The sequence below is a fragment of the Aedes aegypti genome, chromosome 2, assembly GCF_002204515.2.
Source record: "Aedes aegypti strain LVP_AGWG chromosome 2, AaegL5.0 Primary Assembly, whole genome shotgun sequence".
In the NCBI taxonomy this organism is placed as follows: Eukaryota; Metazoa; Arthropoda; class Insecta; order Diptera; family Culicidae; genus Aedes; species Aedes aegypti.
The window spans coordinates 370,867,100-372,020,532 of NC_035108.1; the positions used below are offsets into that span (position 1 = coordinate 370,867,100).

A 1,153,433-nucleotide genomic window follows, 5' to 3' on the forward strand; every position below is an offset into this window, starting at 1 on the left:
GCTCATTACGTTTTGTGGGATATGGAAGAATAATGAAATGACTTTCTTTCATCTCGAACCCCCATTTCATGATCTAAGGATATATGTATTCATTCAAAATTGTTGTATTTTATCTATGAGACTCTTTTATTCATAAGGAGCGAGAGGAAATGTCGATCAATTTCTCTCCCCTGAAATCTGTTTAATGCGCTAGGGCTTTGTTTTGTGGGGTATGTTCTGTTATTTCCTCTACGAGAAAGAATGGTGATCAAATTCTTTCTATTGATGTTTCATTTGGTGAGGAAAGGAAATCAATCGCCGAAGAGGATTCTTTCTATTCGTAATAACTGGGCGAATAGTAATGTTAACACACACAGTGGCTTCGTTAATAAGGAACTTTTATCTTACCTTATCACATCAGCAGCTTTAGCACAGGACACCAACGCGCCAGGCATCCAGTACACCATCATCCTAGTTGTGGATTCGAATCCTGATTCCAACAAAAAAAAAAACATTGATATGGTAAAGAAATCCAAAGGTGGCCAATGGATTCATTGTTTTGTTTATTTTTAACGCAAGCCCTAAACATACATTATTTTAAGCTAATGTACATCATGAACCCTAAATATACAAACATAAATGCTTTAGAAGGGCTTGTGCATTAAAACTGCTTTACCAAGTATTGCATTAATTTGGTTGTTGTGGGGCCCTTTCCCACTTCAATTATGCTTTATAAAGCTCTTAAAGGTTATGTCACTTTAAAACAAAATCTGATAGCACACTATAGAGCAAACATAAAGTATTCATATACAGCTTCGTGGTTACTTGGGTGGTGTATGGTTCATTGAAGTCTGCAGGACTTTGGTAAGAGATAAAAGATGAACCGACAAATATTTCAATCAAAAGGTATCTAAATTAATATGAACGTATCTTCGGGTTTGTGATTTTCGTTGTTAATGTACCGGTTAGTGTGCATCGGTTCTGAAACAGTCGTAACTTCGATTACATCCGAATCGATCGGTGCGTTTTTCCACCTACGGGTCGTAATTGACGTTCATTGGTTTTGTTGTCCTCTGGTGTTTAGTTCAAACGCGCTTTAATTTTCAACTATTCTAAAGCACCGTACCGTGGTTATTAAATTATTTTTATTTTTTTTTTTTGTTACGGACAACTTAAACTGGTCGTGTTTTACTCGTTTTTCGGTTTTCTTGGTTTTTAGTTTTTGATTTCGTTGGATGGATCGGGTTTCGCTTTCAAAACTCAAAAAAGCTCTAAATCCTACCGTACTGTCGTCTTTTTTTTACGGGCAACTTGATTTAGTCGTGTTATACGCTTTTTTCGTTTTTTTTTTTTCAATCCGATGATCCTGGAGGAATCGGTTTTGCTTTGTAATAGCTATTGAGCAAAAAAAAATTACCATACAATTGACGCCAAATACTTTTCATACAATAAATAAAATACTGTTTCCTCTTTTGATTGCTGGCATTTAAAAGATTAAATTAAAAACACCTAAACAACAATGCCCTTGGTCTATCGCCAGCTTTTAAGGCGAATCCTGACCTCATACCTCTCCCAACCTCCAACTCCGTAGCACTTATGAGGGTGTCGCTGAGTCGGTGGCCTCTCATTAAGTAAGTGCTGCATCAACATATCCTTCCCCTATTCCAAGTTACGGTAGAGATGGGCGTGGCCGGGAATAGCGATATTCATGCTTTTAATATTCTTGTTCTAGATTGGATCAAGGTGTACTCCCCTGCCTTGTTCCTGAAAGCAATCTGGACGAGATTATTAAAACAGAAACATGAATGTTGCTAGTATCCAATCTCATTTGTTCTTACTAACGAACATACATTTATCGGTTGAAGCAATTTTACCGGATGAAAACATAAGTTTCGTCCAGGCTTAATAATACTTCTCAACATCATCAGAGTTCGATGATACTCTAGAGCAGCGTGTTGCTTTTGCCTCTTTGCGAGGGAGTGAAAAAATGCAAACAAGAGGCAACGAAAAATGAACGAGGAAGATGCAGCACAAAACACAACAGAGTAAAATTCTATCAAAAATGAATGCTCTCACAATTCCCCGAGAACTGTTTTGTTCGGGCGAGACGCTCAAGAGTTCTTTTGAAGCGTGAGTAAAGGTGAGCATCGCCACATTGTTATGCTCTCTCACTTTCGCTTGGGGACATGTGTTGAAAATTTTGAGCTCAGTTTTTACTCCTCAGATAAACGGCAAAATCGCCTTAAATTTGCATCACAGAGGAGTTTCTGTCAAGCCTAGTACCGTAACGGGTTTCCTCTAGTAAACTGCTAAGATGGTCACATAAGTGTGAGGCAAAACTTTCAAATATTCGGTTTTCAAAGCTAATTGCACGGATTTTTAGTCAATGTTTAGTTATCTTGAAAACCAAATAAGTTTATTATTCCTGTGAATATTAGCCATTATATTCTAGTGAAACAATAAGAAAAATCTACGCCATAATAAGAAAAATTGCCATAATTGGTACGCTTGCTATAGAGCAAGAAGGGGTGATTTGATTTTGACATTTCTTGCATACATGTTTTATAGCAAGGTCTTATTAGGCAATGTTTCCGTTGTTGATCAAAATGTCAAGAATTTTCACAAAATTGTTTATGGCTTTCCATGCATTCTATATATTTACATTTTCGGAATCTATTTGAATAATTGAATTTATTTTTATAAAGTTTAGTCTTGAAGATAAGAAAGGATAAATCTCTAAATAGGATATTGAAGAATTTAAAAAATCTCCACTACTGTTCCGAAACATTCTGCATCGGGATATTGCAGCAATATCACATTGTATTCAAATATCCAGATAGTACTCATATTACACACCAGGCAACGCATCATTTAATTCCATGGAACCAAGATGACTTCGAAACATAAAAATGAATTCTATTTGAATGCCCCTCCATTCCTTTCCATTCCATCCTGGCTTGAGTCTCACTTCCCTTGTGGTTCAACAATAAACTGAAGATCATATTTCATTCTACACGGTTTTGAAAAGGTCTAGAATTAGCTACCAACATCAAATCAAAGACAAAATGATATTCTGAACATCAGAGTTAAACCTTTTGACATTGAATCGTCAACAATAAAAATTTCAATGATTACAAAGCTTGCTTCGACTAAACCTATAAAAATTATAGTGTAGGCTAGAAATGTCAAAAGAGAGTGATTCACAATTTATAGCATACTAGCGTCAAAAGCTATAATTGGTTCTTCTACCCTACAGCAAACACCGTTCGAAACGAAATATAGTGATGTGCTATCGTATTAAGCTTTGGTCACTGAGAACCTGCAATGGTATTTCATTGAAATAGGAATTTTAGTTTTAGACCGCCATGTTTATTTTTTGAAGCAAGAAAATATTGTGAGAGAGGAAAATGCACTGTCGGGCATCGTTCAATGAATCAAGGTAAATAAATCGAATAAGTGTTACCACAGAATACATAATCTAAATTGTTATTTTTCTAGACGAAAGTTGAATCATCCATACGAAATCGGCGGCTCCAGTTTTATTCACCATAAGGGACGAATAACTGTAAACATCCCGCAAGATTGTTTCATAAGGTGCTGAATTTGCAGCTTCCTTTTAAGTTGATGAGGAAGTCGTCAACATTGGAATGAAATTGTTAAAAAAATAAACATGTTTAAACGAATAATGACATAATCTCTAAATAAATTTGATTATTTCATAAAATATCGTATTAATTACCTTGTTTTTTATCATTTTATCCAATTCTACCTGCCTTCAAATATGAACAATACGTTCGGTAATAAATTTCACCAATCGTTCGGTAACCATTCACGAACGCTCTGTAATATTTTGACAGCTGTGTTTTGATTTAAATTACGGATCGTTCGGTTACTCTTAACTTTACGGAAAGCATTACCGGACGCTCGGCGGTTTATATTTCGGTAAAAAATATTACCGGCGTCGGTAATATTTTCTAAGTGTGTGGAATAAAACCAGCACATTCGTTCACCACAAAATCACTCTTTAAACTTACTTCTCAATCACGCGATGATGTTCAAACCATTTTTCGGACAACAAAACGCGCCGCCAACTTTCAAACAGACCGACAAAATCTTCGCCAGCAAACAAATCAAAGGAGGTGATTTGCCGTTATGTTGGTAAGACCACGGCATAAAAATTAACAACTTTACTGTTCTAAACAAGGTATTTTTTTCTAAATACCTTGGATCTCAACATCGATTTTGATTGTAAACATGTGACGTCCTTTTTTTCGCAAATTTGTTCGAGGTGGATAGGAATTACGTCGTCGAGTAGCTGTCAGTTTCCGGAATATATCACCTTCTTAATATAGTACACCGTGGGTAAGACTGTTGAAACGTCAAATTGCGGCTGGTTGGTTGGCGACGGTTTTACCGGCGACGTTTACAATATTGTCTTTCGAACTTTCAATTCAGATCACGCCAGGTCAAATATATTGTACAGTGACAAACAAGTATACATTGAATCAATACATGGAATAATGAAGTGTTATTTTCACATACATAAATTCTTCAATATATCAACTCCTGATAGCAAGATGAAGATATGCAAGACGTTTGAATGGTTTCATGTAGGGGTTTTCAAAGATTCCTTGCGATTTCAATGGAATTCCGGAGATTTTCCCAGAGGTTACTAAGAAGCTTTCAGAACTTTCCTAAGTGTCTCAACGGGGGTTTCAAGTTTCCCAAATGTCCCTAAAGCTTTACCAATGGTTTTAAAATAGTTTTCAGCTATTCCTCAGGAATTCCTAAGGCGTTTAAGGATTTTCTCGATTTGGAGAGTCAATGCCGGTTATGGACCCTTTGCGTATCATGAACCCCCTACAAAAAAAATAAAATTAACTCTCAAAGCATTATTAACCTTATTCCTATAAAAATCCACCGGGGGAAATTCAATCACATTGTTAGTTTCAAGCAAAATATTTAGTCTAAAGGGTATAAATACAGATATATACATGAACAGTTTTGTAATAGGAACGGTGGCAGCGCAAGCACAATCTAGACAACTAGACATCCGTTCAAGCTGAAAACTTGACCGATTGGTAACTCGCTGGTGGTTCTTCAAATTTCTACTCTTGAAAGCTCGAGCTCTGGTTTCGGTGTATCTTCACCTAACGGGTTTTGTAGAGAGGAGCTTGAGAAGTACACAGAAACTTCCGAAAACGTCTATAAATCTCTTGGGTTACTTTGGAGACCTCTGAAAACTCTTGGAGCGGAGTTCTCATGGCAACACTTAATAATGTTTTAGACAGGGCAGGCAATCGTCAGATTCGTCACAGTGCGATGACGAAATAAAAAAAAATACATAGTCATCCAGTATAATAACTCTGGCAGGTCATCGTCTCGTCATCGACGAAAGAATGCACGAAGAACGTCAATCAAAAATCGTCAACGAACAACTTTGTCTTCATTCCGTTCGCTCCCCTTTCTCAAACGAAGGAGGCGTTTATTGTATATTCGCATGCTATGCACAGAACGGCGAATGCCATCCCAGAATTGCTTGTATTGACGATTTAACCCATTTTTCTCAAGCTTCAACAACAGCTCTGTTGGTAAGCGCGTGGCGTTGACGATTCAGAGATCGTTTGTTCAATTCCGGACATGTTTTGTTTTTGTTTTAGTTTTTCAAAAAAGGCTCATAATCTATAGACGCCATGGTTCATATTGCTGTTTGCATTTGAGATGCAAATCTTGACTAAATGTCCTCCAAATGCGGTAACACAAAACAATCGAAGGACACCTAGCAACGATTATAGAAATCACCGCCGCCCCAGCAAGAAAAATCTTATCGCATTTGATTTTTGCATTTCAAACGCACACAGCAATATTTTTAGTCGGCTTAGAGCTCCCGAACGAAGATTTGACCATAACGAAGTTGGCTTATTTGTTCGTCATAACGCTGAGCCTTTGTGGCGGACCACTGCAGCAAATCGTCATCCAACGCTGGTTGAGTGACGATGACGATTCTTTTTTTAGTTTCGTCAACGACTTTTTCCATTTGACGGTGACGATTGTCTACCCTGGTTTTAGAAGCATCTGATTCTCCAAAAAGCCCATGAGATTAGTCAATATCAAATGTGCACGGGTTTGTTTCCATTTCGATATATGCAATACCGAAAAACCCGGGTAATTGATTTCGTACGCCTGATAGTGAACAAAAATAAACATGTTTGCTCAAGCCTTCCGGAAAATAAAATCAAAATCAATAATGATGAAAAATGTACATTGTGAAACAAAATCAACATACCTATCGTGTCGTTTGTAAAATTTCGCATACTTTTGAATTCCGATTGAAATCGATTTTCACAAAACATTTTCATGATTGCATTCGTTCCGTCATTAAAAATGCTAAGATATCCGTGTTTCGTTTAGTTTCTTCTTGGCATTACTTCCTCACTGGGACAGAGCCTTCTTCTCTCCTTAGTGTTCAATAAGCACTTCCACAGTTATTAACTGAGAGCTTACTTTGCCAACGTTGCCATGTTCGCATTAATATATCGTTGACACACGATGATTCGATGATACTCTATGCCCAGTGAAGTCAAATAAACTTCCATTACGAAAAGATCTTGGACCGACCGGGAAACGAACCTAGACACCGTCAGCATGGCTTTGCTTTGTAGCCGCGGACTCTAACCACTTGGCTAAGGAAGGCCCCTTTTCGTTTAGTATTACAACGAAAAATTGCATATCTCATACCCCTAGCGTGCGTTCGTTACATCGCATCATCGGTTGGAGAGAAAATTGAAAATCCCTTGAAAATGTCATCCCAAAGATTTATCACCTTTCCTTCCCTCCCCGTCCTTCCGGACTACACGCAACGATGCTAAGCGAAGAGGGAGGACTTAAATTTTAAAGCTCCATCGCCTGGCAAATTATGCGCCATGTTTGTCTGGTTTTTGGGATGGCAAAGTTTCTCTCTATTATGTTCGATCGTCTTCGCTTTGGGGGGCGCTCAAGCACGAGTTGGTTAAGCGCCAAGGATTTTCGCTTTTTGCTTCAAGTGCCATGGTAAGTTACCCACTAAAGGCGGGATTTACTTCAGTTTTCGGGATAGTTGCCCTTTCGAAAGGGAGTCATCCGTGGCAAAGGGTAATGGGTGTAATAAATTAGGGAACGTAACAGGTGCGCCCCGAGATATGAATGTAAATTTAAACTATCAATGGGTTACTAATTGAAAGTTATGTCGGATTAGATTTTTGGGTGGAAAGGATCCGTTTTCCATACCGAGTAATGCAAAACATTTTGGAGATAATTTTTATGTTCATTCACCCACGCTAATGGCACATTAGCTTTCCAATTTTATGGCACTGGAAAAAGTATCCAGAACAGTTCGGTTGTTTTTCGTTCAGCAAACCGCAATATTTTCTATTCAGCATGTTCCCATTTCGCCGACAAATACTTGTGGTTTTGGATATTAATGCTTCCATAATGGACCATCAAGTCCCAATCGTAATTCTCCATCTAGTGTACAGATTACGTGGAATGTTGAACATTTTACATCTTGCTTCTCAAACAGGAACGCCGAATATCATCGAGTCGAACAACTGCCGACATAAATTGGGAAAACACAACCATCCACCCGACCGCAACCAACCAGAAACGATAATCATTAATAAACACTCTTACGGCTTGCTGCCGCATTTACCAGGCATTAGCGGTTTTCCGATCTGTTGAGTGTGATGTTACATTTACGAAGCTTATCGAAATTTGCTCAATTGAGATTTTAAACCTCTTTGAAACCATCCATCTGTCAGCGGAAAAATAAGAAGGTAATCCAATAACAGTAGTACCAATCAATGAAAGTATCATGGTAATGTTAACCGTATTCCATATTTTTATTAGGTCTAATAAAATATTTCTTGAAAACCTGACTATGTCACACAGTCTTAAAGAGTGGTATGGATTGTGAAATAGCTCATTTACCCAAATTCTCTCCAATTTTATTGGTTTCGCGTACGTTGACCGTTGAGGTTTGAACTCGAAACTTGTATCATTCTGAATTATTGAGTCATCAAATGGATCAGTAGCTTAGAAGAAATAAAGACACAAATAACCTTTATCTACGATAAAGAGCATTTTCAGCTCAACACGCAAATTGCGATTTGAATAAAACTTTGTGGTTGGATCATAATAACTAGCTTATGAACTTTTGTATAAGAACTTTTTACCAACGATCTGCCCTAATCGAAGGTCACCATCTTGGATTTCAAAATTGCGTTGGACAAAAATACCATGCCTCCGAATAGCAAAGAGAGGGCACTAATGCTATGGAAGGTTTTCTGGTAGCCCCTCAATCAATTCAATTTTTGTTCTGCCTTAAGTTCATGAAAACTTTCGAAACAAAGTAAAAACATTTCTCTCTAACATACCTACAATCATAAACAATATTATCCTAGGAATATGAACGTGTCAGCACAAATTGGCAGTCCCAACAAACAACCCTTTCTACCATCAAATCATTCCCAATTTATTGGCGTCACTATGTTACTGGAGCAGACATCAAAGAAAATTTCGCCTCCTCCTGGTACCATCACCCCAGAAAGACAAACGTTTGACTAACCGACCGACTTCCGTCTGCGCACCGAAATGCCTGCATACAATCCCGAATTGACTGACTAACCCCGAAGTTAAAATTGCTACAATGGAGCAATTGAGTGTTTCCTGCAGCGGAACGTATTCCGTCGGTGATGTTTTCTGAACCCTGCGGTGAGTTCCACCACCCTCATCAAGGTAGCAGCGAGTTCAAGTTTTTCAGCACATGGTAGCAGCCAAAATTCAATCCCACCCATTTCGAAAATGTCCTCCAGAGCAAGACATTGTTGTAATCACAAGCGAGCTCTGCACGCGATCACCACCCCGCAGAATAATGATTGGTTTCGGTTTGATTTTTCTCTAGGTATCCTTCAATACAGGTAGCAGACCTACTTACTGTGAAGTCTACATGCCGAAGTCCCAATAACATATACATCAAGTGTGGAAAATGGCAAAAATATATGGAACAAAACGTAGTCGTTTTAGTTGCAGTCGTCGCCGCCATAGTCATCATTACTAGTATTACAATACTTACCCACTTACCTACAATGTTGCACAAAGTGAACAAATTTTAGTAGTTTCGATTTCAAAGCATGGCAGGAAATCCATTACACATGACGAGGAATGAGAAATAATTCATCTGCATATACTTAGTAGACTACTAAGTTGGGAGTGGACGTTTTGTGGCGGACATAAATAGATTCGTTGTCTCGTGTAACAGTCAGTGTCTTTAACACACGTATCTTTCGATATGTTCTTCCGGATGGATTGTATGTCATCAGTAACTTTAAATGAAGTTTTTAAATTGATTAAAGTTTTTTTTTTTGAAAATAATTATTTATTCTAACAATAAATTTCAAATTCTCATTGTTTAGTTCGACCGTTCAGTATTTTACCCTACATCAGTTTTGAAGGGCTGTAACTTGATTGTTAGTGAATCGATTTGTGATTAGTTTCACATATTGATGCATATCCATAAGTTGTTTGTTTTACACATGATTTTTTTTTAACATTTTGATATAAAGTTTAATCAAGATTTTAGAATTCTGGGAATCATAAAATTTATTTTTTTCTGTAATAGCTCCATCATGCCCAACTAAACAATGTGCAAATATGTTGCCCTATCCCAGTTGCAAATCTTTATAAAAGAAAGATATAAGCGCCCAAAGCTCCCTAATATATTTTTTTTTATCTTTTTTCGCAATAACACCTCCCGGCCAAGAACCATCCCCCACTAAATTTTCTTATATTTTTAAGTAAAATTGAATTGAATTTTTTTTCCAAAACAGCAAAAAAATATCTAAAATTGAATGAAATTCCTTGAAGTTGGGGTCATTTTTGCCCCATCGCACAGACAGAAGCTTGAACGTATATTCTTATTCTAAATTTAGGAAACAATGTACAATTTAAGACTTTTAAACTAACAAAGGACAATAGTAATTCTACAAAAAGTATACAATACTTCAGTCAAAATCGTAGTTTTCAGAATATCGATTTCAATTTGTTTTTTTTTCAGCATTTTTGTATTCATTACAAATTGTATGAGAGGCAAAAAACTAACCAATCTATTATGAGTTATGTTATATTTTTCTGTCGGTGTAAAAATCACCTAAGTGTACTATTGGAAGATTGTACCCCGTTTGGCATAAAGTCGTTTGGCATAATGGTCGTTTGGCATAATGGCCGTTTGGGATAATGGTCATATTGGCATAATGATTGGCTTAAAATAAATATAGGCATTTTTAAGCTTTTACTGAGATCAACACCACCGAGCCCATAGCAAAAAATTTTGGTAGTTTCTAAACAAGCGTGGTGTTCGTTCAGAGATTTTCCAAGCTAAGAATTTCAAAAATTGTTGTGACATTAGAGAGCATTACTAAATAAAACTCGTGTTGGGTCTCTACATCTCAGAACATAGAGTATCTTTGAGCTTGTTGCGACATATTTGAAATCAGTAAATTGGCAAAGAAAGTTCGCAGTTATTAATCAAGGGAACGCTCATAGAATATTTCGCTGCAGATCAAGCTCTGTCCCAGTTTGGACGTAACACTCGCTGAAAATTTCTTGAGAATGGATTATTTTTGCAAAATGTCAAAACTTCTAATCCAAAGATCTATCAATGCGACTTATTGCAAATATAGCCTATATACGAGAGCAGATTATGTTTCGTTTGAAATGTTTAAGGCTCTAAGCCAAAAAAATCTTTTCACAGCATAGCTCAAATGAACAACACATCTTTAAAAGAAAATATTTGTGGCAAAACTTTTCAACGGTTTAATATAAATTCTAATTTATAAAACCGTCTATCATCGAGAGAAGGGAAAATTTATGATAGAAATAATATTTTTTCCAGCATATCTCGGAAGGAGATCACGCGTTTGCCCCAAAAAAAGTATATGTTGAATATTGGCAGGTTCTAAATTAATTATCATTCTAACAACACATCTGGCATTGATAAAACAGCAAAATATAAAAATGATTCACATTTAGCTTTACTAAATAAAAAATAATTATAACAGTATGCACATAAAGAACAGCCTATTATTAGAAGAAGGTAAAATTTATAATTAAACCAATAGAAGAATGGACGCCAAAAAACTATTGCGGCATAATAAAACAAAAAGACATATAAAGTGCGTTCAGAATCATTGAAGTGATTGTGTTACTTTTCCCCGAATGCCATTTCTCCGAATGACTGGTTTCCTCGAAAAGTGGTGACGAGAAAGAACGATAAACAGTCAAAAGAAGGAAGTATTCTGTCATTCTCGGCTATACACATGTTGGCAAAAATACTGAGGACGGTAAAACTTGGAAGAACCGCCAATTAAATAAAGAAGGGTGCATATCAGATGATTAGTTCGTTCACCACCCTGAAATGTATAAAGTTACGACAATTATAAGTGCTAAAAACTTTTCGGGGAAGTTGGATTGTCGGGGAAACGGGATATTCGGGGAACTGGCGTTCGAGAAAACGACATTTGAGGAAAAGTAGTACAACCCATCGAAGTAACAGCAGTAATCGATTTCTCTTTTCGCTGATAATTTGAGAAGATCAATGTTATCGAGTGCCGCCCTTTTGTCAGTCGGAAACAAAAAAATACTTTTAAAATATAGCTCCAAAGAACAGCCTATAAAAAGAAGGAGAAATTTTTTGAAATTTTAAATCAACAGTTTTCATACCTATAACTATGGTAACATCATATTTAGAAAAAAAATAGAACAATTAAAAGAAGGGTAAATTTGTGCTAAATATATAAAAATCTTCAGTTCAAAAGATTGTTCCAATAGCGAAACTCAAAAGAAGAATAATTATTTGAAAGAAGGGTAATTTCTGGATAAATAATAAAATACTATTGTCAATAACTTTCCTAATATACACAGCTAAAATATGTAGTAAATTTCAGTTTGTTTTCATGCACATATTTGGAGCATCAAAATAAACTGAAATGTCAACAAAAAATCGCTTATTTTTCAATCGGATGCACTTTAGATTTACACTCTCATGCAACATTCAAGCATCTTAAGTTGAAAATTAAACTTTATGCTGTAATAATAGATGAATTTGATTTACTTCTACTATACTCTTCTGTTTACGCTACATTGAAATTTAAATATTTTTATCTGTGTGCTTAAATTTATTCAAGAGCAAATGATTGTTGAATAAAGTGGCATTTTGTATCAATTGACTCCAAAACAAGCCTGATATCATCAGAAAGATTCAATAGAAAGGTAAAAACGATAAATTCTTGGTTTATTATGCCAAACGACTATTATGCCAAACGACCATTCTGCCAAACGGCTTTATGCCAAACGACTTTATGCTAAATGATATACCAACCTATTGGAAAGCTTGAAAACAGTAAAACTTTTAAGTCTACTGAACTCACATCCGGACCAAAGAGAAGAGACATCCGACCAAAGGCCGTAAAGTATCTCTTTCTGGGCCTTCGGCACACAGTGTTTACAGTATAGAAATCCCCTAGGATACAATGAAGAAGAAGATGCCGAAATCATGGAGTAGAGTAGAGAACATTAGGTAGAGTAAGGTGGGGCAAAAGTTCGACCTTAGTGGTATAATCAAAGTTTCCAGAAAAACAATAGCAGTTAAAACAAAACAAAAACCATACAGTGATTTTTACACCGACAGAAAAATATAACATAACTCATAGTAGATTGTTTAGTTTTGCTATAATTTTGCTAAACAAACGTGTGTCAAAATATTTACCCATTTTTAGTTATAACAGTTTCAAAATTGATTGTCTTATTCGAACTTTTGCCCCACCGGTGGGGCAAGAGTTCGAATCTAGTGTGGGGCAAAAGTTCGCTGGCTAAAACACAAAATAACGATTCTTTTATGACAGGCATACTTTACACCAGCCGTAAACTTAAGTTTGACGAAAAATACACACTAAATTTTCATGAAAAAATTACCCAAAACCGGGTTTATTGTAATATTCTCAAAAATACCAGTTTTTCGCAAAACTAGGTAGAAATGTAAAATTTTGGTGACAGTTTTCACACGATCAGACTAATTTAACTAAGTTTGAAGATAATATGTGGATTTTAGGCCATTTGCAAATTTTTCTGTGATTTTATACATAGGTCGAACTTTTGCCCCGCTGATTCGAACTTTTGCCCCACTATGGGCCAAAAATTGTTTTCAAGCTTTTACGCAAAAACGAATACACCTCAAAGCAACCTTATGATAGGCCTAGAAACGCCCTGACATAAAATATTGAAAAAGATTTTATCTTCAATTGGCTCCATGCAACGAAAGTTTGACCAAAAATTACCATATTCACATCGAAAAACAACAAATAGCCATAACTTTTCCAGATCTCAATCGATTTTTATGATATTTGGATTGAAAGTCTCTTACTTGAATAGCATTCGAACCACCGTGACATTTATAAGATTTGTTTAGAATTGAGCTAGAAATCTTAAAAAGAAACTCTTACCCCACTCGAACTTTTGCCCCACTTTACTCTACTTGAAATAAGTAGACAAAACACCCTTGAGACATTATATAAAATTTAACCTCAAGTTTCGTAGACAACCCCGCAAGTAGTATTGATTTTCCCAATTCTTTCAAGTTCTTCTCACACTGAATACGACATACATCATTTCAGAAATTTCTTTAGAAATAATAAAAGGAATTTCGTCAAGTCTTTTCAACCAAACTAATGGATTTCTCATAAACTTTGCTGTCTTTTTTCTTTTGAAGTTCTGAGTATGAAAATGTCAAACATTAATGTCTTACACTTCATAACCAAAGCAAATATTCCGGAAGCAGAAATGTTTGAATAAATACATTTCTGCTTACGATCAAGTTATCTCAAGGTACGTAAGTCCCGAAATTATTATCAATTGTTATGTTCACATATAGTAAACATGGGAATAAATAAAGTCTATGATGAGGATACAAAGAAATCTTGAAAGTGTGTCGATGTCTGATAGCTCCAAAGAATTAAAATTGTATTTTATTGAGACAAAATTCACACCAGTTGATTTTTTAGAAACAGTAAGTGTTGTAAAACATGAATTTGGTTAGAAAAGTTCAATTATTTTACTACTAACGGGGGAGAAAACTAACACTGACTACAAAGGGGCCAGCGAAAGTTCAAATTTGACAATGCATACCTCAGCCGTTTTCTAAGCGATTTTCACAATATGTGCAACAATGGAATCAAATAATTTTGAAAATAAACATCCGTTCAATTGTTATTTAAACAGATAGTATATTATGCGTGGCGCTAAAAATTCTCGCGCTGACTATTTAAAAAAAAACACTTGTAGATCGCCGCAGGTATTTCAAATTGTTTTGGTGTCTTCTGCGCGATCATGCCTTGGACAATCAGGAATAATCGCGCAGAAGACGCCAAAACGATTTGAAGTACCTGCGGTGATCTACACGCGTTTTAAGAAGTTTTCAAGATCGCCGTAGCGATAAATAATCGCGCAATGCGCAGTACCCAAAGTTATTTTACAAAAGGTACTTCCTAGTTTTATTTGGTACGGGTTTTTGGCACAAATTGAACGATGTAACATTGTTCAAGATGATACACTATGGTTTTCTTGGTAAAAGTTAACCGTTAACTCCAATTAGCATATTCAGGTTGATATATAAATTTATGATTTCACTCAAAAATTAGTTTTCTTAAGAAACAACGAGAGACCTTATTTTTAAACTCGTTCTTGTGACTTGTAGTTATTTCTACATTAACTTGATTGTAGCAAACATGTTTGGGCAGAAATACACATATAAAGCAAAATTCAATGCGATAACTGATGATTTTCTCGACAGAAGCTTGACTGCTGAAGTCGAATGGGCGGTATGGATAAAATGCGTTAAACTTTTCTACATCTAGCATCTACTCAAAAACAAAATCCACAATGTTTACTACACTTTTGGTATGAATAAAAAGCCTTTCGAACATGTAGTGTCTACTACTTTCGAACATGAGCAGTGACTGATGCTGCACGTTAAGAAAATTCTATTCAGAATGCAGCGTAAAATCAAGAAATTCATGCATAAAAAGGGGATGCCAAATTTGTTTGAACATTACTACATTCCCACTATGCATTGCGTAATCGATCATGAACACAAACTCATGTAGGTTGTGTAGCTTTACACGATTTCAAATTTAAATTTGCGATAACCATTCCCTTTATGTACATGTGAATTTTTTAATGATTTGACAACAAGGATTTTTCTGAGAATTTTTAAATTTTAGCTAAAAATTTGTATCCTATGAAGGAATCTTGAGAGTACAGCAATTGTGGAATTATAAAGTTCCTAACATTTCATGATTCCGGTGCTGAGAATTCGATGCGGTAGAATTTTGAGCTTCCTCTGTAAATAAAAAAACAGCATGTTGAACTCCGATGATGGATATGGGATTCTTAGTATTTCTGTGGCATTCTCGTTATTTCGGTAGGTTTCCTGGTAGTATGCCTGGAATTCTTAGGAATAAAAATAAATTCTCACAATAGTGGTTGAATTAAGGATTTTCTTTTACATTTTTACATTCAGACATTCAAAGGTTTATACTATAATTGAAGTTTTCCTCTGAAATCCCAACGGAACTGGAAATCAAGAGGATCTAAAGTTCACAAGAATTCCAAAGATTCGGACCAGAGTTTTCAGGAATCTCACTGAAATCTCAGAGATTCTTACAGAAATACCGTCCTGAAGATACCCGAATAAATTCAATAGACCAATAGCCAGATCAAATACCGGATTTACAATATTCCCAAAAGAATCCCAAAATGGCTTCCAGAACACCAGAATAGTTGTAACAAATCTAGAATGCCTATCGGAAACCCAGGAGATTCCAGAATTACAAAGGAAATCAGAGAATCTGGGATGTCAGAAATCTTACATAAAATTAAGAAATACTTTATAATTAGCTGAAATCCATCCGACATCTGAGAATTTCTAAGAAAAAATATAATAATTGTAATGCCAGATTAAACATAAATATCGTAATGAGTATCTTCGTACCGTTATCCGGGGGCAAATTGATCACTGGGGCTAATTTGATCAGGCCGGTGCCAAAAAACATTTCCTTCCAAGGATGCTGAAGGTTTTATTGACACCACAGAGAGAATTAGGTTCTGTCCCAATTGAGACGTAACGCCAGAAAGAATACCAGATCGCTCAAACAGATTCAAAATTGCTTACCGGAAACTCAAAATTCTTTTCGAAATATCAAAATTTCTACGGAAATCTCAAAATATCTTTCGAAATATCAAAGCTGACATCGTTTTTATTTACTGAAATATTAATTGGGTCCTAAAATTTTTAATGAAATCTTGTTTTTATTTAATAACTCAAAAAAGCATGTTACTGTAACTACTTTAGCAATTTTTCCCGCTCAAATAATGGCTATATCATGTTTAAACTTTAATTTAAAAATTTGGTCCATAAATGAACCTTGACACTTTTGATCATGTTTGACGTTCGCTTAGTCGACAAAAACACCACAGGGGTTTTAGTTCGACCACTGAGGTTGTTCCTATCTGACATTTCGTAAGGTACACGGAAAACAAAATACACCCAAAATTTGAGTTTAAGCCAAAGGATGTGACAAAATCTAAAAAAAAATGTTTTTTGGGCTTAAACCAACGGAAAACATTGGAAAATTGAGTAAACATGTGTTTGTGGCCTAAACTTAAGCGTTTGGCACTAAAATTGGGACAGGGCTTTAGGACCCTATTATTCTATTCATTTCTACAATCTCAAAGTATGAGTAGCAGCTGAAGCTAACTACCAGTAGCTTTGTAATAAATGCTACCTTTATTTATAGCAACGCGTTTTTTGTAGTATGTTCGAAAGGTGTAGAAATATAGGGTTTCGTTCTACTTCGTCGTAAGAGCTACTATTCGTCGTATCAAACTTAAAATGTTCCACTACGGCGGACGTTCAAACTTACCTGCAGCATAGATTCATTTTCCAAATGTAATTTTGTAAAAGCTTTTATGATTTGTCCACCTGTACACCAAAAATGCAATGAAACTACTGTATTTCGATAAATAACTTCAGATCAATTATCCACTTTACACTTTTTCACCGAAATAGCATGGACGAACACGATTTGAGAGAAATGCTTAGCGATCACAATCAGTCACACCACTTTCCAACACAAGTTTCTTCCCGCCCCCTGTGTGACTTTCATCGCCGGGCACTTATTTTCACTATGGAAAACCTTCGTACTTCTTCACTGAAGGATTTCATTCCAATCACACGCCGTAAAACTTCAATAAATCCCCAAATTTTACGAAATTTCCTCAACCGCCGCGAATAATTGAGAATGTAAACAAAGTTCAATCCGTCGTACTGAGAAAAAAAAAAGTTTGTGCGCATCAATGTGTGCGCGCCGCTCGACGTAAAAATACGGTTCCTTTGATTGTGTGGTTTTCGCTGTACTGTGAGCAAATGCCAGAATTGTACGGTCAAAAGTAATTATGTTCATATGTTTGGGCTGAAATTCGATGAGAAACAATTAATTTTAAAGGAAATTAGTATATTCCATCATGCTGAACGAATGGAGGGAGATGCCCGTATCAATACATCAAAGTAAGCCGTAAGTTGTGAGACGAATCTGGAAACGTATTGCGACGGAGTTGAAAACGATACGACGGATTGAGAATACGGTAAGATGCATTTTCTTTGCATTATTTCCAAAAAGAGATCAAGATTTATCAAAATGTTATTGTACAATGCTAAAGCCATTTTGAGAAAGAATTGTTTGGCATCGGTTTGTATCAGCATCATTCGCTGCAATACTGGGAAAATTGCAGTTCTCACTGATCAATGCTTAATACGATGGAACCTAGCACATCACCCTAAATGACACGAACGTATTCCACTCGTGTTCCACATACCTACCTATAGCGTTTACTACCGATAATGTAGTAAACTCAACTTTACTACATTTTATTAATAACGCCCAATATGTAGGGTAACGGTCGTATTTTGGACCCCCTAAGGAAGTGACTTAAGTTTTGTGTCCCAAATAATCAATTGCACAGCGTACCCAAGTCAAAGAACATGTCAAAATGTAGAGAAAAACTTCCTCTACGAGATAAAAATGCCCAAACGGTCATGTAGGATCCAAAAAACGTCGAAAATAATTGAATTTCGATGCACTGTTATTCATTATTTTGGACACACCAATACATTTTGGACCACCGGCATTTTTTATCGTTTGGCGGCAAAGTCCATGACACTGGATGTATAATATGCTTGCCCATAGTCTAATCAATCGATCGACAATGGAAAACCGAACAAATTCTACGCTTTTTGTCCAGAAATTTGAAAAAAGTTTTTGTTTACATTTGAAAAATTTCTGACGGCTTCAATTTATGTGTGTAACGTGTTGTAACGGTTGTATGGATGCACCGATTAAATTAAATTAATTTTAGACAACATAAACACATTTTCTTTGTACAAACGGTTGATGCAAGTGCGGAATAGTCCTATCTATCCAAATGACATGCAAATTGAGTTGGTCTTTCGATTTAAACTGGGAAATTTGCAGGAAAATGGCCAAGGGGGTCCAAAATATATAGGGGTCCAAAATATATTGGTTACCCTATGTGCAGAGATATATTTTTTTTAGAACAACTCAAATTTATTTCAATTTTTAAACGACGAAATTCCATGTTTTAACATATTTTAATAAAACAAATTTTAAAGCGATAACTTTCGCCATAAAAAAATCGTTTTTCTCCACACCATCTTAGATCGAATTCTGAGTGTCCTCCCAAAATTTGAGGTATTATCCTGTTTACCCTACAAGATGTTTTTTTGTAAACGGTCTTAATTTTGACGTTTCTAATCAAACCGGGCAATATGCCCCTCCCATAGAAACATGTTGTACATCGTTGTAGAAATGGTCGAAGAGAAATTCCACCACTTGCTAAGCTTAAAAGGATCCATTAGTAGTCTTCTCCCGGTAAAAGTTTTTGTAATACGTACAATAGTAAAAGAAGGGCTTCATTTACAACGAGGCTACAATGTTTTGCGCAAAGCTGATTTTCGATATTATTGAAATATCTATTGGTTATTCATGCTTCTCAATGATCATAATTTTTACGTGGTTATTTAAGATATGTTATCATATTTACGTGTTTAAGAAATCTCAATCCCTTGAAAATGAAGTGGGGCGTATCGCCCGGTTGGGGCGCATTATCCCGATTTACCCTATTGTCAAAGTTGAACTTTCGACTTTTGCAGGGGGACTTGATGTATAGGTGTTGAGTCATGCTGTAGCGCCACCTGGTGCGTGAATTTATAAATATTATGTTCACTGAATGGAATATATCAGGTCTACGAAATAGTTCTCCAAACATAATATCATTATATTTTGTGTCGTTTTCAAGTTATTTGCGTTAAGTTCTGTTCTTAATTAAGGACGCCCGCGTTCGGCGCATCTGTCCTCAAAATAGGACTCTAACAGGTTAAACAGCTAGATATTGATAAACATTAATATCCATTAAGGTAAGATACCTACATTATTCACAGACCAAGGACTCAACCGCAGAGCTGAATCATTAATTTTTCGAAAATTAATTTCTCGACCACGTGGTCGGTCATTAATCCAATCGCTGCACAGAATGAAATATTTCAATGCTGATGGAGGCAGGAGTGGTGCGTAACGCCTCGTGTAACAGTAACGCCGAAATTATCAGCCTTCCTCGGGTAACAGAGCTGCCAAAAAATGTGGATTTGATGAACGATTTATTTTATCTAAAAATTTATCTGCAAATAAATTCCGCATGGGTATAAAAGTACAAACAGTCTTATGTGCACCACATATTTTCTTAATTTATGAATTAGGAATCCAAAAAGTCAAAGTTCTAGATGATTTCCTGTCTTCTTAGCGATGCATAATATGGACTCAATCTGTTGCAAGCATAAAAAAATCAATAATGCTTTGCAAGCCATCTGGCCGCCCGGCCGAGAGGAAAACAACACAAGAGATGAGAAAACCGGCGAAACGTCAAACTCCACTCGCAACGACGCCGTCCGCTGCCCTGCATGGAGTGGAGACGACCGTCGCGATCGATAAAGTAGAGTTGTTTATGTTTTGATACGGGTTTGTCTTTCTACATGTGTTTCTCCGTCTTCCCCCATGGTGTTTTGATTGCGTTTGCCGGTCGGTTTACCCTTGCGTAAAATTTTAGATCGTTCTTGTGCGGTTATTCCGGTGAAATTCTATCGGTTGTGGTCAAGAATCAGATTCCTGCGGTAGTTGATTAGTGAAGCTTCCAAAAATTTGCGTTTTCAGTGAAAGTGTTTAGTGCGAAATATTGCTCTGAAAGTTTCAATTGTGTGAGCTTCCGTTCAAGGTCATTTGCAGCAGCGCCAATTTCAGCAGTTTATAATCAACAGTTTCTGTGCCTCAGTTTGTTCAACGATGGAAAGTGAATCATCCAGTGGTGTGGCCGGTCCGAGTACCGTGGCCGTTGAGCCAAAGGTGATGGCTGACACGCCGGGAGAGGAAGCTGTGGCAGCCGTCGTTAAGTTTCGCAACGTTAACACGCAACACGGCGATTACCGAAGTGTGGACGAGGCCAACATTGTCGTGTTAAGGCTGTGCCACTCGCCGGAACCGAAACCGGTTCTGGTGGACGGCCAGGAGCAGCCAGCTGTTTGGATTGAGGAGTTTGTTCCGCCGGAAAATGAGGTACGTGCGACTGGACATTCTAGTGCACATGTTTTGTTTTTTTTTCTTTCATATAAAACATTGATGGGTTTTATGATCATTTCATCAGAAAGTTGCTCTCAGGATGGCCAGGCCAACCGATTGATAGGGCTAAAGGAACAAACTACCAACTTTCGTGATTTAACGCAAAGCTAAATGCGAATGTGGCACTGTTCTAGAATAAAATGACCAAAATTACATTACATAAATATGAGGGGCTGTTCATTAATTACGTAAGACGATTTTCGGGATAGGATTTTTTGTATGAAATCCTCAAATATCACATATTTGAATTAAGCTCCGGACAAGCTACATTCAATTCCTGCAGTGCTATTTTTTATCAAACCATGAGCACTCTAACATATCTCGCATGATCTGGGATAACGCCCTACAAGCCATTGGTAACTAGGGAAACTTACGGCTTCGGCACCATTCGACTATTATCGGCAACCAAATTTCAAACGCCAAATTCACAGTATTATTATATCAAAACACGTCATTGAAACCATTCAGATGATTCTTTGTTCTGTCCGCTTCCCAATGACGAGATTTCCGAGACTGAACAAAAAAAAATACCGCCAGAGATTACCTACATCAATTCAATAGAACACGCCTCAAAATGCGACTGATTTGGAACTGCCGAAGTGATTCACCAGCAGTTCTTATGGGAAAGTTGCCGAACAGAATGAGGCTGCCGACAATAGTCACACTGACAATAGATGCCCGCAGCGTTGTGAAAACGTTTCGAGAAAGATTTTAGTAAGTCTGTTGGTGTGAATCGATTTAGGATTGAGCAACGCATAAATATAAACAGACAAAGACGGAATTTATCTGCTGATGTCCGAGAATATTAAAAAAGAAGCGCGGCATCGGCTTAGACTGCCGAGAATAAGTAAGTTCCCTTACGTGTGTAGCTCTTTGTTTCTGAATAAATGAATGAATCAGCATCCAAACCAACATCACTGGCATGTAGAGAATAATTCTTTCTTCACCATACCGTTGTATAATAACATGTAACTCCATTTAACTGTTTAGAAACAATGAGCTACACATATGGATACCAATGGCTTTTAGGACGAGATCAGAAGTTATGCGAGATATTTTTAATTTTTTATCAATTGTGTCATGTTGTTTGACATTGAATTGGAAATCTAGTTTTGTAAAGCAAACGGTAGTCGAAATAGAGCGCGTTGTAACCGAAACATGAGAATCTTCTGTAAGTGCAAAAAAAATATATTTTCTCAATCTATGTTTTAGCTGCTCAAAAGACGGGTTTTATTTCTTAGCATTCTAGAAATCTTAGACAAGACTAACAGAATAGGGATGGTCAAGTCAAGACCAACAATTGAAAAGGCCTCAAGTCCAAAATGTAAACAAATCGGTTTTCTGCTGATTTTAGTGTATAAGAGCCTATTCATACTAAAACATACAATAGTCATTTAAAAATATGCATAAAAGTTGAATAAAGAACATTTTTCTAAAAGGCCCCAGCTCATTTTCCGCTAACCAGAATATTCATCGCAAATGCGGCCTTTTCTCAAAAAGACCTCATTTCTATATCTGACGGAAACCGAGTTGAGGCCTATTAAACAAACATCAAAATTGCAATGTAGATTGCGAAAAACCTTCCAAATTCACTAAGTAGATGCAGGTTATACTACGGCAGTCGCTCCGTATTATTTTATACAGTGGTTGTCTAAACGGCGAACATTATCAAGTTTTCCGTCGGGTTCCTGTAGACTGATGTATTTGGTATCATACTACCTTATAATACCTGTGTCAGCCTGTCTGTACTTTACAACTTATCAACAAAAACACAATTTGGTTTCAATTGCACGAAAAATAACGTTCAATTGCAATATTATTTCAATTGAACCAATATTTCCATACATTTTCTCGACGACAAACTTGCGTAGCACATACATAATGTTCATGGATGAGGAAGGGTTCAATCAATCACATATTTAATCAACCGCACGAATCTTCTCTTGCTGTAGGGATCTCCATGTACTTAACTTCACCACTTAACACTCTTCTACACTTCAATTTTCTTATTTCATCATCAATTTTGAATGATTTTCAAAAGGCCACATCTGAAGATGATGAAAAAACAAGCCACAACTAGAAGGCCTCAACACATTCTAGAGTAAACAAAGGCGTCAACTCACAGGCCTCATCAGCGTCGGCCGGCGTCCATGGGCACAAATGAAAAGGGCTGCATAGCTTTTGGTGAAAAAAAAAGCCTCATTTCCTTTGACTCATTTTTTTAGCAGGATTTTTTGCTAAAATGATAGTAAAGAATATTCATTGCTATAAATCAGTTTATCCATCGACTTTCTGGACGATAAAATAACATACAATGCTTAAATTCATAATTTAAATTTGATTTATTGTTTGACAAAACAAGATTGCATTTTTCTCATTGTTTACTTTTTGGAGTTGAGGCGTTTTGAATTGTTAGTCTTGAAGTATCGGGTTTCCATACACTCGATTCGAACTCTACGGGTTCTGGTTAAATTTTTTTCGGGTTCGGGTCGGGTTTAAAAAGCTACAAACTATCGAGTACGGGTCAGGTTCGGAATTTACATTTTTCCCAAGCTAAGGTTTTCCTAACAACAAGTTTTCGGATTTCGAGTCGGGATCGGGTTTTAACTACGAAAACTATTCGTGTTGGTGAAAAAAAAAACAATATTCTCGGGATCGGATTCGAAAAAATAAAATATGTAGGTTATGAGTCGGTTTCGTCTTTGTTAAATGTGAAACCTGACCATCCCCATAACAGAGTTTTTGGCAAAATTCCGCAGAAAATATAAACATAGATATTGGAACCACATACAAACAGACGTAATACTTAGAACAAGTCTCAATCAGAATCTTAGTCACGAGAACATGTACGCCCAATGCTAAAATTGGTGTGTTTGGCCGACGGGCCAACAGATGGCGGTAGTGTGTAAACGTCAAACACGAATAAAAACGATGCGAGCGCTGCGGGTGGCGGATTGGCCACCTACCATATTTTCGAATCAACCGTTTGAAATGTGGTCGATGTACAATGATGAGAGTGTGACGTCTGTTTGTCTGTGTTGGAACCTTATTCTAAGAAATATAAAAGGTGAGCTCTAACATAAATTTAAATGAAATTCTGACAATATCCTTGGCAGTTTTCTGATAGAATTAAGAATCAATGGATTACCTTCTTAGCTCTTGCCCACAGTTGATCGGAAGAAGTTTTCTTGTTTCATTTTGTATGGAGAAAGGCGTCTATCTTCAAACTTCTCATGAATGAAAGCATTAATCGAAAAAATATTTGGTAGGCATGATTGCCACCAGCATTGTACACAACCGGAACCAAATTTTTTTTTGACAATAGTTCCAAATTTTGAGAAATAATTCGTTAGATGCATTTCGCCATAAAAATATTTTTCGCATTACCTTTTAGCGATTTTTCGTGCATAGACACTAGTACATGTGCGTTACTATGTGGTGAGTAGCGAATCACATCACCCTTTAGTGAGCTCGTTTCATGCTATTATTTCAAATATGTTGAATATGTATGATTACACATTTTACCGTTACAACGGTGGGTCATAATACGATTTTTCAACTAACTATGAATGGTTCGTCACTGTGAGTGTCGACATAAACTCTTATTCATAAATTATTTATGTTTTAATTTTTTTTTTCAGAACATAGCTTTTTTACTTTTATTTTTGTTATTCAAATAGCGTTTGAATGGTTCGGCACTATGAGTGTAGACTTGCAAAATTTGCACTTTATTCAACAAACTTTGAGTGGTTCGTCACTTCAAGTGTCGACATTATTTTCTTCTACTTGGAAACTTTTCCATATCAATTAAAAATATATTTATGAGCATGTTTATTTATAACAAATAATTGTTAATCATTGTTTAATCGGTTATCGAAGTTAATCCTGTGACCCAACGATTCTCTCCATTAACAAACTTCCCTCATGGTAAACTTTCGGGTGATGCAGAGGTAAACACGGTCTCATAATAGTAAAGCTTACGCACTAACATTCCTTCCCCCAATTTCACCTGACTGCAAAGACGTAGCCAGCGCCGTATAAATAGAGCCATTTAATTATGCACACTGATGAAGATTATGGCCAATCTCAGCCGAACTTCTAGTTGATTCTTTGTGCTTCTTCACTGACTTCGGTCAATCACGAAATACTAACCATTGATATGTTTTGTGTAGTCAGTCTAAGCTAAGCTTTGGCAATTCAAAGCACAGGGAACCGTACATATTTATTTAGATTTGCAAAACATCCGTAACTTAACTCCACATTTGATAGCCAATTAAAAACATTCTCATGGTCTTACCAAAAACTACCGATTTTTGTGTGTTTTTTTTAATTTAAAAATAAACCATGTTTTTGAAAGTATTCTAAATTTTATGTAATCAAGCATTTTAACTTTTAAGGTGAATATGAATCGATGCCAAACCTAAAATTTTCAAGATCACAAATATGGAGAATTAAACGTCCGCTTGAACTGAAAACTGAATCGAATGGTTACTAACTGGTGGTCGATTCATCTTCACCTTAATATACTGTTTTCTGATTTGAGATACATCAATTATTACTTGTTTTTGCGTTGGACCCTAAGGAGCAAGGAAGCGATTTGATCGATTATGCGATGTCCCATATCTGACCAGGAATTTTTGGCTGAAGAGGAATCTGTGGATTTGGCAGGGAGCTATGGATTCCTCTCAGGATTATCCCGTGTTTCCTTCAGGGATTTCTTTGTTGTTTTTATCGAATATACTCCAAGAATTTCTGCAAGATATTTCCCTATAATTTCACCTGAAATTCATACCGAATTTTCTCATACATTTCCGCCAGTATTTCTACCATAATTCTACCTTGAATTTCTGTAGGCACTGTTCAATGGATTGTTCAACGATTTTCTCTTAAAATTCCACCAAAGATACATCAATATAAATTAAAGAAAAATCATCAAAAAGTTTCAGTTTTCTCGGAAATTTTTCAAGGAGTTCAAACATTTTTCAAATTTTCTAAAAATCCTACCAGAACGCCTTGGTAAATCTTCCAGAAATTGCTCCATTCGTTTTTTCAGCGATTTCTAATACATTGTGCCAGAGATTATTATAAGCATTCCCTTAAATTATTTTTATTTTTTTCGAGAATTCTTCTTTAAGAAATTTATAAGAAAGTATTTGAAATAATTAACAGTTATACACCAATAAAACGTAACCTCTTTATAACGTAATTGCTACCTAGCTTATTTTTGACTCCCATTTTTTTTCAGTTTTCATTATAAACGTAATTTATAAACTAAAATAAACATTCTTAAAGGTTCAACCACCAACCAAAACCAAGACAGCACAATACAAGCACTTGCTATCACTCAATAGATTATAAACCGAAATCGTGTGAGCTAGCTTTTAAGCTATATATAGACTCAATTTTAAAACACATATTTTCTCATTGTCATAATTACAGACATCGCATTCAAAAATACTTGATAGAACTCAGATTCAGGGTTTCTCAACCGGTGGTCCGCGGACCCCTAGGGGGTCGTGATGAGCTCTCAGGGGGTCCGCGAAGCCATTGAGAGCAAGTGCCGTTTCTCCTAATTGATGAATGAGCCTTGCGTAACAATTCAAAAGGGCCAATCATCAGATCGTTGATTCATAGAGAATCTCATGAATATTTTGCACCACATTTTCAATTCCTATTTCTCAGTGTTCAATTCAGTCTATATGATTTCTTGCTCGTTAATTGACGATTTACCATTACTATACGTTTCAATTGATTTTATTCTGAAAACTGCCAAACATGTGAAAAAATTGATGAGTTTAAATGCTTGACCCATTTTTGATTTTCAAGCAGTCATTGGCCTATTTATAAATTTTGTTTGCGTGCCGTGGCCCAAGGCTAGTCCCGTTTAGTTTTCAACGAATAAGCAAGCAAGAGAACTCATTGGCCTCTCGCCATGATAAGGCTTACGATAGTTTGTGAAATTTTCCAATTGTAGCCCCTTTTGATGGAGAGAGATCCGATCATTGGCTGTTTAAAGCAGGGGACCAATGAATGATTTGAAAAAAAAAAGCGAAATCCTTCATCATTTACACCAGGAATTTCTTAAGAAAGTTCTTAATTGGATCTTCCAGTGATTTCCCCAAGATATTCTTTTTTTTTTATTTTTGGACGAATGCAGAGATTTTTAAATTACAAAAATGTTTTCTAGGATTTCTCCAAAAACTGATAAAGTTCCCCGAATCTCCCGAAGAATGCTCCCGGAATACCGCGAATAATTCTACCAGCTATTTATGAAACTTTTCCTCGGGAATTCCTTCAAGAATATTGCTTGGTTTTTGATTGAATTGTCTTATGATTTCTTCATGAATTATTTTATACATTTATTATAAAATTCTTCCTATAAATTTCAAATGAGTTTGCTTTAAGTTTTTAACTATGAATTTCTGTATTAATTCCTCATAGCAAAATTCTTGAATTTCCGTTGTTATATCCTTCATAATTGTTTCCAGTATTCTCGCAGAATTTATCTAGAAAATCTGTCAATACATTTGGATATCGACCAGAATGCCCTAGAAATGATCATGAAATGCTAAACAGAAACTTATTTTAGATTCCTGAATAAAAAAAAATAGAGTTTGTCCGAGTATTCAAGAATTGCTCTAAACCGTTTCGGATTTTTTTCCGGAGAAATTAAATACATGTTTAAAGGATGACTCAAGTTAGCTCCATTTAGCTGTGAAATATTAAAAATTAATCACAAACAATATGAAAATGAACCAGATGAAATTATTGAAAATAAAAAAAAAGTTACATGTATTTTTCCTGGGGCATTTTTAAGGCTGTCTTTAAAAATTTTGTTTGATAAAATAGATTTTCCATTGAAATCTTTGATTTTAGGAAATCAATTCTTATCTAGCCAGCGCAGACCCTACTTTTGTGTTTTGTTAAAACTTAACTTAACCTAACGAAACTAATCGAAATTCTTCAATATGAGTTCAAGTACATTGTATCGAAGATTCCACAAGATTTTTTGTTTCACATTTTATTTGGATTTGCTAGAAAACATTTGACAAAGTGGTAACATTCTGGAAACTCACTAGTTCTTTCTTTCCATATAAGATAATATCACGAAATCATACCATCTCAGGTATTTGCAATATGAATAAAAACAATTCATTACAGATTTACTTATGTCAAAAATTTGTTCTTTTGGATAGGCATCAAACATTTTTGATTTTTACATGTTTTACCGTATATAGAAGGACTTGGTTCTCTTATAAATCTACCATAACTGTAATCTCTGGTGGAAATTATAAAGAAAATTGGATTGTTCTGTCATTAGATGCAAAATAAAAATAAAAAAGATGCAAAGTAAAATTTTAATAGTTGAATCTATAATGAAGTTGTCGTACTTGTTTGAAATGTGTTCTGATTATGTGTAATAATATGCAATCAAATAGTTTAAGAACATACAGTCTGTACAGCTCGTTGAAGACGGTGAAACAAAATAAATAAAATTACTCTAGCTCCATTTCACTTTGATCAAATTTGATGAATGTTGTAAACTGGGATGGATATGGAACAAGTTTACTTTGGATGATCAATAAAAATCGATAAAAGTATGCGGTCAGAGTGGACCAAGTTCTTTTTACCGTAATAATGAAAACGATCAGTGCGCTGAGGAATTCAAGAAAATGCAAGACATTCCAAGTAATCCCTCAAATTTTTCATCATCATGGAATGAGTATTTTTCTCATCCATCAATTCATCAATTACATAATTTGACGTATCTGATTTTGATTACTGGCCATTTACCGTATTAAGATAGGTTATCAGACATTGTAACCATTTCTAAGCAGACAGAGTGGACCAAGTGTCAAAGACAATGAACTAATTGATTATTGCATTTTTTAGTCGATTCTAAAGTACGATAGAAGTTTTCGATAATTATATGGTGTTTGTATGGAATATATTAGATAGAACCCGCCAACTAAAAAAGTATGTTTTGGTCATTACTCAAGATTTTCACTTGATTGAACGCAAATTCAATAATTTCTGGTCTGCAATACTCTGACCTAACAAAAATTTAATTTTAAAGCTATCGTAATGTCACTGACTTCAGAATTAAAGATATGGATTCTTGAAGAATTTACGATACTGATGTTGAAGAATGTTGGTAATCTGTTTATCTTTAAGATATGCCACCAGCTTGACCATAAAATGATTGTTAATCTACTAAGGGGTCTGTGTTTGACAACATTATCATCCTAATTTGGTAAAAACAAATCAAGCAATAGCAATATCATTTCGTTAACATCGTATCACATTTCATTTGCCGTAGCAGTTCAGAATGTTTACAGTTGGAACCTGCTTGTAAGACAAAATGGAGCGAGAATTGATATTTTTCATGTAATCGTGTCCCACCTACTGGCTACTAGCCACCCTGGGCCCTTTTGAGATAATTTGAAGTCATTCAATTAGCTTCGGCCATAAAGCAGCATTGGGACTAGGAAATCATCAAAACCAAGTTATTCGTTGTCTATTTCCACTGCGTTTACGCACACTTCCCACCCTTCCCCCTGCCAGTATCCCATTTAGGGACATATGTTCCTTCACCGGACTGTTTGACTCCAAGATGCGGCATGCGTGCGTCAATTTGCTTTTCTAATTAAAATCTTAATTATGTTTATATCATTTGAAAACTGTTTGAGAAACTGACATGTGTGGGGAATCGAATCGCCACAGACATGTGCCGTGTCAATGCGGTTAGGATTGGTTTATTCTGGTTTCAGATAGACAAGACGGATAATTATAAAACCACAAAAAGGAATGCTTTGCTTTCCATCTTTGCAAACGAAAATGGAAAGAAAGCGTTTAATTTGCGTCTTATTATTGCGTGTCTGTTGACCACGTGTAATGGAAATCTTGAGGTTTATCGTTATGTTCTGACCATGAAATGTAATTAAATCACAGTATTTCACAGATAATTTGAGTACAGTTAGTTCCACTTAAGGAACATTGGGAGAAATGGGCGGGATGAAGCCAATGCCGAATATCTGTTGCAATATATGAGATAAAGAAATGTTTCCTGGAGAAATCACTGCGGAAATTTTTTGCGGGTTTTCTGGGAAGATTATTTGCATAAATCTTTAAGAGAAAATAAACAATGTGCGATGGGTCCTTTGAAAAGTTACCCTTGAAGTCATCAAAGACAAAGCGTTTCGATTTTCCAAATATTGGATCTGTGTTGTCATCAATTGCAATCTGTGTACAAAAACCTCATTGCAAGAGGTTGGCGTCCAACTTCCGACATAGGTATCATTGTGGGCAACCCATTCGAAACCATTGAACTTATTTGTTTGCCATAATTTCAACACAAGCTATCGTGCTATCTGACCACTTTGCGATTCCGAGTTCAAGCTCAATACAAGTGACGCTACCCTACCGCACATTAGTTCGTGAATCGTAAAATCAGTTTAACATCCGCGTGAAACGTCAATAAAACCGCATGTCCCCTGCAGATGCATCACTTGACACGCTTCGTTCGTTAGAACTCAACGTTTATCGATACATTTCCACGATTTCCACGTCCAGCACCGTGCACTTCATGCTCCATTTAACTTCGCTTCCAGGTATTACAACCCAGCGGACAACGCGTTTCAACCCAATCACAGGACACCCAACGATATTGATTATGGCCTTCTCACCTGGTGAGCACTTTCCTAAGGGGAGCCCGCGAGATAGGTTCACGACTGCGGAATGCAATCAATCGGATGACATCTTTCTACATCGATGCATTTGGGACCATGGGCTTCAAACGACCACCCGCACCGTTCACGATTGCGATGGCGAGGTCATTCATACATTAGCATGACTTTATGCCAGAAAAAGGCCTTGGCCCATAACAATTGCGTTGGGGCTTAAATTGTACCAGTGCAGTCACAGGGCTGGTAGCAGGTCACTGTTTCAATGCATGTTTCTAAAAAGTTTCTAATTTTAATGGTAGGGAGTTGGGCTGAAGCTGCCATAAATGAATTTGAGATTGTTATTCATTCATTATATCGCTTCTTCTTCTTCTTTCTGGCATTACGTCCCAACTGGGACAAAGCCTGCTTCTCAGATTAGTGTTCTTATGAGCACTTCCACAGTTATTAACTGAGAGCATTCTTTGTCGATTGACCATTTTTTGCATGTGTATATCCGTATGGCAGGTACGAAGATACTCTATGCCCTGGGAATCGAGAAAATTTCCTTCACGAAAAGATCCTCGACCAGCGGGATTCGAACTCACGACCCTCAGCATGGTCATGCTGAATAGCTGCTCGTTTACCGCTACGGCTATCTGGGCCCCAACTCATTATATCGCTACCAGCCCTGAATATCACTTGCTGCAGTCACCACCAGCCCAGCCGTCAGACTCTTTGATAAGGGTGGTGTCGTGCATGGCGAGATGTGTGTGGATGGATAATTACATAATTACGCGTCAGTAAACACAGACTCGGTAGACGTAATGGTCGCTCCTCCAACCCCACCACCCCTCACGGCTGGGCTCTCTTTTTTGTGCAACAATACAAAATTGATTGCCGAATAAAAGCGCAACTATTGTTGTAATTGGATGAATATGGCGCACAGTCAGTGCAGCCGAGAGTGCAAGTTAGGGTGTTCCAGAAAAATACAATGCTCGAAGAGTCATGCTGCTCTAGCCTAGTACGGAAGACGTGCTTATTTACAGTATTTTCGTAAAACATACGAAAATTCTAAAAAAATGTGTTTAAAGATTCTCAAAAGCGATTTATGAAAACTGGTATCAGTTTGAGAAAAAGTTCAATGTTTAAACTACAGAAATTCTTAACTAATAAATATATGCGTACAATTTATATTCTAAATGCACACTTGAAATATAATAGACACTAAATCTCGGATTAAACATCTGCAGAGCAGTTTAAAGAACAAGAACAACAGCCTTTATCGATATTTTAGCTTTTAGTACAGTAGACTATGCTTTTACATTGAATCACAAACGAAAGTACCCTTACCAATAATAACAAGTTTGTAGTAGGGTAATTTTCCCATTATTGCGGTCTTCCCTATTATTGCGGTATAAGATTTAAACCCTCATTATTAATCGAAAACTTTATTTTCTATGGATATTATTGATGATGACGAAAGCTTATAGTATTCCCAAGCAGATACCAGACGAATGCTTTAAAAATTAAACGATTTTGATCGTTGCAGGGCTGGTAGCAAGTCGCTTTTTAGTGACTTGGTCACTTTTTTCGACCTGGTCACTTAAAAGTCACTATTTCCAACAAAAAGTCACTTTTTTCAGGAAAATGGTCACTAAAGTCACTTTTTTCGTGATCTGATGATAATGAAATTTAATATTCTGAGATGCGTTTTTCAAACACAAACAGAAAGAAATATATTTGTTTTAATAAAGACAACTATAGTGTGTTTTGGGAATCAAAGCGTCAAGATTCTTAACTCAAGATAAATATGGACTCCCGACCAACTTTCTGGAAGTCAATATTCCGTAGATTTCCAACGGAAAATGTAAAAATTTCCTGAGAAAAGTTTTGGAGAAGATTCTGGCAAAACTTAGAAAGCAACTCTGGGATGAATTTTTTGTCCGAAACGTTTTATAAAATTTTGGCAAAAACCAGGACCAATATCTGCTCTGAGTAATCTACGGTTTTATAAGAAATCCTAGACAAGCTTTCTGCAAGAGCATCATCAAAACTGATCCGAAAGATAAGCCAGAGACGGCTAGGAATTACAAAAAAAAAAAAAATCTGAGTTTGTCAGAAACTTGTCCAGGATTTCAATAGCTGGAAATCATTTCAGAAATTACATTCGAAATTCTAACAAATAAAAAATACATTTTCCATTGATTTACTCTTGTCACTGCTTTTTACAAAACTATTTCTATACAAAAACACGTTTCTATAATGAATTCTTGAACATTGTTGGAAGATAATAATTATCCAATTATGAGATCAGTGGCGATTCTTCTTTTTCTTCATGGCATTAACGTCCCCACTGGGACAGAGCCTGCTTTTCAGCATAGTGCTCTAAGAGCACTTCCACAGTTATTAGCTGAGAGCTTTTAGATTTAGGCAACTAAATTTCCATTTTTGCATTCGTATATCGTGTGGCAGGTACGATGATACTTTATGCCCAGGAAAGTCAAGGAAATTTCCATTACGAAAAGATCATGGACCGACCGGGAATCGAACCCAGACACCTTCAGCATGGCTTTGCTTTGCAGCCGTGGACGCTAATCGCTCGGTTAAGGAAGGTCCCCTATAAGTGGCGATTACCTAACGTCAAATCCACCTGTACATTAATTTCAGCCACAAATATGCTATTTCCATCAGTTATTGTTTGCTTTGTAATTTAAGCATGAAACATTAGTAATTTTCAAGGTCGTAGATCAGATAAAACGTGAGGTTACGAGTCGCCACAATGATTATTTTCAGTAATTCATTTATTGAAACGTTCAATTGAAATACAGATATTTGAAGTACGCATGGAATCTTATTCTAATTCTTTATGCGCAACATTCATCTTATTGTTTATTTGGGAGAAATGATTTAAGTTTACAGAAATTATGCCACAAATTTAGCATGAGTTTCCATTATTCGTTTGATTTTGAACTTTGAATTCTGTCAGGATATTTTTCAAAATGTTCTGAAAATCATTCACGATTTTCGCCACTATTTTCAGAATCTGCGTCGATATTGATCATTGATGATTTGGGTTTGAAGATATACCGATGTTCCTTGGGGGCCGACATTCTCCATATGTTTTGGCCAATTTATCAAAAAAAAAAATATGAGCTATACAATGTTAGATAATGAGGAGTTTTGAAGTTTTCAAGATCCTCCTTCGGCCAGAGTGGTATCACAAACATAAATGCTCATATCTCAAAAACGGTTGCATAAAATCGTTTCATTTCTTCAGACATCATCAAAAAATGAACAACCGAACACGAAAAAATCTGTAGCCTGAGATATTACCGTCGGTTATGCTACGCGTCGGTCCCCCAAGAAATTTTGGAATATCACTGGATCCAGACGACCAATAAATAAAATCGACACTTATTCCAAAAAGAGAAGTGTTTTTTGAAAACTTGTAAAAAAATGTTGCCCTAAAAAAAATTAAAAAAAAAAAACAAAAAACTTATCGCAATATGAATAATTTTTGTTGTAAGAAATTGATGGTGCTAGTAGAGGGGTAAATATACACGTAGAACGTATTTTCATTTCTACCCATTTTTATGACTAATACTTGTAGTTTCCAAGTCACTTTTTGGTCACTATTTGATCACTTTTTTGATCATTTTGGTCACTAAAGTCACTATTATTTTGCTGTCTGACTGCTACCAGCCCTGTCGTTGGAAGAATAGTTTTAAAAGATGCATCAAGAAACGCCTATATTTTTAGTGTTCCTCATAGATATGTCCAAAGTCACACAAACTGACAGTACCGCGCAGTGTCATTAAGATGGAGGGAGCATAATTTCAATGCTCAAACATTATGTGGTATTGAATGTAATAAAATCTATGATTTTTAGTATCCCGCCATAATAGGACAACACTACCGCAATAATAGGACAGAGGAAGAGCTTCAGATTTATGTCAAAAAAATGTATGTATGATTCCAAAAATTACTTATTTTCTTCACTATACTCCAGGTAGAGGATAGTTTTAACACTTAACGTTGCAAAATACTATAATATTTAGATTTTGGACACTGCAATACGATTTTAATTTCAATACCGTGCTTAAGTCCTCCATAATAGGACGGATACCCTAATTCAATGAAATCAAAACCATAAGAGTGACCAGAAAACTGAGAAAATTTGAATAATTCAGTATGGAAAGTTTATAATACTAGGTCATAGTAAAAGTAATTGAATTTTCGAACATTGATATTTTTCAGGTCCACCCTAGCACACGTGCACTGTGATGCTGGGAAGGTGACGTTGTCTGCATGGCACTTGCACTTGCATTTCGCCATTGGTTCACAACCGTGGTGTGGTGTGTCGCGTCGCGGCTATAGAATTACGCGACCTTCCATCACGAGACGGGTGTTAACCGCCACTTTGGCGTTAGGTTGATTTGCTTCGAGCTGTTTGTTGGTGCATGCGTTTGTGTGTCCAACCACGGTTAATGAGATGTATTTAATCTTTTGAATATGTGCACCTTTTGCAGTTCAGTGAGTTTCCATTTGCCATTGTGCAGAACAACCGCACAGACCATAATAATGTGCTAAATGATTGAATGAACCGAGTTTGGTTGCAGTTTATTGAGCTTAATTACAAGGCACGACATGTGTTCTGGGTCTGTTTGAAAGGTGAGAACCTTTCGGTCTTGAGTTAATGGTTCGCATTAACCAACGGAAACGAAGTGATTACGATTGCGTTTGGGCGCAATAAGACAAATACCTTAACCTTCAATTGACATGCGGCTTTTTGCAATCTCAATTGCTTAAGTTGAATTTCAATATTAAATTTCAAACTTCTTATCCTCAAAATCGATAGCATTTCGGAATAGTATGTGCTAGAGAAGAAGTGTTAATGCTCTGCTTGAGCAGAATCAGTCACGAATTAACGAATTGACATGTGTCAGGTGAGAAATCATTCGTTACATCTTCTGTGGCTAATCAGGTAAAGCACTCCGGAGTCATTGTAGATTCCAACCTCACATTGAATTCAGTGCCAAAAAAGCTTGCATGGCCTTCGGTGAGTGTCTGCGAACCTTTGGTAAAACTTGGGCCCAAGTGTATCAAATAGATCGCACAACTATTGTTCGACCTATTCTAGTTCGATGGTCGATTTGACGATACCATACCTACATCTTGAACAAGAAGCACTTTCTTGGCTTACCGTGTATAGGTACTAAATCTACTAGAGAAAAAATCAGTAGATCATAGATCTACAGTTCACATACACCTCGTTGTTTCCTTTTTCGATGATTTGGGACAAAAATTGTCCTTACTCTATAGGGGAAAAGTACCAATTTTCGACCCATCCACTCGATTTTGGCCTACTTTGTATGGAAATCCGAAAATTGGCACATAATTCTTGTAGGTCGAAAATTAAGGTTTTCCCCTACAATACATTTTCCTCACATTGCGGAAAGAGTAGACGTTTGGCAGTTTGTAAGAAAGTATATCAAACAACGTTGGAACCCTATAAATACGCTATTTGGTAGCATGTATTAACGATGTGTTAAACTGTTTGAGTTAAAGCCACAGACAAGTCCTAGGTTAAGTGTTTTTCAACGTTTTTCGAGTCTGTTGTACGACACGTCAAAATTTCCCAAAGCAATCAACCAACAAACTCTGGACAATCCTTAATTCGTTTTGGTCCACATAATCTGGACCCATACAAATCGTTTTCCCATAATTCATTTGTCAAGCGAGTCACAACCGGAGCGACACAGCGTCAATCGTGGTCCTACGTTGCGTTTTTGTTGCGAAGCCAAACGGAAAGGTAAGCCCTGCAAAAGTTCCAGACCAAATGAAAATGATTATGATAAATTAGAACTTAACTCTGCCACTGCTCGGTTCAGTCAGTTGCTTGCCAGGAGCCAACGTAAACTTTTTTTTCGTTGACAAATTATCGTTGCAGAGATGACAACCCCGTTGTTGGTCTTACGGAAACCACTCTAGCCTGTGTGAGTTGACCGAGTACCAGCAAGCAAGCATAACACAACAGACAGGATATTAATTCTAGCAAATAAACCTGACAGCCGCAAGATGCAACGAAAACGCGGCACCGAGGAAGCTTGGTTGGGTTCGCTGCGGAAATTATTTTCCATATTCTGTTGACATTGCGGGACAATTAAGCGCTAGTTTTGGCGGCGGTGGTGGTTTCTCCTCGGGAAGAAATATGGACGTTTTGAAGTTATTACGTTTTGCACCGTGGAATAATTTATCGATTGAGGCATAAATTCAGTTCATAAGGTAAACCACACCACTTGACACAATTTATCACCGCAAATTTGTTGATTCGAGTATGGACGGCCATTCGGGTGAGGATTAATTGAAATTCTAACCGCAGATATGACCGTACATTTATGCAAATTAATTTACCATAATTAATGCGTGTTTGTTGTACAGTTTGAACAAACTACGGAGGGATGACTCGATTTTATTGCAATCTTTTTGATGATTACTTATAAATCTCAGTACATGCAAGTTTCAATAAAATCTACTTAGCCATGTATGAAAACTTATTTGCTTTGGTTCTGATTCAATTCTGACGCACGTATCGTGCGGCTTTAAATTATCGGACGCTTCGAAAGCCGGACACTTGCCTTTTAACGGTATTTTTTAGGATCTATTATTATGATATCTTCTACATTCTGCATTCTGACGAAATAAGTTTTTTTATGTGGAAGAATTAAGGCCGGTGTCCGGAATTCGAAGCGTCTGGGCAATTCGAATCAACACGGTACATACATCATGTTGGATCTAATTTAATTTGCGCGCTTGAGCATGCAATTAAAATGTGAAGTCACAATTTCATATCACGCACTCCAGGTAATTTGAAAACCTAAAAAAACTCTTGTTAAACCAGAATCGTAGCGCCATATGGTTATCCATATGACAATTAAAAACGTTGACCACAAAATTGGCTAAGTTTGTTTGTCTATGCCTTTTTTATTTTAGTTCCTTAATGAAGCCTGGCACTGAAATATTCCTCTTGAAGACATTTCAAATTTTCCATCTATTTTCAACAGTTTTTAGCATAATTCCGAGAAAAATGGTAATTCAGCCATCTAGAAATCACGAAAAAAAAATAGACGTCATATTTGAAACGTCCCTAACTTACGACAAAAAGAAGAAGTAGATCATGGCTGTAGCTAGAGGGGTCAATTCATGGAATACAGTCAACTCTCCCTAACTTGATTTTGAAAGGACCATCGAGTTACAGAACACAAAACCAGTGCACTGCCTTTCAAGGAGCCATCGAGGTAGCCATGAAAAGCTACTTTTACTATGGATCTCTAACTTGATATCGAGATACGAAATATCGAGTAAGGGAGATTTAACTGTACAACTAAAATAGGATTTCTGCCAAAGACCGAAAAATGAAAATTGAAAAATGAAAAATGAAAAATGATAAATTTCTTGAAGACTTGTTGACGTTCACCAAATGATCAGATTCTTGTCAAAAAATATTAGGATTCGAAGGTTTCATCAATAGTTCGCAATGGATCCTACGAAAAATCTGCCAAATATCTGTTATGCAACTCACAGAAGAATCTCAAGAAATGGTTGCATACACACGGAGTGTCGCTTATAAATTCTATTGCTCTTAACAACCTTTTCGAATTTTGCTTCTTCAATTAGTGTGGCATTCCGGTTTTATAACGCCCACTTTCTGCCAAATTCTGTTAGGGGTAGTTCGGGCGGTTAGGCCAATGGGGTGGAATGAGCATCCCTTGAAAATGCATAAATTCTAGAAATTTCATCTGAAATTACATGTAACCCCAAAGCTGATGAGGAAATGAAGCAACAGGCATGTTATAAGCAGGCTTGATAATGCTCCTCAACATCATCAGAGTTCGGTGAAATACTCTAGAGCAGCGTGCTGCCTTTGCTTCTTAGCGAGGGAGCGAAAAAATGCTAAGCAGAGAGGCAACGGAAAATGAACAAGGAAGATGCAGCACAAAACACAACAGAGTAAAATTGCATCAAAATAGGGTGCTCTCACAACTCCACGAGGACTGTTTGTTCGGGCGGCAAACTTAAGAGTTCTTAAGTGTGAGTAAAGGTGAGCCTCGCTACAAGAGAGAGAGAGAGAGTACCTGAAAAAATCCTCGCATTTTTTTGCACTATCACTCGAATTGCTTGAGGATCCGTGTTGAAAATTTTGAGTTCAGTTTTTTCTCCTCAGAAAAACGGCAAAATCGCCTCCTCTTTGCCTCGCAGAGGGGTTTCGATCAAGCCTGGTTGTAAGTCAGTGTTCAAAATTCAAGGAAAAAGAAATAAATGGTGTTGAAAAAAACTGCCCATATTGCCACGAATGGCTCTTTCAAATTTCATCATATCAGAATGATGATGTTTGAATGTTAGAATGTTTTTAAAAAATATATATCTTCTTGCACGGAGAGTTCATAAACACTAATAGCTTACAAGTGTAGTAACAAAATAATTTAATTTTTAGATTATATGAGATTATTTTACAATCAAAAATGGGGTGCTCATATCACCCCATCAGTAAAAAATCGACTCGAAAAATGACAAATTTTGTAAAATCAATCATTCATCCGTGAACTTTATAAGACAAAGGAAATCATACGGATCTAGTGTATTCATCTAAAAATTGTTGGAAACCATGCAAACATTCGAAAAAATTCATAATATTTTCAGCACTTGTATCGACTTTTCCACCTTAAGTCAAACTGCCCCACTTTCCCCTATCTCAAACTTTCTTGAATAATCCTTATTGAAGACAACGACATGTAGCAACTGGAATGGACCACAAGAAATACCTTGGCATAGAAAAGTTGGTTGAATATGCTGATGGGCATTCGGTAGAATTCGTTATGTGTTTGGAACAGGGCGCGATAAAACCGAAACGGTACTGTACTCCGTTTTTGCGTCATTTTTTTAAAATATTCCTACATAAATCCTTTCTTATTTTCTCTAGAGATTTCTGATGAAATGCAACCCGAGACTAATACAAAAATGTTCAATAGACTTCTCAATACTGCATGAACTCTTTTGGAGATTCTTCTTGAATAACCACTTATTTTCTTTCTAGAATTCTTACATGATTTACACTGGCCTTAATACTTTCAGATATTCCTGAACAATTCCTTCTAAAAATGCCACGTTTATTAAAGTATTCATACAAGATCCTTCTAAAAATTACCAGGAATTTCACTAAAAACATCTTGAAGCATTGGCAGCAATTTTCCAAAAAAAAAAAACTCCAGGGATTCTTCTAGTACACAGCAATAAAATAACGTCAGTTCAGCTGCACATCTGTTCCGTCGCAAATATGGTTATATAATATAATTACATAATTAAAACGTATAAAACAGTGTTTCCCAAACTTTTTTTTTACTTTCGCCCCCTTGAGCTAATATATTTTGAAATCGCCAATATTAAATGTTTCGGGTTCGGGTCGGGTTTGAAGGCTACGTAACTATAGGGTACGGGTCGGGTTCTGGATTGAAAAAAATGGGTTAAGTCGGTTTCCGGTCGGGTTTGGTGAGAATTTGGAACATAGTAACAACCTAGAAGCTGCTCTATGCAAAACGATAAATTTACCATCTTTTCGAACTCGGGTTTTTTTCGCGTTTATCTTGCAAAAAAAAAACGGGTTTCGGTTCGGGTTCGGGTTGGAACAGCGGATTTTTTCGAATTGGGGTCGGGTCCGGATTTACCTTTGCATTATTGTCTCGGGTATGGGTTTGCAGAAATAAAATAAGTCGGATTCGGGTTTGAAAAATGTGAAACCCGACCATCTCTACTAAGCAACCTGAAAATTTGTTAGCTGAATCTCAGTTAAAATAAAAAAGAGATTTGCACAGCCGAGCTCGAGAGGAAAAACTAACTGTGTAAATATCCTACAGGTTTGGTATTGGTACTTGAAATGAGTTTTTTTTGGGCATTTTCGTCGACGTGTTGAGCAGATCATAGTTGCAAAATGAATGCAATCGAATTCACTTACGTCTGATTTTTGATACATAGACACAATTTGAATATTATGAAGGAGATCGGAGCAAGCCGTGCGCGCTGGTTTTGAGATTTTTTGCACGTTTACCTCGTCCAGCGTTTATTTTTTTCAATTCGGCTGGTGAAAATTAGATTCGGCGGATGGTTCTATGCCACGTGCAAATGGTTTTATAAAGTGATTATAGTGTTTTTTTCGGAGATTATATCTGGAGTTTTGCTCGAAAGTGCTTTGTGATGAATCCAGCATTTGAATTCGTTTCGGAGTCGTTTTGTTTATCCCCTGTGTGTGTTAAGCGTGTTGATTCGAAAATTGAATGTGGTTCGTGGATGCTCGGTTCGGGATGGATTATGAACTGCAGTTTGTTGGCTTGCGCTATTGATCATGATTAGAGGAGCGACAGATTGCGGAGTTTCGAAAGGAATTTGGCGAGTTTGTTCTAATCAGCAGCGCATGATCACTATGCGTAAATAATAACCATTTGTCGGCCAGAACGTCTACCGAACGTATCCTACGGCACTACCCTTTCCATAAACATTCCACAACATCCCGTAACACCTATGAGAGGTCGTAGAGTTCTCTGCATCTTTCTTAAGTAGGTGTTCAATCAATCATCCTTTCCCATTCCCCAGCTTTCGCAAGGACGTGGCCAGGACAGCTCTCGATTATTGTAGGATGCGTTAATCTTGTCTAAGAGTTAGAGGTTAGTCCCAAATTTCTGATTTTGGTAACAGACGGGAAGGAGACAACCCTCATACAATGGTCTAGGACTGTATCACCTACGAATTTGTGCGAAATGCTCAATGCTAACGCTAATAGCCACAATTTGGATATTATTATTTTTTGCTGTGTAACTTGCTTGCAGTAGTTTTCGAATAAATATTATCATAGGAATATCACCAACAATGCATTTGGGCTTCTTAAAGGAAATTAGAAGAACACCATAAATTATTGCGATTTGTTTAGGAATTCTCAAGAACAACTTTTTTCCAATCATCCATTCTCTAGAAATGCGATTATTCTAGAAATTCCTCCAGATATTACATAACAAACATACTATAGCAATATACTTTCTGGAAGAATTTCGAGAAATTTTGCAAGAAAATAATCTTGGTATTTTCCCTGCAGTTCTCTTTAGGACTTCTCAAAAAGGTCATTAGCAACTCATATGGAAATTTCAGAAATTTTCGAAAGCGCCTTCGGAAAATAAATGAAGAATTCAGGCTCAAAAATGTTTTGCATAAAAAGAAGACGAAGAAGTAGAAAAATAAAAATAAGGGGAAGCAAAATATTGTGTTTTTCTCCAAGAATTTAAACGAAATCTATCTAAAACATCTCGCTTTGATTGGTTCAGGAATTTATCTCGTGATTTTCGATATAAGCATTCAATGTGTTTTCAGGACTTTATTCAATGTTTCAAGTTTTACTATCATCTGTCTTTAAATACTATACCTCTTAAAATCATCTAAAAATCGAAAGAATATTTCTAAATATTACTTCTGGCACTCCGCATATTTCTGCAAGGGATGTCCTCAGAAAATTTCCTGAACAAATCGTTGGAGAAGTTTCTAAAGGAGTTTCTAGAGTATTCATTGAATGAATTCCTTTCAGAAACACCTACATGAATATTCGAGGCATTCTTTGCAAATTTTATGCAGAGATCGGGTTATTTTTTAAAATTAGACTAAATTTTAATAGGAGGAATTCCAAAATGAACGTCTTAGAATTATATTGTTACTATTTTGGAGGAGTTTCCAAAGAAATTGTGGAGAAACTGTCGTATAAATTTATGTACAATTTTACTAATCTGAAACAAATTTTAGATTTTTGGAGTTGTTGGTGCTATCTCTTAAAGAATTATAGAAGAATTTATTTAGGGAATATAAAAAAATAGAGTTCTTCACGAAGATATCTCTTTTATTTTTCGAAATTCTTGAACGCATTTTATTTTTCATTTAGAATTTCCACAGAAATTCTTCAAGTAAGAATTGATTAGATGAATCCCTAATGAAATTCAAATGACAGAATCCCAGGAAAATTATCAGAAGTAATGCCTAAAAATATTTCAGGAGGATATCTCGAGCAAAAATTTGAATGACACTTGGAAGAATTCTTGATAAAATCTTTAATTGAATATTTCATTAGGCCGAATAAGTTGAAAACAAAGATTCGAATTGCACAGCTAATTGATTGTCAAGTTTTAGGCAATTCTAGCCTAAGCAATTTTGATGTTATAAGGTTTTGAAGTTATGAAGTTTACATGTACACGACGAAACACGTGTCAAATATACAAATTGAAATTGAAACTGCGAAAAGAAGTCACGTGCTCCGGTGGGGATCGAACCCACGACTCCCTATTCGCTAGATGGGCGCTTCAACCCACAAGCTGCGGAGCCCCCTTGAGAGACCCCAAAGCTAGAAGGCGAATTGAACTCGATTACCCCAAAGCACATGGGATCATCATTTCGCAGTTTAAACTTCGCTAAAAATAAAACCGTCCTCCTACGGGGTAAAAGCGACCACCACGATTTGTATGCATAAATTTGGGAAAAAAACATAAATTCACTCTGATTTAAAGAAGTATGATGTTCTATGAATCATTTTTTCGATAAATTGATTTTTGAATCTTAGATGTATACCTATCTTCACCTTGCGACACCCATATTATGGAAAAATACATGTGGTCGGTTTTACCTCGCTTGCTCAATTTTCATAATAAGAGCCTTATATCAAAGCTAAATATTTACAATTCATATTTCGCTTCACTGAAGCATAGCATTTTTTTTATTTTATATTTTTTAAAGGAAGGACGTGTAGTTTGTAGCGTTTTACAAAAAAAATCCTCGCGATATCCTTATGTGAGCATCTGTTAAATTTAAACAAAATTCAATATCGGTGAGCAAAAATATTGTTTTTAAAAATGTTAAGAAAAATTTGATGTAAATATCACTCAAAATGCCTAGGAATAACGAAAATCTTATGTTTAAGTAAAGTGCTTGGTGAACTTTCAAGTATCGTCATTTTCATGCCAAACTGGATGTGGTCCATCTTACCCCGAACATTGTACCAGATTTTCAAATAGCTGGCAAAAACCCCATTTCCAAACTTAGTTTTTATATGAAAAACAAAGCCAAACATTCATCTACTATATCAGATAGTTGAGAATACGTATGAGAAGTAAAAAATAAACACGTTTCACTACATGTTCAGACGTTAAATAGCTGCACATGTCCAAAAACCTAAATTTTTGCTTCAAAACTCAATAATCAATTTTCACCAAAACCCGTGAAAAATTTGTGTTTCATCATATTTTTTCTGGTCGATAAGTTGTACAGATTCAACATCTACGGGTGCTAATTTATATTCAAGTGTCGTTAACCTTATTAAATTAATACTTATTGTTGTAAGTACTTCAAATATTTAAAGTAAAGCTTCTTTATGCCGTACAAATCGCTCCCCGCCACTCCCCGCGGAGATATCTTGCACAAACACGCGTTAAAAATAAAGGAATCGATTGAAGAAGATTCTTCTTGCCTAAGTTTGCCTAAACGATAATTATTTGAAAAAGTTGAGAGCCAAAAAACGTATGAAAAACAGCATTTTTGTTAGAACTTTGCCCTATGACAACCAAAAAATCGTGACTATGCCCAAAATAGAGTCTTCAACCCTAAATCATGTTCCGAAACACTTGTAATGGCTAAAAATAGTGAAATATTGAGAATGCGCAATTTATGCCATGATTTTTCAAAACTGAACCAATGTGCCCCGGCGGGCGCTTTTACCTCGTCTTCCCCTAACACTAGACAACGGAAGAGCATGTTCCTGTGGCACAGCCGTGAAACATTTCTGACGAAAGCTGAAGTGGGAATCGAACCCACACCCCATGACACGATGCGCTTACGCCTGAGCACACTAACCACTCGGCTACAAAGCCCACAATGTTAGCACTTGCTACTCCAGCAATCACTATGAACGTATAACTCTAAGGAACACCCAAATTCAAGAGAAGTAAAAATCTCCAATGACTATGATTGTTGGTATAATTTACAAAATCACTATTGTAGCGATGCTCCAAAGAATAGCCTATAATAAAAAAATAAAGAAAAAAAAAAATCTGGTTCCGGTTAAGTTTTTAAACGTGTCGGGCTAAAGGCCCATTCGGTCCATTAGCACCAAAATTGACGATCACATGCCTTGTGTTGTTGAATAAATATATTTATTAGAATATATTGAGGAGTTACTGGAAGATCTCCCCGAAGAAAAAGTAGAATAAATCATAGACAAAGTTCTGCAGGAATCTCTACAGCAATGTTTGGAGAAAATTACGTTAAATTCTTGAGAGAAATACGTAGAAAAACTACTTAAGAAATGCCTTGATAAAAACGTTATTTATGGATAAAATGCTGTTGGGATCTATCCTATAATTCTTAGAAGAACTGTATGAAATTCTAACATCCCGTGTGAAAAAACAGGTCAACAATTTAAGCTGTTCGCATTTTGAACTCCACTTTGCTCACTGTGGAACAAGGAGGGTGATGTCCTTCATGTTTGAACGTAAAAGGGTGCAGTAATTGTAACCATATAAAAGGGTGCAGTAATTGTAATCGATCGTTTTTGCGTGAAATTCGTTGAGGAACTTTTGAGGCCCCTGGCCCCCTCCCTAATAAATAATCTAGCTATGCTGATGATTACCATCTAATGCGTTGACAGAAAATTGTTCGAATTGATTAGACCTGTTTGTCTATGACTTCTTTATCGCGAATCAAAAGGTGGGTGACCTTGAGTATGTGCGCATATTTCCGAATGCAGAATGCATCCCCCATGGGGTCCATCGAGAGCTTAGGCAATAGCGCACCTGTTTCGCACGCACTGCGAACGACAACTTTTTTTTTTTAAATCGAGAAAATCCTTCAGCCATGCTGTCGATACGGTAACTGGCTGGTAGAGAAGTTGTCACACATGTTCCAACACGGTAGCCCCACTGTGGTACAACCATATGACGGATAGAATGTTGTTGCCGCTTATGGTGGAAGACGGTTTAACCGGTTGTCTTTCGTTCGTGTGAAATATATGGCTGTGAGCTCGGCTGAGGCTGCCGATCGGTTATAGCCAATTGCTATGCTGCTGTTCAAGATGACCAGATTTGGCCAAGAATGTACAACCTTAAGGCACACTTAGGTTAGAAGTTTCCAGTTCATGGGAAACCACCTTCTATACTAAGCGGGTGTTTTTATTAGATACACCTGCTTTATGCAAGCAGTCTGTTCTTGGTGTTACTGTTGGGTATCATCGTTGAAAACACATTTATGCAATCGTGATGTAACAGATTCTGTCCATACTCAACTGAGATCCAGCTTGACCAAATCTAGTTACATAAGATCCCTCCATTTTTTGCTGCCTGCACTATCTGTCGTAATGTCATCCGACGAGATTGCTTATTTGTTCACAAACAGAAGAACTGGCCTACATCATAGCTATCCCTCAAATAAGAGGTAATATTAAAATATTACAGAAACACGATTATATAAGAGATAAGACATTTTTTATGTGTTTTCTAAGGCTATCTCGTCATCCATATCCTAAATAATCCTAAAAAAAAAATCACAACATAAACCCTTAAATATTCATGTTTCAAATATCTAGTCTAAATATACACATTCCTTTCTATTTTCGTCATTACTAAAAAATCATTCGAATAGTTCGGTACATTATTAATTTTGATGTACTTTTCTAAACATCTACCAATTTCTACCGTTATATTTACTCCGCTAGACAAAAATGCAAAACTGTTTCAGAAACTATTTCAAAAATCATTCCAGAGAGTTTTAGGATTTCTCACTAGCATTATTTCATAAATTCTTGAAAAAAAAACTTCGCTATGTCCATATCATCTTATTTTCCTTTTTTCCAATAAATGCTCTGTGTGACAAGACATTTATTCATATTCATATTCATTTATTACATAAGACATCTGATCATCAGGAAAGCACCTCAACTGGAAAGGGAATCATCCACACAATTATTTGATCCCCTTAAATTGTGGAATTTCTCATATTTTTGCGACAGATATTTATTGAACCAAAATCCAGATTTCCACGAAAAACATTAATCTAAATCTACGTAACATGCTGACAACTAAACGAATTCAGTAAGTGTGAAAAGGGCATAGAAATCTGACTTGACACAATCTCACACCTGATCACTTCATATATCATCCACTAGTTCATGCGCTCATGTCCCAGACAACGACATCGGTCAGTGATGATGATGATCACGTAATGAGAAGTTTATTTTCAATTTTATTTATTAATCCTGATCATACCCGTCTTAACGATCGACACAGACGCCACACGACCACCGTGGGTTTAATCTCGGCGAAAAGAGCGATTGAATTACAACCCATTTCAAATGATTTCTGCTTGCTCTGTGTGCCGAAATAATCAACTAATTGAGTTCAACCCACACTCAGTTGAGAGTCTGCTGAAATGGTTCATTTTATCGCTCAATTCGCGAATCGGACTGCATCATCCATCGGGATTCCACCGACTTAAGAAGACGGTGCAACACAGATGGGTGCTTCGCGAGATGTTTTATATTTAAACTCTGAATATGTCTTGTACTTGTGCTCGTAGTGGATGAAGAATACCGCCGTCAAATTATGGCAACCAGCAATTCGCTGTTTGTTGTGGCAGTTTCAGAGACATGTCGGGGTCTCATGGGCGTTGCCAGAGGGGGCATTATAATTTATTTTGGAGACCATTTAAAAATTAGGCATCTGCTATAGATCATAAAAATTCAGAGAGTCAAGAATTATCTCAAAGATTCTTCCAAGAAACCTTTCAGGAATTCTTCCAAGAATCCTTTCAACGATTTTTACAAGAAATCTTTCAGGGATTCTCCCAAGAATCCTTTCAGGGATTCTCCAAAGAAGGATTCTTCCAAGAATCCTTTAAGGGATTCTTCCAAGAATCCTTTAAGGGATTCTTCCAAGAATCTTTTAAGGGATTCTTCTAAAAATCCTTTCAGGAATTCTAATAAAAAATCTTCCAATGATTCTTTCAAAAATCCTTTCTTGAATTCTTCCAAGAATCCTTTCAGGAATTCCCACAATAATCCTTTCAGGGATTTTCCCAAGAATCCATTCAAGGATTCTTCCTAGAATCCTCTCAGGGATTCTTTCAAGAATCATTTTAGAGATTCTTCCAAAAATCCTTTCAGGGATTCTTCCAAAAGTCCTTCCAATTCTTTTAGGATGACAAACCTGACTAAGCCCATGCGTGGTCTAGTAGCTGCTCCCTGCTTCAAAGTCTCGCCTTATAGAACAGTCAGTCAGCTCGTTGACGGGACAGACGCTATAACTATCTGCACCTATAGTCTGATGCTGAAGAAAGGGGTGCAAATAATTCTGCACGCGGTAATTTCAGTGGCGCATTCCGACTGATTGCTTTGGCAGAGACACAACGCCACATGTTCGATGCAGCCAGCGGTTGCCTTCGGTTCGTCGTAAATTTGTCAAATTAGCCCGGATAATTTACTCCGAACAGAGGTTGCTGCCAGGCACTTTCGGCACGGCATTACATGTAGTTAGAATTTTCCTAAAATACAATGCGAGATAATAAATTATCATTATCGCTTGATTGAAATTCATCAAATCAGAGCGGTGATTGTACGTCGTCAAGTTGCACAACAGTTCAGGGCTGGTAGCATATTTCTATTTTGATGCATGTCTTTTTTAAATGCTCCATTTAAACCTAAATGGTTTCTAAATTTATTTTTTTCCCTATTCGGCTTGCAGTGAATTCTAATCAAATGGCTCTAAAGAGACTTACACGACCACTCTATAGGTTCTTCAAGAATTTCTCCTCAGATTTCTCGAAGAAAAGCTTCAAAAGTTTGCTTAGTGATTTTTTCAGATATGTCTTCTAGAATCAGGGAGCTTTCCTCTTTAGATTTCTCTTTCAATTCTCTTATTGATTTTTCAGTAGATGCTTATATGTATAAGAATTTCTATAGAATTTTGCTCTAGGAAATCCTTGAGTACTCCAACGCTACTGATGGAAGAGTCTTGAGAGGCACATTAATACGTTACTGTCCTGTCCTGCCATTCCAACGCTACTATCTTCAGTAATTTCCACAGAAAATACTCTCAAAATTTTCTCAGTGTTTCCTCCAGATATGGTTTTTACGAATTCCTCCATCGATTTTTTCCATTCGATATTCTAGGAAAACATTTGAAGATTCCTATAGGAGCTCTTTCAACAAAACCCACAAAGGTGTTTATTCCAGAGTTTTTAAAGAATAGAGATTTCTCCAAGAAACCCTACAAACATTCCTTCACCGATTTTTCAATTATTGTTCTTTGGTTTTTTTTTCATAGCAATTCCTTCAAGTATTCATCCATAGTTGCTCTCAAAAAGTGCTTGAAAAATTCCTGCTGGGATTACTCGGGAAGTGCTTTCAAGTGCTTCTCTTGAGGAATTTCTCAATGAATTCAAAAGCTTATTGAACACTACTGGTCCTGTCAAACTTTGTCTTGCCATCAAGTTAAAAAATGCCGTGAAACGTCCTGTACAAAATGACAGCTCCGTTTACTCCTGTTTTTTTAACTTTTCCGTTCAATATGCCATTTTAAGAAAATCACTAATTGAACTTTAACACTTCATTTCACTTTTGCAAAAAAAAAAAACAAAATACTAAATATCACGAGTAAGGCGAGCAAATACCTTTATACTCTAATATCTTGCTTAGTTATTCAATGTATCACACCAGATTGTATTGCAACAATTAATTACAAACCAGTTAATACTAAAATAATTAATCAGGGATTCCGTCCGATGCTTTTTGAAGAATTCCTGTAGACAATCATGCGGTGTATTAAACAAAGATTCGATTATTTGCGCAATCTCATTCATTAATCTGAGCAAATCCTCTGAAAATTCCTTGAAAGTTCAGGAGTTCTTTCAGAAATCCTTGTAGGAGTTCATCAAGGGTTACCTTAAAACCTAGACAAGTTTCACTACAAGTTACTTTAAGATTTTCTTATAAAAATCTCCGGTTTTTTATATCTTCAATTTTCCCGGACTTTTCCTATTATTTCTCTGGATCCATCCTTTGAAAACTAAGAAAATCTTAAAAGGAATATCTGGTGCAATTACTGGAATTATTTTTAGATACTTAAAAATACCTTCTGGAGGGTGCTATAGAATGTTCTGGGATTGTTTATCATGTCAGAAAAGTAAAACACTTATCCTCAATGGTAAATAAGCAAGACAAATGGGTTTTGTTATCGCTCTCTCCTTGGGGCTCTCCTTCGTAGCGAACAATTTATCAAGCTTGTTACAACTTGTGAAACATTGTTGATCATGGACCTATACAGATGCGATGTTATTCTTCGCTTGCTTTGATCGTGCTTTGAAATCAATTGAGAACGAATTCTGCAATGCCTGTCCACAGATGTGAATTGTTAACCAAACACCGTTCAAAAATTTCTTCGATTAAAACGACGGTTGTGTTTGAAAATTAAAATAAAGAATGAAATATGTTATCTATGCATAATCAAGACAAATGTTATAGATGTACAAAAGTGGATATACATGCATCTTTTTTATATGATCATTCATTTTACTGACAGGAAACAGTAATAATACTGTAAAGATGATCTAAACGGAAATCTTGGAGACAGTCCTAGGAAAATCGATAGAAGAATCACTGTCTAAAGATTCTTCTTAACCAAAATAGTCTCTGAAGTCACTTTTTTCACGATCAATCGTAGTTCAAAATTCTAAATCTCTAGAGTAACCTTAAGATGCTCTTACGCGACAGGTTCCAAATGTTATTCGGAAATGTCTTCTCAGCTTTTTCGAGGAAAAGCTTCAAGCATTCTACAAGTGATTTCTCTAGAAATTTCTAGCGATTTTTCCAGAGATTTTTTATGGATTACATATAACTTCACCATAACCTTCCCCAGAAAATCCTTGAGGACTTTGGCGCTATTACTTCTAGTTATTTTCACAAGGATAATTTTGAAAATTTTCTCTAAGAGTTTCTCCAGAGATTTTGCCATCTATTCTTCATAGATTTACAGTCGACTCTCCATAACTCGATATTCATGGGACCATCGACTTATAGTATCATCGAGTTATAGAATATAACGACAAAAAAAGTACAGCATCGAAGGAACAAATTTCTGTATTTCCAATATATATATGATCACTTCTGTAATAAAGTACTATTATTGTGTTGATAGTATTTTACAAACTATTATTTGAATTTTTTTTTCGAAAGGCTCGGAAAATTACGTTATTTTTGCTGACAATATTTTTTTTTATTTTCATGCTTTTTTAAAACATTCATTACAATTTGCAATTATTCAGTCACCTCCAAACAATATTTAGGCTAAGTTTCTTCAAATAAAAAGAATTTTAAAATTCGATTTATGTAGACAAATTTACCTCTCACGTGACATCGACTAGTGAAGATATCGAGTTAAAGAAATATCGACTTATGGAGAGCACGATGTATGGAAATTTTAAGGGACCGAAAAGTCAATCGAGTTGTGGAGAGTCGACTGTATTTAGATGTTACCATGGGGGATCTTCCAAAACTTACTACAATAGTTCCAAGAAAATTTAAAAAGGTTTATCCCAAAGTATTTTTTTTTTGTTTAGAGAAACTCTTTGAGCGACCTTACATGAGTTCCTCCAGGAGTTTGATTTTTCCAATATTTTTTCTAGCCATTTTAATTTGCATTCTCTCAAGAACTGATTTACGGTTCATTCTAGGCATTGCTTCCAAGCATTATATAAAAAAATATTCATGAATCTTTTAAATTTAATTTAAGATTCCACATCACATTCATCAGTTATTCCAGTAGTTTTTTCGATAATTGTTACACATTTTTTTTAAATCATTTAAAAAAAATCAAAAAATTCACATCTTTGGAAAATTTATAAAAAAATACACCAGGACTTCCTAAAGGAATCTGAAGCGAAATTACTGGCTGAAATAGTAAAGAAATTCTGATCCACCTTTTTGAAGTAAGCGTTGAGAAATCAGTGGAGGCATCCATTGAAAAAATACTGTTTGAATTCTTGATGATGTCTTAACCCGTAGGCTACGGGGCTGACATACAAAATTCAAATTTCTCGAATTTGAGCATGACTTCACATTTTTAATGAAATTTTGAGGATTGCTTTACTAGTTACTATACTTTACTTAGTTGTAGTTTCATAAGTGATGGGAAGATATAGCTCCGGAGTATTGTGGACAAAGTTTGATATGGAATAACTAAGATGTTCTCTGAGTCAGGTAGGGTAAAAATCTCATAAACTTCCTTTTAGAACTCATTTATCATTTGGAAACGAAATGTTTGCATACAAAATTTGAACAGACCCGTTATTTGTTATAAGTTACGAAGGCTCAGGATATTTAAAAAAAATATAATTAACCTAAAGTAAGACTGTTCCCTCCAGAATATTCTGAAATTCTTTCATAATCAACACAGGTTCATAAGTTATTTTTTAGCGTTTGATGTCTACGTTTGTTGGTTAGTCATCCAAATTATCCTGGAATTCAGGTCCTTATGATCTACCAAATCTACTACAGTCTATACTAAGCCAATTCTCTTGAAACTTTCTCGTTCCTATCCATAAAGCTTCATAAGGCTCAAAGAGTGTATTGCTATGAATATTGATAATCTCAAGGTCTTCAGAACATACTCAAGTTGTGGGCATCAATTTCTATACGCAAATTAACTTTTTATTCAAATAAAATGTTTTTAACATTTCCATACTTCATCACAAATCTCCGTTGTAGTTAAAAATATTTTTTTCCATGCTTATTGGTTGTACTATGGATTTTAAATTACTCTGTTGACAATATTTACAATATCTACTGGATCTACTGGTACTGTTTCTCACTTGTTTTCAACATCTGATATCGCAGAATCTCTAAGGGCATCTTTGAAGCTTTGGAAATGTTATTCGGATGTTTTCTCTCCTTATTGGCGTTACATCCCAATTCAAACAGAACCTGCTCCTCAGCAGAAGCTGTTAATATGAGAACTTTTACAGTTATTTACTGTGATATTTTCTTCCACGGTCATTTACTGGGATCTTTTAATTTATTTATGAGTTTCATAACAAAGACATCCTCAACCGGTTCTTTTTTCACAATATACTTGCAATAATGTACCACTCCGAGGAGTGAATATCCGAATACGATAAAAATTCTGTAGCCTGAGATATTTACGTGGTTTATGGCTACGCGTCGGTCCCCCAAGGAGTTTTGAAATACCTCCAGATGCAGATGACCAATTGTCAATACCGCCACTTATTCTAAAACTAGAAGAGTTTTTTGAGAACTTGTCAAAAAATGGTGCAAAAGAATCGAGAATCAAAAAAGTTATCGCGATTTGAATATTAAAAATGAAGCTGCCGGTAGAGGGGTTAAAAATATGGAGTTATGCACGAATACGAGCAATTTGAATTTTGTATGTCAGCCCCGTTACCTACGGGTTAAACAGAACCTTAGAGAAATTAATGCAAGAATCACTGGATTTATCCCTAGAGGGCTTGTGAAATTTGTTAACAATTATTTGTAGAAATATTTGAAAAAAAATGCGGCTATCCTCAGAAATCTTCCTCGTTCAATTTTTGAAGGTATCTGGAATGAAATTCTTGAAGGAATTCCAGGAAACTGAGGGAAACATTGTGCACATGCCTAAAAAACCGCACAGGTTTCCTGGAGAACATCACGAATAAATATTTACTCTAATGCTTGTGTTGCTGTTTATGAGGAATTAAAAAAATCTCTTAGTAATATCCTGTCCGGACGAATCCTCTGAGGAATTCTGATAAATACAGTTATCTCTTGATCCCTCTTATTGTTTTTGTTTTCTTCGTTCTTGTTCGGTATCTTTTGTCAGGTAAAAATTCTCTAAAGTTCCTATGTTTGATACACTCAGTCACTACCAACCCTGTAAAATGAATCAGACTCTTAGCTCCTTCCTTAGAGAAAAAAAACGTTTTCAATTTATTTACCTAACTTAACATAAATAAGGAACGCATCATATATATAGGTAAAGTTAGGTAAGTAAATTTAAAACGTTTTTTTTTCTCTAATAAGCCGGTAAAATCAACTCACCTGTAAAAATTCTTAACTGCTACGGCAAATTAAATGTATTATGTTGTTAACAAAATGTTAATAAAAGCTTAATTTTGTTTTACCAAATTAGGATGGTACTGCCTAACACAGAACAGCTGGATATAAGAAATGTAATGTTTAAAATGGTGCTAATAAAGAATTAAAAAAAACCTTCTAACTGAAAAAGGATACCAAACAGGAACCAGAAAGAAACATAACAGAATCAACAAAACCAAAATAAAACCAATAGAACATTGCAACGATTTTTGTCTAAAATTATTAATTATTTTATTTGACATTTGTTCCAATGTTTCAACATTGGATATTTTATGCAAATTATTAGTACTATACTACCCATCAAGGTATGACTGTCTCGTATGGACAAAGTAAGAGAATAGCGTGCAAAGTTTAAAGTTTGTTTTTCCATACAAATTTTCATAATTTTCTATATTTGTTTAGCACTTATGCGGTATTACTTATTTTGCTTCTATTGATCAGCACACAATTTGAACTTGACCACAATTTACGTTTTGCTGTTGGTATTTGGATTGAAATTTAGACTTATGGTTGCCCCCGCAATTTGCGCAAACAAACTTTTTCGTACCTTTCTTCATAGGACAGACGTTCTTAGCGTGAGGAGAACCTCTACAAATCATGCATTTAGCATCCATGCAGCAATGTTTGGTACCATAGCCCCACTTTTGGCGCCGACGACACTCAGTGGGGAATCCTCCAGGAATTTTCTTCTGAAATTTTTTCCATGTCACACGGACATCGCACTTAAGTCTTCCTTTTTCTGAAGCTTTAATATTATTTAGATAATTTTTCTTGAAGTGAACTAAAATGGGTTCTCTTTTTCATAATAATAACTTGGACTGCAGAAATCCAAGTTAATAATTTATTCCATTTTTGATCTCTTCAGGTGACTTATAGTCACTTGAGAGACCTTCCAAGACGACTTTAAACAAACGTTTATTTTTTTCGTCAAAGGTAAAAAATTTGTGCTTCTCTTCTTCAAAATGTTTGACAGGAAGTTCGCGATCTTTAAGAGTTTCCGGCGAAACGCGACAATCTCCTTTCTTTACGATACGTAAGGAAACCTTGATTCACCTTATGGAGTACAAGATCACCTGCCGAAATCTTCCATACTTGGGACAACTGATCACGATAGTCGGCACTCTGTTTCCTCACTTGAATCAGACTGGGCTAGAGACTGCTTCGATTTGGTGTTCGGAAAATTTGTCTGAAGTATCAACTACTCATTTCACCCTTGGAAGAAAGTGCGCATTCCGGAGAAACGTCCTTTCTTCCATTTTTGCCACGTTTAGTGACAGTTTTTAATCACGCCTTTCCTTTTTTTCACATTTCCTTTTATTTCTGGTTGCCAAGAAGTTGTTGTTTCTGGTTGCGAAAGAGGAAGAGACCTTCTAAGAGTTTTTTTTCCCAAGACGGTGTCCAAGATGGATTACATCGCTAGCTTTCACTAACAGAAAAATGAAAAATCAAAGGTATGGATCCTAACAAGGATCGTTAAGGAATCAATAGTAGAAAAAGTACAGTTGTTGGATTCATTTTTTATCTGTTTTTGGTCCCTGTTTGGTCACTTTTCTCAGTCATGAAGTCTTTAAGACCTTCAGTCGCCATCATCCCTGCATCAGACACCTACCGATTCACACTGAATGGGGCTGAAGCGTATCAATCAGTGTCAGTAAAATTTCCACTAATTTTTGGATCCAATTTCCACGGATGAACACACCAAGCAACAGGATCGATTGCCAAAAATACGCTGCCTGTCTCACCGGAGTACGAATTCGTCAACTTTTGTGACAGTTTCGAAAAGGCTGCTGGATCGGATTGCAACTACTCTCGGAGGTCGAGTGCGGGGCGCGAACCCGAACATGAAGATTGTATTCTAATTTTCGCAAAATCTTGTCGCCATCAGTTGCAAATCACAGAAGGAGAGAGACAGAGCTACATTTGCCATTACCGACGACGCCGTTGAATTTCATTAGGATTCTTCGGTGTTTTGACTTCTGAATAGCTTTGACAACGTGTGTAAATCTTTGGCGTACTTAATGACTAGAATAAAATATGTCGCTCTTCGTTCAGCAATGTCGGATTTCTAATGGTAGTAATTTTCTAGCCATAAAGTAAACAGAGTCTTACTTTGGACAACGTCGGTCGTTACATTGTGTGAGCACCGCTCTGCAAATAGCGCGAAAATGATAAATTTGCGCAACAATAGTTGGGACGGCACATAGTTTGGGTTGTCGAGTTTAGATAATTAATCACCGCGGGATGCCCTAGCTCTTATCCGAGTTGGCAATTTTAGCGAACAAGGATTGGAATTTGGGGTACATTTCTCTACGTGATTCTTCTTCTACTTGGAATTACGTTCTCACTGGAACAGAGCCTGTCTCTCAGCCTAGTGTTCAATGAGCACGAAAAGATCCTGGACCGACCGGGAATCGAACGCTGATAGCCATGCTTTGTAGCCGCGGACTCTAATCACTCGGCTGAGGAAGGCTCCTACGAGTCTCTAAAAAGTCTTTATTTTTAAGTGAAGGTCTCTGAATCTTTTTAAGTGAAGGTCTCTGAATCTGTATTTAAAACTAAATGTTCTTGAAGGTGTTTTTCTTTATTCTGCTTGTTACAGTAGTGAACCCTACTGCCAAATTCTAGAGATTCCAGAGAAACCTTCAGAGATTATTACATGACTGTTTCACAAATACTTTAGGATTTTATTCAAATTCTTGAGGGAGAAGCATAAGGAATTCTTCTAATAGTTTCTATATAGATTTCTTATGGCATCAGAAGTATCAGAAGGCCGGCTCCAGAGGCACGTTCCCCACCATTTGGGAGATTTGTGCCATCGCCATATTTGAGCCTATTTCATCATCTACCCGATGGGAGAGGAAAGGGAAGGGGAAGATGGGAGGAAATAGGAGGTGGGTCCCTTGAAGAGGGAAAATCGCATAAGCGAATTAAGAGCATGTAGCTCCATACCACAATGGGCTCGAACAGCGCCCTAAGGGCACTGCAAAACGCATGAGCGCAAAGAGAGCCTATAGCTCATTACCACAGCGGGTTAAAAATAACAGAAGGTCCTGAAGATTCAGGTTTCTGAAATCAGTTTCACTTAATAAGTGTTTACCAAGTAATTGGAATCGCAATTACGCGAGAACTTGACAGTTACATATCAGGTGATAAGAAGTTCCATAATCGGAATCACAACTATCACACACAAATGCATCAACTCACTGAATATTTGTCATGTGATAGTTGAGTCGGCAGTGGCCAGTTAAGGTTGTAACCAAGCGACTGCAATTCTGCTTTGACAGATTTGTTAAATACTTAGCCACCTTTGGGGTGACTCAGTAATGTACAGACGTCCACTCGTCCCGCGAAGGGAGTTGTGAGAAACATTTCCTATAAGCAAAGTGATAAGCAATTTTGAGATCACTCGAAGCAAGGACAATTGTGTCCCAATTCACCGGAAGTGGAAATATCCAAATCACTAGGATTTCCAATGGACGGAGAAAATCCATGAAAATTGGTCACAACCAATTCACAGTTTGTGGAGTATAACAAACGCAAAGTCTGCAAATTTACATTCTTATGTTCATATAGAGATGTAGGCGATTTCCTACAATAAGTAATCCAAGATTTGAACTACTTAAGCATTCCATCAGACTGGAGCTTCTCAAATTGATATCTGAGCTGCTCCAGATGATGTGATGAATATCAGCATCACTGCACACAATCAGCAGAAGGCCTTTTCATAGGCAGTGAACGACAACTCGTTTGAAATCATCCATTGGGGATGGTTCATCATGTGGTAAATACACTAAAAAACGAAAGACGTATTTCCTATTGAGGTCACATACAGAAATATCAATTGTGACAGCACATACATCTCTGGTTGTTAACTCAGAAATGAGTGTAGCGACGTCAGCGCTATTTACGAGCACGCATGCACGAGGCATGGCACGGGAGTATGCCATTTCATGTTTCTGAAAGTAGCAAAAACTGGGTCCACTAGGTTACCTAGATAAAAGTTCACAAAAGTAAGGTTTTTGAACTAACGCCACTTGAGCTGTACCATTTGCAGGAGTCTACAAAAATTGATCGTTGCTGACATTTTATGCTGGAGATTGATCTAACTAAGCTATCCTAGCCGTAGCCACTACCCAAACTAGGCAGGATTAAGCTTTTCGCCATCTCAGAACGAAAAAGATCAGCAGCGAACAAAAACCAGATCGGTATCTCTTAAAAGTCGCCAAAGGCGAAAAGCACAAAATACGCTGCGTAAAACGCATAATGCGAAACCATATAGGTGAAAATTTAAACTAAATTACAATGTATTAATAATCCCACCCTTATTTAGCCTCAGGCTTGAGACTGAAGAAGTGCAGCCGATTATCTCGGAGAAACACAAGGTCACCTGCACCATTGCTCCGGGTAGCACCGGAAGGGCATATTACTGTAGAGGGCGCCCAGGAACTCCACAGGCTCCGTTTGCGGCTAGGTTTTATTTAGACCCCCCTAACCATTCATTCTTAGGCACGGTAAGCTTAAAGCCGTATGAATTATGGGTCACCTGTGAGGTGGACTTTTACCACCGGAACAGGCAGTCCGTAGTGTTAATTCTTAGCCAGTTGAAACAACCGCTACCGACACTACGCGGCTATATAGGCTGATCGGGAAAAGGAAGTTAACATTGATGATTAACTCCTGACGTGCCCAAACAGCCATTAAAATTTAGGATGCCCAAACAGCCTTTAGGATTTTATTCAAATTCTTGAGGGAGAAGCATAAGGAATTCTTCTAATAGTTTCTATATAGATTTCTTATGGCATAGTTTCGGGGATTCCTCCAGAGATCCTTTCGAAAATTTCACTCGTGATTCCTCCACCAAGTCTTCAGCAGTGTTAGGATATTATTTAAAAAAAAAATACGGATTTTGGTGAAATTTCACCGTAATCTCAACAGCTGAAGATTCGGTGAAAAATCACCGAACAATCTGTAACCATTGAACAAAATCATAAAGAAAAACAAGAAAATGTTTCGACTGGGAATCGAATTTCCGACCTACCGATCAGTAACCAGGCTTGATACCACTGAGCCAGCTTTCACTGCTTGATAAGGTGTGCAAAAACTGAAACAAAAGAAAGCAAAAGGGCGGCTGTCACACGATTCCACAGAAGTTCGGTGAAAATAATGCTGTTATCGAACTGTTCGTAAGTATTTCACAGGGTTACAGTAAAGTTGTTTGTTTCACGGTTTTTTTTTCGGTAAAACATCCGATTTCATGGATTTTGTCGGTAAAATAGTAGATTTCTCTGGTAAATCTGTATTTTTGTTGTTTAATTTCAAATTCGGTGATTTATTTCACTGTATACTGCGATTTATTTTAAGTGTGGATGCTCAGAGAAATTAGTTCAGAATATCCTCCAGCAAATCCTCAAGCACTTCAACGCTTCTACCTTCTGTAATTTCCACATTGTTTGCTTTGAAAATTATCTCAGAGCCTGTCTATTAGTTAACTCAATCTTCAACTGATTTTCTCCTTTGTTTCTATAGGACATCTTTCAATGATTCTGGCATTAGTTCTTCCAAAACATTCCACAGTGTTTAAAAAAATCGTTTAGGATTTTTTTCCAGGAGCTTCTTCACGAATCCCTACTTAAATTTCTCCAGTTATCCTTCTAGCCATTCTCATATGGTTTTCATCAAGAATTTATTCATATTTACACTAGGCACAATCGAGTATCTTCACCGCTCATTCCTCCGCAAATTTCTGCAGTGATTTTATTTGATAATTTGTGCTGCGCACTAATAGTTTCTAAAAAATTTTGCAATTAAGCTGGAGACATCCCTGAACAGTTCATTAAAGGCATCTTTGGATTCTTCGTAAATAATTACCGGAATAATTCCTGAAGGGATCTCAAAAGAAATCTCTGGAGGAATACTTGAAGGTATTCTTATGCATTTTTCTGGTAGAATCTTAAACAAATCCTGATCGACAATTTTGTGAGAAATTCTAGAAAATGCATGAAACTATTAGTTGAATCTTTGAAGATGTTTTAAATGGGAATCTGATGGAATATATCTGTCTTAACTTCTGTGGATATTCTTAACAAAATTCTAGATTATAATCATGAAGGTACCTAAAACGAAACTTGGAAGGATTCTTTAGGAAGTTCGTTTCACAAAATGAACTCATGAAGAAATCTTTGGAGTATTAGCTGACGTAATTTTTTTTTGAAATACCTGGAGAAAAAAAAGAAAAAATACATACAGTGGAACGAACAATAATAATTGATAGCAAAAACTCTACAAGAGAATAAGGTGTGCAATAAATCAAGCTTTCATATAACATTACATAAAACATTATACAGTCAACTCCCCATAACTCGATATTGAAGGGACCATCGAGTTTGGGAGGTATCGAGTTACAGAACACAAAACTAGTGCAACTGTGATCCAAGTGACCATCGAGTTAGTCATGAAAACCAACTTTTACTATGGTTCTCTAACTCGATATCGAGATACGAAATATTGATTAAAGGAAAGTTGACTATATGTAGTTTTCGCGCTTAAACTTAGAAGACATCTGTGTATTCTAGCGACCTTGTCCTTTAAACATCGTGACACTAGATTGTGTTAATGTACATAACTAAACTAGACAGTTAATGTGTTTTTCAAGTGACAAAAACGTGACAAGCTGCAACTTTCGAGAGATAATAATACGTGATCAATCTTCAGTTCTTCTATCTAGTCAAAAAATATGTTTCCCCCAAAAATCACATATTTTTGTAACCGATCTGCCTGACCATGGGTACCTACTTCTCGATTTGAAATTAGAAGCAAAAAACATTCGCGACTGTGACACTGTAAATCATACGCACCAGCTACTAATCAGTTCTGCTCAAGTCAACTCGCAGTAGTTTGTTCCCACCTGCTAGCACCCGACCGCGCGTTGGGGGATGAAAAAAAATATGAATAATCATCTGTTGACGCGTGACAGGAGAAAAATTTTTTCGCAGGCTTGTTCCCCACGTCAAAGTGGGCGGACACGAATCACCACGCTGCACGGTGGTTCCGTTTGTTCTACGAGACAGTCATAAATCAATTTGTATAAGGTTATGGACATAATGGTTCCCTATATCGCCATACGTGATAATTTGGTTATTTTCAATGTTTTAATCATGCTGTGTGTTTTAGTAGTTTGATATTAAATTAATCTTGATGTTAAAACATTCAGAAATATTCAAAATGTGAAAGTTCTTGAGAAAACACATATGGTTAAATAGGGAACCACTATAGGCCTGGTACACTTTCCCTAATATCAGATGAAAAATATAATTAGAAATTTTCAACCTTTCTATGTTTAGACACTTCTTCTTTCTGACGTTACGTGCCAACTGGGACAAAGCCTGCTTCTCAGATTTATGTTCTTATGAGCACTTCCACAGTTATTAGCTGAGAGCTTTCTATGCCAATTGACCATTTTTGCATGTGTATATCGTGTGGCAGGTACGAAGATACTCTATGCCCTGGGATGTCGAGAAAATTTTCAACCCGAAATATTGTAAAAAAGTCTGAGGAAGGTTTTTTACATTTCATAATAGCAGTTTAGGCCTTCCTTAGTTGGTTAGAGTCCGCTGCTACAAAGCAAAGCCATGCAGAAGGTGTCTGGATTCGATTCCCGGTCGGTTCAGGATCTTTTCGTAATGGAAATTTCCTTGCTTCACTATTATCCCATTTTTCGTATTCAGAATGAAATAAATAATTCAAATGTTATGTAGTTATATAGGCAATACATTCAATTGATGATGTCGATGTTACATCAACTCTCAATTTTGGACAGTTAACGACATATGGTAACTACTAAATAATTGAAGTTTTCACAACTAATTGTTTAAGATTTTGGTAAATGTGGGAACATTATAAAACGAGTTTTGAAGAAACAGACATTTTCCATTTTTGCCAGTATGAAGAATAGATATCCAAACTGTTTGCAATCTTCAACAGATGGCAAGCAGGTTTCGTCCTTTGGCGGAGAGGCCTGTGTCATCCGTAAATAGATATTTTTGACATCACAAGACAACTTATTTTTCGATTTTTTGCCCATGGGTGGCACCACTGTGCACTTGTGCCTACCTACCGAACGGTGCACGTTTACTTCATCATTCATCATACTATCGCCTCGGTCCAATATTGCGATGGAGGGAAAATTTTGCGGTCTCCTCACCCGTTGCGGTGTGTGATATGGACACGTAAAGTCAACATTGATTCACTTTTTTTTCCACTTCCGAGGACTAAGCGATCAATCAACGCAACACCGTCGTCGTCGCCCGTCAGTCGGTCCTGTTGGTCGGTTATGTACTCTTAGGCAGGGGTCACGTAATGCGTGATCACGCGTGGCGCCCAATGTGGTACCTATCGTTGTAAACGCCGAAAGAAATTGGTGATACAAAGAACCTCTATTATATATGAAAACATTGCCTCAAAATTGGTATTTTTCTAGAGTTATGGAGTGTGTTAAAAAAGTGTAAATTAACGATTAACTGATACTCGGCTTTTATTTCCTGAGATCCCAAGGAATTTGTTCGCCGACTACTCGGCTGTGCGGATCTCGGTTAAAAATACGCTACAATCGGCATTCTAAATTAAAGTGTGTATGGAACTCTATAATGAAACCATGGGAATTGTTTGTGAGTATAAGCACAATGGCACAAGGGAACCTGGAACCTTTTTCAAAAGGAACTGGCATTGATTGTATTCAGCAGTTCATACACATGTATATAACGATGGTTCAAATTTCATGGTTTTTCATTCCGATTCACGAGAGCACCAAGAGGACCAACATTCAGATTTGGCCGCTTGCTCGGAGTATTCCGGAGCCGTTTCCGCTAGGGTGTGATGTGGACATTTTTAAACCATCATATAGTTCCATCATTCGACGGCTCAAAATACACTATTTTTCTTCCAGATGTAAATGGACACCATGCCATATACCTGGCGTTACGCCCCTACGGGAACGGAGCCAGCTTAGTGTTCTTTTGAGCACTTCCACAGTTATTAACGAAGAGGTTTGCAATTTGACTATTTTTGCCGGTATATAGCGTTTGGCAAGCACGATGATACTGTATGCCTGGGAAATCGAGAAAATTTAAACCCGGAAAGATCCTTGACCGGTGGGATTCGAACCCATGCCCCTCTTCCATTTCCGTGATTCCCAATTTTTAAAAAAAATGGAATCGGAATCTTGTCGAAACTTGTCGAATAATTTGCTAGCAAATAATAACATTTTGAGACCTGTTCGAACCTCCAGAGATTCTTTCTAGAATTCCTCTTTGAATATATACAGAGACTCTTACAGAGAATTCTCCAGGATTTTTTTCGACGACTTCCTCCAGGAAGAAACTATTGTTCCCCATGATACATTTTAGATCAGTTCCGATAGGGCTCCATGAATATCTTAGCAATACCTCCACGAGTTTCTCTCCATGGATTCGATAAGGAATCCAACCTAGAAGATTTCGCAAGGAATTTCTGCAGGAATGTCTGTAGTGATTCCTTCAGTTAAATTTTTAATGGGATTCTTCCAGGAACTTCTCCAAGAAATCCTCCAAGATTTGTTTAGGAATTCTTTCAGGAAAGCTTCAGAATTCCTCTAAAGAAGTTTCAAGCGATTTCTTCTGGTTTTCTTTCAGAGATTCCTCTAGAAATCAAGGATTCTTGCAGATACTTTTCAAGGCTACACTTTTTTAATTTTATGGAGGTATTAATGCTTTAATGGTCAATGATTTGAAGGAGTATGTTAATGTTCAATTACAGTCGAAGCTTGGTATAACGACATCGCAAAAGACCGTGCGTAATAGAGAAATGTCACTATAGAGAATAGTTATAACATTAAAATAAATTTCAAGTGACCGAAAAATGTCGCTATAGAGAGCTTTTGTCGCTATAAAAGTAGTCGTTATAACGTAATGGTTTTCATATCTTCAAGGTTTCCTCCAGGAAATGGCCAGGAGTTACACTAGTACTTTTTTTCAAGGATTACTCAAGATATTTATCTAGTGATTTCTTAAGAATTTCCTGCGAGGATTCCTCCACGGAAACATATCCCCAAGTAGTCCTCTCATCACGGCTACTAGTACTTTTTTTTCAAGGATTACTCAAGATATTTATCTAGTGATTTCTTAAGAATTTCCTGCGAGGATTCCTCCACGGAAACATATCCCCAAGTAGTCCTCTCATCACGGCTGTTTGGGCACGTCAGGAGTTAATCATCAATGTTAACTTCCTTTTCCCGAACAGCCTAGATAGCCGTGTAGTGTCGGTAGCGGTTGTTTCAATTGGTTAAGAATTAACACTACGGACTGCCTGTTCCGATGGTAAAAGTCCATCTCACAGGTGACCCCTAATTCATGTCGCCTTTAAGCTTACCGTGACTAAGAATGAATGGTTAGGGAGGTCTAAAAAAACCTAACCGCAAACGGAGCCTGTGGAGTACCAGGGCGCCCTCTACAGTATTGTGCCCTTCCTGTGCTACCCGGAGCAATGGTGCAGGTGACCTTGTGCTTCTCCGAGACAATCGGCTTCTCTTCTTCAGTCTCAAACCTGAGGCTAAATAAGGGTGGGATTATAAGGATGTTGTAAATTAGTTTAAATTTTTCACCCTTATGGCTTCGCATTATGCGTTTTTTTTTTTGTTGGGGCAGCAGGGACGAAAGTCCAGGGGCTTAACGGAACCCCCCCCCCCCAGGACCTCTGCGAGTTGGGGATTGCCCAGGATGTGGTGAAGTTCGCAGTGGCTCTGATGAACCTTCATAAAAACCACAAAAATCCGAATGCAACTCTGTCCACAGCGACCGGTGCCGCTTAAAGTACCCTAGCCCAAACTAACAGGAGTGCCAACCGGCACATCAGGATTGATGCCAGTGAGATCCTGATTATGGCATACTGGTCGCGATACAAACGGACAAGGCATGGAATTACGAGTAGGAGTGCTTCGAGCACATTGGGACCAACGCCAGTACGGCCCCAATTATGTATACTGGCAGCGCACGATAAAGGACAAGTAACGGTATATGTACTGGATAATATGCTTTGAGGCTGACAGCGGCGACATTCTACTCCCTTAGTAGGGTCGGGTGACACTGGCCCGAAACGGCGAGTGGGTTAATGGCGCAGGCTGCCCCCGTCCCGTAAAACCGTGGCAGGCCTTAGAGTACGTTCCAAATCCGTCGCCTGGTTGTTCCAACTGGGCGGGAGTAGGCTCAGATGCCATTACCTGACCTGCGCCGATCTGGCTCTGAACATAGTACCTCATAAAGGACTATGTTCAACCCTAGCATGGCCTCCCTGCTTGCATAGATAACCATGGATCATAAAGGCGACTATTCCAGCGGAGATGGATAGCGGCTCTTAAGGGGACCCATAAGAGATGATCAACCAAAACAAACAACCAGCGGAATGTGAAGGAGAGGCTTCTGGGACCTATCAGTAACCGGCTAAGGTTCCGCCAAGGAAGGAGGCGACCAACTTTATTGAAAACAGTGTGGGCAAAAGCCTAGATACTGTGACGACGGCAGGCACTGGCCGCTCCAGTGCAACATGTGTGGTGACCGAATGGCCCGGGACTAATCGAGGCCATGGATCGCAATAGGGAGTACCTCCCTAAAATGCAGGTAGCTGCTGAGCAACTTGATGTCGTCATCGAGTATGTTAAGAGCAAAACAAATTCAGCAAAGACTTGAAAACAAGTCTACTGAAATTGCGACAATCAGTCCTAGCTGCAAAGCAGGACTACGAGAAAGCCAAGGAACAACTGGGCAAGGTAGAAGGCCAAAAAGACACTAGGTCGTGTCAGACCGAAGTGTTTTCCTTCACAGGCAACGCGAATATATCTGATGATATTATTCGATATGGCGATGCGGAAGAGGAAGCTTCCGGGGATGAATACGTGGCGAAAAGACGTATGGTTGCTAAGGAAAGTGACCTACGCGGCCGTCCTCCAGAGCGGAAAAGCTGGCACGAGCCAAGCACCGCGATCAAGAGGACATGGCAACAAAGGAGAGGCCAACACCAAGCCTAAGGCCAAGAAAGCCAAGAAAAAAGGAGCCACGGGTTAACCGGAACAGGCAGTGCATCCACAGGAACCACGGGCGCAAGGCAACAGCAACCGTGGATACGAGTTGGGAAATAAGAAAAAACAGAGGAAACCGAAAACGGAGCCCAAGGAGAGCGCTAAACCGAAAACAGCGAAACGTAGGAATTTAGGCGAAGCCCTCGTTATCAAAACGGAGGAAGCAAAATACGCCGATGTTCTAGAAGGCGATGCGAAAGCACAGAGAAGCTATCGCATTGGGCGCAGACGTGCGAAGCATAAGGCGAACTAGGATTGGTGAAATTGATCCTAGTCTTAAAGAAGGACGCCAAGGAAAAGGGTGCAGTCTATAAGCAACTGGCACAAGAAGTACTTGGTGACGAGGTTGATGTAAGATCCCTTACTGCTGAAGCGACTCTCCAGTGTAAAAATCGGATGAGGTTCACCGATGCAGCGGAGGTCTCGGCTGCCTCAAAGAGCAGTGTGACATCGACATAGCCAGTAAGGCCATCCACCTTAGAAAGGGCCCGCAGGGCACTCAGGTGGCGGCGATCAGGCTGCCGGTCGCAGAGGCCAACAAAGCGAAGAACTTGGGCATACTCAAGGTAGGCTGGTCGGTTTGCCGGCTGAGCATACAACAGCTCCTGAAGTTTGCTTCAAGTGTTTCGGGAGGGCCATAAGTCGTGGAAGTTGCAATGGTCCCGACAGAAGTAAGATGTGCAGAAAATGCGGCGCTGAAGGCCATAGGGCAAAGCGATTGTAAGCAAATCGCTAAGTGCCTAATATGTGTCGACAGAGCAGACAACGGACACTTAACGGGCGGACCCAAATGTCCGGGCAACAAGCGGAGTATCAAAGCAGCCAAAACGGAAGTAACACAGTTAAATTTAAACCACTGGTGATGCAGCCCAGCAGCTGCTTTGGCAGTCAGTCTCGGAAACAAGACTGACGTGGTGTTACTATCGGACCCATACCGCATACCAGCCAACAACGGGAACTGGGTGGCGGATAGGTCTCACAGTTAGCCAGCTATAGGGACGACAGGACGATACCCAATCCAAGAAGTAGTCTCTAGCTCAAATGACGGTTTTGCGATAGCAAAAATCAACGGCGTGTTCTATTGCAGTTGTTACGGCGCCCCAAGGTGGTCGATTGAGGAATTTTCCCACATGGTCGACAGGATGATAGCCGAACTAGCTAATCGGCAGCCAGTAGTGATAGCTGGCGACTTTAATGCATGGGCAGTGGAGTGGGGTAGCCGCTGCACCAATCAAAGAGGCCAACTATTGCTGGAATCCCTGGCCGCTTTTAAATGTAGAGCTGGCAAATGTGGGTACAGTGAGTACCTTCCGCAGAAATGGTGCAGAATCGATTATCGACGTGACGTTTTGTAGTCTACTTTTAGGTACCCATGAACTGGCGCGTTGATGACGGTTATACTCATAGCGGATCATCAATCGATCGCTATAGTATAATACCAGGCGGGCGGAAGGCAGCGCGATGTAACTCGAACCCAAGCCCGAGGATGGAAAACAGCCGCGGCTTCGACGGCGAAGTATTCACTGAAGCCCTGAGGCGCGAACGGAACACTCTGGACCTAAACGGTGAAGAGCTAGTTTGCCTGTATATCACGAAGCGTGTGATGCTTCCATGCCGAGAAAAGCCCCTCCTAGAGAGAACAGGCCGCCGGTGTATTGGTGGTGCGAATCAATTGCAAATCTTCGAGCAATCTGCCTTCGGCTAGACGAAGAATGCAACGCGCACGCACAGAAGCACAAAGAGAGGAACGCGGTGCAGCATTCAGAGAGGCAAAAGTTGGCTCTCAAAAAGGAAAATCAAGAGTCGGAAACGGGCATGCTTTGAAAGCCTATGCGAGAGTGCCAATTCTAGTCCATGGGGTGACGCCTACAGAGTGGTAATGGCTAAGACCAAAGAGCCATAGCGCCCCAAGAGAAATCGCCCGAGTTGCTGCGATCGATAATCGATGTACTTTTCCCGCACCATCCCATAAGCCCATGGCCACAGCGCCGTATGCGGCAGATGAAGAAGAAGAAGTGGCAAGAGTGACGAACGAAGAGCGGCAGAAGTTCGTGAAATCATTCGCGTCAAACAAGGCACCGGACCCGATGGGTATCCCGAATGTTGCCTTAAAAGCGGCAGTGAACACGGATCCGGACATGTTCAGAACCACGATGCAACGCTGCATGATCAAGGAATCTTCCCGGATATGTATGGAAGCGACAGAATTGGTGCTAACTAACCAAAGGCGGGGAAACCACCAGGTGACCCGTCGGCGTATAGACCTATCTGTCTACTAGATACGACGGGCAAGTTATTGGAGAGGTTGATTCTCACAGACTAGTACCCGTATACGGAGAGTGCGGACGGCCTGTCCAACAACCAGTTTGGATTCAGAAAAGGTAAATCTACTCTGGACGCCAATCCAGTCGGTCGTTCAAACAGCTGAGGTGGCAATCGAGCATACAAGGAGCGGCATCCCCGTTACTGCGCGGTTTGTCACTCTGGATGTGAAGAATGCCGTTCAACAGCGCAAGCTGGGAAGCAATAGCACACCGCTTCACCCCGCCTCAAGGTAACCGGTGCAGTTGTGTAAGCTTCTAGAACAGCTATTTTGATGGTAGGATTCTACTGTATGACACAGAGGAAGGGGCAGAAAAGCGTTCGAATTACCGCGGGAGTACCTCAAGGTTCAATCCTGGGCCCGCTGTTATGGAATGCGATGTACGATGACGTACTGAGGCTGCCCCTTCCGACGGGTGTTAAGATTGTTGGCTTCGCGACGATATCACCCTAGTGGTCTATGTGAATCGATGGAGGAAGTAGAGTTGACAGCAGCGCACTCTATTTCCCTGGTTTAGGAATGGATGAAGTCTAGGAAACTAGGACTGGCCCGTCACAAAGACTGAGGTGGTGGTGGTCCAACAACCGCAAGTCCGAGCAACGGGGCGCTTATCTCGGTAGGTGGATTGCACCATAGAGTCAAACGATCCCTTAGGCATCTTGGGTAATGATTGATGACAAGCTGAAGCTTCGCTAGCCACGTTGAATATGCCTGTAAAAAGGGCATCTTACGGCTATAGCGGCGCTTTCGAGGATTATGTCTAACAGCTCTGCTGTAATTGCCAGCAAACGCAAGCTGCTGGCAAGCGTGGCGCTATCCATACTAAGGTATGGAGGACCAATCTGGTCAAAAGCGCTTATAACGAGAAGAAACCTAAAGCGGTTGGAAAGCACGTACAGGATAATGTGCTTAAGAGTAGCGAGTGCATACCGGACGGTATCTAAAGAGGCCGTGTGCATCATAGCCGGGATGACGCCCATCGGGCTCATCATCAAGGAAGATGCTCAATGCTTCAACCAAAGGGGTACCAGAGGAGTCCGCGACACGTGTAAAGAGGAAACGCTCAGAAGCTGGCAGCAGGAATGGGATAACTCCACTAAGGGTAGATGGACCCATCGGCTAATACCAAATGTGTCAGATTGGTATGGTAGAAGCCATGGGGAAGTGAACTTCCACCTGACGCAGTTTCTGTCAGGACATGGTTGCTATAGACAGTACCTGCATAGGTTCGGGCACTCAGAATCTCCTGCGTGCCCCAATTGTGCTGGTGTAGAGGAAACAGCGGAGCATGTCGTGTTCGATTGCCCCCGTTTCATTGTTGTGAGAGGTCGCATGCTCACTACATGCGGAGGGGACACGTCCCCCGACAATATTATAGAGAGAATGTGTGCGGATGCCGAGTGCTGGAATGCAGTAACTACGGCTGTCACTCACATTATGTTAGAATTGCAGCGTCTATGGCGCGCCGACCAAGAGTTGGCTGCAGAGGATTAGCCCTGCCGAGGCTGGTCCCTTGTAACATTGTTTAAGTCGGCTAGGAGAAGCAGTTTGCCTAGGCTACTTCTGCTACACGTGTTGTGCTATATGCACTGGTCCCTTCCCGAAGAAATACCGTAAGGTGGTTCCGGGGAGATGAGGGTCTGAGTCCAAGGGTCATGTCGATGCACTGTTCACCACTTGAGCAATTCTAAATGAATTGCTCAAGCACAGTGCATAGGCTGGTTTTAGCGGGTCGTCGTTGGTGCGTCATCCCCGCATTCCCTGAGTTATCTTCTCAGGGGATCTGTTTGCAGATTTCCCCCTTGTAAAAAACAAAAAAACACAAAAAAGTAGTCCTCTCAAGATTTTTCCAGGAATTCCTGCAGGTGTTCCACAACTCACAAATTCGTCAACAATTTCTTGCAGGAATTCTCCCAGAGTTACCACAAAAAAAACCCGATATGAATTATTTTAATAATTTCACTAGATCATGGATGTATCCTCCATGGATTCCCCAGGAATTTCTGCAGGGACTCGTGCTGAGCCTCCTTCGGGGATTCCTCCAAGAGTTCTTCTTGAAATTCCTTCAGTGATTCTTCTATGAATTCCTCTAAGATTTTTTTCAGAAATTCAAGAATCAAGGGTTATTTTAGGAAAAATCTCTACAAAAATTCTTCCAGTAAACGCACTAGATTTATTCCTTTTGGAAAATCTCTTCATGGAATCCTCCAGAGATTTCTCCTGAGATTTTCCCAAGAATTATTCCAGTAATTTCTCTAGAAAAGTCTCTACATGGGGTTTTCCAGGGATTTCTTTACAAATTCTACCAGCAAATTCTCTACAGTGATTATTCGTGGGATAACTCCAAGGATTCTCCAGAAATTCTTCCAGAAACCCTTCAGAAGGTCCTACAGAAGTTTCACCAGAGGCATCATCTAGCGATTCATACAGAGAATTCTTCAGTTTCTTCATCAGGAATTTAACAAAGGATTGCTTCAGAAAAATCTCTAAATGATAATGCATAATCTAATAATCTAATCATAATGCATAATGTGTCAATCTTATGCCACAACACGAAAGCGAATTGTTTGGCATTGGTTTGTATCTGTATTATTCACTGCATAACTAGGAAAATTGCTGGTTTTAACTAATTAAAGCATATACGATATAAATTAGCACAACCCCCTTCTGATCATTTAAACTCTGGGTTAAAAAAGCAAGATTGTCATTTACTTGTGCGACACAAACGACCTGATGATGATGGAGACGCCAGGTGCGTGTCGCACTCGATGTCGCCGATTGACTTACTTCCTGCAACACTACCGCTAAATGGTTTTCTTGCTTTCTATATTACCCGCGAGAAAACGCGAATTAATTATGTGAAAATATATGAGCCTACATGCCAGTGTGTGCCAGTGCCAAACTTCCAAGGGGAATAAAGTTGGCTTGGGTGTAAATTGGGTGTTTACTGACGCACGATGATGGTGGACAAATGAACAGAGAGGCTGACTACTGAATTATTAGCTTTTTTCACATCCGAAAGCAAAATCATCCTGTTAGGCGAGAAGTAATGAGCCTGCATGTTTCTTACCACACACATGATTTGAATACAAGACGAGAGTTAATTGGGAACGGAAGGAACGAGAAGGCTCGCGAGAAATTCATTATGACTGGTCTGTCTTACATTTGAGGAACTTGTTTTCTCAGCCGTTAGACGAAATAACATCTTCAAAGGATTATTTCTCGCGTTTTGATAGCAGCATTTAGTCGCATGTTATTTCTTTTTTTTGTATCTATTTCAAACAGATGCGCACTAATTATGTTTTTCAATTAGGAGGACATAGAACATGATCTGGTTAAGCTATCACTATGCGATGCCAAATATTTGGTTGGAATCTGACAGCAGTCCAAACATTTGTTTGACTCGAGAGAAATTTCAATGATGTCAAACAAATGTTTGGACTGCTGTCAGATTCCAATTGAAGATTTGGCATCGTATAATGATAGCTTAAGTAATTGAGATAAGCGTTGTGAACTTGGGATTGAATCCCATATTTTTGCAAATAGGAACTGATGCCGTATAGTTCGAGACTGAAAGTTTTGAAGAGATAAAAATTTAGTGTGCTGTTAACTTAAAAGCGCTTCTCGAGATACATCAATAGAGTAACTGGAATTTTAGGTTGTAGGTCTCATTTATATTGACGGCATTGGTAGAAGATGCATAAATTGACATCAATTGTTATACTTGTGTCAACAACTTCCCAGTTGATACAGTTTTCAATTAAGTCCGTGACAGGGTTTCATTGTAGAAGCTTGACCAACCAATTGAACCTTCTTATTTAATTTAGCATAAGATGTATCTGACAAGAGTCAGCACTCTACATTAGTGCGCATCGTACACGATAACTGTGCTACACAAATTTTTCCTGCTGACAGATGACTTAATACTTTTGAAAAACAATCCTTCTTGAACATCGTCTTGAGAAAAACCCCTCTTAGAAGGTATTGTTCGAGTATTTACTGCATATAATAGCTAGCACCGAATACTCCTAACTAAAGGCTGAGTTGACTATTAGAGGGTTGATAATACACATCAACCACTGTAATCTGTATAAAGCGTAGATATAAAATGTCATTGATTTGCTGTCTTTCGGGTATTCCTTCCGTGTCTAAAAAGAACACCATCAAACGAACGCTGCGGACTTCTTCAATTAAGAGTCGTTGACTCTTGCGGCAGACTACGGCGTGGTTGCGAGCCTAGCTTCCGACTCCGGCATAACTTAATATGATGCCGCAGCCTGCAGTTATTAATAAAAAGCAGACTAGACAACGGCTAAGCATATTTTCATTAAATTTTCTCCAGCCGTCGTCTCTCGTGTGCACTTTCCCTTCCATTTTATCGTATTCTCACGCTCAGTTTTTCCGCTTTTCCGTTTCTCCATAGGTAAGTGGCCGCCGTCATCCTTTGCGTCCAAGCAGTTGCCTTGCAAGCATATGTATGCACATATTGGAGCAGCAAATAGCCCCGACCTAAGACGACGCCGGAGACGATCAACACAGGTTACAACTCGTAAATGTACCCTCTATCTGTGCATTTCGCGAAACAGATAGACGATACCGTGGCCAAGGTGGCAGCAAAGGTAAGTGAGAAACTTTGGGAACAAATAAAATACATGTGCCAAGAACTGTTAAGATTTCTTCTTTCTTCGTCGCCGGGGTGTTGTTTGTAAGGATACCTGTAGGAAACAATTTCTACACGTTTCTGCAAACTATGGCAGGGGTGGTAGCAGGTCTACTGTTATGGACTTGGTCATTATTTCACTGCAAATCTCTAAAAAGTCTATTTTTAAAGGGAGATATCTAAGATCTCTTTTAACCAAAATGATCTCTAAAGTCATTTTTTCTATTTGCAGTGATCCTGGTTCAAAGTTCTAGATACTATTAACTGACAGTTTTACTGGTTTCTCATGATTTTATTTTAATTATCCTCGAGGAAATTGACGGAATTGGAAATCAAAAGTTTAGACACAACACATTACATTACATTACAACAATGCACTTTGAATATATTCATTGCAAGTACTATATAATAGAGTGGCTAATAAATAGGACACTATCAGTTGTACGCAGTCAGTCTGAAATAAATCGTGAACTAGAACGTATCTTTCTCGTGTAATTATTCCCTAACGGATCGTATCCGCGGGAACAGGCATTTTGGAGAAATCCCTACATTGTTGAAGATATTCTAAACGAAGAAATTTTGTATACAATCCCGGAAGGGATTGCTGAAGTAGGTGATTGAGTTCTTGAAGGTATCTTGAATGGAATTCATGAATGAAGTAAGTCCGTAAGAATCACTTCATAAATATATCTTTGTTGTAATATCTGAAGGAAACTTTGGGCAAATACTTGAATTATTGTTATGAAATTCTGGAGAAAAATACATACAGAGCAATTCCTAATAAAAAAAACTTATCTCATGGTTCCTGTTTTGTTTTCTTTATTTCTGTTTGGCCTATTTTCGATTCTACTCTGAGACGTTTCCTAGGGACTATTCTAGGTTCTCCTCTAAGAATCATTCCAATAATTCTTCCTCAGATTTCTTCAGTTGTCACCCTTGAAGATTTACTTAAGTTTCCGATAAGAGTTCTGTCAAGAAAATCCGTCTCTAGATGTTTTCTAAGAAACCCTTCAAGAATTCCTTCAAGAGTTCCTTCCTACTTATGCTGCTAGCCATTTTTGTTTGAACTATTCCAAGAAATGATCCACAGATTCTCTCAGCTCCAACGATTCTTCCCGAGAATAGTCGGGAAAACTATTGAGAAATTCTTCCATGAATTGTTTATTTAATTTAAACAGACATTCCTCATGCATTTCCTACCTAAATACTCTAAAAAAGGTAAAAGTTTTTATTCAAGGATTACTACTGCAGTTGTTACAAATAATTCTTCAGTAATATCTAAAGTTAATATTTTATAGAATTTTCAATTGTTAATTGAAGGTTTCATAACAGCTGTATTATTTTAGTTACTCCGTACGATGTTTTTGAAAAAAAAACTTGCATTCCTGGATAAGAATTTGGCTCTTGTTAGCGATTTATACCCAGGGTGACTACTACCTGGAAAACCCTTAGAAATCTGAAATTATCAATTATTTTTTTTTCACGTTAATATTACTATTTCGAATGTAATATTAACAAATAGAAGATTTTTTTTTCAATTTTTTGACAAATAGAAGAAAATTTTAAAAATTGAAAAACTCGACTCGATGGTATGTATGTATGTATGTATGTAGGTAGCCACCATCCTAGCTTGAGTCTTGCTCTGCATGCGGTTCCACTTAACAGTACAGTCAATTTTCATTATCAATCTGAATTCAACATACCATTGTATGAAGGGCCAAAATGGGGTGTGGCGGACCCGTAAGCAGAGGCACTTACGCGAAACCCGCGGGAAATAGAGAATCTCCTTCCAATAATATGATCCAACGGAAAGTATAATGAAATTTGCAATACCTGTCAAGTTATCCACGGGATGGTTTGTTATAAGAAGGGCGCGTCAAATCCATTACAACTGTTGGGATAGAAGAACCCATCTACAAGGATGTTACGGTTACTTCAACCCGTGACTCCGGCTGGCACTCCACTCCATTGTCCAGCTGTAACTTCAATGATGCCCTGATGCACCCTCCCAATATCAACCATTATATGATTCAGTTAAATGATTGTTATGTAATAAAATGAAATATAGAAAAAAAATAAAAGTATAGAGTATGAAATATATAAGAAATCATGCAATAACTCGATGGTTTGAACTAGAATCGTTGAATGAAAGATGATTAATATTAAATAAATAATGACAATCGTTCCAACAAGCCTGAATAAAAAAAAACAATGACAATGTTTATATTAAACGACGGCTTCCTGCAATTATCTATTGCTGATGTATCCTAAAAAAATACATGAATTAAAAATATCGTTTGCAGGTCCTGTATCTTTAATCAATTTTTGAATTAACGTTCAAAATTAGCAACTTAGCCCATGGCGGCCATTCTCACATATAATTATGATTTGCAATCGAATCATAAAATTTAGTGAAGTGCGAACTCGATTTTTAAAGAATGAATCCATGAACAGTAAATATAATGACAAAGATCCCCGAATAAAAATCAATAAGTTGTAATATGCGGTTAAGGTACTGACATCGTGGTGGTGACAATCTCAGCAATGACCTAACTTTGCGATGATGTTACCCAACAACATTCTTCGAGAAGAAATATCTTCACCGCGAGTCGTTTAAAAAGAAAATGAACTTCTGCACGAAGAACCGGAGAACATTCGGTCACTGGATGTTGCTGGATTTTCTTTTGGGTTTACTGCCTACCTTTGGAAAAAGTACGAAGGAAAATCTCAAGTAAAAGAAATATTTTGGATAAGTCAATTAACATTTACAATCAATAACATCAAAGGCGCATTTTTTCCGGGACAGCCAGCTGAAAAAAATGAATTCTATGAATACATATAGCCACCATCCGTCGAATCTATTGCAAGTGTTGGAGATATGCACCCATCAACACGGATGTTACAACGCATTCCCCTAGACTCCGGCTGGCACTCCACTCCATCGTATAGCTGCAACTTCAATGATGCCCTGGTGCACCCTCCCAATACCCAGCAATGAAATGAAATAATTATAATGAAATATACAAAAAATGGAAATTATAGTTATGGATAAAGATGTTCATTTTTGGATGTTATGAATTCAGCTTCATTTCCTAAGAAAGACATGCTGAAATATGAAGAGCAGTGATTAAGTTATTATCTCCTATTTGCAGACTCCATTATGCGCCAGTGATTAATGTTAAATTAATAAATTAGTGTTGTAATTTACGGACGACCTATTCCTGGAATTTTTTCTTGAAATATATAAGAGAAAGTTAGAGTTCCAATAACACAAATATTCTAATAGTTCAATTTGCCTCAAGAACACAGCTCTCTAAAAGAAAAAAAAACATGTACAGGTATGTTCCGTTTTCATCACGTTCCGATTTTGTCACGCTCCGATTTTGAAACGTTCCGATTTCGTCAACAAATTGTTCCGTTTTTATCAACACAAAAAAAATATTTATTTTTACATTTTTTAAATGCTTCAAATAACAACTGAAAACTTATTTTGAAGCTATTAAATGTTTTTCAATAGCCTCAGGGTTGAATTTTCGACTTTATGTAAGTGTTGATCACCTACGATACATAATAGATGTCACGTCATATACTATTCAATAAGGTTTGACTGCTTCCTATCCGCTAATCAATTAGAGTTTTCAAACTTAGCATGGGCTCTTGGACAAGATTGACGCATCTTTCAATAATCGAGAGTTGCTCTGGCCACGTCCTAGCAACCAGGCTTGACAGAACTCCTCTGCGATACAAAAATGAAGCGATTTTGATGTTTTAACACAGATCTTGAGGATTCAACTCAGATTCTCAACCGATTCGAGTGAGAGTGCAAATAAAAATACGAGGATTTTTTCTGTTACTCTTTCTCTCTTGTTGCTAAGCTCACATTTACTCACACTTAAAAAAAAAACTCTTGAGTGTCCCGCCCGAACAAAATAGCCCTATCATAGTTGTATTGGCTCTCTTTTTTTATCGAATTTTGCTCTGTTCTGCATCTTCCTCGCTCATTTTTCATTGCCTCTCTGTTTATATTTTTTTCGCTCCCTAGCAAAGCGGCAAAAGCAGCACGCTGTTTTAGAGTATGTCACCGAACTCTGATGATGTTGTGGAGTATTATCAAGCCTGCTAGTAACCACTGAAATTTGTGATACGTACTGAAGAGAGTTGTAGAGACCTCTCCTTTTTCTTAACATGGCATAATAGAATTTTCGATGTGAATGTGATAGACATATATCAACGAGTTATCAGTTTTTTGTTATAAGGATCAAGAGATGTTCCTGAGAATAAATTCAAAAATGTTTTAGTAATTGCAAGGGACATGATCGAGTTCATTTTATTTTTGATAAGACTATCGACCCCGTCATATTTGGTACATCACCTATCTTTTATCTCTCAAACTCTATAACATTGTACAGATTATAGCAACAGCTATTGATTAGGTCCTGTTGCAAGGATAGGGGAAAAGGTCAAGCAAAACATAACAATCTATTGAAATATTTGGAATCTCCATACAATAATTGATGCAAGCTTATTGTATTGAAGGAGGGAAAACGGCTGAAATAAGTGACAATATGAGAAACTGTTGATACTGGATGGTCCCACGTCATGCACTTTCCATTCTCAAATTTTTTGGTATCTTCACGCGGAGACCAAAAGTTTAATTATGAGCTTATACCAACTGCAATACGCTTATTCATAAAACTTAACAAAAGAAATTCTAATCAAAAAGTTCTAATTTGGTAATACTTGTTCTGGAGGTTGTACATTTTTGTGTTTTTGATAAGTCTATTCAATATTGTTTCATTAAATAAAACACTACACCATTAGTTTAGTTTAGTGCTAGCCTATTCGTGATCTAACGCAGAACTAAAAGGTGAAGGTAGCACTGTTCTAGAATGGCTATTAGTGCATCCCAGTCGAAGTTGGTAGTGATAACATTAGAAGAAGAATAACCACAATCATTTTATAAAATAGATTTTGACAATCCAAAGCACATGAAACCGTAAATATTTATTTAAGCTTGCAAAACTCTTGCAACATAACCCCACATTTAATCGCTAATTGGGTGTCGAAAATGCAAAAAATGTATCTTGACAAAAAAAACTCTCAGTTGATAACTGCGGAAGAGTTTATAAGTAAGCTGAGAAAAAGGCTCTTCCTCAGTTGGGATTTAACACCATAAAGAAGAAGAAGAAGCAAAAGGATGATGATAAAGAGAAGAAAAAAAAGTTGTTTCTTGTTATGGTGATTATAAAACGAAGCCAAACTTTGAATTTTCAAGTGCACAAGACTGGAGAATCTGACAACAGTTCGCGTTGAAAATCAATCAAATGACTTGCTTGCTGGTGGTGACCAATGGGATAAATTTTTAACACGGAGCGCTGTTTGGTTCTCAAGTCTTGTGCTCTTGAAAATTTGAGGCGTGGCTTCGTTCTAAAATCACCTTAAATCTTTCTTTAAAAAAGCAATGGTCAGCGTGACCCACTTCCTTATAGTTATTTTTAAAAATATGACCTATCTCATGATGCAAAGTACATTTATGTGATTATCGTTTTATTATTCCATATTTCATACATTTAAATTGTAACCAAGAAAACTTTAACTATTAATGATAAATCGCATCAATTTACCATATTGATTGATTAGAGTCTGCAATCCACCTAATTTACGAACTTATACGAATGAACAATCTTAATGCTAATCAAAGCTCCTAAACATCAATACTGTCCATTATTATGATGAAATTGTGTATTATCCAGGCAAAACTGCAATTTTATTTTGAAATTTGTAAAATATTTTGTCTAAGAAAATTATTCCGTTTTTGTCACGGTTCCGTTTTTGTCAACTGAAAACTGCCGATCGTGTTGATAAAAACGGAACATACCTGTATATGTTTAAATATTTTACATAGCATAGCATAGCATAGCATAGACTGACTGTACATGTCAATGGTTGCTACTCCGTGATTGATCGGAACTGGTAAGAATTGCACTACGATCCAAATGAATAAGGGATGGGAGTTTCCGCTTACTCTCGAAGTGCAATTTTAGCAGATCTAATATTATTGATCAATAACGGCGCCGGCCAAGTCCTTACAGTCAGTTGGGATGGGGAAGGAATGTTAGGGTGTAATGATTGTTGCTTCTAGAGACCGAGAATACCTCTGCATCTCCACAATCACCACGGGAAGGGTGTTTATTAGTGAGGGAGGAAAAGATCTGGGAGTCACCTCTGGTCGGTGATGCGATCCATGGACAAGGGGGAAGAATACGACTTGTATTTAAAGCTAGTTTTGTTTTTTTGTCTCGAGAAGTTTTTGGAAAAATACGTCAACATCTATAATGTCGAACAATTCAAAAGACGTTTTTATTAATGACGAAAACTGAAAATTACATGTTTATATTTGAACTTATATGAAACAGGAATAATGCCGACACTTGTAGTGACGAACCATACATAGTTTGTTTGAAAATTACATATGAGTATTACTGTGCATTTTGTCTCGATATGGTAGAAGTTTTAGAAAATACGTCAACATTCACAATGTCGAACAATTCAAAAGATTTTTTTAATAAATAATTTTTAATAATGTCAAAAAGAGAAAAATATATGTATATTTAAATTGTATAAGAAAAAAGCATAATGCCGACACATATAGTGACGAACCATACAAAGTTTGTTTCAATATTACATAAAAGTTACGCTTTCAAGAAAATATGTGTTATCATAAGCATGAAACGAACTCACCAGTTGGTAATCCATTCTCGACTGAACACAAAACTGACACTGACAGCAAAACTTCTTGGCGTCCCGAAAATAAACCGTCTTGCTTGGGCCTTCCCAAATACGTACCCAGCAAGACGCTCCAAAACAGGTGAAAAAAAAAAAATCTCCGGCGACGAAAACACGCGCGAATCCGTCAGCAAAATCAATCGGACGACGCAAAACCGAACTGTCCTGCTTGGGCTTCACGAAGCACTACCCAGCAAGACGCTCCAAAACAGGGGGAAAAAACTCTCCGGCAACGAAAACGCGCGAATCCGTCAGCAAAATCAATCGGACGACGCAAAACCGAACTGTCCTGCTTGGGCTTCACGAAGCACTACCCAGCAAGACGCTCCAAAACAGGGGAAAAAAAATTCTCCGGCAACAAAAACGCGCGAATCCGTCACCAAAATCAATCGGACGACGCAAAACCGAACTGTCCCGCTTGGGCTTCACGAAGCACTACCCAGCAAGACGCTCCAAAACAGGGAAAAAAAAAAAAAAAAATTCTCCGGCAACAAAAACGCGCGAATCCGTCACCAAAATCAATCGGACGACGCAAAACCGAACTGTCCTGCTTGGGCTTCACGAAGCACTACCCAGCAAGGCGCTCCAAAACAGGGGGAAAAAAAAATTCTCCGGCAACAAAAACGCGCGAATCCGTCACCAAAATCAATCGGACGACGCAAAACCGAACTGTCCTGCTTGGGCTTCACGAAGCACTACCCAGCAAGACGCTCCAAAACAGGGGGAAAAAACTCTCCGGCAACGAAAACGCGCGAATCCGTCAGCAAAATCAATCGGACGACGCAAAACCGAACTGTCCTGCTTGGGCTTCACGAAGCACTACCCAGCAAGACGCTCCAAAACAGGGGGAAAAAAACTCTCCGGCAACGAAAACGCGCGAATCCGTCAGCAAAATCAATCGGACGACGCAAAACCGAACTGTCCCGCTTGGGCTTCACGAAGCACTACCCAGCAAGACGCTCCAAAACAGGGGGAAAAAAATTCTCCGGCAACAAAAACGCGCGAATCCGTCACCAAAATCAATCGGACGACGCAAAACCGAACTGTCCTGCTTGGGCTTCACGAAGCACTACCCAGCAAGACGCTCCAAAACAGGGGGAAAAAAAAATTCTCCGGCAACAAAAACGCGCGAATCCGTCAGCAAAATCAATCGGACGACGCAAAACCGAACTGTCCCGCTTGGGCTTCACGAAGCACTCTGTATATGTTTAAATATTTTACATGTTACAAACTCGTCAGTTGTTAGACTGGTCTAGAGTAAAACACGATCCCTGATAACTTCTACACTTTGTTAGAAACAAGTTGCAAGCATGCTCATACTTAAAATTAATCTGCATCACTGAACATACACTACACAATGTAAGAAATAATGGTTGATGTCTGACATCATCCGGTAATCAACTCAGTAAATTTGAACGAGGCTGAAACATATATCATTAGCAAAAACAGGTTTTATGATACAGTGGCCGTTCGATTTGGAAAACACTTCTAATAATTTAATGTTGCCAAAATCGAAAGGTCTCCCACAATCTATAGTACAATGATCGGTTTTGTTATCCTACAGCAATTATTTTTAACAAAAAATAAAAAAATATTTATAAATAATGCTATAATATGAATAATTTTGGATAACCTTGCCGAAATCCAAAGCTGGAACTGTCACTGTATTTACTTTCATTTGCGTTGAATATATACAAGAACCACTATTAGTATTTAAAAGCATAGAAGGTAAGGGTTCTAACCCATAAAAAAAAACAAAAAAAAGCAAAAAAAAACAGATAAACCGCCTGTAACCACCAGAGCATGTGTGGGAAGGGAACATAATTATCTACCTCTCTCAGCCTTTTACACACACCAAAAAAAAAAAAAAGAACAGAAGGCAATCTTGGATTGCGTGGACATAACTAAACACACTCCGTAGCGTTATAAGATGTCATTGCTTATGAAAGTAAACAAAAAATCCCATTGGATCTTGTTGCAACACACATTCCTAAATCCTTCCAACCCAAGTCGTGTTTATTCACTCGCTCCACCTGAACGTCCAACATACATTTTACCACCACCGCTAGCTTCTTCAATTCCCATGGCTGGCACGCACACATGCTTCTGCGTATGACAAGCAAAGGGACCGTCCATAAATGACGTAGCATTTTATGGGGGAGGAGGGAGTCTACGATTTTGCTACGAACCATGTATTAGGTATGGGAAAATAGGCTACGAGGGGGTAGGGGGGTGTCAAAAATTGGCCAAAAAATGCTACGTCATTTACGGATGGTGCCAAAATGAAAAAGAAAGCTCAACATGTGAGCAGTTCAGCGCTACCTTTTCAACATCATCGTTGCCCTTCCCCCTCATCCACATCACCATAATTTTGCATCGGCAAGCTCGCATAGCAGACCGACATTAAATGCTGAAAGTCAATTTCATTTCACAACTGTTGAAAAAAGTTTACTACTTATCCTGCCATCGACCAACGTTGACACAACTTCACAATACATCTCTCACGAAGCTGGAACTTTTCCATCGTTGTCGTCTTCTTCAGCTCACTTGTTTGTTCAGCCACTAGACAGCATGCTCTTCGCCATTTTTTTAAACATTCTCAAGATGAAAAACACTTCCTATCTACGTAATAAGCCAAATTTCACTAAGACTCCAATTGTTTGTCACTGAACCATTGCTGTTTTACACTAAAACACAACTCCTGGTAATTAATTACTGCAAAATCACATATTTTCCAAGTAAATATGCACAGCGCAACTTTCACGCTGTCTTTTCTCGGCAAGGTTGCCAGTGGGACTGTGTTGAAAAACTCGACTCGATGGTCCCTATAATATCGAGTTAGGGAGAGTGGACTGTATTTTTTTTATTGCGGTGAAAAATAAGTGTTTCGAAGCCATAAATTTTTAGTGATCTAAAATGAAAGACTTGTCATTAGTTTACGTATTTTGATGAATTTCTTGAACAGGAATTATTTAAAAAAAAACTGGAAATATCAGGGGATTTCATTTCTGTAAATGAGAGGACTGATACAAAAAATCTCCCGATGCTTCTTCAAGAGTCCAGGAGTTCAACAGGATTTTATTCAATAATAGGTGAGAAACTTCCTGAACAACTCCCTTGATTTATCTCTGGAAATATTGCAGGATAAATTATTCGAGGCCTGGGAAAATTTCTCAAAGCATGCTTTTCAGCTTTGTGTACAATGAGCACTCCCACAGTTATTGACTGAGAGCTTTCTTTGACAAAGTTGCCATTTTCGCATTCGTATATCATGTGGCAGGTACAATGATACTCTATGCACAGGGAAGTCAAGGAAATATTCATTATGAAAAGATCCTGGACCAACCGAGACTCTAACCCAGATACATTAAGCATGGTTTTGTAGCCGTGAACTTTAACCACTCTTAGGAAGGCCCCTTAGAGATTCTTGAAGGTATCTTGAAGAAATAAATACATACAGTAGTAGTAGAAGCCATAATACTTGTTATAATGTCTTGAGGAATTTATTCCCAAATAAACTTTTTGGTTTATCCTTACAGAATGTCTGGTCTGGTCTGTTGTCTGAAGAATTCTTATGAAAACTTGTCATTATATCTTGAGGAATGCCTAAATAACATTTTTGGATTATCTTTACAGAATGTCTGGCAGAGGCGTCTGGTCAGCCTGTTCAACCTGTTCATTGAACAGGTAGACCATTTTAATCAAAATCGTACAACTAATTTAAAAAAGTAAATCAAATTCAACAAATTTTGCAATAGCATGAGTGTGGGTTCATACGTACTACATAGAAAGTAGCATAACAATTGTCCCAAGGCACCAAGAACGATCGCGTAGTGTGCTGAGTTCACGCATCATGTAAAAAGCCCGCCTGACATCCACAGCACAAGCGTGGTATTTCACCAATGACAGCAGCACAAAAGTTGAAGAGAAACTACTGTGCCTGTTCAACTGCTGCTGTTGAACCAAATCCCATATAACTAAGGTCCCACATACATTCACAGCTTAGTAATCTGTACACGCTCAAAAGCATACATGTGTGGAAACAACCCGTTCAACGAAAGAAGTTGAACAGGTTTTACTTTTTCTCCTTCCGAAATATTGGTGCACGCTGAGCAGTTTCCTAATAGAATGCATTTTGTTCGGAATAGATCGGATGTCCAATGTCCATCCAGACATATTTACATCAACTTAGAAGGATATCCACATTATAAAATGAGAGGTTTCAATAATTAAAATAAAATTTATAACAATTCGAATGCATACCAAGCATACGTAAATTCGATTAATCCAATGTTAAACTAATCATTTCTGGTCTTTGGTGAAGTTAGCGCAGTCAATATGGAAATAGAGTGTTCTTAGAGTGCAAATTGCATGCTTTACGGTGCTAACTTTCATGCAATACGAAATCGGTTTCTCTCGACAGGTTCAACCAGCCGATTTGAACAAGCTGAAGAAGATGATAAAAGCTCAGGAAGAATGTATTATCAATGGAATTAGCGCATTTGTTTTTGCTCCGTAGACTGTTCCAATTTCCATATTTTAATAATAGATGATTCCATATCTGTTTTCTCTATAGTTTATTGTGGGATTCATGTTGTTTTTAAAGAAGGATTAACCTTTCTAACGGGATTTTCGGCTCGCCACCGAAGCGGACAGCGTACAAATCATTCGCGATGTGTTCTTACGCTGCATTCATACAATTCAAGTACCGCCGTGTGGGGTGACATTGGTCCTAGGGGGTGACTTTGACCGCCCTTTTCGATGCATCTCTTGAATTGCACGGGTGGCAAAAAACTAAACCATGACCATCTAGTGGCTATTTATAACGTATTCTTGAAGCTTGCCACATTGTTTTCATTATTCTGGTTATAGTTTGCTGGCCCAAAGTCACCCTTATGGACCAAAGACGACGGTATTGCTCATTTTAAATCCACATCCAGCGGCGGCGATAACGCGCAGATATGCGCGCAACGTCAACTTTCAAGTAGGTTTGAATTTTTTCGTTCTTCAAGTACGCGAATGTTTGTAATTATCTAAATCTGAAACATTTGGTGATTTTTATTATCACTGCGACGATATACCACCATTTTCTGTTAATCGCATTCCGTGGATTTTTTATTGCAGAGCACAATACGCACATATTCACATATTAGTTGTAATGCCAAAGGGACCAAGAAAATTACTTAAAAAATAGTGTTTTTTTCTATATTTCTGCCGGATATACGAGATTAATATGCAGATGAAACCATTTGCAAATCAAGTAAAACGTACCAATAAATCGTAAAAAAATGCACACTGCAATTATTTTACTAAATGCAAGAATATATGCAAATACGTGCACATTGATACATTTTGTTATTTCTGATATGTTTTGTAACTGAAACGTGCAAAATCTAGTTAATCACCAGTTTACCGTTTACATAGGCGTTATTTACCCAATTAAAAAATATATTTTTCTTGTTGTTGCACAGGTGGCTTATTTGAGCACGCGACGCCTCTGATGTCTGGTCTGGTATGTTGTGTGAAGAATTCTTATGAAACGTTTCTTATGATAACGAAACTGTTGTCTGAAGAATTCTTATGAAAAACGTTTCATGCTTTAAGTTTTGTTTCTTTTTGATATTGTTTGGTCTCTTTCCGGTCCTTTTTAGAGACATGAAGTTCCAATGTTTAAGATACTCTGTCGCGACCAGCCCTACTATTGGTACCGTTGCCCCCAGCTCCAACTGTTGGAAATCTTGCGTTTTATTAATGCTAACCGACACTGCGATTGGGACTTGGAAGCGCACGATTTCGGACGGGATTTGTATTCAAACTAGCAGTTAGGTGAAAGTGTGTGTCTGTATTGTGTTCATGCCCCGGAAACGAGCAGAGTTTCTACAATAAGCATAAACGAAACATAATATTGCCCGGCTCGGAAAATGGCAACACACATATGGAAGTACACTGCTTCCCCGTTGGCATAAATTCATTTACTGCTGCCGTCGCCGTCGTCTTCTACTACCTACTAGTAGTAGATGATATTGCACTTTCTCCCTCGATGCGGTCGGTGCAATGATCCTTGTTCGAGAGTAATGTGTGTGTATGTGAGGTGATGAGGGAGGAAATTTTATCCTTACCAACGGCAAGCAGTTTTTGATGTCTTTATTTACGAGATGTCGAGCAAAGTGCAACTCGATCAGAGGTGTTAAGAGGGTGAATCTGATTCTACACAAAAACGAAAACATTAATAAGTCGATATGCGTAATAAACGAAATATGTCAACGGAAAATCATCAGAAAATGTACCTACTTCTAGTAACATGTCTGCCTCTGATTTTGATTTTCTAACTGAACAATTGAATTCAATGATTGATGCAATATTCAAATCCACCTCCATGGCTGAAGCAGTCCAAGTTGGTATAAAATTTACTAATAAAATTGTTATCGAATTACGTTGTTCGAATGGATCCAATTTTTTTTTTTTAATATTTTGAATTGGAATGTTCGTTTTTTGAATGGTAAAGAGGATGAGCTGTTCAATTTTCTAACAACTAATAACATACATATAGCAGCTATTACTGAAACTTATTTGAAATCTGGATCCAAACTCAAAACAGATCAAAACTTTTTTGTTTATCGTAAAGATCGACTGAGCATGTGGTGGTGTTACAATCATCATTCATATGCGCATAAAACAGCAACTTTTTTCGTCATTTGAAACGAACATTTTTGAAACTTTTGGTGTTCCTGTTCAAACACAGCTTGGAAAATATACTTTCATCTGCCTATTTTCCTTTTCAATACACTGGGCAGCAAGAAATTTGCTTCAAACTGACTAGCGGAAGGACTGGCAAAAAGTCAAAAAAATTGTCATTGGTGACTTTAATGCAAAACATCGCTCATGGAATAATTATCAAAGCAATTCCAAGAAATTCTTTCATTTTTTTTCAAAAGATTCCCAAGATCTCCGATGATACATTTCCAGATTTCATCTTCAAACTTTTACATGTTTTTTTTTGGATAGCGTAACCCCTTTTCCTAAGCAACTACTCGCTTATGTATCAAACTTGTTTCGATTTCCTCTTCCCTTCCGCCTCCCGTTCCCCCTCAGTTCAGCTCAATTAGATTAAATCGTAGCATATTGCACCCTGGGAGCCGAGGAGCATGTCTGAGGTGAGATGATGTCATTCGCCGCACCCACACCCTTACCGCACCGGAACAAGGAAAAGAAAATAGAATTCCGCAGCATCACCGAAGAAAATTGCTCCAGATGAAGAAAAGCGCTGAGTGCAGGGGGTAAGCTGCTTGTGAATAACACATCTCCAATCCAAGACGAAAACCGAAAGGTGGAGGTGATAGTCGTCTTCAGGAAAAACCGACGACGACACTGCCTTGACTCTTGTGCTTTCTTATGATCCCGTACTCTTATTTCGTTACTATAGTGTGTGAAAATGAGGATTCCCTGAGGAGCACTAAAGATGGATTCCATGTTGCCTTGCTGCATCGTCGTGCTGTTCGATGTTTGGAAGGTTCCATTAGGAATTGCCTCCGAGACCGAATCGTATAGCCCCAGACTTCATTGGGTTCGGCGATGAATAACCGAGATGGGAACGACGACGTATGGGAGTTATGATATGAATCGATCCAACCACCAAGTGTGAAGGAATGAGAACTGGGAAAAAATGCTTTCATATGTTACGCTCGTACACGATACAGACGGATCGTTTACAACGAAAAACGTAAACGTAATCGCACGGCATGCATTCCGACAATTGCCGTTTTGATAGACCTCAAACTGAGTCCTTGTGCTGTTTGTGGTGAATTTTAGAATTTTTTTCGCTGTAAATATAAACTTAAATTTATAAAATGAAGAAAGGTCGTTTCTCCTAAATTAGCGCTTTTTTCCTAGGATAAAATAGGTAATGTTGATAATTGCATCGAAAGATTGTCTTGGAAAGTCTCTTATGTGACTATAAGTCACCTGAAGCGATCAAAAATAGAAAAAAATGATTACTTGGATTTTCTCCGGTCCAAGTCATCGATCTGAAAAAGAGAACCCAATCTGGCATTCGTCGGAAAAAAGCTTCCTCAAAAATATTATTCAGTTCTCTTTGAAAAAATGTGATTAAACTCATATTGAAGCCTTAGAAAAAGCAGCACTGAGGTTCGATGTCCGTGTGACATGGGAACATTTCCAGAAACTTGTGGGAAATTTTAAGAACACTGCTCAGTGCCAGATGCTAAATGCATGAAGTTCTTCTCACGCTAAGGACGTTTGTCCTATGAAGGAAGATACCAAAAAGTTTGTTTGCGCAAATTGCGGGGGCAGCCACAAGTCTAATTTTTGGGTTGGCCCTTCGCGCAATCGTATCGTTGAGGCTCGTACCAGACAAATGAATGGCACCGTTTTTCGTAGCCAGAATTCTCCAGGCAGTATCTCCAACAATTCTTATTTTTCAGTTAACGAACGCTTGCTTGATAATCATACCCATCAGATAAATTTTAATCATGCTCATTCTCAAGCTAATTTTCATCCGTTGGTTATCCGTTCTCTTAATTCGAATGGGCATACCCGAAGAAATTCCTAAGCCAATATGGTCGCAGGTAATTTCAACTCCTCTCCTAAAATTTTCTTCCTACGGGTAACCGTAGAATGGAAATACTCATGCTTATGTCGCTGCAGTTATTTCCTATTCCGTCTCTTCTTCAACGGGAAATCCCAACAGAAAATCGTTTGGAAATGTACCAACTTCTAGTAACATGTCTCCCTCTGATTTTGATTTTTTTTAACTTGACAATTGAATCAAATGATTGATGCAATGTTTAAAACCACCACAATGGCTCGTTCTTTGAATGGTACATAAGACGAGCTGTTAAAGCTGTTAAGCAGTTATTACTGAAACTTAGTTTTCCTGCTTAATTGTCAATTAGGACCATTGCGCAGATTTCAGGAATTTCACAAAATGCTGAAGAAAAGCTTTAAACAATCCAAGCATCAGTTTGGTACAGAAACTCAAATATCCTAAAATATGGATATCTCCGGTGGTCATTCCTGAGTTATTTCGGTGGTGACAATAAGTCAGTATGGTCATTCATCTATAATTGAACTTCAAGAGTCACGGGTATTCAAAATCATGAAGACAGCACCGTCGTATGTCTAGCTTTGGAACAAAAACTCAAATATACTACAATACGGGTATCTCCGGTGGCCATTCCGGGGTTATTTCGGTGGTCCAGAAGAACCAAAGTAGTCATTTATCTATAATTGAACTAGCAGAGCCACAGGGATTCTTCTTCTTCTGTGGGGTGTGAGATCACTGCGTCCATTTTTTAGAACTATTGTGATATACCCTTTTGCTTTTACAAAGACCTTCAGTGGCGAGAACGCCACCGGAATACTTTGTGCGGTGACTGAACTTTTAGCCATCTGCCGTTGATGGGCAGAAGTCCTAAGTTGCAGCATTGTGAATCCCCCAATCTAGTACGATCAGCCTAATAAAGCCGACCACTTCCCTGGGGGATGCGTTCCAAATATCGGCCGGCTCCAATAAGGGCTTGCCAAATATTTTGGACCTTCAAACTGCAGGAGAAGAGAAGGTGTTGAGAGGTTTCGCACGTTTCACTACAGAAACGGCAATTTGGGTTTTGGATGGCTCCGATCGTTTGTAAATGGTATCTACTGGGGCAGTGCCCAGTTATTAGACCGGTGTAGGTGCTGAGGTCCCTTTTGTCGCGTAAAGGCTTCTTTGGCAACCTTCAATGCGTCTCTTTTGGTACTTGAGTCCCATGACAGGAGCTCTTGTTGACCAGAGACGCCATGTCTGTCGCCATTAGCGTTCACGCTCGCTTCAAGGATTGAATCAGGGAAGTGAGTCCTCAGCATTTCACTCAGTGTTTCTGTGGGATCCACAGTGAGCGAACCGTCAGTCTTTCGGAGAGTTCCCAGACCATTGGAGTGGTCTTTCGATAGAGTTTTATGAAGTCTGGCTACGAAAGTCTTAACTCAATGCTTTCACATATGAGGACCCATGATTTCCGCTTAGCTAGCCTTATTTCCTTGTTGTAGTCTGTCAGAGCCTTTCTGTATAGGCTGCAATCAGTAGAGCGTTTGGCACGGTTGAACTCCCTCCGTGAAGTTTTCCTAAGCTTTTCAAGATGGTTGTTCCACCAAGGAACATCTCTGCTCGACCTGACAGTTTTAGTCGGACAGCTTTCTTGATATGTATTAAGAATTTTGGTTTTTATAGAGTCAGAAGCCATTGCCAGTTTGGTATTTTGTGGGAGATGGACTAACTACATAAAGTCAGATGCAGCACTTCCTGTCGTATGGCGTTTTCATATGTAGGCTTGTCACTTGTGTTACATAGGTCAATGTTTTTGAGGATAGAAACTGTAAAAGGTGCTCACCTCGAGGATTTATATTTGTACTTCCCCATACAGTGTGATGCGCATTCGCGTCACATCCGATGACAAGGGGAATGTTTTATGTTTCACAAAAAGAGGTTAGCGCAGCAATCTCTGGGGGAGGAACATCTTCCGCGTCGCCTGGGAAATACCCCGAGACCATCACGATATCAGTTTTCCCCCTAGCGGTAGGAACCTCCACCCTGACTGCTACGATGTCGCGTTTAATGAATTCCGTAATTGGAAAGCATTTGATGTCATTGCGTATTACAATAGCTGCTCTTGGAGAGAGCTGGCTGTCATCATATACCAACTTACATGAGTTTACATGAATACCCTGTATTCGAGATTGGTTGACCCATGGCTCCTGGATAAGAGCCACAGTGAACAGTTCTTCGAGCATGATGGAGATTCACTTGAATGATCTTAGTCATTTTTAGGTGTGCCGCAGTTTCGAGGACGGCGGTCGTCCTTCTTTGGATGCTGCGGATCATCTTGTATTTGTTTTGGATGATGTTTCGGGTGTTCGTATTTGTCAATCTTCTTCCCTAGGTCAGCCTTTTTTGTCTCTGTAGTCGAATTCAATCTATTACCAGATCCTCTGCTTTTAGATGGCACCAATCTGCCACCGCTAGAGTTAGGAGTTTGGATGGATCTTGAATCTTCAGAGACAGGCAGACTGGCCTTTTTAATGGGGTTTGATTGTGAGTTTTTGCTAGAGGCTGCCTTAGATTACTTTTGGGGCAGCCTGTTAGTTATATTTTTTTCAACTGAGTGGTTTTGCCCTTTATTTTTCTCAGCTGTATTTCGCCAAAGCGATAGTTGAGAAAAAAGTTGGATTGTTTGTTCTCCATAGGCGGCCCATCAACCGTAAATATCCACTCGACATGGATATCGTTTGGAGAATACGCCAACTAGCGGTTGTGATGTCGTTTTGGCTCTCGATGAGCGTTTTTATGCGTTCATCGCAGTATTTCGCACTTTGGGGAAAGAACGCACGAATTGGTTCTGGACGCTGAATTTTCTCCTTATCCATTGCTTCCAACTCGATACCTTCCCAAGGGATGAGTGAAGGAGTTATTTGTTTCACCCAATCTGCAGTCTCGAGATCCTTGCAGACAAGGACCATGTATCCAGAATTGTAGAGCAGGTTGTAGAATTTTGGTTTCATCGGCTCATTACGCTGTTTCTCCACTTTTAGCAGCAGGGCCTCCTGAAGAGCATCAAGCTGAGTCGTGGAAAGATGGGATGTGGGAAAGTGTTTCGTTTCTTGGTTCGTTTCTGCTTGGGGACGTCCTCACTGGTAGCCGAGTTGTCTAGGTCCGTCCTGCCACGTTTAGAGGAAGCTAGCTCATCTTCGCCCTTCCCGAGTTGGATGAAAGCTTCAGATCGCTCTCGCCGCTCTGCATCAGTGCTTTAAACTTCTTCCTTTGTCCTCTCGTGAGGTTTATTTTGGTTGGTCATTCGCGTTGTTCAGATGACATGAAGGATCCATTTTGGATTCAGATCCTGATGGTTGAGATCCTGGGATGTTGATAATAACATTTATACTATCGTTCTTATCGTCGTCCATGTCCAGTTGGGTGTCGGGATACGAATGGTTTGTTGAATTTTTGTTGTTTACTTCGGTTGCGTCGGTAAGTATATCCTCCTGCGAACTTCGGTTAGCTCAGTATTGCTCTGCACGTCCTCCACTACCATTGACTCCGACTGAGAGAGGCAGTCGACACTTTCTAGATTGTTGTTGTTTTGATTTGTACTCATATTTGTTCTCACGAGTCGCTGGGGATAAACGGTCCGCTGCATCATTGCCCCGCCGTAATGCAGTAAGGGCTACATACTGGGGAGTTCGCCCTGGTACACCCCAGGCTCCGTACGCGATTGAGCATCTTTTAAAACCCCTCAACCATTCATCCATCAGCACGGGATGCTTGACACTTTGGAATTGGGGTTACCTGACTGGTAGATTTCTACCACCGGATCAGGCGATCCGTAGTATTATTCTTAGCCAGTTGAGTCAACCGCTACCGATAACTACACGGCTCTCTAGGCTGCTTGGAAAAGTTGCTGACATTGATGTTCAACAACTTATTTGGCCAAGACAGCCTGCACAGTAGACAGTTTCACAAAAATAAAAATTTCTGGAATTCAACCTGTCACCCCCAAGTCCTAGTTGCAATACTAAAACAAACTACCAGACAAATTTTCATCCAATTCGGAGAAGATTAGGAGGTGCCTCAAGTCGAAATTGTGTTTTTTGGCTATTTTTTACATTCAAAAAATTCTACCGAGAATTTGGAAAAATGAAAATCAAAATAAATACCACTGGTTGAACGTATTATTAGTACTTTACAACTTTTGAGAACACTGTATGCCGATAAGAGATGGTTTTGACCTCATAAAATTGATTTCTGTTCATTAAAGTACCTGTAAAACATACATTTCCCTAAAGTTTTTGTTCTACGAGATTCTTAACCTCATGCCTAATCATAAAAATTCAATCGTAGTATCATTCCTTTTTCATTTCTGAACATTATTGTAGTACATCATTTTTGTATCCGAATTACAGATAAATTGTAAAAAATCGTCGGAAATACGACATTCCTCATTCCCCTGCATTTAGAGCTGCTGCTAAATGGCGCAATTGCTGACATGTTAAAAAATTGAACATAGTAGCTTTGCTTTACAAAAATGATGTACTACAATAATGTTCAGAAATGACAAAGGAATGATACTACGATTGTAAAGTACTAATAATACGTTCAACTAGTGGTATTCATTCTGATTTTCATTTTTCCAAATTCTTGTTAGAATTTTTTGAATGTAAAAAATAGCCAAAAAACACAAATTCGACTTGAGGCACCTCCTAATCTTCTCCGAATTGGATGAAAATTTGTCTGGTAGTTTGTTTTAGTATTGCAACTAGGACTTGGGGGTGACTGGTTGAATCCCAGAAATTTTGAATTTTGTGAAACTGTCTACTGCACAGCGATTCAAAATCATGAAGATTGAACCGTCGCATGCCTACTTGTGGTGTTAAAACTTAGTGGTCCCATATAACGGGTTTTCCGGTGGCCGTTCCGGTGCTCCAAAAGGACCTTTCACTTTTTTGGCAAAATACATCCAATCATGAAAATCGTTAAGAATTGGACACAATTCATTTGGTTTTGGGGCATAAATCCGAGTAATATCATCGAATTGGCCAGATTGGCCACCTTCTGGGACTCCAGGAACCGGTTCCGCATGGATCATACTGGACCGAATTTTCCAGGGGATGTGCGCCGGTAATTGGTTCCTTATTACAGAGAAATTTTATGCAAAAATATCCATCAACCGGATAGTACCGATGTGAATTACATATACAAAACTGCGATGAAAACTTACTTTTCGGATGTTCCGGCTTTCCGGAACCGGGTATGAATAACTAAGTGATTTGAGAATCTCTATTCACAGTCCACGTGAATACCTATTCAACAAAATGAGAACGGTTCAGATTACTTGTCTAGTTACGAAATTACAGGTTGTCAAAGTAAGGGTCTAAGGCCGATCTAATAGGACTTTTTCAGATCTAGCAGGTTCCCGGTTGCGACAGTGATCAAATTCGGATCTCCGAGAGGGTTTCTGAAACTAGACATGTGTGCCTTTCATTTAAGCCCAACCGAACTGAATTCGTTCAACACACTGATTTTTGCGAGCTGTTTGAATTTTCGGGTCGGAAACTCTAAGTCACAATATGTAACTTTTTATTATGGACTAAAGAGGGGGTAATTGTCGCTTCAGACCATTGCGCATTGTTCAGGAATTTTACAAAATGCTAAAGAAAAGCTTTAAGGACATATCACCTTGAGTACCAAAATGGCCTCTAATATGGCACCTTTCTTTCCCCTTGACTTTCCGCTCCCTCCTCCCACACTTCTCATGGTGTTTTGGAGAGCGATCACAAAAAAATGATTATTTGAAGTTACTAACATTATTGTAGAGGGGTGGTTTCTTAACTGAAAGCATTCCATAATGTGTTTTTCACAAATTACCAGTTTTTGAAAGCAAACACGTAGTTATTGCTGTGATTTGTGTTGTAAAATTCCACGCACTACCGAATCACTTTTTCACGCACCGAGATATTGTTTGCTGGCTTTTCGGTGCCCGTTCTTAAACTCACTTCTAATGGTATTTCTACTCACCGTAGCAATTCAAAAATGTAATGCGATGCTTGAAACACTTTGATTATTTACGCACAATGCTGGGAGGAATAAATCACTAATCGTCAATTTGTGCTCAAAAAAACAGCACCGGAACGCGAATTCACTGAGCCAACATTGTTTATGAATGGGAGGCGACGCTCTCTCTGAAAGGAAGTGATGTCAGTTTTTATGTTTGAAATTAAAATTGTTTGGATATTCATACGCTTGCTTCAACCACGTATTCTACAATTTCAAAACACTCAAAAGGTGTACAATGTCACAGGTGTTTCAAAATATTTGTATGTGTGAGAAAAGCAATGTACTACGCAATTTAACATCAAAAATGAATATTAGTTATTATACAGTACAATTGACTGTAGAATTCAAATGCATACTGATGGCAACTTTCTTCGTCCGTGAGAAGCGGGAGAAGGGAGGAGAAAACTGCCAAAAAATAGTAAACAACACACGCAAGGTGTGAAAAATGCTTATAATTTTGGTCAAAAAACATGTTTTCACTACAAAATGAAATAAATTGTGATTTTGAGCGTTTATGAAGTTGTTGATGAATTCATATCGACAATAATACCTTTGTATGAAACGTGTGCAAGTAATACTGTCTACACAATTCTGTGGGTGGAGGTATACATGGAACAGGATGATTTATTTTTGGCCGACGCATATAACATTGTGCTCCGCCTTGTTGGGTGGCTCGAGAGGGTGCTTCAGCGGGTGGCTCGAGTGGGTGGCAACATTATGTTTACGTGCTCAATGAACTTTCACCTTAAATATTCCTAGCACCAGTTTCGATCGATCCTTCAACAGCTGATACTAGCAAGCTTTCTGCCAAGAAACATTGTTTGAAGTACACAGTATAACCTTTCAGCCCCGCAATGCTATTTCCCAGCCCTACAACGGCTCATATTAAACTCGACATCCCGACCGGGATCCGAGACGTTTCGCAGCAGGTGCTCTTCATGGTTCACCCGTGGAAAATCTACATGACATTTCCACTAGTAGACAGAGGCTATACAATACATACGTTATATGTAGGAAACGGCATCAGCAAATCCCAAACAACTGACAGATGTCGACCATGGCGACGGCCGACCATCGTTTCGCGACTGTTGCAAACCAGTCAAATAAATGGAAAAACTATGACATACTCTCACCGTCGCGTCGATGTTGGACATTAAATAGAGTGGTTTTCAACCTTAGGGGGATTTCCCTTACGAGTAACGAATTTGATTCGTTCTAACAAATCTGAAGGCTATTTAACTAGTCTTGCTCCTCTAGACATAGAAAAAGCATTTGAAAGTGTTTGGGCCGTATGGCTTGATTGTAAAATTTAAAAAAAAAACTTAAATTTTCCAACATACATTGTTAGAACAGTCCAAAGTTATCTGTCAAATCGTACATTATTAGATGTCCAAGTCTGAAACACTTCTTGTGAGAGCTGCTGTTCCTCACGGCAGCATTCTGGGACCAATATTGTACAATACTTTCACATCGGACTTATCCGAGATACCCTAGGAATGTTAAAAATCTTTGTTTGCGGAGGACACAGGCCTCTCCGCACAAGGACGAATCCTACAGGTCATCTATGATAGATTGCAATAAAGTTTGTATAATTTTTCATCATACTTGCAAAAATCGGAGACCGTGAGTAGAGGTGAAATATTCTGTAGTACAAAAATGGCCGTCATATTGTCAACTAGTAAAACTGAAAGAAATCTGGCTATTTGATATCTCTTTTGAGAGATATGTACCTATCTTTAAATGTTTTAAAACTTCAAGAATTAAGGTATAGTATAAAGCCAATCAAATCGTTTGGAGGAAGGATTTTTTGTCAAAATTTCAAAAGAGCTGCACGGAATGAAAAAGTTTGAAAACCACTGATATAGATGCGAGCATTAGTAAGGGCACCGAGATTTGACTCAGCAGGACTAATGGTCAAAATATGTTCCGATTGGATCACCACTGGCCGCACGTAGCCATCTCCCTTTCCCAGGACGGGATTTATTTTTGGGGTGATGAAAGCTGCAAATAATTCCGGCAAAACTCGAACAAAGGTAACTTCTTCGTGGACCGACATCAAAAGGAACACCGGAGGTGTTTGTGTAGATGCGTAATGTGCGCAGTGCAGTCCTCCGCTTTTGAATGAAATCGGCATGATCACCTGCTGATTGGGTGTTTGCAATTGACGGAATGTAAATTGAATTACTTTGTAACGGAATGTTGTTGGAATGGGGCATTTGCGATGAGCGGCGGTCCGTTTGATTCGAATCTGGAAACGGATTGGATTCGGAGCCGAGATTTGAATCTGAGTTGGCCGATGGATTAGCATTTGTGGAATGAAGTATACTGGACGGGGATGCCTTAAACGTTGCTAGGATTACTGTTGGTGTGGGAGCTAACAATTATTGGACATCCCCTTCAATAAGCAATTATATCGATTTGTTTATTTGCGACTAAAGCTGGAACCTGTTAGTAATCTAAGGTATTATTAAATTTACAATTTGAGAAACCATCATGTTCAATTTTCAATGAACTTATGAGTCTTATGGTTTATAAATCGGTGTGAAAAAATGTGAAAAAAAAACAGTTCAAATATTCTAGAGCATGGCACTTTTTTCCAAAAGCTATATTTAGATATTTATTTGATGGTTTGAATTTGAGAAAAAACTCTTAATCGATTAACTTAAGATCTATTGAAAAACTGTTTTCAACAAGGTTGCATAATTCGGCAGTTACCATAATTAAAAAAAAATAATTTTATTTTCATGAATATATTGATCACCTCAATTACAAACAATAATAAATAAGTTCCTTACTAATGAAAACAAATTTGTAGGAGACAGTCTTTGTCTAAAGTTTCATTTTAAACTTCTTACTGCATCTATCTATTGATAAATCATCTTTTCGAATCACTATGTTTTGAACATTTTCGTTTCACGGATCCTATTCTTGGCACTTTAGATTCACTTCAACAGGGCGAACTTCAACTTAAGCGAAAACGCCAAAAGTAAACACCACATATTACTCTTCCAGTAAATGCCACCTACTATACCAAATAACGTGCTATGGTCAAAATTTCAGTCAAACTGGTTTCTTCTTCTTGGCATGAGGAACCCACTGAGAAAGTGTTTGTTTATCAACTGTTCTGACTAGCACTTTCACAGTTATGAAGCGGGAGACACCTAGTTATACTTCGTTGGGCTTCATCAGTTGGCTTAGGAAGGCCTCGTATGGATAATATAGTATAGAATGATTCAAACAAAATACTGAGCAGGAATCTCACTGTAATTTGGGATACAATTGTTATAAACGCTTGAGCACTTGAACAGGATCTACATATGATAAACAAATACTAAGAAAAAACTTATATTTCACATGGCGTAAATTTCATGGCAAGCAAAACACTCGATGTAAAAACGAAATGACGTAATTTTAATGATATTTGAACTTAGAATACGTCATTCTTATAATTTTACGTCCAAAGTGACTGACTTTTTTTTGTGATCCGAACAATATGCAATTCAATGCGACGGAAAATTACGTCATTTACTATTTAAATTTACAGCATTTTACTTGCTCTAATATGTCGGGCACATATGACGTAAAGTTCAATGATTTTTGTATCCAAGTGCGCTGTATTTTCATAAACATAAGCCGGGGTACATGAAATCTTGGACGGGATTTTCACGTAATCCTGGATGTCATTCTGACAGAATACTAAGAAGGCTTATAATACAATTCTGAAAAGGCCTCTTCAAAATCATGCTTGGCATTGTCCTAGGTGGAATTTTCAAAATATTTAACATTCTGTCAAAATTTTGGATCGGTAAACAGAGTCGCGAAGAATTTTATTCTTCAACTTCTTCTAAAGAATGTATTGCAATCACCATTTGACCTTACCGTTATCTTGGAGTGGAATGGAAATTTTAATAAAGAAATAAGTACTTTTCTTCTTTGCCACAATCCTTTTAGCTTATTAAATAAATTTAATGGCTATTGTTAGATGTATTTTGGCGGAAATTTGCAGTGAAATTTAAATTCACATAAAGTTTTGTTAATTTTGTTTTAAGCCTTTTTTATGGCTAAATTTTTAAAGAAATTTACAGAATGCTTTAAGAACTTCTATTTTTTCTGAAACTATTTGTTTGCTTAGAATTGTATTGAAGGGATCAACTGGTAATTATTTTGAAATTATTTTTAAGGTGTTTCCAAAAAATAAGCAATCGAATAGTGTAAGAAAATTACGAACTGTATAACTCGTCAAAAATCATACAAAGTAAATCATTCTGTATGATTTCTCACTATAATAGAGTCTAGAAAATTCTTAACTTGAATAATTGTAAATAAATAAAAATGTGTGGACTTTTCATTATTCCGGACGCTTCCTCACTTATGTCTCATATTCTGTACACCTTGATTCAAATTCCGGACCGATCAATAGAATCCCAACTAGAAAAGTCAAACCATTAACTGAACTCACTAACCCATTTGAGAGACGTATAAGGCAGTTAGACAATTTGGAAAAAGCGACACGATCATCAAACGTGTTGACCGGCAAATATTGAAACATTTCGTGTGAAATGCTTTCCATACAAAGATCAGTGTCCAGAATTGGAAGCTGCCCGGAATTTGAATTAGAACGATAACTCGATGAATTGTCAGCTTCTGCAAATTTCTTAACATAGTGCTCTCCATAAGTCGATATTTTCATAATTCGATATCCATTTGAAAATCTTCTTCATTCAGAAACTAGACTACTTCTTGTTTGGAAGTCAATTATAACTCGAAAATTGTTGAATATTACAAAAAATATTGATTGTCAGTAGAAAAAAATACGATTATGAGCAATTATCTATTTTAAACAAATTATCGAATAATATTTTTTGAAACATTATCATTTAAAATAATATTGCTAGCTTAAAGTGGTGATCCCAAAAGTTGAAAAAAGAGAAAAAGAGGATAAAATGTTATGTACAGTTGTGAGTAGTAGTGAAAACCGATTTTCATACAAAATGCTAAAGTTTGGGATGCTGTAACTTTGTTTCCTTATGAGCAATCGGCATGAAATTTTGACAGGGGACTACAAATATGCTCAATTTTATTTCACAGTACAGATAAAAAGTTAAGCACCATGTGAAAACGCTCAAAATAATAATAGTTTTTATTTTGTATATTCCAGTCTAGCAACAATTTTGTAAAATATTGGCTTGTTTATATAATTGTAGCTTCTGAGGAAGTTGTTGAAACGATAAGTGAAGACAAATTCAAGAACTCAAAATACAGCAGATATTCAAATTATAAAAACTACTATTATTTTGAGCTATTTCACCTGGTTCCATCTGACCCATCTTAAATACTTCTACAGGAATCTCTCCCAAAATTCTTCTAGAGATTCCTCTACCAATTCATTCAGATATTCTTCCAGTAATTTATCAAAGAATATTTTGAGAAACTTTTCAAGAATTTGGTCCAGGAAATTCTCGAGCACGTTACCATCTGTAGTACTGTAATCCGGGGTAACATTGATCAGAATTGTTTTTGTTGATGGAACATTTGCTTCTCTTTCTTATATTTATAAGCTAATAAAAATTAAGGTTTTTGCGAAAATTGCGTTTAATCCATGCGTAAATTTGTCAACTTTTCGAAACAATGATTTCTGTCATTATGGATGACGCTATCGAAGATTCATGTCTCTCATACGTTCTGCAAACAATACTACCAGGAAAAATGATACTACTACTAAAAATGGCATCGCCGAAAACGATTCCGCTGTCAAAATTATCATAAGTATACTCATTTGGGCAACATTAACAAATTTCTATTAAGTATGTAGAATTCCCTTGAGTAATTGCCTACCTTTTGGCTTATACAGCGATTCAATGAGGTTTACTTTTAAAATAACCTAAAATCTAAAGTACATGTAAGAGTTAGGTCTTAATATTGGGCCATGATTTAAGTAAGTAACGACATTTCCAATATTACCGAACGTTGTTTACATGGGTGTTCAATGTTACCCCAGATCAGCAGAATAAAAAATCACATAAATCATTTTTTTAAATATTCTTAAATCTTTCAAAAAATAAAATACAATATATAATCACGAGCTGTGGGTGGCAGTACTTGCTTCACTCCGGATTACGATGCTTTACCTAGGGACTACTTTGAAAATTTTTACAAACATTATCTTAGGACTTCCTCCAGATATTTTTCCATTTATCTTTCAACCGAATTTCCCAGTTGTTACTGTCATAGATCTTCCAGAGATTTTTACTGATCTTTTTCCAAGAAAACCCGCAAAGGTTGATTCCAGAGTTTTTGGAAAATATTTTTCAGGGATTTTTTTTAAACCAGACAAGAATTTCTACATCATTTTGTCCACGGTAACTAAAGAATTTCTCCAAAAAAAGACTTGAGGGTTTATTCAAGAAAATTTATTAAGCACTTTTCCTGAAAATTTCTACAAAATGTCATCGAAGAGATACAACTGCAGTTTTTCCAAACATTTCTCAAAAAAATCCCATGGAATCTACAAAAATTAACTAAAGGTTCCACACTGTATCATTTTTTCAGAAAATTCTAAACATTTTTTAAGGGATTCTGTCCGATGTTTTTCAAGGAGTTCTTCAGAAAATGCTGCAGGTTGATTGATTTGTTTTAATCATACTAACATTTTAACTAGAAACTCTTCTAAAATTTCTTTAAATGTGTACGAGTTCTCTTAGTAACCCTTATTCATCAAGGGTTACTTAAAACACAAATTTCATTAGAGGTTACTTGGAGAAAACGCCTGGAAAAATTCCTGGAAGAATACTTGGCCAACTCTTTAACGACGTCCTCGAGAAATATTAAAGAATTAATGTAAGAATTTCTAATGTAATCTCTGGAGTAATTCGTGGAGATATTTTTAGAGACTTGAAATCTTGAAGAAAATGTGAAGGACAATCCCTGGGGGTATCTCTGTGGAAACTTCTGGTTGAGTTTTTTTTTTAAGAATTTCTGAACGGAAGTCTTGGAGGTCTTGGAGGTCAACGTTCATATTATTACAATTTCACGAATACAATTTAGAAAACAGCGGTCAACGTTAATTTTATAGTAAAATATTGTCACAAACATGAGCCTTTTTTTCGTCTATTTAGCTGTCTTAAGTATCCAAACAGCCCATGGATGCCATGTGAGGTTTCTTTACTGAACGCGGACCAAAAATGAATAGTGCACGAGCACGCAGTAATCAATAAAATTTAAGGATAAAGCATACTGATACACATGAAAGTTCCGTTCGATTCATAATGATGATCAGAGCTCTTACAAACGATATAAACATGATGAATTGTTTTCATCAAATGCAATTCAGTTGAATAATAACGTAAGCTTTGATATTTTTCCACCTTGAAATTGCTTTATCATGCATTTAAAAAATCTGAATGCTTGAAACACTATTGAATCTATTTTTTCATTATTTTTATCTTTCTGAATTTATAATATTTCTTGAACCTGGAATTATGTTTTAAATCCTGCAAAAAAAAAAAAAAAACAAAAAAAAAACCTGGAGAAGCCAGGGAATTTTATTTCTGTAAACGAGTAGACACACTGATGACATATGTTGTGGGCTTTTCGCAGGTTGTTATAATATTGATTGTAATCTAACTAAACCAATTTTACGAACCATGCCAATTTCAGCTTGCACTCAAACATTTCCTGCGGCAGTATTTTCACTGAGTTCCAGCTTTGTTTCTCGTGAGATCCTCTAGATACCCTCGCACCGAACCCGTATTGAAAAGGCAGACCCCCAACTCACATGTTTAGTCTCTCTGTTGTTATCCCCCAATTCTCCCACAACGAATCACCATTCGAAGAGAATTCAGCAACTCTCTTACGGTCGCTCACATGTTTTCCGACCAATTTCTCTCGCCTTTGGCGCACTTCTTGCAGCAGTAGTGGCGGCAACAACAGCTTTAATACGTTGGATGACAGCACGCGAGAGGCAGCCAAAGCTCTCCAGTTCGCGTTGTGTCACGCGAATTGAGCGAACATAACAAACAAACAAAACCCTAATCAGTTCACCCATCTTCTTCTGCCACCATGTCGTCCTGCATTTCGGGGGTTGTTCGGTGGGTGATTGGGCTGACTGGAGGTCTGTTATTATCAGAACAAGAAACTCTCCCAACGAGTTTCGGCACTTTTCCGCTCAGCAACTCATTTTCGCGAACTCCAGACGAACAGGACGACGACGACGAAGAACCGAATCCATCCAGCTTTAGCACACAGATGGGTCGTCAGGTCAGAGTGTGTTTATTATACGAACCCACTTCGGGAAAATCCTTCAGTCAATCGCGACCCGTTGCTCATGTCTGATGTTGCAAAAAGGAAAATTTGTACCGGAAACTCGTACTCTTTCCCGGCCTGCTCTCCGTTTGGTTCTATGCCACTTTGTTGTGTCTCCTTTGACCGATTGTTCACCTCTTCACCGGAGATCTGCTGATGAATTCTGACTCAATTGTGTGCGAAAATCTGATCCCCTACGAATGAAATCGGTAATTTGAGCAGAAGCCGGAAGGAAGTAACGCGGTCGGTTGTGCGATTTCGATTCGCGAGTGGTTCGAAAAAGGACGAAACCAAACGACAACACGAGAGTCCTTTTCCTGTGAAACATAACGCACCTCGGTTTTGGGGCACCCCTTTTTCGACAACAAGCCAAGGGTGTGGGGGACACTCTGTGCAATGCGGATCAATTAGCATCCAAAGTATCCTTTGGCGACCGGCGAATTTGATTGCGTGTTCTGCGAAGTGTGTGTGTTTTCGTGAAATTCCGAGAGGCTAATTTACGTTAAAGCAACAAACAACACGTAAAAATTTGTTTCTGAGAAGAAGATAGAAGTGAACAGAAGCATTGTTGGATTCGAATCCTTTCAGGACGACACAATGCTAAAGTGACTTCCCCTTTGAGCAAATGAAGTGATTTCCAGTTTGACAAAACGACCCATCCTGTATCGGTTCCAAATCAGCGGAAATAAGCCGAGTTAAAAAGTGTGTATCATCAGTATAAGTAGTTTTCCCATGCCTCTTGGACGTAGGGTGGGACAAACCAAGTGGAAAATGATCATCGGTTTCATCCTGAGAAAAAAATCATAACATTTGGTAAAGGTTTATAGGTGGCACTAAGGGCGTAAGCCCTGTTATAGCGATTTCAGTGAACTATCCATAATTTTGGTATGCTTTTCAGGATGTTTTGGTGATTTTAGACCCCTTCCCCTAAGTTCAAAAAATTACTTTAAAAATGCGATACCTTCACTCTTACTGGTAATATTTTGCGCAAAATTGTCTGATAATGCGATTGTTTGCGCTTGGATATAGGTTTCGTTGACTTAGCACAGGGCAGGCTTATGAACTGCATCAAAGATTTAGTTGAAAATTTCTGTGGAAACATTCAAAACGATGATTTCTTGCTATAAATTGCTTGGCAATGTCTATAAATATTCTCTTAGACATATCTGATAAAGTTCATTGGCATTGAGATAATTTTCAAACCAACTGTTTATTGCTAATGAAGAATTTGTTAACACTTGTTTTTGTATGGGGCTTTGACGTTTACATGCCTTATTATTTGCGATTTCCATGTGAGAATGAGTATTTCACAAACCATGTTTGTTCATGGAAAGCTGGACATTTCCAGCAGAGTTAATCAGCTTATTTCCAAACTGCAGTTAAAATTTCAGGACAATCGAAGCTCCAGAAGCCAAGATCCAAGCTTCCAATTTGACCATTTCGTTTGAAAAAAAAAAAAAAAAGATAAATTCCAGTACAGAACAGTAGTTTCTGCAGGTTTGCCTATACCAGAGTAATAATAGTTCTTTCTATTTTTCTCTCCTGAAAAGAGATTTGAGTTTATGGAGAAAAAGTTTAGTAATGCTAAATTTTTGAGCATATTTAACTTTCTTTTCTTATTTTTTAGGAAATTTTTGACGTTTTGCTAAAAAAGAATTTCTACAAAAATCATTGTTTTTTTAAAGAAATCTATGATTATGACACTATCTAACTGCAATCTTGCCAAAAAGTCTAAGATTTAAACTGACGTATGTCATTTTCAAAGTTGAATTATTTGGAAAAATCTATGGATCTAAACCTATTTTGTAATAAAATTTAAAAAAAAATGTGTGGCACGGATCTCGTCTTCATCGTGCGTGTTTTATCAAGCGTGGAGTTTGCCTACTTAAATTTGACCATCCTGTAACAGCCCTGTGGATACTATAAATTCGAATAATCACAGAAATGTATGGAAAGGGCTCCTATACCAGATGAATTGAAAAAAGAGCAAATAAGAATGAGTGATAGTAGAAATAAGACTGAAGAATTTGTGAAGGAATGGGCGAGTTAGGTGAGAGGGCATAGCTCGTATTATATAAAGTTGATCTGAGGAAACATGAAAATATCTCGATTCAAAGTTTTTAAAGCCAACCAAGCAAATTGAACCTTAACTCAGTATTCTAAAATCTCCGTTAGAAATATCTCCATCTTTCAATAGAATTAACGGAAATTGCTTTTGAAGCTTTGAATTAAGTTTTATCTGCATTCTTCCAAAACATGTTTCATGATTCTGTTATTTTTTTCAACACGGCTTCTGTCGTGAGCTTTCCCAAAATTTTGATAGAAATTGTTTTGAAAGATCGCTACTAATGTAATGTGTAGCGTGAAAATTTATGCAATACGATAACCTACAAATTTTCACTGTTATTTGGGTCATGCATGATTTCAACTTTCTAGCAATAACTTAAAACATTTTTTCTAAGAAATCCTACAGGAATTATTAGATTATAAGGTATTGTACCAGAGGTCTTTCAAGAGATTTTGTCAATATTTTGATGCAAGTCTCTATTTTCAATGGAATGTTTCTGAAGAATTAACCCGTATAGGCCTGAGTGAAAGCAAAAATACTGAAACCTTCACCGCTCAGAGAATTCTTAATGGATTCAAATAATCTGTTGTCAGTTAACTGGCCCACATATTTAGTTTCTAGAAGTGACCAGAGGAATTCGGAAATATTCCTGTGGACGGAGTTATTCCTGTGGATCACTGGGTCAAGTCGGGTAAAAAAGGGCTATTTTTTGGGACATGCCAAGTTACCTTTATTTATTTGCAATGACAATCATTTCAATTTGCATAAACCATTAAGATCTGATATTCAACATTATAAATTAAGAGTTTTGCACCGTTTAAAATATACCGGATGTGGCCATTCGGACGTAATGCCCAGAAGAACCGGCTATAGATATGTTGAATACTAAACCGTCACAATTCTCGAAAAGTAGATATCAAACATAATTGTGCACCAAAATACGTTCCCATAAGCTTGGCCCTGATGTTCAGATACAAATTGGCCACTTTATTGTAAGTTTGAGGCGTCCCGGGACCCAAAAATGGTCATTCAAAGGATTAATCAAAGGCAAAACTCAAAGTTATCCAATTTAATCGTTCTTCAAAAGGTTTACACTGATGTAATTTTCTCAAAATTCCGTCATGTAGTGGCCACATTACAACCGATTCCGGAAATTATCTATGACTTGAAATTTGCCTACCTCCAGGGGCTCAAACGCACAGTACCCTTCTCACCCGACCTGACCCAGTGATTCACCGGAATAACTCCGACCCCAGGAATATTTCCGCGTTCCTCTGTCCACTTCTGGAAGCTAGATATGTGTGCCAGTATACTGACAAAAAATCATTTGAATTTATTGATAATTCGCTGAGCAGTGAGGGTTTTAGAATTTTTGCTTCCACTCAGGCCTATACGGGTTAATCGAAATAGCCTCTAAAGCAACTTCAATTTCTCTTTATGATGTTCGGTAGAATAAAACTCAAGGTCATTTTACATCATATTTCCAAACGTTCTATGGTTTTGGTGAAACATAACATTATGAAGAGTGTTTTTTTTTTCTTTTATAATGAACAAACTTAAGTCCAAAGCTCAAGCTATAATGAACTAACTTACTTCTCGTCGGCACTAGTTATCAGTTTGGATCTCTTGATCTGAATAAGGCTACTGAGTCATACCTCCAAATGTTATACGGAACCTTCAGGAAAGCTTTTAGAAATTCCCACAAAAAATGTTGTATGGGATCGCGAGAAAAATCTTGAAAAAGTTTTGGATAAAACGAAAGAAACCGTTGGATTTTAAAATGAAATCTCTGCAATATTTTGTGGAGGAGTCAGTTTAAAGAATACTGGTGTATATAGCATAGTGCTTCCGAGAATTCATTCGAAGAATGAACTCATTCCAAGTAATGCATACTTCCACAGGATCTACTGAATTCTTTTAAAAATTTCTCGAGCTTCCCAGCGATTCGCACAGGAAATCCTCCAGCGATTCAATGAAATTCTTCAATAAGACGTGGCGAATTCCATGTCAAACCGGTCAGTCACAGAACTCGATAGTCTTCGATTTGCATTGTATTTTGCACATCTTCTTCTTGGCATTACGGTCCCCACTGGGACTGCGCCAGCTTCTCAGCTTAGTACTCTTATGAGCACTTCCACAGTTATCAACTGAGAGCTTTCTTTGTCTAAGTTGCCATTTTCGCATTCGTATATCGTGCGGCAGGTACGATCATATGATGATATCTATGCCCAGGGAAGTCAAGGAAATTTCCATTACGAAAAAAACCTGGACCGACCGGGAATCGAACCCAGACACCTTCAGCATGGCTGTGCTTTGTAGCCGCGGACTCTAACCACTCGGCTAAGCAAGGCCCCATATTTTGCACATGTTTTTCATAGATAGTCCAATAATTTTGATTCAAGAATAACTCTTGAATATGGACTACAGTAATTCCTTGATTATATGACGGATCAAAAAAAAAAAAATTGGCGTGATATAATGAAAATGTATTTTTCTGTTATATAGTTTTATTAAAAATTGAGCTTTATGTTTTAGAAATAGAGCGAATGAAATGAAAGGCACGTAGGTCAAAAAGCTATATGTAGGTCGTTTAGTGAAATTTTTTATGTAAAATGCATGATTTTTTTAACAACTATTTTGGTGTGATAAAATCGAACAGAATACCGTGCTAAAATCGAGAGTGATATAACGAAGCGATATAAAAACGAGCAGTGATAAAATCGAGAAACTACTGTATGTTTTTACATTAACTTTATTTGAATAATTCTGGTTCCGAAACTGTTGATTTTAGAGAAAAAATGTTCTATGGATAAGTTGTAGTAATAGTTCGCACTACAAGAAAAAAAAACATTGAAAAAATATTTTTTAATTGCGAAAAATTGAAACATAAAACTTGAATTTTAAATGGCACTAACATTTAATTTTAACCATTTTTAAAATTTTTACTATACAATCTTGATAGGAAAAAGATATTTCGGACAAAGTTTCATGATGGAGAAATTTTTAAGTAAAACTTTTGTTGGCTTTAAAAAAAAGTTTTTGTTTGTCAAAATAAATATATTTTGATGATACAAAAAAAAATCATGGGATTATTCTGAACCACAATGATTTTCATGATCAACTTTATAGAAGTAGTTATTTTCGAGTTATTTCAGATTAAGGTGAAACATCTCGGAATCCAAAGATGGTCGTCACAATGACCAACTTGTGCCCCTACTCATGTTTTCAAAGGCACTAAACTGGATAAGTATTAGGCAAACGGTCTTGATCATCATATTTTAAGCATTTTTCTAGTGCACAAAGTCAAAATAAAAAAGTGCATTGTTGCTGTTTGCTTCCTTTACAATATTAGTGCCTTTGAAGTTTTAGTGCCATATTAAAAGTTCGATTCCTAACTGTTTCACCTTAAATGAAAAAAAAAAATCTATAATAAAATAGGTCATTCTTATAAACTATTCGTGTTTTTACATCATATACAATAAGTTTTCGAGAGCTTAGGCCATATTTCTTTCTACTGACTCTATTGAAATAACTCGAAAATGGCTACTTCTTTTAAAGTAATAACGCCAATCATTATGGTTTAGAATAGTTTCAAGAATCTTATTTTATCATCAAAACGTATTTATTTTGACAAAAAAAAAATGAAAATTTATTCAAAGTTTCTCCATCATGTAGTTTGCCCAAAATATATATTTTCTTTTAAGATTCTTTGAAGAAAATTATCGTGCTGAATTTTTCATGATAAAAAGGAAATATATTTTCAGTGTATATTTTTCCTGTGGCCCAAACGGTTTACTACAACTTCGCCATAGAACATTTTATCTGATATCAACAGTTTGGGAGCTGGATTTTTTCAAATAAATTGCATGCAAAAACTTATAATCAATTTCAAAAGATTTTCTTGAGTCAAAATGGTCGCTTTATCTATAGCAAAAACTAATTCCACCATTCTAGAAACATGTGTAAAACTTTATCCAAATTGAGGACTATCGAGTACGATTTTTGATTTCTTCGACTCTTCCTGGATGTAATTTGTCAGGTTCTGCCGGTAATTTTCCCTTCAATTTGTACATTTGTTATTCTTCCAGAAAACCCTCAAAGGAATCTTACGATAATTATTACTGCATTTCATGCGTAGAATGTTAGTGGTTCTTTAAGATATTTCTGCAAATCTCTCTTTTAAAAGACTCTAATCGGGTCACACCGGAAATTGCTCTAGAAATTCCACCATAGATTGTATCGAAAAATCCTCCAAGCTGCAATATTTCAGGAACTCTTGCACAGGAATTCCTCTATGTTATATCAGTGAATCAAATTCAGGGTTTCTTTTAGAAATTCCTTACACAAATTCCAAACGTTTCATTCAGGGTACTCTACTGCCAGGGCTTGTAGCGAATCACTTTTGAATGACTTTGTCACTATTCTCCACCTGGTCACTAAAAATCACTATTTAAAAAAAAAGTTACTGAAGTCACTTTTTTCAGAAAAAATTGTCACTAAAGTTACTTTTTTCGTAATCTGACAATTAGAAGACGATAATATGGAGCTAATTCAAGCATAAATATTTAACTTTTATGATCTACAGATTTTCATTATTTTGAAGAAATGGTTTCTGACATAGAAATTGCCATGAATGGTATGAAAGGGAAGGAATTTATGGCTTCCTCACTGAAATTCTAGTAGCATTAAGTTGAAATTTCAAAAATGTGATTGCGGGAGAAGCTTTTGAAAACGGTACGGCAAAATTTGTGGTGGGGGTCATTAACTATTTTTTCGTACATCCAGTGCAAACTTCTGACTCAAACGTTGAACATTTTTTTGGTGAAATTCGTCGAAACTTCATAAGGAAATCTCTCCAAACTTCCTTTTAAAGATACGCCAGTACTTTTCCTGTAATTTAAACCAATAGTTCCAGGAGTGTAACGAGAAATTCGTTTCCTAATTTTGTAACAAATAATTCCATGAATTTTGTCAGAAATATCTTTAATAATTACAAATGTTGTGCCGCTCATTCATACGTGGATTGTCATACAATTTTAGAGAAATTCTGCACTCCTATATACAGCTTCTGACGTTCTATACACTCATTAAAAACTGCTGTGCTGTGCAGCGAGAATTTTCTTAACAATACATTCCAAGAATTTTTCCAAAAGTTTGTACCACTGAAAGTTTTAGCTAAATATATTAGACGAATTATTTGAATTAATTAGCAATTGACGAAAGTTTTCTGACAAATATGCTACGACTAATATTATAGATTCCTCTAAAAAACTGCACGAAGAATCGCCAGAATTCAAGATTGGTATGTACTCTCCTCCCATGAAAATTTCTCAGTTGTTTTGTATCTTATGAGGCTATTTTTTGTTTGTGAGTATGTCATAGAGCTGATAAAAAAAATATTTTCAAAAAACTTTGGAAAAGTTGAATACATTTGTCAAAATTTGGGGAAAACTCTTCTTAATGGTGTTTACTTCAAATTGTAATTCAATGTACTAATTTTTGAAAAAAATGCTATTCAATGCAACGCGTGCAGATTAATGTTTTTTATTCAATAGTAATATGTATCAAAATATATAGGGCCACAAAAAACGGCTTTTTTGAAGACATATTTTGGAAGCTTTGTCATTTTGAAGTCACGTTTAGTCACTATTTGGTCATCAATTTTATTATTTTAGTCACTAAAGCCACCTTTATTTTGCAGTCTGACCGTTCCCAGTCCTGTACTGCAGCTGACTCCTTCAAGAATGATATCTCAATTACTCATGAGGTTGAGTTGAGTTTCCATGGATTTCCCTAAATGTTCACTGGGTTTTTACCAACAAATACTACAACAGTAATTCCAATTATATTCATATATACGTTTATTCAGATATTCTCCCCTAGGTTTTTCAGGCAATTTCTCCAGAATATTATCCAGGGTATCGTTTGGTAATTTTTCCAACCATTATTTCTGCAACATTTCTAAAGAATCCTTCAAGACTTTTTTAAGGCTTCAGAATTTCTATCCTGCAGGAGTTCATAAGGTTTTCCTCAAGCAAAATCATTATAGGTTGCTTTAGGTTTTGTTCAATTAGAATCACCTGGAATTAATATTTAAGTATTATTTCTGACAATAAAAAAAGCTTAACGAATTATTGAATTAAGTCCTAAAAAAATCCTGGATAGATTTAATGGTTGATTTCTGAACAACCTCTGAAGGACTTTATGGATCTCTCATAGAAGACCAGTATGAATCTGGGATTCTTCATCCGGCTCTGAACGAAATTTGTGGAGCAAATCCTAAAACCCTCTTTCAGAAAATTCCTAGAGGATGCCTTTCCCTGAAGACTTATTAGATACATGCTTGAAGAATTGAAGCCTTCCTTGAGAAATTTCGTAAAAAAAATTGCAGGAATTTGTGGTGTAATTTCCAAAAATATCCTAAGTAAATTTTCTAGTTGTATTCATGAAGGTTCTCGGTATGGAAATCATGAGGAATTCCTAGAGAAAATGTTGTAGGAACACCTGAAGGAAATGTTGGGAAAATGAACCCCCAATGAAAGTCTTAGAATTGTCTTCAAAGAAATGCTAGAATTATTCGAACAATGTTTATGAAATCTTTACAATTTACTCTTGGAGTGTACCCTCATTCCAGTTTGTTTTCTTCTTGTTTCATTATGATTTTCGGGTGGTCTCATTTAGGTTATGATTAGTCTTTTTGGGAGTAGGTCGTTAGGCCGGAAAGGTTTTTTGGCCGAAATATCCTTTGACTATTTACGGTGAAAAACACAAACTACTGTTTTAAACAAAGGCTGTTTTTTTCTTTTTATATTTCAAAACGTATATTGTGAGCTTCAAGGTAATGCCGATAACCTTGACGGAATACCTAACAACCTATTTGGCCTACTAATCCATTTGGCTTAGTACCCATTACAATTATTAAGTTTTTCGGCCTAATGACCCTTTTTGTCAACAACCAATTTTGCCTAACGGCATTCGGTCTAACGGGATAGGACAGTCTCTTTTCTAGGAACTGAAACAGTTTCAGACAGGAATTCTCACATGTATCTCATATGGTTATGGTGCTTGTAGTAATCAGTCAAATTAACCTATAGGTTACATTGGATAGATCCAAGAGTTAAAAATCGCATTCTTAGAAAAGACATAGTCAAATATAGATATTTAAGGGTGTTTTTTTAACTTAAAAATTCTAAAATCACTAAAACAACTTGATAGCATACCAAAATTATAAAGAGTTCTCCAAAATCGAAAAAACTGCACCTACGATCTTTGCGTTGCCTATAAACCATCTCCAAAAATTCTTGTTTTTTTCTCACAGTGTGTTATTCCAGAATCGATGATCATTTTCCACCTTGTAAATTTCAACTACGAAAGATTTCAGAAAAATCAGCCCCACCCTACAGTCCTAGGGGGTTGTCCTCGGTAGATAATTGAATAGCTCTTTCCGTTCGTCTGTTGTTGGTATCGCTGGCTGCTAGGTGGCGTGTTTTTTTCGTTCCTCGAAAGTCAAAGCAAATCGAGGAGAGTGATTGTGTTGTAGAGCTATTTTCGGCACTCTGCTGCTGCTGCCACTGACAAAGTAGTAGGTGTCAGTGTGTGTGCTTTTCTTCGAATACGAGACAACGATCGGCGGCAGTTGAATGAATCCAAACCTTTCCTCAACAGCTACCCCGTTGAAGAGAGGAAGGTAAACGCAAATTGCGATGCGAAGAAGATACGACGGTCACATTGGGTAAACATATTGCGCGCGATGAATGGCCAGAGAGAAAGGGTGGTTGAGAGCGGAAAGCGAAACACGACACCGAAGCGAGGACGAACGAGGAGATTTTTTTTCTTTTCGCAAATCAATCCCGAAAAAAGAACACCGAAATCCGATGAGAGAGAATGTTGTGAAAGACAATGGATGAGGACGATGATTTTTTTCTGACTTTCGGGAAGATTTTTCTCATTTATAGATATGTTTGCCCTTCAACTTGAGGGTGTAGAGATTGTCATACCGTAGGGTTGTTGATGATTATAAAGCATTCAAAGTACGAAACAATTTTTTAGTGGAAACTTTACCCAAGGTAAATCTGTTTGTAGAAGAGGAAGAAAAAGTAGGGCTATCCGGGTATTGGATTGAGAAATAACCTGAAAAGCACTCATCAATTAAAATTTTCCCGTTGGATTTGCTTTGCGAATAATTCCATGTGCGATGTTCGGCACTAAAGTCACCAATGACAAAACAAATTTGACTTATTGCGAGTCAATTTCCGCAAGTCAGTATCAAGCAAATTAACTTGCAGCCCATTGCATTGAAAAGATTAGAAGGCAGCTATAAAAGTATATGTACCGAGTTGTGTTTCGACCACCCAAAGTTTCAAAAACTTTGGTTTCAAATGACGAAAAAAGTTGATGTTTTATACGCCTATGAATGATGATAGCAACTCCATCACGTGCTCCATCCAGTCGATCATTAGGATTAACGAAAAAGTTTGGATCTCGTTTGAGTTTGGATTCAGGTTTCAAATAAGCTCCAGTAAAAACTGCTATATGTATGTTTTGGCTGTTAAAAAATAAAACATCTATTCGAGAAAAAGTAGCAAATTCGTTTAGTGTAGATGAATCAGTATTGGCTTCCAGGCTCCGAGATGACTACAATGGCCCCAAGGGCCAGTGCCACAAATCAATAAATCTGTTTTCCATCACGACCATGAGCTTGGTTACCTTCACCACTCCTAGAAACTAATTCAATTAACGTCGTGTGGGTAATTAGAAAACTGCAATGCTCTAAGAAAACGCTTGTAATTACAGTGAAGAAACGGAGATTTAATTATTCAATAATGAAGCGATCAGTGTTTGTCTGGTGTTCTGCCAAAACTTTATAGTTGTAGATGGCCCCGATTGTGTGAGCTTGAAATGAAGCAGATGTGAACGGTGGTTCTTTTTAAATTACTTAAATAGTTTTCTGTCACAATCAAAAATTAAAATATTCATCAGACACAATTTTCCCGATTGAATGTATTAAAATTCGACAGTTTCCTAAAATATCTATCAAGATTCCAGTAATATCAATTATTTAACTCTTGATATCCTACTTTCCCAGTGCTTCCGAGAAAACTTCAATACTAATTAGCTGCCCTCGCGTCGTCACTGCCACGTGTATCATAATCGAGGCAGTAAATGTGTTCATTCCCGGCAAAAATAACATCTCAAGAGCCGTATGATGTTTTCCTGGCGATAAAAATGTCGTAAAATGGAGAAACTTAAGCCGTGCCGGGAAAGATGAGCTGCTGCTCCTCTCAAGTTAAGGAAAACAAAACCAATAACCGTCATGGACAACCTCACTCACACACACAACTCGGATACATCTTGTGAAGTGGATGAAAGGAAAAATTATACAATACGACGAGACGGTTGGTCCTCTGAAATCGGGTTGTATGGAAATCACACAAATCCAGAGCAACCGTCGGGGTTTTAGAATAATAGACATTGGAAGTTTTTACATATTCACTAAAAGATCATTTCGGTTCCCCCTTTTTCTTGTCTGGAAAAAGAAAGAGCAGATAATAATCATAATCATGGCAAAATGGTTCTCCTATAGGGCAAGTTAAAAGAAATGATGGGACTTCTGCGCCGGGTTAACGTCTAGCAAAATAAGTCGGGCCCCAAGTGGTTTTCCTCCGATGTCGGCGTGGAGGACCCTTCAAAGAGTTTTAACGAACCGCACCGACCTTGATTGTGTGTTTGTTTGGTGTCTGGCGATTTTTCACGAATGTTGGGAGATTTTTCGGTTAGGAATTTAATCTTGAATGCAGGAATGAGGAGCATCCGCTGACTGCTTGGTTCATTGTGAATTCAAGTGTGGTGAGCTTTTGTACCCACTTAAGAAGGATCGGATAAGGTTTTTTAAACCTGTATACCGGATTATAGCTTATTTATTTTTTCTTACGTTTTTAATGAATTCACATTTATATACTACAATGCCCCTTGCTTCATTTTTCTGACATATTAATTATATCATTTCCGTTTTGTCGTCGTAAGCGAAAAATGCGTGCCTTTTTTCTTCAAGATGTTTGAGAAGAGATCATTAAGAGTTTCTGGCCAAACGCGTCAGTCTCCTTTTTTGCGATTTAAATGAAACCATGACTCCATTAATAGAGTTCAAGATCTCTTGCTTAATCATAGCAAATTCGAAAATACTGACTACGATTGGTGGAACCCTGTATTTACTTACTTGAATTGAATGGTCTTTACTAGAGATTGCTTCGATTTGTCGTTCAGCAAATATGTCTACAGCATCGAAGTGATTGGTTATTTGAGGTTTTGGCGCTGAGATTTTCCAAGAGCCGAAATGAAGTACAAGTAATCGAATATGAATAGACTAATAGATAATCATTTGTTAGATTTTAGTTCATACTAAGACATGGATTGCATCTCAAACTATACGTTCAACTTGATCTCATTAAAATGTCCAAAAATTTTTTAAGAAGCTTTCATTGCCTAGCTTTGCAAGAATCCTCATATTATTTGAAATGAAAGCGAAATGATATTCTACTGCTCAGTCGAGTCGAGAAAACAGAAAGCAAAATCGAACCCACCAGCTTCAAACACATTATCGCATACCTTTCTCAACCATTGCTAACTTTCAGAAAGGATCCACATAACTTCCGAGTGATATGGTTGTATGAAAGCTTTACTCAACGTTTAAATACTCCCGGTGAGTGAACGATGAAATCGAAACAGAGCGGTACAATAAGCGGTACGTAAGCGTAAACGAAAGTGGAAACGTCAGATAAACCCATGTTATTTTAGTTCACGCAAGTCTCGCAAGTTTGTGCGCTATTGAGCTTGTGGCTCGTGCCTTCGTCTTCGTCGTTATGATAACGTGCAGAGCCTCTTGCCTATAGTTTACAACAAGCGAAATTAAACACGAGACTTAGTGAAGTAGCAGGGCTGGCAGTGACTAACTTTTTAATGATTTGGCCACTTCTCTATAAGGCATTCAATATGAAGATTTTTTTGGAGGCATTTCATTTTTTTCAACTTCTTCTTCTTTTCTGGCGTTACGTATCCACTGGGACAGAGCCTGCTTCTCAGCTTAGTGTTCTTCCACAGTTATTAACTGAGAGCTTACTATGCCAATTGACCATTTTTGCATGCGTATATCGTGTGGCAGGTACGAAGATACTCTATGCCCAGGGAAGTCGAGAAAATTTCCAACCCGAAAAGATCCTCGACCGGTGGGATTCGAACCCACGATCCTCAACTTGGTCTTGCTGAATAGCTGCGCGTTTACCGCTACGGCTATTTGGGCCCCTCGACCCTTTTTTCAACTATAAAGTGTTATTTGGCGTTCCAATGAACATATTCCTTTGCGTAGATGTGAATTGATGTTTCGCATGATATGGTTTCTTAGTAACATCAACAACGACCCCATGGAACCATAATCCGGAACTTTCGGTACCGATTCCATTGTGGCCAGGTCCACAGATGGCAAAAACAACATTTTGTCAAAAAAAAAAAACCCACTTTAATCTGAGCATTTTGTTACAAGAATAGATAAGATAAACGATTGAAATCCGAAAAAATACCCTTGTTGTGCAAGCTTTTTTCATTATCCAGGTCAGGGGGATGTCTCACCCAAGGATTGTAAGACCAACTAACCGCATCAACTTCAGAATTTATTTCAAATCAATTGATCCAGCGGTTTTCAAATTGTGGCCGAAAAAACATATATGTTGCATACATATGCATAACATATGCATAACATACATACCTACCTCTAAATTAAGCTTAATATGCGTGAATGTTTGAATAAAGTGTCCAAAATTTAAAACGCTTAGTTTTGTAAAATCTACTATTTTTATTATACAGTACTGACCCGATTTTGTCAGCCCCCGATTTTGTCTGCCCTCGATTTTGTCTACCCCCGATTTTGTCAGCTTTTTGACCCGATTTTGTCAGCCTATTTTAAATATGTCGAAAAATTGTTATCGTCATATTTTACCACGTTTACATTAAAATTGATGATGATGTTTGATGTCATGCATGCATGGGCGTAGCCAGAGGGGGCAATGGAAATGCCTTTTATTAAGTGTTAAAAATCGACATTCCAATATAAGGGGGGGGGAGCCCCTGATAAAAAAACTGGCTACGCCCATGTCCATCGCCCTCTTAAAAGTCCATGTAACCATGTAACATGTCAAAATTTGAAAAACAGGAACAAAATAAAATGACCCGATTTTGTCAGGTTTCCCATTTTGTCAGCCTAAAATTCATCGAGGGGCTGACAAAATCGGGTCCTTACTGTATTACAATTAACCGTGTTTTAGGGCAAATTTCTAACCAAAATTTAGTATGTCTTTTCATGTAAACATCATTTTACGATTACTATTAAAAAGTATTCTTGGCACAAAAGTATTTCAGCTATCAATACTTTGCCCCATACTTGATTCGAACACTTGATTCCTACTAAATTTGGGATATATTTTGACACTAGTTTTTTCGGTAACATTCTTCAGAGTGTCCATCCATCCGGGAAAAGCGGGAAAAAAAACCCGGAAATTTTAAATGACCGGGAAAATACGGAAAATACCTGGCGAATTGTACGAGACACCGGGAAAATATGTTTCAATCATAAAGATTCCGATTTGACCCTTTTTACCCGATCTGATCCAGTGGCCCATCGGAATAACTCTGCATAGATAAAAATATTTAAATTTAAATGTAGCGTAAACAGAAGAAGATAGTAAAAGTAAACCAAATTCATCTATTTTTACAGCATCACATTTAATTTTCAATTCAAGATTCTTGAATGTTAAATGATCGTGTAAATAAGTGTATTTGATTGAGAAATAAGCGATTTGTCGTTGACATATGTGCATGAAAATAAACTGAAATTTACAACATATTTTTAGCTGTGTGGCCTCAGGAACATTCCCGAGATCCTTTGACCACTTTTAGAAACTGTTTATGTGTGCCAGTACACTGTCAAAAAATAGTTGAAATCCGTTATGTTTTTGCTGAGCGGTGAGAGTTTTAGTTGGTTTTCTTTCAACCGGAACTATACGGGTTAATAGTATTATGTAATGTTTGACAATCTATACTATATGAACTAGAATAAAGTATGGTATTCTGATATTATAAAACTGCATAAAGTTCTCTGATAGTGAACAAATCTTTTGTATCTGAAGATACTACTTCAAAACCCATTGTTTGAAAACGAATATTTTGAAAAACAAATTAAATATCAAACATTCTATCGAACGTCTGGAAAATTCAAGTCGCGAGAACATTATGTCATCCAGTTTTGATTTTTTAGGCTACCGGGGAAATTCTGGAATTGTAAAACTGATTTTGAATGGACACCCTGATTGTTGTAACAGATTGAAGCCACTAAGGTCAAACTTTTGTCCCACTTTATTTTATATTAATAGATAAATATATGTATAAATATTGATATAGAAATGTTTTATACCGTTTCTTGTGCTAAGAAAAGGACAATCATTAGCTTAGTGTTGTCACTCTAGATGCCATGTTTATGAAAAATTATGGTTATGACTCCTGAAATCATGATTTGTCATCATGATATCATGACCTAAACAATTTTTGAATTTCATGACTTGTAAATCATGCTTTAGATTTTTATCCGTGTGCTTGTTAATTTGATTCTTATCTTAAATTTAATATCATATTTTTGAGGTAACTAAATCAAAATCAGCTGTAACTAGGCTTGATGATACTCCTCAACATCACCAGAGTTCGGTAGTATGGTCTAGAACAGAAGGAGGGAGCAGAGAGGCAACGAAAAACGAGCGAGGATGATGCGAGGCAAAACACAAAGGAGGAAAAAACCATCAAAAAAGAGTGCCATCACTACTCTGCGAGGCCTGTTTTGTTCGGACGGGTCACTCAAGAGCAGGGTCGTACAGTTTCAAAAAATTGAAAGCATTTTCAGTCCCCAGCTGACTCACTCAAACTTGCCTTTCAGTTGAAATTCTACTACTTCATTTCGTTTCAAACCGACAAACCTCTCATTTCATCACAGCAAGTGCAACGCACGTAATGAATCGGAGCCTTAACGCAGCGAGCTGGCCTTACGATCGGTAGTCTCTATTTTTAGGAGCCGATTAATTCAAATGAATGACGTGGCGATCGTGTACTTTCTCTGCCTTATTTCATTACCTAACAAAATGCATAGATTACAATTTAATATTACAGTATTCAATTTTAAACATTTTGATGGATTTCAAAGAAATAAAATGAAACGAAATTCTTACTCTTTCATTTCACCTTTCTTGTTCGTTGCTTTCAATCGGGTAATGAAATGAAATGGTCCTTGCAGTCAGGTGGGATTGCGGGAAGGAATGTTAGTGTGTAACCTTTGCTATTTGGAGACCGTGTTTGCATCTCCACAAAGGTTACTGGGAGAGATGTTTGTTAATGGGGAGGATCGTTGGGTCACAGGATTCACTTTGATAAGCGATTAGACCATGATAAATAATTATTTGTGAGATATAAACATGCTTATATTTAAATATAATATTTTCATTTGATATGAACAATATCAATGTAGAGAAAAATTATGGCGACACTTGAGGTGACGAACCTTTCAAAGTTTGTTGAATAAAGTGAACCTTTCGTAAGTCTACACTTGTAGTGTCGAACCATTCATAGTTTTTTTTTTAATTAAAAAAATAAAGGTAAAAAGAAAAAGGAGTTTTGAAAAAAAAAGATTTATGTCAGAGTCAGATTATCAGAGTTTATGTCGACACTAACAGTGACGAACCTTTCAAAGTTTGTTGATAAATCATATTTACGTCTCACCATTGTAACGATTAAAGGTGCAGTAATACATATTTTATAGATTAGAAATAGTAACATGAAACGAGCTCACCAATTGATCCGTCATCCTTGAGCAGCAACAATCCACTTTCAGCTTCACTCGTTTGCTCGGCTATATAAAAGCACTCAGAGAAAATAGGCGCGCGACCCGAAAGGGAAAACAACTGACGACTGCTCAGGCTTTCTTGCCCAGGAGCAAGCGTCTACGTCGAAAGATCAAGAAGAACTAATCGAACGCGGCACATTTCACTTTACTCGACCGACGCGTGACATGTTTGATCCTGCCCTCATCGCCAGCCCCGCAGGAGCAAGCGTCAAGGTCGTCGTCACTTACAACCCTTTGCTTCTTACCCCCTTGAATGGCCAAATGTCACACTTTCAGTGATGTTGGTATAGCTACACAAAATATTGGCCAATTTCGATGTAAGCATTAGATTTGCAAGATATTTTTTAGATATTCCAAAATATGTACTAAAATATATCTCAAGCAAAGTTTTTTTCTTTTATTATACAGGTCGGACTCGATTATCCGGAGACTCGATTATCCGGGGACTCGATTATACGGGACTTGATTATCCGGAATTTTAGACTCGATTATCCGGAATTTGTTTTTTGATGTTCTTTTTTTCAGTTTTTATGCATCAATTTGAGATAATTTGGCATTGCAATATAAATTATGAATTGTTTTGCAGTTTTGGACGTAGGTATGAAAAGGGGGATTTGAAAAGGAGTGTTTTGAGTAAGCTGGCTAAAATTTTTTTTTCTTCTCAAGACTCCTAATGTTCCTAGAAATAATTTCTGACTACGCCATTGCATCATATAAATAAATCAACGATAAAAGATAATATTTATGTTCTTTCATTGCAGATTTTTCTTATTCTTTTAGTAATTCGATTATCCGGAGTGAAACAAAAAATCGATACTCCGGATAATCGAGTCCGACCTGTATTATGATTGGTTGGACTTCACTAAAATGCTTATAATTGTGCTTTACTGATTCTCAAACTTTTATCAGCTAGAAATCAACGAAAAGTTCTAGAACTTATACAATTCACAATAATAATTCATTTTTAGTGATTTTTTTAGATATCTGATAAGCTCTGTAAATCCAGTCATGATGTTCCTATTTTGGATTATTCTTTCTCTAAAAAAATAGTTCTTTTTAATTTCCAAAACTTATTCAGACAGCCTAATGTCAGAAGAGTAAATGAACCAATTTTATCGATCTTATGTGTTTCGCAGACGGTATTCTACACATTTCACTCAGAACCAAACCAAATTTCACTTTTATAACGTTTAATGTGCGGAATTTCATAACGACGAAAATGAGTTTTTTGATAATAAATCTTCGAGCTGTAAGTCGAGTCTAGCACACGACACTGAAGACGGCCTTACAGTTGAGGTTGAAATACGCGTATCTGTCAAAGAATACAAACTAGTGGAATCAAATGGTATAGTACTAAATTCGGGTTTTCATTTACTTAAGATTTTTGTCTTTAGCAACCACTACATATACTGCTCTGCTATATGGAGAGACATAATCCAAAATCAAAACAAAACACTCCTAAGTGAATCTTACACTGGTACAAAAACGTCGTTGTTAATTGAACAATACACCATAGGGTTCTAAAGTTTTTAATGAAATCTTGTTTTTATTCAATAACACGAAAGATCTCATGCCTGAATATCTACTTATTCATAATTAAATCCTAAATAAAAAAAGGCTGGAAATTTTTATCTTTGCACTTTAGATCAGGTTTGACGTTCACTTCTCCGACAATTCAACCACTGGGATTTTGCTTTTCAACACTGGGTTGAACTATCTGACGATTCGGAAGATACACGGAAAACTAAATTCACACAAAATCTGAGTTAATGTCTAGGGTGTTTGGCATAATAATTCGAAAGATTTGTTTTTTTGTTGGGTTTAAACCATTACAAAACATTTGAAAAATGACTAAACGTGTATTTCTGACGTGAACTATAGCAATTGGCATAGGACTTTAGGACTCTATTGCATTTTTTTTTTTAAGTTTGGACAGGCAAAAACACCCAATTGAGGATATAAAATATTTATGTGATGTAAAAGTGAAAAAAATACCAACTTGTTTTGTCACATTGGTAATTATAACCGCATAACAGTCACATTGAGATTATAAATGAGCCTCGCAAATGTAATCACAATGAAACTTCTAACAGAATTATTTTCTGATTATTCATTTAGTATGCGATATGAGTTGTACAAAATATCAGCCTCAAATAAGCACTTTTGAGTTCCTGGTAATTTTTAGAAATTTTAGTATTCTCCCATACTGCCATAAAATGCACACTTGGCATTCCATTTACTCAATGCCTAATTATGCAGTTATGGGCAGTATAGTGATCTCATCTCTTAGGAGACTGTTTTCTTTTTTATAGAACTTTGAAATTTGGTCCAAAATATGTGTTCATAATAAAAAGAAATTTGGTAGGCAACTATGATCAAATTTTGACTTGTTTTTATTTTGTCACTTAGTTTCGATTTGAGTGGTCGAGCACGTTTACCCATGTATATGAGCATAAATGACCGTACAATTCGTAGTTGCTACTCCATGATTGACCAGAGCAATCGAAGTTGCACAGAGATTGCATGAATGGGGCTTGGGATTAGCTTAACATTCTCAATATGCACAATTCGAGAGCTCGAAATTCAAAAGCCAATAACGGTGCCGGCCACGTCCTTACGGTCATCGGGGAAAGGCAGGAATGTTAGTTAGACAACCATTGATACTAAAGACCAAAGAATCTTCTGCACCTCCACATGTCATGGGGAGGATATTGGGTTAGTGGAACAAGATAAAGATCTGAGAGTCAACTTTAGTTGGCGGTGCGATTTATGACATTTTCACGCCTAACTGGATTCGCGATATTATTCGATAAACGAACAAGTGTTCATTGCTCACCCCCACAGGAGCAAGCGACTAGGTCAAAAGATAAAACACTCTTAGACCGTAAACCACATTTTCCTATATGGATAAACTAGGTTTAAGGCCTAAGCCGTGTTGAAGAATCCGCTTTCGGCACTTTTTCCTCAAATCTGATCACTTAAATAATTATTTTTGTAATTACTCTTCGCTGCCAGCCCTGGAGAGGGAGGATGCCTCAAAAGTTGAGATGCCACGCCGCTTTTATGCATGCATTAAGTAGTACAAATAGCTCAATGTTGCCGGTTGTTGCCGGCTGTTGTTGAAACCAAGCTCATGAAGAAGAAAAGAACGAAAATCATCGGACGGAAGGTGGTAGCAAGTGTCTGAACAATTTACTAAGGCGATTATAATTATGCTGCCGAAGAGCCACAAGCGCAGGAAATGCGGAGGAGTGAATTGCCCTGGTACTATTGAATGAAAACCGGGCGGAGAGAGCGGTTTTATTATTTGCCGATGGTGAATCATTCATTGCTCTCGTAAAAGGCGGGAATTTGTTGTAAAATCGGATTATGTCCCGTGGACGCGGATGAAGTTTATTGCAATCGGGAGCAATTATATGTTTTTATTACATATTCAGCCGGATTGAATCAATCGCCCAACATCGAGGACCATTATTTAGTGCAACATTTAGCTCGGAGTGATAAACCAATCACACGAACCAACAATCATTTTATGGGCGATTTTTTTTATGTATCACTTGTATCATGGCGAACCACTTCAACTGACCTTTTTTTCTCCCTCTCAACAGGAGGCATGCAATTAAAACGTCAACGCTCGCAATTTGACGGTTCATTGAGTGGCGCTGGGAACAATTGACCGTGATCAGCAGCATTAAACGTTATATGGGCAATGAAGCATCCACTTGTAATATGCGAGAGCTATTATCAGTTCAAAGTCGGTTCGAGTATTGGAGTGATTAATAACGGTGCTGTTACATTTTATTGCTATTTGTGTACTGAAACATTATGCAAATCAATGCACGCTGATGATGATGGGTCAGTTTCGATAGAATGAATGTATGTTAATAATTGCCACTTGTTCACTGGTAGTTTAGAATTGTATGCAGTTTGTAACCGATGCACCAGACTGCTTCACAGAATGATTTTGAACAACTATTGGAGTTTGAATGAAGTGTCAATTGTGACGCCATTCATTCTCTACAGATATGCAGCTTAGCATTCAAAAGTACTCTGCGGTACTCTTGTTTTTTGAACGATAATGAATAATATTTTATGATAATGATATCACTGTAATGATAATGATGAAACGTAATGTAACATATCAAGAGTGAATCAAGCTTTCCTTCTAAATCTCAAAGAAAATAGACAGTCATGTTTTACCGGAAACTCTTAAATATCGCGAACCTCTTCTCAAACATAATAAAGAGAAGACACACATATTTTTTACTTATGACGACAAAACTGAACCTTTGTTCAAGGTCGTCTTGGAAAGTCTCTCAATTAACTATAAGTCTCCTGAAGAGATTAAAAATGGAATAAATGGTTTACTTGGATTTTCCCCAGTTCAAGTAATCATTATGAAAAGAAGAACTCAATCTGGAATTGTTCGGAAAGGGCTTTCTCAAGAATATTATTTAGTCCACTTTATCAATAAAGATCTAAATAATATTAAAGCTTTAGAAAAAGCAAGACTTATGTTCGATGCCCTTGTGACATGGGAACAATTCCGGAAACCTGGAAGAAATTTTCGGAACCTCACCAAAAAGTTTGTATACACAAATTGCGAAGCAACCATAAGTCTAAGTTTTGGGACTGCCTTTCTCGCAATTGAATCGTTGAGGCTCGTACCAGGCTGGTGAATGGCAACGTTTTTCGTTGTCGAATGTATTTTCCAATTTGTGTCGACCACCATCCATCCTGGGTTTTCCGCATCCCGTCAATCTTGCAACCCAGCATTCGACATCCACGAAGCCAAGGTGCGTGCAGAATATAAGAGCCCCCCGGCTCGTTTATTTTTGCAACCGAGCAAAACCAGCAAACACAATAAACTTTTTAATTAACCAACCCACCGACAGGCTTCCGTCGAAATATTGAATGTAATTAATCGAGAAAACACAACCTAATCCTCGCCGGGGTCATATGGGAATGGGGCTGGGCGTGCGCTCGTTTACTCACTCACTTGCCTGCTAGCACGCGTTCTTCTGTCTCGAACCTCACGCGTTCGTTGTCTAATTGATGGGAAAATAAATATACTTGGGTTAAAATATTTCCTGCGAAACAAAAAAGCACTCACACACATACACATTACCATTTTATGGTGCGAGGAATTTGGCCCGAATGCCTCTGTTCAAGTTCTCATTTCCAACGGTTTTGTTATTTTATACAAAAATTGCGCGGGGACCGACGTTAATTTTATTTCAAGCATTGGATCCAAACACCTTATCGCGCCCCGTCCCTTCTGCCAGCTCTTGCCTCTCCATCGATATGCTTTTTCCGTTCAGTGAGGCAAAGACGCTATCAAGTGGTATTGCTGAATAATCGAAAGCAAATAAAAAACAAACAGCAAGCACCGCTCGATACCGTCCTCGTCTTCATTTCGGTTCAAGTGGAATCGGAATAGGCATCAGAGTATGGCTCCAAACTCCGACTCATAAACACCACCCACCGATCGGTTTCGTTCCCTTCCACAGTGTTTTGAATCATCGATTTCACGATCAAAATGAAATTTGAGTTTGTTGATCAATCTACCTGAAAATAAGACAAAAAATCTATTAAGGATTTTGTGTGTTTGGCATAGTTGACAAAGGCCCCAAATATCTATAAATATGTCATAATAAATCTTCGAGCTGTTTAGTGGAATACCAATAAATAAAAACCTAAATTATACTATACAATTCAATTCCACTTGAGTTTGTATTCTTTGACAGATACGCGTATCTCGACCTCAACTGTAAGGCCGTCTTCAGTGTCGTGTACTAGGCTCGACTCTTAGTCTAGTACACGACACTGAAGACGGTCTTACAGTTGAGGTCGAAATACGCGTATCTGTCAAAGAATACTAACTCTAGTGGAATTAAATGGTATAGTACCGTCAAACGGGGTAACTTGCAACAGGGGTAAAACTTGCAACATTTCGACATGCAACCGAATTGTCGTTTCGTTCAGCATTGAGTTCAATTATCATAATTTATTCCACCATTTATTGATCTTGGATATACAACAGAAGATTTTGGCGAGGGTTTGGGTATTGTTTCTCTTTTGGTTGGTTTGCTAGAGATGAAAATCATATTACACGTTGGAATGTATGCATTCCCGCTGACGAGATTTCCGAGACTGAACAAACAATATCGCCGGACATGTCGTCAATTCAAATGAACATGCCACAAAATGCGACTGATTTGGAGCTGCCGAAGAGATTCGCCAGCAGTTCTTATGGGAAAGTTGCCGAAGAGAATGAGTGCCGAATGCCGACAATAGTCACACTGACAAGAGATGTTCGCAGCGTTGTAAAAACGTTTCTAATAGCATTTTGACAAGTCTGTCGGTATGAATCGATAGAGGATTGAGCAACGCCTAAATGTAAACAGACAAACCTGAATTTTGTCTGCTTATGTCCGAGAAAATTACAAAAGAAGCGCTGCATCGGTTTAGACTGCTGAGAATACATTAGTTCCCCTATATCATTCGAGGCATTTGCTATCAGTTACAGTACTTAGTAGTGTACAAATTGGCAATATAAAAGTTTCGATAATTTGATGCTTAAATACTATGGAAATTCTAAAACGTTTTTGACTACCCTTGTGGGGTAACTTGCAACAGCACTTTCGACCTCAAATTTGTGTCATCGAAACACATAAAAAGGCAATATTAAACATATATTTGTTCAGTAACATTAAATTGTTTGTTATTCAATCAATTCAACACACGTTTGGTACTAAATATTAGAAAATTTACATGATTCGCATTATTATTGGATTTAGTTTTATTTCCTTCATGAAAATAATGAATAATTTTGAAAATCTTTAAAAAAAATTAAATTGCGGATCTGCCATTGGGATCTTTTTGCATGAAATATGATGAAATTTTTGTCAAATCACTAACAGAGACCATTTTAAGACATACTATCATATGTATGTATGTATATATGTATGTCGCTTTGATTTAAATATGCATAAAAAAAAATTTGTGTGATGTATAAACTAAAATGCCATTGTATTTATAGAAAAGTGGTATTAAATCGTTTTAATGTTTTTCCAATAACTGTCAATACTTATGCTATGATAGATTTTCCTCGTCTGGATACCCTATGGAATGCCAATTAAGTTTTAAATCGAATTGGTTTGATACTCATAATTCAATCAATATTAACTAGTTTTTTTTTAGGGTAGAGTAGCCTGTTTCTGATTAAGTCACTTTGTCTTTCCATGCAACGGAACGGTGAAAGTAATGGTTAGGTTGCGAAAGTTGAAAATGTTACATACGCCGTTTTGAAAATCCTGAAATAAAACGTTCTAAAAGTGAAAAATCGAGTTGGTTTAGAGCGGAACGAGTAGAATTTCGTCTGCGAAACACGTATGATAGATAAAAAAGTTTGTTTACTTTTCAGACTTGAGTCTGTTTGAATAAGTTCTCGAGGAATGATGAAATTAATAGGTGGATAGGCGTCGCAAGGGAGCGACAGGATTAAAATTAATTAGATGATGGTTTCTAACAAAGTTTAAAATGGTCATAATTAGAGGGCAGTAGTTCTAAGGTAATGATCCGAATGACATGAAATTTGAGCGACGAACTGAAAATAAAGTGAATTTACCATATTTGTCGGATTTAAACATTTTTGTATAAATCTTTAAGACATGTGTATGAAAATATTAATAACCATCAAAAATGGTAAACTCACTTTAGTTTCAGTTCGCATACTAAATTATTTTTTAAATTAAATCAGTAATTTTTTTTAAATTATATTATATGATTTTTTAGAACCAGCTCGTAGACATATGTCCTAGAATTCAACAATTCAAATGCCTTCAGAAAAATCTCTAAAAGTGCTATGTTTTTGTGAAAAAAGTTATGATCAAAAGGGAAACTAGATGTTCCAACATGTAGTGAGGAAATTAGGAATTTACAACAGAATTTCTGAAGATTTTTTAAATTTACCTAGAGGACTTACAGACGTTATTCCTGGCATAATATTTGAAGAAATGTTCCACAGGATTCCCAGAGTAATATCAACATAAATTTTAAATACATTTCATTATGAAATTTCTAGAAAGAATATTGCTTTTATCATTGAGCAACAGCTGGTGGATTATTTCGAGTTTTTTTCGCGTATCTTGGAGAATGTTTGATTAAATTCCTCTTGATTTTATTTTCATGATTTGCTACTTCAATTTCATTATAGATTATGCTAGAGTTTCCATAAAAAGTGTTTTCTCCATAAAAACTAGGATGTTCAGGTTATTTTTACACAATTTTCAACAAAATTTCCTAGATACAGTTTTATTTAAATACTACTTATATATAAATTCTGCTACCTTGAAAGAAAGCGTTGCTTTTGAGCAATTTTATAACATATTGATAGTTTTTTTGTTTTTTTTATGAGGAAATTTTGAATTATATTTCAAGATTTCATTCATTTAGAAATTTTCAACAGAATGTCACAGCAAAAATCCTGGAATAACTATGTTTGGATGTTTGAATTGTGAACTTTTTACATGTATCATACTTACAACAATTTTCGGTAGAATTTTAAACGAGGTATTACGGAAAAAGTTACATCTAGAAGACTGCCCTCCTACGCCTACTTGTCTCATGTTATATGAAAATCTTATGAACTGCGGAACAAATATGCGTAGAACGGCATTAAAATGCTTTTAGAATTTTCACAAAATTCAAAAGAATATTTTTTTTTTCAAAGAAATTAATTCAAATTTTTGAGATAAAAATTGGATCAAATGTAAACTTAGAAGTAGAAGTTCGAATCGATATTTTTAGTGACGTTACTGAAACAATCTTCGGAAAAAAAAAACTCCTAAATACTTTTGACGGGATTCTTCGTAAACAAATATTGGTTGGATTCTGGAATTCACTGTGGATTTCCTTGAATAATTAAAGTAGAAATTTAGGAAGCATATCTGATACACTCTTCACTTGTGGAAGAATTCATAGTGGGATTTGAGGAAAATATCCGAAGGAATACAAAGAGAAAAATCTTGGTATATTTTCGGTAGAATAATTTGAGGAGTCCATTGTGGTATTTACAGAGTCAAAATGTGATATAATCCATGATTTAATTTCTTACGATACTCATGGTGGGACTCTGGAGAACAATTCTTGGAAAATTCCAGTACAAAATTATTGAAAAATAAAGTAAAAGGGATTATTGATCCCCCCTGTATGAGGAACTCCAAGTGGAAGTGTAATTAAAGTTCCATCGAATTCCAGTATGAATGTTCCGTAAATTTTCATAGTTCGTAAAGATGCAGAAATTTCAAAATAAGCGTAGACTTGTTTGTGGTTATTGAGATAACAATGAAATATGCATATTTTGGGTTTCAGTCCTGCCGGCTGCATAATCTCTCAGCATAATATGGCATAATGTTACCATATTTACATTAAATGTTGACCAACATGTATCTATTTGCCTATATTGAATACTTTCCCTATTTTTTCCATTTCATATCTGTTATTATTAAAAATTTCTGGGGGCGACTGCAAGATTCTAAGGGGGCCTGCCCTCCTGGCTCTTCTAGTTCCTACGCCAATGATGGGGGATAGCTTTATCTAAATCCAATAGTTTTTGAATCATTCCATTTTGAACGTGGAACCTATGATTTAAAACACTGTACTTTCCCGGGCGCTGATCGGGTAATGAATCCAGTTCCTCCGACGAACGAAAGTGAACGATAGGAAAATATTATCGCACAATACATCCGAAACCGAGAGAAAGAGGAAGTCTATCATTGTTGTTGATTTCGTTGTGCTCCTAACCGAAGAAAAGCCCGATTCAATAGACGAAATCGAAAACTATGCCTCCCACTCTCAGGAAGGAAGACCACGTGCTCCCTGCCGCAGCCAAGCGACCAACGAAGGTTTTCGAACGGAAAAGCCTCTACCTATGTATGTACATGCGAATGCAATCGAAGAAGGTTCGATGCTCTTTCCCTCTGATGCTGTAACGAAAATAGGGGGCCCGATTGGCCATCGGATTGTTCTACTTCTCCGCGAATGTCGTTTTTACGAATGTTCCCCGAATGACCCGTTTTCTCGAAACGTGATGCAGTTCAAAAAAAGTGCAAGAATAGTATTCGATGACAGGGTGGTAAACTAGAAAGAGCGACAAGCAATCAAAAGAAAGAGATATCTAGAAAACGGCGAAACTCGAATCAAATAAAGAAGGGTACGCTTCATGGGCTATTCGGGGAACTGACATTCGGGGAAAAGTAGTGTTGCGCTCATTGCATTGAAGTGTTTGCTCTACTTATGTAGTTTGCTCTGTGCTGCTGCTGTTGGTTGCTCACTCCCATATTGACAACAAATCAACGCGCGCGCCCAAGAAGATGCAACTGGGCCACCACCGTACGAAACAGCAGGAAATCAGGAAGTTTGCTTTCTGACATAACTGTAGACGGATGATGGCGCCGAAGCAGGTAATGAAGACACGATATGATGAGCTTTTTCCACAGGTGTGATGCTGAATGGGTCTCTGCTGCTGGTGGTAGTGTAGTGTGGTGTGCGGATGGAACCGGCGAAGAACGGTAAGATGAGTTGTGGTAGGTTGAATATCTGTACGCTATGCGCAAGGGGTATCATCATGGAGGGTTCCTTCCGTGTATGAGTAGGTATCGTTGACAAAAATCACCGTATGAGTTTGATGAGACGAGGAAATGACAACGACTTGAGCTAATAATGGGAGTAGTTAGAGATGTGCGATGCCGGTAATGAGTACGAGGAGCAATTTAAATCCAATCTGTATCGTTCACTTCATAAAGGCATATGCATTTAGGTTCTAATTTAAATGAGTGATTTCAAAATTCTTTTGTCGTAACTAGTGAATTTTGTGGAAAATTATGGAATATCTCCTTCTCTATGGTAGTTTTCATATAGAAGATTTTATTCTTTAGTTGATTTGTTTAGTCTGTTAAGAATCTGTTTTCCATTTCGGACACGTTATTTGCAAGAATTTAAAAAAAAAAACTTCTTCAAAATTGAGCACGTATTATCCGACGATGCTTTCCTGTCATAACCCGAGGGTAAGTCGCAGGGCCTTCAAATGTGATTCAGTTTAAACGTCGCTGATGGCTATCGCAAGAGTTATTGGGTCTGACAAACGAGCAGGTAGAATCGGAGTTCGAGGCCGATAAAGGAAACACTTTAAAGAAAGCGAAAGCTGTGAGAGCCCATGCAGCGCATTTAGCCGATTAGTGACGGGTGCGGTGAGTGAAGCCAATTATGATGATTATAGGTTGGGTTTTGTTTTGGAAGGTAAATGAACGATCAATGTCTTAATGGTAGGAACTTCGTATTCCCACCATTATTACTGAACATGGGCCTTTCTTAGCCTATCGGTAGAGACCGGTACGAATGCAAAAATGGCAACTTTGACAAAGAAGGCTCTCAAGTAATAAATGTCGAAGGTATCAGAGGAATACTATGATGAGAAGCAGGCATTGTTTCAGTAGGGACGTAATGCCAATAAGAAGAAGAACTTACTCAACTGTGGCAGAGTTTACTAGCCAGCAAAGTAGCTAGGAGCACTTTCTCAGTTATTTAAAGTGAGGTTTCCTTGCCACCCGTAGCATGGTCTTGCAAATATCCGACCATTAGATAACAATGGATTGTAACATATTTTTTACTAAACCAGCATCTAATAAAGCACTTTTTTGTGTCGTTATAAGTTATACCTAATACCAAAAATCATAAGATTTTCACTGCATTAAGCAAAATTGAAACATAATTTGTTATAGTTTAAACAAAAATATGGCTTATCGTTTTTTCGGAACTGAATTGTAGTGATACTTGTCATTCTCTTCTCGGTTTATTAATTATGTTTTCTATTTGAAGAAATTCAAAACAGTCTTAGTTGTTATAATTCATATTGTTTCTTTTGTGTTATAATTCTCTTCACCAACTCACAGTGCTTCTTAAAAATTGAAACGAAATTTGCGCGTGTTTAAGGTCTATAGAAACTATCGATTCAAAACTAACAGGTTTCACTGCATGGGTCTTCTGCGATTCTCATGCAGCCATGCTCCCCAAATTGGCCCTTTATCCGTAGACACGATGTCTTCTACTATCATACGTCCAAGATTGCTTCATATGCAAAATAGACGACGGCTTGTGACGACGATCTCAACAAAAGTTCATCCACCTCCAAAACGTTGCAACAGCAATCGTAAAAGTACGCAACTGAAAGAAACCTACCATAACAAAAGCCCCCACATCATCAATCAAAATCTTTTCCATTTAAAACGTCCGACTTCCAAAACCGGTTGCACCTCCAAATCAAACGTGCACGCATTTTGCACTATTCCACACATCAGAGAGCGAGAGATCAGGAGAGCGCGCGGCAAGGGATTTCATCCGTCCAACAGTGGCTGCACGACATGCAAATGTTGGTCAAAAGTACTAATCTCACTCAAATCGTTCATTGCCGAAACATGACTTTTGACAATAATTCAATTCAATTCATGTATATTTGTTGTTTTGTCAGTTTACAAAGTGTATCATTAGATTAACAATAGAGTTTTGGTTTTCCTTACAACTATTTCATAATTCAGTTTTTTTGACAATAATTTTATGAAAATGGTCGTTGAAATGCAGAACATCGTGTGCAACTTTTCTAGGAAGTTGAGTCTAGTATACGATACGATGTATAGTACTAAGTTCGGTTTCTGTATTGATTCGGGAGCTTAAACAGATGTTTGGTTCTCCAGATTTGTGCTCTTGAAAATGTGAGGTTTGGCTTCGATTCATCTTTACCTTAATAGTGTTTCCTAGAAATCCTACTCAAACTTTGAAAATCATCTTTTTTCTTGTTATACACCTGTTGACATTCTCAAATGGTAAACATGTCAGATACGATTCGAAACATCTTCAAAACATAATACAAGATCTGATTTAGGATTCCACAGGTTGAGCCTTCCTTAGACGAGTGGTTAGAGTCCGCGGCTACAAAGCAAAGCCATGCTGAAGGTGTCTGGGTTCAATTCCCGGTCGGTCCAGGAACTTTTCGTAATGGAAATTTCCTTGACTTCCCTGGGCATAGAGTATAACCGTACCGACCACACGATTTACGAATGCAAAAATGGTACCTTTGGCAAAGAAAGCTCTCAGTTAATAACTGTCTCATAAGAACACTAAGCTGAGAAGCAGGCTCTGGTCCAGTGAGGACGTTAATGCCAAGAAGAAGGTTGAGCTAGATTTATTTGAAATTGAATACAGAAACAACGGTTTCTATGAAACAAAGTCTAAGATATTTGAAAAATTCCAAAATATTAGCAAAAATATGAAAACATTATTTTTTCGACTTTTTTCCAGCTTTCGACCACTAAGCGTCGTAAGGCAATCGCAATCAAATGCCCTACACTGCGTTACGTAACGTAACAATGGCCAGCTGACAGTCTCTTTTCGTTCAACATCGCTGGGCTCCGAATCGGACTAAACGATTGCTCTTGTTGTTGCCCAGGTTGTTACCATTGCGAAGTGTATGAAATCTACACTTTTCTTTAACCCGCATCACAAGCTCCACGGTGTGATGGCGACGATACTGAAAGTGATTCACGCAGATTGAGTAAGATTTCGGTTCCGTGGGGGCATATCTTATGCTCTCCGTGGAGAGATGAATCGGAGAAGTCAGTCTCCATAACTCATCGCGGGTTCGGTTTCATTTTCCAATAGGGTTGATGGTCGGTTGGTCAGTGTGAATTCGAAAAATGCCTCGCATTCTTCCATTTCTGTCTTTGTCTCAACGTTTTTTTTTTTTGTACAAACAAAGACAACAAGGGCGTTAGCTATCGTAACCGAAATTACCCATAATTAGATGTTTGATTCAACGATCGCAAAGTATGGTTGAGTTTGAGTGGTAGTGTGGACATCTTCTTGATCTCGTTTCGCCACGGAAGCGCTGAAGCGAGGGTGGTACAACAGGGTTGCCAGATTTCTTCGTTTTTTCTTCCTTATAGTATGCCACTGGAGTTTCAAACTAATACAAAGGCATCTTCTTCGAATGAATCCAGTAATTTTAAGGCATCTTTTTTTTCTTGGCATTACGTCCTCACTGGAACAGAACCTGTTTCTCAGATTAGTGTAACAATAAGCTCTTCGACAGATATTAACTGAAAGCTTTCTTTGCCAAAGTTGCCATTTTCGAATTTGTATATCGTATGGAAGGTACAATGATGCTCTATGGTCAAGTCACGGAAATGTCCATTACGAAAAGATCCTGGTCCGACTGGGAATCGAACCTTCAACATGACTTTGCTTTGTAGCCGTGGACTCTAACCACTCGACTAAGGAAGGCCCCTCATGCAGAGGCATACTCGACCTTTATCTTCCTGCAAAAGAAGAATGCCTCCATAAATTGACTATTTCGTGGTTCTTCTTTGCTTCGATCATATTTTACGGTGGGTTATTAATCGAGTGAGGTACAAGATATGCTTGCTGTGCTACATTAGATCTATCATAGTATGAAAACTAAATTAGGAGATCAATGATCCTCATAATAGTGATATTTTGTCCATAATAACATCCATTCGACACAGCTAAAAATATGTTGTGAATTTCAGTTTATTTACATGCACATATTTGGAGCATCAAACACAGAAAAAAATATTTAATTTTCAATGTGATGTAAACTGAAGCCTACTGTAAAAATAAATCGAATTCGTGTGTTATTACAGCATCATTTAAATTTAAATGAATATACATTCAATTTTCAACTAAAAATGGTTGAATATTACATGATCGTGTAAATTTAAAGTGAATTCGATTGAAAAATAATGGATTGGTCGTTGAAATTTACGTTTATTTTGATGCTCCAAATATGTGCATGAAAATAAACTTAAATTTACAACATATTTTTAGCTGTGAAGTAAACTGAAATGTCAACGACAAATCGCTTATTTTTCAATCGAATGCGCTTTAAATTTACACGATCATGTAACATTCAAGCATCTTTGGTTGAAAACTAAACGTGATGCTGTGACAATAAATGAATTTGATTTACTTTTACTATACTCTTCTGTTTACAATACATTGAAATTTAAATATTTTTATCTGTGGACTCCTCAAAAGCTTAGAAAACGTTTATTCCGAATCTTAGACATCTGCTTCTCAGTAGTTTGGAGAGCTCCTTCTCCACACTTAGAAAAAAAAAATCATTGAAATTTACTTTATATGTGCCCGACATATTGAAGCAAGTAAAATTATGTTGATTTAAGTTACAAATGACGTAGTTTTCCATCACATTGAACTGAATATCGTTCGAACCATAAATATTTTCAGTCACATTTGACGTAATTTTACAATAATGACGTAGTTTTAAGTTCAAATACCATCAAATTTACTTCATTTCAATTTTTTACATCGAGCTAGCTCACCATGAAAATTACGTCACGTGTAACATGAGTTATTTCCTTAATGTGTAAGCTCTTTGGTTTAATTTTTCCTTATTATCTGAGAAATTTAAGTAATATTCTGTTGAAATCCTTCCGAAAAATGGCACGGAGTTATAAGGGAAATTTCTCATTAAATTACCGGAATTTATCAAAGAAACTCGGAAACATCTCCTTGCTTATTCTTTTACTTACTCCAATTGTCAGAAACTTAGAACGCTTTCTCTCGGATGATTCGAATTTTTTTCTCGTAAGCGTAAAATACTTCTCCTCAGAAGCTTCCCTTTAGAAGCATAAAAACTTCTCCTCAGTAGCCTCGAAAGCATCCACTCAGATACTCTGATAGCTTCTCCTCAGAAGTTTCTTAGCTTTTTCTCAGAAGCTTAGATAACTTGTCATCTAAAGCCTAGAAAAATTCCTCCTCAGAAACTTTCTACGCAGTAGCTTGTAAAGCTTCTCCTAAGAATATATCAAAAAATCTGCTCAGAAGCTTGGATAGGTTTTCCTCAGACTTTTCTTTCAAAGATTTGGGTGCTGCTATCCTAATACGTACTGTTTTTTCCAGAAATATATTTTTTCTTTGAAATTAGTCAAAGGAAATCTGGACCATGATTCCGAGAAAAAGAATCCTCCATAGAATTTCTACGGACATGTTTTGGCACATTCTTTTGAAAAAGTTTTAGCACGCTTAGAATGCTGCACCACAAAAGATTGAGATGCTTATTTTTAGGCATTTTTTCCTCCTAAGCTTCTTCTGGAACACTTTGGAAGTATCAACTCTGGATCTCAGAACGATAAATAGCTCCTCTTCAAAATCTAAGCTTTGAAGTTCTCCTGTTTTTTTTTTCGAAGCAACATCTTCTCCTCATTGATAAGCATACTTTTTATGATCAGCAGACTTTTTCTTAGAACCTTTTCTGATATCTACTGAAGCTATGTATCTTTAGTTCTATTGGTCCTTGACTTCCCGTTTCTAAGTAGCGTTTAAATTGTTTCCTGAGAATTTTGGAGACATTCTTCCATAAACCTTGATATTATTGGATTCATGAAAGAAACCAAGTTATAATTACAAGAGAAGGAGAAAAATAATCAAGAATTTTTCGAAGAGAGAGTCTCTAGAAGTTTTTCTCTCACACTAAATGTTTTACCCCAAAATTTTGGAATGCTTTTCAAAAGCTTCAATCACGGTCTGGGGAGTCCGTAACTGTCAGAATGAAATTTCCATCAAATCTGAGCCAACTAGTAATTTTCTATGACAGATTTACATGTCTGAGCAAAATAAAAAACATTGTAGAGCCCGTTTTTAAGTTAGGCCCCTTTGAAGGTGTGAGTCTACAAATTCATAGGAAATTTGTGATATTAAAACGGGTTTCGTTTATCGTGATTATCAAAAGAAATACATCAATAACACTTGGTACAAAGCTAGTTTGTCTAGTAATTTGTAACCTCTGGGCTGAGTTTTGAATAACAAAATTTAAAGCAACGCCCTTTTTGGCATAATCATTTGAATTCATACTTTAAGTCGATCAAAGAGGCATGCCAATATCGTTAATCATGTTCAAAAGCAGTCAATGATAAACTGCAATCAAATGTCATTTTTTTTTTCAAAAATATACTATGTTTTTGTAGGCTCAAACGCTCTGTGGCATTACCGAGCCAATTTGATCAAGGAACTTCATTTTGTTTTGTAGCACAATATTCTGGAAAAATGGTGATACCATGTACTCACGTTTCACAATACTTCACATGCAAAACATGTCCACACTCTCATGCAAAAGTTTGAGTTTGAAAAAGTACGATTTTTGTTAGACTTTACTGGTTATAGCGGCTGGTGTTTCTTAATTTGACAGGTACAATGTATGCAAATATTCAGTTTGTGTTGGATTCAAACCAGCTATTGAATTTAGAAAATTTAAAAATGCTGTACTTAAAACGTCTTGAGTGACCTAAACTAACAAAGCATAAAAAATCACAATTATCATTTAAAAAAAATAATAATAATGCAATATTAGATTATCCCTACTTTTCAAAAACATCTTTCAAGTTTTGATAACTTCTCTTCATTTAATATTCGTTCTCTCATGCCTTACAACGGGCATTACATTGATTAATATTGTGTTAAGGTACCGTGGGGTAAGTGGATACAGAAAAATAAATAGTCAACTTCATTGTTATGTACAGCTAACGTGAATAATGTAATTCAAACTTTTTTCTGTTGATAACAAATAAGGGACTAATATATTTCAAATAATTGATTTTTTCGATTTTTCTGATTGTTATTTATTTATTTATTTATTTAACTTTGAATTTGGAAAGAGGGAAAAGCCCCTTTGAGTGATTATCTTTTCAAATCGTTCTCAAAAAGGCATAAAACCTCTTTATCTTTTCAAATAACATTATAAAATAAAACTATGTTAAAGGCTCAAACGGTATTAATCCATGACAGAGCCAAAATCTTCAATAAGGACCAGGACGGATGGTTTACTCCAGATCATCAAAACGTAAATCGGTCTAGGAAATAATTTCTTCAATTCTGAAATGAAAAAAAAAACAACAACAGTATCATACAAAATAAGAAGCATCATTTAAAAACCTGTAAAGTATTTTCATAGATGGAAGATATTTACTTCCCAAAATATCTCGTACAGATGAAGGGAGATGATTATGAATTCTATTTAAATCATTAATAAATTTAATTCTAGGAATGGTGTATCGAGTACATTGAAAAACAATATGATCAATATCCTCATAGGATTCACCACAATCGCATAAATTAGAGTCACATATATTAATACGATATAAATGACTATTACAAATATAATGATTGGAAATTAATCTGGATAATGTGCAAATAAAATTTCTACCAACAGACAAATTTTCAAACCATGTAGATTGATTAACAATAGGTAAAATAGAATGACACCAACGGCCTTTATCACTAGAATTCCAAGAAAACTGCCAGTTGCTTGCAGAATTTTTTTTTAATTCAGAATAATATTCTGATGAAGCAATTTGACGATCATATAAAATACCACAACGAACACCTAATTTAGCTAAAGAATCAGCCTGCTCATTACCATAAATATTTGATTTTCTGATTGTTATGTATTGAGTGTATGGGGGATTAAAAATTTTCACCAAATGATCCACCTGCCACACCATGGTGGGGTAAGTGGATCACCAATAGAAAAAAATCTGTTCTCAAAACAAGTGTGAAGTAATTATGTATATGTAGTAAGAATGATATTACTCTCGTTCTTATTATTATTACTAGTAATGGTACATTTTAATACTTTAAAATTAAAAAAGTATCTTCACTTAATCAAAATATATTTAAAAATATGTATACATTAGTTTACACTAATCGCTCAACAAAAAAAAACCATTTTAACTAGAATAATTTTAAGAAAAATAAGGTTTTCTAGAAACACTCGTAGTTTGAAAATATTAGTTACATTTATTTTTGTATAACAAACGGAAATATTATTTATATGAATATGTTTGTATCACCTATCTAGAATGATTTATATGGTCAAATACAGTGAGAGGCAAAATAAAGTGCCCACCTTACCAGTTTTCGAATTTCTCTCATTGATTTGGTTCAAATTAAAGTTAACACACCTAAATCTTTTGTGATATTTTATTTTTGATGTTCTTTTAAAGTTGCACTTACGAAATTTTGATTAAAAAAAGAATTTTACTTAAAGAAAAAGAAAATCAATTTGTATTGAAAAAAAAGTAGTGACAAAAATAAGTGCCCACTTCCTTCTTGGCCCCAGAAAAGATGATTTAAGAAAAATAAAAAGCAATTTAATAGTTAATGTGTCCTCCTTTGGCCTTAAGGACTTGCTGGAGGCTCTTCGGCATGCTTTTCACCAGGTTTTGTAGGTGTTGTGGATCTAGTTCTTCCCAGGCGCGCTCCAAGGCTTCAAAATAATTATTTTTGTTGGTAACACCAGTTTTTTCAACCCTGGCATCGAGAATCGCCCACAAATTCTCGATGGGGTTGAGGTCTGGGCTTTGTGGAGGCCATTCCAGCGGTTTAATCCGACAAGACCGGAAAAAAGACTTGGTCTTCTTTCCAGTATGCTTCGGGTCGTTGTTCTAGAGAAATATGAATTTCTCTTCAAGGCCCGTCTGGATCAGCGAAACCTCCAGATTTTCCAGCAAGATGTTAATGTAGGAATCTGCCATCATTATTCCGTCGATTTTCACGAGGTTTTCTACTCCACTCCATGAAAAACACCCCCAGACCATCACATTTCCTCCTCCATGCTTCACCGTTCCTTGGATGTGGTGCTCTGCATCACACACGAGCCCGCCGCTCTCGGTTAGACAGCTCGAGCTTCAGGAGCGCCACATCCAAGGAACGGTGACGCATGGAAGTGTGATGTGATGAAATGTGATGGTCTGGGGGTGTTTTTCATGGAGTGGAGTAGGAAGCGTCGTGAAAATCGACGGAATAATGACGGCAGATTCCTACATTAACATCTTGCTGGAAAATCTGGAGGTTTCGCTGATCCAGACGGGCCTTGAAGAGAAATTCATATTTCTCTAGAACAACGACCCGAAGCATACTGGAAAGAAGACCAAGTCTTTCTTCCGGTCTTGTCGGATTAAACCGCTGGAATGGCCTCCACAAAGCCCAGACCTCAACCCCATCGAGAATTTGTGGGCGATTCTCGATGCTAGGGTTGAAAAAACTGGTGTTACCAACAAAAATAATTATTTTGAAGCCTTGGAGCGCGCCTGGGAAGAACTAGATCCACAACACCTACAAAACCTGGTGAAAAGCATGCCGAAGAGCCTCCAGCAAGTCCTTAAGGCCAAAGGAGGACACATTAACTATTAAATTGCTTTTTATTTTTCTTAAATCAACTTTTCTGGGGCCAAGAAGGAAGTGGGCACTTATTTTTGTCACTACTTTTTTTTCAATACAAATTGATTTTCTTTTTCTTTAAGTAAAATTCTTTTTTTAATCAAAATTTCGTAAGTGCAACTTTAAAAGAACATCAAAAATAAAATATCACAAAAGATTTAGGTGTGTTAACTTTAATTTGAACCAAATCAATGAGAGAAATTCGAAAACTGGTAAGGTGGGCACTTTATTTTGCCTCTCACTGTAGGTGCTTTCAATTGAAGAATTAGTTAATTTTGCTCTTTTGCAATTCAGCTTAGATAAACCACGAAAAGTTTCGTGTGAGTTTTAAATTATTATTATTTTTTTTATAGTTGAAAGGTTAAGAAAACTTTTAGGTGGATTAATTCAAATTCTCGTGGCCAATTTGACAAATTTAGGCCGGAAATAAAAAAATAAAGGAAAACAACATTTGCGAAAATTAAAACTTATTAAAATTCTCGTAAGCAGTCTGCCGATAAATGTTAATAATACTTGATCCACCCCACCCCATTAAAAAGTAGGGGTAAGTTCACCTTGTACAGTATATCTGTTTTTATTTATAAAAATCACATATTTTTCATTGTGATTCATTCAATTAGAACTGAAATGCTCACCATGTGTCGCAAAAACTAATGGAATTCAATTTTAGACAGAGATACAATGGATTTTTGATTGATGGAAAACAATTTTGAAATCAATTAATTTTTGCAATTAACAAGTTTGCTTGTGTTAGTGTACGTGTAGTACCAGTTTTGCAATAGTATCAGTGTGGACGTAAGAATATAACCTAAAACGTAGCAATGGTGCGAAAACATTCAACATATTCAAGCATTTATGCTTAATATTGGCGAATGATCCACTTACCCCACTGATACACTTCCCCCACTATACCTTATACAAAAGAGTATGATTCCGTCAAAAACATCGATATCAAGAAGAATGATGAAAGATGCAGTAAAGAAGAAATGATGTTAGCAACCAATCGTAATACAGTCGCCTCTCCACATCTCGATATCGAAGGGACCATCGAGATAGGGAGAGATCGAGACATAGAACAAGTTTTTAACGAATACTAGATTGAAAATTAATCCGTTACCAAGAAAATTAAAAACAAACAGATGTCATTTCGTCGTCGCAAATTGTTTTGAATCTTTAAAATCTAGTCTAGTTACCTTTGATAATGGGCTTATCGACATATGGAGAGAAAATTGGGAACGAAAATCACATCGAGATAGGGAGATATTGAGATAAGGAGGATATCGAGATATGGAGAGTGAAAATGTATGCAGGATGAAGCGACCGAACAATTCATCGACATAGGGAGAGATATCGAGATGTAGAACATCGAGATGTGGAGAGTCGACTGTATAAAGTTTCTAAGCTACTCTTTGAAGGCAAGAGAAGTTTTGAGTGTACAAATTTACCTAGTTATCCAGATTATTCTGCTAAAAAACTTATGTTACGATTCATAATAATATGGTTAACGATATTAGAATGACTCTTCAATCTACTTACGATTAGTGCTTCTATTGGCCCAACGATGTTTTTTTTTTAATTTTGCCCTGACAAACAGATCAGCCATATAAAACGACTAAGGAATGGAAATTTTTCCGATAATAATTTTCTGGGAGCACCGTGTACTTGGAAAATACCAACACAGAAGCTTTTCCTCAAAATCTGGCAAAACTTCTAATTTGGGATCGTTCATCAATTACGTAAGAGTTTAGAATTCCTTACACAATATACAAATTAGTTTTTTATTTCACCGCCAAAATGGTTTTATGTAAATAATGGACAGTTCCTTTGAAACTGCAAAAAGTTCTCTTTACAGTTTCAGAAATTTTCTATGAATTTTAGTTATAAATTTATGAATAAAAGTCATCAACAAATTTCATGAAAAGTTTTTCAGGAATTAACAGGAGAATCCTTCTGAAATTCAATAACAAGTTTGGAACAATTCTTCTTAAACAATAAAAAGCTTCTCAAAAGATTGTAGAGCTTCTCCTTAAAATAGATATCTTGCTTATCAAAAGTAGAAACATAGGCGTAGACGATTCGAAAGTATCTCTTCAATATTTATCTTTCCAGAACTCAAGACAGCTCTCCTTTAAACCTCTAGATTCTTCTTCTCTAAGATTTAGAGATCATTTTCTCCAACTGAATACTCAGTCAAACCGCAGTCTAAACTCATGAGAGTTTATCTATTTCACTTGTAATTCAACATCAATCCTCAATGTAGCAATCTTTTTTTTGTACGTTTCAAAATGACAGTTCCTCTGTTGAATAGGGTCTGACCATGGAACAAGCTATTCATGGGATTCCAAATCAACCTTGATATGAATTTCTGAAGCAAAGTATCACAATGTCGTTTCGTAAAATAGGTATTTTCAGTTTCCTAAAACAATTAGGAATGATGCACGGTTTATGTAGTGGAATTGGCAGCAAACAAATTCGCTTTGGGGATTATCCCCAACGTGCTCGCAGACTCCAACTTGACGGGGTTGGTGGTCTGATGGCTACCGCTTCTGCTTCATATGCAGAAGGTCATGGGTTCAATCCCAGGCCCGTCCCTTTCCTCGTACTTTGTAGTTGTATATCTCTCACTTGCTTCTATCTTCCATTCTAAATATATCACACTCAAACTATATTCGTTCATAGTAAACGCTAGAACCAGAGACGGACAAGAAACCTTTTCCCTAACGCTTCCTACTTCCACGCGCACGCCTTTCTTACGCCTGATATATAGGCAATCTGCTAACCACAAAAGCAAACCTCTCTGCCATGCCTTTCCCCAATCCATACACTCCCGCATGAACTGACGTGGATGCAGTGGAATATACGGTCTACGTGGGAGTCAGTTCAATGCATCATCAATTCCTCCCCCTTCCCCTCATTGGTCTGCATTCTGACGTGGCAGGTGCCATTGTTGCCTAAAAATAGAAGATCACCAGCACTTATACACTGAGGATGCCTGTTAGTCCCAAGCAGTCATTCGGTTGGTTCCTTGTGTAAGTGCAGCTGATCTGGCAATACTGGAGTGCATCCACGGGCGGCCAATCAAGCTCAAGCTCAATCTCAACGTGCTCGCAGACTCCAACTATTTTGAAGCACTCCAATCGAATAAACTTGTCAAGCAGGCATCTCACTTTCGTACATAAATAAGAGATGTGTACTGTTCGAAAGGCCATACAAGATTACCTTTGAGTGTCTATTTTAATATTGCCTAATTTATTGCAATGAGAAGGCGGACCTATCGCAAAGGTGGGTGCAAATGCTTTCAGTGAACCATTCATAGTTTGTTTGAAAATTTCATAAACGTAAAATTGTGTTACCTAAAGCCTGAAACGAGCTCATCAGTTGGCAACCCATCCTCGAGTGAACACGAATATATTTTCGCACTCGTTCAACGCGAGCCTAAAACGATTGGTCTTGATTCCATCGCTTACCTCGAGAATCGAAAGTCCACACGCTACTCACTACGAATAGGGACAGTAAAAGTAAAAATACAAAAAAATAAAGAATTTCGGCTCCTTAAAGCGTTAAACGCTATTGAGCCTCAAATTAACGAACTAGTTGAATAAAGCTAAGTTTCAGCCAACAGTGCCACAAAAATCCAATAAGGCAAGAAGCTCTGGCACCCCTGAGATATGTTTTGATGGTGGCATGCAAACATCAAGACGACATACGTGACCGCACCTCAGAGACAGAAAGAGAAGTAATCTCGTTCCACCGCAGCCTTGACTTTCTTTTCTATGCTTCTATGCTTCTCTGCTACCACACCGCCCCATAAGCATAAAACGCAAAACTTGGTCCGTGTCAGTCAGTTTGTTGGTTTTGTCCATCCGTCCGTCCGTCTGTTTCTGCAATGTTGTGGCGTCCAATCTGGGTCACTTTCAGTCCTCGGACCAAGTTTCGTAATAAGTGAATCTAGGCGAGAGCACTTTTCAAATTGCATCCATTTCAGTTAAGCAGCCGAGCAAAAGAATTCCCCGGCCTCCGCGCGCACACGGGCTATCATTTATCATAAACAATTTCGGTCCACCGGGCCGGGGAGGATGTCCCGATCATTGGTGTTGAACAAAATTGTAACAGCCTGAGATATTTATTTCAAAGCATTTTGTAACAAAATGTGCTACACGATTACCTGATAACAAAAAAAAAAAAACAAATTTTTTACAATTCCACTGGTATCACAATTATTACAGACTTTTATATCAAATTTCTAACAAAATGAGATACCATCAACTTAGTTTCATGTGAAGTAACTTTTGATAATTATAATTGATTTTGCAATCATTTTGATATTAAGTTTCCAGACCACTCTAAAGCAGAATATCAAAGTATATCAATCTTTACAATAAATTCCAACTGGTGGTATAATGGTATTAAAATTGTGTTACGCATTTCTGATCGGACAGTTTGTGAGGTTTCTTCGGAAGCAGCAACCGCCCGATAGGAAATATTTTTTCATAAATTTTAGTTTACGTTGGAATCAATTTAGCTTGTGATGCGAGGATCCCCTCCATCAGTCATCGTTTCTTATGTCGACATATTGATCACATCTAAAGACCTTCTCCAGGGATATTAAACTTCCAATAAACATTCTTCCTCTGGTAATTTTCCCCATTTTTTATCGGGTTCATTTTTGGAATTTCGCCTTTTTTTATTATCGCACAGTTCCAGTTTTCCCTGTCTCGGAACCGCCATAGCCAAGACCATTATCGTTGCGGAGGTTTGGGTGGCTGCTTGCTTGTCACAGTCGACGTCGACGCTGCCGTTGCATCATAACAAAAGTGGCGCCCGCGAATTCCACTCCCGTATCAGACAAATGAAAAAGACAAGAAAACCCGTGAATCTCGTCAGAAAGAAAAGTGATTCCTTCCACAAATGCGAATCGCGAAGATGCTCTCGATGTCTGGAGAGTGGAAATGTAATAGCTGGTTGAATTTTTAGTGTACGGTTGCTGTGGCTATAGTTATGGCATGCCATCCTCGGGAACGACTTTATTGTCTTTGTAGTCATTTCATTGGATGGGTGGTTGATTTGCTGCTTTGCTTTTCGTGGAATCTTCTACGGATTTTTGACTTACACTAAAAGACGCTGGAAATGACGAACGATGATGACAAATTCTACTGGCCATAAAGTCTAGATGACGGACCTGCATTAGCTCAATCTTGAAGTTATCCCATCCAATTGTGCTCTATCGATGGCTGTAAGCATAAAATGGGTACTGTTTCGCTAATTGTTTTTCTACATATAGGGTTATAAGCTCCAACATTCATATCTTGAAGTATCTTGAAGCATCTTTTTGAGATTTCATTATAATGGATCACTATAAATATAATTCCGAATCTTTGAAAGATCTTGTCATGTATTCTCGAATACAATTCTGCAAAGAACATTCTATATACTTTGTTGAAAGCAATTTCCGAAGAGATTTATGCTGAAGAACTCTTTAATAATTTACCGAGAATGGGTTGTATTGATCAAATACACCTTTGAAGGATCTCTCTTTACAGCAGTCTTCCCGTGAACAAAACCGATGTTCAACTTTGGTTCAAACCTTGCAACTTGTGTTGAACCACTAAAGTCTCTGTACCAGTGTACCAGGTCAAACGCGATACATCTGTACTTCGATTCAAACTTTGGTGCAAATAACGGCACAAAGCAGCCAGACCGAAAACTGTTAAAATCCAAGCGGATAAATTACTACGATCTTGTATGAAATTTCTTGGTAAAAATCGCAAGAACCTTGAGGCTTGAGATGATGTTTTACTTAAGGAGATTAACTAAGATCAATATTTTGATAACATTTAGCGCTTACTTCATGAAAAAAACGAAGGATTGAACTACATATATCTTACAACAAGACACGACAAGTAGAAATTGATAAGCGTGTGACTTGTTTTCTGTCTGTTTGTTTTGTGCTATCGTTCTCAACCTCGGTTGCAACCAGGCTTCTTCCTTGCTCTTGATTTACCATCTTTCTCCCCCTTTCAACGATCAACTACAAAAGAGAAGCGTTTTTGCCCACACACAAACTGAGCGCCCGTAATCTGTGGGATGACGAGTTCACACGTTTGACAACCTCAGTGCTCCAAAGAGAAAGATAATGTTTTTCTCCTTTCTCAGTACGGGGTTCTAGCATTTTTTCCGATTTCTCAGTTTGGGGAAGAGCATTTTCAGACAGCTCTTTGCTGTCTCTCTGCTGCTCTTTGCCCAAAAGGGCAATTTGTTGCGTACGCTTCCTTTGTTGAATACGATCATATAAAACAAGCATGTTATGAAGTTACTATATATCCTTTTCGCTTTGGGGACCATCACCGACATGTCTTTCAAAATCATCTCTAAAATTTTTCAAAAGGTTACCCACAAATCTGTCAAGAGCTTCAGATTCATCACTGATTTATCGAATTTTCTTAGAAGAATACCTAAAAAATCCATTGAATATATGTTGTCTTGGATCTCATAGAAACCCTTCAAAACTCTATTGCATAATCTACTGAATAAAATACTAGTCAAAAATATAGAGAGCAGCATGTTAAATACTTTTAAAGAAATCTACTAAGAACAACGGAAAATACTAGTCAAAAATATAGAGAGCAGCATGTTAAATACTTTTAAAGAAATCTACTAAGAACAAGGGACCTCAGGTGCTGTCTTACTAAATTCTCGTGAGCAACGATCCTAGAATCGCTAAGGAAGTGTGTTCCGAAAATCTCCTTAAAAAATGTGACATGGATTTCGCTCAAATCCCCTAGCGAGTTTTTGTCCGGAATTTGGTAAACATATTCCCAAAAATCGGCTAAGGAATATGCAAGGAATCAATATGAAATCCGTCAATGTTCTCAAGAAGAAGTGTGTAAGAATATCCAGAGGAATATGAAGCATATTAGGAATGTGTTCTCGACATCTCACGGGGAACTTTCCTTGAAATACGCAAAGAGATGTAAAGGATCCCAATCGTTAAGAATTCTGTAAAGACACAGTAAGGACTTTCCCCACAATTCGTTGAAGACTATCTTCTTTATGAATCCTCCAAATATTGTACCGAAATTTCATCCTGCCTGTATTGATGTGATAGGAGAAAGAACAATAAACTCTTTGTAAACTTTTTTAAATTGTAATTAAAAAAGCCTTACGACTTAAATATCAGTAAGGACGTATAGCTACAGAACAAGTGGGTTGAGAAAATGATATTTTGCAGAAGATCTTCGAAGAAACCTCATCTCGCCAGGTTTTAAGGTTGAAAAGGATTAGTCGTGAATCACAGAAAGAGTCTTTGAACCTGTCCAAGAATTGATCAGGGATTCCCCTCAGATGTGTCAAAATATGACACAGAACAATCTTCTTTATTTCGCCAGGAATTCTTCGAGATTTTTTTTTGTTAATATCTTCCTGAAATTGTTCTGGAATCTGGCGGAGTAACGTAAGCGCAATTGATAATGTCGGCATATTTTGCTATAAATATCCGAATAATTAATAAACAATTTGAGCTCTTACAGCTCTAGGCTGGAAGACCTCGTCCTAGTAGACATCACTGAGCATAATTTATACAAGGATACAACAGCCTATAGACGCTTCACGATCCAAAATGTACCAAAACAAATCTCAATGCCGTTCACGTTATTTCTCCAAATGTCGTCAGTAGGATACAGTTAAGAATCTACTTTGAAACTTTGAATCCATAAAATTTGTGAGGAGAAATGACTAAACTAATTGTGAGGATAAAATTAGTTTATACCAGTGCTGTAAACATTCGACACTTTGCGCGACGTTCGTTTCGTGGACATGGTCAGCAGTCATAGCACGAGCTTTAGAATGAACGTCGACAAACACAAAAAAGTATCAATTGAATGTAGTCTTACACGATGAAGTTTTGCACATAATTCAGACATCTTCTCATACTCCCATTGAATGCACACTTGTTACTCTATTTACTAAATGCTTCCTTTGGTCAAATATTACAAATACGCGATTATGGGCAGTGATGTATATTTTCGCTTCATCCTAGCAAACGTTAATCACGGTAATCAAATCCTCCTGACTAAAATTCGCATAATTTGTTCCCCCAGCAATTCCATGGTCATTTAGCTAACCACGCCCTTATTGGAACGGATAAATCACATCTCGAAATTTTATGAAACGATTTTCCCCGATTTTGGTGGTGTCAAGCCCCCCATCAGCCATTAGCACCTCATGTTCTCAAAACCGTGTCCCTCATCTTCGCCCATTCGCCCCAAAAACTTTTCCATTACAAGCGCTATAAATAACCCCAAAATTCGCCAGCAACATCGTTAATGACAACCCCCATTAGGTTCATCTCCTTCGCCAAATCCCCTTGGCTCATTAAAGTTTGACGTGTTGTTCGTTGTTGAACCCGAAGAACATCGCGCCAATATCTAACGCACCGATGACGATGATGATGACGGCGTTCGCTGAAGGGATATTAGGGAAGGTTTTACGATGCGTCATAGCCTTCCTGCCAGAAATCTTTTCCAATTTCCAAATGTCGTCATACTGCGGTCAACGCCTCTGCGCTTCCTTGGTGCATTCGGTTGAAAAAATGAAAGGAACCTACAGGAGCAAACGGACGGTGCTCGCTGGAAGCCTCCAAACTTTATTGTAATAATAAAATCATATAAATTATACGGCCCGTCCTTGGGGGTGGGAGGTGCCAGAAGAGCGATTGGACGCCGGTTTAGCCTTAAGGTCGGCGACAGAGCAAAAGTGGTTGGGAGTTTTTTTAGCACCATACTTCATTGGCGTAAAAGTTACCACCTACTACTTACTACTACTTCGTGGCTGCGTTCACTGGTAGCAAAATGGCGCATTGTGGTCGCTGTGTGGCGATAGGAGAATGTTGGATCAATTCACCTTCTGTGAGAAAGGGAGATGATTCATCAAGATTTTGAATAAGAATCGAATTGTGCAACCCAAAGATGTCCGGCTGCAGAGACATGTTCCTCGTCAATTGGGATATCCAACTCTGACCGAAAGACTGCAGTTGTGCTTTAACAGATTTGTGAAATACTCCGCCACCCTTGGAGATGGCTCAGTAATGTACAATTTTGTTTGTCGACATGACTCCAAACTGTTCCAGTATTGCTTGCGCTGAGTTGCAATCCGAAAATTGATTTGAATCTTTACTCATTTCTTCGAAATTAAAATAGCAGATGAAGTCATCCTTCGCTCCATTGCGAGCTATCTCATCAGCCAATTCATTTCAAGCGATGAAAGAATGGCCAGGTACCCATACGAGGTATACAGAGTTGTTCGCATTAAGTTCTTAATATCAGTTCGACATGCGATAACAAGCTTCGACCTTGAGTTGACCGAAGCAAGAGTTTTTATAGGAGCCTGACTATCTGAACTGAAGTATATGACTTTGCCCATTTAGTGCTGATTGCACTCCACATATAAGAGCAAATATGTCCGCCTGAAAAACGGTGCAGTGTCTATCAAGTGAGTAAAATTTATTCAGCATTGGCTCACGAGAATATACAGCAGCATACACGCTCTGCCTAAAAGAAGGGAGCCATACTATATTGTTTGATGTACTTCTTTCCAAATAGCCAGACGTCCACTCTTCTCGTGAAGGCAATTGTGTGATAAATGTGCTAAATGTTCATTGGCATGATAAACATTTTTCCAAGTATGTCAATACACTGAATCGTAGTCCTACGTCAAGATTTCGGGCTTTGGCCTATGTTCTTGAATGATAAGAATACTATTCAAGCAACCAACTCGCATAAGACGAAGTCAAAGCACGAAAAGCGAAAAAGGTGGTGCACGGGTACAATCTCGGGAAAAAAAAGTTAGATTATTTGTCCCATTTGTGCCGTTTGGCTTGATGACGATGGAGATGATGAAGATGATGATGATGATGATGATAGCGAGTGGCGGCAGTGCACACCGGATTCATTTATTTATGCGCTTCTCTGACGACGACTGCAGAAAGTAAGCTTTATGTGACTTGTGGGGCTACAACTTAGGAAAAAATCGCTCCCTCGAACCTGTTCGGACCGCAAACCGCGCGCCTTCCAGATTCTAGCCAGGATCCATCGAAAGTATTTATAATTACCACCGCAGAAATACCACTGCCAGGGAAATTTATGCGAAAAGTTCGAGCCCTCCTCCTCCACAGCGAAAGTAAATTCTTATCGTGACACAGCCCAATGAGATTGTTAAACAATTCCGGAATAATTAAGACACCAGAGAGCGTGCCGGGAAGCGCACGAGAGCCTGTTATCATCATCATCATCATTAGAGATATAATTCCGACTGCAGCGGACCGGAAGTAACACTAAGTTGAACGAGAGCGATTCGCTTGCTTTAAGACGAGAGCGGTCGATTGATTGGAATCACGCTTTTGACAAAGACTAAAAGATACTTCTCAGTTTCAAGCTTCTCCAGGTTGAAGGGGACCTTCCTTGGCCTTGTGGTAACGAACGCAGCTACAGATCAAGGCAATGCTGGAGGTGTTTGGGTTCGTTTCCCGGTCGGTTCAGGATCTTTTCTTAATGGACATTTCCTTGACTTCCCTGGACAAAGAGTATCATCGTGTCTACCACACGATATCCGAATGCAAAAATAGCAACTTTGGTAAAGAAAGCGTCCCAGCGAGGACGTAATGCCAGGAACAAGATTAAAATCTTCTGCTTCGAGCAAGGTTCAGAACAGAAGTCAATGATTACAACCAATTTGGTCCTGTCCTACTCGACCTCCCATTAGATGGATTCTCCCGGAAAGCAGTGTAAACTTACAGTTTCCAGTCCTGTAGGTGTGCCCGAAGACACAGTGCAAGCAGAAAGCCAAAGTGGAAAAGTACTTAATGAAGCGTGCCAAACAGACGTGCCAGTCGTGCGTCTTAATTACACACGGCAGCTCAGGCTCGACATCGGACAAGTATCTATCTAAATGAGCGTCATCGACGGTATAGTGTTCAGCTCACACCTACAGTCTGATTGCTCACGATGACGACCGTCGATTGCAGTGGGTTATGAACAGACTGACTCCTACTCCTTGCTGGGACAGACTAAGTAGTGAGGTGAAATAATTAGTTTTGCTAAAGATTGTTGAACTTGAACATGAACGCAGTTTGATTTGCTATTAGGTTGCAACCTACGTAAACTGCATGTTGAGTACCAAAGCACGTGTCAAATGGTTTGTTCAACACTGTATAATGCAGGCTTCGAAATAAGACTTGCTATAGGTATTTGCTTATCAAATGGTACTTAAATCGCTCTCAAGCCATGGTTGTATCGCGTCACTCACGATACGATGGTATACTAGCTGTTATGTCCAGAACGGGTGCAGAATTTGGAATCCGCTGATATATACTTAACAATTTATGGTGATCGCCGGAAGGATCCTTTTGCTTGACTGCAGAAATGCGATTGTCTACAATTTGAAATCTTTCTGAAGAAAGCTAAGTTTGGAATAAGCTACGATCTCAAAAGGTCTCAATGTCATTATAGAGAGAGTCAACCTTTATGTGGCCGGCAAGGTTCTCTGATACCTGAACGGATTTAAATTCACTATATTTATGTTTTATGATCACGATTTTGCAAAATTTTTATTTTTAAAAAATTATAACTTTTGAACCGTTTGACCGATTTTCAATCTTTTCGGACGAAATGAAAGCTTAAGATTTTGAATTTTCAAGAAAAATATAAAATTCCACAACAATTGTTTTTGTTTTACATGAAAAATAATCAAAAAAATTTCGTGTTTTGAAGGCCTCGGGGCCAAAGGGGCTATTGCTGTTCAAAAAATTTTACGTTTACTGTAAAATTTTCAGCGAAATATGTTTTTTAGTTTTGGAAATATTTTTTTTTTTTTTTTTGAAATAAAAAGTTAGTCATTTTTCATCGGCACACACTGTAGGTCTCAGCGCACTAGATTTTTTATTTAAAAAAAAATCATAACTTTTGAACAGCTCAACCGATTTCCATTTTTTTTATGGAATGAAAGCTTAAGATTTCAACTTTTCAGACAAAATTGAAAAATCTGATAAACAAAATTTTACATGAATAAGTATTACAAAAATTTAGTATTTTTTTTAGAAATTTCCATTTATTTTGATGTAAAAAAAAATATTTTTTCAAGGTTTTTTTTTCTGAAAAGTAAAAAAAAATGGAAATCGGTTGAGCTGTTCGAAAGTTATGATTTTTTCTTAAATAAAAAATCTAATGTACTGAGACCTACAGTGTGTGCCAATGAAAAATGACTGATTTTTTATTTTCAAAAAAATATATCTCTAAAACTAAGAAACATAAACAGCAATAGCCCTTTTGGTCCCGAGGCCTTCAAAACACGAAAAAACGAAAATTATTGATTATTTTTTCAAACAATTTTTGTGAAATTTTATATTTTTCCTGAAAAGTCAAAATCTTTAGCTTTAATTTCGTCCAAAAAGATTGAAAATCGGTCGAACGGTTCAAAAATATATGTTTTTAAAAGTAATTTTTTTTCAAAATCGCGACTATTCTAGTCACCCAATTTCGGAAATGGTCACTCTAATCAAAAAATCCTAAAACACGTTTATCTTTATTCTGATAAGGAACAAAATACCAAATTTTCACGGAATTCGGTGACTCACTAGATCGTTTTTTTCATGGAATGGCTGTATATTCACTCTAAATCGGTCTAATTGAAATCCCATGGAACCATCCTCTGGCTAACTAGCTTAGTTCATATCCGCAAAAAAAAAGTATCGTACCGATTCAGCATCGTAATTTCATAAAGCGTTCGCCGGTTCAACAACGGCAGACCAACCAACCACCAAAAAAAACCCCGTTCGCCCTTTCCACGAAGCAACAATATTTTACAAATTTTGCCCTTTTTATCGGCTTAATATTTGCTGTACACAAAGCTCGGCCCCGTAACCACTGTTGTTACACAGGACTCACCTCTCCCGAACAACAAAGCCAAAAACAGCGGGGAAAAAGTGACTCCTTCGAGAAAATGGCTTTGTGGCATAAATAAATAAAATGTCGTTATTGTCCTGCTGAAAGTAGAATTTAGATGGCGATGTTGTTTCCCCCCCTTCAGGATCTGCACCGCCGCGCTGATGCAGCTAGTCGACGTTGACGCACAGTGGTGCTTGGCAGGACAAAATGTTATCAATAAAAGTTATTGCCTGTTCACATTTTTCTTAGATTTCTATACTGTTGAATCATGTCCCCAGAGGCATTGCAAAATCGTTCTCAATTGATTTTGATTAGCAAGCGAAGAAAAGAATCGCATCTGTAACGGTCCATGATTGGCATTGTTTTTCAAGTTGTAACAAGCTTGATAAATATCAAATGCAAAGGAGAGCCCCAAAGAGAGAGAGAGAGAAAGCGATGATACAACCCATTTTTCAATCCCTGAACATCCTATAGCAATAGTGCGCCACAGGTTTGGAGGTTGTTTAGATGTTATCCCCGCATATAATCAGAGCTGTAGCAATAGACGATAAACAAACTCTCATGATGTGCAGCGGATCATGATTCTAACAGAGAGCGATAAGTGCAATCCCTCGGGGGGTCTGTAGCCTTGAGGTTACGCTTCCGCTTCATAAGCGGAAGGTCATGGGTTCGATTCCCAGCCCCTCCACAAAAAACCCGTCCAGCCACCAGAAGACGCCTCACGGAGGACCGTGCTTTGGGGAGCACATCCATCCTCCGTCAGTATCAGATGGTGACTGGGACAAACTGACCCTCTTCGCAGGCAGCTTACCTCACTAACAGCAGAGCTCTCTCCTACCTGCTCGGTGTGAGAGTAAAAGAGTAGGAGAGAGTGAAAGTAAGATGTAAATATAGATAAGTTGAAAGTAGATCTTTATCGGTAAAGAAGAAGCTACAGATCAACTGATTCCGGCACAGTAGTGGCCACGAGCACAGAGTGCCTTAAAAAAAAAAAAAAAAAAAAAAGTGCAAGCTCTGCCCAAATGCCCTGTTTTATTTCCAATTGTTAGTGCTATCTTAAGTGAGAATTAAGTCAGCAACATTTGAATTCAATAATTTCGCAAACTGCAGTATGATTTGCTTACTTCAAACAGCTGTATCTCAACGTAATCTTATACGATTTAATCTGAACAGGTCATATTTGAAAAGTACGTCTCAATTCTTCAATTCCAAGATATCCATACAGTTTTGAACAAATCATGTTTCCAATTGTAACAAAAACAAGTATTCCAAAATTTTGTATTAAACTTTTTGATGTTTTTTCAAGACCATTCATTTAAATTTTGTATAAACATACCATCACTTCTAAAAAGTATTGAAGTATTTTTGAGGTTTTGTACGACCTTTGTATGATGGCATACCACTGTGGGAAGGTTCAATTCCGTGTTGCACATGCTGCAGCTGCATCGAACCGGCACAAAACGGTTTCCAAAATCCACGAGGATTGGTTTGGAATTGACCTGAGAAGGAGCAGAGTGGAACTGGGAGCAACTTCTTCCGGGTCACACCACAATGTCGCCTGAGCGATAAATTTCGCGGACCCTTCTTCGCCGGACCTTGCGAGTCAGTCCTGGACCCCCGGAAGAAGGCAACATTCGATACAAATGGAGTGGCCACAGTCAACCGGTAGCAGCGACGGCGGCCGGCCACCCAATCCCAGTCGTAAATTATATCCAAATTCACATATGTCTTTAAAATTTATCGTTTTTCGGAAGCAAGTGGCAAACGGCTGCAGCCCGGAAAAAGGATCCCTTTATCCTGGGGGGGGGGACTGTTCTGCCAGTCGGAAGACAGGCGGTTCATTTGATTCCAATGTTTCTATTTTGCTTTCAGATGATGGGGAAGGGGGGAGGGGCACTACCGGTTGGATCATTCGGACAATTTCGTTCCAAAATGTATGCACTTCGGTAACGGATGCAGACATCGGATCTACGGTGTCGGTTTCAATAGTTCCGCAATTCGCCCACAAATGTCTTCTTTGAAGCAGGGCGGACGGCTGAAGAGGAAAGATACCGAATTCGTAAAGGGTTTTATACCGTGTACAGAATACGGTGAAAATAAAAAGGAAAAATGGTTTGGGACAATCTTTATTTCAAGTGCTTTGAGGATAAAGAACCTTCTCGTTTGGTGGAGAAGAGAGCCGATTTTATCTATCAGATGAAATAAAAACGCTTTTAATAAGTTATAAAGTTATGACAATAGAAGATTGCAATGATCTAAATATAACATTACACTGCGGAACACGTTTTTGTCTCAAACACCAAAATACCGCTATTCACTCAATTAAGGATTGCTGAATCAATTGCCGTTTTCAGAAATATCATAGCACGTCTAGTTTTTGAGATATTGGTTAATGAAAATGTAAAAATTTACTATTTTGACCAACTTGCATGCAAGTTTACCTGCTTGTAAGGCAATTTATTTGCTTAATTTGGCATAGAATTCAAACTTTATGTGTATAACGATAGTTATCAACAAAGTTCATAATACTTTCTATGCGGAAAAGTTATTTTTTGATGGTTTAAAAAAGTATTGTATTTTCCCATATAAGAGAAACGAAGAATTTTTTATGGAAACAGCAAGCATATTGGAAAAATCGGTTTAATCTTAATTTAATCGTGCAATTTCAACCAAATTATGTATAAAGTGAAAGTTTAAGTGTAAAATAGCATGCTTAGTGGATTAGACCACAATAAAGTTTGAAAAATTTTACCTTAAACTTTATGTAAACATCAATAAAACTCGTGTTTTATATAACTTTGACAATCTGTAGCTAAAAATTGTGACGTGCTGGAACATTTATGAAAAAAGCATAATTTGATCCTTGAGACACGCAAAATTGTCGTTTTTGTTACGCTGTGTTATTGATGATTTGCTTAAATGTTTCAACATTGGATATTGCATGTAATCCTATTAGTTCTATATTAGGGCGGCAACTTTAAAATCATAACAAACAGTTTTTTCAATTATTTGTTCCGAGTGTTATTTCTTAAAAACTCCTATATTAGAATGATTCAACGTTATATGTTACATTGTATACTTCAAATCAATTATCAGAATCAGTTACAAAAAAAATTGACTTAATCCGACAAAAAAAATGACTTATTTCGGATCAATTTCCGCAAGTCAGTTTGAAGCAAATAAATTTGCTGCCCAGTGCATTGAAAAGGCAAATAGGCAGCTATGAAATTATATTTACCTTGCTTTGTTCCAGAAAAAAAAAATCCAAAGTTTCAAAAATTTTGGTTTCAAATTAAGAAAAAAATGGATCTCATATAATTATAAATGCTTATAGCAACTCCACCTCATGCTCCATTCAGTCAATTAAAACGATAAATAAAAAAGTTTGGATCTCTTTTGAGTTTGGATTCAGGTTTTAAATAAGTGTCAGTAATAACTGTTTTCTGTATGTTATTAGCTGTTAGAAAATTTAACTCGTCCTCTTTACTATTCAAATAATATTTGTATCTATTAGAGAAACGTAATCCAACAACAATTTTATTAGTACATTTTACACCAACTTGGACTGCTTCGGACATTATTGTGGTTTTGAATTTTGAACCAATAATTTGATTCAATTGTTCAGATGAAACATCAAAAGCAGAGAGTGATATATTACCAGAAGTAGGCATATTTTCAGTCGGGTTTTTCCGTTGGTGAAAAGGCGGAATTGAAATAATCTTCGGCGACATAAGCATGGCATTTCCAATTTGGATTGAAACAATAGGTAACCCGTAGGACGAAAATTGGAAGAGGTGGAATTGAAATGACCTGCGAAAGTTGTCGTTCATCTGCCTGCTACGATCCTCAACGATTCGTTTGCGAGAAGGACAATCCCAAAAGTTACACTTATGGTTGACCCCGCACAAACTTTTTGGTATCTTCCTTCACAGAACATCCGAAAAATCATGCATTTAGCATCCAGGCGGCAATGTTTTGTACCACGACCCCACTTTTGGCCCGACGGCACTGAGTGAGGTTCTGGATATTTCATCCAGGTTTCTGGAAACGTCCGAATTTTCCATATAGAATCCCAAACAATCTTGGTTTTTGCAAAAAAATCATTGCTGAATGAACCTAGGGTATTCTGGGCTAATTAAGAGCTAAACAAATAAAGGGCAATAAAAAATAGCAACAGCGTTGTCAAAATATTGCCTGATGGTCTCAAACATAGTCTCTCCGACAAATTTTTAAATAATGCATTATATGTTATCCTATTTTCCATCGACACACACTGTTGTCCCACATCCCCAGCCGACTTGACTGTTTTGAGTGGTTTTCGATGAAGCTTTCGAAACTATGAACGACCTCCGAATGGCTCAAATTCTGACGTCCCGGAGTCATACCTAGCTATAGAAGGATCCTAACTCTCCAAACGAAAAATGCCAGTCAAATACCCTCCAGTAGTGCAGCAGTTGCAGTAGTTGAAAGCAAAAGCCACCGACCGACCAACCGAGCAGCATTTAATACTGACTGGATGGACGCTCGGATGAGAACGGATCGAGTGGTGCACAGCGAAAAATAAATTAATGTCGGCACATGTTATCTCACTCATTTTTGATCGACGAAAATGCCAAGAAACCCATTTCGAGCAGCAACACAAAAGTTCCAGCAATCTGAACTTGCTTTTTCAGCGTGTTGAGATGACCTAGAGGTATCGTGCGTAACTCTCATTCTCAAGACCAAATTTGAATCCCAGTCAAACTTTTACATGTTTTTTAACTTCTCAAACTTGTTCTATCAATTGTTAGACCCCGATTTTCAGCAGTCACCGGTAGATTTTATACGTTTAAGAGCTGAAATTATACATCATATTATTTAGGGCCTTCCTTAGCCGAGTGGTTAGAGTCCGCGGCTACAAAGCAAAGCCATGCTGAAGGTGTCTGGGTTCGAATCCCGGTCGGTTCAGAATCTTTTCGTAATGGAAAATTCCCTGACTTCCCTGGGCATAGAGTATCATCGTACCTGCCACACGATATAAGAATGCGAAAATGGCAACTTTGCCAAAGAAAGCTCTTAGGTAATAACTGTTGAAGCGCTCATAAGAACACTACGCTGAGAAGCAGACTCTATCCTAGTGGGGACGTAAATGCCAAGAAGAAGAAGAAGATTTGTGACGAAACGGGTGTAAACGATTTTTTTTGCTGTGTGAAGCTGAACCGCCAAAGTTCCGGGAAACGCTTGATGGGGGCGGAAGCATCTTTCAATACTCACACTCCACAGCAGCCCGGTTCCGTATTGTTGCATCCATCGCCGACGTCATCCAGCACACAGAAAAGCCGTTTGAGGACGGAACAGTTTGCCATTTCATGTCGAATTTATAATATCTGCAGTGTCTTCATCGTTTTGGCGAAAAAGTTTCTCATACGATTTACTCTCTCTTCCGGGAAGTAGCTCCCACCCCTAGGACTAAGGAAGGGTTTGAGCAGGGTTTCTCAACCGGTGGTACGCGGACCCCTAGGGGGTGTTCGACTTCTCAGGGGGTCCACGAAGCATTTATAGGAAAATGTCTTATTTATAGGGTAGTTGTACCAGTATTCGCCAACCTTAGGAAAACTATTACTTTATAACACAATCAAAAGATTTTTGAATATGGTCAATATGTTATACAAAAGCATTCAGTCCATGCGTCGGACAGCCGTAGCATAGCATAGCATAGACTGACTGTGCATGTCAATGGTTGCTACTCCGTTAATTGCTGTATGAATTGGACTTCGATCCAAATAGAAGTCTATAGACCGAGAATACCTCTGTATCTCCACAATCACCACGGGAAGGGCGTTGATTAGTGAGGAAGGAAAAAGATCTAGGAGTCACCCAGGGATGGGTGACGTGCACGAGTATTTTTTTCTGGACAACACCCTGACAGTGCTGACTCGTAATGTCATTTGGGCTGCATGGTATCGAGTTGTCTCATTTTCACTCTGCGTTTCGTACACGCGTAAACAAAATCTCTGGAATTCATTCCATTATCATGTGACTGTCAAAACTCTTACACGAGAGTCAAAACTTATGTTTCTAACAACCAAATATGTTGAGATCCTCAACTACAAGTTTTAACAAAGCACTTCAAGCTTGTCCACACATGGAGTGGCACAGCACTGAGTTTTCAGACATTCCCTGGAGTCATCTTTGGTTGGTGATGTGATTCATGGATAAGGAGGAAAAATACGATTATTACTTAAAACTAGTACATTTTTGTTCCACGTTGAAAATATATTGGTAGAAGATAAAAGTACGTCGCCATTCACAAGGTCATTTTTAACAATGACGAAAGATTTGTATACATTGAAATTATATGCAACAAGAATGAGGTTTTACGTCGGCACTTGTCGTGACGAACCATCCATAGTTTGTTTAAAAATAACATGACGGTAACGTTGCCACGATAGAAACATATTATCACAAACATGAAACGAGCTAACCAACGAGTCCATCTTCGACCGAACACAAATATCTTTTCGCACTCGAACCGGACACGATTGATATGGATGCCGTCGCTCACTGCACAGGAACATGCAATGGAATCAAAAGACCACAAACTACTCCGTTCAATTCATGTTTCATAGGAAAAGTATAAAAACTGGTCAAAAAATTAAACATTTTTGAGCGAGCTTAACTATTGACGAGACTAAAGAAATTAAAAATTCTTCACTGTTCCAACTCAAACAGTTCGCGGAATTCTCTCAAATCTTTCAGCAAACTGCTTCGGTAGTAGTGATCCTTGGTATAGTTTTGCAAAGATTGTCCTATGATCGAGCAAAGATTTCAGAGTTTTTCTGTCGAAGTTTTAACAAATTTTTCGTAAACCCGTCAGTTGGCCACTACTGTTTCTAAAAAAATCATGACTGCTTTCAGTGGTGATGCACATGCCAAACGATAATTTTGGAATATGACTTTTTGAGATCTTTGCAAACTTCTTGTAAAAACCTTGAAAATATCTTTCATATGTTATGAAATTTGGAAATTTAATGAATTGTTGAAGGGATTTTTATTGAAATCTTTCCAAGCACCTTCAGAATTTTCTGTTGGATTTTAGCAGGATCTTGACTTAATTCTACGTGGACTTTTTCAGAATATCATAGCACAATGGTTTGATTATCGTTATCATAATCTGTTTAAGAGGTCCACTGGATGATGTTAGAACTTCAAGGGGGATTGGAAACCACTGCATCAGACCATAGGACGAAAGCAAGGAAAAAGTGCTTGTCCGAGCAAAAAGCTCCAGCAAGCTGCAATTCGTGTGCAACCAGCCGGGGTATGCCATGAAGGGGTGGGTGGGTTTCGGCGATTTAGCGGACGGTTGCAATGCCATTTCGAGTCTAGGAGAAACGGGTGAAGTGTTGGAGGAAAAGTAGCTTGTTTTAGTAGGAGTTTTCCCTGTTCTGTTGACCAGCTGGTGGCGTTTGGTGGAGGGGGAAGGGCGATTGGGAGTGGTCGTCGGTTGCTCAAATAGAGATCGTTGCTTTTTTGGGATTGTTTTTGTTTGAATGAAATATTTTATTGACGGTTGCAACTTGCAGCTCGGCAGAGCTAGTTGGTGAGCATTACAACCCAGTGGAAAACTTGACGGAATGTGAAATTGTTCTGTGTTATGGCTTCATTTTTGCGGAAATATCTGTTCGTACTTGTAAAAAGATGATAGGTTTCTTTCGAATATACTTTACACAAAAATTGAATCATAATCGGTGAGCATACTTTCATATGGACAATTGTACCTTGAATTATTGTAACTTACTTCAACCAAGTAGTTGATGACAGAATACTATCGACTGCCAATTAATTCCGAAAGACTCCATGTAGACATCTAAGATTGATTGAACATCTAAGACAAATCTAAGTCAGTCAGCAGAGTAATATATAGGATCAAAAAATTCTGCATTCAATTATGAAAGTCCAGATATTTTGTCTAAGGTTCCAATCAATCAAAAACATAAAACGAATTCTACTTTCACGATAGTAAGTCTAAATTATGTAATTTAAATTTGATAAAATTTGCTTATTTTATGCTACTATATGCTTAAGAGGATATGTAAAGCTATAATTAGCACAATTCAACTAGAGTCAAAGGCGAAATTTTATGATTGCCATTATTTGGGGAAAATACTGAAAAATAGCCCAAGACTGCTGCATAACTTATTACGAGATTTCAAGCAGTATTTTCTATGGAAACCATCTAAACCACTGGTGATCCCTGAAGCATTTGCTGAAGAAATCCTTCGAGGTGCCACTGGAAGAATGTCAAAAATATCTACAACCAAAATTTTTGGTGTACTCCCTGAAGGGTTTTTTGACACGAATCCCGTGATTTACAGAAAGATTTGTTTTAAGACACTCTGGAAGAGCTGTTTGTGAGGTATTTGAGGGAATATAGGAAGAAACCATTTAGAACACCTAAATTTTGGAAGTAAAAAGTGGCGACGAAAGAAATTCAGTTGATAAAAATCTGTAGAGCTGATTAATTGAGAAACAATTGTTATTTTTTTAACCTTATACCAGCATAAGTATGGAATCGTGGGAAAATAGTTACTGGATTGCCGATGTATTTGTTCGAGGGAGTATTCGAAGATTATCTGAAAACAAAAAAATCCAGAGAAGAAAGTCGGAAGTCCCATGTATGATTTCGATTATCCTCTGAGAAATTACTTACTAACTGTGAGAAAATTGCTCGGGACAACTTGAAATTCCACAAATATTTTCTCTAGGTTCAATAAGGATTTTCCGAATTCGGAAAAAAATATTTCTGAAAAATATCTGATTCCAAGATGAATGAAATGATTCTAGAAATTCTTCTTCTGAGAATTTCACAGAGAATTCATAGATATAACATCAAAGGAGTTTCTGAAGGTAAGCCTGCTGGAAGTTTCTAAAGAAACCTAAAAAAACACTAGAGATTTTTGCCTTGTGGGGGGAATTTATGAAAATACTCTGAAGGAATACTGTTAGGATCTTTGATGTACTTGGTAGTAGAAGCAAATCATTCAACCAATCTCTTGAAGAAACCTTAAAACACAATGCTAGAGTCACATAGATATCGATAAACCTGTGATGAAATTATTGGTTGAAACTCTGAGAACACATTCGTGACAGAATGTTCAAGGTATGTGACACAATCTCAGGAGGAAGTTCTGAAAGTATTATAAGAAAAAGTATTGAAAAATTTTCTGAAGGATATCTCCAGACGACCTTTTTAAAGATGTTTCTTCACTAGAATTCTTAGGAAAACTCTTAGAAGGATTACTGGCAAAATCGTTTGAAGAGTTCCTGATTATCGTTAACTGGAACAAACTATTGAGGAGTTCATGAAACTGAACAAACTTCCCAAGGATTTAACCGTTATAGACTGAACGTATGATTCCGATTTTGAACGTTGACTCTAGTTTTGAAATCTAGGATAGAAAATGGATTTGGCCACATGGTTCCAGAGTTTTTTTCGGGACGTAGCACAGTGCGTTGATTGTATGGAGATGCGGGACAAAAATCAAAACTGTAAGATCAAGCCATTTTAGCACCTTGATATGGAAAGGAAGGTTGTTTATGATCAAAAGAGCTACAATATGCATAAATGGCATATAATATACGCATCATCGCAAAACTGTCTCAAGCGCCAATTTCATTATTTTCCAAGAAAAACCTTGCAATTTGTACTTCTATTGCTCATAATGATGTAAGAAGTTATTTGCAATTATGTCTCTTCTCACTTGTAGCAGCAAAAGTGACTTATGTGCCTTCATGTAAAAAATCGCTTTATTTTTAATTTTCCACTTTTTAATATATACTTTAAATAAAATCTTGGAAACTACATCTAGAATATAGTATTTTAAGCATCAACCTGCTTTGGTGTAATGTCTGGTTGAGACTACATAGCGTTGCGAGATTTTCGAATATTTTATCACAAACAACTCTTTTTCATATTTGTGCTGGTTAAGAAGCATACCTAAAAATATTCAAAAATCTTAAAGTTATGGAGTTTCATGCTTACTAGTGCCGCCTGGTAGCAATATCTCGAATCTCTTGGCTCAAATAGTGTTACCCTTGAACTATTGAACGTCTCGTCCCAAAGCACCCACCTTCCAAATCATCAGGATTTATTATAGATGTTCCATTTTTCTGCCTCAAGGTTCATATAGTGCAAGTTAGAAAAAGACACTGGGTCAGGTCGGGTGAAAAGGGTGCACTATGGGCGGTTTCCATATAGATTGGCGGCCAACAATATTTTTGCCGTCTCATATCATATTTATGAATTTTGTGACACAAATATGTTATTTTGTTTTCAATAAACAAATTTTTAGACCAACTTTTGAAGAGGGCTTATAATGAAAAGAAATGCGTTTTTTACTAATGATACATATAGGCCACCTATGCATTTTTTTTAGACCATTATAAATATTAAAACTTATAAATATTAAAACTTATATTGTTAAAATTATATGAATCAAGATAGCTTTTTAAGTAAGCTTTCGAACAGTGTATAAAGATACCTGTTCGAAAGCTATACCGTCCCACGTATACCTTGTATTTGTACTGAATACTAAGTTTTTCTTAAAAACTCTAACTTTGGCATACTGTATCAATGAAACTACGAAGGATGTTGCTCACCCAGACAACCAGAAATCGCATGAAAGTTCACGTTATAACTCGTTTATACATACTTATTACATCAAACCCGCACAACACCGTGGATAAACTCGTCAGATTAATAAGTTTCCTCGCATAAAACACTTTTTTCCTGAGTTCATTTGTACATTTTGCTTCGTCTCGTACACTCGTACAAAGTAAGTCGAATCAATCCGTAGCAGCTGTCAAATCAACATTTGTTATCATAAGTTAAGTCGCATAAGATCACAAATTAGTTCGGTAGAATATTTATGCACTCGCATTGTATGTTATTATTCATCACATAATATATGCACGCATATCGCCTCCACTTTTGTACGTAGAAGGCCTTTTCGCGACATCTTATAAGTGAAATGTTGCACATACAAAGCCTCCAGATGATTTCGTTATACGTACATTTTGGTTGTCTGGGCAGGATGTTGTTCAGGAAAATCTTATTATAAGTGTTTACTATGGATTGATGCACAAGAAGAACCTATCAGAACAAGTCATTTTTTCGATTATTGACCACCTGATCGCCCATAGTGGGGTGCTGTGATTTTGTGCCCCTGGAGGTAGGCAAATTTTAAGTCACAGATAGTTTCTGGAATCGGCTATAATGTGGACTGTATTAAAAAATTCAAGAAAAACGCGATCAAATTGGTAATCACGTTTTGTGCGTTTGATTGATCCTACAAATGACCGCCTCAACTCAACTATAAAATAGCCAATTCATGTTTAAACATCTGTGCCAAGGTAATGGAAACGTATTTTTGTTATATTTGTATTACTTTCAGAGAATTGAAACGATTTAGTATCCACCAAATCTATAGCCGGTTCTTCAGGGCATTAAGTTCGAGTGGCCACATCCGGTACATTCTAAACGGCCCAAAACTTTCCATTTATAATGTTGAATATCAGATCTTAATGATTTATGCAGATTCAAATGATTGTCGCTGCAAATAACTTGGAATGTCTCAAAAAAGTAGCCCTCTTTTACCTGATCTGACCCAGTGACCCACAGGAATAACTCCGGCCAAAGTAAAATTCCCGAGTACGTCTGGCCACTTTTAGAAACTAGATATGAGTGCGAGTATAGTGACAAAAAAAATTGAATCCGTTTATTATTCACTGAGCGGTGAGGGTATAAGTATTTTTGAATCCACTCAGGCCTACACGGGTTATGGCATATGTGATATTTAACAACACCCCCAAATTAATGAATACTCATAAGTATTGGGTGTCCTATAACTCCTAAGGTATTATCAACTGCAGATATTAACTATAGCTAGGGTCTTGACAAATCCTAAATCAGTGAAAGCTGCTACAACCTTAATTACAATATTCCCATCAATATGAATGGACCCAGTTATGCGTCGATTTTCAGCGACCCGTTAATCGCACTTTGATTAACCCTTTCCATTTCTTTTTTTTTGGGACACTAATCGTTCGTGTTATTCAACTATTGCGAAAACTCACAACTCGTCAACCAGACAAGGTACGTCTTTCACTTTTCGTAGGTTTCATCCATCACATGTTTTGGCTCAAACTTTTGAAGCCAGTCGCGTGGCCAAGGTTGATTTTGATTTTGATAGTTGGAGTTTTGATTGGTTTATTGTTCTGCCCGGATGGTAAGCGTTTGTCGCCGATTATTGCTGTGCGGACAAACGATTGCGTGATGTATTTTTTCTCTTCAGCTCCATTCACGACGATGACGATTGACGCTTGATGGACCCAGTTGAGCGTTTCGCATTCCATATCAACGACATCAAACAGCCACTAAAAACGCTCCAGTCTATGTATTTTTAACGACCTCCCGTAGCCCATAAGGGAGAGAGATTCCATCTCATTGTCGTCGGAAAGTCGCATTAAACCAACGGAAAGCAGCTTCGTCTCTAAACTGTGTTCGCTGTTGTGGTTTGTCCAAAGTGACCGACCACCACAGTGAAAAATAGTTTAATATCAGTCGACGAAACCCATTTCAGCAGCTAAACTTCTAGTAAATTGAACTTTTTTTTGTTGGGGATTGAAACTACTGCGTCCATTATCTAGAACTATAGAACTTACTATCCTCAGTATAGTAAGATGGGAGAGTTGCATTGAATCAGGGTTCAAATCCCGATCAAACTTTCATATCGGTTTTTTCAACTTTTCAAACCGATTCTATTGATTGCTAGACCCTGATTTTCAGCAGTCGCCAGCTGGTTTATACGTTTAATAGATGTTATTTTACATCTAATTTGCGCCAGAACTGATGTGCAGTTTATATGACGTGATATTACAATTTATTTTTTGCTATGCAGTGAGCAAGAGTGACCACCGCTCGAACACCACCAGAGCACAGAGGTTGCATCATTTATTCAGTGTTGAGTGGCGTCGTTGCTTCGGTGAGTGATCCCTCGCTTCGCCGGAACATAAATCATTACCGGGACACACGGACAGACACCAATTTCGTCCTTTTGTGTTTTGAATTACCTACCTCTGAGGAGGAGTCGTTGCGGCGCAGTTGTTTGTAAAATGATGAGAGTCGGCCGACGAAACAAAAGTTTGCTAATGAAAGTCCGCTCATTTTGGGCCCAGGTCGGTTGTGCTTGTCAGTTTCTGCCCATGGCGGGTGAACTTTTTCGCTCAAGGACAACCATTGCTCCAGACGAGAATTTCTTTTGAGGAAGAGCATTTAACTACCACATTTCCAGAAACCGCAAAAGTAGAGCAAAACTGCGCAATGTCAAATTGGGGGAACAAAAGAAGTTGACGAAAATTTCACCAAATTTTAGTGTTTTTTTTTTCCTGTACTTCCAGCGAGAGCAGTAGTGGGCAACAATGGGATAATACAAAAGTATGAATGTGCATTTTACTAGGTTGGTTTGAAACGTAAAAAAAATAGTTTTTTTACATGATGTTTGATTACAATGCATTTTCTATATGATTAAAAATGCTTGTAAGAGAAATATGAAAAAAAAAATGGAATAAATATGAAATCATTCGAATTGAAACATTTATTTTTAAATTTATTTATAAGTATAAACATTACATTCAGTTCATATATCTAGGTGTTCTGTGTTAGAAAAGACTATCATCCTAATCTGGAAAAACTAAAGCTATTATAAACTTTTTGTTAACAACACATTATAATTCATTTGCCATACAAGTTTAAATTCAAGATGTTTGAAAAGTAGTTCACAATCATCGAGGGTTTCTCAAACATGGACAGTCTTCGTTCTTTGTGATTTGAAGGGAATCCTAGTTCAAGGTCTAAATTAATCAAATTCTTAAATACTGACCACGGTTGTCGGTAATCTTTTCTTCCTCACTAGAATCGAAGACCCTGGGCTAGAGCCAGCTTCGATTTGTTGTTTGAAAAAGTTATCTACAGCATCGAACTGATTACTAATTTTTAATAAAATTATCATTATTACCTATTTCACTTTTTGAATAATGCGTGCATTCCAGATTAAGTTAATGTTACTCAACTTGTCCACAAAATAGATTGTCAATTGATTGCAGTAAATCAAGAACCAAACTCGAATTGGATCTCTTGCCCATCGTTCCTTAAACACATCTTCTTTACTATCCACATAGGTGAGTAAAAACCTGCACTCAACTACAATCCCATTTCTAAACAAACTTTGTTCATTTCCTGGCGTATCAACGTTATTACTGCAATCCATCCACCGTGCCAACACCAATTCCATGGTTATCTTAACCCTCACAAATGGACCATATTTGCCATGCCCCTGACGACAAGACAACGACAAAGACTTTAAAGATTTAGCAATACAGCAGCACCCTCGTCACGAATGTGGGAAAACAGCAGCAATGTTTCCACTTTTCAAGTATTCCAACCAGCTATTCAACTATTTTCTCATATCGCACCCATTTCTCTCCCCCCCCATCTCCTACAGCGAATCAAGGTCCTCTTGGGGCTTGAGTTGACCTAGTCCGGTTGGCATCCCAACTAGAGACGGAGATCTAAACGTAATGGAAATTGCTACCGACTGACTGCTTCTCCCACCGCCTCACAGTTCCCCAATGGCCTTATCCTCCTGGGACGTATTTGAGAAGAGTGCACACAAACACCCAAACAAGTCGGTGTTCTGGAAGGACAACGGAGACGACGACGAGGACGATGACTATGACGTCCTAGAGTCGACACCATGGGCATGGGCGTAGTCAGGGTTTCCATCAGGTTGAAGCGACTACTTCCCTGATTTCATTAGAAACTCCTCCAAATAGTCACAATAGGTCTTCTTGGAAGCCATTTTAATATCATTTGAATCAATTCCTCCATAATTTCACCCTGAGATTCCTACACAAATTTTCCCAAGAATTCATCTAAATATCTCTTGCAGAAACTTGTGGAAAGTAGTGCTTTGTCCATTGAATCCGGATTAATCGTGTCCGGTTCGCTTAGTGCGGTTACGAAAAGAGTATCGGTCATCTATGTTTATGCTCTCGTATTAATTTCAAATTATGTCTTTATCGTTTGTGAAAACGAATCCCTCGAACAAACTTCTGTGGAAGTGCAGAGGACTTCACTGCTTTAACTTAACACGTCAACATTTCCTTCCATCCCCAAATTGACCTGCATTCGGACGCAGCCGGGGCCGTTAGTGTTTGTATAATAGTGAGAGCATCAGTACTTACACATTGAGGTGCTACTGATCCTGAGTAGCGTCTGTTGATTCCCTGTGTAAGTGCAGCTGTTCTTGCAATAACGGAGTAGCAACAACGGGCGATTAATCGTACTCATACTCAGGAATCCTGAGAAATCATATAGTTTCAAAATGGCATTCGATGAATGGACATCATTTCCACTTCCACCCTACAAAGCACGCTGCATGCTTATTGACATACTAACTTTGAAAGAGCGACGTGAAATCACAAGAGTTTCATTTGTAAATGATATCGTTTCGCAACGTATTGATTCTACAGAAATCTTATCAAAATTAAATTTTTACGCTCCTTCTAGGCAACTACGAAATCGTAACTTATTCTTGACAAATCATCATCGAACAAATTATGCCAAAAACGGGCCTCTAAATCAAATGATGGCCATTTACAATCAACATTGCGAAACTATTGACTTTACCATGTCTCGGCAAAATCTAAAAACATACTTCAAATCCATAAGAAATCGCAACGCATAAAATAAAACAAAATGAAATTAACATTACTTACACTACACTTTCTTTTTCAACATTTTTTATAAATTTCATAATTTTAGTATTAAGAAATGAAACAAAAATATGTATATTGTGACTATCTGAATTCCTCGGGGTCTGAAGGACCCTTCGCTAAGCCCCAGGACACTGGTCAAACCAACGGTGTCCACCTAGGGTGGGCATAACATGAGCCTCTTTAGAGCGATAGTCGAGTTTTTATAGGGTCGTTATGATGCTGTCTGGATCCTGGAAGAGATTGGTTAATTTCTGTAAACTACTTCCCGCTTGGTTGGTTGGGCAAAATGATTTACATTGGATCTTTGGGTGGAAAACAAGCGAATTTTAAGAACGGAGTGTAATATTTTTATTAAATAATTCTAGTCAATTTAGCTCACACAAAATAAACAAAGGTATATTTTTAAAGAGGATATAAATTTCTATTTTTGGGTGGCATTTATTAAGAGTGCAAGAGCTTAATGTTTAGGTACCTGGCATACATTTAGGACCACCCTATACACATCTTCGTTGCGGCCGTTCGATGAACACACGTTGGTCGACATTCGGCTACTGGCTGCAGGGGTGATCATTGGGCGGCGGCGGCGGCAATAGTGGCAACGGCGGCGAGGGGCTTGTTCTGCTGGGCAATGGGGTCTTGTCTTCACTTGATCGATTTCTTCGTTCCCACTTATAGGGTAAGGGAACCACATGTGACACTAAGGCCGAAATGTAGCGAGTGGCCAAGTTCCGTAGGTCCAGGGAGCGGTACTATTTCGCGCGCGCACTTTTCACTGTGGTCTAATCCGAGCGAGAAACCCCAGAGCTGGCGATAACAGACTTTTCGGAACACCACATTACACCATGTGCTTTTTCAACGTTCACCATTAGCACAATCATCGTCGCCAGCTCGGACCACTCTTCACAGTTACCGTCTATTGTTCGCACCACGCTCGCTCGGATTTTTATTTTGTACGATATTTGACCTAGCTGGCTTTACTCAATCAGAATCTAACGTTCAGTATTCTTCACATTTTGGGGTACCTTTTCTTCTGATTGTTCGTGGTGCAGCCAAGCATAGGTCCGTACACTATTTTAGTTTTAAGTGATTTTAATATATTGTGGTGTTTTAGCTGTTGTATTTATAAAGATCACTTCAACTTTAGGTTTTAAATTTAGTTTGTAGGTTTTAACTTTTGGACAAACTTTTACAAACTCACGGAACTACGAATCGCATATGGACGGGCAAATTCGCGGGTGTCACTATTCTTTCACTCCTCTGGACCAGGAAAACTAAGAGAACGACCCTATTATTGTAAGGCCTTTTATACCATTCCTGCTAGCTCCAATCCGATTGCCCATTGCCTCCAACTTCATTATTCCGGTGGATAGACGTTGCGTTTCTCGGTGTAAAGTTTTTAGTACAATGGAGGGGTTTTGGTTGGCGTTCGCTCTCAATTTTAAATTCAAAATTTAATAATTTTATTTTAATATTTTTTTTACTAGATTGCATGCAAAATCTGTACATTTTTATAACCTAAATAATAAATTGTATAAAAAACTGTATATTTTGAACTGTTAATTGGAAGCAGTAGTGAAATAAATAATTATAATGAAAAATCATGTAAATAAATAATGTAAATAAATAATGTAAATAAATAATGTAAATAAATAATGTAAATAAATAATATAAATAAATAATGTAAATAAATAATCTTTGTAAATAAATATTTCCTATAAATTTCACATGAACACCAACCAGGAGGTAAACAAACAAGTGTTTTAATATAATGACAAATATGGACTCAAACGTCATCTTTTCATTTACACGCTTGTTTATTTACACCCTAAAGCTACTATACACTAAATAAACATACTTCAAACATAGAAACATGGAACACGAATATTCATTTAGTGTATAGACATTTATTTTTTTTTTGTTAGTAGACGAGCACATACAAATATTTACAATATTTTGAGTGGTCTGAACTAAACTGGCCCCGAAAACCAAGGGGTTTAATTGTAACCTTAAAATGGCGGGTTACAATATGTAAAATGTACTAGTCTACGTCGGTTGACGAAATAAATAAATAAATAGAACGGGTAACGATTCTGCAGCGCAACCTGAAACCTGAATTTTAAATAAGTATCATAAATTGATGATTGTCAAACGGTGAAATTTTAGAAAAACCGTAGCGTTGTTCTGAATTTACTGTTTTTGCTGTCGCGAAAAATGAACTTTACGGCTAGGTGGTTCTAAGACAAATTTGTTTAAAAACGATTTGGCAGATCCTTTTCAAAAACCTGGCTACGCCCATACCTCGACAACGACGCCGCTGACAACAACGGTGGCAACGAACCAACTCTGCCCCATTCAACACTTTGTCCCCAATGCATGGCAATGGCTCAGTGAGGAGCTTTACGCCCAGCTTTACACGTATGTGACTCTTTCAGACCTCCCGCGCGTTTCTTCGAAAGCTCCTCGAGACGGTCCCGTTCACGGTCTGCTCTATTTAGTTTGATGGCAAGCGAACGTGTTGAATAATGTCGTTAATGGGGAAACCGCACACCCTCATGGGTGCGGGTGCGGGAAGCTGGGTGGACCACTGCCGGCGCTGCGGGATGGTCTCCTATCAGATGATGGTGAAGTTAGAAAAAAAAAGAAGAAACTGCTGGTCCCCAGGATGGTACTGCCAATTCTGGTATTGCACCGACGACTAAGGACGATGAAGGAAAAAAAAATGGACTTCTGCCAGTGACGTTCGATGTGAGATGAAAGCATTGTCGTCAGCACTTGGGTGGAACGCTCTGTTACCCGTGGTTGAACTGAAGAATGACAAAAACGATTGGGAGACATTTCATGGAAAACAATTTCCTCGAACGAAGATTGCTCGAATGAAATACCTTCCCGAAAACAGGTATATCAAATGTACCATTTGCCCTAATCAAAAACCATTTAAAAAATCGTGATGTTCATTAATATCTATATACAGTAATACTTGTATACCTAGGTATACGTAGGTAATCTAGTCTTGTCTTTGACTGATGAAGCATATCTCAGATTATTACTGAATACAGTTTTTAAAATTGTATTTAATATGATTGGTTACTATTCATGATTGTAAAGAGCGCATTTTTGTTTGCAGACTTATTTTCGGACTAATGTTTCCAGTGCTTTGCGAAGGCCCAAGCTGTCCGATTCATTGCACTAAAAAAACTCGAAGTGTTTTTTTTTCAGTTAGCACTTCATTTGCGCGCCATCGGAGTGATTTGTATCCCGGCTTAAGCGTGTTAACTCTGAAATTGTGACTGTTAAGTCGACGATGGATTTCCAACTGGTGAGCTCGTTTCATGCTTGTAATAACTCATTTGTACCATGACATGTAGTTTTTTGAATGTATTTGCTGAACAATTTATGGATGGTTCGACACTTAAAGTGTTAGCATAAGCGCTTATTCATGTTTTATAAATTTTCAATATTCAAACCTTTGAATAGTTCGATATTTAAGATGTCGACGTAAGGACGTGGCCGGCGCCGTTATTGACATTACTAATTTCAGAGTCCTCGAAAATGTACATTGAAGGTGGTATGCTACTCCCAAGCTACATCTGTTGGTTCCCTGTGCAATTTCGATTATTCTGGTCAATCACGGAGTAGCAACTACGAATTGTACGGTCACAATGCTCATGCTCATGCTCATATTTTTGGAATAATATTTCCAGCTGCAAAATTCAATTTTAGGCAATATTTTGTTCATTTAATCACTATAGTTACTATTATTTTGCTGTCTGGTTCATTTTAATCACTATAGTCACTATTATTTTGCTGTAGAGTAACTCCAGATATTACAGTAAAATCTTTTTCCAGCTATTTTCCAAAGAATTTCTCCAAAACTTTTTTTTTTGAATTCCTCTAGAAATTACTGTAGAGATTCCTGATAAAATTTGTCTAGGGATTGTACCAGGAATTCTCTCAGGGAGTTTGCCAGTTCTCCTTCAACAACTCCTTTCAAGAATTCCATCAAAAAATCTTCAAGAGTTCCCCAAAAACTCCTTCTTAGATTCTTCCAAGGGCCTTCCTTAGTCGAGTGGTTAGAGTCCGCGGCTACAAAGCAAAGCCATGCTGAAGGTGTCTGGGTTCAATTCCCGGTCGGTCCAGGATCTTTTCGTAATGGAAATTTCCTTGACTTCCCTGGGCATAAAGTATTATCGTACTTGCCACACGATATACGAATGCGAAAATGACAACTTTGGCAAAGAAAGCTCTCAGTTAATAACTGTGGAAGTGCTCATAAGAACACTAAGCTGAGAAGCAGGCTCTGTCCCAGTGAGGACGTTAATGCCAAGAAGAAGAAGAAGATTCTTCCAACATTTTTTTCTAGAAATTACTCCAGGAATTCGACCAAGCAGTTCTGCGAGAACTTCTCGTCAAATTCTTCCAAGTATTTCTTTATACATTCCTTTATAAAATTCATCTAGAAATCTTGCAGTTATTTCATCAGAAACTCCCCCAGGAATCTCTACATAATTATTTCCAGATATTTCTCAGAAAATCTCTGATTTCTGCGCCAAATCTCCCAGACATTTTTGCAGACATTCGTCTGGACTATCTTCTAGAAATTCCGCGATGGATTTTTTAAGAAATCCAAAAAATGCTCCAGGTGTAAGTTCAAAAATTCCTTAAGATTCCTTCATAGGTTCCTGTTTAGATTTTTTTCCAGGAATATTTGCAGAGATTACTACGAGTATTCAGCAATTTGGTACAGAAGTTTCTCCAAGAATTCCTTCAGGTATCTTTCCAAGGAATCAATCCTATTATTTAAGAATATTTTCCAGTTCTTTCTGCATGGCGTCCTCCAGGAATTCCTCAAATCGTGCCTATAAGGCTGCTTCTGGAGATTCATCTACGAATTTCGACAGGAATCTGTCAGAAAACCCTCCAGGGATTCTTTCAGAAATTCCACAATTCTGAATAAATATTCAGAAATCATTACAGACCTTTCTCCACGAATTCCTCCAAACGTGTCCTCAGGGGTTCTTCTTGGGGAGTTGCTTAAGATGTTTCTGAAGGAATACCTAAAAAAAAATCATGAACAAAATTTTGCAAATACTACTGAAGGACTATCTGGTGGAATTTCTGCTGGATTCTCTGGAAAAATCTGTTGAAGATTTCCTTGTTGAAACTTTGTATCTACATTCTACTGAGTTGAAACTGAGTGAATGTTTCAAAAAATCAGGAGAAATACTTGAAATACTTGTAAAAACTCATGAACGAAATTTTGCAAATACTACTGGAGGAAGATCTGAAAAAAACTATTGAAGATTTTCATACTGATTCTATGAAAAATAAAAATCATAAGATACTCATGGAGAAATATTTGAAAGGTTCTGTATAAAATAAAAGGAAATTGAGGAATTACTGTAAGAATCTCTAAAGTAATTTCTGTGTAAATCTTTTAGAGAATTTTGAAAAAAAAAATCCTGGAGAAATCTTTGCCAAAAAAAAATCTTTGCAAATATTCCTGATGGAATTTCTGAAAGTGGTATACCTGGAGGAATCGTTGGAGAAAATTCAAGAGAGAACTCTGGGCGTATCTCAAGAAGAATTCCAAGGAGAATCTCTGGATCTCTCATCCTGAAGAGATGTTCTAAAGATACTACTAGATAAATTTCTAGATTGCTGAAGAAATTCTTTATGAAATTTATGTAAAATCTGTGGAATACTTTATAGAAGACTCGTAGAGGAGACTCTGTAGGATTTTTTAGAGGAATCCTGTGTATGAATTTCTGAAGAAGTCTTGAAAATAATTTCTGTGAGAATTTGTTCTAGAACTTATAGAAGAATCCCTAGAGGAATTTCCGAATCCTACCTGTAGGTTTTTTTTGGAGAAACTATTAAAGGAATGCCTATAAGAATAATTGGAAACATTTACAGACCACGAATTCGAGAAAATGTTTCTGGAGGAATATGTAAATATATCTGATGGAGAGTTCTTCAAAAAATAGCTCTGTAGTCAGTTTATAAAGAATTTACTGTATTAATCTCTGAAGTAATTTTTCAAGTAATCTCTGGAGGATTTTCTGGAGGAGAGCAGGAATTTTATGGACGGACTTTCAAATAAATTATCTTATGATAACTTTTAAGGAATTTTGAGCATAGTTTCTGCAGAAATTTCTTGATTAATCACTTTAAAAAATTCTGGAGGAATCTGGAATATTTCCTGAAGGAATCCCTGGATTTTGCATGAGTGGAATTTCTGAAGGATCATTAAGAAACTTCTGGTAAAACCCCTGAAATAGTTGAGAAAAGAATCCCTGGAATATTTTCTGGAGGAATCCCCTAAGAATTTTCAGGCATCTCTGAAGAATTTCCATTGGAAAATTTGCTGAAAGCCTTTGAAGTATTTTTCTTTAGGAATTTCTGAAGGAATCACTGACAGAAATGCTGAAGGATTTTCCTGGTGGAATTTGTGGATGCATTCCTTGTGTCATATTTGGAAGAAATCATAAAAGAATCGCTGATGGACAGTCTTGGTGGAACTTCCTGAGAAATTTCTGCAGGAAATTCTGGAGAAATCCCTAAAGAATTTTCCAGTATTTCCTCCGGGGATTCCTCCAGGTATTTCACCTTAGAGATTTTGTCCGGAATTCCGACATGGATTCCATCAGGATTATGTTTTAGGTTTTTTAAATGAGTTCTTCCAAAGATTTCGCTAGAAATAACTTTAGGGATTCAACCAGGAATTTCACTAGAAATTGCACTAGGAAAACTCCGATGATTTCCGCCAGAAATTTTTTCTACATCCCCACCAAGAGTTCATCAAGATATTTGGTAGGAACTCAGTTCCTCTGGGATTCCATATGGAATCCCACCAGGCATTTTCGCCTGGAATTTCAAAAAGATTGCACAAAAAATTTACAGGGTTTACAGCAGAACTAGTTTAAGGGATTCCTCCAGAAATATAACTAGGTATTCCACCTGGAATGTTTCCATCACGATTTCACCGGAATTTCCTCTATGGATTCCACCAGGAATTCCTCCAGAGATTCAAGCAAGAATTCTTCCAGGGAATCCTTCAAGAAATTCACCTGTAATTCCTCAAGAGGTTCCACTAGTATATCACAGGGCAACCTGGAATTTCTCTAGACATGTTCACTAGGAATTCCAACAAGGATTTTCTCTAGGCATTGCATCGAGATCTTTTCAAGAAATTACACCAGAGGTTCCACTAGAGATTATTACAGGGATTCCACTAGAAGTATTTCCAGAGATTCTCTCTGGGAATCGACCAGAAACATGTTCCAGAAGTTCCTCCAAAGATTCCACCAGGAATTCCTTCAGGGAAACAACCTGGAATTCCTCCAAAAAATTCATCCACCAATTCCGAAAAGTAATCCACTATGATTTTTTCAGAGATTTTTCCTTGTGAAATTCCACCATCAATTTCACCACGGGTTCCTTCATATTTCTTCTAAGTGCTCCTAATGAATTTTTTTCCAAATTTTAACTAAAAATAATCTCTGGGTTTTATCTGGAAATCCTTCTATGATTCCACCAGCAATTATTCTATTGATTTTACCAGGAATTCTGTCAGACATTCTACCATTATTTTTAAAGAATTTTATCAAGAATTTTTCCAGATATTCTATCTGGAACTTCCACTCAAATTCCACCATGTATTTCATCAAGGTTTAAGAATTTCCTCCGGTAATTCCACCAGGAAGTTTTCCAAAGATTTCACAAGAATGTCCAAAGACCAGGAATAATTTCAGAGGTTCTTCCAGAAATATCTACAAGAATTTCTATGGAGAATTCTATATTCCTATCGATAGTGCTTTTAAAGTTAAAGTTAAAGATCAGGGATTCCCAATTATAGCTTCAAGGACTCCTTTCTTGACTTCCCTGGGTATAGAGTATCATCGTATTTACCACACTATATACGAATGCGAAAATGGCTAATTTGACAAAGAAAGCTCTAAGGTCATAACTGTGGAAGTCCCCATTGAATACTAAACAGGTTCTATCCCGGCGAAGATGTAATGCCAAGAAGAAGAAGAGTTCCCTAAAAAAATCTGTAGAATTTACTCCCAGAACTACTTCAGAGAATAACCAGGATTTTTTTTCTAGAGATTTACTAATTAGTTCAAGTATTCTTTCAGAAATTTCGTCATGCTTTTCTCAACCACATTTTCCAGAAGCTCTCTCAAGTGTTTATCTCGGTATTTATGAAGGAATTCCTTCAGATATTTCACCACGAATTCCTCCACTTCTTACATTAAAGGTTCTGCTGGGATGCTTCCAATAATTTCCAGGAATTTTCATGAGCAATTCGATGTCTATAGGAATTCAACATGGAATTCACGAAGAAATTCCTGTTTGTAAAACAGCTCTGGTTTACAGCATCCTCCAGAGATTCTTTTCGACGTTCCTCAATGACTCCTGCCTAAATTTGACAATAGATTCATTCAAACATTCCTCTAGGGATATTCCAAGAAATTTTTTCAGGGATCCATTCAAAAATTCCTGCAGAGATTCTTCCAGGAATTTCGTGAATGGTTTCTCGAGGGATTTCTCCAAGAATTATTCCTTGAACTACTTAAAGAATTCCTGCATGGAAAAATTTTTATCAGAATATTGTCCATAAAATCCTCTAGGAATTCTTCAGGAGATTTCTCCAACATTTCCATCAGAAATTTCTCCAGTGATATTACTAAAAAAAACATTCAGGAATATCACCAGGAATTTCTCCAAGGGTTCCACCAGTATGTCTTTTTAAAAATTCTACTAGAGAATCCACCATTGATCTCTGATTCTGATAAGTATCTTGGAAGGATTCTATGGAGAAACCTAGAAGCATTCTGAAGAAAATTTTAAAAGAAGTGTGATTAGAATCGTGGAAAGAGTATACTGAATATAAATTTAGAAGGTTTGATGGAAATCCTTGGACGATTCTGATGAGAATTCTAAATCGATGCTGATAAAATCTTTGAAGGATTCTAATGAGAATAGTGAGAGGATTCAGATAAGAATCATGAGAGGATTGTGATGAAAACTTTGAAAGAATTCTGATGGGAATCTTGGGAAGATTTCTGAATCCAACCCTACGAGAATTCTGACAAGCATCTCGAGAGTAAAATCTGGGAAATGTTTTCCAAAACGTTTCGAAAAACAGTTAATTCGTAAATCAATTTATTTTGGGAACACAGTTTATTCAGGAAAATGGTTTTTGGGAAGATATCCTTCGGGGAAATAGTTTTCGAGGAAATGGCGAACAACCTAATAAAACTGTTTGAATGAACCCGCACTTCTTTTTACATTCACTTTTACTAAATTAATTTGGTTGAAAGTAAATGCAAATAATCGATTTAGAATAAGTGATGTACCCAAGTTAGAAAACACTAGTCCGACAAGCTGAAAATTGTTCGCGATACACATCAACCGACAGTGGCAAATGAACTAATGTCCAACTCATGTTCTAATGATCCTTTTTCCCCCCAGCTCAAACTTTATGCCAAACAAAAAAAAACCGGAACCCAACTGACGGGAACCTGTCATTAAAATCCGATCAATCCTTCAGAACTGTTTGCAACTGCTGACTGTGGCAGTCGCTGGTCTGGCTGCTTTATCAGATTTTCACGATTGAAGGAACTTTTTTTTCGACGACGACGACTTTCCGAACCATGGGAAACAATTAGTGAAATTATTTTCCCACCCGATGGATGCGATGGAGCAACTTTCGTCAGCAGTTATTCCCCGTCTTGACTCATCAAATATTGAACTTAGATGAGCTGGATGGGGGGTGGGTTTTTATCGCCGCACTGCACAGAAGCAATTTTCCTCCTCTAAAGGGAACCGTTGTTGTTGAAAGGTGCATCCTTATGATGTCGAAGCTTGTACCTGCAGCATAGTTCGCAAAACGGCCAAAGGATTACACCGGTTTACCATGGCCATAGTTTTTCTGCTATTTTTTGCCCCGCATTCGGTATGGTATTTTTTGCCCCAGCTCTAGAGAAATGTTGCTCAATCGAGCGAACGGCTGTAATCCGATAGTGGAGAAGATTATTAATTTTCCATCTTTATTGGGAAATAGGATGGAATGCTGCTGTAGCAGCAGCGGGTGCAGAGAAAATGCTTTTAGCTTTTTTCTGACGAGGAAAGATGCTTTCGATGTAGTTTAAGGAACCATAAGAGTAAAACGATAAGGACCCTTATAGGAAGAAATATTACAGAAATTCACCAAATTACGAAAATTTTTGCAGACAGTTTGGTTTGAAAGTGGTTTAAGGGTGATGAAATATTGAATGCAAGGAAAAAGATGCCTTGTCCGTTTCGGATTCTCGCTATTCAGGCAGTTATATGAATAGTAGCGCAATGGTAGTTCCTTCCCATTAGAGCGTTAAGTATTTTGTGGTGTCTGCTGGAAAAGGTGTCATATCATAGAGGTCGTCGCGCCTTTGCATCTCTGACTACCAATTGGACAACTCTTTTTTTTCTAAATTTCAGAAGAGTGATAAAAATTTTGATGAATCAGTTTTTAATAGAAAATCTAAGAAATACTCCTTAACTGCGCAACTTATTTTCAAGGGACATTCTCCTGGCATGCTTGAAAAGAAAGATTTACCTCAAACGTTGAGAAAATTTCCACACAGAAACTTAGAATGCTTCTGTCAGAAGCTCAGAAAGCTTCTCCTCAGAGGCTATGAAAGCTTCTCTGAAGCTATGAAAGCTTCTCTTCAGAAGCGTAGAAAGCTTCTCCTCAGAAGCTTTGAAAGCTTCAACTCAGAAGCTTAGACAGCTTTTCCTCAAAAAATTGTAGAACACCTAGTTGAATAACAATTTTAAGTATCGCCTAGTTAAAAACAGTCCATTCTAAACATTTTGTTCTCCTTCTCGCGAGAACCAACTCCTTTTCTGCAAAACTCACAATCTACTCCGCGCGAACTTCATCTTATCAACCTTGAGGTAAATTTAGCACCTGATATAAATCCTGCGCGGTAAACATTACCGAAACAAGCACGCGCCCTCGTTGCCTCGTTCCCCATCACCCCAGCAACGGTACCACTTTCAGATTAACCAAGATTAATGCAATCGCTTAATCACCCTAAAAGAGGCACTCGCTCGCTTCACCCAACGAATAGGAACCGAGACCCCTTTGTGCGAACGCGGAATCACGTACATGAAACAATTGCAATTTTATTTGTTCATACATCCCGTCATGAATAATGTATTGAATTCATCAACCGCGCGGAGGCTTCGTGCTGGAATCACGCTTTCCGAATCCACACGCGCTATCTCTGCATCGCGAGCGCGACGGTGACGGCGACTTATCACCCGCGTGAGAACGATTCACAAATGTGACGCTTCCTGCCCTTCGTCCTCCCGAGTCGCCTCCCATACACAGATGTTGGTGTCCTATATGTTTCTGATTTCCTGGTTTCGTGAACGCTGATGAGCTGATGACACCAACTAGGGTGACCATTTACTGGAGATTCAAAATAAGGACAATTAAGGGGGTTAGAAGCAAATGTAAGTGACTGAAACCTAGTTTTGAGAAAATCGACTTTGAAATTTTTTCAATAATTTCACAATCCATACAAAATGTATGGGTACTCAAAAAATAAGCCTATCTTTCACAAATTATGCTATTTTTTCGGTTGGACGAAAAAATCACCTAAAACTATTGTTGGATAGCTTGAAAATAGTTGAACTTTTTGGTATACTAAACTCAAAACCGACCAAAATGTCACATACACCCCTTTGCGTTTGGACTCCTCAATTTGCTAATTTCACATTTTTCCTGTAAGTTAGTTTTTTTTCTCAATTCAGAACAAACTGTGTCCACACAATTTCGAATCACACACCGTTATGGATCACTTTTGCATAAAACACCGGATAACTCTCGAAAAACAAACACGTTACTATTTATCTTTTATCATTTTTAATGTTAGGCATAACATTTAACCGCAATATAATGGTGTTTTTGACAAAAATTGCTTTGCATAGATTCATTAAGGAAAGTATTTTTTTTTTTTCATTTTTGATTCTAAATACTGAATAATAGCAGTTACAACTAATGGTCCTGCCTTAAGTTCTGCCACTTAAAACATTGGATTTGACATGCCTGAACATAGCACTGAGGATAAAACACCAACAACATTAAGAGCTGTAAATTCACTTCAAAACAAACACAATTTGATGAAAAGCTTGGTATAGAGCGAAAACAGTTCATGTTCTGTTTACTACGTTGCAGTATCACAAAAAAACGAAAAAAAAAACAATGACAATTATCATAATTGAATGGTCAAGGTTTTCAAAAATGTAAATTATTTGAAAAGCGCCTCCAGGTATTTAGGACTGTGACGAACTCAATTTTGAAAATTCGAAGTTCTCTATCTTTTTATTAGCTTTGTGCCATCCTTCAAATGTTATTTAAGTTTGAGTATATGTTTCAAAACTTTGGTGCCATGAGTGAAAGTTATTTGCACTTACCATTCTATTTTTGACTGAGCATCGTTAAAACCTCTGAATGATATTTTCAACATAATTTTGTGATTCAATTTGCAACAATAATGGAAGAAAGTCTCCCAAACTTTTACCAACTTTACGATGATTTCCCTTTCCGTAATCCATGTCAATGTGCAATAATTTTGAATAAAAGTGTTATGACCAAAAACTCTATTTATTAACTCGTCAAAAACAAAATTTTTCAACAAAAAGTTAAGTTCCGATATCTGTCCATAAATAACAAACCTTCGGAGATCCTTTGATGTGTTCTGTTAATTCAATTCCTTCTGCCTTTTGCGTATTTCGGGTTTGTAAATTATTGCTCTTGCCACATATTTCATAGCGAACTCTAAAAGCTTAGCAATTGCCAATGGAACCTTTTTCTCAAATCTGCTAGGACTGCAAAATGTAAAAAGGTCAAACCTGTAATGCTTCTTTTAAATAAAATAATTCAAAATTATCGGTTTAAGGTGAAACATCATAGATGGTCGTCACAATGATCGACTTGTACCCATACTCACGTTTTTAAAGGCACTAAACTTGATCAATAGATTGAAGAATCCTGATAATTGAAAAAAAGATAATGCCTTATAAAACCGTCTCGTCATTAAAGTCATCCGTAATAGTAGTTTTGCCATTTTCTCATCGTAGTTGGCTATTTTCCATCACGCTAATCTGTCACGAAACGGCCTACTTTCCTGCATTGATTATGCAGTGTGGTGATAGTCCTTACACAACTGAAATCAGTTGCGTAATGAACGCTTTTTCATTACGCAATTGTTTTGACTTGCATAATAATTCATTATACAAATAATTTTCAGAATGACCCTCGAATGGTCTTCTATGAAATTTAAAAAAATGTTTTACGCAGCTCGATGCAGAACTCGTTTTTTGCAGCACTTGTCGTTAGTACCTAACTCGCCAAGCCTTTTACGACTCGTGCTGTACAAATAATCATTTTGCAACTTATTACGCAACCCGTCGTAAATGTCGTCCCATACAGTAAAGAATCTTCATTCTATAACGAGTTGCGTACAACATTTTTTGCAAATTTGTAAAAGACCCCTTGAGAGTATCATAAATCATATCGGGATGCACTCACCATGATTTTGAAAGTTGTGAAAATTGTTGTGTAATGATTCCTTACCCAACTCAAAATAGTTTCATGAAGAAAAAAAAAGTTGTGTTATAGACATTACGCTACTGATTTTAGTTGCCTAATGCCAATACGACACTGCATAATACAGTTAGAAGGTAAGTAAACCGCTTCATGATAGTTTGGCGCGATGAACAAGTAGGTTGTTCAGTGATGAAAAGCCAGGACAGGAGTGTTTTATGATCTCGGAAATAAATTCAACGCGGCATAGGCAACATAAAGTTTTTTGTATCTTGATCGAAAAAGCACACAATTTTGATATTAAAAATAATTAAAAGAGGTTCCAATTTGCAGACTCAATGACATTCCAATCCACATAACCACAGCTCGTTCCGAAGTAAAACTTGTCGAGGGGTGAATCAAAAGTGATCTCCATACTAAATTAAAATGCGTTTTAAGTTCCTAAGCGCGGGAAATTTGAAAAGTTTGCATTCTGGTTTAATTTTTAACGTCGATTCAAAATATGTAATAAACTGGATACCCCCAAACAAGCCAATTGCAAAAAATATCTTTAGAGGGATTAAGGGCATAATGGACACATTAAGCAAATACTTATTTTAGGACCATAAAGCGGCAATATTTTTTAGTTACCCTCGGCTAGTTTCATGTTAGTACGAAGTGCTACATTCATTCATGTTGATACAAATCATACGCAATGCCAGTAAAACGTGATAGAAACAAAGGACGAAAACAAAACTGATAAAAAGGTATCGGGGCAAAATGAACACTTTCGTGGAATTTAATCATATTATTATTTATGAAGGAGTTTCAGTCGTACGAATATGTAAATGGGCTCCCACACAATTGTACAAGCAGGAAAAAACTTCTCCGAGTTTGTTACTTCTTAGCATGGCTTAGCTTAGCTTAGACTGACTACACATATCAATGGTTCCTATTCCGTGGTTGGGTCACAGGATTCACTTTAATAAGTGATTAGACCATGATAAACAATTATTTGTGAGTTATAAATATGTTTGTAAATATAATATTTTCAATTGATATGAAAAATTTCCAAGTAGAAGAAAATAATGTCGACACTTGTAGTAACGAACCATTCCAAATTCTTTGAACAAATAGCCAAACGCAAGATTCATACAGCTGTCAGAATAAAAGCATGTATTATCATATTTTACTTATATGAAAAGAAAAAAAACTCGATTGGCTGGACCATCACAGAACAACGAATTCAATGTTCGTTGAATACAGTGAACCTTGTGCATGTCTATTCTTATAGTGTAGAACCATTCAAAGTTTTTTTTAATTAAAAAAATAAAAGTTAAAAGAAAAGTTGAAAAAAAAAATATGCGGGTCATAAATAATGTATGATTAAGAGTATGCCGACACTCACAGTGACAAACCATTTATAGTTTGTTGAAAAATCATAGTTTCGTCTCACCGTGTTGTAAGGATTAGAAGTCCAGTCATACATATTTACAGATTTGAAATAAAAGCATGAAACGAGCTCACCTAATAATTCTGAGCAGCCACAATCCACTTTCAGCTTCACTTACAGCATACAAACTCCGCTCGGAAACAAAGCTCAAAGCAAGAAAAAAAACAAAATCACATTGGCCGTTTGAAAGCGAACTCAAGCGCTCATCGTATCGCAATCCCAGAAAATCGCGCGCAAAATGAGCGGAAAACACCCAACCGACTCGTTTGTGCTGCTTTTCCAAGGCACTCCGCGCCACACTACCCTGAAACTCGGGAGAAAAAATCACTTCATTTCCGCGCTAGTCCGAACACGTCTGCTTGGACCATCGCGCCGCACTGCCCTCTGCTCCGAGTTTGTTACTTCGCTCAAAAATTAGATTATTCCACCACCAATTTATAATTTCCAAAAATTCATTTTCAAGCAGCATAGCATAGCATAGCATAGACTGACTGTACATGTCAATGGTTGCTACTCCGTGATTGATCGGAACTGGTAAGAATTGCACTACGATCCAAATGAATAAGGGATGAGAGTTTCCGCTTACTCTCGAAGTGCAATTTTAGCAGATCTAATATTATTGATCAATAACGGCGCCGGCCAAGTCCTTACAGTCAGTTGGGATGGGGAAGGAATGTTAGGGTGTAATGATTGTTGCTTCTAGAGACCGAGAATACCTCTGCATCTCCACAATCACCACGGGAAGGGTGTTTATTAGTGAGGGAGGAAAAGATCTGGGAGTCACCTCTGGTCGGTGATGCGATCCATGGACAAGGGGGAAATATACGACTTATATTTAAAGCTAGTTTTGTATTTTTGTCTCGAGAAGTTTTTGGTAGAAACTTTAAAAAATACGTCAACATGTATAATGTCGAACAATTCAAAAGACGTTTTTATTAATGACGAAAACTGAAAATTACATGTATATATTTTAAATTATATGAAACAGGAATAATGCCGACACTTGTAGTGACGAACCATACATAGTTTGTTTGAAAATGACATATGAGTATTACTGTGCATTTTGTCTCGATATGGTAGAAGTTTTAAAAAATACGTCAACATTCACAATGTCGAACAATTCAAAAGATAATTTTTAATAATGTCAAAAAGAGAATAATATATGTATATTGAAATTGTATAAGAAAATAGCATAATGCCGACACTTATAGTGACGAACCATACAAAGTTTGTTTTAATATTACATAAAAGTTACGATCATGTGTTATCATAAGCATGAAACGAACTCACCAGTTGGTAATCCATTCTCGACTGAACACAAAACTGACACTGACAGCAAAACTTCTTGGCGTTCCGAAAACAAACCGTCTTGCTTGGGCCTTCCCAAATACCTACCCAGCAAGACGCTCTAAAACAGGAAAAAAAATTCTCCGGTGACGAAAACACGCGCGAAACCGTGAGCAAAATCTTTCGCAATTTATAATTTCCAAAAAAATTCATTTTCAATCATAGAAAAACTTAAAATTGACATATTATAAAAAAAAAACCTGGTAAGTTTCCGATCAAGATCTCGCTAGGATTTCTTCAAGCATTTCGCCAGGAATTGATTAAGAATCTGCCGTTTGGGTCTCCAAACATTCTTCTAGATATCTCAAGAAATCCTGCAACAATCTCGCTAGCAATTGAGCAATATTAAAAAATATGATTAGTATCCGATCAAGATTTTGCTAGGCAATTACTAAGAACTAAAAAACCAGCTTAATATATATCATTAAATCTAAAAATACTTATTAGAAATCCGCTTAAACCCGTCTCGGAGATTTCCCGAAGATCATACAAGGAAATGCGGAAAGGACTTCTCGAATCATGGTTTTCCAAAATAATGCTAAGGGTATTCATTAGGATTTTCACAAAAAAGCTTCCGTTAAGTTTTTGTTAAGATCTCATGAAACTTAACTAAGGATTTCGCCAGTAATCCATAAAGGATCCTACTCGAAATCGAACAATGTTTTCGGAAGAAATGTAGCAAAAATGTGTCCTAGAAATTGACAGTTTATTTTCTTCAGGAATCTGAGAAGAATTCGAAACCCCTGTTAAAATTTATTTAGTTTCGGCGAGCTCCAAAAAGATGACATTCAAATAAGGGCATGCCTCATTGCGATGTATCAAAACATTGCATGAGAATAAGAAACAATTTTTGTTCCTATGATACACTCAGATTTTTCGGAGATTTCATTATGTTAACGATAGAATGATTACCGCTCCAGTTTTTAGCTATCTATAGCATCCTTGAAAATTTGAAATATGAAAATACACTGAAAATATATTTTGTTTTATATAACGAAATCATTCATTGTTTTCTGCAACGAAACAGTTGCATAGCATGTATATCACCAGCTTCGTAATGGAAGTCAATCTTCGCAATTCGTTTATTTCGTATTGAAAACGAACATTGAAACACAATTTACGAATGATTCGTAAAAAAAACAATTAGAGAGCTTTAGTGCATTTAACGAAATGGGTTCTTGTATTACACAAAGGATACGATTTTCTCGAAGAAATACAGTATTTTTTTCGAAATGTGTTTACGGAACCATTTCGATGCAGATTCCGTAGAACAAACGATCATATTTGTAATACAAAAAAAAAACATCCAGCGCTAGTAGCGGTAGTGAAAGGCAAAAGCAAACAAATATATACAAAAACGCTCATACAAGTGAAACGTGAGTTTTACGAATATTCTATTAGGTTGATGAATCGTGAGATTCTGTCTAGTACCGTTTTGACTCATATTGCGAACACTTAGGGCCAACAGTGGCTTCGAATGCGTCTGATAGGCATAAATTAGTTGATATTTGTGAATATTTTAATTTCTTCGCAAAATTTAACTGTTAGCTGTTGGGAATGCCGATGGAAATGTCATATTACGTTAAAGTTTTAGAACGACATTTCAAACGATTCAAACGCCAAACAATATTTAAATGAATAATTACAAAAACAAATTTATCAGAACTAGTGCTACTGACCTCGAACTCGAGGATCACAACAACTCTCAAAGAATAAAATATATTTAAATAAATTAAAACAGAATTGCAATTGACTGCCATTTCCTGGTAAGTTGATGACATAAAAAATATTATTTCAGTGAAACATTACTAACAAACCACCATACATAAACCGAGTGTTCGGAATATGAGTCTGTTAGGAATTTGAGACAAAACGGTACAAAAACTTCGTATGGTGTAATGAAAATATAACGCTTTTTTGTAAGAAATTTTGTTTTCTGAAATGCATTTTGGTTAGAATATGAAAAGCTGTTGTAAATCAATACATCACAGAAGAATCGTAAAATCATGAATTGTCCTACTAACTCAGAACGGATGGTAACCCTAACGCCATCCAACCGACCGACCGACCCGAAAGTGGCAACCCCGAAAATCCAACAATGTGTATTCCGACCACGGGGCCATGGTTTAGGACGCGGTCGGGTCTCGGTTCCTAGCAGCGAGCGGTACGAATCACCAGCTGTGAATGCAAATGGCCTCGTTTTGGGTCCTGATGATTGCTACTGCTCGGCTCGTTTTAATCAAATATCCTTTTTCCGGCGAACCGAAACGAAGTATTTTTCTACATATTGGGGAAATTCGCTTTTGACGATCCCCGCCTCGTTACATGATGCACGGAGGGGTAATTTGGGACAGTCATGGCAAAAAAGTGTGACACTTCGTGGCCTTGCGGTTAGCGGCGTCAATCGTTTGGGCCACGAAGCGTGGGTTGAATTCCCGCTCCAGCCGGTGAAAGCTTTTCGTCGAACGTAAAATTCAGCACTGGACTACTGGGTGTCATGTGTTGTCCGTTGCCCAATGTTCGTGATTGTTCAGTCTGTGCATGCAGCCTTTGGCTGAAGACGGTGTAAATTGTCTTTTTAAAAAATAGTTTATAGGTTGGCAATTTTGGCCATGAAATCATGAAGCAGGATATGGAATCATGAATACAGCTCATGAAAATATAAGTGCTATTCAATGATTTAGATACCTGTTATTTATGATTCCGGTTGAGGTAATAACAAGTGGGAGGTTGAGTCGAGAAATCATGAAACAGGTTTTGGAATCATGAACACAAACCAAGAAAATCAACGTTCTACGACAAGGACATTAATAAATACCAAGAATTAAATGATTTTTCAACTGAAACAAGAAACAGAAAAACAATGATTCTAGTTATTAGCAATAAGCTTAAAAAATGCAACTATGTTTAATCTTTATGAAGTCTAAAATTATAGACGTGAATTTGTTCTGAATATTCCTCTTTGAGTCGCGACGATGAGAGCAGGGCCCCACAAACGGTGAATCCCCATTCGATTTCGAAACCACAAGAAACCATTCGATTCGGATTTCGTCCGGTTTTTGTCCTTTTTGTGTCGTTCCGACGAGTGGGCCGCTGGACTGATGAGGAAATAATGATAATTCTGGGCCCATCAATCACAGGGGTTCCGCGATTTTCGTCCGGAGAGGCACTGAAACGGCTGATGGTGCTATGCCACCCGGTTAATGATTTGAAGAATAAAGTTAGTGAAGTGACAATAGTGGCTGAAATATATAATCTCTAAGATCAATATTCTTTGACGCTTTTTATGCAATCAAACAAGTGTTAAGCGAGTGAAATTGCAGAGGCCGAGCGCAACGTGTGCACCGGCTAGAAGGAACGGCAGCTGAAGTACTTTACAGGAATTAGGAATTTAGAAGCAGTATAGAGTGCTTCGTGAAGCCCAAGCAGGACAGTTCGGTTTTGCGTCGTCCGATAAATTTGGCTCACGGTTTCGCGCATGTTTTCGTCGCCGGAGATTTTTTTTTGCTGTTTTCAAGCGTCTTGCTGGGTAGTGCTTCGTGAAGCCCAAGCAGGACAGTTCGGTTTTGCGTCGTCCGATAGATTTGGCTGACGGTTTCGCGCATGTTCTCGTCGCCGGAATTTTTTTTTTTTTTTGTTTCCAAGCGTCCTGCTGGGTAGTGCTTCGTGAAGCCCAAGCAGGACAGTTCGGTTTTGCGTCGTCCGATAAATTTGGCTCACGGTTTCGCGCATGTTTTCGTCTGAGAGAGACTCGCGAAGAGGAAAAATATCAACGTCATATGCAGCCCAGATTCCCCTCTCACGAAACGTCAAATGCAGCCAACAGTTTTTATGGCTGAAAAAGTGAAAAGTATTGTGTTCAAAGTAAACTGTTATTAAAAACCTCAGTCGGTGGAGCAGTTTTTTCCAAAGTTGCTGATAAATCTAAGCAGAAGATTTATTATTTCTAATGTCTGCTACGTTTGCTGGCATGAAATTTCACTCAAATGGCTATTTATGATTCGATGTGATGCAAACTTAATCATTTTTTGCTGAGAGGTTCATGTGAGGATTTGAACAGCATGCGCATAATTGGTATGCGCATGCGCATAATTGGTATGCACAAAGTGGAATAAGAAAAAAACACAGCAATCACAGAAAAAGAAGACCGTCTTCGCGAGTCTCGTCTCAGGTTTTCGTCGCCGGAGATTTTTTTTTTTCCTGTTTTCAAGCGTCTTGCTGGGTAGTGCTTCGTGAAGCCCAAGCAGGACAGTTCGGTTTTGCGTCGTCCGATAAATTTGGCTCACGGTTTCGCGCATGTTTTCGTCGCCGGAGATTTTTTTTTCCTGTTTTCAAGCGTCTTGCTGGGTAGTGCTTCGTGAAGCCCAAGCAGGACAGTTCGGTTTTGCGTCGTCCGATAGATTTGGCTCACGGTTTCGCGCGTGTTTTCGGCTCCTAAGATTTTTTTTTCTGTTTTGGAGCGTCTTGCTGGGTAGGTATTTGGAAGGCACAAGCAAGACGGTTTGTTTTCGGGACGCCAAGAAGTTTTGCTGTCAGTATCAGTTTTGTGTTCAGTCGAGGATGGATTACCAACTGGTGAGTTCGTTTCATTCTTGTGATAACACATATTTTCTTGAAAGCGTAACTTTTAAGTAATTTTAAAACAAACTTTGTATGGTTCGTCACTATAAGTGTCGGCATTATTTTTTTTTTCTTATACAATTTCAATATACATAAATATATATGCCTCTTTTATACATTATTAAAAATTATCTTTTGAATTGTTCGACATTGTGAATGTTGACGTATTTTTTAAAACTTGTACCATATCGAGACAAAATGCACAGTAATACTCATATGTAATTTTCAAACAAACTATGTATAGTTCGTCACTACAAGTGTCGGCATTATTCCTGTTTCATATAATTTAAAATATATACATGTAATTTTCAGTTTTCGTCATTAATAAAAACATCTTTTGAATAGAGTAGTGTTTGATCCTTCCACCTTGACGCTTACTCCTGCGGGAGCGGGTGATGAGGGCAGGATCAAACATGTCGCGCGTCGGTAGTGAAGCGGTGAAAAAGTGATCGGTTCGTTAGTAGTGTTTGATCCTTCGACCTTGACGCTTGCTCCTGCGGGGGCGGGCGATGGGGGCAGGATCAAACTTGTCGCGCGTCGTTCGCTCAGAGAAATGAAAAAGCGCCGCGGATCGCTAGTAGTGTTTGATCTATTGATCGCGCCGCTTGCTCTTGCGTGGGCGAGTGACGAACACTTGTTCGGCGTTTAATGCGATTATCGAATTATTTCGCGAATCCGGTTAGGCGTGATTATATCATGGCTCGCATCACCAAACATTGGTGACTCCCAGATCTTTACCTTATCCCACTAACCCAATATCCTCTCCATGACAACCGTGGAGATGCAGAGGTGATCTCGGTCTCTAGTAACAACGGTAGTCACACTAACATTCCTTCCCTTCCCCGATGACCGTAAGGACGTGGCCGGCGCCGTTATTGACTTTTAAATTTGAGCTCTCGATTTGTGCACATTGAAGAATGGTAAGCTAATCCCAAGCCCCATTCATTAATTCCCTGTGCAACTTCGATTGTTCTGGTCAATCACGGAGTAGCAACTACGAATTGTACGGTCATCTATGCTTATGCTTATGCTTATGCTTATTAGGAATTTAGAAGCAGTATAATGTATAATGGGTGAGAAATAAGTGAAAGTAAGAATTAGTAGTGATAAAACATGTTCGAAATGTGATCTGGCAACGAGAAATGGTATATGCGTAACAAGGAGAAGGAAATGGATGCCACCCAGAGGAAAAAAGAAGAAGAAGAAAATCGATTACTGATTGGATTTGATGACACCGCCGCCTTGGTTGGATTTTGGTGAGATTGTTCTGATTACATATATATTGCTACTTAAAAATTAAATACGTGCCAGTTTCGAAGTAAACATCTTCGAAACAGGAAGTGTGTATGTATTATCATTATCCATTTGATAACGGTTATGCATACATGCGGGGCTTGTTGTTAGTGAAAGTGACTTCTGAATGGACGTGTCTCTCCAGCCATTCTGAAATGGGTCACTGGATCTGCAATAGAGCTATCACCTTCTAACTCCCGGACTGAAGCTTTTTGCAAAAATGTACTACATTTTTGCTGAAAACTTTTTTCCATAATACCACTGCCGGACAGTGGGAGTTAGATGGATCACACACACACACACACACACACACAATTCTGGGCCCATCAATCACAGCGATGTCGCGCAGCGTGCAAAACTTCACCGTTGTCGTCGTCCGATTCCGATTGCGGCTGGGATTCCAATCTGAGGGAAAGTGCTTCAGACGATATGTGCGCCGCTAAAGGACACACATCGGCACCCTGTCTATCTGTCTGTCGCTCTGGAAAACCAAATATAGAACTCCGCTACATATTCTGACAACGCACGCGGTCTTCGTCTCGTCGCCGTTGACTTTTAGCGAGCAACCATACAGGCAACTGGACCTAATGAGATTTCGACTGCCAGCAGTAGTTAGTTGGCAGATTCCATGTCTGGGCAGAAGTTAAGACCCAGACGGGGCGGCCATCGAGAGACGAGAGGGCAAAACGATGATGTAAACCAAATGGGACATTGACATCGCTCGCACCCCGAATCGCCACAACATAATCTCTGCGGTGCAAGGCGAAGAGGCGGCCCGAACTGTTTCGGCACTAGGCCCCTGGGTCCACGCGTTCTCTTTCTATCCCTGCACAGCAAAAATTTAATTGTAATATCAAGTCTTTTAGTTGAAAATTTGGGTTTTATACAATAGAACCGGTTTGGCAAATCAAAAAAATGATGTAAAAGTTTGACCGGGACTTGAACTCTGGTCTAGTGGTCTGACAGTCGCGTCCGGTACCTCTCGGTCATGTCACCATACTGAAGGAAGTGAATTCAACTTGCCTCAAGTTTTGTGATGCTACTCGAAACGGGTTTCTTGCCAATATGATATATACGTGAGTCAATATCAATTTATTTTTTACTGTGCATCGAATGAATATGCGATGGGCGGCATTTTCCTGCGAACGATGTGGTCGGCTCGGGCGTTATCTCTGTTTTTCCTTTTCGTTTCTGAGCGGGAGCCGTTAGAAGTTTGTTCCCACCAAGCCGAGCTCAGTTGGGTTAGGTACGTGTGGTTTATGATTAGAATGTAGACTCCCCAGTGTGGAGAAAATTGTATTTGGGTGGTGTCTGTTTTTGTAAGCGTTTGTGCTGGATGATCAGTACTGGTTGTGACAGCTGGAGGAGACTATGGTGTTGGTTCCTAGCAAAGTTGTCTTTGTTGTACGGAGTTGCATAATGCTGCAAGTTCTTGCTAAACTGATGTTCAAAAGCTTCTCTTTCAATGGAAGTTGGGCAACTATGCATAGGTTTCTATAGAATAATAAATGGAAATATTTAGATATTCTTCAGAAGGTATCAATGAAGTCGAATATTTTTGATAGATTCGTCTATGCATCGTCTATCACTCAGATGTAGATTTCAAGAAACCTAATTTTATGTTTCCATACGAAACTTCATTGTAAACATGGCATTCGTTTTCTTGAACACATTGGTCTCACAACCAAAACTCAAAATGTGATGAATAATTTGAAAGTTTTTGAACCCTCTAAAATCTTTTAAAAAGTGTACTAAATACATAGCTTCTGGCCTTCGTGACACAACAATGTTTTGTGACGGAGTAAAATATATTTTTTTAAAATACACTTTTAAGGATCATCTACTAAGGCTACTTTCACCTGATATCTATGAGTGCAAACCAACGTGATAAATTTCTCTCTTTCCAAATTGTTTGGAATTTATGTAGAGCCCAGTTAGTGACAAATATTAGGTACATTCCCCAAAAATCACACCGTAAAAGCCTCAACGCGTCCTACTCCACGAGAATGTTTGTCATAAAAATCGCACCACCAATCATCATAGCTTTTGGCTTCCACATAGCTGCCAGCAATCCACCTTGCTTCTTCCATCGAAAACAAAAGAAAGCTTTCAGCCAATCCCCCCGACGCCACCACCCACTCCCCTCCACATAAGTCAGTGTTGCTATGGAATTATTGAATAAATATAACCGTTTCCCGGCGCAATTCTGCGCTTTTCCGAGACATGGACACGGAGACTGCCTTTGCCGTCAACACGACGGTGGCGGGTTGTTGTTTTCCAAGGAAAACTGTGCCTGCCGCCGTTAGCCAAAACCTACTTCCGCGTCAAAATAAAAATCGAAGCCCATAGGCAGAAACGGAAACCCGAGCAGGAATAAATAACTTGCACCTGTCATATCATACCAAAATTTAATATTGTTCAGTAGTTTAAAAATACCTCATTGGGGTTTTCGAAATTTATTGAGTTACTATTGAGAAATATCACTTCTATATTGAAATTAAACTTTTATTGTTCCATTATTTACTAGTGGTCCCGGCAAACTTCGCCTTGTCTTGAAGTACTCCTCGTTTTTTTCCGACTTTGCACTCTCGTTTTTTTTTCGACTTTGCCGGTGAATATCTTTTACTTTTAATATACATAAACACGTCGGAGCACGTAACGAGCTGTTTAGTGAACGAATTTTCAAAATCTTATAGTCCGTTCGCAATCCATTTTGTGACATAAAAACAACACTCCATTTTTATGTATATAGATAAAAGATTATCTTCCAGATCCAATTATCAATTGAGTATTTGTACAATACCTACACAGTTAAAAGTAATGAAGATGACACGTCATGTAAACTTCATTTATGCGATGTAAACATGACGTCATGTAAATTAAAGTCTGAAATCATGTAAACTTGTGTTACCATGCCCACACAGTTACGGATCACCCACAGTGACGGATCACTTTGGCGTTCAACATTGGATAACTCGCTCAAAACATACACGTTGCCGTAAAACATATTTTTTCTATGTTATACTATTTGTCTTCTACCATTTTTAATGTTAACCACAAAATTCAACCGCTAAATAATGGTGTTTTTGACAAATGTTTAGTTGGTACCACACAGCTACCATTGTATGGTCATTTTCTGTAAGAAGTGCCGTCAGCATTCATAAGCTCCCACAGGTGGTAAAATTCAAATGTTATAGCATAAAACATGCTCGTTCGCTTCGATTTAGTTTGAATTCATCTTTGGAAAACATTTTCCTTGATTGTTGATTCTAAATACCGAAAATTAGCACTTCTAACTAGTGATCCATAATATGAACCAGGAAATGATTTTTTACCACGGTTATGGATCACTTCCAAAGAATGTAGATTTCTGCCATTTTAAACATTGGATTCAACATTTTTTGACAATAGCACTAAGGTTAAAACTAATGGAACATCAATGTTTGTAAATTTCATTTTTTAGCAGACAAAAATGGGTGGAAACTTGGTATGGAGCGAAAACGGTACATGTATCAGTTACTACAATACAGTTTCACAAAAAAAATGGCATTTTACCCTTGTTTCCAGCTCTACCACTGCTGTTTTTTGCAGTAATCTGTGGCACATTGTTAACTTTCGCCAAACCATGCAATACTGATGCATTTAGTTGAAAATCTCTTGATTTTGCGCACTGATCCGTAATATGTCACAATTTGATCCATAATATGAAAATTGATCCATAATATGCTTTTCAGAAACCGATACAATTTTTAATTTTTATGCAATCCTATGTAAATATTATACTCAAAACAGTTTACTAACCGAAGTTCCAATTTGAAACGATTCAATTCGTACTTTTTAATTACAATTTTACGTTTTCCATGTCGTTTTATTAAATTTTGTAGGTTGGACTCCACACTATTTGATCCATAACTGTGGGGTCATGGTATATGTCACGTAATCACTCAGGGTCCTGCATCGACGTATAATTGAAGTTTACATGACATATTATGTAAATATCCATTATATACCACGCTCAAATTATGTACATTATATGTCCCAGAAATTTACACGTTTCGTTCGAACTGTGTATATACATGAGATATTTTGCCCCTTTTGCAGGACTCCTTCATACTTTATTCACGTGATAAGTATTGAATACTATTTGGTATGGAAAACTTTAGTTTAGCATTTGCAGCAACTTTCTTCTGCTCGGGAAGCAATGCAGCACCGTACAAGGACGCTTTCGGCGGGGACCTACATTGTTCGGTTTCCGTTTTTGGGGGCCTGATGATAAGACTGAAGAAGGCCGCTAGGGTGGAGAGGGGTAGGATAAAGCAATCATATATTGCAGTGAAATTATGGATGTTTTATTGAAATGGATTTCTCGGTGGAAGAGCTTTTAGAGGCGCCATTTTTGATGGGGGGAGTGAGGATTGGGTTAATGGAGGGATAAATAGGCGAACAGCAATCAAATGGTTTTTTGTTTTCGCGGGGCACCGGGTGGAAAATTTTCGAAGGTGGCAACGCAAAGATCTTGATCGGTTGATGGTGATTTTTTCGTGTAATATAAAGCGATTCCATTGTGTTTTCTTTGAGACTGTGGTTTGGACATCTTGAATAAATCCCTCTCTCGTCTATAGCAATTTTGTAGCTATAGACTTTTAGGAGGCGAGAAGTTAAAATATTGGGATATTTAGGACAATCCTTAGTTTGGTTAAGTCACAACTGTAATTTAAGGTTATATTATTCGTCGTTGATCGTTTTTTGATCGTTGATCGTCACAACTGTAATTTAAGGTTATACCGAATATGCTCCAGAAACAACTCAAGGATTCAAGGAACAAACTTACTGAAATACAATTAGGGTTTTGACGCGATTTTGTAACTGAATAAGATATATAAAAACATATTTAAACCACAATATTACCAGGATTTTCGCCATGTAATCTTCTTTGAGATAGTTTATAGAATTGCTTCAGGGATCCCACATTTTTTTTTTGTCTAGAGATTCCCCTTGCAGTTTATCTGGTATCTTTTTCATGAGTGTTTTCCAGGAATTCATCCAGTTTTTTTTTTTTCAAATTCCTTCAAGTGCGACTGTGATACTGTTTGAGGTTATGATTATCCTTGTGATGTTTGAAGTTATGATTATCCCTTTTTAACTAAACTCAAAACAGAAATTTGCTATGAACTACAATCCTATGAATTTAAAAAATTTCAAAAGAAACATAGGACAGTAGTATTCAACGTTCAAATTCATCAATCCAAATTCGAATTTAAAGAAAATCAATCCAAAGTCAAACACAATGCGAAATCCAATACAAAAACCTAAACAAAAATTTTAGTGCCAAGTCTAAACTAAAATTTAAAAGCTAAAAGGAGAGCCTTTCTTAACCGAATGCTTAGAATCCGCGGCTACAAAGCAAAGCCATGCTGAAGGGGTCTGGGTTCGATTCCCGGTCGGTCTATGATCTTTTCTTAATGGAAATTTCCTTGGCTTCCCTGGGCATAGCGTATTATCGTACCTGCCACACGATATACGAATGCGAAAATGGCAAGTTTGGCAAAGAAAGCTCTCAGTTAATAACTGTGGAAGTGCTCATAAGAACACTACGCTGAGAAGCAGGCTCTGTCCCATTGAGACGTAATGTCAAGAAGAAGAAGTAGTCAAACCAGAAGCTAAAACAGAAGTATTGTCCATAGAAAAATCCGATGTCGAATCCGAAACCAATAAGAAACTAAAATGAATGCAAAATCAGAAGACAAATCGGGAGCTCAATTAGGAGCCGAATCAAAAGCCAAATCAGAAGATACATATGAATTCATACCAGGTTCTATATCAGGAGCAATATCAGAAGAAATATCAATAGCCGAATCAGAATTCATATCAATTTGTCGTCTTCTTTGTCTTCTGATTTGTCTTCTGCTTGTCTTCTGGATTGTCATCTGACTTGTCTTCTTATGTATCTTCTGATTTGACTACAGGCTCAACTCAACTGAACTGTAGTCAAGTCAGTAGCCAAATCAGAAGACAAATCAGAAGACAATTCAGAAGGCAAATCAGAAAGTCGTCAGCTTAATTAGAAGACATATCAGAAGACTAATCAGAACAAACATATCATAGCATAGCAATGGTTGCTACTCCGTGATTGCTCGAAACTGGTAAGAATTGCACTACGATCCAAATGAATAAGGGATGTCTGTTTCCGCTTACTCTCGAAGTGTAATTTTAGCATTTATTGATCAATAACGGCGCCGGCTAAGTCCTTACAGTCAGTTGGGATGGAGAAGGAATGTTAGGATTTAATGATTGTTGCTTCTAGAGACCGAGAATACCTCTGCATCTCCACAATCACCACGGGAAGGGTGTTTATTAGTGAGGGAGGAAAAGATCTGGGAGTCACCTCTGGTCGATGATGCGATCCATGGACAAGGGGGAAATATACGACTTATATTTGAAGCTAGTTTTGTATTTTTGGTTCAAGAAGTTTTTGGTAGAAGCTTTAAAAAATACTTCAACATCTATAACGTCGAACAATTCAAAAGATGTTTGTATTAATGACGAAAACTGAAAATTTACGTGTGTATATTTTAAATCATATGAAACAGGAATAAATCCGACACTTGTAGTGACGAACTATACATAGTTTGCTTGAAAATTACATATAAGTATTACTGTGCATTTTGTCTCGATATGGTAGAAGTTTTAAAAAATACGTCAACATTCACAATGTCGAACAATTCAAAAGATATTTTTTAATAATGTCAAAAAGAGAAAAATATATGTATATTGAAATTGTATAAGAAAATAGCATAATGCCGACACTTATAGTGACGAACCATACAAAGTTTGTTTTAATTTTACTTAAAAGTTACGCTTTCAAGAAAAAATGTGTTATCATAAGCATGAAACGAACTCACCAGTTGGAAATCCATCCTTGACTGAACACAAAACTGACACTGACAGCAAAACTTCTTGGCCTCCCGAAAACAAACCGCAAGACGCTCCAAAACAGAAAAAAAATGTTTCAGCGACGAAACCACGCGCGAAATTGTCAGCAAAATCTATCCGACGACGCAAAACCGAAACGTCCTGCTGGGGCTCACGAAGCACTCCAGAAGACTAATCAGAACAAATAGAAGACAAATTTTGATCAAAAAACAAATCAGATGACAAATCAGTCAAGTCAGTAGCTGAATTAGAAGACAAATAAGAAGACAATTCAGAATACAAATAAGAAGTCAAGTCAGTAGCTAATTTGAAGACAAATTGGAAGACAAATCAGAAGACAAATCAAAAGTCAAGATAGTAGTTAAATTAGAAGACACATAAGAAGACAAATCAGAAGGCAACTCAGAAGACAAAGAAGATAACAATTCAGAAGATAAATCAGATAACAATTCAGAAGACAAATTAGATGACAAATCAGAAGACAAATCAGAAGTCAAGTCCGTAACTAAATTAGAAGACATATAAGAAGACAAATCAGAAGACAAATCAGATAACAATTCAGAAGACAAAATAGATGGCAAATCTGAAGACCAATCAGAATTCAAGTCAGTAGCTTAATTAGAAGACACATAAGAAGACAAATCAGATAACAATTCAGAAGATAAATTAGATGACAGATCAGAAGACAAATCAGAAATCAAGTCAGTAGTAAATTAGAAGACAATTCAGAGGACAAATCAGATGGGAAATCAGAAGTCGAGTCAGTAGCTAAATTAAAAGACACATAAAAAGACAAATTAGATAACAATTCAGAAGACAATTCAGAGAACAAATCAGAAGATAAATCAGAAGTTAAGATAGTAGCTAAATTATAAGACACATAAGAAGACAAATCTGAAGACCAATCAGAATTCAAGTCAGTAGCTTAATTAGAAGACACATAAGAAGACAAATCAGATAACAATTCAGAAGATAAATTAGATGACAGATCAGAAGACAAATCAGAAATCAAGTCAGTAGTGAATTAGAAGACAACTCAGAAGATAAATCAGATGGGAAATCAGAAGTCGAGTCAGTAGCTTAATTAAAAGACAAATTAGATAACAATTCAGAAGACAATTCAGAGAACAAATCAGAAGACAAATCAGAAGTTAAGATAGTAGCTAAATTAGAAGACACATAAGAAGACAAATCTGAAGACCAATCAGAATTCAAGTCAGTAGCTTAATTAGAAGACACATAAGAAGACAAATCAGATAACAATTCAGAAGATAAATTAGATGACAAATCAGAAGACAAATCAGAGATCAAGTCAGTAGTAAATTAGAAGACAACTCAGAAGACAAATCAGATGGGAAATCAGAAGTCGAGTCAGTAGCTAAATTAAAAGACACATAAAAAGACAAATTAGATAACAATTCAGACGACAATTCAGAGAAAAAATCAGAAGACAAATCAGAAGTTAAGATAGTAGCTAAATTAGAAGACACATAAGAAGACAAATCACATAACAATTCCGAAGACAAATTAGATGGCAAATCAGAAGACAAATCAGAAGTCAAGTCAGTAGCTAAATTAGAAGACATATAAGAAGACAAATCAGATAACAATTCAGAAGACAAAATAAATGGCAAATCTGGATACCAATCAGAATTCAAGTCAGTAGCTTAATTAGAAGACACATAAGAAGACAAATCAGATAACAATTCAGAAGATAAATTAGATGACAGATCAGAAGACAAATCAGAAATCAAGTCAGTAGTAAATTAGAAGACAACTCAGAAGACAAATCAGATGGGAAATCAGAAGTCGAGTCAGTAGCTTAATTAGAAGACACATAAGAAGACAAATCACATAACAATTCCGAAGACAAATTAGATGGCAAATCAGAAGACAAATCAGAAGTCAAATCAGTAGCTAAATTAGAAGACATATAAGAAGACAAATCAGATAACAATTCAGAAGACAAAATAAATGGCAAATCTGGATACCAATCAGAATTCAAGTCAGTAGCTTAATTAGAAGACACATAAGAAGACAAATCAGATAACAATTCAGAAGATAAATTAGATGACAGATCAGAAGACAAATCAGAAATCAAGTCAGTAGTAAATTAGAAGACAACTCAGAAGACAAATCAGATGGGAAATCAGAAGTCGAGTCAGTAGCTTAATTAGAAGACACATAAGAAGACAAATCACATAACAATTCCGAAGACAAATTAGATGGCAAATCAGAAGACAAATCAGAAGTCAAATCAGTAGCTAAATTAGAAGACATATAAGAAGACAAATCAGAAAACAAATAAGATAACAATTCAGAAGACAAATTAGATTCCAAATCAGAAATCAAGTCAGTAGTACATTAGAAGACACATAAGAAGACAAATCAGACAACAATTCTAAAGACAAATCAGAAGGTAAATCAGAATTCAAGTCAGTATCAAATTAGAAAACACATAAAAGGACAACTCAGAAGACAAATCGAAAAACAATTCAGAAGACAAATCAGAAGTCTTTAGTTGGTGAGCTCGTTTCATACTTTATTTCGAATGAATGATGTTTATTGCGAAAACGGTATGAATGTTTCATTTATGTATTTCTTAAAAAAAAACAATGATTGGTTCGACACCTTAAGTGTTGACGTACTGTTATTCATATATTCCATTATACATATTGAAGGACGCATACCTTTACTTTTGTTTTGTGATTAAAAAAACTGAATGGTTCGACACAAAACGTGTCGACGTTTTATTAGTCTTATAAAGCACTTTTACGAATGAATTAATCGAATCACTTACCAAACGCCACAAACTCTATAAATGGTTCGTCACCAGAGGTGTCGACATAGAAGAATAGAATAGTAGAAAACTATGTAAGTAGATAACTTTTTAAATTGAGGTTACACCAATCGCATCTCTTACCAAGGTTAATCCAGAATGTGTAGCTTCTGAATCCTTCCAACTAACAAAAACTCATTCCCGTGACAACCATGAAGATACAGTGACATACTCGGTCTTTAGTAACAATGGATGTCACACTAACATTCCTTCCTTTCCCCGATGACCTAAGGACGTGGGCAGCGCCATTATTGAATTTATAATATTTGTAATTCTCGAAACTATACACTGAGCATGGTAAGCTACTCCCAAGCTCCGTCTGTTGCTTCTTTGTGTAATTTTGATTATTCTGCTCAATCACGAAGCAACCATGAATTGTACGGTCATCAATGCTCATGCTCAAATTCCTATTAGAACAAGGAACAAGCATTTCTTCAGATTTTCCAGGAATTTTGGGTTTTTCTTCAGTGGTTCAGAGATCCAGAGATTTCCTGTCAAGTATGCTACAAGGAAGCTTTTTATGGGGTTCTTCCAGATAATACATCTCAAATTCGACCAAGGATTATTTCAGTCATTGATTAAAAAATAAAATTTTCCTTGGGATAAATCTTGAACAATCTCTTGACCTTTGACAGTCTTACATGAAATTACATGAATACACTTAGGTAGCTTTTCATACAATGTTTTATTAAATTCTCTAAAAAATGTTCAGGAAGTCGCGAGGAATTCTCTCTAAATGATACTGCGCATTATTCCAACAGTTTTGATAGCAATTGCCCCAGGATTCTTCAGGAGTTGTTACAGAGAATCTTCTAAGCATTGCTCTGAGATTTCTTCCAGTAATTCAAGAAGTAATGTTAGCGATGCTTTGGCCTTTTTGAGCTTCGTCCTGAGATTTTATTTCTAAATTTACTTCAATTTTTTTCCAGCAATGTGTAAGACTGAGAGAAAATTTAGAATTTTAAATCTTCCAGTACATCCTCCAGATATTCTCTCGGAGATGTCTCAAGTTTTTTATTGAATTCCCTCAGGAGCTTTTTTCTGAACATCTTCCGAAAAAGTATCCCGCTGTTCCTCGATGTTCCAAGAATACCTACAAGAATGCCTTCAATACTTTCCAGCATAACTTGATACATGAAATCTTCCAAGATCAAACAAATTTTATCAGTTATTCGCTTATGAATCCCTCCACAAGATGTTTCTGAAAGCAGACCTGAATTATCTCCTTTACATTTTTTTACTCAGAAGCTCCTCTAGAAATAATATTTCTCAGTGGTTGTTTCAGATAATTTCTTCAGAGATTTTTGCACGGATTCTTACATAGAATTGTACATGTTTTCTATTGGAAACACATCCAGCAATTCTTGCAAGGATTTTCCCCTGAATTCTTCATGAAATTCATTAGGCAATTTATCTAAACATTTTATCAAAATTTTATCCAAACATTCTCTCAGAATATTTTTCCAAGATTATTTCGAGAAGTTTTCATTAGATCACACCACAAATATTTCCTGAAAATGACCAATGGTCAAAATCGACACAAATTTCTAAAACTTGTGAACAAACTATACAAATGTTTCATAAAAAAAAAAAAAACAATTTTTGAGGTTAGGGAGGTCAACAAACTTGGTCTTGTTTCGTGTATTTGCTATTGAAATGGAAACATTCTCACTAATCAGAGTTGGATGTTCTGTATTGGGAGAAGATGCTCCAAACGCTTGATATAATTAAATCTAATCAGGTCGCTCTTAGCTAGCTCATCTAAGTAAGTTTGATAGGTTGCCCCTTGTGATTCAGAAAGAAACAGTAGCTCCTACTCGTTCATCTCTCCATGTCACGGACCGTTGTAATTCCGGAAAACTTTCAATATTAATCTACATCTAAGCCCTTTACTCGTTCTAAACTTCTGTCATCATCGCTTAGCCTAAGCTTGATCTTGGGTCCCTTCCGGTGCCTTTGTGTGTGTGCTAAACGTGCTCAAGTGGGATAAATCCAGCAGCATGTGTCGCTGCCGTGCCGATATTCTAGGTGGAAAGTTTTGCACCTTGCTACATAAATCTCTTGGACAAACAGCAAACTCATACAAAAACACACAGAACCAGAAGCAGCTCCGGATTTATCGAGCGTGATAATCTCGTTCTCTTGTAACCCAATCGATAACACACAACAACATCGTCTCGAAAAGCAAATGAACAACTGAAACTCTGCCGGCATTTTGGTCCTTGTCGATCATAAGCATACAAACGTCGATGAACAAGATGGGACTTAGTCGATGATTAAAATTCAATTAATTTACCCCGGTTCGAATCATAGACGATTTGCCTATGAAATCGGAAACAGACCGATGAATCATCGCTCTGACACCAATCTGGATTAAATAGTAACGAATCGCCAATCGATTGAATCGATTAAAGCTGATGACGATAAACTTCCGACGATTTTGGGGGTTTGATTTGAACGACGGTTTCGTACCCCAGATTTGCGGTAATGAGGTTTTTGTGAACATCCCACTCCTGGCCAACCCTTCCGGTCTCATCTCCGAACTTGGGGACATTGTGCCAAAAACTATGCCGTAAAAGTGCTGATGCTGATAATACATTAGGGCGATTCAAATTACAAAAAAAAATGACAATGCAAATTGATACTAACAAAAGTATGATAGTTTTATCCGTGATAGAAGTATTATTTCAGATTTTTAATTATATGATACACTTCCAACGTTTTTGGATCAGCTTTAAACCTTCAACAAATTTTACGGAGCTCTATTCATACCATAAGGGTTGTAGAAAAGATATAGCAGAGGAAGTTTTTTCTTCTTCTTCCTGTCATTAACGTCCTCGCTGAGACAGAGCCTGCTTCTTAGCTTAGTGTTCTTATGAGCACTTCCACAGTTATTAACTAAGAGCTTTATTTGCCAAAGCTGCCAATTCTCCAATCGTATATCGTGTGGCAGGTACGATTATACTCTATGCCCAGGGAAGCCAAGGAAATTTCCATTGAGAAAAGATCATAGACCGACCGGGAATCGAACCCAGACACCTTCAGCATGGCTTTCCTTAGTAGCCGCGGATTCTAACCACTCGGCTAAAAAAGGACCCGAGCAGAGGAAGTTTACAAACTTTTTATTACATTTGAATTGCCCTAATTGCACATACATAGTGGCAATATTAGTTATATAAGTTAGGACGCACAGTGCGGAGGTGGGAAATGCGACTGGAATCTGACCGCACATAATGGCAATGTCGTAGCCACATCGTTTTTGCCGGGACTGGTAGGGCGGTTTTTGTACTGGGCCTTCCCAGGGGAGGATTCTGTCTAGTTGGAGTTTACACCGATTTAGAAGAGTTGCGATGATTGCGGGATGGTAGCGAAAGGTCGAACATTGTTCCGCTTTGGACAGTTTTGCTATTCAGGGTAAAAGTTTGCTACACAGACTTTTTTTTGTAATAGGACAGCGTTTCAATGCGGCGGAGTGCGGTATAATAAAGAGGGAGGATCGTTTAGATTTTAAACAGAGTTGTTTGTGACAATTTGTATGAAGTGAAAGAGACACTAATAGTTTATTATAACACAACGGGCACAAAAAGCTTGACAAAATGTGCCTTAGGTGCAGCAAGTTCTGTTGTTTTAATTTATTGAACGATTTTGTTGGAAAAAAAAGGAGAAGCAAAGCCAAAGACTCCACAATTTCGTTCTAAAATCGTTGCATTCACTAACTAGAATATCACAATATTTTTGCATAAAGTACGCGTGGAAATTTAGAGATTTACTTTGTCTACTCAATTAAGTCGATTGAAATCTGCTTATAGGTGACCATAGGAACTTTTGAAACGATCTGCTTTTATTGCTTCTTTATTTTTTTGATACTGTGTACCATTAACACTTCAGGCGTCGTGCTGTTGTATTTTGTACAACAGTGGTGAAAAAACCTCGCTTATCGTACACAGCATCAGCGTGGTGGTTCTGACGGCGACAAACCGCGCGACGACTGAAGGGTTAAGAGAAGTCAAGCCAACCATGGAGAATTACTTACGAGCAGTCATGGAAAGTAGCCAACATGTGTGCGGAACCGAAATCAAAACAAAATGCTCGCGAGCATCAGAGTGCCGATTTACTCACATCTGTCGTGCTCGCGAAAAAACGAAGCTAAAATGATTCGTGAATGTGTTCAAAACTGTTCGGAGTAAATTGCGCTTTTGAAAAAACTAGTTTTTCTCCGTGATTTCTGGTTTTTTGACTACAAATTTGTAGTTTGCTGCGGATTTGATGGATATACAATTGATTTGTCTGTCAAGTCCATAATAAATCACATCTTGTTCATTTCCTCGCGAGTAAGTGTTCGCGAACTTTTTGCTTTTTCTTTTGGTATGTTCTCCCAAAAAGATGGATGCGAACCTACTAACACGAAGCCTGTTCGCGAGTTTGTCATGTTCTGATAATTTGCAGAATTTTTGATTAATCATTAGCCTACAGCCACATGCTTTGCTTAAAATCACACACATATTGTACATTTCGCTCTTAACAAGATAACCAAACTTACAGAAAATTCGTGAAAAAAGGATCATGAATTTGTCAAAAATAAGAATTTTGAAATCAGTAAATATCTCGTAAGAAAGCCATCTTCAGGTATCAGGTATCAGAAGGCCGGCTCCAAAGGCACGTTCCCCACCAGTTGGGAGATTTGTGCCATCGCCATATTTGAGCCTATTTCATCATCTACCCGATGGGTGAGGAAAGGGAAGGGAAAGATGGGAGGAAATAGGAGTGGGGTCCCTTGAAGAGGGAAGATCGCATAAGCGAAATGAGAGCATGTAGCTCCATACCACAATGGGTTCGAACAGCGCCCTAAAAAGGGCACTGCAAAACGCATGAGCGTAAAGAGAGTCTATAGCTCATTACCACAGCGGGTTAAGAATAACAGAATGTCCTGAACATTCAGGCTTCTGAATTTAGTTTCACTTAATAAGTGTTTACCAAGTAATTGGAATCGCATTTGCGAAAAAACTGGACAGTTACATATCAGGTGATACGAAGTTCCATAATCGGAGTCACAACTATCACACACAAATAAATCAGCACGCTGAATATTTGCCATGTGATAGTTGAGTCGGCAGTGGCCTGTCAACGCTCTGACCAAGAGACTGCAATAGAGTCCTAAAGCCCTGTCCCAATTTAAGTGCCAAACGCTTATGTTTAGGCCAATAACACATGTTTATTAAATTTTCTAATGTTTTCCTTTAGTTTGAGTTCAAAAAACATTGTTTTATGTTATTTTTGGATTTTGTAACACCCCTTGGCTTAAACTCAAATTATGGGTGTATTTTGTTTTCCGTGTCCCTTTCGAAATGTCAGATAGGAACAACCCCAAAACCCTAAAAAACGACTAAAAGCCCTGTGGTGTTTTTGTCGATTAACCGAACGTCAAACATGATCAAAAGTGTCAAGGTTCATTTATGGACCCAATTTTTAAATTAAAGTTTAAACATAATATAGCCGTTATTTGAGCGGGAAAAATTGCTAAAGTAATTGCAATAACTACTCTTTCGTGTTATTGAACAAAAACAAGATTTCATTAAACATTTTAGGACCCAATTCTGCTTTGACAGATTTGTTAAATACTTCGCCACCCTTGGAGATGGCTCAGTAATGTACAATTTTGTTTGACGACATGACTCCAAACTATTCCAATATAGCTTGTGCTGAGTTGCTGCCCAAGAGTTTATCTGAAGCTTCACCCAGCACTTCGAAATTGGAATAGCCGGCTCAGGGCCAATGAAGTCATGCGATGCTCCATCGCGAGCTAGCTCATCAGCCAATTCATTTCCAGCGATGGAAGAATGGCCAGGTATCCATACAAGGTTTACAGAGTTGACTGAATTCAGTTCCTCAATTTGAGTTCGACATGCGATAACAAGCTTCGATCTTGAGTTGGCCGAAGCGAGAGCTTTTATAGCAGCATGACTATCTGAACAGAAGTATATGACTTTACCCATTACGCGCTGTTGAAGTGCTGATTGCACTCCACACATAAGAGCAAATATTTCTGCCTGAAAAACGGTGCAGTTTCTACCAAGTGAGTAAAACTGATTCAGCCTTAGCTTACGAGAATATACTCCTGTACCAGCTCTACTTTAAAGAAGGGAGCCATCAGTGTCACATACTATATTGTTTGATATACTTCTTTCCAAATAGCCAGACGTCCACTCTTCCCGTGAAGGGTAAATGTGGGTGTGGTAAATGTCCTGTAAGGAAAGTGACAAGCAATTTTGAGATCACTTGGAGCAAGGAGAATTTTGTCCCAATTCATCAAAAGTGGAAACAACGAAGTGTGTGTAGATCTACGATTCACTGGATTTTTCTCCAGTAGATCCAGTACCCATAAACGGTAAGAGCAAGAAAGTGCTTCTTGTTTAAGATATATGTGTAGTGGTGCAACGTCGAAAATGGCCTCGAGCGCTGCTGTGGGAGTTGTAGAGAACGCACCAGACATCGCCATCAATAAATCCTTTGAAGATGGCTCAATTTTGATTGGATTGTTCTCACTTCGCCCTTTTGCCACCACACAAGATATCTATATGCCAATATTGGTCGAACAACTGTAGTGTAAATCCATTTGATATATTTGAGTTTGAGGCCCCAATTTTTACCAAAGGTTCGCTGGCATTGACCGAAGGCCATGCAAGCTTTTTTGACTCTGAAATCAATGTGAGGTGTCCATGAAAGTTTAGAATCTAGAATGACTCCGACATACTTTACTTGATTAGTCACATTAATCTCAGTGCCAAAAACACGTAAAGGTCGAATTCCATCGCGGTTTCGTCTTTCCGTAAAAAGAACAATAGATGTTTTATTCGGGTTAACCGAAAGGCCATATTGGCGACACCAACTCTCGACTACCTAAAGAGCACTTTGTATCAGGTCGAATAGGGTGCTTATGCACATACCAACTATCAGAGCTAGATAGTCGTCGGCAAATCCATAAGTTGGAAAACCGCAATTATTGAGTTGCCTCAATAGCGTATCTGCTACGAGATTCCACAAAAGTGGTGACAAGACTCCCCCTTGGGGGCATCCGCAAACACTCAATTTTCGAATCGCTGCTTCACGCAATGTCGAGAAGCGATGTCGGTTTTTGAGCATTTGATGAATCCAATTGGTAATCATTGTAGGTAGCCCATGGTTTCGTGTGGCTTCCAATATGGCATCGAAAGACACGTTATCAAAGGCACCCTCAATATCCAAGAAAATACCCAAGCAGGATTGCTTCTAAGCGAATGCTTTCTCGATATCGTATACTACTTTGTGTAAAAGAGTCACAGTGGACTTTCCAGATTGGTAAGCATGTTGATTCACATAAAGAGGCATGATTGCCAAATAAACATCACGGATGTGATGATCGATAATGCGTTCCAGACATTTCAGAAGAAAGGAGTCAGACTGATTGGTCTAAAACTCTTCGCTTCTTCATACGACGCACGTCCTCCTTTCGGGATAAACTTTACAGTAATATCACGCCAGGATCTGGGAATGTACCCGGTAGCAAAACTGCTTACAAGTAGCTTTTTCAAAACGTGTTTCCCTTTTAGATCAGAACAGGATAAATCCCATCCGCTCCTGGAGATTTGAAAGGAGCAAATCTATTAAGTGCCCATTGAATCGATTCAGTAGTTACGATACTGCGAGCCGAGGCCAGAGACTCGTAACTACATGAAAAGACATTTGGTTCATCCGTAGATGGTATGTCCACACATCCGGGGAAGTGTGTATTGAATAAACATTCTAAAACTTCTTCATCGGAAGAAGTAAAGTCACCATTAGGTAAGCGAATTTCGTTCACTTGGAAATCCTTAGATTTTGCAAGGATTTTGTTCAGCCGACTGACTTCACTCAAACGAAGAGTCTTCTTGTAAGCCTTGCGAGCCGACTTGAACGACTCTGAAACAGCTGAACGGCGTCTGTTCCAACTCCTTCTACATTGTTTCCTGAGTCTAGTCAGATCGGAATTCCACCATGTAGTCTTTATAGACCGCAGAGGACATGCTTCTTCAAAAGCTTACATAATGTAGGATGTTGTAGTATCAACGGCATCATCCAGGTCCTTTGGATTTACAATGGACGGAGAATATCCATGAAATTTGGTCGCAACCAATTCAATATAGAGTTCCCACTTTGTTGACCGGGGATTCCTAAAACGCAAAGTCTGCGCAGTGACATTTGAATGTTCAAAGAAGATGTAGCGATGATCAGATAATGATTCCTCATCTGATACATGTCAATTCGTCAACTCGTGCCTGATTCTATTCGAGCAGAGCGTTATGTCTAACACTTCTTCTCTATTAGATACCATGAAGGTTGGGCGATTGCCTATGTTAAGTAATCCAAGGTCTGTACTACTTAAGTATTCCATCAGATTGGAGCCTCTCAAATTGATATCTGAGCTGCCCCAGATGATGTCATGAGCATTGGCATCACTGCCCACAATCAGCGGAAGGCCTTTTGTTACGCAGTGTACGACAACTCGTTTGAAGTCATCCGTTGGAGATGGTTCATCATGAGGTAAGTATACCGAACAATAGACGTATTTCCTGTTGAGGTCACCAACAGAAACATCGATTGGGACAGCACATACATCTCAGAAATGAGTGTAGCAACTATTGCTTTATTAACGAGCATGCATGCGCGGGGCATGGAGCGCGAGTTTGCCATTTCAAGTTTGCTGAAAATAGCAAAAACTGGGTCCACAAGGTTACCTAGATAGAAGTTCCCTCTACGAAAGTAGGGTTCTTGAACTAGCGCCACTTGGGCTGTACCATTTTGCATGAGTCTGCAAAGATTGATCGTTGCTGTTCTTTTATGCTGAAGATTGATCTGAGCTAACTTAACCGTAGCCACTACGGTTAATTCTTAGCCAGTTGAAACAACCGCTACCGACACTACGCGGCTATCTAGGCTGCTCGGGAAAAGGAGGTTAATATTGATGATTAACTCCTGACGTGCCCAAGCAGCCCAAAAATAAGAATTTTGAAATTAGTAAATATCTCGTACGAAAGCCACCTTTAAGGTAATCCTAGCAAAAAAGACTTCAGATGTCAAATTCGGAATAGGTGGATTTGATGCTTGTCCATATTACTAGAGAAATGCTCAAAGAAAATTCAACTGAAGAAGCAGGTCATGTTCGAAGTAAGAACGTAGGGTCTCCAAGTTGATGAAACCGAAGAACCCCTTTCTCCTACAAAACTACCCTTGAAAACACCCATAAGGTAGTTCTTATCATTACAAGCCATATTTATCACGTCCGCTCAGCTGAAGAAAGCCAACCCAATCAAACACGCTACGCGATTAAGAGCAAAACACACTACAAACGAAGCATTCAAAATTTTATGATTTAGACGTCGTAAAGCGTTCGCCTCCAATGTCGAACGGCGTCCATAAATAAAACATCCAAATTACCTCGCACATTAAATTAATTGAAAAAGCCAAACGGGGCGCGGTGGTTCTGCGGTGTTGATTTGAGAATTCAGTCTGCCTTAAATATTCACGCCACGTTCGCGGAGCTCCACTTCGGGAAGCTGCTCACATGAATCTTCTCCATTTTGGAACGATTCCCGAAGAACGCTACAGAAAAAAAGCAACGAATCCCATTCCGAGCTGGAATCCGAGATATGCTTTTCAATTTCCAACCCCTTTTCTGCGAAAGAGCGACTGTACAAAAAAGTATTCCGAAGGGATGCATCGCTCCAAATTTATCGGATTTCCCCATTTGGATACTACTCCCATCACCACCACCATTGCCATACACCGAGAGATGATGCGAAATTAGCCTTTCTTTTCTTCGTAAAAAATTGAGCAGCTTTTCGTCGTCTCCGGTGGCGAATTCTACGTCTTCGTCGCCTTAGTTTTCTACCCTTAGAGTAAGGTGGGGCAAAAGTTTTTTAGGTCTCAAGCTCAACTGAAATTTGATGTGAATTTTTACGGGTTACACAGACAACGAACATAATAAAATCAATAACGATGCCCGAATTATAAAAATAATACATCTATCTGTACAAAACTTGACGTACAAAAAGTTGACACCTTTGATGGCGAACCATTCAAAGATTTTGCATGATGCATGATGCAACCCAAAAAGTTAGCTATCAGTCTCTAAAGGAAAACTCGACACTTGTAGTGTTGAACCATTCAACGGTTTTGTATTATTTAGAAGAAAAAAAAATACAAAAAATAAGGCATAAAACGAGCTCACCAGTTGATATTCAATCCCGGACTGTCCAACACGAAATTGCAACAAAACATTCATGCCAGTGACACGAACAATCAAACCGTTTGGACTTTACGAAGCGCACTCTTTTAAATTGTTTTTGCTAAATATTGATAAATAATCTGACTTAAATTTGTAGAGCAAATATTTAGCCAATAGATTAAAGGTCCACTGTGTGGTATTTATTCCTTTTCAGCTGTAATTGTTTTTCCTGGAAATTTTGATTATTTTCTAAGGTCAAACTTTTACCCCACCATACCCTACGTGTTATGCAAAGGAATTCCATTCGGAAGAAACGGAAGGATCCTGTTTCGATTTCCCATGCCTCGGATCCGTCACCGGAGAAGGGAGGGCATTGGATTGAAGTCATCAAGTCGGGATTTCAAATCCTCCTGAGCCCGTAGTGTGAACAATGAGTATTTGCTGCGATCTTCTAACTAGCGGAAGGAAAGAAAAGGATTTGGAAAGACGTCGAGAATGAAACGGATTTTGGAAATCTCAGATGGGTTCAACGCAGTCAGTGTGGTATGGTGATGAACGACCAATAACGTGAGCCAACACGTTCGACGAGTGGAGGAGTCGATTCGGGAGACGTTGGTGAGCCTTTGGGAGCAGATTAAATGCTGAATTGATGATTCCGTTTCGATGTTATAGAGCAATCACATATTGTTGTGATGATGAAATGTGAAGACCAAAAGAGAAGGTGTCGGATGTTTCAAATTTTAAGGATCTGGATGTCCTGTGATAGGTGCGAATATGAAAATAAGAGAAATTATTAAGAGAAGCACAAAAGCCACTGCCATTCAAACCCAAATTTCGATTTTCTGGAGATAACTCATGCTAAAAGCTCATATTTATCTCTATTCCTGTAATAAGATACATTTTTATTACATTTATTGCTCATCTTAAGTCGTTTAGTGCATAATTTAAGGCATTTAATCATCCATTGCCCATTGATTATTTGTCTCAACGTAAGCACTCGACTCCATGAAATATGCAGCGAGTTCGGTTTTCACCAGAGAATAATTAAACTTTTCAATCAACAATTAATAAGCTTTCGAAACCATTGAAGCAGAACTGGTAGCAGGTCTCCTTTTGAAGACTTGGTCACTATTTTAATGTCAATATTTAAAAAGCCTCTATTTTTATGGGAGCTATTTCTCTTCTAAAGGTTCTAAAACCATTGTTTTGTTTTTTTTTTGAATTTGTAACCTTTTAGCTTCGTCAGTGATGACTTCAAGTTCCCTAACAATAAACTACTTGTTCAACTAATAGAAATTTTTGAATTTTAGCAACGAATTTCCATATAATAAGTCGAGAATTTTTAGTAAAACTAATGAAAAGGATTATGGCCGTGCTGTTAGCGTCATCAGGCATTGAGCCGCACCGTGCCGCAGCCTGGATTCGATCCCCGCTCTACTCCGGAAAACTTTTCGTTGAAAAGGTTTCCCGACTGTGCAACTGGGCGTTGCATGTTAAACTGTTGTCTTGTTTAGTACTTCCTTCAAACTGGACCATAATTTGGTTGACGAAACGTGGAATTTCAAAACGCCGATGACACACAATATTGAAAGAAAAAAAGGTACAATAAATCTTTTCCTAAAGAATGAATAATTCGACGTTTTGGAATTTGACGTTTTGCCATTCGACGTTTTCTCTTTTGACATTTTGTCCCTAAACCTTTGAGTAGGTTTGTGTGCCGAAGCTAGCATTATATAATTGATACAATCGCAATAGGTCAATTTTATAAATAGGAGAAAGTGAAAGAAAAAAAAATCACAGTGAATATAGTGTAATCCTGAAAATTTTCGACAAATTCCTGAGGATTCTGGTTCTAGCTAGTTCCAAAATTGCAAATTTCCAAAGAGACTTCTGCGAAATCTGATTATTTCAAGTAGATTTATGTCAACAGGATCTCGTATGACATATGAATGCTGTAGCCTGCAAGCTAGTTCGAAAAAACTCATCATTTGTATGGAATCAACCAATCAATCTATTCAGATGATTTTCAGCATACTCTTGACAATACAGAGCAAGTCTGTGGATTTCTAACTGACCTCTCGGATTCTCGACGAATTTCGAAAAATAAAAGTATTTAATGGTTTTTAACAACAATTTGAGAATTCCTTGCAAGATTCTGTTGATTCCTAAGTTCTAAGAGTTTCCTATCTAAATTATGGAGAATCATAACAGAATTTTGAATACTTCTAGGGTGCATCTGAAAAGGTTTAGTAAACATGAACTCAACTGAATTGTGTCGAGAACACTGTGCCTGATCTAAAAATTTAGCTTTCTTGTTATATCCCTGGATTTCTATCAGGTGCTATGTGTTCCAAGTTTTATCTGCGAATTTCTAGTCAAGAATTAAGAATTGCAACAAAGTTAGTTCTTCTGAAAAAAAAAAAACTGGAATTTCATCTGTGATTACTCCATGAATTTGCTTTGGAAAATTGCTGGAAAAAAATGTTGAGTTCCAGAACAAATCTTTTCTGAATGTTGGGATAGATACCGGGAGGGCTGATAACTTATCATAGCCATCGATATGTTTTATGCGCACTAGTTTGCTTTGAATGCGACAAATCCTGAAATTAAATGAACTGAAATTAAACTGAAGCCTCAAATTCAATTATATCTTATCCAACGATAATGGTTTCTTCCTGTTTTATGTCCGTACATTTCCACAAATTAAAAAAAAAACGTATTGAACCCAATGCCTTTCTACGAATTATGTCATGCGTGACACTTTAATCCTAATGCCAGAAAAAAAAATTCTCCCATCCGTAAAACCGTGATCGATCCAATCATTCTACACAATCAATCAAAGTGCTGAGCAAAGATTTGCTCCCGCCATACTACTGGGCCGATCAGGGTCCGGATTAGTGCATTATCATCCGGAACCGGAATAGGAACTGTATAGAATCGGAATGTCGCATGAAAAAAAACGACATGCTGCGATTTCTCAGAAATATCGGTCCATATTTCCCGACGATTTTCATTCACTTGCCTTCATTGCGAACGATATATCTGTCTCCCGGGTGTCACACGTTTGGATTCATCTTCCCCCAAGTAACAATCCATCACGCGATGGCGGCGTCGCACAATGAGTCGTTTTAAGCAAAAGATTATCAAAACCTTTAAGGTCTTAGATGGCGTAATAGCGAGTCGGTGTCTTCAGAGAATATGTTCAGAATATTCTTCTTCATATTTGTACCATTTTTTTTAGGTTAAGCCATAAGATTGACACGAGAAAAAAATTAGAGGGTTAACATTTTTTCATTGACACATATAGTTGTTCAGTAATCCAACATGCAAGGTTTTTAATTGATTCACTCATTACGCGTGGTAAAGATGGAAAAAATATGGGTGGCTCCTGAAATATGTGCAAAAAATAGTTTCAATAGTAAAACAAATATTTACCTACACTATTATTTTTCAAAAAAGTCGTTCTACCGCTCCGTTATTCAGAGTTGGTGTATTCAACAAAAAAACGTATTTCACTGATATTTGATAGTTTGTGGAACATACTAACTTATTATTCTACTGTTTGACCAAGTAAAAAAATAAAACCTCTTTTTAACAGTAAGATACCAAAGTACTAAAATGTCTCCTTGAAAACGAAGTCAAAGCATATTCTTCAACTTTGATAAACACATCAAGCTCAAATTTTTTGTTCGAAAAACTTTTATGTTTTGCGCGGGTTAACCTTGAGGATTAACTTAAAATTATCTTGGTATAAAGATACAGATAGTACATGGGTAGGGAACGTCATCTAAGGCCCCTTAGTGGTTCTGACCTTTTTTTCTGAATTGGTCCCATTGTGCATCGAAAGAATTGCACGCTCAGACAGCCGTCTAGAATTAGACGTGAGTGTATTCTTTACATTCGCGCGGCTGAGAGCCTTCACTGTCAGTAGCAGCAGCGATTTGGGTCAAAAGTGGTGTGGCGGAGCTTGACGCGGGGCGATGTCTACTGCTTTAGAACCGCGAGTACGATACAAATTCTAAATCAATTTTTTTCGCCATACACCTCACAACACACTAAGCATATGTACGGTCGCTCTTGAGATTCTAGCTCGCGCTCTCTCAGCCATCTTTTGCCTAGCAAAACCGGTGAACCTTGAGCCGTTAAACGTTTTCTCGTTCATCAACAACCTGCAAGCGAAAACACTTACTTTGGCGCTGCACCACAATATGTTCGTGTCACTATAGTTGTACACTAACATAAACCGATGGTAATGACGACGGGGTCGAGCTCAGTGTTTGCCACTAGTGCCAAAAGCGATCAATTGGAAATTCTCGGTATTTTCTGGGTCGCTCCATCCTCGTCGTCATCGTCGTCGAAATGAGGTTGCTAGCTGATCGACATGGTGAGAAAATCCATCATAAGATGGTTAGCGAATTGCACCCGCGGTAAAAAGGATTTATAATGTAACTGCAGGAGCAGCAATCAACCGAAGTGTTAATAGGTGTTGGAAAAGTGTGATAATGACAAATTGGTTGAAATTTTGAGCTTTTCGCTGATCGGAGGCTGGATAAAGAAAACTGAGAATTGTAATTTCCTTATAGGAACATGATATCGCATTTTTTGGACTGTACACCAGACAAGTTGATGTTTCCTGAAGTAACTTCATAACATAAAATTGAAATAGTATCCTAAAAAACTATTTTGATTGTACAACAATTTCAATGAAAGTGGCTTCGTCATGCCATGGTGTTGGAGCCTGACAAGTGAGCATGAGCGCAGATGACCGTATAATTTAAAGTAGTCACTTCGTAAATGTCCACAATATATGAAATAGAGTAACTATCGAAACTCTCCATTTTCGGTAGAGTAAGGTGGGGCAAAAGTTCTTCCAATATTTCCAGAAAAAACATGGCAGTTGAAAAAAAATATCATACAGTGAACCTTCTACATATTAGCTACAATTTTGCTGGACAAACTTGTGTCGAAATATTTACCAATTTTTAGTTATAACAGTTTTACAATTGATGGTCTTAAACGAACTTTTGTTCACACTATAGGCAAAAGTTCGCTAGCTGAAACACAAAATATCTATACTTTTATGATAGGTATACTTTATACCACACATAAACTTATGTTTACAGAAAAATACACACCAAAACGTAAAATTTTGGTGACTGTTTTTGATCATTTTTTAGTTAAATTTCATGATAATATGTGGGTTTTGGGCAATTTACATTTTTTTTTCGCGAGATCTTATAGGGGTCCAACTTTTGCCCCGCTGATTCAAACTTTTGCGTCACTATGGTTCAAAAATGGTGTCTGAGAATTCATGCAAAAACTAATACATCTCAAAGCATCCTTTTGATGAGCCTAAAAACGCCCTTACATGAAACGTCGAATGAGATTTTATCTCTATTTGGTTACATGCAATGAAAGTTCGAACGAAAATTTCAATTTTCACGCCTTAAAACAACAAGTAACCTTAACTTTTCCAAAAAATATTATTTTGATTTTTATAATATTTGGAGGGAAAGTCTCTTACTTGAATAGCATTTGAACAACGATAGTTTCAATTTTAATGTTAATAACGGCGCTGAGCACTGTTCACCTGCATTAGCGAAAAAAGGGATGTAAAATAGATAATCAGGAAACAAACTCGCATTAGATTAATTCACAGATTCCCCAAAGATTTGCTTTCAAGATTCTACCAGTTATCGTTTCCTTGATTCATCCAAAAATTCTTCTGGAGTTCTCCGGCTTTACTCGATGATTGATCAATGGTCCATATAGGACTTCTTTGAAATCATACACGAACTCTTGCAAGATTTTAACAAAAGTTTATTAAAACATGTTTTTATTCATACACTAATAATTGTATTAAAACACAAGAAACTGTTTCATCAATCGCTTTAAGAATGCATAAGGATTTTACTCCTTTTCTCGTTCAGATTCAGGTTAATTTTTGCGTTCATGGGTCCTTCTGCGCATAGTCTAGTTAATTGGGAGTCGTGAGTTCGATTCTTGGGTGGGGCCCAGATAGCCGTAGCGGTAAACGCGCAGCTATTCAGCAAGACTAAGCTGAGGGTCGTGGGTTCGAATCCCACCGGTCGAGGATCTTTTCGGGTTGGAAATTTTCTCGACTTCCCAGGGCATAAAGGATCATCGTACCTGCCACACGATATACGCATGCAAAAATGGTCATTGGCATAGTAAGCTCTCAGTTAATAACTGTGGAAGTGATCATAAAAACACTAAGCTGAGAAGCAGGCTCTGTCCCAGTGGGGACGTAACGCCAGAAAGAAGAAGAAGAGTTCGATTCTTACCGAGTAACTTTTTCGCAAATTTCACTTCACTTATCTACTTAATAGAGGTGATCAAGTTTCACATTTATCAAACCCAAACCCGACCCGTACCCGACTTATTTTATTTCTTCAAACCCGGATTCGGCCCGAACCCGAAAATATTTCGCTGTTTAAACCCGAACCCGACCCGAAACCCGATTTTTTTAAAGACAACATATTGATGCAAATTTTGAGGTGAAATCAGGAAAGTTTTATCGCGCATTTCAATATTTCCCCTCATCTTCTCTCTCAGTTGGAGAGAGAAATTGCCCACCTGAACGGCAAAGTACATAGTTTTGCTCCTCTCGTTTGATTCGGGTAGAAGAAATCGGTTCGTGTCCGATTGAACCGCGAGTTGCTAGGGAAGAATGTACGAAGAATGAGGATGCAAAAGATCGCAGAATATATGGCTCGCGAGTTGCGCGACACGGAACCGTTCGCTCTTCCTTTACGAGTCGCTGAGCCATTGAACCGTTCAAAAGATATGATTCACTAAGTGAGTTACTCGGATCGAATTACTAAAAAGAGCCATTCTTTCCATCACTGATTAAAAAGCTTGGAAGTAATGATTGAATTCTTCAAATGTACCACACACTTGTAATCCACGAATTTCGATGAAGGTCCGCTAGAGTGGATCTTCGTGGTCCTTTTTATTACCTTTTCACAGAGTAGCTGAACAGCGATCGAAGGCACGATGAATTTTCGTAGGCATTGAAATAGAATCTGCGAATGAACACGAGAAACCATTCGGATGCTCCATTCGTTCGATCACTGCTGTTCACTACGTTATCATCGGGTGATTGTTCATCGCTCGGTATTCACTTTGATCATCTTCATGCGAGCCCGCAACAAGCTGGTGCGCAACGAATGATCAGCGCGTGGATGAATTAATACTACGAGTGAAAAGGCTTCGCGAACAACTTTTCCATGTGTTCGTTTTGCTTCATCGGCGTTGCTCCCGTTCGCATCTTGCGATGTTCTTCGGATGCAAAAATGAATCAACGAGAAGATACGTTAACTATCGTTCGCGAAGAAGATCCATCGCCACACTGCCTTCATGTGCTTTTGCAGACTTTCGTTCGCATACGCAGGTTTACACAGACTCTACACAGACGGTTCTTCTTGAAGCTTCAAAGACATTTACGGACCTCTGGAGTCGTGTACAGATCATTGCGGAATTTCGTGAATCTCAGACGTCTTCCGGATACCATTAGAGAACTTCACAGATTTTCGTGGACTGTCTTGGCTTATTATCGGGGACCTTTAGAGAATAGGAATCGCGCAATATTTTTAAACTTTAGGTTTGCAACCAGCTTGTCCCATCAATCATTAGGAATCACCTCTGCAATTTGTCAATTTAAATCTAAAGAAACGAATACCCAATGAATCCGCCCAGAATCTGGGAATGAGTTGACGACAAATCTCAAAATTTATCTCGCACAGTAAAAAAACGTTACATTGAGTTGCATGTAACACAATAACCTCCATTATAGTCGCTTCATTTTTGCATTCGTTCTCAAAATTTCAGGTTGTCTTCAGTATGGATCTTGTTTGCAATATTCCATGCAAGAGATTTTTTTTGAAAAAATAATTGAAATTAAATATAAATTTATACGTTCTGATATTATCCCTCCAATACCCAACCCCGCCTTTAGACGGGATACACTTTGGAATTTTGTGTATTTTTGCGTAGCTCGGAAATCAAAATGATTTTATTTTTGGCTTAAATCTTTGAAAAATTTACTTCTTATACAACCTACAAATGTCTGGGGTTCATTTAACGTACCTTTTATATTTTTCTACGATAAACCTATCACAGAAGAAGAGCTTGTTGGTATTAAAACAAGTTTTAACCTGTTTTTCAAAAATAAAAATTATTTTCATCAAGCATCTAGGAGTTCTAGATCATCGTAGGAATGCATTAAGGCATACTTAGAATCCACGTAAATCTCATCTGATACTTAGAAATTCCTCCCAATTTTTTACAAAATTTTCTCCAAAAATACTGAAAAAGTTCCTTGACATTTCTCTAGAGGAGCAATTCTCGCTGAAACCAGGCCGCCATCGGCACCCATCGTTAGAATTCCAATTTTATGTCACTGATCGCTAGTTTTCGATGAAACTTAAGGGTGGTCCTTTCTGTTTTCTCAAATTGGTGGACCCCTCGTACGCCAGCTAGCTGAACAGTTTGCGAAAACGCCCATTTTTTGATAAATCTTGAGTATTTCTTCATGGAACATGTCTCATATTTCACTTGGAACACATAGCAAACTTAGTGGCATCGTATAGAGAAAGGATATAGCTTTCATTTAAACTTGAAAAAATTTTGGCGGCCATTTTGAATTTGGCCGCCATCTTGTTTTGAATTCTGAGATCACCATCAGAAAGCTGAGGAAAAATTGCGTAAGATAGGCTACAGAAACTAGGTGAGCAAAGGTATTTACCCTATGATATGAACGATTTTCTAAATCATGTTCTACTATTTTGACGTATATGGCGAGTGCAATCAATGCAAACATATTTTTTGTACAACAAAGAAACAAGTTTTCAATCGTTGGTGTATTATTTGAGACAGATGAAGAATAGGAGTATTAATTTGAGTGAAAAAATCTGGCGGCCATCTTGGATTTTGACGCCATCTTGGTTTTAAGTAGTAGAATGTGTTTTCACCTTGTTAGCACTCAACATGTTGAATTTCAATGCTACTGTTACACTTATTCTTCTTCTTGTTCTTCTTTTTCCTCACGTTACGTCCCTACTGGGACAGAGCCAGCCCTTCAGCTTAACCCGTATCCGACCGGGTTAAGAAAAAAAATTCAAAAAATTCTCGTGAAGCTATTTTCTATCCGATTTGCAAACTTTTTTCACTATATGAAATCCAAACTCTTCTATTTTCCTATGCTGGAGAAAGTGGTCACAAATTTTGCCTGTGGCCGGAGTTATTCCGGTGTCCTCCTGGGTCAAGTCGGGTAAAAAATTGATCAACTTCCTTTCCCGAACAGTTTTATAATACTAAACTGTCATTTAACAACTCAAGTTTTGTAGAAACAGTCAATCTTGCAACATGAAACATATTCAAGTGATTTAAGGAGTCACTTTCATGGAAGTTTCCTTGAAAAACTGAAATATGCCTTCCGGAAGATCTGGAACATCCGTAAAAGTGGTCAAATCGTAAAAAATGACTTGGAAAGCCGCGATTTTTTTCATTCTTACTAGTTTTCCACATACATGGACATAACCAATGCTTTGAGTGCTTAAGACCCTATATGGCCATTGGGGGGGCTCACCGGAAGATCCGGAACATCCGTAAAAGTGGTCAAATCGTAAAAAATGACTTGGAAAGCCGCGATTTTTTTCATTCTCACTAGTTTTCCACATACATGGACATAACCAATGCTTTGAGTGCTTAAGACCCTATATGGCCATTGGGGGGCTCACCGGAAGATGCGGAACATCCGTAAAAGTGGTCAAATCATGAAAAATGAGTTGGAAAGCCGCGGTTTTTTCAATCTCACTAGTTTTCAACATACATGGACATAACCTATGCTTTGAGTGCATAAGACCATATATGGCCATTGGGGCCTCACTGGAAGATCCGGAACATCCGTAAAAGTGGTCAAATCGTTAAAAATGACTTGGAAAGTCGCGGTTTTTTTTTCAATCTCACAAGTTTTTAACATACATGGACATAACCTATGCTTTGAGTGCATAAGACCATAAATGGCCATTTGGGGGCTCACCGGAAGATCCGGAACATCCGTAGAAGTGGTCAAATCATTAAAATTGACTTGGAAAGCCGCGGTTTTTTTCAATCTCACTAGTTTTCAACATACATGGACATAACCAATTCTTTGAGTGCATAAGACCAAATATGGCCGTTGGGGGCTCACCGGAAGATCCGGAACATCCGTAAAAGTGGTCAAATCGTTAAAAATGACTTGTAAAGCCGCGATTTGTTTTCATTCTTACTAGTTTTCCACCTACATGGACAAAACCAATGCTTTGAGTGCATAAGACCCTATATGGCCGGGGGGGGTCTCACCGGAAGATCCGGAACATCCGTAAAAGTGGTGAAATAGTTGAAAATGGCTTGGAGAGCAGCGGTTTTTTTTTCCATCACACTAGTTTTCAACATACATGGACATAACCAATGCTTTGAATGCATAAAACCACATATGGCCATTATGGGCTCACCGGAAGATCCGGAATATCCGGAAAAGTAGACAATCTTATCATGGAAGATGTCTTGGAAATTCTCGTGATTTTTTTATTTCACTAGTTTTCTACATTCAAGGACGAAACTAATATTTCAAACGCTTCATGATCAGCTATGGCCACTTGAGGGTTTACCGGAAGATCCGGAACATGCGGAAAAGTAGACAATTCGCGTAACTCATTCTAAAAACTTGCAATCTATCTAAAACTTGTTAATTTTGCGCACTAAAAACAGCATCAGTATCGAGTCTACCATATGGCCTTAGTTTGTTACTGAGTGGTCCCCCGAACAATCCAGAACATCCGTAAAAATGGAGTAAACATAAAAGACGTCCTATCACGTCACGCTTCCTCAAATTTTGCTTGTTTCTTTTTATATCCCAGGACGTATGGGTACTTGAGAGCTCATCGGAAGATGCGGAACATCCAGAAACGTAAACAATGCAAGTGACTCATTCTAGAAAATTACTATTTTTTGAAAGGTAGTATCACCAAAGAAATCAAAAAGCACTTTCATTCATTCTGCTTGTTAATATAGTGCTATTATAGAGCTGAAATGCTTTATTATTATTGTTGTTCGGGATAACATTGGACCTTGGGCGTGACCATCTTTTTTTATGCATGAACGCCTAAAAACTGATCTATGATCATCTAGAAGCTATTGAGAATGTACTCACGAAGCTTGCCGCATTGTTTTCATTATTCTGGTATTATTTGCTGCAAATATAGTAGCTCGAAGTACCCCTTTCTAACCAATGCCACCACGCACGATGGTACTCTGTGTGGCCAATAAACAACCCATCGGAATAATCTGAAAGTTCCATCGTTCATAAAACAAAGGGTATTAAAACTAAGAAAACATCTCTTTCAAACCCTATCGAAACTGCGGTTTATGATTAAATTTGATGTCACAGTAGATAACAGCACGTTGATATCAATAGTTCTGCTCTTAAATTTGCACTACTGTTCAATATTGACAATATCAATAGATCAGTTTTATATTTTGAAAGTTATATAAAAGTCAAAATAAACGTTTCCGCCCGACTCAGATTTGAACTTTCTCCTTCGGAGTGCAAGTCGTGCATCTTACCTCGACACCAACTCGCATCTGTTAGAGGTGGTTGAATTGATCTCAATAGGTGCACGAATCGAGATGCTCAATAGCTTAGCTTAGCTTAGCTTAGACTGACTACACATATCAATGGTTGCTATTCCGTGATTGACCGAAGTCAGTGAAAATGCACAAAGAATCAACTAGAAGTTCGGCTGGGATTGGCCATAATCTTCTTCAGTGTGCATAATTCAGTGCCTCTATTTATACAGGGTCAATAACGGCGCCGGCCACGTCCTTGCAGTCAGGTGGGATTGGGGGAAGGAATGTTAGTGTGTAACCTTTGCTTTTTGGAGACCGTGTTTGCCTCTGCATCTCCACAAAGGTTACTGGGAGGGATGTTTGTTAATGGGGAGGATCGTTGGGTCATAGGATTCACTTTGATAAGCGATTAGACCATGATAAACAATGATTTGTGAGATATATACATGCTTATACGTAAATATAATATTTTCATTTGATATGAACAATTTCTATGTAGAGGAAAATTATGCCGACACTTGAGGTGACGAACCATTCAATGTTTGTTGAACAAATACCTAAATGTAACATTCCTACAGCTGTCAGGACGAAAGCATGTGTTATTATATTTTACTCATTTGAAAAGAAACAAAAAACTCGATTGGTTGGGACATCATAGAACACTCTTATTCTTATGCCGACACTTACAGTGGCGAACCATCCAAAGTTTGTTGAATAAAGTGAACCTTTCGCAAGTCTACACTTGTAGTGTCGAACCATTCAAAGTTTTTTTAATTACAAAAATAAAGGTATATAAGAGGTGTTCTGAAAAAAAAAAAAATGTGAAACATAAATAAATCATGAATCAGAGTTTGTGTCGACACTCACAGTGACGAACCATCCATAGTTTGTTGAAAAATCATATTTACATCCCACCATTGTAACGATTGAATGTGCAGTCATACATATTTTATAGATTAGAAATAGTAGCATGAAACGAGCTCACCAATTGATCCGTTATCCTTGACTGAGCAGCCACAATCCACTTTCGGCTTCACTCGTTTGCTCGGCTATAAAAAAGCACTCAGGAAAAAAAAAATAAGCGCGCGACCCAAAAAGAATAAAAAAAAACTGTTCGGGCTTTCTTGACGCACTGCCCAGGTGCAAGCGTCAAGGTCGAAGGATCAAACAGAACTAACCGATCGCGGCACTTTTTCAGTTACTCCAACCGAACTCACCGATCACGCCACTTTTTCACTTACTAGACCAACGCGCGACATGTTTTATCCTGCCCTCGTCGCTCGCCCCGGCAAAAGCAAGTGTCAAGGTTGAAAGATCAAACAGAACTAACCGATCGCGGCACTTTTTCACTTTCTTCAACCGAACTCATGCACGAATCGAGATGCTCAATATACAGAAAAACTCAACGAAGATGCTGCAACTACGAACTACATATCTGTTACAAATGTACAGTGGAGAGAAAATTAATTGTGTGTAAATCAATCAATAAAACGGTTGCATTTGAATTTAAGAACATTAAGAGTAATACAAAATCTTGTAAAACATAATTTGCAAAGATATAAGTTTTAACTGAAATAAAATCTAGTTTCTATTGAAAATAAAAAAGTTTTTCAAATTGTTTTCAACTATCTCGGTTGCATTTTTTGCATATGTTCCAGATTGTCCGAACTAATCAAGGTTACATGATGCACTTGAAGCCGATACTGGTTTATGTGCGTGAGAACAATCAGTTTATAGAAAAAATGAGTTTGCTAATATAACTTATACGAATAGTCCACTTTTTCGAATGATCTGAATTTTCGATCAGCCTCCAAGTGTCAATAGCTAGTCTTGAAGTTTTCGCAATATTGGTTTCGTCCTAGACTAAAGAAAACTAGCAAAATTTAAAAATAAAATGCTTTAAAAGTCTTTCCATGACGATTTTATGATAAAGCCACTTTTAGGAATGTTCCGGATTGTCTCCAGGATTACGTAGTATCCTACTAGGCTACTAGGGTCACACGGTATGTTCGAAACTGATACTGTTTTCAGCGCACAAAAATAGCGAGTCTCCAAAGAAAATGCGGTTTTCTGGGATGATTCACGTGAATTGCCTACTTTTCCGGATGTTCCGCATCTTCCGATGAGCTCTCGAGTACCCATAGCTAGTCATACAATGTTGGCAATATTGATTACGTCCTGGGATATAGAAAAATAAGTAAAATTTGAGGAACCGTGACTTTACAGGACGTCTTTTATGTTTACTTCATTTTTACGGATGTTCCGGAACGTCTTCTTGTCTACTTTCAAATTGTCTACTTTTCCGGATGTTCCGGATCTTGCGGTAAACCCCCAAGTGGCCATAGCTGATCATAAAGCGTTTGAAATATTAGTTTCGTCCTTGAATGTAGAAAACTAGTGAAATAAAAAAATCACGAGAATTTCCAAGACATCTTTCATGATAAGGCCAGTTTTACGGACGTTCCGGATCGTTCAAGGGACCACTCAGTAGTCAACTAGAGTCACATGGTGGCCTAAATACTAATACTGTTTATGGCACGTGAAAACAGTGAATTTTCAAAAATTGTGGTGCTGTAGGGTAAGTCACGTGAATTGTACACTTTTCCGAATATTCGGATCTTCCGATGAGCCCATAATGGCCATATATGGTTTTATGCACTCAAAGCATTGATTATGTCCATGTATGTGGAAAACTAGTGAGATTAAAAAAAAACCCGCTATTTTCCAAGTCATTTTTAACGAATTTATCACTTTTACGGATGTTTCGGATCTTCCGGTGAGCCCCCCAATGGCCATTTAGGGTCTTATGCACTCAAAGCATTGGTTATGTCCATGTATGTTGAAAATAGAGAGATTGAAAAAAACCGCGGCTTTCCAAGTCATTTTTAACGATTTGACCACTTTTACGGATGTTCCGGATCTTCCGGTGAGCCCCCCAATGGCCATATAGGGTCTTAAGCACTCAAAGCATTGGTTATGTCCATGTATGTGGAAAACTAGTGAGAATGAAAAAAATCGCGGCTTTCCAAGTCATTTTTTACGATTTGACCACTTTTACGGATGTTCCGGATCTTCCGGTGAGCCCCCCAATGGCCATATAGGGTCTTAAGCACTCAAAGCATTGGTTATGTCCATGTATGTGGAAAACTAGTAAGAATGAAAAAAATCGCGGCTTTCCAAGTCATTTTTTACGATTTGACCACTTTTACGGATGTTCCGGATCTTCCGGAAGGCATATTTCAGTTTTTCAAGGAAACTTCCATGAAAGTGACTCCTTAAATCACTTGAATATGTTTCATGTTGCAAGATTGACTGTTTCTACAAAACTTGAGTTGTTAAATGACAGTTTAGTATTATAAAACTGTTCGGGAAAGGAAGTTGATCAATTTTTTACCCGACTTGACCCAGGAGGACACCGGAATAACTCAGGCCACAGGCAAAATTTGTGACCACTTTCTCCAGCATAGGAAAATAGAAGAGTTTGGATTTCATATAGTGAAAAAAGTTTGCAAATCGGATAGAAAATAGCTTCACGAGAATTTTTTGAATTTTTTTTCTTAACCCGGTCGGATACGGGTTAACTAGTTTTAAAAACAAATTATCAAATAGGATTTTTAACGCTTATTTGCTACCTGAATGATTCTTATGCATATCTTCGAGTTGTAAAATAGCATTATTTCTTTCATATATTTGGTCTAAAACCATTGATACAAATGAACAATCAGTTGAACAGCTGAGATTAGATAAGAAAGATAGAATCTGATTGATTTTTTTAACGGAGGCCTTATAATTCAACATGATGAGCACTGAGATGGTAAAAAATCATGCAACTGCTAAATACCAAGATGGCGTCAAAAACCAAGATTGCCGCCAGTTTTTCTAACCTCGAAATTATACACCTGCCTTTCGGCATTACATCCACATTAGAACAAAACCTGTTTCTCATCATTCAATTTCGCTATTTTTCACATGCATGTTGGGCGGTACTAAAAACGATACCTTATGACTTAGAAAATCAAGGATGTTTTTTGCTTCAAAATTTAAGACTTTCATTATAACTTAATGCACTTTTGCAATATTTTACGTTAGAACTACAGATATTACCACAAGGCTTACTAATGTCCCGACACGCAATCTATAAACTGCATACAATGAACAACAATGCATAGGGTAAAAAAATGTTTGTTTAATACCTACAATCAATGTTTTTTGACGGTTTTCATTTATTGAATTTATTTATTCATTATTACCGAATTCAAAGATATGTCGAAGAATTATCCTGTTGTCAGAAATCGCATTGAAAAAGAAAATTCCTGTTAAATAACCTGGATTTATAACTATTTATAGCTGAGTATCAGGCTCGGTTCCAGTAGGGACGTAACGTCAGTAAAATGAAGAATAATAAGAAGAAGAGGATACGTAACCTTTTTTATTGGTAGCCTCTAAATTCGACATGCTGAGTGCTATCAAGGTAAAAAAATAATTCTACTACCTAAAATCAAGATGGCGTCAAAATCCAAGATGGCCGCCAGATTTTTTCACTATAAATAATATTCTTATTCTTTACTCGACTCGAATAAAACACCAAAGGTTGAAAACTTGTTTCTTTGTTGTACAAAAAATGATGTTTGTATTGATTGCACTCGCCATATACGTCAAAATCGTATAACATGATTTAGAAAATCGTACATTTGATAGGGTAAATACCATTGCTCACCTAGTTTCTGTAGCCTATCTTACGCAATTTTTCCTCAGCTTTCTGATGGTGATCTCAGAATTCAAAACTAGCGGTGCGCTAATGGTGAAAAATCGATTTTTCTAACAAAATTCAAGATGGTGGCCAAATTCAAAATGGCCGCCAAAATTTTTTCAAGTTTAAATGAAAGCTATATCCTTTCTCTATACGATGCCACTAAGTTTGCTATGTGTTCCAAGTGAAATATGAGACATATACCGTGAAGAAATACCCAAGATTTATCAAAAAATGGACTTTTTCGCAAACTGTTCAGCTAGCTGGCGTACGAGGGGTCCACCAATTGGAGAAAACAGAAAGGACCACCCTTAAGTTTTATCGAAAACTAGCGATCAGTGACATAAAATTGGAATTCTAACGATGGGTGCCGATGGCGGCCTGGTTTCAGCGAGAATTGCTCAGAGACATCCCTTGACATTGAAAAAAAATCAATGAAAACTTCCATGGAAATTTAAAATAAAAATGGAAGAGTTTTGAAGAGCATCTTCAAGCGAACGAAAATGTTCGAGAAAGTCTTAGGGAAATCAATGCATATTTTTTTGGAAAGCTTGGAACTTTCTTAAAAAATGAAACGACCTTTGGAAAGAAATGATCATTAGAAAAATACAGATTGAATTGATGAAAGTATATGAAACGAAATTATTGCAAGAATGGCTCAGAAAATTCGTGAAAAATCACATATCGAGCTCCTGAAAAAATGTCTTGGAAATATTATTTAAGAAATGTCTGTTCAAATGGTAAATTGAATTCTCACGTCGTGGATCTTGTTCTTTCTGTGTTTTTTTGCGGACTGTAAAGTTGGCGTTTTCAAAACGGCCAGTCCCTACCAGCCCTGATTTCTCAAACATATTTTCTATGAAAAAAATACCAAACGCCTGATGTTCATAAATCTGAAACCCAGTTTAAGAGGAAGGTTATCGTTTTTATGTTCGAACATGGACTATTTTCTTCATATTGGACTTTGATGATTATGGCATTTTTATGTAATTTAATAAGCATTCCTGGTTTCCGTGGAAATTGATTCAAAATCACCTTTTTTTTCTCAAGTCCCATTTAGAATAAACATATATTTTTTTCACACGATAGCAATCTTTTATGAATTTGGATAAAAGATAGCAATCTTTTATGAATTTGGTAAAGGAAGTAAAGAAAGTCATTATAGCCACGTTTCCAAACAGGGGATCCGCGGATCCCCGACCATCTGAAGAGCCTGCTGAAACGAGCACCTTACAGCGAGCCATTTTTCTGTGGTGACCAAGGTTGGAATCTCCAGGAAGTGTTTACAAATAGTATGTATAAGTTAAAAAGTTATTCTTCGGAAAGTGGCCACAAGTCTCTCTTAAAGTTCCAAACAATCAACCAAAAATCTTGTTAGCAGGCTCTTAAGAGTATAACGAATAATCTGGAAACATTGGTCCTTGCAACAAGATTGCTTTTATTAGTGTTTTAAGATCATCTATGAAGTTTAACTCAGTTGGTATTATTATAGAATTCGATTTTTCTAAATTTGTTTCATGAGCTATTGATTTTGTTGTATCTTATTCAAATGAAGATTTTTTAAGAAATCTGTCAATTTATCTCATGAAGTTCTGCCAAAATGTTTAGAGTCCGGAAAGACCTTCTGAAAATGCTCTCTAGAGAGCAACCGGCAGAACAGAATATACCTTCCACTAGGTAAACAACCATCGTAACAAAACAAATTGTCCAGCATGAGTCGATCCTAATTGTCCGTGTCCACAGTTCGCATCATTAAATGAAGCTCAATTTTATACATGTTGCCGTTGTTGTGATTGCCAGTTGATCTCCTCAATTCCACTAATGAGTCCTTTGCCGCAAGAACCGAAATCGAACAAGGTCAACCCGTTCCCTTTTTGCGCTTCACTCAATTTAACAACCCTTCAGTGTATTTTTTGTAATAAGTAACCTTCATTTATTGGGACTTAATTTGCGTACCGAGTCGGTGTTGATTTGCGTGCGAGAACATTTGTCACATCACCCTCAGAGGGTTCTGCGTTGGGCCCAAGGCGTAATTTATCTTGGCTCATTATCCGCGGATATTTCAAGATCTGCCTACGAAAGATGGTAAGCCCTCTTCGAACATCATTAGCGTTAAAAGCCGTATTTGCGATTGATGGCACCCGTCGCGAATCATCAGCCACGCCGCAACGTCACGTCCCTTCCAGGTTAATTAATAATTTAGATTTTTCCCAAGGTTCCCAAGGATGGCTGATGTTGATACCGGCAGAAGTTTAACAACCGTCGTCGGAGCGGGAAGTTGCTATGACAAGTGAATGGAGTATGTTTGTCTGTGACCGATGGCCCCCGAGGGGAAGTCCAACTCACGCAATGTCTGATGTCTTTGCGGTGTTTGCTCTACGCCAGAGGTTCTCAAATAAATTGATCAAAAGCACAAAGCGGCAAATTAAAACTTGTGATATCGAATTTGTTCTTAGGAAAAATGGTCGGCGTTTGTTCAGAGTAGACCAAGTGTTTTTTAACGATTTTTTTTACAGTGTACTACAAGCAATTAGAATGACAAAATATTTACATGGTAAATTGCATCCAGTACTAAGAGCATCCCATCACGTTGGCAACCCGTGTTTCTGGTTTACAGATCACAGAAAAAAAACTTAGATCTGCAACCCAGAAGCAAATGCGTGTCTGTCCGGCATCAGCGAACAATAATTAAAATAATCCATCAATTTCCTTTCGTTTCCAATTTGTTTGATTTATGAGGACAGGTCCCGTGACGTGATCCTGGCGCACGAGAGAAGTTGGATTTTATTACACTCCACTGATCCTGTGCTGTGTGCTTCCACGAGAGAGGCTATCTGTCTGTCACGACCGGTAAGGAGTAGTAGGTATCTGATACTACTACTGAACTGACCCCGTTGAACGCACACGCATTCCACAATTTCACAGGATGATGAGCTTGTTCTGTGAGTTTCTCGGATCCAGTTCGCGGAACTTTGTCCTCTCTGACAGCAACCAGCAGCTTCGGGCTTTCTGAGTCGATGTGCGTGGCTACCAGCATCACGCCGGTGCACACAGGCGTGATTTGGGTCAATCGTCGCCGAAATGTTGTTCTGAAATACCCTGAAATTGGTCAAACACCAGCTTCAGCTTAACTCGGATTAATTTCGAACCATAGTGGACAGGGTATTACAACTTCATACCTATTTTTTCAAGTCGAGTCTAGTACCGTTTTGATTCGAAATCCGGACACTTAAGCATCGGATTAACTTCGAACATCATACTAATAATTGATGATATTTATTTTTATAAGGTACTGTAGTTTATTATGCAGTTAAATGTTTCTTTTTTGGCATGGTGTAATAAAAATAGCGAATAGTTATGCAAAAAACGTGAAAATATGCAAAAATAAGAAATATGTCTTGCTTCGAAATCCGGACACTATTCATATGTTGCTTCTAATTCCGGACGGTTTTGCTTCGAATTCCGGACACTTCTTTTTTATCAAATATTTGCGTATATTGTACGAAATTCAACATACCAACTCTAAATTCCATGATTTAGAACAGTTTGCTACAGGTAAACACGAAAGGTTTGACTCGTGAAAAAGCTGAAGCTACCAGAAAGGTACAGAAAGTTTTGGCAAAATTGCTTCACTCACCTTATGATAGCGCCTGGAATCACAATTGATTGCACCACTTTATTCAGGGCAATACTCTTGATTTAACTTATCAGGAATACATTTTCTCCTCTCTAATGTTCCAAAATAACAGTTCGTTAGTTATCTGGACACGGCAGTTCCCAAAGATCTGAATTTAGCTCCATTTTTACTAAATATTCGTTTGCGTCCGGTTTAAGAAGCAGTCAAATAGTTTGTTTTTCAATCCGGACATCAAGAATTCATCACAAATATTCAATCATTGGAGCTTTTTTGGTTATTTTCACTTCACCGCAATAACACATAACAGTTCACTTTTCGTTTTAATCATAAAATGGCACAATAACACTATAATAACACTGTTTTAAAAACAAATTTATCTATTCTTCCTCTAAGAGCAATTGTAAGATACAGTCCAACAAGTACTGAAATGTGCAGAGTGTCGATACGCATTTTATTTTTTATTTTTGTTTTTGATATATTGCTGCCTACTGCGATACATTAGCATCTATATCACACAATTTAAGTTAAAGGATAGTTTTGTGCAAAAGTATTATTAATTAAATTAAATTAAAATTAATTAAATTTATACCATTAAAACATTCATAGTGTCCGGCTTTCGAAGCGTCCGGCAATTCGGAGCAAAACGGTACACGACTTTGAAGACGGCTTCATAGTTGAGGTCGAAATCTGTCAAAGGATACAGTTTCTAGTGAAATTCAATGGTATAGTACTAAATTCGGTTTTTATTGACTTATAAGAAATCCACTAAACAGCTCGAAGATTTAGTATAAAAAATGGCTTTTTACATGTTCCAATGTCACTCCTGTGTGGCGCCGCAGAATAGTTGTACGGCTGCAACAGTCACGATATTGTAGTGGCAGTGATGCCTGCGCGGAGCAGTTGGGAGTTTGTTCGTTATTGCAATTAGCAAAGTTTCCACCCGGGTAAAGTTTCAGGCAGCGCGCGAGAATTCGGAATTGTGTGGAACAATGCAGACGGATGACGACGATGAAGAAACGGTTGAGCCAGAGTGGGTAGTTTGACGGGACCAGTTTCACAGAAAACCGGCAAAGATGAAGTACCTACTGAAGAATGAAATTGGTCTATTTGAAACGGTGTAGTTTCGCAATAAGTTTGAACAAGGCTGCTAGACAAAGATAAAGTTGTGATTTTTGGGTTTTGGCGTTTATGTACCAGCACACCATAGTTCTGAGTCTGTTGTACAAGGCGAGTTAAATTTGCTGGGAAAAATTATCTCTCTAAAAATTTTAAGTTAGCTGTTCTCTTCTGAATCTATTTTTCCAACAAACTACAATTTGAAAATAAAAACTTTGTGTCCATTTGTTGCCTGTCCTATGAACAAAAGAATTCAATTGTCATAAACAGCTATTAGATTTTGACCACTTCTTTTGATAACACTGCGGAACACGTTTTTGTCTCCAGCACCAAAATACCGGTATTCACTTAATTAAGGGTTGCTGAATCCATTGCCGTTTTCAGAAATATCATAGAACGTCTAGTTTTTGAGATATTGACTGTTGAAAATGCAAAAAATGACTATTTCAGCCAACTTGCATGCAAGTTTGCCAGCTTGTAAGGTAATATATTGGCTTAATTTGCCACAGAATTCAAACTTTATATGTATAACGATACTTATCATCAAAGTTTGTATTACTTACGATACGGAAAAGTTATTTTTTGATGGTTTAGAGAATTGTTGTATTTTGCCATATAGAAGAAACGAAGAATTTTGTATGGAGACTGCAAGCATGTTGAAAAAATCGGTTTAATCGAAATTTAATCGCGCAATTTCAATCAAATTATGTCTGAAATGAAAGTTCAAGTTCTATTTTGCATGTTTGGTGGATTAGATTACAAAAAAGTATGATAAATTGTACTCTAAATTTCATGTAAACATTAATAAAACCAGTGTTTTATACAACTTTGGCGACCTGTAGCTAAAAATTGTGACGTGCTGGAACATTTCTGAGAATGGCACCAGATTCAGCAACCCCAAATCTACTAGAGACACATAATTTGATCCTTGAGACACGCAAAAATGTCATTTTTGTTACGCTGTGTAATCGGACATTGGAATTAACTACAGTTCAGTTTTTTTTTCTATCTTTATTAACGAGATTTTTAGCCCTGGGCTAGTTCATCTCGGGACCAACAGCTTTACTTCCCTTCCGAAGGAAGTCGTCACTGAATTTTTTAGTGACTATCTCGGGGATGGGATTCGATCCCAGGTCCTCGGCGTGAGAGGCGTGTGTTCTAACCACTACACCAGGTCCGTCCCCTACAGTTCAGATAAACATTTCAAAAAAACCACTAATAATACTGTAGTAATAAACCGGAACCGGTTACTAGGAACTCCGGAGGAAGGATCCAAAATAGAAACAGAACATAAGCCCATCATGCGACTCATCAAATCTGGCTGCGTTAACAATTTTTTGAATTCATGACAAATGTTGACCGCGGGTTGTGGAATAGGGCTTTGGTACCGGGAGTACCGGTACCGAAAGTATTGGCAATACCGACCAGAAGAACACTGATGCATAACTTTTGTATTTATTGAAGGATTGGAAAACTTCAAAACATCCCAAAGTACTATTCTAGTTTAAGCTTCGAAGAATTCATACTCCTGATGCTCGAAAATTGGCCATATTTTAACAGTTGTTCAGGATAAAGGTTATATTGCAAAATTGATTTGGATGAGAATGCTAAGTCCTATCCGCCCATGAAATATTCAGCAAAGTTCAAGTTCCGGAAATGTTCACCGGTCCTGAGTGACACCGGTGAGTCACTATCTTCCTTTCTCGTCAACAGTACGAGTCGTTCAGGAAAGAGTTCGTCTATTAAATACGAATCTGAAATGTTTTTAAAGATATCAATTTGAATAACAATTTGGATAACCATTTGAAATGTTTTTAAGGATAACAATATGCATTCTTGAATAAAATTATAAATCCTCAAATTACGAACTAGATCGGGGGTTCGTAAATTGAATCAGTTCGTAAAATTAGGTTTTGACTTCTGGAGTTTTTTCATAAGAAATTAATCGTTAATATATTAATAAATTTCACTTTCTAAGAACTAAAAAGTGTGCTTATCATATTAATGATTCTTGTGGATTATAGTTAGCCAAAATGCATGCAAGCTTCCAATAATTCCTTGGTATTTAGTAGCCCATCTGAGCAAATGTGGATGTACTCAACAATTCTAAGCATTAGAACATTTCATACGGAGTTCCTATTTCCAGCACAGCCTCCCGTATTGGTACATCTGGAGATCACCCCAACAGACTGAATCGAAAATCGACCACGTTTTGAATGATGGAAGACACTTCTCGGACATTATCGACGTCAGAACCTATCGCAGCGCAAATATTGATTCGGACCACTACCTTGTGATGGTGCGCCAAAGACCTTCCGTTGTGAACAACATTCGGTACCGACGACCGCCACGGTACGATCTGGAAACCCATCTATTCCGGGATAAAATGCGCCGCCTGGAAGAGTTGGAGTGCAAAGAAATGGAGCAGCTGTATCATTCTCAAGAAACGCGTAAGTTTTACCAGAAACTCAATGCATCCCGCAAGGGCTTTGTGCCGCGAGCCGAAATGTGCCGGGATTAGAATGGAGGTATCTTGACGGACGAACGTGAGGTGATTGAAAGGTGGAAGCAGCACTACGATGAACACCTTAATGGCGCAGAGGAGGAAGACCAAGGCAGCAGGAAGAATGGCTTTATCAGTACGGCGGATGAGGGAGACGTACCAACTCCCATAATAGGTGAAGTTAAGTGATAGCATAAACAGCTCAAGAACAACAAAGCAGCTAGAAAGGATGGCATTGGAGCGGGACTTATTAAATTGGGCCCGGACAGGCTGGCCACTTGTCTGCACCTATTGATAGCCACGATCTGGTATACAGAACAGCTACCGGAGGAGTGGAAGGAGGGAGTTATATACCCAATATACAAAAAGGGTGACAAGTTAGAATTTGAGAACTATCGAGCGATCAAGAACGCAGCCTATAAAGTACTTTCCCAGATCATCTTCCGCCGTCTATCGCCACTGGCAAGCAGATTTGTGGGAAGTTATCAAGCCGGTTTTGTGGACGGGCGATCGACGACAGACCAAATCTTTATGTTGCGGCAGATCCTCCAAAAATGTGGCGAATATCAAGTCCCTACGCACCTCCTGTTCATCGATTTCAAAGTGGCCTATGATACCATCGAACGTGATGAGCTATGGAAAATTATAGACGAGAATGGCTTTCCCGGGACACTGACTAGACTGAGCAAAGCAACGATGGATAGTGTACAATGCTGTGTAAAGATATCGGGTGCGTTATCGGACCCGTTTGAAACACGCAAAGGACTTCGACATGGCGATGGTCTTTCCTGCCTCCTGTTCATTATTGCGCTAGAAGGTGTTATGGAACGAGCGGGCTTCAACATGCGGGGCACGATTTTTTTTTTTTTTTACTTTATAAAATTTAGTTTATTTGTCGTTGAGATTGTTTAAAACTAGTTACATTGAAGATAGTTACTATTCAATTCGCAGATAAAAATCTAATTCACCGACATCTACTGCATTATCACAATCAATGATAAAGGAGACATAACTAATGAACAACTTGAGTATTTTTGTTTTTGTTCTATTCCCTATTCTGTCTAAAACAGGGTGGATAAGTTCCTCGTATGAGAGTCTTCTGCGATCATCAATCAACGTTGCCAGCACATTCTGCAGATGCGACCACGCCGCAGTCACTCGTTGACACTCACTCAACTTATGTTTGAGTGTTTCCGTGGCTGCATTGCAATGCAGACACTGCTCGCTGTCCACACGACGAATGGTGTACCACAGTTGTCTGTGTTCTAGCTTCCCATTGACGAGCAGGTACCACCTGCTACGCTGAGCTGAGTTCATTCGTTTGCTGCTTACGTTGTTCCAAACTCGTTTCCAGTTCACAGTTGGATGGTGCAGCTCAACTTTCGGTCGATCGGTCTGATTGATGTAGTAATTATTTATTAGATTGGAGGATGGAGATTGTTGGATAAGGGCTGGCAAACGAGGATATGTTTGCAGGATGAGTTTAAGGCAAGGAAGATCTGCAGGGGGAGGGGGAGGATTTGCTTGGGTGAGAAAGGAATGATAGTATGGAATGGAACCAATCTCTTGGAGGTGGCGGTTGATAAGAAGGGCTTTCCCCTTGAAAGATGGTAGCTGGAGCTTTAACCCTCCTTGGTCCTTAGGTCTCGCCAATTGTTGCATGGGAACACGGGCTGGTTGCCTTCTCCATAAAAACGTTCCCATAACTGATGTTATTTTCGCCGCATGCGCATTATGTTGTGGTAGTATCGACGAGAGGTACCAAACTTTAGAGGTGATGAAAGTATTTAAAAGTATCACCTTCTGTTGGAGCGTTAGGGTGCGCAAAGAGTGCATCCAGATCTGTTGCGCTATTCTGCCCACCAGAGCGTCCCAATTCAGGGCAATCATACGCCGAATGGAGTTGGTGAACTTTACTCCCAAAATTTTGGTTTCATTTTCCGTTATTAACCAATCCACTTGGATCGGATTATCATTCACAAAACCAACGTCAATGGACGTGGTTTTGCGGAGATTCAAAACTGCTCCAGATTCCCTACCGAAGCGAATAAACAAGTCACGCATCGCATGAACCTTCTCTGCTGATGTGGCGATCACGCTGATGTCATCCGCGTATGCCACTACCAAATCGGTTCCACACACTCGTTCCAGAGCCGCCACTAAAGGGTGTAGGTATAACACAAACAAATGCATCGAGATCGGGTCGCCTTGTCGAACCGAACGCTGGATGGGAAACGCTGTCGTCAAATGCCCGTTTACTAACAAGCGCGAAGCGGAGAGATTCGAGATCCGCGAGAGCAAATCTACGAAATGCGGGTTGAACCCGAGAGACCGCATGTTCCCGTACAGGAAAGAGTGCCTTACTCGATCGAAAGCGTGGTCGAGATCGTAGCTCACGAGTTTCCCTACCTGCCTCCGTGCCGTCAGTTGGGCGATTCGATCCTTTAATGCCAACGTCGCCTGGAAGATGTTGTTGTCTGCATTGGAGCATTTTTGAGAATTGCTGAGTATTCGGTGTGCCTTCATCACATTCTCCAGTCGAGATTTCAAAATACGGGAGAGTAACTTATAGTCAAAATTGAGAAGGGAGATCGGTCGATAGGAGCCGACCGTGTTGCCAGATCCCCTCTTTTTGACTAGAACGATGACTCCATCGACAAATTTTGACGAAAAGTTGGATGCCAGAGCCTCATTTAGCAGTAGATTTAACTCACGGTGGACGATGTCGAAGGCCCGAAGATAGAATGCCTTCGGTATTCCATCCGGCCCTGGTGATTTTTTGGACGCACTTGTTTTAATTGCCGTCCAGATTTCCGCTGTCGTGATCGGTTCCATACAGGCGTCATTTGTTGCGTCATTTTCCGGGATAATCCGGCCACACTGGAATTCCTCCGGTAATCCCCCTTCTCTTTCTGGTTCCGAGTATAGCTCGGAGAAGAAACGGAGCACGTGGTCTTGGATGGCTTGAGAGTCATTGATCTCTTCACCATGTTCGCCATCTAATCTCAATATCGTCGTTCGTTTACGTCTCCGATCTCCTAGCTGAAAAACAGAGAGTGGCTCTCCAGCTACGATCGGCGTGTTTATGTGTACGAAGGCTTGCGTGAATCTTCGTTGCAGTGACAACATTTCTCCCTTGATCCGATTGATCGTTGCTAGCATTGCTGGGTTTTGGTAGATCACGATCTTCAATAAACCCTGTCAGTTCATCTGTTTCGCTGACGTCGTGGACATTGTCGGAAGAACGTTCCATGTGGTTGCTGAACAGTATACCACACGAGAAATGTGAAGTAGAACGGGTTGTATTAAAGGTAAATACGTCGTAGACGAATTATCTGTTGGCTGGAGGAACCAAGAGCGATAGAACTCGTATTGGCAGACGCATAATGATCGACGGAGATGAGTTCGAGGTGGTGGACGAATTTGTCTACCTCGGATCATTGATAACGTCGGATAACAACTGCAGCAAGACGAATCATTGCCGGAAGTTCTGCTTACTACGGACTCTACAAGATCTTGCGATCTGGTAAACTTAACCTCCGTACTAAGTGTACCATGTACAAGCCATTGGTAAGACCGGTAGTCCGCTACGGGCATGAGACGTGGACAATGCTGGAAGAGGACCTGCAAGCCTAGGAGTTTTTGAACGACGTGTTCTTAGGACGATCTTTAATGAAGTATTTGAGAACGGCGTATGAAGGAGAAGAATGAACCACGAGCTTGCGCAACTCTACGGTGAACCCAGTATCCACAAAGTCATCAATGCTGGAAGGGTACGATGGGCGGGATACGTTGTAAGAATGCCGGACAACAATTCCGCAAAAATAGTGTTCACCTCAGCTAGATGGTTTGACCAAGTGGAGCAGGATCTTGGAAGTGTGGGGCGATCGAGAAACTGGAGGCTAGCAGTCATAGACCGAGTTAATTGGCGTAACATTGTGGTGCAGGTTATGTCTTGAAGGACGTAGCGCCATCAAAAGTGAAAGTAAAGAATGACTCAGATTGTCCACGAATAGTTTGGGATGAACATTATGCCTTGCTTTCATGAAATTATTATTTCACTGATTTATTATGAGCATATACTGTAGGGGGTGACCCATTTCACATAAAGCAGTTTCATAAAGGCAGACAATTAATCGTTCCATAAAAAAATATAAAATTTCCATAGAAAATGCAAAATTTGCTAGTAAAGAAACAAGGGTAAAATCAACAGAAAAGTTAAAAATTTACATAAAAAAATAAAGAAGTGCATAGAAAAAACAAAATTTTCCATAAATAAACAAATTTTGAGCAATAAATAGATTCAAAAGTGCAGTAGAATCGACAATAATCTCACTAAAAAATATCGAATTTTACATTTAAAAACCTCAAAATGTCCCTATTTTCTTCACAAAAAGCAAGAAATAATTTTAAATTTTCCACAAAAAAAGCCAAAATTTGCAATAAATAAATAATAATTCGCCCACAATAAAAAAAAATTTCCATTCAAAAAATCAAAAAGAGTAATAGCAGTAAATGCAAAGTTGCAATAAACTTACCCAACTGAGCAATTCAAAATGAAATGACAATCAATACATGAAAATGTTGTAGAAAATTCCAATATTTAAGTTAAATTTTCCATAAAAATAACGTAATTTTACAATAATGAGTTCCCTGGCTGGGGGGCATGAGAGCATAAGCTTCTACCATCAATGTAGTTGGACATAACCCAAGCAGTGACATAAGTGTTCCTAATATTGGAAGATTAGATATCCCATGTTCCATGTTTCATTTCAATTTTGCCGAAATAATTGAAATAATTAAAATTGTAGCGCCTAACGATGGGATGTATTAAAAAAACATTTTTTTGTGATTTTTCGAAACCTCGCCTCCTCTCCATGTATGATTTTTTGTATGAAACATTATTTTTTTCTATATGGCAAGAAATATTTATTCAAACCCGGCCAATCTTTCCGCTCTCCCCTCCCCTAAATTCTTACGTAAATAATTATCGAACTCTAAAATGCAATTACTACATCTACATACGACGACTAATTAGCTCCAATTGTGAAAACAATGCTTCATTTTGACTGAAAATTTATGAAATTCATTACACACATTATTACTCATTATTGTAAAATTACGTTATTTTTATGGAAAGTTTTACTTAAATTTTGGTATTTTCTACAACATTTTCATGTATTGAAAGTCATTTTGAATTGCTCAGTTGGGTTTATTTATTGCAACTTTGCATTTACTGCTATTGCTCTTTTTGATTTTTTGAATGGAAATTTTTGATTTAATGTGGGCGAATTATTATTTATTTATTGCAAATTTTGGCTTTTTTTTGTGGAAAATTTATAATTATTTCTTGCTTTTTGTGAAGAAAATAGGGACATTTTGAGGTTTTTAAATGTAAAATTCGATATTTTTTAGTGAGATTATTGTCGATTCTACTGCACTTTTGAATATATTTATTGCTCAAAATTTGTTTATTTATGGAAAATTTTGTTTTTTCTATGCACTTCTTTATTTTTTTATGTAAATTTTTAACTTTTCTGTTGATTTTACCCTTGTTTCTTTACTGGCAAATTTTGTATTTTTTATGGAAATTTTATATTTTTTTATGGGACGTTAATATTTTAGCCGTTTCATAAAAGAACAGGTAGCATTTTAAAGAAGGCATATTATTCTCATTATGCCAAACGTCCTTATGCGAAACGTCCTCATGCGAAATGTCCCACCTCCTATACTGTAGTAATAATTAGTAGAATGGAAGCCAAACCTCAAATTTTCAAAGGCACAAATCTAGAGAACTATACATCCGTTCAAACTTTATCGATTGGTAACCACCAGCGTGTGATCAATTGATTAAGTTTTCAGCTCGAACAGATGTTTGGTTCTCTAGATTTGTGCTCTTGAAAATTAGAGGTTTGGCTTCGATGCATATTCTCCTTAAAGTCCTTTATTCCAGGAAGTACTTGGATGGCTCAGAACAACGTTTGAATAGAACTCGACAATACAACAACAAAATCTAAGGAACATGTCGCGTTGAACTTCTTTGCATTTCCAAAGATTTTCAATGTACCTTAGATATGTTGCAGGTATGACTTTTTTTACAAAGTTCGTGAATTGAGTTAGGACGATCCTATGGAAAATTTTCGATTGGATGGAATTTTCGATGAAATAATAGTTCAGACATGTTAAGCCTATAAATTGGTGATAAATATTCATGATCATTAATTTATAAGCTGAACATCTCTAAACTACATTACAAAAGAAAAGGTCGAAGCATATCACATTATATCATCGGAAATTATCATTCCAATTAATAATTTTCAATAGGATCACCCTAACTCAACTCACGAACTTTGTAAAAGAAAGTTATGCAAATTGAATTTATATAAAAAATCACTTTGTAAAACATTGTTTCAGTGTAATTCACTGGTTGGGAATAGCACCCATTGCACTCAACAATACATCCAGTTTAATGATATGAGTTTACTGGACGTATACTGTTTATCAATCAATCAGTTAATATGGTGCGGATATTATCGTACAGTAACGTAAATTGAATTTACGCAAAAAATACTGCTTAAATCCAGGTTTTAGTGTATTACAATTTATGTTCAGCTATACTGGTAAAACATTTCGCAATGCACTCAGGATAGTCACACAAAACACTTCAAGTTGGTCTCCCTAAACGGTCGTTTGCATGAGCATATATGACCGTACAACTCGTAGTTGCTACTTCGTGATTAACCAGAATAATCGAAGTTATTCAGAGATGTTATGAATTGATTAGGATTAGCTAACCATTCTCATTGTGCATAAATCGAGAGCTCAAAATTAAAAGTCAATAACGGCACATGAACTTGTTCAAAGGTATTTGCATGAGAATTTCTATCATCATGTCATTTCGTGAAGTTATCGTTGAGGTTCTTCACTCGATGTGAAGTATGAACACGAATTGAAAATACTATATTCTTCAAAAGCCCTACCGAATCAATCGTATAATACCGCTTTGGTATGGGCCTCTCCACATTGTTCGATTTCTGGTAATAAGAAAGCGGACCGCTTGCTATGGTGTGTGCTATGGAAGGTATTGCCTTATTTATAATCAACAAATTGCCATCAATGAATGGAGACCAAATTTCCGTAGCGTATATGAACGCTTTTCAGCAAGACCATTGCAAGCAATGGCACGACTTCAAAACTGCTCTAATAAGTATCTACAATTGGAACTGACCCAAAGGATATCGTAGTCACTGCCAAATTTGAAGGCACAATTCCTAATGCGATAGTCATATTTTCCGGGACAACACCATTTTCAATTTCGCGATGAACGGTTTTGCATTCCCGCTTCGCCAAATTGCGCCACGGACTGAACCATAAAGGTAAAAAAAGAGCCTAGTATCAATGCTTTCAAGTTCCAGCTTACCCACAAAAGGATTATTTCCTACACGAACGAGAGCAGTAAAAGTCATCGTCCAGCGCAAAACCGTTTTCCCGTAGTTTTCCGTGTTCGATGTTGTCATTTGCGCCGAGAAAGCAACGAACTTCGCGCCAAATTGGGTCGTTTCCATGATGCCGACTCTCTTAGCAGCAAACTAATTGCCGACTTGTCACCTCCTTCCCACCGCTCGACGGAAAGACGACGATAAACGTTGTTCGTCGTCCTGTTGGGACAGAGTTACCATCCGTGCTGATTTAGCTGGAGATGTCGTGATTTTCCTCAAAGATTATTTTGTACTTTATTTCAATGTACAACGTTTTTTTATTTTAACTTTTGGTGTTTCAAAATGAAATTTTCGTTTAAAGTATATTTCTATTTTCATTATAATTGTATGGTTTAATTTTAAAATATTTGGCATTTACGCACATCTCAAAATAAATTGACAATGCTAACTATCTGATATTATGTATCATAAAGGCATTCAAAAAAAATGTTTAAAGTTAAATATGTCAAACCCTTGATTTTTATCAGAAGAAAAATACAACTTTCGGAATATTTCTTTACTGTTATTGCTATTTATGTCTTAAATTTGCTCATGGAACTACGCAATATTGTCAAACAAGGCGTGTTGATTTTCAGTAAAATAGAAAAGTTTTGCGATAAAGAAACGGTGTGGGTTCGAACGTCTATATAGTACAGTTATACTTTTATGAGAAACATTTTGTGTACGCAATAAAGTTTATTATGAAATTTTGATAAAAATTTTAGCCATTGTAACTTTTTTGAGACGTATTTAAACTGAGTAAAAAAATATAAAACTTAATTTTCTGTACAATAAAACTATAAGGTGAGTCCTGGTTTTCGACCCCAACCAGATGGTCACCCTATGTTGTTGGGGTGTTTTATGATCGAAGCCATATTTTTCCATCAGGCCGTCAGGATTATGGATTTTCTTCGTTCGTGTGCATTTTCTGATTTGGAAGAGTTTCATTTCGTTCGAATGACTTCCGGGGCCCGGAAGGGCGGCCCACGATTGTCGATTGCTTTCGGGTTTGTTTTTGGAATCGAAAACATTAAATCCCGATGAACGGGTCGAAAAAGGTCGTTGTGTCGCTTTTTCTTCGGCGCCTCCGGACTGTTTTGGTTTCGATTTTTTAGAGGGTTTAATTGTGTTGTCCGGCGTTTTAATTTGAATGAGACAAGTGCTTGTTGCTACCATTTTACGGTTGAGCTACTGCACAGCAAGACCATTTGATTTCTAGGAGCACCGCTGAGACAAAAGTTTATTCATACAGACTCGTTGTTCTGATTTGAATCTACGTGACCTGGATGAAAGATACGATAGACATGGTGCCTTTTGCGAATTGCAAATCCAAAATTATCTCGCAAATGATACGGCCAATAACCCGAGACAAGTTTGCGCAATATATTGCAAACGAACTTTGCTATTTATCATGTTCATGTAGAACCAGTTTGACCACACCATGCCTGGACTTTGGGCACCTATCATCTCTCTGTTCGAAAACTTACTGACGTAAACATGACATACATCATAACTTCCTACCATTTAACCTCATCAGGATTGTTCATCTTTCTCGCATAGCGAACGATTAGTCACTTTGCTCGTACATTCCAGGAAAATTAGCAAAAACCTCACCCCACTTGCTAACGAATACCGCTGTAAGAGAGCTTAACAATAAATAATCAATCAATCGACCGTGCTAACATTATCTTTGGATCCTCCACCACCACTCTGTCCTGCAGAAAAAAAAAATCTTCGCTCTTGGGTATGAAAAATGAGCTTCTCCAAAGACCGCTCCCACACCAACTGTCTGTCAGTCCTGGTCCTAATCGAAGAGCAGGAGATCATTTCAGTTTTGGACATGGATGCCCGTAAGGCCATAATGCGATTTTTGTCGGGCAGCTCATGGCAGTGCCACAGTGGTTCCATTTTTTCTACAAAGTGGTCATAAACCATCTTAATCTCTATGGGATATAAAATATCATCATGAATTGTAAAATTATTTATGTTTTGACTTCGAAACCACTATCGAGATTATCATTGATAGAATTTGAAATTCGAAAAATTTGGATTATGAATTACTATCTACTTCGCAAACGCAATGTTTGAAAGATTATAATAAAAATAGCGAATTAACGTTTTTAAGATTAGTTTACCAACATATTAGCAGTACGGATGAAAATTAGATTTCAGATGCTTTTCTTAAACGTAAGCATGATTTGTTGATGTTTTGCTTGAGAAAAAAATTCTATACTGTAAGAAGTTTCACTAATTGACTTAAATTTCCTGTAAGCTTGTTTTAAAAATCACTGTTCAATAATGACAATAGTGTTTCCGACATTCTTTATAAAAGTGTATCAATTCATTCAGAGTGATTGATAACAAATATTTCATATAATCCCATCAACATTTTGGAATGTCATCAAATATGGTTAGAAGGAACAAGATAACCGACTCCCGTCTTTTTAAGACGACATGAACAGCGCCGCTCTGGTGAGTCAAAAGTCAACTAATACGTAACGTTCTCCTAGTATTCACCAGATGTTGAAGTGTTCGATTATGACACGCTCAAAACAAGTTACATAGCTCTCACGGAGTTGTTCTATATTGGTCAGGGGACCGACACGGCTGTCATCTTGCATACATTTCGGATCTTCCTCACATCGTTTTGGTACTTCGCGTTTTGGTACCCACTTTCTGGTCGGTTTGCTCTAACCTTGCTCCTGATTTTCGAGTATACGGCTCATACGCTGCTTGTGCTAGATTCTGGCAATTAAACATATCGCATTCAATCGTCGTATTTGACGACGCGCTTTTCATTAGTTCGTCATTTTGTTTAATGTTTTACGCATCAACGAGGTATAACTGATGTATCCTACTCATAAAAACCTATGTTTTGTCCCTCTCAAAATAATCAAAACAAGAACACTGGACGCCATGTTGAATTCATGTTGGGTTGGTAAGTATTGGCTCATGTCACCCCCCTGATATTGGTAATCATATTTGAATGCCATAAAATGCAAAAAAATGAAGAATAACATGAAGAAGAACGATTTTTTTAGTACCAATTTTGTGTTGGTCCTGAAGAGCCTGATTTTGTGTAAGTCGTTCTGAATTCTGTGTAGCTTTTTTAAGCGTTTTTGTTTTGATCGCTTCCTCTGAGGGATTCCACGGAGGCGTGCAAGTCGATTCTGATCGACCATTTCAAAAATATCTGAAACTTTGCACAGTTTTTCAGTTCCATCTAAATCGTCATTTTCCGATATCAAATCTTCAAGTTGAGTCACGACTAACTTTTCAAAAGGGTGTATGTGAAAATGGTTCAAAAATATTCAAAAAGCTGCACAGCAAAAACGGTTCGTTCGATAGTTAGACAACTAAAGAAACAAAGTTAGACAACTAAATAAAGATTCCAAATAAAATACACACAGTAAAAAAAATTTTTTTTTGCATTAAAAAACATCATTTTTGTCACAAAAACTCAAATATCTCAAAACCCTATCGGAATACCAACGTAATTTTTTGAGGGAAAACGGTCCATTATATTAGCTATCTACCATAAATTTGGTGATGGTAAGCCAATAAACAAAAAAGTTATAACATTTCAAATATTTCCCAAATTTGACACTTAGTGAAAAAAATTTTTTTTTTTTATTGTTATTTTTTTTTAGGACCGCAGTTTGTTGCTGAATTTTTTGTTAAGGGTACCATATGAGGTTAACAAGTTGTTTTCATGATATTTTATTTAATTATTCATAACTATTATAGCATCTATTAGAAAGTTAGACGCGATCCAGTGTTGTGATCTAAAGTCTTGATAGTGTCATATTTTTTATTATACGTAACTGAAGAAAAATTCTCTCAATAGTGTTGAAACCTTTTGACTTTGTTAATCATATTTGAGAGAAAGCGAGTAACTTCAACAACATCAAAAACATGATAGGTACATACCATGAACATACTCACGAAAAAGCTAAAAATATACTACCACTATGGTTATAAAAGATTTAATTGTAAAATTTTTCTTCAGTCAAGCAAACGACACCAAACTAGTCAGTAAAAACTTAAAAGTGATTTTGTTTATTAAAATCTAACGAGCAACATGAGTAGTCGCTTTCTCAACTGTTGTAGGCCGTTTGCAGAAAAAAAGTGTTCGAAAGAGCTACGAAATCTCACCGAAAGCACCATAGATAAACTGAAAGCGGCTGGTTATGCTCCAATGTCTACATTGAATACAAATTTACGCATTTGTACGTCCTGCCGTTTAAACGTTGACAAACGGGCAATCTGTACATCATCGGTGGATCAGGTTGCAGGAAGTTCGAAAACAACAACAACTGAGGAATTACTAGATGCACCGACAACAACTGAGGAGTTACCAGAAGTACCAAGTGCAGATAGTCTTGCCACGGTACCATCAGCGACATCTGTTTCAACAAATCAATCAGAAGATGAGTGCATCCAGAAGGTCAACATCGAACGCTTCAACAAAGAGATAGCTGGAATAAAAGTGACTCCGATTAAATGGACGAAGATGGGTTACGTCAATTATCCCGAGAAAAAATACCGTGAAATCAACGAAGCTGTACGAAGAAACCTCTTCAAATTAGGACCTGAGGATGTGGAAAATACAGACTACGATGAGGTAATTATGAATATGAAGGAAAGGTTCTCGAATCTAGCCACGACAAGGAAAGAAAAATTATTGATTTTGTCGATGCTGCCAAGCTCGTGGTCTATTCAAGACGCCATTGATGAGTTCAAAACCAATAGAAATACAGCAAAAGAGGCAAAACAATTCAAAAATAACTGTCTTGCAACCAAAAATGCTAGGTCGAGTACTTCATTAACAGATGAGACAAAAGAAAAAATAATTCAATATTTTGAAGACGATGAAGTAAGTAGAGCTATGCCTGGCCAAAAAGATTATGTATCTGTAAAAAAAGATGGAAAGCGTCAAGCAATCCAAAAACGATTAATGATGACTACTTTGAAAGAAGCGTATACACGCTTCAAGGAAATTAACGAAAATATTAAGGTAGGTTTTTCCTCATTTGCAAGCCTTCGTCCAAGGCAATGCAAGCTTCTATCCAATTCAGGAACACATAATGTTTGTGTGTGCACAACACACGAAAATATTAACCTAATCTTACATAGTTTGAAAAGAATCAATTTATCAAAGGATATTAAAATGTTAACTGGTAGTCTTTTGTGTGAAAATACAACATCAAATTGCTATCTACGATCTTGTTCGGATTGTCCAGATTCTTCATCATTGGAAAATACTTTATTCGCTGAGTTTGAAGAAAATTATATTGATCAGTTATCATTTGAGCAATGGGTGACCACGGATAGGTGTGACCTAGAAACTATTGTAAAACCTGTAGATGAGTTTGTGTCATTTTTTTGCTTGAAATTAGAAAGTTTAATTCCTCACGACTTTATTAAAACAGAGCAATCCCGCTTTTTAAAAAATACGAAAAATACATTACAAGATGGTGAATTTTTAGTCATTTGTGATTTTTCTGAAAACTATAGCTTTGTATTGCAAGATGAAGTGCAGTCCCATCACTGGAACGTGCAACAAGCTACAATTCATCCATTCGTTATTCATTTCAATGGAAGTACGCAAATTGAACATTTTAGTTTTATTGTAATTTCCGAAGATTTAAGACACGACTCAGCATCTGTAAATTTGTTCATTGCCAAAATGATTAACTTTTTACGCGTTGATAAGGATGAAGAAATCAGAAAGATATATTTCATGTCTGATGGAGCAGCATCGCAGTACAAAAACCGTAAGAATTTTTCGAACCTATGTCAATTTAAATCAAAGTACGGAATTGATGCAGAATGGCATTTCTTTGCTACGTCACATGGCAAAGGTCCTTGTGATGCTATTGGAGGAACCATAAAGCGCATGGCCGCAAGAGCAAGTTTAGCCAAAGAACGTGAGCATCCAATTAAAACTGCAAAAGAACTATTTGATTGGGCGAATCGCAGAAAAGAAGAAGATTTAACAAAATTATCATTTTGTTTTACTACTACTGAAGAGTACGAATTAACGGCATCAGAGCTCAGCGAGCAATATAATAACGCGAAAACGATCCAAGGAACCCAAAAATTTCACTGTTTCATTCCATTGTCAGAAAATAAAATTAAAGCAAAACTATACTCGAACTCTCGATTACTTTTTCAAATGGACGTAAGTAACTTTCATACGGTTTTGAGAAAACTAATTGAGAAGAATCACAACCTGTCTTCTAAAACTGTTTTAAAATGAATCACCTTTTTGACATTTTTTCGCCGTGTACATCGCTCAAATTTTGCACACAATCAGATCGCTTTCAAAAACTAGGTAGTTTTCATTATTGTCAACAAAAATAATTATAAATAAATAATAAGCCGTTTCATACAGTTATTTTCGGCGTTTTTCTACCAGTGTTAAATCGGCTCAAGTAGTGTTTTGTTTTAATTCGTGGTTAAGTCACTTTGTCTCTCTATACAGCGGGGCGGCGAAAGTAGTGGTTAGGTTGCGAAAGTTGAAAATCTTACTTTCGTCGTTTTGTAAATCCGGAAATTAAACGTTCTAAAAGTGAAAAATCTAGTTGAGTAGGAGCGGAACATGTGGAATTTCGTCTGCGAAACACGTAGGATCAATAAAGTAAGTTTGTTCTCCTTTTTGACTTGAGACTATTTAAATAAGTTTTCGAGAACTGTACTGATAATGATGCAAAAGTGTTCGATATTGTAAAAAAATTGAATAACAATAAATAAATAAATAAGTATTAATAAAATGTTTTCATGATCTCATAACGCATACCCAAATCCAAAACTTTTAAAGTTTATATATAAAATTTAGAAACTCATCGATCATACTCTAAAAAAAATATCCTGATAAAAAAAAAATATTTTCGTGTAATCTGTTAATTCATTTTAATTTATACATATATACATGTACATATAATATTAATACATATACATAATATTTATACATATAATATACATAATACTAATGAATACATGAAAACGACTTGTTTAATTCACGCAAGGCCCTTAACAATAAAATCAGCAACAAACTGCGGTTCCCGTAATAATTTACACCGAAAAAAAAAAATTTTTTTCTACTAAATGTGAAAATTGTGACATGTTTGAAATGTCATAACTTTTTTGTTTATTGGTTTACCATCACCAAATTTTCATGGTAGATAGCTAATATAATGGACCGTTTTCCCTCAAAAAATTACGTTGGTATTCCGATAGGGTTTTGAGATATTTGAGTTTTTGTGTCAAAAATTATGTTTTTTAATGCAAAAAAAAAATGTTTTACTGTGTGTATTTTTTTTTGGAATCTTTATTTAGTTGTCTAACTTTGTTTCTTTAGTTGTCTAACAATCGAACGAACCGTTTTTGCTGTGCAGCTTTTTGAATATTTTTGAACCATTTTCACATACACCCTTTTGAAAAGTTAGTCGTGACTCAACTTGAAGATTTGATATCGGAAAATGACGATTTAGATGGAACTGGAAAACTGTGCAAAGTTTCAGCTCAATAGAAAAAAATGAATTAAAAAATTTACCAAATTTTGGTGCTGTTGCTTGGAATCACTCCTCTTCGTAATCGTTTTTCATTTACACGTTGATTTTAATTTAGCCGAAAATAATGTCAATTTTCACTCATCAGATGGCAGCAGTGTTACTTGAATAGCGTGTCGCCGGTACAATATATGGGAAAACGAAGAGTCGTTCATCGTTTCCACTAAACATCTTTGGATGTCATGAAATATGTATTGTTCTTAGACTATTTGTCAAAACAAATTTAAATTTCTTTTAGTTTTGGCTCATAAAAATTTGAACAGGATTCAAATATCCCTTGATTTTTTCACATATTTTTAAAACAAGATAATCTACTTAATCATTCACGGCCTTACTGTTCATATCCAACAAAGACGCGTATAAAATGAATGTGTCTACTTTTTCCAGATCATATATGATCCATGGAAAGGCAAGGCAGTGAAAATTAAGATAATTTATTTTCTCCGATTTTTGGCCCATGGTCGGTACCACTGTGCAGCGTTGCCGTCGAACGGCCGTCGTCCACTCACTCTACCGCAGAGGTCAACTACATACACATCCATTATTATGCTTGTCGGTGTACGCGCTACGATTCGCCTTACTCTCCATAATTGTGTTTTGACGGAGGGGCTGGTCTGGCTTCCCGATAAATGGCTTTTCGGAAGGCTAATAGACTCCACCCCGAAACGGTCCCGTTGTTGTTGTTGTTCGAAGAAGTCAAACGGGATCCGCACAGGTCGAGTGCTGGAGCTGCACTTGATAGGTCGTGCTGAATTGAATGGGGATCGGGAGTGATGATGAGAAGCATAATTATACCGGTGTTCGGGGTGTTTTGAGCTAACTAAGATAGGAGAAATATTTTTGAATGTGGAGTTCAGATTTGGTGAGGTCGACTTTTTTTTGTCAGCTATTAGATCATATTTCAATATCGATATAATCATCGACCAATAAACTTGCAAGTTATTATTTTGATCTTATAATATCTTAACAAGATATTGTTCAACACTTATCCATACTTATTGTTGACATTATTTATGATTTGTTGTCTCTTATCCCCAAAACACCAATCATAATCTTCAGTAATTCACTTAACAATAAATTATTATGTTGATCAACTTTATGCGGCTGCTCAGCTGCTCAGGCATTTTTCTTTGAAACCCCTTGGAAGATCGAGTTCTACTTATTTTAGTTATTCCTTTTTTTAGTATTTAATCATTTTTTTAATGTTTGCACAATTCGATTCCCATAACTGTGGTTTACAATTCTAACGTGTCTCTATTGTCCGATATCCAAAGGTATGTCAAATACTTATCAGTTCTCATGCCATAAAAAAAACCTTCAGTCATCCGATAAGCCATAATAGCACTTCAAGTCTCGTTAACCGTCTTCGAACGCGGCTACTCCAGTTGGGTCGAAATACTCAAAGGTGAGAGTAGAGCCATTCAGTGGACCCTATTTTCAAAGTATCTGAAGCACCTCTCCATATAATTTGAAAAGTCATCGTTTTTTCCCTATATCAGTTTTTTTTTCAATTGAGTTTATTAGACGATGAGCAGCCGTCTTTTTGCGCCGCTCCTCGCATCGTGTAATTCGATTCATGAAGAAAAGTAAACATCACCACTTAAGTACCATGATCGGACACCTCATTGAACAGCGAAGACGGGAAAGAGAGTCCGCGTTTTTCTTCAGCAGCGTATCAAAATGTCGACTAAACGTTGCATATTAGGCGCAAAAGTACAATTTCGCTGATCAGGCGCGATATTCTTCCGGGGCGCCACGCGCTTTTTGTTGCTTTACTGTTGATTTACGCATGTTGATAGAGAGCAAAACAAAACCGAATTAAGTTGACCGAACAGCCGAGTGAGGCTCGTTAGCTCGGTGCTGCACAATGGTTTCATTTGTTCTACAAAGCGGTCATAAGCCATGTTGAACAATATCTGATGGAAAATATTATCAGAAACTGTCAAATTAATCATGTTTAGACTATAAAAAACATTGCAAAGCTAATTAATAAAGATTATATTGATTTAATAAAAAAAAATCCAGAAGATTGAAACATGTTCCAATCTCCTTGAAACTTTCACGATTTGTTTTTACATCCGATATATTTTAGAGAAAAATATATAATTGACCAAAACATGGTTCATTTTTGTATGATTTGCGGCTACTTTCACCAAACAATGTGTTGTTGACAACGGATATCAACTCAATATCGACAAGAATTCAGATGGAAATGACTTGCGATTTACGGCAGTGTACTCATATTGAAAAATATGCATACACAGTTCGAACGAAACGTGTAAATTTCTGAGACATATAATACACATAATTGGAGCATGGAAAGTCATGGATATTTACATGTCATGTCATGTAAACTTCAATTATATGTCATGTAATCTAGCAGAATCCTCTGTGATTACGTGAAATATAACACATATTTACATGATTTCAGACTTAAATTTACATGACGTAATGTTTGCATCGCATAAAGGAAGTTTACATGACGTGTAATCTTCATTATTTTTAACTGCATAATTTCCATAGTTACGGATATCTTGGTATGAATTTATTTACAAGAATATTCTGGTTTCAATCGAACAATTTCAGAGAAAAAAAAACAACCAGATTTGAAAGCATGCTGTTGACCTTTTTGCAAATATTTGTAGCTAGTAGCTGTGAAATGTGATGTGCTTGAACATTTCTGAGTGCAACATCAGATTCAACAACCCCAAATTTATTGGAGACACATGATTTGATCCTTGAGACACGCAAGACTGATATTTTTGTTCTGCTGTGTGTTGCACGAAAAGTTCAAATTTTGATCAATGGTCGCTACCACTGTGCGGTGAAGCGCGCGCAACTCCCCATTTGTGCCGGGTCATTGTCGAAAATTGGACACACTTATTCATGCTCGTAGGGGATCCGACTTGGATTTCCGATGTTTTTTGTCGTCATTTCGTGGTTCAAAGGGGTAAGAAAGTCTCCACCGTCGAAGATGTGTAGTTTGGTGGAATGATAGACACAACGTATATTTGTTTATTTTGCGAATTGAAACCTTTATCCAATAATAGATGGAGGAGGTCGAGGTCGACACCAGTATGTAGTTAATTTCAGTGATCGATTGATGGCGGGTAATTGAAGAATAGACTTTTTTTAGTCTGATTCCCAGTTGAGACTATTGATTACAGGCATGATCTGCATACCATGACAAACCGATTTTGACCGTACAGGAGGTCAAGTGGATTAGCGATGATGTACGGGTTTCAGTTGAAGCTCCCTTGAACTCACTGACTCTGTCTTGCCTCTACTTGAAGCAACGGAAACTTGTTGTTTATTTGCAAGTACAGGACACTTGAAATTCATTTAAATAAACTTTATTTTATACTTTGAATCAATTATGGAAGGTGTCATTGTTTTGGTTAATGTCTCAACATTTTGTTTCTGAAAATCGGAAACGCTTGAAATCAATTCTGAGAAGTCATGCTTTCAAAATACTCTTGGTTCATTATACACCGTTTATTCTCAACCATCATTTCAATATTTAATATCTTGAAGCCTTGTTCACCTTTACTTGGTATATGAGTATCATTTTAAATTATTCTTAGTGGCTCTTTATTCAACCACACAATTCTATGTATCAAGTCAACTTCATTGAATGTGACCTCAAAACTGTAATTGACATGTTATCTTGAGCTCGAGTTTGGTAAAAAAAAATGTTGTGCGATCTTGGTCTCACAAGAAACGCGTTCAATACTATCTGGTCTTGGGTGTTTTATTATGGATGCTTTTCAACATAATACAGTGCTGGACAGCATAAAAAAATGATCATAATCGGAAACTAGGGTCTTAGTTCTCCTTCTAATACATGCTATTTTTTCGAATTACATCATTACATTGATTATTGACACTTTTTAAATTATAAAATTGGAATTACTTGCTCAATTCAGCAAAGAGCACCCTTCCCTTATCTCAATATAATTGATTTGTTTGGGCGAATCCAGTTTTTTACATATTCTGATTCTACGTTAAAAATTGAGCCAGAACCCATTTTTTAAATTTTCTGTGCTATGGAACTATTTTTGAACCACGTTTGAAATTAGTATGGATATCACTTTTGAATGGGGGTGACTCATTTCGCATACAGACATTTGGCATAAAACAGTTTCATATAAGAACAGGTAGCTTCGTATAGAAAGCATATAATTCCCTTTATGCCAAACGTCCATTATGCGAAACATCCACCCACTCCATGAATCCATGAATTAACCTACGGGACGAGCTGTCATTTTGTAAATTAAAATGTCGTTGGGTTCTTCTTCTACTTTTTGGCATTACATCCTCACTGGGACAGAGCCTGCTTCTCAGCTTAGTGTGCAATGAGCACTTACACAGTTATTAACTGAGAGCTTTCTTTGCCAAAGTTGCCATTCTCGCATTCGTATATCGTTTGGCAGGTACGATGATACTCTATCCCCAGGGAAGTCAAGGAAGTTTTCATTATGAAAAGATCCTGGACCGACCGGGAATCGAACCCAGACACCTTCAGCATGACTCTGCTTTGTAGCCACGGACTCTAACCACTCGGCTAAGGAAGGCCCCGTTGGGTCTACATATTGAAATCTCCATAAATCATTATCAAACTTAAGATATATGTTTTACTTTGAGAAATGTGTACTTCAAGCTACAAAAAACCGGAACTTTTTCATTGCTTACCAACCCTATTGTTGCATGCATTGCATAATCAATTGTGAAAGCAGATATCTCTCATCATTTTCGAACTCATTCAGCCTAATGACCTTTTCGGCCTTGTGATCCATTCGGCCTTACTAATGACCCAACACCTATAGGCACAATCCTAAATGGTATTTCGGTGTCCATAGTTTTCGGGCAGGTTGCGGATTCTAACCGAACGGCGCTCATGTGATCGGTGCTGTTAAATGTCATGAATTTCACGTGACTTTTACAATTGACTATAGCGAATATCTCTCTTCCCCATGAAAAATGTTATCGAAAAACTCCTGTTCCCGTGACCATTTTTCAATTACTACCGATTAGTCGTACTAGGAGATACCATTTTCCGTTAAAAATCGTGTTATAAACATTGCAAATTTTCCAACTGATTAACATTTAACAGCAATGCACGTGATCAAAGTTCGAAAATTTTCCAAAAATGGCACGATTTGATATGTCAAAAGGTTAGCTTTTGTTCATCTTCATATTTGGCCACTTCTTCCTGGACCTCTGGAGCCAGTTTCAGGTCACTATCGGTCGTAACTCATATTATTGTCGTAGGGCAAACATTTGATCGCAATTCATTGTGCAATTGAAAACGGCACAAGTTCATGTGTCGTAAGATTGTTTTTTTTTTCAATGTTTACCATTCTTCTAGACACCTAGTAGCGTTTCCGTATTATTATCGGTATATTTTGCACTTTGTGTTCTTATTTAGAGTTATTCTGCCGTCTTGTTATGTAAAAGGATTTTTTAAGTTTCAAATGTTTCAGTTTTATGTACAAATATTTAAACTCTACTACATACCTTAACTACTTTAACATGAATTGAAACCCACTAATCGTTTATCGAAGATATGTATTTAGATTGATTATTTAAATTTTCGGTACCCTTTAGTTCACGAGAAAGGCATGAAATTTATTCCAATTATGAACAAGTCCCAAGTAATAATACAGCAGTATTTAAGCTTTCGTATGGATTTATCAGTGTTTTATTGCAGATACAGGAATACTGTAATAGTTACATAAGGCATTTGAAGCTATAAGAACATTTTTTGATTCCACCCCTGTCGTCAGAACCTAAACAATGAAATCAAACTTTTGCTTTCTTAGGACACCAAATCAGTGTTATGAAAAACTCCAATTTTCACAACTCACGTTTGAGATTTTTCATGCGCGAGCTTTCAACCACGCAACTCAGCAGTCAAAAAAATCCAACTCATCTATGGTTTATCTGTTTGACTCATAGCCTCATACTTCCATAATTTTCTTGCACAAACAATGACTTGCTGTTAGTTTTGTAGAATTCTAATAATCCTTTCCAACATAAACACCAATAGTCAGTTTTCACGAATTTTTGAAGGGATTTAGGACTGAATCGTTTTTGACAGTGCGTGATTGTGATTGAGTGATTTTGCATAAAAATCTCAAGCATGAGAATTGTGAAGCAGATCTCGAATGAGTTCTCTCGTCTGAGAGCTTATTGATTTTAATTTGAGTGTGAAGCTAGCAACACTGCACGAAATATGTTGTTTGCCTAATGACAACACATGTTGTTTTCCGTATTTTAGTTATCATAACACGCCTGAAATGCCAAACTTTTCTTGATTGCTCCCCATAAAAAGCGAAAAAAGCTGAATCATCTTCAATAAGCATTTATAAAAGCTGTTTTCCATGCGCAAATGCCTGTCCATAACATATGCTCTTGTTTATGCTTTTATGATGACTGAACAGCATTTCTGAACGACAAATTGTCAATTATTGTTCCCGTTTATTACATTGTCAAATTTTATTCATTATTTCTATTGTAAAAAGCTATGATACAATGAACAAATTTATACAATTTCATCAATTTCATCTCCGGAGCTGCCCTAATAAATCAAGAACTTCAAAATATTTTTTGATTGTCACCCGGTACTTCATATTCACAAACGCAAAATTTCTAGAAATATGTCACTTTAAAAGAGGCATATTGCAAATGCAAGTTGTGTACTCTTTTATCATATATGTAGGTGAATGTCACTTTGAACTGAAAATCCGAATACTACCTATATGAACTTCACTTCAAATACATAGTTGAGACACAATGAGAGTAACAACCACAAACATGTTTCCAATAAAGAGAATCAAAAAAGTTGATTTGAGCATTGTACATTGTAATTTACGTCCTGATTTTATCTTTTGACAGATATGCATATTTGGACTGCCACTTTTTTTCTTGATGACTAAAAGTGGAATCAAAGGTAAGAAATCAGGGCGGAAATAAAAAGTACGATACTGATATGTACTTTTTTGATTATGTTTTATTGGAATTCTGTTCAGAGGGTTCGATTACGTTAAAGATGTTTTCAATCTTCATTTGTTTTTATTGACAAATAATAAGGTCGATTTAGGAATCCTTCATTGATCCTAAAATGTTATGATATAATAATTTTCTAGTTGAAGCCTTTTTCATTTAGAAGAGTTGACCTCAATATGGCATTCATAAATGTTGTATTGTTTTATTTTTGAGACACAACTATGCAATGGGGTAGTTCAGAATTCAAAAAAGGTTGAAAATCCAGACTCCCATATCCCATATCAAGGATAGTAAGAACCTTATGATAAAAATAGTCGTCTGTGAAATTTTCATTACAATCATCATTATCATCTACATCTTATTTGGTTCACCTTTAAATCTCTACAAAAAAATGAGAATTTCACAGAATACTATTTTTATCGTAATAATGGTAAGGAAGATATGGGAGATTAAATTTTCAAACCTTTTTGAATTCTGGACTTCCCTACTATACACTTCATAGTTTCTTCTAGAGCGGGCAGAATAGACACAATCTACTCTGCAAGAGGTTTCGGTGGATGCACTAAAGACAAAACGTTTACAGATACGGTACGCGTTTTTCGATCGTCTCAAGTGTCGTGTTACATCAAAATGAATAACGAATTCTGAAAACGGTTGAGGTCGTCAAACGAGTATTTGTTAAAATATAGCACTTTATAGTTGAAACTGAATGTTACATTTACTAAATAAAAAACTAGAAGATTGTTTCTCCCCGAAGAAATACCGTAAGGTGGTCCCGGGAAGATAAGGGTAGGCCAAGGGTCATGTCGATGCACTGTACACCACTTGACTGTGTCAAGTGCAGTGCATGAGCTGGTTTTAGCGGGTCATCAACCCCGCATTTTCTGAGTTACCTTCTCAGGATATCTGTTTGCAGATTTCCCCCTTGTAAAACATAAAAAAAAACACTAGAAGATTGTTTATGATTATGATATCATCTAAAAGTATCGCTTAATTTTAGGTTTAATCAACACCGAGAGTAATTTCAGAACTTTAATTCCAAAATATAAATTCAATGTAGCGGCATTAATTTTAATAGAAACATTTTTTATTCTTCAATTTATCGTCAATTTTATGATCAGTCATTCCCGCAATAACAGAAGCATTTCGAGGTTAATATGTACAACTAAATCAACTGAAAAGTGACACTAAATCTCTCTGCCATCGCCACCAATTATTCTTCCCAAAGCCTTCACTTCAATCACTATCATCTTCCCCCTATTAGCCGTGTCGTACATCAGCACCATCAGCGCCTTCCTCACCACCACAACCACCACCAGCAGCCCAGCCCAGCATCCCAACAGCGTCGAGCAAAAGAACAACTCAGCAAAGAGCATACTACCGTCCGCGCGAGCACGCCTTCAGCAATATCCCCCCTTGAAGAGCAACTAGAGGAGGGAAAGAGCTCAAGAACCACTTCTGTTTTACTAATTAATCTCAACACTAATTATATCACCATACTTTTTTCTCCCCTTCTCTGTATCTTCCCAATTTTCCGAACTTGAACCGATGATGGCCTTTCTTGTCGTCAACCGTGTGATGGCTGTGGCAACATTTGGCACTACAACAACAGCCAACCAGCTAGCCGGGTTCTGATGATAGCGAACAGCTCCACTATCGGTCCTCCACTATTCCGTCCCGCCGAAGCGGTGGACGACGAGTATGTGTCACTACACGTGTTGTTAATTTAATTTACTCCCAGGCCGTCACCGTCGTCATCATCGTCATCGGTTGACCCTCGCGAGACCCGTCACTAAAAAGAACTACGAGTTAAGCGAAGATAAATAACGAATAATTAACGACGAGTCATTGCAAGATTATGCAACAGCGCCGTAGGTCATCGGCGGTGCGACATCGGGGCGGACAGACTCCGGACTTTCAGTGTTAAGCCGGCATCGGCCTCCGCTTATCATCACGACTTCGCCGATGAGCGTCCAGGGAAATAGGGCCAACAAGGGACCTCTACGGTTGTGGCGAACGCGCAACTGAAGAAGTGTAGACCAACGGGAGAGAGCCCCCGTGAGTGAAGAAGTTCCACGTGAAGTGGATCAGCGGTGTCTACCGTCGACCAATCAATTCGCGGTTCGCGTGAGTGGACCTGAGTCTCAGACTGCTGAGAGTGAGCGCGCGCGAGAGAAGAGGCCTCCGTCAGCAGTTGGCGCGGTGGAGCCGACTTCGAGCTGCCCGTTGATGTTTGAGATTAATTTATTTGGCTTTTAGTTGCCTTTCGGTCTCGGAGGCGGCGTGACGATCAGCGATCGTATTCGATTCATAGCTTGTGATTTTGCTTCGAGGCGCGTGAGTTTGTGACGACCGATTTCCTTTTGAAGTTTTCGTTCCGTTTCATCGTCGGTTTTGTTTATATCCCCGGTCAGTCGTTCGTCAAGGCAGAGGAATTCCGCGGGCACTGCGAGAGAGTGCCAAAAGTTTTGCACGTCTATGCCACCTGTTGTGGGGTTTTTGGCAGTGATTTTATCTTGTGATTTGGTCCTTGTATGCATGATTGATAGTGATATCGTGTGAGAAGAAGCATAGCTAAACGAAGAAGCAATTGGAATATTAAAAAGTGTGATTAACAAGTGTAGTAAGTTTAGAAAGCGAAGATGCAGCACCATCCTGGTTCCTGGTATATACCGTGGGGTGTCCCGGGGATGGGCCTCCAGAAAATGATGGCTGTTCCGTTCAATCCGGCTACGGCCGGTTTCCATCAGCCTCAGATTGCGGCAGCAGCGGTTCAGCCGCCGCCACAGGTTCAGACCGCCGGTCAACAGCAAGCCAGCCAACAGGCTGCGTCTTATCACCATCAGCACCAGCTACACCAGCACCATCCGGCAGCGGCCCTTCATAATCCGGCTGCGGCCGTTGCAGCCGCTGCTGCCATGCAGCATCAGGCCCTACACCCAGCGGCCGCTGCCGCTATGTTCACCCCGTTAAATCTACGTAGCTTCATGGCCCACCATCCGGCGGCTCATCTGAACCTCGGACAGCAGCCGATTGCGACCGCCCAGCAGCCACAGCACACCCAGTCGGCAATCCCCGGCACGCCCCAGACCCAGACCCAGCAGCTGACCGCGCTCGGTTTGAATGGGGCCATTGGGGCCATGGTTCCGATGCGGCAACAGCAACCGGCTCCACAGCAGCCGGGAATGCCGCCACAGTCGCAGAAGACGGCCACCAACGTGGTGTCCACCAGTACGCTCATCATGCCAATGAGAAAGGTAAGTGTCGATGACAAATCGTTTGAACAGGTCTGTTTTTTTTTTTGTTCGTTTGTAATTCGACCGTTCGCAGGTGAGAGCGTTGATTGCGGTTATGCCACCCCGAGAGGGATATGTCGCATTTTGCCTAGATGGTAAATGAAGTGTTCCGTTTAAATTAAATCCCTGGTTATGCCTGGTGGCAACAGCTTGATTTGAGAGCAGGTTTCATTGTTTGAATGGCTTAGAGCGGTTTTCTCTACGGATTTGGTCAGTTGGGTGAAAGTAAAAACTTGTGGTTTAAGCGAAAATGGGTTTAAAGCAATTTTGACGACTTATACCGTTGAAAAAATCAAGAATTTTTAGCTTTTCGTACTATCACTATTACAATTTAAACGTTTTTTTCGGGTTTATAAAGGGTTCAGGTCGACGATAATACTGTATACCGCTTGAAAAATGTTGAATATATAAATCTTTGGAAAAAAATATTCTTCTTCTTGGCATTACGTCCTCATTAGGACAGAGCCTGCTTCTGGCTTTGAGAACTAGCAATCATTAATGTTTGGGGAAATTGCTGTGCATTCAACATATGTTTTGACCTTTAAGATGTCCAATTTTTTTTGTAGTGTATTGTTAATGTGTTGTTAAAAACCCAACCAAACACGGCATAATCCAAGTGTAATTGGCGAAGGAACAAAGAGGGGCTAGGAATTTCTTGGGGAATATATAGTTGGAATGTTTTGCAAAAAATGGATTGATTGATTACAGATGTTTTAAAAGAATTCCATCATGGCTTAGTTTATTTTTTCAAATGTATGTCAGAAACTTGGTGCGTTGGCTTCAGTTCTTTAAAGTTTTTATTTAAAACTTAAAATTTTTAACTACACTTTTCAAATGTAACTTATTATGTTAAATTTTGAGAAATTATAAAACATATTTGACTAATTTCCAACAGATTAGTAGGAATGTTTTTGAAGCCACCCTTCTATTTTCCCTGAAGAGTTTTAGTACAATCAAATTTCTCATGGAATATCGTAGGGGGGGGGGGCTTCAGAACTTTTGCTATAAATCTCTTGGAAATTAATCAAATAATATTGTCAGATTTGTTCATACTCAACGATAACAACTATTATTAATACAGCCATTCCATGAAAAACCGATCTAGTGGGTCTCCGAATTCCGTGCAAATTTGCTATTTTGTTCCTTATCCGAAATAAGGGTACACGTATTTTTGGATTTTTTGATTAGGGTAACCATTTCCAAAACCCGCGATTTTGCAAAATTTTTATTTTCAAAAAAATGATAACTTTTGAACCGTTTGACCGATTTTCAATATTTTTGGACGAAATGAAGGCTAAAGATTTTGATTTTTCGGGAAAAATATAAAATTTCACGAAAATTGTGTTTTTTACATGAAAAAACTCAATAGTTTCCGTTTTTTCGTGTTTTGAAGGCCTCGGGACCAAAGGGGCTATTGCTACTCTCATTTTTTCTTAAAAGTTCAGAAAATTTTACGTTAACTGTCAAATTTTCAGTGATGTATGTTTTTTAGTTTTTGAGATATAATTTTTTGAAAATAAAAAATCAGTAATTTTTCATCGGCACACACTGTAGATCTCAGCGCATTAGATTTGTAATGTTAAAAAAAAATCATAACTTTTGAACAGCTCAACCGATTTCCAATCTTTTTTTATGAAATGAAAGCTTAAGGTCTCAACTTTTCAAAAAAAAAATAGAAAAAAATGGAAAACTTTGAAAAAAAAAATTTCACATTAAAATATATGAAAATTTCTAAAAAAAACTAGAAATTTTTATATTTTTCACGTTCAAACATATTTTTATCAGATTTTTCAATTTTGTCTGAATAGTTGAAATTTTAAGCTTTCATTCCATACAAAAATATTGGAAATCGGTTAAGCTGTTCAAAAGTTATGATTTTTTTTAAACATTACATATCTAATGCGCTGAGATCTACAGTGTGTGCCGATTTTTTAATGATTTTTTATTTTCAAAAAATTATCTCAAAAACTAAAAAACATACATCACTGAAAATTTGACATTATATTTATATTTTTCCTGAAAATTCAAAATCTTTAGCCTTCATTTCGTCCAAAAAGATTGAAAATCGGTCAAACGGTTCAAAAGTTATAATTTTTTTAAAAATAAAAATTTTGCAAAATCGCGATTTTTCTGGTCACCCTATTTCGGAAATGGTCACCCTAATCAAAAATCCAAAAATACGTGTATCCTTATTTCGGATAAGGAACAAAATAGCAAATAATTCGGAGACCCAATAGATCGGTTTTCATGGAATGGCTGTATATATCTACTTTTTATCCACAAATTGATTCCAGAACATGTCCCGGGATACAATACAAATTTACCTAAACTTATCAAAAGTTCCAAAATGTCTCCAAAAAATAATTGATTTTATCGAGTTTTATACTAAGATATTTCCCTGTGAATTCCTTGAAATAGTTTCCACACAAAATTATTTACAAATTCTTTCGAAGTTTATCATGAATCTTTCAGAAATATTTCCAAGAATCACCTATAAAAATGTTTTTGGTATGTCTTATACTTTTGAATCTTTAGAGGAAATTTTGTAAAAAAAAAGAAAATGTTTGTTTCTGAAATCAGCAGGTAGAAATTTGCGGAGAAGCATTTAGCAAAATAGCTGGGAAGATACAATGGATTTATCAAGATATTCATAAAGAATGATCTGCCTCAAAATATTTCTTTAGTTTTTGAACCAACAATGAAGAGTAGATAGATTTCTAGATGTTATTTATGAAAAAAATCTCGGAAAAAAAAACATTCATAAAACAATTGAGTGGTTTCTAAAACCTAAAACTGATTGAAGGCTGACGGAATTTCTGGATAATTTTTTCGAGGAGTTCAAAACTGTATTGAAAATATTTTAGTATAACAGTTGAGGGATTCCACGGAGGCATGCAAGTCGATTCTGATCGACCATTTCAAAAATATCTGAAACTTTGCACAGTTTTTCAGTTCCATCTAAATCGTCATTTTCCGATATCAAATCTTCAAGTTGAGTCACGACTAACTTTTCAAAAGGGTGTATGTGAAAATGGTTCAAAAATATTCAAAAAGCTGCACAGCAAAAACGGTTCGTTCGATTGTTAGACAACTAAAAAAACAAAGTTAGACAACTAAATAAAGATTCCAAAAAAAATACACACAGTAAAAAAAAATTTTTGCATTAAAAACATCATTTTTGTCACAAAAACTCAAATATCTCAAAACCCTATCGGAATACCAACGTAATTTTTTGAGGGAAAACGGTCCATTATATTAGCTATCTACCATAAAAATTTGGAGATGGTAAGCCAATCAACAAAAAAGTTATGACATTTCAAATATTTCACAAATTTGACTTTTTTTTTCTTTTCATTGGTTATTTTTTTTAGGACCGCAGTTTGTTGCTGATTTTTTTGTTAAGGGTACCACATGAGGTTAACAAGTTGTTTTCATGATATTTTATTTAATTATTCATAACTATTATAGCATCTATTAGAAAGTTAGACGCGATCCAGTGTTGTGATCTAAAGTCTTGATAGTGTCATATTTTTTATTGTACGTAACTGAAGAAAAATTCTCTCAATAGTGATGAAACCTTTTGATAAAAGAAACCTATAAGAAATCTTATATTGAAGACAAAAGCTACAAAAAAAGTTTTCTATACAGGTATACGACTAGTTTACCTGCAAAAAGTTTATCTCGTAGAGAACAAGGCGGGTCTATACCCAGGTGATCTAGTATACGTAAAGCAGGTCGGTTTTCTCGGCGCTGGTTTCATAGATAAACTGAAAGCGGCTGGTTATGCTCCAATGTCTACATTGAATACAAATTTACGCATTTGTACGTCCTGCCGTTTAAACGTTGACAAACGGGCAATCTGTACATCATCGGTGGATCAGGTTGCAGGAAGTTCGAAAACAACAACAACTGAGGAATTATTAGATGCACCGACAACAACTGAGGAGTTACCAGAAGTACCAAGTGCAGATAGTCTTGCCACGGTACCATCAGCGACATCTGTTTCAACAAATCAATCAGAAGATGAGTGCATCCAGAAGGTCAACATCGAACGCTTCAACGAAGGGATAGCTGGAATAAAAGTGACTCCGATTAAATGGACGAAGATGGGTTACGTCAATTATCCCGAGAAAAAAATACCGTGAAATCAACGAAGCTGTACGAAGAAACCTCTTTAAATTAGGACCTGAGGATGTGGAAAATACAGACTACGATGAGGTAATTATGAATATAAAGGAAAGGTTCTCGAATCTAGCCACGACAAGGAAAGAAAAATTATTGATTTTGTCGATGCTGCCAAGCTCGTGGTCTATTCAAGACGCCATTGATGAGTTCAAAACCAATAGAAATACAGCAAAAGAGGCAAAACAATTCAAAAATAACTGTCTTGCAACCAAAAATGCTAGGTCGAGTACTTCATTAACAGATGAGACAAAAGAAAAAATAATTCAATATTTTGAAGACGATGAAGTAAGTAGAGCTATGCCTGGCCAAAAAGATTATGTATCTGTAAAAAAGATGGAAAGCGTCAAGCAATGTTTGTGTGTGCACAACACACGAAAATATTAACCTAATCTTACATAGTTTGAAAAGAATCAATTTATCAGAGGATATTAAAATGTTAACTGGTAGTCTTTTGTGTGAAAATACAACATCAAATTGCTATCTACGATCTTGTTCGGATTGTCCAGATTCTTCATCATTGGAAAATACTTTATTCGCTGAGTTTGAAGAAAATTATATTGATCAGTTATCATTTGAGCAATGGGTGACCACGGATAGGTGTGACCTAGAAACTATTGTAAAACCTGTAGGTGAGTTTGTGTCATTTTTTTGCTTGAAATTAGAAAGTTTAATTCCTCACGACTTTATTAAAACAGAGCAATCCCGCTTTTTAAAAAATACGAAAAATACATTACAAGATGGTGAATTTTTAGTCATTTGTGATTTTTCTGAAAACTATAGCTTTGTATTGCAAGATGAAGTGCAGTCCCATCACTGGAACGTACAACAAGCTACAATTCATCCATTCGTTATTTATTTCAATGGAAGTTCGCAAATTGAACATTTTAGTTTTATTGTAATTTCCGAAGATTTAAGACACGACTCAGTATCTGTAAATTTGTTCATTGCCAAAATGATTAACTTTTTACGCGTTGATAAGGATAAAGAAATCAGAAAGATATATTTCATGTCTGATGAAGCAGCATCGCAGTACAAAAACCGTAAGAATTTTTCGAGCCTATGTCAATTTAAATCAAATGATGCAGAATGGCATTTCTTTGCTACGTCACATGGCAAAGGTCCTTGTGATGCTATTGGAGGAACCATAAAGCGCATGGCCACAAGAGCAAGTTTAGCCAAAGAACGTGAGCATCCAATTAAAACTGCAAAAGAACTATTTGATTGGGTGAATCGCAGAAAAGAAGAAGATTTAACAAAATTATCATTTTGTTTTACTACTAATGAAGAGTACGAATTAACGGCATCAGAGCTCAGCGAGCAATATAATAACGCGAAAACGATCCAAGGAACCCAAAAATTTCACTGTTTTATTCCATTGTCAGAAAATAAAATTAAAGCAAAACTATACTCGAACTGTACTGATAATGATGCAAAACTGTTCGATATTGTAAAAAAATTGAATAACAATAAATAAATAAATAAGTATTAATAAAATGTTTTCATGATCTCATAACGCATACCCAAATCCAAAACTTTTAAAGTTTGTATATAACACTTAGAAACTCATCGATCATACTCTAAAAAAAATATCCTGGTAAAAAAAATTTATTTTCGTGTAATGTGTTAATTCATTTTAATTTATACATATATACATATACATATAATATTTATACATATAATATACATAATACTAATGAATACATGAAAACGACTTGTTTAATTCACGCAAGGCCCTTAACAATAAAATCAGCAACAAACTGCGGTTCCCGTAATAATTTACACCGAAAAAAAATTTTTTTTTTCTACTAAATGTGAAAATTGTGACATGTTTGAAATGTCATAACTTTTTTGTTTATTGGTTTACCATCACCAAATTTTTATGGTAGATAGCTAATATAATGGACCGTTTTCCCTCAAAAAATTACGTTGGTATTCCGATAGGGTTTTTTTTTGTGTCAAAAATGATGTTTTTTAATGCAAAAAAAATAAAATTTTTTACTGTGTGTATTTTTTTGGAATCTTTATTTAGTTGTCTAACTTTGTTTCTTTAGTTGTCTAACAATCGAACGAACCGTTTTTGCTGTGCAGCTTTTTGAATATTTTTGAACCATTTTCACACCCTTCACACCCTTTTGAAAAGTTAGTCGTGACTCAACTTGAAGATTTAATATCGGAAAATGACGATTTAGATGGAACTGGAAAACTGTGCAAAGTTTCAGCTCAATAGAAAAAAATGAATTAAAAAATTTACCAAATTTTGGTGCTGTTGCTTGGAATTACTCAGTTGAAAAAATTATTGAAAAAAATCTCTAAAAATCAATCTTAGTGCGGTTGAAGAAAACAAAATCTCGGGATAATACTAGGATAAATCTCATGTGAATTTTTCGAAAGAAACCTAAGACGACATCCTAAGGGAAACAATAATGAAATTCTCTGAAGAAATCCCTGAACAATTTGCTCAGGAAAATTGTGAGTATTTACGTGGGAGAGTTTTCGAAAACAGTTTAACGTTTTCCGCTAAAAATTTTATAGGAATGTTTGATTTTGTTTTTAATTTTCTTGTTTTCAATTTGATCTGTAGAGAAATATTAAAGAATTTTTTGTGAAAAAATACAAATAGATTTGTGGAGAACTTCTATGAGAAAACGCTAAGAACATTTTCCTAATTGAATCCTGTTTAATTGCTTATGAAAATCTTGTGGAGTATTAGGAGGAATCCTGTAAGAATAATTGTATATTTTTTTAAGAAGTGCTGGATATTTTTACCGCGAATTTTTCAAGCAATTTCTGGAAAATTTGTTGAAGTAATCTGACGAAAAACTTCAGGAAGTACCTCGTGAGCAAATTTGGAAAAACTGTTGGTGAACTCTCTGAAGAATTTGTGTGAAAATCCTTGCTTGGTGATCTTGAAAACAATTTTGGTGAGACTCTTAGAATTTTTTGTACTTTTTTTTAATTCCCTTATTATTAATGAACAACTGGATGACATCAAAAAACTAAAAATTATAATTTATATGTAATAAGTACGTAGAGAACCTTTCTGGAGAAATGTTCTGAAAACTTCTCTGGCTTTCGAAGATTTTCGAGGCTCTCTCCAGAAAAAAAATCCCAGCTACGTCAATGCCTTGCTGATCGTAAACGACGCAACTAAGGCAGTACTAGTGATTGGTTAGAGTATAACTGGGCTAAGCTTCGCACTTAACTTTTCGAAGTCGATAGGGTACACAAAAGTGAACAAAAAAGTACAAAAAATCAAATTCACGCTCAATTACCAACTTAGTTATGGAAGGTCGCATGATGAGCAAAAGAGTAAAGTGAATTCAAAATACTAGCTAAAGTATAACAAACAGCTTTGTAATGAGAAGAAAATATAATTTTTCTTGAAATAATACTTTCTTATTTGGTAAGAGCATTGAGAATTATTTTTGAGTTAAAATCTGTTGTCTAATATTTTGAGTGTTATTTCACGTATTTCATTCATTTCAAATACATTTTTTAACATTTATATTTTAAAATTAAGTAGTTAAAGTTGTTGCTTAGAAAACCTAGTGCGAATTTTTGCCCCAAAGCTGATGTAGCAACAAAACTGTCTTCTACTAAAAGCACTTATTTTCTACATCAACCCAAATGTATCATACAATCATAATATTATACTCAGAAAGTTACTAGAGCTTCTTAGACTTTTTATCCATTGTCGAACCACACAAACTTTTTTCAAATATAAGATCAGAATGACCCTAAATATAACTACATTTATAACTACATAATACTTTAACAGGGTGTCGACTACCTGGAAAAAAACCTGGAAAGTCAGGGAATGTCAGGGAATTCAATTTTTGACCTGGAAAGTCAGGGAATGTCAGGGAATTTCACTAGAGGTCAGGGAAAAAATATCAAACCTCATACAAGAATTACTATCATTTCTTACATGCTATGAATACGATTTTTGAAAAAATGGGAATCAATCTTTCAAAATCATCATTGAAAAAACGCTTATATGCATAATTAAGTAAAATGTAACCTTCTTCATATTCTACGAGTGGTTAAAGTCCGCGACTACAAAGCAAAGCAATGCTTGACTTCCCTGGGCATAAACTATAATCGTACCTGCCACACGATATACGAATGCGAAAATGGCAACTTCGGCAAAGAAAGCTCTCAGTTAATAACTGTGGAAGTGTTCATAAGAACTCTAAGCTGAGAAGCAGGCTCTGTCCCAGTGAGGACGTTAATGCCAATAAGAAGAAGAAGTTTTGCTAGATTTACTCCTTGACTATTTCCGCGTAATTCGCTCAAAATCTTGAGATTAAAATGGAATTCAAGCTATCAAGGCATGTTAATCCTTACGAATTTGCTCAAAATATCGAAGTAAAACGTTATACAGTATTTCTCCCTTACTTGTATCTCGATATCGAATTTGAGAACCATTTTAAAAGTTGTTTTTCATGGCTACCTCGATGGTCTAGTTGCACTGGTTTTGTGCCCTGTAACTCGATACCTCCCTAACTTGATGATCCCTTTAATATCGAGTTACGGAAAGTTTATCATATAGAGAAATACTAATCTCGTGTTTAAATGCTGATGAATAAAAGCCGTATATCAATCTTTCATGAGCACAAATCTAGTGAATGAAATAACTACCGTAATATGGGGTGTTAAGGGATGAAAAAAAACTCGAATTTCAAGCAGTTTCTAGTAAATAATTGAACAAAGGAGAGCCCTACCATTCTCTCGTCGTGTATATCAAAAGCAAAATACAATTATGAGGATCCTATGACAGATTGCTGAGATAATCATGAAAAAGTGCGATTTTTGACGGAAATGCTAAATGGGGTGTTAAGCAATTTGAGGTTCGTAAATAAAACCATATATTGCCAACAACGAAACAGTATCTTTTTTTGGTCAATAACTTTGATGCTTTCATTCAATTTCATATATTATGTTCAGCCTTAATCAGATTATTGAACCTAGGACTCCTGCAAATGCAAATAGTCTTATTTTAACAGCTAAATCATTCATAGTTATTAATTCTATTTGGGAACGATCAAGATGTCGTAAAATGTTTTGAAATGATTTTATACTTATATGCAACAGGATCATAACCTATGAATTGGCAGTTCACGAATCCTATAAGCTATGACGAGCAACTTCGTAAAAAACTGTCATATAAGGATAATTTCAACAAGCTTTTAGTTTTAATAGGAAATATGGCCAATTTGGCCTTTAAATAAAACACCACACTAAACAACGTTATTTGCATGCAACACCCAGTGGCATGGTTGGCAAAATACTGAAGAAAAGTGTTCCAGTATGGAGCGGAAATATAACGCACACTTTTATAACACTGCGTTTTGTGCCCAATGAGGCTGCGAAGTTCCTCAAAAAGAGCTCAGAAATGACAAAATATTATTATTGTCAACCACTTCTTAGCATTACTACTAAAAGAATCAATGACTTCAAAACCATTTTCAAATAAAATAATCATTTCAACTTTCCAAAATATTTACCAGTGTGATCGAATAAGTTTTGAAAATAGTATCAAGAAAAATCCCATATTTACTTTAATACGTTGTTGTCAAGATTACCAGTTCTGCCGATTTTCGACATTTTTGGTGCTAGACCCTTTTACTTTTACAATGTAGTTTTACTTCACGGAACAAGCCAAAAGTATATTGGAATATATTACGGTATAAATCTTATGCGTTTAGTAACTTGGAAAAAGTAGAAAAGATAATCCCTTAACACCCCACTTATTTTCAAAACGAGACTTTTTCCATAAAAATTATTAAAAGTCGAAAACTAAATAAAATTTTCAAATGTTTTTGTCTGCGTTATGATCTCAATCAAATATTCTTGTCTTCTAAGTTACTCACATATTTTTCCTAATATTGTAGTTGAATGTATTTAGCCTATGAAATTTGAACAAAAATGTTTTTAAACGTTTTCAAGAACTAGAATCCACAATACTTTATTTTAATAGACATCCCCTATCGCATAATGCAGCCCAAAATCTTCCGAACAAATGACGCAATTCAGATGACTGATATATCGACATTTGACGTTCTTGTGATTTGTCAAACTTGATAGAGAAGTCAAACCCTTAAAACCCCACGAGTCCTTAACACCCCATTTTACGGTACTCACTTTGAAAAATAAAATCGTTTTTTACTCGCTGGTAGTGATCAATAGATACATTTTTCAGCTCAGTGTTCAGAGCTTTGGTTTGGTTTTCTAGAGTTGTGTTCCTGAAATTTGTGGTGTGATTTTGACAGTGGTTCATTTTTTCGAATGAATTTCACATAATTTCATTCATGTTATATTTGTTGTGAAATTGCATATCTTGATGCTTTCATACTACATCATACTTATGTGGACGTCATACGGCACATTACTGTTAAATATACTAGTAACTATATTTTTTTATTATTCATAAATTTTTAAAATTGTGTTTATCTCCTAGAGTTATTTAAAGTTTATTTTTATCAGGAGTTTTATCATAAGTATGTCCACTGGACATTGTCCAGTTCTTTTTTTCTTAGAAAGAATATACTCAGGCAATGCTCCAGAAATTCTGTCGACGCCTTAAAATTCAGAAAGCAGACATTTTATTTCAAGGCATCTGCAAGATATTCCATTGAAATTTCATGAGATTACTTGGATATACTCATAGAAGAATTCCTAGAGGAATTTCTTTGAGTATTGCTGGAGGCACGCTGTTCTTTAACAAATTTAATACAAAAATGAATTCTCTAACAATGTTTAGAGAAACCTGGAGGCGTGATTACTAAAATTCTTAGAGAAAGCTTTGAGTTTGGGTTGCGGAGCTTCTAGGGTAAATCTTAGAAGAGTTCTCAAAGAAGCAGTAAAGGAAAACCTTGTAAAAACGTATAATTTCTTTAGATATCTTTGTTCAATTCCTTGAAGCAATTCATAAACTGTACACACTAACTCGTTCAGTAATTCCGTGTGCTCAGTAATTATTTGAACTAACTTTCGTCAAAAAAAATACATTTGTTAGTTGAGTTTCGCAAAATTTTTCCAGAATCTCAGCAAAAATATACCTGACTTACTGAGATCTCGTCGAAAGTTATGTTTGCTGAGCGCTTGGCATTGTCAATTTTGGTAAGAATTTTAGAAAAATGTCAAGGTTCGGTGAGAAAAATCAGTCTACAAATGCATTTTGAACAGAACAGAACAGCTTGGCTCTTGAACAGAATACAGTTTCCGGCGTGTTCAGAACATGAGCAATAAATTGAAAAATATAGATATCAATGGTACCTATATTCAAAAAAAAAAAAAAAACGCGTTACAATCAAGCATGCTGGATTTGCATCATTATATTCATCACGTTGTTTCCATATTTTTTGTGATTTCTGCAAAGCATGTAATAAGTTACAGCAAATGTAAGCTTTGCTCATGCTCACGCGTTCAATGGCTAAGAACACGGCATACACAGACAAGGTAGTCTTTTTACTTGTGTAAACATCAAATTTGATTGTAAACATGTGACGTCATTCCTATCGTAGCATATACGATCAGGATCACTAGATCATTTTTTCAACGAATTTGTTCGAGGTGGACAGGAATGACGTCTTCAATTATCTGTCAATTTTCGGAAGATATAAACTTATCAATATTGTAAACCGTGGCTAAGAACATGAAAAACAAGAACATGATCTGAGCAAATGCGTCTCTGGTGTATACATCTTGCGAGTCTCTGGTGTATACATCTTGGTAGTAGGATATGTATCTTCTTGTACGAATCTCATTTTTGTTTAAATTAATCAATTTGAATAGCCTGGAATTTTTCTGGAAAACAAGTGGAAGGTCAGGGAAAGTCAGGGAATTTTATTTTACAAATTGAGTCGACACCCTGTTTAATAAATTGTATATGTTTATATCTATGAACAGCTGACCTAATAATCCATACAGTGTTGCCAGAGTTTCATTTTCGTGTGCTGAAAAGGACCCACTTGTTAATTTTGGCCCCGAATTACTCGATTTATCAATTGCAATTTAAACTCTTGAAGCGGTCAGCAACATCCCGCAGTCTCCTGTTCGTTAATATAGGTTTATGCTACTCTGTATTATATAATGACATTTAAAGGTTACATACTAACTGAAAAATCACCGTAACTGATGCAATCCATGGCTGCGTTTCTTGAAAACCGTTATACTGCCCACAACTGAATATTTGTAACATACGACAAAAATTGGCCTTTAAAATAAAACGCCTGAGGCGTGTATTTGAATCCGTATTGAGAAGATCTTAAATTTTAAACATACACCTTAAATTCAACTACAGCTATAAAAACTTCAAGTCTGCCACAGCTCATTTGACATGTGAGGTGAACAGCCAATTTTTTTATTTGATAAAAATGTTAGTGTCAGTACGTCATACAGCCCGTAAATATTCCCAGTGTGACTGTTATGCGGTTACGATTCGTAAAAACAACTTGGTAGTTTTTTTTTTCTCAATTTTCAAGAAAAAAAACTTACTGGTTGGATCAAGTTGTTAGACAGCTTTTACTATTTTATCAGGCACTGAGCGGTATCAACTAGAAATCGACAAAAAAAAATCAAACGTTACAAATATGTATTTATGAGCAGTATGAGCCTTCATGAATCACACCCAACGAGCGGCGGCAAGATTTTTATCAAAATTTCAACGCTTGCGGCGAACTGTAAAAAAAGCTTTTGTGACCTTATTTCTTGAATAGTTCGTCACCAAAGGTTACGACATATTGTATGTTCAGTTATGTTTTTTACAGACTGATGGATGACTTTCCAGATTTACGCACCTTAATTGAATTTACTATGTTTTAGGGATGTATGATGATGTGCCGTGTATGCATGGCTATTGAAGCCTTTTAGTTGAGCGTGTCGTTCATCAAGACTAATTGTATAATTCAACCCTTTCCATTTTTCCAAACTTTATCGTGGAGATTGCAGAGAACTTAACAGCTTCCATAAAGCGATGGACACATTAACATTTTCTTTTTTTCTAAATAACTTGCATTCTGACGCAGCCGACGCCGCTATTACTTAGTACAATGATTGGAAACTTATATACTTGTACACTGAGGTTGTAACGAATCCCGAGCACCATCCGTTTGTTTCTTGTGCAGTTAGGGAAAGTGTACCAAATATGGCTATAGTGATTCCCTATTTGGTCATGTGTGAATTCTCGAAAGCTTTATCATTTTGAAAACCTCAAGATCAAGACATTTTTCATATGCAACTACTTAAGCAAACAAAATAATTGAAAACAAATAATTCACGTTTGACGTAGAAGGTACTGGTAGACAAAGAGCATTTGTGTCAGCGATAGAGACAATAGTAACGTGTTGAGGAATGAAAAATCGCCAGAAAATAACGGAAGCTCGTTTTTCATAAGTGAATACGTCATTCGAAAGCCTTTCTAAAATAATCTTAGAATGATTCCAGTAATAGTGGTTCACATTGACTTCCCATTGAAACTCACTATTATAGGAACGCCCCACTATTACTGGTGCAAAAGAGTAAAAAAGTTAATTGTTTTTTACACATTCATATCATTTTAACAAGTCCTGTGTTAGAAAAATACACATAAAAATCAAAACTACCCTTAACTCGCTTGACACCGCAATACCACTATTATTAGAACACACGCTACCACTGGATCAGCCACCCTACTATATATATGTGTTCAATAAAAGGCCCACACGCTTATCCAAAGATTCGACAAACGGAGGAACTTTTGGTACTTCTAAAACGTCGGTAGGTACCGCTTTTGTTCGCCGAAAACCCTCGCTGCCCAAAACAGATCTCAACCTGTGTCAGCTTCCGTACTAATCCAACAACCACGATAGCGATCGGTACACAAAAGCGAACAACTGCTCTTCCAGCGTCACGTCATTCATCTCCAGACGACGACGACGACGACGGTGGTCAATCAGATACCTGTGCCTCAACTACAATCGTGATGGCACCAATGATGATGGCACGCACCTCTCTGCCTAGTGCAGCCTTTCTCAACCGGTGGTCCCCGGACTCCTGTGAACACTTCTGGGGAGGGGGCGTGACGCCAAATAAGTGAGGGTTTTTAATATCGTTGAATCTATATATTTCAAACTTCAAAAAAAAAATAATGTTACTTATGTCAATTAACTAAAAGTGAATGAAAATTGAATTTAGTATTATATCATTTACTTCCAATAGAATTTGTATGCATTGACAGATAGGCGTATTTCGACTTCTACTGTAAGGCCGTCCTCAGTGTCGTGTACTCGAGTCTAGTACTCGATACTGAAGACGGCTTTACAGTTGAGCTCGAAATACAAGTATCAGTCGAAGGATACAAATTGTAGAAGAATTGAATTCGGTATTAATTAACTTATTTGTTCATTTTTTCAAATCTATTAAGATTTACTGGAAAGAACTAGAAAGAATGTAATTCAAGTTGATATAGTATACAGAGTGTCCGTATATTATCCTTACAACTAAATATGGTAAAGATTTTCACTCGTTGTAAATAATTACAAGTCAATGTCCATGTACCCTTTTTAATGCATATATGTGTTAACAAAAACAGAACTTTCAGTAATTTAAAAAAGGATTGCTTCGTACTGGACCATTGGAATTTTTCGGGAAATTTCAAAAAAGGTGAATCCAAATATACTTTGAATATTTGAAGTGATCTGTAAATGGCTTTAAGATAAGATGGAAATAGATAAATTTACGGATAAAATTCAACCCATTTAGCTAGATTTAACAAATATTTGAAACAAAAATGTGTCAAACTTATTGCTTAATAATGTAATAGCTGAAGATATTAATCCATGCTGGAATGTTCAGTCTGTTCAACTTGGTTACATGAATTTTGTAATGTTGGGAACCACTGTTCTAGTACAAGTGCATCTCGGGCAGCCGTGCGGTCGATCCGTACCGGGCAATTGGTATTCCGATCGCAGTGTCTGATTATTTTTGTCATCTACAGCTGCGCATCGCGTACCAAAATTCGAGTCAATCCGCTCTTGACAGGCATAGGGGCAACCATAGGCAGGTCTACGACCACACCGACCGGGCAAGGCGGGGAACGGCGTCTACGCTGAGGGGTGGTCCAAGTCGCGGGATAGATAGGCTACCGGCTAATCCGCGTGCTTATGCCGGCCGCGGCATGAAATCCAACCCAGAATAAACTTTACATTTTCTCGTTTTTCGTTCGAATTTTTGTTCGACTTTTTGCCTGCCGGGTTGGTTGGTGCGGCACAGAGTGAGAGGGATTTGCAGAAAAGTCGTCGTCGTCGTAGTCGTTCGGGATAAAAATAGGACTGTGCGACGACGACGGCGCGATGCCAAATGCGAGACCTCTTCTATTGTGTCCGTATGGGAATGGACGACTCGGTACAGCTGAACTTCTGGTCTAGGGCGGCAGACTGGTTCGAGTGCGGAACAGAGATGTCAGAAATGGTATCTCGAGATGAGAATTTTAAACCATGCTGCCACTATGGGCTAGAAAACAAAATTTCGCGACTAAAGTCCAACACATTTTTTTATTATAAAATGAATTGTTTGAGATAAATTTCTCGTTATTCAGAACATGTGTGATTGTTTACCGGAGACTTCACTCTATTTACTATAGAACTTCATTGTACAGTCTTCTCAATAGAATACGCACGCATACCTGGAACCACGACATTATCAAACTTTAATGAAACTTATATTTTCCATTGTAGGGTTTAAGTTCATAGTCTAACCTTTCAGAAAATATTTGCCTCTAAATATTCTATCAATGAAAAATTTAAATATTCGAGTTTCATTATTTTATTTAAAGAAGTCCTAGGTGGATAACTCATCAGACAAGCCATAAAAGTTCTCCAAAACCCTAAATTAATGTAACAAATTTAATGAAATCTAAACATTTCATTACTTTTAACTGAGGGCAATACTGAGCTGAATAAGTTTCGAAATTATGTTTTTATGTCAATTTTGCTACATGTTATTTAGCTACATATCTATGACGGTTTTTTGCTCAAGACTCAATAGAATCCTAAATAGATAACTGTTATTAAGGTGATTATAAAACGAAGATAAATGGGAATGGGATGAATTTTCAACGCGGAGCGCTGTTTGGTTCTCAAGCCTTGTGCTTGTGTGGCTTTGTTCTGTAATCACCTTTAACCTTTTATTTGACATTTAGCTATTCATCATAATCCTATTGAATAAGTTGAACCTACTAAATTGCGCACAACGACCTTTGTTTTTCATAAGGTTGTGTAAAGTGTGCCTTGTACACTCATGCAAGTGTAGATTTATAATGCGATGGTTTCAATTTCTTTCAAAATTTAAGAGTACCATCTTACAGTCAAGTGTATACAAAACTTTATGTATTCGGATCAGTCCTTAACAACGTGATTATTATTTTATATAACCTTTCATAACCATAGCTGTAGTGATTGTTGTGTGTGAGTCCTATGCAATGAAAATAAGAACGAACCTAAAGACATTAGTCGAATACTTAGATAAAGTCTCGATTAATGTTCATCCCTGCAAATCATGAGCCTCTCAATACCTGTACTGAGGAATGTAAAAACTTTTGCAGCTTTGAAGAACAGTTTTCTATATGTGGTACCTTAACTAATATGGACCTTTCCTAGGACCTTTCACTTCTTCAAGGATTTGGCTCTGCTATGGATCAATGCCGTTTGAGCCTCTTATTGTTAAGATTGTTTATTTTATAATGTTTTTGGAAAAGATGAAGAGGTTTTGTGCCTTTTTGAGAAAGATTTCGGTAAGAAATCACTCAAAGGGGTTTTTCCCTCTTCCAAAATTTCAAGTTAAAAATAAATAAATAAATAAATGTAAAAACTTTCGTGAATATACACCCCCACCCCACCCCCTTTCTAGGGGAAGATTCAAATATGGCGTCCATCATTTTTTCAGAATTTCTAGACCCTAGAGGGAGGACGGCCTCTCTCACGACTAATTCTAAAACCTGATACATGCACTGTTACAATTTCATTGAAAAACCACCAACTCCCCCAAATTGTGACCGTCATTTTTGGATGACCCCTAGAGCAAATGTTTATAATATCTCATGTAAAACATTGTAGAGATAACTTTTTACAATTAAAATTCAACAGAGCGAGTGTAAACCGCAATTGCACCATTTTTAACCGCAAATTGCACCAGCACGATAAGTTTTACAAAATTGTACATAAGGCTGATACAAATATTAATTTTCTTTTATGTCACCCCCCCCCCTCCTTTCAAAAATCTGAAAATTTTGAAGGGGAGAAAAAAAAAGATACATCATGTTTTTGGCATCAGTTAGTTTTTTCAGTTTTTAAAGTAAAAAACAAGTAAAATAATGATCCAGAGGACGTTTGAAAAAAGTTCAACAATTATCGTTAAAAATAAAAATAAGAAAAAAATATTTTTTTTTATTTTTATTTTTTGTTCCTTATTTATTTTTATCAACCCCCCTCCCCCCCTTGTACCTTCCAAGTAGTCTCGGACATAAAAGAAATTTAATATTTGTATCAGCCTTACTTTTGATAAAAAAAAACATAAACCTCTGATGTTTTTCATATTTTGTGTAAAACTAACTCAGCTTTCCAATGATACAACAACTTTTAAAATCGGTGGTTGCGAACGCTATGAAAATTCAGTTTTAACGATAAAATGCAATATGGCGGCCAAATCCAATATGGCCACCAAATATTTTTATTTTGCAAATGAAGCTCCTATTTTTTTCTTTCCAAAACCATGTTATTGTGAAAGGGTTGTTGAATAAATTGCTGAGTTATAGCAGTTTAAATGAGCCAACAATTGTCAAAGGGGTCCTCAAAAACTGTTTTAATCATAACTACCAAGAGGTCCATCAATTTGACCAACCGAATGCAGTTTCCTTACTTAGTCAACAGTAGCTTTCGATTGAGCATATATTTGAACATTTTCAAAGACCAAGTATAAATAGTGGGCCGGTCTCAGCGAGAATTACTCATTATTTTGTTAGTGGACTCCACATAATGAACATTTAAGCCCAAAAACGAATAGGTCCCCAAACAACAAAGATAGCTAGGTTGCAAAGATCAAACTAGAAATAATTTCGAAATTTATTCGGCCATATGCCAAATGAGTCCACTGATGAAAGTAATAAAATGTTTAATTTTAGATTTTTCCAAATCTCCTTTGTATTTTTTTAGGTTTATGAAGAAATCCATGAAAGGTATCCTCGTACTCTGTGTGAAGAGTTGTCCAACTAGGACTTGTTCATATGACATATTTAAACTCATATATTTTAATTTTTCATCGATAGAATATTTTAAGGCAAGTATTTTCTGAAAGGTTGGACCATATACTAAAATCCTGAGAAAGAAAATTTTAGGTTCATTCAAGTTTGATAATATCGTGATCCCAGGTTTGGGCCGATTCACGATTCGTTTGTTTACATTTGAGCGGTGCTGTGTTTTTATATGACCATGGAAACGAGTGAATTCGGCACCGCTCAAACGTCAAATTCGTGAACACGTGCATTGGACCATACGTGATGCGTGGTCCCTTCAATCTGGCATACTTTAATCCCTCTGTAAGTCGATACCTCTCTAACTCGATGTTCCTAATTTGGGTGTGATCTGTTTCAGTTTTCTATGGAAGTTTACCTCTCTAACTCGATATTTCCATGAAAATTTAAAAATAATACATTTTATAAATTTGATAATTATGTTTGTACTGATAGTAAAAGGAAGGTTAACAAGCCATTTCAGGATGATAAAATTCAAATTTGCTGAAGATTATTCAAAAAGTGTCACGTAGATATTTGTGCTGTAAGTTTAATATATTTCGCATTTAATTTACCATTTTGAATGCAAAAATTATCAAAATATTAAAAATTTCAAAAATTTAAGATATGTGTTCTGTATCTCGATACCTCGATGGTCCTTCAATATCGAGTTAGGGAGAGTTGACTGTATTTATTATGGTGACCTATGGGTAAAAAGAAACACTTCAATTTCAGCCCACTTTAGAAAAATATGGTTTGTCATAAAAATGGAAATAATAAATATTATTTGCGGGGCTTCTGTTGACATTATTTCCACATTTTACAAAACCTCAAATGATGTGTAGCTCCGATAATTATGGATAGATTTCGATAATTTTTGCATATTTCAATGTTCTGAAATTTGCCAAGCTCGGAAATTTACACATTTATACATTTATAACCCATTTCTGGCAAAAATTCTAGTCATAATTTTTAGTTTGTCACTTCAATTAAACTTCCTTTCAAATGAGAGGGATAGAAGCAAAGGAGTGAAAGTGACAAAAACCTAGTTTTGAGAAAACCAACTTTGAAGTGTTTTCACTAATTTTTAATTCCATTGTATGGGAACCAACAATGAAAGCCAATGAAAATCACCTGAAAATACCGTTGGAAAGCTTGAAAACATTCGAATTTTTTAGTGTATCCAACTCAAACCTTCATGCCAAACACTGTCGATTGCCTTTTCTATGTCTAGAAGAGCAAGACCAGTTGAATAGCCTTCAGATTTGTTGGAACGGATCAAACTTGTTACACGTAAAAGTTGATGAGTGGTCGAATGTCCATGGCGGAATCCGAACTGTTCATTGGCAACAATTGAATTTTCGTTGATGTGGGCCATCATTCTGTTCAAAATGACCTTTTCAAAAAGTTTACTGATGGAGGAAAGCAAACTGATTGGACGATAGCTAGAAGCTTCGGCAGGATTTTTGTCTGGTTTTAAAATTGGAACAACCTTAGCATTTTTCCATTTGTCAGGAAAATATGCTAATTGAAAACATTAGTTGAATATATCAACTATAAATGAGAAGCTACTTTCTGAAAGTTTCTTGATGAGGATGTATAAAATTCCATCATCGCCAGGAGCTTTCATATTTTTGAATTTTTCAATGATAGTTCTCACTTTTTCCAAATCAGTCTCACAGGCATTTTCGAAAACGTTCTCTTGAGTGAGAATATTTTCGAACTCCTGAGTAACTTCATTTTCAATTGGACTAGTAAGTCCTAAATTAAAATTGTGCGCACTTTCAAACTGCATAGCAAGTTTTTGAGCTTTTTCGCAATTAGTTAGTAATAATTTGTTATCCTCTTTCAATACCGGTATTGGCTTCTGAGGTTTTTTCAAGATTTTAGATAATTTCCAAAAGGGCTTAGAGCCAGGGTCCAATTGAGAAATTTTATTTTCAAAATTTTGGTTTCCTAATTGTGCAAAACGTTTCTTGATTTCTTTCTGCAAATCCTGCCATATAATTTTCATAGCAGGATCTCGAGTGCGTTGAAATTGCCTTCTCCTCACGTTTTTAAGGCGGATCAAGAGTTTAAGATCATCGTCTATAATAAAGGATACAAATTTTACTTCACATTTTGGAATTGCAATGCTCCTGGCTTCAACAATGGAATTTGTTAAAGTTTCAAGAGCATTGTCATTATCAAGTTTTGTTTCTAAAGACATGTTAACATCAAGATTAGAGTTTCAATAGATGTCCAGTCGGCTCGAAAGTAATTGAAAGTGGAGCTGATAGGATTGCGAATCGCTTCATGGTATATTTGAAATGTAACAGGGACATGATCAGAATCAAAATCAGCATGAGTAACTAATTGGCTACAAAGATGACTAGAGTCGGTTAAGAACAAATCAATCGTAGATGGATTTCTAGAAGAGGAAAAACATGTAGGGCTATCAGGGTATTGAATTTAGAAATATCCTGAAGAGCACTCATCAAATAAAATTCTGCCGTTGAAATTACTTTGAGAAATATTCCATGACCGATGTTTGGCATTAAAGTCACCAATGACAAACATTTTTGACTTATTGCGAGTCAATTTTCGCAAGCCAGTTTGGAGCAAATTAACTTGCTGTCCAGAGCATTAAAAAGACAAATAGGCAGCTATGAAAGTATATTTACCAAGTTGTGTTTCAACTGAAATATGTGTTTCAACTGAAAATGAAAGTTTCAAATGACGAAAACAGTTGATGTTTAATACGCCTATGAATGATGATTGTAACTCCCCCACATGCCCCATCAAGTCGATCATTACGATAAACAAAAAAGTTAGGATCTTTTTTTAGTTTGGATCCAGGTTTTAAATAAGTTTCGGAAATAACTGTTATATACACGTTATTAACTGTAAGAAAATTAAACAGCTCGTCCTCTTTACCATTCAGAGAACGAGCATTCCAATTTAAAATATTTAAATTATTATTTGGATCCAATAGAAAAACGTAATCCAATAACAATTTGATTTGTAAATTTTACACCTACTTGGACTGCTTCAGTCATAGTGGTGGCTTTGAACACTGCATCAATCATTAGATTCAATTGTTCAGTTAGAAAATTAAAATCAGAAGCAGACATATCACTTGAAGTGGTTTCATTATCTGATGATTTCCCATTAGAATTTTCGGTAGACGAAGATGCGGAGTAGGAGTTACCTGTGGCGGTAGGGTTTTTTTTTTCATTTGATTTGAAACAAGTAGAATGGGTACTCATAGTACGACTAGGGGAGGAGTTCAAATTACCTGCTACAATATCGGCAAAGGATTTACCGTAGGTTACATTCGAAATTGAAAGATTCGAACGGCTACCCGACGGATTAAAATTAGTTTGTGAATGAGCATGATTATGATCTTCCTGATAGGAATGATTTCTAATCAAGCGATCGTTAACTGAAAAATGAGCATTGCTATATACTCTACCAGGCAAATTCCGGAAACGACCGTTATCGTAACGGATATTATCTTTCATCTGCCTGGCACGAGCCTCAACGGCTCTCTTGCGTGAAGGGCCTTTCCAAAACTTTGACTTGTGATTAGCCCCGCAATTAGAGCATATGAACTTGGTGGTATCTTCCTTCACTGGACAGACGTCCTTAGCGTGAGAAGAACCTCCGAAAATCATGCATTTAGCATCCATGCGACAATTTTTTGTACCATGACCCCACTTTTGGCACCGTTTCTGGAAATATTCCCATGTCACACGGACATCGAAGTTTTGCTTTTTCTAAAGCTTTAATATTATTTAGTTCTTTTGTGTTAAAGTGAACTAAATAATATTCTTGAAAAAGCCCTTTCCGAACAATGCCAGATTGGGTTCTCTTTTTCATAATGATTGCTTGGACTGGGAAAAATCCAAGTAAATCAGTTATTCCATTTTAGATCTCTTCAGGTGACATATAGTCACTTGAGAGACCTTCCAAGACAACTTTGAACAAACTTTCAGTTCTGTCGTCATAAGTAAAAAAATTGTGCTTCTTCTCTTCAAGATATTTGAGAAGAAGTTCGCGATCTCTAAGAGTTTCCGGCAAAACGCGACAGTCGCCTTTCTTTGCGATTTGGAAGGAAACCTTGATTCCCCTAATTTAGCACTGAAAAGTACTGTTTTTGTAGCACTGGTACGATGCGCACTGTTAGACAATAACTTTTGTATGTACTTTTGAGTTTGTATTACGTTTTGGCTGATTGTTGTTCATTATAAAAGTGCATAGAATTTTGTCTCGAAATTTTGACTTCTGGCCCATAGTGCTTCTGGGGCGGAGTATGGAACGCGGGAGAAAAGCAATGCGGTCGTAATTATCGCACAACTCACAACCAGTCAAAGGCTATGTTATGTGAGGGGGAGAAAAGGAACGACATCAAGCGTCACATCAAATCATTTCAGTCGAGTGAGTTCCTCATGGCGCACAGTGGATAAAAGTGCGGACTAGAGAATTATCATCGGCACCGGGCGGGGATCCTTTCTTAGCTCCCATGCGGGCCCTGGATCATGGGAGGATGATGATGATGGGTGGCGAATATCGCGCATCGATTGCGAAGTTGTCGCAAGACCTGGTTGTTCCGCACAGCAAGTGAATTCAATGTATGAGTGTGTGCTTTTTGTGACACGGCCCGCTGCCCTCACGATGCTTGACGCGAGTTTGTAATGGATACCTACGTCTATCTCTCTCTCTTGAAGCTAAAAGTCACGGTTCGCGTGCAGCATCGTCATCAGCAGCGGTCGGTAACGCAAGGGTTGTTGTTGTAACGCCCGGAGTGGAAACCGTATCATCTTGATGATGGAGCTTTGTGGCGTTGCATGGACGGTGCTATACGCATTCGACGGGTGCGAGAATTTGCATATCTCACGGTAGATGTTACCTAATGGCACGTCGAAGTGCATTATGGTTTTATTGTATAGATATTGAATTTCGTAAAATACTTTGTTACATTGAAACGCGATGAAAATTGAGATTGACTGGAGAATCACAGTTGGGCAAAACATTCACTGAAATTTGAGTTCTTCATCCAACAGTTCATTAATCTTATCTTATCGAGTACATCAATTTGACGACAGGAATCAAATCATGCGTTTCTTCGCGCGTTATCTTGAGAACACAATAGTAGTATTGCTGTCAATGATTAGTTATCTGTTATCTGTTAACATCTTCAATCCAATTTCAATATGAGGACAGCCAATTTTAAAAGATGATGAAACAAACAGAAAAATGACACCACACATAGATCTTACCAAGAAGCACTTTTGCAGTCTAAGGTCAAGAAATCGATTTTCACTACAGGACATTACAAATTTAAAAGTTGTTTAAGATGCTCACATCCTTCGTGGGCTTCGTGGCCGTGCGGTTAGTGTCGTGAGGTATTTGCCCGTATCTTATCAAGGAGTGTGAGTTCGATTCCCGTTTCAGGCCGGAAAACTTCTCGTGAAGAAATATTAGAGTGTTGGTGGCTTTAGCCTAGTGATAACGTCCGTAGTCACAAAGCAAATCCGTGCTGAAGGTGTCTGCAGTAGCGTAGCTAGGGGGGTGCGGTGGGTGCGGTCCGCACCGGGCCCCGAGATCATAGGGGCCCCAAAATTGCAGTTCGACCTAGCTTGACAATTTGTATGTTCTCAAACTAAAAATTAGTATAATAAGCATAGGTTTTGAAGGAGATTTGGATCAGCTATGTACAGGGGCCCCTTCATTATCCCTTATTTTAAATACTTAATGGCTAGATTTAGAACCAGCAGAGGGGCCCAGAGGGATCGTCGCTTCGAGCCCCTTATTCTAGGGGCCTCCACAAATATTTGTTGTTGTTAAATCGATTGGGCGCATGAAAGAACTGAGCCTTCGAAAAGGGCCGCGTTTAGCTAATCCTCATGTGGATACTGAAGTAGACTCAGGTACTTTTTTTTTAAATTTCGAGTCTAATTACGACTTTGGATTTATAAATATTTACTTCATGAATTTTGATTTTTAATTAAATGCACCTTAGTTTGTTGGCCTCCAAAAATCTGGAGCATTGGTGAGCTTTGAGCTTGAGGCAATCAAAATTCTTTTTTTTTTTTATCATCCAAAAATACTTACCAAAAATAATCTGATTTTATTGGCTTTAAATAATTATTCAAAATATTTCTTTCAAATAATCTCCTGGTTATTTATATGGAGTTATTCAATGAATTTTACCATTTTTTTTTGTAAAACTTATTTTGAGAGCCCTCAAGGTTTCGTAGAAAAAAAAAGTAATATTTCTTCCAAGAATTTGTTTAGAAATTCTATCAGAATTTTTAACAGAAATTTTAACTGGGTTTCTTTAGAATGAACATTAGCAACAAATTCAGGGATCTTTTTCCAGTGCTATCATGTAAAGAACATTCTGAGCAATGCAACCAGGAATTTTTCAATTAATATCCGAAAGAATTGCTTCGGGCGTATAACCACTATAAAATAGCTAGTTATAAACGTTTTGGCTTTCCGATATGGGCGTCAATTAATTAGGGGTTTTAAAAATTGCCTAAGAGATTCCGAAAATGATTACCCTGATTTTTTCAAGGATCCTGGAAGATTGCATATAGGAATCGTTCAAGGAATTTATCAAGGTTTCAACCAAGAATTTCATTGAGGGGACTTCTCAGCATTTTCCCTTAAAAAAACAACTGAAGGGTTTTCTTGGCGTACCGTTGGTCAAGCCCGAGATTTTCCCGAGTACTTCTTTAACAATGCAATGACTCCAAGGAATCTTCCACTATTTATACCTTTTTAAAAATACCCATAAAGATTTAACTGAGGACTTTTTTTTGGTATTGATAATAGAAGTTTGCGAGAATTCCTCAGAAGATTGGAAATCTTTTTGGATTTGTCCTTCATTGTTCCCTGGGAGCCCTTATTCATTACTATAGGGTGTCTGTAAATTACAAAACAAAATATGTGAAAGATAATCTCTCATTTCAAACAATAAAAAATCTATGTCGATGTATGTATTTTAACCCTCAATACCCAACCCCGCCTTTAGACGGGGTACACTTTGGAATTTTGTGTATTTTTTCATAGCTCGGAAATCAAAATGATTTTACTTTTGGCTTAAACCTTGACTCATAACACGCATATGAGGAAAGTTTTTTATGACTTTTGAAATTTTTTTGTATATTTGAAAACTGTTTGAAAAATTGTATTCTCATATAACCTACCAATGCCTGGGGTTTATTTAACGTGAAATATAAAAAATATTATCTTTTATATTTTTATATTATTACCCTATACCAGAAGAAGAGCTTGGTGGTATTAAAATAATTTCCAACCTGTTTTTCTGTTAATTACATGGAAAATAAAAAAATCAGAAAAATATTGAAAATTTATTATTTTTAAAGGTATTGTAAAAATTTGAATTTTTTAATTGCCAAAAATCAGTAACTAGAAGAGACAAGAAAAAGAAAAAGGATAGGGATGTTCAAAAATAAAAATTATAAAAATCAAAAATCAAAATTCATAGATTTGCGAAAAAAATAATAAATCATTGCCCAAAACGATTTTAGATAACTAAAAATGATATTTAGATCGAAAAAAAAATTTGGGTTTCAGAGGGTGATACATCTATGAAATAGCGAAAAATACAATGATGGGTAATTTCAAAATTATTGCTTTTTACTGAGATAATCAAATTGAAATTTATTGGAGACATATTTTTGAGGGGTGCTAGCCATATTAGATATAATTTCTATAAGATGGGTTCAAATATTCTTTTTATGATTGAAATTTTCTACAGAATCTTGGCTGTAGGATAGACTGGAAACAGAAAATTATTCAGTTTAAATCCATTGAGATTGAAGGGCTTTTCTCTTCCATCATAAAGCCCGAAAAACGGCGTTTGTTAAAACAGCCCAACACGATTGGGTAGGATTTTACCAGTATTTGACATCAGAAATGGGTCAAATTTGTTGCTTGAGAATGTAATATTAAGCCATGTAGGCATGCTCAATGTATCTTTTTCGGATGCATAGAGGCATGTCTTCAAATTTAGTACGGATAATATGCGGATACCCTGAACGAGAAGTTCTTCAGGCGATAAAAGCAGAAATTTCCTTAGGAACTCCTGCTAGCTTTTTTTTATAAAGAATTCTTTCAAATATTCCTGCAAAATGTCTTCCAAGACTTCTATTACAAGGAGTTTTTTTATCCAAGAATTTGGAGAATTGCGGTAGAGTTCTAGTAGTTCCAAAATTTTACTTCAGAAGAATCTGTTCATGTTTTCTTCTTCAAGGTATATTCTAAATTTTGTTCTTAAGGTACCTCTATGAATTTTGCTGGGAATTCCTCATAAATAAAAACATAAAAAATCAAGGATTTTATCTAGATTGCCTCCTAGATCTGCACAAAAAAACACAACAACGAATTTGTCCAGTGATTGCACCAGATATTTACCGATGAACTGTTCCAAATGTTTTTCACGATTTTTTAAAGATATCAAATATAAATAACCGTAAGCATATTACTAAATACCGTACAACATACATTAATATATCCAAGAGTATCTTTGAAGATCTTTTAAATAAAAATAGATAGAAGCTTTATATACACTTATATTATTTCGTCGACCTCAGCAAAACGTATAGCCGAGAATCCAACATTCTCAGTTACTTTTCAGGTACTTTTCATAACCGAATACCGAGATTTCCGCAATCTAAGTTTTTTTTTCGAAATTTCGGCAATCGCTTTCGACATTCGGTATACGTTTGTCAAGATTTCGGTAAAAAAAATTCCGACATATCGATTTCTTAACCGAAATCGTAATTTTTACCGGCAGATTATTTTTTGAACACTTAACCCCTCTACCGGCAGCTTCATTTTTTTACCGCTAAAAATATTCAAATCATGATAACTCTTTGATTCTCAAAATTTTTGCATCATTTTTTTCACAAGATCTCAAAAAATTCTTTTAAATTAAGATTTCCTTGGGGACCGACGAGTAGCCATAACCCACGTGAAAATCTCAGGATACAGAAATTTCATAGTATTTGGATATTCATTCCACGGAATGATACATTAATGCGAGTATGTTGTGAAAAAATGAAGCAATTTGGTGCAGCTGTCTTTGAGTAATGAGCATTTCTGTTTCTGGTATCACGCCTCATATCGTAATTTCTAGATTTCTCCACGAATATTGAACCGATTTGTATTATTTTTTCAGAGTAGATCCTTATGACCTGGCTTTGTATAGTACACATTTTATTTTTTTGATAAATTGACCTAAAACAAAATGGCCACCAACGACATTTTATATGGAGTATGTCGGTCCTCCAAGGAACACGGAATATCTTCAAAACCAGATCACCAATGATTATTATCGATATGGATTCTTAAATTAGAAGAGTTTTTTGAGAATTTGTGAAAAATGGTGCAAAAATATCGAGAAACAAAAAAGGTATCGAGATTTGAATATTTTTTAGCGGTAAAACATTAGGCTGCCGGTAGAGGTGTTAATCACGTTTTTTTACAAATACTGAAGGTACGTGTGAACTCGCTAATAAAAGACATATCTTGCAAACCTCTTTTTGAGGGGCCCCCAAAACTCTAGCTACGCCACTGGGTGTCTGGGTTCGGTTCCCGGTGTGTTTTGAATATTTTCGTAATGGAAATTTCCTTGCTTTCCCTGGGCATAAAGTATCATCGTTCCTGCCACAAGATATATGAATGCGAAAATGGCAACTTTGGCAAAGAAAGCTCTAAGTTAACAACTGGCCCTAGAATACTGAGAAGCAGGTTCTGTCCCTGTGAGGAAATAAAGCCAAGAAAAGGATTTTTTTACGTGGAACTTGTAGAAAGCTGCCTCTTGAAACTTCAGTGAAACTTCAGAGTTCTTAAGAGTTCCGATCAGAACTTCATGTAGCTTGATGTTCCGAATAAGCATAGCCTCTAAAGTACTTAGAAAGTTCTGCTTGGAAGCTGAGAGTCGTGGATTCGAATCAAGCAAGTCAAGGATCTTTACATGATGTATCTTCGTGCTCGCTGGAAAATATTAGGATTGATAGTAATAGTCTCTTCAGTTCTGACTCTATCACACATTATGATAATCTTTTTGATGATCCTTCTCTCGTTACAGGCGTTAACACATATTTTTCTTTTTCTCAATTCGATCACACCCACAGCTCCATTTGTAACCGACAAAACTAACCTTACTCTTCTTCTTCTTTCTCCTAGGTAAGTGTGCCCACGTGTTCGGGCGAATCGCAACCGTCACACACGCCACGTTGTTATCCCAACCTAGTTCTGCCGAATATCTCCCTGTAGCTGAGTGAGCTGTCAGGCCTGCACCATAAAGTGAGTTTTTATTGTCTTCCGTCGTCGTGTGACGACCAACGAAATAGAACGTCGTTCATCTATCCATCGCATCGCATCGGCTTTCCCTTTGGCGCGCAGAAGCTCTAGCTAGCCGCACAGCTGTCCAAAAGGTTATTTCCGTCCAAAAAAATCCCTACTCTTTCCAAACATCTTGATTACTGACTGGCAAAAGCGAATGTCAAACGTGCGACACGTCACGTGCTGCCGCAGCCAGAGCTATTCTTATAAGCTAAATGGATTTGGATCCACTGAACGCGGCGATGTAAGAGATGCGGATGCGCCTCCCAGCGCATGTCCACACTTCGTCGCTCCTTCTAATGACCTCTTTGATAGAGCCGTCGTCCACCTTATAATCGACGACTCACGAATCAGCACCCGACCAGGTGGAAGATACAAGATTGTAACAGAATATATTCCCCTGTCGAACAATTCTATCAAATTTTACAACTAATAAAAAAATGTCTTCTTCTTTCTGGCGTAACATCCTACCTGGGACAGATCCTGAATCTCAGTTATTACCTTCTATGCCAAATGACAATTTTTACATATTTATACCGTGTGGCAGGTACAAAAATACGCTGCACCCAGATCATCGGTTCTTCGAACGCACGATTGGTCTTGCTGAATAGATGTCCCAGACAACCAAAATGTACGTATGTCGAAATCACCTGGAGGCTTTATATGTGCAAAATTTCACTTATAAGATGTCGCGAAAAGGCCTTCTACGTACAAAAGTGGAGGCGATATGCGTGCATATATTATGTGATGAATAATAACATACAATGCGAGTGTATAAATATTCTACCGAACTAACCTGTGATCTTATGCGACTTAACTTATGATAACAAATGTTGATTTGACAGCTGCTACGGATTGATGCGACTTACTTTATGCGAGTGTACGAGACGAAACAAAATGTACAAATGAACTCAGAAAAGAAGTGTTTTATGCGATGAAACTCATCAATCTGACGAGTTTATCCACGGTGTTTTGCGGGTTTGATGTAATTAGTATGAATAAACGAGTTGCAACGTGAACTTTCATGCGATTTCTGGTTGTCTAGGGTGCATTCACTGCTTCGACTACCTGGGCCCTCAAATAGAAGCAAGAGCACAAAGCCTGTTATGTTAAATTATTGTTAACAGAAATATGTTATAATTTTGTCATGTGAATCTGGTCGGGTATGCTGGGCTGGGACACTGAATGCTTTACAACCTTAAAGAACAATTCTCTCTCTCTCTCTTGACTCGAGTGAAAGTCGTTGTCGCCGGGCGCACATTTAGGATGCCGAAACGGTCGATTTACGATGCGCTTAGCACGCCCGGTTTCGGTTGCCTTGTGTCTGCTGCGCGCCACTCGAATAAGAGAATCTCGTCTCGTGCTGCTCGTCCGAAAAGGGAGGGACACTTCCTAGATTTGGATCACATTTGAACCGGTCGGTCGGTTTTGTTGTACGTAAGAATCGCGCTCGCGGCTAAGTTTTATTATTTTCTAAATAAATTAAGCTATTAATCACACTGGTCTTAGAGACGGGATCGTTTTGTGAGAGTATGCGCACATTTCGATCGAGCGTTTCTAGAACTAGCAACTGTCGTGAGAGGACTCCGCTATTGGAAGGGCATTCCCTCGAGCTGGGGTACCAAGGGGCCGCCAAAAATCGACTACTATTACGAACGAAGCACGCACATCGAGAGTGGCTTGCGCTAAAAATAATCGTTCATTTGTCTTGCGGCAGGCGATGGTTTTTCGGCGGTTTGCTGCTGCTGCCGGATAATCTCAACGAGGGCGACGATCTTCGATCGAGGAAGGCAAGAGGCTGGTCTCGGTGGGTGTGGTCTGGTTGGTTGGGCAATGACTCTCTATTTCATGGGTTCTTGATTGAGATACACGATCCGTTACATGGAGATGATCGTTTATTGCTAGGGAAGATGTAGTTCGAACTGACGGAATCCAAGATGTGGAAGATGTGTAATTTACGCTGAATTTCAGGTAGTTTCAAAAAAGCTCGTGGCTAGCTTTTTGAGTTGTTTAGGGTCCAATTGACTCCAGGATACTATTAGAGATTAAATATCGCGTTAATTTCACTTTTGAAATCTATGAAACTCGTTCCATCTGAGACACATTCAATTATATGACTCCCATCGTGATTCGGATCGTTAAATGATTTATTGCATTGAGATTTACAGCATTCAGAGTTTGTTTGACTATTTTTTGTAGCTTAAAGCAACTCGCTTTCCTTTTTGTTTTTCTTTCATATAAAAAAAACACTTCATAATTTCTGGTGAAACTTTCCAAAACATCCCCGGAGGGGATACAGCAAAATGGTTTACTTAGGAGATTAGAGTTTACCCTCTTTCAAAATTTTCCCTTTTGATCCATAAAACAGAAGGCTTGGTGTGAAGGAGCCACACAAAAAAACGTGATAATGATGCCTTCCAGTGTTGATGCAGGCGTTCTGAGAGAAGTCAATCACAATTTCGCCCCAACGTTGAAAACACGGAAGGAATGGATGGATGAAACGGTGAGTGAGCAGTCCGGTTCCATTCTGGGAATGCATCGTTGATTTGAGTATAGAATTTTTTGATATTTTGAAGGAATATCGTAGAATGTTGTTCCATTTAAGATTCATCGGATAATATGGCCATTCGAATGAATGCTTTCTCCTTGTGAAAGCCATTCGAATCTCGATGCATGTGAAAGATGTTTAAGTATTATTTAATTTGAATGCTTTCAATACTGGTGTGTACAGAAAGCTTATTACTTTGGTATCATCCATTAATTAGGTAAGGGTTTGAGGAAGGAGGTGGAGAAGTTTAAGATTTCTTTCTCGTTGTACATTTTTTTTCAGTTTTCATACAAATAATCTTACCATAGAGGGAAAGGGAATCGAAAAACCGCCAAATGTGTCTTACTTAACCCTCTAATACCCAAATTTTTATTTTCGATTTAAGTATTATTTTTCGTTATCTAAAATCGTTCTAAACGCGTTTTGGGCAATTATTTATTTTTATTCGCAAATTTTTAAAATTTGGTTTTTGATTTTTATAATTTTTATTTTTGAACATCCCTAGCTTTTTTCATTTTTTCTTAAAGCCTTTTCTAGATGTTGATTTTTGGCAATAATAAAAATTTAAATTTTTACGGCACTTTTGAAAACATTAATTTTTTTATTTTTTTTCGGAGCGTATTTTATTTTCCGTGTAACTAACGGAAAAAACAGGTTTGAAATTATATTAATACCACAAGGCTCTTCTTTTGTGATAGGTTGATCGTAGAAAAATATAAAAGGTACGATTTTTTATACTACACGTTAGATGAACCCCAGGCATTTGTAGGTTATACAAGAATGCAATTTTTCAAACAATTTCTAAAAATACAAAAAAGTTCCAAAAGTCATAAAAAACTTTTCTAATATGCCTGTTATGAGTCAAAGTATAAGCCAAAAATAAAAACAATAAAAAATAAAGCTACGAAAAAATATACAAAATTCCAAAGTGTACCCCGTCTAAAGGCGGGGTTGGGTATTAGAGGGTTAATTAATTTACAGCCCCTTTCAGCTTAAAGCCTTACATGAAAGCATGACAAAACCTGAAATATTACTTAAGTAGGGAGATTTATAGACTTTTCTTAAAAAAATAGTTAAAAAATCTTGGATAAAAACTTGTTGAAGAATTTTAGTCATGATTAATATCCTGAACATCCTGGTAGCCGGATCCTATTCTTGGCATTTTTGATTCACTTCGGCAGTTGGTTTTTTTGAAAGCTGCTGAGCTCATATTTGGCCACAATATGCGTCGTACTGAAGCGCTTCTTTCAGACAATTCAGCCAATAAAAACCTCCCATGCCAAAGTGAATAATGGAAGTGCCCAAGTGGTTCTGCACCCTACTGATGCAATTTCTGACTACAGATAAAAATCGAAGGTCGTTTGGTTGAGCTTGTTGAAGAATTTAAGTCGGGATTTTTTGGATAAGTTTGGGCTAAAACTATTTCGAAAATAAAGTTCGTTTTATACTGTTAACGCCAAAATTAAGAAAGCACTTGCTTGTAATCACGGGAATATGTAAGAGAATTGTCTTCAAACTGGAAATGCATCTGCTGAAATGTTTGTACTTCACATTTAACATATGATATATGTGACACATACCAAAAAAGTTCTTATTTTTCTGAAAAAAAAGTTTTTACAACGACAAAACGGTTGTAGGTCATTTAGCATAAAGTTGTTTAGCATAAAGCTGTTAGTTTAACTTAGCTTAGCTCAGACTGACTACGCATATCAATGGTTGCTATTCCGTGATTGACCAAAGTCAGTGAAGATGCACAAAGAATCAACTAGAAGTTCGGCTGGGATTGGCCATAATCTTCTTCAGTGTGCATAATTCAATGCCTCTATTTATGCAGGGTCAATAACGGCACCAGCCACGTCCTTGCAGTCAGGTGGGATTAAGGGAAGGAATATCAATGTGTAACCTTTGCTATTTGGAGACCATGTTTTCCTCTGCATCTCCACAAAGGATACTGGGAGGGATGTTTGTTAGTGGGGATGATCGTTGGGCCACATGGTTCACTTCGATAAGCGATTAGACCATGATAAACGATTATTTGTAAGATATGAACATGCTTATAAATATAATATATTCAATGGATATGAAAAATTTCCACGAGAAGAAAATAATGTCGACGTTTGAAGTGACGAACCGTTCAAAGTATATTGAACGAATACAAAAACACGACTCGTTTGCTCGGGCCATATCAAAGCACTCAAAAACAAAAAAAGAATAGGGAAAAATCTGGGATTGCTTCGGGCTTTCTCGACGCACTGCCCGGCAAAAAGAACGCGCAACCCGATAAATAAAAAACTGACGCTTGCACGTTCCTTCTCGACGCACTGCTTTGCAAAAAGAACGCACATCCCGAGAAAAAAAACTGATGCTTGCTGGGGCTTTCTCGACGAACTGCCCGGCAAAAGAACGCGCAACCCGAGAGGGAAAAAAAACTGACGCTTGCTCGAGTTTTTTCGACGAACTGCCCGGCAAGAAAAAAAAACGCGCAACCTGAGAGAGAGAGAAAAAAAACTGACGCTTGCTTTTTCGACGCACTGCCCGACAAAAAGAACGTGCAACTCGAGACGGAAAAAAACTGACGCTTGCTCGGGTTTTCTTGACGAACTGCTCGGCAAAAAGAACGCGCAACCCGAGAGGGAAAAACTGACACTTGCTCGGGATTTCTCGACGCACTGCCCGGTAAAAAGAGCGCGCAATCCGAGAGAAAAAAACTGACGCTTGTTTTCTCGATGCACTGCCCGACGAAAAGAACGTGCAACCCGAGAGTGAAAAAAACTGACGTTTGCTCGGGTCTGCTTGACAAACTGCTCGGCAAAAAGAACGCGCAAGGGAAAAAAAAACTGACGCTTGCTTGGGATTTCTCTAAGCACTGCCCGGCTAAAAGAACGCGCAATCCGAGAGAGAAAAAAACTGAAGCTTACTCGGGTTTTCTTAATGAACTGATCTGTAAAAAGAACGCGCAACCGAGAGGAAAAAACTGACGCTTGCTCGGGATTTCTCGACGCACTGCCCAGCAAAAAGAACGCGCAACCCGAGAGAGAAAAAAAACTGACGCTTGCTTTCTCGACGCACTGCCGGACAAAAAGAACGTGCAACCCGAGAGGGAAGAAAACTGACGCTTGCTTGAAATTTCTCTAAGCACTGCCCGGCAAAATGAACGTGCAACCCGAGAGAGAAAAAAAACTAACGCTTGCTTTCTCGACGCATTGCCCGGCAAAAAGAACGTGCAACCCGAGAAAAAAACTGACGCTTGCTCGTTTTCTCGACGAACTGCCCGGCAAAAAGAACGCGCAATCCGAAAGGGAAAAAAATAGAGGCTTCCTGGGGATTTCTGTACGAACTGTTCGGCAGCCCGTTCTCTATCTGACCAAAATTGTTTTAAAAAAATTATTTATTTTGTTAGTATCATATGTCAAATATGAACTAAACCCAAAATAAATCCCCGATATAACACAAGATTTTCGCGAATTTGCGTGATTATAGACAAGTGGGCAATTTTTCTTTGGTGATTAGTGTATTATGAATTCATTTGAACAAAACAGCTTCATGGTATGTGTGCAACAAGCTTCGTAATATATACAATTCAAAATCCAAACAAAAACAGTTGATACGTATTCATTTCGTATTGAATCTGAACTTTGAAACACAAAGCACGGATCATTCGTAAAAGTTATACAATTTTTAAAGCTCCGATGCATCCTACGTCGTACATATTAGAAACATTTTTTTTACAAAAGATGCGATGACCAATTCGTAGCAAAAATAAATTCCTTGATTTTTTTTTTATAATTTATAAATTTAAAAGGGTTTCGTTAGGAATATCTCCTGAAATTTCGTCGTAAATGTTGATAATTTCTTTTGCTATTTCTTGTTCTGTAAATTTTCCATGAATGAGAGAAATTCCCACTCGATTTGCGTTTGAAGATTCTAATTCACATCAAGCATTGGCTGTAAATTTCAGTACAAAAAATTTGGATGATTTTATATCGAAAATTTGAACTTTTTCCTTCCATTCAGTATCTAGAAGGTAGAGGGTGACCCATTTCGTATCGCATCAGTACGTTTCAGATAAAGATGTTTGGCATAATGAACATTTCGCATAAAGCAGTTTCATATAAGAACAGATAACTTTTTAAAGTAGGGATCTCTTTATGCCAAACGTCCATTATGCGAAACGTCCACCAATAAAATTTTGCGAAGCGTCTTTTTGTGTAACATTCTGTCCCATGAAGGTGAATACAGCTGGATTGCAAAGAAGTAGCTGGATTGCAAGGAAGTAGCTGGACTGACGCGGTGATTATTGTTGGTCTGAAGATGGCCTTGAAGAATTGCATTAAGAAAGAGTTCATAAATGTGAATTCATTGGTTATCGTCATATACTCAGTCTTGTTGGGTAGTCACGTGAGCCAGGGGCTGAATAAATTTTCGTGGGAATAGAAAAGAAGCATATAAGGTCAAAAAAAAAACACTCAAATTTTAATACATGCTGACGTTGAAAAGGCCTTCTTCAACCTTGTTATTAATAGCCGCAGTTATGAAACAAAACCATGGTGAGATTGTCTCGATTCGATTAATTTCTGAACGGTTCAATATTTTGTTACTTTTCCTGGGTTATGAGAAACCTAATAGAATACTTATGTAACTGAGAAGCAGGCTCTGTCTTAGTGGGGACGTAGCCGAAGAAGAAGAATGTTGATACGAACGTAAACTTTTGTTCGAAAAAATATCTTTTCCTCAAAAATAACTGAATAACTGTACTGAATGGGAATGTTCATTTGCAGAAAGTTATAATCGTTTGCTGCTGACTTAGGTGTCGGCCAGGGTAGACGCGTCACGCGAAAATCCTTTGGAGTTTGACATTTCATTATTAATAATTGTTATTCCTTCTAAGGCAATTCATAATATTTCGAACGGCCGAAATCGTGAACTTAATTCTGTAGCACCTTTAAACGTGATTTTTTTCGGAATGGTGTCTTCGGACGAAAATTTTCTAAAAATATAGCGCATATATTGACGGTATATTTTAGTTCGCAACTTTGCCACGGGCGGCGCTGCGAAACTATTGTTTTTTTTTTTTTAATGACGATCTTTAAATATGATGTCTTCGGCAAAGTTGTAGATAATTCAAATACAAACAACTTTGCCAAAGACACCTAGTGTGTATTCAGCCGCATTTCCAAAATACGGGAGTATTTTATGAACAACCCCCTAAAACTAGTTTTTCTCATATATTTTGAAAATGCGAAGTTTCCGGTTGCAACAATGTTCTACAAAATTGTGTAAACAGTTGAAATGAATCATTCTCTAGAAGACACTAGGTTTCTAAAAATCAAGGAAAAGTAGACTAGAATATCTAAATCTTCGGGCATCTCTCCCCATTCCCACAGCATGATAAAATATGTGGAATTCTCTTAGAATTCATTGGCCCCATCAAAAAAGAGCCCAAATCTATAAACATAATTACTTTAGACCGAACAAATGCATGACGGCTCACAGTGCAGTGAAAACAATTACAATCAAAGCAATTGTTTCCTACACCGACCACCACACACACACATTGACACGTATAAGTTTTTTTTCTCAGCCCTGATGGATGAAAACCTTTGTTTACGTTCGCAACTATATGCGGTCGTTGAGGGAATTTTCTTAAATTTTGTGTATTATAGAAGTTTTGCGGCGTGTAGAATGAGCGTCCATAAGTCCAAGGAAGCGAGTTTGTTTGTGCGTCGTGGAATGATTTTTTTTCTCTCGGTTTTTGTATTTGCTGGGCAGTGAGCGTCTATAAGTCCAAGCAAGCGAGTTCGTTTTGTACATCGCCGGAATGATTTTCTTGTCTCGGTTTTCATATTTGCTGGGCAGTGTTCTACGACGGCGACCCAAACCATCACAAACGTTTACATAACCCCATGCGTCGACATTTTTTTATTTGGACGGACGATTGAACGTTGAATTACAGAGAGGTATCAAATGCAGAATTCGGTGAGTTTGTTCCAATATGAATCATTACCCAAATATTATTCATATGTGCCAGAACGTCTACCAAACGTATCCTATGGCCTTTTCGATCCCATTAACATTCCACAATATCCCGTAACACCTATGAAAGGTAGTAGAGTTCTCTGCATCTTTCTTAAGTAGGTGTTCAATTAACCATCCCTTCCCATTCCTCAGCATTCGCAAGGACGTGGCCAGGACAGCTCTCGACTGTTGGAGGATGCATCAATCTTGTCTAAGTGTCAAGGGTTAGTCCCAAATCTTTGACTTTGGTAACGAATGGGGAGGAGGCAACCCTCATATAGCGGTTTGGGACTGTACTACCTACGAATTTGTGCGAATTGCTTAATGCTAATGCTAATGCTATAGAAGTTTTGCGGCGTGTAATTGGAATGAAATCCTTCAGTGAAGATATCCGGTAAAGTAACACACATGGGGACGCTAAGAAATTTTAATCGTAATGTGATTGATGTGACTAATCATGTTTTGCTCGGTACGTCTTCGTCCATGCAATTTCGGAGAAGAACTACAAATTTTATTTCATTTTTGGTGTACTAGTGGACGAACCATTATAGCTTGCCCAAAATTACACTTGGAAAATGAATCTATGTTGTAAGTAAGTTCAAATATCCACCGTAGTGGAGCATTCAAGTTTGATACGACGAATAATAGCACTTGCAACGAAATAGATCGAAACCCTTCTCTAGAATTTCAAGTTTGTTCTCTCATCCTGATTTGTATTCAATATAGAACTGAATACTCCTTGGTCCATATGACTAAAACTAAATAATCCGTTAAGTTCGCCCGACAGTCGTTCTCACATTCATCGAGAACAAAGCCCAAGACATTCTCACAAGTAATCGTCATAAAAAGCTGTATTCTCGACGACTCCGCATTCCCATCCACCCCTCTAAACCTGGCACCACCTTGCCGCCAATCGCCACTCCGATAGATAACAAACGAGCGCACTCGACCGGCACTGACTGCAAATGGGCTAATTTGTAATGAAACTATTTCTCGATTACGTCCGATCTGGCTTCGGATTCAATTTTATTGCGGGCAAACACATTCACACACACACATATTCACTGCCAGTCGGCGGTAGGTCCGGAGCCGTCGTCGTCAAATCGTAATCGAAGATAGAGAGAGAGAGAAAAAAAAAGCAAAAGTTGGGTCATAGAATGCATAATGCGAACCGAAACCGAACCGATGACGACGACCGTGGAAGAAAGTAACTCTCAACGGAGAGTTGTGGAGACGCCCAATTGCGTCCGAGGCAGAGGCAGTCTGTCTACATGGTGTGGTGCAGGTTATCGTCACCAGGCGCGGTGTGAATGTTCTCGGGATGTGTGTGTGCTAAGGTGGACCATTTAAAAAAAAAAATAACAAACTGTAACTGGGGTCCAGATAGCCGAAGCAGTAAACGCGCAGCTTTTCAGCAAGACCAAGGTGATAGTCGTGGGTTCTCCAATTCCACCAAACAAGATTGTTTTCGGCCATAGAGTGTTTTCGTGCTAGCCACACGATATACGAAAGCGAAAATGGCCCTTTGGCAATGAAAGCTCAGTGGAAGTGCTCACTAAGCTGAGAATCAGGCTCTGTCCCAGTTAGGACCTAATACCAGAAATAAGAAGAACAAACTGGGCAGAACTGCAGTTTCTGGGCGTTCAATCGAGCAAATTACAGGGATGTCACTCAAAATGTTTGGTAGTTTCATCATTATGAGCCACCCTAGTACGTATCGAATGGAATTCAATCGACACCGGAATAATTCTCGGGCTCGCTTTCGGATTCCCCGTCCTCCGGAGTGTGGATCCGACCCAGGCACTCGGTCCCGGTCAGTGGTGAAGGGGCTCGGCCGCTTTCGGGGTTTATGCTAGCAATTTTAATGATTTTTTTCAACTCTCCTTTCTATGTCCCGTTCGTTCTCAACAATGCGCCATATTTGCATGCCACATGCGTTTGAGAACTGTTTGCTCCGATTATGAGCTTTTCTAGAGGGACGGTTGTCCCATGTTGATTTCAATCTTTAACTTCTTTGTAATTTCGTTTCAAACTAAAAATTTCTGGAATTCTGGCTTTACTTCTTCCCAAATAATTCAAACATTTTCAACCATAGGACTAATTTGCCAGCAATTTACACTGAGTGCTGTAACCAAGCTTTAACGGACGGACGTTTTTGGGTTTGCCCAACCTACTCCTTTGTGGCAAACGCCATCCCATACCATCCGGGATACGTTGCGGTGATGAGAACGTAGAAACCATCAGAGCGAGCGCCTACAACTCCGTCCATCCTAGACGAGAAGGGCTTAACAGCGACGACGTGTGTTATCGTTTGCCTCGGTCTGGCTAACTTTGGCAGTCGGTCGGTAAGCACACGAACGAAAACGGACGGGTACACAAACAAGTCGATCGATTTTTGTAATACACTGAATACATATTTGCTTACACGCCAACGCCAAACAACGGACGAGGCCGCTGCCTCTCTGCGGATGAATGTTGGTTAGCAGCTCTCTCCGAAGCGTAATCGTCTTGCTACGTTTGGTTACACGGGAGAAAGCTGAGCAGTTGATGCATTAGTTTACAGGATTTTCTTTGTTAAACTGGATTGAATCATCAAAAAGACTTTCCTAAATACATTGATACATACATCTCAAGACGAGTTTTGAATTATGAGAATTTAGTTAGACTACAGTTTTTGCATACTAGGAGCAAGCTTGATAATCACCACAGTTCTGTAGCATGCTCTGGCGTGCTTTCTTTGCCTCTTTGTGAGGGAGCGCAAACATGCTAAGCATAGAAGAAATGAAAAATCAGCGAGAAATATACCACACAAAACACAAAGGAGGAAAATTCCATAAAAAAGAGTGCCATCACAACTCCGTGAGGCCCATTTTGTTCGGGCGGGTCAATCAAAAGTCCTTTTTTTAAGTGTGAGTAAGGGTGAGCATAGAAGCAATAAAGAAGGATTCCCAGAAAAAAAACTTCGCATATCAATGCACTCTCACTCGAACCGTTCGAGATTCGTGGTGTCAATTTTGAGTTAAATTTGCTTTTTTTTCACCCCAGAGAAGTTTCTGTCAGCCCTGACTAGAAGGTAGGTTGAAGTTTTCGATCTAGTGGATTTTGAGGCATCTTCCTCTAAGTGTCTAGGATTCCATTTCAATAGTTTGTGAATCTTGAAAGGGTTCATCCTAACAGGATACAAAGATTCATTCCAAAGACAGAAAGGGATCATTATAGAAGCCATGAGATTCGAAATTTTGCCACTAGGCGGCGTTACTTTGATTTTGCGGTTATCTCAGGATCTTGACCATTTAGAAAAATGGCGTCTTCGGCAAATTTGTTCAGTAGCTCAAGGACTACCATTATTTGAGCCATGAGATTCGAAATTTTGCCACTAGGCGGCGCTAGTGAGCATGAAACTATTGTTCTGCGGATATCTCAGGATCCTGACCACTTGGGATGATGGCGTCTTCGGCAAAGTTGTTCAGTAGCTCAAGTGCTATCATTATAGAAGCTATGAAATTCGAAATTTTGCCACTAGGCGGTGCTAGTGAGCATGCTTTTGTTTTGCAGTTATCTCAGGATCCTGACCACTTCGAAAGATGGTGAATTCCGCTTCTGAACAACTTTGCCCAAGCCATCTTTCTAAATGTTAAGAATCCTGAGATATCTGCAAAGCAAAAGTTTAATGCTCACTAGCGCCGCCTGGTGGCAAATTTCGAATGTCATGGCTCAAATAATGATAGTCCTTGAGCTACTGAACAACTTTGCCGAGAACTTCTTCTTTAAAAGTGCTCATGATCCTGAGATAACCGTAAAACAAAAAAAAAATCATGCTCGCCGTCGCCTAGAGCCGATATTTCGAATCTCATGGCTTTTATAATGATAGCACTTAAGCTACTGAACAACTTTTCCGAAGACGCCATCGTCCTAAATGGTCAGGATCCTGAGATATCCGCAAAACAAAAGTTTCATGCTCACTAGCGCTGCCTAGTGGCAAAATTTCGAATTTATCGGCTCAAATAATGATAATCCTGTAGCTACTGAACAACTTTGCCAAATACGTCATATTTCTAAGTGGTCAGGATCTTGAGATATCCGCAAAACAAAAGTTAAAGTGTTGCCAACCTCATGAACATTTTTGTTTTGGCAAACTTTATAGCACGCAACACTTCCTTCAACTTCGGTGAACATTCAGTATGTTATCTTTAAAATATTTTGGTATTTGCATACTACACTCCCATATAATTGGCTCTTTTGATAACAATCGAGCAGTGTTGCCATTTATTATAAAAATATGAAATTTTGAATGGCCATTTTTGAAAGTTCTCAATCAATGCTTCAACTTTGCCGAATATCTCGGATCAGTATTTCCACATCTAGATGTTGTACTTTTCAAAAACATCATTATAACCCAGATTTTTTTTACGACCGATTATTTTTACGGTCGTAAAAAGAGGTTGGGGTGTAATAGGAAAACTGTCCTCTAGATGACAAGAAGGCTTCTTCCTGAATATTGTAAGTTTTCCTTCCGGAAGCATGTAAGGCTCCTTTCCGATTTTTTTTATTCTTTCCAAGGTTCAATATTTTTTGAGTAAATCGCCAAGATCTCATCGAGAAGTGATCGCAAATCTTAGCAACAATATATCAAGTATATTGTGGGTAATTCCTCAAGTATTTTTAAGGAATTTTATAAAAAATCCCAAGAGAAGCAAAACATAAATATTGTAAGCATAGGGAACTAATTGAAGTATTGTCACAAATTCATCTAGAACTCGCAAGGATTTCACCATGGATCCGCCAGTAATCCTATATAAACAACTAATCGAACTAGACGAAGATAATACGAATTTATCGAGATTTTTTGAAGGATATTCATCGGAAATTTTGCACGAAATTCGTAAAAATGGCATAAATCCTTCTAGTAAAATATTTGCCGATAGCATGAAGATAAAGTCCTAGATTTAGACGTTATGCAATTTTTTAGCTTGAATCATGCAAAACAGTGTAGTAAAAATTCAGTCGAATGATACCCGATCAGTGCGAAAACGAACAAAAACAAACTCCGCTAGCAAGAAGCCAATCTGACTTCGAGTGCGAATGCGACGAGAAAGAGAGTGGGTGCAACACACGCACACATTTAGTTTCACCCACTGTTGGTGTCATTTCAAAATTCAGTTTCACCTAGAGGCACTGAAATTGAAAATTGAATATAAAAAATTACAAATGAATTTCATATTACTGGTGTAAGAAAACGGCAATGTGATGCCTCCAGTTGATGAATCATGATTGTCTTTTAATAAAAAAATACAACTTTTGCAATTTGCGGATGTTTTGTGGGGTATTCTGACGGAAATGATTTTTTTCACTAGTGAAATTGAATTTGAATGTCAGTAGTGGATGAGAATTAGTGTAGCAAAAGTAATTGAAAAACTGAATGCACGTTCTACCAGATTCGTGCATGTATTGTCAAACAAACATTCACACAAAGAAGAATTCAACGATGACGGAGCCTACTGAGGATCGGCGTTGTTGACTGTATATTGAAATATGCAGACACTGATGCAAAACCATTTCTCATGTATCATTCAATGATAAAACCTACAAACACATCTATCCAACATTGCTAGCAAAATCCTAAATATTGAACACGAAACGTCTTCTCTTAAAGAATGTTGCATGCAAAACGGCTTGGTTTACATGATTTTCATGCTGAAAATTCAATCATAAATAATACACATCAAATGACAAGTCGTCGATTCATCCATGTGCATTATATATGTCAGAATATTCAGAGTAGAATCGTGTAAACCGACCATTCTTGTTTGCAATTTTACATTTTAGATGCAAGAAAGCATGCAATATTGGCGAATGTTGGATACAAGGTCATGAAATGTTTCAGCTCTACTCAAGATTGCAAGTATTTTCGAATGCAATGAGACAATATTTACAATATTTATCGTTGAATATTCAGTTATAACTCGTTTACATGATTATCATAAAAGTTTACGTGTCACGTAAATTTTTGATTTTTTTTAATTTGCTGTGTACTTTGTTAATGCCAGAATAAATCACCATAAATCTGCTAATAAACTCTTAAATTTAACCTACATTTCTCTAAATCATAATGTTAATCAAATAAACTCTCAGGAATTGGTTATTTTAGAGTTATTTCAAGTTAAATGCAAATCAAGTTGAAAGCAATAATTGTTTGAATGTATTTTATACAAAAGAAAAATGCTTAGAAATAACTGAAATAAATAAAATGAATGAATTAACAATGATCACTTTATTTTTGAAAAAAATGTACAATATCTATGGGGTCGCCCATAGACCACGTGATCATTTATGAAGGGAGGGGTGGGGTCTGGTCAAAGACCACGTTCCATACAAATTTTAATGGACAGCCCCTATCTGTGAACAGGGTGGCCACCGAACCGGGAAAACGGGAAAAGCGGGAAAAAGACGAGAATTTGAATCCATCGGGAAAAGGACGGGAATTTAAGATGGTCACCGGGAAAATCATTTTGAATGAACATCTTCAAGCTCTAAATCTACACATCACCAAAAATAAGTTGTATGAAGTTTATATGCCTGATTATATTAATATTATTTTTTCGATTGGATTTAAAAATACCGTTGAAGAGCATGAAGTAGATTGTTTTAGTACCTACATTCAATTAAATAACGACCAAAGGGTCAATCTTTTGCGTTTGGGCCACTTAATTAAAAAACCGGGACAAAAGCGGGAATTTCAAAATGGATTGCTTCTTTTTGAAATACGAGCTTCCTTTCAAATGCTTGATTTACAGAGGACCAGAAATGTTCCTTCTTTAAGATTGGAAGGTTCCATTCCGGAAGTTTGGAAGTCTTTTTTTCATTAGCTCGAAAAAATATATTCCAGATTCTAGAAAAGCCTCTTTTCAGAATATTAGAACGCTTTAAATTCTAGAAGCTTGAAAGACTGTCTTCCAGAAACTCGAAAGGCTTGTTGATAGAACTTTGACCAATTTTTAAAAACTTGAAAGGTTTTCATTTAGCAAATGGATAACATTTCTTTCAGAAACTTGAACGATTTTTTGCCAGAAGTTTGAAAGTTTTCCTCCCAAATAAACTTGAAAGATTTCATTCCATATCTTGAAAGTCTTCAGAAGTATAAAAGCCATTCTTACAGACGCATAAGTTCTTCCTTCCAGATACAGTATGGCCCATAAAAAAATGCGAAAATTGTTTGAACGTGAATTTAGCATCCACAAGCATTATTTTCTTTGTTTTTGTTAGTGAATGTAATTTCTAATTACTGTAGTATATTCTGACATAACTTCGCTATGTAGGACAATTTTTGTCATATTTTTCTTACTGTCCTAAATAATGTAATAAAGCAAAACAGTTCAAAGGTTTTGTCCGCTCAAAGTTAGAAACAGCATCTGATTGTCGTTCTTATTTTTCTTCTTCTTGGCATTAACGTCCCCACTGGGACAGAGCCTGCTTCTCAGCTTAGTGTTCTTATGAGCACTTCCACAGTTATTAACTGAGAGCTTTCTTTGCCAAAGTTGCCATTTTTGCATTCGTGTGGCAGGTACGATGATACTCTATGCCCAGGGAAGTCAAGGAAATTTCCATTACGAAAAGATCCTGGACCGACCGGGAATCGAACCCAGACACCTTCAGCATGGCTTTGCTTTGTAGCCGCGGACTCTTACCACTTGGCTAAGGAAGGCCCCTCTGATTGTCGTATACTCTGGAGATAAACATTCCACCTTCGAAAATGACACTTTATTGTTGAAAATATCAGTTTGTTTGGTATCAGAGGATGGATGAGTTCTTAGAGAACGTGTTTTTCATGGTCACAATAAAATATTTTGCCAGGGTCATAGTTTTGAGGTTATTTGCGTCTTATGGGTTTGGCATGCCTTTATTTTTTGTTAAAGTTTAATAAACAAGAAATACGGAAGTCTATAACAGTTTTTTTAGAAAGAAATGTCCTCCTTCGGTTAGATACAACTCAAAGCAATACTTGCTCATAGGATTTGAGCAAAACAAAGCCGCTTATCACAGTTATATGAAGTTTCAAACACGGGTCTCCAAAATAAGATTTTTTTTTTCCAAAAATATGTTTAAGTCTCCAGTGGTTCAGGTGTGAATGGGGGTGAATGTTGGAGACAAGGTCTGGGTGAATGTTGGAGACAAGGTCTGTGAAGAATGTTACCCAATCGTTGTTGTTTTAGAAGCTTTCATCACAAAGATATTGAGCTCGATGACCGCATGATAAAATTTAAAGGTATGCTTCCAATTCCTCTCGAGTAAGGAGAAAGTATCAGATAAAAATCATGTCCAAATAAAAAAACTGAGTCTAAACAGACTAAACAATACAAATAATGAATAACATTTTTGTTGCGTTCACATTTTCCTTATAAAAACACTATAAAACATGATACGACGATTTTCGCATTTTTTGTGGGCCATTCTTTTCTTGAAAAGTTTCGCTCTAGAAGTTTGTCAAGTGTAATCTTTGATGTTCATAACAAGCTGTTTGACGCAGGCTTCCCCCCTTAATTTCTTTTCATGAGCTTTAATGGCTTCCTTCCAGTAGCTTGAAGAACTTTCCAACAGAAACATTGAAGGCTTTCTTCCGGAGACTGTAAAGCTAAAATAGCGTCTTCACAAAATCTTGTAATATCTTACACCTTGAAGAGCTTTTTTCCAGAAACTTGGAGTTTTCCTTCCAAAAGCTTGGAAAGCTTTCTTCCAGGAGCTTGAAAGTCTTTTTGCAGCAAGCTTGAAAGGCTTTCTTCTAGATGCTTGGAAGGCTCCCCATCAGAGGTTTGAACGAAATTGTTCCAAAAATTTGAAAGGACTCAGCTTACAGTAAAACGTTTCTCGACTTCTGAACCTGGAAAATCGCCTCGAAAATGCTACTCTACATCTGACTCTGATTACATCACACATGGCTAGCGTTTAACTAAAATTGAAATCGCACCTACGTCCGTCTCTCATCCTTCGTGTCGGTATCAGCACCCGAGTCTGTACCTGACAGAACCCGCCGACAAATTTCCCGTATTCCCTATTGTTTTCCAGGGTGAACCATTCGCTCCGTCACTACCGAGCAGTGTTTTTCGCCGGCGATATGACGATGTGTTGGAAAATGTCTGACCTCCTTCGAACGGAACATGCCAGCCGTCATGAAAACAACAGCTGCTTACCACCGAGGCGATTGCGCCTTTCCTGGTGTGCTGGACTACTCGTCCTGGAATCGATACATATAGGACGGCTCCTCAACCTAAACAACAACGTGTCCATTCCTACACATGTGTATTGTGTGCGGGCCCCGATCCGATGATGGAGCTTTCGCCCCGTACATTTTCGCAATCTTAACTTCCATCGCACGCCGTTGGACCTACACTTACACAGTGCAACACATGAAATGTAAGCAACATTTCACTTTCTGAAAGTATACTATACACCCAAAACCCCATTTAAGGCTTGATAGTTTTGTTCGGAATTTTGTGTTATGCCCTTTTCAATTCGAAATGTTGATGTTCCTAAACTATTGGTGATTTCTGCTTGTAAGCTACATAAATGTAACATTGAAACTATTGTCACATTAAAGATGTGTGAAAACATATTCACTCATTTGAAATATAAGCATGAAACGAGCTCACCAATTGATGATCCTTCGTTGACAGTGCATCTGAAAAAAAAATCAAATGTGAAGTTCATTTATTCTAAAAGTAGCATTGAGAAATGTTCAATAGCTTGTAAGATATAGCCGTACTGTAAAAAAATCAATTGAAAAGGGCGTAACTCCTAATTTCGAACTAGACCATCAAAATTTAAATAGTGTTTTGCTATTATGAGTGTGTACTTTCAGGATATGAAGTCAGCATTTTATTTTTCATTCGAAGACCTCGAAAATGTTGCCCTGTGTTATTCATCCGAGGGAGCGTTGCGTGTGGGTGCGCCGGGGGATAGTGTCTTCATGAGCGCCAGTTCGGGCACCTTTTCCGCATCTCTAACCTTTCGATGACGACGACGTCGAGCGAAGATAAGCGGAATTGCTTCTGCTTCTGTTCTAGTGTCTAGCAACAACATACACCTGGCTAGTTGAAAAGGGGGTGGGAGGCAGGGAGTGTTTCTACTGTGATATTTATGAATGGGAAACACATCGTTTCAATTCGTCCTTCGTGTTGGCCGGCGAAGTGTGGAGTGTGCAATACCAGGAAGCTAAATATCATCGTTATGACTAACAGCAACCAACGGGGTCGGTAGCGTGTGAGCGCCACATAGACCGGGACCAGACGGATGGGGAGAAATGGGAGGAGGTTGGGGGTGGTGTAGGCATCCTTGGTACAGGATTAATAAGTTTCTGCCCTCAGAAGGTTATTGATTTTTGCTACCCAGGCACATCATTCCGAGCAGACGAAGACCGAGCTGAAATTGTTTTGAATTTTATGCACATATCCATGTGAGCAAAAAATCTATGTTCAATGCACCTACAGGTGAGATCAGGGCTTTCTGTTGTCTCTTGTCGAGGCACATACAAATTTTTAAAATTTCAAGCGTAATTTTGCTTTGCTTGATGAAAATTTTAAGAGGAAAGAGCTCCCTTCCAGAAGCATGGAAAGAGCTATCTTCTAAAAACTTGGAAAGCTTTCTTCCAGAAGCTTTGAAAGCTTTCTTTCAGAATCTTCGAAAGAGCTTCCTTCCAGAAGTTTGAAATGAGTTTCCTTCCAGAAACATGGACAATTTCCTTCCAGAAGCTCTTAAAGCTTCCTTCCAGATGCTCTGAAAGCTTTCTTCTAGAAGTTGTGGAAATTTTCTTCCGGAAGCTTTGCAAACTTTCTTCCAGAAGCTTTGAAAGCTTTCTTCAAGAAGCTTATGGAGCTTCCTTCCAGAAGCTTATTTAGCTTCCTTCCAGAAGCTTATTGAGCTTCCTGCCAAAAGCTTGAAAAGCTTCCTTGCGGAAGCTTGGAGAGCTTTCTTCCTGAAGCTTGGAAATAGATTCCTTCCAGAAGCTTGGAAAGCTTCCTTCCAGTGGCTTGGCAACCTTCCTTCCAGAAGCTTGGAAAGATGTTCCTTCTAGAAGCTTGGCAAGCATCCATTTAGAAGCTTGGAATGAGATTCCTTACAGAAGCTTGGAAAGCTTCCTTCAAGGTGCTTGGAAAGACTTTTCTTTTAGAAGCTTGGAAAGAGCTTCATTACAGAAGCTTGGAAAGAGCTTTCTTCCATAATCTTGAGTAGAGCTTTCTTCCAAAAGCTTGAAAAAGCTTCCTTTCAGAAGGTTGGAAAGCTTTCTTCCAAAATATTGGAAAGTTCCCTTCAAGAAAATTGGAAAGCTTCCTTCCAGAGACTTGGCAACCTTCCAGAAGCTTTAAAAGCTTCCTTTAAGAAGCTTCTGAAGCTTCCTTCAATTTCCAGAAGCTCCAAAATCGAAATCCAAATCAAAATTCAAATCGAAGTCCAAATCGAAATCCAAATCGAAGTCCAAATCGAAATCCAGATTAAAACCCAAATTAAAATCCAAATCGAAATTCAAATCGAAAATCAAATCGAAGTCCAAATCGATATTGAAATCAAAATCGAAATCGAAGTCCAAATCGAAATCCAAATCGAAGTCTAAATCGAAAACCAAATCAAAATCCAGATCAAAATCCAAATCAAAATCCAGATCGAAATCCAAATCGAAACCCAGATCGAAATCCAAATCGAAGTCCAAATCGAAATTTAAATCGAAACCCAATTCGAAGTCCAAATGGAAGTCTGAATGAATATTCAAATCGAAATCCAAATCGACATTCAAATCGAAATCCAAATCGAAATTAAAATCGAAATTAAAATCGAAATTCAAATCGAAATTCAAATCGAAATCCAAATCGAAATCCAAATCGAAATCCAAATAGAAATCCAAATCGAAATCCACATAGAAATCCAAATCAACATCCGGAACGAAGCCCAAATCGAAATGCAAATCGAAATCCAAATCGAAATACTAATCGTAATACAAATCAAAATCCAAATCAAAGTCAAAATCGAAGCCCAAATCGAAGCCCAAATCGAAATCCAAATCGAAATCCAAATCGAAATTCAAATCAAAGTCCAAATTGAAGCCCAAATCGAAATCCAAATTGAAATGCAAATCGAAATCAAAATCCAAATCAAAATCGAAATTTAGCGTTACGTAATTTGTGGATGCCGCCAAAGAACTTCCTTCCTGAAGCTTGAAAAGAGTGTTCTTCCAGAAACTTGGAAAGCTTTCATCCAGAAGCTTTGAAAATTTCCTTCCAGAAACTTTAAAAGCTTTCTTACAGGATTTCCAAAAGCTTCCTTCAAGAAGCTTGGATAGCTTCCTTCTAGAAGCTGAGAAAGCTTCCTGCCAAAATATTGGAAAGTTTCCTCCCTTAAGCTTAGAAGCTTCCTGCCATAAGCTTAGAAAGGCAGAAGCTTGGAAAGAACTTCCTTCCAGAAGCATGGAAAGAGTTTCCTTCCAGAAGCTTGGAAAGCTTCCACCCAGAGGCTTGACAACCCTCCTTCCAGAAGCGTGGCAAGCATCTTTCCTGAAGCTTGTAAAGTGCTCCATTACAAAAGCTTGGAAAGAGCTTCCTTCCAGGTGCTTGAGAAGATTTTCCTTCCAGAAGCTTGGAGAGAGAAATCTCTCTCCAAGCTTCTGGAAGGAAAATCTTCTCAAGCACCTGGAAGGAAGCTCTTTCCAAGCTTTTGTAATGGAGCACTTCCAGAAGCTTGGAAGGAGCTTTCTTCCATAAGCTTGATTAGAGATTTCTTCCAGAAGCTTCAAAAGGGCTTCCTTTCAGAAGTTTGGAGAAAGCTTCCTTCCAGGTGCTTGGGAAGAGCTTCCTTCCAGAAGCTTGCTCACAGGAGTATGAAAATTAAGACCCGTTCTCTTTAATGGCTTTCATCCAGATGCTTGAAAAACTTCTTCTAAAAAGCCGTTTCCATAAATAGGAATCCAGATCCGTGCTCTTGAAAATTTTAAGTTTGGCTTCGATTCATCTTCACCTTAAATAAGTTTCAAGTGTTATTTTCTGAAGCTTGAAATATTTTCCTCCTGAAGATTTAAAGTTTATCCAAATAAAATAAAGTGCTCAAAACCTTTCGATTTTTTTAGATTCTTAAACTTTTCCCCAACATCACTAAAGTAACGTTCCCAGACAAGTTAAATGCCTCTGTGGTCTACTCGGTTCTCATTCAAACAAATTAGTCTTGGGAATTAGTTTTTGCCATTTGCACCATTGTTATGGTCCCGGTGGGGCGGGTGATTCTTCTTCTACTACAAGAAATGGACAAGCCACCTACACATAAACACATACATTCCTGTGCGAGTCTAGGACTCTGTTCTTTAACAGTTTAAATCCGATGTACGATTTAGTTGCTGTTGGTGTGCAGTCTGTCGATTGGCACACACACTCTAATGCTCTTAGGCTCGCCTGGTACAAGAAGAGGCCTTCGACCCTTCTGAAGTACCTACTGATGCAACACAATGGGTCATATAGTTCTGCAATGTATCCGGCTGGGACTCCGGTGCATTTGACGGAAATATGTCGATAAATGGCCGTTGATAAATCATAGCCGTTGTATTGAGGTTGTGCTTCCAGGTGGGTGGGAGGCTTATTCCGGAGCTTAAAAGTGGCACTACAAAGTATGTAGAATCCATAATGAATGGACTGGTGGGGGATGTGATGTTGTAAGAAATGCCGAGCAAGCGTCGGACAAATATGTTAGGAAGGTACCGTAAAACGGGTATCTTTGAAAAAGCGGGTAGCTTTGAACATACTAAATAAAACAACATTCTGATAATCAATTAAGCAAAAAAAAAAATCAAAAGTAAAGAGAATTAGTATAACACTTCTGGCCAGAGCTTTTTTTGTCGGAATTGAGAAACTTTTAGGCTTTATACTTGAATATTGAAAAGGATTGAATTTACAGAATTTTTGAAAAAAAAGTTCCAAATATTCTGTTCTAAGAACACCATTTGAAGAAATTTTAAATAAGTTCATCACTTATCCTTGACAGACTTGGTATAGAAGAACTCAGAAGTAGGAAATTTCCAAACAACGTTGAACGCTTGGAGGTATACAATGTCCTAAAAATTTACATAATCCATTCGATTTTGTTCGAAATAAACTTCTTTATACTCTATATACGATTGATTCATGTTGAAATCACTATCGAAACATGAGGATCAATCGACATCTATTCGGAAATATAATTAAAAATAATCAGAAATTTTTCAAAAAAAAAACTATCAAAGTCATCCCGTTTCACGGTACCTGTATTCATAAGAGCGAATCGTAATAGAAGTATCGATGCATGTAATTCTAGGGAATGACCAGCCAATCCCAAAGCGGACGTGCGGCTTTTGAGGCACACTTGAGAAACATTGTGCAGGTGATGATGCCCATGACTAAACATGTGCAACTTCTGATTGTGACTCGACTGGTTTTATTGGATGATGGAACCTCAAAGCACATACATACTGTAGAACTGTAAACAGTAAAAGTTGATTAATTGCTGGTAGATGGTGAAATATGCACACCACTCTCAACGAATCAATTGGTTTCTTTGCTCTTGTTTGTTGCATGCATGAGCAAAGTCCGGCATTCGATTGTGGGATGATTCTACCGAGAACATCAAACATGGAACCATTTTCCGGAATTCTTGGAATTCCGGTCAAGCTTAAAGATGTTTGAATGGTATTGAAATTTTTCGATTTTTGTTAGTTTTAAAGTGCCCCGAGAATTGTATTCTTGAAAGAGCTTGCTTCACAAGGATTTAGTCAGAGGGGAAAATTACTTCATTAATTGTCTTATTTTGCTTTTTGTTAAATTCATCCAAGAGAAGTGATTTCTCAAGACTTTTCTTATAAGTTGTTTTTGACAGTTTTCTTGTGTTTCTTCCATGAATGACTCCATAAACACTTTTAAGTATCCCTTAAAAAAAAATATTCCAAGAAAAATTTTATAGAACGCAAACAAAAAGTGTGTGACTGGTGATGGGATTCGATCCCAGGTCCTCGGCGTGAGAGTCGTGTGTTCTAACCACTACACCAGGATCGTCCCCTTTTTGCAGATTACTGAAGGATTCCTATATTGATTACTTACTAGTTTCTCAAGCCTTAATTTAATTTTACTAAAAACAGCTCCAAGCTTTAGCCTTGGCAGGGATTCTCTAAAAAAAATATTCATAGATTTTTCCAAGCAGTCCATGAATTCAACCAAATATTACTCCAGAATTCTTCCAGTAACTTGACTTCATTAGTTTTTAAGTACTATCTTTGGAGTCTCTTCCGGAATGCTCTCTGGCCTCTTTTCGGCACATTTGCAGAATATCTTAGATAGCTAATTTTTTTCGGCTTATTTTGCAAGCATTACCTCTCGGATTATACTTTTAATTTCTGTAGCCATTACACACACAAAAAATCTACTGGGATTTCTGCAATAATTTTTCCAGGAAATTTTATGCGATTTCTCTGTAGAATCTAAGAATTGTCAGATGGATTATTTCAAATCCTAATCAAATCCAAATCCAAATCGAAATCCAAATTCAAATCAAAATCCAAATCTAAATTCAAATCGCAATCCAAACCCAAGTTCAAATTTAAATCGAAATCTAAATTGAAATCCAAATCGAAGTCCAAAACGAAGTCCGAATCGAAATCAAAATCGAAATCCAAATTTAAATCGAAATTGAAATACTAATCGAAACCAAAATCGAAACCAAAATCGAAATACAAATCGAAGTTCAAGTCGAATCGGAATACAAATCGAAGTACAAATCGAAATTTAAAACGAAATCCAAATCGAAATTCAAATCCAAATCGAAATCCAAATCCAAAATCAAATCGAAATCAAATTAGAAATCCAAATCAAAATCCAAATCGAGATCGAAATCCAAAACAAAATCGCAATCCAAATCGAAGTCCAAACCGAAGTCCAAATCGATGTTCAAATCGAAATCCAAATCGAAATACAAATTGAAGTTCAAAACGAAGTCCAAATCTAAATCCAAGTCGAAATCCAAATAGAAATCGAAATTACTAATCGAAATTCAAATCGAAATCCAAGTAGAAATCGAAATTGAAATACTAATCGAAATCCAAATTGAAATCCAAATCCAAACCGAAATCCAAATCAAAGTCCAAATCAAAATCCAGAACGAAATCCAAATCAAAATCCAAGTCGAAATCAAAAGTAAAATCCAAATCGAAATCCAAACCTAAATCGTAATCGAAATCCAAATCGTAATCCAAATCGAAATTTAAATCTAAATTCGAATACTAATCGAAATCGAGATCCAAATCGGAATCCAAATATAAATCCAAATCGAAAAACAAATCCAAATTGAAATCCAAACCAAAATCCAAATCAAAATCCAAATCAAAATCCAAATCGAAATCCAAAGCCAAATCCTAATCAAAATCCAAATCGAAAACCAATCTAAATTCATATTGAAATCCAAACCGCAATCCAAATCGAAAAACAAATCGAAATCCAAATAGAAATCGAAATTGAAATACTAATCGAAATTCAAATCGAAATCCAAATAGAAATCGATATTGAAATACTTATCGGAATCCAAATTGAATTCCAAATCCAAACCGAAATCCAAATCAAAGTCCAAATCGAAATCCAAATTTAAGTCCAGAACGAAATCCTAATCAAAATCCTAGTCGAAATTCATATCGAAATCCAAATCGAAATCGTAATCGAAATCCAAATCGAAATCCAAATCGTAATCCAAATCGAAATCCAAATCTAAATTCGAATACTAATCGAAATCGAGATCCAAATCGGAATCCAAACATAAATCCAAATTGAAAACCAAATCCAAATCGAAATCCAAATCAAAATCCAAATCCAAATCAAAATCCAAATCGAAATCCAAAACGAAATCTAAACAAATCCAACTCAAAATCCTAATCGAAATCCAAAGATCTATGAATACTTCTTAGCATACCTCAAAAAATCAACAAAATTAGCAAACCTCAAAAAATCTAGGAAATTCAAAGGAAATTTCTGAAAATACTGCTTCTTGGATTTACAAAATGTTTTGGAATTCTTCCTGGAAAAAACCCTTGATGGAGTTCCTGAAAACAAAAATCTGTTCCCACTATAAAAGTGAAATTTTCAGAAACTTCTGACTGAATTTTCCCTTTTTTTATAAATGTATGTTAAAACCTCAGAATGAGTTTGTAGAGGATTCCTTAACCTTCGGGCTGTCGCGCTGTTGCACTTTGTACAACAGTTGTGATTTATATGCTATCATTTTGCAACAAAGATATCTATCGACACCAAACCAAAATGTACTCCTCTAGAATCCTCTTAAGAACAATATTCGACGGTTTTTATTTACAGTATGACCCTTGATAATCCGGTAAAACCAACATATATACATGAAAGTCCCATAATGATGAACGCACTATATACGGTTCGAGTAAACCACAGTTTTAAATCGGTATATCTCAAAATCCAGATAATATAAAAACTTGGGGTCTTTAGTAAAGTTGTTCTGGAGGTGAAGCGCTATCTGATGGTACCGCATTTAATAAAACGCGCGGATATCTCAGGAGCCTGACCACTTAGAGAGATAGTGTCTTCGACAAAGTAGTTCAGTAGCTCAAGGACTATCATTATTTAAGGTAAGAAATAGGATATTTTGCCACCAGGCGGCGGTAGTGAGCATAAAATTTTTGTTTTGCGGATACTGCAGGATCTTGACTTATTAGACAGGTACCTTCAGCAAAAGCTCAGGAACTACCATTATTTTACAAAATCTCGAACTCTAAGGATTGAACAAAGAAATAATTTGAACTACTGAACAACTCTGCCGAAGACGCCATCTTTCTAAGTGATCAGGCTCCTGAGATATTTGCGAAACAAATGTCGCCGAAGAACGCCGAAGACGCCATCTTTCTAAGTGGTCAGGATCCTGAGATTTACGATACAAAAGTTTTAGCTCACTAATGCCTTCTAGTGGCAAAATCCCGAATTTCTTGGCTAAAATAATGATAGTCCTTGAGCTACTGAACAACTTTGCCGAAGATGTCATCTTTCTAAGTGGTCAGACACCTGGGATATTCGCAAAACCAAGGGTGTTGTACAAAAATTCGCGCGACGACCGAAAGGTTAAAAATGCTTCAAGAGAAGCCCCGGAGGAAATTCTTGTTGAGATTTTGCAAAAGTTTTTTTTTTTTGAAAGAAACCTGCAGATAATTTCCAATTTAAATCTTTGTGTGAATTTCGGTGACCTAAGATAAATTCTTAGATTCTTGGAGTCATTTTTGTGTTAATTATAAAAAAAATCCCGATACACCCACAAGAAATTTTGGAGAAAATACTACAATGATTATTAAAGGATTCTTTAGAGACATCTCCAAAATATATTTTGGCAAATAAATTGGGTGAGTTTTTTAAGAATCTTCAAAAAAAAAAATATCACTGGAATAGATGTATAGGAATCATTGATGGAATGCATGGAATATTATTGGAGTCCTAACATAATTAGTCTGAAGAGATCTTGAGAATAACGCAAGTAAAATGTAGATGAATTTTGTGAGGAATTCCTGAAAAAGCTTAAATTGATTTTCGATTCTCGAACAGTATCACTGGTACAATCCCTGAAGTAAGGCTGAGTGTTGTTCTCTAAGGAATCAAATAGAAAATATTTGAAGAATTTGTGAAGAATCTAGCATCCAGGATCATTGATGGAACTTTCAGGGAGAAGTCTGCATAAATATTAATATGAAACTGAATGCTTTTTCAAGCAACACATTCAATAGAATACTTTGAGAAATTAATAGAAAAATTCCTTGCAAAGTGAGGAGTAGCTGAAGCAGTTACTGGAAAAATATTGGAGTTATCCCTACAAGAATACCGAGGCACTTTCTTGGCAAATTTTTCGTTAGATTTCTTGAAGGAATTCTTCGAAAAACCTTTTAAGGATAACTGGCGAAAATCGGAATTTATTCCTAGATGTACATTAGAGCAAATGGATTCTATCTTGAAGATTTCTGGGAGGAACTGTATGAAATCCTTGTATAATTCAAGGGTCATGGTTGTCTGGATATGAAATTAAATCGAATCTTAATAATTTTTGCTATTTGGAATTTTCCAACCCGTGAAGTGAATTCATTACTTACCCTACAGATTAAACCAAGACGCAATTGGACTCCATTTTGCTCATAGTTCAAGAAAAAAGTAAGGAGGATATTCCTTATACTTTAACGTTTCATACACAAGAGGTGTAGCTTTTTTGTGTAATCATAGTTCATACGTGAAATTCGTAACATAATCGTAACATAATATTCATAACCTTTTGATCGGAATAATTGAAAATATCTGCCAAATTGTATATTTCAGGTTGATTATCAGATTTTCAAATCTGATATGCTTCGTACAAGAACTGTGAATTATGGATACTGAAAACTAAAGAAAGTTTTCTAGGCAAAATCGTGAATAAATGTAATTGTTGCCTGATTCACCAACGTTAGCTCATTCGAAAAAAAAAACCTATGGTACAAATGTGTTTTTTATATATTATTATCGCCTCTTGTATATAGGGTAACGGTCGTATTTTGGACCCCCTAAGGAAGTGATTTTCGTTTTTTGTCCCAATCATTTAATTGCACAGCGTAACCAAGTCAAAGAGCATGCCAAAATGTAGAGAAAAATTTCCTCTACGAGATAAAAATGCCCACACGGTCATGTAGGATCCAAAAAACGTCGAAAAGAATTGAATTGTAAAGCACTATTTTTCATTATTTTGGACACACTAATACATTTTGGACCCTCAAAGTATATATTTTGGACACCCCGGCATTTTTTATCGTTTGGCGACAAAGTCCATGACACTGGTTGTATAATATGCTTGCCCATAGTCTAATCAATCGATTGCCAATGGAAAACCGAAGAAATTCTACGCTTTTAGTTCAGAAATTTTAAAAAATGTTTTTGTTTACATTTGGAAATTTCTGACGGCTTCAATTTCTGTGTGTAACGTGTTGTAACGGTTGCATGGATGAACCGATTAAATTGAATTAATTTCAGATACAATAAACACATTTTCTATGTACGAACGGTTGATGCAAGTGCGGAATAGTCCTATCTTTCCAAATGGCATGCGAATTGAGTTGGTCTTTCGATTTAAACTGGGAAATTTACAGGAAAATGACCCAGAGGGTCCAAAATATATAGGGGTCCAATATATATTGGTTACCCTACGAATCTATTGTTATCCCAATATTCGATTAAGAATCATCCTTGAAAGTCGATTTTCTCCGCCCAATTATGCCACAGAAACCAAATTACATAATTTTCCATTCAGCCAGCACTACTGTTGGTTACTGCACTTGTCAGAAACGGTGCCTAACCATGATCGAACGATGAAAAAAATCAGAGAAAATCGCGCCTGTCTTCATTAATCACGGCTCTGCTATATTTCCAACCCTTTTGCGTCGTTCAAAGATAACCACAGGGCGGCCCCAAATCGTCACGGAAGATGACGGACGCGATGCCGATGGACCAATAAATCTCCGCATCCATGGCCCCACAGTTGGTTGTATGAAAAATCGAAATTGGCTCACTCGTTCATTCTTCATGATGTTGGTTGATGACTTCGTCTCGACCGGCTATGAATTATTAACGTTCGATTTTATCCAACACTTTAACGATGCTCACTGCTTGGACCGGAATCGATTTGGTCGTCGTCACGGAGGTCTAATAATTGGCGGTGTCACTCCTAATCATCATTTTCTGGGAGTTTCCAGTTCGAATGCTTCCTTCAGCAGTAAGAACTGCTCCTGAGGGTGAATATTTGATCACACAGCTGAATTTTGGAAACACTTGAAACGGGTAGCGCCTCCCGTGTTTACTTAGGTTGTAACTCCTTCGGCTCGGTTATCTCATTACTTATGCGGTGCCATCGATTCCATGAAATATTCATTCGCGGTGGGCTAATTATTCGGAAATTGAGTTGTAGAACGTGAGAGTGGTTCACCTCAGTTTGAAGGAAGTATCGGTCGTGAGGTATAATGTTCATGCAAGGAAAGCGAAAGTAATAATGATGATGAGAAACTAATGTTCGAACTCGGCTTAGAAGTTTATTTATTCTACAGCACTCAAAGGCAGCACTGTAGATTGAGAACTCCATGAAGAATTCTTGGATCTTACCAATAATTCACAAACAACTAGAAGAATTCACCAAGGTTTCAGTAAGTTCAAGATTTCTGCAGAGAGTTTTCGATATTCGCTGAAATTTTCAAATAGCTCAAGAATTTCCAGAAGAAAAGTTGTTTTTCTACCAAGATTAGGTCAGCTGAAGAGTGCAATTTGAAGAAATAAGCAGTATCACTGGACAAATAGTGAAGATACGTCGACTGCATATTCAAATGGAGTAAAAGGCCCCAAAGGCTCTTGGAGTTTTTGAACGCATTGTGCTAGGGACGATCTTTTGAAGGACGAACGTCGAGCTCACCTAACTCTATGGCGAACGCAGTATAGTGGCGGAAGATAGAAGTATACGATGGGCAGGACATGCTGCAAGAATGCCGGACAGCAACATTGCAAAAATGATATTCACTTTGCATCCGATTGGCACAAGAAAGGGTGGAGCACAGCGATATAGGTGAGGTAGGTAATCCTATTAAGAAAAAAAGACCAAAACATCTACAACGGTTTCGATATAACCTAAAAGCTTACGTTATGAGATGCTTCAAGTCTCATCAAGTTATTTCGTCTGTCAGCAAATTTAACCTCCTTCTACATGACTTTTACCCTTTAGCCCTCGTCAAAACAACGACCTTACAGAATCAGCTTTCGACGTATTCCATCATCTCTCGGTTGAGTTCGTAAACAAGAGTGAAATTATTGCAACATTGCTTTCGTCTGCATCGCTGTTACCGCCTTCGTCATCATGGAAGAGAACCCCAAAACAAGATGCATACCTCTGCAGAAGTGGTGTAGGATATGCAAGCCCACCATCCGGCACAGCCGACCACTTCGTTGCATACCATTGACCATCGGAATTGGGTCGCTATGCCGTGGTTGAAATTTTGCGGGTCCGACCCACTGCCTCAGCTTGTGACGACGACGACGACGACGACGCTTGTGGTGGTCATTATCATTAAGATTCGATTTCGATTCACACGGCGGAGGCGACCGTCAAGCTTTGTATGTTTTCATGCCAGAAACATGCTGTTGTTGGAGTACGCTGCTGCTCGAAGAAGCACAGAGGTTCAGTTTTTGCGGAGAACTGGCAAAACTTCAAATTTCAAACATAGTTCAATGTAAAAACTAAAGTCAAAAATTCAACTACATAGATCACGGAATTTTCAACATCTTTAGAATCTGAACCACTGTGAGGCACACGGTCACTTGCTCCGTGCCGTAATAACCATAATCGCACTGGCAAAGCGCATAACCGGTCTACGCGGGGGTCCTACGGCGGAATACGTTGTTTTTCTGTGTTGTACCCCTGGTCAGTCGTTGTCGTCGACATAGTTGGTGTGTTGATTAATTTTTTTGTTTCTGTGCTTTTGACTGCCAATGTTAGTAATGCCAAGAGTAAGAGCGCGAGCTTGGCGGATTCCGGTCCAAGATGTGGCGTAATAGCATAATTGGGGGCTCGATGTGTGCATGTGAAATCGTGAGCTTTTCAGGGGCCGTTGTGGGTCTTTCGGTAATCTGCGGCGACGCGATGACTCAATGCTGTGCGTGGATGCATTTTGGGTGTTGCGGATTTTCGGTGACTGATTGATTGTAATTGCTGCTTCATTTGGATGGATATGAGACGGAGATTACTCAGAATTCAGAAATGGCAAAAATGACAATTTTATAGCTGATGTGACCTTCAGAGATTTAAGCTCGCTCTGGAAAGGTTACCAACTTGTATCTGATGGTTATTTCTTTAACACAGAAGTACAGAAACGGAGCTTCAAATGTTAATAAGATTGGGAGAGGAATTTCAATCGCTTCATGAAGAAGTATCAAGAATAAATATATCATAATGGTCATCATTCTCGAATTTGTGAATATAAATGTCCGAAATACTTTGTATGCTAACTATTGCAGATTTCCGTTCATTCTACCCTCGATATTCAAACAAATTTAATTCGAAATTGTATCTTGATTGGCCGTTCCACAAGTCCTCCTGATTGCAGAATAATTGCTACTATTCGCTTGATTGCCCTTGTTGAATATAATTTTACATTCATTACTTGTTTCGTATCGTTCAACTAGTTCAACATCCATTCCAACTACCTCTTCTGCCACAACAGTCCACCCCATCGATTACTCCAACCTAAACGGAGTGGTTCCATCTCTCCATGGACAATGATTTGTGCAAACTCAGTTCTCACACTGTGGCGATTCTAGATTACTGTTCGAATTCTCGTCCTCCGTATCCATCATCAGAACCGCTAAGTTGGTCAATTCGCACACCGATTGCCGTCGTCATTGCTTTGCTCATTGAATCTGAACCAGATTTTCCCATATATGTACTTACTGAAGAAAAAAAAAACAAATGCTGCTCCGCAAGGCAAAGCGAGGGCTCGTTAACCACCTCGTCAAGTCTTGGAAGAAATCGATGGAAGGTTTTTCTTTCTGGTCTGTTTTTGTTCCCACAGAAGTTCGATGCAGAGCAGTTCTTGCACCCGCCGAGTGGTCTTACCAAATTTATGGCCGCACAGTGCGTTCCGTGGCTTTTTTGCATTAATTCAGTCTGACGCATATCATGCTCCCATCAATCAGATTTGCGGCAGCGCTTAGAACGTTGTGATTTTTTTTTTGCGGATTTGACAGAACAGCGGTGTACACAGCAGAAGTAGGAGGTCTGGAAAGCTTCCTCCCAGAAACTTGGAAAGCTTGGAAATCTTCCTTCCAGAACATTGAAAAGAGTTTTTTTTCTAGTAGCTTGGAAAAAGCTTCCTTTCAGAAGCTTGGAAAGAGCTCAATTCTAGAAGCTTGAAAAAATCTTCCTTTCAGAAGCTTGGAAAGAGCTTCTTTCTAGAAGCTTGGAAAGAGCTTCCTTCCAGAAGCTTGGAAAAAGCTTCCTTCCAGAACATTGGAAAGAGTTTTTCCGGAAGCTTGGAAAAAACTTCCTTTCAGAAGCTTGGAAAGAGCTTCCTTCCAGAAGCTTCGAAAGCTTACTTCCAGAAGCTTGGAAAGAGCTTCCTTCCGGAAGCTTGGAAATCTTCCTTCCAGAAGCTTGGAAAGAGTTTTTGCCAGAAGCTTAGAACAACCTTCCTTTCAGAAGCTTGGAAAGAGCTTGGAAAGCTTCTTTCCAGAAGCTTGGAAAGCTTCCTTCACGAAGCTTGGGAATGTTCCTTCACGAAGCTTAGGAAGCTTCCTTCCAGAAGCTTGGATAGTTTCCTTCCAGAAGCTTCGAAAGCATTCTTCCAGGAGGTTTGAAAGTTTTCTTCCGCAAGGTTGGGAAGCTTCTTTCCAATAGCTTAAATAGCTTCCTTCTAGAAGCTCTGAAAGAGCTTTCTTCCTGAAGCTTGAGAAGAGCTTCCTTCCTGAAGCTTGGGAAAAGATACCTTTCAGAGGCTTGAAAAGAGCTTGCTTCCAGAAGCTTGGAATGAGCTTCCTTCCAGAATCTTGCAAAGAACTTTCTTTCAGAAACTTTGAAAGCTTTCTTTCAGAAGCTGGGAAAGAGCTTCCTTCCAGAACCTTTAAAAGAGCTTCCTTCCAGAAGCTTTGGAAGAGCTTCTCTCCAGAAACTTAGAAAGAGCTTCCTTCAAGAGGCTAGGAAAGAGCTTCCTTCTAGAAGCTTTGAAAGAGCTTTCTTCCTGAAGCTTGGGAAGAGCTTCCTTCCTGAAGTTTGGGAAGAGATACCTTTCAGATGCTTGAAAAGAGCTTGCTTCCAGAAGCTTGGAATGAGCTTCCTTCCAGAATCTTGGAAAGAACTTTCTTTCAGAAACTTTGAAAGCTTTTTTCTAGAAGCTGGGAAAGAGCTTTCTTCCAGAAGCTTGGAAAGAGCTTCCTTCCAGAACATTGGAAAGAGCTTTTTTCCGGAAGCTTGGAAAAAGCTTCCTCCCAGAAGCTGCGAAAGATCGTTTTTACGAAGAGTTTAAATCAGAAGCTTTAAATACTTCCTTGAAGAAGTATGTAAGCTGTATTCCCGGAAAATCGGAATTGCTCGAAACAATATATTATCATATTAAATCTACAATATATTAAAGTAACCATAATGTCTATGATAATTTCGATTGATTGTGCTCTAGATTATAATAACTACAAGCCAATCCTTGACTTCCAACTGGATTTACATTCAACTCTGACCTGATTGCCATGTCCCCGTTGAAGTCAACAGTTGAACAAACTTCTCCGCTTCAACAGAAACTTTGCAGTACTTGCTCTGCAAATACCAATCAATAACTCAATAACCCACGACCGAGAGAACTGCTCCAAGTCCAACTAGAAAAGAAAACTTATCTACCCGTAGCACTGATTCTACTGTGGAGCATATTTAGTGCACCCGCCGCCAACCTTCCAAACCGTCCAGATAGAAAGACGATAAAGCTATCTCGAATCGCGTTTCCAAGTCCCAGTGCAACACTCGTTACCACCACTCAACGGGACTGGACCGAACTTGTGTGCACAAATGGATGCAATCCTAGACCCTCACCCCCTCCCAGTCTTCGAAATGGTCCTTGTTACGACCCCGAACATAATTGCAAAGTTCTCTTGTGGGTCTTGCGCTTAGAAGAAGTCACGTACGATTGCGCGAACCAGTTTAGAATCTTGAGGAGATTTCCATCAATGGGCAAAAATGTGCGAACGTGTTGTGTAGTTGGGGCGACCGACAAGAACGACTTTGACGACGACAACGACGACTTTTTTGCTCCACAACAGCAGCGAAGAAAAAGTTTACTTGATGAGATTCGAGTTTGCAGTCGGTCTGCTGCGCGGTCCAGAATTATAGGACCATAAGTGGAATAGAGAGATATACACGGCTCATTGGCACGTGGGGATTCAAGGGCTCGAATGGGAAGGGGGGTATGAAGAACGAGAACTTCATTGCTAAACTGCAAACTGCAAGTTTCATTGGAGTTACTTAAATGGAATCGGCAATCAGATTGGAATCGATGCTTGTGGAATTGTGGAACGGTAAAAAATGAACGAATTCAGAAGAAAAAAAGTGCAAATCGTGTGCCGCAGTGATGAAACTCATTGGTTCTGTTATGGGAAAAACGGTCGGTCAGATGTTGCACCAGTGATGTAGGAAGGTGCAACAAATAAGTGCTGCAAAACAAAGTTTTTTGTTATTATTGGATACATTTGCACAAAATGCCATAGCTTTTACTTTGAAATATTTTGAAACAATCAATTATAATGAATGAAGTTTATCTACAAACTTTTTTGTTACCAATTTGACCAATTTTTCAAAAAGGTTTGTTGTTCTTTATGAACTTATTTAAAAAAAAATGTGAACTAATATTTTTAGAATTTCCACAAATATTGGTGGTTTGAGATAACTCGAAAGTTTGTCTACAAAAAGCTGTGAGTTTCCATCCGAGAAAATTCTAAGTTGTATTCAACCAGCGGTGAAAATTTGAGGTCAATTGAAGCCCTAGAAGCCAAGATTCAAGCCTCCCAACTTGACTATTTTGTATGAAAAAACGACAGAAAGTGGCGAGCATGTATGCTGAACCGGATCAAAAACAAAACAAAATGCTCGCGAACATCAGAGTGCTGATTTACTCACATCTGTCGTGCTCGCGAGTAAAAGAAGCTAAAGGGGTTCGTGAACGTGTTCGGAGCTGTTCAGAGTAAATTGTGCTTTTGGGAAAAACAAAAATTTCCCTTCCAAGATTTCTGATTTCAAGGGTTCTTGACTAACTTTGATTCATAGTTGATTTATCTGTCGAAACCACAAAAAATCAAACCTTGTTCGGTTACTCGCGAGTAAAGGTTCGCGAACTTTTTGCTGTTTCTTTTGGTATGTTCTCCCCAGCAGGCGGGTGCGAACTTACTCACATCAAGTCTGTCTGAACCATAAACCAACGCACGTCATCAGAAGGAATTCATTTTCAGATATAAAGCTATATTTTTTCAACTTCCTTCTATATTCTTACAATTTATCCATTCCAAGCAGCTCACAGAAACAGAGACCAGTGAAATTGGGCAGCAATTGATTAAATTAAATAAAATATAGCTTCGGTGGCGTTGATCTATTTTCTTTCAAATTTTATCCAGCCACACCGCACTAAGTACTGGTTATCTGAAAATCACATTTAGACATGGAGTAAAGGCATTTACATGCAATACATACTTGCACTAGGGGATTTTTTTTTTATTACCGTACGGGTTTGGGCCGAAGGGTCTCAGATTTTCATGAAACTTTTTCCACAGGCAGGACTTATGGATATATGAATAAAAAAAATTTGAGAAAAATTCAGGTTCGCCTATTTTTCCGGAAAACTCAGGTGGAAATTTTTTGTTTTCCCTTGACACTACTTACTTTGAAAAATCATAACTCAAGAACGAAGCATCGTAGAAACAAAGTTTTTATATGAAAATTTAAGCAAATTTTCTCAAAAATCCAAAAAAAATATGAACTGGAAAAAGTTCTCCACAAAATTTTTCACCGTTGGGAAAATTTGTAAAGAAAAGCCGGAAAAACTATGCCCGAACTCGTGGAAAATTTTCAAAAAAATATTTTCGAGAAGGTAAATTTATAAGCTTTAATCACTGAAATTTTTGGAATGCACTTTTTTTTCGTTTTTGAGTTATGGCCAATTTTGTGAAAAATGTCCAGATGTGCCATATAAGACTTTTCTTTGAAAAATCATAACTCAAGAACGAAACATTGTAGAAACAAAGTTTTTATATGAAAATTTAAGCAAATTTTCTCAGAAATCAAAAAAAAAAAAATATGAACTGGAAAAAGTTTTCCACAAAATTTTCCACCGTTGGGAAAATTCGTAAAGAAAAGCCTGAAAAACTATGCCCGAACTCGTGGAAAATTTTCAAAAAAATATTTTCGAGAAGGTAATTTTATAAGCTTTAATTACTGAAATTTTTGGAATGCACTTTTTTTTCGTTTTTGAGTTATGGCCAATTTTGTGAAAAATGTCCAGATGTGCCATATAAGACCTTTCTTTGAAAAAACATAACTCAAGAACGAAACATTGCAGAAACAAAGTTTTTATATGAAAATTTAAGCTAATTTTCTCAGAAATAAAAAAAAAATATGAACTGGAAAAAGTTTTCCACAAAATTTTCCACCGTTGGGGAAATTCATAAAGAAAAGCTGGAAAATCTATGCCCGAACTCGCGGAAATTTTTTAATAAAATATTTTTAAGAAAGAAACTTTATAAACTTCAATTCTGGTGACTTTTAGGATGTACTTTTCTTTAGTTCCTGATCTATGGACAATTTTGTAAAAAATGCAAAGATTTGCCATAAATGCCTTTTCGTTTAAAAATCATGACTCAAGACTCATCATGACTTGTCGAACCGGATTCAAATTATCTCAAAAATATGAAATTTTTGAAAAGGAATCAGTTTCCCAGGACATTTTTCACTGTTTATGAAAACAAATAATGAAAACCCGATTAGCTATTCCAGCTTTCAAACAAAGAATATTTGAAAAGAGCGATCAATAAGATCCAATCCTACAATATTTTTCAATACGCTCATTTTTCGTTCCTAAAACATGATCAAATATTGCTAGGATGAGCTGTTTGAACCATATATTTACAAATTTATAAGTTCATAAACAACATTTCTTAAGAACGAAACTACATAGAAACAAAGTTTTTTCAATCAGAATGTAGGCAATTTTTTCCTGTTAGGTAACTACAAAATTGACAGTTAAATAAATGGGTAGACAATATGACAAATAGGTATTTACCAATTCAAGTTTAAAGCGTTGAAATGGCTTGAGAATCATAAGTTTACCAAAAACTAACAAAGAGCAGTGAGAAAGTGCAAGTGTTGTCTATCAGCTGTATATTCTTCGTTATTATTTTTTTTAAAGTGAAAAAAGTTTTCCCGAAGCTGTTGAAATGGACAAAGTTCAATATTACGAATACAATGCTTTATGCTGTAACCCCTTCGGACTGGACGGCCACAAATCAGTAAGGACAAATCTACGATCGATCAGCCAAGGCCTCATCAGTAAGCTTCATTCGAATGGAGTTCGGTGGATTACGGAAAAGATGAAAATTTGCGTGAAGTGCTCCATTACCGGTGACCAGAAGGCACTCGTAACGGATCTTCCAGAAGCAATGGCGTTTGAGGAACAAGTTTCACCACTATAAATAATGAGTTATGATTTTTCAAAGTAAGTAGTGTCAAGGGAAAACAAAAAATTTCCACCTGAGTTTTCCGGAAAAATAGGCGACCCTGAATTTTTCTCAATTTTTTTTTATTCATATATCCATGAGCCCTGCCTGTGGAAAAAGTTTCATGAAAATCTGAGACCCTTCGGCCCAATTTGTACGATAATAAAAAAAAATCCCCACTAGCTTGTTATATAATATGTTTATCAAACCACACAGAAGCCGTAATGAAAAAACGAATTAATTTAATCTGATGCTGTGTGAACAACTCAGGTGGACTTGGTGCGCTTTAGTTGTTCAGAAAATGGCATTATCGCCATCAAACCCCGTCAAACAAACTGCACATTACTTGATTCAAGTTTATCACCATCCCTTCAAGAAGTGAAGATGACCCAGTGGTAGCACACTAGATTACCACTCAGAAGGCAAGAGTTCGAATCACGGTGAAACTTTTTTTTTTCTGGTGTTCTATCCGATGGTGATGGAAATCAAACAACTTTTAGATTCTGTGGTTATTTTTATATTGCAGCAAAACATCAGCAGGTCAATGTACATCTGAAAAGATGGTGATTCCTGGTGAACACTTCACGCATTGAACTGTGAACTTGATCAGCAAAGGAGCACCAAATGGGAGCAACTTGGAGCGCTTTGGCAGAGCGAATTCATGGTTTTCTTCGATCATTAGGATCTATGTATGCACACGTGAGCACCTTGATTCAATACATACGAATCCTTCCCATAAACACTTGTGACATGGATTCCAACATGCACGGTGATGATAAACATCATTTGTCTCCAATTTAACTTGTGTTGTTGAAAACTGTGAAACACATCCAACCATACCGAACCAAGAGCCATATTTTTCAATTTTTGTTCAGCCAGAGTGAACTGAGTGCTTCATATTGTTTAATGAAATCCAATTACATAGTTAATTTTTGATGATTTACTAGTATATTTAATCTCGGTGTACTTATTTAACACTGTTAATCGCATGTGAGCGATAAAAAAAATAAAATTATCATCCGCGATAAACTACTACAGGAAAAGACTTTAAAGTAAAATATCTCGGAATAAAGATTTTGGCACTTGGTGCGGTTTAGCAGAACCCCGACCAATTGTTCTACCAAAAAATGTTCTGTCCAGTACTGTACATAATAAATTATATAAAACAACATGGGCGGGGTAGGTTGAGCCCATCAAGGTTCCCAAGTAGCACGTGAAACATCTCCCAAAGAGATGCTTTCCAAAAATGGTTTCAAGCACATATCAATAAAAGCATCTGTAACTTACCTAGTTCCAGTTCGATTGCATATTTATATCAAAGGCACATACAGTTTCATTGCCATTCCAAAGAAAATGCTTTTCACTCCGTGTTTGACGTTTAACCCTTCTGAAACGACAAGATTTACTGCAAATGTGCTTTGCAAATAGCAATAAAGTCAAGTTTATCAAGATGTGTGCAGTAACTTTTTTCAAACAAACTCTTGCAACGGGTGCCGGTCGTTAGGCCGAAAGCCATTAGGCCGAATGCCGTTAGGTCGAAAGAGTCGTTAGGCCAAAAGAGTAGTACAAGAGTGCGGTTTGAAGAGCCCGAGCAAGAATGAGTTTTTTCGTAGCGTTGCCGGATTGTTGCGTTAAGCGAAGCTGAAAGTGGATTGTGTCTACTCAGTCAAGGATGAAGAATCAATTGGTGAGCTCGTTTCATGCTTTTCTTTCAAATCTGTAAAATTTGTGTGACTTCACATGCAATCGTTCAGTAGTAAGACGAAAATATGATTTTTCAAAAAACTATGAATGGTTCGCCACTATGACTCTTTTTTATAAACTATTTATGTTTTACATATTTTTTTTCGAAAAACCCCTTTCTATTTGCTTTTGTTTTTTTTTTTTCAAATTAAAGAAATACTTTGAATGATTCGACACTATGATTGTAGATTTGCAGAAGTTTTACTTTACTCGACAAATTTTGAATTGTTTGCCACTGTGAATGTCAGCATAAGAGTGTTCTGTGATGGTCCAACCAAACGAGTTTTATTTTTCTTTTCATTTGACTAAGATAGGATAACACATGCTTTCGTCCTGACCGCTGTAGGAATGGTGCCTTTAGCTATTTGTCACTTCAAGTGTCGACATTATTTTCTTCTACTTTGAATTTTTTCATATCAATCGAATTCATTATATTCAAAAGCATGTTAATATCTCACAAATGTTTTTTATCATGGTCTAATCACTTATCAAAATGAATCCTATGACCCAACGATCCTTCCCATTGACAAACATCCCTCCCATTAATTTTTGTGGAGCTGCAGAGGAAAACACGGTCTCCAAATAGCAAAGGTTACACACTAACATTTCTTCCCACAATCTCACCTGACTGCAAGGACGTGGCCGACGCCTTTTTTATGCTTTCTGATCTTACTAGAAGGAATAATTCCATCAGTGGATATTTTAGAAATTATTTTCAATATTTTTCCAGGAAGGTCCTCTACGTACTTATTACATATAAATTGTAAGCTTAAAACATCATCTAGTTGCTCATTAATAATTTGTTTTGATTTTTTTGGAAGTACTGGGCTTTTTCCAATAAATAGTACAAGAACTTCTAAACGTCTCACATAAATTGTGTTTAAGATCGCCAAACAAGGATTCTTCAGAGAATTCACCGACAGTTTTTTCAACTTTATCTTTGAGGTTCTTTCTAACATTTCTCTGTAGATTCCTTCAACAAATTTGTCAGAAAATCTCTTGGAAATTCTTCAAGAATTGCTTGAAAAATTCTCAGTAAAAATTAGTTTTTCATAAGCAGTTAAACCGGATTAAATTGGAGAAATATTCTCAAAGATTTCTCAGAGCAGTTCTCTGCAGACCTATACCTATTTTTTCATGGAAAACCGTTCAATTTTTTATAGAAAATTGTAGATTTATCTCCCCGCTTTTCTATGAAGCTTTAAGCGGAACACGTTCAACCGTTTTTTTAATCTTCCTCTAAAATAAGAACAAAAATTATCTGAACAACTTGGTCAGGGATTTCTTGTGATTCATCCAAGTATTTTACAGAGATTTTTTTGTTTTTAACAGCTCTAGCGATTCTCTTGGGTTTTTAATTTTTAAAGAGATTCACTCAAGGATTTTAATGAATTACAAAATTCTTGAGTAAATCTTGAACCCCTATAAAAATTCTTTCAGACGTCAGAATTCAAGAGTAACACATACGCTAAACATTTAGAAGAACTTCGTAAGGAATTTGTTGGATAATTTCAGCTTAGCTTGAAAGGGGAAAAACAAACTAAATTTGTGTCATAATCTTTGAGAATTCACCATAGAAGTTCTTAGATTTTTGACGAAATTCCTGATGATAAACCACACGGAAAAGCTTAAATAACATTTGTAGGAATTACCACAAAAAAAATTTTTTTTTTTCTTCTTTTGGCGGGATTGGCGTCAAAAGGGATGATTTTTTTACTGAAGGTTCATAGTACTATGACGAACAGATTGATGTGGAAACAAATATTTTCTTACTTGCAGAAATTGCAAACAATTATTTTGGAATTGCAATTTAAAAAAAATTTGGTTGAACTATAGCAGTTTAGCCCGAAAATATTGGTGGTGTTTTAAAGAACATTGCCAAAAATTTTCAATGCTAAAATTCGTTATGTTTGATTGGACTGAATTGAAATATTGAAGAAAATTTTTGCATTACTTCGAAAATTTGTTGAGAGATTCCCAATAGACTTTAAGAAATCAGGATGCATACTTATGAGAATTCTACAATTTTCAAAACTGCACAAGAATTCAATCCCAAAAGATCGATTCCGCCAATATATGATAAAATTATTTCTGAAGAATTGTTTTAAGAAAGATCCTTACACATATATTTAAAAATATCCTAATAAATCCTTTCGCTCTTCCCAGTTATTCTGCTTAAATGCTTCTTCACTTGAGATGACCAAAAAGAATCTGAGCCGATCAAAAGATCCGGATCACTCAAAAGAACGAGTGATCCGTGGCTCGTTTTTGGCGAGAGTCGGGTCATTTGATCAGCACGGTTCAGACAAAAAGTTACCCGGAAAAAGCACAAACCAATTATTTTCCCCTATACTCCTTCGTTCGTTTCTCAGCTTTATTATAACGCTTGACACGTGTCTTGCTTTGCGCGTCACTGCACACATGCAAACACAGTTTGCTGCAGCACCGCACTCTCAGCATTCATAGTTAGGCAACTTATTGTCAAGCAGATGAAAGATAGAGAGAAAAAGTGCTAACTCGTGAGTTTATGGGGAGGAATGTACGAAGAATTAGAGAGCAAAAGATACGAAAGAACGATGCATGTCGCGCAAAAACGAGTGAAACGCTCTTTTTACGCTCTTCCTTGGCGTGCCGCTGATCACTGAACCGTTCAAAAGATCCGGTCCACTATAGTGAGTTATTAGGATTCGGATTAGATTATCGGATCCGTTCACTGCCGTTTTGCCCAACTCTATTCTTCACAGATTACTTTACCGTTATGTTAATTTCAGAAGCAAAAGTATTTCTGGGGGTTCTCGATAAATTGTCTCTGGAGATTCGAAGGCAAGAGGCATTACAAAAATACTTCTCGTAGATATTTCTTGTAGAATATTGGAATTTAAGGTACCGTCGGTGGGGGTGATAATGGGTCTAGGGGGTGAGATTGGGTCAAAACGGAAAAATATGATTTATGATATATTTCAGCTAATGACGCTGATATTACTAAAATTAATAATTCGTATGATAGGGTACATATTATTACACGTAATTCATCACAATATATTTTTTTTTAGAAATAATAGTTTTTGTTTACTATATCATTGAACTTGTATGTTAAAACTAGATAAAATTTACAACATTAAATTTCTCCTGTGCAAAGTACCACACATGTACTTTAACCTCTTTCTTTATATTAGTAGAAGATTGATAGTCTTTTCATTACACTTTACACTTATTTTGCGTAAACTATTTGATTTTTCCACAAAAATTTTATTATTTTCGGTACGGTGTCTAAAACATCAAAAATGGGGGTGAGATTGGGTCAAGCAAGAACGATAGTAAATTAAATTGCAAGTCCACTTTTTTTTTTCTTTTTACGGTGCTGGGTGTTCCCTTTTTTCATTAAGATATGTTTATTCTTTCTAAATACAGCAATTCTGAAACATCAAACAAGTCTACTTGAGTATTTCGTGCATTGAATAACAATGCAACGCATTTTGACAACTTCTCGAGCCAGCAACTGTGTTTCGTGAGCAGCAACATCGTAAAATTTTATTTTATTTTTTAATTTAATTATTTATCAGTGTTTTCATATTACAGAAACTTCTCACGGAAGTTCAAATGAGTTGCATCGCTGAAATACCGAGATTATGACGTCAACATCTGTCTGAAATGTATTGATCGTGGAATGTAGCATCGAAATTTAACTATTTGCTAAGGTTTAAAATAATCACTGTGTCAGTACACCTTTGGGGAAACTGAATAGGCTTCATGGCGTTGGGAATGAGACTTTGAAGACAATTTTAGGGGAAAAAAATGTTAACTTGACGATGAATGCTGAGTTTACATATTTGTTTTCTATAGATCTTCAATGTTTTGCTATAATCGTTCTTTCAAGTGGGTTTATCACACTTGTGGAACATCTTAGATGTCTTTTCGGCTTGTTTGCATCGTATTTCATTAATATTTTTCAGCTGTGAATGATTTTGCCATCATATTCTCAAAAACAAGTTATTTGAATTACAGTGGCCCAATGTCACCCCCTCTATGGGGTGAGATTGGGTCATTTTTCATTCACTTGTGGTGCCGCTGTGAATAAATATTTTTCTTTAATTTTTTGAACAGTTGTTGATGTACTATCAAAGTACATACATACCAAATTTGAAGTTTATTGGAGTTAAATTGCGATAGTTATCCAATAAATAAATCGTACATATCACTTTTTGACCCATTCTCACTCCCAACGACGGTACTCATTAAGCAATAAGTTTGTTCAGCAATTAAAGAAAGAATTAATTGCAGGTTTTAAAAAAACACGATCAATTTTGTTGGACTTTCCCTTATCAGGTTAAATTTCTGCCATCCATCTGAATTAAACTTCAGCTGGTTGAAATTTTTGAAAAAAATCTGTTGTTATTAAGCCTTATTTTTCGTAAGAACTTCCCATTGTTTAAGGAATTCCGTTAGTTCTTTTGCCTTATTATTCAATTAATTATGTCAGATATAATACCAGTTAGCAAGACATCCTCCAAAAACATGGGAAATTATAATGTGGAAAATCATGAATAAGCTGCTTTCTATTAAAACAATTAAACAGCATTGTTTGCATTAGGCAGAAAATAAGAATTTCAATTTGTCAAAAGCCAATTTGTTTGCTTCGCGGACGGTATTGGCGCTGTCGATCATACATTTTGAATTTACTTTAGCATGAATGAAGTTGCATCTACATATAAATTCATGCTGATAGTCGTTAATAGGAAAATCCAATCGAATCAGGCTTATTACATCCAACACCCGAGCTCGTCATCAATTCCAATCACCACATTTTACTCATTTCCTCGGAATAAATATCAATTTCCCACTTGCCACCATTCAGTCGGAAAACACATTCCCCTTCGTAGCTTTGCAGCTCAGAGCACATTATGTCGGAACCTTAGAGCGACAACAAACGGCACGATAGAGATAAAATTAGCTCGGACATCAACAAGCTCACAAAGCTGAGAAGACTGTGTGGGCTAGAGTGAGAAAGAAAATGCACCAGTTGTGGCCGGCGATGACCATCAGTAACAGATGACACAGCACTCCCCCTTCATCGAACGTCTTCCTTAGTCGCTCCATTCAGAAGATCTCGTCGTCCTACATCGAAGATGTTCTGATCTCGACACTCGGCGCCCATGTTATTGATTGGAGCATATTTTAGGCCAAAAATAATGGCCATTATGAGTGGTGGAACAAACTGTCTCCCTCCGCTAGAAGATAGAATGCGAAAACCGACGATGACATAACGAGACGAGTCCCATACCTCTGCGCTCCTAGCGCGCGATTCTGAGTGAGAGCGGGAGATCCCCAGCGGCCACGTGTCTAGAATTTGGACTACGGTGGTCCTCCAGCAGCGCACTCGTCAAGGCCCGTCATCAGCCAGCCAGGCCGGAACCCGAAATCGATTTCTTCGGTGTTGACTTTTTACGACCGACGTACAGTGGTTCCGAACGTAGGCCAAAAATCGGAAAACAATTTTCCCTTATCTTTTCAAGATCTTTACGACAAAATTCAAATTCTCGTTAAAAAATAGCTATTTGGATTCCATTTCTTATTTAATTCAGCATCAATCGTTTAAAGTTTATGTGAGATTTACTATCGGAAAACATACTTTGGCATGTCGAAAGGAAAATTTCTTGGAAGGATGATCATTTTCCTAAAGAACAAATAATTTTATATGAATAAATCCAAGTTGAAGTTGAAAAACGTCGAAAGGATCAAATTGGAAGGGAATGAAAATTTATTGAAAGTATTATTCTCTTTCAAACGAATAAATAATTCGATGTTTCGTCCTTTCGGCGTTTTTTTTTTCGACATTTTGGTCCCTAAACAAAAATTACTAATATAAGAATTTTTGTCATCAGGTGTTGTAAGATGATTTATGACCGATTTGTAGAACAAATGAAACCACTGTGCAACGGCCATCGTTCTGTCAGTCCAGTCAGTTCCATTCCGTCCGACAACAACGGCATCGTTGGGAGTCGGAAAAACGTGACCGGACGTTGATATGAGTTTCCCGGCGACGACAACGCGAACCCCAACCTCCTCCCCTACTAGGGGGGAAGCTGCGCGATGATGGATCAGTACATTTCTGCTTTGGCCGTTGCGTTGGGTTCATCAATGAATAGGTAAGGTGCAGGTTTGGGACACCCGTGTGTGTGTGAGTGTGTCATCCGAACTGCGGTCAACGCTGAGGAAAAACATGATCTGATTGTGACTTGTGGTGTGACGGTGGTGAGCCACAGACAAACAGACGTAACACTTGCTAATTTCCCATCGACCACACTTTGAACGCTCATTTCAAATTCCTCAAGTTACATGTCTTCAACCAGAGCAGAGGCGCGCGAATTGCTTTTCTTCGCGTTTGACGTTTCACACTAGCGCCATCTCAGGTACTGTAGCACATAACCGTAATTTGTGCGTAACACTGTACCAGATGCAGACTGTGTGAATTGAGCGATGAATTTTAAAGATAAATATTCTAAGTTTTTACACCTGTTTATCTGTGCCATCGCCTCGCCCAAAGGTGAATACGTAACGAGGTCACCATGGCAGCAGCAGCATCGGCAGTAAGTGCAGTGCAACGTGCTATTTTCGAGAGAGATATGCGAGGTGTTGCAGCGCTGAAAGATGCATAGACAAATGACCGAACGTAAAAAGTTCATTAATTTTAACTGACCTGTTAATTTTAATCTCCAGTGCAATAAAGTCGTTCCGGGAGGAAACGAGACGATGACGGAGACCGGTGATCGAAGTTCGTTACTACGTGATGAAGGTACACCGTCGTGTCATGGAGGTGATGGATTTTAATTATAGTAAGGTCAGATTCATTGCGGTTGATTATGGGACGCATTACTTTTAAGGTGGCAACAACGGAATATTTAGTTGGGTGATGAATAATAGTAATGCAAGCCGGTTTTTATAAAAACTTCTCAACTTTATGAGATAAAAAGATCTGTCAGAAAACATTGAACTTGCTCGTTTGTATCACAACACTTTAAATCTATCGGTTTGGGCAAAACTAAAAATACATGACACAAGAAAGTTTACTATTACAGTGGAACTCCATTTTTGACAATAAAGTCAAAATTTTCAGTTGTCAAAAACGGAACCATGCCAAAATCGGACATTTTCTTAAAACTCTAAGAATACGACAAACATAAAATGTATTATTACTGTATCCTTACAAAGATTACTAATCACAAATTTCGAAAACAAAAGCGCTGGGTATTATATTTTTTTATTTAATGAACATTAAAATTCAGTTTGTGTAAAATTTGAGAAAAATTCGGTATGCTTAAATTATGTTTCTGATAAGGCTGATACAAATATTAATTTTCTTTTATGTCACCCCCCCCTTCAGAAATCCGATAATTTTGAAGGGGAGAAAAAAAAAGATTCATCATTTTTTGACATCATTTAGGTTTTTCAATTTTTAAAGTAAAAAACAAGTAAAATAATTATCCAGAGGACGATTAAAAAAAGTTTAACAACTATCATTAAAAATAAAAATTTCGAAAAAAGAACTTTTTTTTCATTTTTATTTTTTTGTTCCTTATTTATTTTTATCCCCCCCCTCGTACCTTCCAAGTGGTCTCGGACATAAAAGAAATTTAATATTTGTATCAGCCTAAAGTAAAGCATTAAATAATACATCTCATGATATATACAAGGTGATTACTAATTCCTGTCAGTAAAGTAAATGCTCGTAGATAAAAGATGTATGTATGAATTTTAATTTCCAGCATACATCCTGTTTTGTACATCTATAAAGTTTGTTTTGACAAAGTAAAGATTGAATCTTTTTTATTTACCTGAGTTTTTAGTCATATGTGTTGTTTTAAAGACATAACACTTGGCACGCACGTTTTCCACAGATATGTATTTTTGACTAAACTCCGGTGAAAAATTTGCCTGATTGAAACAGTATGTTACCAAAATCTTTCAGACTTACTAGGGAATAGCATAAGACAGATTATGGAAAATCTTAGCGAAAAAAATATGTCTTTTTTTAATAAAAAATATGTTTCTGAATAACATGCGTGTTAACTGTAATGCTTTTGAAACAACGCATGTGGCTGGAAATTAAGGTAAAAAAATAAATATGTTATCTATGTATAGTGAAGACAAATGTTATAGATGTCCAAAACTGGATATGCACTGGTGATTAAAATTCATACAACCATCTTTTTTCTATGATTACTTATTTTACTGACAGGAAATAGTAATCACCCTGTCAATGTGGCTCGTAATATTGTAGGCTTCTTATGATTTCTACTTGAAATGAGTTTCAATTTAGCTTGTTTTACAGCTTATAAAATCCATGTAAATATGCAGGATCCTGCTATGAATCCTCAAGAGCCTGATAGGAATCTTCAGGTGCTTGGAATTTGCAGAACACGCTAGGACTCTGAAGCATCTTACTAGGAATCCACAGGATCTCGCTAAGGATTTTGACAGGAGTAAATGTTAGTTCAGATTCCATTGCAATATTGCTGAAACATCAAATATTTTCAAACATTTATTATTCTTAGGCTACCACTAGCAGGTTCTCCAGGACAGTTTTATAACTCGTAGACCCAGCACCTAAGGCACATTTTGATTATGTTACGAGACCCATATCCTTGATAATTTTTTTTTATAATGAATTCTAGATCGTCTCGCAACAAAGCTAATGTCATATAGAATCTCTTACGAAGAGGGAACGTAGGTCTATAATAGTTGACGCAGAAACATCAATATTAGAGTTTCCAATTTTCTCGGGTTCAGATTTCCCGGGAAACGGGAAAAAAATTTGCCATTTCCCGGGAATTCCCGGGATACCGGGAAATTCTCGAAACCATGAAAATTAAGCAGATTTGGTGGAATTTTTTTAATTATTCGTATTTAATGTATATTTATTTAATATCAGTAAATTTGTATGATTATTTCTCCTTTTTGTGAGGTACTTATTCATGTTCGCTTCGTAGGGGAAGTGGTAGTGAAATGAACACCGTGCCTTTTACCGAGAAAAAAACAAATTTCGTTCAAGTTGATACGCAAGTCAATAAAAGTGAAAACATCAACGAAAACTGAGATTTTAGAAAACCACGTTTGAAGATTAGAACTGACGTAACTTTTAGCTCAGAAGACTTGAGGTTTTTCAGTGAGGTGAATATTGTTACCATATGATGTCAAATCTGATACTTTTAGAATTGTTTTTGAATGGGTTACAATCATTAATGGATATATTTTCAGTGAGGCAATATTTTTTTCAGAAATATTTGTTTTACTCACGATTTTTGGATGATGTTCATTTTACCACCAACAGCTGTTCATTTTACCCACATAGTGCAGGTAAAATGAACATTTACATCGTTTTTTGCTAGCGCCAAAAATATTTGAAAATTCAGCTATTTTAGTCGGAATTCATGTCGCTTCTATAAATAACATCCCTATTTTTGATGTTGTGGGATAGAACTATACAAATTTCTCGTTTTTCTATTAGAAACACGATGATTTCCTTAAGGTGTTCATTTTACCACCTCTTCCCCTTTTGAACGTTATGCTTCAAAACAAAAAAAAAAAATACATCACCAAGCAAAGGTCCATAAAAAGGTTATTCTTGACAAATTGTATGAAGTTCAAATAAAACTTACCAACATTGAAACATTGAAAGATCCCACGAAAAATCCTTTATTTTGTATAGAATATCATCTTTTTTTTGGAAAAACGTATCATCAAATTGATATCCATTTTATCAACAACTTTTTGATTACGTAGAACAACAAATTTAATTAATAATTCGATACAAAAAGTTAAAACACTCTCAATCGTGTTTAATTGGTGTGATATTATTGGGAATTAAGTGTTGCTTGGACTATGCTCGCGGTCATGATGGCGGTATTAAACGGCACATTGGAATCCCTAAAATATAATATATAATACACAATATAGTAAAATATGCACTCTTTATATGGATTATATGTTGACACTTCTGCAATTCCCTAGAATATTTGATGAAATTCCTTGAAAGTTGTGATACACGTACTTGTATCTATTAATACGGCGTGTTCTTACATAAGCAATGTATGCAATAGCATAATACAGTCGAAGCTAGTTATAACGCCAACATTTATAGTGACAAAAGCGTCCCTATAGTCGGTCCCTTGAAACATATTTTAATGTTATTACTATTCTCTATAGCGACTTTTTTCTATTACGACGGTCCCTTGCGATGTGGCTATAACAAGCTTCGACTGTAATAAAAACAGTGTGCTAAAAAGGTGAGACGAAATTTATGATTGTAAGTTTGAGTCATAGACTTTTTGTTGCTCTTATGTCGGTGATTGTGTTCAAGCAAGCTGTTCCAAATCTGAAGAAAAGTGTTTTTTAAGTGTTTACTCTACTGGCAGATCCGAGTGGGCTGGTCACTCAGTATGAATGCATGAGAAAAAATATTGGTCTCTAGTTGAGATACTGGTGGGGATTTAATGGGAATGCATGACCAATGATCATCCCGAAATAAAACAACGCGTATGACAGCTCTTAGTAGTTGGTGAGATTAGGGGGAATACCGACGAAAATGGAGCTCTGGAATGTACTGCCCATAAACGCATAATTGTCCCATGTGAATAGGAAATCCAGCAAACATGGGACTGACATGCATTTATGGGCAGTGTAGTCGGCATGAAGCTGACCTGCTATTCGAATGGCTCAAGCCAGAGAAATGATTATACATACAAATTTTCATTCAAAAATGTTGCACGGATCCATTTTGTTGCCAAAATCTGGGGGTGCCAAAAAAGGAGCTTGCCGAAAATGGAATCCCACTGTATTACACATTTTGTCATCTAACATTTATTGCAATTTTTTTGAGTCCTCCGTGGAAAACTATGTAGAACCTTGAATGTATCTGTGGAGATTTCTTTCGAGATAACTGTGGAAACCTCGGTTGAAATATTTTTCGAGACCCTTGTGCAGTCTTTTTTGAAAGATTCTGTGGAGACTTCTGAGGGAATCTCTGTAGAGACATCTTCGAAAACTCGCGTGTAAATTACTTTGGATACCCCTGTTGAAACCAATGTGTTCGCTGTTGCGACTCTGATGGAAACTTCGCTCGAAAATACTGCTCGTTTCATACTTTTATATTAAATGCACAATTTATCATGAAATGTATTTTTATCATGACAACGGTGGGAATGTTACATAAATGAATTGATTTAAAAAAATATGAACAGTTCGTCTCTGTAAGTGTGACATAGACTCTTGTACGATAATATTAAAATCCCCATGCTTTTGTACCTGATTTTTATCATTATAAAATAACCTTTGAATGGTTCTATGCTAAATGTGTCGACTTACCGTATATTCAAGCTGTCTTTAGAGTAGTGATAGGTGATTTTTTGAACTGAGGTTCCATGAATCTGATCACTTACCCAGCTGAATCCTGTTCATGCAGCTATGATCCCTCCCAACTAACAAAATCTTGCTTATGACAACCATGGAGATGCAGAGGTGATCTCGGTCTCTAGTAGCAATGGACGTCATTCTAACATTCCTTCCCTTCCCCGATGTCCGTAATTAGTTAGATTTTGTATTATTTTTGATGAAGTTGATAAGCAACTGATGGAACTCCGGAAGAAAATCTGGGGTTCTTGTGCCGAAATTACTGTCTAAATAAATAAAGCAAAGTACCATACTTCAAGTATGTTTATGCAAAGAATCACTCAAAAGTGTCTAGAGAATTTGTGAAAGAAGTCACGATATTTTGAAGGTACTAAGTAATCTTATTGGACGCCTAGGAATACAGTACATCATCAAACCAAAATTTTCCCTGGCATTATTTTCAGCCACATAAAGAATTTCTCGCTAGATAAAAAATCGGCATCACACTCCTTCCAGTGAACGTTCAATATAACAATGCGTGGGCATGATTGATTACCAAACATCGAAGCACACCAAAATAATTCTGTCAGATAGAACCGGAAGAAGCCGGAACACTGTCTCGAACATCGTCCCACGATGAACGTCTTTGTGTAGGTTTTCCCGAATGTTTTCTTTGCTCATTTATCGTGCTGCACTTCCGATACATTAATGATATTGTGTACTTCTTTTCCTATCGTTTCCTCGGTACCGAGAAATCATACAACGGAAATAAATATTTGCTTGTTTCCAGTAATGATGCTACTGGTACAATCAATGTGTGGGCCATTAGAGCAGCGATTAAATCGTTTATATTTTAAGGTTCATGCCGTTCAGAGAAAGATAAGAGGTGCAAACAAAACTCTTCAATGCTTGTGCAAGGCTGTCCATGCTAAGAAATGAAATCATCGAATTTTTAAGTACTTATCCCAAGAAGCATTTCTGATTTTATCATGTTCTAAAAACTGACCCTATTTTGATGTGTTTACCGTATTAAACACAAATTCATCAATACAAATACGTTCTTGATAACTAGTCCCAGACAAATTAGCAACATTTACATTAATTTCAACATAGTTTTGAACTAATTCATGATTTTTTTTTCTTCTTTTACAGGTAATTTGATACGCGGCAACTAATTCTACATCTTGGACATGGATTATGCTGAGTTATGAGGGATAATCTCGCCCAGTTTCATTGGAAGGCTGTTGAATTGCCATAGCACATGTGTAGTGTTACATTTCGAAGGCTTTTGAAAGGAAGCAAGGAAGCTTTCCAAGGTATTCCGAGCAGAAGAAAATAATTACTGAATACTAAATTGAGGTATTCCATACCAGATAATTTCCAATACTTACAACCTGAATGAGGTATTAATGAGCCCTGCGTATAAGGTAAAACACCTCAAATAATACCTTCTGCATATTCTACAAATACCAAGCTGATAATTAGATCAGGTATTTTAATACCTAAATAATACTTGATGGATTTTCATATAGAAGTGAAATTTTTCAATAGTAGTTCAACACCTTCAGCAGTCCTCAATAGCTACCGAATACCAAAATGAAGTATTTTTAATTATTTTAAACATTTTTTCAAATACCATTATAATACCAAAATGAGGTATTGACAACTGAATAATACCTAATTCTGGTATGATACCAAAATAAGGTATGCATTAGCTGTTGCGAGTTATTCTTTCTTCCTCGGGAAGGGATGGAAGCTATCAAGGCTTCTGGAAGGAAGCTTCCCAAGCTTCTGGAAGAAAGCTTTTCAAGCTTCTTTCTGAAAGGAAGCTTCCCAAGCTTCTGGAAGGAATCTTTCCAAGCTTCTGGAAGGAAGCTTTCCAAGCTTCTTTAAGGAAGCTTTCCAAGCTTCTGGAAGCTAGATTTCCAAGCTTCTGGAAGGAAGCTTTCCAAGCTTCTGGAAGGAAGATTTCTTAGCTTCTGGAAAGAAACTTTCCAAACTTCTGGATGCTTTCAATGTAGAATTTGCGAAAAACTTCCTCGAAAAACATCAGGAATAGTAACTTCCTTGCAGGCAAACGCTTCACATATCCCAACAAGGATGACCAATGGGGTGCTGTTGGTCGTTTCGATCTCCTCGGTGTTTGAGCGATAATGATGATGACGCCATTCTTCTTTCTTCGTTACACAAAACACACAGAGACCCAGTGTGGTAAACGAGTGAGCGAACACACGGAATGCCGCCTCCCGCCGATATCAGATAAAGGTTAAACCTACATTTTATTACACGCGATGTCGTGACATGGGTTTATGGGATATGTGTGTGGAAAGCGACCCTTATCCTCCCGCAAACGAGATGGCAACGAGTTGGGGCCTTAATAGCCTCGGTGTGTAACTTGCTGCGATGATGAAACATGGCTTGTTGTTGTTGGTGCAAGGTATCAAGGGAGACGAACAATCGCAATTGTAGGTACCGCTGAGGAACACCTAAACCGCGTCGGGTAAATACCGGTTGGGTGGAAAACCGAACCATTTGATTGCCGTTGACGCCGTCAGCCGGCGCCTGTAGTTTGTTTCTCTACTAGACTAACACCGGTCCTGTATCGAGTTGTTTTTTCTAGTGGGAAGGATTAGGGCAAGAGCTAGGCAGAGAACGAGGTAATTAAAGAAAACTGTGAAAATTTTATTTGTTTTGAAATTAAGCCAGGGAAGTTAGTTAGGGTAGCATTTATTATCCCGATATTATTTTTTCTCAGGACATTTCTCATACGATTTGCATGTTTTGTAGTCACGTGTCTCGTAAAAACGTGCACGGTTACGAAGTAAAGTCATGCCTTGAGTCATGCTGAAGGAGGTCTGGGTTGGAGTTCTGATAGGTTCCAGATTTTTTACATGAAAAATTTTCATGAATCCTCTGAAGCTTCTGGAAGAAAGCTTTCCCAGCTTCTGGAGCTTTGCATATTTCTGGAAGTGTGCTTTTCAAGCTTCTGGAAAGAAGCTTGCTAAGTTTCTGAAAGGAAGCGTGCCATGTGTCTGTGAAGATGCTTGCCAAGTTCCTGAATGCAAACTTTCCAAGCTTCCGGAAGGAAGTTTTCCCAATTTCTTCAATCTTTTGGAAGGCAGCTTCTAGAAGTATGCTTCTAGAAGGAAACTTAGTAAGCTTCTGGAAGAAAGCTTTGTAATCTTCTGGAAAGAAGCTTACAAAATTCCACTTTTCACAAAATATCTCAAGAAGTTCATCCTTGAGTATCATTCATCAAATCCTCAAACAACTATAAACTTATTTTGATGTCATCTTTGAAATGCTTGATTAGATTCTTTTTAGAAGTTAGAAAGGCTTCCGCTTCCGCTTCTGAAAGGAAGATTTGTAAGCTTCTGGAAGAAAGCTTTGTGAGCTTCTGTAAGTAAGCAGGAAGGAAGCTTTTGAGAAAAAGCTTTTAATGCTTCTAAGCGGAAGCTTTCCTAACTTCTAAAGAGAAGCTGATCAAACATTTCAAGGATGACATCAAAATAAGTTTTCAGTTATTTGAAGATTTGGTGAGGATGAACTTCTTGAGGTTTTTTTTTATGATAAGGGGAATTTTCAACACTTTTGGATGGATATATGGTAGAACTCTGAAAAGTTTTCGGCAGTTAATATAACGAATTCCTTCCTTGATGCTTTTATAAAACAAATTTTGATTAGGTTTCAAGCTGGCCGGATGTATATTTTATAAAGAACTCTGAAAAGTTTACGGCAGTTTATATAACGAATTCCTTCCTTGATGTTTTTATAAAACAAGTTTTGATTAGTTTTCAAGCTGGCCGGATGTTTATTTGATCGAATTCTGGAATTTATTTCCTACCGGGATTTGGACGGATTTTATATCAAAGACAGTATAGATGTTCTGCGTTAATCCGGACTATTTTTTTGGCATTTTTAAATTCACTAGATTTCATTACGAAATCGGCCTCTTAGCCCAAAAACCTAATCAGTCTAATTGCCCATTTGGTTGCTATTCAATACCATGTCATGTCATTCGGCCTAATCATTGTATCGTTTGGCTTTATAATCATGCGTTCAGCCTGATCATCGATATGGCCCAATTATCCATTTTGTAATGATCCATTCGCCTCAACGATCAACATGATAATTCACTCGATTGTTTGGCCAATTTGGCTCATTAACCATTTCAGCCTAATGACATTAGTGTTACAAAGGCCTAATGAATATTTGGGACGCGAATGATATTCTTTGCTGCCGAGTGAGCAGGATATTTTCATTTTTATATAAATGCCACTCTAACATCAATTCGGCTTAACAATTTATTCGAACTGGTCTTAAGATCCAGTCGGTCGACGATCAATTTGGTCTGATGATTTTAGTTCTAATGATCAGTAGTCCAATCGCCTAATGACTAATTCAGATTTGAAAATCTTCACGATTTTAACCCTTTTCGATCTAATTATTCATTTTACAAAATTTCCCTGTATGACCTGTTTGGCTTTGTTACCAACTGCCACAACAAAAATATGGTCAAATGATTATTTTGGAGCTTTCCATGTTTCTGTAAGAAGATTTTCAGCCTTCTGGAATGAATTCAATGCGATCCATGCATCTGGAAGAAATTTTTCTGTTTTTCGATAAGAATCTTGATAAGCTTCCCTTCAAAAATTAGGAAAGCTTACCATTGGCGTAGCTAGGATTTTTTCTGGAGGTGGCCTAACCTAGCATTTTCACAAATTTTGTAGTTTTAACAGGTTTGTATTGATTTTATTTATTTGTTATTTTATCTTGTTTCGCTTCACAATATAAATATTCTTTTCGTAATCCAGTCAAGAACTTTAGCAAAAACACTCATAATTTATGTGCTTTGTGATTTTTCTACGATTTTTTGTTTGTAATCAACCATGTGCTTCGAAGAAATTCATCTGAGAACTATTACACAAATTGCTTCATGAATTATTTTCGTCCTTTTCAGTGCTTTCTTTACCAGTTTTCAATGATTTCGTCCTGGGATTCTCACGGAAAATCATTCTTAGACTTCCTGATCTCACCAGAAAATTTATCGAAGAATCTCTATCGAATTGCTTAAAATTCTCTTGAAGAATTCCGCCAGAGAATGCGTTAGAAATTATTTGAATCATTTCTCCTGGAAGGTCCTCAACGTACATATACATCCAAATTGGTAGTTAACCCATTAACGCCCGAATTTTTTCACATTTGTAGTAATCACCTGATTCTTTCTGGAGTATCGCATTATGATAAGAGAATACTTAAACCGTCATTTAAATGGAAATCTACGGTCACATTTTGTCACAGTACACAGTGGGTTATATGTACGCAAAATATTGAAAAAAATCAAAATACTTGATTATTTTTGCAAATGTTTGAAGGTGGTATGGTGCATTAAAAAGTGACAAGATATTATGACAAACATAATGTAAACGGTAAGAACATGATACCATAAGTATAAATAACAAAACGAGGCTTATTTGAAAACTACACCACAGAATGATGCTGAATATGACACGCGTACGAAACACACACACACACACGATCACATACACGTACATGCACAACACATACTCATTTGCACACACAAACATCAATACATTCATACACATATAGCCGCAGTAGTCGCATTCTTCTCCTTTATTTTACGCCAGGCTCGTTTGTATCAAATGGTTACGGGGTACACACTTATACAAATTTCCACGAATATGATATTTTTTTGTCGAAATAAAAACCAGTAAGGATTTAGCAGAATTCCCAACAATTACATATTGTTTCTACAGAAATCTTGAAGGCTTCGCACAGAATTCCAACAGGATTCCCTCAGGATTCTCGAAGAATATCCCAAATTCCAATTGGAATTTTTCCAGGATGCTCATGAAAAAACACACTGAATTCTCATGATGTTGACAATTCCCGCAGTATTTCTACACAATACCCAAATAATTCTTACAATTGACTCATACCAATAAGACCAATCCAAATTCCCAAAGTATTTCTATCTCTCAGGAATACTAACTGTTTGCCATATAACTACAAGATAAGATTTCAACAGGGCCATCACAAGAATCTCAGCATTCTCGTTAGATTCCCAATGTATTTTAAAACTCACTATTTTCGCAATTTTTTTTACAAAATTTGCACAGTCTTTCAACATAACAACAGGATTCCCTCAGTATATCCTTGGGTTACCATTTAACAATTCCCACTGGAATGCCAGAATCCTCACTGGAATACAAGCATCTACACTAGAATCCCAAAATCCGCACTAGAAATCCATGATCTATGCTGGAATCCAAAGATCCACACTTGAATTCAAGAATCCACACTGGAAACTCAAACTCTTCACTGGTATCCATCACTGAAACCCTAGGATCAACATCTGAAATCCATACTGGAATATCCCAGGATCCGCAGTGAATTTTAAAGATCTACACTGGAAATGCATAATCTTCACTGGTGTTCAAATATCTACACTGAAATCCTAAAATCCACACTGAAATCCCAGCATTCACATTAGAAACCAAGAACCCATTTTCCAATCCTGCGGTTCACACTAAAATCGCAAGATCCATACTGGAGTATCAAGATATTGAAACCCCAAGGTCCCTACTGAAATCTCAGGTTTCACATTAGATTTACACGACCCATGTTACAATCCCAAGATCTAAACTGGAATTCCAGGAATTTCAATATCCACAATGGAATACCAAGATTCGGAACAAAAGTCCAAAGATATACACAAAAATACAACAAACCTAGTGGAATTCTAATATCCACATTAGAAACCAGGGATCCACAATGCAGCAACACAATCTACACTAGAATCCTATGATCCACACTGAAACACTTGGAACAGACTGGAACACCAGGATCCACTTTGTAATTCCAGGGTCCTCACTGGATTCCCAGAATCAATACTAAATTCCCAAAATCCACACTGGGTTTCGCAAAATCCACACTGGATTCCCAGAATCCACACTGGATTCCCAGAATCCACACTGGATTCCCAGAATCCACACTGGATTCCCAGAATCCACACTGGATTCCCAGAATCCACACTGGATTCCCAGAATCCACACTGGATTCCCAGAATCCACACTGGATTCCCAGAATCCACACTGGATTCCCAGAATCCACACTGGATTCTCAGAATCCACACTGGATTCCCAGAATCCACACTGGATTCCCAGAATCCACACTGGATTCCCAGAATCCACACTGGATTCCCAGAATCCACACTGGGATTCTCAGAATCCACACGGGATTCCCAGAATCCACACTGGATTCCCAGAATCCACACTGGATTCCCAGAATCCACACTGGATTCCCAGAATCCACACTGGATTCCCAGTATCCACACTGGATTCCCAGAATCCACACTGGATTCCCAGAATCCACACTGGATTCCCAGAATCCACACTGGATTCCCAGAATCCACACTGGATTCCCAGAATCCACACGGGATTCCCAGAATCCACACGGGATTCCCAGAATCCACACGGGATTCCCAGAATCCACACGGGATTCCCAGAATCCACACGGGATTCCCAGAATCCACACGGGATTCCCAGAATCCACACGGGATTCCCAGAATCCACACGGGATTCCCAGAATCCACACGGGATTCCCAGAATCCACACGGGATTCCCAGAATCCACACGGGATTCCAGAATCCACACGGGATTCCAATCATCCACACGGGATTCCCAGAATCCACACGGGATTCCCAGAATCCACACGGGATTCCCAGAATCCACACGGGATTCCCAGAATCCACACGGGATTCCCAGAATCCACACGGGATTCCCAGAATCCACACGGGATTCCCAGAATCCACACGGGATTCCCAGAATCCACACGGGATTCCCAGAATCCACACGGGATTCCCAGAATCCACACGGGATTCCCAGAATCCACACGGGATTCCCAGAATCCACACGGGATTCCCAGAATCCACACGGGATTCCCAGAATCCACACGGGATTCCCAGAATCCACACGGGATTCCCAGAATCCACACGGGATTCCCAGAATCCACCCGGGATTCCCAGAATCCACACGGGATTCCCAGGATCAATCCACACGGGATTCCCAGAATCCACACGGGATTCCCAGAATCCACACGGGATTCCCAGAATCCACACGGGATTCCCAGAATCCACACGGGATTCCCAGAATCCACACGGGATTCCCAGAATCCACACGGGATTCCCAGAATCCACACGGGATTCCCAGAATCCACACGGGATTCCCAGAATCCACACGGGATTCCCAGAATCCACACGGGATTCCCAGAATCCACACGGGATTCCCAGAATCCACACGGGATTCCCAGAATCCACACGGGATTCCCAGAATCCACACGGGATTCCCAGAATCCACACGGGATTCCCAGAATCCACACGGGATTCCCAGAATCCACACGGGATTCCCAGAATCCACACGGGATTCCCAGAATCCACACGGGATTCCCAGAATCCACACCGGATTCCCAGAATGCACACCGGATTCCCAGAATCCACACCGGATTCCCAGAATCCACACCGGATTCCCAGAATCCACACCGGATTCCCAGAATCCACACCGGATTCCCAGAATCCACACCGGATTCCCAGAATCCACACTGGATTCCCAGAATCCACACTGGATTCCCAGAATCCACACTGGATTCCCAGAATCCACACTGGATTCCCAGAATCCACACGGGATTCCCAGAATCCACACGGGATTCCCAGAATCCACACGGGATTCCCAGAATCCACACGGGATTCCCAGAATCCACACGGGATTCCCAGAATCCACACGGGATTCCCAGAATCCACACGGGATTCCCAGAATCCACACGGGATTCCCAGAATCCACACGGGATTCCCAGAATCCACACGGGATTCCCAGAATCCACACGGGATTCCCAGAATCCACACTGGATTCCCAGAATCTACACTACAATCCCAGCGTCCACACTGAAACCCTACTATCCACACTATAACTCCAGGATTTACACTGGAATCCCAGGATTCTGCACTGGAAACCCTGGATCCACATCGGCATTGGGATATATTCGAAAATCTCAGAATTTACTCTGGAATCCCGGAATCCCCACTGACTTCCGGCACAGGAACCATTCTATAATTGTTCAGGAATCTCTGATTTGCAAACCACGCTTATGGTAGTATAAAACGAGCGTGGTGATGCCGACAAAAGCTGGTGACAAAACAGAAATGTTTTATGCTGATAGCGCAACCTAGTGGAAGAAATATGAATTAAAAAACCTGTCATTAGACTGCCCATAATGTCTTTCACAACTTTGCCAAAGAAACCAACCATCCATTTTGTCTAAGAAATTAACTGGATTCAGAAATGTAACTGATCTCAAAATAGATCACTGGGCGTTCGAGGCATCTGATCTCAAAATAGATCACTGGGCGTTAATGGGTTAAAAGTATCCTCCAGTTGTTCAATAATCATTTATTTAGGATTTTCAGGAATTACTGAGGATTTCTCCAAAAAAATGGTACATCAAATTCAAGGAGTCTCATCAAAAATGTGTTTAAGATTAATTCCACAAATGCTTTAGAAAGTTTGCCAACAGTTTTTCAACCTTTGCTTTTGAAGCTTTTTTTCCTGAAGTTTCTCTATAGGATTGTTTGCAAAAATCGCAGCAAAAATTATCCAGACTTCCTGCAAAAAAAGATTCTTCCAGGTGTTATTAGATCCTAGTGGAATATGTTCATCTGTTTTTTTCAGATCTCTTCCGCGAAAATATTTAAAGATTTCCCGAGTTATTTGTTCAGGGGTTTCTCAGAGAATTATACTATTGTTTCCCTAAGATTCTCCCGAAAAAAATACCAGACATTTTTTTTCTTAAAAAGTACTAACGATTCTTTTAGGAATAATTTGAAGGCATTTTTCATCAGATTTACTAAGATTTTGCACTACATTCTTATACTTCTCAAAAAATTTCTCCAGTAATCTTAGGATTCTTTCATAAATTCCAATTATGAATTTATGCACTCTCCATTTTTCGGGTTAAAAAACGACTCCAGGCATAGGGAGCCGGATCCTATTCTTGGCACTTTTGATTCACTTCGGCAGTGGAGTTTATTGAAAGCTACTGAGCTCATATTGTTCCACAATATGTGTCACATTGAAGTTCTTCTTATGGCAAAGTTTCAGACAATTCGGCTGAGAAAAACCCTCCATGCCAAAGTGAATCATGGAAGTGCCCAAGTAGCTCTGCACCCTATCTCTCAGGGTTTGCTTTAGAAATTCTTCTACGAAACACTCCATTTCATATTTCTAGAGAAACACATACAAAACAGGTTTGAAAGAACTTTGTTGGTATTTTATTTTAATAATTCTAGTACGCAAATTGCAATAAATTTCTGAAATTGTTAAGAATGTACCTTACAGAAAAGCTTAAGTGATCCTTGTAGGATTTACTACAAAAAACCTGGATTTTATTTCCTCGTCTTTTATAATAGAAAATGGGTCTTCCTCATAGTATTTGTAACTCAAATCTTAGATAATTTATTGTATGAACTCCTAAGCTTCATGTTACTATGGAAGAATTCCATGTCAAATAGGTCTGCCACAGAACTCGACCATCTTCGTTTTGCAGTAAATATTGCACATGTTTTTGGTATGATACAATAAGTGTTTTTCATTTTGACTCGAGAATAACTTATGAAAATGACCTAAACATTTTTGCATGCAACTTATTTGAAAAACTCTAACTCTGACACTGTTGATTTAAGAGAAACATGTTCTATGAAGAAGTTGTAGTGAACCGTTTGGCCTACAAAAAAATATACACCGAAAAACTAATTTAAGTTTTAAATGAAAAATTCAAAAATGAAACATAAATTTTATATTATACAAAAACCCCATTTTTATTGTTTTTTAAATTCTCACCATATAATCTTGATAGTAAATAGATGTTTGGGACAAAGTTTCATGATGGAGAAATTTTTAATAAAAAAGTTTTTCTAAGAACATGTTTTGGTCAATTTTCAAAATTTTGATTTTTTGTCAAAATTAATACGTTCTGATGATACAATTAGAATCTGCACCATAATGATTATATGAATAATTTCTCTAGAAGTAGCCTTTTTCGAATTTTATCGAGTTTAATGCAAAAATATTATTTAAGTATTAAAATAGTACATTTTTCTTGGTTATTCGCGATTCTCCATCAATAATAATACTACTTACTTAAATCATGGCCCCTGAAGCCGGAAATGAAGGCCAAACGTTTATAAGTAGTTTACTTTTTGAGTTATTTCAAAACTAGAAACACCTACCTTGAACCGGGTGAAGGTAGGCAATGCCCTAAGGAAATTCTACATTATAGATAGATATTCATTAATGTTGCCTAATTGAATAAACTTATTAAAGTTTTGACAACGGAATCGTTTTCGGTGATGCCATTTTTAGTAACATTTAGTATTCTCCTGCTTTATATCGTTTGCAGAACTCATTTTGACAAATTTGAACAATTTGCATAACTCGAAACATTGAAGGAATAACCTCATGATATCTTAAGCAAAGTTTTAGATTCAGACGAGTTGAATAAGTTTGTTGAAAGCAATTTTTGTGTAGAAATTGCACGTTTTTTATTTTACGTTTTGACTTAAGTCAAATCATTACTATTTTTGAATTGATGATTGGAAAAATTACTCAAAAATATATGTAGAAATTCGAGTTATTTCATACGTGCTATAAAAAAATTATTCAAATAGGTCCATAAAAAGCTTAGATCTAGTCTACCAAAGTTCATCGTTTTGTATAGAAAATCGAAAAAAATACTCCAATAATGTATATTGATTCAAACTTTCACAATCGACCTGCATTAGATGGTCCATGATCTAACGGCAATCCCTTCTGCTTACTAAGTAGGAGCTCATGATTACAATACTACACATATTATATCACCGTTACCTACTCACTAACAGCTTTAATGAATAATAAAATTGGAAGCATTTCAATTTAGGAAAGTTCAAAATTCCACCGCAAAATCTAATCCAATTTAAGTGAGCTAATCAACATAGTACTTCCCTAGAAATGCAGTTCCCATTTTGGCAAACCTTTTCCTACGAGTGCACATTTCAAGTAATGCACCCGCCGTTCCAAATCCGTCCTATCAGTCAGTGTGCCCCAGATCAAAACTGCACTCCATGATGATCCTACATGGAGATCGTACGTTTTCCCCTTGGCTAATGCATCTACTGGCGGATTCGCACGTGCGCTTGCATGGAAAATCTTAGCTTCGCCACATTTGATGGAAATTAATTTCTCCAATATAACATGTGCACCGAGTTGCGAACCGAAAAAGTTGGAATAACAAAAAACCATCACAATTTGATCCTTTGAAGTTTGGTTGTTTTTCAAGAAAATGAGAAAAATAGATTATATGGGATATATCACACTACATTTCACGTAGATTAATAAAAATATAAAATAATTTCCCAACATACTTAGAATAAAAAAATCCAAAGCTATCTGTCATACCGTACACTTCAGATTAATTGTCAGAACTCCAGATCTGAAGACTTCCTGTAAGAGCTAGTGTTCCGTAGGGCAGCATTTTGGGGCAATTTTAAATAATATTTTCACATCTGACCTACCTGAGTTACCTCAGGGATGTTAAAAATCTTTGTTTGTGGATGACACAGGCCTCTCCGCCAAAGGACGAAACCTGCGTGCCATTTGTAGTAGGTTGCAAAAAGTTCGGATATTTTTTCTCTATAGGGGGACATGGGGCAAGGGGGACACACGGGGCAAAAGTGCCACGTCTAATTTCACGTAGTTCAAATCAATTTTTTTTATGTTTAACGCAGGATAACAAGAGGTGAGCTTGCCCCTACACTGGAATAATCATTAAAAATTGTGCTAGTCAACCATGATTTGAACCTATATATCTTAAGGTGTCCTTCTTGCCCACAGCCCCCCTACTTGCAAAAATGGAAGATTTCTCTTAATGCTCCCAAAACTCAACCAGTTATATTTCACATAAAACTTTTTTTTTTGTAAAATAAATATTGCAAAAAAAAACGGTAACACCATTTGAAACTCGGGACTCTGCATCTTCAATCTCGTCACCGTGAGTCGTTGCCCTGGTCCCTGTCTCTCGGCAGCTATGATGCTGCTAAAAGTTGTCTGTTGCTAACATAATTATGTTTACATTCGATTACATTACTAACGTTTATTTATAGATGCAAGCAAGCGTGCTCGACATCAATGCCCACCACACAGCCAGCGCCACTCTCGTACCAGCCTCTAAGCGTCGCGAATTCATCTTCTTTGGGGGAAAATCGCCAATATGGGAAAACTAATGCACGCGCCACCGCCGCCGCCGTCAGACCAGCTCCAAAACCCTTTAAACGGAGTAACGTAGAAGTTGGTATTTTCGTATAATTACGAGCCTAGTAAGATAGCGTGAACAACATCGTTTCTCTATCTGTCTTGAGCTCATTCGTCTATTTCTCTGCAAGGCGCTCTGCTCTGCGTAACATGCTTTCGCGAAACACTAGCTCGGTGCTCATCAGACCGTTATCACCAGAAAAAATGATCTGCGTCAAAGCTGTGCTCACCAGATAGAAGATAGAAGATAGAAGATAGAAGATAGAAGATAGAAGATAGAAGATAGAAGATAGAAGATAGAAGATAGAAGATAGAAGATAGAAGATAGAAGATAGAAGATAGAAGATAGAAGATAGAAGATAGAAGATAGAAGATAGAAGATAGAAGATAGAAGATAGAAGATAGAAGATAGAAGATAGAAGATAGAAGATAGAAGATAGAAGATAGAAGATAGAAGATAGAAGATAGAAGATAGAAGATAGAAGATAGAAGATAGAAGATAGAAGATAGAAGATAGAAGATAGAAGATAGAAGATAGAAGATAGAAGATAGAAGATAGAAGATAGAAGATAGAAGATAGAAGATAGAAGATAGAAGATAGAAGATAGAAGATAGAAGATAGAAGATAGAAGATAGAAGATAGAAGATAGAAGATAGAAGATAGAAGATAGAAGATAGAAGATAGAAGATAGAAGATAGAAGATAGAAGATAGAAGATAGAAGATAGAAGATAGAAGATAGAAGATAGAAGATAGAAGATAGAAGAAGATAGAAGATAGAAGATAGAAGATAGAAGATAGAAGATAGAAGATAGGATAGAAGATAGAAGATAGAAGATAGAAGATAGAAGATAGAAGATAGAAGATAGAAGATAGAAGATAGAAGATAGAAGATAGAAGATAGAAGATAGAAGATAGAAGATAGAAGATAGAAGATAGAAGATAGAAGATAGAAGATAGAAGATAGAAGATAGAAGATAGAAGATAGAAGATAGAAGATAAAGATAGAAGATAGAAGATAGAAGATAGAAGATAGAAGATAGAAGATAGAAGATAGAAGATAGAAGATAGAAGATAGAAGATAGAAGATAGAAGATAGAAGATAGAAGATAGAAGATAGAAGATAGAAGATAGAAGATAGAAGATAGAAGATAGAAGATAGAAGATAGAAGATAGAAGATAGAAGATAGAAGATAGAAGATAGAAGATAGAAGATAGAAGATAGAAGATAGAAGATAGAGATAGAAGATAGAAGATAGAAGATAGAAGATAGAAGAGAAGATAGAAGATAGAAGATAGAAGATAGAAGATAGAAGATAGAAGATAGAAGATAGAAGATAGAAGATAGAAGATAGAAGATAGAAGATAGAAGATAGAAGATAGAAGATAGAAGATAGAAGATAGAAGATAGAAGATAGAAGATAGAAGATAGAAGATAGAAGATAGAAGATAGAAGATAGAAGATAGAAGATAGAAGATAGAAGATAGAAGATAGAAGATAGAAGATAGAAGATAGAAGATAGAAGATAGAAGATAGAAGATAGAAGATAGAAGATAGAAGATAGAAGATAGAAGATAGAAAATAGAAGATAGAAGATAATAACGATCTGGGGAACACCGTGTCTTCAAGAAGCATCGCAACCAAAGCAGATGTTACGCCTCCCATCACTCGAAGCCGTGCAAAAATGCTTTCAGAGCGCTAAACTTTTATCCGGCAAACACGCGGATTCATCAACGGAGCTCGCTGCGGCTTTGAGGCACGATACTACTGCCGTCACTTCGCCCGCACACCCGTTCGAGTAAACAAACATGCGAACCTTTCAATCATGTTTGCGATTTATTAGTGCGGCGCGGTCTCTCTCCTTCAGTAGACACGAAGAGGGGAGGGGGTACCCCAAAAACGGCGCCGGAATTGGCAGTAGCTGGTGGGTGGTGGCGGTGGTGTTGTTGGCAGATGTGAATGATGGTTATTGCAGAAAACAAACGCACCTCTCGTCAGGCGTGTAAACTTTCGCCGGGGTTTGACGCTGCCGAAGTCCTCGTGCCGTGCGCTCTAGCGGAAATGAAAATGCTAGGGTCCCGTTCCGAGGAATTCCACAAGAGAAATTCGGTGCAAGTGCGATAAACAGTACGTGCGCTGTCTGCGGTCTATCAAAGCTAATATTTGGCTAATTATCAACCGAGACAATAAACAGGGGCAAATAAGGCTGGAGTCGGGTTGTCGTACGAGTGACGCTTGTGGTTTGGATTAAATCAAGGCGTTTTGAATTAGATGAAAAGCTAGGGAATCTGCTTTGTGTCCTCATATGATGGTGTAGGTACCTAGTCCTGGGAAGGTTTCAGTTCACATTATTTGGCTAAGACAGAGAGAGCTTATTGGCAAAACTGTTTTTGACTTGAGATTTATGAACTATGATTCGGTCTTGATGACTCGAATTCGATCTAATGACTTATCTAGTTACCCGTCTTCCTTCATTTAGGAACCCATTCTGCCTAATAGTTCATTCGTTCTCATGGACAATAAGGTCTATTTACCTAATCAGTACAACAACCTAATTTATCAATTCTCCCATTTAGAATAAGAATCCATATGTTTTAAAGACATATTTGACCTAATGACTTACTTGATTGATTGGTCATCAGGATCAATCTTCGAGTAACTGTAACTGTTGATTGTGTGAAGTATGTAAACAAGTAACACTTCAATTTCAGCCCAAGAATTATTTTGGTAGAAAGACTCCTTCTCAAAATCGCTTTGAACTGATTGACTTGATTGACTGATTACAGTCTTTGGCCAGATGACTAAATCGACAAGACTGATATGAACGTTAATTTTGCGCCCTTACTTTCAGAAGCTTGAAAACCTTCGTTCATTTATTTAGATTATCTTAGAAAGCTGCCTCTCAGAAGCTTGGAAAGATTCCTCTCAAAAGCTTGAAACGATTCGTCACAGAAGCTTATAAAGCATCCTCCTATAATCAAGGATAGCTTCTTTTCAGATGCTTACAAAGATTCCTTTCAGAAGCAGAAGCTTGCAAAGCTTTATCTCAGTAGCTTAGAAAGATTCTTCTCAGAAGCTTGGAAAGTTTTTTCTCAAGAGCTTGGGAAGCTTCTTTCCAGAAACTTGATAGGCATCCACGCATAAGCTTGAAAAGCTTTTTATCAATAGCTTAAAAAGCGTCCTATCCGAAGCTTCCCAATCAAGAGCTTGATAAGCTCTCCAAGTTTCGGGATGAAAACTTTTAAAGCTTCTGGAAAATTATTTCCGAGCATCTGCGAAAATGCTTTCCAAGCTTCTAATAGGAAGCTTTCCAAGATTGTGGAAGGAAGCTTGAACTCCAAGGTCATCGCTTTAACCCTTAAAATCCTGGTACAAACCTTGAATTTCTGAATTGTCACAGTTCGGAGACCAGTAGATGGATTAAATAAAAATATATTTTTTAAGTAAATGCAGTTAGTTGGTCTTACAGTCCATGGGTGTGACATCCACACTAACCTTTCTCCCTATTCTAGGTAACAAAAAAACGTGAACACGAGGGGACCAAAATTGGCCTAGAACGTATATCTCAACATCCTAATGATCTAGAAAGTTGGTATCTATGGCAAAGTTATTCAGCAGATCAAGAGCTATCTGGCGATGAAAAATCTGATTCAGAATTCATCCGGCAGGTTGCGCAAATGATAAATTTTATTCAAACATCTGAATTTCAAGATCTTTATCTGCTAGAAGGTTGGTGTCTTCGGCAGAGCTGTTCAGTTAATCAAGGGCTGTCTGACGGTGAAGAGTTTGATTGGAAAGTCATCTGCTAGGTGGCGCTTAAACAATCTTTTCTAACTCAAGATCCTTAGCAGATTAAAGGCTATCTGGCGGAGAAGCTTTGCCGAAGACGCCAACCTTCTAGCTGATATGGATCTATAGATACAGACAGTTCAAGAAAGTTTGTTACTATCGCCACCTAGTGAATAAATTCTCATTCAGACTTTTCTCTTAGCCCTTAATCTGCTGAATATCTTTGCCGGAGACACCAACCTTCTAGCTGATAAGGATCTTCAGGTAGAAAAGATTGAAGATTTCATTTCACCAACGCCACCTTGGGGATAAATTCAACCAATCTCTTCACCATAAGATAGCCCTTGATATGTTGAACAGTTTTGTTGAAGACACCAACCATCTGGCGGATAAAGTTCTTGAGATACAGATGATTGAATAAAATTTGTTACAAGTGTCACGTAGCGGATAAATTCTCGATCAGATTGTTCAACGCCAGATAGCTCTTGATCTGCTGAATAACTTTGCTAAAGACAACAACCTTCTAGATCATTTGGATATTGATATATTCGTTTGTGGCCAATTTCGAATCTATGACATTTGGTCGAATGACATTTAGTCGAATGACGTTTGGTCGAAAGTACATTTGGTCGAACGGACATTTCGTCGAATGAACATTTGGTCGAAATGGTTTAGTTGCAACAGAAAGCATACACTCAGGCAAATGGACTATCGATAAGCATAGGAACCCCTTATGAAAATTTGCCACAAGGAATCGGGTTGAAATTCATAAATTTGCCTTATGAAACCGAAATTTGAAAACAAAAATAGTTTTCGCGGCAACCTGGAATCGAACCAAGGACCTTGTGATCGATAGGCTCATGCGTTCACCCAGCGCCTATCGACGCCTTGATATGGAGTGATGCTAAAACGATACATAAAGCGTTCGTATTGCAATAATCGTTCCATCTTTCATAAGGCAAAATGTATGAATTTCGATAGTCCAGTTCGCTGCGTGTATGATATTTGGTCGAACTGACATTTCGTGGAAAGGATAGTAGAATCTAAATAATATGGAAACAAAGCTTTACGTTTAGGCTGACTTTCGTCGAGAGTAGCATTTTGTCGCCAATACAAAAGTGATTGTATAGTTGAAAAGGTATCAGCCATTACACCAACAATCTATACGCGATAAGCAAAATTTTGTTATTCGATTTAATGGACGTTCTACCAACATATATATATCAACCTCTTGCGTTTTTGACGTTTCATGCTGCTTTTTTGTTCAAGCATTTTCTGCGATTCGAGATAAGCTGATCTTAAATTAAAGCAAGCCAACTTTAGTCGCCTCAGTCAACTTGTCATCCCTTTCCCATTAAGCACATTTTTCATTAAGAAACAATTCATAGCTCCTACTGCAAACTTTGTTATTCAATCGGGATCATCAACACTGTCAGCAAAGTCATATATTTGCTTGAGGAATGTTATTAAACTGGAAGTCACAATAGCTTGAGCTTGATTGGCCGCCGTGGTTGCTACTCCAGTATCGCCAGATCAGCTGCACTTACACAAGGAACCAACCAGATGACTGCTTGGGATTAACAGGCACCCTCAGTGTATAAGTACTGGTGATCTTCTATTTTTAGGCAACAATGGTGCCTGCTACGTCAGAATGCAGACCAATGAGGGGAAGGGGAAGGAATTGATGATGCATTCAACTGGCTCCCACGTATATACCACTGCGTCAACGCCAGTTGGGGTAATTTTTATGGCAGAGAGGCTTACTGGTTTGATTAGCAGACTGCTTGTGTATCAGGCGTGAAGGAAGGCATGCTATTATGAGAACGAATGGAAGCGAAGGGAAACGGTTTATTTTTGTTCGTCTCGGGCTCTAGCAAATGCTATGTACTGTGTTAGATACATCAACTGTGATATATTAAGAGTGTTAGATATAAGCAAGTGAAAGATACAACTACAAAGTACGAGGAATAGGACGGGCCTGGGATTGAACCCATGACCTTCTGCTTATGAAGCAGAAGCGGTAGTCATTAGACCACCAACCCCGTCATGTTATTAAACTGGAAGTCACAATAAGCCAATTTGTCACCAGAGTTACCGACATCTAACATTCACTTCACCATGAAGGATTTCCTTAAAGCAATTTTTTCCTGCCGTTTTAATTCTGATTTCCGCATCCAAAAATCTTACCGTCGTCCGGAAGCTGCAAGACCCAGAATTCAAAGAAAGATCCCGAGCACTCTCTCCGAATGCTTCCATCAGATGACAATCAGCAATTCATTACGAAGAACGATGACATTTCAAAAGAATAAATAATAATAAAAAACATTATGTTCACTTCTTTGAGTAATAAAATAACTTGCTGAGCAGTTTTTCAAAGAATGATTATATTTTCAAAGAATAATTTATTCACTAGAGCTAAATATTTCAGCCAATGTACAAAAAAACTTCTTCCAAAAAGTTCATTTGAATAATCATCGAACTCCTCCAGGATTGGCACAACTTCATAATACAAATAAAACAATGTTCTGAATTTAAGAATAAGACTGCATAAAATGTCCCATTATTTATTCAACAACAGTTAATGATTCAGATTATTCAGAAGGATGCGTTATATTACCAACTTTGCAATACTTATTAAACAATAACCAATTTTACCAAATGATCTTTCAATAAGCCATTTGAAAATAAGCTTTCAACCAAATTTCCGTTCAACTAAACGTCATTCGACCAAAATATATGTTCTAAAGCAATTCGACCAAATGTCCTTTCGACCAAATGTACTTTCGACCAAATGTCATTCGACCAAACGTCATTCGACCAAATGTCATTCGACGAAATGTCCTAAAGCCGCCAATTTCGGACCTCTCGTGGCCACGCTGTTTTCGTAACCTAGAAAAGGGGGAGGGGTCAGGGGGGTGCCTCACCCAAAGATTGGGGGACCAACTAGCCGCATTTACTTCAAAATTTATTTCAAATTTATTGATCTTATAGTCTGCGTGTTGTGGCCCAGTAAAATGTTAAGGTTTTTTCTCGGGCTTTTAAAGGCTAATACCAGGACCAACACGAGGATATAAGGATCCATACTGAAATACTAGGATTCATACCATGATCCCAATATCCACACTGGTTTTCCAAGATCCACACTACAATCCCAGGATCATCACTTAAATTCTACGAATCCATACTACAATCTTAGTTGTCACAGGATCCACACTGAAATATCAAGGTTTTCATTGAAGTTCTAGGATCCAAACTAGAATCCTAGTATCAATATTGGAATCCCAAGTTCTACACTACAATCCCAGGTTCTTCGTCGAAATCATACGACCCACACTACAATCCCAGGATCCACACTGGAATCAAAGGATCCAAGCCGAAATACCAGCATCCAAACTGGAATTCCAGGATCCACACTAGAATGCCATGGTCCATTAATGATGAAACCTCAAAATTCCGGAACACTACGTACTTTGTTCTGATTTAGATATCTTATTTGTGATTATTTAAAAAAAAAAAATTAAGTTTACTAACTTACATCTGCCCACTAGTTCCCAAAAGACAGAGAACCCTGCTGTCGTGTGGTTTGCCACCGTTAGAGCCACCATGCTGCTGATATGAACGAAAAGCGAGGTTTTTTCAACAGTGTTGTACAAAGTACAACAGCATGACGACTGAAGTGACTTAGATATAATAATACTCTTATAATCCTTGCTTCCTTTTCGTATATCCTGTGAGAACTAAATGAAAAAAGTGAACTATACGTTTACAAAAGGTTCTTGATACTCTCGGCATTCCCATGATATTAATAACTCTAAATTACTGTACGTTTCTAATGTACACAACTGATCAAATTGGATGGAAGAATGATGAGTCGAATTCCATCCAGAATGATCGATTTTTCTATGGAAAACACTGATTGTACCATACCAAAAAGAGGTGCAAAATTTACTGCAAATCAAAGATGGTCAAGTTCTGTGACTGACCGCTTTGACATGGAATTCGTCAATAAAGAAACGTAAAATTTAATAAATTCATGTTTACCCCTCAAAACACTAAACATTCAAATGACACACATCCATGGAAATGCCTCTCCAACAACGGTTTTCATATGAATTTACATTTTTAATCATCATAAGTCATGCAGCTCTCGTAGTACTCATAAACAGTATTTTCAGAACTTCCATCAAAACCCCGACGCGGCGCTTTTCCAGGTCATATATACGAATGGCTCATTGAAGATCCGATTGCATGCCACCACACAATCTAATATGCTCTTATTTAAATTACATCGCATCACATCATACAGTTACAATTATTATTACCCTCATGCCCCGTAACCCCACCCAGCCGTCATCCATCCCCCAAAATGCCAGAAATCCATCATCATCCTGGGAGCGCAAAACTGGCGTTCACCACACAGAGGCACATTAGTTTCTGCCACCCGGAACGTCATTTCCGCGTGTTTTGCTGCACTTTGATCGAGTGGAAATTTCATGAACCTTCATAAATACAACCCCGGCCATCGCTGCTGCGGGTACACCCATACACATACATGCATTAATCCTCAACAACTCAACACTGCAACATTCATCACGAAACAAAACGCATAAATAAAATGTGCCATAATTTATAAATAATTGCAACTGTCGGGGGTTGGTAACACCCCTCAGCCAGCATTTCCCCCCTGTTAGCACCGGACCCGAAAATGGGAAAACCGCTTCATATATCGCCGGGAGAGAACTCGCGAAACGACCGGCCCCAACAAAATGCACATTAGGGAAAATGCAGGGAGCTTCTCGCGGTTCAGTCAGTCAGTTTGCGAGATTCTGGGTCGATGATGAATTAGGAGCAACATTTTACTGCGCTTCTGAGCGCACTTTATCACCATCGTTAGCCAGTCGATGAAGTAATGTCGGAGAAAACATTGATGGGTTAGAATTGAGAAATAGATTACAATCATGTGCATTATTAGCTTAGCAAGTAGAAAACATAATGCCCAATATTCAGGATTCAGATTCCTGTTCACGATTTTGACAAAATTCTTTTTAGGATTCCGACCGAATCCTGTTCAGGATTCCGACAGAATACTTAGCAAATTTCCATTGAATTCTGTTGAGAATTTCCACAGGACTTCGACTGAATCTTACTCAGGATTCCGACAGAATCCTGTTCATGAATTTTGTTAATAAATCCGACAGAATCCTGTTCAGGATTCCGACAGAATCCTGTTTAGAATTTCGACAGAGTCCTACTCAGAATTGCCACAGAATGCTGCTCAGGATTCCGACAGAATCCTGTTTAAGGTGAAGGTTCATTGAGCACGTAAACATAATGTTGCCACCCACTCAAGCCACCCGCTAAAGCACCCTCTCGAGCCACCCAACAAGGCGGAGCACAATGTTATGTGCGTCGGCCAAAAATAAATCATCATGTTTCATGTATACCTCCACCAACAAAATTATGTAGGTAGTGTTACTTGCACACGTTTCATACAAAGATATTATTGTTGATATGAATTCATCAACAACTTCATAAAAACTCAAAATCACAATTTATTTCTTTTGGTAGTGAAAACATGTTTTTTTACCAAAATTATAAGCATTTCTCACACCATGCGTGTGTTACTATTTTTGGCAGTTTTCTCCTCTCTTCTCTCGCTTCTCACGGACGGAGAAAGTTGCCATCAGTATGCATTTGAATTCTACAGTCAATTGTACTGTATAATATCTTATATTCATTTTTGCTGTTAAATTGCGTCGTACATTGTTTTTCTCACGCATAAAAATGTTTTGCAACACTTGTGACATTGTACACCTTTTGAGTATTATGAAATTGTAAAATACGTGGTTGTAGCAAGTGTATGAATATCCAAACCATTCTAATTGCAAACATAAAAACTGGCATCATTTTCAATCAGTGAGAGCAGCGCATCCGAATCATAAACAATGTTGACTCAGTGAATTCGCGTTCCGGTGCTGTTTTCGAGCACAAACTGACTAATATAAGTGATTTATTGCTCCCAGGAGCATCGTGCGTGAATAATCAAAGTTTTTCAAGTATTGCATTAGATTTTTGAATTGCTACGGTGAGTAGAAATACGATTAAAAGTGAGTTTTAGAACGGACACCGAAAAACCAGCAAACAATATCTCGGTGCGTGAAGAAGAAGTGATTCGGAAGTGCGTGGTATTTTACAACACAAATCACAGCAATAACTACGTATTTGCATTCAAAAACTGGTGATTTGTGAAAAACATATTATGAAATGCTTTCAGTTAAGAAGCCACCGCTCTACAATAAGGTTAGTAACTTCAAATAATCATTTTTTGTGATCGCTCTCCAAAACACTGTGAGAAGTATGGGAGGAGGGAGCGGAAAGCGAAGGGGGGAGTAAGGTGCCATATTAGAGGCCATTTTGGTACTCATGGGGATATGTCCTTAAAATTCCCACATAATCTTGTTTAGGATTCCGACAGAATTCTTAGCGGATCCCCACTGACTTTTGTTCGAGATTTCGACAGAATCTTACTCAGGATTCCCACAGAATCATGTTCAGGATTCTGACAGAATTCTTAGTGGATTCCCACTGAATTCTGTTGAGGATTTCCACAGGACTTCGACAGAATCTAACTAAGGATTCCGACAGAATCCTGTTCAGGATTCCGACAGAATCCTGTTCAGGATTCCAACAGAATCCTTTTTAGGATTCCGACAGAATCCTGTTCAGAATTTTGACAGAATCCTGTTCACGAACCCGATAGAATCCTGTTCAGGATTTCGACAGAATTCTGTTCAGGATTCCGACAGAATCCTGTTCAGAAATCCGACAGAATCCTGTTCAGAAATCCGACAGAATCCTGTTCAGGATTCCCACAGAATACTGTTCAGGATTCTGACAGACTCCTGTTCAGGATTCCGACAGAATCCTCTGCAGCATTCCGACATAATTCTGTGCAGGATTCCGACAGAATCCTGTTCAAAAATCCGACAGAATCCTGTTCAACATTCCGACAGAATTCTGTTCAGGATTCCGACAGAATCCTGTTCCAGAATCCGACAGAACCCTGTTTAGGATCCCGACAGAATCCTGTTCAGGATTCCCACATAATCCTGTTCAAGATTTCCACATAATCCTGCTCAGGATTCCCACAGAATCCTGTTCAGGGTTCCGACAGAATCCTGTTTAGAACTCTAACTATATCTTGTTTAAGAATCCGACAGAGTCCTGTTCAGGAATCCGTTCGAATCCTGTTCAGGATTTCGACAGAATCCTGTTGAAGAATCCGACAGAATCCTGTCCAGAAACCCATCAGAATCCTGTTCAGGATTCCGACAGAATCCTGTTCAGGATTCCTACAGAACCCGAATCAAGAATCTAACAGAATCCTCCTCAATCCTTCATACGAATCCTGGTTATGATTGCCACACTCATGAATCCTACACATTTGCGTTGTAGCTTATTTTGAGTTTTTTTGTTCGTAATTTGGTCAAACGGCTTTCGACCAAACGGCATTCGGCCAAATGGCCAGATAATGTTTGAAATTACTCAAGTTTACTTAAAATTGCTTGAGTTTGCGTACTGGTATATTTTCAGATGATTGAAGCTTCAGTTCCAAAGAAGATCAAATTTCCAGGGATAATTGGGTTACTGAAAATTGTGCCTGTTTATCTTCACTAAACGTGTTCTATCATCCTTTCTTTTATCCTTTGAGCTACTTTTAATATCAGAGATATTAAATTCTCTTTGATTTATTTTCGTATCTCTTGTCGGCTATCTACACTCGTTTCTGGAATTCATGCCTCCATTTATAATTGAATTAATGGATCGGATCCATTACAACGCCTTTTCCCATGAAAATTCCATGTTGAACGCATCCGCAAGAGTGTTTTCAAGTGCAGCAACACTTAACTTAAGCAAAACGCGTTTAAAACCAAACCCTTGTGTTTGCAAAAAAAAAAAAAAAAAAACGCCGAACACCCAACTTTCACATCAAAAAGCGAAGGTTTTCCCGGCACACACCTTCATCGACAAGGATTAGCCAAGCATAAAATTGTTGCCCTTCTTGACGTGGAGTACCTAGCTAGTAGCATTTACTCGACCGCCTGTCTGTTTAAGGCCGGCCTGCGTTGCTGTAAGTATTTATGTTCGTTATAATTTTCACTTTCCATCGCCAGCAGACAGAAGCAGAAAAAAACCGGCACAACACGTGCACTTCGAGCATCAACCTTCTTCTCGAGAACACCTCCGAACACAACTTTCCTTTTCAAGTTCATTCATCTTGGTTGGTTGACTTTGCTGCGGGGTACTGACGTAAGGGTGAAAGGAATTCCGTCGTCGAGAAGCACCAAATCTTGATTTAGAGTGTAAATCTTAGGAAGTTTGCTACGCCAAAAGGATGGAATCTGAGCGGAACGACCAAAGTTGGTCGGGAGTTTTCCAAACCCCCTTTTGCACCGTGGTGCGTTACGCTTCAGCGGAAATGGAAGACGAAAAGAATGGGAAGATGAACGAGTCTTCACTCTCCCAGGAGCTGGACATCCTTTTGATTTGCACAAATTGAACGATGACCGTTGGGAGTGCGTGTGATGTGGTTTACCTTTCGGCTCCTTAAGGGAAATGAAGACAAATCTGTGCTGGAATGAGTGTCTGCCCGATCAGAATATAATTTCCAAGGCATATCAAAATGAAATCAAATATTGATATCAAAACGTATTCATAGCATTCTTGAATAACCATTTTCTGAATCTAATCTGAAATTTTGATATCATTTTGGGCTCCATCCCATTACCCCGAACGCCATTACCCCGAACGCCACTACCCCGAACGCCACTACCCCGAATGGGTCACTACCCCGAAAGCCATTACCCCGAATGGGTCATTACCCCGAACGCCACTACCCCGAATGAGCCATTACCCCGAATAGTATGAGATACAGTACAGTATCTTGTTTTGCGTGCAAAAATGCGTCTCTAATGAAGGCTGGTAATTAATGGCACGTAGAATTCGTCGGTAAAATGTTCATCTATATAAATAAAAATGGAATGATGTTTGTATGTCACGAAATGGCTTGAGAACGAGTGTTTGGACTTACATGATTCTTTCACTGTTGAATTCGTCCAGAGCTCCGACGTGTTTGTACGTAGAATAAAATTACGGATGTCTTCGGAATAGTGTGGAAAACGGGAGAAAACTAATCTGACATTTTCTACACGGGACTTGCATAGCGTTTTCAACAGCCTACTTGATGGCAAGACGAAGTTTGCCGGGACCACTAGTCATATATATATTCTTTCGAAATATCTTGATGGCAAATATATTCTTCTCATTCTTTCTGAGACAGTGTCTGTTTATTAGCTCAGTGGGCACCTTCGCAATTCAAGGGTTCATTCACAAATTTCATTTCGCCAACAATTGCCATTTTTAACTCCTACCCACCCCCTCGTACTTTTTTTTGTATAGAAATTCTACATATCGTGAATGGGCTGTAACATTTTGAGGACAAACACCCACACACTTTTTTGCTCCCTTCAGCGTTACGAAATTTGTGAATGGGCTTTACTAAAATAAGCCTTTTATTGACTGAAAGGAATTCGAATCCATAACCCTCAATATGGTGTTGCTTAACAAATGCGTAATCACAGATATTTGGACTTGTTGGTGGTGCTCATATTTCAATTTTGTTTTTGAACAAATATTTTTCTTTTTTATGAATATAGGTTGTGTCATTAGAGTGGTTCAAAAAATCGTTTTTGCTCCACACCGCTCATTCGATTCTAGACCAAATTCTGAGTGTCCTCCCAAAGTTTGAGCTCATTTGGATGAAAACTGAGACTGCACAAGCCCTTTAAAGTTTATATGGGAATTACTATGGGAAACGCAAACAATTCATTCAGTCGGTCATAGTGTTTGCCCATGTGCTCTTGGGGATAAGAGCCACGTTGATACTGTGAGATACATTTATCAGCTACAACTTTGCCGAAGACCGTTTTCAAATCGGACGCCTCAGTAATTAGTTATTGATTTATATCCAGTCACAAATTTTTCAGCAGTGCTCATTTAACTTCTGAACAGGCAACATTGCTGCATCTGGCGCGAAAGATAGCACGCACAAATCATGGCTACTATGTTTTACTGCATATACCCAGTGATGCCTGCAGAACAGCCCAATAATTATAGCCAAAGTTTTACAACTCATTCAAAAATCAATAACTAATTACTGGGGCGTCCGATTCAAAAACGGTCTTCGGCAAAGTTGTAGCTGCTTTTTATATCTCACAGTATCAACGTAGTTCTAATCCCCAAGAGCACATGGGCAAACACTATGACCGAATGAATGAATTGCTTGCTTTTCCCATAGTAATTTCCATATAAACTTTAAAGGGCTTGTGCAGTCTCAGTTTTCATCCAAATGAGCTCAAACTTTGAGAGGACACCCAGAATTTGATCTAGAATCGAATAAGCGGTGTGGAGCAAAAACGATTTTTTGAACCACTCTATTGTGTCATAGCATCACGTTGTTACAGTGATCATTCACGTCATAGCTTCAAACATTTCACCAGAAATTTGCCCTTCTTTTTTAAATAGGCAGTTCATTCACGTTTTTGTTGGATAAGCTAGTCACTAATATTTCCATATAGAACAGCTTTTTATAAAGGAATATATCTTGAAGGCATTCACTAAAGTGATTCCTGCTATAATTCTAATCGGAAATTTTCCCTTTCTTTTATCTTCTTGTATTAAAACAGACAGGTCTCTTATGGATTTACCACCACTTCATTATCTTGAATCAAAAAAATATTTTTTTTGTGGTTATCTCACAGAAATTCAAATTAATGATCCCACAAATCAACAAAAGTTCTTACTGTAGCGTCAATCAGAGGCCGCCGATTTTTCTAACATGTACAAGTGTACAAGTGCGATAGCGGAACGGTCGTCTATTAGGTTGTTTTTTCAGGCGGGTTCCATAGAACAACTTTTGCAGCGACTATCTCAGGGTGAACTTCCATTACCATCGTTTACAAAACAAAATCTTTAAGAAGATCTTAATCTTAATGCCCGACACCTATAAAATGAGTAAAGGAAGTGGCAACCGACGTCCAATAAGAGACTTTACTACATCCTAATTTTGTACATATTATAGCTATCCTTCTCATAATAAATTCACCCTTCTTTTCGAAATAGGCTGTTCTTCAGAGCATTGCAATGTGGCTGTGTGAATCTTCCCAAAATTAGAGGATAAAACTTAGTGTGTAAAAATTATTTGCTGAACAACTAGCTGCTTTTTTTATCTTCTAATATTTGAAAAATACATTTTTGAGCCAAACTCGTGAAATACTCAAAAGGAATCGTACAATAATCTCCCCACTAGAGTGATGCAAATTTTGAAATTTTAGCTCCCCTATGCTTAAACGATTTTAATTATGGTAAATAGCATCCTCCCAAAGTTTGAAGTGATTCAGAAGAAATTTGACTGTGCACACGCCATTTGAAGTTTATATGGAGATTACTATGGAAAACGCCAATCTTTTGTGTTCAGCCCTCTATCTGTTCGTCATAATATTATATGAAAAAGTTAATACACTCATCTCATGTGAAAACTTCCTAGCTACAACTTTGCCGAAGATCACATTTTGATTGGACGTCAGGATAAATTGTTATTCATCATCATAAAGTTGGTTTGCATGTAGCATGCTTGGCTGGCTATGTTCTACAGCAAAAAAGCAGTGTTGCTCTGAAAGTAATTAAATGATCATCTCAGTATGATAAAGACTTTGTTATCAATAATAACAAATTATCCTTACATTCCATCAAAATGTGGTCTTCAGCAAAGTTGTAGCTGGGAAGTTTTCACATGAGATGAGTTTGTTCACTTTTCCTTATAATATTATGACGAAGAGATAGAGGGCTGAACACAAAAGATTGGCGTTTTCCATAGTAATCTCCATATAAACTTCAAATGGCGTGTGCACAGTCAAATTTCTTCCGAATCACTTCAAATTTTGGGAGGATCATATTCATCATAATTGACATCGTTTAAGCATAGGGGAGCAAAAACTTCAAAATTTGCATCAGTCTACTCCCCACTCTCTAACTAGAATATGTCTCAAAATTTTATCCATTCGGGGTAGTGACCCATTCGGGGTAGTGACCCATTCGGGGTAGTGACCCATTCGGGGTAGTGGCGTTCGGGGTAATGACCCATTCGGGGTAATGGCTTTCGGGGTAGTGGCGTTCGGGGTAGTGGCATTCGGGGTAGTGTCATAGAATCATCATTTTGATATGCCTGAATCAAAATGTTATTTGCACATCAAAATGCACAGTAAATAGGGGGCCAATCAAAAATGAAGTCAATCATTTGGGAGAGGATCTATGAACCCATCAAAGTTAAATTCTCTGCTCGGGTATGCACCCGAACGGAGAGTTCTTTCCTCTGGTGGAAAAGTTGTGCTCAAGGACCATGTCCTCTGCGGCGACGTGGTTAGATTAATGTGATTGGCTAAACTTGCCAATGTGATCCGGTTTGTAGTTGTTTATGAGATTCTTAGAAAAGTATAAGTTCTTTGAAGAACTTTTCCAATAACAGTTGCCACAACAAATAACTCAAAGAATTTCCTCCGAATTGTTTTGCTGATATTATAATCAACTACTTTGGTAATATATTTCTCGATGAATCAGAACTTGTTACACTTGTCCTTTGCGGAGGGACCTTGGCAACAACCTTGCATCGATTTAATCCCAACCACTTCTCTCCATATGCTCTCCTTGATTACCGCGCGTAAGAAAGGCGTTGGACCGCGTCGTCGTCGTCGTCGTCCGGTTATGATCCATAACGTAGCGGCACACAATACGTTACCTTTGGGAGCTCTGTTCCTTTTGTCACCGCCGTATGTGTGCTGTCCGTTCGCTTTATGGTTTACGACGCGTCATAAATCGTGTTCGGGAACTTCTTATAGGGTGCTTAGTCGTTATGGCACGACCGGCTGCTGTTAGTTCTTTCCTGCAGCAGAACTTTATCAGCACGCACGGGCCGAAACTGGCCCGGTGACAGAGCAATCCACTGAAACGAGTTCCGAAATGTCCTGAAATTCAACTGCGGCAACATTTATGCTACTGTATACAGCTTTTTTCTTTTGCTTATTGCCTGCGCTCAGGGTCGGCCAGAATCGATCGATCAGTAGTGGAGATAGAAGGTAAATCAAGCCATCAACTACCTATAGAGTGAATTGTTCTGGTTTTGGTGAAATGAAGCTATAAAGGAAACAAGTGTTTAGTGAAGATTTTTAGTATGGTTTATCATTGACTTAAAATCATTGCTCGATTGAAATTGACCTTCCTAATGCATTAGGAAAATATCACCTCTCATGTAGAATTTGACAGAAAATTACCCATTTACACAAGAAGGATTGGAAGAGGTGATTTGGCAGCACTGTTGGTTGTTTTTATATGAGCTAATACGATATTGTTTCAAATTTTGTGTGATAATTTAGCAGCCTCTAGCTGTTACTTGGGTTTGGCTCAAAACACCCCATGTTTCCAGTATAAACTTGCAATTTATGAATAAAATTCTCTTCAACAATTTTAAATTTTGAATTAAAAGAACAATCTGGTTACACCTTATTTTAGAAACAAAATTTCCTAAATTTCTTGATTGATTTCCTTCAAAAATTAAAATTGGTTGTTGTTGGTTTTAAATTTCCGAATTTAATAAAGCTGTAAAAAAAGATTTTTGTTAAATTCCTAATTAAGATTATCGGTGCGATTCGTACAAAAATTTGTATTATTAAATAAAGGTAAATAATGGATATTTTTTTGTGGACACTGTAGTATCTTATAATAAAATCTTATTATTTAATTTCAACGTACCTAGGCAGCTTAATCCTATTCATGGCATTTTTGATTTACTTCGGCAGTGTTTGCGTCGTAATGAAGTGCTTCTTATAGCAAACTTCCAAACTATCAGACCGAGAAAAACTCCCCATGCCAAAATAAATCATGGAAGTGCCCAAGTGTCTCTGCACCCTTCGTCTAATCAATTAGGGGAACTGTGGGTAAAATGAACAGGTCTGTGCTTTACGGTAATTATGCTATAAATCTATGCAAAACGTAGCACCATCCTTAATCTATGGACTAAGGAACTATTTCGACAACTCTATCGCGATCTAGAACTGTCAAAAGCTGGAAAAGTAAACAAAAACAAAGTATGTCTCTCCGTTTTCACAGATGATGCAATTTTTCACTTGTGGAATTTAAGGTTTTTATGACTGAAATCATAAAAAATCTACTGAACAGCGTAGCACATCATATCTTTAAAGTATTTATGATAAGTAGACGGAGATTGAAAGTATTTTCATCTTTTAAATTCTTAGAACAAATGATTTAAAGATGTTGATTCTTTGGGGGTAAAATGAACCATTCGAGATGGGGGTAATATGAACACCGGGGCACGGCGAATACTACCGGATTTTATTTCAGATACCGAGAGTTTTCCAGAGAAAATACAAATACAGATGCGGACAGCCATTCAAATGGTCGCGGCTAAACGTTCCATCGATTCTGGAATGTCTGTGATCATGTACCAGATGCTGAGAATCATACCGCATCCCGTTCAATTTCGAATGGTGTTCATTTTACCCCCAGTATATGCAGGGTGGCCACCAAACCGGGAAAAACGGGAAAAGCGGGAAAAAGACGGGAATTTGAATACACCGGGAAAAAGACGGGGAAAACCGGGAATTTGAGAAGATCACCGGGAAAATCGTTTTGTACAAAAACATCATCAAGCTGTAATCTACAAACTAACCTCCAAAATAAGTTATATAAAGTAGTCATATTTAATTATATTGCCATGAAGTATATTCAATTTTGTACAAATATCTTTCAAACATTAATGATTTAATTTCTACTAAGCTACACCAAAGTTGCTCGCTGTCACTATCAATGCTTTAAATTTGCTGATTTGAACAGGCCGACTGCGATACAAATCGGATCATTCCATATCACATCAACATCATGCTGTCTACACCATCACCAGTACATTGATGGCGATAGAATATGGATATCACTGATGGGTTAAGTTAAGCTTTAAATTAAACAGATAAAATGGCAATTTATCAGTACGATATTTTTGACAATGTTGCAGATAGATTGAAACTATATGTTGGTCACTGAAAAACATTAATAGCATGGATAATGACCACTTGATCACTCATTCTGCAGTGATTATGATCTAGAGTGCGATGTTGCATCACTGCTGTTGGTTGTCAAATCAAAGTGATCTTGATAGCTTGCAAGTGATATTGATAGTTTTAGACCATCAGTCATCAGCTGATATGATTGATATTAAGCAACTCTGAGCTACACCATATTCCTTAGAAATGTTTCACTCTTTTCTTAGCAATGTTTCAAAATATTTTTTGAATTTTTGTTCTCGCACTGTCAGGGCTAATATGTTTTTAACTTTTCTCTAACTTTGTTTACTCGACGTTTTGAATCAAAGTTCAATTACTTATTGCAGATTGGTTTAGCACTCTTTTGTAATTGCTGAATACCACAACTAACCTTGGAAACAAGCCATTATTTATAAAAGCTTTTAATATGTCACTAGTTATCTAATCGACAAAGTTTTGAATAAGGGCTCATTTACAATTTTAATTACGATCAAGCTGTTGCAGCTATTATAAAATGTATAGAATATCCATACAAAAAGCATTACGAGAGGGTGGGTGGGTGCATGTCAAAAATGATAATTTTGGTGTTATTAAAATTATGAGCCCTAAGTAAGTGCTTCTACATGTGTTTCATCCATACCTTGAAATTATTTGCTTTAGAGAACCCTTTTTTATAAAGAAAATTCAAATGATTAAAAATTGAAATAATTTCAATTAAGGTAAGGAACTGTGGGAACCGATAGGCGTATTTTCTGGGACGAAATAAACGGAGAGACGGATTAGAAAATATAACGCGTGTTTATTTTTCTGGTCTCAGCAAAAACTAAATCATACATGGCCGCGCTTACGTTTGCGATTCCTACTCTTCAGAGTAGTATTCAGGGGTGCACGCAGTGTTGGCAGAGTGCGCCACAGAACTACTTGGGCATCTTGATGATTTACTTTGGCAGCTGGAGCTTTTCTCGGCCAAATTATCTGAAATTCAGCATTAAGATGATTATAAACCAAAGCTAAATCTCGAAGCTTCAAGAGCACGAGTCTAGAAAACCAAACAGAGCTATAAGCTGATATTTTGCTCGTTTTATCATCACCAGAATTCAACCTATCCATCCAATTTTCAACGCGTACGCTTGTCAGGTTCTTTAGATCTTAAAACTTGAAAATGCGAAGTTTGGCTTAAACGGCATATTGTTGGTAAATATGATTCAAATAGCATTAAAATTAAACAATTATTAATCATCTCTTTCCCATGATGGATAGCTCCAGAGCTTCATTAAACGAACGCGAGACAAATCGAATCTGATGAATACTCTACTATGCCTTAGTTTTCAGAATAAAATTCTATATAGATTAGAACAATCTAATAGTCAACTTATTGGTCCAATAGTGAAACTATTGATAAACAATCAAGTTACTATGGAAACTAAACTAAAAAAATTACCCGATTTCCAAAAATAAGTTGCAGTGCTTTTCATAGAAACGATTTTTCATATAGAAAAAGCCAATTATAGTCGTTGAAAAAAATATAAAAAACCGGGAAAATTATGGAAAATATACCGGGAAAACCGGGAAAAAAGCGGGAATTTCAAAATCGAAATTTGGTGGCCATCCTGTATATGTTCATATTACCCCCATAACATGTTCAGTTTACCCCCATGAATATGTTCATTTTACCCCCGTTACATATTCATTTTACCCACATGTTTGGAACATTGACTCTGTGGCAAGAAGTTTTCTCAGTTGTAATAATGATGATAAAATTCTATTTTCATCACAGTATTTCAACTTGTTACATTGCATAGACATCCTTCTTCAATTCTGAGCTATAAAAGAAGAATCTGACAGATCCATAAGCAAGAAAATATAAAAATTTCTTAGGGTGTTCATTTTACCCCCAGTTCCCCTATCCATAACATACACAAATCGAACCTAACCCAGAATTTTTCTCTCTTTTTTTCAGGTATGGGATGCTATGACCTAATTGCAACGAAGAAGGGCGAACTTCAAACCAAAAAAAACATGTCAAGTAGATATTACACATATGAATCATTTCTCATATCAAACCATTGTACATCACAATAGGGTCCTAAGCCCTGTCCCAATTTTAATGCCAAACGCTTATGTTTAGGCCAAAAACACATTTTTACCCAATTTTTTAATGTTTTTCGTTTGTTTAAGTCCAAAAAACATTTTTTTAGATTTGGTCACACCTTAGCTCGAACTAAATGTCTTTAGTTTTCTTTCCGAAATATCAGATAGGAACAACCCCAGTTTCAAAACTTCAACCCTTGTGGTGTTTTAGTCGACTAAACGAACGTCAAACATGATCAAATGTGTTCATTTATGGATACAATTTTTAAATTAAAGTTTAAATATGATATAGCCGTTATTTGAGTGGGAAAAATTGCTACAGTGATTGCAGTAACATGCTCTTTCGTATTATTAAACAAAAACAGATTTTCATACAACATTTTAGGACCTTATTGAAAGAGGCCCCAATAAAGGGTGCAAGGAATCAAATTGCACCTTTTTTGAATGATTGTAACTTTTTACCCGTTGGGTATTTTCTCTAGAAATTTTGGATGTAATTTGTTAAATGCAAATAAATTTTGCGCACGTTTTCAAAATCCGGATCTATCTCATTGTGCCATCAGCTGAAAGTTGGGAATGGTACATTCTACGGATTCTCTTGTTTTAAATCGGCACCACGAATGCTTGACCTTCGATTGGAAAGGAAAAAGTGGCAAAAATGGATCTCCGTATAGAGTTAAGGATCAGAGTAGTTCAAGCTTTCAAGAGGAATCCCAACAGTTTAGTTCGAGATGTGGCGAAGAAACTGAATCTATTCATAACTTTCGTGTAAGATGCGATAAAACATGAAGGGCTACGTACAAAGTCCAATCGCGATGAACGGCAGAATACGGTAGGTAAAACACGTGCACGGAAGCTCTTCACCCAGATGATGACGAAACCACATTGCTTCGTTATGGATGAAGAGACGCATGTAAAAGCGCAGATGTAAGGATAGAGCTTCCAGGGCTCCAGGTTTTCACAGCTCATCATAAATTTCGATGTCCCCGAGTACGTTAGAAGGCAGAAGATGTCAAAGTTTGTCAAAGAATATATGATTTTGCTCATATGGAAAGCAGAGCACCCTGTTCGTTTCAACTGGAGCAGTCAATAGGCAGATGTACCTAAAGGAATGCCTCCAAAAACGTCTAATTCCTCTTCTGAGGTCACACGATGGTCCTACGATTTTCTTGGACTCGTGCCATTGCTCGAAAGAGGTTTTGAAGTGGTACATGGCTAAGGAGGTCATTTTCTTGTCGAAGCATCTCGGCCAATTGAAAAGTACTGGGCAATCATGAAGTAGGCACTTCGGAAGCATCCAAAGGAAGTAAAATCGGATGAAAAAAAGAAGAAAAAACTGCCACGCAAAAAAGTTGATCCAAGTGTTGTACAAAACCTTAAAAGTAGTGTGAAAAGAAAAGTTTGTGTATTTGGATATAGAAATTGATATTCAATAAAATAAACATGGGAAAATATTAAAAAAAGTTTAATTTGACTCCCTGAAAGTTTAAAAATGATTGGTTGAACGTAGGAATTTTGCCAAATATTTGTGTGTGTCGCAATTTGATTCCGTACACCCGTTGTATCGGAAAAGCTCTGTTCAGGATTCTTACCAAATTCCATACGTTTCAATACACACATTCGAACAGAAACCTGTTCAGGATTCGAACAGAAACCTGTTCAGGATTCGAACAGAATCCTGTTCAGGATTCGGACAGAATCCTGTTCAGGATTCGGACAGAATCCTGTTCAGGATTCGAACAGAATCATGTTCAGGATTCGAACATAATCCTGTTCAGAATTCGAACAGAATCCTGTTCAGGATTAGAACAGAATCCTGTTCAGGATTCGAACAGAATCCTATTCAAGAAATTCTAACAGAATCATGTTCAGGATTCGAACAGGATCCTGTTCAGGATTCAAACAGAGTCCTGTTCAGGATTTGAACACAATCCTGTTTTGGATTAGAACAGAATCCAGTTCAATATTCGAATAGAATCCTGTTCAGGATTCGAACAGAATCATGTTCAGGATTCGAACATAATCCTGTTTAGGATTCGAACATAATCCTGTTTAGGATTCGAACAGAATCCTGTTCAGGATTCGAACAGAATCCTGTTCAGGATTCGAACAGAATCCTGTTCAGGATTCGAACAGAATCCTGTTCAGGATTCGAACAGAATCCTGTTCAGGATTCGAACAGAATCCTGTTCAGGATTCGAACAGAATCCTGTTCAGGATTCGAACAGAATCCTGTTCAGGATTCGAACAGAATCCTGTTCAGGATTCGAACAGAATCCTGTTCAGGATTCGAACAGAATCCTGTTCAGGATTCGAACAGAATCCTGTTCAGGATTCGAACAGAATCCTGTTCAGGATTCGAACAGAATCCTGTTCAGGATTCGAACAGAATCCTGTTCAGGATTCGAACAGAATCCTGTTCAGGATTCGAACAGAATCCTGTTCAGGATTCGAACAGAATCCTGTTCAGGATTCGAACAGAATCCTGTTCAGGATTCGAACAGAATCCTGTTCAGGATTCGAACAGAATCCTGTTCAGGATTCGAACAGAATCCTGTTCAGGATTCGAACAGAATCCTGTTCAGGATTCGAACAGAATCCAGTTCAGGATTCGAACAGAATCCAGTTCAGGATTGGAACAGAATCCTGTTCAGGATTCGAACAGAATCCTGTTCAGGATTCGAACAGAACCCTGTTCAGGATTCGAAAAGAACCCTGTTCAGGATTCGAACAGAATCCTGTTCAGGATTCGAACAGAATCCTGTTCAGGATTCGAACAGAATCCAGTTCAGGATTCGAACAGAATCCAGTTCAGGATTCGAACAGAATCCAGTTCAGGATTGGAACAGAATCCTGTTCAGGATTGGAACAGAATCCTGTTCAGGATTCGAACAGAATCCTGTTCAGGATTCGAACAGAATCCTGTTCAGGATTCGAACAGAATCCTGTTCAGGATTCGAACAGAATCCTGTTCAGGATTCGAACAGAATCCTGTTCAGGATTCGAACAGAATCCTGTTCAGGATTCGAACAGAATCCTGTTCAGGATTCGAACAGAATCCTGTTCAGGATTCGAACAGAATCCTGTTCAGGATTCGAACAGAATCCTGTTCAGGATTCGAACAGAATCCTGTTCAGGATTCGAACAGAATCCTGTTCAGGATTCGAACAGAATCCTGTTCAGGATTCGAACAGAATCCTGTTCAGGATTCGAACAGAATCCTGTTCAGGATTCGAACAGAATTCTGTTCAGGATTCGAACAGAATTCTGTTCAGGATTCGAACAGAATCCTGTTCAGGATTCGAACAGAATCCTGTTCAGGATTCGAACAGAATCCTGTTCAGGATTCGAACAGAATCCTGTTCAGGATTCGAACAGAATCCTGTTCAGGATTCGAACAGAATCCTGTTCAGGATTCGAACAGAATCCTGTTCAGGATTCGAACAGAATCCTGTTCAGGATTCGAACAGAATCCTGTTCAGGATTCGAACAGAATCCTGTTCAGGATTCGAACAGAATCCTGTTCAGGATTCGAACAGAATCCTGTTCAGGATTCGAACAGAATCCTGTTCAGGATTCGAACAGAATCCTGTTCAGGATTCGAACAGAATCCTGTTCAGGATTCGAACAGAATCCTGTTCAGGATTCGAACAGAATCCTGTTCAGGATTCGAACAGAATCCTGTTCAGGATTCGAACAGAATCCTGTTCAGGTTTCGAACAGAATCCATTTCAGGATTCGAACAGAATCCTGTTCAGGATTGGAACAGAATCCTGTTCAGGATTCGAACAGAACCCTGTTCAGGATTCGAAAAGAATCCTGTTCATGATTCGAACAGAATCCTGTTCAGGATTCGAACAGAATCCTGTTCAGGATTCGAACAGAATCCTGTTCAGGATTCGAACAGAACCCTGTTCAGGATTCGAACAGAATCCTGTTCAGGATTCGAACAGAATCCTGTTCAGGATTCGAACAGAATCCTGTTCAGGATTCGAACAGAATCCTGTTCAGGATTCGAACAGAATCCAGTTCAGGATTCGAACAGAATCCTGTTCAGGATTCGAACAGAATCCAGTTCAGGTTTCGAACAGAATCCATTTCAGGATTCGAACAGAATCCTGTTCAGGATTGGAACAGAATCCTGTTCAGGATTCGAACAGAACCCTGTTCAGGATTCGAACAGAATCCTGTTCAGGATTCGAACAGAATCCTGTTCAGGATTCGAACAGAATCCTGTTCAGGATTCGAACAGAACCCTGTTCAGGATTCGAACAGAATCCTGTTCAGGATTCGAACAGAATCCTGTTCAGGATTCGAACAGAATCCTGTTCAGGATTCGAACAGAATCCTGTTCAGGATTCGAACAGAATCCTGTTCAGGATTCGAACAGAATCCTGTTCAGGATTCGAACAGAATCCAGTTCAGGTTTCGAACAGAATCCATTTCAGGATTCGAACAGAATCCTGTTCAGGATTGGAACAGAATCCTGTTCAGGATTCGAACAGAACCCTGTTCAGGATTCGAAAAGAATCCTGTTCATGATTCGAACAGAATCCTGTTCAGGATTCGAACAGAATCCTGTTCAGGATTCGAACAGAATCCTGTTCAGGATTCGAACAGAATCCTGTTCAGGATTCGAACAGAACCCTGTTCAGGATTCGAACAGAATCCTGTTCAGGATTCGAACAGAATCCTGTTCAGGATTCGAACAGAATCCTGTTCAGGATTCGAACAGAATCCTGTTCAGGATTCGAACAGAATCCTGTTCAGGATTCGAACAGAATCCTGTTCAGGATTCGAACAGAATCCTGTTCAGGATTCGAACAGAACCCTGTTCAGGATTCGAACAGAATCCAGTTCAGGATTCGAACAGAATCCTGTTCAGGATTCGAACAGAACCCTGTTCAGGATTCGAAAAGAACCCTGTTCAGGATTCGAACAGAATCCTGTTCAGGATTCGAACAGAATCCTGTTCAGGATTCGAACAGAATCCAGTTCAGGATTCGAACAGAATCCAGTTCAGGATTCGAACAGAATCCAGTTCAGGATTCGAACAGAATCCTGTTCAGGATTCGAACAGAATCCAGTTCAGGATTCGAACAGAATCCAGTTCAGGATTCGAACAGAATCCAGTTCAGGTTTCGAACAGAATCCTGTTCAGGATTCGAACAGAATCCTGTTCAGGATTCGAACAGAATCCTGTTCAGGATTCGAACAGAACCCTGTTCAGGATTCGAACAGAATCCTGTTCAGGATTCGAACAGAATCCTGTTCAGGATTCGAACAGAATCCTGTTCAGGATTCGAACAGAATCCTGTTCAGGATTCGAACAGAATCCTGTTCAGGATTCGAACAGAATCCTGTTCAGGATTCGAACAGAATCCTGTTCAGGATTCGAACAGAATCCTGTTCAGGATTCGAACAGAATCCTGTTCAGGATTCGAACAGAATCCTGTTCAGGATTCGAACAGAATCCTGTTCAGGATTCGAACAGAATCCTGTTCAGGATTCGAACAGAATCCAGTTCAGGATTCGAACAGAATCCAGTTCAGGATTGGAACAGAATCCTGTTCAGGATTCGAACAGAATCCTGTTCAGGATTCGAACAGAACCCTGTTCAGGATTCGAAAAGAACCCTGTTCAGGATTCGAACAGAATCCTGTTCAGGATTCGAACAGAATCCAGTTCAGGATTCGAACAGAATCCAGTTCAGGATTCGAACAGAATCCAGTTCAGGATTGGAACAGAATCCTGTTCAGGATTCGAACAGAATCCTGTTCAGGATTGGAACAGAATCCTGTTCAGGATTCGAACAGAACCCTGTTCAGGATTCGAACAGAATCCAGTTCAGGATTCGAACAGAATCCAGTTCAGGATTCGAACAGAACCCTGTTCAGGATTCGAAAAGAACCCTGTTCAGGATTCGAACAGAATCCTGTTCAGGATTCGAACAGAATCCTGTTCAGGATTCGAACAGAATCCAGTTCAGGATTCGAACAGAATCCAGTTCAGGATTCGAACAGAATCCTGTTCAGGATTCGAACAGAATCCTGTTCAGGATTCGAACAGAATCCTGTTCAGGATTCGAACAGAATCCTGTTCAGGATTCGAACAGAATCCTGTTCAGGATTCGAACAGAATCCTGTTCAGGATTCGAACAGAATCCAGTTCAGGATTCGAACAGAATCCAGTTCAGGATTGGAACAGAATCCTGTTCAGGATTCGAACAGAATCCTGTTCAGGATTCGAACAGAATCCTGTTCAGGATTCGAACAGAATCCTGTTCAGGATTCGAACAGAATCCTGTTCAGGATTCGAACAGAATCCTGTTCAGGATTCGAACAGAATCCTGTTCAGGATTCGAACAGAATCCTGTTCAGGATTCGAACAGAATCCTGTTCAGGATTCGAACAGAATCCTGTTCAGGATTCGAACAGAATCCTGTTCAGGATTCGAACAGAATCCTGTTCAGGATTCGAACAGAATCCTGTTCAGGATTCGAACAGAATCCTGTTCAGGATTCGAACAGAATCCTGTTCAGGATTCGAACAGAATCCTGTTCAGGATTCGAACAGAATCCTGTTCAGGATTCGAACAGAATCCTGTTCAGGATTCGAACAGAATCTGTTCAGGATTCGAACAGAATCCTGTTCAGGATTCGAACAGAATCCTGTTCAGGATTCGAACAGAATCCTGTTCAGGATTCGAACAGAACAGAATCCTGTTCAGGATTCGAACAGAATCCTGTTCAGGATTCGAACAGAATCCTGTTCAGGATTCGAACAGAATCCTGTTCAGGATTCGAACAGAATCCTGTTCAGGATTCGAACAGAATCCTGTTCAGGATTCGAACAGAATCCTGTTCAGGATTCGAACAGAATCCTGTTCAGGATTCGAACAGAATCCTGTTCAGGATTCGAACAGAATCCTGTTCAGGATTCGAACAGAATCCTGTTCAGGATTCGAACAGAATCCAGTTCAGGATTGGAACAGAATCCATTTCAGGATTCGAACAGAATCCTGTTCAGGATTGGAACAGAATCCTGTTCAGGATTCGAACAGAACCCTGTTCAGGATTCGAAAAGAATCCTGTTCATGATTCGAACAGAATCCTGTTCAGGATTCGAACAGAATCCTGTTCAGGATTCGAACAGAATCCTGTTCAGGATTCGAACAGAACCCTGTTCAGGATTCGAACAGAATCCTGTTCAGGATTGGAACAGAATCCTGTTCAGGATTCGAACAGAACCCTGTTCAGGATTCGAACAGAATCCTGTTCAGGATTCGAACAGAATCCTGTTCAGGATTCGAACAGAATCCTGTTCAGGATTCGAACAGAATCCTGTTCAGGATTCGAACAGAATCCTGTTCAGGATTCGAACAGAATCCTGTTCAGGATTCGAACAGAATCCTGTTCAGGATTCGAACAGAATCCTGTTCAGGATTCGAACAGAATCCTGTTCATGATTCGAACAGAATCCTGTTCAGGATTCGAACAGAATCCTGTTCAGGATTCGAAAAGAATCCTGTTCATGATTCGAACAGAATCCTGTTCAGGATTCGAACAGAATCCTGTTCAGGATTCGAACAGAACCCTGTTCAGGATTCGAACAGAATCCTGTTCAGGATTCGAACAGAATCCTGTTCAGGATTCGAACAGAACCCTGTTCAGGATTCGAACAGAATCCTGTTCAGGATTCGAACAGAATCCTGTTCAGGATTCGAACAGAATCCTGTTCAGGATTCGAACAGAATCCTGTTCAGGATTCGAACAGAATCCTGTTCAGGATTCGAACAGAATCCTGTTCAGGATTCGAACAGAATCCTGTTCAGGATTCGAACAGAATCCAGTTCAGGTTTCGAACAGAATCCATTTCAGGATTCGAACAGAATCCTGTTCAGGATTGGAACAGAATCCTGTTCAGGATTCGAACAGAACCCTGTTCAGGATTCGAACAGAATCCAGTTCAGGATTCGAACAGAATCCAGTTCAGGATTCGAACAGAATCCAGTTCAGGATTGGAACAGAATCCTGTTCAGGATTCGAACAGAATCCTGTTCAGGATTCGAACAGAATCCTGTTCAGGATTCGAACAGAATCCAGTTCAGGATTCGAACAGAATCCAGTTCAGGATTCGAACAGAATCCAGTTCAGGATTGGAACAGAATCCTGTTCAGGATTCGAACAGAATCCTGTTCAGGATTCGAACAGAACCCTGTTCAGGATTCGAAAAGAACCCTGTTCAGGATTCGAACAGAATCCTGTTCAGGATTGGAACAGAATCCTGTTCAGGATTCGAACAGAACCCTGTTCAGGATTCGAAAAGAATCCTGTTCATGATTCGAACAGAATCCTGTTCAGGATTCGAACAGAATCCTGTTCAGGATTCGAACAGAATCCTGTTCAGGATTCGAACAGAACCCTGTTCAGGATTCGAACAGAATCCTGTTCAGGATTCGAACAGAATCCAGTTCAGGATTCGAACAGAATCCTGTTCAGGATTCGAACAGAATCCTGTTCAGGATTCGAACAGAATCCTGTTCAGGATTCGAACAGAATCCTGTTCAGGATTCGAACAGAATCCTGTTCAGGATTCGAACAGAATCCTGTTCAGGATTCGAACAGAATCCTGTTCAGGATTCGAACAGAATCCTGTTCAGGATTCGAACAGAATCCTGTTCAGGATTCGAACAGAATCCTGTTCAGGATTCGAACAGAATCCTGTTCAGGATTCGAACAGAATCCTGTTCAGGATTCGAACAGAATCCTGTTCAGGATTCGAACAGAATCCTGTTCAGGATTCGAACAGAATCCTGTTCAGGATTCGAACAGAATCCTGTTCAGGATTCGAACAGAATCCTGTTCAGGATTCGAACAGAATCCTGTTCAGGATTCGAACAGAATCCTGTTCAGGATTCGAACAGAATCCTGTTCAGGATTCTAACAGAATCCTGTTCAGGATTCGAACAGAATCCTGTTCAGGATTCGAACAGAATCCTGTTCAGGATTCGAACAGAATCCTGTTCAGGATTCGAACAGAATCCTGTTCAGGATTCGAACAGAATCCTGTTCAGGATTCGAACAGAATCCTGTTCAGGATTCGAACAGAATCCTGTTCAGGATTCGAACAGAATCCTGTTCAGGATTCGAACAGAACCCTGTTCAGGATTCGAAAAGAACCCTGTTCAGGATTCGAACAGAATCCTGTTCAGGATTCGAACAGAATCCTGTTCAGGATTCGAACAGAATCCAGTTCAGGATTCGAACAGAATCCAGTTCAGGATTCGAACAGAATCCTGTTCAGGATTCGAACAGAATTCTGTTCAGGATTCGAACAGAATCCTGTTCAGGATTCGAACAGAATCCTGTTCAGGATTCTAACATTTCTTTGTGGACTGGATCGGGCGATTTGCCAGTGTATAAGTTGTGTCATACAGGATCATGCGGCTAATCAACTGAGGGTGAAAAATTACTGCCGATTGTCGGACCCATTACAGCCATCCAAACCGACAAACGATTGAACGTTTTATGGAAAAATGAGAGGAATGGGGAGAGTTAGGATATCGAGTTCTATTCGGAATAGTTCTTTCCAAGAGGTTTGAAAGTGGATTGCTTCAATAAACTGTGATTAATAGCAGTTGTTTCAAAGTTTATTTTGCTCATTTTTATCCAAATTTCTGCGAAAGATAGCATGATATTCGAAACTATCAGTATTTAAGACATCAAGATACTAAATTTTAGCTTTATGAGCTAATTTATAGTCAAATTAACTTTTAAGAGAGTTCTTGACACGCGAAACTATCCAGCGATACCCTAATAAGATTTGGAAAAAATATTCTTTGCAATAGAATCTTGCACAGAATTGTAACTAAATTCTGCATACAATTGCAACAGAATCCTGCTAAATAATCCGACAGAATTCATCTCAAGATCCCAACAGATAAGACCTAAGACTCTGAGTATCCAACTCAGTATTTCAACAGATTCATGTTCTGGGTTCCTATAAGATCATACTTATTCTCTCGGAATTTGTATATGGATTCTGTTGGGAATCTTTTCAAAAACTCTGTTGTAATGCTAAGCAGGATTCTGTCGCAATTTTGATAAAGATTCTGTTGGAGTTCGCTATCCTGATAAGGATACTGTTGGAGTTCTGAACAGGATTTTGTCGGAATCCGGAACAAGATCATTTCGCCATGCTGAGCAGGATTTTGTCGTAATCTTAAACAGGAATCTTTCGCAATACTGAGCAGTATTCTGTTGGAATTCTGATTAGCAGTATTATGTTGGAATTCTGAACAGGATTCTTTTGAAATCCTGTTTTTGAATTTCTGTCGGAATTCTGAACAGGATTGTGTTGAAATCCTGATAAGGATTCTTTTGAAACCCTGTTTATGAAATTCTGTCCGTATCATGAAATCCAAAACAGGGTTCTGTTTTGATCCTGAACAGGATTTTGTTGGATTTCTGATCAGGATTCTGTAGGAATCCTGAATAAAATTCTGTTGGAATCCTGAGCAGGATTCTGTCGGAATTCTGAGCAGGATTCTTTAGGGATCCTGAACGGAGTTCTGTCGAAATTATAAACACGAATCTCTCGGATTTCTATCGAAATCCTGAACAGGATTCTATCGAAATCCTGAACAGGATTCTATAGGAATCCTGAACAGGATTCTATCGGAATCCTGAACAGGATTCTATCGGAATCCTGAACAGGATTCTATCGGAATCCTGAACAGGATTCTATCGGAATCCTGAACAGGATTCTATCGGAATCCTGAACAAGATTCTATCGGAATCCTGAAGAGGATTCTGTTGAAATCCTAAACAGGATTCTGTTGGAATTCTAAACAGGATTTGGTTGGAGTTCTGAGCAGGATTCTGTCGGAATCCTAAACAGAATTCTGTCGGAATCCTGAAAAGGATTCTATCGGAATCCTGAACAGGAATCTGTCGGAATCTTCAATAGGATTCTGTCGGAATTTTAAATAGGATTCTGGAAAAATCCTGCACCGATTTTTTTTTGCATCCCAAACAGAATTCTGTCGGAATCTTGGACAGGATTCTGTTAAAATCCTGAACAGGATAATGTTCCTAAACAGAATTCTGCCAGAATCCTGAAGAGGATTCTGTTGAAATCTTGAACAGGATTCTGTCGGAATTCTAAACAGGATTCTGTAGGAATCCCTAACAGGATTATGTTGAAATTCTGAACAGGTTTCTGTCGGCGTCATGAACATGATTCGTTCATAGGTCTGATAATGATTCTGTCAAAATTTTGAATAGGATTCTGTCGGAATCCTGAGTAAGATTCTGTCGCAAGTCTAAGCAGGATTTTGTCGGAATCCTGAGCAGAATTCTGTCGAAATCCTTTCGGAATTCTGAAATTTTCTCGGGATCCTGGACGAGATTCAGTTGGAATCCTGAACAGGATTATGTCGGCATCTTGAGCAGCATTCTGTTTGAATCATGAAGAGGATTTGCTTGGAATACTGAACAGGATTCTGTAGGAGTCCTGAGCCGCATTTTATCTGAATCCTGAGCGGGATGCTGTCGGAAACCTGAGCAGGATTCTGTTGGAATCTTGTAAAGGTTTCTGTCGGAATTACGAGCAGGGTTCTGTCGTTCTTTCGAAATCCTGAACTAGATTCTGTCGAAATCCTGAACGTGAGAATCCTGAACAGGATTCTTTTGGAATTCTGAACAGGAATCTTCAATAGGATTCTGTCGGAATCTTGAGCAAGATTCTGGCGGAATCCTGAACAGAATTCCTTTGGAATCCTAAACAGGATTCTTTCAGAAACCTGAACAGGATTCTGTAAGAATCCTAAAAGATTCTGTCAGAATACTGAGCAGGATGCTGTCGAAATCAGGCACTTTTCAGCTCATTTCAGAGCAGGATTCGTCCGTTATCCTGAACAGTTAAAAACTGTTTAAATCTTAATCGAGATTTTGTCGGAATCTTGATCAAGACTCTTTCGGAATTCTTATCAGGATTATTATTAATTAATTAAGATATTATTTTCGGAATTTGGGCTCGATAATCCAAATGATGGATCTATTTGGTCCTTGATATTTTCGTAATGGAAATTTCCTTGACTTCCCTGGGCATAGAGTATCATTGTACCTGCCGCACGATATACGTATGCAAAAATGGCAACTTTGGCAAAGAAAGCTCTCAGTTAATAACTGTGGAAGTGCTTATACAACACTAAGCTGAGAAGCAGGCTCTGTCCCAGTGAAGATGTAATGCCAAGAAGAAGAGAAGACCTTTTTGAATCCTGGGCAGGCTTCTTTAAGAATTGTAAAAATCGAACTTTATAGCTACTGGTTACATTTCCATGTAACGAGATTTGCAACCAACGCCATGAGACATGTGACATCACTTTACTAATCACCACCACCACTTGTTTTGTCGCAGTGTGAAAAACACTTTATGACCTTCCCGCCCGGCGACTACAGCAGCAAATGTCATTCCGTAGAGCCCGCACCAGTAGGTCTTTAATTCACCCTATTCAATATGAAATTCAAATCATCTTGTCGTATACGGCTACGTATACTTTACTGCGTATACTACCTGTTCATAGTAAGACCGACCGCATTAGGCTTACTAATGATACCCTCCCGGGGGCAGTTCTCATTGCACGTGACCTACAGATCGTCGTCTGATCTCTCGTAGAGTGGAAAAAAAATGTCATTTGAGAATGAGATTGTTTAGAGTCTGAGGTATTGGAATGTGAAACGGTAGACTATCTCTCGCCTGACAGTCGGAGTCATCATGATCAATCATCCGAACAAGGAGTTATTAACCAAGTGGGGAGTCAGTGGTGTTTGGCTGTCCAAGTTTCGTCAGAGAGCTTCAATCGAAGCGTGATAATGACGTTAAGACAGATGAAGAAGAGATTGTGTGAGCATCTTCGAAGCATCCATCAGCGTCGTTGCACCGAATCGTCAGTTATTCGAAATGAATGGAGCATGATCATTAGCAGATTTGCACTTTTGTTTTCCTTTCGGTCATAAATAAACAGCACTTCGTGTTGAATAATGTACTGATGGTGGAGCTGTGCAGTAGGCGATAAGTGAATGGCAACATGGATATAAAGAACAATTCATTTGAATGATTTAAAAGCTAGTTGGTTTTATGACTATGTACTCACTAATGATCGCTGATTTGCACAGAAGTTTCAAGCCATCAGTTTTGCACTAAATTGCTTGGTATTTAAAAACTTAAAGAATGTAAAACCTGTTTGATTATCTCTAATTTATCACAAACATTAGGCATTCCGGGTTTTGTCATGGTTTTATGACTGGTTTAATATCAAAAAGTGATTATTAAGTCTACAACAAAACCTAAAAACTCTGAAATCAAAGTAAAAAGTACAGTTTGAAATGTCTTTAAAACGGAAAAAAAAACCAAGAACGTAATATTGCAGTTAATAGGATTTTTTTTTCGAAAATTTCAAAGCTAAGCACATAGTACACTGTGAAAGACAAACCATAGAATCCGTTTCACAACGAATCGTGGATCTCAAACTATTCTTCTAACCTGTCTTCACAAGCGAGAACCATTCAACACCATCGATAGACATCGACTCGCAAAAAACAGGTTCCGCTATTTGCCAAACACTTGAAATGCATCGCGTTGCACTTTTGCACTTGCACGCTTCGCGACTTGTTGAAGGCCTTCTGACGTCGTCGGCGCGGTTTTCAGTGGCGATCACCTCCACTCCACCCCACAACAGCCAGCTACACTTACTTAAAACAAGAAGTCAAGTGTCAATCGAAACGTGTTTATAAATGCATTTTCTGCGATGCTGATGATGTAACTGCACGTAGAACGATATCGCTGCATCGCCACTTGCTGCTCACGTTTCGATGAATCGAAAATGCACCGAAACTGACCACTGTTAATGTTCGTGCGGACAGCCAGCCAACAACCGTCCTTTCCGTGAACTTCGTCGACGTTGTTCGTGGTAGTTGGTCATGCACTTGCCGCAGTATTCAATCGAACAAATTGTTGTTAATTATTGAAACTATATCAGTGCAGGTGGATCACCAATGCTGCGAGCGGTGAACTCGAGTCGGAAGAAAGTTTCGTTTGAGAACAAAATTTGCTAGGTTTCTTTCTAACTAATTAGGCGAAACATTTGTGCTTATTCTGCGCGGCGTGTGAGGTGACACGAGTCGAATGAGGTGACAATTGTCGACTCGCTTCCATTTGATTAACATTAGTCGTCTCACGTCACTCGCGGTGAAAGCGACTCGTCTCGACTCACACGCCGCGCAGAATAAGCACAATTTATTCAGATGAAGTACAACATTTAAAAATAAATAGAATTCAAACTTTCAATATAATTTTGTTGATTTCAACAACATATTTTTTTGACAACAAAAATAACTTTTTACGGAACAAGCTCACTCGTGTAACATTTCAGGTTTTATCATGGTTCTAAAACTGACTTGAAATCAAAAAAGGAACTCTAAAACCACAATTAAACCTGAATTATTACTAGAGCAGTTCAATTTATTTCACTTATTTAGCCGTAAAAAAGTGGTATCATAAAATATAATTCATTTTCTATACGATTATGTCTCAGTCAACTTTGTGTTGGCCACGTCCTAACAAAAAAAAAAATGGTGGAATCATCCAAAAAAATTTGTTATTGCCTCTCAATCGACTCAGACATGATGAAATCAATAATACAGCAACTACTCGATGTAGTTCTCTTGCTTGTTGGAGGCGATGTAATGGAATGTTGAATGGCTTGCTTGCTGTTGACAATCAATGCTGACACGTCATCGCTCGATGGTGGCTCTTGTGGCTCCTGTGTGGTGGAGCCAAATTGAATACACATATCAGAAATTTGTTCCATTATTGATTCGAACTGATGAACTGTCGCCCTCATCACCGCCGATTACACAAATCGTTTGTACCGGTGGAGGTGTTATTATTGCATGATTAAATATTGCAATGTTTTAATATTTGATGCCATTGACTATCACTGGATCGAACGTTAGTAAGTCAAACAAGGTAGTGAAATGTGACATTTGTTTCAATTGGGTCTTCTGTGCTGAAGCTTACCCTCAATTCTCAAAGATATTTTTTATCGGTTCCTTGAAATACAGTAGATCTGAAGCAGCATCCAAACGATCGAAAGTAGCAGCATATTTTCCTCATTTGTGGCTCCATAAATTAGGAATGTTTCATAAATTTGAATTTTTCAGGCAATATTGAGTCTGATAAATGGAGAGAAAGTTCGTACGGTTTCCTGCGAAAACGGATTCCCTTTGTAGGAGTACACTAAGTCTAAGCTCTGAAAGAAGAGAACAAATAAAAAATTTCGATCAATTCACCTACTGTTGTTGAAATTCCTGGCACTGATTTGGATGAAACCCTAAAATGCCACTTCAGCTCTTTTCGAGTGAAATAACACCCTTTCAGCACTCGTACTTCTTGTGTATTGTGAGAAATAAAATCGAAATTGTTTTCTAAAGAATCTCACGTTTTACTTCCATACAACGTAGTCAACTCCCAACAGCAAAACGAAACAGCATATGTGGCCCCTCACACACGAGTGCTCTCGAAGTGTACACGGAAAGGAAGTGAAATACCATTCTAAAAATTTATGCATTCGGAAACATTTATGACTATTAGTGCTTGGGGTTTTGGCTGATCATTTGTTGTTATGGATGGGAAGCCCAAGTGGTTGGCCGCAAGCGAACTAATGAAGTTTCAATATTTCCGGCCGAACGGAGGCAAAGGCTGCAGATTTAAGGTATTTGGATTTCAAAGAGACGTATCGTTGCTAGAAGAATGGCGAGAATTTTAAGACGCTCTATTTGTTGTTGTAGTTTAAAGGTTAGTCTAAAAATGGGAGACTGATTTGAAAGAAATGAGAACTTTTATTCAAAAAAATCAAAAATATGAAAGCTGCTGGCGATGATGGAATTTTCTACATCCTCATCAAGAAACTTCCAGAAAGTAGCTTATCATTTTTAGTTGATATAATTAACAAATGTTTTCAATTAGCATATTTTTCTGACAAATGGAAAAATGCTAAAGTTGTTCCAATTTTAAAACCAGACAAAAATCCTGCAGAAACTTCTAGCTATCGTCCAATCAGTTTGCTTTCCTCCATCAGTAAACTTTTTGAAAAGGTCATTTTGAACAGAATGATGGCCCACATCAAAGAAAATTCATTTTTTTGCCAATGAACAGTTCGGATTCCGCCATGGACATTCGACCACTCATCAACATTTACGTGTAACAAATTTGATCCGTCCCAACTAATCTGAAGGCTATTCTACTGGTCTTGCTCTTCTAGACATAGAAAAAGTATTCGACAGTGTTTGGCATGAAGGTTTGATCGTAAAATTAAAAACTTTAATTTTTCAACATACATTGTTAGAATAATTCAAAGTTATCTGTCAAATCGTACACTTCAGGTTAATTATCAGAACTCCAGATCTGAAAGAAATGGAAGATTTCTCCTAATGTTTCCAAAATTCCACTAATAATATTCCCACATAAACCAAAAGCTCTTTATTTGAAACCTTCAAGTAGACATGTTGTCACGATGAGAAGGGTTCCAATAAATTGGCCAGATGAAGTTAAGTATTCAAGCCAAATGTAATAAATATGTAAAATGTCTCTATCCCCTTATTAATAGAAAATCAAAACTCTGTCTTAAGAACAAGCTTTTGATATTCAAATTTTCAGGCCAGCCATATTGTATGCTGTACCAATATGGACTAGCTGTTGTAATACCAGAAAGAAAGCTCTGCAGAGAATTCAAAATAAAATTTTGAAAATGATTCTTCCTCCCTGGTATTGTACCAATGAGTTGCCTAGAATATCCAATGTTGAAACATGTTGGAACAAATGTCAAATAAAATCATTAATAATTTCAGGCAAAAATCGTTACAATCTTCTATTGCCACGATTAATGCGTTATATGTTTAGGTTAAGTTAGGTTGAATTGAAAACGTGTTTTTTTCTCTAATAAGCAGGTGAAATCAACTCACCTGTAAAAAATCTGAACTGCTACGGCAAATGAAATGTAATAGGTTGTTAACAAAATTTAAAAAAAACGTAAATTTGTTATACAAATATGTTCCGTTTTTATCAGCACGATCGGCGATTTTCAGTTGACAAAAACGGAACCGTGACAATAACGGAATAATTTTCTTAGACAAAATATTTCACAAATTTGAAATGAAAATTGCAGTTTTGTCAGGATAATACACATTTTCATCATATTAATGCACAGTATTGGCGTTTAAGAGCTGTGAATAGCATTTAGATTGTTTATTCCTATAGGTTCGTAATGAAAGTTGATTGCAGATTCCTATCAATCAATATGATTTTGTAAAAAATCATTAATAGTTTTAGTTTTTTTAGTTAGAATTTCAATAAATGTAATATAGAATATTAAAACGATAATCACATAAATGTCCTTTGCAGTACAAGGTACGCCATATTTGTAAGAATAACTACAAGGAAGTGGGGCAAGCTGATCAATTGAATTGAAATTGAAATGAATACTTTATACGGTTTTCTGTGCTTTGATTTACCAAATTTGACAGTAAAATGATTGTGGTGATCTTTTTCTAAAGTTATTAGTACCAACTTCGACAAGGATGCACTAATCGCCAATCTAGAATAGCACCACCATCGTCTTTAAGCTTTAAGGCCCAAACGCAGTGATAGCGGAACGGCAACGGAAAGCAGAAACCAAGGTATCTAGAAGGGAGGTAGTCCAATGTGTTAGATTTCACATTCCGCCATTTTGAAATGTCAAGTGACAGCTGGCGAGTTTGTTTTGGTTGTTTGGATATCAGTTGCATGGCGTGACAAAGTAGGTATAGAATGTTTCTTGTACACCAATATCTGTGTGGTATATGCGATAAAGTATCTGAATTTCCTTTACTGTGTTCACTGTAAATGTACTGATAGTAGAATTACTATGAACTTACGAGTTAAAGTTACAAGAATACAACCGTCACCGTCAGACAGCAACACCGTGGCACATCCTCTCTTCCATCGGTGGACCGTCGATTGTGGGTGGCTCTCAGCCGCAGAACTTTTCTAAATTTCCACATTTACATGTATTACATGCAATTGTTAACCAATTAGTCAAGTTTGTAATCAATTTTTCTGCAACTCAAAACACTGGAATTCCGCGGAATCGACGAAAATTTGATTCGCGACAAAACAGCTCGTCAATGCTGGAGAAAATTTTCACTTCACTGTATTTGTGTTTGTTGGGCTAAACATTCCCTAACAACCTGACCTAACGCCTGGTAGAGTGAAAAACAATGTACACACACCCGCCAACTAGCCAACTCGCCAGCTGTCACTTCCACCTTCCCCGCAGCTAAGCACAATCGGATTAAATGGGCAAATGCAAAGTATATGTAATGTTTAGTTTTTCGGTAGTTGTCAAACTTCCACTCGGATGGTTAGCCGTAAACCACGAATCATGATTAATTAAAAACAAGTATCCTACAGATTGCTTAGTTTAGCTGGACCTTTTCCCCTACCCCTTGGAACAGGATCTAATCAATTGCTGTTTGCTATAATTTGTAGAAGGTACTGTCCAAACTATGACAAGGTTGACAGTCTTATTAACCTTCCTTAGTCCCTAACAAAAAGTTACAAATTGTGACTTAGGGTCGTTTTCGACCCGAAAATTCAAACAGTTCGCAAAAATCAGTGTGTTGACCGAATTTAGTTCTGTTGGGCTTAAATGAAGGGCACACATGTCTAGTTTCAGAAACCCTCCGGGAGATCCGGATTTGGTCACGGTGGCCACCGGGAACCTGCTACATATGAAAAAAGTCCCTTTAGAGACCCTTACTTTGACGGCCTGTAGTTTCGTAACTAAACAAGTAATCTGAACCGTCCTCATATTGTTGAACAGGTATTCACGTGGACTGTGAATAGAGATTCTCAAATCGCTTAGTTATTCATACCCGGTTCCGGAAACCCGGAACATCCGAAAAGTAAGCTTCTATCGCAGTTCTGTATATGTAATTCACATCGGTGCTATTCGGTTGGTGGATATTTTCGCATAATTTTTTTCTGTAATAAGGAACCAATTGCCGGCGCACATACCCTGAAAAATTCGGTCCAGTAAGGTCAATGCGGAACCGGTTCCAGGAGTCCCGGGAAGTGGCCAATCTGGACAATTCGATGAAATTACTCAGGTTTGAACCCCAAAACCAAATGAATTGTGTCCAATTCTTTACGGTTTTTTATGTTTGGATGTATTTTGCCGAAAGAATGAATGAATGGTTATTCTGGTCCTATTGGAGCACCGGAATGGCCACCGGGAAATCCGTAATATGGGACCATAAAGTTTTAGCACCAAAAGTAGGCATGCGACGGCTCATTCTTCATGATTTTGCATCCCTGTGACTCTGCCAGTTCAATTATTGATGAATGACCACTTTGGTTCTTCTGGCCCAGCGAAATAACCCAGGAATGGCCACCGGAAGTCCCCATATTGTGGGACATTCTCGTTTTTGCACCAAAACTAGGCATGTGACGGCTCAATCTTCATGATTTTGCATCTCTGTGACACCTCTGGTTCAATTATTGATGAATGACCACTTTGGTTCTTCTTGCCCAGCGAAATAACCCAGGAATGGCCACCGGAAGTCCCCATATTGTGGGACATTCCCGTTTTTGCACCAAAACTAGCCATGCGGCGGCTCATTCTTCATGATTTTGAATGCCTGTGACTTTGCTAGTTCAATTATTGATGAATGACCTCTTTGGTTCTTCTAGCCTACCAAAATAACCCAGGAATGACCACCGGAGATGCCCGTAATGTGGAAAATTTAAGTTTATGTACCAGAACCAGGCATGTGATGGTTCATTCTTCGTGATTTTGAATACTTGTGACACTTCTAGTTCAACTATTGATGAATGACCACTTTGGTTGTTCTGGCCCAGCGAAATAACCCAAGAATGGCCACCGTAAGTATCCATATTGTGGGACATTCCCGTTTTTGCACCAAAACTAGGCATGCGACGGCTCATTCTTCATGATTTTGAATACCTGTGACTTTGCTAGTTCAATTATTGATGAATGACCACTTTGGTTCTTCTAGCCTACCGAAATAACCCAGGAATGACCACCGGAGATGCCCGTATTGTGGGAAATTTCAGTTTATGTACCAGAACCAGGCATGTGATGGTTCATTCTTCGTGATTTTGAATACCTGTGACACTTCTAGTTCAATTATTGATGAATGACCACTTTGGTTCTTCTGGCCCAGCGAAATAACCCAAGAATGGCCACCTTAAATATCCATATTGTGGGACATTCCCGTTTTTGCACCAAAACTAGGCATGCGACGGCTCAATCTTCATGATTTTGAATACCTGTGACTCTGCTGATTCAATTATTGATGAATGACCACTTTGGTTCTTCTGGCCCAGCGAAATAACCCAGGGATGGCCACCGGAAATACCCGTATTGTGGGACATTTCAGTTTGTGCACCAAAACTAGGCATGCGACGGCTCAATCTTCATGATTTTGCATCCCTGTGACATTTCTAGTTCAATTATTGATGAATGACCACTTTGGTTCTTCTGGCCCAGCAAAATAACCCAGGAATGGCCACCGGAAGTCCCCATATTATGGGACATTCCCGTTTTTGCACCAAAACTAGGCATTTGATGGCACAATCTTCATGATTTTGAATACCTGTGACTCTGCTGGTTCAATTATTGATGAATGACCACTTTGGTTCTTCTGGCCCAGCGAAATAACCCAGGAATAGCCACCGGAAATAACCTGAGAGAGAGGAGACAGCTGGCTTAGATTGCGAGCTCCCAAAAGTCACGGGAACCTGTCATCAACTGTCACTGGAAAACCGCACATTCGAAGGGCAGAGCGTGAAAAACCGTCAAAATTTGGCCAAACTAAAACTGGATGAGATTGAAAATTCAGGTTGTTTTCCTGTGCTCTCGCATATAAAATCGTTGATTATTTAAATATTGTTGTTTGGACTCAAATTGCTATTGAATTTTTTAAATTTTATGATCTTTTTGATAACAAATGGAATTTGAAAATGGTTTTGACCCAGTTTGTGCTCTCCGAACCATTGTGCACAACCCAAACATGAGAAGAGGAAATCAAAGAAGCCGAGAGAACAAGTCAGCTGTCAGTGAGCTGTCTCCTTTCTCTCAGGAAATAACCATATTGAGCGACATTTCAGTTTTTGTACCAAAGCTAGGCATGCGACGACTCAATCTTCATGATTTTGAATACCTGTGACTTTTCAAGTTTAATCATAGATGAATAATCACTCTGGCTAATTGTGACCGAAAATAAAACCTGGAGTTCGTAGACACAAAAGTCAATTTGGACATATTGAAATGTAAAATTTGTGAAAAATAATGGGATCGTTCTAGTGAGCTTCGATCCCACGACCCCCAATACGCTAGACTGAACGCTCTAATCAACTACGCCACAAAACGGGTAACGATTCTACAGCGTAGTCGTCCAACCTGAAACCTGAGGACCTCAGTGGACTTTTACTTATTATTGTATGAGACAAGTCACATGCCCGAAAAACCAGGAAGATTGAGCCGTCAAATTTCTTGTTATGGTACTAACACTAATGTACCCCATGATACGGGTTTCTTCGGTGGACATTCCTGGATTATTTCAGTGACAGCAAGAGACCAGACTGGCCATACATTCATTATTATGTGAGTAGGATCACGTGCTCAGAAAATTAGGAAAATTGAGCCGTCACTTTTCTAGTTTTGAAACAAAATCTTGAATGGCCCACAATAGAGATAACACCGATGGTCATTCCTGGGGTTTTTTGGTGGTAATTCACTTATAATTTAACTAGAAGAGTCACAAGTATCATAAATCATGAAGAATGAGCCATCGCATGCCTAGTTTCGGTACAACTATTTAAATATCGCATAGTACGGGTATCTAAGGTGTAATCCATGGGTTATTTTGGTAGTACAGAAGAAGCAAATTGGTAATTTATCTAAAATTGAACTAAAAAATCACAGGTATTCAAAGTTATGAAGATTGAGCCTTCATATACAGTGCTGTTCTGAATAATAGCAGCGCATGTCGATTTTCATACAAAATGCTCAACTTTGACATGCTGTAGTTTTGTTCCCTTTCAAGCAATCAAGCTGAAATTTTATCTACAGAACTACAAATATGATCAATTTTGTAACTACAAAATTTCAGTTTTTTCTGAGTCCCTGCCGAAAAGTGAGACACTAGGTGAAATTTTTCGAAAAAATAGCAGTTCTTCATTTTAAATTTTTTCTTCTACAAATATTTTAAACATTTTTGGTTTAGGTGTAGGTTTGATAAGTAGGAGGAGATTGTTCCAATGGTAAGTGATATACAATTTAAAACTATAATGTCAAGCCGAAATTCAAATTTTTAAAACTGCTATTTTTTTTGAACAATTTCACCTAGTATCTCACTTTCCGGCAGGGGCTAAGAAAATTTTGAAATTTTGTGTTTACAAAATTGGGCATATTTGTAGTTCTGGGGAGAAAATTCCAACTCTATTGCTTGAAAGGGAACAAAACTACAGCATGTTAAAGTTGAGCATTTTGTATGAAAATCGACATGCGTTGCTATTATTCAGTACTGTACCTAGTTTTGGTACAAAACTGAAATGTCCCACAATACGGGTATCTCCATTGGCCATTCCTGAATAATTTAGGTGGTCCCGAAGAGCCATTGCTCATTCAGCTATAATTGAATAAGAAGAGTCACAGGTATTCAAAATCATGAAGATTGAGCCGTCGCATGCCTAGTTTTGGCACAAAAAAATAAATGTCCCACAATACGAGTATCTCCAGTGGTCATTTATGGGTTATTTCGGTGGTCCAGAAGAACCCAAGTGGCCTTTTATCTAAAATTGAACTAGAAGAGTCACAAGTATTCAAAATCATGAAGATTGAGCCGTCGCAAGCCTAGTTTTAGTAAAAAAACTGAAATGTCCCACAATACAGGTAAGGTACCGTGGGGTAAGTGAATACAGAAAAATCAATTGTCAATTTCATTGTTATGTACAGCTAACGTGAATAATGTAATTCAAACTTTTTTTCTGTGGATAACAAATGAGGGACTAATATACTTCTAATCATCGATTATTTCGATTTTTCTGATTGTTATGTATTGAGTATGAGTAACTTAAAAATTTGCGCCAAATGATCCACTTGCCCCACCATGGTGGGGTAAGTGGATCACCAATAGAAAAAAATCTGTTCCCAAAACAAATATGATGTAATTATGTATAGTAAGAATGTAAATTTTAATACTTTAAAATTAAAAAGTATCTTTATATAATCAAAATATATTTAAAAATATGTATACTTTAGTTAACACTAATTCGCACAACAATAAAAACATTGTAACTATAATAATTTGGAGAAAATTCATCCATTTATTCACATAAGTTATACAAAAATATTGTAGGATTATTCCGAACGATGTTTTCGAAAAACACTCGTAGTTTGAAAATATTAGTTATATTTATTTTTGAATAACAAACTGAAATCTTTTTTTTTATTCTATTTATGAATATGTTTGTATCATCCGTCTAGAATAATTTATATGGTCAAATAAGGTACGATAAGATGCTTTCAATTGGAGAATTAGTATATTTTGCTCTTTTGCAACTCAGCTTAGATAAACCACGAAAAGTGTCGTATAAGTTTTGAAATAATAATAATTATTTTTTTTATATCAGAATATTTAAAAAAAATGTTAGGTGGATTAATTTAAATTCTCTATGGTCAATTTGACAAATTTAAGCTGTGAATGAAAAAAAATAAAGGAAAACAACATTTGCGAATATTAACACTTATTAAAATTCTCGTAAGCAGTCTGCCAATGGTACGAAAACATTCAACATATTCAAGTATTTATGCTTAATATTGACGAATGATCCACTGACCCAACTGATACACTTCCCCCACTGTATCTTATTTCCATTCATGGGTGGCCATTCCTGGGTTATTTCGATGGCCCAAAGGAACCAAAGTGGCCATTCATCTATAATTGAAATAGCAAAGTTACAGGTATTCAAAATCATGAAGATTGAGCCGTCGCATGCCTAGTTTTGGTACAAAAACTGAAATGTCGCACAATATGGGGATTTCCGGTGTCCATTCCTGGGTTATTTCGGTAGGCTAGAAGAATCAAAGTGGTCATTCATCAATAATTGAACTAGAAGTGACACAGGAATTCAAATTCACGAAGAATGAACCGTCACATGCCTGGGGCCCAGATAGCCGTAGCGGTAAACGCGCAGCTATTCAGCATGACCATGCTGAGGGTCGTGGGTTCGAATCCCGCTGGTCGAGGATCTTTTCGTAAAGGAAATTTTCTCGATTCCCAGGGCATAGAGTATCTTCGTACCTGCCACACGATATACATATGCAAAAATGGTCAATCGGCAAAGAAAGCTCTCAGTTAATAACTGTGGAAGTGCTCATAAGAACACTAATCTGAGAAGCAGGCTTTGTCCCAGTTGGGACGTAACGCCAGAAAGAAGAAGAAGAATGCCTGGTTTTGGTACATAAACTGGGATGTCCCACAATACGGGTATTTCCGGTGGCCATTCCTGAGTTATTTCGAAGGCCAAAACAACCAAAGTGGTCATTGATCAATAATTGAACTAGCAAAGTTACAGGTATTCAAAATCATGAAGAATGAGCCGTCGCATGGCTAGTTTTGGTGCAAAAACGGGAATGTCCCACAATATGGGGACTTCCGGTGGCCATTCCTGGGTTATTTCGCTGGGCCAGAAGAACCAAAGAGGTCATTCATCAATAAATGAATTAGAAGTGTCACAGGGATGCAAAATCATGAAGATTGAGCCGTCGCATGCCTAGTTTTGGTGCAAAAACGAGAATGTCCCACAATATGGGGACTTCCGGTGGCCATTCCTGGGTTATTTCGCTGGGCCAGAAGAACCAAAGTGGTCATTCATCAATAATTGAACTGGCAGAGTCACAGGGATGCAAAATCATGAAGATTGAGCCGTCGCATGCCTACTTTTGGTGCTAAAACTTTGTGGTCCCATATTACGGGTTTCCCGGTGGCCATTCCGGTGCTCCAATAGGACCGGAATAACCATTCATTCATTCTTTCGGCAAAATACATCCAAACATAAAAAACCGTAAAGAAATGGACACGATTCATTTGGTTTTGGGGTTCAAACCTGAGTAGTTTCATCGAATTGTCCAGATTGGCCACCTCCCGGGACTCCTGGAACCGGTTCCGCATTGACCTTACTGGACCGAATTTTTCAGGGTATGTGCGCAGGCAAGTGGTTCCTTATTACAGAAAAAAATTATGCCAAAATATCCATCAACCGAATAGCACCGATGTGAATTACATATACAGAACTGCGATAGAAGCTTACTTTTCGGATGTTCCGGGTTTCCGGAACCGGGTATGAATAACTAAGCGATTTGAGAATCTCTATTCACAGTCCACGTGAATACCTGTTCAACAATATGAGGACGGTTCAGATTACTTGTTTAGTTACGAAACTACAGGCCGTCAAAGTAAGGAGAAAGGAGAAGGCAGGGGGATTTGAGATATCTTAAGTGCCATGCAAATTATTTTTTATGTTCATACAAAAATTCATACCACAGGGGGAGGGGAGTGTATATGTCTTTCAAATTTACATAGAAAATTCTTTTAAGCCATATCTTATAAAAAAGGAGAGGTCTCTGCAACTCTCTTAAGTACGTATTCAACTAATCACAAATTCCAGTTGTTGCTAGGACGTGGCCAGAGCAACTCCCGATCGTTGAAGGATGGGCCAATCTTGTCCAACAGAACATGCTACGTTTGAAAACTCCAATTGAATAATTGCATAAGAAGAAGTCAAACCTTATTGAATCGTATATGACAATATGACTTGACATCTACCATGTATCGTAGATGCTCAATATTAACAAAATTACGAAAATTCAACTCTGAGGCTATTAAAAAGCATTTCAATTGCTTCAAAATAAGTTATTTCGTTTATATTTGAAACTTTATGAAAAATTTTTTTTTTGTGTTGATAAAAACGGAATAATTTGTTGACGAAATCGGAACGTGACAAAATCGGAACGTGATAAAAACGGAACATACCTGTACCAAATTAGGATGACAGTGCTGTCTAATAACACAGAATACCTTGATATAAGAAATAAATGTAATGTTTGGAATGATACTAATAAAGAAATGAAAACAAAAAAAACAGTAAGAATCATATCCATTTTGCTATTTTACTACCGCAATGAATTTTCGTTTACCACAAAGCATTTTTCATCGAACCATCATCATTCCTGATGAGCAAACCGAAACGTTAGAAGCATTCGACAGTTTTCGAGAAAATCACTGATCGAAAAACGTGCCGAAATTCACATCCAACCGAAGAATGTCATAAGGTAGAGCCCCGTGGTCCCTTCCCCTTTAGCCCCATTCAGCAGACATGTGTCTCTTTCGAAAATACATTCCCGGGTTGTAAAATTCGAACCTCACCATTCGACGCGCGTATTTTGTCACAGATGTTGCCGCCGATCAGCTGACGATGCCGCGCCGTTGGCCATTTGTCTTTTACGACTTCCACACTTGAAATCGTCCAATCGACGACGGATGATGGCAGGCAAAGGGACTGGATGGGTGTGCACATTTTTCGATTTTGATTGTTATGTAATGACGGATTCCGCCCCAACTGGGGCCAGAGTGGAATGAAAACCCACCTACCGGCAAGGTTGGACCGCACGCACGTGTACCGGATTACAAACGTTAGTAACGTTCTATTTCCGAGTCGCGCGGCCCGCTCGGAAAAGGTCGCTTTGAAGTACGCTAATGCCAGTATTCAATCCGAGGACCTGATCGAAAAGGAGAGATTTCGGAGGACCAATGACCAGCATTCGGACTGGGAAATATTGATGTTCTCATTTAAAATTAATTTGCGATTCTGTTGGTTGTCGTTGTCATCGTTAGCCGGAATTCCCCTGGGAACGCACCAGGCATAAGGATTACTGTTCTAATCCGAGCGCGTTTGGCTGTTATCGTAGCAAATGCATCACATACACAAAGCTGAGGCCTTGGATGCTGGGAAAATCTCGTTTGGTGGTGGCCAGTTGGCGGAAAGGAAACCACAGTGAGGTTAGTAGATTAGTGTCCTTGGAAGGTCTCCTGATAGGATCTGGTGTCGTCGTGTTGGCAGGATAGCATTTCCGTACCGTTTCCCTATTCAGGAGATGGGACGAAAGCGAGGGGAGAAAAACAAACAGAAATTGTATGCAACACTCGGGATGGTCCTACAACATTGATTTAAACTGGCTCATCGTTGCTCTAGGTCTAGCATATGTAGTTTGTAGGCAGCAAAGAAGAAGAAGTCCGGCAAGCATTCCCAAAACTAAAGTTGCCATCATTGGTGTGGAATGGAATCAGCGACAGCATCCACATCCGGCTGCATTTATGGCCAACTTTTGTTTAGCTCCGCGGTCTGGCGCACAGGCCTTCTGTTTGCTTGTGGTGCAATGGAAGCCGAGTAGAAAATGCATTTATAGGTCCAAAGTAACTGTTTCATTGTTCCAATCCAAAGTAAATTGGAAACCAATACAAATCCAATCCAAGGCTAATTCAAAGACTATCCAATGCCATCAAAACCCAATATGAACCCAATCTAAATACATTTCAAATTCAAACTAAGGCCAGTACAAAGTAAATTCACAGCCATTCCTAATCACATCAAAAGCCAATCCAGAGTTAAGCCTATTCAAAGTCAATATAACCTCAATGCTCCAATACACATCCAAACCAAATTCAATCTAAATCCAATCCAGACAATTCAAAGCCTATCAGGAGCCAACCCAAATCGAATCCAAATCCACTACAAATTTAATCTAAATTCTGTTGGCGATGGCCCTTAGTTGTATATAGTTTATTTAATCAATGAATTTTATCGTACCCAAATTACACCGACAGTGCTCTTCTCTCACCTTAAGCTCTCGGTGCTTCCAGAATCTGAGACGTGGATGGTAGCGGTTGTTGATCCAATGGAGCCACTGAAACAGCGGGCTTTGATGACACGGATAAATCAACTGGGCCTGAGCTCTCCCCGATTCGGCATCGATGTCGAATTTCATTTCAAAACCGCTGGCGAAGACTATCTATAGCCGTCGGTCTACAGTGGATGTGTCCGTCGCAGGCATCGGATCATCTACACAGAAGATTAGTAGTGCCATTACTGCAACCATCATGTCGGGAGATCGAACAATCTCGATGAAACTGCCAGTCATCGTCGGAGCTGCCAACTACGCCGATAGACATTTCGGCGTGGAAATTTCCCAACGTCAAGTTAGCAGATCCCCAGTTCAGTGTTCCCGGATGTGTTGGTCCTGTTATCGGTAGTGAAACATACTGTAAATTACATACAGGACGGAAAATCTCTCTGGGCAAAAGTCTTCCGTGGGTAGTCGAAACTCCATTTAATTGGGCAATATCTGGTCCCGCTTCTCGCTCGGCTACCTGCATTCAACGGTTCTGCTATCTTTTTACTGCTCATGATCGACTGGAATCCGCTCTACGCATATTCTGGGACATGGAAACCATTCCATTGGGTCCAGTTCGATCCACCGAAGAAAGCCGTTGTGAAGAGCTGTACACTGCAACGACGACGCGTGATGCATACGTCGTGCGCCTGCCGCAGACTGAAGACCCTGAAAAGGTTTTGGGAGAATCCAGTTCAATTGTTTTTTGAGCCTGGAACGCCGAATTGAAATAGATCCTGTAACCAAGGACTCATACAATCGGTTCATGTAAGAGTATCTGCAACTTGGACTCATGAAGAAGGTGCGAGAGCCTGTGGATGTACTCCACACTGCTACATTCCTCATCACGTCGTTTTCAAGGAATCCAGCACGACCACGAAGGTCCGGGTAATTGTTGACGCGTCATGCAAGGCCTTGTCCGGTTATTCTTTGAACGACACGCTTCTCGTTGGACCGGTTGTCCAGCAAGACCTGTACTCCATCTACATGAGGTTTCGGACGCAAATCGTCGTTGTTGTAGCAGACGTCGAAAAGTTGTACAGGCAAATGTTGCAGCATTCCGGTGATCGTCCATTCCTCCGTATTTGGCATGGCAGTAGACCGTCCGATCCCATCGCTACGTATGAACTACAGACAGTCACATACGGAACGGCAAGTGCGCCGTAGTTAGCCACAAAAACTCTACAGCAAATTGCTAATGATCAAGCAGAATGGTATCCTGCTGCTGTCGACCCAGTTGTAGAAGATTTCTACGTCGACGATCTACTGTCCGGCGCACCGGACATCGACTCTGCTGTAACTCTCCGGCAGCAAGTCGCCGCTTTGCTTGGCTCCGCCGGGTTTACCCTCAAACGTCCAAGAAGTGTTGCAGGATGTACCGCCAGAAGATCTGGCTATCCAGCCTCTTCACGATTTACAGGATGAGCAGACACGCTCGGTCTTCTATGGCATCCGAAGGCCGACAATCTCCGATTTAATATAGATATACCTCTTCTTGATTTTCGATCCTCTGGGCTTGCTAGGTCCAGTCATCGCAAAGGCAAATATGTTAATGCAGCGCCTGTGGGCGTTGGTGCAGGACGGAGTCTCCTGCGAGTGGGATTCTCCATTGCCAGAAAAAAATCAACACGAGTGGAAACAATTCCGTTTGAAGGAGCGCGTACAGCTGCGCCAGTCCAAGTCGGAGCAGTTCCGCCTATCCGTCGACAATAAGCACCCAATCGTTCTGTCCGCCAAACAACCGCTGTCTCCTCTGCTGGCTAGCAGTTACCACGTAAGCCTACTGTACGCAGGGCTCCTGCTAGCCACTCTCCGCCAGAAGTTCTGGATCCTTGGCGGCAGAAACCTTGTAAAGTCCGTCTTCCACCTATGCCACACTTGTTTCCGCTCCAAGCCCACTCTAGTCCAGCAGAGCACAGCCGATCTGCCGGTCTCGCTAGTTTCGCCGACGCGTCCTTTCTCCGTGTGCGGTGTCGACTGCTGTGGACCATTCTATGTGAAGTCTGCAGTTCGAAATCGTGGTCCAACAAAGGTCTATGTGGTCATATTCGTCTGCTTCTCAACCAAGGCTGTCCACATGGAGCTAGTGAGCGACTTGTCAACTCCTGCGTTGGCTGTACTCCGTCGTCTTGTCGCCCGTCGTGGAAGGATCGTCGAACTCCATTCCGACAACGCCGCTACCTTCAAAGGTGTTTCACATGCGCTCAATAGAGTCTACTGCATGCTGAAGATTGAAGCCGCCGATCGCCAGCAAATCTTCGACTGGTGTTCCGGGAATGAGATAGTGTGGAAATTCATTCTACCTAGGGCACCACATTTTGGAGGCCTCTGGGAAGCCGTCGTCAAGTCGGCGAAGGTCGTCGACAACGCCAATCTAGCCTACAAGGATCTGTTGAACTTGGTGGCGCAAGTTAAGATATGCCTTAACTCTCGGCCTCCGTCGCCGATACCTGAGGACCCTACGGATGTATACGTTCTAGCGCCAGGACACATCCTTGTCGGAAATAATCTTCAAGTGGTTTCTGAACCAAATTGGAAGGAGACCGTCGAAAACTGAAAACTGATATCCCGAGTACCTGCAGCAGCTCAAATCTCGTGCAACTAAAAGTTGCAACCCGCGGTTGCAACAACGGTGCCATCGTCATTATAAAGGAGGACAACGCTCCCCCAGCAAACTGGCCGCTGGGGAAAGTTGTGCAGCTCCATCCCGGAAAAGACGGTGACCCTCAAGACAGCGAGCGCCAAAGAAGTGGTGCGTCCCGTGGCCCAGATTGCACTAGAGCAACCCTTACTGGGAGAACTTGCTCGATGCGCACCTGTGTTTCTGCAAAGGTTTCCCCGTAAGATCTGCCTGGTCTTTTTATTTGTTCCCGGTCGACGATGATGAACTTCCAACCGGCTCCTCTGCATCCGAAGAAAGAATTGGAATGAACTGAAGTCCCGTGTCAACGCAGTGAAGTCTCCGTCAACGGCAACGAGAAGTACCTAGCCGAACTTCAGAGAGAAGGCCTGTTACGGATGATTGTACTTTGTAAATAGTTGTTAGTAGAAGTGTAAAATTATTATTAGCAAGTCATTTAAGGCAAAAAGTATTCGGAAGAACACCTGGAGGCACCCAAATGGTGATATTTGCAACCAGATAGATCATATTCTAGTGGATGGCCGACATTTCTCAGATGTCATAGATGTTAGGTTCAGGGTTCCTACCATTGAATCGGGTGACTATACCTCGTAGTCAGTGAAATTCGACCGCGATTATCAACTGTAGCGAATTCAAGCGCCATAGCGAACAATGCGATTCAATATCCAGCGCTTTTCAGCAGACGGTGTTGCAATTGAATACTACCAAAAGATGGTCGAGCTTATTAGGGACATCACCACAAGTACTGCTCGAAGACGCCCCAGGTGCGGATGGTTTGACGAGGAGTGCTAGAGGGTGACGGATGAGAAAAACGCTGCCAGTTGTCAGATGTTAGTATCTGGTACCACTGAACAGAACAGCGGTACAAGGAAAAAAAATCAGCCCGAAAGCGATTCCATCGCAGGAAAAAAAATGAGTATGATGAAAATTTCTCGATATATTCCGGGAGAACAACTTGCAAGAACATCATTGGTTTCTAGGCGGCATACGATTCGGCAAAGAGTTATGGGAAATGAATGATGGAACATGGTTTTCCAACGAAGCTGATTAGAATGATTCGTGCAACGTTGGAAAGTCAATCCCAAATCTATCAAACGCCAATTTGAAGCCAAAACAAACATTCGATCGTTGGAATTTATCTCTAGTTGATTCAACTACAAATTATTGTTCGGGTCTTCGAGCCCCCTATTATAAATGCATTTTCAAATCTCTGCTTCCAACGCTTCTTCTGACAAAACAAATTCCCCTCATCTGAAACATCGCCCAGTGCTGTACTGCCAAGTTTCTAAGCGGAATCGCCAGACCAGTTATTACGCATGTTTGTTTATTTGTATAATAAATCAATTTATGCAGAAAATGCCCCATCGCAGTCATAGCAGTCGTCCGGATAGTGACCTCTCTCTACGAAACACAATGCCAGGCGATTAGAAGAGGCAGGGGAATTTGCGAAAACTATTAGCGAAATGATCAGCGTCGCGCGGGTAGTCACGTCAAAGATTGCTAATGAATGTCTAATGGAGTTTGCAAATGATTGAAACGTGTTCCAATAGGAAGCTGCCCTCTGCGGCATTTTTGTGCATTTTTAGAATCTCTCTGTGCAGTCGCTCTAAGCGGATTTGAATTGATCCGAAAAAGGGAATCCCGCGTATCAGTATGCTTCAAAGAGAGCCTATTTCCAATCGACCGCACATGTGTACTTTGTGCGGAATTTGCATGGTGGAGCCGGGAAAGCGAGAGCGAGCGAAATGTTGAATATTGAATTTGGCTGCTCGCTAGGGAATTATTCATTGATATTTATGTGCGCTGCCGTTTGTCGGCGGGTCTGTTGATTGCATTTTTTGTCGTTGGACGGACATTCGGACATTCAACCGGTTCCCCCCCTCAGAGCTACGACAAAGCAAAAGGTTTTTTTTTCAGGTTCCGATAAATCTGGACGCCCAGAGGCCACATATCGATGGGGGACTGAAAGATTCATATGGCTTCCGGTGGGAAAATTGGGCGAATCGATTTAAAATGGGCCCAAATGTATCGAGTGTCCAGGAAAAAATGGTACTTTTTGCTTTGGAAACTGTATCTTTCAATTGATGGGTGTGGAAACCAGAATGTTGAAATTGTATTCTGAGAAGAATAATGGTGCAATCTGAATCGTTTCGGTTCGTAGTTAATTACTGGGCAAATATGCGAATCAAAAAAGGCTCCTGGTTTGAATGAATCATTTTTTAAGTTTGGTGAAATTGGGAGGATCAAAATTTTTCAATTGTCGTAGGTGATGCATTGTTATGTTTCTGCGTAATAACACGTTATATCGACTTTTCAGGCATTCCATACCGGACCCCTAAGGGTTCATGATGACCCCTTAAGGGCTCCGCGAAGCCATAGCATTGCAAAAAAAATAATAACAACTATATAACTATCAACTTTTTGCTATCAAAGAGTTTTTATAATTCACATATATAAGCAAGCAAACTAAAATTGTTGATAAAATTTTGTTTTTATTAAACGACAAGACAGAGCGTGTTCTTACTACTACTTTGGAAAAAAATCCCGCTCAAATAATGACTATACCACGGGGTTGGTGGTCCAATGGCTACCAGTTTGCTTCATAAGCAAAAGGTCATGGGTTCAATCCCAGGCCCGCCCCATTCCTCGTAATTAGTAGTTGTATCTTTCACTTGCCTCTATCTTCCACTCCTAATATATCACAGTTGATCTATCACAGTTCATAGCATTTGCTAAAACCCGAGACGGACAAAAAAATCCGCTTCCCTATGCTTACATTCTTTCATCATTATAGCACGCCTTTCTTTACGCCTGATACATAGGCAGTCTGCTAACCAAACAGTAAGCCACTCTGCCATAAATTATACCAATCCTAACCCTTCCCGCATGACCTGGCATTGATGCAGTGGGTACACCCAAAATAATTCGGATGGCGGATTTCCCTCCTAGCGTATTAGGTGCTAAATCCACCTATTGATGGTAAGATTCGCCTCCTAAGCGTAGACGGGCAAACCCGTCAATTGAAGTCGAGCACATTGGACTTGAAAATTCGAGCAATCTAAATGTTTACGCCCGACCCACACAATTGCACAACCAATCCGAAGCCGAATGATGGCATCGGAAACGCACACTTAGGCAAATGGTCACGCGGCAAATGGATGGTGGACATGTCTGAGGAATGGAATGAATATTGCAATATAAAACGCTTTATATATTGCTTTTGTCACTTCTCCTATCAAGCTGTCGATAGGTGCGTGGAGTTAGTACTGGTTTATGAATCGGGAGGTCCTTGGTTCGATTCTGAATAAGCGCGAGTATATATTTTGTTTTTATTTTTTGGTTCTTCAGGCAAATTTATGAAGTTCAACCCGATTTCTTGTGGCGAATTATCATAATAGATTTCGGTCCCTGTATTTAGATAATCATTTTGCTTGAGTGACTATCGAAATAAGGTACCGTGTGACAAATGGGTAAAGGAAATCGTATAGAGATGGTTCTTAAAAAAATAAAATGAATAAGATCTACTATATTTTTCAGATTGTTTCCTACTAAATCTATGCTATATTTAAATTTAATGTTTGTGACAAAGTTCAAGGTAAATATTGAAAATTTTGGAAACTAGTGGGACAAGTGAAAATATTGTCGTTTTAAATGACTGAACTGAAACTAAAAAAATAACAGTCAGATCTGTGATTTCAAATGGCCTCATTTGTTAGTGTATGAATACACAAAAAATCACACATAAATAATAAACATTTTGTTCTTTTTAAAACAATTTTCTTGAGTAAAGTTATTTATTTAGCAACAATGTTACTTTTATTGAAAGTAATAACATCATCGAAAATCAAACACCATTCCATTTATTTTACCGATTTTCTACTACTCATTTTATATAAAGTTAAGTTATCTCTTTTCTTCTTTTTTTTTTTTGTATTTATTGCCTTTATCGAGCGGATTTAACCCGGTCAAAAGTGTTAACATTCTTGTACCTACTGAATAAGTCATTATTTGAACCTAGTATCCAAATTCACGCGTCATCCGTTGAAGCCATTCAGAACATTACGATGTACAAGTTTTTTTTTTTTAATTTCTTTATTAGTATCATTCCAAACATTACATTCATTTCTTATATCTAGGTGATCTGTGTTAGACAACACTATCATCCTAATTTGGTAAAACAAATTTAAGATTTTATTAACATTTTGTTAACAACATACTACATCTCCCTGGCTCTTCACCCGAAAGGCTTTGGGGTTTCACATATTTCGACATGTTGAATCCAACAAAAATAGTCCGGTTGAAAACCCCGTGTAACACATCGTGACCTTCCCTTTTTAGATACCCCATATACCCGATTGCTCCAATGCTCCGCCACAAGAAATTTGCCTTAGACACCAAAATATGAAAAACAAAATAATAATAACAGTAACTGGATTCGAAACCGCAACCTTCGGATCCTTAAACATAAACCCACACCACTCGCCTACCACAATTTTTCATGTGTGGAATCCTCTACATCACACAACATGGAACCATCTTGTCACGGAGGACAACCTGCAAGAGGAGCAAAATACAACACCCGTTGGACAGCCAAGTGCGAGAAGGGGTGAGATGATATGTTCTATAAATATATTTAAAGTACCAACGCGGTGCTGCGGGAATTTCTTACTTATACCAGAGTCAAAATCTATATGTTTGTATATCTTTATTATCGGCAATGACTTATACATTTGCAGTGGAAATAGAATTTCATGCCGTGCGTGTTGGATTGGGTAATATATTAGGGAGAAACAAATAACACACTTGACTATAACAGTCGGGCGCTTTATAAGCAGAATTTTATCGTTGACGTTTGCTGATTGATTTACTTTTCATTTATTTACATTTTGGTCCTATTAGTCGCATGGTTGGGGACGGTATGAGACTCCTCGAAGTAGGAGACCCAGGGTTTGTGGGATTCGATTCATTTGACGATGTAATATTGTAATCAAACATCTAAGTGTGCATACAGCAAACTGGATTACCGTAATTCTTTTAACAATTACTTATCAAAATAGAGGCCGTTGATAAACTATGTTATCATTTAGCGGGAAGGGGGTATCTAGCCAAAGACCACGGTCCACCCATTTGTGTTTCAAAGAAAATTCCACCATCAACTAAACCTGAAAGGTTTCATTAGCAGTCGGATGGTTCAAATTAAAAAAAAAAGTTTTAAAATTCAATATTTCATATCTTTTTTACCAACAACTTCTAATCGTTGTTGGTAAAAAAGATATGAAATATTGAATTTTAAAACTTTTTTTTTTAATTTGAACCATCCGACTGCTAATGAAACGATTAAGATTTCTATGGAAATTACTATGACAAAATTTGAAAAAAAAAAAAATGTTCCCCACATGTTAGTACTGTACTGTTAGTACAAAATTATCTCTAAGTGAAAACTAATTCCTCAAACAATAATAAGGAACACTGCAGAAGAAACAAATCTTTTTTGAGCTAATTTTGTTAGGGATTTTTGCAGAAGTTTGTCACACTATAATCTCACATTTCGCTTAATAATAGCAAACCAATTCATAAATATCTCTTCTCCCATTTTTCAAATTTCTGTTTCATTCATGAACAAAAGAAACACATGATCATTGGGCGAGCGGGGGGTTATTCGTCAAAACCACACAAAAGCACGAGGGGGGGGGAGGAGGTGACTGAAAAGTCAGGAAAAATGTTCACGTGGTTTATGGACGACCCCTAAGAAAGATATGGGGATTGGAATTTCAAACATTTTTAAATTTAAAACCGCTCTTATTAGCAGTCATTTACATTTACCGTTATATTTTTTTTGTAAAGAAGATGCAATAGTACCTAACTGGAATTTACAGAAATTACAATAAGGTTGAATTATCGCACTCAACATTTTACACCAAAGCCAGATTTTCCATATTTTTGGAATTGATATACATAAATAATAATTCTCAAAAAAACTTATGTGCACAACATAATCGCAAAATAATGGTGAACGCGTCACGAAATGATTTCTTCAACCCTTAAGTGGATTTTTTGGTGTTGGTGTTCGTTCAGAGGTTTGCCAAGCCGCATAACTATATAAAACTCGTGAAGATCTTTTCCGAACAATATTTTTTCTACATCCCAGAAAATTTACTTTTAATAATAATGCTCAACATATTGTCGATTTAAAGTCATGCTTTAGAGCATTCATGATGTCAAAACTATGTATCATTGCTTGACAGTTATCGAATGAGTGCAATAAAACTTATTTTAATCTGCATTTTATTATGCATATAAAAATAAACACACATTGTTTGAAAATGTATTGGAAAATATGAAGTTGGTGCAGTCCCATATTGAAAAATAAAGGCATACCAGTCTCCATATGAACTTTTAATTTAAATTTCAGCTGCAAACGTGAATTGTGTTCAAGTTTATTATTTTATGCTGATCATTAGAAGCAAAATTAGTAAGCTATGCGGTTGTGTTAAATATGTCAGGAAGAAATGTAAGGGGTCATCCATAAATGACGTAGCTATTTAGGGGGGAGGGGGATCTTTACGGGGCCCATATAGCCGTAGTGGTAAACGCGGAGCTATTCAGCATGATCAAGCTGAGGGTCGTGGGTTCGAATCCCACCGGTCGAGGATCTTTTCGGGTTGAAAATTTTCTCGACATCCCAGAGCATAGAGTATCTTCGTTCCTGCCACACGATATACGCAAGCAAAAATGGTCATTGGCACAGTAAGCTTTCAGTTAATAACTGTGGAAGTGCTCATAAGAACACTGAGATGCAGGCTCTGTCCTCTGTTTTGTTTGACTTATAAACTTGGTTTATAAAATGATGATTCAGCTTCAAAACATTCATCAAGATTGAAAAGAAATCTGAGAAATTTTAGATTTTCTTGATAAATGCAATCAAACAGATTTTTCAAAGCTTTAAATGGTTATGTAAATATTATATTATATTCGTGTCTTAATTGATAAATTTATAAATAAACAATATCAAAGTTTAATAAATAAATTAAAAATCAATGCTTTAACTACTTGGAGTACATTGTTTTCTCATTTGTTAACAAGTCATAAAGTCAGCCGTTTTCAAGACAATAAAATATGCTCTTTTTGGCAAATATTACATGAAACAAGATATTTATACCGTGTATTATGCATTCAATGTTGCAGGAGATCTCACTCAATCAACTCATCGATTTGTTTTGATGTATCAATGCTCTTGATGGAATAGCCTGAATATTAATGAGGACAACAGATTCGAGTGATATCGAATTGCCCTATCATTCAATTTTATTGATAACTTGGTAATTTGATATTTTTTTATTATTTAACTGTTTTATTATAGGTTGTGTAGGTTTAAAAAAGAAAGATAATGAAGTTCAACTGAAATATTAATAGAGATAAATAATTTGTATAATAATCGCTAAAATTTTCTAAACATTCCAAATATATCAAGTGTAATCTTTTCTATATCTGGCCACTGATTGCCAAATGGATTTGAATTTGGATAATAATTCATTTCGAATTAATATATTGTATTGTTCATTTTCATTGAAATCTATTTCCTAACAAAGAATAATTAAAAAAAAAACAATCCTTTAATAACGAAATTTTTGTTCTAACTGAAAATAAACTAAAAATATATTGTACCCTAACTCAACAATAACGAGCTTCATCAATCCAATCAATTTTTTTTCACATTTTCTATAGTAAACTTGTTTGGCTTGGTGACAACAGCAAAAGTAATACAATTTAGCCTATATGAAACTAGATACCAAAATTATGCAATAGGAACTGTGTTTATTTGAAACTGTTTTCCAAATTACTTTCGAGCGCTACTGTATATCATACTGTTAGATTAGATTATCCTTACATTTTAGTCAGTAATTAATATCAAATTTTGTATTGAACTTCTGAATTCTGATTTTTTGTTTCAACCCAATCACTGAGGAAAATTAATAAAAAATGCAAAGGAGGGGCCTTCCTTAGCCGAGTGGTTAGAGTCCGCGGCTACAAAGCAAAGCCATGCTGAAGGTGTCTGGGTTCGATTCCCGGTCGGTCCAGGATCTTTTCGGGTTGGAAATTTTCTCGACTTCCCTAGGCATAGAGTATCATCGTACCTGCCACACGATATACACATGCAAAAATGGTCATTGGCATAGAAAGCTCTCAGTTAATAACTGTGGAAGTGCTCATAAGAACACTAAGCTGAGAAGCAGGCTCTGTCCCAGTGAGGACGTCAATGCCAAGAAAAAGAAGGGGGGGGGGGTGATATGCTACGTATTTTCCAAGGGGAAGTATCAGCATTTGTGACGAAACGGTACGAGAGGGAAGGGGGGTGTAAAAAATCAGTGAAAAATGCTACGTTATTTATGGACGGCCCCTAATAGAAAATTATAAACATTTGTATGAAAGAAAAACTTCAAAGTTTGAGCGCTATTTTCTCAGTACCTACTTTTTTCAATATGGGCCTTTATGGACAGCATAAGTTGTTCTTAGAAAAACTTTCTTATCGAAAATGTCTTTGAAATTTTGTCCTGAACAACTTATTCTTATCACAATTCATAGATAGTCAAAATTAAAAATGATAAAAAAAAGATTATTGCGTTGTATAAAAATGAAATTTTGTTTTCATATTTTTCATGATAAAAAAAATCAGTATATATGCTCTCTTGACTTCTCCAAACGGTTTACTACAATCTCCCCACTGAACGTTCTGTTCTAAAACCAACATATCGGTGCCATAATTCTTAAAATAAATTGCTTGCAAAAACTAATAGCCAATTTGCAGAAGTTGTTCTTGAGTCAAAATGATTGATTCATCTATAGAAAACTCTTTTACTATTATACTAAAACCATGGTTAAAATTTAATCCCATATATGGGGCACGGTTTCTTATAATCGGCTCATTCTGGGTAGCATTCATCAGCATTGGATCGATATTTTTTTATCAATGTTAAAGAAGAACCGTGATCTTGTTTTCTTTGAATAGCACCAGCAAAAGATTCCACAGAGTTTTCATGTTTTAAAGACTATTCATTTTGAAAAGAGGACACCTTGTTTATGCTATATCTTTTTTATCATGTATATAAAATCCCAGAGTTTTCTGTCTGTCAGTAACGCTTTGAAATGTTTCATTGAGCAGCATACAACAGCAATTTAAGGGCACAACAACAATCAAATTAAGAGCACTGCAAAAGTCCATTTGAATGTAACAACATTACAATAGGGTCCTGAAGCCCTGTCCCAATTTTAGTGCCAAACGCTTACGTTCAGGCCAAAAACACATGTTTACTCAATTTTTTAATGTTTTTCATTTGTTTAAGTACAAAAAACATTTTTTTATGTTTTTATAGATTTTGTCACACTCCTTGATTTGAACTCAAATTTCGGGTGTATTTTGTTTCCCGTGTCCCTTCCGAAATGTCAGATAGCAACAACCCCAGTGTTAAAACTAAAACACCTGTGATATTTTTGTCGACTAAGCGAACGTCAAACATGATCTCAAGTGTCAAGGTTCATTTATGGATCCAATTTTGAAATTAAAGTTTAAATATGATATATCCGTTATTTGAGCGAGAAAAATTGCTAAAGTAGTTGCAGTAATATGATCTTTCGTGTTATTAAATGAAAACAAGATTTATTTAACCATTTTAGGACCCTATTGCAAATTGTGGAGCACTATAACAGCTATTGCACAGGGTGTTCTAGAGTTTTCCGGAGCTTTGTCCTTCCTAATTCGTATAAAAGTCACGATCTTTTTATCATTGTAGTTTTCCGGTTTTATGAACTTGGACGGTAATCAAAATGTAAACAAACCAACTTTATGCTGTTCGACCGCACTTAAATTCCGATGCAAGTTGAAAATGTGATTCATTACGGGTTTCGTCATTTCAATATAAGGTTCAAAAACAAATAAGATATTTGCAAAGGAAAGATAAACATGATTGTGGGCCGAATATTCTAATTTTTTTTTATTTACACAACCTTCTTGAGTCGATGTTCCATGGTTCGATATCGACTTATGAAGGCAAAATAAAAATATTTTTTTATGGTAACTATAATGGTCCCCTAAAAGAGCTTTCCAAAGCATTCCTGTTCGATGACTCGATATATTCATTAGTCGATAGTCCCCTAATTACAATTCGATCCGTTGTATATCGTTGACGATCGCCATCGCAGCACAAAGATCTATACAGAATTTGTAGCACTGGTTAATCGGGATTCAATAGAATATTCTAGAATTTTCAGTCAGATTCTTCTCTCTAATTTATAGAAGCTTCTGGAACTTTTGAAATATTTCACAACAGCATTTAAGGCTGTAACTATTTCAGATCAGAATAACGGCACTATAACAGTGGAGTATGGTTAGAGCATAAATTTGGGCGATTTTGCGTTCATAAATATCATGCGTGTCTCAGCTTATTATTCATACACCAATGGCATATTAATCAACAGAGAAATTTCTCTGTCCATGTTATCATTTTGCAATTGAACATAAACATTAATAATCTTTGAAAGAAGTGTTTGCTTGAAAATTCTTAAGGAACGTGACTAGCCACGCTGGGTTAGCTAGTTTATCAATGAAATCATAATCGGTTTTCTGTGCATCGTAATACTATTATTTTCCTCTTATATGGAAATATAAGATCTTACAAAGAAGAACAAAGAAGTTTCGACAAAAACTTCCTAGAAAAGATGTTCTTCAAACTTAAACAATATTTTTCACATACCAAAAATCCGAATTTTTATGAATGAATTGTGTTTTGGTATACTCAACTATTATACTTGGCTCCAGACCTACCAATCTTTGACCATTCTAAACATTGTTCCTTATTCGTGTGAATTATAATTATTTTGATGGCTTTTTTGTTATAACACCATCGTGCAATAATATAATAGTCTAACGATACTGTATACAGAAAACCGATTACGATTCTATTGATATATTATAAAGATATAGCATGCACAAGGTGTCAACTTTATAAAATGAAGTAAGTAAGTAGTCCTTAAGTAAGTTCTACAATAGAGAATGTGGCTACTCTGGTAGGTGATAAATTATTATGAATATACATTAAACTTGTTCAACATACGATGATTAACGCTTTAAAGGAGACTTGACTGTATATCTTTATTTTGCTGGGGATAACACATGTTCACATGTTTATCAACAGCATGAGCAATCATGCATATGAAACGTAAAACCACATCGACTTTGGTTACTCTTCACTTCAGTAGTAAGTTTGGAGCAGTAGATACACAGTGTGCTAGTCTATCCGATGATTATGGTTCGAATCTGGTTTGCACTCTCTCGGTTTTTTGCGAATTTCCATACTTCCAATACATGCACTTAAAAGAGGCATATGTGTGGAAGTTTTATTTTTTAATACATGTGTTGGTGATGCACGCACATGAAAAAAAATACACATGCGACATCAACCAGGATCGATCCATGGTCATGAGCGTGAGAACCAAACACTATACCACAGCACTAAACCCGCTTGTTGGTATGCGTGGTTCAAAAAGCATATCAAGTTGTACTTTCCCATTTGTATCGTAAAAACTGCTCGACTCAATGACCGGATTATCTGCCTATCAATAGACGCTCAAAAACGTCATGTCGCTCAGAAGAACACTTTTCCGCCATCAATAGACGCAGAAAACGCCTATAATGACGGTTTCAACTTTTGGGTGTATAGGGGGAGATCCCCCAGTACCGGACAGCACCCAATACCGGACAAAGTCAAAAAATTGAGAAATCATGGTCCAATAAAGATGGTGTATTAGAAAGAAAGAAAGCTATTATGGAGACTAATGTTTGCGTAGAATAACACATCCTTGAAATATGCATGCCTTTTTAAAAAAGTAGAAAAGTTCGAAAATCTCAAAAAATTGACGTATCGCCTTAATATTGAGCCTTTTTAGTAATTATTTTGAATATGAAAAAATACTTTGGATCACGCAATCATGTTCGAAAATAATCCTAATTTGATAGTATAAATGTATTTTGAACCATAATTGAACCAAATACGGACAAATTACAATTTTGGGTTAAGCACCTCCTGTCCCCCAGTTTCGGACAGCTTGATTTGTTATATGTTATCTTTGTAATTATTGCACCAGTGTCTCAGAATACATTCATTTTTCATGGATTCCATCGATCATGGTATCAAATATGCGATAAAATTAAGAAGAATGAACATTCAGAACAACATCGTAAAATGTGCTATTTTTCATCATATATGAAAGAGGATTTTGATCGACATCTTGTAAACTAAGAAAAACTCAATTTTTTTTTGTAAATGTTGCAAATGCATTGAATTGGCAATTGTATACTATTCCTATAGTAAACACATTCAATGATGTTCAAATTTACAGAATTCGACGCATTTTCAGATCGTGTCCGGTATTGGGTGCCACGTTTCAAGATCGATCAATTTGGTACTAAAATACATCATCAAAATGCAATGTCAAAATTCATATTTATATTATCAAATTTATTTTTATACACTATAAAAATGATAATATTTATCATGAATGGGTAACACGAGCTCACAATACCAATATTTTTCGAATTATGAATTTAGTGGCTTAAGTGTCCGGTACTGGGGGATCTCCCCCTATTCGATCTACTGTGGAAGTCAGTTTCCTCCCCTTTCCCCTCATTGGTCTGCATTCTGACGTGGCAGGCGCCATTGTTGCTTAAAAATCGAAGATCATCAGCACTTATACACTGAGGTTGTCTGTTAGTGCCAAGCAGTTGATCCGGCGATATGAAGTAGCAATGGGCGGCCAATCAAGCCCAAGATCAAGCCCAAATCCCGCTTAAATAATGATCATATCGATCATCTATCATGCCTATCGACAAAAATGCCAAAGGGTTTCAACTTTTTTACACTGCGGTTGTTCCTATCTGTCGTTTCGGATGGGCCACGGTAAACAAAAAACACCCAAAATTTGAGTTTAAGGCTCAAGAATCCATCATTCAATCATCAGCAATTATCAAAAATTGAAATCCAGTTTTTTTTTTTGTTTAAATTTCAATCAATCCTTATGAAAATCTATCATCGTATTTCAGATAGCAAGCAACGCAATGATAGATTTTCTTGAGCATTGGAGCAAAAAAAGCAAATGTTTTAAAAATTTGTAAAACGATGATGGTTATTTTCCTCTTAAAAATCAAACTAAAATGTTTTTTATTTAACTAAACGCTTCTGAAAAATCTCTATGAATTTATTGGAATTAATTAGTGTAGAGAGTCACTTTTCAGTGACTTGGTTACTTTTTTCGAATTGTCACTTAAAAGTCACTATCTGTACAAAAAGTCACTATTTTTGTGATCTCGTAATAAAGTAAATAAAAGCTGAGTAAACTTTTCAAAGAAAAGCAGTAAGAGTCAAATGTTTGTTGGTCTAAAAACAAACACAGTGTGATTTAAAAATCTTAGGTTCAAGGGAGATTCCAACGGAAATTGCGAACTTTTCTTCGGGAAATGTTATTAGAGATTTTACCGAAGCTTAAGGAACGACTTTGACCTGATTTTATGTCCTGATTTTCGAATGAATGTTGACGAAAACTAGGACTTATATCTGATTGACCTGATGAATGAATTACTAGTGAACTTTCTGTAGTAAACCTCGACTAAAAACGGAATCATAAACCTATCTTCTGAAAGAACCACAACATAAATCATCCGAAATGTTAGCCACAATTGCAGAATTAGTGAATGAAATAACATTCGTCACTACGTGACATAATTGATTTCTATAATTCATTTATTGAAGCATACAGTTGAAATGTTAATGTTTTAATTACGCATGGCTTCATTTTTAAATACGAATGCATAAAATTCAATTAATTCAATTTGCCTCGAGTTCGTCATAAATATATGGCGTTTTAATTTTTATGAAAGGCTTGATTTTACTGTCGTCAATTTATTCTTAGATTTAAATTTTTATTTGTTTTTGAATGTTGGATCCTGCTTGGAATCCCTGCACAATCTTCTAAAAATTTTCCATTATTGTTTAATTTGCCATTACAAAAATATTGATTTCTAATCACTTTTTTTTGACTAATGCTCATAGATTTGAAGTCTCTTTGTAGTCATCTCTTGGTCACTATTTTAATCATTTTAATGACTCGGGTCACTATTATTTTGCTGTCTGACCGCTACCAGCCCTGCATATTGCGTGCATGTTTTTTGAACTATTTCTACGAAGAACAATTAAGATATATGGTAGGCTCCATGCTTTGCATGTTCTTTTCAGATCCTTGGAGAGTTTCAGGCGTAATTCTAAATATAACGCAGCGCAACATTTTTGAACAATTTTTGGAGAAATCTTGACGGATTCCTCGTGAGATTTTTCACCGATTTTTGTGTGTAGAAAACCTTTTTTAATTGTTGAATATTCGGTGTAACTACGACGAATCCATTCTAAACTGTTGCAATGAATGCATCTCATACCATTGACAAACATAGCTTTTTAGAAGAATACTCAACAATAACATATTGAAGATTAACAATTTGATTTTAGACAATCTACAAGGCTAATTTTCATGGGGCTACAGAAAATTTGTAGGATCTCAAAGGGAATCAACCGGGTTAGGGATCACTGTTATAACTCATGCGAGATTTTAACAACATCTCCACAATAATGGCATCCTATAAGTCCTGGGTCTCCTATAACTCCCCCCTAATCATGTGTCTTAAAGCAAACCTGGCTGTATTTAGCTTATTTGTTCCAGTCTGTCAGTGTTGCCAGTGTAAAAAAAGATTATGTTTCGCTTTCCTCAATCCAATGTGTAACACAAAATGCATAAGGTGCATAAAATTATGTATTTTGAGTTTTATCGACTTTACTTGAACAGTGTTGCCAGCTATGACATAATTTTGAACCCTTCATAAAAACTGGATCACAGTTGGGGAGTTTCCCTACATTGCTGAGCATTTTAATTTTTATATTCCGCTCAAATTTTATGATTTTGAACTTTTCTTGATTCTTCTCAAACAGTGTTGTCTTCTGCCGATTGTTTGCCAGGCAACACTTCCATAGACTTTGTTATCTTTTAAATATATCGGTATATGCAAATAACACACCAACACAATTGACTTTTTTGATAACAAGCGAGCAGTGTTACCATCTATTATCAGAAAGTAGGAGCCAGGTTAATGCATCATCAATTCCTCCCCCTTTCCCTCATTGGTCTGCATTCTGACGTGGCAGGCGCCATTGTTGCCTAAAAATAGAAGATCACCAGCACTTATACACTGAGTGTGTCTGTTAGTCCCAAGCAGTCATTCGGTTGGTGCCTTGTGTAAGTGCAGCTGATCTGGCGATACTGGAGTAGCAACCACGGGCGGACAATCAAGCTCAAGCTCAAGCTAGAGTACTCCACCTAACAACAATTGATAGTTTGTTTAATTTTTAGTACACTTGTGATGTCAAAATCCCTGCAGAGTATAACGGTTAATTTATACAAAAATATAAATTATATATCAGGGAGGCGACTCTTGAATATATTGTCCTCAAGGGGGCGAAAGTTAAAAAATGTATGGAAAACACTGGAATAGAAAATGAGTTTTCACTTTGAGATAATCATTTTGTACTTTCATAACAGTATTGGGGTGTTTAGACAATTTTCCAAAACTCACCATAGTAATTTTTATAAAAACTTACCAGTCTTCCCAAATAAATATCGAACACGTTGGTTCAGGCGGTTTCGTACTCTCCTTGTACTCTGTTTTCGTCTTCAAACCGGAACACTCGAACCTGAACCTAAACCCAAACATTTGTGAGGTGAACATCAGTCGATTTGAACAATTCACTGCGGAACACGTTTTTGTCTACAGCACCAAAATACCGCTATTCACATAATTAAGGGTTGCTGAATCCATTGCCGTTTTCAGAAATATCATAGCACGTCTAGTTTTTGAGGTATTGACTGTTGAAAATGCAAAAATTGACTATTTTTGCCAACTTGCATGCAAGTTTGCCAGCTTGTAAGGTAATATATTGGCTTAATTTGCCACACAATTCAAACTTTATGTGTACCGTCGGACGGGGCTACTTTTGATTCCAGGGGCTACTTTGGACACTCACCTTTTGTATTTATTAGCAGCGTGAATATTAATCTGAACTATTTTGTGTCTTCAGCACTTTTATTCACCAATATATGCTCTATCACTAGCAGTGTTGTGAAAAACTCAATTTCTCACAACTCACGCTTGAGATTTTTCATGCGTGAGTTGTCAATCACGCAACTCAGTAGTCAAAAAATCATGGATGAGTTGGCTCACCTTTATGACTCATTGTCTCGTATTTCCACAGTTTACTCACACACGGCAATAATTTCTTGTTAGTCTGGTAAAATTATAGTAATCCTTTGTAACGTAAACAACAATATTCGGGTTCCACGAGTTTTGGTCGGGTTTTGCGACTGAATCATTTTTTACGGTTTGAGTTGATTGAGTGATTTGGCATCAAAATATCAAGCGTGAGATTTGCGAAGCAGATCTCTAATGAGTTTGCTCTCTCGGGAGAGCGTATTGATTGACATTTGAGTGTGAGTCTATCAACACTGATCACTAGGCATGATTTTTTCTTGGAACAACATCAACAATAACAGGATAAACAAGAAAACGTTTCAAAAAAGCCCGAATAAATATTCACAAGGTATAAAACATTGGCTATACAAACATTGTTTTAATTTTACCCATGTCTTGGAGACTTATTGGGAGCATCACAAAACTATCAAATCGTCATGTTTCATGAAAATTATGTGATTTGTTTTGCTTAAAATTGTTGTTTTATTAAAATAATTGATCAAAGGTCTTATTGTTGCGACTTTAATTTTATTATAATGTTTTGGTTTGTGTATTTTAGAACTTAAAAAAAAAATAAATGTTTGTAAAAGTAAAACGCATATATTTCAATACGTACCAATGCCAAATTCACAACATAATCTCTAAAAAACAATTTTTCGTCATAATTTACATGAATTTGTAGTACAGAACAGTTGCATCCTTCAAATGCCTAAATTAAACTACTCTTAAGCCAGCTCTAAACTGCTTAGAAGCTAAAAGCATATTACAAAAGCAAACTTACTTCTTTACTATCATCAGGGCTGGTAGCAAGTCACTTTTTAGTGACTTGGTCACTTTTTTCGACCTGGTCACTAAAAAGTCACTATTTTCAATACAAAGTCACTAAAGTCACTTTTTTCAGGAAAATGGTCACTAAAGTCACTTTTTTTCGTGATCTGATGATTATGAAATTAAAGGCATGCCTTTAATTCAAACATAAACTGAAAGAAATAAATAATTGTTATTATAAAGGCAACTATAGTGTAAATATAAAATCAATGTGTGATGTGATTCTTGACTAAAGAAAAATAGAAACTCCCGGCTAACTTTCTGGAAGAATCAGGTGAATATTCCGTAGACATTTCCAATGGAAAATGTAAAAAAATTCTAGGGAAAAATTCTGTCAAAACTTAGAAAGCGACTTAGGGATTTTTTGTCCGAATTATTTTGATAAATTTTGAAAAAACTAGGACAATTATCTGACAGACTTGCTGAATAAATTACCAGTGATCTTTCTGCAGCAATCTACGGCTATGGAAGGAATCCTAAACTTGCCATATGAAAGAACAATATCAAAACTCATCCGGGAATAAGCCAGAGACGGTTAGAAATATCATCCAAAAAATTCAAAGAGTTTGTCAGAAACTCGTACAGAACTTCTAAAGCGAATACTAATTTTGCTAGAAATCATTTCAAAAATTATATTAGAAATGCCAACAAATAAACTATACATTTATTCATTAATTATCTCTTGGCACTGTTTTCCATACGACTTTGGTCAACTTTTTCTATACATAAAACATGTTTCTATAGTGAATGCCTGGGCATTGTTGGGAAATAAAAATTGATTACAAGTGATATCAGTGGCTATTTCCTAGGATCAAATCCACCTATTCATGCAGTAATAAATAAGCGATTTCTATCGTTTATTGTTTACTTTGTAATCTAAGTATGCAAAATTAGTCATTTTCTGGACCGTAGATCAGATAAAACGTGTGATTACGTGTGATATGATTGTTTTCAAAACCATAATTTATTAAAACGATCAGTTTAATATTGATATTTCAAGTATGCATGGAATCATTTTCCAATGCTTTATGCACGATATTCATTTAATTTGGTTTATCGCAAATTCGTCAATAATCAGATGTGTTTTGGAGTTATTGTTGTTTATTTGGAAAAAAAAAATAGTTTAATTTTACAGTTTGCCACCAATTTAGCGTTTGAACCTTGAATTCTGTCAGGATTTTTTCAGAATTTTCTGAAATTCATTCACGATTGTTGCAACTTAAAATTTTCCCTCGAATTGTTCCACAGATTTCAAGTAATTGCAATTTTCAAGAAATTGTATTTCTGCTTCAAAATCTTCAAAGGACTTTTGCCAGTAAGTTTCTCATAAAAATGAGTTTGTACTGTATAATAATCTCCAATGCGCCATCTTTTTGTCTCATCCCGAACAGATAATTGTTAATGATTTGAAATTACTGCGGTTCTCTACATTCTAAATTTACTCAATATGTAGACTTTCGATATCTGCATGTGTTTAATATGCGACAAAAGTAGGCATTGAGTAAATGGAATACCAAGTGTGTATTTTATGGCAGTATGAAAAAAAACTCGAACTTCTAAAAATTACCAGAGACTCAAAAGTGCTTATTGGAGGATGAAATTTTGTGCCGCTCATACCAATATTAGGTGAATAGTCACAAAAAAAATGCCGATAGGAGTTTCATTTCTACTACATTACGAGGCTCATGTATAATCTTATTGTGACTGTTATGCGGTTACTTGTAGCAGTATAACAAAAATTGTTTTTTTTTTCTCTAGAACAATCTCACAGATATTAGTAAGTTGACCGAAAGTGTTTATCATTTGATGACTCTCCACGGTATCAACTCGAAATTGGTTTGTTTAGGGGTATTCAGTTTCTTACATGTTCTGAATCTACGTTAAAAATTGAACAAGAATCCAAAGTTTAACAATTTTTCGTGGCCTGAAACTATTTTAAAAACACGTTTGAAATTAGCATGGAATTCACTTTTGAATCACCCCTGGTGTTCGGTTTTCGCGTTTTGCTGGACAGTGCGATTCAGAAGCCAAAGCATGCGGTTTTGTTTTTATTTTCGCATTAAATTTTTCATTCACGCGTTGTGCTGTACAATGAACACACCCCGGTGGATTCGGTAAGCATGTTACAATATGAACCAATGCCAAAATATTATTCATAGGTGCCAGAACGATTGCCAAACGTATCCAATAGTCGTTCACATCCCAATAACATTCCACAATATCCCATAACACCTATGAGAGGTCAAAGAGTTCTCTGCATCTTTCTTAAGTAGGTGATCAAATAATCATTACTTCCCATTCCTCAGCATTTGCAAGGATGTGGCCAGGACAGCTCTCAACTGCGTCAATCTTGTCTAAGAGTCAAAAGTTAGTTCCAAATCATTGACTTAGGTAACGGACGGGGAAAAGGCAACCCTCATACAACGGTTTAGGACTGTACCAGGGAGGGAGGCACAGCTACAACACACGAAATATGACACAAAGTTATTTCAAACTGCAAGAAAACTCCAGCTTGCCAACGACAATCAAGGCAGACTTGATGAAAATCGTTAGTTTTCTTTTGTTGTGTACCTTCGATCGTTCTAGACAAAAAAGGAAAAAGAGCCAAAGTTTTCTAGGCATTTCATTTTCGTTTTTATTGGAAAAAAGTAAAATGATGCGTATTTGAATACTTTATATTCAATCAGAATAAAAGGTGCTATCGTGACATTTTTTTTTTTTGAATAGGCATGAATAGCTTTTCAATCGATTTTTTGTCACATTTGATAAAATGCAAAAATATGTTTTAATCAATTACGCGCTTTTATCATGTTTGTCCATTGTTTAAGGTGAAACATCTCGGAATCCAAAGATGGCCGTCACAATGGCCGACTTCTCACCCTACTCGCGTTTTCAAAGGCACAAAACTGGAGAAATAGTAGGCAAACGTTCCTGATCTTCATATTTTAAGCTTTCTGCTAGTGCACAAAGCCAAAATAAAAAGTGTACTGTTGTTAGAGGCCTGCTTTGCAAGATTTGTGCCTTTGAAGTTTCAGTGCAATCTCAGAAGTTGATTTCAAGCTGTTTCACCTTAAGATCTGGGCTCACAGTGACAGTTCGTGACAGCAGAATCTCGGCTCACCTTGACGTACATTCACTCAGAAATACGGGTAGTCACAAAATGACTAAATTTTAGTAATTTATGACTATTTTCTATCTGCCTATCTTTCATCCTACAGGGAATTTTATTCCTATTTGTCAATTCGTCTGGGTTGAAGCATCGCTAAGCTTCAACCCAGTCGAAATGATAGTTAGTGTAAAAATTCACAGCAGAATGAGAGAGAGGCAGATAAAAAATTGTCATTAATGCATAAACTTTAGTAATTCTGTGACTATTTTTATTTCTGAGTGTAAATTTCGTATCGGTTCCTCCCTCCCAGGACTGTACCACCTACGAATTTGTGCGAATTGTTTAATGCTAATGCTAAAATTCACTTTTGAATCACTCCTCGACATATTTTACTTCGGGGCGAGCTGTCATGTAAATTGAAATGCCTTTGAGTCGACGGATTGAAATCTTTTTTAATCGTTTGTGATATCAACATTAAGATATTTAAGTGCAATTAAATCGTGTCATACTTAGAAAAATTTGCTTTATCGATCATACTACAGAAAACTTTGAGCTTTTCTTCACTAAACCAATTTTTAAAAATGTCGGATGTGACAAACATGCAGTTCTGGGCAGAAGACTGGTTTATATACAAAAAGAAAGTATTTTGATTTCTAGCCATTTTTATGATAAATACTTGTAGTTTTGAAGTCACTTTTAGGTCACATTTTGGTCACTTTTTGGTCACTATTTTGATCATTTTGGTCACTAAAGTCACTATTATTTTGCTGTCTAACTGCTACCAGCCCTGTATCATGCTAAACTTTACTTCATAGATTGCGTTTTTAATGAAAATTACTTACTGGTATTAAATTAGTTACCGGTATTAATGAGATCCTTCAACACATCGTTCATATAGCAGTAAGAATAGAAAAAAAAAGAGTTTTTGTACATAACTCATTTATCATCACAGTACCTAGTAGTTACGTCGTTCGTTTATGTAAACTTGAAAATCGAGCATTCGTAACTGATAGTTCCATTTAAGAGGAAGTTGAAAATTTAAGCTTCATACTGCAAACTGAGAATAGTGAATGGCATGTTTCGTTGAAATTTGTTATATATGTGTAATTGATTCTAGCTTTGCAATTTTCTACATTAAGTTTATCAATGAAAAACGTTCCATAACATCACAGTGGACGACAATTTATTGAATCAGTTTGAAAGTTATAAAAAAAATCATTTCATGATCAAATTGTGAAAATGTCCAAAGTAGCCCCTTTTTTGTCTTGAAGGACACGTTTTTTTTCGCTATTCAAGCATGTTTGTTATTTCTTGATGGATTTGTCTCATATTTTGCACATTTGTTACGTACATATACAACTTAAATATAGGCAAAAATTATCAACATCTATCCATAATTCTAAGAGTTACAAATCCTCAAAGTTAAAGAATGTGGAAATAATGTCAAAAGAAGCCCCGTTTGACGGTATAACAAAACTTATCATCAAAGTTTGTATAACTTTCGATACGGAAAAGTTATTTTTTGATGGTTTAGAGAATTGTTGTATTTTGCCATACAGAAGAATCGAAGAATTTTGTATGGAGACTGCAAGCATGTTGAAAAAAACGGTTTAATCGAAATTTAATCGCGCAATTTCAATCAAATTATGTCTGAAATGAAAGTTCAAGTTCTATTTTGCATGTATGAAAGTATGATAAATTGTACTTTAAATTTCATGTAAACATGAATAAAACCATTGTTTTTCACAACTTTGGTGACCTGTAGCTAAAAATTGTGACGTGCTGGAACATTTCTGAGAATGGCACCAGATTCAGCAACCCCAAATCTACTAGAGACACATAATTTGATCCTTGAGACACGCAAAAATGTCATTTTTGTTACGCTGTGTTATTGCAACCGCGGTCCAAATTCTCTATTGCTTTCGAGGTTCAGAACGGTAGTACAAAACAGACAGACACAAAATAGTTGAAATCCACGTTTAGCAACTTCTACTTATCGTGTCTTCTTGAATGATATAGTTAAATCCTTCGCTTTTTCAATAAAGTTAGCGCTAAATGTTACTTAAAATATTGATCTTAGTTGATAAGCCTCAGTAAAACATGTATTCAAGCTGTAAGGGTCTTGGGATTGTTACCAAGAAATGCCATATATGATCGTAGAAATTTATCTGCGTGGAATTCAACAGTTCTCAGTCTGTCTGCTTTGCGCCATTATTTGCACTAAACTTTGAACCGCAGTACACATGCACCGGATTTGGCGTGTATTTTAATATATTGTAAGGAAGACTTGGTAGATTGGTTTTTCGACATTTTTTTACACAATGCCTCCAGAGTTGGCATAACGTGGTCGGGATGAAAACATCTAGGGCAGAACATTCAAAGCAACATTGCGTGGACAATTCAGAAGAGTCTGCTTCTGACAGACACTACTGGTGGTCAGTAATATTTATTTATATACTTGGTGTTATATCAATTAGTTTGATGTAACCTCGTTAACGATGTAACGCCAATTTTCTCGGTTCATGGCAGTGTCCCTCCAACTTCGACTTTTGCCCACGCTCTCCAGATCTTGTTGAACCTGGACAAGGCACCTCGCTCGCTTTGTTGTACCAACTGGATTCGACACGAATACCATCTTTGCAGGTTGTTGTCCGGTAGTCTTGGAACATGCCCTGCCTAACGCACCCTTCCGGCTTTCGTCACCTTCTGGATACAGAGTTCGCCGTAGAGCCTAGCGAGCTCGTGGTTCATTATTCGTCGCCACATACCGTTCTCCTTCACACCACCAAAGATAATCCTAAGCACCCATAGTTCGAACACTCCAAGTGCTTGCAGGTTCTGGTGATAAGTACTGGTACTCTTATTATGAGAAACAGTAACAGCGCTGGATGCGTCCCAATGCAGGTCAATGGGAAGGAAATGTTGACGTATTACTTTCATTAACCCCTCTACTAGTAGCTTCATTTTTTACCGCAAACAATATTCAAATTCAAACGATAAATCTCTTAGTTTTGGAACCTGTGTCGATATTGATTATTCGTCATTTGGATTCGGAGATATTCCTAAATTCTTTGGGGGATCGACGCGTAACCGTAACCCACGCAAATTTCTCAGGCTACCGAATTTTTATCGTGTTCGGATGTTCACTCTTCAGAATAATACAGTGCTGAGATGATGTGGTGAAGCAATTTAGTGCGGCCGGCTTTAAGTAATGAGCATTCAAGTTTCTGGTATCAAGCTGGACACATGAAGATCTTGAAAACGTCAATATTTCGTAATTTTCAGATGTCTCCAAGAGTATTTAATCGATTGGTATGATGTTTTAAGAGTAGGTCGTTATTAGCTGGCATTGTAGAGTCCATTTTTTTTTATAAAATAACAAAATGGCTGCCAAGGACATTTTATATGAAGAATGTCGATCCCTCAAGGAACATCGAAATATCTTCAAAACCAGATCGACACGGATTCTCAAACTAGAAGAGTTGTTTGAGAACTCATGAAAAAATGTCGCAAGAATATTGAGAAACAAAACAATTATCGTGATTTGAATATTTTGTTTGTGCTACAATAATTGAGCTGTGCTGGTAGAGTGGTTAAGAAAGCCGAGGAGTCCTCTGCACTTCCACAAGAAAACACTGGAAGTTTGGAAATGGGAAAAGGGTTTTTTGTTTGCCCGATGCTACAGTATCTTTTAGAATCAAGAGGAATGAGCTCAGCAGGTTTAATTTAACTTAACTCAACTTTATATTTGGAGTTCGGCTGTTTACAAGATTGGAGCATGCATACAACAACATAATAAAATCATCGTACAATCGTTGCTAATACTTGTGCTCTAAGAAATCATCTCAGTTTCTTATTTCTACTCGCCTCTGATAATGGCTACAATATCAAATCACACCCGTTTTTGCCGAACATTCGTCCATTGCCAAACTCCACCAGCCATTCAAACGTTTTCCTATGTTTTGCAAACATAGAACACCCATTCCGAGCCACAGTTCGCATGGGTTCACATAATGGGTTCAATAAGTTCATAAATCACGCACGTTTTTCCAAGTGCGCGCTCCGCACACCGAACTAGTCTCCAGGGCTGGTAGCAAGTCACTTTTTAGTGACTTGGTCACTTTTTTCGACCTGGTCACTAAAAAGTCACTATTTTCAATACAAAGTCACTAAAGTCACTTTTTTCAGGAAAATGGTCACTAAAGTCACTTTTTTTCGTGATCTGATGATTATGAAATTAAAGGCATGCCTTTAATTCAAACATAAACTGAAAGAAATAAATAATTGTTATTATAAAGGCAACTATAGTGTAAATATAAAATCAATGTGTGATGTGATTCTTGACTAAAGAAAAATAGAAACTCCCGGCTAACTTTCTGGAAGAATCAGGTGAATATTCCGTAGACATTTCCAATGGAAAATGTAAAAAAATTCTAGGGAAAAATTCTGTCAAAACTTAGAAAGCGACTTAGGGATTTTTTGTCCGAATTATTTTGATAAATTTTGAAAAAACTAGGACAATTATCTGACAGACTTGCTGAATAAATTACCAGTGATCTTTCTGCAGCAATCTACGGCTATGGAAGGAATCCTAAACTTGCCATATGAAAGAACAATATCAAAACTCATCCGGGAATAAGCCAGAGACGGTTAGAAATATCATCCAAAAAATTCAAAGAGTTTGTCAGAAACTCGTACAGAACTTCTAAAGCGAATACTAATTTTGCTAGAAATCATTTCAAAAATTATATTAGAAATGCCAACAAATAAACTATACATTTATTCATTAATTATCTCTTGGCACTGTTTTCCATACGACTTTGGTCAACTTTTTCTATACATAAAACATGTTTCTATAGTGAATGCCTGGGCATTGTTGGGAAATAAAAATTGATTACAAGTGATATCAGTGGCTATTTCCTAGGATCAAATCCACCTATTCATGCAGTAATAAATAAGCGATTTCTATCGTTTATTGTTTACTTTGTAATCTAAGTATGCAAAATTAGTCATTTTCTGGACCGTAGATCAGATAAAACGTGTGATTACGTGTGATATGATTGTTTTCAAAACCATAATTTATTAAAACGATCAGTTTAATATTGATATTTCAAGTATGCATGGAATCATTTTCCAATGCTTTATGCACGATATTCATTTAATTTGGTTTATCGCAAATTCGTCAATAATCAGATGTGTTTTGGAGTTATTGTTGTTTATTTGGAAAAAAAAAATAGTTTAATTTTACAGTTTGCCACCAATTTAGCGTTTGAACCTTGAATTCTGTCAGGATTTTTTCAGAATTTTCTGAAATTCATTCACGATTGTTGCAACTTAAAATTTTCCCTCGAATTGTTCCACAGATTTCAAGTAATTGCAATTTTCAAGAAATTGTATTTCTGCTTCAAAATCTTCAAAGGACTTTTGCCAGTAAGTTTCTCATAAAAATGAGTTTGTACTGTATAATAATCTCCAATGCGCCATCTTTTTGTCTCATCCCGAACAGATAATTGTTAATGATTTGAAATTACTGCGGTTCTCTACATTCTAAATTTACTCAATATGTAGACTTTCGATATCTGCATGTGTTTAATATGCGACAAAAGTAGGCATTGAGTAAATGGAATACCAAGTGTGTATTTTATGGCAGTATGAAAAAAAACTCGAACTTCTAAAAATTACCAGAGACTCAAAAGTGCTTATTGGAGGATGAAATTTTGTGCCGCTCATACCAATATTAGGTGAATAGTCACAAAAAAAATGCCGATAGGAGTTTCATTTCTACTACATTACGAGGCTCATGTATAATCTTATTGTGACTGTTATGCGGTTACTTGTAGCAGTATAACAAAAATTGTTTTTTTTTTCTCTAGAACAATCTCACAGATATTAGTAAGTTGACCGAAAGTGTTTATCATTTGATGACTCTCCACGGTATCAACTCGAAATTGGTTTGTTTAGGGGTATTCAGTTTCTTACATGTTCTGAATCTACGTTAAAAATTGAACAAGAATCCAAAGTTTAACAATTTTTCGTGGCCTGAAACTATTTTAAAAACACGTTTGAAATTAGCATGGAATTCACTTTTGAATCACCCCTGGTGTTCGGTTTTCGCGTTTTGCTGGACAGTGCGATTCAGAAGCCAAAGCATGCGGTTTTGTTTTTATTTTCGCATTAAATTTTTCATTCACGCGTTGTGCTGTACAATGAACACACCCCGGTGGATTCGGTAAGCATGTTACAATATGAACCAATGCCAAAATATTATTCATAGGTGCCAGAACGATTGCCAAACGTATCCAATAGTCGTTCACATCCCAATAACATTCCACAATATCCCATAACACCTATGAGAGGTCAAAGAGTTCTCTGCATCTTTCTTAAGTAGGTGATCAAATAATCATTACTTCCCATTCCTCAGCATTTGCAAGGATGTGGCCAGGACAGCTCTCAACTGCGTCAATCTTGTCTAAGAGTCAAAAGTTAGTTCCAAATCATTGACTTAGGTAACGGACGGGGAAAAGGCAACCCTCATACAACGGTTTAGGACTGTACCAGGGAGGGAGGCACAGATACTACACACGAAATATGACACAAAGTTATTTCAAACTGCAAGAAAACTCCAGCTTGCCAACGACAATCAAGGCAGACTTGATGAAAATCGTTAGTTTTCTTTTGTTGTGTACCTTCGATCGTTCTAGACAAAAAAGGAAAAAGAGCCAAAGTTTTCTAGGCATTTCATTTTCGTTTTTATTGGAAAAAAGTAAAATGATGCGTATTTGAATACTTTATATTCAATCAGAATAAAAGGTGCTATCGTGACATTTTTTTTTTTTGAATAGGCATGAATAGCTTTTCAATCGATTTTTTGTCACATTTGATAAAATGCAAAAATATGTTTTAATCAATTACGCGCTTTTATCATGTTTGTCCATTGTTTAAGGTGAAACATCTCGGAATCCAAAGATGGCCGTCACAATGGCCGACTTCTCACCCTACTCGCGTTTTCAAAGGCACAAAACTGGAGAAATAGTAGGCAAACGTTCCTGATCTTCATATTTTAAGCTTTCTGCTAGTGCACAAAGCCAAAATAAAAAGTGTACTGTTGTTAGAGGCCTGCTTTGCAAGATTTGTGCCTTTGAAGTTTCAGTGCAATCTCAGAAGTTGATTTCAAGCTGTTTCACCTTAAGATCTGGGCTCACAGTGACAGTTCGTGACAGCAGAATCTCGGCTCACCTTGACGTACATTCACTCAGAAATACGGGTAGTCACAAAATGACTAAATTTTAGTAATTTATGACTATTTTCTATCTGCCTATCTTTCATCCTACAGGGAATTTTATTCCTATTTGTCAATTCGTCTGGGTTGAAGCATCGCTAAGCTTCAACCCAGTCGAAATGATAGTTAGTGTAAAAATTCACAGCAGAATGAGAGAGAGGCAGATAAAAAATTGTCATTAATGCATAAACTTTAGTAATTCTGTGACTATTTTTATTTCTGAGTGTAAATTTCGTATCGGTTCCTCCCTCCCAGGACTGTACCACCTACGAATTTGTGCGAATTGTTTAATGCTAATGCTAAAATTCACTTTTGAATCACTCCTCGACATATTTTACTTCGGGGCGAGCTGTCATGTAAATTGAGTCGACGGATTGAAATCTTTTTTAATCGTTTGTGATATCAACATTAAGATATTTAAGTGCAATTAAATCGTGTCATACTTAGAAAAATTTGCTTTATCGATCATACTACAGAAAACTTTGAGCTTTTCTTCACTAAACCAATTTTTAAAAATGTCGGATGTGACAAACATGCAGTTCTGGGCAGAAGACTGGTTTATATACAAAAAGAAAGTATTTTGATTTCTAGCCATTTTTATGATAAATACTTGTAGTTTTGAAGTCACTTTTAGGTCACATTTTGGTCACTTTTTGGTCACTATTTTGATCATTTTGGTCACTAAAGTCACTATTATTTTGCTGTCTAACTGCTACCAGCCCTGAGTCTCTGAAACAGATAATTACGAAACACCATAAGAATGGACCCGCCCGCCCATTGACCGACTGCGGAGACGTTGGGAAAGAACTCCCCAGATCTCTGCGATCTGCGCTGAAACAATTGCCAAATGCTGCTGCTTCTGGGGCATGGTTCGCTTCAACCGCGAAGGGTTTTCCTCCTCCTCCTAATGACGCGCAAGGTTACACGTGCCGACTAAATTTTTCGTTCTAGTTCAATGCCTGTACAGCAGTCACCGACTCCCGAGCAGGAGAAATTTGCTGCGGAATACCAAATTAAGGTATTCTATGCCGGATAGTTTTCAATAGTTACCACCTGAAAACGTTTAAAAATGCCCTACATAAGAGGTAAAATACCTCAAATAACATCATGCAAATTATACTAACCACAAAATGAAAACCGAGTTCAGTACTATAACATTTAATTATTCTCTATATCCTATGACAGATACGCGTTTTTCGGAAGATCGTGTACAGCTCGCGTATTACAGTTACGAAAATAGTAACGGTCGTCAATGTTAGTGCACACGTATTAATTTCAAATTATATCTTTATCGTTTACCAAAACGAATCCTTCCCCAAATCCAACCTCCCAGTGTTTTCTTGTGGAAATGCAGAGGACTCCTTGGCTTCCATAAAGCAAATAACATCTCAACATTTTCCTCCCATCACACACGACACACTGAAAACGGTCTTACAGTTGAGATCGAAATACGAGTATTTGTCAAAGGATACAATCTCTAGTGGAATAGAATGGTATAGTATCAAATTAGATTTTCATTTTCTTATTTTTAATTGCTCTAAACTATATTTCCGATACCATCATCATACCAAGTTGAAGATTGCGCAATAAATGGACTAGGTACTGAAAAATACCTAATTAAGACAAAATTTCAAAATATGATAAGCATAGATAGGAAAATAAGGCATATGACCTAGTTATTCTTTCCAGTTCGGGTTGCTACGTCCATTTCGAAACTGAAACTAAAAAAACGTGCGTGCGAGTGTGGGAGCTAAAATTATCTTATGTTTCAAGCATTTCAGACTCATCTCGAGTCGGCTGAAGAAGGTATGCTATGCTCTCTGTCCGGTTTCCCAACATAACCGCGTGCGCCAGATCATCGTGTGCTAGCATTAGAGGGTCGTCAGTCGGGCGATGTTGTCACGTGCTGGTGAATAGAAATATTTGTTTACGCAGTCAGTTCAATCGTTGCCCCAAGCCGGTGAAGTTTCGGCTGATGATGATGCTGTTGACGCGTTTTCCGGAACGGAGTTGAGGTTAATGATGAGGTTTTTTTTCGTGGCAAGATACGTTGCTTCCTGACGCCATCCACGAGACTGGTACTGGTCGCTGTAGATTCTAGCTTGTGACGGTTCTGCAGCACAGTTGTTTCGGAAAATAGATCATGATTTATTTTTGTATCGACCCTTATTAGCATTTCGGTTGGAGTAGTGTGGGTTTGTGGGATAGATTTATTAAAATTTGAGTTTAATTTGGTGTGGAGATTGAAGATCATGGAGTGTCATGGTCGATCAATTCTCAATGTAGTCACGTGCAGTGTTAATGCGAAAGGTTCATTTTATCAGTGTTCTGATAATCTTTCTATTTATTTTAAAAAATAGATTTTTCCATGCAATTAGGCTTTTTCTTCTTCTAATTCAAATTTAAAATGATCGTATCTCATCTATTGTGAAAATATTTTCGATTTCTTAGCATCAATAGTTGCATTTGGATTTCAGCTTGTATTTACCAATCTTCTATGCCAAAACTTCAATGTCCACATGTTTCATGATTTTTGTAGCTAGCCTTCAAATTTGCACGCAATTTCTACCAAAACTCAAAGTTTTACACTTATTTCGATTGTCGTTTTTGGGTTTTCTTCAAAATGCTCTAAAACCTTGACCTGTGTCCTATAATTTATAGTTATCCTCCAAACAACAGCAAATTTTACTCATAGTTCCCAAAAATCACACTTCACCGGCTTAAATTGTCCCACAAAAGATCTTTTGCCGGTCGACCGACACAGTATCATCCTCGGCTGCAAAGCTTCCAATCAATGGGAAACCACTTCCCATCGATTCGCAAATTATGTTATTACCCCTGAGGGCACACTTCGGTTCGGTTTGCTCTCATCAATTCACCAATTTCGCTTTGAAAAGTGATCTTTCCGCCGCTGATGACCAACAATGGAGCAATCAACTGGCCCGTCGTCGTCGTTGTCGCTTTCAACCAGTATGAGAATTGACCCCAACCAGGAAGGGACCCCACCCATTCTGAGGCTATGTTTGGTTAAATTACTCCCATCTGCCAAACTTCGTGTAGCTTGCGCTGATTGGATTGAATCGTCAGTCTACGTCATCTGGACGCTGAACCGGCACAAAAAAATGCTTTCATCGATCGCGACAATGACCCTCTCCGCCACGCGGCGCCCAGTTTGCCATCCGTCAAATGGTAGCCAATCCATAATTGGCCAATACTCCACCCAGCCGACGCACAGCGGTCCGAAGCTGGCCAAAAGTCAAGAAATGAAGTTTACAAATTTCTTCACGGGTAGTATTTTATTTATTTCTGTAGTATTTATTAACAATTCATGGACATTTAAGATCGATAGATGTACCTTTAAAGTGGCTGTAAAAATGTCAGCTGAAATTAATCCTCATGAATTTTTGAAATTTCGTGAATGTCGTTCTATCGAAATTGCATTTTCTGTACTAAATCTCAATCAAATCTGTCTCAAATGGTCTCATTCGAAAAAAAAACATACATTTTTCTTTGTTTTGAAAATGATTCGAATCGTATTTTATATGTTTACCATTTGAAAACAACAGCATACTTGCTGTTATATAATTTCTTCAAAAAATTTGCAATTTTTCAAAACTTGTGCAAAATATTTGGGCAGTGCTCTAAACAGATAATTTATTTTTCAATAATTTACAAATTTTCCATAGTATTCGATATTGTATGGCTTCATTATTAATAAAACCATTAGACTATCAGACTAAATGACTTATTCGCCATCTTCTACCTCCGAGTTTTCCAAAGTATACAATCAACCTGTTTTTCGATAAAATTTGAGAAATGTTCTATTTTATATCAATTCCATCAAATGTAACGCTTGTCTCAAATTCCGAGCACTTGTTTTTTTTTATGGAGATTTGGTTGAAATGTTTTGCTGAAATATGTCATCAAATTTCCTGGAAATGACAGTCAATTTCAGTTCTTCAATTCAAATTTCATTTAACTATCCTACACTTTGGGAGTTGCAACGATTAACTGTTTGCGAACGTATTTGCGAAATTATTGGACTTCAGCTTGATTCGCCGCGCGTGGTTGCTACTTCAGATCAGCTGCACTTACACAAGGAACCAACAAGATGACTGCTAAGACACCCTCAGTTCTGGTGATCTTTAATTTTAAAGGCCGGTTTGCTACTGACAAGAAAAGGAATCGCCTATCTCGATGCGTGGAAAATTTCTCCCAAGGAATGGTCAAGAAAATCACTTTTTTCTGATCGCAGTACGCAGTTGAGAAGAAATGTCACTTCAAAGGGGGCTCTCTGTTGGAAATTTCTTGACCCTTTCAGTCAAGGAATTTCTTCACTTTTCCTGAGCGAAACAGCATACTTAGCTTAAGGCAACAATGGCGCCTGCCACGTCAGAATGCAGACCAATGAGGAAAAAGTGGAGGAATTGTTGTTGCATTAAAAACTGACTCACAGTAGACCGGATATATTTACCTCTGCATCTACGCCAGTTCTTGTTGGAAGGTATAGGGGTACGGTAATTCTATGGCAGAGAGGCATGCTTTTTGGTTAGAAGACTGCCTATGTATCAGGCGTAAGGATAGGCGTGCTGTATGGTGGAAGATTGGAAGCGTAGGAAAACGGTTTGTTTGCCAGTTTCTGATCTCTGATCTTGAACGAATTAATTAGCAGGAATTGGGAAAAAGAAGCAAGTGAAAGATTCAACTGCAAAGTACGAAGAAAGGGACCGGCCTGGGATTGAAACCATGACCTTCTGGTTATATAGCAAAAGCGATAGCCATTTTACCACCAACCCCATTTTTGGGAAATCATTCATTTGAATACGATTTCTTCGTGCTGTTCGAAATTTGAATCAAGGTGTATGAAACATAAGACAGAATGAGCCCAGAATTCGGAAACATACTGGAAATACCGATTTTTCTGCTTCAGGCCACTGTGCGACGTAGGGCTCGGAAGTTGTCTGTCTGTGTCACTACTGGTCTGGCATCATCAACGCGCGTGGCAAGGGGAGTGTCGCGGCCTGACAGGTTGTTCGCATGGATATTTGCTTTCACAGGGCTGGTGGCAGGTCTCCTTTCAGATGTTTCGTCACTGTTTCGATTCAAATCTCTTAAAAGCTTTTATTTCCAGAGACCCTTCTTAAAAACTCTCATTTTAAGCAAAATAGTCAAAGCCACTTTTATGGGTTGTTTTCTCATGTTTGGTAGAAAAAAATATTTTTATTTTTATTTCTGAATATGAGTCATTATGATTCTCATTTTTAAAAGTAAAGAACTAGAAAATATATTATGATTGATCGTCATTCAAAGAAACTCGAGTTATGAACTTGAAAAATCGCTGTTTCAATGTCGATTGAAGTTTTTCGAAAAAATATCAGATTCTTATATATTTGGATGATATTTTTAAAATTCCAGAACGATAATTCATGGTAGAATTGTTTGAAACACATATGAGATAACTGCACTGCACTGTAAGTATTATAACCGGAAGATAACCATAAGGTTACATTTCGGAAATAACATCTCACAGAAGTTTTTATGTGAGAACAAGGAAACTTACTGTTGTTTTCTAATGAAAACTTATCAAGTTAACTTACAAGAAATAAAACATGTAAATCTTGCTAGTATTTTTGTTGAAAATTTTTTCGTATTTTTCTGCTAAAAAGAGTATCTGAAAAGAGCACCGTAAATTCTTTAATTCCCCGAAAAAGATATCCGGCCATTCGACCGAGCGCCATTTGGCTGAATGCTACCAGGCCAAATGGTCGTTAAGCTGAAAGCCATTTGGCCGAATGCCAATTGGCCGAATTATGAACAAATAATTATTCCTTTGTGATTATTGTTCTCATAATTATTGTACTTGCTGACACACAGTTCGATACTATCTGTTTTTTTTTAAATCATAAGCTTTTTTTACAAGTAATACTTTGACAGGATAGTTGGCAATATGAATTCAAATCTTTTCACAAAATATTTTACCATTTTTTTAAAACTAAGCTATTTTTCAATAAATATAAGAGTAACCTTAGGCACTATCCAGTTATCTGCATAAAGTGGCCGATAGTAATGTTAACTAAAACAGGGATGTGATTCGCCTAGAAGACTTACAGTCGCACTATACACGGTTTCATTCATAACGTATGGCTCCTAGACGAGCTTCTCGTCTTGTTTTTGCCGTATTATCAATATTTTCCCATTAGCGTCATTTTTCGGCCAAAGGGCATTCGGACAAATTGCGATCGATCAAATGACCGAAATCGAATCGATCTTGCGCAGAAATCAACAAAGAATTTCATGGAAATGCATTGACAAATCTCTCGAGTAATAAAGATGGATTTCATGCAAGAAAACCTATCTGTTGATAAACCTGGTTTAAATCCTAGAGGCTTTTTACCAGAGAACAAGTAAAAACCAGGAAATCCAGGAATTTTAATCAACCAGGAAAAAAAACTCAGGGAATTTTGATCACAATCAGGTAAATTATTTTGAGGCAGTAATTAATGGTAGAATATGTCAACGACAAATGATTTTGCGTCGAAACCCAGAGCAACCATTGTTTGTCAGGAAAATTTCTTCAATCGAAAAAAAAATCGGCTGCGGACGCTATAAAAACGCTATTTTAGCTGTTCATTGAGGATCCTTTCGAGTATGATTGACCAAAACATGATTGACGTTATTGATATCTATATATAGAATCTGTAAAGGATTAACATATCTAGGACCGGTTGCAGGTTTTAATTTTAGAGAACCTTTTTAGAGACCTTTATTTTTAACTTAGTCTCTAAAAAGTATCTATTTTTCATGAATGGTCTCTGAAGTCTCTATTTTAACCGAAATGATGTCTAAAATCTCTTTTTTCCTTATTTTGATTGCAAATAATTATGAAGCAAATTTTTTTCTAAATTTCTCAAGAACAGTTCCAGGTTCCACCAGAGATTTCATCCAAAATACTATCAGGAACTGATACAGGGTTCTCTACCGAAATTCTTCAAGGAATTCCTTTAGCAATGCTTTCAGTAATTTTTCAGAGCATGCTTAAAGGAATCTCTCCAGCATTACTACCTCCAGTTATTTTCTCAGGGATTACTTTGAATAATTTTCCAAAGGCTATCCTTGGACTTACTCTAGAGCTTTTTTTTCACCAACTTTTCAACCGAATTCTCCAGTTGTTACTCTAGGGAGATTTCCCAAAGATTTCCTCAGAATTTTTTTCAAAGAAAACCCGCAAAAGTTAATTTCTGAGTTTTTGGTAAAATTCGTTCAACGATTTTTTTTTTCAATAAAACCGGAAATAATATCTACGCAATTTTATCTACGGTTATTTCAAACAATTGCTCCAAAAAAAATCTCGATTCCTTAACTTCTACCTGGGTTTCATTACTGAGTTTCCGTAGATTTCTCATCCAAGGATTACTGCAGTTCTTCCAAACAGTTTTCAATGAATTACTCAAAAAATCTACAGGAAATTTTTAACAGTTCATTTAAGGTTCCTCATCAGTTAACACTACACATTTTTTAAGGACTTCGTCCTACGTTTCACCAGCAACTCCTTCACACAATCCTGCGGGATATTATCCAGAGATTATATTAGCATTTTTTTTTTAAACTTTCTTGAGAAATCTCTTAGAATTATTGAAGGAGCAATCTCGGGAGTAATTCGTGAAGGTATCTTTAGAGAAATTTAATTCTTAACTCTGAAAGATATTTTGATGGATAATTTTGTAGAAAATCCAGATAAATCCTTGGACACATCTGGAGTAGTTTCTGGTTGAATATTCCAACATGTTTGATAGAAGAATCATCGGATAAAATCCTGGAGTACTAAGGGCTTTGTTTGAAAAAATATCAAAAATAATATATCAAGGAATCAGTGTTGTGAAAAACTCAATTCATCATAACTCATGCTTGAGATTTTTTATGCGTGAGCTGTCAATCACGCAACTCAACAGTCAAAAAATCATGGATGAGTTGGTTCACCTTTTTGTCTCATTGTCTCCTATTTCCACAGTTTACTCACACGCTGCAATATTTTCTCGTGGGTTTGGTAAAATTATAGTAATCTTTTCTAACGTAAACAACAACATTCGGGTTTCACGAGTTTTGACGGGTTTTGCGACTGAATCATTTTTTTACAGTTTGAGTTGATTGAGTGATTTTGCATCAAAATCTCAAGCGTGAGATTTGCGAAGCAGATCTCTAATGAGTTTGCTCTCACGGGAGTGCGTATTGATTGAGATTTGAGTGTGAGTCTATCAACACTAGAAGGAATTCCTGTTGGAATCCCTGAGGTTTTTTGGAAAATTTCAGGTTTTATTTTTAAATATCCCAAACATTTTTTTTTTGTTTTGAGAAATTCACTAAGAAAATTAATGGAGAGATTTTATGGGTAGCAATCACTGAACTGAACTGAAGAAAAATGAAAATCTCTCAAATAAAGTTTTCTATCCATGCATCCAACCTGAAGAAATTATTTGTCGTAAAAGTAAGAAATTAATTGTTGAGAAATTTCAAAAAAGTTTTAGAAATTTCTGGTCGTATCATTTTTTTTCTCCTGATTACTGTTAGGTTTCGTAGACTCCCTGTTGACATTCCTACTTCACAGATTCTTCTGCAATTTCATTGACGGTTCCCGGAGGAAGAGCTTCAGGAATGCTTTTTCAAGAATAAATCAGAAAATCTTCCAAAAGTTCTTCTCAAAAATCTTTTACATATTTTTCAATGGATTGTTATGATTTCTTTCATCCTGGACACTTCTCAGTAGTCTAACACTAATCCATCTAGTTATTTTCACAATGATCCTTCAAAAAAATCCTTTAGAGATCAATTCGAGATATGGTCAAGAAATTTTTGCCCTGATTGTTTAACTGGGAACACCACAAATCATTTATTTTAAGAAACTTCTGGCGTAATCTCTTAATTAGCTTAAGAAAATCCATAAAAGTTTCCCTGGCCTGGATCATGGGGATTGACGGTGCCAAAGTTAAGGTGCACCGTAAAATAATATCCGTTTGTATAAAATATCACCTTCCCAATACTTTCGCACACCTCTAACGGATCATGATTTATCATGAAACGGCTGCTTGCAGGCTGAGGATCTGTTAATATGTTTCTGCATATTATCAGGAACTCTTCAAATGGAGGGACCGCCAGGGCTCAGTAGTTACTTATGCACCACTACTTGTAGTTGCAGTTTGTTAGATGAATAGTAGCATCCTTTGTAATAATCGGTAATGGTGGATAGGTTTCGAAGCTAACGCATGATCCAACTTTTTGTTATGTGACTTAAAAGTGAGTATTCGGTGAGTTTCTGTGTAACATTCGTCGTTATAAAATTAATGATTGTGAGGGTGATAATGATACTTGATTAATTGCATAGTGATGATGAACTGTTGAAATTGCATTTGAAGTGATTGTGAGGGTTACGTTAATAGCACAGACATAATAATAACAGTATGCACTTATTTCTTTAAACAAAAACACTATTGCCTAGTTCTTTACACTTTTACAATGACAGTGTTCATAATAACAGCGAGTGCAATAGAAGTGATCGAAGTATTTTTTTGTTACGGTCGTTGTGATAATTCGTAGTTCAATTAAATAGTAAAAAAATAAACATCCTTCAATTATTGGTAATTAAATAAATTGATATGAAAGTGGCGTGATGTAATATTGGTGAAACTTTTAGCTGTAATAGTGGAAAGTGATAACGAAAGTTCATACATGATAATCTGATATAGAAGTGCTAGTGTCAAAAACAAAAGTGACGACAGCAAAAGTGAGGCAATTATTTGACAGTGAATAATAAAATAAAATGGGGAATGGGGATCTTTTAATAAAACTATTTCGTTCTTCACTTTAACCACTCTAGTAACATTTCAGGCCTTATCATAGTTTGATTGTAGTCTGAACTACTAGACTGCAAAACTACGGTAAGGGCTGATTGCTGCAAGGGTACACAGTGACCATTTGAGCAACATTGCTTAGGAACGTCTGTGTGATGAACGCAATAGAGGCTTATAAATAGCAAATGCTGGGAAGGAGCTTAGGGCAGATTAAAAGTGCCAGTACTACCCCTATCGCTACCGACAAAAAAAAAAAAAAAAAAAAAAGAAAATCCATAAAAGTTTCATTCTTCCAATTCCATAAGAAATCTATTCAGGACTTTTGGGATAATTCTGGAAGAAATCTCTCAAGGATTTTTTAGAATAATTTATAGTAATTTTCGGACGATTACGAGATTACTAGTCTTTCAAGTTCCTATTTTCCCAACACTTAGTCGCTCCCAGCCCTGCCCCCGGCGGTGAATTAATACATTAAAATTGATCCGGGGGACTCAATTAGTCCGACTGTGGCCGAACCGAAATCAATCACAACACAATGGAAGCCTCTTTGTTGATTTAAAATCAAGCATCTGGTTAACTTTTAATTGCAATTCCGACCGAGCTATTTATCTTTCTCTGTTTTCCTGGCAAATAACTCTTACTGATTAGCGTGAAAATTAAATGAACTGAACATTTCGTAATTTCTCGTGTTTTTTCTCTCTCTCGTTCCAGGTAAGCGCTTATCAGTGCGCGGAAGGAATGCGTCCCATTTTCCAAATTGTGCGAGTTTTTAACCCGACATGCTATCGATTATTCTTCCCCGTTGGGGGAAACAAACCGACAGAAAGGTGACGTGCCCTGCCACGGAATGCGTGGTCCGGTATTGTTGGTGCTTTTGTTGTTGTTGTTTTATAAAAATTTTCAGCTACGCAAAACTGCTCAAGTCATGATTGGAAAAGTTTACAATTTCATTTGTCGGGCGGCTGTGATTCGCCCCCTGGTTGGAATCGACGCTGAAGGAATGCCGACCAAGTTTCTTTGGATGGCGTACCTTGTTTCTTTTTTGAAGGCACTTTTGGGGGTAAAATGAGAATTGTTCTCCTAATTTTCTGTTAGCAGTTAGCTATACTTTAAAGGCGATTTACGTAGGGTGCGGATAAGAAAGTTTGAATAGTTTATGTCGGAACAATGGGAAACAAACTGGAACGAATGTGCGATCTCTGAAACCGGCATATTGCCAAAGAATTCCATTTAGAAGACCACGTTTCATAAATATTCAAGGGATTTGTACTTTTCGAAAGGTACCTTATTTCTTGTAGCTCTGCATTATCGCAGAGCGCAAAACATTGAAATAATCACCTCAATTGAATGTTCTGATAAGCTTGCTATTACGATTTTTTAGTAATGTTAGGAACATCTCAATATCTGTTTCCTTTCGTATCATGTGTTCTACACAGTGTACTCTGTATGTAGACGCTTTTGGTGTCTCGCAATCGATAGAAGTCTGTCGGAAAGCTGAAAGTGATTTTATTGAATCACTGGGAAGATTTTTATCGAAACATTGGACGGATTCTATTGGAATGCCTAACAGCATGCTAACGAAGTGCTAAGCTGGGCTCTTACTGAATCCTGAGTAGGGTTCCTAAGTGTCAGTTACTCGTATCCACTGCAGTAATGTAATTAAATGTTCAGTTGACTTTTCCATTCGTTATATAACCATTTTGGATTGAAAAATTGATTCCAAACAATAAAATGAATTCAACACCATTATTGCTATCCTCTGCCCGCCTCTTAAGCCATCATCACATTCAATAGCACCCACCAAAAAGAATAAAAACGTTACAAAAAAATGCAATTTGTAAACCACCCGTTTTAATCACACCAAATGTCAACACAACCATCCGGGCGGACAACAACAATAATAATAAAACAGCATTCACATTGCATTTAGCGGCACCTTCTTGTCCCCCCGAATTGCACTGGCAACGATCAGCCCGAGGGAGCAGAGCAGCAACGCAACAACGTTTCCAGCGCTGGCATTAATCATCCGGGATGACTTTTCCCATTTAGTAAATCAAAATTTACGAACCAATTAAACAAACGCGGCTTTCATGTCGTTTGCATTTATCATTCTAAATGATTTTCCCGCCGCTTTTCGGTGGTTTTCGCTGGCAAAGGGACATTCGCGAGCGAATAACGACGACGACGACGACGCGACATATGTATGTTTGTGCTGGTGTAACAATAATTGCGGTGCATTCGTTGAGTAGTCTCGCATGATCATTGGAGCATCGGGACAGGGTGACCAGATAGTGTTTTTATTAATTTGTTCAATACTAGTGGATTTTTTAAATAAAACAGGTAGCTATCAGTAGGCTTGATGTAGGTCCAGTTTCCAAACCGAAAATTATTAAACTGAAATAAATAGGAACCGAACCAGTTTTTGAAATAACTCTTAAGCTAAAACATGGAATAATAGTCTTCGAAAACATATAAGTTTTTTAACACTGACAAAAATCCATAACTGCTGCTACAAAACGAAGCCGAAGGTGCCTGGGTTCAATTACCGGTCGATCCAGGACCTTTTCGTAATGGAAATTTCCTTGATTTCCCTGGGCATAGTGTATCGTCTTACTTGCCAAACGATACACGAATGCAAAAATGACAACTTCGGAAAAGAAAGCTCTCAGTTAATAACTGTGGAAGTGCTCATAAGTACACTAAGCTGAGAAGCAGGCTCTGTTTCTGAAGTTTAACGATTTTGTTCCGAATGAAGCTTATGTAATTATAAACACTAAAAAATCAGAAACACAATCAAAAATATTCCGAAACTCTTTCAAAGTTTTCTGATTTATATATTACTATGTTAGAGATGATGGCTTGTTAGCTTTTCATAAGCCTGGAAGATTTTTCGAGCACAGGAGCTTGTATTGGAATGAAAATTACATTAATAATGTCTATGAAGCCCTGAGAGATTTCTCTATAGAATTCTCCAATATTTTCAAAGTCATCTGCTGTTTTATTATAAAACTACACTGTAGAACACGGTTTTGTCTCAAGCACCAAAATACCGCTATTTACTTAACTAAGGGTAGCTGAATTCATTGCCATTTTCAGAAACATCATAGCACGTCTAGGTTTCGAGATATTGGATGTTAAAAATACTAAATTTGACTATTTCATCCAACTTGCATGCAAGTTTGCCAGCTTGTATGGAAATTTATTTGCTTAATTTGCTTCAGAACTCATACTTCATATAAATAACAATACTTATCAACAAAGTTCATAATATTTTTGATGCTCAAAAGTTATTTTTCGATGGTTTAGAAAAGTATTGTATATTGCCATATAAGTGAAATGAAGAGTTTTGTATGGAGACTGTTAGTATGTTGAATAAATCGATGTAATCGAAATTTAACCGTGCCATTTTAACCAAATTATATCTGAAATTGAAGTTAAAGGCCTATTTTGCATGCTTAATGGATAAGATCACGAAGAATTTTGATAAATCATACTTTAAATTTCATGTAAACATCAACAAAACCAGTGTTTTATCCAACTTTGGCTTCCTGTAGCTAAAAATTCCGACGTGCTGGAATATTTCTGAGAACGGCATTAGATTCAGCAATTCCAAATCTACTAGAGGCACATAATTTGATCCTTGAGAAACGCAAAAATGTCGTTTTTGTTGCGCTGTGCTATCCTACAAAAAATGTTTTGTAAGACTCCCTCCAATAATACTTTTACCAATTGGTAGAAGAATTTCTCTCATTCTCATTCTCTCGTAATTTTGTAACAAACAAATCCAAGAGATTGTCCTATGAGCGCCTCCTTTCGTTTTTTCCAATAAAAAATCCTGGTATACTTCTCATGTTTCTTCTAAGAATTTATTCGAGATTTAACCAGGAAGTTTTTCGTGAAAAAAATTGTCATGTGTTTTATTAAGATCTTCTTGAATGTTTCCTATAATAATTTATCTAACCATTATTTCAGAAATTTGACAAGGTCTCCAAATTCTCCCGCATACTATGAGGCTTCTAAGAAAATCCCTCTAGGAATTTCTTCAGATGGTCATTTTAATGAGAGACTTTTTGTTCTATTTTCACAGGGGTTTGTCGAGGAATAACTGGAGGTATATTAAATTTCCTTAATTTATTAAATTCCTTCGTAAATTTCTTCGTTAATCCATCATGAGATGCAGAAATTCCTTTAAGAGTTCTTTCTAAAATTTCTGTGAAAGTATTTCATTATATATGTATGTAGGTAGGTACCCACCAATCCTTGCTTGAGTCTTGCTCTGCATGCGGTTCCACTCAACAGTAAGGTCAAATTTAATTACCAATCTGAATTCAACATACCGCTGTATGAAGGGCCAAAAGGGGGGTGGCGGACCCGTAAGCAGAACCACTTACGCGAAACCCGCGGGAAATAGAGAATCTCCAACAGATTGAGTTGCAGTATTTGTCGAGCTTTCCACGGAATGGTTTGTTAGAAGAAGGGTGCGTCAAATCTTTTACAACTGTTGGAGAGAGAAATATTAGACGCGAACGACTAACATGTTTCCTCCTGTCTCCGATTGGCACTCCACTTCATTGTCCAGTTGTAAGTTCAATGATGCCCTGATGCTCCCTCCCTTCCCAAAACTTGTTAAATTTAATTATAGTGAATTGTTATATAATAGAACAGATTAAAATATATATAATAATATGGTAATAAAATATGAAAATGGTAGTAACAATGAAATATAACGCAGTACAATAGAATTTAATATGATATGGTATGCAGTATTTTATCGGCCAACACATATTTTTCTTTTGAATATTGTCCTACTGATGATATTAGGCTGGTCGAGAGAAGGATGATAAAAATAAACAAATAATTTTAATAAAAAAAAACAAAATCGATTTGTTAATAAAGTTTCCAGATACATCACAAACAAAATTCTAGCTTCCATATGTTTAGGAAGGGAGGACAAAAAGTCAAAATCAAATATGTATCAGCCTGAAAATAAAAAATAAGATCACAGAGAACCGATACCCAATTTCAATTTTAAGAAAGTATAAGTACTCAAGTACTATTACAGAATAAGTTGCAGAATGATGATTTTTACAGCACGAGTCGTAAATTTAAGGATAATTACGACGAGTGCTGTAAAAATCGAGTTCTGCAACGAGGTACGTTCAACATTTTTTGTAATTTCGTAGAAGACCACTTGAGGGTGTCAGAAATAATATCGGAATGCATTCACCATCATTTTACAACTGCTGAAAGTACTTGTGCAACTCACAACAGTTGTGTAATGAGAAAGCGTTGCGTTATGAATCATTACAGCACTGTTTTCAGTTGCACAACCTCTATTCCCGCACTGCATACTTCAGTGCAGGAAAGTAGGCCGTTTCATGACAGATTGGCGTGATGAAAATCAGCCTATTACGATGGGAAATTGCAAAAATCATTTCTATTCGATGAAGGGTCAGTCGAGATGGCGTGATTCATATTGGCGAACCGGTTCCGCTTTCCGAAGCCGTTCCGCTATCATTGCGTTTGGGCCTTAAGTGTCATTTAATGAACCGGTTATGTATTTTTTTTTTGTTTCTGTTCGGAATGAACCACTGCGACCAGTTTTCTTTGATCTTTTGTGATAATCGGTTATGTATACGATATACTCAAAATTTAATTTCGATGAGCAGTGAAATGAAAGTAAATATCTGTGTTTTATTAATCGTATTATTTTACCGGTTCTCTTTCGAACCAGAGTTAATAAACTGAGTGGATTAGCCAACTCTTCCATGATGTTTGTTGAGTTGTGTGTGCTACGACTCAAGCGTGAAAAATCTACAGCGTGAGAGATGAGCATTAGAGATTTTCGCAACGTTGTTCAGAAGATAATCACTGAAGTTTGCTGCTATAATTTGGTAGCAATTTAATCGTACAACAGATATGCAGCCATTCTTGTGGTTGTGAGTCACCGAATTCCATGAAAATTTGCTATTTTGTTTCTTATCCGAAATAAAGATACTCGTGTTTTTGGATTTTTTGATTAGGGTTACCATTTCCGTTTCCTATCAGAAAAAGCGCGATCATGTTTTTTTTTTATTTAAAAAAAATTATAACTTTCGAACCGCTTGACCGATTTTTAATTTTCTTGGACGAAAATTTTAATAAAATTTTACAAAAATTGGTTTTTGACATGAAAAAAAAAGTCAAAAATTTCCGTTTTCAAGGCCTAGGGACAAGAGGGCCCAACAAACATTTTTGCGGAATAAGGGTTGAACAAATCACTCTCAAGCAAATTTCGACTGGATAAACTATTATTCAGCTACTAATGTTTGTTAGGGGGCTATTGCTGTTCTATTTTTTTCTTAAAAGTTCAGAAAATTTACTCTACTGTAAAATTTACAGCGATGCATGTTTTTTAGTTTTTCAGATATATTTTTTTGAAAATAAAAATAAATAATTTTTTGTCGGCACACACTGTAAGTCTCAGCGCATTAGAATTTTTTTTTAAATCATAACTTTTGAATAGCTCAACCGATTTTCAATCTTTTTTATGGAATGAAAGCTTAAATTTTTTACTTTTCAGAAAAAATATAAAACTCTGAAAAAAAATTACACAAAAAATATAATAATTTCTAGTTTTTTGGAAAATTCTTAAATATTTTTTTTTTTTGAGTTTTTTATTTATTTTTGAAAGTTGAAAACTTATGCATAAAATCCATAAGAAAAAAAATGGAAATCGATTGAACTTTTCAAAAGTTATGATTTCTTTAAAATAAAAAATCTAATGCGCTGAGAACTACAGTGTGTGCCGATAGAATAATATTGATTTTTTATTTTCAAAAAAATATATCTTCAAAACTTAAGAACATACATCGCTGATAATTCGACAGTTGACGTAAAATTAATCTGAACTTTCAAGAAATAATGAGAACAGCAAAAGCCCCTTTGGTCCCGAGGCCTTCAAAACACGAAGAAACGGAAATTTTAGAATTTGTTTCATGTAAAAACTTATTTTTGTGGAATTTTATATCTTTCTTGAAAAGTCAAAATCTTTAGCTTTTATTTCGCTCAAGAAAATTAAAAATCTTTCAAGTGGTTCAAAAGTTATAATTTAAAAAAAAAATGCAAAGTCGCGATTCTTTGGTTACACTTTTTCGGAAATGGTCACCTTAATCAAAAAATCCTTAAACACGTGTATCCTTTTTACAGATAATGACAAAATAGCAAATTTTCACGGAATTCGGCGACCCACTAGATCGGTTTTTCATGGAATGGATGTATGTGTTACTTTTTGAACCGATTCACTCTTGAACCGGTAAATATTTTTTTACCAGAAGATAATCCGTTAATTTTGCTATAATCATTGGATAACAGATTAATCGTACAACTTTAATGTGTTCATTTTTTTACCGGTTCATTTACCCGATTCACTTTGAGCCCTGTATGTTTTATTACATCATACAGTCAAGTTAGCTTTTATGATTTGATGTTATTGCAGTCAACAGCGTGGTTGTCGTTTCTCCAACCAAGCTGAGTGATTCAATTACCAATGCGCTTGCTACTTGTTTGTCGAGTGACAAGTTAGACAAAAACGGCATCAGAATGATTCACACCGACTCCATGTATCGAAGGCATCCGATTGCTGTAACGAATAATTATTTACATTTCGATTGCGTACAAGTGGCATTCGTGTTTGAGAGCTGATGAGCGCTCACTGATTGGAAATACACCCGGAGGAATGATTTAGTGAGCGTGAAATCCGTACAATCCGTTGAATGCATTCAGCGATTGAAAGACGAACGCGTTCTTTCGTGTCTCCCATTTAATTCGTTCTCTCTCCGCTCCGTGAGTCTTTCGATTTTCAGTTTATCTCAATTGTTTGCGATTCGTCGGGATTGCAATCACCCTAGTAGCGTTCGGCTGTCACTGTACATTTGCTGGCAGCATTATATTTTTTATCGGTAGCGTTCGGGTGAGTGAGAGAATTTTCCCATGCTTGACTGTTATGTGTAACTTTTTGAGCCGGTTCATGTTACCAATTCACTTTTGGTCCACTAAAATCATTAACTTTTATTTCAATAGGCAAAGTTTGTTGTTATAATTTGATAGCAGTTTAATTGTACAACTGATATATGCTTTAACCTATTCGTTTTACCGATTTACCGATTTTGAACCGTAAAACCCTCTTAATTCTTATTTTAGAAGATAACCGGTTAAGTTTTCAGTTATAATTTGAAAGCAGTTTGGTCGAACAACTGTAATGTGTAACTTTCTGAACCGGTTTATTTTACCGATTCACTCTTGGACTAGTTATACAATATCGGCACATAAGAGAAGTTGTGCAGTTTGTGATGCTGGAGTCGCTTCTCGGTGGATTAATGCGGACCACATTAAGCAAGAATCAATCTAGATAAGTGTAGCTTCTAACAGCAAGTTTATTTTGTTATTTGGGGATTTAGAAAATTATGTATAGAAAAAAGTTTATTTTTAAACATGAAAGCATCATTTAGATATACTTCAAAATTTTTAGTTTTCTTTAGGACATTTGAAAAATCGGTAGTCTATTGACTCAGACCTGAAAATCGGTAGACAGGCCAAATATCGGTAGGACTGCCGAGAAATCGGTAGGCCTGGTCACCCTACATCGAGGAGCGACTGGTTCGAAACGATTTCTGCGGTGGACCGGTGCGTTTTGGAGTGCCACGGATAAAATTGATTGCCATATGCTGCAACCAGAGCGATTGTAACAAATGTAGCGAATATAGTACTGCTGGATGGACCAAAGATGTCGTCTGAGAAAAAAAACTTTTACGAAAATTGAAAAAAAAAACATTCAAAACTATTGTTTTAAATATACAACTTCTACCCGAACTCCGACAAAATCCAACGGTGTGGAAAAATCAATTCAACAGTGTCTTTATCTCTCCCCAAGCCCTACCTGTTGACACAGACATAATTCCCAAACAAACCAACCGGGAACGAATGGTTCTGATATAACAAGCCCATAAATTTCTCTCGGTTCAGCAAGTGTCACACAAATTCATCTCCCTGATTTTCGTTCTTCTTTTTGTGGTTCCATTGGTTTTTTTTTTGTTCCATTTCGTTGCAGACCGCTGAACGTATTGACTCCCATCGTATGTTTCTGCTCCAGTTCAGGAAACGGGGAGCGGTCTCCGTGGGTTTGCTGTTAACTACCGAAGCACACTGAAAGAAAATGGCAGATTCAATGCCAATGATTATCATACACGCAGATTTTAAAACGCAATTTCAAAACTCTAAATCGATTTTGTTCCATTAAGCACCTTGAAAGCATGACAATCATCTCCATTCTTGAGCCATTTTTTGTTTCAGTGCACTGCACCGTAAAGCTGCAGAACAGTCGCGGTTTTAGTGGTTGGGTTTTTCATCGGTTTACCTCTTCCCTGCTGACGGCGACCTTCGGGAACTCCCGTTTAACAGTGCAACTGCAGCGTAGGTTTGCTTCGTCATATGTAACCACACCTTTTTTTCCCGTGCGTTATTGCATCGGGGTACACCCGGACTTTGGATGTGGTTGATTGACTTCGTTGCATCAAGTGGATAGCAACGAAGACTTTGGTGAATGAGGTGAACACGGTCGTCGAATGATGTCCATTAAAACGGCACTGAAGGAGTAGTCGAAAGACATCAGTGGACATCGTCTGGCGGTGTTGTATGACTCCTTGTTTGGTAATAGCAACTGAATGCGTTGCATAATTCTTCAGTTCACAGAAGAGGTCGTTGCAAAATCGTGGGAAAGGTCGCTGACATGAGGGCTAGGTCACAATACCAGTAGGATCAGGGATTTTTTTGGATGAAAATTTACTGACTGGACATTAAATTTTGCGAACTTAAATTGGCATAAATCAACTATATGTTGGTTAATATGAAGGCAACATTAAAATAACTAACAATACTTAATTTGATATTATGTGATGTTATTCGAAGCCTGTGCTGGCGAATAAAAAGTATCGGTTATTAATGCTTATGCTCAAGCTTTCATTTTAAATTAAATGTAGGTATATCGTTTACCAAAATGAATCCTGCCAACAAACAAACCTTTCCCCTATTCAAACTCGCAGTGGTTTCTTGCGGAAGTGCAGAGGACTCAATGGTTTCTTTCCCAGTCCCTAATTGACCTGCATTCGGATGCAGCCGGTGCCGTAGTTACTGGGAGCACTTAAACAATGAGGATGCTAATAATCCTGAGTTTCCCTGTATAAGTACAGCTGTTCTTGCAATAACGTTCATGGTGGAAATGAATCAGCCTTCCGCGGCTACAAAGCAAAGTCATGCTGAATTTGTCTGAGTTCGATTTCCGGTCGATCCAGGATCTTTTCTTAATGATTTTTTTCTTATTTCTAAGTTAAAAAAGTATCTTCGTTCCTGACACTCGATAATCTTTCAATCACTAAAATACAAACTAAAATTCATTCTATTGACACTGAATTTGATCGCTGATGATCCATAACGTTCCCAAATCTAACATCTCTCATCCGAAGTGATGATTCATAACCACTAAAAACATTTCAACAGCTGTTAATGATGTGATAACTTCCAATCCCTTATGAAGTCTTCACTCACAACTAGCAGCTCGTACTCCGCATTTTCTAGCACCTTTCCACTTGGTTAAAACGTACCCTAATGAAGCTTCTGTGAAGAACACATTATCGCCCGAACGTTGAAAAAATACGATGTTTATTTTGGATGTGCCTGGTGCCCGTCAAATAAACTTAAGAATGCGCTAATTTGTGTGTGAGATCCAGTTGGAACAAGTTGTCGGTTCTGGAAACGAGGAAATGGGATGACAAATTTATTGCCTGAATTCATGACGTGTCAAGGTCATCATCACATTCATGATTTTGTCACATTAAAGGTTTGATAAACGAGGGCGAAAAGAACGAGCGCCATCACATTTGCGGCAAAAATTTATACCGGAAACGTGGTACCATTAGTGGCGGGTTGTTTTGATTCGGTTCATCAAAATTGAAAAGAAAATTCAAACATGAGACTGGCACGTTCCAAGGTGAAAGAGTTGAGAAAAAAGAACACCTCAACATCCGACCAACGACGGAAACGGTGTTCTTTTTTTTGCTCTCTTATCGAGACAGAAGGACGAAACAAACTGCCAAGACGAATGTATTCAAATAAATCCTGAAATGTTTTCCAGCATAATTTAGCCCTTCCGAGAAGTGACGAATGTGCAGGGACTGGTGCAGGAGAGAGAGGGAGAGAGGTTTCGGTTTACTCGGCCGGATGTTCAAGAGTAGAAAAATTGGCAGTTTTATTTGTCTAGGGAAGCAAAGCGAACCCAAAATGGAAGAGTTGCGCTTTTTGTCCGTCGAAATGAAAAACTGCTCAGACTTAGGTTTTCTTTACGACTTTAGTCGACCATTACTACTGGACAGTGGCGGAGAGCTCTAAGTTTTCTGCAAACTACGAGTCGTATTTTTAATTTTCCACTTTTCAATGCTGCCATTCTGTTAGATGCTAATGGTAGTTGGTTTCGCTTTGGTCTTTTTAACCTTTGCGCCCCTGTCCTATTTTTCACAACCAAACTTTCGTGATCTATTGGCTTCCCACAATTTTCAGACGATTCCAATAAAATTTTTACACAACACCACAAAACTATTCAAATGATTATCAAAAATAGGACAAGGACACAAAGGTTACAAAAATAATGTGATCAATCCACATAATGTATCTAGAAGCTTTATCTCATATTTACAAGACAATATCAGGATTGCACATGTTCACAATCTAATCTAAATTTCAAATTTCATATCAGCATATGAAAAGAAGCGATGCAAAATCCATTCTACTCATGCCAGAAAGATAAAAGCACCAACATTTTAAATGCAAACGAAATACTTTTCACACTTGTTCACGGCTCGCTGATTCCCATCATGGTTGCGCTATCATTTACGTACCGCAAAAGCTACCCAGCGGTGCTACCCAACATGAGCAAACCCAAATCGCTTTCATTCCAAGTGTAATCCCAAATATTTCCAGCAGTTTATTCGGCTCTCGACCGCGTGCTGCACCGAGAGACCGACTCGTCCCCAAAAACCCTTGTAACGTTAAGGATGCGGTTAACACAGTCCCTCGTTCGTCGCATAAACCTCTATCCGCACTGGCTATGTGAAGTCCCCGAAATCCTTTACGAGCTATTTTCCGGATTTTTTCAGGGAGTCTGTACTCCCAACAAAAGAACGCGAAGGCCAACGTCAACTGGCGATGCTCGACATCGTCCTCCACTATCCACAATCCTAGTCATCATCATCATCAGCAGCAGCAGCAGCCACATCGTAATGTCGCCGTGCTTAGAGCTCTTTACTGTATCGGCGAGTTACATAAGTGACTTCATATTTTTGTGCTTCGCGGTTCGCTTGGTGCATGCAAATTTAGCCGGGCCGACCACTCTGGCCGCACCTGCCCCGCACTTTACGTTATCAAATACATTTATCCGGACGCTTGGCTACTGTGGTGGTTCCGGTATCGGAATGTAGAAGATCTAGATTAGTTTTCGGAAACAATATGAGTTTTTTTTATAGTCACTGTAGACTAATTGTTTACTTTCTTCTGTGTTTCCTTCTTTTTCTTTACTATCGTTTCCTCTAACTTCTTTATTTTCATTCCATTTTCGACTCTCACTCTTTTTCTTCTTTTATTGTATTATTTTTCTCTTTTCTTGGTCGTGATCAAAAAGTGATGAGCTCGTTCCATATTATTTTAGTAAATCTTTATTTTTTTCTAAACCACAGCTATCCAAAATTCAGAACCACTACCGTCCTTTTCAGACACAAAATAAACAAGTGGAAAAGCTTCCGAGTTCCCTAACCGCCGCACAGTATTTCGATCGGCCGAAATCGTGAACTTAATTCTGTAGCAACTTTAAACGTGATTTTTTCGGAATGGTGTCTTCGGACGAAAATTTTCTAAAAATATAGCGCATATATTGACGGTAAATGTTAGTTCGCAACTTTGCCACGGGCGGCGCTGCGAAAATATTTTTTTTGAAATGACGATCTTTAAATATAATGTCTTCGGCAAACTTGTAGATAATTCAAATACAAACAACTTTGCCAAAGACACCTAGTGTGTATTCAGCCGCATTTCCAAAATACGGGAGTATTTTATGAACGACCCCCTAAAACTAGTTTTTCTTCGATATTTTGAAAATGCGAAGTTTCCGGTAGGAACAATGTTTCACAAAATTGTGTAAACAGTCAAAATTAATCATTCTCCAGAAGACACTAGTCTTCTAAAGATCAAGGAAAAGCAGTTATAATCGTTTAAGTGCAAAAATCAGTCATTTTTGGGGTCCGTGTATATATTCGGGTGGCAGATGAAACCTAGTAGGATTCAAAATACATCATTCGTAGTTGTAAATGTCGATAGTGTCATTAGTATCCACGAGTATCCCTTTTACTTAGAGGAAGTTTCATCAATGACTCTTATTACCCTTTAGTACTTAGTTATATGATGGGTAGAGGGCTAAGTGGCTCCATGCTTCTTCTTTTTCTTCTTCTTGACACATTCTTCATCATTACACACAACCAATAGGTTCCGATTACATTTTTGAAGAAAGTTCTCAATCTCCTGAAAAGACGCTTTACGAAATGACTCGCCCTACAACTATTTTTCACTTGAGATTTTTGCGTTTTTTCGTACATCCCAAGTAACAAAATAGCACTTTAATTCGCTCTGCGTGCTAGCATTATACAGCTGACACGCCTAATTGGTCGAATAATAGCACTAAAAAACCAGAGAGATAAACTAGCAGGCTAGTGTTTACTACATGACACGTGCAAGAACGATGCGGTGAGTAGCAAATTAAGTGATGTATCAAATTCAAATCCAAAATCAGGCAAGTGCCTCAATATCAGATCATTTTGTAAATGAGTGTCGCAGCCATAAGAACTGCGTTAACATTTAAACACTGATTTGATTCACAGAATAGTGATTCAATGATTTATTCTTTTCTCAACAGAATATTTCACCAAATTGGCATAGCTTGCACTTACTATAGTGTCTATGTACGAAAAATAGCTAAAACTGCATGCGAAAAATAGTTGTATGGCGAGTCATTTTGTAAAGACTAATTGAGAACTTTCTTCATAAAAGTATTTGGAACCTATTGAGTGTGTGTATAAAGATGAAGAATGTGTCAAGGAGAAGAAAAAGAAGAAGTTTGGAGTCACATAGCCCTCTACCCATCACATAACTAAGTACTTCAGGGTAATAAGAGTCATTGATGAAACTTCCTCTAAGTAAAAGGGATACTCGTGGATACTAATGACACTATCTACATTTACAACTACTAATGGTGTATTTTTAACCCTACTAGGTTTCATCTGCCACCAGCTGCCACCCGAATATATACACGGACCCCAAAAATGACTGATTTTTGCACTTAAATGGTTATAACTGCTTTTCCTTGGTCTTTAGAAACCTAGTGTCTTCTAGAGAATGATTTATGTGGACTGTTTACACAATTTTGTAGAACATTGTTCCTACCGGAAACTTCGCATTTTCAAAATATCGAAGAAAAACTAGTTTTAGGGGGTCGTTCATAAAATACTCCCGTATTTTGGAAATGCGGCTGAATACACACTAGGTGTCTTTGGCAAAGTTGTTTGTATTTGAATTATCTACAACTTTGCCGAAGACATCATATTTAAAGATCGTTATTTCAAAAAAAATATTTTCGCAGCGTCGCCCGTGGCAAAGTTGCGAACTAACATTTACCGTCAATATATGCGCTATATTTTTAGAAAATTTTCGTCCGGAGACACCATTCCGAAAAAATCACGTTTAAAGGTGCTACAGAATTAAGTTCACGATTTCGGCCGATCGAAATACTGTGCGCCGTTGTTGGGACTCAACGATGTGTGTGCGCGTTGTCGCACACATACACACGTAATGCACACGTGCGCGCCGTGTTCCTACGGAACAAACGTGGAAGGAAAGGAAACTTCAAAGTGGTACAATACGGCGGCCTTCCCTTGGTGGTTGCTGGGTCGGTGGTCGCAGTCGCAGTGGCTCCCTTCATTACCAACATCACGGCGACCGTTCGGAATCGGAAAAGGAGTTTGGAATGTATGTTCGACATACCGCACCGCATGTTATGTGAGCTATGCACAAAAGGGATTATGTTCGCTTTCGGGAGCTTTTAGCGAGTTAGAACAGCGAGAGTTGTTTGAAGTTGAGGATTTAGAGGACGATGATGAGTGTAAAGTTTTTTGAAACATTTTATGGAATGGGTTTGGTCTATTACATATTAAGATGATTGAACAGTTTTCAACATTATCATATGAAAGCAATTGTACGATAGAATTATAGATACAGCAGAATTTGCATATACAATTTTCGTAAACACTGACAACTAAAAAAAGTCTACAAATTCGCTAAATCTTGTAAACAGATATTTGGTGTTTAGGTTTCTATTATTTCTTAATTATAATGTTGTACTTTGATTTTTGCTAATATCATATTTCATTTATCTTTTCAGGTAAAACTAACACAAGCTAGAGTATATCAATGAGCTGTCGGACACTAGACGTAAGCATATCTATATAGTTTGCTGTTTTTCAAAGCATGTTTCATAAATTGGACCAATTCTCGTAAACTTAATCAACAAAATCTTCATTCGGTAACAGACAAACGTTTGTATGTAAAATGGAGTCTTAAGGACATATTGGAATTAAAACCTGTCATGGCAGTGCAGATGGCTTCCCCACACTTACACTTGTGTTCTGTACTCCAGTTTTTTGTGTTTTGTTGTAATCGAACTATCACGTTATACTTTCCTGAACAGAGGATCCCTACTATGCAGAGTAACTTCTACCTGAAAAAAACCTGTAAAGCCTGGTATTATCAGGGAATTTTGTTAAACCTGGAAAGAAAAAACCTGGAATTCTCAGGGAATTTGGATAACAATCGGGGAAATTTCTTTGAGGCAGTAATTCATGGTAGAATATAATCATGCCAAAGGATTTTCACGTCAAGCGCTTATTTGAGCTGTTCATTGGGGATATTTTCGGGTATGATATTTAATCGACTTTTTTAAAGAAAAAAGACGTCGTCACGTTAATGCTTCCAGTGGACGATTATGCTCTTCCAAGGCAGTACCACACTAGACAACGGACTAGCATGCAACGCCCATTGGCACAGTCGAAATACGTTCCTGACGAAATTTTTTTCCGACTGAAGCGAGAATCGAACCCACACTCCTTTATTCGATGCGGCTTAATGCTTGGTAACACTAACCGCATGGTCACGAAGCCCACAAGACTTCTCAAGACATGATTTAATTTTGGGAATAGTATTTGATCAGTAATGGATTCACATACCTTCATGCACGATTTTAGAAATTATTCGAAATTTGAAAAACTGGAGATCTGATTTTGGAAAAGACATCTGGAATATAAACAACTTTCAATTGAAAACCTCGAAACAATCAATTTATCAATTTTAGGGCTGATAGTAGGTCTGTTTTAAGGGACTTGGTCTCTATTTTAATGCAAGTCTCTATTTTTGATGCCAGGTCTCTGAAGTCTTTATTTTTTCAACCAAAATGGTCTCTAAAGTCGTTTTTTTGCAGTGAATTCTGATGCAAAATGATGTTGGCTGCAGAAAAATCTTCAAAGACCGTTAAGAGACTTTTCAGAGACTTTGAAATATGGTTAAAAAATACTTCACGAACTTTTTTGAACATTTTCTCAAGTTTCTGAAACATTTCATTCACATTTCTATGGAGAAATGCCAAAAAATTCCTGGAAGAATTCTTGGATGAATCTTTAAAGACTTCCTTGAATATATTAAAGAATTACTGTAGGAATTCCAAAAGAAATCTAAATCTAAAGTAATCAAAAGTAAGAGCAGGGGTTTTCAGCCTTTTTGGCTCGCGGAGCACTTTTCGGAATAAAATTGTTGCGCGGAGCACCTGTTCTTAATCATTACTTTGTTTGAAATTTCGATTTTTTACACGCCTTAATCGACCCAATAATTCCTATGAAAATTATGAAATTAAATTTTAATCTAAATATATATGTTTTTTTTTGTATTGAGCAACTTCTATATTTCGAGGCATCTAACTGAAACTTTGTAAGGTTTTTCGCCAAATATATTAGAATTCGTTGCTTGAAGGCAAATGAAACTATATTTGATTTTTCGTCAAATATTTCAAAGCTCGTGACTTGAAAAGAGTTAAAACAATTCGGTTGAGAAATTCTTCGAATTTTGTTGATAGTTCAAACAACTGAGCGAATTTCTGTAACGAAAATTTCTATTTCAAGCCTTTATTAATGTCTGAATGAGTTAACCACAAGTTTAGTTTTTTCGGAAATATTCATAATTTTGATGAAACTCGTGAAACATCCCTAATTTTGTTTCACGGTGTTAAAATTTCGATTATAACCAAAGTTGCATGTACCTCAGATATCCCATCAAAACTTTCACACCAAGAGAGTTACAAAATATTCTGTCAGGCAATTTTGGATCATTTAAACTTCAAGGATTGTTTTGCATATTACATTCAAGAAAACCCTAGTTTGAAGCTTAAAACTTTCCTACTCAAAATGAATGGGAAAACTTTAACCGACCGAATATTTGTAACCTTCTCGTAGCAAAATATTTGCCCAAATGATAAACTTTTTCGTAAAATGTATTCTAGTCAAAATTTAGTTCAGCTCAGCTTTCAACATATCTCGCATAACTTATGATCTCGCGCTAAAAGCTAGTTGGTTGGTAGCTCGTTGGTTTTAAGCAAACAAATGGACCAAAAATAAAACTATCTTCCATGCGAGATACAGTAGGATGTTCTCTTCATAGTAGCATCCAAAGCTGCACTAATGAGACAACATTGTTTGATACGAAAAACAGAAATAAAAACCAATTCGAATTGTCCTAATGAAAAGTAATTGAATATCAGTTCCACTGCAGATTTAAGCTTATTTAGTATAATTAAAAAATGAACCGAATTTCGTTCAACTTTATATTTTCACGATAAAATACTTAAATGAAAAGCAAATCCTGAAAGTTTCGTTTGAACATGTTTCAATATTCTGGATTTGTTTTTAATATTCGTATGGAAAACAAGTTTGTAACTTACTTGCCCATTTTCTCAAAACTTTTCACATATGGTACTGACTTGCGATTCACTGCAGTACAAGACTAGTAAAAGCTGTGTTTTGTCATTCATTATAAGATCGAAAACATCACAAGTTGAGGATGAATTAATAGCACCTCTAAATTTTCAAGAGTACAAATCTAAAGAACAAAACAGCGGTCTTAAATGTAAATTAGACCGATTGGGAAATATAATTTTCAGCGCGATTCATTGTTTTGTTCTTAAAATTTATACTCCGGGAAATTCAGAAGCATATTTAAAAAAAAAGTAGAAATATTTCAAAGTTTTGTTGAAAAATTTCAAAACTGTCGCGGAGCATCTGCCAAGCATCCGCGGAGCACCAAGTGCTCCGCGGAGCACGATATGAAAACCGCTGTCCTAGAAAAATCCTCAGAAAATTCCCATTTAAAATTCTAAAGAAATTATGAAGAACATTTTTTTTAGAAATCCCAGAAGACATCTTTGGAGAAACTTCTGGGTGAGTTTTTGAATCAGTTCTAAACGGAAGACTTAGGAGATGTCCTAGGAAAATCGATGGAAAAATCACTTGATCGAATCCTGAAGGACTTGAGGCTTTCTTGAAAAATATCCGAAAGAAACTGTAAAGAAATTCCTGATGATCTCTGAGTTAATTTCTATGGTTATATTTGGCAAAAATAAGGTTGTGTTTTTGAGATATCTAGCCTCTGGTTACAATGTTGTTAAAATAACCTAATATATAACAAAAAGTTCCATGAATCGTAACATAAATATAACAAAATGTGTTTCAATCTATCAAAAACATAGTAGGTCCAGTTATATTTTTGATACAAAGTATCAACATTATAATACTGGGCAATTCATTAAGTTATGAGCTTTTTGATCAATTATATGAAAGTTCTAACAAAACATGATATTGCGTGCAATAGACAAAAACATATACGGCTATTCCATGAAAAAACAATCTAATAGGTCACTGAATTCCGTGAAAATTTGCCATTTTGTTCCTTATCCGAAATAGGAATACACGTGTTTTTGGATTTTTTGATTAGGGTGACCATTTCCGAAATAGAGTGGCCAGAAAAATCGAGAATTTGCTAAATTTTTATATTAAACAAAATCATAATTATTGAACTGTTTGACCGATATTCAATTTTCTTGTACGAAATGAAAGCTAAAGATTTAGACTTTTCAAGAAAGATATAAAATTTCACAAAAAATGTTTTTTTTTTGCATGATAAAAAATCATAAGCATCCGTTTTTTCGTGTTTTGAAGGCTTCGGGACAAAAGGGGCTTTTGCTGTTCTCATTTTTTATAAAATTGTTGCTGAACAAAAATTTACAAAAGAAAAACTACTATTATTTTGAGCAATTTCACCTGGTGCTTAACTTTTCAGCCAATAGTGTGAATTTTTCAAATTTAGTAGTCAAATTTTGTGATAATAAAAATGAGTATATATGTAGTTCACAGGCAAAATTTCATGCCGATTGCTAATAAGGAAACAAAGTTACAGCATGCCAAAGTTAAGCATTTTGTATGAAAATCAGCTTTCACTACTATTATTCTGAACATAACTGTATGTTTTTTAGTTTTTGAGATATATGTTTTTGAAAATAAAAAATCAGTCATTTTTTTATCGGTACACACTGTAGGTCTCAGCGCAATAGATTTTTTATTTATAAAAAAAATCATAACTTTTGAACAACTCAACCGATTTCCATTCTTTTTATGGCATAAAAGCTTAAGATTTAAACTTTTCAGAAAAAAATATAAAACCCTGAAAAAAAAAAAATTCATAAAAAAACCGAATTTTTTATATATTTACATGTAATTTTTTTTCAGAGTTTTTTATTTATTTTGAAAATCTTAAGCTTTCATTCCATATAAAAGATTGGAAATCGGTTGAGCTGTTCAAAAGTTATTGTTGTTTTAAAATTAAAAAATCTAATGCGCTAAGACCTACCCAGACAACCAAAATGAACGTATAACAAAATCACCTGGAGGCTTTATATGTGCAAAACTTCACTTATTAGATGTCAAAATCTTTAGCTTTCTTTCCGTCCAAGAAAATTGGAAATCGGTCAAGCGGTTCAAAAGTTATAATTAAAAAAAAAATGAAATAAAATCGCAAAATCGCGATTTTTCTGGTCACCCTATCTCGGAAATAGTCAATTAGGCCAAACATTAAATAACACGTGTATCCTTATATCACCTTAGGAAAAAAATATCAAATTTTGACGGAATTCTGTGACCCACTAGATCGGTTTTTCATGGAATTGCTGTATAAGAACGTGTAAATTTATATTACATTTAATTTGATTTTACATGAAAGAATTTCTTGCACGCAATATTGCACACAAGCTTCAGGCCAACCTGTGTCATATATTGAGTCCTTATTGAATATTCAACGATGAATCATGTAAAATGCCTCTTCGCATTCAAGACTGTTTGCAACGTTAAGCGAGACTTTACCATTTAATGCTCTTCCATGCTCTCTTACATCTTGCAAGTTGAATTGCAAACGAGCTTGCTCTGTTTATACGATTATACGTCGAAAATCCGTCAAAATAAAGCACATATATAGAACGGTGCTCGGTCATTTTGTGTGCATTAATAATTATTGATTTTTTTTTTAGCGTTAGATCATGAAACGAGAGTCGTTTTGCTTGCAATATTGGTGTTTTTGCTAACAATGTTGGATGCAGTTAAATGACAATGACAATGAATGCAATAACGTCCCCCAGGATTGGAGCTTCTTTAGATGAGTTTTACCATGCACTTCTATTTTCTAGTCTTTCAGTCTGCTAATCTTCTAGTCTTCTAGTCTTCTAGTCTTCTCAAGTCTTATAGTCTTCTAGTCTTCTAGTCTTCTTGTTCTAGTCTTTTAATCTTCTAGTCTTCTAGTCTTCTAGTCTTCTAGTCTTCTAGTCCGCTAGTCTTCTAGTCTTCTAGTCCTCTAGTCTTCTATTCTTCTAGTCCTCTAGTCTTCTCAAGTCTTCTCAAGTCTTCTAGTCTTCTAGTCTTCTAGTCTTTCAGTCCTCTAGTCTTTCCGAGTCTTTCTAGTCTTCTAGTCTTCTAGTCTCCTTGTCTTCTAGTCTTCTAGTTATAGTCTTCTACTCTTCTAGTTCTCTAGTTTTCTAGTCTTCTGGTCTTCTAGTCTTCTAGTCTTCTTGTTCTAGTCTTCTAATCTTCTAGTCTTCTACACACTTAATTTAGAATTCCGAATCTCGGCTAATTTTAACCGAGATCCGCACAGCCGAATAGTCGGCAAACAAATTTCCTGGGATCCCAGCAAATAAAAGCCGAGTATCAGTAAAACGTGCTTCGTTGCTAAGCAACCGGACAATTTGTTAGCTGAGTCTCGGTTAAATTCGGGAAACCGAGATCCGCACAGCCGAACTCGTGAAAAAAATCTAAGTGTGTAGTCTTCTAGTCTTCTATTCCTCTAGTTTTCTAGTCTTCTAGTCTTCTAGTCTTCTAGACTTCTAGTCCTCTAGTCTTCTAGTCTTCTAGTCCTCTAGTCTTCTCAAGTCTTCTAGTCTTCTAGTCTTGTAGTCTTTCAGTCCTCTAGTCTTCTCAAGTCGTCTAGTCTTCTAGTCTTCTAGTATCAGTCTTCTAGTCTTCTAGTCCTCTAGTCTTTTCAAGTCTTTCTAGTCTTCTAGTCTTCTAGTCTCCTAGTCTTTTAGTCTTCTAGTTCTAGTCTTCTAATCTTCTAGTACTCTAGTTTTCTAGTCTTCTGGTCTTCTAGTCTTCTAGTCTTCTAGTTTTCTAGTCCTCTAGTCTAATAGTCTTCTGGTCTTTTAGTCTCCTAGTCTTCTAGTCTTTCAGTCTGCTAATCTTCTAATCTTCTAGTCTTCTAGTCTTCTAGTCTTCTAGTCTTATATTTCCACGATCTAAGCAGAGCTGTTGCAGCATGGTGTGCTGCGGATAATAATTGTTACAGAGAGCGATGAGTGAGAGATACTCTCCATTTTCTCAGCATTCAATCCCAGAAGCCTGACATTTATATTTCAACTTCAATGGCAGTGTTGCCAGACATGCTAGTTTTTGGTTAATATGGACTTCTTATTATTTAGAACGATATTACGTATCTAATAAGTATTGGAATTATATAACAAATTCTACAGACATCCTTCAAATGAATTTCGGGGTGCAAGTCTGGAGGAATAATCAATCTTCGAGCTGTTTAGTGGAATACCTATAAGTAAATAAAAATCCAAATTTAGTAGTATACCATTTAATTCCACTAGAGTTTGTATCCTTTCACAGATACGCGTATTTCGACCTCAACTTTAAGGCCGTCTTCAGTGTCGTCTACTAGAATCGACTAAGATCGACTAGACTCCACTAGTTCACGATACTGTATCTGTCAAAGGATACAAACTCTAGTGGAATTAAATGGTATAGTATTAAATTCAGTTTTTCATTTACTTCTGGAGGATTTCCTAGAGAAGATAAAAAAGGAGTTCTCAAGTTCACACATCCTCCGAAAGTACGAAGAGTACTTGAAAATCATTGAATGGTCGTACTCACATGAAGTAACAAACCATACAGATTCAATCGAATTCATTTATTTCCCGACAAGAGTCAATTTTATGTCGTTCAAAACTACAAAGTCAAACAAGTTAAGTCCGAAAGCTGTCCTATTCCTAGTGAAGGAACGCTCCAGAAAAAGACCAACTAAATACGCCCACAGTCGCACTCTCTTCTAGTTGCAAACATTATGCAAATTGTCGTCCGGCATCGGAGAGCGCAAACAACAACCCAGAACTGCTGCAGCAACAGTTACAGCAGCAGAGTTTACTTTCCGCCGCATTAGATCCCAACCCAGACACACGGAGAAAACATTCGCTAGGAAATACATAACGAACGGGGACAACGCAAACAACCAGCCAAAACTGTCCACTCACCAGATTTCCGGAGCTTCTCAGTAGACCGGACGGACTAGACGGTTGACTGCTGATTCGACTGCTCTTCCCAGTTTTCGCACGCTCTCGCTCGACGAAGTTCCGCTTTTCTTGCCCTTGTGCTGAGCCACGATCTACTACTCAACAGGCGCTGCACAATGGGGACATCTAAGAAATTTTTTTTTCTAGAGGTTCCATACAAAGTTTCCACAAAAATGTACAAACGTGTAATCGACCATCATCGATTTCAGTCTTATGGTCATGTGTTCATTTATTTGAAACATTTAAAAGCCAGTTTTTTTGGACCACCATATATGATTGCAAATTTGACAAAAAACATGATTTTGCTTACAACCTTCAATTAGGATTAGTATTATTAGTAACTATTGCAAATAGAAAAAATATGACCTTGTGGCTTGTGACGTAACCTTAAAATAATTTAGTACAAAGATGTAGAAGAACATTTTGAACATATTCTATGAAAACACCGATGCGCTAAATCCTCATCTGCGACCCCTTAGAAGTTTTGGTCGTCTTTTTCTGAAATATTCCCATTATGCGCTGTTGTCCGGTTCCTCCCATAAACTCAAGCAAACTTTGCAAAATCAACAAATTAAATCGCTCTTTTGGATGCAGGCCGTGCCTGTCTTGCAGGAGCAAACGCTTGGAAAAAGTGCATCATCCTCTCGTCGGACATTGTCATCGTCCGAAAGATGGCTTCCAAAAAGTTGTGTAGCAAACAAATGTTGACGACGAAGCTGACTGCTGTCGTTACTGTCAACGGTACCCCTCCCATCCCTTCCAAGGACCTGACATTGTCCAGGCCTCGCCCTCTAATCGCCCTGGCCGGTCTGACTAACACTAAATTGTACGACAATGACCACCGGGCGAGACTTCCCGGGGATTTCCTCCGACGTCGTCCATTTTTCGGCCGGTGACAAAGTGACAAACTGCCACGTTCACTCCGTAATGGGTGTGTGAGGTCCTCGTCTAGGACCAAGAGAGCCATGTCGGCGACAACGACAACGAACGGTAATGAAACTTTGTTTATAAACTAATAAATAACTTTTCCGACCCTGTCATATCCAGACTGCGAGCCGGCGGCGCAACTGTTCGCTCACTGGTGGACTATGGACCGCAAAACGGCTGTTAGTTGGCCCCAGGAGTGCACTTCGGGGGACATCATTACACGTGGCGCGATTCGCGGTTTTACCGATTCGGGGCAGGCACACTGTTGCTCTTTGATATGAAGTCATGACGCGTAATGACGGCCGAGTTTGACTGAATTTCTGTTCATGTCAATCATTGATTCCAACTAAATTGTTTGAAGTCCTCAATGATGGGATAAGTTTTAAATACTCTTGAAGTGAAGTAACTTGAGGCGGTTTGTACAGAGTTTGATTAAATAAACATTGTTATCATAAAATGCAATATTACTTACTGAGCTGAGGTCCTGATAGCCGTAGCGGTAAAAGCGCAGCTATTCAGCAAGACGATGCTGAGGATCGTGGGTTCGAATCCCACCGATCGAGGATCTTTCGAGATTTCCGGACCAAAGAGTATCTTCGTCCTTGCCTGTCTCAGTATGGACGCAATGTCAGAAAGAAGAAGAAGCCGAATAAGAAGAAGAAGAATCAGCATTGCCAAATTAAGTCAGGTTGGTAATCCCATTAACGCATTAAAATCTGGAAAATTTCTTTTAATAGATTTTGGCTAAAGCATTGCATTTTTTTTCTGTTGGCAGATAGTTGCTAATTCGAATACAACGCGTAGTTTTCTAACCTAACTTAACCCTACCGAATGTACAACATAACATCAACAGAAGAATCAGCAGCAGCAGCAAGTGGATTAGACTCGCCTATAGCGACACAACATCATCCGTCGATGTGCAAAAACAACTGCAAACGTTGTCTGTTGATATAAGAGGGAAAGAGGGAGAATAGGGGTACCGTTTTGGTGGTCACTGTCACCGTCGTCGTCGCACAGTGGTGCATAGCCGAATAAAATCTAAAAAAAAGTTTCTGAAGTTTTCTTTCACAATTTCTATATAACTGAATAGTATCAGCTATCTTTGCACAAACTTTTGAATTGATCGAGTGTGTATCGAAACCAGACGTCATCTTGAGTGAGGAATTGCTAGATTGCTTTAATTTCACCAACTACAGTATATCTTGCTTACTTCAAACAGCTTTATCCTAATGGAAACTACACCAATTTATTCTCAGGACCTTACCTTGCATTACCATTATTACGATAAAGAAATAATGAAAATATGAAAAAAAAAAAGTGAAGTTCGTAGACACAGAAGTCAATTTGAAAAAAATAAATGAGATGTAAAATTGTGAAAAATAATGGAATAGTTCTGATGGGCTTCGATTCCACGACTCCCGATACGCTAGACTAGGCACGTTAACCAACTTCGCCACAGAACGGGTAACGATTCTGCAGCGCCGTCAGCCAACCTGAAACCAAAGTCCACACGACCCCACATTTTCCTTCACAACTCTATATCTCTTTCATCTCTCTTAGGTGCCCAATTGGACTGTCCTAACGATTCCATTATTTTACTCTCCAGAACAATTCCATTATTTTTCACAATTTTACATGTTACAGAATCTAGAAAAACAATCATAGATATAAACAAATAGCAGAGAACTAATGCACATTGGTCCAGTTTTGAAAAATCATGGTAGAAATTGCGCATTCTCAATATTTCACTATTTTTATCCATTACAAGTGTTTTGGAACATTATTTAGAGTGGAAGACCTTCCTGCCTTGCGTTTAGGTTACCAGTTACGATGAACCACACTTTTTGTCGATTTAGTTTGGTCCAAAGCTTGTTTGGGACACCAATAATGATGATTTTTTAATTGCCGTCGATGTTTGGTCTCATTCGGTTGTTTTTATCCTTACGAGCCGGGAATCGGGAATGAAGAAGTTTACTTTCATCTGAAGCATCGTCTCCGTAATTATGGCTATAATGATGTTATTGATGTTGAGGAAATCTACGAGTTAGTACATAACTTCTATTCCTTACGGAGCGAACGATGCAAGATCTTCAGCGTCTTTTTAGGACCCATATTTTTTGATGATGTCTTCCAACGTGTCGCAGATTATCTAGTCGCATACGTAACAGAAGAAGAGCAACCTTTTAAAGAGATTGTAGGCAAATCCCATAATCAACACAAGGGCTGCGAACTTGATTCGTCTGATCAGGTGAAGTTGTATTTTGGACAGACGATTTCTACCGCAAAGCGTTTTTGCGGTTATGATTTTACAGTTGTTCGGGAAACCTACCTTCTGAAAGGAGCTTCTCTATCCCTGCCGCGGGTTTCGTGCAAGTGTCTCTGCTTGCAGGTCTGCACATCATTTTCTGGCCCTTCATCGAGGAGACTGACTGCAACAGTACAATCTTGACCAATCGCTTTTCAGATTTTTTCAGTACTATTGGTAGTAGAGATGGTCGGGTCTCGGGTTTTCAAATTTTTATTTTTTCGTTTTCGGGTTCGGGTCGGGTTTGAAGCTTAAAAAAATATCGGGTACGGGTCGGGTTCGGGCTTGAAAAAGGTCGGGTTTAGCCGGGTTTGGGTCGGGTTTGGGGATAATAGTTCACAAAGTAACAACCGGAAAGCTTCCCTATGCATCAGAAACGATGAATTTATCATCTTTTTGAACTCTGGTTTTATTCGGGTTTTTCTTAGAAAACTTTCTCGGGTTTCGGGTCGGGTTCGGGTTTGAACAGCGAAAATTTTTCGGGTCCGGGTTTGCTTTTAAATTGTTGTCTCGGGTTCGGGTCGGGTGCGGGTTTGAAGGAATAAAATAAGTCGGGTACGGGTCGGATTCGGGTTTGAAAAATGTGAAACCCGACCATCTCTTATTGGTAGATGCCTTGTTACAATAAGGCTATCCATGAGGACTTTTCGTGATAGGACTGACAGCTAAAAGTGTGAATTCAACCGAAATGAAAGAGTAAACAAATCATGCGAGTGTTATCGGAGCTTTACATTTTCCTTTGTAATCGAAAGTCACTCCGATCGCGAAACGTCAAAAGCACATGGTAAACAAAAAAACCAGCTGATCGCAGCTGTCTCATGGATTGCCTTATAGATGGTAGTACTTAATCTGAGCTTTGGAAGGCCTTCCGTTCGCCTAATACAATATTTTGCTACAACCTTAAAGCTTAGAATCCATCAGTACAAAACAGTAATACAGTAATGACCCGATTTTGTCAGCCCCCGATTTTGTATACCCCCGATTTTAGCACCCTTTTTGACCCGATTTTGTCTACCCCCGATTTTAGCATCCTTTTTCAGGAGATTTTGTCAACCTAAAATTTATATTTATTTTAATCAGAGTAAACACGTATATACTGGAAATATTGGGTGCATGAAGTCAATTATGACCTTGGCCACGTCTATACAATCATCTAAAAACCGAAATTCAGGAATTTGAAATTTTCATTAATTAGCCACCTTGTTACCTTGGATTACGTTACATAGAAAATGGAAGTAAACAAAACAATGTTTTTTGTAATAAAATCATAAAACTGAGTCCTTGAGTTATTATAAAACTTGAGACCTGTCGAAAATGTCAATCCTAAATGCAGCATGGGGCTGACAAAATCGGGACATTACTGTATAACATTTACACAATCGGTTCCAACGGTTTATCAAATTTATCTTTTGTAGTTCATACGAAAACTACTCACAGTGCAACGCGTACAGGGTGTCCGTTAATTACCCGAACAGCAAAGAATGGGAAATATGATCTCGCATTGAAAACAATAACCAATCAATGCATATGTTAACTCAAAATACAATTTAAAATAATTTCGAAATAATAGATTCTTACTGAGATAGGCAAAATTATTTTTTTCGGAGACATTTTTCCTGAGGGCCGCACACTGAGGCAGAATCAAAAAACGCGGGAACAACCTGTAGTTCATTGGAATAAGAGATAGACGTTTGATGTCTTTTGCGAAAATGATCCTTTCAATGAGGCCGATGTTTTGAGATGAAGCTAGATTTTTTAGTGTTATTCGCATAAATGACTCATATGCTATTTCGGTCAAATGACAGTTTAGGTGTATGGTTTCTTCAGCAAAGTTGATCGTTATTTTATGCTGAAAATAATTGCTGAAGACGTCAAATTTCCAAGGCCTACTATTTTTAAAATATAGGCATTAAACAAACAATGTGCTTAAAAATCTATTTTTTTAAAGTTTTGCTTGTATTTTTTCAATTAAAATACCATATATTACCTATGATTATTTCATTAATTAACATAAAGTAGGTCTGGTGAAAATTTGATGGTAAAAATAATATTTTGTTCGATATTTTCAGTAAACTTTTTAAAAAAATAGGGATTTTGCGTATAGGCCATTCTTGCAGGTGTTTTCATCACCATCCACTTACGAAAGGTCAGAGCATTCATATCTTTTTTTTTTAAAGATATGATATTTAATATATTTTTGCTATGTGATCTGGAAGTATGCTAAGCTTATATCTAGAAAGATTCGCGAACTAGGCGAAACTGACAAAATGTACACAATTTAAGAAACTATAGAGTTGAAATTGTAGCTTGATTGTCTATTCACTGCACTTGAACTTTTCCCCTATCGATAATTTAATTATTAAAAAAACGCAAATTTGTAGAAGACGAAACTTCACCTCATGCAAAACCACACAGTGTATTGATTACGCCTGTGTTTTTGTTTATCAAAGTGATGGGCGCATCTGAAATCGAAATTAAAACACGGCGAGAGTAAACGGCGACACTGCAAACAAAAAATAAACAAGGCGTACATGGCGGGCTTAATTGAAACCAGAATGTAAACACGGCGCAAAAGTAATAGGCGACACTGAAAATAATATCGATTACAGGCTCATAACATTGGGCGATACTGCCATTCTTGAGTGCGTTTAAGGCGAAACCTTATAATATATTTTTTATCGTGAAATAGCTGGGGAAATTGTAGGAGATGTGTGTGGTATTGATGAGGATTTTGAAACTAGGTTTACGAAATGTGTATTAAAGTGAAAAGGTTAAAGTTTGAGTATATTTTCTCCAATTGGGATTTAAAATTGCACATGAAAATTTCATTGGTTATTTTCTCATTGTTATTGATTTGTCAGATAGGCCCCAATCGCGAATTCCTCTCGATATAGAGATTAAAAATTATTTTACTTGACAATGTAAAAGTTTTCAAATAAAAACAAAAGTCCAAAATAATTATGGGCATTTTTGCAATGTACTGGTAGCTAAATGTACTTAGCTATTTGCTTTTTTCATTGCTTGTATATTTGCTATTCGCAAAAACGCCGTAAGTGCCAGACTCATTATTTGAAAACCATTTCGGTCGAGTGGAAATTTTATTTATATGATTTCTTCGGAAAAGTCGATCGTTATTTTAAGCTGCAAACAATAGCTGTAGATGTCAAATTTTCAAAGCCAACCATTTTTTTGAAAAACTGACAAGCTTTTGATAAATTCTGCCAAAAACCGTTATTTACATAAGTTTTGTGTTTCTTTAGTATAAATACCATTTATCGCCTCTGATTATGTCATTCACTGACATAATACAGAGCAGGTAAGAATTTGATGATAGAAACAAAAAAAAAATAATAAAATAACAGGCTATTCTTGCAGCAATGAAACAAAATTTTTGTTTTACTATCAAATTCTTACCAGCTCTGCCTTATGCCAATGAATGACATAATCAGAGACGTTAAATGGTATTTACACTGAAAAAAAAATACAAAACGTATGTATATAACAGTTTTTTAGCACAATTTATCAAAAAAATTAGGTTTTGGCAGTTTGACATCTTCATCTATTGTTTTCAGCTTGAAATAACGATTGACTTTGCCGAAGAAATCATATATCTAAATTTCCACTCGACCGAAATGGTGTGATATTATGAGTCTGGCGCTTAAGACCTTCTTGCGAATAGCAAATATACAAGCAATGTAAAAAGCAAATAGCTAAGCACATTTAGCTACCAGTACACCGCAAGAATGCTCATGATTATGTTGAACTTTTGTTTTTATTGGAAAACTTGAACTTGAAAGGATCATTTTCGCAGAAGACATCAAACGTCTATCTCTTCATTCCAAAGAACTACAGGTTGTTTCCGCGTTTTTTTTTTCGATTCTGCCCCATTGTGGGCCGCTAGTCATACTAGAGCTGTTCTCTCCCTAAAATCTAAAATAGATGAATCTAGATGTCCTATTATTATTGATTCTACCCCACTACCCCGAATATCATTTCCCCGATTGCCATCACCCCGAATTTACAATTATCTTGACATGATGATATTGATGACAATTCCCCACGATATTGGTATTCGGGTAATGTCATTCGGGGTGATGGGTCGTTCGGGGTAATGGGGTAGAATCATTATTATTTGAAGTAATCACCAGTCTAGTGGCTTCAAGTTAGGCTGGAAATAGTCAATTGTACGGTTCAAATCCAGTAAGCTATATGGACATTTATTTTCTGTCATACAGCTCAAAAAACAGCTCCTCTAACACTTCAGTCGTCGCGCTGTTGTATTTTGTACAACAGTGGTGAAAAAGCCTCGCTTATTGTGCACTGCATCAGCGTGGTGGTTCTGACGGTTACAAACTACGCGACATTTGAGCATGATATCTCCGCGGAGAGTGGCGGAGAGCGATTTGTACGGTATAAAGAAGCTCTTCTTGAAGTACCTACGAAAAAAAAAGTATTAATGAGTAATTTATTGATTTATTCTATATATTTTGTGTAAAACTAGCTCAGCTGATGAATATGAAAATTCAATTTTTCCAATAAAATCCAATATGGCGACCAAATTCAATATGGCTGCTAAATATTTTTATTTTTCCAAATAAAGCTCCTATGTTATGGCAGTTTGAGTGAGGCAAGAATTTGCAAAAATCGAGGGGTCCTCAAAAACTGTTTTGATTATATCTACCGAGGAGTCTACCAATTTGACCAACCGAATGCGGTTTCTTTACTTACTCGACAGGAGCTTCCGAATGAGCATAAGTTCAAACATTTTTATAAACCAAGTGTATATTGTGCGCCGGTCTCAACGAGAATTACTGAATTTAATAAGGTTAACGACACTTGAATATAAATTTTTATCCGAACATGTTGAATCTATTTGAGAATAAGTTATCGACCAGAAAAAAAAATGCTGAAACCAAAATTTGCACGGGTGTGTCTGTGTGTGTATATGTGATGTTTTTTTTCTGATGTACGCGTTTAAAAAAAAACTCGATCATTCGCAGAGGGTAGCATGCGACGTGAGCGAGTGGTTGATTTTCAAACTTTATGTCACTCATTATTTCGTCTCCGCGTTAATTAAATTCAACGAGTGAAAGCAACTGAAAACCTGCAAATCCAAATGAATCGTGTCAGAATATGCACGTTAGTGTTCGACAGACGAGCGGAAAAGTGAAAAATGGCAGCTAAGAACAACGAAGGGTTCTTTTATTGAAGAATTGCAGATAACACTTCAAATTTTGGTGAGATTGTTCCCTGCTTTATGGTATATTTTAATTTTAATTTACAAACGATTCTCTTTTTGCGCGTGCCATAGTTTCATGATAAGAAATGCAAACCTGAGACATTGCATTTTTCGCAAGGCCATTTATAAACCGTGTAAAAAGAAAATTGAATGTTATTCAATTTAACATGTAGAGTTTGGGAGGTTCCTTGCAAATCAATTATCTTCATTTGCCATATGACGGGAAAGGGTGAAATAAGTTTTCATCTCTTTTCAGAGAGCGAGCAAAGGCGCTTAAACCAAGGCTCTAAAGCCAGGGAATGAGGAAGAATTGGTTATGTCCCATCCCAGGAGAACTAGAGTTCCAACAATGGAGTGTGTATTAATTTTCTTAGCAACGCCACTCCCAACGATTTAACCTATAACCCTGAATCGAAACGGTTGGTACGGTTGTCCCTGTTTCTTCCTTCTTTAAATTGTAAATATTTCGTCTATCATATTATTCATTCGTGAAAAACCTGATCATCGTGATTTTTCAATTATCTTCAACCCCGAAATCTGCACAGTAGGCCTGGCCATTTTAATTTTTGTATCATATCGCTGATATTCTGCAAATATTAATGCTGACAAGAAAATACCTGAATAAATTTAGGTATTTCCAGGATGCTTTTCAATATTGGCTGTGCAAGCACTTAGAATAGAATAGAATGTATAGCTATATAGTAGATTCATGTTTGACTTCGTTTTTCAACTAAAAACTATGTTTGGAAATGTTTTTTTGCCAGTTATTTGAAAATCTGGACCAATGTGTGTTGCGTCACGGACATAATTGCGTCATTATTACTATATATTTTATAAACTTAATTCATAAACATGAAAGATTTTAACTATTTCTGGAACGATTTGAACAAAACATTTTTGAAGCATCTCAGAAGGTGTTCAATGATGCGAAAATAGGAAATTTCTGAGATACTTATCACTAAAAAATATTTCCATAATTTTACAAACAGTTATCCATAGCAATGGTAAATAAGCTTATGCACGGTGCCTATTTTAAAAATATCTATAAAACATTCACAGAATTAATATGTAGATAACATCTGATAAGTAAAATAGTATGATCCCACAAAATTTCTGGAAGGATTCTCACACAACTCGGCATACAATTTCCACAAAAAAAAGTCGTAAAAAACCCCAAATAGCCCATATCATAACAGAATACTAGACGGGTTCCAGACAGAACTCTGAGCGGGATTCTTTGGTATTATTTAATTATGTACTCCCAGAACCTCAAGCAAGATTTGCATAGAATCTTAACGAAAAAAATGATTCAATCCTATGAAATTATCACATAATAAAAGAAATGGAATAGGGTATTCTTGAAACAACAGATTTTTTTTATATTTCTCGAAAACGAAGCTCCGAACTGACATCCATTTCATTGATTGACAATATTTGGTATTTATTCAATGAAACTTCTATAGAATGCCTTGGTAAGATTTCCTTAGAAACCTTTTTTTTAAGTGTATTTCCTGATAATAAAATCTTTAGCTATTTTACACAAATTCATTGCGTGAACTTTGAAATTTGTTTAAACAAATCAAATGCGCTATTTCGACGAAAATTCTTTAAAAAATTTCTTGTATGGCTTAAGGCAAACATATTCGATAAATTCTTGATTATTACAGGAATTGATCAGGATTTATTGAAATATGTTATGCTCCTTGTTTTTTAATCAATTGAATGTGATTAATCAATATCATTAACGAGGTTTTTGGAAAAAGTATTGGAAAAATGTATTGTAAACTTATGGAGAAATAAATATATCAACAATGTGTACAATAATATTTTCAGGAGTATGCATGTCATTGAAACTTTAACAGAGGCACATACAAGACGCGACGCGAGGTTCTGGGCTATGAATCTAGTGGTTTCTTCAAATTCGTCTCTGGCCATATAAACAGTAATTTTATTAAAACAATTTGAAAATCTTCAAGAACCTCCGGTTATTCAGTCAATTAACCTTCAAAAGACATTTGAAATACAGTCGACTCTCCAAAACTCGATATACTCTATAAAAGTAATTGTTGGTAATAACAACGGGATTTTTTAGCGGAATAAAAAGTTTCCAAAGAATAGTTTATAAAATACTATCAACAAAATAAAAATGCTTTCTTACAGAAGTTAACATATATGTTTTGGAAATACATGAATTTGTTCCTTCGATTTTGGAATTTTTTGGTCTATAACTAGATAATTCTACAAGTTGATGCCCCCTTGAATATTGAGTAATGTCATCTTGCAAAACCATTATCAATGTTAGCTAATATTTAAGTATTACTGGAGCTCTATGATGTCATTTTTTTTTTGAGAATTTCGATGAACAATATTAACAAAATTAGTGTTTTGAAAAGAATCCTTGAATATTTTCTGGAATTTTATGTTAACCTGCAAAAAAGAAAGAGCTTTGAACAAGGGGCGCTCAAATTGCGGTTCGCCAAGGGTGCCAGAAGGCCACGCTACGGCTTTGGTTGCGTAATTAAATTATGACAGTTACACGAGAACACGAACACGAAAAATCACAGAACATAGAGTTACATTTGTAACGTTTCCACTTCTACATGTATGAAAACGTCACTCTTTGAGCCAGGAATGCCACGCAATTTTTTTTTAAATCTGGAAGATATTGGAAATTTGTCTGGCAAAAACTGGATTTCCTATGTCGTATATAGATAATCTTACAAATTCATTACAAAATTGTAAGGTTTTGTTTCATCATCATTACAAAATTGTAAGGTTCTATTTCATGTCTATTTCATTTGTCATAATTTTTTTTTGTGAAATGGAGCCTCAAATATCTGGAATATTCCAGACAAATCTGGAAGGTTGGCAACGCTGCTTTGAGAAGACGTTGTACATGTTCTGTCTTCATAGCTAAATTTGGATCTAGGATTCCATCTCCTACAGGGCATCTAATACTAAATCGATGCCTTTGAAATTAACATCTTGATGTCTACAATAAAATGAAATGAAAAATTTAGGACGTGATTAATTTTCTTTTCTGGGCTTTTCAAACACTTCACAAGACATGTGATTTATTGATGCTTTCAGTGTCTATTCCGTTGAAAATTTTCATTATCGTGCCCGTTGTGGAGTGGTTCCGAAAATTTAGTGACTTGCTACTTGGCAGCAAATAATCCATATCTTCAAATCGATAACAGTTTGGCTTGCCTCATATTTTTCCCTAGAAGAAGATAATTTCATTTTTCGATGGATCATAATTTAACATTCGAAATCGCATCACGTTTGAAAAGTTTGACAAAATTTCAGCTAAAATTCTTTCAAAAAGAAAGAATTACTTTGAAGATTCCGAGAACTTTCCAGATTCTATTTGACCTTTGCGTGGAGGCGCACCACTGTGTGTCGCAGTCGGATCGGTTGAAGCTGGTTAGTAGTTTGGCGTGGTGTCATCGCATCATATACGGCTGGACGACCCAACGTTGACCGGTTTGGGTTGTTTGAATAAACTAGCAAACATGACAGTTTGGATTAGGCAGTATAGTGGATGCTCGGTTTGGTTTTTGCATCGAATGGCTGCTGCTGCTGCTGATGTACATTGAACGAAATGAGGCGAGTCTCGGGAGTCGGATAGATGTTTATGCTTGTTGGTAATTAGGGGAAAACAATACCGAGGAATCGCTTCTCCAAAAACACTCATGGTCAACAGAAGCTTGTGTCAACACGGAAATGAAGTAGTGGTTGATTAACCTAGGGTAGATTATGAATTATCGATGCAATAAGTCAATATTGGTAACTAATGTTAAGCAGATCATATAAAAAATCTTAGGATTGAATCATCTTAAAGTCATTGATACTGTATTTGCATTTATAAGGTTTAATCACCGCATGACTTTATTATTATGAAAATTTATTGGCTTTTTTCGGTGAATGCAATACCTATACTCAGAGTGAAAGGGAGTAACGAAAGTAATGAAATGACAAGATGGATAGAATCGCAAGCGAGCGACGAGAGAAATGAATAGAAGTTGAAAATTTGTTTTAACAGAGGGCCATATGTGTGAACAACACAATCGAAACGACAAATCGTTGCCTAACGTCCTGGTCTCGAACGGCTAGATGTTGTAGTGTTGGTCACTACTAACACTAGACAGGCAAAAATTTGTCGCCTCGACCTGTTAACTATATTGTTCGGCGTATGTAACAGTTCTATCGATCGTTGGCATATTTTCGGAGATTGATACGAAATTGACGTTACTTATTGGATTTTTTCGCGTCTAATATCGCATACCCCTAATTTGCCCAAGTGATCATTCGAACTGATGTTAGATTTACTTTGCCAATTATATTCTACATTTATAAGGTTTAATCACCGCATGACTTTATTATTATGAAAATTTATTGGCTTTTTTCGGTGAATGCAATACCTATACTCAGAGTGAAAGGGAGTAACGAAAGTAATGAAATGACAAGATGGATAGAATCGCAAGCGAGCGACGAGAGAAATGAATAGAAGTTGAAAATTTGTTTTAACAGAGGGCCATATGTGTGAACAACACAATCGAAACGACAAATCGTTGCCTAACGTCCTGGTCTCGAACGGCTAGATGTTGATACTGTATTTGAAGAGTAAAACTAATTTTTAAATGAAATCGAGTCTAATGCACTTCTTTTTTTTTTTTTTTTTTAATTTCTTTATTAGTATTATTCCAAACATTACATTCATTTCTTATATCTAGGTGTTCTGTGTTATTTGACAACACTAGCATCCTAATTTGGTAAAACAAATTTAAGATTTTATTAACATTTTGTTAACAACATATTACATTTCATTTGACGTAGCAGTTCAGTTTTTTTACAGGTGAGTTGATTTCACCTGCTTGTAAGAGAAAAAAAAAACGTTTTTAATATACTTAACCTAACTTAACCTAAACATATAACGCATTAATCGTGGCAATAGAAGATTGTAACGATTTTTGCCTGAAATTATTAATGATTGTATTTGACATTTGTTCCAATGTTTCAACATTGGATATTCTATGTAACTCATTGGTACTATACCAGGGAGGAAGCCTCAGAATCATTTTCAAAATTGTATTTTGAATTCTCTGCAGAGCTTTCTTCCTGGTATTACAACAGCTAGTCCATATTGGTACAGCATACAACATGGCTGGCCTGAAAATTTGTTTGAATATCAACAGCTTGTTCTTAAGACAAAGTTTTGATTTTCTATTAATAAGGGGATAGAGACATTTTACATATTTATTACATTTGGCTTGAATGCCCTCAATGTGATTTTTGAAAGTTAAATTCTTATCTAGCATGAGCCCTAGATACTTAACTTCATCTGACCAATTTATTGGAACCCCTCTCATCGTGACAACATGTCTACTTGAAGGTTTCAAATAAAGAGCTTTTGGTTTATGTGGAAATATTATTAGTTGAGTTTTGGAAGCATTAGGAGAAATCTTCCATTTTTGTAAGTATGAAGAAAAAATATCCAAACTTTTTTGCAATCGACTACAGATGACACGCAGGCTTCGTCCTTTGGCGGAGAGGCCTGTGTCATCCGCAAACAAAGATTTTTGACATCCCTGAGGTAGCTCAGGTAAGTCAGATGTGAAAATATTGTATAATATTGGTCCCAAAATGCTGCCTTGAGGAACACCAGCTCTTACAGGAAGTCTTTCAGATCTGGAGTTCTGATAATTAACCTGAAGTGTACGATTTGACAGATAACTTTGAATTATTCTAACAATGTATGTTGGAAAATTAAAGTTTTTTAATTTTACAATCAAACCTTCATGCCAAACACTGTCGAATGCTTTTTCTATGTCTAGAAGAGCAAGACCAGTAGAATAGCCTTCAGATTTGTTGGAACGGATCAAATTTGTTACACGTAAAAGTTGATGAGTGGTCGAATGTCCATGGCGGAATCCGAACTGTTCATTGGCAAAAATTGAATTTTCGTTGATGTGGGCCATCATTCTGTTCAAAATAACCTTTTCAAAAAGTTTACTGATGGAGGAAAGCAAACTGATTGGACGATAGCTAGAAGCTTCTGCAGGATTTTTGTCTGGTTTTAAAATTTGAACAACCTTAGCATTTTTCCATTTGTCAGGAAAATATGCTAATTGAAAACATTTGTTAAATATATCAACTAAAAATGATAAGCTACTTTCTGGAAGTTTCTTGATGAGGATGTAGAAAATTCCATCATCGCCAGGAGCTTTCATGTTTTTGAATTTTTTAATAATAGTTCTCACTTCTTCCAAATCAGTCTCCCAGGCATTTTCGAAAACGTGCTCTTGATTGATAATATTTTCGAACTCCTGAGTAACTTCATTTTCAATTGGACTAGTAAGTCCTAAATTAAAATTGTGCGCACTTTCAAACTGCATAGCAAGTTTTTGAGCTTTTTCGCAATTAGTTAGTAATAATTTGTTTTCCTCTTTCAATGCCGGTATTGGCTTCTGAGGTTTTTTCAAGATTTTCGATAATTTCCAAAAGGGCTTAGAGCCAGGGTCCAATTGAGAAATTTTATTTTCAAAATTTTTGTTTCTTAATTGAGCAAAACGTTTCTTGATTTCTTTCTGCAAATCCTGCCATATAATTTTCATAGCAGGATCGCGAGTGCGTTGAAATTGCCTTCTCCTCACGTTTTTAAGACGGATCAAGAGTTTAAGATCATCGTCTATAATCACGGATTCAAATTTTACTTCACATTTTGGAATTGCAATGCTCCGGGCTTCAACAATGGAATTTGTTAAAGTTTCAAGAGCATTGTCAATATCAAGTTTAGTTTCTAAATAAATGTTAACATCAAGATTGGAGTCAACATACGTTTTATATGTATTCCAGTCGGCTCGTAAATAATTGAAAGTGGAGCTGATAGGATTGAGAATCGCTTCTTGAAATATTTGAAATGTAACAGGGACATGATCAGAATCAAAATCAGCATGAGTAATCAGTTGGCTACAAAGATGACTAGAGTCGGTTAAAACCAAATCAATCGTAGATGGATTTCTAGAAGAGGAAAAACATGTGGGGCTATCAGGGTATTGAATTGAGAAATATCCTGAAGAGCACTCATGAAATAAAATTCTGCCGTTGGAATTACTTTGAGAATTATTCCATGACCGATGTTTGGCATTAAAGTCACCAATGACAAAAAATTTTGACTTATTGCGAGTCAATTTACGCAAGTCAGTTTGGAGCAAATTAACTTGCTGTCCAAAGCATTGAAAAGGCAAATAGGCAGCTATGAAAGTATATTTACCAAACTGTGTTTCAACAGAAACACCTAAAGTTTCAAAAACTTTAGTTTCAAATGATGAAAACAGTTGATGTTTTATACGCCTGTGAATGATGATTGCAACTCCCCCACATGCCCCATCAAGTCGATCATTTCGATAAACAAAAAAGTTAGGATCTCTTTTGAGTTTAGATCCAGGTTTTAAATACGTTTCGGTAATAACTGCTATATGCACGTTATTAACCGTAAGAAAATTAAACAGCTCGTCCTCTTTACCATTCAGAGAACGAGCATTCCAATTTAAAATATTTAAATTATTATTTGGATCCATTAGAAAAACGTAATCCAATAACAATTTGATTTGTAAATTTTACACCTACTTGGACTGCTTCAGTCATAGTGGTGGCTTTGAACATTGCATCAATCATTAGATTCAATAGTTCAGTTAGAAAATTAAAATCAGAGGCAGACATGTCATGTGATTTCCCATTGGAATTTCCGGTAGACGAAGAAGTGGAGTTACCTGTGGCGGTAGGGTTTTTTCCATTTGATTTGAAACAAGTAGAATGGGTACCCATGGATCGAACAGGGGAGAAGTTCGAATTTTCTGCTACGATATCGGCATAGGATTTACCGTGGGTAGATACATTCGAAATAGAAAGATTCGAACGGCTACCCGACGGATTAAAATTAGTTTGTGAATGAGCATGATTATGATCTTCCTGATGGGTATGATTCATGATCAAGCGATCGTTAACTGAAAAATGAGCATTGTTCGATACTCTACCAGGCAAATTCTGGAAACGACCGTTATCGTAACGGATATTATCTTTCATCTGCCTGGCACGAGCCTCAATGACCTTTTTGCGTGAAGGACAATTCCAAAAATTGGACTTATGGTTAGCCCCGCAATTACAACATATGAATTTGGTGGTATCTTCCTTCACTGGACAGACGTCTTTGGCGTGAGAAGAACCTCCGCAAATCATGCATTTAGCATCCATGCGACAATTTTTTGTACCATGACCCCACTTTTGGCACCGACGGCACTGAGTGGGGTTCTGGTAGTTTCCTCCAGGTTTCTGGAAATGTTCCCATGTCACACGGACATCAAACAAAAGTTTTGCTTTTTCTAAAGCTTTAATATTATTTAGTTCTTTTTTGTTAAAGTGAACTAAATAAAATTCTTGAGAAAGCCCTTTCCGAACAATGCCAGATTGGGTTCTCTTTTTCATAATGATTACTTGGACTGGGGAAAATCCAAGTAAATCATTTATTCCATTTTTGATCTCTTCAGGTGATTTATAGTCACTTGAGAGACCTTTCAAGACAACTTTGAACAAACGTTCAGTTTTGTCGTCATAAGTAAAAAAATTGTGCTTCTTCTCTTCAAGATGTCTGAGAAGAAGCTCACGATCTTTAAGAGTTTCCGGCAAAACGCGACAGTCTCCTTTCTTTGCGATTTGGAAGGAAACCTTGATTCCCCTAATGGAGTTCAAGATCTCCTGCCTAAATCCCCCAAATTCGGAACAACTGACCACGATAGGCGGCACTCTTTGCTTCCTCACTTGAATCAAAGAGCCTGGGCTAGAGGCTGCTTCGATTTGGTGTTCGGAAAATTTGTCTAGAGCATCGAACTGATTGCTCATTTCACCCTTGGAAGAAAGTTCGCATTCCGAGGAAGCGTCCTTTCTTCCATACTTGCCACGTGTAGGGACAGTTTTAAAACCCACTTTTTTGGAAGGAAGTAGTGAATTCAGAGATTCACCCTTCCTTTTGTTTGTTGTTGATACCATGTTTAATTAATAAACGAAAGAAGACGTGACCTTCGAAAGGTTTTTTCCCAAGACGGTGTCCAAGAAGGATTACCACCGCTAGCTTTCGCCAACGGGTCCAACGAAAAATCGAAGGCACGGGTCCAAACAAGGATCGTAAAGGGATCAATAGTAGAAAAAATAGTACTGAAAAGTACTGTTTTAGTAGCACTGAAAAGTACCGTTTTTAATTTTAGCACTGAAAAGTACTGTTTTATTGCTTTAGGTAGTTTTTAAGAAAACTTCCAAGAGCAGAGAGAATTCGTGTACGCACAGCACAAAGGTACGATGCGCACTTTTTTTTTTTTTTTTTTTTTTTTTTTTTTTTTTTTTTTTTTTTTTTTTTTTATGAAGAGCCTAGCTATGGAACTTACCACTACATTATTGTGCCTTTTCAAATCATCACTCGAAACTGGTATCTTACCCAAATCATGAAAAAACTCTTTTTGGGCTTCACAATTTCTTGGGTGAATTTCTATCAAAGATCGTAGTAAGATTCATGAAAAAGTTCTCTAAGAAATTTGTTCAGGATCTCCTTCAAATATTTCTGGAAGAATTTGTATAAGAATTTTAAATGAATAACAGAATAAATACATATCTTAAATCTTCTAAATTAATCAAAAACATTCTATTGAAATACTGCGCAAATCTTAAAATGTTCAGCCATGTACTTCAGCAAAATTCATGAATGAAGTTCATGCTGATTCACCGTTGATAATTTTGGAGCAATTTCGTGATAATTTCTCTAAAGTATTTCGCGTAATCCTTAAAGGAAACTAGCTTAAATTATTGCAAAAATGCTGATGTAATTTTCAGAAAACTCAATTAAAAGTATTCCGGGCAAAAACGGTTTCTAGAAATGGAGCCCATATGGCAGTAGCACTAAACGCGCGGTTATTCAGTACGTCCAAACTGTGGGTCATGGGTTCGAATCCCACTGGTCGAGGATCTTTTCGGGATGGCAATTTTCTCGACTTTTCAGAGCATAGAGCAGTGGTCCTCAGCCTAACTGGTTGTGCGGGCCACCACTTTGCTCTTATAACACGTCGCGGGCCACAAGATGTAAATATATAAGTCCGATCGAAACGACTCGATTAAAATTACTGTCGACAAAAAAATCGCTTAGTACGACTCATTCAGTCGAGTTTTCCGACATATGTTACTCAACTTGAAAGGGTATCTATTGGGATCGATCTGAAACGAGTCTCGACAACACGTATTTAAATTTCGTGCCAAAATGAACCAGCCTCGTCCGCCAGACAGCGTTACCAGCAATGATTGTTATACGGTAGCTTCAGCACCTTCTGTGCTCAGCTTTTTTTTCTCTTCTTTTCAATTTTAAATGATGTGTACCAGTTTTCTTACAACACAAGGATCATACAAAAGAGGAAAACTAATAAGAAGCTAGGTGTAACATCTTGTTTTATAGGACGACAGGTGATTTCTGGAACATGCATGCGTATTGTGTCTGACAGTTACTATCGGTTTCAATAATCTTTCCAAATAACACTGATGTCCCTGAATTCTCGTGCAAACATAAATGTCAAAAAATATAGGATTTCCGAAAGTGAAACATCATGATCATAAACACTTCAATACTGATTCAAGAGACAAAGCGGGTGGATTATTTCTTTAAAGATGAGAATGGATTTGATAAACTTTTAATATTATCAGCATCTTTTTATGCAATAATTGTAACATTATAATAATGTCAACAAATAACCTCCATATAATAGAATAAACCCTTCTTACTTGAACTTTGAAAACTGCGCTACTAGAATGTTGGAAACTTTGGTGTTTTGAAGAAACGATGATATCAGACTTGGAGAAACTTTGGGTTATCGAACAAACTCCAGAAATAATAATATGTATCATTTTCCCTTCGTTTCTTGATAACCATTCCACTGCTTAATGCATAAGAAAGAGAAAATGTGGAAAATTATTGAAGGGCTTACTACTTATTACAGAATATAACTTTTTAACTTCTGAAATCACACGATACGGGCCGCACTACTTCAATACTCGAAATCACTCCGCGAACCGCACAAAACATTGCTGAGGGCCGCATGCGGCCCGCGGGCCGCAGTTTGGTGACCACTGGCATAGAGTATCTGCGTACCTTCCACATGGTATACACTTGCAGAAAATTTTCAAAGCATCTGCTTTTAGCACAGTTTAGTTTACATAGAAAGCTCTCAGTTATTGACTGTGAAACTTTTAGTAGAATACTAAGCTTATAAGCAGGCTCTGCTACCGTTGGGACATAACATCAGGTCGTAGAAAAAATATAAAGATCTTATATCAAACATCAAGAAATTAATATTCTAATAATTTAAATACGATATCTCTTGATTTTTATGACGTCCATGTCCACGACTCTTCCCTAGAGATATTCGAACTACTCGCCACAGTGAAAGTACTCGAAAACCCAACGCCACAAATCTACCGTACCGTTCGTCAACTCTCCATTTCACAGCTTAATGTCTACCACCCTTCCAAAACCACTCTGGAGGATGGCTCTAGAGGGAAAAAACAGGTAAACAGAAACGGCCTTGACACTGAAACGCTCCCCGCTCACGGAGTCCACATCGACTGAGTTGCTTCGCTTGCGGTTACGGTTTCTTCCATTTCCTCGCCTTTCGTTCGCCTTCACCGTCTAGCGAAGACGAATGGAAGAGGCGGCGCCAAGTGGAGGAACGTTATGCGTCATCAAATGTTGAAGTTGCAGTCCAGCGCGTGGATGAAGGGAAGGGAACGCGCCAAGCAACGAAACGGCTTGCGGTCAATTTAATATTGAAACACCATGTAAATATGCTTTAATTAGCCCCGGTTTGCCCCGCTGCTAGGGGAAAGGCTACTGCAGCGGTACTGATACCACCTAGCGAACTTACTGGCCGCAGCTAATTTTCGTGCAATGACACTAGCACGAGATACAGTAGCAGGATACAGCGATATGTTGTAGTTTTGAATTCGTGCCAAGCGCCAACCACTCTAACTGTGAGGTCATCGATGAATGTTATGATGAGTAAGTTCCAGTGTTCGCAAATGCGCGCTAATTTGCCAGTCGGACTATGGCATTTCGATGTGATATTAATTTAGGTTTTGGACCATACTCGATCGAACCGGATCGAATGTGCAATTTCAAAATAATTAAATAACATGTTAAATATTATGCAAGACAAAACGGCGCAAGAAATCCCATAATGTTGCCTTGAGGAAAACCTGCTCTTACATGATAGCATATCCGATTTGGAATTGCGATGATCAATCGGAAGTGTGCTGATTGACAGATAGTTTCAAATTCCGCCTTTTCTTCGGCATGTACATGTAAACTTCTTCTTCTTCTTCTTCTTCTTCTTCTTCTTGGCCTTAACGTCCCCATTGCAGAGCCGGCTTCTCAGCTTAGTGTTCTTATGAGCATTTCCACAGTTATTAACTGAGAGCTTTCTTTGCCAAAGTTGCCATTTTTGCATTCGTATTATCGTGATACTCTATGCCCAGGGAAGTCAAGGAAATTTCCATTACGAAAAGATCCTGGACCGACCGGGAATCGAACCCAGACACCTACAGCATGGCTTTGCTTTGTAGCCGCGGGCTCTAACCACTCTGCTAAGGAAGGCCCTAACATGTAAACTTAAAAATCTTATAACAGCAAGATTTCTTAGGCGGGAATTGCCTAGAACTTGACAATTAATTAACTGTGCAATTCTATCCCGAATCTTTTAGTGGTTTCCTCTAATTATTCTACACTGGAGTTTTTCCAGGAATCCACGTGTTATGCTAGGGATTTCTGCTTGAAATTCAACCAGGAATTTTATCAATATTTTTTTTTTTAATTTCTACAGATTCAATCAAAAACTACTCCGGGGAAAATTCTTCAGACGTACGTTTAAGAATTCATCCTGGCATTGTTCCAGCGATTCCTTCAAAGGTTTTCCACACATTATTCAGGATATCCGCTACTAACTCTTTCAAAGATCCTCCAGAGATTGCTACAACAATATCTCCAAAGATTCCTTCAGAACTTTCTCTATATGTTAGGTACAAGATTTCATCACGCAGTACCCAGGAATAACATCACAAATTCTTTGAAAATCTTGTTCAGGGATTCCTTAAGATATTCATCACCTGAAATTTCCGCAAGGATTTCACAAGGACTATTGTCAGTGTTTTCTCCTAGGATATCTCCTGAAATTCCACCAGGAGTTCTATCAGAAATTTCACTAGGGGTTTCTTCTGTAATTTTTTCAATGCTTCCTTCAAGAATTGCACCAAAAATTCCTCCAAAGATTTATTTAAGAATCCTCTAGCGAGACTTCGCGATTTCCCAAACAGATTCTTTCAGGATTCCTCTCCTGCGTTTCCACCAGGGATACCTTTTAAAGAAATTGATCATTCCCAAGAAATTATTACAAGGATTCCATCAAAAATTCTACCAGGAATTCCTTCTATCAAAAATCCCCCAATGATTCTTGTAGTATTTTTCTTAGGAATTCCTCCACAGTTTCCACCAGAAAATCCTTCAGCGATTAATCCAAACATTCTTCCAGGAATTGCTTCAAGGATTCCTACTTGATTTTCTATAAGAATTTCTTCCAAAATTCCTACAGAAATACATGCAGAGATTACCTCCAGGAATTCTTACAGTGATTCTACCCAGAATCTCTCCAAGGATTCATCAAGGAATTCTTCCAGGGATTCCACCAAAAGTTTCTTCCAGGTTTTTTTCCAGGTTAAAGCTTTTAGATATTCCACAAAAAATACTGCAAAAGAATTCACCAAAACTTTCTCCGCGGGATTTCATCAGGATTTTTTTAGAGCTTCCGCTTGCAATTTTTTGATAAGATAACCAGGTTATCCTCTGGGGATTTTTCTAGGGAATCCTCAGTAAATTCTTTTATAAATTTCTTCAATGAATCTTCCCTCAATGATTCTTCCTGGTATTCCTGAAGTGACCCTACCAAGCCTTCGTCCTAGGATTTATTCAGGAATTACTTCTACAATCTACTAGAAATTCCTCCGAGGATTCCTAAAAGTAATGTATCCATCAATTCCTTACATTATTTCTTTCCAAAAAAAACACCAAGAATCACCTGAGAGAAGAAGAATATCACCAGGGAACTCTCCAGAATATTTTCCAATGTTTTCATTGGTGATTCTTTCATAGATTATTCAAAAAATTGCTTCATAGATTTTTTCCAGAAATTTTCCATAAAAATCTTCCGTATTACTTTAGGGATAAAACCTGAAGATATTCAGAGAAATGCTTTGTCCGATCCTCTGAGTAAATATCAGTGTAATCCCTTGATGAATAATATTTTGGAATTTTGTAGAAGCTTTTTGAATAACCTAGATCACCTACAGTATAAAAAGGAAGAATTTCTATTTCTTCGCGGAAATTATGTTATTTTTTGCAGAAGAAAATCTTGTGGACTCTTCGGATTTTTTTTAGGTATTTCTCTGGAAGAACTTCTGATAGAATAAATTCTAAGAAGTGAAATCTTTGTAAAAACTCTGAAGTATTTTCCGAAAGAACCTCTAACGAAACTCTGGAAGATTTTCATGATGGAAATTCTGGCGAAACTCTAGTTCCCAGTGTTAATCCTGAAAGAACTCCTGCGAAAATTCCTTAAAAAACAAATCTCACAAAATAAAATACTGGTGAAATAATTAGCGAAACTGGTGGTCGGAATAACTGTTGGAATTTTTATGGGGAATTGTGGTCGAATCCTTTGAGAAATTCGTTATGGAATCCTTGAAGAACATCTTGGTGGAATCCTTGAAGGATTTTTCCAAAATGTCTTAGAAGAACCTCCGAAGATTTTTTTTACTCCGGTAAAATCACCGAAAAATTTTGGCGGAAGCTCTGAATGAATTTCTTGTGGAATTTTAGCTGCAATCCTTGTATCCTAATGGAAATCCTGGAGAATTATTTGGGCGAGTTCCAGATGAAATCCATGGAGGAATCTCTGGTGGAATCCTCAGAGAAATCATTGAAGGATTTATGTAGTGGATTTTTAGTTGGAACTTTTAGAGAAACTCGTAGTGGAATTTTTAAAGGAATTCCTGGTGGAGATTTTTAGAGAAAACCCTGAAGGAATTTCTCTTTTTTGAATACCAGGAGGAACTCTAGATAGAGTCACTGGAGGATACACTGGTGGATTCAGTATTTACTGGTAAAGTTGTTATGGGAAATTTCTGTTGAAATCCCTGGAGGAATTCCTGATAACCCCCACGAATCCTGGGAGTTATTCCGCGAGAAATTACTTTAAAAATTTCGCTTGAGGGATTCCGGGAATAATTCCTTAATAAATTTCAGGAGGGATCCCTTGAAAATTGCCGGTGGTGAAATCCTTGATAAGAATTTTTTGCCAAAATTCCTGAAGGTTTTCTCGTTAACCACGAGACACATTGGAGATATTCCCGGAGAAACTTCTAGAGGAATCCTTAATGAATTTCTAGAGACATCCCTTCATTAATTCCGGCAGAAATCGTATATGAAATTCCAGGAAGAATCCCTTTATGAATTTCTGGAGGACTCTCTTGAAGAATTCCTGGAGGAATCTCTTGAAGAGTTCCCTTGAGAAGAAGTTCTGATGGAATCCCAGAAGTATTTCATAAAGAAATTTTCGAAGTATTTCTAACGCATCAACTTCTGCTGGAATCCCAGCAGAAACACCTAATGAAATCTATAGAAGAATTTCTGATGTAATACCTATAGGAACTCCTGATGAAATCCCTTGAGGGATTCCTCATAAGATTCCTGATGGAACTCCTGATAGAATCCCTAGAGGAACTCCTTACGATATCCCTAGAAGAAATCCTGATAGAATTCCTAGAAGAGCCCCTGATATAATCTCTTGAGGAATTCCAAGTAAAATCTCTGCAAGAACTTCTGATAGAATCCCTGGAGGAACTCCTGGTGGAATCTTTGGAGGAATTCCTAAATATATTCTTGAAGGAACTCCTGATGGAATCATTGGAGGAACTCCTTATGTAATCCCTCGAAAATTAACTTATGGAAGCCTTAGAGGAATTCCTCTAAAACCTCTGGAGGAATTCCATTTGAAATCTCTGAAGCAACTCCTGTTGGAATCCCTAGAAGAACTCCTAATAGAATCCCCTGGAGGAATTTCAGGAGGAATCTCCGAAGGAACTTATGATGACATCCCTGGACGAACTTCTGATCTAATCTATATAGAAACTTGAAATCCCTGGAGAAATGCCTAAAAAGATTCCCGATTGAACTCCTGATGAAATCCCTGGAGGGATTCCTGATAAGATTCTTGATGATACTCCTGATAGAATCTCTAGAAGAACTTCCTATAATATTCCTATGAAAATATCTTGATGGAATTCCTTGAGGAACTTCTGATGTGATTTTTTGAGAAATTCCTAATAACAAAACAAATTTTCAACTTCTATTCATTTCTCTCGTCGCTCGCTTGCGGTTCTATCCATCTTGTCATTTCATTACTTTCGTTACTCCCTTTCACTCTGAGTATTGGTATTGTATTCACCGAAAAAAGCCAATAAATTTTCATAATAATAAAGTCATGCGGTGATTAAACCTTATAAATGAAAAACTTTTGATGGAATTGATAGAGACACTCCTGATGAAATCCCTAGAAAAGTTCTAGGTAGAATCCCTGAAGAATCATCTGATGAAATCTCTGGAGGAATTTTAGATTAAATCTATGAATGAACTCCTAATGGACTTCCTGGAAGAACTTTTGTGAAATCACCAGAAGAATTCTTGATGAAATCCCTGGAAGAACTTCCGATGAAATCCCTAAAGAAATTCTAATTTTTTAGAGCAGATATACATGGAGCTCGTGATGGAATCTCCGAAGGAATTCCTGATGGAATCCATACAATTACTTCTGGTGGAAACTTTTGAAGTTCTCGTGATAAATTCCCTGGAAAAACTTTTAAAGGAATCCCTAGAGGAACTCGTTAAGGATTCCCGTGAGGAATTCCGGGTGAACTTTCGAGAAAAAAAATCTAATGAAAATTGCTAGTTAAATCACTGGACAAAATCTTTATTAAATGTCTGGAGGTGGAATCATGTAAGAATCACCAATTAAATCCATGAAAGAATGAATTCGGGGGCGGAGTCAATGTTCGTCAAACCGTCTGAGCGTCTGTGGACTGCATTACGCTCGAAAAACCGAAGACTTTCTGGACTGCTTCTTTCAACGTCCACAAATCGTGCTCGTAAAGAGGTACTAGGAGAATCAGTGTTTTATACAAGGTGAATTATTTTTCCTTTTGCAAGTTGCGAAACCTAAGCAGGTTGCGTAGCCTTCAAAAGGCCCTATTCTAATCATCAACTCGTCTTTTAACTTCACGGGATAAGCGATTTGCTCTGCTTTGCTTTGCTCTGCTCTGCTCTGCTCTGCTCTGCTCTGCTCTGCTTGCACTGGTATAGTTGAAAAAGTATCAGCATACTTGCTGTATGCAAGCATATATAGTGACACTGTCCAGCATCTATATCAATTATGACGACTGAGTTTTATTACATTGGAATAGCGAGCTGCAAACTCATCATGGCTGCCAAAACGAATGACGAGCTCCTTAGCTTTAATTTCTTCGTTCCAAAGTCAATCGCAGCTAGCTGTGCATCGGCAGGACATTCGCTTTTCCCCTCACTCATCACTTCAAACGTCTCGTAGTACCATAATGTCCCACCCGTCGGAAAAATCATTGGACGATCAGCAGCTTCTTTCGCCATCGGAAACGTACCGTGAGTTGCTCCACTCGGCCCGTGAAGCGGATCGTCAACACGTTCTGACCGGCGCCGGTTCAGCAGACGAGGCAGACTTCCCAAACATTTCCTTCGAGTCCTATCGGCCCGAAGATGAGGACGAAGAGGCAGCTGCCGCCCTGGAGGACTACGAAGAGGATTCGCTGCGCCAGGAACCGATCGATTTGCAGCGTATTCTGACCGAGGCGGACATCGATTGGGATGCTTCTGGCGCGGAGGACGTTCTTGGGGCGATGGGATTCGACGAAGATCGCTACGTTCCGCAGGAGGGGGAGTTTCTGGAAGATTCGTATTTCCCGGGGTTTTTGGACGATGCCATTCAGGGTAAGGTTCCTTATGGTGGGGAGGTCGTGGTTCAGAAGGGGGATACATCAGTGGTGGAAGGGATGTCTTTGCTGGAGGCTTTCGATCGCCGCGTTGAACACGACCAACAGCAAGTCAAGGACCGATTAGGGCTATCGGATGTTAGCTGGAGTAGTGCGGCCGGAACGGTAGACGAGATGGACATCCTTCCGGTGACGGATTACGATGTGTTGGCTGCGATCGCCGGCATTCGGATCGATAAGAAGATCCAGAATATGCCCGAAACAGAGCTGACCAAGGCGATCGATTGCCTGACGAGGGCCGAGATCATGAATGAGTACCAGCGGAAGTACGAAGTGATGCAGGATATGACCAAGAAAATCGTCGGGAGGCTTACGGTCGATGGGAAGGAATCACCCAAGGTGGAACCAATCGGACCTCGATTTCCCAAGTGTCCCGGAGGGGCAGGTGGGGGAGGCGATGGTGAACTGAAACCGTTGGAGATTGTGACTTACATTGGATCAACGCGTAGCAAAATTGGAAAGTGAGATTATTTTTGAGCGAATAAATACGCGAATGAATTGATTGATCTTTAATTACAAACGAACATCTCGAAACCGTTGCCAACATGTCTGTCCAAAACATCGCTGCCGATTTCCATCGTGCTGAGATCCGTGTGCGAACTCAGCTCTAAAAATAAATTGATGAAGATGCGCTTGCACACTTCATTATAGAATCACAGGGCTGGTAGAAGGGCCCTATTTTATAAGTCGAGTCGATCAAAATGACTCGACTGGAGTCGCTGTCGACCAAAAATTTCGCTCGACTCAGCTCTGTCACTCGAGTTGATCGACAATTGTCACTCTATGTGACTGGATTACTATGGGAGTCGACCGGTGACATCTGAAATATCCATGCTCACTTTGATCGACAATGACTACAAACGAGTCACATGAATCTGCTCGATTTACAAAATAGACCCCGAAGATTTCTGTTTATATATTTATAACGGAAGATCTCTTGAGTCTCTATTTCAATAAAAACAAATTCTGCTACTACATAAGGTGGTACCGATATTCTTTTTTCTTGGGCAAAATAAAACCTAAAGATTTTAATTTTCGAGAAAAATATAAAATTCCACAAAAAATAGTTTTTTGCATGAAAAAAATCAAAAAATTCATTTTTTTTTTGTGTTTTGAAGGCCTTGGGACCAAAGGGGCTATTGCTGTTCTCATTTTTTTCTTGAAAGTTCAGACAATTTTACGTTTACTGACAAATATTCGGCGATGTATGTTTTTTAGTTTTTGAGATATTTTTTTTAATAAAAAATCAGTCATTTTTTATCGGCACACACTGTAGGTCTCATTGCATTAGATTTTTTATTTAAAAAAAAACCATTACTTCTGAACAGCTCAACCAATTTCTAATCTTTTTTGTGGAATGAAAAAAAAAATTCAGAAAATGTATAAAACTCTGAAAAAAAAAAATTTGACATAAAAAAAAATAAAAATTTGGGCAATTCGCCTAATGTTGTACTGACGCATATGAAAAAGTATCACCATACTCTCAGCGCAAATAGTGATGCTTTTCCGGATGAATATGAACTATGGGGACTGAGATTTTTCAATTTGAAATTGCGAACTGCAATGTCATCATGGCTGCCAAAACGAATGACGGACTGCTTAGCCTTAAAAACAGAGTTGCTTGCTGTCACCATCAACGCTTGAAATTTGCTGATTTGTACAGGCCGACTGCGATAAAATTCGGATCATTCCATATCACATCAACATCATGCTCTCTACTCCATCACCAGTGCATTGATGGCGATAGACTATGGATATCACTGATGGCTCAAGTTTAGCCTTAAATTAAGCAAATGAAATGGCAATTATTCTGTACGATATTCTTGATAGTGCTGCAGACGGATTGAAACTGTGTGTTGGTCACTGAAAAACATTAATAGCGTGGGTAATTACCACGTGATCACTCATTCTGCAGTGATTGTGATCTAGAGTGCGATGTCGCATCACAGCTGTTGGTTGTCAGATCCAAGTGATATTGATAGTTTGCAACTGATATTGATAGTTTTAGTCCATCAGCCATCAGCTGATATGATCGATATTGTGCAACTCTGCTTAAAAATAAAAAAATATATAAGAGATCTACCTACAGTGTGAGCCGATAAAAAATGATAGAAAACGTAATTTTCTGAACTTTCAAGAAAAAATGAGAACAGCTCATATTCATTTGGTTTCTGGTTTGATCTTTTTTAACGCAAGAAGTCTTAAAAATTCCTGTTTTCAAGATACTTTGTCGTTACTAGCCCTGGAACTAGAGCTTCGAAGTATCGTATTCGTCATGGATCGAAAATTCTTCTGCTGAGGCATTGAACTCTTTGCACTGCAAAAGTCCACGATGACATAATCCCATCCCATACGTTGCGGCAATCGAAAACCTGATCAATACAGTTACATTTTTTTGCCAAAATTTCAAACAGGTTCGATCCAGCGTTTGCGGTTCCACATCTTCGAGAAATTCGATAGTTTGCATCTTTTACGGTATTAGCATATCTGGTTGGCACACGATTGCCCTCCGGTGTTAGTCACCTCCAAAACATTTTGCGTCATTCATATCGTCACGCGACACGCGATCATCTTAATGGCTTCAACAGCGATTCAAATTTGGGTAAGATCAATCGATGCTTTCTCCCTGACACTTGGTGGAACTCTAGCTGGTGTGGACCTGTTTTCAAATCAATCCGTACCTTCAGGTCAATGATTTGACTGTCATGTCTCCGGAGCGCGTTGCAATAGCCAAACAACTTTCCGGATTTCGTTTCTCGCAAAATATGCTAATTTTTTTGTCGGTGTAAGGAAAGTTCAAAATCAACTCCCTGCAGGCAACCCCTCCGGAGATTTGTGATGTTTTGCTGGTGTTCGACGGAACCAGTTTGGATTGAGGTGAATGCTCGAATTCATTTTGAAGCCTTAGTAAACAGGAGAAATTTTGGAGGCACGATTCGTAGCGATTCAATAGGTTATTGATAAAGAACATTGATTGCAAAAACTTATTGATTTAGTAGAATATTGAGTTCTGCCATGCAGGATGACTATTTTCCCCAGACAGTTGAAATTGATACAGCTTGAAAATGGTATTCTTAGCTGGAAATGCTTTCTTTTATGTTTCAGCTGTTTCCCGGAAATTTGCAGCTCATTTAAACTTATTCTCTCCAAGTGTTTCATATTGATATTATTCCAACACCAGAAATCGAAATCAATTAAAATTGAAAGTACCACTTAGCTAAAAACATCCGCAATCGGATACTTTTGGTAACAAGCTAGCAATTCACGAAGCCCATTCTAAAATCATTAACTCAGCATCCGATCTTTACGAACCTCGAAATCGATACTCTGCTTGATGATAGAGTTGAACCTGATCCCCTCTTCTTCAGATTGCTAGCTCCTACCGCACCACACTACCATCCCTAACCGAAAGCCGTGTATTAATCGCCACCAATTAAGCTTATCCATAAAATAATACAAAGCTCTAGCATGGGGAAAGACTCGTCTTTGCTGCCTTGTGGAACACGAACAGCAAGAACCAAAGTATTGCTCTCGGACACGGAACGCGAGGCTTCCCGATCAGATGAAAATAGCAAGACTATGACAAACACATATCAGAAATATATTGACTTACTTTTTACTTGGATATAAATGAGTAAGAATACCTGATAAATACTACAATATATGCTAACGTAACATAATCATCTTCTTATAAGCTATTTGTAGGTCATCTCTTTCCGCTCGAGTACCGACTGACCAAACGACCAGTGCAGCGAGACTTCTTCTGCTCTCCGTAAAGCTCCATCATCATTCATTAATAATTTGATTAAGCTGTAGCTGTAATTGCTTTTCTCGTTATTGCTGATGCTCTCGCTTTCGCGCTTCTGGGCACTGCCAGGATTGCGAAATCGAATCGAACCGGTGTAAACTCCCGGGCTAACTCTCTGATAGGCACCCCGCGGTGCTCCTCAGACTGTTATTATCAGGAAAAAATCTCCAACCAATCTGTGCTCACCAGTCGTTTTGAAATACCTTTTTGATGGTCTATCATTTCAAAGGAAATAAGAAGTATCATAACGGTTTTTCTTTTACCGTGTTTATCAGACGAAATATATCTTTTTCGTACCTTGGTTTATTAGTTTTGTAATTTATGGAAATAGTTTTGAATAATAAAATCTACAAAATTTTGAGTTACTCATTTTTTATAACATAGTTATCAAGAAGATTCGACGGAGTTGGTGGTCTAATGATTACTGCTTCTGTTTCATAAGCGGAAGGTCATGAGTTCAATCCCAGGCCCATCCCTTTCTTCATACTTTGCAGTTGTATCAAAGACAAAGTAAAGACCTCCATGTCCCTTGCAGTTGCCCAAAATTGTATGGCTCATAAGGTAATCTAGAACGCCGTGAAAAGTGTACTGCGATCTGTCAAACTTGGGTACCTTTTGCACTACCGAGGGACCAAATGCAGTACTAGAAGTGGTACCCAATCTGAGTCCGAGTGGGACGGACCTGGTTGTATCTTTCACTTGTTTCTGTCTCCCACTCTTAATATTTCACAAAAAAAACTAGTCATTTATAGCAATTGCTAGACACACAAACGGACACTAAGCCGCTTCTCTACGCTTCAATTCTTCCATCATTATAGCACGCATTTCCTTACGCCTGATACATAGGCAGTCTGATAACCAAAAGCAAGTCTCTCTGCCATAAAAATTACCTTACCCCTATACCTTCTCTCATGAGCTGGCGTAGATACAGGGGTATATCTGATCTACTGTAGACCATCATCAATTCCTCTCCCTTCCCAATCTTAATCCCAAACAAATCAACTTTGAACTATGTGTTGGCAGTCTATTTCTTCTGATGGTCACGGTAAATGAAAAGAAAGTTTGAATATCTCTGATTTCCTTTGAATAGGTAGACTTCCATTATCAAAAGGGCGTATGATGGAGTTTTTTGTCAGATACCTCTGGTCTAAGGAGCACCGTGCACCTCCAATAGCTTGGATTCGCTGTTACCTTCTTTTTCCCTTTATCGACGATTATTTCTTTATGGCAAATCAATTTTGTACTCGTTTAATTGTTCATTTATGGGGATTGCCGTTGGATATCGTTTTTCAGGCGAACGCAGAAGCAGTCGCTGCAAGTAGTCGATCATATATCAATACCACACCTGCTGTGTTTGCTACTAGCTAACTACAGGTGCGAAGACTGGGTTTCGCCTCCTTAACGTTTGATTTATTGGACCCGATAGTGGTGATAAATGGGAAAACTATTCGTTCGACCGGTTGATGGTAATTGTTTGATTGTTTGGCTGTAACCTTTTTTTTGCTCTTTCTTTTTCAATTACTACTCGTGTCAGTTGAGGGATGAATTATGGTCGGCTAATGAGGTTATATTTGTTTTGAAATGATCGTAAAAATCGATTTGCGAGGCGTTTTGTATTTGTTTTGTGGAGAAGACATCAGCAGTCAATGGTGGTTGATTTTAGCTGAGTTGTGGTTGATGAGGATTTTGGCAGATAACAATACGGAAACTAGTGACGATTTATTGTAGGCTCATTTATGAACTGTCTATAGGAATGTCATTGAGTCATGACAGCATTTTGGTTAGAGCCAAAGGTCCTTCTGAGCATGAGCATAGATAATCGTACAATTCGTAGTTACTACAACGTGACTGACCAGAATAATCGAAGTTGCACAGAGATTCTTGGGATTAGCTTATCATTCTCAATGTGCACAAAAAGCTCAAATTTTAAAAGCCAATAACGGCGCCGGCCACGTCCTCATAGTCATCGGGGATAGGAAGGAATGTTAGTTAGACAACCATTGTACTAGATACCGAGTATACCACTGCATCTCCACAGTTGTCAAGGAAAGGATATTGGGTTAGTTATTTTTTTCTATCATTATCGACGAGATTTTTAGCCCTAGGCTAGTTCATCTTGGGACCAACGGCTTTACTTTCCTTCCAAAGGAAGTCATCACGTTGGGGAAAATCATATAACTGCTTAGAAATCACTCAAATTACACTCATACCATTTTAAGACCAGGACTAAAAATGACAGTTTACTATAAAATAAAGAAAAACATCTACCAGTGTCTTTATAATAATGTTCTGCTTACCTAAACTTAGAAATCAGAAAAAAATCTTACTTTTTAACTTGCATAGAAGAGAATTTTTTATATTTTTCAGGCTCTATTGTTTCAACTTTGTTTCCTACTTCATTCAGTGGAGAACTTTGTGAGATCTCGTGTTTGGACTACTTTGATTTCCATGGTGAATTAAATTGAGACTTCTTTTGGCCTTGGTGAAAACTTCTCTGGATCGGAGGGATGATTCAAATATTACGTAACGCAAAAATTCGCAATTTTAGACCTGTGTGAACCATATACACTACGAAATTGACACTACGATTATTCACACCACGAAATAATCCCTCCCCCTATTTTACGAAGAAAATGAATTAATGCAGTGGTTAATACTATTTAAAATTGCACCAAATAATTTGAAGGATTCAAGGTGATTCCATAAATCCGATATAATGGGCGAAATTTATGCAAATAAATTTACTGGTACATATTAGAACACTCAGAATGGGATATTAGAGGTGTTGACTACACGGTTAAGGAAGGTTCAAAAACGATTTGGATAAATAAGTAGAGTGACATCCCGACCAGTGGATTACAACCAAATTGTAGCACGATTATATCAAGATTTGTTACAAATAACCAATTTTTGTTTCACTTTTGTTAAAAGCACTTTGAGTTGATGGAGGAAAGTGGAACAGAATTAAAACAAAAATAGTTATAATAACAAAAGATGTTTTAAATTTATTTCAATTTGAAACATAATTATAACACAATTTGTTGTAGAAAATTGAAAGCAATTCATTATAACAAGTTTTGTTATAATTAAGTTATGAAAAATAACAAAATGATTTATATTATTCTATTTGAAACATAATGAGTAACATTTTTGTTTAAATTATAACATATTTTGTTTAGTTTAGTGCAAATTGTGCTACAATTTTTTTTATTTTAACTACTAACCATCCAAAATTATAACATGTTTTGTTAGAAAAAAAACGCGCTATTTGAGGAACAAAATATGTTGCAACACTGTTGTAATCTACTGGTCGGGACCTCATGGCCAGATGGCCAGACATTTATCTTTTTTGGAATTCCTTCAATTTACTGCTCGTATTACTGTATGTATTTTTAATTACCTTCTCTTGGAGTTTCATGAGTATTTTTCCGACGATTTGGGGATTATTGCGAAGACTTTCCAAGGAGTTAAGTAAGTTATTATTAGCTGCTGACTTCCGCCAAGATTTTTAATAATATAATTTGGATTTTCTCAAAAATAACCAAATAAATTACGTAGGGTCGGTGTTCCCTTAGTGGACAGTCCCCTATAGTCGCACTAGTGGCTTTTTACGGCCGTTTTGCTATAAATCTTTTCAAAATATTTTTTGACATGAAGGTCAGGAGCTATTAATCTAAGTACCATTTATACACAGCTTGATTTTTTTCAAAAAATGATCGAAATAATTAGTTTTGCTTAAAATTTGAGCTCCCTTGCGCCTATAGTTAACCTATTGTTCCTATAGTAGCACTACTGAGAGAAACTATTTTTTATTATACAAAATAATTGATGAAATAAGAACTTTTTTTACATCAAACGAAAGCTTTTGATCCACACTGTGTAGGAAAAATATAAAAGTTTTGTAAAAATACGATTTTGATAAGTATTTTTCCAACGCCGTGATGCTAGTGCTACTATAGGAACAGGAATTAGAAATAGTGCTACTATAGGCACATGTATTCCTATAGTGGCACACGCGATAATAAATACAAACATTTGAGTTTTCGTAGTTTTCATATTTTTCCCACAAAACCAAGATAAAAAGCTTTCAGATGATGTAAAAATAATGACGCTAGGGTTATTTTTCGATTTTCTATGATTTTTTGTTCTTAGCTATGCGGCTATTGGTACATCGACCCTAAGAGATTCCGTCACGATTTTTTTTTTCAAAGATTATTTTAGATATTTTCCAAGGAAGTCCAAAGTCCTCCAGGATTTTATCCGGCGATTTTCTTAGTTTATCCTTCAATATTTCCGTTTAGAACATCTTCAAAAAAGTTTTGTAAGATCTCTTAGTGTAACAACTGGAGAATTCGTGAATTAGTGAATCTATTTCTGTTAGGAGTTCCATTAGTACAGTATAGTACAGTCTATGAAAAAATCGAGGTGATTCCTGATGAAATTGATGGAGGTAGTATCGTTGGGGTGCTCATTGATTTCCTGGAGAAATTCCTCTAAGCATCCTTTGAAAAATCGCTGGAAGAATTTCAGGGAGAGTTGGTAGAAGAATTTTTCGTGGTAGTTCCTGACAGTATTCCAGATGAAACCTCTGGACAAGATTTCTTGAAAATTTTCCTTGAACGTGAGAACAAAATTCTAGAAAAGCATGTTCTTTACACGGAATAGCCACTTTATACTCTTTGAATTTTTCTATGGATCCTGTTCAATTTTGCATTATGATTCACTGCAATCAGAATAAGAAAAAGAGAGACTTTAGAAACCATTTTGGTTAAAATAGAGATTGTAGAAACCTTCCATTAAAAATAAAAACTTGCATTTAAACCGTGTCCAAGTCTCAAAAAAGAGACATGCTACCAGCTCTGCACCAATTTTACAACTAAAAAACTGTTAAGTAAATCCGTGTGTTGAACATGAATATCAAAAAATGAATAGAATAAGCGTAATTTGAGTTAAAGTACCAATAAGAAGGTAATCGTCAAATGGATTTTGTTTTTGACGAATAAGCTCAAAAAATTGAATTCAAGGTGAAGATGAATCAAAGCCAAATCTTTTTTTTTTTCTTTATTAACGAGATTTTTAACCCTGGGCTAGTTCATCTCGGGACCAACGGCTTCACTTCCCTTCCGACGGAAGTTGTCACTGAAATTTTTAGTGACTATCTCGGGGATGGGATTCGAACCCGGGTCCTCGGCGTGAGAGGCGTGTGTTCTAACCACTACATTAGGTCCGTCCCCTTAAGAAAGCCAAATCTTAAATTTTTAAAGCACAAATCTAAAGAACCGAACATCCGTTTAACCTGAAAACTTAATCGATTGGTCACTAGCTGGTGGTGACCAATCAATTAAGTTTTCAGCTCAAACAGATGTTCGGTTATCCAGATTTATGCTCTAGGAAATTTGAAGCTTTGCTTCGATTTATCTTTACCTTTACAAACTAATAAAATCATAAAAGATCTTAAGCATATCTTGATCGTTATAAAATAGTTTGACTTCTGATAATAAAAACCTTACAAAGGACATTAAAAAATATCTACTGTATTCTAAAGTACATATCAAAATGTATATCTGAATAAGGGCCCCCACCAGACAATGAGCCCCGGGCCTCAACATTTATAAATCTGGCCCTGACCGTAGTAGAGCCCGATGTACGACTTTTGTGATGACCTCCTTGTAGACCTTTGAAGACTTCTGCAAGGACTTCTTTAGAGACTTTTCTAAGTGGTTATGTGAAGTCTTCTTAGAATATTTCTATACAAACTTTTTCTGAGACTATTACAAGTCGTTTTCTTTGTTAAATATTCGCGGAAAATTTGGCAGTTTTTACTATTTTATGCCAAGATTAACTATCGTTTACGCTCGAAGTTTTTAAAGAATTTTTGAAAATGTGATTAAAGGAGTCCTACGAGATATTTAGCGGTTATTTTTAAAAAAATCTTGGAACATGGTATATACAGCATGGCTTTTAGCAACAGCTTGAAAAATGAAGGAAAAGTAGCTCAAGACAACATTCAAAAAATAAATCTTGGAGAAACCTTTTGAGAAGAACTTTTGAGAGCTCAGGAACACAGCAGTTAAAAAAATCACTCTCATTCGTAAGCAGTTAAAAAAATCACTCTCATTCGTAAGGAACAAGCGTGTTGAAGGATTGGCACCTAAGTCGAAAGAGACATGGAATTGCGAAAGACTTGTTTATGGTTAGTACTCGGATTGCGTTTGGCTTTGTGATCCGCAGAATTATAAGGCGTCCACGGAGTCGTGAGTTCGAGTCCAACTAGGACACATATTTTTCGTAAATTCATGTCTCAATTTGTCAATCAAACACATAATGTGCCTTATTTATACTAGTTTCGAAAAGTTCGTGTCAGACATACCAACAAATCTGGTCTATGCCAGCTAAAAGCAAAACTTCATTTATAAAGAAACCCTTCAAAAACCTCAAATAAAACCTATCGCGAGTATTTTCCATATTCTTCTTAGGATATTTTTCAGAACAAGAATAGTGTGTGGTCTTTTGATTCCGTTGTATTTTCCTGTGGGACGAGCAACGGTATCAAGCTAAATCAGGTTTGGTTCACGTTGTACGAGTGCGAAACAATATTCGTGTTCAATCGAGGATGGATTACCAACTGGTGAGCTCGTTTCATGCTTATAATAACACATTTTTATCGTTGCAACTTTACTTGTCGACATAGACTCTTATTCCTGTTGCATATAATTTTAATATACACATACCTTTATATTTTCATCATTACCATAAATTACCTTTGAATAGTTTTACATTATAAATGTTGACGTACTTTTTTTTTAATCTTTTACCAATATATTTTCACAACGAGACAAAAATGCAAACTAATTTGAGGTAAGTGTCGTAGTTTCGCTCCATGGATCGCTCCATTATCCATGGATCGCATCACCGGCCATAGGCGATTCCCAGATCTTTCAGGACTTTCTCTTCCCTTACTAATAAACACCCTTTCCGTGGTGATTGTGGAGATGCAGAGGTATTCTCGGTCTCTAGGAGCAACAATCATTACACACATTACCATATATCAGCATATCAGCGTAGCTACTTTTATAAAAAATGCCCTTTTTTCTCAATACTTCTCAATTTCTGATTCTACATCCATTGAACGATCCAAATTAAGTCGAGAGATTCTGAGTGAAAATAGATCGATGCTTCCAGAAAAAAAGCCAGCTATAACAACGATTTTCGTAATTGCATAAAATGTTGCATTCGACTCGTTGCAAAACTCGATTTTTTCAACACTCGTCGTTGCTCATGCGGCTCGTGCTGAAAAAATCTTCGTTTGGCGACTTGTTGCATTATCTAATGCAAATAACTATTTTGTTGCATTAAATATACAACAAATGTTGTTCAAATTTTTCAGTGCAGTAGTTCCCGAATGGCAGAATTTGGCAATATTGGGTTGCTGCTATTGGTTTCGAATATCAGTATAATTACATAAGACATATTCGTCTGCAGAACTCATATCTAACCACTTACGTTTTATTTCTTTTACTTTCAGGTACACAACCGATACTTTTCACAGTGTGATATAAGACCAGGACTACCACAATGTATAGTAAACATAAATTATTAACATTAACATTAACATTTCTGAAAATTATTTCTATGCTACTCATATTGTTATAGTGAAAATCTTCTTAAACGCTTTAGCATTGCAATCGAAATAGAGCGATAGAGAGTATCTCTCATTGTTACATAAGTCCTTTATTAACGTTACGCAAGATTTTTTCTTTGAAAAGTCAGACGGCGATTCTGAATTTTACCATCTATTAAAACGATTTACACGGTTGCAGATAGAAATAGAGGAAGATCTAATATTTTTTTCTGCTGAAATTAGCATTTGAATAAGGTAACGCTATACACTGTTAGGGCCTCCAATGCCGGGATTCACCGGTTTAATATTTCTTCAAATTAGTGCCTTCATTGTGATGTTGTGATGTTCCGTGATGTTCCACCTAATGTCATATGCAACAAATATCTGTACGAATGTGTTGAAAAATCATGTCAGTTACTCTTGGGTATTGGCTTTATTGAATTAAAATTTAGTCAAACTTTTGAAGAAAATAAGTTTCAATGTACAGTTGTGTTCAGAATAATAGTAGTGAAAGGCGATTTTCATGCAAAATACTCAACTTTGGCATGCTGTAACTTTGTTTCCCTATAAGCAATAGGCATGAAATTTTGGCAGAGAAAGACAAATATCCTCAATTTTGTTATCACAAAATTTTATATTTTTTACACTACCGGTTGAAAATTTAAGCACCAGGTAAAATCGAACAAAATAATAGTTGCATTTTGTATGAAAATCTGGTTTCACTTCTATTATTCTGAACACAACTGTAGATTTGCATTTTATGTTTTTCAGATCACTGTACTATAGGTTCTCTTTAAGTCGCTTAAAAGTTATGAATCACTTTATTCTAGCCGTGCTGTTCCTCTTGATTGATGTCAAGCGTTTTGAACTTGCCTCCAATTGACATCGAATGCACTTTATTCATTTGAATGAGACACTTGATAGCAGTTTGTTGATCATTTCAAATGCCTTCTACATCCGTTTAGCATAGCAAACTTTAGCCAAAAAGTTCAGAATTTTACTGAAATCGATCGGCTTTACTTGATGATCACTTAAAAATTATATCAAACTAGTGGTCCCGGCAAACTTCGTCTTGCCATCAAGTAGGCTGTTGAAAAACGCTATGGATCGTCCCATACAAAATGACAGTTTCGTTCGCGCTCATTTTTTCAACTTTCCCGGTGAATATCCTGGGATTTTTATACACACAAACACGTCGGAACCCTTGACGAACAAAAATGAGAAAGAATTATTCAAATCCGTTGACCCGTTCGTTAGCCATTTCGTGACATACGAACACCATTCCATTTTTATTTATATAGATAGGCGAGTGCTTTTGCTTCCGTTGATATGAATACTGCTTCTATCTCAACATCAGACCAGCTGGATATTGCACCCATAGGGTTGTCGTGATTTATGTATGCCTCCAAACGACTACACAAATGAAACAAATGGTAAATGAAATTACACAAACAAAATAAAAATGAAAATTCGGGGCAACAAGTATTTGCTCTCGTCATGGATAGGACTACGACGATGAGTGCTTGCTTTTGTCATATCGCCATGCGATGCTATCACCATAATCATCATCATCGTAATGCTACACAATCTCCATTTGCATACGCGCTCTTAGCAGGCATTAAGGAGAGGGAGCATCCGAAAATGGCGTCGTCAACGGTCGTCGTTTCCGGAAAGAGGCTCAGTTATACATTTTTTTTTATTTGCATTCTGTGTTGACTCCCGTCTCCTCGCAAAATGTTCCACCCATCTTCACCCACTTTCAGTCGAATCCACTCAAACAAACACAATCAACCCGCGGGGTAGGTAGCATCTTGCGCGATGACATTTGTATACGGCTATCACATTATCATGGTCATGCATCATTCTTCGTGCCGATTTTAATACTCGTTTTCCACTGGATGGAATTCGCGAGCCGGAACTGCATTCTCCTGCTGTTGAAGTATATGGAACTCGTCGAGAGGACACCCCTGTCCCTCATCCCGGCATCCGTATAATCTCGTAATAAATGGTTGACGACGATGACAAGAAACGACCGGCGTCGCATTTACTTCATGGTTGAGAAGATTCACTTCTGCTTCGGGAAAGGTTGCACATCATATCACTAGGTATCTATTTCTGAACTAACTGATGAAGTCATTCCGTCGTTTTTCCGTGAGCCGGTGCCTTACAGACTGACTTGTACGGTAAATTCATTTACCATGCTGATTAGAAGCTCATGTTCACTCATACGGGAAATGGCAGTTTTAAAGCTGAATTGGAATCATTATTTGTCCTGAGTTAAATAAGTAGCACATGAGATGTCGATTTTGATTTATTTGCGCAGATATACGGTAGAATTCAGAATTCCAAAATCTTTATTAACCATTTTATATTCATTAAATTCATTTATTTGTATCATTCCAAACATTACATCCTTGTCTTAAATCTACACAGTTCGAACGAAACGTGTAAATTTCTGAGACATATAATGCACATAATTGGAGCGTGGAACATCATGGATATTTACATGATATGTCATGTAAACTTCAATTATATGTCATGTAACCCAGCAGGATTCTGTGTGATTACATGACATATAACACATTTTTACATGATTTCAGACTTAAATTTACATGACGTCATGTTTACATCGCATTAATGAAGTTTACATGACGTGTAATCTTCATTATGTTTAACTGTGTAGGTGTTATATGTTAGAAAACACAATCATCCTAATTTGGTAAAACTAAATTAGGCTTTGATTAACATTTTTAACAACATATAACACTTCATTTGCCATAGCAGTTCAACGCAATTTGAACTTTTTTTTACGGTAAAATATGAAGCTGCGAGTAGAACGGTTAAGCAAGCGATCGTCAACTGAAATATGAGAATTGTTGGAGATTCTGCTTGGGGAATTCCGGATACACATAACGTTGTCGCCTGAGCCTAAACGATTCGTTGAGGCGAAGTTGCCAAAAGTTAGACTCATGGTTGCCCTCCCGATTTTTAGTATCTTCCTTCACAGGACAGACGACTTTAGCGTGAGAAAAACCTATTTTGTAGCATCTATGCGGCAATGTTTGGTACCATGACCCCACTTTTGGCACCGACGGCACTGAGTGGGGTTCTGGAAATTTTCTCCAGGTTTCTGGAAATGTTCCCATGTCTTGTCCCAGTTAGTGACATATTCAACGGATAGGAAGGTTGCAATTTTTATACATCTTGGTAGGGAAAGTGTACCAGTTATGGCCATAGTGGTTCCTTATTTGGCCATATGCAAATTTAGATAACCTTTACATTTTAAATATTTTTGAACGTTTTAACATTAAGATATATCTTAAATCTAACTACTGCAACAAACAAAAATTTTCAAAATTTGAAGACATTAAAGAAGTCACTTATGGTGAAATAGGGAACCACTATGTCCATAACTGGTACACCTACCCTATCTTGGATTGTGAAATTGGTACAGCTAATGCACGGACTCTCGGGGAAAGTGGCAAAAATTTACAACTTAAAAAGATCCTAGATGGCCAAGATTCGATCCCGTCATCTTCAAAATGGTTTCGTTGTTGCCCGTTTTCCATCTACGGCTATCGCTTTCGAAAGTTGATGCTTTTCAGCAATTGAATCTGCTTCAATAAAGTTATCCTCCTCGAAAGAGGCTTTTACCGTGTGTCCTTGGAAAATCCTTTCCAGAGCATAATATTTCGGTTTTCTTTGCATAAGTCAACCGGGATCCGAGTCTCTTCGTCGAGTCCCGCAGTCAATGTCGTCCATACCCAGTCGAACGGAAGGTGTACGAAATCTCCCCATCCGATTGCCCGAGTAGGGGGCCTTCCTTAGCCCAGTGGTAACGTCTGAGACTATAAAGTGATTTTTTTGACTTCCCTGGGACAGATACTCTTTACGTTAACAACTGCGAAAGTGCTCTTCATCCACTAAGCTGTGAAGCAAACTCTCTCCCAGTAAGGGCGTAGTACGAAGAAGAAGAAGGCACTCGATTCGGCCGCATCTGCGGCAAGCGGATATCGTCGTTCAAGCATCAAGGTTGACGAATACAAGCCAGAAAAAAACGCCACCGGCAACGACGACCCACGTCTTGCCTTCCCGGGAATCGACAAAGAAATTCACGACAACCCAATCCTGCGTCTTCAAAGTCGGGACAGAAGCGGAAGCAGAAAAGGGAGGAAAATCTCAAAACCATCATTTCGTTTCGTTTGTTACGCTGTAGATTCACTTTCCGAGGACGAGGATTCCCGTTTTTTTTCCTTTTCTGTTGCGAGCTGTTGCTTCTGCGAAGGGAAAACTCAGCTTGATTTGACAGGCAACCGATCAGGATTAACAACTGATTTCGGTTTTGATTGAGTTTCGGCGGCTGCTTCGTCTTCTGTGTTGGCGAAATAAGCGGAATTGGCTGCTGGAAATTTTGCCGTTCACGACGGACTCCTTGGGGATTTTTTTTTTGTGCACTAAAAGATTCGCAGGGCCTCGGGAAGTAATTCGATAATAAATCCAATGATGGCAGACTTTGAACGGGGATAATGCATGTCTCGGAGTGCTCTCTAGCTTCTGGGAATAAATTAAACTTGTGGGGGAAATCGAATTGGATGACGTATGCTTCTTCGATCCTTTAAGTGCTGTGCAAGCCCACCATTTTATTTCTATGTTGATCCCCTTCTAAACCCTGCTTGAAGCTTGTTTACCATTAAATGGAAGCAAGAACAAACGAAGGTGATCCTTTTTAATTACTTTTACTCCAGTTGAAGATGTTGAAAATGAGGAAGAATCAGAGAAGAGAGTAGCTCAAGAGGATTTCACCGCCGCAAAGCCCCATAAATCACTCTTTCCGAGCAAAAAATCTAGCCCCAAGTTGCGGACTGGGTTAGAGAGGGGGCGGATCAGTTGGTTCAATTTATCTTCTTCCACTGAGAATGGAGTAGCTAGGAATAATGACCCCTGGAGTGAGAGTGTAGACTGCGAAACCCCGTAGAAGCATATGCTAATCTCCGCCAAAGGGAACAGTAGATGTTGTAATTCCAATCTATCGAAAAACTCAGCAGCAAAGCACCATCAGCACAATTTCAATCCGTTCAACAAGTGAATCAGCTGTAATCTGAGTCGAAATTTAACCCAATCCAACACAACAATTTCATTCCATTGCACAGTGGGGAAATTTTCAGCAAAAGATGCAAAAGTAGATATTTCTACCGAACATAATGTATCATCGTTAGGGCAAATGTACCATTAGTGGTGCACCTCAGGGAAAACTGCAAAAACATGGTGATAAAATCATAAAATATGTGATTTTAAGGTATCAGTCGATAGATCTCAAATCATTCTATCATTCAAACATATGGAAATCACGATTCATTTAAAATTTCCCTGCAAAAATCCTTGCACCAATAATAGGAACACTGTTCCTTTAGTGGAGGTATGTTTTTAGAATGGTGTAATGGCGCAAACTATTGATTTCTTATGGGACCCTCCACTATAGGTACTGTTGCACCACTATACAGTATGGCCCATAAAAAAATGGGAAAATTGTTTGATCGTGAATTTAGCATTTATAAGCGTTATTTCCATTGTTTTTGTAAGTGAATGTAATTTCTGATTACTGTTTTATATTCTGACATCTCTTCGCTATCTATAACAATGTTTGCCATATTTTTCTTAGTGTCCTAAATAATGTAGAGAAGTTTAAAGGTTTTGTGCACTCAAAGTTAGAAACAGCGTCTGATTGTCGTATACTCTGGTGATAAACTTTCCACCTTCAAAAATCACACTTTATCGTTGAAAATATTAGTTTGTTTGGTATCAGAGGATGGAGGAGTTTTTAGTAAACGTGTTATTCATAATCACAATAAAATATTTTGCTAGGGTCATAGCTTTGAGGGCATTTGCGTCTTAGGGGTTTGATATGCCTTTTTTTTGTTAAGACGGTAGTCTTAGTAGTTTTTTGTAAAATACGGAAGTCTACAAACAGTTTTTTGAGGAAGAAATTTGTTACTTCGGTTAGATACAACTTAAATCAATATTAGCTCATAGGTTTTGAGCAAAACAGAGCCGCTTATCATACTTATATGAACATTCAACCACGACTTTCCAAAATGCGCCGTTTTTTCGAAAATATGTTTGAGTCTGCAATAATCCACGTATGAGCCCATTCTACATTTAATATGGGCGAATGCTGGAGACTAGGTCTGTGAAGAATCTCACCCCATCGTTGATGTTTTAGAAGTTTTTATCACAAAGATATTAAATTCGATGACCGTATGATAAAATTTGAAGGTATGCTTCCAATTCCTCTCTATTAAGGTGAAAGTTACAGATAAAAATCATGTCCAAAGAGAAAACCTGAGTCTTGACATCTCGTTGTAAATAACTGTCCAATTAAAAAATCGATTTTCTAGTGAAATTTGCCAAAATTTGTCATCCAATCGAATAAAAAAGCTATTATTACAAACAAAATCGATGTTATGCAGAAATTTGAACATAAAACTGAACAAGAGATTCAAATTTAACTTCCTTTTAGTTATTTTAGTAAAGTTTTAAACGAGTTATGACACATGATAAAGATTTTAATGATGAAATAAATAAATTATAATAAAAAATGAGAATGAAATTTTCACCTCTAGGGGTGAAAAGGGGCAAGAAAAACTATCGTACAGCTGAAAATCTGGATGATTTGCTGTTTCATAGTGAGTGATTCGAAACACTTCACATAAAACGGACGAAGTTTTGAAAATTTACCAAAATTTTGGAGAAAGATTGTACAAAAAACAACTAAATGAATTAAAAATATGTTACTGTAGCCCAATTAAAGGCTTAAGACTACACTTTCAAATGAAGCATATTGAGCTAAAATCGGTTATGATTTTGTTGAGATACAGCTATTTGAAGTTTGCTAGGCGAACCTTAGTTGATGAATTATCTGTAGTCCAATTTTGCTGACTTTTCCACACTTACGATGCTGCCAAAAATCCAAAACAAAACGGATCAATCTCAAATTTTGAGAAGCCGTCACTGAATAATAAAAAAGTCTATATTACATAATAACAACCGATTTTGAGAACATGAATTTTTGATGTTTTGTCCGGCCATGCGCCACTGTGTAACGGGCGAAGTGGTCGCGTATAAATAGCAGCTCGGACGCGTTCTAGAAAGTTCGCGACACTTGTTCCAGTAGCGTGTGGAACATTCTCGAAAAATTGAATGTCGTCTGACACGATGACATTTGCATAAATCATAAGTTTTGCATAGAATTCAGACTTATCGGATCTTTTTCCATACGAATAGTTTGACCTTGCTTGTTATGTCGAATGTGAAACACATACAGTTAAAGCAGCGCATATTATGAGAAATGACAGAAAGAAACAAAACCGTAAAGTTTCTTAGCTGTCGTCGTCAGAGGCATTCAATTGTCATTTTTCTTTCCGACATTCGTTCGATCGCTCGTGTTGTCGATGTTTAAGGCAAGCGCTGCCGATTATCAGTGAAAACGTGTCGATTGCAGTGATTGCTTATGTACAACACTGCTTGACTACCACTTCTTTACAAAGAACGTCGCAGTCCAAAACGAGGTTTTTTTTGCAAGTATGTTGCCGTAGTATGAGTTATAAATATATTGAATATGTACTAATAAAGATAATTTGACCACAGTTTATAGATACCGTCAAACGGGGTAACTTGCAACAATTTTCAACTTCAAAGCTATATGGATGAAAAATTTAAGGATACAGATGAGACAAAAACCATCTAGTACCCTAATCGCCACGTAAAGAATACCACGCGGTATTAATTTTGTCAGTATTTGGTTTTCTGGGATCAGGAGAGACGAAAAATGTACATTTTTATTGCTACCCCTGATGTGGGGTAACATGCAACACGCAGTGCTTCTTAAAGTATACTATTAAAAACTTAAACTATATCATGTTATTATGATCATTTAGTAATTTTCTGCAGTAAAAGCATGGAAATAATCAGAAACAAGCTACTCTACTGTTAGGAAACTATTTATTATCGATTGAATTGTGAGTGATAAATGAATTCCATAGAAAACTTTATTGACATTGCATAGGGTGTGAACACGGGGAAATTTTAGCGTACCATAAGTCTTGAAGTTATTGGAAAGCCATTGAAACATTTTAATGCAATTTTTCTACAAATACAATGGTATTTTAGGTTATACTTCACATCACTTATTTATTATACATGTTTAAATCAAAGCGACGTATCACATATTTACATGTATGCCTTAAAATGGTGTCTGTTGGTGTTTTGACATAACTTTCATCATATTTCATGCAGAAAGTTCTCAATGGCAGATCGGCAAGTTAATTTTTATACAGATTTTCTGAATTATTCATTATTTTCATGAAGAAAATAAAACTAAATCTAATAATAATGTGATGTATGTAAATTTCCTAATATTAAGTACCAAACGATTATTGAATTGATTGAGCTGAGAAAATTTTAATGTCACTCAACAAATATATTTTTAATTATGCCTTTTCATGTGTTTTGATAACAAACGGCAAGAAATATCAAACAATTGAGATCAAAATCGCTGTTGCAAGTTACCCCATAAGGGTAGTCAAAAACGTTTTTGAACTTTTATAGTGTTTAAGCACCAACATATCCAAACTTTTATATTGTCAATTTGTACACTACTTAGTACTGTAACTGATAGTAAATGCCTCGAATGACATATTGCTACCGTTTGTGTTGTACGAGGAACGTTTTTAGCATTAATTTCATACAATCCAACGTGTAATATGATTTTCACCTCCAGCAAACCAACCAAAAATGAAACAATACCCAAAACCTCGCCAAAATCCTCTACTGTCTATCTAAGGTCAGTAAATGGCGGAATAAATTATAATAATTCAACTCAATGCTGAACGTAACGACAATTTGGTAACTTGTCGAAGTGTTGCAAGTTTCACCCCTGTTGCAAGTTACCCCGTTTGACGGTAAGTTTTACTATGTCATGAGAAATGTCATATGAAAAATCGGCATACATGACACAAATATTACTATTTATATTTGTAGAAGCATTTATCTTTGAAATCTGGATATGTATAATTCCCATGTATGTAATATTGTATTTTCTAGATACAGTAAAATGTATGCACTTCAGAAATGAAATGACGTATCAACAATACCTTATGGAAATTTAATAAAACATTTATTAATGTTATGCACGTACATTTTACTTGGTAAATGTATGGATTTTTTTTTGCATCATGGACAATGTTTACCTTTTAATTGAACCAACAAATTTACGGAATTAACCCGACGTAAAATTTTAATGTTGAGGCAATGCTCGTGTTACTTTTCAAAAAGACGTATCTGAAACGGTTTAATTTCTCTTTAATCAATATCTGAGCCACATTGATTTCTTCGGTTGCGTTCTTCTATGAAACACTAGCCAAGGTCATTGTCTTTCGATCCGTAGTGAAAAACTTCTCAAAAGCTTTAGTGAAGTCTTTTTTACATAGAATTTGGCCGCACAAAATGAACGATTTCTTCAAGAGGAAATGACGTACAAAAAATGCCTAGTTCATCATTTTTAACATTTTTTCCTAAGCTTCATGGAAATATATAAGAAAAATATTTCTCTGCTTTCCCGTTGAGTTTTCGGCTTTTTTTTTACCAAATTCCACACATTAAAACTTGCACTGTACCAATGACTACGGATAAGTATTTTTTTCAAGTACCGTAATCCGGGGTAACATTGATCATTTTTTTGAATATTTTTTAAGTATTCCGTTTCCAAATGCAAATGTTGCAAATTTTAAATTTTTAAACAAGTACTGCCACCCATAGCTCGTGACTACATATTGTATTTTGCTTTTTGAAAGAATTAAGGATGTTTAAAAAAATGTTTTAAGCGATTTTTTGATTTAGCTGATATGGGGTAACATTGATCACCTATGTAAACAACATTCGGTAATATTGAAAATGACGTAACTTACTTAAACCATGGTCCCCGAAGCCGAATATGAAGGCCAAACGCTTACAAATCATTTACTTTTTGAATTATTTTAAAATTAAAAACACTTCGAACCACGGAATACGCCTAAAGTTAGGCAATTTCCTAAGGGATTTCTATGTTCTTAACAGTAATTCGTTAATGTTGCCTAATTGAGCATACTTATGAAAGTTTTGACAACGGATTCGTTTTCAGCGATGCCATTTTTAGTAAGAACCGCATTTTCCTTGCTCATATCGTTTGCGGAACGAATGTGAGACATGAATCTTCGGTAGTGCCATCCTTACCCATTGAAATCATTGTTTCGAAAAGTTGACAAATTTACGCGTAAGTAAACGCATTTTTCGCAAAAATATTCACTTTCGATAGTCCATGAATATAAGGAAAAGAAGCACCATTCATGATTTGTAAATATTTCATCAATAAATAATGATACGAACTTTTTACATGATGAGTCATTCCGATCAATGTTACCCCGCTGATCAATGATACTCCGGATTACGGTAATTGTTAAGAACAAACGGTTTTTCTAATACTTTGACCTATTTCTTAAGTATACATTTGGTTTTAACCCAACACTTTTAGATTTATTGGGTACACGGTGGACTGTTTCTTTTTCATTAAAATTTACATAATTGTTCTAATACCATAAACCATTCTATGACGTCAGGTTTTTGATGGAAGTTAGCTTAGTCGGGTTGATTTAATGAATGAGAGAATACTATTCTAAAGACATCTTTGTTTGTAAACTTATCTCTTTTTTGCTCCAGTGATATAAACCAGTTATATTTTACTTACATGAGCGCACATAGCTTCCAAAATCATCAACTTGCTAGTAAATTTATCTGCAAAAACTTATATAAACTTTCCCGATACATACACCGCACGGTGAAATTTTTGAAATACGTGATCTGAAAATTTAAATACTTTTGCAATCATTGCTCCTAACTATGTTGGGTTTTCAACGTAATTGTGCAGAATTTTCTTATGTCTTTCGCGTTCCAACTTCGAAAACTTTTGCAAATATTTAATAATTTCCATGTAATTTGTATCGATGGATAAACATTTCTCGCGTAACTTGTCAAAAGGACCAATGTTACACTCCCTTTCGATTATAACAGAGCAATACTCTCGCTTAATTTATGATCTCGCCTTAAAAGCCTTTGGTAACCAAGTGTGTATCTTGTAGTTATTGAGCAAACGAATGAATTTACACGTTGTTTAAAAATGGTTCGATGAAGAGAATACCCTCCTATATCTCCCTGCGGTGGTAGTTTCTATTTTGGGCCATTCTTTTGGTCAAAAAAGACGAGCTACACATTCGGTTACCAATGGCTTTTAGGGCGTGATCAGAAGTTATGCGAGCAAGGATTGAAAAAATGTCAACTTTAGCGACAAACAACACAGTATTTGAACGGTCTAAGAGGTATGATACAAAAAATGCCACACAAGAGATTAGTGTGGTTCATTTTTTTTCTCTTTAATCAAACAAGGTAAACAATGAGAGCGGTAAATGGCTGGGCATGGCGTACCATTGGTACCTCGTGTACCTGCAGGAATAAAATAGACCCCTTTGTGCGGTCCTTAGCCTCTTGCCCAGCAACTCCTATCCCTACCTCCTCGTGGTACTGGCCGGGGTACGAGTAACCTTGGGGAAGATCGGGTAACCAACCCCCGGTGGGAACTTTGGTCGTATGCTGACAGGGAAGGGGGGGTTTGCTTCTGCAAACCTGGAGCGTCTGTACTCCACGTTAGGAGCGGCTCACAACAGCGTCTGTTCCCCATGTCAGGGGCGGCTGATCATCGTCCGAGTGCCAGAGAAGGACTCTAAGCTAAACTGCGCACTATGGCCCTCCGAACATTTAGGGGGAATGGTCCTCCGGAAATCTAGGGGGTTGGTGTCAGGCCCTGCAAGCCAACCGTAAAAACACATCAGCACAGGAACGTCAACGAGAGAATACGGACCGGAACAATCGGCAAAGACCACAGCGACGAAAATGGACTAGCGATTGGAAACTCGGTACGTGGAACTGCAAATCTCTCAACTTCATTGGAAGTACTCGCATACTCTCCGATGTACTGAAGACCCGCGGTTTCGACATCGTAGCGCTGCAGGAGGTGTGCTGGACAGGAGCATTGGTGCGAACGTTTAGAGGTAATCATACCATCTACCAGAGCTGCGGCAACACACGCGAGCTGGGAACAGCTTTCATAGTGATGGGTGATATGCAAAGGCGCGTGATCGGGTGGTGGCCGATCAATGAACGAATGTGCAAGTTAAGAATCAAAGGCCGATTCTTTAACTTCAGCATAATCAACGTGCATAGCCCACACTCCGGAAGCACTGATGATGACAAGGACGCATTTTACGCGCAGCTCGAACGCGAGTACGACCGCTGCCCAAGCCACGACGTCAAGATCATCATAGGAGATTTGAACGCTCAGGTTGGCCAGGAGGAGGAGTTCAGACCGACGATTGGAAAGTTCAGCGCCCACCGGCTGACGAACGAGAACGGCCTACGACTGATAGATTTTGCCGCCTCCAAGAACATGGCCATTCGTAGCACCTATTTCCAGCACAGCCTCCCGTATCGGTACACCTGGAGATCACCTCAGCAGACAGAATCGCAAATCGACCACGTTTTGATCGATGGACGGCACTTCTCCGACATAACCGACGTCAGAACCTATCGTGGCGCCAACATTGACTCCGACCACTACCTGGTGATGGTGAAACTGCGCCCAAAACTATCCGTCATCAACAATGTACGGTACCGACGCCCGCCCCGGTACAATCTCGAGCGGCTAAAACAACCGGATGTCGCCAATGCGTACGCGCAGCATCTTGAGGCAGCGTTGCCGGATGAGGGCGAGCTCGATAGGGCCCCTCTTGAGGACTGCTGGAGGACAGTCAAAGCAGCCATTAACGACGCTGCCGAAAGCGTTGTCGGATATGTGGAACGGAGCTCAAGAAACGATTGGTTCGATGAGGAGTGCCAGGAGGTTTTAGAGGAGAAGAATGCAGCGCGGGCTGCAATGCTGCAGCATGGTACGCGGCAAAACGTGGAACGATACAGACTGAAGCGGAAACAGCAAACCCGCCTATTCCGGGACAAAAAGCGCCGCCTGGAAGAGGTGGAATGCCAAGAGATGGAGTTGCTGTACCGTTCTCAAGAAACGCGGAAGTTCTATCAGAAGCTCAACACATCCCGCAAAGGCTTCGTGCCGCGAGCTGAGATGTGCCGGGATAAGGATGGGAGCATCTTGACGGACGGACGCGAGGTGATCGAAAGGTGGAAGCAGCACTACGATGAACACCTGAATGGCGCAGAGAACACAGGCACAGAAGGTCAGGACAGCGAAGGCGATGGCTACGTCAGCACAGCGGACAGCGGAAATCAACCATCTCCCACGATGGGGGAAGTTAAGGATGCCATTCAACAGCTCAAGAACAACAAGGCCGCTGGCAAGGATGGTATCGGAGCCGAACTCATCAAGATGGGCCCGGACAGGTTGGCCGCTTGTCTGCATCGGCTGATAGTCAGAATCTGGGAAACGGAACAGCTACCGGAGGAGTGGAAGCAAGGCGTTATATGCCCTATCTACAAAAAGGGCGACAAACTGGAGTGTGAAAATTATCGTGCAATCACCATCCTAAACGCCGCCTATAAAGTGCTATCCCAGATTCTCTTCCGTCGTCTATCACCTATAGCAAACGAGTTCGTGGGAAGTTATCAAGCAGGTTTCATCGACGGCCGCTCGACAACGGACCAGATCTTTTCCGTGCGGCAAATCCTCCAGAAATGCCGTGAGTACCAGGTCCCTACGCACCATTTGTTCATCGATTTCAAGGCGGCATACGATAGTATCGACCGCATTGAGCTATGGAAAATCATGGACGAGAACAGCTTTCCCGGGAAGCTCACAAGATTGATCAGAGCAACGATGGACGGTGTGCAAAACTGCGTGAAGATCTCGGGCGAACACTCCAGTTCGTTCGAGTCTCGGCGGGGACTACGACAGGGCGACGGACTTTCGTGCCTGTTGTTCAATATTGCGCTTGAAGGTGTCATGCGGAGAGCCGGACTTAACAGTCGAGGCACGATTTTCACGAGATCCGGACAATTTGTTTGCTTCGCGGACGACATGGATATTATTGGGAGAAAATTTGAAACGGTGGCAGATTTGTTCACCCGCCTGAAACGCGAAGCAACAAGAGTCGGGCTAATGGTGAATGCGTCGAAAACAAAGTACATGCTGGTTGGCGGAACTGAGCGCGACAGGGCCCGCCTAGGAAGCAGTGTTACGATAGACGGGGATACCTTCGAGGTGGTGGACGAGTTCGTCTACCTTGGATCCTTGTTGACGGCTGACAACAATGTTAGTCGGGAAATACGAAGGCGCATCATCAGCGGAAGTCGTGCCTACTATGGGCTCCAGAAGAAACTGCGGTCAAGAAAGATTCACCCCCGCACCAAATGCACGATGTACAAAACGCTCATAAGACCGGTAGTCCTCTATGGGCATGAGGCGTGGACTATGCTCGAGGAGGACTTGCAAGCTCTTGGGGTTTTCGAACGCCGAGTGCTAAGGACGATCTTCGGCGGCGTGCAGGAGAACGGCGTGTGGCGGCGAAGGATGAACCACGAGCTCGCTCAACTCTACGGCGAACCCAGTATCGTGAAGGTAGCTAAAGCTGGAAGGATACGCTGGGCAGGGCATGTTGCAAGAATGCCGGACAACAACCCTGTAAAGATGGTGTTCGCCACGAATCCGGTCGGAACAAGAAGGCGTGGGGCGCAGCGAGCTAGGTGGATGGACCAGGTACACCAGGACCTGGAGAGCGTGGGTCACAGTCGAGGATGGAGAGAAGCGGCCATGAACCGAGGGAATTGGCGAAATATTGTTGGCGAGGCTTTATCAAGATAATTGATGTAAAGCCAAATAAGTAAGTAAACAATGAGAGCCTCTTAGTGTTAGGAAGGTCATTCTGAAAAGTTATGAAGATTTCTTTTGGATCAAAAGTCAGTGACAAGTTTCTCGCTATAACAACTAGAGGCGCCCCATTAATTAAATATAAGCGGTCAAAAAGAAAGAGGAACAGACTTTATTGCACTGTCATAATCGAAAGAGAGCGTGAGAGGAGATAATCTCTCTTTGTTACGACCTATTTTTGAGCTACGCGAGAATGCTTCGTTCACTGAAAATTATCAATTTGGCTCCTTGTTGCTGAAAATTCCTCCACTGTACTGGTGCTGCTCTTAACCTACCCCACCGTATTCTCGGTCAGGGGGCGCCAAACAGAGAGAAGAGGATTAATTATGGCAATTAAACGTCAATAAAACACATCTGCCATATAATTACGCTGATAATTTCTACTTATTTCTGCTGCTACTGGTTGCTGGCGCTTCCTGTTATCTTTTTCTTGCGTTTCGTATGGTGCTGGTGATGATGATTGTATAGCCTCAGTCAAACAAACCGCACAAGATCTAGTGCCAATTTGTTGCTCAAGAATTGCTCCACTCGCAGCAGCAATAATGAGCTTTTGCTACTGATGCTGCCAATTTTGCGTTTGCTCCCAAGACAAGAATTCTATAGGAATGATCTTGTGGATATACAATCGAGCGACTGGTCGAGGCCGATGAACTGCCAAACGAACAGTTGGTTATCGGTCCTGATATGTTCCGTTGGATCTATCTGGATTTAAATGCCAAACGTTAACAGTTTTCATGATGAGAACGAGAACAATATGAATAAGATTCGTGATCATCTGAGATACTCTGGGGTGTAGGACGAATGAACTTTCTTTTTTTGGGCTGAGTCATTCCAGAGCGAGAGAGAAAGACTGTGAGCCACTCATCAGATTGGAAGCCAATCTGTTTTTAAGTGAAATTATGTTTCACTTTAGAACAAACGAAACTTCATTTGGAGATAAGGTTGGAGTTGAGAGCTTTTAGTCGAAGCACTACGAACTTACCTCTGGAGGGCACTGGAAGATATTTAGTAATGGGAGCAGAACAAATCTGATTGTGTCTCAATCACACTTGAAGGCTGCTAAAAGCATTTCCTCTTGGTCTTCAAAAAGATACAGGACATCATCTAGACCTGCTTTATGAAACTCAAAATATTTAAAATTGATTAAAATTCAACTGAGTAATCCATGATCAACCCGTTGTAGCGTATCCCAAAACATCGATCATTTTTTAATTTCTTGAATATATATGCGTTCAAACTTCAAAGGTTTTGTCATGGTTTTATTATTAACTTTAAACCTGAAATTGGTCTATAAGACCTCAATAAAACCATAACTGTTACCAGAATCGAATGACGATCCTAAAAAATAAATGCCTACTTAAAATTTACTATTGTTGAGTAACAAGTCCATCTCATTCCATTTTTCTTCCGATAATCAACTGAAAAGACCACCTCGACTGTCCCCAGAGTGCTTTTTGCACCACTTAATCCCATTTGATCCGATCTGGGAAAACATCGCCTACTACTATGCGACGACAGATCGTACTAGTTATCGATGTGACTAGCCTAGGGAAACTGGATTTTCGTTCGCAGGTTTGGAATGGTGACAAGTGCCGTTCCATCCCATTGGCAGGGCAGTAAAAACGGTGCCCGGCCATTTGGCCGAACGCCGTTTAGCTGAATGCCATTTGACCGAACTGGTCGTTTGGCCGTATCACGAACAAAAAACAATAAAATTACTACAATGCTTATGTGTAGGATTCAAAAGTGCGACACAATAACTGATCAGACGTCATGTTTCTTCGCTTTGTAATGTTCCAAGATTCATTCTCTCGAATGTCGAGTAAGTCGTTCACCCTTTTTGGTTACTGTCAAAATCTGACTATAAACGCAATGCGAAAAATGTCTACTGGAAAAGCGAATAGTTGCTTATATTTAGGATATTCGTCTTTCAGCATTGACTGTTCTTTGAACTAACACTGCTGAGCTAATTATTTGTATATCAATTCTTTTAAATATTAAGATGATCCTTATTTAAGAATAAGATGTTCTTTGAAATTTATTACATATGCAAGCTCGCTGGGGTTCACTATTGTTTTCATTTTCGAACAAACGGCATTCGACCAAACTCTCATTGAGCACCGGCGACACAACCGGAAACCGGTATTGATTGACGCCGTGCATTGTTTTCTCCATTCGTTCGTTCCCCTTTTTGGTCCTTGCAAGTGAATCCGCTGTTCCTCCCATCGGTTGTTTGCCGTTTTTCGATATATCATCCGCCGCGGCGCGTTAGCTTAGTATCGTCGAAGCACGTGATGAAATGAAAATTCCATTTCGGATAGAAGGGCATTAAGCCCGCCCCCAACTCAAAAAACAGAGAATGATTCCGACGACTCTAGTGTGTTGGTACTATTTCCCCTAGGACCTAACGGACTTACAACTGTGGGCGAAAAGGTAAATAGTACCGACGACTATCGCTGCGATTCGTCGTAGGCCAGGCTGGAATACCTGTGGTGGCAAACAAACTTTTCGTAAGCGAAATTGGCTTTCCCAAAACTATGGTAGAAGAGAGAGAGAGAGAGAGAACACAGGATAATAAAGCTAGTCCTTGCTCGGTGGAGTTGCTAAGTTCGTCGTCGTCCAGACAGCAGAGCAGCCAGCGATGTAATCCCATTAGTGGGGAAGGCCATGATTCTGAGAACGGTTTCCAGTTTAGATAGTGCTTTGCATTTGAAACCGATTTTTGTAATTGAATGCGATGGGTTGGGTTTAAGATGATAGCTGAAATAGGACGGAATTGCTTTTCGATCTTCAGTAAAATAAAAGAACGGTTCATCTATTCTGTTGGATGTTTGTTTTTTAGATTTTTAGGCTGATACAAATATTAAATTTCTTTTATGTCCGAGACAACTTGGAAGGTACGAGGGGGGGGATAAAAATAAATAAGGAACAAAAAACTAAGTATGAAAAAAAAGGTGTATTTTCGAATTTTTATTTTTAACGATAATTGTTAAACTTTTATTCAAACGTCCTCTGGATAATTATTTTACTTGTTTTTTACTTTAAAAATTGAAAAAATCTAACTGATGTCAAAAAAATTATGAAACTTTTTTTTTCTCCCCTTCAAAATTTTCGGATTTTTGAAGGGGGGGGTGACATAAAAGAAAATTAATATTTGTATCAGCCTTAGAGCACATTTTTTTTCTTAGAGGTTTCATATTATTGGGGGAACTTCTCCTTTTAAAAAGCAGAGCATCGGAGAGTTCAAGTAAAACGGTTTGTTTTCGGGTTGCAGCCGAAGTTTTATTTCGTTTTAGTGCGTTTGAGCGACGGAATCAATCGTGTCCGGCTCGCGTTGTGCGTGTCTCAGGATGATCACCGGCTGGTGAGCTCGTTTCATGCTTATGATAACACATTTCTATTGTGACAGCGTTACTTTTATGTTATTTTCAAACAAACTATGGATGGTTCGTCACTAGAAGTGCCAGCATAAACCCTTATTCCTGTTTTATCCCTCTAATATCCAGCCCCGCCTTTAGACGGAGTACACTTTGGAATTTTGTGTATTTTTTCGTAGCTCGGAAATCAAAATGGTTTTATTTTTGGCTTATAGCTTGACTTGTAACAGTTATATTAGAAAAGTTTTTTATGACTTTTGAAACTTTTTGTATTTCTAGAAATTGTTTGAAAAATTGCATTCTTATATAACCTACAAATGCCTGGAGTTCATTTAACGTGTAATATAAAAAATCGTACCTTTTATATTTTTCTACGATCAACCTATCACAAAAGAAGAGCCTGGTGGTATTAATATAATTTCAAACCTGTTTTTCCGTTAATTACACGGAAAATAAAATACGCTCCGAAAAAAAAAATAAAAATTTATTGTTTTTAAAAGTACCGTAAAAATTCAAATTTTTATTATTGCCAAAAATCAACCACTAGAAGAAAAGGCTTCAAGAAAAAATGAAAAAAAGCTAGGGATGTTCAAAAATAAAAATAATAAAAATCAAAAACCAAAATTTAAAAATTTTCGAATAAAAATAAATAATTGCCCAAAACGTGTTTAGAACGATTTTGATAACGAAAAATAATACTTAAATCGAAAATAAAAATTTGGGTTTTAGAGGGTTATATAATTTCAATGTACACATACCTCGTCATTACTAAAAACAACTTTTGAAAAGCTCGACATTATTAATGTTGATGTACTTTTTTAATCTTCTTTAAATAACTTTTCATTGCAATACAAATATGCAAAACTAGTTAGATCTCAGTTGGTTTTATTCAAGAAATATACTCGGAATTATTTTATGTAGGGAATATTCTAGGACACCGCTGAAAAGAAATTAAATAAAGTTTTTTTTCCTAAGAATATTTTTTGAAATTCGTCCAACGCTTATCCTTAAGTTGTTTGTTTGGATATTACTCCGGATAATTGTTTTGAGATTCTGTCATGAATCACGTGACGATTTTTCCATCGTATTCCTTTTTCGCATTTATCCAAATATTACTCCGCAAGATTTATCCTAGTGTTACTCCAGAGATGCCCCTGAAAACTTTGAGAGTTAAATTGTGTGTTATTCTGAGCTTCTTGTAGATTTACCATTAACCTTGATGTTTCTTGCTAACTTATGAAGCTCCTTCTGAGATTCATAAAATAATTTCTCCAAGTATAGCTTTAGAAACTCCCCCAAAATTACTAACAGCTCCTCTCTTGGCTTCTTTAAATATATTCCAGAGATTCTTACTTGAATGTTCACAAGAGCCACATGGAAATGTTTTCATGAGTTTCTTCCCGAATTTATTACATACTATAGAATTCCTTATAATAATATCTTGAGCATCTTTTTACAGAATCCAATATAATATAGGTAATTTTTAAGGATTCCTTTGAACAAATTTGACTTTTTTGGAACAATCTAAAAGTAAAACTAAAAAAAAAGTTCAATAAACATCCATGTCCTGGAAAATTGTCAGAAATAAATCTTGGAGGAATCTCTAGAAATATTGTACGAAAATTCTTAAAGCGTATGTGAAGTTTCTTAAGCTACGGAAGAATTCCTGGTAGAAGTTTCATGTTTTTTTGAAAATGCTTTGAAACATTCAAGATTTTCTATGAGAAATTACTGTAAAATTGCAATTTTGTTTATCATGCTGTGTTTTTGACCTTGAATTTACAATGTATTTTTTTCAGGAATCCTTTTTAATATTTCTGATAAGATTTCTTTGGAAAGATTCCTGTAGCATAATCATTGAGAATACTTCTCAGAATCATATCTGGATATTCCATGAAGAATTTCAGTATAATCCAGTTCCGCAAGGAACACTAAAGGGTGGTTTTAGATTTTTTGCTACACATCTTTCGGAAATAAGTCAAATAATATCGTGAGATTTGTCCATACGTTCGACGTTAATATTTCCAGGACGACAACCAAAAATATTCTCGAATTTAACTGAAACAACTCGTCTAAAACATCATTGATTCTGTCAAATCTTACACTGATATGTTTCGATGAAAATTACACTTGAATTTCATCTGTAAATTCCTTCAAACAGTTTTCCGTAAAAATTAAAACTAGTACTTTCGCGAAGCTGAACTGAAGGGCTTCAGAAATATTTCCAAAATACTTAACAAATTGCGTCAGAAATTTTCCTATGATTTAAAAAATAGAAATTCTGCTTCAAATCTCTGGGTTATATAAGAATTATCCTCGAAAAGTGTTTTCAAATGTATCTTGCCTTCGAATTGTCAGAGGAAATTTGATGAAATACCCTCAGGAAAACTTTTTTTTCCGAAATTTGCATAGCGGTTAAGTAATCTGTGGAGACACATTTAGCAAAACGACTGGGAAGAAATTTCTGAAGATATCCATAAATAAATTTGTAAAGATCTTTTTTAAAACATTTCTTTAGAAATAGTTTTATCATTTATTGGCAGAATATGAGATATTATGAGATTGAATTCTTATGCAATTCTAGGGTGAAATTCTTAGAGGATTTCTGGCAGAGTTCTGGGAAATCCGAAAGTAAAGGAAGAAATTCTGGTGTATTTAAAGGAAAATTTCTATAGAAGATTCTGATAGGATTTCTGGGGAATTTGTTTTTTTTTTATTAAAGGAGATATCCCACAAACATTCACCATTTATTCATCATATATGATTCGTTTTTTCGTTTCGTTCCTGGAAAAATTCCTCAAAAAATTTTCAAAGGAATGAAAAAATTTACTCCAAGATTAAAATTCATTGAAATCTTAAATTTCGAACAATAAGCAAATGTTCTTAAAAAATACATATTCTACATCGATCTGTTCACCATACTTACATGAAATCTGTTCACCATAGTATCATTTAACGGAGGCCATGCCTAACATTTTTTAGGATGTTAGTTACAAATATGTACCCATCTCTTCTAATGCCAATCATTGGCCATTACAGAAGACGAATAAAAACAAGGATTTTTGTAGTTAAAAACCACTTCTTAAGGAGTTCTTCCAAAAATAATTTTTTATATGTGTTACTTTAGAAATCTGGTATGAATTAGCTATGTATTTAACGTGATTTGTAGAGTAATTTCTAAAGAAATCCTTTAAAAAAATAGTTTACTGGAGAAAAAAATTGGAGTAAATTCTTGAGCCAGGAAGCCTGATGGAATTTCTGGATTTTTTTTAGAAGTTCTCAAACAATTGGTAAACCTGTTGATAAATTTCATTACAAATTTTCAGAATTATAGCTAGTGCTGTTTAAAGAAAAAAAAAAAATCTGGAAATAGTCCGACGAATCTACGGTGGTTTTTTCGGAAGAATCCAACACAATATCCCAAGGGAAACAATAATATAATTCTGTGAAGAAATCATTAACAAATTGTTCGGGAAATGTTTAAGTATTTTCGTGTAAGAGTTTTTGAAGCAACAGTTGAAAGTTTTCCGCTAGAAACATTATAGGAATGTTAGAATTTTTCAGAATTTTCTTAGTTAGAAATTTTTTGAGAATTTTCCCAATATTATTTTCGAAAGAGTTTTGAAAGAATTCAGCAACACCATTGATTTTTAGAGCAATCTAGAAATACACTTAGAGAATTCTCTATAAAAAAAGCAGATATATCTGCGAAGAGCTTCTCTTAAAAATGGCTTAGAACATTTTACCAATTGAATCCTGTTTTTGCTAATAAAAATCTTGTGGAATATTGGAATATTAGAAGAAATTTTTAGGGTAACACCTGGAAGAATCATTTAATGTTTTTGTGGTGAATTTTTCAGGCAATCCTAAAAAAAAGTTGCGAGAGTTTTCCTCAGTGATGTCATAAAATCCTAAACACATTATTAAGGAACAACTGGATTATATTTCAAACTCAGAAATATAATTTATATGTTACAAGTACGTAAGAATCACTAGAAATATTCCTCATGAGTTCTTTGGTAGAATGCTTGAAGGATTGTTTTACTGTAATAAACAAAGAATGAATATTTTGAAGCAAAGAATGAATAAACTGAAATCTGTGTCTGATAGGCAGCGATATGAGATAAATTTACAAACAAATAAAATCTGAAATTTATCAAAAGAAATTCTAAATATGTTTAGAAATTTAGGAAAGATTTATTATGTTTTTAGCTATTTCTCGGAAACTTTGACAACATTGAAAGGTTTTCAATGCATAGTTTTCTTATGAATCCAATGTGCATCCTTCCTGAATCGATTTATTTAAAAAAATAGTAGTTCTGCTGACAAGATTCTTTACAGATTTCGGATGAATTTCATAAAAACAATCATCACAGATTCCTTTCGAGACTCATTGCAGATTTTTGACGAAATATTCTATTGATCAGATTTTAAGACAGACTTCAAGAAAAAAGCTAGATGTCTAGATGGGCTTCAAGAAAATTACTGGAAACACTATTTGAGAAATTCAATTATTTGTTTTGTTGTTGTTCCAAATATTTATCTTTGTAAGAAATCAGATTATTTCGAACTTAAATTCCGTAATAAGAAGTGCAAACGAAACACATTTCGAGTAGCAATACAAAACATGTAGCAAATTTAACTCACTTCCCTCAGCGTGGTGAGATACAGTGCTGGTAATATTCGCATCACGAAGCACCTTACGAGTGTAAACCAACGCAAAACAAACATGATAGACTCGCCAGCAGGCTTGGTGTGAGTAGGTTCGCAAAAAGTTCGCAAAGATTTACTCGTGAGTTATCGAACAAAATATGATTCATTATTGTTTTGATACACAAATCAATTGAATATCCATGAAATCGACAGTTAAATACCAGTTTGTTACCAAAAACCCTTGAAAACTTGGTGGGGAAATAGCTTTACACGCTGAAAAGCTCCGAACACGTTAACGAATCACTTTAGCTTCGTTTACTCGCGAGCATGATAGATGCGAGTGAATCAAGACTCTGATGCTCGTGAGCATTTTGTGTTGTTTTTGTTCCGGTTCAGCAGACACTCTACTCACTTTCCATCATTTGTGAGATAACCGAAAGGAATCAGATGCCGCTCTTAGTCGTTAGACCAGAGTTCGAACCCTGGTCAAAGTTGTGAAGCTATTTATTCCGCAACTAGGGTTGTCATGTCTATTACGGCTCAAACCAGCCGACAGTGTTATGAAAAAACCTGAAGTTCGTAGACACAAAAGTCAATTTAGACAAATTGAGATGTAAAATTGTGAAAATGATGAAATCTTTCTGGTAGGCTTCGATCCCACGACTCCCAATACGCTAGACTGGGTGCGTTAACCAACTACGCCACAAAACTGGAAACGAATTTGCAGCGCCGTCGGCCAACCTAAAACCAAAGTCCGTCCACGTCATTCTCCTTCACAACTTTGCATCTCCTTCGGCTCTCTTAGATGTCAAATTCGACTCTCCCAAGCTTGCCTACGAATCATAGTGACGAACAACGGACTTTTTGCTGTGATGTTGATAGCTAAAAAGTCTATTTTTCACAATCATCCATCGGCGACGTTCACCTTCTTATACTACCACTACAACTAGAGCAACTACAGTATCAGGCTCATCATAGCCATTTTCCCATGCAAAATAATCAAGTTCTTTTCAGTTCTTCAATACGACCGGTTAGTATGAGAATAAACCGTTTTTCAATGTTTTTTTTTCGGTTAAACATAATGAATATGTTATGTAACTTTCAACATTTCGGCTTGTGATTAGAGCCTTCTTCAGGGAGGTTATATGTGTACCGCTGTTTGTTCATAGTCTTTTACTAGGTGTTGATTTGTCAAGATATGGGAATGATTTGGTCTTGTGTTGGATGACAATAGGGAGAAATTGAGTGAACTCTAAAATTTTCGGTTTTGACACTGCGTCAACCACTAAAATGGCGTCTAGATTCTGTATACTTATGCATACAGTGTACAGTGTCTAGACTCCATGTTAGTCGTTAGTTCAATGGCAATAGCGAAAATTATAAAGTTCACTTTCAATTTCTACACACTATCGAACGAAAGACCAAATCATTCCCACATCGTGACAAGGCAACGCCTAGGAAAAGGCGATGAACAAATAGGGATACACATATTAACTCCCTGAGGAAGGCTCCAACCAAGAGCCGAATCGTTAGAAGTTACATAACTCTCCCGCTTTTATTACGTCTGACCGAAAAAGCAGTGAAAAGAGGGCCAAAAATGTTTTTTTGTTTTTCAGCTACGAATCACATTAATTTCTGAGAACTGTTGTAAAAGTTGTGTGAAAATTATTTATTCAAAAGTAACATATACTGTAGGCTGTATTTTGAAAATAAAAATGCATCTAGACAAAAAGTGATGTAGTAGGAATAAGACGCATTATATTATCTTAGGGTCTTCAGCACGGTTTATGGACAAAAGGTCGAGAGACAAAAGGTCGAAAGACAAAAGGGCGAAAGACAAAAGGTCGAAAGACAAAAGGTCGGAAGTTTCTCATCACACAATGAATAAATGCTCTCGAGACGCCAAGATGATTTGACGCGTTGTTTTCATGTTACATCGTTTTTTGTCTTGATGCATTTTATTGTCACAATCCAGCCTGTAAGTTTTTGATAAATAGTTTTCACTAAATTTTTCCAATAGTTATCAAAAATTGAGGTAATTTGTAGATCGTCACAGAAAAAGGAGTAAAAACGGTTGAGAATCGGCGTAGATATACCTACTTGAAGTTGACCTTTTGTATGAGGAAACGACTTTGGTGCATCCTAAATATCCGATAGAGTAACGTGGGGCAAAAGTTCGAGTGGGGTAAGAGTTTCTTTTTAATATTTCTAGCTCAATTCAAAACAAATCTTATAAATGTCATGGAGGTTCGAATGCTATTCAAGTAAGAAACTTTCACTCCAAATATCATAAAAATCGATTGAGATTTGGAAAAGTTATGGCTATTTGTTGTTTTTCGACGTGAATATTGTAATTTTTGGTCAAACTTTCGTTGCATTGAACCAATTGAAGATAAAATCTTTTTCAATATTTTATGTAAGGGTGTTTCTAGGCCTATCATAAGGTTGCTTTGAGGTGTATTAGTTTTTGCATAAATGCTTGAAAACAATTTTTGGCCCATAGTGGGGCAAAAGTTCGAATCAGCGGGGCAAAAGTTCGACCCATGTATAAACTCACGGAAAAATTTGCAAATTGCCTAAAATCCACATATTATCTTCAAATTTAGTTAAATTTGTCTGATCGTGTGAAAATTGTCACCAAAATTTTACATTTCCACTTAGTTTTGCGAAAAACTGCTATTTTTGAGTATATTACAATTAACCCGGTTTTGGATAATTTTTCGATGAAAATTTAGTGTGTATTTTTCGTCAAACTTAAGATTACGGCTGGTGTAAAGTATGCCTGTCATAAAAGGATCGATATTTTGTGTTTTAGCCAGCGAACTTTTGCCCCACACTAGATTCGAACTTTTGCCCCACCGGTGGGGCAAAAGTTCGAATAAGACAATCAATTTTGAAACTGTTATAACTAAAAATGGGTAAATATTTTGACACAAGTTTGTTCAGCAAAAGTATAGCCAATATGTTGAAGGTTCACTGTATGGTATTTGTTTTGTTTTAACTGCTATTGTTTTCCTTGAAACTTTGATTATACCACTAAGGTCGAACTTTTGCCCCACCTTACTCTACTGTAACAGGGAACAGCACAATATCAGTCAGGGTCCATGTTTACCCATCCACCTCGGTGCGTCCCACGTGTCTCGTTCTAACATAACCTGAATTGCTCGATTCCGAAAGGACGTTTGCAAGTACCAAAGTACAGCCGCAGTCCTCGACCCATTGAATCGGAAAAGCTACGCGATACGACACAGGACGTGACGGTCACCGCCATCGTCGTTCTAGACACTAGACTCTCTATAAGTAAGCCTGAAGTGCGCGACTACGACGACTGACTCCCACCGGTGTTGTTCAAACGCAGAACCGCGTTGTTACGTTCGATTGTTGGTTGGCATCAGAAAGCAAAACGCAGCGAATATTTCCCATCGGGAAATGACTCTACTATGGGGAGGGGTTGTGGGTGATAGGGATGCCACCCTCCTTTATGTAGTTAAACGAACTTTGTCCATTCCGCACAGGGTGGGCAATACGTAGACGTTAGTAGAGTAGTTCAGATTGGAAGGGCTATCGCCTCGCAACATGAATGAATGACCTAAAACGACCGTCCAAGTGATAGATAAGAACGTAGCTCGAGGTATGGAGACTGAAAGTCCTCATTTTGACCATTCAGTGTGTCCGTTGGCAAACGACGAAGGAAATGACCAGTCGAATGGGGTTGCTGATGCTCATGGGGTGTTAATTGTGGTTATGAGTGGCCGATTTTCCAGCGGAGGAAGGTCGATTAATTTCCTCCATTTTTGTGTGATTTCCATAATTGTGTCGATTTTTGCATTCTAGGGAGGGAGAAAGTCAAACCTTGATAGAATTCGAACAGAAGAGCGGTGGAATAGTGCCGCTGGCTGGTTTGGTCAGATATACAGATAAGTTGACCGTTTCATTACCCATTATCGTTTTGGGACTGCGACAGAGATTCGATATTGCCCTTGGCATCGAAATTATTCCATTCTATTCAATTGTAATTGTATGATGGCTAGATAGTTTTCGAGCTTTGAAATTAGTTACTTATATAAGGTCAAAAACCTTAGAATGAAGATGAAGTTCATTAGAATATTTTGATCCACGCTATCAAAAATTCTTATTTTTTCTAGAATATTTGCTTTACGAAGTAACTAAAACATACAAACTTGAAAAAAATACAGTATACTGTAATTTTTACCGAATTTTCAACAACCGAACAGTAAGGTAAAACTTTAAAGCCTGGTTATATAGTTACTTTAAAAACAAAATGTCGATATTTGTATGATAGTCATTAAGTGAATGCTTTTTGACTACTGCTAATATGATGGGCTTTTTTGATTCCAATCATTGGGAATATTCTCTGAAAGTTTTGTTTTTGAAAGTTTGGAAAGAAATTCTGAGTATGTAACCTACAGCAGCGTATTGTATTTGGCATAGTAACTCGTCTTGGTGGAGTGAAATACCGTATCACCACTTTGCTCGCAACATCGCATATTTCTCCTAGCTAAACTTGCTCATGCAGCCACAAATTCAGAAACTCGGAAGCGCACATTTCCGAAACATTTCCCCCATGCCGTAGCTAATCACCGTGTCAGAATATTCATTCGATAGATGGTTTCAACAAATTCCGACCCGAATCGGTTGCATTCTGTGGTAATGATCCATCCGATGCGAGCAGCAAATATTCCCACCATATCCGCCAATGATACTTCTGTCGCTCTAATCACGATTATCATTATCGTCGTCGTCGCCATAATCATCACCCTTCTTCTTCTTCTTGCCATTACGACTTCAATGGGACAGAGCCTGCTTCTCAGAGTCCTTATGAGCATTTTCACAGTTATTAACGGGAATCGAACCCAGACACCTTCAGCGTGACTTTGCTATGTAGTCTAGAACATTACCACTAGAATACGCTAGTCCCCCATTATCATCATCCAGCTGAGATCGGTTATCACAGCGAGTCAATAGGTCGTAGTACTTATGAATGGGCTCACCGGGTGACAGGTTAATTCGCTTCCCGGATTAGTTGCTCTGACGAGCGAGCATTAGGTGAGGCTCTACTATTCGAATCCTTCCTCAAGAAGTGATCCCCACTCAAACATACAGAGACACAGAGATGATGATGGAGTAGCATTGCGGTGTGCGAGTGAACAAAAATCTCATGATTCAGCACCTGTTGAGCGTTGGCCATTTATTAGAGCGCCCTGGGATGACGACAAAGGGGTCCTGGTGGGTGGAGTCTGACTGATGACGGTGGGTTCATTATGAGGGACATCACGTACACGGTGTGATGAGGGGGGCCTGGGAGATGATTGCAACTCTTTGCTAATGATGTCTTCATTTTCTTCTCTTTCCCTTTTCCAGGTAAAACCGGAACCCCCGTTATCAAATGGATGGAATTCCAGTAAGTTTCAACTTGATTAGTGTCAGGTTCTTCTGTTTGCCAAATGACGCGGTAAGGCCTGAAATGATGTGGTTCAACTGGCTCTGGCGTCTCCATCAACGTTGCGACTATTTTATTACTTTGCGGAGCGAGCGGCTGGTTGATTCAGTCTTTGGGCTAACATTAATAAAACCTAATTGGAAAAGTTTAAATTGAGATAGGAATATAAAACCTTCGGCAACGTTGTCTATTGAGAAACGTTTCGGATATCTATGGGCCCTGTCAAGAGACTCTTTCAGAAACATAACCTTTTGAGCCTTGATGATTGTCAATATCAGACAGTCTCTTAAAAACTTTATCCTAGAGTTTTATTTATTCTGACTTACTTGAAATCTATTTCATTTTTTTTAAATGTAGATTGTTTAAAATGAAATAAGGAAAGTTCAATTTGTCTTAACGATAAACTACGATTGAATGAGTAATGCAGTTCCAGTTTGGTACATGAAGGGTACCATATGATTTGGTAGTTGTTAACACTGCTCAAGTAAAATAGATAAAACTCATTGTTTTAAATCTGCAGAAAGTCATTCAAGTCGAATCTTCAACAAAGTTGAAGTAAGAGTTGAGCCATATACCTTGGGTTTGCCACTAAAACTGCCATTTCTCATAAATTTCTTGGACGACCCTGAACAATAATATATTTTTGGAAATAGGAAAAGTAGGAGCTTCATTTTCAAAAATACAAATTTTTGTCGATTAGGTTTAATTAGGTCGCTATATAGGATTTCATCGAAAAATGTAACACAAATTGCGTGCTCAAGTTTGCTATTTTACTGTACTAACCTAAATACTTAAATGGAATTATTCAATCAGGAAAATTTCAATCTTCCATTGGATCCGATACTTCAGAATAATATTCAGCTGTGTTGCCATCTATCAATTTGTTTGTATCATCGAAAAGATGCCAGGAATGAACTTCTACTTAATGTTTAGTTAACCCATTCTTTCTCGTGAAATTAATCAACTTTTTCTTCAAGAAAAAAAAAACGATTGCCATGGAAATTGCTTGAACAAACAATGCAAAAGGCAAACATTTTCGAATTCGACTTAAAATTATTTAGTATTTTTTGCAATAGTAAGTTGATTATTTATCGAAAATTTTACTGTTAGAACAGTTAGTTTACTGTTTCATGAATCTTATGAGTATGGATTCATATTCTACTCACTAATACATAGTATTCATCTAATTCGATTTATCTCTAGTTGGTTGAAAATCAATGGAGCTACCAGCGGAAAGAGAAGGTTAACAATCTTTCGTCATATAAAGTATATAGTACTGGACATAACGAAGTACGCTTTAGTCGTTTTTCACTCAAAAACTTCAAGTTTGATGGCTTCTTGTGCTCTAATTGGCTTCGAATTGTCACTGTAGCTGATGAATAGGGATAATGGAAATTCGCGGCAAAATTCTTGCATTTTCGCGGGTGTCGAAGGCAATTAAACTAAAATTTTGCGGCTTTGTCGCGGCCCCATATTTTTGACCATGCATGTTTACAGTAAACATATCCGTTATATGTGTTAAGTTCAAGGATATTTATTAACATATTTTTTTATTTTACAAATTTAGATGATATGTTTAATATCATATTGTCAACATAAATTTCAGTATAAAACAAGCAGACGTCCAACGATTAGAACATTATTTATGAAACCTCGACTGAAAAAAGAATAAACCAATTTCAAAAGCAAAACATTGAAGTTTACTGCCATTGTCATATAAATTTCAAATTTTAACTAATTTCGCGGCATTTCCTGGGAAATCGCGAATTTCCATCGTCCCTACTGATGAATAATATAAATTTTACTCAACAGAAATTTCTTCATGTTTTGAACATAAACTTTTAAGTTATTGAAAATCTCCATAAATTGCATAATTAGGGTGGCTACTATCAGAAAAACCCTGGCAAACCTTCAATTATCAGAGAATTCGGTTACACCTGGAAAAAAACCTAGAATTCTCAGGAAATTTCGATGACAATCAGGGAAAATTTCTTTGTTGAAATAATTCATGGTAAAATATGTTCATCACAAAAGATTTTCACGTCGAAACAACTTCTTAAACTTTCTTTTCAAAACGTCCAAACAATCAATTTATCAATTTTAGGACTGGTAGCAGGTCTGTTTTTTGAGACTTGGTCTCTATTTTGATGCAAGTCTCTATTTTTGTTACCCAGTTAGCGTGTTTTTTTTTCTAGCAAAATATGTTATAATTTTGGCTGGTTAGTAGTTAAAATAACAAACATTATTACACAGAGGAACACTAAACAAAATTTAAATAAAATATGTTATAATTTATAAAAAAAAGTAGCTCTTTATGTTTCAAAGTAAACAAAAATATAACTCATTTTGTTATATCCCTTAACTGAATTATAACAAAATTTGTTACAAACATTTGTTGTAAATTGAAACAAACTTGAATCAGCCTATGTTATTATTACTGATATCGTTTTAATTATGTTATAACTTCCTCCATCAACTCAAAGTACTTCGAACAAAAATGAAACACAATTTGTTATATATAACAAATCTTAATATAATTGTGCTCCATTTTTATTGTATTTCACTAGACGGGAAGGATTCTGAAATCTTAATGTTTTAAAGGTCTCTAAAGTCTTTTTTTTTCTTGCAATGAATTCTGATGCAAAATTATGTGGGCTCCAGAGAAATCTTCAGAGATTGTTACGAGACTTTTCAACTTATTCTTTAAAAGGTTCATCTCAGTTTCTCCAGAGATTTCATCTGGAATACTTCTAGGGGTTCTTTTCTTGTAGAGATTGCTGTACCAATTCTCCTAGATATTCTTCCAGCGATTTTTCGAAGAATATATTGAGAAATTTCTCCAGAATTACTCCACGAAATTGCCGAGCATTTCATCGTTACTATCTCCAGTAGTTTGCTCAGGGATTACTTTGAAAATTTTTACATACACTATCTCAGGATCTATCATCTAGATGTTTTTCAGTTTTTACTCTAGGAGACTTCGACCGAATTTTCCATTTGTTACTCTAGGAGATCTTCTAAGATTTTTTTACACACTTTTTTTTTCCAAGAAAAAACACAAAGGTTAATCCCAGAGTTTTTGAAAAAAAAAAGTTGTTCGGATGTTTTATTTAAGAAACTTACGTCATTTCATCCACGGTAACTCTAAAGAATTTTTCCAAAAAATCCTCGAGAAAACCTATTAAGAACTTTTCAAAGAATTCTTCAACTGTTCCATCATAGAGTTCTTTCAGATTTTTCTCTAGGAATTTCACCAAAATTTCATCGAAAATATCAACTGCAGTTCTTCCAAACATTTCTAAAATGAATCCCATGGAACATACAAAAGTTGTTTCATACTTATTAACACTGCAGAATTTTTCAGAAAATCCCACTTCTTTTTTTCTTATTTTCAATCATTCAACAAGAAACTCTTCTAAATATTCCTCGAGGCCCTGTGAGTTTTTCTGGTAAATGTTATTCATTAAGGGTAGCTTAAAAACTTACACAAGTTCCATCGAAGATTAATTTAAAATTTGCTCTAAAACGTTTTCTCAAATTTCGGAAAAAATTCGATCACATTTCTGTGGAGAAACGCATAAAGATAATCCTGGAAGAATACTAGGACAAATCTTTAAAGACATCCTTGAAAAATCTTGCAGATTTACTCTGAATTACTCTGAATAATTTCTGGAAATATCCTTAGAAAAATTCATAGTTAAAATCTTTAAAAAAAATATGAAGGATATTGCTTAAGAAATCCCTTGAGGTGTCTTTGGAGACATTTCTGGTTGAATTTTTGAAGAAGTTCTAAACGGAAGACTTAGAGGATGTCTTAGAAAAATCGAAGGACGAGTCACTGCAGAAAAACCCGGAGGACTTAGGGTTTTCTTGAAAAATATCCAAAAGAATCTGTAATTAAATTCCCGACGAACTCTGAGTTTATTTCTGGGGTTATATTTGGCAAAAACCAGGTCGTGTTTTTGAAGTATTTGAAACAAAATTCTTTACGAATTCCTCAGGAAAATTGTCGAAAATAATCACTACATGAACTTCTGAAGAAATTTGAGAGGTGAGCTAGCCTCGGGCTGCAAATCTATGAAATAAAGAATTATATCCATCTATCCATCTAGCCTGAGCAAATTTTCGGAACAATTTCTGAATCTTAGAGCATAATAATTGAAAAAAAAAATTGTCGTAATGTCTTACGACTTGCAAATTCTATTATGAGATATTGTGACAAACATCTGTAAGTCATTTTATTATTTTTTCACCCATTAACCTGTCTTCAGTCCAAACAGAAAAAATAATTTCAATTCAAATGTATAAAATTCACGACACAATTTGGGTTTAGGATCACTTAATAGTAAGTTTATCTGTGACTTTCCAATTGAGATTTTTTATAGATTTCAAGTTCCGATGAAAATTTTAAGTCGTTCGGAGCCGTAGAAGCTAGGAATGAAACAATAGCATGAATTTATCGATACTTTTATTTGAACGTTATGTGCATTTCTTTCGACATTACTTTGGAATCATAAATATCGTTACCTACTTAAATCAAATGAGTAATTTCTATTGAAGAAAAAACATAGAGCAAAAGCGATACCCACATATTTCGGTGCATTTCGGCCTCAATTGTAGAGATGGTCGGGTTTGACATTTTTCAAACCCGAACCCGACCCGCACCCGACTAATTTTATTTCTTCAAACCCGGACCCGACCCGAACCCGAGACAATAATTGTAAATCAAACCCGGACCCGACCCGAACCCGAGAAAATATTGCTGTTCAAACCCAAACCCGACCCGAAACCCGAAAAAGTTTTCAAAGAAAAACCCGAATAAAACCCGAGTTGGGAACGATGATAAATTCATCGTTTCTGATAAATACGAAAGCTTTTAGATTGTTACTCTGTTCACAATTCTCATCAAACCTGATCCAACCCCGACTAAACCCTTCTTTGTTCAAGCCCAAACCCGACCCGTACCCGAATATTTTGTAGCCTTCAAACCCGACCCGAACCCGAACCCGAATTTTTTTAAATTTTCAAACCCGAACCCGACCCGAACCCGTCGGGTTCGGGTTCGGGTCGGGTTTCGGGTTTGAAAACCCGAGACCCGACCATCTCTACTCAATTGTTCCACATTTTTGAGTGTCGTGTACTAGTACCATATTCACAACAATATAATAAAATCTAGTATTTCGCAAATTACATAAAAGTTCCAATTTTCGCCTGTTTTCTACATGAAAGACACAACATTAATTGATAGCTGGCAACACTGCCGGTTTAGCTCAAGTTTGAAATCTGCATTAAGTTATTCAAATCGAATCATCAGCAAAGCTAAAATAGGTATCAAGTGATATTCATTGGGTTCCCCGAGAGAGTGAAAAACAGTATTTTTTGTCTGGCAAAACTGCAGAATGGAACGGATAAAGCCATATTTCACAATTAAATAGCAGAACAGTGAATTTCCAGCAAGACTTTAGTACTATATCATATAATATCTCACTAAGAAAAACACTAATACAGGGTGTCCATCTATCCGGGAAATCCATGAAAAGCGAAAAAAAAAACACTGAACTTACAAATGATAGGGACAAACAGGGAAGTACCCGGGAATTTGGATGAAACACGTAGAAAATATGTACCTATTTAAAGCATCAGACTACTGGTTTGTTTCAATTTCTATGGGCATAATAGATTTTTTTTATAGGAGGTGCACGACTCGTATGTCTCGTATCTTGACTAACTTTTGGTTAGTTGGTAAAGAGATAGCTAACGATTAAAATCCTTGAACCACTCGTAGGGTTAATGAACGAAAGGTCGAAAGACAAAACATCAAATAGACAAAAGGTCGAAAGATGGAAGGCCGAAACAACAAAATGTCGGAAATAATTTACTTGATGGGATTTTTTCCTTCTTTGTAAGAAGATTTTCGACCTTTTATTCCTTCTGTTTTGTTCTTCGACCTTTTGTCCTTTCGACCTTTTGTCTTTCGACCTTTTGTCTTTCGACCTTGTATCATAGATTCATGGCAAATTGTTAATGAGATCTTAGCTAGACTATTAATGGTAATCGAAATAATAATTTGTCAGTAATAAGTACTTTTAAGCGATCGCTGAAATGACTATAAGTGGATTGCAAATAAGGTTTTGGTGTATTCTAGAAAAGATTCTTGGCTGATATCGCTTAAAATTCTTAGTAGATTCGTAGATGTAGGAAAAAGCTTAGCCAAAAATTATATCTTACAAATTTCTTTGGAAATCTACTGAAATCCTGGACAGATTAATTGAGGATTCTATTTAATAGATTTGTGGGGTTGTTGATGATACTGATTTTTGATGGAGCTTTGTTTGGATTACTAGTTTAACTAGTTTTAGATTGAGGCCCATGAAGATTTTTTTTATGGATTTCTGCAATACATAGCGAATTCTTCATCATCATCATGCCCAACAAATTTCTTGCAAGTTCATTCATTCATAATTCTTTCAGGCCAAGAGTAGATTTTTGTTATCAAATCTTTAATTGATTGCTCAAAAAATGTAATTTGTGGCGAATGTTTCTTTCAGCTTCATTGCTTAATAATAACATATTCATATTACATATTTTATCGTTTCTGTTGAAAAGATCTTTTCTTTAATCCAACATGAGTTTCACCATATCAAGAATTTCTCCAGAAACCAACCGTTGAGCATGTCTGACGCTTAATTCCGAAGGCGACGCAATCTTGCGACCTGTGGTAAAAAAATACCGACAATCTTGCATCTTGTCGCCTTTATTCACAAAAAGAGAGGATCGATGAAGAGAAATCGATCATGTGACTTATTATAGCACACGTCATATTATGACATCAGTATCATGATACTCGATGTATAAAATGAAATGACGTTAATTTAATGATATTTGAACTTAAAAATACGTCATCATTGCAAAATTCCGATATTGGCCCGCCAATTAATGTGATCCGAACAATATTAAGTTCAGTGTGACGGAAAATTACGTCATTTTTCGTCATTTGTAAATTTACCTAATTTTACTTGATTTCATATATCGGGCGCATATAAAGTAAACTTTAATGATTTTATTCAAGTATGTAGTACACGGCTCAGAAGGCGGCCCAAAAGTTGAGGTTGAAAAAGGCGTATCTGTCAAAGGATACAAATTCAAGTTGGAATCAAATGGTATAGTACTCAATTCTAGTTTTAATTTACTCACAGCACTCACAAAATTTCATTTGTCATACAAATATTTCATTCAGGTCGAGAGAAATATAGCTTTAAATCTCATCGTATATTTTTATCGAACTGAATTTACAGTTAAAAGCGTGTCTGATGTGTTACTAATAATGCATCGAAGAGTATGACTCCTATTAGGTCAATCGCCTACTAACGATCGGTTTCACTTTTCACACAAAACTATAAATTAAATTACTCTCCCTTCATTCGACCCTAATCGAAACGGTTACCACCGTCGCACTGTTCAAAAACACTCAATTCGACGAGGATAAACTTCAGGGAGGAGAAGTCATCTCCCGGCCATAACCATAACTCGCAAAATTAAGTGCCACTACAAAACCGTGAGACGAGACGACTTTGGCGATTACCACTATTATATTCGTTTCTTATGTGCTTAAGTACCTGAGTGCAACTTTTAACGATAATCGAATAATGAGCCAATGTTTGCCGGGTCCAATTCGAAAATAATTTTACCGCACCCAGGGGAGGGCTTCCCTTCCTCCTCATTTTGATCCAGCTACTTTTGACTGCTGCACATTCTGCCGGCAGAAGTGTCCTTGGATGTCTTGTCACACACAAGACGCGGCAAAGATAACGACGACGACAACGTTCAGGATGATGATGACGGTACACGCGCCGGATCACGAATAGCCGTTTCCTTACCCTCCTGGATGGTACCCCCGCTTCAGGATAATGACCACCAGGATGGGCCGGTGACGTCTGACGTGTGTCGTCATGGTAGAACAAGTTGGGCGGCAATCGCATAGCTCAGAGGTTCCCGAACTTTTAGGGGGAGGAATTGTTGTTGCCTGAACCTGAACCTGAACCACAGTAGATCGGATATACCACTGCATCTACGCAGTTCATGCGGGAAGGTATCGGGGTTAAGTTATTTTTATGGCAGAGAGGCTTACTTTTGGCTAACAGACTGCCTGTGTACCAGGCGTAAGGAAAGGCGTGCTATAATGATGGAAGAATGAAAGCATAGGGAAACCGTATTTTGTACGTCTTTTGCTCTAGTAATTGCTCTTAGAGTGTGAAAAATTGATTGTGGAAGATAGAAGCATGTGAAAGATACAACTACAAAGTACGAGGAAAGGGACGAACCTGGGATTGAACCCATGACCTTCTGCTTATGAAGGAGAAGTGGTAGCTATTAGACCACCAACCCCGTGAGTGTTTATGAGAAATGTTGAAATACATTGAAGTGTTTATCTCAATACAATTTTCTAGAAGAAAAATTTAAAATATGCGTGTTGAATCTGACGAAAATTCTTCGTTCATGAAATTTTGTCAAATCACAGAAAAGTGACTCGTTTTACGGAAAATATTCGTTTAAAGTCATTGATTACCAGGGCGCCACGTCTTACAATTTGGGAAATACTGATTGCCGCTTGTCAGAAGATATCCAATCTTACGCAGTTCGATTTCGTGATTTTGTGGAGGCCGGTAACCATGATGATGATGATGATGATGATGATGACGATGTTGATGCTGCCGAGGCCGGTTCTCAGAACAACCGATGTCCGCACTGTCAAGTATGACACGATTTGATCCGGGGTATGACGACGACGACTTCGACTTCGACTGTAACGACGAGACGTGGGTCGTGATGGAATTAAATAAATACATAAATGTTTTAAGATTTGCAGCATTGATTGCTGGACAAGAGGAGGATACCGGGAGAAGAGAATGGATGCTGGGTTTGGTTACTTGGCTAGGATGCACGCACTGCCCTTCCTCGTTTTTTTTTGTTTTAAGATATATTTGCCAATTTCGTAATTATCCCAAGAATTGCTGGGAAATTTCGATTGGAATTGCGATCTGGACTGCCATGGGCGAGCAATTAAATTATTATACTCGAGTAATCGTTTTCGACTATACCTCGAAGCTAGATCCGTCGAGATCGTTGTGTGTTGTTCGACAACTTCCAGAACACAACTAGATTTGTTTCGCTTATAATAAAATATAATGCAATTTTCATTAACAACGACGTAGCTTCATAATACTAAACAATGTAAAGTAGTCGTTAAGCATTGATCGTTTTTCTGTTTAAAAGTTACCCTGAAAAGGGGGGAGGGACGTTTCGCATAAAGACGTTTCGCATAAGGACGTTTCGCATAATTTTATGGGTGGACGTTTTGCATAATGGACGTTTGGCATAAAGAGAATTCTTTTTTAAAATGCTACCTGTTCTTATATGAAACTGCTTTATGCGAAACGTCCATTATGCCAAACGTCCGTATGCGAAACGTCCTTATGCGAAACGGCTTTATGCGAAATGGGTCACTATTGCTTTGGATAGTATCTGAACTTCACTTCGTGTGGATAAAATCTTTGTTTTCTGGCTCTACTTGTTTCAACTAGTAGCCTCCTGTGCCTTCTAACACCATAAAATTCAAATTGATCAACCCATTCCAATTCGGTCAGCAATGATTCAATGCCAATTTTGTGCCAGTGTCGTCCCCCATGGCAGCCATATAATGATCGTTTCGGCACATAAATCGTACACGTCATAACTTTTGTTGCCCCTCTTGAGAACGCCCTTCGATAAAGTCAGACTAATTCATAAATGGCTTTGTGGAAAAAGCACCAAGAGTTTCAAATTGCTCCCCAGAAAAGTGAACGACCGCCCAACAACGATGTCTCTCAAAAAGGGGGGTAGCTAGCACACAAATTTGCGTATTTGGTTATGAATGTAGGCGAGAGACCCTTCCAAAGATGAAACGACGACTCTAACGATCCACCATAAAAGGGGTGGCGGCATTGCCCCATTTTGTTTCTCCCATGGTGCAATATAAAGTACGATAATGCGTTCTACATATACATCAAAGCCAAGGCAAATCGACTCCTAGGCAGCGCGTCTCCTTATAGGTTGTTGAGCTTAGCTTTTGAGCTTGGGACCTGATACGGAAAAAATGGTCATAAAATTAACAGCACCGGAATCCTAATGGTGGAAATTTATTGTTCTGCAGGGAGTGACGACAATGGAAACAAAAACAGTATAACTGGGTCATGCTTTGCTGCGTATTATCATAATATACGTTTATTCGTTTCCTTGCTACATGTTGAACTTGTAGGTTTTTGCTTATCGGGGACGAAACATCGACTCAGGCGTCTCATTGAAATGAACTTCAAATTTTAGGACTCCAATTTAGAGGACATCGATAACATCCCGATGGCACGTGGTTAGCAAGATTAGCCCTCGCCTGGACCACAATTAACTAAACAAGGCGTTTTACTTTGCGCTTGTTACGAGCATTTAAAAGCTGCACTTGATTACCAACCGAGTGTCAAGGCCGGATGAATTCATGTTATAAACTTTGCTAAAAGGTGCTGCTACAATGCGGTAAACAGTAGGTAAGACAGGGCTGGTAGTGGCTAAGGGCCAATTTCTTCTCCTTCGGTTAAGCCGTATACCGTAATACGATTAAACTAGGTTTAAGGCCTAAGCGTAGAAAAGGAACCGCTCATAAGTAATTCGAAAAAAAAAACTTCGGAAACAACAACAAGAATCATGAAATCAAAAACAGTTCAAAAGGAATCAGTAAATTAAAGTTCTCATAATAATATTTCAGAAAATCCAGCAAAACATTTTGTTATTATTATATTTTAGTTTGTTTTTTTTTTTCTGTATATTAGAAGTATTACTGCTCGTTTAACTGTATACATTTATTTTTTAAATTTTGTCCAAGAATTCCATCAGGTATTTGCCTAATGAATTCATTCATTTCATTTCTTTAATTGGTCAATATTTATTGCTAAGAAATTTAAGAAATGATCATTTTGACCCCTAAATAAAAACCTGCATGGTTTTGTTGACACATTCCTTGAAAAACATTGAACACAATCCCCAAACAAACTTGTGCAGAAATAGTCGGAAGGATTTCTGTAGTATTTGCTGTAAGCTTGAATGACATTCTGAAGAATCCATGGAGATTTACCTTGAAAAATCACTTGAGATTTGTTCGGAAGAGCTACAGGAGTAATTCGTGAATGAAATGTTCACCGAAATTTCTAGAAGAGTTCCTAATAGATTCACTGGATCAACCTCTGGATTAGTTTTGTAGCTTTTCCTGATAAAGAGATAAATCATAAATGAATTCAGCAAGGAATTCATATGAAAATGGCTACAGAAATAACTGAAAAAACGGTGTAACTCATTGAGAAATTCTTGTTCAGGAAAAATTGTTAACGAATTTCTTCAACAAATGTGGAATACACTCATTGAAATTGTCTTGGAAGAACTCCTGTAGCAATCTTTGGAAGATCTGCTAGAGTAACTACTGTAAAAATCGATGAAAATTTTTAACATTCTGGAGGAAATCCTGAAGTAGCATTTTTGAAAAAAAGAAGGTTAAGTATTTCGAATCAGAATTCACTGCAAACAGGAAGAAAAATGTGACATCAGAGACAATTTTGCTTAAAACCTTTCATTAAAAAACAGAGATATTCAGACACTAGTATCATAATAGAGACTTGCTACCAGCCCTGGGCAAGGTGCTGCCACAAGTGCTCACTCATCAAACGGTTTTATATCTGCCCATTAAAGTTTGACGGCGGCACTCATCGTGCTGGTGCCTGGGTATTTTTAATGAACGGTGTAGAGATAGGTTGTTCCGATCCAATGGCGCCGATAATGATGACAACGATGATGACGACATTGGTTTGGATGGAGAAGATAGGTCGAATGGAAACCAACAAGGACAAAGGTGGTGACTTGACTAAATTGACCTCTGTTCTTTGATTTTTTGGGTCCCAGCAACAATCAATCGACACATGAAATAGAAGTTTGTTGATGGGTGGTTTGAGGTAAGTGTTGTAATGATTGTATTCCCATAAATTTTATGGTCACCAGGAGAGATGTCGGTTTTCAGTATCAATTGGAAACGAACACTTAGTCAATTATCAGTCATCATAGTTTTGTGAGACGCAATAAAAATGTGCTTCAGTAGATTCAGGTTTCATAAACTAGAGCTATTGAGTCGATTCGTAACGGTGCTGTAAATGGTATGAAGAGAATTATCATTAAGAATGTATGAAAATCCAAAAGATGTTCATTGCTCTCATTTTTGGGATTTTGATGCTGTGAAAAGCAAAACGTCAAAACACAACAGTTTACAACACTGTTTCCAAACTGCTCCGAACGCTACTATGATGTTTGCTGGTAAACTTGAATGCTCATCATGTGTTTTACACAGTGTTTTCTGTGCTTTTTAATTTCTGCCGTTTTTTCATCAATACCAAACTGGAGGTTTAGCAATTATTCAATATCGGTGCTTTGATAAATGCCAAATCTTTACTAGTTTAGTAGTGACTATATTGACCTCAGTTTATGCACATGTAGAATACCTATGAAGTGTAGTGGTAATCAGATGATTTTATCATACAGTTTCGGGCTGTTTAGTAGGTATGCCACATAAGTAAATGAAACCAGAATTTAGTTCTATACGAGAATAGATAGTATATTCATTTGAAAAATATAGGATAATGTTTCAAATGCCGTATTGATTTCAGATTTTGATTGATCCAATGCCACGTTTTTCAGTTTAATCTTGGAAAGATGTAAGCCTTTCGAATAAGCCATAGAAAGGGTAGGCGTGTAGTCACAGATATGGATAAAACTCTGATGTATGACAAATACCGAAAAGCTAAACATTACATATACTTTGCAATTGAACTATATGGACAAACTGATGTGAAGTTTTGCGAAAAAGTTACACGTCTTCTCAGTGAGAATCAAACTCACGACTCCCTGATCTCGGGCTAGGCATTGGATATATATAGAAAGCGTTGTGTTTGGATGGGCATCTACTTCTTCCGAAAGAGGTGCACTTTGCGAAAAAAAAGACCACTTGATTATTGAGCTGAGATCGAATTCAGGTTAACTTCTGCGTCCATGAGTCCTCTCATGGCGTAGGGGTAACGCGCCCTAACTAGAGATCAGGGAGTCGTGAGTTCGATTCTCACTGAGAACACGTGTAACTTTTTCGCAAAGCTTCACATAAATCTGTCCATTTAATTCAATTGCAAAGTATATGTAATGTTTAGCTTTTCGGTAGTTGTTAAACTTACACTCGGCTGGTTAGCCGTAAACCACGATTTATAATTAATTAAAAACAAGTGCTGATGTATGTTTTTATAGAGATGAATCAAAACTCTTGCACGGAAGTGTACGTTATACGTTACTTGTTGTTAAGAATACCTACTGCAATCCCTCCGGAAATTCATTCTGGTATTCTCCATGGAACTTTTCCAAGGCTTCAAGCAGCATTTTTTTCCTAAACTGCTTCAAGGCTTGTTTCAGAAATACACCCAAATACTTGGTAAAGGAACAAAATCTGCGTTTAAATCGAATTACTCTATTGATTTTTAATCGTAAATGAATTTCGGCTTTGTAAAGCATCAAACGCGACTGAGCCTCAAATGAACAAATAAATCAAAAAAGATTCTACAGGCATCCTTGGAAAACCAGGAATTATCATGGAATTTTATTCAACCTAAAAATACTGAAAATTTTCAGGGAACTTCAGGTACACACAGGGAATTTTTTTCGAAACAGTAATACATGATAGAATAGGTCTTTTTTCTTAAACTAAATCTTTCTGATAAAAAAAATTGGGATGTGCCGCTTTTAAAACGCTACTTGCGATGTTCAGTATGCGATGTTCAATCCAACGCTATTGCAAGTGTTTTTCCGTCCACGTCATACAAAACACCTACTATTTGTATGAAGTGTAAGAATTTTGAACCTGTACGGAATTGGGGGACCGAACCGAAAACTGTACTCTGAAAAATAATCTCAAGATTTCTTCCAGATGTTTTTCCACTGATTCGTTCACCCATTTCTACAAGTGTTAATTCTAGGACACTTCCCACATGGAAGGATTATTCCTGAATTTTCAAAAAAAAAAAATCTAAGATACCATTCAATAATTCCAACGCTTTTTTTTCATTTAATCCAGGCATTTTAAGAAGGATTCTTTTAAAAATTCATCCACATAAACTCACTGTTATTGCTCAAAAATTCCTCAAGGAACTCTTTTTTAAATTTTTTTCCAAGAATTCCTCGATAATATCCACCTGGGATTCATCATTGAGGTTTTCTAGAAATGTCTCCAACATTTCATCAAAATATTATTGTTCACACTTCACTATTAATTTTTCGAGTACAATTTTCGAATCTCTTCTTCTTTCTGGAGTTACGTCCCAACTGGGACAAAGCCTGCTTCTCAGATAGTGTTCGTATGAGCACTTCCACAGTTATTAACTGAGAGCTTTCTTTGCCGATTGACCATTTTTTCATGTGTATATCGTGTGGCAGGTACGAAGATACTCTATGCCCTGGGAATCGAGAAAATTTCCTTTTACGAAAAGATCCTCGACCAGCGGGATTCGAACCCACGACCCTCAGCATGGTCATGCTGAATAGCTGCGCGTTTACCGCTACGGCTATCTGGGCCCCTAGTGCTAATATAGGTTTCGAATCTCAATGGATTCTTCAAAACTTCATTCAAGGTTCCACACCAGTTAATGCTACAGCAATTATTACAGTTATTGCTCCGATAATTCATAGATAAACTACTTCAGGGATTCTGTCCGAATTTCTTCAAAAAAAAACTTGAAGGAGAGCTTCGAGTATGTTTATTATATTAGCAATTTATCAATAATATCGTAGGGAAAAAAATCAAGAATCCAAGAGTTCTTTCGGAGATGCTCGTATACTTATAACTCGTCCAAGTTTCATCAAAGATTGCTCTAGGATTTTCTTTAGCAATTACTCGCAGGTGTTTTAAAATTTTCTGCAAAAAAATCTGTAAAATTTCCTTAACATTCCCCTGGACATCCCTGTATGAATAACTGAAAAAAATGTTCGAAGACTTCCTTAGGATTTTTCCTAAAAAAGAAAAAAAATGAGTTAGTCCTAGGAAAATCTATGGAAGAATAAATGGAAAAAATCTGGAGAACTTGGGACTTCTTTGGCAAATTTCTGAAACGATCTTTCAGGGATTCCTGATGAAAACTTCGAAGTAATTTCTCCGCCATGATAAAGAACTATCAAAATGAACTATCGTTTGAACTAATCCATGGGTCGTATAGTGTAGTTTTAATAAAAAAAAAATCATGTTTTTCTTATATAAAAAAATTCAAATCTAATTCTTGAAGGTATTAAAACGAATCTTTGGAAGAATTAAGTAAAACCTTCGTATAAATTACAAAACAAACTCTTGAAGAGGTTTTTGAAGTACTATTTGAACGAAGTTTGAAGTGAAACGAGCAGTAATACTTGTAATGTAACGAGAAATTCTAAATAAAAGTCTTAGAAATATAATTAGAGAAATGTTTGTTGAAATTAATTCTGATAGGTTTTTTTTTGTTTTCACAGTTCATATACGGTCTTTTTTTGGATCATGTGTGTTTTTTTATGCCAGACTTCTCTAAAGTTCTTTTTTCAAGACTATCAGTACTTACCTGCGCTGATTTTCCCAAAAATATCATGCAGGAAAAAAAATACAAAACGCCCTCCCGAGAAATATTCTGGGTACGTCGATGTATTTTAGGTGACTAAAATTTATTTTCAAATATAGGTAGTTTGACTTAAAAACACTTAAACACAAAAAAACCAACGATAAATTTCAAAGAGTTTTTCACTTCAATAAAAACATATTTTTTATCTATGCTGTTGTTTACACATATAGCATGCGAAAATATAAGAGAAATTTAATAATTTTAATTCAATTTCCACGAATAAAAGGATGTTTCTAATATAATTTAAAAGTGTCTTCAATCATCAAAATCAGTTGTGAAAAAATATTCTTAAAGTAGAAATAAACTTTCTCTTAAAATTGGATTTAGATTACTGGAAATTAATCTGTTTTTATTGAAGTGAAAATTTCTTTGAAACTTATCGTTAGTTTTTTTTTGTGTTTGAGTGTTTTTAAGCCAAACTACCTTTATTTGAACATAAATTTTAGTCACCTAAATTTAATCATTCGTCAATTATTTCTTAAATCTGGAATTATTTTTAAAACTTCGAAGTATCAGGGAATTTCATATCTATAAATGAGTAGACACCCTGTTGCATGTTGTCAGGTATTCTTTTAAGAATTCAAACATATTTTTTTCCGAAAAATTCTTCTACGATTGTTCTCTATGAAATGAAGGAAATGTTCAGTATTCGTTAAGATATTTTTCTAAGAATTCCACTAAAGATTCCTCCAAAAGATTCATCTGGTATTTGTCCAGGAACTTTCTTCAAATGTTCCTTTAGAAATTTCTCTTGCGGCATCCTGTAATGCTATAATTGATCCTTATCTCCGTCACGTCTTTTGTATGGAAATTTTCAATGTCTTGTTTGAACCGTAACGCTTGATCCTATCTTCTTCCGGCTCCTGAATCGTTACATAATTTTTCTATAGTGTCTCGAGTTTGTTTCCGGAGAATTTCATCACAGATACTCTTCAAAAACTTTCGAGGGTTTTTTGGTAATTCTCCAAAAAAAATTTCTACGTTTTTCTGTCTGGAGTTCTCTAGAGACATCTTTAAAAATACATTCGGGAATTTTTTCAAGTATATTTTTCATATGCTCCTGCCAGGAGTAAGTCGTCAAATATCTTCAGGCATTTTTCTAAGAATCATTTTCAGTATTTCTGAAAGAGTTTCTTCGGAGATTTATCATAATATATCTTCTCATAATACTCCAAGGTTTTTGCAAAAAAATGTTCGTGGATTTATTCTCACAGATACTTCTATAAATTCTTTGAGGTATTTTTCCAGGGATTTATCCTGTTTTTTTAAGCATTTTGGCACATTTTTTTCTGGCATGTTTTTTGGATATTCCTCTAAGTATTCGTGCATAAATTCCTAAATAATTCTCTTGAGATTTTTCCTTATGAAATGGAGGAAGTGTTCAGTATTAAGCTCCATACATTCTTTAACATTCTCTGGAATTTTTCTCGAAATATCTTCAGAAATCCTTTTAAGTTTTCCACATTCCTTCTGAATTCTTTCCAGATACCTTTTGAGGGCATTGTCAATATAAAATTTCATAAACACATTTTTACGTAAAGCTTCTTCTCGATGTATGTTTTATATGCAATTAGATGCGCATAGTACTGATATGATTGGGAACTACTTCATGGAACAAGGTATAACATGATTCAACGCAAGTTACCAGTTGGTTACAAAGCTGAGCGAAGATAGTTTTTTTATTATTATTTGTTAGGCATTCCGTGCACTTGGCCACTACTTTGCCGATTATCATACCTATTTATATCCTTATTGCTCTCATACTGAGCAGGTAGAGGAGAGAGCTGCCGTTGGTCCAATCCATATCCATACAGCCGTAGTCCATTGGTGTGTGGTGGTTCATTTTCCCATGTTTCCGTGTCGTGTGGCTGTTGCCTACAAAGAGGGTCAGTTTGTCTCAGTCAGCATTTGATACTGACGGAGGATGGATGTGTTTCCCCAATACACGGACCTTTGTGCGGCGTCTTCTGGTGACTGGACGGAGTTTTTTGTGAGGGAGGATTGGGAATCGAACCCATGACCTTCCACTTACTAGTGAAGATAGTTGAGACCAAATTAATCTTAGAAGGTTTTCAAGAAGGGGAAAAATGAATATAGTTATAAGATTATCAAGTTGAGAAAATCCTGAACAGCAATCGTCCACTTAAATCCTGATATTGTAATTGCTTTGAGATTTCTTACACGTCGTTCGTGTGTGTGTGTGTGTGTTTTGCATTAACGATTCCAATGAGAAACAATTTAGCTTTAGTGTGAGTCAATTCTCGCAAGTTAGTTTAAATCAGACAAATGCTGTGTCCACTAAAGACCACTAGACAGATCTAAAAGCATAACTTTTAAGTTGTGTTTCTTTAGAAACACTCACTGAAAATGAGAATTGTTGGAGATTCTGCCTTGGGAATCCCGGCTACGAAAATCGTTGTTGTTCATGGGCCTGGTACGAGCCTCGACGATTCGTCTACGCAAAAGGCAATCCCAAAAGTTAGACTTACGGTTGCCCCCACCATTTGCGCATATACATTTTTCAGTATCTTCCTTCACAGGGCAAACGTCCTTAGCGTGAGAAAAATCTCCGCAAATCATACATTTTGCATCCATGCGGCAATGTTTTGTTCCATGACCAAACATTTGGCACCGACGGCACTGAGTGGGGTTGTGGAAATTTCCTCCAGTTTTCTGGAATTGTTCCCATGTCACACGAACATCGAACATAAGGCTTGTTATTTTTTAAGTTTCAATATTATTGAGATCGAAGTGTCAAAGTGAACTACAGTGAAACCGCCATGTGTTGATATTGAAGGGTTCATCGACTCATAGAAATATCGAGTCATGGAACAGAAATCATTTGGTGCGCTGTTTTGAGGGACCATCATAGTAGCCAGATTTTGGCATGGTTCCATGAGTCGATATCAAGTCATGGAACATCGACTCATGGAGGTTTAACTGTAAACAATATTCTTGAGAACGCCTTTTTCGTTGAATGCTTGACTGGATTTTCTCTTTCATAATGATTACTTGGACCGGGGAAAATCCAACTAAACTATTTATTCCAATTACACTGTTCGACAAAAATTTTTTTTTGGATGGATCAGGGACGCGTTTATATGGGTCTTGAAGTGCAAGAAAAGTATAGAAAGAGGCCGTTTTCAAATGATTTGCAGCACCCCTGGATTATTTTTTGATAAAGCTTGAAAATTTGGCATTTTTAATCACAAAAAGTGCAATAAGCAAAATATCAATATCTTTTTAAATTCAATTATGCAACCATTGAATTTGTCAAATCAATATTTTTTAGCACTGGATGACTTCAGGGAAACGTGCACCATTTCAGAAGAATATTGGCATCTATTTTGTATATGAATTCGGAATGTTAACGATCATTAAGCAAGTACGTTAGGATGTGCACCATATAAATACTACTTTTTTTCTATTTCACACATCTGGTTCATAATATAATAATTATTATAGGTTCAAGAAGACGCTTGATTAGGATTTTATTCTTTGCTTCATTAGATAAAGCAATGAGCAATGCAATCCAGTAACATTTGATTTCAACAATGATACGACGACTACTGCAAATTTATGTGTCTATATATTTATATGGGCTGGTTGGTCCAATAAACTCTCAGCAGAAATACAAAATTGATATAGGTTGGACACAGCATGCAAGTGGTCTTACATGCGCTAGCTGGTTTATCAGGAGACGGTGTCTGTAAAAAAAATGTGATAACATTGTAATTTTCGATTTCTAAATATTTCGATAGGTTCTCATTAAAAATAGTTCACTTATCGTGAGATTAATTTTCATCAGAATATCCCTACAAAAATTACAGAATAACAGAAAATAGCAATAAATAATTTAGTAATCAACATTGTCACATTTTTTGGCGAAAGCCACTCAGGCAGGCATGAGCTCTTTATGATTCAGTTTGTGCACAATGCTGATCATTTGTGAAAACTGATTTAGTGGTAACATGCTTGCTTCTTACTTGTAAGATGAAACAATTTCTGGTTGAACCATTTCCGTTTTTTTTTTTGATTCTAAATTTCACATATTTTTCGGCAATTTTAATCAAACATTCAAGCATTTTGAGATTTAGAATAAATTTCACAAAAAATTGTGACATAATCTAAATGAGTAAAACACTTTTTTATATGTCTTCCTGTTTAAAGAAAGAAAAACAGGCATTACGTGAAGTTTCGCAAAATTGTTTATCGTATATGTATTGATCAATTATTTCTTCACTTAATCGAAAAGCATTTCTACTCTTTTAGAGGATGTGGGAATGGGGGTTCATAAATGGACACGTTTGGCCTCATAAGGGAAACGAGTTTAAAATTAATTTTAATGGTCGACTTTTTTATGTTTCCAATATGCTTACAACTAAACCCATTTGAAGAAAACATCCTATTGAACAAGAAACTAACGCTCCATTTGAAAGTTCGATTAAAATTGCCGAAAAAATGTAAATGTAGAACCAAAAAAAAAAAAAAGATTTGGAAATGGTTTAACCAGATTTTTTTTCATCTTACAAGTAAGAAGATGAATCGAAGCCGAATTACAAATTTTCAAGAGCACGGATCTGGGGAACCAAACATCCATTTGAGCTGAAAACTTAATCGATTGGTCACTAGCTGGTGGTGACCAATCGATTAGGTTTTCAGCCCAAACAGATGATTGGTTCTCCAGATCCGTGCTCTTGAAAATTTGAACTATGGCTTCGATTCACCTTCACCTTAACCAGTTTTCACAAATGATTAGTATTGTGCACAAACTGAATCAAAAAGAGCTCATGCCTGCCTGACTGGCTGTCTAGTGGTGTCACAACAAAGGTGAAATTGTTGATTACTGAATTGTTGGTTGCTATTTTACGTTAGTCTATAATTTCTAGGGATATTCTGATAACAAATGGACCTCACGATAGATAATCTATTTTTAATGAGTACGTATCAAAATCATTGGAAATCGTCAATAACAATATTGTCACATTTTTCATAGACTTCGCCATCGGTTCCTGATAAACCGACTAGCTCATGTAAGACCACTTACATGTCGATGTCTAACCTAATTTTGTATTACTGCTAAGAGTTTATTGGACCAACCAGCCCATATAAATATAACAGACACATAAATTTTCCGTAGTCGTCGTATCCTTGTTGAAATCAAATGTTACTGGATTGCATTGCTCATTGCTTTATCTAATGAAGCAAAGAATAAAATCCTAATCAAGCGTCTTCTTGAACCTATAATAATTATTATATAATGAACCAGATGTGTGAAATAGAAAAAAAAAGTAGTATTTATATGGTGCACATCCTAACGTACTTGCTTAATGATCGTTAACATTCCGAATTCATATACAAAATAGATGCCAATATTCTTCTGAAATGGTGCACGTTTCCATGAAGTCATCCAGTGCTAAAAAATATTGATTTGACAAATTCAATGGTTGTATAATTGAATTTAAAAAGATATTGATATTTTGCTTATTACACTTTTTGTGATTAAAAATGCCAAATTTTCAAGCTTTATCAAAAAATAATCCAGGGGTGCTGCAAATCATTTGGAAACGGCCTCTTTCTATACTTTTCTTGCACTTCAAGACCCATATAAACGCGTCCCTGATCCATCCAAAAATTTTTTTTGTCGAACAGTGTTATCGTCAGTAGATACACTTTGTATACACACTGCACGAACAATAGAGAACAACTACAGAAGCTAAACGCATATTTCTCTTCCTTCAACCCCAGCATCACCGAATCTACAATTTATCACCCACATTTGAATCTTCGCGCCATGAATCAGTAAATGCCATTCGCTTGCAAAATTTTCCAATGGTTTGCTTTACCGCATCAAATTGAGAATTAAATGCAAAGCTCGCCTCAGCCTAGCTAGCAATCACCGGCGACAGATTGATATTTAAGCTCTAATTAATTGATATGTAGCTAACTAATAAATAGTCGCATCACGTTCCATCCTCCGTTTGTACGCAACCATGTTCTAAGCCAGGAATTTACACGGGACCTTTGGTTGGATTGTGCAATTAATTTGCGTACACCTGTGAAGCGCTGTCACCAAAGAGGGAAAGTGGGGAAAAAGTTTCTTTTTAAGATTTCTAGGACAATTTGAAACATATGTAAAAAAAAAGTATAAAGTATAAAGTACAAGTACCAAGTAGCAAATAGCAAGTAGCAAGTAGCAAGTAACAAGCACTGTGTAATATTCATTTCTTTTCAACTGTCATAGTTTTTCAGGACATACCAGGTACTGATTATTCCACGAAGGTCGAACTTTTGCCCCACCTTCCTCTACGACCAGTACTGCGAGCAATACTTCATGTTCATCTTGTGACTATCGTTGCACTGAAAAGTCAACATTCCAACACGATTGTCAAGATTATTCTCTCTCTCTTCTTGCACACGCACAACCCAAGAAGGAGCTCCTGCCTTTTGTGGAAGAAATGCGCTCCTCATTAGAACGGGAAATTCTCGTCAAAATAAGGCATGGTTTAGTTTGAAGTGATCATTAAAATCGATTTCCATGAGGCAAGAACTCCGAGCAAAAATCCCATAATTTGATGCGACCAGAATGAAGCGAACCGCGCTGGGCTACTTGATTTGGATAATTGCAAGTGAAAGTCCGCAAAAGGAAGTCGGAATGACGTGATTCAATTATGGTTCTTACAAGAGGATTTTTTTTTAGTTTCGTTCGATTCGATTGAATTCTGTTCTGTCGGACCGGTCCAAGAAAACTTATCATCGTGTTTCAACTGGCCAAAGGACAATGAATTTCATTATATTGGTCGTTATCTCCTTACAAGCTGCTGGATTTGATGGCGCATTTAAACCGAAGGAAGAGAACGATCTTGCAAACTGCCTCAACGACAGGAACCTTTCATCCCGGAAAAGGGCCCTCGGTTTTGGGTTTCAAAAGCTGATGACGACGTCCTTTCGTAAAAACATAGTGAGTGGCACTCATTACAACCCAATGGGCTCTTGGTCTTGGAGGATAAGCGCCTCTGTCCGAAGTGTGTGAGAGTACGACAAAGGAAGTCGTAAAACAGAGCCAGTCAACCAGCCTCGAGATGTTGCTTCTTAGCTGGATGGTTATTCTTGAGGGGATGTTGATGGAAAATGATCTACCTGGACTTTATGTTTATTTTATTTCTTAAAATTTAAATGAACTACTTTCATTAAAACGATTGTTATCCCGAATTCAAGTCATCAAAATAATTTGAAGTGTAAATGAAAGCCATTCTTCAAGGTGTCCACATTATCCCGCTTTCCCCTGCAAGAAATTTGGTACTACCAAGCGATAACACGTAAGACTCACACTCGAAGATACCGAGCTGCAAAAAACACGGGACCAAGAAGCGTAAAAGCCTGTTGAGCAAAGAGTGTGGAGCTGGCAGAAAATGTTGAAAATTTTATTCTTGCTCAAAGCAGCATCTTTTTGCCGTTTTGAGAAGCGGCGGAGTCCGAGAGCTGAGGGCCGAGGAGAGGTTGTTGATTCTTTGCAGAAGCCCGTGTCTGTGTCGAGCACTTCGTCCGGCTCTCAATTGGCTTTATTTGTTCATGTGCCAGCTTGGAGTCATCTTCCGTATTTAGCTGTTGCAGCAGCTCACAAAGTTCTGGCCGGTGTCCAATAAAAATGTTTGATTACACTGACTGACTGCCGAAGACGAACGCTTTTGTCGTTGTCGCCAAGTTCTCACCATAGGGTGGTCTATAATAATCAAACTACAGAAATATTAAATCTCACTTCCCAATTTTGTTTATTTGGACCCCCAGAAGCTTGGATTTTCTTAGGTATAAATTTGTTGTTGCGAAACTAAACGATTTTCATTTTTTTGTGGTCTCTTCTCAGTTGATTGGACAATCTTCAAGTCACTAATGAAAGAATTTCATGAGCTACAGCCTTGAAGGATTTTTTCTTTCACATGTGTCATTCCGCGTGAAAACCTCAACTAAACAAACACGATAATCTCGCGAACAGGCTTGGTGTGAGTAATTTCATACCCGACTGCTCTTTAGAACATACCAGAAGAAATAGCAAAAGGTTCGTGAACATTAACTCGCGAGTAATCGAACAATGTGTGGTTATGGTTTTGATAGACATATCAATTGTGTATCCATAAAATCGACAGTAAACTATCAGTTTCTAGTCGAAACCCCTTGAAAACCAGAAATTTCGGAGGGGAAACAGCTTTTTCCCAAAAAGCGCAATTGACTCTGAACAACTCCGAACACGTTCATGAGTCACTTCGTGCTTCACAGCTTCGTTTACTCGCGAGCACGACAGATTCGAGTAAATCAGCACTCTGATACTCACGAGTATTTTGTGTTGTTTTTGAACATGTAATCTCAAAATTTTTACAGTTCAATTATTTTCGTACAAAAAATGGGCCACCTTACTCCCTCAGTCGAGTCGAGACGATTCATGGGCAACAGGTTTTCCCTCAGCCAGCAGTTCGATGGGTCGGAAAAAATGCAATATAAATGCAGGGTAGCGGGGTCCGGTTCATCGCTTCCATCGTGTTGACAGAGGTTGCACCTGACTGGTGTGGTACTAGGGGGAAGTGGCTATTGTTGGCAAACGAGACGGGCGGGATGCAGCCAAGTGCATCGGATTGGAATGGAGTTTGTTTCGCCGAATGGCATTTGTAATGAATAATCGATGTTGTTGCGTTCGATTGCAATCAGAGAGAGAGAGAGAGAGATGGGAGGGGGTCAGCTTTGAAATGGGAGTACCTGTGATTTGATATGTCTTCTTGCGTAATCAATAGATGTCATAAATGTCAATGCCAATTAAATTATACGGAAACTGACTCTAACGCACCATTTTTCCTTATATTTTCAGGTACGTTGTGCATTTCGTGAAGTCATCATGACGATGTAACAAGAGTACGGTATGTTTTTGACTAGGTATATGAAACACCCGAACAAGAGAAAAATGCTGCAGAATGCATTTACTGTATATCATTTTTTTGTTCTTATACTACAAGATAAATAAGATTTTGCAGTAGGAATCTAATAGAAAACAATAACGGTATTTCTGATAGTAACATTCTAGTCAGAAATCATTGTAGTAGAAATCATTTGATAACTCAGAATACCTAGAGAGGAACTCTATAACCTCGAACCAAGAACCTGAAGTATTCTAAGGAGAATTCTAAGAAAAATTACTCAAGGAAAATCCTAAAGAAGTGATTTTTTCGAAATTCCGGTGTAGAAGCATTGAATAAGTTACGGAGCGAACGCATCGAGGAATCCCTAAAAGTGATCTCTCCAGCATTTTTTTTATTTCCTCAGAAAAATAACTGTAAATATCAATGAAGAAATGCCAGGATGAAAGACTTGTAAGGAGAAGCAGATTGTTTTGCAAAAATCTATGAAATAATTTCTGGAATCGCTACAGATTAGTTTCAACTGCCTACACATATTTATGGTTGCTATTCTGTGATTGACCGTAGTCAGTGAAGATGCATAAAGAATCAACTAGAAGATCAAATGGGATTTCCCACAATCTTCTTCAGTGTTCATGATTCAGTGCCACTTTTTAAACAGGGACAATGACGTCCTTGGGATTGGGGGATGCAATATTAGTGTTACTGGAAGGGACGTTTGTTAATAATCGTAGGGTCATAGGATTCACTTTATTAAGCGATCAGCACACGATTAAAAATATTTGTGAGATATTCACATCCTTGTATGAATATAGCATTTTTAATTAATATGAAAAATTTCCATGTGGAAGAAAGTTGATGCCGGCACTTGAAGTGACGATCCACTCAAACTTTGTTGAATACATACATAAACACAACATTCATATCGCTGTCAGGACGAAAGCGTGTATTATCATATTTTACTCATTTGAAAAGAAAACAAAACAATTTAGCGTTAGCGTTAGCGTTAGCGTAGTTACGGTATACTTCGTAGATTGGATACTAGCAATATTCATGTTTCTTTTTAATAATCTCATTCTGATTGCTTTCAGGAACAAGGCAGGGGAGTATACCTTGTTCTTATCATAAACAAGAATACTAAAAGCATGAATATCGCTATTCCCGGCCACGCCCATCTTTACCGCAACTTGGAATAGGGGAAGGAAATGTTGATGTAGCACTTACTTAATGAGAGGCCACCGACTCAGCGACACCCTCATAAGTGCTACGGAGTTGGAGGTTGGGAGAGGTATATGGTCAGGATTCGCCTAGAAAGCTGGCGATAGACCGTGGGCATTTGTTGTTTAAGTGTTTTCAATTTTATCTTTTGAATGCCGGCAATCAAAAGAGAAACATTAGTTTATTTATTGTATAAATAGTATTTCGCGTAATGCTTGTCGACTGTGCAGTAATATTTTTTGCTCAATAGCCAGTAAAAAGCAAAACCGATCCCTCCAGGGTCATCGGATTATAAAACAAAAACATTTAAAACCGTCCGTCAAACAAAAAAAAAATTGGAAGATGCCCGGCGGTACGGTATTTTCGGACAGTCGAAAAAATAAATAAAGCGCGTTCAAACTAAATACCCGAGGATAACACAGTCTGCTCAGAATTCTACGAAAAGCAGAATCGATCCCTCCAGAGTCATCGAACGGTTTAAAAGCACCCACAACCGATTGTTAACTGCGAAACACCCGACCGGACAGAACGTGCAATTTGAACATAAATGTCAACCTCCGAAAAGTAAAACGTCCAAGAAACGACCAGAAGTTCCACGACGCGAAAAAAAATACGGTCCGGAGGGATAAGGAAAAGTATCATACTGGAACAAACTCACCGGATTGATTCACTCAAATCATGTGTTGCCTGTATCTTCCGGATGCTTCGTTGAGCTTGGGGCGGCCAAAAATCAACTGTTTCACAGTACCGACGACACAAGTCAACCAAATCACTTTTTCATTTTTCACTTTTTACTATTACATTTATGAACATTGAATTGTATTCTTATATTACCAGACATTAAAAACGGGTATAAATTTTATTTTCACTTTGACGGCTGCAAAAGTATTTTCGCGTCCGATTTGAAGCACGGCACGCTTCGATCCGTACAAACTACCCTAAATTTAGTCCTCTAAACCAAATGATGTATGTTTATAATCTTGAAAAGAAAACAAAACAATTTGTAACGAAAACAAAACAAACTGATTGGACAATCGCAGAACAAAAGATGTTAATGGACCTGAAATAAAAGCATAAAACGAGCTCACCAATTGATCCTTCTTCCTTGCAAGATACGGATCTATAGACGATAGCAAAGCTTTAGCAAACGATAGAACTCGTTTGAAAAATAAAACAAAAAAATGTAAAATTTTGGTCCAGCGAATTATAGCCATAATCGTTATCGATCGGTCATTTCAACTTGCTAACGGAAGAGCGTTCAATACAAAACAAAGTTTGTGTCACTTGAAGTAAAAGGTTTCTTGACATTCTCATCATGCAAATCCGCTTTTGTTTTAATCGCTATATTGTTGAAAAATTGATGTGATCTGTTACAAACGCGTCCAATTATGGGTTCATCACTTGAAATTGCTTTGACTGATTATGTATTGGTATGATTTCATATTTCCTAACAGGGCTGCTAGCAGGTCTCTTTTCAGGGATTTAGTTTCTATTTGAGTGCAAGACTCTATTTTAGAACGGAGGTATGTAAGTCTCTAATATAACGAAAACGGTCTCTTTTTTTCCTTATTCTGCTTGCAATGCTCGTATCAAATTTTAAAAATTCCAGTGAAACCTTGAGAGACTATTACGTGACTATTTCACTGGTTCTTCAGGGATTTCTTTTCGGATTCCTCGAGGAAAAGTTTCAGGATGTCTGCTAGGGATTTCTTCAACATTTCTTCCAGAAATTCTCCTGGCGAGTGCCTCGATGAAGCCCAAGTAGAAAGGACTTCGTTTGTTTTCGCGTACAGACTAAACCGAAAAAAACTTCGACACCGACGCGAAGAAAAACAAATCTAAAAAACCCGACTACTGTTTTTTTCGATTCGTCCCATCTTTCCAATGAGGTTCCACCTTATATGAAAACAGGGGCAAAGGGGCCCAACTGGGCACAACTCGTTTTGTAAAGTCTATTACCCTATTAGGACTACCTTTCCAAATTTCCCTATAATAATAACCCTCTTCCAAATGTTAACAATCTTTGATTAAGCAATGCTCCGCAGTTGCAGAGTAAGTGCTCAGCAGTTTCGTTTTCAGCTTGACAAAAACGACACTCAGAGGATTTTTCTTATCTTATTAAGATCATTAAGAAGGATTTTTTTAGGGTTTAAGAAGGATCTTTTATAGAACATTTCAAGATTCTTTAAAGTTAGATTGAAGCAAATTCTATTTTTATCAAAAATTTTAAAACGTTACGTTGAAGATTTAACCTCGTAAATGTCAATAAATAGAGCATTCAAGAGAAACTTCTGAAATTAAGCGTTCTAGGGCATTTCGTTTGAAAATTTAAAAATAAGTCGGAACCAAAGTCCGTCACGACCTCACATTCTCCTTCACAACTCTACATCTCCTTCGGCTCTTCTGCCCATTTTGACTCTCCTAAGCGTGTTTACGTACAACGGTGAGAGATTTCATTTTCAGCGTCGCAGAGAGCCGAAAGAGATGTAGAGTTGTGAAGGAAAATGTGGAGTCGTGACGGACTTTGGTTTCAGGTTGGCCGACGGCGCTGCAGGGGCCCAGATAGCCGTAGCGGTAAACGCGCAGCTATTCAGCATGACCATGCTGAGGGTCGTGGGTTCGAATCCCGCTGGTCGAGGATCTATTCGTAAAGGAAATTTTCTCGATTCCCAGGGCATAGAGTATCTTCGTACCTGCCACACGATATACATATGCAAAAATGGTCAATCGGCAAAGAAAGCTCTCAGTTGATAACTGTGGAAGTGCTCATAAGAACACTAATCTGAGAAGCAGGCTTTGCCCCAGTTGGGACATAACGCCAAAAAGAAGAAGACGGCGCTGCAGAATCGTTACCCCTTTTGTAGCGTAGTTGGTTAACGCGCCCAGTCTAGCGAATTGGGAGTCGTGGGATCGAAGCCCACCAGAATGATTCCATCATTTTTTACAATTTTACATATCAATTTATCCAAATTGACTTTTATGTCTACGAACTTCTGTTTTTTTTTTTTCAAAACACCGTCGGCTGGTTTATCCGCAATAGACATGACAATTCTAGTTGCTTTTACTTCAGAGTTTTACACTATCAAAGTGCGTTGGAACCCATTGATTTATGCAGTGCCAATACATGTGTTGTATTATTTACTTACTGGAAAAACTAGTTAACTTTACCACGTAATTCCTACAGGGCTTTTTCATTGCAAACAAGCACAACGAAATGAAACTACGGTTTCCTGTCTCTTTCTGAACATGGACACGATTTCCGGTTAGCCGAGGCTGCATAGTGTTAACCGTAAGTTACAAGGTGCACAATTGGGAAGGTAAAACAGTAAGAACAACAGGAAAAGGGATTATTCCCGAATAATTGTTCCTCGTGACCTCACCATGTATGGTGAATTGGCTTTTACTTGTGAAATTTCGGTGAACAGATTTGTTGTCCTATAAAAATGAGAAAACTTTCAACCGGAGGGATTGTCGATCGCACTGGGATTCGAACCCGCCACCCTCAGCATAGTTGTGCTGAATAGCTATGCGTTCAACGCAATACCTATTCGAGCCCGTATCATGTAGAAAAACAATCTGTATATAATTTCGTGTTTGCGAATGTTTCCATCGCTGGCTTTTCAGTAATAAAAAAAATCCATCCAGCACCAGCGATCCGAGTAATTATAAAGCAACACCCGTGAAATTTTAATTCTCTTTTTAATTTTGGTTCCCGTGCGATGTACTTTTACCACTAACCACCATCGGCGAGGGATTCATGTATTTCAATGGGAAAGAGGAAGCAAGCAACGTTATTCCGCTCTATATTTCGTGTTTTTTGGTTTTGTATCCTTTCAGGTGAGTGCATATTGCCTGCATTGTTTGAGGAAATTCGAGCTTACAGTTGGGAATGTGAAAATCACATTTGCTTCCAGACAATCAAAAGATTAAAATTATTTATCGTAGGGGGTCAAGATATCCGTAGCGGTAAACGTGCAGCTATTCAGCCAGACCAAGCTGAGGGTCGTGGGTTCAAATCCCACCGGTTGAAGATCTTTCCGGGTTCGAAAATGGTCTCTACTTCCCAGAGCATACCTGCCGTACACATACAAAAATGGTCAATCGACGATGTAAGCTCTCAGTTAATAGCTCTGAAAGTGTTCACAAGAACACTAAGCTGAGAAGCAAGGTTTTTTCTAGTTGGAACGTAAGACCAGAAAGAAATGAATAGATAATAGTATCTTAAAATGTTTTATACAAAGTGTACAAAATGTCTATCCAAATGCACAGATTCTTTCATAAACAGAGCCCAAAATGTTAATTTTTACTCCATTTACCGACCTCGTATATGCGTGTTTGAAAATAGAAAATCTAATTAGATTGTCATCAAACGATCAAATATTTTTATCCCTGGACGAACTATCATTACTATTTTTCGAAATCAACTGATCAATCTAAACAATATTTGACCCAACTTCAATCAACCAAAATCATTTGATATGGCCATCGCACTGCTTGAAACGTATTTCGGTGCAAACAGATCTTCCCGGAATCGGTTCGGTTAAACCTTCCATCAATAGCCTTTGTTCTTTAATCTCTCCGGGGAGCATGCTCGAACCTGTCAACCATGTCCTAATATGTTGCCGATGTCAATCAAATTTCGCTTTACATGACCCTTCCTATCTCTGGTTGGCGCGTGCCAAACTACAGGTCCTTCCGGGTAATCCGCAGCTTAGACCTTCTACCCCCTTGCCAATTCACTGTCCCAGCATACGCGGTTCCAGAGCAAACTTGCAATTTGTTTTTTGGACAACCGGAAAATAGATTTTCCCCTTCCTGTGACTTCGAATCTCAATCAATCCAACCCAGTTCGCCGACCGTTTGCCGAGCCGGGTTGCAGAGTTCATCAATTATGTTGGAGCCGAAATCCGGCGCGAGGTGATTGATGAATTGAAGTAAAAAAAAAATCGACGAAAATTTGACGGCCGTTGGCCCAAAACATACCGTACTGTGTCGTTAGCGCCATCTACCCGCTGGCAACACTGCTCTCGTTCCGCGTGTTGGCGCGGTGCAAAATAAATTCGTATACTTTGTTGATCGATCCGCGTGATTGATTGAGTGTCGGGTCTAAATCTCCGTTTATCGCTTTAATACACTTGAGTGGGTTCCCTCTCGTCTAACTTTAATTCGAACAATATTTCTTGCGCGTCCAAGTTGGCTCGCAATCTCGGTTCTCAGTTGCGAACATATTTTCCACGTTTCCTCCGCCAATCCGTCCAGAAGCAGTGGTGCCGCCGGAACGGAAGCCGAAACCAAATTTTCTTCCCCACCCGGCCGCATCCGTTGTCGTTGTTTTCTTCGGCTAAACGCACCCCCACACACAAACACTCGTACATTTAACTGGGGCAAACACCGGAGGCAGTAATGTGGCTATAATGAAATAAAATTCCACTCTAGAGCTGGGGAGCCTTCCACTGACGGGGTAGACACAGCAGGGATGAACAAACGAAGGCAGCGAGCCATAAATCAAAGAAAATATTTAATATCCTTGGCCTGGCTGTATCTAATTCGGGATGGGCGAAACAGAACGATTCACTTGCAAAATTTGGAGCAGAGAGAAAATTTGATGCGTCTTTTGGTTACTTGGCAAATCGGCTACATATTAACATAACAATCGTGGGTAATTCTGATTAAAAATATTTGGTAAAGAGTTAGATAGATCAACATTTTGAGTTTTAATCATGCTCGTCAACAAACTAATTTTATATCTGTCCACGTTGCACAGTGCTTCGAACGTATGGCACTTGGGGACAAAAGTCATATCGGGATGTTTTATGCGGTTTTGCCCTACGATGTTGAGGAGAATCTCGTTATACACAAAAAAAAAACTCATTATTGGCATAAATGACACATATTACATCAGTAATGGCATGAGTGGCTTATACGTCAAAATTAACATTTGACACCATAAAACAGTGCTCGCTTGTAAGGAATGTGCAAAATAAAAATGCATGAAAAAGTACTTGAGTCGTGCGCATGAACGATGTATGTGACATACGTAACCATAAAAGTGTCTCAATAACCAACTTTTTATAAAAATATTGGAGTATGGATTATTCCAATGAATAAAATGATATCCAATATTTTTTTTATTTTTATTAGCAACGCAATTCATTTACGAGCTATTAATCATCCGAGAACTGAATTATTGCTACAAAAGAAAATTGAAATGTCGTTTGACCAGAGGGTTTTATTTTCTTTAATTTCGATCATTTTCAACGGAACGTCGTAATGGTTCCGGTCAGCAAACTTTCATCCGATTTTCCTGCTTCCGAAAATGTTGGTTTGTACATGCTGTGTCCTGAACTTCCATCGCTCACGTGCAAACCAGTTTAATAGCAGTAAAAGCTTCCAACGAGATATCCTTCATGATACTGGATGCAGTACAATTCATGAGCTGTTGTAGATCGACTGTAGCAGCTGTTTCTGAAGCAGCAAATCGGTTTCGGAATTATTTTTTGTTTCTCTTGCTTTAGCGCATAATGGAAGCAAGTTCGGATGTAATTCGTTCAAAGTGGTGCGAAGCAAATTGTACTTTCGTTCCCACAGATCTAAATCAATGGTCAAAGCTAATGCCTGTGCTGCAGTCATGACCTGTACTTGATCCCCAGTCGAAGAATTTGATAAATTGTCAGCGAATGTGAGCACTTCGTTGATAAGATCTGCAACACGTCCCTTTTTAGTTTTTCTTGAACATTCATTGAACGGTTTGCCAGCCTTTGCAGCCGAGCTGGAAATATCTGCATCGTCAGTTTCCTGATTGCGCGGGAGTTGAACTGGTTTTGCTAACGGAGTTTTGCTTCACGAAAATTTTGTATGATCTTCCACATTTAGCCCACTTTTGGTTTATTTTGCAACAATAAAATTTGCAAAACGTCTTTAGCTCGTTCTCAAATATCTTGGAGAAAGAATCAGTGCCATAACAACTATACATGAAATTCAGAACATGATTTTTCCGATTGGGTGGAGCGGCAGAAAACTATTGCTCGAAACAATCTTTATTGGTGGTTGTGGCAGCATATCCTAAAAATCATAAGATGACATACAATTGGCAAACATATGCAGCTGGAATCACTTCCAGAACAATACTTCAAATTTTATTTTTAAGTGGATTTCAGAAAGGTACTTTGAGGTACTTTTTTGTATGGGCAAAAAGAAGATAAGTGTTTTAATTTTCTTCTGTATTAAAAAGCATGTAGCTCAGAAGCATCTTTTTCAACAATTGTTAAAATATATCACATAAAATTGAATGGAATGACTCCTACTTACTTGTTTTAATACGGTCCATAACGATTTTCATTTTGAAAATATAATAAGTATGGGAATGAAGCGAATTGTAGAGGGACTGGATTGACACGAAAACAATGAATAATATAGAACGAAGAAACAACTTGTCAACACGTGGTGTTTTGGTTTGTTTTGAAAACCGCAAGAACTTTCTAATATCTGTAATACACGCTGAAAACATATGTTAACATCATGGCCTACTTGATTCGGTCAAATATGAAAGTTGATTTTTTGACTTTTGTCCAAGGGACGAAGCACTGTGCGTTGGGTCATGTGTCCAGTTCGAATTGAACATCCTTTGCCAATGTTGCTGTGGGGAAAAAATAATTGAATTTCGCCTTTCCATCAACGGAAAATCTCCGATACCGTCTCAAACGGGGCTTCTTTTGACATTATTTCCACATTCTTTAACTTTGAGGATTTGTAACTCTTAGAATTATGGATAGATGTTGATAATTTTTGCCTATATTTAAGTTGTATATGTACGTAACAAGTGTGCAAAATATGAAGCAAATTCATCAAGAAATAACAAAAATGCTTGAATAGCGAAAAAAGTGTGTCCTTCAAGACAAAAAAGGGGCTACTTTGGACATTTTCACAATTTGATAATGAAATGATTTTTCCTTATAACTTTCAAACTGATTCAATAAATTGTCGTCCACTGTGATGTTATGGAACGTTTTTCATTGATAAACTTAATGTAGAAAATTGCAAAGCTAGAATCAATTACACATATATAACAAATTTCAACGAAATATGCCATTCACTATTCTCAGTTTGCAGTATGAAACTTAAATTTTCAACTTCCTCTTAAATGGAACGAATGCTCGATTTTCAAGTTGACATAAACGAACGACGTAACTACTAGGTACTGCGATGATAAATGAGTTATGTACAAAAACTCTTTTTTTTATTCTTACTGTTATGTGAACGATATGTTGAAGGATCACATTAATACCGGTAACTAATTTAAAACCAGTAAGTAATTGTCATTTAAAACGTAAAGTTTAGCAAGATCGTAAAGAAGTAAGTTTGGTTTTGTAATATGCTTTTAGCTTCTTATCAGTTTAGAGCTGGCTTAAGAGTAGTTTAATTTAGGCATTTGAAGGATGCAACTGTTCTGTACTACAAATTCATGTAAAATATGACGAAAAATAGTTTTTTGGAAATTATGTTGTGAATTTGGCATTGCTACGTATTGAAATATATGTGTTTTATGTCTATTCACTTTTACAAACATTTATTTTATTTTTTTTAAAGTTGTAAAATACACAAACCAAAACATTATAATAAAATAAATGTCGCAAAAATAAGACCTTTACTCAATTATTTTAATAAAACAACAATTTTAAGCAAAACAAATCACAAGATTTTTATGAAACATGACGATTCGATAGTTTTGTGATGCTCCCAATAAGTTTCCAAGACATGGGTGAAGTTCAAACAATGTTTGTATAGCCAATGTTTTATACCTTGTGAATATTTACTCGGGCTTTTTTGAAATGTTTTCTTGTTTATCCTGTTATTGTTGATGTTATTCTAAGAAAAAATCATGCCTAGTAGTAGAGAATATATTGGTTAATAAAAGTGCTGAAGACACACAATTGCTCAGATTAATATTTACGCTGCTAATAAATACAAAAGGTGAGTGTCCAAAGTAGCCCCTGGAATCAAAAGTAGCCCCGTCCGACGGTATGTACTTACTTCTGGTACACCCCAACCTCTTTTTACGACCGTTATCGGGGGGTCGTAAAAAAAATCGGTCGTAAAAAAAATCAGGGTTATAATTATGTTGTTGAAAAATACAACGTCTAGATGCGGAAATACTGATTCGAGATCTTCGGCAAAGTTGAAGCAGTGGTTGAGAACTTTCCAAAATGGCCGTTCAAGTTTTCATATTTTGGTAAAAGATGGCAACACTGCTCGATTGTTATCAAAAGAGCCAATTTTATGGGGGTGTGATTTGCAAATACCAAAAAAAAATAAAGATAACGATACCGAATGTTCACCAAAGTCGAAGGAAGTGTTGCGTGCCATACAATCGGCCGAATCACAAATTTTCATGTGGCTGGCAACACTGTTTAAGAAGAATAAAGTAAAGATCATAACCATCAAACTTGAGCGGAACAGAAAAATATAATGCTTAGCACCATAGCATTACTTTTCAACTGTAATCCAGTTTTTCATGAAGGGTTCAAAATTTTTTTCGTTGCTGGCAACACTGCTTAAGTGAAATTGTGCCACCAGGCGGCGCTAGTGAGCATGCAACTATTGTTTTGCGGATATCTCAGGATCCTGGCCACTTAGAAAGATGGCGTCTTTGGCAAAGTTGTTCAGTAGCTCAAGGACTATCATTATGAACGCTATGAGGTTCAAAATTTTGCCACCAGGCGGCGCTAGTGAGCATGAAACTTTTGTTTTGTGGATATCTCAGGATCCTGGCCATTTAGAAAGAAGGCGCCTTCGGCAAAGTTGTTCAGTAGCTCAAGGACTACCATAATTCTAGCCAAGAGATTCGAGATTTTGCCACCAGGCGGCGCTAGTGAGCATATTATTTTTGTTTTCCGGATAGCTCAGGATCCTGACCACTTAGAAAAATGGCGTCTTCGGCAAAGTTGTTCAGTAGCTCATGGACTATCATTATAAACGCTATGAGGTTCAAAATTTTGACACCAGGCGGCGCTAGTGAGCATAGAATTTTTGTTTTGCGGATATCTCAGGATCCTGACCGCTTAGAGAGATGGCGTCTTCGACAAAGTTGTTCAGTAGCTCATGGACTATCATTATAATCGCTATGAGGTTCAAAATTTTGCCACCAGGCGGCGCTAGTGAGCATATAATATTTGTTTTCCGGATAGCTCAGGATCCTGACCACTTAGAAAGATGGCTTCTTCGGCAAAGTTGTTCTGTAGCTCAAGGACTATCATTATTCTAGCCAAGAGGTTCAAAATTTTGCCACCAGGCGGCGCTAGTGAGTATGAAACTTTTGTTTTGCGGATATCTCAGGATCCTGGCCATTTAGAAAGATGGCGTCTTTGGCAAAGTTGTTCAGTAGCTCATGGACTATCATAATAAATGCTATGAGGTTCAAAATTTTGCCACCAGGCGGCGCTAGTGAGCATGATTTTTTTTTTGCGGATATCTCAGGATCCAGACCATTTAGAAAGATGGCGCCTTCGACAAAGTTGTTCAGTAGCTCAAGGACTACCATTATAAATGCTATGAGGTTCAAAATTTTGCCACCAGGCGGCGCTAGTGAGCATATAATTTTTGTTTTGCGGATAGCTCAGGATCCTGACCGCTTAGAGAGATGGCGTCTTCGACAAAGTTGTTCAGTAGCTCAAGCGCTACACTGAAAATAATCCACACGTTTGATCCTAATTATTTGCAACGTGGATCTGTCGTGTCGAATAGCAAGGTGAAATGACGTGTAAAACTTGTGATTCTGTGAAGGATTGACTTTGGTTCGATAGCAAAGTCTTTTACACATGATTTGAACGTTTTTTTTTACAATGGCGACATCCATCACTAGTAGAACTAGTTTTCCTATCATGACAAGGACTCACATTTGCCGTTCACGCTTGACAGGACATGTTATTTTTGGAGAAACCGGGTGCCCGTAATGGGTGCCTGGAATCAGAAAATCAAGCAATAAAATTTTTAGAATGATTCTGAAACTTCCTCCCTGGTATAGTTCCAATGAGTCACATAGAAAATCCAATGTTGAAACATTGGAACAAATGTCAAATAAAATAATTAATAATTTCAGACAAAAATCGTTACAATCTTCTATTGCCACGATTAATGCGTTATATGCAGGGTTGGGAAAAAATCTGAAACTCACTCTACAGTAGGCAAACAAAGCCAATCACAGTCAGCGAAGCCAGTGAAACTCACGCCCATCGCAGCTGTAGGCAAATGCCTTGAAAATTGCAAAACACCCGTTGCTAAGGGCAACCCGAAATTACTGTAGAAAAATGTTCTATTTCCCGCTGCATTTCCCGCATTTGGAGCCTTCAATGACACTCATGATTTAGAAAATTCGTGCACCCAACAGAGGCTACTTGATGAGATTCACGTTTTTGAACTACTGTACTGGGAGAGCCACGTGATTTTCGCGAAAAGTCAAGCCTACTACTATTACCATTCCCAGCACTGGTTATATGTTTAGGTTGAGTTAGGGTAAGTATATTCAAAGCGTTTTTTTTTCTCTTATAAGCAGGTGAAATCAACTCACCTGTAAAAAATCTGAACTGCTACGGCAAATGAAATGTAATATGTTGTTAACAAAATGTTAATAAAATCTTAAATTTGTTTTACCAAATTAGGATGATAATGTTGACTAATAAAGAAATTATAAAAATAAAAAAAAATCAAGCAATCGCTTATAAATCCTACTGCAAAGTTTACGATAAATTGTAAATTTACGTGTTTTAAATTTGAATTTGGAGCCGATAGCAACTGGTTTTACACCATCGTTTAATGAGTTTTACAATTAGTGAAAATTCACATGTGAAACACATTGATCCAGCTTGTAGAATGTTTTCAGTGTATCATTATAAAAGTTATGAGATTTAAAATTTTGCCACCAGGTGGCGCTAGTGAGCATATTTTTTTTGCGAATATCTCAGGATTCTAACCACTTAGAAAGATGGCGTCTTCGGCAAAGTTGTCCAGTAGGTCAAGCGCTATCATTATAAAAGCCATGAGATTGAAAATGTTGCCACCAGGTGGCACTAGTGAGCATATAATATTTGTTTTGCGGATATCTCAGGATCCTGACCACTAAGAAAGATGGAGTCTTCGGTAAACTTGTTGAGTAGCACAAGTTTGCCCAAGACGGCATGTCTATGTAGTCAGGATCCTAATATATCCGCAAAACAAAAGTTTCATGCTCACTAGCGCCGCCTGGTGGCAAAATTTTGAACCTCATAGCGTTTATGATGATAGTCCTTGAGCTACTGAACAACTTTGCCCAAGGCGCCATCTTTCTAAATGGCCAGGATCCTCAGCTATCCGCAAAACAAAAATTATATGCTCACTAGCGTCGCCTGTTGGCAAAATTTTGAATTTCATAACTTTTATAATGATAGCGCTTGAGCTACTGAACAGCTTTGCCGAAGACGCCAGCTCTCTAAGCGGTCAGGATCCTGAGCTATCCACAAAACAAAAATTTTATGCTCACTACCGCCGCCTGGTAGCAAAACTTTGAATCTCATGACTTTTATAATGATAGCGCTTGAGCTACTGAACAACTTTGCCGAAGACGCCATCTTTCTAAGTGGTCAGGATCCTGAGCTATCCACAAAACAAATATTATATGCTCACTAGCGCCGCCTGGTGGCAAAATCTTGAATCTCTTGGCTAGAATTATGATAGTCCTTGAGCTACTGAACAACTTTGCCGAAGACGCCATCTTTCTAAATGGCCAGGATCCTGAGCTATCCGGAAAACAAATATTATATGCTCACTAGCGCCGCCTGGTGGCAAAATTTTGAACCTCATAGCGTTTATAATGATAGTCCTTGAGCTACTGAACAACTTTGCCGTAGACGCCATCTTTCTAAATGGCCAGGATCCTGAGATATCAACAAAACAAATGTTTCATGCTCACTAGCGCCGCTTGGTGGCAAAATTTTGAACCTCATAGCGTTTATGATGGTAGTCCTTGAGCTACTGAACAACTTTGCCGAAGGCGCCATCTCTCTAAATCGCCAGGATCCTGAGCTATCCGGAAAACAAATATTATATGCTCACTAGCGCCGCCTGGTGGCAAAATTTTGAACCTCATAGCGTTTATAATGATAGTCCTTCAGCTACTGAACAACTTTGCCGAAGACGCCATCTTTCTAAATCGCCAGGATCCTGAGCTATCCGGAAAACAAATATTATATGCTCACTAGCGCCGCCTGGTGGCAAAATCTTGAATCTCTTGGCTAGAATTATGATAGTCCTTGAGCTACTGAACAACTTTGCCGAAGACGCCATCTTTCTAAATGGCCAGGATCCTGAGCTATCCGGAAAACAAATATTATATGCTCACTAGCGCCGCCTGGTGGCAAAATCTCGAATCTCTTGGCTAGAATTATGGTAGTCCTTGAGCTACTGAACAACTTTGCCGAAGACGCCATCTTTCTAAGTGGCCAGGATCCTGAGATATTCGCAAAACAAAAGTTTCATGCTCACTAGCGCCGCCTAGCGGCAGAATTCCGCAATTCAATGACCACCATATGTTAGCCCTTGAACTACTGAACAATTTTGCTGAACATCATGATCCTCTATTTTGAATAGTTTTTAAGATAATGATCATTTATAAAAACGGTCGTTAATCTGAATTTCGGTCGTAAAAAAGTGGTCGGAAAAAGAACCGTCGGTAAAAAAACGGTCGTAAAAAGAGGTTGGAGTGTAATATGTTTTCCTCTGATTCTGGACAATCGCAACAAATGATTGAGAAAACGAACCTTATTTGATTTTCTAACAGTTACAAACGTAAATATTGTCGTTCTTCTTATTCTTTCTTGCATAACGCCCCAATTGGGTGTACAAAACATCAACTTTTTTGGTACTTTGAAATCAAAATTTTTGAAAATTTGTGTATTTTGGTTGAAACATAATTAAGTAAATATACCTTTATATCTGCCTTTTAGCAATCGTTCAATAAAGTTCATCCATAGCATTGTTATGCAGTTTAAAAATGTATTTTTATCACATTTCAATTTATTTGTGTCAAATCTCTGAGTTCTTGAGTGTTGATTGTAGTATTTACAAATAAAAATGTATTTATCGACATTTGCATGAGCATGAGCATGAGCATGATTGACCGCCCGCAGTTGCTACTCCGTTATTGCAAGAACAGCTGTACTTACACAGGGAACCAACAGATGCTACTCAGGATCAGTAGCATCTTCAATGTGTAAGTACTGGTGCTCTCATTATTATAACAAACAATACCGGCGCCGGCTGCATCCGAATGCAGGTCAATTTGGGAATGGGAGGGAAATGTTGACGTGTTACTTGCTTTATGGAAACCGAGGAGTCCTCTGCACTTCCACAAGAAAACACTGGGAGTTTGGATATGGCAAAGGATTCGTTTTGGTAAACGATAAAGACATATTTTTAAATAAATACGTGAACATATACACGAATGATCGATACCGATAGTGCGGTTACTATGCAAACCGGACACGATCCGGATTCCGTTGCTCACCCACAAAGGAGCATGCTACAGATTCAACGGATCAAACACTACTCAAAAATGTCGTTATCGACATTTAACACTACAAACTTATTTTAAAAGGTTCATTATGATAAAATTATATAAAATTCAGAATTTCTGACTCAAATGTAATGAAAATAAAAGCTTTACACAAATCAAGAGTTTTGATTTATTGATTTCGATTGAATTGACTTCTTGATTTTATTAGAAAATAGTTACTTATGCAACAAGTTGCAAAATGATGATTTTTTCAGCACGAGCTGTACATTTATCCAACGAGGCTCGCTGAGTGCTGAAAAAATCGAGTTTTGCAACGAGTCGCATACAACATTTTTTGCTATTTCGAAAAATGCAGTTTCAGCTGGATGAACTCTAAAAGCACAGACAAACATTTCAAGAGAACCCACATGGGCATACAGCCATACATGAAACTACGCTTTTAGTATTGTATAATCACGTAGGCTGTGATATAGTAGTAACCAAAAATGTCACAAATTTTCTCGCACCCTTCTTCTCGTATTATGCAGTATTATATTTCCTATTGGAGGAAAGAACAGGTAAGACAGCACATACAGTATCTGACTACAAATGTTGGACGATCCGATCCAACATCAGAATCGCTAGTCTGTGTAGGAACCAGATCGCACAACGGGTATAGACTCGAGTGAAGCGACTCATCCTGGAAGCCAAATGGAAAGTCACTTCACTCGAGTCGAGAATTGTCACCTCGCTAACCAACAGCGACTATTCTGACATACGCAAGTCGTAGAATAAACTCTAGAATCAGATGCAAGTGTGCTTATTCTGTGCGGAATATAAGGCGAGTCGAGTCGGTGAGGGGTCAACTCACTCCCATTTGATTATTCGCCTCACGTCACCCGAGCTGAGAACGACTCGTCTCGACTCACACGCCACGCAGAATAAGCACAAACGACATGAAGAGACTGGGTTATTCGGTTGACACCTAAAAAAACAGTACTGAAAAGTGTTACTTTTCAGCACCGAAAAGAGTGCTGAAAAGTAGCACTTTTCAGCACTGTTTGTTTCGGTAGGAAAAGTTGGCCATTATGTTCATCAACTTCTCAATGAAAAGTTGATTGATTTGCAATTGAATTGCAAAAAAAAACATTCTCAAGAATATAGTAATAAAAATAATCTTGTGAAATATGTCCAGATTGGTAAATCATAAGTCTACTATTACATAATGAGCTTTTCAGAACTAATTATGAATATTCAGTAGACCAATGTTGTGAAATTCAAATCACACTTGTTAAAATCTTGCCTTTTCGTTACAAATCACAATTGTTTTTATTTTTTCCTAACTTTTCGATTTCTTAAACAATAAAAAAGACTGCTTCGTCAATTTTATTCTTTTATCAACGTCACATTTATTTCTTTTCATTTTTTCATGAATCTGTGCTAAAATGCACAAGGTTCTCAAAACGAAACCACACTACGCTCCAATCTACCATACATTTATGTGTGACATGACATCAAGGAGAATAGAGTGGTGCTATTTTGATTTCGCTGAGTGTGGATCCTGTCTACTGGCTCTTGAAAAAAATGGAAAATTCTCATATGTCGAGTTCGCATTGAGAGAAAGATAGTTCTATAATAAGTCTCACTAGTCCAATCGAAAATTAGTTCTAAGAATTGAAACATTTTTGATATCAAAAGCATAATTGAGTTGTTTTGTATGAACACTTCAAGCATTTTATTTATGTGGTGGAATGGAATGCTTGAGAATGAGATAAGCTTCCATCATAAAAATAGGGAATGTGCATGATAAATTGGAAGTTTGTGCTTTTAATTACTGAATCATGAGATTCGCTAACTTAAATGATGTATACGACTGAATATACATGTCAATGCACTATGGTCCAGAAAGCAGTTTACAGACGATACGGAAAGATACAATTTGAGCTTTAGAATAAATCATTAGTCTAAAGTGGTCTTCTACAAAGTTGTTCATATTAGTTTGGCTCTTTGTTTGCTGTTATTGAAAAATGAAGTTGTCCACACTTTCATACAAATGGTATAACTAACTTTCTTATTTGTAGAAAGTATAGTATACATTAGCGTTGGGCAAATTAGTCGAGAACATCGATGTTACTGAATCGATTCATATTTGAACTGCCGAATCGAATCACCGATTTAATCGAATCCTTTGAATCGATGTTTTCGAATCGATTCAAATCGGATGAAAATTGAAGTAAATAAAGCTAGAAATGAGATCAAATGCATTTGAATTCGATTTCAACATCTTTGAACTGAATCAGTTTCGAAAATCAATCGAACAAATTTATTACTTCAAGATAAGTTCAAAATATTGTTTCTTTCCCACAAACTCATTGAGAAATATTTAACGATTTGAACAAAATAAATCGAATCAAATCAACGAAAGACGAGAATCAATTCACCCGATATTAGGTGCTCCAAACATCGATTTAAAAAATCGATTAATCGGAAAGCCAACATCGATTTTCGTAACATCGATTCAAAATCGCCCAACGCTAGTATACATGCTTCAGCAAAGTTGTAGATGTAGACCATTCAATTTCAAGCAACTTTGCCAAAACAAGGTTTTTTTTTTGTAAATTCACCGGTTTAGAGCTTTTTTTTTTCCTATGATGACTGGTCCAATGAAATCTGGTTTTCTAGCTCCAGCGTTTTCAATCCTAATATCTCATCGGAGTAAGCCATGAAACACTTTTAGAGCTTTAAAAAAATACGTTGTTTGGTGAGTGAAAGAAATCGCAAACTCTTTTCGTTTGGGAGTTATTGTTGTTTTGATTGCATGAATACGCTTGCTGATTGGTAAAACCATGAACAATATCATTTGACGGCATTCAAAAGACAAAACAATACAGAAGTGTTATTTTTGTTACTCTAATAAAATGACTTGAAAAAACACAAATAATCCTTATTTTTGAGACAAACTTCATTAACTTTCGAATTGAAATAAATATCAACAATATTTTAGCATAAAAATTTGCGTTTTCTCTAGTTCTAATGGTCGTCTAAAGACCACTTTGACGAGAAATTAATATAAGAATAACAAAAATTAAAACACATATTTTACTTGGACCACCCTACGTTGATTGGGGAAAAATTCTTCAAATTACTAAAATTGAGCTATAGAAAAACTTTTTTTGACAAAGTTCATTGAAATATGATGTTCTACAACTTTGTTCAAGAGTATATACCATCATTTATAAGAAATAATATTATTTATGTGAAATTGTGGGCCATCCTCGTTTTGACTACCACTGAATTAAAAATCACATTCTTAGAAACAAGTTTTTATAAACAGTTTTCGTGTAAAACTTCATTTTCATGCTCTAAGTGCAAAATAATGAAAAAAAAAAAATACATACAATAAAAACGTTTAAAATAATTTTATTGTAATATATTTATATTCCAGATTTCTCGTCGAAGTAGTCTATAGACGACATTTAGAACTTAAAATGCGAATTACAATGCAAAAATATTGTATTTTTTAGTTCGATAGCTATTAAAGTTTTTCTCATTAAAATCTTTATTTTTCAAGGCACTTTATTAGAGTTACAAAAATAACACATCTGTATTTTTTTAAATATTATATTCTAGTTAATTTTGTCTTTTGAATGTCGTCAAACGATATTGTTAGTTTTTGCCCCAATCAGGGATATTTACAAAGTATGCGTGATTTTGCCAGAAAAACAACAATAACTCCCAAATGGAAAGAGATAGGGAGTCTATTCATTCACCAAATAAGGCATTTTCTAAGGTATTAAAAGTTTTCCATAGACTATCTTGATGAGATATTAAAATTAAAAATGCTGGAGCTAGAAAATTGGCTTTCATTGGACCACCCTATGTTACTATATGAAAACAGTTCTAAATCGATCAATTTAAGAGCTACAAAAAAAATATTTTGGAAAATTTACTGGGAATTGAATTGAATTGTAGCTTTGCTGAAGTATGTATACCATAATTTCTACAAATAAGAATATTGGTTGTACCTTTTCTATGAAAACTTGGATCACCCTAATTTTCCACTGACCCACTGACTAATACAAATAACTTTGTATTAGTCCGTATTAATACAAAGTTATTATAGTATTGTAATATTGTAATACCATTTTCGTCTAATATTTCATTCTTAAGCTCAAACTGCTGCTTTCTGCGTAAAACTGCTTTCTGAACCACTGTGCAATGGTTGCTACTCCGTGATTGATCGGAACAGGTAAGAATTGCACTTCGATCCAAATAAATAAGGGATGGGACTTTCCGCTTATTCCCGTAGTGCACATTTTAGCAGATCGCTTATTATTGATCAAATACGACGCCGTCCAAGTCCATACAGGTAGTTGGGATGGGGAAGGAATGTTAGTGTGTAGTGATTGTTGCTTCTAGAGACCGAAATGCTTCTGCATCTCCACAATCACCACGAGAAAAGTGTTCATTAGTGAGGAAAGAAAAGAATCTGGGAGTCTCCTTTGGCCAGTGATGCGATCCATGGATAAGGAGGAATAATACGACATTTTGCATTTCTGTCCCGCGATGAAAAGATATTGATATAAGATTGAAAAAGAACGTCGACATTCATAATATCGAACTATTCAAAATTTATTTTTAGTATTGGTGAAAAAAAGAAAGGAATGTGTATATTAAAATTTTATGATACAGAAATAAGGGTTTATGTCAACACTGGTAGTGACGAACCAGTTTTTTTAATTATATTAACGTAACGTTACTAAGATAAAAATATTTTATCTTTAGCATGAAACGGGATCACCAGTTAGTAATCCATCCCAGTACACGTGTACCTTTTCGCACTCGAACTCGGCGCCACGAGAACTGTCTTGCTTGGGCTTTAAGAAGCACTGTTTGACTGAATAAATAAAATTATGCATTTATGGCAAGATGTTGGCATGAATTAGACTTTTTTCCTTAGTTCCTTCGAGGATATCATCTCGAAAAATATTCACAAGGTCGTTTTTCCTGTATTCAATAGTATCAGGGATATTAATCAAAGAAAATGCGAGAAAACGTAAAACATAATTGGTTTCCTAGGGGTAGTAAGATTAATTTGAAAAGTGAGGGTTTTCTATATTGAACCCAAAGAAATGTTTCTTTTTATAATATAAAAGTTAATGCTATTGCGTTTTGTTTTCGAATAGCTCTCATGCATACGATGTACAAAATAGGTTGCCATATGACTTTTCAAGTGTCTAACCCATACTCCGTCCAGCTTCCAGAACTTGAACTACTAATGTATGCTTGAACCACACAAAAACACATTCCCGGTTGGACAAATTAATGGTTTCTGAACCAGGAACCAGAGACGCATTTTTCATCTCCGCCATCTGGACTTTCCCGCATGCTCCGAATAATATAGCGAGCAGTAGCTTTGAGTGTGGGGGTCGACGACTGACGTGAGTGGGTCGAGTTCGGGACACCAATAAATAGCATTGGTTGATTAGTTCTTCTTCTTCCTTGGCATTACAGCCCAACAGCATTCCAATAATTATGAATTCAGTATTATTGGAATAGTTACATTTATTATAAATTTGATTTTTTTTGTCTAAATTTTAGTTTATGCAACAGACATTGCAATAGTTCATACCTAGAAAAGCCTAAATATTGTTAGTCATTTCTTTTTAGACTGGACCAAGAGTCGAACCTAGATACTCTGAGTTTAGTATGAATCTTACCGACTTAACTGGTGTACAACTAATGACTACTAGTTTAAGCAGACAAGACCAGAGTAATTTACGAATGAGTTCAAATGGCTAACCATTTCATTCACAAACAATCGAAAGGGGGCATAATCATTAATATATCCAGATTTCTTCGGAAGACAAAAAATCACTTCAACTAGAAACGAGTCGGAATTATGCCAAAAAGTGAATTCATCAGAATTTTCTCGAGTGGCATCGTCGGAGTCCATTAACCAAAACCGACGAGCGCCACATAACTCATAAGAACCGCCGCAGCAGCAGCGTGCATACATGAGAAATCTCAGGAGCAGTTATTTATTTCTGATTTCGCACTAATTTTGGGTTGTTTAGACGTTTTTGCGTCTCGTCGGTCGGTCGGATCGAATCTGGGCTGGCTTCCGTGTTTGGCGGTCATGTTGAATCGTTCGTTAAAATATTGCTCTACTCGCACCAGTTCGGCAGCACCCTGGCCTCCCTCAGACGACCTGCGTCGTTGGGAGCGTTCCGATCAATAGTGTCTAACAAAGTTAGAACGGCAAAGGTGTTTATTTCAAAGCTTCTTAATCAAAAGAATAAAGAACTACAAATGCAGATACTTTTATATTTAATTTAAAATGGAATGAAATACACTACACTTATTTTCACTGAGAAATTATAACAAAATTTGATATAAATTATTTACAAAATATTAAACAACAAATTTCATTTTAGATATAACTTTCATATGACGTTGCGAGACCACTCAAAAACAAAATTCAAATAAAATTTCGAGATATAATTACAATTGTGTTATCCGTTCCTGATCGGGCATTTCCCCCCATTTTTCCAGTCGATCGTAAGAAATATTCTTTACGACCTGGGGATTGGTATTCCGCTTTCATCGCGATCATCATCTGCCGCCGGAATGATTACTCCGATTAGAGAAAAATGGGCGATGAAAGTCGACACTAAATGGTTCGTCTTTGTGGGGGTGGAGGTTAGGGTGGCTTTGCGTGCGAGAAAAACGTTCGTTTTGATTTGCTGTGGTTTCTGGATGTGGAATTATTATTGCGATCGTTATGGCTGGCGCCTGGTGATTGATGAGTCCGGAGTGAATGTTTTTGGAGCTGTAAAGTACTGGACAGAATTGAGTTCACATTATTGGTCGTTTTTCGTACAAAATGGTCAAGTTTGAAGACATTGCATCGATCGACTTCTAGTAATCTGATTGACCAAAAAGTTTTACCGCAGCTCAAAAAAAAAACACAAATTTTAGGAAGCAATCAGTTTTATCACATATATATTTGTTTTTACAGAAGAGAATTTTGGTCGAAATATTTACTTTTGATAGTTATTTGGTCAGCGTTAAGTCAGAGTGGACCAAGTGATATTTTTCATATTTTTAGAAAAATGGGCTTAAAGTCTAACGCTCTGTAATTTTTGACCTCGTTAAAATTTTGGTTCAATATTTCTACACATCTTTATATTACTTTCAAGCAATATAATGTGAAATGATAATCAGGAAAAATCATAATCAAAATCTCGGATAGAATGATTTTTTGATGGGCTATGTGTACTTGGTTCACTCTGACTGAACTAAATACCGTTGTTTGGTGATGGGGTTCACTCTGACTGAACAATTTCTAGGAAAATAACAATCATTCAATGCTTGCATGGTCAAACTGGGAACATACCCCTAAGACAAACAGATTATCAAGAACCTTCGACACTAGTCTCGTGAATTCTCCAATAATCCATATCGTCAATCCCGAAATCAGTGGCATTTTGATGGCTTCGTTTTGCAGGGTCAGGGCATTAAAGACCAGATATATTCAAATATGCGTTCAGTCAGAGTGGACCATGTGAAAATTTTAAGAACCGGCCAAAATATACTTGTCCAAAAAGCGAGTTCTAGGACATGCCATACATATACCATAGAACTACCATGAACTCCTATCGGACTTTGAAATCGACTCAAAAAAAGCAATAATCAATCAGTTTATTGCTTTCAAACACTTGGTCCGCTCTGTCTGCACAGAAATTGTTGCAATTTCTGACCACCCATCAAGATATGATAAATGGCTGAAAATCAAAATCAAATGCATCGAATTAAGTAATGTTTATGAATTTATATTGATAGATGAGTAGAAGAATCATTCAATGTCGACAAATCTGACAAATCTCTTGAAATGGTTTCATTTCCTCGCATTCCTCAGCGCGCTGATCATTTTCGCTGTTATGGTAATAAGCACTTGGTCCACACTGACTGCACACTTTTATCGATTTTTATTGATCATCCAAAGTAAATTTATTACATATCTCTCGCAATTTACAGCATTTATCAAATCTGATCAAAGTGAAATGGAGATAAGGTAATTTCGCATCGAATGAAAGAATAATCCAATTTTCCCAGATTTTGTACTTGGTCCCCTCTGACTTAACGCCGACCATTTCCAAACCAAAACTTTGACATTTTTGTCAATATAGGAGATTTGCGATAACTAAAAAATTTGAATTTCTAACGCATCAAATTCAGGTCAATTGAAGTTCTCGTCTTTCTTATCATGAAACAAGCCTCTAAGCTTGACCATTTCGTTTGGAAAAGCGGTCATTGCGTACTTTATTCTGTCCAGCACTGTAGTCTAAACATTTCCACTCATAATCGATTGACTACCTGCAGACTTCAACACCGAGATTGATCGGTGAAAAGTTTATATATTGTTGATGCTACAAACAGTAGTCGATGATTGAAGCTTTCATCTCCCTATACGTAGAAAGTGAAAAACTCCCAAACTCAACTCTCCGACATGACAGGTGATATCGGAGAAGATTGAAGGGAACTTTCCGAAGGAATAAATTATACCACGCATCTACTGGTACCGTCGAAGGGGGTGACAATGGGTCTGGGGGGTGAGATTGGGTCAAAACGGAAAAATATGATTTATGAATTATTTCAGCTAATAACGGTGATATTACTAAAATTAATAATTCATATGTTAGGGAGCATATAATTACACATAATTCATCACAATATACATTTTTAGAAATAGTAGTTTTTGTTTACTATATCAATAAACTTGTATGTTGAAATTAGATAGAATTTACAACATTAAATTTCTCCTGTGCAAAGTATCACGCATGTACTTTAACCTCTACCGTTATATTAGTAGAAGGTTTAAAGTCTTTTCATTACACTTCACACGTATTTTCCGGAATCTATTTGATTTTTCAACAAAAATTTTATTTTTTCCGGTACGGTGTCTAATACATCAAAAATGGGGGTGAGATTGGGTCAAGCAAGAACGACAGTAAATGAAATTGCAAGTCCATTTTTTTGACATTTTACGGTGCCGGTAGTTCTCTTTTTCATTAAGATGTGTTTATTCTTTCTAAATACAGCATCTCTGAAACATCAAACTAGTCTACTTGAGGATTCCATACATTGAATAACTATGCAACGCATTTTGACAACTTTTCAATCCAGCAATTGTGTTTCGTGCGCAGCAACATCGTAAAATTTTACGATGTTGCTGCGCACGAAACACAATTGCTGGAATCAAATGGATTGCTTTTTTTAATTTAATTATATATCAGTGTTTTAATATTATAGAAACAACTCCTGGAAGTACAAATGAGTTGGAACACTGAAATATCGTGATTATGACATCAACATCTGCCTGAAATGTATTGATCGTGGAATGTCGCTCCGAAATTTAACTATTTGCGAAGAATTAAAATAATCACTGTTTCAGTACACCTTTGGGGAAACTGAATAGGCTTCATGGCAATGGGGATGAGACTTTGAAGACAATTCGAGGGAAAAAATAGAAAATTTATGTAAACTTGACGATGAATGTTGTGTTTACATATTTTTTCTCATAGCTCTTCATTTTTTTGGTATAATCGTTCTTTTAAGTGGGTTTATCATACTTGTGAAACATCTTAGATATCTTTTCATCTTGTTTGCATCGTATTTCATCAATATTCTTCAGCTGTGAATGATTTTGCAACCATATTATCAAAAACAAGTTATTTCAATTACAGTGACCCAATGTCACCCCCTCTATGGGGTGAGATTGGGTCATTTTTCATTCACTTGTGGTGCCGTTGTGAATAAATATTTTTCTTTAATGTTTTGAACAGTTGTTCATGTACCATCAAAGTACATACACACCAAATTTGAAGTTTATTGTAGTTAAATTGCGATAGTTATTCAATAAATAATTCGTACACATCCCTTTTTGACCCATTGTCACCCCCAACGACGGTATATAAGAAAATCGAAAATCGTTGGCCATTTCCCCCGTCTGCTCCTTCTGAGATTGAAACGCACCGTCATACCTCCTTCTCAGACTCCATAAACCCTTTCCCAATCTAGAAGTCAGATGTTTGCAGCAAAAAATCACCATTGCCACCGCGGTGAAAAGCAAATTTAATTTGCATTTCTATTTTTTTGTCGGATTCGTTCCGAGGGAACAAAACAGCATCCTGTTTTCTTCCAAAGGCGGACGAAGTATGACTTTTGTGAACGGTTGAAAATGATTTGCATTGATTACCTACTGTTCACCTGTTTCATCTTAGGCATGGCGGATGTTAACCATGGTTACTTTGAAAGAAGAAATGCTGACACGTGGTAGATAACTGGATTTTGTTGATTGGATGAAATATTGAGAAGGGTTAGGAACATTAACGCGTAATGGCAAAGAAGTTGCCTATCATTCGCTATGAGAGTAGAAAGAGTCTGTGATGAACATTTCGCATGATGAGAAATTGATGAGATTATTAACCTTCATAGTACTGGTCATCGAAGTTTCAAAATTCTATGACTTCGTAATCGATGTTATGAACTTGATGAAATTTTCACGGAAAATCACAAATGAGTTATATTTCTGATTCACGTATTGGAAATTTCGAATTCGGTGATGGTTCTGGAATCAGGTCCAAATTGGTTGGGATACCTAGAGTGCTTCATAATGAAAATTATAAGGGAAATGCAAGAAACTTTGTCAAAAATTTCAAAAATTCAATGTAACATTGCTCTACTTGACAGAATGTATCACCTGTTCCAATATGGAGACTATTATGATCGTTCTAGGAACATGGTCACCGGATATCGGTTTCGGTAGGAAAACTAAAGGGACATTTCCAAAATATCATGCTCTGATTCTTTTCGACGGCTCAAAATTCACGATTTTCTACCCCGAAGAGAATAAATGTCATATCATGGATTATGATATGGTTCTGATCATTCGGTGACAGGTTCCGATAGGGCTTCAAATGACCACTTTTGGGACCTCATGTGTATTGTCGTGGACAGCATGAATAAAATTATTTTTCGGACAGAATTGAATATGAATCTTTTCGTAAGCTTTCTTTTCTGTTTAGCCTTACGACCCAACCGGAATAGTCTTCTTCACAACTGCAAGTATTTTACATGATTTTCCACATTGATTACCTTGAAACTTTCTTTGAAAATTCGCCATTTTTCGTATTTGTATGCAATTTTCTCCAAATTCCAAGAACTTACAAACAGATAAATTTTACAGTAATTTTATTAAATCATTGATAAGGTTCCGTGATTTTTCACATCATTTCGAAATACCGTAGGTACCCTGACAAATTTGAACCTAAGTCCAAAATCTTCACAGAATTAAAAATTTTCAATGCATGAATCAAAAGTATAACTCATTTATGATTTTTTCTGAAAATGTCATCAAAACCGATCGAACAATTGCGAAGATACAGAATTTTGAAACTTCGATGTCGGCACCCAGTTCTGTAAAGGTTAATGATAAGACAGAGTGATAAGCAAGAAAGAATTACAATCAATCAGAAAAAGGAAATATTTGGTCATTCTTAATCTTCCAGTCGTCGCGCGGTTTGGCACCGTCAGAATCACCACGCTGCTGTTGTGAACGAATAGCGAGGTTTTTTTCAGCAGTGCTGTACAAAATACAACAGCGTGACGACTGAAGTGTTAACTAAACACATATTGCCGAAAATCCTGAAATTATATAAAGAAGAGTGCATATCAGCTGACAATTTTATCAGTGATATTTCCAATGAGGCTTAGGGACAAAATGTCGAAAGACAAAACATCGAAAGAGAAAACGTCGAAAGGGACAAAACGTCGAAGAGGACAAAACGTCGAAGAGACAAAATGTCGAAAGCAGTAAAATTTCAACAGTGGTTGGATGACAAAACGTCGAATCTCAAAACGTTGAATGCCAAAACGTCGAAAGGACAAAACGTCGAAGGGACAAAACGTCGAAAAGAAAGAAATTGGACGAAACGATGTTTATCAGAATAATTCATCAAGGTTTTATTTCATGGATTCTTTCAAGGATTGTTTCAAACATTTTCTCAACAATGCTTCCAGGAATTTTTTCAAGGATTTTGTCTGTTCCCTTCACAAATTCCTCCCAACTTTTCTTTATTGTGACCTTCAGTGATAATTACAAGCAATTTATCAATTTGTCTTGTCTTTTCATATTTTGTTCTATTGCTTCCTCCAGAATTTTCCTCGGGAATTCAGGGATAAGAATATCTGCAGGGTGGAAAATTCCACAGAGATAATTCTTCAGGAATTCTCTTTGGAAATATTAACATAAATTTCCCTAGGAAAATTTCCACAAATTCTTGAGAGATTCCTCCAAAAGTTTCTTCATACATTTCTTTACGAATTCTACAAGAATTTAAATCCGGATTTTTTTCATGATGTCCATCAGGAATTGATCCAAAGTTTCCTTCAAAAACATCAACAATGCTTCCTTAAAAAAAAATTTGTAAGATTTCCTTCAGTTTTTTTCTTAATAGTGATTATTCTGGAAAAAAATTGTGGTATTTCATTCAGGAACATTCGAGGTTTATTGAAAAAAAAAAAAATATGGTGTCATTCGAGAAGCAATTATTTGAAGGATTTTATATAATATCTTCCAAACTCACAAACAATTTGTTTGGCCTACAATGGAATATTATGATCAATTATGGATACAGGGTGTCCGCAAATTATCCGAACAGCAAAATATTGGAATGATGATCTCGTATTGAAAACAATAAAAAATCAATGTTCATGTACCTTATGTAATACATATACATGTTAACCCAAAACACAACTTCAAAACATTTCGAAATGATTGCTTGTTACTGAGATAGGCAAATTTACATTTTTCGGAGACGTTTTTCTTGAGGGCCGCTAGTCATACTGGAGATGTGTTATCTTTAAAACCCAAAAAAGATTAATCTAAATGCCCTATTATTATTTGAAGCAATCTACAGGTTAGTGGCTTCAAGTGAGACTGGAAATAGAAAATTATACGGGTCAAATACAGTGAGTTCTATGGACATTTCTCTTCCGTCATAAAGCTCGAAAAACAGCTCCCTTTAAGACACCTCAATACATTTGGGTTGATTTTGCAATTATTCGAAATCGGAAATGTGTCAAACTTACTTTTTAAGAATATAAAAGGCCAATGTTTAAAACCATGCAAGAATATTGAATTCATAATGCTTGATTGTATAGAGCCTTGTCTTCAAAGTTTGTACGGATAATTTGCGGACACCCTGTATATCAAAAACATCTTGTTTGATTAATAAGTCAAACCGTATACCGAAATATTTGCCCACTACTTCAGTGTGTTATGAAGACCTTAAAAGTATTAATCTTCATAATAGTACACTTGCCAAGCCATACGAAGCTTTATGGATAGGAATAAGAATGTTTCACGAGGATTGGGTGTGTATAGACTGTAGTAGATTTGGTAGATCATAAGGACCTGAACTCCAGGTTGATGTGGATGACTTCTAATATCCAATATCTTGTCAAAACTTGTGGACACGTCTGTTAAGGCTTAATTAGTGCTGTAAACCACTAAACGTAGATATCAATCGCTTAAAATAATTTATGAACCTGTCTAGATCATGGTCAAAACTTCATAATTTTCTGGAGGCCTTAGCATTATTCTAGGTTAATTATACATTTCTAAATCCCCTGGTGTATCGTAACTTATTACAAGTAACTGGTCTGTACACTTTTTGTATGAAAACATTTCGTTTCCAAATAATTAATGAGTTCTAAAAGGAAGTTTATGAGATTTTTAACCTACCTGACCCAGAGATGTTCTGGAATAACTTTGTTGACATTTGGCGTGACATAATTTGTGTACCATCTTGAGAATAATTTAAAAATAACCTACAGAGATCCTAAAATTCTTGCTTTAAAGTTCTTAAAAAAAAACAGACTGAGAAAACTATATTTTTTGTAAGATTTCTTAGAGAAATTGATAGAAAAACTTCTCATGTAATCGATAAGGATTCTCTGTTCCCTAAAGCTTAAAAAAAATAATTTCAAAATGTTTTAGGGAAAAGGCCTACAAGAATTCTATGTAAATTTTCCGATTTTGATACAAAACTGGCCAAAGTTGTATGAGTGGGTCAAATTATCCCACTAATCACACCAAATTTCTTGGAAGAGAACTAGAAAGAATTAATGGAACAATGATTTAGATTATTTCACGAATTCGAATGTGGAATTCCAAATCAATTTAAGAAGACACAGTTTAAGTAATAAGTGGGGGAATTCCTCCAAACAATTCTTTACAATTTCATACAAATATTTCTCTAAGAACTGTGCCAGGATTTTTTCAGAAACTTCTTCAGACATTGCTAGTTTCATCAGGGATTACTCCAAAGATTGTTTCCATTCCTTCTAGTTTTTCAGTAGAAAATTTTATCAGGAATTCTCGTTTCGTAAACTCTATCAGGGACATTTATTAGTTGTTTCGCGGTGTTTCTCAAGGAACTCTTACACAAATTCTTCCTGGGAATTTTCCCTGAATTATATTTATTATTTTCCAAGGATACATTCCAAACGTCCTCCTTATATTTTTCACACGATTTTTCTAGGATCATTTCACGCATTTCTTTAGAAATCCCTCAAACGACGCTGTTTTATATATTCTGCTGGATTTCTTTAGTGATTAACGGAAGATTTTTTTATGTATCCCTCTAAGAATTGCTTCAGGAATCCCTGCAAGTACTTATCAGAGATGTAGTGAGAAGAACTAATTTCCCATTCCAAGGATTTCTCAATGCGTTTTTTTTGCTTCGTTTGTCAAAAAGTCCCTCAAAGATCCTGCCAAGAAGTCTTCAAAATATTTCTCCTGAGAATTTCTCGAGGAAATCTCCAAAAATTTGTCCATTGGTTCCTCCAAAACTTCCTCTCAGGGATTTCTGTAAGATTTTTTTTTTCAGAGATTTCTTAACAAACGTTTCCAAAGGTTACTCAAGGCATATAAATGGGACTTGAATTCGAAACTTGTAACCTTCTGAGTTATAAGGTCACCAAGTGGCTTGGTAGCTTAGTTGGTAAAGCACTTGTCTGGCATACAAGAGTCGTGGGTTCGAGTCCCACCTGAGCACGTGGATTTTTTTTTATATTTTCACTCAAAATTTCTTCATCTCTATCACACGTAATGGGTTAATTAATGTATTATTCTAGATATTTCTGGAAGAATTCTTCCAAGACTTTATTCAAGGATTCTGTTAAGAATCTTCTAATACCCATTTTTTTATTTGCGATATAAGTATAATTTATTGGTATCTAGAATCGATCTAAACACGTTTGGGACAATTTATTTTTATTCGCAAATTTATGAATTTTGGTTTTTGACTTTTCTAATTTTTTTGAACATTCCTATTGCTTTTCATTTTTTATTGAACCCTCTTCTGGGTACCAAATTTTGACAATAACAATTTTGCAGTACTTTTGAAGATATAAAATATTTTATTTTTTTCAAGAATATATTTTATTTTCCATGTAACTAAATGGATTTGAAATTATTTCAATTCATCCATGCTCTTTTTCTGTGGTAGGTTGATTGTAGGATTTAAAATGATAGGTTGATTATATTTTTAAAATGAATACATTTTTGCATTACACGTTATATTAGACACAGGCATCTGTAAGTTATAAATAAAAAATACAAACAAATTTCAAAAGCCGCGGGTTTGGGTATTAGAGGGTTAAAGAATTTCTCCAGATATTCTACCACGGTTTTTTCAGATTTTCCATGAAGGATTAAGTTTTCTGGGAGCATTCTTTCAAAAATCAATCCAAAAATGTTGTCAAGAACTCCTTAAGTGATTTCTCCAGATATTCTTCCAGAATTTCTTTCAGATTTTCCATGAAAGATTCATCTAGGATTCCTCATAATATGTTTTTTTTTATTTGTTGACTGACATTTTTTGAAAACGTTTTCGAGGAATTTGTCAAATTATTCTCACCAATTTTTTTTTTCGAAATTTTTCCAAGGATAACATTATTTTATCCAATACATCTTCCAGAATTTCATTTTATACTTCCTCAAAATAGTTTTTAAACATTTTTGTTTGAATTTCTTCAAACTTTCCTATACGATTTCCATCAATGATTCAAAGATTCTGCTTGAAATGGTCATGATCATAGATTCTTACGCTCCAGTCCCTTCTATCAGCTTTTGTACAGCGATAATTCCAGGGATTCCTTCAGGAATAAATGGAACAATTTCCTTATGAATGCCCTCCGTGATCCATTAAAAATATTTCTGCAGTTACTGAAGCAGTTAAGGCATTTTGGAACACTACATTAAATTTTGGTGAAACACATCTGAGCTTTATTTTTCTATTGCCCTTCTATAATCCTTGGAGTAACTAATAAATAGAATACGAATTTTCCAATCGAATCGTATTTGGACTTTCACAAGTTCTTCGGTTTGAAAGTCCAAATAAGATTACCCCATACTGGGTATAAATATAATTTGATAAAACACATGAAGCTAGAATTTTCAAAATTTCTGTTTATTTCAAATCGATTATTTTTGTAGTTCCTTAAAGAGCGTTTTTCATGATTTTTTGTGTGTGACTTGAATACGAAAAACTTCAACCACATTTTCCCAGAGAATCATATTACCAAAAGGTCAAATATAGAACGGGAAATTCCGAGCATTCTTGGAGGAAGACATCACCAAAAACTCATACACCGATCAATTGTCACGTCCCTATTAATCACCCAGAATCAAATTTTCCCACGAATCTGCTCAAATCTATTTTGAGTATCACTGTCCGCTGCGTAGGTTCCGCCGCTAACTGATGAACCAAAATTTTTCGCGCTTCATCTCGTTTGGCTCCTACTTTTTCTTCTTGTCATTACGTCCCCACTGGGTCTGCTGCTCACTTAGTGTTCTTAGAGCACTTCCACAGTTATTGACTGAGAGATTTCTTTGCCTATGTTACCATTTTCACATTCGTATATCGTGTGGCAGGCACAAAGATGCTCTATTCCCAGAGAATTCAAGGAAATATCCATAACGAAAAGTTCCCGGACCGACTGGAAGTTGAATCCAGACACTTTCAGCATGCCTTTGCCGCGAACTTTGACACTCGACTACGGAAGGCCCCGTTTGTACCTAACCCATTTTCGGCGGACCATCCAATCTGATGGGATCGCATGGTGTTTTATTGTTTCGACTGTGAAAATTGCGCTGCTCATCAGCTAGCGAACCGGCTGACGTTGACCCCGCCAGTAATCTTCCACCCGGGCGAGCTTCGTCTCATTCGCACTGGTGTGTCCATGACATTGACTTCGCGGTCGGTCGGGTCGCCACGTGGTCAAACAGCTGCGCGCCGCGTGAAAAATAATCTTCAATTGAACCATTTTTGCGCCCCATTCAACCGGAGACTGGCTGAACCCCTCGAAGAGAGTTAATCTTGAAACATGTGGGGGCCACGACGGGAAACCGCAAAAGAAAAGAATGAATGTGCGTTTTATTTACTCGCGTCAAGATGAATATCGACGGTTTCCCGGCGATGGGGGTAAACAGCGAATAAATCTTTTGCGTGGGAAAGCCGAAGAAAAATGGAAAACAGAGGAAAAATTGCTTCCCGAACGTATGCAGCGTTCGACTTAGAAGGTGTGGGATGATTTGCAGAATGTACTTTCGAACGGGTCAATTCTAAGGAGGTGGATACGAACGATTAAAGACGCACTGGTCGCAACCCGAATGATGGCTAACCTTTTCCAGACAAGTAAAACGCTTTTTATTTTATTTTCGCAGATCCTGCCATATAATTTTCATAGCAGGATCACGAGTGCGTTGAAATCGCCTTCTCTTCACGTTTAAGACGAACCAAAAGTTTAAGGCCATCATCTTCCATCACGAATTCTAATTTCACTTCACATCGCCCTTAAAGGGTTAAATACTGCGTCGAGGAGTCGTCCATGTCCGTAACACGTGTCTTTCCGGTTGCGGTTGCCAGCGTTTCCGACGTGGGTCAGGTCGGTCGAGTGAGAGCGCAGGCAGGCAGGCATCCGGAACTGAACGGGGTTTGGTGGTTTTTATTGGGGGTGACGGCCCTCGCCACGGGTTTTGGTCCATGGTCGTGATATCTCGGTTCAGTTGTATCCGCAAAATATATATGACAATGTAGGATGACGAACGAGATGAAGGAACGGCATTAAGGGCAGACGGCGATACGACGGATGGATGGATGGCGTAAATAATTTATGACTTATACGTGCCTGGATGGAGTTCCGAGAAGTGGCACTTTATCACGCTGCAAAACGCATTACGCGATTTATTGTTTGGGGAATGGTAATGAAAATTGGAAACCATGTGATGCGTTCCATTTTGTAATGAAAATAGGATATGAATAGACGTTCGAGACATGAAAAACCGAAATCTATTATTCCGATGTGTTTACTTTGTCGAAAAGTCGTTTCAGTTTCGTGTAACATCCCTTCGCGTCTAAGCAATGCTGCCCAATATCAGCGCTCATTTAGCAGCAAATAAATCCACGGCCACGATTCCCCACCGAGAGATCAGAACAAAACACCCCATCTGTACTCCCGTATGGCCCAGTTTTTCACCGCGCTTTACTTAGGGCAATTTGTTTTACTTTTCACTGCCAGTGCCATTCGTCGCTGGTTGCCCACTCACCGTCACACCGCCCGCCGGCACCCAAACCCTAAGTCAACAAAAGCGTCTTCTGTGCTGCGTCGCGATTAAATCCACACCGTCGTCACCTGTTCCTGCCGAGCACAGCATAAGAAAATGGACAGATATGTTACAGAACGGCAGCGAGCCCGATTGGGAAGGCATAACTAAATTAGAAGATAATCATAACAACCGTTTATGTATATACCGACGTTTTCAGATATGTTTATGAATCGTGCTCTGAAAACTTTTCATCATAATATCATTATCAGGTACAACAAAATAAGTTATAATTTATTTTAAATACATATACCCGAAGTCAATCTGACATTGGCCTGACATCGGGTACAATTTAACCCGACATCTGGTAGACATATCAAGTCGGAATCTACCCATATGTTTTTTTTTTTGTGAACTAATCGGCTCTCCAGCCATAATTTTGAAATAATATTTGTAAAAAAAATGCTATAGACAGTATATTTTGTTATAACTTTTCAATACACTCTGTTATAACATTTTTGTTTCAAATTTATAAGACCAGTTGTTCTAATCGTATTTTATCCCTTCTGCTCGGGAAACCACCCGCGCCTTCCGGGACCATTGCTCGCCCGGAAGGTTTTGTTGTGGTGGGAGTTATGATAGGTTGTTGGTCCAGGACCACCGCCGCCCCGACAAAATCATCCAAAATTAGATCGTGACACAACAACAACGGCTAACGGATCGCAGTCAACAAAAGCAGTCGTCGCAAAGTAGCACCTGTTTAGTGTTTGGTGCGTAGAGTTGAATTCTTTCTCGGATGACAAGAAAGGTATTGATTGTTATGTCCCTTGTAATCTTTTTTAAATTTCGTCATTCAATGCTCTGAAAACGTTTAAAAAATGTGCAATATTGAAAAATGGAACAATAACGAGATAAAGAATGCTGAATAGTATTCTTTTCTTTAGAAAAAGCTCCAATTTCGTTATAAATAATGCTCAAGCAACAATTCAAATTATCTGTACTGGAAAATCTGACCGTTTGATTTTGAACTTTTTTCGATGATCTACATCTTTTTTCATGCTTCAGCCATGCTTTTAAGGTGTATAGTTTCGATTTCAGGTAGATCCAGGAACTTTTCATATTGCAAATTTCCTTGTCTAACCGATACATTATATACCATCGTAAAAATAAGTCCTCAGCAACTTACAATACCTTCCCATCAAACAATACTTTAGACCTTCTAAGCCTTCCTCTCCATCTAACTGCAACCATATACCTTGTTTTGGTGAAATTTAAGGTTAAGCTTTTTCCGAAAGATAGCGATTTCTCTTCAAAATCATGAAGAACCTCTATTAACGAGCGATTTCAATGTCGTCGATATCGTATAAAAACCAAGGAGCATGCGACTGTGTGATGATTTCTAATTTCTGATTTCTGATTTCTGATTTCTGATTTCTGATTTATTTATTTATTTATTTATTTATTTATTTATTTATTTATTTATTTATTTATTTATTTATTTTCCTGAAATTTTGAATTTTTCGCTGTCTATTGTTTCATCCAAACTTCTCACGGAATCCAATCAAATCTCTCTTAAGGATTTGTTTTGTGGGATTTTTAATTGCTATCTGTGTTAGTGGTCTTTGGTATATATTTGTGAATATTCTTGACGGATTTCTGACAAGGTTTTCGGAGAGGTCCAAAGAGATTTTTTACAAATTTCCAAGTAGGGAAACGTGTCTCAGTCCCGACACTTGTGTTTCACATCGGAAGGGAGTTTTCCAAAAGCTAGTGGTGTCATATTTTGCAACAATTTGTCCTGAGACTCAGCCAATGATTTTTTGTTGAATTTGGCCTAGGTCTTTTTGGGGGTTATTTCTGATTTTTGATTCTGATTTCTGATTTCTGATTTCTGATTCTGATTTCTGATTTCTGATTTCTGATTTCTGATTTCTGATTTCTGATTTCTGATTTCTGATTTCTGATTTCTGATTTCTGATTTCTGATTTCTGATTTCTGATTTCTGATTTCTGATTTCTGATTTCTGATTTCTGATTTCTGATTTCTGATTTCTGATTTCTGATTTCTGATTTCTGATTTCTGATTTCTGATTTCTGATTTCTGATTTCTGATTTCTGATTTCTGATTTCTGATTTCTGATTTCTGATTTCTGATTTCTGATTTCTGATTTCTGATTTCTGATTTCTGATTTCTGATTTCTGATTTCTGATTTCTGATTTCTGATTTCTGATTTCTGATTTCTGATTTCTGATTTCTGATTTCTGATTTCTGATTTCTGATTTCTGATTTCTGATTTCTGATTTCTGATTTCTGATTTCTGATTTCTGATTTCTGATTTCTGATTTCTGATTTCTGATTTCTGATTTCTGATTTCTGATTTCTGATTTCTGATTTCTGATTTCTGATTTCTGATTTCTGATTTCTGATTTCTGATTTCTGATTTCTGATTTCTGATTTCTGATTTCTGATTTCTGATTTCTGATTTCTGATTTCTGATTTCTGATTTCTGATTTCTGATTTCTGATTTCTGATTTCTGATTTCTGATTTCTGATTTCTGATTTCTGATTTCTGATTTCTGATTTCTGATTTCTGATTTCTGATTTCTGATTTCTGATTTCTGATTTCTGATTTCTGATTTCTGATTTCTGATTTCTGATTTCTGATTTCTGATTTCTGATTTCTGATTTCTGATTTCTGATTTCTGATTTCTGATTTCTGATTTCTGATTTCTGATTTCTGATTTCTGATTTCTGATTTCTGATTTCTGATTTCTGATTTCTGATTTCTGATTTCTGATTTCTGATTTCTGATTTCTGATTTCTGATTTCTGATTTCTGATTTCTGATTTCTGATTTCTGATTTCTGATTTCTGATTTCTGATTTCTGATTTCTGATTTCTGATTTCTGATTTCTGATTTCTGATTTCTGATTTCTGATTTCAAATTTCAAATTTCAGACTTCTGACTCTTCAGACTTCAGACTTCAGACTCTTCAGACTTCAGACTTTGAACTCTTCAGACTTCAGACTTCAGACTCTTCAGACTAGAGTTTTCCCGTTCCCGGGAAATGATTTTCTGTTTCCCGGGATTCCCGTATTTCCCAGGATTTCCATATTTCCCGGGTAGCTTTATAAAAAAAAAAAAAATTACTATCTATTTTCAAAAAAAAAAACCAGCGCACCATTTACTTATCATATAATTCTTACCAATGAACTCACTACAACACTAGTTATACTTCAATGCTGATTTTTTGTTTTTTGTAATGAAAAAGTTGTTCATTATTTAGATATCGTTTTTGATTAATTTTGCTATATAAATTCAAGGAATTTTCAACGGATCTTTTCTATGAATTCAGTAGGCTTATAAAGTTTTCATTGATGTAACAGTCACAATTTTTAATATAAAGACTCTAGTTGGACCAACAATAAATTCCACGAGGACTTTTGCTTAATGCTATAAACTTTGTTGTTCTGAAGCCTAGCGTTTGAAATGAAGCTAACATTTCTTTAGAGAAACATGAATAAATTACTCACAAAGAAAAGAAATAACTAACAAATTTACTGGTATAAAATACATATAGGGTGGATAAAGCCGCATGACTAAGTAAATATATTCGAATAAATTCGAAAAAAAGCCAGTGGCATTGTTTCTACGGCTTTTTACCACGGTTTTGTGAAAAAAAAACACAAAAAATACGAAAACAAATTGTTTTGTATTCATTGTCGCTTGTACTACTATAGCCCATAATACAAAGCAAAATACAAATCAAAACCGTGTTTTTACATAACTTTTACATTTTTGCTTTAAAAAGTGGATCAAAAGCTTTTGGTTCATATAAAAAAGTTCTTATTTAATTAATTATTTTGTTTTATGAAACATAGTTTTTCTAATATTTTGCAAAGATTTGTAGCAAAACGGCCGTAAAAAGCTACTAGTGCGACAATAGGGGACTGTCTACTAAGGGAACACCGACCCTACACAAATTACGAATAATTTGAAAAACAAAATTCCACCCGGGATTTCCCGGGAAATGATAATTTTATTTCCCGTTTCCCGGGAAATCAAATCCCGGGAAATTTGAAAACTCTACTTCAGACTCTACAGACTTCAGACTCTTCAGACTTCAGACTCTTCAGACTTCAGACTCTTCAGACTCTTCAGACTTTAGACTCTTCAGACTTCAGACTCTTCAGATTTCAGACTCTTCAAACTTCAGACTCTTCAGACTTCAGACTTCAGACTTCAGACTTCAGACTTCAGATTCTTCAGACTTTTCAGATTTCAGACTCTTCAGACTTTAGACTCGTCAGACTTTTCAGACTCTTCAGATTGCACACGTCAGACAAAATATTTACGCTGAAAAACTATGTTCACACTTTATCTGCCACAGCTCATTTCTTTTCGCTGAAACTAGGGCTAAAATTGTAGATTAACAATTATACGTGGAATTGTAACTCAAATATAGTAGCGCCACTCTAAGCTTTAATTCTATATTATTGGTAGATATAGAAAGCTCTGATTGTAAAGCTCACTGGAGATATCCTCGGTACCATTTCAGTTATTGGATGTATCAATGAAATTTTGAATTTTTCGCTGTTTATTGTTTCATCCAAACTTCTCACGGAATCCAATCAAATCTCTCTTAAGGATTTGTTTTGTGGGATTTTTAATTGCTATCTGTGTTAGTGGTCTTTGGTATATATTTGTGAATATTCTTGACGGATTTCTGACAAGGTTTTCGGAGAGGTCCAAAGAGATTTTTTACAAATTTCCAAGTAGGGAAACGTGTCTCAGTCCCGACACTTGTGTTTCACATCGGAAGGGAGTTTTCCAAAAGCTAGTGGTGTCATATTTTGCAACAATTTGTCCTGAGACTCAGCCAATGATTTTTTGTTGAATTTGGCCTAGGTCTTTTTGGGGGTTATTTTTTAGACCCTAAAAAAATATTTGTTAGATTCTTGTTAAAAATTGACCCTTTAAGCTTCTAGTTTAGTATATTTTTGAAGTTCTATGTGCTCTTTTTTCAAAAAAGATTATATACTTATTTGCTCAAAAACAGAGTTTCTGCACTCTTAGGGATAATATTTGTTTTCAATTTCAAACCTACGGATTGCAGTTCGTCGTTCTGAAAGTTTTTTTTTTTCTATTTCGTTACATCGAAGACATTTTAAAACAATTTTCAACAGACAAATCATCGAACGTTTTTTGCGTGTCCCAAAACTTCCGGATTTAAAAAAATTGTATAAATTTTCAAAAAATCTCTTGTGAAATTTTAAGGGATGTCCTTGGTGGCACTCTCAGAAGAATACTTTGAAAAATCTTTGATAAATGCTTGTTGGAATTCTTATTCCTATTCCTCTTCCTGTTCCTATTCCTATTCCTATTCCTATTCCTATTCCTATTCCTATTCCTATTCCTATACCTATTCCTATTGCTATTTCTATTCCAAATCCTATTCCTATTCATGTTCCTATTTATATTCCTATTCATATTCATTGTCCTAATCCTATTCCTTTACCTATTACTATTCCTATTCCTATTCCTGTTCCTAAGGACTGTTCATTTTATAAAGTGGGTACTTTGTTTATGCTATAACTTTTTTATTTGTAGATAAAATCGTAATCGGTTTTCTGTGCATTATTCAACTATTCTACAATGCTATGAAAAAATAAGATCTTAGAAAATGCTTCTGGTTGAAGAGCTATATAGATTTTCCAAAAACTCCTAAGATAAGCTGTTCGTCAATCCTAAGATAAGCTGTTAGCAATCATTGATTTTGATAACCTCCAAAAATCGACCGTTTCAATCATTGTTCCATATTCGTGTGAAATTTAATTATTTTAGAGAATTTTTATTATCACAACATTGTACAATACTAGTCGAACGATTTGCAGAAATCCGATTGAAATTTTATTGATAAATTAAAAAGATGCAGCATGCACAAGGTGTCCACTTTATAAAATGAACAGTCCTTATACCTATTCCTTTTCTTGTTTCTATTCTTATTTCCATTCTTATTCCTATTCATATTCCTATTTCTATTCCTATTCATATTTCTATTCCTATTCCTATTCGTATTCCTATTTGTATTCCTATTCCCATTCCTATTCATATTCCTTTTTCTATTCATATTCATATTTATATTCCTATTCCTATTCCTATTCCTATTAGGACCAAATTCATATTCCTATTCCTATTGAAATCGATTTCCAAGTTGTTTCATCTCAAGACAAACTGAATAAAGCCATAGTTGAATTGTTCTAACTGTTTATTTTTTTTTTTTTGCTTTGGCAGCAAACAGACGTAAGATAACAACAGAATCTTTAAATTTGCTCCCACTGAGAAACGGGATCCCGGCGGACGTTTTCGATGCTGTTTATGTTAGAATAGAGAGCTCATAAACATCCATTTCCCCGGGTGTGGGAAATCGTTTTTTTTTTCTCAGGCGAATGGATGCTGGTGGGTGATGCTCTCTCTACTAATGAGCGCGAGTGGAGAAGTAATTCATCGGTAGTCTGGAGGAGGATTTGTGGTTGGAGCGGAAAATGTAACGCTGTTTGTTTTTTCGAGGTTCATAATTTAAACAGATGGGGAATGAATGGATTAGCCGTGAAATTTGTTTAATAAAGTTCGCTGATGTTTTATTTATTTGGGAATGGATCTCATCAACAGGTATTATGGGTTACTTAACTGTTACAAGTCGTTTATGTGAGTGAATATTATACATTAAAGATTGAAAACAAATAAATCCGAAGTCGTGACTTATCATATTCAGTTCTAGAAGAAGTTCATTGGAAATCTGTATCGCAGAATGTATGTCATTGAATGAATTTCATTTTCCCATTCACAATAATTTAACTCCGGCAACGCCTTCAAGAACAATTTCTTTCAATTATAACTTAAGCCCATCACGTCGCCTGATTTTAATTTAGAAAAGTGATATAAACGTGCTAAACAAGGCTTCCCAAAATCAACCAGCACCCCAGCCCAGAACGCCAACTGGGAAAATAATGACAACCTATTCTTCGACGGGGTGAGAGATGTCTTAGGAAAACTCCTCACGCGTTCAGCAAATTCGCCACAACTCTCGCGTGACTCCCCATCCTTACATGCAGTTTTTTTTTTATTCATTCCCACCCCACATACAAAGCCCCGTTGTAAAAGTCAACCAAATTTGACTCAAATTTATGCCACCCCGTCGCACATTAGGCAAATTTTAAATTACATAAACCTGGGCTGGGGAAAATTACGCTCCACCAGCGAGCGCAATGGTTCGGAGAAGGGGGAAGGATTTTTCATTTCCTTGAGCCAACACAAATCAACTGAAAAAGTACATTCACACAAACACACAAACGGAGTTACATGCTTCCCCTACACGACGACACGTTGTGGCACCGTCGAAGATGTGGAAAGAAAATTGAGCACGAACTTTTTTTATATATGATTAATGTCGTGCCGAGCTTAATCAGGCGACGAAACGTGCATGCGAAATTGATTTCTTCTTTGTTGGTGAATGAAGAAAATTGACCCATTCAGGGCGTTGTAATTTCATTTGGCGGGATGGTATTAGCTAGAGGGTTCGTGGGGGTAATAAGCATTACGAAACCCGATAATTTGCATCAATTGACTGGGATTGGGGTTCGATCGTGTGGGATAAACGCTGAATCAAATTTTGAAAGCTTTCGATGCAGATTAGAAATTAGATTTTCTGATTTGTTCTAATACCATGCGAAACGTGTGAAGAAATTTCATTAAGTTCGTTTGATGTTTCTCAGAAAGATGAGGAGTGCAAAAATTCGGCAAAGATGTTGCTACTAAACAATGTTTGAAGTTAACGAGCAAGTGCATCATTAAAATACAATTGCTTGCAACGCGTCATTCGTTCGAACCAAACCGACCAAAACGCATAAGTGACGTCAAATTGGCACCAGCCAGAAGGACTACTGGCTACTGCAAACCGTGGTCGTTAAAATCTGTAGTTTATCTTTATTGTTCCATTAGTGCACAGAAAAGTCTGCTGCTGGGCTGCGGTGTGGCAAGTGCCCATAAGAATGTGTTATTTTTAAAAGCCGCATCAATCGTGATATTAATGACGGCCGTAAAATGTTCTCTGTCTTCCAGTGGGTACATTGCAACTTCATCATTTTCAATTGATGTTCTTGAGAAATGAACGTTTTGATCTGGAATTGTTGAATGATTTTCAGAAACACGATAGGATGTCTTTGATTCTAACTGGGCGATCGCAAAATGTATGTTATCGTCCATCTGAAAAACTTCTTCATTCTGAAGAAATCAATATCCAAAAAGTAGACATGTTTATGATGATTTATCAAAAAATTTTATGATCTGATTCACCAAGCATGCAAAATAGGGCTTAAATTTTATTTCAGATATAATTTGTTTAAAATTGTACGATAAAATTGCGATTAAATCGATTTTTTCAACATGCTTGCAGTCTCCATACAAAATTCTTCGTTTTTCTTATATGGAAAAATACAGTACTTTTCTGAACCTCCAACAAATAACTTTTGACCATCGAAAATATTATTGATTTTGTTGATAAGTATTGTTATACACATTGAGCTCGAATTCAGTGACAAATTCAGCAAATTAATCACCATAGAAGCTGCAAAACTTGCAGCAAGTTGGTTGAAATAGTCAAATTTTGCATTTTCAACAGTCAATATCTCAAAAACTAGACTTGCTATGATATTTTTGAAAACGACAATGGATGCAGCAACCCTTAATTCAGTAAATAGCAATATTTTGGTGCTTGAGAAAAAAACGTGATCTGCAGTGATATTTATGAATGGATTAATCATAGACGTTCTTCTGGAAACTATATTAAAAAAAATACAGCATTCCACTTCACTTCTCGAGAATCGACCTTCGGTGTAAATTGACCGCTCCGTCTATAAGCATATTTCAGCAAACCGACCAAGGCCACTTGTGATAACCAGAGAATTTATTCCAAGAATAACAGCACTGGAAGTTATAATCCTGCGATACCCAACCCACGTAGCACATGCACTAATCGTCTTATTTCTCTCCCTCCTTTCTATTTCCCACAGATCATCATGTCCGAGAAGGACAAAACCAAGTTGGCCTCCACCGAGAAGCGGAAAGCCGACGAAAGCGAACCCGTTAAGGATCTCAAAAAGGTAAGTCATCGTCGCGATAAACGGAATTCTTGCTTGCGCCGGAATAACTTGGGATTCATAATTCATGATTCAACTTGAAACGAGAGACCCACCTCCTAGTCGTGTCTGGTCTGGTCTCGTCGCGTGGGAAACAAAATTTATAAACTTAAATTGTTAAAGCTGCTACCGAGCCAAGCCAAACGGATATTCGATTCTGGTGTGCAAATTTTGCTAGCACGCGCCATCCGGCCAACTCCAACCAGCCAGCAGCCGAGAGGGCCAAAACTGGAACAGGTGTGTATGTATGGCGCTCGCTCAATCGTTCATTCAGACGTTCGTTCGCGACTTACAACAGCTGGCTGAATTCGATTAATAAATTTTTAAAGCGGAAATATTCGCACGTGCTTTCACCGGCGCACTACCCGGGAAAAAAATGCTGCAGAATACCAAACTATTATTACCTGAATAAGGTATTAAAGAAACCGGGTTGACTCTGAATTAGAGGTAAAATACCTTATACATATTCTAAAAACACCAAACTTATAATTGGATTAGGTATAGCAGTACCAGAATCATATATTATGGATTTTCATATAGAAGAGAATATATTTCAAAAGTAGTTCAATACCTTGAGCAGTCTCCAATAGCTTTCCAATACCTCAATGAGTTTTTTTTTATTTTTTTTTTAAATAATATTTTGAGCATTGCAATATATAAAACCAAATTGTGATGTATACAATAAGTGGACTACTGAACAATACCAAATTATGGTGTAATACCTAAATACGGTATGCAGTTAGGTTTGAGTTTTTCGTTCCTGCTCGGGTACATAGTCAGTGGGATCCGTTATTTTCTTGATTATGAAGGAGGTGACGACAGCGATGGTGATCGGGGTCTCATATTTTCCGACGTGACCCTGGAAAAGTTTCCTTGCATGGTTGAGAGCCGAGATGATTGCTTTTTAGGGTAGCCCATAATGTTCAAACTAAAACATCTTCGGTTACACTTCTGAAATTTGATCATTTGACCGCTACTATGATAGTTTAGTAGGAATCCGTCAACACTAAATGTTTTCTCTAAATAAACTGTGCTCGACATTCGTTTAGCCGAGCTTCCATTCGTTTAGGGTTAGTTTTTCATTATTTGTTACATTATAAGGAGTGGTTTATCATGAACAAAATCAAAATCAATAATTAACCCTCTAATACCCAACCCCGCCTTTAGACGGGGTACACTTTGGAATTTTGTGTATTTTTTCGTAGCTCGGAAATCAAAATGATTTTATTTTTGGCTTATACCTTGACTCATAACACGCATATAAGAAAAGTTTTTTATGACTTTTGAAACTTTTTCGTATTTTTAGAAATTGTTTGAAAAATTGCATTCTTATATAACCTACAAATGCCTGGGCTTCATTTAACGTGTAATATAAAAAATCGTACCTTTTATCAGTGATGCAAACTGAACGCGAGCCAAAAGTGAACTGAACGCGTTCTAATTTTGCACGAGAACCTAGTAGACATTGAACTCTCGTGCATGATTCTGCACCTGCTCATGAACGGCCCGTTCCCATCAAGATGCACATTGAAGTTAAAAACACAAAAAAAAAACACTACATCATAACATATTAAATTCCAATCGTTACAAATGTACGGCACCTTTAATGTCTTTTAACATCTTTGCAAAACTTTGCAGAATTGAAATAAGTCGTGTGCCTGCCATGACGACAATATTCATTCTGCGTTCAATTTTCAGCTCGCACGGGTTCAAATTTTTGAACTGATCAATGTTCAAGCCTACTTGATCCCTCGTTCAAAGGTTTGAACTGGAACGCAAACTGAACGCGTTCAAATGCAACACTGCCTTTTATATTTTTGTACGATTAACCTATCACAAACGAAGAGCCTGGTGGTATTAAAATCATTTCAAACCTATTTTTCCGTTAGTTACACGGAAAATAAAATACACTCCGAAAAAAAATTAAAAATTTAATATTTTTAAAAATACCGTAACAATTTAAATTTTTATTATTTCCAAAAATCAACAACTAGAAAAGGCTTCAAGAAAAAATAAAAAAAGCTAGGGATGTTCAAAAATAAAAATTATAAAAATCAAAAACCAAAATTTAAAAATTTGCGAATAAAAATAAATAAATGCCCAAAACGTGTTTAGAACGATTTTAGATAACGAAAAATAATACTTAAATCGAAAATAAAAATTTGGATATTAGAGGGTTAATAATAATAATTTTGATAAAATTAAGAGTATCTCTCACTTATCGTTCTCTGTAACAATCATGATCCGTAACACATCATGAGAACCTGTTTATCATATGCATTTTTTTTTGAATTGGTAGGATGAGGATTCTATAATAACTAAAAATACTTGTTGTGAGATATCGGAATGAAATTTACGAAGAAAAACATTCAAAGTATGCCGTACAAGACATAAAACTGCTAGAGTAATGACTATGACAAGAGTAATGTCAGCCTCTGATTTTGTCTACTCGCACGATTTTCGCATCCTTTTTGGCCCGATTTTTGAAATTTGAAATGTTTAAGGCTAAGTAGCCCGTCATTCGTTTTGGCAACAATGATGACTTTCCAGCTTGCATTTCAAAGTGATAAAACTCAGTCTTGATTGTTTATATTGACTTGAAAAAGTATCACAGTACGCGCTAACATGCATAAAGTATACTCATACCTTTTCAGCTGTGTCAGTGCAAAACCAACTGATTTTCTTTGACTCGAAATCGTGAGGTGAATTAGCAACAATCATCAACGATGCATACAAATTTCAATGACGGCCTACTTCGCCTTAAAAATTATCTAAGAAACTGATTAATGCTATCTTAGATTACGGTACATAGAGAATGTAAGTAAAACAACAATATTTATATTGACAAAACCATAAAACTAAGTCCTTGAGTTAAAATAAAACTTGAAAACAGTTGAAATATTTTTTCCGATCTTAGCTTTTTCCCGATGTTGTCAATATGCAGCATGGGGCTGACAAAATCGGGACATTATTGTATTGATGTTATTGAAAATGATGAACCATAGTTATCCTTTTCAATTGTGACATATTGCATGTTCTTTTCATTGTGTGACTAAACATGAAGTTTAATAGGAAATTTCCGTTTTTCATGATTCGAAGATAGTTTGATTGTAATCGCATCAAAATATTTTTTTGCAATGAAGTTTAGGAGACTTGAGCCCATTTTCTAAATGTGGCTATAATTCTGAATGGTAACCCGACCAGTGGATTACATCAAAATTGTAGCACAATTATATCAATATTTGTTACAAATAACAAATTTTGTTTTATTTTTGTTAGAAGCACATTGAGTTGATGGAGGAAATTGCATACACTACACCTTCCCTCTATGACAATAGGACAAAAGCTGGGTTGTAGGGTCACTTCCGGTGAACCAGGAGACAAACATGGATAAAGCCAACGATGAAGCTATTTCATGAAGTTTGCCTAGTCGCATATTCGGTTTTAACTTATTTGTGTTTGTCTCCTGATCCATTGTCTGGTCATATGGCCGCAGTATCAATACATGCAAAAAGCAAATTCTTACAGCAACGCTGAGGTAATTTCATGAAGTTTGAACAGTCACATGTCTAGTTTTGAGCTTATTCCATGTTTGTCTTCTGATTCACTGGTGGTCACTGGGCAACTCAGTCTTTGCCATATGATAAAATTAACAATATTGATAGATTATGTCTTGCATTGGGCTTCTGAGATGATTTCATGACGTTTTAGTAGCCGCATTGTTGCTTTGGGTCAAGTTCCATGTGTTTCTTCCAACCCGGAAAGTTCTTCGGGAACCAGCTACCGGCTTTCGCCCCTTGCAAGAAAATAATCTAATAGATGTATTGTTACATTAGTTCGTTACTTAATGTCTAGAAGTGGCCAAAATTTATCGTTAAATATTTAGTTTGTTGTGAAGTTGTTAAAAAATGTGAATAGGGAATACTTATTTCCAGACCTGCACTTTCGGTTTGGAAACCCGAAGGAAGTCTAAATCATCTCATCGATCATAGTCAAAACCGCATTTCATAAAACTTATTTGTTTTTGTGCACTAGTCGTTTGAAAATAAAATGTCTGTCCTGGGTATTTGAGGGTTAAAAAAGTTATGTAACACTTGATCCCCTTTAGAACACATGAGAAAATAGGCCTTTTCACATGGCGATCCAAATCAGCTGATCGGCAATCTGTTTGACAGTTCTTCTACGGAAATGACAGCCTCGATTTTGCACCGGTTTTCCACCGATGTAAACAAATGCATAGACAGACCTGTCGCATGAAAAGGCCTATTTAATAAAGTTGTGTTTTTTTTGCCCTAAAACTAAATGGGACTATTTGAACATATTCGATTGGCCAAAATTTTCTAGTAAACACTTTTATTTTTATTAGGGGAGAAATGATCCTTCTTTTTTCTTGAGCCAATCGAAGTAATTTCTCTACAATACATTTTAACTGTGGCGTAGCTAGGGTTTTCGGGGCCTAATGCGGATCCAAATTCAGGAGCCCTTCAAAATAGAGGTATGTGACTGTTGAGTATTGACTAGTCAACTATTCGAAACAATAGAGTAACCAATATACTTTGGATCCCTATATATTTTGGACTCTCTGGACCTTTTTTTAACAAATTTCCCAGTTTAAATCAAAAGACCAACTCAGTTCGCATGTCATTTGGATAGATAGGCCTGTTTTGCACTCGCATCAATACCGTTTTGATTCATATTATGGACAGTTTTTAATTCCGGACACTTTTTTTGTATGGGAATTTCACACGAAATGTTTCAATTTTTTTCGTACAAAAATTCGCACTTTCCTGGCTTGTTTTAATAAGCATTTTTCATCGATATCTATGAAAATTTTCAGTGCTCAGCTACCTTAGACGTTTGTTTAGTGGTTTAGCAATTTTAATTGATGATTTGACTTCTCGATTCATGGTTTTCATGAGCTGTCCGGAATTCAAGGAAGAAGTAAGGAAACGATCTGAATCATAATAATAAGGGTATTCACTTAAACTCGCGTAAAGTTGTATTCTGTGTAACGTTTGCAATGAAATATTTCACATGAAATGTTCAACTTTATTTTTTTCAAATGTCAAATGCGCGATTGTCTGGTGCAAACGACATTCAATTTGATGAAATATATGCGAAGTTATTAGGATTTTTGTAAGCCGTTCACTATTTACTGCCCCTGTGGAATTTAATTTGAGTTAATTTAAACAAACTCCTGGGATCAAGTCTACCCAGTCTCCCCTCCATTTTCTGATCAGTAATATCGAAATATTGTAGTTTAAATGTTTAAAAAATAAAAAAGCTTCTTTTACTTAAATTTTCGTAAGATTTTTTGTTAAAACGCTATATATGGTTGAGTACACGTAAGTTTGACTGTAGTTGGTCTCATTTGACATTCAGTAAAACAATCAATATTGCATATTAAATACTTCAATGGTATAGGAACACTATGGTTTACGTTTGTTTATCAGCAAAACATATTTTGATTCTTATTACTCATTACACTACTCATTGCAAATACAAGTCAATGAGCAGGGATTGAATCCTGAAAAAAATGAGAGAATCTCTCACTTATCATTTAGTGCATTTCATCTACTATAGCTTACCCTGTGGTTCAAAATGTAGTTGGAACAGCTTGGTCCAACTTCAAGCTCGTTAAACTCCTTTATAATTACGAATTCCGCTCAAACTTTCACAGTTGCTTCTAAAGGTCCAAGTGAACACAGTTGGTAGTATAACTTAAGATTTTTACAGTTTGTTGTCTTTTATATAAAAATCGGACCACCTTATTGTTCATAGCTTCAGTTCATAACTCTTTTGAAGGTACAGTTACAGGGTGAACAAACGAGAGGAAAACTAACGAGACTAATCTAAGAGGTGCTGAATATAGAAGACGTCTTTGTGCTGATTGGGGCTATTGGGAGGTCTCCGCTGTAAGCAATAAGGACAGTAAGGGGAACTAACGAGACACGCTATTAGGTAACAAAAAGCGTAAACGACACGCACCTAGATGTAGTCGATGCAAATTGAGCATCGTTGTCTTCGGGCAAAGGCGACATCCAAAGCTCTTTGAAGTTTTAAGAGTGTACCAGAGGTGTGGGCGGCAGCTGATGAGAGTGACGCGTCGTAAGTCGAGACTAATTTTATTGAAAGTAGTTAACTTTTCTTTCATAAAAAAGTATCTATATTGCATTGCCGCCATCTAGGTAGTTTACTACTTGTTTGTTGAAATGGCGTAAGGATCGTTGGTTATCAATATTAATTTTTATGAGCACGTCAGACAAACTGATGAGGTAATTATTCGATGAAACTTGTGTCACATATAAGCTTTTTTTGTTCAATAAACTTTCCCGTTTTACAGCTAATTGTGCTGTACCTTTTTTGTAATTAATTGGACTGTTTCTCGTAAATACCCGTATTACGACGTATTACGAACCCCTTGATTAAATATATTAAACTCAATAATAATACCTAAAATTAACAGTTTAGGTTCAAACGTTTTTGTCTTCCTAGATATGGCTAATATGCATCGGACCAAAAACATTTTGCAATTCAATTACATTCACAACTACTGGGTGAAAAACAGTGTGAATGTTTCAAATATATTAAAAATTTCTGATTGCGCTTGTAGAAATTAAGGTCATTTTTAGAAAGAAGTTGAAAGGCACTAATACTAACTCAAATCTTCTAAAGTTAACCTATAAAACTAGGAAACTATCATAAAAAATGATAAATAAGTATGGCATATCTTAAAAAAATCTCAGTATCTGATAATCCTTGCCTCAAGTCACTAGCAGTCGTAACAAACAACTGATTGCTAGTATATTGATGCATTTTAGCCCCGAAGAAACGCTATCGGTTGAGTACACAAGTGAGTGAAAATATTGCATTCATGTTCAACAAAACTGTCACTTTACACGCTGGCTGAGGTGCAGAGCAGAAACTTCGAGTGAATCCTCCTTTCACGTTGTTCGCGTTGTTGGTTGTCGCCTGCCAAGAATGAAAGCTTTTCAGCGGAAAACACGTTATGCATAACACATTGCTACACCACCGCCGCCACCTTTTTCGCTTTCTCCCATATTTGGGGAAGAAGCGCGTGGAAGTGCATTATTTGCATTCGCTAGTGGTGCGAAGCTTTGATTGAGTTGAGTCAAGATGTGCGAAGCGGGATTCTATCGTGCTTTGTCGAAACCTTGCTCGCGCGTTTTCCTTATAGGGTAGATGCGCCGGTATTGGCCCCCCTATATTATAAACCTTTTAACGATTCAAACACGCATAAATAGTTTAGCGCTCATTACCAATTTTCAGTACAAAGTCAATTTTTCTGACCAGTTGTTATAATTCTTACTAAACAGGATTGAAAGCTTTCTCTTACCATATTAACATAATTAAAAAATGTTACGTTTTTTGTTTTTTAGTTTTCCTTAAGGTGGTGAATACTGGTACACCTACCCTACCTACATAGCGTGTTAATGGGACAAGAACGTTGAATTGGAGAAAACATCATCACAAAAGATTCATCATCCTTCGAGCTTAATGTGAGCTCTTTAATGCATTGCTAACGAGGATGTTTCTCTGGCGTCTTGATGGTTGGTGAGATTCTCGGTGGTGCAGTGAAATAGAAAAACCCCTCTCATTGGATCCCACCAGTGCAAGGAAAGCGGCCACATTTTTTATTTATGCCTCATTAGTGTGCTCGAGGACCCTTCGGGGGACGGAACTTGGCATAACCTACTTACGTCCTTTATTTATGTCGTGTGTTAGTTGGTTTGCTGGTTGGCTTGGAAGTACGACAGTGAACGCCAAATGGGACTCGACAGCATAAGGAGAAGAAGTGTTTGTCGATTCAGTGTGTCGTTCATGTTCGGAATTTATGAATTTTTAACCGACTATCGACGCAGTATAAGCCATGGAGCCAATCCCGGAAACTACGGAACTACAAGATGCTAAACATTTACATTTGAATAAAGCTGCTCGTCGAACGCGCTTCGACAATGGATCGGAACGGATATTCAAAAATTTCCGCAGCTGCTGTCCTTCCGCAGTCACCTTCCATACAGCAAGGGTTGAATAACATTTCTTCGAAAGCCATTCGCCCAAATTCCAAACCCTCTTTTTTTCTTCTTCTTCTTCTTCTCTCTAGCATTAACGTACTCACTGGGACAAAGCCTGCTTCTCAGCTTAGTGTTCAATGAGCACTTCCATTTAACTGAGAGCTTTCTATGCAAAAGTTGCTATCCTACCATTTGTATATCGTGTCGCATGTACGATGATACTTTATGCCCAGGGAAGTCAAGAATATTTCTATTACGAAAAGATGCTGGACCGACCGGGAATCGAACCCAGACACCTCCAGCATGGCTTTGCTTTGCAGCCGCGGACTCAAACTACTCGGCTAAGGAAGCTTCTTATCATAGTAAATGCAGAAATCATGGTTCCATGATGCGTCATAGAACTTTTCGAAGGAATATTCTTTTCGGGCGTTTAGAATTCGGGCAAATGGTTTTCGGGGAAATGTAAATGAAACCCAGCCTGAATGTCGATAGGTGTCTATGGCAAAAACGCAGCACCAAATCACCACAGTTCCTGTTCCTGACCGTGACAAACTGAACGATCATGATGATGATATTGGCGAATGGTGGCGAACAAGTGACAAAAGCTGGAACGACTGGAACTCTGTTCGGACCGATGTCGCTCTGATGGTGTCCGTTTCCGGTTGGTGGTATGAAAAAGTGTGTGGGCTTTTCTAATTTGAATACATGATTTAGCGTTTTGGCAAAGTGGGTGAAAAGGAGTGGCTTCTGCTGTCATCGGGCTGAGTTCGCTTTTTGTCCGCATTGTGGTCAGGGGGGAAGGAACTTAATTGAAGTGTGGCCATTTTCGACCGGCTGAGGATTTCCGATATTTTGCACCTTTGTGTTCGGTTGGCTGTTGGGGTGTAGGATGATATCTGAGTGGCACTTCAAGGCTCAATTGACTGGGTCAAATCTAAGTGGCAATGCAGATGGGTGATTTAGAGTAAATCAACTAAAAATAGACAAAAATGGACAATTGAGAGCTCATAAGACGTTATCATTCGAATAGACGCGCCATAGCATTGTACGAAACACAGCACACAAAAATGTGGACTGCGTGGCCGTGTTGCTAGTGACGTTAGCTGTTTTTGCGTATTGTACTACGGAGTTCGGTTAGTTTGCTGCTCCAGTCGAAAACAAAAACTTTCATTTCGTGTGTCCATTCTCTAATGTAAGATATCTTCAGTCTATGTCTTATAGAATTCATCTAAAATCTTGCATGTTGATAAACATATGCAAAAAAAAAGTCATTTGGCAAAGATAGTTTTCAGTTGATAACTATGGAAGTGCTCTTAAGAACACTTAGCTGAGAAGCAGGGTTTTTCTCAGTGTTAACTTAACATCAGAAAGAAGAATAGGATACAAAACATTGTTCTTTTGTGTGAAATATATCCACTTTACTTTTATTGAATTCAATAATGTCAAAAGTATTTGCATCTTCCAATAAATTTAATCTAACCATGCTTGTAAATTAATCTCATAATTTCCCCACAAACTAAACCTTCCCAACCAAATTACCCCCGAAAATTGTTCAAACTTGACACCTCAATGTGCGAAAACTTTCGAGACAATATCCGAAGCAACCGGAACCTCCCCACTAGTCTCTCTTTTCCTCGAGTTTTTTTTTTGCTTCCAGCATTTACGGATACCAACGCAAGCAAGTTCCCTTTTTCTGCACCCGAAAAACTTTGTTTTGACACCCGAAAATTGTGTGGAAACATGTTGCAGCTGGGCTTCCCTTCCTGCAGAGCCATTATGCACGAATCGGTACCGAAACTAACAGTTCACACCCGAAATTTTTTTTTCACTCTCTCTCTCTCTCTAGTTTTGGCATCACTACAATGGATACAACGGCAGCAACTAAAACTACTGTGTGTGCAGGTTTATTGCACGCTGCTGCAGCCGAGTTCTGACTTACAGCAAAAATGTGCGCAGCAGACGAATACGAACTTACTTATTGTTTCGAATGAGAAAACTTTTTGACGTCACTTGGCGAACCCCTCTCGGTCGAATTAAGAGCCGTCGTTGTTGCAAACTTTGCGTCATGCGTTGCGAGTTGTTCCCAAATGTGCGGGTGTGACTGTAACTGGTCCGGACCGTTGTGGGTCGAATACGGGAGTGATAATATTTTTCTTGGCATCTTCTTCTTCTTTCTGGCGTTACGTCCCATCTGGGACAAAGCCTGCTTCTCAGATTAGTGTTCTTATGAGCACTTCCACAGTTATTAACAAAGAGCTTTCTTTGCCGATTGACCATGTTTGTATGGCAGGTACGAAGATACTTTATGCCCTGGGAATCGAGAAAATTTCCTTTACGAAAAGATCCTCGATCAGCGGGATTCGAACCCACGACCCTCAGCATGGTCATGCTGAATAGCTGCACGTTTACCGCTACGGCTATCTTGGCCCATTGGTGTATTTCATCGGAATCAGCCGTATCACTTCTTTGAATTTAATACGGATTTTTTTAATACGGGAAACCCTAGTTGCATCTACTACTGTGTTCAACCTCAGAGTGCTCATATAGGATCGACAAATTTGAACTCACGCACCTTATTATATAATTGTTTGAAAACCTTGTTTGGGGACTTTTTCTAAAATTTTGAGCTTTGGGTCCAAATAGTCGTGAACGCGGTAAACGCGCAACTGAGGGTCATAGGTTTGAATCCTGCCGGTGAAGTATATTTCCGAAATGTTTCTTACACTAACCAGAAATTACATTTCAATAGAAATAACACTTGGATTGATTTTAATTATGGACCATATTCTTAAATTTTCATGCAGAATTGTTACAAATGTTGCATGCATTTTTTGTTTACACATAAATCTTAGACCAATTCCATTCCAATATTTGAGCTTCTTTTAATCTATGTGATTGAGGATGACCTATTTTGTAGAGATGGTCGGGTTTCACATTTTTCAAACCCGAACCCTATCCGTACCCGACTTATTTTATTTCATAAAACCCGGACCCGACCCGAACCCGAGACTGTAATTGAAAAGCAAACCCGGATCCGACCCGAACCCGAAAAATTTTCGCTGTTCAAACCCGAACCCGACCCGAAACCCGAAAAAGTTTTCTAAGAAAAACCCGAATAGAATCCGAGTTTGAAAAGATGAGAAATTCATTGTTTCTGATGCATAGGGAAGCTTTTAGGTTGTTACTGTGTTCACCATTCTCACCAAACCCGACCCAAACCCGACAAAACCCGACTTTTTTCAAGCCCGTACCCGACCCGTACCCGATAATTTTGTAGCATTCAAACCCGACCCGAACCCGAACCCGAAAAATTTTAAATTTTCAAACCCGAACCCGAATTTCTATTGCGAAAAGATTATCCGGCGGAATTGTTGGCCTTGTTGAATAACTGCGCGTTTACCGTTAGGGCTATCTGGGCCCCAATGCAGAAAACGCAGTAATCAAGTTCAATATATCTGTGATAAAAACATTTGAAATGATGGATCTAGATGCTTCACAGGCTGAGTCTAAAACATTCGTCTTAGTCAAATGATATTTAGAAGGGATTTATATCAGGAGTACTGGGGATCCAAACATGTTCTAGCTTAAACTGCTTATTCCGAAGAACAACGATTGTATTTGAGTGTGATAGACGGTCCTGCCTTGCTGGAAAACTGTGAGCCGGTGTTCATCTGAGGAGCAGGTCCTTAAACCGAATGTCGCTAGACCGAATGACTTTAGGCCGAAATAACATTGGACATTTAAAAGACACCGACACGTCAATGTTTCCAGTGGATGGTTTTTCCTGTAAAAGAAGCACCAAACTAGACAACGAACTTGTATGCAACGTCCTATGGTGCAGTCAGGAAATACATTCCTGACGAAAAATTGTCTCTGGACTGAAGCGGGAATCGAACTCTTTGACTCGATGCGGCTAAATGCGTGGCAACACTAACCGCACGACCACGAAGCCCACATTTGAAGGTGAAAAATACAAACTTTTTTTCACATATTTTATATATTTTTTTCTTCATTTAAAAAAAGGCTGTTTTTTTTTCAAGTAGTATTTCACAGCGAACATCGTGGACTTCAAAGTTATGCAGATTATCTTGAACTAACATCTAACAACTTATTTGGCCTAAAAACTAATTCGGATTTACCTGAGACAAGACTCACGAGGACGGTATTTTTGTCTGTGATTGCTGAGTTTTTCTTTATTCCACTCTGTGTTTACATCAATCATGCGCAAGCCATTCAAACCCTCAAATGAACATCTCAGCAAAAAAATAATTGCGTTTGCATCATACCGAAGCCTTTGGAGTGAAATTCCATGCCAGCAAACGTAGAGGCATTAGAAATAATAAGTCTTGTGTTAAGATTTATCAACATCGTTGGAAAAACTACTACGTTGACTGAGGTTCATAATAACAGTTTATTACAATACTTTTCACTTTTTCAGCCATGAAATGGCTCCGCGAGTCTCTTTCAGGGCTTTACGAACCATTAGAACTATCAACCATTTCGGCCTAGAAACCTATCCAGTCTAACGGCATTCGTCCTATTGACGTTCATCCTAATCGCCTTCAACCTAGATATAGACTCGTTCGTTTCTGATCAAAGGGACGAATTTCATCTTGACAAAAATGTACAGAACTCGGCATTCTTTCTTTATTTTTATAAAACTTTGACAAATAATGAAGACCATAAGACCCATAAACCTATAATATGCAATTGCTCGCAAAACCATGACTCTGGCAAAATATTCCACGGTGACTATTGAAAACACGTTCTAAATACTTTTGTTTTCAACCATTAGAAGTGATTTATGAAGCTGGGAAGTACTTTTCGCAGTTTCAATAAGCCATTTTACGAGACGTTCGAATGACGTTGTCTGGTGGGCTCATTTGTATCGTCCAAAAAGAAAAAGGTTGGTATATAAATGGCGATGATCACATTTATGTTACCGATGACATTCACGTCTCTTTCTGAGCATGTTTCCACTCGGTTTCCATGGTTGATTTTACCAGTAGATAAAATATGTTCGATTTAGATTTAGAAGCATGTTGCATAGACACCAGCGCCATTGTTGGATGAGCTCCTTCCAAATGTGGCGCTTGAAAAAATGTAAATAGGGCCAGGAAGTTTCAAAGTTGGTAAACAAACGGAAAACATATGATTTGAAACGTCTCATAAAATGGCTTATTTCAATTTGTACATTTGACATGTGTTCGTCGTGAAACTTCAAAACCTTACAACAGCAAAATTACTTATGCTGGAATTATCATGAACTTGACAATTAAACTGTGCAATTAAAACTCTTGTTATCTTGACGTGACGATCTTTTTTTAAATCCAAAAGAATTTGCAACAGATATTAGAAAATAGAAACATTCGAAACAGTAAGGTCGGTGTTCCTTTAGTGGACAGTCCCCTATAGTCGCACTAGTGGCTTTTTACGGCCGTTTTGCTATAAATATTTCCAAAATATTTTTTGACATGAAGGTCAGGAGCTATTTATCTAAGTACCATTGATACACAGCTTGATTTTGTTAAAAAAATGATCGAAATAATTAGTTTTGCTTAAAATTTGAGCTCCCTTGCACCTATAGTAAACCTATTTTTCCTATAGTAGCACTACTGAGAGAAACTATTTTTTAATATACGTAATAATTGCTGAATTAAGGATTTTTTTACATAAAACGAAAGCTTTTCATCCACACTTTGTAGGAAAATATAAAAGTTTTGTAAAAATACGGTTTTGATAAGTATTTTGCCAATGCCGTGATGCTAGTGCTACTATAGGAACAGAAATTAGAAATAGTGCTACTTTAGGCACATGTATTCCTATAGTGCAGTGATTCCCAAACTTTTTTTGACTTTCGTCCCCTTGAGGCCAATAAATTTTTGGAATCGCCCCCCTGATATGTTTTTGAAATATTTGCATAAGTGTATGCATGTCAATTATATGTGGTTTCTAAGCATTTTATATTCCAAAAAATCACCTTGACTCGTACTTATATTCATGAAAAAGTCAGACGACAATCATATTCATTGATTTTCAACAAATCTATTGAACATATTTTCTTGAATTTCAGTGATGACAAAAAATATAATGATGTATTTGTCAGTAATTTATAACAGCAAATATAACTAGCCTCTGTGCATTACAGTCAGTGACATTAGTTAGTAACCATATGCTGTTTTCCATACAAAATGCTCAAGTTTGGGGGGCTATATCTCAGTTTCTGGTAGTCCGGATTGGCTAAAATTTAGATGACGAACTACAAATAACTTGAAGTTTTGCCTGTAAAAGAATTATTACATTGCAGTCATTTTCCATAGAGTTTCAGAGAGTTGTTCAAAGACAAAAGTAAGTAACCGAGCGAGTTTTTTATTTAATTCGAAAACGGTAAGTTATGGGTTGTTGATCTGTTTCACAAAGTTGTTCAATTTAAGAAAACACACAAATTTGCAGAACACACCAACTTCTCAAGATTTATTTGTAGTTCTTCATCCAAATTTCATCCAATTTGGACTACCAGAAGCTCAGATACAACACCCTAAACTTGAGCATTTTGTATGGAAAAACAGCATTTGATTACTAACTTATGTCACTGACTGTACATGCTTCCTGGCCCAAATTTCACGACTTTTAAAAGGTTTGGCTCACTTTCTGCATTTCGAAACTTTTTAATTTTACTCGTTGAAAGTTATTTTCTCTTGTGTTATTGGCTAAAATGAATTTAGATTCTGAGTAATAAATGTTCCATAATTTTAAAATGCAAAAATTATTTAAAAAAACAAAGGATAATAAAAAACAATATATTATTTATTTTGTTCACTGCAATTTAACGTAAATAGGTTTTTTATTTAAAAAAACTCGCTCTGGAGGATTCTATACGATATTTCTTCAAATTTATTTTTTGTTGCCTGATTTACGTTTTCGGTAATGAGTTGCTATAACATTGGCTTTTGATTTTTTACGGTCAAATTTTCTGATATTGGCTATAAAACAATATCAATGATCGTAACATTAGTTGTCCAAATCTAAAATTTCCTGTTTCACGGAGAACGGAAAAAAACATCAAATTATTTATTTTGTGTTTTCGAAACCATTTCTAAAAAATATCTAATAATTTTCACATATTTGTCACTTTAATAACACTTTCAATGTTGTCTGTGATTACAAATAGATAACGTAGATCTGAATACAATATCTTTTGAGAAAATTTCAGTTGCAAATACATAGCTCAAGTGAACACTAATGCTTTAAAAACCTAAATTCTTATCAAACATAATTTGTCATTTTTTTCCCAAAATATCTCTATCGTTCTTTTTAAAATGCAAGATGTACAATAAATAGAGCAAAAAGATTTAATGTGTTATAAACTAGTTTTCAGATTATTTGAGTTTAATCCTCTATTAAGTTGAGTGTCTTCTCCTAATGTTATGAATCGTTGTTTCAGTTTCTCACACTTTCGCCCCCTTTCTAGTTTTTTCGCCCCCCAAATTTCATTTTACAAATTTTCGCCCCCCTGGACATGAAAATCGCCCCCAGGGGGGCGAATTCGCCCACTTTGGGAATCACTGCTATAGTGGCACACGCGATAATAAATACAAACATATGAGTTTTCGTAGTTCTCATATTCTTCCCACAAAACCAAGATAAAAAGCTTTCAGATGATGTAAAAGTAATGACGCTAGCGTTATTTTTCGATTTTATACGAATATTTGTTCTTCGCTATGCGACTATTGGTACATCGACCCTACTTAAACTTATAAAAATATATCATTTTATCGAAATTAGATATCATTATAATTTTTAACTAGGTATGTTCTAAATCAAAACAAACTCTGAAAAACATGGAAAGCTTGTTGAAAAAAAAAACGGAAATACAACTCATAAATAACCACCTTCTACGCAAACAAACGTCAATATTTCTGGTAACTGATAAACTATCTAGAAACGTTGATTTTAGAGCACGGTGGCCCAGAAAGTAGTTTTACGCGGAGAGATGCATTTGATCTTTAGAATATAAAATTCGACAAAAACGGCTTTCTTCAAAGTTATTTGTATTAGTTAGGCCCCCCTATTTAAAATTAGGATGGTCCACATTTCCACAGTAGTGGTATAAAAAATTTTATTATTTGTAGAAAATGTAGTGTACATGCTACAACAATGTTGTAGACCATTCAATTTCAAGCAACTTTGTAAATAAAAGTTTTTTTTTTTTGAAGCTCTTAAATTGACCGGTGTAGAGATTTTTTTTCCTATGGTTACACTCACCCCCAGAAAACTGGGTATTAGGCTCAGGCGTTTTCAATTCTAATATATCAACAAATACTTTTAAGGCTTTGAAAAATTGGTAATTTGATGGGTGAAGGAACTCACCATCTCCGTTTGGAAGATATTGTTGTTTTTCTTGCAAAAACACGCCTACTTTAATTGTAAATATCTCTGATTGAGTCAAACATAACAGCACACAATGGTCCAGATTTAAAAAAATCATGGCAGAAATAATGCATTTTCAATATTTTACTATTTTTAGCCATCTAAAGTGTTTTGGAACATAATTTAGGGTTGATGACTCTATTTTGGACAAAGTCAAAATTTGTTGGTTTTCATAGAAAATGTGAAAATGAATTAGTTGAGTTTTAAGGCAATAAATAAGGTTTTTGAACATGTGCAGCGTTCGAGCATGTAGAGAAATATTTTTCCTCTTAAATTCTATGTATTTTTGATACAGTAGATGAATGTTTGACTTTGTTTTTCAACTAAAACTTAGTTTGGAATATATCAAAAAATTGCAAATGTGTTATTTTTGAAGAACAAAGTTTCTTTCTAAGAAAAAAATCAATAACTTTTGAACTAAAATAGAATACTGAAAAACTGCTTAGGGTGTTCATTTTACCCCCAATTCCCCTACTTTCCTTTCCTCATAACGGATAAGACGGGCATGGCCGGCAATGGAAGCCTTTAAATCCTTTCATTACTTACGAAGCGCAATACAGTCTATCTGCAATCAATGATAATTCCTATTGAGAATCTTTTTTTTATAATTATTAACGAGATTGTTGATCTTGGGCTAGTTCATCTTCGGCTTAATTTCTCATCCCAATAAAGTCATCACCATAGATTTCAGGTTATAGGTGACTATCTCGATGATGGGATTTGATGGAGTTGGTGGTCTAATGGCTATCGCTTCTGCTTCTCTAGCAGGAGGATGTGGGTTAAATCCTAAGTCAGCCCCTTTCTCATATTTGTAACATTCTTCCTAATAGTTGTCTATTCTTCATTAAGGGATGGTACACAAATTATGTCACGCTAAATTTCGACTTTTTCGACCCCCTCCCCCTCCTTTGTCACGGTTTTTGTATGAGCCCTTTAAAAATGTTGTAAGGCTTGTCACGCTTGGCTTGACCCCCTCCCCCCCCCCCTTGGAGCGTGACGTAATTTGTGCATGACCCCTAAGATTAATTTTAGCACATTGACATATGGTTAGTTCTTCACCTAATATAGTTCTCTATCTCTCTGCACCATTATGACGCAAACATAATCAGTTCTTTCTATCGGTAGAATTGAAAAAAAATTGACTTAACCGCTTACCACAGTGGTGTCCACACGGTCGAATACCTCATCCATCACTAATAAAACACTCCTACTTCCGAAGTAGCTTTGTGAAAAGCAGGAGATTCCGCGGTTTTCTAGTAGTAACAGCGATCAGTTATGGAATGTGGCGAACATCCTGAACCGAAAGAAAATCAAAACAAAATGCTTGCGATCGTCATTGCTATTTCCCGAACTTTTTTGCTCCCGAGGAAGTAGTTGTGAGCTTACTCACACTAGCCTGTTCGCGAGTCTGTTACTGTATGTTCCATCAGTTGGTCGTTTTTGATCGACTATCTCGAAGATGAAATTCGATCCCAGGTCCACGGCGTGAGAGATATGTATTTTAATCCACACTCCAGGTACGTTTCCCAATATCCAATATCCTTCTTACTCTTGCATTGAATCTTTCAAGATTTGAGATATTTCTTATCATTCCGTTTTTTTCTGCCATTACGTTCCTACTGAAATAGAGCTTGATCATATGATCATATATCTAGAAAAACTTCAGCCACGGTTCAGACCATTTCTTAAACTGTGATACATCATTGCAACATTACACACGTGAAAGTCTGCAATACGACCCTCATACAGTACAGGATCCCTAGCATAGCGTGCAAACTCCGTAAACATATTTTGGATAGAAAACAATAATTGTCACCCTGCAGCACGAGTGCATCCAGCCCAGGCAGATGGGCCCAAGCCTTTCGCCGCACGCTTCAAACTGCGACAATACAAGTGTTGCCTACTTCCTCTGCGACAACTGTCGTCGAATGGTCTACTACCGAAGTACTGCCACTACAGCTGGTTCCAGTTCCGGTTCTGTTTGTTACCGACCGACTGAAACTTTTGTGTGCGATGTCGCGCTTATCTATGGCCCCAGGAACAGATGGGAATCGGAAAGCAAAAGTTTGGTTTGCCGTTTCTGTGCCGCCCTTCGAGCAACCGGAAGGAGTTCCGAGGCAAAAATGCAGTCCTTTGTGTATGGTCTCCGCATTTCTTTGGGCGGTCGGTCGGTCGGGCAGAAGTCGGAGGCGAACGAGACAATAATTGAGCAAGTTGCTGGCTTTGAAATTAAGATTGCTGGATTTTGGTTGTTAATTGAATTGGGTGGAATTTCTTATGGGTCGTAATTAAATTTACTTGTCGAGAAGTTGGAAGTGGAATTTCTTATAGTTGAAGACAGGGGGAGTGTTTGGAGCGAGCGAAATTTAGTAATTTGGGCTTGACATGTTTGTTTGCAACACGAGAAGCCATGTCGTTTGGAAAATTTACTCTTTGAATTGAAATTAGTTGAAATTAGTCGTTAAATTATGACAACACATTTTAATTTGTTCATCATTTCCATAATTACGGTTCATTTTCTTCTAGCAACAAATTCTCGGGGATAAATTGTTCACCCAACCGCACGCCGCCCATCCAAGCGGAAAATCATCATTAGGTTACCTGTTCACAGGGACCGCCAAAAAGGGAGAAACGAATAAAATGGCCGGGAAGTCGATAAGAAACCTTCGCACCATTCACGATTCTAGTCGCTCATCTCCCAACAGCAGGTCGAAAATCGCACCAAGTGCTTTCCGGGAAGTCTCCAAATTGTAGCATATTTTCCACTTCGTTTTACGGTTCCCAATCCACTAGTGAATCCGTTTCGGAGAAAATCATTATTCCACGCCGAGCGTCGCTCCCGGGATGCGTGGTGCGATCTTCTGGAAATCATTCAAATTATCATCGTCGTATAATAATGCTTTCCCGCCGACAATGCCGGCACAGAGGAGTAACTGGAATAAATTCATTGCCATAATTTTCAATGATTTAGTAATCAGTTCGAAACTTTGGACGAATATTCAAGTGAGGAAACAAAGAGTACCGCCAATCGTTGTCAGTTGCTCCGAATTTGGAGGATTTAGGCAGGAGATCTTGAACTCCATTATGGGATGTCCTTCCAAATCGCAAAGAAAGCAGACCGTCGCGTTTTACCGGAAACTCTTAAAAATCGCGAATTTTTTCTCAAACATCTTGAAGAAAAAAGCTCATTTTTCTACTTATGACGATAAAACTGAACGTTTGTTCAAAGTCGTCTTGAAAGGTTTCTCAAATGATTATAAGTCACCTGAAGAGATCGAAAATGGAATAATGGATTTTCCCCAGTCCAAATAATCATAATGAAAAAGAGAACCCTATCTGGAAAGGGCTTCCTCAAGAATATTATTCAGTTTACTTTAATAAAAGTGATCTTAACAATATTGAAGCTTTATAAAAAGTAAAGTTTGATGTCCGTGTGACATGGGAACAGTTCCAGAAACCTGGAGGAAGTTTTCAAGAACTCCACTTAGTGCTGTCGGTGCCAAAACATTGCCGCATAGATGCTAAATGCATGATTTGCGGAGGTTCTTCTCACGCTAAGGACGTCTGTCCTGTGTAGGAAGATATATCTTCCTGCGCATACCAAAAAGTTTGTATGCGCAAACTGCGGAGGTGACCATAATAACCAGAAAATAATGTTGACCACGATTGACCAAAATTGCTCCTGTGTGGCACCGCGTCGCCGCCGTCGGTCGCTGCCATTATCATCATCGAACATCTACATGGCGCAAACAGGGAGGGCAACGAGCTCGGTTCCATGCTAAAAGGTTGAAGGTGCCATAATCGTTTCGTGATGGTTCTGCGACATCGCTTAATCGAGATTTTATGAGCCGTACGCGACGCGCGATCGGTCGCCGGAGTGTCAAAGAAAAACGTCCCGGACTATTAATATCCAATCGATTGTGTGGGATGTGCGTGACTTTTACACCGCCGTGGTTGTGGTCGACGACAATCGATTCTGCTGGCTGGTGGATTCTTGCGGCTGTGTGGTGAGGAAAGATTTCCGCTGCACAGAAGTTGAACTCCGTCTACGAAACGGGACGAGACGTTGCGAACCTGGCAGATTGTAGCAGGAGATTGGTGTAATTGATATTATGGAAATTGTTAGTGGCTAGTCATGCTTGGTGACGATAATTGCGACGTTTAATTTGTTTGACTTCTGTGAAAGGAAATGCTCGTTCGATTATAGAGAACAAACATCTTTTTGCGAAACGTCCCACACCCGCCAAGAAAATAATGGATTTAGATAAATATTTCTTCAATATTCATTGAACAGAATCTTAGGGATCCAAATAGTAATTGTTTCATGATTACCTAAACCAATACTTTTAGGAACTTCTCAGAGCATTACTTCATGTTTTTTTTTCGAAGAATCCGTTCAAAAAATCTACAATATTCCTAACAGGAAGCCTTCCAGGCGTATTTTGTGAAATTGATCGATAAATTTATCTATGCACTACTTGGCCACCTCCATGATTTGGCATGGGGGTTTTTTCTCAGCCAAATTGTATGAAATTTTGCAATTTACATGACACCTTATGTGGCCAAATATGGGCTCAGTATCTTTCAAAAACCCCGCTTTCTAAGTGAATCATGAATGCCACGAATAGGACCCGGTTCCCTTTTTTGTTGAAATCTGACAGAATTCGTCCAGTCATTCTTCCACACTATACACATTAAGGTGAAGATAAATCTAAACCAAACCTCAAATTTTCAAAAGCATGAATTTGGAGAACCAAATATCCGCTTAAGCTAAAAACTTAATCGATTTATTTTGACTCGAGAAATTTCATCAGAAGTGTTGGTTCAATGATTTTTTCATAAATCCTACTCAAAAATTTCGAACATTTGGCATCTAGTAACTATTCCATGAATTTCACCACGAATTCCTTTACAGATTCGTCTAGATATTTCTCCGGAAAATTTTGTCTGGAAAATGTTGTTGAAATATCTCCAAGATTTTTTATAAGTTCCATTGGTAATTTTTTTTTCCTGGACTTTTACAGGTGAATCGTTCGTCCAAAAAAAATCACTCAGTGGTTCCTTGATGAATTTCTACAGGGAATCTTAAAGTGAAGATGAATCTGAAATCGAATTGAAGAGTACAAATGTAAAGAACCATAATGTCGTTGAGTCTGAAAGTTTGATCGATTGATCAACACTTGCAAGTGAAATATAAACTATTTCTCCAGAAGAAACGGTTGGAACTTTAGATTTGTGCTCTTGAAAATTCGAGACTTAACTTCGCCCTAAACGCATTCTTTTATGTATTCCTTCAGAGATACCTTAAAAAATTTCTCTATGTTTCTGACAGGGATAGTTAGACGAATATGGGCAGTTTGAAAACTAAACATGTTTAAAAACTGAAAAATTCTTAGGCCGCAATGGTTGTTAGTCCAAAAGAACCATTGAGCCGAAAAGATCGTTCGACCAAAATGGCTATTAGGCTAAAAAAATCATAATGATGGAAGTAATGATAGACTCAAAAAAGGGCAGACAAACCATAATTATCGTTGTATAGAAGAAACTACAGACAAAAAAATTGTTTGGACGAAATAGTTGTTAAATGGAAGAGGCTCATGTATAAACTTAAAGGAAAAATACAATTGGTTTGAAAGATAATACAAAGCTTAAAAATCGATTGGCCTCAAATTGTTATGATAGAGCTTCAATAAACAATGCGAATTTTCAACTAAAATCCCGCGTAACAATTCAAAAGGGCCAATGATCAAATTGTTAACAAATCGGGTTTTGATAGCATACGATAGCACCACCCATTGGCCGTAAAGCAGGAGGCCAATGAATGGTTTGGAAAAAGCGGTTATTGGTCATTTTACAAACGGGTTTATAACGGTAAGTTTCATGAGTATGTTAACAATGCCTGCATAGTGTGTGGGTGCTGGAAAATTCTATCGAATGCAATCAAAATCCGATTTGTTTACAAGTTGATCGTTGGTTTTTTAGAAAAGTTACGTGAGAACTGTCATTGGCTTTAGCATGGTGAGAGGCCAATGACTCTCTCTTGCTCATTCGTTGACACCCAAAAAGGCCTAGCCTTGGGCCAAGGCACGCTAACAAAATTCAAGTTGGTCTATAAAAAGGCCAATGTCTGGTAGAAAATCTAAAATGGGACAAGCATTTAAACTCATCTTTTCTCATTTTTTGAAGTTTTCAGTATAAAATCGATTATTTACGTGTAGTAATAGTATATCGTTACTCAACGGGCAAGAAATCACATTAATTGACTTAAATACTGAGAAATAGGTGATTGTTCACCACATTGAACAATCTTCACATCGAATTTTCTGAGAATCAACGATCGCAGGATTGGCCCTTTTGAATTGTTACGCGAGAAATTTCAATTGTTCCAAACACCACATTTTTAAAGAAAACAGTGTTCGGGAGACGTTAAAATTTTTGATTAAAATTTTAGTTTTCAAAAGAACATTAATAATGAACATGAAACTTGAAAACTATTCAGACAGAATGCACAACCTGCCTTATAATGTTTCAGCGGAAGGGTATCTGATAGATCCTCCCGTCCTAATAGCTTTCTGCCTAACAACATTTGTCTTAATATCCAGCTCCATTTTTCACAATTGACTTGACCTGACCAAAGAAAACTTACGTGGTAAGATGTTTACTTAGATCATGGCCACGCACACTGAGGCACAACGTTATTTGCGACGGCCAAAACCTCTAGTGCTCTGGATATGCATTCTAGAGGTTTGGTGTCTTTCGACAAATTATTTTGGAATAATTTGTACTGAATTTTGACTCCTTCTGGTTTGCTTTAGATAAGTATAAACTAATCTAGATCAGTTTTCTCTTCTGATAGGAACGTCCTAGCATGAAACTTTTTTCGGCAAAGTTGTTCATTGAGGCATTTTTGCCATTTCTACCAAAGACATTTATGCTCTATCACTGACGTGGATGATCCTGTATGACACTCATAGAAAACAGCCAAAAAATCTATTTTGACTATTTTTTCATACAAATATGTTAAGACTTATTTTATATTATTCATATAAAAAGAGTCTAAAACAGTGTTTCGCAAAATTTTGGATATATCATGAAGCGGCAGATGACGGCAACTATTTTTTTGTCTGCGACTAGTCATGAACATTGGCTTCAATTGGATAAAGAATATGTTCCACATGTGTATCTACACCGTTCTCAGAGAATGATGTTGTGTGTTATAAAAATCATATTTTGCGATGCAAATAAATGAAATACGTTTGAATTTTTAGAGGTATATACATTTTTTTTTCTCTAAATCTGATTATTCTCTAGATCTGAAAGCAAATTAAATGATATAAATAATATTTTCTTTGGCATCACGTCCTCACTGGGACAGAGTCCCTGCTTCTCAGCTTAGTGTTCCTATGGGAACTTCCACAGTTATTAACTGAGAGCTTTCTTTGCCAAAGTTGCCATTTTTCGCATTCGTATATCGTGTGGCAGGTACGATGATACTCTGTGCCCAAGGAATTCAAGGAAATTTCCATTACGGCCGGGAATCGAACCCAGACACCTTCAGCATGGCATTGCTTTGTACCCGTGGACTCTAACCACTCGGCTAAGGAAACCTCAGTATTCAAAAGAATCTCAGAGCGATAGATTCTTTCAAACAATTTAATAAGACCTTTGCGGTATCACTTCTGGGATTCATCTGAACATTGCAGAAACGCCTCTGAAATTTCTGCGTGTATCTCATTAGGATTACTTTTACAATCATAGAAATTAAATTCTTAGATTTTTTTTAGAGAATATGACCGAAGGTTCTACCGAAAATCCTGGTGCAACTAAACCGGATATTTTAAGAGGATTCTTCCAAAGAATTTCTAGGGATTTGAAAGGAATCCTTCTGGAATTGCTCTGAACTCTGAGATTCTTCCTAAAATGTTTCTAAGATAATTCCGGTAAAACTTCTTGGATTCTGAGATGCTTTCGGAAATCCTTTTGGAATACTTTCAGATTTTTTTTGAGGATACTTTCGACAATCCTTTTGAAAATCTTGTAAAAAATGACTCTGTGATTTTTTTCGTCGATATTCTAAAAACACTTCTAGGACTTTTCCGGAAATCCTCTTGAAATTCTTCCAGATATCTTTGGACGAATATTTCGGAAAACCTTGTGGTATTCTTTCGGAAATCTTTGAATACTTCCTACTAGATTTTTTCGGAGATTCTTTCATAAGTTCTACCGGAATTACTTCTAGGATGGCTCTGGGCATATCTCCTGGATTTTTCAAGAAATCTCCGTGTGATCACTTTTTAAATATCTCCCTAGAATTCTTACGGAAATTCTTCTGGAATATTCCTGGATTTCTTCCGGAAACCCTGCTGGATGGCTTCAAAATATGTTTCAAAGATACTTCCGGATTTTTTTCTGGTGTTTTTCCAGCTTTTTCGTGAAACCTTCTGAGATTCATCCGGAAATACCATATGATCAAGATTCAAGGATTGTACTGGAAGTTTTCCGGAGATTCTACCGTAAATCGTTCTGGTATACTTCCGGAAATACCATTCATTTATTATCAGAAAATAATTCTAAGACTCTTCCGAATATCTATCTAGAATGCTTCAGGAGGAAATTCTGAGAAATTTCTTGAAAATATTGTTGAATAATTCCCCGAGAGATATCTGGAAAAAATTTAACAGGATTTCCGGAAATATTCCATAGGAATTTTCGGAACAATCCCAATAATTTGTACGAAATAATTTTACACTGAAAGAACAAATGTTTTTATAGTTTCGGACGGATTTCCGGGTGAATTTCAGAAGAATCGGAATAATTCTGAGAGATATCCAAAAAAGTTTCAGGGACATTTACGGGAAAATTTCTGATAGATTTCTGGGAAAAAGTCGAAGGGTTCAATATAACAATTTCGGATGGGTTTTCGGAAGAAATCCTGAGGAATTTTGGTTAGAAACTTCAAAAGATTTCTGGGAAAATCTTCAAAAGATATTTAGAATAATCCCAGATTTTTTTTTAAAGATTTCCATCTCTCTGGAAAGCAATCATAAAGACATTTTCGGTAGAAAACCAGGGAAATTTTACGGAAGAAACCGAGAAGCATTTCCATAAAAATCCAAAAGAAATTTTTAAGATAATCCATCAGAAAGTCACAGGAAGATTTCCGGGAGAATCACAGAGCGATCAGAGAGATAATTATATAATTCCTCTAGCACTAAACCGAACCCCGTCTTTCGGTTTTCTTTACTAGCGCTGCCTTTCCTGTATGTTAAACATAACGTCGGAAGTAGTGCGCTGTATAGAGCATCTGATGATCTACAAAGCGCACTACTTCCGACATTATGTTTAACGTACAGGAAAGGCAACGCTAGTAAAAAAGCGTAAGACGCTGTTCGGTTCAGTGCTGGAGGAAGCATAATAATTTTAGAAAGATTTCCGAAAGATTCTAAGAGGAATTTCCAAAAGATGTTTGGAAGAATCTCACAGGGTTTCTTGGAAGATTCTCTAAAATATTATTCTGTAGTACCGTAAATTCGGCTGAAATTGGTTAGTAGGGTTAAATTGATCACCGTGTCCCATGATTTTATTTCTTACTAAAAGGGCACCGATATCAATGGAACCTATAGAAAACGTACGTCTTTTTTTAAATATTGTCAAATTGTGTGCTATGAAGGTTTTTTTTTGTGTCAAAAAATGTTTATTTCTATGAATATGATGTTAAATTCCACAATCATGTTTGGTGTCGCATTGACAGACATCCATAAACTTCTAGTTTTTAACAAGGATTTGGGCATCGTGTCAATCTGTGAATTGTCATTGTCAAAAGAGATGAATTGTCATTGTCAAAACAAATTTTGTCATCGAAATTCATAACAATTAACTCATTTTGTTGAAATAATTAAATTGTTGTTAAATAATAGGAAATTCCTTTGGAAATTGCCTAGATTTAGACGTTTTCTGTTGTATTCTAGGAATAAAATTATTTATTATTTCTTTAAATTTTGCTTCGTTAAACTTCTAGTTTTAATTAAGGCTCACCGTCGTACTTGTTTTCCTGCATTCAGTTGTTTTGACAAAATCATAAAAAAGAGACATGGAAAACAGTGAAAAGTGATCAATTTCACCCGAAATTACGGTATCAATGACCACGGTAGGTGGTCAAAATGCATTAGAAATCTTAGAAGCATTTTCTAAAAAATACAAGAAGGATTTTTAAACGGAACTGCTCGAGATAGGTTTATGAAAAAACTACAGAGGGATTTCCTGTAAAATTTTAGAAAGATTTGCTAAGAGGGATTACATGAGGATTACCGCAAGAATTTCAGAGAGGTTTTTGGGATAATCCTAGAAAAATTTACGGAAGAATTCATGAGGGATTCCAGGAAGAATGATTTTCCGAAGAATCCCATAGGGCTGTGAAATTTGTTGATGAATCCTAGAGTGATTCAATTTATAATCTTAGATGGACTTCTGGAAGAATCCCAGAATAAATTAAAGAAAAATAGAAAATAGTCATTAATGCATAAACTTTAGTAATTCAGTGTTCATTTTTTTTTTCGTGGAAGCGCTTGCGAAATGAATCTGCCATGCACTGTAAGACCATAGTACCCTTTAATGGGTAAAAAGTACCCTTTTTAAGAGAAACTAGTTTAACTCACTAAAAGAGTGGAGGGCCTTTACACTAACCAAAAATTATTTTCGGAAAAATAGAGTTAAATCTACTTTTTCCAAACATGATAATTTAATAAATATTATTATTTATTTTCGTGTATAAAATCATAAACTATACTAAAGCATCTTTTATATAAAAAATATATGTTATTTAACACAATATTTACAATAACAATTGTTGTTCTGATGCAGGAAAATAGTCCATCCATCAACAAGCCTCATGAATGGGGAAAGTGTACCTGGTGGTTTTGCGCAGCGGGATATGCATTGGGCAGAACCATTCGGTAAAATATTTGATTAATTGTTTAGATAGGGGTCACAGCCATAAACAAAAAATGGAACCTACATTTCTGATACGATAGTAACAAACTAACGCTATTCCATGAATCTTATATGTCTAACTGCAGGATTTTTTTTCACCCATTAAAGAAGAAATACGCGGAATACAATAAAATACTCATCATTTGCAAAATCGAAGTACCCTTTCATATGGTCGGTGTACTGCCAGACTGGACCAAGTGTTTTTTTTATGGTTTCTGGAAAACGTGACCCAAGTATCTGAATTAAGTATTTAAATTTACGTTCGCATCATTTACAATGTGTGCCGATAAAAAATGACTGATTTTTTATTTTCAAAAAAATATATCTCAAAAACTAAAAAACATACATTGCTGGAAATTTGACAGTAAACGTAAAATTTTCTGAACTATCAAGAAGAAAGACAACAGCAATAGCTCATTTTGTCCCGAGGCCTTCAAAATACGAAAAAACGGATTTTTTTTTGCATGTTAAAAAACATTTTTTGTGAAATTTTATATTTTTCTTGAAATGTCAAAATCTTTACCTTTCATTTCGTCTAAGAAAATTTAAAATCGGTCAAGCGGGTCAAAAGTTATGATGTTTGAAAAAATATAAATTTTGTTAAGTCGTGATTTTTCTGGTCACCATGTTTTGGAAATGGACACCCTAATCAAATAATCCAAAAACACATGTACCCTTATTTCGGATAAGGAACAAAATAGCAAATTTTCACGGGATTCGGTGACTCACTAGATCGGTTATTCGTGGAATGGCGGTATAAGAAGATAATAGGTATTTTTCCCACACTAAAGAGTAAATACGAGTATACAGTGTGGTTTAACAACCGTGCTCCATTCAATGAACGGATTCAGCGCTATCCATCAAATTCACTCATCAAAACCATTTTGGTGAAAATAACAACACAGCTATGAACTTCTAAAGGGAATTTTTATTTTTATTTTTATGTCCATAACCGGTGCTTTTACCCTACACCTTCATAGAGATCAGTAATATCGCTGTTTTAGCAAATTAATATTGTCATTCTTCCAGCAGAATAATAAAAAAATAACAACACAACGTTCTTGAGAGCCCGAAAAACCACTCCAATCACCTCGCCATTATCATTTCCCCGGAACATAATCAGAGTTGACTTAGCAGCATGATTGACATCCTGACAAAGCTGTGGCAAAGCAATTAGATGCTAGAGAATGGCTTGGGAAAGCTAAGCGATCCGTAATACAATACCCCATCCATCGGGCTATTGACAAAGCAACTGTTTCTTTATCGCAGATTATATCTCCCGGTAAACATTTGCCGGTTCATTGTGTTGCATTAGTGTTTTCTACCATCATCATCGGCTTTACAAAGAGTTGTTCGATTATTTGCCGAAACATTCGGTCCTATTCATCTAGGATTCTTCCTTAATCCGTTCTATTCCGCCCTCTCTCCCGGTAGGAAAAGGCGGTCTTGTTGTGTGACGCACGCAAAAATTGATGAATTTCTTTGTTCTCTTCTCTGTATTGCAGGCAAAGCTGGAAACCAAAGCACTGAAAGCCAAACGGCCGGGCTTTACGGACGAGCGGTACCACGAGACGTCCTACTACATCGAAAATGGTAAGTTCGGGTTGAGATTTTTATGAGGGAATAGATCAAACGGTGGTAATTAAAATTGTTTCATGTAATTTGATAATCAATAGGATGTCCCAGATAAAGAAACAACGATAGTAAAATTCTGGAGCTGAAGATATACGATTTCTCTATTATACAGATATTAGCCGTGAACAAGCGCATACATAGTATCAAATTTAAAACGCCATATTCTCTAGTCAATAACTTTTGGTGCATATGAATTAAAACAATCAAAAGCCGTATAACAACGTAACAATGTAAATTTTAAAACAGAAGAAATATTTAAAGTAATATTTTAACAGAGATTAAATATTGGATTAATTATCAACAGAGCATGCCCAATTATGTGTTTCACAAATATGCTATAAAAAGTATATCATTCATTCTAGGGTTGAGCATCATGATTTTTAATACATTGATTTTTTTTCTGGGACACCCTAATACTCAATGATATAATACGACTTATGGATGGTTTTAGTGTGCAAATTTATCCCAACACCCATTTGACTGTCTGATTCCCTAACATTACCCGAAAACACCACCTACTACCTCAAACAAAATTGAGTTCAATTGCCATCACAGTGATTAATCGCCTTTGTCAACACCACTCCTCCGTTCCATCCGTCTCCTCTAGGCCTTCGGAAGGTGTACCCGTACTACTTCACCTTCACCACGTTCACCAAGGGCCGCTGGGTGGGCGAGAAGATCCTGGATGTGTTCGCCCGCGAGTTCCGTGCCCATCCGGCCGAAGAGTACGAGCGGTGCATCAAAGCCGGCACCCTAACGGTCAACTACGAAAAAGTGCCAACAGACTATAGGTTAAAGCATAACGATCTCCTGGCGAACATCGTGCACAGGTAATGCCCCCCATTTCCCAATCCCGCAATCCTCATATCCACCCACCAAACCCCACGTTCGGTTTTACTTTTCTCCGTTTCAGTTGAGAACCTGGTTTTCTTGATTTGTCGAGATTTTTTTCTATCAGTAGTTTGTAGAAAGACATTGCAAAGTTGCCATTGTTGTTTCTTTCTTTATCTCTATGTGTAAAGCAATCGTGACTGTCGGATATCTAAAATTCCAAACGACATTTGTACAGAATGTTAGGTCCTTCTCATATTCATCGAGTAATCCAAAACTGTATAGAAACGAAAAGTAGAGTGCCTTGCTAATCGAGACTAGGACGACTTCCAACAACTGCGAAAAAAGAGTTAAAACAAACTTCAAGACATGAAACACACGCGTAACGCGCTCGCCGTAGCACCCTCAAAAACTGTAAATAGCTCTGCCGTTGCTCCGCTATCTCCTGCGTATGCGAACCCCTGTGCGTGATTCAATTCGATTTGAACGAGAGTCTACTTCAAATGAGGGGATGTTCCGAAATTTTTACAACTGCTAAATTTCGAAACATCCCGTTCTTCAAATGGTCTTGGAGCAGACGCCACCACAACACTCTCATGTCACCACATAGAAACCATCAACTCTCAGAATCACACGCATAGAACACGCTCTGACATCATGATTATCTGTATACCATCAACACTGAGCTTCTTTGCCATTCGCCGCCTCTCGTATCATCTCCGTCGAGTTTTGGTTTATGTGTCTGTGTTATATCCTTCGATCATGAATCCCTTATCCTTCCGGTTTTAGTGTGCTTGGAGTTGTTTTAAAATGGTGACTTACAAAACTCATAGCTGTGTTCGATTGGATTGAGAAGAATGAATGGTTCTAGCTAATTTGCAAATACATTAGGTCTTTCTTTTTTAAATCATGAGACTAATTCATAAAGTTTTTTGAACTAAATTTTCGGAAACCAAATTTACTATCTAGCAACCATATCGAGGTGTGAACCGCATCTTCAGTGAGTAATTCTTAATAGAAAAAACCTTATTGTAAAAAAGCAAAAGTAATGAACAAAGAATTAATACTAAAATTATCGTTTTTGAAGGTCTTTAAAAAAAGAGCCCAATGCCACAGCGTTCTGTTCTATTCTTAAGGTGAAACATTTCGGAATTCAAACATGGCTGTCGCAACGGCCAACTTGCGCCCCTACTAACGATTTCAATGGCACTAATCTGAAGAAATAATGAACGTCCGAGATCAATCTTTTTATTTTAAACTTTCTACTCATGCACAAAGCTAAAATAGAAATTGCACTGTCGTTTGATGCTCACTTTGCGAGATTTGTGCCTTCAATGGTTTGTACTGAGCAGCTATCACACTTCGAAGAGGCGTGCTCTCGTCCAACTTGGGATGTAATTAGCAATACATACATTACATAATATCGTTAGGGCAACTTCACCGGTGGTCCATGTTTTGATCCAATAGTTTTACCAGAAATGTACCTGTCAAAATTAAATAGACCAGTAAAAATAGACCAAAACGCACGTGCATGGACCGGTTGTGGTATTTTTTTTTCGATTTACACCCGATTCTGTTTTTCACGGGGGTTGCGTACCGTGCAAAAAAAGTTTTCAGTTCGAAATTTCAAAAACCGTGTAAAAAAAGTAACATCATTTCTCGATGTTTCATGCAAAAAAAGGGTTTTGGCGGAAAAACATGTATGGAAACTTTTTTTGCACGGCCGTGTAAAAAAAATCCGTGCAAAAACATAATCGGGTGTATTTTAAATGTAACCAACAAATAAATAGTGGATTGGATCAGCAGAATACTTAAGTTTATTGGAAGCTTTTAGACGGAGTCCTTAGAATCCAGTTTATACGAAATCCAGAAAAATCTGTGAAGGAATTTTTGAAGAAACTTCCCGAATTAACCCCAAAGGAATTCCGAAGGATTTCGTGGCGGAACACCGAAGGGATTCCCGCCGGAGCTCCGAAGGAATTTTAGTTGGAGCTCCGGAAAGAACTGCTGGGAAATTTCCGGTGGAGCTCCAGAGGAACTTCGGAGGAATTGAAGGAACTCTGAAGGTTTTTTCGGAGGAATTGCTGGAAGAATTCTGGACAAAATCGTATAGAAACTCTAAAGGTATTTCTAAAGGAACTTCGGAGGCGGTTCTGGATGAATTTTCAGTTGGAATCCGAGGAAGTTCCGAAGAATTGCTTGATGAAATCCGGAAGAATTTCTGGAAGAACTTAAAAATATATCCAGAAGGAATTCTGGAGGAATAACCGGAGGGCGTCTAGAAGAATTTCTGAAGAAACTTTAGAGAAATTTCCAAAAGAACTCTATAGAAATGTATAGAAATTTTAGAAGTAACTCCTGGTAATTCTTAGTTGAACTCCGGAGGATTCCAAATGAATTACTAGAGGAACTTCCTGGAGAAATTCCGAAAAAATATTCAGGAAAAATTATAGAGGAAATCCGAAAAAAAATTCCGGTGTAGTTCCGAAAGAATTGCCAGAAGAAATTTGAAGGAATTCCCGGATAAACTACGAACAAATTCCATTAGGAACTCAGAAGAAATTTTTGAAGAAATTCCAAAAAAATTCCTGCAGGGACTCCGAAGCAATTGATGGAGGAACTGCGGGAGAGCTTCTATAGAAACACCGAAGAAATTCCTGAAGGAACTATGGAGAAAATCCCGGAGGAAATCCCCAGAGATTTTTTTGGAGGAAATCCCCTGAGGAATTCCTGGGGAAAATCTCCGGAGGAGTTCTTGGGGGAGACCTCCGGAGAAACCCTTGAAATTCCCGGAGGCAATCCTCGGAGAAAATCCTGAAAAAAAAATCCTGGAGGAAATCTACTTATTGATACTCTTGAAAAATTCTCAAAGGAATTTTCATCATGACTTTGCTCTGTAGCCGTGAACTCTAACCATCGACTAAGGAAGAAAATCTCCGGATAAATTTTATCAATAAATCCACGATGGATTTTTTTAAATGAAATCCCCGTAGGTTTTCCAACAAATCCCCGCAGTTTTTTTCTAAATGAAATCCCCTAGGTTTGCTTGGAAAAAATCCCCGGAGGAATTTCTCAATGCAATCCACGTAGGAATTGCTGGACAATATCCCCAGGGGAATTCTTGGAAAAAATCTTCGGAAAAATTTCTGGAGAAACCTTCGGAGGAGAGTTCCTGAGAGAAATCCCTTGTAGAAATCTCCGAAGGTATTCCTGGAGGAAGTTCCGGAGAAATTCCTGGTAAAAATTCCCAGGGAAATTCCTGGAGAAAAACTCTGGATAAATTCTCTGAAAGAAAAAAACCCCGCAGGAATCCCTGGACGAAATCCCCTGAGTGATTCCTGGAGAAATCCCCGGTGGAGTTCCTGAATTCCTGAAGAAATTCCTGAATTAAATATCCGAAAAAAATCCTGGTTCAACTCTCCAGAAAAACTCCTGGAGGCAATCTCCGGGTAAAATCTCTGAAAAAAAAACTGAAGGTGTTTCTGGAGAAAATTCTCGGAGGAAATTCTAAATGAATTTTTGGACAAAATCCCTGGAGAAATTGTCGTTAGAAATCCCCCAAGGAATTCCCCGGAGGGAATCTTTGAAAAAATATTCGGGATATTTCCTGGAACAAATCGCCAGAATAAAAAAGACTTCTAGAGGAGTCCTGGGAGAAATCCCCGAAAGAATTCCTGGACAACGAAATCCCTGGAGGTATTTCTATCGGAAATCCCCCGAGAAATTCTTGGAGAAATTCCTCTTAGGAATTCTCGAAAAAAATCTCTGAAGGATCCAAGGAGGAATTCCTAGAGGTAATCCCATTAATTACTAGAGCATACGGCCAGAGGAGTTTCCGGAGGAAATTCTTGGAGAAATTGCTATTGGAAATCTCCTGACGAATTCCTGACGAAAATATCTGGAGGAGTTCTTAGGGATCTCCCCGGAAGAATTCCTAGAGAAAATCCCAAGAGAAGTTTCTGTTGCAAATCTCCAGAGAAATTCCTGGAGAAAATCCCCGGCTAAATTATTTTAAATAAACCCCGAAGTAATTTTATCCTGTTGATTAGAAGTTGTTTATCTTGAAACTAGAAATTAATGTATATATATTTTCAAGACATGTTCTGTAACTGAATACTTAGACTAACGCAGTTAAGAAATATTTTGAAATAATACATGCTTTGAATTGGATTTGATGTTTTATTCGTTTGATATGTTGGACTACTTAAGGAAGAAATAATAATCTGCCAACTTTGTTAAAATATTTTGGTTTGTTTGTCAATATATGATTCTGGACTATTTTTAAATACTTCAACTTTGTTGATTTTTTTTATAATATCGGGTGACCAGAACATTAAGTTAGGAATCCCTCCACAGGTGTCTTTGAAAAAGTTGTAAACAAATAAAACTTAAACATGTTTGCTGATTACACCAACTCTCCATCTGGTCGCCCTAACGAAATACAAATAAATTTAAAAAAAGGGCCTCAAAATATCGTTTTTTTTTTCGAATATTTTCTAAATTTTAAGTTTTTGATAAAAACAAAATTCTACAAAATGATGTAAATAATCAAAATACACAGCTTTGTGCAAGTGAATAGGGTTCTAAGACGCATACATTGTGAAATTTTAGTTAAATAAAATGATCATTTCTCATAGTTTTGTTGTTTTTAGGGAGGCGAACAATTAATTGCAGATTAAATTTCCTCCAAACGACATTTTAATCAGTTGCATATTCTAACGATTTCACCTGTATCCATGAGCATTCAAATGTGAGAATTTAAATATCATATGTTATTACTTTAAGCTCAAAAAATACCTTAGCTGCGCTTCCAGGCACTGTAGAACCCCGTAATGTTTAAGAAAATGATGTTTTTTAATTATTCACATCATTTCATGCAATGTTAAATTTACCAAAGTGGAAAATTGAATAAATGTATGGTTTATGAGTCTGGAGAATCATTTCTGTGTTCAAATGTTCTTACTCACTTGCAAAGCATTTTTGTAACATCAAAAGAATCGAAATCCTGCAAGTGTTTTCATTCTATACATCGATGCCTGGAAAAGAAAATAACTCAATCAAAAAATATCGACCCGTACATTCTGAAATCATTGGAGAAAGTTAAAAAACATAGAAAAGTTCTTCATAAATTAGAACCTACACAATTGTTTACCTGTCCCCTAGTATAATTTTTCGGAAAAAATGCAACAAAGCTGTAGGAACGCATTGCTGCTTAATATTTTAAGGAGTGAGATTAGTCAATTCAGTTTGAACAAATTCTCTTCACCTGATATACGATTTTATTTTTCCAAAGTTGGTAATATTTACATTAATGGTTGGTACAGGTTTTCTTCATACAACGTAAATAGTTAAAATGCATTACTTTTTTTTTTTTTTTTTAAGAAAATGGGGTTCTAAATTGTATTTCAATCAGGTACAGTCATAATAGAGGTGAAATCAGTGGCCCATGATTTTAAAGCTTCCTCATTCGGATATTCATGGAAAGGCTATACGTAAAATCTAGAGAATATGCAACTGTTTATAATGTATTTGAACCCAAGGAGGTGTTATCTACATCCATTTTCCTCCTTGATAACAACAAAAACTTGAACATATGTAATTTGTTTTACCAAAACTTGGTCAAAACTTTTCTTATCTGCGAACCTTATTCCTTTCCTCAAAGTCATGTATTTTAATTGTTTACATCATTTTGTAGAATATTGTCACCATCAATAACTTGAAATTTTGAAAATATTTGAATATAGCGATATTTTGAGGTACTTTTATAGAATTTTGTTGTCCATAGGTAGGGTTGTGATGAAGATGAAGTTGTTGTATTCAGCAAACTTTCCAATTTGTTAAATTAAATCGTCACATTGTAAGAAAAAAAAAATCATCCGAAGGCGCCATACCGATTGGAGCACGTTTTCACAGTCTTCTACAAAGTTGTCTGTAATAATGACGCCCTTTGTTTGGTGTCATTGAAAATCAGGTTGTGGACCTTTTCATAGAAATGCAACTTGGTCAAAAAAAGGTAGCTTTCAAATTGACCGATTCAGAGCTTTTTTCCTATGGCGACATAGGGTGGTCCAACGAAAACTGGTTTTCTGGCTCCTGAGTTTTCAAATCTAATATCTTATCAAAGTAGTCTATGAAACACTTTTAAAGCATTGACAAATGCGTCATTTGGTGAGCAAAGGAAATCTCTATAATTTTCCGTTGAGGAGTTATTGTTTTGCTTCTTGTAAAAACGCGCCTTTGATTGTGGATATCTCTGATTGGGGCAAATATAGAAAAATATCTTTTGACGGCATTCGGCAGACACAATAAAAATGTATATAGTGGTTTCTGCGCTCGTGTGCATACGCGTTACATGTAACCAACACTACTTAAAGAATGATGGTTGAAAATATAAACAGCTGTTCCCAGCAAAATCAAACGGCAGTATTTTCCACCAGCAAATTTGCCCATTTGTTCGTGACACCGCTCGGCGAGAGCTCAATTACAAAAAAAAAAAAAAAAAAAAATACGGGTGTGTTATTTTTGTAACTCTAATAAGATGCCTTGAAAAAAAAAAGAATTTTTATCAGAAAAACTTAACCAAATTTGACGAGAAATCTGGAACATAAAATATATGGCAAAAAACTATTAGGGCATGAAAATAGAATTTTAGACAAACACAGTCTTCTACTAGGGAAAGTGTACCAGTTATGGTCATAGTGGTTCCCTATTTGGTCTTATTTGTAATTTCGAAAACTCACATTTTTAATATTCTTGAATATTTAAACATCAAGATACATTCTTTATCTTACTCCTAAAACACAAACAAATTTTAAAAATGTGAATAAATTCAAGTTATCATGTATGGTGAAACAGGGAACCACTATGGCCATAACTGGTACACCTACCCTATATTTAATCTTAAAATTAAGTTTTATTTAGTGTTATTGAAAACTAGGGTGGTCCACAATTTCACATAAATAACATAATCAACTTTTGTATTTGCAAAAATAAAGGCATACACTCTTAGGCAAAGTTGTAGAACGTCAAATTTTGATCAACTTTGACAAGAAAGAACATATCGATGACTCATATTGAATAAATCTATGAAAGGTGATCGATTTATATATAAAAATAGCTTAATTACACCACATTACATACAACTTGCGCTCAATTGATGACTACTGGAACCTGAAACGAAAAAGTGACACAACGTAGGGAGACGATCATTGGTCTGGCGGTAAGAAACACCAATAGGTGTTTTCAAATTTTGAGTTTACGTAAAAGCATACAGCATACTTAAGCAAAGAATATGTTATCATTTTTTTATCTTTGAACAAGGTCACATTGTAGTAGTTTTGTTTTTAAATAATTCATAATAAATTGATTAAAAAATGTTTGTCGAAAATTTAACACCAATCATCCAAAACATGCTCACCGTGATTTGTGACTATGATTCATTCTATGAACTTTGGTTAGAATCATGATTTTAATAATTTTTATCACAAAGGATTTACAAATAAATTTTGAATCATAATGAGAAAATCAGATCATAGTATTGCAAACTTACAATGTACAGTAATAATTTACATTTATTTGGTACAAAACTTGTCTTATGGCAATAGTGACTGTTTATTTGGTGAGTAAATTATTTGGCATTACTATCTGTGTAATTTGAAAGGTTATGTTGAAAGTTCAAGTAGTTTTGACACAATTGCAGAATGTCTAACATCACGGCGACCTGTTGCATTCTCGGCAGCACTGCCCAAACTGTCGAAATGGTTGTTCTATATGTTATAATATTTTTGTACTTACATTCTCGGTACATCCAAACGTGTTTTCATGACAGAACCTCTATACAAAATGCTTCTACTTTTTTCTTCGTAATCTACCCTTGTTTATCAAACCGAAACTGCATGACACCCAGTTACACTTTTCATTCTCCAATCGAAACAGCAAACGGTATCAAATTGAGCCACTTGGCCAGCTACACACCATTCATACACGATGTCACAATTTGCCACCGCTGCAATGTCCCATTTGGAGTGAATCTGTTCACGTGTGAATTTGCTAAATTGCCAGTCAGCAAACCCAAGAGAGAGAAAGTTTCAAAATTGCCATTTTACCAACGAACCAGCCATTCAACCGTTAAAACAGACCTACAGCAATGAATGTAATACACGCCAGCACACTAAAACTCACGCATTCTCGAAATTGCGACAAGACCTAACATTCCCCAAAACGATCCTTTTCGGTGTTCCATCCATCCCCCTCCCGTCATCCATCACCGTGTCCCTTGGCTTCGGTCCGTGTTTTGTTTTCGTGTTTGTTTCTAACAGTCGAGCGACTACCATCGCGTATCTCAGAGTGTAACATTGAAAAAATCCAATAAGCGAAATTCACACACGAAACCACCGAACCATGTTCATTCATTACCATTCCATACAACCAACCGACCCAACAACCATCTGGGATGAAACCAGAGAAAAAAAACCTCACAACGCAAAGCTCGACCAACCCATCATCCTTTCATGTTTTTTCCACGTTTTGTTTCAGTGTAGTCTGGCCTCAAATCGAAAGAATCAATATCAGTAACTAGAAAACCAATCCCAACCGCACACAAAACCCACACTCCCCCCTCTCTTTCTCTACCTTCCCCCCATTGTAAGATTAAAACCAATTACGAAGCAAAGGAATCTGCAGCCAAACGTCGATAAAAACCGAAACAGAAACCTCATTTCATTCCCAACAGTCCTTTTCCCGAGAGTTGAAAAAAAAATAAACAAATCTCAATCCATACGAACCAAATCAATACCAGAATTTCATCTACATATGAGTGTTGTATTTTCCAGACATGAAGTTCCAGTTACTAGTCAACCAATCACAATAGTGCACATGGACGACGATATTGTGGTTGTGAACAAACCGGCATCTATACCAGTAAGTGGCTTAAATGACCGCCATTAGCGTTTTCCTTCTTACTTTCTTCTGTATTACTCTGTACTTCCTTTTAATGTTTCCCTCTAACTAACTCCCGTGTTTTTTGTCCTCCCACATTACATTATAAATCCACTTTCGTTTCGTTATCTTTCTTTCTCTCTCGCTGCTGTGTTTGATTGTATTACATCGAAACTCAATGCTTTACCACTAAAACCATATAACTAACCAACCGCGCATCCCGTTGCGGAACTGCTTGTTCGTTCCGATGTGTCCAGCTAGATTACCATCATTATTGTCCGAAATGATAACCATCAACCGTACCTAATCTCTATCGGGAATACACCATGTGATTAGAGGAGAGCGCCGGAGATTGCTTACCGGTGACATAATGAACAGTTCGAAGAAAGTGTTTGTTTGCGTGTTTGTTCTTTGGTTTGGTATCATGTTCAACTTCGAATGTAGGAGATCACTACTACTGCGGCAAACAGTGATGGGATTGGGTTGGTAAACGAAAGGTTGATTTGTGTTGATCTTGTCAGATGAATCGAAAACTAGTTTCTATGGATTGTTGCAAGCAGTGTTGTCCATTTTCATTTTACGGTGCGGTGTGGATTTTTCATCGAAGGATCCTGAAATTGATGTTCATGGGTTTCTAGTAGGTTTAATTCGTTTCTTGAAAAACGTTTTTATAATTATAAATATTTTTGCAATATATCAATTGCAATGTGACTGCTGATGGTAGAATTATCCCATGTGGCATTTAAAGGGTGGCCATATTCACCCCCGCACCAAATGTACGATGTACAAAACGCTCATAAGACCGGTAGTCCTTTACGGGCATGAGGCGTGGACTATGCTCGAGGAGGACTTGCAAGCTCTTGGGGTTTTCGAACGCCGAGTGCTAAGGACGATCTTCGGCGGCGTACAGGAGAACGGCGTGTGGCGGCGAAGGATGAACCACGAGCTCGCTCAACTCTACGGCGAACCCAGTATCGTGAAGGTAGCTAAAGCTGGAAGGATACGCTGGGCAGGGCATGTTGCAAGAATGCCGGACAACAACCCTGTAAAGATGGTGTTCGCTACGAATCCGGTCGGAACAAGAAGGCGTGGGGCGCAGCGAGCTAGGTGGATTGACCAGGTGCACCAGGACCTGGAGAGCGTGGGTCACAGTCGAGGATAGAGAGAAGCGGCCATGAACCGAGTGAATTGGCGAATTATTGTTGGCGAGGCTTTATCAAGATAATTGATGTAAAGCCAAATAAATAAGTAAGTAGGTTGGACCTTTACACGCATATCAGGAAAGTTATTTTGACGTGTTATGACTTTGGAACTTTTTTTTGAAAAATTGAATTGTTTTGTAAAACAGAAATTCCTGATTCTAATTTAGAGTGTTACAATCAATCAATCTAAAATAGAAGAAAATCCTGGTGGTATACAATTTGAATCCATGACAAAAGGTCAAAGAATAAAAAAGAAGGGGCAAAAGGTCTTAACCTTTTTTCAAGGATGGAAAAATTTTCCACCTATCACATCTTTTTCGACCTTTTGTCCATAAACCATTAATTTTCCACCGATTCTATATTTTTCGTTATCTACACTAAAAATAAAGAATGTTTCAGAGAAAAAAAATCTGAAAGTACAGTAAAAGCCCTATTTTTATTATTGTTCTTCTTCTTCTTTCTGGCATTACGTCCCCATTGGGACAGAGCCTGCTTCTCAGCTTAGTGTTCTTATCAGCACTTCCACAGTTATTAACTGAGAGCTTTCTATGCCAATGACCATTTTTGCATGTGTACATCGTGTGGCAGGTACAAATATACTATATGCCCTAGGAAGTCGAGAAAATTTCCAACCCGAAAAGATCCTCGACCGGTGGGATTCGAACCCACGACCCTCAGCTTGGTCATGCTGAATAGCTGCGTGTTTACCGCAACGGCTATCTGGGTCCCTATTATTATTATTATTATTATTATTGTCAAAAATCAATAGCCAGAAGAGGTTTAAAGAAAAAAATATAAAGGATAGGTACAGTCATCTTTCCCTTACTCGATATTGAAGGGACCATTGAGTTAGGGAGGTATCGAGTTACAGAACACAAAACCAGTTCAACTGCGATCCAAGGGACCATCGAGTTAGCCATGAAAACCAACTTTTACTATGGTTCTCTAACTCGATATCGAGATACGGAATATCGAGTAAGGGAGAGTTAACTGTATGTTCAAAAATAAAAATAAGAAAAATTAAAACCTAAAATGCATAAATTCGCGAATGAAAATAAATTATAGCCCAAAACGTGTTTAGATCGATTTTAAATAGCGAAAAATAACATTTAGATCAAAATTTAACATGTGGGTATTTTAATACCGTTCTGGTGAACAGTCATATGAGTTTTCTGTTGAGATCTGTTGCATGATGCTTAAAATTCAAAAAATATAACATAGTACAAAAAAAAACATAACAATTTTCTTTGGTTTGAGAAACTACATTAAGGAATCCAATTTATCACTGATCATGTTTTTAACAGATATTAGTCAGCATGGCAATTTATAAGTTATGGCATGATGCCCTTGAATAATCACAGCTTACTCTATACTTTCACTAATAACCTCACTTCTTACGATTGGAAATTCGTGATTAGTTCTGAAATAGCTTCTTTTCTGTTATTCAGCAATTATTGTTACATAATTGAGGTTTATTAGGATCTATCACTCACAAATTTTCATCAAATTTCAGTGTAAACATGATCTTGTTTCCCGGAATTGTCTAAATTGCATTCGATGGCCAAAATCATCAAAGTTTATCCTACTCGGAGCGTAAATATTAGGAAAGATTCAGACTCTTAATCTCAAAATAACCCTCTTATACCCAAATTTTTATCATTGGTCTAAATATCATTTTTGCTGTCTTAATTCGACCTGGACTGGACACGTTTCGAGCAATGATTTTTATTTTTCGCGAATCTGTGAATATTGGTTTTCTATTTTTTTATTTATGATCATCCCTATATTTTTTTATTTTTTCTTTAAGTCTTTTCTGGTAACCTGGGTAACCTATTCTTGATTATGATAAAAATTCAAGGCTTTACGGTACTTTTGAAAATATGATTCTTTAAATTTTAAAATTTTTGGATCACATACTTTATAAGAATCAGGCATTGTAAATTATAAAAAAGATGAATTAATCAAAAAAAATTTTTGTTAATACAAACATGTTTTTTATTGCGCATAAAAAATAATATTATTAGAAGCCATTAGAAGATAAAAAAACTGAATGTTTTGCAGAAAGAAAGTTAGCACTGTATATTAGAGTTACAAAAACGCTTACAATGTCATTAAAACAAGTTCATTCCTCCGGAAGCCCCCTAGAAGTTCATCAGAAAACTATCCTAGGAGCTTCTTTGGTAGGATCCTCCATAAGTTCCTGTAGAAGTTTTCCAAAAGTTCCTTGGATTTCTTCCGGAACTTTCACTATTAGCTTTCCCGGAAGTTCCTCTAGATGATCTTTCGGTAGTTCCCCTAAGATTTCATCTAGAGAATTCTTCTGGAAGTTTGTGTAGAATTAATCCTAAAACTTCCTTCGGAATTTTCAAGGAATTCCTGTATGTGTTCTTTCAGCAAGTCCTCTAGAAATTCTTCCGGAAGTTTCTCAAGTATTTCTTCTAGAAGTTGCTCTTATAGTTCGTCCGGAAGTTCTCCGTAAACTCCCTTAACATTTCTATCGTGAGATATCCTAAAATTTCCTCCGGAATTTCCAAAAGAAGTTTCTTTTCAAGTCCCTCTAGAAGTTCTTCCGGATATTCCTCTAAAAGTTTTTTTTAATGTTCTTCTAAGATTTTTTTCTCAAGTTCCTCTATGAGGTCTTGGGAAGTTGCTCTTGGAATGTTTTTATAAGTCCTCTAAAATATGTTCCGGAAGTTCCGCTAGGATTTCCTGTGGAAGTTTCTGTAGGAGTTCCTTTGCAAGTTCTTGTAGGAGTTCGTGCGGAAGTTTCTGTAGGAGTTCTTCTGGAAGCTCCCCTTGGAGTTTATCCGGAAGTTTCTGTAGGGGTTCCTCCGGATATTCCTTCAGGAGTTCCTAAAGAAATTCTTGTAGGAGTTCATCCAGAAGTTCCTGTAGGAGTTATTGCAGAAGTTCCTGTAGGAGCTCCTCCAGAAATTCCTGTAAGAGTTCTTTTGGAAGTTCTTGATGGAGTTCCTCCGGATGTTCCTATAGAAATGCCTCCAGAAGATCCTATAAGGTTCTCCTGGACGTTTCTGTAGCAGTTATTTCGGTAATTCCTGTAGGAGTTCCTCCGAATGTTCTTGTAGGGGTTGTCCTGAACGTTCCTATAGCAACTAACCAGAATATTCCTCTAGAAATTTGTCAAGAAGCTCTTCCAAAAGTTCCTCTAGAAGTTCTTCCGAAAGTTCCTTGGATTTCTTCCGGAACTTTCACAAATTGGTATTCCGGGATTTTCTCTAAATAATCTCTCGGAAGTTCCTCTAGTTGATCTTCCGGAAGTTCCCCTAGGATTTCATCTAGCGAGTTTTTTTTAAGTTACTGTAGAATCAATTCTGAAACATCATCCGGAATTTTCTAGGAATTCCTCTATGAGTTCTTTCAGCAAATCCTCTTAAATTTCTTCTGGAAGCTTCTCAAGTATTTATCCTAGAAGTTCCTCTCGAAGTTCGTCCGGAAGTTCCTCTAAGAGTTTTTTTTTTTTGGTAAACTCCCTTAAAATTTCTATCGTAAGATATTCTGCAATTTCCTCCGGAAGCTCCAATAGAAGTTCCTTTTGAAGTTCCTCTAGGAGTTTTTCCAGATGTTCTTTCAAAAGTTTTTTTTTTCTCAGGAAGTTCTTCTAGGATTTTTCCTGAAGTTCCTCTAGGAGGTCTTGGGAAGTTCTCTTGGATTTTTAGAAGTTCGGAAATTTCTTCCTGCGAAAGTTCTTGTAGGAGTTCCTCCTGAAGTTCTTGTAGGAGTTCTTTCACAAGTTCCTGTAGGAGTTCTTCCGGAAGTTCTGCTAGGAATTCGTCCGGAAGTTCCTGTAGGAGTTGCTCCGGATATTCCTTTAGGAGTTTCTTCGGAAATTATTGTAGGAGTTCATCCAGTAGTTCCTGTGGGAGTTCATTCAGATGTGCCTGTAGGAGTTATTCCAGAAGTTCCTGTAAGAGTTCCTCCAGAAGTTCCTGTGAGAGTTAATCCGGAGGTTCCTGTCGAAGTTCCTCTGGTAATTCCTGTAGAAGTAGGAGTTGGTCCTGTAGAAGTTCGTCCGGTGATTCCTGTAGGAAGTTCTTGTAGGAGTTCTTCCGGAAGCTACTGTACGGGTTCTCCTGGATGTTCCTGTAGCAGTTCCTCAAAAAGATTCTGTAGGAGTTCTTCCGATAGTTCCTGTAGAGGTTCGCCTGGACGTTCCTGTTGCAGCTCACCCGAAAATTCCTCTAGGAGTTCCTCTAGAAGCTCTTCCATAAGTTCCTGTAGAAGTTCTTCCAAATGTTTTTTTGGATTTCTTCCAGAACTTTTACTAATAGCTTTTCCGGAAGTTCCTCTAGGAGATCTCCCGGAAGTTCCTCTAGTTCCTCCTCCCGGAATTTCCCCTACAATTCTATCTAGAGAGTTCTTCTGGAAGTTACTTTAGAATTTGTCCTGAACATCCTTCGGAATTTTCCAGGAATTCCTCTATGAGTTCATTCAGCAAGTCCTCTAGAAGTTCTTCCTGAAGTTTCTCAAGTATTTCTCCTAGAAGTTTCTTTTAAAGTTCGTACGGAAGTTGCTCTAGGAGTTTTTCGTAAACTCCTTTAAAATTTATTTCGAGAGATACTCTAAAATCTTCTCCGGAAGTTCCAATAGAAGTTCCTTTTGAAGTTCCTCTAGAAGTTCTTCCGAATGTTCCTCTTAAAGATTTTTTCGGAAGTTCTTCTAGAATTTTTGCTGAAGTTCCTCTAAAAGGTTCCTTTGGAAGTTGCTGTAGGGGTTCGTTTGGAAGTTCTTGTAGACGTTCCTCCTGAAGTTCCTGTAGGAGTTATTCCAGAAGTTCATGTAGGAGTTGATCCGGAGGTTTCTGTAGGAGTTCCTCCGGTATTCTTTCGGAAATTCTGGTAGGAGTGCCTCTGAAAGTTCCTGTAGTGATTCTCCAGGACGTTCCTGTAGCAGTAGGCTGTATCGATTTTGGAAAATTTTAGAAATCGAAATGGTAGCAAATGGGCCCAAACAAAACCCCGCAAAATTTAAAAGTTCTAATCCCCTCTTTAATGAATGTTCGAATCCTCTGAGCAGAATCTCAAATAGAGAAACTTTAAAGTTTCTCTAAAGTTCTAATCGTTTAGCTACTCTGCAAGCGACTTGAAGTTTAGTATGGGGAAACGGTTCCTTTTAAAATTAAATCGAAAAAGGTACTTTAGACTTAAAGTACTTTCTAGTACCTCTTCAAATAAACGAGTCATACAATTTGGAAGCGCCGAAAATTTTACACGCACGATTTGCCACTTTTTAATCTGGCATCACATTTTATACATTGGTTTATACACATGGTACATTTTATGTAGGAAAGTGGGTGACAAAGCCGTCTTCCGCAACACCTCCCGCTGGATGGAGGTGTCAAGTAGTTGTTGAAATTAGCTCCACTTCAATGTTAAATATTATTGTGATTTTCACTAGATAGAAGAGCTTTGTCTTTAGCAAAGTCGTTACCTAGTTCAGGGAAAAATCTTTGGTATTTTTTTTTTAAATTCAACCGCTAGACGGCGCTAGTGAGCATACAATCTATGCTCAAACTCTACAGATGCTCTACAGATGCTTGAATCTCAAGATCCTGATAGGAGGACGGTTTTTGTGACAAGTTTGATCAGGTCGAAAATTGCTTTCAATTGACCATTTTGGAATTCAAGTTGGCGGCCTGGAAAACAAGATGGCGACTTCCAATCCTTGAAAATCATTGGATCTCAAGATTCTGATCATTTAGATATGATTTGATGATATCTTCTACAAGTGTGTGCAGGTTGAAGATTGCTTTCAATTGATCATTTTGGATTCCAAAATGGCAGCCTGGAAATCAAGATGGCGACAATAGGTTCGTGGAAATCATTGTATCTCAAGAACCTGATCATTTAGGAGCGTGGTTTTTGCTACAAGTTTGTCCAGGTTGAGAACTGCTTTCAATTGAACATTTTGGAATCCAAGATGGCGGCCCAGCAATCAAGATGGCGACATTCGGTTCATGGAATCCTGATCTTGAGCAAGCCTGGCATGAGGTATCAACCATGAAGTTCGTAACGCTCCAGAAAGAAATCGTTTATTTAATGGTTTATTACATCGCACTTTTGTGGCCGTCCATCAATTACGTAAGACATTTTTTGTAAGAAAGTTAGAATAAAAAGCATTAAGATGAATTAAAAGAATTCAAAATATATCATTTTGGTAACATATTTGCTGGTGTGAGCATGAATTTGAACGAATAATTACGAAATTTAGTATGCTAGAGAAAATTGTTTGAGATGAGCCATTAAAGCTTGTTCACAGCTTTTGAATTAAGTGCAATAGCTAATAAGCTGGATTTATTTTAGCGCCACAAAAGCTCTTTCCTTTTCTTTCCTCCGAAATAATTGAATTTTCCTCCACAATATTTATTGCTTTAAATATAAACCATTCAAATTGCATCGATTAAACGAAACAAAACCCAGCAGAAATTATCTGCCCTCGTACAAAGTTGAAAATGGAAACCATTGTAACAATTGCCCCGAAACGTGTTTTTCGATTTACAAACAACAAAAGCATTAGTTCGACAATGAGGCGTTTGCTGATTTGATTTCAGATTCAGGCACAGCCCTATTTGTAAGTTTCTGTGAATGCGTGTGTATGTGTGTGCATTTATCCGTGTGAATTTCAAATTTATAACAAAGCCCCTCCAAAAAAGCATAATGCTTCCCGCAAAACGCGTAACCCTGTGTGAAATGACATCGAAATCGGAACATCCCCGGTTGAGCAAACCATGCGGTTTCAACCATTAATATTGTACACCTACACTGTACAGTAATCCTCGCCATACGGTCAACAGCCTCGGTGCAATTTGACTCCTGAGTGGGGCAGTCAAATTAACAAGCATTTAAAGAAGGGGAACACTTGTCGATTTATCGAAAAATAGCCATAAAAGATAACTGAACCTTAGAAAAGAATGTAACAATTTAAGGGATAACCAAATTAAAAAAAAACACAGAAAAATAAATTTTCTGAAGGTAAATCGATTGTAAAAAATAAACAATGATAAAAAATAAACAATAATAAATTGGAAACTAACAATAAAAAATCAATCGATATTCCTATGAGAAATTGTAACTAGCACTAACCCAAAATATATAAAAAAAAAAAACATTTAAACTACGAACTGAAAATCAAAAATTTGTTGTTATTTGTTAGATTGTAAAGGCAATTTTCGATTTTTCATTCGAAAATTACTAATATTGTAGTGCTTATATTATGTTTTTTTCTTGTAAAATATTTAATTCTCAAATGCTGATTAATGATTTTTTCATAGTTTTTTTCGCGATGGGGTGGACACAAAAATTATAAATTATTCTATTTTATACTTTGTTTGTTGCTTATTCATACTCAATTATTGCTTGTTTCGAATTACTTTGTTGGATGCTTTTAGATAGATTAGTGAAATCTATCCTTTTCCTAGTGCATAATAATATTTCCCCCAAAGCTGTATACGCATTCCATGAATAACCCAAACAATAACCAACTGAACGTGAGGTTTTTCTCACCATCCTGGAGAGCATCATCATTACCACCGCTTGCCACATATTCGCGTCCGGATTCGTAGGGAGCAACCCAAGGGAATCCGGGTGGGATCGGGATAAATCCGTTTCAATACCAACAATTATCCCCAAATTTAACTCCGTTTTGGTTGAACGCACGCAAAGCACAGGATGCTTGGGAAATCCCTCCATCCACAAGTAATAATCCGGCCCGGACCCGAAGTCATTAAGCTCTCCGGAATAAAATCGTAACGGTGTGGTTTATGTGTGTGATTTTTTAATCGGTTCCTCCGTTTTTTGTTTGTCGGTATAAAATGGGGTGCGTATTTAACATTGTTGCAGCGATCACTGTGATGTCCAAATTCGTCCATATCGGGGCTTCGATTTATATTGGGAAAAGCCATTAACCCGTAAACACCCAGATAATAACTCGAGATCAAAACAGAAATTAATTATAATGAATAGTTATGCATTTCTCATCTGTGATCAGCGAAACCCGTTTATAAGATTATAAGAAATAGACAGAAGGTTGTCACCAAGCTTTACCATTTTTAGGAAAATAAGATCGTTCTGGGTATTTACGAATTGAAAAGGAAGACTCGTTGAATGAATGAAATACCATACAAGAATGGATAGCATGAGGTTGTTTCATGGCTTGTCAAAATCAATCGATTGAATTCAGCATTATCAGATTTCATAAAATTACAAACATTTTCAGAAAAAAAAAAAACATTCGATTCAACATCCAACCACGCACACGTTGGCATCTACTCCATACGTGAATAAGAAAGCACAACTGATTGATCCGGTAATTGGCTGCTCTTTGGTTCATCTGAATTGTTTGACTCTTTTGGGAACAGTTCCAGAATGCTTTTCTTTCCTGATTCGACCATTACAAGTGACATCTTCTTACTTATGTTTTTCTTCTTTTCTTTCATATTCATTTGATTTTTGGTTTTGTTAACGATCGATTAATATCGATGGCTCTCGGCAATACCTAATCTTGGCTATCCACACAAAATGGTTGTGCAATGTTGAATGTTGTTGCCTGACTGACTGATGACCTCTAATGTTGATGATGATGGTGATATGGTGGCGATAACCGGTGCTGGTATTGTGGTGTGCTCTAAAATCAAAAACAAAACGCGCTGGCACCGTCGGTGGGGACCGAAAATCACTTTTCTTCCAAACGAATGAACCACGCGTCACAAACTTTGGAACGGAATCCTGAATCTACACTATATACCGCTTGTGAACTGGGGTACACTCCAAAATTAATGTCTTAACAAAATACACCATAAAAAAATAAAACAGGCACGAGACGCCCGTTCTAGATTACCCCATCAATATAATCTATGTTGACAACGATCTCGTTGTGCTGGACAAACCTTGCTCGTTGCCGGTGAGTAGCAATCATGCACACCCCTACTCTGGTTCCCACTTCCCACTTTTTCTTCCCCAAAAACGGAATCGAGCATGACCACAAGGAACGATGGTGCATGTGGCTCGGTACTTTGACAGTTGGGAGTCCAAACGCAACGGAAACTCGTCCATCCAAAATCAGTTATCGAAATGTCAAAACCCATGGAATGGGGACATTTTTTTCCCACGGAATGACTTGCTTCTCTACATGTTTGATGTGATCACCCTGGTTTCATGTGCCTATTATCATCCACCATAGAATGTGGTATCCCTGGAAATCCTTTTCTATGACTAACTCCTCTCCATCATGGTCGATCATATTTGTTCAAGTTTGAGCACGTAGGTATGTCAAAATTTGCATGATTTTAAACTGAATTAGGTTTTGAAGAGTTGATAACAGGGCTTACCAAATTTTATAAAACTAACGGAAAGCGTCACATTACATTTATTTTTGGTGTCACATCACATTTATACTAGGCGTAATACAGTAAGTTATCTAGACATACACTGGAGAATTACAGATGAAAACATGCTACAGCAAACGAAAAACAGTGAATAATAAAATTATAAGCAGTTACAATGTTTTTTTGTACAGTCTCCATAACTTGATATTGAAAGGATCATCGAGTTGATGAGGTATAGAGTTATAGAACACGAAGCCAGTGCAACTGCGTTCCAAGGGATTATTGAGGTTCTTAAAACCAATTTTTACTATGCTGCTCTAAATCGATATCGAGGTACAAAATATCAAGTTAGGGCGAGTTCATTGTAGTTACATTTCATTGGTCTGCTTCCGAGTAAATTGTTGAGCATGGAAAGTTTCCATTCCTCCTAAAAACATATATAAATATTTTGTCCATATCTGTATGAATATACGTCTAATTGAAGCTCTCTATGGTTCATCTGAAAAACAATGAGTTAATCGTACTTTGTGTCTAATTTGACAAGAAAAAAGTGTCCTGAATCGAGTCCGGTTCGCATTGTACAAGTGTCAGGATGGATTATTAACTGATGACCTCGTTTCATGCTTATGATAACACATTTATATCGTGGCAGCATTAGTTGTATGTAACATTCAAACAAACTGTGCATGTTTTATCACGACAAGTGACGAAAACCTTTATTTCTTTTTTGTATAATTTTATTATACTCATTTCTCTCTTTTTTCGTCATTACTAAAAACAACTTTTGAATAGTTCGACATTATGAATGTTGACGTAATTTTTCAATCTTCTACCGATAACTTAACTGCATGGAGAAAGCCCGAGTAATTTTAATTTGTTTTTCCTCGGGTCGCGTGTCCTTTTTTCTGAGTGATTTTATACACGCTCAAAAAAGAGTTCTGGAAAACGCGAACTACCACCAAAGGTCACATAAACATGATCTAGTTCACGGTGTATTTTTGCTTGTTGACGAGTTCACGTCTGCTGTTCACGGATACGAGAATGGATTTTTTTCTGTGTATGACTGAGCACACGAGTAAAACTGAAAGTGGATTGTGGCTGCTCAATCAAGGATGAAGGATCAATTGGTGAGCTCGTTTCATGCTTTTTTTAAATCTGTGAAATATGTATGACCGCACATTTAATCGTTACATAAATATGATTTTTCAACAAACTATGAATGGTTCGTCACTGTAAGTGTCGGCATAAACTCTTATTCATAACTTTTTTGTTTTATATTTTTGTATAAAATCCCTTACCCTTATTTTTATAAATAAAAAAAGCTCTGAATGGTTCGGTCTGTTTGTCTGTGTTAGAAGTGTAGACTTGCAAAACGTTCATTTTATTCAAATGGTTCGCCACTGTAAGTGTCGGCATAAGAGTATTATGTGATGGTCCAGCCAATCGATTTTTTTTTTCAATTTGAATAAAATATCCTAACAGCTGTAGGAATTTTGCTTTTAGCTATTTGTTCAACAAACTTTGAATGGTTCGTCACTTCAAGTGACGACATTATTTTCTCATATTTGAAAATTATTCATGTGAATTGAAAAACATATATTCCTAAGTATGTTTATATCTCACAAATAATCGTTTATCATGGTCTAATCGCTTATCATAGTGAATCCTGTGACCCAACGATCCTCTCCATTGACAATCCTCCATCCCAGTAACTTTTGTGGAGATGCAGAGGAAAACACGGTCTCCGAACAGCAAAGGTTACGCACTAACATTCCTCCCCTCAATCCCACCTGACTGCAAAGACGTGACCCTGCAATTAGAAGCATTAGGCTTAGAATGCTAATGTCGCGATTGTTCGTGTGACAAACATCTAGTTTGCCACGCTGTGACAGCTTTAGTACCGGGTCTATAAGTGTCAAATCAATTTTACTAACCATAACAAACCATTCTCTACAATATGCCAATAATCAAACCATTAAAAACTTCTATTAAAATTGCTAATAAAATAATTCATTTTTGCGACAAGAGCGCCACTAGCGTTCTACTACTTATATTTCTATAGTCCTGCAATAGGGCTCTGCACAAAACGCAACCTCTCTCTTTCACTCTTCCATAAATTGTGTAAACAACAAGGCCAGTAAACGTCAAAATCCCATACAAAATCAAAACAGTGCAAAGGCCTATTCCAGTTGGAGGATGTCTCGCCTAGTCCCCGACCGAGAATCTAGCCTATCAGTTGAAACGCTCTCCCAAGCAAAAGTTCGGATGAAAGGGTAAGTATCGGCTCAATCAGTTCAGTTTTTAAGTAATTAATCGAACTCTACAGTTTATTTAAAGTTCATTTTGGTTGCTGGGAGAGTTATATTTACCATCAAGTTGAATTCAAACTTGTTCTGAAGAGTTACTCTTTCGAGAATTCTCTTAAGGCGAAGTAGGCCGTCATTGAAATTTGTACGCGTCGATGATGATTGTTGCTAATTCATCTCACGATTTCGAATCGAAGAAAATCAGTTGGTTTTGCACTGATACAGCTGAAAAAGTATCAGCATATTTTATGCATGTAGGCGCGTACAGTGGTACTTTTTTCAAGTCAATATGAACTATCAAGACTGAGTTTTATCACTTTGAAATGCAAGCTGAAAAGTCATCATTGTTGCGAAAACGAATGACAGGCTACTTAGCCTTAATCAGCGAAAATGATTTATAACTAGTTTCATACCCAAAGGGATTTTTGGAGGTCACTCCTTAACCCGGTAACGCCCAAGCTATCCCACAATTGTACTTAAGTGCCAAAATTGTTATCAATAGTTGTGTTCCCATAAGTAAACACAGTTTAGGCAAAAGACGCTTGCTACAAAGGGTCCAGGAAATGTTGAAAGTCCATCTCTGACAATGCATATCTCCGTCATTTTTACAGTGATTTTCAAAATGTTTGCAGCAATGGAATCCGACACTTTTCATGATCAATATTCACTTGAAAGTTGTTTAAATAGATAGTAAATCAATTCAATGTTTGTTGAATAGAGGTACTTCCTAGTTTTATCTGGTACAGATTTGTGACACAAATTAAACAATGTAACAATGTTTAAAGTGATAAATTATGGTTTTCTTGGTAAAAAAAAATAGTTCCAGAACTCTAATGTGGGTTGAAATATAAAGTTTTGATTGCACTCAAAATTTGTTTTACCGAGAAAGACCTTAATTTCCAACTTATTTCCCTATAAATCAAAATTCGATCCGGTGACAAAATTCGATCCGGTGACATGCCCATCGAACATGCTTGGGCAGAAATATCCATTTTTGAATAAATTCAAAATACCTTTTAGTTAAAAAACTACTGAAAAGTTATTTATTTCTAAACTGTATTCCCATAAAACAAAATTTCATTTTCAAAACTACGAAACCTATAGTTTTGGTAAACAAATTACCAAAAATTCAAAGTAAGTTTTATCATAGATGTCTAATTAATATGTTTGGCAGGAATCGATTTTTCCTATTGCATTTCAATTTTTTTTTGCAAATTGTACGAATAATGAAAGCAACATTTTTTTTGAATGTTTGTCTTTAAATCAAAATAAAGTGCGATTACTTGTGAATTTGTTTATTTCATTCATTAATTGTCCGAACATGTTTATTGGTGTTCTGCATTTGAAGTCGAAAAACTACATGCCATTGCTTGAAGTTTGAATTTGCTTTGGAAAATTGACAAAAAACATGATGTTTCCTAGTTTGTTAAGTAAAATAAATTTTGAGTGTTATCTAAACTTTCTATTTCTGTTCAAATATATTCACTGGATATCTAAGAGCAATTAAATATCAATAATGGACATGTCTTTGCTTTGCATTTTGATTTGCTGGCTAGCAAGCTAATAATAATAAGTTTTTTCCTACCTTCTTAAGTAAAATAAATGTTAGGTGTAAATAAAAAGTTTTATTTCTGCCCTGACATGTTGACCAAACTTCTTCAATAAAGGTGTCATTCAAAAAAACAAATTCATGCTACCACCATAAACTTTTATTTACAGGCAATTCGTCTCAAACAAACAAAATTTGAGGTAGTTTTTTACGCACTTAAATAAAATTTTAAGTGTTTTCCGAAATTTCTATTTTTGCTCATAATTAAACATATTAACTAGACTTCTATAATAAAATTTATGTTGAAAAAATTAAATGTCATCGCTTTATGTTTGGACTTACTAGCAAATAATTTAAGCCAACAGGATTTTCTGATTTTTTTTGCAAAAGAAATTTTGAGTGTAAATTGAAATTTTTATTTTACCCCGAATAAGTTCAATGAATTTCTATTCTATAGGCAAATTAATGCCAAAAAATATTGCTATTGATTTAAAGGCTAATAATTTTGAAAACTAGGATTTCTTAAGTTAATCCAGATGAATTTTGAGTGTAATTATTACCAAAAACTACATAACCCGACAGACCGTTATTATGTAATAAAATTGTCCATCAAATCTGAGAACAGGGTTCGATTCGTGAGGTCATTCTGCACCTAAGGGCCAATTTAAAAAAAAATCCCTAGGCGGAATCTCAAGAAATCTGGATTTGAAGTTTTTGACTTAAAATTTCGATATAATTACATAAAAATATCACAATAGCACCGGAAAACCCTAAAAAAATCACTCAAAAAGATGGCCAAACTGTTATTGATTAGTATATAATTGTTATAATTGTTATAATTGTATATATTTGCAACTGACATAACTTACCAGAGTGGGTTGAGTATGTTTTTATATACTTTGAACCAGTAAGCTTATTTCAATGGAATGAAATGAAAAAAAAAAAAAAAACATTATGATGTTGCTATTATGTTCGATAAAAGTGAAGCATTTAATTTTGAATATTATTTATTTACAGCTTGTTTTTCGGCTTTCACACTAAGTGACCAGCCCACTGAAGTCTGCGTATTATTTTTGCTTGATAATATTAACTCTGTTATACATATGGTACTACTCTTGATGTATACGTCTAGTTTTCCACCGAGTGTTGTCCTCAGCACTTTACGTTACAATTAACGTATTCTGTATTCTTAGCCAGGTTTTGACTACACGAAGAGCATCATTGCAACATGTCAAAAGTGTTCCAAGATTAATATAGTCTTCAATAACTTCACACAAATCCCAAATAAGTACTACCAAACTTTCAACATCACTGGGAGTTTTAGTCCTAGTTTTACTGTACTTGCTACCATGTACTTTGTTTTACATAATTCATTGTCATCTGTTAATTGATTTCAAGGTCGCGTTCGACTCAAATCTATCTGTGGCAGGAAATATTTTAACATTAACTGGGAAAGCTGATTTAGCTGATCTATACAATCAAGTGTAGAGATTGCATACGAAGTTTTAACTTCGTTTGTGATATTACATGAATTTAAAAAAATGCATTTCTTAATTTACTATTCACCATTGCATTCTGTTGTACCGTTTTGATTCATATTACGGACAGCTTCAAATTCCGGACACTCTATTTTGTATGGGAAACATTTCACACGAAATGTTTCAATTTTTGCCGTTCAAAAGTTCATACTTTCGAGGCTTGTTTTAATAAGCATTTTCCATAAATATCCATACAAATTTATAATGCCCAACAGCCTTATACGCGTCTTTAGTGGTTTAACGATTTCAATTAATGATTTGACTTTTCTATCAATAATGTCCATGAGCTGTCCGGGAATTCGAATCAAAGTGTCCGGAATATGAGGCAAAAGTGGGGAAGCGTCCGGAATCAGAATCATGAAAAGACTACACTTTTAGATTTATGTAAATTTATTCATGTTGCGGAAGCGTATTCTTTACCCACCATTCGAAAATTTAGGGTTTTCGACGCTCGATAACCCAGAGGGTTAATACAAAATGATTTATTTCGAATGCCCTATACTGGGTTATACTTCCCTGAGGCCTTAAGTGTCCGGTATATGAATCGAAACGGTATTGCAGGCGATGACTTTATTGGAATCTATTGCAGTTGAGCGGGCTTAAACAATCTTAAAGGCAGACTATTAAGATAAGTGATGCCATTTAATCTACCCAAATGTACACGGTTGCATGAAGACAGAGAATCAGGTTCAGTAGTGTTGTGGCTGAGGCAGTGCTTAATTGGGATGTAGTTGAAATTATCGAACATACTTGAACGTGTGACGATTATGTCTCCTGTGCAGTAAAAACACTTGTTCTGGCTACGACTATCAACTTTTACGGATTACGTAATTAGCTTGGGAAACCATTACTTGCAATGGCAAATAACATTTCTACACTGTTGCGTAATAAAGGCTTATCTGGCTTCATCCATCCTCTCTTTTGTTAATAATTTATCCAAAATAAATACCACTGCAATGCTTTTATTTCACCATGAGATAGAATCGTAGCGATCCTTCATCGTAGTAAGTGAACGGAAAAGTGTTTCGACAAGAAAATCAGTTTTAAATAATAATAAAAAAGTACATGATAGCAGGGCTAGAGAGTGGGAGTCCTTGTGATGTTGAAACTCGGATGGTACTAAGCATTAAAATTGTTTATCTTAGAATACTTTCTACATGTGACAATGATGTTTCCAGTGTAGTTAAAATCATGTTGTGGATGAGAATACAGAATACGTTAATTAAAACGTAAAGTTCAAGAACAATACTCGATGGACTTGACGTATTCATCAAGAGTAGTACAAGATGTACAAATAAGCTTATATTATTAAGAAAAATAAGTATGGCAGACTTCAGTGGGCTGGCACTTAGTGTAAAAGTCGGAAAACAAGCTGTAAATAAATAATGGTAATCATTGAAAGTTTTACTTTTTCACACAGAGCATTAGCAGTAAATTGAAACTTAGTTTTTTAGATTTCATTTCATTGAACTAAGCTTACTCGTTTAAGCCATATAAAAACATAGTTAAACCACTCTATCCACTTATCAAGTCAGTTGCAAAAATTTATAATTATAACATCTATAACCATTAAATACTAGTTATCAACAGGCTGGCCATCTTCTGATTTGTATTTGTATTTAAAATAATTCATCTGACAATATTTCGTCTTAATGAATAAAAAACTATACTAAGTAACTACAGACCTAATTCGATTTGCAAATCGTTCAGTTGGTTCGTCAAAATTGAACAGATCTTCAACAGCCGTAAACTCACGAATACAAGTAGTTATAGGCTCATTATACCCGAACGCGGTCCTATGAAATATTGGCTGCAGCAACGTCGTGTTTCGGAGGGATCGGTTCGGTACTCGAAAGTTGATCAGCGACAACAGTTCTGGGCTATCAATTTCACCGGTCAACACTTTGGCCACAAGCAGCGATTGCTGGATTTTCCGTCGATGTTCCAGGGTATCAAGTCCAAGCAGCCTACACCTATCTGGATATGGTGGTAAGTTGGCAGGATCTCTCCAAGGCAGAGCGGACGAATCGTTTTTGAATTCTTTCAATCCTCAGACTCCACGTTACTTGATACGGATTCCATACAACAGACACATTTTCAAGAATTGGACGAACAAGAGCACAGTATAGCGATTTCCAGCAATGAGGATCCGAAAAATCTCTCGCCACTTTGGAGATGAATCCTAACTGACGTGTTTCCTTCGTTATGATCAATGAACGGTGCAAGTCGAATGTCAATCTTGAGTCTAGCTGAATCCCCAGATCGTTCACGCTGGAAACTCTATTAAGAGTATTGCCCTCAATACGGTAGTCGAATAAGATTGGATTCACAATACGGTGAAAAGTAATCACCTGACATTTCTCGATGCTTAGTACCAGTTTACTTCTACGGCACCAGTCAGCAAACATATTCAGTGAATGCTGCAGGCACAAACAATCGTCTTCTGTTCGTACTACCATATACAATTTCATATCGTCTGCGTAAACAAGCTTGTATCCATCGCCCAGAGCTAAAGCAGCATCGTTAAAAAACAGTACGAACAGCAACGGCCCAAGGTTGCTACCTTGCGGAACGCCGGATTTGTTCGTGAACGGTGGTGATACGCAGCTATCAATCTTCACCCGCAATTCCCGTTCCGTGAGGTACGACTCCAGCCAAGAGACGAGCTGATTAGAAGTTCCAAGCCGAGATAGTTTGCGCAGGAGTACCATGGGGTCAATTTTATCGAACGCAGCCTTCGGTGTAAATTACATCGACTTGCGCTTTATTCTCCATACTCATAATACACTTTGATGTGAAGTTCAGCATATTTGTTGTAACTGAACGGATAATTTTTTTAGGTTTTTCTGGAGCTATTGTGTATTTTTTATACAAATTATATTGAAATTTTAGGACAAAAACTTCAAATCCAAATTTCTTGAGATTCCGCGGGATTTTTTTTTAAATTCGTCATAGTAAAGTGCTCGTTTTGGTAAGACAAAAATCAGGTAAAAATTTGAAGTCCGTACGTGGACGCAAAGTGGTCCCCCAACGGCCTTGTCGGTATGAGGTGTAGATAACATCGCAAAATCGAGCTCGCTGCTCTAGTGCACGCAACATGAGAACGAATAACCACTAGTAATAAATTCTACTGCGCGCGTTGATAGTCCGCACAGAAGTTTATTTTCTTCACTAGAACAGCGAGTTCGATTTCGCGTACACCTGATACCTTTAGGGCCGTTTGGGGACCATTTAGCTTTTTACCTGATTTTTTTTTATAATAAAACAAGCATTTCACAATGATGAACTTATAACATTTTATATTTTCGAAAAATAAGGGACGGCCTACGCCATACCTCAGTTTCTAGACTATTGTGTTTCAGTTATAACGTGTCAAACATTAAACTACGTTAATTTGTCTTTCTCAGTCAACAATAATTGTCGTATTAAATTGACAAAATCGGTTCACAGTTTTACCCTTGAAAAATGCCAAATAAAAGAGCTGAAACGTCGAGCAAAGCACCGTTTTGATCTTCCCAAGACTGACAAATCTGACGCATCCCAGTCAAATTCATCTTCTGTATAAAACTTTATAGTTTTGGCAATTAAGTCTTGAGTTGAGAATTTTCGGATAGCTTGGTCATATACAGAGATGTTCTGGATTTCACTTAATACTTTATCCTAAAAGTGGAACAAATACCGTTTGTTCACATTTTGCGCAACAAAAGCCCCTACAAAATATAGAAGGACAATTCTTTATCATTGATTGATGTGCGACGAAAAAAATATACCATCATTTCGTGCCTGAATCCCCAGAAAATCTAGGACAACGACCACAGCACACCAAAATCGCCATGAGAGACTGTCTACCGTAGACATTGAAAAATAAAACCCCACTCTATTTGCTATGGACTTCCGTCCTGTTTGACACCAACCTCTCTCTCTCCCTCATACATACATGCACACGCAAATCGCACCGGGCTGTTATCTGGAATAACAGATGCGATATTAATATCCTGAATTTTTAAATGATGTCCCTCTCGAAACGATTTTGACCCGTTTCCCACAATCCACAGAAAGCCACAATATGCTGTCTATGAATGTGACCGAACAGGGAGGTTAGCTAGTCGCCCAATATCTCGCTCGCAGTCAACCAGACGAGTCTAACGATTGTGTTGCAAAAGTTTCGGAAAAAATATGCTTAAAAGCATCATATAGAGCATGATTTGTGGTTCCGCACCACGGCGCGCGAGCGTGAGTGAGACCGTGAAAGTTTTGTTCCACCCACGATCCCGTTTTAGAACACAATGGTCGGAAAAAACTAACTTTGGTCTAAACTAGTTTTATTGCCTTAATCGAAGAAAAATCTTACCATTGTATGCCATTTTTGTTTTTAAGAAGGAATTGCTCACATAATATGTTACTTCTTTTGAATCGTAAATTGATTTACGAAATTGAAATTTTCATAAGAGACACAATCAAATTTTATCTAATTTTCCGACATTCTTTAACTGTTATTTTATGAAGCTTCCCTTCTATTACAATTTCAATCAATTATCATTAGAATGTAATACATTAGGTATATTTTCAAACAATCAAAGATACCACCTTTTGACCACCTTTTTCTATGAAACTCGACCATTGTGTAGCGAGCCGAGCCCAAAAATGTTGGAAATATTTTCCGCGAAAAATTGTGAGACTTTTATTTCCGAGTGTCGGAAGCCGGAGCATAGAGAGGCGTTCTAGCAGACTGGCTGCCTGGCTGGGGCTGCGATCGAAACGAAAGTTAACGCACTGATTTTCGTTGGGGAACTCGGTTTCCAGCTGGCATGTGCCAGCGGAAAATTGAGAGTTTGAAACTTTATACTATTGAAATATGGCGTAATTTGCGTCGGGTCTTGCAGAATCAGATGGGAGGGAAAACCGGGTAAAACAGTACGAACAATTTCGTTAGTTAAGCTACTCTTTTAGTTGTAGGGAAGGGTTGTGGAGGGCTCCATTTGAAGTGAGCTAGGTTGGTAACGAGACACAGCCATATACCGGTTCATGAGTTTCCGACAGCTGGCAAGTGTGCTCACAAAATGAAATATTAAAAGACCGGCTTCGGTACCCGTATGGGATAATTGTGTAAAAATAACAACGCACTTTGGTAGGATAACCCCGAAATCCGATTACCACACACCAAGCTTTTGGTTCAACACCTTTGCTGAACTGTGACATAGGTCCGGCATGTTTTCCTAAGCTGATGGAAGCATGGTACTGACACAAGCAGAAGAGAAGAAGAATGGAGAAACTATGTTCATGCTAACATTTTGGTCATCCAATTTTGACCGAGGGATTATCATCATGATTACATCGTGTTTGTACAACTTGAGAAAAGGTCAGTCTTGAACAAGTGAACACGTTGGCAGTCGTAGGTAAAGCAGGAAGCAGGAAGTTTAAAATCTTCATAGGGAAGAATTCTTCTAGGATTACGAGTGGTTAGAAATCTGGCCGGATTCTCTTGTTATTCTTGCGTGAATACGTACTGAGTACTAGTAAGATTTTGATGGAACCTGATGAGTAAGTGAGCCACACAAAATGAAGCCGCGGGTCTTTCTGCTTTGGAACCCCTTTCAAGATCATGATGATGTTCTTCACAGCTTCTCAGTAAGAACCATCATAGAGTTTGAAGAAACGCCCTCGTGTGATTTTAATGAAAAAAGAAACTTTACATAATTCTACTGAGAATAAGATATTCTGAAAATTCCAGAGATTTTCCAAAGAATTCTGATGAGAATCCTTTCGGAGTACTCACAGGATTTCGTATAATAGTCCTGACAGCATTCTGAAAAGAAACATAAAATATTATCTCAAGGAGCCTCAAACAATAATAGAAAAGCAAACGGAGGATTCAATCGAAAGCATTCAGAAATCGTCTAAGCAGACATCTGTAGGGTTTTTTTTTTGGTTTGCATCCTATCGGGAATTTCCACAGGATTTTTTATTTGAATCTCTTACCAAAATCCATACACGCTTATGAGAAACGTTCGATGTTTCATTCTTGTAGACTCTGTTGAAAATCCTTGTGCCATGTACGCTTCAAGAAGCAAAACCTCCGTTAAGCAAAACCTAAAACAAACATCATAAATTTCCATCCTAAGTCAAATGATAGGCACAATTTATGGTTTAAACTAACGCTTTTCTTCGACTGGCCACTACCACTTTCGATAGATAAAGCGTTCTTGACTACAAACTTGACCCTTGGTTAGTTGTTGGATTCTGCTGACCACCTCTCTAAGAATAACCCTGCCCCTGGGTTCCGTTGTGATAACAGCGATCTTTGACTTGCATTTGAATTTGGGGATCTGATGAAAAATCGTGCAACTCTGTCTATACCTCTTCCATTCAAGGCATTGTCTAACCCCTTATTGAAACCCAAACTGCCGTTCATGAAAGTTCCCATTTCCATCTATTGGTCCCATCCAAAAGCAAAAAGCATCGAATTTGACTTAGATACCCCGTAGACCAGACTGAGGGCCTTCCTTAGTCTTGTGATTACGTGCGCGGCTACAAACCAAAGCTATGCTGAAGGTGTCTGGGTTCGATTCCCGGTCGATCCAGGATGCAAAAATGGCAAGTTCTCAGTTAATAACTGTGGAAATACTCATAAGAAGACGAAGAGCAGGCTCTGTTCCAGTGGGGCCGTAATGCCAATAAGAAGAAGAAGACCAGTCCCACAACAAGCCTGGAACACAAAGGCGACCCCAACTCGGACCGGGTTCGTACGATTTTATCATTGGACTGAGAACCGAGAAAATGCAAACACAAGGGACGACTTGTTCCTGTTCCTGTTCCGAACCCATTGCGTGAGATAACGGACGGAAAAGATTATCTCTCTCCGGTTGCCCAATCCCCCACGTCATTCTAGCTGAATGGAATACCAGGAGGGAAATAGCATCGACCCATTCCGTTATCATTTTGTGCGTCTGTGTTTGAAGAACCCAACCAACGACTTTGCGAGTGCGATTTTCATAGGGTTCAGGTCAATTTATGGCCTGACAGTTGATAAGGATCGTTGCCCGGCCAGCCACCCATCCAGATCAGTCCCATTTCTGGCAAACGATGGCACTAAAGTGCACCGATACGGCTTGTCTGGACGCGATGACGACGGAATGGAACACAGTAAAAGCTTTAAGGCTCGACCGTCAAAGTTGGCGAAGAAATTAACTTCATCTTCCGCCACGTTTGCAGGGTAATTGCCATCATTGCAATCATTTCACTGCTTAAATTCAACACAATCCTCCTAGAATTTTTCCGAAAATTATCTCAGGATTCCTCTGGAAATCCTCTCAGAATTTCTTCGGAAAGGCTCTTGAGATTTCCCCGGAGATCATGTCAGGATTTTTCTCAGGATATACTCTCAGGATTTCTCCTATCCTATCAGAATTTCTTGGAAAATCCTCTCAGGATTTTGTCGGAAACCCTCTCAGGATTTTGTCGGAAATTCTCTCAGGATTTTCCCGGAATTTTTTCTCAGGATTTCTTCGGTAATCCTCTCAGGATCTCTTCGAAAATCCTCTCAGCATTTCTTCGCAAATCCTCTCAGGATTTCTTCGGAAATCCTCTCAGGATTTCTTCGGAAATCTTCTCAGGATTTCTTCGGAAATCATCACAGGGTTTCTTCGGATATCCTCACAGGATTTCTTCGGAAATCCTCGCAGGATTTCTTCGGAAATCCTCACAGGATTTCTTCGGAAATCCTCACAGGATTTCTTCGGAAATCCTCACAGGATTTCTTCGGAAGTCCTCACAGGATTTCTTCGGAAATCCTCTCAGGATTTCTTCGGAAATCCTCTCAGGAATTCTATGGAAATCTTCTCAAGATTTCTTTAGAAATCCTCTCAGGATTTCTCTGGAAATCCTCACATGATTTCTTCTCTTAATTTTTCAGGAAATCCTCTGAGGATTTCTCCGAAAATCCTCTCAGGATTTCTTCGGTAATCCTTTCAGGATTTCTTCGAAAATCCTCTCAGCATTTCTTCGCAAATCCTCTCAGGATTTCTTCGGAAATCCTGTCGGGATTTCTTCGGAAATCCTCTCAAGATTTCGTCGGAAATCCTCTCAGGGTTTCTTCGGAAATCCTCTCAGGATTTCTTCGGAAATCTTCTCAGGATTTCTTCTGAAATCCTCTCAGGATTTCTTCGGAAATCCTCTCAGGATTTCTTCGGAAATCCTCTCAGGATTTCTTCGGAAATCCTCTCAGGATTTCTTCGGAAATCCTCTCAGGATTTCTTCGGAAATCCTCTCAGGATTTCTTCGGAAATCCTCTCAGGATTTCTTCGGAAATCCTCTCAGGATTTCTTCGGAAATCCTCTCAGGATTTCTTCGGAAATCCTCTCAGGATTTCTTCGGAAATCCTCACTGGATTTCTTCGGAATTCCTCTCTGGATTTCTCCGGAAATCCTCTCAGGATTTCTCCGAAAATCCTCTCAGGATTTCTCCGAAAATCCTCTCAGGATTTCTCCGAAAATCCTCTCAGGTCTCTCGGATCTTCGTAAATTCTATGGAAATCCTCTCAAGATTTCTCTAGAAATCCTCTCAGGATTTCTCTGGAAATCCTCTCAGGATTGCTCTGGAAATCCTCTAAGGATTTCTCTAAAAATCCTCTCAGGATTCCTCTGGAAATCCTCTTAGGATTTCTCCGGAAATCCTCTCAGGAATTCTCCGAAAACCATTCTTCGGAAATCCTCTCAGATTTTTTTCGAAAATCCTCTCAGAATTGCTTCGGTAATCCTCTCAAGATTTCTTCAAAAATCCTTACAGAATTTTTTCGGAAACCCTCTTAGGATTTTCTCGAAAATCCTCTCAGGATTTCTTCGGAAATCCTCTTAAGATTTCTCAGAAAATCCTCTCAGTGTTTTTCCAGAAATCCTCTTAGAATTTTTCCGGAAATTTTCTTAGAATTTCTTCGGAAATCCTCTCAAGATTTTTAGAGTTTTTGTCAAGATTTCTGCGAAAATCCTCTCAGGATTACTTCGAAAATCTTCTTAGAAAATGAGAAAATTTAGTCAGGAAATTCTTTCATGGTTTTTCTGGAAATCCTCTTAGAATTTCTCCGGAAATTTCATAAGAACTTCTTCGGAAATCCGGATTTTTCCGGAAATTTTATCAAGATTTCTCCATGATTTCTTCTGAAATCCTATCAGGATTTTTTTTCGGAAATTCTCTCATGGCTTCGCTGGAAATCCAGTCCGGTTTCAACGGAAACCTCCAAGAAATTTTTTCCGGAAATCCTCTTAGAATTTCTCCGTAAATCCTCTATGGATTTCTCCGGAAATCTACTCAAAATTTCTCCGGAAAACATCAAACGATTTCTCCGGAAGTCCTCTCAGGATTTTTCCAGAATTCCTCTCAGGATTCCTCCGGGAATTCGCTTCGAATTTTTTGGAAATCCTTTCAGGATTTTTTTTTGAGATCCTCTCAGGATTAATCCGGAAATCTTCAATGGATTTTTCTGGAAATCCTTCCAGGATTTCTCTGGTAATCCTCTCAAGATTTCTCCGCAAACACTCCCAGGATTTATCCGTAAATCCTCTCAAGATTTCTCCGGAAATCTTAGGATTTCTCTCGAAATTCTTTTAGAGTTTCTCTGGAAATCCTCTTAGAATTTCACCGGAAATAAACCATAAATCGGCTCAGAATTTTTTCGGAAATTCTCTAACAGTTTCTTCTAAAATACTTTCATCATTACTCCGAAAATTACCTTAGGATATCTTCGGAAATTTGCTCATTATTTTCCTGAAAATTGACTCCGAATTTCTTTGGAAATCCTCTTTAAATTTTTCACGCAGTTCCCGGATATTCTGAGATGATTTCTTTGGAAATCATTTTAGTGTTACTCAGGAAGAACTTTTTTCAGGAAATCCTATGAAGGTTTCTCTATTATTCATTTTGAGCCATTTCACATGCGCCATATTGGTTTCAAGTTTAATAAGTTGAGAATCTTTGTACATATCAATTTCGCTTGCTTGCTATCCGCAGCGTCAATGAGGACTGTTTGACAACAATGATTATAACCTGTACTAGTGACGCAAAATTTTAACGTTTTCTGTCTATCACCTCGATTCATAAACTATGCTGCAGCTCATGACAGAAGCCCATCCACCGAATAGAAACTCATCCTTTCCGCATTGTGTCGGTATAAATATCTTTTGTAATGTCGTGACTTTTGGAGATATCCATAGATGGTACAGTTGGTCATGGCGATTACGCCAAAGCAAACACGATATGCTCGCAAACACGGTGAAAAGCAAACACGATATGCTCGCTTTTTGCGTGATTATCTTGAAAACATTCTGACATAGCTGGCAAACTTTCTCGGTCTAAGGCGTTAAGTGTTGTTGTCGGGGCAGAGACTTTCCATTGGGAAGATTTTGTAGTGGGGACACGTCGAGTTTCAGTCAATTGGGTCAACACATATCCCCAATGTCATAGTGATCATATGGTAGCTCAAGTAGATCTTTACTTCATAGAATATATCATAATAGATAGAATAAATGTTTAATTACGCAAGAGTAAATGAAAATAAAAAAAGAACAAATTAAAAATGGACAATGTTGAAATAGAGTATGAAACGTATAGAAAGAATGACAGGAAGCATCTTAGAAAATAAAACAACAGTTTGTAATCAATGATTAACAGTTGAGTGGAATGATATGTAAACAAATGTAATGGAAACATGGAAGGGGCAAGAAAGTTTTAAGTATAATTTTTAAAAGCATGATATGATTTCAAATATTATTAAATTTAGCCCTTTAATGGGGATATTATGAAACTGCTCTTTACAGCTACTTGTTCATGCAATATTATTTCCTCTGTTCACACCAAAAAAGTCCTTTCAACGTCTTAAGTCCTCAATCGAATCGAAAGCAAAGCCAATCCTCCTTTCAGTGTTCGTAAGTACACAGTTTTTTCCCAGTCCCTGCCATCAGTCGAACACAACCGAACACGCCAACATTGCCCTACCTTGCCTCTTGTCCGGACCGACTTGCAACGAGACCAATGCCAAAAGCAATGAAATAACCAATCCCGGAACAATGTGCTGCTCTATTATGTAAATCGGAAACAGCATCGTGCAACAGCAAAAATAAAATCCCTTCCCTCGCTTTGTCGCCGCGGAAATTCTTACCGAACCAGAGTCAAACTCCAAGTTCTGCCAGAAGGATCCCCTACAAGGACCTGCGATCTGTCTCTGCTTTCGTCCCCACCCAGGTCACGCGGCGGATCGTATAAATTCAAGCGAATGTGACGGATTTTAAAATGGGTTTTCCGGAACATGTACCTAAACCCTCGGTTCCAGCCAAGACTGCAATGTTGTTGCTGCTTGGTACTGATTCCGATCCCGAAAACCCAATGGCTTCCGGTTGGTCGTTTGTTCAACAACTAAGCGCGTACGGTTCCTTATTCCGTGTTTTCGCGTTGCCATAATCGTTCCCGGGAACAGACAGAACTACGAGAGGAGTCGGGGGGGTCACCCTAAACACCCATCTGTCTTCGATCCAACGCGAAGCCAGCAACCAGAGAACAGCATAACCATTGTGTGACTGAGTTGTTGAACTCTTATCGTCGGCAGCTGAGAGTGAAAACAGGGCATTACGACTTGGATGAAGAAGGGGGGTATGGGCATTAGGCCTGTTCATATTTGATGAAAGTTCTCGGATTGTGAAGTTTAAAACTATATCTTGACAGGCATTCCAAATGGAGTCTAAGGTCTTAATTTCAGCTGATTCAATTAAGTTTTAAAAAAGCATCGACGAGTTCTTGCAATTTTGGAATATCAAAATAATGTGAAAAAGAGACCGAATTGTGTTTTATCGATATATTTCAATATAGTCACTTTATGGTTAATGAATTTTTTTTTGTGACGTTTGTGATTAGTTATGATTTTTTAAAGCATGTTAAAAAAACTCCTATTAGATACAAATCAAAATACAAGTGTAGACTTTTTTTATAAAATAAAGACAGGCCTAATGTTTAATACACATTGTGTATCCAATTGAAGATATCATATCAGTGCACTGTCGCAAAAGCAAACAGCAACGTTTCAAAATGCGGTCAATCCTCTCAATGCGTAATCTATGGCTAAATGCAAAAGAGATGCACAATGCTTGCTCGAAATCTGATGACAACAATTCAACGGTAGTTGAGCGTTGCACACACCGACACATGCTTGCACACATACACCCACATAATACACGTGCAACCATCCCAGAATCGGAAGATAAATAAACAAATGGTAAATCATTGTTGTCACCTCAAGAGTCCAACACAGACACAGCCAGAGAACAGATTCAGCTGAAAGGGGGAATGGAGTTTTACGATCGGATTTAGCTGAATGATTGATTGGACTCCAATGGTGGAGTTGAAAGTTTTCCTGTTCGATAGCACTCAGATTTATTTATCGGCAGGAGAGAAACTCTGTAACTCTGTACGGTGACGGATGTGATTGACGTTTTTGTTGTTGTTGCTGTTGTTATTTCAGTGCAAGGTTGAAGAGCATTTGATGGAAAATGCTTGACCTATTTTCTGAACGAATTTAAATTTTGATTCTCATAGAATTTCAAATATTTGAGGAAACGTATCATGTTCTCGACACTTTTGATTTACTTCGTCATAAAAATTTCCTATTCAAATTGCCATTTTTTGTACATAATGCACATTGGTCCCAAAGCCAGATCTTGAAAGACAAAAATGTTTGCGCCTAAACCGTCAGATTTAGATATATGATGTCTTCGGGAAAGTTTCTCCATATTTTTCAGACATTTTTTTTCAGTGATGTGAAATTAGGGTGGCCCACGTGGCTTAGGAGATCAGAATATAAACTTTTCTGCTGATGCATTTAGACATATACAATATTTTAGAACAATCGAAATTGAAGCAACTTTGCCGGGAATTAAAAAATTTCTATCTCTTATGGTTTGTGAAAACAAATAAGTTAGGGTGGTCCTGAAAAATCAGATTTTTCTTAACAACTTTTTATGCGATAATTTCTCGCAAAAACTTTGTTTCGAGCATTTTTGATTTCGCAACTTTTTGCCGAAGAAACTGCTGTTCTATCTCTTATGGTTTCTGAATTATCACAGATTTTCTTTAAAAAAAATTGTTGTTTTCAAATTTTGATATCTCCTAAAGGCACAAACGGATTTCAAATCGACGCCATTAGAAAGATTACCTTTTTTCTGGTAATGGTGAGAAAACTGTTAGGAGGTTTTTTGTTTGAAGAGAATAATTTAATTTTGAAAAATTATGTTTTTGTACGAAAAACATCTGTACCTTGACAAATAATTGAAATGCTAGCTACAAAGTTTTTGCGGGAAATTATCGTATAAAAAGTTATCAAGAAAAAACTGATTTTTCAGATCCACCCCAATTTTTTGATAAAAAAAATCATAACTCGCGAACTATAAGAGGTAGAAATTTGGGTTCTTCGGCAAAGTTGCTTCAAATCAATTTCACATCACTGAAAAAATTCTGAAATATATGAAGAAACTTTTCCGAAGACACCATATATCTAAAACTGACGGTTTAGGCGCATATACAGTATTGGACAAAACATTTGCAACTTTTTCGATTTTCCATACAAAATGATCAACTTTGGTAAGCTAGATCTAAGTTATTTATGGACCGATTCGAATGAAACTTTCACAGAACATCAGATATAACTTGAAGTTTAACATATATTTTTGAAAATTTTCCAATCACGAGTTTATAAGTAGTAACGGTTTGACTAAAGTGTAATTTTCGACGAAAAATTCAAAACTTTTTATCTCAAAATCTGATAGCCCTACTCAAAAACTGTCTTCAGCAAACTTATTCATCTCGTCAAAATCTACAACTTTGCTGAAAATACCATGAAGCTATTCCTTCAATATGTTCAGTTATGTCAAACCGTTACTGCTTTTCAACTTGTGATTAGAAAAATCACTCAAAAATATATGTTAAAATTCAAGTTATGTCTGATATTCTGTGAAAATTTCATTCAAATCGGTCCATAAATAACTGAGATATAGTTTATCAAAGTTGGTCATTATGTATGGAAAATTGAAAAAGTTGCAAATGTTTTGTCCAATACTGTATTTTTGTCTTCCTAGATTTGTTGAGTCAATAGATTGACTTTATCCCGCAGTAAAATTAATATATTTGTTAATCTGTCCATTTAATCCAATTGCAAAGTATATGTAATGTTAAGCTGTTCGGTAGTTGTTAAACTTCCACTCGGCTAGTTAGCCGTAAACCACGATTCATAATAAAAAACAAGTAAGTTAATATAATTAATATAATAATACTTTCAATACAAAAAGAAAATCAATACAAAAAAAGGTCGAAACTCTTTTTTCAAGAAGGAAAAATTTCGTTAAGGGAACCCAAATTTAATAGATGAAGAAATGTTTTATTCTGAATATTGTTTTGTTATACTAAGATCAGTTTCGCTCCAGTTGGTCATTTTCAGTTTTTATTATTCAAAATAGTTTTATCTCAAATTTCGTTTGTCTCAAATTTTGAACATGGCTCATATTCCAAACTGTATTTCAAAGGTAAGTATTGATATCTTAAAAAACTTTTACGTGCGAAGGTCTTGAATCATAGAAGAATCTTGTAAAGCAGCGGTTTTCATATTGTGCTTCGTGGAGCACCTTAGCCTTAGTAGATGTTCCGCTACAGTTTTCAAATTTTGTGATACTGCCCTGAAGAGCCCATAATTGACCTCTTTATGCGTCATATTGAAGCACTTTTAATTAAAAAATTCCTTCGAATTCGGCAGAGCAAAAAAAACATGGCAAAGTGAATCATGGAAATGCTCAAATAGTTCTACACTCTGCAAATGTAGAGAACATACCACGCTGCAAATTATATTGATAAGTAACTCGTTGATTATAATCAATCGATCCAATTTTCATTGAGGACAACTGTTTTGTTCTCTAGATTTGTGTTCTTGAAAATTTAAAGGTGGTTTTAGTTCATCTTCATTTTTAATGTTGATTTTTAATGTAATGTTCAATGTACGATGGATCTCGATCAATATGGAACTTTCATGTACTTCCGATATTTTTCTTCTTCTTCTTGGCATTAACGTCTTCACTGGGGCAGAGCCTGTTTCTCAGCTTAGTGTTCTCATGAGCACTTCCACAGTTATTAACTGAGAGGTTTCTTTGCCATAGTTACCATTTTCGCATTCGTATATCGTGTGGCAAGTACGATGATACTCTATGCCCAGGGGAGTCAAGGAAATTTCCATTATGAAAAGATCCTGGACCGACCGGGAATCGAACCCAGACACCTTCAGCATGGCTTTGCTTTGTAGCCGCGGACTCTAACCACTCGGCTATGGAAGGCCCCGATATTCTTACGGAAACGTTTAACATTTGGACTACGGTTCTGTAATTGGTAGGTCAAAAGAAAATCTGTCGGAGTAAATTTTCCAATACATTTTTGTATGGGACAGTTTAAGTTGTAAAATTGGCTTTTCTTGAATGACATGGATAAAGTTAAAGAAGTTGAAAGTTGAAGAATTCCATTTTTCTCCTACAGAATATTTCAAAATTTTCAGAGTGTGGAAGTTTTGTCGAGACATTTATTACGCGTTGCAAGAAAAATTTTGATTCCTGGAAAATTCACCTACATCGAGCAGGAAATTTTCCAGGCAAAAAATCAAAGACAGCTATGCTCGTTACTAGGTTGTTAATTGTTTGTTTTGATTGATGACATTGAGAAATCTTGAGGATGATCGTTACGACTGTGTATTGCATGCTATGGGAACTGAAACATTACTATGTCTCGCATAAAAATGGCATGTTGACCCAACTACAGCAGCTGTGGAACGCACTTATTCTGTTTGGTAAGGTCTGGAAAGGTTTGAAATAAGTACCATCCACTCATTCAGAACCGCGTCAATAGAAATTCAGCACGATGTGATTCGGTTGTTCTTCTTATCACTTAAAATTAGATACGGGTTGCCATTTACGCGAATTATGCGAACGTCGAGGAAACGTTCCGATGGCAATTTTTCTTAAGCAATATTTGTTGGAAATCTGCGATGTGACATGAGAGGACCCCCAGCTAATGACTAATTTGATGATGCTTCTATCAAACAGCACGCAAAGCACACTTTGTGAATTTTGTTCTGTGCGGAAATAGCCCGGTGCGCGTTATTTCCGCGAACCTATCCAAATTTTTAATTTTCCCCGCAATATCCTCGACGAAAAAAACTCTGCGAAACTTTTACTTTGAATAATAATCAAAATTTTGATGCTGTAATATACAATTAAGATTATTTAGTGATGTTTATCAATATTTTTGAAATTTCCGTGCGTGCTGAACTTGTGTTTAATCTATTCAAAAACATTAATGTAGGCTTAAAAAAGAAATATTTCGCTACAGAAACTCGCTTAGTTGCTCGGACAATTTCTTTCCAAACCAATTATTTCGTTTTCAAGCCAATAATTTCTAAATATCTGACGACAATCAAATATAGGTTCAATTAGATTTCTAACTTTCACAGTTTAGGCCTAAAATAAAAAAGCTTTCTCAATCAAATACAATAAATCGTTTTAGATTAGAGTTAAAAGTCTAAAATGAAATCTAAATTAAAGTAAAGATGAATCAAAGCCAAACTAAGGTTTATCAAACCATTTTTTTTTAGAAAATCCGTTTGAATTGAAAACTTGATCAATTATTCACCAACAGACTAATTGATCAAGTTTACAGTTCAAACGATTGTTCGGTTCTCCAGATGTGTCCTTGTAATTTTTATATTTCTCTTTGATTCATCTTTCCTTTAATTTAAGATCTTACCTCATGATTTTCGTAGGAATCATATGGTTGATTTTGACATACAAAAATCCCAGATTTCATGCAAAGTGTTGATAAAAAACAGGTGCTTCGCGCAACAATTCTATTTCAAAAAATTCTCCGCGATCCAAAAAGGCTGAAATCCCCTGCTGTAAGTGTTTTTTTTATAAATCGCTATAAAAAGTTGAGTGGTAGGAATATGAGTCATGATCGAAGATTGAGAAAAAACAGTTTTAATATGATTTCATGGAAAAAATCATTTATTCCACTGATTGATATCAATGAAGTTCTGATTTTGTCGAAAGTTGATTGTCAATATATCAATGAATTAATGAAGATAATATAACAAAAAGGTGTAAAATAGTGATCAAGTTGCCCAAGTTTACGGTACTCCAAATTAGTGGAGAATAATTCAAAGGTTTTTTCGCATTTCGATATTAAATCCGTTGGAAACCTTAAGGTTATTTAATTTCATAAATTTTGTCGAAGCTCAATGTCTAATATGAACATAATTTCGAAACTTCTTCTAGGATATTTAGTGGTTTTCTCATTCTGGTAAAAACTACCAACACTCAGATAGATACTCAAAAAAATAATCAGAGATAAATCAATTCTACAGGAAATACTATCTAGCAGAATGCATTGCAATATTGTTGCACCAACGCACTCTTCTAGATTATTGTCCAAGCTTCACTTTTATTACTGTCAGTTTGAACGTAAATTGCGTCTAGCCAATCGTTTCTGACATCGAGTTCAATAACCGCCCCCCAAAAGGACACTGGTGCTCCCGCTCTCAAATAAATCAACCAAACAAATCCTTTTTTGCACTAATCCATAAATCAGTCTGGCACACCAAACAAAGAAACTAAACACCAAATCCGTCCATAGAAGCTGGTCTCGTGTCGGAAATGGTTTTTGAACAAAGCGTTTAGAAGCGATACATTTGCGTGTTTCATAACGAAACAAATCCCGAATTCAGACCAAAACTGTAGACATACTTCTGGTTCTGCGTGTATGTCTAACACTATGGCACCGTTTACTGCAACAGTGCAATCATCAGAAAAACCCGTTTGTTTACTGAGCACAAAACTAGTCGATTGGTAATTGAATATTTGAGGTTTTGGCCGGGAATTGTAATGGATGCGGCATTGCGACTTACGAGTCGCAGCAATCAATTGCTGCGGCATGCTTAAAAACCATTATGCTAACATTTGGCAGTCGTACATGCATGCAGTCAGGATTGAAACACTACCGTTTTGTCTCTGAATCTCAAATGATTAATTTGTCAAAAAATCGACTTTTATAGCAATTTTTCAAGAAAACCACACAAATTTCTTCACAAGATGGTCAATTTTTCTACCGTTTTGATTCATATTACGGACACTTAAGGACTCAGGGAAATATAACCCAGCATAGAGCATACAAAATAAATCATTCTGTATGATTCCTTAGCGCTATCGAGCGTCGGAAGCCCTTTACTTTCGAACGGTGGGTGAAGAATACGCTTCCGCAACTTCAATAATTTTAAATAAATCAAAATGTGTGGTCTCACTTTTGCCTCATATTCCGGACGCTTTGAATCGAATTCCGGACAGCTCATAATAATCATTAATGAAACAGTCAAATCATCAATCGAAATCGTTAAACCACCAAATAGACATCTAAGGTAGTTGGGCATTATAAATTTTCAAAGATATTTATGGAAAAAGTTTACTGAAACGAGCTTTGAAATTGAGAACTTTTGAACAGCAAAAATTGAAACATTTCGCGTGAAATGTTTCCCATACAAAGTAGAGTGTCCGGAATTTGAAGCTGTCCGTAATATGAATCAAAACGGTACAACCCGAGTGATTTACACTTTAAAGTCTTAGTGAATTCTTCATTCTTCATCATTATTCGAATTTGAGACAAACCGGTATTACAGTCAACTCTTCATAACTCGATATTGAAGGGACCATCTAGTTAGGGAGGTTTTGAGTTATAGAACACAAAACCAAACCAAATGCGATCCTAGGGACATCGAGGTAGTCATGAAAACCAATTTTAACTATGGTTCTTTGACTAGATATCGAGATACAAATTATCAAAACATAATGGAAACATAATTTCTACACTCAAAAATAAATTTGATATCCATGACAAATAAGACTTAGATAAAAACTAGTTCAGATTAGTGTTCATAAGCTTAACCTATACAAAACAGGCAGATCATCATCAACTATCATCCTACAGCCGGAATAATCTTAACGCTTATTGATCGCGACGCGCCACCATTTCGTGCAGCGAGCGAAGAATAAATTGAACTGCAAAACTTTATCCGTGTCACGCGCGCCTGCAAGAGGAACAATATCCAGACAGTGATGAATCTCTTGGAAAATACATCGGCGCGTATCGTTTGCAAATTGAGCCAGAGGAAAACTAAAAAGTTTTCCTTCTATCATTGAAGAGAAATGATCAACTAGGACTGAGAAGCAGCGGGAAAGTGGGTGCCAGTAGTGATGTTATTTCAATCACGGGGCTTCACAGAACTGGTGCGGTTGCAAAACAGCCGATTGAATGGCAACGACGACGGGCTTCCCCACGACTGAACGGTTGAAGCGCGCATTCGATTATGGTTTTCGATGCAGCATCTTCGACGCACGAGTTGCATCTCAGTTAGTTTGCATCCGACAATGCTGCTCTGGGTTGATGATGAAATGGAGCAAATTCGGTGAAAGCGAAATTGGAAAACTCATTTTTGACAGTCAAAGTTTGTTCTTGTTTCGGATTTTTGAATTAGGTTGTTATAGGATGTGGGGTTTTCCTTAACCGAGTGGTTAGAATCCGAGGCTACAAAGCAAAGCCATGCTGAAGATGTCTGGGTTCTATTCTCGGACGGTCCAGGATCTTTTCGTAATTGAAATTTCCTTGACTTCCCTGGGCATAGAGTATCATCGTACCTACCACACGATAAACGAATACGAAAATGACAACTTTGGCAAAGAAAGCTCCCAGTTAATAACTGTGGAAGTGCTCTTAGAACAAAACGCTGAGTAGCCGGCTCTGTCTCAGTGGGGACGTTAATGCCAAGAAGAAGAAGAAGTGGTATTAGGGCCCCGTTTTAGAAGCTCTGAGCAGTAACCCTATAATAATGTTATGATATTCGACTTAGATGGAGTTCATAGAAAATAATAGCTTTCAGTCTTAAAATAGGTTCACAATTTTTGTTTTGTCGTGAAACTGGTAAGTTTGTAACGTGTTTCATTGCACGTTCTCTCCCTACTAAAACAACGAAGTTCTTACATTCTTAAACTACAAATAATTATCGATCACTTCCAAAAATTAGTACTGAAGTTAGGAGTCAGTCTGCGAAAAAGAATAATCATAAAAAAGATTATAAAGGGTGTATAAAGTTATCGTTTTCGCGTTAAATTCGCAATGAATGTTTAATTCCTCTACCGGCAGCGTCATTTTTTACCGCAAAATAAATATTTAAATCGTTATAACTTTTTTAGTTTTTCGATAGTTTTGCACCATTTTTTCACAAGTTCTCAAAAAATTCTTCTAGTTTTAGGATCCGTGTCGATAATAATCATTGGTGATCTGGTTTTAAAGATATTCCGATGTTCCTTGGGGGACCGACATTTTCCATATAAAATGTCTTTGGCGGACATTTTGTTTTTGATCAATTTATCATAAAAATAAAATGTGGGCTAGGTGATGAGGAGCTACTCTGAAAAAATCATACAAATCAATTAAGAATTCTTGGAGATATCTGAAAAAAAAACGATATGATGTTTTTTGAAGATTTTAAGTTCTTTATTTGCAGAGCGTGGTTCCAGAAACCTAAATGCTCATTATTTAAAGACGGCTGCACCAAATTGCTTCATTTTTTCACAACATACTCTCATTAATGTATTGTTCCGAAGAGTGAATATCCGAATACGAATCAAATTCTGTAGCTTGAGAAATCAACGTGGGGTTCTGGTTACGGGTCGGTCCCCCAATGAATTTTGGAATATCTTCAAAATCACATGACCAATGATCAATATCGGCACAGATCCTAAAACTATAAGAGTTTTTTGAGAACTTGTGAAAAAAATGGTGCAAAAATATTGATAAACAAAAAATTTATAACGATTTGAATTTGAATTTTGCGACAAAAAATGAAGCTGCCGGTAGAGGGGTTAAGCACATTTGCCCACTTAATTAAAGTCTTGGCTATGTCTTTTTAAGTACTAGTAATCATGATTTGCAAACTCTAAACTACATTGATAATAAGTACACTGCCATACTAATTAAAAGTAATCTTCCCACCGCACATCACATCGTGGAACAGAATCACTGAAAGAAGCTTCCAAGCAGCATAATCATTTCATTTACCTCGTAGCACAGACCAATTTAAGAACGTACGAAAAAGAAAGCATTCCCATCTGTGTGAGCTGATAACACGAAAAGGAACCCCAATTCAGCGCCGTGTCCCTCTTCAAAAGCTCAACAAAAGAACATTCACGCAAACAAACCTTACTCCGCGCTGGGTTTTCATCTGTTTACTTTCACCGTAACAATTTTGCCATCGCAACGCTACCCATCTCTCGTTTTTATTGTGTTTTCTCTACTGCCCATAAAGGCATAACTGTCCCATATGGAACAAGTAGGCATTGAGAAAATGACGCTTAAAGTTTGATGTATGCCTTTTCATACAAAAGTTCACAATTTTCTAGTGCATTCCCGCAGGCCATATTTATTAAGCACAACCACACAGATTACTCATTTTGGTACTATTGATCAGCAAAAAATATAAACTTGAACATAATTTTAGTTTTGCAGCTGCTTTTGGGGTTCAAAGTTCATATAGAGACTGTTATGCCTTTATTTTTCAATATGGGACTACACTAACATCATATTTTTCCACATCATTTTCAAACAAAGTGTGCAAATTTGTATATACACGGTAAAGCATATACTAAAACATGAATGTTGCAATGAAAAAAGGTGTTGGTTCGAAAATCAATATGGGACAGTTATGCTTTTATGGGCAGTCTAGCAGTTCCCTAATTTTACTTTGAGATTTTTCTTATATATACTAAACGCTTCCTTTCTGTTGATTGCCGAAAAAAAACTAACCTCACTTTATCTCACCACCGAGACCGAGCCTTTAATGTCGCTTACCTTTTCATAATTAATTCACTGTGATCCCCTTTCCCCCCTTTCCCGGGTCCAGACGCAGTTCCTTTCTGGACCGCATTTCCCCTGTTTGTGTTGATTTTTCCTCCAACCCCTGTTCTCTTCAAATATATCTCTTCTTGAAAATAATTAGTATTAAATTATTCAACTAATTATACGATCCGTAATCAGTTATGCAAATTCTATGACCTCGTCCAGCTGCCGATTCCGATTTAACGCTCTTTCTTTTTTCCAATTTCCCACCCAAAACAACAACAACCACATCATCGGAAAATCCAGGTCCATCCATGTGGCCGCTATCGTCACAATACGGTCGTGTTCATCCTGGCCAAGGAGTACAACCTGAAGAATCTGCGGACGATCCATCGGCTGGACCGGTTGACTTCGGGCCTGCTGCTGTTCGGGCGGAGCCCGAAGAAAGCCCGCCAGATGGAGCACCAGATTCGGAATAGACAGGTGCAGAAAGAGTACATCTGCCGGGTGGAGGGCGAATTTCCTGAGTGAGTATAAATCTTGATTGTTTTTACGTATTTTTGACTTAAGAGCATCAGGAATCGAATCTGAATCCCTATGTAGGTTGCCCCTTATATATTGAATAAAATAATTGATATGAAAATGGAAGGTTTTATTTGAGAAGATTGTGCAGTACGAACAGCCTTCACAAATCATAGAGCCGGATTATGTTCTATTGGTTAGAATAAGCTTTAAAATATCAAAATTTTAGTTGTCACAGAGTGCATATGAAAGAAATCTCCAGTTGTGAAAATAGCGCACAGTAAAAAATCTTTGTTAGAAGGTTTGTAAATTGATTTCAACAAGGAAAAAAAACGTTGATTATAATACAGGTTGGACTCGATTTTCTGGAGTATTGATTTTTTTTTTCACTCCGGATAATCGAATCACTAAAAGAAAAATTAAAATCTGATATAAATGAACTTAAATATTATCTATTTTCGTTGTTTTTTAAATATGATGCAGAAATACCCATTGGTATTGAGAAGAAAAAAAATGCTTTGAGCAGCATTTACAAAAAAATCCCTTTTCTCAACCCCCTTTTCTTACCTACTCCAGAAAATCCAGTCTAAAATTCCGGATAATCGAATCCCGGATAATCAAGTCCGACCGAATTTTACAATTTCGTCTCGAAAACGAATTAAAAGTTTATGGGTATTTCTAACAAAGTTGCTTGTAATTCATAACTTCACTGAAGACATAACCCTCTGAAATAGAATTAAAAACAAAATTAAATCTTTGGCTCGAATTAACACATGTCGACGAAACAAAATATGGTCAACATGAAATCCCCTCAGGATTTTGGTGAGAACCCTCTCACACCATTCCTCACAGGTCTTTGACAAAAATCCACATATGATTTTGACGCAAATCCTCTCATTGTTCTAGCGAAAATCCTCCCAGAATTTTGACGAAAATCCGGTCAGGCGTCTGACGAAAATCGTCTCAAGATTTTGACGAGAATTCTCTCAGTATTTTGAAGAGAATCTTTCCAGGATGCTGACACGAATTCTCTCAATATTCTGACCAGAATCCTCTCAAGGATCTGAAGAGAATCCTCTCAGGAATCTGCTGAGAATCTTCTCAGGATTCTGAAGAGAATCCGTTGGGGATCCTGAAGAGAATCCTCTCGGGATTCTGAAGAGAAGCCTCTCAGGATTCTAAAGACAATCCTCTCAGAATTCTGAAGAGAATCTTAGCAGAATTCTGATGAGAGTCCTCTCAGGAATCTGATGATAATCTTCTCAGTATTCTGAAGAGAATCCTCTCAGGATTCTGAAATGGATCCTCTCATGAAACTGAAGAGAATCCTCTCAGGATTCTGAAGAGAATTCTCTCAGGAATCTGAACAGAATCCTCTCAGTGTTCTGAAGAGAATCCTCTCAGGGTTTTGATGAGAATCCTCCCAGGATTCCGAAGAGAATCCTCTCAGGATTCTGAAGAGAATCCTCTCAGGATTCTGGAGAGAATCCGCTCAGGATTCTGGAGAGAATCCCCTCAGGATTCTTGATAGAATCCCCTCAGGGTTCTGGAGAGAATCCCCTCAGAATTCTGGAGAGAATCCCCTCAGAATTCTGGAGAGAATCCCCTCAGAATTCTGGAGAGAATCCCCTCAGGATTCTGGAGAGAATCCCCTCAGGATTTTGGAGAGAATCCCCTCAGAAATCTGGAGAGAATCCCCTCAGGATTCTGGAGAGAATCCCCTTATGATTTTGATGAGAATCCCCTCAGGATTCTGGAAAGAATCCCCTCAGGATTCTGGAGAGAATCCGCTTAGGATTCTGGAGAGAATCCGCTTAGGATTCTGGAGAGAATCCTCTCAGGATTCTGAAGAGAATCCTCTCAGGATTCTGATCAGTATCCTTTCAGGATACTGAAGAGAATCTTTTCAGGATTATGAAGTGAATCCTGAATGTGAATTCTGTTGAGAGTCCTTTCAGGATTCTGATGATAATCTTCTCAGGATTCTGAAGAAAATCCTCTCAGGATTCTGAAGAGAATCCTCTCATGAAACTGAAGAGAATACTCTCAGGATTCTGAAGAGAATTCTCTCAGGAATCTGAACAGAATCCTGTCAGTGTTCTGATGAGAATCCTCTCAGGGTTTTGATGAGAATCTTCTCAGGATTCTGATGAGAATCTTCTCAGGATTCTGATGAGAATCCTCCCAGGATTCCGATGAGAATCTTCTCAGGAATCTGATGAGAATCCTATCAGGATTCTGATGAGAATCCTCTCAGGATTCTGGAGAGAATCATCTCAGGATTCTGGAGAGAATCCGCTCAGGATTCTGGAGAGAATCCCCTCAGGATTCTGGAGAGAATCCCCTCAGGATTCTGGAGAGAAACCCCTCAGAATTCTGGAGTGAATCCCCTCAGGATTCTGGAGAGAATCCTCTCAGGATTTTGGAGAGAATACCCTCAGAATTCTGGAGAGAATCCCCTCAGGATTCTGGAGAGAATCCCCTCAGGATTCTGGAGAGAATCCCCTCAGGATTCTGGAGAGAATCCCCTCAGGATTCTGGAGAGAATCCCCTCAGGATTCTGGAGAGAATTTCCTCAGGATTCTGGAGAGAATTCCCTCAGGATTCTGGAGAGAATCCCCTCAGGATTCTAGAGAGAATCCCCTTATGATTCTGATGAGAATTTCCTCAGGATTCTGATGAAAATCCTCTCAGGATTCTGAAGATAATCCTCTCAGGATTCTGATGAAAATCCTCTTAGGATTCTGAAGAGAATCCTCTCAGTATTCTGAAGAGAATTCTCTCAGGATTCTGAAGAGAATCCTCTCAGGATTCTGAAGAGAATCCTCTCAGGATTCTGAAGAGAATCCTCTCAGGATTCTGAAGAGAATCCTCTCAGGATTCTGAAGAGAATCCTCTCAGGATTCTGAAGAGAATCCTCTCAGGATTCTGAAGAGAATCCTCTCAGGATTCTGAAGAGAATTCTCTCAGGATTCTGAAGAGAATCCTCTCAGGATTCTGAAGAGAATCCTCTCAGGATTCTGAAGAGAATTCTCCCAGGATTCTGAAAAGAATCCTCCCAGTATTCTGAAAAGAATCCTCTCAGGATTCTGAAGAGAATCCTTTCAGGATTCTGAAGAGAATCCTTTCAAGATTCTGAAGAGAATCCTCTCAGGAATCTGATGAGAATCCTATCAGGATTCTGATGAGAATCCTCTCAGGATTCTGGAGAGAATCATCTCAGGATTCTGGAGAGAATCCGCTCAGGATTCTGGAGAGAATCCCCTCAGGATTCTGGAGAGAATCCCCTCAGGATTTTGGAGAGAATACCCTCAGAATTCTGGAGAGAATCCCTTCAGGATTCTGGAGAGAATCCCCTCAGGATTCTGGAGAGAATCCCCTCAGGATTCTGATGAAAATCCTCTCAGGATTCTGAAGATAATCCTCTCAGGATTCTGATGAAAATCCTCTAAGAATTCTGAAGAGAATCCTCTCAGTATTCTGAAGAGAATTCTCTCAGGATTCTGAAGAGAATCCTCTCAGGATTCTGAAGAGAATCCTCTCAGGATTCTGAAGAGAATCCTCTCAGGATTCTGAAGAGAATCCTCTCAGGATTCTGAAGAGAATCCTCTCAGGATTCTGAAGAGAATCCTCTCAGGATTCTGAAGAGAATCCTCTCAGGATTCTGAAGAGAATCCTCTCAGGATTCTGAAGAGAATCCTCTCAGGATTCTGAAGAGAATCCTCTCAGGATTCTGAAGAGAATCCTCTCAGGATTCTGAAGAGAATCCTCTCAGGATTCTGAAGAGAATCCTCTCAGGATTCTGAAGAGAATCCTCTCAGGATTCTGAAGAGAATCCTCTCAGGATTCTGAAGAGAATCCTCTCAGGATTCTGAAGAGAATCCTCTCAGGATTCTGAAGAGAATCCTCCCAGGATTCTAAAAAGAATCCTCTCAGGATTCTGAAGAGAATCCTTTCAGGATTCTGAAGAGAATCCTCTCAGGATTCTGAAGAGAATCCTCTCAGGATTCTGAAGAGAATCCTCTCAGGATTCTGAAGAGAATCCTCTCAGGATTCTGAAGAGAATCCTCTCAGGATTCTGAAGAGAATCCTCTCAGGATTCTGAAGAGAATCCTCTCAGGAATCTGAAGAGAATCCTCTCAGGATCCTGAAGAGAATCGACTCAGGATTCTGAAGAGAATCCTCTCAGGATTCTGAAGAGAATCCTCTCAGGATTCTGAAGAGAATCCTCTCAGGATTCTGAAGAGAATCCTCTCAGGATTCTGAAGAGAATCCTCTCAGTATTCTGAAGAGAATCCTCTCAGGATTCTGAAGAGAATCCTCTCAGGATTCTGAAGAGAATCCTCTCAGGATTCTGAAGAGAATCCTCTCAGGATTCTGAAGAGAATCCTCTCAGGATTCTGAAGAGAATCCTCTCAGGATTCTGAAGAGAATCCTCTCGGGATTCTGAAGAGAATCCTCTCGGGATTCTGAAGAGAATCCTCTCGGGATTCTGAAGAGAATCCTCTCGGGATTCTGAAGAGAATCCTCTCGGGATTCTGAAGAGAATCCTCTCAGGATTCTGAAGAGAATCCTCTCAGGATTCTGAAGAGAATCCTCTCAGGATTCTGAAGAGAATCAAAATTCTCTTTAGGTTTCTAACTAGAATCCTGTTAGCAAGGATCCTCTCAGAAATCGTTCGAAAATCCTCTCAAATTTCGTAGGAGAGTGAGGATTCTGTAGAGAAATCTCTCAGTATTTTGCAGATTCTGTAGAAAATCACTATCAGGATCCAATAGAGCAGGCCTGTCCAACCTTTTCGTACCATGGGCCAAACATAGAATACATTTTTTAGTGGCGGGTCAAATTTTAGGTAATGCACAAACAAATCCATTTTCATAAAATTGAACCAAATTCAATCAATTAAAAAAGGTTATTCTGACGATATTGTAAAAGATCCTTGCTGATTAGCATCACACCGAGCATTTTTGAGAATTGTTTTCGGGAGTACGTTTTTTTAACAAAGATTTTTGATTTATGAGATTAAAGTCAAAGACTGTATAAGAAACCTCTACACAATTTTGTCAGCAATTCGAATATGAGTTTGTGAGATTCTCATTTTTTCCTTAAATTTCTTCCAGGATTCAAACAGTATGTCCTGGATTATGTAAGAATGCTGTCCAATATTTTTCGAAAATCTTGCCCAGAATTATGTGAGAATCCTGCGCAGGATTCTGTGAAAATAGTGCATAGAATTCTGTAAAAATCTTGCCCGAGATTTATCTTATAATCCTGTCCTAGAATCTGATGAATTTATTTAGATCCTGCCCAGAATTCTATATGAATTCATACAATTCCATAAAATTCATGTCCATGATAATGCGAGATCCTAGATTTATTATCCTTTTTTTAGATGATCCTGTTCAGAATTTTACTTCAATTCTTTCCAGAATTGTTTTGACCCAATGTCTAGGATTTCATGAGAAACCTGCGTTTATTCAATAAAAATGTTTGGTCATTTTTTTTGTGTTATAACTTGATATAAGTTTCAATCTGTCTATTAAGTTGTGAAAAAAAAAAACTTTGGACGCACGTTATTCTTGTTATTCTAATAAAGCTACAATAATTACCAAAAACAACTGATTCTCACATTACGACTTACAGGGGATAGGCAAAATGATTGCGATAAGCAAAATTTTGCCCAAATTCAAATGCTTATAACTTTAAGAAAAATGGATGAAATTTGATGCATCTGGAAGCAGTCGACGGCAAAATTGGTACAGTTTTAGGAACCTCCTTGGCCATGCATATTGGCCAATGGACACCGGAGATGTTCCGGATTTTCTGAGGTCATGTCCAAATATCATTTTTTCTGTCGCTTGTATTTTTGTGCGGTGTAAAGTTCGATAGATGTTTGCAATTTTCCTAGAAACTAGAACTAATAGGAAGTTGAATGCCACCGGACGCATTAAGATTGGTTGGAAATCTTCAGAAATATGACCATTTGCGTAAAACTGGTTCCTGAAAGCATGGTCAGTCATGTTTGTATTTCCAATCATGTAAATATTATCCGGAGCTATATCCAAGTGGACATCAACCTTAAAAATGATGTTTCCTGCAGCGTTTTCAGAACCATTAGATGCACAGACCACTCTATAGAAGGTTCCAGGTGCCCTGGGGGAAGTGGGCAATTAGGAACATATCTGGAACCATATCAATATGGGCATCAAACTTCATGATTTTCAAAGGTTATGCTTTCCGAAGCATTTCCAGCACCACCGGCTGTCATGACCACTTTATAGTAGGAACATCTCCGGTGTCCATTGGCCAAGATGCATGGCCAAGGAAGTTCTTAAAACTGGACCAAATTTGTCGTCGACTGCTTCCAGATGCATCAAATTTCATCCATTTTTCATAAAGTTATAAGCATTTGAATTTGGGCAAAATTTTGCCTATCTCAATCATTTTGCCTATCCCCTGTAGTATGTTCTTATGTTAGTAATCGGGCCAGATTTGAGACGAGACTTCATACTCTTCACAGGCCAGAAGAGCCATGCGTTGTAGAAAATCTATGTTTCTATATAGAATTAGGGATTCGTAGAAATTACTTTTAGGACTGTGTAGAGAATACTTTTAGTATTTGGTAGAGATTTTTTTTAGGATTCTTAAGTGAATTCGTATTAAGATTTTGCAAAGAATTCTTATCCTCTCAGGGTTCTTCTAGAAATCGTATTTCTGCAGTGGATGTTTCAAGATACGACGGAGAATATAGAAGATGCTGATTAGCACTATTACTTTTATTATATTAGGAAAACCCTATTTCAAATGCGCCCTAAATTCAGTGGGAAAATCTAACAAATTTCAACCGTGAGTCTGAAAAGTTACGAACAATTCACACAATATTTAGTACAGACAGAGTCATCGCAACATTTGCACAAAACTCTCACAAGTTCCAGTGTATTCTACGAATTATAGAGAATAATGTTCCGGAAATTCTCGAATACTCTGCTAAATAGCTGTTGTAGTATTCTATCATTTAAGTAAACAGTTGTAGTGCTTTAAAGCTTATGTCGCATTCTTCAATGGAAACATTTCAAAGGGTTACTGGCAGACATACAACGCTGGGATTTTATATGAAAAATGTTTCACGCTCCTCTCTTAAGGAAATAGAAAAATGTCCCTCCAATTTCCATGCCTACACTGCTACTCAAACATCTTCGCAAATAGTGACTGTAATTAGTAGATTCATTTATCTTATTCACCAACTTGGTCCGTACACATTAGAATACATCTATCTATAAAGCTGTCTCCCATCCTTCGTCATACTGCCAAGTGATTAAGACACAGTACGTGCGGCGAACCTAATTAGATCCGTCAAAGGGAACCTTCGACCGCTTTCTAGCACTTCCCGTCGATTCTGGGTCAGGTCAATAACCCACATTTGCTTCCAACCCGGCGGCAGAACCCATCAGCAGCGATATCCGAGATTTCGTTCCGGAATCAATTTCCACCCCGTAGAGGACTTTGCTCCTATTATCTTACGATGAGGCCACCCACTGCCAATCACAGTCAGTAGAGGGATGGCCCTGCATGGCAGCGTCTCACATGTGGGTTGGGTAAGAAACTGTAACATTGCTTCCAGGAAGCTACTGTCTTACTGAAAGATACAATAAGCAGAAAAAAGCCAATTTCATTACCCTAGATACATCCATCAGATCCTTCGTCGCTTCGTCGTTTATGGGATGCATTTGGCGCCCCCACGGCTTCCCAAACCGAAGGCCAAACGAACGGCGGGATCTTCGGCGAGATGGGTTCAATTAAAAGCAACATGTATTGGATTTTTATCGGGATTATTAAATTACCCATACCGCTGCGCGCCAATTTTGCAGCCTTTTAATGCGTTGTGCCATAGCTATAGGTACTAGGGTAATGAACCCTATATCCGTCGACCGGAAACAAAATCTCAATGGGTTTCAACAAATGGTTCATCACCCCATTTGGATGCTGGTGCTTTCCCCACATATGGATTATCTGCCCGGCAGGCAGTCAGCCAGCCAGCCAGCAGTTTCATCACGCTTGGTTGGAGAGACATGAGATGGAGCCAGTCAGGGGCTTTAGGCACAGCTCCAATGTAAAGTCTTCTGGGGCTGGAGCAGAAGTAGTGTGCGTGCGTCCCAAGAGGGAACATGGCTAGTTGCGGAGCACCACTTTTTTGGATCCTGTTCAAAAGGACTCTCGTTGGAAGAGCATCAGGCTTCTCTTGGGAAGCTGCTGTGCTGAAGCAATAATAATAAAATGGAAAGCCATGTTACATTACATGTTGCTGCTGCTGTTGCTGCTGCTGCAGCTGCTTGCCACTTGTTTGTGGCCGTAAAGACGAAATCCCTCTTAAAAGGGGAAAGAAAGGCTTCGGAACGAGCTTTTTCCTCGGATTAGCTTGATGGGCCCAGAAGGGTGACGAATGATGGTGGTTGATTTGTTTGCTTTTAGCAGCAAAGGAGACTTCAGGGAGTGGAATCAGTTTTATGGAATTTAGCCTGTGATGCGAAGAGCAGTCAGTAACATAACGTTAGAGGGGTTATTTCAAGTGCCCAACGGAGATCGTAAGTGACAATCTTGAAACTTATGACTCTTTAGAGGATTCTCATCAGAAACATGAGAGGATTGTGATCAGAATCATGGGAGAATTCTCATTAGCATTCTGATTGTATTTTGGTATCAACCCTGAGAGAGCTCCCAGTAAAGTTCAGAGAATTTTCCGATTATTATTATTTCTGAATTCTGAGCAGAATTTTTATAAGGATTCTCAGTAGGATTCCTAGAAGGCTTGTCACCAGAAACCATAGACAAGTTTGAACGGAATCCTAGGAATTCATTCTACCTCAATATTTCACGTTGGAGTTGAGCGTAAAATGTTTGGCATTATGTATTTAAGTCTGCGAATATATGATGGTTTTGCGACTGGGAGGACAATTGTAATTTTATGGCTTTCTCAGTCTAATAAATTAAAACGGCTTGTTTGGCTAAGCCCGACGTTTCGGTCCCGTGCATTGGACCTTTTTCAAGGGATAAGCAGTCAGTTTTAATTTATTAGACTGAGAAAGCCATACAATTACAGTCTGCGAATATATTTAGTTTACTTTTTCTCCTCGTGTTAAGCAATCAGATTAATTAGGAGGACGATTATTTTTTTTTACTAATTGATTAAAGCTTATTAAAAACTAATAACCGGATCGTTTCTCACCCAATCTTCTTCTTTACTTCACAGTGGCATCATCGAGTGCAAGGAACCGATCGAGGTCGTCAGCTACAAAATCGGTGTCTGCAAGGTTTCACCAAAGGGCAAAGAGTGCACCACCACCTTCCAGAAGCTGGGCTACAACGGAACCAGCAGCGTCGTCCTGTGCAAGCCCCTAACCGGCCGAATGCATCAGATTCGAGTGCATCTGCAATATCTTGGTAAGTTCGGCGTGCAGTTTTCCAATCAATACGATTTTATTATTCTCATAAATCCACCCAAATGTAGGTTATCCCGTGGTAAACGATCCCCTGTACAACCACGAGGTGTTCGGACCTGCCAAGGGACGAGGCGGTGACATCGGCGGCAAAAGCGACGAACAGCTGGTGAAGGATCTTATCAACATCCACAATGCGGAAAATTGGCTTGGAATCGACGGCGACTCGGAACTGTCCATGTTCAAACCGATGAAGAACGACTTGGAGGACAGCAAGGGTATAAACTCTTCGTCTATACGAGTCGACCATTATAATAAGCTGCAATTCTTCCACCTTCTCTCTCTTGGTTTGGCATAGGACCAATTTTAAGTGACGACGACTCGGAAAGCGTATCCCGCGAAGCTTCACCCTGCTCGGAAAGCCCCCGGCCGGTATCGCTGGGCAGAGAAAGCCCCAACGAGAACATGTGTGCCTCGATCCTGACGCCCAACACGTTGAACGTCGTCGGCAGTGCCAACACGGGCAGCAGCAACAGCAGTTCCACCGCACTCAACACCCGACTACAGTCGCAGAAGGTAATTAAATATTGTACGGGGCAGGGTGGAGGGAGGGATGCACCTGTGTAGCTTGTATGGGTATTGGTTTGCTGATTTCCTTGGCCTCCGTTGTTGGAGTCAATCTTATGGAATGATTCTGCAAATGCTTGTTGAGAAGCGTTAAATAACTATTCAATGATCAAAACCAGTTATCGGTTCAATCTAATTTCAAACTCGTTCTGTGCAACGTGAACTTGTGAAATCGACCATGCACCTCCATCACATGACTTGCAAAAAATATCGGTTCACTTACACATAGTGAAGTTTAGTTTTGTGATTATTTTGACCATTTAAGGTGTTTTTCACTGTAACTGCACAAATTCAACTGAAGAGCATAATGCATACAAATTATCTCAATATTCGAACGAACCGCACTAGGGCCCTCGTCTACCCATCTATTAATGTTGGAAGAGCACCAACATACAACATTCAACATACATGCATCCCCACCGTAAGTCATACAACGCAAACATATACGGATGCAAACAGCTACGAGGAGAGATGCAGTTTGTACAATTCACTAGATTGAAACAGCACACCGCTCTCAGGCTTCGGAGCGTCCTTCGGTTGGCTTCTTCAGATTCGAGTGCTGCTGCTGCTTCCCTAGCTACACATCTATGCGCCATGCCATCGGATATATTAGCTAGGGCAGTGATTCCTAACCCTTTTCAGGATTGCGGTCCCCTTTGAAGTCATACAAACGTTCCGCAACCGTGAAAATTAGTCTTGATGAGTGTTTAAATCTTTAAATTTTATGTTGAACCTTTGTAAGGTTCTAGATAAATACCTTCACCAGTAATTCCGCTAGGGATTCCTTCAGAGAACATTCCGCAATTTCAGGAATTTTGCCAACATATCCTCCAGAAGTTCCACCAGATATTCCTGCAGAAGTTCTACCAGGTATTCATCTAAAAATTCCAACAGGATCACATAAGATATTTTTCAGGAATTTCGCTAAGGTTTCCAAATATTAGTCCGTTAATTTTACCTGGGATTGCTCCAAGAATTGCACTAGGAAGGCAGCAAGTGATTCGCTCAGAAATTTCACTGAAATTTCTTTCAAGAGTTTCTACAAAAGTTTTCCGTTTAGATTTCTCCAGTAATATACCCCTCCAGATACCGCTCCTGGATATCCTCTATGGTCCTTTCAGAAATTTGTCTTTGGATCCTCCAGGATTTTTCACAAGAACCCACGAATTCTTTCAGTAATTTTTCCAAGAATACCTTCAGAACGTGTATCCAAATTCCCTTAAGAGATTTCTACATCAATTTTTCAAGAGATTTTCCCAGGAAATTTTCGATGGATTCTACCAGGACTTACTCCAATTATTCCTCAATTAATTCTTCCAGATTATGTAAACTCCTTCATAAAAAGTTCTATGTGTTCTTCCAAGGACTTCTCAATTTTTTCTTCTAGATATTCCTCCTGGAATTCTTCCAGGAGTCCGTCCAATTTCACCAATTCATCAGAACTTATTTGAAAAGTCCTTAAACTACAGACTACATAACCGAGTAGATGCCTGTTTTATTTTGTATCTTTTTACCATATTACAGTATTGGCTAGTATTCTTAAATTACCGTTTAGAACATAATTCCCTTCCAGATGTTACATTTAGAAGATTCTGCCAGGAAAACTTCAAACTGTTACTTCTATACTGAGTACAAAGGTTCCAAATGTACCTTCAAGGAATTCTCCAAGAACTACCTTTAAAATTCTCACTATAATTCATCTAGGCAATTCTTCAGGAATTTCCCACGTTATTGCATTTGTTCAGGAAGTCTTCAGGAAATTTCTCCTTCTCTGTTTTAAATTATTTTTGAATGATTATTTTCTTGTTATAATGAATACGTATTCTGAGAGACTACTCAGGAAACTCTTTCAGGAATTTGTACATCTATTTTTATAGAAATTTTCCTTACAAATCTGTCAGAAATTACTCCAAAAATACCTTTGAGATTGCTTCTCCTGGGGAGCTCCTAGAAGAATTATAAGAGAAAGTCTTGGATTATTCCCTACAGTGCTTCTGGAGGTAAATACTGCATAAGAAGCGATCAGTGCAAGAATGCATGGATGTTTGCTTGTATAACTTCTACAGGAATCCTAAGATGACGGGAGTCTTTAAAGATCCTTCTTGAGATTTTTTTTAAGGCCTGGATGAATCTTGAAAAAAAAAACACTTAGAAATCATTGGAAACATTAATGAACAACACTGAACAAAATGTCCACGAGAAATACATGAAGATTATACACTTAAGAGATTCTGCCAGGAATTTTTCAAGCTTTTACTGTGACAATTAAAAAGTTTCTTCGATTTCTGTTGGGATTCCTAAAACCAATCATCAAAAAAAAAAATTTTTTTTTTTTTGAAATTTATGGGGGGTTTCCATGACCAAGATGAAATGTCTGCAACAATTCGAGGAGAATCTTAGTAAAAACTAAAGGGCCACTGAGTTTTCTTCAGATTCTTACATGACTTCTTCACTGGTTCTTCAGGAATGCCTTCCAGATTTTTTGAGGGAAAGCTTCAGAAACTTTTAAAGTGATTCGTTCATTATTCAGGACTACATATAAGGTTTCATCCAAGGATTCCACTAAAAATTCCATTGATCCTTGAGTAATCTTTCTGGAGATTCCTCCTGATATCCTACAGTAAATTCTAGAGTGTGTTAAACAGCGACACATGAGGAACTATTGGGGCAAATCTCGATTAATTTATGATTTCACCCTAAAAGCTATAGCTAACCAAGAGTGGAGCTTCTCGTTATTGGGCAAACGAATGGATTTACATGCTAATCAACGATGCTATGGTGAAAATTAGATAATCCTCTACCTCTTAGTGGTGATAATATTTATCTTGGTCCATTGATTTGCTCAAACACTACGAGCTACTTACTCGGTTACCAATGGCTTTCAGGGGAAGATCATAAGTTATGCGACAAACGTAATGTGGCATCAACGCTTTTCTACAAAACCACTGATACAACGCAGCATACACGGAAAACCCATTTTACCTCATTTTTGAGTTGACTTTACCCAAAATAAAGCATATCGATTATTCTCTCAACTCAAAATCTCTCGGTACCGTCGATGAGGGTGACAATGGGTCTAGGGGGTGAGATTGGGTCAAAACGGAAAAATATGTTTTGTGAAATATTTCAGCTAATAACGCTGATATTACTAAAATTAATAATTCATATGTTAGGGAACATATTATTACACATAATTCATAACAATATACATTTTTAGAAATAGTGGTTTCTGTTTACTACATCAATAAACTTGCATGTTGGAACTAGATAAAATTTACAACATTAAATTTCTCCTGTACAAAGTATCACGCATGTACTCTAGCCTCTATCGTTGTATTAGTAGAATGTTGAAAGTCTTTTCATTACATATCACAGGTATTTTCCGGAATCTGTTTGATTTTCCCACAAAAAAATCATTTTTTTCGGTACGATGTCTAAAACATTGAAATTGGGGGTGAGATTGGGTCAAGCAAGAACGATAGTAAATGAAATTCCAAGTCCACTTTTTTTGACATTTTACGGTGCCGGGTGTTCTCTTTTTTCATTAAGATGTGTTTATTCTTTCTATATACAGCATCTCTGAAACATCAAACAAGTCTACTTGAATATTCCATGCATTGAATAACAATATAACGCGGTAAATGGCTGGGCATGGCGTACCATTGGTACCTCGCGTACCTGCAGGAATAAAATAGACCCCTTTGTGCGGTCCTTAGCCTCTTGCCCAGCAACTCCTATCCCTACCTCCTCGTGGTACTGGCCGGGGTACGAGTAACCTTGGGGAAGATCGGGTAACCAACCCCCGGTGGGAACTTTGGTCGTATGCTGACAGGGAAGGGGGGGTTTGCTTTTGCAAACCTGGAGCGTCTGTACTCCATGTTAGGAGCGGCTCACAACAGCGTCTGTTCCCCATGTCAGGGGCGGCTGATCATCGTCCGAGTGCCAGAGAAGGACTCTAAACTAAACTGCGCACTATGGCCCTCCGAACATTTAGGGGGAATGGTCCTCCGGAAATCTAGGGGGTTGGTGTCAGGCCCTGCGAGCCAGCCGTAAAAACACATCAGCACAGGAACGTCAACGAGAGAATACGGACCGGAACAATCGGCAAAGACCACAGCGACGAAAATGGACTAGCGATTGGAAACTCGGTACATGGAACTGCAAATCTCTCAACTTCATTGGAAGTACTCGCATACTCTCCGATGTACTGAAGACCCGCGGTTTCGACATCGTAGCGCTGCAGGAGGTGTGCTGGACAGGAGCATTGGTGCGAACGTTTAGAGGTAATCATACCATCTACCAAAGCTGCGGCAACACACATGAGCTGGGAACAGCTTTTATAGTGATGGGTGATATGCAGAGGCGCGTGATCGGGTGGTGGCCGATCAATGAACGAATGTGCAAGTTAAGAATCAAAGGCCGATTCTTTAACTTTAGCATAATCAACGTGCATAGCCCACACTCCGGAAGCACTGATGATGACAAGGACGCATTTTACGCGCAGCTCGAACGCGAGTACGACCGCTGCCCAAGCCACGATGTCAAGATCATCATAGGAGATTTGAACGCTCAGGTTGGCCAGGAGGAGGAGTTCAGACCGACGATTGGAAAGTTCAGCGCCCACCGGCTGACGAACGAGAACGGCCTACGACTGATAGATTTTGCCGCCTCCAAGAACATGGCCATTCGTAGCACCTATTTCCAGCACAGCCTCCCGTATCGGTACTCCTGGAGATCACCTCAGCATACAGAATCGCAAATCGACCACGTTTTGATCGATGGACGGCACTTCTCCGACATAACCGACGTCAGAACCTATCGTGGCGCCAACATTGACTCCGACCACTACCTGGTGATGGTGAAACTGCGCCCAAAACTATCCGTCATCAACAATGTACGGTACCGACGCCCGCCCCGGTACAATCTCGAGCGGCTGAAACAACCGGATGTCGCCAATGCGTACGCGCAGCATCTTGAGGCAGCGTTGCCGGATGAGGGCGAGCTCGATAGGGCCCCTCTTGAGGACTGCTGGAGGACAGTCAAAGCAGCCATTAACGACGCTGCCGAAAGCGTTGTCGGATATGTGGAACGGAGCTCAAGAAACGATTGGTTTGATGAGGAGTGCCAAGAGGTTTTAGAGGAGAAGAATGCAGCGCGGGCTGCAATGCTGCAGCATGGTACGCGGCAAAACGTGGAACGATACAGACTGAAGCGGAAACAGCAAACCCGCCTATTCCGGGACAAAAAGCGCCGCCTGGAAGAGGTGGAATGCCAAGAGATGGAGTTGCTGTACCGTTCTCAAGAAACGCGGAAGTTCTATCAGAAGCTCAACACATCCCGCAAAGGCTTCGTGCCGCGAGCTGAGATGTGCCGGGACAAGGATGGGAGCATCTTGACGGACGGACGCGAGGTGATCGAAAGGTGGAAGCAGCACTACGATGAACACCTGAATGGCGCAGAGAACACAGGCACAGAAGGTCAGGACAGCGAAGGCGATGGCTACGTCAGCACAGCGGACAGCGGAAATCAACCAGCTCCCACGATGGGGGAAGTTAAGGATGCCATTCAACAGCTCAAGAACAACAAAGCCGCTGGCAAGGATGGTATCGGAGCCGAACTCATCAAGATGGGCCCGGACAGGTTGGCCGCTTGTCTGCATCGGCTGATAGTCAGAATCTGGGAAACGGAACAGCTACCGGAGGAGTGGAAGCAAGGCGTTATATGCCCTATCTACAAAAAGGGCGACAAACTGGAGTGTGAAAATTATCGTACAATCACCATCCTAAACGCCGCCTATAAAGTGCTATCCCAGATTCTCTTCCGTCGTCTATCACCTATAGCAAACGAGTTCGTGGGAAGTTATCAAGCAGGTTTCATCGACGGCCGCTCGACAACGGACCAGATCTTTTCCGTGCGGCAAATCCTCCAGAAATGCCGTGAGTACCAGGTCCCTACACACCATTTGTTCATCGATTTCAAGGCGGCATACGATAGTATCGACCGCATAGAGCTATGGAAAATCATGGACGAGAACAGCTTTCCCGGGAAGCTCACAAGATTGATCAGAGCAACGATGGACGGTGTGCAAAACTGCGTGAAGATCTCGGGCGAACACTCCAGTTCGTTCGAGTCTCGGCGGGGACTACGACAGGGCGACGGACTTTCGTGCCTGTTGTTCAATATTGCGCTTGAAGGTGTCATGCGGAGAGCCGGACTTAACAGTCGAGGCACGATTTTCACGAGATCCGGACAATTTGTTTGCTTCGCGGACGACATGGATATTATTGGGAGAAAATTTGAAACGGTGGCAGATTTGTTCACCCGCCTGAAACGCGAAGCAACAAGAGTCGGGCTAATGGTGAATGCGTCGAAAACAAAGTACATGCTGGTTGGCGGAACTGAGCGCGACAGGACCCGCCTAGGAAGCAGTGTTACGATAGACGGGGATACCTTCGAGGTGGTGGACGAGTTCGTCTACCTCGGATCCTTGTTGACGGCTGACAACAATGTTAGTCGGGAAATACGGAGGCGCATCATCAGCGGAAGTCGTGCCTACTATGGGCTCCAGAAGAAACTGCGGTCAAGAAAGATTCACCCCCGCACCAAATGCACGATGTTCAAAACGCTCATAAGACCGGTAGTCCTCTATGGGCATGAGGCGTGGACTATGCTCGAGGAGGACTTGCAAGCTCTTGGGGTTTTCGAACGTCGAGTGCTAAGGACGATCTTCGGCGGCGTGCAGGACAACGGCGTGTGGCGGCGAAGGATGAACCACGAGCTCGCTCAACTCTACGGCGAACCCAGTATCGTGAAGGTAGCTAAAGCTGGAAGGATACGCTGGGCAGGGCATGTTGCAAGAATGCCGGACAACAACCCTGTAAAGATGGTGTTCGCCACGAATCCGGTCGGAACAAGAAGGCGTGGGGCGCAGCGAGCTAGGTGGATTGACCAGGTACACCAGGACCTGGAGAGCGTGGGTCACAGTCGAGGATGGAGAGAAGCGGCCATGAACCGAGGGAATTGGCGAAATATTGTTGGCGAGGCTTTATCAAGATAATTGATGTAAAGCCAAATAAATTCAAAAAAATAACGCATTTTGACAACTTCTCAAACCAGCAACTGTGTTTCGTGCACAGCAACATCGTAAATTTTTATCATTTTTTTTTGCAGGGTGTTTTTTTCTAAATTTCATTATTTACCAGTGTTTTCATATAATACAAACATCTCAAGGAAGTACAAATGAGTAGGATCGCTGAAATACTGTGATTATGACGTCAACTTTTGCCTGAAATGTATTGATCGTGGAATGTCGCACTGAAATTTAACTATTTGCGAAGGTTTAAAATAATCACTGTTTCAGTACACCTTTGGGGAAACTGAATGGGCTTTACAGCAATGGGGATGAGACTTTGAAGACAATTTGAGGGAAAAACCAAGAAAATTTATGTAAACTTGACGATAAATGTTGGGTTTACATATTTTTTCTCATAGCTCTTCAATTTTCTGTATAATCTTTCTTTTAAGTGGGTTTATCATACTTGTGAAACATCTAAGATATCTTTTTGTCTTGTTTGCATCGTTTTTTATCAATATTTTTCAGTTGTGAATGGTTTTGAAATCATAATCTCAAAAACAAGTTATTTTAATTACAGTGACCCAATGTCACCCCCTCTATGGGGTGAGATTGGGTCATTTTTAATTCACTTGTGGTGCCGCTGTGAATAAATATATGTCTTTAATTTTTGAACAGTTGTTAATGTACCATCAAAGTACATACACACCAAATTTGAAGTTTATTGGAGTTAAATTGCGATAGTTATTCAAAAAATAAATCGCACATATCCCTTTTTGACCCATTGTCACCCCCAATGACGGTATTCTCTCTCTTCCCTACCAATGTTGTCAAAAATAGAGAGTGCTGCACCTACCCAAGGGGGGTAGTTTGGCCCAATAAGTCAAATTTGGGTAAAATGCATTATTCTCAAGCTTGGGTTGAATGAACTCAATTTTGCGTTGAATCAAACCAAATTTAAGTAAATTTTGCTTATGGCTTTAGAGGCAAAGTACCTAATGGAGGCCTTGGTAATTTAGCCAAATTTGGGTTATGGGCTCAACTACGGTTTTGCGTTGAAAGAACTCAAATTTAAGTAGATCCGCGTTGCCGTGTACGTTCACGTCCATAACCTACTTTGATACCTTGATGCCTACAGCGTAGCGTCACGCCATTGCCGGGCGTATTGTAGAGCTTCATCTTCGTCGGTCTTGGGTGAAACTTCTCCAATTGCCTTGAACATTTAGGGTCGCCAGGTCCTCTTCCACGGCGTACAGCCAGCGTATTCGTGATCTTCCACGAAGCCGTCAACCTCTACCTGGTTCCCTGTTGAATATTATTTTCGCAATTTTTTCTTCCGACATTCGCACTAAGTGACCAGCGCACTGAAGTCTGCCGTATTTTACACGCTTGATAATATTCGCATCGTCGTACACTTGATACAACTCGTGATTCATACGTCTGCGCCACACACCATTTTTGAGTTTCCCACCGAGTATTGTCCGCAGCACTTTACGCTCGAAAACACCGAGAGCTTTCCGGTCTGACTCTTTCAACATCCACGCTTCATGCCCGTAGAGAGCCACCGGAAGAATCAATGTTTTATACAGGGCGAGTTTTGTTTCCGTTTGCAAGCTGCGGGACCTAAGCTGGTTACGTAGTCCGTAAAAGGCCCTATTCGCAGCCGCAACACGTCTTTTCACTTCGTGGGAAACGTCGTTGGCACATGTCACAAGTGTTCCAAGGTAAACAAATTCTTCACCAACTTCAAACACAACGGCATCAAACACTACCTCAGCATCTACACCACCATGCCTGACTCTATCTCTACTTGCAATCATGTATTTCGTTTTGGTAGAATTAATAATCAGGCCTATCCTCGCTATCTCCCTCTTCAGCATGTGCGACCTTGTGATAATAGTGCCATTTCTCTGCACGCCAGATCTCCTAATTGCACCCTCGAGTGCAATGTTGAACAGTAAATTCGAAAGTGCGTCTCCCTGCTTTAACCCGTCTAACGTCACGAACGAGGTTGACACCTCGTCTGCGATCCGAACACTTGATTTTGAACCATCCAGCGTAGTACGTATCAGCCTAATAAGTTTCGCCGGAAAACCATGTTCATACATTATCTGCCACAGCTCAATCCTTTTAACTGGGCCGTACGCCGCCTTGCAATTAATAAACATATGGCGAGTCTGCAAGTTATACTCCCGGAATTCATCTAGGATCATTCGCAAGCTAAACATCTGGGTATCTGCCGACAAAGGAGTCCTCGGTCCCAGTCTGTTAAACGGAATGCACGACAGTATTTTTATGCTGAATGCAGCATGGTAATTCCTCTGTAATTTGCACACTCTAGCCTGTGTTCTTTGTTTTAGATTGGGCGTATGAGGCCATCCAACCAGCCGGTATTTCTTCGTCTTTCCATACCTTCAGAAGCACTCGGTGGATCGATTGGTAAACCTACCCACTTCCGTGCTTGAGAAGCTCGACCGGGATCTCATTCTTCTCAGCAGCCTTACAGTTCTTCAGCTCGCTGATAGTCTTTTTAACCTCTCCTATGGTAGGTAGGTCCACAGGTTGGTCGTCACCATCAATGTTCATCATATTTCTAGCTAAATTTTCATTTTCACCGTTCAACAGTTGCTGAAAGTGCTCCTTCAACTCCTTCCTGGCAGCCATCTAGATCATTGCACATGGCGGCCCTTGGTACGAAAATCTCTGAATATCGTTAAGGTTCATACTTTCTTGAGCTTCAGCTACCACACTTTCTTCCTGCTGCCTTTTCTTCCTGATGTGAATTTGATCTTCTTCGGCTCTCTCTGCCCTGTACCGCTCCTGTTCTGTCAGGTACCGGCCTCTAGCATACGGCTTCTGGCGGAATTCTTCTTGTTTGTCACTCTCTGGCACTCTTCATCGAACCAGTCGTTTCGTCTTCATCGTTGACTAGTGCCGATCTCTTCCCGCGCCGTTGTTGTCACAGCTTCGTGGATAGGGTCCCACATGCTGTCAATATCTCCAGAAATGTTGATTCTTCCCAACTGCTCGTCTAGCTGCTGGTGGAACTGTGCAGCTACCCCATCAGTCGTCAAGCGTTGGATATTGAAGCGCAGCGTTCTGTTAGCTCTGGAACTGGATACACTGGAACAGACACTGGATAATTGCGCCTAAATTTCAGCTACAACGAGATAATGATCCGAGTGGATATTAGGGTCTCGGAAGATCCTGACTAGCGTTGGGCGATTTTGAATCGATTTTCCGAAAATCGATGTTTTCATTTCGATTAATCGATTTTTTGAATCGATGTTTGGGGAATCTGAAATCGGGTGAATCGATTTTCTCTATTCGAATTTTTGATATGATTTATTTTGTTAAACTTGATGAATATTTTTCAATGAACTGATGGAAATGGAGCCAAATTTTGAACTATCTTGAAGTAGTAAATCTGTTCTATTGACATCCAAAAATGATTTAATTTATGGATGTTTAAATCGAATGCAAATGCATTTCAAACTTCAAAAATTTCAATTCGAATTCGATTCGAAAGCAATCGATTAAATCGATGAATCGATTCGGCAGTTTAAATGTGAATCGATTCAGTAACATCGATGTTACAGATAAATTTGCCCAACGCTAATCCTGACATCAATGACATCTGAGAAATGTCGTCTATCAACCAGCACGTGGTCTATTTGGGAGCAGACATCGCAACTCGGGTTTTCGCCTGGTGTGTTTGCAGATATTTTTGCTTGCAAAGTAGGTATTACTGATTACCATCCCTCTAGCCGGTAACTGAATGGAGGCTTTCCGAAGAGGTCTTCTTTCCCGATCTGCGCATTTGCGTCGCCAATGATTATCTTGACATCTTATTTCGGGCACTTTCCTTATCTAGGCTCTCAAAAAACTCATCCTTCATGACATCGGGCGAATATTTCTTTGGTGCATACATGCTGATTAGGCTATAGTTGCAGAACTTGCCCTTCATTCTCTACTCACAAATTCGGTCGCTTACAGGTTTCCACCGAATAACTGGCTTCATCTTCTTCCAAATTACTATGAAGCCAACTTGACTTCTGCTCTGTCGCCGCCGCTGTAGTAGTCTCAAAGCTCTCAATAGATTTTCTGGAATAATCCCTGGATGATTTTGTGGCATTTTCTGAGACAAAACATAGATAACGTGTAGGAATCCATATGAAAATGATTGAAGAAAACCGAAAAATCGGCTTAGGACCTCCTTGGACTCTAGCTTCTCCGGGCAGTTTATCGAACAATCTTCGGTGTTGAAGTAATGGTGAATAAGGCGATACAGTTTCTTCTCGGGTTTACACTCGCACACGTGGTAGGTGTATTTGTCCGTTTTATCTATTTATCCAAACTACCGTAGACGCACCATCCTAAACGAGACTTCACTGTTCCCCTATAGGCCGACTAATATCTTCGGTGTGACGGCCTCGTCGCTACAAATAGGCAATCTTTTCAAGTGGGGGTGGCCCGTTTGCAGCTCAGCGAATCGTAGTGTTTGCGATGGAAAGTAAAGGTTCTTGACGGTGCGCACGTGCTTCAACTGGAAATGATGTGCATCATCTGTTGTCCCACTTCTGACATTTCCAGCGACACAATCTGTAGCTCGTCCTCGCTTCTCGTCATGTTAGCGGTTCACCTGAGACACAATGGAACTGTTGGCTCTTCTAATCCCAGTCCTTGAACCAGAATATGCTCGATCAACGTCGCAAAAGATCCCTCGTCTAAGAAGGTAAACGCGTTTACTGACTCTGATTTTCCGTACAATGTTACGGGAACAATTCGGAAGAGGACGGATTGGCCACAATGGTGATGAATATGGCTCTCGATTGAGGTCCCAGCTGGCTTGATCGGTGCGTCAGATTTTCCATGCTGCAGTTGATGGTGAAGGAACTCACATCCGTTAATTACACATCGGCTGGACACTCTACAAGGGTGACGATCGTGAGAATTGAGGCAACTGCTACACAACTTCAATCGTTAAACGTTTTTCCACCGATTGTCCATCGAAAGTTGCTGGAATGTTGGGCAGCTGTTTAGACAGTAGCCGACTTTTTCGCAAAAAAGCACGGCTTTTCGACACAATTTTCTCGTGCTGCAGTGCTGCTAGTGTTGCCCTCGGAATGGGCGTTTACGAAGCTTCTATCTTTATTTCGGGGCTTTTCGCTCCTGGCTTGTTGAGCCCCCGTGTAGATCACCATCTTGCTGACCAACTTGACAACTGTCCCCATAAAGTTACTGAAGGTTCTCAAACTTGGCCAGGAAGTTACTAAAGGCTTCACATTGGCCGGTAATGTTTCCACCAACTCTTGAAGAAGCGCTGGATTCGACTAGAGTGCTTGTTGCGCCGCAGCGATGAGATGCTGCGCCAGATTTCTAATCGAAATTTCAAAATCGATCAGTGAATCCAACCTCTCTGGCTTTGGTACGGGTGTCCTAAGCAATACCTACAACTTTGTAGAAGATCTCAAAAATAAGGCAAGGTTCAAAATGGCGGTTTGTAAGTGCAAAATGGCATTTTTGGTCATAAAGAATCTGTATGCAAATTTCCAGGCGATTCAAAAAATACAAAAATTAAATTTAAAAAAAAAATCGTCATGTTCGGTGGAATTACTCTGGGGGTGAATTGTTGGGAAAGCCCATGCCGAGCTTGACATTCATAGGGAGAACATCGGGAATTGGTGGCTGTACAAAACTTGTCGCACTGGAGTTCAAATTGGCAAAAGAACTATTACCGAGTCTCACCCTTCCACCGATATTTTCAGTGGTTCTTGGAAAAGCACCGTTCGCGGGAGCGCTCTGGTGGGTTTCTTCGCGTAGAAGAGTGTTGAAACGAGTAGCAAGGGCGTCCAATTGTAAATTTCGACTCGTCGTCTGCAGCGTGCTGTTGAGTGGTGGAGGTGCGCGCAGTGGATCGCGTTGCTCAATCAGTGTCGATGCGATCAACGACGGCTTCACAGCATTATGCTGAGGGGCGAATCGAATTCGGGGGCCTGTTCTACTAGTTCCCTTAGATTTGACTCCCTAGGCGAGCAGATTTGAATTGCGATGTCTTTGATCCGGGATTCCACTCTCGGTCAATCTCGTCTGGTTCGAACTCACTATAGAAATTTTGGTATTGCGAACCGTTGGCATCTTCAGTCTTGTTCATTCACTGGTAGTGGTATCTTTGTGAGGGTTGGTGAGGGCGTTGCCATCTGAGGCTTCTTCTTCCTTTTGAATCATCTTCAATCGGCATTTTCGCATCTGGGCTTCCAGGCTTAGCAACTCCTCTGCCGAAAAAGGGTGTTGTCCGTACAGAGCCAGCTGCTGTTGCAAAGTGCGTAAAACTGGATTGTCAGCAAATGATTTACTGGTCTCGCTAGCAGACTTAGTAATGATGGGAAGCTGAAGTGGTGGGTCCAGAACATGTCCAACGACATTGGTCGAAATATCAATGCGAGCATTCTGGTCTAGTTGACGGTACAGCTAGATCCGGCAGCGGATGCTAGTCCGGTGGAGGAGTGTTGGTCAACCTATGCTTTGACCTGCCTCTCACGAGCTTCAATCTCGTTCACGCGCTCAGAACGCTACGACTATCACCTTCAGCTCCCACAATCGACTCTTTTAATTCATATTGCTACTGTGAATGCTTTTTTTGTACCTTGCAAAATTCTTGTAGGGTTTCCCGAAAGCAATCCCTTAACGAATTTCTTTAAAAACTCTTGAATCAATCTTAGTGGTTTTTTTTCTTGTAGGAACTGTAGAAATCCTTGGAAGATCTAGTAGAGTAAATGAAAAAAAATCCTTGAATAGTATCTGGGAAAATTTTCAAAGTTATTTCGGTGGAAATTGGTACAAATAGTTTCGTTGGATTTCATGGAGAAAATTCTGAATAAATTCCTGTAACTATTCCTTAATAAATCTCTGGAAAATTTCCTGGGATAAATTGTTGCAAATCTCTGAAGATATTTCTGTAGGAAGAGCTGCTGTTAGGATTCCAAAAGAAATCTATGGAAAAACAGAAGATTCCCTAGGCCTGTTACCTCGAGGAATTTGGAAAAGAATTTCTGGATAATAATCGCGTAAGAGTCTCCGAAGGTTTCTCCAGATCCTGTAGAATTATGCAGTAGAATTCACAGTAAGGAGAAGGAGGAAAATAGTAACTTTAGATACCGTTTTGGTTAATAAAGATACTTTGAAGACTTTTCATTAAAAATAAAGACTTTTCATTAAAATAGTGACCAAATCTCTCAAAAGAGACCTGCTACCAGATTTTGTAAAGCAATCTGTCAAAAACTTTGAAAGTGACTATAAATAAATCAAGTCGCCTAGTATTATGTATTGTTCCTTCTGTAGCTCCTAGATGAATTCATCAACCAGTTGTTAGTGCAATTATGCGAGTGGAAACTTTCAAAAACTACAGGAGGAAAATGCAAAGAATATCATAATGAGTTGGCCAAAAAACTCCCCAAGATTTTTCAAAGATCTCATCACTCGAAATTTTGAAGAAATGCAAAGTGAACTGTGCTGCTCAGGAAAAAAAACTGTGAGCACCTCTTATTACCAGATCTTCATCGAAAATAACATTGAAAGAAAAGTTGATATGAATTTCAGTTAGCTTAAATATGTTAATTATCAAAATTTGATTATTTTGGTAAGTTGATAGTAATTTTTCGCAATTTATTATTTTTAAACAAAACGACTCTGAGCTATGGCTTTGCGGACCACTTGGGAGAATGTCATGGACCCCCGGTTGGGAAACGCTGAGCCATGGCACCGTTTTCCATCGTTGGCCGGTCTGACGCCTGTGGGCAAGCAAACACACTGCATATATGCATCATCCTTGTGCCCCACCGGAGGCAAACAACAGATCGTCCATTTCTCGGTGGTTGGGTCTCGTCCGTCCCCTCTCACCACAATATCTATGCATTTCGTGCCTTTCGTGCTCGGGTCGGGCTGTTGCGGAGCTTCGTGACTTGAAAGTCTTCTTGTGGCGTCGTCTATCGTGTGTCTCAGGTGAAAAACTGTTGCTAGAGAGATAGTTGATGTTATTTTAGAAATTTAATTACAATTTATAATAGGTTCTGCATAAACAGACAGTTTTGCTCATTGCGATTGCATGAAGTCCCTCAGGCCACTCTGGTATGGCAGCTCATTCAATTCCAGGTTCGGAGTTCGGTTTGTTCCCCATGAAAAGCTCTTCTTGTGAATATCACACTCTACGGCAAATACTGTTTGTCTGATGGAGGGAACGCGGAGGGGGTTCGGTCGTGGATGATGATGGCTGGCGATATTGGGCCAAAAGTTGCAACTGCCTGTCTGCCACACTGGCAGAACAGCAAACAATGAATATAAATTTCATTAACACCTGTACCATGAATAACTGAAAATTTGTTGTTTTCATGATAAGCATGCAACGAAACGGTCTGTTTCTCTCTCTAGTTTATTTAGACAGGTTAGATGGGTCGAGAGAGTCGTTATTATGAATTTCGGACGGCCGTTATATAAACGAACTACTAATGTGATTGTGCAGGCTTTATGATGGCAATCTCATCAATTATGATTTAAAATGCATCTGGATAAATAGGCTTGTTTGTGGCTCATTTCACATGATGATTTAGTAGATATTTGGCCAGTTGGGAGTTGGTTGACACATTGCTCCTATTCACTAGTACGATATCTATTGATTTATTCGAACGCTGTATAGGGTGGCTTGTGCTCCCTCTATTGTAGGCTTTAGCTTATATTAATAATTAAAAGTTGTTCAGTTCTATCAATAACTGTAACAAACAGTTCACGCTAGGTTCTCACTCGTTAGATTAATTTTGCAACTTTTGACCAAACCTTTTGTTACAATTGTTTTTGTGTAGCCCAATTATCAATCGATCAATTAGTTTTTTGCCGTCTGATTCCTATCATTCCTCGCACCAAGCCACTCAGTTTCCCCGCAATTCACGATGAGCTCATTAAAGGCTCGCACTGTCCAAACGACGTGGGTAACTCCCATTTGCATAAATTTATCAAAAGTTAATTACTTCATCTGCAAACATTTTCCGCCATTCTGGTTTTGGTCCCCTTCCGCCCTTTCCATCATTTCGAATCATTGCTCTTGACAAGGGGTGGCCACGGCCTGGCGTTCTGTCCCCGCTTTACTATCGGTTGGCAGCACCTAATAAGTGGTTTCAAAATCGTACAAATTAGTTCATTCGCCCGGTTAGTTTCGGAGTTCGCTTCCCGAGTGCAAACTAATCACAGAAACACCATAGAGTGAGTGCATCCCCTCTATGTGACATACAGAATGACGGGGAGGGCACATTTTGGTTCCCTGTTTGGAGCAATGTTTAAGGTTGTTCGGTTGGAAAGTGCCACTCATCATGCTTACGGTGCTCCCCCGATCGTTGTTATCAGAAAATAAGAACTTTATCAAATAATAACCAACACCAGTCGATTTTTATAGCTAAACCGCATGGTAGGCTCTGATGTAACGATCTAATGATGGAATATGTTCACAACTTCTAAGTAAAACAGTAATAATTCAAAGTTTGATTTATAGTTAATTTGTACACGAATTCTCAATATCGGGGCGAGTTTTAAGATAAGAGATCAACAACATTCTGAGTTTCGCACTTTTGAGGCGTATCTATTAACAACATTAACTATAATACTCTAAAGATCAAGCCCTTTCAGGACGTAGATTTTCAACTTAAAAAAAGTCACGTAAATCTCAACCAATCCTGATAAAATGTTCAGACGAGGTCCAATTTTTATTGTAGTTTTGATGGCATGGATGACAATCTTCAAATACCGCCGCATGATTCCGGAACTATTCCAGAGTCGCTTGGGATACCTACCAATAGTTATTTAGGGTATTCCAATAATTACTATGTTTTTGCCTATGGAACGACCCTGAATCAGTCTTCCCATTAACAGAACCGATGTTCAACTTTGATTCAAACCTTGCAACTTGTGTTGAACCACAAACACGCTTCGTCTCTGTACCAGTGTAGGGGAAAGTGGGGCAGTTTGGCCACCTTAAGGAAAAGTCGATAAAAGTGCTGAAAATATTAAGAATTTTTCGAATGTTTGTATGATTTCCAACACTAGATCCGCATGATTTCCTTTGTCTTATAAAGTTCACGGATGAATGATTGATTTTTCAAAATTTCTCATTTTTCGAGTCGATTTTTTACTGATGGGGTGATATGAGCACCCCATTTTTGACTGCAAAATAATCTCATGTAATCTAAAAGTTGAATTATTTTGTTATCACAATTGAAAGTTATTAGTATTTATAAATACTCCGTGCAGGAAGATATATTTTTTTAAAAACATTCTAACAGTCAAACATCATAATTCTGAAATGATGAAATTTAAAAATGTCATTCGGGGCGATATGGGCAGTTTTTTCGAACATCATTTATTTATTTTTATTTGAGTTTTGAACATTGACTTATAACATGCCTATTGCTTTATTTCCTCATCAGCTTTGGGGTTGCATGTTATTCCAGATGAAATTTAAAGAATTTATGCAGTTTTAAGTTTTAATTCTCCAAAATGTAAATTCGGTAAAATTTTACATTACGAATTTTACCACAAGACATCTTTGGCATTTTTTTTTAAATACCGCAGTTTTGGTCCGACCAAAAAAGTTAGTATGGAATTTCTGCAAGTAGGAAGAAATTGGTTTTTACATTAATATGTTCGCCATAATATTATGAAACTTCGAAATTCATGCAAAACATTTTCTGATATGTTAGATAAAAAAAACCTTCATAAAAATTCCATCCATTTTAACGTAAATCATTGTTTATCAGACGAATAAAAGAACAAGATATTTTGTAGTAAATCCTACAAAAATCACCTAAACTTTTCTGAGAGGTACATCGTCAAAAATTTGGTTAAAATTTTCAGGGATTCTACGTTGAATTTTAGTTTTTTTCGACAAGAATTTAGTAAACTTATTCAAATTCAATTTAAGTTGAAATTAATCGAAAAAACAATATTTTAAGAAGTTCTTCGAAAGATCTATAAATCAGATTTTGATTTAAAAAAAAAAATTAAGAGGTAATCCTGGAGTAGTTTTTGAACCAAATAATCGCTAAATTAATATTCGGATTAAAAAATGTGGAGTAATTTTTAGAACCTAAAATTAACGCTGATTGAATTTCTGGAGATTTTTTTTTCGAGAATGAAATGCAAAATCCTTCAATAAATCTGTTGAAACATTTTCTTAAAAAAATCCCCAGAAAATCAATAATTCTATTTAAAGTAAAAATACTTGAATAAATTTCCGATGGAAACTTTATAGGAATGTTTGAGTTTAAATTAAATTAGGTAGGCATTTTTAAAGAAATTTTGGAATAGTTTTATTGAGAGAATTTTTAAGGCATGTGGACAGCAATATCAAATTGATTTTTAGATAAAAGGAACACTTAGAACATTTTCCCAACTGAATCTTGATAAATTATTTATGAAAATGTTGTGGAATATTATGAGGAATCTTTTGAGTAACCTGTAATATACATTTAATGTTTTTTTTTTGCAGGAAGTCCTAAATAAATATCGCTGTGAATGTTTCATGCAATCCTTGAAGAATTACGAAGCTAAACAAGTCAGACTTTACTATTCGGTGACTTGATTATCCGGGATTGGATTATCCGGAATTTTACAACAAATCTGAAGGCTATTCTACTGGTCTTGCTCTTCTAGACATAGAAAAAGCATTCGACAGTGTTTGGCATGAAGGTTTGATTGTAAAATTAAAAAACTTTAATTTTCCAACATACATTGTTAGAATAATTCAAAGTTATCTGTCAAATCGTACACTTCAGGTTAATTATCAGAACTCCAGATCTGAAAGACTTCCTGTAAGAGCTGGTGTTCCTCAAGGCAGCATTTTGGGACCAATATTATACAATATTTTCACATCTGACTTACCTGAGCTACCTCAGGGATGTCAAAAATCTTTGTTTGCGGATGACACAGGCCTCTCCGCCAAAGGACGAAGCCTGCGTGTCATCTGTAGTCGATTGCAAAAAAGTTTGGATATTTTTTCTTCATACTTACAAAAATGGAAGATTTCTCCTAATGCTTCCAAAACTCAACTAATAATATTTCCACATAAACCAAAAGCTCTTTATTTGAAACCTTCAAGTAGACATGTTGTCACGATGAGAGGGGTTCCAATAAATTGGTCAGATGAAGTTAAGTATCTAGGGCTCATGCTAGATAAGAATTTAACTTTCAAAAATCACATTGAGGGCATTCAAGCCAAATGTAATAAATATGTAAAATGTCTCTATCCCCTTATTAATAGAAAATCAAAACTTTGTCTTAAGAACAAGCTGTTGATATTCAAACAAATTTTCAGGCCAGCCATGTTGTATGCTGTACCAATATGGACTAGCTGTTGTAATACCAGGAAGAAAGCTCTGCAGAGAATTCAAAATAAAATTTTGAAAATGATTCTGAAGCTTCCTCCCTGGTATAGTACCAATGAGTTACATAGAATATCCAATGTTGAAACATTGGAACAAATGTCAAATACAATCATAAATAATTTCAGGCAAAAATCGTTACAATCTTCTATTGCCACGATTAATGCGTTATATGTTTAGGTTAAGTTAGGTTAAGTATATTAAAAACGTTTTTTTTTTTCTCTTATAAGCAGGTGAAATCAACTCACCTGTAAAAAAACTGAACTGCTACGGCAAATGAAATGTAATATGTTGTTAACATAATGTTAATAAAATCTTAAATTTGTTTTACCAAATTAGGATGATAGAGTTGTCAAATAACACAGAACACCTAGATATAAGAAATGAATGTAATGTTTGGAATGATACTAATAAAGAAATTAAAAAAAATAAAAAAATAAAAAAAAATTAAAAAAAAAAACGGTAGAATGAACATCGAGAAACACAAAAACTTTCAATTGAATGTCATCTGACATAATGAAATTTGCATATATCATAAGTTTTACATTCAGACATATCGGATCATAAACAACATGAATAGTTTTATCATGCTTGTTCGACATAATATATATTTAGTGAAAACAGCGCCAAATACGAAAAATGACAGAAACAAACAAAGCCATAGCGTTTACTAGCGAAGCCATCATGGTTAGAGCCATTTAAATGACATTTTTCTTTCCGACATTCGTTTGGCCGCTTGTGTTTTGAAAGTTTAAGGGTATCGCTGCCGAATAACAACGACAACGTGTCGACTACCGTGATTGCTTACAACACTGATTAGTGCCTAGAAAAATGAAGTTCAATGTTGAAATTGTTAGATACCTGCTTGGTCTAGCAGTGTTCCGTAATTGTGGAACCATGGTCTATATTATGGATCTTTTGCAGGAACTGCTAATATTCAGTATTTAGAATCATGAATTATGTTAAAGATGAAATCATACTAAGTTTAAGTGAACGAGCCATTTTTATTCCACAATAGTTGAATATTACCATCTCTGCTTATAAATAACAATGACACTTCTTACGAAAAACGTCGATGTTTTTATTACTGTGCAATACCATCTCAACATTTGTCTAAAACTTAATATTTTACGAACGTAACGCTCGGCATTATAAATGATTAGAACCAATGGGGTCCTAAAATTGTTGATAAAATTTTGTTTTTATTAAATATTAAAATAGAGCGTGTTCTTGTTACTACTTTGGCAATTTTTTCCGCTCAAAAACGACTATATCATATTTAAACTTCAATTTAAAAAAAAGGTTCAAATTTGAACTTTGAGACTTTTGATCATGATTGACGTTCACTAAGGGGTCTATTTTGTAAATCGAGCAGATTCATGTGCTTCGTCTGTAATCACTGTCGATCAAAGTAAGCATGCATATTTCCGATGTCACCCGTCGACTGTCATAATAATCCAGCCCCATTGAGTGACAAGTATTGAAAAAAATCGAGTGACCGAGACGTGTCGAGCGAATTTTTTGGTCGACAGTGACTCCAGTCGAGTCATTTTGATCGAATCGATTTATAAAATAGGGCCCTTAGTCGACAAAAAAAAAACGTCACAGGGGTTCAACTTTCTAACACCGGAGTTGTTCCTATCTGACATTTCGAAAGGAACACGGAAAACTAAATACACTCAAAATTTAAGTTTAAACCAAGCGGTGTAACAATATCACATAAACAGGTAAAAAGGTGTTTGTGGACTTAAATTAAGAACATTTAAAAATTGAGTATGCATGTGTTTCTGACATAAACATAGGCGTTTGGTACAAAAAATGGGACAGGGCTTTAGGACCCTATTTGTATGGTAAACAAGAAATAGGTCTTACGTCAACGGACACTCACTAAAAAGTTACAAAAAATCGGGCTCTTCATGCCTACAAACTGTGTGTGTTATTTTCACACATCCTGAAAAATTGATTTTGTACTGATTCTGCATAATTTTCTCAAACTTTACGATGCACAGAGATGCTTAAAATGACGGAGTTTCATTATGTGTCATATACATTGCAAAAAAAGAACAAGAAATCATCCCAGAATCAGATTTTTTAGCATGTGTTAAAATTAAATACCTGGTTTATTGGTCCAGAAGAGCTCTACATAAATCATTATTATCATTTTGTTTACTGTAATGTCTGAAAACGGTATTTTTTTAAATATAGTTTATATATTGTTCCAAAACCCTCCAGAGGTTACGAAACCTTATGCAAACTTTCTTTGCACCAAGTTCTGGTATATTTGTTCTGATAATGAAGGCCAATGAAAAACCGTACACATATTTCTATTTTCTTCAATGTTTGGACCTAAAAGGGCCTTCCTCAGCCGAGTGGTAAGAGTCTGCGGCTACAAAGCAAGCCTGGCTTTGAAGGAGTCTGGATTCGATTCCCGGTCGGTCCAAGATCTTTTCGTAATGAAAATTTCCTTGACTTACCTGGGCATAGAGTATCATCGTACCTGCCACACGATATACGAATGCGAAAATGGCAATTCAGGCAAAGAAAGCTCTTAGTTAATAACTGTTGAAGTGCTCATAAGAACACTACGCTGAGAAGCACCCAAGTAACCATAAGCACTAATAATAAGCCCTTAATCAGCATCATAAATGCGTACATGCATTATAACAGCACCACAAATGCTTACCCACCTTATAACAGCACTTCCGCTGCATAGAAACCCTATTACAGCATCATTAATGCTTCTAAGCCTGATGCATACGGGCATTAAATAAGCACTATATTGGCTCTATATTCGCATACAGGGCCTGTGTAAATGCCATCTAGTGTTTTGACAGATATACCACGTGCTTTGTGTTTACATATAGTGGTGAGAGGGAGTCAAACATAAGTCTTCTCACTACTACAATTGCAGGTTTTATGACGGGGAAAAGTGGTGGTTTAAATTGGTCACTTTTCTTTCCAATACTATTCATCTTATGTGGGCGAAGGAGCAAAGGAGCAGAACTTCAACAACTCAACAATACAGGTGTCGCAGGTTCGAGACGCAAAATGAGGAATTTCATCATCATAAAACAAGGATCAATATGTGGCAATTTCAAGTCCTCAAAAGGATGAAAACCACCAAAATGAATAAGTCTGATACGGAGAAGTACTATCTCAATCATTTTATTACATTTTGCATACTATTCGAGGTTTCCGTTTTCATTCATTTATTTATTTACCTCGTGTACCAGCTGCTTGGCCGCATACGCGAAAGCTCTCTGGCTGCGTACGCGAAAGCACAAAATATTCGCCCGAAAAACCTGGCGAAAACAACTGACGTTTCTCACGTGGTCTTATATCAGCACTAGTGATGCCGAGAAGCACGGTTATATCTTCGCATTATAATGGCACGCTATTTCGCCTTTTCTGGCATTATATGCGTATATAAAACTGACAAGCATCAAATGATTACCTTATATGCGCATATAATGCTGTTACCGTGCCGCATTATCGTGCTTACTGGTTACTTGGGCAGGCTCTGTCCCAGTGAGGACGTAATGCCAAGAAGAAGAAGAAGGGGGCGAAACTTTAAAACAGACCCTATGTTTTTGTTTTTTTTTTCAATTTTCTCCTAATTTGATGGTCAACTATAGAAACTTACTTATGAGCACAGATTTCATGGCAAAAACGGTCTGCGGAACACCGTGCATGCTGTTACTGATGCGCGGTAACCGTATGTTATAGGGCAGTCATCTGGTTTGCTGGTTTGTTTCAAGCGGATCAAATGCTTCACTAAAACACAACTTGCTTCGGGATAGGGGATAGCTAGTGCTGTGTGGGTGGGTAGAATGGGGGCACATCGAAAACGCGCCAAATTGCTAACAAAATTATGAACTATGGAGGGCCCTCGTGAATGATTTGCCAATATTGCACTGCCATGACAGGGCCCATTTCCGGATGCCGATGTTCGACTTTCGAGTGGTGACGGTGCTCGCAGACATTCCGTTTGGATGTCCTGAGTGGATTTGAGTGACAGAGACTAACAAAACAACTTTGGATGGGGTTTTGGCTGCTGTGCTATGCTAAATAAATGCATTAGAAGAGTATGATGGGGAGCCAGTTTCCGCTACATTTTGTTTAAATGTTGGCTATTTGGAATGGTTTCAACAAGTTGCTTTGTTTGGATGAACTTTCTACATTGTGTCCTATTGCAGACCAAAGAACATTGTTGGGCATCATGGCATTGCATGCGATTTCAAAATGTATAACATATTGCATCGCTAAAGCACGCAACGTTGACAGTTTATGTTGATTGTCATAATTTTTAATGCCAGCAATGTGACTGAGTCGTCTTTTTTCGGTTCCCACATGTTCAAATTTTTCCTCGTTTTTTTATATTGCTGCTGCCGAGATCTAGATCCACTGTCCTGACAAAACGAGTACGATTACCTACTTTATTTATCACAGTCAAACTTTTTTTTTCGAAACATATACCCCGCCAGGCAGACGCAAACATTGTGATTTATTTATTTACCTTCATGGGGAAATGTTCCGCTAGGGGATTAGCATCCGTTTGTCGACCGTTTTCGTGAAAATGGAGTTTTAATATTTTATATCCTTTCGTTTTTTTTTTGTCGTTTCTAATTCATTCAGGTCACTGTGGCCACGCAAACTGGCCACGAATCGCCCGATTTGGCGTTCAACCCGGACAAGATGACCACGGACAAGCACTGCTATGAGTGCAAGGTGCGCTACCGGGACCCGAAGCCACAGGATTTGGTCATGTACTTGCACGCATGGAAGTACAAGGTGAGTTTTATGTGTCAAACTGCTTCATGCTTTTAAAAATGTATGCGATCTGAAGAATGATTGTTTTTTTCAGTCCCCTAAGAATTGTCAAAAAGTTTCTTTTGATTAAAAATTTCGAAATATTTGAAAAAAAAAATGGATGCAGACGCGATCTTACGAAGTTGCCTTCCTTTTGCGTTGTTAAGATGGGTCAAGAGTTAAGTTCGTTGTCTAAAAATAACAGATTCGATTTCAACTTCACATTATGGTATTGCAATTTTCCTTGCTTCAAGAATAAAATTAATTAAAGTTTCAAGAGTTTTGTCAATACCACATTTCGTTTGCAACGAAGTGTTAACGTCATGATTCAGGTATCAAAAAGGCCGACTACAGATGGATGTTCCCCGCCAATTACACCCCAAAAAGTCCAAAATCATCGGTAAACCCAAATTGCTGTTGAAGTGTTTCTATACTTTTCGGGGTTGATGCAATATTCAAATCGAGTTGCAATTCTGGGTGATCTATCTGTAAAAGCACTATACAGTCTGCGATTTTTTTCCAAATTTATGAAAACTTCACACATAAAATAAAGACTTTTGAACCTTCAAGAATAATGTATAATTAAATTTAACATTCTCATTAAGTCTTATCTGTCCAACAAAACCAACCCGAAAGCAAAATACCAACCTCATTATAATTTACCCGGAGAATGGACCTTTCGCGGAGAGCATTCGCAGTGTCACTTTGTTATTTGCGTGCTGTTCACACTGTGTTTTGATAGAAATTGTGTACAAGCGTCGACGGGATATAAGCTCGTTCATTCCTCGTTGACGACAAAGTGGGCAAGGTAGAAAAAAACACTGCCAGCCTTCAACACATGTTCCCACATCGAGAAACGAATCTAGCAAATGTATGCAGAGCTCTATTCACAAATTTGTACTACAAATTATCACTGCACTCACAGTGCATTCTGGCAACGATGGTGTAGCACCTAGTTATGGCAGTCATGAGGAATATAAATTCATCTCGTCGGACCGTCATCTCACCGTGTGCTTGAACCAGACAGCACTTGGACAAGATACATTTGTCGTACTTTTGACGACCGGCTCCTCCGCCCTTCCAGTCAGCGCGCGTCTCATAACGGTCCTTGTACATTAGATTCATGGTTCACCTTCTCTGCATACCCTGAGTGACTACTGGCTTCAGCGGAACATCTAGGTGTGTAATGTAGGCCGCTAGCGTCAATGCATTTCCCAGGTTGATACTGCAATTAATGCACATCTCTTCGGCAACTTGTTGGCACCAGCCGAACCGAGTAATGAAAACATCAATTTAAAAGGACACGATTTAAATCGTTCAACTCCCCATCCCTCTCAGGGGGTGACGGTTTCCTTGCACAATCATCGTCATCGGGAAGGACAATCCCTCGACTGTCACTCAGACGTAGAACAGATAACGAACCACGATGAAATACTTGACGTGAGTTATACGCCACTGTCCACCGGCTGTCGCATCATCCCTGATGGGGGACGACGACGACTTTCATCTCCAGTGCGGTAGAGTAGTTTCATTTTTTTGCTCTTATTTCGAGAAAATTAAATCGTTTTCACATTTCCGCATCAGTAGCGGCAAACACCCGTTGCCGGGTTCTGCAGCATGTTTTTGCTCATCAGTTCGGATGGTGTTCGTGATGAATGCAAAATGTGAGTGGGAAAAGAATTAATCCAAAGTTCCACGTACCTCTAGCTGTTGTGGACACTAGGTACCTTCATCATCGTGTGCGGTAAGAAGGTTTACATATCGTCATCATCGTTGGTGTCCTTCCTGGTCCCGAAAGGTGATGGAACGGTGGTTATCATATGGTAATCGTTGGAACATCCCAACTGCCACGTGTTCTATCATCGTTGGAGGGAAGGAAGGTTGGGAGGTCGGGATAGTGGTTCCATGTCCATGCAATTTGAAATTTTAATTATGATGTCACGTTAATCCACGCTCATTTGCAGAAATCTGTATTCGCCGGAAACGTGAACTTTTTTTCCACAGCTGCTTTCTCTGCTCATGGACCGAATGATATGAATGTTAGTGCCTCCAGTTTTTGCTAATACGTTTTCATAAGTGATTTTTTATCGTTTTTTTCCGATATTCGATGCTGGATGCTGTTTTCAGTAGTGATATGACGCATACATAATTAGAGACTAATACACCCATAGTTCATGGTAGTATGGGCAGTAAGGATTTCCATCATATGGAAGGGGGTCCCTAAAGAAATAATTAATGATTTATGGTATTTTTTTTAACAGAATCCTAAAAAAATCATTGGTTTCATAGAGATTTTTTGGCAGATATTATCTCTTGATGAGGTCTTCGAAAGCGCTATTAGACAACATTTTTGGCAAATCATTTGATGCATTCCTAGGTTACATGTCAAACCACAGATAATTATCTGTAGCCTTAGTAATCTTAGCCATCTGCATAGAAGAACGATTGGGGCCTTTCTTAGCCTATTTGTAACGTCCAGCACGAAATCCCTGGTACCCACTGTAGTTTCGCTCATACGCTCGACTAAATTACGGACTGGATGGTAATTTTCATCACGCCAAAAAAAAAAATCTGAACTGCTACGGCAAATGAAATGTAATATGTTGTTAACAAAATGTTAATAAAATCTTAGATTTGTTTTACCAAATTAGGATGATGGTGTTGCCTAATAACACAGAACACCTAGATATAAGAAATAATGAATGTAATGTTTGAAATGATACTAATAAAGAAATTAAAAAAAACCACGCCAAAAACTTTCATCAACGGATCAGCAATTTTTTGACAAAGCCAAGTGGTTCATTCAATGATCTGAACCTGCAAAACTTAAATTTTCAAGCTATCGTAATGCCACTGATATCGAGATTGAAGATATGGATTATTGAAGAATTTACAATACTGATGTTGAGAGATCTTGATAATCTTATCTTAGAGATATGCACCCAGTTTGGTCAAGCAATCATTCAATGATTGTTATTTTCCTAGAAATTGTTCAATCAGAGTGAACCAAATCACTGTACGGTGGTCTTAAGTTCAGTCATAGTGGACCAAGTGCATCATTATATTAGAGGTTTATTATCTCTTCACATTATATTGTTTGCCAATAATACCAAGATGTGTAGAAATATTGAACCACAAATTTAAGGAGTTAAAAAATACAGAGCGTTAGATTTCAAGCCCATTTTTCTCAAATTATGAAAAATGTCATTTGGTCCACTCTGACTTAACGCCGACCGTATAAAAAGCAAAAAAGTTTAAACAGTTTCGATCAATTCTGCTCTGCTTACACACTTGAATTATTTTACGGATTCCTGTGAAATTTCAACTGCTGAACAGTTCGGTAAAATAAATTAACGGAGTACGGTAAATTTTTACAGTATTCGGTGAAAAATCATCGGAATCCGTTAAATTCCGACGAAGTTACGGTGATTTATTTCACCGAAATGTTTAGCTGTTGAAATTACGGTGAAATTCACCGTAAGAACTTGGTGTGCAATATTCAATATTTTAAAGCAAAAATATGGGAAATGTCAATCAAATATCTAAACTTTCTATCAAACGTCTGAAATATCATATCGCAGGAACATGATCTCATTCGGTTTAGAATTTCAAGGCATCCGGGAATTGGCAAACCGATACTGAATGGACACCCTAACCTCTTTTTATTTTATACCAGCAATGTTATTTAACTCAATTCGTTGACTTGGCAATGTGTTGAATTAACGGTTACAGATGAAACCAGCCTAATCTTCAGAAGAAATCCCTCCAGATTTACACCAAGTAAAACATGGGTATGTCTGCAGATAAACACCGAAGTCTTCTTCAAAGGATTCCTCCAAGCATCTGCCGGTAATTCCTTAGGACTCCTTCAAGAATCCGTCTCGAATTCTACAGGTTTTTATCTCAAGATTCTGGTAGAGATTTCACCAGGAATTATTTCAGAAATTTCTTCAGAAACTCGTTATACTTTTTGTTTTAGCTCAAGTTATAGATGTTTCCAGTTATAAAAGCATAGATTCTTCCATAAAACTCTTCAAGTATTCAGATATCTCTAAAACTCTTCAAGTATTCATAGATATCTTTGAGAAAGTTATGCTTCCTGGGACTCGAGGCTTGGCTTCCTAGATTCTTGGGAAATTAACACTGACAAACATTTCAGTAATTTTGATACATATCCAAGATCACCAACATTCATACAAAAATTAATACAATAATTATTCAATGATAAGTTATAGAAACTTTTCCAAAACATTAACAAGAATTTCTTCAAAGAGTGGCACGTGGTCATTTATAAGGAGAGGTACGCTATGTCTTAAGCAGCAGATAAAAAACGTAAGCATATAGGATTTTTTCTCGCCAGGCATCAGAATTTAGACTATACAGTGGGACTCCGTTTTTGGCATGCTCCATCCTTGGTACCCCCCGATTTTGGCAACGGATCCTTTTTCCGATTTTGGCAACACTTTTGAATACGATGAAAATATCTGAACATTTCGTTTTCGTAGTTTGAATAGCAGTTTAACTTCACATCGGCCGTGTCCCAAAGCCCCATCTAAGTTAATATTCTCCCAAATATGAGGGCTCCTATGCGTCACACTATATCTAAACCAGCAGATTATAAAGATCGAATGTACCTTGGATTTTTTCGCGCTAGATATTACTATTTGGTCTATAATTTCATAATCGGAATGTTACAAAATATTCCAACGGTGAAATTTTTCTCATACATTTTATATGAAATGTGCAGGAAAACTTGATTTTCTTTGATTTTCATAGTATGTAGTGGGAGATCCCTAAGTACCGGACAGCACCCAATACCGGACAAAGTCGAAAAACTGAGAAATCATGATCCAATCAAGATGGTGTATTAGAAGAAAAGAAAGCTCTTACAGAGAGTAATGTTTGCACAGAATAACGCTTCCTTGAAATGTGCATGCCTTTTTAAAAAAGTTGGGATGTTTGAAAATTGTTAAAAATATTACGTATCGTCCTAAATTTGAACTTAATTAGTAGTTATTTTGAATATGGCTGAATAATTTGGATCACGCAAGCATGATGGAATATAATCATAATTTGAACGTATGAATGTATTTTGTACCATACTTGAACTAAATATAGTTAAACTACAATTTTGGTCCAGCACCTCCTATTCCCCAGTTTCGGACAGCTTGATTGTTTACAAAATATCTTTTTAATTTTTGCACCAGTGTTTAAAAATACATTCATATTTCATGGATTTAATCGATAACGGTATCGAAGATGCAATAAAAATCAGAAGAATGAAAATTCAGATCAACACGTTAAATGTGATGTTTTTTTTTATCATATATGAAAGAGGTTTTTTGATGAACAACTTGCAGACTAAGTAAAACTTAAATTACTCTTGTGAATGTTGCAAATGCATTGAATTGGCAATGGAAATTTTTAAATGGAGTAAAAACGTTCAATGATATACAAATTTACAGACTTCGAGGCATTTCCAGATCGTGTCCGGTATTGGGGCCACCTCTTATTTGGTACTAAATACATCATTAAAATGCAATGTCAAAATTCATATTTATGTTTTCGAATTTATTTTTGTACGCTATAAAAATGGTGATATTTGTCATAAATGGGCACCAAGACTGCATAAAATCAATAGTTTTTGAATAATGAATTTAGCGGCTTAAGTGTCCGGTACTAGGGGATCTCCCCCTATATGAAAAAATAGCTAAAAAAAGTGGAAAAAAGCCAAATTTCACCGATGGAATATATTAAAACCTTCCGATTATGAAAATATAACCCAATTACTGAACTCTAGCGGAAAGAAATCCGAGGTACAGGGTGTCTGTAAATTATCTATATCTATCTATATATCTATATGTTAACACAAAAAAGAATTCGGAATAAATTAAAAATAATTGCTTCTTGTTGAGATAGGTAAATTTAAATATTTCGGAGACGTTTTTCCTGAAGGCCGCTAGTCATATTTGCGATATTTTTTCCCTAAAATTAAAAATAGAATAATCCAAATGTCCTATTATTTTTTGAAGTAACCTACAGATCATTGGCTTCAAGTTAGGCTGGAAAAATAAAAGTATATGTTTCAAATCCAGTGAATTCTATGGAAATTTCTCTCCCGCCATAAAGCTCGAAAATATCTTTTTCTTAGACCACTCAAAACAATTGGCTTGGTTTCACAAATATTTGAAATCGGAAATGTGTCAAACCTACTGCTTAAAAACATAATAGGTCAATGTATCAAACCATGCAATAATACTGAATTTATTCCGCTTGATTGCATAGAGTCATGCCCTCAAAGTTTGTTCGGATAATTTGCGGACACCCTGTACATTCGACCTGCATAATCTGCTGATTTGGACATTGCGTGTGCGTACTCTTCTACTGTTCTTTTGATCATGTTGCCAAAACTGGAGTCCCACTGTATTTCCATATTCGAACGGTTTTAAAATAGTATATCGTTGAAATGTTCTTCCATACATTTTCTGTTGGCAGCAATGCAGCATAATAATGGATTTTGATGGTTTATAGTATGGAAAATAGTTACAAAATCATAAAAATCAGCCTTCTTCGGGAAATTTCATCAGAAGTTGACCCAAAGATTTTTACATGAGTTTTCTCAAGGATCCATCGAAAACATTCTCAGGAAATCATTTTAACACTTCAGTCGTCGCGCTCTTGTAATTTGTACAATAGTGGTGAAAAAATCTCGCTTATTGTACACAGCATCACCTTTAAACAATCTTTATGTGTTATGCAGAGGCACCGCCACGTTCGAAACCATGGGTAGGAGAAACGTTGGCAAAAATTGTGTGCATAGTGATTCTAAGAAAAATTTTACCGCCGTGGAAACCTGGGCTTGTAATTGAAAGTTACTATATTTCAAACACAAAAGGGTGTAACTGACAATTTGGTCAGTTTTGAGATGAGTTGAGTTGAGGAAATTCTACTGTTTCCAAGCGTTCTAACGATATTTTCAGGTGAGAAAAATAAAATTCTTAAAATACCGTTTTTTTTTTGACTTACATACAATTTGTACATAATGAATAATTGCTAAACAAACTTCAAAGTAGATTCTCTCAAAATTAGGTTTTTGTCACTGACACCCTCTTTCTGTCGTTGCCACAGGACTAAGAATGCTCTTCGTCTTTACAGGGCTGGTAGCGGCTGAGAGCCTTGAGAATAGAAAATTAAAGACCTATTGCCTGAAAAAAATTAGACTTCAAGGGAACGAACAAGAAGCCGAAAAGAGACCAAACATGAATAAATAAAATAAACGAAACCAAGAAAACAAGAATACAGAGTATAAAAGTTTGATTCTTCATAGCATCAAAACAGACATTTCTCTATGATCTAAAACTTTTTTTGAGAATTCCTCGTGACATTACGTAAAGCATTACAGCATGTGTTTTTTCATTACTTATTCTAGCAATTTCATCAGATTTTTTTCAGATTTTCCCGAAATGTTCAGATATCACTCCGAGAATTTCTAAAAGTGTTTTATGATAATTTCCCAAAAAAATTCTCCACGAATTTTGATTAGGACACCTTAACATTTCATCCTAAATTTTCCCAAGGAGAAACACAAATTAAAAAGTTTTTTTTCAGAAATCATCTGAATTCCTCCAAAAAAATATTGAGATTTGTTTCAAGATAGTCTTGATTCCTCCAAGAATTATCCAGTAATTTATCCATCGATTCTGGCATATCCTCCAAGATTTCTGATCAAATCGTGTTCTTAAATTCAATCTTTAACTTCTTCAAAAAAATTCAAGGAGTTCCTTATAAAATTGTCTTTCTTCAACTAGGGATTTCTCTAGATACCTTTAGCGATTGCTCAAAGGAAAGAATTCTTTCAAGATTTTTACTGAAATTCCTCCAGTAATTCTTTGAGAGTTTTTCAATAAAGGCTCCATGGAAACTCTATGGATTCTTTCAGGAATGTCAGTAAGAATATTTTCCTGGAAAATAAACCCGTGAGGCATTTTTCAAGAAAAATTCGTAAGGTATTGCTTTAAAAAATCCTGAAGTAACCTCTCATAACACTTCTGTAAGTTTTAAAGTCACCCTTAATGGACAAGCATCTCGCAAATAATTCCTGGCCTCTCGAGAAAGTTTTAAAAGAAAAAAAAATCGAATCGGGATAGTATTCGCAGGGTTTTCTAAACAAATTTCTTTAATATTATTGGACAGAATCCCTATAGAAATTTGTGTGGGAATGATCAGAGGAATTATTAGAAAAAAAAAATGCTGTAGGATTAATTGGTGTGAAAACTTAAATACACTTTTGAAGATTGCTCAACTATTTTCTGAGGATTTTTTAGAAAAACTGCAGGAGTAATACTTGAAAGAAATGCTGAAGAAATTCCGTGGAAAAAGTAGATTTTTTCGAAAGAACCCTCAAGGAATTTTGGAAATCTTATAAGTTCGTTATTGTGGAGTGCTCGTTTTGGTAAGAAAAAAATAAGGTAAAAATGTTAGTACGTGGACGCTAGGTATTAGGCGTAGATGATCCCGTGCGCAAAATCGAGCTCGCTGCTCTAGTGCACGCAGCATGAGTACGAAAAGCCACCAGTAACAAATTGTCCTGCGCGTGTTGATAATCAGCATAGAAGTTTGTTTTCTTTTAGGGATGATTCAAATCTTACGTAACGCAAAATTTGCCAATTCTTAGACCCCCTCCCTCCCCCAAGTAACAGCTTTTGTATGAAATATTTAAAAATTTTGTATGGACCGTAACACTACGGAAGATCCCCTCCCTTCCCCTTTTGCGTTACGTAACATTTGAACGATCCCTTTGTAGTTGTGAGTTTTATGTCAGCGTGCATTGCTATTAAGATATCCACAGTTTAAAATATTATTTCACTTAAAATTCTATGCTGATTATCAATTTGATACTAGTGGCTTTTCGTACTAATGTTACGTACACTAGAGCACCGAGCTCGATTTGGCGCATGTGGTTCATCTAGACCTAATACCTTTAGGGTCGTTGGGGGACCACTTAGCGTTCACGTACGGACTTCAAAAAAACTAAAACGAGCACTTTACAATGACGAACTTATAACATTCCGCATTTTCGAAAAATAAGGGACGGCCTAGTAAACAGGCGATGGAATTCTTGCAGGGTATCTTGAAAAATCCTCAAGCTATTTTTTCAAAATCTCTGGAAAAAACCTTTGTGGATTTCCGCGGAAGAAATAATATAGAAATCTTTGAAAGGTCTCCTAGAGTAGCAACTGGAGAATTCGGTTGAAGGATTTGTGATAACATATCTGGGGGAAATTCAAGGATAGTTTTGAAAAAAGTTAGAGTAATACCTGAGGAAATTACTAGAGGTAGTAGCTCCGAAGTTCTCAAGGATTTCCTTGAGCAAAATCTGGAGAAGAATTCTACCAAGCCTCCTTTAAAAAAAACCTCTGGGAGAATTGGTAGAGAAATCTCTAGAAGAATTTATGGAGAGATGGCTGTAGGAGACCCTGAAAGTATTCTAAATAAAAAGACTATGATAATTCCCGAAGCTTGTTCTCGGGGAATCTATGACGAAATTCTTGAAAAGCCTGTTGAAACTGTTGGACTATCAAAGGTTTCATCGGAGCCTGCACAATTTTGCAATAGAGACTTCAGAGACCATTGTGGTTAAAATATATACTCTAACTTTCCATTACAAAAATAAGCTTTTTAAAGATTTGCATTAAAATAGAGACCAAGTCTCTAAAATGATCGTATTACTATTCTTGTCTTAATGAACATTCATTGGATCACTTTTGTTATCAGTCATATTAAAAAATATGAGTATCCTTTATATTTATATTCTTTTTAAATCGATTTCATTGAACAAAGTTGACAAAACTAAAAATTCCTGCTTTTACAAGCAATTCTGAATCAGCCAAGAGCTTCCAGAGAGTTTGCTATGGAAATTATTTGGAAAATCGTCAAGAGATTCAGCAATTCTTTGAAAGATTATATCAAGAGTGATCGTGCATTCAGAAATGGCTAGAAACATCACACTACTCGCATTCTTCCAAAGATTATTCAATGTTCAGAGAATTTGTTGCCCGTAGATATTTATAAGAAATCATTAGTTGGTTCATATAGAAATGTCATAGAGGATTGCTCCATTTGTTTTTCTAACGGTTAAAGAAGTGTCTTGTAGAAGTTATTGCAGTTAGTTCCCCAGAACTTTCACTATAGATATTCTCAATCGTTCTTCTTACGAGCCAGAACTTTTGGGGGTCATATGAAAACCAGGCCCAGATAGCCGTAGCGGTAAACGCGCAGGGTCGTGGGTTAGAATCCCACTGGTCGAGGATCTTTTCGGGTTGGAAATTTTCTCGACTTCCCAGGGCGTAGAGTATCTTCGTACCTGCCACACGATATACGCATGCAAAAATGGTCATTGGCATAGTAAGCTCTCAGTTAAACACTGTGGAAGTGCTCATAAGAACACTAAGCTGAGAAGCAGGCTCTGTCCCAGTGGGGACGTAACGCCAGAAAGAAGAAGATGAAAACCATGTCACGCTTTACTAGGCATACCATAAAAAATCTTGTAATGTCTTCTACCTCCAAATAAGTACGGCGTTTATCGCGTTTGTATGTACATTGAACAGATGATAGAAGTATGTAATTCAATTTATTTTTCAAGCTATTTGCTGATCTTGTTTTTTTTTTGTTGAATTGTGGGTAGGGCAATCATTTGACTGTCCTACCCAGCAGCATTGTGCAAAACTGAATTTCTCATAACTCACTCCCGATATTTTTATGCGTGAGTTGTTCACCATACTCAGCAGTCAAAAAATCATGGATGAGTTGACTCATCTATTTGATTCATTGCCTCATATTTCCACTGTTTTCTCGCACAAAGTCATGATTTCTTGTTAGTATGGTAGAATTATAAATATCCTATCTAAAGTAAACAACAACATTCAGTTATATATATTATATTTTGAGGGGTTTTATGACTGAATCATTCTTGACGGTTTGAGTGATTTTGCATGCAAATATCAAGCGTGAGATTGCCGAAACAAATCTCTAATGAGTTTGCTCTCGCGGGAGAGCTTATTGATTGGGATTTGAGTGTGAGTCTATTAACACTGCTACCCAGGTGTTTTTGTGTGTGGTACATGTCCTACCTGTCCTACCCACTTCCCGCGTTATGGAGGAATCCTTGCAAAAACTACTGCAGACCTTTGTGAAATATTTATTTTGTTTTTTGGAAAAAGAATACTGAAACTCCTAGACTGATTTCAGGAATAAGTCTTTAGTCAACTTTCATCAAGAGTACTGGATCCTAGATGGAATACATTGTCATGTCTACCTATCTCAAGCGATATTCCTTATGACCCTGGTACCTTTTACTTGTTCGTACCTACGGAATTTCTGAGCTATAAATACTGGCTGCCATAAGCGCAGAAGAGAGACTTCCCGAACTGTGGACAGATTAACATATTATTTTATTATTTATTTACTGGATATAAAATACATGACAGATTTTTCTTTGAAAATTCTTAGAGAAATTCTAGTGAAAACATCTGGATGAATTGCTGACGACTTTTTGTAGAAATGCGAATTGTCGCCTAAAAAATAACAGCAAAAAATGCTGAAGCATTTCTGGGGGCAAATCTCATATCTGTTAGATTTGTGGCTACATGAAGGATCCGTCTCAGTTTCTGTTATAAAGCGTAGCTTTAATTTGAAAAGTAAGCACTGAAGTAGGTTTGCCTTATTACCAAAATAATTTTGTAAGTGAATAAAATTAAACCGTCATCCTGAGTCAATCCATCTTAGAAATGTGGTCAGAGATAACTCTGATCTAGTTATCTCTCTAAGGGGTTGTTCATGAAGTACCAACCTAAGGGATAATGGGGGAGGGAGTTTCAAGGTTTCTAACGCGTCATACAATTTAATTTTCATTTTCATACAAAAAATCTTACCATGGGGGTAGGAGGGTTGAAAAGTCCCAAAAATTGTATTATAAAATTAATGAACAGCTCTTAAGGTTGAATAATTTGAGCCATAGAGTTGAAAAAACATCGAACAACCATGCGTTCTCCTTCATCTTCTAAGATGAACATGGAATATTAATTTCTCACATTTTCTTTCCTTATATTTTTCCTTTCCAGGGACCCGGCTGGGAATACGAAACCGAGCTACCCGAGTGGGCCCGTGTCGACTGGCACGACGCCGATTTCGAATGAATGGCGTTAGCCAACGGAGCCTTGCTACTATCGCTGGACGACTACGGAGACATCCACTGAATTCACATACAAAAAAAAAAAACCTTCGTAGAAGTATGACCAAACCACGCAAACCAACCACACCGGTAGCGAAGGCGTCCGTGTCGTATGTGTAAAAAGTACATAGACGAAAATCGGAGTAAATTAAATGGATTAAATCTAAGACAGAGAAAACACTTAAGGAGTAAGCAAGCAACTGTGACCAAAACCCGAGTGTGATTTGGACCTGTGTTCCCAGGCAAGTGATCACAACTTAGTAGAAATGAACACCACAATGAAGAAAAAAGACAGTGGCAACCGGAAAATCCTAAACATTAACAAGGGGGTGGGAGATCAAACTGTGGTGAGTGACCCCACAAGCCACGGGGCTCTGGTAGTCGCAGTCACCACGATGAGAACGGATTTATCAAAGCGGATTCAAAAAAGGAAGGAGGCGATGTTCTTAGGACATCGAGAAGAAAGCATAACATTAAGTTTTAGTGTATTTAGAGGCAGGCAGATAGAAGACGTTTATAATGACATAAGGACATACACGAAGAGCGAGAACTGGAAGCAACAAGCGAGACGCATGCTGGGAAATCATCTTTCTATGTTGTAGGGAGAGGGAGAGAGTAGTATAGCATAGTAGGGAATGCTACGCATAGGAAGCGGAAAGATGTTTTCTCTGTGCAGACTTCGCTTAACCGATGTTTTCCTGTTATTTTGTTTAATTCTAGAGCTAAGAGAGGTCTGATACCGACGCACATCCCCAGCGCTCTAAAGACTCCCTGCGTATAACATAAGCTGTAATAGGCGCGACCGAGGAATGAGGAAAATCAGCAGAAATTAGGCTAATTTTTTGTTCATTGCTTTGGGGGCGTAAAAGGAATTTTTTTTAATACTTCAGTCGTCGCGCTGTTGTATTTTGTACAACACTGTTGAGAAAATTTCGCTTTTCGTTCACAACAGCAGTGTGGTGGTTCTGATGGTGGCGAACCGCGCGACGACTGAAAGGTTAAATATCATTCTGGATTAACTAATAGAACTTCGGGTGTTTTTTTTTTTGTTAGGTAATCCAAGTAAGCCATCATTAGCATAAAGGCCATCTCATCAGATTGCGTTATCTATGCCTGCTTAGATTTCGACCACGTGGAAATCAACGTAGTCGCAAATCAAAGCTCTCCATCGCTTAGTCGAGTAGTCTTCCCACCAACAAATTTAATCCAAAAACTTTTCCAATGTACGTGAGAGTGTTAGTTCTCTCGGGTACAAAGACAATTTTCCGCGATGCAATACGATGGCGACGTATCCATAAGGTGGAGACAATTATTAGGTTGGTAATGCATGTTAACCAGCAAATCATCAAACAGGCTGTTGCTTGATTTCATTTCGCCTACAGGCATCTAGCACCAGGCGCAGACAAAATCCGAAAAGTTGCGGTCGGGTTCGGTGACAGAAACATTATTGTTATTCGAATGTTTGGCTGGCGGTGACATGGCACCGCAAAGTTTATGGCGCGTAATTTTAATTAAAACCAAATTGAATGTTAATATCTATGACCGGGCAGCGGAGGAAACGATGTTACGCACTCTAATGGGAACTGTTGGGACGCCGATGGCAGTTGGACAACGATGATTATTGCATCGGTGGTGATAGGAATGACAGTTGGCAGGCAAGCACAAATTTATGACAGTGAGAGCATTTGATTTTGAATTAATTGAGTGCAAAGTGTTTTGCAGTTTGTTGCATTTTTTGCACGTTTTGTTGATGGCTAGGTTTTTTCTCTAGTATATTGAGACATTCTACATCACATGGACAATGTTGGAATTCTCACTGAAATTTGTTGATGGATTTCTTCTGGGATTTCGTCATGGGCTTTTCCCAGTGTTTCAAAGATCCTTCCAAGGATGTATCTTAGATTTTTGATGAATACCTCCATTATTTTCCACAAAAAATCCTTCAGCGATTGTTTAAGGAATACCTATAAAAATTTCCAAGAGTTTCTCCAGAGATTGGTCCTAAAACATATCTAAGGATTCTCTAAAGAGTATTGCTACGAATTGCTCCTGAATTTACAGGTATTTCTCTATAAATACTTCTAATCCAAGTAACTTTCAATTTCTCAATAAATACTTGTAATCCAAGTAACCATCAAACTGAAGCTGTATATAAATAGTTTGTACACTACCTGCCACAGAATATTGCAGGACCCAAAAAATTGAATAAAAAACGGTTGGCTATTTGCTGTTGTAGTGTTTTTTCAGCTTTTCATGTGTTTTTGTAATATTCGTAGTCGAAGTGACTTCGAGGTCGACGCCCAGAAGGAAAAATTGTTTCCAAGAGTCTGGTGGCGCTATGTAGACGACATTTTTGCTCCTGTGAAAGAGCGATATTTAGAACAGCCACTGACCATGTTAAATTCCAAACACAACACAATAAATTTCACAGTAGAAAAAGAAGTCGAGGGAAATCTACCTCTTCTTGATCTGATGATCAGCAGAAAAGAAGATTGCACATTGAAATTTGGCATTTATCGCAAACCCACTTCCACTGATCGCTATATTACCTCCGACTCCAACCACTTCGGTGCGCAAAAGCAAGCCGCATTTCACTCCATGGCACATCGTATGTACAACATACCCATGGAACAAGAGGAATTTAACAAAGAAGAACACCAAATCCACGTGGCTGCCGAAATAAACGGATATGACCGATCATTTGTAAACAAAATTCTACAGAAACACAAACGCAAAAGACACAGACGAAACATAGCAACACTACGATCGGATGATGAAAATGTAAGGAGGATCAGTTTGCCATTCTTCCCGAAAATAACAAACCCTATCAGAAACACTCTCCATCGACAAGGCCTACAAGTGGTACACAAGAGCGACAAGACCCTACGTGACCTACTGTGCAACCTTAAAGACAAGGTTCCACCGGACGAGCAATCTGGAATTTACCGGATCCCTTGTATGGATTGCCCAGCTGTCTACATAGGCCAAACCCGCCGAAAAGTTAAAATTAGATTAAAGGAACACAAAAATGCAGTATCGGCGAATAAAATTAGTGAATCGAGTGTAGCAGCCCATGCGATAACTTCCAATCATGCAATAGATTGGGAAAGTGCGAAGCTTATAAAAAGCGTAAGAAAAACTTCGCACTTGAACGCATGGGAGTCTATGTTCATCAGCAACGACGAAGGACCCCTGATGAATGAAGACGATCCTCCCATATCGTCGTGTCTGTTCAATTTGATAGATACGACGATCCAGTAACATTTCTCTTCGGACGCGTACGAACAACGTACGAGAAGCAGTCAGTCGGACATTGTCCCGTAGATGGGCTACATCGTGCCCGAAACCGGTCGACAGAAAGGTAATTTTTTAAACTTTCTTGACGTTTGTAAGAACTATAAGTGTTATGTCTTGTCTCGCGTCGCGTATCGTGAATGACAATACGCGGTGACCTTATGTTTGGCGGGTAGTGCATTTATATGGATATACATTAGTTTCTACATACAGTTAAGTTAAAATTTAAATTGGTGCTGCTATTTTTGAATTATACGTATAATCGTAGTTCAACAATCGTAGCACAAATTTTAACTTTTATTTTACTCAAATAGTAGAGATAAAGTAATGAATGTCCGTTGAGTAAATAACATGCGTACTACTTCATATCAAAAATTATTTGATAAAGAATCATTCAGAAAATACAACAGAAATTCCACTCGGGCATTAGAATTAATAAAGGAAATCGTTCAATATTCCTCTAGAAATTTCCCTAAGCAATTGTTCGAATATTAATCCAGGAATTTATCCTCAAACCACATTTACAGATGTATCTTCACTCACTTCAAGGATTCTTCATTTGTCGTGAATAACTTCAAAAATTCCTTCAGGAATTACATCATATGATACACTAGAGATTATTCTAGAAATTTCACTAAGAGAAACCTCGAAGAAAATGCTAAAATACTCATTCCCTAAATTTCGAGTAGAAAAGCAACCCAAAAACTGTGTAATAGAGGATATAATTGACATAATACAAGTGAATTATTCAAAAACCCTACAATTGTTCTTTCCACAGTCGTGACGATTCGCTTTTCGCCTGTTCTTTCGCGTATTTTTAAAGAACTTTCAGCTAGTACCCTTGATTTGATATGCAAATATTATAGTTTTTTCCCAAAATATCAATGATTAGTCTGGAATTGTTGGCATTTTATTTGAATCAAGCGTTTTCAGCAGAACCTCTAACTTAATCCAGGGATTGGAAATGGAGATAATTGAAAATATCTTTCACTTTTCTCGTCTAACCAATCATGATCGGTAGCACATTGTGGAAATTTTAGGTAAAACCTCTTTTTCTATCAAAGTTACGGAAGTTTTTGTTTTGTCGGAATGTACATATGTAGGAAATTTTTCAGAATTTTGAATTCACTTCGAAATTCAGTTGTTTTGTATTAAGCATTTTTCCCAACTTCGAAAAGATTATGAGATTTCATCGAAGCTTTTCAAGAAATTCTGAAGTTCTTATGCGTTAAATTGTGACAAAAATATCTTTTAAAACTCTGCACAGGGGATAAAAATGATAAAAAAATGTAGTTAATACAATAATTGAACGTATTCATCTGAATCTTGGCGTTTCTTGCATGTTTATAACGAAATTAACGCCGTTATTTTTTATTCGATTTGGAAATTCCTTAGTTTCTACCAAAGTATTGATGATTAGTTTTTACTTCTGCTTGAATCAAAAAATTTTAGCAGAATCTTAAGCTCTTTCCAGGGATTGAAAACGCAGAATATCGAGAATATCTCTTATTTCTCGTTATCGACAGCTCATCGTGAGGGCCTATGATCAGACTGGAGTCTAGCACTAGATGCAAGACAAAACCTTTTTAAAACGCTTCCAATCGGAGGATAAAGGGTTTTATCTCTGTTTTTTTTTTTCTTTGAAACGCTTGCTCGCTGCTGTAATTAATCAAGCTTGCCACAATGGATCATTAAAATAACCAAAACAGCCACTACGAAAAGCATAGATAGCTCCACCGTAGACTTATTTGTTTGACAGAACAGCAATACTGTCACAAATCCTATATAAGGTGCTGCCTCTGTTTTGATGCGAATCATTAAAATAATAAAAAATGATCGCTTTGAAAAGCACAGATAGCGCCACCATAGTCTTGCGTGTTTGACCAGAACAGCGAAACTGTCACAATTTTAAGTCCCACATACAGTGGCGGCGCTGTTTTGATGCGATGAGTGTCGAAAGAGTTACCTTCAATGAACTATTTTGCTCATCATAAAGCGATACTTATGGGATTTTTCTTTAGTCGTGCTTCAGCATCAAATGGAAATGAATTATGCAATCCATCGTTCTATTCAATATTTTAAGATTTTATTTACATTACTGGTGCTTCATTGAAACAATGAGAATGTCTGCCTGTATCAGTTACTATTAACTTGCTAATGGAAGCTCGTAGTTTCTTTCATATATTGTTGTTTCTGCTAATGGATTACTAAAGGTTGAGCAATGATGAGCAGCATTGTATTATAATAAGGCATGCATTTATGATAACGGAAAAAATGCGATGAACTTTTTTTTTAATCAATTTGGTGGGCTCTATAGGGTAAAATGCCAAATTTCCGCCCATATCTAGTTGTTGAACCATCCATATGATTTTGGCGTATTATTGAACATCCAAAAATATTCACATAACCTTTATATAAGTCAAAAATTGGTGCTTTTTTCTTACTCTACTAGAGAAACTGCATCAAATTAAATTACCTGCCCGAAAAAAAACAACAAATCCATTAAAACAACAAAGCCTGTTTATCGACCGATTCCAATAAATTCTTCCATCCGCGTAATTTAATTAAATGCAAAAATTGTAATAAATTTGCATTCAGCCCGACGCTCCCGGACCAACTAGGGGCAGGTCACATAGTTGGTCGAAAAAATTTACATAAAGACAAAACAAAGAATCAGTTTCATTCAGCTGGACATTTTTATTTGCCCGAAAAATCTGCACCGAAACACGGAAGCTCAATTATCCATGAAGCTCAAATGAGATTGCCTTTTTTAAAAAATGTAGATGAGGGTGATATTTTTATACAATGCTTGATACCTTAATTCATCATCAGGAAACACAATGGAGCCAATGTGTTTGCACATAATTAAAATCGTGTTCAATTGTAGTAACCCCGCAATATCATAATTGAATTGAAAATAAGCTGATAACGCAATTGGAAGGGATGTGACAACATAAAGAAGAAACACAAATGCCCTGACTTATGAAATATGCAAAGCCTAATGGGAGCAAGGAAATTGATTCATTTTAGAAAACTTTTACGCGCCCCCTTTTTTTGTTCCTTCGTTTGTCACAGAAATTATACCAGCAGGGATGAATATCATAAAAGTTAATTTTCTTGCCTTTCACACCCCTGCGCGCCGTCGAGGGAAAAGTTTGTTTTCTTGCAGTTTTATTTATTTATTTTCTCACGGCGTTGCTTAGGAAGCAAGAAGATGAAGCATCAACGAGAAGATACGGTCACAAACGTAGCAGGCCTACTTATTGAGCGTGGGATCAATCAAAATTGGCACGCGCTTTTTTTTTGTTGCTGTGGCGACCGACTGTCGGTGACAGGGTCGGCACTAGGGAGCAGGGGTGGGATTCGAACAAGCAAATTCCGCGTCATGAGCGTGTTTTTTCGATGATCAAAAGCGATAGCGAAGAAGTTTCCCAGGCGGAATGATGCTTCCGAGGGTGTGAGGGTAAAGTTCTAAGTAAGACATAATTTTATCGACATAAAAATGAAGCAAAGCGAACTAAGTGCTGGGAAATTTGGAACTACCCAGGAGCAAGTTTCAAAAGAAAGTTTTTCGTTTATTTTTAATTTGTAAGTGTTGCTATTCTATACCTAGTGAAAGAAAAAGAAAAGCCTGGCGGAAGTGACGCGCGTGTAGGAGTGCAGGGAAAAGTTTAGCGCAAAAGATGAAAAGCAGATCCGGGAAGGTGACAGCTGTCGATATGAAGGATTTGTTGCCGGTGGCTTGGATGTGTCGCAACAGCACCTCTCCTTTTAGGAATAAGTTTCCTCATCCTCGGTAAGGGATTGAATATGTTGAAGGAAAGAAAAAACTGGAAAGAACCCTTACGGGTGTAGAGAGCAATGGTTTGATTTGTTGGCTTACTTTTGGCAAGAATTTGGGTTCACTTTGTGTCGCCTCAGGAGGAAACTTTAGAAGGATTATCGGTCGGAAGTTGGAATACTTTCTTTTGCCCCGGTTACACTTGGCACTCCACTCCACGGGGACGAATTTCGGTTCGGTTGTCATCAAACCAAATCGCGATCAGCCGGGGATTGACGCATTAAGCATTACATAACCTAGAAAACGGATAAAAGACAATAACGGTTATTTAGTAGAATCCAATTCACTTATTTAATGCCAACAATTGCATAAGTTATGTTTTAGTTAGTGTTGATTTATGTTGTAATTTGAATGATGTCATTGTTTCAATTCATTTAATCATAAAACGGTAAATTTATGTGAGTAATTCAAACTCCCTGTTCTTTGTTGTTGTTTTTGTTTTGAGTAAAAGACGCCCGAAACAACTTTTAGTTTTAAGAACAATATGCCAGTTTGCAACTGTGTTAGTTTTTATCCTATTTTATTTCGGACAAATTGTATCCACCTTTGTAAAAGATTCATACCGTTTAAGTTGCTCATAAGTTTATGTTACAACTGAAAGTTTGCCAGACAAATTTTCGTCATTTAATCATATTTGTTTGCTGTGTTTATCGATACTCCTCTCTTTTTTAGTAAACATGTTGATCAATAAAAGAAATAATTTGCTCTCAAAGTTCCGCTGCTTACACATTTAGTTATATTATGTTTTGAAATCGTAGTTTATATCACCGTCCTTTTGTTTTGTTTCGGATCGATTTTAGTTATCACATAAAAAGACTTAAATTTTTTATTTGGGACTATGACTTCCACAAATATCACAAAACAACCCAACCATCTGACCACGAATGTAAAAATGCGCCAACTCGAGTGCATAAATGTGTTGTTATCGTCGTTGTTGAAGATTAAATTAAATCGTGCCTTTCCGTAGTAAAAAAAATGAAAACAAATAAAAACAGTTAATAATGAAGAATGGGCGTAATAATGATAAAATGTCGATAATAATAGCGAAATCAAGAATCAATAATATGAAAACAGTTGTAGCTGCAAACACACTTTTAGAAGCGCGTCTAGATGTAAGATGAATGAAGCTGTACAATAAAGAAAAAACAGAAGAACATGATCAAAACTACCAAAAGAGGAATGACAAATATTCCGAAATAGAGATAATACTTTTTTACTACGTTCATAATGCATTAAATACAAATTTAACATCAACACACGTACATCCACGATAATACTTTCCATTTGAATAGAAATATCTTGTAGTTCTTTACAAATAGGTTAATATTAACGATAAAACTGTGAACAAAAATGTCACGAAATCCAGTTTCCCCAAAAAAATATAATGCGAACATAGCTCATCACATATTTTATATGAAAAGGAAATAAAACCGCCATCTAAATCTAAAGTCAGAATCAATCAAACATGCATACAGCTTGAGCTTGAGCTTGAGCTTGAGCTTGAGAATCAATCAAACATGCATACAAACCAAAAAGTCAAATAACGAATCAAACTCGAACACAAAAGCGTTTCATCTTTGTACTTTCATTGTAGTTATCTCTATACACATTAACTGAAAATAAATACTATAGTGATGGATGCGAACAAATAGTTTAGAACCCATTCACAACTTACAAGCATACAATAAGCTTTCTACATTACCACATACCTATCAAGTGCGCAGTTGCTCTCCTTCTGTGCGCTCAAACATTCAGATCTTACTATCGTTGAATGTGTACACTCGGACATATACCTTTTAGTAACAGCAAATGGTCGAAGACACGAGTCAGCTTCTCAGACGAAGTGATCCTGTCATACAAGAGCTTACTCATTGTCTCATGTTTGCTTCAACGATTCTCTCATTCAAATGTTTATGTTTTTACTCTTATTGAATGTAGTTTTGTCTGTTTATTTCATGGGTCTTCAGACATAAAATTTTCCCAAATTTTCTTCCTAGCCATATTTGTCTCAAGTTGATGGACACAGTTTCTACTTTGGAACTTTAATTTCATAATTCCTGATTAAAAAAAATAGATACTAGAAAGTTAAGCCATTTAAGCGTAAAGCATGAAGAGATATTAGTTTTTATATTTAAATACTGCATGGATCACATCACCGACCAAAGATGATTCCCAGATCTATTCCCTCCTTCACTATTCAATACCCTTCCCGTGGTGATTGTGGAGATGCAGACGTATTTTCGGTCTCTAGAAGCAACAATCATTACACACTAACTTTCCTTACCATTCCCAACTGACTGTAAGGACTTTGCCGGCGCCTTTATTTATATTCCACATCTTCTGCATTCGATGTGTCTTATTCGAATATATAGCAAACAAAGACCACGTGTTTGTTTTAATTTCTATAATTTCACTTATATTTTTCTTTATTTTTTCGCTACCTAGGACCCAAAACAAACCGGTTATGATCGAAACGAGAGACCACGCACCGAACGAACAAAAAATAAATTAACGAATGGGATAAAAACTAGTCAACTACCTATTTTTAATAATAAAAAACAGAATACAACTGTAGCTAACTAAACAACAGAAACAAATCATTATTCATCGAGCTTTTCTCAAAGTAAAGAAAAAAAACGTAAACGTAAAGAACTACTTCACTATTCGACGATGAGAGTAGCTAGTAGAACAAATGACTTCAATGTCAACCAATATGCCATTGAAAGTGTTTAATTTAAGTTAAAAAAAAAAAACAATTTAGTACCATGTTGATATGAGTAAACGAGCAGGATTACAGCTGCTGCCGGCTTCTAGTCTTTCCAGAATTTATCATAACGGTAAAATAACAATACTAATACTATTGAAACACGCTATCAGCTAAACCGAAATGACAGATCGTGGACTTAACCTAGCAAATGCTTCTCGTTGAGTATATGTGTGCGCGTATTCGTTGAGTTTGACTGTAATATCTCACATATTTTTTATCAAACAACTCTTATTCGATAAATACAAATATTGAAAATGCAAACAAGAAACTAGTGTTATAGTGGCTAGTGGTAGCCGTGGATCAAGAGAGAAGCAAGCGCAGCGCAAGTTTTCCTATTATGATATTATTATTCAGTGCATTGTTTAGATGGAAGTTTTTAGAGTATAGGTTCTATTATGTGAACAAAAGGATAAATACTGATTCGTAGAGAAAGCATTTCAAAAAGCCGGTGGAAGATGTTTTTTCGTAAAAAAAATGTTGTAAATATACCAAGCTAAAGGGGCGGAAAAATACCTGAAAGATAAAACTGGAATGAACTATTTTCCTAACGGTAGAAGATGTATCTACATTTCCATGTAATTTTTTGTTTCGTTGATAAGTAACGATATGGAAATCAAAAACAAAATACGAGGAAACGATATCAAAAATATAGTGCGTATCAAATGAAGTGTTGAAGGATCTTCCCAGGAAGCAGGAAGTGATGAGTGACGAGTTCGAATGGTTTATACAAATGTAAATCAGACATGCTTCAATTTCCATGAAGCCCAGAACGGTTCCACTGTGAATGCTGAACAATTTTGTAACTTTTAAAAAACGAAAAATAAATAACATATCTGCATAGAAGGTTGATTCAGTGGTAGTGAGATATCACATTCTTTTGGATTCGATTCGATCCGTAATTCGGATCGTATATTTCCAATTCTGCATAGCAAAGAGTATATCATCTGCCAAAATAATATTTCTATGCTATCATCAGGATAAGCCTATTTTTCAGTAATGCACCAAAAATCTTTCATGAGTCTTCGCTTTTGGTCAAACTAACTAATCATCTTCCAATTAATTCATCCTGCAGTTTTTCGAATTTTTCGGCAATGAATCGTACAATAATTCCATCAGGTATATCTCTGTTCGAATTTTTCTAGAGTTACCTTCAGGCATATCTCTTGAGATTCAAGAGAATTCCATTCGCGATTGGTTTTAGGGGCTCTAAGAACTGATTCCAGGTAAAGCTAAGTATGCTGTTCCGCTCAAGAAAAGTAAAAATTTCTGCCCAAGAAATGGTCAAGAAATTTCCTACAGTGACCTTCATTTGAATTCACATTTCTTTTCAACTGCGTACTGCGATCAAAGAAAAATGCATTTCTTGAGTATTACTTGCAAGAAATTTCCCACGCATCGAGATAGGCGATTACTTTTCTGTTGAAGTGCATACTTCGCTTAAGCCATGAATTGCTTTGATACTTTTCTAACAACAACCAAAACATAAACTCGATAGAGATTAAACGCTTGTATAGTTCATAAAATACAAACATAAGTTATAACTCTAGAGTTTCTCCAGACATTCTTCAGTGTTTCGGAAGCTCTGGGAATTATCTTGTGATTTATGTAAAGATTCGTCCAGGAATTCTTTCAAGTGTTCGGTTAATCTTTGCGTCCCTGACCTATTTTTCACAACCAAATTTTCGTGATCTTTTTCTCTAATTTCAACAATTTTCAGCCGATTTCAGTGAAATTTTGAAACATCACCACAGCGTGATTCAAGTTTCATGATCTGTACTGAGAACCCAAGTCGGATGGTCGGTTCCAGATTCACACGGATGTCCCGTGGAGTCTGTCCGAATGTCATTTGAGACATTTTCATAATTATTTTTAGCTTTTCAGCGTAATTTTAGCTTTAATCACGCAAAGCCATTTCTCATGTTTAATTCAATGATAAAACCTACAAACACTTCTATTATATCCAACATTGCAAGCAAAAACTATAATATTGAACACGGAACGTCTTCTCTCAAAGAATGTTGCATGCAAAACGGCTCGATTTACATGATTTTCACGCTGAAAATTCAATCATAAATAATGCACATCAAATGACAAGCCGTCGATTTATCCATGTGCATTTTATATGATAGAATATTCAGCGTAGAATCATGTAAACCGAGCAATCTTGTTTGCAATTTTACTTTCTAAATGCAAGAAAGCATACAATATTGGCGAATATTGGATAGAAGATCATGAAATGTTTCAGTTTCACTCAAGATTGCAAGCATTTTCGAATGCAATGAGACAGTTTACAATATTTATCGTTAAACGTTCAGTTATTATTAGTTTTAAATGATTATCATAAAATTTAACGTGTCACGTAAATTTATGATTTTTTTGCTGTGGAGAGCCGATTCCGGGATCCTGGAAAAGTACATCAACCCGATGATTGCAATCCCTATCATGCGACACATCAATCTTCAAGATTTTTCGCCTGGAGTATAATATGGTAACTTGAAGATTGATGTGTTGCACGATGGAATTGCCATCATCAAATTGATGTTTTTTTACGGTGCCGGAATCGGCTCTAGGATATTACGGAAGTACTTGTAGATGTAAATTAAAGTAAAAAATCACGAAAATTTGGTTGTAAAAAATAGACCAAGGACGTAAAGGTTAAGTACTTCACAGGATAATTGAATAACTATTCTTTCAGCGATTCGTCAAAGTGGTTCATCAACAGTAAGGCTTTTAGGCGTTGCTGCTAGAATTTTGACGAAGATTTCTTCATACACTACTTCAAAAATCACTCCATGAATAAGCTATAGATTCTACCACACATTTAGCTATGAATTCTACTAATGATTACTCCAGGAAGAGATGCTTCAAGAAATTGCTTTGAGTATTTTGTCTTCCATACATTCAGTAATAACACTTGAAATCCTTCGAAAAGTTATTTCATGCTTACTTCCAAAGATCATTCCAAAAGTCTAAAACATTTAAATTTTAATTTCAGTTAAGCTTCACTCAGAAGGATGTTCTCAGAAAACGAGTAAGTTCTATAAGCAACTCAATGCGTTACCGCAAAGGCTTTGTGCTGCTAGTCAAAATATGTCGGGTCAAGGATGGAAATATATTAATGATGCTTTCGAAGAACAAGCATTTTTTCCAGCCAATTTCTAACAATCATTGATTTTGATAACCTCCAAAAATCGACCGTTCTTAACTGTTGGGGGTTGTAGGTTCGTGGGTTGAGTTTTACCTTCACCTGAGTTCCGTAGATCCCACGTTGTGTGCAAATCGATCCTTTTCTTTCCCAAATTCAACAACTTCAATTCTTCGAAAACTTCCGCTTCTAGCACTCCTTGATCCAGATACTAATCCTTCCAAAGTCCTTTCCTTCACTCCAAGAACCCCACAAATTATTCCGATATTCCAAACACTTTGTATTTCCGAACAAATTACATTAATTTTTATTCTTCGCGCGCGATAACTTGCAACCTTTTTATTTACCTTTCGATTGGATACTGACTGTGGGTTTCTTCTCTACATACTACCGAATTTTCTAAACTTCGTGTTCTGTGTATGTATGTTGTGTGTAGTTTTACAATTTGCAGTATTTAGTGTACTTGTGTTGAGTTTATTACAGTTAGGCTAGGGTGATATGCGTTGCATGCTAAGTATAAGTTTCAGTTCAATTTAGGATCTAAATTCATAGGTTTAAATTATTTCACTACTAACACTAATCTTTTAACAGCTAACATTAACGTTGTTTCATATTCGTGTGAAATCAAATTATTTTGGAAAATTTTATATTACCGCAACATTGTACAATACTAGTCAAACAATTAACATAAAACCGATTGAAATTTGAATTTTTTTTTTGATAAATTAAAAAGTTACAGCATGCACAAGGTGTCCACTTTATAAAATGAACAATCCTTACTTTTCCAACTCGTCTATGTCAAGCACAGTGAAACAAACCGAGCAAGTTTAGTGCACCGGTGAATTAGACCATAGCATAAAAAATATATTACAGTCAACCCTCCATGAGTCGATATTGAAGGGACCATCGACTCATGGAAATATCTAGTTATGGAACAGCAATGCTATGGAGAGCCGTTTGAGGGGACCATCGTAGTAACCATAAAATTCGATTTTTAATATGGTTCCATGAGTCGATATCGAGTAATGGAACATCGACTCATGGAGGTTTAACTGTAATATATTTTTTATGCTATGGTCTAATTCACCGGTGTACTAAACTTGCTCGGTTTGAGAATTGTGACACTTGAGCGGGGCACGCTCCCGTATAATCCCCACCAAGGCGAGTCCAATTCTCTAAGGTGTCCCATTATGCTCACTTTGTGGAGAAAATCAGACCGGGTAGGTGAGGAAGTGCTGACCGTTTTGTTTACAAACATCTGAGACAGGTAGTCGAGAGATTGACTCCTGATTGGTTGGTGAAACAGTGTTGTCAAGAATTATTCAAATCTGGTCGCCCCTGTTCCTTGTGTGCTCTACTCCTTTCTTTCGTTTTGACAATTTTATCCACACTGATGGCAGCACAGTTAGTTTCAGTTTCAGCATCATCCGGGCCAGGCAGCAATGTTTGCAAACAGAACGGCCAGCATGTTAAAGATGGCTTCCTAGCCACTCTCGCCAAATGATAACACCTTAGAGAATTGGACTCGCCTTGATCCCCACGTGGTCTGGACCCGCTCTAGTGTCAAAATTCTTCGACCGAACTGGTTTAGTACACCAGTGGAGAAGACCTTTGTCGCATCGCTGTTACATTCACATGCAGGAGGTATCAAAAAATTAATTTGTGACATTCGGGTTGCTACTTACTGCATTCTTACTGCAGCCTTGAATGTATAACCTGACATGAATAAGAGAAGCGTGCCATTCTTTTCAGCCTACCATGAACGTTATGCTGTCGTGCATGACGGGAGTGCAAAATGAATGTAAAAACAATAACGACACAGCTTCAATCGAAGCAAGCACTCTTCTTCTTCTTTCTGGCGTTACGTCCCCACTGAGACAGAGCCTGCTTCTCCACTTAGTGTTCTATGAGCACTTCCACAGTTATTAACTGAGAGCTTACTATGCCAATGACCATTTTTGTATGTGTATATCGTGTGGCAGGTACGAAGATACTCTATGCCCTGGGAACCCACGACCCTCAGCTTGGTCTTACTGAATAGCTGCGCGTTTACCGCTACGGCTATGTGGGCCCCTTAAGTTAGATAGTTTATAAAATGTAATAAATTCCTATATCGACTCTTCCAGTTACAGGCTTGACAGAAACTTATCTGCGAATTCAAGATTATTCTGCGGAATTAATATTTAACTAAAAATTTACGATACAAATCATCACACGATTTGACATTTCTTTAGACTTGGTTTGCAAAATCATGATTTTTGATACATCGCAAATTAAGTTTAAGAACCACCAACATATTTGCCACTTGCACCGAAGAACCAGTTATCCGAAATAACCCAGTATGTGGTCAGGTCATCTAAAACCTCTTGAACTATTCTTCTTTTGACTTGATTTGCAAATTCATCATGTTTGATATGTCGCAAGTCTCAGAACCGCCAATATAATAGCCACTTTCTCTGGGGAACAGGGTATTCAAAACAACATGGCATGTTATCAAGTCATCTTAGAACCTTTGAGTTACACTTCTTTAGCCTTGATTTGGAAATTTCTGAAGTTCAATGTTGCCAGTTAGGTTTTAGAACCGACAGTTTAGTGGCCATTTCCACCAGGGAACTAGGAATTCGGAATAATCTGACATGTGGTCAAGTCATTCAAATACATTTGAACCACCTTAAGACTTGATTTGATCCACCTTTGACATTGATATGTCGCAAGCCAGGTTTCAGATTCGCCAATATAATGGCCACTTCAACCAGTGAACCGGTATTCGGAACAACCCAGCATCCCAGACAACCAGAAATCGCATGAAAGTTCACGTTACAACTCGTTTATTCATACTAATTACATCAAACCCGCAAAACACCATGGATAAACTCGTCAGATTGATGAGTTTCCTCGCATAAAACACTTCTTTTCTGAGTTCATTTGTACATTTTGTTTCGTCTCGTACACTCGTACAAAGTAAGTCGAATCAATTCGTAGCAGCTGTCAAATCAACATTTGTTATCATAAGTTAAGTCGCATAAGATCACAGGTTAGTTCGGTAGAATATTTAAACATTCGCATTGTATGTTATTATTCATCACATAATATTTGCACGCATATCGCCTCCACTTTTGTGCGTAGAAGGCCTTTTCACGACATCTTATAAGTGAAATTTTGCACATATAAAGCCTCCAGGTGATTTCGTTATACGTACATTTTGGTTGTCTGGGATGTTACCAAGTCATCCAATGTCGGTCAAACTATTTTTATTTATTCTTCGTTTGCTAAATTATGAAGTTGGTTTGTCGCAAGCCAGCCACTCGAAATAAAAGTGGTTACTGATTTTTCAAGTGGGATTATTTCAGTACTTCCCATGATGAATCCAAAATAACGATAAATTTCTAATCGACGACCGCGGTTCCAAAAACTAGAAGAATTTTGTGATTGACCCTGAAAATTCAACTGAAATTCATTGAAAAATGGATGGGATATAATATTTTGATATTGAAAATTTCAATGATGATCCCGATAATTCAAACACACAAAACGGGTTGTGTTTCACATGGGATGTAAAGCTAACATAAAAAGATGTTCAAAACGATTTTCCCAAACACCAGCTAATTCAAAACTGCCTACTAAATATTTTGCTCGAGTTCAACGCAGCGAATTGTATAGTGTGACAGTTATGCGTAGAAATACAGTAGTGGGACAGTTATGCGTGAAAATTCAACAATGGGACAAAATGACCTGGCTTGCTTTTCATTGAGTTTCCGAACAAAGTTAATTTTTGGTGGGTGTTTTCTGAAACTATACGTAAATATAAACTGTTTGATGACAAAAAGTCAAAATGCACAAAAAGTAACAATGGGACAATTATGCGTATAACGGCAGTTTAGGGATCGTTCAAATATTACGTGATGTATCAGGGGAGGTTGGGAATCTTCCGTAGTGTTACGACCTATAGACCAATCCAGTTGCCTGCGTAGTAGTGCAATGTTGACAAAATTTTCTTTGTTTGCTGTTAGAACTGTCACAACATTGCTTTTGTTTGCTGTGAGAATTCAAATATAAACAGAATTGCTGCAAAACAACCACTTCCTTGTTGGCCTGCTGTTGACCGAAAGCTCAATAACGTCAAACAAACATCGATACGTTTTCATTCTGAGGAAATCGACTTGTGTAAGATTGATTGTGCGTTGGTGTTCGTGGCAGTTTGCTTGGGGACCTCTATATAAAAATTTGAAATTTTCCACTATTCTAAACAGCATGCCTTTTTACTGCTGCGCAGAATTGCAGTTTGTTGAAAGTAACAAAAAGAGGCACAAATAGAGTACCGTCAAACGGGGTAACTTGCAACAATTTTCGACTTCAAAGCTATATGGATGAAAAATTTGAGGATTCAGATGAGACAAAAACCATCTGGTACCCTAATCGCCACGTAAAGAATACCACGCAGCATTAATTTTATCAGTATTTAGTTTTCTGGGATCAGGAGAGACGAGAAATATGCATTTTTAATGCTACCCCTGATGTGGGGTAACATGCAACACACAGTGCTACCTAAAGTACACTATTAAAAACTTATCCTATATCGTGTTATTATGATCATTTCATAATTGTCTGAAGTAAGAGCATGACAATAATCAGAAACAGGCTACATTTCTCTTAGAAAACTAAATATTATTGATTGAATTATGGGTATTGAGCCAATTTGATTGAAAACTGCATTGGCATTGCATAGGGTGTCCACATGGGAAAATTTTAGCGTATCGTAAGTCTTAACAGTTATTGGAGAGCCATTAATACGTTTTAATGCAACTTTTCTACAAATACAATGGTATTTTAGGTTTTGCTTCACATAACTTATTTTTTAGACATATTTAAATGAAAGCGACGTATAACATATTGATATGTGTGTCTTGAAATGTCTCTGTTTTTTTGTTTTGACATAACGCTCATCATGTTTCATGCAGAGAGTTTCCAATGGCAGATCTGTAAGTAAATTTATTATGCAGATTTTCTAAATTATTCATTATTTTCATGAAGAAAATATTACTATATCTCATAAAAATACGATTTATTCAAATTTTCTAATAATTAGTATCAAACGTGTATTGAATCGATTGCGGTACAAACATTTTGATGTTACTGTACAAATATATGTTAAATTTTTTCTTTCATATGTTTTTGATGACAAACGGCAGGAAATATCAAACAATAGAGATCAAAATTGCGGTTGCAAGTTACCCCACAAAGGTAGTCAAAAACGTTTTTGTATTTTTATAGTGTTTAAACATAAAATTATTATAACTTTTATACTGTCAACTTGTACACTACTAAGTACTGTAACTGATAGCAAATGCCTCGAATGGCATATTTCTATCGTTTGTGTGGATCGTGAAACGTTTTTCAGTATTATTTTCATACCATCCAATGTGTAATACGATTTTCACCTCCAGCAAACCAACCAAAAAAGAAACAATACCCAAACCCTTGCCAAAATCTTATCTTGTATACCTAAGGTCAATAAACGGTGTAAAAAATTATAATAATTGAAATCAATGTTGAACATTAGGACAATTCGGTTACATGTCGAAGTGTTGCAAGTTTCACCCCTGTTGCAAGATACCCCGTTTGACGGTACTTGGGTTGGTGTTTTGAGGTTTGCTTCTACTTTCTTTATTCGTAGATTTCAATCGGTGCAATTGTGAGTGTCACACTCACTACAGTTTTTACATTTTCGTTCACTGATCAAGCATATCCTCAAGCAGAATCTAGGATACAAAACAGCTGACGCGGGAGGATGGATATATAAAATATATAGAAAGGGGGAGAAGTAAGAATGTCAAAACTACCAAGCGATCAGATTTGTGGGAAGTTATCAAGCCGGTTTCGTGGACGATCACGGCGATCAGATCAAACCTTTAAGATGCGACAGATCCTCCAATACTGTCTGGAATATCAACTTCTGAGCACCACTCATTAATGTATTTCAAAGCAATCCATGATACCATCGACCATGAAAAGCTATGCGAAATTATGAACAAGAACGGTTTCCCCGGGAAACTGAATGATCAAGGCATTATTGAATAGTGTACAGTGCTGTGTGAACTGAAGATATCGGGTGCGTTTTCGGACCAGTTTGAAATACGCAAAGGACTTCGACAAGGATGTTGAGCTAGAAGGTGTTACGAAACGGACGGCTTTCAACATGCGGGCATTGAAGGTAAATACGTTGAGGACGGAGTACCTGTTGTAAACTTCAGATCAATCCGACCACTGAAAGCCGAGATCCAGACTTGACTAGATCATTTGTTATGAAAACGGCCAATGCATACTTTATTCTGTCCAGTCTTCATATCATCTCGGTTGTCAAATGGGGCAAAATTGAAAAGCCGACTAGTAAGACAAGATCAATTTTAAAGCTTAACACGAAAAAGAAGAAATCATTTTTCACAAAATTTTAGCGAACCAATGTGCTTGCAAGATATTGTTTGCAAGCAATTATGTACTACGTGCTACTGTCGGGCGCTGTTGGCATCAAATTCTGCTTAATTCGTAACATAGATGTTTTCAAGAAAACGAATTGCGTCTCTACCATGCTTTGCTCGATATTTTGTTCGAATGTCGAAACGTTAAAATAATTATAAAACTGATCGACGCATAGGAACACATTGTAAATCTCTCATTTTACTTCCCATGCCACGTAGACTACCCAGTCAATTCCCCAAACTTGATACAATACCACATTACCTATTCAAAAAGGATACCAACTTCTGTTAAATAAGCGCAAAATAGCTTCCAAATCAACAATCCAATTTTTAACTTCACTTCATCCAGAAATATATTCCCACGGCAAATTAGCTGCCGTCGTCACACATTCAATTTACGCCCCGGCGTCGAAGCGTAAATTCGCCTCACAAACGTTCATTTCCATTTCCAATCAAATTAAATCCGTTTTCAATGAACTTCTATTTCCCGACTTTTTTTCCCCCGAGACTAGCCAGCAAACAGCCAAACGTTTCGGGTTGGCTGCTTTGTGGGTTGTGAGCGGAAAAAAAATGTTAAATTTCATTACTCCCGAGTTGTCACAGAAACCACCCGAAAAATGCAAAAGAGTCCCCCAGGTTTTTTTTTTTTGCGACGATTCACGTTACCAATTCACTACACAATTGGCTCGACGGGCTGAAAAAAAATCAAACTGCACTACACTCTACACACGTAACGATGCTTTCTGTTGTACCCACTTTTCCACTCCTTCCTCACCTGGTGTTGAATACGGGAAAATGGCACAGCGGATTATTTTTTGTTGTGATCAGAGACAAATGAACAAGACGATCTTCACTAGTCCAATTGAAAATCAAGTTACTTATGATTTCGATTGTATTCTCAATCAAGGGAACGTTTTTTTTTCCTGGAGGACTGATTCAGAATAAGTGAGAATCATTATGTATTCAAAAAATTCAAAAACATGAAAGCCCCTGGCGATGAAGGACTTTTTTACATCCTCATCAAAAAACATCCAAAGAGTAGCTCATCATTCTTGGTTGATATAGATAAGAAATGTTTTCAGTTTGCATATTTTCTTGAGAAATGAAAAAATGCCAAGGTTGTACCAATTTTAAAACCGGACAAAAATCCTGCAGTAGCTTACAGCATCACATTAACTACAAATTCATTTTTTGCCAATGAAAAATTCAGATTCCGCCATGGACATTTGACCACTCATCAACCTTTACGTGTAACAAATTTGATGCGTTCAAACAAATCTAAAAGCTGTTATACTGGTCTTGCTCTTCTGGACATAGAAAACGTGGTCGACAGTGTTTGGCATGAATTATTGATTGTAATGTTATTTTTTTAATTACTTTCATCACACATTGTGAGAGCTATATACTAGAAACAAATGTAATGTTTGAATATGTACATATCTACAAATACTGTTATATGAAATGTTTGCAGTGATTTGTGATTTCAAGCGTCTGGTTGTCTATGATGTTGCTCTTCACCTGTCCCTAACGCGCATAGTTATTCCCCAGTCAATTTGAATCGGGAATGGTGGCAACCAGCAGAAAGAGAAAGAGAGACATGCGGAAATTATCACGATCAAATATGCAACGACAGTGATAGTAGTACTCTAGCTCGACTAGCAGCCACCACAAGAACGATGACGACATTGGCGGAGGAGTAAAATGGATAAATATAAAAATTTCAGATTCAATTTTAATATATTCGAAATGTGTTGTTCAATGGAGTGCCTCACTATCAAAAGGGAAAACAGCAACTTGAGCGGGAATTTTTCACCTGAAAGGTTTTCGCGAGTCCCTTTGGCAATGGAAGTTTTTTCATTCGATCAACTAACTGGTGCTCGCAGTAAAAGAAAGACTTGGTCAAAGCTATTACAGTATGTAACGGATGGATGACTTTCGTTTAAAATTAACGATGGATTCTTGATTTGTTATGTGCTTTGAAGACAAAATCTAAAGGGTGTACGGAATCAAACTACACACAAATATTTTGCAAAATTCTCACGTTCAACTAATAATCTTCAAACTTTCAGGGAGTAATATAAAACATATTATGAATATTTTCCCATGTTTATTATATTCAATTTCAATTCCATATCTAAATGCACGAATTTTTCTCTATTCATCAACACTTGGACCAACTTCTTTTTTGCGTAGCAGACCATTCTTTCTTTATATTTTCCTCCGATTTTACTTCTACCTATTTTATGCTACCGGAGAGCCTGCTCCATGATGGCCCAGTACTTTTCTATTGGCTGCAGTTCCGGTGCGTTTTGGGAGTTGAGATACTTCGGCACGTAATTGACCTCTTTAGCCTTGTACCACTCCAAAACCTCTTTCGAGTAATGGCACGATACCAAATCCGACCAGAAAATCGTAGGACCAACGTGTGACCCCAAAACCTGCCCATTTATCATTCCAGTTTTCACGAATGATGTGCTCCACTTTCCACACGAGCAAAGAGCTTGCCAATTTTTTTTTTTGTTTTTTTGAGTGACATATTTTGCTTTCTAACGTCCTCAGGGACAACGAATTTATGATGAGCAGTGAAAAACTGGAGCCCCGGAGGTCTGTTCTTTCGACTCCATCTTCAGAACGAATGCATATCCGCTAATGAAACTTACACAAATTACATCCAAAATGTCAATCGAAAATACCCAACGGATAAAAAGTTACAGCAATTTAAAAGTGGTGCAATTTGATTCTTTACACCCTTTACAAGGACATAACCCAAATAACCATAAACATTAAAGCATTACAGCGTTGCCGGATGAGGGCTAGCTCGATATGACCCATCTTGAGGACTGCTGGATGACAGTCAAAGCAGCCATTAACGACGCTTTGTCGGATATGTGGCACGGAGCTCAAGAAACGATTGGTTCGACGAGGAGTGCCAGGAGGTATTAGAGAAGAAGAATGCAGCGCGGGCTGCATTGCTGCAGCATGGTACGCGGCAAAACGTGGAACGATACAAACTGAAGCGGAAACAGCAAACCCGCCTATTCCGGTACAAAAAGCGCCGCCTGGAATAGGTGGAATGCCAAGAGATGGAGAATCGTTTTCAAGAAACGCGGAAGTTCTATCAGAAGCTCAACACATCCCGCAAAGGCTTCGTGCCGCGAGCTGAAATGTTCAGGGATAAGGAAGGGAGCATTTTGACGGACGGACGCGAGGTGATCGAAAAGTGGAAGCAGCACTACGGTGAACACCTGAATGGCACAGAAGGTCAAAACAGCGGAGGCGACGGCTACGTCAGCACAGCGGATAGTGGAAACCAACCAGTTCCCACGATGGGGGACGTTAAGGATGCCATTCAACAGTTCAAGAACAACGAGGCCGCTGGCAAGGATGGTATCGGAGCCGAACTCATCAAGATGGGCCCGGATAGGTTGGTTAGGATAGATAGTACCGTAATCCGGGGTAACATTGATCGGAATGTCCCTCCTTGATAGAAGCTCGAATCAACTTTTATCGATGAAATATTTTCAATGCATCAATGCTGCTTCTCTTTTTTAATTGATGCGTAAATGTTTCAACTTTTGAAACAATGATTTTCATGAATATAAAAGACACAATAAACTTGGGCACCCTGAGCACCCAAAACTCAGGTGGTAAGTCCCACGTCTGCGGCCGTATCAACATACTGAACAACACACAACAAGAAAGAAATCTGGATCCTGAAAAGAAACAAAAATCAATAAGTTAGGCACAATTGTGCTACTTTGTAGCCAACTCACCCAGGCTGTCAGTCGATCTCCCCTCCGTCACGATACGATACGATGTTTTGGAGGAGAGAAACAGCCTCCTACATAAGGCATATCGTCTTGAATCAGGGATGCTGCCAGGATCAACCTTTTACTGAATCCTCACCGCTGCTACCGGTCGCTCATCGGTCCAATAGCTGGTGGGTGGTCTTTCCCCGCACCCGTCATAGCCTCTTTCGCTGGGCACATCTTCGTAGGAGGAACAGAATGCTGGCGACCAACACCCACGAGTCCATCACTGGTACTGACCAGTCCACGGCGGTTTTGGACAGACCCGGAGTTTGCCCGAAATTGGTGGAAACAAGAGAGAAAGAAGAAGCGTGTAAACGTTAAACGTTAAAAAATACGTTGTAGTGATTTCATTTTTATTCAATTCAAATTTTAACTTGTAGTATTGTTCCTTTCGTCTTACCTGTTTGTTTGAATGTGTTAACTGTAAAGTAATTAGTATCGTGAAATCTGTGAAAATCTTCAATGTAAGCTGCCTAGGCTAGCCCACCTGGCCAGATTTTTTGCCGTTTTAAAGTGGCGAACTCGCCAAGGGCGAAAAGCCACTCAAATAAAGATAAATAATAATAATACACAATCAAAGATCAATGTTTCACATGAGTTCAGCAAATGATATAAGCAAGGAAATTACGGTCTTTTCAAAATATGGCATCGCTGAAAACGATTCCATTGTGCAAACTTGCATAAGTTTGTTCATTTTGAAGTAACCCAAAAAATAAATGAATTGTTAGAGTTTGGCCTTCATATTTGTCTTCAAGTGTCATGATATTGGTAAGTAACGATATTTTCAATATTTTCGATCATTGTTTATATGGGTGATCGGTGTTTTTTCAATCACTTCAGTCGTCGCGCTGTTATATTTTGTACAACACTGTTGTAAAAACCTCGCTTTTCGTGCACAACACTAGCGTGGTGGTTCTGACAGAAGCAAACCGCGCGACGACTGGAAAGTTAAAACTTAAAAAAAATAAAATACAGTACATTGTTATGGGTAATGGGTGTCAGTACTAGTTTTAAAGATGAGCGGTTCCACAGAAAATGACGACTTTTTTCCCAAATTTCATTTTTATATTGTTTGATTTGGATGAAATTTTGCACATGTTTTCTTTATGTCCAAAAATGCCTTTTTGCATCATCGGCTCGCCATTTTGACTCTAGCCTTACTTTTGAGAAGGGCCTAAGAAAAAATTCCTTAATAATTTTCAAAAAAATTATAACTTAGAAACGGTTTGTCCGATAAGTTTGGTGTCTTCCGCAAAGATTTAGGTTATTGTTGGGACTATCTGGAAAAAATATACACTGTAAAAAAAATGTTGTATTTTTTTTTATTTGGAAAATAAAGCTTAAAAATCCATTTTCACAAAAATGGTTTTCTTGATTTGTTTTTATTTTTTTATAAGTTAAAGTTAACAAAAAATGGAGTCTTTTGCACAGTGGGTCAAGATGGAGAAATCATGGACAAAAAAATTATGATTTTTTGAAAAAGGTGAATTTTTGAAAATGGTCATAATAAACTTCTTAAATATTTTTCAACTCGATTTTATGAAAGTACGCCGAATTTACAACAAAAAAGGTATATGAGAAAATTTTGCTAATTGCTACCGAAACATTTGAAAAGTTTATTATGACCATTTTCAACAAATTCACCTTTTTTTTTAAATCATAACTTTTTTGTCCATGATTTCTCCATCTTGACCCACTGTGCAAAAGACTTCATTTTTTGTATACTTCAACATATAAAAAAATAAAAAAAAAATCACGATTTTTGAGAAAATTGATTTTTAAGCTTTATTATCGATATATAAAAAATTACAACATTTTTTTTACAGTATATATTTTTTCCAGATAGTCCCAACAATAACCTAAAACTTTGCGGAAGACACCAAACTGATCGGACAAACCGTTTATAAGTTACATTATAATGACCGAAAATTGAAAATTATATCATAATTTTGTATTAAAATCCCTGTATCTTTAAAACGGTGAAAGTTAGCCTGATTTTTCTGTTTACCTTTTTTGTTGTAAATTTTGCGTACTTTCATAAAATCGAGTTGAAAAATATTCAAAAAGATTATTATGACCATTTTTAAAAATTCACCTTTTTTCAAAAAATTATAACTTTTTTGTCCATGATTTCTCCATCTTGACCCACTGTGCAAAAGACTCCATTTTTTGTTCACTTCAACATATAAAAAAATAAAAAAATCAAGAAAACGATTTTTGTGAAAATGAATTTTTAAGCTTTATTTTCCAAATAAAAAAAATTACATTTATTTTACTGTGTATATTTTTTTCCAGATAGTTCCAACATTAACCTAAAACTTTGCGGAAGACACCAAACCGATCAGACAAATAGTATCTGAGTTTTAATTTTTTGAAAATTGTTAAGGCTTTTTTTCTTAGGCCTTTCTCAAAAGTAACGCTAGGGTAAAAATGGCGAACCGATGATGCAAAAAGGCATTTTTGGGTACACCCCAACCTCTTTTTACGACCGTTATCGGGGGGTCGTAAAAAAAATCAGGGTTATAATTATGTTTTTGAAAAATGCAACGTCTAGATGCTGAAATACTGATTCGAGATGTTCGGCAAAGTTGAAGCATGGGTTGAGAACTTTCCAAAATTGCCGTTCAAGTTTTCATATTTCGGTAATAGATGGCAACACTGCTCGATTGTTATCTAAAGAGCCAATTTTATGGGGGTGTGATATGCAAAAACCAAAAAAATTTAGAGATAACGATACCAAATGTTCACCAAAGTTGAAGGAAGTGTTGCGTGCCATACATTCGGCCGACTCACAAATGTTCATGTGGCTGGCAACACTGTTTAAGAAGAATAAAGTAAAGATCAAAACCATCAAACTTGAGCGGAACAGAAAAATATAATGCTTAGCAACATAGCAATTCTCTTCAGCTGTAATCCAGTTTTTCATGAAGGGTTCAACATTTTTGTCGTAGCTGGCAACACTGCTTAAGTGAAATTGCGCCACCAGGCAGTAGAAGTGTGCATGCAACTATTGTTTTGCGGATATCTCAGGATCCTGACCACTTAGAAAGATGGCGTCTTCGGCAAAGTTGTTCAGTAGCTCAAGGACCATCATTATAAACGCTATGAGGTTCAAAATTTTGCCACCAGGCGGCGCTAGTGAGCATGAAACTTTTGTTTTGCGGATAGCTCAGGATCCTGGCCACTTAGAAAGATGGCGTCTTCGGCAAAGTTGTTCAGTAGCTCAAGGACTATCATTATAAACGTTATGAGGTTCAAAATTTTGCCACCAGGCGGCGCTACTGAGCATGAAACTTTTGTTTTGCGGATATCTTAGGATCCTGACCACTTAGAAAGATGGCGTCTTCGGCAAAGTTGTTCAGTAGCTCATGCGCCATCATTATAAAAGTTATGAGATTCGTGATTTTGCCACCAGGCGGCGCTTGTGAGCATAGAATTTTTGTTTTCCGGATAGCTCAGGTTCCTGGCCACTTAGAAAGATGGCGTCTTCGGCAAAGTTGTTCAGTAGCTCAAGGACTATCATTATAAACGTTATGAGGTTCAAAATTTTGCCACCAGGCGGCGCTAGTGAGCATGAAACTTTTGTTTTGCGGATATCTCAGGATCGTGGCCACTTAGAAAGATGGCGCCTTCGGCAAAGTTGTTCAGTAGCTCAAGCGCTATCATTATAAAAGTTATGAGATTCGAAATTTTGCCACCAGGCGGCGCTAGTGAGCATAGAATTTTTGTTTTCCGGGTAGCTCAGGATCCTGACCACTTAGAAAGATGGCGTCTTCGGCAAAGTTGTTCAGTAGCTCATGCGCCATCATTATAAAAGTTATGAGATTCGTGATTTTGCCGCCAGGCGGTGCTTGTGAGCATAGAATTTTTGTTTTCCGGATAGCTCATGTTCCTGGCCACTTAGAAAGATGGCGTCTTCGGCAAAGTTGTTCAGTAGCTCAAGGACTATCATTATAAACGTTATGAGGTTCAAAATTTTGCCACCAGGCGGCGCTAGTGAGCATGAAACTTTTGTTTTGCGGATATCTTAGGATCCTGACCACTTAGAAAGATGGCGCCTTCGGCAAAGTTGTTCAGTAGCTCAAGCGCTATCATTATAAAAGTTATGAGATTCGAAATTTTGCCACCAGGCGGCGCTAGTGAGCATAGAATTTTTGTTTTCCGGGTAGCTCAGGATCCTGACCACTTAGAAAGATGGCGTCTTCGGCAAAGTTGTTCAGTAGCTCATGCGCCATCATTATAAAAGTTATGAGATTCGTGATTTTGCCGCCAGGCGGTGCTTGTGAGCATAGAATTTTTGTTTTCCGGATAGCTCATGTTCCTGGCCACTTAGAAAGATGGCGTCTTCGGCAAAGTTGTTCAGTAGCTCAAGGACTATCATTATAAACGTTATGAGGTTCAAAATTTTGCCACCAGGCGGCGCTAGTGAGCATGAAACTTTTGTTTTGCGGATATCTTAGGATCCTGACCACTTAGAAAGATGGCGTCTTCGGCAAAGTTGTTCAGTAGCTCAAGGACCATCATTATAAACGCTATGAGGTTCAAAATTTTGCCACCAGGCGGCGCTAGTGAGCATGAAACTTTTGTTTTGCGGATAGCTCAGGATCCTGGCCACTTAGATAGATGGCGTCTTCGGCAAAGTTGTTCAGTAGCTCAAGGACTATCATTATAAACGTTATGAGGTTCAAAATTTTGCCACCAGGCGGCGCTAGTGAGCATGAAACTTTTGTTTTGCGGATATCTCAGGATCGTGGCCACTTAGAAAGATGGCGCCTTCGGCAAAGTTGTTCAGTAGCTCAAGCGCTATCATTATAAAAGTTATGAGATTCGAAATTTTGCCACCAGGCGGCGCTAGTGAGCATAGAATTTTTGTTTTCCGGGTAGCTCAGGATCCTGACCACTTAGAAAGATGGCGTCTTCGGCAAAATTGTTCAGTAGCTCATGCGCCATCATTATAAAAGTTATGAGATTCGTGATTTTGCCACCAGGCGGCGCTTGTGAGCATAGAATTTTTGTTTTCCGGATAGCTCAGGTTCCTGGCCACTTAGAAAGATGGCGTCTTCGGCAAAGTTGTTCAGTAGCTCAAGGACTATCATTATAAACGTTATGAGGTTCAAAATTTTGCCACCAGGTGGCGCTAGTGAGCATGAAACTTTTGTTTTGCGGATATCTTAGGATCCTGACCACTTAGAAAGATGGCGTCTTCGGCAAAGTTGTTCAGTAGCTCAAGGACCATCATTATAAACGCTATGAGGTTCAAAATTTTGCCACCAGGCGGCGCTAGTGAGCATGAAACTTTTGTTTTGCGGATAGCTCAGGATCCTGGCCACTTAGAAAGATGGCGTCTTCGGCAAAGTTGTTCAGTAGCTCAAGGACTATCATTATAAACGTTATGAGGTTCAAAATTTTGCCACCAGGCGGCGCTAGTGAGCATGAAACTTTTGTTTTGCGGATATCTCAGGATCGTGGCCACTTAGAAAAATGGCGCCTTCGGCAAAGTTGTTCAGTAGCTCAAGCGCTATCATTATAAAAGTTATGAGATTCGAAATTTTGCCACCAGGCGGCGCTAGTGAGCATAGAATTTTTGTTTTCCGGGTAGCTCAGGATCCTGACCACTTAGAAAGATGGCGTCTTCGGCAAAGTTGTTCAGTAGCTCAAGGACTATCATTATAAACGCTATGAGGTTCAAAATTTTGCCAAATTCTAGCCAAGAGATTCGAGATTTTGCCACCAGGCGGCGCAAGTGAGCATACAACTTTTGTTTTGCTGATATCTTAGGATCCTGACCACTTAGAAAGATGGCGTCTTCGGCAAAGTTGTTCAGTAGCTCATGCGCCATCATTATAAAAGTTATGAGATTCGAGATTTTGCCGCCAGGCGGCGCTTTGAGCATAAAATTTTTGTTTTCCGGATAGCTCAGGATCCTGGCCTGAACAACTTTGTCGAAGACGCCATCTTTCTAAGTGGTCAGGATCCTGAGATATCCGCAAAACAAAATTCCTATGCTCACTAACGCCACCTAGTGGCAGAATTCCGCAATTCAATGACCACCATATGTTAGCCCTTGAACTACTGAACAATTTTGCTGAACATCATGATCCTCTATTTTGAATACTTTTGAAGATAATGATCATTTATAAAAACGGTCGTTAATCTGAATTTCGGTCGTAAAAAAGTGGTCGGAAAAAGAACCGTCGGTAAAAAAACGGTCGTAAAAAGAGGTTGGAGTGTATAAAGAAAGCATATGCCAAATTTCAGCCAAATCAAAAAATACAAAAGTAAACTGACATTCGAATTCAAATGGAACCGCTCAGATATAAAAATTGCAACATTTGCATTTTTAAATGGATTTTCTATCAAATATCCAAAATACTGATCAATGTTACCCCGGATTACAGTATCCAAAATGTGAGCTTTTCACCTAATTAATTGGCAAAATAGGGCAAAATTCGACACTTCCAGATGCTTATCAAAAAAAAGGTAGACAAACTCGATTTATCTTTTTTTTTTTGGTTAAGATAGCATAAGTGAATAAGTCGAGTCTGGTTAAAAACTCGAAGATTTCTTAAGATAGCGTATTTTTTATGAGCCGTTCGACTAAAATAATACACTGTGCGGCGAGATTCATACCCACGACCAACTTAGTCGTGTTGTTTAAATGAGCGTTTATCACTACGGCTATTTGGGCATCAATAGTCATACCCATTACTGTGTGAATTTTAACAATTATAGTGCAACGCGCTTACAGTTCTTATTTAGGACTTACTAGTTAAAATGAAAATCAAGTTACTCCTGATTTCGAAGCATTCTCAATCAAGTGAATTTTTTTATGATTCTTGGGGGACTGATTTCAAACATATGAATCTCTGATGATGTTGGTTAGTTTTACATTCACGTCGGATAGTGATACACTTTTGAAAACAAATGCACAAAACAAAAATTGTTGCAACCTCCAAGCTTTACTCAAGAATCTATTAGCGATTGCGTGGTTCTCTGTTACCAAGCACCCAATACTGGCGCTCGTATAACCCAAAAAAACATGCCATGTCACGCGTGACAGGTAAACGTGAGACCTTGTCAAGGTAGGCAACATAATTCTACTAGTGATGGATATCACCATTGTAAAACACGTTCAAATCATGTGCAGAAGACTTTGCTATCGAACCAAAGTCAGCTCTTAACAGAGTTACAAGTTTTACACGTCATTTCACCTTGCCAATCGGCACGAAAGATTCACGTTTTAAAAAATGTGGAGCGAACGTGTGGATTATTTTCAGTGTGAGTGTAGCATAATATATTTCAACCTTTTTCCTTAAGCTAAAATGTTTAACATACAACCATCTCAAATTTTAACAGAAATAATCAAGAAGAGTAAGAGATTTCCGCACTTGGTGTTCCAAATATGCCACACTTGAAATTATTACCATAGGGTAACTGGGGGTAAAACGCGCCGTCTAAAGAAGGAAGCGTAAGAACGCTTATGACGTACATTATTATATATTTTTTTCAATCATTATCTCAGAGAAAACCGTATTTTCTATCAAATAGTAGAAACAGCCATCCATTTTCTTTTTTCTGGAGAATAAACCAATTTTTAAAAAATGCTTGCTATCCGCCTTTTTTATTTTTTGCGGGGTAAAACGAGCCATCTGAGCTTGGCGTTAGCCGTACGTTCATACGCATGAGCAATCATACTTGTATATACGTTGCATACATAAGGGCGATTCATCAGATGTTATTGTTCAGTTCTAGTATACAGTCACCCCACGCAGTTGAATCACCCACAATTTATGAATCAGCTAATTTCAAAAGACAAAATTATTATCAAACTTGTCACAAAACATCACAGAATCATTTTTACTGATAAACAACACATAGTGTTTAATGATTTCAAGGCTTTTTATCACAATAAAATAGCTCTTGATTGCGATATGAACCAAAATTATTACTAAATTATTTTTGTAGCTATTTGGGCTGTATTTTTGGCCAACTTTGTAAGCCGTGTGGCTATTGACGCTTAGCTAGAAACGACGTTTTAAAGTTTGTTTCAAAGATTTTTTGTGAGAGATTGAGCCCCAGACAACATTAACAAATTCAATAAACATTGCTATGAGAGATAAATGCGTATTTATACGAATTTGGCAAAGATATTTGAGTAAAATACTTGATTAATAAATTGTGGGAAATATACACACCAGTCACAATTTATGAATCAGTGTTCAAACTACTAGTACTTAGTATTTTTAAAAATGATTGTTAGTTTCAAATGATTTCCAATGTAGAATTTTGTTACTGGACAGCAAAAGAGGTTTGGGACCGTTCGTAAACTACGATTTTTTTTGTGGAAAAGGAATCTGAACATACTAAAGAAGTTAGGAACAAAAATAAAAACAGTATGGATGTAGAAAAATGTAAAGATTTTTTTTAGTTACACCTGATAGGTTCTTCCTGATTTTGCTATAAAAACGGGGTATTGCTTCTACAGAAGGACCAAAAGCAACGAGTGCGCAAGAGAAGAACTGGTTTGCATCCTCTCAGATTGATATCAATATCAATTGTTTGTCAATTTTATGATCATTTTTGTTGCACGTAAGTTTTTTTAGATAAACTCCCAGGCTAAACTGTTGGCTCTTCTATCAGACACATTGAGAAGTAAAAGATTTCACACTAAAAAAATCAAAATAATCAGAGGTTTACAATCATGTAGCCGATTTTTTCACGTGCGTAATGTGCCACAATTTAGTCGCTATATAACATTGGAATCCTCATCCTCACAGCTCGAAGATTTATTATCAACTGATTTGCTTATTGAGTTCAAAATGTAGTGGCTTTAGATAGCCATGTGTGACAGAAAATGAATGTCATGCGACTGAAAGAAGAAATTTGGTAGAAGAATTATTGCTCCCCAAAATATGAATTCAAGGCTCCGCTGATTGCTGCAGGCTGAATCAGTGTTGGATGAAGGTTAACGCATACCAATCTGAAGGGAATGCTTCGGGAACTTGGTGGAAAAATTATGGAATCCCTGTTATCGGTTGGTGAATCAATCCTTGAAGCAAAACAAAGGAATTTTATATGTAACACAAACGACGCTTGCAAGAAAATCACAGAAAATCGATATGAACGTTCATGAATCGATCCATAATTTTAAACACACATGTACGGAGATGAACCAGCCTAGGGCTGAAAATCTCCTTAATAAAGCTATAATAATAATTTAAACACACAGATCAAACGTGTGGATTTTTATCAGTGCAGTAAAGGCAGTCGAAGAGTCAAGCATTTACGAGTTCTGCCATCTAAATCTAATTGCCATCTGCAATCATTAAATCCACAAATTCAATGTTCCCTAGGCCCGCTCAGTAGCAACATTAAAAATCAATCAATGTAATGCAGATTCTTGGAATACTTGGTTCCGGTTCACCTCCAGCTATAATAAACGTTGTCCGAGGCAGTGTTTTAACAAACATATAATGCATTTAATTGCAAAATAATTTAAAGTAAACAACTGATTCATAAATCGTGTTCACATTGATTCATATTTGTGGACAACTTTTTTGCCGATTCATAAATTGTGGTTTTAGACAATGTTCAAATAAGTGAAACTTTCAAATGTTTTCAGCGATTTTAATGACAACGTTGTGCATGAACTGCGGGTATATACACAACTTTACCATTCGGCATTCATTTCATCAAAAATTATTGTTTATTTTGCTCTCTATAGTTTTTCAAATTTAAGCAGGCCCTTATATGATTCATAACTGTGGGATCACATGCGAATTTGAAAAATGTACTTTTGTACGGTTCAAATTGGCACGTAATTACAGCGCACAGTGGTACTGCCCATAGGTCATAAATCGAAAAACAAAATCTCTTGGTTGTCATTCCTTTATTTTTTCATGGATCAATTATGATCTCAAGAATGTTAAAACATACACATTATAGACGATCCTGTATGATATGAATAGTAGGGCTCTAAATGATTGAGTGTATTTTTCATGTGTTAAAAATATGCTAAAAATTTAGCGATTTCAGCACTTTGTTTATCGGCTTCGCAAGTCACAATCAAATGATTTTTCGATCCATTTAGATTGCAGAACATGAATACAGATGTATATCTATCACTTCCGATACATTTTAGAGTGTTATTAGACATCTAGGAGTCAGTATAGGGGCCCAGATAGCCGTAGCGGTAAACGCGCAGCTATTCAGCATGACCAAGCTGAGGGTCGTGGGTTCGAATCCCACCGGTCGAGGATCTTTTCGGGTTGGAAATTTTCTCGACTTCCCAGGGCATAGAGTATCTTCGTACCTGCCACACGATATACACATGCAAAAATGGTCATTGGCATAGTAAGCTCTCAGTGAATAACTGTGTAAGTGCTCATAAGAACACTAAGCTGAGAAGCAGGCTCTGTCCCAGTGGGGACGTAACGCCAGAAAGAAGAAGAAGAGTCAGTATAGATGTGAGTGATGAGGATATAAATATACTCGCTTTGTAACTACATCACTTTATTTGAAGTACGTTTTTGAATATGTTTTTAATCACATTTAATCAAACTTCTGCCACCAAATGATCATGTTTGAGTAGGAAAACAAACCTGTGAAGGTTCTAGCTGCAAATATTTGCAAATAAGTTAGCAGCGTGCCTTCAAATTTGTTAGTTTTTACCAATAAAAATAATGCTAAAAATATTCATAGAATTTATTGCACACCGGACATTTGTAGCTAACTGGAATAAATATACAAAATAATGAAATTTTCGCTACTCATACTTCAATTTGATTTGAATACACTTGCAACATTGTATATTGATGTAATAAGTAGTTTTAGTAAGGGCGCCAAGACAATAAAATCCTATAAAATTAGTACTGGTACAACAGCCTAATGATATATATGACAAGACTAATCAAAGTGTGGGAGGAACAACATTAAATTGTTCTTGTATTTATTTTGAGCATCAAAATAAGATAATCAAAAAAAATTCCAGTATCTATATACCCAGTGTTAAAAAATAAAATTGTGAGAATAAAAAAATATTTGAAGCAACAAAATATTAACGAATAATTTATCAGCTATTCCTTAGTTGTAAGTATTTCAAACGTGAGGTTAATTACATTAAGTGACATATTCGTTATTTGGCTTTGGTAGAGATTTGATTTGAAATTGGCATTGTCAATTAAAAAGTATTTAAAGTATTTATTTGGTATGTACATCTTCGGCACTTAGAAAAGTGTTCATTAGCTTTTTAGATCCACATACTAAAAGTAGGCTAATGAGCATGTGAAGCAACTCTGTGCGGGGAATCATCTCAAATTAGACAATAATAATCCTGATATATGGCTTTCAATGTATAGATTGCATGGTACAATTCATATAACAGAGCATTCGCAATATGATCTTCGCATCCTAAACAGAATTTTTGAAGTGATATCAATAACGACATCAACCGCTATGGAGTTTTAACAGTCAAAATTAATTAATTGGGCAATTTCTGATGGTATTTACCATCGGATATTGAGTAAAATGATTTATGACCGCTTCGTAGAACAAATGGAATCTCTGTGCAGCGTGGCATTACATATGCTGGAATTTGAATTCTAACGGCTGTTTCGGTGTTATGAAATTAGAATGGCCGTTTTGCCCCACTAGTTGGTTAAAGTTCAAGTCCTTCAATTCGCTTTTGAAGGATAAATTCAACACTTTTTCCGCATGGAATACAAACTATGGGAGTGCATAAGGCGATTCTCGGTAATAGTTTTGTTGTTTATCGACCTGAAAAATGACATAGAAAATAAAACAAAATTACAACAAAAACAGCAAAAAACGTGAGTTTTCGTGATTTTCACCAGGAAAACACTTAAAAATATATGAAGAAAAGCATCTATTATCTCAGGTGAAAAACAGTGTTCAATTCACGTCATTTGTGCAAAACAAAGGTGGCGCGTTTTACTACATGTTTTTTTCCGGTTGGTCTAGAATGCGACCCAAACGCAACACGATTGTTGCAGTAACATTAACTCAAAACGCAGCACGTTTGTTATAACTTGTTGTGATAACATGACCCAGATATTTTGCATACTTCTTTTGGTAACCTTCGTCACCAACACTTACGTTAAAAGTATGTGATTCGTTAACTATATTTTGGATACACCGATTTAAGTACCTCCCCTAGAATAAGTTGTGTAGAGTTAGGCTTCGTAGGCTAAGTTTGAAATTATTAAAGATGATTCAACTTCACCACGCGAACTTGAACGGATGCCTCTCCGCTGAATATCACATCCATACAATACATAAGGAAATCTATCCATCGATTTTGGCCATATACCAGTCGTAGCTATAGTGGCTTATACACCGTTTTACAGAGACAATCAGCATTAAACCCTTCGCTTTCAGTAGATCACATCCACATGATAGAGATACAGTTAACTCTCCCTTACTCGATATTCCGTATCTCAATATCGAGTTAGAGAACCATAGTGAAAGATGGTTTTCATGGCTATCTCGATGGTCCCTTGGATCGCAGTTGCACTGGTTTTGTGTTCTGTAACTCTGTAACTGTAACTCGATGCTCCCTTCAATATCGAGTTAGGAAGAGTTGACTGTACATTCATTTACTCTTTCGAATTGATTTAAAACTTAAGAAACCCAATTCGTTTTCGTTTCATTTATAACTACTATACACCTAATTTGGCCACTCTCATGAGAAATAAATGTGATTAGCCAATTTAGGAACCAAAGCTAAATTTCTGGCCGAAACTGGTTCTGGTGGCCTATATTGACCAACGAGATTTTCAAAGCGCAAAAATGGTTTTAGCTCATTTCCTATATTTTTCATACGTAGTATGGATGTAAAGCTAGCATTTTACATATTTGTAGTATCCATATATTTTTTGACATTTTATTTTAGGCTGGCCAATACCGGCGCTTTTACCCTAATTATAAAAACAAATGTTTTAAATGCACGAAGATTTAGAGAATAATGCAGGTGAGCATATCAAACATTGTTTGTTGTGGTTTTAAACTTTGTTGATTGCAGAAGAAAACCGCACCCTGAAAGAGTTACATACGGAATGTTGCTGGAGCTTTAAGGACTCCATAAGGAAAAGGATAAGAAGTCGTTTTAGTTAGTTGACAGGGTAAGAATTTGATAAAATATTTTGGAATAAAAATCATGGGACTGCCCAAGTAGCTCTGTCGTCTTTCGTCTTTTTCATACTTATGAGAGGTAACGCATGTGCTGCAATATTTCTCGACAAGCTTTCGGACGGAAAGCTTCAATATTCGAAACGAAGCTCTGTATGCACTTCTTTACCGGCAAATTTTGGGACACGTTCACGAATTATCAATCAATTGTTATCAATGTTATTTATTAAGGTTTAGAAATGTTCCACTACATTTGCCTCCAAATTGTTTTTGTCAGAATATTTAAATGCAACAAAAACTCGTATCAAACAGATCAAACAAATACAATCAGCTTGGTAGTGTTTAGGCCTATGAGTACTTCCGACGGCAGTTTCGTCGTTTACGAAAGCTTCCCTACTAGAATGAGCGAAAACAAACTTGTTATAATGGTGCGTAGAAGAAGGTAGAAAAACAAAAACATGGATAGAAAGCTACAGAACCATTGCAGACACTGATACAGAGTACACGACCGAACCTAAACAAAGAAAGGACAGACGACATCCATCGAATCGATCGACAGCATCGTATCGGAACTTCCTGCACACGAAATTCAAGTCCACTATTAACTTCAGTCTGTGATCACCAAATCTAGTTTCTTTTTTCTCTAAAATGCATCGATTTTACACTTGTTTTGTGCTAGTAATAGGTTTGAGTATCATAAGTGCCTACAGACCAGTGGTTATTGTTCATGGAATCCTCACTGGAGCGGACAGTATGCTACTTATAGTTGACGAAATACAAAGGGTAAGTGTGTGAACTCACGGAAGTGACAATTAACTGATGAATCATTTATCCAATTGATCGCGTTTTCATAGCATCATCCGGGAACAGTAGTGTACAATACGGATCGATTCGAGGGATGGTCCAGTTTGGAAAATGCCTGGCATCAGGTTTTAGAGTTTAATGGAGACTTGCAGAAAATATGTGAAAAACATCCGGACGGTGTGATACTGCTAGGGTACTCACAGGGAGGTCTGTTAGCTAGGGCAGTGCTACAAACATATCCAGACCATTGTGTGAAGAAGTTTATATCATTAAGTTCACCACAAGCCGGGCAGTTTGGAAGTAAGTATCAATTGCGTTATTCAATTTTGGAAAGCGAATCTTAATCTTATCTTATATTACAGCCGATTTCCTGCATCTGATATTCCCATCACTGGTTGCGAAAACAGCTTATCAGTTATTCTACACCTACGTCGGTCAGCACACTTCGGTTGGCAACTACTGGAATGATCCGCACCATCAGGACCTTTTCGAACAATTTAGCATTTTTCTGCCTTACATCAACAATGATCTTCCATCTACGAACTCGACCTTGTTTAGGGATTCAATGCTTCGGCTGGAGCAGTTGATTCTAATCGGAGGGCCCAATGATGGGGTTATCACCCCGTGGGAATCAAGTCACTTCGGGTACTACAATGAGTCCGACGATGTAATTCCTTGTAAGAAGCGAAAAATTTATTTAGAGGACCGGATTGGCTTGAGGACATTGGACAGAGATGGACGGTTGAAACTGATTACTGTTCCGGGAGTTAAGCACTACGAGTGGCACCTGAATACCGATGTGGTTGAGAGTGTGGTTTTGCCACATTTGGATTAGGCTGCTCAGGATAAGGGAAAAAATGTGATATGGAGCTCATTGGTGCTGGTAATGCCGGTGTTATGTGACAATTAGATGGTTAGGTTATCAAATTGAATGAATCTAGTGTAAAATTGCGTGAATTATAGGAATAAATGTATTAGATATAACAGTAGAATTGGATGAAATCAATCATATTACCACACGATTCTTCACTTTAGTCAAACCATTCTCAATTTAAACCCAAGAAAAAAAAAACAAGACAATAATAAAATTTAAACTTATCGTTTGTGCTGCGATGAATCAATCTTTCAAAGTTCATCATTTTGTATATGTAAGAATCATACAACATACATATATGTAATAATCATACAATCAATCAAACATCCAAACATTTCGCTATCACTTAAGCAGTGTACTCAAAAGTTCATTTCTAGTAGATTTTGAGTTCCTCAGAAACTATATCGCTGGATAAGAGAACATTACGGATACTAACAGATTTTGATTCTCGAAAATGTAACTCATGCACTTATGAGCAACTAAAAAGGTAAGAACAATTTCGAGTCGAACTTTTTCCCTACTTTATGATAAACATCATATTTTTGTTAAGATAGACTTAAACCAGAAGCGACATTCGTCTCTACATAAACTTCAATCTATTTAAGCAACTTAAATTAACTTTATGTGAACTGAAGTTCAATTGTTTACTTTAAAAGTGAGCCATATAGGCCTTTTATATGAAGTTTTGATTGCTATGGTCTTCTTGAGGTTTCATAGAGGAGAAACAGAAAGACGTTTTAAGAAGAATTATTTCAATTGACCATCTTATTTTATCACCTGGAAGCAATTTTTGAAGAAAGTTGTTTCATTAAAAATCAAGGAAGTTTACATGAAAATGTGTTCACAGTATACTACTTTCACACGGAAACACAGGTTTTATTGGTGTTTACATAAAATTTAAGGTGTAATTCATCAAACTTCCACTAAGCATGCAGAATAGGACTAAAACTTTCATTTTAGACAAAATTTGGTTTAAATTGCACGAACAAATTAAGATTTAAACGATTTTTAACATGCTTGCTGTCTCCATACAAAATTCTTTGTTTATCTTATATGGGACAATGCAATCGTTTTCTAAACCATCAAAAAATAACTTTTCCGCATCGCAACTATTATAAATCTTGTTGAAAAGTATTGCTATACACATAAAGTTTGAATTCTGTGGCAAATTAATCAAATGAATTGTCTTACAAGCTGGCAAACTTGCATGCAAGTTGGCTATAATAGGATTTTTTGCATTTTCAACAGCCAACACAACCCTTAATTGATTGAATAGTTGTATTTTGGTGCTTGAGACAAAAACATGTTAAGCAGTGTCATCAATGATTCTTATACAAATGTCCATAATATTTTGTACATTTCTGCATTCCATATACATTAAGCACCACAGGCAAAGATAATCCATTTTGTTTATATTGATCATCAAAATATATGAACTTGTACACAGATCGCGTTCTGAAATAGGGTCTTTGAGCCCTGTCCCAATTTTTCTAATATCAAACACATAAGTGTAAGCCAGAAACGCATGTTCACACAATTTTCAAATGTGTTTCGTTGATTCAAAAAAAAAAAAAAACATTTTTCCGGTTTTTGTGATTTCGTCAAAGCTCTTGGGAGTATTTCGTTTTCCGTGGCCCTTCAAAAATGTCAGTTAGGAACAACTCTAGTGTCAAGCATGATCAGAAGTGTCAAGGTTCAAATTCAAAGCAAGAATAAGCTGTATCGTATTATTTAACCATTTGGTTGTTGCGCGAATTATTGTAACGCGAGTAGTCGCGCGTTGTACTTTGCACCCTTGGTTTTTCATGTTCAACATGAAATATGTCGCGATCTAGTTTAGATCTAGAAAAACCATCTTCGGCAAAGTTGTTAAGGAGATCAAGGCATTCGGCCACCAGACGGCGTCGGTGAGCACGAAAATTTTGTTTTGTAGATATTTCCGAAGCCTGATCACTCAGAAAGTTTGCGTCTTCGGCAAAGTTGTTTAGTAGCTCAAGGGCTATCACTGCTCAAGCTATTCAATTTAAAATTTGTCGATTTAAAATTTGGTTAACTCCAGAACAACTTTACTGAAGACCATAAGTTTCGAAGTTACCTGGAATTTGAGATAAACCGTCTTCAAATGGTGGTCTGCTTGAACCGTATATAATGCGTTCATCATTATGCGACTTATATGTACATTTGTTGATTTTACCGCATTATAAAGGACCATACTGTAAAAAACTGTCGTGTATTGTTCTTAAGAAGATACTTAAGGAATACATTTTGGTTTGGTGTAAATAGATATCTTTGTTGCAAAATGATAGCATATAAATCACAACTGTTGTACAAACTAAAACAGCGCGACAGCCCGAAAGTTTTATCAAACATTTTAGGACCCTACTGCTATTTGGGTGGAAACTTCATATAGAGACTGTTATGCCTTTATTTTCCGATATGGGCCAACACCAACTTCATATTTTTTCACAACATTAAAAAAAATGTTTAATTTTACATGCGTAGTAAAGGATATTATAAGGATTATAATAAGGATTTATTTACAAATTTCATAACGCCAAAAATAGCCACCCACTCTCTCGTTACGCATTTTGTATGAATGTTTTTCAATTTTTGTATGAACTGTAACATCATAAGGACACCCACCCACCTCCTTCAGCGTGAATGGGCCCTAAATGTATGTTGTGATGAAAAATAAATGTTGGTTTGAAAATCTATATGGGACAGTCATGCTTGTACCGTTTTGCACCGAATACATCCATACATACTTTAATTTAAAATAATTATATACGAATCGATGCCTGACTTTAAGTTCTACATGATGATGTATTTTTTATCATAGTAACCTGGTGAAATAATTGTTAAAAACTTAAAAAACAAAGTCGTGTCACACGGAACGTAAGTTTTCGCGCTGGTTAGGTCGGAATTTTAGATTCGCTACATGAACGAATCTTTTCATTTCAAAGTTATGAAGACTAATGTTGTGATATTAATCAGTATTGAACAATTTTAATGTTTTTAGTGTTTTTTTTTCTTATAGTGAAAAGTACTACAAACTGCTTGAGTATTCAGTGTTTGTAAAAATAAATCTAGTGTCCGGGTTTTGAAGCATGAAATTATAGCGTTTCGAAAATCGGACAAACCATGCTTCATAGTGATTTTTAAGAGAAGATGAAGAAAAAATCATTCTATACAAATAATAAGAGTGCAAATTATTGTTTCATGGTAGCTGCAAACTTTACAAAGCTTGGGAAAGTGATGACGGATTCCATGTCAAATCGGTCAGTCACAGAACTCGACCATCTTCGATTTGGATTAAGTTTTGCACATGTTTTTGGTATGATAGAATAAGTATTTTCCATAGAAAAATTGATCATTTTTACCCAAGTGTAACATTTGAAAATGGCCTATAATTGTTTGCATGCAACTTATTTAAAAAATTCTAACTCCGAAACTGTTGATTTTAGAGAAAAATGTTCTATGAAGAAGTTGTAGTAAACCGTTTGGACTATAAGAAAAAAATATACACTGAACAAATATTTTATTTATTTTTATAGAAAAATCAAAAATAAAACTTGAATTTTAAATTACACAAAAACCCCATTTTTAATATTTTTTTTCAATTTTCACCATAGAATCTTGATAGTAAAAATATGTTTAGGACAAAGTTTCATGATGGAGAAATTTAAATAAAAAAGTTTTTCTAAGAACAACTTTTGGTCGATTTTCAAAATTTTGGTTTATTTTTGTCAAAATAAATACGTTCTGATGATTTAGTTAGCATTATGAAATGATTCTAAGCCATGATGATTGTATGAATAATTTCTCTAGAAGTAGCCATTTTCGAATTATATCGAGTTTAATGCAAAAGATATTGTTTAAATATTAAAATAGGTCATTTTCATAAGATATTCGCGTTTCTCCATTGATATTATACGTTTTCGAGAGTAAAGACCATATTTCTTTCCACTTAATTAATCCTAATTGGAGAATCACGAATAACTAATGAAAATGGCCTATTTGTATATTTAAACAATATTTTTTGCATTAAACTCGATATAATTCGAAAATGGCTACTTCTAGAGAAATTATTCATATAATCATTATGGCTTAGAATCACACTGTTCGACAAAAAAAAAATTTTTGGATGGATCAGAGACGCGTTTATATGGGTCTTGAAGTGCAAGAAAAGTATAGAAAGAGGCCGTTTTCAAATGATTTGCAGCACCCCTTGATAATTTTTTGATAAAGCTTGAAAATTTGGCATCAGACCAACCATATAAATATAAATATAACAGACACATAAATTTTCCGTAGTCGTCGTATCCTTGTTGAAATCAAATGTTACTGGATTGCATTGCTCATTGCTTTATCTAATGGAGCAAAGAATCAAATCCTAATCAAGCTTCTTCTTGAACCTATAATAATTATTATATAATGAACCAGATGTGTGAAATAGAAAAAAAAGTAGTATTTATATAGTGCACATCCTCACGTACTTGCTTGATGATCGTTAACATTCCAAATTCATAAACAAAATAGATGCCAATATTCTTCTGAAATGGTGCACGTTTCCCTGAAGTCATCCAGTGCTAAAAAATATTGATTTGACAAATTCAATGGTTGTATAATTGAATTTAAAAAGATAGTGATATTTTGCTTATTACACTCTTTGTGATTAAAAATGCCAAATTTTCAAGCTTTATCAAAAAATAATCCAGGGGTGCTGCAAATTATTTGAAAACGGCCTCTTTCTATACTTCTCTTGCACTTCAAGACCCATATAAACGCGTCCCTGATCCATCCAAAAAAAAATTTTTTGTCGAACAGTGTCATTTCAAGATGCATACTGTATCATCAAAACGTATTTATTTTGACAAAAAATCAAAACTTTAAAAATCGACCAAAAGTTGTTCTTTGAAAATTTTTTTTTGAATTTCTTCATCATGAAACTTTGTCTCAAACATCTGTTTACTATCAAGATTCTATGGCAAAAATTTAAAAAAATATTAAAAATGGGGTTTTTGTGTAATTTAAAATTTAGTTTTATTTTTGAACTTTTCATGAAAATAAATAAAATATTTTTTCAGTATATATTTTTTTTCTTATAGTCGAAACGATTCATTCACAACTTCTTCATAGAACATTTATCTCTAAAATCAACAGTTTCGGAGTTAGAATTTTTCAAATAAGTTGCATGCAAAAATTTATAGGCCATTTTTAAAAATTACACTTGAGTCAAAATGATAAATTTTTCTATGGAAAACACTTATTCTACCATACAAAAAAATGTGCAAAATGAGTGCTTCGTAAAGCCCAAGCAGGTCAGTTCAGTTTTGCGTCGTCCGATAAATTTGGCTCACGGTTTCGCGCATGTTTTCGTCGCCGGAGATTTTTTTTTTCCTGTTTTCAAGCGTCTTGCTGGGTAGTGCTTCGTGAAGCCCAAGCAGGACAGTTCGGTTTTGCGTCGTCCGATAGATTTGGCTCACGGTTTCGCGCGTGTTTTCGGCTCCTAAGATTTTTTTTTCTGTTTTGGAGCGTCTTGCTGGGTAGGTATTTGGAAGGCACAAGCAAGACGGTTTGTTTTCGGGACGCCAAGAAGTTTTGCTGTCAGTATCAGTTTTGTGTTCAGTCGAGGATGGATTACCAACTGGTGAGTTCGTTTCATTCTTGTGATAACACATATTTTCTTGAAAGCGTAACTTTTAAGTAATTTTAAAACAAACTTTGTATGGTTCGTCACTATAAGTGTCGGCATTATGTTTTTTTCTTATACAATTTCAATATACATATATTTGTCTCTTTTATACGTTATTAAAAATTATCTTTTGAATTGTTCGACATTGTGAATGTTGACGTATTTTTTAAAACTTGTACCATATCGAGACAAAATGCACAGTAATACTCATATGTAATTTTCAAACAAACTATGTATAGTTCGTCACTACAAGTGTCGGCATTATTCCTGTTTCATATAATTTAAAATATATACATGTAATTTTCAGTTTTCGTCATTAATAAAAACATCTTTTTAATAGAGTAGTGTTTGATCCTTCGACCTTGACACTTGCTCCTGCTGGGGCGGGTGATGAGGGCAGGATCAAACATGTCGCGCGTCGGTAGTGAAGCGGTGAAAAAGTGATCGGTTCGTAAGTAGTGTTTGATCCTTCGACCTTGACGCTTGCTCCTGCGGGGGCGGGCGATGGGGGCAGTCGTTCGCGCGTCGTTCGCTCAGAGAAATGAAAAAGCGCCGTGGATCGCTAGTAGTGTTTGATCTATTGATCGCGTCGCTTGCTCTTGCGTGGGCGAGTGACGAACACTTGTTCGGCGTTTAATGCGATTATCGAATTATTTCGCGAATCCGGTTAGGCGTGATTATATCATGGCTCGCATCACCAAACATTGGTGACTCCCAGATCTTTACCTTATCCCACTAACCCAATATCCTTTCCATGACAACCGTGGAGATGCAGAGGTGATCTCGGTCTCTAGTAACAACGGTAGTCACACTAACATTCCTTCCCTTCCCCGATGACCGTAAGGACGTGGCCGGCGCCGTTATTGACTTTTAAATTTGAGCTCTCGATTTGTGCACATTGAAGAATGGTAAGCTAATCCCAAGCCCCATTCATTAATTCCCTGTGCAACTTCGATTGTTCTGGTCAATCACGGAGTAGCAACTACGAATTGTGCGGTCATCTATGCTTATGCTTATGCTTATGCATACAAAAAAATGTGCAAAATTTAATCCAAATCGAAGACTATCGAGCACGATTTTTATTTTTTTCGACTCATTCTGAATGGAATTCGTCTGATGGGAAATGAGAGAGCGAGTGTTTAATGGAACACCAATGAATATTTTAGTCTTGCACTGCAATTCGTGATGGTACTCTGTTAATTTCATCTATTTTTCCTAAATCGAAAAAAAAAAAACATGCTGAGCAAAAAGAGTATGTGATTCAGTGCTATTCAGTAGTAATATACTCGTCCAGAAACAGGGGAAACATAATGTAGCTTCAACGCTAGAAATTCGATCTACGCTTCTGTTTAACTAGTTTTATCGAAAACAGAAGATGCGTGCTTTCTGCATAGAAGTTGTACTCATTCTACTATTTAAAATAAGCTTCAATCGAATATGATTGATTCCTAATCGTTGAATGATAAGATCAAAATTATTAATATAACTTCATTATAGAGGCTTTAAGCACAGACAAACAGACTTCACACTCTCATCACTGCCCATCGACCACCTTTTTAACGGTCGATTCAAAAATTTGGTAGGTGGCCCATCAACTACCGCAGCGCTCGCATCGTTTTTGTTCGTGTTTAACGTTTACATAGGGTGCTCCATTCGTCCTGATTTAGCAGGACATGTCCTGATGTTCAGCTTTTTAAGGCTTAAATTTTTTAACAAATCCGATGAGTTTTGCCAATTTTTCCGAAAATACATGAAATGTCCTGATTTTCTCAACTGATCAGATGGTATCCCACTGCCGCCATCTGTTGGCCCGTCGGCCAAACACACCGATTTATGCATTGGGCGTACATGTTTTCGTGACTATGATTTTAATGGAGATTCGTTCTAAGTGTTACGTCTGATTTTCTGTGGTTTAAGCCTTAAGTAGGTTCACGCCTTAACTTCGGCTGTTGCTTCTTTTCTGTAGTTAATTTAATGGATGATTGTACAATAGTTTTGTTTGTTTATTTTAATTGTATTAAATCTTTTTTATGTTTGTACAACGTGTCATTAAAATTTCTCATAAATATCCATAAAATTCAAAGTGTTTATTGATTATTTCAGAGTTTCCGGGTTTCGAAGCAAAAGTGTCCGGAATTCGAAACTATCACTATTCAGTGTCCGGATTTGGAAGCAAGACATGCCACACATTTAATGTATTTTTAATGGTTTGTATCCCATAAATAGTTATTTTTAATTAATTATTGCTCTCAAAATGCAGTTGTTTTCACACTTCAACAAAATTGTTCGTGACTAATATGAAATTCTTCGAAAAATATTATATTGAAGGTGTCTAGGTGCTTAGGTGTCCGGATTTCGAATCAAAATGGTATAGGCAGCGTAGAAACCGTTAAACATGTTGTGAGGGATGAAGTTTATTTCTGAGTTGTACTTTATAGGAGTGTCCTTCGCTATTCACCACATCAGGGATAAAGCTTCAAATTCGAAGCTTTAGGGTGCCGGTACCAATGGTTATAATGTACCACTAGATTCAATTATGGTATAAAACGTATATTTTTCGATAAAAGATAAAATGGTCGACCTGGATAAATCGACTTGCTAAATTTCGACCTTTTATTTTATCAAAAAGTCATATCAATAAGTTTTCGTAAAAAAAAATGTTCCCTTGCATCAGTAGGTGTCGTCGTGTTCCAGTAGTGGATCATCTGATGGAAGCATTTTTTAAACAGATATAAAAATGAATAAATGTCAATGAGATAATCTTTAATCGAAGGATTTTACTTGCTGCTACTAGGGAAAAATGTTAAACCTATGTAAAAATCAACTATTTTGTTTAAAATTCCTTATATCATTCCCGAACGTCTACTACTAGCTCAAGTAATTGAAAGCGGTTGAAATCTTTCTGCTGTAGCCAAAAGATCTTTGTTAAGGCTTTTCATTATAAGGTTATGATTTTTTTATTGCTAAGGTAATCCACTAATGGCACTGGTTCCCAATTATAATAAATATTGTCGGAAGGCATTGAAGACGTGTCAATTTTATAATATTTCAAGCGTGTGCTAGAATAAGGTGTAAGTCGCATGATCTATTTCTTTTCATCGATCATCTCATCTGTTAATGAAGGGGACAAGAAGCGGTTTTTTTTTAACATTTTTCACTTCAGACCACTTTGCAGCGATGCAATATTGCGTCCTAACACCAATTTGATGAATTGCTTGCTTCTCTCATAGTATAACAAATACAAAGTTTGAAGGACTTGTGCAGTCTTAGTTTTCATTTAAATGAGCTCAAATTTTGAGAGGATACTCACAATTCGATCTAGAATCGAATGAGCGGTGTGGAGCAAAAACAGTGTTTTGAAGCACCTTTACAATATTCTTCCTTAAAGCACTAGGGTCGGTGTTCCCTTAGTATAGAGTCCCCTATAGTCGCACTAGTGGCTTTTAACGGTCGTTTTGGTATAAATCATTGCAAAATATGTTTTGACATGAGGGTCTGGAGCTATGTATCTAAGTACCATTGATAAACAGCTCGATTTTGTTCAAAAAATGATCGAAATAAATATTTTAGTTTTAAATTTAATTGCACCGATAGTTAACCTTTTGTTCCTATACTGCCGTTATACGCATAATTGTCCCATGTTACTTTTTGTGCATTTTGACTTTTTGTCATCAAACAGTTTATTTTTACGTATAGTTTTCGAAAACACCTACCAAAAATTAACTTTGTTCGGAAACTCAATGAAAAGCAAGCCAAGTCAATTTGTCCCATGTTGGATTTCCACGCATAACTGTCCCACTACTGTATTTCTACGCATAACTGTCACACTATACAATTCGCTGCGCTGATCTTGAACAAAATATTCAGTTGTCAGTTTTGAATTAGCTGGTGTTTGGGAAAATCGTTTTGAACATCTTCTCAAGTTGGCTTTACATCCCATGTGGAACGCAACCTGTTTTATGTGTTTGTATTATCGGGATGCATTCATCATTCATGGGAGCCTGACGTCAAATTTGATTGAAATTTTCAATATCAAAATATTATTTCACATCCGTTTTTCAACGAATTTCGGTTCAATTTTCAGGGTCAATCACAAAATTTTTCTAGTTTTTGAAACCGCGGTCAACAATTAGACATTCGCCGTGATTTTGGATTCATCACGGGGAGTACTGAAATAATCTCACTTGAAGAATCAGTAGCCACTTTAATTTCGAGTCCATGGCTTGCGACAAATCAACTTCATGATTTAGCAAATTAAGTCTAAATAAAAATAGTTCAACCGTTTTTGGATGACTTGGCCACATGCTGGGCAAATTCCGGTTCACTGTAGAAGTGGCCATTAAATTGGCGAATCTGAAACCTGTCTTGCGACATCAATTTGCAAATCAAGTCTAAATTTGACCCACAATGTATTTGAATTACTTGACCACATGTCGGATTGTTCTGAATTTCCGGTTCCCTGGGGGAAATGGCTTCTAAACTGTCGGTACTGAAATCTAGCTGGCTACATCAAACTTCAAAAATTCTCAAATCAAGCCTAAAGAAGGGTAATTCAAAGGTTATTGGATGACTTGATAACATGCCAGGTTGTTTTGGATACCCTGTTCCCAAGAGGAAGTGACCATTATATTGGCGGTCCTGAGACCTATCTTGAGACATATTAAAATTGATGAAGTCAAGAAGAAGTCAAAGTCAAGTCAAATGAAGAATAGTTCAATAGGTTTTGGATGACCTGGCCACATGCTGAGTTATTCCGCTTAATTGGCTTTTTGGTGCAAGTGGCAAATATATTGGTGGTTCTGAAACTTAATTTGCGATGTATCAAATATCATGATTTTGCAAACAAAGTCCAAAAAAAAATGTCAAATAGCGTGAAGATTTGTGTCGCGAATTTTGAGTTATATACCTTGAATTCGCAGACGAGTTTCTGTCAAGCCTGCAGCTGGAAGAGTCGATATAGGAATTTATTACATCTTACAAAACCTCTAACTTACTCATCCACTCTTTCTTTCAATAACTTATAGATTTTCTCATTATTATACATACAGAAAACTTTGCTTTCCATCCTAAAATATAAAATCGTATATCTTCACTTCCCCACACGTGGCTCCGTTTGGCACACGTCACTCGAGCCTTCATTAGGTGCCTTAACATAGTCTTGAGGATATACGTCCTCTACATTCGGTACAATCTAAACGTAAGAACGGCAGTATGCTTATCACATAATTGGTCACTACTATCAGTGGGACTGTTATGCGTAGAAATTCACCAAAAACCCCGTATTTATAGGCATAACAGTCCCACTTTGAATTTTGTAGCTAAATTTACTTAGTTCCCATAATACAAACTCTTGACTCTAATAAACACGCTATTTTTTGTACTATTGTAAAGATTTTAATTTAATTTACCGCACACCTGGTCAATACGAGGCCTAAATGTGTTAAAATCTTTAAACGCGTTTTTCTCGATTGCATATTTTGGAACATGGGACAATTATGCGTATAACGGCAGTATAGTAGCACTACTAACAGAAATTATATTTTTTACTAAACAAAATAATTGATAAATTAACAACATTATTACATCAATCGAAAGGTTTTCTACCACACTTTAAAGGAAAACATATTCAAGTTTTGTAAAAATACTATTTTCATTTGTGTTTCGCCTATGCCGTGAAGCTATAGCAATTTCTGTTCCTATAGTAGCACAAGTGATAACACATAATTGAAAATGAATTTACGTAGTTTTCATATTTTTTCCACAAAGCCAAGACTAACAGCTTTCAGGTGATGTACAAATAATGCCGCTGACTTCATTTTTCGATTTTATACGAATATTATATTATTAAATATAATATAATATAATATTCGGAATATTTGTTCTCAGCTATGCGCCTACATCGACCCTACTTCTAAAATTCTTACCTTAGACATCTCCTCTGCAGGTTGTGTAATGTACCTACTCTTCAGAAATTAGCATTACGATGAGCAACTGAATAATGCAGAGAGCACCGGCACAGAGGGTCAGGCTAGCGTATGTGATGGCTACGTTAGCACAGAAAGTGGAAACCAAAAAACTCACGATGGTGGATGTTAAGGATGTCATTCAGCAGTTCAAAATGGGGTCCTGAAACATTTGCCGCTTCTTGCATCAGCTGATAGCGGACAGGTACCGGCGATGTGGAAGCAGAGCGATGTGGAGAGAGAGCGTGGGTCGAAACCTAGCATGATATACCGAGTGAATTTGCGTAGCGACTTGGGTTACGGTACCCAGGGGCAGATTGATCACTGTGGTGAATTTGGTCTTGGTGTTCCCTTTGTTCTCACTCGGAAACATGTCGGGTACATAACTGTCAAATTGCATACATTTTCGTGGTGACATGTATAACCCAGCCTATCTCCGCCAGCAAAAGGTGTTCCGACAGCGACGCCAGCGGCATTCTTAGTCTATAGTTTATTACTACTATTATTTGATCATTTGATAACATTTCTTTTCAAGGATGCTTAATGTTCCGTTGAAAGCACAGATATTCTATGGTTTTTAATTTATAGATGTGTAATGATGATTTTGAACTATATCATTTTTCTTTAAAGTCAGTTTTATATTGAGCTTCTGAACTCAGTTTTGAAATCATACAGCATGAAGAGCATATTTGTTTGTGTTAGTTCATAAAACTGTTTATTCTCGAATACGAGCTTATTTCAAGAGAAATTGCCTACATTTAGGCGTATTATGCAGATTTACAAAGCTTAATTTTGCAACAAAATTAACGAGTTTCACGACTCAAGAATTTTGACAACATTTTTAGATTCAGAAGACTCAAATTAAGTAGATAAGGATTTTTTATTCTAAAATCGGCTTTGTTTTGTAATGATCAGTTTCGCCCCAGTATATCATTTTCAATATATGGTATTGAATCAAATTTTATGCTATGCTTAATATTATTTAATAAAAAATGGGATGGGTAATGCATGTTACATTACCGCGGGGTTGACGTAGGACTACTATGGACACAACTTCTATCCATTCTTGGTAAGACTTTAACAACAGAGCGGTAGCTTTTTGCAGATGATAGGATGTTTGATGATAGATAGGTGATGCGATTGTGAGTATTCATTATGGTATTAAGGGAGTTCTGTCATTTGGTTTGGGAGCTATTTTGAAGTTTTGGATATCAAAGTAAAATACTTAAAAAAATCAGTGGGGGTTGTGTACAAGACACGACCGCATGACGTTAACTACGCCATGTGATTTGCTGCATTTGAATTTAAGTCAATTGTCATAATTGCAACCTTCGTTTAATTATAATTCAGAATGTAATTATTTGTGAATTTAAGAACAGTGAGGAGCTCTCCGTTCAAAGAAGTGCCCCAGTCATCGCCACCGTAAATTTTAATTTGCCGTTTTGACAGTTCTTCTTCTTCTTCTTGATATAACGTCCTCACTGGGACAGAGCCTGCTTCTCAGCTTAGTGTTCAATGAGAACTTCCACAGTTATTAACTGCGAGCTTTCTTTGCCAAAGTTGCCATTTTTGCATTCGTACATCGTGTGGCAGGTACGATGAGACTTTATGCTCAGGGAAGTTAAGGAAATTCCAACCCGAAAAGATCCTGGACCCACCGGAAATCATACTTAGATACCTTCAGCATGGCTTTGCTTTGTAGCCGCGGACTTTAACCACTCGGCTAAGGAAGGCCCCTGTTGGCAATTGTTCAAAACAAATCAGATATTTTATGATGCCAGGAGAAGAATTAAGGTATAATCTCTTCATTCTTCTCCTGGCATCATAAAATATCTGATTTGTTTGTATGTATTAGTATGTGGTAAACACATTTGGAATTATTACACAACTATCTCTTTAGTACACATTTGTTGGCCCTGAAAAGGGCCGATTGAACGGTGAGATTCAAGTAACACGGACACACATTTTCACGGCGCACATGTTGAAATCCTCGTCCGATGAGGTTTACGGGGGTGATGACGATGGCGCTTCTACGAGCGGCTTTGGGTGATTTTCTTCAGTCATCTTGTACAAATCTTGCGTTGGCGCACCGATTCCTGCAGGGCCAATTCTGGAAGCGCGAGTAAATCTACAAATCTTAAGTGATTTCACAATCTGGACGCTGGATTTGCAGCAGCTTGACGATCATGAGCTCAGGCACAGATAACGAAGAGCCGAGCAGGTTCGGCGGAGCTCTTACCAACTCGAAAGCGAAAATGTAATGAAGCCGAATTCAACGAAGAAGGTATGTTTTATACCCTTTTCGCATTCTTCGCTCTCTGATCTGGGAAATAGGCTAAATTGATGTCTTGGCAAGGGATGTATAAAATGAGCATTATGCTGTTATTGTATCCCGACGGCACTGCAGCAGCGTCCTCGGAGACATCCTCAAATTGCCATATTGTCGATTATTCGTAACAAATCAAATATTGTATGATGCTACGAGATGAATGAAGAGATTATAGAAAGTATCGATCGGTCGACGGTCAGTTTGATTTGAGCGAAGCAAGTCAAACGGAGGGGTATTCGCTATCGATGTCTGTGCCTGAAAAGCACGCCCAGTTAGAACAAGCCGATCTGTTGCCTGTTGAAATGCGATCCAAGCGGAGAATGAAAAGCAAATGATGTCAACTTTTCTCTAGCACCCCTATTTATAGATTTGCTCGAAATCAACGTTCTCTTTTAAAACAGTTATTAAACTATTTGGACAGGTATGTGGGATTCAATAAGTAAACGACATGAACCTTTGATGCCTTGTCTTTTGATTGAGGTGCTAATCAAGGAATTTCGTTAGGCCAGCAAAAAGTTATAAACGTTTAAAATATATTATGTCAACGTAACGCTCTTGGTTTTGAAATTCTAATTTCCCTCGTGTATAGAGAAGAAAGACGTAGTCCTACGTCGAAAACGATTGCATAAACTGATACCGATCTATGAATTTTGTCGAAATTAATTTGACAATATTTGAATCCCAAACGATAACATAGTAAAAAGTTGTAAAATAGTGACCAATTTGTCTCCGAATTATGGTACTTCTATGTGGTTTTGTCTGAGTTGTCCAAAAGTTTTCATTAGGAAGTGTGTCAATTCAACGCATATTTTGGTCAAATATTAAAAAAACTCCTGCCGAAGTGAATCAAAAGGGAGATGTTGGGTACAGAGTGGTTGTAAGATTAAATTATGTGTATCTAGAAAATTTAGGATTGCACGTCACAATGTTGGGCTACATGGCGTTGAAGTTGTATAGAAGACCGGATATATTTAAAAATCCATACGTGCTATGGTCGGCAATAGCTTTAGGATCCTCAAAATAAATAAATACAGTCAACTCTTCCTTACTCGATGTTCCATATCCACTTAAAGTGGTACCGTAAACAGGGTAACTTTGATAGTTTTTTCGAAGAAAACTTGAATATTTATGCATGCTGTTTCAAAGAATATTAATTCATATTTTTAAAACAAGTACTGGTATCCTAACTATCGATTCCAGTTGATAGATTTCCAAAAGATTTATTCATAATGGATATATAATTTTTCATATAATCGAAAGTCGGTTTTCTGTTTTGGGGTAACTTTGATAATGGAGCATCACTCGAACAAAATTGAATTAATTATAGAACATTTGTAGGGCGTTGCATATCTTTAGGCGTTTAACGCTGTATGGAAATTTCTGACTTAGATTACAAAAATGGCCCCAGTTTGTAAAAATAGTATTCGCTAAGAGTTTTGAGTCCGAATTCGAGTTCTACTATAACTAGGCTGTCAAGTATAAGTGACGAATTCATTATGACTTCATCAAATAGTGATCGTAGAACAGATTGTTTGAGAGCATTTCAAAATTGCTAAAATCTTATAAATTTTCCATATTTGCATATAAATCCTCAAATGTACTTGATTCCAACGGAAATAGCTTTAACATGAAGTGTCATACTAATATTCTTTACTTATGCATTCGTTTTGCTTAACAGATTAACAGGAACTTTGTTATTTCGTTTAGTATGTTGAGAGTCTCGCACTATCAAAGTTACCCGCATTATCAAAGTTACCCCGTTTTACGGTACCCTAAAGTTGGTTTCATGACTACTTCGATGGTCCCTTGAATTGCACTGTTTTAATATAGAGTTATGGAGAGTTTACTGCAGCGGTATTTCGGTGCTTGAGACAAAAACTTGTTCCTCAGTGTTATTATTGAACAACCAAATAACAAATAATTACGATTCAGTTTACATTTACATTTGCGCCGTTGTGCCTCAAATACCAAATAAGATTCAAATTCAGAACAGCGACAAAATTTATATTTTCAAAACTTTTCTCTATTGGATCATAAGGGGTCATGCACAAATTACGTCACGCTCCAAGGGGGGGGGGGGGTGGTCGAGCCAAGCGTGACAAGCCTTACAAAATTTTCGGAGGACTCATACAAAAAGTGTGACAAAGGGGGGGGGGAGGTGGTCGAAAAAGTTGAAATTTAGCGTGACATAATTTGTGTACCATCCCTAAGGTAAGGACCACCATGAAAAGATTTTTGAGTGATTTGCTTTTGTCTAGTGTCGAGATATTAGTGATGTCTAGATAAACAAGTAATAAACATTTAACAAAGTGTACCACTCTAGAAAAGTTGTGATATTTTTGCTTAAACTGAGCATCGCTTCTGTTTCATTTCTGAAATAGTTCAATCCAATCGTAATGCTATATGTTGAATAGAATAAAAGCTAAGCTCTTTAGCTTCTTCCTTGAACGTAAAATGAACTTTTGCATACTCAGAGCAGAGTGTAGCACTTGAACCGAGAGCAAAAGTCAAAGTTAACCCGTTGGCGATTAATTTCCATTTCAAACAGGATGCTCTGTCGCATCGGTAGGTATCTGTGAATCCACTCTACGGATAACATCAGGTTTTCCCTATCATTTTGTGCAGTGTTGTTCATGGCTTCGCCACTGTCAGTTCATATTCTTTGATGTAAACCTTTTTTCTTATAAAAATCTTCCGAGGGGTAGCGGGGCATTAACTTTGAAACTATAATTTAAATGGATTTTTTCCTTCTTTATACTCTCCTGAACGCCACAAGGCACAACCTTTTCTCTCGTTCAATCCCAAGATTCGCATGAACGGTATCGGTATCAAAACAATTTCAGCCGGAATAGACTTAAAGCAGAACCAAGTCAAGGAACGATTGATTTGTGATTTGGTCGTAGACTCGTTCAATTTGTCATTCTGCGACGGAACGAACAAAGGGCCATCCCAACTGGAGAGTTTTTCCTCGTGATTGCGCCGCGAATGACAACGAATTCCCATGTTGACTGTATGTCACGCCACAGGTTTCAGGCGGTTACCGAGTTTCCGACAAAAAGCCAGCCATCCACCGCACGTAGATAGAGGAAGGTGCTTCAACCCCTTTTCACGCCCCATTAAATATGTTGCCGATGTCCATTTAATTATTCGTAGATTTAATCAGAGATATGAATCTTTTATACAGACGATCCGGCGGGCGAACAAGGACTCGCCACTTTGCGGTGATACTTATTCCTATTCCCGTGCGCGGAAACTTTAGTGTGGTGCGTTTTTCTTTAATATAGGTATTCTCGTAAACAAACTATTGAATGTATTTCAAACGAACACATTCGTATGCGAATGCGAAAATTACAACTATTGGAAACGAAACCAATTGATTAGGTGTACCAATTATGGATCCAAGAAGTCATCAGTACAAATAAATATCAGAATTTAAACCGATTTTCTAAAAGGTGAGCAATTGGTGTCAATTACTAGTTTGAAGCCTTGCGAAGCAGATGAATTGAACAGCTTTAGTACTAAATTTACTTAAAGCTTTTAAAAATTGCCTTAAAAAATCATCAACCACTAAAGTACCGATTACGGCAGTTGTTCGCTTGAAATGTTTTCCATATAAAGTAGAGTGTCCGGAATTTGAATCCGTCCGTAATATGAGTCACAACGGCACTGAAAAACAAGTGAGAACCCTTCATTTGGCTTTGTGGCTGGGCCACCCTGTTGCACGCATGCGAATGCTAATTCGAATCACCCCAACAAAGGACACGAAACCCTCAATTAAACGTTAGGTCATTTGTCGTCGCAACGCGCAATACCTGCAAACGGTGTAACATATGCGATGACCTGGGCTTCACCCTTCACTTGGAGCGACCGGACCGCCAGCCAAGCCAACAGCCAGCAGAGGTCGATAGTTGACGAATGATAACACGTCGGGATCGCCATATACACATCATTATTCGGCTCATCATATTAATTAAAAGCTAATTCTCCTGCTATTAGCGTGATATTCCTATGACATAAATCAACGCAAAAAATCCATTAGGTAATCACAGATGAATAAACAGTGCTGTAGGTAATCGTGTTGGTTCATTCTTTGTTGAAAAAATATGTATGAATGTTATGCATCATCTATCAATGAAAACTTAACTAGAAATAAAATGTGCAACACAGAAAGAAAAATCCATGTAAATTTCAGCGTAAAATCATGCACATAAAGGGAATGCCAGATTTGTCGCAAATTTACATGACACATCGTGTAAAATTACATCAACATAATGTAAATTTATGCGAATTATCGTGTAACTGGTTAGAGCTCATGCTAGATTACACGATGTATAGCGGAAACTTACATGATGTTATTGTAATTTTACACGATATAACGTGTACATTTGCGACATATCTGGCATTCCCTTCATGTGCATGATTTTACGCTGAAATTTACATGGATTTTTCTTTCTGTGAAGGTTAATGCTATGGAATCGCAATAACGCTTATTAAATGTTTTGTAATATATTTTAATATGAAAGTGATTTCAATAAAGCTGTCGTCTTTTTGCAATTTTTGATTTTTTTTATTATTCGAAAATAATCGTTAAGCACAAAGCTTCGCAACGTGTAGTCTGTGTTCCCCTGGGAGTCCATGATGATTTCTCTGGGCTCTTTGAATCCATTGCGACAAAATTCAAAGGAATTTCTTCTTTTTAACTTTAACACCGCTAGCGCATGACGACTCACCATAGTAGCATGTCCGAAACAAATGAAAACTTTTGAGAACCAGTGCTTCAGGTCCAAAGCCCTGATAAAGGTGGATGATTGTGATGGCTATGACCGTGGTCATCATGTAAAGAACATACGGACAATGCTGTATTATGTCAGCACCGATGAGGCAGCCCCTCTAGCACGTTGTAGGTAGCGCAACTATGGTTAAGTGGCCTATCGAAGACTCTTCACCAACCAAGAAAGGCAAAAATATACCAAACGGGTGGATTTTACGGCAACAGACCAGGCAACGAATAAAGGACAACCATTGGAAAGTTGGATCTTGGAACGTGAGAACTTTGAATGAATCAGCGCGTGTTGAGCTCCTGGCTCGTGAACTGCGGAATGTTGGCGTGAACGTGGCAGCTATCCAGGAAATACGCTGACCGAGAACCGGAGAACGTGAATTCCGAGCGATGGGAATCTATGACAAAAGGTCGAAAGACAAAAGGTCGAAAGGACAAAAGGTCGAAAGACAAGAGCTCGAAAGGACAAAAGGTCGAAGAACAAAAAAGAAGGGACAAAAGGTCGAAAATCTTTTTTCAAAGAAGGAAAAATTTCCCACCAAGCAAAACTCTTTCGACCTTTTGTCCTTTTGACCTTTTGTCTTTCGACCTTTTGTCCTTTCGACGTTTTGTCTTTCGACCTTTTGTCCATAACCCTTGAAAATGAAGGGCAAGTTCTTCAACTACAGCCTGATCAGCATATATGCGCCAACGAACGATAAGCCCGATGACATGAAGGATGAGTTCTATGAGAGCCTGGATAAGGCATACGAACCCAAAACAAGACGTCAAGATAGTCATCGGCGACGCAAAAGCGCGGATCGGGAATGAAGATTTCTTCCGACCCGTCATTGGAACGGAAAGTCTTCATTCGGTTATCAATGATAATGGCCTGCGGCTAGTAATCTTCGCTGCTGCTAGAGGGATGGCAATCAGCAGTACCTACTTCGCACGAAAGAATATCCTCAAACACACCTGGCGACACCCGAGTGGCGATGCCTGCTCCCAAATAAACCACGTACTGGTTGATGGGTGACATTTCTCAGATGTCATGGATGGTCATGGAACAAACAGAACGCTGCGCTTCAATATACAATGCTTGTCGACTGATGGGGTAGCTGCACAGTACCGCCAGCAGCTAGACGAGCAGTTGGGAAGAATTAACGTTGTTGGAGATGTCGACAGCCTGTGGGACCCTATCCACGAAGCTTAACAACAATGGCGTGAGAAGTGATTGGCACTGGTCAACGACGAAGACAAAACGACTGGTTCGATGAAGATTGCCATAGAGTGACAGACATGAAGAATGTCGCCAGAAGCTGTATGGTTGTGGCCGGTACCCGACAGAACAGAGAGCGGTACAGGGCAGCGCGAGCCGAAGAAAAGCGAATCCATCGTAGCATGAAAAAGCAGCACAAAAAAAGTTTGGTAGCTGAAGCTCAATCAGTCGATCCACCGAGTACTTCTGAAGGTATAGCAGGATGAAGAATTTCCCACCGGCTGGTTGGATGGCTTCATACGCCCAATCTACAAAAGTCTGTGAAGGTGCCAATTACAGAGGAATTACGCTGCTGAATTCGGCGTGCAAAGTTCTGTCACGTACCCTCTTTAACAGACTAAGACCGCTCGAGGAGTCCTTTGTCGGCGAATACCAAGCTGATTTTCGTGAGGGTCGTTCGAAAACGGACCAGATGTTTGATGAGTTTGATGAGATGACCAGCTTGTGAATGATCCTAGATAAATTCCGGGAGTACAACTTGTGTTTGAAGTTGTTGAAGAATTTTTTTACCTTGGAACACTTGTGACATGTGACAACGACGTTTCTCGCGAAGTGAAAAGACGTGTTGCGGCTGCGAATAGGGCCTTTTACGGACTAAGTAACCAGCATAGGTAGGCATAAAACATTGATTCTTCCGGTGGCTCTCTACGTCCACGAAGCGTAGGGATCATGCACAAATTACGTCACGCTCCAAGGGGGGGGAGGGAGTCGAACCGAGCGTGACAAGCCTTACAAAATTTTCGGAGGACTCATACAAAAAGTGTGACAAAGGGGGGGAGGGGGTCGAAAAAGTTGAAATTTAGCGTGACATAATTTGTGTACCATCCCGTAGACGTTGAAAGAGTCAGACCGGAAAGCTCTTAGTGTTTTCAAGCGTAAAGTTCTGCGGACAACACTCGGTGGGAAACTCTGAAATGGTGTGTGGCGCTGACGCATGAATCACGAGTTATATCAAAGTTGTACAAAGATGCGAATATTATCAAGCGTGTAAAATACGGCATACTTCAGTGGGCTGGTCACTTAGTGCGAATGTCGGAATAAAAAATTACGAAAATAATATTCAGCAGGGAAACAGGTAGAGGTCGGCGGCTTCTAGGAAGACCACGAATACGCTGGCTGTACGCAGTTCAAGAGCACGCGGCGACCCTAAACGTTCGGGGCAAGTGGAGAAGTTTCGCCCAAGACCGACGAAGATGGAGCTCTACCATACGCCTGGCAATGGCGTGACGCTACGCTGTAGACATCAAGGTAAGGTAGGTAACTTTAACAATTTTTCCATTTTGTTTTTCTTTAAAACGATGTGATTGCTTGAGATTATATGTCAATTTGTTGAAATAAATTTTAACTTGTTTGTCTTTTTGTCACTGATACATAAAACTTGGTGTTATTTACACGTTTTGCATAATTTTAAGTCTCATTCATTCATTTAGTTAGTTAACATTTAATCAGATAACACTGATTCAACAGTTTCACGCCACAATACTCGGTTCGTGGCCGTATCTCTTCATCCTCGGTTCTGCCCTACGCTCGCCAAATCGATGCGCACTTGATCCGCCCACCTAACCCGCTGCGCTCCACGCCTTCTTGTACCAACCGGATCCGTCGTAAACACCATCTTTGCAGGGTTGCTGTCCGGCATTTTTGCAACATGCCCGGCCCATCGTATCCTTCCAGCTTTGGCCACCTTCTGGATACTGGGTTCGCCGTAGAGTTGGGCGAGCTCGTGGTTCATCGTTTGCCGCCACACACCGTTTTTCTGCACACCGCCAAAGATAGTCCTAAGCACCCGACGTTCTAAGACTCCAAGTGCACCACCGGTCTAATCAGCGTTTTGTATATGGTACATTTGGTACGGGTGTGAATGTTTTAACCACATCTTCTTGTGGAGGCCATAGTAGGGCCGACTTCCACTGATGATGCGTATTTCACGGCTAACGTTATTGTCAACCGTCAGCAACGATCCAAGGTAGACGAACTCATCGACCATCTCGAACGTATCCCCGTCTATCGTAACACTGCTACCTAGGTGAGCCCACGCGTTTCAGGCGGGTGTAAGGCCTACCATCTTTTCAAATTTTCGGCCGACAATATCCATATAATCCGCGAGCAAACAAATTGACTGGATCTCGTAAAAATCGTACCCCGGCTGTTAGGCCTGGCTCTCCGCAAAACACATTCTAGTGTTTATTCTTGAAATCGATGAAAAGGTGATGCGTTGGGACCTGGTATTCACGACATTTTTGGAGTATTTACCGTACAGTTAAGATCTGCTCCATTGTCGATCAGTCGTCAACGAAGCCGGTTTGATAACTTCCCATGGACTCGTTTACTACTGGTGACAGACGACGGAAGATGATCTGAGATAATACTTTGTAGGCCGCATTTAGAATGATGATCGCTCGAAAGTTCTCACAATCTAACTTGTCGCCTTTCTTGTAGATTGGGCATATTACCCCTTCCTTCCACACCTCCGGTAGGTGTTCTGTTTCCCAGATTGTGCCTATCAGCCGATGCAGACAAAATTTTAAGTCTATTGTTTACTAAGCTGACCAAACCAGAATTGTATGCATTGGTTATAATGTTATCATTTTGCAAGTTTAGTTCTTCACAGTTCTTGTAGTATTTTTTTTTTTTTGGTCAATCCGAATTATGCCATTTTGAACACAAAAGCTGTTCCTTTCATATTGTCGAGATTACACAGTAGTGCAAAGAGCAGGTATATCGATTTCAGTGCCTTTTTACGAGTAGGTTTAATAACATTTTTTTGTAAACATTTGTTCTACTTCTCAATAAACATTCGACAGTAATAGAGACTTCAGCATGGAAAATTTGTAATTGTATGGGCATACTAAAGATGATATCCGATTTGTCCAAAATAACAACTATTGCAGATGACGAAACCAGAAAAGGGGTGAATGTCTCTCTTGGGCTGTAATCATCCAATCGCTCCATACTGACTGCAATGAAGGCAATCCCTTTTTGTTTCGACGAGCCTATTCATTCAACAGTAACCAGAAGCTTAAGCACGGAACAGTGTAATCTGTTCGTTCGGTATCCTACACGCGGTCAGTTGGCGTAACAAATAAAAAAGGGTTATTTATTACTAAATTACTGATTATATCGTCGGTCTTTATGATAGGCACTGCCGTCGCACCATCACCTCCTCGTGGCTCCCAGTGTACTGAGGACACAATAACGGGTTCTCGGGTTCCTAGTTCAATGAGAACCACTCCTCGATTTCCGATGACGACGACGGCTCTGTACCAGCCGGCCCTCAACGGAAATGTATTATTAGCACCACCGAATAGTGGGAAATTTCGTATTTTTTTAATCAAATTTAATAGTAAGTAATATGAAATTTTGGTGTGAAAATAATGTTTTTCCTACTCATTGTATCAAAAGCACTTTTAAATATATAAAACCCTTCATTACATTATAGTATATCAGTAAAAACGTAAAAAGTAGGAAGTGGAATGAACAACTAATAGTTTTACCTTGCTCTTGTTTTTTTTTATATGGAAGTCGAACCAAATTCGATAAATTCAAAAAAAAAAAATCAATGTGTTGATCTAATTTTTTTACAGCTTGAAATTTTGCGAGTTTTCTAGAACAAAATTGCAGATCCCACTAAGTATGTTGAAAGTACGCTTGATTTGGTAAACATGCCATGAAATTAAAAAAAAATCTTTGTTTTATATAAAAATATCTGTTCTGCCCGTCTAGCAAAAGCATTTTCTCCGGTATGTGAGTTGTACATTTCAATCGTGAAAATTCGTTACGTAACGATAACCAGAATCCCTCCTCCCCCATTGTAACAATAAGTAACGGAAGCTCAACCACTTCCCTCGTCCATGCGTTACGTAATTTGTGTACGATACTTTATCACCAAGTCCTTGCATTTTCATATGCGTTCTTATCTAATCGGCATCTGTTTTTCCATATTTAATTACAAGTGTTTGATGTACACTACATTCTTTCAAAACTTATATATTTTAACGATATCTAAAACATCTTAGAACATCGTTTAACTTGAAAATAAAAAATGCAAAATTTATGTCAAAAATCAACGTTTTGTTTATTGAAAATAAATAAAATTATGAAAAAGTCTTCAACAAAGTTGTTTAAAAAAACTATTGTACAGCTTTTGCAAAGACCCCAACTTTGTATATTGCAAATTTCATAAAAAAATTGAACTTTCAGGGCGATATTTCATAATGCTGAATACATCAAAGTATATGTATTTACTTACTGAAACACTATCTAGAACACACCACAACGCTTGGAAGCATAATTAGGGCAGCACTCCTTAAAAAGACGAAATCTCCCACTGTGCACCGCCAGGTATAGTGTTGGTGGCCAACTCCACAGCCTTGATGTTCGTGATAACCCGTTGCTGGTTGGATGGCCGTTTCCTGACCCGTGTCCCATCCACACTTGGCTGCGGGGAACCGAAAATTGAATCCGATTTCAACGTAAATGAGTCTATTTGCTAACCATTATTCCCTCGTCGAGACTGAGGCCAACAGACGGCATACAGGGTGTGGATTATGATGATGAGCGCTGAGTTCAATTTACCGTACTGGGAAGGATGAGGTGTCGAAGGGAACGTGGGGAATGATTTTTTGCTAGTTGTGAATTGGAATTCAAATTTCATTAATTAATAACATTTCGGATGTATCGTTGGGGGTACTGCTGTTGGGATATTCATATCAATTGAGCATCGTCCCTATGATATTTAAAGCAAACATTTGCCAGTGCGATATAGTGATGTGTATAATTTTTTCATCTATCTTAATAATATCATGGTTTGGATTACTGTTGATTGGATAGAATAGGAGAATCGAATGAAATTGAAATAATAAAGTTTGGATGACTTTTAATGAAATTCATCGGTTGATCCTTCGACCTTGACGCTCGCTCCTGCGGGGGCGGGTGATGAGGGCAGGATCAAACATGTCGCGCGTCGGTAGTGAAGCTGTGAAAAAGTGATCGGTTCGTTAGTAGCGTTTGATCCTTCGACCTTGACGCTCGCTCCTGCGGGGGCGGGTGATGAGGGCTGGATCAAACATGTCGCGCGTCGGTAGTGAAGCAGTAAAAAAGTGATCGGTTCGTTAGTAGTGTTTGATCCTTCGACCTTGACGCTTGCTCCTGCTGGGGCGGGCGATGGGGGCAGGATCAAATTTGTCGCGTGTCATTCGCTCAGAGAAATGAATAAGCGCTGCGGATCGTTAGTAGTGTTTGATTTATTGATCGCGTCGCTTGCTCTTGCGTGGGCGAGTGACGAACACTTGTTCGGCGTACAAGGCGGCTATCGATTTTTTCGTGAATCCGGTTGGGCGTGATTATATCATGGATCGCATCACCAAACATTGGTGACTCCCAGATCTCTATCTTATCCCACCAACCCAATATCCTTTCCATGACAACCGTGGAGATGCATAGGTGATATCGGTCTCTAGTAACAAAGGTAGTCACACTAACACTCCTTCCCTTCTCTGATAACCGTAAGGACGTGGCCGGCGCCGTTATTGACTTTTAAATTTGAGCTCTCGATTTGTGCACATTGAAGAATAGTAAGCTAATCCCAAGCCCCATTCATTAATTCTCTGTGCCAGTAGCGCAACCAGGATTTGGTTCTAGGGGTGGTTTTGCAAATTTCAAAATACTTTTTGATAAGATTTTTTAGGAATAGATTTATTTGGATTGTAAAATTAATTAAGAAAAATTACAATACATTAGTGTGATGCCACCACTCTTCTTCTACCTTGCGCTTTAATTATGTTTTGGAGACTTTTAATATTGAAAATTAATTCGAGAATAATCGCTGAGCGCGACACTATTGTTGCAATAGGTCGAAAATTGATCAGCACTTTAAAACTAAACTGCCGGAAGTAGACTAATTGTTACATCTTGCAGAATTAACATCCTAAAAAATCGAATCCAAAGGTCAAAATCAGTTTTGCTTTCATTGTAATGATTTTATGACCAAATATGTAATAACAACCTTAGATTGTTAATACGAACATTAAACTTTGTTTTTGGATAACTTTGTAAAAGAGCATATTGATTTGCTATTGCAGTGGGACGCCAATGCGGTCATATTTTTAATGGGAAAATCCGAGTCACATTTTTCCAACTTCTTTCGAATGAAACCCCTACCCAAGAAACAATTCAAGGCGGCTAATAAACATGTATGCTTAACTAGTGTTTTACAGCAGCCGTGGCAGTTGAATAAGATTAAAAGTTTTATAAAGTGACGAATAAACGTTGCCTGTTGTGTAAACAGCGCTTTAGTTCCTCACTCCTATGTTATTTTCGAATAAAAGTTTAAACAAAGTTGGAGTTCGTCGAAGTTTTGATTGTCCAATAACATTTTTATAAATTGAAAAAGGGATTCTGTTGCCAAATAAGAAATTTTTGTTCAATATGCGGCATACAGAATAACAAGCTCATCCAATGTTTAACAACAACAAGCATGATAATTGTTTACAACATCGTTATTCAACTTGGCACTGCAATGATCTAATGTCTGTTTTACAATATTGGGAAGGTTCCACCCGAGAGTTTTGTTCATTAGTTTAATACTCACTTGCTCGTGCTTTTTCACGAAACATTTCACTTTCCATACACAGCGCATAAGCGCGGTGGTTTTGCAGTGGACAACCCCACAACAAATGGAAGATCAATAGTAGACTGGCCCTTAAACAATAAAGTTGTAAAACTTAACGGGGCACCCCCTAGATATGCGCCTTAGGGTAAGAAAAACGCTCTCTCAAAATTTCAACTCAATTGGTTGCTCCACCAGCTGGCGCAATCGTTATGAATTTAGTATGGTATATTCGTCTCAAATATATTGAAAATTGACCCTATGTCACTGTTTCGCTCCGTATACTAATTGTTCGCGTTCAAATATGCCCAGAATGACAAATACACTAGTTGATACCCTAATGAACATAATTGCAGAAGGTTGTATCTGGGTTTAATCTAATTTTCATTACTTTTTCAGTTGTTGAAAGTTAGGCTTAGATCAGCACTTCCGTACAGTCACTTATATGCATGCGACATGTGCCTCAGCTCGCCCAGCGTCATAGGTGGCTATGATGCGCTTAGTGGTTACCTCCAAGCAATGTTGAAGAAATACAAGCAGTATTGCATGATATACTTCAGATGGTTAAAACACCAACTTTATTAATTTTGATCGTGGTACAATCTTCTACAATATTCTTCGCTATTATATCAAGTAGTGTTTTTGACATTCTGGGTCCAATTGAACGCGATTATCAATTTTCCTGAACCAAACAGTAGATGATGTGCTGTTGCTCATATGTTTGAGCTGAAAATCCCATATTAACTTCAATTCAAATGCGCCAGCTCATGGAACGACCAAATGAGCTGAATTTTTCAGAAAGGCTTCCTCTAACCCCAAGAAATAATCCTGGGGGGTGCCCCGTGGAATCATACAACTTTATTTTTCTCCCATACTGAGCTGGGCCAGTCTAATCAATAGGTTCATGGAAATCAAAACATTGATGCTTTTACTTAAATAAATCACAAACAGTTGGCTTCAACAATTTTTATTCATCCGTTCAACCACTTGTCGTTCCTCTAAATCTAAAAGTCTTTGTTCAAAGTTTCTTAAGCATAGCTGTCGGTATATAGTCGATTAATTGCTGAAGAAGTGTGATGGCAACGATATTTGTACAACGATTGTACGAAAACATATTCGATAACCGTCTTATATCTTCAAATACCGCTTTTAACCTGGTGACATACATAACCCTAGTTAGAGCATTGCAGATGTAGGCGCCTATGGATCAGAAGGTCCTGAGTTCGAGCCCCGAAATTTCAACAAGGTTTGATTATATGAAATAAATTAGCGATGTGTTATCAATCTTGGTACACAGACTTAGTGTGTAAACAAACATAAGTACAATTTCATTTATATTTTGCTCTTTTAAAATTGAAATGATTGTTGAAGAAACTTTGAGTAAACCTCTTTAGACAGCTTCTATTAAACAAATCTATAAATAGATATGATATTCATTTTGGCTGTGTAACAACACCAAAACAGACTTTGTTCAACATGACTTGTGTTTTAACTATTGTTGAATATAGCCTGCTATAATGTATCCCAGTGATCATATGCAAAAAGGCTTCTTCAACTTCTAAACGGCAATTAAGCAATAACACGTTATACAGACATGTTAGATTAACGCTGAATAAATATTCCTGGATGTTTTGCAAATTACTGGTCGCCTTAATGCTGAACAAATATTGTAGATGCCGCCTAATTTTTTTCTACTGTCGAAGAACCGAGGTAAGGTCATTGAATAAACATGTATTATATTACATTCACAAAATGGTTATTGTTGAATAGATTCTCCACTTTTGGGCGAATAAGACTTTAATAGCATTTTTATTTTAACCAATCCGATTATTAAGCCACCAATAGCTTAATAAAAGAGTTTCGTGAAACGTTTCTTAATGTAAAAATTGTTTCTTGGGTATTTGTATGGTTTACCCAATAAATGGAATGTAATTCATGATCCACACGTAGAAAATCTTAAACTTGTTTGAAATTTGTTACGGAACCGAAATACATCCACCGGCTGATAAGTACTTCAATAGCATTCGCTGATATGTTTTTCTCCTTTTTTTTATAAATCAAGGAATTTGTATGTTCAAACTGTTGGCACAACGTTTTCAGTTTGATTTAAAAAGTTTAGGAATTTTTGTTATTTATAAGCATGTTATAGTAGTATTTAACAGTTAATTTTGGTTTTTTTTTCAAACTCCACAAAGAGTTTAAGAATAAAACCATACAACTCAAAAGAATATAACTGAAAATCACTTACATTCACATTGTTTATACGAATTAAAATAAAATGTTGCTTTGTAGTTGTGTGATGTGTAGTACTGAATTTCACAAGAATATTTAGCAAGCCTTTAAAATTTGTCGGCTCTGAGGGGGGGTTGACCCCCAAAACCCCCCCTTGGTTGCGCCATTGCCCTGTGCAACTTCGATTGTTCTGCTTATGCTTATGCTTATGGTTGTGCACAACCATTTTCTGTTTATAACTTGGTAAGTATGTACTGATTTTGCAAAAGTAGTTCCTCGACTCTGCTCACTTTGATATATTGATTTTAATGAACGTTTTTTAAATGATTTTATGTAAGGATTATTTAAAAGTTTCGAGTAAACGGTAAAATCGATTGCGTGTGTACGAAATTCGTTGCCGAGCTATGTGAACGAAACTAACCTAAGTAACATATTCATAGTAGTGATAGCTAATTTGTATGCAAAATGCTCATATTTTTCTACATAGTTCCTGTATGAGCAATCAACATGAAATTTCTACAAGGAACTTCAAATGTGCTCGATTTTATTATCAACAAGTTTTTCGAAGCACCTCTTAAAAAGTTAAGCACCCGGTTAAATCGCCCAAAATAATACTAGTCTTTATAATTTAAATTTCTGCTGTATATTAGGTTTTGAAAATTTTCTATACTTATCATTTCAAAAATTTGTACCCAAATTACAAAACTTTAATAAGTAAAATTTTCGAAACAACAACTTCATGCTTGCCAAACAATATATGGAGGCATAAATGATCAATTGGAAGAGAAAGCTGTCAGTTAATGCCTCATAAGAACACTGAGCATAGCAGCAGGAAATGAAAAGAAGAATATGTAATATGTTTCATTACACTCGGTTTTGTTCTGAGCTTATTCCTTTACCTTACTTTTTTCCGTAACAGATTTATCTTAGGTTGATACAAACATTTTTGTGTTTACTGATACAGTTTACTTTATTTCCATTCCTAGTCAATTGCTCTCAATAGTTGAAATGTGTCTTATCCGTAAACGGCAAGAATTAAATATTAATCCGGAAATCGTCAATATCACCGACTAAACAGTTCTATCGGTCCACTTCAATAAAGTTTAATAGATACAACTTGTCGTTCCGCTTTCTTTCCTCTAACGATCTCATTACATAAGCCCATCTTGCCACGCCACGATGTCAGCAAAGCAGTATAGCCACCAAATTGAATCCAAATGGTTTTATCCCGCAGTATCCCCAAATCAAACATAAACATATCGTGCTTCTCTGGTCCCACCGAAACTGGTCCCAGAAAATAAAAATCGTATTGCAACTCTTAAACCGATTGCTTCTTATTTGCCATTTAGCTAAATTGTTAACGATATGAGCACCGCGCGATGTGTGATGGGTCCAGTGAGTTTCCACCGCCTTCGGGGTTCTCGCTCGAAAATGGACACCCACCGAAACGACACTTTCAATAAAATAATATTCAACCGTGGTGCGGACGACGTTTAGTTAGTTGACGTCTTTTTTCTCTGTCGTTTTCACTTAGAGTTCGGAAACCACGGGGCGAAGGATCGTTTTGTGGTTGCTGGAAGCGGTTGGAGGGGTTTGCGGGATATAAATTGTGCCTCTGGGAATGGAATCTAATATCAATATGTCGAGCGATGCGCTACCTGTGTGTTGTGGTTGGCTGTTTTTTCTTCGGCAAGATCAGCGATGCTCCTCAGTATCCAATGTGGAGATGAAAGAATATGTGGTCGTGATACGGAGTCGTAAGCAGGGATTTTGATTCCTTCCAAATGGTAAATTTAGTAATGGAATTGAATTATTTGATTTTAATAACTTATCCAATGCAAAATATCGAAAAGTTAATACAAAAATGTATTTTTTTAAATTTATTTATTAATTAGATTTATTTCCTATATCTAGGAGTTCAGTGTTCGGCAACTCTATCATCCTAATTTGGTGAAACTGTGAAAATGTGAAAATTTCTGCTGCCAACCTCTGAGCTTTGCCTCTTTACACGCGTTGCGGACTCCACTGGTACCTCTTTGGTCGAAGTTTTGAACATCTTCCTTGATGATGAGCTCGATGGCCGTCATCCCGGGTATGATGCACATGACCTCTTTAAAAACCGACAGTATGCGCTTGCTACTCTTTAGCACATGATCCTATTCGTGCTTTCCAATCGCTTTTGGTTTCTGCCCGCTCTAAGCGCATTTGACCAGATTGGTCCTCCATACCTTAGTAGCGACTGGATAGCGTCTGGAGTAGATTTACTTTTCCTGAATTCAAACTGATTGTTGAGCAGGTTGTCCGCATCTTCCGTATACGGTACTAGCATGTTTAGGATCAACCTCTCTAACAACTTACCTGTCGTATATAGTAGACAGATCGGTCTATACGCCGACGGGTCACCGCATACGGTGCTGGGGGACATAGGCTTGTGGGACGATGCAGAAAGAATAGATCGATAATCGATCGCAGCAACTCGGGCGACTTCCCTTGGGGTGTTATGGCACCTTTGGTCTTAGCCTAAGACAAGACGTGTCAGGTCGAAGTACAAAAATGAAACCAATTGCCTGTCAAAAAAGACCAATTCTCATTGGTCGGTTTGGCAAAGGCCTACTTTCACATCGTTGAGTTGGATTACAACAGGGCACTTTGTTGCTAGTCTGGCCGTGTTGCTAGTTCATAAGTTAGAGTTTTTATCAAAAGTTTGGAAATTTTTCATGAAATCTTTTTGTTTCAAATCCATTTATATTCGATGTTATGTTTACCGCATGTGCTTTTACAATGCAAAAATAATTAAAACATGCATAAATGAAAGCAAAATAATGGAAATTGTGTCAACTTTCTCTAAAAATCTCGCCGGTTTTGAGTATAAACCAGATTTTCAAATAAGCTAACATCCTCTATTGGACTGTGTGAATGAAGCGTGCAAGAAACAACAACATGATGAATCTTGATATTTGAATATGTCCACAAGATTTATTTAAAAAGGATACTGGTAGCACTGGCTTTTGTATCGTCAAGGTTATCGACTGAAAAACAACGGGGCAGTCTTAGTTGAGCTGTCACGTCCTGTCCTAGGTCTTAGTCATTACCACTCTGTAGGCGACACTCAACGGATTAGAGTTGGCACTCTGGCATAGACTGTACAAAGCATGCCCGTTTTCAATGATGGAAAAAAATCGTCTCTAGTGATCAACAACACAGAATTGGAATAATCTAAGAGGGCCATTACTCTCGCAGCAGCATGATTTCAACACCTCATTACGCGCGCGTAGAGCCGATATATGAAGCATCAGATGCACTGTTTGTCGTGGGACAAAGGGTTTATCGGATATTGTTACAAGTAGCGATCAACTTGAATCATGCCACATTCGCGCTATTATTTATCACTCAACCAATGTCCGGTTGGTTTTAGAATCACAAACAGCATATATGGAGGTAGATCATTAAGTAAAAGTGGAAAAATCCTCAAAATGATTAAACTTTTACTCGCGAACAGTTAATCGCTTGCACACGTGCAACACGATGCATTACTCGCGGAGCGTAGTTTGTTGTGATAACTTGACGACAAAAAGTTAGTCTTTGTTGCTATGATCTCAGGATAGAGAACAACGCGAGGCATCATGGATTTTGTCATGATCACTAGATCTTTGCCCGTTTTCGATTCTTGATTTCCTTTTTGAGAGCTAACTTTGCCTCTCTAAATGCTGCACCGCGTTCTTCTTTTTGTACTTCTGTGCGTGAGCGTCCGAAGGCAGATTGCTCGAAGATTTGCAATTGTTTCGCACCACCAGTACACCAGCGGCCTCTAGGAGAAGCTTTTCATGGCATGGAAGCATCTCACGCTCGTGATATTACAGCAACTAGCTCCTCACCGTTCAGGTCCAGAGTGTTCCTTTCGCGCCTCAGCGCACTGCCTTCAACCCGCCTGGTATTATACTATAGCGAAACGTATGATGATCGCTATGAGTGTAACCGTCATCAACGCGCCAGTTCATGAAATCTATGACAAAAGGTCGAAAGACGAAAGGTCGAAAGGACAAAAGGTCACCTGTTATCCATAAACCTTTGTTAGAAAAATTACTGCTTTCGACGTTTTGTCCCTTTCGACATTTTGGGATTCGACGTTTTCGCAATGGACCTTTTTGCCATTCGACGTTTTGGCTTTCGACATTTTGACCCTAAACCATATTAGGCACTTAGCGACCTGCTTACAGTCGGTTGCCTTATGACCTTCGGTGCCGCATTTTCTGCACCTCTTACTTCTGTCGGCACCATTACAATTCCACGACTTATGGCCTTCCCCGAAACACTTGATGCCTACTTCAGAAGGCTGCTGTATGCTCTGCCGGCAAACCGACCAGCCTCTCTTGAGTATGCCCAAGTTCTTCGCTCTATTGGCCTCTGCAACCGGCAGCCTGATCGCCGTCTCCTGGGTGCCCTAAGGTGGAAGGCCGTACTGGCTACGTCGATGTCACACTGCTCTTTGAGGGTAGCCAAGACCTCCGCTGCATCGGTGACCTCATCCAGATTTCTACATTAGAGAGTCACTTCTGCAGTCAGGGATCTTACTTCAATCTCCTAGCCAAGTACTTGTTGTGCCAGTTGCTTATTGGCTGCACCCTTTTGCTAGGCGTCCTTCTTTAAGGTTAAACACCCGTTTGAGCTAAAAACCTTATCAATTGGTCACCACCAGCTAGTGACCAATCGATTAAGTTTTCAGCTTAAACGGATGTGTGGTTCTCCAGATCCGTGCTCTTGAAAATTTGAACTTTGGCTTCGATTCATCTTCACCTTAAGACTAGGATCATTTCACTAATCCTAGCCCACCTTATGCTGCGCACTTCAACGCCCACTGGCTTCCTATAGCCTTCAGCGTATTTCGCTGCCTCCGTTTTGATGACGAGGGTCTCGCCCCGTTTCGCTTTTCGGTTTAGCATTCTCTTTGGGCTCCGTTTTCGATTTTCTCTGTGGTTCCTTATTTCTATGTTGCCTTGCGCTCATTGTTTCTGTGGATGCATTGCCTGGTTTGGGATATCCCGTGGCTCTTTATTCTAGGCTTCTTGGCCTTAGGTTGGTGTTGCCCTCTCCACTGTTGCCATGTCCTCTTGATCGCGGAGCTTGGCTCGTGCCAGCTTCTCTGCTCTGGAGGACAGCCGCGTAGGTCACTTTTCCCTTAGTAACCATATGTCTTTTCGCCACGTATTCATCCTCGGAAGGTTCCCTCTTTCGCATCGCGTATCGAATAATATCATCAGATGTATTTGCGTTGTCTGTGAAAGAGAACACTTCAGTCTGGCTTGGCTTTTTCGTAATCCTGCTTTGCAGCTAGAACTGATTGTCGTTATTTCAGTAGACCTGTTTTTAAGTCCTTACTGATATTGCTTTTGCTGTTAACAAACTATTCCCTATTACGATCCATGGCCTCGATTAGTACCGGGCCATCGATCACATGTTGCACTGGAGCGGCCAGTGCTTGCCGTTGTCACAGTGTCTAGGCTTTTGCCCACACTGTTCTCACTTAAGTTGATGTTGGTCGCCTCCTTCTTGGCGGAAACCTTAACCGGTTACTGATGGGTCCGGAAGCTTCACATTCCACATCTCCGCTGGAATAGTCGCCTTTGTGATCCCATGGTTATCTGTGTAAGCAGGGAAGCCATGCTAGGGTTGACATAGTCCTTTATGGGGTACTATGTTCAGAGCCGAATCGGTATAGATTTCAACATTAGGTAATGGCATCTGAGCCTTCTCCCGCCCAGTTGGAACAACCATGCGATGGATTTGGAACGTACTCTAAGGCCTGCCACGGTTTTACGGGACGGGGGCAGCCTGCGCCATTAATCCACTCGCCGTTTCGGGCCAGTGTCACCCGACCCTACTAAGGGAGTAGAATGTCGCCGCTGTCAGCTTCAAAGCATATTATCCAGTACATATACCGTTACTTGTCCTTAGTCGTGCGCTGCCAGTATGCATAATTGGGGCCGTACTGACGTTAGTCCCAATGTGCTCGAAGCACTCCTATTCGTAGTACCATGCCTTGTCCATTAGTATCGTGACCGGTATGCCATAATAAGGATCATACTAGAATCTATCATGATGCATCTTCTGGAAGAGACGGATTGCCGTACCGTTCCCAAGAAACGCAGAAATTTCACTAGCAGTTAAACCCTTCAAAGGGTTCGTAACGAGCTGAAATGTGCAGAGGAAAAAAATAAATAAGGACGGGAGCACCATAACGGACGGAAATGATTAAAAAGTGGAAGCAGCACTACGATGAACATCGACTGAATGGCGGAAAGTATGCAGGTACAGATAGTAAATCTTCGAGCTGTTTAGTTGAATAACTATAGTAAGGTACCCCGGGGCAAGTGAGGATCCGGGGTAAGTGTGACGTTCTGTCATAGCTCACTTAGGAAATGTTTTTAAGGGGGTATACTTCTAGAAAGTTGATGATACAATGACAAGGTATGTATTAATTACAATAAATATTGTTATTTTTATTAACTTGCATGATACATTGTGACACGTTTCACGTCTTGCATAGACTCACAAAATATAAACGTGTTATACATCGAATGTCCATCAGTAAGCTACAATTTTAAGTATTATTTCAAGCTGCTAAGGATAAACCGGTATTTTGTTTTCATTTCATATGAAATTTTTGATGTTCTAACTTACCCCAAAATATGTTTATATCTATCAAAACAACCACCAGAAATAAAACTTCTCCTATACGTTTTAAACATTTTATTATAGAGTAACATTAAAACATTCAAATGTGTAATTCTTCTATATTTTTTTATTGAGTTTTTTATTTTTGAAATAGAATTTAAAATTGAACAAAGACAGAGAAGAAATTTGAAATGCATCATAAGAACGATTACTTTTCTATTTTGATGGAACTTTATTTGTTATTTCTACCAAATTTAGTAGTTACGGAAAACAATTCCACCCCATTAAGTGGTTTTCTGCCATGCATATAAATAATAACAACATATTTATAATTTCGTCAATTATTGAAAGTTTATGTGCTACTTGTAATTAATAACTTATAAACGATATATTTTGAACATGTTTTATTCCTTCTTACGCTTTTATTGATGAATTATCAGTTAATATAAAGTTCGATGTGACATACTATTAAACAAACGTTTTCTTTATAAATCATTACGTTTTTATGGTTGATCCCTTATGTTGATGTACTCAAATGTACTCAAAATTAAAAATCTATTATTTATTAGTCCTATGATTGTAATGGTTGACTTACTGATGTGGATTGAGGCATGAAACTGGATGTTGCCCCGTTTAGCGATGTGACTGCGTCTAATGGCTCATTCTAAAACTTTCTTCTAAAGTTTTCACAATTTCGAAATTATTCGGTCAAATTCATACACACACCAGCAAATATGTTGCTAAAATGTGAGTATGTTGTTAGATTTCAGAAATATTGGCATTTGAAAATTTTATTGAACAATTTGTTTGAACAATCGTTTTTGTATGTCCCACTTGCCCCGGGGTACCTTATCGTGAAGGGTACGCTGGGACAGGCATGTTGTAAGATTGCAGGATAATACGGTTCAATTGAGGATCTGTTTGTATTAGAAGTCCAGTTTTCGACATCTCAGGGCATAAGATACCTTCGTGATATGGATAGATCTCAGTTGATAATTGAAGAAGTGTTCATCAAACAAAAAAAAGTACAATTAAATACGTGTCACTTAGGTAGTTTCATTTCATTTCATTTCATTTATTTATTTTAATAAGTAACTTAAGACGATTTGTCTTTTCTATGTTACATTGATGCATTGTAGAACAAAAGTGACACATTCGGTAAAGCACGCATTTCTGAAAAATTCTAATATACGTGTTTAAATAAACTATTATTTATCTAAAGTGCTCAAAACATTTCCGTCTAAATCCCATCCCTGATAATTGCATAGTTAATTCGTTTGGCAACAAGTTCCAATATGCAACACCCCTAACGAAAAAGGAATTACCATACTTTGACGTACGGTGCCGTGGTAGTATGAATTTATTACTTCTTCCACTTCTATTCAAAACTAATTTACTATGTAAGTAATCAGGTTCTTTTTGTGTAAAAATATCATGAATAATTAGACAAGATCTAAGTTTCACAAAATTTTCAAAAGAACAACCTATTAATTTACACTGCAAATGTGAAACATGATCAAACCGGCTAAGATTATAAACATATCTCACGCAGGCATTAAGAGCTACACGCAGTTTATTTGTAGCGCTCACTGATGCCTGCGGCAAAAGAAAATCATAGGCGACAAAAAAGGGAAAAATAAAGGTTTTGAATAATTTTAACTTTATTTCAGCACTGAAAAAATATCCGGTATGCTGTAGTGTCCTCAATTTACCATAAATGTTTCCACATTGTTGAAGAATGAAGTCATCCCAACTAAAATCATTCTTAATCGTAAAACCAAGGCTCAAAGCTTTCTCAACGTACCTTAAAGAACTTTCATTTAAACATTACATAGGAGCGTTTTCACTGTTGGCACGAGTAGTTAAAAACATTGCATGCATCTTTTCAACGTTTATTGAAAGTTTGTTTCTAACAGACCAATCCAATATCCTTGCCAAATCTTCATTAATGTACCTCGAAGTGTCAAATTCCGAACAATCAAAATAGAGTTGGACATCATCAGCGTATATATGAATTTTACAAAATTTCAACACGTTTGGTAAATCATTAATGTATAATGCAAAGAAAATAGGCCCAAGTATAGATCCCTGAGGAACTCCAGATGTAGTTGGGATAAAAGTAGAAAAAAATCCATTATTGTATACACACTGAAAGCGTTCTGTAAGATAGGAATAAACCAATTGCGTAGCTTCAAAAGAAAAACCAAAATTAGTTTGCAGCTTAGTACACAGTTTAGTATGGCAAATCGTATCAAACGCTTTCGAGAAATCTAATAAAACTAAAACTACTGGTTTTCCATTATCCAACACTATTCCAATGTCATCTAAAACCTTCATCATGGCAGTTTTTGTACTGTGTTTAGACCGATAACCTGACTGAAAACGAGTCAAAAGATTATATTCTTCAACATGCTCACAAACTTGCTTTTTAAGCAAAGCTTCGAAAGCTTTAGACAAGACGCACAAAATACTTATGGGTCGCAGGTTTTGAATTGAATTCAATAAGGGTTTCTTTTTGATAGGAATAACCTTTGCTTGCTTCCAGCACTTGGGAAAACGGGTGCTACATATGATTGTATTGAACATATAAACTATCTGTGGTAAAATACTTGGTAAGCACGTTTTTAAAAATTTTAGCGATAAATTATCAAGACCCACAGCTTCAGATTTGATATCAAATAGAGCATTGATAACTTGGACTTCATCGATATTACGGAAATTAAAAGCAGGTAGTTCTGAGTTTCTATGGATAGGCCTGAAAGAACGATCATTATCGCCGAAGGTTTCACAAAAAAAGTTATTTATATCATTTGCATCAAAATTGTTACAGGATTTAGTAGTTGTATTGATTCCAGAATTTTTCAATCTCTTCCAGAGAAGTTTTGGGGGTAAGTTTGTATTAATTTGAGAACTATAATATTCAGTTTTTGCTTTTCTAATTAGATAATTAACTTTGTTTCGTAATCTTCTAAACAGAGCATGATCAATTCCGTTTGATGAGACCTTCCATTGTTTAAAAGATAAATCGCGATCAACTATCGCTTTTGCTATGCTATTATTAAACCATGGATTCGATTTTAGATTTCTTAAAACAGTACGTACAGGCACAAAATTTCATGCATCTCGCAGATCACAGCATTGAAATATTCAGTAAGTATATCAGAATCGTCGATACTGTAAAAAGTGTCCCAATCAACCAACTGCAGTGACTCTCGCAAAGCACCTATATCGACACGGTTATAGTCACGATACTGGAAAGAACTCGGAACCCCGGTATATACCTCTATGTCTAAAGAAGCAAATATCATGTCATGATTAGAGAGCACAGGAAAGTCTATTTGGTTGAATCGTAAAACATTATTAGGAACATTTGTTAGGAATAAATCTAGCTGCGAACAGCCGTTGATATGGAAAAAAGTCGGTTCGACTCCCAAACATTCAGTACTATGGCCGATCAACACTTCTTGTAATCTAGCAGTCCTACTAGAGTGTACATCAAGGAGATTAGTATTGAAATCTCCTAGAAAATACACTCCACTGTATTCAGTTCCATACCGGCAAAGCAAATCGTTCAACATTTCAGAGCATTCAACATTTGGGGGGTTATAGAAGACTCCGAAAAGCATTTTTTTGTTATGTAATTTCATCTCACAAAGAATGTATTCTGTGGAAGAAATATTTTCTGACAAATCAAGAATTTTGTGATTAAGACCATGCTTAACGTACATTAGAACACTTCCGCCAAGTCTACCTATTCTGTCGTTTCTTATCAAATCATAGCCATCAATCGTAAGAACGTTATTATGAGTCCGGCTATTCAACCATGTTTCACACACGCAAACAATAATGTCTACAGCAGTCATAATGATCATTTGTTTCAGCTCAATAAATTTAGTCATACGAAGAGCACATATACTTTGGCTGTTTAAACAACATATTGATAATTTTCCTGGTAACAACGCAGATTTCATAACCACACCCGGAATACTCCAATTCGAAGAGGTGTTGACCGAGGTATCGTTATCCATTATCAATAAATAAGGCAGACGAGATTGAAACGGAAATTAGTTTGAGCACCCATACTACATTTACAATACAAAAAATGTTCAAGTCATTAATACAAATCATTTACTACAATTCATTATTATCAAAAGTGTCACAAGATGCGTAAAATTTTATTAGAGTTTATTTGAATGATAAAGCAGCGCGGACATTAAAACAACAGCATTCCACATCCCAGCATCAACAGCATCCGATAGGCGACATCCCAGCAACAACAGCAGCAGCAAAGTGATGAATATACAGCAACAGAAGATTTTAGCTTTTAGGAGGGGAGCCAAAGGATAATTTTAAAGGAACGGATCGGAAGGAAGTAAACAAAAACTTCAAAGGAGAAGGTAATATGTAAGAGACTTTCAAGAAGGATTCAAAGGAAAACCTTTTGGATTAGAAACATGGGAAGTATTCATAAGATTGTCAAAGGAATAGGGTTACGAAGATTGTAAGAGATGGTCCAATTCATCAGAAGACTTAACAGCAATTCCACGATCCTCCTCATTCCGTTTGATTTACACAGCTCCATTTCTGGTGAATACAGCATGTAGTCGGCCTTCCTTTTTTAGTCGTATAGCTTTCGATCGTAAGTTTCTAGCAGCAGCTCCGAGATTTTCATTCACATAAACTCGTTTGTTTACGGAGAACCCGATATCAGAGAGAACTAGACGTCGGGAACGTAAATAACGTGAGTAAAAATCGTTTCTCTGAACCGTAATAGCGAACTGGATCAGAATATTTGGTGCGTTACCACTACTACCAGATCTTCCAATTAAACGAGCGATTCTCTAAATACATAATGGTCCTAAATAATTCCATAATTAATATCTATGATCCTTCATAAGAGTATCTTATAATATTATACCTATTTGTATTATGAACGCAATGATCGATGGAAGTTCACAAGTTTTTCTTATGAGTCTCATTAGATGCTTCTTATGTCTTTATTCCAAAAGAATTTCGTATAAAATTCGTACGTGGTTTTTATAGGAAGTCGACTGTTTTTCACAAGTGTTACTAATCATTGTCATACGCGCGCTTATGAATCTCACTCGTGTTTATTTTGTCATTAGCATCTCTCCACGTAATCCATAAGATTTTCGTATGAAATTGTTAAGAAAATCGTACTCCATTAGATTGTCTTATGAATGTTAATGATCAATGCGTTTGATATCCAAAAAGAGTTTCTTATGGAATTATATCTGTCTATGTAATGAGTGTTATTTCATAAGTCTGTTGTGGAATGTTATAAGATTCTCGAATGAAGAACAAAATACTTCTTATGTCGTTATTCCATAAGAAATTCTTATGTACCTCATACGTTCCGTTTCCCCAGTGTAGCAATCAAATCGTTTGCTCTCATCGATGTTTCCATGGCATGAGTGGTGTCCATTTCTAGCGTACTGATGGTCGAAGTCAACTCAGCGTAGATCTTATTGTTCTCCTCTCTCAATTTGTCCATGTCCGTAGTGATCTCTCGTTTGAGGCCTTCAATTTCCGAGGACAATTTCTCTCCCATTATCTTGATTTCCTCTTTCGTTGAACGTTGATACGAAATGAACTGCGATTTCATCAGATTAGCCAGATCGCCGACGCTCATATCGTTACTGAGACTGGATCCTTTGGTGGTATTGTTACTACGCAGCGTTCTCTCGTTATCACTCATATTGACGAGTACAATCCGAATGGATCAAACGGGATGGAATAGAACAATAACTGCTCGAAAATTATGGTTTTGGCTACTGCAGATATATTATAGAACTTGTTCTAGAAAAGAGTATCAAAAAACAACTTTAATCTGAAGCTTATCACTTAATTGGCGGATAGAAATCGTTTGATAGATGATCACTTGTTTGGCAACAGTAGCTTTTCGGTTTTTAACTGGTGTTTTACCATGGATATTCGCAAATTGTGAGCACCAACCACTTTTACGTGCACTTCATTCTACCGTATGAACTTCAGTCTGTCAGTTGATGTTAAAAGACAATAATTTTAATTTTATATACATATACCTTCCCCGAATACGCCCATGTCTAGAGTCGGTTGGATCAGCATGGTAACAGAGGAATGCGGAAATCTTGATGGTGTATCTAACTGACTTCGAGCTCACACATTGGCTGAAATTTTCACAGGAGATAAAAATCGTCCCATTTTCCCCCACCTACGATTAGATGTCGTTCCATTCTCATCCGTGGGGACCACCACAACCAGCGCCACCACCCCATGGATATAAGCAACCAGGGAGACAAATTGACATTATTGATACCTTTATTTCTGTTTCTCTGGTCCAAGGCAACAAAGCGCCTGAGTGCAGGAGCGAAGCAGCAATGGATAGCCGTTGAGAGCTGAACAATTTATTGATATTGTCTTACTTGATAGCATTTGCCATTAGTTACAAAGGTAAGTTGTCACGCGAACAGCATGTTTATTGGAAGACAAACGGTCAATCGTCTTCATTTAAGGGGGAGGCTCTTCGGAATCCCCCACTTAAGTCATCCCGGATCAAACCACCCCAAGAGATGCCTCGCCACACCGCCGAAATCTAAGACCTGTCACTTTGGAGCAATTTATTTTGATTGTCTTTGAAAGCCGCGTCCAACTCCTCGATAGCCAAAGATACGCAACCATTCGATGAATCATGCTTTGTTTATCATTCTAAAATTGGAACAATCTTAACCACTCGAGAAGTCACCACCACCGCATTCTTACACAATATAGCAGGGATGCCCAACGTACGGCTCACGGCTTCATTTTGTGTGGCCCGCGAAATTATCACAACTTTTGATTAAATTTTAGGATTATGAATGTATGACAAATGGTCGAAAGACGAAATGTCGATAGGACAAAAATCGAAAGAAAAAAGGTCGAAAGGACAAAAGGTCGAAGAACAAAAAAGAAGGGACAAAAGGTACAAAAAATCTGTTCAAAGAAGGAAAAAATTTCCACCAAGCTAATCACTTTTAACCTTTTGTCTTTCGACCATTTGTCCTTTCGACGTTTTGTCTTTCGACCTTTTGTCCACAAACCACTTTTTAAACATTGTTTTTGTTTTTGCTCGGACACAATATTTTCTCAGCAATTTGGCCCGCGGTTCAAAAAGTTTGAGCAGCCTTGCAATATAGCTCTTGTTTTGTATTCGTGGACCTTGTGTCGGTAGGACAGCTTTCAGCGCACAGCGGATATGAGCAATTAACCGTGCGGCAGCTTACTGGCTTTTCATCGCGGCCCCGCGAGAGACAGTTCCCCATCATCAGTACACAGCATAGTAGATTGCCTGACCCCGGAGGGTGAACTTTGTTTCATCAAAAACGATTTCAAAATTAATATTAATGGATTCGAGTGTTGCGAAAATAATGGTGGGTGCAGCGTGCCATCAGTGCCAAGTCGGAAGAAGCTTCGTGGGATGAGCGAACAGAAGACGACAGATGACGTGAAATCAAATTTCGAGATCGTTGTCTGTCTGGTGGGAGATTTTCATTTCAAACGCGGGGAGCTGCTGTTAGTGTGTTATGAATGAGGGAGGTGAGCTAATAATCTGTCGCATTGGACATCATTCAATGAATTCTACAATTCCCCCATGTGAGATGTAGGGTTAGTTATTCTGCAATTCATACTTTTCTCCAATTTCATTAAAAGTATCTTTATTACAGCATTATTTATAAACAAGGCAGCTTGTGATACATCTTCAAAATCTTATTAAGAAACTTTTGTAGAGCTTTCTTCCCAGTACTATAACAGCTTGCCCATATTGGCACAGTAAACAATTTAGCCGGCCTTGACATTTGGTCGAAAATGAAAAGCCTGTTCGTAACAAAAAGATTTGATTTGCTGTTCATAAGTAGATACAGACATTTCATATATTTCTTCTTCTTCTTTCTGGTGTTACGTCCCAACTGGGACAAAGCCTGCTTCTCAGCTTAGTGTTCTTATGAGCACTTCCACAGTTGTTAACTGAGAGCTTTCTTTGCCGATTGACCATTTTTGCATGTGCATATCGTGTGGCAGGTACGAAGATACTCTATGCCCTGGGAATCGAGAAAATTTCCATTACGAAAAAAAAAGGGAAAGATGGTCATGCTGAATAGCTGCGCGTTTACCGCTACGGCTATCTGGGCCCCTTATTTCATATATTTGTTACATTTGAATAGAATGTCCTCAATGTGCTTTTGAATGTTGATTACTACTCTGTGGTGGATCGAAACAAGTACAAATTGCCGTTTGATCCAAATAAATAAGAGAAAAATGGATGGGGCTTTTCACTTATCTTCAAAGTAGCTACATTTCTCGAATTGGTGATCACTAACTACACTGTCCATAACATAATCAGTGGAAGAGCTGCTAAAGATATCCCAAAGATTGTCTTAGAGCAATTTGTGGAACAATTTTCAAAGAAATTATTTGATTACACCAACCGTTTCACCAACTTGTTTCAAAAATTTCTTGTAATTCTTGTAGCTTGTAAAGTTATTATAGAAACTTGAATTTGATAATTTCTTGAGTTTTTTTTCGATATTCAGAAATAACTGTAATATTTTTTGGAGCAATCCCTAGAAAGAATCAATAAATAATAACTAAACTTATTTCAAAGAACCGTTGCAAGAAACCAATAATTGCGTATTAAGTATTTCTACATTTTTCGAAAAATGTCGTCAGGGGTCCTCTTAATGATGGACAGGTACCCAAGTGCAATATCAATCAACAAAATTATTCCCACGATTTCATTTTAATTATATTTAATTATTCACACTCTTCTCCTGACGCACGAACTTGTAACCATTTAGCCAAGAACGATGTTAATGGTACAAAACATCAACCAAGAAAGGAACCGCCTCTGCTGGCGCTGCATGTGAATCTTACCAACCGGAAAGATGCTGGTTATTGCTGCCGTCGTCCGAAGACTGAGTGAGCGTGCGTCAGCCCCTGACGATGACGACAACGACGAATGGCACGCAACACGATCACCATCATTCGTTATGCGTCGTAATGCCACCTATTTGTTCCTTGGGACTATGGCAAACAGCAAATAATCCCACCACGAATGTCCTTCCGCTTGACGGAGGCGATATTGCCATCAATTGATCGCCTTCTCGTTTTGGATTGACTCCGTGACATGGTCCGGCGCTGCACAGTGGAGTATCTGGTATCTGGTGAGTATTCCTAGTCATTAGATAGACGAAATTCGCGATTTTTAAGTGCTTTCTATATTTTTGAGATATTTGAAGGTATGCTGCACTATGTTGCGATATCATAAATACAACTAAACGGAATATTTCCTGGAACAGTTGCTCGAAAGCGATATATTTTTGTAATCGTCTTATTATATTAACTGTTCAAACCATTACAAACATCACAAATACAATGTATGCTTTAAACAGTTTTTCGTTTCGTGTTAGACTTTATCTTGCCTAAAATACTTAAATTACATAAAGTGAAAAAATGTGCAAAAGATCCGTTTTTAGACTTTTAGCGCTATTTAAAAACTGATGCTATTCAAGTATGAGACTTTTGCTCCAAATATCATAAAAATTGATTAAGATTCAGAAAAATTATGGCTATTTGTTCTCTTAAGACGTGAAAATTGTAATTTTCGGCCGAACTTTCATTACATGAAACAGGCCTTCTTCATTTCTAGTCTAGCATAAGATGCATTGAGGTGTATTAGTTTTTGCATAAATGCTTGGAAACCATTTTTGGCCCACAGTGGGGCAAAAGCTCGAGCCGTATATTATCTTGTGGAAAATCTTGCAAATTGCCTAAACTGCCCATAAACGCATGTCAGTGTCATGTTTGCTGGATTTTCTATGCACATGGGACAATTATGCGTTTATGGGCAGTAAAATCCTCATTAATGTTAAATTTGAGCGAGTGTAGTATATAGTATATATGACAATGCGGAGAAAAACTAATTAAACTTTAACGTTTTAGCTTAGTTTTGAGAAAAACTGTGATTTTTTGGTATAGTCAACTCTCCATACCTCGATATTGTAGGGACCATCGAGTTAGGGTGGTATCGAGTTACAGAACACATAACCATTGCAAATACGATCGTCCCATGGTCCAGGTAGCCATGAACTTTTACTATGGTTCTGTAACTCGATATCGAAATACGGAATATCGAGTAAGGGAGAGTTGACTGTGTATTGAAAATAGCTCTTATTTTTGGTAATTTTTGATAAACATTTTGGGTGTATTATTTGCAACAAAAAAAATGTTCATGACTAGTATACAGGGTGTTTAATAAGTTGTGTAGGTGCGCACCATGTACATTGTGTTTATCGGTATTGGTGTCAGCTTTAACCTCGTATATAGGCTAACCAATGCGCATAATGTCGACTTGCTGTCATTTGTTGTTTGTTTACCGCGTACCTCATATGAATCTTTTTCAGCATACATTGTTTACTGAATGGAAGAGATAAAAGTTTTTTGTGGCTTAGGTTTTGCTTTTTTGCAGGTATTGTGTTTTTCATGTTTTTCACTCAGTAAAATACCTGCGTTGTAATTTAGCTTTTATATGTAATACAAAGGTATCCAGATAATACCTTTTCCCAATAAATTTACTTGAAAATTTTTATTTCTTATAGCTACCAGACCACCTGTGGCGCACATATATTGGGTTTATTATCCCAATCAATTGGTTTAACTTCCAGAAGCATCATGGAGTCTGCATATCTAAGATACTAACTTAATAACTGCTTTTTATATTTCAGCATGTCATTCTACTATAAACATTTTAATTCATCCTTAGTTTGGAGATAACTTAATGAGGTTGGATTCATTACATTTAAAGAATCAAATTGAATTGAACATCTTCATCTATTTCATATATAGCTATCATTCCCATTTTTATATTTGGGTATTGGGAGGGTACATCAAGGCATCATTGAAGTTGCAGCTGGACAATGGAGTGGACTGCCAGCCAGAGTCTAGGAAAAGAAGGAGCATCAGGGGAAGATTAAAGTTGCAAATTAACAATGAATTGGAATACCTGAACGAGACGCGAACTTCGTTTTTACAAGATTGTTATTTGGAATTATTACTATCAGACCTGTCCAGCATACACATCTAGCTTTAGTCATTTTCAGGAAACTGGGTTGGCGTATTGTATAATATTATATTATGTTTTATTATAATATATTATGTTTTCTATATCACATTACATCACAACAATTGTATTAAATTATTTAGTATTTTAATACTTTATGTCATTTACACATGTACTATATTGACAATATACTGGAAAGCGGACGGAGCATCAAAGCATCATTGAAGTTATAACTGGACAATGAAGTGGAGTTACTGTAGGTGACACAAATTTTGTTTATACAGGATTGTTATATGGAATTTTCACTATTTGCGCTGTACAATGTTACGGAATTCGCCGTTTTTAAGATACTAGGTCGGGAGATTATAAATACTATATTATATTATGTTTCATTAAATTACATAACATTATATTATATTACATTTTATGCTCTATATTATATTACATATTTAACTATGTACCATTGACAATATACTGGGAAGGGAGGGAGCATCAGGGCATCATTGAAGTTACAACTGGACAATGAAGTGGAGTGCCAATCGGAGTCAGGAGAAAAATGTTAATCGCTCGCGATTAATAATTTTCTCTCCAACAGTTGTAATCGATTTGACGCGCCCTTCCTCTAACAAACCATCCCTTGGAAAGCTCGACAAGTACTAAATTACATACATCGCTAAAAATTTGACTGGAAACGTGAACTTTCAAGAAAAAATAAGAACAGCAACAGCCCCTTTTGTCCTGAGGCCTTCAAACACGAAAAACGGATTTTTTTTAATTTTTTTTTCATCTAAAAAACAATTTTTTGTGAAATTTAATATTTTTCTTGAAAAGTCGAAATATTAAGCTTTCTGTCCAAGAAAATTGAAAATCGGTCAAGCGGTTCAAAAGTTATAATTATAAAATAAATTTTTTGCAGAATTGCTATTATTCTGATCATCATATTTCGAAAATGGTCACCCTAACCTAAAAATCCAAAAAAAACACGTGTATCCTTATTTCGCTTGAGGAACAAAATAGCAAATTTCCATGGAACTCGGTGACCCACTAGATCGGGTTTTGATGGAATGGCTGCATGGGAAGTTCCTTAGTGGATAAGTTTTTTTTTAACAAATTTATTTAGAAACCCTAAGTTAGAGAAATAGACATGATTTTTGCTTATTTTGATGAATTCTTCGAAGTTCACAAAAGATTATTTTTATTTTAGTTAAAACCTTTTGAGGATTCTTGTTGGATTACTGATGTTGTTCTAAACAAAGTTCTGGTAAAACTCTGATTAGATTTCTTTTCAGTTCTCTGCTGAGTTTGTTCACAAGGGGAGGTCACGATGGTGTTACGCGGGGTTTAGAACCAGACTATTTTTGCCATTAACGTCCTCACTGGGACATAGCCTGCTTCTCAGCTTAGTGTTCTTATGAGCACTTTCACTGTTATTAACTGAGAGCTTTCTTTGCCAAAGTTGCCATTTTTCGCATTCGTATATCGTGTGGCAGGTACGATGATACTCTATGCCCAGGGAAGTCAATTAAATTTCCATTACGAAAAGATCCTGGACCGATCGGGAATCGAACCCAGACACCTTCAGCATGGCTTTGCTTTGTAGCCGCGGACTCTAACCACTCGGCTAAGGAAGGCCCTTTGTTAGATTCTATATGTCGAAATATGAAAGACCCCAAAGCCTTTCGGGTGATGGACCAGTGGTGTAGCCAGGAGTGGCTCTGAAATGGGTAATTTTGTACGAATATAACATTATTGACATTAATCGAAAATTTGACAAAAAGATTTTCCTCAGTATTCATTATGATAGTAGTGAACAGAATTAACATTAATGTATGTTTATAATGTATTTTTATGCCATATACGTAACTAGGATGGGTTCTCCTTGTCATACTTTTCCGATAAACCAAGTTGATATTGGTGTCAATATTCCGTTCCCTTCATAGTTTTCTAATATCTATAATAGAACCCGAGACAAACCTAATGTTTTTTCAGTAGTGTAGTAAGAAAAGCTTGGAAAAGGGGCCTGTTGAATAATGGAGAAGATATGGAGATACAAATAGCTCTGACAAGATCTACTACCAAGAAAATCCTCCAAGGTAATGAATGGGACTGTTTTCCAGATTGCAAATACGTGTAGAATGCAAAGTTTGTTGGGATACGAACCAGTAGTGTAGCCAGTAAGGGCATAAATGTAAGTAAATTGTGGTCTATATTTTTACAGATTATTTTCTTATCCTCCAAATATATGGATGATTACAGTTTGCTCAAATCTATATAAATAAAAATGGAATAGTGTTTGTATGTCACGAAATGGCTTACGAACGGGTCAACGGATTTGAATGATTCTTTCTCAGTTTTATTCGTCAAGGGTTCCGACGTGTTTGTGTGTATAAAAATCTCAGGATTTTCACCGGGAAAGTTGGAAAAAAGAGCACGAACGAAACTGTCATGTTATATGGGACGATCAAAAGCGTTTTTCAACAGCCTACTTGATGGCAAGACGAAGTTGCCGGGACCACTAGTTATTAATAATTGTAACAAAATAAGAGACAGCTGTATAATAATTGATGCGTTTTATTATTTACATAACTCTAGTACTAGTATTTCACTAATATTTCATCAATTTCCTCACTTCCGCAACACTTTTTGTATGTAAATTTGTTTGCATCGTTCCACTGGTCTATATCTCTCTATTTAGCGTCCTTTACATATTCCCAAGTAGAATAAAATAGCCTCAGAATTTTAGGGATTGTTTTCGTTTTTTCCCTTGTTTACCTATTCTCTAAATCGCCTTTAATATATTCTTTCTCTTAATACATTTTTTTCTGAACAGAGAAGGTCACGATGGTGTTACATATGGTGTAACTTGCCTGTTTTTCAGAATCGTATAATAAGAAAGGGCTTGTTTTCAGTAACTGGTCAGTAACATTAGTTCCATATCAGGTTAAAAAAAAAGTGGCAAAATGGTTCCACATTGGGCCCTTACTGGCTACACTACTGCTTCATTCTTGACAATCCTATTCTAATTGCACTATTGAAAAAAAAAACATGGAATGCACGGAACATCAGCACCGAAACAAATTTGTTTTTTTTTAAATAAAATTTCAAGAAAACGCCATAATGGTTACGCCTATGGAATGAAAAAATACATTATAAACATAAATTAATGTAAATTCTGTTCTCTACCATTACAACAAATACTGAAAAAATCTTTTCATCAAAGTTTCAATTAACTCAATAATATTATAAACGCACAAAATTGCCCCTTTCAGAGCCCCCACTGGTCCATCACCCGAAAGGCTTTGGGGTTTTTCATATTTCGACATGTAGAATCTAACAAAAATAGTCCGGTTTGAAAACCCGTGTAACACCATCGTGACGATTCTACCCCATTACCCCGAATGCCATCACTCCGAATTACATTATCCCGAATGTACAATTACCCCGATTTTCATCACCCCGAATGCTATTTCCCCGAATTCACAATTATCTTTACATGATAATTCTGATGACATTTCCCCATCATATTAACATTCGGGGTAATGGGTCGTTTGGGGTTTTGGAATTCGGGATAATGTCGTTCGGGTTAGTGGCATTCGGGGTAATGGGATTCGGGGTAATGGGATAAAATCCATCGTGACCTTCCCTTGTCAGTGCTTCCTGGTAAAGTTATTGGCGTATCCATGAAGATATGCATGGCAACATATATTTACACAGAGCCTATTCCTTATTTATGGAAATGTTCTTTCGAATTCACAAAGATTGCGACGTTGCGCAACAGGTTTTGGCTATGAAGCTGAAGGCCTTCTAAGGAGATTTAGCAAACCAGTACCAGGTGCTTAGGAGTGATCTTATCGGTTGACACTTAGTTCATTATTTATTCATTGACATTTTCTTTCGAATTCACAAAGATTGAGACGTCACAGGCCTGTTTTGGACATAAAACGGAAATATCCCTCGTGAAGCCCTGGTGGAACCTGTTCATGAAGCTCTAGAGTGGCCACATCAGTTGAAATTAAGATGTTTTTTCTTTTATTGACATGTTCTTTCGGGTTCACAAAAATTGAGACGTCGCACTTCATGTTTTGGACAAAACAAGAAAATGTCCTCAAAGAGGCCCTCGTGTAACTTAGGCCAGGAGCTCTGGAGTGGCTACACCTGTATTTACCGAGTTTATTCTTCATTTATTGGCAAGTTCTCTCGAATTCACGAAGATTGAGACGTCGCACGGCATGTTTTGGACAAAACACGGAAATGTCCCCAAAGAGGACCTCGTGGAACCTGTGCCAGGAGTTCTGGAATGGCCAGTTCTGTTCGTACCAAGTTTTTTCTTCTTTTACTGGCATGTTCTCCCGTATTCATGAAGATTGAGACGTCGCAAGGTATGTTTTGGACATGAAACGGTGGTGGAACCGACTGCGGTGTTCCGGAACGGTCCACTAATTAAAATCATGTTTAAACGATGACAGTCGATCATTATCTTGAGCTTTACATAAAACCTTCGTTTTTGTAACTGTAATAAATACACAAATAATCACATTTCCAAAAAAATTGCACCCTCGTTACCACAGTAAAACCCCGAATATCTCCGGTATGGTTCCGAATTCAGCATTGTCCATTTATGACAAATTACTATTACCTTTTTAAAGTCAACTGAAGGTGGTTTCAATAAAATCGAATAGAAATTGACGAAATGGCAGCTATTTGAAAATGCCATGTCGGACGTTGGTAACGTAAAGGTTAAAGAAACATACACAGCTAAAAATATGTTGTAAATTTAAGTTTATTTTCATGCACATATTTGGAGCATCGAAATAAACCTAAATTTCAACGACCAATTCATCATTTTTCAATGGAATTCACTTCAAATTTACACGATCATGTAATATTCAACCATTTTTAGTTGAAAATTGAATGTTTATTTATTTAAATTTACATGATGCTGTAACAACACACGAATTTGATTTATTTTTACAGTAGACTTCAGTTTACATCACATTGAAAATTAAATATTTTTTTCTGTGTACTATTTGAAACCAATTCTATCAATGTGTCGTTAAATATGTTATGTTAAATAATTAACATTTTTGAACGTTTTGAGTTGTATTTTTTTTCATAGAACAGGGAATTTTGACAAAGAAATTGGTCCTGTTACTCCTATGTGCGCTGCTGTTGAAAGTCGGAATGGCGATGAAAAGTAGGGACGATGGTGGTTAAGCCATGTAATTTTTCTCGTTTATGGGATTGTAGCACGCGATTTGGTACTTTGGAAATCGAAACGTTCCGGGGTATGTTAGGGAAGGATGGTATCGGTAATATCGAAATGCGGGTTTTGAGCAGTAGTGGAATGTTCGGAAACAAATAAATTTTTACAATAGATTTCAATATCAGCTCATCTTTAACCAAATTCTACGATTCTCGAAAGAGACTGATTTTCTCATGGTAATCACTCTGAGTTTTCAGCGGATCACGTATCAAATTGATTTAGGATCAGTTCGAAAATAGGTATGCAAAAAGTGATAAACCAATTTCAACAAGCTCTCGGTATAACTTCTCGGAAGCCGGTTGATGCCGTTTTCCATAATCGATTTATATTTCTTTTTTCCAATAAGTGAATTCCTTTTTTCCGAACACGTGATTTGAATAGCATGATTTTTTTACTCTCTGTCTCTCCCGATGTCACAGATAGCGCAGCTGCCTCATGAAGGGTGGTGACACATAGCGCACAGTCACTGTTCAATGATTTACAATCGTTCTCAGTAAAGCAAAAACCCGAAAAACACCGAAAGCGATTATCGGCAGCCTCAGAGCCCGGTGAAGCATTTTTCGAATATTTGAAACATGTCAATTGCATCTATTTGCTGCCGAAAAAATCTTTGATTTATGGGGACTCCATTTTCTTTATGTTCTGTTTGATAAACTGCGGCAATGATGGAACTGCGAAAAAGGTTTAGAGCGGAGTAATAAATGATTGCCTCGTAGTGAAGTTTTATTAAATTCCTTGAATTGTGGGAGTGACTCCTGTTGGCGTGTCGAGCTGCTGTCCACATCAGATAACCAGAGAAAAAATAAGGATAATTATGCCTCTCAGTATTGCTATTTATTTCCCTAATAGGGTGACATGTTGGCGAAGAAAAAAAAAGTATGCTTTTTTAGAGTTTAACTGGACCGTTCTGGTTGCTATTGATGTGAGAAGAATTTTAAACAGGGTACGAATGGATGAATCCTATGATTGTTGGATTGTAGACAAAAGGGTTGCAGTGAGTATTATGGGAACAATTAATCTTGTACATTTGTCAAGTGATGAATGGGATGTTTAAAAAATTGAAATGAAAGACTGAAAGTTTGCTGAATTGTTTTGCATTCTGCCAAAAGTTGGGGCCTTCCTTAGCCGAGTGGTAAGAGTTTCCCGGTCGGTCCAGGATCTTTTCGTGATGGAAATTTCTTTGATTTCCCTGGGCATAGAGTATCATCGATAAATAAAGAGATCGAAAAAAAATCTGCAGTGCGCAAAAAACGGATATCCTGAGAAGTAAAATTTTGATAAAACTGATTTTTGAATTCAATTAAGGAATATTTCAAGTGCTCCCAAAGAAAGGTTCTGTTATCTCGAATAAATATCAAATTAGGTATGCAATATGAAAAACAATTATTTTTCGATTACATATCCATATCAGTGTAAGGGAGGAGTACGTACACTACCCGTCATAAATACAGACTTGCTTGAAAAAAATATTGCAACACTCAGCTGAATATTGAATCACCACGGAAAGTTTAGCATCATCTTAAAACAGAAACATTCATGATGCTATATCTCGAATTACTGGATTTATAAAGGTGCGGTCTTCAGCAAAGTTTTTCAGCAAATCAAAGACATTCGGAAAGCAAATAGTTTGGTTCGCTATTTTACCGCTAGATGGCGCTACTGAGCATGAAAAATTGAGCACTTTAAGGTGAAGGTTCATTGAGCACGTAAACATAATGTTGCCACCCACTCTAGCCACCTGCTAAACCACCCTCTCGAGCCACCCATCACGGCAGAGCACAATGTTATGTGCGTCGGCCAAAAATAAATCATCAAATTCCATGTATACCTCCACCTACAGAATTATGTAGGCAGTATTACTTGCACACGTTTTATACAAATGTATTATTGTCGATATGAATTCTTCAACAACTTCCTTAGAGTTCAAAATCACAATTTATTTCATTTGGTAGTGGAAACATGTTTTTTGACCAAAATTATAAGCATTTTTCACACCATGTTGTTAACTTTTTTGGCAGTTTTCTCCTCTCTTCTCTCGCTTCTCACGGACGGAGAAAGTTGCCATGAGTATGCATTTGAATTCTACAGTCAATTGTACTGTATAATATCTAATATTCATTTTTGCTGTTTAATTACGTCGTACATTGTTTTTCTCATGCTTAAAAATGTTTTGCAACACTTGTACTATTGTACACCTTCTGAGTGTTATGAAATTTGTAAAATACGTGGTTGTAGCAAGTGTATGAATATCCAAACAATTTTAATTCCAAACTGGAATGTGCTGGAATAAGGGTGTAAGTCGCATGATCGATTTCTCTTCATCGATCCTCTCTTCGGTAAATAAAAATGACAAGATGCGGGTTTGTTAGCATTTTTTCAGTTCTGGACGCTAGACAGCGATGCAATCTTGCGTCCTGCGATGAAAAAATGCTGACAAACCCGCATCTTGTCACCTTTATTCACAGAAGAGAGTATCGATGAAGAGAAATCGATCATGCGACTTTCGCCCTTATTCTAGCACACGCTTGGAACAATGTTGGCCTACACGCAAAAAAATTGTGCGGTAAAAACTACCATTTTAGGGGGTTAACTTAAGCGCTCGCACCGGCAATTTTCAGCAGACCAGAAATGCGCTTGATTTTACCATGTTTGTAGTCAAAATTGAATTGATGAAAATAACTTCTGTTAAATGTACCAGTAATGCGGCGGGATGTACCATAAACAAAGTAATTTGTTCTGAAATTCCATGGTAGTTTCAAGAATGGGCGTAGTCAGCTACAATAGTAGTTTTTACCACAGAATGTTTTCCCGTGTAGTGAATTCGTATTTCGGTATTATTTTCGAGCACAAATCGGTGAACATAAGTGTTTTATTGCTCCCAGGAGTACGGCGCGAGAAAACAAAGTGTTACAAGTATCGCATCAGATTTTTGAGTTGTCACGGTGAGTAGAAATACCATGAATAGTGAATTTTAGAACGGGCACCGAAAAGCCTTCAAACAACAACACGGTACGTGAAGAAGAAGTGATTCGATAGTGCGTGATATTTAACAACACAAATCACAGCAATAACTACTTGTTTGCATTCAAAAACAGGTAATTTGTGACAAACACATTATGGAATGCTTTTAGTTTGGTTTCTTAACTTAACTTCCGCTTCTTCTTCCGCTCTACAATAAGGTAAGTACCTTCAAATAATCATTTTTGTGATAGCTCTCCAAAACACTGTGAGAAGCGTGGGAGGAGGGATTGGAAAGTGAAAGGGGAAGTAAGGTGCCATATTAGAGGCCATTTTGGTACCCAAGGAGATATGTCCTTAAGTAAGTTCTATCTCGTGATTTATATGCATATAAGTTCATGTCTTCGGTAAAGTTATTCAGAGCTTCAAGGACATCCGGAGAACAGATAATTTGATTCAAAATTTAGCCGCTAGGTAGCGCTAGTGAGCAGATAAAAATGACCATCTATCTCATCATACAGATATACCCATAACGCGGGGCCCTTTTCGTGGTGCGTTATGGGGTAAAGATCTACCAATGAAACCTAGTCCTGACTGCTTCAAACGAAGAGAACAGGATGCTAAAGTAATCAAAGGAACACTATTAGTCCTTGTTACATTTTAAACCTTGTTAAAAGTGACAAGTCTCGGTTTTCCAGTAGCCGAGAATGACCTTAAGACAAGGATAAAAATGAGTCGAAATCAACAAGTTGTTTTCTAATCTTTATTTATTGTTCTTTAGTTTGAAGAAGTAAGGACTAGGATTCTGATGCATGGACAATATCGGTGTCACTTCCCGACTTTGTCAAGGGATCCGATTTTGACTGATAAAGGGGCGCGCCTGCGGAGAGTGTACCCACCACACCCTTCGAAGGGTTTAAAAAGCGGAACCTTTCAATTAGAATCCTTTCCTGTGATCAAGATAGGAATGACAACTGTAAAAAAAAAAACGAATACTTTATCACTTCTCGATAGTGACAAAGTAACACGACATGCACTATACAAAGGACACGGGATATACTACAATAGATCAAATATTGGTCGCAGTGGTTTATGTTCTGAACAGAAAAAAAAAAATCATACAGATAAGATAATAAGTTCGAGTCTTTGTCAAAGTATATTATAAATTCATGGACATCCGCATTGTAATCAGTTTGAGCAATGTGAAATTGAACATTTGTAACAAGTTTTATCTTCTGATCCAAATAGGATAGAAAGATCTAGTCTTCGAAAAAGTTGTTCAGAAAGTCAAGGACATCCGAAAAGCAAACCATTTGATTACTAATTTTGTCGTTAGGTAGAACTAGTAAGCATATTTAATCAAACAAATTCTATCTTGGAAGCAGAAGAAATTGAAAGCTTGAGTCTACGGCAAAGTTGTTCAGAAAGTCGAAGGCATCCTGAAAACATATTATTTTATATATTTTTAACTTCATACAATTATTATCTCATAATTTTGATGAGGAAGAATGTTCAAGTTTTTGGCAAAGTTGTTAGAAGGTCAAGGTTATCCGATAAGCAAACAGTTTAGTTCCTAATTTTGGCACTATGTGGCGGTAGTGAACATGTTGAATGAAGAATTTTAGGCTAGTTCTGTATTGTGATTCTTATGAAACAGCAAGTTCGAGTTTTCGACAAAGCTGTTCAGACAGCGAAAGAAATCCGGACGTCACTGACGTTACTGAGTTCCAAGGTTACCAAGAAAACTAAATTTTACTCTGGTTCTTCAACACTTTATCGAGATATGGCAGCCTTTGGCATTTGGAAGTGGAAGTCATTAAGCTCAGAATCGAATCTTTGACAATAGGTCAAAAGACAAAAGGTCGAAAGGACAAAAGGTCAAGGAACAAAAAAGAGGGACAAAGAGTCGAAGATCTTTTTTCAAAGAAGGAGAAATTTCCCACCAAGCTAATAATTTTCGACCTTTTGTCCTTTCGACCTTTTGTCCTTCGACCTTTTGTCCTTTCGACCTTTTGTCTTTCGACCTTTTGTCCATAAACCGTCAGAATCATATTATATTCAAGTGATTCAGGTGTGATCCATTGCATATTCAAGTGTTTAAAGCATTCAAGTCTTAACCGGTGGACCCCTAGAGGGCCGTGATGATTTTTCTTTTCAGGGAGTCCGCAAAGCCATTGAAAATAAATGTAGTTTCATCATGATTAACTATTTCTCTGTCTTAGGTTGTTACAAGAGAGTGTTTGGAAATTATTGATAAACAAAATTTTTTAAATATGCTTTATTTTACTTTTACACAGTTTCTGACTAAGCTTTTGATGTCAATCTGACAATAAGAGATTAAAACCCAGGTATAATTAATCGGCGCGCACCCGAAGTACATTACCTTTTCGAAGCTGATTAAAGTTTTTGCAGTGATCATGAAATTGAAACACTGAGAGTCTCAGTCTCAGTCTCAGTCTGAGACGTTCTTAGAGGAAAGCATAGGAGATTCCTCAAAAAAAGAGGTCTAATCCTTGCCAGTTATTATTTGCAAGGTTCATGGGAACATCCTCCGAAAAGTTGCTCGTATCTAGCCAGCTGGTGACCTGAATTATCTAAATAAATTTGAAATTCTTCACTAATACAAAGAATTCTTTCGAATCTATCTTTAAGAACTTTTGTTAGCACTTCGACTAATGACTGTAGAGTAAGGTGGGGCAAAAGTTCGACCTTAGAGGTATAATCAAAGTTTCCAGGAAAACAATAGCAGTTAAAACAAAACAAATACCATACAGTGAACCTTCAACATATTGGTTATAATTTTGCTGAACAAACTTGTGTCAAAATATTTACTCATTTTTAGTTATAACAGTTTCAAAATTTATTGTCTTATTCGAACTTTTGCCCCACCGGTGGGGCAAGAGTTCGAATCTAGTGTGGGGCAAAAGTTCGCTGGCTAAAACACAAAATATCGATCCTTTTATGACAGGCATACCTTACACCAGCCGTAAACCTTAGTTTAACGACAAATACACACTAAATTTTCATCAAAAAATTGCCCAAAACCGAGTTAATTGCAATATACTCAAAAATAGCAGTTTTTTGCAAAACTAAGTGGAAATGAAAATTTTGGTGACAACTTTCACACGATCAGACAAATTTAACTAAATTTGATGATAATATGTGGATTTTAGGCAATTTGCAAGTTTTTCCGTGATTTTATACATGGGTCGAGCTTTTGCCCCGCTGATTCGAACTTTTGCCCCACTATGAGCCAAAAATTGTTTTCAAGCATTTATGCAAAAACTAATACACCTCAAATCAACCTTATGATAGGCCTAGAAACGCCCTTACACAAAATATTGAAAACAGATTTTATCTTCAATTAGTTCCATGCAACGAAAGTTTGACCAAAAATTACAATATTCACGTCAAAAAACAAGAAATAGTCATAACTTTTCCAAATCTCAATCGATTTTCATGATATTTGGAGTGAAAGTCTCTTACTTGAATAGCATTCAAACCACCATGACATTTATAAGATTTGTTTTGAATTGAGCTAGAAATCTTAAAAATAAACTATTACCCCACTCGAACTTTTGCCCCACTTTACTCTAATAGTGATGTTTGATATATATCTGCGTAGTTTCTTGATATTTGATAAGCTGTTTTGAAAAATTGCTGATGCAATTTAGAAGGAATGAATCCCCATTGAAGATAATTAGCAGATATGATGCCTGGTGGATATCTAGAAATATTTTTGATTTTTTTTTGAGAGATCTTCATGGAAAATCCTTGGTGAATAATTGAGCATTTTTTCCAATCTTGCGAAAATTCTCTGTTATGATTTCCGAGACTCCCCAAGATAATGAACACCTGGAAATATTTTTGTCTAATAGTAGGCGTCATTTTTGTTAGAGTATTTCCAAGAAAGGAGACGGATTCTCTTCCCAGCATTTTTGATTCGCTTCGGCAGAGGGTTCTCTGAATGTCACTGAGCTCATATTTAACAATAATTTGTCATTTTTTTTGCTTAATTTCAAACAAATTGGTTGTAAAAAACCTCCAATATAAGAGTTAATCATGGAGGTACTTAGGAAATTCTTTACCACTGGTTTAAAGTTTGATTTAACTTATATTCAATTATTCAGGCCATTTTTAAGGTATTCATAAATGATTTATTTCATTTGCATGTGATTCATGTGTGATTTACTTTATTTTTAAGTAATTAAGTTACGTTTTAAGTGACTCAGGTCTGATGCTTTTAATTTTCGAATGATTTAGATTGGAATCTCTCCATAATCGAGACTGATTCGCTATATGATAATGTTTCAGGTCTGTCATACTTCATATTCAAGTGATTCAAGTCAGATTAGTTTTTGGTTTTTGATCCGAATAAGCCGATCGAACCATATTCGGAGAGTGTTACAGTTCGTGAACCATAAAAGTTCGTGACACATCGCATTCGGAGAGCCCTATGAATGCAAACATTTACTCTTTCGTTTGGTACGTGGCACGAGACCGTTCAAGAGCAACAACTCTCACAGACTGCAACGGTATCGAGCCATTCGGGTGATTTATGTTTTGCATTGGTAATAACTTTCATATTTTCTGGTATTTGAAGAAAACTAACAACCTAAATATAATCTATTGGACCACCCTTTTAGTTGCAATCATAGCACAGAAAAAATATTCGCCTCTGTTTCTTGATCAGATTGAGAGTGGGTCATGTTACAAGTGTTGACACACAGTGATCGGCGCCCAGGTGGAGTGTGGCTTATTATTTTCCACGAACGATAAATGTCATGCGCGTTGTATGAATGCAGGCAGATAAATGGGATGAAATTATGGATCGTGTGTCAATGATCGTTACATTTTCCAAAGCCTGGTCAGATTCACTTCATATACAAGTGATTCAAGTCTGAGTTTCGTAATATTCAAGTGCTTCAGGACAGGTTCATAGTCAAGTGATTCATGTTAGATTCGCTCTACACTCAAGTAATTCGTATCGGATTCATTACGTATTCAAGTTCATCAGGTGTGATTCACTTTATAGGTCTAAATTATTTCATATTCACGCGATTCAAGACTGAATTATTTTATATTCAAGTAATTCAAGTCTGATTCATTTCGAGTTTATGTTATTCATTTCATTTTCAAGAGATTTTGGATTGGTCTACTTGATTTTTAGCAAATCACGTCAGATTCACCTTATATTGAACAGATTCAGGTATAACATCATATTCAATAGTTTCAGGTCTGATTTATTTCATATTCCGCTCTGAACAACTTTCCCGATGACTCGAGCTTTCTACCTCACGTGGACCATAAGAGATAACGCTCAATTTCACGTGCTAAACTAGCGCTACCCAGCGGCAATAGTGCGAACCAAACTATTTGCTTTCCGCGTGTTCTCTACCTGTTGAACAACATTGCCGAAAACTCGAACTTTGTAGCTCATGTAGTTCACAAGATATATAATGCCTAAAATGCTCAATTTTACATGCTCACTAGAGCCACCTAGCGCCAAAATTACGAACCAAATTGTTTGCCTTCCGGATGTCCTTGATCCGCTGAATAACTTTGCTGAAAGTCGCATATCATAAGGATCTCAAGATATAAAAATGTAAATTAACCTACTTTGAGGTGATCCTAACCTTTTTAGGGGTGATTCAATATTCAACTGAGTGTTGCAAAATTTATTTTATGAGTCCGTTTTTATGACGGGAAGAGTACATATATTTTCATTGTACACTTCATAAAATTTCCAAGTAAAGAGTGTGTTTTGAAACGTTTGAGTATGGTTTTAATTATAATTGACATCGTTTATTCGTTCAAATTCGCATTGGTCTTCAGGTTATTCAGCAAAATTTGTAAAAATAAATTGAAAGTAGCAATTTATAACTCACAAATAATCAATTTGGTGCATCTAACACAAAATCCAACTCACTTTTCATGTGTATGAATTTACAAATCCCACTCCGTTGTCATCGGTTCTGTTTCTGTCGCTTTGAAACCCGAGCGTCATCGGTGCAAGTGTCACACTCAGAGGCGTGAGAAAGTTGCACAACTTTTTATGATTTGCTACACCCCGATCCCTCCCGCGCACTCGAATGTGCACTTCAACCAGCAAACCAAGCCTAGGATGTGGTGGATTCAAAAAGGCAGCCAAATTAACAAGCATTCAGAGAAAGAGCAATAGCAATATTTTGAACGTATTTAGCCAATAGCAATATTTTGAACGTATTTAGTAATAAAAAAACAAAAAGCACTAACAATTTTTTAAGAAGTGATAAATTGTAAACTAGCAATTAAAATGAATTAATATTTTAATGGATAATTGTAAATTAGGAATACAAAATATGTAAAATTTGCGCTGAAAAATGTAAGTACTCAAAAAAAAAAAAACAACGATTATAAATTAGAGAAAACTAAAAGTTTTTGAGAGATGCTACTCTTAATTTTTCTATGTAAATCATCTAAAATTATAATGTTTCTTTTAGGGTTTCTGCGATTAGTATAATAGCTTATTTCGAATTATTTTATTTACTATATTTGGATAAATTAGTGTCGGTTATTCATTTCCTAAGTCATAGTAATATTCTTCCCGATTCAAAAACTTCACGCGAATGAATACCGCTGCCCAGCGCTGAGAGAGCATATGCGTGATCACTCTAATATTTATGGCGTCCCTGATTAAGGCCTGTTTGGTGTTGGTTGGTGTGTCTGATTGTACAACCAGCACTTTACTGCCCAACGGTTCACTCGCTCCGGGGCTCAACTCTAGCTTGTGATTCACATAAAACCAATTTTAATTCATTTGTTAAATTGATTAATTGGTTGTTTTAATTGTTTCCCCCTCTCTCGGGGTAGCGGAAAACGTGGTTTGAAACCGATATTTACGCCCTGCATTTTTTCCCTCGCCTCCGGTTCAGATCCGTCGTTGGAAGCGATCGCAGTCTGTGAGATCAGGGCCAAAATCATTCAATTGAGATTTATTTCGCAAGTTATCGCAAAGCACTTTTTATGGTCCTACTGATTTTCTCGGGCCTATCTCGCTCTCGCTAGCCGGATGCATGATAAGTTGATAGATAACAGTCTAATCCAAAGCACTTGGTTCGATAATTTTCCGAAAAGCCGCATTATAAAATCAGTATTGTATGGTGTTTACATTGGAATAAAGGATTCCACACCCTCTCGCACTCTGTGGGGACACATGTTCTCACATTCAATTGAGAGCACTCAGACGGATTCCCGCGTAAGTGTGGTAGGGCAAAGTGGTTGGAAATGCACTCATGGCCTAGTTTACATAAAATTAATCTTATTTACAGTACTTAACGAGTAACAGACTTTTACACTGATTGCATTGATTGTACAATACCATTTTTATATCTCCTATCGCTTGCTATTACTCTTTAACGAAAAATTATTACAAATAATGATACCGTCATGACGCGTCATCGGGGGTGAAAATAGGTCGCTAATGTTTTACTTTTCTTGTGACAGATAGACCTAATTCGTCTGAAACTTACATACTCCTTCAGAATCGAGTGCTCGACTCTTGTCTAAATTTGTTGAGAATTCTTTTCGCATTTCATCCATATTTCAGTAATTGGATATTCTATGTAACTCATAAGCACTGTCAACTTTTTGTGCTCGGAATGATGCACTGTTACCAGTTTTCTCTGATCTTTTGTGGCATACCCGTGTCCTTTGTCTAGTGCATGACGTTCTACTCCATTACTTTTGACGCAATTCGCGCCAACTCGAACAGATGCTGGCAGCACCTTCTCAGATTTCAATGAACATTTCTGAATGTATAGACCTTGACTAAGTGAGCTACTTTGCATACTTACTTTTTCCAAATTTTATCTGGACTGTCATTTAAAAAGGGCCAAACTTTTAAAACCTTTTTTTTAATAATGCGAAAGAAAAATAGCAACTCCTGCAAAAAAGTTGTACGAACTAGCTAATTAGGTTAAATTAAAATCTCAAAAGCGCGCCACTTAGCTGGTTGAATATAACCATGCATCGGTACACGAATGTATTAAATCGTTGTTTCTATTTGTAAGGTCCGAAGTCGTTAATCAATTGTGAACAGGTTTCATTGCATCAGATTTTTTTAGATTCTTACCTTATTATAGAAACAAGATGCTGATTTTAGAAATAAGGTCTGCTATTCACCCCAATAATTCGGAATCGTTTGTCTCATGACCCACATATAAAAATACAATTTGCCACAACTGTTCGGATAGTAAGTATCTGTTGCGGCTTACCCCTATGTTGTGTCTCTTTGCTGATTTCCACTTCCTCGGGAATGCCAGTTCAATATCGACGCACCACCCTATGTTAAACAGCACCGAAAATCTCTGCAGTGTGGTTGGGTGGTAACGGGCAGAGCAAAACGTTGATGGGTGAGAACAGCACCATTAGCAGCAGGACGATCAGGAAACTGCACACTGAACGGGGTAAGTTACGCACTAGGCACCTGATGTTCGTAGACACAAAAGTCAACTTGGACAAATTGAGATGTAAAATTGTGAAAAATAATGTAATCGTTCTGGTGGGCTTCGATCCCACGACTCTCAATACACCAGACTGTGCGCGTTAACAAACTACGCCACAGAATTGTGCAGCGCAATTGCCCAACCTGAAATCAGAGTCCGTCACGACCTGGCAGGACTCCTGATTCCAGATTAACTGATATACTAAAATTATAATTGTACTCAGCTCTGGTCAACTACATCAAGGTGAACCAAAATTGAATAACATATTTGCCACGACGAACGAATTCTGAAAAAATCACAAAGGAAATGTAGAATGAAATAGTCGAGAGAATTTGTAGAGAACATGTTTTTGAAATTTCTCTGAACATTTTATTTTTTCAACATCATTTATAAAAGGAGCTTAATAAATTTTAATACAGGTATAGAGTCCGTTTGATTTTGGCAGCATACCAAAATAAATCCTGCTGCCAATATCGAACCGTGTCAAAATCGAACAGTTGGTTTTATTCATACTTTTTTCAGCGTATTAAATACCACGGATTACCTATTTTGAACATGGCAAGCCTCAAAAAGACCAAAAGAAACATTGAGATTACCAAGATTAGGGACTAACCCATTTTTTTGTATGTTTATTTCAGTAGTACCAAAAGATAATTTAGTAGCATTGAGTAATGAATAACGAACTGAACCAATCATAATATGTCTGTAGATCCATATACAAAAATATTCAAAAGTTTTAGACCTTTTCAGACTAGTGATTTTTGTAATTTCTTGAATTTGTTCTAATGATGTTCAGATATAATTTAGTGTTTTGTGTAACTTACAGAGGTAGCGTTTTGTTGTTGTGTATATGTGAGCGGTTCCACGCGAAATCGTCCATAAAATGCTGAAATCTAACATGTACCATTCCGATTTGGATGAAACTGCGCAGATGTATTAAGTATATGAGACGAAAATTATCTCATATAATTGGGGATCGTTTAGAATCGAGAGTAACTTCTGATAAGGGCGTATGTATTTTTGGCACCACCATTTAAAAAAAATTGTGCCTCGGAAACCGTTTATTATAGAGCAATAGTGTCTGAGGAGGGATGGTAGACAATCAAATAGGCTTTGTAAAAAAATATACACTGAAAAAAAAATACTTTTATTTTCATGAAAAAATCGAAATTAAACCTTAAAACACAAATTGCAAAAAAATAGGTATTTCCCGATTTTTTTCAAATTTTTTCTGTAAAATTTCAATGAGCATCTGTAATAATGTGAGAAACGGGCGTATTTTCTTAAGTTTTATGATATTAATATAATTCAATCCCAAATATCTTGAAGCGGTAACTTATTGAAAGATAATTGATATTAGAATTTTGAATTGTTTTTGGATAAAAAATCATATTGCAGCATCAAAACGCCTTTTCTATAACCAGAAATTGAATTTCCAGAAATACACCAAAAGTTGCCGTTAGAAAAAAATTTTTATTTTTAATTGCACCATGTTGAAACTGCCCTTAAAACATGGGATATTAATAAGGAAAGAGATAAACGTAACATTGTTGGTAGAGCATCTGGAGTAACTTATGAAACGGGCGTAGTTTCTTAAGTTTTATGATATTAATATAAATGAATCCTAAATATCTAGAAAACGGCTAGTTTTAGGAAGATCATTGTTATTAGCATTTTGAATTGTTTATGGATGAAGAATCATATTACAGCATCGAAACGTCTTTTCTACGGCCAGAAATTGAATTTTCAGAAATGCACCAAAAGTTGCTCTTAGAAAAACTTTTTTATTTTAGATTGCACCATGTTGTGTGCTTAAAACATCTGGTTTTACATTGAAATTTTACAGAAAAAATTGAAAAAAAATCGAAGATACCTATTTTTTGCAATTTGTGTTTTAAGGCTTAATTTCAATTTTTTCATGAAAATAAAAGTATTTTTTTAGTGTATATTTTTTTTACAAAGCCTATTTGATTGTCTACCATCCCTCCTCAGACACTATTTCTCTATAACAAACGGTTTCCGAGGTACAATTTTTTTTAAATGGTTGTGCCAAAAATACATGCGCCCTTATCAGAAGTTACTCTTGATTTTAAATGGTTTCTCCACCAGTGGAAAAAACTTATTCTATTATATCGAAACTATGTGCAAAATTCCATTTGATTCCAAGGTAGTCGAGTTTCATCGTTTACCGATTTGGCGTGGAACCACTCATGTGTGTCTTGTTCGACATGTTTTCTATAGATTTTGTAACAATAAGAAATTGTGTTGCCAAAATCAAACGGGTACTGTACTCAACACTGCCAACACGATATGAAATTTTTAGTTTAGAGAAACGGATTCAAGCAAAAATCAAAATAATTTCAGAGACAAATTGTTGTTTGCTATGATATATGACATGCAATCGAGTTTGAGTTGAATGATAAAAGTGTGTGTAAAAATAAATATATCACGAGGTCAATATGAGAGACAAAATAGTAATAATAAATTTGATCATGTCCCGTGAAGTTCACCAACATTTTATGACGCGTGAGGTACTAGGGCAAAATCTAGAGTGCTGAGAAAAGTGTACTGGGAAACTTGGGCACTGAAGGATCGAATTAAGTGCTCTTTTAAGCAGTTTTTTTTTGTTTAGGGATAGACCTGTGCGCCGAAATATTTTCGGTCGGCGGCGGCGTCAGAGCATTTTTGTACCGGCGGCGGCGGCGTCATCGGCGTCACGCCGTTGACTATTTTCGGCGGCGGCGGCGGCGGCGTACATCGGCGAGGACAAAAATTGAACATTTCAAAAAATCGAACATATAGAGTAAAGTGGGGCAAAAGTTCGAGTGGGGTAAGAGTTTCTTTTTAAGATTTCTAGCTCAATTTAAAACAAATCTTATAAATGTCATGGTGGTTTGAATGCTATTCAAGTATGAGACTTTCAATCCAAATATCATAAAAATCGATTGAGATTTGGAAAAGTTATGGCTATTTGTAGTTTTTCGACGTGAATATTGTAATTTTTGGTCAAACTTTCGTTGCATGGAATCAATTGAAGATAGAATCTTTTTAAATTTTTTATGTAAGGGCGTTCTTAGGCCTATCATAAGGTTGCTTTGAGGTGTATTAGTTTTTGCATAAATGCTTGAAAACAATTTTTGGCCCATAGTGGGGCAAAAGTTCGAATCAGCGGGGCAAAAGTTCGACCCATGTATGTAATCACGGAAAAATTTGCAAATTGCCTAAAATCCACATATTATCTTCAAATTTAGTTAAATTTGTCTGATCGTGTGAAAACTGCCACCAAAATTTTACATTTCCACTTAGTTTTGCGAAAAACTGCTTTTTTTGAGTATATTACAATTAACCCGGTTTTGGGCAATTTTTTGATGAAAATTTAGTGTGTATTTTTCGTCAAACTTATGTTTACGGCTGGTGTAAAGTATGTCTGTCATAAAAGGATCGATATTTTGTGTTTTAGCCAGCGAACTTTTGCCCCATACTAGATTCGAACTCTTGCCCCACCGGTGGGGCAAAAGTTCGAATAAGACAATCAATTTTGAAACTGTTATAACTAAAAATGGGTAAATATTTTGACACAAGTTTGTTCAGCAAAATTATAGCCATTATGTTGAAGGTTCACTGTATGGTATTTGTTTTGTTTTAACTGCTTTTATTTTCCTGCAAACTTTGATTATACCACTAAGGTCGAACTTTTGCCCCACCTTACTCTAACTAATGAAACCGTATGCGTACAAATGCAATCGAAACCGAACTTGGAATTTCATTTCCCATATCTGTCTTACAATCTTATGATTGAAATAGAGTGCAGGAATACTTTTAGTCATTTTGGTATGAATTCAAAGTTTGGAAGTTTATATAAAAAATCCTAGTTTCAACACTAGGGCACGGTGCCCCGACAGACCGTTATTATGTAAAAAAATTGTCCATCAAATCTGAGTACACGGATCGATTCCTGAGGTCATTCTGCAACTCTGGGCCAATTTTTAAAAAAATCCCTAGGAAGAATCTCAAGAAATCTTGATTTGAAGTTTTTGACTTGAAAAATCAATATAATCCATTTTAAAATAACATAAAAGCACTGAAAAAACCCACAAAAACTCTCAAAAAAGTTGGCCAAACTGTTCTCAAATAGTATATAATTGTAACCGTTGTTATAATTAAAAATATTTACAACTGGCTTAACTTAAAAGAGTGGCTTAAGTATGTTTTTACAAGGCCTAAACCCTTAAGCTTATTTTAATAGAATAAAATCCAACATGATATTGATATTATATTTGATAAACGAGAATCGCTCAATGCTGAATATTATTTATTTACGGCTTATTTTTAGATTTTCGCACTATGTGACCGGCCCACTGAAGTCTGCCGTATTGTGTTGCCTAATAAAATTTGCTGCTTTGTACATCTGGTACTACTGTTTACGTCTAGTTTTCCATAGAGTATTTCCTTCAGCATTTTATGTAAACATTATCCTATTCTACATTCTCAGCCACAACAGGATTTTAACTACATGGAAAACATGATTGTCATACGTCACAAGTTTTCGAAGATTTACAAAGTATTTAACAACTTCAAACAAATCCCAATAATTACTATTAAACTATCAACTTCACTAAGACTTCCATTCTCTATAGCTGCAACCATTTACTTCGTTTTAGTATTCGCCAATCTGTTTAATAATTTGTAGGTCACGTTCGACTAAGTAACGAAAATCTAGCTGAAGAAGATGGTAATATCTTAACATAAACAGGGCAAGTTGATTAAGCTAATAAATACAATCAAGTGTTAGAATTGTAGATGAGGTGCCCACTTTTTCTTATAAAATTACATAAAATGAAATGGACATGATTCTTCGGATTTACTATTCAATAATGCATTTTGTCGCATATTCTCCTTGATTTTGTATACGATGACTTTATTGGAATCGATCAAAATGCAGTAGAGTGGAGTATCACTATTTCAAAGAGGGACAACTAAGATAAGCATCGTCTTTATTGTAATGCCATTCACTCTACTCAAACGTATATGTTTGCATGTAGAGAAATGAGAAGGTTCAGTTGTGTTGGTGCTGAGGCAGTGCTTGATGGGGATGTATTTGAGGTTGTTGAATAGCCATGGAACACTTGTGACGTGTGATAATGACATTTCCGGTGTTGTAAAAACATGTGTTATGGCTGCGAATATCTTCTTTTATGGATTACGCAACCAGCCGAGGGACCCGCAACTGGCAAAAGGAAACGACATTACTACACTGTTGCTTGATAAAGGCTTATCTGACTTCATAGATCCATTCTTTCGTTAATAACTTCGCACAAAACTTCTTGCGACCCTTTATCGTACAACACTGAAAAGTGTTTCGAAAAGTAAATCAGTTTTCAATGTTATTGCAAAGAGAGCAACGATGAATGCAAGTATTCCCAAATGAAATATCATTGTCAATTTGACCTGTATAGAACGCTGATTCATGGCTCTATAACCACATTTATTTAAGAACAGGAGCGAAGCCTATTAAGCGAATAATATACGGTAAACTTCAGAGGGCTGGTCATGTAGTGTAAATGCCGGAAACAAAGTTGCATCAATCAAGTGAAGGTCAGTGGCCCCGTAGAAGTCATCTGCGTAAGTTCATTCTGATGTTGACTTGAGCGTGCCAGAGCAACCAAATCATTCCAGATTTGAAACAAACGATTGATACTTGCTCTAAATAGTCGATTAAGGTGAAGATGAATCGAAGCCAAACCTCAAATTTTCAAGAGCACGGATCTGAAGAACCGAACACCAGTTTGAGCTGAAAACTTAATCGATTGGTCACCACCAGCGAGTGACCAATCGATTAAATTTTCAACTTGAACGGATGTTTGGTTCTCCAGATCCGTGCTCTTGAAAATTTGAGGTTTGGCTTCGATTAATCGTCACTTTAATCAGTAATGGCTTATCTTCTGCCTATTATTATGCTACATTTATTCTATGCTTCTTGTTTTTTTGAAATACAAACATTTGTAATAGTAAATTTATTTGTTTTTATTTCCTTTCAATCGATTTTACATAGAAAACAACAATCAATTGAACTTAGACTAAAAACTATGAAAAAAAAAACAAAATGTACTTAAGCCATTCCGGTAATAATTTAGTTTCTAATTATAACAACGGTAACAATTGTATACTGATTGAGAACAGTTTGGCCATTTTTTGAGCGATTTTGTAGGTTTTTTCAGTGCTATTGCGTAATTTTAATATGGTTTATTTCGAAATTTTTAGTCAAAAACTTCAAAACAAGATTTCTTGAGATTCCTCCTAGAGATTTTTTTAAAAATTGGCCCAGAGTTGCAGAATGACCTCAGGAATCGATCCTTGTACTCAGATTTAATGGACAATTTTTTTACATAATAACGGTCTGTCGGGGCACCGTGTAGGGGTCATGCACAAATTACGTCACGCTCCAAGGGGGGGGAGGGGGTCAAGCCAAGCGGGACAAGCCTTACAAAATTTTTGAAGGGCTTCTAACAAAAATGTGACAAAGGGGGGGGGGGGGTCGAAAAAGTCGAAATTTAGCGTGACATAATTTGTGTACCATCCCCTAGTAAAACTATCATATAATATATTATATCCCCGTTGTTGCTACTAAGATATATTATCTGACCTGATTATTCGAACTTGTTATTTAAGAAAATTGAAGAAAAGTAATTTAATTTTGTGCAAAATTTTGTTTGTATTTTTGTAGAAGTTTACTGGACTTTTCGCGTTACTTTTTAAATTAACTTATCCGATATCCATATCTATAGAATCGTTCATAATATTCCACAATAAATAATCACAGCTTTGGATATTGTCGGTATTTTATTTTCTCGGAACAGAAAAAATGTACAAATTTCTATCATAGTTTCTTGCGTGCTGTTAAGATTACTCGAGCAAAGTTCAACATCATGAAGAAAGCATGTTAATAACATATCTTGTTTTCAGCAGTAAGATGATATCTTTGTTTGGTATCAATTTATTATTATCTTAAGTTCGATATCATATTTTGTTCTTCTACCATTTTTTTATTATTGTAACAACTATACATAACTATAACTCAAAAGTGCTACATACTAATAAAAAATAAAGTCTTTATTTTGATGACTTCGTTTCAATGCCAGTCAAAAATATGTGTAACCTCAATGAGTTGTCCTTAATGCGGAAAAAGTTTTCAAATTTTCAAAAACATTGAAGTGCTTATAGCGTTTTTCTAAGCCAATATATGGCCAACTGCAAGTAGTTCAGATATCGTCCCCTTGATGCTACAAAAATTTTTGACTTCAATATGCCAAAACATTTTTAGTAATTAGATCTGTAAAATACCTACAGCTTATAAGCGTGTGATTCAAAATACACAAGTTAAAGTTTATTTTTCAACCATATCCTCTGCGATTAACCGTCACCTTGTAAAACGGTCAAATTTTCAAAGTGGCACATCCCAAAATTTTGATTTTCGAGTTATCTAGTTGTAGCATTAAGGGGACGATATGATCACCAGAGAAAAACATTTTCCAATGACTATTTCCGCGGGGATGGAAGTTATTCGCATTATTCAATTGTCAGAATCACGTGATGTTCATGACATTTAACATCACTGTCACTTATGTCAAAAATCGTTTTTAAATTGATTTCTTAGGAACAGGTTTCTGCTTTCAGTTTAAAGCAGTTTAAGTTAAAATGATCAAAATGATAAGAAGTTGAGTAATCAAAATCTGCGGCATCACAGTATCAACATTAGTTTCCAATATAACTAATGTTTATTCTTCACGTATTTAAAATGTTGTTTACATTAGATGCCCAGATTTTGTCAGCCTCTTTTTCAAAACTTTGTGAAGCTCTCCTTCAAAATGTAAACAATTGATCAATATTCTATATTTGCCTTGTTATGAATATTAATAGTAGCTTTAACATGACTCAAACATACTTGGTTGAAATTCATTAATCAAACAGTGAGAACAACAAGATTTCTGAAAAAGGGACTAACAAAATCGGGTTAGTAGTGTATTCCAAAATTATATGATGAATAATTCTGTACTTCATCAAACATTGATCCAAAGCGGTGGGACGACCGTACTCAAGCGTCTGAAATTGTTATCCCGTATTTGTTCCTGTCATACTAACGGAAGATACCAAAGACACTTATTCGAAGAAAAATCCATATTCATTAGACCGTCCCTTATTTTTCGAAAATGCGAAATGTTATAAGTTCGTCATTGTAAAGTGCTCGTTTTGGTAAGAAAAAAAATCAGGTAAAAATTTGAAGTCCGTACGTGGACGCCAAGTGGTCCCCCAACGGCCCTGAATTCATTAGGTGTAGATGACCCCTTGAGCGTAATCGTGCTCGCTGCTCTAGTACACGCAGCATGAGTACGAAATACCACCAGTAACAAATTGTTCTGCGCGCGTTGATAATCAGCATAGTAGTTTGCTTTCTTTGGGATGATTTAAATATTACGTAACGCAAAATTTGACAATTTTAGACCCCCTCCCTCTACCACATAACAAATTTTGTATGAAAAAAAAATTGTAAGGTCCGTAACACTACGGAAGACCCCCCCTCCCCCTGTTGCGTTACGTAATATTTGAACGATTCCTTTGTAGTTTTGAATTTTAAGTCAGCGTGCAGTGTTGAAGATATCCACAATATAAAATATTATTTTACTTAAAAGTCCATGCTGATTATCAATTTGTTACTAGTGGCTTTTCGTAATCATGTTGCGTACACTAGAGCAGCGAGCTCGATTTGTCGCACAGGGTTCATCTCCACCTAATACTTTTAGGGTCGTTGGGGCACCACTTAGCGTCCACGTATGGACTTCAAATTTTTACCTGATTTTTTCTTACCAAAACGAGCACTTTACAATGACGAACTTTTGACATTTTGCATTTTTGAAAAATAAGGGACGGCCTAATGTCCATCCATTTTTTTAAGGTTTCCAATGAGAATAACATAATAAATTACCGTCAAGCTACAATTCAACGTGCATAAAAAAAATATATATATGCATTTTAATAAATTATATTGTTTTTACAAATCATTATAAGCGAACTAGAATACCACTACGAAGCATTTAATTATATCATAATTCAGGGAAAAATAAAAAATCAGTGATGCATAACAAAAAATACTTAAAAATTATGTTTACAAATATCATGTTAAGGTCGCCTCGCACCATTCTATATCATCATTCACCGTGCGTATAATTTTCGACATGATTTAATTTTGTACCTTGAAGAAACGTTGATGGAGAAAATATGTTGCTAGTAGTATGCGCACTCACATTTAAGGGTATTCATATCTTATATTAAAAAAAACATCATAGAAAGTTGAAAAAATAACTAAATAACTAATTTTTCATCAAAACCGTTATAGGAGGTTTGACTGTTTTGTTCAAACCATTTCATATTTGCTCAAAAACTAAATGTAAAGTAGTTAAATCACGATATAACAATAAATTCAATATTACCCAATAATTTCAAGCCTTTTATACTAGGCACGGTAAAAGGAACCATAAATATTGAAAAGGGTCCATTCACCGTGCATTTGTGTTTCGACTGAATCGCAAGAAAAAAATCTTATTTGCATAAAACCTCATGGCTCACCTCATACGATGAAATACATCTTACTAGAAGCATCTGCAGCGAAAACTTGTTTGGGGTGCTGTATCTCAGCTTCTGGTAGTCCGAATTGGCTGAAATTTGGATGACGAACTACAAATAACTTGAATTTTTGCCTGTAAGGAAATTATTACATTGCAGTCATATTAAATAAAGTTTCAGAGGGTTGTTCAAAGACAAAAGTAAGTAACCGACAGACTTTTTAATTTAATTCGAAAACGGTAAATCTTGAAAAGTTGGTGTGTTCTGCAAATTTGTGTGACTTCTGAAAATGAACAACTTTGTGGAACAGACCAACAACCTACAACTTACCATTTTTGAATAAAATTAAAAAGTCTCTCGGTTACTCACTTTTGTCTTTGAACAACCCTCTGAAACTTTATGTAAAATGACTGCAATGTAATAATTCCCTTACAGGCAAAACTTCAAGATATTTGTAGTTCGTCATCCAAATTTCAGCCAGTTCGGACTGCCAGAAGCTGAGATACAGCACCTCAAACTTGGGCATTTTGTATGGAAAAACAGCATTTGGTTACTAGCTTATGTCACTGACTGTACCTCTAAACATGCTCAAGAAATAGTTCCTTAAAAGACTCTGGAGAAATAATTCAAGGATTATACAGAAAAATCTTTTCATGCATTCGTGGAGCATTTAGTGAACAAAAATTGTAAGGATATATTAAAAGAATTTTCAGAATGAAATTTTGGAAAATAAGTGCATGAAGCTCTGCAGGAATTCGTGTAAGAATATTCAACAAAATTCTGACTGAACCACTGAAGTAATTCAAGCATAATCTAGAAAAATTCTTGCACGAAACTTATGAAGAAAATATTTCAAGATTACCGTGTAAGAACTTCTGGAGAATAGGATCCTAAAGCCCTGCCCCAATTCTAGTGCCAAACGCTTAAGTTTAGGCTAAAAACAAATGTTTGCTCAATTTTTAAATGTTTTTCGTTTGTTTAAGTCCAAAAAACATTTGTTATGTTTTTTAGATTTTGTCACACCTCTTGGCTTAAACTTAAATTTTGGGTGTGTTTTGTTTTCCGCGCCCATTCCGAAATGTCAGATAGGAACAACCCCAGTGTTAAAACTACAGCCCCTGTGGTGTTTTTATCGACTAAGCGAACGTCAAACATGATCAAAAATGTCAAGGTTCATTTATGAACATAATTTAAATATGATATAGCCTAGAGGGTCTTGTCCCGGGATATTTTCGAAAATCCCGGGATTTCCTGAAAATGCATGTTGAACTAGAAAATACTGTTGTATTATTTTGAAATAATGGCACAAAGCAAGTGGCATGTTTTTGTTCAGCAGTGGAAGAATGTATTTATTGCATTTATCTCAGTCAAAAAGAGTTTTTATTGATTTTTAAGGCCACTTATACTCAAACTTGTGTTTCTCTGGTATGTTAGTTACGTATTTTTCAATAAACTTTAACAGGTTTCTCCACGGTTTTTTCCAATAGTCAACAATTGATTTTGGTTGATTTTTTTATCTTCCCGTAACCGTTTTAATTTGCCCAGTGTACCTTACATTTTTCGTTGTCTAACATGTCTAACATGGCTCTAACGTCCAAAGTGGCTGTTACGCTAATAATTCAACAGCATGATGATTCCAACAACGTAAATAAGCTACATTATCATGAGAGTAGATTTTGAATGATTTCTAGGTAAAATTCGAGAGTGATTGGTATCACCTATACCTATACCTTATGTATCACGATTGATTTTCGTTTCAAATTTTTGATTTTTATCCCGGAATCCCGGGAAATCCCGGGATTTTTTAAAATAAAATCCCGAATCCCGGGATTTTTTCGAGTCCGGGAAACAAGACCCTCTAGATATAGCCGTTATTTGAGCTCGAAAAATTGCTAAAGAAGTTGGAGTTACATGCTATTCCGTGTCATTGAATAAAAACAAGATTTAATTAAACATTTAAGGACCCTATTCATCGGAATCCCAGAAGAAACTCCAAGAATATTAAAGAAACATATTGAATAATTCCTTAGAAAATGCAATGCGAAATTACTGTTGGAATTCTTGAAGTGACTATTGTACGATTTATTAGAAAAACTCCAAAAATAATCAATGGTAGGATTCCTTAAAAAACAACTTGGAGGAATAGATGAACAAATTTTAAATAAATTTCTAGAGGAAATCTCACAGGACTTTTTGACAGAATAAATGTGCCGTAAGTTATTTATTCTCCTAGTTCATTGTAGTTTTTTTAAGGCAATATTTTTCTCACACACTGGTAAGGTGATTGAGATTTTTTAATAAGTTTATGCCGCATCGTTAGAACAGTTTGAAGAAGTGCTAGAAACAACTCTTGCAATAATTAATTTTGCAATTCTTAGAAAAACTCCAGAAGAAATTTCTTTAAAAAAAATCCTAAAGAAATTACTATGAGAATTTCAAAAACTAGGTGTCTCAGCGACTCTTTTCAAAAAAAAAAAAAAATGAAGAAATCCATTCATAAATTCTGGAAAATCTTTGAACGATTTTACATGAATAAGGGTGAATTCATGATAAAAATTGAGGTGGAAATCTATCGATGTATACATGAGCTCTTGGAAAGTAAGGAATTTTCGGAGAACAATTTTTTGAAGGAAACGCCGAAGAAAATCTTGGTAAAATCACTAGAATAATATAAATAAAATTTCACGAAAGACTTAATCTTTAAAAATAAAATCCTGGTGGAATCTCAAGAGTTATTCACTTCCAGAAGGTATTCTTAAAAAAAAACTTTGAAAAGATTCTCCATGGGATCCGTAGAAAAAATTCTGAAGGATCCACTGGGCGATTTTCGGGACAACTTTTGAAAAAAAAAATCCCTTGAAACATTGATGTACGATTTTTTTTTATCCTTAGACGATACCTAAATAACCTGGGTTATTTTTTATTATTATAAATTATTTGAGTTAATGTATTTATCGGCGTGAAAACGCAAAATCGGCGGCGAGACGTTGATCGGCGTATGGCGCGCCGCCGATGTATCAATCGGCGTCGGCGTGACGTGAAATGGGTCGGCGGCGGCGGCGTGGCGCGGCGGCGCACAGGTCTATTTAGGGAGACTTTACCCAGAAGGGGGATTCGTCTTTATGTAGGTATTCATATTATCACACTCTTCAGTTGTTCCTAGGACGAATCCAGGACAATTCTTGACTGTTGAAGTATACATCAATCTTGTCCAAAAGCCCAAGTTATTTAGAAAACATTGATAAGATAGCGAATGGGAAAGAGGCAACCCTCACAAAATAGTACAGGACTTGACACGTACGATATATTAGTACACATAATTAGCATAATGCCGGACACTCAACGTTTTGGATTTGAAATCATTCAAAAATATTTTTATTGTGTTATTTTTCAAGTTGACAAAAACGGGATTATTTATTGAAGAATTCGAAACGTGACAAAATCGGAACGTTGGAAAAGCAGAACATATCCGTATTATTGTCAGAAATCGCTCAATATTATTTCGATGAAAATTGTGATTATGTTTTTAAAAGTATATTTGATTTTTTTTAGTTCATTTAGGCTTTCCGAGTTGCTTGCGACATTTACGATAAGTGGAAGAATTACAGTGGGATTCCGTTTTTAGCAACGAAGTCGAAATTCTCAGTTGCTAAAAAGGAACCGTGCCAAAATCTGATCTACCTTTTTAAATTTGATTTGTCAATTATTGGTTTTTAAAACATCATGAGAATGTTATTACAGCATTCTTATGAAACCATATGACATCCATATAAAATCTATAATCTCATAAGTGAATTTTTCAACTACTAAGTTACGTTACACATTCATTGTTAAATTTTGTTATATATATGTACAATGCTCAAGCTTAAGATGACATTTTGAACCATCTAACCCTATATGCCATCTCTGTTGATGCGATGATATCATCTTCACTCGATGATGAGACCACGATTTTGCCGCCACGCCACGCCGTTCAACATCATGCGAGACAACAATTGAGGCGCTAATTAAAATTTAGATTGAAAACAGTGATCTTTTGCTCCAGCGTCCTAATGGTCCCATGATTTGTAAAACTTTACTGGCTTCATATTTTCCAGTGCTGGGTGAGTAATGCTTTGAAAGGCATCCATTTCGAAATTCATCGCCTTTTTCAACAATAATCCCGCCAATTAACCAAATCTGTCGATGATTTCCTAGTATGCGAACGAAAGTGTCTTCGGTAGTCTGACATTGACTGACAGACATTGTATATGTTACTGCCCTGAGTGGCACCGACTGCGAAGAAATGAGCCCGCATCATGAGACAACCAGCGCGCCCCTTCGGATGACAGGGCAGTAAATTCGAGTTAAAAAGAAATTTTCCGTAAATATTATTTTATAGCGCCTTGATTAAGGTTGCCTTGCATGACGCCTTTGGAAATAAGTTGAAAAGCACATTTTAACGTAGTTTTAGTCATTGGATGTCTCTGTTGCGTGTGGTCTTTTACAAGATGCTTCAAGGAAGTGAGACATTCAATATCGATACGAAGTTTTCTTATATCGAAGCTTTGAGAGCCTACACTTAAGCCGTTAAGTGAAGTTTATAGTGGATCATGTATTTCTCGAAGTGTGCTTAGTTAGAACTTTGTTTGAAGCAATTTGCCACCCAAGATTCTACTAGTTCCCTAACAGTTTCTAAGGAACCCACAGGATTCCTACATGTTTCCATCCCAGTGGTTTTCCAAGAGATTCTCAGAAATTTCTAGGAATTCTTTAAGGGTTCACAGCTTCCTTGTATACTTAGGTGTACGAAAAAGGCTTCTTAGAGGATTCTAAGAGGTAATAAAATTCTTCGTAAATTTGAAGTAAATGTTACCTGAAACTTCGATAGCAGTTGACCTACTTACATTCCAGCATCAAAAGTCTTGCGATTTTTATCAAAGGATGGTGCACCAATTAATTAACGTCAAATTTAAACTTTTTTACCTGCCCCTCCCCCTTTGTCACGTTTATTATGAGTCACAATTATTTTTTGGAAGGTTTGTCGCACTTGGTTTGACCCTTCCCTCCTCGGAGTGACGTAAATTATGCATGACCCCCAAAAAGTGCTCTAAATGGCAGTAAAATTTATCATCAACAACACATGTTGCAACATTTAAAGTTGAACCTCGGTTATATTCATGGGAAAACTGCTTCCTTATCCTTATTCCCCGTTAAATCAGTTGTTTCACAAATCTGGTAATCTACCAATTAGACCGTTGACGTCAAAATCGATCTACACTTTTCAATGGATGATAATTGTTGTTTGTACTGAAGTATCTTATCTGCCATACCCGGATGGAATTGGTACCCCCAGCTATAGTACAATCACGTACAAAATTGCAAATCAAAGAGATACCGAAATTTGATATCTCAATACAAGCTTTAGCTAATGGTTCACGTTTATAACCATCCTATGACGGTTCAGTAACAGAAATCATTAGTTTATAGATAATTAAAAAAAAAGTTGGTTCACGATAAGGAATATTACAGATGGGTAGATAATGTCTATTCACTCACTGATTTTCGAACTTTTTTTGCAAGGTGTCATGCACAAATTATGTCACGTTCCACGCAAACCGTGACAAGCCTTAGTAAACTATTAGAAATCTCTTACGAAATGTATGACAAAATTGGGGCGGGGATTAGTGTTAGAAAAAGTCTCTATTTGGTGTGACATGATTTCTGAACCATCTCAATCGATCATCTTTAAAGTTAGGTTGTGTTGACAACCCGGACTTATTGCCACACCTACACACGTCAGCTGAAATGATCCAAGCGCTGAAACAAAAAAAAGGTTCAGATTAGAAAAGTCACATTTATGATGGATCAGGAAAATCGATCCACAATAAATCAATCTATGGCATTGATTGGAATATGGTCAAGAGCTTCACGGGTGATGTCCAAAACGGCTGGCAGCTGGGTATCATTCGGAGCGAGGGCTGACAGAAACGTGTCATGCGACGATGATAGCGCGGAAGATTACGACCGACTACTGGGCCGTGCCTATTTAAAGGAATTATATTGCCTGCTGAAGTCCGTCGCAATAACTGATAAATAGCTGCAATCTTTGTTTTATTGGACAGAATAGAATTTAGCAGCGAAAAAACAAGCTGTGCTCTACGTGTTTTGCTTTGCAACTTGATGGTTTTAGGGAGTGTCTTATCAAAAGATATTTTGAATTTCGTGAAATTCATTACGGTAATTTTACATTTGAATGGTAAAAAGGACGATCTTTTCAATTTTCTAACAGCTGAAAACAAGCGTATAGCAGGGATCTAAATTATTTTGTTTATCGTAATGATCGACTTTATGGAGCATGTGGAAGAGTTGCTATCATCATTCATAGGTGTATGAAACATTTTTTTTTCATCATTTGAAACACAAGTTTTCGAAGCTTTGGGTGTTTTTGTTAAAAGACAGATTGGTAAATATACTTTCATAGCTGCCTATTTGCCATTTGTTGTTTTTCCTCTTCTAGAAACCCTATAGCCAACTGGCTACTCACGTTGATTTTGATTCTATTCATGTTCCTGTTACATTTAAATATCCTATGAAGCGTTTCTTAATCCTATCAGCTCCACATTCAATTATGTTTGAGCCAACTTGAATACATATGTAACATTTATCGATAATAATCTTGATTTTAAGGTTAGTTTGATAACAAAACTTGATATTGAAATCAATATTTTTAAAATAAAATTTCTCAATTAGACCCTGCCTCGAGCTCTTTTGGAAAGTATTTGCACAAAAGCTCAAAAACTTGTTATGCAGTTCAATTATTTTTATTTGACACTCACTGGTTTAATTGAAAATGTATTTACTCAGGACTTTGAAAGCATTCTCAATCAAGATAATATTTTCGAAATTTCCTAATTTGGAAGAGATGAGATCTATTATTAAAAATATAAATAGAGTGCAAGCCACTGGTGATGATAAAATTGTTTACATCCTCAACAAGAAATTTCCAAAGAGTAGCTTATCATTCTTGGTTGATATATTCAACAAATGTTTTCAGTTGACCTAGTTTTCTGACAAATGAAAAATGCCAAGATTGTACTAATTTTGAAACCAGACAAAAATCCGACATTGCTTTCCTCCATCAATAAACTTTTTGAAAAAGTCAATTTGAACAGAATGATGGTTCACATCAACCAAAATTCAATTTTTGCCAATGAACAGTTTGAATTTCGACATGGACATTCGACAACTCATCAACTTTTAAGTGTAACAAATTTGATCCATTCCAAAAAATCTGAAGGCTATTTTACTGGTCTTGCTCTTTTAGACATAGTTAAGGCATTCGACAGTGTTTGGCATGAAGGCTTGATCGTAAAATTCAAAACTTTAATTTTCAAACATACATTGTTAGAATAATTAAAATTTATCTATTAAATCGTACACTTCAGGTTAGTTATTAGAACTCCAGGTCTGAAAGGCTTCCTGTAAGAGCTGGTGTTCCTCAAGGCAGCGTTTTGGGACCAATTTTATACAATATTTTCACATCTGACTTACCTGAGTTAGCTCAGGGATGTTAAAAATCGTTGTTTGCGGATGACACGGGCCTTTCCGCCAAAGGACGAAGTCTGCGTTTCATCTGTAGTCGATTGCAAAAAAGTTTTAATATTTTTTTCTTAATACTTGCAAAAATGGAAGGTTTCTCCTAATGCATCCTTAAATCAACTTATAGTATGCCCACATTAACATAAAGCTCTTTATTTGAAACCTTCAATTAAACATATTGTCACGATGCGAGGAGTTGCAATAAATTAGTCAGATGAAGTTAAGTATCTAGTTAATGATAGATTGGCTTTTCAGTCTTGACAAAATTAAAAAAAAACTGTTATTTCATTTTGTCCAACGTTTCGGTGAATTTGGGACCTTCCTCAGGTACTCAATTATTACAGTTCTTTCGTTCAATTGAGTCCCTGAGGAAGGTCCCAAATGAACCTAAACGTTGGACAAAATAAAATAACAGTTTTTTTTTATATTTTGTCCAGACTGAAAAGCCAATCTATCATCAACAAAGAACTACAATCGAACTTCCAACTTTAAGTATCTAGGGCTCATGCTAGATAAAAAATCCCATTCACAATCTACATTGAGCGAATGTCAAATATAAAAAATACCTATATAAAATGTCTGTATCCACTTATTAACAGAAAATCAAAACTTTGTCTTAAGAACAAGCTTGTGATCTTTAAACAAATTTTTAGGCCAGCCATGTTGTATACTGTATCAATATATGGACTAGCTGTTGTAGTACCATGAAGAAAGGATAAAAAAATTGAAATTCTCAATGAGTTACATAGAATATCCAATGTTGAAATATTGGAACAAACGTCGAATAAAAATATTAATAATTCTAGACAAACATCTTTCCAATCTTTAATTGCAATTTCATCAAGTATCCATTCCAGTTTCAAAATTAATTCAACTGCAGTATTTTTTTAGATGTTTAGATGTTTAGATGTAGGATGTTAAACCTTCACAATGCTCGTGAGCGAATCCTAAGTTTAAAAACTTGGCAAATGATGACCATATGCTCTTCAATAAGGTTGAATAAATAATGCTACCAATAAGTCAAACATAACTGTAAGAGATTCACTTGCACTTGTGGAAGAGGTTATCAAACTATGGACCAGATTGACAATTCATAAAATTTTGGACAAATTTCCAGCATTATCCTAGATCCAGGGGAAATTTGGACTGGTATCTCAGGTAATGATTAGCAAGATTCTTATAGATTCCTATCCATGATTAACATTAAATCTTCTCAATGATCTTGAGCAATGTTTTCACATAATCATAGATAAAATGAGTGAAGAACTAGCCTGATGAGTTAAAATTCACACAAATAAAGTCAAAAAAAAAAAAAAAAAATAGATAAAATTTCTGGATGAGATTTCTTCGAATTCTTCACAATCCTCAACATTATTACAAACGCATGTTTGTGAACATTGGAATTGTGCGTACACTGAATAAATTGTCCCACCGCTCCATACTGTTTTTGATCCACTGTCCATGAATGACGGAAAAGTCTGCTCTAAGAGATTCCAGAGGTCATTGTTGATTTTTTTAAAGTGCTTCTAGGTATTTTTTGAATAGTTCCCTCAAAGATCGATTCAGGAGTTCCTCAAAAATTTACCCCATGAATTATCAAGGAGATTTTAAATGGTTGTGTTCGAAAATTTACTGAAGAAAGCCTTTAGTATTTTGTTGAGAAATATCCGAAAAGATCCTTGTCTGAAAGATCTAGAATAATATTAAAAATCACTAGTATAATATATGCAATCCCACAAAAGTCTTAAAACAAATTAAAATTCCTGGAAAAGGGCTTTTTTTAATAATTTCTAGAAGATTCCATGTAGTTTACAACTTTCTCCGTTTTAATCAACAAATTGTAAAAATAAGAACACACAGCAAACTCATTCTGCAAGTAAAAAAATCTGTTTGATGTGAGTGTGTGTGTTTTTTTATTGTTTCGATTATTGGACTGTAACGGAGAAAACTTCTTTTAAAATTTTGAGATTTGCTTCAACTTCACTTGGCCCTTTAGCGAAGCTCTTTAGCTTTGATTACACAGTGCGTGCAGTGCACAAATAATAGTGCAAATAGCATGAATATTTGCGCGGACTGTGTAATATGCGCACGAACTACAGCAAACATTTCGTAGGAACATTTCAACAAACAGCTAAACAAGAACTGAACAAATCACTTCTTAGTTTATTTAAGTTTAACAAACTATTGTTCAGTTACAAATGTTACTTGGGGTATTCGTGCATTCATACATGTTGGTTTGTCGAACTCTCGTTTTATAAGAACTGTAGAAAGTTGTGTATTATGGAAGGAAAACAAATTATTCATTCGTCTTGGTCAGATTGATAGTGAAACCATTGCACATTGGGCCAGACCGCAAAAATAGAAGGGAAAAAATATTTGGCTATGAAGATGATTCTTCGAAAACATTGTTACATATAATGAGGACTACATTTTGACATTAAGTGACATTGGGATGGTCCAACAAAATACGGAAATATTTTTGCCAACTTTTATGCTTTAGAAGTTAGCGCTTTGAAATGTTCTAGGAAGTTGTTCTTTGTTTAATTTTGAACAACTTTTCCGAAGACGCCAACCTTGTAAGTCTACTGTAGGACAAAACCAACCCTAAAGCATTCCGACCGATAAGCCTATCCTCGGTAATGCTTAAAATCAAGGAGAAGGTATTATGCGAGTATATAGATTCTAAATTTATGAAAACTATGCCTCTTTCTAAATCCCAATTTGCTTATCAAAGCGGAAAATCAACGGTCTCAGCACTAGCGTGTGCAGTGAACAAGATCGAGAAAACCTTTAATGCAAAAGAAATCGCTCTTATAGCATTTCTTGATATAGAGGGCGCGTTCGATAACGCTTCTTATTCGTCTATAGGTTCGGCAATGTTGAGGAGAAACTTCGATCCATGCATTGCAACCTGGGTACATGCTATGCTAGCAAATCGACAGATCTCATCTGAGCTGAGTGATTCGCGCATTACTGTAATGGCTACAAGGGGATGCCCTCAAGGGGGAATACTCTCTCCCTTATTGTGGTCATTAGTGGTGGACGAACTGCTAGATAGCTTAGAAAGAAGGGGTTTTGAAGTTGTTGGATACGCAGATGACGTAGTCATTATTGTACGAGGTAAATTTGACAGCGTTATTTCATCAAGGATGCAAATTGCACTCAATCACACACTCTCCTGGTGTCAAAAAGAGAAACTAGGAAAAAACCCTTCAAAAACAAAAATTGTACCGTTCACAAAAAGACGAAAGGTACAACTCGACCCTCTTTTCTTGAACCAAATACAATTAGTGTACTCAAATGAGGTCAAGTATCTTGCGTCAAGTGTGAGCAAAACTAAATTGGAACACCCATCCTCAAACTATCATAAATAAAGGTCTCAATTCACTCTGGGTTTGCTCAAAGACCTGTGGTAAAACATGGGGTCTGAAACCCAGTATGATCATGTGGATCTATAAAACAATCGTTCGGCCTAGAATAACCTATGCGTCCCTTGTTTGGTGGCCTAAGACAAAGGAAGCTACGGCTAGAGCTAAGCTGAACAAAATTCAACTTGGCAATACAGGCACATAACCGGTGCAGTTCGTAGTACCCCCTCGTTTGCCCTAGATGCTATACTCAATCTGCCCCGGCTGGATCAATTCATAAAGCTGGATGCTGAGAAAAGTGCACTTAGGCTAAAACGATCAACAATCTTACTGTCAGGGGACTCAACAGGTCACCTCAGTATATTAAACGAATTTTCGATAAATCCTATTGTTGAGAAATGTAGTGACTGGATGGAAAAAGTGGTAAACTATGACTCGCCATTCACGGTGGTCTTTCCTTCTCGTGAGGAATGGGAAGGAGGTGGACCCACCATTTCACCGGGATCTATTAAATTCTACACAGATGGTTCAAAAATGAATAATTTGACAGGGTCTGGAGTATACGGACCGAAAACCAAAATCTCTGTCTCTCTTGGACAGTGGCCTACAGTTTTTCAAGCAGAAGTCTATGCAATCAAGGAAGAGTAGTGTTTGATCCTTCGACCTTGACGCTTGCTCCTGCGGGGGCGAGCGATGAGGGCAGGATCAAACATGTCGCGCGTTGGTTGCTAGGAGTTAAAAAGTGCGCGGTCCGTTAGTAGTGTTTGATCTTTCGACCTTGACGCTTGCTCCTGCGGGGGTGAGCAATGAGGGCAGGATCAAACATGTCGCGCGTCGGTTGCTAGGAGTGAAAAAGTGATTGGTTCGTTAGAAGTGTTTGATCCTTCGACCTTGACGCTTGCTCCTGCGGGGGCGAGCGATGAGGACAGGATCAAATATGTCGCGCGTCGGACGAGTAAAGTGAAAAAGTGCCGCGTTCGATTAGTCCTTATATGTATATATGATTTTTCAACAAACTATGAATGGTTCGTCACTGTGAGTGTCGACATAAACTCTGATTCATGAATTATTAATATTTAACTTTTTTTTCAAAACACCCCTTTCTTTTTACCTTTATTTTTGTAATTAAAAAAAACTTTGAATGGTTCGACACTACAAGTGTAGACTTCCGAAAGGTTTACTTTATTCAACAAACTTTGGATGGTTCGTCACTGTAAGTGTCGGCATAAGAATAGGAGTGTTAGGAATGTAACATTTAGGTATTTGTTCAACAAACTTTGAATGGTTCGTCACCTCAAGTGTCGGCATAATCATGTTTATATCTCACAAATAATTATTTATCATGGTCTAATCGCTTATCAAAGTGAATCCTGTGACCCAACGACCCTCCCCATTAACAAATATCCCTCCCAGTAACCTTTGTGGAGATGCAGAGGCAAACACGGTCTCCAAATAGCAAAGGTTACACACTAACATTCCTTCCCCAATCCCACCTGACTGCAAGGACGTGGCCGGTGCCGTTATTGACCATGTATAAATAGAGGCACTGAATTATGCACATTGAAGAAGATTATGGCCAATCCCAGCCGAACTTCTAGTTGATTCTTTGTGCATTTTCACTGACTTCGGTCAATCACGGAATAGCAACCATTGATATGTGTAGTCAGTCTAAGCTAAGCTAAGCTAAGCTAAGCAGAAGTCTATGCAATCAAGGAATGTGCGCAGCTGTGTCTGAAAAGAAATTACAGACATGCCACCATCTGTATTTTCTCTGATAGTCAAGCAGCGCTTCAATCTTTGAAGGCTTTCACTTGCAACTCAAAACATGTGTGGGAATGCATTCTTGTACTGAAATCCCTAGCTGAACGCAATCGAGTTAAACTATATTGGATCCCAGGACATACGGGTCTAGAGGGTAACGAAATTGCCGATCAGCTAGCAAGGAATGGATCAACCAATATGTTCATTGGTCCAAAGCCATTCCTTGGCATTTCAAACTCTGCACTAAACACGGAATTGAACAACTGGTTGTTCGATCAAATTCAATCAAATTGGAATACAGTTTCCAATGCGAATCAGTCCAAAACGTTCGTAACAATAAACACGACACAAACACAAAAACTTATAGGTCTCAACAAAAGGGATCTCAGAACATACATCGATCTAATAACTGGTCACTGCCCAAGCAGATATCACTTATACAAGATCGGTGTCGTCCAAAACACAAATTGCCGTTTCTGTGACGAGACGGACGAAACCTCACAACACCTTCTCTGCTCTTGCAGTGCACACATCCATCGTAGGTTCAAAATATTTGGCAAGCACTACTTACAGCCAGCTGATATTTGGAACGCATCCCCCAGGGAGGTGGTTAGCTTTATTAGGCTGATCACGCCAGATTGGGGGAACTACAACACTGCAACCTAGGACTTCTGCCCATCAATAGCAGATGGTTCAAAGTTCAGTCAAATGCGCAAAGTATTCCGGAGGTACATTTGCTACTGGAAAACATTGTGTACATAGAGTAATAGGGTATATCACAATAGTCCTAACAAATGGACGCAGTGATCCCACACCCGACAGAAGAAGAAGAAGTCTACTGTAACCCTTGCTATGGCGTTTGCAATGATGCAGGGTAGGGTGGTCCATGACAAATTGAATTTTGCCCATAACCTTTTTATTTCAAATTCTATCAAAATTACGTCTTGTACAAAGTGTTAGAACTAGTTGAAACGCGCATTTTGGTGAAACAAGTTATTAAATTACTCTATTCATTCGTTTATGAGATACCTTTTATGACCTTTTTTTTTATTAAAAAATATAATATTTTTCAAACACAAGTATCTCAAAAAGGGAGAAAAACGGGGATGCAATTTGTTCAGAACCTGAAAGGTATAACTTGGAAGTTCAAATGGTATATTATGTGTCTGGAGGATATTGGAGGATTTACAGTATAATTTTAATGTAAAAACGATAATTTTTTTTACTGAAAATTGATGATTTTAGTTGAAATATTAAACAATACGGCAAAGTTCTATACATAATTTGTTTAAAAACTGTTTAACTGAATATTTTTCAGCATATTATACTTATTTGTGTAATGTTTAGATTCATATTCCGAACACTTGCGGCTCATGCTGACTTGAAATGCAACTTATAGGCAAAAGTCAGCCGATATTTATGAAATATTATATTTCTTTGCATAATTTAACCGTGAATTGTGAAATTTAACTTGAATTGATGCTAAATTATCACATATATTAATTTATCACATGTTATTGTTAGTGCCGTGTTATTTATGTGACCATGGAAACTAGTGAATTTGGCACCGCTCAAACGTCAAATAATGAACTCGTGCATCGGTCCATTGCAGAACACTGTGATCATTCTTCCACTTATTCTGATTACTGCGATTCTAATTCCAAACAGCACGAATAAATCCTATTCATATAAATAATTTCGCATATAAATTAATCTAAGTAGGTTTATCTGACATCGCGCTAGACAGTCATTACTACTCCCAAGGTATAAAAATAGGTTAAACACATTAAATTTGAGTTGCAATTGACTGCGACTTCCTGGGAATTTGATGACATTTATCAGTGAAATATTTCAACCAACACTAAAAAAACTAAAAAAACTAAAAAAAATTATTTAGAAATTGACAATGCTTCTTGGTTTTGTATAACAATGGATCATTAAAATAACCAAAACGTTCGCTAGCCAAACCTCACATTTCCAAGAGCACAAATCAGGTGAACCGAACATCCGTTTGAGCTGAAAGCTTAATCGATTGATAACTAGCTGGTGATGACCTATCGATTAAGTTTTCAACTTGAACGGATGTTTGGTTCTCCAGATTTGTACTCTTGCAAATTTGTGGTTTAGCTTGGATTCATCTTCACCTTAAAGTTGCCAAAAATATTTCCGTATCTTGTCACTTAATGTCAAAATGTAGTCCTCATCATATGTAACAATTTTTCCGAAGACACTTTTGTTCTAAAAAATCATCTTCATAGTCAAAATATTTTTTCCTCGTAATTTTGCGGTCCGGCCCAATGTGCATTGGTGTTGGAAGAGAATTCCTCCAGAGGCTCTTCCAGAGAGTTCTCCAGGATCTATCTTAAAGATGCTTACAAGGATTTTACCAGAAACTAATGCAAGATAATCTTTACAGTAATCCATACAACGATTTCGGCAGAGATTCCTTCGCGAAGATTTTAAGATCGTAACCAGATTTGTTTTAGATCAGAAAAGTTAGGACTCCAGGAATACCTTCAGCGAAAATTCTGCCTGGTGTTCCTCCAAGGATTCTTCCAGGAGTTTCTCCGAAGAATATTCCAGGGATTCCTCCGGGAAAATCTATATAGGGATTCAGAAACGACTTTCCTAGAGTGTTCCAGCAGGAATGTCTCTAGTGAATTCTCCGTAGAATCCTTCAGTAATATTTTGAATGAGATTCTTCCAGGAATTTCTCCAATATTTCCTCCATCAACTTTTTCATGGATTGGTATATGGATTCCTACCAGCGATTTCTCATGATATTCTTCAGAAACTCCTCCAAGCAATATAAACAGGGATTCTTGCAGAGATGCCTCCGGAGATTTTTCAAGGAATTCCTGTAGCTCCTACACTAGGACAACTTTTTTTTAGGATTACTCCAGAAATTCCTTCGAAGATACTTTCAAGGTATTCCTCAGGTAGTTTTCTCGAAACTCGATTTATTCCGAAGGTTTCTCCAGAGGGGTTGAAGGGGTGAAGGGGTTTCTCAAAAGTTTTCTCCTAGAGATCCAAATCGCTACAGGAATTACTCAAAGATTTTTCCAGGTGCTTTAGAGGTTAATTTACAGAATTGTTCTGAGCCCCATTAAAATATCTCCGGCGATGTAACCTAGAATTTCTCTAGAAATTCCACCATGAACTCCTCCAGAATTTCATTAGAAGTAATTCAAAGAATTTTTGCTTCAAAATTTTTTTTCTCAGAAACTTAATCCCTGAAGGACATTTTTGGAGAAATCCGTAAATAAATTCCTGAAAAAATACTTGGAGAGATTCCAGAAGCAATCCCTAGAGGAAAAAAATTAGAGTCCTTGGATTCTATGGAGGAATTTTTAGAGGAAGTTCTAGGAAAATTCCTGCAGGAATCTCAGGTTAAATCTTTAGAAAAAAAAAACCCTAGAGAAATTCCTGAAGGTCTTGGAGGGAAACCTGAAAAATCTCTGGAAGAATTCCTTAAAAACAACCATAGAGCAACTTTTGGAACAACCATAACAAGAGTCTTCTGGAGTAGTTCCTGAAGATCCTGAAGAAATTTCTTGAGCAATCTCAGAAGGTTACCCGGGTGAATTGCTGAAGGAATTCTTGGAATCATCACTAAAGACATCTTTGGTGAAATTATTGGAAAAAATATGGAGTATCCTCGTACAAATTTCTGGAAGAATCACTGTAGAGATCTCGCTGAAGAAATCTGTGTAAATATTTTAATGGAATAATCCTGGGATGAACTGCCGAATTTGTGAAGAAATTCCTGAAAAAATTTGTAAAAAAATTCTTCAAGAACTCACTGGAGGAACCTCTAGAAGAATTCTTTAGAGAAATCCCTGGATAAATTGAATGGAGGTCTATCGGGATGGTCTTGAAAATACGATTGAAACTAAATTTTTTTCCCAAGAGAATCTCTAGATATTTTTATAGAGAGATTTCTTGGAACATTCTTGGTAGAATCACTGGAGAAATCGGTACTGCAGAGATTTGGCGAAAAATATGAATAATAAAACTACCCACTGGGTTGCAATATAACGTTAGCAGGGCCAAATAGTTGGAAATGAAATACCATGAAACTTCTCAATAAATTTCTGGAAAAACACTTGAAGGGATTTGAAAGAGTTTTTGAAAAAATCCCTTCAGGAATTATCTTGGGATAATTTTGGAGAATTACTGAGCGATACTAAATTGGATGAGTATCTGAAGAATCCATAAAACAGTCCCTAGTAAAATTTCATTAATATGAAACGAATGAAAATTTGAAGGCATTCTTGGAAAATCTCCACAGATATTTCTTGAATAAAATCTGGGCGAATGTTTGGTAATATTTTTGAAAGTATTTAATTATTATATTGTAAACGTTCATTCCTACAATTTTCAAATTCAAAATAATTTGGTTTTGTTTCGTAGATTATGATAAACTGTGCAATATGGTGAATTTATTAATATTTTTCCCGGGCAGATAAAAATTTGAACTATTTCAGGAACTTATAACAGGATTCTTCAATTTTCTTTCAAGAATTCTTCAGGACTCTTTTAGGTATTCCTTCAAGTATCCGTTTAGAAATTTTCTCCTGCATTTTTCCAGTAATCAACTAAAAAAGAAAAAACAAGGTAACATGAAATTCCCCAAACTTTAGGAATCTTATTATGAATAACATCAAGAATTTCTTTTCTTCAATTATTTAAGTAGTTCACCCAAGTGTTGCACAGTATTTCGATCGGCTGAAATCGTGAACTTAATTCTGTAGCACCTTTAAACGTGGTTTTTTCGGAATGGTGTCTTCGGACGAACATTTTCTAAAAATGTAGCGCATATATTGACGGTAAATGTTAGTTCGCAACTTTGCCACGGGCGGCGCTGCGAAAATATTTTTTTTGAAATGACGATCTTTAAATATGATGTCTTCGGCAAAGTTGTAGATAATTCAAATACAAACAACTTTGCCAAAGACACCTAGTGTGTATTCAGCCGCATTTCCAAAATACGGGAGTATTTTATGAACGACCCCCTAAAACTAGTTTTTCTTCGATATTTTGAAAATACGAAGTTTCCAGTAGCAACAATGTTCTACAAAATTGTGTAAACAGTCAAAATGAATCATTCTCTGGAAGACACTAGTCTTCTAAAGATCAAGGAAAAGCAGTTATAACCGTTTAAGTGCAAAAATCAGTCATTTTTGGGGTCCGTGTATTTATTCGGGTGGCAGCTGGTGGCAGATGAAACCTAGTAGGATTCAAAATACATCATTCGTAGTTGTAAATGTCGATAGTGTCATTAGTATCCACGAGTATCCCTTTTACTTAGAGGAAAATTCATCAATGACTCTTATTACCCTGTAGTACTTAGTTATATGATGGGTAGAGGGCTATGTGGCTCCATACTTCTTCTCTTTCTTCTTTTTGACACATTCTTCATCATTACGCACAACCAATAGGTTCCGAATGCATTTATGAAGAAAGTTCTCAATCTCCTGAAAAGACGCTTTACGAAATGACTCGCCCTACAACTATATTTCACTTGAGATTTTTGCGTTTTTTCGTACATCCCAAGTAACCAAATAGCACTTTAATTCGCTCTGCGTGCTAGCATTATACAGCTGACACGCTTAATTGGTCGAATAATAGCACTAAAAGAACAAAAAGATAAACTAGCAGGCTAGTGTTTACTACATGACACGTGCAAGAACGATGCGGTGAGTAGCAAATTAAGTGATGTATCAAATTCAAATCCAAAATCAGGCAAGTGCCTCAATATCAGACCATTTTGTAAATGAGTGTCACAGCCATAAGAACTGCGTTAACATTTAAACACTGATTTGATTCACAGCATAGTGATTCAATGGTTTATTCTTTTCTCAACAGAATAGTTCACCAAATGTGCATAGCTTGCACTTATTATAGTGTCTATGTACGAAAAATAGCTAAAACTGCAAGCGAAAAATAGTTGTATGGCGAGTCATTGTAAAGACTAATTGAGAACTTTCTTCATAAATGTATTTGGAACCTATTGAGTGTGTGTATAAAGATGAAAAATGTGTCAAGGAAAAGAAAGAGAAGAAGTTTGGAGTCACATAGCCCTCTACCCATCACATAACTAAGTACTTCAGGGTAATAAGAGTCATTGATGGAACTTCCTCTAAGTAAAAGGGATACTCGTGGATACTAATGACACTATCGACATTTACAACTACGAATGGTGTATTTTTAACCCTACTAGGTTTCATCTGCCACCAGCTGCCACCCGAATAAATACACGGACCCCAAAAATGACTGATTTTTGCACTTAAACGGTTATAACTGCTTTTCCTTGGTCTTTAGAAACCTAGTGTCTTCTAGAGAATGATTCATTTTGACTGTTTACACAATTTTGTAGAACATTGTTGCTACCGGAAACTTCGCATTTTCAAAATATCGAAGAAAAACTAGTTTTAGGGGGTCGTTCATAAAATACTCCCGTATTTTGGAAATGCGGCTGAATACACACTAGGTGTCTTTGGCAAAGTTGTTTGTATTTGAATTATCTACAACTTTGCCAAAGACATCATATTTAAAGATCTTCATTTAAAAAAAAATATTTTCACAGCGCCGCCCGTGGCAAAGTTGCGAACTAACATTTACCGTCAATATATGCGCTATATTTTTAGAAAATGTTCGTCCGAAGACACCATTCCGAAAAAATCACGTTTAAAGGTGTCATAGAATTAAGTTCACGATTTCGGCCGATCGAAATACTGTGTGTTGTTCTAGGAGTACTACCAAACATTCTCCCTAGGTTTCTTCAACAAATGGTTACTAATATAACTTTTAGGGCAATTCAAATTTTAAAATTGTTCGAAAATCCAATCTCCTATATGCTTTTTGTTATTATTACCATAAAAATAGTGTTCTGTGATATTTTCAGCTTTTTATGTGGTGATTTAAAGGTGGCCCAAAGACAATGTAGGTTTATATGGAAATTACTATGGAGAAATTTTGAGAAATGTTCCAAGCACGCTTGTACTGTAATGTAAGTAGAAACTTATTATCCCATATTAAAAACTCATTCTTCATATCTTAATGAAGGATGTTGCTGAAGAAACAAATCCCTTTTGAGCTAATTTTGTTTGGGTATTTTTGTGCATGTTTGCATGGCTATATTCCCATATTAACCCCTCTACCGGCAGCTTCATTTTTCACCGCAGGAAAAAATTTCAAATCACGATAACTTTTTTATTTCTCGGTATTCTTGCACCATTTTTTCACAAGTTGTTAAAAAACTTTTCCAGTTTTAGAATCTGTGTCAACATTGATCATTGGACATTGAAATTCCTTGGGGGACCGACGCGTAATCATAACCCACGCATATGACTCAGGCTACAGTATTTTTATCGTATTCGGATATTAACTTTCCGGAGCAATACATTAATAAGAGTATGTTGTTAAAAAATGAAGCAATTTGGTGCACCAGTTTTTGAGTTATGAGCATTTATGTTGCTGGTACCACGCTGGCCAAATAAAGATCTTGAAAACTTGAAAAAAAAACGCATATTGTAATTTTCATATATCTCCAAGAATACTTAACCCATTTGTATGACTTTTTCAGAGTAGCTCATTGTTACATGGCATTGTATAGCCCAAATTTTATTTTTTCGTTAAATTGACATAAAACAAAATGGCCGCCTAAGACATTTTATATGGAAAATGTCGGTCCCCCAAGGAACATTGGAATTTCTCTAAAACCAGACCACAATTTCGACATGGATTTTCAAACTAGAAGAGTTTTTTGAGAACTTGTGAAAAAATGGTGCAAAAATACCGAGAAACAAGAAATTTATCGCGATTTGAATTTTTTTTTCTTGCGATAAAAAATGAAGCTGCCGGTAGAAGGGTTAAGCTAAGTAATAGCAAACAAACTCAGGAGAATCTCTTCTGCTATCCGTCGGATTGAATTTCTCTCTTCAGCAAATTTCTTCAATGTGGCTAGAAGAATAAGTTTTTACTGTGGGATAATAAGTTTGTACTTACATTACAATACTAGTGTGTTTGGAACATATCTCAAAATTTCTCCATAGTAATGTCCATATAAACCTACATTGTCTTTGGGCCACCTTTAAATCACCACCTAGAAAGCTGAAAATATCACAGAATACTATTTTTATGGTAATAATAACAAGAAGCATATGGGAGATTGGATTTTCGAACAATTTTAAAATTTGAACTGCCCTTATAACCATAAAAATTCATTATGGGTCCTTTCATGAATTTTTCCAGCTTTATAGCTTAAATTTGTAATATTTATCAGCAAACATTACCCCTAGAACTAATACTTGACGATTCCAAACACACCTTCAAATCAAATAACTCGACGATTGTTGACAAAGTCAATCGTAAACTTGGTTTTGACTTGAATCTCAAGATCCGATCTGTCTACGAGCATAGTATTGCTCTCTCATATGGTTTAACTTAGAGTTTGCTTAAGTAGTTTGGTTTCCCTTTGAAACGCTCTATTTGAATTGTAACAGTGCAATACTAAGGCTTTTGGGAAGTTTTTCACCATAGATCAAAAGACAATGTCCTTGGCTAGTGTTTTATACAAAAAAAAAACGCAACAGAAAAGATTAATGCGGCCCACTTGTCGTGTTGAAATCATACTAAATTGATCTTAAATTCATCAGAATTAGTTTCACTCTATTAACTTCCATTAAAGAATCAAAAAAGTTGAAATTTAGCGTGACATAATTTGTGTACCATCCCTCATAGTCAAAAGTAGTTTTCTCTAATTTTTTCCTCTGTTTTCTAATAAATCCATCTTTGTTTTATTATAACTACATGAATACTCACGATTCCAGATCTTTTTACATGCTTTTGAGGATAACTTAGTTGTCAAAAACATGATTTTTTATTGAAAAAATCATAAAATTCTTCGAAATTTTATTTACATGTTTACTGTTTAACTGAAGTTTATAAAGTATCTTGTTATACCTACAAGTTAATGATGCGCATATTTTTTTATAATTTCAAAATATATATATTTTTGGTATAAAATATACGGAAAGTTGCTCAAAGGACAAAACTAATTTTTAATTACTTCATTGTACCAACTAAATTTGCTCTAAAAGCATGGAAACAGATTCGGAATCGGTTAAATATTCATGAAGTTATGGTCAATCAAAAGTGTTTTTTAGTGAAGTGAAGAAAAAATTGTAGATAACTACTTTTTATCAAGACTAGTTTTGATTTCAGACATATTTGATGTTCTTTAAACTTTTCATAAACTTAATTTTGAAGAGAATGATGTTAAGAGCATCGAAATTGGTTGAAAACAATAAAATATTAAGGTTTCACTGAAGGTTATATTTCTTAACTTAAAAATTAACCTTCAAACCGCTTGCAACATCACTATATCTAAATATTTTTAGCTTAAAATTTGATGTTTCTCCTCAATTGTTTAATACGCTGCAAACTTTTTTGAACACGTTTGAAAGTCTAACGTTTAGTTAAAACAGATCGAAAGTTCATGCAAGCTCGATAATATGTGTATTTCAGCACACCGAGCTTCATCCGTTTGAAAATGTACTGCTATTTTATGGCTATTGTATTTTGTGAACAACACCCTATATTTGACCTGCGTGGCATTCCCTATTCAAAAATCCAACAAACTGTTGATAAATCGTTCATAAATAATACTAACGCGTTTCTGATGGCATATTTGCTTCCTCTCCACCGTTCAAAGTTACATGTTCCCACCATAGCTCCAGCACGAAAGCATAGCATTTTCCCCGCATAAATCGTGTCGCGCGTCCTCACCGGAAAGTGGAAATTAAAATTACGGTCTCTCTCCTAACCGCTGAGACGGCGCGGCATATCAAGCATGCATATCTACTTACACTCATGCCATGTAGGACAAGCACTTACGCCTCGACCGGTCGTAAAAAATAAGACATAAAAAAGGAAGTCACGTGGCGCGTCTTGTTACAATCACCCCCTCCCCCGCATATTCACCGGCTCCGTAACGATGGGTAAGGATTGATCGACCCAACCAGCAAAAGGTTAATATTGGCTGATGTGGAAAATATAAACTTATCGATCGATCTTGCACTCATCAGGGACGCTTTCGAGCCGCACTTCGTTATTCATAAGGGTGTGACCTTATTCGACAGTTCTCAAAACTAGAAGCTTGTTAGCTCTTCTGAATTCAAATAACATAAAAAGAAAAATCTCTGAACTAAACATATTAAGATTTAAAAGTGGAGCAAACGACTTGAAGGTGAATTTTTAGGTTTTAAAATATGATCTTCAAAGAAGTTTACATATTTTCAAATTTTTTGATCACTTTTGATAGTTTTAAATTATTTTATTGTTATTATTAAATTCATGTAAAGTTCATGGAACATTTGAAATAAAACTGGTCTTATTTAAAATAAGATTTCTTCAAATATGTCATCTTTTTAGTAAAAGAATCAACTTTGTCTGACTCTGTCAACTACATGAATACTCAACCAATTTAAATTATGTTTGCATCCGCACCCTATCGTTCATACGTATCAATAAGTCGATGTCACAGTGTAGCTAATCATCATCGTCATCCGCGCTTGCATGCATGCATATGTGACTGGCTTTTAGACGACCGTATAGTGGCAATTGATCACCGGATTATTAAATAAACGATCTCCTTGATTAAGACGACGGTAACAGGGAAGTGCCCTGTTGACTTTTTACGACAATATTTGGCCGTGCTTAATTAATAAGTTATGCCTTTTAAATTACTAACCAATAAAACGTAAATAAGACATCAGGCGACAAAATGGGCATCCTTATTCGGTTGCGGGTATCGGTGGATCTACTTGATTAGGGACTACGATGTGTAGCTTTTTTCAATGCTGGTGGTTTTATGCTCAAGGAAATGTTGATGTTTGATATATCGAAGAGTGTAACATCTCCGAGGAATATTAATGCTTTAATCAGCCTGAAGAAACAATGTCGATTCGGAGATGCTTGGATCAATTTACAACAGATGTAAAATATTGACAGATGGGAAATAACAAAATAAATTTAACGAAAAACAACTGTGGAAATCCTTGATTTGGGACAGGTGAACAGTGCAAATTGTATTCTTGTACTGTGTGAAATTAGATTTTTACTACAGACTGAACTTAAAATAAAACCCAGTGCTTCAAATACAATAATTTTCGTTGCTACTTTTATAGCTATTTGTCAGTTGTGCCTTCTATTTTTCGTGGGATCAGTTTAAATTTAATTGTTGGTGGTAATCCTTTTGGGATACAGTTTCGGGAAAAAAACATCTTAGAAGGGCTCTTCTGATTAACCACTGAATATGGTCGCTACCACAAACAAGGGGAATCTCTCAAATAACAAGTTTCTTTCTGAGATATGAACTGTGGCTACACGTGGCAAAAATGACGCGCTTCTCCGGTATGCGCGCTTTTATCCAAAAGTTAATAGGAAAATGTTAAAAGTTGCATTGAAATAAGCAATAAGTTCGATGCCTTAGACTTATTTTCTGAGCGGCAAATCGAATCAGCCTCTAGTCCAGGCTCTTCGATTCAAGTGTTGTTGTGCTTTGCAGGAAGCTTTTAAAGATCGGGAACGTCTTCTCAAACATCTTGAAGAGAAGATGAATACATTTTTCACTTATGACGACAAAATTGAACGCTTGTTGTCTTTCAAGTGGCTATAAATAACCTGAATAGACCAAGTGTGGAATGAATTATTTACTCTGGTTTCCTTAGTCCAAGTAGTCTTAATGAAAAATAGAACCCAATCTGGTATTTGTCAGAAAAGTTTTTCTCAGGAATATTATTTAGATTACTTAAACAAAAGTTATTATAATAATGTTCTTCTTCTTCTTCTTGGCATAGCGTCCTCACTCATTCGAAAATCGTGTGGCAGGTACGATGATACTCTATACCCAGGGAAGTTAAGGAAATTTCCATTACCAAAAGATTCTGGACCGACCGGAAATCGAAGCCAGACACCTTCAGCATGGCTTTGCATTGTAGTCGCGGACTCTTACCACTCGGCTAAAAAAAAGCGCCAATAATGAAACAAAAATAAACAAAGCAAACCTAATTTATTGATAGAAATTCAACCAGATTTACACATTTTTGGTAATTTTTGACTTTTTGAGATGTATACATTGTTTTGAATGAGTTCAAAATACCTACTTGCTACTTGATGGGCAACATTTCCTTGCTATTGCATTGAGTCTACGCCGAATGAAGAAGCCTTCTCCATTGGACCCGGTCCTGGTCATATCACTTCCATTCGCCCTGAATCCTCCTCAATTGCGAAAAGTCATCTGGTGCGCAGCCTTCCACGGAGGTGACGGCCTCTAACTGGTTCTCTGCTAAATATTAGTTTAGCTTGACGTTCCTCCAACATGCGAGCTACATGCCCAGCCCACTGCAGCCTGCCGTGTGTTTTATACGCTTAACAATATACATTTCTTTATAGACTTGGTAAAACTCGTAATTCATGCGATGCCGCCAGATGTCATTGTCCAATTTATCGCCGAGTATTGTTCGCAGCACTTTATGTTCAAAGAACCCAAAAGCTCTCCGGTCGACCTCTTTCAACGTCTAAGATTCGTGGCCGTACAGAGCTACCGGAAGAATTAGAGTCTTGTACAAAGCGAGTTTGGTCTTCGTCTGTAAGCTGCGGGACTTTAGCTGGTAACGAAGTCCGTAAAAAGCCCTACTCGCAGCTGCAATACGCCTTTGTAACATCATTCATGGGCTTCGTGGCCGTGCGGTTAGCGGCGTCAGTCGTTTAGGCGTATTGTGTCACGAAGCGTGGGTTCGATTCCCACTACAGTCGGTCGAAATTTTTCGTCAAACGAAAAATTTATCACTGGACTACTGGGTGTTCCGTGTTGTCCGTTGCCTGATGTTTGTGATTGTTCAGTCTGTGCAGCCTTTGGCTGACGACGGTGTAAATTGCCTATTTTTTCTTCTTTTTTATTATCGCAAGTAACTAGAGTTCCAAGGTACACCAATTCTTCAACTACTTCAAAAATTACACCCCCTATCACCACCTCACAACCAACATTACCTATGGGCCCACGGTGTCTACCAGTGACCATGTACTTTGTCTTTATGGTATTAATAATGAGACCAATTCACGTTGCCTCCCTTTTAAATGCACGTATGCCTCTTCCACGGCTCGGCGATCAATCCCGATTATGTCGATATCGTCCAGAAAACCAATGAGCATATACGAACGTGTGTGATAATAGTGCCATTCCTATGCTCGCAAGCTCTCATTATTGCTCCTTCTGAAGCTATGTTGAACAAAAGGTTTGAAAGTGCATCGCCCTGCTTCAATCTGTCTAAGGTTACGAAGGATGTTGAGATCTCATCCGCTACCCGTATACTTGATTTCGATCCTTCCAACGTTGCACGAATCTAATTAGCTTCGCCGGAAAACCATGTTCCATCAGTGTTTCCCACAACTCGTTTCTTTTCGCTGAATCGCACGCCACCTTGAAATCTATGAACAGATTATGAGTCTGCAAGTTATACTCTTAGAATTTATCGAGGATCTGTTGCAGGGTAAACATTTGATCCGACGTTCAACTTTGATCTGTTTGAACGTTGATCTGTTGAACAGAATACGTGACATTATTTTGTACGCCGAAGTGTTCCTTCCTCGATATTTGGCGCATTCTAATCTTGAAAAATTGTTCAATAATAGAGTTTTTAATTAAGAATTTTTTGACATTAACAAACATTTTTTGTGACATTTCTCTCGTTCTCTCCTAGCGAACACTATGTTGGTGGCACATTATATTTGCCTATTCTCCTTTTTAAGCTGCTACATAGAGATTCACGTTTGGTGTCGCAATAATTTCGTGTTTGCCCTTAATAGACAAATGCTTTCAGATGACATATTTGCCAGACAAATAAAAAATTGCCAGAGCTGAAAAAAAAATTAAAAAATAAACAATGAAAATTCTGTCCAAACTTTTAGGGCTTTGGGATTCGGCATTTGATTGACATTAGGTCGAAACTACATTTGGTCGAATCGCTTCAGAGCGTTTCGTTGAATGACATTCGGTCGAATGACGTTTAGTTGAACGGAAATTTGGTCGAAAGATTATTTTGAAATAAACCAAAAATCATTTGGTAAAATGGATTACTGTTGTCCAAGATTTGCAAAGTTGGTAAGATAACGTATTCTTATTGATGATCTGAATTATTAGCAGTTGTTGAATGAAAATCGTGCCATATTATGCAGTCATATTTTTAAATTTCGTACATCTATTTGATTGGCATTTGAAGTTATGTCAATATCTAGGATTTCGATGATTATTGAAATGAATTTTTCAGAAGTAGTTTTTTGTACATTGACTGAATATGTAGCACTGGTGCATTTATTTGTCTTCCAAAATTTTATCATTTAAAAAAACTGCTCAACTTGTTGCTCAACAATTTACTTCATTACTCAACGATGTGAACATGATGATTTTTTGAATTTATTACTCTTTTGAAATGACATCGTTCTTCATTACAAATTGGTGATATTCTTCTGATGGAAGCATTTTGAGTCGAGATCTTTTTTGAATTCCGGGTCTTGCAGCTTACTGACGTGGGTAACATTTTTATTTGGATCGGCAGGAACAACTTTCTTCAAGAATAACATTTTTGGCGAAGTGAATGTTAAATGGCGGTATCTTTTTTATGGCCAATTGGTTTGTTGTGACTTACACCTTAAAAACATACCTCAAGCAAATATAAGGCTTTGCTGACGGTGTTGATGACCTCGGGTGAATAACAGAGTTTGCGGTAGAAGCTTCGATTAAATAAACAAGAAAATTGTGCTCATTATGTATTGGGTAAGGAAAGTTGACTGAGGTGACAAAAGTCGATTTGCTTCCATATAAAACTTGCTTATCTCGACTCGCAGAACATGCCTGAATGAAAAAGCAGCATGAAACGTCAAAAGTGCAAGAGGTTGTTCAATATGTTAGGGTCCATCAAATTGAGTAACAATATTTTCCTAATCGCATATAGATTGTTGGTAAAATGGGTGATACTTTTTTCAATTATTTAACCACTCTGTGTATAAGCGACAAAATGCTAATTTCAACGATAATCGAACTAAGCTTAAAACGTAATGTTTTGTTTCCATACTATTTAGATTGGACCACATGTCATGTCATGCTTTCCGTTGCAGTTAATCCTGTTCAACCAAATGTCCATTCGATGGAAAGTCCATTCGACCAAACGTACTTTCGACCAAACGTCATTCGACTAAATGTAATTCGACCAAATGTCATTGATTCAATTTCTAGCTATCCTCCAATTAACTGCTTGAAATGTTATTTAGAACAGAAGGTTCTGGGTCATTTGGACGAATGCCGTTTGGCCGAACGCCATTTGGCTGAACGAAATTTGGCTGAACGACATTTTGCCGAACGCTATTTGGCTGAACAACATTTGGCCGAAAGGGATAATTTGTCCGAACGCCGTTTGGCCGAAATTGAAAACAATAGTTAATTACAATTAGCATGCATTTGTTATAAATTTTAAAGAACCGTCCATTTATGAAGAAAGATAATTCATCATTGAAATACAGCTGTTATTTCAAGAAGCAATCAATTTACTTCTTTACTAGCGGTAATAGCTGCCAGCTTAGGTTTCGCATTGTGTTTGTAGTCAAATTTTGACAGTTACTAAAACGGCTTACGACTTATTCGTCTTTCTATAGCACCGATTCGCTTCAATCATTCTGATCGTACTTAATTAATTTACTAATTTCTGTAAATCCCAATTTTGGCTTCTTCTTTTCACAATGCAGAAACAGCAAGCTTCTTTTACGTAAGTATTCACCGAGTCGTTCGGTTTATTGATATACACAATCAATGGTCCAGAGTTCTGTTCCCACGTTCCCAGATCCGTGCTCTTGAAAATTTGAAGTTTGGCTTCGATTCATCTTCATCTTAAATTCGGCATTTTTAACTAAGTGTGTAAGATGACATGTAATTCAAAAAAGCCCAAATGTATTCAATGGCCAGCTAGCGACTCCCAAGTATATGTAAGATAAACTAATGACACAGCGCATGTAAGATGATGTTGTAGATGCTCCTGCAACTTTCATTGGTGCAGAAGTTCAGTGTAATGGCCGAACTATGTAATTTTCCTAGGGACACATTCCAGAGAAACCATGTAAAGTTTTATACCCATTTATAATTCCATTCATATTTCGTATTGGCCACATCTCCCGGGTTACCAACGTTACATGTGCGTCATATCACAGCACAGTGTCACATCTCGTAAATAACTGCTTAGATAGGGAAGATGTACCAGTATTCGCCATAGTACCAGTGTTCGTTACCCCGGATCTAGCACCGTTTGCAAACACACATACACACAAATCGTTTAGTATTCATTAAATCGCGTTGGGATGGTATAGAATAATTAGAAACCTTAAAATTTTCTGAGAAAAAAACATATTCCTTACTACTTACTCGCCACCCCAATTTCTCCTTTGAGTTTCAATGGACTTTGTTTTGATGTTGGAATCCATTTTTAGTTTCAGTTACTAGTAAAAAAAGTAACAATGGTAAAGTTTCACACTAACTTAAACATAAGTAAAAAAACATATTGATCTTTTGCTATTCCTTACAAAAATCCGAGAACAAGTCTATGTTTCCCGCCGAATGCTTCCGGATGCATAACAATTTGGAAGAATTATATGATTTTTTTAAGTGCAGATTTTTCTTAAATGCCCGGTGAATAATAGCATGACGGTATTTAAAATTTCAGTACAATTTCAAGTATCCGATAAATATTGTTCGAACTAAATCCTGCAAATATTTTGAAACAATATCAGAAATGTTGAAATGAAACTATCGTGTTTGCATGCTATGCGAGCGTACAGAATTTATTGCGAATCGTTCTGTAATCTTATGCGACTTAATTCATGATAGCAAAGATGATTTGAATGCTGCTAATGAATAATTCTATTCACTTTCTACGTGTATACGTAACGAAACAAAATGCACTTTTGAACTCTGATATTAGCACTTTATACAATGAAACTCGTCACTCAAAAACTTTTAATTACCGTTTTGTACAGGTGTGATGTTATTTGTACAAATGAGTCTGTGCGTTAATTTTTATGCAATTCTAGTGTTGTATATTGTACCAAAAGTGATAAGCTTTAATACCAAGAAGAGGGTCACGTACTATGTGGGTGTAATATTGGTACCTATTTACAAATCAGGCAAAAAATCTGATATCAGGAACTATCGTGGGATTGCTATCATTTCATGCATTTCAAAACTGTTCGAATCAGTTATTAACAAATGTATTTTTGGTCAAATTAAACACAGAATAACTAATTGACAACATGGCTTCTTTAAAGGCCGTTCAACTACTACAAACCTCCTGGAGTTTGTTGATTATTCCCTAATGGCAATGGATAAAGGTAACCACGTAGAGGCTCTCTACACTGATTTCAGTAAAGCATTTGATAGACTTTACATTTCAATGTTAATTTTCAAACTGAGTAAAATAGGTATCGAGAAAAAGCTTCTCAAATGGATTGAATCATATCTTACTGACCGGCAACAAATAGTAAGATTTATTGACAAAAAATTCAAACCAATTCAAGTCACAGCAGGTGTTTCTCAAGGCTTCCACTTAGGACCTCTCCTTTTTATTTTATATGTTAACGACGTATCTTTTATTCTTAAAAAACTACGGATTCTTATACATGCAGATGACATGAAATTGTTTGACGATGACGATTATGAAACATTTCATAATGAAATACTTCTATTTAATACCTGATGTTTTAAATGTTTATTGAAGTTGAATGTTGATAAATATAATCTAATAACTTATAGCAGAAAACGAAACACTCCGAATCTAACAATAAGGTTAGGAAACCAACATGTTAAAAAATGTGATAAAATTAGAGATCTAGGAGTTATTTTGGATTCCAAATCAACGTTCGTTGAACATTACAACGCAATAACTCATAAAGCGGGCAATATGTTCAACTTCATAAAACGTTTCGGATATCATTTTCAAGACCCTTATACGATCAAAACTTTTTACGTTGCTTATGTGAGATCCATATTAGAGTATTGTAGTGTTGTCCGGTCCCCATATTTAAAATCACATGAAGAACGAATAGAGTCGATTCAAAAGCAGTTTTTACTATACGCACTACGCAAATTAGGATGGACTGCATTTCCTCTTCCGTCATATAAAGCACGATGCATGTTGATAAATATTCAGACATTTAAACAGCGACGGGAATATGCTATGCTCGCATTTGTTAGCGATATCGTTTCACAACGTATTGACTCAACTGAGCTATTATACAAATTAAACTTTTATGCTCCTAATCGACAATTGCGTCATAGAAATTTGTTTACTTTAGATCGTTATCGTACAAACTACGCTAAATTTAGTCCTCTAAATCAAATGATGTCTGTTTACAATGAGCACTGTGAAATGATTGATCTAAGTATGTCCCGGACCAAATTGAAATCATATTTTAACTCACTAGGAAAAGAAAAAAGAAACTATGTAACTATGTAGTCTACAAATGATTGACTAAATAAATAAATTTGTAATGATACTTATAGGAGAATTTAAAAAGGCAAATAGAATTTCGTATTGCGATGCAATTTGAATTTTTCGATAATTAAAGAGTAGCACGCAAGATGTAACAATGGCCTTATTTCAAATCAAAAACCTATATAACCATTTAATTATATGGCAAACCGCAACCCTTACCTTCCTCACTCAGTGTTAACCATCAGCGCACCGAAATAAAGACGTCTAATCTTCAAATGTAACATCAATAGAAAGGGTGTTGAGCACGCAGTGCAAGTGAGTAACTCACTGTTCCACACCAGCTGTGCGGATGATGAGGTAACATCTCGATAAAGGATTAAATCGCTGCACGCGCGTCAAAATCCTATCATTGCGGGGATCGCCGAAATTACATGGTTGAAATATGTTGCACAATGTTGGGTTTGATTGCTGCTACCGTCGCATATCACCATTTTTGCTCTATCCACCGCTGCTTGGATCGTGTTTTGGCGGTATCAATAACAATCACTGTCAGTTGGATTTTCTTCCACAATGTAGTGCGCAGAACTGGAATCGTTTCGCTAATGGGCCATGTGTGGGGCACATGTGCTATCGTTTCGCAAATTGATGCTCTTGAGATTCATTTTGCGGGCGCGCAGTTGCTTGCGGAGGCAATTTTATGAATGATTTTATTTTTAAACTCGTGCAAAAATGAGTGATTGATGACTTGTAATCCAATTTATAAATGGCGCGTTGTCCTTGCAAAAGGGCTCTTACTAGCGCAAATATTTTTTTGAAGTAAAAAATGTATGAATTTCGTATCACCTACTTCTTGTCTAAAATAACATATCATGGAACATCCGCTACAAAATGAAGCATCTTTTTTTTTTTGACTCTTTGTATATTCTGGGGCCCAGATAGCCGTAGCGGTAAACGCGCAGCTATTCAGCAAGACCAAGCTGAGGGTCGTGGGTTCGAATCCCACCGGTCGAGGATCTTTTCGGGTTGGAAATTTTCTCGACTTCCCAGGGCATAGAGTATCATCGTACCTGCCACACGATATTACGCATGCAAAAATGGTCATTGGCATGGTAAGCTCTCAGTTAATAACTGTGGAAGTGCTCATAAGAACACTAAGCTGAGAAGCAGGCTCTGTCCCAGTAGGGACGTAACGCCAGAAAGAAGAAGAAGAAGTATATTCTGAATGATTCTAGATCAGATTCTCTGTGCACTCCCGAAAGTAATATAATATACCAGACTCTACACATGAATGCAGCAATTTCTTAATATTATTACTGTTCAATTATTTTTATTCATTGTTAATATCATTTCAAACATTACATTAATTTCTTATATCTATGTGTTCTGTGTTGTGAAACACTATCATCCTAATTTGGTTAAACTAAATTCAGCCTTTATTATCATTTTGTTTGTAACAAAATACTACATTTCGTTTACCGTAGCGGTTCAGAAATGTTACAGGTGAGTTTATTTGACTTGCCTATAAAACAGAAAAAAACGCTTTCAATTTTCTTGACATATCTATACCTAATCATATAATGATATTTGTTAATTCAAAGATTGTTATTAGGTTATCTCGCTGAGACAAGGTTATAGTTTACATTTTATCCTCCAAAATGTTCAAATTCTTGTTCGAAAGCTTCTATCGAGTGAGTAAAGATAACGCTATCGGATTGTCAAATTGATGGACCTTTGGTAGTTATGATTGGAACCGTTTTAGAGAACCTCTGCTTCACTGCCATAACTAAGAAATTTTGGAAACTGTACTGGGAACTGAAGTCAGACAATCGTTTATAGATTCATACAGATGCTCCGTGGGGTCTGTCCCAAGGCTAATGAAGACATTTCCATATTATTTTGCACGGATCAAACAGAACTACAGCGTTTGTAACTGAATCATAAAACATTAGTATATTCCGATTCTTTCAACTAATTTGGAATCATTCTGATCGGTTCCTGGGGCATCAGTTAGGAACCAACATATGATCAAGACAAACCATACAAACCGTATCATATTCAATATTTCACAATAGAACTTTAATACAATGTATATTTAGTAAGTGGCCATCTAAAAATGCTTCCGGAAAATCCTAGAGCTGATACCGGGACCCTGGAAAAGGACATCAATCCGATGATTGCAATTCATATCAAATGGAAATAGTTGCAAATGATCCTTATTTCCTTTATCCTTTATCCTTATTATTACTCAATTTGCATAGTATTATTTCATCTTGAAGATTGATGTGACGCATAATTGAGTTTGTAATCATAGAATTGATGTGCTTTTTCAGGTAGGGTAACTGGGGGTAAAACGCGCCATCTAAGGAAGGAAGTGTTTTTAGCTATTAAGAACATTATTATAGGCCATTTTTTATTCATTATATCATAGACAAACATGTTTTATATCAAATAGTAGAAACAGCCATCCATTTTCTTTGTTCTGGAGTTAATAAATCAATTTTTACAAAATGCTTGCTTATCTGCATTTTTATTTTTTGCGGGGTAAAACGCGCCACCTGACACTGACACGTTAATGCTTCCAGTGGGCATTTATGCCCTTTGAAGGAAGCACCACACTAGACAACGGACTAGCATGCAACGCCCAGTGGCACAGTCGGAAAACAGTCCTCACGAAAAGTTTACCGGCCTGAGGCGGGAATCGAACCCACACTCCATAGCACGATGCGGCTAAATGCCTGGTGACACTAACCGCACGGCTACGAAGCCCACAAAAGCCCACCTGATCTCGGCGTTAGTCGTTCGCGCGCACGCATGCGCAATCATGCTTGCAAATACGTTGCATATATTAGGGCGTTTGATCAGATGTTATTGTTCGATTATAGTATACATGCTGATTCGAAAAATGTGCATTTGTAAGGTTCGAATTGGCACGTAACTACAGCGTGCCATTACGATTGCTGGAATTTGAATTCAAACGGCTGTTTTGGTGTTATGAAATAGGTGTAGCCGTTTTGCCCCACGAGTTGATTAAAGTTTAAGTCCTTCAATACGCTTTTTAAGGTTGAATTCAACACTTTCTTTGCATGCAATACAAACTATGGGAGTGCACAAGTCGATTCTCGGTGATAGTTTCAAAAGTTTTGTTGTTTATCGGCCTGAAAAATGGCCTAGAAAATAACACAAAATTACAACGAAAACAGCGAAAAACGTTTTTTCGAGTTTTTCACGATTTATGCCAGGAAAACACTTAAAAATATATCTAGAGAAGCATTTTAATACATTTTCCATTATCTCGGGTGAAAAACAGCGTCCCAAAGCACGTCGTTCGTTCAAAACAAGGGTGGCGCGTTTTACCCCAACGGCGCATTTTACACCCAGTTCCCCTACCTGGAAACGGCTTCATAACATCCCGAAAGTACTTGTAAATGACTCTATGTCGCAAGGAATTACTCAATATGCATCATATTATACAAACGGCAAAAAAAATTGAAGATTGATATATCGCTAGATATAATTTGTGCTGATCAAATTGTGATCCCAAACTGATGCCCCAGGAACCGGTTCCAGAGAATCCAGAACCGGCAAGAATTATTACTAATAAGTTGAAAAAGTCGGAATATACTGGTCCCTTCAATAACGAATTATGGACAGTTGGCTGTTTACACTGATTTTGAAGTTTTTCTTGTTTTCTAGAATAACATTGTGTCCGAAATCTTCAATATCATTTGCCCAAGTTTTCATTTAAATTGTAATAATATTGAAAACAACATGATTCCATTTGCCTCATGCGTAAATTTCAAGAATAGTAGATAAAACAATATCACCATCAAAACAATTTTGTTTTTAAAATAATAGCGTTAGCGTTAGCGTAGTTACGGTATACTTCGTAGATTGGATTCTAGCAACATTCATGTTTCTTTTTAATAATCTCATCCTGACTACTTTCAGGAACAAGACAGGGAAGTATACCTTGTTCAAATCATACACAAGAATACTAAAAGCATGAATACCACTATTCCCGGCCACGCCCATCTTTACCGTAATTTGGGATAGGGGAAGGAAATGTTGATGTAGCACTTACTTAATGAGAGGCCACCGACTCAGCGACACCCTCATAAGTGCTACGGAGTTGGAGGTTGGGGAAGGTATATTGTCAGGATTCGCCTAGAAAGCTGGCGATAGACCATAAACATTTGTTGTTTAAGTGTTTTCAATTTAATCTTTTGAATGCCGGTAATCAACAGAGAAAACAATAGTTTATTTATAGTATAAATAGTATTTCGCGAAATGCTTGTCGATTGTGCAGTAATATTTTTACCCAATAGCCAGTAAAAAAGCAAAACCGATCCCTCCAAAGTCATCGGTTTGTATAAAATAACGATAGGCGTAAAAAAAAAACGGTGGTACGGTATTTTTAGATAATCGAAAAACGAAAGGAAGCGCGTTCGAACTAAACACCCTAGGATAACACAGCCGGTTTTTCTGCTCAAAATTCTACGAAAAGCAGAATCGATCCCTCCAGGGTCATCGAACGGTTAACAAGCATCCACAAGCGATTGTTAGTTGCGTAACACCTGCCCGGACAGAATGCGCAATCTGAACATAATTATCAAACTCCGATAAAAAAAACATTTTCCGTTCAAAAAACGACCTGAAGTTCCACGACGCGGACAAAAACGATCCGGAAGGCTCACAAAAGAAAAAGTATCATACTGGAAGAAACTCACCGGCTTGATTCTCTAAATTCATGTGCTGCCTGTCACTTCCGGATGGTTCGGTAAACTTGGGGCAGCCAAATACCAACAGTACTGAGGAAACAAATCAAACAAATCACTTTTTCATTTTTCATTTTGTTTTTAAAATAATCACCGAAAAACTGAAAATTTTACATAACATTATTTGTATGGCAAAAATGGTAAAAAAAGATATGGCAGATTGGATTTTCAAAATTTTTCGAATTTTGAACCAACTTTGAATTTGAATGTCTAAGGAAGAGATGTTTAATAAAAACATTGGTCATTTTATTTAAATGCCACTTTGTTGAAAATATAATGAACCGGAAAAAAATATTGAGAACGCTACAGTTAAAGGTTAGCTAAGTGGGCGATTTTTTAACTATCAGTTTATGTCAATAGATGATCCTCGTCTTTTCATAAACTTTTGCCTTTGTCGAGTCAGATTGTTTTCCTGGCCTGATATAGGCCTGCACTTGTAATGAAAACCTTAGAAAAATCCGTATTCACGAAGAGAAATAAATTTTAAATTTGACATTACTTGGATTAGATTGAACAAAATATTTTATTGTCTAATGGCTTACCAGATTTTTTGCCAATTCAATAAAATTATGTTATAGTGTCAACAACAATATATGTTGTTTCTCAAATCATCTGCTGAGGCTTCTGCCAGTAGGTTCAACAATGTTTAGTCAAAGATTCAACAAAATCGTTTGTTATTCCATTATTATTGATTCAAAACATTCAAGTTTTCATACGTTTTCTTTATAAATAGGTTGTGTATGTCATTATGTTTGGATGTTAATTCAAATCTGTCCAAGTCTCATTTACAATTTATAATAGCTATGGAGTAAACCATATTGAACAACATATTTTGAGATTACAAATTATTCGATCCCAATTTGGATCCACTACCGGCATCGATTCCGAGGAAATGGTCCAATGTTGATTGTTTCTGGACCGATCTTAATACTCGGCGCATTAATCACTTCAGAATATCCTCTTCTATCTCCGGTTTTGGACATTTGGTCAAAAGACATTTGGTCGTAAGTACATTTGATCGAGGGGACATTTGGTCGAATGGACGTTTGGTCGAATGGTTTTAGAACATTTTGTTTAAAAATATTTTGAAATTCTTGTATGATTCTTATTCTTTTGCATTGGAAGAAGGAACATTTCATTTTTCCTATATTTGTAAAAGTTCAAAGGTTATTGTGCCTATTTAAAGTTCAACGTTGGAATCATTATTATCTGTTGAGTTTATTATTCTTTCAAAATATAATCATGCTGATCTCTATCCAATGACAACATTCAGACTAAGTTTTACAGCGGGGTGAAAAATGGATTCGGGGACCAGATGTGAAACGGAACAACTTGGATAGGGGAAGATGGCCCAATACGCACTGATGGGGTAAAATAACCCGAGTCATTGGATCATTCCTTTCAATTTGTATAACTTGCCAAACAATGTTCAAATATGTTCACCGAAGAGTTGGTGCTACAACCTTCCGACATAAACTCATAGATTTTCCTTGAATTTCCCGGTGAAATTCCACAATTTTTCACTTTTTGCCTAAGTCGTTAGCTTTTCCGATGATTTTATCAACGAATGAGCGTTTCCATGCCACAGAGCAAACTCATGGGGAAGCATGGTTGCTGACTCTTCGATCTTCATACTAAATGGCATTCTACCCCACCCATTTGGTCACTTTGAACAACCCCCATTTTTCAACCAACTTTTCAACACGATTTAAAACCGTAGAATATCTTAAATTTGGGAAATGGTTTCATTGTGGTAGCTAGCAAATATCGTAACGTTACTGTTAAGACTTCGAATGGCCTTCAAATGTGGATCTTATTACACGACAACGACATAAATCCTTAGAGTGGCATTTTGAACCATTTTACCCTACTCTAAATTAATTTTTATTTATTTTATTTATTTATTTACTGCGTCTTCAGTATTTACACTGCACAGACTTTTTCTTAAAACTAAGCTATAAAATTCACATTCATAACAAGTAAAATAAACACAAACACTCATAACAAAGCTCACAACATTAAACATAAGATTTTCTCTATTGACATTTGCGTGCAGTTGCAAGAACATTAAGCTATCGGAACAATAACGTGCTGACCAAAACATCTACTCTTCATCTACACTACATATAAAATCAAATTACAGTATCAATTCAACTATTTACTGAGTTGGCTTTTGGGCTCCAAGTTCTACCACGTGAGCAAGAAATTCGCTGAATTTGTTCCCGGGGGGCCATGTTGCAGAATCCATAACTACTGACTTCCATTTGGTTTTTAGAATAACTTTGAAAGAGTCATACTCAAGCAGACCAAGATTCTTTCCTTTCGGCATCAATTTGAAAACATTAATTGCTTCCTCTTTTTCAATACCAACAACCTGACGAACCATGCAATCGACTTCTCTTTCGATTACAGAAGTATCTATGTTGGTCAACAATAGCGAAAACATTTGTTCCGGAGGTGAACACGGTGCTAAATAACAGTTGCTTTTCCTTATATTACATGCCTCAATATATAAAATATTGTGCCCTGATATCATCGAGAAACAACTGTATATTATAATCTCTTAGCTCAATTGCTATACTCAAATCAGCGCAAATTCTGAATTGCTGCTTTAAATAGTATTTTATCATATTTTACGCCAGAAAACGTTCCACTTTCCAGTCAACGTGTAGCAATGACGAATAGAAACATCAAAACACAATTTCCTCAACCATATGATCCGAACAGCTACATTTTGCAGTAAACCAGAAACCTTGATGATGTTAGTGTGGAACCAAACAGCAACAAAGGCTTACAACTGCGAGCACATCCGTTTGACAGTGAACTTTTGAGGCTGCGTCCTATCCTACCCACTGCCTGAATCACCCACACATAAAGTCTTCCTCCATCGGCATATAGATCCCATCGCATCAGTATCGGTATCAACCACACCAAATCCTTTGATTCCGGAAGCATGGTTTCTGCTCTCGTTCTCCATACAATCGCACACCTACACAGTTCCGCTCGCGGAAAGGTGTAGGTAATGAGCGAGAGCACATCGAGCCGTGCCTTCGTGAGAGCACTGTGACGACCACGTTGCACAAGCTTTCCATTCATGAACGGGTGCTGGTGCAGTTTTAGGTATTGCATTATCCTCTCTTGTTCGTTGTAAGCTCCGCCCCTCTCTCGCACTTCGTTGCGAAAGAAAATGGGGAAACTGATATCGCTACCGGTGAGGGGTGTGGCTTAGCTTGAAATCTGTTGCGCTTTTGTTGGCTACCGCGCGCGCGACCTTACTTCCTTATCAGTGCTCGCATCGAGGGTTAGAGATTTGTCGTCGTCAGTGGTTTCTCGCGCGCCATGGTGAAGTATTATGTGCGACCGGAGCCGGAGAGAGCGCAAACCTTCAGGGGGAGATTTTGATCCGCTGGTGGCGTTTAGGTAGTCGGTGAAGCACGCAGACATAAATCGGACGCCGGCTTTGGTGCTACTGATTCTATGCTTCCTTGGTGGATTTTGATGAGCATCTGAATCCAGCTTCGCAGTGCAGTACTAGAACGCGATTGTATGAGTATGGTGAGCGACATAATATGTCGGGAGGGATGATAGAGCTCTGAGGGTGCGAGTGAGAAGGCCAAATCAGACTGAAGAGGAGCGAGGAAAAACAACATTACTCATTCGAGCCCATCGACGCAATGATTGAATTTATCAAGTGCCATATGGGGAGAGTCGCGCGGTTGGTTGAATGAATTGGAAATGGAAGCAGGCAAACAGTATCACTGCTAACTCTGCTAGAGGCGTACACATATTAGAGATATAGAGGAGCGCTGGTGCTTCGGTTAGGGTTTGATTCTGCTATCGCGACGATCCAGGCAGTCCAGAAGTGGTGCTTCGTGGCGGCGGTTCGCGATTTTTACCCGCAGTCCTGTATGTGTGTTTACTCGTTTGTTCGGATCGCAATTATTTCGATGGGACGGAGATTTGTGCAACCGGGAGTGACTTTGTGATTTATTGTGATTTCAGCAGTTAACGGTTTAGTACAGGTGTTCCGGAGAGTATGTGCTTAGTTAATGACAACCGTCTGTTTGGAGGTTTTGAAGCGATTTAAATTGATGTGAAAAATATATGCATGAATTGAAGAAAACTTAAATATAGAAATTTACTAGCCCTAGCAAGGACTTACGACAGAACATCAGAATGATGGAAGTCAGCGAAGTTCCTCAGCAAGTTCCACCGCAGTCGCAGCAACAACAGAACCAATCACAACTGCCGTTGGATTTTAGTGTAACTATGGTGAACATAAAGTTGAACAATCTGAATGTGAATTTAAATACGAACAACAACAGCATCAGTATACTGAATAACAATAACCACAGTAGTACCAATGGTCTCCACCTGGGGCCAGCAGGATCTCCACCCAATGGCGTTCTAGGAGGCAGTGGTCATCAGGATACGATGAGTTCCTTGCTGGCGGTTCATCAGCACCATCAGCAGAATGGGGGTGGAGGTGGTGGTGTCGTGAATGGTAGTGGTGGAAATGGAAACAGCAGCACAGCTGCTCTAACAAGTGCATTCAAAGTGGTGATGCCACGGGGGAAAGCCGACGGTAAGTAACAAGTTTGAACCTTGCAATTGAGGCTAAAATTGAATTGTTGATCTTTTTAGTAGGAAATTTTTCTCAAACCAGTGCAAAATTTAGAATAATTCCAGTTACAAAAGGAAATTATTGTATTTCAATGACTCTTTATTTTATTTTTGTAGATTGAAAGTAATAAAATCTAATTTTGTTTTGAACTGGACTGGAATTATAATGTACTTTCGAATTTCGCTTCTTTTTAGTCGCGCGATTATCCGGTGGTTTGGTGGTCAATTAAGTAGGCCGTTCTGATAAATACTGATTAAGAAATCCAAAATCGTAAATATTATGACTGTGTCCGTGCACTAAGACTGATAATAATTGGTTAATTGGTTGGTAATAATTGTGAGTTCGTTCCATATTGTTTTAGCTAATATCTTCAAGATCCACGCAGGCCAGAAGGCTCAATAATGTAGATGTACATTTCTTTGCGGTGGATTTTAAACTTAACGAAATCGAATATTGCAAAAGTATGTGGGTTAATATAACAGTATAATTTTATAATTAAGATAAAAAACTAATGGTCAAATTCTAGATAAAATAAAAAACTAATGCTAGATTAGATAAAAAACTAATGGTAGAATTCTAGTGGTTCTGTTATCACAAAACTCAATTAATTATCCCTATTTGTAATTTTCCGATGTTTGTCAAATGCCCTGTTGTAGAGGATTATTTGCTTTGATTTTTTAAATACCATAAAGGGGAGAGGATGTAGGTCAGACATTACAAAACAAGCTTTAAAAAATATTTTGCGGTCATAAAAGTGCCAATTTAGCGTGATATAACTTGTGTACCATCTCTAATTGTTTTTTATTAGCAATCAATGAATAAACACACCATCATATTTTGGCAACCAATAGGAATATTATAGTTTATCTATATTCTCAAAGAAATGTTTTATTTCAAATCTTTTTTGGTATTTAATTTTCAAGAATAAAAATAAAATAATAAAACATTAAGTAAAGTGTTGTTGGGGTTTCTCAGTTTAGTTTGATTTACTCAATGTTAAAAAACTAAAGGTATTTTCTCTTTTTTTTTGGTACGGATCTATGTATTAAACAATGTTATAATGTTAAGCATGAGCGTAGCCAGGATTTCCGTCAGGGTGGGACAAGCAACCTTGAAAGTCCATTCACAAATTTTCCGCAAAAATACAACCTCTACATCATTTTTGCATGAAACGTTAAACTATGAATCTTTTGACATCTTTTTAATTCACAGTTAGAAAAGCGTAGTCAAAATATAGATACATTCTAGCAACATTTCAACAAAATCTTACTCCCGAATTTTTGCAGACATCCGCAATTTCGTTTTCCGAGATATTCCTCTAAGCAATCCGTCTGAAGTTTGTTAAGAAAATGTCTTGGGATTCCTGTAGAAATTTTTTCAAGACTTAATTTCAGTTTTTCCTCTGGTTATGTTTTCAATCAAGTGAAAAAAATCAAAACTCGAGGCATAAGGATTAGTGCAAAGATTCCTTTGTGAACTACTTCAAATATTTCTCAAGTTGTTTTTCCCGGATTCCTAAAAGTATTTTCCTAAGAGTTCAAGAAATGGTACATTCATTTTCTCAACAGATTCAATCGGATATTTCTTCTTGAATTTCTTCAGGAATAACTCTCAATATTCCCCTAGGGATTCTTTAAGGGTACTTGTCAATGTTTATTTTTGGAATCAATTCAAAATTGATAAATTTTGATTATAAATTTTTGTTTTTAAATATTGTCAATCACTCCAAGTACTTTTACTGAGACTCTGCCATACTATTCCACAATTCTACCAAGAATTTTACTATTGAACTCTTTGGAAAAATTTCTTTAGATTTTAGGCGAAACATCTTTCTCCGAAAGATCTTTCAAAGATATCATTAAAAAAAGGGTAGAAATTCTTTTAATATTTTTAAAAGAAATTTATTCTAGATTTTATTTAGAATTAACCCCAAAAATTATTCAAACAATCAAGAATCACTCCTAGATCACCATTTTTTTTACAGATAGCTACTCTGTGGATTTCTTTAGATGATTCTAACAGTTACTTTCTTATGAACTCATTATAACACTTTCAAGAAAATAATCTAAAAGATTCCTCCAGCATTTTATCAACATATTTTTTATAATTCCTTACAAGAATTCCTTAAAAATCCATCCAAAAACTTCTTCAGGAATTTTATAAACAATTTATTCAGAAGTGCTCCTAAGATATATAACGAAATGAATTCTCTGTATAATTTTTGATGAGCTTTTAAGGCAATGCTTAAAATAACCCCAAAGTGAAATTCTGTATAAAATTCTTGGCAAAATCTCTGATGGCATCACAGAGAATTTTTTGTAGAAATCGTTATAAGATCTTTTTTATGTGATACCTGGAGTAATTTCCAGAATAATCCGAAAATAAATGTTTGAAAATATACAGGGAAAATTCCTTAAACAATTTTCTATTATCTATAAAAAATTGGCAATATTGTTAAAGAAGCTCAGCATTTCTGTAGAAATTGTTCCTTGCCTATGACAATGTCGGTATTGTTTTGAGTTAATGACATTGCTCATTTGGTGTGAATTGTGTATTAATTCTTGACAAAAGGGAGTTTTTGTAAGGATTTCCAAAAAAAGTTATATATGGAATTCTCACGGGTTTCTCAGTACAAAATTTTTGAATGGTCACAGGTTGTATTTCATCAAAAATTTCCACAGTCCACTTTCTTTTGAAATTCCGGATTAAGCACTTTATGGAGTCTTTAAATCCCGAGGAGTTTTCAGGATCGATTTCTTAAATAATATCTTTGGGGATCACTGAAGATATCTGGGGAAAGAAACCAAACTAAAAAAAAATCTTCAAGAGATTCCTTGGTAAACATAATACTTAAAGCACAAGTACGCGTGTTGTTACCGACAAGGTTCGAAAAAGAATGTATAAAATATGAGGAATTTTTACAAATTTTCCAGTATGCTCTTTGGTAAAATTACTGAAACGTTTTATGATGAAACACCTTGTTTAAAAAAAAAACAAGTTTTGTAAGGAATCCATAGTTTAATTCTTGGAAGTGTATTGAGATAAATTCTTTGTGAAATATTTGTAGAAATTTTATAGAAATTCTCGGATGCAAACAAACCAGCTTCTAGAAACATTATGAGAGGCGAAAAAATATTTTGAGATATTGCTGAGGACTCGATGGAGAAATTTGAGTCACTTCCAAGAACGAGTTCTGGAATAAATTATTTGAATGATTATTGAAGAAATTATTTGAACAATCCAAATAAATATATACAGTTGAAAACTTATAGGAATTCCAGATAGAATTTCTGGCGAATTTGTGGAGTTATCTCAACAAATTCCTTGGACAATTCTTCGAGAAATTCCGGGACAAATAAATTTTATGATGACTAAACAGATGCTTGGCAAAAATTCCGCAAGACAAATTGCGGACTGGTGATAAAACATTCATTTGATTTTTGGTAATATCTTTGGCAGAAGTCTTTCAATCGAATTCCTACAGTAATTCAAAAAGTTTATCATGATGTAATTTTACGTAAACATGAATTCATAAAACCATCTTTTAAAAAACCATAAAATATGTCCCAATATGTAGCAAGCCAATTGATTTTAATAGTTTGCCACAATCAGAACCTCCTGCCCCCCTCTGGCTACGCCCATGATGTTAAGGGAGATAAATTATAGTTTTCTTGGTTAAACATAAGTTCCATAATCGTAATTAACATGTTTGGATTGAAATATAAATTTTTGATTACACTCACACAAAAACACAAATAACTCTAGTTTTAACAATGTTCTCTTATATATAAAAATTCGACTCAGTGTAGTTTTTTACATGAATTAAATTGAATGAGCAGAAATATGCATTTTGATTACACTTTGAAATTATTTCAATTTAAAAAATACGAAAACTTCAATATTTTAAAACTATTTGCCAATAAATCAAAATTTAAGGTGATTACATCTATTTTTTTCGACATATTTTTATGAAAGTGAATATTTTTGGGCAGATAACAAAAGTTTTGCACTCAAAATTTATTTTACTGAAAAAGTTCGAAAAGTCTTCTTCTTGAACAATTTAAACAAAAACATGTAACATGTTCTCTCAACAATTTAAACAAAAACATGTAACTTTTTTATACATTATTCAGCTTATGGAAGTCTAGTGAACATTTCTGGGTAGAAATATATATCTTTTATTGTATTAAAATTTATTTCATTAGAAACATGAAAACAGTTATTGAATAACTGTTGGTCCTTAAATCAAAACTTAATGCGATGACTTGTACATTTGTATTTATCTGTTCAAATATGTTCATTGATCATACGCAATAAACTTTGAGACGAAAAAAAAAACAACATATAGTCGCTTTAAATTTGATTTTCAATAAAATATGACTATATAATAGGATGTTTCATAGTTTGTTAGTTTAGATAAATGTTTAGTGTTACCTAAAATCTCAAGCTAGTTAATTGGTTTTCTAAAAGCAAATTAAAGACAAAAAATAACATGTCATTGCTTTGCAGAGCGATTTCCAAAATTTCTAGATCTATCCAAATTCTGAAATGAAATTTATGTCGAAAAAAAACATCGCTACAAGTTTAGATTTACTTTCAAATAATTTTAAATAATAGCTGCACTTGTACCTATAATTTTATTACAAAAACTACATGTCATCGCATCGAAGTTTGGACAAACAGTTGTAACAAATAAGTAGTTTCATTGTTTCTAGGTAAAATAAATTTTGTATGTTATTTAATTTTTTTTTTCTCCCCAAAAATGCTCACTGAATTTCTACCAGTGAGTTCATGCCAAAAAAATATAGGGGGAGATCCCCCAGTGCCGGACAGCATCCAATACCGGACAAAGTCGAAACATTGAGAAATCATGGTCCAATCAAAATGGTGTATTAGTAGAAAAGAAAGCTATTATGTAGACTAATGTTTGCGTAGAATAACACATCCTTGAAATATGCATGCCTTTTTTTAAAAAAGTAGAAAAGTTTGAAAATCTTTAAAAAATTGACGTATCCCTTTAATTTTAAGCCTAATTAGTAATTATTTTGAATATAAAAAATACTTTGGATCCCGCAAGCATGATCGAACATAATCCTAATTTGATAGTATGAATATATTTTGTACCATAATTGAACTAAATATGGACAAATTACAATTTTGGTTAAGTACCTCCTGTCCCTCAGTTTCGGACAGCTTGATGTGTTATAGGATATCTTTGTAATTATTGCATCAGTGTCTCAAAATACATTCATTTTTCATGTATTTCGTCGATCATGGTATCGAACTTGCAATAAAATTAAGAAGAATGAAAATTCAGAAAAACATCGTAAAATGTGCTTTTTTCATCATATATGAAAGAGGTTTTTGATAGCCATCCTGTAAACTAAGAAAAACTCAAACTATTTTTGTAAATGTTGCAAATGCATTGAATTGGTAATTATAAACTATTCCTAGTCTACACATTCAATGATGTTCAAATTTAAAGAATTCGAGGCATTTCCAGATCGTGTCCGATATTGGGTGCCACCTTTCAAGATCGATCAATTTGTTACTAAAATTCATCATCAAAATGCAATGTCGAAATTCATATTTATATTTTCAAATTTATTTTTGTACACTATAAAAATGGTAATATTTATCATAAATGGGTAACACGAGCCCATAAAATCAATATTTTTCGAATTATGAATTAAGTGGCTTAAGTGTCCGGTACTGGGGGATCTTCCCCTATGGCACTGCTTTAAATATTGATTTATGAGCAGAAAGGTTGAAAGTCTATATCGTCTCGTAGGTTTTCGTTAAAAAAAATAAGTGTAATCCAAAATGTTCTATGTTTGCTCGAATATGTTCACTGAACTTGTACATGCCAATTTGAGCCATGGTGATTCTGTATTTCTAAATGTTTTTCTTGTGCTGACGAATTCCATGTCAAATCGGCCGATCATCTTCGATTTGCAGTAAGTTATGCACATTTTCTCAGTATGGTAGCAAAAGTGTTTTCCATTTCATCTTAAATGTACAATTTCAAGGATTCTAAACTTAGTAATGTCAAAAATTTGGTATCGGTCACATCTTTACGGTCATCGGGGAAGGGAAGGAATGTTAGTATGATGTCCATTGCTATTAGTGACCGAGCTCATCTCTGTAGCTCCATGGTTTTCACAGGAAGGAGTTTTTTTTCTTCTTCGTTTATTTGATAGGCTCAATTTTTTAATTAAAAACTTCACTGAGCCGAGGATCTTGTTTACAAAATTTGTTATTCTAAATATTTCAAAGAAATTCAATTATAAGATCTACGGGAACTCTTCTTCCTAGGGTGTGAATCAGTACTGGAACTCGAGTTCGCAAATTTGGCTCGCCGTATGTTTGCTGTTTCGTTTTTAAACGCTTCCTTGATGGCAGGGGCAGCCGCTTTCATTTTTCCATGTTCTCCTGCTGCCACGTTTTCTCTTTTGAAGCCGGTTCAGTTCCACACAAAGTTACTCATTTTGTTTCATGTCGTCTGTTTCCGAAGGCATGTCGATAAACTCCTCATCGAGAACTTCGATTATTTCGTCCGTCGGTATCACTTCTTCTGCCGGTAACGCTTGCTTTCCGGAAACTACCGCAGCGTATGAATTCACTGACTTATCCTGCTTCTTCTCTTCCTGCTTCCTTTCCCAAGTTTTTCGGCTTTGTGCAGGAGTCCCTTCGATGTCCCACAGTTTGACACAGAAAACAAGTGTCTTTCAAACCGTCGCACAGTGGGACGAAATCGAAAAAAGTGGGACATGTGTGTTTGTGCTGAAACTATTGGGTTTAGCGTTTCGACATGTTCTACAAAGATTCATCATTTGTTGAGTACTTATTTTAGACACTGAAAAAAATTTCACTTAAAGTGATTTACACTGAGAAAAAAATTAACTTTTTTAATTGTTGTCAAAATTGAAAACTGTCTAAGGAAGTATTGTAGGTGACATCATTTCATGAAAGTTTGTCGAAGACAGGAAAGCTCTATCTCCTACACTGACGAAGTTAGGGGGTAAAAATGATGGGTACCCCCTTAAAACTCATATTTTCTCCATAACTTCTAAATTTGAATTTTTACATTTTTACAATGTTCTACAATGTTTAAAGTGCTGTAAACATACACATTTTTGCCAAAGGCACTGAAGCGCTAGCTCTCCATTTTGAAGATATACGAACGATTTTCTGATATTTTTCACATCAAATTTAAGTGCGCATATATTGTAAAGTTGCAAGTAGTAGCAGCTAATTTTAGCGTCATGCTGTTCCTCAACCTATACCCTTTTAATATATGTACGAATAATTGCGGGCGCAAGCGGTGCTCATTGCAGTTTGTTTAATTGAAAATTGAATTTCCTTTGAATGGAGAGCTAGCGCTTCAGTGTTTTGGCAAAAATGTGTATTTTTACAGCACCTTAAACATTGTAGAACATTGTAAAAATGTAAAAATTCAAATTTAGAAGTTATGGAGAAAATATGAGTTTTAAGGGGGTACCCATCATTTTTACCCCCTAACTTCGTCAGTGTAGGAGATAGAGCTTTCCTGTCTTCGACAAACTTTCATGAAATGATGTCGCCTACAATACTTCCTTAGACAGTTTTCAATATTGACAATGATTAAAAAGTTATTTTTTTTTCTCAGTGTAAACCACTTTAAGTGAAATTTTATTCAGTGTCTAAATTAAGTACTCAACAAATGATGAAACTTTGCAGAAAATGTCGAAACGTCCCACTTTTTTTTATTTCGTCCCACTGTGCGTCGTAGAAAATTTTAGCTTTCCGACCCACCATATCGATTAAAGGTGGGATATCTTTTTGGACGTCATTATACACTCCCCGCACTCCTGTGAACATATGGTCGAGGCCCAAATTCGGAGGGAATTTTTCTCGTACCACACGTTCTATTTTGCCGAATTTTCCGTTGACAGACAGTAGTTCATCGTCAGATACTTCTGGCGGTAAATCGAATACACGTACATAACGCATATTATCACCTGCGATCGTCGTTCGCACCTCTACTGTTGTTCCACTGGTATAGACAAACGATCGTGGTCCCGCGTTTCTTTTTAGTGAATGCAGAGCTTCCTGGGTTGTAAACTTGATGAACAACGATCAATCACGCGCTGTTCGGTATGTTGTCTCCATTAGTGCCACATCCGTCTCCAATTGCTTTATAAAATTGGCGATTTCGATCCAAGACGGTCGTGGGAAACGAAATTGAACGGTGTTCACTATCATCACATCAGTCATGATGATGTACAGATGTAATTTATACAGCAACGAATCGCTACCGACGAACCAGGAGGGAGTTTTGTTAATGGAAGGGTTTAAAAGCATCGTGATCAGGATTCATCATGGTTAGTGATGCAGTTCACGTAGTTATCTGTCAGAGCGTCGATATTTTAATGATAAACTATTTAGAGGTTCCTCTTCTTCTTAGCATCACGTCTTCACTAGGACAGAGTCTACTTCTCAGCTTAGTGTTCAATGAGCACTTCCACAGTTATTAACTGAGAGCTTCATTTGCCAAGTTGCCATTTTTGCATTCATATATCGTGTGGCAGGTACGATGTTTCTCTATGCCCAAACACCCAGCATGGCTTTGAACTCTAACCACTCGATTAAGAAAGGCCCCCAGTAGCAACATATTTTAACTTTAGATTATCACGGCTTAATACGCCAACACTGAATGAAATAAGTTATTGAATCTTATAAAATGAGACATATATTTCTTATTGTGTGAGAGTTACTCAACTTCATCCATTCTCAAAATGAGTTTTGAGCATTAGAGCAACTTAAAAAAGGACGATAATGGTACATATTCATAACTTTCATATGCTTCATATGTTTAACCAATCCTCTGAATTGAATGCGTCATTGGAGTTTTTTAGCAATAAAACTAAGTTGTTTGTATATTGACACATCCAAAAAGTATCATTATACTATGTGCAAGTAAACACATTATCGTGTCAATATTTGTTGGTGAAGTTTTATGATTTTAATTTATCGAGTGGTGGAATCGTTATCTCTACCAAAATCAATGACAGGGATCTCAACTCGGATTTTATCAAATGCATTTTAAATGCTTGATTCATGTACATTTCATTACAACACCTTTAAATACCACGAAGGACAAATATTTGCATATAAATTCGGTTCATTTCCAAAGTTGTTCACAGAAAATGATATCAAACACCATGAAATATTTTTTTCTGGAAACGATCTTTTTTTTCAACTTATCTCTTCGATTGTCACTCTTACGTGAAACACAAATCGACCACCCCCATCCCGTGCATGATGCAATGGGTGCATATTTACTTTTCATCTGGAAATCGCGTTTATTTTCGGGGGTAACATAAATAATTTACGAAATTTCGCATTCCGTCTGTTGCCTCCGGATTGACACAGAATTGTTCGCAATACCTACTTCCAAAATTTGAATTTCTATCGCTTGTATGAAACTCGCTCTCTTTATTGCAGTTCCCTACCCTAGCTGAGAATGGAACACAATCCGAATTTTCGGCAATCAAAATAAAAAGTTGTAAATATTAATTACCGCCTCCTGGATTGGTTGGTATCGCGAGGATGGTGTTCCAAAGCTGGGTCTCAATCCTCGGGAAAGAATCCGCCAACAACCTGCTGCTGGCTGGCGCTGACAACTGATGTTTCGCTTTTCGCTATCGTTGAATGTGTCGAGGGAGTAAAAGCAGGCGCAAACAACGAAAAAAAAAACTTTGAAATTTAATTTATCAAAAACAATATTTCATCATCACATGCCATCGGGTCCCGTGTAGGAAATGGTTGCCCACCAACTACAGGAGCGCGGAATGATGGAGGAAAAACAGACCGGAGACTACGGTGTTTCGCATCCCCAGCATGAAATGGAAGCTGCCGAGATGGGAAAGTTTACCGTTTTTTTTGCGGAATCTCACTGCACTGAGGTTGTTATTTTTTATCAGTTCGCAACTTGCGGAGGTGAAAAGCTGTCATTCTGGGCGCATAAATATACGAATGCGATTTTTCGAGGTTGAGGATGATAAATATTCAGTTTTTAATCAATGTTGTCTTCAATCGTTAAAAAGAAAGGCTGCTGATTTGGTATCTATTTTTGGAGATACATCGAAGAAAAAGGAGTGGTCATCCAATATTTTCAATTTATCGATTATTTTCAGATGAAATGTTCAAAAGCTGATGTTCAAAGGATGATTCCAAGCTTCTTCTTCTTCTTCTGTCGGGTGTGGGATCACTGCGTCCATTTTTTAGGACTATTGTGATATACCCTATTACTCTATGTACACAATGTTTTCCAGTAGCAAATGTGCCTCCGGAATACTTTGCGCATTTGACTGAACTTTGAACCATCTGCCATTGATGGGCAGAAGTCCTAGGTTGCAGTGTTGTAGTTCCCCCAATCTGGCGTGATCAGCCTAATAAAGCTAACCACCTCCCTGGGGGATGCGTTCCAAATATCAGCTGGCTGTAAGTAGTGCTTGCCAAATATTTTGAACCTACGATGGATGTGTGCACTGCAAGAGCAGAGAAGGTGTTGTGAGGTTTCGTCCGTCTCGTCACAGAAACGGCAATTTGTGTTTTGGACGACACCGATCTTGTATAAGTGGTATCTGCTTGAGCAGTGACCAGTTATTAGACCGATGTATGTTCTGAGATCCCTTTTGTTGAGACCTATAAGTTTTTGTGTTTGTGTCGTGTTTATTGTTACGAACCTTTTGGACTGATTCGCATTGGAAACTGTATTCCAATTTGATTGAATTTGACCGAACAACCAGTTGTTCCATTCCGTGTTTAGTGCAGAGTTTGAAATGCCAAGGAATGGCTCTGGACCAATGAACATATTGGTTGATCCATTCCTTGCTAGCTGATCGGCAATTTCGTTACCCTCTAGACCCGTATGTCCTGGGATCCAATATAGTTTAACTCGATTGCGTTCAGCTAGGGATTTCAGTGCAAGAATGCATTCCCACACAAGTTTTGAGTTGCAAGTGAAACCCTTCAAAGATTGAAGCGCTGCTTGACTATCAGAGAAAATACAGATGGTGGCATGTCTGTAATTTCTTTTCAGACACAGCTGCGCACATTCCTTGATTGCATAGACTTCTGCTTGAAATACTGTAGGCCACTGTCCAAGAGAGACAGAGATTTTGGTTTTCGGTCCGTATACTCCAGACCCTGTCAAATTATTCATTTTTGAACCATCTGTGTAGAATTTAATAGATCCCGGTGAAATGGTGGGTCCACCTCCTTCCCATTCCTCACGAGAAGGAAAGACCACCGTGAATGGCGAGTCATAATTTACCACTTTTTCCATCCAGTCACTACATTTTTCAACAATAGGATTTATCGAAAATTCGTTTAATATACTGAGGTGACCTGTTAAGTCCCCTGACAGTAGGACTGTTGATCGTTTTAGCCGAAGAGCACTTTTCTCAGCATCCAGCTTTATGAATTGATCCAGCCGGGGCAGATTGAGTATAGCATCTAGGGCAAACGAGGGGGTACTACGAACGGCACCGGTTATGGCAATACAGGCAGTACGTTGAATTTTGTTCAGCTTAGCTCTAGCCGTAGCTTCCTTTGTCTTAGGCCACCAAACAAGGGACGCATAGGTTATTCTAGGCCGAACGATTGTTTTATAGATCCACATGATCATACTGGGTTTTAGACCCCATGTTTTACCACAGGTCTTTGAGCAAACCCAGAGTGAATTGAGACCTTTATTTATGATTGTTTGAAGATGGGTGTTCCAATTTAGTTTTGCGTCAAGTGTGATGCCAAGATACTTGACCTCATTTGAGTAAACTAATTGTATTTGGTTCAAGAAAAGAGGGTGGAGTTGTGCCTTTCGTCTTTTTGTGAACGGTACAATTGTTGTTTTTGAAGGGTTTATTCCTAGTTTCTCTTTTTGACACCAGGAGAGTGTGTGATTGAGAGCAATTTGCATCCTTGATGAAATAACGCTGTCAAATTTGACTCGTACAATAATGACTACGTCATCTGCGTATCCAACAACTTCAAAACCCCTTCATTCTAAGCCATCTATCAGTTCGTCCACCACTAGTGACCACAATAATTACAAATACACACAATTACAGTAATGCGCGAATCACTCAGCTCAGATGAGATCTGTCGATTTGCTAGCATAGCATGTACCCAGGTTGCAATGCATGGGTCGAAGTTTCTCCTCAACATTGCCGAACCTATAGACGAATAAGAAGCGTTATCGAACGCGCCCTCAATATCAAGAAATGCTATAAGAGCGATTTCTTTTGCATTAAAGGTTTTCTCGATCTTGTTCACTAGCGTGTGCAGTGCTGAGACCATTGATTTTCCGCTTTGATAAGCAAATTGGGATTTAGAAAGAGGCATAGTTTTCATAAATTTAGAATCTATATACTCGCATAATACCTTCTCCATGATTTTAAGCATTACCGAGGATAGGCTTATCGGTCGGAATGCTTTAGGGTTGGTTTTGTCCTTTTTCCTGCTTTTGGAATAAAGACAACTCGAACTTGACGCCAATCATTTGGAATGTGTCCCAGAACTAAACTTGCCTTAAAAATCTCTACCATGTGTGGAATCAGTGTCTCTTCCTCTTTTTGGATAAGCGCTGGGAAGATTCCATCCATGCCAGCAGATTTGAATGGCTCGAAAGATCTCACTGCCCTAACAACCCTATCGCGAGTAAAAGCTTCTTTGGCAACCTTTATTGCGTCCCTTTTTGCTCCTGAGTCCCCTGATAGGAACCCGTGTGGAACTGAGACGTCAAGTCTGGCACCTTCAGCATTTAGACTCGTTTGTGGGATTGAATCAGGAAAGTGTACTCTTAGCATTTCACTCAGTGTTTCACGAGGTTCCACAGTGAGTGAACCGTCAGTCCTTTGAAGACTTCCCAAACCATTGGAGTGATCCTTCGAAAGAGTTTTATGAAGTCGAGCAGCTACGGGAGTTTTCTCAATGCTTTCACACATGAGAACCCATGATTTCCGTTTTGCTCGTCTCATTTCTTTGTTATACTCTGTCAGAGCCTTTCGGTATAGACTCCAATCAGAAATGCGTTTGGCTCGGTTGAATTCCTTCCGAGCAGTTTTCCTGAGTTTATCAAGGTTGAAGTTCCACCATGGAACATCTCTGTTCGAACTAACTGTTTTGATCGGACAGCTCTCTTGATAAGCATTTAGAATTTTGTTTTTAATAGAATCCGAAGCTGCTTCTAACTGTATAATAGTCTGAATATTCGGCTCTATTATATAGTCTTCAGAACGGAGAATAGCTGAGTAGGTTTCCCAATCAGTTTTCTTGGGATCTTCAAACGACTTCAGAATCATTAGACCCCCTTCCCACTCGAAGACTATATGTTTATGGTCTGACATAGATATTTCATTAGAAACATGCCAGTTTTTTATTTTATCCGAGATGGATTGACTGCATAAAGTCAGATCAAGGACTTCTTGTCATAAGATGTTTTCAAATGTAGGCTTATCACCGACATTGCATATGTCAATATTTTTAGAGGAAAGAAACTGCAAAAGATGCTCACCTCTGATATTTGTGTTTGTACTTCCCCATACAAGGTGATGAGCATTGGCGTCACAACCGATGACGAAGGGGATGTTGTGTTTTTGACTGTAAGAGACAAGAGCAGCCATCTCTGGAGGAGGAATGTCTTCTGCGTCGCCAGGGAAATACGCCGAAACCATAATGATCTCAGTACTGCCCCTAGCAGTAGAAACCTCCATCCTGACCGCCACGATGTCCCTTTTGATGAATTCTGTAATTGGAAAACATTTAGTATCATTGCGTATTAGAATAGCTGCTCTGGGAGAGAGCTGGCTGTCATCATATACCAACCTACACGAGTTTAGTTGAATACCTTGTATTCGAGTTTTGTTGACCCATGGCTCTTGAATCAGTGCCACGGAAAGGTGTTCTTTTGTGAATCTCCTGCAAATCACATCTGTTGCGCACTGAGCATGATGGAGATTCACTTGGAGGATTTTAATCATTGCTGAGGCGTTCCGCATTTTCCGGACGTTTGCCGTCCTTCTTTGGATGTTGCGGATCATCAACTTTTGATTTTGGGGGATGTCTTAGATTTTGGTTTTTGTCCTTTCCCTTACCTAGGCCTGCTGGCTTATCCCCTGTGGTCAATTTTACACTTTTGACATTTCCACTGCCCTTATTGGGAGCCATTGAGGTGACACCGCTTGGGCCAGGAAGTGAGGTCAAATATGCATCTTTTCCATCAGAGGAAGACAAGCTAGCCTGTATGGTGGGAGTTGGTTGTGGGATGCTACTAGAGGCCTCCTCAGATTTCTCTTGGGTCGGCTGTCCAGTTGGATTATCATTGGAGTTTGGGGTTGTGCTCTTTACTTTCCTCAACTGTATTTCTCCAAAGCGGTAGTTGAGGATGAACTTGGATTGAATGAGTTTTTCCATGGACGGTCCATCTACATTAAAGACCCACACCACATGCTTGTTGTTAGGAGTGAGCCGTTGCATGACACGCCAGTTGTTGGTTATCAGATCGTTCTGACACTCGATGAGAGCTTTGATACGATCATCGGTGTATTGTGCGCTTTGAGGGAAGAAGGCTCGAATCAGTTCTTCTTCTTCTTCTTTCTGGCGTTACGTCCCTACTGGGACAGAGCCTGCTTCTCAGCTTAGTGTTCTTATGAGCACTTCCACAGTTATTAACTGAGAGCTTACCATGCCAATGACCATTTTTGCATGCGTAATATCGTGTGGCAGGTACGATGATACTCTATGCCCTGGGAAGTCGAGAAAATTTCCAACCCGAAAAGATCCTCGACCGGTGGGATTCGAACCCACGACCCTCAGCTTGGTCTTGCTGAATAGCTGCGCGTTTACCGCTACGGCTATCTGGGCCCCAATCAGTTCTGGACGTTGAATCTTATCCTCATCCATTGCAACCAACTCAACGCCTTCCAGGGGATTTAATGCAGGTGTTATCTCCTTTACCCATTCCGCAGTCTCCTGATCCTTACAAATAAGAACCATATGGCCAGACTTGTAGATAAGGTTAGAGAACTTGGGCTTCATTGTCGCGTTCCGTTGTTGTTCAACCCGAAGCAGCAGTGCCTCCTGGAGAACGTCCAGCTGAGTCGTTGAAAGTTGGGTCGTGGGGAAGTCTTTTGGGATTATTCCGACTCTCCTGCGACTGGTAATTTCACCGTAGCTTAGACTAGTCTGTTTTTTATCTTCTGGAGGGGGTTTGTTGATCGTCGAGGCTGTTGAGCTGTTGGTTTCCTGTTGCCCAACGCGCTTTCTCGGATTCAGGTGTTGTTTCATCCGTTTCTGCTTATGTTCTTCTTCAGCATTTGTAGACTTGTCAAGGTCCTGCCGAGTGCGTTTCGAAGGAGTTGACACCATAGCCTCACCCCCCGTGATTCTGGATAGGGCCTCAGGGCGGCTTAAGCCACTTTGTCGGAGTGCTTTTAGCTGCTTCCTTTGGCTCCGAGTGATCTTTTTGGTGCCAGTAGGTTTTTGTTTGTTCGCGTCATCTGTTGGATGTTGATCGGTCTTCCCATCAATAGGACCCGAGGTGACGTTCGATCCTGTGATTGATGGCTGCGATCCTGTCAAGTTTATTGTGACTGTAATTCCATCCTCTTCGTCGTCCATTGGTTCAACCGAAGGATGGAGTCCTGGGTCGTTCGGGAGTGTCAGAGGGAGGTCGGTTTCCACGTTTTCATGCGAACTACTGAGAAGCTCATCTTCGGTCAGTCCAAGCTTACCAAAAGCATTCTCTGTTTCCGTTTCGTCCGACTGGGAGAGGCAGTCGTCACCTTTTTCGAACTGAGGGAGGCAGTCGACACCTTTTATTTTGGTTTGATTATTTGCACTCATTTTTTGGTCCCACGAGTCGCTGGGGAAAGACGGTCCGCTGCATCATTGCCCCGCCCTAATGCAGTAAGAGCTACATACTGGAGAGTTCGCCCTGGTGCTCTCCAGGCTCCGTTAGCGATTGAGCATATTTTAAACCCCCTCAACCATTCATCCATCAGCACGGGTCGCATCACACCTTGGGATTGGGGTTACCTGATTAGTAGATTTTTACTACAGGATCAGGCAATCCGTAGTGTTATTCTTAGCCAGTTGAGACAACCACTACCGACACTACACGGCTATCTAGGCTGCTTGGAAAAGAAGATAACATTGAATATTAAGATTCCAAGCTTAACAATGATCGACTTTGATCAAGACTTTTATTGACCTCAAATTCTCCCCAAAAGCAGCATAGAATATGTGATCATAAATGCTATAGGGTTGAACCATTTTTGTATGAAAGTCGGTTCCCCGAATGTCATTTCCCCGAATGCCCTTCCTCATACACCCCGTTTCCCGAATAGCCCATTACCTCGAAAGGTTTTTGATACTCATCATTAGCATAACTTCATACATTTCAGGGTGATGAATGATGCGGTCATCTGATTTGCACCCTTCTTTTTTTTAGTATCATTCCAAACATAACATTCATTTCTTATATCTAGCTGTTCTGTGTTACTAGACAACACTATCATCCTAATTTGGTAAAACAAATTTAAGATTTTTTTAACATGTTGTTAACAACATATTACATTTCATTTGCCGTAGCAGTTCAGATTTTTTACAGGTGAGTTGATTTCACCTGCTTATAAGAGAAAAAAAACGCTTTGAATATACTTAACCTAACTTAACCTAAACATATAACGCATTAATCGTGGCAATAGAAGATTGTAACGATTTTTGCCTGAAATTATTAATTATTTTATTTGACATTTGTTCCAATGTGTCAACATTGGATATTCTATGTAACTCATTGGTACTATACCAGGGAGGAAGTCTCAGAATCATTTTCAAAATTTTATTTTGAATTCTCTGCAGAGCTTTCTTCCTGGTATTACAACAGCTAGTCCATATTGGTACAGCATACAACATGGCGGGCCTTAAAATTTGTTTGAATATCAAAAGCTTGTTCTTAAGACAAAGTTTTGACTTTCTATTAATAAGGGGATAGAGACATTTTACATATTTATTAAATTTGGCTTGAATGCCCTCATTGTGATTTTTGAACCCTTCTTTATTCAATTATCGGTATCACGAGTTTTATCGTTCTCTTTTAGTCAAAAATGGCCAAATATCTCCTTTTTTTGATTGCCTTTTATTTCTTTTAGTTTACCACCTGTCACTGTAAAAAATTCTTGCAATTTTTTAAAAGCATCTTCAGGGACGCGGGCCATTCGGGAAAAGCGCCCTTCGATAAACTGGAGTTCGAGGAAAAGCAACACAATTGTGTAATAGTTGCAACCCCACGGTTGAAAATAACAATTATAGTTACACAGCCATATCCGATTAGTATAACTCGAATGTTCAAATCAAACATTGAGATTACAACTGCATCATAGAATACATTTATTCAAAGAGGTTTGAAGACTTGGATAATTATGATGAGTGATGTAAAAGTCAAGTTCTGCAAGGAATTGCGTCCAAGTTACAAAATACTTCGTAATAAGGTACTTGACGATATCAGACATCATATGCGTTCACCTGCTCCATCCCATTACCCGGAACGCCACAACCCCAAATGGATCACCGAATAGATCATTAGCCCGAATACTATTACTCCGACTGAGCCATTATCCCGAGTAAAGGTACAGTGTAGTATCTTGTTTTGAGGGCAAACATGTTGGCCATACTGTTATAAAGGATTGATTATTCAAAATGGGTCTCTAATGTAAACTGATAATTTATAGTGCGTCAAATTCGTTGGTATAATGTCCATCATATGTTTTCTTTTCTTTCATATGTCAGCTATTCTTTCGAAATATCTTGTTGACAACTATATTCTTCTTCTTCTTTCTAACACATTGCTTGTTTCTCAGCTCAGTGGGCACTTTTGCAGTTCAAGGGTTCTTCAACAAATTTCAAAACACCAAAACTTGCCATTTTTGACACCAACCCACTCCCTTGTGAAGCTTTTTGTATGGAAATTCTATATTGTGTATAGGTTGTAACATTTTGAGGACAACCACCCACAACATTTTTTGTCCTCTCAGCGTTATGAAACTTGTGAATGGGCTTTTAATAAAATAAACCTTTCAATAACTGAGAGCTTTCCTTGTCAATTTACCAGTCTTGTACATGTGCCTCTATGCTCAGGGATGTCATGGAAATTTTCAATGCAATAAGATCCGCCGCCGGAGCAATTCGAACCCATAATCCTAAATATGTTCTTGCTAAACAGCTAAGTGCGTGGTATTTAGACTTCTCGATGTGTTCATATTTCAATTTTATTTTCAACAAATATTTTCCTTTCTTGTAAACATAGGTTGTGCCATAACATCATGTTGTTACAGTGATCATTTACGTCATAGCTGCAAGCATTTGACCAGAAATTTGCCCTTCTTCTTAAATAGACTGTTCTTTAAAGTTTTTGTATAGACTAGACTTTACTAAATCCAAATTTTGTGCATATTGTAGCTGTCTTTTTCATAATAAATTCACCCTTCACGGTGTCTTTGTGGAGTAACTTTATTACAAAGAAATAGGTTAGTCTGAAATTTCGAACTAAAAACAATTAGACTTGGCTCTTTCATTTGCGACCAAAATTTAAAAAAACGGTCGGTGGGTTCAAAACATTTTTTTTTATTTTGAGGATCTCGAGAATCTCGAGAAAATGAGAAAAATAAGCTTTCACTAGTAGCTGAATGCATCTTCACTTGTTCTCTTTTTTATCGTTATAAATAACACAAAAACCGGAATTCATAAACTCTGAGGATTTTAAGATTCGGCTAAATGCTGACCCAACTAAGAGATATTTGATACTTTAGATGCTGTATCCATTGGCTGTTAAAAAGGTCCTAATATATCCGAACAAACTCCTCACGCAAAGCCTTTCGCTTGCTTTTCAGAAAAGGCAAGAATTTTCGTTATTTATTAGCTTTATTATAGAAGAATTAGGGACTTTTCATTTTATAGAGTGGACACTTTGTTTATGCTATATCTTTCTCATTTTTTATTAAAATCTTAATCGGTTTCCTGTGCATCGTTCAACTATTATTGTACAATGTCATGAAAATATAAGATCTTAGAAAATAGTTTTGGTTGAAGAGCTAAATAGTTTTTCCAAAACCTCATCAGAAAAGCTGTTCGTCAAAGTTTAACATTATTTTTCGCAATTCAAAAATTCTCATTTTTATGAATAAATTCTTTACTATTCTATTGAAAGTATAGTTTTAAACAAATCAATTATATTTCACCATTCTCTGACATTGGGTAGCTTTAGTGAATTATCCATTTATGACCAAATTTACTTATACACCATCCTTTCACTCCCAGCATAGGGGAAAAGTAAAAAGCGTGTTCAAAACTAGTTTGGATTACTAAACAAACAGTATTTGTATAAACGAGAGCTAAATCGTGAGTTTAAACCGCAGTCTTGAGTATAAGTTTTACTCTTTATAGTCACTTTACTAAAAAGTCGCGTACTTTTAAAATCATGTACGCATATTTATCGATCTATAGGAAATTGTAAACGTTTTTCTCCGAATATTTCAATTGGTAATCTCAGAATAACATATCATGAAAAATAAACTCGATTTTATTTCAGCAGTGTTGCTAATTGAGATGATTGTCAATGTAATGTATTCTTCTAAAACTAAAGCAATTATTTTTCTATTGTGCTTCAAATGTGACGTGAGTACTAAATAAGTAACTCTATGAAAGCGTAAATTATTTTTTATATTAATATTATATTAGCATTTCCGTCAGGACGTACTTTAAACCTAAAAATTCTACTCATATTAGTTCCCTTTAAATATAAAATATTTTTCTCTAAAAATGTCGGGGAAAATTGATATTATTATAACTGTAAAATTGTTGCTCCAAAAATAACTTTATTTTTTCCATCAGGCTTCTGATTGATGATGAGCAATTCTCGCTGAAACCAGACCGCTATCGGCACCCATCGTTAGAATTCCAATTTTATGTCACTGATCGCTAGTTTTCGATAAAACTTAAGCATGGTCCTTTCGGTTTTCTCAAATTGGTGGACCCCATTTTTTGATAAATCTTTGGTTTTTCTTCACGTGATATGTCTCATATTTCCCATGAAACACATAGCAAACTTTGTGGCAGCGTATAGAGAAAGGATATAGCTTTCATTTGAAGTAAAAAAAAAAATTGGCGGCCATTTTGAATTTGGCCGCCATTTTGAATTTTGAAAGAAAAATCGATTTTTCACCATTAGCTCGTTTTGAATTCTGAGATCACCATCAGAAAGCTGAGGAAAAATTGCGTAAGATAGGCTACAAAAACTAGGTGAGCAATGGTATTTACCCTATGAAATGAACGATTTTATAAATCATGTTCTACGATTTTGACGTATATTGCGAGTGCAATCAATGCAAACATCATTTTTTGTGCGACAAAGAAACAAGTTTTCAATCGTTGGTGTTTGATTCGAGTCGAGTGAAGAATAGGAGCATTATTTCGAGTGAAAAAATCTGGCGGCTTGGATTTTGACGCCATCTTGGTTTTAAGTAGTAGAATGAGTTTTCATTTTGTTAGCACTCAACATATTGAATTTTAATGCTATCGTTACACTTACTCTTCTTCTTGTTCTTCTTTTTCTTAACGTGAACAGAGCCAGCCCCTTAGCTTAACTTGCTTTAAAATTAAATTATCAAATACGATTTTAACGCTTATTTGCTACTTGATTGATTCTTCTGCATATCTTAGAGTTGAAAAATAGCATTATTTTTTATATTTATTTGGTCTAAAATCATTGATAGAAATGAATAATCTGTTGAACAGCTGAGATAAGATAAGAAAGAAAGAATCTGCTAAAAACCAAGATGGCCGCCGGATTTTCCAACCTCAACATTATACACCTGCGTTTTGGCAATACGTCAAAATCCAAAATGGCCGCCAGATTTTTTCACTCGAAATAATACTCATATTCTTCACTCGACTCGAATCAAACACCAACGATTGAAAACTTGTACAAAACATAATGTTTGCATTGATTGCACTCGCGATATACGTCAAAATCGTAGAACATGATTTAGAAAATCGTTAATTTCATAAGGCTCACTTAGATTTTGTAGCCTATCTTACTCAATTTTTCCTCAGCTTACTGATGGTGATCTCAGAATTCAAAACGAGCGGTGCAATAATGGCGAAAAATCGATTTTTCTAACAAAATTCAAGATGGCGGCCAAATTTAATATGACCGCCAATTTTTTTTTTTTACTTAAATGAAAGCTATATCCTTTCTCTATACGATGCCACTAAGTTTGCTATGTGTTCCAAGGGAAATGTGAGACATGCCACGTAAAGAAATACCCAAGATTTATAAAAAAAATGGTCTTTTCGTAAACTGTTTAGCTAGCTGGCGTACGAGGGGTCCACTACTTTGAGAAAACCGAAAGCAACACCCTTAAGTTTTATCAAAAACTAGCGATCAATGACATAAAATTGGAATTCTACTGATGAGTGCTGATGGTGGCCTGGTTTCAGGGAGAATTGCTCTGATACTTCCGAAGAACAAGCTTTTCATGAAAACAAAAAATATGGATTGTAGAATTTTCCAGCCAATTTCTAACAATCATTGATCTTGATAACCTCCAAAAATAGACCATCTTACACGTTGTTCCATATTCATGTGACTATTGCTTCTATCGAACACTGCAGGGGTATAATAGTAAAATCAAACACAGCATAGAAGAATTTAACTGTAAAAACCACTGAACCCCACAGTATTAATATTGAAGGATGTGAAATGATTAAATCAGAAAAATATTTAATAAGCGTCATTTTTTGTCTGGCTCTGGGGGTGGCAATTTTAGTACCAATGGTTGTGCTATAGATTCATGATGCAACGTAACTAACGTGATATAAACCAGTTTACTACTATAATAAACTGCAAACAGCACTCTTCGTTCACAATATTTGTTTTCGGAATTTTCGTGATCAAGTAGAGGCCAAAATATTAATCTTTCAGGACGGAGACAGATTAAAACAGATTTGTTCACGTTTTATAGCATTATTATATTTGAAACTAAAAGTAATCCAAATTTTAGAAATGATACTCTTATTTAATTAATTTCAAATTTAATGAAACGATTATTTATATAAATAAAAATTGAGCGGTGTTTGTATGTCACAAATTAGCATGATAACGCAGTATGGGCAGTTCACATATAGAGTGGGGCCTTCGTTAGTCCAGTGGTTAGAGTCCGCGGCTACGCTAACAGTTGGGCCAGCGGCAAAAAGTACAGACAACAACCTTTCGAACATTCAGTTTCTCTCACTGACCGCCGAGCGGCAACACTGATGTTTGTATTCCACTCACTGATCGCGTTACGCTGGAGTATCAAATTTCTCAACTTCCAACACAAGCGCATGGAAGAATAGTAGTCGAGAACTGTCAAAACGTATGGAAAATGATGAAAAACGTAAATTTCAAGGAATCAGGAAACTGGATAAAAAAAAAGTAGTGATAAGAAATCAAGCGCAATGTGAATACATAACTTTTTGTGTTTAGTTCATGTTCCATGTTGCTGTCTTTGCTTCAGGATTTTGTTTTTACTACCTCTGAAAATGATCCATCTACAGTTAAACCTCAATGAGTCGATGTCCCATGACTGGATATCGACTCATAGAATCATACTAAAATCGAAATTTCATGGTTACTTTGATGCCCCCTCAAACAGCTTTCCAAGTCATTTTTGTTCCATTACTCGATATTTCCATAAGTCGATGGTCCTTCAGATATCGACTCATGGAGGGTTGACTGTTTTACCTTTTCAGTTTTGAATATCGCCCTATTCTTACACAGTTTTATTCGTCCGATCTGTGTGTTTTGTCGTTTTGAACAGGATTCTTGTCTCAGTGTACTACAGAGCTGATATAAATTAGAAAAAGTATAATAAAACATGATCAGTACGTACATTATATTCGAATGTACAAGTACGACATAACCATGAAAGCGAGTGGATTCAAATCCAAAGCTTTCAATTAACAACTGTACTAGTAGTCATGCTGGTTGATTTTTTTTGAAGAAGAAGACATAACAAGATTATAGTCCAAACAGTTCAAAATTCGAACTCTGCAAAAAATCAACGACAAATTCCTACGCATCGAGAACATATGTCGCCTCAATGATTTTTTGTTCGATTGACACTTAACAGATCCATGTCTGTATTATGTTCGCGACTGTACACTCTGCAAAAAATCTTAATAGCTCTGTGAAATACCGGATGGAGATTCATGTTTTTTTCCACCATTTTCCGCGAATCGCATAACATTAAGATTGTGTTCCATTGCCACGATCGCTGTGGCGGGGTTGTGAACATTATTTATGGCACTTCGCTCCCGTTCATTTCCATCTAATTTTTCATTCATAAATGTATTGGAGCAAATTTGCTCTCAACTCCCAAGTGGCCTTTTCCTGCTAGCAGGGACTATTTTCATTCTCCATCACTCTCAGTTGTTGTTGAAGTAAAACAAAAAAAAACGCTTCTACAGTTTTTAGATGTAAATCAAGCTGCGGAGAAATGCTTTCCGTTGAGGTGCAACATAAGGAGTGTAGCAAATAGTAGTCACAAACATTTGAAACAATCTTAGAAATATTGAGGTGAGCCTACAAGAAATGTAATGGCAATGTATTTGAAAGTGATGTAGAGGTGATTTTATTTCAATAAAATGGCATTCCGTAATACCATTTTTTTTTTTTGAAGATTTTATTTTGAATACTGAATGAATCTTGCTGTATTTATATTAAAACTGGATATTTTTCCATATTTTTAGGTACTTAAATTATTGATGACACGATAAAGATTCGTTAAAAAAATGTTCAGAAAATCAAATATGTTTTAGGATATATAGTTTTGAATGTTTACGACTACTTTTTGACACACACCTTACTTCTGGATTCAGCACCAAACCACTATCAGGTAGTGTCCATTAACGGCATTGAAGAAATGGACCCTCTAGCTCATTAATTATGTATAATTATGGGCAAGAATTTAAACTGCCCAACTGGCGGCGGCGGCGGTCAGCCCGTCCTAACCTGACAAAGTGTTCCAGTGGGGGAGATTTGCGCGCTGCAACTATCCATTTTTCCCTCGGACATAAAACCGTGACTACCGCCCCATGTTGGTTACCTATGCTGTCTGCTGACGATGGACCGGACGGTGTGGTCGGGATTTTCCGGAATGGGAATAACATATCTGTGCCAGGAGTATTTGGAACATTCTCGGTAATTAAATTATCCTTGATTCGCGCAGCCATTTGGATTTTGCCGGCGTGAATTGTGAGGGTACAGTGAGGGTTTGATTTTGGCTGCATTGGGTTCTGCTCTTCTGAACTCTGCTAACAAAAGAGATAAGTAAATAGAAAATAGCGTCAGTTTCCCGAATTTCACAAGATAAAACTTTACTGTTATTCCTAAGTTCCATATTATTATTATTATTAAATATTATTATTGCTGACAAAGTTTCTACACTAACTTCGTCACACAAGTCGTATTTTCAGTCGATCTACAAAATTTGATGAACAAAGGATTTCGAGAGTGCGATTTCCAATTACGTAACACAAATTCCATTTACGTGAATTTCTCATTACGTATCCCCAATCCATTACTTAAATGGAGGTTCCAGAGTTTGCTTTTGCTTTCAAAATGTTTGACGAAGACAACGAAGAGTGTAACATTTCATATGCTTTTGTTTTCAAAATACTAGTTAAAATAAACACATTGACTCCAACAACGTTGAATAAGTTGCTAAAACCGAACCACTACTGCTGCAGCGGAATGAGACCTACCGGTGGTCAGTGGTTGGGGCGACGACGTGAGCAGCTCAAACCACGGTCGTATTTTTTCCAGACATCCCAGATTCCCAACAGCAGCAGCCTTGGATTCGGGAAAAACGGAACAAGCATTGTGCACCGCATATGGCGTACAATATTAAAAGTAGATCGCTCCAACCGTTAATTAAGTCTAAATGAATTAAGCTCGGCTTTTGCCGTGTGGAAAGCGTTGGATGCTGGAGTTGGATACCATACAATATGGCAGATCCTTACCATCTACTAGATAGGGACGACAAAAGGAGCATGAATCGTGGGGAATCGTGAGGAAACACATACACAGCATGATAGCGAATGTGTGAGATGAATTTTAATGAGGATTTTTCCGACTTGCTCCGATTTAGGACTAGTCGGACTCACGGGACACGGACATGATGCTGAAATGATTTCAGTTCATCGCAAAAGAAATCGAGACGTGGCGTCTAGGTGAATCTGGAGACGATAGCGAGATGGATGTGTGTGTGCGCGATGATGAAGACAGTGAGTTTGGGTTCATTACCCCAGAGGGTCTGCTTAAGATTGATTAATTGGTGATAATACGGGATTGCAGGAAGGGCGGATCGGTGTTCGGAGTCAGTGCGTTGATAAAGTTGTTAACAGCTATTCGCTGTATTTGTATATGATATGATAGTATGGTAAAAACTGGATATTGGACTGTAAATAATCAAAAGATAGTGGGGCTCAATTGGTAAGCTTATATATTTCATTTTTGATAGACAATGGTTCTAGACATCAGGGTGGTTCAAAACATCCCTCGATTCTACATCGAATTCTGAGTGTAATTCAAAAAATTTAGTTCATTTGGAAGAAAACTGAGACAGCACACCCCACAAGTTGTATGAGAAAAGCAAGTAGATACCCTAATACTTTCAATCAATTATCGTATTGGCCCATGAGTTCTTGAGGGTTAGTACTATGTATGCTGATACTGTTAGATACTTTTTTCAGCTATATTTAGTCAAAGAATGTTTCCAAATCAAAAGTTATCTACTCGGTTCTATGCCTATCGCTTCCAATCGCCCTGAACTTTAAGTTCTCTTTGTCTTGTTAGCGAACAGAATGGTTTTCGATCCGTTCAATCTATTGCATGCTCCTTTGTGGGCGAGCGACGGAATCCGATTCGCGTTGCGCGAATGAAAGAAAAAAAAAACGAAATCAGAATCGTGTCCGGTTCGCGTAGTAATCCCACTATTGGAATCGGTCATCCGTGAATATGCTGACGTTGTCATTTCAAATTATATCTTCATCGTTTACGAAAACGAATCCTTTCCTATATCTAAACTCCCATTTTTCTCTTGTGGAAGTGCAGAGGACACCTCGGCTTCTTTAAAGAAAGTAACACGTCAACATTTCCGTTACATCCCAAATTGACTTGCATTCGGACGCATTCGGCGTCGTTATTGTTTGTTATAATAGTGAGAGCATCAGTATTTACACAATAAAGTTTCAACTGATCCTGAGTAGCATCTGTTGGTTCCCTGTGTAAATACAGCTATTCGTGCAATAACGGAGTAGCAACTGCGGGTGGTTAATAAAGCTCATGCTCATACTCGTGTTTTAAGTCTTGTTAGCGAACTGTTGCGCGTAGGCTACGAAGAATCAATCAAGTAAAAATCATTTTTTTCGCTTTATTTCTGGGGACCCTAGAGGTCCGCAGACCATTTGTTGGGAACCACTGCCTTATAACATTGCCATCAGGGCAAAAGCATCGTTTTTTCTTTACTCTACATTTTCGGTTTGGATCTTTGCTAAAACAAAATGTAATGCTATTGAGAAGGAAAACCCAGACAACCAGAAGTCGCATAACAGTTTATGAAAAAAGTCGTTTATTTGAACAAATTGCATCACATCCGCATTACATGGTGCATGAAATCGTTTGACCGACGAGTTTCCTCGCATTAAACGCATTTTTATGAGTTCATATGTACATTTCCTTTCGTCCCGTATACATATACAAAGTAAGTCGGATCAATCCGTAGCAGCTGTCAAATCAACTTTGTTATCATACATTAAGTCGCAAAAGAGCACAGATTATTTTGCAATAAAATCTACACACTCGCATTGCATGGTATTTCTCATCATATAAAATATGCACGTATATCGCCTCCACTTTTGTACGTATAAGGCCTTTTCGCGACATGTTATAGGGGAAATCAGGGTAAAACCGACACTGTGGGTAAGATCGACACCCTTTGATTTTTCATGTTTTGAGCAGATTTTCATACAGTATCCACGATCTATCTTAACTTGTGAAATGTTGTGTTTCGAATGACATTACAACTTACGCTACCAATAAACTGCCAAAATAAACAACAAAATCATATTGGATAACATAGAAGCAACAGCAGTTGCAATATTTGGCTGTTATTCTTTAACTATTTTGCATGTGATGTCATTTTTTGTTCTGCGTCTACATCATCATTTACTATTATTACGTTGATACAACATGAAGGAAAAAACATTTTTTTTTTTTTTTTTTTTTTTTTTTTTTTTTATTTATTTTAATATATGTAACGTAAGACTCATGTGTTTTTATGCTACACAAAGTAGTTTACTGTAGAAGAAAGCGCCGTTTGCAAGAGTAATTGAGAATAACTAAATAATTTCTACTAATACATTTACAATAAACATTATTTGAAGTGCTCTTCACATCCTCTCTTAAAAGCTAAGTATGATTTATCACTGGAAAGGTTTATAGGCAATGAATTCCAATGTACTACACCTCGCACAAAAAATGAATTCCCGTACTTTGTTGTATGATATCGTGGTAAAATATATTTTTTATAACGAGTGCTTCTCGCAAGTTGTAACTTGCTGTATAAATAATCTGGTTGTTTTGTGCTACACAGCTTGTGTAAAAATAGACAACAACGGAGTTTACTGAAATTTTCCAAGCGAAATCCTATGAGTAAGTGGTGTAAATGAGAAACGCTGGAATATCTATTTAAACTGAAAATATAGCGAATACACGTATTCAATGCTACTTTTAATTTATTGAAGGTAAGCAATGAGACAGAATCTAGCAGAAAATCACAAGCTAAAAAATGGGGAAAAATTAGGCTTTTGAACAATTTTAATTTTGTCCTGCTTGGCAAGAATGATGCACATTTCGATAACGTTCTTAAACAGGCATAAATTTTACCACATCGTGACAAGATATAACTATCCCATTCTAAATTTGATTCAATTCGGATGCCTAAACTAGTAGCATGTTCAACGAACTCGATAACTTCATTATTGAGTTTCAAAAATGGCTTCAACGAGTTCAGGAAGGCACAATTTGAAATGAAGAGAGCCTTAGTTTTCCGAGTGTTCAATGTTAGCTTATTTTTGCGAGACCAATCATCAATCCGTTGCAAATCATCATTGATATCTTGCGAAATTTTTGTCGATGTATTTTCAAAACATTTATAGTATAATTGAGCATCATCCGCAAAAAGATGAATCTGGCAATTTTTCACAACACAAGGTAGGTCATTTATAAATAAAGAAAATAAAATTGGGCCTAAAATTGAACCCTGCGGCACTCCAGAGGTAACGGGTAGAAAGCTTGATAGAACCCCATTATTAAAGACAGCCTGCGACCTCGAACATAGATAAGATTCAATTAGATTTGCTGCATGATCTGAAAAAGAGAATTTTGTTTTAAGTTTACGACACAATATGGCGTGTGATACGGTGTCGAATGCCTTTGAAAAATCTAGAAGAATAAGTACGACAGGTCGTCCCTTATCCACAACAACACCAATGTCATCAATTATTTTGAGCATTGCAGTTTTTGTGCTATGTTTCGAACGATATCCCGATTGAAATTGACTCAACAAATTAAATCTACTTATATAACAAGAAATATTTGACTTGATTATTTTTTCAAACACTTTTGATAGTGCACATAGGATACTTCTTCTTCTTCTTTCTGGCGTTACGTCCCCACTGGGACAAAGCCTGCTTCTCAGCTTAGTGTTCTTATGAGCACTTCCACAGTTATTAACTGAGAGCTTACTATGCCAATGACCATTTTTACATGCGTATATCGTGTGGCAGGTACGAAGATACTCTATGCCCTGGGAAGTCGAGAAAATTTCCAACCCGAAAAGATCCTCGACCGGTGGGATTCGAACCCACGACCCTCAGCTTGGTCTTGCTGAATAGCTGCACGTTTACCGCTACGGCTATCTGGGCCCCAAAGGATACTTATAGGTCTTAAATTATCCATTGAATTCAAATTAGATTTTTTCTTGATTGGTATAATTTTTGACTTTTTCCATGCATCAGGAAAAGCACTCGTGATAATGATAGAATTGAACAAGTGAGTGATCGGTTTAATTAATATCGGACAAATAGCCTTCAAAAACTTCATTGGTAACATATCTAAGCCAAGCGCATTAGATTTGATTGAGTTCATAGCATACACGACATCAGTTTCATCTATTCTATCGAAGTAAAATGGTTCACGATCAACATAATTTGTTACATTTGATTGATCCAGTGAGAAATTGTCTGTGAAATTTTGGCAAAACATATGATTGATTTCATTAGCAGTAAAAGAATTTGTTGTTTGCATACTAGGCGGATTTATCCCTATCATTTTTACATTCTTCCATAGCTCTTTTGCTGAAAGATTTGGATCAAGCCTGGAACTAAAATAATTTTGTTTAGCTAAACGTATAACACTGTTGACACTGTTCCGAGCTCTTTTGAACGCTTGTAAATCATTGGCATTCTTAGTATTCTTCCAATTTTTGTACAACAAATCTCGATCTACAATAGCTTTGCCAATTTCATTATTGAACCACGGACTGAATTTTTTGTTGGAGTTAGTAGTTCGTATAGGGACATACAGGTTATGTAGATCCGTTAATAGAGCATTAAAAAATTCTAATTGTTGATTGGAATCATTTGAGCGATAGAAACTTCTCCAATCAGCTGAATAAAATGCATTCACTAGTGAATCAATTCGAATAGCATTGTAATCGCGATACTCAACTTTAATTGGATGCACTTCTCGTTCAAAATCAAGAGAAGCAAAAAGAAGATCATGGTTTGATAGCACAGGTGCTTCTATTTGACTAAATCTTAAAACTTTAGACACATCATTAGTAAGTATTAAATCCAATTGAGATGATCCATTTTTATGAAAGAACGTGGGCTCACTTCCTAGGCATTGTATTGAATAGGTAGATAAAATACTTCGCATCCTATTAGATTTAGGTGAACTTACAGAAAGATTAGTGTTGAAATCACCTAGGAGGTAAACGTAACTATATGTATTACCATATAATGCTAGCAAGTGTTCAAGTGGTTCAGTGCAATCAATTTCAGGTGGGTTGTAAAAAGCAGTTAGTAATAGTTTTTCATTTTGTAGAATTACTTCAATGGATAAAAATTCTGTAATAGCAACACCACTTTGATTATCGGATTTGGCTACAAGGTTAAAAGGTATCATGTCTTTATCATGTCTAACTATGTTATATCCGTCAATTGATAAAATAGAACTATTAACGTTTTCATTTAACCATGTTTCACTTACACATACAATATCAACTTTACTGACACTAACTATGGCACGCAATTCCTCAATCTTACAAAGCTTACGAGCACAAATACTTTGACTATTTACACAGCACACAGAAAGCTTATTTCTAATTAAAGCAGATTTTATCACAGTACCTGGAATGCACCAGTTTGTCGAGGTGTAAAAATTTGGATTATTAGCCATTAGGTAAAAAAAAGGACTTAACTAATAAGGGAGAATGATAAAAAAGCACTTAATTAAAAATTACATTTTTCGAAACAAATAATATCATACAAATCATTCAAACAAATACATGGCGCAAACAAAAAAAAAAAAAACGAGTAACTAATAGTTAAACCTACATAACCAGAACGGCAAACATTAGAGAGCATTTATTCAGTGTCCACCAAATGTAGACTAACAACAGCAGCAATCGCATCATCAAGAGCAGGGAACATCACGGCAACAGCAGCAGCATCATCTCGAACAAAACTTTTAGGATAAGGAATCACGGGATGTATGGGAAGGAGCGGAAGGATAAAGAAAAGCTTATTAGGAAAGGGTTTTGGCTTAGATCATAGATCATTCTCTGTAGACACGGCTATCTCCTTATCCTCTCCGACTCTCCGTACAAATAGCACGCCACTCCATGTAAAAACCGCTCGCAGTTTTCCAGCCTTCTTCAATTGTAGCGCCTTCGATCGCAAATTTCTGACGATGGGCCCCAAATTTTCATTGATGTAAATTCGCTTGTCAACAGAGAATCCTATCCCAGAGAGCGACAACGAACGAGAGTTGAGGTATCGAGAATAGAATTCGTTACGTTGCACAGTGATGGCAAACTGTATTAGGATCATGTAAACAGTTCCAGCTGTTGGAGTTCCTTTGGAGAGTCGTCGGATGTCGACAAGTGGATGGTCTCTCTCTGCATAACCAAATGAGTTACACCATGTACGAAAGTAGTTCGATAGGTCCTCACCAACTACAAACGGCACTCCGCTCACCAAAAGATCATTCATTCGAGCAGATCTGTCCAACGCCAGAGATGTATCTCTTTTCGCTTCGTCGATCGTCGTAGATAGACTATTGAACGTTTTATTATTCTCCTCACGTAGCTTTTCGATATCCGATGCTATATCCTCTCGCAACTTGGTCATTTCGGTAGAAATACTCGAAAGAGAGTCACCGAGCTTTTTGAAGTCCTCCTTGACTGTTCGTTGGTAGGTAGCCAGTTGAGACTGCATCAGGTTGGCGAGTTCTGCAACAGTCATGTCAGCATCAGTACTCTTCGCGCTAGACTTCACGAGTGAGTGGCTCCGCAGCCGTGATGTATGATCGTTGTCTGGCATGGTGGATATAACAGCGTCACACAAGATAACTGTTCGAAGAGTGATCCTTTGTTTGCCTCTAATGTCGAATGGCGAAAACCCACAGAGTGCAAATAAACGAGTTTCTATCAGCGTTTAATAAGTTACGGATTCAAAACTGCATTCACAGTGGACTCGATGCACTAATACGGTAAGTTTAATCAGCAATTGGTGAATTTATTAATGGAAATACAACTTGTTTTGTTGTTTGCACCAGGATGGCTAGTTTCACGTGCACTTCATTCTACTTGGCACTCACTGGCTGGCTTACGGCAGATGAAAACGCTATTGAAAAATAAAAATCCACTCGGGGTAAGATCGACACTTGCATTTGGGGTAAAATCGACACCTTTTTTTGCTTCATAATCTAATTTCAGGAAACCTTTCTAATCGGAGGACTATCTCTGTAGTTTATGTGAGTCTTTATTTTTGAATTCCAGTAAAGTTCATGGACGGCGAACTTGTTAACATGTAAAATATGACACTATGTTACTTGTTACAAGCTATCATTAAGTATTAAAAAAATATTTTTATGTTATCACGTTTCAACTTATTTGATGAAGCTTGAAGAAAAATTTCTCATTTAAAATTGAAGAATTAACAGAATTTGAAATATTTTCACATAAATTAATCTTATTATTTATTTACAAACCATGAGGTTCGACAGTTTTTATTATCTAAAAATAATTACACTTTTCTGTTTTGTAAAAATAAAACAGTATTTATTTTCACAACCAATTATTCGCTACAACTTTATCTACGTAAACATAACATGAACTCAAATTAATAATATCCATGTGTATTCACCCCAACTTTATAATCTTAGCATGGAACATTTGAAATTTTCACATTTATATAGTGGATCTTTGGCCTCTCCTCAATAATTTACGTAATATGTGTATGATCCTTCAGAGGAAGGGGTCATAAATGTCGAAAGTCATGTTTAAAGCATTCTTTCGAATATGAAATGTGATGGTGATGTTTACAACGTATAAATTTTACTCAGAGTACATGTGTCGGTTTTACCCCAACAGGGTGTCGATCTTACCATAAGCTTAGGGTGTCGGTTTTACCCCGAATTCCCCTACGTGAAACTTTGCGCATATTAGCATCGCATAGCGCAAAAGGTGATTTCGTTATATGTACATTTTAATTGTCTGGGAAGATATCGATCGAGCTTATTTTAAAGGGAAACTAGCTGAGGGTATCAGAGGACTAAGAAATTCCTAACGGCAAGTTAAATAATTTCATATCTCCAATATACAAGAAAAAGGACGGACTGAAGTGTGTCAATCACTGTTGACATACAAGATACTGTTGTGCATTCTGTTTAACACCTGTAGAGAGATGCAAACTTTAAAATTTTGGCTCCCCTGTGCCTAAACGATTTTTATTATGCGTAATAGCATCCTCCTAAAATTTGAAGTGATTCGGATGAAATTTGACTGTGCACACGCCATTTGAAGTTTATATGGAGAATACTATGGAAAACGCCAGCCTTTTGTGTTCAGTCCTTTAACTGCTCGTCATAATAATCTATGGAAAAGTGAACAAACTCTTCTCATGCGAAATTTTCTCAGCTACAACTTTGCCCAAGACCACATTTTAATTGAGCATCAGACTAAATTGTAAATTGTAGTTTTTTTCGGCATGAATTTACTTGCAGAGGTCAAGTGAATATTGTAGAGTAGAAAAATAAATTTTTGACTACTCTAAAAATTGTTTTTACCTACAAAACTTATTTTCCGAGTTTGTTCGTCTGTAAATAAAAACTCAAGGCGATCAGACAGACAAAAAAGCTAGGGAAAGACGTTTTTCTGTGTTGTTGGGTAAAATATATTGTTTTTACTCAAACATGTTCATTTGACTTTTACAATTAAGGTGAAGATGCATCAAAGCCAAAATACAAATTTTTGAAGAGCACGGATCCGGAAAACCAAGCCTCTGTTTGGGCTGAAAACCTGGTGGTGACCAATCGATTAAGTTCTCAGCCTAAATACAGTACTTATAATACTATTACCGGAATACTACTGCTAATAGACTTCTCCTGGAACACTGTGGAACATGCTGTGGAACGTTTTTCTACGAGAGGGGCATATTGCCCGGTTTGTTTTGATATTTGGACCGTTTACAAAAAAACGTCTTGTACCCTCTTTAAGAGCCACCTGGCAAAGAAAGTGGTATGCAGAGCATGACTAACTAAATTAATAACACCGTGACATCAAAAACTATAGAAGTAATTCATTTACTACTGCGATAGAGCGGTTTTTCCTTAAGGGGAACGGTATTAACTTAGCGGCAAATAATGGCTCATAGCAGACAGACATAGAACTGTTGAAATCCACGCGGATAAATTTCTACGATCATATATCGAACTAATTGGTATAAATCGCGGGACTTTTGAAGGTTGAATAATTGTTATACATAAGCAGATCAACTAAGATCAATATTTTAGGTAACATTTAGCAGTAACTTTATGAAAAAAAACAAAGAAACTTACTATGTCATACAATAAGACAAGACAAGTAGAAATTGATAAGCGTGGATTTCAGCTATTTTTGGTCTGTCTATTTTGTGCTATCGTTCTGAACCTCAGATTGCACCAAAATTTGAACCGTAGTTGCAACCGAAGTACAAATGAACCGGCGTTCGAATCACGGTTCAAAACGATGTTCGCTTTACACATGTTTGGGTTTAGGTTCTGGTTCAAGCGTTATGGTTTGAACACGAAAATAGAGTAACAAGTAGAGTACGAAACCATCTGAACAAACATGTTTGGTGTTCGTTTGGGAAGACTGATTTACAGAAAACTTACATGAACTTACAAAAGTTATACACCTTAAAGCATCTCTCGATCTATACTCTTGCACAAAAATAGAATAATGTTTAATTATTTTACAATTTCAAAGGCTGCTTGGGTACGTCAGGAGTTAATCATTAATATTAACCTCCTTTTCCCGAGCAGCCTAGATAGCCGCGTAGTATCGGTAGCGGTTGTTTCAACTGGCTAAGAATTAACACTACCGACTGCCTGTTCCGGTGGTAAAAGTCCACCTCACAGGTGACCCCTAATTTATGGTGTGATGCGTACCGTAACTAGGAATGAATGGTTAGGGGGTCTTAATAAAACCTAACCACTAACGGAGCCTGTGGGGTACCAAGGCGCCCTCCACAGTATTGAGCCCTTTCTGTGCTACCCGGAGCAATGGTGCAGGTGACCTTGTGTTTCTCCGAGATAATCGGCTGCCCTTCTTCAGTGTCTATCCTGAGGCTTAATAAGGGTGGGATTATGAATAGGTTGACATTTAATTTAAATTATCACCTATATGGATTCGCATTATGCGTTTTACACAGTGTATTCTGTGCTCTTTCGCCTTTGGCGACTTTAAATAGATACCGATCTGGTTTTTTCGTTGCTGGTCTTTTTCGTGCTGAGATTGCAAAAAGCTTAGTCCTGCCTAGTTTGGGTAGTGGCTACGGTTAGTTTAGCTCAGATCAATCTTCAGCATAAAAGAACATCAACGATCAATCTTTGCAGACTCATGCAAAATGGTGCAGCTCAATTGGCGCTAGTTCAAGAACCCTACTTCGTAGAGGGAACTTCTATCTAGGTAACCTTGTGGACCCAGATTTTGCTACTTTCAGCAAACTTGAAATGGCAAACTCACGCTCCATGCCCCACGCATGCGTGCTCGTTAATAAAGCAATCGTTGCTACACTCATTTCTGAGTTAACTACCAGAGATGTATGTGCTGTCACAATCGATGTTTCTGTTGGTGACCTCAACAGGAAATACGTCTATTGTTCGGTATATTTACCACATGATGAACCATCCCCAACGGATGACTTCAAACGAGTTGCCGTACACTGCGTAACAAAAGGCCTTCCGCTGATTGTGGGCAGTGATGCCAATGATCATCACATCATATGGGGCAGCTCAGATATCAATTTGAGAGGCTCCAGTCTGATGGAATACTTAAGTAGTACAGACCTTGGATTACTTAACATAGGCAATCGCCCAACCTTCATGGTTTCTAATAGAGAAGAAGTGTTAGACATAACGCTCTTCTCGAATATAATCAGTCACGAGTTGACGAATTGGCATGGAGGAATCATTATCTGATCATCGCTACATCTTCTTTGAACATTCAAATGTAACTGTGCAGACTTTGCGTTTTAGGAATGCCCGCTTAACAAACTGGGAACTCTATATTGAATTGGTTGCGCCCAAATTTCATGGATATTCTCCGTCCATTCATAATCCAAGTGATCTGGATGATGCCGTTGATACCAAAACATCCTATATAATGGAAGTTTTTGAAGCATGTCCTCTGCGGCCTGTAAAGACTCTGTCTGACTAGACTCAGGAAACAATGTAGAAGGAGTTGGAACAGACGCCGTTCAGCTGGATCAGAGTCGTTTATGTCGGCTCGCAAGGCTTACAAGAAGGCTCTTCGTTCTGCTGAACGATTCGGCTGGAAAAACCTTTGTACAAATGTTTCCAGTTTGAGTGAAGTCAGTCGGCTGAACAAAAATCCTTGCAAAAGGATTTCCAAGTGATCGAAATTCGCTTACCTAATGGTAACTTTACTTCTTCCGATGAAGAAGTTTTAGAATTTTTATTCAATACACACTTCCCCGGATGTGTGGACCATCTACGGATGAACCAAATGTCTTTTCATGTAGTCACGAGTCTCTGGCCTCGGCTCGCAGTATCGTTACTACTGAATCGATTCAATGGGCACTTAATAGTTTTGCTCCTTTCAAATCTCCAGGAGCGAATGGGATTAATCCTGTTCTGCTCCAAAAGGGATTTAAGTTTATCAAACATGTTTTGAAAAAGCTACTTGTAAGCAGTTTTGCTATTTTTTTATTGGGTATATTCCCAGATCCTGGCGTGATATTACTGTAAAGTTTATCCCGAAAGGAGGACGTGCTTCTTATGAAGAAGCGAAGAGTTTTAGACCAATCAGTTTGACCTCTTTTCTTCTGAAATGTCTGGAACGCATTATCGATCATCACTTCCGTGATGTTTATTTGGCAAACATGCCTCTTCATGTGAATCAACATGCTTACCAATCTGGAAAGTCCACTGTGACTCTTTTACACAAAGTTGTATACGATATCGAGAAAGCATTCGCTCAGAAGCAATCCTGCTTGGGTGTTTTCTTGGATATTGAGGGTGCCTTTGATAACGTGTCTTTCGATGCCATATTGGAAGCCGCACGAAACCATGGGCTACCTACAATGATTACCAATTGGATTCATCAAATGCTCAAAAACCGACATCTCTTCTCGACATTGCGTCAAGCAGCGATTCGAAAATTGAGTGTTTGCGGATGCCCCCAAAAGGGAGTCTTGTCACCACTTTTGTGGAATCTCGTAGCAGATACGCTATTGAGGCAACTCAATAATTGCGGTTTTCCAACTTATGGATTTGCCGACGACTATCTAGCTCTGATAGTTGGTATGTGCATAAGCACCCTATTCGACCTGATGCAAAGTGCTCTTCAGGTAGTCGGTGTCGCCAATATGGCCTTTCGGTTCACCCGAATAAAACATCTATTGTTCTTTTTACGGAAAGACGAAACTGCGATGGAATTCGACCTTTACGTCTTTTTGGCACTGATATTAATGTGACTGATCAAGTAAAGTATGTCGGAGTCATCCTAGATTCCAAACTTTCATGGACACCTCACATTGATTTCAGAGTCAAAAAAGCTTGCATGGCCTTCGGTCAATGCCGGCGAACCTTTGGTAAAACTTGGGGCCTCAAACCCAAATATATCAAATGGATTTACACAACAGTTGTTCGACCAATATTGGCATATGGATGTCTTGTGTGGTGGCAAAAGGGCAAAGTGAGAACAATCCAATCAAAATTGGTCCATCTCCAAAGAATGTGTTTGTTGGCGATGTCTGGTGCGTTCTCTACAACTCCCACAGCAGCGCTCGAGGCCATTTTTGACGTTGCACCACTACACATATATCATAAACAAGAAGCACTTTCTTGCTCTTACCGTTTATGGGTGCTGGATCTACTGGAGAAAAATCCAGTGAATCGTAGATATACTCACACTTCGTTGTTTCCACTTTTGGTGAGATGGGACAAAATTGTCCTTGCTCCAAGTGATCTCACAATCGCTTGTCACTTTCCTTACAGGACATTTACCACACAATTCCCTTCACGGGAAGAGTGGACGTCTGGCTATTTGGAAAGAAGTATATCAAACAATATGGTATGTTACACTGATGGCTCCCTTCTTGAAGGTAGAGCTGGTGCAGGAGTATATTCTCGTGAGCTAAGGCTGAATCAGTTTTACTCACTTGGTAGAAACTGCACCGTTTTTCAGGCGGAAATATTTGCTCCTATGTATGGAGTGCAATCAGCACTTCAATAGCGCGTAATGGATAAAGTCATATAGGGCAAAAGCACCGGTTTTGGCCAGCCTAAGAGAAAATGTCAATAAAAATTAAATGGGAAGCCGTATTTATACTACAAATATGTCAAATGCAAGTTTTCAATCCATATTATGTGTGTAAAATATCAAAACTGAGCTATAACCATTTTTTCGCTTTGAAAATCTGGTTGGTCAATATAGGCCAACGCAACCGGTTTTGGCCAGAGATTTATCTTCGGTTCTTAATTTGGCCAATCGCATTGATTTCTCATGAGAGTGGCCAAATTAGGAGTGCCCTGGCCAAATTAGGTGGATAGGAGTTACAATTATAAGGATAATGAATTGTTTTTCTTATGTTTTGAATCAATTTGGACGAATAAATGAATGTAGCTCTATCATGTGAGTGTGATTTACTGAGCACAAAAGGTTTCATGCTGATTGACTATGTAAAACGGTGTATAATCCCCTATGGCTACAACTGGCGTATGGCCAAAACCGGTGCTTCTACCCTACTGCCCATAACTGCATATTTGTAACATTCGACAAAAGTAGGCATTGAGTAAATTGAATACCAAGAATGCATTCTATGGCAGTATGGGAGGCGACTAAAATTTGTAAAATTACCAGGAACTCAAAAATGCTTATTTGAGGCTGATATTTTGTACAACTCATATCGCATACTAGGTGAATAGTCAGAAAATATTTGTTATAGAAATTTTATTGCTATGATATTACAAGGCTCATTTATAATCTAAATGTGACTGTTATGCGGTTATAATTACCAATGTGACAAAACAATTTGGTATTTTTTCGAATTTTCTAGAACAAACTCACAGTTCTCAGTAAGTTGATCGAAAGTATTTATCATTTGATGACTCTCCATGGTATTAACTCCAATTTGTCAGAAATGTCGAAAGAGACTGTTATGCAGTTGGGGGCAGTATCATGGGCAGTATACTTCTGTTTAGATAGTCAGGCTGCTATAAAAGCTCTTGCTTCGGCCAACTCAAGGTCGAAGCTTGTTATCGCATGTCGAACTCAAATTGAGGAACTGAATTCAGTCAACTCTGTAAACCTTGCATGGGTACCTGGTCATTCTTCCATCGCTGGAAATGAATTGGCTGATGAGCATCGCATGACTTAATTGGCCCTGAGCCAGCTATTCCAATTTCGAAGTGCTGGGTGAAGCTTCAGATAAATTATTGGGCGGCAACTCAGCACAAGCAATATTGGAATAGTTTGGAGTCATGTCGTCAAACAAAATTGTATATTACTGAGCCATCTCCAAGGGTGGCGAAATATTAAACAAATCTGTCAAAGCAGACTCAGACATAACAAAATCACCTGGAGGCTTTGTATGTGCAAAATTTCACATATAAGATGTCGCGAAAAGGCCTTCTACGTACAAAAGTGGAGGCGATATGCGTGCATATATTATGTGATGATTATTAACATACAATGCGAGTGTTTAAACGTTCTCCCGAACTAACCTGTTAACTTTTGTGACTTAACTTATGATAACAAATGTTGATTTGACAGCTGCTACGGATTGATTCGACTTACTTTGTACGAGTAAACGGGACGAAACAAAATGTACAAATGAACTAAAACAAAGTGTTTTATGCGAGGAAACTCATCAATTTGACGAGTTTATCCATAGTGTTTTGCGGGTTTGATGTAATTAGTATCAATAAACGAGTTATAACGTGAACTTTCATGCGATTTCTGGTTGTCTGGGGAATTGCAGTCTCTTGGTCAGAGCGTTGACAGGCCACTGCCGACTCAACTATCACATGGCAAATATTCAGCGTGCTGACTCATTTGTGTGTGATAGATGTGACTCCAATTATGGAACTTCGTATCACCTGATATGTAACTGTCCAATTTTTGCGCAAATGCGATTCCAATTACTTGGTAAACACTTATTAAGTGAAACTGAATTCAGAAGCCTGAATCTTCAGGACATTCTGTTATTCTTAACCCGCTGTGGTAATGAGCTATAGGCTCTCTTTGCGCTCATGCGTTTTGCAGTGCCCTTTTTAGGGCGCCGTTCGAACCCATTGTGGTATGAAGCTACATGCTCTCATTTCGCTTATGCGATCTTCCCTATTCAAGGGATCCCACTCCTATTTCCTCCCATATTTACCTTCCCTTTTCTCTCCCATCGGGTAGATGATAGAATAAGCTCAAATATGGCGATGGCACAAATATCCCAACTGGTGGGGAACGTGCCTTTAGAGCCGGCCTTCTGATACCTGATACCTGATACCTCAGAGCAAGTGGGTTCTAAAAAATGGCAGTTTATGAAAATTCTTCTATATAATTTCCAAACACAGATATTTTTCAAATCTAATGCCCTAGTCATCTTACGTCAGTATATTTACTGTTGTTTGCACGAATAGGAATGGAATGTTGAGAAATATTGAAATCTTGAGAATAAAATCTGAAAAATGATCTTTATGACGAGCAATTAGTTGATTCATCTCAAAATATTGATAGTTGCTATTCAATGAATATTCAATCATAGTTTTTTATGTTGGACACATATTTGATGTAATTAAAGATATGAATCATTGAATTTTGATTTGATTTATTAATTTAAAAAAAATTAATTGATTAATAAATTTATGATTATGATTTTTAAATTCTTCATGAAAACTGTTCAAACGAGTTTGAGATGATCAAAATGTTTCTTCAATAAAGTTGGTTATTATGAATTACATTTAAAAACTTTTCAAAACTGCCGTAATTTAAACGAAAATATTGCTAACATTAACGGAGAAAATTGAAGGTAAGGATTGATTGAACCATATAAGTATTGATATTTTTTAATTCACACAATGTTTCGACTGCGTGATTTTTAAATTTAAAACAATATTCTGAAAACATTACCTGGTATTGAGAAATGTGTGAACTATCCTCCCTTTTTAATATTTACGTAATAAATAAAGGATCCTTTTTGGGAAATATTGATTGTTTAAATATTTTAATACTAGACAGTATGATAATGATTGAAATTTGCGGAAAAATATTTGATTCCAATATTTGTTTTGGTAGGTCTCACTTACCCCGAATATGACGATAATCGTACTGCAATTTTCCATGCAAGTTGAAAATGGCGCTGAGGTTATAACTCATACACATTACATATGTTGGTAACAACAAGTACATATTTTGTGTTCAATACATTTCTTGTCATTATGGCTCCAACTTTCAAGAAGAATATCCTCTCGAAAATCTTATTACAAATGAGCTATTCCTCCTGATGGTCCCACTTACCCCGGATTCTCACTTGCCCCGGGGTACCTTATTACTTTTACTAATCTCAATTGATTTCTATAATATTTGGAGTGAAAGCTCCTTACGTGAATAGCACTCAAACCATCATAATATCAGCAACATTTGTTTTGAATTTGGCTAGAAAACTTGAAAGAAAAGTTTTGCCTCAGCTTACTCTAAAGCAAGCAGTCGAGTGTCAATAGTGTATCGAGTGAACCAAAAAGAAATGTCGATAAGTAGAAAGTTTGTTCACCTCCGGTGCATAACAATCAATTTTCAACGTTAACAATTAGAGCTGACATTGAAGAGCTAGCATTAAATGTTCGCTGTCATTTTTCAATAGTTTCGCCACAGTTTTTTTAGTTTTAATCAAATTTTGCAACAATGGCTTCAGTGTTGGTCAAAACAGAGGTGCATTGGACAATGCGCTTTCAAAATAATTGGGAAAAACTCATGATATGAGTAACCTGTTTTATATTTCGAAATGGAAATCAAAGTATAGACAACATGTCGAATGGTTAGAATAAGTAAGTTATTTTCCGATATATTAACACAACCATAGAATCATTGTCACCGTCTTAAGAAAATAAAACATACTGTTGCAATGATAAACATAACACTACTTGGCCCCAGTTAGTCATCCGGCGAAAGCAGCATGACCAAACATTCTTTTTTTATCGCACTTTTCGCATTTGGTTCTCTGATTCTCCATCTCCCTATCCGCGTCGTCGTCAGAGTTCAACCTTAACAGTCCACATAAGCGCTGTGGAGTCGCACATGTCGACCTTCGTTGGGTATACGTTATGCTTGCATTTATTGGACAAGAACAACCAAACCGAACGATCATTATGCTCTTTCTCTCTTCCATTCACTGTTTGTATGATGTTTATTTATGGTTCCATTTTTTGCTGCCCCATTCAAGATTAGAACAAATAAAGTTTCATGAGTTAATAAACGTCATGTAGCATAAGCCGAAGAACATGCAGGCCGGAACGTTGCGAATCCCAAGCTGGGTGTCGAGGACACATATGTGCACATGCTGGATGGCTGACTGGTTGCCGTTGCGGTTTGATTGGGAAAGTTATATCAACGATTTTACGCCTCGTTTGCTAGGCGACTGATTGTGACATTTGCATGTAATCGGAAGTTTTAGTTTTTAGTGCTTTACAGTTTTGTGTCGTTTGGATTCGGCTCAGTCACAGCTGGAAATGGGAATTTTGCACGGGTGCACATTAATACAAATTACTTAACACCATTTCTAAGTAGATTTGATAGTTGGAACAAATTATCTTAGAAACGTGAACAGGTTAAGGAAGCTGCACGTTCAAAATTATTCCATTATATCAAATTAAAATCTTTCCTGGAACACAATGAAACATAAACATAAACTTCATGACTTTTGACTCCCACATTCATCGTCTCATCTCATGACGGTCCAGCAGAGGGCTCCAAGTCCAAGAAAGAAGGGGTTGAAAGAGTTGAACGAATCAACCATGATTTGAAATCACGCACACAATCTCACCAAGTTTTGCAGTAACAGCCAACAGATGAATCTGATTGCAAATGCACACCATACAGAATCAACCGAGAGCAGTCAGTCTGTGAGAGAGAGGGGAGCCATCAGCTATAGCATCCAGCATCAGCAGCAGTCAACCACAACATGGAAACGGGACTGCAAAAGTATGGCAGCTGATGCAATTATCCTTCGACGGAACATTTGGCGGCTGACGGCTGGCTAGTTGTTCTATGTGTGTATGTGTATGTATGAATACTCTACTATCTCCCTGATTCCAGGCTCCTGGTCTCTTTCGTGGCATAGATGGTAAGATAGCAGCCATATAGACATAGACCAATTGTGACGTGATGTTCTAGGGACGGTAAACGACATCAACGTCTGTAGACGGATATCCCCTTCCTTCGTCCACCGCTGAATGGACAATTATTGCAAGGAGCATGCGCAACTTTTGGTGTTCGGTGGGGTATTCGCGTAGCTTCAGGGACATGTTTCAAAACTGCATTTTTTACAATCTGTTGCCTATAAACGTCAACGGATTCGTCGGAGCAGTATGAGCATCACTCCGATGAACGGTTGAGGAACTTGCTGAATGATTTATTTCGTATTAGGAACAAAATTGTATAAGAAAAGAAATTATAATATGTACTATACTTTTGTAAATAATTTGATTTTTCGCGTTATGGGTTAGTTTTTAAATATTCATAGAGTCTGATTTAATAAATACTGTGGATTGGAGTGGCTCTTTACTGGTGAAAGGAATTTATTTTTAAATTGACGTTATTTACTTTATTAATGACACTGTCAGGCTTAGGAGGGTACACTTCTAAATCATTCATTCTCACAAGAAATCATCCAGAAGTGCTAAGTATCAATCTTCCCACTCTGATTCTTGCTTTCTAGGCTAATTAATTCGTGGATGGTTTTTCATAAATTTTTGAAAAAATATTTAAATTTATACTCTTGATAAATTGCTGGAAAGATACCTGGTGTTATCCTGAGATAAGTACTTTTTATTATGGTTGAAAAAGTATTTGAAGTGCAACAAATTTCTGAAAAATCTTAGGGAGTGATTGGTGCGTAAATTGTAGAAGAAATTCGTTGATTTTGGTTATTTTTGAACAACCACAGTAAAGAAATTTAGAAACAGCAACTGTAGTTTAGGGGCCCCACAAAATACGACCAAAATAAGCATTATTGCACAATTAAGCATTATTAGCTTTTTGAATCACAAGATTTGAAAATTCAAGGTTTCTAATAAAAAATAAGACTGTATTCCTTTGCCTTACAATCTAAATTATTTTGAGACTTGTCTGCATTGTGTAGTATATTTGCCCTATTGTTTTTGATCTGAGAGTTTACGCTTTTGTTTGTTTCTAAGAGTTACCTTTGGCACTCCTTTACATAAATCTAAATATCAATGAAAATAATAATATAATGTCATAACACTGCAGTGAACATAGAGTAAGGTAGGGCAAAAGTTCGACCTTAGTGGTGTAATCAAAGTTTTCAGGAAAATAATAGCAGTTGAAACAAAACAAACACCATAAGGTACCGTGGGGTAAGTGGATACAGAAAAATCAATAGTTAACTTCATTGTTATGTATAGCTAACGTGAATAGTTTAACTCAATCTTTTTTCTGTGGATAACAAATAAGGGACTATTATACTTCAAATCGTCATTTATTTCGATTTTTCTGATTGTTATGTTTTGAGAATGAGAGACTTGAAAATTTGCGCCAAATGATCCACTTGCCGCACCATGGTGGGGTAAGTGGATCACCATTAAAAAAAATTTGTTCTCGAAACAAATGTAGTATGATTATGTTTAATAAGAATGATATTACCCTCGCACTTGTTATTAGTGCTAGTAATGTTACATTTTATTACTTTAAAATTAAAAAGTAGCTTTATTTAATCAAAATATAATAAAAAGTATGTGTATATTAGTTCATACTAATTAGAACAAAAAAACATTGTAACTAGAAAAATTTGGAGAAAATTCAACCATTTATATGCATAAGTTATAGGGTAGGTGTACCAATTATGGATGCAATATGTCAACAGTAGTAATAAAAATCAAGCTGTAACCGCGTTTCTAAAACGCAAGCATGACTTGTTGTTGTCAATTACTAGTTTAAAGCCTTGCGAATCTGTTGATTTAAACAGTTTTAGTACTAAATTGACTTTAAGCTTCTAAAAATGGATTTTAAAAAGCGATGTCTTTGTACCAATTATGGCAATAGCGTTCCTAGCATTCGACATAAAAGTGTACCAATTATGGACTATCGAATATTTGCACGAAATGATCTCAAACGCCATAAAGAGCGAATGATAATGCAACGCTAATATGTAATGAAGATATCGCTCATAAAATTTTCCAAAAATTTTGGGTTAAATAGATGTTAAATCATTTTTTTGCAATGAGTTCATGGGAGAAAATTAATTTTCGAAAAAGAAGTCAAAATGTAGTGTAAATGCAAATTATGATACAAAACAGCATTAATGATCTCACATTACCTTTCCAGTGCCAATTTTTAACGAAAAAAGAGGAAAAATTCAAAAATCGAGTGTCGCTGAAAACCCCTCTCTATCATGAAATTAGCATCTTCCGCTCGCGAACGTTTTCGAACGTGTGATTGAAAAATCTTAGTAATTGAGTACAAAACATGAAGATAATGCCTTACCGAACCGTCCCGTCGTGGAAGTCACCCGTAAAATAGCTTTACTTCTTTTATTTTACTGATCAAAAATGTAAACAAACTTAAAACAGTAGAATTGATTGCATACCAGCTAAATTTATTCATATGTTCTCACTAGGTAACATACATTCATCGGTTGAAACAGTTTATCCGGATGAAAACATACATTTCGTAACGGAGGTCCCTTAGCCAACTGCTAAGAAGGTGACATATATGTGAGGCAAAATTTTCAAATGTTCATTTTTCGAAGCTTATTGCACGAATGTTCTTTTCAAGGTTTAGTTACCATCAAAAACAAATAGTTTAATCATTCCTGTGAATATAAGCCATTATAGTCTAGTGAAACAATAAGAAAAATCTCTTTTTGTTCCCACTATTGCCATAATTGGTACTATAGCCATAATTGGTACTTCTACCCTACAGAAGTATTGTAGGATTATTCCTAACGATATTTTCGAAAAGCACTCTTGGTTTAAAAATATTAGTTACATTTACTTTTGAATAACAAACTGAAATCCTTCTGTTTTATTTATGAATATATGTGTATCATCTGTCTAGAACAATTTATATGGTTAAATCATGTACGAGACTATGCTTTCGATTGGAAAATTAGTATATTTTGCTCTTTTACAATTCAGCTTAGATAAACCACGAAAAGTTTCGTGTGAATTTTGAAATTATTATTCTTTTTATATTTTTTTATACCAGAAAGGTTAAAAAAACTTTTAGGTGGATTAATTCAAATTTTTTATGGTCAATTTAACAAATTTAAGCTGGGAATGGAACAAAATGAAGGAAAACAACATTTGCGGGTATTAACCCGTATAGGCCTGAGTGAAAGCAAAAATTCTAAAACCCTCACCGCTCAGCGAATTCTTAATGGATTCAAATGATTTTTTGTCAGTATACTGGCACACATATCTAGTTTCTAGAAGTGGACAGTGGAACGCGGAAGTATTCTTGTGGTCGGAGTTATTCCGGTGGATCACTGGGTCAGGTCGGGTGACAAGGGTACTGTGTGTTTTTGCCCCTCAAGGTAGGCAAATTTCAAGTCACACATAATTTCCGGAATCGGCTATAATGTGGCCACTACATGACGGAATTTTAAGAAAATTGCATTAGTGTAAGCCTTTTGAGAAACGAATAAATTGGAGAACCATGAGTTTTGCATTTGATTAATCCTACAAATGATTATCTTCGCGTTCCGGGACGCCTCGAATTTATAATAAAGTGGCCAATTTGTATCTGAACATCTGTGCCAAGCTTGTGGGAATGCATTTTAGTGCAAAATTATGTTTGATTTCTACTTTTCGAGAACTGAAACGGTTTAGTATCCAACAAATCTATAGCCGGTTCTTCCGGGCATTTCATCCGAATGGCCACATCCATATTTTAAACGGTGCAAAACACTTCATTTATAATGTTGAATGTCAGATCTTAATGATTTATGCAAATTAAAATTATTGTCATTGCAAATAAATAAAGGTAACTTGGCATGTCCCAAAAAATAGCCCTTTTTTACCCGACTTGACCCAGTAACCCACCGGAATAACTCCGGCCACAGGAATATTTCCGAGTTCATCTGGCCACTTCTAGAAACTAGATATGTGAGCCAGTGAACTGACAAAAAATCATTTGAATCCGTTAAGAATTCGCTGAGCGGTGAGGGTTTTAGAATTTTTGCTTTCACTCAGGCCTATACGGGTTAAAGCTTATTAAAATTCTCCTAAGCAGTCTGCTAATAAATGATAATTATTCTTGATCCACTTACCCCACCCCACTAAAAAGTAGGGGTAAGTGTACCATGTCCAATATATTTGTATTTATTCATAAAAATGACATAATTTTCATTGTGATTCTTTCAATTAGAACTGAAATGCTCACCATGTGTCGAAAAAAATAATAGAATTTGATTTTAGACAGAGATACAATGGATATTTGATTGATGGAAAACAATTTTCAAATTAATTACTTTTTGCAGCTAACAAGTTTGCTTGTGTTAGTGTACGTGTAGTACCAGTTTTGCAATAGTATCAGTGTGGGCGTAAGAATATAACCTAAAACGAAGCAATGGTGCGAAAACATTCAACATATCCAAGTATTTAGGCTTTATATTGACAAATGATCCACTTACCCCACTGATACACTTCCCCCACTGTACCTTACAGTGAACCTTCAACATATTGGCTATAATTTATCTGAACAAAGTTGTGCCAAAATATTTATCCATTTTTAGTTATAACAGTTTCAAAATTGATTGTCATAAGCGAACTTAGGCTCCACCGGTAGGGCAAGAGTTCGAATCTAGTGTGGTGCATAAGTTCGCTGGCTAAAACAAAAAACATGGATACTTTTATGACAGGCATACTTTAAATCAGCCGTGAACTTATGTTTGCCAAAAAATACACACTAAGTTTTCATCAAAAAATTGCCCAAAATAGGTTAATTGTAATAAACTAAAAAATAGCAGTTTTGGCCAAACCAAGTGGAAATGTATAATTTTGGTGACATTTTTCGCATGATCACGCAAATTTAGCTAAATTTGAAGATAATATGTGGATTTTAGGGGTGTATTCATACATGGGTCGAACTTTTGTCCCGCTGATTTGAAGCAAGCATTTATGCAAACACTAATACACCTCAAATCATCCTTATGATAGGCCTAGAAAAGCCTTTACATAAAATATTGAAAAAATTTTTATCTTTATTTGGGTCCATGAAACGAAAATTTGACCAAAAGTTACAATATTCACGTCGAAAAACAACAAATAGCCATTACTTTTCCAAATCTCAATCGATTTTCGTGATAATTGGAGTGAAAGTCTCTTACTTGAATAGCATTCGAACCTCCATGACATTTATAAGTTTTTGTTTTGAATTGAGCTAGAAATCTTAAGAAGAAACTCTTGCCCCACTCGAACTTTTGCCCCACATTACTCTATTTCTTAAATTTTAAAGAACAAGTAAGTACAAAAATAAGGAGATCCAATATTAATTTGATATATTTAAAATAAGGTATAATGAATAACAATTGAGGTACCCAACGTTAGTGAAAGTGACGTTGTGGTCAGTTTGAGTTATGTGCAGTGGCGGAAAGCATCATGCCGTTTACGCAAAATGAAGTAAGTAGTTTTTAAAAAGTTTTTAAAGCAGCATAAATAAATTTAAAATTTTTAAGGATGGTTTGCTACTGACAAGAAAAGGTATCGCCTATCTCGAAGCGTGCAAATTTGTTACCAGAAATGGTCCAGAATTTTTTTTTTTTGTGATCGCAGTACGCAGTTGAGAAGAAATCTCATTTCTAAGGGGGCTTTCTGTAGAAAGTTTCTTGACCTATCAGTTAAGGAACTTCTTTACTTTTCTTGAGCAAAACAGCATACTTAATTTGAAGCAGCAAGCTTTGAAAATAAAATGAATATAAATTGTTTCATAGTTTTCCCAAATCATATCCAGAAAATGACACAAATCCAGCAGATGAATGTCGAGAATCACTTTAAGTCCTTGCCTCAACTTGAACCAGCACCTCATTCCCACACTTATTCACGCTTTTCCCCGACTAGATAGAGAGGATTGTGCGAAAAAATCCCGTGCTTTCTCGTGTCAAATTTTCCCTTGTCCACAGTTAGGACAGTCGCAAGTCCATCCCATGTATTGTTCACTTCGCTGGAACCATCGTTTCCGCCACGTTCATCACACACAGGTCACACGGTCGTCGCGCCAGGTTATAAAAAAATGTATCCATGTTGTGCCGCATAAGGACACCCGAGCGATGGCCAACGTTTTCGGAAGCTGCCGGACTGGACTGGGTTTGAATAACTGTTGACGACAGCCCATAGCGTTGAAACAATGCATGAGCGGGAGCCCCCCACCTCTCAGAAACAGGATTCGGAAACATGCCACCGGTCACCAAAGCTGGAAGCCTCCGAGAGTGAAGTGAGCTAAAAGCCCACTGCGTAATTATTTTTTCGTCATTTTTAATTAACTGTAACATATACTCGAGTTTGGGGGTACGATGGGAAACCCAAAGGGAGATGCTCGAAGCTTGATACGAAACAAAAAAAACTGCAAACAAACAACGGAGCTGCGTTGTCGCTCTCGTCGCCGGGACGGAAACAGGAATCACGAGATCAGAGCTCAAGTGAATGAACAAAACGAAAAAAATCCACTGGATTACAGTTGAAAAATTTATGGATTTCTGAAACAAGCCTGGCGAGCAATGTTTCGCATGGGAGATTTCTGTTGGATTTTTTTTTTTGTTTGATTTCGAAACGAACCCCAATGCAGTGGCCAAGTTTTTTTTTTCGTTATTTGAGTTATGGTCGCGATGAAAGTTGTATACATCGGTAAAAATGGAAGAACGGACTGATCTTTTTAAGGGACACAGCACTAGACAACGGCACATAATGCAACGTTCAGTGCCACATCCGGAAATCGATCCTTACGTAAAATGCTTTCAAATTTAAGCGGGTGTAGAATCCACACCCGTCAGCACAATGAATCTAATTGCATATTGGCACTGATTGCATAGCCACAAAGCCCAACACATATCGCAGTTTGACAGAAATAACGTATTTCGACCTCAGCTGAAAGGCCGTCATCAGCGTCGAGTACTAGACTCGACTTCCAAGTCTAGTCGGGTCTAGTACACGAAACTGAAGAAGTCTTTATAGTTGAGGTCGAAAATTTAAATACGCATATCTGTCAAATGATACAAATTCTAGTAGAATGGTATAGTACTAAACTGCCCTTCAACGCCTACTTGTCCCATGTTCTATGTAATAAGTAATAGTTTGCAAATAGTTGAAAGAGCTTCAACATTTTGATAATGAGGTATGTTTTCTTCAAGATAATGAAGATTCTTTGTGGAATCATGGAATTTTGCATCGAAAATTAGCAGTTTAAACTGGCTTACATAATTTTAGGATTACAGTCGTTTCTCGATTTTATTACTGTTGTTTTAATATCGCTTCAATGATAATTTCACGATTTATACACGGTTTTCTGATCGATTTTATCACACCACAATAGATGTATGGAGTTCATACATATTACATTGAAAAACAACCCTAACCAATTATCATATAGCTCTTTGTCCCATCTCCTACGTGCTTTTCATTTTATTCGCTCTCTGCAACATAATTCTCAAGTTTTGATGAAAATTATAAAGCAGAAAAATACATTTTATTTTTTATTACGCTTCGGTATATCACGCCAACAAATTTTGGATCCGTAATAGAATCAAGAAATTACTGTATTGAGTATTTGCGATTAAGCAATGTTAGAAAAAAAAACATGAAGGCATTGGAATGTTCAAACTTATTTTGAACTCAATCTGAAATAAATCGATTTAAAGCTGTTTTCAGAATAATAGTCAGATAACCGATATTGAAAAATTATGCTTCTTTTTGACAAAAACAGTACAATACCTCTGTAATTGGCATGTTTTTTTAATGGTAGCTTAAAATATGCCTCATTTTATTATAGCTGAATTGGACTTGCTGAAGCACCTGCTAAAAAGTTAAGCGGTAGGTCAACCTGACCAAAAACAAAAAACAGTTTCAACACTAAACATATTGCACTTGCTCTGCGCGCGTGTATAGTATAAATGAGATGGATGGATATGAGTTATAAAAAGGGTTTGCGTGATCTGTGGGTTTTGAGCTCGAAAATTGTAACCTTCTTAGTTATTCGGTCACCAAATTGCTTGGTACCTTAGTTGGTAAAGCGCTCGTATAGCATACAAGAGTCCTGGGTTGAAATCATAGCCAAGCACGTGTATTTTTTTTCATAATTTCACCTATAACACTGAGGAACACGTTTTTGTCTCAAGCACTAAAATATCGCTATTTACTAAATTAAGGATTGCCGAATCCGTTACCGTTTTAAAAATATCATTGCACTTCTAGTTATTGATAAATTGCATTGCCAGCTTACATACATGTTTGCCAGCTTATGTAGCAATTTATTTGCTTAATTTGCCAAAGAACGCAAACTTCATGTGTATAACAATACTTATCAACAAAGTTCATAGTACTTACGATACTCAAAAGTTATTTTCTGATGGTTTAGAAAAGTATTGTATTTTACCGTATTAGAGAAACGAAGAATTTTGTATGGCTAAAACCAATTTAATATTAATTAAAAAAGCATGAAAATCATCTAGATATTAAGCCAAATGATTGAATACTAATTTAAACTTGAAACCTTGGAAATCCTTCGATGTGATTAAAAAGCAAGCATCATTTCATCGGTTTCTACTTATTTTTAAATGTTCAATAATAATTATTTTAGTTGTATTTTGTAGGCCCTTGAACTGTATGGGCCTTGAACTCCCCGTAAATACGACACTTAGTACAGCAAAAATCATGTGCGCTTAAGTTGTACGATAAATTACTAACAAAATTTTAAATGCGTTGTTAAGTGTGGCTAAACAAACGTTAAAGTAGACTTTGAACAGCTTCCAGGTCTTCATTTCAAGACCAAATAGTTGTTTGAATATGCTAAAAATTACAAAATTACAAAAGTCGACGCGTTTTTATTATGCTGGCCTGATTAAGCGTCATGCTATTACGGAAAAGTTGGTCAAAGGTATTATTTTGAAAGCAGCATTAAAAATGTACAAAAAAAAAAGATTTTGAGCCATTGTGAAGTAAAATCACGAGAAAACAAAAAAAAAACGACAAAGAATAAGAAAGATTTTGCAAAAATGAAGAGAAAATATTCCAAAACTGTAAATAAAAGCAATGCGCAAAACTTTAGGCATGAATTCAAACAAAAATATCGAGCATTTGAATATAACAAGGAAGAATAATGATTTGTTTTGAGTGAATCTTTCGTCAATTCACTGCTTTTGTCATGAAACCAATTCATATAAATTCAAACATTTTTTTTTCTTTGAGTTTTTTTGGCACTTCAACCTTAGGTCCATTACGAAAGACAATTTTGGCGGTTTTCGATCCCCTTTCCTCCCATGGAAAGCTTTTTGTTTGGAAGTTAAACGTAATTTGTTAAGCGCCTAAGAAATTTCAGGCTCCCCTTTCCCCCCATAAACCCTTACGTAATTAATCTACAGTCCCTTATCTGCTCTCATGATAGATCATTTAATGCCACATATTTGTAAAATTATGTTGAGATAAGACAAGGGTGCTAGGATTTAATCAAAATTAAGTAATATGAGAAGTGTCAAATGAATGTATGTAATAAAGTAATTTGAAAGAACAGCATATATTTTCAAGAAGGAAAAAGATATAATTACAGCTTCAGTGCACTATGGTTCAGAAAGCAGTTATACGCGGAAAGATGCATTTTGAGCCAAAGAATGAAACATTAGACGAAAACGGTCTCCTAAATTTTTTTTTGTATTAGTTAAGCCCTTTGTTTGGTGTTATTGAAAATTAGGATGGACCACATTTTCATAGAAATTGTGTAACTAACTTTCTTATTTGTAGAAATTATATTATACACGCTTCAGCAAAGTTGTAGACCATTCAAATTCAAGCAATTTTGCCAAAAAAAGTTTTTTTTATCTCATAAATTGACCGATTTAGAGCTTTTTTCCTACGGTGACATAGGGTGGTCCGAACAAAAATGGTTTTTTGGCTCTAGCGTTTTCAATTCATATATCTCATCAAAGTAGTCTATGAAACACTTTTAGGGCTTTGAAAAATGCGTAATTTGGTGAGTGAAGGAACTCGCTATCTCCTTCCGTCTGGGAGTTATTGTTATTTTTCTCACAAAAACACACCTACTTTAATTGTGAATATCTCTGATTGGGGCAAACATAAAAAATATCTTTTGACGGCATTCAAAAGACAAAGTAAAATTGTATCAATTGTATCAAAAAATTACAGATAGGTTATTTTTGTAACTCTAATAGAGTGTCTTGAAAAACAAATGATTTTTATCACAAAAACTTTAATAACTTTTGAACTTAAATAGATATCAACTATCTTTTTGCATGTAAATTTGCGTTTTAATAAGTTCTAAATGTCGTTCATAGACGACTTTGACGAGAAAGAGCTGAAAAACATGTTTTTGTTGGACCATCCTACGATGATTGGGGAAACTGCTCTGGATTGGTCAAATTTTGATCTACAGAAAACTTTTTTTGGCAAAGTTGATCAAAATTTGGAGTTCTACTACTTTGCCCAAGAGTATAAAAAAGTTGAATTTATTATTTATGTGATATTGTGGACCACCCTAGTTTTGAATAACACAATATGAAAGCCAACATTTTTATAAACAATTTTGTCGAAGATCATTTATGTCTAAAATTTCATTTCCATGCTAAAAATGCTAAATATTAAAAAAATACATACGATGAAAATTTTCAAAATAGTTTTAGAGCCCTATTTTTTTATTTCAGATTTCTCGTCAAAGTCGTTTATGAACAACTTTTGGAATTTAACAAAATGCAAATTTACATGCAAAAATATTGTTGATATCTATTATGGTTCAAAAGTTATTGAAGTTTTTGTGACAAAAATCATTTGTTGTTCAAGGCATTTAATTAGAGTTACAAAAATAACACATCTGTAATTTTTTGATATAATATACAATTTCATTTTGTCTTTTGAATGCCGTCAAAAGATATGTTTTATATTTGCCCCTATCAGAGATTCACAATCAAAGTAGGCATGTTTTTGTGAGAAAAATAACAATTATTCCCAAACGGAAGGAGATGGCGAGTTTCTTCACTCACCAAATTACGCATTGTTCAAAGTTCTAAAAGTGTTTCATAGACTACTTTGATGAGATATATGAATTGAAAACGCTAGAGCCCGAAAATCAATTTTGTTCGGACCACCCTATGTCACCGTTGGAAAAAAGCTCTAAATTGGTCAATTTAAGAGATACAAAAAAAACTTTTTTGGCAAAGTTGCTTGAAATTGAATGGTCTACAACTTTGCTGAAGCGTGTATAATATAATTTCTACAAATAAGAAAGTTAGTTACACAATTTCTATGAAAATGTGGTTCACCCTAATTTTCAATAACACCAAACAAATGGCTTAACTAATATAAACAACTATAAAGACTGTTTTCGTCTAATGTTTCATTCTTTGGTTCAAAATGCATCTTTCCGCGTAAAACTGGTTCCTGGACCACTGTGCATTAGGCCGTCCCTTATTTTTCGAAAATGCGAAATGTTATATGTTCGTCATTGTTAAGTGCTCGTTTTGGTAAGAAAAAAATCAGGTTAAAATTTGAAGTCCGTACGTGGACGCTAAGTGGTCCCCCAACGACCCTAAAGGTATTAGGTGTAGATGTCCCCCGTGCGCCAAATCGAGCTCGCTGCTCTAGTGTACGCAACATGAGTACAAAAAGCCACTAGTAACAAATTGATAATCAGTATAGAATTTTTATTTAAATACTATTTCACACTGTCGATATCTTCATAATACTGCACGCTGATATGCAATTCAGAGCTACAAAAGGATCGTTCAAATATTACGTAACGTAACAGGGGGAGGGAGAGCTACTTTCGTAGTGTTACGGTCCAAACAAAAATATTAAATTTTTCATATAAAAGCTGTTACGTGGGAGAGGGAGGGGGTCTAAAATTGGCAAATTTTGCGTTACGTAATATTAGAATCATCCCAAAGAAAATATACTTCCATGCTGATTATCAACACGCGCAGGATAATTTGTTACTAGTGGCTTTTCGTACTCATGCTGCGTGCACTAGAGCAGCGTGCTCGATTTTGCGCACGGGGTCATCTGCGCCTAATACCCTCAGGGCCGTTGGGGGACCACTTAGCGTCCACGTACGGACTTCAAATTTTTACCTGATTTTTTTCTTACCAAAATGAGCACTTTACAATGACGAACTTATAACATTTCGCATTTTCGAAAAATAAGGGACGGCCTACTCTGCATTGGTGCCAATAACTAATCATTGAAATAACATTATTCGAATGAACAGCCAGTTTAAAAAAAAAACACAAAATCTTCCATAAGATTGTAAGTAGCCATACCTCCAACAATAACTATGAACGTAGAGCTCTAAAGAATAGTTTATGTACAAAAGAAGGAAAAAATACTTATCTATGTGAAAGTAACTTTTTTGTTAAATAATAATGACAGCAAAACTCATGATAACATACTTATTAACAGAAGAAAAATAACTGGACTCCGAATTCCATTACTCCGAACGTTGTTTTCCCGAATGTACAATTACCTTGAATGACATTGTCAAATGGTATGGTAATTCGGGGTAATGGATAATTGGCTATGGAAGACCTGCAGATAAATCTCAGATATTAAATTATTGACTCAAGGAAGCATCCAACAATTTCCCATAAAACATTTTGCTAACAATTTTGGAGGAATTCAATAGTCTCATGAGTAGACGAGACTTGATATATGAGAACATTGGAGGAGTACAATCTGGTAGTGGAGGTGATTAAAACTACCATTAGATACAACTTAATGAGCTCTGATTTGTGTTTTCAAATGTTCAACTAAATATTTTGATCATTAAAAAACACGTGGTCATAGGATGACGGGAGGGGAGGGGGATTGGTTATTGGCTAAAATTACACAGAACCGAGAAGGGAGAAAAGTTATTGAAAACTAATTAAAAAAATGACCACTTGGCTCCAAAAATACTTCACCCAAACGTCATTCTGCCTAATGACCGGACATCAATAAGCCTAAGCCTATTGAAAAAAAAAAAAACTAATGAGAAACGAGAGGAGATTCCATTTGTCGAGGAGTAGTACGATTAGGACAAACCACAAAGTAACAATCAGCCAGCTGAAATATTGATCGCTACTGGCGAGGATAGTGACTAATCGTTCAATTTTTAAAAATGCGGAGTACCGATTGGTCTCTCAATTTATGTTCACGAAAAATTGAAGTATGGCTTCGAAGCATCCTCATCTTAATTTATCAATATTAGCACCTTTTCTTTATTGAAACTTCTATTTACAGTCAATGCTTGTTATAACGACATCGCAAGGGACCGTCGTAATAGGGAAAAATTGTTATAGAGAACAGTTCTAACATTAGAATATTGTTCAAGGGATCCAACAGTGTCGCTATTCTTACCTTGTATCAGCAATTTCCCTCAACCAAAATCCTCACTTCGCATGTTGATACCAGGCCACATCACTCTACCCAGATCCGCAATTAAAGATGATTGACCTGTAAACTCTCGACTAGGATACTGATTCGTCTTCTCGTCTACGACAAATCAACCTCAGCCAATTACGACACTGATCTTACCACCTCCCCGAGGGAGTGCATTGGATACTAACTGGTGTGGTGTAACGCACAAATCATCACTGACCATATGTACAACTAGTCCGAACACTGTATAAGATTGAATTTCCCCTAAGGACTGGGAGACATTCTGAGGCTAACCAAAGATTCTAGGTTCATCAGCTGGGTGCGGCCCCAAGTGCGACGGCTCAATTTGTGGAGTCTGTGGAATCAACAACAGCAACAACAAGATCTGTACGAGTAACGTCAGCAAGTCTACCTAATGGCGACAACTGTGTCCATTTGTGTCCATTTGCCGATGGTCCACCGCTCACAGAGACTTGAAAGCCGCCTGTCAGTGCCATCATACGGCATCCTCTTCCAGTTGAAGCTGAGGCAAAGTAAATGCTTAATTGCCTGTCCGGGCGTCTTGGGAGTTTATCTTCTACTATTCACTTTGCCTACACACCATGCTGACGATGCTCTTTGAAGAACAAAGTTTCAAGAGCCAATTGAGGTAGGAGTTTAAAGTGAGCTGGATAGGCGGAGGTTCTGAATGCAACAGATGCCTCCTGTGCTGAGAGTCGATTTTCATTTCGGTGTAATTAATATTTAAATGCTAGAGGATTTCCATTTTGATGGAACACCCAAATAATTCATTTGCACTATCGTCTGTCGTCAGCAACAGGTTTCAATGAATAATTAATTTATTAATGTGTCAATTTATTTGCTAATGAATATTTAATTTCTTGGCTGATATTCAATTATCACTCCATCCGGAGTCAGTTTGCTATTGAAATTAATTTCTCATAATAAATCATCTGCGCGGAAAATGATGTTCCCCTCCACTCATTATTCAACATGCAATGCCCCTCCCCAAAAGATATTAATAGCTCGTTAAATGATTTTCATAAATCAGTGCTGTAAACAGTTCCACCCAAGAAGCTAGCTGCTCCGACAAAACCAATTTGTAAACCCGTTACATCATTCTCGTCATCTGCTGAGACTCGAAAATCTTGGATGCTGCTTGGGAACGGAAAAATCCCATCCCAAAGGCATGCTAACAAGTTGTTGAGCAATAAAATTTTTCAAAGACAGCTCTCGCTCTGGTTACGCGTGCGAAAAACTCATGAATGGAGATCCCCCGCTGGTTCTGCCAAACAGACAGTTCTGTGTGCGACAAAGCGCGAGTAATTATCCAGAGTCTAGTTTTTTGAATGAACGACGATCGCACTCCTAGCATATTACTCGGCGTAACATAATCTTCTGGTTGCCCCCCTTTCTTCACACCCAATCCAACACCCATGAGAACGCCCAACCTAACCCGTAAAATAAATGATGAATGATGAACAAGTGGAATTTGGTTACGCGTTGAACCACGACCGAGGCTCGGTGAAAAAGAAATCCGAGATCAGCATGAGCAAGTTGAACACATGTACTTTTTTGCGGGGAAGCAAACTTTAAACAAAACTCGCACATATGTTTGTTGGATGGAGCATCTTCAGAGTAACAAAAAAAATGTTTACTGAACAGCGAAGTATCTAAATTAAGTCATCTCTGAGGCAGAACAAGTAAGCCACAGAATTCAGCGATCCCTTTTTTGTCACATTCTGTTTTTTTTTTTTTGTTCAACTTATTATTAGCTTCTATGCTTCTTGCCGTTTACGGTCAAATGGCAAGAAATTTAAATCTTGTGACATACTCTAAATCAACCACAGAGAAAATTTATCACTTCTTTTATTTAAAAAAAAAATAATAATGATGATACAAATGCTTCGATAAAAATTTCGACCTTTAACGATTCTTTTAATAAGGTTTTTGCGAATCAAAGAAGTAAATTTGAGTATTGTTCCTTATAATTCCGAAAAAAAAAACTACTTATTGAACTTTAGCACTTCACGCAACTTTAGCAAAAGAAATAAATAAAAAACTAAGAATCACTAGTATATGTTGCTTATCTTGACAGATAGGCCTATTTCGTTTGCGAATCAGATTTCTTCAGTGTCGAGCACTTGTCATTCGACTCGTTTTTTTTTTTTACAAAAAAGAGACTGTGTTGTCAGTGACGCGGGAAGTGGGTAGGACAGTTAGGACATTATTATCTGTTCAATATGCATTCCTGGAAGTAATTCTTGAGAAGTTTCTGGGACATCCATAGAGAATTTTCAGAAAATTATTGAAGAATCTTTGGATGATTATACGTGTTATATACATTCCACGAGAGTTATGGTGCTAGCGATTTCTGAACGTGTGATCATTCTCGATATAATCTATCAACGCATTGCTGAATATCCTGACGATTTTCAAAGCAATTCCTGTAGAACTCCCACAGCACACTTTCTAGAAATTTTTGGCTGAACCCACTCTTGATTCCCGAAAAATGATTTGATCCAATTCCTACTGATATGTTGTGACACCAACCATACTAATATTTAGAGCAGATTATGATGACTTTTTGAAGGTTTTTTTTTGCTGAATTGCTGAAGATATGCTAGCAAAATATTTGATGAAGTTTCTACGTGATGAAATATTTTCATGAAGCATCTTCAGTTTCTCCTGAGAACATTTACGATTGGCCGGGTCACATCGGTGCGAAGATAAAAAAATCTACACAAATTAACAAAATTGTTGCTGCTCTACTACTTATCTAGAAATATTTTTCGAAATTAGTATAACCTCACTGGTTGTAAATGCAAGCAGTTTGCTCTATTTTTGTGAAATTCATTTTTAAAAAAATTGATTTTCAAAGGATATAAATATAAAAAAAGATATTTCTCTACCGATTCTCCTAGAAATTCTTCCTTCTAGCGATTTTTGAAAGGATTTTTAGCAGATGTTCTCCAGAATTCGCTCCAGGATATCCTTGAGTGCTCCATAGCTATCCAGTAAATTCCTCAGATATCACATTGATTTTTTTTCCAAGACTATCTTAAATTTTTTTCTGATATTATTTCACTAATCCTTCAATTAAACTTTAGGAGATACTAAAAAAAATACAAAATTTCTTTCGAGTAAATCAACATATATTTATTCTGAAGTGTTTGAAAAATAAAGCTTAATGTTTTTTTAAGAAACTCTACAAGAATTCCTTCCCCTGTTCATGTGGATTCTTTTAAGAATTCATCCATGTTTCCTAACAGATATCTAAAATTTCTTAATAAATTCTTCAAACAAATATTTTTCATTTAGGAACTTTACTAGCATTCCATTTCTCGCAGCTCTACCAAAAATTTCTTTAAAAAAATTCCCGAATATTTATTTAAGTTTTCACCCCAGTTTATACCACATATTTTTCTCCAATAATTCCTCTGATCATTCATACACAAATTTCTATGGAGATTCTGTTCAATGCTATTTAAGAAATTTCTTAAGTGAATCCTGCGGAATATTATCTCGAGATTTGATTTATTTGTTTTTGATTATATTAGAAAGTTATCTAGGAAAACTTCCTCAAGAGTCCAGGATTTATTTCAGAGATCCTTGTTGACTTCAAAACTTGCACAAGTTTTATCAGAGGGTACTCTAGGATTTAATTTCAAAACTTAAAAAAAAACTTACGGATTTATTTTTCACAAAAAAAAATATTTGGCATTTTCCTAGAGACATTCCAAAATTATTTCTTGAAAAAAAAACATGGCTTACTTGAGAAGAGAATTATTGGAGGAATTTATGTAGCATAAGATTTCTAAGAATCTTTGGAGCAATAGTTGATAGTATCTCTAGAGAAATATTTAATTGAAATATTATATAAATCGTGAAAGACAATTTAAAAAAAACCCTAGAAATACATGAAGACGTTATTGATTTAATTTCAAAAGAAGTTTTGACCGGGAATCTTGGAGGATGTCTCAATTAAATAGATGGATAAATCACTGGATAACATATTGGAGGAGTTAGGACTTTCTGGAAAAACATCTCAAAGAATATTTGGAGGAATTCAGATGATATCTGAAACAATCTTTAGATAAATTCCATTTCTGTGGTTCTCCTTGAAAAAATCCAGGTTGATTTTTTTGATATCGTGTACAAAATTCTTGGAGAAATTCCCTAGGAAAATTCGAGGAAAAAAAGAAGAAATATCCAAATTCGTAGGGAATATCCTGGAGAAATAATCATTTGAAAATGTCCGGAGTAACATCTGTACATTTGGGCCAATACCTAAATAAATTTCTGATTAAATTCCTAGAGAAAATCATGGAAAACACATACAGTAATACTTGTCGGAATGTCGCGAGGAATTGTCTAGAAGAGTCTTAGATATTAGAGAAATGTCTGCTCTGATGCTATGAAGAATCAAACACTTATCTCCTGACTCTTATTAGGTTTCTGCATTATTTTTCGTTTTTAAGTCTCTTTTTTTCTGGCAAGAGGTTTCTTATTTCCTATTTTTAAGAAACTCAATCGCTCAAAAGACGAAGAGGGTTATAAGCGAAAGGGCCTACTTTGAAACAACACTACTTTGAAGTTTAATGTTATTTTTCTGTTGAGCGGATAAATCATCTGAAAATATCACAAGAACGCTTTGAAACAGTAGAATTTCCTCAACTTAAAACTGGGGCTGTGAAAATATCGATATTATCGATATTATCGGGTCAATTTTATCGATACAATATCCGATATCTCTCGGCCCGAGATATCCATTTGGTTTGGCAAAGTATAACAAAATAAAAAATCAAGTAATGGACTCCTTAATGCAACAGTGGAAGTCACAGAAAGCCGAAATTGTCGGTTTTACTTTTGATCATCTCTTTTGATAATTATTTATTTATTTCTTCATCTTCAGGTAAACTGTACAGACTGGTTATGCTTAACCTAAAGCTTGTAACAACCACATGAATTGACAACAAAAATTAGAATCTCCTAATCCTTACACACGAATTAAACAACAAATAAAGGGTACATAACAAGGGCTGGTTTTCTGACTGTGCCACTGGGCGTCGCATGCTAGTCCGTTGCCTAGTGTGGTGCTTCCTTCAAAGGGCAAATAGCCCACTGGAAGCATTAACGTGTAGTGTCTTTAAAAAAAAAAAAAATAAAAAAAAAATAAAAAAAAAAAACGACGAGGTTAAACAAAATCGGTACGAAATCGATAATGTCTAATCCGATATATCGCTGATACCGATATTGAATCAACATGATATCGCCGGAATCGATAAATCCTCAGCCCTACTGAAAACCGACCAAAATGTCACTACATCCCTTTACGTTTGAGCCCCTTCAATATAGTAACTTTCAATTTCCAGTCCAGAGTTATTTTTTTTTAGCTTCAATGTGAACAACATATTTATCAACGTTTGTCCTACCCGTGGTTTCGAACGTGGACGCACCTCTGGTTGTCTGTATTTCATTAAACATTGAAAATATAATCGTACTCTCAGGAGAACACAGGTTTTATTAATGAAATTTAAACAATGCCTTATCAAACTTCTTAGACATCTAATCCACCATGCAAAATAGGACTTCAACTTTAATTTAAGATATAATTGGTTTAAAACTACGTAATTAAATTGAGATTGAATAATTTTTTTCAACATGCTTGCAGTCTCCATATAAAATTTGTCGTTTCTCTTATATGACAAAATGCAATAGATCGTAGTAGGCAGCGCGCGCGAAAGGATGTGTTGAAAATTTATCTGTCACGTTTTTATCGTCTCCGCAAATTGTTAGATTTGGCTGGTGTAGTTTTTGAAAAAAAATTTCTATGGATCAAATAACTCGGTTAATTCTGCAAGCGTTTTGTTAGGTAATGCTTCGTTGAAGCCCAAGCAGAAAAAGCAATCGAGTTCAGGTTTTCGCGTTGTCGGAGTGATATTTTGCTTTTGTGAAATGAACATGCTGATTAAAGTGGCTTACAGCTGCTCAATCAGCGAGCCCGTTTCATGCTTTTATTTTTAATGTATAATATATTATGAAACGTATTTTTAGCATGACAACGGTGGACATGGTACTTGAATGAATTGATTTAACAAAATATGAACAGGTCGTCACTGTAAGTGTTTACTTAGATTCTTGCACATTAACATTTAGAACCCCATACCTTTCTTTTTACCTGATTTTTATCATTATAAAAATAACCTTTGAATGGTTCAATGCTACTGTGTCGACTTACCGTATGTCCACGTTGTCTTTAGAGTACTGATAGGAGATTTTTTGAACTGAGGTCATCACTTACCAAGGTGAATCCTGATCATGCATCCATTATTCCTCCCATGACAACCATGGAGATGCAGAGGTCATCTCGGTCTCTAGTAACACTGGATGTCATACTAACATGCCCTCCCATACCCGATGACTGTAAGACCGTGGCCGGCGCCGTTATTGACTTTTTAGTGTTTGGAGTTCTTGAAAGTGTACATTGAAGATGCAAAGCTACTCCGAAGCTACATCTACGAGTATCGGAAGTGTTATGAACATTGCTCACAAGTATTGTTTAACACATGAAGTTTGAATTCTGTGGCAAATTGAACAAAAAAATTGCCACACAAGCTGGTCAACTTGCATGCAAGTTGGCAGAAACTGTCAGATTCTGCATTTTTAACAGCCAATATCTCAAAACTAGACGTGCTAAAGATCGAAAGCTGATTATTTTTAAGTTTTTGTAGTTATGTATTATGTATGTATTATTATTAAAATTCTGTAACTTTGTAGTTTCAACCATTATGGCAAGAAAAAGACATTAGTCTTAAGTCATGTGTGAAACAAACTAAACTAAACTATGATATTTTTAAAAACCGCAATGGATTCAGCAATCTTGAATTAAGTAAATAGCGGTATTTTTGTGCTTGAGAAATATGTGTTTGGCAGTGCAATGACTTGTAGAGTCAACTTTGCTCATGCTCAACTCATTCTCAACCACAAAGATACTTTTACACCAGAGATAAACATATCTGAATTAAAATCTCATTCATTTCTTTCAACTTTGCAGCAACTGCCAACGGTCTATCGCCTCTGTTGATCAACAACGAACTCCTGGTGAATCACTACCGACGCTTACTGCACCCGGCGTCTGTTCCTCGGCTTCCCAACGGTACCAACTCGTCCAGCAGCAACACCTATGAGGACGCCATAGACGTGCAAAAAATCAATAGAGGTAAGCGATCGATTCCTGAAAACGTTGGTGTCTGTTGCCAGCAGCGATTATAAGTCAGCGTAAATCAGAGCTCTTTCAAATAGACTTTCCGTATATATGCATGGGATGTAAAAGCTACGGAACGACCAAAAATCGTTATCTTATCGAAGCACGGCGGCGGGCCATCCAACCTACTTTGTCGTTCGTATTTGGAGGTAACTTTCTGTTTCTCGCCTCACGTAGCCGCGTAGGAATCCATTGCTGAGTTCCTGACTGATAAGAATCGGAAATTGTTGCCCGCATAACCCATCACCAACGGCAAACATCGATCAGGCTTGGTTCAACAATCAACCATAAGCAGTCTTTTGGCCGTTTGCTTTTCGGCCTACCGATTTGTAAAATCACCTTCCAGTAAATGGCATAAGGGGCGACGAAGAAGCGGTTGTTGGTGCGTTATCTAAGACCAATGAGGTGCAATAAAAGTGACACCTTTTCCCCTTTACCCTGATCGCATCGATAATCTTCTGTCTCATTCGAGCAGCCACTACGCATTCACCGTGTGAGGTTCAATCTCAGCTTTCACAGTTTGTCCCGGTTTGACAGTAAGTCGGGGCATTATACCTACTGATAATCATGTATTGTAGAAGAGTAGAGTAGGGACTGAGGGCCGGCAGCAATCGAATTAGAACCAAATGCCAATATTGAGCCGATTGAACCAATCGAGCATATCGCATCGCGTTATCGCATTACGGTGGAAGCCGATATCTGTGCTTTATAGGACATATTTAGGCACTGAGCTGTGTGGACGATGACGCGGTTCACCCTTATCTTGTGATTTGTGGTGAGGCTTTCCGCGGCCTGCGGTGATTGCCGGTGATATTAAGGTTTATTATTGTGATTTTGGGGAGTAAGTTGCCCGGGCAAACTGATTTGTATCGTTTCCAATGAGCAACTAAGCATACGATTTAAGTCTGCAATCACTATCATTGTGTTCAAAAGCTGTTATAATTTTAGAATATTTTTTATAACATGGTAGGTCCGACGTTTTTCCCATACGCTGGAACGATCGCATTTGCTGACTAAATACACTTTCGTTTTGTAGTGAGTAATCTATTAATATTAATCAATATTTGGTAATAGTGATGGATATCACGCCTATCAAATATTTTTTTCTATTAAAGCTTTCATTTACGAGAAATTTGAAGTTAGATGCCTTTGCCCATACAAAATAAAACGAAAAAAGTTCTGCTGATCAACTGTGGACAAGATCAAAGCAGGTAATCCATTATTCCGCAAGTAAAAGTGACATTTCGCTCATACTGGATCAACTGTCAAAATTACTTTGGTAAAAAGGAAAAAGTTTACTTGAGCGCTTTACGTTTCAGATGCATACCACGCATAAAGGTCAGTCACTACGACAACCCTTAATTTCGCCAAAACCTGCATACGTCTTTTCATGTGACAGGTCTGTGTTTGCATTTGTTTACATCGGAGGAAGACCGGTGCATACATGGGCCTGTCGTTTCCTTAGAAGAACTGTCAAAGTACTTCCGAATGTTCAATGAAGAAGTTGTAGTAAACCGTTTGGACTATAAGAAAAATAAATGCTTTTTGTCATGAAAAATTCAAAAATAGAACTAAAACTTCAAATTACACAAAAACTATATTTTTAACATTTTTATATTTCCACCATAAAATTGTTATAGGGACAAAATTTCAAGATGAAAAAAATTTTCATAAAAAAAAGTTTTTCTATGATTATGAACAACGTTTGGTTGAATTTCATACTTATTTTTGTCAGACGTTTGGATGATACAATAAGATCCTTCGAAATATTCTAAACCATTATAATTATCATGATCACATCACTAGAAATAGCTATTTGCGAGTTATTTCAAGTTTAATGTCAAAATTGATTAATTAAATAATGAAATAGCGCATTACCATTTGTAAATCCCGATTCTCCATCAACTAAAATTAGACGGTAGTGAAAAATAGCCTATAACTTCGAAACCCCATTGTTTTTAATGAAGAAGCGCGAATAATAATTGAAAATAGTCTATTTTTTTAATGAATAATTGCATTAAACTTGAAATAACTCGAAAATGGTAACTCACTAGGAGTAGGAGTAGGACTTTGATAATTATAACGATTAGAAGTTATTGCAAGAAAAGACAAAAAACGTATTTGTGTTTCTTATCAAGATTCTATGGTTAAATTTTTATAAATATTAGAAATGGGTTTTTTGTGTAATATTAACCTTAAGTTTTATTTTTGAATTGTTCATGATACAAAATAAAATATTTTCCAAGTGTTTATTTTTTTCTTGTTGTCCAAACGGCCCACTACTACTTTTCCATAGAACATTTTTCTCTAAACATAACAGCTTCGGAACTAGAAGCTTTTAAAAGAATTGCACCCAAAAACGCATAGGTCATTTACAAAAGTCATTCTTGAGTCAAAATAACCGAAAACATGTGGAAATCGACAATATTTTGAAAGCTGTGTAATATCAACGCAATATTTGTCAAGAGCTCCATTTATTTGCGATTGGATGTTAGTTTTAACATACGCATGGCGAGTTAGTCCAAAAGAGCCTAAATTTGTGTAACTTTATTTTAGAGAGCCCCTAGTGGAGACGTACTTCCAAAAAAAGCAAGACATATACTTCGAAGTTTATTTATACGCCTGATGTACTTTAAAATATGCATGCTGCAGAATCGATTCGATTGAATACCTAATTTTCGTCGATGCTGACACTTCAATTTGCAAATTCATAGTGCGAACATCGATCAGATCCCATTAGATTGGACCACCGAACTGTTGCAACGCATCTTACAATGCAACATATGGTAACCATAGCAGCTGCAGCGATTCACACTTCATAACATGTCAACCAGCAAGCAGCACATTGCGCCAGTCCAGTGTCACACAGGGTCATCCACGCAAGATGTTTGGACTTCGACCACCAAAGATGCCACAAATTGCAAAAGTGCGTACCTCCAGATACGCTTGTACTCTCTAACCGAGCGTGTAATTTGGAATTGCTCGTAAATCTGACTTACACACAGTCCGCGTAGAATTTCGAGGTGGCGGTCAATATTGCGATATGCCCGGCGCAGCCAAAGTTCACGTGTACTCCGGTACGAGGTGGTCAATTTGCCATGGCGTCTGAGATTCTAATAAAAGAATCAACGGAATAAGATTTTTAGTACGAAAAACCCACGCAGTCGTGTTCGCTTTTGGACGCGCTGCTTGACTGTGCAAGACAAGCAAGCTCAACTGCAAGTGACTTATCCACGGTGCTGAAGCTTAATGGATGCCTACGCGTGCGCTTCGACTCAACCGAACAGAGATTTCTCAATCTGGCGACCGGCGGAGAACGTTTTCTGTCGCGCAGAGAAATTATGACAATCTAGATGTCCGGCTCTGATAGATCTTAATTAGTGCTAATTCAGAGTCTCTCCGTCTCAATGCCTTGTGGCGGCCAGCATCGTGGTTTAAATTTCCAAGAATTGAATAAATGCGAATCAGTTGAGTCGCCGACTCTCGGAGCTCTCTAAAAGCTATGATTTTATCAGTATTGCAGTAGCACTCCTGTGATGCATTTAAATTCCATGCTAGTCTATTCATGGACGGAAAATCTAATCCCCCTATCACCTTGTGAAATCACACTCCAGCTAGATTATCCACGGGTTTGTCCATACAGCCTGCTAAATCCGTGCCTCTGACAAGCCGTAATGATGTTTCTCGTATACCGTGAAAACAAGCACTTCAATGATCCACGTTCATAAAAAAAAAGAAGAAAAATTCAAACTGTTTGAACAGTTCTCGAACGGTAATGAATAATCAAACTCGGGGGCAGCTTACCAGCCATCATCACAACTGAACACTCACTCACTCACTCATATGACCGTTCCACAGTGGCGCATGGCATCGATATAAGAAGTGTGTTGCAAAAATATCTAAAAAACATGAAAGTTGCCCGATTTAGATTTAGAAGAGTTCAACTATCGCTAAAAATGTATAAATTGAAGCTTTGCTTTTAATTTACATAATTTTTTTTTTGAGTTTCATTTAAATTTATGTGACCTTTTTATTTGAATTTGTCAATAAAAACGTCATTTGAACAATATATTATGAAAAATAGAAATATAAGTTTTTGTTTATCACTACTTATTTTTTTAACATCAAGTAAAGTAATTGTGTTATCGTTTCCAATCGATTTGGTATATTTTTGCGATTTCGTCCCACCTTTGCATGAAGGCGCTCCACTGTGCATCCATTCTTTTGATTTGTTGTTTGAAGCAGTGAGTGTACCCGCTAATGCCTAGTACAATAAATCATAGCTTATCACGGCAAGAGTTTGTGAAGCAGTCCTCGAGCCCGTTCCGCCCTGCTCTATACGTGTTGCACCATCGCACTTTCAAGGCATCGGGTAAACTATAAAGTTCGATTTTATTTTTCATTCAATTTGACAGACTTTGTTTATCGTACTGTCAATATTTGTCGAAATTTTATTGCACACCGATGGTTGTCACAACGTGTTCGAAATCGGATACACTGTATTAGATTGGACTAAACTGTGGCTGGCCATTGGAATGGAACGGATATTGTGTTTTCATATTTGTGTATTTGTTAGTTGCTTACTACTTGTGCAAATGTGGACAGACAATTAGCAAGGTTTTTATACATGTGCATAGAAAACCACATTACTTCCAATATTTTAAGTATACGTTCACAATTCAGAAGCGTGCAACTGGTGAGATAAAATACCAAATTTCATTTCTGTAAAGGTAAAGATGAATTTTCATAAGAGGTTCTTATGCATTTTGATATTCCATTTGCCTGAGTGTATATGAAAACCATTGATGTTTGAATATTGCTGAGTTATAAACAAAACTATATAGAATTTATGTCATACAGTTATCTACATGAAGTTCAGATTTGAATGATACATCAAAAAAATTGAAAAAAAAATGCATTCTTCCGAAAGCATCCCTCATTATAATAATACCAACAAAGATTACCTAAAAGGGACAACAGTCGTAATCGAAACGCCCTTAGATAATCATCATCACCACGGTGGGTGACTGGTGCTGTATGAGAAGTCTAATTCAGCACTCGACTCAGCCACGCGGCAGGCGGTTCGCACTCTCCTCTATCGGTTTCAATTCAGATCTTAAACTCATGAACCTTTCACCTAGGGTAGGTGTACCAATTATGAATGCAATATGTCAACATAATAGACAAGAGCCAGAAGCCAAAATCTTGTACATGCCTTCATGCCAAACATTGTCAAATGCTTTTTCTATGTCTAGAAGGGAACGAGCAAAATTTGTAACAGTTGATGAGTTGGCAGAAATTGAATTTTCGTTGATGTGGACCACACGCTACGTCTGAACCAGACGATTATAAAAATCGAATGTACATCGGATTTTTTCTCGCTAGAGATCAGTATGTGGTCTATATTTTCATAATCGGAAGGTTTTTTTTAAATATTCTATCGGTGATAATGCATTGAAAACTTGATTCTCATAAGATTTAGTATGAAAAATGGCTAAAAAGTGAAAAAAAAAAAAACAAAATTTCACCGATGAAATATTTTAAAACTTTCCAATTATGAAAATATAACCCAAATTCTAAACTTCAGCGAGAAAAAATCCGACGTACATTCAGTTTTTATAATCGTCTGGTTCAGACATAGCGTGGACCATTATTCTCTTTAAAATGACTTTTTTAAAAAAGTTCACTGATGGAGGAAAGCAAATTGTTCAATCATTCTTGTTAAAATTATCCGTTGTATTTTAGTTGCATAATAAAATAAATGTTCCCACTATTGCCATAATTGATACATCTACCCTACTTCCGTAAATTTGCCTATGGTTGTTGTGCAATACCTAGGGTGGAAGGCACACAACGATTGTGATATATTACACGCATATTGATATTAGGCAGGCAACAAAGCGTGAAGTCGACCAAGAAAAAGGGTTGTAGGATAAACCACCGTTTGCCTGTTAGGTCCTTCCAGCTGATTAAGGGGAATGCTATTTTCCGGGTTCGATACAATCAGCGCCGCTCACGGATTGCGTGTTCCGTGCTCTAAAGTGCTGATTTTGGAATCGGTCAGACCTAACGAGGAGTGAAAAGAATTTAATTAAGGCTGAGGAAATTTGTCGGAAATCTACCCTGACGATGACAAATCATTCCGATCCGACGATCCGGAGATGAGGTGGGTTGATGGGGAACATTAGCGTGGAATGTTATCTGGCGATGGCGTGATGGTGATTGTAACGTTGCTCCGAGAGGGGAAACATCATTAATACCATTTAAAAACGTATTTGTCTTCACTGTAAGATTGTGTCAATATTGAAGGAACGTTCGAAAGTTTTATTGTTGTTTCGAGAGGGGGCGCATCGAAGTCGTTGGTTATAAAATTTATTACCAGCATGTGGTTTTTTTATCCGCCAGTATCCGTTTGACTTCTCAATCATGGTGGCGGGCATTAAAAATTGAGGGTTTGTTCTTTCGAATAATGTTCCGTTGATTGTCTGATACTGACGTAAAAAGAACGTTAACCAAACAAACTTCTGAAAAGCAATGAATGGTGTTCTCATATAAATTTCTTTTTAGTCATACTTTTTTTAACATTTCAATTGCGGTAACACCGTGGACCCTTGGACTTAAAATGCTCAAATAAAAAGTCAACTTAAAAAAAAAACATAAGTAAAGTTTATACCTTACACATTACATTTTCTGAAAGTTAACAGAAAATCTTCAGTTTGAGCCAATAAATAAAAACTACTATCATTTTTTCTCTTTAAAGCTACGTAAGTGTTTGAAATATTTTTGAGACTACAGTCAACCCTCCATGAGTCGATATTGAAGGGACCATCGACTCATGGAAATATCGAGTCTTGGAACAGCAATGCTATGGAAAGCTGTTTGAGGGGACCATCATAGTAACCATGAACATCGACTCATGGAGGTTTAACTGTATTAGTTATTAAATGGAACAAAACTGAAGTTTATAGGTGCATTATTTTTGAAGTTATCGTTGTCTGAATTTTACAAATTAAGTTCGTTACAGTCCTTAGGTTTTTGAAACTGGAATTCCTTTGCTTCTAACACTCTCATTTTTGTTACCACATGGCTAAAAAAGTGTTTCGTCTATAGGATCAATCATTGGATCAACTTTTGTAAGCATCCGTATTGAAATATTATAAATACTCTTTACTTTTATGGTTTTGTTTCGAATTCCGAACATAACTAATTGATAGTTTTACAATTTTCAAATGTAGAGGACTTGAATCATAGAAGGATTGATCAGGTCCATCCCACTCGGGCTCAGATTGGGTACCACTTCTAGTACTGCATTCGGTCCCTCGGTGGTGCAAAAGGTACCCAAGTTTGACAGATCGCAGTACACTTTTCACGGCATTTTAGATTACACTTATGAGCCATAAAATTTTGGGCAACTGCAAGGGACATGGAGGTCTTTAATTTGTCTTTGGATTGATCATCCTGTAAAAAGAATTGAAAAAAAATTGGGTGGTTTTTTGAAACTTTAATGAAGAATGTTGCTGAAAAAACAATTCCTATTTTTAGGGTAAAGGTGGTAAGAAAGATATGGGAGACTGGATTTTCAAACTTTTTCGAATTTTGAAACGCCCTTACACATTTAGTGTGTGAATTTGTGTAGTTTTTTTGCATTGCGCTGAAGTGACATGGCCAATCGAATAAGTTTTCAAGAGAAACTGAAGAATCATGGAAAAGGTTTCATCGCGCAGAAAATCCTTCAACTATTTCACTGGAATTTTTTCAACAATTCTGCAAGAAAAAAATCTGTTGTAAAATTTTAATATTCTGCTCTGAATATTTTTATGAGTGATGCTACAAAATATCAGTCAGAATTTGATCAACTTATTTTTTGGGAATCAACTAAGAACTAGGTATTTCCAGAAATTCCTATGGCAATTCTGAACCAGCAATATTTTGATCGCACATTCAAAAATCGCTTCACACTCAATCACATTTTACTTGTTAGGTACTTTTTTATACTGGGTATGAATAGTTAATCATATAAAATACAAAATGTTCAGCTCTTTACCAGAAAACCTCTGAAATTCAGTAATAATTTATTATTTTTAGGCTGTCAGACTCATTTCGACGTTAAAATTGCAACATTACCGAGCAGGCCGAAAACTCAATAAGAATAATAATCAACTATTCAGTAGTTGAACTATGTTACTGACTTGTCGTCAAAATCTAAAGAAAACAAACTGATGCGCATGCGGAAATGTGTCAAACGAGGATCTCCTGCTGTAGAATCATCCGGCATCAAACCAAACTTTTCCTGCACTTATTCTGCGCAGATATTCTCAATCGTTCTTCAAACAAGTCTGACAAGGGAAGATCACGATGGTGTTACACGGGGTTTTCAACCGGACTATTTTTGTTAGATTCCTCATGTCGAAATATGAAAAACCCCAAAGCCTTTCAGGTGATGGTCCAGTGGTGTAATCAGGAGGGGCTCTGAAAGAGGCAATTTTCAATGAGAATATATACTAAGGTGTGGAAGAAGAAGCAAGGGCTATGTATTAGTAAAGAGCAAAAACGTAAACAAAAATAACTACGTCACTAATTTACACGGCTTCTTATGGGAGCTCGCATGCTTGTAGTTGTGAAACATTTTGCGCCGTACACGGATGTCACGCACACTAAATGTCTTCTTCCTCACCTCGTATATATTCTCATTGGGCAATTTTGTACGTATATTATATTACTAAGCTTATTAGAAGTTTGACAAAAATATTTTTTTAGTATTTATTTTGATGGTAGAGAACATAATTGACATTAATATATATTTAAAATGTTTTTTTTTCCATGCCAAAGGCGCAATCGGGATGGGTGCCCATATTCCATGTTAGTTACGCCAATGGCATAAAAATACATTATAAAAATACATTAATGTCAGTTCTGTTCATTACTATCGTACAAAATACTGAGAAAAATCTTTTTGACAAATTTTCAATCGACATAATAATATTATATTCGTACAAAATCGACCCTTTCAGAGCCCCTCCTGGCTACACCACTGGTCCATCACCCGAAAAGCTTTAAGGTTTTTCATATTTCGACATGTAGAATCTAACAAAAATAGTCCGGTTGAAAACCCCGTGTAACACCATCGTGACCCTTCCTTGTGAGTACCGGGCAATGATTGACAATGAGCGAAGCTCGTCAACAATTTTAACTGTTTGGATGTAATGCATTCCCCACGCCTTACAATAGAGCAGCTCACACAAGCCCTATTTTCCACATCCACAGAGTCATTAAATACTATTCCATCGCTAATACAATCCACCAGCCCTAATAGGGTTTCGTTCTACTTCGTCGTAAGCGCTATTATTCGTCGTATCAAACTTAAAATGTTCCACTACGGCGGATATTCCAACTTACCGAAAACATAGATTCATTTTCCAAGTGTATTTTTGTGAAAGCTGTCATGGTTTGTACACTTGTGCACCAAAAATGCGATAAAACTACTGTTTTTCGTTAAATAACTTCAGCTCGATTATCGTCTTTGCACTTTTTCATCGAAATCGCATGGACGAACACGATTCGAGAGAAATACTTATCGATCGGCACCAGTCACACCACTTTATGATACAAGTTTCTTCCCGCCCCCTGTGTGACCTGCTTCGCTGGGCACTTATTTTCACTAACCTTTCGTACTTCTTCACTGAAGGATTTTATTCCAATAACACGCCGTAAGAGTTCTATAATTCACGAAATTTTATGAAATTTCCTCACCGACCACGTAAAATTGAGAATATAAACAAAGTTCAATCCGTCGTACTGAGAAAAAAAGCTTTCGCGCGTCAATGTGTGCGCGATGGTCGACGTAAAAATACGGTTCCTTTGATAGTGTTGTTTTCGCTGAACTGTGAGCAAATACCATAATTGCTCGGTCAAAAGGAATTGTGTTCATAAGTTTGAATCATAAATGAGAGGCTTTTTAATTAATGAATAGTGCTTATGTTAATAATAATGGTTCCAGATCCGCATTTATAATTTCATGACCTAAATTGCCACTGTTCATATCAAAAATAGGAATCATAAATGGAAGATAACTAAAACCATGAGTACTGTTTATGTTTTCATGAACTTCGTTCATGGTTCCAGCATACAACATTCATGATTTGGTAAAATGGTTCTCGATATCCTGGTCTGTGGTCATGGTGTATTTTAATGACATGCAATACACGTTCCTCCCAAAATCATGACTCTTTCTCATTGTTTCGAGTGCTGTATTTTTCTAGTAAGTCCGATTTTACTTAGGTAGTCAATGCTGGTGATGGCCCTTGACGTATTATGGACTGCTTTCAGGAAAACATAAAATGAACACTCAAAGCAACCTGGTTTCTATGAAAATCTATCGGGTGAACTTCATTTACATTGTTAGGCAGCAGTTCCAGGCATAATATTTGGTATAAGGTGCATACATACATATATTTGAACAGTTTTGTGAATGTGGGTCCATAATAGGAACGTCGGAAGCGTGCCGGATAACATGGGATTCAAATGGAGGGTCCATAATGGCGGTGACCCATTTCGCATACGGACGTATGGCATAATGGACATTTTGCATTAAGCAGTTTCATACAAGAACAGGTAGCTTTTTAAAGGAGACACATATTATGCGAAACGTTTTTATGCGAAAAGTCCCACCCCCGTACATAACAACGGTAACGTCAAATTTGTAAACATTCCTATTATAGAATACAAGCGGGCCATAATAGGCATAAGAACAACAGTTATCCAAATGTTTATTTCGCTGGGAAACCCGATTGATTCAGTATATCCATTTCTAACCATGAAACCCTATCATTTTGTTATAAAACGATTCTAGGAAACATACATCATGCCAACAATAAATCGCACGGTGCTCCAATTGCCGTTATTATCAAATAAAATATACCATTCAAACGGCAGTCGGCAGTTGAATCAAAACATTATTCTGCACCTCTGGGCCGAATTTGAAAAAAAATCCTTAGTCAGAATTTTGAGTTACGCCTTTTTAAAATGTATATGTTAGAAATTACACGATGTATACCACTTTAACTGGTTTAAACAAACAGATTATAATAAAATTGTGTAGTTTTATTTTTTAATTTAATTTAATTGAAAAATGTATTGCTCTAAAATTTATCCAGACCAACATTTGAAAAGGGCCAATGCTATGTCAACATATTACTAATCAGCCAATACACGAAAAATTACATCTACCAATCTAACGCCTAATAGTGATTTTAGGAAATTGTCCAAAGCATTCAAATATGTATGAATAATTCTTGGACAGGATATTTAGATACGCCCTTTTGAAAAGTATGGATAGAATATTGCATAGTGAATTCCGTTCCATCTATAATCCATCCAATCTATAATAACACTCCAATATCACCTATCCGTATCTATATTATATATCGGTATTCTATTCAACTTTATTTAATTCGTTTCTATTCTAGTATGTTCTACTGTATTCAATTTTACACTACCTGTTGGGAATTTGCCAACTTTCCACGGCGCGGGTGTGATTTCCGAACAAATAATACCAGAACGACCAGAAACGTGGGGTTTATGTTCTTAATTGGGTTATTATTTTATTCCTGTAATGGAGTTATGCAGAGTATCTTTGTTAGTTCAATACATAATAGGCTTTCTCATAGTTTCTTAGCTTAGTATTAATAAACAATAGTAAATTTTAGCCATTTAACTTACGTTTAGTCCCGTAGTGCGATACTTGCGAGTGATCAAATTAACAATGGTCAGGCGAGATGTGGAGTCTCACTGTAATAGCTGGACTTACTGCAACTTTCCGTACTTAATTCCGTTAATCGTACTAGAATAATTTAGATTTAGGTATTGTAATTGTAATTTAGCAAACAAATTTACCTTTTGCATGAAGGTTTAGGATGTAAGTAGATTTTAGGTTATAACTAATTCACTTTGCATGAGCCAGAACTGTAGGAAATATGTAGCGTATTTATAATTCACATGCTCGTAATTTAAGAGAGGAAATATTACCTTGTAAAGCTTGCACAAATAGCAAATTCTATGTACAAGCAACTAAATTTTAGAGTTGATTTTAATCACTTTTAGACACAGTAAACTAATTCAGCATGTAGTACTATTGTTAGATACTTTCATAATAAACTATCGCTTTCTCTCCTCTCCCATTGAATTGCCACGGTTGACCAACGTCCTGGGCAGTGAAGGTCTGTACATTACCTGGGTGCAGTGGTGTGTGAAGTGTAACCTATTGGATGAGCAAATGCGCATCTACGCCAGGGGCGTACTCAACACTCCCCCCGGGTATGCCGATGCTATAGACGGCTTACAAATCGTCGCGACGCACATCCAAAACAGCCAACTTGGCTACGGGACGCTCGTACACTCCAGTCAAAGTCTGCACGGTGGCTGCTCTGATCTGACCGTCCTTCTGGTTGACACTAGTTCCGATGACCTTACCCTTAGGCCAGCAGTTCCGGGGTAGCTTCGGGTCCGTAATTACCACCACGTCTCCGATGGCGATTGGTTTTGTATTAGTATACCACTTTGTTCTACGAGTTATTTCTGGCAAGTAGTCAGTCAGCCAACGCTTCCAAAATTGGTTGGCTAGTTGTTGAGACATCTTCCAGGACCTCCGTAGTGTCGTTCCACTATCGTCTAGGGTACACAATGGTTTTGTACCGTCAGATGTTCCTAAGAGGAAGTGATTCGGAGTAAGGGCAGGGGCGGACTCATCGTCCACTGGAACGTGAGTCAAAGGCCGGGAGTTGACGGTATTCTCGACCTCGGTTAATAGGTTGCGTAACACCTCATCGTTAGGCTTGTGTGGAGGACGAATTGCCATTAAGTTCCGCTTCACTACACCTATCAAGCGTTCCCAGCTGCCGCCCATGTGTGGTGACGCTGGAGGGTTGAACTTCCATGTCGTCTCAGTGCCGCCGAACTCCTTCATTATCTCCTCCTGGTTGATTACCGTTGTCACAGCTTCTAATTCACGGCTCGCGCCGATGAAGCATGTCCCGCGGTCGCTATAGATTGTCTTTGGCGTACCTCGTCGTGCTACAAAGTTTCGGAGACCCATGATGCATGAGCCAGTACTTAACGTGTGTACCACTTCTATGTGGATTGCGCGAGTGGTCAAGCAGGTAACTAGCATTCCCCATCGTTTCTCAACTCGACGGCCTACGGCGACTTCTATTGGTCCAAAGTAGTCTACGCCAATGTGGGAAAAGGGTCGAGCAAATGCATCAAGTCGTTCCGAAGGAAGGTCGGCCATAATTGGTGGATGGGAAACGGCACGATAGTTCTTGCAATGTTGGCAATTGTAGCGCACTTTTGCATAGGTCGCCCGCAATCGGGGTATGCAATATCTCTGTCGTAGCTCGTTTATAGCGGTCTCGTGGTTCTGGTGGTTGTACTTGTTGTGGTAGTGTGCGATTATGAGTTTGGTAGTGTGGTGGTCGGGTGGAAGAATTATCGGGTTTTTAGCGTCCTCAAGTGCCTGGGAACAGGCGCCTATTCTTCCTCGCATCCGCATCAATCCATGGTCGTCTATCCAAGGTGTTAATTTGAACAACGAACTGGTCTTGGGAATGGTTTTCTTCGTGTCGTCCTTTCGATGTAGAAGGATTCCTACTTCTTCTGGATAGGCTCCGCATTGTGCTTGTCGTATTACGTAGCGCTCAGCAGTCTGGAGTTCATCTGTGGACGGAGAGCCACAAAGGAGAGGCTTTCCTTGCTTTTTATAACGACAGTTAGCGGGAAAACGGTGTATAAGTGCAGCAACTTTAAGCATCCGCTTCCAGCTGGAGACGTTAATTTCTGGGTCTGGCACAGTAAAGTGTGTCAGTAGATGCGGACGTAGTTCGATACTTGTGTCTCCGCCTTTTATCTGTTGACAAGGCCATTTATCTTCGGGTAACCGCAGGAAATCTGGCCCAATGAACCATCTAGACTCCGGAGTCATATCTGGAAACTTCTCCCACTTCGTAGCATCATCAGCCACGTTAAGCTTCGTCGGGACCCAACGCCACTGGTCTTGTTCTGTTACTTCAAGAATTTCGCTGACTCGGCAGGCAACGAATGGCGTATAGCGACGGTGGTCCGAATGTAACCAGCAAATGACGTCTCTGGAATCGGAATGATAGAACCGCTTGTTCACCTTGAAGGACAATGAATCGACAACAGTATGGGAAAGTCTTGTGCCAATCACTGCTGCCATTAGCTCGAGCCGAGGAATCGAGTGATATCTTAATGGTGCTACTCTTGTTTTGGCGGCTACTAACCAGCAACAGACAGCCTCATCCCGTACAAATCTCAGGAAGCATGCGGCAGCCATTCCATTCTCGCTCGCATCGAAGAAGGTGTGCAACTGGACGTCGTCGTATGGAGAATCTAGTTGAGATCGAAAGCATCGTGGTACTCTAACTTTCTCAACTTCGGGCAGTACCTGGAGCCAACTGCGCCACTTAGCGAAGGTGTTTTCGTCGATTTTGTCGTCCCACTGGATTCCGCTACGCCAAATCTCTTGGAGCAGAATTTTGAGGAACATTAAAAACGGTGCAATGAGCCCAAGAGGGTCAAATATCGTCATAAGGACACGGAGAACCTCTCGTTTCGTAGGTTGACGACAACCTTCCCATAGATCTCGATCGTAGCGATCCCAACTAACTTTATAAGTGAAGGTGTCGGTAGCTGTACACCACCACATCCCGAGCACCTTTTCAGTCGCCATTTCGGATGAAAGGTCTAAGTTTTTTTCCTGAGCGTTAGTGCCACACAGAGCTTCTAGGACGCGTGGCGAATTGCTGGCCCAGTTTCGGATTTCAAATCCGCCCTGCGAGTGCACGAACCTAACATCATCGGCAAGTTTGATAGCTTCCTCCTCGTTGTCGACGCTCACTAGCATGTCGTCAACATAATGCTGCTTTCCGATGATCTCCACAGCGGCCGGATATTCTTGATCGAACCGCTTGGCATTCAAGTTCATGGCATACTGAGCGCTACTAGGAGAGCAGCAGGCTCCAAACGTCATGACGCACATGACGTACACCGAAAGTGCTCCGTCCTCGTCCCTCCAGTAGAATCGCTGGCATTGTTGATCTTCCTCTCGAATAAGAACTTGGTGAAACATCTCACGTATGTCACCTGTCAAAGCAACGGGATGCTCACGGAAGCGGGTCAATACGGTGCACAGTGAGGATAGATGATCAGGTCCTTTGAGTAAGGCTGAGTTCAAGGATACTCCGAACGCTTTGGCCGCTGCATCCCATACTATTCTCACCTTCCCCGGCTTGTTTGGATTTGTAACCGGGAAAGTTGGAAGATACCAAACGCGCAGGAATGGCTGCAGTAGCTCTTCATCGGATAGCTTTCGTATGTAGCCTTTGCTCAAGTAATCGGCCATTTTTTCTCTCAAAGTTTTGGCAATAACTTCGTCCTTGTTCATGCGCCTTTCGAGACACTGAAAGCGTCGTTGAGCCATCACTTGACTATCTGGAAGGCGCACGGAATCGTAGCGCCAAAGCAGGCCGGTTTCGTAGCGTTCTCCTGTAAACTTAGTCAGCGACTGGAGAAGTGATTGGGCTCGTTGATCATCGGTAGAGAGTAGTGTTTTGCTTGGATTCATAATACCTAAGCTATCTAGCGTAAAATAGTTTTTGAGAGCTTGGTGCAGATCCTCGTCCACATTGCAGTGGCCCTCGCAAGATTCGATGTGGTAGACGGAGTGTACTAGATTGGTTGCAGACTGTGAGGATCCACCTCCACACACTGTCCAGCCTAGGCGGGTCTTAATGGCGACGGGATCGTCCGGCTTCCCTTCACGACATTTAAGGGCGAGGCTAAGATGTTGGTTTTTAAGACCAATCAAAATCCGTGGACGGACGTCCCGGTACGAATCAATTGGAAGTCCCTGTAGGTGTGGATAAAGGGAGGACAGCTCCACGATGTCCATCGTTTGGTGTGGAAGTAGAAGCTCGTTCACTGTACGAACACCGCAAATATCGAAGCTTTTAGCTCCATTACGTTCACCGGATATTTCGAGGTCAACGACTTTTGACTTCACTTCTTGACGCTGTGTGCCGCCGGTCCAATGTAGGCATAGCGATCGCACTTCACCCTCCAGTTGTAGCTCGTCGGCTAGTTCTTCGTCAAGCAACGTGAGATCTGAGCCATCGTCGAGGAATGCATAAGTACGGACTGATCTTCGTTTACCGTGTAGCATTACTGGAAGATAACGGAACAATACATCGCTCGATTTGGTTTGATGCGTATGACAACCATGCACTGATGAGCTAGTTCCAGCTGTAGGAGCTTCCGTATTGCCTGTAGTCGAGGATGCTTCTGTCGAAGAGGACGGTTGTGCCGAAGTAACTGTCGGTTGCTGTTTTTGATCGTTGTGCAATAACGCATGATGTCTGAACTGACAACCATTCTTACCGCAGGGTTTGGCTTGACATGGTCCATTGTGTCGGCAAAGACAACGGCGACATAGTGCGAACTCACGTACCATAGCCCAACGTGATTCTCGAGAGAAGTCAAGAAAACGCTTACACTTTTCGACCATCTTACAATTTCCTTTACAAACGATGCACTCATCGCTAGTGGTGGAATCCTTTCCACTCGGTGAGTGCGATGGACGGATTTCTGCAGAAGAATTTTCCGAATGAGCGTTGACAAAGGCGTTTGCCTTTTTTGTGCCATGACTCTCGCTCCGAGACGGGTTTTTACTTGTGATGTTCGGAATAGTTACCGAGCTTGCAGCTTCGGCGAGAGAGTACATCCAGGAACTAAACGCTGCTAAGTTGACTCCCGGCAGAGAAACCTTGTACTGCGCCCAATTTAGTTTGATTGTTGGAGGTAACTTGCTCACTAGCTGGTGTAGAAGGGTAGTATTGTAGAGATACTCCTCCAGACCACAGGCATCCACAGTCGCACAAAAATTCTCTACATTTACGGCAAAGTCCACTAGAGTTTCTAGCTTGTCCTCTCTAATAGCTGGAAGGCAGTTAATTTTTTCGATGAGCGTGTGCACGATGGCCTCTGGCTGCCCGAACATCATTTTTAGGGTCTTTAGCACCCCAGGAACATTAGAGGGGTGTACCAGACGGCTTTTCACTGCTTCAAAGGCTCGCCCCTTTAAGCTTTTCTGCAGGCGAAATATGTTTTCATCGTTAGTAAAACCGCACATTGACGTAGTATTGTTGAACGTTGCTATGAATAACGGCCAATCCTCGGGGTTGCCGGAAAACGGTGGCAGATCCTTTGAGACAGCTTGGCGGGCCGCTAACTGTTTCTTGGTAAGTGGGCAGCAATCTTCTTTACGTTCTGGTGAATGGCTGATGAACTGTGGGATTTCACGGTGCATACTACGTTGTCCTTCGACGAATGATCTGCATCTGTGCATGGCTCAACAATCAGCGCCGAGATCAAGTGACTCGTGTGTAGCTAATCGTCGATCTTCCTGTCGTGAGTGGTGACTTGATTGCGCTCGAGGACGCCATTCGCTTATAACATCCGAAACACTGTTTGCATCGAACCCGCCTTCACTAGCTAATTCTTCGAGCAGCCGATACTTGTCCTCCAGATAAGTCCGCTCCTGCTCTAACTTCTTCGCGTTCAGGATCCGTTCTTCTTCTAGTTTCTGCAGCTTTAGCTTGACAAGCGCTTGAGACGATCTACTTGATGCTCGACTGGACACGTGAGATGCCACCGATGTCGCTTTTCCTAGCTCGGTAATTGCTTCCTTCGGTAGTACCTGGTTACAGCCCTTTGGGGGTAGCTTACCGTTGCCTTTCAGTGAATGACTGGCGATTTCGTTTGGTCCACTGACTCCTTTCAAGTACCTATCGTCTGATGGTGGCAAATCAGCTGTATGAGACTTCCCTTTCGAAGCTGTCTTCTTTTTTGACTCCCCCCTGCTAGCTTTGGACGTCTTAGGTGTTGGCAAACCACTCGACTCTTGATGAATTAGAAGATTGAGCTTATCGCGATCTGCAGCATTACTCTTAGCACCACCTAACAGTGGAGGTTCCAGTCCCACGGTAACATTGTTGGGATTCGCACAATAAGCGCAACTCCAGGGTTCGTTCTCGATAGCTTGGGTAACGCCTACGCAAACGAAGTGATACCATTTCAGACACTTATCGCATCTCACCATTTCGTCCGTATCGTCCGCACGACAGACTCTACACGACCGACCAGGAAATGTAGCCTCGGGTTCCACTGTATCGTCGGTGACCACCAATCGCACACCACCAACCGCACCATAATCGCAACCACCTGCGTTACTGCCTTTATTAGACCGACTTCGACTCGACATGACCGAATTTGACTGAATTACTCGCTAGTAAACGAATAAAATAAGATGTTGGGAATTTGCCAACTTTCCACGGCGCGGGTGTGATTTCCGAACAAATAATACCAGAACGACCAGAAACGTGGGGTTTATGTTCTTAATTGGGTTATTATTTTATTCCTGTAATGTAGTTATGCAGAGTATCTTTGTTAGTTCAATACATAATAGGCTTTCTCATAGTTTCTTAGCTTAGTATTAATAAACAATAGTAAATTTTAGCCATTTAACTTACGTTTAGTCCCGTAGTGCGATACTTGCGAGTGATCAAATTACCAATGGTCAGGCGAGATGTGGAGTCTCACTGTAATAGCTGGACTTACTGCAACTTTCCGTACTTAATTCCGTTAATCGTACTAGAATAATTTAGATTTAGGTATTGTAATTGTAATTTAGCAAACAAATTTACCTTTTGCATGAAGGTTTAGGATGTAAGTAGATTTTAGGTTATAACTAATTCACTTTGCATGAGCCAGAACTGTAGGAAATATGTAGCGTATTTATAATTCACATGCTCGTAATTTAAGAGAGGAAATATTACCTTGTAAAGCTTGCACAAATAGCAAATTCTATGTACAAGCAACTAAATTTTAGAGTTGATTTTAATCACTTTTAGACACAGTAAACTAATTCAGCATGTAGTACTATTGTTAGATACTTTCATAATAAACTATCGCTTTCTCTCCTCTCCCATTGAATTGCCACGGTTGACCAACGTCCTGGGCAGTGAAGGTCTGTACATTACCTGGGTGCAGTGGTGTGTGAAGTGTGACCTATTGGATGAGCAAATGCGCATCTACGCCAGGGGCGTACTCAACACTACCCAAATTTATTCTATTCTGACCCACCCTACTTCTTATTATACAATTAGTAATAAGTAAACATAGCATTGGCCCCTTTTCAAATGTCGGTCTAGATAAATTTTAGAAGTGTTTTTCAATATCAAAAAGCAAATAAAAAATTAAAACTACAAAATATTATTATAATATGTTTGTTTGAACCAGTTAAAGTAGCATACATCATGTGAGTTCTATCATATAAACTTCAAAAGGGCGTAACTCTGACTAAGGATTTTTTTTTCAAATTCGGCCCAGAGGTGCAGAACAATGTCGGGAATCAACTGCCGACTGCCGTTTGGATGGTATATTTTATATGATAATAACGGTAACTAGAGCACCGTCAATCGATCAATCAAGCCGAATGCTCATACAAATCACCGATACAGCAAAAAAAAAAAAATCATTCCAAAGCTCAGCATCAATCCGCTCGGTTCGGTACTGATTGCAGCCCGAGTCCACCAGTAGCGATAATTTTATCAGTCAAAGCGAGTACGATTTTCAGAATGTAAATCCGGATTTGATTCATTTTACCGAGCTTACGCTGTCCATTCTACGATTCTGTGTTGGAAATTTATTCGCTCTACACAGCGCAATAATAATCACTGACCCCACTCGGACACAAAGCACAATTACTGGTTAGGCACATTCATACACAGAAATGTGCTAGCATCAACCATATGGCTTGTATATGGCGTAAAATTGAGCCGCAGGGCTCGAAATGAGATCAAATATTTTGTCCAATAATTCAATTTGTTGTGCGTCGTCGCGTCATGGAGTTACTGACCCTACAATAATTTCCACCATTGAGTGTAAATTTCGGTGGTGGTTCGGCATGAGGGTGGAGGGGTAGTTGACGATTGGCTAAATATAGCATGCCCAGACATCCGTTGGTGAACGATAAGTTTTTTTTTTTCATTCTCGATAATCGTTAGTGATTAAAAGTATTTGCGCATACTGTGAAGTAGGGATTTGAAGTTTTTAGAGGGGAATTGTTGGAGATCCGATTGCAGTATGCTAAGTAATACTTTGTTTGCGTAACGTGATATGGTACAATGTTGCAAGATCAATAAAAACGAAAAATTCTTACTTGGATTGTTTGTTTTGCAAACCAACGTTGATTTAAAATATATAGAAATTGTAGTATTCAATCCTGTCAAACGATAACCAATTTGAGTTGTCCCTTTTTCATATTAAATTTTCTTCATTCAAAAGCGTTAATTTAATAATTAGCGCCCTAGGTTTCTAGTAAGTAAATGCAATAATTTTGCTGTATTCAGCATTTTGGTCTATCCCCCTAAAATTAAGATAGCCAATTTATATGTTGTACTTCTCTATATACAAGGTTGGTATCTTGCAGAAAATAGTTTTGAACAACAAAAGACAAGTTGTTTATAACTTCATTACTTTTCAAGATATAATGTATTTGTTGATGAGAGCTCACAATAAGAGTATTTTTTTTTCGACATGGTTTTAGGATGCTCTAGGAATACTGCATCTAAGTCTTGAAACAAACAAGCTATTTCTCAGCTGACTGAATCATTAAATATCCACCATGAAAGAAACTTACTTCCACTCATACACATAATTTGTTGTTTACTACTATACACCACATATTTATAAAAAAAAAAAACAAAAACAAGGTTCGTAATAATATATCAAAAATAGCAGTTTTTGCAAAACTAACTACTACACTACAGTGCAGTTTTTGGTAGGTCACCTTAAAAAGTTTTATTTTTGTATTTTACGCCGAAATTTAAAAAATAACTTCTAACGAGTAAAACAGCACAAAACAACAAGGCAGTTGGTACACCCTGCCAGATGGCACAATAAAAACAAATATTTTTACAGTGCCCTCACTCTACCAACTTGATTCCTCCGTAACGAATCACTCCCACATATCCCCTAAGAATCGCACAAAAACAGAGTCGAAAATCATGGCATGCGATTAACAGGTGCACCTCAACTAAATAAATAACTATTAAAAACAACTTCTCCCGCAATTCCACCGATTCATCCCCTAATGACACAGTCACACAGGGACAACAATAACCATCATCACTCCCTTTGTACTCCGGTTCACTCTGTTCCATCCCTCTCGATCGCACACATTTTTTTTTGGTTCAGATCAGTCCCTTCATCAGAATGATTTTTGCCCGGGAGCTCTGCGCATAAATGCGAAAGAATCGCTTCAAAGCAAAAGACAAATGAGTTCGGTAATCCCGAAACATTAACCCACACCATGTCATTGTGAGTATTGTGAGCAGTGTATTCGAAGTATGAAAAAAGAACTCAACTTCACACAAAGGTTTGGGACAACCGAAGCAATTCCATTCCGGATTGTTTGTAACTGATTTCAGTTAGGGTGCACAGTAATTGTCATAAACGGGTACCGTATTCCGGGGTAACATTGATCAGTTCTAACATATTTCTTAAAAATATTATACGAAAATGTAAAAGTTGCAAGTTATACATTTTTAAAACAAGCACTGGTAACCATTGGTCGTGGCTGAGCCTGAGATATTTTAATGAGATATTTGAATGCGGACTACAACTAAAAGTAGGCAGTATCCTGAGGAAATTCATCATTATGTATAGTAATTAATTAATTTTGCTGAATTCTACATGGTTATGAAAAATTTCAGGACGGATTTATTTTCGGTGATGCCAACTTATGTGAGGCATGAATCATCGATATTGTCATCCATAATTATTGAAATCATTGTTTGTAAAATCCTTTATTTTAATAATTTTGTGAATATGGGAAGGAGAAAAACGAAAGATGATCATTCGAACTTATCGCGGGGAGGGTCATTCCGATCAATATAACCCGGTAAACGGTACAGTGTTTCCTCGAATCTCACGTTTTGAAAAATGATCAACACACGGTACTCTATTAGCACTCAGTTTCAAAATCTACTGTATCCCTTACCAATTGAAGCCTAAACAGAAGTCTTGTTCATTCGCAAAATTTCAAACCCACACCGTTTTGTCTCAATCCAAAATCGTCGAGGGATAAAACCTGATGATGTGCTATAATTTTTATTTCTCTCTCTCTCCCCTGACGGATGCTACCCTCTTCTGATTGCGTTTTGGCTGTGCCCTCTCTCGCCACAGCATACGATCATCATAGAGGGCTCTTCGCCTGGAAATGCGCAAAGAGGCACATGAATATAACAATAACAATAAATAAATAATGACGATAATCTAGGGGAGGTTTATTTTGATTATTTACAGTTTTTCAATTTTCCTCTTGAGCTGTGACGATGTTGACGACGACGACGACTACCACGATAAGGACTATGATGATGGTAGTCTTGATGTTTGTTTCTCGGGTGATCTCATACATGAGCGTAGAAAGGATTTTCTTTAGTTCTTTAATAAATTTTATGCAAAATCGATAATTATACACGATTGCTGCACCGTTTTTATAAAACATTAAACTATTATATATGCCTACCCTACGTTTTCACTCTGTAAGCAGAACTTCCGAAAATTCTTCTGTAAATGCCTGAGAATACCTGTAAATGTTAAATTTTAATTTCCCAAATGATTCGTTTACTTACACTTCCAAAATGTCAACAATTTCTTCAAAAACTTTTCTTGGGGTGTCTCTAATCCTATAGTACTTAAATTATTATTTTTGATTCATATATTATTTTTTGTTACCGGAAATCGAATAACTCATCTTTTTTATGATGAATTATTTTTATTTACGAATTTTTGTGTTTAATTTTTCTAATTGTTGTGTACGAACATCCCTATTCTTTTTACTTTCTCTGAAACCTTTTTTGGTTACCGATTTTTGACAACAATAGACATTTATGTTATTACAGTACTTTTGGAACTACGAATATGTTCAGTTTTTGCTGAAATCTATTTATTTGATACTATCAAATTGATTGTGAATAATACAAATACAATCATTTTTGTAATGCACATTATATTATTTTACTTTACTTTTGGTGGCGCTACATACTTCAAGATATGACACGCTGCAATCCTCTTCGTCTTGTATCTGCCGGATTCGAAATAAACACCATTTTTGGGGAATTGTTGTCCGGCATTCTCACAACAGGCCCGCTCATTGTACCCTTCCAGCTTTGGCGACTTTCTGAAAACTGGGTTCACCGTAGAGTTGCGCAAAATCGTGGTTGATTCTTCTCCTTCATACCCCGTTCTCACATACTCCGCCAAATATCGTCCTAACCGCACTCCTAGCGCTTGCAGGTCCTCTTTGAGCGATGTCCACGTCTCATGCCCATAGATGATTATCGGTGTCGGTCTTATCAGCGTCTTGTACATAATACACTTAGAACGGAGGTGAAGTTTACCACACCGCAAGATCTTGTGGAGTCCGTAGTAAGCACTATTTCCGGCAATGATACGTCTTCGATTTTCTCTGCAGTTTTTGTCCGACATTACCAATGATTCGAGGTCGACTAATTTATCCATCACCACGGATATCTGGCGATCATCACACATCAGACAATGCTAGCTCTATCGTTCTCGGTTCCTCCAGCCAGCAGCTATTTCGTCTTCGACGTATTAACCTTCAACCCAACCTTTACTGCTTTACGCTTCAGCCTGGTATACTGCTCAGCAACCAGGGGTGAGACATTTCACATAAAACGTTTCGTTTAAGCACGTTTCGCATACGAACGTTTGCATAATGGGCATTTGGCATAATCAAAATTATATGCCTTCTTTACAATGCTTTCTGTTCTTGCATAAAACTGCTTTTTGCAAAACGTCAATTATGCCAAACGTCCTTATGCAAAACGTATTTATGCGAAATGGGTCCTCAGACAACCAAAATGTACGTAAACGAAATCACCTGGAGGCTTTGCATGTGCAAAACTTCACTTATAAGGTGTCACGAAAAGGCCTTCTTCGTACAAAAATGTAGGCGATATACGTGCATATATTATGTGATGAATAATAGCATACAATGCAAATGTATGCTTGTGTTTTGCGGCTTTGATGTGATGTGTATGAATAAACGAGTTTTTACGTGAACTTTTATGCGACTTCTGGATGTCTGGGTCACCTCCTCAGCAACCACCTGGAGTATTCTCCCAACAGTGCCCACGTTGTTAGCGAAACAGATTAACTAGCTGATTTTACTGAAGGTCGTGCCTCGCATTTTGGACCCTGCCCGTTTCATAACGCCTTGAATCTTGATCAGTCTAGGCAGTCAGTCGGGAAAAACGTTCCCGTCCATAATTTTCCATAGCTCTTCGCGGTCGACGGTATCGTAGGAACTTGATATTCGCGACACTTTTGGAGGATTTGCCGTAACATAAAGATTTGGTTCGTTGTCGATCACCCGTCTACGATACCGGCTGGATAACTTCCCTCCAATATGTTTATTAGCGGCGATATACGGCGGAAGATGATCTGGGAGAGCACTTGCAGGCTGCGTTAAGAATAATGATCGTTTTATAGTTCTTACATTTTAACTTGTCACCCTTTTTGTATGTTTGGTATGTTACTTTCTCCTTGTACTCCTCCGGTAGCTGTTCTGTATCGGTACATACAACAACCTGCCCAAAGCCCATTTCAACAAGTTCCGCTCCAATACCAACCTTCCTAGCTGCTTTGTTGCTCTTCAGCTGTTTGATAACATCCTTAACTTCGTGTATTGTTAGAGTGGCACGTCTCCCTCATCCACAGTATGAATGAAACCATTCCTCCTGCTGCCTGGGTCTTCTTTCTCTGCGCCATTCAGGTGTTCATCGTAGTTCTGCTTCCATCTTTCAATCACCTCACGTTTGCCTGTCAAGATACTTCCATCATAATCTCGGCACACTTCAGCTCGCGGCCCAAAGCCTTTGCGGGATGCATTGAATTTCTTGCTGAACTTACGCGTTTCTTTTGAACGATACATTTTCTCCATCTCTCGCACTTTCATCCAGGAATAGATGGATTTGCTGCCTTTGTTTCTGTTACAAAAAAAATACATATTATATGAGAGTTTTGATTAATTATTTTTAGATTCGCCGTTCAAAATTGAGTCAAAAACAAATCTATAAACATAAAAATGCTCGGTTAAAGTTTTATTGCGCATAACATTAGAACTGATTAAACAAATTTCACCGGGTTCGTATGGTTAATTTTCTTTTAGGGAAGGTTTATGACGTATAAACATTATACATTTGACGGAAATTGCGTTAGTTTTGAATTTCTCGGTTTCCCGTTCATGATTTTTGTTCAATGAAACATAACAGCATGCATAGCAAACTTTGCCGATGACAAATAGTTTTCAATAAGTTTTGAGCCAGAACTATTTCACAAAAGGAGAAGATTTTGATCTAGACAACATAGTATTGACGAACTGCAAACTGTTCGTTTAGACAATCTAGTGTTCATTCTCGCTCTATGGCCGCCTTTACAATTCCTAAACAATATGTGCAAAACAAACTGAAACCACTCTAACTTTTGGTAAAATATGAGCTGCTATCATGTTATCCGTCTTTCAATGAGCAAAATTTTTTTTTATGTGATTTTTATCGATTTCTCACGATTTAGTAGGAACAAATATACTATTGTGCCAAAAAAAACTTTTAACTACCATGTGAGATAAGATGATAACTTATACAAAAATTTAAAATACAAAGGATAAATTTAAAAAAAAAATAAATTTTCAAAAATTAAAAAAAAATATTCCTTTAATGGGTGCGTTGATTCTACCTATTAACCTAAAAAAAACAAATTGGAATTTCGAGATACGAAAAACTATTTAAAATCACGAAGGAAACCCGTCTAGTGACGGGATTTAGTACTAGAGGTTTAAGCATAATTACAAGAATTCCACCAGAAATTCAACAAGGGGTTCTTCTTCTAAGAATTATTTCAGAAATTTATGCAATTTTTAACTATATGTAGGATTTTTAAAGGTATTCATTCAAGGATACCTGGCTGTAAAACCTATAGGAAACATAAAATAAACCCTGAACAATCTCGAAAACCATTCCTAAAGTACCCTTGGAAGGATTTCTTTTGACGCTAACACCTTCGTAAGAAGTTTTGAGGAGCATTTAAAGAAGTCTTGTGGGAGAATTTTTAGACTAGATTACTCCACAAATCTCCAGTAAAATCCTCTAGATATATTCCTAGAGAAATCCCTGTAGTAATCGCAAATTAGCCTAATACTCATGAAGCTGTTAAGCATGACCAAGTTGAGGGTCATGGGTTCGAATCCCGCTAGCCAAGGATCTTTTCTTAGTGGAAATTTTGTCAACTTCCTAGGACACTAAGTATCCCGGTGCTTGCCACATGATGTGTACATGCAAATATGGCTTAATGGCAAAGAAAGCTCTCAGCTAATGTTTCAGTTGGGACGTATTTCCAAAAAGAAAAAAAGACTGACTAAGTTCCTAGTATAATCTGAGATGTAATGCTAGCCAAAATAATCAGGAGATATTCTTAAGAAATCAAACAATATTACACACTTCTAAATACTAATTTTATGCATGACGCAAATTTCATGGTAAGCAAAATATTAAAAACTAGTGGTCCCGGCAAACTTCGTCTTGCCCTCAAGTAGGCTGTTGAAAACCAGTTCGAATCGTCCCATACAAAATGACAGTTCCGTTCACTCTCGTTATTCCGACTTTCCCGGTGAATATCCTGCAACTTTTATACACACAAACACGTCGGAACCCTTGACGAACAAAATGGAAAAAGAATTATCTAAAGCCGCTGACCCGTTCGTAAGCCATTTCGTGACATACAAACACCATTCCATTTTTATTTATATAGAAGATAATCAATAAAAAGACGCAAATTTGTTAGCATTTGCACTTTAAAATGTGTCACTATTGTAAAATTGCGTCCAATGTGACAGAAAAGCTGCGTTTTCCAAACAATATTATGCTAAATGTGACGAAAAATTCTGTCATTTTGCCTTGAATTTATGGCAATTTGTCGGGCATCCATGACGTATATTTCCACGATTTTTTCGAAGTATGAATATATTCTGTAAACTTCCCTGAGGAAGCCTAAAATACATTCCGAAATAAATTCATAGTATCTAAAAACAATCAAGTGCAAATAACTGTAAATTTATTTGAGTAATGTTCAATTCAATTCATTAAGATGCACACAACCGTGAATCGCAAGTCAGTCCCATTGAGAACTTGTTTTCCATACAAATAATAAAAAAAATCCAGGATATTGGAACATGTTCCAATATCAATGAAACTTTCAGAACTTGCTTTTCACTCTGATATCTTTCCGTGAAAAATATAAAGATAATCAAATAATTTTTTTTATTATACGGAGCGGAATCTGTAGTGGGACTTATTCTTCGTAGGATCCATTACGGACTGGTGATGAAACCATCGAATAATTTCTGGAAAGATCTTTTACAGAAGCCTGTGTGTTAGTTGGACTCAAACAATTCGCTAAGAAATCTGACGCTATCATTTTAGGGGCCATCCATAAACCACGTGGTCATTTATAGAGGGTGGTGTCTAGCCTATGGCAACGGTGCATTCAGGGGAGGGGTATGTCTCCGAAAAAAAAGACCACGTGGTTGGTGGGCCTTATAAATATGAGTGCTGGATACAATCTTTCAAAAAATAAAAAAAAACCTTAGTGGATTCTTTTCCATCAACCCTCTGACTACGTCCATGAGCTCATGTCTCAATTGACTTCGTTGTCCTTTTTGCGTGCCTTATGTTCACTGGGAGCAATGGCAATTTCAATCCAATCATCGACTGCCGGAGCCGAGCCGCATCAGGACCCCATGGGAATTGCCTTCCAGTGAACATCTTCTTATTAAACTGAAACTTTTATCGCTTAATTCGTTACAAATACGGTCGGTTATGGATTGTCATTACGATTTAGTGGTGCCATCGGTTATAGAAACATATCGTTCTTGAAGTTAATCAACTGTTGCTGCAGCAGGGTTTCATTTCGATACCTGCATGATGCACTTTCATTTCTACCAGGTCACGTGCAGCATGGTGGTTGCACGCAACCTTCTTTGTGTTTCAGTTTATCAGCAGGAGTGGCGCAACTGCTGAAATAGAATTAGAAACCAAAAGTTGGTAAACAACCGATCCACTCTACGGGCCATGTTTGTCAACATTGAATCACACGTAATGATGGTGCAATCAATTTTAATGTCATTTTATTTTCATTGCAGGATTTATGTCAACCAGAAAAAATCGATTTCTAACACGATATTTTAGCTGTGCAGTTGCATTGGCAAAAAACATTCTCCGTTCTGAACTCAACATCGTGAGCGATGGCTATGGCTTGTATTTTTCCTTTCCGTATCTTCAATTAATTATTTATCAATTTCCGTCTACTGGTTTTCGTCTGCAGCCGATCTGGTGGCCTCCCACAAACAGTTCACAAATGAGAAAGCCATAAAAACGGCTGGAGCTGGTTGCCGCATCGTCTTCGGTCATGTCATTTGTGACCGAGTGGACAACAGTTTCAACAAGATCAAATTAAGCCCTATTAGCATGGATTTGTTGTCTTAGCCTCGGCAGTTGATTCCGGTACTGCGATTGACTCTGATTGGCCTTCAATCAGTAATAAGCAAATTGATGGATCTACCGCACATCATGCTAATGTTCAACCGTTGTCGGAATTGTAGAGCAAGAAATAACATAATATACAAATTATGTAATGCTAGAAATAAAAATTTTTCGACTGATTCCCCACTTAAAAGAACCCTTCTTCTTCTACTTGGCATTGCGTCCTCACTGGGACAACGCCTGCTCTTCAGCTTAGAATTTGATGAGCACTTCCCTGTCCATAACTGCAAAACAGTTACATTCGAAATTTTTGACAAAATGGAGTTAATACCATGAAGAGTCATCAAATGATAAATACTTTCGATCAACCTATTGAAATCTGTGAGATTGTTCTAGAAAATTCGGAAAAAATACCAAGTTGTTTTGTCACATTGGTAATTATAACCGCATAACAGTAACATTAAGATTATAAATGAGCCTCGTAATGTGATAGCAATGGAATTTCTATCAGAATTATTTTCTGACAATTCACGTAGTATGCGATATGAGTTGTACAAAATATCAGCTTCAAATAAGCACTTTTGAGTTTCTGGTAATTTTTAGAAATTTTAGTTTCCTCCCATACTGCCATAAAATGCACACTTGGTATTCCATTTATTAAATGCCTACTTTTGTCGAATGTTACAAATATGCAGTTATGGGCAGTTCCTTAGTTATTAAAATAGCATCTTTGACAAAGAAAGCTCTCTTTGTCAAAGTTGCTATTTTCGCATTCAATATCGTGTGGCGCGTACGATGATACTCTATACCCAGGGAAGTTAAGGAAATTTCTAGTAGAAAAAGATCCTGGACCGACCGCGAATCGACCGACGCCGACTCTAACCACTCCGCTAAGGAAGGCCCTCGCATAAAGCATAAAATAAAACAATTTAAAGAAGCATAAATAAAAACAATTTATTTGAAATTCTGCAAATTTATTATTATTTTTTACTGTGCTGCCTTAGGTTAATCCACTGTAAATAAAACATCTGTTTTCACAAACAGCAGAACATTGCCAAATCCAACCGAATTCCCCTTCTGTTTTGCAACCTAGCAATAGAAGTATTGTCACATTTTCCCAATTCGTCACATCTTCTTCGATGCGGCTGCCTGAACATCGTAGTCCTCCTGCATCGTCGAGGGCTCTGTTGGTGATCCAGATTTGAATCCTTCCCAATTGTCGGCGATAACGTAGCGTGACAATTACTTCGGCACAGCCGCACGGCTAAATTGCTGGGGTGGACCCGAACAGTTGTTGATTTTCCTGAACGAGCTCTCCGCGCGGCAAATCGATGATTAATATTGTGTGATGTTGAATAAATAAACTCTTTTTTTTCTCGCATTTTTGCTCTCAAATTGCAGATGAAATCAAATTTGGCATCAGCCGGCTAGTCAAGAACGAATCAGAGGACGAGGACAATAACAACGTGTACCACCAATTGGGCCACGTGGGACCGAACGGGTACGATTCGAGTAGTCTGAGCGTAAGGTCACGGTCCCGCAGCCGATCGAGGTCCCGTGATCGATCCACCCGATCGCGATCGTCTTCGATAGAGCTGGAAGTTGATTCACCTCCTCCACCACCGCGGATCAGTGTGTCACCGACGACGGAGATTTCGCACATCCCGAAAAACTCGGAAGCCTTCTCGGTTTCGGCCTTGCTGAAGCGTGAGGACGAACCCAAGTCCAAGTCGCCTTTGTCGAACAGTTCGTTCGAATGTGTGAGGTTGGTTCTGTTCGAAACGTAGATTGAAGTAGATAGTTTAATTTGTTTTTCGTTTACAGACCAAATTATTCCCAGTTCTACGAACAAAGCCTTCTGAATCGACCGCTGTTCCATCCGTTTCCATTTTTTGCGATGCTTCAGCAGCAAGGTCACCAGTTGAATCCAGCCTTAAGCAAGTACGAAGCGACTTATAAAACCACTTTGCTGTAACGAATTTTAATCCACGATGATCAGTCTCTCCCGCAGCTATCATCCGTCGACGCCCGAGGACTTGCTTCGATTACGGCATTTCATGGCTCAAAACGCGGCTGCAGCGGGTGCGGTGGTAGCCGGTGGTGGGGGAAATGGACCTTCGGCAGCTCATCTGGACTTTAGCCACCCGCATCATTCCCACCACCTGCTGATGCGCCCAGGTAGGACATGGTCCATAGTTGATCCGTTTTCATTTATTAAATGTAACACGAATTTTACGTCTTTCTTCGAACTAGAAGTGCACGGCCGGAGGTCACACAACGGCAAACGACCATACGCCTGCGAAATGTGCAACAAAACGTTCGGTCACGAGATTAGTTTAAGTCAACACAGGTAAGAGCAGTTCTTCGATTTCATACTGTAACTAGTTATCCATTGAAACATCGGTGAACTTTTATAATCCACAGAGCTGTGCATAGTGTAGAAAAAGTATTCGAATGTAAACAATGTGGAAAAGCGTTCAAACGATCCAGCACGTTGTCTACACACCTACTGATCCACAGCGATACCCGGCCGTACCCGTGCGGATTCTGCGGGAAACGGTTTCATCAGAAAAGCGACATGAAGAAGCATACCTACATCCATACCGGTAAGTCCATAATGGTTATTTGATACAACGTTTTAACTATTTAGATTATACCTTATTGGGCATATGTACGTTTAGCATACGGACGATTTGCTGAACGGACATTTGTCCGAATGGATGTTTGGTGTCCAAATTAATAGTGGTATTTATGACTTTTTGCAACTGGTGAGATTCTGTGTTATGGGAGGCAACCACAATATGTTGTATTTCAGGGAAGAGGAGATTACGATTTTGAGAACATTTGTGATCAGGAAGAGGGAACGACATTTATTAGATTAGCATATACGTAGCATAGATTAATGTATTTTCGGTTCCGGGTCATTTGGCCGAATGCCGTTAGGCCAAACGCCATTTGGCCGAAGGGACACTTGGCCGAATGTCATTTGGCCGAATGCCGTATGGCCGAATTTGAAAACAATAGTAAACTACAATTAGCATAAGTTTCGTAATTAATTTCAAAGCTGAATTTCAAAGAACAGTTTAGAGGAACATCCTAAATGTAAGTCGTCCGGTTTACGGACATACGCGATCAACGGCGCAGAGTTTAGTTATCACTTTGTAATATTAATCTTGGTGGAGAATGGCATCTCACCTAAGTTATCCCTTGTGCTAAAAAATACATGTTTTTAATAAAACTCTTTATGAACGTTATAAGTCTGACTTCCAATAATTATGAAAAATATTCAAATATGAAAAAAGTGCATATGATCAAAAGAAGGAGAAATCTCTTCTAATATTTTAAGAAAGTGTAATGCAACTAATTTGTATAGCACTATAACTACAACGAACTGCCTTAATTTGAAAGAAGGAAAAAATCCGATGAAAATAATAAAAAACACTTCAAACCCCAGTACACCCTTGGTAATCCAGTAAACTAGTAAATATTCAATTCAATATAGTAGAATATACTATAAATCGTTGTTTTCCTAACTCTTTGTACACATATTTTTTATGCATTGCTTTGCAATAAATGAAAATAATTTATTCGTCAATTACGCCCATAAGCTAGATCAGAAATCCCAACAACTAAACCAAAACTTGTTGAATTTCATTGAAAAAGATGCTTATCGCAATTTCAAACCCAAATATCACGAAAATATCAATAAGGAACACTTTGAATGTATAAACAAGTGTAGAACTAGCCCTCGTGCGTTAAAATACACTCAAATAAAGATTTAAAAAAAAAACTTTGAATGTATTGATTTTATTTTATTTTTTTTTTTTCGGAATTTTAGACCCAACTCCACTCCCCTCGTGGTCTTTTGCCCATACACAAATTTTACAATTAGTGTGGACCGTGATCCTTGGCCAGACACCAATATTTTAAAAATCGCCTATAAGTTATTTGTAGAAATACTTTTTTAATAATCAATAGTCTCCATCATTAAAATTTGTCCCAAACATCTGCTTTGTTACGAAGATTCTATGTTGGGAAACTTAAAAATTTTAGGAATAAGGTTTTTGTGTACCGTAAAACGGAATTAATTTTTTTGTCGAAAATAATATTGAATTCGGCTGCCAAAACTGAATTTTGATGGTGTTCGCAACCACCGATTTTGAAAGTTTTTGCAATATTGGACGGCTGAGCTAATTTTACACAACATATGAAATTAGGTCTTTTGGCATTACTTTTAATTGAAAAAAAAAAAACACATTACTTTTAATTGTAAAAAAAACACACCTATGACTTTAACATGTTTGATGTAAAACTAGCTCAGCTTTCCAGTGATGCAAAAACTTTTTAATAAAAATAAGTTTTTCTGATAAAATCCAATATGGCAACCGAATTTATTATAGCTGCCAATTTTTTTTTAATGATGCTCTCTCTTTACAAAAACATGTTAAAGTAGATTGACAATTACTCTCACCACCCAATTATTACACACCTGCCAATATTCCAGAAATATCTAGAAGTCGTCAATAACTGTTCTTCGAAACTTAGAGGTGGTTTTAATTTATCTTCAGCTGATGATGTTTTCAAAGTATGGTGGATGACAAATCACGGGTTAACGGGTACTATACACATGGTCTAAAAATGTATCTTGAATATTTTTAAGCAAATGTGGGCTAAGATTTTGTAATTTAAAGGTTAAAATATTAGTACGGAAAATAATCCTTAATGTTGAAATAAAGAAATATAATTTTCCCGAACAGAATATTTTATCGAGATACTTATCTTCGTCGAAAAAAATCTGAGATACATACATGCAATTTTGATAATAATCGAGATTTTGACAACGTGATCCAAAATTAGAAATATTCCAATAATAAGGTGCGTCCCACGGCCCAGATAGCCGTAGTGGTAAAAGCGCAGTTATTCAGCAAGACCAAGCTGAGGGTCGTGGGTTCGAATCCTACCGGTCGAGGATCTTTTCGGGTTGGAAATGTTCTCGACTTCCCAGGACATAACGTATCATCGAACCTGCCACACGATATACGCATGCAAAAATGGCCATTGGCATAGTAAGCTCTCAGTTAATAACTGTGGAAGTGCCCGGTGGGGACGTAACGCCAGAAAGAAGAAGAAAAAGGTGCGTCTGCTCCTGTTCAAGAAGCTCCAAATTATTATCAACCTTACTGTCCACATAGAGGTTGCTTTTTGATTAAGTCGATACCCAAATGCATCCGGTTCTCAACTTAGTGCACAGGTACTGAATGTTTCAAGCTCCTCTCCAGTTTGACACTTTGAAAAGAACAACAACCAATTGTTGGAGCAAGCCATGAATTTCGAATTTGTCGAGTGTGCATTTACGTGCATTTAAATGCATGAAATTATTCCGATTCATCAGATGCATCAGAAGTGATCCACCCCTTGGTCCCACTCAGGTTCAGATTGGGCATTATCAAAGATACTTCGTTTTACGGTAATCTTAAACTTATGTTTTATTTTTAAATTTTTCATAATGAAAAAAAAGGGTTTTTTTTCCTTCCGTGTACATATTTGTTTTTTCTTGTAGTCTAAACGGTTCAACTTCTCCAAAGAACGTGTTCCTCCAAAATAAACAGCCTGCCACGTTAGGAATCAGACCAATGAGGGAAAGGGGAGCATTTAGAACTGGTCCAAGTAAACCGGTTATACCCCTGCATCTACGCCAGTTCATGCGAGAAGGTGTAGGGCTGGTATAATTTTATGTCAGAGAGGCTTGCTGTTCGGTTAGCAGACTGCCTATGTATAAGGAAAGGCCTAGGCACCTAGGCGTAAGGAAAGGCCTGATAAAAGAATGGAAGCGTAGGGAAACGTTTGTTTTTGTCCGTTCTTGGTTCTAGCAAATGCAATGAACTGTGATATATCAATTGTGACAGATTAAGAGTGGAAAATAAATGCAAGTGAAAGATACAACTACAAAGTACGTGGAAAGGTACGGGCCTGGGATTGATCTCATGACCTTCTGCTTATTAAGCATGCGTATGGAAAATCTGAAAGATATTGTTCCGGATTTCACAAAGTATCATAATTCTTCCAACAAGCGTTAGTCTAACAATTTATCGAAGATCTTTCAACTAATATATTGAGCTTTGTGTTAGGAAAGGCCTTCACAAGAAATGTGCCAGTAATAAAAGAAAATCTCTATCTCAAATCTAGCAACAGAAGCTCGGCATGAGTCTACCGAGCATTTCCTTAGAATGTCACAAATAATGTCGTTATAAAACTTTCAAGGATTTTACATGTGATCTACCAAGCATCTCAGCAGAAATCCTTCAAATAGTGAACACAAATAATCCAAAAATGTTTGTTTGAAGAGTGTATCGAAAAGCAGTTGCAAATATTCAAAACGGTTTATCTCAGAGCATAGTTGAACTTTTGAAACTTGTTTCAGGAAATTCTTCATTATGTCATCAAGTCTTCAAGATTTAAAAACAGATATTGAAAGTGTCTTCTGAAATTCGATGATTGGTATTGACACAATTTTATATCAAACGATATAAGATGAAAAAGTAATTCTATAAGAAAATATGATTACTTCATACGCCACATAAAATGAATTCAAAAAAGGAAGACGTTATTGTCTTTTTAATGTTCAATTATTGGAATAAGTAAGGTTTTAAAAAGTCACTTTATATAATCAAGTTTTGAAGCTTTGTTAATTACAGTTGAAATCATATAGAGTAAAGATTGGACTCGGAAAAAATGCGACGCTTTGTTTTGGGTGTAACTTTTTATCGCGTGGGTGAAAAATATTGAAATTTTGGGTAATACTAGTTTAGAGTGTTTTGATTATTTGTGCAAAATTGTATCGCGATCTGTCAAGTTTTTTTTTTCAAGATGCATTCAAAACTAGAGGTGCTGCGACAGCAAATCTTGGGCGAGGTGATTAATAATCCTGGTCAGTCGTACGGATGAATCAGCAAAAGGCTTTAAATCCTCCAGTCCCGCATGGAGATCCCGGAAGAGAAAGATGGAAAAATTCGCGAAGAAGTACCTGTTGCGGCAGGCGAATTTCCAATGTTCACTAAATCATGATCAATTTTGTGTGTCTCATGTTTTCCGAGTCCAGTCTTTAACTTCCTTTGCTAACGTTACTTCATAATTATGTATAAAAACTTCTCCAATCAAACAAAAAAAATTATTTCGTTTCATTAGGTCGATATTAACGATATTAAAGTAACTTATCAAACATCTGCTCCGCCAAAGTGTCACCAGCAATCAACCAATTTTCATGACATGTATCACCATGTATATGTATAAAATAATACATTTATGACAAGCTATCTAATGCTATCTAATAATAATGCAAGGATTATCTAAAGATTTCTCATAACGGTTATGTCTCTAAAAATAATTTTCAGGAATCTTCTGCAATTCACGCCCCAAGGTCAACGACATTATACATTGTAAGGCTTTTAGGCGAAATTGTATTGAAATTATGCAACCATCATACCATTGAAAGCCATCCTTATCTGCCATTGCATGGACTTGTATCCATTGTGTCAATTTTACTAAAAACAGTTAGACAATAGTTGAATTGTTTTACATTTTAAGTTTTTTGAACAATTAATAATGAGTACAAGAAAATATTTGGAAAGGGCCCGTCCTTAAATCCTCTATAGGGAGCCGGATTCTATTCTTGGTACTTTTGATTCACTTCGGCAGTGGGTTTTTTTTTTTTTTTTGAAAGCTACTGAGCTCATATTTGGCAACAAGATGCGTCTCATTAAAGTGCTCCTTGTTGCAAAGTTTCAGACAATTCGACCGAGAAAACCCCCCATGCCAAAGTGAATCATGGAAGTGCCCAAGTAGCTCTGCACCCTATATTGAATATTTTGATCGGCTTGACAAGCTGTCACACTCGGATCATGTTTGCAAAATAAATATTTACCGATAATCGGAAATCGATCAGGCTGCTTTTGCTTTGGTAACATGTGTCCAAAAATTGTTCACCGAACCCTGAATCTAACCAACCGACCAGCAAAAGGCAAACCGAGGAAGCATATTTGCATTCTGTTCTCCCTGGCCGGGTCGGAGTCCCGGAGGCAAAGAAGCAAACAAAAACTTGTCAATCCCTTCGACCAAAAAAAAAAGACGAAAAACATAATAGCAAATAAGCAACCAAATTGACCTGACCAAAAACTAACAATTTGGACACGGAGGACACGACAAAGGTTGAAAAACTTGTCATGCCGTATCGTTACATGTGGAAGGATCCTTCCGGAGAGGCAAAACCCTCCCGGCCACGTATCGGCGACGACGGGAGTGGAGAGGGCTCCGATCATTTACATCGTCTAATCCTATTCATACTCACAGATCTGTGAAAATCCATTGTAGTTGTTTGTTGTATTGTAACATAAATAGATTGTGGTGTCACTGGAACCTCTTGGGTTGCCTTGAAGGAGAGGTGAACACGGTGTGTTCAAAACCGTTATCAAGGAGTAATAAAAAACTTTTAGTTCTACATCCATCATCTAAGACATCTAAGCATCCTCTCATCGAAAGAATGTTGTCTATTGCGTTTTAATGAAAGTGTGGACCAATCTAGTTTTTAATAACATCAAACAAAAGGCCTAATTAATACAAACAACTTTGTAGAAAACAGTTTTTGTCTAATGTTTCATGCATCTCTCCGCGTAAATCTGATTTTTGGATTGAAGCGAAGTGTACCATCATAGATTTCCATAGGTTCTTACTTATTTTCCATTTATCTGCCCAAGCATCAAATCTTTTGAATGTCGAATATGAACCTGGTTGTTATTTAATTTGTTTACGAATGCTAAACGATGCTGTGTACAGAAATTTATTTCAAACATGAAAATATCCTAAATCATCAGAACATTCATATCCCTTGATGAAACATTTTCAAATTCACGGATACGATGCTAGAATACCATATCTTTCGAATGGTGGGTGTAGATAACGGTTTCAGTCACACCGTGGTGAAGCCTCATGCCTCATTCCCATCGAAGGTGCCTCCAGGATTGCTAATCCCAATTTGAAGTTTGTTGACGTTCCTTTGTTCCTTTGGTTGTAGGACGAAAATTCCCATTTTTGGTAACCCCTTCTCCGCTTTGAACTTCCCGTTCCCGTTCCTAGCCGAAGTCGTGAGAAACCCTAGCACATGCTTCCTTCACTTTCCATCCATACAAATCCCGCCATAACAGACACAGAAGAATCCTTCAGGCACAAGAAAATAGAATATTGATTTTTCATTTAAGAGAAAGATGGTGGAAAATCACACCTCGACGCCGTTAGGATCCCGAAAAAAAACCATCGAGACGCTCCAAAATGGATGGAAATTTATTCCATTCCAAGCAGGAGGGCAAAAGCAGTGAGAACGAGTAGCGGAAAAAATCATTTCCATCTGAATTGCTGCTTTGGCCAAGCACCGTTTCAATCTTGCCCATGCTCATCTCTCCATGCCGAAGCCCCATATAGCCAAATGAGTGTGCCGAGCGCGCGAATCTGTGTGGAAAACGCGAGTATAGCAATGGAATGAAAGCGTTGGTCGGCGGGAAAAAAATCACTCCCCACAAAATTTAACCGCGATTTTATTCTTCATAATTTCATAACGACGAAGAGCACGGTAGCTGTGGGTGAACCGACAAACCGAGCTCGAAAACGAGCAAAAAATGGGGCCCATTGAGATAAATTCCAATTTCAATTATCATTAAACTTTTTTAGGAGTTCTATGAAAAAAGATTTTCCTGCGGTTTGAAGTTTTTTTTGTGGCTTGTCTGTGCATTGGAGAAAGTGGGTGGAATATTGTAGGTTGCGTAATAGACCATTTTCATTGCTTTATGGTTGTTTGAATCTTTTTTTACGAAATAACATGGCCTCATTTGAATTTTGTTGGAAAATCGATATTGTACCTTCGCTCTCGAACTCGCTGCGTTCCACGCCTTCTTGTACCAACCGAATCCGAAGCGAACAACATCTTTGCAGGGTTGCTGTCCGGTATTCTTAATACATGTCCTGTCCATTGTATGCTTCTAGCTTTGGCAACCTTCTGGATACTGAGTTTGCCGTAGAGTTGGGCAAGCTCGTGGTTCATCCTTCGCCGCCACACACAGTTTTTCTGCACACCCCCCAAATATCGTCCAAAACACCCGACGTTCGAAGATCCCTAGTGCTTGCAAGTCCTCTTATGAGCGTTTTGTACATGGTTCATTTGGTGCGGGTGTGAATTTTTTTTGACCACAGCTTCTTGCGGAGGCCATAGTCTTGCACTTATGATGCGCCTCCGTATTTCACGGCTAACGTTCTTGTCAGCCGTCAGCAAGGATCCAAGCTAGACGAAGTCGTCGACCACCCCGAACGTATCCCCGTCTATCGTAACACTGCTACCTAGGCGGGCCCTGTCGCGCTCGACCCCACCAGCTAGCATGTACTTTGTATTCGCCGCATTCACCACCAGTCCAACTTTTGCTGCCTTGCGTTTCAGGTGGGTGTACAGGTCTGCCACTAGGTCAAATGTTCGGCTGACAATGTCCATATCATCCGCGAAGCAAACAAATTGACTGGATCTCGTAAAAACCGTACCCCGGCTGTTAAATTCGGCTCTCCGCATAACACCTTCTAGTGCAATATTGAACAACAGGCACGAGAGTCCAACACCTTGTCGTAGTATCCGGCGGGGTCCAAACGAACTGGAGTGTTGGCCTGAAACCTTCACACAATTTTGCACACCTGTCATAGTCGAACTTATCAGTCTCGTGAGCTTCCCGGGAAAGCTGATCTGGTCCATGATTTTCAATAGCTCTACGTCGGCCGTCAACGAAGCCTGCTTGATAACTTCCCACGAACTCGTTTACTACAGGTGACAGACGACGAAAGATGATCTGTATTAATACTTTGTAGGCCGCATTTAGAATGGTGATCGCTCGAAAGTTCTCACAATCTTGTCGCCGTTCTTGTAGATGGGGCATATTACCCCTTCCTTCCACTCTTCTGGCTTGTGAATGGCGTCCTCAACCTCCCTCAAAGTGGGAGCTGGTTGGTTTCCATCACCCGCAGCACTGACAAAGGCATTTTCTTCGTTGACTCATCCTTTATTGCCTGTGCTCTAAGCCCCATTCAGGTGTTCGTCGAAGTGCTGCTTCCACCTTTCGATCACCTCACGCTCGTTTGTCATAATGCTCCCATCCTTATCTCTATACATCTCGGCTCGCGGCACGAAGCCGTTGCGGGATGCGTTGAGCTTCTGATAGAACTGCCGTTTCCGTCTATAACGTTCCACGTTCTGTCGGGTCCCTTGCTGCAGCAAGACTGCCCGCGCTGCATTCTTCTCCTTCAAAATCTGCCTACATTTCTCATCGAACCAATCGTTCCGTCGACTTCGTCCCATGTATCCGACGTTGCTTTCAGCTGCATTATTGATGGCTGCTTTCACTGTACTCTAGCAGTCCTCAAGAGGAGCTTCATCTAGCTCATCCTCTTCCGGTAATGCAGCCTCGAGGTGCTACGCGTATGCCGGGTTGCTTAAGCCGCATTAGGTCAAACAGGGGCGGCCGTCGGTACCGTACGTTGTTAACGACGGAGCGTTTTGGGCGTAGTTTAACCATTACCAAACAGTGATCGTAGTCGATGTTAGCGTCACGATAGGTCCTGACGTCGATAATGTCGGAGAAGTACGGTCCATCAATCAGAACTTGGTCGATTTGTGATTATGTCTGCTGTGGTGATCTCCAGGTGTATCGGTATGGAAGGCTGTGCTGAGTAGGTGCTGCGAATGGCCATATTCTTTGAGGCGGCGAAATCGATTAGTCGTAGGCCGTTTTCGTTCGTCAACCTGTGGGCGCTGAACTTTCCAATAATCGGTCTGAACTCCTCCTCCTGGCCAACCTGAGCGTTTAGATCTCCTATGATGATTTTGACGTCGTGGCTTGGGCAGCTGTCGTACTCGCGTTCGAGCTGCGCGTAAAAGCGTCTTTATCATCATCAATGCTTCCGGAGTGAGGGCTGCGCACGTTTATTATGCTGAAGTTGAAGAACCGGCCTTTGAGCCTCAACTTGCACATTCTCTCATTGATCGGTCACCACCCGATCACGCGCCTCTGCATATCACCCATCACTTTTAAAGCTGTCCCCAGCTCATGTGTGTTAGCGCAGCTCTGTGAGATGGTATGATTACCTCTAAACGTTCGCACAATTGATCCCTTCCAACACATTTTCTGCAACGCTACGATGCTGAATCCGCGGTCCTTCAGCACGTCGGCGAGTATGCGTGTGCTCCCGATGAAGTTGGGAGATTTACAGTTCCACGTACCGAGCTCCCAATCGCTATTCCCTTTACGTCACTGTGGTCTTCGCCGATTGTCCCGGTTCGTATTCTCTCGTTGATTATTCGTGGCTTGCAGTTTAGCTTAGAGTCCTTCTCTGGCACTCGGACGATGACCAGCCGCCCCTGACATGGGGAACAGACGCTGTTGTGAGCCGCTCCTAACATGGAGTACAGACGCTCCAGGTTTGCAGAAGCAAAAACAACCCCCCCCCCCCTTGCCTGACCAGAGTTCGCACCGGGGTTGGTTACCCGATCTTCCATAAGGTTACTCGTACTCCGTACCGCGTACCGCGTACTGCCAGTACCGCGAGGAGGTAGGGATAGGAGTTGCTGGGCAAGAAGCTAAGGACCACACAAAGGGGTCTATTTTATTCCTGCAGGTACGCGAGGTACCAATAATGGTACGTCATGCCCAGCCATTTACCGTGTCATCTGCTTTCATATGAAGGTTATTTTTGAATAGTGTTGCAATAATAGGTCACTGGATCAAAACTTTCAATATTTATTACATAAATTTCCCCTTCTCTTAAAGTTTGTCCTCATCAAGTGACCTTAATTATGTTTGGCATTTGTTTTCACTGCCTTGTGCTTCAGTCTGCTGAGAACTTGTTAGAAATGTTTGCTAAGTGCTCGGTGGTGCCAATCTCAGTAATTAGCTTTGAAAAATGCCGACGTTCAAGTAAAATTCAATGTGTCTATTTTCAGAAGAAATCATTAATTACATATTATAGATTGTGTTAGAATCTGCTCATTTTAGATCACTCATTATGCCAAACGGGGTACAAAAAAGATAATCTATGTTATTGCTTATTTGGTTTAATATTAGTTATATATTTGCCGGCAGACAATTAATCGTTCCATAAAAAAATAAAAAATTTCCATAAAAAATGCAAAATTTGCCAGTAAACAAACAAGGGTAAAATCAACAGAAAAGTAAAAAATATACATAAAAAAATAAAGAAGTGCATAAAAAAAATAAAATTTTCCATAAATAAAAAAAATTTGAGCAATAAATAGATTCAAAAGTGCAGTAGAATCGACAATAATCGCACTGAAAAATATCGAATTTTACATTTAAAAACCTCAAAATGTCCCTATTTTCTTCACAAAAAGCAAGAAATAATTATAAATTTTCCACAAAAAAAAGCCAAAATTTGCAATAAATAATTAATAATTCGCCCACAATAAATCAAAAATTTCCATTAAAAAAATCAAAAAGAGCAATAGCAGTAAATGCAAAGTTGCAATAAACAAACCTAAGTGAGCAATTCAAAATGACAATCAATACATGAAAATGTTGTAGAAAATTCCAATATTTAAGTAAAACTTTCCCGAAAAATAACGTAATTTTCCAATAATGAGTAATAATGAGTGTAATGGATTTCATAAATTTTCAGTCAAACTGAAGCATTGTTTTCACAATTGGAGCTAATTAGTCGTCGTATGTAGATGTACCCTACCCTACGGTGTACCAGTTATGGGCCTCATGGTTCCCTATTTCGCCATACGTCATAACTTTCATGTCTTCAAATTTAGAAAATTTTTGTGTGTTGTAGTTGTTAGATTTAAGTTAGATCTTGATGTAAAAATATTCAAAAAGATGTAAAATGTGAAAGTTATCAAAATTTCCCATATGGCCAAATAGGGAACCACTATGGCCATAACTGGTACACTTTCCCTAATTGCATTTTAGAGTTCGATAATTAATTACGTAAGAATTTAGGGGAGGGGAGAGCGGGGAGATTGGCCGGGTTTGAAAAAATATTTCTTGCCTATAGAAAAAATTAATGTTTCATACAAAAAATCATACAATGTTTTTAATACACCCCATCGTTAGGCGCTACAATTTTAATTATTTCGGCAAAGTTGAAATGAAACATGGAACATGCCCAGTAAACACACCAGCCAGGGAACTGGTGTTTACAAACTAAGCATCATTTGTGGCAACACTTTATGCGGCATGATGGAACTTTGCCGAGTGCGCTAAGTGTTGTTAGACCACTTAACCACTTAATCACTTAACCATATTTGTAGTACTGAGACAACCAATTAGATCTATAAATGAATCTATTGGAAGATACTTTAAAAAGTGTTATGTTCGTATGCAAAAAAACAAATATTTAGGAAAAAAAACTCATCTATCGAAGTATACACATTTCTGCAACTGCTGTGGGCAGTTACCTTCTATAGGTTTCACTAATGAGCTAGTGGCGAGTGATTTGAAATATAATACGGACTCATAATACGGAAATTCACTTTCATCTTTTCGAAACCTCGCCTCCCCTCAATGTATGATTTTTTGTATGAAACATTATTTTTTTCTATATGGCAAGACATATTTTTTCAAACCCGGCCAATCTCCCCGCTCTCCCCTCCCCTAAATTCTTACGTAATTAATTATCGAACTCTAAAATGCAATAACTACATCTACATACGACGACTAATTAGCTCCAATTGTGAAAACAATGCTTCAGTTTGACTGAAAATTTATGAAATCCATTACACTCATTGTTACTCATTATTGGAAAATTACGTTATTTTTATGGAAAGTTTTACTTAAATATTGGAATTTTCTACATTGGCATTTGGCATTTTGATTTGCTCAGTTGAGTTTGTTTATTGTGGGCGAATTATTATTTATTTATTGCAAATTTTGGCTTTTTTTGTGGAAAATTTATAATTATTTCTTGCTTTTTGTGAATAAAATAGGGAAATTTTGAGGTTTTTAAATGTAAAATTCGATATTTTTAGTGAGATTTTTGTCGATTCTACTGCACTTTTGAATCTATTTATTGATCAATTTTTTTTTATTTATGGAAAATTTTGTTTTTTCTATTCACTTCTTATTTTTTTTATGTAAATTTTTATCTTTTCTGTTGATTTTACCCTTGTTTCTTTACTGGCAAATTTTGCATTTTTTATGGAAATTTTATATTTTTTTATGGGACGTTAATATTTTAGCCTATATTTGCTAAAATTTTAACGTCGTTTCTAATTAACAAACTCTGTTATAGTTCTGTTGTAATCCAGTAGTCGGGAAGCCATGTTGATAACAAAATTGATGTCTTTCACATAGAAACCTGCATCGGGGCATAATTATTGAAAGTTTGATTCGGTACTGGCTACTCCACCCTTCCTTCCTTCTTATAGTGACCACCACTTTTTCAGCCTCACTACACGCAACTCCCCGTTCTGGGACCAACTCGGACGACCACTGCCCTTCGGAGACTTTTCCAACGTTTTGGGATATCCTAACTTCTCAATGCAAACCACTGACTGTTGTATGTTCCGTAATAAAACAGAACCAAAACGATACGAAAGCAGACATCCGTCGACGCGACCCACTAAACTGATGGTGATGGTTCCGGAGAGTCTATTAACACATTTTCCTCACTCCTCTGGGTTCACGTTGTACACACATATGCTCAAAATGCGACCCTGAAGTGCTCACCATACAGACACTAGTCATCCAAAATCGAACCCGGAAAGAGAGGTGCACGTAAACGGAAGGATTCCCCCTTATCACAGCGGCGCATGGCTTCCAACCGGCCCAGATTGTGCCAGATGATAACCATTTGTCAGTCCAGTAATTTTATTTAATCTACTTATTTTATTATACGACCTTCGACGACGGACGAAAGTGGCGTCACAAGTGGAGGAATTGAGTTTTGTTTTTCCGAATGCTTCCCCGGTCTATTGCACCGGCAACGATCCGACCGAATTCGCTGCGGGTGGTTAAGTGGGGTCGCTCGTCTACTGGTAGGGTGAAAAGATCCAAAATGCCACTCTAAGAATTTGTGTTATGTTCTCGTAATGAGATTAACATTTTAAAGTCATTCAGTGTCAACAGTAACTATACAATATTTGCTAGCTTCAACTGTGAAAACTTTTCCCAATTTTGAGCTGTTTTCACGGCATTAAATTGCTTTGAAAAGTTGGTTGAAAATGGGTTTGGTTCAAAATGACCCAATGGATGGTGTAGAACGCCGCTACTCCATGAGTCGAGCCATTTCACCCCATCAGTGCGTATTAAGCCATGTTCCTGTAAGCTGCCACATTCACCCTGACTGTAGTCTGCAATGTGGTAGACGATGGCATAATGGTATGCGCAATTTATAATTATTATTTTCCAATAGACTGCGAATGGCACTGTTAGGATCTGTTTTTCCAGAAAGGGAATTGGGAGGATCGCAGCGAAAGCAGATGAACCAAAATAGCAATTATGCAAGGCGTGGAACGTGCGTTCGACCTCTGCACGGAAGATTAGAGATAATTGTGGCTTCCGATTTCAAGTGTGACATATGGCGCCACAAGGGATCTCTTTTCGACGAGGTGCGGTGCCGTGACCGGTGACGAATCTGTTTTTATGGACTATTGATATGATTTCTTCGAGGTTAAGACATGGGGTGTTGTGGGTTTTCAGCTTAGATCTAAAAACTTTGAACTTTGAAGTAAGCTTGCAAGCATCCTACGAATTATTCTTCTTGTTTTACCTAAGTCATCAATTAGGACCAAAAGGTTAAATCAATTGTACAGTGTATTCTTACTATTACGTCTTCGGCAACTCTTGATAGATACTACTGCTGGTTTGTTTTCGTGCTGAGATTATTAGCTTAGATCAATCTACCTACAGCATGCATCTCTTGCAATATAGTACAGCCTCAGTGGCACTAGTTCTCTTCTTACTTCTGTGCAAGCTGATGATTGCTCGGCTAATGGTAGGACCAATCATGTTGGCTTAACTGTATTGTGATTAAGGAAACTTTTATCTTGTGGATTCAGTTTCTGCTACTTTCAGCAAACATAAAATCACGTGCCATGCCTCCTGCATGCGTTCCTGTTAATGATACAATCGTTACTACACCCATTGCTGAGTTAACTACCAGAAATGTACCAGATGTACCAGATATGTGCTGTCGGTTTATTTACCTAGTGGCTTCAAATAAGTTGTTGTATATTGCGTATTAATTGTAAATAGTGATGCTCAGAACATATTCTAGGGCAGCTCAAATATTAGTTTGAGCAGCTTCGGTATGGAGGGTGAACCATTTCACATAAAGACGTTTCGCATAAAAACGTTTGACGTAATGGTTTCGCATAAAGCGGTTTCATATAAGAACAGGTAGCATTTTGAAGAAGGCATATAATTCTCAAATGTCCATTATGCGAAACGTCCACCCATAAAATTATGCGCAACGTCCTGCCTCCTCGATATGTTAGAATGCTCAAGTAGTACAAGTCTTCTATGAATACTCGAATATGCATTGAGACTTAGGAATCTCAGGATAATGTAATGATAGAAAAATTGTTGTTTACTGATTTGCTAATAGCATCACCACAATTTTTTCTTTTTTTTTTCTTTGGTAATACACCCTTCTTTTAGATGATAGCTGGCATCGGCATAGCGAGGATTTTCGTCAGGGAGGGGCAAGTGACCTTAAAAGCTCATTTACGGTTTCTACGCAAAAAACGATTATCATACACAACCTTAGCAATCTTTATGCATAAGACGTTAAATTATGCAGGCATCCTTATTTTTCATTCACAGTGCGCAAAATGAAGTCCAATACACGTCTTCGTTCAATTTGTTTTCCAGCTGACCAGTAATTTTACATTGGCCAATTATTGACACGCGATATAGAAAGTTCATACAGTTCTTCCATGTTACAGTTCCTCCATGATACATTCCACCGACATTTCTTCCAGAAATAACTCCCGAGTTTCTGCAAGCATCCTTAAAATGGTATTCCTCTAAGAAATCCATAAAATCTTCCTTCATGAAAGTGTCTGTAGATTGCTGTAGATTTTTCCAGGAGGAGGTTTAAGCTTAAACTCCAGTTTATTTATTCTATCAAAAGCATAATTTTTAAAACTCAAAGCATAAGTTCATGAATTTTAAACTTACATTTGTTGCGAAGATTATTCCGTAAACTACTCCAAAGAGGTCTCAAGTAATTTCTCTTGTATTCTTCCGTTTCCTGGATTCCTGGAATTTTCATGACGTTTCTTTTTTTTCTAGCAGCTCCACTAATGATACATGTAGTCTCTCATTAGATTTCTTCGAATATTTCCTCTTGAATTACACTCAGAGTTCCTCTAAGGATTATTACAGGAATACTATCAATGTTTATTCCAGGAACCAATTCAGAACTATATTAAGAGTTTATTTTACATTTAATCTATTTTTGTTTCTTTAGATGTTTCTGAGCTTCTGCCTTACAAGTTCTATGTAAAATCGATCTCTTTGGAGGTTTTTCGTCAAAGATTCCTTTGCATTTAAGAATTCATTATGTTCATAATTCAAGGATTTCTTCAAAAGTTCTTTCAAAGATATCTTTAAGAATTTTTTTAAAATTTATTTTAATTTTTTTTTTCAGAAATCCTTTTTGGCGTACTGTAAAGGATTCTTCTGAAACTACTCCAAACAACCACTCCAAAATCAAGAATTACTCTTAGATCACCAACATTCCTACAGAAGTTCGTAAAAGAGCTTCTCTGTGGATTTTTTAAATAGTTTTTTTTTTAAGTATTCATCTGAGCATAATTCTAATGATTTCTCGAGAATTTTATCCAGAGATTTAGGATTTATTTTATTTATACAAAAATTCCTGAAACCCTCATCCAAGATTTCCTTCAAGTATTTTTTCTATTTACTTAATCTTTCAGGAAGTAGATATATATCAAGAACTTTTTCTAGGATTTCAATATTAGTGGGAATATTGTGAAAACATATTCAAGGGAATTCACAAGAATTAGGAAGAAAAAATCAGTTAAAAATGTTTCAGATACATTTTGTTATGATATTTTGAGGACTCCCAGAAATTTAAAAAGTTTGGTTATTTCTACATAATTTGTTTAATAAGGTTATTAAAATTTCAAACTGTAAAATTGTTTGCACGATACGTATCTGCCTTGAAACAAAAAAGAGATTTGGCAATGTTATGAAAAAAATATTTTTCCTGGGATTCCAAAGTTATTGGAAGTATCTTGGGAAGAATTCTTTCGTAAAGTTTTCATTGAAACTCTTGGATGAAACCAAAGATAAACTGTTGAAGACATTTTGAGAGTCAGGAAAATATCTTTAGATGCGTGACTAAGGACTCCATATAAAATTTCGAGCTACTCGCAGGAAATGAGGTAAGTTTTTGAAATGGTTATTGAAAAAAACTCATTGGAGAAACGAAGGAAAATTGAATAGTGGAAAATAAAGAGGAATTCCTGGTGCATATTTTTTGTAAGATCTTGAATTCATCAGAGTTAAGCCTATCTTACAAACATCTTTTTTACTCCTATTTGACCTTTTTTCCATTCGAAATTTAGTTTTTGTTATTCCGTTGTATATCTGTCTGCTGTTTAACAGAAAATTGATCTATATAATGGCCTACTTGTCGTACAAGGAGTGCTGAAAACGCTACTTTTCAGCACTAATAACGGTATCTAAAAGTAGCACTTTTTAGCACTGTTTTGGGAGTTTTCAAATTAATATTTGATTGCCTCTATACGTCATTTATCGAATTCTTTCGAATCTGTAAATAACTCAATCAACTAGATTCTGAGTCGAATTCGGTTCGTCCAACGAATATAATTGCTGTATTGATTTCTGAGTTGGAATGGGATCGTTTTGTGGACGTAAAGTTTGTTAGCTCACTCTCGAAAAAGCCGGATGCTGCATGCAGTGGTTCATGAAGGCAATTCAGCACAACATCAATTTCGATATTATAGAAGAATTGTATGTAGCGTCTTACCTCTGCAAGCCTCGTTGGATAAATGTTTTCCTTAATCATCAAGTTTGATAAAAAATCTTAATCATATTAATGAATATGTTCTCTTTAGTCTAACCCCTTTCTCGAATCACATCATCTGATTAACTAGAAAGCATCCAAAGCCAGCGCGTGCCACGCGTGTCTCCATTGATCGCAACTGTTCCTAATCATAACTTGATTGAATTAAGCCATAAACGTCTTCATCCCATTAGCGCTGCGTTCGGTTCAGTGATTTCTCGAGTCAGCCTGTTCAATTCAACCATCAGCTCAGCAGTATAGGAACGAAACGCCTAGGCGTCATCGAAGTAAATCAAAAATCTTTCCACTTTTCAATCTTCCAATTAGCCTCTGCGACTGGCACGGGTTGTGTGAAACCGTGGCGTGATCAAAGTGATTTCCATGCGACGTTCAGCCCATCTCTGGTTAACCCTCAAAGGAATACGGTCAGGGCATGGAGTCTTGCACTCAAACACACCCAAAGTTGCAGCGCACAGAGGTCCAGTTTGACAGACGGCTGGCCCGATTCCCGGACATCATATTGAGTAAATGAAAACTGAATTTAGTATCATACCATTTATTTCCGACTAGTGTTTATGTCTTTCGACAGATACGCGTATTTTGACCTCAATTGTTAGGTCGTCTTCAATGTGATTCAATTACATATCCGCAAATTCCATTACCACGAATTCTATTTTCCCGAATAGTCTAATATCCAATATCCAATAAAGTTCGGGACTGGGAGGGAGGTATTGATACTACACACGAAATTTGATACGAAGTTTTTCCAAATTGGAAGATAACTCCGGTTTGCCAACGACAATCAAGGCAGGCTTGGTTAATATCGCTAGTTTTCATTTGTTGTGTACCTTCGATCTTTCTGGACAAACATTGAAAAAGGGTCGCAGTTTTCTACGCGTTTAATTTTCATTTTTATTGAAAACAGTAAAAAGATGCGTATTGCAATACATTGTATTCAATTAGAATGAAGCGTGCACATGTAACGTAACTTTTTAATGTGCATGAATGATTCCCATTCGATTTTTGTTACCTTTGATGAAATGCAATAATATGTTTTGATTAATTACGCGTTTTTATCATGTTTGTCCATTGTTCAAGATACGGGCTCACAGTGACAGTTCGTGACAGCAAAATCTCAGCTCACTTTGACGTAGAGAAATTTTGTATCGGTTTCTCCCTCCCAGGTTCGCGATAATGTATTCCGCAATTATAGGTCATTCGGAGTAATATCATTCGGGGCAAAGTAAATAGGGGAAAATGTAATTCGGGGTAGTGTCCTAAAGCCGTTTGAAGGATAATATAAGAATTTAAGAAGAAATAGTTAGTTATGCAACGAGTTGCAAAATGATGATATTTTCAGCACGAGTCGCATATATATCTTACATGGCTTGCCGAGTTGGACAAGTACACCGAGCGTTTGAGAAATGAATTTTGCAACGAGTTAATGACAAAAACAAGTAATACATTAACATGTTATTTTGCCATGAATGTTTAAATGTGGGCCACTGTGGTGACGACCCAACAGAAAAGTAGCCATATCCGTTTATTTGCACAAACGCTTTTCACCGGAATAACACGTGTTATCCTAAACCCCGAGTCCGCCTTCGCTCTGGTTTTGGCTTCAAGGCAAAGAACAAACCAACGGGCTTTCGCGTGCCAAAACACTGCAACACGAGGGGGAAAATCATAACAAGTAAATTATTCTGCATTATCAGGTCACGTGCCATAACTTTTATAGGTCGAAAATTTCCCGCCACAATCCGACGAGAGTTGGTTTTAGTGTACTACAGTACTCGACAGTACACCACACTATTGCAGAGCCACTACCTTCAACTGGTGCGTAAACGAGCATCCGACGCGTATTGTCAAGTGCCATAGCGTGTGTCGGCGGTGAATCATAATCGTAACAATAATTGGATTACAACTGTCGTACAGACCGCGTCAAAATGATCACAGGCAGCAACAAAGAGCACAGGCACTTGTTCTTCGTTCGGCGGTTGGGAAAACAAGTGCATATGCGAAACCGTCGGGCGACATAAATATTCAACCACGCAAGAAACGAGTTCTCACAGTTCTAGGGTTTTATGCGTTGCCAGCAGAGGCCAGAGCATGACAAACTTCCTTCAGAAAGAACAACATACTCGACCTGCTGTTGTTGCTCGATGTACCTACCAGTCCTATAGCCGTAGCTGTACGATGTCCTGGGATTTGATGGGAGTAAACTTTTGTTTTGTTATCATTCATATCAAACTGTGGCACGCAACCCTTAGGGGAGTCGTTTTCCCCAGAAATGTGACATTTGCTTAACGATGATTTGGAGAGGATTTTAAGGTACAGCGCACGAGTTTTATACGTTGCCAAGTTGGTATTAATTTATGCACACAGTCAGGTTTCTTATTAAACGCAGTCACACACTTTTATCAACTGCAATTTCTCAGCTGTCATGTCATTCAATAGATTCAGGTGTAGGTGATATGTTCTTAACCTTTCAGTCGTCGCGCGGTTTGTCGCCGTCAGAACCACCACGCTGATGTTGTGTACGATAAGCGAGGTTTTTTCACCACTGTTGTACAAAGTGATAATGAAGTGTTAATATGTATGAGTCACAAATTTAAAATCAGCTTCAACCCATTCAAAACTGCTTAGAATTGCGGTGGGGGGAAAGTAGGTGCCAGTATCTAATACAAGACCTGATTGTGTACTCAATAGAAAAAGCGTGAGAGACAAGATAATTTTCTCTTCGTCAGCCCTACCATTCGTAATTCGTAATACGTAATTTCGTATAAAAAGGAAACACAGAATAATGGGCAGGAGCGAAACATTTTATCCTGTCATTTTTTTAATAAGTAGAAAACCAATATGCTATTTCATGGTCTTTGGCAATATTCTTCGTCGTAAAAATACCTATCGAGGCCTGTGTTTAGAATTTTTATAGAGTTCGATGGGCGACCTCTGACGGTTTTTCTTTGTAAAAGTAAGTTTTCCCATAGTAAATCCCATACAAACTTTGAACGACTGGCGCTGAAATATAGTTTCTCCGATCAAGCTGAAATTTTGCACAGTTGTTATGGGGCCTAAATACAATCCAAAAAGTGGACTAGAGCGAGAATCTAAATTTTGCCCCACACTAATACACACCCTACAAAACCTTGCTTTGTTTACTTATCGATGGATGTTGTTGTATGACAAGCCAATATACAAGAAATATAACTTTAACTATGATTTGAGACTCGACGAACAATAACATTTTAATCATTTATCAAAACCATTTATTTAAAATAATTTTATGGCCACATTTTTAGGTTTTAAAGATTAATTTCTCTGACTGTGCAATTAATATGAAAACTTATACAGATTAGATTGACGAAAATGCCAAGATACCTATTTCGAGTCACAACACAATAATCTATATAAATAAAAATGGAATGGTGTTTGTATGTCACTAAATGGCTAACGAACGGGTCAGCGGATTTGGATGATTCTTTCTCCATTTTGTTCGTCAAGGGTTCCGACGTGTTTGTGTGTATAAAAGTTCCAGAACATTTACCGGGAAAGTCGGAAAAACGAGAGTGAACGGAACTGTCATATTGTATGGGACGATTCGTAGCGGTTTTAAACAGCCTACTTGATGGCAAGACGAAGTTTGCCGGGACCACTAGTTGTAAATAATTTAACTCAGCTTGGTGGTAAGACAACCGACAGGTAGCAGTTGAGGCTTTCATTGCCTAGCCAAGGATTCAACTCCAACTCGACTTTTTATATATTTTTTGCTAATTTCTCAAAACAATTTCTCAATTGATTGCTAAACCCCGATTTTCAACTGTCGCCGGCTGATTTTGTGCGTTTAAAAGATGTTATGTTACACAATATTCGCGGCGGAACTGATGTGCAGGAAGAATTACGTGATACTACAATTATGTTTTTGCTGTGTAGATGGCAACACTACTGAATTAGACATAATCCAGATGTTGCGCAATTCGCTGCCGTCATAATTACCGCGCTGATGTTGTCTACAACAAATTAGGCTTTTCCTCCAGTGTTGTACAAAGACAACAGCGAAACTGTGCATCCATCACTGGGGGGTGTCCAATCATTGGCCGAATGTCGTTTGGCTGAATGTCGTTTGGCCGAATGCCATTTGGCCGAATTACGAACAAAAAATATCAAATTACTACAACACTTACATGTAAGATTCTTAGGTGTTGCCCAATGATTCATCAGCAAATTAATTTATTGACTTTAATTATGTGACCGGACGACATGTTTTTCACTATATAAGTGCCCCAAAAGAATGATTAAATTGACTCGTTAATTTAGGACGTTGTGAACTCCACTCATTGCGTCAAGGCTCAAAGCTCATGGTTGTTTCATCTGGGGCTACCAACGGTATGATAGGGTTCCATTTTTTATGATTTCATTAGAAGTTTTTTCTTCTTTAAACATAGGCTATTCTTTCGAGTTATACTGGTTTCGTTACTGTTGGCATTAGTTTAGTTTATATTGTAATTGGGAATTTTACTTACTTTAAATCATCGGCAGTTCGTTATACTAATATGAAAATTGTTTGCATCGTACTTGCTTAAAATTTCATAAAAGTTTTTTTCCTTCTTTTGATCATAGGCTGTTCTTTCTGTTTTTCCTTCAATATTAAGATTGCAACGCGTGAATCGAACTCTGCACCGTTGCTTGCGTATAGCAGTAAACCGACTGACTCGGTGAACAATTACGTGGAAAAAGCTCACTCTTTCTCCGCTGTGAAAAGAAGAAGCTAAAATTTGTGGTTACTAGAACTATGAAATAATTTACTTAATACGATTCGAGGGATCGAAACAATCCGGTCCTGCAGCAGGACTAGCTGACTGCAAACACAATGCAAAAACTTCTACTGGCAGCTATTACCGCTCTTTATTGTACCTGACAATATCGCTCTAAAATATTCAAATAAAGCACTCAATTGCTGGATGATAAAAAGTTTGAACGTCTACCAATGTTTAAAAGAGTGTTCAATGTAATCCAGTCAGTGCAAAAAAGGTCCGAATCGACAATTTAGCAGGAAAAAAGTGTTTTCTCTGTTCTCGTCGATTTTAGACGTACGATGTCTTGAGAGAAGTTATTCGTAATTAAGTTTTGCCTTTTCTAAGAAAAAAGTTGAATAGGGTGGCCCTTTTTAAGTTTAAATTTTGACTCAATTTTTGTTTGATGAATGACTTGGATAATGACTGCGCTCTTCTGTCAACTTTTAGAAAATTTTATTTTGAATAACTTTGTCGAAGTCACTTTTGATCTATCTCTTCATTTGAGCTAAGTAATTTAATTTTGAAAGTTTTAACTTAGGGTGGACTCAAAAAATCAGTTATTTTGATCTAACTTTTTTATTTTCAGTTTTACGTGAATGTTGTCTTCAGAAGAGTTGAAGAGGTAGTAAAGATACACATTTTTGCTGAACATTGCAAGTTTGTAATTCTAGTAATTTTGAAGCCATAACCAAATAGAAGTAAAAAACTATGATATTTTTAGATGCCTGTAACTCATGGAGTTGGTTCGATAAAATTTTGCTTTAAGCGACATTCAAAAGGCCATACAATAGGCAACTTCTACTGCAAATACTGTAAGAAGCATGTACGTTTTAGCTAGATCTACAACTTTTTCATATATAACTTCAAATAGAAATGTCAAACAAAAAATTATCGCAACCCTCACTCGCTAGACTAAGGTTCGAATCCTGGTCAAACTTTTACATATTTTTTGTCAAATTCTCAACCAGGTTCTATCGATTGCTAGATCCCGATTTTCAGCAATCACCGACTGTTTTTATACGTTTATGTAATTGTACACTAGGATAGAAGGATAGAAGGATAGAAGGATAGAAAGATAGAAGGATAGAAGGATAGAAGGATATATAAAGAATTCGGTTGTATTTCCTAACTTGATCGCAGGAAAGGATTCGAATTGAAAGGTTCCGCTATTTATTCCCTTTGAAGAATGTGGTGGGTACACTCTCCACAGGCGCGCCCCATTATCAGTCAAAATCGGATCCCTTGATAAAGCCAAGAAATTACACCGATATTGTCCATGCATCAGAATCCTAGTCCTTACTTCTTCAAACTAGAGAACTAAATAAATAAGAGATTAGAAAACAAATTGTTGTATTCGATTTTTTTTCTCTTGTCTCAAGATTATTCTTGGCAACTGGAAAACCGACTTGTCACTTTCAACAAGGTTCAAAAATGTAACAAAGACCAAAAAATGTTCCTTTAATTACTATAATATCCTGTTCTCTTCGTTTGAACAAGTCAGAACTAGGGTTCACTGGTAGATCTTTACCCCACAATGCACCACGAAAAGGTGATCTACCCGCGTTATGGGTCGAGTGCTAGAAGATGATCAATAACCTTTAGTGCTGATTAGATGCAATATGCTACATTATACGTTCTTTCGGCTTAGACTACATGGCAGCGATGTAATATTGTGTGAAAGGAGAAAAAATACTGACAAACTTGCATCTTGTCACCTTTACTTGAAAAAGAGAGGATCGATGAAGATGAAACGATCATGTAACTTACGCCCTTATTCTAGCAGATGCTTAAATTGGAGCACGTATTCCTCCCCCTTCCTTCCAAGCAGAAAAAAATATAAGAATTGCCAGATATTTTAAAAATTCAACACTACAATGCATAAACACTGAAGTACTAAGAGTAATGTTCTTTTAAGCAGACGCTAGAAAAGTTTTATAAAAAAGAAATTCGTTCGTTTGTTTTCGATGAATATACTGCGTGCTTTGAACGAGAAGTTTATCAAACATAGGGGTCGTCCATAAATGACGTAGCTTTTTAGGGGGGAGGGGGGTCTTCACGAATTTGTGACGAAGTGTGACGAGGGGGAGGGAGGGGTCCTAGCTAGTGGACGTAGCATTTTGAATCAAGTCCGTAAAAAGAAAGGCGCTAAAAAAATTGCATACAATTATTTTTTATGAAACTTCTTTTTTTTAACTTATAAACTTGGGTTATAAAATTATGATTAAGCTTCAAAACATTCATATGACAAGATTGAAAAAATATCTATGAAACTTTAGATTTTCTTGATAAATGCAATCAAACAGATGTTTTGAAGCTTTAAATAATTATGTGAATTTTATATTATATTCGTGTCCAAATTAAAAAAAATATAAATAAACAAATTAAGTTTAATTAATTGATTAAAAATCAATGCTCTAACTACTTGGAGTACATTTTTTTGCCATTTGTTAACATGACATAAAGTCAGCCCTTTTAGTTTTATCCATATTTTCTTTTGGGGCTTTATTTCTTCAAGAAAATAAAATATGCTCTTCTTGGCAAATATTACATTTAAAGCAAAATATTTATTCCGTGAATTATGCCTTCAATGTTGCAGGACATCCCCACCCAATCAACTCATCATTTGTTTTGATATATCAATGCTCTTGATGGAAACGCCTGAATATTAATGAGGATAATAGATTCGAGTGTTAACAAAATTGCCCTATCATTAAATTTTGGTAATAACTCGGTAATTTGAAGAATTTTTATTATTTAACGGTTTCATTATAGGTTGTGTAAGATTATTTCAGTATGGAAACGATAATGAAAATCAACTGAAATACTAATAGAGATTATTGTATTTGTATAATAATCGCTAAAATTTTCTAAACATTCCAAATATTTCAAGTGTAATCTTTTATGTATCTGGCCACTATTTGCTAAAATGATTTGAATTGGATAATATTAACGATGATTCATTTCAAATTCATATATTTTCATGATCATCTTTATTGAAATCTGTTTCCTAACAAAGAATGATTAAAAAAAAAAAACAATCCTCTGATATAACGAAATTTTTGTTCAATATATTATAAAATATATTGGACCCTAATTCGACAGTAACGAGCTTCAACAATCGAATCAATTTTTTTTCACATTTTTTATAGTAAACTTGTTTTTTTTATGGTAAAAACAGCAATAGTAATATAATTTAGTCTATAAGAAACTGGAAACCAAAACCAAGGAAAATGTTTATTTAAAACTTTTCCCAATGGTTTTTGAGCGCTACTGTATATCAAACTGTTAGAATAGATTATCCTTTCATTTCAGTCAGTAATTAATAACAAACTTTATATTGAACTTCTCAATTCCAATTTTTTGTTTCAACCCAGTCACTAAGGCAGCGTCCATTAATTATGTAACGCTAAAATTGGAAGTTTTCGACCCCCTCCCCCCATCCTCCGTAATGCTTTTTGTATGAAAAATTTTAAATTTTTGTATGAGTCGTAACGCTTGAGCCTACTCCCCCCCTCCCCCTAGAGAGTTACGTAGTTTATGGATGCCGCCTAAGGAAAACAGATAAAAAATATAGGGGGGGGGGAGCTCGATATGCTACGTATTTTCCAGGGAGCAGTACCAGCATTTGTGACGAAATGCTACGAAGGGGGAGGGGGTGTAAAAATCAGTGAAAAAATGCTACGTCATTTATGGACGGCCCCATACAAGCAGACATGCATATACAGTATTGAGCAAAACATTTGCAACTTTTTCGATTTTCCATACAAAATGATCATCTTGAGTAAGCTAAATCTCAGGTATTTATGGAGTGATTTTGATGAAATTTTTACACTAGGCGTATTGTGCCGCGGGGTGTGGGTTCGATTCCCGCTCCAGTCGGTGAAAACTTTTCGTCAAACGAAAAATTCATCACTGGGCTACTGGGTGTTTCGTGTTGTCCGTTGCCTAATGTTAGTGCAGTCTATGTGCTGAAGACGGTGTAAATTGTCTTTTAAGATGAAGGGAGATGATGGTTCCGTTCCTAAGCTGAAAATTACAAATATTCGTCTACAAGCTGGAAGGGCTTTTATACCTGTAATGCAGATTTGCCTTCGACCAACTGCTAACTAAAATCGCAATGCTTTTACTACAAATTATTGCACTGAAATATAATGAGTTCATTAAAATAATTCAAAACGTATTTAAAGACAGCCAGACGACGAATGATTGGACGCTATGACATCATTAATGTCTTCTTCTTCTGCTCGGCATTACGTCCTATTTGAGACAGAACCTGCTTCTCAGCTGACCAATGACCAATGACCAATTCTACAGTTATTAACTGAGAGCTTTGCCAAAGTTGCCATTTTCGCATTCGTATATAGTGTGGCAAGTACGATGATACTCTATGTCCAGGGAAGTCTAGGAAATTTCCTTTACGAAAACATCCTGGACCAACCGGAAATCGAACCCAGACACCTTCAGCAAGGCTTTGCTTGATAACCGCGGACTCTAATCACTCGGCTAAGTATTCCAGTGAAGTTGCAATGTCAAGAAGAAGTAGAAAAAGAGAAAAACATTTAGCAGAGAAATTCAAAAACAAGCTGTGTTTCAAAACAGATACAAAGCCGAAATGGATAAGAATTTCATCCGAAAGGCGAAAAAATAGTACACGAAAGGCAAAAATCAATAAATGCTCAAATACCTATCAAAAAAGAATCCACAAATCCAATTGTACCCGTCATAAATACGTAATCGTAATAAGATTTATTTCCCATCAGTGATGGGTCGTATCTCGCCGCCGTTATTCGTCAAGCAAATCCTCTAAGAACAGATTGCCCCGTGTAGATTGTCATGTGGCTCTATCTCTGAACCACCGAATCATGGTATTCCATCATTTCCAGCTCATTTAGTTTCACCCATCACATCCCCCCTCTTCAAGACGACGACGACACTCAATCTATAATTCAGCAAACAATTTCGACAAAACTCGCCACCGGAGACAACTTGAAGCGACAAATCTCGAACATCTTCGCCCACTTCCGGACAGCGGTGTCTATCTCCCAAGCTGCCATTCGACGTTTCTTTACGAAATCTTATCGGAAAGGATTGCTAAAATAGGACGCAAGCAAAGCAAAAATCAATCTACTAACAGAGCTTTGCGTTCCGGTTTATTGATTTGCTTCCTTCTTGCTTGATTCTGCTGCTCTGCTCTTCTGAGTTTCATCCGGGAAATTCGATATCTTACACTTCGATGAAATCGGAGTTGAACAGAAGCGGGACGATGCCCTCGATTCATCATAACTTGCCCCACTGCCATCATCAGCATGAGTGTGTTTGTATGGCACAACAAACGTATCACGCTGAAGGGGGAGATTTCCGACTCTGGGAGTTGAACTGGGGTGAGAAAAGCCAAATTACGCTTTATACGAATGTATCCGCAGGGAATATGCTGGGAAAATTAAATTATAGACACAGATAATTGCCCTGATCACTTATCTTCGGAAGGACGCACCGTGGCGATGATGATGACGGTGACGACACACAAGGACCAGTCGAATTCAGCTAGTTGGGCCTGGCTCGTATGATGTTTACAAAGGCGTGCTGCGTGCGTGCCCTTGTTTATCCGATCGAGCTCTTACTGCCAAAGTGGATTTATGCCCACAACCGAAACTGAACCTAAACCCAGAGATGGCTGGAGCATCCATAGGCAAGAAGAAGGATGAGTATTTCTGTGATTATATTTTTATGTTCACATCCTCATCAATTTTGCCACCGATTTCTTGCTCCGATTTCGGGTGGTCTCTGCAGTGCTTTTGGCACTGATATTGATTATTTCGGATTTTATGAGCTCCCTGCCGGACCCAATCACCGGACCGCACCAGACTGAAGTTGGGGATTAATGTGCCATTTCGGAAATAGTTTGACCCTTTCAGGTCGACTTGATTTTTTCGAGATATTCTAGATAATTCAACATGATTTGGAATATGAATGTAAGTATGTGTGTTCAGAATAATAGTGGTGAAAGCCGATTTTTATACTAATAAACATTGGTATACTGCAAGTTTGCTTCCATTTGAACAATTGTAATGAAATTCGGATATTGAACAACAAATGTGCTCAATTTGATTATTAGAAAATCCATACAAGTTTTTCTAACTTGGTCAATAAGTAAGAACTAGGTAGATCAAACATTTTCCAAATGTTTTGAATCTTGAATCTTGCACGTTCATATTTTTATTGCATGGATAACAATCGAAGGTACTACTTTTCCGAAGAAAGTGTGCTCCTATTTTATGTTCTTTGTTCTATTCTGACAAATATAGAGGCTGGGTCAATATGACCCATCCGCCTTGAAAGGGTTAAGTAATCTATACACTGAAATGAATTTTATTGTAGAAATAACTGAATCCATGGTAAAATTAAGAACTGTATCAACGATTTTCAACCGACTACATTAATCTGTTAACTCTACCGCAACATAGTCAACATCACTACACAAGAAAATATATTCTGTTACTTTAACCAGAGTTGTAATATATATGACTAAAAACATTCTAGATTTGACAAGTTCGGTATTATACTTTTGACCACACTGTGTTGTACGGTGGGTGTCATGGATAGAAATACAATGCTTTGTAGTGGATGCTACTATGGACATAGTCACATTCACTGCACTGCTCAGTAATTTTTACCAGATTATAGTAAACTTGACAGATTTTTGTAGTCGGTTGAAAATCGTTGGTGCAGTTCTCAATTCTACCATGGATTCGGTAGATTATACAACAAAATTTGTATGCGTGTAGACATTATTTGCTTTGACCAAGAGCTTAGTTCACAGCAGTTCGGAAACTATCCACAATGGAATTTTAATGACAGTCTCCCACTCCTTCACAACCTCCACCGAGCGACTGGCACCATGCCTCCGGAATCCGATATTAAATTATGTCACCATTTATCTTGCTTGGCTTCCAACTGCTTACCAAACCTTTCCCCAACCCCAGTGCAAGATATGAAATTCGCTCCAATTAATAAAGATAAATCAAATGCCACTGAGGAATCTGCTTTAATTGTCGTCTCCGTTTTGGCTCACATCGGCAAAGCCGGAGGAAATCCCACCCCCATTCGCCCTGTCATCGATCTCCGGGAAAGGATTTTCATTCACCATCTTATAAATTTTCCATCACAACCACATTGGCGAAGAACAAGAAACTCCACCCACCTGCCAGCAGAGCCTTCGGTTGTGGGGTTATGGCGCGTTAGACACTGTCTTGCTGCTTCGTGTCTTGTCGAGTTGGAAGGGTTAGATTAAAAATCGGTTTAATGTTCGGTTCTAAATCACGTCATTTGTACGTGTGCACCGGTTTTGGTTGGTTCGGGTTGAGATAGAGACTGGTAAGCGTTTGGAAGGAGAGTTTGTTACGTTCTAGGAATCTCGACGGGTACGGTTCTAGCTTTGCAAATTACCAGAATGGTTTTATCCAAGACGAGTTATGAAATCAATTGCAAAAGTATTTTCAGCCACGGAGCACACAATCTGGAGCATGGTGGTGCTTTTCATTGTGGATTGTATTGATTTTTTGCAGTGGTTATGAAACAGAAGAAATTCCATAGTCCTTTTCTTTAATATACACTGGAAGAAATTAAAGAACGAGAATATTGAATTAGCAGATAGGATAATTGCCTATTGGGGCCTTCCTTAGCCGGGTGGTTAGGGTCCGGCTTCAAAGCAAAGCCATGCTGAAGATGTCTGAGTTAGATTCCCGGTCGGTCCAGGATCTTTTCGTAATGGAATTTTCCTTGACTTCCGAAAGCATAGAGTATCATCGTACTTGCCACACGATATACGAATGTGAAAATGGCAACTTTGACAAAGAAAGCTCTCAGTTAATAACTGTAGAAGTACTCATAAGCTGAGAAGCAGGCTCTGCTCCAGTGAGGACGTAATGTCAAGAAGAAGAAGAAAAAAACGGAAGAAGAAGAATATTATTGCCTATTGAGTCGGACTCAATATAACATGACAGTCTATATCTGTGCGCAGTGGGTCACAACACTGCTAATTATTTATTTATTTGTTTGGTTCTACATCAATCAACTTGATAAAACCTCGCCAACAATATATCGCCAATTCACTCGGTTCATGGCCGCCTCTCTCCATCTTCGACTTCGACCCACACGGAGACGGAATTCAACTCAATTTTGGGTTGTTTCAACGCAATTCCGTAGTTGAGCCCAATAACTCAATTTTGGCTAAATTTCCAAGGTCCCCACTAGGTAGTTTGGCTTTAATTGCATTAGAAAAATATACTCAATTTTGGGTTGATTTAACACAAAATTGAGTTCTTTCGACCCAAACATAAGAAAAGTTGCATTTACCCAAATTTGGCTTATTGGGCCAAAGTACCCCCATTGGGTAGATGCAGCTCTCTCTATTTTTGACAACATTCGTGTGGGAGAAAGAGAAAACCGAGAGATTTTGGGTTGAAACTATAATCGATATACTTAATTTTGGGTAAAGTAAACTCAAAAAATAGGTAAAAATATTTCTCCGTGCATGCTCTTGGTCGTGGTGCACCTAGTCAAGCGACCGGATTTGTAGCGAACACCGAAGCTGTGTTGTTATATTCACCAAAATGGCTTTGGTGAATGAATTTGATAACTATCACACATTGGGCCAAAAAAAACATTGTTCATAATCAAAACAAAACGCTTTTTGATTTGCGCAAATCTGTCTGACGCATTTTTCGCACAGTTGAAAACTGAATTTCGGGCAAGGTGCCCTGTGTAGCACATCGAATCCGCTGTTCAACGCACTATGTCTGACGTTAGGTTCAACACATAGATTTAGAGAAAAATCGGTTTTCGCGTGCCGATGCTTCCAGCTTTCAACTGGAGACGCGAAATCCTACGCAGGTATTTCCTATTTCAAGGGACTACGGAAATTCGCGAAATTTGGGAAATATCACGAAATGAGTCATATATGAAGAATTCAAATGACAATAGCAATAAATTTTCGAATTATGGTAATGAAAACATTTTCTATTTTGGATTTGATTTTCCACCAACATTTTTTCCAATGTTTGTTTTAAACTAGGTGTCATGTGTTAATTTCCCCATACCGTTTTGAATTTTTAATTTACATTTAGGTATACAGTAAGGACCCGATTTTGCCAGCCCCTCGATAAATTTTAGGCTGACAAAATTGGGAACCTGACAAAATCGGGTCATATTATTTGGATCCTGTTTTTCAAATTTTGACGTGTTACATGGTTACATGGACTTTTAAGAGGGCGATGGACATGGGCGTAGCCAGTTTTTTTTCTATCAGGGGCTCCCCCTCCCTTATATTGGTAATATCGATTTTCAACACTTAATAAAAGGCATTGCCATTGCCTCCTCTGGCTACGCCCATGCGTGCATGACATCAAAAATCAAACGTGATAAAACATGACGATAACAATTTTTTGACAAATTCAAAATAGGCTGACAAAATCGGGTCAAAAAGCTGACAAAATCGGGGGTAGACAAAATCGGGGGCAGACAAAATCGGGGGCTGACAAAATCGGGTCAGTACTGTATTTTGATCTTATTATCTTTATTTGTAAAACACGGCTTACTTTCAATGAAAAATCGCTTAATGTAAACCCTTTAAGGATATTTACACTGAGAATGTGTATTTTGAGTATAATGTGATGAAAAGTATAAAACCAAGAATTTCAAGAATTTCATCGCAAATTCCCACTCACTTTCCTCGCGTTCTTCTAAATTCTTCATAATATCGTCTGCACCTTACCAAACCGGATGGTTCCTCAACTCGTTCATACAATGTTTATGTACGGAGTGTATATAATACCGGGTACCCCCGTTGGTTTGACCTGATTAAACACTTTTTAATCTGTACCCCGCTAATTTGCACATCGTTCAGATTAAAAATGGTTCAAACGTCATTTAGCTTATGGAACGGAGTGAAGTGAGATGGAACGCTGTGGAACGGAACGCAGAATCAAAACAAAACAGTGAAAGAGGTAACCAGAAACACGTTTCCAGGGTGACTAGATGTTCAAATTAAAAATGAACCCCGATGGTTTGCATGAGGTACCGTTCAAATTAACGGGGGTGCACGGTATTCACATATTGACATATTAGTTGCGGCAAAAAATACCTTTGAATTCTTCCAGAAATACATGTAGGATTCTCTTGGAAATATATCAAGCAGGCATTGTAGAGTTTGCTCTCATTTGAGTATGAAGCACGATCAAAGCAAGCAAAGAAAAACATCCCATCTGTTGCGGTCCACGATCGTCATTGTATCGCAAGGTGCAACAAGTCTGATAAATGGAAGCAGCGAGCGAGAGCCCCAAGGAGAGAGCAATGATAAAATCCATTTTTCTCGCTTGTTTACCGTTGGGGATAGATGTTTTTCTTTACTGGCACTATAAACAATCTACGAACTTCCAATAGCAATAGTGTCCCCCAGGCTTGGAGCATGTTTGGAGGGGTCGAAGCTGTGAATTTAGTTGCATAATCCAGTTAATCAAACTAATAGATTGAATAGGCAATCGCCAATTGTCAAATGTCCGATAAAATGATTATGCCTAGGACAATGCCGATAATTTACATAAAAATTCATCGGTAATAAAAATGTAACTTGCTATTTACAATTTTTATCCCGATCTTATTCTCTACACCCTTTAGAATCTTTTCACAATCTTCGGGATTTTTTGGTTGAGGGTGAGAAATTTTAATTTCGACCTCAGGTTACTATTAGTTTCTTATCCTTGTAAAGCTGAAATGTATAGACAAAAGGTTATAAAACATGTATAAAATTCCATATTTTGATTACGTATAACCATGATTTGAAATTCTGACATTAAATTGCCAACAACAAAAAAATGTGTACATCACAAAGCTTGCTTCGATTAAACCATAAAAAATATTGTGTAGGCAAGAAATGTCAAAAGGGGGTGATTCGAAATTAATGGCAAGCCCTCTAATATTTTACAGAAATCCTTCTGATTCTGTAGTAAACTACCCTCAGACTCTTTCGGAAACATTTTTTGAATTATTATAGAAATCTTTCTGCTGAAAATGTTTTAAGGATTCCTGCCTAAATCTTTCTAATATTCTTATGAATCTTTTTTGAGATTATTCTGGAAATCTTTCGGGGATTCCTTCAAAAATACCTCGGAAATTATTCCAGAAATCTTACTGAAATTGTGATATCAATCACTTTTACATTTTATCTCTGTAATACTTCAATAAATGTCATTGGTACTCTTCTGGTGATCCCATTTAAATTCTCCCGGATATCTCTCTGAAACTATAATATTTAGAAATTTACTGTTCATTCTTTTATATTCTTTCGGAAATCTTTCTGAAATACTTCTGGCAACTCGTTTGAAATACTTACGGAAATCCTGTTCGAATCTTCCATAAGTTTTTCTAAAATTCCACTAGATTTGTTTGGAAATCGTTCTGGTACTCTTCCAAAAAGCCCCTTTTTCTCGAAATCTTGCTAGAACTAAATAAATCGCGCTCGCTCGTTCTGCGTGCGTAGCAACATGAGATGGATGGATATGGGTTATGAAAGGGGTCCGCGTGGTCTGTAGGGATTTGAATTCTTAAGTTGTAACCAACTCAGTTATTGGGTCACCAAGTGGCTCGGTAGCTTAGTTGGTAAAGCGCTCGTCTAGCATACAAGAGTCCAGGGTTAAAATCCCAGCCGAGCACGTGGATTTTTTTCATAATTTCACCCATAATTTGTCCATCTTTACCACGCGTTATGAGTTAATTAATTTAATAACCATGCGGATTGGATTACCGAACAGCTCAATATAAGTGTCAATTTATACTTGCTAGAAGCATTCATACATCTTCTAGCTATTACGTCAAATATTCGCCTAGAGTTTTTTTTTTCGGCAGAACCTCTGTGGTTCTTGAGATAATTCATCTAAGATTGTTCCGAAAACTATTCGAGAATGTTTTTGTAAATCTCTCTGAAATTCTTGAAACAACACCTCTTGGATTCTTCCTAAAATTCATCGGAGAGTTTTCCGAATTTCTGTTTTACTTGCAGGAATCCATTAGGAAATCTTCCAGTGAGCCATCTGGGGTCCATAAAGATATTTCATATATACTACCGTATATAAAGGTTTCCAGATGAAACCATGTAGTACTTTCAGAAAAATCTCAGAAGATTTTTTGGAAGAATCTCACATGTAAAAATTCCAAACTGCAACGGTAATTGAAATGTTATATGTTGATAACTAAATGTGAACGAACGCTTAATTTAAAAAATCATACCAAGATTGTATTATTTCATATATTAAGCTCCAAATGATGCATAATGAGAACAATCAGCTGATGATATTGAATTTCTATGCAATTTCGATTGTTCTGGTCAATCAAAGTTGCAACTTTTGTTTAAGGATCACGAATATCAATGCTTATGCTCTTGATTTGCTTTATTTCAACTTATATGGTCATAATAATACTTTTATAATCCATTCCGAATCCCTGTGATGTAAATATGAGAAATACTGTCCCCAAAACATTTATGGCATGCGCCTTGCTTGCAACGCAAGCCAGGGCGACATTCGATACCCCTGGAAAATATTTTTCAATTTTCACACCACATCTTTCACATCTCTCGCGTTAGCCGGCCAAACGTCACCACGCAGAAGTCATTCAAAAGTGGCCCATCAACTGGCTTTCGCTTGTCGTTCTGACTGGTGTGTAAATATTTGACGTTCGCATTATGTGGGATTTTCTTCACGCTGCCTTTTCTCGGGCCAATATTTGATGTTTGAACACGGAACGCGGAGGCACAGCGTGACCGTAAGCTTGTTTACGGCCATCCCAGGCCCAGCAAATCCCGCAGGGCTGCTGGGAAATGCAGCGAAGGAACCCTCCTGCAAAGTGGATGATGTTTTGTTTGCTAATTTATTTTTCATGGACTTTCATTGCTGGCCGTTTATTGTGATCGGTAATCAAAATTTACGCACCAGAGCACTTATTGCAGATTGCTTTCTGTGTTGTTTGGGAGACAAATTTTAATTTTGAACTTTAGCTACGGCATCGATTTTCCATGAATTGAAGCAATAACGAGCGCCACGTCCTTGGATTTAAATCTGTAAACGGGCTTCGGAGACAGATTCGTTGAAATAGGTAGAATCAAGAGCGCTGCCGGAATGGGGATTCCAATAAAAAACCCAATCTCGTAAAACTGGTCTCGCCCATAAAAGCTCCCTTCCCGGGAAAAGCAATCTTCGCTAAAATTAGTCACCCTCATTAACATTGCTTGGATTCCGAAAGTGGCAGCCTCAGCATCCGTCTGACACAAGGACTATCTACTGGAAATCCGAGAAAAGGATAATAAAAAAGAACTCAAATCCAAGGAACGAGAAGACTTGCCTTTGTGCTTTGCTTCCGCTCGGATAAAGGTGCCACAGAGTGTCATAAAATATCGCAAGACCGACAATCAATTAAAGCAAACTAATTTCATACCTTCAGTAATTCGACTGGAACCGGAAGGAAACAGGAAGCAAACAAAGCACACCCCGATACGCTACAACCCACTAACATTACAAATCAACGAGGAACACGCTAAGATTTGGAATCCGGACTCGCACGCGTATTGGAATCTAATTCTCATTACACGGTGTTACGATTTTATCACCATGTTTAGCATGTTAAATTATGTAATGACGGACTTTCTCCGATAGGCAGCTGATTTGGTATCCCTCCAGGTTGCACAGGAAGCTTTGGGATACTTGAATTTGAACTTTCTGTTCATCGATTTTTTAACGGTTTACCTTTGCATGAACTGATTTAATGATATCATAGAGGATATTTCAATTGTTTTGCTGAACTAAATCAAAAATTCAAAACTCCAGCTTTGATAGTTGAAAATTCAAAGCTCATCGATGTTTCGTATGATTCGAATGTAATGTTTGAAATGATACTAAGTACAATCATCGAATGACATCCACAATTGCTATTTCTACCCTCTCTCTCTCTACCCCTTAGTCTACCTTTTTCAATGGAAACTTAAAAAATGTGTTCAGACCATGACGCACAGACGCATTTGCTCATGATCTTCAAGTTCAAGTTCATGTTCTTATCCATTTAACACGTGAGCATGGGCAAAGTGCTTTGCTGCAAACTGAGAATTTTAAAAAGCAGCTTTTTCGTTAGAAATTATAAAAGTTTACATGAAAATGTGCTCACTGTATTCTATTCCTCTACCGAACCACAGTGAATACATTTTCGTTGAATAAATGCTAGTTTTGAGCAGAAAAATAGCTGTTGAAGTTTCTAAGATGGCGAAGATTTCGATGACAGATTATTAACTTTCTCGCTCTTCCAGTTGTTTTCGGTTATTAGAACCAGGCTTTTCGCGTAACAATTTTAAAGGCCCAATCCTCAGATCGTTGATTCTGAGAAAATTCGATGTGACTATTGTTCATAACATTTTCAATTCCTTTTTCTCAGTATTCAAATCAATCAATTAGATTTCTTGCTCGTAGATTGACGATTCACTATTACTACAATTAACAATCAATTTTATTCTGAAAACTGCCAAAAATGTGGTTAAAATAATGAGTTTAAATGCTTGGCTCATTTTCGATTTTCCACCATTCATGTGCCTCTTTTATAGGCCAACTTGAATTTTGTTAGCGTGCCTTAGCTCAAGGCTAGGCCCTTTTGGTTTTTAACGATTGAACAAGAGAGAGTCATTGGCCTCTGGCCATGGTAAGGCCAAAAATAGTTTGTGAAATTTTCCGATTTTACGCCCTGTTGATGGAGAGAGAACCGATCATTGGCCATTTTGAGCAGGGGTTCAATGAATGATTTAAAAAAAAAACAGTTAATGGCCTTTTTGAAAATCTAGTTTATAACGGTAAGCTTAATGATTATGTTTACATTGCTTGCATAGTTTGTGGATGTTGGGAGATGCTATCGAATGGTTACGCGAGGCATCTTTCTTGCTCTTAACATGGCTTCATTCTCTCCCTTTTAACTATCATCCACAAAGGTAAAGCGATTTAACGAACACACAAACTGAGCGTACGTACTCTGCAGGATTAAGAATCTACACGTAAAATTGAAGCTTCACGCATAAGGTCAACTGTAGTAATTACCTTCGTAGACGCGAATAGTTCAGGTTTTGTTTACGGAGTTAACATTCACTGCTGAAATTGTTGACATTTTTATATGGAGTTTCGAGGTTATGTCAGGCGTGAAAGATCTAGATTCAGATCCAGAATTTCGATTTGCACAAACATTACAACCATATCATCTTGTAAATTTGATCGATTGCTTACTAGCAAGCAGGCTTGGGAACTGTGACCACATTTTACCACAGTTCATCGATTCTGACAGTTAACCTAAGCACGAAGCAGCGGCAGCATCAATACCATCAGGTGTTGCGCTGCCAACGGTTCACACACTGCTTGATTGTGTTTGTCTCTCCGCTATGATCGTTTTTGGTCGGCCAACCCGAGGTGAATGATTGAAAAAATGTGAAATAATTCAATCGTTAATATTTCGCTTATGTTTCTATTGTCTCTATCTTACTCGATATTCTGTATCTCGATATTTTCCCTAACCCGATGGAATGGAACTCGATCAATTTAGCATACTTTGATCCCTCTGTAAGTCGATACCATTCTAACTCTGTTTACAACAGTACTTTTACCGTCCCTGCTAGCAAGTTCCGAATCCCCATTCATTCTCACGAAAATGAATTTCTTCCTCACAATTTTAGGCGAAAAGCTGCCTTGCGAAATTATCCGCGAACAAAGCGAAGCGAATTTTTTTGCATACATTTCGCCTTATGAAAGGTGGAACTATTATTGCAATGAGAGCGCTTTATGTATCGTTTTAGCATCACTTCACATCAAGGCGTCGATAGGCACGTGGTATACGCACAGGCCAATCGATCGCAAGGTTCTTGGTTCGATTCCAGGTTGCCGCGTCAACATTTTTTGTTTTCAAATATTGGTTTCATAAGGCAAATTTATGAATTTCAACCCGATTCCTTGTGATGAATTTTCATAAGGGCTTCTTATGTATTTCGTTAGTCCATTTGCCTGAGTGCAGAACGGGTAACGATTTTGCAGCGCAATCGGCCAACCTGAAAACAAAGTCCGTCACGACCCCATATTCTCCTTCACAATCCTACCTCTCCTTCGCCTCTCTGAGATGCCCAGGTCGACTCTCCTAAGCGTGCCTACGAACAACAGTGAGAGATTTTATTTTTAGCGTCACACTATTGCCTTGTTTGTATCACACTACTCATAGTCATAAGCCAACGTCGGCTCAATGAGATAGTTAGTATAGGTCCGGCTTTCGACGTTCTCATATCTCGTCAAATCGATCCCTTTTACGTTAGAGAGATCGCCACTTGATTTAACGCAATATTCAATAAAAGTTCTTCATTTAGTCCATTGCGATAAAAAGACGTTTATGTTTTTCTTGATTTGTTGATGAATCAGAAGAAAACTGCTTTTTTCAATTTTAACAAATGATCAATTCTTGTTTAAGCCTTAAATTGATTTGATGGCATGGCTAGCATGCCTGCATCGTGATTGTTTTCTGGAATCCCGTCACTGACACCAATTTTTGATAATTCTAGAAAATTTCTAATGCCCTAATTTAATTTTAACATCCCCAGAGTGGAATTATTTTAGGTTTTCCTCCATCGAGACTCTTGGGAAAAGACGTGTGATCAGTGATGTCACAAGTGAGGATTTAATTGAAAAGGTACAATTTTCCAGATAGTTTATGATACAGATTCTGCATGGTACAGATAACATATTTTACAAGTAGGTACATATTTTTTGAATCCATAAAAAAAAACAATAATCGAAAGATGTTTTGTATTCGTTTCTGCAAAACGATTTCATTAAGAAAATCAATTCATCTTATACCTGTTGAAATTATTAAAAAAAAAAAACCATTGTAAGTGTGGTACATTTTTATTTCAATCTCCAATGCAGATAAAAAATATGATTGAGCCTCTGGGACAGCTAAGAATGTGGCAACGCAGAGTGTGAGCGAAATATGAAGTTCATGCAAGGAAACGAAAACGCATTTGTATTTCGTATGAAAAATAATAGATTTAGCATCGTTGATACAAAAATTTAGAACCTACCAATAACCAACCGATCAGCTCAGAACACTTATTAGTACTTTGTATTTGTGTTTTTAAAGGTTTGAGGTATAGCGCGTTTCATTTTCCTCTTAAATAGGTTTGAGGAGAAATTAAACAAAATATGACAATTTATTCTTTGTTGTACAAAGAAAGTAGTGCATTTTTTTCAAATACTTTATAAAAAACCTATTTCACCCTCCTGGGTCAAATGTATTGAAACAATTGTTAAAGACCCAATGGAAGTTGTGAACACGCAATGGATTCATCTCTTCTTCAACCCCGATCCATCGATTGCCCATTTTGCGCCTTCAGAAATCCTAACTCGCCATCTCAAAATCCTTTCTCTCAGCTCCCCTAAGGAGCCGTACGTTTCATCCTAATAATGACCATTGCCATCAGTTTGATATCATCGCTCCCTTGATTGCGTTTTCTTAGACTCCCAGTATTGATGGGTATATTTCTTCACCCTCGCTCTGCTTAACCCCTCGAGGGGAAACGTCGCACAAGAAGGGCAGAATTTCACTTTGGGAGGTGGGTCGTTATCGGATTCCCGGAATAGGAAGCCATTTTCCGAAGGTCGGCCATGATTTTTGTGTTTTGATAGGCTTCCGTGCTCGAATCTTTGAAGAAATCTTTTATTTAGTTTTGTTCGCTTGTTGTGGCCACTACGCCACTACCGTAGCTAACACCACCGCATCCATTGACGGATTTGTCTAGTCATGGTAGGTTATTGCATTCTCAGCTTTTTTTTTCTTCCCTCGTCCAGGAGGGGTGAAATTCCAATGAAACCAACCAACTCTGTGTCGAAATGGAGTCGTTCGAGGAATGGATGCGGTGGAGCGGGTGGTGAAAAACAATATCGGTGATGAGTTCATTTTTCCTCGACGAGGTTTTCCCCGCATCCCACCGCCAAGTGATGAGTCAATACACAGTCAATCACGTTTTCCATGTGCCGACGATGTTTCTGCTGCTGTTTCTAGCAAGATGAAGGTGAAGAGCGAAATCACTCCAAACTTTGTTGATAAGGTTGTGAAGAAGAAGAAAGAAGCGAAAACATCTGGAGTTATCCATCATGAAGGCAACCGAGCTTTTCATACTAACCATATTCCACAGTGCTTCATACACCATTATAATAAAAAAAATATTATAATATTTATCCATATATGTTATCCAGGAGCCTTCTACTGCCGAGTGGTTACAGTCCGTGGCTACAGAGCAAAACCATGCTGAAAGTATCTGGGTTCGATTCAAGGTCGATCCAGGATCTTTTCGTAATGAAAATTTCCTTGACTTTCCTGGGCGTATAGTATCATCGTACCTGCCACATGATAGCAAATGGGAAAATGATAACTGTGGCGAAGAAAGCTCTCAGTTAATAGCTGTGTAAGTGTTTATTAGAACCTTACACTGAGAAGCAGGCTCGATCCTAGTTTGGACGTAAGGTCAAGAAGAAGAAGAAGAATAACGGTTTGACGCTCAAGCCTTCAAAAGGGCGTAACTCGAAATTTTGCCTGAAATTTTTTTCAATCCGGTCCAGATATTAAAACAACGTAATATACAAACCGTCGTTAAAAAAATTGATGTTATTTTTAATTATAATTGAAAATAACATCAATTTTTTAGAAAATTTAGAAAATTTTAGAAAATAAAGCACGTCTCTTGTTGTTACTAGAAATAAATCAGAAATGGTACAATCTCAATTTCTCAATGATATCAACTTCTTTTTTGCTGTAAAACTCTACACCATAAGCCCGAACGAAAATCTCTTACAATTTTCAGTACCGAACAGTTGGTTAGCCATGTGTGATACGTCTTCTGTGATGCGTAAAACCAGAGTTCACCAGAGCGCGTGCTAAAGTTGATGGTATTTATTTATCAAATCTTGGCGTTTTCAAGTCAGGTCTCAGGAAAAAAAATCAACCAAAGGATGAAAATCTTTCCATATGTACGCTCGTCGCTCGCTAAACAACGCTCGTCGTCGTCGAGGAGCGGTGGAGGCAGTTTTTCAAGTTGATTGTCCGGGATTTTTCATGGAAGAGCTCGGTGGTTTGAATCCAACCCCAGAAAAGCGTCGACATGAATCAGACTGATAAAATATTCAGAACGTGAAACTGCTGAGCTGGGTGTAGATTTATTCACGAAATGGAAACTCGTCTTGGGAAAATGAAGATATTCAATCGGTGCTACCGAACGGTGAGACAAACATGCCATAGCGAGGTCAAAATCCTTATATGATCAGAGTCCTAAGTCGACAGATTTGACCACAGTGAGCTAAATCTTACGTTTCACGATGAAACCACCGCCAGAGGAAGTGATTTCCCTCGTCTTGCACAGCACCGGTAGCATTTTCACTGATTCATATGGCTGAGCACCTCCCGTACGTCTCTTGGTCTTGATTACGAAATCATAGAATTTTTAAGGAACCACCGCCGCAGCTGGGACCGTGCCATGCTTCATACCAGCACATATAAGAATGGGGAAGAAGCTTTTAGCAAGCTGAGCTAGTTCAAGGTGTTGTTGAAATTTTCATAGATTTATCGAGGCAAAATTTGAATTTAGAGTGAATTGATACTCTACCGTAGTTTCAGTATCTCTGAAACATTAATGCAAAATATTTGGGCAACTGATTCATTTTTATGCCGGTTACTAGTATTGGATCGTTGCATTCTTCGTTGAGCATCTAGTACAGATAAAATGGCACAACTATCCGTTGTTGGAACTGATGTGACGATAAAAATAAAAATACTAGCCCCGTTATGACTACGATTCAATCCTTTATTCAACAAGCATGGTTGAACCATGCTGTTGTTTGCAGTCAGTGCATCGAGCGAATTGAATGAATATTTCTCCTCAATGAACGAGTCCGCCATTTCTGCTCCGTCAGTGCCAGTAGGTACATAGAGAATCGTAACATTATTTTCAAGTATTTACATTTATTTTCTGGTCTCGCGAGAGATCTATATGTTGTCCTGTTAGGTGGTTTAGCATTACTGTGTTGGAGGTTCTGGAGCTGTGAGAACTAGTTTTTTTATCTTTTTAAAAGTTGCATGATGTCTTTTTGACGACCATTGATTGTTTCATGTGATGCACCATCGTAATCTAATTAATCGGTCAATCAATTTGAAGCTATGGAGGGTTGGACAGATACCCATAAAATCGGATTTGGGAGCGTCTATAAGGCCGTATTTAACGCATTTGGATTTTCCGTCATCCGGGGTAACATTGATCATTTTTTCTGATATTTCTTAAAAATTTCATAAAAATGCATATGTTGCATTGTTGTGTCTATATGCTGTATTTTGTTTTCTGAATGTTTGAAGTATGTTTAAAAAAATGTTTTAAGTGATTTTTTATTTAGCTGATATGGGGTAACATTGATCACCCATGAAAACACCGTTCGGTAATATTGAAAATATCATTACTTACTAAAAGCGTGGTCCCTAAAGCCGAATATGAAGGCCAAACTCTTACAAGTCATTTACTTTTTGAGTTATTTCAAAATTAAAAACACCTTGTATTGTGGAATATACCTAAAGGTAGGCAATTTCCTAAAGAAATTCAGCATTCTTTATAGTAATTTGTAAAGTATGGTAAACTGAAAATATTTACGAATGTTTTTGAAACGGAGTCGTTTTCGGCGATGTCATTTTTAGTAACAACCGTATTTCTCTTTTTCATTTTATTTTCAGAACTCATGTGAGACATGATTGTTTGAGCGTGTCATCCATAATCATAAAAATCATAGTTTCCAAAAGTTTAAAAATTTACGCATGAACATAATTCAATTTTTGCAAAAACCTTTCTGTTTATTATCTCACGAATAGAAGGAAGAGAATCAGCATTTATGCATTGAAAATATTTTAACGATAAATGTTGATTCCAACTTTTTATTTTAACGATTAATGTTGATTCCAACTATTTTATAACGATCAATGTTACCCCGCTGATCAATGTTACTTCGGATTACGGTTCCTAAATTTGAGCTGCGCATACGATAACTATTTTTGATCCTGAGTTGGCCGGAAGAAGTGCTTTGAATGCAGCAATTTGATTCACCGAATTGTCACGAGATAAACGCAAAACAAACAATGGACCAATTCACGAGTTCACTTTTTGACGTTTTAGCGGTGTCGTGTTATTTACGTGACCATGGTTGCTAGTGAATATGGCCCCGCTCAAACGTCAAATTAGTGAACCATATTGCGGTTCTTTTGAAAAGGTTCCGTTCTGCGGTAGCCGCCAAGTTCTACCGCAGCTGTCAAAGTTCTACCACAGGCTTGAAAATCATTGTATCATTGAACGAAACCAACTAATCAAAGTATGCTTGTTTAGTCCAAAGCTTTGAAAAACAGCAAAAAAAAACAATAGTCATTATCGTCGTTTCCAAGGTATCATCACAGCCGATCGATGATGCTTTGTGAAAAACAGTAATGTGACAGCTGCGGTTGCTTTCTGTCCAATCGTATAACGGAAAATCACAGACAAACAGACGTAACACTTAAAATAAATTTCGATCAAAATCACGAGGACATGTACGCCCAAAGCTACAATTATTGTGTTTGGCCTAAAGGCCAACAGATGGTGTTAGTAAACCTCAAACGCGAACAAAAACGATGCGAGCGCTACGAGTAGTCGATTGGCCACCTACTATATTTTTGATTCGAAGATTTTGAAGGGTGTCGATGGACAATGATGTGTGACGTCTGTTTGTCTGTGGGAAAGTTATAACTAAATTGGCACGCTCATTATCTGTCATGTCCTTTTGCAGATTGATTAACAATCTCAAGAAAAATGTTCATGATAAGCACAGGGAGCAACATTGTTACAACTTTTTCAACTCGTTATATATCAGTTATTTTAAACACGAAAACAAGTTTGTTTGGGAGCAGATCGTTAGGCCGAATGCCGTTCAGCTGAATGTCGTTGGGCCGAATTCTTTCGGTAGCTTCTAGGTAAATTAGTGCGCCTTATGATCCATTGGAGCTATCGGTTATTTTCGGCTAACGACCCTTTCGGCCTAACGACATCTGGCCTAATGGCTTATGGCCTAACGACATTTGGCCTAACGACATTCGGCCTAACGGGATAGAACCGTTTATTTTATGGTTGTTATTCGACAATGTCGCAATTTTTACACGGATGAAGTTCTGAAAATTGTTATGCGCAGCGGTGAGCATTCATTGTTACGGCATAAAATTGTTGCAACAAGAATAAAAGGATAAAATGTCTTTATTACTGCGTGTTGATTAACAATTGATTCTCTAGGCAGCCTGATTATCTGAACAGAAGTATAATACTTTACGAATTGCGAGCTGTTGAAGTGCTGCTGGCACTCCTCACAACTATGACAATGCTATTTTTGGACGAGTTGTCAAATCAGCACCAAATTTTTGGCTTCACTCCAGTTGTTCGTGGATGACAGCCGTTTCAGTCCTGTGATGCATATAGGCCTGTATGATGATGGATCACCTCCTGGATGGATCCTGGCTTCGGTGCAACACCAGCTACTGAATCTTCCATATATGTATATCGTGTGTCAGGTACAGAGATACTCTGTGCCCTGAGAAGTCAAGCTCCTTGACAAGTGGGATTCGAACCTACGACCCTCAGCTTGGGCTTGCTAAATAGCTTGAGGTGAGAAAACTGGATTTAGTTTATGCTCATAAAATTGTGACTCCAATGATTTGTACCTACTACGCACTCGGGTTGTAAATTAACTTTTTGAATAAAGACTATCAGTTTTAAACGCAGAACCAGCTGTTCCTTGAAGGTTAATGAGAGTGTATCGAAACAGGCGCAATAAAATATCTTCTATCCAGGGATGGGGAATGTACTGTAGCAAACATTTACCGCCTCTACATTCACATCATTCTACACGACCATACAAATCCAAAGCAAACCATGACAGTTCAAAACAAAAAAATGTCACGGCTCTTCTAAACTGTAATCTTCTTCTTCCGAACGTTTATTCAAACCCGAATGCGAAAAGACTCGAGCACAGTGGTGACACGATTTTCCCAGGTTTTCGGGGTTTTGACTTTTTGCTCGGTACAGGCGGCATAAAATTGAACTTGTTTATATGTATCGCAACGGAATGATTGTGCTCTTGCTGTTAGTGCTAATAGATTTCAATTAATTGAAAACACAAGCGAAAAATTAGCGATTGAATTATTTAACATAAGTAGATGAAAAAATCGAATTTAGTACTATATCATTTAATTCAACTAGCGTTTGTATCCTTTGACACATACGCGTATTTCGACCTCAACTGTAAGGCCGTCTTCAGTGTCGTGTACGTGTCTAGTACACGACACTGAAGACGGCCTTATAGTTGAGGTCGAAATACGCGTATCTGTCAAAGGATACAAACTCTAGTTGAATTAAATGGTATAGGGTCAGTGTTCCCTTAGTGGACAGTCCCCTATAGTCGCACTAGTGGCTTTTTACGACCATTTTGCTATGAATCTTTTCAAAATATTTTTTGACATGAAGGTCAGGAGCTATTTATCTAAGTACCATTGATACACAGCTTGATTTTGTTCAAAAAATGATCGAAATAATTAGTTTTGCTTAAAATTTGAGCTCCCTTGCGCCTATAGTTAACCTATTGTTCCTATAGTAGCACTACTGAGAGAAACTATTTTTTATTATACGAAATAATTAACAAATTAAGTACTTTTTTCACATCAAACGCATTGGCGTAAATAGGGAGGGGCCAGGGGGGGCCTGGCCCCCCCGAATCATGGACTTGGACCCCCCGAAAAAAAAATGGAAAATAAATGACAATATAGTTTTCATGCACTTAACCGTGTTAAATGCATTTTGAATATAAATTTCAGGGTGATCATTGTTTGACAGGCAAAAGCAATATGTAATTTCAATACGTCACATTGTGCCATACTATTTCCTTTTTGCCCTTTCCCGATATTAAAATTCATTGAAGCATATTTTAGAATTAGCAAGTGGCCCACATAGCCGTAGCGGTAAACGCGCAGCTATTCAGCATGACCATGCTGAGGGTCGTGGGTTCGAATCCCGCTGGTCGAGGATCTTTTCGTAAAGGAAATTTTCTCGATTCCCAGGGCATAGAGTATCTTCGTACTTGCCACACGATATACATATGCAAAAATGGTCAATTGGCGAAGAAAGCTCTCAGTTAATAACTGTGGAAGTGCTCATAAGAACACTAATCTGAGAAGCGGGCTTTGTCCCAGTTGGGACGTAACGCCAGAAAGACGAAGAAGAATTAGCAGAACTAGCTTGATCCATTATTAACCCCTCTACCGGCAGCTTCATTTTTTACTGCAGGAAAAAAAATCAAATCGCGATAACTTTTTTGTTTCTCGGTATTTTTGCACCATTTTTTCACCAGTTCTCAAAAAACTCTTCTTGTTTGAGGATCCGTGTCGATATTGATCATTGGTCATCTGTATCCAGAGATATTCCGAAATTCCTTGGGGGACCGACGCTTAATCATAACCCACGTATATGTTTTAGGCTACAGATTTTTTTAACGTATTCAGATGTTCACTCTTTGGAACAATACATTAATGAGAGTATGTTGTGAAAATATGAAGCAATTTGGAGCAGCCGTCTTTGAGTAATGTGCATTTATGTTGCTGGTACCAAGCTGACCAAATAAAGATCTTGAAAACTTCAAAAAACCTCATATCGTAATTTTCAGATATCTCTAAGAACTTAACCAATTTGTATGATTTTTTCAGAGTAGCTCCTTATTACATGGCATTGTATAGCTCACATTTTACTTTTTCGATAAGTTGACGTAAAACAAAATGGCCGCCTAAGACATTTTGTATGGAAAATGTCGGTCCCCCAAGGAAGATTTGAATATCTTTAAAACCAGATCACCAATCATCAATATCGACATGGATACTCAAACTAGAAGAGTTTTTTGAGAACTTGTGAAAAAATGGTGCACAAATACCGAGAAACAAAAAAAGTTATCGTGATTTGAATTTTTTTCTTGCGGTAAAAAATGAAGCTGCCGGTAGAGGGGTTAATTAGAAAACCAAAGTCTCTTCATATTTTTGAACAAGCTGCGATATTTTGTGATCGTTGTTACTGGGAAATGTTTGTGTATGAGAGTTATGGTAATTTTTTACAAAAACAAGTTCTCAAAAAAAAAAAAAACATTGGTGCAGCAAGCGAACTTTATTTTGTATACATTTTTCGTGAACTTTAAATGTTTCATATTCAAATTTATGAGTCATGAGCATGAGCATAATGAGCCGCCCGCAGTCGCTACTCCGTTATTGCAAGAACAGCTGTACTTACACAGGGAACCAACAGACATTACTCGGGATCAGTAGCATCTTCAATGTGTAAGTACTGGTGCTCTCATTATTATAACAAACAATACCGGCGCCGGCTGCGTCCGAATGCAGGTCAATTTGAGGATGGGTGGGAAATGTTGACGTGTAACTTGCTTTATAGAAGCCGAGGAGTCCTCTGCACTTCCACAAGAAAACACTGGAAGATTGGATATAGGAAAGATTCGTTTTGGTAAACGATAAAGATATAATTTGAAATGGATACGAAAGCATTTAAACGGATGATCGATGCCGATAGTGCGATTACAACGCAAACCAATCACAATTGATCCGGATTCCGTCGCTCGCCCACAATCGAGCAAGCAACAGATTCAACGGACCAAACACTACTCGTTTCATATTCAAATTTATGAGTCATTCGATAAATTTGTCTCCGAGACGTCGGAACAGATATCAAGTGCTGGTAAGTAGACGACAATGAAGCAGTTGCATTCAAATGAACATAGAAATCCCTCTACGTATAGTAGGATAGTGGCGGATTCGTACAATAAACAACATCGAACCGTGTAAAGTCGTAGATGCCGCAACATTTGTTTTTATTTTTTCAATGTTAAATTGACACAAATTTTTTGAAGTTTTTAAATTGAAAAGATAATGAGACTATTTACTAGTTGTTTTTGTAGAACAAACGGTCTTGTTCATACTGAAGATTGTTTTTAGACACGCTTTTAATTCTTCTATAAGTGTTTATAATATGTATTTTGTTTTTCAATTATTTTTAATAATTTTTCTTACGCAACATTTTTTAGCGTCTTACGTAGATTACATGGACATTACATCAATTCTTTTCATTGTCTTTGTTAACGAGATTTTTAACCTTGGGCTAGTTCATCTCGAGACCAACAGCTTTACTCCCCTTCCAAATGAAGTTGCCACTTTAACTTTTCCAAGCAACTTTAGGATTTAAAGTTTTAAACTCTAACAAAAAAGGTATTATTCAATCCTGTGTTCAAATTTTGGTTTCGTGAGGTTTAGAGAAATGAATCGTTCACTACAGAAATGCTGAGCAATAATAATCCATATTTTCAAACTAGCAAGTGTTTTTATTTTTTTCAGAGGCTTGGTTTTTTTAAGTGTCGGCTTCAAGAGGTTTGAATTTCACATTGATTTTGAACCTTAATTGAACTGATACATTTATATCTCTATCTTGTTTTATTTCTTTGCAAAATATCTAGTTCAAATCGAATTGAAAAGGTAAATCCTGATTATAGTCTGCTTTTAAATACTTGTATTCTATTCGAGATCTATAAGATTGAGTTGAATACGGCATCTTGAAAATATAAAACGAAAAAATAGATAGGTACGTTTACTATTTTTCCATAAAAGTGACATTTGGTATCTAAGAAAGTTGATCAATCGGTTTTGAACGATTTTTCGGTTTTGATCTACCTCTATATGAAAGTGCGCCACTATAATCGGTTCACAAATGTTATCGAAACAAGCATTGTTAAGTTATCTAAATCCTTTACGACTTTTATCTCTCATGAGAAGGGGCCGTGGCCCCCCTCAAGTCTGATGGCTATTTACGCCTGTGATCAAACGAAAGCTTTTGATCCACACTTTGAAGGAAAAATATAAAAGCTTTGTAAAAATTCGGTTTTGATTAGTATTTTGCCAACGCCGTGATGCTAGTGCTACTATAGGAACAGAAATTAGAAATAGTGCTACTATAGGCACATGTATTCCTATAGTGGCACAAGCGATAATAAATGCAAACATATGAATTTTCGCAGTTTTCATATTTTTCCCACAAAACCAAGATAAAAAGCTTTCAGATGATGTAAAAATAATTACGCTAGCGTTATTTTTAGATTTTATATGAATATTTGTTCTTAGCTATGCGGCTATTGGTACATCGACCCTAGTACTAAATTCGTTTTTTTCATCTACTTATAGATATTCTACTAAACAGCTCGAAGATTTATTATTATTTAATATGTTTTTCAATCATTCACCTCGGGATGGCTGTCCGAAAACGATCATAGTGGAGAGACAAAAACATTCAAACAGTGTGTGAACCGTTGGCAGCGCAACGCCTGATGGTATTGATGCTGCACCTGCTTTGTGTTTTGGTTGACTGGCAGAATCAATGAACTGTGGTAAATTGTGGTCACAGTTCCCAAGCCTGCTTCTTATTTGACTCCAGCTTCTTATTAAGGTTATACGAGGAAACTTTTGAGTACAAGTTTTCAGATCATTTACTGTAACCAGCGATTTTTCAAAGGTCAATAAATTAAATTCCTACACAAACAGACTCAAACAAACATAAATTTATAGGTTTGGATTAACAGACGTAACTACTAATTTATTAAAGGTGAATGAACAAGGTTTATATTCATACAGGCTCATACAATTATGTTCCACATCGTATTGATTACAATCACGCTTCAGATAATTTTGAATATTTGCCTTCAACTCTGATTGTGCTTGTAGATCTCAGAATAAGCACTGCTAAAGAATGCCTTTTTTAATCTATGTCTAACTACTTAAAATTCTTTTAGACAAAATTAATTCTGATAAGTGTAACAGTATTTGCACTACACTAATTGTTGAATGCTCATGAGCAATAATTATATACCGTAAAATGGGGGTGTTAAGGACTCGTGGGGTTTTAAGGGATTGAACTTCTCAATCAAGTTCGACAAATCACAGAAACCTCAAAAATCGATGTATAAGTCATCTGAAATGCTCGATTTGTTCAGAGGATTGTGAACTGCATTATGTAATAGGAGCTGTCTATTGATATGAAGTATTGTGGTTTCTAGAATTTGAAAACCTTTCAAAACATTTTTGTTCAAATTTTATGGGCTAAATACGTTTATCTACAAAACCATGAAATATATTTGAGAAAAATTCGCGAGTAAGGTAGAAGATAAGGAAATTTAATTGAGATCATAGTACAGACAAAAACTTCATAAAATTATGTCTGGGTTTCAATTTTCAGAAACTTTTATGAAAAAAGTCTCGTTTTGAAAATAAGTGGGGTGTTAAGGAATCATCTATTCTAACTTTTCTAAGTTACTAAACTCATTAAATTTATGCCGTGATATGTTTCAATATAGTTTTGAGTTGTTCCGTCAAGTTGAACTACTATGTAAAGTTAAGGGATCTATTTAGTAAGTCACTAAATATCTCCAAAAATGACTTCTTTCAAAATTTGGTAAAATTGGTAGGAAAATCTAAATAAAAACTGATTAATGTGAATATGTTTTTTTTCATGATAATATTATCATAAGTTGTTCCATCACATTGGAGAAAAGTTTGCATATAGGAATGATTATCTTATTTGAAATTGTTTTGGAGCTATTAATTCTTTTAAGTTTTGAGATTTATTGGCGTAATTTCGGTCCACGGGTTAATAAACAATCGTTTTGATTAAAGCCGACGTTTCGAGCATTTATTTGCTCATCTTCAGGGCAAACTACAATTTACAAAAATATATACTATTTGTCTGGTCAAGTCCGAAACATTAATTAATACTACTTATATCATTGATTTGTTTTTAAGTCAAGTGGGTTTGGACAAACATTGATAGAACGGCTAACAACATTACACTGCAATTACAAATAAATTTCGGACATAATAACTTAACTCACATAATTTTAATTTGAACGGAGCACAAACTTACACAGCTTTCACCCGAGCACATCCTAACAGGTTTGACCTAAATTACGCCAATAAATCTCAAAATCAGTCTAGACGGTCGATATTCCATGAAATTCTTTTAAGTATTACCTAGGTCCTAGATAAACAATTATAGTATAAGGTTATTTCCGAGCTTTTTTTGTAAAATATATAGTGTGCGGTATAGTGTGAGCGATTCCGCTCTGTATTGGAAACTTTTCGTTAGGATTTTTCCCGATCATGCCACTGGGTGTTACATGCAAATCTCTTATTTGGTGTGGTGCTTTATTTAAAAGACAAATTCACACTTAAAGCTTGTTGAAATAATCCATCTTTTGACAAGTCATGACAAGATTGCTCTGCACTGTTCTAGAATACTAATACTGCATACAAGTATAAAAATCTTTTCAAGACAATTGTGCGATGCACTGATAGCTTGCTTGAAAATAGAATCAATAGGTATGAAATATTTAGCAGTTAAAGTATAATGATTAGCGTTTTCAGGAGTTCCAACTTTTATTATATTGAAGTAATATCATCTTTAGATTCAACAAGACCTTTAGATTTTTTTCTATCTTTATTAACGATATTTTTAGCCCTGGGCTAGTTCATCTCGGGACCAACGGCTTTACTTCCCTTCCGAAGGAAGTCGTCACTATAACTTTTTTGTCATAACTGACTATCTCAGGGATGGGTGAGGACAGTTCGGTTTTGCGTCGTCCGATTGATTTTGGTGACGGATTCGCGCATTTTTGTGGCCGGAGAATTTTTTTTTTCCCCTGTTTTGGAGCGTCTTGCTGGGTAGTGCTTTGTGAAGCCCAAGCAGGACAGTTCGGTTTTGCGTCGTCCGATTGATTTTGCTGACGGATTCGCGCGTTATCGTTGCCGGAGAATTTTTTTTTCCCCTGTTTTGGAGCGTCTTGCTGGGTAGTGCTTCGTGAAGCCCAAGCAGGACAGTTCGGTTTTGCGTCGTCCGATTGATTTTGGTGACGGATTCGCGCATTTTTGTGGCCGGAGAATTTTTTTTCCCCTGTTTTGGAGCGTCTTGCTGGGTAGTGCTTTGTGAAGCCCAAGCAGGACAGTTCGGTTTTGCGTCGTCCGATTGATTTTGCTGACGGATTCGCGCGTTATCGTTGCCGGAGAATTTTTTTTCCCCTGTTTTGGAGCGTCTTGCTGGGTAGTGCTTCGTGAAGCCCAAGCAGGACAGTTCGGTTTTGCGTCGTCCGATTGATTTTGGTGACGGATTCGCGCATTTTTGTGGCCGGAGAATTTTTTTTTTTTTTTCCCCTGTTTTGGAGCGTCTTGCTGGGTAGTGCTTCGTGAAGCCCAAGCCTGTTTTGGAGCGTCTTGCTGGGTACGTATTTGGGAAGGCCCAAGCAAGACGGTTTATTTTCGGGACGCCAAGAAGTTTTGCTGTCAGTGTCAGTTTTGTGTTCAGTCGAGAATGGATTACCAACTGGTGAGTTCGTTTCATGCTTATGATAACACATATTTCCTTGAAAGCGTAACTTTTATGTAATATTAAAACAAACTTTGTATGGTTCGTCACTATATGTGTCGGCATTACGCTTTTTTCTTATACAATTTGAATATACATATATTTTTCTCTTTTTGACATTATTAAACATTATTTATTAAAAAAATCTTTTGAATTGTTCGACATTGTGAATGTTGACGTATTTTCTAAAACTTCTACCATATCGAGACAAAATGCACAGTAATACTCATATGTAATTTTCAAACAAACTATGTGTGGTTCGTCACTACAAGTGTCGGCATTATTCCTGTTTCATATAAGTTAAAATATATACATGTAATTTTCAGTTTTCGTCATTAATAAAAACGTCTTTTGAATTGTTCGACATTATAGATGTTGACGTATTTTTCCAAAAACTTCTCGAGACAAAAATACAAAACTAGCTTTAAATACAAGTCGTATATTTCCCCCTTGTCCATGGATCGCATCACCGACCAGAGGTGACTCCCAGATCTTTTCCTCCCTCACTAATAAACACCCTTCCCGTGGTGATTGTGGAGATGCAGAGGTATTCTCGGTCTCTAGAAGCAACAATCATTACACCCTAACATTCCTTCCCCATCCCAACTGACTGTAAGGACTTGGCCGGCGCCGTTATTGATCAATAATATTAGATCTGCTAAAATTGCACTTCGAGAGTAAGCGGAAACTCCCATCCCTTATTCATTTGGATCGTAGTGCAATTCTTACCAGTTCCGATCAATCACGGAGTAGCAACCATTGACATGTACAGTCAGTCTATGCTATGCTATAACTGACTATCTCAGGGATGGGTTTAGATCCCAGGTCCTCGGCGTGAGAGGCCAGGTCCGTCCCCTTAGAGATTGAAGGGACACATCAACGATATTGACCAAAATAATAATTTTTTGCTGTTGGCAAAATATAGTTTTATATAAAAAGCTCAAATTCTTTAACACCCCATTTTGCATTTTCGTCAAAAATCACACATTTTTATGATTATCTCAGTAATCTGCCATAGGATCGTCTTCATTGTAATTGGCTTTTGATATACACGCCGGGAGAATGGTAGGACTGTATTTTGATCAATTATTGGCATACTAGAAGTTGCTCAAATTTTAAGTGGATTTTTTTTTTTCATCCCTTAACACCCCATTTTACGGTAATCGATTGGATAAATTACTTGTTTTTTTTTTCTCATAGTAATTCCCATACAACCTTTGAAGGGCTTGTGCAGTCTCAATTTCCATTCAAATGAGCTCAAATTTTGGTTGGACAATCAGAATCTGCCTTAGGATCGAATAAGTGATGGAGAATAAAACTATTTTTTGAACATATATATTATGTTTTTTCATCTCTAAAATCACTTTGCATTTAAAGAGTACAATTTACAGATCCTACTCTAAAGAATAATCTATCTAGTGGAAGCAATGCTTTGAATACACTATAGTAACTGCAGTACGTTTACCTCGAACGGCGACTCTGCGGAATGTCAGATTGAACAAATATATGACCGTCTAGGGATTCAAAGTGGAATTGATTAAAATTTTCATCCCGATTTTTGATTTCCCACACCCAGCACTCGTGTGGGGTAAAGATACCATTTTGATTCAAAAACTGAATCTCTTCCAAATTTCGTACCAGACATTCAATTAATTAGAAAGGATCTGGCCATTTAGTTGAATGCCCGAAACATAACGGTAATCCACTACCTTCCGGTTCGGGATAATCCTCTATCACCTTGATGCAGTTAAGAAATTAAGTCGTAAATTTCTCATTATGCTAATGTAATTCACTGCCTCGGCTGCAACGCACCATCCCGAAAACCATCTCTCGGCAAAAGGATAACAACAAAAGGATAAACTTTTCTTTACGCCCCGGAAAAACGCCAGACATTGCTTAACCAATTTTATCGCACTTGAAAACAGATTTTCACCTCCATTAACAAAATAGAAGCCTCTCCTCCGGTGGCGATGTTGCTTTGCCTCACAAGTGCCAGGCCTCGGAGACAGACTCTGTAAAGTGCGCGCGTGTCACCTAGACAAAATAATCACCTTACCACTTTTATGCTCCGCCGCCGTTTTAAAGCATTTCCACCTTCTTCCGGAACGGACTGAGGACACCGAAAGAGAGAAACACAACTCAGAGCAGGGCTGGTAGCGAGTTACTTGTGCGCGCGTGTCACCTAGACAAAATAATCACCTTACCACTTTTATGCTCCGCCGCCGTTTTAAAGCATTTCCACCTTCTTCCGGAACGGACTGAGGACACCGAAAGAGAGAAACACAACTCAGAGCAGGGCTGGTAGCGAGTTACTTTACAGTTACTTGGTCACTTATTTAAATTTACCTCTGTAGCAAATCAGTTGTTTGTTTTTGATTGTTGTGAATTTCTCCTACATACTCTTGGAATTATTATAAAAAGTTGAAGTTTGCTAAAATGATTACGTTTCTTCTTCTTCTTTCTGGCGTTACGTCCCCACTGGGAATGAGCCTGCTTCTCAGTTATTAACTGAGAGCTTACTATGCCAATGGCCATTTTTGCATGCGTATATCGTGTGGCAGGTACGAAGATACTTTATGCCCTGGGAAGTCGAGAAAATTTCCAACCCAAAAAGATCCTCGACCGGTGGAATTCGAACCCACGACCCTCAGCTTGGTCTTGCTGAATAGCTGCGCGTTTACCGCTACGGCTATCTGGGTTCTATGTTTATTGTATAATAAATCAAACTATTATCTACTTGATGTCCTGGAAATATGTTGGAGCATAGCATTCGCATTGCTAGAATTAAACGTTATGGTGCACAATCTCTAATAATTATGTCTCATAATTTGACATTTCTGCATAAAAAGCAAATTGACTCAAAGTCCTTTTTTGCAGAAATGCAAAAGATTTTAAGAAGTTTCAAAGGAAATGTGACAGGGAATAATTTTTAATTCACTAATTTACCAATATCCTCCAGAAATCCATTTTATACTTTATTTCTTCTTTCAAAAACTTTCTCACGATTGAATATCGGACATTAAACGAGCTGTCCGTGTTTCCACTTGATTTTCAAGTCACTGTAGATAACATTTGTGAAGAATAGTGTGTCATTGGGCGGTATGAGTAAAAAGCGTTGAACTTTACTACATGTATTGCGAATCTTTACTTAAATCCGCAGACTGTCCAACAAGTTGTGCGCCTGTGGCCCATGCGCTGAGTTGTGCGCCAGCCAAAAAGTAAATAAAGAAATGTCAAAATATCTCGCCGAGGAAGTGAATCACTTTAAGGGCTCGAGTCCTAAACTGGAGAGCGATCATAATTGTTTTATTGATTCGAAACATATGGAATAAAATTGTTCATACCTTCTTGAGTTCAAGTTGCAAGCGATTGAAATCGTTTTGACCGACCCACAACTCGGCGCATAATCGATCGGCACGCAACTTATTTGGTGGTCTGCGGTTATAAGAAAAGATTCGCAAAGTGCCCAACTAGTACCAGACCATGGCGCGTAACATTCGAAGTAAAGAGGAAGTGATCGAAATGCTAAAAATTCTCGAGAAGCTCAATAGCATCTACTCAAAAACAAAATCCACAAAGTTTAGGGTGAATAATGTATTTTGGACAGGCTAAGGATATGCCTGGAAACGGCAATCGATTAACTGTATTAGATACTAATATTAAACTACGTAATGTTACTTATATGCTTAATGTCCCATTGAAGTTTGAGTTTCTGGGGAGGAAAAGCTTACAAACTATAGTATAAGCTTCCAAAATAGCGTTTTTTGGCGGCCTGTCTGTTATACATTTCGGACACCAAATATACATTTTGGGCACCCTCATGTGAACATAATTTGGACAGGGGCATTATCTCAATATCCATACAATGGTTTTTCAAAAAGACGATCATATCATAAAATGTTAAGAGTTTACATGTAACTTATGCATTTTTTTCGCTTATTGGATGTATATATTAGTGATAATCAATAATTTCATTTAATGCAAGCAAATATCATCAGATCCACGAAAAACGCCTGCAAGTATGCATGCATGCTACATTCCAGTGTGTTTCATCAGATGGCCAAATTATATCAACTGAACAAAAACCATAATCTATTTTGGACATCACCTGATTTATGCCTTATATACTCATGTTAAAATTTTAGATGAATTTAGCTTAAATTTTAGACATATTTTATCATGTTGCCACTTTTAAACTTTTTATGAATACCAATACTGAACGCTATTATGGCATTTAATGTATGTTCTTGAAATGCATATCCTCTTGCATTCGTAGGATTCACAGATGTTCTGTTGATACAATTTACTATTTTGATATTTTTGAAGCCAATTTGTAATTGTTATGAAAATGGTTATCATTAATAAGTAGCATAGTGTATTGATAATGCAATACATTATTTTCCGTACATATATTCCTCGTCATCGCATTGGAAATGAGCAAAGAACGAAACTAGCCTGTCCAAATTATATGCATGTCCAAATTATATGCATGTCCAAATTATATGCATGTCCAAATTATATGCATGTCCAAATTATATAAGTTACCCTACTACACTTTTGGTATGAATATAATACCTTTCGAACATGTAGTACCTACTACTTTCGAACATGAGCAGAGACTGATGCTGCACGTTAAGAAAATTCTATTCAGAGAGCAGAGTGATGCTGCACGTTAGGACAATTCCATTCAGAGTGCAACTTAAAATTAATAATATCATGCATTTGTGTCAAAATGTGTCGCATATCCATACGACAAATCATGTGAAAATATGAATATTACTACATTCCCGCTATTTATTGCATAATCGAGCATGGACACTAATTCATGTAAATTATGTAATTTTACACGATTTGAAGTATAAATTTGCGATAAATCTAGCATTCCCTTTATGTACATGTGAATTTAATATTGATTTGATAACAAAGATTTTCTGAGAATTTTGGGGTTTTAGCTAGAAATCTGTATTTTATAAAGGAATCTTTAGATTACAGCAATTGTGGAATTATAAAGTTCCTATCACTTTCAAGATTCCAGTACTGAGAATATTATGAAATAGTGGTAGAATTTTGAGCTTCCTCTGTGAATTTAAAAAAAAAGCATGTTGAACTCCGATGATGGATATGGGATTCTTAGTATTTCTGTGATATTCGCGTTATTTCGGTAGGTTTCCTGGTAGTAATCCCTGGAATTCTTAATAATAAAAATAAATTCTCACAATAGTGGTTGAATTAGCGATTTTCTTTACATTTTTACATTCAGACATTCAAAGGTTTATACTATAATTGAATATTTCCACTAAAATCCCAACGGAATTAGAAATCAAAAGGATCTAAAGTTTACGAGAATTCCAAAGATTCGGACCAGAGTTTGCATGATTCTCAGTGAAATTTAAAAGATTCCCATAGAAATACCGTCTTGAAGTTATATTTACTCAAATTTTAATTATTTCATTCATTTCAACAATCTCAAAGCATGAGTAGCAGCCTCTGAAGCTAACTAACAGTAGCTTTGTAGTAAATTCTACCTTTATTCATAGCAACGCGTTGTTTGTAGTATGTTCGAAAGGTGTAGAAAGAGAAATGACACAAACATGTTCCACTCGTTTTCCACATATAGCGTTTACTATCGATAATGTAGTAAACTCAACTTTAATACATTTTATTCATACCGCTCATTATTTCCTCCGCTCTAGTCTCTAAAATAACTATTTTTCCTACCACTTTTCGCTACCAGCCCTGAACTCACCTTCTCCGGTGAATGGCTACGATGAGCTTGCTTTCACCCAAAGCACTGAGCAAAATGGAACAAGTGGAAGAAGATAAAATCCGTATTAATAATTCATAGTGCTAAATTATGTGGAAAGAGAAAGCAGAGAAACCACCGTCATCGGATGGTTCGAAGGAACACAGTGAGAGTGAGTCAGGCCCGGAATCGATCCCCGGGAACGCATCGTTGTGAACCCGTGGCAACGGAGAAGATTTCTCTCATTCGGTATTGGGTATTAAAATTCATAAAATTCATGATTCGATAGATTTGCTAAGAGTGAACAAGCAGTTCCCTGATGGTCGACGCTGGCCGTGATGGAAACTCGAAAATAGTATCGAAACATGAAAGGTATGGAAAGTACCGCTGTCGATTTACCGGAAACTGTGCTGCGGAAGGGTGAAGGAACGGAACAGAGATAAAAATGGATAACATGAGCTCAGTCGATCCCCATCTGGTTTAATCTTGGTAAAATCGACGAGGTTGGAAATTTGTCGGTATGTGAGCTGTGGATGGTGGGTTCCAAAGTGAAAATACCTACCCATCATCGGTATATTCACAGTGCCTCACGGAGTACGGTGATGGTAAAGCTTTCCGAACAAATCTTTATAATGCAATATAGAACGAGGAATCTTTTTGCAGAGGTTCTGTAGTAATCCTACGGATACCATGGGTAATGCTATCTGATACATATGCATGTAGGTGAAGTGCGGATTCCGTTTTGGAATACATGTGAAATTGAACTCGTGATTTGTTTTGAGCTTTTCGGGAAATTTTTTAAGCTTGAAAATACCCATGATACTAGTGATTTCTTACGAGATTTATTATGAATCTTTATTAGAATATTCCTCTCGAAATGTAGTTTTTACAAGATATTATACTATTTATTTACTGGTCAACTGTAATATACTTGGAAAGCTTATTGAAGTGCTGAAGACTGTAATAAGTACATATTACAAGTTTTAAGAGATACTTGAAAGTTGCTCTCCAATACCGTCTCTAGTATGGGCCTCTTTTGTCTTATGAGAGGTTTATGAAAGTTTTGGTGACCATATAAAATGAAAATCGAATATGTCCATATTGTCCAACACTTTAGATCATAAATCGATGTGCGAGTCATGATTTCATGGATCATGTTTCTGGAAAATCAGCAACAAAAACATAGTGCTCGTTACGGTAATCTAAATAATGATTTGAAATCATCGGGTATTTTCATAAGTCAAAAAGATACTGGAATTATGATATCATAAATAAGGACGTTTCGATATATCGTATAATTTAAACCTACTTGTGCCTTCTCGCTTCATTTCGATATTTGTCACCAACAATATGATGTACGAGGTTTATCATAAAGCTCAAAGAATATTTAAATTATTTTTTAACCTTTGTTTTTCCTTCGCATGACTTTCTTCTGATGTTTTTTGTTTCGATACATTGAATGGACTCCAAGACCCAAAATTTTAAATTGTTACGTAGTTTTCTATTACTTAATTGTTGAAAACGAATATATATTGCATAAACATAAAACTACACGTTTTCATATCGATTTGAGGATCCTCGAGCAGAAAAGGAACTAGTTGATGGAACTGATTCAATATTTCGGAACGTCTAATCATCAGTCATAATCATGATTAAGGGATTCTGAATTTTACCTGTGTTCCAAGCTGCGGTGAAATGTTCAGATCAATTGTAACACTAGAAATCGAGATACAATCTTCCAATCTAGACCTTTTTGTATGAAAAACGGCCAGTGCCCGGTATTGTTCATTATTGAAGGCAAATTTCATAAATGTATTTATTCCTTATCATTTACACTTATAAAACACCTAATACACTAAATTCGCTTTCAACCATCATTCATAAAAAGAACCATCAATCCGTCGGTCACCGGCGCAAAGGCGAAAAAAATCTGCACAACATCAAAAGCGGAACACGCGCTCGTATATTCGGACCAGATTGTCGAAAAACAGACATAAAATCCGCATTCCCAGAAGCGTAAATACCATTACGTTAACCATTTTTCGGATTTTCCCCAACCGTTCGCCCGCTTGGTCGCACCACACCTCTCGATCCGTCGTGGTTGTGGCCATGGTCAGTCGAACCGAACACATACCAACGAACACACATATGCGAGAAAATGACATCCGCCATTGCCGTGTGGAGTATCAACTGGGTGGTGAGGGACAGGATGTCTCCAGCGATCCTTGACAGGGTTCACCCACCGTTCCGGCGTCATCCATCGCAGTTGCCTTGGTGTCGGTTCTTTTTTATGATTTTATCGCTTCCTTTCGCAACAACCGGCGAACAGAGATTGCCCTGTCTCTATTTATCTAAATTTCCCGGATTTCTTTTTGCGCCAGATTCATTCGGAACGCTCAGTGCTGATTTCTTTTTGCCGAGGACCCCACCCAGCTTGCCCTGGGTCTCGCATCACACGTGATGACGATGGTTTCGTAACATGGTTCGGAAAATGGTGGAGGAACTGGCATGGGTGACTCTGGAGTGCAAACCTTATGTACTACTCTGGTTGACGGAGGTTGAATAGTGGTCTCCATACTAGAAATGTGGATGGCATGAATTCAGTTCAGTGATAGTTGTCATCATCATTGATACAGAAATTTGCTGTAGATCGTGAGAATCGACTACCGGCGGTTAGCTATTTTAAGGAAATAAACTATAAAATTATGATCAGAATAAACGATTTTCATTAAAAAATCTCAACTTTGGCATGCTGTAAATTTGTTTCTGTTTGACTATATTTTATTATCAAAAAATTTAAAAGTTTTCGAATCACCAGTTCATTTCCTTTTCCTGGGATTGGACATAGGTATTTCATCGTTACGTCCTGGCAGTAGAGTCTTGGCTTAAGCGCCATTACTTGCTCTCTTAAATTAATAAACATTCACGAATATCGAAATTAAGGCTTAGCCTGAAGCCAGAAACCAGGAAGTTGTAATTGAAGTTCAATACTGAATATATGGGATATGTTGGAAAGATCTCACCCGTGACCATTGGACAACTGTAATAATCCGATGCACTTGCTGCTTTCGAATGCTGAATATCAACTCTCGATCGACGGCGCCTTGTTTGGAAACAAGCAAAGCGAGTATGACTGATCTTGAATCTTCGAACTTCGACTGATCTTGAATCGATATCGATATTTGAATAACATATAAGATAATTGTAATATATTCTTAATTTAGGCGTATAAACACATTTTTTTCTAAATCCCATAGGCTTTTAAACCCGATAAAAAAACTCCTTGCAGCATACCAAAGGTCACACAGAAACTTTTGGAGATAATCAAAAATCATCTAGAAAACAAATCAAAAATACTCTTGTACACTCAAAACTGTACAAAAATATACTTGAAAAAAATATTTTCCGTTCGAAAATTTCCAACAATGTACAAAAGAAGGTTTCTAAACATAACATTGGGTTCAAAGTATAAAATCGTTCCATATTAGAGTGTTCATCCCAGGATTTGAGAAATTACTGGATTTCCCGTTTCCCGGGATATAAATCATTTTGTTCCAGAAATCCTGGGAATTCCGAGGTGAATGTGAAATTTGAATACAACCAGTCAAAATAATGATATTTTTCCTCAAACTTAAACTTTATTCGATAAAATAGAAAAGTATTTTAAAAATAAAATAAATAGATAATTATTTTTATAAAAAGGTTAAAGTTACCAAATGAGTTAAACTTATTTAAATGACTTTCTTGAAATAAATTTGCTGTAAATGATCCCAACTTTTTATCTTGTTTTTTTTTTTAATTTAATTGTAAAAACATTGTAAATTTGAACTTCTATTTCAACGAAAATACAAATTTTATTGAAAACCATAGAAATCCCGGGATTTCCCGGGACAAGCAAAATAGCAGATAGAAAAAAATAGATACTTTAATCCATATTCATGACTGATAAATAGTTATATATTCTAATAAATAAGTAGTCACAAATTTAAAGATTTTGAAATTTATTATTTCATTAGTTTCAAAAAGGAGGACATTTTCAGCCCAAAGGAGGGCATATGATCTAAAAAAAGGGCTTGTCCTTCCAAAGGATACCATATGGTAGGCCTACCTGGGATTGAATCTGATCTTCTAGATAGTCACTTATGACTTCAATGATGAATTTACGACTTCTCTCGGAAGGTAAGTAAAGCCATTGATCCCGAGATGAACTATTCCAAGATTGGAAATCTCGTTGATAAAGATTAAAACATCCACATAAAAGTTATCGAAAACTACAGGCTACCTTAATCGAAAGGCACTTCATAAAGTTATGGGATATAGTTTGATCAAGTCATCTTTGACACAAAATCAACAATGCAACGATGACATATTGTTTCTTTAACAAGAAATAATATTTGATTAAAAACCGGTGAAGAACGTCATTTTTGAAATCAGTTTGTCTGTGAATCAAACTTTAAAACGATGACATGCTTGGCCAAAAATATAAAAAAAAGAAAATTATTTCAACGGCAAACCTACTCAAAATGTTTTTTCTTTAATTTTATGGCTAGGTAAAAATACTAATAGTTTTTGCTTATCCAGTTTTCTCGACAAAGATATGAGTGCTTCGTTGAAGCCCAACAAGAAAGTTCACCTTGGCCTAAGCAGAGAGCTCGTTTTTTCACGAAGTAGTAGTTTTTTTTCTATTAAATTGACACGTGTTCTGCTGCCCAAGCCAAAAGTTCGTTTTATCGTCATCGCCAAAGTTTTTTTTTCTTCTCTTTTTGCCCAAGCATCGAGCTCGGGTTTTTGTAACACCTGAGTGATTTTTTTTGTACAATGAGCAAGCTGATTGAAAAAGATTACGGCAATTCGATCAAGGATGGATGATTGATTTGGTGAGCTCGTTTCATGCTGTTATTTTGAATGTACAATATATGCCGAAACGTATTTTTGTCTTGACAACTGTAAAAATGTTACTTATATCAATTAATTTAACAAAACATGAACAGTTCGTCACTATAAGCTTCAACATAAACTCTTGTACCGTGAAATGGAGTGAAGTTGATCACTTTCTATAATCCATTGTAAGATGCTTGTATTATCATCCAGATATGTTTAAAGCTTGTACTGGTTGGGTGTTTATCGAATTATACAAACGATTTTTTATACGAAATCTTATCATAATAACAATAACATTTTTTAGAAATCAAAAGATGAAATTTTTGATTCCGGGGCAAAGTTGATAAAAAAAACTGTTGATAAATCGGTCAATTTTAGGATAGAATGTTGTGAATTACAGAATACACTACATACAACGCAAACAAGTATGCAATTTTCTTTAAAAGTAGCAATCTGCTCACAAAAAGATCATTTCATTCAAATTTTGTCTTAAGAAAACCTTGGCAATAGTCGAAAATTTGGAGTAGAACGCTTCATGATTCCTCCGCGTTATGTTTATTGAATGGTGAGTGAAGATTTTTCTTCCGCTACATAAATAATTTCAAATAATTAAAAATATGTGGACTTTCCATGATTTTTATTCCGGACACTTCCTTACTTTTGCCTCATAATCTGGACACTTTGATTCGAATTCCAGACAGCTCATGAAAGTCATAAATAGAAAAGTAAAATCAACAATTGAAATAGGAAAATCACTCTAGAGGCGTCTAAGGCAATTTAGCATTATAAATTTTCACATGTATCTATGGATAATGTTAACTAAAATGAGCCCCAAAAGTGAGAACTTTTGAATGGCAAAAATTTAAACATTTCGTGTGAAATATTTCCCATACAAAGTAGAGTATCCGAAATAAGAAGCTGTCCATAATATGAATCAAAACGGTACCTATGGCTAGCAGCGCATGAGACGAACCTCTTCGAGTGCAATCATCTAGCGCGTTCTTTTAAGAGAATTTTCGTGAGACTCCGCAGTACACTGGAATTCCGATGAGCTGAGAAACGGTTTGGTTGGAGATTCGTTAGCAAATTTATGTACTTCTGAGAACTTTGTAACTTTACTTGAGATACAAACAAATAAATAATATTTGTCATTAGCACCACCTAGATAAATTAAAAATTAGTTTTTTTTTACTTCCCGATGGCCCTTGTTCTGCTGAAAATGTAAGCTGAAGAAACCAATCATTTAACTGATAGAGATCTTGATGTAGCGAAGATTGAAGATTTCTTTTCATTAGCGTCACCTAATGGATGTATTCCGAATCAGACTGTACACCACCAGATGGCCCTTGATCTGCTGAACAGCTTTGCAGAAGACACAAACCTTTTAGCTGATAGGGATCTTAAGATACAGACAATAAAAGAAAATTTGCCACTAGCGCATCCTAGTTGAAAAATTCTGAATCAGACTCTTCACCACCAGATTGCGCTTGATTTGCTGAATAACTTTGACGAAAACTCCAACCTTCTAGGTCATTTGGATTTAAAGATAACGGTTTGAGGCCGATTCTGGACAACTCGTGTTCACGCTTTTTCCGTTACCTAGGAAAGGGGGAGGGGTCAGGCTGTATCACCCATTGATTGTAAGATCAACTAATCGCATTTACTTCAAAATTTATTTCAAATTAATTGATCTACTAGTCTTCGAATCGTGGCCATTTAAAAATTCAAGGTTCGTCTCAGGATTTTAAGGATTAAAATTGATCAATTTCATACTACAATGCAATGTCATAATTCGTATTTATATATTCAAGTATACGCTTGTACGCAACAAAAATGATAATATTCATCATAAATGGGTAACGATATCGCATAACACCAATAATTTATGAATTATGAAATAAGCATCTTAGGTGTTTTAGGTACTGGAGGATCTCCCCCTACTAATTTAGAATACATGTGAGCAAAAGTTTGCTTCAAATAATTAATTTGAAAAATTTTAGATTGAACAGTTTTAAATCAGATATGAATAACGCTCATTAAAATGAGCCTCCTTTTTAACAGCAGTTTCTCAAACTTCCCATGGGAAATGTTTCCCAGTCAACATTTTGGTTGGTATAACTTTTGTTATACGTCATTCTATAAGAATCAATTCAATCGTATAGAATGCACGAAAAGGCTATATACATACCAAAGTGGAGGCTATATACGTACTTGGCACGACTTTTTCAGACTTTTTGCGATCAGATATACGATGCCAACAAACTTGGATGAAAATAAAAATAAAAGTCTTCAGCAAGCATCGAATGCAGGACCTTTGGATTAGGGATCAAATACCTTACCACTGTACCACCAAGGGTTTCATGATAGTCAGGTCATTATTTGCCAATATTAATACATGTTTCATATACAGCGACACATACTGCGTTGTTCTTAGAGGCCCATCGTCAGCAGATACCAAGTTTGGGTGGAAATTTTTGCTAAGTTATTACGATTTCATACGATGCTTTATGGATTGATATATGATCTGTCAGTTTATACAACTTCACGCGATTCTATGTTGCACTATTTATGACATGTTTTGTTGTCAACATAGATTGTCGTTTATGAATCGTATTGGGGATTTATATACAACTTGTGTTGCCATTGATAGCGTTTAATTTGGCATGTTATGCGATTGTTATTTTTGACGGACGAATATGTGATTTTGGATACACATTCTTATACGATACGTGGTTCACTGGGTTCCCATACAAAGAAGAGTGTCCGCAAATTTAAGCTGTCTGAAACTTGAATCAGAACAGTATTTTGACACAATTTGTAAAGCAAAATTGTAGTCAAAACGTTGAAGGTACGCTGTGTAGTATTTATATCGTTTCTGCTAATATAGTTTATCTGGAAAAACTGATTTTTGTACTAAGGTCTAATATGCCAATCATATCTTACGATGATAAGAAAAACATCAAATTATTACAAATTTCATACCTTTTTCGGTAATTTCCATCATTCCCGGTTAACGCCAACCCTACCGCCGAATCGCTAAACTAGATAAAATGACGATGACGACCGCGCTGCTATCAGTTCAGTTCTGCTTTTTGTTCTCCACCATTTCGTCGCTTATTCCGTCGTTGGCTCACTCCAATCATCACCAGAAAGCAGCACAGCGAACGGCGGCAGCACATAAAAGCTCTGATTCCGACGATGGCACAAAGACTTCCGTCCCGTGCCAAGAGGTTTCCCGAGGTCGTTTCCCCCTTTCGTTCCCCCCACCAACCTCTCTTCCGCATCCCTGTGGGGATACCTGCCTGGCCTGGTGTCTTCCACTGCTGTTCGTCACCGGATATAGGAGATTGTATGTCGCGCACCACGGTGGCGTCGTGCTATAGCCTCTGTCGCCGTATTCGTTGTCGTCGTCGTTAGTCAGGAGTTGGAACCCAGATTCAGTCACAGATTGTGTATATGTGATATGGTGAAAGATTTCTCCAGCGATTTTTCCGACGACAACGAACACCACCCCCTCGCAGCACAGTTTGCCGCTGGTCTGGTTCGGCTCTACACGTGAAGAATATAAATATATATTATCTCACGTTTATGTTATATATTAAGCTGAGAGTACGCTTCTGCCAGGGTTCAGGAGTCGACCGAATACGGCGTCATCGAGGAGGTGAAACTATCTCAATGAAGGTTTTGGATTTTTGCTGTTTTTTTTTTCTTGCTTCGATTCATTCCGTCTCGTTCGTACTTTCAGTCGAAGCTTGGTGGCTCCCACACTGACTGGGGTTTGGGTGGAGGAGGTGGATTCAACCGGATGCGCCTAGTGGGCGGATAAAAGCTGACACAGCATGGAATGGTGAAAGGCATGTGCGATAAAATATACAAGATTTTTTCACTGATTTTATATTTATGGCTGAACGTGTAGCATTTACGAGTTTAGCTTGTCTGATGTATGGGTATATAAACACACCGACCGGGGAGATATCTCCGGATGGATGTGTCTTCCGCTCTGGGACGGGGTAGACATTTGCCGGGTAAATCTGGAAACGGCAAAACGGAAAGCTCTCTGGCTCTGGCATACGGGGTTGGATGAAAATGGAAAAATCAATAGTTTGGGACGAGGACGAGCATAACGTGGTGAACGTGCGCGAAGCAATGCTCTCTAGCTGTTGGATAGACGGTAGATAGTCGCCTCGGTGTGCGCTGCTAAAACGTGAGACAAAATCAAATCCGACTCTCGGGGCGCAATCAGGACCGGTTTGATTTAGGTCGTCTCAGGTGATTTGAGATGAAAATGGATTTTCGGAAGGTTGGACGTTTCGATTGTATCGTTGCGTGTGGTTTGCGGGATTACAGTGTTCTCATTAGCAAAGATCTGGTGATTGCTTTAAAGCGACGTTTAATGAATTAATGATGAATAGAAACTTGAGGTTCGAAGAAATGCGCGCTTGAAAGTTTTTATATACCGCGAACCTGGAACAAATTGATCACTATTTTATAACTTTTTGAATTATAATTTTTATGAATTCAGTTATTGTCAAACTAATCTAGACAAAATCAGTACTTTGTTTAACATCAAAAAGAATAAATTGAGAGTGACACTCCTGGAGCGAAAGTGATGACCACTTTGAATAACATTTTATTAAATTGAATTCGGCCAAAACCATCCACTCGAGAAATGCTTTAATCTTTTAAATGAAGCAGATATTTTTGATTTTACTATTGATAGAAATCGTTTTAAGAATATTGTTAGACAAATTTATAAGTAAGATAAGGGATGTTCAGTCTGTACAGCAAAGTTGAAGACGGTGTTGAATAAATACATAACTGAACTGACTTGAAGCTTTTAGCTCTTGAATTTTCCAGAATCGATGTTTTCCTACCATTTATGACAATAAGTAGTAAAATAATTGGTTATAATATTTCGAAAAGGTTTAGAAAAATTATGAAAGTCCAAAATATGGTAAAAAACAACTGTTTAAAACCCTCATGAAAGTGAATGAAATTTCCAACATATTATTTTTAAATTATACACCGCACTCGTGTGCAAACCCACCGTGCAAAGTCACAACACTCAGCTGTCAAACTGCACAGCATAGAAACTTGTAAATAGTAGCATAAGAGAAATAAATCAGTTGAAATCGTCATCCCGCCGCGTTTGCACACACAATTTGTTGCGTTCGGTTTTGTGGTGTACGAATGGTTCCCGCGGGTTAATAAACCAATTCTTATTCTCCCGTTTGTGCTGTGTAGTGTGGTGGGAGAACACTCCCCCAAGAAATTGAGCCAAGGGTAAAGAAAAGGCCAGTTCCAGTACGAGGAACAGAATCCTCATCTCTTAGTACGAAGAGTGGTTAAGTGCTTAACAACAACATTGATGAACGCAAATTGCATTAATTCGTTGAACCAAAATTGCATACAAACAGCCTTCAGGGTATCTCCAAAATTGAGTTCACTCTGTGTACCAGTTATTGCCATAGGGGATGGGAATCTATGACATTTGGTCAAAAAACTTATGTTTGAATGACATTTACTCGAATAACGTTGAGTTGAAAGTACGTTACGGTCAAAAGAACATTTTGATAAAATGAACACTTGGTCAAAACGTTTGATTGCATTGGAAAACACATGACATTTCGTCGCACCGATATTTGTCGAAAGGACATTTTGTCGAATCTAAATAGTATGGAAACAAAATTTTACGTTAAGTCCGAAAATCTTCGAAAGCATCATTTTGGCGCCTAAAGGAATGATATTAAGTTAGAGGTCACAATAATTCAATTCACCATAAATAGAGTCCCGTATCTTGTTGCAGATACTTCAGATTAATGTCGACTGATTTGTCTTGTCGTTTCAAGTATGATTTCTGCATTCTAAAATCTTATCAATGTTCGTAAGCTACAAATTTCGGAATTCATAAAAGATTTCATCCACTCTCTCCGAATGATTTGAAAAAACTTGGAAATCGTGGAGAATTGCATAATTTCAAATTACAAAGAAATAGATGTATGTAGTTTAAAAGTAGGATAACATAAATCGTCCCGTTTTATCATCCAACAACATCTCATTATTCATATTATTCGAAAGAATGCGTCATTCCACTAACATTGCAAAACGTTAAAAAAAAAACAATAATAAATACATAAGTATCAGATGGCCGACTCAAGAGACACGTTCGCAATCAATTGGGAGACTTGTGCCAGTCTAATAAAATTAACTTTTGATCAAATATTTTAATGTTTAAAACATGCATTTTGCAAAAAATGTTTCATAGTTATTCCCATACAAACTTTGAAGGGCTTGTAAAGTCTCAGTTTTCATCCAAAGGACACTCTAGAATCGAATGAGTGGTGTGCGAACAGCGAATTTTTGAACCACCCTATTATGGCATGTTCTTGTTAAGGTCAAGTAATCATTGTTTTTACCTAATTCTTTATTTTAAAGGCTCAAGCGCCTGAAGGCATTACGGAGCCAAAATCGAAATAATTATACAAATAAGATCTCGCGTTCGGTATCATAAGGGCGTATCTGCAATGATCGACTTCTCTTCATCGATTTTCTCTTTTAAAAATTACTTAGCAGAGAGGCTGTTTTCTACTGCTGTTTTTTGTTTTGATAGAAAATAATCAATGTTCATCGCCATGGAGCATCGAAAAATGATCCGAAAATCGATTAAGTTTTGTGTACTAAGCCTAATAGAAAATCGATGAAGAGAAATCAATCACTGCAGATACGCCTGTATGATACTCAACGCGAGAGATGAATTATTATAAAATTAGGAGTAACTGATTGCGAGCATTCTTCTTGGGTGGGGATAGTATTGGTTTTCCACCGGAAGAACCTGATATTGTGAAGACAGGTTCCGATAATGCTTTTCCTGGCAACTTTTTCTCTCCGCTTCATACTTCTCCCAGTGCTCTTTTTGTTGTCTTTGTCGTTCCCGTAAACTATCCTGATACCGCCGCTGTATTGATTTCTCATTTATCCGATTTTTTTCATGCCATCTACGCTTCTCCGTTTCGTACTTTTTCCAGTTTTCTGCCAAATGTTTCTCATACTTGCTTTGATAAACTTCAAATTCCCTTACTTCTGCTGTTCCTTGATATTGACTTTGCTCAAGTTCCGTTGAAGGAATATCCTTTTCAATGTCCATGTAAAAGCTTCGTACACCATTGTATATATGCTAGGCCACGGAGTACTATATTAAGAAGGTGATATATTCTGAAAACTGACAGCTACTTGACGACGTCATTCCTATCCACCTTGAACAAATTGATCTAGTGGTGCGGAAGGTATATGGTACGACATGTCGGTTGCGGAGCCGACGTAGGAAATCGATTTTAACCGTGTTCTCGATCATGGCTAACGTTGATCGATTTCGTTTACTGTCACTATTGTAAGCACTCACGGTATTCGACATGTTTTCGCTGATGTTCGGCAGTGCATCTCTTAAACATCCACAACACGAGCGATCAAACGAATACCGGAAATAAAAATGTCGGTTGAATGCCTCTGACCACGATAGCTTCACTACACGGCTACGCGGATCTACTCGTTTCAACGCAAAACCGTAGTTGAGCCCGATAACCTAAAATCGGCTAAATTTACAAGGCCTTCATTACATAATTTGCCTTTGAAGCCATAAAAAAAATTACTTAAATTTGGTTTGATGGCAAAACTGAGTTCATTCAATCTAAGCTTGAGAATAATTCATGTACCCAAATTTAGCTTATTGAGCCAAACTATCCCCCTTGGATAGTTGCAGCTCTTTCTATTTTTGTCAACATTGGTGGAGAAGAGAGAGAATACCGAGAGATTTTTGGTTGAGAGAATAACCGATATACTTAATTTTGGGTAAAGTCAGCTGTTTTTTCCGTGTAGGAAACGTTACGGTTTTGTTTGCTTATGTCATTTTACGTAATAGACGCTGCTGAATCATTAGCAAAACTTAGGATTTATGCAAATGTCATCATGTCAGACGACATTCAATTGACAGTTTTTTGTATGGCTCGATGACTCCGATGACCGGCGCGTGATAAGCTGATCCCGAGCAACATTCATCCAAATCTCTGTGCATTTTCTAGTGTTCTGGTTAATCACAGAGTAGTAACTACGAATTGTAACCCATAACGTGGGTAGATCACCTATTCGTGGTGCTTTATAGGGTGAAAAACTACAAGTGAACCCTAGTCCTAACTGCTTCAAACGAGGTGAACAGGATGTTATAGTAATCAAAGGAACACTTATTAGTCCTTGTTATATTTTAAACCTTGTCAAAACGATTTAGAAGTTGAATTTATTTTTTCAATTTCAAAAATCAAAATACCTTTTACCAGTTAGAAGTTCCGCGTGTGATTTGCTCATATTTTACCTCCAATCTACTGTTCATACCATTGTTTTCAATTCGTTGAACGGTAAACGATTGAACAAACGAGTAAATAAAGCTCAAAATCTACGAAGCATACTTCTCCGTTCTTAGCCACATGTTACACGACTCTACAATGCTCTAATAATTATTTACATTTCACATATGGTACGTCTACCGAGTGAGCACAAACCACATTCCAGAGCCAGCTTTCGCGAAAGCGTAAATCCTAAACGAACAACGATGAACGCCAGACACGAACCACGGAACCTGCCACAAGAGTCAGTCGGAGGATACAAATGAGTTTCCTTTCCTGCTTTGGGTGCGAACCCAAGTCCCGAGGCACTTTCCACATCCCCGTGCTGGTTGTTCTCTTGGCAAGCGGATCAAGTGAAATCCCGTCTGGTTAATTTGTAACAAAACCACGCGCATTTGTAACATTAAACCCAATATGTTGGTTTTTCTACTCGCTCGTTCTCGTTTCGTTCTGCTCTGCTCCTGTGGTTGAGAGTTCAGTCAGCCCGACGAAATGAGATTACACTTGTTCGACGTGGCGGTTTGTAAGGTACAACATCTACCACCAGCCAGCCGTATATCCTGGTGGCTGACAAGGCCGGAATGTGTGGAACGTTGTTTTCGTTGCTTGAAATAACACGGGGGGACGTCAATCAAAATCAAACGCTAGCGCACCCCTGATTCAATTATCATCAACACCTCTCACTTGCGGCCAGGGGATGAGATCTAATGTGAGCTGCGAGGATTTTGGTGGGTATGTTTTTGCCAGGCTTTTGATTGACCGGATTTTTCCCCTGGCCAAGTTTTGCTTTTTCGAACAATCGCGACACCAATCGGGTGCCAACGCGTGGAATTGTTTGAGGACAACTTGAATTATTCATGTTACAAAAACATTTCGCTGTTGATCGGGCCTTATGGTCGATTTCGTGAATTTCATCAGGTTTCACTTGTTATCCTATTTCAGCCGGATTAGCTGGGATGATGAACAAGATTTTTGATACCGCTGGAAGCAGAATTTTGCTCATGATTTCACTGCCGTGAAACGCTAGTTGTTCTCGATGCGACCCATGTTGTTGGAAATCAAATTTTACAAAGAATAATGTTTTCGACGATCCAACAGATCAAAACATTTTGGGTAATTATCATGAGTAAATCTCCGAAACTATTTTATAAAATTCCGAATTCAATGTTTGATCCTGTCCCCTTAAAGCTTAATAAAAATGCTTACAATAAAGTCGTTAAGACTTTGTGTACTTCTTTCCTCTTGGAGAAATCACCCATTTTGTGTGGCTAAATTCAAAGTGAAACAGACCTTAGTTTTCATTATTGGACAATCTATTTTTACAGAGACAAATGCCCCGTCAGGGCAAAGTCTCTTAAAAGAAGAAAAAAAAAAACAAAAAAAATATGGGACAATTCGTTTTGGTGATATTTTTTCAGTTTCACCTAACAAAATTGAATTGTCTCGTTAGTGGAAAGCCAACGAAAGTTTATTTGAAAGCCCAATTTTGACGAGAATGCGGAAAGAACTGGCATGATTCAAATTGAAGATAACCTTCTGTTCGCGAATCCTGAAACGTAATATCCATTAGAATTCCTGTCTCCAAAATCGTCATTCCTTAAAACTGTTTACTGTTTTATGACCGAAACAAAAATCAGAATCGTAACCTGTCACGTAAAATAATGCGAATCGTGCTCAAATTCCATCACATCCAACCGGTGACGATGGTTAATCATTCACGAGCCATGCCTATAAAACTCTTAAACCGTGAACCAAAAAGCACAATAAAATCTTACTCCAGCTTCCACCCAAGTCCCAACTCTCCACCCGAATAAAACGTTCTCGCAATCCTACAAAAAAAGAGCCAAGGAAAATCAAAATAAAGATTTCCATGGAGCATGCCATTATTATTATTATTCGTGGCCATAAAAAAACGCTTTTCTTGCTCGGTCCGTAGCAAAGATCCAGCCGACAGCTCTCCTCAATTTCCTTCTTTTTTACGACGCCCTCAAATGAAAATCGAGCACAATCATTTTCCATACGAAAGCAGAGAAAATGGAAATCTGGTCCGCTTTGGGGGGAGCAGAACAAAGCAATCACTGGAATCGGGCCGTTTCCAAACACCACACCGCACCAATCTCAGCTGAGCAAGAGAGCCAAGAGAGCCGGAGCTCGCTCTATGTTATGGGCGCATGCAAGAAAACATAATCTCGCTCAACTATGGAGATACGACGAACACGACCCCGCGTACGGTCCCACAAAAGGGAGAATAATCAAATTATTCGAATCCTTCCATATCGACTAAATTTTTCATTGGCTGGCGGGCTGTGATTTTGCGACGCCCACGAGCACACATACACGGACACAAATCGGGTGCCGTTTGGTGTGTTGGCATGGCAACTTGACAGGTTACGAGAAGGTAAGGCGCGTGGTTGTTCCTCGGGGAAGATGCTCAAGTGTTTAAATGAAATATCCAAGAGATTAACATTGAATATCTGAGCAATTCTCGCCATCGGCACCCATCCTTAGAATTCCAATTTTATGTCACTGATCGCTAGTTTTCGATAAAACTTAAGGGTGGTCCTTTCGGTTTTCTCAAATTGGTGGACCCCTCGTACCCCAGCTAGCTAAACAAAAAAGCCCATTTTTTGATAAATATTGGGTTTTTTCACGTGATATGTCTCATATTTCGCTAGGAACACATAGCAAACTTAGTGGCATCGTATAGATAAAGGATATAGCTTTCATTTGAAGTTAAAAAAAATTTGGCGGCCATTTTGACTTTGGCCGCCATCTTGAATTTTGTTAGAAAAATAGTTTTTTCATCATTAGCGCACCGCTAGTTTTGAATTCTGAGATCACCATCAGAAAGCTGTTTACCCTACACACTCCGAAAAAATAATGCGATTTTACGTCTTTTGGATGCACATAAAAGAAGCGAGCCAAATGACGTGAATTTGTGTCACATTTTAAATACGATGGTGTCTGATTCGAGAAATGTCAATCATAGCGGCATCGTTCTCATGTCCTTCATCATGTAAAATTACATTTTTCTGTCAACACATCTTTCATAATCCATTTTTACGTCATTTTATCACTTACATCATGTGGCATTCAGTCATAATGTGAATTACGTCCGGAGTGATTTTCATTATTTTTAAGAGTGTATGAAGAGCCCTGTCGTCGTAAAATTTGAGCTTCTTAGTCATCCCCATTTGAGGAGGGCGTTGCTATAGCCCATAGGGCGGTTGTACTCGCAGGTGTTAATAAGGGAGTCTCACAAGAAAATTGTATCAAATTAATATATATTCCAAACTCATGAGAACTAATATGCATTTGCACGTGTTAAGTTAATCTTCAATGCTTATTCAAATTAAAATGTGAAACGGAGAAACACCCATAAATTTAAAAAATTATATTTATAATATCGAGCCATCTAAATACATCGGAATATCTTCAAGACCAGGGACAAACGATCAAAATTCACACAGATTCTCAAAATGGAAAGTATTTGCTTAAACTCAATGTTTATTTCATTTCAACATGATAAGTATCACTATACTAAATAACTCATACTTTTGCTTAAAATCAAAATGGCGTCATAATACAATATGCACACCATATTTTTAACCCAAAATTTAATACCATTTTACAGTTTACTCGAGGAAAGAACCAGCAATTGAATACTTACTACTTTGTTGTACAAAATATGTTGTTTTCATAAATTTAGAAAAATCTCATTTCAAACGGCTAATACCATTGCTCACCTAGTTTTTTCAACTGTTCTAATCCAGTTTTTTCTTAGGGAAGTTTCAAATATGACGTCCATCATATTTCGGGACCTCCAACCCCCCTTTGTCATGCTTTTTCCAATACCTAATACATGAACTGTCACACTTTCGTAGACCACCCCCTCCCTCAAACGTTGAGTGTCATTTTTGGGTGACCCCTTAGTTAGCTTTTTGATGGTGACCACAAAATTTAAAACGAATGGTGCACTAATTGTGAAATTCAAGATTTTTCTGATAAAATTCAAGATGATCAAATTTATTGCATATGAAAGCTACATACTTTCTCATAATAAATCTTCGAGCTGTTTAGTACAATACCTATAAGTAGATGAAAAAACCGAGTTTAGTACTATACCATTTAATTCCACTAGAGTTTGTATCCTTTGACAGATACGCGTATTTCGACCTCAACTGTAAGGCCGTCTTCAGTGTCGTGTACTAGACTCGTTTCTTAGTTTGATTTGTGTTTAAGGATATATGAAAAAAAAAAGATACGTGAAGAAATACCTGAAATGTGTCCAAAAATGAGCTTCTCTTCAAACTGATAGCTAGCATTGGAGGGATCCACTAATATGCTTGCTTCCACCTGACGAGATTTCCGAACAAACAATTTCGCCAGAGATGTCATTGGTTGAAATAAATATGCCTCAAAATGCGGCTTATGTGGAATTTCCGAACAGATTCACGAATAAATGCTCAAGGTTTCTTAAAGTAGGACGTCTAGACAGTTTGAACCTTATTTTTGGCTTCAACATGAGGTTCGAACTTCAACCAAATATATCACTTAGTTTTAAAATAAAATGTCGCTTTAAGGTGATATCAAAGTGCAAAAAAATTGACAATTGCCAAGAATTTTGAAATATTACGCTATTGTTTATTATAGTAGTTTGGCGTTGGATCTATTAGTAGATTTGAGAATTGTTGATTATTCATTACATCAGGTTTTCAAACTCATTTCAGCAAATACCGTTTTTGATGCGTACTTGATAATGTATTTTCAACACTATTATTTTAAAACTATTGGCCAAAAATAAACAAGAATACGAACTAATTGTCTTTAGATATGAAATGATTTTTTCTGCTTCAAAATTTCATGTATCTCATAAAACTTTAAGAGTAACTTGAGATGATTCGATCGTTATTGTTTTATGCTGAAGTTATGTCGCAATTTCAACATATTTTTTTTCTTTTCACGCGAAAAAGTGATTTATATACCAAAGGACTATCAGAATTTCAGAACTCAGTGGTGACAAGGGGTCGCACAGCTAGGAAATTTCAATTGATTTTTTACAGGACCTTAATTTGCTCCTGATTACTCCAGGGTGTTTATACAGCTTGACAATTTCGTTTGGTGTCCTACAGAGCGTAGAGATGTATCTGATCTATGTGGATAAGGGTCAAATTTCTGCAGGGCGATAAAGCTTTGAATTTTAAATTATTTTTCTACAGAGAATTAAGATGAGCTATCTGAGACAATATCAAATTAATCAAATTACAGCTTATCAAGTTTCATTAATACTATACAGAGCGTTGATATGCATATGATCTACGTGTTGATAAAGTTTGAAATTTTTAATTGATGCCCTACAGGACGATGAGATGCAGCCGATATACATATAATAAAGTCAAAATAATCTAGAACATTGATACAGAGTGTTAAGATGCAAATGATCTACATAAGACAATGTCAGATCACTCAAAAACGCATGAGCGTTTTAGAAGCTTGTATTTTACAATTGATATCGTTCAGGGCGTTAAGATGCTCCTTATCTTCTTGAAATAAGGTCAAATTATTCCAGGGCGTCGATACAGCTTGGAATTTTTAATTCATTTATGGCATTAAGGCGCACTTTATCTACATAGGATCAGCTCAATTTTTTCGAAGATACCGCTTAGAACTTGCAATTGTTCTTAATCAGGGCATTCGGATGGAGCTGATCCACATAACACAAGGTCAAATAATTTCAGTGTGTTGAAGCAGCATGGAAATTTCAATTGATTTTCCAAAGGGGTTTTAAGATCCTCCAGATCTTGCAAAGATATAGGTGAAATAAAGTCAAATTACTCCAGGGCGTTGATATAGATAACTAATTTTAATTGATGTAGGACCAATTTTAATTTCATACAGAACGTTCAAAGACACCTGATCTATTTGGAATACATTCAAATTTCTCCTGGGTGTTGATACATCCTGTAATTTACAATTGACGTTCTACAGGGCGTTCAGATGCACCTCTCCTCTTCAGATGCAATTACTCCAGGGCGTTGATACAGCAATGAATTTATTAGATGATGTCCTACAGGGCGTTAAGATACAGCTCATCTATTTGAGGAGAAATCAAATTACTCCAGAGCGTTGTTACAGCTTGACAATATCGATTGATGTTATACAGGGCTATAAGGTGCGCATGATTTACCTAAGATAAAGTCAAATGACCGTAGGGGTTTTATACAGCAAGAAAACATCGATTGATTTGCTATAGGGCGTAAAGATGCTTCAGATCTCGCTAAGATCTTTGTGGACTCTTACTCCACGGCGTTGATACAGCTTGGAATTATCAAATTAAATCCTAAAGGGCGGTCACATGCACCTGATCTACATGGAAAAGGTCAAATTATTCCAGGGCGTTGATCCAGCTTAGAGTATACAATTAATGTCCTACAGGGCGTTAAGTTGTATCTGATACATGGAATAAGCTCAAATTACTCCAAGGTATATCAACGCCCTGGAACACGTAGGTTTCGATTGATTTTCTACAAAGCGTTCAGATGCTCTAGATCTCGCAAAGATCTGTGTGGAATAAAGCATTTTTTTCCAGGGCGTTGACAAAGTTAGGATTTTTTAATTGATGTCCTACAGAGCGTCAAGATGCACCTGATCTTCATGGAATAAAGTCATACTACTCTAGGACGTTAATAGGGCATGGAAATTTCGATTGATTTTCTTCAGGGCGTTGAGATGTTCCAGATCTTGCAAAGATCTATGTGGAATAAAGCCAAGTCATTCCAGAGCGTCGACACAGATGAATCGATTTATGTCATACAGGGAGTTAAGATGCATCTGATCTACGTGAAGCAATATCAAATTACTGTACAGCATTGATAAAACTTAGAATTTTCAATTGATGTTCTACAGAGCGTTGAGATGAATCTGATCTACATTGGGCAAAGTCAAAACACTCCAGGGCGTTTATACAGCTTGGGAATGTTGATGGATTTTCTACAAGGCGTAAAGATGCTCCAGATCTCGCAAAGATATGTGTGGAATGTAGTCAAATTTGTTTAGGGCGTTGAAACAATTTGAAAATTTCGATTGATGTCCTACAGAGCGTCAAGATGTGCCGGATACTCATAATAAGGTCAAATAACTACAGGGCGTTGATACAGATAAGAAATTTTGATTGATTTCTTACAGGGTATAAAGATGCTCCCGATCTCGCAAAGATCTGTGTGGAATAACGTCAAACTATTCCAGGGCGTTGATACAGCTTGATCGATTGATGTCATACAGGGCGTTGAGTTGCACCTGATCTAGATAGAGCAAAGTCTTAATATTCCAGGGCGTTGATACAACTAGGAATTGAAGTCATCAGACCAAAAATATACACTCGATCTACATATAATAAATTCAAACTACTCCAGGGTGCAAATATAGCTTGTAATTATTAAATGATATCCTACAGGGCGTTAAATGCAACTGGTCCAAGACAAGGTCAAATTACTCCAGGGCGTTGATACAGCTTGACAATTTCGATTAATGTTACACAGGGCGTTTAGTTGCACCTGATCTACATGCAACAAAGCTAAATTAATTCAGGTCGATGATACACAGCTTGAATTTTCAACTGATTTCCCAAAGGGCGTTGAGAAAAATATTTGAGACTAAGCGCGACTAAGCAGGACGACAGGGCTGCCTATGAAATGATCGATTTTCTAAATCATGTTCTACGATTTTGATGTATATGGCGAGTGCAATCAATGCAAACATCATTTTTTGTACAACAAAGAAGCAAATTATCAATCGTTGGTGTATTATTCGAGTCAGCAGAACATGTTAACAATACAAATTTCAATATAGTACCAAAACAAGCATTTTCTACAAGTAAATCGACAAAAATATTCAACGATACATTAAAAACTAGCAATTAAAAATATCATATCGTCTTAGAAAAATTGTAAATGTGTAATGAAAAATTAAAAAATTACACTAAATAATAGCAATCAAAATTTCAAATATTAAAAAAAAAAATATTAATAGGGTGATTGATCTATTAGCTGTGGTTGCTCCTATTGTAGTGCCATTTATTTTGATTTCATTGAATTAGCTACATAAGTGACACTGCTAAATGACGGATTTACATGTTGAAATACAAAATAGTTGAAAACATCGTTTGAATGGGTTCAAAATTGACAAAATACCACCAGATCTGCTCCTTTAATGGAGAATCTCATAATAGTAAAATATGTACTGCAACTGAAGGAACACAAATTAAAAATAACCACAACTGAAGAAACAGTGTGTCAGTAGTAGAAGTATTATTTTTCACTGGTACTGGTTACTTCCCGTTTTACTAATAACAAAAACATTTATTGCAGTTTTTAAATAATATTCAATAGTTGAATCATGGAACATTTACCCTAGCACTAATGGCAAATTGAAACTGCACTTAAAATTAACGACAATGGAATAGTACTGATAATTACTAAAAAACAGATTTTGTTTTATAAAAAACTGTGGCAATATATTGCTATTTCTAAGAGTTTAAATGTAAATTTATATTTATTATGGAAAACTTTAAATATTTCAGTGCATATTTTCAGCTTTTTCTTGGACAATATTTTATTTTATTTTATATTATTTTTAATATTGTACAGTCGACTCTCCACATCTCGATGTTCTACATCTCGATATCTCTCCCTATGTCGATGATTGCTTCGGTCCCTTCATTCTGCATACGATTTCTCTCTCCATATCTCGATATCCTCCATATCTCGATATCTCCATATCTCGATGTGTTCCTATTGATTGTTTGTTCCCAATTTTCTCTCTATATGTCGATTTGAACATTATCAAAGGTTACTAGACCACATTTAAGCGATTCAGAACAATTTAGAAACTCGAAATGAAGTTTGTTTGTTTATTATTTTCCTAGTAACGGAGTGATTTTCAATCTAGTGTTCATTAAATTTATGTTCTTTGCCTCGATCTCTCCCTATCTCGATGATCCCTTCGATATCGAGATGTGGAGAGGCGACTGTAATTTCATTTACCTACATGATTATTAGAGACTAGATGCGTAGTCCAGTTTCTTACACGGTAAGTGATTCTGTAACAAACTAAACCTTTCCATCATTGGAATGGAATTTCAATCAATCCACACTTGATTGATAAATATTTCTCCCTTTTCCCTATATGTTGCCACGTACACACTTGGAAAAAATCACCAAATTCGGTAATTCGTTTAACTTATAAGGTATTTTCAGGTTTATTTAATTTGGATGTTCAAACCAAATAAAGGCCTGTTTCTGGCCATTTTCAATTGTTGGACAATATATTTTCAAAAAATTTCGATTTACTACACAAATAGGTAAATTTAAGGGAATTAAACTTCAGTTATTCATGGACCGATTTTAAAGAAATTTTCACAGTTTTTCAGACAAAACTTGTACCTATATCGACATATATTTCCAAGTAATTTTGCCAATCGCGAGTTCGAAAGTAACACCTAGTAGTAGTAAATTTTTTGACAAATTTCATTAATTGACACCACATATTTTTGTTAACTTTATTACATAGATTTCATTCACAACATGCCAAAATTTCATCAGAACCGTTTTTTTTTTTCTTTGAAGTACACCTAATTTTTTGAAAGCTTTGCAAATTTTGCAAGCGGGATTTTTGTTGCTTTGTCGAAGACACCAAACCTCTAGGATGCATATCCAGAGTACTGGAGGTTTTGGACGTCGAAAACAGCAATCTACCCCAGTGTGCGACGTCAGTCTTTCAGGCGTATTGTGAATGCCACGAAGCGTGTGTGCTCCAGGCGGTGGAATGTGTTCGTTAAACGAAAAATTCATCACTAGACTACTGGGTGTTTCGTGTTGTCCGTTGGTGCATGGCGCGAGCCATAATATTACTAATGGTTAGTAATTAAGTGCTCCATATTAAATATCTAAACTTCATGAAAACATCATGGTCAACATAGTCCAGAGAACATTAAAAGGATCAAACAGCTAGATCTGGGGGCCCAGATAGCCGTAGCGGTAAACGCGCAGCTATTCAGCATGACCATGCTGAGGGTCGTGGGTTCGAATCCCACTGGTCGAGGATCTTTTCGTAAAGGAAATTTTCTCGATTCCCAGGGCATAGAAGTATCTTCGTACCTGCCACACGATATACACATGCAAAAATGCTCAATCGGCAAAGAAAGCTCTCAGTTAATAACTGTGGAAGTGCTCATAAGAACACTAATCTGAGAAGCAGGCTTTGTCCCAGTTGGGACGTAACGCCAGAAAGAAGAAGAAGAAGCTAGATCTACATTACAGTCAAGCTTACATATACTATACATATATAATCAAATCAAAAATACTAATTTTTCATGATTCGTCAAGATTAACATATATTTTTACAGTGGTTGATCTGAATCTTGAACTAATCTTTTAGTTTGAGGAAGTGATGAAGCCACTAGCCTGCTAATTTTTACATTTCGAATTCAATGGTATTCTTAGATAATGTTCTTCTACCGTATACACTGTGACTCCGATTCCTTGTACATGCACTTTTTGCGTCTTAAAGCCCAAATGTTGAAACCGGTCCTGATAATAAATGTATACGAATGAAGGAATTAATACAACTAAGCGTTGTCTATTCTAAAAATCTTGCTGCTGGTGATTTCTTTGTAACAAAACCCATTAAACTGTTTGAAAACGAAAGATTCTTGCGTTGATGTGCCCGTTGATTGAGACACGTACCGGGAACCGTTTATTGTTCCACTTGGATGAACCGTCGTCGTTTCGCGAAGTTGATGATGATCCTCCTGAAATCTTGCCCAAAACCATACGACCAGACCGTCATAAACGTACACTTTTTACGAGTTTATGATGGCTGACTGGCCTTCGCTGCTGTGCTCGTCAACGGCGGTCGAGGAGATTTTCCAAAATCTCATCCGAAAAGAGCCCAAAGTGTGTACAGCTTTTTCCACCAACTCTCAGATTTCATTAATCTTCCAAAAGTGGGCCATAAAAAAGTGTAACAGTTTCGGACCGGCGTTCGTCGTTGTGTTGAAAACCACCCACAAAGGGCATTCCGGGGATCGGTCCGGAGGCCAGCGCTATTGTGGCAAATGTGTGCGCAGCTGTCTGTGTGAAATTCGGAACGGATTTCCGGCCAAAGGTTCGAGAATGTAGAAATGTGGAATGTAATGGCAATCTCGTACTCCAGACCAATAACATACACACATAACTAAGGGAAAGCTTTATTTTTTGTGCTCCGATTGCAGCGCAGCGTAGTGGGAGTAAAATAAAACGGTTCCGAATGGCATTGGGGCCCAGCCATTGAATCGGAAGAAGCTCAAATCGGCGAAGACCCGGATATGAGAGGGGAAAAGGTCAAATCGTATAAACGAGAGCAATAGAATCTTTTGCAAAGTTTTGCTTTCTACCGTTTTCCTCGGATGTTTTCACAGTAGCGGAGTTTGGGGCAAGTGTGTCAGTTACTAGCGGTCCCGACAACTTTCTTCTTCCTTTTTTTGAATAATCTGTGAAAAACGCTAAGAATATCATCCAAATGACACTTAAGTTTCCTTCCATTTTTCGGCTATTCCGGAGACTTTCTCAAACTTTTTCTTTACACGAACACATCGGATTTCCGAAAAAATGCAACTGTGAAAAAAAATATGGAGATCCGATGACCCGTTCTCGAGACAAGTTGTGACATACAAATATCATTCTACTTGTGTTATTTAGAAAATAGTTTTATTCGAGTCATCTTGCTCCGTCTAGGTGGTACACTTGCCTCATGGTGCTGAAAAATACTTCAAGAATGAGTTTTATTTGAAACTGCGCAGTTCTTATGGAAAGTTAATCATCACGTTAAATTGGTGGATTTGATAAGTTTTGGACAAAATTAGTGAACGAATTGCTTGAGAAGGCACACTTGCCCCAAATTCCGCTAGGGCTTTTGGCTGCTGCTCCCATAAAGTTGAATCTATATTTCCGATTTCATCTGCAGTGTTATCACATCCCATAGTTTCGTTTAGGTTGAGATGCTATCTCTATGTCCATATCCGAACGAACGTGGCCACCAGATGAAGCACGCGCACAATCTCGCAAGTCTTTTTTTTTTTTTTTGCTATTTTCACTTTTAGCTATCTAGCACATAGAAAACCAAATCTGCAGCAATTTCGTGGATGGAAAACTGGAGCAAATTGCTGAAATCTAATTTTCTCTACTTTCATTTTGTGAGATTTATCGCAGATTCATCTGTTGTTCTATTTCTTTTGGAGGTTGGGAAAGATTGTGTGTTACTTTTGTTCGTTCCCAAATAACAGAAAAACAAAATATAATGGTTCATCACAAAGACGAATAATAAATTGCAATCCTTTAAATCCGTCGGCTTCGTCCTAAAAACACCGAAACTTCAACAACTTCCTACTTTCCCACAATATCCTCCGACAATTAGTGTCATGATGATGATCGGACCTGGCTTTCCCCCTATTTGCTATTTTCCAATTCAATAAATTAGCACAGTGAAGTTTTGCCATCGAAGGGAAAGGGATGATTAGTCCTAATGACAGTCCGGATTCATCACCTTTGTTGTTGGGAAGATAAGCAAATCGGCACGTGGTTCCTGGCTCTAGATGGAAGGTGTATGAATTTCAAATTTAATCTCGTTTAGTTGTGAGAGATTGAAGTTGAATGGGGGGAATTTGATGGTAATTAATTTTCCACGTCAAATAACGTTTGGACCATGGAATCAATATTAGAGGAAGGCTTTCATAGTGATTATTATAGGGTTAGGGAGATTATAACCGATGACCATATAGGCGTGAGAATCATATAAATGGAAAGCAGTTGAAAATGTCATATATTACTAGCTCCCGTAATACAAAATGAAGTGAAATTTATTTTACTTAACTTGACAGGGATGCATCATATAGCCACAACATTAGAATTCATCGTCGTTCTAATTCGGCAATCTCAGTAATTTTGGGACTGTTACACAGTAGGGTAGAAGTACCAATTATGGCTATAGCACCAATTATGGCAATAGTGGGAACAAAATGAGATTTTTCTTATTGTTTCACTAGAATATAACGGCCAATATTCACAGAAATGATAAAACTATTTGTTTTTGATGGTAACTAAACCTTGAAAAGAACATTCGTGCCATAAGCTTCGAAAAATGAACATTTGAAAATTTTGCCTCACATTTTTGTCACCTTCTTAGCAGTTTGCTAAGGGACACCCGTTACGAAATGTATGTTTTCATCCGGGAAAACTGCTTCAACCGATGAATGTATGATGCCTAATGAGAACAAATGAATAAATGTAGCTAGTGTGCAATCAAATCTTCAGTTTTAAGTTGGAAATCGTGTTATTTCCACTATGTCGATAACTGGTACAAAGAGTGTATGAGAGCCCAATTATGGCAATACTCTGGAGGCAGTTTGTTTACATTTTTTGATCAGTGAAATAAAGGAAGTAAAGCTATTTCACGGGTTACTTCCACGACGGGACGGTTTGGTAAGGCATTATCTGCGTGTTTTGTACCCAATTACTAAGATTTTTCAATCACACGTTCGAAAACGTTCGCAATCGGAAGATGCTTGATCTCATGGTAGAGAAGGGTTTTCAGCGACACTCGATTTTTGAATTTTCCCTCTTTTTTCGTTAAAATCAGGCATTGGACAGGTAATGTGAGATCATTAATGCTGTTTTGTATCATAATTTGCGTTTACACTACATTTCGACTCCTTTTCGAAAATTGATTTTCTCCCATGAACCCATTGCAATAAATTGATTTAAAATCTATTTAACACAAAATTTCTGGAAAATTTTCTAACCAATCACTTTATTACTTATTAGCGTTGCATTATCATTCGATCTGGATGGCATTTGAGATCTTTTCGTGCAAATATTCGATAGTCCATAATTGGCACACTTTTATGTCGAATGCTAGGAACACTATTGCCATAAGTGGTACAAAGACAAGGCTATTTAAAACCATTTTTTAGAAGCTTTAAGCCAATTTAGTGCCAAAACGGTTCAATTCATCTGATTCGCAAGGCCTCAAACTAGTAATTAACATCAAAAAGTCATGCATACGTTTTAGAAACGTGGTTAAAATCTGATTTGTATCCAAACAGTTGACCTATTGCATCCATAATTGGTACACCTACCCTACATATCGTACTTTTGTGCTATGCGTACACAAATTGCTTTTGCTGCAGAAGTTCGTATACAACCTAAATCAATTGCAGAGTAGGGAGCCGGATCCTGTCCTTTGCACCTTTGATTCACTTCGGCAGTGGGGTTTTTAAAAAGCTACTGAGCTCATATTTGGTCACAATATGCGTCGTATCAAAGTGCTTCATGTTGCAAAGTTGCAAACGATTCGGCCGAGAAAAACCCACATGCCAAAGTTAATCATGGAAGTGCTCAAGTAGCTCTGCATCTTACTTCCCAGCGCGGTTGGTAGAATTTTGCTAACATCAGCGTCTTATTTTTCTTGTACACCGTCTTGGAAAAACCTCTTAGAGGATTTTAGTAGTTAACCCTTATAGGCTGAGTGAAAGAAAAACAACTAAAACTCTCACCGCTCAGCGAATACATAACGGATTTCAATCATTATTTGTCAGTAACCCACCGAAATAACTCCGGCCTCATAAACATTCCCGAGTTCCTCTGGCCACTTCTAGAAACTAGATATGTGTGCCTTTTGCCAGTATACTGACAAAAAATCATTTGAATCCGTTAAGAATTCGCTCAGCGGTGAGGGTTTTAGTATTTTTGCTTTCACTCAGACCTATACCGGTGGGAAATGAACCTGGTGTAGAGGTAAGAACACACGCCTCTCACGCCGAGGACCTAGGATCGAATCCCATTCCCGAGATAGTCACTAAGCTGTTGGTCCCGAGATGAACTAGCCCAGGGCTAAAAATCTCGTTAATAAAGATAGAAAAAATACTACACCGGTTAATTCTACAGCTGTTCCAGCTCCAATAGTGCCAGTGTGAAGTTAAACCATTTTCACAGTATCACTCTAAAACTTACCAACGAATGCTCCCAGAAATATCTCCAGAAATTCCGCAGGTAGTATTTCGGGAAATCCACAAGAAACTCTTTCAGATGATTTTCCACTGATTCCTAAAGCAGTTCGTTCATAGATCCCTCCAAGTGATCTTCCAGGGGTTCTTTAAGAAATTTGTGTAAGGATTCCTCTTGATATTCATCCAAGAATTTTCCTCAGATTTCGTTCAATATTTTCACCTAGAAATGCTGCTATATTTTTTAAAGTAATTCTTTTAATTGTCCCTAAATGAAAATTTCCAGATATTCTGCCTGAGGATTTTCATGAATTATCCTGCAACTTATTATCTATCTTTTTGTTTTGTAGTTTTCCAAAAATGTGTCCAGAGAAACCTCCAAGAAGAAAGTATATTTTTCAAATGTCACGTTTTTTACCTTGTTTCACACCGCCATGAACCTCTTGAATTTTCTTATATTATTAATAAAAAAAACTGCAGAAAAATCTTAAATTGATTGAATTTTCGTGAAGTTATGACGATTTTAATTTGTGGTCAAGGGACAGACATAAAGCTAGATATACCTGAAAAAGTTTCATGGGAAATTTTTCAGGATGTACTTAAGAAATACATCTCGTTTTTATCTCAGTAACTCATCCAATTTCTGGAAGAATACTTGAATAAATGCGATGAAGTATGATTGAATAAGCAACTTAAGGGATTTCTTAATAATTTCTGGGCGAAACTTAAAAAAAGCCAGTGAGGAATCTATGGAGCTATTCCAAGAATCTTCAAGAAATCCTGGAGAAAAGTTTTGAAAGAAATTATCAAGAATTTCCATATAAGATACCCTGGATAAGTTTTTTCAGTAAATCTTAGAAAGAATTCTTAGAAAAATAGCCGGAAATTTCCCAAAAATAATCCGGAAGGGTCTCCCTAGATTAAATTCTGGAGATATTCTTCAATTGATTATTAATTGTGTGCGTGCAGAAGTCCTGAACGAAAACTTTCAAGAAAAACTTAGATAAATCCAGGACAAAATCCTGGATACAATGCTGGAAGACTTCCTTGAACAATTTTTTGGATGAACTGCAATAGCCATTTCTGTAGAAATCCTTACAAAAAATCCTTGTCGGATTCTTGAAGCTATCCTGAAAGTATTGAAGAAGTGCCAAGGAAAATTCGTGAAAGAATCACTAAATCATATTCTGCACAAATCTTCAAAGCAATACCCGAAGGAAGCTTTGGCCAGTCCCCGATTATTTTTTGATTATGTATAAGGAAAAAAAAATCTTACATGATTCTTTATTCATATATCCTATTTAATGTCAAAATTCCTTCTTATTCCATTTTATATTAATACACCCCAACCTCTTTTTACGACCGTTATCGGGGGGTCGTAAAAAAATCAGGGTTATAATTATGTTTTTGAAAAATGCAACGACTAGATGTGGAAATACTGATCCGAGATATTCAGCAAAGTTGAAGCATGGGTTGAGAACTTTTCAAAATGGCCGTTCAAGTTTTCATATTTTGCTTATAGATGGTAACACTGCTCGATTATTATCAAAAAAGCCAATTATATGGGGAGGTGATATGCAAATTCCAATAAATTTTAAGGGCAACGATACTGAATGTTCACCAAAGTTTAAAAAAAAGTATTGCGAGCCATACAATCGGCCGAAGCACAAATGTTTGTATGGCTAGCAACACTGTATAAGAAGAATTAAAAAAGGTCCAAACCATAAAACTGGAGCGGTATAGAAAAAAAGAATGCTTAGCAACATAGCAATTCTCTTCAACTGTAATCTAGTTTTTCATTAAGGGCTCATAATTTTGTCGTAGCAGGCAACACTGCTCAAGTGTGCATGAAACTGTTGTTTTGCAGATCCTGACCACTTACAAAGATGGTGTCTTCCGTGAAGTTGTTCAGTAGCTCAAGGGCTACCATAATTCAAGCCAAGAGATTCGAGATTTTGCCACCAGGTGACGCTAGTGAGCATATTTTTATTTTACGGATATCTCAGGATCCTGCTCACTTAAAAAGATGGCCTCTTCGACGAAGTTGTTCAGTAGCACAAGGGCTATCACTATTTTAGTCAAGAGATTCGAAATTGTTCCAATAGGCGGCGCTAGTGAGCATGAATCTTTTGTTTTGTCGATATCTCAGGATCCTGACCAATTAGAGAGATGGCATCTTCGGCAAATTGTTCAGTAGCTCAAGGACTATCTTTATTCTAATCAAGTGATTCTAGATTTTGCCACCAGGAACCGCTAGTGAGCATGGAACTTTTGTTTTGCGGATATCTCAGGATTCTAACCACTTAGAAAGATGGCCTCTTCATCAGAGTTAATCAGTAGCTCAAATGTTATCATTATTTTAGTCAAGAGGTTCGAGATTTTTCCACCAGGCGGCGCTAGTGAGTACGGTATTTTTTTATTACGTGGATATCTCAGGATCCTGACCACTTAGAAAAATGGCGTCTTCGGAGAAAATCTTTATTCTAGCCAAGAGGTTTTGAGATTTTGCCGTCAAGTGGCTCAAGTGAGCATAAAACTTTTATTTTGCAAACATCTTAGGTTCCTGACTACTTATAGAAATGATGCTTTTAGCAAACTAGTTCAGTAAGTCAAGGGTTGACATTGTTCAAGCCATACTTACTTTACTTTTGCTGGCTCTACGTCCTTCAAGACATGTCCTGCGCCACAATGTTACACCAACTAACTCGGTCCATGGCTGCTAAACTCCAATTTCTCGATGGCCCACACTTCCAAGATCCTGCTCCACTTGGTCAAACCATCTAGCTCGTTACGCTCCCCTTCGTCTTGTACCGGCCGGATTTGAGATGAACACCATTTTTGCGGGATTGTTGTCCGGCATTCTCACAACATGTCGCGCCCATCGTACCGTTCCAGCTTTGACAACTTTCTGGATACTGGGTTCACCGTAGAGTTGCGCAAGCTATTGGTTCATTCTTCTCCTCCATACGCCGTTCTCGCATACTCCGCTGAAGATCGTCCTAAGCACACGTCGTTCAAAAATCTTACTGCGTCTTGTACATGGTACACTTAGTACAGAAGTAAAGTTTACCAGACCGCAAGGTCTTGTGGAGTCCGTAGTAAGCACGACTTCCGGCAATGATACGTCTTCGAATATCTCTGGTGCAGTTGTTATCCGACGTTAACAATGATCCGAGGTAGACATATTCGTCCACCACCTCGAACTCATCCCCGTCGATCATCACGCGTCTACCAATGCGAGGTATACTGGTATACTGTTCAGAAAGCACCTGGAACGTTCTTCCGACAATGTCCACGTCATCAGCAAAGCAGATGAACTGGCTGGATTTATTGAAGATCGTGCCCCGCATGTTGAAGCCCGCCCGTTTCATAACACCTTCTAGCCTAATATTGAACAGGAGGCAGGAAAGACCATCGCTTTGTCGAAGCCCTTTGCGTGTTTCGAACGGGTCCGATAATGCACCCGATATCTTCACACAGCACTGTACACTATCCATCGTTGCTTTGATCAGTCTAGTCAGTTTCCCAGGAAAACCATTCTCGTCCATAATCTTCCATAGCTCTTCGCGGTCGATGCACAGTGGTTCGATCTAGAACAAATGTCGGACAAAACCTCAAACTCTCTTTAAAATAACTGAAATCATATATTTGACATATTTTATGCCAAATTGAACTGTTATGGACTTTTATTTTCAATTTTTTCTTGTTTTGGACTGATAATTAGAATATTCAGGTTTGGACAATACATTTTCAACTTTTCCAATCTTCCATACAAAATGGTCAACTTAGGCAGGCTGGTTCGCAGTTATTTATTGACAGATTAAAATGAAATTTTCACAGCATGCCAGGCATTACTTGAATTTCAACATATATTTTTGAGTAACTTTTCCATGCACAACTCCAATAGTAAAAGCAACTAGACTAAAGCGCAATTTTTGACACAAAATATTAACTTTTCATCCAAAGATATGGAAGCTCTACAAAAAAAAACATCATAAGTAAATATATTCATCTCGTCTTAATGACCACTTTATTTATTGAATGCGACAATTTTTTAAATTTGTAAAAAGCACTACGATGAACTCGTGATTGGAAAAACCACTCAAAAATATATGACGTCACATGAATGACGTCTGAAAAAAAATGTGAAAATTTCATGCAAATTTGACCATAAATATCTCAAATCTTACCCTGCTTAAATTTGTGTTATTTTATTTAGTGACAGCTCAAATTTAAATTCAAAGTAATTCAATATCCTAATAATATCAAATAAATGTATAAACAATATTTATTTAAGGCTCAAAAATCCATCATTTAATCATTAGCAATCATCAAAAATTAAAAACCATTTTTTCACTACAAATTGTATTCCCCAAGAAAATTTATCATTGCAATACATACAGCAGGAACAAAAATAATAAATGAATTTGAAAAATCCATACTTCAAACGGAGGGATGACGAAAAGCAGATGTTCCGCGCAACAATTTTATTTCAAAAAGTGCTCCGCGAGCCAAAAAGGCTGAAAACCACTGAAATAATTAATAATTTCAGACAAAAATCGTTACAATCTTCTATTGCCACGAATAATGCGTTATATATTTAAAATAAGTTATGTTAAATTAATTGAAAGCGTTTTTTCCCTTATAAGTAGGTGAAATCAACTATCCTGTAAAAATTATGAGCTGCTACGACAAATTAAAAGTAATATGTTGTTAACAGAATGTTAATAATAGTTAAATTTAGTTTTACTAAATTAGGATGATAGTGTTGCCCAACACAGTACACCTGGATATAAGAAATGATTTTAATGTTTGAAATTATACTAATAAAGGAATTAAATAAAATACATTGAAAAAATGTATTGTTCCAAAGAATATGTTGTGACATTTTTCAACCAATCAAACGAAGGTATCAATCCAACTAACATATTCTCTTTTTAATTCCACTTTCAGGTGAGAAACCGCACAAATGCCAGGTATGCGGCAAAGCGTTCAGCCAGAGCTCGAATCTGATAACCCACTCGCGGAAGCACACCGGCTACAAACCGTTCCAGTGCGAGCTCTGCCACAAGGCATTCCAGCGCAAGGTGGACCTCCGGCGGCACAAGGAGACCCAGCACACGGAAACGCGAGCCCTGGTCAACTAACCAATGGCCCTCTCGGAATTCACCATTTGCTCGCCGCCGCCTTCGTCGACGACATCGTCCTCGTCGCTGCTTGGAGCAGGTGCCACTCTGCCACAAATATCTGCCGTGACTTCCCTGGTGGATGCAAGCTCTGTACATGGTGGCAATATGGGACCCGGTAGTCTCGATGCTGGCACTTTCCTTCTGCCATCGTCTTTGACCACCGATGGTGAATTCATCGTGATTGACTGATTTCGACGAGCTGTCGAAGGCATCGTTAGAACAAAATCAAAAACTATTGAAAGACATGGGATGACTTGTGACAAAACTAGAACCAATCTTGTGTTTTGAACTGATGTAAATTTTGAAATTATGTCTGCCCTATGCTTCAACGATGTTAATTATGGTTAAAAGTATCCTCTCAAACTTTGAAAAGATGCGGAATAAATTTATCTGTGCACACGCTATTCAAACTTCATATTTCTTCCAAATCAATTCTAAATTTTTGGAGGATAATTTTTATCATAATTGACAACTTTTAAGCATAGGGGAGTAAAAATTTCGAAATTTGCATCAGCTTATTGTGTATGTGTTAAGTGTACATAAAAAGTGTATATAGCTTAGAGAACTGAACTAGATGAATATTCGAAAGTATACTTTCTTTCTGTTGTGTCTTGTTTTTGGTTGTAAAACTTACCTTTAAGCCGTACTTGTTCACTATTTTAGCTAGGGAAATCCAATTATCTCATAATGCGCTGTACCAAAACAGGAAACAATAGTCCTATCATCGTGCAAAAGAAATATGAAATCGTAAGTGGATTAGATTCTCACGTTCCTCTTTAAGTTGGTGCTGTAAATAATAAAAAAATCAAATGGAACGCCAGATAAGACCATGTTTGTAAAGATCTAGCTGCAGTAAACCTAAGAATCATTGTATCAAAAATCTCCGGGACACAGACTACATCGGAAAATAAACCTTAATGTGCAATTTTCATAAAGCCAAAGAAATTGACCGTGTTGAATTCTATTCTTCGAAAACTCCTTGCGTTAGTGCCACACGATTCCCGCAACCAAAAGTTAATTTTAATTATCAATACCTACGACTAATAGCACTGTGCGGAAAATTATTTATGACTGCAAAATATATTTACGATTATTTGCTCCCTACATTAAACTATCAAAGCACACGCCCCTCATTTGCTTGGATTAGGCAGGACAATAAAATTTTCGCCAGCAGCCAAAGTCATTGTTCCAAGTTTTGTAGCAGCAAGGATTGTGGTGTGGTGACCACCAGCCGAGCCTCTTTTAGGAAGGTATGTATGTAGGTATGCGTTCACGTGCGCCAATGATCCCATGCACGGCCGTTGGTCTTCTGGAGGGTTTGTCGAACCCATAAATTTGCGGTATTTATAAAGAGAGAGAACGAGTGTGTGTTACTAAAGGAAAGGATTCTTGCTGCTAGGAAGAACGAGATACTTGCTTCTAGGAGAACAAGAAACGGTGACCCTTACGAATTGGTTAGAAGTGTAACCGGAATGCAGTGCATGTGGTTGGACAGTTGGTTTATAAAATGAAGTGTAATTGAATTATGAGTTTAATTACATGAATTGTTTGTTGAAAATTTGGTCTAGTGGTTTAGTTACATCAAGAATGTAGAAGGCACCCAAAGCTGTTCACCTACAACGGATTTGTAGTTCATATTCACACATCCAAAATGTGCTTCATATAATTGGTTATCACATTTTTTCACCTATTGAATCCTAATTTTAAATTTGCTCTTTTATAAAAAATCTAAATTTATTGCCCATTTGTCCACTAACCGTCACGGTGTGCCAGAAACCGTTATTAACACAAAAAAATGTCCAACAATTTGGCACCTACCATTCGAAAGATATAGTAATCAAGCATCTTCTCTGTGAATTTAAAAATATTTTAACGAGGGAATCGAAAGTTATCGTGATTTCAAGGTTTTGAGCTATTTTGGAAGGAATTTTTACATGCTTCACAATTTTCCCCACCAGTGCATCATTATTAATTCGTAAACTAGCCAAGCAACCATCAGCTTTGTATTAAGCAATCAAAACATATAATATCTAAGCATCTTCTCTGAAAGTTTGAGATAATTTCATCGAGAAACTCAGAAGTTACAGTGATTTGTATATTTACCATTATTTCTATGAAGTTTAGATAAGAGCTTATTTATATGGCTTCGTTATATTGAAGTTCATTATTAACAAATAAAAATGTTTATAGGACTGACACTCGGTATTCAAAAGATATAGTAGTCAAGCATTTTCGTAGTTAGTTTGATAAAACTTTATCGAAAGACAACATAACTGGAGTACTTTGAAGTTTTGGACCTGTCTTTAAGATTTGTTTTTCAGTCGTCTAAAATAATGTTCGCAACACGCATTCTATCATTGTGACAAAAATTAACTCACCAGATTTATATTGAACTTGTATTGTTCTTTCAAGAAAGGCAGTGCTTCGTTACAGTATAAGCAAATATGTTCATTTTTCATTTTGTTTCAATTTCAGCGTTTTGCTGGACAGTGATTCGTTATGGCCCAAATAAGCATATTGGTAAATCTGAACAATTTGAAAGTGATTCCTTGTTGCTCAGTCGAGGATTGATTATCAACTGGTGAGATCGTTTTATGCTGCTGTTCTAAATGGGCTTAATATGATTGTACAAACTTTATTTGTACAACGAAGGGGGTGTTTATATATTTGTTCATATAGTTCATAATAGTACGTAGTCGATTATTGTCGAAAAAAAAACATTGCTTCCTGTTTTTCAAGTAGATATGAAAAAATGCTTTTTATTTTATTTTACTTATTATTTTGTTGACTTTATTATGTTTGGAGGGAAACGTAACCATTGAATATGATGCGATGATCTCTATGACTCTTGTAATTAAGCGTTTTGTTTACCAAGACGAATCCTGTAATATAACCTCTTTCCAATTTCCAAACTCCCAGTGATTTCTCGTGGAAGTGCAGAGGACCCCAGATAGCAATACGTAATACATTTTATTCCATAACCCAAATTGAGCTGTATTCGGACGCAGCCGGCGCCGATATTGCTTAGTACAGAGAATGAGAATTCCATTCCCTACACATTAAGGGTGCACCCTGGTGCAACAAATCCTAAGAAGCATCCGTTGGTTCCTTGTGCAAGTATAGTTGCTCTTGTAATAACAAAAAAAAAGCAACAGCAGGAGGTCAACTACACTCTTTAATTACATTGATTAACATATTGGCAATTATTTGTTGGATTTAGTAATGATAAAAACATTGAACGTGCGAATTAAAAATATCCAAAATTAGCCTTTCCAAAACATAAAGTACTCTATTTATGTTGTCTTTTGATACAGTTTTCTCAAACTAACTGCGAAAACACTATTCAGTGTGTGTTTTCAAATCTAATGCCAAATGTCAGTCCTATAAACATTTTTATTTGTAAATGATGTACATTAATATAACGAAGCCATATAAATAAGCTCTTATCTAAACTTTATAGAAATAATGGTAAATATACAAATCACTGTAACTTCTGAGTTTCTCGATGAAATTATCTCAAACTTTCAGAGAAGATGCTTAGATATTATATGTTTGATTGCTTAGATATATATGTTTGATTGCTTAATACAAAGCTGATGGTTGCTTGGCTAGTTTACGAATTAATAATGATGCACTGGTGGGGAAAATTGTGAAGCATGTAAAAATTCCTTCCAAAATAGCTCAAAACCTTGAAATCACGATAACTTTCGATTCCCTCGTTAAAATATTTTTAAATTCACAGAGAAGATGCTTGAATACTATATCTTTCGAATGGTAGGTGCCAAATTGTTGGACATTTTTTTGTGTTAATAACGGTTTCTGGCACACCGTGACCGTCCATTAAAAAAGTTAACATATTGTACTGCCAACTAAGTTTATGGTTGATGTTACTTAAAAAAAAAAATTAAAATTGTATATATGTTTACAGATTTGTTGCTCTAAATAGTTTCAATATTGTATGATTTAGAGCAGTGGTGCTCAAACTGCAGCATATTGCGGGCCGAATCATGATTTGTCATCAGCGCTGCGGGCCGGTCAGGGTGATCGGTGAGAGGAGTGAGAGGCCGGGAGTTTAGTATGCTCTCGATGTGGGTTGCTGCCGTAGTAAACTCGTCCAAAGTGTAGGAATTTGTAGCAAACATTCGGCGAAAATGGTACTTGAACGACTTCACTCCGGCCTCTCACAGACCCCCGAAATTTGGAGAGCGAGCAGGTATGAAATGAAAGGTTATTCCGGAGTCGAGACAGTAGTCCTTCCACTCGTCCGCCTTGAACTGTTCGAGATATTGGCGACGCAACGATTTTAACTCGCGGTCAGCCCCGACGAAAGCTGTTGCGTAATCGCAATGTAGCTCGATTAACCGACCACGTCGAGCTACAAACCGTTTTATTGCATTAATGCACGCGACGGTCAGCCGGATTGAGCTCAGATGGGACATAATTCCATGGAAACCCTCGAGTTAGACGTTGCACCTCCGCAATGCGATTCGAGACGAACACCTTCCAGTCAGCGACAGGATCCAATGTAAAACCACTGTGCTGTCTGAACAAAATACCACAGTCCCAATAAAATCTGTAGTTGTGCGCAGATTATGTATCAGGTGGCTGCCAAAGAGAGCCGCGCAAAGTTCTAACCTTGGTATGGACAAGCCCCGTAGGGGAGCTTCCCGTGATTTTGCAATTAGCAACTTATTCTCAATCTCTCCAGAGACATTTGGGCCTACCACATAGACGCAGCTTCCGTAACCTTTTGATGACGCGTCACAAAAACAATGCAGCTGGTAATTATGACCACAGTTGGCAACTACGTGACGTGGGACGGTGATCTCCTTCAGGTCAGCCAAATTTTCGCGGAACGCTTGCCACCATTGACTTTCTTCATCTGGTAACTGTTCATCCCAAGTGAGCCGCTTTGCCCACAATCCTTGGACAAATATCCTTGCATTGATTACTACCGGCCCAAGGAGGCCTAACGGATCAAAGAGTCTTGACATTTCCGACACTACCGCTCGTTTTGTAACAATCTGCAGATCCCCCAGGTCGGGTACCTGGAAACATAGTCGATCGGTGCTTGGGTTCCACAGTAATCCAAGGGGTTTCGTGATTACACTATGTCCTATTTCCGTGGGACCTGTAGATCCGGGGAGTTCTCTGGGTATGTGACGTAGCACTGTTGGGTCGTTGGTACACCACTTACGGAGGGTGAATCCTCCCCGAGCAAGTAGTTCTTGCAACTGTCGGCAAGTCTCCACAACTTCCTCCAAATCATCTCCTCCAGCAAGGGTATCATCCACGTAGAAACGTTTCGTTATTACTGGAGCGGCTAGTGGATAACTTTCTCTCTCATCCTCGGCGAGCTTGTTCAGTACGCGAGCAGCTTGATACGGGGAACAGGCTAGTCCGTGTGTCACGGTTTTCAAGTAACCGAAGCCAAACGATCGACAAAAATTTTCGGTCATCTGGGTGGACCCAGACTTGCCGAAACATTTTCTCGGAATCGGCAGAAGACACGTACCTGAGAAGTCGGAAATTTACCACCATAATCAACAGAGCTGGTTGAACCGTGGGTCAAAACGTCGCTCCATCATCGAAAATCTGTTCACAGCAGACTTGTAGCAATCACCAAGGAATGGAACTTGAGATTCCCTAAACGGAAGCCGTAGCATATAGCGTCCAGTATCATCACGAGATACGGTTCGGATGAAATGATCTTCCACATGTTACTCTTCCTGTGTTAGTGCACGTCCTACATCGAAGTCGTCGACCTCCCACATTCGTTCCAGCTGAGCATTTAGATCTTGGTCTGTAGCAACGTGACACACTGTTGTCTCTGGCGACTTGGAAGGGGCGTTTCCAGAGACCACGTATCCCAAAACGGTTTTCTGTAATGTTGGAAATCCGTCAGCAAGCGTTAGTTTCTGAGCTTCGAGAAGAGTGAAAAACAATTCAGCTTCTATAATGAGGTCCACTCCATGAGAAATATTGAACCTCGGATCTGCTAACGGTAAGTTTCGTGGAATGGTCCACCGAGAGATGTCTATACTACGGCTAGGAAGACTAACGGTTAGTTTTGGTAGAACCAAACAGTCTATTTGTTGCTCAAAACCACCGAATCGCGACGATAGTACGATGTCCACCTTGTAATGAACATTCACGGTTGCTTGTCCGATACCGCTTACAGGAAGGTTGATACGGGTACGTTTGAGTTCTAATTTCTGGCATAGCGATTCAGATACGAAATTCGATTGTGAACCACTACACAGTGGTTCGATCTAGAACAAATGTCGGCCAAAACCTCAAACTCTCTTTAAAATAGCTGAAATCATATATTTAACACATTCTATGCCATATTTAAGTATTATGGATTTTTGTTTTCAGATGTTTCTAGTTTTGGACTGATAATTAGAATATACAGGTTTGGACAATACATTTGTAACTTTTTCAATCTTGCATACAAAATGGTCAACTCGGGCAGGCTCTCTCAGTTATTTACTGACGGATTTAAATAAAATTTTCACAACATGTCAGGCATAAGCTGCATTTCAACATATATTTTTGAATGTTTTTTTTTTCCATACACAACTGCAATAGCTAAAACAACAAAGTGATTTTTTTAACGAAAACTTATAAGCAATTTATCCAAAAATATGGAAGCTCTACACGAAAACCATCATAAGCATATTTGTTCATTTCGTCTAAATTTACAACTTTATCTTTTTATCATGCATTTATTCAAATTTGTGAAACAAATCACTACGGTGAACTCGTGATTTGAAAAATCACTCAAAAATATATGTTGCAATTCATGTGATGGCTAAAAAACTGTGGACATTTCATGCAATTTATCATAGATATCTTTAACCCTGCCTCAATGCAAGTATCATCAATTTCATCAGTTTCAACGTGATTGTCATGTCTGATTCTGTTTCCATAGTTTGGTAGCAAAAGCAAATCCACGTAGGGAATGTTTTTTTTTTTCAATTTATTTTATATTATTTGGAGGCTGCATTCGAAAAAAAAATGTTTCGTTCAGCTATGTTGATGAGCCGAGAAAATTTGTGTTACTTTATTTGGTATATACAGATAACTCTTCCTTATTCGATATTCGGTATCTCGATATCGAGTTAGAAAACCATAGTAAAAGTTGGTTTTCATGGCTAACTCGATGGTCCCTTGGATAGCAATTGCACTAATTTTGTGTTCTGTAACTCGATACCTCCCTAACTCGATGGTCCCTTCAATTTCCAGTAAGCGAGAGTTAACTGTATATTATTGGGTGCCAATTTAAATTTCAGTTCAAAGCACTTCAATACCATAATAATACAAAATAAAGTGTGATCAATATTTAATTAAGCTATAATTCCAAAATTTCATAGGGGCGCAGAGAGTCGTAGCAGTTAACCGCGCAGCTGTTCAGCAAGACCAAGCTCACGTGGGTTCGAGTCCCACCGGTCGAGGATCTTTTCGTAAAGTAAATTTTCTCGACTTCCCAGAGCATAAAGTATCATCGTACTTGCCACACGATATACACATGCAAAAATGGTTAATCGGGAAAAAGTTCTTAGTCAACAACTGTGGAAGTGCTCATATGAAATATGAGCTGAGAAGCAGGCTTTGTTCCAGTTGGAACGTAACGCCAGAAAGATGAAGAATAATATAAGTGCGAGTAATTCGTTCCTTTTCGGGATGCCATTCATGGCTACTACGATTGCAATGCACGTACTATCGTATCACAGGATTCTTATTATTCAACTAGAATTGCACTCCATACACCTTCTAACGCGTTGAAAGTGGTCTATCGCAACTTTTCACAAATTAATTTGTACCTTACTTGAAAGCTCTTATTATTAACTTTCGAATGAACTTATTCTCATCGCGGGCATTCGCGGGCTACTAATGTCTTAGGGTACTTTTATAAAAAATAGTATGTATTTTGAAGATTTTTTCGCCTAAATTTACTTTATATAAATTCAATCTAAAATTTTAATCTATTCAGGTGTACTTATGTATCTACAAACAATTTCTCTGAAGATACCATGGCGGTTTGAGCTGTCTTTAAATTCATAAATAGCTGGTGAAAAATGGATTGCAATTATTAATTTTGTTGAAAAATCATGGTTCACTCAAAGAGTTGTATAAAATTCAAAATTCAATGAATCTGCTCTAAACTTTGGATTTAATCCACCAATATGTAAAGAAAGTCGGGAAAAATATTACCGTTCGGAGAAAACAACTATGATTTTTGAGGTTTTGACCGCCTAGTGCACTTCCAATAGAGCGCGTGCGAAGTGGTACACATTATTCACATCTCGAACTCACACAACGGCTGTTGATAGGAACACAATGCTGTCGAACGTATTGTTTGCTTGTGTTAACGAAGTGGCTTGTTGCTGAGGCTGGGGAGGGCATGGAAGGTGCACTGAACGGTTTGACCGTTCAATACAACCGGCGACGGAGAGGGGGGTTGACCGATCGCGACGAGAGGCGACGAAGCGTTTAGCGAGATTGGTACGATAGCCTGGGGTAAGGTACGCGTGAGCACCACCGGTTGTGCGTTTGCGACCGAATACGAACTCTCAGCTTGAGTTGTTGCTGTTGTACAGATAGCTGTGCAAGCTTGAGAAGTGTTCGTTGATTGTTCTTCGCTAGGTCACTATGGGCGGTTTCCATACAGATTGACGACCAAAAATATTTGTTTCATCTCCTGTTGTATTCATGACTTTAGTGATACAAATTTGATGTTTTATTTTCAAAAACAAGTTTTCGAGACTAACTTTTCAATAGGGCCTATAGTGAAATAGTAGGTTTTGTTACTTATTATGCATATAAGCCATTTATGCGATTAACGTTGTGTAAACCATTATAAATATAAGAACTTACATAGGAATGATGATATGAATGATTGAGCGATATTCAGTTATTCTCCCTAATTAGTTTTTAGCTGTTTTTTGGCCACTTGATCGCCCATAGTGTAGGTGTAGCGATGACTGCCGAATTTGACGCTGGCGTTGGTAGATGTAACATACTATGAAGTTTCTTCCCACACATTCTACACAAACTACTTTGGCAATCCCTAGCCATATGACCACCTCTTAAACAATTAATACACAAGCGATGTGTTTTCGCGAAGTGCAGTCTTTGGCTTGGGCTCAACTTGATGAACGCGTCACACTGAACCAAAGGGTGAGCTTGCTTGGAGCTCGGACATTTCATCACATTGTCGGAGACCACATGAGAGGAGGTTGGTTTCGGTTTTACCGATTTCACTTGTATAGCCGAAGAAGCGTTACACGACGAAGTGCACTTTTGTAGAGTACGTGATCTCTTGCGAATGAACTCAAGCAAACGTTCGTACTGCGGAGTTTCTTCATTTGCATAATTGTCCGCGGTGATCGCAATGGAAGAAATCAAGCGAGACGCATCACTCTTTAAACTGCTGCAGATTCGAGTGTATTGCGGATTTGAACCAGTCACGAAACTCAATCCACTGTTCCGGTTGGCCATCGAATTCCGGCATCTTTAACTCCGGCAGTTTAACCGACATAATCTGATGCACGGGGAGAGCACTTTGTTGAGATACTTGGGTAGGGTGGGGCTTATTTCCAAAAATCTTTCGTAGTCAGGATTTACAAAGTGGAAAATGATCATCGGTCCCAAAACAACATCCTGTGAAAAAATGAGAATTTTTGGTGAAGGTTTAGAGGTGGCGCAAAGGGCGTATGTGCAATTTTCCCATTTTAGTGAACTCTGTAAAATTTTGGTATGCTTTTCAGCTTGTTTTGGTGATTTTAGGATCCTTAAGGGCAAAAAATCACCTCAAAATTGCGATATCTCTACTCCTTTAGATGATATTTGACGAAATATATTTTATGCATGCGATTTTTGGCCCTTGAATAGGTTACAATGACTGATTACTATGAACCCGAATAAGAATAGCTGGGGAGGATTCCTATGCTTGTAGAATGGAACAAAGAGCAAAGAAGAATGATAGAAAGAACAATGAACACAGAAGAATGTAAGGTGGGGTGGGTTAAACAGGGGGGAGGGTGTAACTGATGATATTATATTAGAATCAACTATGGAGCCGTGAAAATATCTTGGTTAGATGTATGAGATGTGATTATATGCAAGTTTAACACTCATTTAGTATTTTAGAATGTCCGTTTGATATAACTCCAGCAATTGCTTTTATAATCTAAAAGAAATTACAGAGGGGCCCAAATCCATACAGGCTCAAAATCCGTACACTTCATACAAATAGAAGGAGCTTTATATGAAGTTAAAGGGTTTAGATTCATTTCTTAGGTGTTCGGATTTTTATCCCACACGATATATCCTTATTAGGTAAATCCATAAACGATTTTTGTTTTCCAGCAATAACACTTCTTGTTAGAATTTCCACAGGATTTTCTGGATTATGATGCCATTTCAGCAATTAATTGCGTTTGGGGTTCCAATACTTCACTTTCGCCACAACACCTTCAACATAATTTCGGACAAACGAAAATGCAGATGAAGTTCAATACATCGTTCTACATCTGTATTTGAAATCGATGTGTATAAACAACAGCAGAAGGAAAAAAATCGGTAGTCAAAATTCAAATTAGTACACGAGCTTCTATAGGGTGCAAGAGATAAAGCACTTCAGGTTGAAAACCTCTCAAATAAAACCAAAATTAAGTCGTCACAGTTCTGAAACATATTTTTTAGGACAGAGCAACATGAAGGAATTTTCACAGGATGTCCTATGTATATATAAATAATTATATAAATTAGTTATGAATTTAATAGATACTGCGTGAGGCTGAATTTCCAGGATGTGAATTTTGCAACGGTCCCTTTCAATAAATTGCTATCATCATTCAGAAAAAAAACAACAAAACGATTATTGAACTAAAGCATTAAAGTGACGTGCATTTATCTATATCTACCAGGAGAATAATGATGAAACTTCGCATGGAATTAAGGACATTTTAGCCGTTATTGAAATTTTTTCATAAAGTCCTATAAAGTTGCAATAAGTTCCAATAAAATCGTGTACATGGGTCGAAAACTAGAGATGGTTTAAAAATTGGTGCTCTTCCCCTACTTGAAGAAAAATTGCTCGAAATATTTCTGAAGTGGGTAATATTAAATAGAAATCAAGGGGTCGGACCTGGTGTAGTGGTTAGAACACACACCTTTCACGCTGAGGATCTGGGATCGAATCCCATCCCCGAGATAGTCACTAAAAATTTCAGTGGCGACATCCTTCGGAAGGGAAGTAAACCCGTTGGTCCCGAGATGAACTAGCCCATAGCTAAAGAGCTAAAAATCTCGTTAATGAAGATTAAAAAAAATGAATTCAATTAATATAATCATCGTTTTCTAAATTCCTCAGTTACGCTCAAGACATCGCTAATTTCACCCTTCCACCTGTTTAACCCACCCCACCTTACATTCTTCTGTGTTCATTGTTCTTTCTATCATTCTTCTTTGCTCTTTGTTCCATTCTACTAGCATAGGAATTCTCCCCAGCTATTTATATGCTTATTCGGGTTCATATTAATCAGTCATCGTAATCTATTCAAGGGCCAAAAATCGCATGCATAAAATATATTTCGTCAAATATCATCTAAAGGAGTGGAGATATCGCAATTTTGAGGTGATTTTTTGCCCTTAAGGGTCTTAAAATCACCAAAACAAGCTGAAAGGCATACCAAAATTTTACAGAGTTCACTAAAACGGGAAAACTGCACATACGCCCTTTGCGCCACCTCTAAACCTTCACCAAAAATTCTCATTTTTTCACAGGATGTTATTTTGGGACCGATGATCATTTTCCACTTTGTAAATCCTGACTACGGAAGATTTTTGGAAATAAGCCCCACCCTAATACTTGGGGTTCTGGATTAACCGGCACACGATCACGAGGGAGTATCGTCATCAAGGAAGTCTTCAACATGAAGTACAAATTGTGAAACTCCTGACGCGATTCCGCAAAATGTTCTTGTTCGTCTTCAATCACTTCAATTTCTTCTTGTACACTTTCAAAACTTTTCCACAGTTCATCCAGACGAGCGATTCTCAACGAAACTTGATTCACTTGTGTTTGTGGCTCGTACTCTTCATCAAACTGTTGTATCAGTTTAGCCAATTTCTTCGTCGCAAAAGCGATTTGTGATGAAGTGTATTTTTTCGCAATGAGGACTTCTCCATTTTGAGCGCACACACTCACCAGACCTACAAAACGGTTTCCTCACGAAACACTACAAGATAGTACGCACTCGCCGTTTGAACTTAACTATATCCACCGCCAGATCGACGGGTACTCAAGATCTAATCGCTTCCGAAATACTCGTTTTGGTGAAATCGACACCAGTGCCCACCAAAGTTATGAAGAAAGGGTGTTTAGCTGCAATTCAGCAGCGACAAACGACAATCACTATGTTTCAAGCACGAGGCACTACAAGTGGTGGTTCACCAAAGCACGTTTGTGAGATTTCCTCCCGTGTTTCGGCACCATAAATTTGTTCAGAAGCGAAACCAGCGAACTCGCGGCGATACGACGGGTGAATTTCGGTTAACGAGACCCAAAGTGGACAGTTCGCGACTTCTTGGGTAAGACCGACAGTAACTGGGTATTTCTCGATCGTCTCGAAAGGAAAACGCGATTCCGTCTGCTTTCAACGAGAGGTATAATTCAACTAACTTTTAGAACAATTCAGTGTGAGTTCAGCATGAGGTTCTGTTTGTGTATGTGAGAAAAATATGGAGACAGATGGCAAAATTTACTCCTTTTATGAATTCGACTAATTAATACTAACAAGGTTATTAAAAAACTGTTATACAATTGTAATTCAATTTTTTTAAATTCGTACTATAAATCTTATTGCCTATTTTACTCTGAACAATATATTTATCGTTTACCAAAACGAATCCCTCCCCCATATCCAAACTCCCAGTGTTTACTTGTGGAAGTGCAGGTGACTCCTCGGCTTCCGTATAGCAAGTAACACGTCAACATCTCTCTCCCATCCCGAATTGACCTGCATTCGAACGCAGCCGGTGCCGTTATTGTTTATTATAATAATGAGAGCACCAGTACTTACACATTAGACCTGTTCACCTTGATTTAAATTCCGAACCGGACGAATAAATAGTATTCAAATGAATAATTTTGCAAAAAAATTTATCCAAGATAATTTCACTAACCGCGAATTATAGAATGCTCACTACTTTCGAGGTATGAAATAGATTGGAAATTGTTAAAATTTAATTGCAAAGATTTGTCATTTCCTGGTAATTTGATTACATATTTTAGCCAAACATTTCAATCAAATCGAGTGTTCGGAATATGAGTTTGTTCGGAATATAAGTTTGTTCGAAATTTGAGACAAAACGGTATCATCTCTAAATTGCATCATAAAACGTGATCAGCTTATGAAGCTCCTTGAATATTTAACTGAAAGCTGTAACTTCATTTCTTGCTTTTGTCTCGAAATTATTGTCCATGAATGTCCAAAGTATTTTTTTTTTCGAAAGCAAGAAGACATTCAATAGTTATGATTCATTCAGATTCATGTATCCTTATCTAATTCATATTACATAAATTTAACTTCTACAGAAAACATGAACCAGTGGTCACCGGTTTACGATGGTCATATCTCAGCTCAATTCAAATAAAACCTTGTCGTGTTGCCAACTACCTATAAGTGGCAACCCAACATGAATTATGCAGCCTCCTTCGTGATTACGATGATGACGAAAAGCTCCCACACTCGTCACTGATGCTAATACCCAAAGGGTGACTTTTGTGGAAAATTTATGACACAAGAATAAAGATACAACTCAAAGTTGAACATTTTTACCTATCCCACATCAATGCAGCAACCGCCAATCACTCAAATGGCATTCAGCTTCCACATTTCCCTTCAAACACATCAAAACCAATACCCTCCGGACTGAGGTGACGTGTGTTTTGCACACGAAGAAACCCCTTTACGTCAATGAGCAGTCGCTTTGGGTCCTGCAAAACGTTTACAAAAAAAATATATTATGATATGTATATCAAGCACGGAAGGCGAACCTTCAAACGGTTGACAGTTTTATATCGCAGAGCAGCTAAAAGAAAAATAAAGCGAAAGCAATTCCCAATGCCCAGTGGGATGTGTGACGACTGCTGGTGCATATCGGGAATGAAAACGTTCCGAAGCTTATGCGAGCCTTTCGCCGTTTCGTTTGATCCGGAAACGAACAAGAAAACCTGTCTTCAGAGCAAGGAGTTATGAATATTAAATGATAGGTTTGGTTGGATACTGTCTACGTGGAGATCAGCCGGGATGGCCTTTTCATTTCTAATACCATAACCCATTTGTCCAAAGCAGTTTCTATATTACGTGCTCTGGTCGAGCAATGCTGATTTGAAAGCTAACCGTGACGGAAAGAAGATTGCTGGCTTTGGCGTCCAGATGTGACAGTTGTGATGGTTTCTCACTATAGGGTAATGATGACCAGAGCAAAAATATGATGCCTTGTTTTTTTTTACTTAAAATTGATAAGCTGTGGTTAAAAATCTAGCACTAAAACGAAACTGAAATATTTTTTTAGATAAGTTTTGTTCTTTTGTTGATATTTAACCATGTCACTGACATAATTCCTAGAAGAAGAAAAAGAACCAACGTGACCGTAGAATTACCACCGAAAACTCAAAAGGTTTTTACCGAAATTACAAAAATTCATACTAATATTCTAAGATTCCCAACATAATCCAGAGTATTCCCACCGATATTGAAAACATTCATACCACAATCTCAAAGATTTCCTCTAGAATCCCGAAACCATTGTAATTTCAAAGATTTGCAACAGAATTATCAGGACTCTTACTGAAATTTCAATGGTTTCCACAGTATTTTAAATGATTTATAACCGGATCCTCCTAGAGACCAAAACATTCCATCGGAATCCCAAAATATTACTGGGTTCTAAGTTCTCAGAATTATTACACAAATTCTAGTATACCTTTCGTTATCCCAGAATTCCAACAACGATTCAACAGCTTCAAAGAAAACATCAATTTAAATCCCAGAATAACCCCGAAATCTCAGTATTCCAACGAAGATCACGAAATATTAATCGTTACATCAGAATTTCTATGAAACCTAATTTTTTACAGAAACACACCAGAAATAAAACTCTGAACGGAATCTCAAAATACCTACTCAAACATCAGCCAACTATCCGAAATCTAATAACACTCATCGTATTCTCATGATTTTTACTCAAATGTAAATTATTTCACTCGTACCACTCGTGGTCCACACTTAACATGTACTACCCAGAATGTAGTAAACTCAATATTACTTCTTTTTTTCGTACCACCCAATATCTCAATGACCCCAATGCGACAGTCTATCGACAATTGCAATGGAATAAGTTAAAACATCACGTTTCGGGGTCCTTTTTGCACTCCCTCACCACCATACCGAATGAAAAGGATCCATGCGACAAAACTTCCCAAGCCCAATAAGGCTGACAAAACCTCCCCAGAGAGCGATCCGATATCGGGAAATAAAACCGTCCCCCCTTTTTCTCTAAGTTTTTCCGCTTTGCTTATTGGATTGCAGCGACGAGAGTGTATTTTAAAAGCAGCCACATTTACCTTCGATGTCCTTACCACGCTGTACTGTTCAGATGCTCACCAACCGTTTTGTATCTCGATTTCCATCATTCATATTGGAACCAAGCGCTTCGGTGTGGTATCCTACACTAGGGCAGTTCAAATTACAAAAACAAATCGAAAATCATGACCCCTATATCTTAAATACAATCTCAATGATGAAAATAAAATTATGTCGAATTTTCAGCTGAAATTACCCTCTCATCTTCGAAAACTTCCTGAAACCATAATCAGCCTCCACCGTAGTTACTCACTAAATCTTGCGTACAAAATACGATACACTATGTTTCGAAGTACTGAAAAACTTTACAAATTCATCAGACAAACCGTTTATATAACTGGGTTTCTAGCAATTTTATCTGAAAAGCACTTCTCACTTCTATACAGAATTATCACAAAATATAATTTTCTTTATTTTTTTCTATCTTTATTAACAAGATTTTAAGCCCTGGGCTAGTTCATCTTGGAACCAACGGCTTCACTATCCTATGCTATCTCTATGCAGTCACTATAACTCTTATATCTTGGGGATGGGATTCGATCCCATGTCCTCGGCGTGAAAGGCGTGTGTTCTAACCCCTACACACAGAAACAAATCCGTTCTCGTATCCGTGAACATCAATCGTGAACTCGTCAACAAGCAAACATACACCGTGAACTAGATCAAGTTAATGTGAACACGTTGGCTAGTTCCGCGAACGTTCATGTAAACATGATGGTAGTTCACGGTGTATTTTTGACAGTTCACGTTTTCCAGAACTCTTTTTTGAGCGTGCACCAGGTCCGTCCCCTCACAGCAAAACACAATGGATTTCTTTATTCTGCAACTTTTCCAATGGAAGCTGGAGTAAAAGATGTTGTTGTGTAGGTATTGCACCATTATTGAAAGTATCATCTTAGTGTCTTTAAGATAAATTTCCGTATAAACCTATGAGGACAAAGATCGTAACAAAAATATGGGAGATAAAATGTTCAAACATTTTCATCATTTGAACCACCCTAATCCTACACTCCGCCCAACGTACGCGTGTGGGACATGTTAGCCAAATTGAATATTTTCCGAATGGAGATGGAATATAAATAATCATAAAACCAAACGTGTGTGCCTGCCTGCCTGTATGTGCGCGCTGTCGTCATCGTGGTCCTTTCGAGTGGGTGCCATTAGAATGCGAACATTCGTTGTGAAACAATATTTTGCCCGGGTTCTGCGCTAACCCAGGTTTTGCGAATATTTGTGTAAAACTGATGATTGGTTCGCGAGGTAGTCGGAAGGTGAGCAGTGTCTTTTTTCAAATGAATTTTCGAAATGGGTTTGCGGCATGAGAGGGTACACCAAGAAACGGAGCGGAACGAGGTTTGCGTTGAAATCTACGTGAATTGGATTTTTTCAAGCTGGCCCGCTTACCGTTGGGAATGTGTACACTTCCGGTCAAAAGTTTGGAGTTATTTCTTTTAAAAAACTGCTTGGTTCTTCTGTTTCTGTCAATCAAACGCTAAGTAAATATTGTAAATATTCTTACTTATTTTTAGGCTCTCTAGACCGAATCACGATAAAGAGGAATAAATAGTATATTTGACTATTTCGTATATTTTCTCGAATACGACCGAGTTAAGAATTGTTGCTCAAATTGTTCAATTGTTCAATTGATTTAGATGCGATTATTACTACATACAATCCAAAGGCTTCTGGTTTCATATACCAGCACAATAAATTTATTTAATTACCACAGTTATTCCAGTGTTCTCCTGGGTCATGTCGGTAGGTCATGGGGTCGGTTAAAAAATCGATCAGCTTTCTTTTCTGAACAGTGAAATCATAGTACATAATGTTTAAACACCTCATGTAACCTACAAGCCCCTTGGTTAGAGAGCAACTAGCAACTCATGCAGAAGAGCCCGGTTAGTCAGGAGCGAATCGAACATGGTCCAATGGGCACTGATGGGGCAAAATGACTCAACTCTTTGGATCATTCGTAAAACGTTTGCATTTGTATTCTTTGCCAAATGTTTATAAAATATGGGTACCCAAAAGTTGCCGCTACAACACCAGGACGTAAAGTTATAGATTTTCCTTGAATTTTCCGGTTAAATTGCATCATTTTTCACTTTTTTGTCCATAATGTAAGCTTTTTCGATGATTTTATTAACGAATATGCGTTCCCATGCTACAGAGAAAACTCATGGAGAAACTTGGTTGCTAACTCTTCGCTCTCCATACCAAATGGCATTCTACCTCATCCATTCGGTCATTTTGAACCATCATCATTTTTCAACCAACTTTTCGACACGATTGAAAATCGTAAAAAACCTCAAATTTGGGAAATGTTTTCATGGTGGTAGCTAGAAAATATTGTAAATGTACTGTTTATACATTGAATAGCCTTAAAATGTGGATCTTGTTACGAGAAAACAACACAAATCCTTAAAGTGGCATTTTGGACCATTTTACCCTACTTGGTGAGAAGGCGTGATTTGCTGATACAGCAGGACGAAGAGGATGATGTGGTCAGCATCAGGAGACATCGCTCCACCCATTCGACGTCGAAGCCATCCGAGTCAGCTCATCATACGCCAGTGAAGTCTGTGGATGCACATGGCCAGCAATGTACTTCTATATTCCTATTCGAGACGAGTAAATCATAAGTAAGAAGTTTTTTTCCGTTAAAAGCGAACCCTAAAATTTCATAAAAATGGATTTAACATCACCGACTCGAGAGACCGGTAGCATAAGAATCGGGGACAGCGATCCCCAGAGAAGCAGTCGCTGGAAATGATCAGATCGATGCCAATTCGATTTCGTTAGTGGACCTCTTTAAAGAATCTTCTGGATGATGCTAGACAGACTGTGAAGAACACTGGAACTCTACCAAAACTGGCTAGTAATCTACTCCTTCCGTATGGTCAGTGGAAAAGAGATACAGCTTTCCTGCGCACGATAGCCGAATTAAAACAGCGTCACCAGAGTGAGATTGGCGCACGCCGGAGACGGGAGTTAGATCTCGTGAAAGAAATCAAGCGCATTTAAATTCAGAAAGATACTGACACAGAACGGTTTTGAAAAGACGAAAATGATACAAAGAGGAGACTACAGGAATTCTAAGACCGACAGACAGCTATGGAACTACGGCTATACGAGAATTTGTAGCAACGGGATACGGAAATACGCCGACTGAAAGATGCAAAGAGAAAACTAATGGATCAACTTCATCTGTATAGTCAAGTACGCCAGAGCGAGCATGTTGTCGGTATGGTTGTGCTACTCCTCAGTTGGTACAACAGAGGCCTACACAACCAGAGCATTCGAGTTTGGCAGCAGTACCGAATTTACTGCAGCCACAGAGTTTGTATTTGATCCATATCCGGTAAGTGCGATCCCTCCTATTCCCAGTAAAATAAACTTTTTCTTGCGAGATCATGGAACCTATCTGAATCATGATCCTCACCTTCCGAAATTTCCGGCATCGAACAAAGATCGGCCATCGTATTCGGAACATATTTCACCCTCTCCGATAAAACAACCTCTAATGCGACGAATGTCGGAAACTCGAGGTTGTCGTCAGCAGGATATCAACAAGTGTTTCATCTATCTTCAGAAGAGTTAGCTGCCAGACAGGTACTCTCCAAGGAATTATCCTCATTCTCTGGCGATCCTACCGATTGGTCACTGTTCTTCAGCAGCAAAACAGTAACTCAACTAGTGCTTGCAGATACTCCTATGCAGAAAATTTGCTTCGACTCCAGCGAGCTTTACAAGGGCCGGCTAAAGATGCTCTAAGCAGTTTCCTGCTACATCCCTCTAAGCGCCACAGGTGATGTCAAATTGTTTGTGCGTCCCGAATATATCGTACACATCATGATCGAAAAGCATCGCACTACCCCTCCACTGAAACCGAAACGTCTTGAGACGTTGATATTATTTGGACTGGTTGTGCAGAAATTTTGTGCACATTTGAAGGCCGTTGGATTAAATTTGAACTTAACTGCCCACTAATGTCAAATTCAACTGGCCACTATATGAACAGCAGTTGTCAGTGGTTGACCTGAATGTTTTCAGTGATTATATGACTCGAATTATTTCTGTCTCCAGTAGCGTCACACTTTTCAGTGCTCACCAGAAAGAAGACAGATCGAAACTTAAAGAAAAGGCATAAGTTAACGCTCAAACAACCCTGGAAGAATTTGAGCCTACTTCATCTAAAGCAAATTAAGATGGCGTGGTGGATGTAAGAAAAGGAAAGAATCCGTGACCTGCGCGTGAGAAACCAGGTCATCATGCTGGCGAGTGTTCGAAGTTCAAAGAGCTTAATTTGGACAATCGCTGGAACATAGTAAAAGAGTTCAAACTTTGTCAATTTGTTAACGGTGTTTGATTGCACATTTACGATTGCCATGTAAAGGTGAGGTTTGTGGCGTAATCGGTCGTCAGAAGCTGCATCATCGTTTGCTTCACTACGATTCAAGTATTTAAACAAAGCAAATTGAACGAAATACCAACGCAACGGTTACCATTCATCGAAAGCCTGCTTTATCTATTCTCTCCCGGGTTCTTCCGGTTACACTTTACGGAAAACATGAGAAGTTTGATACGTTTGCCTTTCTCGATGACGAGTCATCTGTCACACTTTTTGAGCGCGCTATCGCTGATACTTTGGGACTGAATAGTCACGCTGAATCGCTGTGCATCCAGTGGACAAGCGAAATCGACAAAAAAGATGGTACCTACATATGGAGATCTCTGCAATGGTTGGCAACCAGTGAATCAATTGTCACCCAACACGCAGCAACAAAGACATTGTCATCTCCTATTCTTGATGCAACAATTCGAGAGGGATTCGCGATAAGGGCCTATCTGCCAAATCAATAACAATGAGAAAATAACCAATGAAATTCTCATGTGCAATTTTTAATCCCAATTGGAGAAAATAAACTCAAACTTTACCTTTCCATTTTAATACACATTTCATAAACCTAGTTTTAAAATCCTCATCAATACCACACACATCTCCTACAATTTCCCTAGCTATTTTGTACTAAAAAAATATTATAAGGTTTCGCCTTAAACGCACTCAAGGATGCCAGTATCGCCCAATGTTATGAGCCTGTAATCGATATTATTTTCAGTGTCGCCTATTACTTTTGCGCCGTGTTTACATTCTGGTTTCAATTAAGCCCGCCATGTATGCCTTGTTTATTTTTTGTTTGCAGTGTCGCCGTTCACTCTCGCCGTGTTTTGATTTCGATTTCAGATGCGCCCATCACTTTGATAAACAAAAACACAGGCGTAATAAATAAAGTGTGTGGTTTGGCATGAGGTGAAGTTTCGTCTGCTACAAATTTGCGCTTTTTGAATAGTTAAATTATCAATAGGGGAAAAGTTCAAGTGCAGTGAATAGACAATCGAGCTACAATTTCAACGCTATATTTTCTTAAATTGTGTACATATTGTCAGTTTCGCCTGATTCGCGAATCTTTCTAGAATTGTATTCCGCAACATCAGTTCATCACCACTTGAACAGAGCATGATCATGATCGATCACCACGTGCGCAGCAATTTTCTGGGCTTCGCATTGCAATTCTTGAGAACTTTCTCCATGTTGGTAAACATTGACACATCATCGAACAGCATCCAAAAACGAATTTGGTTTTGTGATTGATCGCGAGTTAAAAGGTGGCAACAATGTTGCGCTCAGTGATTGTCATGACAATTTCATTGTATCCGCAACAGGACAAACGATTGTGAGCGACCTTGCTTTGTTGATTGTTTTTCGTCTGTTTTGATGACCAGTGGTCAACTGGTAGCAACAAACGTTCAAATATTTGAATAAGTTACCAGTACAAAGCTTTCAATCAGCAACTCCAGGAATATTAATCGGATCGACAATGCGCATCTTTTTACAACGTTAAAGCTACAAGAAGGTCTAATGCGAGAGCCAATCGCCACAAAAACCCACATTGGTTAGGCAGTTTTTGATCGAATTGAAGGAGAACATCGTCTTATTCATATCTGCACTCAAAACTCTTTAGATGAACTTCACGAGTACGTTCGAGAGTTCTTTACGCTACAAAGCCTAATTTGGGATGCAAAAAATGGTCATCTGTTGAAAGGACCCGATCTACTGACACCGCAGCTAAGGACTGTTCATTTTATAAAGTGGACACTTTGTTTACGCTATATCTTTTTATTAATTGATAAAATCGTAATCGGTTTTCTGTTCCGTCAGGACGTACTTAAACCAAAAAAATCTACTCATAAAAGTTCCCGACAAATTTAAAATATTTTTCTTCAAAAATATCCGGGAAAAATGATTTTATTATATCTGTAAAATTATTGCACCAAAAATAAATTGTTTTTTTTTTTTTTTTTTCATCAGGCTTCTGATTTATGTTGCTTTCGAAGAACAAACCTTTTTTGAAACTAAAAAATATAAATTGTCGAATTTTCCAGCCAATTTCTAACAATCATTGATTTTGATAATCTCAAAAAATCGACCGTTCTAATCGTTGTTCCATACCTACCTTGATACCTTGATGGCTACAGCGTAGCATCACGCCATTGCCGGGTGTATTGTAGAGCTCCATCTTTGTCGGTCTTGGGCGAATCTCCTCCAGTTGCCCCGAACGTTTAGGGTCGCCAGGTCCTCTTCCACTGCGTACAGCCAGCGTATTCGTGGTCTTCCCCGAAGCCGCCGACCTCTACCTGGTTCCCTGTTGAATATTATTTTCGCAATTCTTTCTTCCGACATTCGCACTAAGTGACCAGCCCACTGAAGTCTGCCGTATTTTACACGATTGATAATATTCGCATCTTTGTACACTTAATACAACTCGTGATTCATGCGTCTGCGCCACACACCATTTTCGAGTTTCCCACCGAGTATTGTCCGCAGCACTTTACGCTCGAAAACACCGAGAGCTTTCCGGTCTGACTCTTTCAACGTCCACCCTTCGTGCCCGTAGAGAGCCACCGGAAGAATCAATGTTTTATACAGGGCGAACTTTGTTTCGGTTTGCAAGCTGCGGGACCTAAGCTGGTTACGTAGTCCGTAAAAGGCCCTATTCGCAGCCGTAACACGTCTTTTCACTTCGCGGGAAACGTCTTTGTCACATGTCACAAGTGTTCCAAGGTAAACAAATTCTTCAACAACTTCAAACACATCCCCATCAAACACTACCTCAGCACTTACACCACCATGCCTGACTCTATCTCTACCATCAACCATGTACTTCGTCTTGGTAGAATTGATGGTCAGGCCTATCCTCGCTGTCTCCCTCTTCAGAGGCACGAAGGCCTCTTCCACTGACCTGCGATCGATTCCAATAAGGTCTATATCGTCCGCAAAGCCAAGAAGCATGTGCGACCTTGTGATAATAGTGCGATTTCTTTGCACGCCAGATCTCCTAATAGCACCCTCAAGTGCAATGTTGAACAGTAAATTCGAAAGTGCGTCTCCCTGCTTCAATCCGTCTAACGTCACGAACGAGGTTGACACCTCGTCTGCGATCCGAACACTTGATTTCGAACCATCCAGCGTAGCACGTATCAGCCTAATTAGTTTCGCCGGAAAACCATTTTCAGACATTATCTGCCAAAGCTCATTTCTTTTCACTGAGTCGTACGCCGCCTTGAAATCAATAAACAGATGGTGAGTCTGCAAGTTATACTCCCGGAATTTGTCTAGGATCATTCGCAAGCTAAACATCTGGTCCGTTGTCGAACGGCCCTCACGAAAACCAGCTTGGTATTCGCCGACGAAGGACTCTTCGAGCGGTCTCAGTCTGTTAAACAGGATGCGCGACAGAATTTTGTACGCCGAATTCAGCAGGGTAATTGCTCTGTAATTGGCACACTCCAGTCTGTGCCCTTTCTTGTAGATAGGGCGGATGAGGCCATCCAACCAGCCGGTGAGCAATTTTTCGTCCTCCCATACCTTCAGAAGTACTCGGTGGATCGACTGGTAAAGCTGCTCGCTTCCGTGCTTGAGAAGCTCGACCGAAATCTCGTCCTTCCCAGCAGCCTTACAGTTCTTCAGCTCGCTGATAGCCTTTTTAGCCTCTCCTATGGTCGGTGGGTCCACAGCTTGATCGTCATCATCTATGTTCATCCTGTTCCTCACTACATTTCCATTCTCACCGTTCAACAATTGCTGAAAGTGCTCCTTCCACCTGGCAGCCACCGCCGTTTTATCGATCAGCAAATTCCCTTCTCGGTCATTGCACATGGCGGGCACTGGTACGGTATTGTGCCGCGCACCATTGATCGTTGCATAAAATCTCCGCATATCATTCCGGTTCATGCTTTCTTGTGCGTCAGCTACCACACTTTCTTCGTGCTGCCTCTTCTTTCTGCGATGGATTCGCTTTTCTTCGGCTCTTGTTGTTCCATATTCGTGTGTAATTATATTATTTTGGAGAATATTTTATTATTACAACATTTTACAATACTAGTCGAACGATGTACAGAAAACCGATTGAAATTTCATTGATAAATAAAAAATATACAGCATACACAAAGTGTCCACTTTACAAAATGAACAGTCCTTATCCGACCAGATGGAAGAAACAAGATTATAACAAACTGTGCTCACCTGATATGATTTTTTTATATCACCAGTTGTTATAAAACATGTACCGTTAGTAGTTAAAATAACAAAAATTATAACAAAATTTGCACCAAATCAAACTAAAATATAACAAACCCTGTTACAATCATATCAAAATTATTACAGAATGTGTTGCAAGGAAATTACAAAATAACAAAATTATTGCAAACTATGTTACTGTTTATGACATCGGATGTTATTTGCAACAAACTTATAAATGAGATGTCACAAATATAACAAATGTTGTTATAAATGTGTTACTGAAAATATAACAAGTTGAGAACAAAGCCTTCTTGATTACAAAATTGTATCAACTTCTGTTATTTTTAACTGCTGCTGATAGAAATGTGTTATAATCTTGTTATGTGGTTCTGGTCGGGTAACGGTTATGTTTCAATTCCGAGAGATTCAGTTGATCAACCGGTCGACCAACGTAGCCATCTTCGGCGCAACATGTTCGTCTACCCAATCCCAGTTCGTCAAAAATCTTAACGCATTGGAATACGAGAAGGATTTCCCAAGAGCGTTAGTGGCAATGACCAAAAAGCATTATGTCGAGAACTACCTCGACAGCGTCGACACTAATGAAGAACAGATTACACTAGCCAAGTACGTAACAATGATTCACGGTAAAGCAGTTTTCTTTTTACATTCGTAACTGGATGTCCAACAAGGCGAAAGCACTCGAACAAATCTGAGAAACACATCCAATTGCAGTAAAACAGTTTTCTGCATCCAAAGACTGTAAATTTAAAAGACTTTTGGGAATGATCTGGCTACCCGAAGAGGATGTCTTTTCATTCGACTTGTGCTTACGAGAGGATACGCAACGCTTGTTGGTTGGTGATGTCGTTCCAAACAAACGCCAATTGATTAGTGTCGTAATGAGTCTCTACGATCGGGTGTGATAAAATTTCTTCCAAGGTATTTTCTCGATGGAAACAATGTTTAACCGCTTTAACAGAAATTAGCAAAGTCAAAGATAGTCATTGTTATTTCTCAGGATGCGGTAGAGGTAGGTATAATTCCCACCAGCTTCATATTTTTGTTGACGCAAGTGAAGAATCCTATGCTGCATTGCCTATTTACGGATTGAAGGTAAAGGAGAAATTAGATGCTCTCTCGTCGAAGACAAAAGTGGCACTATTACAATCACACTCAATACCTCAATTAGAGCTGACGGCAGCCTTGATAGGAGCTAGGTTGAGAATACTATTGAGGAACTTCATTTTGTGAAGTTCACTTGTATTTTTTTGTGGTGCGATTCTACGACTGTAGTTGCAATTTGTAGCATTTAGTATTAACGAAATCCTGAGTTTATCATCGGTAGCTAAATGGAGATGGATCGGCACAAGACAAAACAAAGCCGATGAAGCTGCAAAATGGAGTAGGGTAAAAGCACCGATTTTGGCCAGCCTAAGAGAAAATGTCAATAAAAAATAAATGGGAAGCCGTATTTATACTACAAATATGTCAAATGCAAGCTTTCAATCCATATTATGTGTGTAAAATATCAAAACTAAGCTACGACCATTTTTTCGCTTTAAAAATCCCGTTGGTCAATATAGGCCAACGGAACCAGTTTCGGCCTGAGATTGATCTTCGGTTCCTGAATTGGTCAATCGCATTGATTTCTCATGAAAGTGGCCAAATTAGGAGTGCCTTGGCGAAATTAGGTGTATGGGAGTTAAAATTATAAGGAAAACGAGTTGTTTTTCTTATGTTTTGAGGAAATTTGGACGAGTAAATGAATGTAGCTCTATCATGTGAATGTGATTGTCCCTCTACCTCGAGTACGGTTAAGGCGAAGTAGGCCGTCATTGAAATTTATACTTGTCGTCAATGATTGTTGCTGAGTAATCTTACAATTGCGAATTGATAAAAATCAGTTGGTTTCGCACTGACAAAACTGAAAAAGTATCAGCATATTTTATGCATGTGCGGAAACATAGTTATACTTTTCTTAATCAACACGAACTATGAAATCTGAGTTTTATTACTTTGAAATTACGAGTTTTCTAGCCAACATGGCTGCCAAAACGAATGACGGGCTACTAAGTCTTTACCTTTTTGGGATCAAGGTGTGTGCGATCAATAGCCATTCAAGATATTACGAAGGCAATAATGAGATAATCACGTGGACATCACTAAAATCTTCGACCAAATCACGAGTTTTACACATCCAAATCCAATTAATTCGGCTCCGTTTTGCCTGACTGCGCTTGAGCCGCAACTATCGTAACCAATTTTCAAGAAGACCACAATGTGGCCGTTCAAGACGAGCTAATCTGTATCACAGTAGCCGTTTGAAAAAAAAATCTAAGCTCTATGGATCATTTTTCAGGAAATGTCACTTTTACGGATCTTCCAGAGGTCCAAGAAATGAATAATCGAGATTATACCGAAGCAACGATGGTATAGTAATTCGAATCTCATCATTCCAAGCCGTTTGAAAAAAATCCAGGTCTCTAGGTCACTTTTCAGCAAATGTTCACTTTTATGGTTGTTCCGGATCTTCCGAATACTTGAAACGATGGTATACTTATTTGAAAGTCATTGCTGCAAGTCGATTGAAAAAAACCTAGCTCTCTAAGTAAACTTATCAGGATCAGGTCCACTTCTACGGTTGTTCCGGATCTTGCGAGTGACCATTAAGTTACCTTGACCTAAACCATATCCCTTTATGGTTTATGGACAAAAAGTCGAAAGGACTAAAAGTCGAAAGACAAAAGGTCGAAAGACAAAAGGTCGAAAACGATTTGCTTGGTTGCAAATTTTTCCTTCTTTGAAAAAAGATTTTCGACCTTTTGTCCCTTCTTTTTTGTTCTTTGACCTTTTGTCCTTTCGACCTTTTGTCTTTCGAGCTTTTGTCATAGGTTCTATTTTGCAATACCTCTTTAACCGAAATTTTGTCATTGTTAAAATGTCAAATTTAGATTTTACTTTGTTCTTTTGTCAAAGTCAGTTATTATTTTGCCCTTGTGGCACTTATTTTGAACAAATTAAGCACTTTATTTCTGCTAAAATCCCTTTGGGCTGCTTTTGCATAGGTCAAATTTCTGAATAATGATAGATCTTGAAATAGATTCATATTACATTTTAAATGTAGTCCAAATAACATTCATCACAATACTCATAGTAGATCTCTGAGCGGAATATCCCCCTAAATCCATGCCTAGATCTTAATCAGATTTTCGGCAAGCCTTTGACAAACTAACAAAAGATATTTCGCCGAGTTCATTCTCAGAAATCTCAGTTGTTGTTGTTGTTGTTTGAGAGGGACTTTAACCCGAAGGTCATTCGTCCCTAGAAATCTCAGTGATGTGTTTTGAAATGTTTGAGTTCTTTTCCATGGTGACCTCAAACTTTCAACCGAGAGTGTTTATTGGAGCTACCGCAGCTCATGCTTGAAGAGGTTAAAGTGTTCGTTCTGCGTATGATGACGGTTCAGAGAGATGACATAAGCAAAATGGAAAAACGATATTCTTCTGATTGGAAACGGTTGAGCTAACTACAAATATTTTGTGAAAAACAATAATGTTAATTTGTAAATCTGTTTAATCTCGTAATCACAAAAAATATGATTTTTTTTCGAATTTCTTGCAAAGCAGGTGAAATCGCTTAGAATAATGTAAAGCATATAGAAAATTAAAATTTTATCTTAAATTATCTTTCCACACAAACTTTAAGCAAGACATATTGTTTTACAAAATCGTTGCTGAAAACGAATCTTTCAAAACAATAACTATCATTATTATGATTGATTTTACCTGCTGGTTGAACAAAACATCGATGATCACGAGAGCTACCAACGTTGCGAAAAAAGCGAAGTTTTTCCTACAGTACTGTACGAAATAAAAAAGCGTGACTACTTAAGTGTTAAACAAGAAAGTTGATAGTTTAAGAATACGTGTTGATATTGATCATTGGTCCGGAATTATTCCGCAATGCGTTGGGGTACCGACACGTAGCCATGGTAATATCTCAGGGTACAGGGTGTCATATAAACGCATGTTCACTCTTCGGAACAATTCAATGATGAGAATATGTTGAGAAAAAAAAAATGAAGCAAATTGGTGCAGTCGTCTTAGAGTAATGAGCATATAAATTTCTGGTACCACGTTGGTCAAATAAAAACCGTAAATTGAAGTTTTCACGGTTTTTATTTGACCAGCGTGGTACCAGAAATTTATATGCTCACTACTCTAAGACGATTGCACCAATTTGCTTCATTTTTTTCTCAACATATTATCATCAACTCATATCGTAATTTTCAGATTTTTTCAAGAATACTTAACCGATTTGTACGATTTTTTCAGAGTAGCGCTTTATGACCTGGAATTTATGTTGTTCATAATTTATTGTATTTTTTGTAATTTGACCTAAAAATATGGTAGTGAAAGAAATTTTATACGGAGAATATCGGTCCTCCAAGAAACAGAGGAATGTCTTCAAAACCAAATCATCACCAATGATTAATATCTATCCGGACCCTTTAGCTAGAAGAGTTTTTTGAGAACTTGTGAAAAAATGGCACAAAAATTTCAAGAAACGAAAACGTTATAGCGATTTGATTTATTTGAGGTACCGTAATCCGGGGTAACATTGATCATTTTTTTAGTTTTTCTTAAATTTTTCATTTCACAATACAAATGTTACAAGTTTCATATTTTTAAAACAAGTACTGGCACCCACCGCTCCTAGCTATGTACTTTATTTTGTTTCTCGAAAGATTTAATTATGTTTAAATAAATGTTTTAAGTGATTTTTTGATTCAGCTGATATGGGGTAACATTGATCACCCAAGTAAACAACGTTCGCTAATATTGGAAATGTCGTTACTTACTAAAATCAGGGCCCCTGAAGCCGAATATGAAGACCAAACTCCTACAAGTCATTTACTTTTTGGGTTATTGCAAAATTAAAAACACCTTGAACCGCGTAATACGCCTAAAAGTAGGCAATTTCCTCAGGAAATTCTACATTCGTAATAGTAATTAGTTAATGTTGCCTAATTGAATAAACTTATGAAAGATTTGACAACGGAATCGTTTTCGGCAATGACATTTTTAGTAACACCCGTATTTTCCTTGATCACATCGTCTGCAGAACTCATGTGAGACATGAATTTTCGGTAGTGTCAGTGAAAATGATAGAAATCATTGATTCAAAAAGTTGACAAATTTGCGCATGAACTAAACGCAATTTTGGCAAAAACCTTAATTATCATTAGCTTATGAATATACGAAAGAGAGGCACCATTCATGGTTCGAAAATGTTTCATCAATAAATCTTTATTTGAACGTTTAACAAGATGAGTCATGAGATTAAACAGATGTTACCCCGCTGATCAATGTTACCCCGGATTACGGTACAAAGGAAGCTGCCGGTAGAGGGGTTTGACATCGGGTTAACTGAGGGCATCTCGTATGGAAAAAAACGACATTTTATTACCTACTTTTGGTACCGTAATTTCGGGTGAAATTGATCATTTTTCACGGTTTTTCTAGTCTGTTTTCTATAATGTTAACAATCCCAAACAACTAAATGCAGGAAAACAAGTACGAAGGTGAGCCTCATCGACTTATGTACCGAAATTTTCTAACAAATGTCATTTTAGTGTCAACAAATACCTCTAAAATAAAAAAATCAGAGGATCTCATTTCGGGGTGAAATTGATCACTTTTCAATGCCATTATTGTTAGTTTCAAAACAACTCTATATGATAAATTTGAGCTCCCTGAATCCGAATATGCTTGTAAAATTCTTAACAATGCAATATTCATATAAATAACGAATAGTTAAATTTCAAGAATTACTCGGAAAACGCCTAAATGTATGCAATTTCCTAAGGAATTCAATGATATCTAACAGAAATTCAATTATTTCAACCATATGAGCTAATTGGTACGAGTTTTGGTGATGAAATCTGGTTTGGGGATATATCTCAAGCATCCTCACAAAATTTCAGGTTTATACCATGTTCAAATCCTTGCTTATAAATAGAAGTTTATAGCTGTTTGTCAATACTGCACCGTGCATGATTTTGAAATTTTACGTTATTTTCATAGTAATTAACATTCATTAACGCAAAAAACTTCACAACACATAATTCTACAATAGTTACGACAAGCAACGTTCATTTACTGTAGCTTACATTGATATTTGTGCTCCATTACGAATAAATAAAATCGTGTGATACGATGATCAATTTCACCCTTCTGATCAATTACACCCGATTTTACGGTACTATCTGTACGTTTTTGTCTCGATTTATTTTCAAAACAGTCGTATTATTGAAAAGTGATTTTAGTGCAACTACATTTTTTTTTATTCAAAATAGACCCCTCATAGTCATGCCGCTATGCGAGCAAACCAAACAAAAGACAATACCGGACTGGATGTGAATTTGTGGTGTTGTGATCGAAAATCATTCAAAAGAATTTGAATATGGTTTCCACGCACATATTTCCTCCCACCGTAATCCCTTTCTAGCCCAGCGCAACCACTCTGCTCCCGCACAGTTATATTTTCCAATATTCGAGCTTTTCGCCAAATTGGAAAATCGTTCCAATGGGACCACCAATCGAATCGAAACTGCTGCATGAATCGTTCCGAATCGAAATATGTAAAAATGCTGCTGACACATAAACGGAGCCATCACTGCTGGCTCCATACCATTAAACTGCGGTAGTGACTCTTTTTCGCATATGCAAAAGGTTTGGCATGGAACGAAGAAAAACAAATCGCTTAACGGAGAGATAAATTTTTATGGGGTAAAATATCAACCAGTGATCTGGGGAGTATTTTTTCTGGCGAATCAAATGATTTGCATACTCCGATAATTCCTTCCACAAGTCCTGCAAATAGCAGTCCGCATGTAAGTCGTGTATTTTGGAGTTACTACCAACTATACGACCACAGACGACGTTTGTCAGAATTGGTGTACAATCCCGCAGTGCAGCATATTAGCTTTTGCGATGAATTAATGAAAAATTCTTTTCCAATTTGCAAAAATACTTGCTTGAGTACTGACTTAATTAAACTCTTCATCTACAGCATCCAAAGCATCATCTCACAGTTGTTCCATTTGTTTGAAGAAGCGGTCATAAATCATCTTAGGCAATACTTGATGAAAAAGAAATTAATGATACATTAATTATATTTGACTATCAAAAGCACTCTCGCTGTTGTTGTCAGTAATTCCACTTCAGAGATTTTGGTTGCGAATTTCTCAAACATATTTATTTATTTTTATTACCTACACAAACAATGCAAATAACGCTTGTGTGTGCTAAATTTGAGTATGTTCGCATATCTTTGATAGGCTATTGAAAACCTTGAAAATACCGCTCAATTCAAGTGGGTACGATTGCCCATTTGCTTAAGGGTCTTGGAACCATAGGTCATATAACTCTTTGATATGTTCCAGCAACGATACATATACATAAGAGCGGTTCAAAATTTTAAAATGTTTGAAAATTCAATCTTCCTTACCATAAAAATACTGTTCTGTGGAATTTTCAGCATTCTAGCTGGTGATTTAATTGTGATCCAAACCCATATAGAGATGGGGGAGTAAAAAATATTGTTTATTTTGATTATTTTTGGCCTATAGGCGGTACCAATGTTCGTCGCCGTAATTCATCATTGCAGATAAAAGTCGGTAAGTCTTTTATTACATCAGCCATGAAACTTTCGCATGTTTTATTTTCAGATAACAGTAAACCCGTCGCCCTGGTAGACGGATGGACAGGTATCTTCCTGCGTACCTACAACGGTGAGCTCCGCATTCAAAGTTAACAAACAGAATTATGCAAATGTGATACCGGTATTTCCGCGTTCAACATTGTAAGAGAAAGGCATCTTTTAATTTGCAAAACTTTTCTCGCCCATCTGGAAATTTCTGACGGAACAATTCGCAACTCTTTTGCCCGGTGCGTCGTTCCTCAATCCTCCCACATCTTTCAAGCCCGATTATTTTTAATCTGCTCTTAATTTACAATTTTCCAAACTTTCTTTTCGGATCCCATTCATTTCAGCAATGCTTGGCAGCCAGCAGGCAAAAGCGATGGCAGAATGTTCCCAGGTCTTCAATCACTTTACAAGTGGATGGCTCTCTCTCTCTCTGGTGGTTGTTGTTTGGTTGCGCAGTTCCTAATGCCTGATTGAGCCCATAATGTAATCTACCAACCAACAACCGCCACCGTGATAGCCTGAGAGCTCGTGGTTGATGTAACCAAGTGGCGCAAAGCACGTCAACACTCATAAATCAAACAGTTTTTACCCGCCGCGATGGCATCGAATGTCGCCTGGAACCGGGAACATATCTGCTCTACTGGTGGTGAGAGAGCGGCAACAAGTCAAAATCAATTAACGTTGGATAAATTTAATAAAATTAAATCGTCATCCAATCCATTAAAATAATAATATTTTTAACTTATTCCGTGCTGCGGTACCGATGGCAATGTGTTTGCTGGGATAATGTTTCCGGAGGGGGGTTGTTTTGCCGATCGGTGATTGGGCGACAATATTGAATGCGATTCGTTCTGTTTAATGTGGGAAATATGTGAATAATTATTGGGCATTAACGATAACTTTAAAACAAATCCATCTATACATTTCAGGGTTGTTTCGTTTAATACGCAATAATCTCTATCTCATAATGTGAAAAAAAACATGTAAAAACAGAGCATTTTTCTATCTGTGAATAGATCAAAAAGCGTTAAAAAGATATTTCACCAAATGGGCAAAAATATCAAGCACCTTAGCTTTAGCGAGAAAAATGGGGAAAATATTGTAGTAAATGTTTAAATAAACCGAAGAATTTAATTCACATTAAAGGTTATATGTTGGATCCTATTACATTCTTTTACATTTCTGACAAGGAGAAAAATGTCCTTTGACCATTTTTAGACATTTAAGAGTTCTCTATGAAATTTGTTGCAAAATAATATACAGAACCACATTAGCGATAATATGAAACCCAAAATACGCAATAGAAAGAAAGACTTAGAGTAAAGGAAACTCTCATGGTCAATGAACATTTATTTACACTGTAACCCTGTTCACGTTTAGAAAAATAGTCACTGATTTTCCATGGCACATCAAATTCTAAACAATTTCAAAACAGCTCAATAGCTGGTAAAGTTTTGAAGGTGTATAAAATTGATTTTGTGATTTTTTGGACCTTTTCTCCGAACTGCCTTTCTGAAACCCGAAAATTATTTGTTTAATTACCGCCAGCCTTCAGGTAAGATAATGATCTACCCAATTGACACAGTCTGTTGGATGAAAACATTGCGTTTGACGTTTTACATACACAGCAAAAAATTCTCAAATTTACATGGCACGTAATTTTTTATGATAATCATGTAAAACGAGTTGCAACTGAACATTCAACGATAATCAATGTAAACTGTCTCATTGCATTCGATAATGCTTGCAAACTTGAGTGAAACTGAAACATTTCATGATCTTCCATCCAACATTCGCCAATGTTGCATGCTTTCTTGTATCTTGAAAGTGAAATTGCAAACAAGAATTCTCGGTTTACATGATTCTACGCTGAATATTCTGTCAAAAATAATGCACATGGTTGGATCGACGGCTTGTCATTCCATGTGCATTATTTATGATTGAATTTTCAGCGTGAAAATCCGTGCCGTTTTGCATGCAACATTCTTCGAGAGAAAACGTTTCGCGTTCAATATTAAGGATTTTGGTAACAATGCTGTATATAATAGATGTGTTTATAGGTTTAATCATTGAATAATACATGAGAAATGGCTTTGCATGATTGAGGCTAATATTACGCTACGTGTAAATCTAAGATTTTTTTGGTGTGTACTTTTGTAGCCTGATGAAGTGGTGTAACCATGAATATAACATGTTATAACATCATTATAAAATATTATAACATCATTATAAAATATTATTTGCACCGTTTTCTATGTAGAAGAAAACGGTACTTTTCATTGCCTTTAGGGTTTTGTTCTTCTTCGTCGTACGCGCTGTTATTCGTCGTATTAAACTTAAAATGTTCCACTACGGCTGATATTCAAACTTGTATAACAAGTGTAATTTTGTGAAAGCTGTTATGGTTCATATACTTGTACACCAAAAATGCAATAAAACTACTGTACACTGATAGGCAAAATAAAGTGCCCACCTCACCAGTTTTCGAATTTCTCTCATTGGTTTGGTTCAAATTAAAGTTGACACACTTAAATCTTTTTTGATATTTTACTTTATTTTATTCACTTACGAAATTTTGATAAAAAAAGAATTTCACTCAAAGAAAAAGAAAATCAATTTGTATTGAAAAATAAATAGTGACAAAATAAAGTGCCCACTTCCTTCTTGCCCCAGAAAAGATGATTTAAGAAAAATAAAAAGCAATTTAATAGTTAATGTGTCCTCCTTTGGCCTTAAGGACTTGCTGGAGGCGCTTCGGCATACTTTTCACCAGGTTTTGTAGGTGTTGTGGTTCTAGATCTTCCCAGGCGCGCTCCAAGACTTCAAAATAATTTATTTTTGTTGGTAACACCAGTTTTGTCAACCCTGGCATCGAGAATCTCCCACAAATTCTTGATGGGGTTGAGATCTGAGCTTTGTGGAGGCCATTCCAGCGGTTTAATCCGACAAGATCGGAAGAAAGACTTGGTCTTCTTGGCAGTATGCTTCGGGTCGTTGTTCTAGAGAAATATAAATTTCTCTTCATGGCCCGTCTGGATCAGCAAAACCTCCAGATTTTCCCGCAAGATGTTGATGTAGGAATCTGCCGTCATCATTCCGTCGATTTTCACGAGACTTCCTACTCCACTCCATGAACTTTAAAAGAATATCAAAAATAAAATATCAAAAAAGATTTAAGTGTGTTAACTTTAATTTGAACCAAATCAATGAGAGAAATTTGAAAACTGGTAAGGTGGGCACTTTATTTTGCCTATCAGTGTATTTCGATAAATTACTCCAGTTCAATTATCCACTTTGAGAGAAACGCTTAGCGGTCGACAAGTTTCTTCCCGCCCCCTGTGTGTCTCACTTCGCCGGGCACTTATTTTCACTATGGAAAACTTTCGAACTTCTTCACTGAAGGATTTCATTCCAATTACACGCCGTTAAACTTTTATAATTTACAAAATTTTATAAAATTTTCTCAACGAACGCGTATAATTGAGAATGTAAACCAAATTCAATCCGTCGTATGTATGGGACATGGGACAAGAGTGACATCCGGGGCAAAAGTGCCACCTCTAATTTCACGTAGTTCAAATCAATTTTTTGATGTTTAACGCAGGATAAGTATAAATTGAGTACTAATTGAGGGTTGTGTAAATATTACAGTTAAAAATGTTTAGTACAAAAAATTAACTCACCAACGCGAAAAATGCGAAATATTATAAGAATGTAAGACTGGAAAACAAGGTTTGACTCCCAATAAATACATATTGATTTTACCGCACAGTATTGATGATTTTTAATTGTTTAATATAGCTGTGAGGAATTTTTTTCGAAAAGGTCCTTTTGACATTAAGTTTATCATATATAAAAAGAGTACCGTAAAACGGGGTAACTTAGATAGTTTTTTCGAAGAAAACTTGAATATTTATGCATGCTGATTCAAATAATTTTAATTCATATTTTTAAAACAAGTACTGGTATCCTAACTATCGATTCCAGTTGATAGATTTCCAAAAGATTTATTCTTAATGGATATATAATTTTTCATATAATCGAAAGTTGGTTTTCTGTTTTGGGGTAACTTTGATAATGGAGCATCACTCGAACAAAATTGAATCAATTACAGAACATTTGTAGGGCGTTGCATATCTTTAGGCGTTTAACGCTATATGGAAATTTCTGACTTAGATTACAAAAATGGTCCCAGTTTGTAAAAATAGTATTCGCTAAGAGTTTTGAGACCGAATTCGAGTTCTATTATAACTAGGCTATCAAGTATAAGTGACGAATTCATTATGACTTCATCAAATAGTGATCGTAAAACAGATTGTTTGAGAGCATTTCAAAATTGCTAAAATCTTATAAATTTTTCATACATGCATATAAATCCTCAATTGTACTTGATTCCAACGGAAATAGCTTTAATATGAAGTGTCATACTAAAACTCTTTACTTTTACATTCGTTTTGCTTAACAGATTAACAGGAACTTTGTTATTTCGTTTAGTATGTTGAGAGTCTCGCATTATCAAAGTTACCCGTATTATCAAAGTTACCCCGTTTTACGGTATGTCTTATGGGACAAGAGGGTCACCGCAATTTTCTCATATCAAATCAAATGAACTTTCATTTTTCTTGTTTAATATCGCATTAAATCAATGTTATCTACTAAATAAAATCAAAATAAACCATCTTGGACGTTCAAAACGGTTTCTGAAAATTTTTACTATTATTGTTACAGTCAAATAAGATGAGAACTAAATTAATTTTGTAAAATTACTTTTTAACTATAAGTCAACTTTTATCCCTCAGTTTTTATCTTTACTTACTCTAGAATTTAAAGTTTTGGCGGGAAAATAATAATATACAAAATTTGTGGCACATTGCTCTGGTGGTCTTCTTGCCCCATACGAGTGGCACTCTTGCCCCGTGCCTCGTTTAAAAACCTCATAAGAAGGGACATTTTCAAAAATCTCAAATCATTATGTGTTTCTTATAATTTTGAAATCATCATTTAGAACAACAGGTGAACTTGCCCCTACACTGGAATAATCTTCAAAAATTGTGCTAATCAACCATGATTAGCCATGAACCTATATATCTTAAGGTGTCCTTCTTGCCCCCAGCCCCCCTACTGATGCTCGGCGTCCTTTGATTGTGTTGTTTTTGCTGCACTGTGAGCAGCTGTCATGATTGTTCGGTCAAAAGGACTTATATTGTTATGTTTGGGCTGAATTTTGATGGCGAACAATGAATTGTAAAGCAAATAAATATATTACATCATGCTGAAGGAATGGAGGGAGATGCCCGTAGATCTATATATTCTAGTAAAAAATTTCATTATAGCGTTGATATGTTGTATTTTGATTACCAGTAGCGCAACCAGGATTTGGCTCTAGGGGGGGTTTTGTGAAGCTGAAGATTATGTGTTTTTGGTAAAATAAAACGGGTGTAAAAACTTTCGGGCTGAATAATTTAAAATTTGCGAGATTACCATAAGAAAAAAATAACACCAAATGCAAACTTAAGCTTTTCTCTTCCATTCTGGGCATACATTTTTATATAAATTTACAACTCTATTCAAAGGAAATCTTTTGTACCTGGTGAAGTTTTCCAAAATGCGTATTACATATCGCGTAGTTTGTTCGAAAGTTTATCCAAGCTACATATGGATGCGCGCACATACACTGTAAAGGATTAACCTCTGGCAACCAGGCCTGTATGAATACCCAATACTGTATGCATACTTTTATAACGACTTGGCTGTATTTTGCTAATGTCAAATGTGTTTACTTTGTTCTTTTATTACCAACCGCGAATTACAAGATTATGTTATCTCCCGAAGTAATATCTGGATTTTTAATCGAGTTTCTCCGTCCATCCGAAATCCCATTTTATACACACTTTTCAACTATCAGAATCTTTCAAGTACAAGTCGCAGTAATAAGCATTGCGACTGTCATTAGCAGTTTGTCGAGGGCAAATCAGCATTGTAGATATTAAAGCATTTCCATATTGTAGACGAATTTTCAGCTTAGCAATGGAATCACCATCTTCCATAATCTTTCCTAGGGTTTTTATTTGTAATCATATACTTAAAACTAAAGAATTGCTTCTCCGGAAATTCACGTGCTATCTGGAGATCTTGAAATTTGCCAAATGCTGAGCCAACTAAAAGATTTTTCAAAGCATCGAATTTTGCATCAAACAGCTTTTTGAACGGTATAGATATACAAACATATTTGCATGTTTGTTTGATACAAACTTCTCTTCGAAAATCTGTGGCTAATTTATCAGAAAAAGCTAGTAAAGTACGTTTTTAACTCCTTCGAAGTCTTCAAATTAGAGATCCACAACTTAAAACAACATAATTGTCAATACAACTTACTGGTCCAGTGTTTGTGGACTTTGGTGTTGAGTTTCAAAAATATATTTAAAATTTATTATAAAAAAAATCTGCTCTGGGGGGGGTTTTGACCCCCAAAACCCCCCCTTGGTTGCGCCACTGTTGATTACTGATCAGCTGTGAGACGAATCTGGAAACTGATTATGGCATTGAGGCTAAGTAGCCCGTCATTCGTTTTGGCAACAATGATGACTTTTTATCTTGCATTTCAAAGTGATAAAACTCAGTCTTGATAGTTAATATTGACTTGAAAAAGTATCGCTGTACGCGCTAACATGCATAAAGTATGCTGATACTTTTTCAGCAGTGTCAGTGCAAAACCAACTGATTTTCTTTGACTCGAAATCTAAGATGAATTAGCAACAATCATCAACGACGCGTACAAATTTCAATGACGGCCTACTTCGCCTTAATGAAAACAATACGACGAATAGAGAAACTGACAAAAAATAACTTCATTGCATTATTTCCAATAAACGATCCAGATTTATCCAAATCTTATTGTACAATGCAAATGCCGTTTTGAAAAAGAATGGTTTGGCATCGGTTTGTATTAACATCATTCACTGCAATACTGAGAAAATTGCAGGTTCATACTGATCAAAGCTCAATACGATGGATACTAACACATCACTCTACTATGGTAGCAGCGAGGAGAGCAACTAGACCTCTGAAAATTGAGATCATGAGTTCGATCCCAAGCGGTGGCAGGTTCTTTAACTGTGTAACGTTGGGAACATTATATTCAGCTACCGTAATTCGGGGTGTAGTTGATCAGTGGGGAGAAGTTGATCATTCGTGTACCCATATGTATAAACTGTCAAGAGAGCTATGATTCGATTTCAATTAGCACAATTTATGTGACGTCGTATTACCTGATAGCTGCTCTTAATGTTCCTTAGTTTGGTTTGACATTCAAGATAATTATACCATGGAAAAACAGATTTTTTATGAAATGTTTGATGAACTGTTGAAGGGTTCTTCTCCAAACAATCGAGTATTGACAAGACTATATAGACACCATTTAAATAAACTGTTTCATACATTCCAGATTTGTTCTGTGAATCCAGTTTTGCATTTGCTTAGTGGATAAACAATCATTTTCTGAGTAAAAAACGTAAATTTTTGTGCGCGAGTTGCTAGTTTCAAAGAGAATTGCATACCCTTAGGCGTTTGATGTGGTGTGTTCTGTAATTTACAACATTCAAATTTAAAATTGACCGATAAATCATTAAGTTGTAAGATTTTTGAGACTTGATCCAGATTCAGTGATCCCAAATTTAGTGAATAGCACATCTCTCCACTTTTTTATTTGTTTTAAACGTTTTTCTTATTAAGTTTACATTTCGTCGAAATTTCGTTTGTATAATTCGATAGACGTCCAACCAGTACATGTTTTAAAAATATTTGGATAATAATACATGTATTCTACTAGGAGTTACAAAACAGAATCGCTCGAATGTGATCAACTTCACCCCATTTTACGGTACTTGTAAATTGAATTCCGGAATGTATACTGGTCATACTTTTATGTGTCACCTAGTAACGATCATTAGCCACTCCATTCCACATGTAAATAAATTGCAAATGACTCATAATAGTGGGAAACCCATGATAGTGTAAGCACCGTATCACGTATTTAACATAAAGCCGTACAACGAAAGCTTCGAGAATGTTGACATTTCGATGTATATGATTTGCACACATCTGCAGTACAGGAGATTTGTAACTTATCATCAACTCGTGACTCCATTGTCGTCGTTGGCGATTACAATCTACCGCATCTTGCCACGAAATGCTTCTTCAGAATAGGAGATAATGTTCACCCAATCCATGATCGGTTCTGGACTACATCAAATCAACTCACTTCGTAATATGAATGGACGTATTCTTGACCTAGCATTCGTGAGTGAATTTAGCTTTGTGGAGCTCATCGATCCTCCATCTTCTCTGTTGAAAGTTGACTCTCATCACAAGCCACTTGTTCTCCGAACTGAAATTGAAACCAGAATTTACGCCCCTGTTGAAGAGGCTGATGTAGACGACTTTGATTTTAACCTTTCGGTCGTCGCGCGAATTTTTGTAACGCGAGTAGTCGCTCGTTGTACTTTGTACAACACCTTTGGTTTTGCGAATATCCCAGGAGTCTGACCACTTAGAAAGATGACGTCTTCGGCAAAGTTGTTCGGTAGCTCAAGGACTATCATTATTTCAGCCAAGAAATTCGGGGTTTTGCCACTAGGTGGCGCTAGTGAGCTAAAACTTTTGTATCTCAGATCTCAGGAACCTGACCACTTAGAAAGATGGCGTCTTCGGCAAAGTTGCTCGGTAACTTATGGACTATCATTGTTAGAGCTAGTTGATTCAAAATTTCGCCACCAGACGGCACTAGTGAGCATAAAACATTTGTTTCACAAATATCTCCTGATCACTTAGAAAGATGGCGTCTTCGGCAGAGTTGTTCAGTAGTTAAAATTATTTCTTTGTTTAATCCTTAGAGCTCGAAATTTTATAAAATAATGGTAGTTCCTGAGCTTCTGAACAACTTTGCTGAAGGTACCTGTCTAAAAAGTCAAGATCCTGCAGTATCCACAAAACAAAAATTTTATGCTCACTACCGCCGCCTGGTGGTAAATTATCCTATTTCTTACCTCAAACAATGATAGTCCTTGAGCTACTAAACTACGTTGTTGAAGACACTATCTCTCTAAGTGGTCAGGCTCCTGAGATATCTACAAACAAAAGTTTCATGCACACTAGCGCCGCCTTGTGGCAAAATTTTGAATAAAACAAGCTCTAACAATGATAGTCCTTAACTTACTAAACAACTTTGCCGAAGACGCCATCCTTCTGAATGATCAGGATCCTGAAATATTTGCAAAACAAAAGTAAAATTTCCATGCCCACTAGTGCCACCTAGCGGTCAAATTCCGAATTAAATGCGGTACCATCAGATAGCGCTTCACCTCTAGAACAACTTTACTAAAGTCCCCAAGTTTCTATATTATCTGGATTTTGAGATATACCGATTTAAAACTGTGGTTTACTCGAACCGTAAATAGTGCGTTCATTATTATGCGACTTTCATGTATATTTTTTGGTTTTACCGCATTATCAAGGGTCATACTGTAAATAAAAACCGTTGAATATTGTTCTTAAGAAGATTCTTGAGGAATACATTTTGGTTTGGTGTCGATAGATATCTTTGTTGCAAAATGATAGCATATAAATCACAACTGTTGTACAAAGTACAACAGCGCGACAGCCCGAAGGTTAAGCGTGATTTCGCAGTTTAAGTTGTGATTTCGCAGCACTGTATGACATGCTAGTGGCAGTTACTGGAATGAAACGTTTGACGATGCACCTCTCGACCGAATCACTGTATTGTTTAACGACAAGGTTTTTGACATCATTCGCCATCACGTACCACGGAGACGAAGGTGCTCTGCCGTGCATTCGAAACTTCCATGGTGGACACCAGAGTTACGACACCTCCGGAACATCGTTCGCAAAGCACGAAAGCGTTACTTCCAGAATAAATCTCACCACAACAGAGAGAATCTCAAGTTCCTCGAAACGCGGTACAGTGTATGCCAAGAAAACGATTTTCGGAGCTATACAAACCGTATGGAATCCAACTTAAAACCAACTTAGGACCCGAAATCTTTTTGGACGTACATCAATAAGCTGAAAAATATCAACCGGATTCATGACAAAATGTCTTACAACGGAAGGACAGTCGAAACTCCAGAAGCTTTCGCTAATCTATTGGCAGACTTCTTCAGCAGCGTGCATAACAACCACTCCCCTACGTTCTCATCATCGGCGAGGCAGAATATTCAATCTTTTAACGTATCAGGTATCAGGTATCAGAAGGCCGGCTCCAAAGGCACGTTCCCCACCAGTTGGGAGATTTGTGCCATCGCCATATTTGAGCCTATTTCATCATCTACCCGATGGGAGAGGAAAGGGAAGGGAAAGATGGGAGGAAATAGGAGTGGGGTCCCTTGAAGAGGGAAGATCGCATAAGCGAAATGAGAGCATGTAGCTCCATACCACAATGGGTTCGAACAGCGCCCTAAAAAGGGCACTGCAAAACGCATGAGCGTAAAGAGAGCCTATAGCTCATTACCACAGCGGGTTAAGAATAACAGGATGTCCTGAAGATTCAGGCTTCTGTATTCAGTTTCACTTAATAAGTGTTTACCAAGTAATTGGAATCGCATTTGCGCAAAAACTGGACAGTTACATATCAGGTGATACGAAGTTCCATAATCGGAGTCACAACTATCACACACAAATGAGTCAGCACGCTGAATATTTGCCATGTGATAGTTGAGTCGGCAGTGGCCTGTCAACGCTCTGACCAAGAGACTGCAATTCTGCTTTGACAGATTTGTTAAATACTTCGCAACCTTTGGAGATGGCTCAGTAATATACAATTTTGTTTGACGACACGACTCCAAACTATTCCAATATTGCTTGTGCTGAGTTACCGCCCAAGAGTTTATCTGAAGCTTCACCCAGCACTTCGAAATTGGAATAGCCGGCTCAGGGCCAATGAAGTCATGCGATGCTCCATCGCGAGCTAGCTCATCAGCCAATTCATTTCCAGCGATGGAAGAATGGCCAGGTACCCATACAAGGTTTACAGAGTTGACTGAATTCAGTTCCTCAATTTGAGTTCGACATGCGATAACAAGCTTCGACCTTGAGTTGGCCGAAGCGAGAGCTTTTATAGCAGCCTGACTATCTGAACAGAAGTATATGACTTTACCCATTACGCGCTGTTGAAGTGCTGATTGCACTCCACACATAAGAGCAAATATTTCCGCCTGAAAAACGGTGCAGTTTCTACCAAGTGAGTAAAACTGATTCAGCCTTAGCTCACGAGAATATACTCCTGCACCAGCTCTACCTTCAAGAAGGGAGCCATCAGTGTAACATACTATATTGTTTGATATACTTCTTTCCAAATAGCCAGACGTCCACTCTTCCCGTGAAGGGAATTGTGTGGTAAATGTCCTGTAAGGAAAGTTACAAGCAATTGTGAGATCACTTGGAGCAAGGACAATTTTGTCCCAATTCACCAAAAGTGGAAACAACGAAGTGTGTGTACGATTCTACTGGATTTTTCTCCAGTAGATCCAGTACCCATAAACGGTAAGAGCAAGAAAGTGCTTCTTGTTTAAGATATATGTGTAGTGGCGCAACGTCGAAAAGGGCCTCGAGCGCTGCTGTGGGAGTTGTAGAGAACGCACCAGACATCGCCATCAAGCACATCCTTTGGAGATGGCCCAATTTTGATTGGATTGTTCTCACTTCGCCCTTTTGCCACCACACAAGACATCCATATGCCAATATTGGTCGAACAACTGTTGTGTAAATCCATTTGATATATTTGGGTTTGAGGCCCCAAGTTTTACCAAAGGTTCGCCGGCATTGACCGAAGGCCATACAAGCTTTTTTGACTCTGAAATCAATGTGAGCTGTCCATAAAAGTTTGGAATCTAGAATGACTCCGACATACTTTACTTGATCAGTCACATTAATCTCAGTGCCAAAAAGACGTAAAGGTCGAATTCCATCGCGGTTTCGTCTTTCCGTAAAAAGAACAATAGATGTTTTATTCGGGTTAACCGAAAGGCCATATTGGCGACACCAACTCTCGACTACCTGAAGAGCACTTTGCATCAGGTCGAATAGGGTGCTTATGCACATACCAACTATCAGAGCTAGATAGTCGTCGGCAAATCCATAAGTTGGAAAACCGCAATTATTGAGTTGCCTCAATAGCGTATCTGCTACGAGATTCCACAAAAGTGGTGACAAGACTCCCCCTTGGGGGCATCCGCAAACACTCAATTTTCGAATCGCTGCTTGACGCAATGTCGAGAAGAGATGTCGGTTTTTGAGCATTTGATGAATCAAATTGGTAATCATTGTAGGTAGCCCATGGTTTCGTGCGGCTTCCAATATGGCATCGAAAGACACGTTATCAAAGGCACCCTCAATATCCAAGAAAACACCCAAGCACGATTGCTTCTGAGCGAATGCTTTCTCGATATCGTATACAACTTTGTGTAAAAGAGTCACAGTGGACTTTCCAGATTGGTAAGCATGTTGATTCACATGAAGAGGCATGTTTGCCAAATAAACATTACGGATGTGATGATCGATAATGCGTTCCAGACATTTCAGAAGAAAAGAGGTCAGACTGATTGGTCTAAAACTCTTCGCTTCCTCATACGACGCACGTCCTCCTTTAGGGATAAACTTTACAGTAATATCACGCCAGGATTTGGGAATGTACCCGGTAGCAAAACTGCTTACAAGTAGCTTTTTCAAAACATGTTTGATAGACTCAAATCCCTTTTGGAGCAGAACAGGATAAATCCCATCCGCTCCTGGAGATTTGAAAGGAGCAAAACTATTAAGTGCCCATTGAATCGATTCAGTAGTTACGATACTGCGAGCCGAGGCCAGAGACTCGTAACTACATGAAAAGACATTTGGTTCATCCGTAGATGCTATGTCCACACATCCGGGGAAGTGTGTATTGAATAAACATTCTAAAACTTCTTCATCGGAAGAAGTAAAGTCACCATTAGGTAAGCGAATTTCGTTCACTTGGAAATCCTTAGATTTTGCAAGAATTTTGTTCAACCGACTGACTTCACTCAAACTGGAAACATTTGTACAAAGGTTTTTCCAGCCGGATCGTTCAGCAGAACGAAGAGCCTTCTTGTAAGCCTTGCGAGCTGACTTGAACGACTCTGATCCAGCTGAACGGCGTCTGTTCCAACTCCTTCTACATTGTTTCCTGAGTCTAGTCAGATCGGAATTCCACCATGGGGTCCCTCTTGTAGTATTTACAGACCGCAGAGGACTAACACTTCTTCTCTATTAGAAACCATGAAGGTTGGGCGATTGCCTATGTTAAGTAATCCAAGGTCTGTACTACTTAAGTATTCCATCAGACTGGAGCCTCTCAAATTGATATCCGAGCTGCCCCAGATGATGTGATGAGCATTGGCATCACTGCCCACAATCAGCGGAAGGCCTTTTGTTACGCAGTGTACGACAACTCGTTTGAAGTCATCCGTTGGGGATGGTTCATCATGTGGTAAATATACCGAACAATAGACGTATTACCTGTTGAGGTCATTAACAGAAACATCGATTGTGACAGCACATACATCTCTGGTAGTTAACTCAGAAATGAGTGTAGCAACGATTGCTTTATTAACGAGCACGCATGCGCGGGGCATGGAGCGCGAGTTTGCCATTTCAAGCTTGCTAAAAGTAGCAAAAACTGGGTCCACAAGGTTACCTAGATAGAAGTTCCCTCTACGAAAGTAGGGTTCTTGAACTAGCGCCACTTGGGCTGCACCATTTTGCATGAGTCTGCAAAGATTGATCGTTGCTGTTCTTTTATGCTGAAGATTGATCTGAGCTAACCTAACCGTAGCCACTACCCAAACTAGGCAGGATTAAGCTTTTTGCAATCTCAGCACGAAAAAGACCAGCAACGAAAAAACCAGATCGGTATCTATTTAAAGTCACCAAAGGCGAAAGAGCACAGAATACACTGTGTAAAACGCATAATGCGAATCCATATAGGTGATAATTTAAATTAAATGTCAACATATTCATAATCCCACCCTTATTAAGCCTCAAGATAGAGACTGAAGAAGGGCAGCCGATTATCTCGGAGAAACACAAGGTCACCTGCACCATTGCTCCGGGTGGCACAGGAAGGACTCAATACTGTGGAGGGCGCCCTGGTACCCCACAGGTTCCGTTTGCGGTTAGGTTTTATTTAGACCCCCCTAACCATTCATTCTTAGGCACGGTACGCATCACACCATAAATTAGGGGTCACCTGTGAGGTGGACTTTTACCACCGGAACAGGCAATCCGTAGTGTTAATTCTTAGTCAGTTGAAACAACCGCTACCGACACTACACGGCTATCTAGGCTGCTCGGGAAAAGGAGGTTAATATTGATGATTAACTCCTGACGTGCCCAAGCAGCCATTCGCTAATCTATTGGCAGACTTCTTCAGCAGCGTGCATAACAACCACTCCCCTACGTTCTCATCATCGGAGAGGCAGAATATTCAATCTTTTAACGTAAGTCTACCAATGATAATGATCTCCCAACACGAAGTATCATCTGCGTTGAAAAAGTTTGACGTCACTTAAGGTGCAGGCATAGACTGCTTACCTCCGACATTCCTCAAAGAGTGTGCAGACTCATTGAAGACACCAATTAGTGTAATTTTCAATCGCTCTCTACGTGAAAAAGTTTTCCCTGAGATTTGGAAAGTGGCTTCAATCAATCACGATTCACAAGTCCGGTAGTGTTCACACTATCGAAAATTATCGAGGCATCTCAATACTGTGCTGTAAGGCAAAGGTATTCGAAGAGATTATTCACAGGAGTTTTACAGCGCAGAACTGCCCAATGTCTAATTGTTTGTGGGCATTCAATGATGTAGGATGTTATTTTGATTTTAATTTGTCCAAATGTACTTTTAAACATAGAATTAAGTATTTAAATTAGCAGTCTGGTGGATTGAGGCATTGATCCAAGACGTAGCAATAAATAAATAAATAAATAAATGTTAGTTGAATTTTTCGTGTCTCAAGGGTCAAATCATATGTCTCTGGGATTTATAGGTTGCTGTATCTGCCGCTCTCAGATATGTTCCAGCACGTTAAAATATTAAGCTACAGGTCGCCAAAGTTGTCTAAAATCCTTTTATTTTTTAATATTCATAAATAGTTTAAACTATAATTTAGCGACCTAATCTATTAAGCTTGCAGAATAGTACTTAAGCTTCTATAAAGGATATAGTTTTGTTAAGACTGCACTTCGATTAAATCGTTGTTTTTCAGAATGCTTGCAGTCTTAATACGAAATCCGTCGTTTCCTTCAATGTGTCATACAATACTTTTATAAAGCATCAAAAATAACTTTTGAGCATTAAAAGTATTATGAACGTTTTTGACAAGTAATTCTTGAATACATTTATTTACAGTTTTTGTTCTACTCAGGCCCGGATTTGGGGGGGTGCCAAGGGGGCAAATGCCCCGGGCCCCCCGATCAAGGGGGCCCCCCGAGAAGTGAAAAAATGAAACACAATTCAACGATTTTTTTACATCACTTTAAATTAAAAACTCAAATCCGATACGATTTTTAACAGACACTAGATTATGTGTTTTGGTTAATTCCAAACGACTTATATCTGAATTTTTGAGTCAAAGAAAATCTTTCTATTTGCGGGTTTCATTAGCAAGGTTATAATAAAAACATTGAAATTCTTATTGAGTTAATATACAGAAAACTAATATAGCTTTCTAGGAAGAAACTGTCAAAATTACAGTGCTCTATGTCATATAATGGTCTTGAAAAAAAGAAGATACTCGGTAATCCATACATTTTCTTGATTTTACTAGAGATTTTAATATTCTACTGTACTATTTTCTATTTAGGCTAGATTTTTATAATCCTGTATTAAAATTTTCATAGTATTATTAAAATATTGCAAGAGGTTAGAATTTACTATAATTTAGACCCAAGTCCTGAGAGCTTCCCTGGCCTCGATCACAGGGTTTAACGGTGCCAAAGTAGAAGGTGCACCATAATAATACCCGTCTGTGAAATATATCACCTTCCCAATACTTTGGCACACCTCTAACGGTTCATGATTTATCATGAAACGGCTGCATTCAGGCGGAGGATCTGTTAATATGTTTCGGCATATTATCAGGTCCTCTTCGAACGGAGGGACCGCCAGGGCTCATTAGTTACTTATAAACCAGTGCTGGTTGTTGATGGTTCAGTTCGTTTACCACGAGCTGTAGCATCCTTTGTACTAATCAGTAATGGTTGTTAAGTTTCGAAGCTAACGTGTGATCAATCGTTTTATAATGCAACATAAGAATGGGTGTTTGATGGAACTGCGCGTAACACTTGTTCACAGACAAACAGACGTAACACTTAGAACAAATCCCGATCAAAATCATAGTCCCGATGACATGTACGCCCAATGCTAAAATCGGTATGTTTGGCCGATGGACCACCAGATGGCGGTAGTGTGTAAACGTCAAACGCGAACAAAAACGATGCGAGCGCAGCGGGTGGTGGATTGGCCACCTACCATATATTTGAATCGGCCGTTAAAAAGGTGATCGATGGACATCGGTGAGAGTCCCAGTGAACCACGTATCGTATAAGAATGTGTGCCAAAAATCTCATATTCATACGTCAAAAATCAGAATCGCACAATATGCCAAATCAAAACGAATAAATGTTAACGCAAATTGTATATAATTGTCCACTACGATTCATTGTCGACAAACTTTATTGACAACAAACCATGCCGTAAATAGTATAATCTAGAATCGCGTCAAGTTGTATAAACTGACAGATCATATATCAATGCAGACTAGCATCAAATGAAATCGCAATAACTTAGCAAAATTTGCCACCCGAGGTTGGTATCTTCGGGCGGTGGGCTTCAAAGAACAACAAAGCGTGTGTATTGTAGAGCAAACTTCCTTTCATATTGGCAAATAATCACTCGTCATTCATGAAGTAGTCTGTGGTGTAGTGGTATGGTACTGGGTTTGGGATCCAAAGGTCTGGTGGTCGAGTCTCGCTGGAAACTTTTTTTTTATCGGAATTTTGTGGCATCGTAATGCTGACGATGGAAAGTCTGAAAAAGTCGTGGGGAGTGCGTATATGGCCTCCACTTTGGTGTGTATATAGCGTTTTCATGCATTTTATACGAGTGATTTGATTCATATATAATGATATATAGCAAAAAATATACCAGCCAAAATGTTGACTGGGGTGTGACGTCTGTTTGTCTGTGACTTGTTGTTATTAAATTTAGTGATTGTGTTGGTGCTAATGGTGTGTTTATAATAAAATCTATGGTGATGAAAATTTGAAAATGAAATTGGAAGTGATTTTGTTAGAAATATAGTAATGATGATGTATAATGATGTGAACTCTACTATTTTAATAAAGGTAATAATATATTTTGCAATCATTTCTCTGAATATAAACATTATTGCCTAGTTCTTCAAACATGCATGATAAAAGTGTTAATAATGACAGCGAGTGCAGAAAAATGGATCGAAGTGATTTTGTTTTACTGTAACTTTGTTGATAGTGCTAAATTTTAGTTTGAATAGTAATGACTCTACAGCAACATAAATAATGAAACATTTAAATTGAATATCTTTTAATTACTTAGTAATGATAACAGATGGTAAATGCTAATAACAATGAATTTATATGAAAATGGTGTGATGTGAAAAGTGATATAATGGAAAGTATATCTGAAGTGTATTACGAAAGTTGATGAGTGATAATCGGTGAAATACGTGATAGTGTCGAAAATAAAAGTGACGATAGTGAGTGATGAAATGAAATGGGGAATGAGGACCTTTTAATAAAACTATTTCGTTCTTCACTTTAACCACTCTAGTAGCATTTCAGGCCTTATCATAGTTTGATAGTAGTCTAAAGTACTAGACTGCAAAACTACGGTAAGGGCTTATTGCAGCTGGGTACACAGTGACCATTTGAGCAACATTGCTTAGGAACGTCTGTGTGATGAACGCAATAGAGGCTTATAAAAGCAAATGCTGGGAAGGAGCTTAGGGCAGATTAAGAGTGCCAGTACTACCCCTATCGCTACCGAAAAAAAAAAATTAGACCCAAGTCCTGAGAGCTTAGAATTCACCATACCAAATATACAGAATTCAAATACAATTATATTTTCCCTGACCCCTAGCCCAAATGGACAGATTATCAAGGTCATTTTGCTATGGTCTTTGCAAGAATTAAGCTAGAGGATATTTACAGGTACCATAGCATCATCTGCAAGTTGTCTAAGAGTGAATAGTTCTTCCAAACTGTTGTCAATATCTGGAACATAAAATTATAAAGCAAGGGACTAAGACATGAGCCTTGGGGAAGGCTTATATAGCTAATTCTTGAAGTTGTAAGTTGACCGAGAGTGAAGCTCATGTGCTCTTCTGAAATTTTTTACTTGTCCGCAGTTGTCCGCAATTGAATATCCGATCAAAGCAACGCTAGACAATCATTTGTTCCTTCACTGCTACAAAAGCCAAGTTGAGTATTCAAAAGCATATTGTATAATCCAGTCGCGATAGTATCATTTTTTATATCAATAAAGATAAGAAATCATAAAGTTTCTACACAATAAAATAAAATTATTAATCGATCTATTTATTGCTTTAATAGCGACTGACATTCAAATTCATTAAACGGATAATCATTGTTATTGTTATCCAAGTCTCGATTAATCATATAGTCTTGATTTCAAGTGGAAAAATTTTAAATTTCGATTTGATTGAAAACAATTCGATCAAAATTCAACCTTATCATATATGTATGACTTTCCATGTATTTTATACAGATGATTTTTTTTACGCAATAGCGGCGTTTTCTTAGCGTTTATCGCTCATTTTGTTTCAAGGGCCCCCGTCAAGATATCTGACCCGGGCCCCTCGAAACCCAAATCGGGCACTGGTTCTACTAGGTTCTCAACCTCATGGCGCAGCTTTGCTTTTTAATAATTGATGAGGATTGCACAACGCTTTCTATTTATATAATGGATCCAGTAGAAATAAGGACAAACCTTTTTTTTTTTTAATTTATTTTTTCTCAATCTTTAAGCGTTGGAACTAATATTTGAATTGTGCGCTGTGTTCATAAACATCGTAAGAAAGCAGCGCCACACTGATTTCAAAATCATGCAAGTTGAGGTGCGTCGCGAGTCTCACTGGCGCAATCCAGTTTGGTGGCGGTGCGACAATATCCAATGTATAGCCCGAGAGCGCATTATTTCTTAAGTACTGAAATAACACACCATACTCGCCATCGATTGTGCTGGCTGAAATTTCTATTGTGTGGGCTTCTAATGGGTCGCGACGTTCTCAAACGACCGGTTACAGAACATGAGTCCGTTGCTCGATAAATACTGGTTTTAAATTAATTATGATTCGTGGTTTACGGCTAACCAGCCGAGTGGAAGTTTGACAATTGCCGAAAAACTATACATTACATATAATTTGCAATTGGATTAAATGAACAAATTGATGTGGGCTAGGCATTGGATGTAAATAAAAAGCGTTGTGTTTGGATGGGCATCTAATTCTTCCGAAAAAGGTGCACTTTGCGAAAAAGAACCACGTTATTATTGAGCTGAAATCGAATTCGGATTAAATTCTGCGTACATGAGTCCTATTGTGGCGTAGGGGTAACGCGCCCCAGCTAGAGATCAGGGAGTCGTGAGTTCGATTCTCACCAAGAAGACGTGTAAATTTTTAGCAAAACTTCACACCACGAATCATAACTAATTAAAAACAAGTACCGTAATTCGGGATGTAGTTGATCGGTTGGGTCTGTCTGTCAAGAGAGCTATAATTTGATTGTCGTATTATCTGATATCTATTTTTGATTTTCTAAAATTTGATTTAACAATGAAAATAATTATACCATGGAAAAACAGGATTTTTAGGAAAAGTTTGATGAGCTGTGGAAGGGTTCATCTCGAAACAATCGACTATTGCCAAAGCCATATAAAGACTCAATTTCAATGAATTGTCTCATGCATTCCATATTTGTTTACTGAGCCCAGTAGTGAACTTGCATTAAGGATAAAATTTCATTTTCAGAGGAAAAACTGTTCTTTTCGTGAAAATTTGCTAAATTCAATGGAAATTGCCTACTTATAGGCGTTGATTGCGGTTAATTCCGTAATACTAAAAGAATAATTCTAAAATAAACCAAGTTATTAACAAGTTGTAAGATTTTTTAAACTTGATTAAGATTCAGTGACCTCATATTTATTAAGTAGCATATCTCTTTAGTTTGGGAAACCTTTCGCAGTAATTGATCAACTTCACCCCAGAATCAAAAAAATCACAATTTGATTTCTAAAAATTTTGATCATATCATTTTATCAAAATTACGTTTACATAATTCGATAAACATCCAACCAGTACCAGTTTGAAACAAATTTGGATGGCAATACATGCATCCCACCAGATCTTATTGAACAGAATAGCTCGAAAGTGATCAACTTCACCCCATGTTACGGTACTGTCATTAGGTTTAGGGGGTGACTGGTTAAATACCAGACATTTCGATTTTTGTGAAATGGTCTAATATTTATAGATAAACTGGTCACTTAAAAGTAAATTCGAGATGACCAGTGAACTTGTAAAATTTTCTTTTTTAGGATCAATCTAATGCAGGCAGTATGATTAACAAATTCGATTACTTTTCAAAGGGTTCACACTGGTACATTTTTCTATTGGTTCCGTTGGTTTAACCGCATTTAATCTGAACACTTTTTGGTTTGACTCCCGCCAATTTGCACATCGTTCAGATTAAAAATGGTTCAAACGTCATTTAGCTCATGAAACGGAGGAAAGTGAAATGGAACGCAAAATCAAAACAAAATAGCGAAAAAGGTAACCAGAAATACGTTTTTCTGTTGTACATGGGGTAACTAGAAGTTCAAATTAAAAATGATCTCCGATGACTTGCATGAGGTACCCTTCAGATTTGGTATACCCCTAACGGTCTCAGTGACCCATCGGAAGGACTTCGGCCAAAGTAACGTTCCCGACTTTCTCTGATCACTTTTAAAAACTAGATATGTTTGTGAGTATCCTAACAAAAAAATCATCCAAATTCGTTAAGTATTCACTGAGCGGGTGAAGCTTTTTTACTTCCACCACGGTCTACACGGGTTAATGAAAGAAAATACTTGCTCCATATCACTGCTAGGTGGATTTATCGCAAACCCTTAAGCGTCAAAAGATGCGCTTCATATTGGAACACTTCTCCGAATAAACCATGTTGCAAAGTCAATAGTTTAGACGCTATTCAAGAAGCACACGAATTTGACGAAACAAAACATTGTGCATAAAGAATATTTCATAATTATAGTAATAAATAGTATTTTTGTTCTACAAATGTGAGGCATGATGTAAGAAAATCGAAAACAAAACTCGGCTATAGTAAACCACGACATCGCAAACAAAATATAAACAAGTCGAACATAGCAGTGTACATCATATGCCCGTGCTGTACATACACAAATCCTCTCTGCTCTTGAATGTTTTTAAAACTACCTAAAGCAAAAAAAAGTATTTCTAAGTGCTAAAAACAGCACTTTTCAGTGCTATAAAACAGTTCTTTTCTATTGATCGCCTTAGGATCCTTGGTAGGACCCGTTAACTGTGACTTAAGGCACGGTAAATGGCTGGGCATGGTGTACCATTGGTACCTCGCGTACCTACAGGAATAAAATAGACCCCATTTTGTGGTCCTTAGCCTCTTGCCCAGCAACTCCTATCCCTACATCCTCGTGGTACTGGCCGGGGTACGAGTAGGGCTGTGCAAATATCGATATTATCGATAATATCGATTTTATCGGGCCTATATTATCGATACGATATCCGATATCTCATGACCCGATATTTTCCGATATCGATAAAACAATTGCCGATCCGATAATCAGAATTATTGTCATTAATTATATTGAAGAAATGAAACTGATTCAATGGAATTCTAGATGTCCTCTGAGAATTGCATGTCGTAATCACAAAATTCAAGAAATGCACTACATAATGCAAAACTTGATGTGGAAAATTATCGATTTTGCTTTTACACCCAACTTTTTAAAATTATCGGATATCGGTTCAATACCGATAATTTCAAATCCGATATATCGCCGATACCGATATTGAATCACAATTTTATCGCCGATACCGATAAATGCATATTGTGCACAGCCCTAGGTACGAGTAACCTTGGGGAAGATCGGGTAACCAACCACCGGTGGGAACTTTGGTCGTATGCTGACAGGGAAGGGGGGGTTTGCTTTTACTCTTGCTTCTGCAAACCTTGAGCGTTCGTACTCCATGTTAGGAGCGGCTCACAACAGCGTCTTTTCCCCATGTCAGGGCCGGCTGATCATCGTCTGAGTGCCAGAGAAGGACTCTAAGCTAAACTACGCACTTTGGCCCTCCGAACATTTAGGGGGAATGGTTCTCCGGAAATCTAGGGGGTTGGTGTCAGGCCCTGCCAGCCAACCGTAAAAATACATCAGCACAGGAACGTCAACGAGAGAATACGGACCGGAACAATCGGCAAAGACCATAGCGACGAAAATGGACTAGCAATTGGAAACTCGTTACGTGGAACTGCAAATCTCTCAACTTCATCGGAAGCACACGCATACTCTCCGATGTACTGAAGATCCGCGGTTTCGACATCGTAGCGCTGCAAGAGGTGTGCTGGACAGGTTCGATGGTGCGAACGTTTAGAGGTAATCATACCATCTTCCAGAGCTGCGGCAAAACACGTGAGCTGGGAACAGCTTTTATAGTGATGGGTGATATGCAAAGGCGCGTGATCGGGTGGTGGCCGATCAACGAAAGAATGTGCAAGTTGAGGCTCAAAGGTCGGTTATTCAACTTTAGCATCATAAACGTGCATAGCCCTCACTCCGGAACCACTGATGATGACAAGGACGCATTTTACGCACAACTCGAACGAGTACGATCGCTGCCCAAGCCATGACGTCAAGATCATCATAGGAGATTTGAACGCTCAGGTTGGCCAGGAGGAGGAGTTCAGACCGACGATTGGAAAGTTCAGCGCCCAGCGGCTGACGAACGAGAACGGCCTACGACTAATAGATTTTGCCGCCTCCAAGAACATGGCCATTCGCAGCACCCACTTCCGGCACAGCCTCCCGTATCGATACACCTGAAGATCACCACTGCAGACGGAATTACAAATCGACCACGTGTTGATCGATGGACGGCACTTCTCCGATATTACCGACGTCAGAACCTATCGTGGCGCTAACATTGACTCTGATCACTATCTAGTGATGGTGAAACTGCGCCAAAAACTATCCGTCATCAACGATGTACGGTATCGACGCCCGCCTCGGGCTGCAATGCTGCAGCAAGGAACGCGACAAAACGTAGAGCGATATAAAAGAAAACGAAAGCAGCAATCCCGCCTATTCTGGGACAAAAAGCGCCGTCTGGAAGAAGCGGAATGTGAATAAATGGAACAACTGCATCGTTCACAAGACACGCGAAAGTTCTACAAGAAGCTTAACGCATTCCGGAAAGGCCGAAATGTGTAGGGATAAGGATGGAAGCATCTTGACGGACAAACGTGAGGTGATTGAAAGGTGGAAGCAGCACTACGATGAATACTTGAATGACACGGAGAACACAGGCGCCGAGGGTCACGACAGCGGAGGAAGTAACTACGTCAGCACGACGGATGGAGGAAACAAACCTGCCCCCACATTGAGGGAAGTTAAGGATGCCATCAATCAGCTCAAGAATAACAAGGCCGCTGGTAAGGATGGTATTGGAGCTAAACTCATGAAAATGGGTCCGAAGAGGTTGACCGCCTGTCTGCACCGGAACAGCTGCCGGAGGAGTGGAAGCAAGGGGTCATATGCCCCATCTACAAGAAGGGCGTCAAACTGGAATGTGAAAACTATCGTGCGATCACTACCCTGAATGCCGCCTACAAAGTGCTATACCAGATTATCTTCCGTCATCTATCACCAATAATAAATGAGTTTGTGGGAAGTTATCAAGCTGGTTTCATCAATGGCCGCTCGACAACGGACCAAATCTTTACTGTACGGCAAGTCCTCCAGAAATGCCGTGAATACCAAGTCCCAACGCATCACCTGTTCATCAATTTCAAAGGGGCTTATAATAGCATCGACCACGAAGAGCTATGGAAAATCATGGACGAGTACAGCTTTCCCGGGAAGCTCACAAGACTAATAAGAGCAACGATGGACGGTGTGCAAAATAGCGTGAAGATTTCGGGTGAACATTCCAGTTCGTTCGAATCCCGCCGGAGAACAAAGTACATGCTGATAGGCGGAACCGAGCGCGACAGAGCCCGCCTGGGAAGCAGTGTTACAATAGACGGGAATACTTTTGAGGTGGTTGATGAGTTCGTCTACCTCGGATCCCTGTTAACGGCTGATAACAACGTTAGTCGTGAAATACGGAGACGCATCATCAGTGGAAGTCACGCCTACTATGGGCTCCAGAAGAAGCTGCGGTCGAGGAAGATTCACCCCCGCACCAAATGTACCATGTACAAAACGCTTATAAGACCGGTGGTCCTCTATGGACATGAAGCATGGACCATGCTGGAAGAGGACCTGCAAGCACTTAGAGTGTTCGAACGAAGGGTGCTTAGGATGATCTTTGGCGGAGTGCAAGAGAACAGTGTGTAGCCAGTGTGAACCCAGTATACAGAAGATTGCGAAAACCGGAACGGTGCGCTGGGCAGGGCATGTTGCAAGACTACCAGACAACAATCTTGCAAAGATGGTATTCGCGTCGAATCCGGTTGGCACAAGAAGGCGGGGAGCAAAGCGAGCGAGGTGGCTTGATCAGGTGCAACAAGATCTGGAGAACGTGGGCCAAAATCGAAGTTGGAGAGACACAGCCATGGACCGAGTAAATTGGCGTAACATAGTTAACGATGTTTTATCAAATAAATTGATGTAACACCAACAAAATAATAATAACTGTGACTTAACGTGGCAAAAAAGGAAGCAAGGAGGTTTCTCCGGAATGCGCGCTTTCTTCCTAGGGTGAAATAATTAATATTGATAATTGCATCGAAATGAGCAATCATTCATCATTGATTCAAGTGAGGAAGCAAAGAGTGTCAGCTATCGTGGTCAGTTGTTCCGAATTTGGGGGATTTAGGCAGGTGATCTTGAACTCCATCAGGGAAGCAAGGTCTCCTTCCAAATCGCAAAGAAAGGAGACTGTCGAGTTTTGCCGGAAACTCTTGAAGATCGCGAAATTCTTCTCAAACATCTTGAAGAGAAGCAGCACACACATTTTACTTATGACGACAAAACTGAACGTTTGTTCAAATCTTAAAGGGCCTCTCAAAAGACTATAAGTAACCTGAAGAGATCAAAAATGGGTTAAATAATTTACTTGGATTTTCCCCAGTTCAAGTAATCATTATGAAAAAGGGAACCCAATCTGGCATTCTTCGAAAATAACTTTCTCAAGAATATTATTTCGACCTTTTGTCCCTCCATTTTTGTTCTTCGACCTTTTGTCCTTTCGACCTTTTGTCTTTCGACCTTTTGTCATAAATTCAAACTTTTTGAAAAGGTTATTTTGAACAGAATGATGGTTCACATCTATGAAAATTCAATTTTTGCCAATAAACAGTTCCGATTCCGACATGGACATTCGACCACTCATCAAATTTTACTTGTAACAAATTTAATACGTTCCAACAAATCTCTTCTAGACATAGATAAAGCATTCGACAGTGTTTGGCATGAAGGCTTGGTTGTACAATTATAAAACTTTGAATTTCCAACATACATTGTTAGAATAATTCAAAGTTATCTGTCAAATCGTACACTTCAGGTTAACTTATGGTAATATAGTTTAATAAAAGTTAATATTGAACCCAATAAGTATTTAAGAGCTAGGTGCAGCACCTAACTATGCTCCGAAAACCACCACTGTTTTATTCTGCTACCCCAGTCGATCGCTCAGTATCAATCAGAGGGCACGGAAACCCCGAGGTGCGTGGAAAGTATCAATTTACGCGTAGCAAAAATGAATACAAATTATTACGCCACCAACCACCACCAGCGCTCAACATGATCCAACTTCCACACGGTGGTGCTGCGAGAATACGAACGAGCTCTCTGGTTGAATGACTGATGACTGCCATTGCATCCCATCCCAACGGCGACGGTGGCTTCTAGCGAAACCTATTTGGTGACATAGGATATGCTGGTTGGATGGTTTAGCAGTGATGAATTTCTCCATCCTTTCGCCAGGGCGCGCTTTTCCAAAGTTATTTCGACACGGTGCCATATAGTGGCCCTGGTATATGCCATATTGTTATTATTATCGTTTTAGCCCCAAGGCTTTGTTGGTTTAAAATCCATCATAATTTATAATTCATCCGATAACAACGTCCAAATTGACATTAATGCAAATTTGTTAGCGGCTAATTGAATGGACTCATAGTCAATTTTCGTTGTTTTTCGGATCATTGGGAATAGGGACTTTATGGTTTGGTTGGCGGTGACATGCTTGCGATAATTAATGGTACAAATTTGGACAATTCCTTGGAGGTATTTAGTGCTAACAGTCCATTGGAATTTACTCCTAAAAGCACCATAAATTATCATCCAAATCACTTGAAAGCGTATCTCGCATTTCATTCCAGCAAATCCACCATTTCATTTGCCAGTAAATCCTCTCCGTTTGTTTTATAAAATATTTCTAAATGGTGAGCAGCAAAGCGAATCTTATGTTTTCTACCTTCCGAGCAAAGGATACTAATTTCTGGAGCTCAACCACAACCTCTGGCTGCCCAAGCATCTTCATCCCCGAGTGTATTCAAAATTTCCACGACAGTAAAACTGAGAGAAAGATTCCGACAACCCTCAGCTGGAAAACCCATTCTTATGCAAATAATAAATTATAGCTGGTGTACAATTAATTTAATATTTAAAAGCAATGGAGCGGAACCAACCTGCAGCCACCAATCCTTTCCTCGCAGCAATTGCTTCCGTACACTGCCCCCCTCAAGCTCTGATCCTGACTAAGTTCACCTTTTCATTCTAGTTGAATCCGGCATCCACCCGGAACAACTTGAGACGTTTGCTCGGAAATGGAGACACCAGTCCTCTCGTTTCCTGGCAGATGCCAGAAGCAACTTTTCCGAGATAATTCTGAACCAATTGTGAATTATTTTCGTATTAACATCATTCTTTTGAACAGTCATATAATTTATAAGCAACCTGAGTGCCGGAAACGAGATAGTGAATTTCACTTCTATGCGGAAGGATCCCCAGCTTACAGGCAGTTATACACAGTGGTTGAGCTGGTTACCTTGGAAGGCAGTAATAGTTACACAGGGTGGATCTCAAGGAAGGAATTTAAATTGCTAAAATTCCAACACACTTAAAATATTTTACGAATTTCTGTAAAATCTCAACAGCTTAACACTTCGGTAAAAAAAAGAAGTAGGGTAATTTTTCATAGTATTCGGTCAAAACTCAAAAGAGTCTGTAAAATTTCGACGGAATTGCGACGATATTTTGCTGAACTGTTCAGCTGTTGAGGTTACGGTAGAATTCACGGATTCCGGAGAAATGAGCTTATTGTGAAGTTTGCTGGAAGGCATTCAATACTTCACAATGGTAAGAATTTAAAACATTATTGGTATATACAATCCACAACATGACCACATGTACAATTAGATTGTTGCAAAGTAAGAATCTGTTTTCCATGATGGATATAAAATTAATTGGTAGTTGGCAACACTTCTTCTTCTTCTTCCTGGCGTTACGTCCCCACTGGGACAAAGCCTGCTTCTCAGCTTAGTGTTCTTATGAGCACTTCCACAGTTATTAACTGAGAGTTTACTATGCCAATGACCATTTTTGCATGTGTATATCGTGTGGCAGGTACGAAGATACTCTATGCCCTGGGAAGTCGAGAAAATTTCCAACCCGAAAAGATCCTCGACCGGTGGGATTCGAACCCACGACCCTCAGCTTGGTCTAGCTGAATAGCTGCGCGTTTACCGCTACGGCTATCTGGGCCCCACTGCCCAAGTCAAATCGATGAAGAACAATATTTCGAACTTTCTGCAAATGATTTGAATTTAATCCACTCTTCTTAATTGAAACAAGCATTTTGCTTTATAATCTGCGTTTAATAATGCAATTTTCAGTTATTATTGACTCTGGATAAACGTAACAAATAAACTAAATATGCCTAATTCACGATAAGATGGAAAATATCAAATTTCCAAAAATAACAGAAGTGTTCACGAGTAAAACAATTATTATCAACAAAGTTCATAATACTTTCGATGCTCAAAAGTTATTTTTTGATAATTTCGAATAGCATTGTACCGTAAGGACGCCATTCACCGCTCATTTAACAGCATTTCAACACATTACATTCTGTCAAAAATCGGTTTTTTCGATATTTTTCGCAACTTTTTGCGCCAGACGCAAGTTAAAACATTTGTTTTTGTAGGAAAGAAGTTGAAAGGTGAACAACGTATAATGGTACCGAATAAAATGTATGCCAATGATACATGTGTAGGGCGCCATTCACCGCTCATCCTAAGTATGAGGCTCTATATACACAACTAGTTGGAATTAATTTACTTTCTTTAGCTGGTTGTTATCATTGTACTATAGTACAAGAACATATTAAAGCGTGGGAGCTTAGAAGCATTTTTCGATCTGCCATAATGAAATCATTGCTCAACTCATGTTTACCGCCTTGAACAGCCTAAAATTATTTTTTTATAAATAGTATATAATATTAAATCATATGAATTTCATTCTGATATAACCCATTCTTGTATACTAATACATGATGATGGCATTTATTGCGAAAATTTGTTCAGATTTTCCAAAATAATTCAATGAGCGGTGAATGGAGCATGAGCGGTGAATGGCGTCCTTACGGTATTTTGCCATATAAGAGAAAGGAAGGATTTTGTATGGAGACTACAAGCATGTTGGAAAAGTCGAATTTCAAGCACCACCCTGGACAATCTGCTTCTGCACGATCTGGAGCTCGCAGCCTCATGCTTAACCCCATCATTTTTCAAGAAGCCTCCTCCTCCTTGCGACAAAATTTCCCAAGCACAAGCCTCATGCCAACATGGTAGCGTACCTAGTAGGTAGCATGATTCGCCCCCTTTAGTTATGCACCAGATGAATTCAAGCTTTTCGCAAGATGGAAAATGATACAAGATTATAACGCACTCTGGTCGGGCCGAGACAGGAAGCAAGAATTTTGTGAAGTATGAAAACTTCTGCTTACTTATTATTGTTCCAAAGTTTTCTCTTCTTGGCATCTCACCCACCACCCTGTTTCGTATCCGTCCATCCTTGCAGTGGTTGAAGGAAGTAGTGGAGGGTCATACCTTTCCATCATCACCGCCGTCGTATTCTAGCGTTCGGAGCTCTCTAACAATCAACAATAGCAGGCGTTTCCAAGTGTTTTAATCCTTATTTTATTTTACCTCAACAATATCGGTTTATAAAATGGTGGCATGGAAAACTAAACTATTTTTCCTATCTTTTGACCTTTTATACAAAAAAAACATACCATCTACCAGAGCTGCAGTAACCGCTGGGAACAGCTTTTATAGTGATGGGCAATATGCAAAGGCGCGTGATCGTGGCCGACCAACAAAAGACGCATTTTACGCGTGGTTGAACGCGAGTACGACTGCTGCTCAAACCACGACGTCAAGATTATCATAGGATATTTAAACGCTCAGGTTTGCCTAGAGGAGGAGTTCAGACCGACGATTGGAAAATTCAGTTTCCAACAGCAGACGAACACGAACGCCCGTCCAACTAATTGATTTCGCCGCATGCAAGAATATGGCCATTCCTAGCACCTATTTCCAGCACAGCCTCCCGTGTCGGTACACCTGGAGATAAACTCAGAAGTCAGAATCGCAAATCGATCACGTTTTGATCGATGGACGCCACTTCTCCGACATAACCGACGTCGAAACTTATTATTGTGCCAACATGGAATCCAACCACTACCTGGTGATGGTGAAACTACGCCCAAAACTATCCGTCATCAACGATGTACAGTACCGACGCCCGCCTTGGAACAATCTAGCGCGATGGAAAAAAAAACAAACGTAGCCAATGCGTACGTGCAGCATCTGGAGGCAGCGTTGCCGGATGAGAGCGAGCTCGATGGGCCCCTCTGGAGGACTGCTGAAGTAAGGGCATAGCCAGAGGGGGGCAAGGGAGGGCCGTTGCATACCCCACCCCTCCCTTTATTGTTTTAATTTTCCAAAGATTGTTTTCAGCATTATAAAAAATGCCAAACAATTAGACTTCTGTTCAAGATCTCACCAGATATCATTTGACGATTTTATCAACAGCATTCACTAGATGTATCTTTAGTGTAAGCTGTGTACAATATTTTACCGAAATCAAGTAATCTTATAACAAATTATCTTAGAACAATTTTTTTCAGGAAAACATCAAATAATATGTCAAAAAATGGATAAAAGTTAAACTCCACACCATCCTAAGGAATTCCACCTCAGATTTTTTTAGATGTTTTTCTTTTGATTCTTCAAATATTTCATAGATAATCACTCCAAGGTTTATTCCAGAATCTTTTCCTCGGAATACCTCGAATTTGTTCGATGAGTCTTCTGCAATAATATTTTACCCTAATTAATTTAAAACTTACAAAAAATAGTTCACTCTCTTTCCCTCTTGCAACGATGCAAACTGGTATCGGCACTGATTTCGATCACAAGTCCTTCCTAATTATACACACATTATAATTGCTTGAAAATAAATCTTTTCGAATAATTACTTTTCTCACCTCCTTCTTTGTGATACAAATTCACACGGAAAACTACTGAATTTTTAAAGAAAACCACAAATCTTCTCATCAACTTTCTTCCTGCAAGTTTGTTTTTGTTTATGTTTGGTATTTTTCATTTGACATCATCATCAATGACCTTCTATCGCAGTTGAACAATCGCACTTATTTCGTCTATGCTCTCACTTCTCACGGTAAACGACCAAATAGAGCTCGACGCCGTTAACAATAGGTCAGAAATACATGTTTACTTAATTTTTAAGTGTTTTTAGTTGGTTTAACTCCAAAAGAAAACATTTTTTTCTGGTTTTTGAGATTTTGTCACACCCCTTGATTAAAACTCAAATATTTGATGTTAATTTCAAACATGAGCATGAGCATGATTGACCGCCCGAAGTTGCTACTCCGTTATTGCAAGAACAGCTGTACTTACACAGGGAACCAACCAAGGGGTGAATCGCTTAGAACAGTGTGCCAAGCACATTATGGGTGTTCCATGGTACACCGCGGCACAATTTTGACAACTTAATTCTTTTGCGCTGGCATCGCTGCTAAAATGTTGTGTTGTCAAAAATATTATCGATTCAGATCCAGGTTCTCATTCATAAAGACTGCACTCGAATAATTTCTTTAAAGTGGACATAATATGGATGAAGTAAGTGCAGTAATAATGAAGTACAATAATTTGCTACTCAATATCACCTATTTCAGTTTATTGAAAGTGTTTTTCTGGACCAAGCTGCAAGTAGATTTATATAAATTTATATACCATATGGTACACTCCGGAACGTCATAGAATAATAAAATCCCTGAAGCAAATTAGCCAAAGTATTCGTGATGATCACTTGGTATTATGAACTCTATGTATTTTCTCTCGTATCAATTGATTTAACATTTAGTGTACAAAGTTAACGAGTAGTTTTGCTGCTGCTTGAACAGTTTTACTAGCTATCGATGAAAATCAAAACAAACATTTTGGCCAGGTTGCCAAATTGGTTGAAAACATTACACGGAGAAAACGAAAAACCCATATTTGAGTATTTTTTAACTTACTTTTGAGTTATTTTTCTCTCCCTATTTCATTCGCTCCTTCTATTATTGCCAGAGAGCGAAGAGCAAAACAACCCAAGAACCGAACCTTAGTGCGTTACCTCAAATTTGAGTAAGTGGCGTAGTACTGGAAGTTGAGTTATTTTATCTGCTGGTTGAGTGAAAAGAACTTAGCCGGTAGGTATTTTTTCGCATGGCTGCAAATGAAAACAACTTCTACCCCACCAACTCAAAATTAGGTTAACGCACGAACCCCCGTAGTTAAGTGGAATGAACTCACTTTTGTGTACTTCATTTTCTCCGTGTATAAATAAGCAAGGAACACTTTGTGGAACACATCGGCACACATTGGCACATCGCAACACGATCAATACTCTAATGTGCACACTGAACCAAATAGGCACAACCTTAGATGTGTTAAGCGATTCACAACAGACACTACTCGGGATCAGTAGCATCCTCAATGTGAAAGTACTGGTGCTCTCATTATTATAATAAACAATACCGGCGCCGACTGCGTCCGAATGCAGGTCAATTTGAGAATAGGAGGGAAATGTTGACGTGTTACTTGCTTTATAGAAACCGAGGGTCCTCTGCACTTCCACAAGAGAACACTGGGAGTTTGGATATGGTAAAGGATCGTTTACCAGATAAATATATACCGTAATCCGGGGTAACATTGATCAGCGGAGTAAAATTGATCGCAATGACCCGCTTCGTAAAAAGCTCGAATCAACATTTGTTGATGAAATATTTTCAATGCATGAATGGCGATTCTAATAAACAATAAGGTTTTTACAATAATAAAGTTGTGTTCATGCGTAAATTTTTCAACTTTTGTAAATAATGTTTTTCGTGATTATGGATGACACCATGAAAGAATCATGTCTCACATGAGTTCTGTAAACGATATGAGCAAGAGAAATGCGGTTGTTACTAAAAATGACATCGCCGAAAACGAATCCGTTGTCAAAATTTTCATATATATGTTCAATAAAACATAATTCACAAATAATTATAAAGCGTGAAGAATTTCCTTAGGAAATTGCATACATTTAGGCGCATTTCACAATTCAAGGTGTTTTTAATTTTAAAATAACTCAAAAAGTAAATGACTTATAAGAGTTTGGCCTTCATATTCGGCTTCAGGGACCATGATTTTAGTAAGTAATGATATTTTCAATATTACCGAACGATGTTTTCATGGTGTGATCAATGTTACCCCATATCAGCTAAATCAAAAACTCACTTTAAACATTTTTTTAAACATGCTTTAAACTTTCAGAAAACAAAATACAGTACATAAACACGAACAATGGGTGGCAGTACTTGTTTTAAAAATATAACATTTGCAACACATGCATTTTCAAATCAAATGTTTAAGAAATATTCAAAAAAAAAATGATCAATGTTACCCCGGATTACGGTAATTCGAAATGAATACGTGAGCATATACACGACTGACCTACAGTTGATAGTGCGGTTACTACTCAAACCGGACACGATATTGATTACGTTGCTCGCTCGACAGGAACATACAACAGGTTCAACGTATCAAACACTACTGACGCTTTTTTTTGTTTTTCACCGGCGCATTTAGTTTTTTCTTCCGCGAAACGCAAACCGGACACAATCGATCCTGATTCCGTCGCTCGCCCATAAGGAGCATGCAACAGATTCAATGGATCCAACACTACTCATTTGATGTTATTTTTCAAACACGATCAAAAGTGTCAAGGTTCAAATTTGGACTAATTTTTTAAATTGAATTTCAAATATGTTTGTTGCGCTGCAGAATCGTTACCCGTTCTGTGGCGTAGTTGGTTAACGCGCCCAGTTTAGCAAATTGGGAGTCGTGGGATCGAAGCCCACCAGAACGATTCTATTGTTTTTCACAATCTTACATCTCAATTTGTCCAAATTGACTTTTGTGTCTACGACCTTCAGGTATTTTCAAAACACCGTCGGCTGGTTAAGTCGTAATAGACATGACAACCCTAGTTGAGTTAGAATTGTTATTTGAGCGCGAAATTTTCCCAAAGTAGTAGTAAGGACACGCTCTGTCGTTTTCTATAATAATTTTATCAAACATTTTAGGACCCTATTGTTTCAAAAGTTCTAACAAAGAACTTATAGGATAATACTCCAATAACTCGCTTAAGAGGCCACCTTCGGATATTCTTCTGTATATTTGTAAAGAAATATTTCATGCGTTGCCTCTCGAATTCCGCTTTAGGAATTATATATTTTTAGGAATCACTTTAGTATTTTTTTTCTTTTATTCCCTAGTAAATTCAAAACATTCTATAAATTGTTTGAAAATTTTTGAATTCCTTAAGGGAAAAGGGAATTTTGAAGTGCACAAGACTGGAAAATCTGACAACAGTTCGCGTTGAAAACCAATCAAATTGCTTGCTAGCTGGTGGTGACCAATGGGATAGATTTTCAACGCGGAGCGCTGTCTGGTTCTCAAGTCTTGTGTTCTTGAAAATTTGAGGTGTGGCTTCGTTCTATAATCACCTCAAAAAAAGTGTTCCAATTCTTCAAATGTCTGATTTATTCCTGATTCATTTTTTTTATATATTCCTGATTTAGAATTAAAATTTAGAATTTCTCCAAGAACTCTTTCAAAAAGTCTTCCAGAAATTTCCAATTCAAAGTAATTTATTTTAAAAATTTTAGTAGAAATTTCTGCAGAAATACTTTTTGATCTTGAAGAAGTTTGTAGAGTTACTGGTATACGCTCTGTAGGGCTGGTAGCGAGTCGAGTGTTTTGGAAAGCCCAAACAAGACGCTTCGTTTTCGGGACGCCGGGAGTTTGGTTTTCGGTTCGCGGGTTTTGGTGGGCAGTGTTTTGGAAAGCCCAAGCAAGACGTTTCGTTTTCGGGACGCCGGGAGTTCGGTTTCCGGTTCGCGGGTTTTGCTGGGCAGTGTTTTGTAAAGCTCAAGGAGTTCTGTTTGATCTTTCGACCTTGACACTTGCTCCTACGGGGGCGAGCGACGAGGGCAGGATCAAACATGTCGCGCGTCGGTCTAGTAAGTGAAAAAGTGGCGTGATCGGTTAGTTCGTTGAGAGTAAGTGAAAAATGTCGCGATCGGTTAGTTCTGTTTGATCTTTCGACCTTGACACTTGCTCCTACGGGGGCGAGCGACGAGGGCAGGATCAAACATGTCGCGCGTCGGTCTAGTAAGTGAAAAAGTGGCGTGATCGGTTAGTTCGTTGAGAGTAAGTGAAAAATGTCGCGATCGGTTAGTTCTGTTTGATCTTTCGACCTTGACACTTGCTCCTACGGGGGCGAGCGACGGAGGCAAGATCAAACATGTCGCGCGTCGGTCTAGTAAGTGAAAAAGTGGCGTGATCGGTTAGTTCGGTTAGAGTAAGTGAAAAGTGCCGCGATCGGTTAGTTCTGTTTGATCTTTCGACCTTGACGCTTGCTCCTACGCGGGTTAGCGACGAAGGCAGGATCAAACATGTCGCGCGTCGGTCTAGTAAATGAAAAAGTGGCGTGATCGGTTAGTTCTTTTTGATCCTTTGACCTTGACGCTTGCTGCTGGGCAGTGCGTCAAGAAAGCCAAGTTTTTTTTTTCCTTTTCGGGTTGCGCGCCTTTTTTTTATGAGTGCTTTTATATAGCCGAGCAAACGAGTGAGGCTGAGAGTGGATTGTGGCTGCACAGTGAAGGATAAAGGATCAATTGGTGAGCTCGTTTCATGCTACTATTTCTAATCTATAAAATATGTATGACTGCACATTTAATCGTTACAATTGTGGGACGTAAATATGAATTTTCAACAAACTATGAATTGTTCGTCACTGTGAGTGTCGACACAAACTCTGATTCATGAATTATTTATGTTTCACATTTTTTTTTTATTTTCAGGACACCCCTTTTTACCTTTATTTTTGTAATTAAAAAAAAACTTTGAATGGTTCGACACTACAAGTGTAGACTTGCAAAAAGTTCACTTTATTCAACAAACTTTGGATGGTTCGCCACTGTAAGTGTCGGCATAAGAATGAGAGTGTTCTATGATGTTCCAACCAATCAAGTTTTTTGTTTCTTTTCAAATAAGTAAAATATAATAACACATGATTTCGTCCTGACAGCTGTAGGAATGTTACATTTAGGTATTTGTTCAAAAAACTTTGAATGGTTCGTCACCTCAAGTGTCGGCATAATTTTCCACTACATAGAAATTGTTCATATCAAATGAAAATTTTATATTTACAAATAAGCATGTATATATCTCACAAATCATTATTTATCATGGTCTAATCGCTTATCAAAGTGAATCCTGTGACCCAACGATCCTTCCCATTAACAAACATCCCTCCCAGTAACCTTTGTGGAGATGCAGAGGCAAACACGGTCTCCAAATAGCAAAGGTTACACACTAACATTCCTTCCCCCAATCCCACCTGACTGCAAGGACGTGGCCGGCGCCGTTATTGACCCTGTATAAATAGTGACACTGAATTATGCACATTGAAGAAGATTATGGCCGGTCCCAGCCAAACTTCTAGTTGATTCTTTGTGCATTTTCACTGACTTCGGTCAATCACGGAGTAGCAACCATTGATATGTGTAGTCAGTCTAAGCTAAGCTAAGCTAAGCTAAGCTAAGCTAGCTAAGCTAAGCTAAGCTAAGCTAAGCTAAGCTAAGCTAAGCTTGAAGAAGTTTGTAGAGTTACTCACACAATTACTGTTTGTGTAGGAATTTCTGCTGTTTATATATTTTACGCATCATAAAAAAAGATTCAATAACGATTCCTGCAGAAAGGCAGGTTTTGTTTGGAATTTCGTCAGATATTGCTACAATCCTCCCTGCAGTTTTTTTGAAAGTTCTTTGATAATTTTTGATGAGATTTCGGAATATTTCAGAATTCCCTTCGAAAAATATTTGAGGAATTGATTCACCCAAGAATTAACCCTGTAGTTTCCCTAGACAAAAATCTAATAATTTTTCTAAGGATTTGTCCAATTATTCAAACATGAATCATTCCATAGATAAGATACATTAGAAATTGTTTCAGAGATTTTTCAGACTTCAACTTATGCTTCCTTCAGAGTTTACTACCATTTATCTGTAAATGCTTCTTAGAACACCTAAACTTTCTCTGCAAAATTCGTGAGATTTTTTTCATAATATTGCATCTTGGCTTCAACAAGTTTTGCAAAGGATATTCTTAGATTTTTTTTTTTTGATAGATCCTTGGGGGAGTTCATGATAAAAAATCTAGATAATTTATAGAATGAATTGCATAAGAAACTCCTCTATGAGTTTTTTCAGCATTCTTGAGAACATTTATTTTGCAATCTGTATATGAAATTCTGGGGGAATTCTTTCTAATTATTTTTTGGGAAACTTGAGAAAAAGCTCCTGAGGAAATTTCTAAAGTTTCTAAAGAAATCCGTAAAGAAATTCTTATATGATCAACATAAGTAAGAATATTGGCGATCTGAAAGAAAACTTTTTTTTAAGATATCTCCGAAACAAATTATGATCAATTCCTTGTATCAATTCAATTAAGAATCTCTAGAGAAATGCCTCGGAGAAGAGCTTGGTGTTTTTAACGTTGGATAACGTCTTACGGTAACATACTGGGGTACAATTTCAAAAAACGAAAATCGCTCACGTCACGAAAAGTGGTTAGATTTTGACTGTTAATAACATGCTAACGCCCGGATAGATTTTCGAGATTCTTGTACCAATCGATTGAAAATCTTTCTACGAATCGAATCCAATAATGAAAACTGTTGTTATTCATGACTAAACTATTGAAAAATGGGTAAATATCGAGGCATGTCTTATTTTCCATAAAAAAAACACATTTTTCTTGCTGTTATAAGGTTTTGACGTTTTGAAGTTTCCATGTACCGTAATTTCGGGTAAAATTGACTACTTTTCATGGTTTTTCTTGTCTGTTTTCAAATGTTGAAAATGCCAAACAACTGAATGCAGTAAAACAAGCACAACTGTCAGCCTTGGCTCATGTGCCAAAATTTTCTAACAAATGTGTTTTGAGTGCTAAAAATCATCCCTTAAAGAAAAAATCGGGGAATCCCACTTCGGGGTGAAATTGATCATTTGTCAATGTGATTATTGTTATGTTTTGAAAGGACTCTACACAATGAATATAAGCTCCCTGAATCCGAATATGCTTGCTAAATTCCTAATAATGCAATATTTAAAGAAATAATGAATATTTAATTTCAAGAATTGCAATGAAAACGCTTAAATGTAGGCAATTTTCTAAGAAAATCCCTGATATCTAACAGATATATAATTATTTCAACCGTATGAGCTAATTGGTAGACATTTCACTGCTACGCGCTGGAATAACAACTTGCGGATCAGCAGCTCCGCAACAACGAAGGCTGTGGTGCACACGATTCGCAAACTCTGCACCTGTTATGATGTATAGCTGGGCTTGTCAGATGATTATGGTGATATCTGCGCTGCCGAGATCACTATAATGAATTGTCGGGCTCTACTGGTAGATGTAGAGGCACATTTCTCCGGATACCACGACGAAGCAGAAGTTCTTTATGACGTGCAAGGTTTGTGCATTTTACTCTGTAGCCAGAGTAAGGTGTAATCACATGGCGAAAGCGGCTTGGAGGCCATCTTTAACTTGCTGGCCGTTTTGTTTACAAACATTACTGCCTTGCCTGGATGATGCTGAAACTGAAACTAACTGTGCTGCCAACAGTGCGGACGAAATTGTCAAAAAAAGAAAGAAAGGCGAAGAGCACATAAGGAGCACGGGCGACCAGATTGGAATAATTCTTGACAACACTTTTTCTCCAACCAATCATGAGTCAATCTCTCGACTACCTGTCTCAGATGTTTGTAAACAAAACGGCCAGCCCATCCTCACCTACCCTGTCTGGTTTTCTCCACAAAGTGACACCTTAGAGCATTGAACGCGCCTTGATGACGTGGAACTTCTTCGAGTATCAAAAGGAGACCATGAAACCAACCAAAAGAACATGGAGTTCGTGGACTTCATGGAGAAGTACCTCAACTTCAAACTGGCTTCAGAACCCACTAAAGCAACCAATCTTAGTGAATCATTCGTGGACCTAACGTTCAACTGGAAAATTTGTTTGGAGAGCAAGAGTTTCCGCTCATGCTTCTTCTTCCAATTCTATCGGCGTTGAAGTGTTAACTGAACCAAGCAAATAATAACACACAATGTCCATAATCAGGCTTGATAGAAACTCCTCTCCGATGCAAAGAGGAGGCAATTTTGCCGTTTTTCTGAGGAGAAAAAATTGAACTCAAAATTTTCAACACAAATCTTCAAAAGAATTAGAATGAGAGTGCAAAAAAATGCGAGGATTATTCCTGGTACTCTTTTTCTCTTGTTGCGAAGCTTACCTTTACTCACGCACTTAAGCACCCAGCCCGAATAAGGCAGTCCTCGGGGAGTTGTGAGAGCATTCTATTTTGATGGAATTTTACTGTAGAGTCTTCCTCGCTCAATTTTCGTTGCCTCTCCGCTTAGCATTTTTTCGTTCCCTCGCAAAGAGGCAAAGGCAGCACGCTGCACTAGAGTACACAGCTAAAAAAATGTTGTAAATTTAAGTTTATTTTCATGCACATATTTGGAGCATCAAAATAAACCTAAATTTCAACGACCAATCCATTATTTTTTAATCGAATTCACTTTAAATTTACAGGATCATGTAATATTCAACCATTTTTAGTTGAAAATGTAATGTATATTCATTTAAATTTACATGATGTTGTAACAACACACGAATTTGATTAATTTTTACAGTAGGCTTCAGTTTACATCACATTGAAAATTAAATATTTTTTTCTGTGTATGTCACCGAACTCTGATGATATTGAGGAGTATTATCATGCCTGTCCATAAGTAATACGTCAAAATTGACATGCAATATGTGAAAATTAATTAGATTTTTGGCAGTACAAATCTTTCATAGGTTCGTGACGGTCTCAAACCAGGAAATAAAAGAAGCTAACGTTATCCAACGTCAACTCGGTGGTTGTATCTCGGAAAAAAAAACTCTACTTTTTTCGATTTGTCGATTTTAAGAGGAAAACAACCATCATCGTTTTGTAAATTTTCAAAACCAGTTTTTTTGCTCAAAGTTTAAGAACCGAGTGAATTGTTGAAATATTGTTGGCGAGGATTTATCGAGTTAATTGATGTAGAAAAAAAAATAATACGGTGCAAAGCTACTTGGGCACTTCCATGATTCACTTTGGCATGGGGGTTTTTTTTCTCGGCCGAATTGTCTGAAACTTTGTAATAAGAAGCACTTCAATAAGACGCATATTGTGGCCAAATATGAGCTCAGTAGCTTTCAGAAAAACCCACTGCCGAAGTGTATCAAAAGTGCGAAGAATAGGATCCGGCTCCTATGTAAGAATTTTCCGCGATAATGTTCCGTCAACCGAAAAGTTGGAAAACCTCTCCACAACTGCACAGTGCTCGTTCCACTCTGAATGAAGGGGAGGAGGTTCGGCAAGAGTTGCTTTTTCATCTTGTGCAAAGTTGTACACAAAGTTACTCCTCTCGTTAAATTATCGTCAAGATAACGCAATTCCGCAGAGCGGAAACCTCTTGGTGGTGGCTGGAATGGCGGACGGTGGTGACGTTGTGTTCCACCGGAGGATACTGTATCTCCCCGGGATGATGGGTAATAATAATGTAAATTTGAAGACAATGAAGATATTCGGGTGTACAGTGATAAACTCCGGGCCTCGATGATGGACGTTGTGCTTGAGTTTAAGCTCTTGGATCAGGAACGAGCACAAGAACAAGCAGTCCCTACGCGGGGGATTCTTGAAAGTGAGAATTATCTGGTTGTGGCCAAACAGGAAGCACGTTGTAGCTACAACTCGATGGGCATCATTGTGTTCCTGAGGGAGGATGTAAGCGTCATCATATCAAAAACTGAACGGACGGTTGTCGTCGCTTTCGTCGCCATTGAGAGATTGAGGTTCTGCTTGCTGAAAAGTAATCCGAAGTTCAGTGTGGGTTTGCCCAGAAACCTTATAATTGTAATGGGGAAAGTTTTTGCCATAAAAACCACTGAGCTGGGGATTGCAATCGGTTGGAAAGTTGATGTTGTTCTATTTGGCACACGGATAAAAATCTGATCCCCACACCATGATTTACAAATCATGAAATTCATAAATTGGTTGGGTCATAATATCAGGATCACAAATCATGGTTCCTGGAGTCATAATCATGATTCCTCATAAGCGTAACATCCAGTGTGAAAACACTAAGCGGTGCACTTTGCTTCATCACATTCGTATCGATCACTCTTGATTCAAGATGACGAAGCGGTTGAGTGGTAGAGTACGTGGCTCACAATTGGAAGGTTATTGGCTCGATTCTCGATGCATGCTTTTTTTTTAAACTTTTTTTTTTATTTTGTCGATCATAAACGGATGCGCGACTCAGCATTTTTGGCATTTGAATCATGATTCCGAGCAATCAGCTACAAAAACCTAACGCGTGTGTTGCGTTATGGCAATCTGACTCATGATATCATGAGTCCAAATCATGGTGTATTTTCATAAGACGAAAACACGCTGGAATCATGATATCATGAGTCATAATCTTGTTTTTGGATTCTGATTTCTACCCGTGCACTTGATTATAGACAGAAAGGTTTGGATGAAGTTTAAACTCAGAAGATATAAGTGGAATGAAGCAAAATGCATATTAAATATGTTTTTAGATTTCATTCTGTTATTTTTTGTTTGATTGCAGTTCTATCTGGTGAATGGTGAATAAAACAGATGAATAATCTAATGCTGAAAAATTAAGCTGAGATCTGGAATAACGATAAAGTGTTTAGAAAGTATAACCACAAATTCAGTAATTTGAAACCTTAACTGTGTTTCTAGTAAAATTAATTGCATTCAAATTGATTCAGATTTAAAAACATCATTCGTTATTGTAAAATGAATTGTTTTATTGTGTTAAAAGAAATAGATAAAAAATGTGTTTACAATCTGTTTCCATGTTTGTCATCTAAGTATGTGTTCAGTAATTTTGGGAAAAAAATTAGAATGAAAGATTAACACAATTCGTCGGTACCTCATTGAAACGATATGGAAACATGTCGAATGAAATGAAACCGTTTTCAACATAAAATAAGGTTATTTATGAATGTATTTTGGCACTACATACTTTGTGTAGTAACTATAGATGGTCGGGTTTCGGGTTTTCAAACCCGAAACAGGATACCGAGTTACAGCAGCTTCGCGAAGAAGTTTCAGATCCAGTTGGACTTATTTCTGTTAGGAACGCCAGCTTCACGATGATGAACCCCCGCATGTACCTAAGAGCGCTTTGTTCTCACACAGCTTGCGAAGTATAAATTTAACCTCATTGAAATGCTAATTTTAGCTCAAATTTCAGCCCCTGCAAATCAATCCCAAATCGAGAGAGCCTGGGTGACTGTACAGCAGGAAAACCTGTTGGCATTGCTGATTTATTATTCCAACAGTGTCTCATGACTCATTTTCAAATTCAATTTGCTCGTTCAATGTCTTCATATATATTACATTGAATTTATTTTCATTGTCTCCAGTGCTACTTTTATGTTTATTGTCTGATACTTGAAGGCAAATATATTTTTACAACCATATTACAACAATATACGCTTGTTGTGATGTGGGGCAAAAGTTTAACCTTAGTAGAATAATCATTATTTCCAGAGAAAAAACTTGAACACAATTTTTTTAAATATCTTGCAGTAACAGTTGGTAATTGGTTGTCTTAAACGATTTATTGTACTAGCGCGATGTTTGCGTTGAAATACAAACTAAAATTGGATCATATAAGGTTATTTGGGGTAATGTGCACCACCGGGGCAAATTTTTCGGGGTTTCGATGAATATTTTAGAAAAATTGAGACATTTTTCTTGGAGTTTGTTTTGTAACATTATATGTTGAGGATCCCAACTACCAGCCCTTGACGAAAAATCATCCCCAATTACCCCAATTAATACCCTAAAAAGACACCGTGCGTCGTTTAGCCTCAGGGTGCATATTACCCCAGATTCCCTTAGTGAGCTTTAGCTTGATTGGCCACCCGCATTTGCTACTCCAATATCGCTAGATCAGTTGCACTTACACAAGGAACTATCCAGATGACTGCTTGGGACTAACAGATACCCTCAGTATATGAGTGCAAAGTAAGATCAGCATACTTTTAGGCAACAATGGCGCCTGACACGTCAAAATGCTGTACAATGAGTGAGGGGAAGGGGGAGAAATTGATGTTGCATTTCGAATCTGGCCCACAGTAAACCAGATATACCCCTGCATTTACACCAGTTCTTGCGGGAAGGTGTACACGCTAAGATCAGTCTACCCGTATATGGGTAAAGTTTACCCATAATCGCCGGAAAGTGTACACACTCATTTTATGACCGAAGTGGAGTTACCTAGTTTAGTGGGCTTCGTGCCCGCACGGTTAGTGTTACGAAGCATTTAGCCGCATCGTTTCAAGGAGTGTGGGTTCGATTCCCGCTTCAGTACTTTTCGTCAGGAACGTATTTCGGTTGTGCCACTGGGCGTTACATGCTAGTTCGTTGTCTATAGAGTGGTGCTTCCTTCAAAGGGCAAATCGTCCACTGGAAGCATCAACGTGTCGGTGTCTTTTTTCTTTTTTTTTTTAATGGGTAAACTACCAGTACCCATTTATGGTTATTCGAGTGCAAAATAAATTATTTGAAAAATACTCAAAAATGAATAATTTAATTTTCTTTGTCATAAGTTTTTCATAGTTTTTTTTTTTAATTTTATAATTAACATACAAATCGAAACTTTAACCCCTCTATACCGGCAGCTTCATTTTTTACCGCAAAATAAATATGCAAATCGCTATAACTTTTTTGCTTTTCAATATTTTTGCACCATTTTTTCACAAGTTCTCAAACAACTCTTCTTGTTTAAGGATCTGTATCGATATTAATTAGTGGTGATCTGGTTTTAAAGATATTCCGATATTCCTTGGGGGACCGACATTTTCCATATAAAATGCCTTTGGTGGCCATTTTGTTTTTGATCAATTTATCAAAAAAATAAAATGTGGGCTATATAATGCCAGATAATAAGGAGCTTCTCTGAAAAAATCATACAAATCGGTTCAGTATTCTTGGAGATATCTGAAAATTACGATATGATGTTTTTTGAAGTTTTTAAGATCTTTATTTGACCAGCGTGGTTCCAGAAACCTAAATGGTCATTACTTAAAGACGGCTGCATCGAATTGCTTCATTTTTTCACAACATACTCTCATTTATGTAATGTTCCGAAGAGTGAATATCCGAATACGATGAAAATCTGTAGCCTGAGAAATTAACGGGGGGTTCTAGTTACGGGTCGGTCCCCCAAGGAATTTTGAAATATCTTCAAAACCAGATGACCAATGATCAATATCGACACAGATCCTTAAACAAGAAGAGTTTTTTGAGAGCTTGTGAAAAAATGGTTCAAAAATATTGAAAAACATAAAAGTTATAACGATTTGAATTTGAATTTTGCGGTAAAAAATGAAGCTTCCGGTAGAGGAGTTAATAATAAATAAAAATAAATGAGATAGAGTAATATAACTTTTTGTTAGATGAACCAGGATGACAGACAAAGCAATGGAATTGCGCCATCGTTTTCGAAACTAATCAATGTTGTTGATGCCGCATCTTGGTTGAATTTTCATCTTTATTCGCTGAAAAGCATCCAGAAATGTAATTTATTTTTTCATTGAGTCGTGTTGATTTCTCTCTATCGATCCTTTCTTTCGCTAATAACTTTGCCACCTCAAATGAATCTGTAACAGTCCTGTGTATGAGGCAAGATATGGTAATTCTTTATCTTACAACATGGAAACATTTTACGAAAAGTGAATCCCTTATGAAAAATTAATGTCAAAATTCAAATTAAGAAGGATGTTCTCTTAGTAGACTGTCGACTAGGGTGTCCCAAAATTTAACATTGTCAGAAAACTTGGGGGCTCAATCTCCAAATGATAACTAAATAATTATTGATACAATCAAACTTTTGTAAGCGGGGAACTCTGAGAAATAACGTTTATAGGTTGCCCCGTGAGGATTTTTGAAAAAAGTCCGATTTTCATAAGTTATGTCAAACAAATATTTCTACCCAAGTAACCACTAGCCCGCTAATTCGCCTTTATGGGCTTATAAGGCTATTATACGGCTGATATAGGGCATGTCAGCTTTATAAAAGCCCTATATTAGCATCAAGGGCGAATTAGAGTGCTATTTGGTTACTTAGGTAGTTTAGCAAAATTTCGTAAAACCCATAGTTTTATTGTTTCAGAAAAGCGCGAGGGCGACACTTTTTGAATTAACATAATCTTCATGGAATGTTTCGCAGAATACATTTTACATAATATACATTTAACATAAAGAGAAATTGATAACTGTTATATTATTACTGTTAGTATCTATTATATATATTTGTAGCTCTTGTACGAAACTAAATAGCTGAAACCTGTCCACCAAATTATAAATCCAGCCTCACTTAATAACAATTATTTGTTAGATACGATATGTCATTGGATTTTCTCCAGTTTATGGGGACATATGTTAGAAATTGTATCACATTTGAATGATATTCTGCAGAAAACGCTTAGATAGTCTCATTTCTGTTCTCAGTAGATTTTGAATTTCTACAAAACGCGTAAAATTGGTCGATGTATGTAGAGTATAGAGGTGCGGTCAAAGCGTCAAATTAGTATTGCTGTTTGCGTTTGACGTGCAAATCGTGGTCAAATGCGTTCCAAACGCGGTAACACAAACTAATTAAAGGACACCTAGCAACCGTGATCCATATCACCGCCAACCTAGCAAAAAAAGCTAACTTTGACTTCGCTTCCTTATGAAAAATCTTACCGCGTTTGGTGTTCCCGCATTTGATATTTGCATTTTAAACGCACACAGCAATACTTGTGATAATTACAGTTTTGAAGTGGTAGTTGTGCAACACCAACTTTGGCGAGCCGAAAGTTCTCAAACATGGCAAGCTGCCAACACATTTTTTTCCAGGCTTATCGTCATTATAAGCTGATCGTTTTGTGAACATCTTTTTCGTGACAAATACAAGCAGGCACATACCGTCAAGCTACCATTCACCGTGCATTTAAGAAAAATTTGCACTTCAAAAAAATATATAACTTTTCCAAATATTTTGAAGCGTATAAGAATACCACTACGTAGCGTACAATTATATAATAATTCAGGGAAAAATCTAAAACTAGTGATGCATAACTAAAAATTACTCAAAAATTATGTTTGAAAATCTCATGTTAAGGTCGCCTCGTACCGTTCTATGTCACCATTTACCGTGCACACTATAGTGCACCATTCACCGTGCGTATAGATTTCGCCATGATTTAATTTTGTTTCTTGAAGAAACGTTTTTGATGGAGCAACTATGTTGCTAATAGTGAGCGCACTCATTTTTAAGACTGTTCAAATCTTCATTTACAATAAAATCCATAAAAAGTTTAAAAATTGGCTAAATAATTTATTTTTCATTAAAATCGTTATAGGAGGTTTGACTGTATTGTCCAAATCATTCCATATTCACTCAAAAACTAAATATGAAGTAGTTTAATGACGATATAACAATAAATCTAATATTACCGAATAATTTCATGTCTTTTACACTAATGCACGGTAATATGAACCATACATACTGAGAGGGATCCATTCACCGTTCATTTTGGTTTCGACTGAAACACAATATAAAATTATAATTTGCATAAAATCTCATTGCTCATACGATGAAATACATCTTACTAATAGTATCCATAATGAAAACTTGTTGAAATTTTGAAAAAAATCATACTCTATCGTTAAAAAGAAAAATGTGAATTTTTGGTGTTTCTACTACAAGTGTGTAAAAATCTTATTATCAAACAGAATTCACATGATTTTTACTACATAAACTAGGTTTTTCAAAATGCTTTGTATGTATGTATGTGTATGTATGTAAGGGTAACCACTCATTGTTGCATGGCACAGCCGTTAGACAGTAGACTGTCCGTTTTATATGATGTTATCCAGTTGATTGTTTCAGTTCTCTGTTATTATTTAAGGTTTACCTAAGGCATTCCCAAAATTATAACCCAGATACTGGTCACCGATCTACCGGTCATTTCATCATATTAAGGGATGTCTCAATGAGTGGGGTTTAAGGACCATCCCTCTATCTACAATATGTTAGTGATAAGGAGTTGGCAATTCCACTCTCCTCATCCATATTGCTTCAATTGGGTATCCTGTATGATATATAATATATTATAGATACGATTGGTGTTATTGATACTGTATTGTAATTAATTCACTTACCATTAGAATAAACCTTCCCAGTATAACTTATACTTGTTTGACTTTCTTTTACATATTTGAAACATTGATTTGTACTTACAATACCTTTATTCTGACAATGCACAATTAGGTGTTCTTCTCCCCTCTCTTCTTCAACTCCAGTCGTTCTGAGTCAAATCATTTCTCGTTCCTCCTTTTCCCATTTCAATGTTTGTATTTCGAATTTTGGTCCCCATCTGAAGAAATCGGAAATTTCGCTCTCCTCGTTTTTATAAATTTCATCTAGTTTCTTTTTAATCTTTTCTCTGTCTTTTGATAGCTCCTCCCAACTACTTCTATTTATATTCTGATACCTTTCAAAGTCCTGATCTAATGATTTTAGCCATGTAAAGGATGGTCTGCCTTCTTTCTTTTTGTCAAATTTCAACTTATATGCTAACTTCAGTGGATGGTTTCTTTCTCTACGTCTTATATGACCAAAATAGCTTATTTTTCCTACTCTAATTCTTCTGTTAATGGTTTTTCCATCTAATAATTTTCTAGCATTGAATTTTAAATCTTTTGGTTTCTTACAATATTGATAAATATTCCTGAGTATAAGTTTTTCATAATTCCCTATTTTTAACCTGCTTTTCTTAGTCATAACAGACACTTTAGTTCCGTATAACAATGACGGTGCTATCACGGTCTTATACATTAATTTTCCTAGTTCCCAACTTGGCTTAAAAGTTTTGCAAAATTCTACTATTATCCTCGATGATTTCACTGCATTCAAACATCTTTGCTTACATGTAAGTTTACGATTTAACGTCACAGTCAAACATATTCCAAGGTAAGCTAAACTATCGCTCACTTTGAATACCTTATTATTTAGAAGAATTTCTTTAGGGTGTTGAGCTTTATCATTTGGAAATCTAATCAAAACCTGACTTTTGTCGCGATTTATTTCAAGACCTACTTTTGCTAGTTGCAGTTCTAATTCATACAATATGTTCTCTAACTCCGCCTTCGTTCTAGCTATAATTAGAATGTCATCTGCAAACACTAGAATCAGTGGAAGAATCAATTGATTAATGCCCATTAGTTTTAATTCTGGGATTTCTGCCACTACTTTTTTGAGAACATCCTGTATTAAATAATTAAAGAGCAATGGTGATAACGGACATCCTTGTTTAATTCCTTTCCCCCTTTTAACCTCAGCTGAATATTGATTCTCCCACATAATTCTAGTAACCTCATCTTTAACACAGCTCAGAACTCTATCTACTAATCTCGAAGGAACTCCTAAATCAATCAAAACTTTTCCTATCGACTGTGGCTTAACATTATCGAATGCTTTGCTAATATCTAACGCTAGAATAAAGAGATCCTGACCGGAGTTCCAATATTCCTCCATCATTCTCCTAGCTACAAATATATGGTCGTATGTTGACCTGTTTGCCGTGAATGCTGCCTGATGTAATCCGGGTTCACCTGCATAAGTTCTTAACTGCTTTGCTATCCATTTTGCATATATCTTACACAGTGAAATTCTCCTAAAGTGATCTGCTTCGGAAGCTCCTGCCTTCTTAGGTATTAGTATTTGTGTTGATTTCTTCCATTCCTTCGGCATATCATTCCTAATGTAAACTGCTTTGATAATTTCTATTATTCTCTCTAAGGTTTCCTTATCTGCAGCTTTAATGTATTCGGCTACCACTCTATCTGATCCTGGCGATTTTCCATTACATGCTGAGAATAGAATACTTTTAATCTCATCATTTGTTGGAGGATTAGGCAATGGAGTGTAATCATGTTCAGCACAAAACTCTACTTCAGGTCCCTCACATGTCTTCAGAATATCTTCCCAAACTCGCGAGCTAATCATGGCTTTTTCTGCTTTTTCCTCTTTACGAAGTTTTTATACGTCTTCCTTACTCTCACTCCTGCATTATAATCATTAAGGTTCTTGAAAAAATTAGTAATTTCCTTTTCTCTATGCTCCTTTACAGCTACCTGATATTCCTGTCTTCTATTTGCTACCCTGTATTTATAATTTATCATATCCGGATGCTTTTTCGAAACTTTTAGTGCAGCTCTTAATCTATCTAGTGCATATTTCCTGCGCGGCGTATTGGGTACTGTAGATACTTAAGGCGTATTGCAAGCTGCTATTCTCAATCTACTGGCAATTTCCTCATAGCAATTGTCTAACGTATCTGTTTGAATATCTGTTTTCGTTGGAATCGATAACAGTTTTTCTCTAAAACATTTTTGTTTTTCGGGAATTTTAAGGAGGTCTACGTTGATCCTTGTGGCTACTTTATTACTTTGCTTAAGGACTGGATTATTAGTAAAAACTAGCCCTATAGTTAACATTTCGTGGTCGGTTTTCAAATCTGTCCAACAGCCTTTAATGTATCTAATTCTGAAAGAGGTGTACTGTGGTACCAAAACATTCTTAAGTTTTGACAGATGCAAAAAATATTTGAACAGTTCTCCGTTATCGTTACAGTCCTAGTTTTGTTCCTATCCATACCCTATCATCTGGTTGTAAATCTTCAGAACCTATCTGAGCGTTAAAATCTCCTAGTACAATAAGTGATTTACGGTCTCTTTCTCTAGTCACTATTTCATTGAGATAGCTGAGAAAATTTTTCTGGTTACTATTTGGTGCATGCACGTTGATTACTATTAGTTTAACTCCATTTATTGTTAGCTTAATCCACATAATACCTTTTCTGCATTCCTTTGCCTGAAGAATTCTGATTCTCTGATTTTTCCTGACAACGATAGCTAATCCTCTAGCCTTGTTCGTATGATTATCCTTTACCTGCCAACTATAATTATTAGTACTCAAATCATCTCCAATTGTATTAACTTCTTGAAGTGCTGCAATCATTACGTCATTTGCAACTAAAATGTCATCGATCTCGTCTCTTTTTACCTTTCGTCTGCATCCTCTAACATTCCAGCTAACTATCTTCAGAGCCTTGTTTTCCATATCTTTAATTTCTGAATCTTTCCTCAATTGTTTCTCAACTTTTTTCTTGCTTTGCTCGTGGTTGTTTGAATCACCTGTTGTGTTTGTTGATTGCTTTCCATGCTGTGTGATTTTCTTTGAATGATTACTTGATTCGTTGGCCTCTCTAACCTTTTTATTTTTAACTGTCCTTGATTCTCCTCCTGCTTGCATTTTGTTTCCTTCTGCTTCATTTACTTTTATCATTTCTGCTTCTACCTCACCTGCTTCTTCTGCAGTAATATTAGTCACACTATCGTAATGATCTCCAGTATAAAAAATTCTCATTGCTGATTCATTGTCTTTTCTAACACCAATCCTTACACTCAAGCCCTGGTTCGTGTAAACTTCCACTTGCTTCTCAAACAATTCAGCAACTATTATTATTGCTTCCTCTCCAAGCCAATATGATTTATTTCTAATCTTTTCTATCACGCGTTCAAATGTTCCTACCTCTTCAATATGCTCATACAGGTAAACTTCGAATCTTTCCCTACTGTTATTAATATAGCTTGCAATATTGTTTCTTAACTTCATCACATTGTAATCTGACATATAGTAATTTTGATCTATTCTTCCCATTTGATCTAGCATTGCTCTGATCAGGCAACTGCCGTCTCCATCAATTCTTTTTATAACTGCCTTTTGATTACTCTCCTTGAATCTTAAATTGTATGATACTTCCTCAGCTCGTTTCTCAAATACGTCTATCGCTGGCTTAATACTATTGTTTTCCTTCCCTTCTTGAATTAGCTTACTGCTTTTTATTGAGTAATAGCGGACACCCACTTCCTGAAACTCTGCTACCAACCGGAAAGAAGCAAATTTCCGTTTCCTTTCAGTCACCCCAAGTACTATCTCTTCACCTCCTTCCATGAAAACTATAATTTCTCTGTTCAATGCTACTGCTAACTTACTGACAATTTTCCATATTTCATATAATGCGTTTCCATTTACCATTACTTCTTCTTCAAGTCTATTCAAAACCTCACCATACATTTCAAAAAACAGATCAATTTGTTCTAACACCGTAATCATCTCTTGCTCCTCAATTTCTCCTTCATTCATTTTCTGAATAACATTCATCATCAATCCACTGTATAGTTTGCGATCATCTTCCCCCTTCAATTCTATCTCAATTAGGGTGATGTGCTAGTATCCATCGTATTAAGCATTGATCAGTGAGAACTGCAATTTTCCCAGTATTACAGTGAATGATGCTGATACGAACCGATGCCAAACAATTCTTTCTCAAAACGGCTTAAGCATTGTACAATAACATTTTGATAAATCTTGATCTGTTTTTTGGAAATAATGCAAAGAAAATGCATCTTATCGTATTCTCAATCCGTCGTATCGTTTTCAACTCCGTCGCAATCAGTTTACTAGGTTTTTCAAAATGCTTTGTGACAAAAACTACTTCATTTCATCCGTTTTATCTTATTTTGCTGACAAAAAAATAATTTGTGAAAATTGTATGACTATTCTGTAGGAATTTGTATATGTGCACAGTGAATGGAGGCCGCACGGTGACTGGTGACTTAACGGTACTAAGAACCAGATCTGTTCTACACACCACCAGTTTTGGGTCGTCAGGGCGCCAGTGAACCGGAAGCTACCCTTCAACCGGAATCGTTGGACCGACATCCAGCTGGTCCAACCTGAAGAACTCGAAAATCGCGGATTAGCAGCAGGTTGTAGTTGTAGTTGTAGTAGAACACGAATTCGGTCTCAAATCTCTTAGCGAGAACCATTTTTACAAACTGGGACCATTTTTGTAATCTAAGTCAGTAATTTCCATATAGCGTTAAACGCCTAGAGGTATGCAACGCCCTATAAATGTTCCGTAATGCACCCAATTTTGTTCGATTTAAAGCCTGTCCACGATAAATTTCGGACACGGATGGCGGGTGTACCACAGAAAGTTCGAGAATTTTACAGAAAGAAGGATTAACATCCTTGTCAACTGTTTATTTTGTAGATATAACTCTTTTATTCTGAAATAAACAATTGTTTTTGTTGAATTATGAGTAACTTTTTTTTGCTGCCATTATTTGGGTGTCCGAAATTTAACGTGGACAGGCTTTATACTCCATTATCAAAGTTACCCCAAAACAGAAAACCGACTTTCGATTATTTGAAAAATTTGATATCCATTCAGAATCAATCTTTTGGCAATCTATCAAAGTTGCAGTTCTGAAATCGATAGTTAGGATACCAGTACTTGTTTTAAAATGTAATAAAGTTCTTCGTCACACTACTGGGATCTTTGATATTCCAGAGTAAATTACTAGTGGATGTGTTTGGCCCGAAGACCCGGATTAACTGATTTATTCGGTTGTTGTTGTTGTTGTTTGAGAGGGACTTTAACCCGAAGGTCATTCGTCCCTACTGATTTATTCGGGCTGGACAGGCCCGTTTTTATAGGGCGAGCCAGACCGCCAAAAAGCATATTAAGCATATCTTACATAGAACCTATGGAAGGTTCCTGGAGTGACTTATTGCTTAGGTCAGCAGATGACACATCGATCGAACCGTCGTACGCTCATATTGATTTGGCGAACGATACATTGTTGCAATCGATTTGCAAACGTAAGCGTTGAGATGCGAACGATAGCACGTATTTCGTGAGCATGGAATTGGCTCGTCTTTTGCATGAGCATGAGCATGAGCATATATGACCGTACAATTCGTAGTTGCTACTCCGTGATTGACTAGAGCAATCGAAGTTGCACAGGGAATCAATGAATGGGGCTTGGGATTAGCTAACCATTCTTCAATGTGCACAAATCGAGAGCTCAAATTTTAAAAGTCAATAACGGCGCCGGCCACGTCCTTACGGTCATCGGGGAAGGGAAGGAATGTTAGCTAGACAACCGTTGTTACTAGAGACCGAAGAATCTTCTGCATCTCCACAGTTGTCATGGAAAGGATATTGGGTTAGTGGGATAAGGTAAAGATCTGGGAGTCACCAGCGATTGGTGATGCGATCCATGATACATTCACGCCTAACCCGTTTAACGCCACTATTTATTCATGCCGCGCGAGCGACGCGCAACACGATTGATCCTGCTCAACATCACCCGCCCCCGCAGGAGCAAGCGACGCGAGCAAAGGATCAAACACTACTGACCCTATCCGCGAATCACGCCACTATTTATTCGTGCCGCGCGAGCGACGCGCAACACGATTGATCCTGCTCACATCATCCGCCCCCGCAGGAGCAAGCGACGCGAGCAAAGGATCAAACACTACTGACCCTATCCGCGAATCACGCCACTATTTATTCGTGCCGCGCGAGCGACGCGCAACACGATTGATCCTGCTCACATCACCCGCCCCCGCAGGAGCAAGCGACGCGAGCATAGGATCAAACACTACTGACCCTATCCGCGAATCACGCCACTATTTATTCGTGCCGCGCGAGCGACGCGCAACACGATTGATCCTGCTCACATCACCCGCCCCCGCAGGAGCAAGCGACGCGAGCATAGGATCAAACACTACTGACCCTATCCGCGAATCACGCCACTATTTATTCGTGCCGCGCGAGCGACGCGCAACACGATTGATCCTGCTCACATCACCCGCCCCCGCAGGAGCAAGCGACGCGAGCATAGGATCAAACACTACTGACCCTATCCGCGAATCACGCCACTATTTATTCGTGCCGCGCGAGCGACGCGCAACACGATTGATCCTGCTCACATCACCCGCCCCCGCAGGAGCAAGCGACGCGAGCATAGGATCAAACACTACTGACCCTATCCGCGAATCACGCCACTATTTATTCGTGCCGCGCGAGCGACGCGCAACACGATTGATCCTGCTCACATCACCCGCCCCCGCAGGAGCAAGCGACGCGAGCAAAGGATCAAACACTACTGACCCTATCCGCGAATCACGCCACTATTTATTCGTGCCGCGCGAGCGACGCGCAACACGATTGATCCTGCTCACATCACCCGCCCCCGCAGGAGCAAGCGACGCGAGCAAAGGATCAAACACTACTGACCCTATCCGCGAATCACGCCACTATTTATTCGTGCCGCGCGAGCGACGCGCAACACGATTGATCCTGCTCACATCACCCGCCCCCGCAGGAGCAAGCGACGCGAGCATAGGATCAAACACTACTGACCCTATCCGCGAATCACGCCACTATTTATTCGTGCCGCGCGAGCGACGCGCAACACGATTGATCCTGCTCACATCACCCGCCCCCGCAGGAGCAAGCGACGCGAGCATAGGATCAAACACTACTGACCCTATCCGCGAATCACGCCACTATTTATTCGTGCCGCGCGAGCGACGCGCAACACGATTGATCCTGCTCACATCACCCGCCCCCGCAGGAGCAAGCGACGCGAGCATAGGATCAAACACTACTGACCCTATCCGCGAATCACGCCACTATTTATTCGTGCCGCGCGAGCGACGCGCAACACGACTGATCCTGCTCACATCACCCGCCCCCGCAGGAGCAAGCGACGCGAGCAAAGGATCAAACACTACTGACCCTATCCGCGAATCACGCCACTATTTATTCGTGCCGCGCGAGCGACGCGCAACACGATTGATCCTGCTCACATCACCCGCCCCCGCAGGAGCAAGCGACGCGAGCAAAGGATCAAACACTACTGACCCTATCCGCGAATCACGCCACTATTTATTCGTGCCGCGCGAGCGACGCGCAACACGATTGATCCTGCTCACATCACCCGCCCCCGCAGGAGCAAGCGACGCGAGCAAAGGATCAAACACTACTGACCCTATCCGCGAATCACGCCACTATTTATTCGTGCCGCGCGAGCGACGCGCAACACGATTGATCCTGCTCACATCACCCGCCCCCGCAGGAGCAAGCGACGCGAGCAAAGGATCAAACACTACTGACCCTATCCGCGAATCACGCCACTATTTATTCGTGCCGCGCGAGCGACGCGCAACACGATTGATCCTGCTCACATCACCCGCCCCCGCAGGAGCAAGCGACGCGAGCATAGGATCAAACACTACTGACCCTATCCGCGAATCACGCCACTATTTATTCGTGCCGCGCGAGCGACGCGCAACACGATTGATCCTGCTCACATCACCCGCCCCCGCAGGAGCAAGCGACGCGAGCATAGGATCAAACACTACTGACCCTATCCGCGAATCACGCCACTATTTATTCGTGCCGCGCGAGCGACGCGCAACACGACTGATCCTGCTCACATCACCCGCCCCCGCAGGAGCAAGCGACGCGAGCAAAGGATCAAACACTACTCTGGAATTGGCTCGTCTTTTGCACTACAAAAAATATAAATTATAATTCTTTGAAACAGCATGCATAATAATTCAAGTTTTCTTCTAAAAAAACTATCAAAGTTACCCCGTTTTACGGTACCTGGAATGTCAGGACCTTAAATGAACCTGGACAAGTGAGCCTTTTGGCTCGTGAATTGCGAAAAGTTTGAGTGTGCGTGGCTGCTATTCAGGAAGTGGTTGGGTAAGATCTGGAGAATGTGAATTCAGAGCGGTAGACCCCGTCGCTAACACCGCATTCAAACACAACATCTACACAGCGGTGGCGATAAAGCTGAACACGGAGTCGGTTTCATAGTGATCGGGAAGCAGATGAAGCTCGTTATTAGGTGGAGGCCGACCAACAAGCGGATCTGCGTATTGCGGATTCAGGGCAAGTTCTTCAACTACAGCCTGATCAACGTCTATGCACCGACTAAAGACAAACCCGATGCCGTGAAGGACGCGTTTTACGAATGTCTCAACAAGACCTATGGAAATTGCCCAAAACACGGCTGAAAAAATCTTTTTTATCTTAAGTCAACCTCCAAAAATCTTGGTGAAAATCTGTGTAGCAAAAATCCAAAATTTTAATATTTCAGATTGCAAACGTATTCTTGCTGTTTTTGGGAAGTCAAAGATTTTTAATTTTAACTTATTGTACAAAAAGTAAGTAAAAGATGCATAATAATTTCTAAAATATCGAAACCATGTCCTAAACCAGTGAAATATCCTAAAATCTTAAAAATCTTTTTTTATCTCAAAAATCTGTGATCTGTGATCACAGATATCTGTAGGCAAGAACAAGAAAAAATCTGTGTAATTACAGATAAATCTGTGTATGTGGCATCACTGGTTGGATTTGTAGTAACATCCTTAGTTATCGTTTGAAGGTTGAGCCCCCAAATTTTCTAACAATTTGAAATTTTGGGACAACCTACCCAAGTGACCAAATAGCACTTTAATTCGCCTTCCGTGCTAATATTTTTCTATTATGAAGCTGACATGCCCTATATTAGCTGTATAATAGCCCTATAGGCCCAAAAAGGCAAATTAGCGGGCTAGTGGTTACTTGCACTAAAAGTCACATACAAGTACATCCCATGTTTTCTAGTTTATAAATGTCTAATTCTGATTTTAAACAATTTTATTTCTTACAACGTTGGTTTTGCATAGAAGTATTCACAGTTTTTTGAAGTGTTAGCACTGCTGTCGAAAAACTAATACCTAACAAAAAGGTGGTACTTTGTCTGTATGCAAAATTTGAGTTTTTTTAAAAGCTGTGTAAGCCTATTTTTAAACTACTGAACTCATTTTTGAAATCATACAACATAACAAGCATAGTTTTTAAATAATAAACTCGTTTGTACCAGTGTTGTGAAAAACTCAATTTCTCACAACTCACGCTTGAGATATTTCATGCGTGAGTTATCAATCATGCAACTCGGAAGTCAAAAAATCATGGATGAGTTGGCTCACCTTTTTGACTCATTGTCTCGTATTTCCACAGTTTACTCACACACGGCAATAATTTCTTGTTAGTCTGGTAAAATTATAGTAATCCTTTCTAACGTAAACAACAACATTCGGATTTCACGAGTTTTTGCCGGGTTTTTCGACTGAATCATTTTTTTACGGTTTGAGTTGATTGAGTTGATTTTGCATCAAAATCTCAAGCGTGAGATTTGCGAAGCTGATCTCTAATGAGTTTGCTCTCACGGGAGAGCGTATTGATTGAGATTTTGAGTGTGAGTCTATCAACACTGGTTTGTACATAAAAAACGTGCTTATTTCCAAGTGAAAATGCTTACATTTAGGCGTGTTTTGCTGTTTCCGAAGTGACTTCAAATAGCGTGGGTTAAAATTTTAAGCTCACTATGGTACAGTTTATTTTTATTAAAATAAATAAAAGATTAATAAAGAACTTTTATAATATAATATTAAAATATACTAATTTTTGCTGATTAGGCTGTCTAATGTTACATTAGTTCTTTGTTTTGAATGTTCTGTAATACTACGATTTTGGTTCCTGTTTTGTCTGATTTTCGTTCTTAGTTTTCATGTTTTTGCTTAGCCGCCTTAGAAGCCTTCCACAGCCGAGTGGTCGGAGTCCGCGGCTACAAAGCAAAGGCATGCGGAAGGTATCTGGGTTCGATTTCCGGTCGGTCCAGGATATTTTCGTAATGAAAGTTTCCTAGACTTCCCTGGGCATAGAGTATCATCGTACCTGCCACACGATATACGAATGCGAAAATGGCAACTTTGGCAAAGAAAGCTCTCAGTTAATAACTGTGAAAGTGCTCATTAAACACTAAGCTGAGAAGCAGGCTTTGTCCCAGCGTGGACGTAATGACAATAAGAAGAAGATATTTTTGCTACAAATCCAAGAAAACAAACTTTCAGATGACGTAAAACTAATACCACTGGCTTCCCAAGGAACAATTGGTAGCTTTTAAGATACTTACGTGTTTAATACAAGCTGCATAGCAGCAACCATTGCTGAACAAATTTTTAGTTGAATCATTAATTGAATAAAATTAATTTCCGCTTATAAAAAAGCTGTTATTCTACTTGCAGTTTGTGTTTTGAAAAAGAGCTGAATAAACCTCCGAAAATGCAAATATAGTAGCTTTTGTTCTACAACACATAAGAAGTTTAACAATTGACTGATTAAAAGCTTCTATAGGTTGTAGCCATCATTTTAGTAGTATATTGAACATTTGATTAACAACAAATCGTACAAAAGTTTCAGTGTCTAATACTTAAAATGTTGACCAGC

The 1,153,433-nt window shown here is 37.4% G+C and overlaps 3 protein-coding genes and 1 non-coding gene across 7 annotated transcripts; all 4 read left to right on the forward strand.

The window, feature by feature from the left end:
- Nucleotides 1-20,136: 20,136 nt before the first annotated feature.
- On the forward strand, nt 20,137-725,218 carry LOC5569446 (RNA pseudouridylate synthase domain-containing protein 2). 3 transcript variants are annotated; one of them, XM_021846703.1, is made up of 12 exons: nt 102,452-103,167; nt 258,140-259,784; nt 599,908-599,997; nt 628,994-629,081; nt 629,731-629,953; nt 638,786-638,873; nt 677,081-677,301; nt 686,544-686,734; nt 686,802-687,008; nt 687,089-687,306; nt 711,487-711,642; nt 723,780-725,218. In XM_021846703.1, exons 2-12 carry the CDS (start codon nt 259,170-259,172, stop codon nt 723,852-723,854), a joined length of 2,172 nt encoding a protein of 723 aa, XP_021702395.1. In that variant the 5' UTR covers nt 102,452-103,167; nt 258,140-259,169; the 3' UTR covers nt 723,855-725,218. The 3 variants fall into 3 exon arrangements, with proteins under 3 accessions (XP_021702397.1, XP_021702395.1, XP_021702396.1); XM_021846704.1 differs by lacking the exon at nt 638,786-638,873 and adding an exon at nt 648,922-649,009; XM_021846705.1 differs by lacking the exons at nt 102,452-103,167; nt 258,140-259,784 and adding an exon at nt 20,137-20,747.
- Trnaa-ggc lies at nt 587,214-587,285 on the forward strand. Its single transcript has one exon. It is a non-coding gene; the product is annotated as a tRNA-Ala (tRNA).
- Nucleotides 725,219-760,593: 35,375 nt separating the features above from the next.
- Nucleotides 760,594-762,183, forward strand: LOC5569445 (lysosomal thioesterase PPT2 homolog). Its single transcript, XM_001658484.2, has 4 exons — nt 760,594-760,798; nt 760,858-761,153; nt 761,225-761,474; nt 761,537-762,183. The coding sequence occupies exons 2-4, from the start codon at nt 761,019-761,021 to the stop codon at nt 762,007-762,009; spliced, it is 858 nt and encodes a 285-aa protein (XP_001658534.2). The 5' UTR covers nt 760,594-760,798; nt 760,858-761,018; the 3' UTR covers nt 762,010-762,183.
- Nucleotides 762,184-874,338: 112,155 nt separating this feature from the next.
- On the forward strand, nt 874,339-1,064,044 carry LOC5569444 (Krueppel-like factor luna). Of its 2 annotated transcripts, none has more exons than XM_021846707.1 (8): nt 874,339-875,613; nt 939,450-939,614; nt 969,755-970,118; nt 970,178-970,294; nt 970,353-970,531; nt 970,610-970,703; nt 970,778-970,959; nt 1,062,864-1,064,044. In XM_021846707.1, exons 1-8 carry the CDS (start codon nt 875,205-875,207, stop codon nt 1,063,055-1,063,057), a joined length of 1,704 nt encoding a protein of 567 aa, XP_021702399.1. In that variant the 5' UTR covers nt 874,339-875,204; the 3' UTR covers nt 1,063,058-1,064,044. The 2 variants fall into 2 exon arrangements, with proteins under 2 accessions (XP_021702399.1, XP_021702398.1); XM_021846706.1 differs by having other exon boundaries at nt 874,340-875,613; nt 970,607-970,703.
- The last annotated feature ends 89,389 nt before the right edge of the window (nt 1,064,045-1,153,433 follow it).

Excerpts from the sequence above, each read along its gene's own strand:
- LOC5569446 (XM_021846703.1), top strand. The coding sequence starts at position 259,170 with ATGCAGCACCATCCTGGTTCCTGGTATATACCGTGGGGTGTCCCGGGG. Across the intron at positions 629,954-638,785 it reads CTGGCGAACATCGTGCACAG|ACATGAAGTTCCAGTTACTA; the intron begins GTAATGCCCCCC and ends TGTATTTTCCAG. Across the intron at positions 638,874-677,080 it reads ACAAACCGGCATCTATACCA|GTCCATCCATGTGGCCGCTA; the intron begins GTAAGTGGCTTA and ends CGGAAAATCCAG.
- LOC5569445 (XM_001658484.2), top strand. The coding sequence starts at position 761,019 with ATGCATCGATTTTACACTTGTTTTGTGCTAGTAATAGGTTTGAGTATC. Across the intron at positions 761,154-761,224 it reads TAGTTGACGAAATACAAAGG|CATCATCCGGGAACAGTAGT; the intron begins GTAAGTGTGTGA and ends GCGTTTTCATAG. Across the intron at positions 761,475-761,536 it reads ACAAGCCGGGCAGTTTGGAA|CCGATTTCCTGCATCTGATA; the intron begins GTAAGTATCAAT and ends CTTATATTACAG.
- LOC5569444 (XM_021846706.1), top strand. The coding sequence starts at position 875,205 with ATGATGGAAGTCAGCGAAGTTCCTCAGCAAGTTCCACCGCAGTCGCAG. Across the intron at positions 970,532-970,606 it reads CCACCTGCTGATGCGCCCAG|AAGTGCACGGCCGGAGGTCA; the intron begins GTAGGACATGGT and ends TCTTCGAACTAG. Across the intron at positions 970,704-970,777 it reads ATTAGTTTAAGTCAACACAG|AGCTGTGCATAGTGTAGAAA; the intron begins GTAAGAGCAGTT and ends TATAATCCACAG.